At 44.6% G+C, this 1,153,433-nt stretch overlaps 1 protein-coding gene across 1 annotated transcript; it reads right to left on the minus strand.

Moving 5' to 3' along the window:
- Nucleotides 1-78,206: 78,206 nt before the first annotated feature.
- On the minus strand, nt 78,207-953,323 carry SLC25A26 (solute carrier family 25 member 26). Its single transcript, XM_078662304.1, has 10 exons — nt 953,138-953,323; nt 908,809-908,965; nt 855,124-855,233; nt 684,115-684,219; nt 665,138-665,185; nt 359,628-359,672; nt 250,291-250,360; nt 205,536-205,600; nt 181,140-181,213; nt 78,207-78,650 (listed from the first exon to the last, which is right to left on the minus strand). Exons 1-10 carry the CDS (start codon nt 953,168-953,170, stop codon nt 78,530-78,532), a joined length of 828 nt encoding a protein of 275 aa, XP_078518430.1. The 5' UTR covers nt 953,171-953,323; the 3' UTR covers nt 78,207-78,529.
- Nucleotides 953,324-1,153,433: the final 200,110 nt, after the last annotated feature.

Here is a 1,153,433-nt window from a genome sequence, read left to right on the forward strand (position 1 = left end):
TCCTCCTATATAAGGTTGACCAAGATCCTATGGTCAACCATATCGAAGGCAGCAGAGAGATCTAAAAGGATCAGGGCCCCATTCCTGCCCAGATCCTCTGCTAAGAGTGGATCATCTAGAACTTCTGTTACCATGGTTTCCATGCTATAGAATGGTCTAAAGCCTGCTTGAGCTGGATGGAGGAAATAAGTTATTTGCAAATGTCTGCTCAACTCCTGAGTGACATATGCCTCGATCAGTTTGGCTGGAAAAGGAAGAAGTGAAATTGGGCGATAATTTTTTAGGACCACTGGATCATCCCCCTGCTTCTTCATCAGAGGGGATACTTCCACATGTTTGAAAGCCTGTTGAATTGATATGTTCAGTAGTGTTTGTAACAGGGGAAATATTGCCTTAGGCATGCCTTCCAAAAAGGCTGGAGGGTGAGGGTCCTTAGGTGAGCACAATTTGAATTTTTTAGTAGTGCCATTAATGTAGGCTCATCTATGTTCAAGAAACAAGTGAGAATAGTGTCATTAGATTGTACCTTGAAATCAGGGCACAGTTCCTGATGGTTTTTATTTGTTTCTATAAGGAAAGGATTAAGGTGGTCACAAAGGTCTTGAAAAGGTTTGAGCTTGACAGTTAGCTTCTTCGAGGAAATGAGCTCATCTAGAATAAGAAAAGTATTTGGATTTCATTAGATGTCATTTGATTTTATATTCATTGTGTTCCTCTTAATATTTGTTTGTATACTCGACCAGATATTATGTCAAAATAGAATTCCCTTTGGGCACATTAGATATGAGGACATCAACTTCACTGTCACACAATCGGACAACAAATATACACATAAGAGAAAACTATTTTTTCCCCCAAACCACATAGACTAAGAGCAATGCATAAGCTACAAAATTATGAAATAGCGGTAATTTCCAGATAGCACAGTTTATTTATACATAAAATTAATAAAAACAAATTAAAATCACAGTAAAATTGGGAACACAGAAAATATACCAGAAATGAATCAAAACATCAATACATCTAGTCAGATTCAAACACCAAATCAGGGAGGTATACACAATTCCTAAATCAAATATTAATAGTACTATCCCTCTATTTTATTTCAACGCGTTTCGACGGACAGTTGGAATATCGCCGTCTTCATCAGGAAGTATATACTGTATTCCCAAAAGATCTGAAATTACATAAAATATGTCTTAGAAACTACCTAGGACATAATTCAGAGCTACACTGTACATCAAGCATTCCGAAATAACAATTTTTGTGCAAACCCGCTATTGCTCTTAACATCATGACCATTTAACCACAATTTATATAATGAGACAGATAACACCAATAAAACCATAATGTTGATAACATCATAGACACACACATTTTGATCATCATCTTCATTTTCCTCTGTTTCATTATTACATCAGTATATCGTATTCTCTTAATGCCTTTTAATTTTCAAATGTAAACTTAATTATGGCATTATTCCTTCGTTCAACCTGGTTCATCTTGGATGCTACCTGGTAGTTTATTGTTACCAGTGTGCTATATTATTTCCCTTATTGAACAGGGGTATATATCTCCCTATCACCTCCATGTTCCACACTGTACCCAATAGATATACATAGTCACTAACCTCGAATGCCGAGATAGTCACTAAAATAAGGAGGTTAGTCGACTCCTATCTGGAACAAGGCTTCCACTTAGTGATAAATACCAGAGAAGCTACTCAGCCGCTGCAGGAGAAGAGGGTACAAAGGATATATAGATTAAGGCCCTCTTGTTCCAATGCTCACAATTCTAACATAGGGCCATACAATTTATCCTAAGGATAAATTGTATGGCCCTATGTTAGAATAGGGCCATATTTTGCACAAAAATTGTTATTTCGGAATGCTTGATGTACAGTGTAGCTCTGAATTATGTCCTAGGTAGTTTCTAAGACATATTTTATGTAATTTCAGATCTTTTGGGAATACAGTATATACTTCCTGATGAAGACGGCGATATTCCAACTGTCCGTCGAAACGCGTTGAAATAAAATAGAGGGATAGTACTATTAATATTTGATTTAGGAATTGTGTATACCTCCCTGATTTGGTGTTTGAATCTGACTAGATGTATTGATGTTTTGATTCATTTCTGGTATATTTTCTGTGTTCCCAATTTTACTGTGATTTTAATTTGTTTTTATTAATTTTATGTATAAATAAACTGTGCTATCTGGAAATTACCGCTATTTCATAATTTTGTAGCTTATGCATTGCTCTTAGTCTATGTGGTTTGGGGGAAAAAATAGTTTTCTCTTATGTGTATATTTGTTGTCCGATTGTGTGACAGTGAAGTTGATGTCCTCATATCTAATGTGCCCAAAGGGAATTCTATTTTGACATAAAGTCTATTCTTGGCACCCTATCCCTTTGGTTTTGGGTCCCTCTCTCTTTTATTAGAGATACTCGACCAGATAGTCTTTATACCACTGGCGCTCAATCTTACTGAGCTTATGTTTAGCTTCCTGCAGTGCCAAAGTAAACTATGGGGCTGACTTTACTTGTTTAATAACATTCATTATTTTTGTACTGGTGCAAACTGGTCAGCTGTATCTTTTAGTCAATGTGAGTAGTCTCATTCTGCCTCCAACACAGAGTCCCCTAACATCAGGGTAGTTTGGCAAGCATAACCTCCATCTCTTGGATGTTAATCTGGTTCCATGTTGGAGTATTATTAAACTGTGCATGCCGACTACTTGAGTAATTCAACCCAGTGAAAAATTAAAACAAATAATGATTCCCCCAAATACAATTCTGTACATTAAGATCTGTTAACTCTAAATCTAGTGTCCACGCCGAGTCAAGAAAAGCTAGAAAAGAAATAAAATAAGAAGTATCCCTCTCCACATCCCATTTGGACTGGCTTAAAAAGCTTGGGAGGGAGGGACTCAAACTAGGAAGAGTGGACCCGGAGTAGTGAAATTACTGTTTAGTAATTAAAACATTACTCCTTTGCCGGCTGTCTCGTTTCAGTTTTAACTAATGAGACTTACCCAAGCTAACAGCCAGATAAATGATACATAGGTCAGAATAACATACTGAATGTTAATGAAACAAGCATTTGCAATGCAATCGGTCTCACCTTTGGGACCTTATATGTATTTAGCTATGCAGCACATTAGCCTGGGTGATGAAACATCTACTGTTCTTTAACATGGAGGGAAAGCAAGCACTAAACTGCGTGACACGCCAGGTATGGGAACACATGGAGAGAAATATTGCCTTTCAGTGGGAAATGGTATAGTCCAAAGCTCTGTTTTTAGTATAAAATCAAGGCTTTTGGTGGTCATATCACTGAAAATACAAGATTTTGAAAAAATATTGTTGTCTACGGGTGCTTGTGGAAGAGAATTTCTATGGACTGTAATCTAGAGCATGCTAAAGTGATTCTGGTATTTTACTGACCTCTGCTGGTCGTTTTCTATCAAGAAAGTTAAATCGAGGCAGTAGCCAGAAAAAAAAACCCTCAGCAGTAAGCAATTCTGGTATTTTACTGACATCTACTGCTCGTTTTCTATCAAGACAGTTAAATAGAGGCAGTTGAACAGAAACAAAAAGTCCCTAAGCGGAAGCAGACAAGTCCTAGGACTGATCTCCGGAGCCCACAAAGTACACACACATATAGTACTCAACTCGACCTAAAAACGACCTATTATTTTATAGAAGTAAGTACCTATGAACCAAACATGTCATCACAGTCCATATTTAGAAACCTATAATGCTTGAGAAAAGTGGAGCGAGAAGCAACCTGGGATGCCACCCAGGAAGCACTCCAGACCCAGGTGGATTCACAGTGTATACCTAGTTGAAGGGGATCATACTGGATTCAAAAGGCCAACCAGGAGCAGATTTCACCAAATGACGGCGTTTCAATAGATAGTTTAGCTACCTTTTTAGCAAGACTAAAATTAACGAACAAGGAATCTGACTGTTGGGAAGATACTACTCTCTGGGGATATATCAAAACCACTCTTTTGACATCCAACTTGTGCAATTCTGACAAGGAACAAGAAAAAAGGAATATGTGATACCTTGTTCCAAAATTAATTTTGAAATGTCTAGCAAAATAAAAGGAGGCCCTGGTCTCAAAATTAATCCACGGAGAAAATTCCTTAAAAATGCGTGCCTACAAGAAAGAGAGCTGAACTCCTTCAATCTTAATGCTGATGTAATAAAACAACTTTAAGAGTGAGAGCTTTAGGATCAATCTCTACTAAGGTTCAAAAGTTGATTTTGTGAAAGCATCTAAAACCAAAGGAAGATGCATAGAAGGAACCAGAGAACTAATAATTGGACAGAAAAGGTTTTCAAGGGGTGAAGTGCAAACAACTTCACATTAACTCATTCCATCCTAGTATCATATAAGGGCCAGATGTACATAGACTTCTATTTGCGATTTCCTAATAGCAAATGTTTGTGATGCTCTATTAGGAACTCGCAAACAGCTAAGCATAACTGTGTGCTTTACACTGTTTGCGATTCCCAATGGGTCCTGTGGGACCACTCCTGCTCTTAAAAAATGTTGGCGCCCACATTCACAAGGGGGAAAAAGTCCCTTGGAGACCCGTTACTATTTGAAAATGAGTTACCCCCTCCTTCACAGAGTCAGTAAAGTATGAAGGTTTTGCAACCGCAGTCCAGGACGCCCTTGCCACACCCCTTTCTAATAGCGGCTCGCAAACCCAATCTTTAATTCTGTAATGGCTAACCGACTCACAAATAGGGCTTTGTACATTTAAAAATGCTTTTTTCATGTCGCGGACAGCCCGATTCTGTGTTCAACTCCTTATTTTGAACCAATAGTGGTAAAAGAAAAAAGATAACAAGCATATGCATTACAATATTAACAAGCATTTACAATGCAATGGTCTCGGCATTATTAAAGGTAGAGCTATTGGCATTGCTCATGACATTTTTCTTTTTTTTTTAAATCATAATTAAATGGCATTGTCATTTACATTGCCAATAGCTTAATCGTTAAATAAATGGCATTGTCATTTACAATGCCAATAGCTTAATCGCTCGCAAATGCATGACCTATTGCATTTACACCCACACAGAGCCACACACACAAAGCCACCCACACACACACACACACACACACAGAGCCACCCACACAGCCACACACACACACACACACAGAGCCACACACACACCCAGAGCCACACACACACCCAGAGCCACATACACACACAGAGCCACATATACACACAGAGCCACATGCACACACAGAGCCACATACACACACAGAGAAGCAAGCACAGCCAGGGGGCAGGGAAGCAAGCACAGCCAGGGGGCAGGGAAGCAAGCACAGCCAGGGGGCAGGGAAGCAAGCACAGCCAGGGGGCAGGGAAGCAAGCACAGCCAGGGGGCAGGGAAGCAAGCACAGCCTGGGGGCAGGGAAGCTAAAACAAAATTCAGTAAGTAGTTGAAGACTCATCTCTTCATACACTTTTAGTGTGCTTCCCTGGTGGTATTCAGCTTTAAAAACCCTTTTGTATCAATTACATCATTTCACACTCACCTGTGGGATAGAGCGAAGGATTGCATAATCCACCCTATCACCCTCCCAGGTGTCACCCAAACCTACGTATTGTTTACCTTCACATTTTTTTCCGCTCTCTTGGCTCACTTTCCAGCACGCTGCTCCCCCATCTCCACGGCCCCTACTCAGCAGCTCCATACATCGTCTCCTGTTCCATACCGACTTGTCCTTGGCAGCCATTTGTCCCACGTTCCCAGATTCTCACCCGTCCATTCACTTTACCCTTATTTTCCCTAGCTTTCACTCATTCCGCTCGTCTTACGTGCCCACCACCTTCACTCCTTGTCTGGACTCACTGGGATATAAGCCGTTCCAGTGGGCGAGGGCAGATGCTTCATTGCCAAAACCTGCCTGAGCCGAGACCTCCTTATTCAGCAGGTGGGGGGGGGGGGGGGGGTGAGAACCCCCTCCACCATGGCATGGTGTTCTTTCGACCAGCAGGTGGGATCTCGGGGGGGGGGAGGGTAATGAGCGGGGTGGGGGTCAGGCCTTCTCTGCCAGGGCCTCCGTTAGCTGTGACTTCCTCGTCCAGTGAGCACATGGACTTCCCCCCTCCTCCGGCAGTGGGGAGAGCCGAGGCCTTCCGCTGCCTCAGACCGGCAGGAATGCGCAGCTCCCACCAGCTGCATGGGAGATGTTTGCAGATTTCTGAAGTCTGTAGCGCTGTGGGCGGGTGCCGGGAAAGGCTTTAGTGGAGAAGAGAGGCCGGGAGACTGCTGAAGGGGAGTGTCCGAGGCTGCCACCGGGAGTGAAGATGGGGCGAGGAAATGAGTTCACGGGGAAGGGCAGCAGCCGTGGGGGGACATGTTATTTACAACAAGGGGTGGTGAGGGACAGAGTCTCTGAATTAAGCAGAATACTCTCACCCAGTCAAGAGATCAGGGCTAGATCCAACACCGTTTTTTAGCTCATTGCACCATCCCAGTTTCAGAACCTGGCTGTATGCAAATTAGTCTGTTCCTGTCCCAGTGCATGATGGGAACAGGGCAAACCAAACTACAAAAGCCAATTCTTACACTGGGAAGGAAACAAGCTTCCGGGGACCGGTTTCTGGCATTACAGCCGTCTTCGGCCCGGCTTGCTTGAATCCTGATGGTGCAATGAGCAAGGGACTCATGTCTGAGTATACCCTTCCACGCTTAGGGTGGACAAAATTATTTACAACAAGGGGTGGTGAGGGACAGAGTCTCTGAATTAAGCAGAATACTCTCACCCAGTCAAGAGATCAGGGCTAGATCCAACACCGTTTTTTAGCTCATTGCACCATCCCAGTTTCAGAACCTGGCTGTATGCAAATTAGTCTGTTCCTGTCCCAGTGCATGATGGGAACAGGGCAAACCAAACTACAATGGTGCAATGAGCTTAATTCAGAGACTCTGTCCATCACCACCCCTTGTTGTAAATAATTTTGTCCACCCTAAGCGTGGAAGGGTATACTCAGATGTGAGTCCCTTGCTCATTGCACCATCAGGATTCAAGCAAGCCGGGCCGAAGACGCCTGAAATGGCAGAAACCGTTCCCCGGAAGCTTGTTTCCTTCCCAGTGTAAGAATTGGCTTTTGTAGTCTGGTCTGCCCTGTTCCCATGATGCACTGGGCCAGGGACAGACCAATTTGCATACAGCCAGGTTCTGAAACTGGGATGGTGCAATGAGCTAAAAAACGGTGTTGGATCTAGCCCTGATCTCTTGACTGGGTGAGAGTACTCTGCTTAATTCAGAGACTCTGTCCATCACCACCCCTTGTTGTAAATAATTTTGTCCACCCTAAGCGTGGAAGGGTATACTCAGATGTGAGTCCCTTGCTCATTGCACCATCAGGATTCAAGCAAGCCGGGCCGAAGACGCCTGAAATGGCAGAAACCGGTCCCCGGAAGCTTGTTTCCTTCCCAGTGTAAGAATTGGCTTTTGTAGTCTGGTCTGCCCTGTTCCCATCATGCACTGGGCCAGGGACAGACCAATTTGCATACAGCCAGGTTCTGAAACTGGGATGGTGCAATGAGCTAAAAAACGGTGTTGGATCTAGCCCTGATCTCTTGACTGGGTGAGAGTACTCTGCTTAATTCAGAGACTCTGTCCATCACCACCCCTTGTTGTAAATAATTTTGTCCACCCTAAGCGTGGAAGGGTATACTCAGATGTGAGTCCCTTGCTCATTGCACCATCAGGATTCAAGCAAGCCGGGCCGAAGACGCCTGAAATGGCAGAAACCGGTCCCCGGAAGCTTGTTTCCTTCCCAGTGTAAGAATTGGCTTTTGTAGTCTGGTCTGCCCTGTTCCCATGATGCACTGGGCCAGGGACAGACCAATTTGCATACAGCCAGGTTCTGAAACTGGGATGGTGCATGAGCTAAAAAACGGTGTTGGATCTAGCCCTGATCTCTTGACTGGGTGAGAGTACTCTGCTTAATTCAGAGACTCTGTCCATCGCCACCCCTTGTTGTAAATAATTTTGTCCACCCTAAGCGTGGAAGGGTATACTCAGATGTGAGTCCCTTGCTCATTGCACCATCAGGATTCAAGCAAGCCGGGCCGAAGACGCCTGAAATGGCAGAAACCGGTCCCCGGAAGCTTGTTTCCTTCCCAGTGTAAGAATTGGCTTTTGTAGTCTGGTCTGCCCTGTTCCTATGATGCACTGGGCCAGGGACAGACCAATTTGCATACAGCCAGGTTCTGAAACTGGGATGGTGCAATGAGCTAAAAAACGGTGTTGGATCTAGCCCTGATCTCTTGACTGGGTGAGAGTACTCTGCTTAATTCAGAGACTCTGTCCATCACCACCCCTTGTTGTAAATAAGTGGGGGGACATGTTAGCTGGATGAGAGGAACCCACGGGGCGAGAGAGAGAGATGGCGAGGCTGCAGTAGTGTTCCGCCTTCTGTACAGGGGAGAGGATATACACTGGCTAAAATACACTATGCGCTACAGGCAAGAGGGTGAAAGAGAGACCAGCAGCTTAGCATATGTAGAATAGATCAAGTCACTGTTTGCCTCTTTCCTCTGATTTATTATAGCATGGCAACATGTTTCAAGACCCCTTAAAACTACGAGGTTAACAATTTGCACAGGTTTATACGCTGTTCTTTATTGGACCCAGTATCGCCGACAACTTGAAGAGTGGGGAGAAACCGAGTTTAACATAAGAGTTCTCGACAAGAACTAACTAAAGAGTGCAAACACAGTTGCAAGTACAATATCAACACATTTTGCATCTAAAACACGTTCTCTGACAGGCACAGAGATGGCCTCTGCCCCCATGCCTCAACTCCCCCCACCTCTCCAAGTCCCTAACCCCACGCCTGCAGTAAACAGTTACAATGCTAGTCACCAGAGCCTGTTTTCGCAAACAATGCTATTGACATTTCACCTGATTACCTATATACAATGTAGTGAAACGTTTGTTACGAGTGAGACGAGAGTGCAAGGGAGCGATGGGTGTGCACAAGAGGGAATGCGGGTTCCACCCCTTCTCACCCCCACCCTTTCCTTTATCTTCTGCAACAACAAAAGCTTCCTGGCTGCCCCGCAACACACTCACCGGCTTCTCCCGGTGTGGCGGCTGCTCCTCTCGGCGGCTGGGCTGCGGGGCTCTATGGCTGCCGGGACGTCCTGGGAGGCGGGGTGGGCTCCCGTCCTCCCTCTCCTCACCAACGACTTCCACTTCGGGGCTCTCGAGAGCTCCCCTGGTGCCGTGGTCGGGGCTCTCCTTCACCGGAGCCGTGGAGGGGAGGCACGGATAGCAGGACGCCGCTCTGGGGGGCACAGAGTGAGGGAAAGCACATCCGCCTTTCTCCGAGGTCAAGAAGAAATGCCTCGGAGAAAGGCACCGTCATTTTGCGATTCGGGGGCGTGTTTTTTAGGTTTGAGTGACGGATGACGTCACAGATAGAAAGAACCGAAAAAGCACGCCCCCGAATCGCCAAACGACGGGGCTTAAAGGGAGGGACGCCCCTCTCCTCCAATTGCTGGCCAGCATTTACTAGGTCAGCCAATGGAGAAGAGGGGCAGGTTCCAAGCCTCCTCTAAGAAACATAAAATCTTCGGCTCCGCCCACTGCTACGCAGTGCGACGGTCCTCGACCTAAAAACCACCCCAGCTGCAAAATCACCACTGCAAAAGAAGGGTCGCTGGAAAAGACTCTAGCTTCGCCTCTACTTCTCTAACCCCTTGACAAGGACAACAATCACAACAATGGGGTTGTTGGGCACCTTGCATTATATGGAGCCTCGCACACCAGCATTCACTGCATGTGGAACCCAGAAGCCAGCATGGAGAAGGTACAGCTCTGATGCCCTCCTGAATCCCCAAAATGCCACTACCTTGCTGCCTCCCACCACTGGCAACGAAGGAGCCAGTAAGCTGTAGCTGACAAAATGTGAATGGCTGAGAAACAAAAAAATTATTGGCAAGTCCCTTGCGCTACCAGTGTGTCACATTTAATAAAGAAAAAAGTGATATTCTGGCAGTGCAAGGGGCTTGTAACTCCACTCCAAGTCATCTTGCTGCGCTGTGTGACAGGGAAAGGGCAGGAATGTGCCTATTTAAAAGAATACAACACATTCCTGTCCTCGTCCCTCCACTGGTGCCATTTCTGCTGCCTAACACCAACGCAGACACCCTTGCACCATGGTGCACGGGTGCCTGTGTTGCAGACAGGATTGGTTTTGTTGCAGGAAGGGGGAACAGTACTGCACAAAAACAATCCCAGGAGGCCAGTTCCTCTATCTAGGAAGTAACAGGGAGAAATAAAGATATACGTCCCCTTGTTATGTCTCCCCAGGGAAGGCATAAGATTTGGACGCATTCCCAGGTTTACAAGATCTTGTAAATCTGGGAATGGGTCAAAATCCATGGGAGTTGCATTTGAAAACCCACCGAAATGCCCATTGAATGTCTACCCAGGGCAGAGTAAAGCAATGCAGCGATTTGCATTGCATCGCGCTAATCCAGATTTATGGAGCCACTCAGAGCCACGCAAAATAGCTTTCATTGGCTTCATAAATCTGTCGTAGTAGATTGTGTTGCACATGTACAATGTTGCATGGTGCAAACACAATGCAAACCTCTCATACATATGCACCTAGCTGTCTAACATGACAGATCAAAAACATGATGGGCCACGGAGAGGCGGAGTCTCCCCAGTCATTACCTATCTAACGAGACAGACCGAACACAGGATGTGCCAAGGGGAGGCGGGCTCTTTGTACCTAGTTATGACTGGATTATGAACCTTCTTTTGTTTCTAGGAACTTTTAATGTCTGCTTTAGGAGGAGCACACTCCTCATTCGTTAGGACTAAAACGAGGAAGTGGACAGAAAGGTAACTGCTCCACTCTTTGCCAGCATCATATGTCTTTTTCTGGGTCCCAAAGATAGCCTTTGTAACTTAGTGACATGAAACAGGACATCAACTTGAGAGGCTTTTTACTACAGGGAGCTGTGGTCCATGCTCTCTGAAGCCTCCATTGATTAAATTCTGTTTTTTGTAGAGGAGGTAGCTTTTCCCAGATTCAAGGGATTGGATAGAAAAAGTGAACATTCTATTTGTGAGACTGGGAAGGACATCATAGATTGTGCAGGGAGTAAAGGTGAGTTGTATAAGGCAATATTTGCTCTGCACCTGCTGCAGCAATATTTACAAACTGGTTGAATGGGAAGGTTGCCTCTTTCCATTCACAAGGCACTATTTATAGTACTTTTGAAGCGTGCTAGACGCATTTTGGCCTCTGTACCTGATTATTTTTTAATGTACAATTTACGCTAAAATCCTAGAAAAGAGGTTACTGATGCCCCTACTGGTTCTGCAAGGTTTAATTGGGATCCGCATTATTCAATTGATTGACCACCATAGTTATAAATGTACACATTGTTCAATAAGTGTACCAAGTACATTGATGCATATGTAAGTCATGGGCACAAAAGCAGAAATGTCAAGGGGAGAGTCCCTTCAATGTTTGAGCAAGTTCTGTGCAAACACAGTGTCTGGCAAAGGAGTGTTCATCTCAGGACATTATTTACAGCTACACTTCAAGTATGCCCGGAAATGTAACTGGCCATACTTGGTGCAGAAAAGGCTTTTGATTATGTGAAATGGCTGTTTATTATGAAAGTGTTGAGAACAAAGTGTGTTGTGAGCTACTTTCACTCACCTATCAAGATGCTATGTAATGATCAACTCGGGAGGAAATTTAATGAGAGCATATTGGATGCAATAGATATATCTAAGCAGGATATCCCTTCTCCCTTTCCCTGTTTGCCCTAGTTAACAAAGCACCTGCCTTGTAAGATGTGGGAAGAACACAGACACAGAGGCACACAGTGCCATGGGAGCACTGCACTAATTTCTATGTATGATGACAATATATTGCTTTTTGTTGAACGTCCAAAATTGAATCTTTAACCTTTGGTGAAGGAGTTTGGCAAATGTTCTGCCTTGTATATAAATTGGAGTAGCTCAGAGCTCTTAGTATTGAAAGCACTTGTTAGGGCTGACTTTATGTTTTATAGAATGGAGGTTACCATTATGTATCTGGGACAAGAATGTCCCCTGGAAGGTGTAGAGTTGGGTCCTGTGTTAAGAATGTCCAAATGCAAGCATATGGCATTCCGGTTTCTGAATTTTTTGGCCCCAGAATCACACTATTCTAGTATGTGTGCGAAGGCCTGCTCTTGACATGAAACTGCTCCTAGACAAGCTCTCAGACTACTGTCCCTGTCAGGTTCAAGTGTGTAGCATGGAGCTGGCAGCATACTATGTTTTGAAGTGTTCCTAGTGTGACAAGGCCTTTTTACTGGGCTCATGTACATTTCTGCTGCTAATGGTGAACCTGGAATTCTAGCACAGAAATTTCAAGCAAATTGATTAATCCATATTGTGTATAAGCATGTTGCACAGTATGAGTGCCTGATTGAACCATGAGTGACATAGGCATGCAGGTTCCATTTTGGAAGTCTCTGGCCTGTTCATGTGTACAAAGAGAAGGTGAGGTTGCTTTCCCAGACAGTAGAAGTTTATTGCTGATAATCCTGAGCCTGGAGGAAGAGAACCCAGACACTGAAGTGCAGAAAGAGGAGAAAGGCTTCGACTTAGAAATTCGACTAGGACCTTCCTGATACAGAGGCTGCTGATTCATCTCCCAGAGACTGCAAATAGGTGGATGGTAGAGATTAAGGGTGTGGCTACAGGGTCCTTTTAGAAGAAGGTTACCCTTTTGTCTCTCTTACTGATCACTATCAGGTGTGACTTTTGATAGTCTGGTGCAGACTGCTCACACCTCTTTGTGCCTCTGTTGCTGGTGATCTAACCTGTGGCATGACCATTCTGGGAAGAGCATCATTCAAGACAAAGGCTGAATCTGGATGATAGACTGAGAAGGACACATGAAAAGAGAACTGAGCGAAACAAGTTCTGAAAGGACATACAAAGAATTCACATCCCCTGTCTGCCATCTTTGTACAGGAGTGGGAAATTCTTACCCGCTTGTTGTTCCAGTTCCAAGTTCTCTCTGACCAAGGCAAGGGTACTCCAAAGAGTACCCGGAGGACAATGGCACAACCAGAGGTGGTCTCCGCCTGACAGCCAGCTTCCCAGAGGTGAGGTGTTCTGGAGGTAGTGCTGCTTACTTTGTTCTGAAAGCCTGAGAAGTATCAAATGTTACAACACAGGGCTTTAGTCCGGTGTGTGTGTGTGAATGTGTGTGTGTGTTTGTGTGTGTGATGGGTGTCCCTTTACTGCTTTTGTAGTCTGGTCTGCCCTGTTCCCATGATGCACTGGGCTAGGGACAGACTAATTTGCATACAGCCAGGTTCTGAAACTGGGATGTGCAATGAGCTAAAAAACGGTGTTGGATCTAGCCCTGATCTCTTGACTGGGTGAGAGTATTCTGCTTAATTCAGAGACTCTGTCCATCACCACCCCTTGTTGTAAATACCTTTAGTGCTAAGGCAATTCCTGATGTTTAATGTAATTTCCATTGAAATGAATGGGCACTTCATGACGAGTTACCCTTGTCATTAGCATCCAAGTGGGTATATATATATACATATATATATATATATATATATATTCACTGAAAAAACCATAGGTTATAGACCATATATAGTTAGGAATTAGCATTTACAAAACCTTGAAAATTCACTGAAAAAACCATAGGTTATAGACCATATATAGTTAGGAATTAGCATTTAAAAAACCTTATTTTACTCACACAAAACCATTGAAATTCCATATATAGTTAGTTGCACTAACTATATATCGCGCACCCGCAATCCACTGCTGATCATGTCACATATTACATCATTCATGACATGGTCAGTGACATCACTGATGACATCACTGATGACATCTCAAATGACATCACTGATGACATCTCACTTGACATCAATGATCACATCACTGATGATATCATTCATGTGATAATACAATGCATCTCCTCACACTCTAATATAACCTCCGTTACACCCAGTGTTAAATAGAGAGTATCATTTTTGAAACCATTGACACACCAATACTAGTTACTACATACGCACTCACTGATTCCTATGTCTACACACACATTCACTCATACAATCATTCATACATACAATCACTCATCTTTACAACACTATCATATGCACTCATACACCTATACAGACACTCACACTCTGCCACTCATCCATGGAGTTACTCACACACCTAGTCAGTCCTGAAAAGAATCAATCACACTTCCATTTTCTCATCTATACAGTTAAACACAGAACACCTTACATTTTTGAAACATATACTAACACATAGTTACTCTCTTATAGAATCACTGATACAAGTACACATTGATCTGCACAGAGTCACACACCTCCCAGCCAGCCATACACACACTCAGTCTCCCATACAAATACTTGTGCAACCAATCAATAACCCATATAGCTACTTATATAGCTACTGATCAACACGTGCAGCAGCTTGCACAACAACAGACATACTGATGCACACTTTTAGACAGTTTAGTCACTAACCCGTGCATTCAGTAAGACGCATTTAATCACTCACTCATACAGTCAATCACGCACCTACTAAAACCTTCATTCAGACACTTATACATCCACTCATTCTTCAATATGTAAAACATATTTAAACTTTACAGAAACACATAATCACTGGATGTTGTCATCAGTGATGTCATCAGTGATGTCACTGACCATGTCATGAATGATGTAATATGTGACATGATCAGCAGTGGATTGCGGGTGCGCGATATATAGTTAGTGCAACTAACTATATATGGAATTTCAATGGTTTTGTGTGAGTAAAATAAGGTTTTTTAAATGCTAATTCCTAACTATATATGGTCTATAACCTATGGTTTTTTCAGTGAATTTTCAAGGTTTTGTAAATGCTAATTCCTAACTATATATGGTCTATAACCTATGGTTTTTTCAGTGAATTTCAATGGTTTTTTAATAGCAAATATCATAAGCTGTCGAATGTCAAGTACGTGGTAAGTGAAAACATTTTCGTGTTTATGCACACTGATCTGCTTTGAATGGTGCCCCCCCCTCATTTCTATTAGGAGTACTCTCTCTTTGCAGATAGTGAAAGGTAGTTAACGCAGGCCTTTGCCCCCGTTGTAATCCGTCGTGCCTGCTTCTCTCTCCATTTGATTGATTGTTATCCAAGTATTTACTGTTTTAGAATTAGTTCTCTTTGGTTCATTCTCTATTTACAAACAAACACAGAGTCGCAATACTCTGTTTAGTCTTTGCAGATAACGAAAAATCGTGTAAAAAAAAAGAAAAGGAATTGAGCAAAATCAGTAGGCCACTAATGGGATCTCTTTTTGACCTCGCTAAAATAGAAACATTAGGAACAACCCCTCATGACAAATACAAAACTAGTGAGATGAACTGAACTCCACACAATGATGGCTGCAAAACAGCTCGGCTCCGCCACCCACCCCGCCCAAAATAACGATAAAGAGCGGCTGCCATGATTGGTTGCGGAATGGCCACAACGGAGCTACGAAATGGTGGTGCTCTCATGCTAACCCCAGCTTCAGTCTGAAACATCCAGAAACACTGTAGACTACCAATTCGATCAGTTCCGGTAGCGCCCCAATGTAACCCGGTAGAGAAGAACTAGCCCTCCCCTCTTTGACTGATGGTTCTTGTTGTCTGTCCCTTCTGTTGTCATTTAACAGAACTATTTAGCCTGCTGAAAGGGGTTGTGTTTCGACCGCTGGTTGGTGGAGACATTTTGACTATATTCTGGACCTGCGTTGTCGCGTAATGCGTCATAGACGCGCCGCGTTAGCGCATCCGGAAGTCATCCGGGGCGCGCAGCGCGTAACGTAAGCATAACAAGTCATGTGACTTGTTAATAAAACTTTTCATTGGTTCATTTTACTTTTCTTATTCTAATGATGAAAGCCTTGGTCATATCACCTAAAAATTACGCTTTTAATTACTTCCGAACATTATTTTTTCTTAAATATATGTTATAATGTTCCAGGCTAATGTACTTTCCCGGAAATTTTACAACTGTCCTGCAAGTAAAATATATTCTTTTTTCGAGAAAAAGAGCGTTTCTTCGTCCCATGACGGAGCCGTTGAGCAAAAGAGGGTCGACCTGCTGTCTTAGTCGCCGATACGCCTGAATATGAGATTCTTAGCGATCACTTTATGTTGCAGGAATAGAAAACACAACAGCCCTTGACCATTTATCTTTACTGCGTTCCTTCGTATTATACCTTTTACCCTTCATGTAATTGGTCTGCTTTATTTCACTTGCCTTTTAATGATTCTAAAACAGTGACTATTATTAAAAACTTTACCAATGTATATACTACTACCATGTTTTCTTTTAAAAACCTTTATTGTGAAAATTTCATTATACAAATACGAGCCTATAACCACGTGGGCCTGCCACGGAGCAAACTGTAATCGTATATGATGAATAGACATTTACACTGTAGAGGAACGTAACGGGCGGGCGATTAGGTTGCAAGAACTAAGGTGTCTAACAGTTACGGAATCGGTGGACGTACATTTTATAATTAAAATACGACAGGGCCAGTTACAATAAAATTATCTAGATATACATTTGCGGGCAAGTACCATGGGTGACGTTAATTCGAACTTTCAACAGTACAGTAATCAATAACACATCAGAACTTAATATCAATAGGGATGTCGAAATATTCAATCAATTCTCGTCCCCGCCCGCCATGTGCTTCAAAACTGCATACGTATCTCGTGATTTCAAGGTTCTGCAACCAGTACACAACAAGGAGTTACGAGTCCCATTTATTCCGGCGCCATTTTGGGCGAGGACGGGCAGGTCCAGGATATAGTCAAAATGTCTCTACCAACCATCGACTATGATGATGTTCATATGCTGTATTTATTAGAGTAACACTCATCTGTCCGCATGAAATTAATTTACCACAATCTAAACATGTCATTTTAATCTTTCCAAAGTTCTTCTAAATATTTGGGACCGTTTCCCTTGCCTCTGAAGCTCTCAGTGCCACTTCTTTGATGAATGTACTAGCAGGTCAGGGGTTCTCCTCCAAATCTCTCTTTTATGCAGCACTATAATTAATTGGTGCCACCTCTCCATATGCCGATGCATGGTATAGTTACCACAACTATATTTTTTTTCGGTTCCTCTGGAGAGTTCATCGTGGCAGATGAAGCGTGTAACGTACCGGGCATTTACCTTTTTTTGCATGTACAGGAAAGGAAAAAAAAATCGAGCGTCCAAGTTCTAAGGTGTCCCAGGGCCATTTTAGTGGACCAGGCCCAAATCCAAAGAACAGGCCGCCATTTTGAGAGTCCTCTTGCAGCCGCCTGTCGCTGTAGCATCAAGAGCAGCCGAAACTCAGCTGAATGGCAACTGAAACGGTAAATGGGCGCCCCACTACATTTCAGCATTGTAGGATGACCACACCAGTACAGCAACTTGCTAGACATCACCTCGGTGCCATCCGGATCTCGGCGCCCCACTGCAGATGAAGTGCCTCTCAACTATGAAACCACCACGGTGACATCCGGATCTTGGCGCGTTGTGCTGCCTTCGGCCTATTCGCACATCGGTCCGCTACTGACGCCATCTCACAGGCTAATGGGATGACCCACGCCGAGTTTCAGCATTGTAGGATGACCACACCAACTTGCTAGACATCACCTCGGTGCCATCCGAATCTTGGCATCTCAACGCCTAGTGGTATCTTCCATACAGAAAATATTGTTACGCTGCCTTTGGCCCCATTCGCACATCAGTCCGCAACTTAGACATCACCTCGGTGCCATCCGGATCTTGGCATCTCAGCGCCTTGTGGTGTCAGTCAGAAAATATTGTTGCGCTGCCTTTGGCCCCATTCGCACATCAGTCCGCTACTGACACCATCTCACAGGCCAATAGGGCGCCCCACGCCGACTTTTACCATTGTACGATGGCCACACCAGTGGCACAACTTGCTAGACATCACCTCGGTGCCATCCGAATCTTGGCATCTCAACGCCTAGTGGTATCTTCCATACAGAAAATCTTGTTACGCTACCTTTGGCCCCATTCGCACATCGGTCCGCAACTTAGACATCACCTCGGTGCCATCCGGATCTTGGCATCTCAGCGCCTTGTGGTGTATTCTCTTCAGAAAATATTGTTGAGCTGCCTTTGGCCCCATTCGCACATCGGTCCGCAACTTAGACATCACCTCGGTGCCATCCGGATCTTGGCATCTCAGCGCCTTGTGGTGTCTTCTACTCCGAAAATATTGTAGAAAATATTGTTGCGCTGCCTTTGGCCCCATTCACACATCAGTCCGCTACTGACACCATCTCACAGGCCAACAGGGCGCCCCACGCCGACTTTTACCATTGTACGATGGCCACACCAGTGCCACAACTTGCTAGACACCACCTCGGTGCCATCCGGATCTTGGCATCTCAGCGCCTTGTGGTGTCTTCAAATCAGAAAATATTGTTGCGCTGCCTTTGGCCCCATTCGCACATCGGTCCGCTACTGACGCCATCTCACAGGCCAACGGGGCGCCCCACGCCGACTTTCAACATTGTAGGATGGCCACAGAAGTGCGACAACTTACTAGACACCACCTCGGTGCCATCCGGATCTTGGCGCGTTGTGCTGCCTTCGGCCTATTCGCACATCGGTCCGCTACTGACGCAAACTCACAGGCCAACGGGGCGCCCCACGCCGACTTTCAGCATTGTAGGATGGCCACACCAGTGCGGCAACTTGCTACACACCACCTCGGTGCCATCCGGATCTTGGAATCTCAGCGCCTAGTGGTGTCTTCTATTCCGAAAATATTGTTGCGCTGCCTTCGGCCCCATTCACACATCGGTCCGCTACTGACGCCATCTCACAGTCCAACGGGGCGCCCCACGCCGACTTTCAGCATTGTAGGATGGCCACACCAGTGCGGCAACTTACTAGACACCACCTCGGTGCCATCCGGATCTTGGCGCGTTGTGCTGCCTTCGGCCTATTCGCACATCGGTCCGCTACTGACGCAAACTCACAGGCCAACGGGGCGCCCCACGCCGACTTTCAGCATTGTTGGATGGCCACACCAGTGCGGCAACTTACTAGACACCACCTCGGTGCCATCCGGATCTTGGCGCGTTGTGCTGCCTTCGGCCTATTCGCACATCGGTCCGCTACTGACGCAAACTCACAGGCCAAAGGGGCGCCCCACGCCGACTTTCAGCATTGTAGGATGGCCACACCAGTGCTGCAACTTGCTGGACACCACCTCGGTGCCATCCGGATCTTGGCGCGTTGTGTTGCCTTCGGCCTATTCGCACATCGGTCCGCTACTGACGCCGCCTCACGTGCCAACGTATTTTCTCCGCATTTTACACCCTATGCCGCATAACAGGTCATGTGACTTGTTTATAAAACTTTTCATTGGTTCATTTTACTTTTGGTTTCCTAATGATGGAAGGCTTGATCATGTGACCTAAAAACAACACTTTTCATTGGATGAAAACTTTTTTTTTTCCCCAAACGATGAAAGCCCCACCTTGTTTCTGGATGTTTCAGACTGAAGCTGGCGTCAGCATGAGAGCACCACCATCTCGTAGCTCAGTCGTGGTCATTCCGCGAGCAATCATGGCAGCCGCTCCCCACCAGAAGCCTGCAGGAGTCGGAGCCCCCAAAACTTTTGATGAATTCTCAAGGCGGAGGGGACGCTTTCGAGAATGGGGTCCAAGACCTAGCAGACAAGCGTCCGATTTCCAAGGTGTCCCAGGGCCATTTCAGTGGACCAGGCCCAAAAAGGAAACAGCCTGCCGCCATTTTGAGAGTCCTGTGACAGCCGCCTATCGCTGCACCGCAAGAGTGGGCGCAACTCAGCTGAATTGCGGCTTTTGACACAGTGGACCAAAAACGGACGGAATGGCAACTGAAACGGTAAAGGGGCGCCCCACTACAACAGATGACACTCCACCTGGAGAGGCCCGTTCACGCCGCCTCCCCCGGAGCGCCCCACGCCGTTATTCGGAGCAGCATTGTAGGATACCAAAACCAGTGCGGCAACTTACTGGACATCACCTTGGTGCCATCGTTCTGCTGCCTTGGAACTATTCGCGCAACAGTTTGCTACTGATGACCCACCCCCCGCGACGCCCCATGCCGTTATTTGCTGGGTGGCAACTTACTAGACATCACTTTCGTGTCATCTAGATTTCAGCGCGTTCTGCTGCCTTGGAACTATTCGCACAACAGTTTGCTACTGATGACCCACCCCCCGCGACGCCCCACGCCGGAAATCTGGACGTTGTGCTGCGTTGGGACTATTCGCACAGCCGACCGCTACTTCGTTGTTTTTCCCTAAAAATGTTTATATGTTATTACTATTTTTGTTTTCTTGTATATATTTATACATTATTAAAGTTTTATAATCTTACTACTTTGTCGGAGTGCTATATATTTTTAATGTGACACATAATTGTAAAAACTTTGATGTACAAAGAGTCATCCCTGGAATCTTCCGCTTCAGGCTCGGTTCCCTCCCCAATCACAATACAGGATGGTTTTCAGATAATAGCAACGCTTCTGCTGTGACGGATCTCATCGAGTGTGGGCCTTGATCTACTATAACTCCTTTGAAGAGGGGTGATTCTTTACAGCTGTGGCCATAAACTACATCTGCAGGGCTAGCTGATACCCTAGGACCAGCCTGGACAATCGGACACAGAGGAAAAGGAGTGTCAGAGGGTGCGGTAGTGAATAGGGCGAAAGGGAGGTGTCGGGCGGGCACAGGGTGTGATTCTCAGGGAAGAGCAGCGCAGATGGGGGGAGGTTTATTACCCATGCATAAGACAGAGAGCGGGGGTGACCACTGCCTGGGGGAGATGCTTGCGAGGGTGGGGAGCCATGCTAAGGATCGACAGCGTGCACAGAGTGGGTCTGGTCAAGGCATCTAAAATGGCTGCCGTGCACGACAAAAGTGTGGCATTTGAAAAAAGACAAGATGGCGCAGACAATGTTTTTCAACACTTCCTGATTTCCTTCGAATCGAACGTTAACAGACGTTGGGGCATATTACCAAAGTTAAGCGATATTTATCCCTAACGATGCTTAGCAACGATTTTTTTACCGTCAGAAATTATCGCAGATAAACCTTGCTATTATCAAGGTTTATCGGAAATACGATAAAAAACGACCGCAATGCATTAATATCGCTGAAAACTCAGCGATATTCATGCATTACCGAGCTAATGCTCTTAGCCATGTTATCCACCTCCCATTGGATAACATGGCTAAGAACTGCTCAGGGCAGGTGGTAGCTTTTGGAGATATTCGCGCTTATCTCGAATATTTCCAAAAGTTGATAATAGGAGATAGCGATGTTAGCGACTGTTTCCAGTCGCTAACATCTTGGCATGCCCACTTTGCATGTCATTAGTGATAAATATCACTCACATGCAAAGTGGGGCCCAAGATGGTCGCTATATTCTACTAGCCGTCGCTTACTGGTGTTAGCAACAGCTAGGTAATACACATATAATTTTATCTCCGCGAAGCGGAGCGCTGTTACAGATATATATCTTGTTTCTGAACGTTAATTTCTCAAAATGCACTGAAGCACATATATTGAGACCTAGCAAAGGCACATCGGGCTACCAGTCCCTACAATTTTGCCAAGTTTCGTGCAAATCCATTCAGCTGTTCGATCCTACCGAGAGACAAGATGGCGGCCCCTACGGACTGTTTGGAATGTTTACAGACACCGGAGAGCCAATCAGCTTCGCTTCGCAAAGCTCCGTAACGCGAAAAGTACGCGAAGCGGTGCGCTGTTACAGATATATATCTTTTTTTGAACGTTAATTTCTCAAAATCCACTGGAGCACATATATTGAGATCTAGCAAAGGCACATCGGGCTACCAGTCCCTACAATTTTGCCAAGTTTCGTGCAAATCCATTCAGCTGTTCGATTATTATTATTTTTATTTTTTTTTGCCCCGCGGGGCCCTTTTAAAACCTCCACATCAAACCTAGGGGGTGAGCGACAATGTACTATGCCCCCTTATGGTCATTTGCCCCTTCGCTTTGGCCTCCTCTTGTCTCTCGATCCTACCGAGAGACAAGATGGCGGCCGCTACGGACTGTTTGGAATGTTGACAGACGCCGGAGAACCAATCAGCTTCGCTTCACAAAGCTCCGTTGCGCGTAAAGTACGCGTCCTGGGACGCTGCCAGGTCCGCTGTTACAGATATATATCTTTTTTTAAACGTTAATTTCTCAAAATCCACTGGAGCACATATATTGAGACCTACAAAAGGCACATCGGGCTAACAGTCCCTACAATTTTGCCAAGTTTCGTGCAAATCCATTTAGCCGTTCGGGCTAAAAGTGAGGCCAACCGCCCTATGGAAAACTCAATGTTAAAAACACGTTTTGGGACCCCCCTTTTTTCTCGGCCCCCCCTTGACGAACCCCCCCCCCCAAATTTTCAAGGGCTGCTCAGAAACAAAATGTGCCATTTTCCTGAAAATTTCAGCCAATTCCGTCCACAAACGCCAAAGTTATTAGACATAGAATTTTCAAAAATCCCATAGAGAAAAAATCCTAACTATATATACCTACTGGCGACCGCCAGTAGGTAATATATATTCCTGATTTCGCCTCTAGCACACAGGATTCGAATCCCAAGAGACGATGCAGACCCACTATCGTGCTGAATATTCTTTATTGTAATTACTCGCCCAACACCACCGCCATGACGCGTTTCGGTCCCTCTCGGACCTTGATCACATATATATATAATGTATACATTTATTGTTTTTGAGGAAACCCCAAATGAAACCCTTTTTTCCGGTTCAGGGAGTAATGCCCTAAACTCCCCCCTTTTTAGGTCTTGCCTGAGCCAGTGCATGCACTGCCCTGGCGACACATTTAGCAAGTGGGTTTCAAAGTGCTACCCACCACAGGCTTTTGCAGGCCACCAGCTGTCTGTTACGCGCACAAGCATGCACGACGTGCACAGCTGAAATCTGCCTTTCTCGCGTTAATCCCCTCCCCTACTCCCTCCCTTCTCCCACTCCCTCGTCAGCCTCATGCCTCTCTATACTTTCAGCGGGCCGCTGCAATGTCTTTAATCACTTTCAGCTTTCGTTAATCCCCTCCCCTACCCCCTCCCTTCTCCCACTCCCTCGTCAGCCTCTTGCCTCTCTATACTTTCAGGGGCTTCTTTTCACGCACGCACCACTCGCGTGCTTGTTTTTCTTTTAGCGCGCACACAGCTCCTGCTTCTCCCCCCCTCACCATAGATCGCGTCTTATATATGCGGAGGTAAGTGATACAAGCGATCTCTACCCATTTTAGGAAGGGTGCACGGCCGCGCGGCCATTGCTTGTTTCCTAAGTGGCCACCTGGCGGGCACTCAGGCCTTTGTCCCTGTTCGTTTATCACCACCCTCGGGCCGATCCCAAAGCTCCCCACCAGGCTCAATTAGGTCTTTCTGATCTGCTGGCCCTCCCCGCCGTCACACATGGGCTGTCATTGCTTCCGCCCCCCCACCTCTTCCGTTATAGCGACCCAGGAGCGCTGATGCTGTTTTCCTCACCCTCGGCTGCTGCGCTGCTTCGCTCTCACCTTCGGTGCAGGTCTCAGCTTTCGGCTTCCTACCCAGACAATGGCTGCGTCTCTCCAATGGCCGGTGCTAGGGAATTGGTTCAGAGGTAGCGCCCGCAGCCGGCGGGCTACTACTTGCACGAAGCTTTTCGTCAGGGACAGGGGGAGCTCGTTTCGACCGACCCGCTCACCCTCGTCACCCTGTGTTCTAAGCTACGCAACGGCCGGTGCCTGTAGGCCCTTCTTCCTCTGCACTACATGATTGGTCTACATTCACTATGTATCACTTCAGGTGATCCCTGCTGTGCTAGATAGCGGACTGTTCTGCCAACCACCCTCGTGGCTTAACATGCTACCCCTCCCACATCTGCCCTGCAGGGCTACTGCGCCGTCGCCCTTGCCCCACTTGAATCTAATTTATATTCCACCCTCGGCAGACTGCTGCTTGGTTCAGCTAGCTCTCCCAGCCACCCGGTCCCACTCTCCAAACCTTTCGAGGCTCGGCCACCGCCCCCCAGTCTGCCTGCTGTGCTGAAGTTACTCAGCCCCCACGCTCTGAGCCAAGCGCTTTGTTTACCTTTCCAAATCTATATTTGTTTATCATGCAGCATGAATATGTGTACGTCTTCGACAGCAGTGAATTCTGCTGTGTGCATTTGGAATTCACATTTTACTGTACGCTTACCTACTACATACACGCTCCTCTGCAGTAGACAGAGTTTGGCGTTTGCAAATATATGAAATTACTGCAAAATCACTAAACATGTTGACCAGTGGTGAATACGTGTATCAGAAACCGAACGTGAAATGTCCACTTAAGCACGTGCGCTTAGCTGTGCATAGAATGCACTGATTGTAAACCAGGCTCAGGTTGTCTCTGAACATTTCTCGCTTTGCGTGTGAATATATGTATTTAGGAGTTTACATTGCACTTCAAGTCATCAAGACAGCGTAGGATCGTGGGAGCAGAGGTAGTGAAAGCTCTTACAGCCTGAGGGTCCAAAGCCTAGGGTGAACTAGGCACTCTGAGTTACATTACCCAAGGACACATTCATTTTTGTAGTAGGCATGGTGAAATCAAGTGATTTACCCAGAACCACAAGGTGTTGCACCAACGCGTTCCCCAGGGTAAAAGCCGGGAAGCTCTGGCCATTACACCACATCCTCTCTACATGTAAGGTTGTTTATGTAGTATCCCGCCGTAATAGTGAATTTTGAGCCATTTATCATTTGTGTCGCACACAAACTCAGCCCACGCCTCTAGCGTAGATTAGAAGTCCACACAGCGAGCAAAGATGCGCTTTCTGTGGTTCTAGACTTCAGGGCCTCGTTCACCACATCCTTATCACGGCATTATGACCATGACATGTTGACCCGTGTGCAGTGTCCTGGTTACGCAGGCGTTTACTGAGTAATAAATGATAATGACGCACGTTACACTAGGTAGCATGGCTACATCACAAACAGGTAGGTGCCTACGCATGCGCAGTTGCATCTTTGCCAAAGACACTCATTACTACAACAAGCATTGGCATAGCCAATAGGTCTCGCCTTTGGGACCTTATAAGTGTTTAGCCATACAACAGTTGATGTTGTTGCACCAAGGAAATTGTGCTGCATAACTAAATACTTATAAGTTCCCAAAGGCAAGACCTATTGGCTATGCCAATGCTTGTTTTATATAGTATTGTCACGCGTGCCCAGCCCCCTGCCCCATAAATGGGGCAGGGGGCTGGCCCCACTGCTAAAGTGAAGGGTTGATGATGCCCCTGCCCATCGGCATCAACAAAGTTTTTTTTTATGATAGAAAGATGGACAGGAGGTCAAAGAGAGACTATGAAACGGGAAAACCATAATGTTTTACAATGTGAAATTGGTCAATGAGTTACTCATCAACAAGGGCAGCTAAAGTACTAATGAACTACTGATGTTTCTGTAAGGAGCTCTAGAGTTCTGTGGAAGTGAATGGCATAACATCCAGAAATCACTTTGGCTAATGACTGAATGTTTCATATTTTTCTGTTCATCCTAAAGTCTATCTAGATTCTTGTATGCTTGATTCTTTAATATACGAGATAGACAGGAGTATTCCTTAAAGACTCATTCCCTGATGACCAGGTATTTTTCAAGGCAAACAAAATCCTCCTTTATGAAGATGGTGAGGGAGGAGGCATACGATATTTTGTAAGCCTCTTGGAGTGCAGCGCCTGAAAAGCTATTTCTTTCAATGACAGGTGTCTCCTTCTTCATGCCCATATATACTGAAAGTAGTTGATTCCATCCCTTCGTGGTCCAAAATCCAGGCAGAGGCTCAAGAAAAAAGTCTTGCAGCTGAAGGTGGCAATTGTCAGAATATCAAATTTCCAAGGGAAAACAATCAACAGAAATGTTCCTTATACGGTTTACTGCGATTTGCAACATTACTATAGATGCCCACCTGACAGCGCGGAACAGGTTAAGCAAAGAGGGTAGAAAAAGAATCCGGCATATCCTTTGAGAATTACGCCCAACTACTGAACACCCTATGCTACCCTACACTTACCCTCCAGTTAACATGTATGTTCACTTGTATATCAGACTAATTAATGCTGGGAATGTTGAATGCTCCGGAGTTCATGAGAGCTGTAACCAGGGCAGCAACTATAACATTCATATTTTCTCCCAGATGCTCGAACATTCCTGTTTGTTTGAGTTAGCATTATTTTCCCCAAGCTGGAAAGTTTAATTAAATCATGAAGTAATTCATCTCAATGTAATGCTTTAAATAGAACACAGCAGCTGCGTATAGCCACACATGGGGGGGGATGAGCTGAAGGGAGCCCATTCAGCACAATACTCCGGCCAAAAAGCTCCGGCTTAAATCCAGAGGCGATTCCCCCTCAAGTTTTTCTTACGCACGTGCGCATAGCATAGCATAGGAGCACCTTGATTTGAAGAAGTCAATATCATAAGTATCGGCTTTCAGTGGCAGGGTCGAAAGTGCAGAATGGGATCTGGATCAAGCGTGGCCGGATACAAAGCTGTGGGTGACTCTTGATGCATTGAGGGGCAGGGTGGTGCAGGGGAATCAGCATGTTATTGTACACACCTTAGATATGAGAGTGGAATGAAGGGGTTACAGTCGAAGTGAATCCAGATCTTGAGAGCGGATGAATTGTGGATGGAAACTGCAAGTACACTGAAAGGCTCTCTTGATAATCAAAGACCCGCATATGTGGAGAAAAGGAAAACATATTTTGAAAATTGCTGGTGGCGATGATTTTTCGTGTGAGGGAAGAAGCTGTGCTTTGGTCATTAGCGTGCCTGGCCCTGCGCACAAGTCTGGGAGTGTGGAAAAAATGTGTAGGATTAGAAGCCATATTTTTTGCGATGAAAGCTGACTCTGTCCGATGAGGTCAAGGCGCATGTTCGCCAGTTCTTTACCCCTCTCTTCCCCTAAAGTATGCATAGTCATAGGGTGAGGCAGACAGGGATCAGGAGAGTGCAGCTGGTGGGGAGGGGGACAAAAAGGGAGAACTGGAAGCATAGATGAGAGGACCAATACAGAATCAGGGAGAGGAGCCAGGGCACACGGGGGAGAAACAGGATGGGCGAATATCACATGTCAAAGAGTGAGGAGGGCATGATGGACGCTGAAAAAGGGGACGGGGCACAGCCGTCTGAAATAAGAGATGGAAAGAAGTTGAAAAGGAAGCAGGGAGGGAAATAATATGATCCGAACTACTGGGAGGGAGTGTGGAATGGAAGCGAAGGAGAGAGGGGTGCAAAGGCTGGTACAACGTGAAAGGGAGACCAGGGGAAGGTTGTGAATAACAAATGAGAGAAAAGATGAAAGGAACTTAGAGAGCCGGAAGGTGAAAATTTGACAAACAGCGCGAAAGGGAGCTACAAGCAGGAGTCCGATATGAGGCCCAGGAAATGAGAAAGAAAGAAAGAGGGAGTGTAGGAGCCCGAAAGAGAAAAAGACGAAATGGACGAGACGTGGTGACAAAGATGGCGAGAGGGTAAAGGGAAGAGAGAGAAAGATAATCGGTCACTGGGAGGGAAGGAACAAGTTGGTGGTGAAGAGGGATCAATAGAGTGTGAAGGCAAGAGTGGGAGAAAGAGACAAGCAAATGAAAGACAGAAAGGGGTGAAAGGGAGAGTAGCGGATAGTGGGAGATATTGAGGAATCAACGAGGGGACAATGAAATGAAAAGAATGGCGAATGAAAACGATTGAGGGGTGAGGCAAACCTGAGAAATAATATGATGGTAAAAGATGTGGACGGGGGATTAAAAAGAGATGTTAGGATATGGTGAAGGAAAGAGATAATAAAATTTCAAAGCACACAGCTAATGTTACCTTTCCCAGTGGGAGAATACAAACAAAACAAGACGGAGGGCATTGCTGTGGGGAGCGGGGAGGAGAAATGCGACACGGCGGGCAGGGGAGGGGGCTGAGCGGGGAGAGCGGCATGAGGGTGTGAAGCAGCAGGGGCCTGAGACGCGCCACCTTTGATGTGGTAATGCGAGGCAGGCAGGCAGGCGGCTGGTGGCATTGTGCACGCGCTTTTTAGGGCTTGCGCTTGCGCAATGACCTAAAAAGCACATGCACTGCAACAAATCGCCAGTGGAATCGCCAGTTAGATAAACTCTCGATAAGCCCCTATATATCTCGCTCCCGCTCAATGCGCATGCTCATTGAGATAGGTCGCTCGACCTAAAAAAGGACGCATTGACAAAAGCAAGAGGCCTGCCTTTTTTTTCTTGTGAAAAGCTTCAGTGTGTTGTACGCAGAATACATTGTTTAAGGTAGCTGTGTGACCGGAACAGTTTTGTAAAAGAGGCTGTGCAATTAACACCGAAAGAATAGGAGGTGTTGTTTGGTAAGAGTTGTAAATAGAGACTTTTTTAGAGGGTGAAGCATGTTTAGTGGAAGAGCAAAAGAAACAAGCATTGGCATAGCTAATAGGTCTCGCCTTTGGAACCTTATAAGTGTTTAGCCATGCAACAGTTGATGTTGTTGCACCAAGGATATTGTACTGCATAACTAAATACTTATAAGGTCCCAAAAGCCAGACCTATTGGCTATGCCAATGCTTGTTTAATGATGTATCTTTACATGCTCCGAACCCTAAAAACCTTTTACCTACACCCGTCCCTAAACCGTAAACACTCCTTAACTCCCTTTACCTCTATCTGACCCTGAACCAAAAAAACTCCTTATTTCCCTCCCTTAACCCCTTCTCTCCCCTAGAAATCCCTTAATTCCGTATATTTTTACCTTCCCCCGACCCCTACAATTATCTTACCTCCCTTTACCTCTACTTTACTCTAAACCCTAAAAAGGCTTGTCTCCCATTACCTCCACCCTGAACGGAACCCTAAAAACCACCTTACCTCCCTTGACCTCTACTCGGCCCTGAACCTTAAAAATCTATTACCTCCCTTTACCATTACCCGCCCCTGAACCCTTAAAACCACTTACCTTCCTCTATCCTCTCCTATCACACTGAACTCTTACCAATCCATTAACACATTCCTTTTAATGACATAATTATGACATTAAAAAAATCTTACTTGCATGGTAAAAATGCTTACCTGTGTGGTACTTACCTGCGTGGTAAGGACTGCATACACCTGAGGAGTCCTGCCTGAATGAGGTGAAATGAGTGAGCTGACTGTTGGTTTGGACTGAAGTGGTTGACCTTGACGCGGAGCTTGTTCAGCGGACACTCATAATAACTAGCATCCCCTAACCTTGGAACCCATCTCTGAACACCACAGAGGAACCACAGCACTCACAAAGTGTGCCTGAGCAGTCTACTCCTTTATCCTCATTGTTGCAGCCGTAACACTTCCCCAAGTGTGTCCAATCGATCGGTCTGCCTGAATGAAAAAGCGATTGACGCTGTCCAGCAACTGACTGACTTCAACTGTTCTGCTGTGTGAGTCGACCGCAGCCCAGCACAACTCCAGTTAGCCAGGCTATGTGAGGAAGGCCATCACAGCCCACCGCCACCCAAAGGAACAGGTGAGAGACTATTTGGTTATTCCAGTCAGAGAGAGACGATATGTTAACAAGAGGACAGTGCTACACCTGCACTAGCTACTATGCCACTAAGCCCTAGATTCTAATAGAGTAGTAGAGTAAGAGATGTATCCAACCTCGAAGCACAGGGACTCGCACCCATACATCTGTAATTTGACACAACAATTTTGTGTTTTGTGTAATGGTGTACTTTTCTTTTCTAAAGAGAAGCTCTGGGCAGGACAATAACATTGGGTTCTAAACCTGCTGTACCCCCACATTGACCTCTCTGAGAAGCCTGTGACTGCTCATCACCGCTACCTCTGAGAATGAATTGCTGAAGTGGTTGTGCTTGACCCACTTTTGCAGACACCTAGTGGGATGCAAAGGATCCCACACCCCACAGCTGTGACCCAGAAGCCCCTACTTGCCCTGTGGCCCACTGAAGGGTGGCTATTATCTATGTCAGCAGAAGTATGAAAAACATAATAAGCAGACTATAGGGTTGTCTTGCAGAGTTTTTCAGTAGTAGGAGAAACATTACAATGCACACTTCATGATAGTCTGGGTTTCTCTATTGCAAATGGTGGTGGTGCCCCAGTTCTTTTATTTTTCTCGTTGGTGTACATGTAAGTTTGTGTAAAGGTTGTCTGCTAGAGCGAAAATGTCCTGTAAACATTAGATTTTGACATGGGGCGCTATATTGAAATCAGACATAATTATTTAACCATATGAACTGGGTGAAAAGGCTTCTACTGACTTTGAAATGTACTTGACATCACAAGGCCACTATGGCATTCGTTGCAAGAGCTGAGTAACTCCCGATTCGGGGCACTTAAGCCATCATTTCTTTTTCTTTTTTGCAGATTTATATAGCGCGCCGCTAACTCGACCGAAAGGTATTGGATCGCTTTACATGAGCACCAGTTACGTTACACAAGGACACATTCCGGTTTTAGGGCTCGGGCCTAAGCCACCACGAAGTGGAGGCGGAGCTTCCGAGCTCTTATGTGTTTAAAAAAAAATGCAGAAAGGGGTCCGGCTGGGACATTCCGTAGTTTTTAATGGCATCTGCCTAGTGATTCGTCTTCGCTGTGCTGTGTATTTAGTAGCGTTGACGTGATAGGCTATAAGTAATTTACGCGTGCCCGATGTGGCATATTCTGTGCGAGAACGAGCACGGCAGAGTGATTAATCTTAATTACGAGCTGTCAGAGTGCCCGTGTAATGCAATCCAGATGGTGCGAGCGCGTTCACCATTGCATTGCATACAAAAAAGTCATCTGATCTCTTCAGTGAGTGTCCGCATGCGCTGTACGGGGCATCTTTTTCCAGGCGCTAAAAGTTAATCACTTGTAGTATAAAAGTCTTTGTAACTGATAGTTAAATAAATTAAATGTACACCGCAATCTATTTTTTTTGTTGTTTCTATTCTGTTTACGGATATGGGATTCTTTGACAAGTGAATGACCATTAGCGAAGAGTCGAACTCTACGAAAGATTGTGTGGGAACCTATTGGGAACGCATGAGTTGCAACTACGCTTTTCCAGAACATGCGGTATTAAGAAATGTGGAACAGAGCAGTGTAAAATGACACTAGTATTCTCGTGTGTTTACAGTAATGCTGTGGTGTCTTTTTTCCTCTTGCAAGGGTGTAGTGCAGAGGCGTAGTGCAGAGGCGTAGTGCAGAGGCGTAGTGCGTAGTGCAGAGGCGTAGTGCAGAGGCGTAGTGCAGAGTGGTAGTGCGTAGTGCAGAGGTGTAGTGCAGAGTGGTAGTGGGTAGTGCAGAGGCGTAGTGCAGAGTGGTAGTGCGTAGTGCAGAGGCGTAGTGCGTAGTGCAGAGTGGTAGTGCGTAGTGCAGAGGCGTAGTGCAGAGGCGTAGTGCAGAGTGCAGAGGCGTAGTGCAGAGGCGTAGTGCAGAGGCAGAGTGCAGAGGTGTAGTGCAGAGGCGTAGTGCAGAGTGCAGAGGCGTAGTGCGTAGTGCAGAGGCGTAGTGCAGAGGCAGAGTGGTAGTGCATAGTGCAGAGTGGTAGTGCGTAGTGCAGAGGCGTAGTGCGTAGTGCAGAGGCGTAGTGCGTAGTGCAGAGGCGTAGTGCAGAGGCGTAGTGCAGAGGCGTAGTGCAGAGTGCAGATCGTAGTGCAGAGTGCAGAGGCGTAGTGCAGAGGCGTAGTGCAGAGTGGTAGTGCGTAGTGCAGAGTGGTAGTGCGTAGTGCAGAGTGGCAGTGCAGAGTGCAGAGGCGTAGTGCAGAGGCGTAGTGCAGAGGCGTAGTGCAGAGTGCAGAGGCATAGTGCAGAGGCGTAGTGCGTAGTGCAGAGGTGTAGTGCAGAGGCGTAGTGCAGAGTGCAGAGGCGTAGTGCAGAGTGGTAGTGCGTAGTGCAGAGTGGTAGTGCGTAGTGCAGAGTGGCAGTGCAGAGTGCAGAGGCGTAGTGCAGAGGCGTAGTGCAGAGGCGTAGTGCAGAGTGCAGAGGCATAGTGCAGAGGCGTAGTGCGTAGTGCAGAGGTGTAGTGCAGAGGCGTAGTGCAGAGTGCAGAGGCGTAGTGCAGAGGAGTGGTAGTGCGTAGTGCAGAGTGGTAGTGCGTAGTGCAGAGGCGTAGTGCAGAGTGCAGAGGCGTAGTGCGTAATGCAGAGACATAGTGCAGAGTACAGAGGCGTAGTGCATAATGCAGAAGCGTAGTGCAGAGGCGTAGTGCAGAGTGGTAGTGCGTAGTGCAGAGGCGTAGTGCGTAGTGCAGAGGCGTAGTGCGTAGTGCAGAGGCGTAGTGCGTAGTGCAGAGGCGTAGTGCAGAGGCGTAGTGCAGAGGCGTAGTCCAGAGTGCAGAGGCGTAGTGCGTAGTGCAGAGGCGTAGTGCAGAGGCGTAGTGCAGAGTGCAGAGGCGTAGTGCAGAGGCAGAGTGCAGAGGCGTAGTGCAGAGTGGTAGTGCGTAGTGCAGAGTGGCAGTGCAGAGTGGTAGTGCGTAGTGCAGAGTGGCAGTGCAGAGTGCAGAGGCGTAGTGCAGAGGCGTAGAGCAGAGTGCAGAGGCGGAGTGCAGAGTGCAGAGGCGTAGTGCAGAGGCGTAGTGCAGAGTGCAGAGGCGTAGTGCAGAGTGCAGAGGCAGAGTGCAGAGGCGTAGTGCAGAGTGCAAAGGCGTAGTGCAGAGGCATAGTGCAGAGTGCAGAGGCGTAGTGCAGAGTGGTAGTGCGTAGTGCAGAGTGGCAGTGCAGAGTGGTAGTGCGTAGTGCAGAGTGGCAGTGCAGAGTGGTAGTGCGTAGTGCAGAGTGGCAGTGCAGAATGGTAGTGTGTAGTGCAGAGTGGCAGTGCAGAATGGTAGTGTGTAGTGCAGAGGCGTAGTGCAGAGTGCAGAGGCATAGTGCAGAGGCGTAGTGCGTAGTGCAGAGGTGTAGTGCAGAGGCGTAGTGCAGAGTGCAGAGGCGTAGTGCAGAGTGGTAGTGCGTAGTGCAGAGTGGTAGTGCGTAGTGCAGAGTGGCAGTGCAGAGTGCAGAGGCGTAGTGCAGAGGCGTAGTGCAGAGGCGTAGTGCAGAGTGCAGAGGCATAGTGCAGAGGCGTAGTGCGTAGTGCAGAGGTGTAGTGCAGAGGCGTAGTGCAGAGTGCAGAGGCGTAGTGCAGAGGAGTGGTAGTGCGTAGTGCAGAGTGGTAGTGCGTAGTGCAGAGGCGTAGTGCAGAGTGCAGAGGCGTAGTGCGTAATGCAGAGACATAGTGCAGAGTACAGAGGCGTAGTGCATAATGCAGAAGCGTAGTGCAGAGGCGTAGTGCAGAGTGGTAGTGCGTAGTGCAGAGGCGTAGTGCGTAGTGCAGAGGCGTAGTGCGTAGTGCAGAGGCGTAGTGCGTAGTGCAGAGGCGTAGTGCAGAGGCGTAGTGCAGAGGCGTAGTCCAGAGTGCAGAGGCGTAGTGCGTAGTGCAGAGGCGTAGTGCAGAGGCGTAGTGCAGAGTGCAGAGGCGTAGTGCAGAGGCAGAGTGCAGAGGCGTAGTGCAGAGTGGTAGTGCGTAGTGCAGAGTGGCAGTGCAGAGTGGTAGTGCGTAGTGCAGAGTGGCAGTGCAGAGTGCAGAGGCGTAGTGCAGAGGCGTAGAGCAGAGTGCAGAGGCGGAGTGCAGAGTGCAGAGGCGTAGTGCAGAGGCGTAGTGCAGAGTGCAGAGGCGTAGTGCAGAGTGCAGAGGCAGAGTGCAGAGGCGTAGTGCAGAGTGCAAAGGCGTAGTGCAGAGGCATAGTGCAGAGTGCAGAGGCGTAGTGCAGAGTGGTAGTGCGTAGTGCAGAGTGGCAGTGCAGAGTGGTAGTGCGTAGTGCAGAGTGGCAGTGCAGAGTGGTAGTGCGTAGTGCAGAGTGGCAGTGCAGAATGGTAGTGTGTAGTGCAGAGTGGTAGTGCAGAGTGGTAGTGCGTAGTGCAGAGTGGTAGTGCGTAGTGGTAGTGCGTAGTGCAGAGTGGTAGTGCGTAGTGCAGAGTGGTAGTGCGTAGTGCAGAGTGGCAGTGCAGAGTGCAGAGTAGCAGTGCAGAGTGCAGAGTGGCAGTGCAGAGTGCAGAGTGGCAGTGCGTAGTGCAGAGTGGCAGTGCAGAGTGGTAGTGCAGAGTGCAGAGTGGTAGTGCGTAGTGCAGAGTGGCAGTGCAGAGTGGTAGTGCGTAGTGCAGAGTGGCAGTGCAGAGTGGTAGTGCAGAGTGGTAGTGCGTAGTGGTAGTGCGTAGTGCAGAGTGGTAGTGCGTAGTGCAGAGTGGTAGTGCGTAGTGCAGATTGCAGAGTGCTAGTGCGTAGTGCAGAGTGGCAGTGCAGAGTGGTAGTGCGTAGTGCAGAGTGGCAGTGCAGAGTGGTAGTGCGTAGTGCAGAGTGGCAGTGCAGAGTGGCAGTGCAGAGTGGTAGTGCGTAGTGCAGAGTGGTAGTGCAGAGTGGTAGTGCGTAGTGCAGAGTGGTAGTGCAGAGTGCAGAGTGGTAGTGCGTAGTGCAGAGTGGCAGTGCAGAGTGGTAGTGCGTAGTGCAGAGTGGCAGTGCAGAGTGGTAGTGCGTAGTGCAGAGTGGCAGTGCAGAGTGGCAGTGCAGAGTGGTAGTGCGTAGTGCGTAGTGGTAGTGCGTAGTGCAGAGTGGTAGTGCGTAGTGCAGAGTGGTAGTGCGTAGTGCAGAGTGGTAGTGCGTAGTGCAGAGTGGCAGTGCAGAGTGGCAGTGCAGAGTGGTAGTGCGTAGTGCAGAGTGGCAGTGCAGAGTGGCAGTGCAGAGTGGTAGTGCAGAGTGGCAGTGCATAGTGCAGAGTGGCAGTGCGTAGTGCAGAGTGGCAGTGCAGAGCGGTAGTGCAGAGTGCAGAGTGGCAGTGCAGAGTGGCAGTGCAGAGTGGCAGTGCGTAGTGCAGACTGGCAGTGCAGAGTGGAAGTGCAGAGTGGCAGTGCAGAGTGGCAGTGCAGAGTGCAGAGTGGCAGTGCAGAGTGGCAGTGCAGAGTGGCAGTGCAGAGTGGCAGTGCAGAGTGGCAGTGCAGAGGGCAGAGTGGCAGTGCAGAGTGGTAGTGCAGAGTGCAGAGTGGTAGTGCAGAGTGGTAGTGCAGAGGGCAGAGTGGCAATGCAGAGTGGCAGTGCAGAGGGCAGAGTGGTAGTGCAGAGGGCAGAGTGGTAGTGCAGAGTGGCAGTGCAGAGTGGTAGTGCAGAGGGCAGAGTGGTAGTGCAGAGTGGCAGTGCAGAGTGGTAGTGCAGAGGGCAGAGTGGCAGTGCAGAGTGGTAGTGCAGAGGGCAGAGTGGTAGTGCAGAATGGCAGTGCAGAGTGGTAGTGCAGAGGGCAGAGTGGGAGTGCAGAGTGTTAGTGCAGAGTGGTAGTGCAGAGTGGTAGTGCAGAGTGGCAGTGCAGAGTGGTAGTGCAGAGTGCAGAGTGGTAGTGCGTAGTGCAGAGTGGCAGTGCAGAGTGGTAGTGCGTAGTGCAGAGTGGCAGTGCAGAGTGGTAGTGCGTAGTGCAGAGTGGTAGTGCGTAGTGGTAGTGCGTAGTGCAGAGTGGTAGTGCGTAGTGCAGAGTGGTAGTGCGTAGTGCAGATTGCAGAGTGCTAGTGCGTAGTGCAGAGTGGCAGTGCAGAGTGGTAGTGCGTAGTGCAGAGTGGCAGTGCAGAGTGGTAGTGCGTAGTGCAGAGTGGCAGTGCAGAGTGGCAGTGCAGAGTGGTAGTGCGTAGTGCAGAGTGGTAGTGCAGAGTGGTAGTGCGTAGTGCAGAGTGGTAGTGCAGAGTGCAGAGTGGTAGTGCAGAGTGCAGAGTGGTAGTGCGTAGTGCAGAGTGGCAGTGCAGAGTGGTAGTGCGTAGTGCAGAGTGGCAGTGCAGAGTGGTAGTGCGTAGTGCAGAGTGGCAGTGCAGAGTGGTAGTGCGTAGTGCGTAGTGGTAGTGCGTAGTGCAGAGTGGTAGTGCGTAGTGCAGAGTGGTAGTGCGTAGTGCAGAGTGGTAGTGCGTAGTGCAGAGTGGCAGTGCAGAGTGGCAGTGCAGAGTGGTAGTGCGTAGTGCAGAGTGGCAGTGCAGAGTGGCAGTGCAGAGTGGTAGTGCAGAGTGGCAGTGCGTAGTGCAGAGTGGCAGTGCGTAGTGCAGAGTGGCAGTGCAGAGCGGTAGTGCAGAGTGCAGAGTGGCAGTGCAGAGTGGCAGTGCAGAGTGGCAGTGCGTAGTGCAGACTGGCAGTGCAGAGTGGCAGTGCAGAGTGGCAGTGCAGAGTGCAGAGTGGCAGTGCAGAGTGGCAGTGCAGAGTGGCAGTGCAGAGTGGCAGTGCAGAGTGGCAGTGCAGAGTGGCAGTGCAGAGGGCAGAGTGGCAGTGCAGAGTGGTAGTGCAGAGTGCAGAGTGGTAGTGCAGAGTGGTAGTGCAGAGGGCAGAGTGGCAATGCAGAGTGGCAGTGCAGAGGGCAGAGTGGTAGTGCAGAGGGCAGAGTGGTAGTGCAGAGTGGCAGTGCAGAGTGGTAGTGCAGAGGGCAGAGTGGTAGTGCAGAGTGGCAGTGCAGAGTGGTAGTGCAGAGGGCAGAGTGGCAGTGCAGAGTGGTAGTGCAGAGGGCAGAGTGGTAGTGCAGAATGGCAGTGCAGAGTGGTAGTGCAGAGGGCAGAGTGGGAGTGCAGAGTGTTAGTGCAGAGTGGTAGTGCAGAGTGGTAGTGCAGAGTGGCAGTGCAGAGTGGCAGTGCAGAGTGGTAGTGCAGAGTGGTAGTGCAGAGGGCAGAGTGGTAGTGCAGAGCGGCAGTGCAGAGTGGTAGTGCAGAGTGGCAGTGCAGAGGGCAGAGGGGTAGTGCAGAGTGGCAGTGCAGAGGGCAGAGTGGTAGTGCAGAGTGGCAGTGCAGAGTGGTAGTGCAGAGTGGCAGTGCAGAGTGGTAGTGCAGAGTGCAGAGTGGCAGTGCAGAGTGGCAGTGCAGAGTGGCAGTGCAGAGTGGCAGTGCAGAGGGCAGAGTGGCAGTGCAGAGTGGTAGTGCAGAGTGGTAGTGCAGAGTGGTAGTGCAGAGGGCAGAGTGGCAATGCAGAGTGGCAGTGCAGAGGGCAGAGTGGTAGTGCAGAGGGCAGAGTGGTAGTGCAGAGTGGCAGTGCAGAGTGGCAGTGCAGAGTGGTAGTGCAGAGGGCAGAGTGGTAGTGCAGAGTGGCAGTGCAGAGTGGTAGTGCAGAGGGCAGAGTGGCAGTGCAGAGTGGTAGTGCAGAGGGCAGAGTGGTAGTGCAGAATGGCAGTGCAGAGTGGTAGTGCAGAGGGCAGAGTGGGAGTGCAGAGTGTTAGTGCAGAGTGCAGAGTGGTAGTGCAGAGTGGCAGTGCAGAGTGGCAGTGCAGAGTGGTAGTGCAGAGTGGTAGTGCAGAGGGCAGAGTGGTAGTGCAGAGCGGCAGTGCAGAGTGGTAGTGCAGAGTGGCAGTGCAGAGGGCAGAGGGGTAGTGCAGAGTGGCAGTGCAGAGGGCAGAGTGGTAGTGCAGAGTGGCAGTGCAGAGTGGTAGTGCAGAGTGGCAGTGCAGAGTGGTAGTGCAGAGTGCAGAGTGGTAGTGCAGAGTGGTAGTGCAGAGTGCAGAGTGGTAGTGCAAAGTGGTAGTGCAGAGTGGTAGTGCAGAGTGCAGAGTGGTAGTGCAGAGTGCAGAGTGGTAGTGCAGAGTGGTAGTGCAGAGTGGCAGTGCAGAGTGGTAGTGCAGAGTGCAGAGTGGTAGTGCAGAGTGCCTAAAACACATTGCCATTTACAATGCCATTATCTCTAACTTAAAACAAACCCGAGCCCTAATGCATTCCTAATGCTTGTTTTTTTTGGTAGGCACGGGGAGATTCATTGATTTGCCCAGATTCACAGGATGTGGAGTCGACCCAGAGGCTCGAACCTTGCTTCCCAGCTCCAAAGTAGGCAGTCTAGCCATGAGACCACATCCTCTTTCCATCACCATCATTCTCTACCCCATACATTTCACCATTCAAAATCTGGCAACGTTTTGGGAAGGGTAAGCGTCGCAAAAGGGGAAATTACACGGGAAACTGGGTGTTGTATATGTATATCCCATTGCTTCATTGCTTTGGAAATTCCCTATGCGTTTTTTTCCAGAGAACCGTCGGTTTCCACGTTGAAATACTGTGGTGTTCCAGAATCCTAGAATTATGAATGGCACACTCAGCGGTGTAACAATAGCCCCCGCAGCCCCCACAGTGCGGGGAGTGGGGAGTTCTAGGGAGCACCCTCTGGCACTGTGCACGGATCACGGGCCCCTAGCTTGAGAGCTCCTGACTGGGTCCAGAGCGTGGTGGTCCCCTCCTTTTACTTTGTGGGGGGGCCTAAAATTACTGCTACCTCTGACGCCACTGGTAGCAGTAATGTTTGTTTGTAGCTTACTGCATCTGTAATCCCAGACCTGCACGTCCTATTGCTTTGAGGAGGCAAGTGTGAGACCACACGTACACCAGCAAAAGAGCATTTGCTGAACAAGCACCACTTGAGGTGATCATCCTGCCAACAGAAAGGAAAAGTAAATACACCTGGGATACAGTTGGCTGTGTTTGGAGCAGGTTGGCAAGTATAGTAGCAGCGGAGGCAACTTTCATCTCACATTTGGGTTGTGTCAACATCCGTATCATGTCAGTGGCATTTGAGAAAGCATATAGGAAAATGCTGAAAAGATATATATAATACAGAAGTAAGATGAAGACCAATTTTGTTTTGTCTTTGGATGATTTCAGGGCGGGGCTCAGTACAGGAGATGTGTTTAGTATCACTAGTTACTTGCCTTGATCTGATACCTCAACGGCAGAACCTCATTAAAGCAAAATTACTTTTTAACCGCTTAATCGCGGCGGCAATTCCGCCGCGGTGCGGCGGTTCAGCGGAGTGCGCGGGGCCGCGGCGGCCAATGGACGTGCGCAGCACTACGAAGGTAGTGCGCGACAGCCTTTGGCCGACAGAAGCACGCAAGGGGTTAACCCTTTCTTGAGGAATTTTTAACTTTTCAGTTAGAAAGCTGCGCTCTTCCCAAATAATCTAGGACTGGAGTTAGAATTGTTAATTTGACCTTCCAGTGTTTGCCACACCCACTTTTGCCAGTAGGACACAACTTCTCCATTTCAGACATATGCAAATTTGTTTCCGGCAAGTATGTGGTTCTCCAGTTTGAAGGGAGGGAGTAATCTGATGTCTGCACTGCATAAGGATATACCTGGTGCAAGATAAAACCCCAAGACTATGCCTGTTGGGTTTATTCCTGAGGACCAAGACCAACGGAGTGACAAGTAAATTTCTGGACCGGACATTGATACTGGCTAGATGTCAAATTTCAATGACTTGGAAAAACCCTACGGGCCAGATATACGAAAATGGTGGGGAGAATGTAATAAATGGGCTGAATGCGAGGAAAGAACTCGGAAGAGGGAGGCGGGGAGAGGTATCCTTCAACCAGAAGTTGTTCCGGCATGGAGTACCCTGCTTACTGATCTGCCAGTGATGGATGTAAATGATTCTTTATGCCGCCCAAACCCCTGGTGACATGTATTAGAATGTGATAGATGGCAAACTACTATAGGGGAAAGTCTGGTTAATAGGAACATTGCATGCTTGGTTAACAGGGGTCAGCACAGCTGCTGATCCAGCCACTGTGTCCTATGAGATCTCGTTCCATACAGTTACATATAAGGTATGGACCAAACAGACAGTGCCACCAGGATTGGTGTGATGATGGTTTTCTCTGAGGCCTGACATGGCCTGCGCGATGGTGCGGGAAAATGGGCGCACCATTGAGATTATGTGTAGCGCAAAATTCAATTGCCCTACCACCTGCTGTAACTAGTGCAGAGTAACCTTATCCTTGTTGAGGCAGTGTTGCAACGCCACCCCAAAATCTCTAACCTCATCTGCTGGTAATCTAGACACCTCGTGCACAGAATCTAGTTAAATCCCTAGGAATTCAATCGTTGTGCTCGGACCCACTGTCTTACCGGGTGCCAAAGGCACACCGAAATCCTGCATCAGGGTACAAAACTTTGACAAAGCTGCCTGCATTCCCCCTGAGCCTGGTGCCCCTAGAAAAAGAAAGTCATCCAGGTAATGGAGTACCCATTGATGCCCCAAGTCCCTCCTGAATGCCCACTCTAAAAAGGATCTGAATTTTTCGAAGTAGGCGCAAGACACTGAGCAACCCATTGGCATGCATTTTTCCACATAATACTTCCCTTGAAATTGGAAGCCCAGCAAATGAAAATCTGAAGGGTGGACCGGCAGCAATCTAAAAGCGGACTCAATGTCGGATTTTGCCAGTAAAGCTCCCTGACCTAGCGACCTGAGCATGTCAACTGCTTGGTCAAAAGATGCATATTTCACACAACACAGTGTGTCTGAAATGGCTTAGTTTACAGAATTGTCCCTAGGCACTGAAAGATTGTGGTTCAGTCTGAATTCACCTGGTGTTTTCTTAAGAACTACCCCTAGAGATAAACATACAAAATCTTTCATTGGGACGTCCTCAAAAGGTCCTGCCACCCTACCCAGGCTTACTTTCTTCTGGATTTTTGCTGTTGCTATGCCTTCATTGGACCTAACCGAAAGCTGATTCCTGCAGCGTGCCACCCTGTTGTAGCCCTTCGCTGGTATCCTGAAACCTTCAACAAGCCCTTCTCTGATCGTCCTGGCTGCTTCAGGGCAATTGTTAAATTCTAACCAGGGGATCATGGCACTAACGTTAACTGGGATCTAGCCTTTCCTAAAAGTTCCTCGCTATTCTTGTTTTTTGCCCACTTTTTCTCTGGATTTTTTGTGACACCTGGACTCGGGGTGAGATGCGTTACCACAGTAACCACAGGTATGCTTGAACTTACATGTACTTGGAGCTCTACTGCAGGTTCTTTTGTTGTAATCAAAACAGACGCCTTTTTTACCTGTGTTCCCTGTTTTTCCAGTGACGCCTGCGTTATTGGCTGGAACCAAACGCTGTCAGGTACCTGCCCTTGCACGTTATCTGTTTGGCCCACCAAATGTCTCAAATGAACAAACATATCAGTCTGGTTCCATCTTAGAGTTGGATCCTGTGCTTTTGCCCTCCTAAACTCTTTGTCATATTCCTTCCACCCATCACCTCCCTTTGTAGCGTGTGCGACGGGGATCCTATTCTGATAACATGCCATTTCAGACCCAACCTCTGGAAAACGCTCCAACATGACAGCCATTTATATAGTAAAGCCCTGTATGCAATTGGCCAGGTTCTCCTCTACTCTGTACTTCAGAATTATGTTTGACCATTCTTTGTGATGTCTCCATTCCTTGTTCTTCCTAGCCTCTTCCCTTTCTGCCTCATCTATCAGGAGGGAAAACATGCTAACATATTCCCCCTTCCATATCTTTTCCATAGTCTCTTGAGACAAATGCCGGCCCAAATGTTCCCTCCCGAAGTGCATCTCCCCCAAGCCTAGTGGAGGCAATGTTGCACTCGTACCTGCTGGTGCTGCTGCATCAGCCGTCTTGCGCGCTTATGTGTTGTTTGCGTCGCTGATTGTCACCAGGACGCCTCCGCCACCAATGACCGGTATTGTGACAACGGGTGTTGCACCTCCTGCCGGTACTGCCGGCACCTCACTTGGCTTCCCTTTACCTAACTCAGCCATCAATTTCTTTGCGCTTTCGATTAAATCGCCCCCCCCCCCGGAGGTTGCCCCCACGGCGTGAGGCCAGTTCCCCACCATTTCCAGCCATGGGAGCACTGCCGACAGACTGGATGCTCTGTTGGCTGAACCGGCGTGGCTTCCCCTGGCCCTTCCCCTTGGGGGGCACAAGGACAATAGCTTGGCCCTCTGTTAGCCCCACGGCCTCTATGTCACTTGGGCCCCCCCTCGCCCTGAGGGCTTGACGTAGGTGCAGTTGGAACCTGCACCGCATCTCGTGGTGCCACCCCCATGCTCCCCCCAGCCCCTTTCCCACTGGGCCTGTGCCTGTTCCGTTTTGCGGTATCGGGGAGTAGGTTATTGGCGGAACAATAGGTCGCCTGGGCCTCCCTTCTGGCACCTCTGGACCCTCCACCTTATCTTGTAACCTGTTGAGGGTCTGCCCCATTACCTGGACCTCTGCATTAAAGCCTCCAGCAGGACGTCCGTGCATGACCGCTTCTCATTCCGCCGCAACTTAGGGGCCATGGCAAATGACGCTAACTTATATGGGACCTGCCCATACACAACCTGTAATACGCATGGACTGTAGCCCTAGATAGATGACCGTCTCACCTCTTACCTCCAAGAAGCAGCAGCCCCAGCCAACCCTTGCACCCAAGCAACCAGAGCCACGACCTACTGGCTAACCCAGTAGTCTCAGGTGAGCCGCCTGCTCAAACCCTCTGTGGCTCCCAGAAGCGATGAGATATTGGCTAGCCAATGCTGCCCAAACAGGTTTCCTCCAGTGACCACCAGCGACCTTTCTGAGCTAGGAACAGTCTCATCCTCCCAGGAAAGTGCGCTGTGACTGTGAAAAAACCAACAATACTAGTTTCGCTGCACAAGGCCCTACCTGTTTGTTATTGAAATCCTGTCCCTTGCTCTCCCCCCTTTTCAAAAATACCTGCAACCTGACCACACGTGCTATGAAACACAAAAAGTACACAGCTAGCTAATGGCGGTAGTGTTAAAATGCAATAGGGCGCTATAAATATAGCTGACCTAGTTTATCAGGCTACCCGCAATACACTTTACACAGTGAATGCCCCCTAAAAAAACTGTGCTGGCACTGCTAGGGTTCGTGCGCATGATTAAAATTGCAGCCAAGTGAGTATCAATCAACTAGCTCACTATGCACTCAGTTCAAAAGCTAAAAAAAAAAAATCCAGCCACATGCGTTCGTCACAGCACCCAAGTTTGCCTTTTAAACAACCATGCTGCCCTCGATAACTGTCCCAGAAACAGCCCCCCAAGTGCGCGCTCTCCCCCGAGGTCACACGCGCCTTAATTCAAATATCTTCCTCGCGGTGATGGGTTACCCGCGCCTTAATTCAATATACACAACGCGGTGAAGGGGAGCAGGATGTCGGGCACACTTATTATAAAATGCCTTCAGAAGGCCTGTGACAGTGCCTACCCGCTATCGCTCCTCGCCGCGCCTTAATATCAAATATACTCCTCGCGGTGATGGGGAGCGGGATGTCGGGGACACTTATTATGAAACTGCCTTAAAAAAGGCCTGCGACAGTGCCTACCCGCTATCGCTCCTCGCCGCACCAAACCTCACCCGACGGAGATCCGTTGTCTGGTCACCGGGCCCCACGCCTACTGGGCCACCTGGCGGGTCTGGGCTATGTATCCTCACAGCCTCGCTGCCTTTGAGGGCCTCGGTGCACCGCAAAAGCCGGGTAGTCCTGCAGCGAAGCACGGCACTCCGCTCCTCCACGCGAGTAGATGGTGCTGGCTCTCCTCTGTCTGCCGACCGCCGGGGAACCTGTAAGGGGCGATAAAAGAAGAAATGCTCTTCCACGACACGAAGACCTTCTTGCGGCTCCTTCTCCCTGCGTTACTCGCGACATGGCTCCACCTTTAAACCTGCAATTTAATCCTCTCCCTGTGGGGAGCAGGAACAAGAGACTATTCTGCTTCCCACTTCCCCCTTATAAAGAGGGCGCCCAGGCTGACCGGACCAGACCGGTCTAACTGGGCACAGGCTGGACGTTTTGAACCGGAAGCACCAAAGTGCTTCCGGTTCAACAGTCCCACCTCCTGCCTATTGGTCACTAATGTGAGTGGGAGTGCCGCGTCATTGCTAACGCGGCCTCCCCCACCCCTTCTCCTAAAGCCGGGGACTAGTGCGACAGCCATAATGGCGTCGCGGGCTATACTAGCCCTTGCTTTCCCCAGAGGATGTGGAGTCGACCCCGAGGCTCGAACCTTGGTTTCCCTGCTCCAAAGACGGCAGTCTAGCCGTGAGACCATATCCACTTCCCCTCACCATCATTCTCAACCCAATACATTTCACCATTCAAGATCTGGCAAAGTTTTGGGAAGGGTAAGCGTGACAAAAGGGGAAATGACATCGGAAACTGGGTAGCTTTGGAAATTCCCTATGCGTTTTTTTCCAGAGAACCGTTGGTTTGCACGTTGAAATACTGTGGTGTTCCACGTTGAAATACTGTGGTGTTCCAGCATCCTAGAATTATGAATGGCACACTCAGCGGTGTAACAATAGACCCCCAGCCCCCACGGTGCAGGGTGGGGGGAGCTCTAGGGAGCACCCTCTGGCACTGTGCACGGATGACGGGCCCCGGGCCTCAGAACTCCTGACTGGGTCCAGAGCGTGGTGGTCCCCTCCTTGTAATTCGCAGGGGGGGGGGGGCTCAAACTTTGTTACACCACTGATGCCACTAGTAGCAGTAATGTTTGGTGGTAGATTACTGCAGCTGTAATCCCAGACATGCATGTCCTATTGCTTTGAGGAGGCAAGTGTGAGACCACACGTACACCAGCAAACGAGCATTTGCTGAACAAGCACCACTTGAGGCGATCATCCTGCCAACAGAAAGGAAAAGTAAATACACCTGGGATACAGTTGGCTGTGTTTGGAGCAGGTTGGCAAGTATAGTAGCAGCGGAGGCGACTTTCTTCTCACATTTAGTTTGTGTCAACATCCGTTTCATGTCAGTGACATTTGAGAACGCATATAGGAAAATGCTGAAAAGATATACATAATACAGAAGTAAGATGAAGACCAATTTTTTTTGTCTTTGGATGATTTCAGGGCAGAGCTCAGTACAGGAGATGTGTTTAGTATTACTAGTTACTTGCCTTGATCTGATACCTCAACGGCAGAACCTCGTTAAAAGCAAAATTACTTTTTAACCGCTTAACCGCGGCGGCAATTCCGCCACGGTGCAACGGTTCAGCGGAGTGAGCGGGGCCACGTCGGCCAATGGACATGCGCAGCACTACGAAGGTAGTGCACGCGACGGCCGTTGGCCGACAGAAGCACGCAAGGGGTTCACCCTTTCTTGAGGAATTTTTAACTTTTCAGTTAGAAAGCTGCGCTCTCCCCAAATAATCTAGGACTGGAGTTAGAATAGGTAATTTAACCTTCCAGTGTTTGCTACACCCACTTTTGCCAGTAGGACACAACTTCTCCATTTCAGACATATGCTAATTCTTTTCCACCAAGTATGGGTTCCTCCAACCATGAAGGGAGGGAGTAATCTGATGTCTGCACTGCATAGGGCTATAGCTGGCGCAAGATAAAACCCCAAGACTAAGCCTATTGGGTTGATTCCTGAGGACCAAGGCCAACGGAGTGACAAGTAGATTTCTGGACCTGGCATTGATACTGGCTAGATGTCAAATTTCAATACCTTGGAAAAACCCTACAGCCTAGATATACGAAAATGGTGGGGATAATTTAACAAATGGGCTGAATGCAAGGAAAGAACTCGGAAGAGGGAAGCTGGGAGAGGTATCCTTCAACCAGAAGTTGTTCCGGAATGGAGTACCCTGCGTACTGATCTGCTAGTGATGGATGTAAATGATTCTTTATGCCGCCCAAACCCCTGGTGACGAGTATTAAAATGTGATAGATGGCAAACTACTATAGGGGAAGGTCTGGTTAATAGAAACACTGCATGCTTGGTTAACAGGGGTCCCCACAGCTGCTGATCCAGCCACTGTGTCCTATGGAATCTCGGTCCATACAGTTACAAATAAGTTACCTGAGAGCTCAGTGCAGGCTGCCCAGCAATATTTTTTGTTGTAGTGGAATTAGTTTGCAGTATTTTGTTCTTATGAATAATATCCTTTACATTATACATAATGATTGAGTTAAGTTACATTATCTAAGGTGGCATATTGAGTATAGGCACACTAAACCTCCACTCTGGATATCCTCTGCAGAAATATTTAATAGACTTGTAAGATAAGGAAAATTATAAAAACCAAGCAGCGGTGTGAGGAATAGCTGCATGAATGACAAATAATTGTGTGTGTATATATACTATATATTAGATCCAAAGACATCATATGCCGAAATTCTTAATAAAAAAGTATCTAAAAAAACAACTGGTGCAAAATCTAATATGGCAAGGAATATCTAGGGTATTTGGGATACAAATGAATGCCCCTTTGACAGATGATCAATGGCTTTTTGTTGAAATAACTATTGATTAGGTGGTATTACCCACAGATTTTTGTCTTCTTTAACTGACCCGATTTTGTCGGCCCTAGGACTCTATGCACTTTACTCCTGCTAACCAGTGGTAAAGTTCTTGCACTCCATTTGTTAAACATGATAAAGTTGGTATTGATATTATTGGCACCTATATTTTACTTATAAGCCTCTAGTACGTGGTACTACATGAACCTGGGTCCTGTAAATTAAATGCTGCAAGTGGGCTCCAGCACTCATTGTGCTACGCACTAAAGTAGCACTGTAAAACATGTCTCTGGAGCTGTCTTTGCACCATGTTTATGCAGTTTTAAACAGCCACTTCAACCTTTTGCAGACCTAAACCTTTCCTTTTAGGAATTATACCGCAAAGCTATGCCCTAAATGCCCATGAAGATGGATATTTTAAAAGTATGACATGTGTATTTAAAGTTGTACATGCCCTGGTAGTGAAATCCCTTCTAAGTTATGTTTTTGCTGTGGCGAAGCTGGCTCTCCTATAGGAAAACACTGGGTTACATTATAACAATTGACAACAGTCAACTTCAGCTAGAAGCATGATTAAAGGAATCACTTTAATAGTGTTAGGAATGTCAAAGGCTCTACTGTGGTGCTGTGTGTATTGTTCCCAGACAGTGGACAAAAGACTTGGGTGTGGAGAGGTATTTTCCTTTCTTGAGGAGGATGGCCTGGGGGTTGTGTCTAGCCCATTCTGAGCTTCAAAGGGTGCCTACCTTATCACTAGCAGAGGAAGCTCACACCTAGGCCTGCCTCTTTGTATTCCTACTCAGCCTGCCTCCAAATCCAGTGTTAGGGGGAGCCCATTATCATAGCCACACCTCTTGGTGGGCCCAGGTAGGTCTGACCAAGGGAAGAAGGGTTCCGCCATTTTTATTTTTTTATTTTACAACACATTTGTATTGTTGACAGACACAATAGGCCCAGGTGGCACCAGGGCAGCATTTGTATACGAATCATAGTGATGGTAAAGATGTCAACTTTTACAACATACAATTGTCGCAGAAGGGAATATGCAGAAACCTGAATTAAATACTTATAAACATTATTAACTAAAAACAGCAATGTCACTGAGTCAAAACGTATATTGTCATACAAAGTCTCCAATCGTAACATATGAGTACAGATTTAAATTATTCTTAAAATAAATACCCAACATTTGATCTTTATGGCAGATCTTCATTGTGTATCACAGGGGGGACAGGTTCAAGATACAGACCCCGATAATCCGCCCACCGCTTCCAAATCTTTGGGTGTTTCTGGGGACATCCCTGTGCCAACAAAATCTGTATTTCTAGCCCCATGGAAAAATCGAAGCCCCATTTCTAGGCCCCTACAGATGGCGGTGAGGTCGCCTTCCAAGCCTTAGCAATGTCACGCTTAGCGAGAGTAAGACCCAGGAATTTTGAATCTATTACCTCCAATTCCCACCGTAATGTAAAGTTAGACGCAGAGACTGTGGAATGTCCCACCTCAGAGAGACAGAACAGCACCAAACGCCAAATCCGCGATAGAGTAGTACACTCCCAAATCGTATGGCGAAAGGTGCCCTCTGCAATTCTGCAACGCAGACAGAGAGGGGAGGTGTAATCATACCAGCGCGCCAAAGCCTACAGAGAGTGAAATACACACGGTGAAGATATTTGAATTGAATAAGACGTAGACGTGCAACAATGTTCGCCCCACGCGCGGAATTCAGAGCCTCAACCCAATCGTCTTCATCAAATGGACCTAAATCTTTCTGCCAGGCCTCTCTGGTCTTATTGAGTGTAGTGCGGCTGTCAGTGACTAATGTGCGGTATAGCACTGCAATTTTGTGCTGGCCCATCTCGCCAAGGAACACCTTGGCCTCAACGGGATTAAAGTCGGGAATATTGTCTTGCCAAGCAAGGTACAGGGAGAACGCGTGGCGAAATTGTAAATATTTATAAAATTGAGACTGAGACATTTGAAATTCGGTTTGCTGGAATGACTTCAGGGTCTAACCATGGAGGACAGCGCCAACTGTTGAAATACCAATAGAATCCCATCCCACGAAGCCCTGTAGTTCAGCCAATTGAGGGAGGAGGCCATTGTGCTAAAGAGGAGTCTCTTTCGTGAGTTTACCCCTCCATCCCATCCTACGCAGCACCTGTCGCCATATCACAAAGACCATCCGAGTAGCGGGCGGTAGCAGCTTAAGAGTCGCACTAGAGTGTAGAATTGTGTGTAGAGATTTAGAGTCCATTAACCAAAGTTTGACGGCATAAGCAGGGTCACATCGATCCCCGTACCACCAATCATTTAAAATAAGAAGATGAGACGCCGCATGATACGCCTGAATGTCTGGAGTCGCGATACCCCCGCAGTATGTGGACTGGAAGCATGTTCTTAGTGTGACACGCACAGAGCCCCCACCCAAGGAAGTGACTTAGGACTGTATTCAATTGTCGAAACAATATATGCAGTATTGGGTAGGGATGGTTTTGGAGTTGATAAAGAAGGCAGGGTAGGGACACCATTTAAAAATGGCCGACCTGCTGAGCAGTGATGATGGCAAATAGGACCAGATGCGCACCTGTTCTCTGATCCGAGTCAACAGAGGGGCCTGATTCTTATTCGACTAGGTGGGTCTATTAGGGCATGTATAAAAGAATAAGACATCGTCAGCGCACAGCGCTACATGATCGAACACCTCCCTTGACTACTCAAAGCCCTGTACCTGGGCATCTATTCTCACCCACGCCGCAAGTGGCTCTATGGCGTGTGCAAAAAGATAGGGAGATAAAGGGCATCCCTGCCTAGTGCCCCTTTCGATGCACAATGGCTGCGAGGTTGAGTCAGTAATCCGTACCGAAGCGGTAATGTCTGTGTATAGGAGGCAAATATATTTAAGAAGTCGGGGGCCAATGTTAAGGCGGTTTAGGAGAGCAAAGAAGTAAGTCCAACTAAGGGAATCAATATCGGCAAGAAGGACCGCTGCCGGCTCATTCAATCGGTCTGCAGAGGCAATAGCGTTGTGCGCACAACGGATGTTATGTCTGGTGGCACGGCTGAGCATGAAACATGCTTGATCTGGGTGCACTAATGTTGATATGTGCGGGACGATGCGGTTTGCAATGATTTTGGCCTACAATTTCGCCTCGACATTAAGTAGGGAAATCGTTCTATATGAGGTATGCAGTTCTGGAGGCCGGCCTGGTTTTAAGAAAATCACTATTTTGGCATGGCGCCAGTCAGTCGGAAGCCATCCGTCTTCCACCGCAGCGTGGAGTGCCGCCAAACAGTGTGGTGATATTTGAAATGAGTATTTCTTAAAGAACTCACAGGGAAATACGTTCGGGCATGGTGCTTTACCTGAGTTCATATCCGCGGGGGTACTCTGAACCTCCTCAGTCGAGATCGGGGCATCTAGGTCATCACGCACGGAGTCCAGCAGAGACCTCTGGGGTAGATCAGCCAGAAATCGGTCAATGGTGGCCTCGGGAGAGCTTCAAACGTGGGTAGGGTTATGTCTGGGAACCTTTACTCCATTGGTTAATGAGTGGCCAGGAGTTTCCTCAACACACAAGCTGCCACTGAACATAAAAGTGGCATCACCAGTACCTCTCTCAGAACCCTCTTGGACCTATGAATATCAGAAAGAGGACTGGCCTGCTGTGTGAGTATCTTGAAGGAAGACAGGACCTGCTTGCCTTGATCTTATGACCGCAGAAGTGACTCAAAGGGTCAGTCATCTAACCACCTTTTTGAGCTACTGAGACACAACAAGCTTCCAAAGGCCTTTCCTGCAACTGCGCAGCTGAACAGTTTCAATTGTGCCTGGCCTGGATCCTGCTGCTGTCCTCTGCTGGAGTAAGTGTTGTCCCCCCCCCCCCCCACCGTACCCCAAATGTTGTCCCCAAGGTCCTAAAACTTGGCTGGTGTCAAAGAGTACTCTTCCTAAAGTTTCCAAAAATCTGGAACTTGTAAACTTTTTGCCAACTTTCTGCAATGACAATCGATGTGGGGCTGGGACCAACCTATCAGTCTGATCCAGCAAAGGTGCATCGGATGGGCTATAGACTCAGGTAGCTCCCGCTATGTTGTTTTCCTCAACAGCAAATCTGACCTTTTGGAGCACTCTTCAGCTACAACCTGCAGCCTTGCCCCACTGAAAGAATCCAAGCTCCAAAAAAGTAACTAAGTACCAAGGTAGAAATCCTCACTGGGGAAAGTCTGGCCGGCGAGAGACCTTCTTTGGGCATGAAATTCAAATGTCTCCTAGTCTGAACTTTTTCACCAAAAGGCAACAGCTCCACCCAGACCTATCCAGCGGCTATCTGACAACTTGGAGCACTCTTCGGCCATAGCCTGCTGCCTTGCTCCACTGAAGATTTTTGACTTCCATCCCAGAAATGAAGTCTGAAGGTAAGATTTTGCACCGGGCAAGCCTGGTCCCTGTAGCTGACCAGCACTCCACTGCGGTTGGCGTTAACATTTAACTTTGTCCCAGTCAAGCACTACCAGATGACCGCAGTTGGCGCTTAATGATTTCTGGTGCTATTTTGAACTTTAAACTTTAAAAATTCATAACTCCAGTTCTACTTATTGGATTTTTGTTGTATGCGATGTTATTCTACTTATTAAAATATCCTCTAAACTGGTTTGTGATTTTTCGAGTGTTGTATTTTCCTTTTATTACTTTGAGAGTACTGCATACATACTTTAAACATTGCCTCTAATTTAAGACTAACTGCCTGTGTGCCAAGCTAAAAGAGGGATAAGCATAGGTTTATTTAGTGACTTTTGTGGTTTACCCTGACAAGGATTGTGATTATTATTTGAGGTGCATTTTCACCTCCCTCAACTAATACTCTATTCTCTTACACTCTTCCTGTTTCGCCAGAACAAATCCATGTCTCTGAATTAGATCTGTGAACTGATGCAATTTAAATTCTTGTATCAAGTTCACTATATGCCTGAGTGGCTAAATTGCATATTCCCGAGGTTGAAAGTTGAAGATGTTTTGCAGCTGTGTTGGGATTCTTTCCTTTAGTCCAGAACTGTCACGTAATGTAAATAATGTAAATGTATTGTATTTATATAGCGCACTTCTACCCGGAGGCCTCGTAGCGCTGTGGAACCCATCCTGGCTTTCCTGTGAAATGTCCACTCCTGGGCACCCCCGAGGTGAAGCCAGACATCCAAGGGCTGTTGGGGCCGTTGTGGAGATTAAGCAAGCTATTGCCCAGAGTGTCAGAGTGGGACCCATGATTAGACTACGCACCGAGGCGAGAATTATCAGGTCTGGGGAAATTGAGTCCAAGAGCCGCCAAGGCGGGAATTGAACCCTGGTCCCGGGCCAGACCTCTGCATCAGGGTCTGCCGCTCTAACCATTGAGCCACGCTTCTCTGGCTATTCTGGGGCAGTGGGCACTACAATGGATTATGTGGCTCTTGAAAATTCCCCAAGAGACCCCTCTGTGATGGTGGTAGGTGAGACAATAACCCTGTTTCTACTTAAATCCAATATACATGTTGAAGGCTATAAACTGAAACAACGAATTTTATCAAGGCTTTAAGGCATATGGGTGGCACAACAATTATTGTCCTTAACAAAAACGAATAATGATTTATGTGTAAGTGGGATATACAATGTATGAAGGCTGGAGAGATGACCATACACAGCTGCGGAAGTTGCGATACTTGTTAGTGGGGTGCAGTGAGTTATACAATATCTGCAGGATTTTATTTGGGTTGAAATTGTGTAAAATGAGAAGTTTAAACCTATCTCTATAAATATGTAATTGAAAAGAATCCATATATATTTTAAGAACCACCTTCTCAAAATAGCAAAGATCAATGAGAATTTGTGTCCTGGCCTCTGCGCCCATTGCAAAATATCAGATACTATAGATCTTCTGTTTTACTCAAGACACAACAAAATAAAAGCCTTTCCCTCTCCTTGTCCATAACAACCATAAACCCCTCTGTTCCTCTCTTCAAAATCTTTACTTTTTTCCTACTCAGTAGCATGTGCCATGGTGCCTAAGTCCATTAACATGTCCTTTAAAATAGGAATCTAGTGCATTTTTCCACCCTATTCACAACTTACTTTACCCATCCCCTCGTGCCCTGTCAAGAAATCCCATTTGTTCCAGAAAAGGTCCTTTCGCATATTTGCTGCACATACCGACCCATATCACAGCATGGCCCCTACTGCATCCTTTAGCTGGCTTGGAACTACAGCGGCCAAGGCAAGCTCCAACCTCTTTGTACCTTTTGGAAATATGTTCCTTAGTGTTCCTGTGGTCCTTAGTTTACATCCAAAGTCAAACCCAAGCTCAAGATCTGAATCAAGAATTAAAAAGAATGAATCTTCACAAAAACCGAATACAAATAGAGCATTAGGACAGATTTTTACATACGTCCTTTGGGCATTTAATTTAAGCGTTGAAGATGCAGGTTTAGTGCTCCTTGAAACCGTTTGAATGATAAAGTTTGGGGTAGTCCCCTTCCACTCTTTATATCTTACCAGAAGCACCTTTCTCCAGCTCGCTCACATTTTGTCTCATGCAGTTAACAGAACTTGAAGTCAAATGTCCCAGACAACTTCACCTATGTAATGCCAAAATGGTTGTGTCTTAATGAACCTCAGTTATTTGTGCAAATATATAAATATGTGCAAGAACAGTCCTAGCAGAGAAATATGATGTAACGGTGCAAATAAAAATTTCACTAATCGAGATACTATTCTTCACGGGCATATCTGATCTCTGTGCAAATGTAAACAGACTAAACCCGAGGGGCGGATCAATGCAAACAGTCATAGGTCGATGGTGAACTTGGGGTTGTAATGCAAGGCAGTGTGTTGACGAAAGAATCCTGTTTATGCACCAGCACATGGGATGATAGCAGCAGCAGGCTGTTCTCAGTTGATATGACTCTACAACATTTTCCCACACAAGCAACACAGCAAATTTGGGTTGCATGGAAACAAATGTTTGCCATGGTGTCCTCTTTTGAGAACCCCCAGTAAATCTAGTAAAGCACATTAGTGAAGCATCTGTAATAGAATAAGAGTAGAATGGTATAGGTCCTGGTAAGGCTAACTTTGCCAAACTGAAAATGTTATGTAAACCTGAAAATGCTCTATACACGTATGTTGTGTAAGAAATTAGATTTTTATTTGGGGTGGATGACTACGGACTAAAATGAATAATTACAACCCTTATCAGGGTGAACCTTTAAAGTCACTATATTAACTTGAGGTCATTCCCCTGGTAACTATGGCACAGAGCACACAGACATAAGTTAGAACAATGTGTAAAGTAGTAATAAAGTCATAAATCAGAGCAACAAAAATCTCAAACGGATTTAGAGAAATAGATTAAAATGTATTAAACTAAATGACAACAAAATAACTCAAATCCAATAAGCGCAACCAGAGTTAGGAATTTTTAGAGTTTTAAGTAGAAATAGTGGCAAGAAGCATATAGCGCCAATGATAATCAATGCTTTGGACAGAAACGATTTGGAGTTGACCGCAATGGAGCACAGGCTGGATATACCAAGCTGGGTTAGCCTAGACAAAGAGTTTATCTTCTGATTTGGTGTTTTATGTCCCAATCACCCACAGGAGTACATTTCTAAATCCCTCCAGAACCTTAGGGGCGGCACTTAGAGACTCAGAGGGTGCCAGGGCAGAGGCGAACAGCAGTGATCAGTCCAGGTCCAGTTGCCACTGGTCAGCTGGGCATTTCCAGGAAAAGGTCTCTTGCAGCTTTTCTCCTTGTAGGCCCCACATGAGGTCAGCCAACTGACCCTTGGAGTCCATTTCTTTGTCCTGTGTAAAAGAGGTAGCAGGTGTATTCCTTCTAGGCAAAGATGCTACACCGCTTTGTGTCAAAGGGAGAAAACAGATTAGTGCCATTTATAATAACATATGGTGCAATTTTTCTCTTTTTCCTTTCTTTCTGCACTGGTGCACTTTACTCTGCCATCCAACATAGCCTTGTGCAGTAGTGCAAGGGTGTGTGCACTCAGTAAGGAATAGCGTTTGTGCTGGAAGGGGAACTCATCCTTTAACAGATTTCCTGTTTTGTATATGTGCTGTACAATGCAGCACACTTGAAAATTAGGAACAACGAAGAGAAATGTAAACATTTCCCCTCGCTATGCCTGCCTCCGGGAGGCATACCATTTTGTTGCAAGTCCCTGCCTACAGAAGTTGGTACGTACGGATTTGTATCAAAACCCATTGGTGGTTTCATGGGAATGCCCATGTACCACCTATGGAATGCCCCTTGATGCAAAATAACACAAAGCAGCACATAGCAGCACATAGCAGGGGAGAGAATGTGGCCTAAAAGCTAGGGCTGTTGACCTCAGAGCTGGGGAACCAGGTTCGAGTCTCGGCAGGGACTCTCAACATTCTGTGATTCTGGGCAAATCGCTTAATCTCCCCATGTCTAACAAACATGAATGCGTTCGTATGTAACATAACTGGTGCTCATGGAAAGCACTCTAATACCTCCAGGTCTAGTTAGCGCTATATAAAACCCCACCCAAAAACAAGCACAACAATGTGATACTTTGGGAAACTGTCAAGCGCAAATCCTGATTTGTGTTGGATAGTAAATCCCTGAATAACACTTTGCGTCGCGGCAAACCCAGTCAAAGCGTTAGTAAATCAGGGCCTCAATCTATTTATACATTTATGAAAATTAAGCCTTATAAATGTAACTGTAATATAAAAAATTATGAACTCCTGTAAAGTTTAATGAAGTTTATGTTCTCTGAAATAAAGATGATAGTAATAAATTTCCGAATGTTTACAATTTGGTCAAGCCAGTAATGTTTTAAGTGTCCTAAATTGACATGCAGAGAAGTATTTATATGTTGGCTATCACTAAATGTCAAATAAGAAAAAGCAGAAACTAACTGGTGCAACCCAGAGTCCCTACTTTCATGTTGAAGTTCTCAGAAGGCACCTCTGTATCTACAGAAACTTTCAAATCCTCCTTATTCGAGGCTGACATTCGTATCGGGAACCTTCTTAAGCACACGCAATATGTGATACTAGAATATTCCCAGTTTAGGACAGCTTCTGGGTATAGCACCCTCATGCAGGAAATGTGCCTCATATACCCTCTTGGCTAGCATAATTACATGAATTTCCTTAAAATTCTGCATAATTATACAAAATGTGTCTTACTTTAAAAAATGATAAGAAGACTCATGTCACATTAATATAATTGCGCGAAGTGGCATGCCACACAACACACGTGCATGGCCATTATGCAGTTGCAGCTGCTGCCCATTCTACGTGGTGGGGCAGTGCAGGGCATCAAGGGGAAAAATAAATAAAAAATAAATAGATGCACATTTACCTTCTGGTACCACGCCTCCGTGCTCCTCTCCTATCGGCAAAGGAATTCCCATAAGTACAGGCTACCTGCTCACTAAGCAATCCTATCGCTTCTCTCATGCTGTTACTCCCAGCATGAGGGAGGCACTAGGATTGGGCTAAATAGGCTTGTTTCACGCTGCAGCAGCGACTGGGAGCCTGTGCTCTTGAGCCCAGCAGATATCTCCAAAGAATAGCCTGGAGAAATCCAAGTGTGCATGTTGGTTTGGTCAGCAGTGCCCACTTCTCCTTCTCCTCCCCCTACTGATGATGCTGCGGCCCCAGATTTGGCAGACTCCACAAACTCAGCTGAGTAGATGAAAAATAAAATAATAAAAGTGTTTTATTATCATTTTATTTTTTATTTTCTGCCTTTAAGCAGTAGGGGCCACACTTCTGCCATTATGACCATGATGCGACTCCAGTCTATTGCCTGTCTTGTGTTCTCTAACTTCCCACACCATTCCAAATCCATCCATCTTACTCTTGTCTATTATTTCAGCTTCCTTTTCACTTTTTATATCCATTACTTTCCTCACAGCTTTTATTTTTCATTTTAATTTCATCCCCCAGTATTCTTTGTTTGTGTTTTTTCACCTCCCATTCCCCCATATCATGTCAGAGGCTGGTAGTAAGCCCTGGGGCATGCACCCCATATCCCGATATCGGAAAGAGGAGTAACCCAGAGCAAAAAATGTTATTCGAAGAAGGTGTAGTAGCACTTGTTTTTGGTGCAGCGACCCCTCTCCCGTATGTCGACAGCATGCCCACTAGGGCTACAACTTCAAACAAGCATTTGCAATGCAATTGGTCTCGCAATAGAAAAGTTTGAGCTTTTGGTGTGTAAAATGTAAACATTTTTTAATTTTTGTTTGTTTTTTAAAATATAAAAGTATTAATTTTGTTATTAGAAATGCCAATAGTTATAAAGTTAGCAAATGTTACATCTATAGCATTAGTAAAGGTACATGTTTAGTTTTCCCCTGTCTTACATGTATTGATCTGACAAATCACAATGTTTTAACAAGAACAGAAGTGAAAACATTTAACATCTCTTTATGACATTTGTAATAAAGCTTGAAACATTGACAAAAAATATTTGAACCAGTTGTTGAATGGTTGCACAGATTGATGCTGTGGTGGCGCTGAGTGATGTTGTTTTGGGGACAAGTGATGCTGTGGCGTTCAGTGATGCTGTTGTAGCGCATAGTGATGTTGTGGTGCCCCTGTGTGATGCTGTAGTGGTGCTGAGTGGTGCTGAGTGGTGCTGTGGTGGGGCTGAGTGGTGCTGTGGTGGAAGTGTGCACTGCCGGCTCGTGGTGTGTGTGCCTGGTGGAAGCGTGCACTGACGGCTGGTGGTGTGTGTGCCTGGTGAAAGCGTGCACTGACGCTGGTGGTGTGTGCCTGGTGAAAGCGTGCACCGACGGCTGGTGGTGTGTGTGAGACTGGTGAAAGCGTGCACTGATGGCTGGTGGTGTGTGTGTGCCTGGTGAAAGCGTGCACTGACGTCTGGTGGTGTGTGCCTGGTGGAAGTGTGCACTGACAGCTGGTGGTGTTTGTGCCCGGCGAAAGCGTGCACTGATGGCTGGTGGTGTGTGTGTGGCTGGTGAAAGCGTGCACTGATGGCTGGTGGTGTGTGTGTGTGGCTGGTGAAAGCGTGCACTGATGGCTGGTGGTGGTGTGTGTGCCTGGTGAAAGCGTGCACTGACGGCTGGTGGTGTGTGCCTGGTGGAAGCGTGCACGGACGGCTGGTGGTGTGTGCCTGGTGGAAGCGTGCACTGACGGCTGGTGTTGTTTGTGCCCTGTGAAAGTGTGCACTGACAGCTGGTGGTTGTGCGTGTGGTTGTGTGTGTGGTTGTGCGTGGTTGTGCTTGTGTGTGTTGTGCTTGTGGTTGTGTGTGTGGGGTTGTGTGTGTGTGCTTGTGTGTGTGTGGTTGGGTGTGTGTGGTTGTGTGTGTTTGTGTGGTTGTGTGTGTGTGTGTGGTTGTGTATGTGGTTGTGTGTGTGGTTGTGTGTGTGTTTATAAAGACGTTTTAGCTTTCAGAAGTAAGCAGCTCCAAGGCAGAACGCCTTTCTGTATAACAACTGTATCACATGTCGGATATTGAACAACGCAGGGTGTCACATATCTAATATCAACAAGCATGCCTTTGATCGCATTAATTAATGTATTAAATGCAAGGCACAGGCAGTCACAGAGTTCTATATTAACGTCAACACAACACGGCTGTCCGATAGCAAGGTCCGAGGAAATGTGTTCAAACTAGTGGATGTGGAGACAAACAGGGAATGATGCTTGTTATCACCTATTTAAATGGCACTCACCTGTGGAAGGCACCTCGAGAATGGTGTAATCACTGTGAGTGCTGTGGGTCTTGCGTATCAAAGTGTACAAGATATCTATCTAAGTCTTCAGCTACAAAAGCAACCTAGAAAAGGAAACCCATAAAAAATTGTAAATTGCTGTCCCATTAGCTTGCATTCTTTTGTTTTCTGTAATGAGGAATAACGAGAGCACAAGATGACTATATATACAAGCTACTTTCACCCGATGTTAAAGATCAGGGCTTTGAGAGTCAGCATTTTTAATGATCGGTATGCTATGATAACAGTGGCAGGCAGTGGTAGGATGCACCAAAATCGATTCGCCAACGCCACAATTGTAAGGTAATTTAAAAATCCAAAAAGACAGTAAAGCTATTATACAATTATGCTTACATTTACCAGTGTTTTTTCCATTTCTTGACATCAATGCATGGGTTGCGGTGGGCAGCCGCGGTCCTGCAGAATGTATTGTTTGCATGTATTTGCTGTTGGCCATATTAAGTGTGTCGTAAGTCACTCGGGTGCCTTTGTGTTACCAGAAGCCATTACGATCTACGCACTACGATCGCTGGGTGTGGTTGGCACTGGCAATTTCCTCGGCTCACCTTTGGGTCGTATTACCACCCATCGCTGATGCTCAGTGGCGCGAGTAGGTGTGTGCGCTGGGAAGACGAGGCAGGGACACGCTTCTGGCACATTGCTGCACAAGAGAAACTAGGGTTTGCACCATTGAAGCGCTGTGAAGATATACCCCGGAAGTCCACTCCCGCTCCGACATTAGGACTCTGGCTGAGTGGGTGGCTGTCAAAACGGTAACGTAGAGAACACTGTCTGTGCAGCAGGGGGTGGCGCCCCAGCGGAATGCGTGGGATGTTTACATCGATAAACTGCAGGCTAAAGCACATGAGAGACTCCCTGAGAGCTAGCTTGGTGACAGTACGGAGTGCTAGCAGAAGTGAACAACACAAGCAATATGGCCGCATACAATGCAGCGATCGTAGTACGTAGCGTATGCCACTCTTGTGTACATGCCGGGTAAAGCACTCACTTGGATATAGCCTTTCTCTTTACGTAATGTGACTTCGTGCGAGTTCAACTAACAGCACTTAGCAGCAGAATAAGGGTTGCAGAATAAGCCTGTTTAGAAAGTCTTAAGGGCATTCTTGTGTAAAGCAAGGTCATTGAGTAACATTTCGTCAAACAAGACATGCATGGGAAGTGGGGGGCGGCCGGGAAACTGAAAGTACGGCCGGCTGGCCATGAATAATTTTGGGAGGAGAAGCCGCAGAGCACGGCCGGCCGGCCGGCCATGAATAATTAGGGGAGGAGAAGCCGCAGAGCGCACGCTGGGAGAAGCCCTTTGATGTGGTGTCACGGCCTGGCGGCCGTGAACAAATGCAAGAATAGAGAACAAATGGGAGGGGTGGGGGAGTGCACGTGCATTGTGAGAGGGGGAGCAGGAGGTGAGCCTGAGAAGCAACATTGGAGGGCAGAAGTAAATGGGTACCAGAAGCTAGAGAACAATATAGATGGTGCAGGGAGAGCAAACATGCAATAGCAAGGTGGAGCTTGAGAAGGACGCAGACATGAAAGCAGCGTGGGTTGGGGGAGCACACTAGGGAGAGCGCATCATGGAAGGGTGCAGGGGAGAGCCACATGGGCGAGACAAGGCAGGGAGGAAGAGAAGCATTACTAGGTAGGCAGATGAAGAAATCGTGCGCTTTGGCGAGCTAAAACAAACAGAAACATGCACTGGAATATTGTGCAAAGCATCGCACACTGTCAAAAAATAACCACGGTGCACATTATGTGGTGGGGCAAGCTCGTATGTGGTGTGCGAGGCGGGCAGAAAGGACGGCCGTGGGAGGTGGGAGGGGGAGAGATGCTGATGTCAGATTAGCTGCGGAGCGGATCTCTTTCAAGTAGCTCACGGCCTCGAGGCCGTGAAAGTTAAAGCAATTAGGGGGGAGGTGGGAGGGAGGCTGATAGGCAGAAGGCTCGGGCAAGCTCGTGCACAAGGACGTGCACTTCTCGAAATCCGCTTTTTGGGAGCCTTGGGTTTAAGTAGTGGTTTAGCTGCATTAGACTTGCATACTCATTCCTGCGGAATGGAGTAGGCGAGACCTAAAAAGGCTAGGAGCAACCAGGGCGTAAAATGTGTCAAATCACCCAGGTCCCATACACCCAACTGCTGGTGGTGAACCACTGGGCTGTTGTAATGAGCCACAAGCACAACCCTCAGGTATCGAGGTGGCAATGCCGACAGGTGAGTGATGTTCAAGCTTGCTAATGTTATTGCTATGTGTTTGTTGCCACTGTAAATATAGTTAGGTCAGAGTTTTTCCAATAGGAAGTGTTTTTTGTTGTTACTAATATCTTTGGTATAGTTCGACGAATTTGCACAGACCTTTCCCCAAAAAATGTTCATCCACCTCAGCTCCTTCATGAAAAGTTTTGTGCGGATCCAACAAGCGGGGGCCAAGATAAATGGAGGTCCCAAAATGGTCATTTCCCATGTTAATTCATATAGGAAGCTTTGTGCTTCGATACAGGAAAAAAATTCTGAATGGAATTACACCAAATTTGGCAGACAGTTGGGGCCCGATTCACAGAACTAACTTAAGACAAAATCCTAAACTTACTACTTTTGGTATTCACAGAAGTTAGGATTTTGTCTTAAGACAGACTTAAGACAGACTTAAGACAGACTTAAGACAAAATCCTAACTTAAGTCTGTCTTAAGTCTGTTTTAAGACAAACTTAAGACAAAATCCTAACTTCTGTGAATACCAAAAGTAGTAAATTTAGGATTTTGTCTTAAGTTTGTCTTAAGACAGACTTAAGACAGACTTAAGACAGACTTAAGACAAAATCCTAACTTAAGTCTGTCTTAAGTCTGTTTTAAGACAAACTTAAGACAAAATCCTAACTTCTGTGAATACCAAAAGTAGTAAATTTAGGATTTTGTCTTAAGTTAGTTCTGTGAATCGGGCCCTTGGAACTTTACTCAGCAGGCGTGATTTTTGTAATTTGGCTGAAATCAGTGCAGTATTTTTTGAGAAATTAGCTTTTAAAAAGGTGCTCCAAGTGGGCATGAAAAGATTAAAAACTCAGTTTTATCTGGACCGTTGATCCTGCGGGAGTCCCTTGGTAACAAATGTTTTTAAAAGAATTGGGTGTTCTGATTTGCAGAGGGAGCTTGTTGGACCTGGCACTCTCTAGAGGGTCAACCCCAAACATTTAGCCTTACCCACCTGTTTTTCTGAATTTGTTTTTGTTGGTATTAGCACTCTGTGAACTTTACCACTGATAACTTCTGTGTTCAAGTGCTTGTACTCTCTCCCTTAAACATGGTCAATTTGGCCTACACCTTATTGGCACATTTCATTAACTTATAAGTCTTTAGCATATGGTACTACTTGCACTCAGGGCCTGTAAATTAAAAGCTATCAGTATGCATTGTGCTACCCACTAATGTAACACTATTAAACATGTCTCAGGCCTGCCAATGCAGCTTATAGTGCAGTTTTAAACTACCATTTCGACTTGGCAAAATAAACCTTTTGCCAGACCTAAACCTTCCTTTATCATACATGTATGTCACCCCAAAAGTAGGTCGTTACAGTTCATAGGGCAGGGTGCCTTGTATTTAAAAAGTAGGACTAGTGGGTTTGATGTTTACATATCCTGGAAGTGAAAAACTCCTAAAGGCGCTTTTTCAGATCTGTAAGGCTCCCATTGGCTAACACTGTGTTACCTCATTACATTTAATAAGTGCAAACTTTGGATTGAAACCTGGCAGAGATGTTACGTTTAGACTCAAATGAATTGTAATTTAAAATCCTCTTTAATGGTAAAGTTCGATTTTAAGTCACAATTCTGAAAATACCACTTTTAGAAAGTTGCCATTTTATTGTGATTATCAATTTTGACTTCTGCAAATGCCCAGGGTCACATGACTGTGAATCGCTCTGTCATCGGGCTTGGTGTATTCTTGCCTGACAGTGATGCAAAGGGGATTCAATATGGATAGGATGAGCCATCCTGATTGAATGGCTGGGGGCAGAGCTGTTTACTGCCCCACTTACACTTCAAAGGGTCTTGCCTCCAGCACACACAAAGGAACCTGGCACCAGTTTTTTCTCACACCAGACTTCTTGTAGCCTTGACACAGGATGGAAAAAAAATGACAGACCAGATGTGGGGGCAGGACTGGGTTTCTACGCCACACACAAAGGCTGGCACCATGTATAAATGTTGGACCCTCAGAAGATCTCTTCAGAAAGCTCTTGACATTACAGAAGACGGACTTCCCCAAAGTACCTGGACACCTAGCTTGCCACTTGCCTGTGGCCTCCAGTTCCTGCTTGTTCCAGACTGATCCAATGACACTGCAGCTGCCCGGTTTTCCAAACCGGGTTTTCCCACTCCCTGAAGCCCTGCACTCCCCAGGACCTACTCAATGCAAACCTCGGCACGACCATGCAGTGGATGCACGCAGCGGACGTGCCACTGGCACGCCGAAGGCTCGGCCAAGACAAGCTCATCTGTGCCCATCAACACCTCGGCCACGCCCAGCACCGCAACCCCAGGCCCTCCTACCACCAGAGGACACACCACCGCCGAGCTCTACACCCTCGACCCTGGATGCCACTACAAAAACACAGCAACCAGGCTGACCCACAATCTAAGGTAGGACTTTTCACCTGCACCCACTGCCACTTCACCTCTCACTGCACACACACACCAGCCCACTTAATAGCCCCACCCGAGCACCCCACAGATGCTACCTGAAGAAAAACAGAGAGTCACATGCGCCCTTCTCATACACGCTCACTATGCAAGCATTCCACTGAATTATGAGACCTCATCACCACCCTCGCACTCAACATAGTCTTCCTCACTGAGACCTGGCTCAATGCCATATCTGCCCAAGACATTGCCACAGCGATCCCTGACGGCACTCACCAGGACTGCACCAACAATCCGGGAAGAGGAAGAGCCATCATTCACAAAGAGACCTTACAGTGCACCAACACAACCAACAACACCACCACCACCCCATAGAACATCTCAACTTAAAGATTCACACGGATGACAAGACAACCATCAGAGGCACACACGCATACCAACCCACAAGCCCGCGTTCCAGCTTCTGCAATACCATTGCAGACTTCATTGCGTCCCTAGCCTTAGACTCCAAGGACTAGATCTTCCTCAGCGACCTAAATTTCCACATCCACGAACCCAATCACAAAAACACCGCACACCTCCTCGACAGTATGAGCAGCCTCGGATTGACCCAAATTGTCCACAACCCTACACACACTGCAGGACACACACTGGACACAATTTTCACCTCCAGCAACCACGTCAAATACAGTCCTGTCACAGAACTCACGTGGACAGATAACTCCATCATTTACTTCAGCATCTCCAGTCCTTGCACCGCAACCGCCAAGATGACCACTGCTCCCCACTGGAGGTGGAATAAAATCCACTGCTGGGCAAACGACCTCAACACCTCCAATCCTGCTACCACCACCAACCTCGAACAGGGAGTGAAAAACCTCCACGCCTGGATCATCAATTTCGCAGAAAGCATTGTCCCCATCAAGATCAATATCCAGAGAAAATCCTCTACAAAGGCCAGCTGGCACACCCAATAACTCAGAACAGCGAAACAAGACAGCAAACAGTTATAGAGCGATGGTGCACCAGCAAGGACACCGCCAACAGGGCAGCCTTCAAGACCTCCCTCAACCTCAACCTCTATCACCTTCCGCTGAGGACAACAAAGATGACAGCCTGTGCTACATGCATCAAAACCAGCAATAACACCACAAAGGAACTTTTCAACATCATTAAGGAATTCCCCAACCCGGCTGCCAGCAAAAACAATATAATGCATCCTCACAGGAGCTGTGCGACAACTTTATCCACTTCTTCCATGACAAGATCACAACCATATACAGAATTCTGAGCCCCAACCCACACCTACAGACTTCCTCGAGAGATACATCACCACCGTAAGGGGCACGAACCACACACTGACCACCTGGAACATCCTCTCCACCTAGGACACCACCTCTATCATGAAATCCATTGACTCTGGAGCTCCCGGATGCCCATGTCTGCACCACGTCTTCAACCTCAGAAACCAAAGGATTGGCCAGGAACTCACCACCCTACTCAACATCTTTACCACCACCAAAACATTTCCCGATGCCTTGGAAACACCAGACCACTACTCAAAAAACCCACCACGACCCCAGAAAACTCAAAAACTACTTTCCAATCTCCCTGTTCCTATTCCCAGCAAAGGTACTGGAAAATATCATCAGCAATCAGCTCATGACATACCTAGAGCAAAACCAGCTACTCAAGGCCTCCCAATCTGTCTTCCACAGCAATCACTACATCGAAACCGCCCTGTTTCCAGCCACCAATGACATCCGAACCCTCCTCATCCTAGGAGAAACAACAGCTTTGATCGTCCTCGGCAGCCATCAACACTGTATCCCACCACATACTGATGGGCATCCAAGGGGAGGCACTCAGATGGATCACCTCCTTCCTCACTGGAAGAATTCAGAGAATCCACTTCCCACCTTTCACTCCCTCAACCCCACGCTCTTCAATGCATATATGACCCAGCTGGCCAACATCATCAGATCCCATAGTCTCAACATAATTTCCTACACAGACAACACCCAACATCCTCTCACTCACTGACGACCCCACCACCACCAGAACCAACTTCCACTGGTGCATGACAAACGTTGCTGACTGGATGAAGAACAACTTCCTGCAGCTGAACACAGACAAGACGGAAGTACTGATCTTCTGAAACAGCAGCAACACATGGAATGACTATTGGTGGCCATCAGACCTAGGACCTGCATCCACTTCATCATACCACGCAAGAAACCTCGGAATCATCATTGACATCAAGCTCACCATCAAATCACAGATCAACGCCGTCTCTGCCTGCTTTCTCACTCTACGCATGCTAAATAAGATCTTCAAGTGGCAACCCCTACACACAAGACGCACTGTGACCCAAGCCCTCATAACCATATAACCAAGGACCCGCCTACATTAACCGCCACCTGAAACTCCACTAACCGTTGAGAAGACTACGCTTCACCTCCCTTTCACTTGGCCTTACAGGACACTACTTTTCCCACATCACAGCAAAGACCTGGAACAGTCTCACCACGGACCATCAAGTCACTTCCGGAATTCCAAACAGCCGTCTAGGCCTGGCTGTTTGAATAAGCCTCTGGGGCCTACAAACGTCTGGGTGATTAGCTATGCTTTTTAAATCTTGATTGATTGATTGATTGATTTTCTGTAACTACACAGCTGACCAGTGGCAACTGGAGGACCCTGCTTTTTGGCCTATGCCTGATACCCTGTGAGTCTTTAAGTGCCTGTCAAAAGGTCTTACGGGACTTTAGAAGTGTAATCCTGTGATGGTTTGGGATTTAAAGGACTGAAGTCCAAAGATGAAATCTTTGACCAGGACGAACCTGTTTGGTGTATCCAACCTATGCTCCATTACGGTCAGCATCAAATTGCGCCTCGGTCCTGGTCTATAGCTACCATTGACTCTCATTGGCACTTCATGCATAAAAACTGAACAATCATATTCTTTAATTTACGCTCAAACTGAGATAGAAGTAGTCTCCAGATTGGCAGTGTCTGTGCCCTCTATGCCCACCAGCGTATGTGGTTCGATGAATGCTGTCACTTTCTCTTCCATTGGGGTCAAGTCCTCATGGATGTCTGGTCCTCCTCCAGTTGTCACTGCAGCTTTCACATTTCCTGACAGTTTTTCTTTAGTCCTGTACATGTAACAATGCAACCTTTTCTTGCACTCTACAACAGTCCTGTATGCTGGTGATACTACATTGATTTTGTCAACTATGACTTTCCCTCAAGCTTCCTCCTTGGATAATGGTAATTTGGAGGTGAAAAACAGAATCTTTTTGTGCTTTGTCACCACTGAAAGCAAAATTTTATTTTCCTCTTCAGTTAAACTCACCTTTCTTTTTCGGCTACCTCTTGGAGAGCGACTCCTTGTTGGAAAAGACCATCCTGGTTGACAGCTTCACATGCCTTGCCATGGAGAAAGTGGAGAAATGTTGCATGAGATTTGGGACGTGAAAGTGAAAAGCGACGCAAATGCCCCTTGCAGATGCGACACTGCCTTGTGGCACGTACGTCTGACTCGCAACACAAAAGAACAAGTTGCTTTATGGCACACTACGCTACGATGCATAGCTGTGGGCCGTAGTCGGGCACCTGGAAAATCTGACGCATTCATGGGGTTTAAAAGTTGCATAACGTACCACATGGTTTTCTGGTGCAACAAAACTTTACATGAGGTTTTGTGAATTTAGACCCAAATTAAATGTTCATTATTATTCATACTTCATCTATCGACATATGGCATATCGAATTTTTTTGTGTCTCGTATTGGTGGCATGTTGCTCAGTTTGCTATTTATACCGTTAGTTTTTTCCAGTTTTTGTATTCAAAGTGAATCAGATCTGGCAGCTGAGGCCTTTTTAGAGAAGCTTGTGTATGAAGGATAGAGGGAAGATCTTAAGTGTCCATAGACAAGAAAATAACGAGACAGACACATTAATCTAAAAAACTTTTGTGGATGCTCCAAGAAGGTCCGAGTGTGCAGCAGGAGGTACACTGCCTTGCCCTACCATCTACAGTACTATGGTCAATGTGCTTCTAAGTGATACATATTTAAATGAAAGCATGTTTATTCATGCCTGTGTATGATGAGTGTTTTTGTAGAATGCATCACTTGGTGTAACCATCTACTGTACACATAATAGTACCAATCACTGCCTTAATGTACATGACCCCCTACATCCTGTGCTATTCCTCACTCCTTTCGCTTTGAGATCATGCATATGCACAGCAATACATAAAACAGAATAGCACAACTCTTATCTCCACAATAATAATAGTGGTAAATATTCCCTTCTATACTATAGGTTGATGATGACGACAGCCAGCAACTTTTGCTGCTACCCACAGATGTGTCCAGTGCACCGGGAAGGGAGCACTGTGCTCTCCTTTCTGTTGCATTGTGGAGGGGAGGCAGCTGTACTGTGGAGGTGCAAGTCCCATCCCCCTAAAATACAATACGCTTGCATTTCTAAAAACACTTAAGGGCAGATTTACAAGAAAGTGACAAATCTGTAGAGATGCGTCACTTTCCCTCCGCCACCCTGAGAAACCCTTGCGCCACCATGGATGTGCTGTAGTTACAATACGGCGCACTGTGGCACAAGGATTGACAGCACCTGTTGGGGCAAAAATCACGCATTGCTGGAGTAGTGTCTTTAGCTCGACGCAATGCATTTTGAGGCCTATTTCCACTGCACTGCGTCACGCGCATGTTTGCAATCTTTTTTGCAACATCCTAAAAAGATCAAAAAAATAAGGGGCAGATTTACAAGCTTGAAGCAGGCATAAGGTTTTAAAACAGTGGCGTCCTAGAATTGACGCAGTGAAATCTTTTAGATTTCACTGCGTCACTTTTACGAGGCTTTCCTGCGTGCGAACGCCCACCCTGCATACATTATACCTGACGCAGGTATAATGTGACGCAGGGCTTTACATCGTGACACCTCTCCCTAGATGCGTCACATTGTAAATTGCCCGCATTTTTCGCCGCTGCTGCGTTACAAAAGTATAACAAGGGCCCCTTATTTTAATTTTTTTTTAGGATGTTGCAAAAAAGATTGCAAACGTGCTTGTGTCTTCCTTAAAGATACAGCGCAAGTTACTACCTCGAAAATGCACGAGCAGGACAACCTGGTGTGCATTTATATTTGTTGAGGTACATTTTATGATTTCTGTAAACAATTCCTCTGAATCATTCACACATGGCCTTTTGAAGCCGACGTGCAGCAGCTGCACATGCCAAGATTGTACGAAAAAACGTCAGCAAGAAAAGCAGGGGAAAACTCATTTCCTGGTAGTTGAGGTCAGATTTCGCATAGGCACCAACAAAGTTGATGCACAATAACAGAACAGCTTGTCCTGTGATCATGAGCTAACAGTCAGATGACCTCGATGGCCAAGTTGATTCAAAATCTGGCATCCTTTTGTGTGCGCTTTGCTTTGCTTGATAGCATCAGAAAAACCCTGACTCTTGAATCACATCGTGTTTCCCAGAAAGGCAAACCTCAAACATCCACAGGTTAAGGTGATTTTCACTTTGTTTTGTTCATGCGGCATTTGAGCTGCCAAATCAGCTAAAGCCCTTTCAGGTGGATTTGTTTAAAACCGAAGGGGGCTTAATCATCTGGGAAAGGAGCACTTTGGGATTCAACGACTATCAAATAGTGTACTTTGCATCAGTAAAGTTTCAGAGTGCTTTAAAAGTTGAACTAAGTGGGGCAAATTCATCAACACTGCTCTGGGTTTGCATCACAAATGTGACACACACTGGGGCACAGTGTTGATTTTGGAATTTTCTGGAAATAAGCCCCAATGTAACACACAGAAGCACTTTGCGCTACTATGAGTCAGGGAGGCGTGGCCCGCGTTGTGAATTAGCCACAGCGCATAAAGGATTTGCCCTAGTAACCCCGCAGTCCTTGGGCTTTGAATAAAAGTAAAAATGTAAAACGGAAAGCTGTGGAGAAAGATTAAAGTATTTAAACCATCAATGACACAATGGATTATCACTGCGTAACGTTATTTTATTCACAGCAAATCATTTTTATAAGAGTATAATACCGCAAAGAATCATATCTTGGGAACTTCTGACTAACCTAAAGAATAAAAAAACTATACATTGTTAATTTGTATTTTAAAATACAAATTTACTATGTTTAGTTTTTAATTCTTTTGGTTGGTCAGAATTTCCCAAGATTTGATTCCTTGACAGTTACAGGAACACAGGTACTGTATGATACATGTACAAAATGATTTGCTGTTGTTAAAATAACATTTCCCAATGATAATTGATTGTGTTTCCGTTTTCCTTCTTTTCCCATTAGTCAATAAGATAGATATAAAAAAAAGTGGCTCAAATTCGGAAATTGGGTCAGTTTTCAACTTGGAAAGATATGATATAAAAGTATTTTGTGAGGTATAGAAGACTGCATGAATTTGAGATTGCTACAGGCAATGTTTGTTTTCAGGTCAGTAGAAATTGGCACAGCAGACCATAAATCATACCCACAAACCGCCAAAAACGTCTCACACACTGACCTTTCAGACCAGCCTGTTGGGCACTATAGGCCAGTCTGAGCATACTCTTCTAGTACAAAACATGAGCTTGCCCTCCATTTTTTAAGAAAATACTAATTCTGAAGGAGAAACAGTGTTTAATTTGCATAAACATAGATCTATAAATGGAAGTGCCCATAGTTTTTCTGCTGCCTGTCCTATAAAGTGCTGCGATTGCAGACTACAAGGCTTCTACCAACCCTACACTTAATTTCCTGCAGCTCCTTCTTGCAGATTCTTTTTCACCCGCTTTCTTCCTTTGTGATTGTTTTCCTATCTACCTTTTCATTCTCCCTTTCAACTTGTTTCTTCCTTGATTTGGGCTCAATATCTGATAATGAAAAACAAAACCATTTCCCCAAAAATGAGCGTCTATGCCCGCAATCTGGAAAGACCAGCACATATTAAGCACTGAGGTGAACACATTGATGGTAATTCCTTTACCCTTGGCATAGTAGGTGTGGGCATTTCCACTGTTGCGTGCTGTACCAGCCTTAGCATTTCCTTTCTAAAATAGAGGATTTTCTATTATGGCCCAACTCTAAATCAGGTTTCAAGCTCCCAACTTTTTAATTATATTGGTCAGATTCAACGATGTCTAAATTTGTAGGGGAAATCTACACGTTACGTAAGTGAACAGAAGCTATATAAAGAAACACGTTAAGTAGGAAGGCTTTTTGGTTTGACAGACTAACAGCAAGAAAGCTGAAACAAATCATAATGAAAAAAGATGCTGACACTGGTCGTAAGCTTCAAGGACAGAATAAAGTGGATGCCACGTCCAACCAGTTTTAGGTGGAACTTAATACAGAGTCTCAGGATTCTACTGAGGAACAGATGCAGACTTTTCCTAATAAGTCAGCATCAAAATCATAGTCAGCATCCATACCATGAAATGTCTTGCATCTCCTAATACAAAAAGATAGGTAGACAAGACAATTACAGAATTGTCCAACAGTCCAGAATGATTTAGCTTTGAATTGTATAGAACATTTTCGGGATCCTTAGTTTCACACCTGTTGACATTGTTTAATCATATATGGAAATATAGAATGGAGGAATATATCCGGAAACATTAAAAAAAGAAAATGTATGCATGGATCCAGCCAAGTATGTCTCTTACTGATTCTTCACGCTCTTTAATACAGACTACAGGATATTTATGAAGAACCTGGAATACCTCCTGGTGTCTGCTATTGGGAGTTTGGGAGCTTGGACCAAACAGGCTTCATAATAGGCGGTAGTCGGCCTTTCTGACAGAAGGTATTTCAGATCTATCAGATTAATTTAGGGTGGATTTACTTGTCTTTCCTGAAGCCCATAATGCTTTTCACCTGGTGATCCAGGAGTAGCCAGGGTTTCTATTGCATGAATTCGCAATTCCATCCTGGTTCATTAGGACAGTCTCGGGTTATAGACAGGGTCTTAAATCTTCCCTATGAAAAATGTATTAAATATAAATATATATATATATATATATATATATATATATATATAAATATATATATATATATATATGTTTATATATATATTTTTTTTTGCGCAAAAGGAGCGGCACAACCAGGATGTTTTTTTCTAAGCTTTTTAATTAGAGCTTCACCCCACCAACGCGTTTCAGCCTCAACAGGCTTTGCTCACGGTCAGTTAGTCCTTCCACTCTTTTTCTATTTATACTGGCCCATCTTAGCCTTAGGTGACATTATGGGATACGTAGTCTTTACACAGTTACACAAAATTATTTTTAAAAGAAAGACTGGTGTATATCACATTTTTTGCGTTTTGGTAAACAAGCGCTACATATTTAAATCATATGGGCGAGTATAGTTCTCAAAGTTCATTAATGGAATAGTTCCCAATTGATTTTCAAAGTTTATCGGGTATAGTACCCTGTTGTATTTGAAAAGTCTAAACTGGTCTTGGTAAAAGTCACTCTAAATGTACATGCAGGTCCTCCCCAAAGTTCATTCCTCTCGGCATTTTTGTACGTAAACGGATGATTAGGCGGGACTCCATTTGTCTCAGTTTACGAACTGTGTCACCGCCTCTTTCCGTTTTCGTAAGCATTTTCAATCCATAAAACCTCATAGATCTCCAATCGCCATTTTGGCATGCATTTATATGTTTTGACGTTGCATAGAGCATATTTTTGTTCTTCACCGCTCTGATGTGCTCCAAGATTCTTTTTTTCAACATACAGGTCGTACTGCCTATATATTTACTGCCACATTTGCATTCGATGATATATACAACGTTTTTTGATGTGCAGGTGATCTGTTGGTCAATATGCATCATTTTACCGTTGGGTTCCTCAATGCATTTCTTGGTAGTGCCAATTTTACATGCCTTGCAGCTGGAGCAAGGTTTGAAACCTTTTCGTTGATTTGTCAACCAATCTGTTTGTGTCTTTACTTGAAAGTGGCTATTGACCAAACAGTCTTGAAGAGACTTATTTTTCTTATAGGTTATTTGCGGTTGCCTTCCTACTAGCTGTCCTATATCTGGGTCCCCAGATATAAGATGCCAGTATTTCTTCATTTTGTTGGCGATCATTCCACTTTCTTTGTTATATGTGGTTATGAATCTTGGCGGGTCCTTTTCCATTGCTTTTTTTGGTTTTTCCACCAGTAATTCTGTTCTAGTTTTTTGGTCAACCTTCTTTTTACAGTTTTTTAGGACTCGATCCTCATATCCTCTCGATTTGAATCTCATCTTGCTTTCATTTATTTTTGTTTCTGCATCATCAGATTTGGAGCAGTTTCTTTTAAGTCTGATATATTCTCCGTAAGGGATACTTTTCATGAGTGCTTTCGGGTGGAAACTAGTGCCATGTAGCACACTATTGGTGGCTGTCTTTTTGCGGAACAAAGTCGACTCTAGTTTTCCATCTGCGATGTATATCTCTGTGTCAAGAAAGGCAATTTTTTTGGTACTTGTTGTGCACGTAAATTGTAGACCTACTGTGTTTTCATTCAGTTTCGAGAAGTAACTTCGAAAATCAGAGTCAGATCCATGCCAGATTATGAACAGGTCGTCTATGTACCGGACCCACAAAATGATCCGATTCAGTTCCAGTTGATTGTTTGTGTTCCACGCGATTGTTTTTTCCCACCATCCCATGGTGGTGTTGGCATAATTAGGAGAAAACGAAATGCCCATGGCAGTACCACATTCCTGTTTGTATAACTCTTGATTGAATAAAAAGACGTTGTTTGATAAGCAGATGTGAATCATTTTTAGAAGCATATTTGTATGTTCTAGGGTTGAAATGCTTCGCTGTCTCAAGAAGTACTGGCATGCTTCCATACCTACATCGTGTCTAATTGATGTATAAAGAGAGACTACATCTATTGTAACTAGCAGGTATTGCTCGTTCCATGTTATATCTTGAATAGTTCGTAAGAACTGTCCTGTATCCTTGATGTAGGAGGGCATACTTTGGGCAATTGGGGCCAAGAAGGTATCCACATATTTAGATAGGTTTTCGTATATAGAGCTGCAGGAGGAGACAATTGGTCTGCCTGGAGGATCTATTAGTGTCTTGTGTATTTTCGGCAAAAAGTATATACAGGGCATCGTTGGAAAGTCAATATCTAAAAATTTCTTCTCTTCATTACTAAGTAGTCCTTTCTGGTGCCAATCATTCAGATGATCCTTCAGTTCTTTTAACATTCTGGCACTTGGATTATTTGTTAGTTTAGAGTAATTTTGCTGTTCATTCAATTGTCTCATGGCTTCCCTCATGTAGTCAGTGGTTTCCATTATTACAATATTTCCCCCTTTGTCTGCGGGTTTAATTGTAATCTTGCCATTGTCCATGAGTGATTTGAGTTCTTTCCTTTCCTCAGTTGTTAAATTTTCCCTGCTGCTGTTTCTTGTTTTCTGTAGTTTATCCAGCTCCTCATTAATAGCATCCGAAAATAGATAAATTTTATTTCCAGGCGACAGGATGGGATAGAATCGGGACTTCCTTTTTAATCCAGTGTCTGGTCTTTCATTTGTTCTAATATCCATTTGCTCCAATATTTGGATATCCGAGAGATCTGTATTTTCCTGATCAAACAACCTTTGCCGAAAATACACAAGACACTAATAGATCCTCCAGGCAGACCAATTGTCTCCTCCTGCAGCTCAATATACGAAAACCTATCTAAATATGTGGATACCTTCTTGGCCCCAATTGCCCAAAGTATGCCCTCCTACATCAAGGATACAGGACAGTTCTTACGAACTATTCAAGATATAACATGGAACGAGCAATACCTGCTAGTTACAATAGATGTAGTCTCTCTTTATACATCAATTAGACACGATGTAGGTATGGAAGCATGCCAGTACTTCTTGAGACAGCGAAGCATTTCAACCCTGGAACATACAAATATGCTTCTAAAAATGATTCACATCTGCTTATCAAACAACGTCTTTTTATTCAATCAAGAGTTATACAAACAGGAATGTGGTACTGCCATGGGCATTTCGTTGTCTCCTAATTATGCCACCACCACCATGGGATGGTGGGAAAAAACAATCGCGTGGAACACAAACAATCAACTGGAACTGAATCGGATCATTTTGTGGGTCCGGTACATAGACGACCTGTTCATAATCTGGCATGGATCTGACTCTGATTTTCGAAGTTACTTCTCGAAACTGAATGAAAACACAGTAGGTCTACAATTTACGTGCACAACAAGTACCCAAAAAATTGCCTTTCTTGACACAGAGATATACATCGCAGATGAAAAACTAGAGTCGACTTTGTTCCGCAAAAAGACAGCCACCAATAGTGTGCTACATGGCACTAGTTTCCACCCGAAAGCACTCATGAAAAGTATCCCTTACGGAGAATATATCAGACTTAAAAGAAACTGCTCCAAATCTGATGATGCAGAAACAAAAATAAATGAATGCAAGATGAGATTCAAATCGAGAGGATATGAGGATCGAGTCCTAAAAAACTGTAAAAAAAAGGTTGACCAAAAAACTAGAACAGAATTACTGGTGGAAAAACCAAAAAAAGCAATGGAAAAGGACCCGCCAAGATTCATAACCACATATAACAAAGAAAGTGGAATGATCGCCAACAAAATGAAGAAATACTGGCATCTTATATCTGGGGACCCAGATATAGGACAGCTAGTAGGAAGGCAACCGCAAATAACCTATAAGAAAAATAAGTCTCTTCAAGACTGTTTGGTCAATAGCCACTTTCAAGTAAAGACACAAACAGATTGGTTGACAAATCAACGAAAAGGTTTCAAACCTTGCTCCAGCTGCAAGGCATGTAAAATTGGCACTACCAAGAAATGCATTGAGGAACCCAACGGTAAAATGATGCATATTGACCAACAGATCACCTGCACATCAAAAAACGTTGTATATATCATCGAATGCAAATGTGGCAGTAAATATATAGGCAGTACGACCTGTATGTTGAAAAAAAGAATCTTGGAGCACATCAGAGCGGTGAAGAACAAAAATATGCTCTATGCAACGTCAAAACATATAAATGCATGCCAAAATGGCGATTGGAGATCTATGAGGTTTTATGGATTGAAAATGCTTACGAAAACGTAAAGAGGTGGTGACACAGTTCGTAAACTGAGACAAATGGAGTCCCGCCTAATCATCCGTTTACGTACAAAAATGCCGAGAGGAATGAACTTTGGGGAGGACCTGCATGTACATTTAGAGTGACTTTTACCAAGACCAGTTTAGACTTTTCAAATACAACAGGGTACTATACCCGATAAACTTTGAAAATCAATTGGGAACTATTCCATTAATGAACTTTGAGAACTATACTCGCCCATATGATTTAAATATGTAGCGCTTGTTTACCAAAACGCAAAAAATGTGATATACACCAGTCTTTCTTTTAAAAATAATTTTGTGTAACTGTGTAAAGACTATGTATCCCATAATGCCACCTAAGGCTAAGATGGGCCAGTATAAATAGAAAAAGAGTGGAAGGACTAACTGACCGTGAGCAAAGCCTGTTGAGGCTGAAACGCGTTGGTGGGGTGAAGCTCTAATTAAAAAGTTTTGAAAAAACATCCTGGTTGTGCCGCTCCTTTTGCGCAAAAAAATGATTTAAGGGTCTGGATCCGACCCCTGAGCGTAGCACACGCTGTTGAGCGCTCTCACTACTTGCTGGATCACTTTGTGTCTGGAATATATATATATATATATATATATTCTTTTATCTACCAAACAAGGTAAGGGTGCACACTATCCCATTAACTTTTAGCTCTCTTCATTGAGTCTTTTGGCTCAAATTTACTTGAATCCCCCTTAAGTAATTGTCTCCAAAAAGGGGAAAAAATATGAAACCGCATGCAGACACTGTTGTGCTCTATTTCCCACTCAGACGAAAATATATTCATACTCCCTCGTTCTGGAAACCAGTTTACAAGCTCTACTACAGTAACCAAAGTTGCTGGAGATGAATACTGGTTGGCACGACAGTCCAGTTCTCCCCAAACGCATGATGGCACGCGTAGTCTCAAACAGTCATTAATCACAGTAGGTAAGTGGTTGATTTCATGTTCAAGTGCAGCCCAGTGCTTGGTAATGCTTGACACGTGTCATACTTTTAGTATTCTTCTGAAAGGTAAATCTTGGTGGGGGGGAGGGGAGGGGGCATGTCTTGCTGCTATCTCTATCAATGTTTCTCACTGCTTAGTTGATAATTTAGGTCCCCTTTCTGTAGGAAGTGAACCCACGCTGTGGCCTGCACGCCATCTCACAGGCCTTGCATCAGCAACTCGTTACGGCACAGGCGGAATCAGGACGGAAGACGTGACCTAGCACTATGACCTGCGCACCTCCCAGAGGGTATCGCATAAGCTTGTGGAGTGATACTGGCAGGATGGCCAGACCTGGCCACTGGCCTGTTTAAGCTAGCTATGGCCCCATATCATAAGTCGCTGGTACCAACCAGCTGAAATCAGCAGTAGAGGAAACTTTCCAAAAAAGGTGCTACTTTCTGATTAGTTTGTGCATGAAAAGTTTTGGGGTAATCCAACAAGTGGGGGCCTAGAAAAAAGAGAGGGCCCAAAAAAACAAATTCTCATGCATTTTCCATTGACTTCTTTAGACAAGGCTACAGCAAATGCTGCTGAACATAATGACACCACATTTGGCAGGAAGCTAGATCTTGGTCCGTAGATTGTGCTTTTTGTGATTTGGTATAATCTGTTCAGTAGTTTTCGAGAGATTAAGGTTGAAAAATAATTGTATATCTGGACAGTTGGGTCAGTGAGAGTCTCGAGAAACTCACAGGAGCGCCAATTTAAAAATAGAGCATTCTCATTAGCCCAGAGAGCTTTATTTCCTTGGGCCAGCTAGCTCCCACAGGAGTCAGACTCCTGCAGAAACGAGCGCTCTTATTGGTTACCAGCAATGTGAACAATGTTGCTAACACCCATTACAGGGCTTGGAGATTTAGTCCCCTATCTTGAACAAGTAAAAAAATGTAAAAAAAAGACTATGAGGGCAGGGTCGCTATACCCTGATCCCCTGGATCCCATGGCGGGAGGAGGGAGGGGATCCAGCCCCAAGGCAAAAAGGAAAAAGTAAATCTGCAAAAAATGCTGCGATCCTGCAGGAATCCCTTGGGATTTAACCCCCCTGACTCCCCCATATACAAAATGCGGCCGGGCTACATTTACTGTGTTTATGCCCCAGGGAGCCCACTTCCAGAGGCCCCAGGGTAATATTTGGGGAGTGGGCCATGTGGCCTTCTCCTGAGCCTCCAGAGGCTTTGAGGAGCCCACTCCTGTGGCTGAAATGAGTTTATGCGGGGAGGGGGCCATGCAGCTTCTCCCCCCATGCCTCAAAAGGGCCCAGGGAGCCCACCCCTGGGGCCAAAATTGAACAGAAATGGGGAGAGGGCAAATCAGACCATCCCCCGAGCCTCACTAGGTCCGGGAAGCCCACCGGAGGCTGAAATTTAACAAAATGGGGAAGTGGGGACTCCACAGCCCCCTACCCTAACTGTAAAAGACCCCAGGGAGGTCACCTCACAGGCAATTACTTTAAGTAAAAGGGGCCTCGCAGGGCAAGAAACCCTGTTTTTGCTCTGGTTTGGCAGGAACATTTTTAAACCTCCCGCCAAGCGGGAGCAAACACAAAGTCTGCTCCCAGCCTGTGGAAGCTTTAAAAATGCTCCCGCCCGCTGGGAGCAGAATTTGAATCTGTTTCCTTGCCCGGTCATATCATTAGTAGCTTCTCCTCGTGGCTGGGAGCAATGTCAGCTCCCCTTACCTGTGGGAAGCCGGCTGGGTCTCCTCTTGAAAAAATACACAGCCTGGGGGGGTTTAAGGCCTGGGGAGAGGGGGGGACATGGCTCCCTCCCCATAGCTTCTAAAAATGGCCCTTGTGGAATGGAAAGGCTTGGGATGGAAGGCTGCATGGCCACCCTCCCCTTTATTTTTAGTAATGAGCCTGAGGGATAGGGTCCCCAGGACCTAAAAGGCATGGGAGGGGAGGGCATGCAGCCCCCCTCTTCTTCAATTTTAGTAGCGGCTCTGGCATATGGGGTCTGCTGGACGCAACAAGGCTCAGGGAGTGGGACGAGGCCGCCCCTTTCCTAAGACAGCTGAGTGGAGAGCTTCAAAGTGTTCATGCACTTTGGTTGGCGCAAGACAGCCAGCCAAAGTGACATGCACTTTGGAGTATCCAGCCAGCCACTGCTCCTGTCCTCTGCTGCCAATCAACAGCAGAGGACATGCCTTGCACATCTCTGGGTTAGTATGGCTGCAGAAGTGCGCACATCGGAAAAATAAAATGGCAATTAAATCTTTTCATTGCCATTTTATATTTTCCAGCTGGGCTTGCTTCCCACCCTCATGAAGAAATGCCACTGAGTTTAGGAAAACAATACATATGCCAATGCCGTGTGTGGGTTTCCCTTCTAACTCGTCGTTTATCTTTTTTAGAGCATATTTTAAATAAAATACACATTGCATGTAAAGCAGCCTAAGAACCTGGAGTTTAAAAACAATAGGCAATGCTATCAAAGCACAAGAACCAGTTTATTCAGTGCATTGTAAAACCACTGCTCAGATAATAGCTGCCAATCATTGTAGATAACATCCAAAACAATGCTTCCAAGGCATGTCCCTGACATAACTTCAGTACTTAGTTAGTTGTCCACACTGGAAAGTACTGAATTAGTGGAACTGGACTGTTTTGCAAGACAGCACTGTAAAAACTGCTGAGCATGCGAAGATCCAAACAGAAAAATGTAAAAGGCTCATCATCATCATCTCATCCGTGAATGTCCAAGGCAAGTCCTGCAACATTTGCTGGCGTCCCCTGCTGGAGTTTCAGAGCGGTTCAAGAAGATATCGGTAGATCAAACTGGAAAAGGACTTTGCAAGCTTTGTCATAAACCCCCAAGAAGATGAAACCTCCTAGACTGATTGTAGTAATTCGGGGGACAATGCCAGCAAATAACCTAGAAGAAACAACAAACATTACCAAGATGAAGTTATAATCCAGCAGAGGTAAGTGTACACAGCAAGCATTCAACACAAGATAATATTGAAAAAACATGCCCAGAACATTACAATAAATTTCTAATTAATGCGTTCATATTAGGAAGAAGGATTTCTAAAAATAGCATTGTTAATCTTAACAGAGCTCTAGGGCAAGCTCATTTCATTAAAAGCACATTTAATACCCTACTACAAATGTTCACAATGCAAGTAAAGTCAATAAACTCATAATAATGGCAGGAGTGGAACCCAAAATCCTACCTGGCAAAAAAGTTAAAATCAATCCCATTGCATGAAGCAACAACTAAAATGGGATCATCTGGGCATGGTTGGGTTGTGGCCAATACTGCTCTTCAATCAGCCCTCATTCCCGCCCTCCACGGGTGCAACATCCATAGCAATATTAAGAATTGGACAATTTTAAATACATAATAGACCATTGACACCAGAAGAAACATGCTAACATTGATTAGGAAGCACTGAGCTGGAATATTAGTCAGTAATGAGTACATGAATCACTGAAGCAAAGAAATGCACCGTCATACAAGAACTCTCACAGTCTTAGCCAATGGAGAAGACTTTTATCACTTTTTAGAGACCTTTCACCACTTGCCTGAAAGGACTGTGCAACAGCAGTCCTCTTTTCTGTGCCCACACCTCTGCCTGCCCTCAGCGAAGAAAGAGAAAATGGCTGACAATATAACCTGCTTCAGCCAGGGTTTTACTAGGTTCCTCGACTGACAAATGGTGCGTATCACAGCACTGGTTCCAGCTGTCATATTTTCTGACCACATAAGACTTTTCTATATAGTTTAAGTAAAACATTGGACCATTATTGGAGATGGCCCTTTCTGCAGGGTTATCCCTAAACTTTTTGCTTCTTCCTCCTATTTTTTCCTGACCTGCTGTTGTTGGGTTTAGGACTCTGTGCACTTTATCACTGCTGATCAGTTCTAAAGTGCATATGCTCTCTGTGTAAATTGTGTTATGGATTGGTGTTTCCATGATTGGCATATTTGATTTACTAGTCCGCTCCCAGTAAAGTGCACTGAGTGTGTCAGGGCCTGTAAACCAAATGCTACTAGTGGGCCTGCAGCACTGATTGTGGGTGGCACTGATTGTGCCACCCACATGAGTAGCCCTGAAAAGGTAGCTCAGACCTGCCACTGCAGAGTCTGTGCACAGTTTGTAACTGCCATGTCAACTTGGCAAGTGCACCAACTTGCCAGGCCCTACCCTTCTCTTTTCTTACATGTAATTCACCCTAAGGTAGGCCAAGGTACCCCTGTGGGCAGGGCTGAGTGTATGTGAAAGGTAGGACATGCCCTGATATGTGTGGCATGTCCTGATAGTGAAATACTGGCAATTTTGTTTTATAACTATTGAATGGCTATCTGGTCCATAGCAAAGCATGGGAGTTAATTTAGAAGAGCTAATAAATATAACTTCTCAATAGGACCAGATAGGAAAATAAAGTTTAGTGTGCCTTTTAGTAAAGGTCATTTTTACATTCTGTGTTTGAAAATACCACTCTTAGAAAGTAGGTATTTTCTTGCATAGCCATCCTGTGTGCCTCTGCTAGGATGTGTATTGACTGTCTGGCTTTGGAGTGACAGGGGCTGGGAGGAGAAGTTCCTCCAGAGAGTCTAGACGGGTCAGGGATGGGCTGAATAGACCTTGGCTGCATTCAGAGTACTGGGAGGAGTTGTCACTAGTACCTGAAAATGCCTGGTCTGCATTTAGAGTGGAGGGAGGATATTTCACTTGGACCTGAATAGGTCCTGTCTGCCTTGGACAATGCTGTCCCCCTCTCCTGCTGGGAAGCTGGACCAGAGAGGACACAACTGGTTTGGACTAAGCACAGACACTATCTGCCTGAGAGAACAAAGGAAGTTTGGGTATAAATACTGGGGCCCAGACCCCAGAACATTAGAACTCTTTTGGACCAAGAAGACTGCCAAGAAGAAGAGCTGGAGAAGCTGTGAAGAGGAACTACCACTTTGCTGTATTGGCCTGCAGTGGCTGCTTCTGTCTTGGGCAGAGAAAGGACTGAACTGAACTTTCTGCAATCAATTTTTGTGAGTTTCTCCAAGGGCTTGAGGTAGAGCTTGCCCCCTGTTCAAGAAGTCTCAGGAACAGCAAAGACTTCAAGTTCTTCTGCCCTCAGCACTGGGGACTGTGTGTTTTGTGCTGCAACCCAACGCCTTCTATGATGCCGCTGCTGACTCCGTGTCCTGAAGGCACAGCCGCAACGCCACACTGCGACCATGGTTTCACCGACGATGCCTGCTGACGTTGCCACTGAGCAACTGTGGGCACTGCACTCTGCATCGCACCGCCTCGCTTTACGATGCCGCCTTAGTATCCCCGCCGCTCAACGCCGAAATCAACGCTGCTGCTTGCACCGTGGTTCGGGGGCACCGCTCGTAAAGTTGCACGACGCACCGCCCTCATCCCACCCCGCAGCCTTGGCCTACCAACGCCGAGCCAGTGACTCCAGTTTGTTAGCCGACAATGAGCTTCAGCAACGTCGACGCCGCTCCTTGCACCGTGACCTGCCTGCACTGCGACGAGCAACGCATCACTGTGCACCGTGAACCTGGTCTCACCGACGACGCCATCTGATGCCGCCACTGAGCCGCTGCTCGCATCGTGTCCTGAGGGCATCGCACGCCGCACCGCTGCACTTTGTACCGCAGCACCAGACTCCACTGTTCCTGTCTTCAACCGCGGGGAGTTCGATCTGCAACGTGTGTGACTTCAAGGGCCCGACGACTCCTGCACCGACCTCCAGACAGACGCCTGCGGACGCTGTGCTTTCGGAAGCTCATGAAGAGGTCGCCGACGCCCTGCATTTCTAAAGGTACTGTTTTGCGGATCTTCCCGACAATGAAGCTGGCCCGAGACGCCGCGTCAGCCAGAATTGTTTGGATTTGTTTGTTCACGACGCCGTGATAGCCCCAGAGAGAGCTATTGACTTCAAGGAACTGTTTTTCGAGGTTATTTTGATAACTGAAGATGTCTAAGTACTGTATTGTGGATTTTTATCATTTTTGGTCCTGTCTTCAGTATATAAAAATATTGGATATTTTTCTAAACTGCTGTGGTGTCCGTTTGTAGTGTGTACACTGTATTACTGTTGGTTATGTACAAATGCTTAACACACTGCCTCGAAGATAAGCCTGACGGCTCTTGCCAAGCTGCCAAGGGGGTGAGCAGGGGATATTTTAGGAGTGTAACTCCCTTATCCTGACTAGAAGGAAGGGTCCCTATTTGGACAAGGTGCAAACCATTGCCAACTAGAGACCCCCTTTTCTAACAACCATGCTTCAATGAGATTTTATTTTCAAATTGTCCAGCCAGGTCTCAAAGATTTTCTACCAATACAATTTTCAATGTATTTGACTTGATAAAGTCAGTCGTATGTAAATAGATACTCATGTTGGAAGAAAAGTACTGTAAAATGAGAAGACTACTTTGAAGAAGCTGTACTATGTTTCTACGGTTCCCGTATACTGGCACAAACAGATCTTTATTACTGGACTTTAGAGCTGATGAAAATAAAGAACTGTTGTTGCAAATTGCTACAATTAATGTGCAGAACCACATCTACACTAGTTAGGTGAAAATTCTTTTACACCAGCATAATCGTACATCATTTCCGGAATATCATGATACGCTGCGAAATGCCCATGTTTATGCCATTATGCCACGTCATGCAATTGAGTTTGGAGTTGAGTAAAAATTCTTGAGCAGGAACAATATGGACAAACAGAACTTAAGCGGCTGTTGTTTGCATACCTTGCCACTATTTCTTAGCACCATATGCCCACTTGTTTCCAAAATAGAGAGTTTGTGTTTTGCACTAAAAAATAACACAAAATGCCAGATCTGTGTAATAACATATCATGTGCGTTTTTTTTTACATTTTGAGTAATTGCAGCAAAGTAAATTAAGTCAATTTTGTCGAGACCAGGCCTAGTATTAGTATATATTTATAAAGTAGTAGTACAAGTATTTATATAGGTCAATAACTATCTTTAATCTTTGGCATCTTCACATATCTATTCCCTTCATATTGGAACATGTTACACAATACAAAGAACTGAGAAGAGGTCCCAATTGGGATCAGTCAACACATCAGCCGAGCAGACTACTAGTGAACCACCTATGCAAATGGAGAATCTGCAAAAAAGATTGCAACCAAAATGTAATGCTTATAGGATGCATATGAGACACCCAAACGGCTGTCTTACAGAATCCAAACAAATATAGGAATTTTGAACAGCTATGCCTTAGCTTACATCAAGGGGAGTGGACATGAGGGGCGGGAATGTCTCCTGCTTGTTAAATGTGAGTGTGCCGTTGCAATAGGTGACCCAACTGCATGGAATATCTGGTATCTGACTTTTTGTGGCCAAGCATGTGTGCTGAGGAATAATCCTATCGTTTGATTCTGAGGTCCATAGTCTAGTTCTGAGACCAAGAGTTGTGCACCAAGTGTACCCTATAACTGAGATGGGACTGCGGTCAGTATCTTGGTTTGCTGACACTAAGCAATGGTGGCAGCTTGCTATTTCTATAATCCTAGCACAGAACAGACCTTTTTCTTTGATTCACGGGGGTGTATGAAAGCTACCTGTCCCCACCCCTATAAAGCACCACTGGCATGAGGCATCCAGACCCTTGCGCTGAGCATGCATGTGCATGTTGAGTGCATTATATGTAAAGCGCACACAATAGAAGGACACTGCTTCAATGAGTCCGAGATTGTTGAGACCTGCAGGATCCACTTTGGATTGCCCCTTATTTTACATGGCACACAATAAAGTTTGTAATACACACTCCTCAAACAGTAGAAGTGTATTTCCTACATTCCTGAGCTGGAATGTTTAACCCGGACACTGCTGTGCGAGAGGATGGAGACAGGGCTGCCTCTAGTAATTTGATGGTAACTTCTTAGCAGGGAATCGGGGATTACCTCAGCACAGCCATTTGGTGTATTGGTGGGAAGATTGTGGTGACTCAACAGATTCTGTTCATAGGGTATGGAGGCTTCTAGGCAGCCTCTTTTATCTTTCCTGAATGCTACTTCAAGAAGGCTGGTGACAGCCAGGGGCAAGGGTTTCACACATCCCTGCACTCATGTTTTCGTGGGTAACCCTAACTGAAGTCAAAGTCGTTACTACCTGCTGTGAGAGCCTTCCATTTTTAAAAACACTGTCTGAAGTATAGGAAGAAAATGAAATATGTAAAGGAACCACCGAATCCGGTTACCGGCCATGACAACGCGATTAACATCCCCAGTCTGGGAAGTGTCTAGACAAGCAGGATACAAACTACCCCACCAGGCAGAGATCCAAGCTCTTCAAGACATCTTGCCCCCAAGAGTGTGATGACTTTACCTTCTGCACACCAAGACCCAGACCTGCACCACCGACCAGAGGATGGAAGCCAACCTCCAAGAGTGCTGGGACATGCTTGATCAGAGTCAACTTCCCAAGAGCTTCTGGGACCTGCTTGATCATAATCAACTTCTCAAGAGCTGCTGCCTCTGCACAGAGACCTGAGTAAAGACAAGTTTAAACCACCTTGCTGTGGCACCACACCAGTATCTGCTCATTTGTTTCGTTGTGGTCCGCATGCTCGTGCTTAGGACTAACAAGCATCAGATATCTCTTATGAAAAGCATCACCTGAACTGAACATTGACTATGAGCTTTAAGACAGATATATGTGGTGCTTGAACAATAAACCTCTTGAAAGAGAACTGTCTAGTGAAGAAGATTGGGACTGACCTACAGGTAAAAGGAACCAGGGATGTATGTCATTACATCGCATACTATTACCGCGCGTGCCATTACAACACGGTTATTAATGCACGATGTCAATGACATCGCACCCCATTACATCGCTTACTTTTACCACGAGTATGCCTTTATCACGCATGCCATTACAACGCAAAGGCATGCGTGGTAAAGCTATACTCGTGGTAAAAGTATGCAAGATAAGTGACAACCCTACACCTTCACAACACACTACTCCCACCCCTACACTACCCCTAACCTTAAACACTACTACACTACAACACTACCCACACTACTCCCACCCCTACACTACCCTAAACACTAACACACTACAACACTACCCACACTACTCCCCCCTACACTACCCTAAAACACTACTACACCACCCACACTACTCCCACCCCTAAACCCCAAAGCTAATGATGCCATCTGTTTTATTGGCAATGTCTGCACCCTCTCAGATAAGGACATTTCTGATATATATTGAAATGCTGTGCACTACGAAATTACCGACTATGCTGATAAAAAAGTATATCAGAGTGAACGCGGAGTCATGACGCAGGGCGTCTTCTGAAACAGGAAGCGCCAGCGGAGACCCGCCTCTTAAAAAAAAAACTACGAGCCCTGTTAAGCTTAATTGTAATCCTGACAAGTAGTGCGATAAACACCTTCCGAAACAGAACCACGATATATGAGAGGTGTTTCCATTAATCTGCAACATCCTCCTGACTGAAATCCCGGCCCGCCCATACTGCATCTATCTACAAGTGCCAATTAACTGTCACTCACAGTTCCGGCTCCACCCAGTCCGTGTCCTGAGGAGAACCCCTACTAGCGTTGAGGTTCGAAACGCGTTGACTCTGAGCCTCGGAGAAAGAATTTGGGTGCCGCAAGGACCATTGAGACCTATACAGTGTTATCCCTTGTTGCGCAACCCTTTAAATGTACTTTTCCTATCCTTGGCTTGGCCAGACAGGCAGGCAGCTCTCTGTGATTAGAGGTCCGCTTGTCTTTTTGTACCCAATAGAAAGGACTGGTTCCTAATGCTTGAAGTTTCGTTAGGTCATTGATTCAACATTGTTTGGTGTTACATGTGTCAATGTATAGTATCCATTTTTGATTATTTGTATAGCACTTGTATATATTCTTGCACATTTTTCATTGTTTGTATGGATATTTTCACTGTCTGACGACTGTTTATTTGATGACATATTTCAAATATCTCAATATTTTCTAAAAAATAAAATAAAATAGATGACCATCCAGAAGTAATGTGCTGTTTGGAATCATAAGTAGTAAAACCAATCTGTCTGGCCCCTTTCTTTGTTTAGTATAGTTCAGTGGTCCAAGCCAGTTCAGATACAGGACCCAAACCTTGGCATTTACCTTGTGCATTATGGGTAGACATCTTCTAATGGCCCATTGTATAATTCTTGCATTACGTTTCATTTCCCATGTTATCTCCTATGTTATCCTCTCCCTAGCTGCTCAGCCTGTGTGAGTGTTCTGAGTGGAATGTTGGTGTGTGGGCTATGAGTGGAATGCATGAGTATCTGGAAGAGTGATGACAGTTGGTGGATGGGGTTGAGCAGCTAGCAGGCTGCTCCTGGGGGGGCTGTTGATAAGGACTTACTGAGGATTTATACTACCTGCCTACTTACCTGAATAAACCTACTTGCATTAGAACATACCAGTGTGCTATCATTACTACACCCATGCTACCCATCCTCCCTATTTTGCTCCACTCTTTGAAGGAAGAAGAGATTTTGTAGTTCCGTTAGGGGTTTAAGGAATACACATGAGCTGCAGAAAATATTTACTTGAACCAGACTGTTCCCAGTATCAGCCCAACAAATGAGTAGGTGCATGACCCGGCTAGCCTTCAAAATAGCCTCAGAGCTTGTCAAAAAGGAATATTAAAATGGCCGAATAAAGTCTTTGAGTCTCTCAAGTTCAGACAAGGTGTTGGTAAAATATTTCCAACAAAGGCGCCTCGAAAGGAGTTTATGAAGGACAATGGTGTGCAATTTTGTTCTAATGAGATAAGCGTTTCTTTTTTTAGCAAGATGTGGTGTCCTCCATCACCAAAGTGCATTTCAGAGCCCTATAGAGAATGAAATGAGCAAGAGAGCAATTAGAGGTATCAAGGAGAGTTTGCATTAAGCAATAATTTAGTCTAATATGATAGCAGAGGAAATGGTATTAGCATATAGAATCACTCTTGGTGGAGAGAAAGAGCAAAGCTCATTTGGAGTAATGGGGTGGATGAATCTGTGTGTAAAGATGTGTATCATGATCTGAAGTAGCTATCACAGCAGGGAAAAGGCAAACAGCACTGGAAAGAGAGAAACCTCAAAGGTGCAAGCAACAGTAAATTTGTACTTGGCGATACCTCGCTGCCCAGTAGCTGGAAAGGTTTGGGTGATGCTTTGTCAGGCTAAAGGGTGGATGCTGGTGTAATGTGGATAGACCAGTGCAACTGGGACCATATCATAGAAGTGCACAAGGGGTGTTTGAGCCCCCTGGGACACTTTGGTATTACAGAAGGGGATGCAGACGCTTGTGCATCCCCTTCTGTAATACTGAATGCATTGGCGCACATACAGCGCCAGTGCTTCCTCGAGAGGACCTTCCCTCATTTGCATAGGGGCGTGACCCCATGCAAATGAGGGAATTTTTTTGCCTCTGCGCCATCGCTGTATTACAGATGCGGGCAGAGAGGAAAAGAATCTCTCAGGAGGCACACTGACAGTGCACCACCTGATTGCAGTCCTCTGGAGGGGGGAAAGGGGAGTCCCATGGACCCCTAGACACCCCCTTGCAGACGGGTGCAGTCACTCACTGCACCTGCCTGTACTGTGAAAACACGGAGTGGCTTCAAAGCAGCTGCTTCATTTTTCACATTAATGGCCTGCCCCCAGGGCAGTGCGAATTCACGGCTGCACTGGGGGCATCGTATTCACCCTAATACGGCGCATTTTCCTTGACTGTGTATAATACGGCCCCTGGTGTGAAGTCTGGTGAAGGTACTTAATTAGGCCTACAAAGGAAATATATATGGCTGAACAAAGGCATGTCAAGCAGGAGAGAATACATTCAAAGAAATCATATTTAAAATGTAGAGGATAAAAAAATATCCCCAGTTGCATAGCTAACTCAAGAAAATGTTAAAACACACTAGTATTTTTCAGCAGTGCTGCTAGCCTTTTAATTAAACAGTATAGGCACCTCTCTGCAGAGCTGCCATTATTTCAATAGTACAGAACTGGCAATTGTCAGCAGAGCTTGAATACATGTAATGGAAGAGAGCTGCCATTTGTCAGAGAAGATGCCACCCTTTTAATATGACAGTACAGAACTCTCAGCAGGAATTATATACTTTTAGCAGGATAATGCAGTTACTTCTCAGCAGGCCTGCATTACTCGCTTTGGGCAGGCCCAGAACATTTCCATTGGGCTGCTGTACTTTTAGTGGGGCAGGAACAAGACTTTGCAGTAATGGTTGCCATGAATTTAATAGGAAAGTCTTGCTACTCAGTGGTGTAACAAAATTTGAGGGCGCCCCCAGTAAAGTACATCGACGGGCCCCCTCCAGACTCACTCAGGAGCTCTCAGGCCAGGGTAGTGTGCTGATGGGGCCCCCAACACTGCGGGGGCCTTAGCTACGCCACTGGTGCTACTTCCCAGCTGGGGCAGATATACAGTGGATGAGAAAGTACTAGCACTTCTTAACAAGTTTGCAACCCTTTTGCTAAGATACAGAGGTACAGAGGACACTTCCTTGTGTAGAAAATAACGCATGATATTTCCAGAAAATTAAGGCTTCTGACCTGAAAACGTTTGTCAAGGAAATCCAAGTTTATTCGCAAAAGTGACACGGCTTGACAAGTAAGGTTCAGCCACTGAACAACTCCCAACTGCCAACCCCCACGTATATATACGTTTCACCCCCCACTCGAATATATACAAAATACTTCCAACGAGCAAGGGTTTGTTACAAGTGGAAGGGCCACATATGAAATAGGCACGAGCGCCACACAACTGTGTCATGCTTGTGTCCATTTCATAATAGTATATCAAGGTAGAAATGCAAACACCAATGCACGAGCGTAAACAAGGACTATGCTCCCGCACATGCAACACACCTTCTCCCTTTACTTTTTTTTCCATGAAAAAGGTTGTCCTGGAACCTCATGGGTGGACCCCGAGAACTCAGGGGTGTTTCTTCCATGTGGGCAGAGGAGCGTTGCCCCATTGCTTCTCGCAGTACAAGAAGCAGAAACCTAAATTGGTATTTTAAATTTTATTTTATGTATCTGTTTCTAATGATGCGAGAAAGCAGAAAGGTATGCCTGGTTGGGGGTGGGCGGGTCTGCTGGAGTCCAGGGGAGAAGTGGCTTGCCCTCTCTGAGTGAGCTGTCTGTTTGGTCAGCCCCAGGGCCGACCAAACCAGTCATACGCACTCTGCATTTTCTCTTTGTAGGTGGCATGCAGTCTACATAGAGAAAACGGCCTCCCCTTAGAGCTCACCCTGGATCAGCTGGCACCTCTGAAACTAAAAAAAACAGAAGCACTCCCTCTAGATCATGGTTCTCTACTGACATTAATGATGAAAGAAGACACCTAAGATCCTTGGAAAGAACCTGGAGACACAACCCCACCGCCATCCATCGGGCCCAACTCAAGGCAGCACGCAAAAACTACTATACCCACATCAAAAGCAAAAAATCTTCCTTCTTCTGCTCTGCATTAGATAATGCCAAAAACCGCCCCAAAGAACTCTTCAAGATCATTAGGAACCAAACCTCCATTCCTAAGGCAGCCAACTTAGGGGCGTGCAAGACACAGTGCGACAACTTCGCAAGCTTTTTCAATGAAAAAAATCGCCAAAATTGATCGCTCCTTCAGCTCGAGTCCTGCAACCAACGCCACCCCCACAATAACCGCGTCTATCCGCTGGTCTTCCTTCCAGCCGGTCAAGGAAAAAATGATCAGCAATCTTATCGCCACTGCGAAACCCTCATCTCACTCCCTCGATCAACTTCCCTCGAGACTGACCAAGGATTTGAAGCTCACTCTAGCCCCAATCTGGAGCAAGATCATCAATAGCTCCTTGAGCGAGGGCCACATCCCGGACTGCCTTAAACTAGGACAAATCACACCTCTGCTGAAAAAACCTGGCCTTGACCTCATGGACATGAACAACTTCAGGCCTGTCTTGAACCTTCCGTTCCTAGCCAAAATTCTGGAAAGATGTGTGCTCTCACAATTAAACCAACATCTAGAGAATTCTAACCTACTGGATCCTCTCCAATCAGGGTTCAGGAAAGGCTGCAACACTGAAACCGCAATCCTAAATGTTCTTGACGATCTGCACATGTCACTCGACTCCAACCACTGTAGCCTTCTCATTCTCCTTGATCTCTCGGCTGCGTTCGACACAGTAGATCATACCCTCCTACTTAATGTCCTCAGAGAGAGAGCGGGCATCGAAAAGACAGTCCTAAAATGGTTCTCCTCCTTTTTTAAGAACCGCACTCAAAGAATAAAGATCAACAGCTTCGAATCAGACCCCCTCCCCCTCAGCAGAGGAGTCCCTCAAGGATCAGTACCCTCCCCACAACTCTTCAACATTTACATGGAACCCCTCACCTCACTTCTCAGGAAATCCAACATCCCCTTCCACCTTTACGCGGATGACACTCAACTCTATTTAGAAACCACTTCGATCGCAGACATCCACATATTAAATGCTACACTCTTGGAGGTCCAACACTGGCTCTCAGCCAACCACCTCAAACTGAACGAAGAGAAAACGGAAGTACTCCTAATCTCGAACAAGGATGAAAACCTACAAATAGTGGAATGGCTCAAAGCCTTAAATGCCCTCAGTGTCTCTATAACGCCAACGGACTCCGCAAAATCCCTAGGAATTACTCTCGACCCGAAACTGATCATGAATAAACACGTCTCTAAAACCGCCAAAAGCGCGTTCATGAACCTGAAACTTCTCTATAAAATCAAACCCTTCCTCCCCCCCAAGATCTGAAACAGGCCACGCAGGCACTTGTGCTCTCCAGAATTGACTATGGCATCGCTGTACTGACCGGAACAGCCAAGTCGCACCTGGGTTCTCTCTCCTCCACCCTCAACGCAGCAGCAAGAATGGTCACAGGAACAAAGAAATATGACCACATCTCTCCGGCACTCAAAGAACTGAAATGGCTCCCAATCGACCAACGAGCCAACTTCCGCACAGCCTGCCTCACACATAAAGCCCTGCATACAGGCAAACTAGAATACCTGGCCTCCAAACTCAAAAGGGCGGGTTAATCCAGGAACCTCAGAAGCTCCAACACACTACTGCTCATCCCTCTGAAATCTCAGAAACGCAATACCTCAAATAAATCCTTTGCGGGGAATGCTCCCAGGATCTGGAACGCCATCCCCCCTTACATCAGAATGACCGCCTCCTTCCCGCAATTCAAATCGCTACTCAAAGCCCTCTTCCTGGAATGCTCCACTGCTTAACGAGAACTCCGCGCCTGTTGGTGAAATCCGATATCTCTCTTGATCAAGAGCCGATTGTTTCGCTCTTGAACTCCGTCCCATTTTGCGCCCAAGTTGTTGTTTTACAGACTCTATTTCCTACCTGTTGTTCCTGATTCCGGTTTTTCTATGTTTACTTTTCCTGTTGCATATCTCTATTTGCTATGAAGCGCTCAAATACCCTCGGGTCCAGCCAGCGCTATACAAAACTTCAATAAATAAATAAATCTGCAACACAAGAATGAGTGTTTTTAACACACTCCTGTTCCTCCACATCCAAAAACGCATTGCTCCCCAGCTTATCCAAACACACCTTCCTACCTGTAAACAACGGAGGTATATCACTGGGCTGGCATCACAAAGCAAGATTAGTCCGCTTTATGAATGAGGGTGGTGGTGTGTTCATGAAATGTGAACATGAATGAGTGGTTGGGGGGGTTAAGAGTTAGCTGGTTAAACGTAACGGCCGAAGAATACAGAAACATTTTAAGAAAACGTTTTTGGTCAAATTAAATAGAGACACTTGAATATGGGCTATCTAGCTGCATGCAGACAAACATATTCAAAACATCGACGGCACGTATTTTTGGAATGCTGCTTCTATAAATTGAAACAAATGTTAATTTCTTGGAAATACCAGTACGCCAAGATGTTTGACTGGGATAGACGTGCCCTAGATGACAGTGGCTGGATAAACTGTACAGGCTGGGTATTCCGAACCACTAATGGCCCATGGATCAGTGGCTATCTAGAACTACTGATGGTGTTGGAGAGAACCTCTACCCCACACCTACCGGAGTCCAGTGGGCCTTCTAAAATTATGTTGAGGAGGACATCTTTGCCTATGAATACTGATTTGCTCTCTCCCCAGAAGCATTTCTTTTAGAACGCTAAGTTAAGTCTAAGGAAGCAACCGCTGGAGGTTATTGAACAAATTGACCATGATCTTTAAAGAATGAAAGCCTTATCTGGCTAGAAGAAAAACTGTGGGCTCAGCAGAAACACGTGGTTAGCTAGCCATCAGTAATGTGCTCATGAATAATTTACCCATTTTGTATTGCGGATAGACCTCGTCTGTAGGGGCATCAACATGTTATTTTCATCAAACTGGAGGCTGAGGCCTTGTTTCTGCACTCTAGGCTTGAAATATCGAGAGAAGAGTAAAACCTGCCAGTGGTTCTATAGACCTGTGTTAATGGTGATGGCTGTAATGTCAATGAAGTCATAAGACATCAATAGCTTCTAATCAGTTGTTTCTCTGCTCACTCAAATTAATCAGGCATCTATGATCCTAATAGTCATGGTGTGGGAGCAAGGAGAAGTACCAGTAAAACAAGAGCTACATCAAGAAGGTTGTAAATGTCGTAATGGTGTTAACCTGCTTGAGAGAGAATCTGAAGCACTGATAGAACTTTTCCTACTAGGTTTGAACTTTTACTTACTCCTCCATGTGGGAAGTTGAAGCTTTGAAATTGCGCAAAGCAGCCATCACCACCACAGACCAACGCGGGTGTGGGAAGACAGACACTGAGCATTCTTTGGAAGCCCTGTGACTATTGCTCAGTAACTATGAAGTTGTCCGCCAGTCAGTTGCTTCTTCTGGATCTCTTGAGCCTGTTTGTCGACCTGGCTCGATGTTTAAACCTGTGGCCCAGATTTACAAAGTGTAGGAAGCAGTCTCTTTATATGATATACCAAAGTGAGGTTTGTTGTGTAAAGAGTCCAGGGGTTCCCTTATGAGTGGACCACCTGTGATAATGTTAGCTGATTGATCTTCCATTTGAGAGCCATTTAATAGAACATCAGATACTGATTTTTGTAATGCTCTGATACAGGCATTTCTGGATGCCACCACAATGTCAGGGTTCTTAGCAGAAAGGGGTTGCAGAGAAAACATTGACTTTTGAGGAACCAGTCACTAAAACTAAGCAAGGCTTCATGTACAAAACGTCCATCAGGAATTCAGGAGAGTTGCACAGACATAATTGGATAGGAGTCTTGAGGCCTCAAAGGCGCAATCGATGACTTCATGGTGAATCAACCACTTCTGTGGATAGTGAAAATATCTGCTCAGGCTGTCTGCCCCAGTGTACAATGAGCAGTTTGGATCTCATCAACGGTAGGCAGAGCTAGGAAGATTGTCTTTAGCTTCAACACGGTTATGTGGAGAGAAATATTAGGCCTGTCTCACAAGTACTGATGGAGAGTTCCCTGTCTAAGCTTCCTGTCCATAAACTGAAGAGTCAGTTGTGATGTTAAGTAGTGGAATGCACAGACAAAAGAGTTACCCCACCGTGAGTTGTAGAACAAGGCTGGTATCAGATACAGCATAGAAGGATATAACTGACTTGGGCTCTTTGTCCAGCAACTGATTCCAATGCTCTGCCAGTTAAAGTTACAGTGACCACAGGCGGGTGACCAGCCCTTGATGTGGCAGTTAATCCCAGAAGAATGTATCTACTAGCTGGCCGATGGCCGTAAGCCTCTATGAAGGGGGAAAACATTTGCAAGACCAGAGACTGGACCTACTCAGAAAAACAATGAGCATAATTGTCAGTTTACAGGGAACCCCAGGGTGAATAGGGAACTGATGGTATGGCTGATGAAGACTTGGACTAGATTTTTATGCCTTCCTTGACACTACTGTGACTATGCAGGTAGCAATACACAAAAAAGGGGAAGATAACACTGCCTGGCATACCAGCACATAATTCGCCCAGATGCATTGTGGTAAATGCAGAGCTTGATAACACTCACTTGAGTAGAACGTCTTTAGTAATTACCATTGTTTTTGGAGCGAGATATGGGGTTCACTAGTAATCAATCTGGTAGAAATAGGCCTTCCTCAACAGCAGAAATGAAGCCACTGGGGTCAGGATTTTGTGGAAGTCTCTGGAGCTGTATTGAATTGGAAGAACCCCATACTGGCAATGTTGCTCTCCCAATGTGTATGGGGGTAAATTCTTCTGTTTCTGCAGGATTGGTTTTCATCAGTGGCTCTTGAGATGTTGACTGAGACAGAGGTGGCCATGATGATGGTGGCTGGAGAAACTGTACAGGATAGGAATTCCGAACCACTAACAGCCCGTGGGTCAGTGGTTATCCAGAACTACTGATGGTGATAGAGAGAATCCCTACCCTACACCTCCCAACGTCCAGTGGGCCTTCTGAAATTATGTTGAGGAGAACATCTTTGCTTCTGAAGGCTGACCTGCTCTCTCCCAAGAAGCATTTCTTTTAGAACGTGGAATTAAGTCCAAGGAAGCAACCACTGTAGGCATGGACGAAATTGATCGTGATCTTCAAAGAATGAAAAGCCTTCTCTGCCTAGAAGAAACACTGTTAGCCATCTGCAGTGTGCTCATGAATCATTTTGTCCATTCTGTATTGGTGATGGACCTTGTCAGTAGGGGCATCAAATGTTATTTTCATCGAACTGGAGGCTGAGGCCTTTCTCCTTTGCTCCAGGCTTGAAATTTCAGGAGATGAGATAAACCTGCCAGTGGTTCTACAGACCTGTGTTCATGGCGGTGGCTTTAATGACAAAAAAGTCCTAATACACCAACAGCTTCTATTCAATTGCTTCTTTGCTCACCCAAATTAACCAGGCATCTATGATCCTAATTAGGCCTGGGCGGTGAACTCTGCTCGGCCAGTGGAGTTTGTGCAGATTTTTCCACTCGTGCTCCACTTGGAGCAGAGAGTTCAGCAAAAGCTGCACTACCACTGCGTAGCAGAGTTTACCAGCTAGCGCCCACCCCAACTTGAAGTTCTCCACTTCTCTTGCTTACTATTCGCACCACTCACTTGGGTGCCCGAGCCCCTGTTGGCTGATTGATTGATTGAGTTCACTTCCTTACGCAGATCTGAGTCCCGTGCTTTGCCTTAAATCAGCCCCTCCTCCCTTGAATCACATGTTTGCTCTTTCTGGCCTCATCCAGCAGTTAGCTTTTGGGCCACACACAATCCCTGCAAATCCTCATTGTAGGTTTGGACCTGCTTCATGCTCACTCTAGAGCCTGCGAAAGTCCAGTTCGCTGTGTAGTGGCACATTTCCTGTTGACCAGGGCCTCCTGCAGCATTGTCAGTCCTGTCTCCAGTCCCAAAATGACGGCGTCAGAGGATTTACAGAGGTGCCGACCCCCACTCTTCCTGCTGCCCCGCTGCCTTACCCACAGCTACAATATCGGACCCCGAAGGCCCATGGGCCGCAGGGGGTACCCTCTACCCTGCAACAGCAATACACGGCTCACAGGCTGGACCAGGCAATGGAGGAGGCAGTTGGTTACCTAGGGCATCCTCAGCCTGAGCGGCTGCAACATGCAAAATTTTCCAGGGGGTGGCTACGACCTGATGGACAGTCGAACACCACACAAGCCGGTGTGCTCGGAGGTTGTGTTTTTTTAAAATATTGGAATGGTTGAGTCATGCTTTTTGATTATTGACAAGAAATATTGGTGCATGGATATTTTGGAATTTTGTTCTGTTTGTGTACTTCACAGTGCGATAAATTGTGCCAGTGATGGCCCATTGGGTGTTGTTGTTGGCCTTGCATATCACTTATTATATCAAGTGGAGGAGTGTGGCTCACTGATTAGAGCGGCAGACCCTGATGCAGAGGTCTGGCCCGGGACCAGGGTTCAATTCCCGACGCGGCAGGGTCCTGAGCCCAAAATGTCCACGGACTCGATAATTCTCGCCTCGGTGCCTATTCTAATCATGGGGTCCCACGCTGCAACTCTGGGCAATAGTTGCTTAATCACCACTAGGGCGGCCCACCCGCTGCGGGATGCCTGGCTTTCACCCAGGGGATACCCAGTAGGGGTTATCTCACAGGGAAAAGCCAGGACGGGTTCCCAAGGCAAGCGCCTTGATGCCTTCGAGTGATACGTGCGCTATATAAGTCGCAATACATTTACACATTTACAAGTGATGCACTCTGGCCCTTTGAGTGTTGTGACTGCCCCAGTTATCAAAATATCCGCCGATCAGTTGTCTGATGCCATGTCAGTTCATGATGCTAGCTTTTCAGCCTATATAACGTGTCTCCATTATACAGCTGTTTCTTTACACTGGCCATTAGCAACACTGGTGCGATGTGGCCATGGAGGCAAGCGCCAAGGGGCCTCGGCAGCACATAGCTGGGCTCCTATGTGTGAATCCTGCCTGCTCCCACCCTTGTGTACTGGGATGGCTCCGGGTGTGGGGAGAAAGTTGGTGCTGGCTGTGGCCAGCTACTCAGCTCTGCACTGATGGCGGTGGCCCAGAGAGAGTCTGTCTGTGTCCTGCGGAGTCTTGATTGCAGTCAGTGCCAGCACCTCTGTGAGTACAATTGATGTGGCGCCTCTAGCATCCGAACATGGTAGCTTCCACTCGCTAAGCATCAAGTGCACTGTGCCCCCACTGTGCTGCGCTCCCCTACCATGAAATCACAGGAGCTGTGGAGGACAGAGGTTCTATGTTATCATGAGCAGTGGAATTGGGCCTTCTATGCTCGTTGACTGAGATGGTTCCGCATTACACGATGGCTTCACTGCCTGAAAGTGTTTGAAAACATGCTTTTTGCCATTTGTTGGCAGCCCGTTCATAACAGACTGATGGTTATTGGTGATGTGAGAGGAGAGTTAGGGCGGAAGGTGTGATACTTCCCCCGCTTGAGGAACTTAGCGGAATTTCTAGGAGTTTTTAGGTAACTCCGCTGAATTCCGCGGAGTGAAACTCCTTGAGCCCCACCCTGGCCTATCCCTAATGGACCTGGTGTGAGCGCACAGAGATGTACCGGTAAAACACAAGCTACATAGAGAAGGTTGCAAATGTTGTGATCATGTTAACCTGCTTGAGGGAGAGCCTGACGCACTGATATATCTTTTCCTACTAGATTTAAAGGTTTACCTACTCGTCCATGTGGGAAATTGAAGCTTTGAAATTGTAAGAAGCAGCCATCACCACCACAGACCAAGGCGGATGTGGGAGACAAACACTGAGCAATCTTTGGAAGCCCTATGACTATTTATCAAGTCTATGAAGTGGTCCGTCCAGTCTGTTGATTCCTATGGATCTCCTGAGCCTGTTTGTTGACCTGGCTCAATGGTTAAAACCGTGGCCCAGATTTACAAAGTATAGGAAGCTGGCTCTTTATATGATATACCAAAGTGAGGCATATTGTGCAAAGAGTCCAGGGGTTCCCTAATGAGTGGAAAGGGTCTTGCTCTAGCAATCCCAGGGTGCTCTTCTAGGGGGTAGTGTGGTCGAGCAGCCTTAGGCTTATCAGAGAAGAATATTAAATAACTGCACATACACACAATAGTTAATAAAGGATGCACATGACTCAAGTTATAAAACTAACACGTATATTTATATATCTTTAGGCCTCAGAATCAATAAAATCAGGTAAGTATGTTTTGCAAGAGAAATACTTTCATGTTTAAAAAGTCTAAACAGTGCATTTTTCAGAAGCTGCAAAGTGTCCTATGGGAGGAAAAACAAGTAGGGCATTCAGCTAGAGTAAAGCCACTTACGAGACAAATCTCCAGGATTTACGGTATTAGGCAAGGTCCAAGGCAGCACTAGCAGGTCTCTTACAGCAGGCACTAGGGCGGCGATTGCAGGGGTGCAATGCAGCGTCGGGTGCCCAATGTTTGTCAATGGGGATAGGTCTGCATGAAAAGAGACTGCAGGTTGGGACTGGGAGGCCAGTCAGGCTGAACCAACAGAAGAGTTAAAGTCTTGCGATGATAGGGGATGTGGGGACACAAGTGGTCCTATTCTCCTTGGGCCAAGGCGGCCGGGTGCAGAGGGTCTTTGAGGTGTCAGGTTTCTTCATCTGGGAGCACTTGTGGTTGAAGGGTCCTGAAAATAGGGGCTGCAGGAGGCATCAGGGAGTTCATGAGGGGCGAAACCAAAGTAGACTCTGTCTCTTGGTGGCTTGGGGACCACGCTGACACCATCGGCCCACTTTGACATGGGCTGGGGGGCATGGGTGCAGAAGCGCTTGGTGGCAGCAGGTTTTGGCCTCACAGTTTTTCTTGGGGTGCCTTTAGGAGGCAGGGAAGCAGTTCCGCTGCTCAACGGGAGTTCTTGAGTCTTTATTGAAGGCAGGCTATCTTACCAGGCTTTGGAGGCATGACCGCTACAGGACAATACGTCTTCGGTGCATGTTTTACAGGCAACCGTTGAAAGGCTGGCAGGTTGCTCTTCTTTAGTCTTCAGCTTTCACAGCTCTTCAGCATCCTAATTGTTCGTAGGTCATCAGGATCTGATCTTATGATGCCAGAGTTCACCTAAATACAGAATTTAGGGGTATTAGGGGAGTGTAGGGTAGTAGCCAATGGTCTACTTAACCCTGGGGTCACCACGCCCCCTCTATGACCACTTCCTGCAGGAAGTGGGCATAACTCTGTCCCAGAGTTCGTAAAGTTGCCATCACCAAAATGGCTAACTCTGAAAAGCCACCTCAAATCGAGGTAGCCCACCTTCGGGGTGGTACTGGCCTGAGTCTGGACACGCCTATCTGACTAGCTAATGTTCCCACTGGTTTCGGTACCAAAGGGCTCTGGACAAAGGGGGTCAGCCTCCTCTCCTGTGAGAGAAGCCAGATTCACATACCAAAGGCAGTGGGCTATTTGAAGTTCTCTTCCCTGGGAATACTAATCTGCAAGTCATCCTGTGGGTGGGAGTGTAAGCACCCTCTGCCTGAGCCGGCTTCATTTCTGGCCTCCTGAGAGCAAAGGCTCTCACCGAGGGGGACCAAGTTGCTTTGGTTGCAACCTGGTGAAAAACAGTCAGTCAGCACACCAGTAGATGGTAGGTCTTCAGGTATGCCTCTAAGGTGCCCTCTGTGTGTGTGCATCTATATATGCAGCTCTGGCATCAGTATGGGTTTATTAATACAAGATGGTTGATGCCAAATATCCCATTTTTCAGCGGAGCCATTATGTAGCTGGCAAACTCATTTTCATCAGTGTCCATTGAATGTACTCAAAATGGTTCCCAGTTCACTTGTACTGGCAGCAATAGAGCTGGCCAGCACAGGGGCATATCTGCTCGTACAAATAGGCCCTCACATGTACTATAGTGAACCCTGCCTTGGAGCCGTAAAGTCTGCCGTAGACGTGACTTAACTATACTGCAAGCAGTGTCTGTTGGCATGGCACACCAGGATGTGTGCCATGTTGTGTTTTCACTTCTGACTGCACCAAGACACACGGTCTGCAGTGGCAGTCTGTATGTGTTTGATGAGGGGTCCATTAGAGTGGCACAATTCGTGCTGCAGCTCTTAAGGTCCTTATTTAGCTTCCTTGCCCTAGGTACCAGGGGCACTACTTACAGGGAGTGCTGTAGGTATTGTCAATTGGGATACAACTGCACAGTTTTAGGGAAAGTGATCTGGCACTGTGGACCTGGTTAGCAGGAACCCAGTGCACTTCCAGACAAAATCACATCAAATATCGGGCAAATAGTCGGGGGGACCAGGTCACAAAGGGCACTATCCTACACAAAGAATTTGTGCTGCGTTTGTGTTACTTTTTTGAAGCAGACTCAATGCAAAATTGTGTTTGGGACTTACAAACTAACATGTCATTGAGGCATTCCATTGATAGTGCAGGGGCATTTACAAGCACCCACACATGGATTTTGATGTGAATTAATATCTGCAAAGACTTATGAAGATGTATTTACACCAAAATCCTACATCTACCTGAGACTGGCATACTGAATGGAAGTATCTTTATTTGTCCTTGTTCTTTCCTCATTCTTCAGTATGCATACATAGAGGAAATAACTTCAAAGCAACTATGCAGACCATAACACAGACACTCTTGCATTATGGTGCAAGGGTGCCTGTATTGGCACATAGCTGTGCAAAGTGGGTTAGTGCATGGACTGTGTCACCTCTTTGGAGAGATGGTGCTGGTCTGCGCTTTCCAGTTTACGCAACACAGGACAGAATCTTTGCTTGATGCCCTGCATTGCATGAACTGTTAGTAAATCTGGATATGGATGTTTTGGGAGTGAAGGTTGCCACCAAAGCATAAATGATTCCATTCTGTGGCATGGTACTGAAACCTTACAGGAACAGAGCTTCCTGGTGCTTAGCAAGTGGCAGTGTTGCAATGAAATATGGGTCTTCATGGTCTCTGGCAAAAGCAGGACGTCTAATGTCTAGATCCCCTAAGGCAAAACCTCTTGCAGGGAGGCGATATGTGGGATTGCCTTGTGAGAGCTTCACACTTCTCTGATGGATTGTGGACCATATAAAGAAAAGGAGCCACAGAAAACATTGGTGGGATGCTCACCGGCTGGGACATGCACAGAGGGCACTGGAAATTGAGGGGGGAGGACTGGGACACTCATCTTCTCCTTCGGTTTCATACTCAGAGCATCCAAAAATGAGTGTGAGCGAAGGATGGAATTAAACATGGAGGGAAAGCCTCTGCCTTGGTCCAAGTGACCTGTGAAGACAGACATCACACCCTGCAGCTCCTGCTCCGGTTGATCCCATGAGCATGACTTTTCCAATATGGAGTCTACCTTCTCTGAGAGGGGATGGGAAGGGCTAAATACAAAAGTGATTTGGTCCTTAACAGAGATAGATTACTCAGACAAGCTGAGACCCAGGAGAGGGTCAGAGCCTCTGTCTGCCGTGATCATTCTGGCTCACAGTTCCGCTCTTGTACGACCTGGAATGACACAGTAGTGTCACTTACTAATCGGTTCTTTTAAAAGGAAGTGGTGTTGGATCCAAGATAGCTATGGGTGGTTGACCTGTGAAGCGGACTCAGCAGAGGCACCTGCCTCCCAGTTTCTTCATTTGCCTCTTGTGTTTTGGGGTGTGAGACTGAGTGATCCTCAAACTTTCGTTATTTCGGTCTTGCAATGAGGCTACTCAATGACCAAATGGGAAGTTCTTTTACCCTTTTTAGGTCTCGCTAAGACGTAAGCAAAAGCGAAGCTTTTGCTTACTGTCTATGCGAGACAACTTATGTTGTTAATTTGCTGGGAATGAGGACAGCAAAGTGCCACGCGCATTTGCAGGCCGACATTCGACCTCGTGAGCGCGCACGCCCAGCCGGCGCCGTGCACGTCCCCGCCGTGCACATCCCCTGCCTCTGATTCTCACCTAAACACGCAGGCAGGCACACACGCAGGCAGGCACACACACAGACGCAGGCACATACAAGCGCACTCACACACAGCCACACACGCCCCCCCTCCCCCACACAGCCACGCACGCACCCCCACCACTCACGGGCGCGCACACACGCACACACACAGATACAACCCCCCCCCTCCCTCCCACTCACCGTGCTCTTTCTGCCTCGTCCGTGTCCCTCTCTCCCTCGCAGCCATCGGGTGTGTCTCGGCGTGGGAGCTCCACAGCGCTGGTGGTCACTCGGGACGGGACCGGGACTTCAGCTGCCTTAGCGCCGGGGCTCCCTCTCCAGCAAAGAGCGCGCATGCGCAGGCAGCCCCCGCCCTCAGTCGCAGCCCAGTCCTGAGAGCTGCTTTCGGTTTCATAGTAGTGCTGTCTGTGGAGGACTTTAAGGATCTTGTTTTCTTGAGGTACGGAATTTAATGCATGAAACTTTCGGGAGAGTTAGTCCGCATTGCATAGTATATTTACTCAGCGTTGTGCACAGGAACGGGGAATAAGCCGAGATTCAAACATGCCGGCCCCTGGAGCAGTTTTGAAAAGTAGGCTGCCACTTTCGAGCGAACATACTCGCTCAACCGGCCGATAAAGCAGAGACCAAAGTGAACAAATTACTAGTGGGCTTTAAAGTTTGCTTAGGATGGGGCGGGGGCGGGTGGTTTTGAAAGTGAAAACACTGTGTATACCGTCCTGTACTCATTTTGCAGGTGAAAGGTTGTTGGTGCTTACAAATAATTTTTGCATTCATACTGTGACTTACTTTTGTAGTACGCTTGCATCAGGAACAAGCATTTACAATGCAATAGGTCTCGAATTGACGCGACTTTGAGCTATTGGCATTGCAAATAACAATGCCTTTTATTTTTCTTTTCTTTTTAAAAACATAAATAAAAGGCATTGTAATTTACAATGCCAATAGCTTAAACCCGCGTCACTGCGAGACCTATTGCATTGCAAATGCTTGTTAAACATGCTTTTCTGGAATAAGGGGGATGAAAATGCTAGTTCTGTTGGGGACACTTTTTGCGACATCCTAATTTCATAACAACAATTAAGACATGGTCCCCTGAACTGCACAAAGGGAGGAAGGCTTGCTCTACTTCTCAGTGGAATGTGTTTTAAGCACCACATATAGAAGGGAAGATGTTCTCAATTGCATTAAGCAAAGGTGGTTTGGGACTCTTTGTCAATGTGTGGAGCTTTGCCCCGTCCTGATGGTGCAACAGAGCCTCTGGAGTTGAAGAGTGTTTGGTTCCTGGTGCCCTCAGATACCCAAGTTCCTAACATGCCTTACCCTGACTTTACCAACCAGGTCAAGCACAAGTGTGTTGTGTGGTTCTGGGAGAATAGTGATGGGGTGTTTTCATATCCTCTAAGTTTAACAGCACCACTAAAGTATAGCCAATAACAGAAGAGGGACCCTGGAAATAGTGCCTCACTAACGCACTAGTGTGAAGTTTACCCATGACTGCGCCTGATGGCTTAGATTTTGAATCTATATCTTGACACTGCTTCATACTGATGAAATTGAACATTTTCAGAATATGTGCATACCTGTTCTGAATGCAAAACAGACTGGTTCAAAGGGACCCCAGATAGATGGCAACATACAAAGCACGGGCACGCAGTGGGTAACTGTGGTCAATACAAGAAACAGTGGCTGTACATGTCACCTACTGCATTGTGTCAGTAACACAATATACATAGCTTAAAACCAGACGACTGTGGGGAATGATAAGGGAGCTCAAAGAGGAGAAAGGAAAAAGATTGGAAAAATAGATCAAAGTGGATGAATGTTGGTTTGGCCCTCGACCTTGTTACATATTTTCTGAGATGAGAGAGGAAGATTACAATCAAGACTGGTGAGAAAAAAAACGTCAAGAAGACAAAAATATGCAAGGTTGACGGGGTGATGCATAGGACGTGCACGTGCTTGTGTGGTAACAGCACACAAATTTATGTTTTATTACCTTTTGAGGCCAATGCGAGTCCCATTGATAAGTGCTAGGAAACCACATGTCAACAAGGGGAAGGAGAAAGAAAGCATGAGTATTTAGCACTACTTCATTATTTTAAAGTGGGCCTCCAATGTAGAGAAAATAACTGTTCTTTTTACCTTATCCTATATCTCTAACAATCGTGTACAATAGGCATTTTAGGATGTTGCTTTGTTTGAAGTTATGAGATGTGGTTGAGTAGTGTTGTGGCATCTTTTAATTAATCACCCTAAGATGAAAACAGAAGCATTAACAAAAAAAATAACAAGCATTGGAAATGCAATATGTCTCGGATTTATTGGAGTTTGATTTAATGGCATTGTAAATGGCAATGTCTTTTCGCCATGTGTTATGGAGTGTATGCATGTGGTGTGTAGTTGAATTATGTGGGTTTGATTGGAATTGTAGCAATGGTGGCATGCTGCACTTTAGATGAATATGTTTAAAAGTAAAGTGTAAGAAAGCGTGTAATCCCCGTGCACTCAAGTGTGTGATAAGTTTTGAATCAAATTCTAATCTGATAAGTTTGGCGCTGCAGACGTTGCACGTAGTCAGCGTGCTTTTCAAAATGCGAGGATTGTTGTGAGTAGCGTCGCCTACCCACCAATCTGTGCGCTCAATAAGCTATTCGATTACGAGTTCGCGTGATACACTTCCGCGTTTGAAGCTGGTGCACTCGGGTCACATGGTGAGGGTTCCCGGATACACCGTCTTTCTCATTGGTTCTTTAAACGGCACACGTGATTCACTTTTGCACTAATCACAGCGCGATTCATTCGCGGGTGAACCATCTGAGGATTTTGAAAGCCCGGCTTGTTGCGGCACGAACGTGAGTGTTTGTGTGAATCAGTTAACGTTTCAACTTTTAATTTTTTTCTTTATGAAAGCACCTTCACGTTTGGGTGGTAGTTTTCATTTGGTGGTTTTTTGTATCGTTCTGTGTTTATCGCTAACACGTACACAGTATATTGTTTTAGGTTCGTCACATTGAAGAGATAATACACGGGCGTTCTATCCACCACAAGGTCCTCACCCAGCATGCAACCTTATAACCACTGCGCATTTGCTTGATGTATTAGTATTCTAGATTTCTTGTATTGTATTACCCCAGAGGAGTAACTAATTTGGTCCTGTTTTGACCCTTATTTTCAGACCCCTGACGAAGGGTCTCATTTCTATGACCCGAAATGCATTGGGTGGATGTGAACATTTGCAATCATGTCGCAATTTGCATTATAAGATGGACATTATGATCTAATGAAAAGAATTTATGAAATCTTTCAAAAAGAACTTTATTTTGAAAAACTACAAGACTCTTTACGAATAAACTTTATGTTGTTGAAGAAACCACAGTGTTTCATAGCTTATTGAGCGCACAGATTGGTGGGTAGGCGACGCTACTCACAACAATCCTCGTAAAAGTAAAGTGTGCCATACTGCGATTGCTACAATAGTTAATTGCAGATGCATTAACAATTGATGTGTGTACTGATGGCTGGTGGTGTGTGCCTGTAGAAATTGTGTACTTATGGTTGGTGGTGTGTGCGCCTGGTTGAAGCGTGCACTGCCGGCTGGAGGTGTGTGTGCCTGGGGAAAGCGTGCACAGACGGCTGGTAGTGTGTGTGCCTGCTGAAAGCTTGCAATGACGGCTGGTGTTGTATGTGCTTGGTGAAAGCGTGCACTGACGGCTGGTGGTGTGTGTGTGCCTGGTGAAGAGTGCAGTGACGGTTGGTGTTGTGTGTGCCTGTTGCAAGTGTGCACCGACGGCTGGTGGTGTGTGTGTGTGCCTGGTGAGTGTGTGGTGGTGGTGAGTGTGTGGTGGTGGTGAGTGTGTGTGTGGTGTGTGTGTGTGTGGTGTGGTGTGTGTGTGTGGTGTGGTGTGTGTGTGTGGTGTGTGTGTGGTGTTGTGTGTGTGGTGTTGTGTGTGTGTGTGTGGTGTTGTGTGTGTGTGTGTGGTGTGTGTGTGTGGTGTTGTGTGTGTGTGGTGTGTTGTGTGTGGTGGTGTGTATGGTGTGTGTGTGTGTGTGTGTGTTGTGTGTGTGTGTGTGGTGTGTGTGTGTGTGGTGTGTGTGTGTGGTGTGTGGTCTTATGTATGTATAGTTATGTGTGTGGTGGTGTGTGTGGTGTGTGTGCGGTGTGTGTGTGGTGTGTGTGTGGTGTGTGTGTGGGGGGTGTGTGTGGGGGGGTGTGGTGTGTGTGTGGTGTGTGGTGTTGTTTGATTCTCTGTGAGATACCGGGGTCTTTCGTCTGAAATGGAAGCTTTGGTCAGATGGGGGAGCACGGAAATGTTGCGCTCCTGTGAAAGAGCTGGCAGGTGATTGGGGTCCCCCTTAGGAGCCAAAGACTCTGAAAGCAGTGCCCCTGTCTTTAACACCACCACACCAGTGTGCCTCAAGTAACATGTGCCAGGTCTTCTACAACGCAGGGGCAGAGAGGAGAGGAGAGGCAGGACACAACGCAGGGGCGGAGAGGAGAGGCAAGACACAACGCATGGGCAGAGAGGAGTGGCAGGACACAACGCAGGGACAGAGAGGAGAGGCAGGACACAACACAGGGGCAGAGAGGAGAGGCACAACACAGGGGCAGAGAGGAGAGGCAGGTGACAACGCAGGGGCAGAGAGGAGAGGCAGGTGACAACGCAGGGGCAGAGAGGAGAGGCAGGACACAACGCAGGAGCGGAGAGGCAGGACACAACGCAGGGGCGGAGAGGCAGGACACAACGCAGGGGCGGAGAGGCAGGATACAACGCAGGGGCAGAGAGGAGAGGCAGGACACAACACAGGGGCGGAGAGAGGAGAGGCAGGACACAACGCAGGGGCAGAGAGGAGAGGCAGGTGATAACAAAGGGGCAGAGAGGAGAGGCAGGACACAACGCAGGGGCGGAGAGGCAGGACACAACGCTGGGCCGGAGAGGCAGGACACAACGCTGGGCCGGAGAGGCAGGATACAACGCAGGGGCGGAGAGGCAGGATACAACGTAGGGGCGGAGAGGCAGAATACGATGCAGGGGCGGAGAGGAGATGATTCAGAAAAGGGGGTGGTGATGGACAGAGTATCTGAATTAAGCAGAACACTCCTACCCAGTCAACAGATCAGGGCTTGATCCATCACCGTTTTTTAGCTCACTGCACCATCCCAGTTCAGAACCTGGCTACATGCAAATTAGTCTGTCCCTGGCCCAGTGCATCATGGGAACAGGGCAGACCAAACTACAAAGCCAATTCTTTACTGGAAAGGAAACAAGCTTCCGGGGACCGGTTTCTGGCATTACAGCCGTCTTCGGCCCGGCTTGCTTGAATCCTGATGGTGCAGTGAGCAAGGGACTCACATCTGAGCATACCCTTCCACACTTGTGGTGGCCAAAACGATTCAGAAAAGGGGGTGGTGATGGACAGAGTATCTGAATTAAGCAGAACACTCCTACCCAGTCAACAGATCAGGGCTTGATCCATCACCGTTTTTTAGCTCACTGCACCATCCCAGTTCAGAACCTGGCTACATGCAATTTAGTCTGTCCCTGGCCCAGTGCATCATGGGAACAGGGCAGACCAAACTACGAAGCCAATTCTTTACTGGAAAGGAAACAAGCTTCCGGAGACCGGTTTCTGGCATTACAGCCGTCTTCGGCCCGGCTTGCTTGAATCCTGATGGTGCAGTGAGCAAGGGACTCACATCTGAGCATACCCTTCCACACTTGCCAGAAACCGGTCCCCGGAAGCTTGTATCCTTTCTGGTGAAGAATCCGGGCCGACGAGGCTGAAATGCCAGAAACCGGTCCCTGGAAGCTTGTATCCTTTCTGGTGAAGAATTGCGGGCCGACGAGGCTGAAATGCAAGAAACCGGTCCCCGGAAGCTTGTATCCTTTCTGGTGAAGAATTGGCTTGGTAGTTTGGTCTGCCCTGTTCCCATGATGCACTGGGCCAGGGACAGACTAATTTGCATATAGCCAGGTTCTGAGCTGGGATGGGGCAGTGAGCTAAATAACGGTGATGGATCAAGCCCTGATCTTTGGACTGGGTAAGAGTGGTCTGCTTAATTCAGTCACTCTGTTCATCACCACCCCCTTTTCTGAATCGTTTTTGGCCACTATAGGTGTGGCAGGGTATACTCAGACATGAGTCCCTTGCTCACTGCTCCATCAGGATTCAAGCAAGCCGGGCCGACGAGGCTGAAATGCCAGAAACCGGTCCCCGGAAGCTTGTATCCTTTCTGGTGAAGAATTGGCTTGGTAGTTTGGTCTGCCCTGTTCCCATGATGCACTGGGCCAGGGACAGACTAATTTGCATATAGCCAGGTTCTGATCTGGGATGGGGCAGTGAGCTAAATAACGGTGATGGATCAAGCCCTGATCTTTGGACTGGGTAAGAGTGGTCTGCTTAATTCAGACACTCTGTTCATCACCACCCCCTTTTCTGGGGCGGAGAGGAGAGGCAGGTGACAACGCAGGGGCAGAGAGGAAGGCAGGACACAACACAGGGGCAGAGAGGAGAGGCAGGACACAACGCAGGGGCAGAGAGGAGAGGCAGGACACAACGCAGTGGCAGAGAGGAGAGGCAGGACAACGCAGGGACAGAGAGGAGACGCAGGACACAACGCAGGGACAGAGAGGAGACGCAGGACACAATGCAGGGGCGGAGAGGCAGGATACAACGCTGGGGCGGAGAGGCAGGATACAATGCAGGGGCGGAGAGGCAGGATACAACGCAGGGGCGGAGAGGCAGGATACAACGCAGGAGCGGAGAGGCAGGATACAACGCAGGGGCAGAGAGGAGAGGCAAGATACAACGCAGGGGCAGAGAGGAGAGGCAGGACACAACACAGGGGCAGAGAGGAGAGGCAGGACACAACGCCAGAGGAGAGGCAGGACACAACACAGGAGCGGAGAGGAGAGGCAGAACACAATGCAGGGGCAGAGAAAAGAGGAGAGGCAGGATACAACGCAGGGACAGAGAGGAGAGGCAGGACACAACGCAGGGGCAGAGAGGAGAGGAGAGGCAGGACACAACACAGGGGCGGAGAGGAGAGGCAGGACACACCGCAGGGGCAGAGAGGAGAGGCAGGACACAACGCATGGGCAGAGAGGAGAGGCAGGACACAACGCAGGGACAGAGAGGAGAGGCAGAACACAACGCAGGGGCAGAGAGGAGAGGCAGGTGACAACGCAGGGGCAGAGAGGAGAGGCAGGACACAACACAGGGGCAAAGAGGAGAGGCAGGAAACAACGCAGGGGCGGAGAGGCAGGACACAACTCAGGGGCGGAGAGGCAGGATACAACGCAGGGGCGGAGAGGCAGGATACAACGCAGGGGCAGAGAGGAGAGGCAGGTGACAACGCATGGCCAGAGAGGAGAGGCAGGTGACAACGCAGGGGCAGAGAGGAGAGGCAGGACACAACGCAGGGGCAGAGAGGAGAGGCAGATCAACGCAGGGGCAGAGAGGAGAGGCAGAACAACGCAGCGCCAGAGAGGAGAGGCAGGACATCGCAGGGCCAGAGAGGAGACGCAGGACACAACGCAGGGGCAGAGAGAAGAGGCAGGACAACGCAAGGGCAGAGAGGAGAGGCAGGACAATGCAGGGGCAGATAGGAGAGGCAGGACAACGCAGGGGAGAGAGGAGAGGCAAGACAACGCTGGGGCAGAGAGGAGAGGCAAGACACAACGCAGGGGCAGAGAGAAAAGGCAGGACAAAGCAAGGGGGGACAGGTGAGGCAGGACACAACGCAGGGGCGGAGAGGAGAGGCAGGACACAACGCAGGGGGGGAGAGGTGAAGCAGGACACAACGCAGGGACTGAGGAGAGGCAGGTGACAACGCTGGGGCGGAGAGGCAGGACACAACGCAGGGGAGGAGAGGCATCTGGAGGGGAGAGTTAACTAGAGGAAAGGGCAGGGACACGAGCGGCTTTGAAATGGGGCGGGGCTAATGGGACATTAGCAACATAAAAGGGAATTAAGAAGGTAGAATTAAAAAAAATGAAGTGAAATTATAGAAAAGGTGTAGAGAGGAAACATACGAGAAAGATTGAGGTGTGCTATCGGAATGAGAGGGGGTGCTTGAGGCGTGGAAAGGGAAGGAAGAACACGGAAACTGGAAAACGATAAGAAGAGCATTGACAGGTGGAGAGGCAGTGACTCAGAAAGGTGGGTGCCTTTTACAGAGCGGGAGAGGGCAAAGAAAACTAGAAGGGAGAGCGGCACGCGGGGAAAGAACCCGATAGAGCTGACATTGTGCATTCAGGAAAGCAGAGAAGGCAAAACAGGGAAGTGAGGGGAGGGGACAGGGAGGAACAGGACGGGAATGGGCAGAGCAGGCCTATAATAGGGATAAAAACATGCGCAGAAATATAAACGGCGGGGAGGGAGAGACAGACAGAATACGAAAGAAAAGGGGGTGCGAGGCGGAAAATGTGCAATAGGGTAGATGGTTTCTTGTATCCTGGAGAAGATAGGGGTAGAAAAATAGGAATAAGATACGGCTTGGGGTGAAGAGCAGGGCAGGCGGGAGACAGGGACGTGGAACTGGTGAGAGGAAAGGGGCAGTGTAGACCGCACAGAAGGCGGGGGGGGGAGGATAAGCAAAATCAGTGGTGAGGGAACGGGTTGCAGAGAAGGTGCTGAAGAGAGATAGAGGGAGAAGGGTGGTGGTGACCGGTGCGGGGGCTGGGGTGGGACAGGCGGTTAGGGAGGTGTACAAGGGGTACAAGGGGGCGAGAGGGAAGGAGGGCTGCAGCCCTGGAAGATACAGCGTGGATAAGATAAGAGCGAGAGACTGGGGGAGCTATACGGGTGGATTGAGGCACAGCGAGCGGCGAGGCAGGGGGGTACAGGGAGCCCGAATGGACACAAGGGGGCAGGGTGGGGATGGGTGGAGACAGGTGAGGTATCAGGTTTGAGGCAAGTGGTTTAGAGAGGTGGAGGGCAGTGAGAGGGGTGGTTTTAGGGCTCCAGTGGGGAACTCTACTATGGTTTGTGCAAGGGATGCCCCCACCAACCTCTTTGACCTATGTAAAGCTCATCCTTCACGTACCCTGGAAGTAATCCCTCCAGTGACTTAGAACCTAACACTTTGTGGATATCTATATGGGCTAGACGCGTCGAAGCACAAAGATGTGCGGGAACAAATCACTGAAAAACATAAACCCAACGAAGCACTGCGTCCCTGTGAAGCCAGGTCATCTGCTAACCTTAAGGCGGATTATTCCTATTCAATGGGCCTGTGGAGTTATTGCTTACAAATTATAAGCAAACGGCACTACAACCGATCGGGAAAGCGATCGATTGTAAAAAAAAATAAAAAAAAAGCCCGCTAGTGGTGCGTGCGCGCCACTGCGAGCATATGTCTTCAATTACCGCGGCTGTCAAGCCACGATAATTGAAGATATATGGCCTATGGTGCGCGTAACAGTCACCAATAGGCCATAGGTGGAGCTACGCGACCGCCTACGGCCTATTGCGTGTTCTGTTACAAAACAGCATGCACGCGAAGGCCAATGAGCATGGACCTTGGAAATAACACGCACAATCTGCGTGGAATTTCCAGGTCCATTTTCAAAACGCTGGGAATAGAACTCTCGCTGCCCGACACTGCTGCGCAGTGTACGCTTGGCCCGAGCCCTAAAAAGGAAACAATATTTTCCTCAATGCTGATTTGATGATGAGATTTGAAAATACTGAAATTCTGCAGTGTATATTTTTACCTAGACCACTGGCAACCCCACTTTAATGTGGGACTCTTTTAGACTGTGGGTACATTAGTGAGTTGGGTAAGGCGATTATTAGGAACAGGCTGTTAACCTACGTTAGCTCTCAAACCTTCCTTACACACAGACATAAAGACACACACATAATATCAGTAAAAAAAATATATATTTTCTAACACCTGGATTCTTCCGCTACAGTATTGGCTGGTTGATATTGCATAAGTCACTAGACATAATCCCGGCCCCCTGATATAAAAAATTGTTGTCCAAAGATTTCCATTATGTTTTAGGATCATTAGAGAAGTAATTTAGCTTGGGTAGACCTTGCTGATCCGAGCTTAATTTTTCTGGACGACATTTTGAAAAATGGTGGATGTGTTGCAGTGATGATGTAATATTTCAGGAACCATGAGAACTATATGCTGCATTTTGGTCTCAAAAATAGGTTTTGGGGGTCAAGTAGTCTTATAGAGACAGAAAATAAGAGCAACTCTTCCGCCATTTTACAAAATGATGGCTTTAATAGAGGAAGACGAGACATATACAGAAATGAAACAAATAATAATGTTTTTTAATCCTTTTATGTATACACCAAACAATTTTTATGATCCGAATATGAAAAAATAAATATTTATTACTCCCGTTTTAGACACATTTTCATAGTTCAGATTATTTATTTGTTTTGGCAATCACCTGTGGCACATTTGCAGAATGTTGAACATTTGAGAAGAGTACATTGACAGGGACATCTCTAGTGCAGGTTTTGCAAGTACATGTACAAGTTCTGTGGGTAGAGGTTTTAGAAATTTCGTAGCTTTTAGCATCCCATCAATATCTTCCCAACCAAATTCACAAGGATCTTTCTCTACATATGCATGATCCAAAACATTTACACATCTTCTGATTAAGAAGCATGTTCTTCTAATGTGTCCACGTACAGAATAGTACGTTGGGAGAACGTCACTTAGCAGGCCTTATCCCTTAAACTCACTGTAACAAATGTGTGACAGTCATAACTAGTTTTCCATAGACGCACAAGGCATTTTTCTACGTCTTGAAAGTCACATTCTTCTTCTGTCTCAGCAAATATTTTTAGAAACTTTACAGGTTCAGCAACTAAAGCTCTAAGCTGTGATCCAATTTTGCTCATCGTGCCATCTCCCGTAAGAATATGTGCCTTGATAAGAACACTGGGCATTTCTGGGTCAAGTTGCTAGTGCAGGATATGGAGCAGGATTAAGTGTCTTTTATCGGCTATTCCATAACTCTGACAATCCTTGACTTATGAACATTGCAACAAATTTAAGTAGCACAATAAGAACATCTGTGTCATTTGACAGTAAAATTACTCGATTGGACCATTTTGAACAGCCCACTCAATAAGTGGCACAACATGAAGGTCAGCTTCCTCGAATTTGTTGTTAAGTTCTTGAACAATATGGCTCACAACTTTTGAATATATCGCTGCACGCACCAAGTTCTCATTAACAATCACTCCACTCGCAAATAATTGGAAATTCAGTGTTTACTGAAGCATCAGCAAAATCTTGGCAAGTTAACATCTCCAAGTTCCTCTTGTTCGATGTTGATGACCAGAATTCATCAAGTGGCACACGTATAGGTGTCGAATTTTTGATGCAGGCAAGGTCAATTGTTCCATTTGTAGACATTCGTCTGATTCTCTCACATTCTTTGACAAATAGTTCAAGATAACTGTCAAAGACAATGTGCAGTTCTTGCAAAGCACACACTGACTTTGATATCTGTAGAACAGTCTGAATGACCTCTCTGAAGTTTTGCATGGATGAAATCTTGCCTATTCGCAGTTGTGACACATAGTCCCCAACAACAGCAGTTTCAATGAAGACACCTTTTAGAATTGAAATTCTTCAGGTGAAAGTTTTTTTCCGAGCTCCTGTACAAGTTTGTGCTTCGCTAGTTTGGTTGCAGCATCTCCATCAAATAATATGTTTGTTGGAAGACGATCATGCAACTGAATTTCCTTGATAAATTCACCCCCTTCATTTGCTACATCCATCTCTCTACGTGCTTGCGAAAGTTGTTTTTTGTAACCTATGTTGTAGTGGCTGGTTGGACAAAACTCTTACAATGGTAATTAAGGCGTGGTAGTTAAGCTTTAGTAATTATGTCAAACGGCTTTTTCTCTTTCAGTATAAATCTATGCTGCTTAAGTTCTGTGTATAGTTTCGATCCACTTTCCAGGACATCTAGTAGACTTGTCTTTATATCGTTATCCACATATTATTTGGTCACAAAGTTGTGTAGTCGCACAAGCTCACTCAATTCAAAGGGGTTTCCTTGCTGCTGCATGAAATAAAAAAGGCTGCCAACATGTTTTTTAAAATGCTCCACCCTCTTTCCCACAAGTTTGTGGTCAGGAACAGTTTCACAATGGTCCATTAATTTTGAATTTGTGATCTCTCTGAAAACATTGCAAATAGAAAGGACCTCAAGGTAAACTGGCTGCCATTGAGCAACATATTCACTTTTAGGTATCTGACCAAAACTCCCCTTGGAGCTTTTCTGTGATCTCTGGATTGTCTGTTCCAGTTTCATATCTGGAACCACAGCATTGGACCTTCCCTTTGTCTTTCACCATAAAATGTCTTTGGGTACATTTTCTGTAGAGGTATTGTTTTTCCACCTCTAGTTTCTCCACTCTTTCCAAATACCAGAACCCATATCTCAGGTAGTTTACGCAACAAATTCACGAAACACAGTAATCAGTGACTCCACAGTCTTCACATGCAGCTCCCAATCACCTTCCCTATCAGCATGTATCAATGTATTCACTAGAGCTATCATGTGTAAAACATTTCCACAGTACTTGCAAAGTTCTGATTTTTATTCATATTCTTTGACAAACTCTAAGAACTTGGTTTTTTATGGTTTCCTGAATTTGAACTGAGCGTGTTGAACATTGCCTTGCTTAGCACTATGTCTTTAGAATGAAGTGCACCCTGTGCTCTTTCACTCCTGAACCTAATTTGTTATTCTTGTTCCAGAAAGCATTCCAACAGAATGTTTCTATAGCCTCAGACAATTGCAAAGCGAAGCCCCCTGTTATGCCAGCTAAGAGGGAGTGCACGGAACAGATTAAATGGTTTTACGGTCCTTCTTAACTTTCATCTCTGGCTTGCAGGTCATTGTAAGGCAAAAGGAAAGACATATATATTACAGTAGTTCAACTGTGGGATGGGGAAGGGGCGGAAGAGCTCAAAAAAGCTTAAAATGGTGACAGAATGGAAGAGAAATGTTTTGAATAGAAAAGAAGAAATACGTTAGAGGTAAATAAAATGAAATAACGAAGGAAGGAATAAAAAATGCAAATAACCGAAAGAAGAAACGTTAATGGAAGCAGAATGAAACATAGGCACAAAGGGGAAAAGAATGGTAGGGGAAGAAAATAATGACATTTGGAAACATGAATGGCAGGAAGAAACAAATATATAAAAATGAGAGGAGAGAAAGAAAGAAAATAAGCTGAAAATAGAATGAAAAAGAAAGGAAAGCTGAAAATAGAATGAAATATTGGAAAGAAGAATTGAGAGATAGGTAGAAGGTCGGTGGAAGGAAAGAAAAGAAAGAATTAGCAAATGGAAGGAATTCACGAAGAAAGAGAGATAAGAGAAGGAACAAAGGAAGTTCAGGAGATGATAAAAAGAGAGGAAGGAACAAGAATGTGAGAATGGGACTAAGTAAAGAAAAGATAGAAAACAGGAAGAAAAACTAAACATGAATATAAAGAAGGACATCAAGCTCAGAATGCACCTGAAAAAAGAATGTCTAGAACCAAAGAAAAATGGAAAAACTAAATGATAAGCAAATGAAATGGAGGAAATAAATAAATAGAAAGTATATCAAAGAAAGGAAAAAGTAAATGCTGGTAAGTGTCAATTTTTGGCCACATTATTTGCAAATCATGCTGTAAAATGCATCATTCTGAAGCATTTTCCTCTGAGCAACAATGCCCACAATCTCCTTAATAGAAAGGGTTGGGATCAATCACTTTGCTAGGACACTTCGTTCAGGTGGCTCAAAGTGGAAGGTATTTTATTTGTATGGCTACTCCCTTGACCTCAGATATGATGAACATACCTTGTAACGGACGAACATGAGTACCGCTCAATATTGACTGGACAGTTTTGCTTCCAAAGATTTCAGCCTCAATAAGTTCATCGTCTATGTCACATCCACTGAGATAACTTCCTGCACACCAAAAGGAAATTTTGTCACGTTGTGGTAAATAAATAAATAATACCCTATTTTTGACTAGACATATATCATAACAGATAGCTCAATAAATAAGAGTCAAGATTCGAGGTAGTAGGAGTTTTTTGCAGGTTTAATACAGCATAAGGACAGGAACAGGACAACCTGCATAGGAATAGGATGACAGGGCCCAGCAGCTGCTGGGGCTGGGTCTGGGATGAGCGCGCTCACTTTTAATAACAATACATGAGCATATATACATAACGCAAACACATAGCATTACATTGCAGTAGGCGTAGCAGTGGGTGGAGCAGAAGGCGTGACGCGTAGCAGTCGCGAAAGATAAGAGTAAAAAGAAGGTGTAACTCAGACATGTGATGCAAACGTAACAGAATATGTCATGAATGGGCGGAAACATAGGAGGGGGCTACCTAAGGAGCCGGGGCCTCTAACCTGGTGGTGCGCGCAAACTGGCAATGACGTGTTACGAGGAGAAGCTGGGGGCTATGAACTCTGTGCTAGGAGCAGAGACTAAAGTCTGGAGGGTCGGAGCGACATGTACCTAAACCCTATCTAGTATCTGATGTTTAGGGAACATGTTGATATAAACTAGAAGTCATGAGGGGAAAAGCTAACTGACTCTAAGACTGGAGCATGCATTTATTCTACATATAGTGCGTGATGAAGAATATTAAATGACCATTAAATACAGTATTTCTCTTAACATGGAGCCGCATAGGCTAGACAATGACGGAAACTATTGATGTAGTTCAGTAGCTTAGGAATGCAGAGAAGGAGGACTAAACTGATAGCTGGAATCATAACATAGTCTTGGCAGACTCAGAGGCAGAGCCAAGCTGCACCGGGCACTGCGAGGCAGGAAGTAAGTGAAAGGTCGAGGATACAGGTGGGGGCTGGATCGCTCCTCAGCAAGGGTTCAGGAGACAGGAGCTGAATCTGATGTCCGGGCCCTGTTGAGGCCTGGAAACGGGGACTTTATAATGAAATAACGTGCACACTGAGAAACGTGGCAACATTACTTTACATAGGCCTGATACTCATATTACTCATGGGGACTGGGAAATGACATACCAGAGGTGGACGCGACTATAATTGCGTCTTGAATCGGACATGGGGAATAACATACGCATATTGATCATGCACACATAACATATGATGGATGACACGTAGGGACACAGAACATGACAAAATTTACTTTTCCACATTCCCTCCTTGTCACTACGTTTCCATCAGGAAACATCAATATTCATGATACCATCTATCATTTCATACAGTACCATTTGTTCATCTCGAATTGTCTTGGAACGGGATTTAGAACGGGGCTTGGGACTAGGAATACAAGAGGTAGCACACATGCCGCAAATCGCAGGGCCACATTGTATACAGAGGCAGCAGCTGAATATGATCGCTACTGCGATACCTAGAAAGGACAGGACTTTCCATCCCCAGGCGGAAATTATATTCCAGAACCAACCGGACCATGTCCAGGTGCCTGGATCTTGGTGTAATAGATGGGCAATTTTATGAAGTCTGGTTATAGCTGAATAAACAGACGGCGCGTTATTTGGAATGAAAATGCAACAACTGGATCCGATGACTCTACAGGCCCCGCCCCTATCGGCCAGTATGACGTCAAGGACGAGACGATTCTGGAGCACAACAATTCTCATAAAGGATTGCTCTTCGGTTAAGTTACCTAGAGCGGAGGCAGTCTCATCTACTACAACTTCAAGGGTTCTTGTTAACCTACGAATTAGCTTACTGTTTACAACTGTACCTAAATAAGGGAACACACCTTTATCAATATCAATGAATTGCTCTGCAGCAGTTTCAGTATAATCGACAATCGGGAGGTTTCTCTTGTGTCTAGTATGTACTAGGAAGGAATTCCTATGGTAGTCAGGTGGGGCTAGGAAAACAGGTGGCAGTAGGAAGGCAATGTAACAGGTTCCCTTCCAATCGAGGGGCAGACGAACATATGCGGTTTGACCACAAACAAAATAAGAATGACGTGAAGCTTTAAAAATAGATTTCCCACTGTCACTATACTGGATAATAGTAGTACAATCACTATGTCCTACGTGTACAGAACCATAATTACGGACACATAATTCGCCTTTGACTGGTAATACTGAAATAGCAGGTGAGTCTGGAGTAGTATCAGACTGAACATTCAGGACCATAAAATTCGACGAATAATTACCTAAATTGTACACTTCATTTTCTGGATCTAAACCTGTTCTGTGGGGGAAACCTTGCTTGTCTGGGAAACATGTGCTGTTAAGAAAAGACATATCTGTTAAGGAGGACGTTAACGTGGACCATGCTCCACACGAACCATTATGTGAAAAAGGATAAGGAAAAAGTGGCAGAACTCCCTTTGACGTCTGGAAAGGGGGGAGTCGACCACACACCCAACAATTAGTGGCATTGCTGGTTTGATGTGAATAATGCAACATGCGGATAAATGTATTGTTACGCATAGCGAGGCGGTATGAATATTCGTGAGGAGGCAGATCACTAAACGTGTGCTCTACTGTAACATTAGAAAGCTTATTTACATGAGGAACTGGAAAACACAGGAAAAATGCGTAACTAGTGCAGGAAATCAAAAGGCTGAGAAATAATATGAAACTTAGAAAAACGATACATCGGATTGAGTTTTGACTGACTCTCTCACTATGGGGGTCTATTTTATACATGTCAGAAACAGTCTAACCGTTTCACCTAGGGGAGGACTTATACAATAAACTGACTGACTTATTTTACTAGACCTTAGCTTTTGCTTATACTCCTGCTGCGGAGTTTTCTCTAACAGGGGAGGGGTTGTGTCAATGTCATTTGCGGGACAGTCCTTAGGAACAATGTTTTGACAAGTCTTGATATCCTGGGAAATGTTCTTGGAGACCGGTTTCAATCCGTAGAATTTCTTGACGTGCGAAAGGTGCACCCAGCCGCGGCGTCCTTCCAATTTCACAGCTGTACGGGTGGTGAGGAGGACCTGACGGGGCTCCTTCCAACGTGGCTCCAGCGGACTTGATCTGTCGAAGTTACGTACGAGCACCATCGAACCTGGAACGATTTCATGCGGTGCCACCTCGGTATTGTCTGGAAATGTGGCGGCAACCTGTGAACGACATGAGTTGAGGGCAGACATCAAGGAAGCTAGGTAATCTGTCAGCATATTACATGAAACATCAGTAATACTTCGGGGTCTAGGAGTACCCCACATGTTAGGGGGGCGGCCGAATACGACCTCATACGGGGACAGACCTGATCTGGAATGTGCGACCATGCGCATATAAAACAAAGCAACTGGCAGAGCTACTAGCCAGTCCACACCCTTATCTTTACATATTTTGGCAATTCGGATTTTCAGAGTCTGATTATGTCTCTCGACTAGACCGGCTGCTTCAGGATGGCGTACACAATGAAACTTCCACTGGTACCCTAACAACAGGGAAACGTGCTTCATCAACTCAGATGAGAATGGCTGACCGTTATCAGAATATACGACTCTAGGGAGTCCATATCGAGGGAGAAACTCACGAACCAACTGCTTGGCAGTGGTCGCGGCTGTGTAATCTGGGACTGGATATGCTTCTGTCCATCTGGACAAAGCGCATACAACTACAAGAACATACTTGAAACCTCGACATCGCTCCATCTGAATATAATCCATCTGGAGGACCTCAAAAGGGTGGTCAGGAGGCTGGAAACCACCTTGTTCCACCGGGACACTTTTACCTGGATTAAACTGACAACATATCATACAGGTACGGACTTTCTGCTTGGCTGCAGCTCGTAAATGCTTGTTGAACCAAATGTTCTGGATACTATCTAACATTGCTTTTTCTCCTAAATGTGCTGGACTATGTGCGGTATTAATGATGACTTGAACCATAGAGTCGGGGAGAAACCATGCGGTCCTACCCTTCGTCACCCATCCTTGATCTGTCTGGACCCCTCCTTGTTCAGACCACTTCTTGATTCATCGGGAGTAGCATGTAACTGGATATCTATGACATCTTGAGTAGGGTCCTTAACTGTCATACATGTAGTCAGATCTGGAGTGTGTGTCATGTTAACTGGACTGTCTAGAGTCTGTGCTGTAAGCTTGGCTGTGCGATCTGCTAGATCATTACCTTGGGAAATAATGTCAGTAGCTTTCGTATGTGCTTTGCATTTCATGATAGCAATGGATGTCGGTAAATGTATTGCATCTAACAGAGCTTGAATAAGGGGACCATGCTGAATCTTGGTTCCATGAGAAGTCATGAAACCTCTCTCCTGCCAGAGCACTCCAAAGTCGTGTACAACTCCAAATGCGTAACGTGAATCTGTGTAAACATTAACTTTCAGGTTCTTGGCGTGTATACAGGCTTGTGTCAGAGCAACTAGCTCTGCTGCTTGAGCGGACAGGGTATCAATACGGTGTGTTTCAATAACTTCGGTGTCAGTAGTCACTGCATACGCGGCGACTAGTTCTCCTGTACTAGTTCTCATACATGAACCATCCACATAAAGTGTCAGGTCAGGATCTGGTAACGGAATGTCTGTCAGGTCTTGTCTTGGCTTTGTCGTAATGTTGACTACTTCCACACAGTCGTGTGCGGCAGGATTTGAACTAACTGATGGTAACAGTGTAGCAGGATTCAGGATGTTGCAGCGTCTAATATCTATGTGTGGCTGAAACAGTGTCAATTCATAACCTGTTAAACGTGCAATTGTCAAGTGCTGTGTTTGTGTTCGGTTTAAAAGAACTTCCACGGAGTGTGGGACTTGTACTGTCAAGGAGTGTCCTAAAACTATGGAATCACTTTGTCTGATAGCTAGTGCTGTGGCTGCAACTGACTTGAGGCACGCAGGCAGAGCCTGGGCGACTGGATCTAGTGTGCTAGAAAAATAAGCACAAGGCTTGTATTGTCCTGCTTGGTCTTGTGTGAGAACAGATAATGCTGTACCTTCACGTTCAGTAACGAAAAGTGTAAAAGGCTTACTGTAGTTCGGTGTAGCTAGAACTGGAGCTTGGCATAAAGCTTTCTTTAACTCGTTGAAACTAAGTGTATGTTCAGATGTCCAAGGGAGAACAGTCGATACGGCTGCCTCCTGTGTCGTTAACTGTATCAGTGGCTTGGCTAGAAATGCATACTGAGGAATCCATTGTCTGCAATAAGAAGTAAGGCCGATAAAGGCACGTACCTCCTTCTGGGTCTTGGGCTGAGGAAGACTCGCTATTAACTGGATACGGTCTGGTGTCAACTGCCTACCCCTCTTGGACAGTAAGTGTCCTAAGTAGACCACTTGCTGGACACAGAATTGAAGCTTCGAAGGGGACACCTTGTGCCCCATCTCGGCTAGGAAATACAGAACCGTCAGTGACGCTCGCTCGCAGTCACGTTCAGAACGAGCTGTGATCAGTAGATCATCGACATACTGGAGCAGGGCAGTGTCAGTTGGCATGTGAATATTGTCTAGTTGTCTCTTAAGTGCTTGACTGTAAATACTAGGACTTTCTGTGAAACCTTGAGGAGCGCGTGTGAACATATAGCTCCTTCCATTTAAACAAAATCCGAAAAGAAACTGGCTGTCTGGATGAATTGGAACACTAAAAAATGCGTTCTTGAGGTCTATGACAGTGAAGAACGTGGCTTCGGAATCAATAGCAGTTAACAGGGAAGAGATATCTGGGACAACTGGGTACTGCGGAATAATACATTTGTTAAGTTCCCGTAAATCAATCACTAATCGATATACTGGGGGTGCATTTGGATCAGTACGTTTCATGACTGGAATGATCGGAGAATTACATACATTGGAGTCAGTTTCTACAACTACTCCTTGAGCCATGAGCTCGTCTATAATTTTGGATAAGGCTGCTACAGCCTCAGGTGGCAATCTATACTGCCTGATTCGTGGTAACACTACACCTGGTTTGAGAGTCACACGATGGGGTGTGATTTGCATGTAACCTACATCAGTTGGACCTTGCGCCCATAAATGCTGCGGAACTTTAGACAGTCTGGAATCAAAATCTCGTAATACATAGTGACCCTTAAAGTCACGTAGGAACAATCGTATTCCCTCTGGGGAACAACATATAACTGCACCTAACTCTTTCAGTGTTTTAATGCCTAATAGATTTTCTGGACATGACTTAGTAAGTAACAGATCAGTAGTGCGGGACAATGGACCTACTTCTAGAGTGACTGGCTTTGAAATCTCATTAACGATAGGCTTTCCTGAAAATCCAAGGGAAACATTTCTTGAGCCTGAGAGCGGAGCCCCTGGAACTTCGGCATGACTAATTGTGGTCCTACTTGCCCCTGTATCAATCAAAAACTTTCTGTCTTTCCCTAATACTTGACTGTGAACATAGGGACCTTCTTGATCTACAGGTATCTCGATGAGAGGCAAGCCTACCTCCCTCTCTAGGCTGTTTCATGAATATGGCTGGTACTCTGGATACTCAGACTGTGCATACTGGTACATCTGCGATGTAACATGCTGTGTTGCAGCAATAGGCTGCGGTGCTGTAACTGTCTGTGGTGCATTCTGTGGCTGAAGAGTCTGTGAAACTTGCTCTTGTCTAGGCGGACGTGGTCTTTCTTTAGTCTTACCAGTAGCTATGTTATGTTTCAGAACTGCACACTCATTTATAAAATGACCTGGCTGTTTACAATAATTGCAGTTCTCTTTAACGGGAGCTGCAGGATGACTGACTTGATTCGGACCCCTCTTCTGACTGTCTTGAGGAACAGATTGTGCAACTAGTACTTTCATTTTCGTGTCTTTCATACGTTTTCTCTCGTGTTCTTGCTCTTCCCTGATTCTATTCTGGTGGTACTGGAGCATCTGGAGCATCTGGGACGGAGTATTTGCTTGCCAGGTACTTTCGACTTTCAGAACTCGTTTTTTAATTGGTGGACTTGAATTCTCGACTAATTTGGTAACGAAAAGGTGAGGGTATGACTCACTACTTGTCTTGAGACCACTGTTGATACTAAAGCACTTTTCAAACCTAGAATAAAAATCACTAATATCTTCATCTTGTTTCTGTTTACAGGCTGAGATTGCATCCCAGTCTTCTTTTCTCGTTGTTAATAATCTGGGTAAAACTTGAATTAATAATTCTGGTAATTCTTTACATTTCTCTCCAAGACCAGTACCTGGTACACGTATCTTATCTTCTGCTTCTAGGACTGCCCAATCTATCTTTTTCTCTCCCACCTCCCATTCTTTTTCCTTTAGCTTTTCATACACCCCTGCGGGTAGCAGAACCTTTAACATTTTAATGATATCTGGGTAAGTGTATTCTCCCATACGGAGCATGTCTTTTAATTCTCTATGGAACCCTGCTGGATCTTTGTCATGACAGGGAATTAATTTCTTCATTTCGAGGAGTTCCATCTTTGTGATTGGAGTGTATACAAACACTCGCTGCATTTCGCCACCCGCTCCTCTGACTGGGTGGACTTCTCGTAACGGATTCTGTCTGTCTATGTAGAATGATTTACTTTCTGGGGGTGAGACATGAACAAAATGCGGGTTCAAGAATGTTCTATATTTGTGGCGTTGTTCTAGAATGACACTAATTAAATCGGTACCTAGACCTCTCCATTTGTACTGGAGTAACTCGTTCAGGATATCATGTAACGGGCCTGGATCAGAATGTTGACCCTCATACAGAGTAATGAGGTGCTGAATCATATACATACCCACCAGTCGCTGCTCGGCTGGGGGCATTTTCAGAAACATTTGAGCCACTATTTCGTCTGGAAAAGTGGTAGAATCAGTAATCCATCTGACTGCTGATCGGACTAGTTCCTGTTCATGCATAGTACTTAACTCACTATAACCGATTCGTGATTTCAGAATGTGATCGGTAGCTTGAAATACTTGTTCTAGGGAACCTTGTTCTGGTGCTGAATGATGGAAAGTAGACTTGGGTTCTAGACGTAAATGGCGATCTGGAAATCTAGGTTTTCCTACATACGCTATTCTGGCAGTATTCTCATCGTCTTCCTCTTCAGGATCAGAGGTACTTTCTTTCTCGCTTACTTGTGCGGCTTTACGCTGTTCGTGTATCTTTATTATCTCTCTACGGATTTTCTTGTACATACTTTCCATGGCACCAATGGTATTGTGCTTTCCTTCGGCTATATTATCACTCCATTTTGTTAGAGTTTTCATTTCTTCCGGGTCTTTAGACGGGTAATCCTGTTCTCTTATTAGACAGTTAATTAAGAACTTTAATATCATGCGCTGAATCTCGGCTTTCCTTTGAGACATGGCATCACTAATACTTTGTGGGTCATCCCCTGTACGGATGAAACGATATATCCTGTCTAGATCTTCTTTCATATTCGGCAGGGTGACTAGATACTCGGTCACTCTCCTTACGCGTACGGAATATAAAACCATATTAAACTCGCCTGGAACTGGGTCATAGACACATTCGCCAAGGGTTTGCCTAATCTCTGCAACAGACTTATTACTTTTAGGAGTACGCTGTGATGCTTGAGCATGTAATTCGAGTGCTGATAAACGCTTGTATGGCGGCGGGGTTTGAGGAAGACCTCCTCCTGCGGCCCCTAAACTAGAATCATCAACTGATGCTTTCCGTCCTGGCAGGGTCGGTAATTGTAACGTGGGCTGGACTTGTATGGCGGGCTGACCCAGGGGGCTGTTGAGGGCACCCCGGTGTCTGGAGGAGCAGGAATTACCTGATTTACAGGGACTGGCGGAGCGCGAACAGGATTTGCATATTCGGGGACTGTGTCGTCCAGATAGGACGAAATAAAAATATCAGCTGCGGTCGGTTTGTGACGTAGCTTGGTCGGAACTAATGGTGGCCGGAAATTACTGGATGCCTCTGGGGTCGCTTTTGGCAAGCCTTCGGCAAGAAGAGGATACATACCCTTAATGAGGGCATTCCTCTGTCTGTCTGATTGCTCAGTTCTAACTCGTTCACCTATCTCGATTAATTCTCTTTCTTGGGCTCGTTCTTGGGATTCTCTACTTAGTTCTGACTTTCTGATTTCTTTTTCGGTTCTTTTATGAGCTTCTTTACGCCATAACTCGATGGCGTCTTTCTGTGATTGTCTGGCTTTCTTTTTCCATAATGCTTCCTCTACTCGCATGATGCATTCGGCATCCCATGTACCCGATACGGGCCATCTATACTTTTCTTCTAACTGTTTGGTATACTCTACCCATAAATCTAGATACAATATGGCGCTTATGCCATGCTTCTGATACATAAAGTGACCTGGACTGTCCCTGGGCGGGACGGGAACTGCTGCTTCCAGCAGACCCTTTCTAGTTTTTAACTGACGTAACTTGGAAAATATGGGCATGACTGAACTGTAATCTAGACACAATACAATACACAATAAACACGATACTTATTTCCCATTCATACCACGACATTGGAATACATAAAAAACATTTAAAACAACAGTTCGAACAGAATACTACCTGGAAATACTTGAAATTTCTCGAGAACAGAACTGACTAGAACAGAAACTAGATGCACTGCTGAAACAGCACGAAACTTACCGGTCTCTTTAAAGAGACACGTCAGGACCCGCATCCACCGAAGTGGACACTTCGTTTGTGGGACTGTGTACCATCAACCCACAGACCAGAGTCAATTAAATTGACCCTGTCTAGATACCACCCCAGTAACGGTACTCACCGGGCAGCAAGAACGGAAGGCCTCGGACTGGACTGGACTGCTACGACGACGAACTTCGGACTTCGGACTTCAGTTACGGGTGGACCTCCGGATACCTCGGACCTTGGACTCTTGGCTTGGGCTCTGGTCGGGACTCGCCGCGTTCTTCCACCGTCTCGTCTGGATGCTGGACCGCCTCCTCCGTCTCCTCCGTGGGCCTGAGGGATACTTGAGCAGAAATATCTGCCACTGCGCAGAAGAGTTCCGTCACGACTGCAGAGGGTCAGGGGGTCGGCGTGGCTTCACCGACGCGTGGGGAAAGGGCAAGTCCCTGTTCGGGCGCCATTATGTGGTAAATAAATAAATAATACCCTATTTTTGACTAGACATATATCATAACAGATAGCTCAATAAATAAGAGTCAAGATTCGAGGTAGTAGGAGTTTTTTGCAGGTTTAATACAGCATAAGGACAGGAACAGGACAACCTGCATAGGAATAGGATGACAGGGCCCAGCAGCTGCTGGGGCTGGGTCTGGGATGAGCGCGCTCACTTTTAATAACAATACATGAGCATATATACATAACGCAAACACATAGCATTACATTGCAGTAGGCGTAGCAGTGGGTGGAGCAGAAGGCGTGACGCGTAGCAGTCGCGAAAGATAAGAGTAAAAAGAAGGTGTAACTCAGACATGTGATGCAAACGTAACAGAATATGTCATGAATGGGCGGAAACATAGGAGGGGGCTACCTAAGGAGCCGGGGCCTCTAACCTGGTGGTGTGCGCAAACTGGCAATGACGTGTTACGAGGAGAAGCTGGGGGCTATGAACTCTGTGCTAGGAGCAGAGACTAAAGTCTGGAGGGTCGGAGCGACATGTACCTAAACCCTATCTAGTATCTGATGTTTAGGGAACATGTTGATATAAACTAGAAGTCATGAGGGGAAAAGCTAACTGACTCTAAGACTGGAGCATGCATTTATTCTACATATAGTGCGTGATGAAGAATATTAAATGACCATTAAATACAGTATTTCTCTTAACATGGAGCCGCATAGGCTAGACAATGACGGAAACTATTGATGTAGTTCAGTAGCTTAGGAATGCAGAGAAGGAGGACTAAACTGATAGCTGGAATCATAACATAGTCTTGGCAGACTCAGAGGCAGAGCCAAGCTGCACCGGGCACTGCGAGGCAGGAAGTAAGTGAAAGGTCGAGGATACAGGTGGGGGCTGGATCGCTCCTCAGCAAGGGTTCAGGAGACAGGAGCTGAATCTGATGTCCGGGCCCTGTTGAGGCCTGGAAACGGGGACTTTATAATGAAATAACGTGCACACTGAGAAACGTGGCAACATTACTTTACATAGGCCTGATACTCATATTACTCATGGGGACTGGGAAATGACATACCAGAGGTGGACGCGACTATAATTGCGTCTTGAATCGGACATGGGGAATAACATACGCATATTGATCATGCACACATAACATATGATGGATGACACGTAGGGACACAGAACATGACAAAATTTACTTTTCCACAACGTGGAAAATGCCCATCAATGGATAAACACCATTACATTCTACTGGATTGCTCACAAAAATATCAGCTACAATACGGAAAACAACTTAATCGCAAAGATTTGGCAGGATAGGCTGGTCTTCAAGCTGAGTACACACATTTTAGAAACTTTTTAGAGCTGTGTATACTGTAGCGTAGTTTGTGACTGGAGATGGTATTACTTGTAAAAAGCCAGCCTTCTTCAGTGGAACGATATTCCTGGAGATCAGAGCATGAATTCCAGCCCATGGAGTATGTAGCTTTTCTTCATCCTTCAGTCCGCACTGAAGAAGCAATATGATAAATTGAGTTAAATCAGCTTTGCGGACCGCAGAATCAGGTAGAAGAAGATCCACGTCCTCAGCCACTTTGAGACTTTCTGGTAGACTGGGACGTGTGATGGATTGTAGTGATTTTACACACGTTGGCAATGCAGTTGGGTTATAAGTTTGCAGTTTTGTTTGTTTATGCCTACAGATGACACAGCTTGTTTTCCAGCAGCTAGTTCATTGGTACAGTGTTGAAAAAGCACCATGACAGTATCATGTGTGCTGAATGTTCCAAAGAACGACTGTCTTCAAAATCAACATCCTCAAGAGCTGCAATTGTAAATCCTTTCATGGTAAAATTACTTGGAAGTGGCATACTGTCTGATTTTACAGCATGAGCTGCTAATAAGTTCCTGCTCCGTAGCATGTCATTATAACTTGTTGATATACCTGTCCTATTCATTGAAGCGATTAGCTCTCTACTTTTGCACTTGTCATAGATTCCATGGGCTGTCATCGTGTATAGCAGAGTTTTATTTTTGACGTGAGGTAATTCATAAAACATGATTTGGAAAAGACAGTACATTTGCACAGCATAAATCTGTTGGTTCATGGGATTGTCTTCCACGTCTTCGCTTATATCTTCAAAGCCATCATCAATATTGTTGGCTTAAGTTCCAAGCTCAAAACTTTAGTGCATAACAGTTTTGCTTTGCAGATATTAAGCAATGATGTAAAAAATGTTGAGACAACATCAGGCATTCTTTTTGATTCCCATGATTTGTGGAGCTCTGCGGCATCACAATATTTGTCATGAAGTCCAAAATCTAAATCTTTCAGGACATTTCTGAAAATGGTTCCTGCTGATTTTACTGCATCCTGTGATCTTATTTTGGCAGCAAGAACGTCAGGAGTCAAATCAGCTGAGAACACCATAAGTGGCTCACACTTTTTGTTAGACTGACAAAAACGAGTTCTGTCACTGTACATTCTCACCAGAAAAATCTTCATGTCATTATTATGCATCAATACAGTTTTATCAATGTTAACCATTATTTCTCTGATCTCACGGAGTGTGCACCTGTAGCCAGTACTCAAGAGTGGCTTTAAAACTTAATTTGCTTTTTCAAAGAGTACAAACTTAACTGAAGGCTGGTGGTAATGTTGCTTCTGGGAGCTCATTGTACATTCATATTTTTGAAAGTATGCATGCATGCAGTTCGGGTGGGCATACAAATCCACTGCAAATGCATTCACCTCGCTGTTTAGATCAGCTACTCCGCTGAAAACTTCATCTTGGAAGAAACTAGCAGCAGATAAAGACTTATTTCACCTTTGAGACTCACATACTCTGCACTTTGTTTTTTCATCAGTACCTTTGACCCCTGTTCTGGCTTAACCACAGATAACACATTGAAGATTCTTTCCTTTCTTATCAGTTGTTGGAGGTGAACGAGGGGTAGCCATTGATCTTCCAAGTGGATGGGCATTGGGTTTGGTTGTCGTCGCTTTCTCAGAAGACTCAGATTCTTGTTGTGATTCACTGGTTTCTGCAATATTTTTAACAATTTTTTCCTGGCTTTTTTCCATTTCATATGACTTGTAGCACTTCTTGTTACAATGATAAAATATGTGATCCTCTTCACCCATCAGTTTCAATCTTTTGCTAGCTTTCTTTCAGATTAGTTTGGCGTATGACACATTTTTCTTTGTTGAAGGAGTCCTCAGATTTTTTAGTGAGCAACACTCTGTAAGGAGGTAAAGATTCTCTTCTACAACCTACTTCACTCATGTTTACGAATTTGAATCAATGGAGAACCTAAAACAAAAATAATATTAAAATACATTAAGTTAAACATGATGGCTAAAACACATCATTATGGAGCTGCCATTTTGGAAAATGGCGCAAGGGTGTTCTGAGGAGTCATTTTCTATCACTATAAGACTACTTGACCCCCAAAAGCTATGTTTTGAAACCAAAATGAAGTATGTAGGTCTCATGGTTCCTGAAATATTACATCATCACTAAAACACATTCGCCATATTTAAAAATGTTGTCCAGAAAAATTCAGCCCAGATTAGCAATGTCTACCCAGGCTAAAATACTTCTCTAATGGTACAAAACACAAATCAAACATGAAAATCTCTGAACTATTTTGTTTTTTTTACGGAGGCATATCATGGGGCCAGGGCTAACACCAACAATGATTGTGCTTTCGCCAGTCTTATTTTTGCGCTCCTGACTGACTGACACACCAGAAAGACTCTGCTTAGTCATTTTGTAAATAAAGCCTGCCAAGAGTTTGTGGTAAGCCTGCAGATGGAAACATGCAATGGCTGCCCCAGACAGCAATTGTATCTATAATCATAATTGCAGCTTTAAAGCAAAGTAATTTGTACGCGGCACCTTCTGACAAAAATCTTATAGTGGAAATTTCAGAAAAAGTGCTCTACACTATCATTATGGTGTAGTCTTTCATGTGGCTGCCGCTAAAGACCTAGAGTCATTGAAGTAAACTACTGGACACAAAAACCATTAAAAAGCAGTCAGACTCGTTTTCTAACATTCTTAAACTTTCGCCTTTAAATGCTGTGCCGACATCTCAATATTTGTAAGTAGTTAAAAGACATAGCATGCGTGGTACCACAGAACAAGAGCCAAACAAGCATTGGTAAATGCAACATGTTTCGCCTATAGTGATTAACAATATTTTCTTTGTTTGTAATCATTTACATTTATCAGTTTGGGAATGAAGCATTAATCCATGCAGGTAACTGCTAGAGACCTTTACCAGGTTTTATACTAATGTGCATACTATTTATATTATTGTACCTGTCCTTGGCAAAAGAGGAAGCGAGCCACAGACAGAGAGGGTGGATAGAGCAAGGGCGAGAAAGAGGGTAAGAGAGAGAGCATTAGAGAGGTGCATTGGGAGAGCGCTTTACGGTTACCCATACTAGAGGGGAAGATCTTGATGCAGGTCAGGATGGAGATGTATTTTCAGGACTGTTTGTGGGTGCTGGTTCTGGCAGAGAGGCGACAGCTGCATACCAGAGTTGAAATCTATGACAGGAGCTGTGTAGGGGCCCTCAGTTTTAAGGACTGCGGGTCCTACAGGCAGAGTTGATATTCATTGGTGGAGCAGAGCGTGGCTGCTAGTGCTTGAATAGTCAAGGGTGCTGTGGGTGGTGGAGTTTATATAGCAGGCTTTTCTTTCAGGGACTTTTCTGTGCATCGTGGTGTGCAGTTGTTGCTTCTGGGCCAGCCACTGGGCTGGAGGGAGGGGTGTGGGGGAGTGGCCGCGGGGTTAGGGTTTGCTGGATGCCAATGCAGGTAGTGGTGCACGGGTTGGGCTCGATGCCTTCTGTACTTTAGGGAGGCTGCTTGCTGAAGGGGGAGCAAAGCGAGGGGCATACTTATAAGAATGAAATGTTTTTTACAAGTCTCTTTACGCATCGGGGTCTTTGAGGTGACTTTCCCAGTATGACTGCGTTTCATTTTATGGGCGCATCAGCAATCAGCCCTTCACTTTACAGGGTGAATACTATGTATGGCAATTGCTCGGGTTTCAGTAGGAGGTGCAGGCCCATTGTTAAGTTTATTTCACCTCGGTGAGCGGAGATGAGGAAAACACATTCTCATATTCTACAATGATCTCAATCAATATTTGAAAAGCGCAGCACTTTCACCCCTAGGGGTATCTGGAGGCTGAGAGCACTGTGTCTCCTTTAAAAAGCCAGGTCTTGAGCTTCTTTCTGAAGTTCGCCAGGGAAGGTGCTGCATGGAGGTGGAGGGGCAGGTTGATCCAGGTCTTGGCGGCAATGTAGGAGAAAGAGCGGCCTCTGCTGTGTCTGTGTCCGATGTGGGGGATGTGCGAGGGCGGCGGAGCGCAGATGCCTTGATGGCAGATGGAAGTTCAGTCAGTGGTTGATGTAGGATGGTCCTTGGTTGTGTAAAACTTTGTAGGCATTTGTGAGGATCCTTAACTGGCATCTCTTCTGGATGATCAGCCAGTGGGGGTTCCTGAGATGTGGGTCCATTTGGGGAGGCCCAGGATGAGTCTGGCAGCAGCGTTCTGTACGGTCTGGAGTCTTCCGAGGAGCTGGGTGGAGATACCAGGGTGGAGAGCATTGCTGTAGTCGAGGCGGCTGATGGCAAGTGCCTACATGATGGTCTTTCTGGTGTTGATTGGGATCCATCTGAGGATTCAGTGAAACATGCAAAGGGTGTGAAAGCAGGAGGAGGCAATTACGTTAACGTATCACTTCATGGTCGGTTGGATGTCGAGGATGATGCCGAGGTTGCATGCATGGTCGGTCGGTGTGGGGGAAGGGTCGAGTTTGGCTGCCATCAGATGTGGTCCCAGGTGGAGGTGTTCTTGCTGAAGATCACAACTTCCGTTTTGTCGGAGTTGAGTTTGAGGCAGCTGTCTTCCATCCATTCGGCTATGTTGGTCATTCTGTTGCAGAAGTTGGAGGGGTCCTCGGTGAGCGACAGGATTAGTTGAGTGTTGTCTACGTAGGAAATTATGTTGAGTCTGTGGGTGTCTGATTACGTCTGCAAGGGGGGTAATGTAGATGTTGAACAGAGTGAGGCTGAGGGATGATCCTTGTAGTATGCTGCTTATGATGCCCTTGGGTGTGGAAGTGTAGGGGGGCAGTTGGGTGCTATGTGTGTGTCCTGTGAGGAAGGAGGCGATCCATTTGAGGGCGTTTTGCAGTATGCTGATGTTGTAGAGTCTAACGATGAGGGTGTGGTGGGAGACGATGTTGAACACAGCAGACAGGTCAAGAAGGATCAAGGCCACAGTTTCTCCTCGGTCGAGGAGAGTTCGGATATCATCTGCGGCAGCAATCAGTGCAGTCTCTGTGCTGCCGTTGGTGTAGAATCCTGATTGAAAGTTGTCAAGGAGGTGGTTGTGTTTTAGGTATTCTGTAAGCTGTTGGTTGATGGCTTTCCCAAGTCCCTTTGCAGGGTAGGAGAAAAGGGAGATTGGTTGGTAGTTTTTTAGGTCGCTGGGGTAGACAGTGGGTTTCTTTAGGAGAAGTCTGACCTCTGCATGTTTCCATCTTTCCGAGAAGGTTGCTGTAGAGATGGAGGATTACGATCACCTGCATTGAGAATGCTAGTGAGTTCTGTGCTGATTGGGTTGGTTCTGAAGTTGAAAAGATGGTGGGGGCAGTGGTTGGTGGGTGCCCCCCGGAGTGGATTGATGACATGATGGATGTGGTGGTCTGAGTGATAAGTGGAGACTAGGTGGTGATCGTTCTGCTGGTGGGAGGTTGAGGTTATCAAGGCTGAGCAAGTTGGGTAGGGTGGTTGAGCTTGTAGATAGTGGGGATTTTGCTGTGGAAGTAGTCCGAGAGTGTGTTGTAGAGTTCTAGGGAGGGGTGGACATTGTTCTCAGTGACTATGAGGTTGGAGAATTCCTTGAATATTTTGAAGAGCTCCTTCGTGTGGTTGGCTATGGTGTGGATGTGGGCAGTAATGGCTGCTCTCTTGGCTTCCTTGAGGCACTAGTGGTAGTTGCTGTGGGCTTCTTTGTGAGCACCCCTGTTGGAAGGGTTCTTGGTGGTGTGCCATGTCTTCTCGAGTAGATAGCAGCTGTGCTTGGTGTTTCTGAGCTCTGGGGTGTACCAACTGTCTTGTTTTGAGGTTTCATTGGCCTTTGCTGGTTCCAATGAGGCGACTATGTCGGTGCAGTTGGTGAACCAGGCGGAGAAATTCTGGATGGCCTGGTCAAGGTCTGCTGAAGTTACAGGTTTTGGGGGTGCTGAGGGCCTGTGTCCATTGTATCTCGGTTATCGTGCCCCAGATGCGGTGGGTGGCGCTGTGGTGCAAGAACAGCAGGAGGAACTGATACCAATTCTAGGGCTGGAGAAGGATGGGTTAGTGTACTGGCTACTACCAAATTGGAACTGAGGGCTAACAGTGCTTCAGTAATTGACAAGGGTATACATAGCAGTCTGTCTTTGACTCCAAAGTACCTCAGAGGACAGATAGGATGTGGTCTATGGTGTGAATTTCCTGGTTAGAATGCAAGACTCGGACATAATCAAGGGGTTGACCCTTGTCCTGTGAATGTCTCCTCAATCTTTGGGTTAGTATTGCCCTTATGTGCTGTCTGCTCCTCTTGCTCCAAAAGAATGATATATTGGACCATCAATGGTGCACTGCAATCCAGTGCCTGTCGAGCACTGTACCTGGTGGTGGTGATTGTTTGTGAAAGTTTGCGGAGTCCATTTTTACACCTGTGTGGTTAGTTAGACACGCCTGTAGGTAGAGTATGTTCAGGTTCTTCTGACTGCAGTCACTTGTTGTGTCTTGTAGATTGTTTTGACATTTGATTTTGCTAGTGGTAGCTTTTTGTTGTATGTTTTCCATTTTGAATTTAGTGATGCTTGCTCATGTTTGTGTGAGGGAAAGCCTTCTTGCCTTGACTATGTTCAGTATGGAGTATGAACCATTGCATACTCTGTTTTCATACGCACTAAATTCACATGCTACTAGTTTTAATGAGGAGTTGTAGTTGAGTTTTGTACAGTTTACAGGTGTTTTAGCCCAATACATGTGTTTTCTTTCCTACATGGATGAGAATGGGGGGTTCCCACATTTAAGGAGAGAGAGAAGTAGGCAGGTGAGACGGATTGATCAGTCAATTGCCTGTCCATCTTCCTAAGCCCTCTTAATGCTGTCTTACAGGTAACATGCTGAAGTGCATTTGTCATTATAGTAACTAATGAGCAGAATACCATAAAATTGTTCATGGACCCAAAACATCCTCATACACATAGTCCCAATTAAGCATATAAGCTACAATTGCTCCTACTAATAGTAATAATATAATAATTGATTTATTTAGTGCCAATATATCACAAGACTAGCTTCAAACCACTGAGATCAGAAAATTAGAAAGGAGGACTAGAGGGCCAGCTTCAACTAGAATACATTAAAATGTGAAGCATATCTTTAAAAGCAGAGGAGATCACAGTTACAGGTACAGCTGGCAGAATAGTCAAATCGTCACATACAACACAGATGCCATTGGTCTCTGCACTCATTATGGGTGGGCATTCTAGAGGGTGGGACGATAGACTGCAAGTGTCTTTCCCCTTACAATAATCTTGTAATAAGCTGAATGAATAGGAGGAAAGACTCAAGAAAACAATGAACCAGTAGGCACACTCTACTTTGACCAGGTTATCTTATAAGGCAGGTAAAGCATCTAAAATGCTATTCTTCTTTGGACACTGTGACAGTGGAGAGTAGGTAATAAAATGAAACATGGTTCCCTGATGCGAAGAGTTAGTTTAGATGAAGAGTCTAAAAGTCTTTTCTAGGGTAGCACCAGTTAAATCCATTGCAATAATCTTGGTTAAATAAGGTGTTTCACAGCCCCAGACTCACTTTGTCTGGTAGAGAGAACACACTGAGGCTATTATTAATGGTACGAAGGCTACTAACCATATCACTGACCAGTTGCTGGGCAAAGAAAACAGTACTTTTTATGTCTTGCTTACCAGACTTTGCAAGCTTTCTGTTTGTGGAAAGACCTGTTGTCAGCTTACAGTGGGCTTACAGCCCACCCACTGCCTACCATTGTTTGGCTTTATTGCCACTCTGATTTGCTTGCTTTTTAATTGTTACCTTGTGTTGGCTTTCATTCCTCTTATGTTTCTCCTTTCCATGGAGCCTGACTGTATTACATACGCGTTTTAAGGCATGGGCAAAGTGGGAAATTGCTCAGGGCCCCACCTTCCAAGTCGACACCACCTTCCAAGTGTTCTCTGCCTCTTCTACTTTTTATCACAACCTCTCTCCCTGCCTTTACTTCTGATTGTGCATCTCTCCACCCAATGTTATCGTATGGAGTCTTAAGGGGACTGGAAAATAAAGATTTCTATTGTTTTTGTGATCCTGTTTCTGAAATAATAATACATATTTAGCATTGTTTGGCATGATGTGGACTTCAAATTGCAGGAAAAGGGTAATAAAATTCAAAGTTGTTCTGAACAGGGTCCCCTAAAATAACTCTTGCCCCTACCCCATAATCCTGAAGATGAGACAGGCAAATTACTTGTCCTTCCTCTGCTTACATTTAGGGAACTACTCTTTTCTTTTTTGCTTAGGCACTGCACAAGTTTGCATGTATTTTCCAACTATCTCACTTGTGAGCTTTCCTCCCACATCTGCACTCATGTTGCTCTCTCTTGCCTGTGTGCTTCTCTCCGCACATGCTACTGTGTCCTTTCCTGACCTCCACTACACGTTACTCTGCCTCACCCTCTGCTTCACCCTCGCCCTCCATGTTGCTTTAAACTCCCCCTGAGTTGCTTTCTCTGCCGAACCCTTTGTGTTGCTTCTGTCCCCACGCCATCTGTGTTGCTTTTGCTTCTCGCACCCTCCATATTGCTTCTGGCCATGACACTCTCAGTTGTTTACCTATAATCATTCACTCTGTGCTGCTACCCCCACCTGGTTTAAAAAAATGTTTTGGTGCGACTATTTTTTATATACTGCTTGAACTCAGATTGATAAAGAAAAAGAAAAAATTGCCTGTGTCATTTTGTAGATATGTGCCCACAAAATGACATGCCAGACCATGCCATAGACCTTTTATTTCTGCTCTTTAGCCATGTTGCTTAACATCCCAAAAAAACACTTGCAAAGCCAATAGGTCACAAGGCGAGATCTATTGGTTTTTCCAATACTTGTTGAAAGTGTGTGATTGGGACAATGAGTGAGGTGATTCCCGAATAAAACTTTGAAAACGGTACATGTGGTTGCACTTCCTCCTCATAGGGCGATTTAGCATCCACCACTTCACTGACTGCAAGCATTCAGTGAAGTTAGTGGGAACCAGGTCTTGCGGATCATCAAGCGCACATCGGAACCACTGGAAGACGTTTGAAAATTGAGGACTAGCAGTTCTACTGTAGCTATGAAACGGGATAGGCCGCGATGCAGGTGCCTGAGGTACACTGCTTACCATGGTAAGGCTTAAACTGCAAGCGGTGGTCCTGAAGAAATTACTAGAACCACAACAGAACCATGTGTGTAAAGCTGATCAGCTCTCTCTCCACTAAACACCCTTGGTTTAAAATTACATTTGATGTAGATCCTCCCAGATGCAAGCTAAATCAAAGTCAGCACTTATGCTAGTGCTTTAAAAACCTTAAAATGGACCTAAAATTCTAAAACTTTATAACCATTTTTGTCTTGAAGGGCAGCACCGACATTTGCCTAGTTTCCAAACACAGATGCATGAAGGCTGGGTTTTGCCAGAATAGGAGTCACTGCAGCACACACACACACAGAGGTAAACACGGCAGAAGCTGACCAGAAAGGTTCAATCCAGCTGTGCCAACAGCTGAACTCAAGGACTGGCATGATACACAGCAGAAATTCTGGGCAAGGCACCACCTGCAAAACTTGTGACAGTATCAGTTGGGCAGGTTCTCCTCCACGTGAAGCCAATTCCGCATTCTGGTGTAGATCAAGTAATAATTTATTGAGCTAGAGAAAAATATGATTATGAAATATGTATTTTTTTAAACCTCACTGTTATTATAACAATGGTGTGGGAATGAATGTGGAACACAACACACAATTAGTAAATAAAAGATAATTAGCAAAAAAACATTTAAGAGAAAAATTGTAAACGACTCAAAAGAATGTAGACCATCACTTAAAAATCGAGAACAGTCTTTGTCAGATGTTAAGCTCTATTTTGAAACAGTTGAAGAAAAATGTATTTTTACCCTTGCGTGGTTTCCAACTGTGACGAAAACAGGATAAACGGAAGCAAGTGAACATCAAAGTTGTATCAGTTGCTTTGAAAAGAATAAAACATATTTTGGCTCCCAAACTTCACCCCTGGGAGATGCCAAAACGACATAAACCAGACAATTCTGCAGTATTCTCGTCTGTCTAGACGACGTGGAAAGTATTTCCTTTCATTACCTCAAAACTGTCACATCCTAAAGGGGGATTTCTAAGTGCTGTACAAAACGCTCCAATATATCAAAACGCCACCTGACATGCTTGTTCAATTCATGGCTAGTCCATATTATCTCTGGTAATCAGCAATCATGGTAGCTTATAGCAGTGGGAAAAACAATTCTCCCACTGTATTTTGAAAATGGCAGAAATAGCATAACGTGGAAACAAGCTACTGATAAAAATAGCATGTCTGTGTACACGTTGTGTAAACTTATCGTTGGTGTGCTAAAGAACAAAGGATTAATTTGTAGTCTGGGACACCTTTTTTCTGAATGAGTGTTTGCATGGGTGTTTGGTTGTTTGAGTTGTGTGGGTGGTTGTATCAGTGGATTATTTTATGAAGAGGTACACTGATGTTCCAGTTACTTAACTATAGTACTATTAATAGTGCTAAACCTGAAAACCCTAGTTATTGATTACAACCCTGTTACTTTCTAACATTTCTCAATCAACAATCGCAAGGCCATATCTGTCTTTACATTGTTTGAAATGCAGTGCTGGCCATTTGGAGTTAGAAAAACTCTCTATAGCTCCTAATTCTCCTCCGCATTGGACGGGTTACACTTTGAGAGTAAATCATCACCAGGAAACTGACAGATGTATTTTAATTAAAGTATGCATCCACACTGTTCACTTGGAAACAACTGATAACATTTCATCAGGAAGTCCTGTTTGTAACACTTAAAAGTACAATGTTCACAGACAAAATTCACTACAGGGAGGGAGGACAGTAAGGAATGTAGGACTGCGATGAGTAGGAGTAGGACTCCCAGTACTTAATTTGTCCGTGTAATTGCAAGTGGGCACCACTGGCACTTACTGCAGGGGGCGCCACTCTTTTCTACGCCCAACATTTCATAGTTCTGGTTTGCAGCTGCCTTAATTTAGAAAGTGTCATGGAGAAGCCGATAACTCTATCTTTTATTTCCACTTTAGGAAAAAAGGGTTATTAGTTGAGAAGGATGCGAATCCTTCGCAAATAATAAGCCCAAAGAGGAATTCCGAATTAGTCTACTAGGCACCAGTGAATACAAAACTCAAAATAAATAAATACATCTTACAGGTGCTATATTATGTGTGTAAAAGTAGATTTTCACATAAAAAGAGTTTCAATAGATGGATATATCAGACACAAATAATTACCTGTATTGTTTATGGTCTTAGGTGTCAAGGATGCAAATCTAATAAACAACTAGCATGCTTCACAGATTTCATATGTTGAAGCCATTTCCTGACTAGTAATGACCATTGTATGTCGTCATGTAGACAATATTAATGGGCTTTTAATCTGAACACCCATTGTTCTTTTTCAACGAGTGTGTTGTTAATGTTTTGACTGTGTTGCATTCATAATTTAAAAATGACCCACTATAGGTCGTTTTAAATTATCCAAAATCAACTTAACCGTTGAAATGATTTTTTAATAGTTATTAAAACAGAGTATGAATTACTTCTGTAGCTTATCCCAAACCAGAGTTACTAAAAATGGTATTTTAATTGCACACTATTTTTCATGATAGTATCAGCCACATCCCGTACAGTAAAAATTGCTTTTGGAGGCTAGTTACTGAAGGAACTTGCCAACATTATATGTTTTCATGTACTACATTTAAATACTAGGCACCGTACCTTGTGGGCTACTAGGCCTACTTAGGGTGAACTCATTTCATATTTAAAAGTAGGGGTCTTTCCTGTCACAAAGGGTTTTTCGGACAGGTTGTATGCAGGTTTCAAAGCTGCACCATTAAGAAAACCTGACCATTGTTTTCTTTGTAAGCCTAGTGAATGGCACAACATGTCCTCTATCTACAGGAGACATTTCATTTTCTAAGCCACTGGTGAATTTTCTTGCTGCATAGATTATGGTCTTGCTGGAAAGTTGAATATTCCAGTTGCCCATTAGCTAATGTTATCATGTTTCGGGGTTCAGAACACATACACTTGGGGCTGGACATCAGTGTCCCAGTGTGCAGACTTCAAACCTATAGCATCAGTGCACTAAATGAGTGTGACAACAAAAAAGGGTTACTTTTTCACATCCTCTATGGACTATGGAAATAGAAGGAAGCCTGATCTTTCATCTTTCAGTGCACTGGCAGATTCTATTTCTACAAACCACAATGGAGATAAAAGATGCTTTGTGATAGACTGCACTCTGCTCGCCAACCAGGATGATTGTTGAGTCGATGGGCAGGGAGCATTCAGAGGTGGTGGGTGCGCTCCAGTCGGAAGGAGTAAGGCAGCTGATGAAAAAATTAGGAAGGTAAGGCCTGCTTTCCTAGCCCACACCTCTCATTCAGTCTCCCAAGGAAAAAAAAACTGGGCATTGTCAATTATTTATTTTATTACAAATTAAGTACTGATGATTGAGTGTACCGAGGTCTGCCAGCAAGTAATCACAAAACTACCACTTTATTCCTCTTTCTGGTCTAATTAATTAAATTATGCAGATATACCAAGTACTGACAAGTACTCTACAATCACGCCTCAGCAGCTGCTCACAAAACATGCAGCTCATAATTCTATTGAATGTACTGGTTCAGAAACACCATTTAGAAAGATATAAAACCGTCTATTGACCCATAAAATCAATTGTCACTCTAAGCCTAAATTTCAGGTTAACTGATCTGCAAAATGGCAGTTTTAGTAATGGACGGGAGGTGTCAAGGTTTGGGACACAAAGGCACAACTTAATGTGTATTGGAGTCCAATCTTCAAAGTGTTGGTTTTCTTGAACCAGGAATGGAGAGACTTCTAAATAAGGGCCACATGTACATAGAAATAATTTGGTCAGACAGCCAGTTAGTAACACACAAGTCATAGTTGCTGAGAGCACATCAAAAATTAAGAAATCCACTAAAAGACTTAGTTTTCTCTGGCTGTGCCAGTGCCCTCTATGTTACATTATAAGACCAAAACATCAAAAACCGTTAAATCCTGATCCAAGGAGAGTGACACAGAGCAAACTTATAAACATCCACGACCCATGCAGGTAAGAGCATGGTGCAGTGGAGCCGGGTGGGGGGGATTTGAACAGGCGATGATGAGGGAAAATTAATTATTTATTTAATTTTCTCTTGTTATTGTCCATCGAAATCACCCCCACTCAGCCCCACTGCTCTTACGTGCATGGGTCATGGCTGCTTACAAAACCGATATGATCACTTCCCCTAGCCCTATGACACAATTTAAGGCAAGACTATGAACACTATCTGCACATTCAGTGAGTAGCCAGACTCCCTCTGAAGAACCAAGAAGATAAACTCTGCACTTCTTATGGGCAATTCCCAGAAAAGCAGGAACTGGCACCCATAACAAAGGTGACAGGACTAGTATAAAAAACATCTTGGCACATCAGCCACTCAACAAACAAGGATTGGCATAGCCAATAGGTCCCGCCTTTGGGACCTTACAAGTGTTTAGTTATTCAGCGCAATATCCTTGGTGCAACAGCATCAAGTGTTGCATGGATAAACACTTATAAGGTCCCAAAGATGAGACCTATTGGCTATGCCAATGCTTGTTTTGAGTGAGTGGCTCGTGCAGGTATGCCACTGTGAGGTAGAGATGCTGCGAGTGCTTTTACAGGAGCCCCTGTGACATTGCGCCTCTTCAAAATGTATCTTGGGTCTGGTGTAATACTTCTAGCCCGTATTCTCGCCTTCTATCACCCAATGCATCCTTAATTGTCCCATGTATAGCCGGGGTTGACACTCCTATTACACCAGCCCTCCAGGGACACTTTACCCGTCACAGGTGGGGGTGGTGGTGGACATGGTGGTGGTGGACGTGGTATTGGTGGAGGACATGGTGGTGGATGTGATGGAAGTAGTGGTGGTGAATGTGGTGGTGGATGTGGTGATGGATGTGGTGGTGATGGATGTGGTAGTGGTGGACGTGGTGGTGGCTGTGGTGGTGGACATGGTGGTGGTGGATGCGGTGGATGTGGTGCTGGTGGATGTGGTGGACGTGGTGGTGGATGTGGTGGTGGACGTGTTGGTGGTGGACGTGGTGGTGGTGGACGTGGTGGTGGTGGACATGGTGGTGGTGGACGTGGTGGTGGATGTGTTGGACTTGGTGGTGGACGTGGTGGTGGTGGTGGATGTGGTGGTGGTGGTGGATGTGGTGGTGGTGGATGTGGAGGTGGTGGAGGACGTAGTGGTGGTGGAGGACGTAGTGGTGGTGGACGTGGTAGTGGTGGACGTGGTGGTGGTGGACATGGTGGCGGTGGATGTGGTGGTGGTGGATTTGGTGGCGGTGGACGTGGTGGTGGTGGAGGACTTGATGGTGGTGGACCTGGTAGTGGTGGATGTGGTAGTGGTGGACCTGGTGGTGGTGGTGGACATGGTGGTGGTGGATGTGGTGGACGTGGTGGTGGATGTGGTGATGGTGGATGTGGTGGTGGTGGATGTGGTGGTGGACCTGGTGTTGGTTGACATGGTGGTGGTGGATGTGGTGGTGGACATGATGGTGGTGGACGTGGTGGTGGTGGACGTGGTGGTGGTGGTGGATGTGTTGGACTTGGTGGTGGTGATGGACGTGGCGGTGGTGGATATGGTGGTGGTTGTGGTGGTGGTGGATGTGGTGGACGTGGTGGTGGTGGACATGGTGGTGGTGGACGTGGTGGTGGATGTGCTGGTGGTGGACGTGGTGGTCGTGGTGGTGGCGGACGTTGTGGTGGTGGCGGATGTTGTGGTGGTGGATGTGATGGTGGTGGTGGATGTAGTGGCGGTGGACACTGTAGTGGACGTGGTGGTGGACGTGGTGGTGGTGTTGGTGGACGTGGTGGTGGTGGGTATGGTGGTGGATGTGGTGGTGGTGGACGTGGTGGTGGGGGACATGGTGGTGGTGGTGGACATGGCAGTGGTGGTGGTGGTGGACGTGGTGGTGGATGTGGTGGTGGACGACAATTGGGTAGGAGGGTGCTGGCAGAATGTGGAAGGAGAGGAGGATCTCAAAGGGAGCACATGGGAGAGTAGAAAGAGGCCGAATATTAGAAACAAGCCACTGCATCGCTCTGGTTGATGTTTGGGAGGTGGGAGGGGTGTTCTGTGCTGAAAGGCATTACGGCGCTCTAGTAAATAAATAAATAAAATCAAGAGCGGCAAGCGAAAGTGAAAGCGATCGCGTTTGGAGCTGAAAGTGCACGCTGTGCTTAATGAGCCATGACGAGAGAGGAAAGCCGCGCTCGCTCCCGCGGACCCTAGGCCAGGGCAGATAGAAGGCGGGACATGCACCCGCCTTTGGCCAATTGCGTGCTGTCTTTCTGAGAAAGACGCATGCACAGGCCAATAGAGGGTGAGATCTAAAAAGCAACACCAAAGGATTAAAACAGAGGTAAGAGGTCAAGGACAGGCCCATCCTAAAAAATAAAATAAACAATAGTACCTAGACATTAAGTGAAACAAGCATTTGCAATGCAATAGGACTCGCATTTGCACGAGACCTATTGCATTGCACCACGGACAACGGGAGGGGGAGCACGGACAACGGGAGTGTGGGCAGGGGGAGGGGGGAGAAGGGGACGAGAAGGCACAGGCAAAGTAGTGCTCACAGTCTAAATAACACGTACTGTACTGTGTAACACTCGAGGGAAAGGGGACGGTAGCCTTGGGAGGGAACAAATGAACACATGGCCATATTAAGGAGGGACTAACAAGCCTCATAATCAATCAGATGGCAGCATTTACGTAAGACAATTACATGACCCAATTAAAAACATGTGCAGAGAATGGGCGGAGCTTTCAAGGAGCTCCATTACTGCATGTCTCGCAAAGCGAGCAGCGCGTGTGCACTGCCGCTATAGGCTCGACCTAAAAAGGAGCAATGATCAATTGCTGACATTAGATGAAGAAATATAGAAAGACACAAGCATTGGTGCAAATAAGTGGGGGAGTATGCCAGGATATCGCTGACAGCAGCATGCTATCTGTCAGTACGCTGCTCACCCACCTGGCTGAAGAATTTGGAAAAGGGTTAGCAACCTACCATAGCTAGGAAACATTCCCAACAAGAAAATACTGTTAGAAGCTTCATAGAGAGTACCCAATCTCAGTGGCGTCACTAGGGGGGTGCGGACCGCACCGGGTGACACCAAACATGGGGTGACACCAATCTGTCTGGTTACGCTTTGTAACACAGCTCTACAACCTCGCCTTTGCTCTGCAAGCGCACCTGCTTACAAAATACTGCAGTGCACGCCACGCACGCACCACCTACTACCCTAGTGGTAGTGGTGATGCGATGCGCGGCGGCGGTGTCGTGTCCTCGTCGTGGGCACCACACAGGACAATGACCCACAGGTTGGTACACTCACATATCTTTATTGGCTTTCTGGATACAGCTGGCTGTACATACGTCCGTCCCCGTGGTCGCCCTAGTCCGATCTGCCCCTTTCCTGTCCCCTGACCGGATGTGGTGTCCGGTGACCTGGTCACCTCCCTCATGACCCACAGGGTCCTAGTGTCCTGTCCTCTGTCCCTACTTGTCCGGTCACAACATCTCCCCCTTTGTTGTAAACAAATATTCATGATGCCGTTTTCCTGACAACTTCCGCCCTTGACTGCACCATTGGGGGGGGAAGGGGGAAGGGGGAAGGGGAAAGGGGGAAGGGGGAAGGGGGAAGAGGGAAGAGAGAAGAGGGAAGAGAGAAGAGAGAAGAGAGAAGAGAGAAGAGAGAAGAGAGAAGAGAGAAGAGAGAAGAGAGAAGAGAGAAGAGAGAAGAGAGAAGAGAGAAGAGAGAAGAGAGAAGAGAGAAGAGAGAAGAGAGAAGAGAGAGAGAGAGAGAGATCTTTTGTCTGTCTCGTCGACCCTTCTCCCCAGTCTCTGCTTCCTACTTTTTCCTACGTAGTTTCTTTGTCCCCTTGCTCTCCTTCTTTGATTGTCGTTTTCTGCCATCATCTTTGTTTCTGCTCTTCGGTTGTCCTCCATCTGCTCTCAGTGTGCCAGCCGCTCTTTCTCTTCGTCGTTGCTCGCTCCTTTTTGCCTTGTTTCTGTTCGTCCGTGGTCCTCCTTCTGCTCCCTTTTTGCCAGTCTCTCGTCGTCTTGGTTGTTGCTCTCGGTCCTCTGTTTTGCTTCGCGTTCCTTTCTTTCTACCGCCGCCCTTTGTTGTATTGGTTTCTTCAATCACTCTTTTTTGTTCTCTTCCTCTTTCCTTGTTCCCTGAGTCTTCTCTTTGCTTGCTCTCAGCCGGTCTATTGTTTTTGTTATATGTCATCGTTATAAGGCCCATAGTTTTCGCTGTGCTGTTGCTCATCAGGCATGGCCCTGGGACATCGCCTTGTAGAACATGAATGTCCTCTCTTTTTATTGTGTCCTTGTATCTCAGTTCCTCTGTGAATTTTCCCAAGTTCGTTATTTGTTTCCTGGCTCCCCAGGTAAAAACCTTTGCCTGGGACGCTCTCAGGGCCGGCTTTACTTCCATTCTCTCGTATTCCGATATACACATGACATTGCATGTTGCACCACTGTCCAGTATAAATTCTGTTTCATGCGCTCCTACTCTTATCTTGGCCTGGTCCGTCTTTCCTCTGGTGCTTCTGTCTGTTGGCTGTGTTGTCTCTCCTGCTTCTTCTTCCTCGCTCCGCTCGATGTGCACCTCCGACATGTGGTATAATCTTTCCACTTTCACTTCTTCCTCTTCTTCGCCTGACCCTCGTGATGAACTTCTCCTTTCATTGTCGATATACCTGACATGTCTTGTTGTCGATTCCTGTTGTCTTCCCGTTCTCCCCTTGTCGTCGCCTCTGGATTTTGCGCCTTGGCACATACTGGCGTAGTGATTTCTTCCACCACATCTTCTGCATGTCTGGCCAAATGCTGGGCATGGACCTCTGTGTGGAAATTCCATTCCACACTTGTAGCATGTTCCTTCAGGTCGTCTCCTCTCTTTTTGTTCCCTCCAGTCATTCTTCCATCGGTCTGTGCGATATCTGTTTGTCGTAAAGTGTGCGTTTTCGATTTCAACACTTTTCCCTCTTTCCATTTCTTTGGCATGTTCCGTTGCTCTCGCCTCTGCTCTCGCTAGGGACAGGATGTTCTCCAATGAGGTCGGTTCCTTTAGTATTCTTGCTCTGAACCCGGTGTCGCGACAGCCTTCTATGATCCGTAGTCTGATTGCTTGCTCGTTATCAAATTTGTCAAACTCACAATGTGTTACCAACTTTCTCAGCCTTGTTGCGAAGTCGTCTAGTGTTTCGCCGACTTGTTGACATGCAATGGTAAAAGTATATCGTTCGAAGTCAATGTTGCGCTGTGGGTCGAATTTGGCTGTTAGACATTTCTTTAGTTGGTCATATGTTTTTGTTTCCTCGGTAGGCAGTGTCACCAGGAGTTCTTCAACGTCATCCCCTGCTAGGTTCAACAGTAATCCTCGTTTCTTTCCCTCTGCTACATCTGTGTCATCTACATATCTTTCAAACCGTCTGATCCATTTCTCCCACCTTATTCCTGTTTGTGGCTCCGACAAATTGAAAGGTAGTGGTGTCCTGTATTGCGCGCTGGGTTTTGGATCTGCCATTCTTTCCTTCTTCCTTTTATCTGCACTCTTTCTTTTATTTCCCCCTTTTTTTTTTTTTTTTTTAGTCCTTTCTTTGTTTTCCTTGTCTTTTCTGCCTTTTCTCTCTGTGATCTCTTTCTTTGCTTTGCTGTTTTTGGCCTCTTCTGGGCTTTCTTTGTCCTTTTCCTTGTGTTATTTCTTTGTCTCTTTGTTTTATTTCTTTATGTCTCTTTCCTTTCTTATCTTGTCCTTTCTTTTATATGTACGGCATTCTGGCACTTATTTCTGCATTCTTTTTCCTTGCTTTGTATTCTTGCCTTTATTTTCTCTCTTGCGGTGCCTCTTTATTCTTTATTCTTTATTTGCCTACTTTCCACCTTTCTTTCCTCTATTTCTTCGTTGTTTTCGCTGTGCCTGACTCTTTAAAATGGCCGCCGCCGTTTCCTTCTATTTGATTGGCTCCTGCGCCTGCTCTTAAGATGGCCGCCGGTGTTCTCGCGAGACTTCGCGTCCAATCAACGCGATGCCTGACTCCAAAATGGCCGCCGTCTTTTCCTTCGCGGTGATTGGTTCTCGCGCCTGACTTGAAAATGGCCGCCGAGACTCTCGCAAGAGCTCGCGCCAATTTTCTTTTCACTTCGCGCTTTCGTTACAGCGCTTACCGGAGTCAGCAGTCTTCTTCTCCGCATCAGTCGGGGTGGGCTCCCGCGTTGATGGCTATTCTTCAAGGCACTTCTCTCTTCTTTCTTCACGACGCGATCCAGGGTGGGCTCCTGAGTTCACGTCACGAATGGGCACACGTCCAGTTCGCCCTCGTCGCCAGTTGTCGTGTCCTCGTCGTGGGCACCACACAGGACAATGACCCACAGGACACAGGTTGGTACACTCACATATCTTTATTGGCTTTCTGGATACAGCTGGCTGTACATACGTCCGTCCCCGTGGTCGCCCTAGTCCGATCTGCCCCTTTCCTGTCCCCTGACCGGATGTGGTGTCCGGTGACCTGGTCACCTCCCTCATGACCCACAGGGTCCTAGTGTCCTGTCCTCGGTCCCTACTTGTCCGGTCACGACAGGCGGCATACCCAGTTTGTGGGTCCCAGGGCCGTCAATCTTACAGCTCTACCAATGACGGCCCTGGGACCAGCCCCCGCGCTAAGCTCCTCTGACGCACGCCACCACCACGCACTGAGACTCAGTGGAAACAGTCTTGGCAGGGGAGTGCTGCTGGGCGATTCGCAGAACGCCTAGGGGCCCAGCCACCACCACAATGGAGTCTAAAGTCTAGAAAAGGTAAGGACAGTTGTCCTCCTCACCATTTAAAACACAGTTAAAGCAGAGTTACCCCACTGCTGCTCTTCACGGTTAAGTGCCGCCATAAATGCCTCATATTTCACAGTTGAGTTTCGTTTCTTCCAATTCCACTCCCTATGAAACTAGCACAGTCGAGGCAAAGAGCCGGCAGCGGACGTACGTACGGCGCTTTAGGGTTCCCACTAAAATCCGCTAATATCGTTACCGAGAGCACAGAACAGCGGAGTAGACAGGAGTGCAGCGTTTAACGGCCTTTTTTTTTAAACTCCAAGCGGGAAGGGTTTGAACATGTTGGTTGGAGTCTGATAGAACTAATAGCGTAGCAATGATGCCAGGGGCCCAGCCAGGTGCAAGCAAGGAACACGCAGTCTTTCACTGCTGCTGGGGTAGTATAGACGGAAATGATCAGTGTTCAACGGGCCCCGATACGACTGCACCTGCTGGACCGATGGTAACTACTACGCACCTTCTAGAAATGTGATCCATGCTAGCAACCCGGACAGCGTTATTCCCACTTGTCCAGCGTTCTCTGTTTTTTTCCGCTGCGCAGCTGCATATCTGACAACCTGTAGCCCCTTTGATGAGAATCAGATGTTTACGAGGCTTGTACCATTGAAGTGAAGGGAGGGAAAGGTTTTGAAGGTGGTGCGGGTTTGCAAAGGGGTGACCCCATGGAAGTCTTTCGCAGGATGCTGCCTTTTAGGAGGGTAAAAATAATTGAATGGGTTGAACACCTCAAAATATGTGCAGTTGACAGGTATGTTTTTACGTGAAAAAGAAGGAGGCTTGTGTGCGTCCTATTGCATCTGTGCATGATGAGAAACACGTTTGAACACAATATTAAGCACAGGGTTTTGGAGATGCTTTTGTGGTAGTGATAAAAGGGACATGCATATGCCAGTAGCCAGAGCTAAGATTCCTTGTCATCGGTCCCTTTGAGTCCATGAGTGCTGGGGGATAGGTGCCGGTGCTAATGGGAGGGTGCAAGTAAGGCTTAATATAACGTTCACCCTGGGCCTCAAATCCCATACATTTCCTCACCTGGAAACCGCCTGTGACTGTCAGTCCCTGACCAATCACGTCTCTTGAGCGGGTGTGGACTGTGCCAGATTCTGCTGCTCTTTATTAATGCTCACTGCTCATCAAATGCACTACACCTGGGGTGTATTTTCGCGCTCGTTTTTTACCGGTGAAGCATCAATTATAGAAAAACAATGTGTAGATACTTCTCGTGAATGCATTTTAAATGCGTGTAAAATTACAGTATTGATAGAATTCCGGCTCCTTATTTTATCAAGTTGTGTTATAACTTGAAAAAATATAAATTATGAAACCAAATTATATTTTCGTATGTTGTGAGGTCGGGATTCGAAACCATGACCTTTTCTTTGTTATATAATTCATTTAGCTCCTAGTGCTAGCGCAGTTGATAAGATCTCCCTCATTTACTAAAACTTCAGTCCGTTCCTCTGGTGTCTATTTACTATATCAGGGGTAGCCCGAAATTACGTTTATACAAATTAATATGCAGAATTCAAACTGGACGGCTTATTCTTGCTATTAAGTTCTTCAGATTCCTCATTATGTGCACCAAAGTATATTTATGTACTAATTTCTTCACCGCTAACTTATAAAGAAAAACACTTGTCATACTTAGTAGTATTTATTTATACGCTTAAAAATATATAAACTTAAGTCTTGACACTCATTGTCCCAGGTTGTGGCCCCTATCAAATTGTTACTTATCAACTTGCAAAACTACCAATGTCTAACAACACCCTAAATGAATGTTCCATGTGATGGCGGGTCGGGAGTCGAACCTACAACCTTCCTTCTAATATATGCCTACTCCAGCTTTATATATATATATATATATATATATATGTTTCCATGTGTTGTCCTGAAGCGAAGCTGCACTCCCCATCAGGTTTCTAATATAGTGGAAAGAACCATGTGCTTAATAATGTAGTTCAAGGTTATGGTTTGCATATGGCCTGTGCATAGAGCGGACACTGGCTGAGTGTTCAAGCATCATTCAGTTCACAAGCCAAGCACTGGAAGAAGGTGGTGCACTCCTTCCCCCGAGCTGGCGAAGAGCTCTCTCCCATGGCTGCCAGCCAACAAAATGTCCAACAGTAAGTACTCTTCAGAGAGTCCGATGCGCAGGGGATATCGCCAAGGCCCCCCTTGCACTGTCAGGAACCCATGTTCCTTAGCCCTTGACCGAAGGCAGGGAAAACGCCCCAGGTACCTTTGAACTGTGGGCGCGTCCCTGCCATGAAAGCGCCTAGGGTCTTGCACCACGCTCTCTTCACTCGCTTGACAAGGAGGCACCACGCACCTCACTCGCGTAGACACTGCACTGAACCCTTGCGAGACTCCCAAGTAGGACTCTCGCTCCATGTGGGATGCCAGTGTCCTGTGCAACCCGGCCTTGACCTGATCCCCAAAAGCCATGCACTGCCACAAGGCACCCTCCCGCCTAGCAGACTATCCCTCCTAAAGCTTTACTGCTCCATAGCACCCCTCCCGCTCACCTCACACAGTGTGCTGCAGCAGCATCTCTCTCCTCTGTAATAGTCCCAAGAGAAAGAGTGTCAAGTGACAGGCTCTTGAGTACCTACCACTTTCCAGCCAAATTCCTTTGCCTAATTTTTGGCTGGCTGAACCCTAGTGTCCCCTAATTATGTGCTGCCTAGTAACTTCCCTGTGTGTAATCGGGGTGATTTTGCACGTGTTTTACGATTCCTGGGGGTTAAGTCTCCGAAAGATCTAACTTCTCATGGCTGCCATATTTATTGTTGAACACAGACGGTACAGCTGAGGGTTTCATGTCTTCAATAGAAGCAAAGGGGGGGGCTGAACTATTTTACTGTAGTAAGGTCGCACCTCGGTGACCTCCGACCCGCCATGACCCCACAAAACAGGTGATCGTCCCCTCGGGGGATTAGAGGTCGCTGCTGACAGACTGAGGTCGGTATGCCCACTGAAACTGGATCCTGCGACCATACCCAGGACTCAGAGGCAGTCCTTACTGGACAGCTGGCACGCGCCCGAGGAACCACCAGACCAACAGTGATTCTGAGGGGGTGACACAATGAGTTTCGCACTGGGTGACACCAACCCTAGTGACGCCACTGCCCAATCTTCAACCGAGAAATACAGGAGAGTGCAAGGCGAGGGTTAGATGAACCTGAAGAGAAGGAGCATATGGGGAATAGAAACCATACTCAACAGCTCAGACCCAGGAATCGAAACTAAGAACACTACAGGGTCAAACCTTAACACTTGCAGGAGAGTGTGTGTAATAGGGAAATAAATTGCTACAGAACACCAGTAGAGCATCACAATATTAGGAGTAGGAGATGCATTGGACTGAGAGGTAGCACCAAGGCCATCTGCTTTGCAAGGCTACATTCTTCACATCCTCATCAACCTGGGAATAAAACCAGCCCAATCAAGGAATGTTGCAACTCTTCTTTACAATCATGAAACATCATCAGTCACAGAACACGGCGCAATGAAACAGGAATAGCTTTCCATGTATCTCATGAAAACAAAAGCAGCAAATATTCAGATAACAGCTAGCACCACACACCCTATGGAGGAAGGGCTCTAACACTCAACCATGAGATATTATGATAACAAGTATTGTAAAGCAAGATAAACTACAATAATGCTTATATAGATGAGCCAAAAGAAGACTAAACCAGAAAAAACGTAGCGAACAGCAAAACAATACTCCTCTTCATATAGTAGATTAATTATTCTTTTATGCAACAGAAAAACTTATTAATATTTTGGATCCAGGAGACCTGTCATAGCAAGGTTCATATGGTCGTGAAAGTGGTTAACTACTACTCACAACAGTGGCACTAAGCCATTATCATTGCCCCTAAGCAGAATGGCATGAATGCCGAGGAGCAGTAATAGAATGGTGCATGGAAAATGTCACTTTTACATTTACTTTCAAATCTTGTTTTGGAAATAGCTTTACAAACTACTAATTTTTGTCTGAACAGTGCGTGTAATTAGGATTGCATTATTATATTATTTAAAACTTAGTACTTGAGACCAGCCACTCCGCATATTAGAACATATACAAAATAAGGGTTGAGGGGGGGGGGGATATCCATGATCTTAAAACTGAAAAAGAACAAAATCACCAACTGTTAACAAACATAGAGACAGAAAATAGCTTGTCTGTTGATAACCAAGACTCGAAATTTCTACTTATAATCAATCACTAACTGGAGGTTTAACCCCCTGCATTATTAAATGGCCTCTTACTCTCTGGTCATTTTAATTGTATTCGCTCTGCTAGCTCCTCCCTCTAAAAATTATTAAATTAAGAGGAAGGGCACCCTTATGAGGTCTCCCACATTTGTTGCCGGCAATACTGCATTAGTATTACAGATAAATACGGGATCGGAAATTCTGGGTTACATTATTACCTGGAGATTATATGGCGTGGGGAAAAAGAAGTGAACATCGCTGCTACAACATATTATTTTGTAATTCCAAACCTTTGTCTGGAAACAAATTGGTTGAGTTTAACCAGAAGGATTTGTTCCTGGAAACCACTGCAATAGTAGCACAGGACTCATTACACCATTTTAGTTGGAGGAGTCTGCTTCCAACCGAATCAGTATCATGATCCAACTCGTAATGTGTGCTCAAAGGTTGCCTCCCCTGGATTAGGAATTGAGGGTTGTTCTTATAATACATTTCTGGATGACCTTCCTCCTGTCATCATGTCTACATGCTATTGTTCTCTCTGCTCACTAAATTTCAGTGAATACTCATGATTGTCATTCCTGCTTCACTAACCAAGTGAGTACTATGCCCAATTCACTCCCCTCTCTATGCAACGTCATGCTATATTCTTTACATTCAAATTTGTGAATATCACCCCTTGCCATTAGGTAGTCCCTTCTCTTTAATGTTGGTTCCTTAAAATGTCTGCATTTTGGAGGACTTCTTGTCTAGTTTTATATCTCACCACAAGCTTGAATGCCTCCCCGACTGCTCGCAATTCCCCTCATTCATTCAAATGCTTCAATATTGTCTGCTCTAACACAACCAGAAACAACACAAACACAATGATAGAATATCTTCTTTTAAATCGATAAATGTGTTGATTCAGCACAACATATCATGAGAAATAGGATTTAAGCGCCCCCACTAACACAAATTATAACACCACCTTTTCAACAAGCGATGGCAATTTTATTCTGTTGGTAGAAGATGGGTTAAATAATTTCTGCCAACCATTACATTGAAATCAGGAAGTACGGTGAAGCATGCCATTTAGTTCTGCATTTCTTTTTACATCTTGTAAAAAATAAACAAAAAAATTACTATAAAAACTATCGTCAAAAATGCCCGCTAAACGAATATCAATGTAATTGCAAGCTTGCTGCATGCACTGAAACTGTCACATTAAATAAAAAGAAGTTGTTCACAGAAGTTCTGGGCTAACCCAATTTAAACTGTAGCCACCATGCTGGAAAGTACTGTGTTTATGCCATTAACATCAAGCAGCCCATTAAGTATATGCGGTGTCCCATTTTATGCATAGCAGTTCCAATGAGGACTGATAGTGAACTCATGGTGGGACGTGCTCTTGCCATCTCATTAAAGGTACTGCATCCTTGTTGTGAAGTACTTTAGAGTGTTCACAAAAAGAGGACAAAGTTCCTATACCAGGGTGCAAAAGTCACCCACGTATCTGAGTGCAAATAGTCACCCATACATTAAAAACAGGGAAGAATGGGGAAAAGTAATCATAGGTAAAAAATACCCTGATGGGAGAGGGAAAGACATACTACATCCTCTGCTGCCCTCACACACCCCGGAGGATGTCATGCTTCATCATTGGGCAATTTTGCTCCTCGTAGGGCCGGCGCTGCAATTCCCTACGGGTCCCCGAAGGGTCACTTTATCGGAGATCTTTTAGAGGATTAGCCGGATGTTGCATGCAGGTGTGTGGGGAAGGGTAAGGGAGGGTAAATCAATTACGTGCAAACATGATAGTGTGATAAAATCAAGGGTATGGAAGCAGGGACAAGATTGTCTAGGTAACCCTTGGCAGTTAAAAGTACTGCTTAAAAATGACTGACCCCACAAGGCCCACTATGCCTGGGTGTCACTAGTCAAGGTCAACATGTTTCACGCCTCTATCGCCCGTAGGTCATTGGCGCTTCGTCAGGACCAAAAACAAAGTGAAGTGCACGTGAGTAAAATACATAAAAGTTAAAATGAGAACCCTCTTATCTCATCCAGGGCGGATCAGGAGACCTGTGTCCCCACTATGTGGTTGTAGCTGTTACATTGAAGCTGCTCCTGGATGATACCCTCTTATCTCATCCAGGGCGGATCAGGAGACCTGTGTCCCCACTATGTGGTTGTAGCTGTTACATTGAAGCTGCTCCTGGATGATACCTCCTGGGACCTTTTAGCACTTATGAACGCTTTTATTGTCTTGGGTTCCGACTGGACTTTTTTCACCTTCTGCTCGCCATACATGTCCTTGGCGGGCAGGTTCTTCCCCTCCAAGATCTGGATGGCGAGATATTCGCCATGATCTGGCGGGTTGGCGCGGCTGGTGCGTCGGACTCCGTGTCCGGCACGTGAGTCCAATTACCAGCATGCACGCCTGCTTCACTAACCAAGTGAGTACTATGCCCAATTCACTCCCCTCTCTATGCAACGTCATGCTATATTCTTTACATTCAAATTTGTGAATATCACCCCTTGCCATTAGGTAGTCCCTTCTCTTTAATGTTGGTTCCTTAAAATGTCTGCATTTTGGAGGACTTCTTGTCTAGTTTTATATCTCACCACAAGCTTGAATGCCTCACCGACTGCTCGCAATTCCCCTCATTCATTCAAATGCTTCAATATTGTCTGCTCTAACACAACCAGAAACAACACAAACACAATGATAGAATATCTTCTTTTAAATCGATAAATGTGTTGATTCAGCACAACATTTTATGAGAAATAGGATTTAAGCGCCCCCACTAACACAAATTATAACACCACCTTTTCAACAAGCGATGGCAATTTTATTCTGTTGGTAGAAGATGGGTTAAATAATTTCTGCCAACCATTACATTGAAATCAGGAAGTACGGTGAAGCATGCCATTTAGTTCTGCATTTCTTTTTACATCTTGTAAAAAATAAACAAAAAAATTATTATAAAAACTATCGTCAAAAATGCCCGCTAAACGAATATCAATGTAATTGCAAGCTTGCTGCATGCACTGAAACGGTCACATTAAATAAAAAGAAGTTGTTCACAGAAGTTCTGGGCTAACCCAATTTAAACTGTAGCCACCATGCTGGAAAGTACTGTGTTTATGCCATTAACATCAAGCAGCCTATTAAGTATATGCGGTGTCCCATTTTATGCATAGCAGTTCCAATGAGGACTGATAGTGAACTCATGGTGGGACGTGCTCTTGCCATCTCATTAAAGGTACTGCATCCTTGTTGTGAAGTACTTTAGAGTACCTTATGAAATAAATGGCATCCCTGTTGAGAAGTGAACATTCACTCCTTCTAAAAATTCTCCAAAGTACTTATAGTGAGAGCCTTAAAGTTTCTGGCCATTACTGTTGCCATTGCAACAGTCTATGGGGTAGCTGCAAATTTTGCACATCCCCAGCTCAGAATACTACCTGAATACTACCACTGCAAATGAGGACTCTCTTCCGTAGGGCTCCCTAACAGAGGATTCAGTTCAGTCACTAGTGAAGTGTCCATTCCAAATTGTTTTGTAGATCAAAATCTGAAGCAGGATTGGTGCAATGGGGGAATGGCCTCTAGTGAGTCATGGCCCAAACCCACACTCAACAACAGTAATACACTCTGTGCATCTGCCAGTAAAAAATACGCACATACAGAGGGAGAAGTACCACATGTGTAGTTCTGGTTAAGTGAGCGATTACACTTGAAAGGTATGTTTTGTTTGGCTAATATCTTAATGCGTCATTTGACAAATTTGCAAACACATTTCAAAAACAAAGTACATCCACTTTGGGCTGTTCCTTGAACATTTTGTGCAGCCCCGTCCAGCGGGAAACAGAATACAGGGGCAGAGGTTCCCAAAAGTGAACTTTCAATTTTAACTCCCATAGGATTCTTTGCTACACAAAACAGAAAATATTTCTCAACCAAATGGCACAATACTTGGCATGGAAGTAGAACATTACTCATGGGAGTGCCATTGCATAATTTAGTGGAAATCCGTTCAGATGTTCTGGGGAAATTAGCTTTTAAAAAGTGTCCCAGTGGCATGAAGAGGTTACATTTCAGAGACAGTTCAACCGTTAATCTGTGAAATTCTGTAAACCTGGTTTTGAAGGACATCTCAAATCTAAAAAAAATCAACAAATACTCAAAACTGATTAGACGATTGGATGAGAACTTTTTTTGTTTGGATATTTTGGGTTTACGGATCCACCGCCTTATGCGCAAAACTGAAGCAATCTGATTGGCTGGCTGCAATTCCAGAGAAAAGTGTTGCAGCTGAAATTACAGGGTATGAGGACTCTGTCCCTGTGACCTTCAAATATTTTTGAAAGGATACATAAGGGCAGGGTTAGTACATACAATGACCCATATGGGGCGACCCCAAGTGAACCTGCAAATCCTCTGATAGGAGCTGCAAATCTTAAGAACAACAGAGCCTGACCAAAGGCCAAGCACTGTGAGGGTATGTCACAACCCCTGGCTTCTGGCTAGGTTCTAAGACCCACCCTCCACTGGCAGCTGAAGGAAGTACACAGCAGGGAATGGCCAGGACCTGCTAAGCTTAAGCAGCAGGGGTAGGATGACCATGGAGGCTCTGGTGCAGGACAGAAACCAGGCCCAGTGGCCAACTCCGGCGGCACATGACCAAGGTTTTGCACTGCAGGGGTTGGCCACCCACCTAGGGTTGCACACAGGGCATGTCTGGAAGCTAGGCCCTTTGCCTAATCCCAGCAACCTGCCACTATAAACTGCACACAACCTCTCACTCAGTCTTGAAATCATTTTCTTACTCAAACACTCACTTTCTCTCACATATTTCCTCATACCCTTCACTTCCATTGACTTACACTTTCGCACTCTCCTGGTCACTTCCTCTTACTCACTTCCTCAGAAACACGTACTGTGATCCATTCACTCTCTTCGCGTCCAACCCTTACATTCACTCACACATACGCGCTCATATACAAAACAAAGTATATGTTCATCTTTTTTTAAACCATTACAAGTGATTCTGCAAAGAACCATTGTTTGTTTTGTTTCTTTATACTTTATGATGTTCATTTTTTGAGGAAAACAAAAATTGTTCTGGTTTCCGGCACTGGTGTGGTAATAAAAAACACAACATGGAAATCAAGAGCTGGGATAAATAAAGAAAAAAAATTGCAAGTCTTCTGGTGTTCTTGAATTTGCTTCAGCCAAGAATCCCTATTCTGCTCACCAGAAGAGATTACCCTGCCACACAACAAAGAATGCAATCTCACAGTATGGCGTCCATCCATTTAATTTCTCAGCAATTAACTAATGTTCAGGCCGAGCGAGCATTAAGATACTTGTCCTTCAATCTGGCCCCAAAGCTGTATTTCTCTCAGTTGCACATGCTCAGTTTCTTCTTGAAGAAAGTGCAAGTAAGAAAGATCAATGTTATTTTTTCAAAGTTGGTATGGGATAAATGCTCCACAGGTTGATTCGGATCTGGAAACTGATCATCAGTTTCACCAACTTCCAGTTCTTCTTGCCTCTCTTCCTCTGCATTTGATCTGCCTCAATCTTTTTGTCCGGTAGACATTTATGAATAAGAACATTTAGTTTAAAAGAATAAAGCACAGCAAAAAAACGTTATGGTCTCCTTTGATACAGAGCACTCTTATGGAAAAGAGTGCAATGATCTGAGCAAGAAAGGCAAGAGCTATTTGCATGTGAAACAGTAATTTTTTAGAAACCAATTAAAACTCTGCAATCGTCAATAAGAATTCTGAGGCCTTCAATGAACCTTAGAAAATAGCCAAGGGGGGCCAGAACGCCTTGGTCTTGCAATATCGGAAACAGGAACCTCTACTCCAACAAGATTTAAAACTTAGAAAACTTCAAATGTAACAATACAGCTATAATTGTTAAACCTGTAGTTAGATAACTCCTACTTTCAAACAAAATATTAGAATTTGTATTCTTACCAAACACAACTTTTCTGAAACGTTACAGGGCTTTTGGTACTTGTTGGATTTGACTGAGCAAGAGCCGCAAGTCTGGAAAAATACCTCATGGTCTGGAAGTAATACGTCAATGGGTGGATCAGCAAATTCTTAAATACCCAAAAAGACAGGAGCAATCTGATTGGCTAACACACAAATGATAGCAGAAAATAAGTTCCTATCCTTAAGAAACAAGGACCCCCACCCTTCTGTAGTAACCATTTGTGCATGTCAATATCTTCAAAAAGATAAGGACCCAACTACAGAGCCAAGAAACAGCAGGCTCCAGTTCACAACCTCCATCAATAGTTGCTTAAAATGTAAACATGGTTGAAGTAAAAAGTGAGTATCCAATCAGAGAGTCCCTGATCTTTATTCTTTGAGCACCACAGGGATGAAAAAGCATCTGAGAATAATTCATCCCATTTGGTTGCCCCATGTAGAAGTATAGTGAAGGAGACAAGAAAAGAAAGAGATTATAGAAACAGTGTCTGCTGAAGTCCTGCAAGTACAGCGAAAAGAGGCTGATATACTTGCCTGAAATTGCAATCTACTGCACAAAGTGGAAAACACCAATAGAAGAAAAACACCGATTAAACACTTAACTTTTGGACCATCATCTCAAAAAATAGTTTCTTTGTCTGCCTTATAGATTAATTTCTTTTAAAAAGGTTACACAAAAAAGTTACACTCTTCAAACCGCCTTTTGAAAAAACTATAAAACGCCAAACATAGGATATAACAAAATTTATTAAATACATTTAAGATAAAGGTTCACCTTCAGAGCCTATAAAAAAGCATTAATGGCGGCTTAGGAACCTTTACAAAAATTAAAGAAGAAACCTATAAGCACTGGTGGTTGGCAGGCCATTGTGTTTTGGCACAGAGCTGTGCAATGAACGGAGGGGCTTGGCTGCCCTTTTGAGGCACATTTTAGAAAACCTCAGCAATTCAATGAAAAAACATGGTTAAAGTGCAGTTAAGCTTACAAACTGAACCTAAACGAACACCAATGTAGTTTGCCAGGTGTGGCTAAGTAAACTTAACATAACTAGTGCCTTGTCATGCACTGCTTATGTGCCTTGTTAAATGATATTATTGGTGACATCATCTATGATAGCGCAGTTGACATTAGTCTGTGAACCATATAAAACTTTTTTTTTATGTGCCTGTGGCCTTACACTGCATGGACTGACTGTGGCGTAATAGAGTCTCGCCTATGGCAAGGCTGTGTGCCCAATCCCTGCTACACACCACATGAGGTTGTTCGCATCAGAAGGTAGCTGCCTGCAGGGTTTTGGGCGCAGATTCTGACCAGAGGTGCACACATAAATGCCATGCGCAGTGGGATTAGCTGTATTGTATGGCATGGCAAAAGGCCAAACCATATAGCCAACCCTTGCTACACACAGCTGTAGGCTGTGTGCAGTGTGAGTAAGGTCACCTACAGTGCACAGTCAAAGACAGAGTATTGTTACCTCTGAATGTCATTAAACATGTCTTAAATTATGTAAAATGTAAGGTCATAAGCAATGCATGACGGGTGTGCGGATTATGGATGGATTGCCTGGAGTATTGCAATGTTTTTCTCGGTTTTATTTTGTAACCATAAATGAATTTCAACCATCCCAAGTCAAAAGTGGCCACGGGGACACCATCCCCAGGGGTCTCAGGTCAGTAGCAGGGTGTCCCCCATGGCCCACGCAAAACATTACATTGGACGCTGCGGGGGAAGGCCCACAGAGTCAGCCAGCACCATACTGGGTGCTGGTGGGAGCCGGCATCTTTTCTTTGATCCCACCTGGGTGGGAGCAGCATTTTTTAACTGCTCATGCTGGGCAGGAGCAAAGTGGAGTTTTATGCCTGGGAGAGTGTGGGCAGAGTATAATCACACTTTCTTGGGCAAGGAATCAGACTCCTGGGGCTGAGCTCCCCAGAACACTGTGCATTATCAACCCCAGAGTATGAGCCATCCAAGGTAGATATCGGTATGGGGAGGGGAGGTGCACGGTTCCCTTCACTCCCCATTTTGGCACCCAGGGATTGGTTCCCACTCTCCTTTTTTAAAGACTTTAGCCAAGGGATATGGAGTCCCTGGGGCCCAGTGGTGGCTCGAGGAGGGGGGCTGTGGAGTCTTGTGGGATAAAGACTTTAAAAAATATCTATATTTAGGCCCAATAGGGAGGCATTGTACCCCTACCCTGCCTCCTTATATGTTTTTATTTTTTAAACACAGGACACATGACTAAGTCCCCAAGTCCTGTAAATGGCTGCATGTAACATTTTCCTCCACGTTGCAAGCCACAACTGAAATTCGCCAGCTATAGTTCAAAGTAACTATAACTCGTGCCCTGCCATGCATAGTGCCCACACCATCAGTGCTTACTCCGCCCTGCGCGCATACACTTACATACCAAGGAAACCATGAGACATATTTGTGGGAACGCAGTGATGCAGGTTTATTTCATACAACACAGGTCCTGGTAGGTGGGTCATCTTACAGGCGATCCAACACGGCAGCCTCTCGCTGACCCGCATGCCCAAGGAGCCATCTTGCACGGCGAGGCGATGCTCAGACGGTGCAGTACATTATCACTTTATTTTGTTATACTCCCGCCCCCCCTGTCAGGGCGGGGAGATGAGGCACACCCCCGGTCGGTTCAGGCCCCCCGACCGCTCGAAGGACTAATGGGGCGCCGACGCTGTTTCCTGGAACCCCCTCGGCTCCAGGTTCTTGGCTCGGGCACCCTACTGTGCCAGGCAGAGGTATTTAGACTGTATCCTTCTGCCGCAGAGGTACCCCTACTGTCCATCTGCTTCCAGATCGCCCTGTGACTCCGCCTTCAACATAAAACATGATCATTAAGGTGTCCAAAACAAACTGTGCCCGCCGCTCTGCAGCTGGGTCAGGGTTCAGGGTGGGTACAGCGCAGAGCAGCCTCGGACTAGCGCGGGAAGGAAAGGCCGAGCCTAGGTGCTGGCCTGGTCATATACCCTTGGACACGCCTCCCCCGTCCCCAGGAGAGCCCTCCCATTGGTTGTTGGCCGGGGGGCGGCTCAAGGGGGCGCGCTGCAGGCTACGCTCTCCCGACGTGTGGGACTAGGGCGCTGTCTCCCCATGCTCCCCTTCGTGTCGTGGTGCCAGCGGCATAGTGCCCACACCATCAGTGCTTACTCCGCCCTGCGCGCATACACTTACATACCAAGGAAACCATGAGACATATTTGTGGGAACGCAGTGATGCAGGTTTATTTCATACAACACAGGTCCTGGTAGGTGGGTCATCTTACAGGCGATCCAACGCGGCAGCCTCTCGCTGACCCGCATGCCCAAGGAGCCATCTTGCACGGTGAGGCGATGCTCAGACGGTGCAGTACATTATCACTTTATTTTGTTATACTCCCGCCCCCCCTGTCAGGGCGGGGAGATGAGGCACACCCCCGGTCGATTCAGGCCCCCCGACCGCCCGAAGGACTAACGGGGCGCCGACGCTGTTTTCTGGAACCCCCTCGGCTCCAGGTTCTTGGCTCGGGCACCCTACTGTGCCAGGCAGAGGTATTTAGACTGTATCCTTCTGCCGCAGAGGTACCCCTACTGTCCATCTGCTTCCAGATCGCCCTGTACTCCGCCACAGCTCTGGAGGAGGCCCCCGTCGATGACAGAGCCCCCCCACCTACCCAGTTACCAGCACCCTGCCGCCGACAGGGCTTCATGTAGGTCTAGGAGAAAGACATCCATTCCCAGCCCAGACAAATGTACTCCGTCGCTTTGATAATATCCTTCAGTCCTTTCCTGTATCAGCGCATGCCTAATGAACCCCAGGCCCCTCCTTTCCATGAATTTCTGCATGGACCTGTTGACCCTCTTCCGGCCTTGCTCTATCGCAACTGGCGACCGTGCTCCCCTCCAGACCTTGCGGGGCACAATCTCAGACCATATTACCTCCGTGGCTCCCAATTGGTTAGTTATGGCTGTCACATCCCTCTGCATGGCTTCCATTAAGGCTCTCCTCCCCACTTTGACCAGGTCGTTCCCCCCTAGATGGATAATCAGGATGATGGGAGGACCGCCCCGTGCTGCTAGACATTGCTGAAGTCTGTACCTCAGCTGACCCCATCTCATTCCCGGGAAACACAGCCATAGAATTCGAGTTCTCGCTAAGGTCAGATCCCATCTCTTGCGCATCGCCCACTGTTCCAGCCTGGTGACGTAAGAATGGTCCATCACCCACACGCAACAATCAGCTGCAAGAAAAGACACCATTGGCATTACTGTTTTATTTATAACTTGAACACTGCACTCCCAAAAAATTATTAGCTTTTTTTCTCACATCTACAAATGAATTGCTGCACTGCAAACAAAATCGACATTGCATAATTAACCGCCAACACTCCAAAATCTCACTTCTGACGCACTTTTCGTGAAACATGCCTGCCGCCCTAAATGCTCCTCTTCCCTAACCCCGTGGATAGGCACGGCCTTCTGCGTCCACCGGAACTCAGGGGCGGACATAGCGCTGGTAGCAAGAGGATGACCACCTACCCACCCTCTTGACACCTTCCTCACCCAGCCCAGCCCTGTAAGCAGCAGTGGCCGCCCCTATCCTAAAGGAATGGCTTGAAAATTTCTGACCTGCCCTGGTCATCACTGAGGCCATCACTCGCTCCAACTGGAATTTCGTCAATGGTGTGCCGTCTGCATGAATTAGGAAGGTGCCTGCTAACCGAGGCCTGATTTTCAGGTATTCCCTAACCAAGGTGACCGGGCAATACCTGGGATCCTCGAATGCATGTAAAGTGATGGACACGCCCTTCCCCACTTGATCTGTTTTGGATTTCCGTAGCCACATTACCAATGGATCCCTGGAGCAGACGTCCATCATGTCTAATGCCCTCCCCGATCTGTCAGATTTGGATTTGGCCACTAGCTCGCTGGCCCTAAAGGCCCCAAAGAACGCTAAGCAAAAGGCTGTCGAGAAGAGCTGGGCCTCGAATGCTGAATTCGTGACAGACGGTACTGTGTCCAACATGCGCTGGAGAGCCGGGAACTCGATTCCTGCCCTTTTGTCGGGAATCCTCACTTCCTCCCTGGCCCACCCCTTCAGTGCTGCCCTAATCTTGAATGAGCAGGTTGGATCCTGTTCTCCATTTAACTGAGTCTCATGTTTCAGTGCTGCCAGGTGGCCGCACACCCAGGAGTGTGACTTGCAAGCCTCCCTTGCCCATACTACAAAAGTCTCGATTTGTTCCGCTGTACTCAATGCTGATGCTCCCAGGGACAGGATCACATCGTTGTCTGTTGTGCTGCATATCTTCTCCTGGTTGTAAGGGCCAGGGAGCGTTGCCCCATCCTCTTCAACCGTTCCCCCACTGAAGGAGCCGCCATAGGGTAGTCGGGAATGGTGTCATCTCCTCCCCCGCCTGCGGCCAGGCCTCCTGGAATCGTGACAGCTGAAAGCGAGAGAGAGCGTCAGCTGCCACATTCTTGACACCTTCGACATGCCTAGCCCTGAACTCAATGTTGCTTCGCAGCCCTGCCCTCACTAACTCCCTCAGCAGACTTAAGACTAATGGGCAGTTGGCACTCAGGCCATTGATGGCATGAACCACCGCTAAGTTATCAGACCAGAACACCACCTTCTTGTTGGCCAATTCCCCTGGCCATAAATACAGTGCCACCACAATGGGGAATAATTCCAGGACCGTTATATTTGCGGTCACTCCCTTCTTGCGCCACGCATCCGGCCACTTCATGGCACACCATTTTTCTTGAAAAATCACCCCAAATCCTACTCGACCGGATGCGTCTGAAAATAGACATAAGCCCTGGCTACTTTCCCAGGGGGCCCTCCATATCACTTTGCCATTGAAACTCTTCAGGAACTCGTCCCACATTCGTAGATCTGCTTGCAACCCCAGCCTTACAAAATGATGCCTCTTCCTCACGCCGGCCGTCGCCTTTGCCAACCTGCGAGAAAACACCTTACCAGCCGGTATGACCCTCGCTGCGAAGTTCAATTTGCCCAACTGCCTTTGGACCTCTTCGAGCGTTGCCCTACCCTTGCCAATCATAGCACTAATGTCCTGTCTCAGGTCGCCCACTTTCTCCGCTGGGAGTCTGGATTCTCCTCTGATTGTGTCAAGTTCTATGCCCAGGAATGTCAGTATCTGAGCAGGTCCTTCAGTTTTTCCAGGTGCTAATGGAACACCTAAATGTTCCGACATGACTTCAAAGGCCTGTAGGGCCTCTGCGCATTCCTGAGAACCCTCCCTGCCAAAAAAGAGGAAGTCGTCTAGATAGTGGGTGACTTGGTGAATACCATGCCTGGCCGTGAGGGCCCATTGGAGAAAGGAACTGAATGCCTCAAAGTAGGCGCATGAGACCGCGCAACCCATGGGCATGCAACGATCGAAAAAGAATGCCCCCTCCCACTTGAAACCCAGCAAGTGTTGGCTGTCTGGGTGAACCGGTAGGAGGCGGAACGCTGACTCGATGTCGGCCTTGGCTAACCATGCTCCCTTGCCTGTTCTCCTGATCAAGTCGATGGCCATGTCCAGCGAGCAATAGGAGACCAAACATGCCCCCTCCTCTAACCAATGATTGACTGAATTGCCCTCCTGGTAAGATAAATGGTGGATCAACCTGTATGCCCCGTGCTGCTTCTTTGGAACCACACCTAGTGGTGAAACTAAGAAATTGTTTAATGGTGGTGAAGGAAAAGGTCCTGCCACCCTCCCCATGTCAACCTCCTTCCTGATCTTGTCACTGACCACCTGTGGTAAGTCCCTGGCCGATTTCAAATTCAAGGCGTCCCTGGGACCCAGAGGGCCTTTGTAAGGAATTCTAAAGCCGTCAACAAACCCATCAACCAACAGCATTCGCTCTTTAACCAACGGATACACTCTTAGCAATGGTAAGATGTTCTGCAACACGATGGGGGATGGACCTTTAGTATGCTCTGCCCCCTTCCCTGGCTTAGAAAATACGTCATTGCCAAACACCTTGCTGACCTCAGTTCGTCCTCTTTCCTGTAACATTATGAAAAGTGGGCCTTTAGCCTGCTCTGACCGCTCTCTATGCTGTGAAGGGCAATTGGGGCCTATTTCGTCAGTCTGATCGGTCTGTCCTGTGGAAAGTGGGCCTTTATCGTGATCTAACCGTTCTCTATGCTGTGAAGGGAAATTGAAGCCTATCTCGTTGTTATGCTCAGTCTGTCCTTTGTGCTGTTCGGGTAACTTGTTCGCTGGAATCTAACCTTATCCTCCTCTTTCTTACCCATCCTCCTGGTGTCTGCACCTGCGTTGTCATGCATTAGCAGGGTCAATATGTCGATATATTCCCTCCTCCATATACCTTCTTTAGCAGCCTGTGGTACCTGTCTGGCCAGGGAACAACCGCCTTTTAACTTCGTGCCAGGTTTCCCCATGCCAACAGGTGGAGCTGAGGATGTCCCTCCCGGTGTTGATTGAGCCGGCCCCCCTGAACCCACCCCCCCCCACTTGTAACCTTCGCCGTGCTAGGTGCTGCCTCCTCTCTGGCTGGCACTTGACCCGCAGCCGGCGGCATGATAGGGGTGGCACCCTGATGTATGATGGAGGTAGCACTTTGAGGGACGATGGGGGAGACACTTAGAGGAACCGTGGGAGTGGCAATCTGTTGGGATACTGCTGGCACACTCGACGGGTTAAAGGTATTGACAACCTGAGGGGTGATCGCCAGAATAGGGGCGACACTTTGAGGAACAATGTTTGTTGCACTCTGTTGGGTGACTGGCAAGACACTCAAGGTGTTAAAGCTGCTGACGACCGAGTTGGCAGGCGGCAGCGCTGGTGGACCGGCCAGCAATGGTGACCCTGCTAGCAGCGGCAGCCCTGCTGGCAAAGGCTGAGCCCATACTTGACTCACTGGATCCGCCACTGTCAGTACCGGAAGTGGGGCCAACCCTTGTGCTGCCGCCATGGCGTCTAAACGTCTTTGAAACAAAGTCATTAAACCCATCATATCGTCCACTGTCTTACCCATTTGAGCCAAGTTCGTAATTTCTGCCGCTGTCTCGTGTACCACGGCAGGTACCGCGGGCATCTCCACTGGCAACTCCGCAGCGGGGGGTGATGGTAAAGCCGGCCGACTGTTACGTGCTGGTACGGCAGCGGGGGGTGGTGGTAACGCCGGCTGACCGTTACGTGCTGGTACTGCCGGAAATTCCTTCTGGGTGACCTTCCGCTTGCGATTGGACCGACGTGTTCCCTCTCCAGAGGTGCCCGGTGCCTCCTCGTGGGCCCCAGGTCGGCCAGCCTCCTCAAGCCTACGCGCTTCAATGAAACCTTGTGCCCATGCTGGCCCTTTAGACTGTGCGACCGCTAGGAATTCGGCCCACAGCCCATCCTGTGGCAAAGCGGCGCCACGGGTGCTCATAGTGAAGGCTTCTGCCCTTCCGGGTTCCTACGGATGAGAAAGTACAAGGGGGTGAGCCACATATTACAGCGTCCACTATCCCCCCGCGGCCTCATGCCTTCATAGCGTGGTCTGCTGGCCGCGACCAACCGTCCCGCTGGCAGCCACCTGTCCTTGTCTCCTTGTCTCTTTCGTGCATTACCTGCTCTACTTCCAATCCTAGCCGCTGCCAATCCTTGACCGCCTTCCCGAGCGCAATCTGTAAAACAACGCAGCGTTACTCAACATCAAGCCGTGTCACAAGCGAGCACGCCTGTAAAGGAACTTGCGTACAATGTGTAAAACAATCCTGCGTTACTCAACATCAAGCCGTGTCACGAGCGAGCACACCTGTAAAGAAACCTGCGTCAATCGTGCCCTCCCTTACATGACACCGTGTGAGAGACCTGTGTTCCAAACGTACCACTCCCTTACATGACACTGTGTTGCCATAGAGTGGCTCGTACTTCGCGACCCTACCGCCCCTCGTCCAATGAGCTAGCCAATGGGCCTTGACCTCCAATTACCTGCTGATCTACGCCTTCCTCCTAGGTAACTGCTACTCCTTGCGACGTGTTCCACGTGTAATCTGAAAGAACAACAAACCGTCAATTGTCCTGTACAAACACTTTCTTTCAACCGTCTTGTGTCCCTCGCCAATTCTTGTTAACACCCTCAATAGCTGTGTGCCGGTACCCGGGACTTGAGTTTCCGCTTCGCCTCTGCCCCCCCTTTCAATGCCTCACACGTTTTACTACAGAACCATAAGGTGCCACCCCATCAGGCGCCGAACTCAAGGGGGCTAAATACTTATAAGGTCCCAAAGGTGAGACCTATTGGCTGTGCCAATGCTTGTTTAAATAATTGTGTATGAGTACACCAGAGTCAGCAGCCTTCAGAAGCAATTTTCAAAAAGCCCTTTTCCTAGACCCCAGTCAGAGGGAGACGGCTGCAGGCAGCTCCTGCGCCCGTCTGGCGGTCAGTGCCCTGGGCGTGGGCCCAGTTCATACTTGCTAAAGTCCACAGCCATCCTTTCCGACACTGCTGGAAATGAATTGAATACAGGAAAGATGAGTGTGTCAATGAGGGCGTCACAGTTGGGCGCCCCTCTATGGCATTATGCAATAGGCCACACCAGTCCTAAACTGCACACCACTGTTGCGAGTGCGCTTTTATAAATGAATATATACGACAGCGTGAGAACCCCGCAGGATGTACATTTCAAGCTAGGTAAGCCTATTCCCGATGAATAAGCGGTATATCCTTAGGGAAGCGTCAGTTCATTTCGGAGACATGTTCAATGGATCGGGGCTGTTTACTCCGACGCTGTGGCGGCGCCATGGCGCGCCTGGGTGGCCGGAGGCGCCTGCGCACCCCCAGCGTCTCGCGTCAAGCTCTCACGTCACGTCAAGCGCCACTGCTCCCCGGGGGAGACTTAACGCGCTGCGGATTGAATGTTACTCAATTCACTCCCTGGGCGGGATGAAGCGGTGCTTTATTTATGTGCTGTATCGCCAGTTTGTGGTGGTACCTGCAAAGTATTGTTCCAAATGAAGGTACACAAGGATAAGCATCTGGCTCTGTCCATTATATGTGAAATACACAGACCGAGACAATAAAACGTATTAATGTACAAGCAAAGAAAACGTTCACGCTGCGGCCATCATCAACACGTGACGGTTGAAATTGTATTCGTGATAATGTAAAAGAAGAGACGATATTTACTCTGCATACAAACTGCCTCTCCATCAAATGCCAAAGCGACCCAGAAATAGCACACTCGTAGTCTACATATCCACCGAACCGCCAACAAACACTCAGCACAATCCATACATGCCAACAGACCCCATTCCCGCTTCCCTAAGCCAAAAAGCCCTTCACCCATCTAGCACTTTTTTCCCCCGTCAGCCCAAAACCGCCTCTGCTTCCACAGAACTCAACACCCTCCCGCGATGCAATTCTCCCTTCACCAAAGCCTCCTGTCCTTCCGCTGTAAAATGTTGGTGTGCATGCCACAAAGTGATAGGAAGGGCACCCGCAAAGCCATGCAATTCCCCCAATAAAACAATCTGGGTTCTGGATGTTCAACCTCCACTCTGCCTTTGCCTCGGTTGACCCCTGTGTGCCAATTGAAGATTTCTTGCCACAGCTCCCACTCGCTAGGCGGTTACACTGAACTGCAATGCCCCAAAACAGTGGGTTGCAAGAAAAGATCCAGTGAAACGTCTATGTATATTACCAACCTCAGCTCAATGTCGCATCAGCCTCCAAAGAGGATGTGAGCTCTCTACGATCCCCCACCGAACCGAGAATGCCCCATAATCCCGTGGTATCCGCCAACCAGTTCGGCTCTATATATTCAGCCATGGACTGAACCCCCCCCATCTGCTGCACTGTGCCCACGCCGTCATCGGCTCCCATCATGAAAGCATTCAAGAGCTCCACGCGAGGCCGTCAATGGCGGCGGGTGACTCGTGGCCGGCAATGGCGGTGCACAGACGCGCGGCCGTCCAAGTCGCCCCGCAAGAGCGCGGCCGGCAACCGGCAAAGCCAAAGGAACCCGCCGACACGCGCGACCGAACCAGGGACCCCCAGCTCCCCAGTCCAACGCTCTCCCAACCGATTCACTCCGGCCGCGCCGTTCGGAAAGCCAGGTACCCTAGGATGCTCCACTGGGCAGGAGACGTGCGGGCAAGGCTGCTGTTTTTTCTCAATCCATTCAAGTCAAGAAACTAACCCAGTGCAACTATACTCTCCGCAAACCCCAGGCGCCCAGACGACAATACCCGGGAGACCAAGCTGACAATAATAATCCACATTTGTAAAGCGCACAATCACCCGCAAAGGGTCTCTAGGCGCTGGGGGAAGAATCTAGCAGCGCCCATCGTGGGGCTCGAACTCCCGACCCTGCGATTAAGAGATGTGCGGGCAAGGCTGCTGTTTTTTCTCAATCCATCCAAGTCCAGAAACTAACCCAGTGAACTAAACTCTCCGCAAGCCCCAGGCGCCCAGACGACAATACCCGGGAGACCAAGCTGACAATAATAATCCACATTTGTAAAGCGCACAATCACCCGCAAAGGGTCTCTAGGCGCTGGGGGAAGAATCTAGCAGCACCCATCGTGGGGCTCGAATTCACGACCCTGCGATTAAGAGTCTCAGCTACGGGACACTGGATAGCTACATACCCCGCTCTTCCCGCGCCTCATGGTCACAACCCGCCGAGCCCATACTCGCGGCCCACTACCCGCAAGCCGCAGCCCCCCCCCCCCGTGGTCGACACCACAGGGCCCAATCAACCTGGGCATGTCCAGGGATCAGGCCGGGGGGAGACTAGGCGGATGCTGCCCCATACCTTAAATCCTACGACGACGACACGATACAGCGCCCGCCTAGTACAGTACAGCGCAGAGCAATCGGTATGGGGAGGGGAGGTGCACGGTTCCCTTCACTCCCCATTTTGGCACCCAGGGATTGGTTCCCACTCTCCTTTTTTAAAGACTTTAGCCAAGGGATATGGAGTCCCTGGGGCCCAGTGGTGGCTCGAGGAGGGGGGCTGTGGAGTCTTGTGGGATAAAGACTTTAAAAAATATCTATATTTAGGCCCACTAGGGAGGCATTGTACCCCTACCCTGCCTCCTTATATGTTTTTATTTTTTAAACACAGGACACATGACTAAGTCCCCAAGTCCTGTAAATGGCTGCATGTAACATTTTCCTCCACGTTGCAAGCCACAACTGAAATTCGCCAGCTATAGTTCAAAGTAACTATAACTCGTGCCCTGCCATGCAAAGTTTTGTTATCAATGATGGCATTTCAAATGTTGTAGTCATGCAATCGATGATGTCAGAGATCATGTCATGCACTGAAATGTACATATGTGCTTCTTTAGATCAAAGCGGACACAAGGAGTCTCCCATTGACCTTGTTTTGATCTGTTACTGTCACAGGCACTAGGCCCAGTCCCACAAGTGGAGAAGCGTTTGTATCGGGAAAGGTTTTTTTAAAGGTGGTAGGAATTTTGTGGATTCTTGCTGATTACGAAGTTTCCATCATATGTCTATATACCGAAAATGTGTGTTATGAGACAAACTTTGAGGTTTGCAGGGCATTGTGGGTGAGAACATGCATGGGATCCACACAAGGTACAACAAACTGCATGCTGTCTGAGCCGGGGTCCCAACTCCATAGCCAGCTACGTTTTGGAATAAAGGGTCAGTTTTGAGTGGACAAATGATCTGCCCACAATATATTTTGGACTCTTTCTTGTTGCAGGCCCACACACACAAGTGGGGTACCATTTTTATCAGGAGACTAGGTTGAAAGCACAAAAAAATTAGAAAATGGGTGACCTCTTAGAAAAATGTCACCCTGTGGTAACAAAACAAAAAAAAAAGAATTTGATACAGCTTTGCTTTTTCCTGAAAGCTGGGAAGATGGTGATTTTAACCCAGCCGGCCTTTTGTTAAGGCCTTTTTGAGGTGAAAAAAACAGACACCTTCTTGCAATTTTTTATCCCATTTCTCACAAAGAAAAACAAATTTCAGCTATATTTCGGCTAACTTCTAGGTCCCTTCAAGGGCAATCCACAAACCATGGGTACCCTTAGGAGCTGCATGATGACGGGAAAAAAATAAACAAATGTGGCGTGCATACCTTATGTAAAAAAAAAAGTAATTGTGGCGTAAGAGCAAAGTACCCCAAGTAACAAAAAAGAGGCTCAATACTGGAGTGGAAAAGCCTCAGAAGTTAAGGCGTGAACAACTGAATATTTGCATCCGTCATAACTTTTTCATCCACATCCTTCATGTATTCTTTATTTACATTTTCAAACTCGTTAATAACCAGGGGAACCTATTTCTTCACTGAGAATGAAAGGAAAGAATGGGAGTTGAACTACTCCACAGCTATATAAGAACCAGCAACTGGGAAACAAATCACACTACATTTTTGTAGGCACCTTGCATTCCATTAAACAAGCTTGACCTGTAATGATCCCCCGAAACCAGACATTTAAAATTAATTTAAGAAATCCGGAAACATAGGTGAATGTAACATTTCTTAGCTATCTGGAAGGAAAGATATGATTCTATTAAAGCCAAGGACAAGGGAATAACCCTCTTCACGCCGCATACTTTTTTTCCGCATGCTGTCACAACGCGGTTGAAACAACGACCGCGTGGTGACAACGCATAACATTACTCCGCAAGTCGTTACGACGACTTGCGGAGAGGGGGCGCTGGATGTTGAAATAGTTAAATTTACTATTCCAACTCCAGTCTGTGCGGACTTTAGGGAAGGTGTTGGATTTTAAATCCAACACCTTCTCCCCCCCTCCGCAAGTGGTTATAACGACTTGCGGAGTAATGGTATGCGTTGTCACAATGCGGTCGTTATAACAACCTTTGTGACAGCATGCGGTGTCACGGATGCGGAGTGAAGGTGCGTTTCCAGGACAAGTGTGTTCCCCAATCGACATACCTGCCGCCAGCATATGACTCACAGAAATGTTGGCTTTGCAGAAATTAACCATGCAAAACTGACTGAAAATTCAAAACATTGGTAATCTCTTCTGCTACCGGATTCACTCGCTAACCAGCTACCAAAGATACACAGGTATTGCAGGCTGATCTGTATGGCTTGTTAGTGCCAGTTGCACAAGCTTCTTTGCTGATCAACAGCCTGCAGCTAAATTCTTTTTACTTACCAATGATATCGGAAAGACACCAATCCATTATGTACACTAGACCAGCTCAAATCAGAGAATTTTTATTTTACCCTGTGCGCCACCCCTGAAGGAATGTACCTGTTGCTGTAGTGTTCATGGCCAATGACCAACTGAAAAGCACAACCTAAATGTGAACAGGTCTTTGTCTGGACAGACAAAGTTGTAACTAACAAAGCAAAAACCCCTGGTGTTAGCAAAGACTCACTAGAATCAATTGGAATTTGAAATTCCAATAGGATTCCATGTTGGTCTAGCTTGGGAAGTAGCGTGCCATAACTGAAATCCCTTGTTGTTCCTTGCAATAATATTAAAACCCCTTGGCTATTTTGGCTAAAAGGCAGGGTATTGTACCAACCACAGAGCAGCCAGCATTTCCAGCCAATATGATGAGCCCTGCAACACTTGTGGAAGAGCCCTATTGATAGGGTCAGTTAGGACCTCCCAGAGTTATTTGATTGGCGTATTATTATAATGATGAGACTAGTGGCTGGCCTGCCATGAAACAAATAATTCCTGAATGCTTCGGCCCAGAAGGACCTGGCTTGGAGGGACAGTTAGTTGGGTGAGCCCACACAGGAACTTTTGACCATAGGAGAGTTCTTCCAGTACCTCGAAATAAGTTGTGTGTCAATCACTATCACCAATTGAGTTCTGGGTGTGAACATTGCTGAATGTGTGCGGTCCATCGTCATTGCCTGCAGGAATCAAATTTAAACATCCATTTGTCCTTGTGAAAAAAATTAACTATGGTGAATATTACTTACTACAATTTGCACCTTTACTTTATAATGTTTTATTTAGATCATATTTTCATATTTGTACCAGGGCACTAAGAATAATGGTGAGCAAATTAATTACTGGTAAGTTTAAGAAGAAAAATACAGTAATTAAAACACAACAGAAGAGGAGCACATGTGGGGAAGCATTAATGGCCACTGAGTTATGGCTTCATCCTATTAAAAAATTAAGAAAAATGGAGCAAGGTATTGATAAAACAATAATTTTAAAATACGTTTTACCCCAAATTTAAGACTCATTGCATTAAGTGTCTAGCAATTGCTTGTCTAAAACATGGTTAACATTGGCCCAGTACACAAAGTTGAGTACTTTCAAAACAAAAGGCAGAGATGCCCGATTGATAGGCACCGTTCAACTTTATGAGGGCATTCATTTCACATTTATTTTATAATTATTTCCATTTCCAGGCAAATAGTGTCTTCATTCCACCTCAAGTCTACCAAATATGGCAATCTGACATTAAGGGCACAATTCCAAGTTTGGAGGTGCGGCGCCGGGTCTGCCCCGCTGCCGCACCGCCAAAGCCGTAGTGAGGTCGCCTGCCAGATTACGAGTGTTTTTCATGTCTGGCGGGCTTTTTTGGTGTTCCAACGGCGTTGCCTTTATAAACAAGCACCGCAATGGGAATGCCAAAAACAGTTTCTGCACGGTATGGAGTGGAAAGTCCATGCCGTGCAGGAACTGGTGTGCATGCACACCGGGGGGGGGGCACAGCCTGTGCATCCACATGCGGAGGAGGCACCTCCTTTGTTCCCTCTCCGTCAGGGTTTACATGGAGTAAGAATCTCCATGTAAACCCTGGTGAAGAGGAAACTTTTAATATGCTTGGCAAGACCGCGGCAGTCCTGCCAAAGATATTGCAGGCTCCTGACCACCACAACATCACCAGGGAACAGCAGTTCCCTGTCGGCTGAGGCGTGGCTATGGCGGTCCACCGCCCGACTTGTAATAGGGCGGTCAGGAGACCGCCAATGCTGCGCCCCGTGAGTCTAACTTGTAATCAAGCCCTAAAAATGTGTTGTATCCTATGGCACGTTCCTCATGGGCAAATAGCTAGTATTACATTCTGGAGTAACAACATGTAAATTCTAGAAAGTAAGTGATATCAATGAGTTATATCGAGTACAGGATGGAGTGTGGACCAGAGAGTGTTCGTTAGTACGTAAAACAAGACAAGATTGATTACGAGAGGGTCAGATTTCTGATTTGTGTGCTATTTACTGCATCTAGCAATTACCAGCTGTGTTATAAATACTTCACCCTTTGTTAAAAGCAAGCAGTTAAAATCTTCTTGGATTTAGTAGTAATATGATGCATACTGTAACGTGCCATTTTTAGGTCTCGCCTGTCGATGCGCATGCGCATCGAGCAAGGCGAGAGTATTGGCACTTATCCGCTCTTTATCCACACTGCAAGGAATCGTGGCGATTCCTTGCAGTGCACGATAAATTTAAGCTCAATGCGCATGCGCATTGAGCTTAAATGCGCGTGCACATGCCCCCAGCCGCCTACTCTCTCTCTCAGCCTTCCCACAACTCCGCCCCCTCACTACTTGATTGCACGGCCGCTAGGCCGTGCCTCCCCTACTCTCCTCCCCCCTCCTCCTCTCCTCCCATGCCTGCCTGCCTGCCTCAACTCTCCGCCTCCTCGATCTTCTGTAAGATCCACCACGTGTTTGGGTCAGAGCTACGATTTTAGCAACTTTCACAATACTCCGCCCTCTTATTGTTCTAGGTGATGAGAAACACAGGAGATTCCCAGAATCGCCGCTGGTGCTTACTTCCGGCCCCTCTGATTGACACTCTTGGAACAATTGATCAGTGAGGCTCGGGATTTTCCATTGGAGACACTCAACAGCAGCCTGCCCAGTGACGTCACATCCCGGAACGTTCAACAGTTCACTTGCGGGAATCGAAGCTCGCCGGGACGCATGCGCAGTTGTATGTTAACAAGCACGTACTAAGCGAAGTGCTGCGAGTATGGAACTCCTGCCCTCTCCCGTCCCGTGAAATCTCAGACCGGGCATTGGTGCCACCTTTCACGAAGAGGTTCGCAGCGGGCAGTTGGTCGTATCCAGGGTCGCTTTCTCATCGTCTGCGCGATTGTGTGAATTGACAAACACTTCATCTGCGACCAGGTGAGTGTTTGTCTTTTTGGAGTGTCCGAAAACCCTGGTATGGTCGCTCACTACCTGCGTCGGACAGTTAGGATTCCTTGGTTCTGTTAAAGTCGTTTGCAGCGCACACTGAAATATATGTGAATAACCTGCCTCTATTTGTTTGTTCCTGCCCCAAGAAGATAAACGGTCTTTTTAGAGCCTGGCTGGCCGTGAGCCTGATCTAGTACTGTTACTGGCACAGGGTCTTACGTTGCTGAGGGCGATAGGGTTTGTTTCGCCATTGCCTTTACGCAACTAGGACTGAACGACACTACTGTCCAGTCCCATAGCAAGCAAGATGTGTTGGTGGCACGAGCAGCTGCCCATCTGACCTGGAAGCATCGGCATGACGAACTGCAGCGATTGGTCACTAACAAAGTGTAGCCAAAGACTTGGGGCTTATTTACAAGCCCCTTGCGTCATTTTTAACATGGGGAAAAGTGGCGCAAGGGGCTTGTAAATCTGCCCCTTGGTCCCTGAGCATTGTTAGGGCGAGAGAGCACCATCATGAGTAAACGTTCATTATTTGCGGCAAAGGCCCACAGGTCTTATTGATGGGTGACTGGTGATTGCATTAATATTAAACTTTGCGTTTGTCTCTCGCGCCATATCAGGGCTTAGAAATAGAGGGCGGACCAACTAGACTTAAACCGGGGCACACAATCCCAACTTTAGAGCGGAAACTAAAAAAGGACTAGCGCCGCGAATACCTCTAAACTCACTCATCATGGCAGTGCTCTAAGTAAAGTAATATATCCAAGTTTATAACACGCAAATACTCGAATATGCCTCGAGTTTACCCAGAATGAATTTAAAAAATCTGAATTATACCAAATATAAACACATAAAAATAAAATGTTTGTCCTAGTATCTTATTTATATACTTTCAACACAGCGAAGTGTAAATAATAGTCACCCCTTATAACCCAGTGTGTTGCCTCAACCCCTTACATTCTGCAGATTTTGTAATACATTTGTCAATTGATCAATACATAAAACGATTCATTTCAAGTACAGCAGTAGTGCAAAATATACACACAAACAGGTATATCTATATTAATATTCAAGACCCTCAACCCCTCACCCTCACCCACCTTCACTCACCTTCACTCACCCTCACTCACCCTCACTCACCCTCACTCACACTCACCCTCACCCACCCTCAACCCCTCATCCTCACTCACCCTCAACCCCTCACCCTCACTCACCCTCAACCCCTCACCCTCACTCACCCCCACTCACCCTCAACCCCTCACCCTCAACCCCTCACCCTCACTCACCCTCACCCTCACTCACCCTCAACCCCTCACCCACCCTCAACCCCTCACCCTCAACCCCTCACCCTCAATCCCTCACCCACACTCACCCACACTCACCCACACTCACCCACACTCACCCTCAACCCCTCACCCTCACTCACCCTCAACCCCTCACCCTCACTCACCCTCAACCCCTCACCCTCACTCACCCTCAACCCCTCACCCTCAACCCCTCACCCTCACTCACCCTCACCCTCAACCCCTCACCCACCCTCAACCCCTCACCCTCAACCCCTCACCCTCAATCCCTCACCCACACTCACCCACACTCACCCACACTCACCCACACTCACCCTCACTCACCCTCACTCACCTTCACCCTCACTCACCTTCAACCCCTCACCCTCACTCACCCCCACTCACCCTCAACCCCTCAACCCCTCACCCTCCCTCACCCTCATTCACCCTCAACCCCTCACCCTCACTCACCCTCAACCCCTCACCCTCACTCACCCTCAACCCCTCACCCTCAATCCCTCACCCTCACCCACACTCACCCACACTCACCCCCACTCACACTCACCCCCACTCACACTCACTCACCCTCACCCTCACTCACCCTCACCCTCATGCTAAACCCATTAACAATTCTAAAAGCACTAACTCTAATGCTGCGAGACCTATTGCATTTCTAATGCTTGTTTATATTGAAAGCACAAAAATGTGCATGTTATTCCCAAAAAACTCAAAATAGGTGCACCCAATAAATCCTTAACCTTGGGAAGTCGCATTTTATCAGATGTGATTACTAGCACTTACTTCTCAAACACATTCAGAATCAGAACCGAAAAGGATGAAACTATGTGGTAAACGACACACAAGTTTAGCATACTCAGTGCTCTGAAAATGAAGAAAGTAGCTAAAAGGTGTATGAGACAGTGTGGACAAGGGTCTCAAAAGGGAACATTAACACTAAGTGGGTGGCTTTCTCTGTCCACCCTCACCCTGAGACAGTTTTTCCACCTTGTCAGACAAAATGAGTGAAAAAGGGTCAATGGGCTTGTCAGAGAGAAGGAATCTCGGTCAGTGTTTCCCAAACAGTGGGTTGCGACCCACTGGGTCGCAAAAGTCCAAGCAATAAATAAAGATGTTTTTAAATTCTGTATTTAGCTTGTCACATTTGCTGCACTTAAAAGACAGAGGTCATAGGTCAAGCTATGTCTTATGACAAATCGCTGCTTATGTTTTTTAACATGGGGACTGCTGATTACAAACTCCTCTCACTTGGTAGTCACAGAAAGAAAGGTAACGTGAATTATATGACAATCTTGCTGAGGAACAGGGAGTGTAAAAAGATGGTGCAGGATGTCATGTTGTTCGTAACACACAACAACATGTAAATACCTGTAAATGAACTGTACACATTAAGCAATTCGGAAAGCAAACATGAAGCACTTTTTTGTGTAATTCTGAAATGTGATAACATAAGGGTTTAGTAGGGTCAGAAAAAGTCAAGTCACTTTACGTGATGATGAACAAATAATAAATATTCACTGAAATTCGATTTCCACGCATCATTTGGGTGCAATGTCGTTTTATAAGTATAACTGTATGTCTGTGCAAATTTAAATTTAGTGGCCGTTTCAGTGAAAGATGTGCGGTCTGTAAATGACAATGCGCTACCACATGATGCTTAAGTTTATGTTAAAAAATTGCCTGCCTCGTGTGCATTAATGCTCGGTGGTCCACAAAAGTCTGTCATTCTAAAAAGTGGGCCCTGGTTCTAAAAAGTTTGGGAAGCACTGATCTAGGTGGTTCAGAATGGAAGCAGTGTCCACTGCCAATGGACCTCCTTCACACTACACCCCTCCCCCTCCGAGTCCGCCTGTAGAAGCAGTCAGTGGCTGAGCTTCTCCTGTTACAGCAGATAATTGGCCATTTGTCATAACAAGGCTGTGTTTTCATTCCTGTCCTGACTGACTGGTTTGATGTGTTAAAACACCAGGTTTCTGATTCTGAGGGAAGGCTTTCGCAAACTTCTAACGAGATAACAGCACGGGAAGCCCAATAGCTCCAAATTTAACTGTAACAGGAATATATAGTTCTGTGGAACCACCACAGAAATCAACATAAGTAATACATCAGAGCTTAGTTCGAGGAATGCGGACATTTGAGAAGCACCAGAGCTTAACCTCTTCATAATCTGAACAGTATTCAGCTGAGACCAAACACCGGACATTTCAGGACCATCCAAAATACTGCCTCCTTTTGAAATGAAATAAATGTGTTGCCTTTATTGAGTCAGCAATTGAAAATCTATGTCCAGTTGGCAGCCACTTCTTGGGAAAAAAATAATGTGCATGCTTCCTGCATTCATCCTGCTTCTCAGCCCTTCCAATATTTTGTAGCTCAAACGCTGAAGTCAATTACTATCACAGCGAGATAGCAGTTTGATCACCTCTCCAATATTTATCAACGAAGAGCATCCAGGATTCCAATTCAGGGTGTCAATGGTGAAGAAAGGTGATCTGGTACAAAAGCCAACGACACCCTAGGGATTCGGTCTGCCGCAAATGTAATCTTCGCTTGAGTCATTGTCCAGCAAAATCCTACTGGGAATTGAACTGAAGCTGTAGAATGAATGAAGCCCTTATAATGTCACTAGAAGTGCCATTCCATGACATTCAACCCTTGATGACATCATATTACGTGGCCTCACCCAATCTATGGCCCTGATGGAATTACAAGCAGTGGATTAAATAAACTGATAATAGGAATAAACTAACACATGCATTTATCATTTTTTAAGCTGATCAGCGGAAGAGAGGAGTTATAAGAAGAAGCATGTGCGCCTACAATCTGTAGCCTCCTAAATCATTACCGTCTCAGTTACTGTGCCACATAATTGTTGGCCAACAGCTTCTTGCAGGTTCGGGCTAGAAGGGAGGCAAAGAAAATTTCCTGTGTCTCAGCATTTATGAGTGCTAGAAACTGGTGAGCAGCTCATGAGAAGGCTTGGAATTGTGTGCAACTTGCTACTTCTGGTAACTCATAAATTACATCTATTCATGGAGACAAGATGATATTTCAAATTCAACTATACATGTCTTCAAGTGTCCATCTCCTAATGTGACGGGACAGGACATTTGTAGGACAACCCTGACTGATGTAAGCTCATCACAGAAATTACCTTTGGTACAAAAGGAAGCAAGTAAAGAGAACCTGGTCTATAAATCACACCTTCAGACTTCATGAGATATTTTATGGACGGGATAAAAGCAGATGAACAGGCTCCAAAGTTAATACCACTTTGCCAAACTATAGATCAAAATGCCATATCTTAAAATTGCTGTGTTGATGAATGAAGGAAAGTTGGCACCTATGCCAAGGGGCGGTGGAGGAATAAAAACAGAAAGAAGTATTGGAAAAAACCCTGACTGCTCCTGCAGCAGGGCCTCTGTTCAGCACCTCCCTGTCGTCCTGCAGGCCACATGTGCACGTCTCTGCTATGCTTGGCTGATGGTCAGTACGAAAGCTTAGTTTACATTTCGAGTATTGCATATGAAAAAAAATGCAGGAAATAGTTTCAATACCGAGCTTTCATTCCAAACCTCGCAGTCAAGATTGTCTGCAAGCAGGTGTAAACATTTTTTCGTTTTTATTAAACCTGAATGAGATGCCACATGTATTCTGTAGCTTAGACCTGTTTACTGAGACATAAACTGCTTCAAACAGGTCATCTGGGGACAAAGGCAAAAAAAAAAAAAAAACTACTAGCATGCTGATAACTTCCTTTTAACTTTATTAGGACATCCAAGAATAAGAAGATGTTTAACCAAGAAGGGTGTTTCAAGGGCGTTTCTTCCTAAAAGCAAGTAGCAGGGACATGTATGAATGTTTTGTGACCGGAATGTGGTCGTAAAACATTCAAATTTAGTGACTCCGTGAAGGAGGTGGCAACCCATTTGCAACCGGTAAGGGGTCTTGAAGGTACCCCTTCCTCTTTGTGAATGTGGACGCCACCATTCTTAGAGCAGGCAGTGGTCCCAGGGACCACTGTCTTCTCTTACAAAAATGAAAAGGTACTTTTCATTTTTATTTTTGAAATTCATCCCATTTTCCTTTTTAAAAAATTGCTTTATTTAAAAAGCAATCACAAACATGGCTGTCTGTTGACCCCAGCAGGCCACCATCCCTGTGATTACAGGCCATTCCCAATGGGTTGCAAATTGCGACCTGCCTTATGAATATTCGTGAGGCAGATCAATTGCAACCCCATTGTGAATCGCAAATAGTGTCTGAGACACTGTTGTACATCACAATTTGTGAGTTCCTAACTGCGAGACGCAAAAAGTCGTAATTAGAAAGTCACAAAATGTTTACGTTGTACATGTGGCACCAAGGTCATTAGCCAAATCAAATCAAGGTGCACAAGGCACGAAAGCGCGTATGAAAATGCCATCGTCATTGAAAAACTTTTCTTTGGGCACTATTTCCAGCATTAAGAAACAAAATGTTTCCTACACGAGCCTCTGCAAGCAAATACGTCTTGCTTTTTCTTGGTGAGGGAGCTTGGTAATCCGTGGGCAAGTTTGTGAATATGTGTTTGTATGGAAAGGTAACTTGGTGAATGTGGGTTTACATGAGTGATCCCACCCATGTGGGTGATTCGGGATGAATGTGTGTTTTGGAGCTTATATGATTGAACGGGTGAGTAGAAAATGAGTGAGCAACATCAGCGGGAGACAAAAGATTCCTGGCACGAACCTCACAATGGCACTCCATGCACTCACTTGCTTATCTTACCAATTAATCAATCCTTAGTCAAGTATTTATCCAGCCACATGCCCATGCATTCACTCACCCATTCATACAGGCACTCACTCATCTGTGGAAATGTATCCATTCAACTACAGCTGCAGCCAATCACTCACCCATTCATCAAGCCATCTATCCAGTCCTGTTTTCTCTGACTATCCAGCACTCACCATTAAACCATATATCCTACCCCCACACAGAGACACAAATAACATCGTGAATCAACGAACAAGATTACAAAAGAGACTCAGGGTTTTTGCATATGTTTGTTTGCCATAGGGGCTATAGTTGTACGGAAAGGACTAGAAAAATGGGTAGGTAGCACGGAAGTAAATATACGTATGTCAGAACAGCAACAACTTCCACCTCTTTAGTTTACTAGGAAAGTTTCCATCATACACAGTGCCTTTTCAGAAAATACTCGGATACAGTCCAAAAACTAAGTTGTTGTTCCATCTTCACGGTGAAAGTAAATATAAACCTCTCCCAACTACATGTGCCAACTTCCTCCATTATTTGCTTCAAAAACTATAAAGGGGAAAGCCCTTCTGCAGCACATCGTGGGGTCCTTAATTAAATTACGAAATGTGCATTAAGGTTGCATCACATACCACTGAGGTATTTACATTTTGTGAATGCAGGTGTACCATCTAAAGAGGTTTATTGCTAGAGGCATTACTTTAATGGAAGATTACATCCCCAACCTAAAACACAAGCATTCTTCTGGTGTCCACATTTTGTAAATAGAACCCCTAAAGCGGTGCATTCTGAAAGTCAAGATGTCAGCCATCTGTTGCTTCCGCCTTTGACAGCTCACCAGGAAGGCCGTACAGTTTATCTGTCTTCTATGTCCTTGGCCCTCTGTGCTGCTGGCTAAAAGGTCAGTGCTGGCTGAAGGGGTTTCCTGTGATGCCCAGGACCAATTTTGAGCTTTACCACCTGTCTATCCACATCTTTGATACGATATTTTTGTTGCAGTCAGAAAGTAAAAAAGCCAACACAACCGGCGGAGGATAAGAGGAAATCACCGTAAATAGTTGAAAGTGAAACAAAATATAACCCACTTTTAACATTAAATCCTTGTAACTCCAAACAAAGATAACATATATCAGTCCGCCGTTGAAATTTCATTCATCTAGGACAAATAATTGTCTAAAATGTAAACAGATCTATTCCTATTTTAAGACTCAAATCTAAATGAATAAAACAGGTAACTGGTTATCCATCCTACGCAAATTCTTACCCAGCAATTCCTTGCGTTCTCCAGATACTACGGAGCGCAAATACCACATTCCCGCGGGCAGTGCTCGATCCCGTCTGTGATACATGGAAAACATAAAACACAAAAAATTACCACAGTATCTCAGGATTTCGGTTCCTGAGTCTCAATATGCAAAAAACACACAAACAGACACATACGTACACTATTGTGCTATGTCGCTGCTAAGCGAAATAGAGGTATGCATTGAGGATATTGAATTATTTACAAGATGCTCATGTTAATTCTCTCTAAATCTGAATTTCAAAAGCCTTGCTAATTTAAGGTTGGTGAAAAAAAACTTCCACTTCTATGTATTTTTATACTAGCTGTCACAAACGTGCGAAAGCATTACGTCGTGTACATATCTGACTGATAGTAATACTCTTAAGACGCCCATATTAGCAGTACATTTGCAATCTCTCTAAGACAGAAGTTGGTGGACATTTTTGCCAAACTCTCAATAAAAACTCATTAGTTATTTATTAACAACAGGCTATTTGTAAAATTAATATATCTCAAGAGATTATTTCACATTACAGACCCTTATTTCATTTACTTTTGAAATTCTAAGAGACAAATTAAAGCAGGTTTAACTAGAAACATTTGTCTCATCTTCTAGCCCTCTATGGTCTCTCACACAATTTAATACAGTGTTTTGGTTTCCTTCTTAGAGACATAAATCAAGGTTATAGACATACCCCACAGCTTATCAAAACGATATGACCTCTCGGAATTTTATATTTTTACAATGCTGTTTCAGTAAAATGAAGTGGCTGTAAATGATTAAGAGAATAGCTACCACTAAGAAATTTGACTCATGTGTGCGTCTTAGTCCCAATAAATCAGTTAAATTATTGTGAAACTTAGGGCCAGGTGTATGAAAGGAATTTGTAGCCTAAAGCGATTCATAAAATCAGAGTTGTGATGGCAAAATAACATTTCTTGATGGACTAAGCCTTTTCCAATTTGTAAAAGCCTTTCCCAAGTAGAAAAATGATGGTGAAAAATTTGCATCAACTATTTGCGACCTGCTTGTTTCTACCTAAGGCCCTAAATTAAATATTTAGTAGTTTCCTAATATTTCCGTGATGAGTAATGACCACCAGCCTAAGGAAGAGTAAGTGAGGTGTTCCCAGTAAAATGTACTTAAAAATAAAGTTCCTGTAGAAAACACCACCCAGAAAGCTTGACACAGAACAGAAAAAAATCAATGGAAACAGAGGAAAAATGGACCACACATATTACATACTCATGACATGTTCTATGACATCATATTATCACCATATCATATCACCTTATTCGGGCTCGGCGACCCCATCCCCTAGAGTTGTTTATTTTTTCAAAAGGGGAGAGGAACCACGTGGCCCACCTCCCTGAGCTTGAGCCTCAGAAACCCTATCTCATGGGGCCGTCCATTATTTAGAGGGTCAGGCAGGCCATGCAACCAGTCTCTCTGAGACTCTTTTAGCCCTGTGGAACCCATCCGCTGGGGCCGTCAGTCTTTTTAGAAAGAGGGAGGAAGGACAAGTGTCCCCCCTCCAAGCCTTATTAGGCCCCCTGGGATCCTAACCCCTGGGGCCATGTTACATCATAAAAACGAGGGGGGAGGCGTTGTCCCCCTCCTCGTGCCTTTTTACATACCATATTTTATTAAAAAGGGAAGGGAGCCACATGGTCCCCTGCCCCAAGCCTTATTAGACCTCAGGGATTTCATCCTCCAGTGCCAAGTAATTAATAAAGGGAGGGGGCACGTGGCACCCCCTCCCGGAGCCTAATTCGGCCCCAAGGACCCCATGCCAGGGGCCAATATTTAAATAAAAGGGGCAGGGGGCCATGCATCCCCCCTCCTCAAGCCATTATATGCCCTGGGGAAGCTCACACACAGGGCCACATTCTGTAACAGGAGGGGGGGGTCATGCATCTCTTCTAAATGAGCCATTATAGGAGCAGCATTCACTATAAATGGTGAATCTCTGTGGGCTCCTATATTGGCGGGAGCAATATCTTAATCTGTTCTTGATCCGTTTCTCTGCCCGCATCAGAGCAGGCAGGGAAACAGAACACAAGTCTGCTCCCAGCATTCTTAAAGCTCCCACCAAACAATGTGCAAATCAAAGTCTACTCGCAGTTGGAGGGAGCATTTCTAAAGATCCTGACAAAAGATTAGTAAACACAAAGTCTGCTCCCACTGGGCAGGAGCTTTGAAAAAGCTCCCACCAGCTGGGAGCAAACACAAGTTTCCACGCTGGTGCAGGCAGGGAAACCAAGATGTCCTGGGGCTGGGCCCCCCTGTGCGCATACACCCCAGTTCCTGCACGGCATTGCCTTTTTAGTCAATGTCATGCTGGAACTGTTTTTGGCATTCCCATTGTGGTGCTCATTTTTGGGGCACTGCCACGGGAACACCAAAAAAGCCCACCAAACAACAGGAAACTCCTAATCTGGTGGGTGGCCTGACCGCAGCTTTGGCGGTGCGGCGGCGGGGCGGACCTGGCGCCACACCACCAAATTCATAATGAGGCTCTTGATTTCTGCAGACCTTTGGCCAGGTGCAGCAGTAATCTCTTGCCTCTGGCAGGCTGGTTATCCAAAGTTCGTTGAGAAGTGAAAAAGGAACAGATTCTGTAGTGGTGTAAATCCTGCAGCCGTTTAGGTATGTAAGTGCTGAGGACCAATTCAACCATGTGAAGGGTGAAGCATGAGTGGTTAAGGAATTAATCTAAAAGAGCCTGTTTTTTAGTTTAGAAGATTACAGAGTTGCTTGCAATTCTGTGTGCTGTAGAAAGAGCAGTTTCGGATGGGATGACAGCAAGTAGAGAACCAGGTATGGCTTTAGCTTAGATGGTCACACATTCATATGGCATTAGAATTTAAAATGTTATACTATTTACCAACCATAGGGTATTACAGTGAGGAAAAGTGTTTTTCTGATTGGCATCATTTGCACCGGGACTCCATTGTTTTTTCATTGCCATCTCGTATCAAACACTTCCACACGACCCACCTGGTCGTTTCTGCTGATGCCTGAGGAAAATCTAAACTGACACGACAGAGACCATCTTGCAGCCTGCATTTCTGCCCAGGAACTGTCGCACACCCAACCCCCTGTTCTTTGCAGTTCAACAGAAAGCCATGAGACACCCACACCCTGTGTAAACAAGCTTGTTTTCCATCTCCTGCTCCCAGCCTGGTAAACATCCTTGACACCGTGATCAGGTTATCTGGACAATGGTCTGACTGTTGGGCCCGGATCAGGGTGACTAAACAATGACGTGAAAGACCGGCTTTGATCAAGCCGAGTGAACAATGATCTGTGTACCAAGCCTTGACCAGTTCACCAACTACAAACATCGTCTGGATCTGGTTATCAACTGCAAATACTGCCCTGATTGAACAATGGACTAACAACCAAAAGACTGGGATGAAACATTTATAAAAGGCTTGTAAGCTAAAGAGTGAAGTAGCAGCCTGCTCTGTCTTGTCTCTGACTAGCTTGGGACTCTGTTCCATAGTCCGGGCTATTGAAATAAATCTGGGTTCCTCCTGCAGACAAAGGCTCCTGTGTCTCCTTTTACTAAATATGGAAGGTATGGAAGACTTGGGCGGTTCCCCCGCCGCCGAGACCCAGTAAGTGGGTGGTCCCGGTTCTTCAAATGGCGCCTGAACAGGGACTCCACGAGCACGAAGGTCAGGCCTGGTGGATGTGAGGAGGTGCACGGAGAGACTCCGACGGAGGCGCCCAACCCGAGGGATTCTTGTATTCCAGTAGACCGAACGACTCGCCCGCTGTCCCTCCCCACCTGGTCTGGGCCACATGACCGCGTCCTCGCTGGAGTCCCCAAGCAAATTATTTCTGGAACAAGACACAGCCCTACGTCTGCAGTAGAGAACTACCCTGTAAGGTAAGGGTGGACTCATCATCCACCAAGTCTGTATGATTCTGTTATTGACTTTCGCAAAAGCCAAGTTGTTATTGACTTTTGCAAAGCCAAGCAAGCGAGGTGAAGTTTTAAAAACCCGCTGGTGTCTGTTCTGTATGATTCTGCTGTTATTGACTTTTGCAAAAGCCAAGCAAGCGAGGTGAGTTTTTGAAACCCGCTGGTGTCTATTATCTGTTTTTAAGCATGCCAGTCAGTAGTGAGTTCAAGAAATTATGTTGTTGTATGTGTACGCAGGACTCCCAGCTGGAGGCGGCCTGCCCGCTTCCTCCAGAAGGGACCCCTGGCCACATGATGTATGTTAAACATGGCCCTTCTGCATAATGTTTTCCTCATTTTGGGTAAAATATACCAAACAAAGTAACGCAGAATTACAGTGGCCACATTTTGGCTCCTTTAATTCCCAAGTTCTCGCCAACTTAGAGGAACAATTAATGAAAAGAAAAACGCGCCCGTCTATGTTTGAATCTGTCCGATATTGGACGAAAGAGATAGAGTAGAGAGCTAGAAAGCAGAAGGCCCAAGAAAAGAAACAGGAACGTATGTCAATGGCCGACCACGCTAGAGAAAATGTACAAAATCAAATGACAAAATCGGTAGAAATAGCCGATAGGGAGCATGGGGCTCGGGTACAAAAATGTTATCCAGCTCGTAAGGAGAAAGGAAAGGGCCACATGGAAGGGGGAGCAGAAGGTGATTCCTTGCTTGATACTATGCTAGAAAGCCCTCCTGCATATGCCCCAATGTACCCTGCCCTGACGCCTCCCACCCTGCATGTCCCCCCGTCACAGCCCACTCCTGCCCCCACTGCCCCTCCTACTGTTCTCCCTGTCACACCTACCCTCCCGACTTTTCCTATGACACCAACCACGCCAGTTAACCCTGTCCTCGCTGCGGGAATGACAACAAGTCTCCATCCGCCCAACCCCTGCGGCCTTACCCCTACCCACCCTTTTCCTACTTGCCCGTGGTTTACAGTTAAGCAGGATTTATATAAATTGTTGAATTCCCCTCGACTGCCCTCCCTCCGCTTTGCAGTCAGCTTTTCGTCCCTTCGAGAAAATGACCTACAGAGGCAACAGTGTGAATGTTGGATAAATAACGGGAATATTTATACCTTAAAAGAAATATGGTCCACCTTTTCTCAGTGGACGATTATGGAACAGACCACCTGGGCTGAATATATGTGTACTTTGGTCAAGCAAAAATTTGAGAATGCGCTTATGCAGATACCCGCCGGATTAATGGACCTTAGGTCACAAATAAAAAGAGGCGATGTTCAGGGAGAGGGGATGTTTGGTGCTATGTCTGCTTTAATGGCTTACCTTGATATGACAGCTTTTCTCAACACCCCTCTGAAAACAGCTATGCCAATGAGAGAGGCGGCCCCTTTCTTTGTTAACGCAGTTACCGATGCCTAAAATAATGTTCGAGGGGTTGTTGAAGCACACTGGCTCAGGCTTTGGGTTCATGTTCCTTGGAAAAGGTCAGAAGTAATGCAGTTAAAAGGACAATTACCAGATCACCGGAGGAATCCGGCTGCCTTTTACAGAGAATTAGGTCACATAATATCTGAAGGTACCCTCGTTCTTGAGGAATCAGATTTACTTTTTGGTACCGTTGTCCCCACTGAAATTTGGGACAAAATTTAACATACTGATCATGAAGTAGCGTTAGGAGGTAAATGGGCTGACCTAGAGGCTATGGAAGAAGCAAGGGTAGGAGGGACTAAACCAGAAGCTGCCATCCTGACTTTGCCCGGTAAAATAATGACGTTTATGAAAACACTTTTGCCGGAAACTGTCATTAACTGGGATAAAATAAACGCCTGTGGGCAGCGAAAAGATGAGAATGTGGCTGACTTCTTTACCCGTTTTGAGACGGAATACAAGGGACATAGTGGTTTGGATCCCCGGACCCCAGGTTCTGGCCCAGTGTTTGTCAAAAAGTTTGTCGGCAACCTGCTTCCTGAGATCTCCGCCAGGCTTAGGAAAGTTGAAAGTACGTGGTCTGCCCAAACTATGACTGGTATCTTAGCTATGGCACAATATCACGAGAATAGGGAAAATGAAGATAGAGACAGGGAAGGTAAGAAGGTTAGGGATCTTAAGACTAAGGCACTTCTGCAGCAGGATTACCCTCCCTGAGGTCCCGATGCCCGCGGGAATTTTAGACTTCAACTCCAACCCCTTCTGAGGGCTCGCCAGTCTACCCCCTCCAGCCCTCAACGTACGGGAGCCCTCCAAACAGATCAGTGTGCTTATTGTAAGGGGTACGGCCATTGGATAGATGAGTGTCCCGTGTTAGCTGAAACATAAGAACAGGGAAGACTCGGCCTCGCGCTCCTAGGGAAGCGAGGCCGACTAGGGACCATGGCCTGCCCCATCCACGGGATAAAGAACGTAGGCCCAGGGATGACGCTCCCGTCCGGCCGCGCCCAGCCAATAGGTTTGATGGGTACGAAGCAACACGCACTTATTACAATGATCATTATGACGAAGTTGATGAGACAGGATCCTACCAAGCATAGAACAGCCAGGAAAGGGGTATTACCAGAGTGCAAATTCCAGTGGATAAAAGGGGCCCGTATGTTTAAATGTCAGTTGTGAGGAACGATAAGAATTTTCTTTTGGATACTGGGGCCACCAGGTCTTCTAATGCACGTCTGTCAGTCCCGGAGGCACCTCTTTCTGGCAATATGAATGTCTCTGTGGGTTTTGCAGGAACACCTGTAACCAGCCCTGTCTCTGAACCCCTCCCTCTCGATATTGGCTCTGCACATGTTGACGCGCCCTTGGTCCTTACTACGGGTTGCAGTGAAAACTTGTTAGGCATGGATTTACTGAAAGCTCTGTATGCGACCATATCATGTAGTCCCCAAGGTGTATACCAACAATTTCCCCCACCGCAGCTTCCAACATGTATCTGTCCGGTCCCCTCCCACCAGAATTGCAGTCTTTACCTTCCTCCCTCTGGGTTCATCAGACACTGATGTGGGGTGTCTCAACATACCCTCTCATGTAGTACGCATCCAGCCAGGTGCACCTCTCCCCCGCCTCCGACAGTATCGACTGCCCGTGGAAGGAGAAGTAGCCCTTTTAACAATAATATCTGAATTGATGGACAAGGGCGTAGTGGAGGAGACACGTGGCAATATCTGCAACAGTCCCATTATTCCGGTTCTTAAAAAGACCAATGGAGATGCTCTCTCCCCTAAAATATACAGATTCTTGATTGACCTGAGAGCCCTTAACAAAATAACAATCTCCCAATACCCTGTTGTTCCCGACATTACAGCCCTCTTAACAATGGTCCCTTCTGACACCACGCACTTTTCTGTCATAGACCTGAAGAATGCTTTTTTTCAGCATTCCTATACATCCTGACAGCAGACAATTCTTTGGTTTCTCCCTTGGTGGGCAGAGCTTTAGATTCTGCCGCGCCCCTCACGGTTTCATCGAGAGCCCCAGTATCTATAGTCAAGCCCCAAAAAGTCAACTAGATTCCTTGGAACTCCCTGATAATTCCACACTATTACAATATGTAGATGACCTCCTCATTGCTGCAAATTCTGCCCCAACATGTAAAGAAGCTACTCTCTGTCTGTTAAGCCACCGTGCCATCCATAACCACAAAGTCTCTTTGAAAAAGCTTCAGTTTTGTCAAGAGAAGGTGACCTACTTAGGTCATCTCCTCTCGAAGGAGGGAAGGCAGCTCACCGCTGATCGTGTAGCCATTATCAATGCTATGACGGCCCCACGAACACAAAAGCAGGTGCGAGCCTTCATAGGCCTAACCTCATACTGTAGACAGTGGATTTCCAATTTTTTGGCCATGGTCAAACCTCTACTTGCCCTCACCACTAAAGACATATCAGACAGTTCCTTTTCATGGACTACAGAGCATGCGCAGGCCTTCCAAGATTTGAAGAGGGCCCTGTGTAGAGCTCCAGTCCTCGGTACTCCTGGCTATAGCAATTTTTTTTATTTTTGTACATGAGACAGACGGCTGTGCATGCGCTGTCCTGACCCAGATGTTTGGAGGTCACCAATGGCCATGTGCCTATTTTTCAGCCACCTTAGATCCTGTTGCAAGGGCTCTCCCAGAATGCCAACGGGCGACAGCTGCGGCCGCCCTCATGGTCTGTCAGAGTGCAGGAATCGTCATGAACTCCCCCCTGACTCTGATGGTCCCCCATTCTGTAGATACCCTCCTTAATAACACCAATACACAGTACCTCACTAGCGCACGACTTACAGGATATGAACTGACACTCTTTGCCAGCCAAATTAACATCAAAAGATACACTGCACTAAGCCCCGCCATATTACTCCCATTGGATACTCAGGATGCCCGCTTAGACCCACATGACTGTATATTCAGGACAGAGGAGGAGACGAAGGGACGGGTTGACTTACAGGATACCCCGATAGCAGAACCAGAAGGTACACTGTATGTGGACGGATCATGTCTCAGAGGGCCAGATGGTAACACATCAGCCGCCTACGCCCTCACGACATTGGGGCAAGTAGTAGAAACAGCTCAGATTCCACAGTGCTCTGCTCAGGCAGCAGAATTAGTGGCCCTCACTAGAGCCTGTGAGATAAGCAAGGGAATAACAGTAAATATCTATACTGACAGTCAGTATGCCTTTGGGGTGGCCCACAACTTCGGGAGGGTGTGGAACGAAAGGAATTTCCTTACTTCCCATGGGACCAAGATTCAACATGGCCCCCTAATTCACCGACTATTAGACTCCCTGACACTCCCCAGAAAGGTGGCCATTATGAAATGTAAGGCCCATAAGAAAGTGACAGATGATGTTGGGAAAGGCAATGCTCTGGCTGACCAGACGGCCAGACAAACAGCTCTTGGGAAAAGGGAAGGAATGTATGTAGAGGTCTCGCTAGATGGGTGGCAGACGAGGGCATGGTTGTAAACACAGTACAGAGTGTGATTGATATTCAGTCCCATACTACTCCTGAGGAACTAAGGATGTGGAAGGAGCAATTAGCAAAGGAGGGAATTGATGGTTGTTGGGTCCGTACGACTATGGAAAGACAATGGATGTTACCTGACAGTCACGTGCCACCAGTAGTTACGATGGCCCATGGTCCTGCTCACATTAATGCAAAAGGGATATGTAAACTGTTGGAACCTACATGGTACAACTCTAAGATACCAGCATATGCTAAAAAGCTGGTTAAAACATGCACGATTTGCCTAATGTACAACCCAGGAAAAGGCACAGTCACTCCTAAGGGAGGATTCTCTCCTCCTACCTTCCCTTTTTAAGTACTCCAAATGGATTACATCCAGATGGACAGATGTAACAATCTAAAATATGTCGTGGTGGTGGTCTGTACCTTCAGCCTATGGGTGGAGGCCTACCCCGTCAAAGACTGCACCGCTATCACTACAGCCAAAGTGCAATTAAAAGAATACCTCCCACGATTCGGTTTGCCCCGCTTGGTCTGGAGTGACAATGGGACCCACTTTACGGCCCAAATTATGGAATGTCTGTACAGCATTGGGTATAAAACAGAAATTTCATGCAGCTAACCACCCCCAGTCAGCAGGTCTAGTGGAGGTGTACATTGGCATCCTAAAAACTAAAATGGCCAAAATAGTAGCCGAGACAGGTGTCACTTGGGTTGATGCTCTGCCCTTAGCCCTACTGTCGACAAGAACAACGGCTCAGCGCCTCCTCAGCCTGCCAGCCAGCCACCTCCTCAGCCTGCCAGCCTTCTCCTGCACCCCCCCGTGTGCCAGTAGCCACTGATCCCGCGCCACCGCTTTTCCCGCCGCTGACCCCCGCCGTTTTTCCCCGCAACTGACCCCCCTGCGGCCCCGCCCCCCCGTGCCCATTGGCAGCCTCGCCTCCCAGCTGACCCCAGTTAAAGGGAGGCTGCTGCGTGACGGAGACAGCGACCCTTGACCCTCGGGTAGGTCGCTCCCCGCCACTACAGCGCCTCCTCAGCCTGCCAGCCAGCCGCCTCCTCAGCCTGCCAGCCTTCTCCTGCACCCCCCCATGTGCCAGCAACCCCTGACCCCGCGCCACCGCTTTTCCCGCCGCTGACCCCCGCCGTTTTTTCCCACCACTGATCCCCCCTGCGGGCCCGCCCCCCCCGTGCCCATTGGCAGCCTGCCCTCCCGCCTCCCAGCTGACCCCAGTTAAAGGGAGGCTGCTGCGCGACGGAGACAGCGACCCTTGACCCTCGGGTAGGTCGCTTCCCCGCCGCTACAGCGCCTCCTCAGCCTGCCAGTCAGCCGCCTCCTCAGCCTGCCAGCCTTTTCCTGCACCCCCGTGTGCCAGCAGCCCCTGACCCCGTGCCACCGCTTTTCCCGCCGCTGACCCCCGCCATTTTTTCCCCGCCACTGACACCCCCTGCGGCCCCGCCCCCCGTGCCCATTGGCAGCCTGCCCTCCCGCCTCCTAGCTGACCCCTCCCACTTATGGAGACCGCGCAGCGGGCACGAGCAGTGGCAGGACCCATGGCCCCCTAAGATGCCAGCCAACACGATGGACGTACGACGCCGCCACCCTCAACGCACTCAAACCCGACCGGAACCCCGCCTGTTACCGAGCCACACCGAAACGCACCCACGGACCCTTCACCTGCCAAGCCTGCAAGTTCACCTGCCTCCGGACCATCACCGCACCCGAAAGGCCAGACACCAGCAACAACCACCTCAAGTGTATCCTGCTCAACACCCGCTCCGTCCACAGACACGCCGTCGAACTCTGGAACCTGCTCGACTCAATATCTGCAGACGTCGCCTTCCTCACGGAAACATGGATGAACGCCTCCTCAGCACCCGACATCGCCATAGCCATCCCGGACGGATACAAGATCACCCGGAAGGACCGCGTCAACCAGACAGGAGGAGGCATCGCCATCGTCCACAGGAACACCATCCGCATCACGACCAACTCCGACGACACCCTCACCGCCGCCGAGCACCTCCACTTCCCGATCCACACCGACCCAAGACCACCCTCAGAGGCACTCATCTACAGACCCCCGGGACCATGCACACAATTCAGCGAAGCCATCACAGACTTCATCAGCCCGCACGCCCTCGCCTCCTCTGACTACATCCTCCTAGGGGACCTCAACTTCCACCTGGAGAACAACGACAGCAACACCACTACCCTGCTGGACAACCTCGCCAACCTCGGATTCAAGCAACTGGTGAACACCCCTACCCACTACGCCGGCCACACGCTTGACCCCGTCTTGTCCTCCAGCAAGCACATCCCCTTCAGCCACTCCACCGGACTTCACTGGACCGATCACAGCTGCGTCCAATTCAGCTTCAAGAGAACCACGACCCACCACCACCCGCAACAAGTTCCTCGCAGGAGCTGGAGCAAGATCACCGCCGACCAGCTCACCACCTCCCTCAGCCAGAACCCTCCCACCAAAACGACGGACCCCAACGAAGCAGCCCGCATCTTCACACAGTGGCTCATCAACTGCGCCGACGACCTCGCACCACTGAAGAACCCTCCCAGCAGACACGGCAGCAAAAAAGCCTCGTGGTTCACCAACGAACTCAAAACATCCAAGAAAAACTGCCGCACCCTCGAAAAAGCCTGGCGCCCCGACCAGACCACAGAAAACATGACCGCCCTCAAGAACGCCACCCGCACACACCACCAGCTGATCCGCATCACCAAAAGGACATCATTCAAAGAACGCCTGGACAACAACACCCACAACAGCAAGGAACTCTTCAGCATCGTCACAGAGCTCTCCAACCCCAGCGCCAGAAACAACAACATCACACCCTCGCAAGACCTCTGCGACTCACTCGCCTCCTTCTTCCACCGCAAGATCGCCGACATACACAACAGCTTCGACGCACCAACCATGCACCCAACCACACAAACAACGACCCCCACCACCACCCTCTGCAACTGGACCCCGGTCAGCACCTATGACACCACCCGCACGATGAACACCATCCACTCCAGATTATTATTATTATTTTTGACATTTGTTGAGCGCACGGCTACCCCCAACGGGGTGTCCCGGCGTTGAGGATTGCGAGCAGAGGGATAAAATTAGCAGCCAGAAAATAGAAAGGTCTTTAATTTGCCCCTGAATTGAGATTCGATGTCAATGAGACGAAGGCTGATGGGTAGGGAGTTCCACAGTTTAGATAGCTCTACCACCCTTTCTCGCAAGGCGGAATCTGGGAGGGAGTAGGAGACGGAGGTGGTTAGATCAAAGGTTGAGAGACGATTGGACTAGTTTTAGTCTATGTCTAAGGTATCTGGGGCCTTTTCCGTTCAGAGCCCTGAAAACTAGTACAAGGGCCTTGAATCTGGCGCGAGCAGTGATAGGAAGCCAGTCCAACTTCCTCAAGTGGGGTGAGATGGAGTATCGGTAGGGGACTTTACAGATCAGCCTGGCTGCGGCGTTCTGCACGATCTGCAGCCTGTGTAGTAGGTAGGCAGGGAGTCCTATATACAGACTGTTCGCATAATCCAGGTGCGAAGTGACCAGGGCGTGCGTCACTGTCTTCAGTGACTCAGTGGGGAGGATCCGGATCCCCTACCGACCCCTGCCCCCACCACGTCTTCAACAAGGCCGGCTCCATCATCTCACCCCAACTCCGGAACATCATCAACATCTCTTCAACACCGCCACCTTCCCGGAGAGCTGGAAGCATGCCGAGCTCAGCGCCCTCCTAAAGAAACCGACAGCGGACCCCACCGACCTCAAGAACTTCCGCCCCATCTCGCTCCTCCCTTTTCCTGCCAAAGTCATCGAGAAGACCGTCAACATACAGCTCACCGCCTTCCTCGAGACGAACGGATCCCTCGACCCCTCACAGTCCGGTTTCCGAGCCAACCACAGCACCGAGACTGCCCTCATCGCAGCCACCGACGACATCAGATCCCTGCTTGACAACAGGGAAACAGCTGCCCTCATCCTCCTGGACCTCTCTGCAGCATTCGACACAGTCTGCCACCGCACTCTAATACAGCGCCTCAGCAACATCGGAGTCCAAGGGAAAGCACTGGAGTGGATCACCTCGTTCCTCGCCGGAAGAACCCAGAGAGTCCGCCTCCCCCCGTTCCGTTCCATGGCCACCGAAGTCATCTGCGGCGTACCTCAAGGATCCTCGCTCAGCCCCATCCTCTTCAACGTCTACATGAGCCCCCTCGCAGCCATCCCACGCCAACACAACCTTAACATCATCTCATACGCCGACGACACCCAGCTGATCCTCTCCCTCACCAACGACCCGGCCAACACCAGAGCCAGCCTACATGAGGGAATGAAGGACGTCGCCGAATGGATGAAGAACAGCCGCCTGAAGCTGAACTCAGACAAGACGGAAGTCCTCATCCTGGGATCATCCTCCTCCGCCTGGGACGACTCCTGGTGGCCCCCTGCCCTGGGCACCACCCCCAAGCCAGCAGACCACGCACGAAACCTGGGCTTCATCCTGGACTCCGCCCTCGCAATGACCAGACAAGTCAACGCCGTATCGTCATCATGCTTCAACACCCTGCGCATGCTCCGTAAGATTTTCCGATGGATCCCCACCGAAACCAGGAAGACGGTCACCCAGGCACTCGTCACCAGCCGAATGGACTACGGGAACACCCTCTACGCGGGAACCACTGCCAAACTACAGAAAAGACTTCAATGCATACAGAACGCCTCTGCACGACTTGTCCTGGACATTCCCCGCCACAACCACATCTCCGCCCACCTGAGAGACCTGCACTGGCTCCCCGTCAGCAAGAGGATCACGTTCAGACTCCTCACCCACGCACACAAAGCTCTCCACGACCTGGGCCCCAAATACCTCCACAACCGCCTCACTTTCTACACACCCACCCGCCAGCTGCGATCGACCAGCCTCGCCCTTGCCACCGTACCACGCATCCGCAGAGCCACCGCCGGAGGAAGATCCTTCTCCTACCTGGCGGCCAAGACATGGAACTCCCTCCCCATCCACCTACGGCTGACCCAGGACCATCTCTCCTTCAGGAAGCAACTCAAGACCTGGCTTTTCGAGCAGTAACGGACCCTCCCCCCAGCGCCTTGAGACCCTTCCGGGTGAGTAGCGCGCTTTACAAATTGTTCTGATTGATTGATTGATTGACACCAGGATAGGGCTATCCCCCCACGAGATCGTGTTCGGGAGGCCGGCCAATATATGGGGCGTCCCTCGGCCTAAGAAACTGTCTGATGTTGAATACCCTGTATTAACTGATTATCTGTACAGCCTAACTAATACCTTTTGTACTCTTTATCACCAGGTGCACAAGGCCATACCTGGAAAAAGCGAGGGCCCAGGACACGTTATCCAACCTGGAGAATATGTCCTAATAAGAAATTTTCAACGGACCAAGAGCCTCGAGCCCCGCTGGACACAGCCCTTTCAGGTGTTGCTGGCCACCCGCATCGCCGTGAAAGTAGAAGGTCGGAAGAATTGGGTGCATGCGTCACATTGCAGGCGTGTGCCTCTGCCCCTCCCCTATCATAAGTGGGTAAGGGAAGGACAAGGAGGCGCAGAAACAGAAACAGTTCCGACGTTTGTCCCGTTCAGCGATGCCAGACTGCATTCTACATCTACAGAAGCAGAGAGTGACAGCATACTGAAAGGAAGGGTGGAACCCTCCTCAACACCAAGAACAATTTTGTCCCGACCATACTGTTCCTACTTCCGACCGATATAACTTGCGCCCCTGAGGGAAGGCTTGCCCTTGACTTCGCAAACTGCCGCTAGGCTGTGATCTTCCCAGATGAGAGTAGTGCTGGTGTGTCAGACTAAGGTAGGCCATAGGGCTCCTTGGCACCCGCGCCCAGTGAAGCAACCACCAATCAGAGAAAGCCACTAGAGGCCCCTGGCTTAGCACAATGGCAGCCGTCCAAAATGCCCGAATTCAGAAACCAGATGTCAGTCTCCGACATAGTAAATGCTTCATGGCCACCGTGGTGACGCTGTTTGTCTCCCTCATCCTGTCTATCCTTAGTTGGATATTACTAATCTACCATCCTGTTACCTCACCAACTCCTACACCGACTCCTGCAGAGCACCAATATTACACACTACCAGCTCACGAATTACCCCGCCGTGCAGAATTCTTCAACAACACCTTCATCCAAATGTTGCATCATCACCAGCTGATCATGAACACTTCCAACTGCTGGGTGTGTGGACTGATGCCGCATTCCATGATACATCCTGTCCCATTCTTTCCTTACCCATTTTCCATCTCTGGGTCTTGTCTTGCATGGTGGATGTTGATGCAGGAGGCCTACACTGTCAATGGTACTGCCAATTCTTGCGGAACAGATCTGGCAATGCCATTGCTCCTTTTTGCCCGACCAGCTCTTCCACATTGCTACTACCACCAAATGAACTCGGTGAGATGGTAGTATTCAACTCAACCACTCGACGAACATTTTCTAGATTCCGCACCAGAAGGATACTGCCTGATGAACGAAACACTCTGAATGTCATAAATGTGCCAGGCCGTGTCTGCATCCATGGCCTAGGGACTAAGAAAGTTGGTACCAGTACGTGTGATATCACTAAAGCCTTAAAATCTACATCTCCTCCGAAGCTGGTGACATCCCCCAACACCTATTTTATCTGTGGCACTGCCGCCTACACTTGGCTCCCCCATAACTGGTCTGGTACCTGCTATCTGGCCTTCCTCCTTCCACAAAACGTATTCCACCCATAGAGACTACCACCTGTCAATGAAGGGCCCCTGCGCCGCTCACGTAGGGGCATCATATCAGCCGAGGATACAGCGGGCCAGGAAGCCGGGGACTTGTTTAAAGGTTTCCTTCCATTCTGGGGCCCCATGGCAAACAGTCGAGCTGTACGAGGACTGACCAGGGTCCTTGCGGTCACATCACAGTAACAGCTGGTGCCCTCTCCAACATCACTGCAGAGCTACAGGCCGACCACCTTATAACGCTCCAAAACCGCATGGTCCTCGACGTCATCCTTGCTGATGGTGTGGTGTGTGTAAATTGATCGGCTCCAGCTGCTGAGTGTACATCCCAAACAACGCACCTACAGTGTACAATACCATCCAACATCTGCATCGCCTTTCTTCTGAAATTCATCTGGATGAAGGCAACTGGTCCCTCACAGGCTAGATCTGGGGTCTTCTTTCCCAGTGGGGTTGGAGGGTCCTCATCTTCCTTGCCTTGGGAGTAGCTGTCCTGGTCTCCTGCTGTTTGTGCTTTCAGTGCCTGCCAGTGCTCTGTACAATGTGTGTCCAGACCATCATGCCTCCACCCTCTAACTTTCACAACACCAATATGATGATGATGCTCCAACAAGAAACAGATGGTCTTATGAACATTGAGATTTCTTAAAGTATTTGCCACTCAATGGCAAAAGGAGGGTCTGAGGAAAAGTGTTTTTCTGATCGGCATCATTTGTATCGGGACGCCATTGTTTTTTCATTGCCATCTCGTGTCAAACACTTCCACACGACCCACCTGGTCGTTTCTGCAGATGCCTGAGAAAATCTAAACTGGCACGACAGAGACCATCTTGCAGCCTGCATTTCTGCCCGGGAACTGTCGCACACCCAACCCCCTGTTCAACAGAAAGCCATGAGACACCCACGCCCTGTGTAAACAAGCTTGTTTTCCATCTCCTGCTCCCAGCCTGGTAAACATCCTTGACACCGTGATCAGGTTATCTGGACAAAGGTCTGACTGTTGGGCCCTGATCAGGGTAATTAAACAATGACTTGAAAGACCGGCTTTGATCAAGCCGAGTGAACAATGACCTGTGTACCAAGCCTTGACCAGGTCACCAACTACAAACATTGTCTGGATCTGGTTATCAACTGCAAACACTGCCCTGATTGAACAATGGACTAACAACCAAAAGACTGAGATGAAAAATGTATAAAAGGCTTGTAAGTTACAGAGTGAAGTTGCAGCCTCCTCTGTCTTGTCTCTGTTCCATAGCCCGTGCTATTGAAATAAATCTGGGTTCCTCCTGCAGACGAATGCTCCTGTGCCTCCTTTTACTAAGTATGGGAGGTATGGAAGACTTGGGCGGTTCCCCCGCCGCCGAGACCCAGTAAGTGGGTGGTCCCGGTTCTTCAACAGGCAGGAAGTGGGGCTGAAGAGACAATAGAGAATACAAATGCATCCATGGGCAAGCAGCTTGGTACAATAGCAAAAGGGCGAATACATAATATACTTGTCTACGCTTACATGGCAAGATGTATAACAATTAGAAAAAGAGGTGTAGAAAACCTTCTTAAAAGTAAAACCTTTCTATCATAAACTTTAATTACCAGTAAGTAAAATATTCACAGAATTGAGAAGCGAAAGTGTCACTTTAATAAACAACTAATGAAAGAACTGGAGATACTTTTCTATGCAAAGATGTTATGATTGAGAAGTGAACGATAGAGGAAAGAGGCTTGTAACACAGTTTGAAACACAATGTTATTTCTGTGAAGTCAAAAATACCGACAACAAAAATATACAAGACTACAATATCATCATAAAATTTGTAATGATGGCAAAATTTAACAATTATACACTATAATAAGTTTAAAAATATTACATTAAAAAATATATTCTATATGGTGAAAAATAAATAAAAAATCTAACATAAAAAAAATAAAAAATACAATTTAAAATACTTTAAAAAAAATAATGAACATAATATTTAAAAAAATAAAAGTATTATTTAAACAAATATAAATAATGCTAATAATTTATAATTACAGACACTATTACGATGTTGTTCGGAAACGCTCCGAACGGGATTCGATTTGTTCTAATCTGATTTGGAAGCCTTGCTTCCGACCAACTCAGAAACATTTCCAAACTACCTATTATGAGGTTCAGAAACCATTCGGACTGTCCGACTTGTTCCAAATGGCATTCAGAGTAACTGAGTCGTTCGGAGCCGACTCGTACAGGTCTACGGATCGCGTTTCTGAACTAGCTATAACGATGTCGAATTCTGACAGCCTATCTGAATCGGTTGTTTCGACACGGATCGGCTGTCAGAATCGGACTTTGGTGGTCTGTAGTAGGCCCCCCTTTACCTGGGGACCTACGAATCGGGCCCGTGGGGACTCCAATAAGTCCCCTCTTTCCGAACATGCACAGTGTAGCAGGCACCTTGGGATACCCCCTTCCTCAATGGAAGCCTGTGTAGTCAGTCGGAACCAAGACTCCCAGAAGTCCGACCGAACGGTGTTGGGAACCATCATAATCATTCAGACGGACTCCCAGAATCCAATTCAGTCAGAAATCATTTAGAAATTGATCCAGTCTGAATGGTTTCCGAATTACATCATAATCGACCCCTAAATATGAATCATTGAAACAATGTAATACAATAATAATAAAATATAACATATTACTACAAAAACAATGAAAAAATGATTTACATTAAACTAACTTGTAAAATTGAAAAAAAAAACTATATGTATAAACAATTAAAAATAATACGATAATAAAATGAGATTTGGAGGGGTCAGATTTACCAATCTGACTCAAACGAGAACCACAGTAGGGAAAGAGTTGAACTTTGGAGGGTTAACATTTACCATTCCCACCCAAACGTAAACTGTAGGGAAACTGTTGGACTTTGGAGGTGTTAGCTATACTGTTCCCACTTTAACAAAAGCAATGGTAGGGAAAGTGTTGGACTATGGAAGAATCCCCTTGCGATTACTATTCACCCTCCAGTTTTAGCGACAGTAGTGAAAGTGGTGGACTTTGGAGAGGTTAGATTTACTATTCACTCCACTACGTGAGTAACAGATGGGAAAGTGTTGGACTTTGGAGACATCAGGTTTACTATTCCCACCCGGAATGAGCAACAGTAGGATAAGTGTTGGATTTTGGAGGACTGCGAACCACTATTCCCATTCCAGCGTAAGCAACATTAGAGAAAAATGTTAAACTTTACAAAGCGCAGATTTAATGATCCCTTTCTAAAATTAATAACAAATAAATTACATATATAACAAATAAATAAACAGAAAATACATTTCCATAAACATCTAAAAACTAAAAACATTTTAACATGGTATATTTTATACACCTTAATACAAACTAAAAACACAACATTAGCATATACAATTACACATAAAATGATATCGAAAAATGATATTAATTAAAACAGTTTAAAAAATAGATTTACAATACTTGCAACCCTATTATCCTAAAATCCCCAAAACAAATTCAATTAATAACAGAAAACATAATAATACACATTTAAAAAACATAATAAACTAAACAAAATTAGTCAAAAAACCTTAAATATAACATTATTTAATATAAAAATTAATACAAGAATTAAATCAATAACAAGACTTAGTTGACCAATTAAATATACAATATTACCATATTTGTAAAATTATCTATGAACTAAAAGCAATTCAGATAACTAATTATCAAATTAACACATTGAAATTTATTCTTACAAATGTATAATCAATAAAAGAAATATGTTTAAAAGTTCCCAACCTATTCTCCTACTAACCCAACAACCCGTTTATTTTAAATATTAAATGAAAAAAACTTAAACTATATTATAATAATGACTTGTAATACAAAAGTAATAACACTTATCTAATATTTTAAAACATTATGTAAAGAATTAAAAATGAATATTCTTACCTTCTATACTCGATTCCACAACATTTTTGACATTACACTATTTCTGTCTCCTAATATTTTTTAATATTATAATGGTAGAATACCTCACCAGCACTAAGTGAAAAACCAAACCTTGAAGATGTGAGTAGGCCTCCTTGTTGTTATGTTTAGCTGGCAGATACCAGATACAGATTGGTGCAGTTAGATACTGCATAGAAAGCTGTTTCATGAGAAATAGAAAACAGAGGTTGACTTAAAACTGATGCTTTTATAGATATGACTCGAATATCATTAGTGACTGGGGAGTCGTGGGTTTCAGATTGTAATCAGTGAATGACGATGTCAGGATCAAGTGTAGTAAAGGAATCTAAGAGGTCAACCAGATCAACAGTGCACAGCTATATGGATCTACTATTCTGAGGAGATCGCCAGCTACAAGCCAAAGACGCTTCTATTCTGTGTGTCTCTCCGTAACCAGACTGATGAGAGTCCAGATGAGCAACTGTCAAGATTAAAGTGCTGCTAGGATCAAAACAGATTCTCCAGGATTTTCCCAAAGAATAAGAGTGACGATATTTGTCAGAAGCCTTTTATTGCCTTTAGAGCCAGTAAAAGTTTGTCAGCAAAAGCTTGTTTATGGCCTCTTTCAGTGACTTAGTAAAGATTCATGGAGAAAATCTCTAGTTACATAGAACGGAATAGGTAGATGAAGCAGGAACTGTTTTTCCTTCTGTCTTGGCAAGCAGCAGAAGTTCACAGGAAAACTTGATGAGCTGAGTTACTGGATTAGTGAGGAAACACCCAAAAAGACACTTTTTGAGGAAAGAATAAAGGAATGGAGGATGGGAGTTGCAGACAGAGACAGGAGTGAAGAATGAGTAGGGGTTGGATTCTTAGTTGTTCTCAAGGTTGTTTTATAGGAAGCTCTGCACTTCAATGCACTGGTTCTTGAAGGAAGACAACAGAGGGGAATACTGGTGGATATTTTAAGACCAAAGCCCATTTAAAAAAAATAATAATTTTGGGTAGATTGGTAGCATATCATTTCTGTATACAATATGACTGCCTTTGGCAGAAGCATCTACTGTTGGTGTACTTCTTGGGTTTAACTTGACAATACAACTAGGGTAGAGTTTTAGTTACATGGCACTTTTTGATCATGATGGAGCACAGCTGCATTCACATTGCAGATACACCATGGGGCTCCCAGGCCTCACCCTCACAGAAAGATGCTAGTCCTTTTCCTCATTTTACAATCTTTGGCTCACCCCACCTATGCTACTTCATGGACCATTTCCGTCAGAACAGCATCTCCCTTGTGCAACAGAACTTGCAACGACCCTCATGAGCAGTTGGTTTTTTCCTTCCCACAAAGCAGGGTCCAGGCAGCCCCTCGTGAATGTCTTGGCTGAAGTTCCCAGGTTTCTGTTACCGAACCTGATACGGGTAAAAGATGGTGGCTACCCCTAGCCACAAGTATAGAGAGTTTCTTGGTCGCCAAAGGTTTCAAATCGCCAGATTCTGATACATTGGCTTGATGTTTTTGCCCCATCTTTATAACAAAGAATGGCTGAGAATGGTTCTGAGCAGTTGCTGCGCTTTCACATATTCCACTCAGCTGCACAGGCTGCAATCTTTGCAGAGTTTACAAGTAGTGGGTAAACATGTTAGTGATGTCAATTCAATTTCTGTTTAATACCATTTGCACAACCCCTTAAATTCCTTAAATCTCTTAATCTGAATGTTCTTTGGGGTAGAAGGTTGGCAACCTGCTAGAATGGTCCCTTTTCTCTTATTCCCTATGTCTATTCTCCCACACACCTAAACATATGAGCTATGGCAAAGGATCACTGGAATGTCCTAGAGAAGCCAGGTTATTCACATTCATGTCTGGGACTCCCTCCATAACTCCATTTTAGGTACCACTTGGATGTAGGAAACACAACATGAATTTCAGTGTGGCTAGCCACATGTGCTATATATATCAGTAATGTATGTATACACAGGCGACATCCATATGCTGCATATATGTGCGAAAGCGACTAAACAAAAAAAAATGTGATAGAGGTAGGTCAGCAACTCTCCCTGGTAGAGAGAGGGGAATAGGCTTATCCTGCCACTACAATCTTCTTTCTGTCACTACTTTCAGTACTCTACAACCCAGTGAGCTGGTAGTAGTGGTGCTCTGTAACGATGGTGCACATGGTGTGAGCTCACCAGGCCACACAACCCAGCTCTGAGTCGCAATCTATGTCACAGCAAAACCTTAAACTCACAGAAATGATTATTGTGTGTTCTAAGTTAGGGGATCAAAAATCTAAAGAACTTGCAGACATGAACTTGTGTGTCAGGGGTGCAAGCTCTCTAAAGCCATGTAGGGTCTCTTAAATTGCTGAGTTATTGAAGGGCACCATGTGTTCTCTGCTGTGGTCCTAAACAAATCATGCCTAATGGGAATCCTGCAATGAGCCACATGCATACTAATCTGATATTCATTACAGTTTAATGAGTTTTATGAGGAAAACGGGTATACATGTTTTACCTCCCAGCACATCCCGTACAGGTTTAAGAACGGTAGCGATATCGACGGTATGTTTAGCTATAGCAACAGTGATCTATTTTATACTGCTTCTCCAAAAACGTCATGTAACAGGGAGGGTGAATTTGCAAGTTCAATAAAACCCCCGATTGGAAACACAACACCCCCTGAGGTTTGCCCACTAACACATTCTATTTTGCTAATCTGTTCCAGGAATAGATTGGAAAACTTGCAGGTTTCCTAGTAGTGAGTAAACGCATTATTGATGTCAGCTGAAATTCGGTTTAATGGCACTTACTCATCCATTATGAATTAAATACTCTCTTATTGTGTTTTTTCTTATAGGCAGTAAGCTAGAAACCTGATAGATTGTCCCCTTCTCTTTTTTGTTTGTTATTCAAAGAAGGAGGATTCGGCTTGTCAGAAGAAAACATGAAATTGTTACTTGGCTCTCAGGTTTTTCCTGTATATTTTTATTTGTGAGGGTCTTAACTTTTTCTTCCAGTTCAGACAGCTGCATTTTCACTGCCATTTCCAACATGCTGTTTTCCTGTGCCAGCTTGTCCTTCCTATTTTTAGTGTATACCCACAACACTCCTGGCTGCCAGGTACTCTGATCCCTAAGCAAAGCAAATTGTGAGATCATGAAATCTTTGTCAGGAACAGTTACCCACATCAAATACTGATTTCTAAGTCAGTGGTAATCGATAATTCTCTGATTTGCAGAGGAAGTGGTGATTCATTGGAATCCATCAGCAGAATTTCATTTCATAGGAATAATATAGGAAAGCAAATTCCACCTGTCAATAAATAATCCACTGGATTTATGATTTCCTCCAAAAACTGGAAGATTTTCCATTAAAATCTCTAAAGCAGACCCTTAACTCTTGCAGCTTGAGCAACAAGGGATTCGGACGTAGTCCAATCCCCAGTATTATTAATCCGTTCGAAAGTTAGGATTAGGGTTCATTTCATCTGTTCACAATCAGCACCGGAATCAGTAGACATCTACTTTTCTCATGTTCCTTCAGATACCTTCTGCCACAATTGAACTGCATAGTTCCTTATTAGTTTTACTCTATCCATAAACCACTAGTGCCAAATTTCGAATCCCATTAAGGCACTTTTATTGTCTTGTAAAACTGCTTTACGACTCAGCAATCACTTGGACTGGTAGTGTATAAATTAACAACATATCTGGCTGCAGTTCTCTAATATATCTGCATCCCTCCAGCCAGGAAGGCATCAGACTGAGAAGTGTAAAAAAAGTGTAAAAAAAAAAAAAGAGGTGAACAACAGTGGTGGCTGGCACGGATCAGGTGTGGTGATGCGGGGGGGGGTGGGAGGGGAGAACATGCAAAGTGCGCATGACTGTTTGGCTGGGCCAAGACAGCTGTCCAAACCATCATGTGCACTTAGAACGTGCCCCAACCACTCCTCTGCTCTGTGAGCAGCCCCGCTGTGCAAAACTGCCTCAGCAGGGAAAAATAAAATGCTAATAACATTGTGTTATCATTTTATTTTTCCTTTTTTGCACCGCTGAAAAGCAGTGGGGCAATGCTCCTCTGCCTTAGCGGAGGAGCCGCCACTGGAGGACAGGTCTTTTTCACCTATGTAGCCAACGTCGTGAACAAAATTCCCCCTATCCATCAGGACCGCCTTAATGCTGCTCCAATTTTGAACACAGTTGGAGACTCACTCACCTCTTTACAGAACCCTACATGATAATACATTCACAGCACACAACTCAGCTTGCTCTTCCATTAATCACAGACTTTAATCTTGTTCTGACCATGTACCGAAGAATTACATCTGCAACGTTTGTATTGGCTGCGATTGTTTGTTAACGTGTGAAGGAACGCTTGGTTTTTAAAGCTGTGGATTATGGTTTTAACATCTGGAAGACAGATGCATGTAAAGTAGCACAAAGGGTTGACAGATTTAAAAGGTACTTAAACGGTCCCACAAATAAGCACTCCTGTGACAACTGGCTCTGCAAACAGCCAGTCCACCAAAATGTGTCTGTAAATAAGTATTCCGATGTGTGATTGAAAAGTGAAATATTATAAAGCAGGGCCATGCTAAGCGTTGATTCCCGAATAAGAACGGACTCGAATGCCTCTCTTTATTGACAGTGAAAGTAGACACATAAATGAAAGCAATCATTTAAGTAATCGTAATTAGGACAGTCCCATTCTCTTCGTAATTGATTCTTGGCATCATGCATGCAGAATACGTCACTGCAGTGCTCCGCCCCCGCTTACCTTTGCCAGCATTATGCGTGTCTTAGCTACATCAAGAGGGGTGGTGACTGCGGCTGCACATCCGCCTGAATGGATCACAAAAACACACAAAGCATTAGGACAAAGTTTGCTATTGGTACACATCCGTCACAAGCAACAGGCACTGCGCCCACTGCCAAGACGTTGCTCTATTGTGAAACACGTAGATCTCTGATATGTTAATACTTGTTCCGGTTATTTTCTCACTGTGAAATAGTTTTCCCCATGTGGCTTCAATATACACCAAGTGACAGACTTTGTGGTTCAATCCCCGGGGAATCAGACACCACAGCTGCGCTATAAATGGGCATTTAATGTTGGTGTTTTGCAGGACACTAGAGCCACCAAAATATGCACTTAGAGGTTCTCTTCTTGCTCACTCTCCCCAATCAGCTACACATAGGCTAGGCACTACAGTAAATGTATTTTGATAGCGCTTACTACCCCTGACGAGGCGTGGAAGCAGTTTTTTGCGAGTAGCATGTTACTCCATAACATAAAGCTGAATTAGTAGAGGGAAATATACATTATTCCCGGGACAAGGGCGGGACCGTCTGTGGCCGTCAGGGGCCGAGGGAGGCTGGGCTGGGCCCACTCTCTTTCATTTGCAGTACTATTGTTTATTTGTGACCCTAGTTGGATTGTGATATAGGTCCTGGGCATGTCCTCACCAGCCCCAGGGGGAACTCCTGTGAAGGTGGGGGGAGGTAACTCTGGGACCCTGGACTGTTATTTTAAACCAGCGAAGGGTGATGGGGGAAAAGATAGCTCCTTGGAGAAGCGTAGGGCAGAGCGCCGTCGCTCTATTGAACATATGAAAAATAGGCCCCCTAGTGACATAATTCCCTATTCTATCTCCCAAGAGGAAGGGCCCCTAATTGGTAGCCAGGATTCGCTATCTCAAGAAGGCGTCCCCTTATTATTACGGGATAGCATTTCGAACCCCGGCTCATTCCCCGACCAGATCATGGATGGCATTCTACCCTCAACTGCCAGTATTACGGCTGTCGATTTAGTCACCCAAACGCCCCCTGCAGCTAAAAACAGGATAAATAAGCCAAGGCAAACCGTTGTGGCAGAGGTGCATGGCCCACCTCCAAACAAGCGCAGAAGGAAGTTGAGGGGTGGGCACGGGAAGACCAAGATCTCCCATTCCGACTTTGGGAAAATACCTAAGTCTGCACCTATGTCTGACAGGCCCATAGTCAATATTCATAAAGTTACTCCCCCTAAGGGCACTAATACCATTATTACTGCTTCTACCAGCGACCATGGGGGCAATCAACCTATTATATTACCCCCTGTTACGTCCCTGGGGAACATAGAATTTCTACTCAGATCACTCTTACTGCCCATTAGCGAGAGTTTAAAGAAAGTAGAAATCAGGCTTACCATCTTAGAGGCAACTCTAACTAGCCTGAAAACCTCGCCTAGCAAACAGAGTAGAACCATCGAGTCCAATCCACCAGTAGGAACCCCCCCCAACATCCAAAATTTTCCCACCAATGCGGGACCCTCTTTGGGTGCCGATGCTGCCCCTCGTCTGCAGCCACTCATGGCCAATCCAGTTGTAAATCCATCTAATAACTCTAACATCTTACCTCCACAGACAGTAGGCCCCGCTTTTTACAGTACAAATTCTGGTATAAATCATGGGGTCCCATCTAATGCTAGTATTGCTCCTATACTCCCTGGCAAGCCCGCCCCCAGACCACGGAGACCCGACTTGCCGCCGGAGGCCAATAGCCTTACGGTGGTTTTGGCGGGTGCTCCCCCTCTTGAAATGGGCGAAACTGAGAATTTCCAATCACTCAAGGGGAAAATCATTAGATGGTTGAATTGGAACAGACCTCTCCCAGCCCATTTCAACAACGAGATCATTATGGTGAGAAGGGTACCGTGGTTGGGGAAGACGAGAAAAACAATAATAGGGGACTGCATTATGGTGACCTTCTTAGACCCGAGGACAATATTACATATCTGCGCTGGGTCAAATAGATCTATGGATTCCACCATACAGACTCTTCCAGTCTCTTTCTTCTTTCCCCCTTCTAGCATGTATCATGATTTGCCACAAGGCAATTGGACAAGGGTCGAACGGAGACCAAGACATAGGGGACATCCTCCACGCCCAGTCCACCGACTTCCGGAAACACCTTTTTTCGACTACAATCGTTTTAATTGCCTGCGTGGTCTAGAAGGGGTTGATTGACTGTCTTTAAACCCTGACCTTAATCCAATGACCTCGGACATTGTTTCCAGTGAACCTTCTGATCCAACTGGCCTTACCATCGACAATGGTCCTGATGTAGCAATTGGAGTAGTATCTGGCATTTGTTCCCCTCTTACTCCTACCCCTGCAATCTTCCCCGCTGTTGGTCCGGCGCACTTGAGATTAATCTGGTGGAATGTGGCCGGCCTAGCTAACAAGCTTGATATTCAAGACTGGGCAGCATATATTGAGTCTGGGGATGTTTGCATGTTCCAGGAGACCTGGGCTAGGGAAGAACATAGGCACCAGGGCTATTTGTCATTTTTCATTCCGGCCAGGTGGGAGGGCAAGGGCCGCCCCTCAGGTGGACTCACTACCTGGGTGGCATCCCACCTAGGTTGTCAGGCCTCACGTTTACCGGTTCCATCAGATGACATCCTAGTGGTTCAATTGGTATGGCCGAATCTAGCGAAACTTGTCCTGATAAATATCTACTCCAGGCCTGTGGGAGTTTCGAGAGAATCTTCCACTTTAGATGAACTTGCAGTCTATCTATCTGAAATGCCAAAAGATATACCCTATGTATTGGGAGGGGACCTAAATTCTCACTTCGAGCCACTGGTTGGTCTCCTAGAGGGATTCCCTACGGGAGAAGAGTCCATGTGGTCAGTGCCCTCTGTAGTAGCACCTCCCCCGAAGGCTTGGACACCTGTAGCACTGCAGATCACTGCCCTCACCCTAAAGTGACTTAGAGCCTGCAATGGGCGTACTAAGTCAGATATGCCAAGTAAAACTACGTATAACAGAGCGGGAAGAGAGTCCCGCTTGGACTACGCCCTTGTACAGATAGTGAATTGGTCTTCTATTCTGGATTTTAGGGTCACTGAGAGACTAGATAGTGACCACAATGCCCTTGAACTCGATCTTATCCACCCCGGTATACAAGCCTCTATAACAACTAATGAGGAGAACAAACCTGAACTCCTACTGGGCAACAACAGGAGAAGAGTCAGGTGGGAAAAACTAGCCACGAGCCAAGTTAAACTCCCAAGGCTCTATGCAGGACTAATCCCTATTATTGAAAAAGTGGGAGATCTAGTGAATGGGGTAGGTAACAAAGATTTCCATGATAAATTATACCAGGCTCATGAGGACCTTATAAAGGGAGCGGCCTCTGAGCTTTTTAGTAAGGTCCAGAATTCGAGGAGGGGACAACAACACAAACTGTCATGATACAATACAGCCTGTAGGAAGGCAAAGGGAGAACTTCTTAAAAGTATTAAGGAGAGACAAGGAGAAGAGAAGATACGAGAAAGTAGACGGGTTTACAAAAAACTAGTTGCCCATTCAAAAATCGAATGGGAGGAGAACCAATGGGAGGAGCTTACTAGTTCCCTCGCAACAAGAGACCATCGAACGTTTTGGAGAGTAGTGAATGGGGGGTCAGGGAGTCGCCACTCGGCAATAGAGCCAAACATTGCATCAGGGGTGTGGCAGGCACACTTCAAGTCTCTCTACAGTTTCGAGCTGGGAGAGACTATGAATGATATAGGTAACGGACTGGCTAAGTATGACGGGGATTTGATATCAGTGGGGGAGGTCAAGGTAGCAATAGCAGGACTGGCATCGGGAAAGGCGCCGGGGCTGGATGGCCTCCCCGGGGACCTGTTTAAGCAGGAACCCGTTGTCTGGGCCCCCTATCTTGCTGCTGTGTTCAATGGAGTTCTGCAAGGCATGGAAATTCCGAGTACTTGGCTGGGGGCAGAGGTGGTTCCTATATTTAAGAAGGGCTCGCCCCTGCTCCCAGCCAATTACAGACCCATCAGCTTAATTGACGTGCCACAGAAGCTGTTTGGCAGGATACTGTTGAACCGGCTCCAGGACTGGGTGGAAGAGACGGGCGCCCTTAGCCCGTATCAGGCGGGCTTTAGGAAGGGAGTCTCCACAGTGGACCAGGTTTTTCGCCTGAACATCATCTACTGGAGGGTAGCGATATTCGAGGGTGGCAGCTTATACACAATATTTGTGGATCTGAGGGCCGCCTTCGACCTAGTGCCGAGAGGGAAACTCTGGAGTGTTCTGGCCGAGATGGGGGTTCCCCCGGATATTCTGATAATTCTGCAGAGACTGCACCACAATAACTATGCCCGGGTCAGGTGCGGGAAACTTGGGGAACTGACGGACAGATTCTCCGTTGACAGGGGGGTTAGGCAGGGTTGTGTACTGGCACCGACCCTGTTCTGCCTCTTTGTCAACGGGGTAATCGCTCATCTCAACGGCACGGAAAACACCGATGCCCCAAGGTTGGGCGGCAGCAGGGTGCCTGCAATCATGTTCGCTGACGACACCCTGCTGCTGTCCAAAACCCCCATGGGGATACAGAGGATCCTTGACTCTTTTGTGGCCTTCTGCACTGATAGGGGGTTGGAAATTAATGCTGCAAAAACTAAGTTCATGGTTCTGAACCCAAGATTACGCCCGAATCCCCTACTGGGATCATCACGTTTAGAGAGAGTCTCCACCTTTGAATATCTTGGTGTAACGTTGAATGAAACCATGACCTGGGGAACACACCAGACCAGGGCTAATCTTAAATTAGTGCAGACCACAGGGGGCATTGCTCGGATGTTGAAAAGCTCCACATGTCGTCCGTTGGGGCCACTTATTCAGATCTACAAGGCACAGGCCAGGGGGGCCATTATGTATGAGGCGGAACTGTGGGGTCACATATCCTCCCGCAGTTTGTCTGTCACTGAGAATAACTTCATTAGACAGATAGTTGCACTCCCGTCCAGTACTCCGCTCCTCCCTTTGAGGATGGATTTGGGACTGAGACCAATAGCAGATGAGCTAGGTCTCAGACCCATAGCCTTCTGGCGGAGGCTATGGAGTAGTGAAGAACTTTCTACTTACAGGGCGGAGCTGAGGGAGTTTTTAACCCACCCTAAAGCTTTGCAGATCCCGTGGATAAATTATATTCAAAAGTCTTGTATGAGACTGGGGCTCCCAGATTTGTGGCTTGATCCAGCGAATGCTTCATTAAAGATCCCACGAAAAGCTCTGGCCACTGCTTATCATGAGCAGAAATTAGCTATGGCCTTGGACTCTCAGGGTGAGGGGTCATTAACATCTGCATTTATGAAATGCAAGGATGCATATAGGCTGGAGAGGGTATTGGATGCTATGTCCCCCGTGACCCGAAAGATCAGTTTTTAAAATTCTATACATGGGGAGGTACTTCCGACAACCAAGGTTTCTAATGAGTGGTAGCATGCCCCGGCCAATTCTTAATCCCAATCCAACCTCGATGCAAGCTGGAGGTTGTAACTCTCTGTAGGCAAATCAATTTGACAGACACGTGTGAGGCCAGAGCTCCATTACTTAATTTGAATGTTGTCACTTGCAGTGACACAATACTTACTTTCACTGGTAGCAGGGGCAGCCACCGGCGCAAGAGCAGCAGACACAGTTCGACAAAGAGGGGAATCAGTCACCCTTCTAATCTCAGTGTAAATTAAAACACACCAAACATACACTACAAGAAAGTGATGTTAGTATCTAAGCTACCAAGCCATGCCACTCCTTTCGGGTCGGCACTGACTATGTGTCAAAGTTGACTTCGCCTTTGATAGAAAACCCTTCAACACTTCTTTAAAATAAACAATCGCAATGTTCTTGAGCTAGTCATTCTTTGTTTTAATTAAATGCTTAAAAGGTTTAGCCCGATAATACTGGCACGAAGCGTTAACTTTCATAACAATGTTTTGTGACATTTGGCATATTTGCATGTGAAGCTAACTTTCAGAAGAGAATAATAGTGCAGCGATATGTTGTGGTTTGATCTGCTCGCAAGCAGTAACGCTCAATATATAAACACCAGCCGGATTTAAGCCCTTCTCTTTACTCTCATTGGTGCAGGAGAAGTACATAACCATATGGGTGCCTGGCTCTATCAGCAATGAGCTGAGGACAGGTAGATCCTTGGAAACTCCATAGTGACACAAGTGTGTAGTCCGATAACCTGAAACTGAACGTGTTTCAGCTCCTTGTTGACCCTATGCGAGCAGAACAAATATATCAGAGCTGAATATATGAAATACCATGTTGGAATGATAATCATTTGTCTACACCATTTTGTAGGTTGTGAAGGATTCTTTTGTTTATTAAAACTTCAACAGTGCAACTGAACTATACTGTTAATAAACTCTGCTGGGTAGGATCTACATTTACAGTTTGTTTTCGCCCCTCCTCTGTGAAATGCTGTAAATATATCACCAACTTCTTTAACATCCGCAGCTGACATTATGGCAACTCAATTTGGGTATGTAATATAAGAGGGGGGATGTTCAAGTAATAACCTAATTAACAATATTTTGGTGATTGCCTCTGCCTCAACATGAACAGCCTATTTGTTTGCCATACAAGTGTAGAGATACAATAGCTGAATGTACACCCAGGCGGCTTTCACATTCCCTGGTTACTGGTGCGAGACTGAGCTTAGAGACTGCATCTTCCTACAAAAATGAGCACTGGGGTGCCTTAGCCTTCCCCTCTGCTTTTATCTGCCCAATATACAGCCATAAATCTTCTCTTGGGAGTGGCCATCTTCGGTCCTCTTCGTAAATGGGAAAAAGCAGTGAATGCTATTGGCAGCGACTAAAGACTTGCATGAGTCTTTCTCACCACTCACCCTAATCAGCATGGAAAAAGAAGGTCTACTAGGATGAAGCCTGCACCACACATGCACTATTCACCCTATCCACAGAAAGGAAAAATATAGTTTTCAATATAGACACAGAAAGGGAAATGGGACATTCCAATAAAGGCCCTGAACATGTGTGAACACCACTAATCCAAATCATAATGCCAAATGATTCTTCTTCTACTCTACTAGCTAGAGAAGAAATTCATTTAAGCTTCCCTGCTGATACAATTGAGATATGCCCTTCTCAATGCAGTGGTAATCTGAATGTGATATACACAAATACGCAGCTACAACTAAATAGAAAACCCACTGCTCACTTATCACAGATTTTACTGTAGAATGATTATTGTTCTACAGCTATATGACCCTAAAACTTGCCCTGTCCAGATTTATTCTAGAGAACATAGAAATAATCCCACCTTTTACTCCTACATATCCTCTCCCACTTGTGACCAAAACCAAAAGACATATGACACTCTCTATCCTCATGATGGCTCAATCTGACAAGCCCGCTCTTCTAGAAAGGCTGATCAAATCGGGTTCTAATTCATACCAATTAATTTCCCCTCCCAAGTTTTCCAAAATTTAGACAAAGAACTTCAAGCACAAGGTAATGATACAGCTCCTGAAATCCTAATCATAGGCCAATACCACTGTGGTCATAACAGGTACCTGGAAGCAGACATTATTTTCTTCTCCCACTACCCAGTCCACTGGAAAGAAACCCTCATTAAGGATCTGAATGTCAGTGAGTTGAGACAAATCCCACACGGAGAGAAATTAGTGATGTTATGAAAGCTTTCTATTTTAATTTTAATGTCTCTACTCCCCAACGCTCTTTTTTAAACTATACGAAGACTACTTGAAGTTCTCCCCCTTTCTCCTCAGTCTCAGAATACGATAACATAGACCTCAGCTCGGTCACACCCACAACTTAAAATCCAACTCATCCTTTGGTCTCCTCATTTAGAAATTGCTTTCCACTTAAGCTTATGTCCCATATCTGTGTTTCACACAAATGTGACACATCCAGACTTCATGCAAATCTAATATAGCCCCCGCCACCTTAATCAAAGCATCCTACCACCAAACGTCCACCTGGCTCGGACACTAGCTGCAACTAATGATCTCGCCCACGCTAGTGTATCACCTTTGCACACTCCCTCTGAACAGCCCAAGAGCACTATGGATGACCGGACTCCCTCATCTGCAGAACAAGATGTTCAATGGTCCGTGATACTCTAGTATGCAAAACTTTGACTGCCTCTCTTTAGAAAGGTGCCCAGCTTGAATATCAACTCCAGAATGTTGAGGGTGCTCAATATTGAGGGCAAAATATTGAGATTACAAAAACTGCTGCTGTCCAAAACCCCCATGGGGATACAGAGGATCCTTGACTCTTTTGTGGCCTTCTGCACTGATAGGGGGTTGGAAATTAATGCTGCAAAAACTAAGTTCATGGTTCTGAACCCAAGATTACGCCCGAATCCCCTACTGGGATCATCACGTTTAGAGAGAGTCTCCACCTTTGAATATCTTGGTGTAACGTTGAATGAAACCATGACCTGGGGAACACACCAGACCAGGGCTAATCTTAAATTAGTGCAGACCACAGGGGGCATTGCTCGGATGTTGAAAAGCTCCACATGTCGTCCGTTGGGGCCACTTATTCAGATCTACAAGGCACAGGCCAGGGGGGCCATTATGTATGAGGCGGAACTGTGGGGTCACATATCCTCCCGCAGTTTGTCTGTCACTGAGAATAACTTCATTAGACAGATAGTTGCACTCCCGTCCAGTACTCCGCTCCTCCCTTTGAGGATGGATTTGGGACTGAGACCAATAGCAGATGAGCTAGGTCTCAGACCCATAGCCTTCTGGCGGAGGCTATGGAGTAGTGAAGAACTTTCTACTTACAGGGCGGAGCTGAGGGAGTTTTTAACCCACCCTAAAGCTTTGCAGATCCCGTGGATAAATTATATTCAAAAGTCTTGTATGAGACTGGGGCTCCCAGATTTGTGGCTTGATCCAGCGAATGCTTCATTAAAGATCCCACGAAAAGCTCTGGCCACTGCTTATCATGAGCAGAAATTAGCTATGGCCTTGGACTCTCAGGGTGAGGGGTCATTAACATCTGCATTTATGAAATGCAAGGATGCATATAGGCTGGAGAGGGTATTGGATGCTATGTCCCCCGTGCAGGCCAGAAAGCTATTTCTCCAATGGAGATATGGCACATTACCTCTACGATCCTACACTAGCTCCTGGTCAACACCGCCCTCTACCAAGCAATGCCCGGCATGTGCTTGTGAGGAGGAAAGTGATTTACATGTGGTCTTGTTTTGCCCAACTTACAAGGCCGCGAGGAAATACTGGCTCCTACCACTCATTAGAAACCTTGGTTGTCGGAAGTACCTCCCCATGTATAGAATTTTAAAAACTGATCTTTCGGGTCCAATTGTGTTTGCATTGGCTAAATTTCTTGTAAATGTTTGGCACACTCGCACCCGTATCTTAAAGTCGCAGGTTTCCATATAATTTTTACTTTAAACAATCTTAAATGCATGGTCCTTTATTCGTTTTCACTCTAGCTGCTGTTAATTTGTAGGGTGGAACGATTTTATTATGTACAATATGCATTTGTTGTTTATTTCTGATGATTTTACAATGTTTCAAATGTGTTCTTATTGTATATCTTTGATGGTCCAACTGGCCGAAATAAAGATTGAGAAATTGAAATTGAATTATTTTTTGGAGGGGGAGTGATAGTAATGGTAAACATGTGAGTCTATTAGTTGGGTGGATAGGATGAAGAATGGATAGAAGAGGGAAGAGTTTAGAAAGGATGATTTGGGTGTTCATAGTAGTAAAAGAGGTTTAGGATGAGGCAGAGAGCCATTTAGTTGGTTGAATAGGATAAAGGATGGACAGAGGGGGGAAGAATTTAGAAATAATTATTTGGGCGTTCATAGTAGTAAAAGAGTTTTGGGATGTGTCAGAGAGCCTGTTGGAAGAACAGGATAAAGGACGGAAGAGGTGTTTGGGAGTTCACAGTAGTAAAAGGTTAAGAATGAGTCAGAGAGTGGAGGTAGGATATTTTGGAAGGCCAATAGGATGAGTCACAGAGTGGTGTTTTGGGGAGATTAGTTAATTTTTTTTCTATGTAGTGGGAAGAAAATATATAAATATGTAGAGACATAACCACACATAAGAGTTATACATACATAGCAATTCTAACATGATTTGTTTGGTCAGTTTTACTCAGAATGCAACTGGAGAACGAACCTTATGGCGCTTACTTTGCAAAAGACGGAGACTACCTTTTATTTATTTTTGCATGGAAATTTGTCGGTGTTGATATGAATACTGAACCGTGGCCAAGATTTGAACCCGCTTCTAGATGATCCAAGCCAGCGTCGGATTGGTAACGCGGGCACTCGAGCAATGGCCGAGAGGCCGGTGTCCGAGTTCCAGCTGTGAGCCGCTTATTTGGACAGTCTGGGGGCTGATTTGGCGGTGTCTGCGCAGTTCTATGCCGTCAGCGACCCAGTGGGTGCCTGAGTGGCCTTTTTGGAGGTAGATGGGCGTCCATTACCTCCATTTTATCACCAGGCAGAGGTGTCGCTCCCTTTCTCTCCTGGGCCGGCCCATTAATGTGTGCATATTGATGGGGGTAGGAGGCCTGAGCAGAAGTGGCCTCACTTGTTTTCAGGTGTGTTTCACCAGTGTAAACGAATCCGTGCAGTTTTTTTAACACCCCCTTTTTTTAAATAACATTTTGCCAAAGCATTGTTTCGCGGAATAGACATTATGCAAATGTGGGCCACTTTTTTTTTTAGCATGCCCCGGCCAATTCTTAATCCCAATCCAACCTCGATGCAAGCTGGAGGTTGTAACTCTCTGTAGGCAAATCAATTTGACAGACACGTGTGAGGCCAGAGCTCCATTACTTAATTTGAATGTTGTCACTTGCAGTGACACAATACTTACTTTCACTGGTAGCAGGGGCAGCCACCGGCGCAAGAGCAGCAGACACAGTTCGACAAAGAGGGGAATCAGTCACCCTTCTAATCTCAGTGTAAATTAAAACACACCAAACATACACTACAAGAAAGTGATGTTAGTATCTAAGCTACCAAGCCATGCCACTCCTTTCGGGTCGGCACTGACTATGTGTCAAAGTTGACTTCGCCTTTGATAGAAAACCCTTCAACACTTCTTTAAAATAAACAATCGCAATGTTCTTGAGCTAGTCATTCTTTGTTTTAATTAAATGCTTAAAAGGTTTAGCCCGATAATACTGGCACGAAGCGTTAACTTTCATAACAATGTTTTGTGACATTTGGCATATTTGCATGTGAAGCTAACTTTCAGAAGAGAATAATAGTGCAGCGATATGTTGTGGTTTGATCTGCTCGCAAGCAGTAACGCTCAATATATAAACACCAGCCGGATTTAAGCCCTTCTCTTTACTCTCATTGGTGCAGGAGAAGTACATAACCATATGGGTGCCTGGCTCTATCAGCAATGAGCTGAGGACAGGTAGATCCTTGGAAACTCCATAGTGACACAAGTGTGTAGTCCGATAACCTGAAACTGAACGTGTTTCAGCTCCTTGTTGACCCTATGCGAGCAGAACAAATATATCAGAGCTGAATATATGAAATACCATGTTGGAATGATAATCATTTGTCTACACCATTTTGTAGGTTGTGAAGGATTCTTTTGTTTATTAAAACTTCAACAGTGCAACTGAACTATACTGTTAATAAACTCTGCTGGGTAGGATCTACATTTACAGTTTGTTTTCGCCCCTCCTCTGTGAAATGCTGTAAATATATCACCAACTTCTTTAACATCCGCAGCTGACATTATGGCAACTCAATTTGGGTATGTAATATAAGAGGGGGGATGTTCAAGTAATAACCTAATTAACAATATTTTGGTGATTGCCTCTGCCTCAACATGAACAGCCTATTTGTTTGCCATACAAGTGTAGAGATACAATAGCTGAATGTACACCCAGGCGGCTTTCACATTCCCTGGTTACTGGTGCGAGACTGAGCTTAGAGACTGCATCTTCCTACAAAAATGAGCACTGGGGTGCCTTAGCCTTCCCCTCTGCTTTTATCTGCCCAATATACAGCCATAAATCTTCTCTTGGGAGTGGCCATCTTCGGTCCTCTTCGTAAATGGGAAAAAGCAGTGAATGCTATTGGCAGCGACTAAAGACTTGCATGAGTCTTTCTCACCACTCACCCTAATCAGCATGGAAAAAGAAGGTCTACTAGGATGAAGCCTGCACCACACATGCACTATTCACCCTATCCACAGAAAGGAAAAATATAGTTTTCAATATAGACACAGAAAGGGAAATGGGACATTCCAATAAAGGCCCTGAACATGTGTGAACACCACTAATCCAAATCATAATGCCAAATGATTCTTCTTCTACTCTACTAGCTAGAGAAGAAATTCATTTAAGCTTCCCTGCTGATACAATTGAGATATGCCCTTCTCAATGCAGTGGTAATCTGAATGTGATATACACAAATACGCAGCTACAACTAAATAGAAAACCCACTGCTCACTTATCACAGATTTTACTGTAGAATGATTATTGTTCTACAGCTATATGACCCTAAAACTTGCCCTGTCCAGATTTATTCTAGAGAACATAGAAATAATCCCACCTTTTACTCCTACATATCCTCTCCCACTTGTGACCAAAACCAAAAGACATATGACACTCTCTATCCTCATGATGGCTCAATCTGACAAGCCCGCTCTTCTAGAAAGGCTGATCAAATCGGGTTCTAATTCATACCAATTAATTTCCCCTCCCAAGTTTTCCAAAATTTAGACAAAGAACTTCAAGCACAAGGTAATGATACAGCTCCTGAAATCCTAATCATAGGCCAATACCACTGTGGTCATAACAGGTACCTGGAAGCAGACATTATTTTCTTCTCCCACTACCCAGTCCACTGGAAAGAAACCCTCATTAAGGATCTGAATGTCAGTGAGTTGAGACAAATCCCACACGGAGAGAAATTAGTGATGTTATGAAAGCTTTCTATTTTAATTTTAATGTCTCTACTCCCCAACGCTCTTTTTTAAACTATACGAAGACTACTTGAAGTTCTCCCCCTTTCTCCTCAGTCTCAGAATACGATAACATAGACCTCAGCTCGGTCACACCCACAACTTAAAATCCAACTCATCCTTTGGTCTCCTCATTTAGAAATTGCTTTCCACTTAAGCTTATGTCCCATATCTGTGTTTCACACAAATGTGACACATCCAGACTTCATGCAAATCTAATATAGCCCCCGCCACCTTAATCAAAGCATCCTACCACCAAACGTCCACCTGGCTCGGACACTAGCTGCAACTAATGATCTCGCCCACGCTAGTGTATCACCTTTGCACACTCCCTCTGAACAGCCCAAGAGCACTATGGATGACCGGACTCCCTCATCTGCAGAACAAGATGTTCAATGGTCCGTGATACTCTAGTATGCAAAACTTTGACTGCCTCTCTTTAGAAAGGTGCCCAGCTTGAATATCAACTCCAGAATGTTGAGGGTGCTCAATATTGAGGGCAAAATATTGAGATTACAAAAACATCAAAGCAAGGAATAGCAAGGCTAAATGAATCGTTTTTTCCCTTCAATAATAAAGTTTAAAATATTGATTACTAAAACATTGTAGTATTTAACATTATTTTTCTGTATAGAATTTAGCTAACAAAGCGTAAAGTTATAATGTTAATAATATAAAATAAAGTAAGTAAAATTAAAGTTTTCATTTATTTGGGTTGCTGAGTTTTATTTGGGCATTGGGTGTGCAGTGTTTTATTTACAAAAGTCTTATTTTGTATGATGCTTGATGTTTTAATAAATTATGTATATTGTTTATAAATATATATATATATAATTATTGTATTCATTGTTAATTCGTTTTATTGGAGGTATTGTGGGTTTTATTGTAACATTGGGTGGGTGGTCTCTCAAATGAAAACATAAGTATTAGTAAATCATTATATATGTATAATAAAATATGTTATGATCTATTTCATAAGATGGATTTTAAAATATAATAAAATAGTCAAATATTTTTATTTATATTTCCAAAAATATAAAGTAAATAATAAATAACTTAAAATGTTAGGCATCTTTCTAATTTGTAATATTAGTAGTAGATTTTATTGAAACTAATTTAAATTTAAATACATTTAGAAATATTAACAAAATAATATCATTATATTATTATACTTTCAAATATGTGTGCTATATTTTAAAGCTGCTTAGAAATTAACAATGTGTTTAGGATTATATTTTGAATTAAAGTAAAGTTTTAAAAATGTTCTTAAGAAGTAGTGTTTTTTGTTACATTTAGTTTTATTATTAATTGTGATATACCCAATTATAAATACTTTCCACAATGTTTTTTAGGCTGGAGTAGGATAGTAAGTCCTCGCCATTATATGGACATACCGGTATATATGTTGGATTGGAATCAGAATAGTAAATACGGTTCCCCCTTCCCCAAAGCTATATACACTTACCCCAATATTTGTTGGACTGGAGCTAGAATAGTAAATATGACGTCACCAAATATATGCACTTTCTCCAATGTTAGATGGATTGCAGTTGAAATGGTAACTTCGTCCCCGAATAGATGCACTCTTCCAATTGTAGTTAGAATAGAGTTAGAATAGCAAATATGACCCTCATATATGCACATTTTCAAGTGATAGTTGGATATGCTAAAGAACAATAAATATGACTCCCCCCCCCCCCCTCAAATGTATGGACTTTCTTGAATGTTAGTTGGATTGATGTTAGTTATATTAGTAAGGCTTACAACCAAATATATGCACTTTCCCAAATGTTGGTTGGACTGGAGTTAAAATAGTAAGTCTGTCCCCCTTTAATGAATGCATATTTTTCATTGTCAGTTGGACTGAAGCTAGAACAGTGAATCTGAACCACATAAATACATGCAATTTTTCTGATGCTAGCTGGACTGGAGTTAGATTAGTACATAAACTTCCCACAACTAAGTCATTTTTCATATTTTTAAATAATGTAAGTGAATGATTTTCTATTCCATATTATTTTAAGTTTACTTGGCTATTTTGGCTGTACTTTTTGGTTTACATTTAGGTTTGTTTTTTTGTCATTAATTACTTTCCAAAATATATTTATAAATTATTATCTCTTGCTACACTGAGGTATGTGTAGGGTATGTGTTTATGTATATATGCCAGGTTATTCAAATGTAAATGTGTGAAAATGTTTTACATTTATAAGCAATATTTTATATGTTTAAATATTAAACATTAATTTATTTATGAAGATATTTAATTTTATTTGTACATAAAGGTTTCCAAACATTCATTAAAATGTGCTCAATTAATCTGTTTTAATTACATATTTTGTAATGCAAAAAAAGCTATATTCTTTTTTTATTATTTGTAATTTAATATATATATTTTTTAACTAGAATTACCAAATAAATTAATTTTAATTATGTAAAATATATTTCAAAAGTATTACTTTTTTATTTTATATTAATTAGAAATATTCAATATTTTCAATATATTTCTATACAATTTGTTTTGCTATTGCTATTCTGTTAGTTTAAAAATCTGAATATTATTGCAATCTCTATTTTTTCGGTTAATGTTTTTTAAGTTTAGATATTTTTGGGAACAATATTTTTGTTTTTTTAAATATAGTTTGATATTTTTGTAGTCATTAGGCAAAGCTACAACAGTTTAGAAGCAACTAACCAAAGGTGCAATCACCCCAACTCCAAAACCTCATCTAAGAACGCACTTACAGCTCACAGTCTTAATTCCTTGACTGAAAAACTGCTCATTCTCTTTGCGAAGTCAAATCTCTTATTTCCCCGTGCATCCCCTGCATTGGTCACCATATTAGGAAACAAATGCAGCTACAATTTCCATTCCACTATTTTAAAAAATACATGCACAGCTCTCTCCAAGAACTCACGGACCTCGATACTAGAGTATTACAACACAAGTGAAATCTCTATCAACCTCCCATCTCCTGAAATTTACAGAGATTATCCTTGAAAGTAGTATCAGGTATCAGCTACACTCATTCAAATGTACCATCAATATCACTAAAATAGTGCCTCAACACCATCTATATATAAAACTATTTAGCTTTACTTAAAAACATATCATCTATTGTACAGGTAAAATAATATATGCAAATAATCTTGTGATCAGATTGTCATCCTTCTAGAGCATACATTTCTTATTGTCAACACAGTGACCATGAACCTCGATGTTGTACAATGAAAAGAATACAATCCCCTATTTTCTTATCACACAAGCAAAAATCTTTTTATAAACACCACTACATAAACATTTCATACAAGTACATAAGAACATAAAAGCATAAGAAGGGAGAGTGCATGAGACAATCATATTTGTCTTCGAAGAGTCACTAATCGATTGTTGTCGTTGATCAAAGTGCAAAGGTTTATAAAATGATTAACATCTACAGTGTCACTCAATGCCTTCTTGATTTAATGCAGAAACTTTTTTGCAGCTATGCATTTCGGTAGATTCCTATTGTTCACAACCACCTTCTTCAAGGAAAATAGATGTCTCCCACCATTACAAAGTTCATTTGTTTTCCACTAGAGCTGGGGCTAAAACAATTCTTATTCCTTAAAATTCCCATTGTAGTCCTATAATCCTGTGGACCAATGTTGTTTCACTTTTATGGTTTCATCCTTCTATTCATGAATTTATGTGGGATTATATTAAATAATATTTCCAGATCTACTACATTAGAGGACTGACACCACCAAAGAGAGCACTTCATTTACAATGGGCTGCACCATGTAGGTTTAGTTTGGTGCCACAAGAAGGCAAAAGAAAAGCAGTATTCATGGCTGCTTGGAACATGGAATTCTGAAATAGCAACGCCATATTCTGAACAAAAGCAGAATGCTGTATATAGGCACAACCCAGTTAAGTAGGTTGGCAAGCTAAAGCGTACTGCTAACTGTCCTAGGGATATGGACATATGAAAGGCATATGAAAGCCATATATTTGAGTGAGCCTAAACCTCCTAATGTTGTCCGAACCAGGACCAAATCCTCCATTCTGTTGAGAACCAAAAACCTATTACACAAAACCTAGGGGCCGATTCCGATTCGGGAAAAACCATTCCGAATATCCGTTCGGAGCGTTTTTCCCATACGAATCGTACCCTGCAACATCGTACGTACGACGAAGTACAATTCGTACCAGGAGCCGTACTCCGTACGATTCGTACAGAGACCGTACGACTCTAATCTCCGTACGATTCTCCCTCGGAACCCGCTGTACGCGACATCTGTGCGGTTCGCGGCTGGTTTTTACGACCCAGCAAGTACGAAACATGTCGGGTACGCTCCGTACGACCCTTTTTATATGGGAGCTGAAAACAGCCGTAAAAGCAGAGTTCGCACCGAAACAGGTACGGAACGACCCCCCCGGGTATGGTGCGTACCCCCCATGATCGCAGGGGTACGTGCGTACCCCTGCGATCATGGGGTGTACGCACCGTACCCCATGTACGCTGGGTGTACGCACCGTACCCCATGTATGATGGGTACACCCATCGTACATGGGGTACGGTGTGTACACCCCTCGTACATGGGGTACGGTGCGTACACCCATCGTACATGGGGTACGGTGCGTACGCCCATCGTACATGGGGTACAGTGCGTACACCCAGTGTACATGGGGTACGGTGCGTACACCCATCGTACATGGGTTACGGTGCGTACACCCAGCGTACATGGGGTACGGTGCATACACCCCATGATCGCAGGGGTACGCACCGTACCCCTGCGATCATGGGGTGTACGGACCGTACGGTGTGTATGTGTTTGTGTGCTTTTCCGTACGACTCGCCCTTACCTGACGTGGACCGTACGAATCACGTCCTCATACCCCGGTCCGGATCGTACTCGTCGGGTCGTACGGCATGTGTATGAGTCGTACGGCATGTGTACGAGTCGTACGGTTCACGGTTTCAGCCTTGCAATACGTACGGATCGCGACGATTCGGACGGATTCACGGAATACGGATCGTACTACGCGACTCGGACGGACGGGTACAATTCGTACGGAGAGGGCTCCGGATACAAATTGTACGGACGTTTTTTTCCCCGAATCGGAATTGACCCCCTAATGTGTTGTAATGAAGTAATGTGCAAGGGAGTGGTGAAAGGACACAACCATGACTGGATGAGCTAATCTCAGTGCATAACCTTCAGGTGTCACATTGGTATCACAAATCTCTCAGAATATCCAAAAATCTAACATGTATACCAGAGCGCAACTTGTACATCAGTATGTTCTTTTCCCTTCATTAGGGTTGTGATCAGTGAAAGGTTGGCTTGTTTGCATTAGAGCACATCTTCCATACTTTTTACAATGGAGATTCAAACTTGAGGATTTAACAATGCACGTATTCCTTGGGGAACTACTCATATGTAAGCGGTATGGCTTGCCTACTTTTGTAAAGATTACAAGCTTATGGCAACAGGTAAAGTGCTTCCAAGTCTCTCTAGGACTCATAATGCAGGACTAGATACAGATTGGTGTTATCCTTTTATCCCCAAGCAATCCTTAAAACTTGGAGACTTCTTTTGTCATATGAGATCTTCTACTGGACCAAAGCATTGATGGGCATCACGAAGAAATACTTGCAGAATGTTTCCATCTAATAGTCTAAAGGATTTCAGATGATCATGAGGTGTCCAGAGTATTTTGATATTGGCCTCCTGCAAGAATCTAAGCCCCTTAGGACAGCAAATAGATACAAATTGGTAAGAGTGACATGGATTGCATGGTGAAATGGAGTGGCTTTGTAATCGACCAAATCTTTAAGCGGTAAACAAGGTAACATTTTCATTTAAAAAAGACAGACTTGCAGGCCCTTTATCCCTAGAGGGCAACAGATAAATATGCGTAGTTGTACTGGGAAAAATTAATTGGTTTGTAGATGAATGAAATGAATGCAATGAAAAAGACTCCATAAACACAAAATATTCTGAAGTGTTTTTTAATTGTTCACCAGATGCTCCAATAACACATCTGTCCTGTAAGCAAGTCACTGTGAGAATGATGACCTTGTTTTGACTTATTGGTGTCAGAACTTGCTGGTGTAAGACTCCTGTCAAACAGCGCTTCTTCCCCTGAAGGGATGGTGGTCTTTGGCTTCTGAAGAATGAAAGTCCACCTTAAAATGGTATCCATATTTTCCAGATTATTCAAAGTGATGCTTTGCTAAGTGTTAGTCAAAAAATGAGGTGGGTATAATGTATGGAGGATCTGTTGCTGGAGAGTGACGATTCGTTTATGCTTATTTCAGATTTTCCTCTAGAAAGAAACACTTGCTCATGTTGCCAACAAGACTTGAGATTGATCATGTTATTCCAAACCTAATATTTTGCACCATTAAAAGTTGTGTAGTGGTTTTAACATTCATATAATATCCACCTGCAGCCTTCTCAGAAAACTTTACTTTTAATTTTAAACCGCAGGCATAAAAAATTCTGGAATGTACAATGACAATGTCTGTATTCTGGGAAAAAAATGTTGGTTCTATTTCTTCACTTATATTGATATAGTTTATATTCAGAATGCAGCATTTTGTTTAATATGTTGTCTCGTATTCTAAATAAGTTTAAGTTTTGAATCATAATTGTGGTACTGTTAGCATGGTTGATATGTATATTTTCTAAGGTTTACTTTTTTTGCTCACTATCACAAATTCAGATTTCAGTTCAATGCAGTGATGGACGTTTGGTTGAGTGCCAGCAGTTTAAAACATATGTATATATCCTGAAATACATATTCTAAAGGCTTACGGTGGGATAATAATCATTTTGCAATTGGAATCCGCATTTCATTTTCAGTCCTTTCATTTGACTCAAGAGGTTTGACATAGCTGTTAGGTGGGATGGGGATGTTGGAAGCAAGAAGGGTAGGTGGAACTCTGGATTAAATACTACTGCCAACCAGATGAAGGCATGGTTTTTACAGTATTAGTGACCTGAACTTGGGTGAAAGTGACTTCTACAGTGCCTTTGTCATTTCAGTTCCTTTACTTTGGAATGGCAGTCCAATAACTTCTTCATAAAGCTTGATATAGTTGTTTTGTTGGTATTTTTAATAACGTTTTAAAAATGTTGGTCACTAAATAAATATGAACATTTATCTTGAATGTGTGTGTGTGTGGGGCTCTCATTAATTGGCAGATTCTACTTCATAACGTTTTGTATTAGATGGATAGAACATAATAAGTAAGAGGTATTCTGCAATTCTCAGGGAGCATACATACGTCTTATCCACCACTATATATTTTTTCTCACTTAGAAAACCATGCCTTCATCTGGTTGGCAGTACTGAAGGTCATAAAAGCAAAGTTGATTCCATCTTTGACTTATGTTTCAATGATTTTTTGTGGTAAAGACACGAAAATTCTTGATGACCTTCTAAATACAAGTTTTTAAATCAGTTTTTAGGATTCCGAAGCACATAGGACATGCTGATGTTAGATTAGAATTTGGTCTGAAAAGGCAGTCTCTTGTATGGCAATCTGCCTTTTTAAAAATGCTATACTCATTATATCGCTCAGAACAAGATACCCATGCCAACCAATGTTGGCAGGAGATAAAGTATGAGCATGCTTGTAGCTGGAGATCCTTTTTAAACGAGAGTTTAAACAATTTTAATTGTCCAACATTTAAAGAAGAGGGGAGGAGCAAATCTGTTTATAGACAAACATTAAATAGATCAGCCAACCGATTATCGATTATCTTAGATAAAGATGAGCTTAGAATAAAGTACCATTCTTGGTCAATTACTAACTCATTCATTAAATTAGAACCCCAAATATATTTGTTGACCCACTTAAAATCATTTTTACGGGAAAAATGTATGTTACTGCGGTTTGGGAGATACCCCACTAAGGACGGAATACCCAAATGGGAAAAAAAATTGGTCCTCTAGGTTATGTGGTTCCCATGATGAAACTTTAATACACATTGTGCCTACATGCCTCCATTTGCTACAAGAGCGGAAGACTCTTTTAAGACCTATTTTTAATGAACTGGGGGTGAGGACATGTGGACATGCCATTATTACTTGTCTTACCGGATCAACGCTTCGCCTGATCTCCCAATTTGTAAAGTTCATCTTTATAGCCGAAAAAACTATTAGCCAAAACCAACTCTAATTGTTAGTTCGGTAATACGTTGTTCATGCAAAATGGTGATGAAAATGAAAAACTTGTTTTAATTACTTTAATAAGCCATGCCCAAATTCTATATTATAACTGTTACAGGATTTATTAATTGTAAGACCGAAGACAAAGCGTTTTCTAAAAATGTTATGATAGGGTTTGGAAATTGCCTTCTAGCAAATTTGCACAAATGCATCTTATTTATTGTTGTCCGCTATTAATGCTGCTAAGAAATTTTCATTTTAAATTTGTTCTCTGTTTATATACTGTGTTTTATCTCTGTTTGTAATGATTTTTATTAATCATCAAAGAAAGCAATTACATTCTCACATAAGAACGTGTTAGCCTTTCAAGATCAAGACCACGTTATTTGCCCATTGTTTTGGATAGAGAAGATTTTGATCCAAGTTGGGAATTTATTTTGAAAAAGTACCAGAGACTAAATGTTATAGTTTATATTTTCTTATTGAGATTAGTGCTGTGGTCCTATTGCCTAAACAAGTGATCCAGAAACATATTTCTCTTTATTGGGTGTCCTCTTTTCTTTTTCACCAAACTTACTCTTATCTGTAACCATAACTGCTGAATAAATTGACCGATGATGCGGTTATCCGTACAAGAGGTAAATACATTTGCAACTTACAAAATCTTTGAAACGCTCCTTAATGCGTATGTTTTAAGTTGCATGTTCATGTCACCAGCATTCACCAACTGATAGTTTTTCATCAGATATATCATGTGCTGGTTGAGGTTTTGCTATTGTAGGACCTTTCCCTAAAACATAAGGATTATGGCTCGTTTACTAAGATTGAACTGTTTTCCATTCCAAAATAACCCTTTAAACATATTGATTTGGTTATTGTGAATATTTTTACAGTAGGTCTTTTAACAATTTGTCATCATCAATATACGGTCTCTAATAGGTAACAAATGTTAATAAACGCTAATTATATAAAGAGGCACCTTGGGCCACAACTGTCCATTTCCATATTCTATCCATTGAGGTTTTAACTTTTGTCTCGGAAATATCATAAATATCATTATGCTTTGCATGTGGCCAATGTTATATCTGTGGATAATTACCTTTTTCATTCCTTTTATCTCTGATCCCACCAAGGTGATTTCTTGCAGAATTTCTATAGCTGACTCTAGAGGCTTTGTTGGTGTGCACTCAGATTTTAGTGCATCAAGAACTGGAATATAGATGGGGAGGAGCCAAGCTCGTGAGCGAAATGGTCGCCTTGTAGCTCGGCTCCGTCAGCCCTCTGGCCTGACTCACATATCCTGCTACATATCCTGCCCAGAGACGATACATTTTCGAAGAAAGAGAAACGCAACACTTCGCTCCCACTCACCGTCTGACCTGGAGGCTCCGACTTGCGGAGGATCCGGAGTTGTGCCCTCTCGCGGAAACCGGGGCCTTTGTGAAGCGGAGATCGGGGCTTCGCCTATTGGATCCGGCCTGGCGTTGTGGCGACTGTTGGCCCCGGCCGAGAGACTGCACCACGAGAGAGAGCCACTGTGAGAAATCCCCGGTGATCCTGAACCGGGCCTGCCTTGACGGCCGTGAGGCTGGTGCGGGGCGTGGTGCTCCATGGACTAACCGTGTAAAGGGGTTTCCCCGCCGCCGCTCCGTTCATCGACCCTGGACCCTCGCGCTCGAGCTATACTTCTGAGGAGCGCCGGCTCGATCATAGGCGACCTTCCGCTTGGTGGGGCTCTCTTTTCTGCACCGCGGTGGTCATTGCCGGGGCCCTCCAGACATCTGTAAAGGCCTACATCTGTGGACTGCTCCGGGGGTGGCGGAGAGTGAAGAAGGGGTTGAATTTACAAAATGGCTGCCGCAGTTTGGAGCTGTGGATTTCCTCCTGATGGCGATCTCCGGTTGCTAGATTGCGCGGAAGGGTGGCCATGTGGACGTGAGCCTACGATCGGCGACGTTCTTGCTGCCTTGAGATCTTTACACGCGACCTTGGCCCCCGGTGCTCCTGGGGACTTGTCCCGATCCACCGCCATCTTGGGTGGACGCTCCTTCAAGGTCCCCTCTTGCCTCGGTGATACCATTGCCTCACCCCCCTCGATGGCTCCGAAATATGGTGCTGCTATTCACCAACGGATTTGTACATCGGCAGCTTCAGAACCTCCTGTTCGATGTTCGGAAACTGGAGACTTAGACACTGTGCGGGGGCCCGATCATCCCCGGGTGCCTGGGAAAGATGGCGGACTGCTGCTTGTTTTTACCTTGATGAGGTCTTGTTTCTATTTTGCCAGTATACTTCCGCCTTTTCGAACGACGAGACTGCACTCCTGTTTTTTATTGCCCCTGTTGCTGATATATTTGGATTGCTTACTTGAATTTTTATTCACTTGCTTTTTCATTGACCTTTCTGACCAGCATCTGTATCGTATTCTTTTTCATTTGTGTGCTTGCCTCGCATCGTATTGCACGCTTCAGGCTGTTATTTGGTGGGTGGTAAATGCAGTGAAGAAGGGATTGGGGTGAGATGCATGGCCCCCGAAAGATTATTGGTATACGAATTCATGGCGGAGTTGCCCATATTCATAGTGCTATGAGAAACCTCTCTGAAAGTTTTATCGTGTTTGAGTCTATATCGTTCTGGTACACATGTACTGTAGTGTATGGTTGGGTGGAGGGCTGTAGCCGACCGTATTTATTTTTGATCTCATGCTCCTCCCTCCTATTTACTATCTTGTTTCCGTATCTTTTTTTGTCTTCTGTTTCTTTTCTCTCTTATCTCCACTATATTTCGGGTTCTGGTTTAGGGCAACAGGCGCGCTGTTTGGAGGATAGGCCGTAGCCTTCTGCAGGGGTGCTGGGTGGGATGGGTCTTTTTTTGTTGTTTCATTTTCTTCAGTTCTATGGCCCTTTTGTATCTCTTTGTGGGGGTGCCGCGTCTATCCTTTGCCTCCCGTGGTATGATTGGGTGGGATATGTGACGTCGCTGTTCCTCTTCTTAAAGTTCTGCTGCTTCCGATGCGACTCCCATGCCCTCATCGTTGCAATTCCCCTGTTCCTATGTGTGTTCCTTGCTATGGGGAGCTTGTTCCGACGCGGCATTCCTCTTCTTTTAATCAGTGTTTTTTTCCTTCTTTTCTTTCCTTTTCCCTCTTCCTCCCCTCCCCTTTTTCTCCCCAGGTTAGTATGGCGGGCTAGTTTTAATGATATTACTATTCCGGCCCCCCTGTTCTATATCCAAGTGCTATTGGGTGGTGGGTAAGCCAAGTTATTATTGATTGCATATTGATTTGTGCTTCCTACGTTTGTCCTTCTACCGATGTGTATAGTACTGCCATTTCTATATTGCTGCCCTTTATCCTTTGGCTGTTAATGATTTGTGCGGGGTATCCGGATATTGTTTTGTTCTCGCTGAGCCTGCCATACGCCCTATCGTTATATTATAAAATTAACCTATATTACTCCTGATTGCTGGCCGTATAGATCCTCATACTTCCCCCTCTATTTTAGCGACTATATTGAATGTACAATTTTACTCTGATTTTGTGACTACTATTTTGGAATTTTTGACTGCTTTAACATGTTGTGGCCGGCCAGATCGGTTGTAGGCCCAGCCTTGTATATCCTTTCTGTACGAATAAAGGTTTTTAAAAAAAAAAAAAAAAAAAAAAAAAAGAACTGGAATATATATGTTGTAGATGACCACTGTCAGTGGTTAGAAGCCCTACAGCAGAAAGGACCATCATGGGACCAGAAGAAACAGGACGTGTGATTCAACTTACAATCTCTGGAAAGAAACAATAATATTCTAATGCCACATAGGCAATTTAGCAAAGCAAGCTGGGGATCGAGATGTAAAAATGTTAGTAAACATTAGGTCATAGATTTGCAAACGATTTTGTTAAATGACCCATGGGAGAGAAAAAAAAATGAGCCAGGGTACTAGAAGTATTCTGAGAATTACAGTGTTTAATTAGAGTTGACTTTTGTAGATCAGCTATGAGCCATGAAACAGGGCGTGAAGCTAATCAGATGTTGAACTAAAGGTGGCACAACCAATCGATCAATTAATCAGAATTTATATAGTGCTGCCAATCACCCAATAGCATATCCAGGCGCTTGCAGGTCCCGTAAGGCTTATTCAAACAGCCAGGTCTTGAGGCCTCTTCGGAACTGATGAAGTGAGGTGATGGTCCGGAGCAGGATGGGGAGGCTGTTCCAGGTCTTTGCAGCAATGTAGGTAGAAGGAGCGTCCTCCACTCCTGCTTCTTTGGATACAGGTAGTGTGGGAAAGTGATGAGGAGGCCGAGTGTATTCTCCTTGATGCTTGTTGGAAGTTCAGGTGGTGGTTAATGTAGACGGTCCTTGGTTGTGTAGAGCCTTGCATGCGTGGGTCAGCAGCTTGAATGGGCATCTCTTCTATATGGGGTGATGCGTGGAGTAGTCTGAGATGGGGTGTGTGGCGATTCTTACGCAGAGAGCATTGCCATAGTGCAGTCGGCTGGTGATGAGGGCCTGTGTCACTGTGCATCTCGTGTGCAGGGGTAGCCACTTGAAGATCTCACGTAGCATGCACAGAGTGAGGAAGCAGGTGGAGGAGAAGGAGCAGATCTGTGATTTCATGGTAAGTGTGTTATCAATGATGATTCCAAGGTTTCTGGTGTGGTTGGCAGATACGGGTGCTTGTCCCAGGTCTGAGTGCCACCAGGAGTCGTTCCAGGAGTTGCTGTTGTGGTGAAGATCTGTACTTTCGTCTTGTGTGCATTCAGCTTCAGGCAGTTGGTGATGCTTGTAATGCATATGTGGAAACTGGTTCTGGTGGCGGTAGGGTCTTCAGTGAGGGAGAGAGTGAGTTGGGTGTCATCTGCATACGATGTTTGCCAGCGGTGTCATGTATACATTGAACAGCATAGGGCTGTGGGATGAGTCCTGGGGGACAACTAAGACTAGATACTTGGGTTCAGAGGTGAACGTGGTAGGCTGACCCTCTGTGTCCTATCAGTGAGGGAGTAAGTGATCAACTGAGTGCGTCCCCTTAGATGCCGATGTGGTGAAGCCTTTCAATCAGCGTCTTGTGGGATATGGTGTCAAAGGCTGCCGAGAGGTCGAGCTGGATCAGAGCTGCTGTTTCTCCTTGGTCAAGGAGGGTTTGGATGTTATTGTGCTGTTATTGTTGCGGAAGCTGGATTGGGAGGAGTCGAGAAGCTGGTTCCGAAGGAGGTGTGTCGGGAGTTGCCTGTTGATAGTCATTTCCAGTATCTTGGCTGGGAATGAGTGCAAGGAGATTGACCAGTAGTTTTTGAGTTCCCTGGGGTCAATGGAGTATTTTATTAGCAGTGGTCTCATTTCAGCATGAGTCCAGGCATCAGGAAATGTTGCAGTGGTGATTGAGGTGTTGAGCAGGGTGGTGAGTTCCTGGCCTATTCTTTGGTTTCTGAGGTTCAAGATTTGGTGAGGGCATGGGTCTGTCCAAAGTGGTTGGATTTCATTTTGGAGATAGTGTCCTGGTTGAAGAGCTGGTTCCAGGTGGTCAGTCTGTGGTTCATGTCTGTTGCTGTGACGATATGTCTGTCAAGGAAATCTGTGGGTGCAGGCGGGGGTTCGAAGTTTCTGCATATGGTTGTGATTTTGTCATGGGAGGTTGCTGCACAGCTCTTGTGAGAGTGTGATGTTGTTTTTACTGGCACCCTGGTTGGAGAACTCTTTGACGGTGTTGCAAAATTGCTCACTGTTGTTGGCGCTACTTTCAATGTGTGTAGCTAGGGCTGTCTTGTTGCCCTCAGCAGGCAGTGGTAGAGATTGAGAGAGGTCTTGAAGGCTGCCCTATCGGGGTGTCCCGGCTGGCTGGTTATCTCCTCTCCAGCTGTTTGCTGTCATGTTTCACTGTTCTGAGTACCAGCTGGCCTATCTGTTGGGTCTTCCGTTATTGTTGCTCTTGAAGGGGACGATGCTGTAGGTGCAGTTGGTGTTCCAGGTGGGGAAGTTCTTAATTCCCTGTTCCAGGTAGGTGGGATCTACTAGGTTGGAGGTGTTAAGGGTGTCCATCCAACTGGTCTCTGAAATTTTGCTGAAGGTGCAGTGGGGGGGGGGGGGGGGTTGGACATCTTGGGAGTGGCAGTACAGGTGTTTGAGATGATGAAGAGGATGATGGAGAGGTCAGTCCATGTGAGTTCTGGGATGTGCTGTATTTGACGTGGCTGCCGTAGGTGAAAATGGGGTCCAGAGTGTGTCCGGAGGTATGCGTGGGCTCGCAGGCAATTTGAGTCAGTACTAGATTTCTCATGCTGTTGAGGAGGGGGCGGTGTTGTCATTGGGGCATTGAGGTGGAAGTTGAGGTTGCCAAAGAAGATGTAGTCCTTGGAGTCCATGGAAAAGGGATGCAAAGAAGTCTGTGATAGTGCTGCAAAAGCTGGAGCACGGGCCAGGGTGTTGGTATGCGGGGGTGCCTCTGATGGTTCTCTTGTCGTCCATATGGAGCTTGAAGTTGACTTGTTCCATGGGGGTGGTGGTATTGTCGGGGGTGGTGGTGCACTATATGGTCTCTCTGTGGATGATGGCTATTCCTCCTTTCGGTTTGTTGTTTCAGTCCTGATGAGTCAATTTATATCCTTAGGGAATCACTGCGGCAATGTCAGAGGCGGATTTAGGGTTGAGCAAGGTCTGGTGAGAAAGACTATGTCTGGTGCGAGCGTGGCGATGAGGCCCCATGACTCTGTGGAGTGCTTGCAAATAGAGTGTATATTGAGGATTAGGCAGTGGAGTCGGTGGGTTGCTTTTGCTGTGGTGTGAGGAGTGGTCAGTGTGGTGTTTGGCGACATGACGGTGGTCGTGCTGGTGCAGGAGAAGGTCCAGCTGGTGCAGTAGAAGGTCCATCTGGTGCAGGAGAACAGTCCTACCGTAAAGTGGTGCTATATGGTAGCAGCGGTCGGCGGGGCGACCAGTATTCAGGGCACAGAGGACGGTGGTGTCCTACTTACGGGTGGGCTGGAAATGAGGGGTCCTGGTACTGGTCATGGTCAAGGCGCGGACTGGCACAGATGGGCTTGCCTTCGGTGAGCCAGCTATGCATGGCCGCTGTGCTGCCGGGCTATGGCCTTCTTTCAGTAGGTCGAGACAGGTGGGAGGGGTGCTGGGTGGCAGTGGGCAAGAGTAGTGAGGGTGGGAAAGCAAGGTGGCAGCAGGGGAGCGTGAGGGTGGGAAAGAGCGTGGAAGGCAGCAGACAAACAGCAGTTGGCATAAGGCAACGGGCGGCTGAGGGTAGTAGCTGTTTGGGAGCCCAACAGCTATGAGGGGACAATGTCAAGACCTATACATGTGCACACTGACCCAGGGAAACCAGAGGAGCTCAAAATATTTATATAGAAAACCACAAACATTTCTCATTTACCTTCATCAAAGAGCACGTCCACCACTCCTGTAAATAGCATTGACCTCGATGCTAATCTTGGAGCCTGGGTTGAGAAACTGGGGCATTGTGTGAAGCAAATGAAGCTCTGGGATACCTTCAATTCAAAATCAAAAACACCAGGTGGAAACCTTTGGAAAGATGTTGCGTACAAGATACGTTAGATTTGGCCATGATCTATCTGCAACATGAGGCTAAAGTTATATCCACCAATTATAGCTTGGAGGTCCTTGCAGTACTTGACAGAGGTGATAGCATTGCCACCAAATGCAAACTAAATAATGAGAGTAAGCCTCTATTGATGAGCTGAAAAGCAATATTAATAATGGAAAAGGTGATGAGGCAGCCCTACACAGTGCATTTAATATGACAGTGAGAATTTGCTTTAGGTGAAATTGGATCTTGGAGGAAAGAACAAAGGAATGAAAGGGGGACCCATAATAGCTGTGATGGAAGGATTTGGCTTTGTTAATATGGTACTTTTAAAAGGCCATGTAACTGAACTAGTGAAGAAAAGATGGATAGGCGTAAATATAGATGCGACTGATTATTGGTCTGTCTTTGTAAGTGCAGGTGCGAAAGATAGTCTTCAGTTTTGAATAGGATCTCTAGTGAACATCAAAACATCAGAAAAGCAAGCAAAACATACATGAGGATGATAAAGATAACAAGCATTTACAATGCAATGGTTTCGCCTTTGGAAAAGTTAGAGCTATTGGCATTGTAAATGACAAAATTTGTATTCATGTGTTGGTTTTGAAAACAGATAAATAAATGGCATTGTCATTTACATTGCCATTAGCTTAATCTCTGCAGTCACTCTGCACTCCCTTGCACTCTGCACTCCCTAGCCCTCCCTAGTTACTCTGCACTCCCTTGCGCTCTGCACTCCCTCGCACTCTGCACTCCCTTGCACTCTGCACTCCCTCGCACTCCCTTGCACTCTGCACTCTCTCGCACTCCCTTGCACTCTGCACTCCCCCGCACTCCCTTGCACTCTGCACTCCCTCGCACTCCGCACTCCCTCGCACTCTGCACTCCCTCGCACTCCCTCGCACTCCCTAGCACTCTGCACTCCCTAGCACTCTGCACTCCCTAGCACTCTGCACTCCCTAGCACTCTGCACTCCCTAGCACTCTGCACTCCCTAGCACTCTGCACTCACAACTCTGCACTCACAACTCTGCACTCACAACTCTGCACTCACAACTCTGCACTCATAACTCTGTGGCTGCTCTAAATCCCCGAGAGGAAACAGGGAGTCCGGAAGAAGGGAACAGAAAAAACAGGAAGGGGGCAAAAAAAAGATGAGCATGCTCACCGTCTCTCTGCCGTGCTCCTGTCCTCTCCTCTCTTCGAGTGGCTTCAGGGTCCTGAACCTTACGATTTGCTTGATCCCAGCCCCTGTGCCACGTAAAAGAGTGCTGCCGTTAAAACAGTACTCTGGTCGGCATCCTATCATTTATTCCGAGCTATGGGGTGCCAGAGAACATGCATGCAATGGTGAGGCAAGATTTCGGTCACAGATGCAACAGCACCATTCAAGGTGCTGTTACCCTGGATGCCACCTATTCTTGAGGGTGGACCACACCTTCATGGTTCAAAACGTGCTTTTTACTGTGCCAGGCCAGGGCCGTTTCTGCATACCCGCGGGGCTCACGGGTGAAGACAGCCTTTCATGATAACACGATCCTGCCCTTTTCAGCAGAGAATCAGGGCCTTTCATGTTACCAATGCCGGGATCCCACCATTCCAAGAAAACCTCAGCATTCACAACTGAAAATCTGTCTTTCATGCTTCCAGGGCCCTTTCCTGCCCTTGAAAACCCGGAAATCTAAAGCTCGCTACCAGCCCTTCCCTGCACATTTCCTGCCCTTCCCTGCAAATCTCAGGCCCATGCCGATCACAACTAGCCTTTCGTTGTGCCATAGCTTAGATTGCACATCTTTCTCCAGAGCACCAAGGGCCTTGGCTCTTGACATGGTAACTTAGGTAGAGAGTGGGAGATCCCGAACTTCCCAACAGAACCATTAGTGCCAACGGTGCAAGGTCCTGGGGCACTAAACAACACTCGCTGTAGAACCCCATGTTCATAGCTGGATACATGGCCAGAACCTGTCATCCATTCCTGCAGAACCTTAGAGACCCCATGGGCGAAAGCCTGCCTTTCATGGTGCTGGAGTCTTGATTACACACTATCCTGGAAAGGCTGGAAGCTAAGGCAGGAGACTAGGCTGCAACTCTCTCCGGAAAGTCCAGGCGATATCTAGGAAAGTTCTTGAGTTTCTGCAAGACCATAAAATCAATGGCTCAAGATCCTCTCTCCGTGGTGCTGAGATCGTGGTCGCAGATGGCATGCTGCTGATCCTAGGCTGCCATTCCAGCAGATGCCCCAGGGCCAGGGTTAGAGATACGCCTTTTGTGGTACTGATGTGGACTGTTGGCTGATATTGCCTCTCCTATCCTAGAAGTACCACTCAGGCTTGAGGTCCATGGTTCAGGACAATGGGAGAACTGGTTTAGCCCTGGGGTCCAGGTGCCCTCTTCAATAAAGAGCATGACACTAGGGCACTCCTAACAAATCCTTACGGAGGACCATTTTTAGTATTCCTTTTACAGTAAGATTATAATCCCTGCAGGGACAACCTGAGTCTCTTCCCGCTATCTATGTGTAAAGCAGCACTCCAGCAAACCCGCCTTGAAGACATTCAAGTATATACCTTGACTTTAATAGCCCTGCCACTGATCGCTTGTTATGTGACAGCTCCAGTTTCATATCTTACAGTCCACCTTTACCAGGTTTCACTAGCATAAAGTGTCATCTAATGAATTATGATCCTTCTGGTTATTCATGCGGGAAATTATTTCCTTTCATTTGTGTAAATACTTATTACTGGATGCTTCCTAAACACTTCCGCCTAGTATATGACTTAGCCATACGCTGCAAGGGTCACTTACCAAGGGAACACCGTGCAGAGGTACTGGATGGCCTCTTCTCCACAGGTCAGGTAAGGACATGGTCTATAGGGCCCTCAACACAGACTTCTTCCAGTAGCCAGTGGGGGTGGGGTCGCACACTACTCACTAACTTTAAAGCTCCCGTGAGCAGTGGGCTGACGAGCCTGGGATCCCGCACCTACGCGCCTGAGTGGTACTATACCTGGCAGATATTGGCAGCCATCGGCAACCCCAGTACACGGCCTATCCCTGCTGATGAGGGGTAATACTCCGAAACACGTGTCCAGGGATGGCGAAGACAGCGAAGATAGCAGAAGATCGAAAGATGATGCATCGCGAACACTTTACTACATTGACCAGAGTCCTTAGGGGCGACACCGCCGGTGTGTGAGACCCCACCCCCATTTGTAACTTTAAAGCTCCAGTGAGCAGTGGGCTAACGAGCCTGGGATCCCGCTCCTACGTGCCTGAGTGGTACTATACCTGGCAGATATTGGCAGCCATCGGCAACCCCAGTACACGGCCTATCCCTGCTGATGAGGGGTAATACCCCGAAACACGTGTCCAGGGATGGCGAAGACAGCGAAGATAGCAGAAGATCGAAAGATGATGCATCGCAAACACTTTACTAAATTGACCAGAGTCCTTAGGGGCGACACCGCCGGTGGGTGAGTAGTGTGCGACCCCACCCCCATTTGTTCTTCCAGTAGCCCTTGCTCGGGGAATGCTCCAGATAGAGCTGATGACATGCTCTGCATGTTGCTGTGGCGAAGGAGTGCCGGCCCACTGACTGCAGAGACACAAGGGTCAAGGCAAGCACTACATGGCGCTTCAATGCAAAGCCCAATACCCATAACTCGGAGCACGCCTAGGGCCATACCGCAGGCGGCGTTCTTCACAGTTCTGTGCATCTGTCAGGCATGTGGCATTTTAGAGGCAGGAGGCTCAAAAATATTTGCATGTGAGCGCCATTTTGCGTTATATCACTGGACCCCCTCCCCTCGTGGCACACAGCAGAGGCCTATGTGCAGCACGTCTCACATGGTGCAGCCAAGGCTCAGGACATGTCCTGTTGACAGTTCTCCATTGAAACCCCACCCTTCGCCGCCCATGCCCCGGTGATAGAGGCCTCGCAGCCTCCACCGGTACTCACCGGTGATGCCTCCCGAGCTGCGGCTTCAGCTGCCTGTGCTGGGCTCGCAGGTTCTCACGCTGCAGGGCAGGATGTGTAAGCAGTGGCGGTTCGTCCATTGTGGGCGTTGGGGCGTTGCCCCATTAGCCAGACGACCGCATTCGTGCGCGCACCAAAAGTACAATTATGAATCTCAATCAGGATGACAAAATACCCGACAGTCAATGATTTGGGTCGGACTCACAACAACAATAGTGTGTGACGTCATCGCGATCACGGAAGGTGTGGGGAGTGGGCCTGAGGCAGGCTGGCAGCAGCAGCGTGGCAGGGAGGGCAGCAGCGTGCGCATTTAGGACAAGTCATTTTTATGATTTGCCCACGCATGCGCACACTCGCAGTAGCCCCTTCCCTCCTCCTCCTCCTCCCCTAGCCGTCACACAGGCAGAGACCCGGGGGAGCCGGGTCTCATTATGGGCAGTATTAGCCCTGCTCTTTAGCCAATCCTGGCGCAGTGGCGATGTTAACGCTGCGCCAGGATTGGCTGAGTTACCGCACACTAGATGGTGGTGCCGCCGCGCGTGGGTGGGTGGCTGTGCTCAGCCTGCCGCACTGTATGCCCAATCACCAGTGGCCATTGGCAACCATGTAGTGGTGATTGGCCCAGCGTTGGCCGCTGTGGGGACGTCACCGTGGCCACAACACCACCAGAGTCACGAGGAGAGTGAGCGTAGGCGTAGACCTCGCGACTCGTACCTATGCTTGTCATCATTGTCTGACTTCTTCTGTCGAGTGAGTGACGAACAAGAGTCTGTCCAGACCAGTTCTGATGAAACTGCGTAAGTTTTTTTTTAACACAGAGTGTGTGAGATGATCATCTGAATAGTTCTACAATCTACATTTAGAAATGTGACATTTCAAATGCGCGTGTGTGTGCGGACTGCGGACGGACCGGCGGTGTGCGTGTGGGTGGTGGTGGCATCATACGGGGTGGGTGGACTGGGTTGGTATTTTAAAATAATAAAAAGGTACGCATCCCACTTTCCGAGGAACCGCTTTACTTGACTCACTGTCTGAGGAAGGGCCAGAGGGGAAAGGCAGGGCGTATTCTTATGTGGAGAGTGACGGTCCCAACAAACAGGTTGTTCATCTCCCCCCCCTGTTGTATACGGTGCAGCCGATACCCATCTCCATTTGTGGCGGGGCTGTATAGTATGCGCACTTAAAGCCAGTAGTACTGCTTAAAGCTCCCTCCCGCGGTACAGGAGACAATCCTGAATCCTCGGGACAGACGCAGGCCCGGGTCGCTGTCTCACTCTCTCGGCATCTTCAAAGCGGTGCTAATTACATAGAGAGAGATCTGAGGGCTCAGAAGTGGGTAGGAATCTGACCGCAGTGACATTTGGCGGTGTGCTACACAGAAAGCTCTTAGTTTCTTCTTTGTCACTGGTTCCTTATGAGGCGGGAATTTTCCTGTGCCATCCTATAGAATTAAGACTGCAACACAGCAGCTTCCTCTTTGAGAACTACCTCGCCCACAATGCTTCGAAAAACAAGAAGCCCTGCCCCTAAACAGTTCATGTTACTTGCACCATTTTGTGACTGCGCCTAACACCCCTAGCCCCCGGGCTCCCATGCTCAGGCCATGCATGCATATTAGAAACACAAAGGGTGCGAGTGTAAACAGCGCCAGGATTGATCGGGTCGGCATTATCGTGATTAGCCAGCATAATACATTGTCTCTCACATGCATCAGCAATGAGGCAAATTGGAAGCAGGCCCGGCCGGGCCACCTAGGTTGTGGGCAGACTTTTTTACACAGACACCGCTCCAGTACTGCACCTCTCTACCCCACCCCATCCCAACCCCATTTCTTTTTAAACATTACAGAAACCAGGCAAATTAGATGCCAGCGGTAATTCATCTCTTGCGCGCGGAGCAGGAAGGACAGGTCACAGGGTGCAAGACCTGACCTGACAGTCCCCGGGCACATTCTTGATTCTTCCAGACAACACGCACTTAAACAGTGAGTTTTCGTCATTGAAATTAAACAGTCACGCCGTTTACAATCTCTGACATCAAGGAAACGCATTTTCACCTTTTTATGTTTTCTGCATTCGATTTTCCCCTGTAAAGGCTTTGCATTTTATGGGAAATATCTTTGACATACACAACACGCTTGCTTTTTGTAATGTCCTTCAGTTAGTTACACCTCCAATGTTCCCTGCACCTCTGCAACCCTTCTATTATTTTTAATCTTCTACCAGTCTGACTCCACACAATGGAATGCCACAGGATCATGCTACGGTGCATCCCTGTACTCTTCGGTAACAGTGCGTGCATGCAGGCAGAACGAGGGATGTCGTGTCCACGTGCTAAGAATGCCATACCTGCACGAGAAGGAAGTCCGCTCTGAAAGCGAGGTTAAGGAAACTATTTCCTTCTTGGAGTGCATTGTTGTAATGCCTCTGGGTTCAGCGCCTGGAAGGAAACCTCTGAGGGATTTTACGCCTCGACACTTTCAAATGTCACCAGCCGCCACTGTGTGTAAGATGATCCGGCCGAAGACTGCCCGCTCCTCTCAGGCTCTGAAATGATCCTCTGCTCCCCGCCTTCAGTGCTGTCACTGTCCGTAGCTCTCCGGTCCTGTTGTATTACGGAAGCAGAATGGGGCTTCGCCTGCTGCCCCTGTGTGACGTGTAGCCGATCCGGTGTGCAGTGCCTGTTGTCGGCGCCTGGGCTCTTCACACTGGGGCCGATGAACGCTCCTCTCTTTGGAGTCCCGAAGGTAGATCCACTGCCCATGCTCTACCCCGGAAGGCAGGGGAGGCTGCTCCGCGGTCCCTTTCCGTGGCTACAGATGATCCGCTGCTTTCAGTGCTGGTGGTCGGCGCAGAATGGCGAAAACAAACAGATGAAAAAAAAAACTCCGCCCACAGCCGCGATGACGACATCGCAGAGGCGGAGAGCGAAAAAATCGCGGGAACGCCCACGAATCTGGTCCGGCCATGACGGACAGATCTCTGTTCCAATGGCTAGCCTCCATTTATGGAGCTAGCCAATGGAACAGAGGGCGGGACTAAGCCCTACACTGTAGGGACATAAGATTTCTCCTGGGCGGAGCTAGGAGCTCCGACGCCAGGCGAAACCTAAAAAAGGGACTTCCTCGAAGCTCAGTGCAGCAATTATACAGGCTGTTGCCATTTAAAAGAGTTCCCAAAAATATTGTTTTTGTGTACCTCTATGGATAAGGACATTCCAGCAGTATTCAGAGGTAAAAATTCCTGAAAAGAAATGCACCTTCTTTTTGAAGAGGTTTATAAAGATGATAACATGCAACAATCTATCAAGGTATGGTCTGAGATTGGGTACTGGCAACTATTTGGAGATGAACCACGAACACAAAAATATTTAGCAAATAGTAACAATATCAAAGGTTATTGTGAGTCATTCTTCTCAAAATATAAAGTAAAAACTGCTTTTGAAAACATGGCCACCGCTAAAGTGTTACTTCAGCGTTGGACATGTTTTTAAATGCCCAAGTATTGTTCCTGATTGTAAAGGCACTTCAGGATTGGTGGATACTGATTATGATCAAAAACGTCCACCTCTTTGCAGGGCGCTAGACATTCCAGTTTAATAGTCTATGTGTGTCATAGTTTCTGTTTATAAAATTGGACCGATAGGCTGATAAGTCTCATTGACACTGATGGCAAGCTCTTCTCCCCAGTAATGCTGGATAAGCTACAAGCCTGGGCAGAGGAAAATGGTTGCTTGAATTAAGTGCAAGGTGGCTTCTTGAAGTGACTCTTGACAAATGATCAGTTCTTTGTGTACTTCTGTATCATACACAAATAAGCCACCTTGAACAAAAAGCCTTTGTATGTTCCATATCTGGATGTTTTAAGTTTTTTTTACCTAGAATAGCAAGAAGAACTTTGATCAAAGATTAAAAGGATGGAGAGTGGTGATTTTTTTTCTGGCTGTAATTGGGAACCTCGGTGAGCACCAACTGTTATCAAAATCAGCTAGTTGGTAAAACAGAGAAGTCAAAAGCGTTGTTCTTGTAACAAATAAGCAACAGCACACAATCAGCCACAATCAAGTTGGATACAGAATATCTGGAAATGGTCTTCCCTTATCTTGGCATCCTGGCAAGCAAAGGGATTACCTGGTGCCCACATATAACATATATAGCCACAGTGCTTAATTTGTAAAAGAATGTAGTGCTGGGGCCCTTGACAGGAGGACATTAGAGCTTGCACCATCCGTTGTCCCTGATAGCACTGCCAATGACAGCACCAATACACTACTATTCATCACACTCTTAAAAGTGTGACAATTCATACTATTACAGGCCCCCGAAGCTGTAAGAATGGCTTTGGAGCCAAATACTAATATATGGAAATGGAACTTGAAATAATAAACAGAAGTTGTTGTGCTCATACCTACATTGGCAGACACCACTACCATATGGCAGACAGTCATAAGCACCGGAGTCTGGCAATTAAGTGCCGGTGCTGAGCACCAGAAAGCACCAGCACAAATTAAGCACTGTTTAGCCAACAAAGCATTGTAAGCAATGAATAGGACTACAAGCTTTATGAAGAGGTAGGGCAGCTGAATAACTACTTAAGTGGATACAATATTAAGAGCTAAAGTAAAGTTGGGTATGGAACCCTTTATAAGCCATCTGAACATTCTAAAATGCATATTTTGAAAAATGTTGTTCCTGCAGGAGGTTTTTCAACTGTACTAGGAAAACACAACATAGTGTATATAACAGAATTAGATTGAGTCAAGCCCTCAAAGAGTCAGTAACAAATACTAGTTATCAGTTGGGCATAGGATGGGAAGAGCACATAAAAATGTCCAAAAAGATTAAATCGATGTCAGCAATGATGTCAATAACTGACAAAATGGGCCTGTGTCAGATAATTGAATGCCCAGAGAATACACTGATGCCTGAGACTGAATTCTCGTTGCCCCAGTGTTGTAAGAGCTTTAAGGCAGAAAGTTCTATGTAAAAATTAAAAAGCTTAAGAATTTTGGGCTGATATTTTACTAAAAAGTAGGTCTTTCAGCAACGATAAATGAGTTCTCAGACAAATCAAAAAAGAGAGACATATTTGCTTTGACACGTTCTGTCAGTCTTCCTCAGTGGACTTCCATTCCGACGCAGCAAAGGAAACATACAATGATAATAACTGCGAGTTATTATTATTCAATGTTTCTGTGCTGCATTGCGGGCAGGAGGAAGGGCTGCCCTGCTCTTGGAGCAGGGGAGGAGTGGTTTGTCCTGTCCTAAGTGCACATGACTGTTTGGCCGGCCCTCTGGGACTGGCCAAACAGTCTGTCGCACTTTCCCTGTTCTCCACACGGGCTTCATTACAGCCTGCATGGACAACATGCCCAGGCCCCCCTTCCCCGGCAATACAATGTTGTGATTGGTCAGGGGAGTCTAGCTATGCTTCCTGTTCCTGGAGTCTGACGGAGGAGAGCTGGAGCAGAGACTCTGGACCCAGTGGCAAGTTAAGAGTTTATTTTTTTTTCAAAAAACATTTTTATATTGCCCCCGCGCCCCCCCCATGCCTACATCCCCGCGCGCCGAGCCAAATCCACTGGGCTAAATGTCTTAAGCATTGCCATTTTACAGATCAAAAATAAAATGCACAACATTTTTCTTACTCTTTCCTAGTTACCAGGTACTGAGAATGAAGATGGTGATGAGTATTTTGAGGAAGTGTTGACTGACAGCTAAGAAATCTGCAATGATAGCTCTTCTCACTGACCACTTCAGCTGTGTGACCAAAGTGGTTGCTGGCTTTTTGAGAGCATCCTGTGAAGAGACACTATTGTCTTTGACATAAGCTCAGCAGACTATTTGTAGAAAAAGTCGATTTTGATAATTGACTGAAGATGATAAATATGAATTGTAGTGAACAGACTGAGGAACCTTAAGACAACTGTTTTGGCGGAAAGAAGTATCCGTTCTGATCCTATCCTTACTGACTGTGTTGTTTTCCTTTGCTTGTTTTGACATATATACACATATATATATATATATATATATATATATATATATATATATATATATATTATTTACCTATGCAGTAACATTTATAACTTCTTTTATATTAATATATATTTTTAATTTAACTTTAATTTATCCCAATTTGTAAATGCTTGCACGAAAAGCTCTTATTATTGCAATGTCCTAATTGAACAAATCAAATTTATTAAAGGCCATGAAAGTGTTTTAAATGTGTATACAACTGAACATTTCTAAGAAACTTCTTAAAACCAGCTGTGGAAAGGTTGCGGAGTCTAATGGTTTGCGTTGTTTGTTTATCCACTGAATACTTTAACCACCAGGATCTCAGAAGCCCAATTAATTCACAGGTAAACCAGGATGAAGTGTTTTTTTCTTACAAGGGCACAGCGTTCATCATTGGAGATGCCTCAACAGACATGGAAATCACAACCCGTAGGCTCCAGGGAAATCTGAATGCTGAAAGTTGATAGCATCTCCCACCTGTTTCCTTTGTACACCGGGCAAAACAAGAGGCTCTATACTTACATTTTGGAACTGTTTGGGCACTAGAGATTATTTATTTCTCAACATCATGCTCAATAGATTAAATGCAAAGAAATGGCACATCACTAATAGTCAGGGTACAGCAAGACAGCTCACCTGAATCTGTGTAATTATTTCCTGCTTGAGACTTGGGCTTTGTTCCACCTATAAAGCTCTACAAACCTATGGCGGCCTTCCTTCTATACCATGGCTTCACCTGGATTCACTGAGTTCTGCAGCAGCAGCTTCCTGCTCTCCTAGCATGTACTGAGACTTCAGGATGGGAGTGTGTTAAGTTTGAACTCTACAACTGATCCCCTATCCACTAGAACAGGGGTCTCCAACCAGTAGCTCATGAGCTACCGTACCCTTCAGCTACATCTGAGTAGCTCACCAGTGTGCAGCCCAGCTTAATAAATTAGAAAGCTTTTGCTTGGTTGAATTAATATACATATTAAAAAATTGAGATTTTACAACACTAATATTAGTATCTCTCAATGCAGTTCATTGAACATAAGTAGCTCTCAGTACAGAAAAGGGTGGAGACCCCTGCACTAGAAGCATCAGGGTGTAAGAAAACTCTACAACGCTTTCCAATGTATTTCTAGTCGTAGCTATTCTGTTTTCATTTGTCGTAGTTACTTGCCAGCACGCTGCAGGACAGAGACCGGCACTGCACCCAATCAAGCATCATTGAGCTGATCACATCTGTGACCAACACGGTCTCAAATCACAGTGCAAACTGTAATCGCACAGATATGCCATGACACCAAGATGCTGAAGTCATTGCTAATTCATGACTGCAGCATTGCTAATTAATGAGAGCAGGCAGGAGCATTCAAAGACACTCTTTCTGCCTCTCGAGCTTTTCTTCATTGAGAAGTAAAACAAGCAGCAGCCTGCACAGAATGCATTTTCATTTATGCGTTAATGTACACTGTACAATATTTAAAAACTACTGAGGCTTCTCTGTTGTGTAGTAAGTGTACGCGAAAACAGGAAAATATATTTCTCGAATATGTTTAATGATTGATTCATTCCTCATTTAGAATACGCCAAGCAGAGAAACAAATATTATTAGATGAGCAGTAAAAGCAGAATTCAGTGCATGTAACATGGTTGTATCAGTGTATCCAAAAATGTAGACATATCACATCACAGCATAGTTAACTCATGATTGTTAGCATCAGCAAAAACTGGTGCTACCTTTGCAAGTTTCAAAGCAGTAAAATCACAACCTTCACAAGTTATCCATCATTTAATGCTATTAGTCATGGTAATATCATGATACTGGCTGCATGAACATATTTACCGAACTGCGGTATTACAGCAGAAAAATCTGACACACTCTGATTGCCAGATGTACTACCCCTTTTTGTGGTCGCAAAGAGTCTGATTTGCAAAGTCAGAGCATTTGTTGCTAGCTCAAAATGGCCTTTATCTATGTGCCAGACCCATTTGTGATTCAGTAACATATTACTGAATAACAATTTGGGTCTGCGACCGCATACTGAATTGATACTTGGAAGGGGCGTGTTTAGGGCAGGCCCGGACTGGCCGTTGCGGCCACCGGGCATTTCCCCGGTCGGCCGCAAGGGTGGGGGCCGTTTTTGTGACAGGGCCGTTTTTGCAGCAAAGCTGCAAAATCGGCCCTGTAACAAATTCGGCGGAAAAACGGCCCTGGTAAAGAGCTTGGTGGCATCCCCCCTCTCCCCCAGGGGGAGGAGGGGGGCCGGCCGAGCACTTTGCCAGGGCCGGTTTTGGTTCCCAGTCCGGCCCTGGTTTAGGGCATCCCTCCTGAATAACGATTCGGAATGGAATTTATCAATGTTTTGCAATTGAAATCTGCATGCAGAATATTAATATTTTATCAACAATTTATATCAATCAGAGTACTTGTAGAGCGCGCTACTTACCCGTGAGGGTCTCAAGGCGCTGAGGGGAGGGGGGTGCTGCTACTGCTCGAAGAGCCAGGTCTTGAGAAGTCTTCTGAAGGTGAGTAGGTCTTGGGTCCGCCGTATGTGGGTAGGGAGGGTGTTCCAGGTCTTGGCGGCGAGGTAGGAGAAGGATCTGCCACCGAAGGTCGTTCGTTGGATGCGGGGGACAGCGGCGAGGGCGAGGCTGGCGGAGCGGAGCTGGCGAGTGGGGGTGTAGAAGCTGAGTCTGCTGTTCAGGTAGACTAGTCCGGTGTTGGTGAGGAGCTTGAAGGTGATCCTCTTGTCGACAGGGAGCCAGTGTAGGTCTCTCAGGTGTGGGGTGATGTGGCTGCGGCGGGGGACGCTGACGATCTGTCGGGCGGAAGAGTTTTGGATGCGTTGTAGTCGTCGTAGGTGTTTGGCTGGGATTCCTGCGTTGAGTGCGTTGCCGTAGTCCAGTCTGCTGCTGACGAGGGCCTGTGTCACTGTTCTTCTTGTTTCGGTCGGGATCCACTTGTAGATCCTGCGGAGAATGCGGAGGGTGTTGTAGCAGGAGGAGGACACGGCGTTGACCTGCTTAGACATGGAGAGGGAGGAGTTGAGGATGAATCCTAGGTTGCGTGCATGGTCGGTGGGTGTTGGTGCTGTTCCTAGTGTGGTCAGCCACCAGGAGTCGTCCCAGGCTGAGGGGGTGGGTCCGAGGATGAGTACCTCCGTCTTGTCCGAGTTCAGCTTCAGACGGCTGTTCCTCATCCAGTCGGCGACGGCCTTCATTCCCTCGTGGAGGTTAGTTTTGGCGGTGTGTGGGTCCTTGGTGATGGAGAGGATAAGCTGGGTGTCGTCGGCGTAGGAGATGATGTTGAGGTCGTGATGCGGGCCACTTGTGCGAGGGGGCACTACTGTAGGGGAAAAGGTCCACCCTAATGGATCTAAAGGTGGCCCATAAAGAGTCCAACATTAATAAACATACAACAAGGAACTCACCGAGGGGTAACAGGGAGATCACACCATGTAGATGTTGAACAGCGTTGGGCTGAGGGATGAGCCCTGGGGGACGCCGCAGATGATGTCGGTGGCTTCGGATCGGAAGGGTGGGAGGCAGACGCTCTGGGTTCTGACGGAGAGGAAGGACGTGGTCCAGTTAAGGGCCTTCTCTTGGATTCCGGCTTCTGGGAGGCGTGTCTTTAGAGTGCGATGGCAGACCGTGTCGAAGGCGGCCGACAGGTCCAGGAGGATGAGGGCTGATGTTTCGCCGTTGTCTAGTTGGCGCCTGATGTCGTCTGTGGCTGCGATGAGGGCTGACTCGGTGCTGTGGTTTTATCTGAATCCGGACTGGGACGGGTCCAAGATGCTGTTGTCTTCCAGGTGGCGGGCCAATTGTCTGTTGACGATTTTCTCGATGACCTTTGCCGGGAGCAGGGAGATGGGCCGAAAGTTCTTGAGGTCGTTTGGGTCTGCCTTGGGCTTCTTGAGGAGGGCATTGATTTCGGCGTGCTTCCAGCTTTCCGGGAATGTCGCTGTTTCGAAGGAGATGTTGATGACCTTCAATAGTTGGGGTGCGATGGCTGCGTCTGCTTTGTTGAATACGTGGTGTGGGCACGAGTCTGACGGAGATCCTGAGTGGATGCAGTTCATGACCTTGCGTGTCTCGTCGTCGTTGGACCAGGAGGTCAAGCGGATGGGGCTGGTGGAGTTCACAGGGGAGGTGGAGTCTGGCGTAGTCGGGGCAGTTGTGGTGTTGAAGCTGTCGTGGATGTCAGCGATCTTGCGGTGGAATTAGATGGCTAGTGAGTCCCACAGTTCTTGTGAGGGCAGGATGTTGTTGGCGTTGGGGTTTGAGAGTTCCTTTACGATGCTGAAGAGCTCTTTGCTGTAGTGTGCGTTGTTATCCAGGCGGTCTTTGAAGGAGGATCTCTTGGCTAATCTGATGAGGTGGTGGTGTCTGCGGGTGGCGTCCTTGTGGGCTGCGTGGTGTCCGGTGTGCGTTCGTAGAGCCATATTTTCTTCAGTTTCTGGAATGCGCGTTTGGAGGCCTGGAGCTCGGCGGTGAACCAGGTGGCTCTCTTGCTGGCGTGGTTGTTGGAGGGTTTCTTGAGCGGGCAAGGGTGTTGGCGCAGTTGTCGATCCACTGTCTGAGGTTGCGGGCTGTGGCATCTGGGTTGGTGGATGGGCTCTGGGCGAGGGTGGTGGTCAGCCGGTCTTCTGTGACTTTGCTCCAGAAGCGGCGAGGCAGCTGTTGGGTGAGGTGATGCGTGGTTGGTTTCTTGAAGGTGAAATGGATGCAGCGGTGGTCGGTCCAGTGGAATTCGGTGGTGTAGTCGAAGGCGACGTGGGTGCCTGTGGAGAAGATGGGGTCCAGCGTGTGGCCGGCGGCGTGGGTGGGTGCGGTGACGAGTTGTCTGAGGCCGAGATTGGCAAGGTTGTCGATCAGGGTGGCGGAGTTGGCGTCGTTGTTGTTCTCGAAGTGGAAGTTCAGGTTCCTGAGGAGGATGTAGTCCGTGGAGGCGAGTGCGTGGATATAGGTAGCGGAAACCATGTGCAGACGGGAAAGATGTCTTTGAGGGACCCGTTCTCCTTTGAGAATGCCGAAATAAACATTTTTTTAAAAAGAGTAAACAGTGGTGCTGTGAACCACTGTCTACTCTTAAAAAACGTTGTCTTTTTTAATCATTCCGTTTCCTTAGGAAAATGACAATTTTTTTTTAAGTGATTGCTTTATTTAAAAGCAGTCACAGACATAGCATCGCTGACCCCAGCAGGCCACCATCAGTGTGATGGCAGTGAATCATAGTGGGTTGTAATTTGCAACATGCCACATTAACATTCATGAGGTAGGTCGATGTACAACCCACTATAATTAGTTATTTTACTGACCAACCTCTTAGCACATAGTTGGGCTTGCAAAATACCAACTAATAGCAGAAATACAGGTGCCAAATTATGACCAGTATTATGAGACCAGTGCTTAGGACATCTGGGCCACAGCGAGGTTCTATGTGCATCTTCTGATACGTTGCTAATACAATATTAGATGCTCTCACCCTTCTCTGACCGTGCTTTGGCCAGATGTCTGGGTCTCCGGTTGTGTAACTGAGAGCGCTACAGCCGTTTGCTGCAGTATCCCCTGCTCTCCTGACACCAGTTAATCTGTACTGCTGTCAAGCCTGCCACATGACCCGTGAGTCACGGACCTCCCGATGAAATCATTTAAAACCCCAGGAGAACTGCTTGGGGCAGACAGCTGCGCCGCCCCGCACCCAGGCGGATTGTTACCGCCGAGGAATTCACAGATCATCTCGAAAAACAACTCCAAAGCCTGACTGACAGGCCCACCACTTCAAACAAGAGAAATTTGTCAAAAACAAATTGGCTGTCCTTCAAAGGGACACCTTTGTGCACTTTGCCCTCCTCTCGCCTCCGACCCACCTATCACTAAAGCAGCTCAGCTTCTTGTTTCCGCGCGAAGAAAAAAAAAAAACACCTCAGAAAATCCTGTTCTTGCGCGCGCAAGCACCGCTTCACTTCCCTCCCGCCTTTGGCATTTCACAGTACAACGTATACTTCACCGCACCTGCGAAAGCTCCACAGACTGCAGACTGCCAAGAATCCACCACATGACCCTGCTTCCACGACCAGAGATCCTGCAGAGAGAGAGGAACGAAAATAAAACTTAATAAACGTTGGAAACCATCTGAAAGCCCTCTGGGTTAACTCCGAGGATGGGAACTTATGGGAGAAGTTATTTTCGTGGTATTTTTCAAATGATGCAATGAGGGGTGTTCCCAAAGAAACGTCACTGTGCCAGGATGCGAGCAGATGGCAGTCTGGAGCTGAAGAGCGCACACAACAAAATCACGTGCGGGGCCCGTGATCTATTGCACAGCCCTGCAGCGATGCAGCTTTTGAAATATGCTAGAAGCTCATTTTTCCTCGGAGATGACAAATATGAAACTAAACACTGACGGGACGCTGTCAATGACGTGTTATGTGCCAGAGGGTAAACTGCAGCCTGTCTCGAGCTCTTTGTAAAACCAGTGATGTTTTTGACACTCTTTTACTCTTTATTGTGATAGTTTGTCATAGATATCACACAACCCTCCACCTGAAAAGAAAAGAAAGTCATCTAACATTGCATTACCTTTAAAGTACACCACAATTAAACATTAAAATGCTCCTTATTTGTAACGCGACTCACAACAAAACTCCACCCAATGATAAACTTGAAAGTTTACTGCATTACCAGAGCCTGTGCCTACTGGAGGTCCTTGACATGCTTCAATTTAACTGATCAGTAGATGTCTCCTGACCATATATCTGGCTACAGCTGCTGTATTATTCCTTTCTTACAGGCTGTAAGGATTGCAGCTTATTGACCATCTATGTCACAATTTTTCCGTTTTCTTCAGTTTCTGGGACGCTATAATCTAAAGAGTCCTCAAGCGACAATGTTGGCACTCATTGAAATTAGGGAGACCCTCAACTTGTCTCTCCACACTACAGTTCCATTTTCCACAGCTCCCGACCAGTGGCAGCATTATACTATTTCATAGCTGCCAAGGTTTCAGATTGCTATGTGTGACGTTTTCATAATTCCAGTGAAATTATGAGTGACATTTCAATGACTATGAGTGACATCTTATCGCAAGGAAAAGCAAGCAAGGAAGACTAGAAAAACATTTAAATCACAGCACTTGCACTCATTTGTGCAACAAGACTCTCTAACAAGATGTTTAAACTGTTGGAAATAACCAGAAACTTAAGCACCTAGTGCCCTTCTGAGCTGACCATACTGTTAAACAAAACGAGGACTCAGATATGCACCACTCATTGACAGTGCGCGCTGCACCACTGCAAACAAAAGAAGGTCTCTCTAAATTTTACTAAAGGGAGTTATTGTAATAGGGTCAGATTATATGTTCCGAAACCGGCGCAATGTGCCTGACACTTGCTCACCTCAATACAGAATAACGAAATGACTGCTATGAGAGGGGGGGGGGGAGGAAAGAAGGCGATGAGGACTCTTTTCCAGATTGGGTCTCATCACTGGAAAGCACACATCATGAAATTTTGAGCAGGTGTTCCTCTTAATTTCTTCTGCTCTGACAAACGTTACATTTTATTAAGAGCACTGATCGTTTTACGAGTTCACATGTTATAACTAATGTTTAATGTTGCACTTACTTACTTGGATTTGAGGCAGGCTGGTACATGATCTCACAGCTGCAGGCAGCAGCCCGGCCCGAGTCACTGACCCCTAATACGGCGGGGTCATGAATATACCACAGTACCATTCTGCACAGAGGAGCAGGCCGAAAGTGCACTGGCGAACATTATTCTCTGTAGTGATTCAGGGCGGCAGCAGGCTCACAACGGCGGGTCAGCAACAGCCAAAATAGAGGGGTCTGGTGAGCTTCAGAGAGGCGGAGGCAGGCCCGTGGTGGTGCGAGCGGTGGCGTGCTCATCACCTCAGCTGCCCGGATCTTTATAATAATAATCTGCTCCTGTCTCTTGTTATGAGTGATCCGTCCAGTGTGTGCATTATTGAGGGGGGACCATTGACAAAATAATGAATGCAGAGTCTCGGGCAGTGGCAAATGAAAGAAAAACTGCTGCACTCGCCCTGCCGCGCTCTCCGAGACTTACGGATACAGTGTTTGTTGTAATCACGTGACCTCACCAGGTCACATGATTGCCGTGGTAACCCCGGCCGGCTGCAGCAGCTGGGCTAATTATGAATGCTCATTGCTGCAGCCAGGGCAGCAATGAGCCACCAGTTCGGCGCGATGCCCCTGACCTGAGTAGACTTTCGCACTACTACAATAACAGACTCTGCCAGAGCAGCATCATGCATTACGCGCTGTGTGCTCATCGGGAGTGCACTAGGGTATCGACTTACTTTGCACCGGCGGTGATGTCAAGGAGGCAATTCAAATGCGTGACTTTACATTCTCGTGCGGTGATGCGGATCACTGTACAAAAATGCGTTAGTATCACGCCTGATGCGTGATACTTGGCAGAGCTGCTATTTGATGATGCCTACCGGCCTAACCATCTAATATAGGTACAGCGGTTGTGGCAAACGGGGCACCTTGGGGATGATTTTGCTATGACTGTGAATGTTCACAAATATAATGTCCGTAGTTTGCGAGATAATGATCGCCAACATTCAAAAGTGTGAGCCAGAAGGATTGTTTGCAATCATCTATAATGAAACTGACATTATGCTTAGCCTCAGCTGAGTTTAAACATAAGTCTACAAGAAATCGTGAGTGATAGATGGGAGAGAGAATAACTGCTGCTAACAGTGAAAGAAGGGTAGCCCCATCTCCAACTTTTTCTTCCTCACTGTCTTCCTACGTCTCAAAGACCTGCTGGAAGGGAATGCATAAAGGTTCCTGCAGAGGCCCCTGGAGGTTGCATAGTCCCTCCTATAAAGGCACTAACCACCTCAGCACATTCTGGGAAAGGGAACAGGGGCGGTGGGTGACATTTGAAAGTGGTGAGGCGCAAAGTGATTTGCATCCAGCACCGAAGCGAGCGAAAAGGGGGGTTTGGGCGGATAATCCCCCCAAGAAAATTTTGAAAAAAAAGAAGAAAAATCGTGCATTTCCAAGCAAATTTGAGAAAGCAGGAAGGTTAATAAAGCAATTGTGAAAGTGCAGTTATTACATTAATAGATGGCATAACATAGGTAGCTGCTTATTCAGTATAACCGCATAGCTTCATACATTCCGTCCTATTATGCTCAGACTGAATCCTGTCACCAGGCCAACTGTCTCACTTTCAAGAACAGGACCGTATTCAAACCACTTAGATGGACATACAAATCAGCAAATGACATGGCATTCAACCTACTCTCTGACACCCTACCATGCTACACACCAACTCGGAACTTTAGATTCACCAATCACAACTTTCAAATCAGCAAATGGCACGGCTCCCAACACCCTCTCTGACACTCTACCATACTACACACCAGATCAGAACCTTAGATCCACCAATCACAACCTTCAAACAACACCAAAGCCACCATGTTTGCCTCCAGGGTTCTGGGACTTTTACATCTCGGTCCTTCTACACTGAAACTCCACATCACCCAATATGTGGCCCATCCAATCTCTGCAGGAATTTCAGATGGCATTGAAAAGACATGTGCTTCAAGGAAAAAGCACAGCGGCATGGCGGATGTCGACAATGGCATTTAAAGAACGTGCAATACAAAATAACGTTATATGGGCAAATGTTTTTGTTGTTTTCCCCAAACATTTTTTATTAAGTAAATAGAACACTATGAGTGATCCGTACAGGAGAGCTGCATAATTGTGACCAATTGACTACAATCAACAATCAAGTGGAGAGGATGTAGCCTTACGCCTAGAGCGGTCGGCTTCGAAGCTGGGTAACCTGGTTAGAGTCTCAGCAACAACACTCTACATCCTGTGATTCAGGGCAAATCACTTAATCTCCCCGTGCCTACCAATAAAAAAATGAAGGTGGTCATCTATAACGAAACTGGTGCTCATGTAAAGCGCTCTGATACCCGATGTCTCAGGTCTAGTTTGCGCTATATAAAACTCAAAAAAGAAAAAATCTGAACTTCAAGGTCTGCTTAGCCATACAATATGACTATTCAATGATCAAATTATACAGGTCCTACACACGGTCACTGCGAGGAACCTATGAAGCAATGACTGATGACTCATATGCCTTCCCCATAGGCCTATACACCCAGGAAGCAGCACGTGACTCTCGCTGTAGCTACTCTACGAGTCACTCTTGTGGAATGCTCAAGACGAACTGACCCTTTTCTAAGCGGAACAGCTTTGACAAACCGGAAAGAGAATGAGCTTTACTCTGTAATGCTAGGAGTGTTGTCTTTATATCTTTGGCACCTCACCTGTTCTAGGGCCCTCCGGTACGCATGCTTGAGCCTGGAACTTCCCATTATCAGAATAAGTGAGTGGATGTGGTTGTCTGCTTGTTGGTCTCTGGTGTTTGTGGCTGTGTGCATGTGTGAGTATGGTTGAGTTTACATGTTCTGGTGTTTGTGGCTGTTTGCATGTGTGAGCAGGTTTGCGTTTACATGTGCTGGTATTATTGGCTGTTTGCATGTGTGAGTATGTTTGAGTTTACATGTGTTTGGGAAAAGAATTACAATCAATGCAATGAACTCCCCACTGTATTTATGTCCTGAGTAATTTGCCACAGCCTCCTGTGCACTGAGATATCTACACAACAATATTAACCTCCTCCCTGCAGCTAGGCAACATGCAGAAATGCAATTTCATAAAAACTCATACTTACAGGCCTTGGAGATAGCATTTATACCAGATAAAAGCCAGCCACTCTGTTTCTATTAATGTCAGATTTATGCATCTGTTATCTCTCTAGAGGAACCATGACCAAGGCTGAGAGGTAAAGTGGGCGTAAAATTAGACTTTAAATTTGCTTTTGAAGTGAGATGAAATCCAAATATTGGCAAAGCGAATGTGTTTGACTTTTATAGTAAATACAGACACACACCATCCAAGCACATGTTGACTCAACATAGATGATACATGCATGTAAACATCCATGCACTCTCAGACTAACACACCTACAGTACCACATGCATACATACCATCGGGCAGACCCCCATGCCGACAGAACAACAGACCCCCAGGCACACAGAACAATAGACCCCCATGCACACAGAACAACAGACCACCCCAGGGACACAGAACAACCGGCCCCCTGGCACACAGAACAACCGGCCCCCTGGCACACAGAACAACCGGCCCCCAGAACAACCGGCCCCCAGGCACACAGAACAACAGACCCCCATGCACACAGAACAACAGACCCCCATGCACACAGACCAACAGACCCCCATGCACACAGAACAACAGACCACCCCAGGGACACAGAACAACAGACCACCCCAGGGACACAGAACAACAGACCACCCCAGGGACACAGAACAACCGGCCCCCTGGCACACAGAACAACCGGCCCCCTGGCACACAGAACAACCGGCCCCCTGGCACACATAACAACCGGCCCCCTGGCACACAGAACAACCGGCCCCCTGGCACACAGAACAACCGGCCCCCTGGCACACAGAACAACCGGCCCCCAGGCACACAGAACAACCGGCCCCCAGGCACACAGAACAACAGACCCCCATGCACACAGAACAACAGACCCCCATGCACACAGAACAACAGACCACCCCAGGGACACAGAACAACCGGCCCCCTGGCACACAGAACAACAGACCACCCCAGGCACGCAGAACAACCGGCCCCCAGGCACACAGAACAACAGACCGCCCCAGGCACACAGAACAAGAGACCCCCAGGACACAGAACAGGAGACCCCCAGGAACACAGAACAGACCCCCACACACAGAACAACAGACCGCCCCACACACACACAGAACAACACACCCCATACACACAGAACAACAGACCCCCAGGCCGACAGAACAACAGACCCCCATGCACACAGAACAACAGACCCCCAGGCACACAGAACAACAGACCCCAGGCACACAGACCAACAGACCCCCAGGCACCAAGTTCAGAGAGGGACATTTTGGGTCACCCTTACAACGAAGCACCATGAATGAGCAGCTGCATCCAGGTAAAGAACTAAAGGCGTAGACACACAAATAAAAGGTGAAAAGATGTAAAATGAACTGTGTGGGTCTGTTAATTAAAGTTGTATAGTTATAACTCTATTAATTCTACAGTCAGGGGCCCCAGTACTGTCACACTACGAAAACATACTATACAGTGTGTTACGTTTCTACTGATACCTAGGTGGTACCTCTATGTTATGTGGGCATGAGTGTAATGGGAGGCGGGGGGGCCGGAGAAGTTGTAGATACAAGTAGCTTCTCCAAGCGACTTACACCCCTGTCAATGGAAAGGTGCTAGTTGAGGGGGAAAGTGAAGCTAAGTGAATTTGACCTGCAGCAGCTCCAAGTCCTATCCAGAAGTGAACGACCAAAAACATTTTTCTCTGGCTTTTGCTCGGCTTATTATCATCAACCATGAGTAATGCAATCCCTACCCAGGTGCTAGGCAACATAAGGGATGTTAACCTTCTTTCCCGCCCTGCAGTGATCAGATTCTATTACACGACCAGAGGCCTAATTATCGTTTTAGCTCCTTACTGAACTACTTTGGCAGCAAAGATAAACTATAACAAATATATTTCTTCAACACGGATATCAGATAACAAGGCAGCATCTGCAGTCCAGGCCTCCATTCATAGCTGCCAAGGTTTCAGATTGCTATGTGTGACATTTTCATAATTTCAGTGTAATTAGGAGTGACATTTCAACCACTATTAGTGACACTCTCCTGCGAGCAAAATAAAGCAATAAAGACGAGGAAAACCTATAAATATCAGAGATTACACTAATTTGAGGAACAAGAAACTAAGAAAGTCTTAAAACTGCTGCAAATCACCAGAAATGGAAGGGCACTAACCTAGTGCTTTTGTAAACTGTTACTGGTATAGCCTTAATTTAATAATACCTTGTCTCTAATAAAGTCACAACACTACATTGCTGCACCGAGGTGGGGCAAAATAAAAACAAATGCAGCTGCCGATGTCTTTGAGAAGTGTCCCTGTGAGTCCGTCTGTGTCACACTCACTGGCTCATGGCTCAGCCCACTGCATACACTCAGCTGCTGTACAGTAGCAAAGTCAGTCTGTCCCAAGTCACGACCATGGTGAGGAGCCCTCAAGAGCTTTCAATTCTTAACTGTCACTGCTCGGCTAATGTGAGAGGTGTTCCTACCCTAAATACCGCCTGCTCAGCCTCTCCCGGACGTATGGCACTTGGTTGTTTTTTGGATCTCCCGGACTTATGGCACGTGTTCATGCGGAGTTCTAGTGTTGCCAGGCCATAGCAATAATTACTGGTGGCCCGGGCTGGGGCGCAAGCTGACAGATATACTGTGCATTGTCTTGATGGCCCAGAGTGCTTTTCAATTTCAACAGCATGGTATTGTGTCTGTTTATCTGTGAGCAGTGTGTACAACCAAAGTATGCAATATATTATATATGCATTCAAACGTATATATTTAGTTCTACCACTTATCTCATCGTAATTTGTACAACACACAACACTGTGTTTAACTCGAGGAGCAGAATGACTTAGAAGCATGAAGCTTTCTTAAACACATGCCCACGAACAGCAACATCGTAAGTAGGGAAAAAAATATGAAATTGTGAAACATGCTCTCTTACAGGAAAGCGAACACCTACTTCATAACAGCCGAAAAGCGCACAACAGTTAACACACCGACCTTTGCAAGTGCGGCTCCACCTCACCAGTTCAGCTGACATGATTTACAAACTTAGTTCTTTCTTTTCTTTTGCCCCCAAGTTGATAACAGCGTGACTCTCCTCCATTGACAACCGGCCCTCTCTCTGTGGGGTCCTGGTTGCATGAAGCAGCAGTGCAGTCTCCGTCTCCCAGTGGCCTTCATGGAAGCCGCGAAGTTACAGCAACCAGCTGTATTTACACGCGCACAAGAAGTGGGACACATTCTGCCCTTGTTAGAGCGATGCTTGTGTGGTCTGGGCTAGCCACATTGTGTTGTACTGCTATTTACCTCTTGTGAGGCCCTAAGAGCTTTCTTGGAAGTCAGGTAGGTGCTAAACAAGGTTTGGCCACAAATACGTGTATAGCGCACATGACCACACCTAAGAGGAGCCACAGGCGTGCACGAATCACATGACCACAACAGCCAACAGCTAGGCATATGCCTCTCACATGTTGACAACAATACCGAGCCAGACCTGTTCAGCATTGCTGTGTAACAAAAGGTTAGCTACTATACCATCCAGCTTAGCTAACCACAGCATTAATCGAGTTTTTTTATTAAAAAGCCAATATTTCCCAGGTTCCCCCACCCCCTCCAAATCCCCATTCAAAATAGTTTACTCGTTCGTTAAAAAAATAACTTTTGATTGTTTTGTACAGAATGTGTTAATACGTATTGCTGTTGGTAAACCCTAAGGAAATAGACAGGAAGGGAGGGTGCTCCTGTGGGACAGTGGGTATGGAGAACAAGGTGTATAAAATGAAGGCAACACATACGTCCCACTCACTGTAAACGTGATCAGTCCAGAGGCTCAGTCCCTCACAACTATTAGTTAAATGCAGGAGGATCCTTCCTATTTGGGATTCGGGGAGACAGTGTGAAACTAAACTTCGCTTTTAGTTCTGATAAGAGGAAGGAGCCCCTGTGATGCAGCTTTAGAGACTTCAGCTAAACTAATGGGATGTGCAAAGTATCAGAGATGGTAAGGCTGATTTCAATGAATAGTGGTCACTTTCCTTAACTTGATTGGCATATTTGGCCTCTCGTTCTAGCTTTTCCAATGGTATGACTTTACCGGCAAGCAAAAGGTACAATTAAACAGACATGGTGCGTCTAAGAAAGTGAGAAAGAGGATGGAGGCAAATATGTGAAAATGTCTCTGCAGAGCCTGGGAGAAACAGCAGGAAGGGCCATGGAGGGAGGAGATGAAGCAGGATTGACTGGCATAACCACTATGAATTAATTGAGTTACATACAAATGTGCTATATGTGATTTTAGTAGCTAGATTCAAAGCGTGCTGTTTCAGACACACAACCTCAGAAAATTGCCATTTCAGCCACAGGCTCGCTGGCCGGAACCACAACCATAAGCAAAATGTTATGTTTACATACACATTCCTCTGCCACACTTTGTAACACATATAGCAAACCATAATTTTCTGATAAACACAACAACGGTTGTCAGACACGCTGCTCAATCGTGTTTCTGCAGTGGGAAAAAAGGCAACTCATACCATCCGATAAACAGTTTCCTTCTGGAACATTCGGCACGGGTCAAGGAGTCTCACAGACATCACGTTGCACGGTCAGACAGTTTGTTATGGTTAAAGTATTTACCTCGGGTCCAGCTGCATGTCCGGGCCGCTCTCCTCCTTGCCAGTGGGGCCCAACGTCTCGTGGCTCACCCTCCTCATGCTCACGAGTCCCTGCACACCGCCGCGGAACTTGTTACTTTGAACTTTTCAGATGTTCATGTTCCAGAGACAGCTCGCGCACAGCAGCATGTGCCGGAGACTTCAACTCCCCGGTGGGTGAATATGAAGCACCTGGACACACTGTACCATACCCCGCACTGGGGACTGGACACACAACAGCTCCTCGGTAGCTCGGCGGGGTGGACCAGTAAGGGAGTCTGCTCAGATTTTCTCCCCGGCTCCCCTCTGTATTTCAGCGCGGTTGGCCCCAGCCAATCCTGGCACAGCATTACCAGCATAAGCGCCAGGATTGGCTAGGGGGGCCCACAGTCACTCGCCCTGGCGCCGTCTCAAAAGGACGGGGCCCAGCAAAAGACACCCCCCCCTCCCTCTCAGTCAACTTGACGAAGTTGACGGCTAAAGCGCATGCGCGAGGAAGTTTCCTCCTGAATTCCTCATGCGCAGCCTGAGTCAGTCGTGTCAGACAGTAACCCAGCCCCACCCCCTGCCAGACACTAACCCAGCCTCCCCCCTGCCCACTGCCTATTCCTTCGGGTCTGTCCCGGTCGGAACACCCGATGAAGCCTGCACTGAATTATTTGGTGCTCTCTCTCTGCTGCAGCCGCAGGTGCGTCCACCAGGCTTAGTGGGGCTACGCCCCTACGCCCCAATGGACGCACCGCGGCTGAAAGGGAATAGGCTGGACAAGCAGTGACGTAACTGACAGTGGTCTGATGCCCAACTGCAAATAACTGTACCGATATGCTGGCGTCCCGTCCCAGCTCAAAGACAAACTGTGACACTAAAAAGACCAGCGTGCATCTTGTTGTGGAGGTTGAGAACGTTCACCTGAAATAATGCTCATTTTTTCTTGGGTGGGAACAAGCCCGGAGGCTGTACTAAAGCTCAACTTGCGTGCACAGCTGCTGCCCTTCCTGTGTGGAAACCCAAGCATGTCCAAGGAGCCTAGAGCATGGACACATCGTACTAAAGCTTTCTTTTTCCTCCAGACCAGAAGAGGGCTACCACAAAAAACCATCATCATCAAATGCAGGTGAGTTGAGTGGTGACTGTCTGACAAGCTCATTACCTCCAGTCACCTGCTTTTGTTGTACAGCCTTTGAATGCAAAAGAACAGCACACAGTTAGTTTGCACTCTAGCCAGTGCTTAATTTGTAAATAAATAAGTGCCAGGGTCCTTGTCAGGACGCTACTGCAGCTTGCCACTGGCAGCACTTGCCTCCGCAAGCCCTGTCAGTGGCATAACCAACACAACTACTAGGTAAACAACGTTTACCCTGAAACTTTTTCAGCGCAGGGAATCACAAAACGGTTGTTACAACGACCGCATTGTGATTCCGCATACCATTACTCTGCAAGTCGGAACAACAACTTGCGGAGGGGAGGCGGGGGAGGTGTTGGATTTAAAATCCAACACCTTCCCTAGTGTCCGCACAGACTGGAGTTGGAATAGTAAATTATACTATACCAACATCCAGCGCCCCTCCCCCTCCGCAAGTCGTTCTGACTTGCAGAGTAGTGGTATGCGGAATCACAACGCGGTCGTTGTAACAACCGCGTTGTGATTCCCTGCGGGGAAAAGGTTGCGGAATAACGTCATAGATTCCAACTACTAACCATCTTTCTCCTACAAGGGTGACAATTAGGGCTATTCCAGGTCCTCAAAGCTATAAGAATGGTTTGGGCAGCTGGTATTAGTCATTTATAATGTATAATTAGGCTTTCCTGTTTTCAGTTTCAATTTTTGGTAAATTCTGGTGGGGTTTTTTCAGTGTTTTCAATATCTTAAAAAACAGTTGTTATCAGTGGCTACACATTTTCGCGCCACTAAAAACAGAAAAAGTGTTTTTCCGGTGTTTAGGGAACGTTTTGCTTATAATATTGCTTGCTTTCTGCACTGAAAGAACATGGTATATAGACAGTGTACTTATAGTGTATGTGAGGTCCAAATAGATTTTTGCAAATTAATCGTATTGTAGTACACCATACAATACTTCTTCAGTGAGTCTTTGGGTCATGTGCGCTTGCTCTTTCCTTCCCATGTAATCGTCTGTGAAAAGGCCCTCTCAGCATTCATAGCTCCATGGGCTGAGAACCATCAGCTAAGGAACACAGTTGGGATGACTCTTTCTTTGATGCCACATAAAGCACGAAATTATAAATATTTGCGTTTTAGTTCCTGTGCATAAGAAAACAGTGCACCAGAATGGACTAAAAAGTCAATAGCATCCCTCATTAACTCTGGAGATGGTGAAGATGCTTTCAGCATACCATCTAAGAAGTGGCAAGGATCTCCTACAGGGAATCACTTCAGCTCGGGTATCAATTTTTACAGGTCATCACACAACTTTTTTTATATGCGTAGCTGAATCACTGCAAATACAAACAATATCACTCCAATATTTGTTGAACTTGGAAAGAACCTTTTTTGCAGAGCATTACACGTGACACTGAGTTCAATGCTTTCCAAAAGTCTGGTGTCATGTTTTCACCACTATCCCAGATGCTTGGTGATATATATACTTGTCACTATTCCTTGCATTGAATGTTTAAAGCCTGAGGTGTTGGCAATTCACCTACTATCAATACTGACCCACTAGAAACTATGGTCGGATGTATTAAGGGTTTTTACCCATTCTCTGTGGGTAAATTTGATGACCCATATTAGGAAAGATTTTTATGAATCCAGCCATTTTACCTATCAGTGAAAGAATGAAATGCAGCCAAAATATGAAATATGAGTTTGATATTTTCTGATTCTCTACAGTTTATAAAATAATTAAACTACACCTACTACATGAAACTAAACCCTGCATATTTAGACCAAAGGGCACAAAACTGAAAAAAGTAAAAGAAAGAAGAAACAATATTTTAGTGGCATCCCTAAAGAACAAAACTCAAGCAGAATAATGTTAGCCAGTCTCCCTTACTGCTAGCTTGTATAACAAAGTTACATTGTATTGCCACCTGCAGGAAGAAAATAATGACTCTTTCACTCTCTTTTTCTTTTCTTTGAATGGCATTTAGTTTGTGGTTGTGCAGGTGTTTTTTCAGTGTTTATAGGTTTTCACCGGTGAGGGCTATTTATCTTTCAGTGGGGTTTTATCAGTTATTATAGGTTTAAACCTAAAACCCCACAGCCTATGTATAATAAATTAATAAAGAACTGTTATTGTGCTCATCTCTAAATTAGGCTAACAATGCCACCATGTTGCGGAGTGCCATAGCGCTGGTGTTGACAAATAGGTGCCGGTGCCAAACACCTGAAACCACCAGCTCAAATTAAGCACTGATTCTGACCAGATCAGGAAAACAGCATTTACAACACAGGCTAAACCATGCATGCCGTTGCAATGCAAGCGGAAAACGCTTGCCTTAACCACGCATATGCATGGTTAAGGCAATCAGCGCTCCAGATGCAGAGTGGATGGGCGGGGAGAGGAACGGGAAGGATCAGGACGGAAAGGGCAGGGACGTGGCGTGGTAAGTAGGGCTGGGGGTGGGGAGGCATGGGGAGGTTTTTAGGGATGGGGGCTGGTTTTAGGGCTCAGGGTGAGAGGCCAGGGTCAGTGTAGTGTTTAGGGCCGGGGGCCAAATTTTAGGGCTCAAGGTGGGGGGGGAGCAGTTTTCAGGACTGGCTTTCAGTTTTAGGGTTCAGGTCGGGGGAGGCTGTGGCTGGGGGCAGGGTCGTTTTTTGAGCTGTGGGCCAGGTTTTAGAGTTCTGGTAGGTTTTAGGACTGGGGAGGGTAGATTGCATGGCTGGGGCCGCGTTTTAGGGCTCAGGGCAGTGGAAGGCTGGGATGACATCTTTACCACGCATTTACCTTTACCAATCATGTCTTTACAATGAAGGCGTGCGTGGTAAAGGTATGTGTGGTAAAGACAGGGTTATTGTTACGGGAGTTGTAGTTCCATCATACAAGAAGAGACTGAGAGCTCCCACTGAATGCCCTTTGTGTTTACACATGCCCACACAAAGTAAGCCTGCCCTAAGAGTAGAGCCATGCACTCAAACTTGTTAGGACCTACAGGTCATGAGATTTCCACAGCTATAGGGACTACCCACCTCCAATGCTAAACCAGGTGAGACGTCTATGTTTTTAGGTTTATTTTATGAGCACCAAGTTTTTACCAAAACTGCTTTCTCTAGGTTTCTTTTGGGACAGCATTCAAATCTATCACCAAATCCCACAACACCCACCCCTCAAATGCAAACATAACTCTGACTTGTGGGAAAGCTTTTCTTTTTAATCTTTTTAGTTATGTTTCAACCAGATGCTTTGAAAAACTGAACATTACATTGAACAATCAAGACTACTTTGGAGCACAAATCTTATTTTACATCTGTGAACAGACAATGCAATTGAGCTTCACACGTGCACTAAAAAGGCTACCACAACTATGATTCACAGACCTTGTGCAAATCTCAATCAGTTATAGTAAGCAGGAATTTACTAGATCACTTGGAACTTAATTTACTGTCTAATGTACAGGGGGCTTAGAGGCTGCCTTTTGCTTAGCATTTGGTTGGTTTCATTGTCAGCTTCCATAGGCTTCCTTCCTCTTCAAATGTTTGTCCCTCCCCTGGGGCATGGACACATTACTTGTGTTCTTCTACTGCTCATTGTTTCAGGTGCTGCGTTTTTATTTTTGTTTGGGCACTCTACGAAAGTGGGAGTTTTTTAGCTGTCTCTCAAGTACTGTGCATGTGGTTGCCCACCCCCTTACCACCCATTGTATGAGTGGTTGCCCCATCACTCCCTGCCACCCTCTGTTGTCCATGTGGTTGGCGCCAGCCTATCCCGCAAACCTCTGTTGTTCGCATTCTTGCCCCCCTCTGTTGTCTGTCGGTTTGCCCCACTCACCATCAGTTACCAGTCTGCTTGACCACTCGCCACCCTCCCTTGTCCATCTGCTTGCCCTCTCTCCCACCCTCTGCGGCCTTGTACTCACCCACCTCCATTGCCCGTGTGCTTTTCCATACCCTCTTGCTTGTCCTTTTCTCCCTCACTCACTTCCTGCCTCCCTCCCTCCGTGTTGCCTTGCGGGAGCGCCTGGCAAAAAATAAACAAGCATTAGAAATGCAATCGGGCTCGGATTTATTTGAGTTTGAGCTAATGGCATTGTAAATGGCAATGTCTTTTCGCCATGTGTATGGAGTGTGTGCATGTGGTGTGTAGTGGAATTATGTGGGTTGGATTGTAATTTTACCAATGGTGGCATGCTGTGCTTTAGATGAATATGTTTAAAAGTAAAGTGTACCATACTGCGATTGCTACAATAGTTAATTGTGGATGCGTTAACAATTGATGCGTGCACTGATGGCTGGTGGTGTGTGACTCACTGTCACTCACTGTCACTCTACACTCACTGTCACTCTGCACTCACTGTCACTCTGCACTCACTGTCACTCTGCACTCACTGTCACTCTGCACTCACTGTCACTCTGCACTCACTCTACATTCACTGTCACTCAGCACTCACTGTCACTCAGCACTCACTGTCACTCTGCACTCACTGTCACTCTGCACTCACTGTCACTCTGCACTCACTGTCACTCTGCACTCACTGTCACTCTGCACTCACTATGCACTCTGCACTCCCTATGCACTCTGCACTCCCTATGCACTCTGCACTCCCTATGAACTTTGCACTCTGCGCTTCCTATGCACTCTGCACTCCCTATGCACTCTTCACTCTGCACTCCCTATGCACTCTGCACTCCCTATGAACTTTGCACTCTGCACTCCCTATGCACTCTGCACTCCCTATGCACTCTGCACTCCCTATGCACTCTGCACTCCCTATGCACTCTGCACTCCCTATGCACTCTGCACTCCCTATGCACTCTGCACTCTGCACTCCCTATGCACTCTGCACTCCCTATGCACTCTGCACTCCCTATGAACTTTGCACTCTGCGCTCCCTATGCACTCTGCACTCCCTATGCACTCTGCACTCCCTATGCACTCTGCACTATGCACTCCCTATGCACTCTGCACTCCCTATGCACTCTGCACTATGCACTCCCTATGCACTCTGCACTCCCTATGCACTCTGCACTCCCTATGCACTCTGCACTCCCTATGCACTCTGCACTCTGCACTCCCTATGCACTGTGCACTCTGCACTCCCTATGCACTGTGCACTTCCTATGCACTATGCACTCCCTATGCACTCTGCACTCCCTATGCACTCTGCACTCCCTATGCACTCTGCACTCCCTATGCACTCTGCAATCTGCGCTCCCTATTCACTCCCTATGCACTCTGCACTCCCTATGCACTCTGCACTCCCTATGCACTCTGCACTCCCTATGCACTCTGCACTCCCTATGCACTGTGCACTCCCTATGCACTGTGCACTCCCTATGCACTGTGCACTCTTCACTCCCTATGCACTGTCGCTCTTCACTCCCTATGCACTGTGCACTCTTCACTCCCTATGCACTGTGCACTCTTCACTCCCTATGCACTGTGCACTCTTCACTCCCTATGCACTCTGCATTCCCTATGCATTCTTCACCCCCTATGCATTCTGCACTCCCTATGCACTCTGCACTCCCTATGCACTCTGCACTCCCTATGCACTCTGCACTCCCTATGCACTCTGCACTCCCTATGCACTCTGCACTCCCTATGCACTCTGCACTCTTCACTCCTTATGCACTGTGCACTCCCTATGCACTATGCACTTCCTATGCACTATGCACTTCCTATGCACTCTGCACTCCCTATGCACTCTGCACTATGCACTCCCTATGCCCTCTGCACTCCCTATGCACTCTGCACTCCCTATGCACTCTGCACTTCCTATGCACTCTGCACTCCCTATGCACTCTGCACTCCCTATGCACTCTGCACTCCCTATGCACTCTGCACTCCCTATGCACTCTGCACTCCCTATGCACTCTGCACTCTGCATCCCTATGCACTCTGCACTCCCTATGCACTCTGCACTCCCTATGCACTCTGTACTCTTCACTCCCTATGCACTCTGCACTCCCTATGCACTCAGCACTATGCACTCCCTATGCACTCTGCACTCCCTATGCACTCTGCACTATGCACTCCCTATGCACTCTGCACTCCCTATGCACTCTGCACTCCCTATGCACTCTGCACTCCCTATGCACTCTTCACTCTGCACTCCCTATGCACTCTGCACTCCCTATGCACTCTGCACTATGCACTCCCTATGCACTCTGCACTCCCTATGCACTCTGCACTCCCTATGCACTCTGCACTCCCTATGCACTCTTCACTCTGCACTCCCTATGCACTCTGCACTCCCTATGCGCTCTGCACTCCCTATGCGCTCTGCACTCCCTATGCGCTCTGCACTCTGCACTCCCTATGCAAGCAGCCGCTGCCTGGCACTGAAGCCTGATCTGTGCTGATGTAATCTGCAGGGCTGCTCTGTGTCTTCATCCTTCTTGTGTCTGCAAGCAGCCGCTGCCTGGCACTGAAGCCTGATCTGTGCTGATGTAATCTGCAGGGCTGCTCTGTCTCATCATCTTCTTGGGTATGCAAGCAGCCGCTGCCTGGCACTGAAGCCTGATCTGTGCTGATCTAATCTGCAGGGCTGCTCTGTGTCTTCATCCTTCTTGCGTCTGCAAGCAGCCGCTGCCTGGCACTGAAGCCTGATCTGTGCTGATGTAATATGCAGGGCTGCTCTGTGTCTTCATCCTTCTTGGGTCTGCAAGCAGCCGCTCCCTGGCACTGAAGCCTGATCTGTGCTGATCTAATCTGCAGGGCTGCTCTGTGTCTTCATCCTTCTTGGGTCTGCAAGCTTACTACCCCTGACAAGGCGACAGAAATGTTTTTTGGCAATGAACACAATTTATAGATTAGGTCCCTGTGTTTACATTTCTCAGCTGCAGCCGCACAACCGTACTTCTTTGGCATTGTAATGCGAACTACAAAAGGGCCCGTAGTTTAAAGAAAAGTGTAGGCTCAGTGCTGAATGTGAACCTGAAATGTAAAGTGGTACGATTTCGTAATTATGTTTATGGACCTGCAGAAGGGGGATGGGTGTAATTACTGCAGACTGGTGTGGCGTGTAAGTATGCGAAAATGAATGGAAGTGAGTGAATGTGTGCGGGCTGCTGGCAACGTACAGAAGGAGATAGGGTTGTCGTTGCAAGATAGAAATAGCATTACGATGATAGATACGAAAGAAATGTAAATGTTAATGTGGCAATTCCTACATTAACATCGATATTCCTTTAAGGGCAGAGATGTATTGTAATTGCATTTATATAGCGCTTACTACCCCTGACAAGGCGACAGAATTTTTTTTTGGTAATGAACACAATTTATGGATTAGGTCCCTGTGTTTACATTTCTCAGCTGCAGCCGCACAACCATACTTCTTTGCATAAGATGGAACTTGAAGGGCGCATTCTCATTGCTGTAGATACGATAGAAATGTAAATCTTAATGTGACAATTCCTACATTAACATCTACATTCCTTTTAGGGCGGAGATGTATTGTAATTGCATTTATCTAGCGCTTACTACCCCTGACAATGCGACAAAAAACTTTTTTGGCAATGAACACAATTTATGGATTAGGTCCCTGTGTTTAGTTTCTCAGCTGCAGGCGCACAACCGTACTTCTTTGCATAAGATGGAAGCAGAAGGGCGCATTCTCATTGCTAGACCCTACAATGGTCTGCAGTTGTAAGATGGAAGAAGGGGTGACAGGGAGAGGGCAAAACGCCTTTGCTTAGCTGTGATAGAACTGTGTGTAAGACTCAAGGAGGCATCAATAAACTATCACGCATTGGAGAGACACAGTAAAGTAAAGTATGATCAGCACAGGCAGACGAACATTACACACTGCAGACGAACGCGCGCCTGATACATGCAATGCAATGCTGAATGGTGAACGCGCTCCCACCATCTGGATTGCATTTGGAGGAGCACCCTGACAGCTCCTAATTAAAATTAATGGACTGCCTTGCGCGTAACCACACAGAAAATGCCAACAATGGCGGACGACAATTATATATAGCCTATCGCGTCAAGGCTACTAAAAAGACAGCACAGCGAAGACGAATCACTGTGCAGATGCCATAAAAAAAGCTCGCGCACTAAGGAATGTTTCTGGCCCGAGCCCTAAAGAAACCTTTTTTTTTTTTTTTTCTTTAACAATAGGAGCACGGAGCTCCGCCCCACTTCGTGGTGACGTAGGCCGAGCCCTAAAAAGTGTTATGACACGGCTGACATTGGCGGAGTCATAGCTCTTTTTCTTAAATACTTTTAGTGATGCGGGACAGCAGCCGCGCTGCTGTACAGCACAGCTACAAAACATTGACACAGTCAAATTATCTCATAGGCAAGACTTATTGGCTTTGACATTTCATGCTTAACATAATGACTGACCCCCCTCTTGTATATCAATGATAACTCTTTCAAGAATCAGAGTCTCTGTAATCTAAACGGATCTCCCCATATTAACACATGCATTTGATTGGTTAGGGATGCATCCAATGATCTCTGAAGGAACACATCCGTATATAGTAAATGCCATCAGAAACTTTCCAAAATTTCAATATAGCAGCATTCATAGGTCTTTTTTTCAGAACACCAAAGAAGGGGACACACCCTTGAACCAAGCTAATGCGCCAATACTGGAGCCTGAACGCATCGGTAAGGTTTGACGAAACTTACAGTAGTAGATGCCTCCGCACTAGCTGTAGGTAAAAGCCTGAACACATGTATTAAATCCAGTGAAACTGAGACGATCCACCTCTCTCCTCCCACCCAGACGATGCTTAGCCTTTTTCTCGAGTTTTCTCTACATTTAAAATAGTGATGGCTAGACCGGTGTACAAAAACCTCCTATCATGCCTGCTAGGGTAATAAAATTATAAACGCATCTGTGGTGGCAACTATGCCTTTGGAAGCTCCCACCACAGAAAGTAAAATGCATACAAGGGTGACCAAGAAAACAAAATGAAGCCTCAACCAGAGCCATGCAATGACACAACTGGGTCAATGAAAATACGAGAGACCATTCAACATATCCAAAAACAGAGGAACATGCAGGAGAGTCATAATGAAGCAGCCCTAGCACACCTGTTGATTGGCTGATAACAGCTTGTTTTTACTAGTTATATTTCTTATCACCTACTAAAGAGTTTTTATATTTTTGTACAAAATGTACAACTTTTATAAAAGAAAAAAAGCACAGTTGGAAGCATCAAGTCTTGCTTTGAAAACAGCTTTTAACAAGATCAAAATGTTTCCTGCTTTTATATGTCTCTCTTGGGTTTTCATTCTGCGCTATTAGGCACCATACATCTAGCTACATCAAGCTCTCCGTCATACTTTTTAGAAGTAGAAAAAAAAGACCTCAATATTTATTCAGTGAAGAGGTTTTAGGATTTCATTTTTATGTATACACTATTAAGCATCTGTCAATATAGAATTAATGAAAAAGTCATCTGCATTTCTAGTAACAACTTCAAAAATGTCCCGGGGCTTCTTATGTAGCTGTTGAGGTGTGAGCCTGTCTTCGTGCCTACTTGATGAATGTGAGAGAAACTGAAGCAAACCAAGAAAGTTATAAATATTTATGAGCAAGAAGTGTTATTTTATAAATTAAATTACGAAACGATAGTTTCTTATCATTATTAGCCCAGGGCAGAATACAGTGTATTTACAAATCAACAAAATCCAAGAACCTTCTTATCTTTTCAAAGTACATTGTTTGTAGATCTTGGCCAGGCTAGAGAAAAGTTGTGTAGCATTAATTTTCGTAATATACTTTCATGTAATCTTTTTTCCCTTTTCTCTCAGTGCCTAGTGCAACGTCGCTGATCATGCACAGAACGGGAACCATTTTATTTTTAAATGAATATTACATTTACTCAATTAGAATTCTGATTATAAGATATTAATATTGTTTTTGTAAGTTGTGGGTGCAGACTACGTGAATGTGAATGCGCCAGACAAATTACTAGGGTATATCTTTAAGGCATAGATTACTTAATCATGTCTCTTATTTTATTGAATATATTTTAAACTCACTTTCGCACGTCCTACAACTCACACGCATGCACATGTTGATATTTTAGTAGAGGAACCTACTTTCCTTTGTGCTCAGTAGTCTGAGTTTTTTTAGAACATTATAAAATGTTCACAAAAAAGAAGGTCGGTTCCTGGCCTTGATCCCTTTCCAAATATATTTAGCGAATTATCAGGTATATATTTACCTAACAATAGCTGATGAATTTCAGAGGTTTTTAGGTTTTGTTTTCTAACCATAACTGCACTGCAACTGATTTTTTCTTTTATATGTTAAGGTCTTTTAACCAAAGGTAACCATCCCTTCACTTTACTATGTGTATATTACTTGGCATTCCCAACAATCACTCCAGTGGGAAAAGACGAGCCAGCTCCAAGGGAGTTTACTTCTGATAGCAGTTTAATCGGCAGGTACAGGGAAACACAACACATTTCAACTATTCACAGTCTGGATCACATGACGTGTAGTTGTTTAACCCGAATTTTATTAGGGACTACTGCTGTCATTAACATAGTAAACAGACTTTGCTTCACCAAAAAGTGCTCTCACATAAATCATAATGTTAAAAAAAGCGCAAATCCCGTTGTATATATCACTTCAGTTGAATGAAAGGAAAACACAATAATATACTCACAAAAAGAAAGTTCCTTTCTGTGCATTTCAAACCAGTTAACCTCGCACACGTAAAGCCTATTGGAACACTTGTATCAAATGCTTCAGAAAGTATGTGGACAATCCTTATTTGTTTAAGGCTATAGTAGCCAATTACAGATTATATGGATTTAGCTCCACAGGCTTTTAACAAACACATAAGACCGTAACTGGTTGAAACGCGTTGTATGTACTTGCCGATTAAAGTGATTCAGTTGGTACTGGCTCGTCTTTTACCACTGAAGTGAGTGTTAGAAGTGCAAAGTAATATTCCAGCAGTGACGCCCGCCACACAACAAATATATATTCTTATTTATTAATATCTTGTCTACTGCCATTTAAAAGCTTCACTGTGATTTCTATTGTACAATTAATCTTAACTGCTTCTATGTTGTTGTTTTTCTGTTTATGACATGAGAGTGACATATACTCTGGCAAAATGTGCACGTGATTAAGGCTGCGGATGCAGTTGACACGCGTTGTAGTGGAATAAACCTGGTAGCTATCTAACTTGGATTGTGTTTTTTGACCCTGAAAGCACACGAACTTGTGACTATCTTTGTGGATTCATTTTGCCAGCGTGCTCCGCCACCTTCCACGGGTGCCCGCTGTCCGGAAGGAGCAACGTTTATGGATATACTCACTGACAAAAAACAAAGGCTAAAGTAACGTTGTAGTTTGGTATGATAAAAAGATCTGTTTTTGTAAAAAAAAATTATATATATATATATATATAGAAGTTCACTGAAAAAAGCAAAGGTTAAAGTAACATTATAGTTAGGTGAGTCAGTGATAACATTAAAGTTTTGAACTAAAAAAACATCAGAAATTCACCAAGTAACTATAATTTGATCCCCTACAATGCACTGCCTATGAGCACACATATGACATTACTCATGACACGTTCTATGACATCATTTATATCATTGTGCTGGGCTCTGTGGTCAACCCACCCGCAGGGCAGCCGACCCCCCTGCAGTCAGCCAACCTCACCCTGTGTACAGCCTTTCATCTCACACAGCGTGGGGTTGGCCGCAGGCAGTCACCCAGAGGCAGCCAACTGACGGAGTCCATGGCCTTTTCTAATATGTGGCATGCTGCAGCCAGGCACTGCTTCCAACTCCCTGCAGGCAGCCAGCCACTCGCTGCATACAGCCTTTGGCCATGCAGAGTGGGTGTTGATCACAGAGCTTGGCCTGTGGCCTGGCCCTTAGGCTAAACCCCATCAGCCTGCCAACCCCACACGACGCACACCCAGAGACCTCATGCCCAGGGCCAAATATAATGAAAATGGGGGGAGGCTGCATGGTCCCCCTCCCTGAGCCTTATTTGGCCCTGGGAACCCAATCTCACAGGGCCATTTTTTTTAAGGGGAGGGGGGCCAAGTGGACCCATCCCGAAGCATTTAAAAGACCTTGGGGATTCGAGGCTTATTTTTAAAGGAGAAGGGGTTCCACGTGACCCCTTTCCCCGAGCCTTATTAGGGCCTGGGGAACCCCTCACCCAGGGACGGATATTGTTTTAAAGGGGAGGGTGCCGTGTGGCCTTCCTCTTGAGCCTTATTAGGCTTTGGGGACCCATATACCAGGGTCAATAATAATAAGTTAAAGGGAAGGCCCCAGTGACCCCATACCCCAAGGGCCCAAAGTATATGTTAAGGGAAGGGGGCCACGCAGCACCCATCCTCAAGCCTTAAAAAGACTGGGCGCTGGGGATTGGAGTCCCTGGGTCCGTAAATGGCTCATGGAGGGTGACCATGTGCCCCCTCCACTTTAACTTAATTAGTGGCCCCGGATGATGGGGTCCCTGGGCAGTATACAGCTCGGGGAGCGGGGGCTGTACGGACCCCTTCCATTATTAATGAATAGGGTCCCGGGGATGGGGTCTGGGGCTGAACACAGCTGGGGGAGGGGGCTGCCATCCCCTGAATTACAAAATGTGGGTTGCCCTGGGCCACCATTTTGGTGCGTTTTCCTTCGATCCTGTGGGAGTACTGCTGGATTGTGGCAGAAGGTGCAATTTTACTTTTAATTTTTGCCCCAGGGGTGCCTGTGGATCCCCCTATGGGGCCTAGAGGGGCAGGATATCACTAACCTGCCCCCTTATATATTTTTTAATGTACTACTTCAGGATAGGGGACTTAGGGCCAGATGTAGGTAGAACTTATTTACCGATTCTTAATTACCGAATTTTACCGATTCGGTAATTAAGAATCGGTAAATAAGAAGGGGGGGTATGTAGGTTCCATTTACCGAATCGGTAAATATCTGTATTTACCGATTCGGTAAATACCGACCGGTAATGCTCCATTCATTCGTATGGGCTTTGAAGCCCATAGGAATGCATGGGCATTACCGATTCGGTATTTACCGAATCGGTAAATAACGAATGTCACAAGGGTGCAGGGGGTGTCACTTTGACACCCTCTAGCACCCCCAAAAAAGGTTCGGGGCCATGTGGCAGGCATACCTACAGGTGTGCATGCATTTGGCTACCTACATCTGGCCCCTAGTCCTTGAGTCCTGTAATGGTTGCCAGCAACAATTTTCTGATGGTGAGGGCAGACAATCAGAGCACTTGCTCCCACAGGAGTCTGACTCTCAAGGGAGCGAGATGGCACAAGGGAAATAAAGCTCCTTGGGCCAATCAGAACACTCCATTTTTAGATTGGCACTCCTGTGAGAGTCTCACAAGCCTCTAGGGAACCCAACCATCCAGATATACAAATATTTTTTACCCTTAATTTCTAAAAAAAAACAAAAAACCTACTGAACGGATTTACACCAAATCACAAAAAAGCACCATCTGTAGATCAAGATCTAGCTTCTTGCCAAATTTAGTGTAATTACGTTCATAAAGAAGTCATGGGGATTTTGCATTTTGGGACCCTCCTTTTTTATCGGCCTCCGCTTGAGGGATCACCCCGAACCTTTCTATGCACAAACTAGGCATAAAAGCCATGTTTCTCGAAAGTTTCATGGAGATTCGTCCAATGTGCTAAAGTTAATAGAAACAGAAAAAACGCATTTCCTATGGAAACACAGGCCTTAAAAAAAAAAAAAAAAAAAATTATATATATATATATATATATACACACACACACACACACCTACACACACACTGCATGATGTATGAACATTCATGACATCACACTTTGAAGGAAACTACAGTAGGGTTTAGGATAGTATAGATTGATTTTAAATTTTAAATCAGAAGAACATTTCGGTATGAATTATGCTGCAATATGGTGTAGGGTGGAGTTATGTGAAATGGAATGACTAGTTGGTGTGCCAGAGGGTGGTAGTGGAGGTGAACAGGCATGCGGGATACAGAGTAATATGAATTATGGCAGAGTTGCGTGGAAACGGGTGGTGGTAGTTATCTGTTGAAGAACATTATGCGTGAATGTCTCTGCCGTGACACAGTTTTCTGAAGTATGTGCAGATGTAAGTATGCTTAGATGGTTTTTTTTTCTTATTGAATAGGGTGCAATACGGAAAGATGATAGACGGTGTGTTGCACCAAGCTGTGCATGACTTGATTTCATATTCTGTGAATTACTTTATTTGACTAGCAACATAGGTCAACATCACCTTCCTTGGCAATGAGTTATACCTAGAAAACAATCTACTTCAATCTAAATTCCCAGCCGGCAATGCAACTTCACATGCTATAAGGAGACAGTCTTCACCACCAAAGATGGAGTCCGTGGCTTCCCAAAGGAAGAAGTAGTGAGAATCAGACGTCACTTCAAACAGGGACAAATGTTCACAAGTAAAGCACAAGTGGCAAAAGACAGATTCAAGGAACAAAGGATGAAATTAAGCAGTTCTAAAAATCACACCTGAATACAGCAACGAAAACAAACCACAACAGTTTACTTCAGTCAAAACAGAAACGCATGCAAACCAAAGAAATGAGATTTTATATATTTTCGATGGTCCAACATTATGACCCCAATAAACAACAAACATTTCCAAAAAGCCCTGCGATCTCAAACGCCAATTGCGTGCATTGGAATTTAAACCAGGAGGGAAAGCACAACAGATTTTATTTGAATTACGCAAACCACTTGGCTTTCTACGTGCTCCAGATGTTCAATATGTCAACTAGGATTAACCAAAACCAGAGTTTCGCATATCAGGATTCACTCAACCAAAAGATTAACCATCTAATCAACTGCAATAACTCTCACCTGGCGTGCATATTAATTGCCCAAGCAAGCTTTTGTGCCTTTGAAGTATTAATTGAAAACAAGAACACCACAAAACCATCAAGATATGCAGACGACAAAATCCCTTACATAAAAGTACAAAAACACACCCTAAAACAAACAGGAATTTCAAAATCAGATTCTAAAACCAACACACATTGGCAATAGTTCTTGCCAATGTGAGATTTATTGACTTTGTTAATGTTTTTTAGCTATTTTGGAAATGGCTGAAAGTAATGTAAAAAAAAAACCTGTATGACACTGCCAGTGTTGTCTGCGCTATTGCACTTTTTTCAGTTATGCTACACTGAAGCTAACACTGCTCTATAAACACATTGACAAAGCCAATAGTTTGAGACCTATTGGCTTTGCTGAAGCTTGGTATGTTAAAGAATGCCCATGCCAAGGTGTTAATGTGCCCAGATTCAGAAGCAGTTTAGTACCATACAAAAACTGTGAAAATGTGACATATAAATGCACTGAATATAACATAAGTTGTAGGTGGACAGAAAAGTCTAATTTGCAGCTTTTATTACAGTGATGCTTTAGGCTATGTGTTACTTTGGATGCAATGGTTACTAAAAAGAACCAAAAAAGAACTCCTGACTGCTTGTTTAGTAGGAAAATATAGCATTGATCGGTGTTCAGTAGGTTTCCTAGACCTTTTGGCTCCAGTGTCACTGCACTTGCTGCACCATTAAAATCATGACCATAGTGCCTGCAAAGTAATTGCACTTGTGACAGCTTGTTTAGCTGTAAAATATAGCAATGATCCGTGTTCAGATGGTTTCCTAGACATTTTGGTCCCTGTGCCACTGCACCTGCTGCACCGTTCAAATCATGGCCCTAGTGCCTGTGAGGACAAATGAGGAAATCATTTATATCCAGCAATATATATGTTCCAGAAAAGCACAGTTGCAGATGGAATACATAATTATGTAGCTAAACAAACACAAAAGCTTTCATAAAAAGTGCCCTTAAACTTAATTATCTAACTCTCCAAAACGAGTTGCCACAGATGTCATGAATAAAGATGCCATAAATAAAGCATATGCTATATGAAAAACAAGCATTGTTAAATTATGTTACAATGTGGCTAGCTCTTTCCTGTGAAAAGATCTTATCCTGTGCTTGACAGTGAATGAGCCATAAACAGTGTAAATTGTCCAAGATCACCATATGTTATGTTAAGCTGATGCTGAGACTAAAATGTGGTTTTGTACTTTGTTCCCCAAAAGGCTGTTTCACAAATTAAATGAACTCAACAAAGAGGAATTTTGAAAAAAACGTGAAAATGTTTTGTGCAGCTGACGCAAGAGATATCTTTTGAAATGGCTATGTCTAAAATAAAATAAAAAAAGGGCATAAGCAGGCTCCATGGAGAAAGTATGCTGCACTCCTCTTTCCTATAAACGCTATTACTTCGAAGTCAGCTGATAGCAAAATTAACACCAGACTCGAAAACACAGCTTGACATTTGACCTCTATCTTTGAATGCCCAGCAATGAGACGAAATAACAAGATTTAAAGGCCTGTTTATTACAAAAAATAAGTTTATGGAAGAATATTGTAAACGTAGCTTTAGCGTGGGGAGGTACAAACTAAAGCTGCACAGCGTAAAGCAAATAAATCCAGCAAATGGAAAGGCAGAAAATGTGAGTTACAAACCACAAGGCCAATAGCAAGCAACAGGCGAAATGCATTTCCAGGTCAACTTTCTGAAAGTCCCTAAAATGTCTTTCGCATAGACAGACAGATGTACTGTCTGGTAGGCGGCGACCTAAGAACCACACATGACATATGGCTGTTCAGACTGGATCAATGTAAATGGATATAAAAAAATGAAAATTATAAAGAGTGAGCTCAAACACCATACTAACGTGCTAAAGAATATATATTCCTAATATGCTGAAAGGGATTTTTACAGATAACAGTTAGAATGACAAGACATTTGTGCAGCAAATGGAAAACAATATATTTATCTTTTTTGAGCAGCTGTCTTTAAAATGTTAAAAAAAACATAACGGTGTACATTTTTGTAAGAATTCACACATTTTCTGTCTGTACGTACACACCCATAGTTTCAACTTTGTGACAGAACATACTGTAGTGGATGTCAAATTGTATAGGATATGTGTACATGAAAGGGATTTGTGCAGGGATTGAAACTGCAGTCCAATTGTAACCAGGGTCTTAAACTTTGCATCTTTGGTATAAGCAGAGGACACACACAGCCTAAAACTCCACAAACACAGCAATATAAGTGAAAAGGTGCGAATGTACTTGGCTATCCCATTTTAACAAAAAGGTAAGTGAATAATGGGTGACAAAGGTAACACAAAGGTAACACAAAGGAGTTCAGTGGAATGCTTGCAAAAAACTAAGCTACTTGCAACCACTCGGAGCTGAATTTTAGTGTATTGTTTTCCTCCACTATTCCACTTTCGACAGAGACCAGCCACATGCAAATCAGCCTTTGTCCTGCTCCAAGTGGGCCATTTAGCAGCTGAAACTGCCAGGCCTGGTCCCTTCCGATTGGGAAAATAAGCAATCCCAAACTAGTTTTGACCTATTTAGTCCTTGTCAGTGAGGTATGAGTTCTGTGGCACAGTGAGCAAGGGACAAACATCTGGGATTACCCGCTACACTTATGGCATCACACTGAAGAAAACACAATGGTAGAGGCAGCAATGGCTTCAAAGATATTAGCTACTGGGGGAGACATCCATTACAGCGCAGGAATTACAACGCAATGCCTTTACAATGCAACTATTACAACGCAGGCACCATTACATCGCATGCTATTACAACGCATATACATTACAACGCATGCCATTACAACATATACTATTACAATGCCTGCTATTACAACGCATTGGTAAGTATAGTATGGTAAGTATTTTTTGGGTAGTTGTATTCATTTTTAATTAATATTCAGATATTTTAATGTATAATATTTATATTTTTTTATATGTCTTCTAAATATTTAATATGTTAAAAAAGAGTTATGTTTTTATTTTAACACTCAGGGATTACATTTAGTACTAAAGTATTTTTTATATGTTTTAAATATTTAGGGGGTCATTAGGATCTCGGGCGGATCCCCACAGCCCGCATGGCGGTGGTGATCCGCCCGAGATCTGTCCCCGCCCGCCACACATTTCCCCCGCCATATTACTATGGCTGGGGGACCAGGGTGGACAGAAAGACCGTCCGCCGCTTTTCCGCCCGTGTCTGCTAGACACCGCCATCCATATCATGATGGGGGTGGACACATGCCTTTCCGTGGCGACAACGGCATGCGGGAATCTCTTGCGGGCGACCTCTGACCCTGCCTTCAGGTTAGGTCGCCCCCGCGCTGCTGCCGCCTGCTCTCCCCAGTCTCCTGCTGCCTCCTTGCTGCACTTTTCCCGCCGCTGCCTCCCTGCGGCCCCGCCCCCCTGACCCCCCTGACTCCCCATTCACTGCCCGCCACCCAGCTGCTCCTCCCTCCCGTCAGCACTCTTATGCAGACCACGAAGCAGCCGGCGCGCCGCTGGCGCGCCAAAGGCAAGCTCGTCTGCACCCATCCGCGCCTGGACCGCGCCCAGCGCCAGGACCCCTGGCCCCCGATGATGCCAGCCCACACAACGGACTTACGACGCCGCCACCCTCCACGCACTCAACGCAGGCCGAACCCGCCTGCTACCGAGCCATCCCGAAACGCACCCACAGACCCTTCACCTGCCAAGCCTGCAAATTCACCTGCCTCCGAACCTGCACCGCTCCCGCTAAGCCAGGCACCAGCAACACTCACCTCAACTGCATCCTGCTCAACACCCGCTCCGTCCACAGGCACGCCGTCGAACTCTGGAACCTCCGCGACACAACATCACCAAACGTCGCCTTCCTCACAGAAACCTGGATGAACGCCTCCTCAGCCCCCATCGCCATAGCCATCCGGGAGGACTACAAGATCACCCGGAGGGAGCGCGTCAACCAAACCGGAGGAGGCATCCCCATCGTCCACAGAAACACCATCCGAATCAAGACCAACTCCAACGACACCCTCACCGCCGCCGAGCACCTCCACTTTCAGATACACACCGACCCCAAGACCACCCTCAGAGGCACTCTCATCTACAGACCCCTGGGACCACGCACACAATTCAGCGAAGCCATCGCAGACTTCGTCAGCCAGCACGCCCTTACCTCCTCAGACTACATCCTCCTAGGGGACCTCAACTTCCACCTGGAGAACAACAATGACAGCAACACCGCCGCCCTCCTGGACAACCTCGCCAACCTCAGACTCAAGCAACTGGTGAACACCCTCACCCACTACGCCGGCCACACGCTACACCCCATCTTCTCCTCCAGCAAGCACATCTCCTTCAGCCACTCCACCGGACTACACTGGACAGATCACAGCTGCGTCCACTTCAACTCCAGAAGAACCACAACCCACCACCACCCGCAACAGGTTCCCCGCAGAAGCTGGAGCAAGATCATCGCCGACCAACTCACCACCTCTCTCAGCCAGAACTCTCCCACCAACACGAGGGACCCCAACGAAGCAGCCCACAACCTCACACAGTGGATCACCAACTGCGCCGATGACCTCGTGCCGCTGAAGAACCCTCTCAGCAGACCTGGCAGCAAGAAAGCCTCGTGGTTCACCAACGACCTCAAAAACTCCAAGAAAACGTGCTGCACCCTCGAGAAAGCCTGGCGCCATGACCAGACAACAGAGAACATGACAGCTCTCAAGAACGTCGCCCGCAAACACCACCAGCTGATCCGCACCACCAAAAGGACAACATTCAAAGAACGTCTGGACAACAACACCCACAACAGCAAGGAACTCTTCAGCATTGTTAAAGAGCTCTCCAACCCCAGCGCCTGCAACAACGACATCACACCCTCGCAAGACCTCTGCGACTCACTCGCCTCGTTCTTTCACCGCAAGATCGCCGACATACACAACAGCTTCGGCGCACAGACCACGCACCCAACCACCAAACCAGCACCCCCCACCACCACCCTCTGCACCTGGACCCCGGTCAGCACCGAAGACACCACCCGCACGATGAACACCATCCACTCCGGCTCCCCAACTGACCCCTGTCCACACCACATCTTCAACAAAGCCGACTCCATCATCGCACCCCAACTCCGGGACATCATTAACAGCTCCTTCGCATCCGCCACCTTCCCGGAGAGCTGGAAACATGCCGAGCTCAGCGCCCTCCTGAAGAAACCCACCGCAGACCCCACGGGCCTCAAGAACTTCTGCCCCATCTCGCTCCTCCCTTTTCCTGTCAAAGTCATCGAGAAGACCGTCAACAAACAACTCTCCGCCTTCCTCGAGACAAACGGATCCCTCGACCCCTCGCAGTCCGGTTTCCGAGCAAACCACAGCACCGAGACCGCCCTCATCGCAGCTACCGACGACATCAGGTCCCTGCTCGACAACAGTCTCAGCAACACCGGAATCCAAGGAACGGCCTTGGAGTGGATCATCTCGTTCCTCGCCGGAAGAACCCAAAGAGTCCACCTCCCCCGTTCCGATCCGTGGCCACCGAAGTCATCTGCGGCATTCCGCAAGGATCCTTGCTCAGCCCCACCCTCTTCAACGTCTACATGAGCCTCCTTGCAGCCATCGCACGCCAACACAACCTAAACATCATCTCCTACGCCGACGACACCCAGCTGATCCTCTCCCTCTCCAACGACCCCGCCACCGCCAGAGCCAGCCTCCAGGAAGGAATGAAAGAGGTAGCGGAATGGATGAAGCTCAGCCGTCTGAAACTGAACTCAGACAAGACGGAAGTCCTCATCCTGGGACCATCCCCCCTCGGCCTGGGACGAATCCTGGTGGCCTCCTGCCCTGGGCACCGCCCCCAAGCCAACGGACCATGCACGCAACCTGGGCTTCATCCTGGACTCCTCCCTCACGATGTCCAAGCAAGTCAACGCCGTCTCGTCATCCTGTTTCAACACCCTGCGCATGCTCCGAAAGATCTTCCGGTGGATCCCCACCGAAACCAGGAAGACGGTCACCCAGGCCCTCGTCACCAGCCGACTGGACTGCGGGAACACCCTCTACGCTGGAACCACAGCCAAACTCCAGAAAATACTCCAGCGCATACAGAACGCTTCTGCACGACTCATCCTGGACATCCCCCTTCACAGCCATATCTCTGCCCATCTGAGAGACCCGCACTGGCTCCCCGTCAGCAAGAGGATCACGTTCAGACTCCTCACCCACGCACACAAGGCTCTCCACGACATGGGCCCCAAATACCGCAACAGCCACCTCGCATTCTACACACCCCCCCGCCAGCTCCGATCAGACAGCCTCGCCCTCGCCACCGTCCCACGAATTCGCAGAACCACCGCCGGAGGAAGATCCTTCTCCTACCTGGCGGCCAAGACATGGAACTCCCTCCCCACCCACCTACGGCTGACCCAGGACAATCTCTCGTTCAGGAAACAACTCAAGACCTGGCTGTTCGAGCAGTAGCGACTTCCCCTCCCCCCAGCGCCTTGAGACCCTAGCGGGTGAGTAGCGCGCTTTACAAATTTGCTGATTGATTGATTGATTTGGGGGCCCCCAGGGACTCTGGGGGGTGCACATGGGGGAACCATTGCAATGTACAACGTGGCAGGCACCGCGCGGTGCCTGTCATGTTGTGCATTGGAATTTATGACGTCCATTTTAGCATTGCGGCAAAGTCCGCCCGCCATCCTAATTACGCCCTTAATATGTTAAAAAAGGCTATTGTTTATTTTAATACTCAGGTATTCCATTTAATACTAAATAATTTTGTTTTTTAAATAAATATACTTATAAGTATATAATAGAGTGAATGCTTAAAATTTTTTCTAAAGAATAAAAAATGATGGTTGAGGAAATAATTGTTAATACTCATGTTTTTAAATAAATACTAGAGTTTCTTAAAAGAAAAGTAAAATTAATGTATTGTGATATATTAATATTATCTGGGAGAAGAGATTGATTTAATAAATTAAATAAATTAAAATAATTAATTGTTAAGGAAATTGTATTTAATACTCCGGTATTAAAACAAGTACTAGAGTAATGTTAAGTAAATATTTTAATAAATGCATTGATATATAGTAATATCACGGGGAAGTGTATTATATAAATAACTAGCTTACCCATCGCGCGTGGCTGCGATCTCCGAAGAAAGGAAATAGAAGGAAACTTGTTATGATAACATTCAACTTACATTGTGTCATTTTTATTGAAACTTATTCATTTTAATATGGAAGACATTTCAAAGTGTCGTTTTAATTCTATTTATTTATTCGAGTGCTTGTGTATACACAATTTTTTGATTTTCCGTTTGGTGCGTACATCAGTATTCGAAAGATTATGAGGGCCCAGGGGGGCAGATATTTAAAAAATGTTTATGCCAGAAACCTTCGCAGGAGTGTACTCAACAACTTCCCAAAGTTTCCTGCCGATCGGATGAATGGTGTTTTAATTCTATTTATTTATTCGAGTCCTTGTGGATACACAATTTTTTGTTTTTCCGTCTGGTGCGTACATCAGTATTCGAAAGATTATGAGGGCCCTGGGGGGGCGATTTATAAAAAAATGTTATGCCAGAAACCTTCGCGGGAGTGTACTCAACAACTTCCCAAAGTTTCATGGCGATCGGATGAATGGTGTAGTAATGCATAAAGGACAAACAGACAGACATCCTTTCGTTTTTATATATATAGATCGATAATAAAATAGTACATTTTGTGGATATTTATTAAAATGTACATGTATGTCAATTAAAACTAGTTTGTATAAAAAATATTTTAAATAAATGTTTACTATTAAAGTTTGAATTAAAGGGAGGTGAAATTTTCCAGTAAAACAAAAGATATTCCCTTGAGGAGAACTAAATAGAATGAACTTAAAAATCAAAAACAATAACAAGATATACGTATGTAAAATGAATTCTTACAATTTATTGAAGATACAAGCATTAAAAACATTAAAAAGAGTGTACCCGTAGGAGGCCACTCAACATAATTGAAACTTTAAAAAGATTAATCGACATTCAATATATGACCAGCAAAATTGAAATACAGAGACAGAAAGACTGTAAGACATAGAATTTGTACAATACTGGTTGTATATTCAGACTCTATTTCTGACACTTGAGTTATGTACACCACAATACAGCATATCAACAGAGATGTCCGGATCATGAATTATACTAAGTGGTGCGTCGACGCGTTTCGGTGGTTTTCCACAGTTTTGTCCACCTTTGTCAAGACTACATTTGATATCTGTCGTAGTACAGGGGTCAATATAATCACCCTAGAGAAAATGAACATACAATAAATTATGGTGAGTATATGTTAATTTACGATTGACATAAGCAACTTTTTGTCCTGGTATCCTGTAATACAAAGATAGTGATATTGCATGGAGATACATATGAGAAAACCGCTCTGGTATACAACAGTTAAGTATATGATTGCATCTATTGACAGAGATAATGATTGAGAAATGCATTACTTAGTTGTGTCAGGGATGGGTATGCGAACCCTGTACAAATTGTTGTAATTACTTTTCTAGTGTAATAAAACATTCATCTTGAATACATGCATATCGAGAACTCAATGTTTCCCCTTAATATGTTATCTTTACATTTTTAAAATCGATCACAGTTTTATGTATACCTCTAACTTGGGGAGGAGCTGTTGTCTTTCAGTGACCAAATTTAATATATAGGAAAAAAGAGTTTTTTTAGAAGGTCAAAGTAAACAACTAGTGTTTATCGTCTGTGCTACATTGATATTCATATACCAGATTTAGGAACTGAGAGTATACTTTTGGTTTGATATTCTTTATAGTGAGCTGGAAGAGATTTACTAGTTCACCATATTCGGAAAAAGGATATTGCAATTTTATTTTATTTTAAACAAATTATTTGCCCTAATAGTATTTATATTAAGTAAATTTACCTTGAAGTCAGTGTTGAAAGGTGATTGATTTTCAATTGTTTTCCATATCCGAGTACGGTTTATAAATTCGTATATCTAAGTCTGACTATATGTAGAATACTCCTGCAATTCAAAAATGATATAGTATTACAGTGAGGAAAAGGTAAAAGCCCTTCACGCTAGCCCTAATCTTAAATTAAACATTGTGGTGATTGTGATAGCTTGTCTGACGACATTGGTAAAAAGGTTTTTTTGTTTACCTGATACTAATAACTTGTGGGCATTAGATGCGGGCAATCCAAAGTAATTATGATCAGAGGAGCCCCTTTTTTTCTCCTTGTTAATTAAAAGCCAGAGGCGCCTAGGTCTCGTCCTTGCGGTGTGAACTCTTGTTTCACTGTAAAAGTAACGTAAAAGGGGCATTGTAGGGTCGTTGAGAATAAAGCGTTTTTATGTACTAGCGTTCTACATTGTCAAAATGTCTCCGTCTGCTTACCTAGTCAAGCGCAAAGGACTGCCTACTTCTCTGGTTGCATGGAGCCTTTTAGTTAAAATATCAGAGGCGCTTACGTCATGTCCTTGCAATTTGGGGTTATTTCCCTAAAGGTCGACACAGGGAAAAAGGAAACAAACGTTGCGGTAAAATCGAACTCATTTTTGTCTCAGTCCTCGCCTACTCCATTCCCTATACTTCTATGGCGGCTTACCTGGTATAACGCGAAGGACTGCCTGCTTCTCTGATTACACGGAATGAGCCCGAGAGAAAGGCGCGCCGTGTTTAAATGCCGGGTCTGGTGTGTGATTGGTCTAGTTCATGGCCAATCTAACTGGTCTATTTAGAGCTGCGGAATTCTCAAGCTCGTAATGCTGTGTTCTAATTGGCCGGATTTCCGACCTGTAATATGGATTACGCCCAGACTAAGCTACCCGTGATTTTAGCTGACGGTAGTGGTTTTAAACAACAGTGGTATGATTAATAAAGAATATGTTATCCGAAATCTGACTGCCGCCACCAAGATTGGTATTATTAACCCTATTTTCCTATTATTGAAGACAATCGCCAGATTACAGTGGTATGTCTGTAACCGGCAGTATTGTAAGACACAGGAATGAGAGTGCACAGAGATTCAATTGCTCAACTACTAAGGATGGACTCAATGCAACAGAATGTATGGAAAAATTCCTACTCTATTAGAGCCTTGTGTCTTATAATATATAAGCAAAGAAAATTCTATTTTTGTTGTCTTCAGGGATTCCCTGTAGACAACAAGACATTACAGACATACCACTGTAATCTGGCGATTGTCTTCAATAATACATTATAGAGCAGTAATCAACCTCGTCGTGGTCCCGTAGCCACGAGGATTGCGACGATTCAATTTCGGCATAAACACGGCGCGCCTTTCTCTCGGGCTCATTCCGTGTAATCAGAGAAGCAGGCAGTCCTTCGCGTTATACCAGGTAAGCCGCCATAGAAGTATAGGGAATGGAGTAGGCGAGGACTGAGACAAAAATGAGTTAGATTTAACTGCAACGTTTCTTTCCTTTTTCCCTGTGTCGACCTTTAGGGAAATAACCCCAAATTGCAAGGACATGACGTAAGCGCCTCTGATATTTTAACTAAAGGGCTCCATGCAACCAGAGAAGTAGGCAGTCCTTTGCGCTTGACTAGGTAAGCAGACGGAGACATTTTGACAATGTAGAACGCTAGTACATAAAAACGCTTTATTCTGAACGAACCTACAATGCCCCTTTTACGTTACTTTTACAGTGAAACAAGAGTTCACACCGCAAGGACGAGACCTAGGCGCCTCTGGCTTTTAATTAACAAGGAGAAAAAAAGAAAAAAAGGGGCTCCTCTGATCATAATTACTTTGGATTGCCCGCATCTAATGCCCACAAGTTATTAGTATCAGGTAAACAAAAAAACCTTTTTACCAACGTCGTCAGACAAGATATCACAATCACCACAATGTTTAATTTAAGATTAGGGCTAGCGTGAAGGGCTTTTACCTTTTCCTCACTGTAATACTATATCATTTTTGAATTGCAGGAGTATTCTACATATAGTCAGACTTAGATATACGAATTTATAAACCGTACTCGGATATGGAAAACAATTGAAAATCAATCACCTTTCAACACTGACTTCAAGGTAAATTCACTTAATATAAATACTATTAGGGCAAATAATTTGTTTAAAATAAAATAAAATAAAATTACAATATCCTTTTTCCGAATATGGTGAACTAGTAAATCTCTTCCAGCTCACTATAAAGAATATCAAACCAAAAGTATATTCTCAGTTTCTAAATCTGGTATACGAATATCAATGTAGCACAGACGATAAACACTAGTTGTTTACTTTGACCTTCTAAAAAAACTCTTTTTTCCTATATATAAAATTTGGTCACTGAAAGACAACAGCTCCTCCCCAAGTTAGAGGTATACATAAAACTGTGATCGATTTTAAAAATGTAAAGATAACATATTAAGGGGAAACATTGAGTTCTCGATATGCATGTATTCAAGATGAATGCTTTATTACACTAGAAAAGTAATTACAACAATTTGTACAGGGTTCGCATACCCATCCCTGACTCAACTAAGTAATGCATTTCTCAATCATTATCTCTGTCAATAGATGCAATCATATACTTAACTGTTGTATACCAGAGCGGTTTTCTCATATGTATCTCCATGCAATATCACTATCTTTGTATTACAGGATACCAAGACAAAAAGTTGCTTATGTCAATCGTAAATTAACATATACTCACCATAATTTATTGTATGTTCATTTTCTCTAGGGTGATTATATTGACCCCTGTACTACGACAGATATCAAATGTAGTCTTGGCAAAGGTGGACAAAACTGTGGAAAACCACCGAAACGCGTCGACGCACCACTTAGTATAATTCATGATCCGGACATCTCTGTTGATATACTGTATTGTGGTGTACATAACTCAGGTGTCAGAAATAGAGTCTGAATATACAACCAGTATTGTACAAATTCTATGTCTTACAGTCTTTCTGTCTCTGTATTTCAATTTTGCTGGTCAAATATTGAATGTCAATTAATCTTTTTAATGTTTCAATTATGTTGAGTGGCCTCTTACGGGTACACTCTTTTTAATGTTTTTAATGCTTGTATCTTCAATAAATTGTAAGAATTCATTTTACATACGTATATCTTGTTATTGTTTTTGATTGTTAAGTTCATTCTATTTAGTTCTCCTCAAGGGAATATCTTTTGTTTTACTGGTTGACTAACCCTATTTCCCTTGATTGCTGTTAAGGGGTGCCTCTCATATTTACCTCCAGGTGAAATTTTCCATACAAATTCAATTTAAAAAAATTTGGTTTTGGAAATTTAATAAAATACTTAGGTAATAAAATTATTAGTAGAGTATATATTTAAAGTTTTGTGAAAATAGTCCTGTTAAAGGGTATTTCAAGCTTATATTATATGAATTGATCAAAATGAAAAAAATATATATATATTGTCTACTGTTTATCTTAATTTAATTTAATATAACATGAAGAAAGAAAAACCAGACATGTAACTAATTAATAACATATTTTTATAAACAAAACTTAATATTGTTATATTATACATATAAATTATAAAAAAATATTCCCCAAAAAGTTTATTTATAAAAATAAATTTGTAATTTATTATGTACATTAACGTTTTTTCACACATTTTTAAAAAAAATTCCCACTCTTTTCCATTAAGTCAATGGAAGAAAATGTCCTTTTTCATTTCTACAGTAAGACATGATGTTGCCGCGTATACGTAACTCTGCCATTACGAGGATCGTCGCGCTACGGATCAGATGCAAAGGAGAGCACCGTCAAGGGAAGACAAATTTAAGTTATTAAAATACATTGTTTAGTGGTAATGTTTATTCTAAGGAGATAGGAGAGAGGTAGAAAGATGTAGTAAATGTGTTTTTGATACTTTTGTTGTATGTTAACCAACTATTTCACTCCATAACTGGTAGCAGTAGAAGGCCAACGTTGGGTCTAATTTTTTTGTAACAATTTTTGTTTAATAAAGTTATTAAAAAGATATACATTGAAAACTTTAATAAACAAAAGTGTTTAGAAAGGTATTTTATTTTCGCAACTTTTTTTTTTTTTAAAAAGAAGGATTTTTTTCTCTTTGCGGTTGGATGTATTTTTGATATGATTGAATAAAAATCCATTTGGGAAAATAGAAGATTGGATATTTAAATATCCACTTCTCTTAGGTGTTTGGATTTTGGTAGGGTAAATTAAATTTTTTCAAGATGGATTTTCAGCGAAAGATTACAGAACTTGGAATCAAAATGGAATTGTTTAAGAAATAGATTGGTTTGTATCGCTGGATTTTGTTGTGTTTTTTTCAGACAAAAAACAATTTTTCATTAATTTTTTGTGTATGATTTTTTAAAGTATGCACTAATTTTTCTTATAAAAAAAGTGCACATTTAAAAATATAAATTTGGGTCATGGATTTACAAAAAGGAATGCGGATTATTGGCAATGGATTTAAAAAAGACAAAGGACTCTTGGTGAAAAAATTGATGGAATTAAGTCCAAGAGTTGAAAAAAGAAGACATCTGGAGGTAAGGAGACTCGACTTTTAATATTAATTTTAATATTTAAATAAAAATGCTAAATGAATTGGTGTTTTTTTTTTAGGGCTAAACAGGCAAGTAAGAAGATAGGGTAGGTTAGAAATGGAGGATGCGTGCAAGATTATCAAGGTAGTCTGAAGCCACCATATATGTAAACTGTTGAATTGCGTTCAATAGTCTTTCAGACATTTCCTTTGTTTTTTTTAGAAATACGTGGGTTCAGACTACCTGTTAATGATTGCGACATTCCCATTTCTTGGAAACTTTGCTCCTTCCTCAAAATTTCCAAGAAATGATCGAAATTAGGATGAGGTTTGCCAATTGATTTATTGAAGGAGTTGTGCCATCCCTCTATGCCATTGTTTGTTTTTGCTCCTCCCTCTAAGCAGGTTGTGTAGCAGTTCCACCACTCCACATGGAAACGTGGCTTCCTCCTGCAATCCAACCTGCTTAGATGGCCAATCCATATGTCTTCAAAATATTTTAGAATAGGTGCTATTTTTTCTTCGTTTGAGGTAAAGTATTCAGACATAGTTCCTGTGCTCCCCAGGCCACTGGAATCACACTATCCTGGCTGAAGAGTGGTGAAACGCCGAAATCAGTCCTAGGATGCTTGTTTCCAGTCCAGGCAGAACCTGGCTTGGCAGTTCAGGCTGGACTGTTCCCATGAGGCACAGAGTCAAGACTGATTTGCATATAGCTGGGTTCAAACTGGAAAGGCATGATGAGCAAAAAAACAATGGATTTAGGCCCAGATGTCTGTACTGGGGTGAATGTATGACATTGTTCTGCATTCTGTCCATCAACTGTTGTTTTTGCATTTTTCACCCCGAGTGGGACAGGTATGCCCAGACGTGGGTCCTGTGCTCTCCACGCCACTGGAATCATGCTATCCTGGCTGAAGAGGGGTGAAACCCCAAAACTGGTCCTAGGATGCTTGTTTCCAGTCTAGGGAGAACCTGGCTTGGCAGTTCGGCTGGACTGTTCCCATGAGGCACATGTGGTTCTGAAATTCTGGACCCTACTGTTGTCCCGGTATCGAGGTCCGATACCCGTGTCCCGAAACATCAACGTACCATGACGAATTTGGTGTCGACGAACCGATAATGATTAGGACATCATTCCTATGCATTTGCGTCATGATCGAGACATGCTAACACCCCTGAATCGTAGTTTCCGTCCCGACCCCTCAGACTCCATTTTGTAAACGGTATCCATCTTGTGTCTTGCCCTCATGATAAGTCAATTAAAGGTCGAGCTTGATCTAAAAGGACAGGTCCACCTTCCCTGACTCCCCCCTGACCTGTCCCAACTGACTCCATCGCCTCCAGCCGAACCTGTTTGGGCAGCTCCTCGCCCAGTGGCCAAACACGATAGCATCAATGCACAACATACCACAAACCATTCACCGCGTACAGATCATGTTTTCTACACACATACACACCTGTCCACGCTCCCTGTTTATGGCCAGTTTTATGACTAGGAGGTGCCTTCTTTTATTGGGGCTTCACCGATATCTGATGGGAGTTCCGTGCCTGGCTAGGTAATCTATCACGAATTGGACATCTAAAATACGGGCTTGCCTACATGACTTCGCTCTTTTGTATTATTGTAGAAATATGTGTATAGCCATATCATAAACTCAAGAATTCTTGCTTGCAGCTATTATTTCTGTATATAAGGAGAAGGCTGGTTCTGTAAAAACGAACAGTCTCCTGAGAACACATGACCCGTGTTTGTCGTGCTTCTAGGACACCTGTTACTTGGTAGCTATCAATAAAACTTGATCTCTGACTCGACTAGAAGACTCCGTGTTTCTGTGGTCCGGAACAGGGAGAACTCAGATGTCTTCGGGTGTTATCCCCTGGCACCAAACGGGTTCCTAAAAACCCGTTACCTCAGTTGGCGCCCAACTCGGGGCGGTATCAAGCGGCGACGGTCCAAGCCAGATGTTCGTGAGGAGCTTCGTGTGAAAATTCCAGAGGACGGCCAGCCACTTCAGCGACCCCTGTATGTCGACGTGGTTCCGAAGGTCTTTGCTGCGAGGTTCCCCGCGTCCCGACGGCTACGAAGGACTGCTGCCCTGACTATCGCCTTGTTTTGGACCCAGTGATCCTTGGTAGAGCGAAACGATAGACGAGTCTTCTAGCAACGTCACCGATCTTCAAATACTTCAGTTAAGTATAAGTGGAGCGTCTCCCAGTCCTTAGTTTGTCCTTAGTTTTTGGTATCCTTGAGATACGCTTTGATTTGGTACTTGCAAGCCCCAAAGCCGAAGGACTTGTGTATTCACGAGAAATATCGTAACGGATAATCCTTTGAAGTTTGAAGCTAGACTAGTGAGTAAAGATGCCTGATTTTAGCAGACTTGGAAACTTGTTTTGTCTTGGTTATAGTAAGGACTCCCGATTAGAGGATTCCTGTCCGGTTCCTCCGATTGGAACTCCAACATATGAGCTCTATGTAAAGCACGGCGTAGGTCCTATCACATATAATGAAGTGCGGATAAAATACACCCGCAAGGATGGTGTTTTAAAATGGCCCCAATATGGTAGTTTCGACTCAGAAATATTAGATAACCTAGAGGTCAAATTATTTAAGAGAAAAGCCCGGCCGGCGATGTTTGACTCTTTCCGCTTATGGCGCAAAGAAGCCAAACAGAAAGAAATAAAATTAGCAAATTAGAATAAAAGAGGTATGTCAATGGTGCAAGCTGCCGTTGCATACAGGGATAACGAGGAAGAGCAAGAAAGCGAACAAATACTTAGGAGCAAGAAACTAGCAGTAGATAAATGCTACCCGATGTTACCAAATAAGGGACAAGGTCAAGAGGAAAGATCCGAGAAAGATCCATTGATGTCCCACTTACTAAGCTCACCACCGCTGTATGCGTTGGACGCTACCGCACCCCCAAAGCATTTTATTATACCGCGCCCCGGCGCACGAAACACAGCTCTTGCACACAGCTGGTTTCTACTTCTCCGGCGCAGCCCTCTCAAGGGCCGCCATCTTTGCTACCTACTCCGTCTACTTCTACGACTTTGCCTACAGCTCCAGCTATTGTCTATGATACTACGTCTGCTCCTACTTCAACTTCCTCTGCTATTGCCTCTACTTCTTCTTTGCCTCAGTCTGTTTTTTCCGATGCACTTGCTCCTCCGCAAGGTTCTCCTTCTATTAGACAAAGAGTGACAGGTACCGTCACTGGTCTGCTTTCACCTTTCTTCGGGTCGCCTAAAACGACCCCTAAAACAGAAGATAGACAGTTACGTAGTCAACTGCCTGATTACGAGGAAAGAAAAGTGCTGAATGAACTAGCACGCCAATGGATTACGGATACTGTTAGATATGATGTTCAGTCTGTTATGGAAGTTTTCCGTCAATGGAATGCACCCACTCAGAGATACGTATTCGAAGAAATGTGTGTATATCTGGGCGAAGATGTGAAGACAAATGATCCCAAATACACAATGAACGAACTATGGCGTACACGCTTTAAGTTCTATGAAGGTATGATTATAGGTGCAGATGTTGAGAAAGCGATAGAGTTATTGCTCTCTTATAGGAGTAAGGGAAACGTCTCTAGATCATGTCACGAAGACGATGCACCAGGTGGAAAAAGAGCGAGACAGGACCCCATGAGAGAGGTTCCTCCGGTTTGGAGGGAAGGTGATGCGAATCCACCAATTCTGCCTCATTTCCAGCGTGTATGGGTACATGTCCCCTGGAAAAGATCCGATGTCTTAGCACTCAAGCAGACACTGCCTGATCCTCGTACAAACCCGACTGGGTATTATAAGGAGTTATCGCAAACTACAAACTCATGTATAATGAATTTAGCGGATATAGACATGTTGTTTGGGAACGTTGTTCCACATCCTCTATGGAGCAAAATACGTCATACGAACCATGACCAAGAACTAGGTGACTCATGGGCGAACATTGCCGCTATAGATGCTAGACAAATAGGTGGTTCTAAACCTGAGCCGTTAATAGCTGAACTTCCCGGTAGAATTATCGCGTACATGAAAACGATAATGCCTGAAGTACGCGTAAACTGGGACAAGCTATCTGCGTGCAAGCAGAAGAAAGATGAGAATGTGTCTGACTTTTTCACAAGATTTGAGGAGACTTTCACCGATCATAGTGGTCAGGATATGGCTACCGAGGGTGGTCAAAGATTGTTTGTAGACAAATTCGTACATAATTTAATCCCTGAACTGTGTAATAAACTGAAAGATTCAGAGAGTGCTTGGGCTGTCTCTACGTCAGCGCAAATTTTAGCTACAGCCCAGTACTATGAAAATAGGCGCAAAGACGAGCTAGATAAAGTCGACAAAAAGACAAAAGATTTAAAAACTAAAGTTCTTCTCCAGCAAGCCTATCCGCCTCGTACGACTAGTCAGCCCAATTATCAACAACAACAGCAGTATTCGAGAAACGCGCAAGGAAACGAGTTTTCCCATCAGCGTATTGCTTATGGCCCGAATCAATGTGCGTATTGCAAGGAAGAGGGTCACTTTAAAGGTAATTGTCCGGCTCTTGTGCGACGTTTGAGCGGTGCTTCAGGTGTAAGGGGACGAGGTGTTCAACATGCCCCTAGATGTAGGGGCCGTGGAAATTTCACCCAGAATACAACTTCTTTTCCGCCTCAGAATTCGATGAACAGCTTTGACCAACAGAATAATGCGTCGTCTAGGTCAGCTCAGTACTATGCTGACGACTATTACACCGAACACGAAAATGAGGGTAACGATTGCTAGGAAAGCCATGGACAAAGAGAGGGAGTTATTTCAGTTCCAGTAGATCAGAATGGACCTTATGTCAAGGTAATTACCTCAGGAGTGTCAGAGCCATTTCTGCTGAATACTGGTGCTACAAAAAGTTCTATTATGCACTCGAAACTTCCTGGCGCACCTTTGTCTGGCGAAATGAATGTTTCAGTAGGTTTCTCTGGCGCCCCTGTTAGAAACCCGATCTCCAGTCCTATATCTCTTTCTATTGGCCCGTGCGAATTAGAAGCACCCCTCATTCTTACAACAGGTTGCGGTGAAAATCTGTTAGGTTTGGATTTGCTAAAAAGGTTATATGCGACTTTGTACTGTTCCCCCTTGGGAGTACAACTTACTTTAGGTAAGAAAGTAATTTCTCCAATGTATTTGTCAAAGGACAATATTCCGACTGAATTGTCATCACTTCCTGATATACTTTGGGCTAATGGCTCCAATGATGTAGGTCGTTTGGAGATAGCACCGTATGTCATAACATTGAAAGCCAACGTTAGGTTGCCACGTATTCCCCAATACAAAATATCTAGCGAATGCGAAAATGCATTATTGACGATTGTTTATAACCTGATTGATAAAGACGTCATCGAAGAAACAACAGGAAATGTTTGTAACAGTCCAGTTCTGCCCGTCTTAAAGCGTACAGATCCTTTACAACCGCCTGTGTATAGGTTCGTGATCGACCTCAGAGAAGTGAACAAGATAGTTATCCCACAGTTTCCAGTTGTCCCCGACATTACTGCTTTATTGACGATGGTTCCAGCTTCAGCAAATTGGTTCTCGGTGATTGACCTGAAGAACGCTTTCTTCAGCATCCCGATTGCGGAGGAGAGTAGAGATATTTTTGGATTCAATTTAGGAGGACGAAGCTTCCGCTTCAAGTGCGCTCCTCAAGGCTACTGCAAAAGCCCATCAATATTCAGTCAGGCCCTGAAAACACAACTAGACACGATTATTCTACCGAACGGTTCAACTCTGATTCAGTACGTAGACGATCTGCTGATCGCTGCAGACACTGAAGAGATTTGCAAGAAAGCTACGTTATCATTATTACGTAACTTATGTGACATGAAGCACAAAGTCTCTCTTTCCAAACTACAATTTTGCCGACAAGAAGTAACCTACTTAGGTCACATCTTGTCGAAGGAGGGAAGGAGACTGACACCAGAAAGAATACAGGCAATTGCAGAACTAAGTGCCCCAAGGACACAGAGAGAGGTTCGAGCCTTCTTGGGCATTACATCGTACTGTGGACAATGGATACCGAATTTCTCACTACTAGCTAAACCCTTGCTGGCACTACTCTGTAAAGACACGCCAAATCCTATGCCCTGGTCTGAAGATTGTCAGACGAGTTTCCACGAGTTGCGTGATGCATTATGTTCGGCTCCTGTGTTGGGAAACCCCAACTACAGTAAGCCTTTTACATTATATGTCCATGAGAAGGAAGGTTGTGCATTATCAGTTTTAACACAACATTTTGGGGACAAACAGCGCCCATGCGCGTATTTTTCGGCAACTCTAGACCCTGTGGCTAAAGCCCTACCAAGTTGTCTGAGGGCTACCGCCGCAGCAGCTGTCTGCATCCGACAATCCGCTGGATTAGTCATGAACAATACTCTAATCGTTATGGTTCCGCATGCAGTAGACATTTTACTAAACAGGACAAAGACACAACACCTTACTAGCGCTCGACTATCCAGTTACGAACTTACACTGCTAGCAAGTCACATCCACATAAAGAGGTGCGATGCACTGAATCCCGCAACGTTATTACCCATTCCGACAGAAACAGACAAGATTGATAACCATGACTGCTGTTTTAGGACAGAAGAAGAGACGAAAGGGAGAGTAGACTTACAGGACACTCCCCTTCCTGAATGCAACGATACTTTATGGGTTGATGGTTCATGTTTCAAGCTGCCGAATGGTGATACGACTGCAGCATATGCCGTAACGACATTACACACCATTATAGAGACCGCGCACATTTCCCATAATTCTGCACAAGCTGCAGAGCTAATTGCGCTTACCAGAGCATGTGTGTTAGCGAAAGGAAAGCGAGTGAATGTGTACACTGACAGTCAATACGCCTTTGGTGTGGCTCACAGTTTTGGGAGATTGTGGCGTGAACGTGGGTTTCTTACGTCACATGGTGCAAAGATACAACATGGTCAGTTAGTTAATGAACTCCTCGAGTCACTGACCTTACCACTACAAGTTGCAATTGTAAAATGCAGTGCACACAAAAAGATTCAGGATGATGTTGGCCGCGGGAATGCATTTGCAGACGAGGTTGCGAAAGAGACTGCAAGGAACACAATGAGTCGGATGTATGTTGTAGGTCCCGCTAGATGGATTACTGATGTGGGAATGTGTGAGGACACCATCGAAAGCGTGAAATCTATACAAGCCGAGGCAACTGAGAAAGAGGTGAATGAATGGAGAGAAAGTAAGGGTAGGTTAGATGCGAATGGTTGTTGGGTCGAATTGTCAGAACACCAGCGATGGCTATTACCTAACGCCTATGTACTTGCAGTAGTAACAATGGCTCATGGATTTGCGCACATCAGTTCGAGAGGAATCTATAAAGTATTGGCCCCAGTATGGCAAAATAGCAATATCCCGAAATATGCAGAGAATGTGGTCAGAAACTGTATGGTGTGTTTGAAGTACAATCCCGGTAGGGGAACCCCAACTCCAGCTGGTCATTTTGCGCCTCCAACGTATCCGTTCGAGGTTTTGCAGCTCGATTTCATTCACATGGAGAGATGCAACAATCTGAAGTATGTGCTCGTTGTTGTTTGCGCTTTCTCCAGGTGAGTGGAAGCATACCCCCTTAAGGACAATACTGCCTTGTCAACTGCCAAAGCCCTTGTCAAAGAGTTCTTCCCGAGATTCGGCATGCCTAGAATCGTCTGGAGTGATAATGGAAGTGAATTCGTAGGACGCGTGATGAAGAGAGTGTGTGAGTGTTTAGGCATACAACAAAAGTTTCACTCTGCGAATCACCCCCAATCAGCTGGATTAGTAGAATGCTACAATGGCACTTTAAAGCTCAAATTAGCCAAGATCCAAGCCTGTACAGGTCTTAAATGGCCTGACGCCTTGCCCCTAGCACTCTTGTCAACCAGAATGACTGTCCATTCCAGGTTAGGACTTAGCCCCCATGAGATAGTGTTTGGCTGCCCAGCCAACGTCTGGGGCGTGCCAAGGCCAAAGAAACTCAGCGAAATAGAGCACCCCGTACTGCTTGACTATTTGTGCGAATTAACAACTAAATTGCGTGTTTTACACCAACAGGTTCACAGTTCCTCTCCGCCAGCCTCTGACGATCCAGGTCACTCCATCGAACCCGGCACGTGGGTCTTGGTGCAGAATTTCCAGCGCACAAACAACGTACAGCCGAGGTGGACCGGACCATACCTGGTACTTCTTTCCACGAGATCAGCTGTTCGGGTGGAAGGCAAAAAGAACTGGGTGCACGGGACTCATTGTAAACGGGTCCCTCTGCCCCTTCCATACGACCGGTGGGTCAACGAAGGAATTGCCGACTCCGAGACAGAATCCATACCTCGCTTCATCCCTTTCAGCGATGCACGTTTAAAAGAAACTGGTACCGAAAAGGAGAGTGATCATATTTTACAAGGACTTGTGCCACCGTCAATGCAGTTAGACACTACCGAACCTGAGACATTGCTTGAAGACCACACCGTACCTGGGAAACAACAATATAATCTAAGGTCAAGACAAAGAGACTACTAAAAAGCAAACTAATGTGATTTCCCTTCCCCCAAGAACAATTTTTGATTTTTTCAGCTCTCTCACTCTCAGGAAACTTGCTCATTTTTGATTTTCGAACCGCCATCCGGTTCTGCTGCTAGGGTCGCGGTTGAAGTCTGGGGAGTGCAACTGGGGTCGTTTAGGTCAACGGTTCTGGTTGGTCCAAGGGAGTTACCCCGGACTGAACAGAGCGCACTCCCTGGCAGAACCAACCTACCACCGCGGGCAGCAACTAGAGGATGGAGTTTCCTAGGGTAAAGAGACCTACCAGACTCACGAACTTTGAAAGACAATTATGCACTGTACTGGCCAAAAGAAGGTTTTTGATAACGTGTATTTTAATGTTGTGTAGCATAACGATGTTTTTGACTGGTTATACTCTATTCGTATTCCAAGTTACTTTTTCAAATGACACCCGGCCACCGCCTCCTCCTACTATCTCTCCACACTACTTTCACCCTCTACCTGAACACGAGTCTGCCAGAAGACTCGAATTTGTAAATAACTCAGTCATTCAACTTCTACACCAACACCAGTCCATAATGAACACATCGAACTGTTGGGTATGCGGACTAATGCCGCACACGACTGATAAGGGTATCCCATACTTCATCCTGCCATTCAGTTATTATGGTTCTCTGTGGGCTTTCCAGACCATGTTCCTATTCGCCCTAGAACCATACCCGACCCGTTCTACTGAGAGTGATTCCAGTAACAAGGCACTAGTAGCAGGGATAAGAAATATGAGTAGAGAGTTTGACACCTATCTTACGATTCCCAAAGATGAACTCACTCCGTACACTCGTTGGAACGTAACTAAATATGGGGTTTACATGAGTAAGAGCCAGACAGCAAAGAAATCCCGCCCAGTTTGGATAGTACCCAACCGAGGTCACTTATGTTTACAAGGTATCGGCAGGGATCCCAAAGCACAATTAGGAAAGAGTATATGCACGGAAACCTTTGTGTTCGCTTCCCGAACTTCCCCTATACTATTAGCAGCCAAAGGCACGTATTTCGTCTGCCATGACCAAGCCTACACCTGGTTGCCCCCTGACTTCTCAGGTACATGTTTTATCTCATTTCTGCTGCCTCCCACCTACACGGCCAGAGCAGATTACCATCGGACAAGGACAGCTAGAGGTGTCGTGAGTAAAGACAACACCGCGGGTCAGGAATTCGCTGACTTCGCAAAGGGTTTTCTGCCATTTTGGGGGCCTATGGTGAACAGCAGGAATATTCGCCAGTTATCGAGGATAGTTGAATCCGCCGTGATTACAACGGCCGGAGCCCTTGGCAATTTGACGACCGAACTTCAGTCGGATCGACTTATGACCCTTCAGAACCGAGTTGCCCTAGATATCATACTCGCCGATCGTGGTGGTGTGTGTAGAGTGATCCAATCCAGTTGTTGCATTTTCATCACTGATAACGCACCGACAGTGTACCAGGCCATCTCTAAGTTACACGAGATATCTGGTTCCCTTCACGTAGAAAAAGGGGACTGGTCCTTACTAGGGTGGTTCTGGGAACTGATCGCTACATGGGGATGGAAAACACTGATCTTCATTGGGATGATCTTAGCACTTCTGTTTATGTTCTGTCTGTGTGTACAGTGCGCTCCCGCACTATGTGGCCTATGTGCTACCTCATGTGTACGGAAGCCTGTGTCAAGGGACGAACTGAGCAACAGAATGATGCTACAGCAGCATCTCCACGAATTCCTTCATACAGATTTAGACTCGGATTAACATGAATTATTGCCTTATATGAGGGCAAAAGGAGGGTCTGTGGTTCTGAAATTCTGGACCCTACTGTTGTCCCGGTATCGAGGTCCGATACCCGTGTCCCGAAACATCAACGTACCATGACGAATTTGGTGTCGACGAACCGATAATGATTAGGACATCATTCCTATGCATTTGCGTCATGATCGAGACATGCTAACACCCCTGAATCGTAGTTTCCGTCCCGACCCCTCAGACTCCATTTTGTAAACGGTGGGGCTTCACCGATATCTGATGGGAGTTCCGGGCCTGGCTAGGTAATCTATCACGAATTGGACATCTAAAATACGGGCTTGCCTACATGACTTCGCTCTTTTGTATTATTGTAGAAATATGTGTATAGCCATATCATAAACTCAAGAATTCTTGCTTGCAGCTATTATTTCTGTATATAAGGAGAAGGCTGGTTCTGTAAAAACGAACAGTCTCCTGAGAACACATGACCCGTGTTTGTCGTGCTTCTAGGACACCTGTTACTTGGTAGCTATCAATAAAACTTGATCTCTGACTCGACTAGAAGACTCCGTGTTTCTGTGGTCCGGAACAGGGAGAACTCAGAGGTCTTCGGGTGTTATCCCCTGGCACCAAACGGGTTCCTAAAAACCCGTTACCTCACACAGGGTGAAGACAGATTTGAATATGGCTGGGTTCAAACTGGAATGGCATGGTGAGCAAAAAAATCTATGGATTTAGGCCCAGATCTCTGTACTAGGGTGAATGTAGGACATTGTTCTGCATTCTGTCCATCAACTGTTGTTTTTGCAGTAAGCACCCTTTGGAGTAGGAATAGTAATTTTGCCCCCACCACTATACATTAATTTCTCTGAGGCAAGCACCTGTTAGAGTAGTATTATTAGTTTAAAACTTTACAATATTCTACTCATTTTTAATGTTAATACAAGTTTTTGTATTTAAAAACATTTAGGGGGTCATTAGGATGACGGGCGGACTTTGTCCTCCCGCCATCCTGTCGGTATTCGGGACCGCACGCCATAAGGGCGGGGGTCCCAAGGGGGGTATTAGGATGTGCCGCCACAGTGGCGGGCACATCCTGTATTTTTAGAATTGTGGCGGGCGGTGCTCTCTGCACCGCCCGCCATAATGCTAAAAATGCATTTCAGCATTTGCATTTACAAAGCGGCAGGCACCGCGCGGTGCCTGCCGCTTTGTAAATGCAAATGAAGGGGGGTACCACAGGTACCCCCCATGTGCACCCCCACCTCTCCTTCCCTCTGGGGGCCGCAGGGGGCCCCCAGAGTGAAGACCGCATGCCTTTCCGTGGCGGCATCGCCGCCGCGGAAAGGGAAAGGCACCTAAATACAACCATCATAATATGGCTGGCGGTGTCTGATAGACACCGCCACCATATTATTCCTTTTCCGCCACCGCCACCATATTATTCCTTTTCCGCCCCGGCCGCAAGGCAACCGGGCGGAAAAGCGGCAGACGGTCTTTCCGTCCGCCGAGGTCCCCCCCACCATACTAATATGGCGGGGGGGAAAACGAGTGTGGGTGTCGTGCGGATTGACCCCGCCAAGCTGGTGGTGGCTAACGCCAGCCTGGCGGGGCAATCCGCCCGAAACATCCTAATGGGCCCCTAAATATTAAAAGATATATAGTTTTGTTTACTCACATCATATATTTTTTCTGTGACTGGGTTTTCAATTGTGTTTAAACAATGGTAGATAATTTAGTGACTTAAAGTGTGTTAATGTACCTTTTTTAGGGTCCTCGTCCTTTTATAAATATTTTTGAAAATGTAATAAGGTGTGCATTTAATTTAAATGTTCATTAAAAATTATATTGTTATTTATTTAGCAATTATAAAATGTTTTTTATGTGTAATAAATATAAATATTTAATAAAGGTATATATTTTTTTTTATTGCGCAATTAAAAAAAATACATGAGTATTAATATTAGTACTTGGGTGTTGATTTTAATATATAGTACTATTTTAAAATACCGTGTATTAATACACTAACCCACCCAAATCCCCCTTTTTCTTTGCATCCCGTCCCATTGGTTAGTATAAGATCTTTTAAATAAAAAAAATCAGCGAGTATTGATTTTAGTACTCTAGTATCAATTTCAATATGTTGTGCTATTTTAAAATACAGTGTGTTAATACACTAACCCACAAAAATCCCTTTTTTTCTTTGCGTCCCAGCCCATTGGTTAGTAGAAGATTTTTCAAATAACATTAATACAAGCGTATTAATTTTAGTACTAGAGTGTTAATTTTAATACTTAGTACTAATTTTAAGTATCCATGTTTTAATACACTACCCCACCCAAAACCCCTATTTTCCCTGCATCCGTCCCAGTGGTTTATTATACATTTTTTTAAAATGAGCTGTAATTGTATGCGTTGTACTAGTATACATTGTAAATGTTTGCGTTATAATGGTTCATATAATACATTAACATTATTTGGCGTTGTAATGGTATGTGATGTAAAAACATGCAATGTAACGGAACTTGCGTAGTAAAAGCATGCGTTGCAATGGCTTGCATTGTAATGTCATATATTAACTACTGGCAATCGCTAAGGCCACATTCCAGTCCATTGTCTTTTGCCTACTATGCCACTTCAGACAGAGATGAGCCAAAAGAAACTCACGATTGGTACAGCTTCAACAGAAACAGCCCAGCCCAAACTGCCAGGCCAGGTCTCCTCAGAACGGGAACAGAAGCAACCCCAGATGCTCCTTACATGGAGAAAAAGAGGTTGATGACCAAGACAGACGGCTTGGAACACCGGTTGGATGCGAGACCACCCCCAGTGAAGGTCACAATCTTCTGGATAGTTGACACTGTGCTAAGTCGTCTGTGCATCAAGTATGTTACACATATGTAATCAAACATTCATCCATAACACCTGTCTTCCCAATAAGCTAATTCATATTTGCGCCTCCTCTTTTACCACTTCGTATCCTCTTACATTTTAATGAGAAAAAACTGTTGTTTTTGTGTGGGGTGTAAAGTCTCTATTTTGAGAAACTGTGCTTTATTTTACTTCTTGAAACCAATTAAAATGAAGAATTCTGTTTCTTCTCACAATCATTCTGCTAACGAAAGAGAATATCAAATGGTGTCCTGCATCAACACTGCCACATTTGACAGCACAAAGAATTACAAAAGGATGCGTTGCCGACCAGTGAACTGACAGTAGATGCTCGCAAGCAGAAATTATGCCCAATTAGTAATGTCTCATCCAAAAAATTGAATTACTTTGGTTAACTAAATAATGCGTATATCTAATTGCTCAAGGCTTGTTCTAATGAGAACAGCATGAGTATGAACAATGTAATTTCTTTCATGGCAGTCTGCACTCCCACTAACATCTGCAGTCCTAGAGCAGAGAGGCCAGCAGTTATTACTAAATTGACATCGATGCAAGCCTGTGTTATACGTCCTTTAATAAAAGAAAGACTGAGGCAACATTGTGTTGTACTTCAAAGGCACTATCTCTATCGCTCGTTCTTCCTCTCATGAATAACAAATTGTAAATAATTAGTCTGGCTAACATAGAAAGAAGCAAAAAGCAATTAAGCTCTTATTTATCTTCTAGTTGGAAACTGGTTCCAACTGACATTCATATGTAATCACATACACGCGTAACGGAGGGGGCTACACACTGCACATGCATCTTTTATTCATGTACATTTACTGCTCATGCTTCAGGGTAGTCCGGTGAGAAGAACTTCTTCATGGTCTGCGTTCTAAGCTGTCTGGAACACGTCATCATTATCACTTCCCTCCTGCAAATCACCAACAGGCCCCAGATCCTGGCAAACTGTTGATTTCTATCTAAATTACTCTATTGTAGCAACAGAAAGTAAAGGTAACCTACAAGGCTACTCCAAAACTACATAGACCAAAACCATCTCCTCCTCAACTACCAGTCAGGATTTAAGAACTTTAGGGGCACGGAATCGACTCTAGTCAGTATTAAAGAAAAACAACTCCTCTTAATGGATGAAGCTAAAAAAAACAGCATTGGTGTACTCCTCATCCACTCTGCGTCCTAGGATATGGTGGACCACAGAACTTGTCTAAAAAGACTTTAACGCTAGGCAGACATAATTTGTCTATTCAAAGCCAAGAAATCAGGATAGGGTCACTGGAGTCTTTTTCACAATCAGTGTCACATGGTATACCCCAGCGCTCAGTCCTTTCTTGTCTATTCCTCAACATCTATGTATGCTGGTAACACAGATATCCTATTCCAACTGGAAATTAGACCAGTTAATGCTGCCAGTATTACCTCATGCCTGAGCCATGTGTTTCAGTGGATGAAATAAATCTTCCTTTGAACAAACAGAGTAAATAAATTGAGATTCTAGTTTTAGGAACGGAAGAGTTGTTGTGGCGACCAAGTGTTGGGACACTTATGGCAATGTTATAAAAATAAAAGAAACTGGGGATCCTCTTCAATGCTGAACCCTCGTAGAGCTGCAAATGAATACAGTCAAGATTTTAGTCAATATGCAACGCTTCATTCTCTGAAAAATACTATAAATTCTCCAAACTCACCATTGCGTGGAGCTTGGTCTTGGGATACCTATACTACTGCAACACAAAAACTCACTGCCAAGTCTATGTGTGATCCTCTTCAAAAGTCAAATAACTGAACTGTTGAAAATGGCCCTTTTTGCAGGGTTATCCCCAAACTTTTTGCTTCTTCCTTCCTTATTTTTCCTGACCTGTGGTTGTTAGCAATAGGACTCTGGGCACTTTACCACTGCTGATCAGTGCTAAAGTGCAAGTGCTCTCTGTGTAAATTGTTATTGTAATTGGTTATCCATGATTAGCATATTTGTATCACCAAGAAGTCCCTAGTAAAGTGCACTGAGTGTGCCAGGGCTGGTGATACAAATGCTACTAGTGGGCCTGCAGTACTGATTGTGCCACCCACATGAGTAGCCCTAAAAATGGTGTCTCAGGCCTGCCACCGCAGTGCCTGTGTGCAGTCTGTGAACTGCCATGTCCACCTGGTCAGTGTCCCCACTGACCAGGGCTAACCCTTCCCTTTCTGTACACATTGGTCACCCCTATGGAAGGCCCAAGGTACCCCCTTGGGCAGGGTGCAGTGTATGTGAAAGGTAGAGCATGTACTAGTGCAGGTGACATGCTCTGGTAGTGAATGACATCCATTTTCGTTTTTCACTATTGTAAGGCTACCTTGCCCATAGGCTACTATGGGGAATGCTGGCTAAAGTGGCTACCAGCATATCTTCCCATAGGAGCAAGGTAGGACATAACAGTCTGGAATCCCTGAACTCAGAATTTAATAACACAACTTTTAGGAAAGGTGGTTTTTAAATCCTGTGTTTGAGAACAGCACTTTTAGAAAGTTCCTGTTCTCTAGTCTGACTTTTCTGTGTGCCTTGGCCTGTTTGTGGATTGACTGTCTGGTTTGAGAGTGACAGAGTCTGGGGAGCCCCCAGGAGGCTGGCTAAGTCAGCCCTAGGCTGAATGACTGCATCTGCATCTTGAGTGGTGGGAGGGGATAGCACCTGCGCCTGAATAGGGCTGTGGCTGCCTTCCACAATGCTGGCTCCACCTCCTGCTGGGCGGCTGACGACCCTGACCCGCTCTCTGAAAGGAAAGCAGAAGCCAGGGAAACAAAGTGCTCAAGGAATACCCAGAATTGGTTCAGACCGGACTCAGAGCCCTCCTGCACAAAGGGAACAAAGACTTTTAGGGGTATAAGTACAGGACCCCTGACTACAGAAATTTAGATCATCCTGGAATCAAGAAGGAACCTCTGCCAATGAGAAAGCTGGAAGACTGAAGAAGGAAGACTGTCCTGCTGTTGCTTTGCTGGACTGACCTGCAGTTGCTTTGCTGCCAAGGAGAGGGGAAGGACTTTGCTTTGTGCTGTGTCCCCTTGCTTGAAGGAATCTCCAAGGGCCTGAAGAAGAGCTGACTCCCCTTCAAGAAGTCCCAGGAACAAAATGACTTCACCCCCAGCTTCCCTGAACTCTGCTGAGAGAGTTCTGTCCTTCCTCGAGTGATTGGGCCAGTTGTGGAGCCTCTGGAAGTTGTACCTGTGTTGGGAAGCTGGAAACCAAGATTTTAAGAACTTTCTGCAAGTTTTCACGCATTGTTCGCTTGCGGAGCGCATCCCCGTCAGTGCGAGGAAATTCCTGCCACTACGAAGGCCGAGATCGTCGCAGCGCCTGTTGCCGCTGCCAGAGTCATCGCATCCTTTGTTTGCGGGATGCACCAGTCCGGTGCGGGTAGATTACCATTGCTGCGAGTATCGTCACCGAGCCTGTCGTCACTGGGTGAAATCGTCGCACCGCTTGCTTGCGGACCGTATCACGTCGCTGCGAGAATCGTCGCAGAGCCATCGCATCGAGGGGCCGCGAGAGGAGAAGATCGACGCTGAGCGGCGCATCGTCGCCACACCGGAGATCGTCGCCGCCCCGAAGATCGTCTTATCGTACCTTTTACGAGCCGCTTCCACCAAAACCTGTGTACCGGAATCCACGCAAGGTATCGCATCCCTCCCCATACAGACCGGAAGTCACCGCAACACGCCAGCTGCGTCCAGCAGGGTTATCACATCGCCTCCCCAGGGTATCAGAAGTGACACATTGATGCTTTTCAATGCTACAGCTTTCACTTGGAACTTTTGTCGCATCTAAAGGTACTGTTAGATAAAAATCTGACGCAACTGTGGATTATTTTACCGCAACCTTAAGAACTCATTTGAAACCATATTCTTGAACTGTGTATGTTGGATTTTTGTCATTTTGGTCTTGTGTAGTTTATATTAAATACCTTTATTTTTCTAAAACTGTTGTGGAGTCAGTTTGTGGTGTTTTCACTGTGTTACTGTGAGTGTTGGTACAAATACTTTGCACATTGCCTTCAATAAGCCTGACTACCCGTGCCAAGCTACCAAGGGGGTGAGCAGGGGCTATCTGAAGAGTGTTTCCTCCTTACCCTGACTAGAAGCAAGGGTCCCTATTTCGACAGTGGTACCTACCTCTGCCAACTAGAGACCCCCAGTTCCAACATTGGTGGCAGTAGCGGGATTTGAACTTGTATTTGTACTAGACCCACAGTGACTGGTGTACATCACTAGTGAGTGCAGACCACTACGCCACCGCATACTACGGTTGAGTTTTTTTGTTTTGGTTCTATTTTTGATCGTAACCCTGAAAGAATCCAAGCATCATGTCTCAGAATGGTAAACCAGCAAGTGGGGTTGCAGAACTGGAGTTTGATATTGAAATATTAAGTGATTACAAAGTAGGTCAACTCAAGCAGTTCTGCAGGAGCTTTGGATGCCAAATGAAGCGCTGCTCCAAGAAGGAGGAGCTACAGAAGGCCTTAAGGGCCTGGTGGGAGACCAAAGAGGCTGGGGAGACAGATGGTGCAGAAGTGGAGGAGGATACAGAAAGGGATGGTTTTAGGCCACAGGATCCGCCTGTGTCCAGAGCAGCCTCCAGAGCTGGCAGCAACCATTCAGCTGAAAGTTTGTCCCCAGAGGAGTTGGAGGAAAACCAAAGGGCTAGAGATCATAAGTTAGAAATGTTGAGGCTTGAATTGAAGCTGAAGCAAATGGAGAAAGAAAGGGCGGCGGAGGAGAGCAAAAATGCCCGCGCCCTGGAGGAATTGAAATTGACCTTGGCCCATGAATTGAGAATGAGGGCGCTTGAGAGGCTTGAGGCCATGAGTGTCTCAGCTGAAGAAGAAACATGGGTAGCTCAAGAGGTGAGCTTTGCTGGGTTGGAGGTGGAGTCCAGCTCAGATGGTGGCAGCAAGATTATAGTTTCCAGTGCTGAGAGAAAGGTACAAACACCCAGAGATGTAGCGCCTGACTTGAGGGAGGGGGTTGACATACACCATGGGGTTCAGGTTTATGATACAGCTCCAGCAGTGTGCAGTGTCCCTGAAGTAGATTGGGGACCTGACGCAGGGGATCATAATCCTAGTGATGGGAGGGATACTCTACTGACTCTAGATGAGAGGTGCAGGGAGAGGGGTACCCCCATGGTAGAAACCTTGGTGTGCGAGTGTGACGACCAGCCAGAAGAGTGTGGGTTGTGTGACAGAGACAGTAGGACACTTTCTTGCCAATCTCAGGAGAGTGGTGTGGGGTATTTGTGTGAGGTACTGGAGGGTAAAGCAAAGTGTAGCTTGGTTAACAACTGTGGGGGGCTGTGTGATTCATTTGTTGGAGAGCATATTATAAGTCCCTTTTTTCCAGAGCTATGAGTTCTCTGATCCCAGAGAGCTTGTGTTGGAGGCAGACCCCTTGGTGGATTCCAGAGAGTCTGAGGAGGCATTAGGGAGTGATCCCAAAAGGAGTGGCACAGATATCTTTCAGACCTGTGAGGTGGAAGAGGTTCAGTATAGCCCAGTTAGTTCCCAGTGTAATGGGAGGGGTGTAGGGGCTCATGGCCGGTCTCAGTGGAGAAGGAGTGAGTGTGGGACGGTGTGTCTCACGGTGCCCGAAACCCAGTCTCAGGGCCTGGAGGGTTCCTTAAGGGAACACCAGATTGGGGGCCTAGAAGGTGCTTGTAGGCCATTTGAGGAGGATTTCCTAGTGTCTGTTGAACGGGGAGTGCCGGTAACCAATCCTCTATCAGTTCTGGTGTCTGGCAGTGCCACTCCAGTTGGGAGGGTGCAGAAGTCCAGACTGAGGGGTGAGAGGGGGAAGGAGTCCCCAGTGGGAGAACCAGTGGGTCAGGGACCAGCCAGAAGGGCTGAGTCTCCCGGGAGTGACCAAGGTGCCACCACTTCTGTCCTGGGGGATCTTCGCGCACTGTCCGGTGGACAGGGGTAGGGAGATCTGCTCCAGGCAGACTGTCACAGGACACATGAGTCATGTGTCACCCTCAGGGGGTACTGTGTGAGTCCCCAGAAATCCTGGTGTGCCAGGAAAGTACACAACCACAGGTATTGGTCCCTGGGTTGGGAGACCAGGTTCAGGTTCTGCCTGACCTGGAAGGAAGGACCTCTGTAACTAGTGTCCTGACCAATTTGGCTTCCAGTGGTACCCCTCCAGTAGGGAGGGTGCAGCGCTCTGGGTTTGCTGATAGCTTTGCAGTACCGCACGTCGGATGGTTTGGCGTCCTTACACTATCGTTATGCCCTACAGGAGCTGAAATTGAAAGACTGAAAAATATCGCCACCTTGGACCCCTTCGAATTAGCGTCCTATCTTAAATTTCTCCAGACCCTGCTGTGTTGGATCTGAATCGCTTGTTAGCACGAGTCGATTACATGCAGCCACCCCTGTTTGGGTGTTTATTGTTCGTTGAACCACCGCCATTGAGCTTTTCGCCCATTCAGCTTTTCATCTAAATTCAGTGTTTGAATTACCAGCTTATCCCACCCGGGTTTCTGGGCTGCTAACTTATCGTAACCACCGAAGGCGCACAGAAGATTGTCATTTAAAATCGGTTATGAGACCTTGAAATCAATCCTTTTTGGCTCGAATTGTATGCTGTTCCCTTTCTTTCCCCCCTCTCCTACTTTGAGTGCCCTGACGAAGGTGTGGCCCTAGACCTGGCATCGCACTGAAACGCGCGTTGGCGTTTTGAGTCTGTCCTGTTATCTTGCCATCTTGTCTCCTATTCTGTGTTTTGGAGACTCTTCAGGACACAATACATGTACAAAATCTGGCTACTGAAGTATGACGTGTTTGGAATGATTGAAGAATGTATGAGTATGATCGAAGGTATGGAATCTTGGAATGTTTCAGAATGTGTGCGTGTGTTGAGAAGTTTGATTGAAGAAGTTTAGGGTTGTGTGGGATGTTCATAAAATTATTTTGTGTATAATATCACTTTCATGTTGGTGTTTCTTGGAAAGAAATGATATATCTATATTGGAGAAAATTAATAAAATTTGAACATTTCTTCTATCATGTTGTGACTCGGACTAAGTTGTTTTGTTTCTGGTTTCAGTGAGCTCATCCCTGCATATTGTAAATCTAGGACTCAATTCAAGCCTTTACATTAATCCTAGGGGGCAGACATTTTTTGTGATTTGAAGTACCTTAATTTCCCCTGCCGGTCTGCCCTACATTAGTGCTCTCAGGGGGCCCCTTTCCCTCTTATTGGTCACATGAGTCATGTGTCACCCTCAGGGGGGTACTGTGTGAGTCCCCAGAAATCCTGGCGTGCCAAGCAAGTGCACAACCGCAGGTATTGGTCCCTGGGGTGGGAGACCAGGTTCAGGTTCTGCCTGACCTGGAAGGAAGGACCTCTGTAACTAGTGTCCTGACCAATTTGGCTTCCAGGGGTACCCCTCCAGTAGGGAGGGTGCAGCGCTCTGGAAGGGAGTGCAGAGGGAGGGAGTCCTCGCCTCCGACCCCGATGAAACCTGAGGGTTTAGCCTCTAGGATGGGAGACCAGTTGCTGGAGAGAGGTCCTAAACTGGTGGGAGAGTTGTGTTCTGAGGGTGACTCTCCTGGGAGGAGAGGGCAGGACCCCAGTAGGAGAGGTAGAGGGAGGAGAGCCTCGCCCGTGACCTCTGGTCAGTCTGAGGGTACAGGCCCTGGGCTGATGGGCCAGTATCAGGATGTCCTACCTGACTTGGCAAGAGGGAGAGTGGAGGAAAGGTGCCAGCCCCTCTCCCTGACTCCACAGAGGTTAGAGAGGCCTGACAGGCATGTGGCCTGGCTCTCATCACTGACAGCTGTCAGTGGCCCCTGTGGCTGGTTGTCCTGGTGGACAGGGTTGCCCCTGGAAGGGGGGCAGGAGTCACACCCTGGGTGTGGACTGGGCCACACTGTTGTGTTGGCCAGGTGGGAACGGTCTACCCGTGTAGGCACATCTGTGAGTGAAGTCCTGGTGTGCCAGGCAAGTGTTCCACTGCAGGGGTTGGTCCCTGGGTGGGGAGGCCAGGTTCAGGTGTTGCCTGACCTGGAGGCTTTGAAGCCTAGGTTGGAGGGTCAGGTCCGGGGTGTCCCCCCTGACCTGGAATACCAGCTGCAGGATAGAACCACTGAACTGGTGGGCGAATGGTGCAGGACACCTACCACAGGTGCCCTGACCATTCTAGAAGGGGGTACCACTCCAGGTAGGAGGGTACAGATCCCCAAAGAGGAGGAGGACCAGGTGTAGGGAAGCCCATCCCAGCCTCCTATCCAGCCGCCGGATACAGGTCCGGGACTGGTGAGTCAGTGCCAGGCTGTCAGACCTGACCTGACAGGAGGGAGAGTGGACAAAGGGTTCCAAGCACCGGGGCTACTGCCCCCCATCCTCTGACGCCACAGGGGTTTGAGAGCCCTGAGAGGCATAAGGCCTGGGTCTCATCCTTGAACACTGTTAGTGGCCACTGTGGCTTGCTGTCTGTCTTTTGGGACACACCTGTGAGTAAGTTAAGGTTAGGTGCTGCACAGGTGGTGCCCACAGGTGAGGAGAAGGGTTCCACATGGATTGGCGTGGTGGACCCTGAGAGTATGGATAGAGTGATCCAACTGGGTTCAGGAAGGCGTAGAACAGGAGTAGTGCCCTGCTCTTTGGGCCAGTTTCCGTGTTCTATCACCTTAAGCAGGGAATCCCATAGAGGTATCGTTTGGTCTACCGTGGCTTTAGGCTGGAAGGGGTTGTGTTGGAAATGGCCCTTTTTGCAGGGTTATCCCCAAACTTTTTGCTTCTTCCTCCCTTATTTTTTCTGACCTGTGGTTGTTAGCAATAGGACTCTGGGCACTTTACCACTGCTGATCAGTGCTAAAGTGCATATGCTCTCTGAGTAAATTGTTATTGTAATTGGTTATCCATGATTGGCATATTTGTATCACCAAGAAGTCCCTAGTAAAGTGCACTGAGTGTGCCAGGGCTGGTGATACAAATGCTACTAGTGGGCCTGCAGCACTAATTGTGCCACCCACATGAGTAGCCCTAAAAATGGTGTCTCAGGCCTGCCACCGCAGTGCCTGTGTGCAGTCTGTGAACTGCCATGTCCACCTGGAACCCTTCCCTTTCTATACACATTGGTCACCCCTATGGAAGGCCCAAGGTACTCCCTTGGGCAGGGTGCCGTGTATGTGAAAGGTGGAGCATGTACTAGTGCAGTTGACATGCTCTGGTAGTGAATGACAGCCATTTTTGTTTTTCACTATTGTAAGGCTACCTTGCCCATAGGCTATCATGGGGAATGCTGGCTACTGTGGCTACCAGCATGTCTTCCCATAGGAGCAAGGTAAGACATAAAAGTCTGATATCCTTGAACTCAGAATTTAATAACACATCTTTTAGGAAAGGTGTTTTTTAAATCCTGTGTTTGAGAACAGCACTTTTAGAAAGATGCTTTTCTCTTGTCTGACCTTTCTGTGTGCCTTGGCCTGTTTGCACATTGACTGTCTGGTTTGAGAGTGACAGGGGCTGGGGAGGCTGTCTCAGTCAACCCTAGGCTTAATGACTGCATCTGCATCTTGAGTGGTGGGAGGGGATAGCACCTGGGCCTGAATAGGGCTGTGCCTGCCTTCCACAATGCTGGCTCCACCTTCTGCTGGGCGGCTGACGACCCTGCCCCTCTCTCTGAAAGGAAAGGAGAAGCCAGGTAAACAAAGTGCTCATGAACACCCTGAACTGGTTCAGACCGGGCTCAGAGCCCTCCTGCACAAAGGGAACAAAGACTTTTAGGGGTATAAGTACAGGACCCCTGACTACAGAACATTAGATCATCCTGGAATCAAGAAGGAACCTCTGCCAAGGAGAAAGCTGGAAGACTGAAGAAGGAAGACTGTCCTGCTGTTGCTTTGCTGGACTGGCCTGCAACTCCTTTGCTGCCAAGGAGAGGGGAAGGGCTTTGCTTTGTGCTGGGTCCCCTTGCTTGAAGGAATCTCCAAGGGCCTGAAGAAGAGCTGGCTCCTGTTAAGAAGTCCCAGGAACAAAAGGACTTCACCCCCAGCTTCCCTGAACTCTGCTGAGAGAGTTCTGTCCTTCCTAGAGTGCTTGGGCCAGTTGTGGTGCCTCTGGAAGTTGTACCTGTGTTGGGAAGCTGGAAACCAAGATTTTGAGAACTTTTTGCAAGTTTTCACGCATCATTCGCTTGCGGAGCGCATCCCCGTGAGTGCGAGGAAATTCCCGCTGCTACGAAGGCCGAGATCATCGCAGCGCCTGTTGCCGCTGCCAGAGTCGTTGCATCCTTTGTTTGCGGGACGCACCAGTCCAGTGCGGGAGGATTACCATCGCTGCAAGTATCGTCGCAGAACCTGTCGTCACTGGATGAGATAGTCACACCGCTTGCTTGCGGACCGCATCACGTCGCTGTGAGAGTCATCGCAGAGCCATCGCATCGAGGGGCCGCGAGAGGAGAAGATTGGCGCTGAGCCGCGCATCGTTGCCGCACCGGAGATCGTCGCCGCCCCGAAGATCGTTGCGTCGTACCTTTTGCAAGCCGCTTCCACCGAAACCTGGGCACCGGAATCCACGCAAGATATCGCATCCCTCCCCATACAGACCGGAGTCACCGCAACACGCCGCTTTGTCCAGCGGGGTTGTTGCAAAGCCTCCTCAGGGACTCAGGAGTGACGCATCGCTTGCTTTTCAACGCTACAGCTTTCACTTGGAACTTTTGTCGCATCTAAAGGTACTGTTGGATAAAAACATGACGCAACTGTGGATTATATTAACGCAATCTTAAGAACTCATTTGAAACCATATTCTTGAACTGTGTATGTTGAATTTTTGTCATTTTGGTCTTGTGTAGTTTAGATTAAATACCTTTATTTTTCTAAAACTGTTGTGGAGTCAGTTTGTGGTATTTTCACTGTGTTACTGTGAGTGTTGGTACAAATACTTTGCACATTGCCTTCAATAAGCCTGACTGCCTGTGCCAAGCTACCAAGGGGGTGAGCAGGGGCTATCTGAAAAGTGTTTCCTCCCTACCCTGACTAGAAGCAAGGGTCCCTATTTGGACAGTGGTACCTACCTCTGCCAACGAGAGACTCCCAGTTCTAACATGAACCAACTCCAAAAGTGTTCCAGGGGCTACTGCTGAACGCAAGGTCAAGCTTAAGGCAATTTTTCCCATTCATAAAGCCTATAAGAGAAGAAGACCAAGTTACTTGCGTACGCTGTACCCAGCCACCAGCAATCCCCAAGCAGGAACCTAAACTCACCTACTTGTCTCTTAACCAACCAAACATGAAACATGACCTTAAAAAGCTTTTGGTAAAGGTAGAACCACTAAACGTGGTCAAAGCTCTTCTCTACAGGTACACTAATGGCAGGCGCTCTTTTTGGCTGACATCCTAAACAGATGAAAGTTGTTATGCATTAGTGTTGCTGTCCATGCTAAATATGAAACTGAGCTGACCCATGTGTACCAGAGCTACCCTTGCCAGTAGACATAGAATCATCTTTGAATACATTTTAGAATTAATACTGACACTAGTTATAAAACTCCTGCCATGACAGTGGCACATCTTGAGACCAATTATATCAAAATACAATAAAAATCATCACTGCCAATACCGAGAAAACACCAGTAAGCAAACCGACCCGCCCTTCCAGCCTCCCAGGTAAACACCCAGTCCGGCCAGTCCAGCCTTGCCCTTTGGCATCTGGTGCATTTGAACAGAGACACCAAGGCTGTGCTGTCACACATGCAACACTTGATTCTAGCCTTACTGCATCTACGAGACCCTATAGGAGCCAGCATGCTGATGCACTCAGCAGAATGTACCAGCAAGGTGAATGCCAAGGATGACGAGAACGCCAGTTCCAGAGTTTGATGAAAGACCAAAAGGATACTTGAAAATAATTCAACCATATACATTTCTTGCCACCAATGTATGTGAATTAGAGATACTGTGATGTTTGAGTTAGTTGAACCTACTAGCTTCCAGCGGTATGGAACCAACTCCAAGTACTCTCAACGGAGGAAGATATAACTTTTTTGCAAAGATGCAAGTTGCATATAACCTTTGGCTGTATTATTCTCCTCACAATTTCCCCACAAATGCCTGAGTGATACTTTAGAACTTTTCCAGTGTAATTGCTACCCTATGAGTGATGCAGTCACAGCATAGCTGAACAACCCTAAAGGGTATTTGTCTAGGAAATTCCAATATGCTGCCTCTCTCCATTGCTCAATAGAGAATTACTACTGAACATTTTCAGTAATTTGGCTCTAGGTAAAGTACCTTCTCTTTGTCATATCTTTCTAGAACTTTCTGACACCCTGCAATTACTTGTTTCATCACATCACCATGGGCCCTATAGATTTTCATACTGATATATTGAGAGAAGTTGACTATGTAAAAAAATTATAAAAAAAACATTATGGATTGGCCAGAGAGGTTTGCCAGACCAGTTTTATCCTCTACTAGCTTACCCGTCGCGCGTTGCTGCGATCTCCGAAGAAAGGAAATTCAAGGAAACTCGTCATGATAACATTCAATTTACATTGTGTCATTTTTATTGAAACGTATTCATGTTAATATGGAAAACATTTCAAAGTGTCGTTTTAATTCTATTAATTTATTCGAGTGCTTGTGGATACACGATTTGTTGTTTTTCCGTCTGGTGCGTACATCAGTATTCGTAAGATTATGAGGGCCCTGGGGGACAGATATTTAAAACAAATTTATGGCAGAAACCTTCGCGGGAGTGTACTCAACAACTTCCCAAAGTTTCATGGCGATCGGATGAATGGTGTTTTAATTGTATTTATTTATTCAAGTGCTTGTGGATACGCGATTTGTTGTTTTTCCGTCTGGTGCGTAGATCAGTATTCGAAAGATTATGAGGGCCCTGGGGGGCCGATATTGAAAAAATGTTATGCCAGAAACCTTCGTGGGAGTGTACTTAACAACTTCCCTAAGTTTCATGGCGATCGGATGAATGGTGTAGTAATGCATAAAGGACAAACAGACAGACAGACAGACATACATTCGTTTTTATATATATAGATGATGGGGTATTTCAAAATATTGGTGCATGCACCACATGATGTGGAAATCGACTTTGCTTACCCAATTATGAGAAAGACCTTCACTGTTCTTTCATGACCCAGTGCATGATAATTTCCTCACACTAGTCCTGATGTTTGCCAAGGATGTTTTTGTTCAAATTATTGTTATATACCTTTATGACAGATTTTACTTTCATTATGGGTGGTTCCTGAAGAGAATCAGGCTAAACGAGAGGCACACAGGTCTCTTCAAAATTGTGGCCAGTTTAAGTAAACTTGGAACTGTGTAAAACATTTATAGTTAGCAATTTCAATAAAGCCATGCAAAGCAATGCATTCTATTTGCTAAGGACAATGCTAATTAACCGCATGCGTGCGGGCGGAATTCCGCTCGTACGCGGAGATTTTTAAAAGCGCATATTACGTGACGAGCTGGGCTCGTCATCAGCGTGCGAGGAGGCTACGCCATGACGAGCCCAGCTCGTCATCAGCGTGGAAGGGGTTAACAATATATGGGGAAGAAAGGGCCTTTGCTCTCTGTGGCCCTTGATGATATTGTGGCATCCTGTATTCCTGAATGCAGGATTGTCATGAGCTCAGAGGTCATAGAATGTGGGGTGAGATCGGTGGTGGCAGGCAAGGAGAGAGGTGGAGAGCGCTGCAATAGCTTCCTCTTGTATGGGATAATAAACCATCTTACTTTAATCAGACTGAAGTTATCCTCTTCTTGGAACGTTATAGTGGCGGCGAGTGGAGGACCAACCCTGGCACAAGACGGAAGCATTGGAATTGCTGCTTGTTGCTCTTCCTGTACAGCACCAGTGACAGCAGAGGGAAGAGCAAGATCATATGGGGGCAGGAGGTGAGAATCTGTAACTATAAGTTTTGAGGAATTGCGCTGTCCAGTGAAGGAAGGTACCAGTGCTGTTATTTACTATTTTTGCCAATTGCATGGCAAGTGTGAGCTCCTCAGGCAGTTTAGCACATTAGTAACCAATGTACACACGCATCAGAATGTCCCATGTGTTGCTTAGCAACAAAAGAACCTGCACTCGCTGGAGTTGAAGCGCTCCTGCCGGGCAACAAGAGAACTGTGTAAACACGCTGGTGCTACACTGAGGTTGCTAGGCAATTCAAGCGAGCCCTGGACTGATGCGAAACCAGGAGAATAGATGATGAATACATGAATGGAAAATGACACCTGCTACAAGTTACTTCCAATACAAATAAACAGAACATAATTTATAGCTAATTTTTGGGAAACATGTGATTGCAAGGATAAGGCTATAGCTTATGGGCACATATAAATCAAAACAAAAGCTGCTTCTGGAAAACTTAGTCTGATTTCTATAAAAAGAAGCAACAGGAAGAAAAATGAAAATAAATATATGGTTTAATTGAAGGAATAATTGCCACTGCAACTTCCCTAAACTCCCCAGGAGAACCCACAATTTCATGGGAGGACTGTAATGAATGCTTTAAGGCCTTTGTGATGGCAATAGGAGGCAATATATTTCCGGCAGCATGCATAACGGCAATGCTTAAGCATTGTTTAGGAGCAGAAGGCTGATGGATATTGAAGAATCTTCCTTCTTTGACGAGGAGAAGGAGCATGATTTGGATGAATTCCAGATAGCTGTGCGGTCATTGGGTATCATTTAGGGAAAGAAAAGAAATGTGGTATTGGAGAGATATAACTTCCTGAAGAGGAGTCAGCGATCTGGTGAGACGATTGATAACTTTATGGCTGAGTTGCACCAACTGACGTTGACTTGTGATTATAATAACTTTCTAGATGGCATGTTGAGAGATCAATCAGTGCAAAAAAATGGAGGCAAGCAACACAAGAGAAATTGCTAACTACGGTGGGTCTGACACTGTGCAAGGCAATAGAGATTACAAAGAGGGAGTGGAGAACTCCCAAGAAAGACAGAAACAAATGGCATTTGGTGTAGTAAATAAAGTGACTGGTGCCTCGCGGGAGGCCCGTAGAGACAATAGTGGAAAAAAAAAAGAAACACCAGGAAAGTCCACAGAATATTTCAACGAGGATGTACCATGCTATAAATGTGATTACCTAGGATATGTTGCAACCAGTCCTGACTGTCCTGTGAAAGAACAAATATGTTGGAAATACAAATCACAAGGACATTTTGTCAGGTTGTGCAAAGGCAAGAGCGGAGAATTTACTCGAATTCTAAAAGCGTGATTGCTTCCGTGAACGCGGAAGAAGAAAATGCTATGCGGTAAAGAGATCCTGTTGCAAATTGGAGAAATAGGAGTAGTAGGTTAGTTGGATAACCCCTTTTGCACAATGTCTATTAGACAGTGTAGAGGTGCTGATGATGGTTGATTCAAGGACACATTAAACCTTAACTGGAGAACACACAAGCAAATGTCCTGGAAAAGACGTAACACCGCCAGACGTCAAGTTGGTGGTGTATGGAAATTAGCCAGTTGATATGCTGGGTTACTTCAAAGGTACTTTGGAGTTTCAGGGTGTATCGACCATGTCAAAGGTGTATATAGCAAAGGATGGGTTCTGTTTGTTGGGCTGGCTGCAACAAAGGGAACTGCAGATGAATCTGGATCCCAATCATCCGGAACAAGTGAAAGGGGCAACGTCCAGCATCAATGGGGTGTTGTAGAGCAATTGGAAGGGGCAGTTCCCAGAGGTCTTTAGAGACAATCTGGGTTTCTTGAAAGGATTCACGCATAAAATAAGACTGAACGACAATGCCATGCCCAAAGTTCACAAAGGCGTGTCCAGTACCATTCGTTATGAGAGAGCCTTTGAGGAGAGAGTTATGCAGGTAATGTGAAGAGCACATCATCGAGGAGATCGAGGCATCGGAATGGCTAGCTCCAGTAGTGTTAGCAAAGAAGGCCAATGAAATCTGAGAATGTGCGTGGATCTTTGTGAACTCAATGCAGAGATATGGGTGGGCAGACAGCCTCTACCCAATATAGGTGATATGCAAATGTTGGTTAATGGGGCTAAAGCGTTCTCCACCTTAGACTTCTCATCTGCATATCATCAGATCTTGATGCATCCTGAGTCAAGACCTTTCACCTCGTTTGTTACACCCGAAGGGGCATACAGATTTGTGCTTTGGATTTGCACCCACATTTTCTGAAGGGCAATGCACCATCTGTTCCAGCGTGTGCCGAAAGTATCCTATTTCCAGGTTGACATCTTGATATTTGACAAGGAGACGCATGAAAAGGTGTTGCATGGTGTTTTGTCAAAATTGCCGGAGAGTGGGTCCAGGATCAGTTTGAAAACATTAAAAATCGAGATAAGGGGGGGTAGAGTATTTGGGGCACTGGTTGGATGAGTATGGCGTGTCACCCAAGCTGAAACTGGTGAAGGCAAAACAGGATGCCCCGGCCCCTAAGGGCAAAGACCAACTGCACTCATTCTTACGATTAGCCAAGTACTACTCAAGATTTATACCTAATTTTTCTGACAAAATAATGAACATGAGGAGTTTAATGGCAAAAAATGCTCAATTTGAGTGGTGTGAGAAGTGTGAACGTGAATTTGTGCAATTGAAGGAGAGCATGGCGTCCGCTCCCTCACTTAACCCATTCAACACACGTGACAAAAGCACAATCTGCACAGATGCCAGCGGTGTAGGTACTCTAGACCATTGAGGGAGGCGGAATTGACGTATTCCACAATAGAGCATGAAGCTCTAGCATGTTGGTGGGGAATATGCCATTTTAGGAAGTTTGTGTGGGGAACTGAGCTTGTGTTGCGAAAGGATAATAGACCGTTGGTGAATGTTTTCACCATGGAGGGGGTAGGAAGAGCTTGTCAGGATGGGGAGGTGGATGATGAAGTACACTTATATTGTAGAATATCTGCCAGGAAAGAGGAACATGGTGGCTGACTGCTGTAGAAGTAGCCAGTCAGTTGTTTCGAAGAGCACGATTTGGATGAGATAGATTGGATGGTGGCTAGAGTCAGTGTCATGGAAGGGGGGCAGATCTCCCACAAATAATGGGTACGAGCCTTGAAGGTCGAGGTTTTGCAGGAAGTCATAGGGTACGTGAAAAGTGGGTGGCCGAGGAAAGGAGAAGGTTCCAATCAGGCCAATGAGCATCAGCAAGTGGTGGATGAACTATTCATAATTGAAAAGATACTATGGTGGAATGAAGTTTTGGTGGTGCCTAACGTATGGAGGAAACCTATTATGTGCCTTGCACACAAGGGTAATTTAGGAATGAGTGCCGCGAAGGGTAGGTTGAGATCTAAATACTGGTGGCCTTGCATGGATCGTGAGGTGGAACACAGCATACGGATTGCTTGGTGTATGCATGGAGTGATGAGTCGCAGAAGACTGTGACATACCCTTCTGTGATATTGGATAAGACGGATGACCCATGGAAAAAATAGGTTTAGGCATTTGGGGACCCTATGGTGTTTTAAGTGCCTAGTCTGTTTATGCTCCTGTGGCAACGGATTATCATTCCAGGTGGCTGGAGGTAAAGTTCACCCACCAGGTTAATACGAGGGAAGTGATTGTTTTCCTGGATGTGATAAGGAACAGAAAAGGGGTCCCTCAGATGATAGTGACGAACAATGGAGTGCAGTTTGTGTCACGTGATATGGAGGATTTCTTGGAAACAGGCGGGGTAGAGCACATCCTTTCCTCAGTTTAGAATCCTCAAGGGAATGCACTTCTGGAGTGGTGGAAAAGAACCCTCAAAAAAGGTCTTCATCTGGCTCTAGGTCAGGGTGGCTCATGGAAGGAGGCTGTGTGGAAATTAATAAAGGTGTATCGTACTACACCCAACGGTGCCACAGGCAGGACACCTTTTGAGTTGATGAAGGGCAGGACACTGAGGATGTTATTGTCTATTGGAGTGCAGAGGAGGAATGTGGAGAAGAGGGTTGTTGGAGAGTATGGAAGGGGAAGTAAGAATAGCCATGGTATTGAGGTTTGTGATTGGGTGCGTGTGTTAAGTGGGTGCAAAGGGAGAAAGGGAATATCAAAGTTCTCGGTAAGGGTACAAGTGAAAAAAGTGAATGCTCAAACGGTTCTCCTTGGTGGCGGAAATGTGTTGAATGTGAAAAAGGTTAAGTTAGCAGATTGTATCACAAAGGAATCTGTGAGAACAGAAAAGACCCTGGAATCCAAGGGAATCTTGTCAAGGCAGGTTCCGGAAAGCACTGGAGTGCCTTATGGACTATGCAACGTATTGATACTTGCTCATAGCAATGGTTATGCAACCTATATATATATATTAGTTGCCTAGCTATGCAGTGATGTTAGTTGAGGTTTTTGTTGTTTTCCCCAACTATATTTCTTTATCCTTTGTTCTCCATTATGTATATTGTTTTAATATATAATGGGCTACTTGTTAGTTATACTGGTATGCTTTGCATTGTTAGTGAGGAGAGAGATGGGTGGCATCCTGAATGCAGGATTGTCACAGGCTGTGAAGTCACAGAATGTGAAATGACATAATTGGCAGCTGGCTGGGAGGCGGAGAGCATTGCAATAGTTTCCTCTCGTATGGAATAATAAACCACCTTACTTTCATCGGAGGGAAGTTTCCCTCTTCTAGGAACGTTATAGATATCTATGCAAAATCTCATCTTCCTCTGTTAATGACACAGAGTACTCAATGGTATTCCAATCATGTTTGGGCTTTAAAAAGTGAACTCAAACATGATAAGCAATGTCTGTGACAGAGCTAGGTGAAACCTGGTAATTCTCAGATATTACCAACAAGGATAGAATAGCTGGCAGTTGAACGCTTGCTTCTGAAGTATGTGGTGATCAGCAGGTCCTAAATTGGAGAAGCAGATAGGCTGACTCCGCCTTCCATTTCTTATGAGGTTGGCAAATTGGGTACAACTAAATTGTGGAAGTATAACACCAGATAGTTACAACGCTTAGAAATGGAACAAGTGCTGTATGAGGCTCTATATAAAACGTGGTACTATTATAAAAGTGAAGCTAATATATGCCTCCTCCCTGTTATACTTAAATGAGGATGTGACGACCCCCTGGGGCTTGGCCTTCCCCGGAGGCATTTTAAGTTTGCAGTCCAGCACTACAAGCTCCATTTCCACATGGTCTTCCTTCAGGGACTGGTTTCTCGAGCATCTTAGGGCCAATTTCACTGACCTTGGTCTCATTTTGTTCCTGGCCTCTAAAGGTTACATTTGTCTGGGAGTCTGGTTTTCATGGCTCCCTTCACCAGACCGGTTGTCTGCCTGGGCTCTTGATGCTCTCTACTGCATAGGGGGCTTATTCCACATCCTTGCCACAGCTGACAAGGAGAACAAACACCTTCCCTGCTGCACTCCCCAGACCCCATGGCTTTGTCTTTCTTCCTGTGCACCGGTGAGGCAGCAATGAAGTAGGTGGACAGTTCATAGAAGTCCCAGGAAAACTCTCTAGCAAGTCAATTCCCCCAACTATTCCTCAGGGGGCATAAGGAGGCCCTGGAGACACCAATCCCAGTTTTGGGTGCCAGCTGGAGTCAAATACCTCAGGTCCATATTCTTAGTGGGGTTAAATGGCTTCTTCTTCCAGATGGGCACACTTATGCCGTTTTTGCTCCCAGTTCTAGTGTATTCTCAAGTGTCTCTACCTTGTGCAGGGGTTTTAAAGTAGAGGGTGGAAAGTACTAGAAGCTTCTTTGCAGTCGGCTTGAACTTGTGACTACGTCCTGGTCCAGCACAACCAGATATCCACAGTTGGCGCATTGTGCTTTTTGGTGCTATTTTCACTACAATCTTTAAAATTGCATAGCTCAGGTTCTACTGACTTGATTTTTGTAATTTCGGTCTTGTTTTTATTTATTAAGGAAAGTTCTATTTTCTAACTTGCTGTGGGATCCTTTTTGTGTGGTGTTTTCACACTATTACTGTTTGAAGTGTCACACTTTACAACTTTCATCTAACTTAAGCCTGACTGCTCTGTGCCAAGCTACCAAAAGGTTGAACACATGTTAATTTAGGCTTGTGCCTCACCCTGACAAGGATTGTGGTTGCTTCTTGACTCGGGCTCACACCCCAGTTAATTAAAAACTCAATTTCTCACAGATAAACAGAAAAAAAGTGAAACAATTAAAGCCATAGAAATGCACCATTAAAATTGAAAAAGTACAAACCACAGTGGACAAAGTGGCACCACCTTTATGATGTACCAGAATATGAGATCATTGAATTGCAGGTATACTAAAAAAGAGGGAAACATTGTTCCTATAAATTTTGCATTAATACTATGGATGGTTTCTTTGCATAGAGTAGACTGTACTCAGTTAATAATAAGTAGCTCACAGGGGATATTGGCCAAAAAACGGCTTGGGAAAACATAAGGGATTCTTTTTTGCCCTCAGTGAAATGTTCCTGGGATTGTTGAATGCCCTTTAGGCCTTACGGATGGTGTTCAAGTAGGCACGTTTCAACCCCAAAGTATTTTGAGGGTGCCTCCTCAGGGCAGGGAACTAGTGTAGCCTTGCTACATGACAGTCAAACAGGAAAAAGGAACTAAGCCCTGTCATGTAGCTTCTGTTTGTATTAGTAAGTGGAAACTTCGAAGTTTTGCCAGTCACTTGTAGCAGTCTAATTCTTAAAGTCCGCTGCTTGGCCAGAGAGGGCTCGCTCACTCAATAATTTTATTATAGTGCTGGGGCAAAACGTTGCTTTCAAAAACAGTTCTTAATAGTCCCAACGAGTGAAGAACATTGGACAAACTCAACACTGAAAGAGTATTTTTATCTTTTGATTGAACCTCAGTACACAAAGATTGGGACACTGCTGTCTGTCTTTGTATGGGCCAGCACGCGGCGCTTACTTCTGCGCCCTGCACTGCCCAGCCGGAGAGCACCCGGCAGACATTGCTTCTGGTGCTGGCGCAGGAGCAGGCAACTTATCTCTCCTGCCTGCATCCTTGTGGGTGGCCAGGTGTGGTGTGTGCCCCGTTTTCTCCATGTATGGTTCAGGATGTGTGGGCCACACATCACGAGAGAGGGGCGTGCAAGTTTGCTTTCTGTCCTGGAGAGATGGGGTCTCCAGGGGGGGTTTCTATTGCATCGGACCATGTGGGATGAGGTCCCTGGTTTGGAAAGGCCTATAACTAGACATACAAATCAATTCAGTATATATGTCTAAAACCCACTATTAACAGACTGTCAACAACTAACCAGATATATATATTTTTTTAAATTTTTATTGTTTACAAAAATATATATTTTTTTGGCTTATTTATAGATAGATTTTTTTAATACATTTCAATACATTTTATGATATATTGTTATTATTTTTGGAATTTCTCAAATATATACAGACATACACATAAATGGACATTAAAAAAGAAAGAGAGACATAATGCAGGCAAAGCGGTAGATACACTACGCGCGTTTCGGCTTGGGAGCCTTCATCAGGTGAGGTCCCTGGGCCATAGTTCTTGTTGGGGAGAGGGTCCGATGCAGTCCCCCTCATATTGTACTTAAATAAAATGAGGATGCGGTGACCCCCTAGGGCTTGGCCCTCACTGGGAGAATTTTAAAGACTGCAGAGGAACACTATGCACTCCCTTCTCCATCCCAGTCTTCCCCCAGGTGCCAAGCTGCAAATACTTGTTTCTTTGGCCCAGTAGGCTGACTTTGCTAATCTGGTCCTCGTTTTACTCCTGGCGACTAGCTCTAGGTCCGTGGAGCATTTTCCTCAGGTCTCTAAAGAGTACTTTTGATGGGGAGCTTGGTTTTTAAGGCTCCATTTGCCAAGACCTGTCCTCTGCCTGGGTTCTTGATGCTCTCTTCGTTTTGAGGGATGTCTTCCACAGCCCCACGACAGCCACTAAGCAGAACACCCACCCGCCCCCTACTGCACTCCCTAGACATTATGGCTTTAGCCATCTTGCAGTGCAACTGCGTGTTGTCAATGGCCAGTCCACAGAAGTCCAAGGACAACCCTCCTGAGTTACCCTAGCAGTCTATTCCCCCAACTGTTCCTCAGGAGGTATGAGGAAGCCAGCACCATTGACCTTGGAGAGACCCATCCTGCTACTGGGCGCCAGTTGAAGTCAAAGTCATGCAGCTCATTTTCTCAGTGGGGTCTAGTGGCTTCTCCTTCCAGGTGGGCATTCTTTTGCCATCGTCGCAACCAGGTCCAGCGTCTTCTCAAATTTCTCTCCCTTGTCGGGAGTTTTTAAGCAGGGTGGAAACTTCTGGAAGGTAGGCACCTCTCCACATTCTGAAGACACGACATCATCACTTAACCCCTACCCAAACCCTCCTGCAAGGCATTCCGGGACATGTTAAGATGGCAAATTCAAGTGGTCTATGAAAAGACTTTCTTTGGAAGCCTCAGCTCTGTCTCCAAATGACCCAGCTGCCTGATCCCTTCACACCAAAACTTCTAAGGGAAGAACCTTCTGTGTTTGGCTCCAGGGGTCTTGCCTACCTCCTTTGTTTCTGTAGGCCTGGGCTTGCACAGGCTACATGCAGTTTGAAATGGTAATTAACACAGGCAGATGGCTTCCCCACTCACTCCCTTGCTTGGAACTAGGACAAGTACTGTTATTAGCTCTATTGGGTGGGGAAGCCTTAGATCATCCTGCTGGCCAGCAGAGTAATTAGTGTGGCTAGAAGGGGGATGACAAAGACTTAGAATCTAATTATGGCTGAGCCAGGGAAATGTGTCAACCCTCAAAGTGCCATAAGGAGTTTAGTTATCAAAAATGTGACAGTGGATCTGCACAAGATGTGCATGTTTACCCTAAAATTGAGACTTGACCTTTATCTCTATGCCGAAGTATGGTGAAACTGTGCGGTGGCACAGATTTCGCCCATGTGGTAAAATGTAGAGAATGTGCAGATTTTCAGTAAGCACTACAGACCTATACAATGAATGCCGACTCACACTATAAGGTCTACATGTCAGGCCCCTGAAGGGTCTGGTCTTCAACTGTTTACCTGTGTGCAGATACTAGGCTGAGCTAAATGGTAGTCTCGCCATGCTCAGCCTGCACACATGCGCACACATAGGTGCTCATGGGTTAGTTGTGTAAGCAGCTCAGAGCCTCTTACCCTAGCTGCTTAGCAGCTGCCAGCTGCCTTATCTTAAAAGGTGGACACAGACAGTTAGTACTCTCAGTCCATTGCCACATAATTCACTGTGATTGAGACTAAGTAACTGGTCTCACTCTAGTATCAGTCAAAAACCATGTAGTCACAAAGCGAAAGATCCAGGCTTTAAATGGGCATAATCAATTTCCTACAACAACCATGTTATATGGCTGGGGGTGTGTAGGACCACAGCAAAATGCTGTCCCAGACAGGCTAAAGGTAATTTGTGATATAAAGGTCATCAATGGTGTTTGGGCAGCATCAACTGCAAAATTCTGGCACTGGAATATTGTATGTCATTCTTGGCATAAGGAGTCAACCATGACATGACATAGTGATTTAAAACTGGCTCTTGCCTAATCTGAAAATTATTGAAGGGCTGAGACGGTGTGAGACGCCCGATCCCTTTCTGTGCTAACCTGATTAATCATGATAGGTGTGTATGCTAATCTGATTACAACATATTCATAGCACGTTTGCAAATTTTGAAGACTACGAGTAAGCTGAATTGTATCAGGGAAACACACTGCCAATCACTACTTACAGCCAAAGGTGGGTAATCAGCCAATGCAAAGAAAGCCAACCAAATATGTTCTATTGAGTCTAACGTATTAGCCCCACTGATTTACCTGTATTCCATATATTTATCCGTGGAGTCTAAACCCAGAAAAATACCCCACCTCCTATTTGCAGCGTGTTACTAGCATAGCAGCACACTGCCACTAGATTTAGCTTTGCACCCTAGTTGAGGGCCCATACTTGTTTCCTGCTTACCATAGGGAAGTAAAACATCATGAAAACCTGCCAACACACAGTTGCCACCGTGTTGTTCCCTGAACATAGTCATCCCATAAAGAGTCAATATCACACTGTGCAGGTGAGGAGAAATGGAAACCCCTGTACTTAGTGTACTTTCCAGCTACGTCTTTAGTCTTTGGAGTCTCTAAGCAGCCGATGTCCATTAAAGGGTATGAAAATACATCAGGACAAAGGAATCAGCCTCAGCAACCCCCCCCCCCCACACCCACCAACCATGCACACAACCTCGGCATCATCCTCGCCTTCTCGATCTCAATGAACCACCAAATCAACGCTGTCTCATCCTCCTGCTTCCACATGCTCCGGAAGATTTTCAAGTGGATCCCCACTGAGTCCATGAGAACGGTCACACAGGCGCTTGTCATCCGCAAGCTTGACTATGGCCACGCACACTACGCCGGCACCACCCAAAATCTCCAAAAGAAATTGCAGAGCATCCAGAATGCCTCCGCCAGACTTACCCTGGGCATCCCCCACCGCAGCCACATCTCCGGTCATGTGAGAACTTCAGTGGTTCTCGATCAACAAAAGAATAACCTTCAAGCTCCTCACGCAGGCCTACAAAGCCCTCCACAACACAGGACCATATCCCAAGGATCCGCAAGACCTCAGCCGAAAGATCCTTCTCCTACCTCGCTGCGAAGATCTAGAACTCTCTACCTCTAAACCTCAGGCAATCTCCTTCATTGCCTCAACACAGGAAGGACCTCAAGATCTGTCTCTTTGACTAAACTGCAGAACCCCTCCCCCAGCGCCTTGAGACCCTAATGGGTGATTACCTGCACCCTATAAGAACCTGATTGACTGTGCAACCTTTTTTATTTTTTTGAGAGGTAAGGAGGTCGATGGGGGGGCAGAAATGCTTGCCATGCAGTTCTCTGCATCAAACTAGCAAGGCCCCAGCAAGGCGATGCCACCTTCGCACACTGTGAATTGTATTTTGAAGTTGACAGGTCTGATCATATTAACCCCTTGCCGCGGCGCTGGGGGGGTCACGCGGCGCTGCCATGCTTGTGACGGAACCAATCCGTCACGAGCCACGGGCGCGCTGTGCTCATGACGGAGTGGTTCCGTCACGGCCCCGCCCGCTCATCCATTCACCCGCGCAGGCGCGGAATTGATGCCGCGTAGGCGGCGTGGCCACGGCGTGGCGGAACCACTCCGTCATGAGCACAGCACGCCCGTGGCTCGTGACGGAGTGGTTCCGTCACAAGCATGGCGGCGCCGCGCCTAGCTGGAACGGGTTAAAGATTCTGGCAAATATTTATTCTTCTTACTACTCTTTGTTCCAATCCCAGTGAGCATAATTCACAAAAGTTTCCGTGCAACTTCGTTTCAATGATGTGGGCGAAAATAGTAATTTAGGAGTGAAGAAGGTTTTACTCTTGTAAAGTACATTTATTGATAAAGAGAATAGTCCACTGTCGTGTAAATGACACATTTGCGGGTTAGACAGTGAGCATTCCAGTGTAGATGGCCATGCAAATTTTAGAGACCGCAGAATAATAATCAATTTGCAGGTAGTTTTGCACAAATGTACTCCTTTGAAAGCCATGATCATGCACCTTCCAGGACGAGAGCAGAATAAGAGAGCACCTCTCCATATATATTTAGTTTGTAGGAAGGATTTTACCACTGGGAAATTATTTCTCATTTAGGCACAGTAAAGTTAATCCTGAAAATGCTAATTTTATTGCGGTTTACGCATTCAGATTTTTTCCTGGTGTAAATTCCGCACATGTATCAAGCATCGGAGTGCTGAGGAAAAATACGTCTATCGTAGATTTCCAGCAGCACTCCTGGAATTCTTTTCGGAGTCAGAATACTACTCCAAATGAAGGAATAAACCTGGGGGTTCGAATATTTAATCGTTGGCTTTGTGAATTTGGGACCACAGCCTTTCGTAGCTCGGTAACACAGTGCTTAATTTGAGCCGAAGTTTGACGGTGGGGGCCACCGGCTCTTCTTTTTGGGGAACGGCTCTTATTTTTCCTCATCAGATATTTAGCGAGAGAAAAACACACAGATAAGAAATACAGAGTAACAGAATTCGCGAGACTGTCACAAAGGGGGAACTTAAGAACCTGCAGGAGTGAGATAAAAGGGGAAGGGAGTGTCTGGCAGCGGTTTAAAGCGGCACGAGGTGGATTTAAGACCACCAGCCTTGGTATTCTGCGCGCGGGCTTCTGAGCAGAGCATCGGCCCCAGCACTCTTCATTTTACAAATTAAAGACTGCTCGGGAACAAAGACAAGTGGCATAATTATGATATATGGCCCGAGCTGATAAATGGCCCCAGAGAAAATGTCCCTACGAAAGGCCTTGTGGGACGTTTTAACTGTGCATATTATACAATATTAACCGTCGTGTTATGTCTTTTTCGACAGATGTCGGAAGCTGCAATAAAACAGCGCTGTGTTTTTTTAAATTAATCTTTCCCCACAATTTGAGACCTTTCAAGCATCTGACAGTAAACACGGGAGTGAAAGCAGAACTTGTGCAGGGCTGTTAGTTTATTTCACAAATGTGCGCAGATGGTGTTAGGAATGCCTTTGAAATTGTGCACAGGCAATGTGAAAGACAGTTATTGTGACGTTAACACAGTGGGCTTTTTGTGGACAACAGCTGTCTGTTTTATGGTCACTTTCCCTGCAAAATGTGGCCTTTATACAAATGGTCCACCAATTCATGGGCCCGGAAAGCAACTAATTCCCTTAAAAACACCCACAAGCTTTCTACACAATACATATTCAGCCAAATTAACATAATTCAATCTTGATAGATAACAGCAATACATACATTATGCTGTCATATCAAGTGCTAGTATATGTGAAATCTGCTGAGCATTCATTGGAGATTTCATCATTTAAAAGGGCTTTTTTGAGACTGTGGTATGAACTCTTAGCATGGGACTCTATAACATATCAGAAGCGACTATACCTCAATACAGTCCACTTCAAATTTCCCCAAATTTGACATGTACAAAAATCATCCACTTGAATCACATGTGCACTTAAAAAATGGATAAATTGTAAAAAATTATCGAGACTGTTTTTTTTTTGGGGGGGGGGGGGGGTAGTTCAAACATTCAGACAAGGATTGCAACTTTGCAATTTTCCCTGATTACAACTATGCAGGAAGACGAAGGGCCAGGTGTACCAACATTGTATTTTGCGAGTTCTTAATAGCGAATTTTACCGATTCGCTATATGGACTCGGAAAATACAATGTATGTCGTTTTTGCAAATTGCGAGTTGCAAATAAGGAATGGCTTCCCAGTCATTTCTATGGGCCTAGAGGCCCATAGGAATGAATAGGTACTCACAAATTGTGCATGCAATTTCTCGGGTGCAAGGTTGCCAAAAGGACCAAGCCAGGGACCGGAACCTCAATTAGGTCAGACCGCTGGGTGACTGCTCATTGCAGACCACCTACATAGTCTATCCGGTCGTGTGAGACGAAGCCAACCTCCCCTAATTGGATGGAGCCTGGAAGACTACACTCATGGTTTTAACATATCACAAGGAGCAGCTACTCTGCCCTCACTACACTAATAGGATAGGGACCTCCCATCCTGTAAGTTCCCTCACATAGGGGGTATCCTTGCCCTGAAGAAAGTCCTGGACCTTTAAGGCCATTACAGACTGAAACATGTCGGCACTAGGGTCTTAGGACCATAATATTCCAACGAAGCCCCATTTTAGATTTTTAATTGCCCAGACAGACCCAAGAATAAAGGGAAACCAGGGATCTGCCTGATGTATTTTATTTTTTTACCCCCTTGCCTTTGATCTATTGAAAGAGCTCCCAGCACTGTGGTTGAGCCCACTCCGACTTATAGGGGTCGGGGGGTGACCCGATGATGAAGCATGACACCACTAGGGTGTGTGAGGGTAATTTAAACAAAAATAGTCTTTTTTCCCCCACGTTCATGGTTGAGTTAGGTACAACCTTTCACTAGAGAGTTCTTTTCCACTTTGTTGTTTTGTCCCCAGGTCCGGACAAAGTTAGCTCCCTAATAATACTGACCACCGTTTTTGTTAATTGGAGTATTCATGTGTGATGTATACTACTCAGGGAGGATGTACTACGGTAACTGAAAAATTTCTTGAACCCTCTTGGTGTTTGGAAATCTTCAAACACCGTTTTGTGTTTACACACTGCCAAAAGGATACCATGTTGCACCCCTGAAATATGCATGTGTGCACATGTGCCGCACATACATTTCTGAAGGGCATGTATGTAGGCCACATGCCACCTAGAAAAATGCAAAAAAGTGAATTTTTCTTAGAATTCACAAATTACCACCAACTAGAAGTTCGTGGTAATTTGCGATTCCTTAAAGCAAGGTCGCAATTTTTAAATGCTTCCTGCATGACATTTAAGGAATCGCAAATTGTGATTCCTTAAATGGATTCGCAACATAGGTAATCGCAAGCAAAAATTGCGCTTCCCTATTTTGCGAATGCCTTCTGAGATGATACATCCCAAAAGGCTTTCCACCATTCGCAAAAGGGCCTATTCTGCAAATTGGCCCGTTTGCGAACGGTAAAACGCTTGATACATCTGGCCCTAAGTTACATTAGGAGATGTTCTATAAAACTTGACATTAAAAGTACTGTCAAGGTTCTTGAATCCACAGTATTCCTGCAGACGAAACGTGCGTGTACTGCTTATAACTCTGCTTCTGTACTAGGAATCTGAATAAAACCTTCTAAAACAAGCATAAGCAAAGCCAATATGTCTCACCTTTACCAGGGAGGTAACAAGCTAGTGGCTTGCCTTTTAGTGTGTTTAGGTAGGTAAATGTTTAAGCATTATATATTTTAAAAAAGGCAATGAGAATAAGACATTCTAGAATTCAGGCTAATATCTGTTTCACCGCATAGAACCCTCCAATATTCACAAAAGGTCCGGATAATTGTACTTGAAACCAAAACGATCCACATTGTGCAGAGGAGCCTGATGCACCTTATGTATGTCTTGCCTCACTACCACTTGTGCATATGTACTATGCTCTTGACCAGAAAAACGCCGGAAAGAGGGGACACAACAATCAGATCTCACATTGGCATATGCATAATGTGAGTGGAAGCAGGGGAGTAGCGCATGTCCCTGCAGCCCCTGCGATGCAGGATGGGGGGCCTCCAACCACGCCTGGTTCTAGAAGGGGGGCAAGGTGGTCCAGGCCCTCTCAAAGGAGCTCCCTGGCCCACCCAAGGCCATTCATGGGTCGACAGCCGTCCTGTTCTTTCTTGTAATGCAGTGGGTTTTATCTGCCTAATTCTTTAAGAGATACTAAGCAACGACTGGCCTTAGCTGCAGGGGTGAAACCATGTCATGCACAAATGAACAGTAGGGGTATTTAGTGACACTCCCACTGTAGCTTAAGAGACACGCGTATCTCACCAGCTACTTAAAAGACAAAACCAGCAACATAACAAAACAATCTTGAAAGAATTTTGCCTTTCCAAGAAATTAAAATGTGGACACAACTAGAACATGTGCAACGTAGTAGTGGTTTGATAGAGTTTATTCCTGCTTTAATGCAATTCCTAATTGACTGCACAGTATTAAAAATAGATACATAGTAATCGCTTGGTATTTCTATATGTGGCGGTAAATAACACACTTTTGACACTTCCAAGTGCTGAAAATTCACATATATTACTATTAACCACTTTGGAAGGATGAAAGGCTGAGTTAATGATTTGTCATAGCATTATTAGGTGTTTAATTTCTGTGCCATTGAGATATAATATTTCAGCTTAGTAGACTGTACCCTTAATGCTCTTAAATAATGATGAATCAGGTGAGTAACAGTCATTAAGCGGAACTACAACACAGTTCTGCATTTAGTTGAGGGTAGGTGCACGCAATATTTATGATCAGTTGCTATGGTACATGTTAAGATTAATACTGTTAATGTGATTCTGGGAGGACATCATTCTAATGTGCATTTATTTTGGTGAATGATAGTTCATTGGTCTAAACATCAATTTTTGGTGCAATTGTGCAATGTTGGGTGCAGATTTACGTTGTTTGTTCAAATATGCATTGGTTAGAATGAAATTACAATTCAATATCAAAATGTACATTCATTTGTTTAATGATCACTTTCATGAATTTTATAAAGTAAATGAAAAGGACTTCGTCCGAGCTTCTTCAAGGAAGTCCATTTAATTTTAACCCGAGAGTCAAGGCAGGATTGGCCACTGTAGTTTGGCATTTTACCCAGTGGATTGCAGGTTTGAGGACTGTTTTATTTAGAGCAGGTATGCCTGCTATGACCCGACTATGAAAGTCCAGTGGACTCCTAGGGCCGTATTACATAAGGTGTCCTGGGGGCGCAATGGGCGTTTGCGCCCGCTTTGCGTGTGGTATTATAGAAGGGGGCACAGACGCTTGTGGGTCCCCTTCTAGAATACCGACAGTGCTGGCACACTTAAAGCGCCAGCGCTATCAACAGAGGGTGCTCCCTCATTTGCATAGGGGCGTGCCCTATGCAAATGAGGGTATTCCTTTGACTCTCCACCAGCGCCATATTATAGACGTGGGCGCAGAGTCAAGAAGTGATCAGAAGGCGCACTGCGTAATTTAAAAGGTGGCGCACTGTTAGTGAGCCTCCTGACAGCAGCCCTCTGCAGGAGGTAAAGGGGGTCCCATGGACCCCCTAGACATCCGCTTGCAGGCGGGTGCAGGCACTAACTGCTCCAGCCTGCAAGAGGATCTCTATGCCCCTGTAAAAGTGCAGACGGTGCCGCTTGCACTGTGAAAACACGGAGCGGCTGCTCTGTGTTTTCACATGAATATGCTGCCCCTAGGGTAGCGTGCGTTCACGAGTGCGCATACGCCATAATGGGGTGCATGGCATCGTTTGCGCCAGACACACATTTTCAAAGGTGTGCCGGGCGCATACAATGCCAATAGGTAATACGGCCCCTAGTGGTAATCTCTTGCAGTGTGAGGCGGGTTGCTCATTCTGCCTTGGCTGATTTTAGTTTTCAGTACGACCTTGGAATAGTAACTGACCTTTAATTTGTAATGAGGCTGTGGGGTACAGGCTGCATAGTGTTTTCAAGACACTCTTTTTATATACATTCATTTTTTTCTCTGTGAACATCCACACTGCACATATGTCTTGAACACATTTAGAATGTTTTTTCTGAAATAGGAAAGGCTGGTTTTACCCATGTTAAGGTGCACATGGATCATGGACATGCCAAGTTTTGTGAAATTTGATAGAACTAGATTTCAGAAATGTGTGCTCTAAGGTGATTTATACATTCATTTAATTAAAACACTAATTAAAACAACAAGTGTGTCCTGGTATTTTGATTCCACATCTAACAGTGAAGTCTCTCAATTCTGAACAAATGGGGATTTGGGGATTAAGTTCCTTCCTAAATAATGGCAGGTCTGGATTTTGGCACAAAGAGAGGTTGAGTGAGTTCCGCAAAACCACTCCTTTTTAACACAAGGAGCGGCCCCATAAACAACATAAGGAATCTGAAATGACATTTGGGTATGCCTAGTTAGCAGACCCAAGAGTCTACATGGGTGTAAAACACAAACTTAATAAAGTCTCCTCTGGTTCCCCCACAGACTGCTGCCCCCCCGCGATTCTCCGGGCTGCCTTTTCAGCCTGCCTCACCCCTCCACTGGCCCTCCTGAATAACTCCCTTCTGCTCGGTGAGGTTCCCAGTCAGTTTAAGAACGCGGAAGAAGTACCTATCCTGAAGAAACCCAGCGCCGACCCTACGATCATGGCCAACTTTCGTCCCATTTCCCTCCTTCCCTACCTTAGCAAAGTACTTGAGTCATATGTCACCAGCATCCTCAGCTCTTTTATTGAGGACTCCAACTTTTTGGACCCTCAACAGGCTGGGTTTAGACCAGCCCACTCAACCGAGGCGGTCATTCTTTCTGTAATGGAGGAACTCCGCAGAGGCGCTGACTCTAACATCAGCCAAGCCTTAATCCTCTTGGACTTGTCGGCAGCCTTTGACACGGTCGACCACTCCATCTTGGTCGACCGTGTCAAGGAGGCTGGTATTGGAGGGACGGCCCTTGACTGGGTTCGTTCCTTCCTAACGAACCGCCACCAATCTGTTCGAATCTCCCAGTTCTCGGCAGATAGGATAAAACTCACCTGCGGAGTCCCGCAGGGCTCATCTTTGTCTCCCCTCCTTTTTAATTTGTACCTTACCCCCCTGATCCGCTCCCTCCGGGGAAGGAATGTCACTGCATTTAACTATGCAGATGACATTCAGCTCATCTTCAACCTTGACTCGCAGGAAGCGGCTCAGGACTTCCAGTCCACCCTTTGTCATATCAGCGACTGGATGGGCGCTTGCCACCTCAAGCTTAACCCCGACAAGACGGAGCTCGTTCTTGTCGGAGGCCTAGCCAATCCCTGGAACTCTACTTTCTGGCCCCTTTCCCTTGGCCCCCCCCCTAGTCCCGCTGATAAAGTAAAAAGCCTGGGGGTCTATATCTCTCAGGATCTTTCCATGAATCATCAGGTCAGTGCCACAGTGTCCTCTTGCTTCCATCAGCTCAGAAAAATCCGAAAAATAGCTCACTTCCTGACCACTGAAGCTCTCACCCTGGCGTTGTTGGCGTTAGTCATCTCCCGGATCGACTACGCCAACGCCCTATGCGCAGGCATTCCGCAATACCAAATTAAGAGGCTTCAGTTAATTCAGAATCAGGCCGCCCGCCTAATCTATCGTCAACCAAAACATCACCACGTCCGTCCCCTCCTCAAAGCCCTTCATTGGCTCCCTGTGTCGGAACGCTGCAAGTTTAAACTTGGCTGCCTCACCCACAAATCCCTGGCCGGTATCGGCCCCTCTTTCATCTCCTCTCTCCTTCACCCGTACGCCCCCCCCAGACTCCTCCGTTCTTCCCATCACGCTCTCCTCCAGACACCTAGGTTTAGGCGTAAAAAGCACGGAGGCCTTAGATTCTCCTTTCTCGCCCCCTCACTCTGGAACTCTCTACCTCTGGACCTCAGACTCTCCTCCTCATACCCTCACTTTAGGTCTCTCCTAAAAACTCACCTTTTCCGCGGTGCTTATATATAAGGTTCCTCTTTTTCCCCCCTCTGCCTCCCCCTGGGTTAGTGATCAGCGCCAAGAAACCGTCTGGTGAACGCAGCGCTCTACAAATCCTTTTTACATTACATTACATTACAAACTCCTTCTGAAGATACTCGGTCAACCCTCATGAATGGCTTTGTGAATCATTTAAGAGTCTATAAAAAATATTCTCTGGGAGCCATTGCAGCTTTCTAAAATAAGAGGAAGGTGACTCAGTTATTCTCTGGCCTAAAGTGGTCATGTACTGGACTATCTAAAGTTTATTTATCCGAGAGTTGGGCACGCCCAGTTAAAATAGCATTTCCATAACCGAACCTGGTTGAGATAGCCACTTGAATAACAAGACTTTTTGTGATCAGTAGGGGTGAATGGGAGAATTTTACTTTTCAAGATGTGAAAACAGGTAGAGGCCAGCTTACCTATATATGAAGTAAAAAGTAAAAGTTAATCCTGAATCAAACATAATGCCTAGGGACTTCAGTAGCGTGGATACCAGCCAGAGGGTGGGGGCACCAACCAGTGATCTAATATAGAGAGGGGGAAGAGGTCCATCTGTAGCAAGCATATGTGTTGCCACAGAGTTCCATTTTAACATGTAAGCTGACATCCAGTCTGCTACTGCTGTTAGCCAAACTTGGAAGTAAAAAGATCTGTTGGCCAAATAATGATCTATAAATATCAAAATGTGTGTGCCCTCTGTGTGTACATAGAAGATCGGGCCAAACTACCTGATCAGTGTCTCCAGTGGGAACATGTACTTCTCAAATAAAAGTAGGGCTAAATGAAGATCCTTGTGGTGCTTCCTACTGATACGATATCTATGAAGAACCCTGTGTTGGAACAGTTCAAAAAACAAACTTCATAAAATCAAATCTTTTTTTTTTTTTTAGATTGTCCTCATACCACCGTAAGCGTCTGCCATCGTAACATTAGACCCCGTTTATCCTAGACGCCCTGGGTCCATGTTCCTGCATACGCTATGGGCCGCCAGGCCTGCTTCTTTGTACGAGGCTTGGTGTAATCCTTAGACGATCTTAAACCAACCTTAGTGCCTTCCCCCAGCACACTAAGGGTGCCCAAACGTTGCCTTCTGTACGGTCAAGCCGTGCCATTGCGAAAGCGGCCAAAGCCACTTCTCATAAAGTGGAGCAGCTGGATCGTTCCATAATATACATAGTTCCCTACGGGCCAATAGAATCAAATTTAAAAAGAGGCCAGTCTGTGCTTTAGATATGCAATTTTCCAGTGAGGAATTTAAGCCAAAAATGACCAATGCAGGGTCTAACTTAACTTTGTAGCCTAATATACCCGTTAATGCCAGCTCTACATCCTGCCAATACCCTTTTAATTGGGAACAATCATAAAACATGTGCAGATCGTCTGCCTTGAGCATGCCACATTTAGGGCACCTAGGGGTTGGATCATTAACAAACTTAGCTACTTTATAAGGGGTATAATAAATCCTGTTAATAGTAAAAAAAATGTTTTTTCTTCAAAGAAGCTGATTTTACAAACTTATAAAGGTTAGAGATAGATGGAAGATAAAACTCTGCAGCTCTAGTTTCTAAAATTGATGTTCTCCAAACCAGATGGGGAGGGGGAGCTCAATATCTTCTCTATCTAGCAGGCTTCTGTACCATATCCCAACTTCCTTTTTAAGGGGGATGGGGTTTTGGAGCTTATACTCTATTTCCCAATTTCCGCCAATATTGTTCTTTTCTGCAATGTACCACGAGCGTAGTTGTAAAAATTTAAATCGTGAAAAGGAGTCTCCAATCCTTGCTTTCAAGACCTCCCAAGGTAAAACCCCATCTACTGAGATTAATTCGGACCATGTACTTATGCCTGCGAGTTCTATTGGCACTGCCAAGCTATCCTTCAAGCAACCAGGAAGCCCCGGAGAGCCCCAGATTGGGGCGAAATCCGAATAATATTTTATACCCCACCTGGTTTTCAGATTCTGCCATAAGTTAAGTGCCGCCCGAATTACCTTTAGGCGGACTTTCTTGAAGAACCTTATAGCTCCAAATTTTTACAAGAAACCATCACCTCCCCCCTCATGTGTCGCCATTGCCTTCAGGATCCACCCCCAGTTATTATCGTTAGGACGGGACAAAAGACTGCGAATATTTTTGAACTGAAAAGAAAGACAATAACAGAAGATGTCAGGTAGTGCTAGCCCCCCCTTAAGAAGTCTCCTCTTCAGCTTTTTCCAGGATAATCTGGAGTTCTTATTGGCCCATATAAAACTACCTATCTTACTCTGAATTTTCCCTAAAAGCTTAGAGGAAAATTCAAGGGGAATGGCGCTAAAAAGGTATGCTAGCTTGGGTAAGATTACCATCTTAACTATATTTATTCGGCCATATATCGTGAGTTGGATGTTTCTCCATCTAAGGAAAAGATGGTCAATTTCCTTTATTACTCTATTTAAGTTAGTCGAGGGGATGTTCAACAATTCTTGCTCTATACTAATTCCCAAGTATTTAAATCCAGGTCTCCCTTGACTTTCCCAGCCTTCAACTCTCCAGCACATTATCTCGGTCTTAAGAGTATTCACTGAGTAGCCAGAAAATCTTCCAAGCTCACAAAGAGTGCTCAACCTTTGGGAAGACCTCGATAGGGTTACTAGTATAGACTAGCAGATCGTCCGCATAAAGGGCGAATTTGATATTTAGGTCTTGAATCCGAAAAGGTGTTATTTAGGGATCTAACCTGAGCATTTGCGCCAATGGCTCTATGTAAATGTTAAATAATAAGGGTGAGATGGGGCACCCCTGTCGGGTGCCTCTCCTTATTTCAAACCTAGGAGTTAATTTTCCGTTTAGGAGGATAGTAGCAGATGCGCCGTCATAGCATTTTACTAATGAACGTATAAGCAGAGGGCCAAATCCCATAACCCTGAGGGTTTCCCAGAGGAAAATCCAGCTAACGCGGTCGAACGCTTTAGCGGCGTCATACGCTGCCACTTCAAACGGTTCTGCCCTTGCTACCGCAAGATCTATACAGCCAATCAGTTGTAATATCTGGTCCTGTATAAACCTACCCGGAATAAACCCCTTTTGCTCATCCCCTATCACCTGTGGTATCACCTTGACCAATCTCCCTGCCAAAACACTAGTAAAGATCTTATAGTCTGCGTTTAGCAGGGAGATTGGCCTATAGGAGTCTGCCTTCAATGGGCTCTTACTGGGTTTCAGTATAAGAACAATTGTTGCTTCCTTCCAAGATGGGGTTACCTTCCCCCCCCTCTATGTAAATATAATTAAAAACCTCTAGGAGTCTAGATATAATAACATCGTCGAGAATTTTATAAACTTCCCCTGGAAGTGCATCTGTCCCCGCTGCCTTGTTGTTTTTAATCTTGGCAATATGCTGTTTAATCTCTTCCTCTGTTATAGGTCTTTCAAGTAGTTCTTGACTGTCATTGGTCAATCTCGGCAGATCTTTATTATAAAGCCATGTTTGAATGCTATCAATGTCAGGAACTACCTTCTCTTTATATAGCTCCGAGATCAGATTAACCAGGCATCGCTGCATATCTTCATGTTTGCATGATATTGTGCCTACTATGAAATTCTTGCTCAGTATTTACCACACATGCATCCAGGAACACATTTCGAAATTCTGAATTTCCCTTGAAAAGGGTAACTTAATATTAACTAAAATGGCACCTTTGCACTATTGTACCTCAATAATATCTACATGCTTATAGGATAAACAATGGTCTACTGTGTGTTATGTTTCTATACAGTGGTGTGCAAAGTAGCAATTCTTTGCACTTTATGTATTTTATTTAATCTTCTTTAATTGTAAGGTTGCTAAGATTTTTTTTAAAATAACACGAGTTAAAAACGGGGGCCTGTGTTTGGTTATGAAAAAAAACGGGGGCCTGTACAGCAGTGGTAATTGTTTTGCTGTCAAACATGGCCAGAAAAATACTGTGTGGCAGCTATTTTTTTCCATATTCGACTAGCAATATACCGCTACTTCCTCATACGCTGCCAATCGCAGGACTTTTGTCAGTTGGGAAGGACCCCTATGCATCTTGTTGGACAGTGGCTATTGTGTGTCCATTCCGTCACTCATCCCAGAGTGAGGGCATTGTATAACAGTTTCCTGCAGCTGAATTTGCAGTGGGATAACACACAAGCAAAGTTTATATTTTGCACACCTTTAGTTCTACAATGCCAGTGAGGGGTTCCTGTGACATGATAATCACGAGGCAGAGTGGTTTGAACATTCCAGCCGAACTCTACAACACGTTATCTGACATGCCATTTGTTCGATTACAATTTTAAAAAAAGTAAAATATCCTTTTAAAACACTACTACACCCTACATCTGTATGCTGTGTTATACTATAAAACCTTGTATCCTGGTCATTAATTGAAATCTATAATTCACAGGGCTAGTGTAATTCCCAAAGAATTATGGAAAGCAAATTTCGCATAGGTTTGACATCATTCCTGTGAAATATGTATTTTGAAATCAATGCCAAAAGGACATTATTATAATCATGATTCAGAACTTTAAAAACATTGATTTTCACCATTTATGGTTAGGTATGGTGAGATCGCGCTCCATGATTCACAAGTCATAGACTGTGGTAACGGGACATGTTTGTGCCTAGTGAGCACTGGTGCAGGTAACAGCTAGCGCTCAGGCCTTGTGCTCAAGTGCCTAGCATCCAGTACCCATTGGGCCCCATCACCCTGGGGCAAATGCTTCTCCCTGCAGTACAAGTAAGGCACTGAGCACAGGACATGCTTAATGGTCCGCTACATGAAACTCTACATTACTAGGAGATGTAACTTTTTCCACTTGTCAAAATATCGACAGATGTCAGAGCCTAAACCAGCAGATGTTACACAACCTCTTTGTTTTTTTTTGCTTGCTCTCATGTGCATCTTCATGGCATACCTGTGCCGCTTCATGGGCCTCCTAGGGCCAAAATTCTGGAGCCGGTCCTTCCTCCAACCCTTCAGTGGGCCACCAATCCTTCAAGGGGCCCATTCTGTCCAAGGGCAGTGAATATCTGTGAGATATGGGACACTCAGGACCTCACATTTTGCACGGGGACCGCATCATTATGCGTTACGTCACTGAGTGGAAGAGGGCAGCAATGGAGATGAAGTGGATGAGAGCAATAGCCACAAAGAACCCCAAACTCACAGAAGGTTTGTCGATTTAAAAAGATAGGAAATGCATTATCCCTGTTTCTGTGATACCAAAAGGCTCTTGCTCTGGGGAGGTAAAAAGTAGCAATGTACTGGACGAATGGCTCCATTATGTGCACATGCTCGCCAGTTTGGGATCTGTGAAAAATGTTTCTTTAATACTGAAAATCAAATGCAATGGTTCGGAACGCCTGGTCTATTGGCAACGCTCCCATGAGGAAAATGTTCAACACAGACGTTGTGAAAAATGTGCTTTTCTTTCTGCTAATGCAACTTTCTTTATTTTTTTAGCATAAACATTCACAGAACATATGTGTCCGCCATCTTTCATGAGCATCCTACTTTCTCAAAGATTTTGAGAGCCTCATTTTCACCTTCTTTTTGAAAGTATAAATGATCTTGTTTGCCTTTCCCTGGGGAATGTCCATGATATTTTCTGTAAGCCACATGGTGAATGTTGCAGGTATAGAGAAAATAAATGATCCTTGTCATCCCTGTGTCCTCTGGATGATGATTGTTTTGTGGAAAAAGAGAACCCAGCATGTTGGCATCTTAACAGAATCAAGGGCATTATTCACTGCATGAAATCAGCTCCAAGATTGGATAGAGAAGCATCTGTTATGTTATGTTATGTTAAGGTGTGCTTATAAAGCGCTCTGTCACCGTGGGTTTCCTGGCGCTGGTCAGATACTAAGGGAGGCGGAGGAGATTAACCGGATTGTGGGAAGAGCCAAGTTTTTAAGGATTTGCGAAATTGAATAAGCGAGTTGGAGAATTTAAGCGAGGGAGGGAGAGAGTTCCAGAATTTGGGGGCCAAGAGTGCAAATCTCCGGCCACCGATTCTGCAGAATTTAAAGGAAGGAACAACCAGAAGACGGAGGTGAGAAGATCTGAGGTTACGTGGAGGGCAATAGGGACTGATAAGGGATTTCAGGAAGGCAGGGCAGGGGCCGGTTAGGGATTTAAAAGTGAGGCAGCCAATCTTAAAGGCTACCCTCGAAGTGACAGGAAGCCAGTGTAATTTGGTGAGAAGAGGTTTGGCGGATTGCCATTTCGGGGTCCCGAAGGCCAGTCTCGCCGCTTGGTTCTGGACGATCTGTAGTCTAGAAAGGAGGACTTTAGGCAGACCATGATAGAGAGAATTCGAGAAATCCAAGCGGGAGAGAACAAGAGCCATGATGACTTGAATCAGGGCTTCGGGAGTCAAGAGATAGGCCACCTTCCTGATCCTGCGCAGCTGATACATGCAGGAAGAGACCACCATCCCTATTTGGGGCTTAAGGGATAGCTCGGAGTCAATGATGACCCCGAGACTCTTCACCGAGGCCACAGGGGTGGGAGAGGGGCCAAGCTCTGCCGGCCAGAAATGCGGACCCAAGTGGGTAGAGCTCTTGCCCGGGAGAAGGAGCTCCGTCTTCCCGGGATTCAATTTAAGTTGATTCTGGCTCATCCACTGGAGAATGTGGACCATAACCGCCTGGAAATTAGAAGTAGCAGAAAGAGAATTAAGAGGAAAGATGAGTTGCAGGTCGTCAGCGTAATTAAAGACGGTGACGTCCCACTGCCTCAGAGAATAGAGAAGAGGTTGAAGATACAGGTTGAAGAGGAGAGGAGATAAGTAGGAGCCCTGGGGGACCCCGCAGAGTGAACGCTCCCTAGGGGCCCTAAAGGTACCCAGGCTGACTGTCTGAGACTTCCCGGTCAGGAAGGATTCGACCCATGCCAGCGCCAGGCCCTGGATGCCGGCCTGCTCGACACGGTGGAGAAGGATGTTATGGTCCACCGTGTCGAAGGCGGCCGACAGATCTAAGAGGACCAGGGCCTGGGGGGTACCCCTGTCAGCGCCGTCTCTCAGAGCATCCAACACGGCCAAGATCACTACCTCCGTGGAGTGGCCGGGTCTAAAGCCGGCCTGGTTGGCTTCGAGAAAGTTGGAGCTCTCGATTAACTGAGAGAGACAGGCGGTGACGTGGGCTTCCAGAATTTTAAAGAAGTAGGGCAAAAGGGAGATAGGCCGGTAGTTCGCCAAGGCTGCGGGGTCGGCTCCAGGCTTCTTCAATAGAGGCACCAGAACGGCTGCCTTGAAAGAGCTAGGCACCGAGCCAGAAGAGAGAGAAGAGTTCAACAGAGGGAGAATACTGTCAGGTAGAGAAAGGCATATGTCCCGTAGTATGGATGGTGGACAGCAATCGTCCGGAGAACCGGATTTGACACGGGCGGCCAGTGTGGCCAAAGATTTTTAATCAAGAGAAGGGAAATGTGTAAAAGAAAGTGCGTTGTGAGGGGGACAGACAGAGTCAGTGCCAGGGGAGGTGACCGGGATAGTGTCCTTAATCATAACAATTTTCTCTAAGAAAAACATGCTGAGAGCATTGCATGACTCCTGTGTAGGAGCCTGGGTCGGGAGCGTCCTGGAGTCAGAGGTAAATTCGTCAAGGACTTTAAAAATCTCCTTCGATTTACAGGAGGCAGATAAGATTCTCTTAGAGGCATATGCTGTTTTGGCTGCAGAGATGGCTTTTTTGTATTTATTGCGAGCGGCCACATAAGTGTCTCTGCTCATGGGACAGTAGACTCTCCTCCACTTACGCTCCAGTTGGCGTAGCTCCAGATGTTGGGTTTTTAGTTGGGAGTCAAACCATTTGTGGGAGTTACTATGCCGAGAGCGGGGAAACTTGGTTAACGGAGCAAAGATATCGCTAGCTGACGTAAGCCAGTGAGAAATGTTACCGTCTAGCTCATCGATGCGGGTATCGTTAAGGAGGGGGGGACAGGTCTGTGACAAATGAGAGAGAAATTTGGGGGAGTCAACAGCCCTCCACTTGCGGGCGACACCGCCCTCTAGTGGGGGGGCCCTGATGTTACCATCGACAGAGATTATAGTCTCGATCAAGGAGTGGTCAGACCACACACAAGGCGTGATTTGCGGGCAAGAAGACTTAACCCCATGAATCCAGATGTGATCGAGAATATGGCCACCGCTATGGGTGGGGAACTTAAGAAGTTGTGTGAAGTTTAAGCTTAAGAGTTTCAAATAGCTCAGTGGCGTGCGGCCCGGCATCCTTGTGTTGGAACCAGTAATTAAAATCGCCAAAAATGGCAACACGCGGGGAGGAAGTGATGAGATTGGCAAGCTGCTCAGTGAAGGATGAGGGGAAAGAGGGCATAGGGTGAGGGGGGCGGTAGAGTATTATAACAGTGACTGCACCCACCTCAGTTCCCAGGCTGAGAACCAGGTTATCCACTTCGGGGAGGGTCATGGAGGCGGTGGCGATGATTTTTAGATTCTTGCGTATTACCGCTGCCACCCCACCACCGGGACGGCCTCCAGGGCGATTAGCATTCAGCAGATAATAGTCTGGGGGTAATGCCGCCAAGATATCAGGGAGAGAGTCGTCGGTGAGCCATGTCTCTGATAATAAAAGAACATCTGGACTCTCAGCCAAGAGTAGGAGAAGGATGTCAGTTTGGTGTCTAACAAGAGAGCGGGTGTTTAGGTATAGTATTCGGATGTGTGATTCAATAGGGACGGGTGGAGCGTGTAGCGCATCCGATCCCAGATGAACAGGGATATTCCCCGTGATTCCTAGTGTAGAGATGCGAGCTCTGACAGCAGGCGGAAGAGAACATGGGAAAAATTGTAGGCTCTTTAGAGCAGAGGGGGTGTAAGAGATCGCAGCGGCAGCGTCCCTGGCCCCTGGGCCCGTCCGGCCTCGGACGGGCGCAGACGGGCTTCCCTTTGGCGCGCCTTTGGCGCGCAAACGGCGCTCCCGCTGCGCTCGTCCGCTGCGCTTCCGAAGGATACACATTTTATCTCATAAGGAAAGGGGCCGGAAGGGGCGTGGCCTCGGAAAGGGGGCGTGGCCAGTGGGTTCGCCAGTAATGGCGGCAAAAGGACTTTATCGTCCCGCTGCAGCGCTAAGCTCCGCTGCGCGGGTGTCTCCGAGGGATGACAGAGCGACAGAACTAAGTGCAGGTAAAAACACAACAACAGAGCAAATGTGACACTCAAATATTAAAATTTTAGGCAACAGAAAAACGGCTCCCGGCTTTCCGCCTCAGGAGTTCAAAGCATCTAAGGACGCTCGTGGATCAGCGCCTTAAATGCGTAGGTCGGGGGCGTGGCCTCGGAAAGGGGGCGTGGCCAGTGGGCTCGCCAGTAATGGCGGCAAAAGGACTTTATCGTCCCGCTGCAGCGCTAAGCTCCGCTGCGCGGGTGTCTCCGAGGGATGACAGAGCGACAGAACTAAGTGCAGGTAAAACACAACAACAGAGCAAATGTGACACTCAAATATTAAAATTTTAGGCAACAGAAAAACGGCTCCCGGCTTTCCGCCTCAGGAGTTCAAAGCATCTAAGGACGCTCGTGGATCAGCGCCTTAAATGCGTAGGTCGGGGGGCGTGGCCTCGGAAAGGGGGCGTGGCCAGTGGGCTCGCCAGTAATGGCGGCAAAAGGACTTTATCGTCCCGCTGCAGCGCTAAGCTCCGCTGCGCGGGTGTCTCCGAGGGATGACAGAGCGACAGAACTAAGTGCAGGTAAAACACAACAACAGAGCAAATGTGACACTCAAATATTAAAATTTTAGGCAACAGAAAAACGGCTCCCGGCTTTCCGCCTCAGGAGTTCAAAGCATCTAAGGACGCTCGTGGATCAGCGCCTTAAATGCGTAGGTCGGGGGGCGTGGCCTCGGAAAGGGGGCGTGGCCAGTGGGCTCGCCAGTAATGGCGGCAAAAGGACTTTATCGTCCCGCTGCAGCGCTAAGCTCCGCTGCGCGGGTGTCTCCGAGGGATGACAGAGCGACAGAACTAAGTGCAGGTAAAACACAACAACAGAGCAAATGTGACACTCAAATATTAAAATTTTAGGCAACAGAAAAACGGCTCCCGGCTTTCCGCCTCAGGAGTTCAAAGCATCTAAGGACGCTCGTGGATCAGCGCCTTAAATGCGTAGGTCGGGGGGCGTGGCCTCGGAAAGGGGGCGTGGCCAGTGGGCTCGCCAGTAATGGCGGCAAAAGGACTTTATCGTCCCGCTGCAGCGCTAAGCTCCGCTGCGCCGGTGTCTCCGAGGGATGACAGAGCGACAGAAATAAGTGCAGGTAAAAACACAACAACAGAGCAAATGTGACACTCAAATATTAACATTTTAGGCAACAGAAAAACGGCTCCCGGCTTTCTGCCTCAGGAGTTCAAAGCATCTCCCAGCGTTCCTAAGAGCACTGGAGGTCTGCGATTTCTGTAACCCAGCTGTATAATGTATCATATTTGTAAAAGTCTCTCCAGTCTAATCTGTACTTTTCTTTAAGACTCTCAAAAGAAGCAATATCCGAGAGAAAGTAAAGATCCCCCAGTTTGGTCAGACCATTGTTTCGCCATTTTTTAAGTAATGGGTCTTTAAAAACATTGGGCAAGTTTGGGTTGTTATATGTTGGCGTGTAGTAATTAAGACGACCCAGACCTAGCATTTTACGAACCAGTTTCATGCGTTTAAATGCAGCCACCAGTGTCTTCAAGCGCACCTTCTTGTAATGGGAATCATTTAGAAACCGCCAGATCCATCCCCACGCATCTTTGCCCATTATGAGCTGTATAGGCGTGGGTATGTCTTCTAGGATGTTATCTCTGGTTCGGTCAGTTAAGAGGGTAAGATTGTGCAGCAAAGTTGTTACCCAATAATAAAGTCTTATATTTCGGAGAGCCAGACCCGCCTTTTTCTTTTGGTAAAGAGAGAAATTTGTAAGCTCTTCTGGGTTTCTGATACGCCCATATAAATCGTGAAAACAGATCTATGTTTTTTAGACAAGTATTGCAATATTCTAATGGAATAGCTCTCAGAAAATATAAAAATTGGGGGGAAAAAGCATTTTAATTAGATTACATCTCCCTATTATTGAAAGATGTAATTTGTGAAGTCTAATTAATTCAGGTTTGGTTTTTATCAATCAGGGAATCAATATTACATTCGACTAGTTTCTCCACAGATGCCATAATTTCCACTCCGAGATAAACAGCTTTTTTGACCTGTCTTGCGTCTGTGTCCATGTTAACATTTTTAAAGATTATCTGGGTTTTAGATTTGTTGAGGGAATATCCAGATAGACTTCCAAACGTAGCCGCCTCTGAATCCATCGCGGCAATAGATATTCCTGGATTAGTAGTCACCAAGGCAATGTCGTCAGCATAGGCCAGGACTTTCGTCTCCCACCCATGCGATAGAATAGGACTAATTTTCTGATTCCTTTCCAGCATGTGTAAGAAGGGGTCTATATACAATGCTAACAGAAGAGGTGAGCTTGGGCAGCCCTGGAGGGTACCTCTGGTTATTTTACAAGTTTCAGTTAATGCTCAATTTATAAATAGCCTTGCGGTGGGTTGATAGTACAACATCTTAAATGCGTGTAAATATCCCTGACCAATCCCGACCCTTGACAGTGTCTCCCATAAAAAAGACCAGGACACCCTATCAAAGGCCTTCTCGGCATCAAGAAGGATAAGTGCCATTGGATCTCCTGATATGTGTGCAGCATCTAAGAGAGAAATAGTTCTCCTAATGTGGTCTACTGTACCACGTCCCGGAATAAATCCGTGCTGTCTCGGGGATCCGACTTTATGAATTACCCCTGCTAATCGAACCGCCAGGATTTTTGAGTAGATTTTGCTGTCCGCATTGATCAAGGTAATAGGGCGGTAAAAGGCAGGTTCAAGTGGCGATTTTTTTTCTTTTCAGAAAAACCACGATTTTAGCCTGCGACCAAGAAGCAGGTAGTTTCCCCCCCTAAATACATGCGCAACTAGCTGAAGCATTATCTCTTTTAGCTCCGTGGAGAAGTTTTTATAAAATTCACCTGGAATATTATCTAACCCAGTGGTTTTATTATTAGGAAGACTGTTGATGCAGAGCAGTGTGTCTATCCATTGGGGGGAGGCTCATCTAGTATGACCTGATCCTCATGTGATAGCTGTGTAGCTGGGATTTGATTTAGATAGTTAGTAATATCAGCTGAACCGGCCATAGTCGTCTCATGATATAGATTTTGATAGTAAGCGAGGAACTCCTTTCGAATGCCCTCTACATCTGACACTACTTCTTGCGCAGAGTTTTTGACAGCCTTAATGATATTTCTGGTGGCTTTTTGTCTTGCCCTGACGGCGAGGTGGTGCCCAACCTGTTCGCTGCATTCATATGCTTCCCTCTTCCATGTTGCTAATCTATCCGCAGCCCTCTCTGCAATTACACCTAAAACGGCTGATTTTGCTGATATTATTCTTGCTTTCGCTTCCATTGAATCCTCGCCATTCCTAAGAGCAATAATTTGTTTTTCTTCTGCATCCGTCAGCCGAGATTGCAGTTGATCCAATTGTTGTCTTTTTTCTCTATTCAGAGATATTGGGAAGCCAAGTGTCTCCCCTCTAATTGCCGCTTTCAGTGCATCCCAAACTATTTCGACCCTAGTGCTGCCTAGATTCTCCTTAAGGAATTGTGAAATCCACTGTTTCATGTGCTTGGAATATTTCTCATTTAGGAGAAGGGATCGCTGAAAGGTCCAATTTGCACAATCATTATTTACCACTTTTGCCCCCCTTATTTCCACCACTAAGGGTGCAATAATACTTGGAGTCTTCTCTATTGATGACTCAAAAAGGATAGCCTGGGATGCAAAGAAGTAGTCCAATCTGACCAGTTTATTATGCGGGGAGGAGAAGAAGGTGTAGCTAGGATCAGTCGGGTGTTGTGTGTGCCATATATCAGTAAGTGCTTGTTCCCTGCATAAGGTCTTAAGGGCCTTAAAAATCTTCGGTTTTCATCCCTTATATGTCCAATTCCTATCCTGAGCTAAGCTTTTATCTGCTGGGAGATTATTATTAAAATCGCCACACATGACTACAGGTAGCGGCCATCTGGCCAATTCGTTATTAAAAAAATCGAAAATTGCTGGGTCATCTGTGGTACTACTGTATATGATGCATATAGTCAATGTATCCCCGTTTTCTCTTCGGCATAATTTAATAGCCCACCTTCCATTTGAGTCCGTTAGTGTTCGTGTAAATTGAAGAGATCGTTTTGCAGATAAAATTGCCACCCCCCTTATCCTAGCATTTTGAGTAGTGGCCCCTATCACCATAAAGCCTAGCGAGTCTAACAGATGTATTTTTGTCCTCTCTATGTGTGTCTCCTGCAAACATAAAATGTCAGCTCTAAGAAGTCGTAATGCTACAGCTGTGCTGCGTCGTTTCCTTATATCATTAAGACCGCACACATTGATCGTTGCTATACGTAGTTAACTCATTAAATGTATCTAAATTTCTCCAAATAATATCAAGTAGTTTAAACATCTTACACTTAAACTTAAACAATTTAAGCCTGAAAAGAAGCAGACCAAAGGGTAAGCATTGCGGGGAAAAAGAAAGAAAAGCGAAAAAAGAGGAAAGAAAAAAAAAAGAAAAAAGGCCTTGCTATTTTCGAAATACCTTACATGGTGGCTTACAAGTGGCTTACAAGTGGCTTACTTCAATGGACGGACCACAGCTGCGTCCACTTCACCTTCAAGAGAACGACAACCCACCAACACCAGCAACAGGCCGCCCGCAGAAGCTGGAACAAGATCACAGCAGACCAGCTCGCCACCTCCCTGAACCAGCACCCCCCTGCCAGCTCAGCGAACCCCAGCCAGGCCGCCGACAACCTCACGAAGTGGATCAGCAACTGCGCGGACGAACTCGCCCCACTGAGGACCCCGCCTCGCAGACCCGGCAGCAAGAAGGCCCCATGGTTCACCGACGAACTCAAGAGCTCCAAGAAGAACTGCCGAGCCCTCGAGAAAGTCTGGAAAAGGGAACCGACACCGGACAACAGGACCCCCTACAAACTTGCCACCCGGAAACACCACCAGCTGATCCGCGCCACCAAGAAAACAGCATTCAAGGACCGGTTGGACAACAACGCACACAACTGCAAGGAACTCTTCAACATCGTGAAAGAGCTTTCCAACCCCAGCGCAGGAAACAACGACATCACCCCATCGCAAGACCTCTGCAACTCCCTCGCTTCATACTTCCACAACAAGATCACGGACATACACAGCAGCTTCAACAACCAACCAACGCACACCATGACCGAACAACCACCCCCCACCACCACCCTCCATGCCTGGACCCCGATCAGCACCGAAGACACCATCCGCACGATGAACACCATCCACTCCGGATCACCGACCGACCCCTGTCCTCACCACGTCTTCAACAAGGCCGACACTGTCATCGCACCTCACCTGCGGGACATCATCAACACCTCCTTCGACACCGCCACCTTCCCTGAGAGCTGGAAACACGCCGAACTCAGCGCTCTACTCAAGAAACCAACAGCGGACCCCACCGACCTCAAGAACTACCGCCCCATCTCGCTCCTCCCGTTTCCAGCCAAAGTCATCGAGAAGACCGTCAACAAGCAGATGGCCGCCTTCCTCGAGACGAACGGATCCCTCGACCCCTCACAGTCCGGCTTCCGAGCCAACCACAGCACCGAGACCGCCCTCATCGCCGCCACCGATGACTTCCGAGCCCTGATGGACAATGGAGAAACAGCGGCCCTCATCCTCCTAGACCTCTCCGCGGCATTCGACACGGTCTGCCACCGCACCCTAGTACGGCGCCTCAGCAACACCGGAATCCAGGACAAGGCGCTGGAATGGATCATCTCCTTCCTCGACGGAAGAACACAGAGAGTCCGCCTACCACCGTACAAGTCAGAGGCCTCCGAAGTCATCTGCGGCGTCCCCCAAGGATCATCTCTGAGCCCCACCCTCTTCAACGTCTACATGAGCCCCCTCGCGGCCATCGTACGCAAACACAACCTCAGCATAATCTCCTACGCCGACGACACCCAGCTGATCCTCTCCCTGACCAACAACCCCGCCGCCGCCAGAGCCAACCTGCACGAAGGGATGAAAGAGGTAGCCGAGTGGATGACGACCAGCCGCCTGAAACTGAACTCGGACAAGACGGAGGTCCTCATCCTGGGCTCCTCACCCTCCGCCTGGGACGACTCCTGGTGGCCTCCCGCCCTGGGCACAGCTCCCAAACCGACAGACCATGCACGCAACCTGGGCTTCATCCTGGACTCCTCCCTCTCCATGACCAGGCAAGTCAACAACGTCTCCTCGGCGTGCTTCAACATCCTACGCATGCTACGGAAGATCTTCTGGTGGATCCCCACCGAGACCAGGAAGACCGTCACCCAGGCCCTCGTCACCAGCCGACTGGACTACGGCAACGCCCTCTACGCCGGTACCACCGCCAAGCTCCAGAAGAGACTCCAGCGGATCCAGAACGCCTCGGCCAGACTCATCCTCGACATCCCACGAACCAGCCACATCTCCGGACATCTGCGAGACCTTCACTGGCTCCCCGTCAACAAAAGAATCACCTTCCGCCTCCTCACCTACGCACACAAAGCCCTACACGACCAAGGCCCGAGCTACCTCAACAGCCGAGTCAACTTCTACGCTCCCAAACGCCACCTCCGTTCAGCCAACCACGCCCTCGCCGCCGTCCCCCGCATCCGAAGAGCGACTACAGGAGGAAGGTCCTTCTCCTACCTGGCCGCCAAGACCTGGAACTCCCTCCCGACCGACCTGCGCCTGACCCAAGACCACCTCTCCTTCAGGAAGAAGCTGAAGACCTGGCTGTTCGAGCAGTAGCGGCACCCCCCCCCCCCCCCCAGCGCCTTGAGACCATACGGGTATGTAGCGCGCTTTATAAGTGTCAATGATTGATTGATTGACAAGATGCCAACCCCCACCCCGTCCCCAACCCTGTCCTGTCGCCCAAGAACCCCTCCCCCACCCTCCACCACCCATTGAGGCTACCTAGTTCGCCATGAACCAGGATGAAGACATCTGATCAGTCAGGGTCCCAGTCCCACCCCCCTCGATCCGACCCCCTGTGCTGATAGTTGTACAAAAAAAGAGAGAAAAAAAATACTAATGGATAAGAGGAGAAGAGCATCCTATTAAGATTACAGTTGCCAAATTATGTTGACATTATAGCAAAAGTTTTTTTTCTTTTTTTCCCTTGATTGTTTTGATCTCTATCTTGTTCTCCATCAATAACCATTCTCAACTCTAGAGTATAAGGAAATTAGAATGTTTTACTTATTGGTTTTGTCTCTTCTAGATTCTGTAATCTCCCTGAGATAAGCCTGTGCTTGAATTTCTGAGGAGAAACTGCGTGTGGCCCCATTGAAGATGATTTTTAGCCGTGCCAGATTTTGTAGGTATACCATCGCCCTAATTTGCTGAAAAGGGGCGAAGAGCTGTTGCATCCTCCATCTTCGCTCAACTGTTGAGTGGGCAAAATCAGGCCTGCTAAAGAATGTAACACCGTTAAATTCCCTCTTGCTGGTGGGCCGTGCTAGGTCAAAGATTGACTGGCATAGGAGAAAGTTGCCAAGGAATACTAGCATTGCACGAGGATTCTGCACTGACGTCCCAGGGAGTTTGGAGGGAGTTAATGGGAAGCAATGCGCTCGTTGAATTTCCCGGTCCCAATCCCAGGATTGGAGTTCTGGAAACGCTCCTTTACAAAGTGTGATCATGTAAACCCTTGGATCACTCCCTTCCACTCCTTCTGGGATCCCCAGGAAAACGAAGGTTGATGCGCCTCGATCTGTTCTCCTGGTCCTCGATCTTCAGCATTAAGTCTTTTACAATACCATCATGCTCCTCACCCTGCGCTTGGAGGGAGGAGACGTCCTTCTCCAGATTTTCTGTGCGTACTTCTACTGAGGACATTCTGTCGGAGACCCCAATTGCATGTACGGCCCACTTTCCGATCGCACCCTGTAATTTTTGAGTGGCCTGTCGGTTTTTCCGGTTATCTATCTTGACCTCCTCCTGAAAGTTTTTTATTGAGCTCAGGACGTCAGCAAGAGAATGCTCCTCCTTGTTCCTGGTGGCCCCGAGTCCCCGCTATTCCAAGTCTCCATATTTGTGGAGTTACCACCTGAGCAAATTGTTTTGTCTGAGGGAGTCATAAATTGAGAGGATGAGTAATCCCATCTGAGTTCAGTGTCACTCCCTTGATCTGTGGACTCCTCATTCGTGCTCCAACATTGTTTTTTCTGTCTTCTCTTCTTTTCCAGCTTTTTTTTGAGCCAATGTCTTTCCAGGAATCTTCTGAGCCCCATGTGTCTGAGCTTCCCCATTTTTTTTTCTTTCCATCACTAGATGTTGAGATATCGGTCTCGTACCTCTCCGACTCTTTAGTAACAGAGTGGGGTTTTTCGCTGCAGTTGTGATTCTCACATCGTTGTGTTGAAGACCTTGTTGAGTTAGCTGGGGCTTCCTCTGTAATGGCTTGAATGCTTGGCCTGAGTTCAGTATTTTTATAGTTTGTGCCCCCCCCCCCCCCATGTTCTGTCCAAGTATTCTTAAATCCGGATTAAGAGGACTGAACTGTGGGGCACTAGGAGAGTCATTAGGAAGTGGTTCGCTGTTTAGACATACACCCGATCCCAGAGCGGGGGTTGCACCTGGAGAAGAAGTGGTTTGGACCAGTGCTACAGTTTTTGTCGCAGCCATTTCCAGCGAGTTCTCCTGTGAGGTCCCTTTAGTTATTACAGAGGTGTCTGGATTGATATGGCCGCTGGGTAGTCCCACCATGCTTTGTTCATTGTGCGCTCTTTCTTCCACCACAGGGCCGAAGACATTAGATATTAATGGCTGCGAGTCGGATACATGAGCGTGAACATTAGTTGTAAGTTGTTTTTTTTTTTAACTTGTAGCCTCCTTGCCTGCTTAGCCAACAACTTCGCCTTTTCACTTGAGTTAGGATTGAGATTTTCAGCAGCCTCCTTACATTCCTTGCCTTTTAGCCCCCGTGTTTCTGGGTGCCGTGGTAAAGAATCTGCTTGATTTGGCTGTGCCATGTCAGTCCTGTCACCTACTCCTGTTATAGGCAAATTGCAGTCTTTTCCCTTCATTGTTCTCCCCTCAGCTCTCCCCGTCATCCTTACTTGTTTCACTCCGGAGATTGCGGCAGCAGAGGTGTCAGGGAAACAATGTATCCTTCGCTTCCTCCACCAATAGACCCTGGATATGCAGCCGCTGCCTCTTCTGACTGTTCCTTGCCGGTTTGCCGAGGGTTCACCAGCCACTGATCGAGTCGCGCTGACCAGCCCAGCCGCGTCACTGCGGGCCGCAGGACGATGTGGATCGGTGATGCTGGGAACGTGGGAGACGCCGGGACAGCACGGCTCGGTAATAGTAGCGCTGATTCTGATTCTGGGTGTCCCTTCACTCCACGCCGCACCTCGGGTTTACTAGCCCATGCGATCACAACACAGGCGGTGATACAAAGCCGGCCCATACGGTGAGTTATGCGGAAATTCGGCCAGGCAGGCAGCGAGTAGCGAATGGGTTTTTACTCGCGATTTCTTCCCATCAGTAGCGCCTTCTTTCCTTGTTTGCTAGGTGGTCATTTTGAGGAGCACCGTTGGGTAGCTGCTACTCAGACGCCATCTTGCCTCACTCATTAACAAAATCAGATCTACAAAAATGTGTTTGCATGAAGTTCATGCAAAAATGCTGTTTCGCAAATTAAAGTCATATCTATTTCAAATTGCTAATCCTGGGGAAATGTAGAAAAAATTATGACATTCTACTCTGAATGCATTTATGAAAGAAAGAATTAAATATTTCAAAATGAATGACAATTGAGTGAACTTTTCAGATGTAAAATATTCCCTCAGACATTCCAATGACAGCCCTTCCAGAAAGGTGGAACAATACACCACACAGCAAATAGGATGAGGTGAGAAAAATATAATTCTTTGGATGGAGCCAAAGAATATTCTATGGTTATTTTAAAGAATTGGTAACAATAGGTAAAGCGGACTGTGCTGTCCAGCCACACCGAAAATCGCTACTTGAGCACTGAGCATGGGGGAATGATTACAGGATATGGCCAATGGTCACACTATAAAGCTATGTCCGGCTTGCAGTCAGGAAGGGGAACTGAGTGCAATATGTGATTGAAGGCCACTGACTGTGCCCAGTTACAGATGGGCACGTCTGAAGCCTCTCCCTAGTCACTTTTAGGGCACTATGTGTATGGAAAAGCTGTAGATCACATGCTATACCCATTGAGTACCGGGGTAGGTAGACTGCATGTTGGATGAGGAAAAAAGCTGACACCATGTTCCAGGTTCAAATCAAGGCGATAGGTAGTGGAGGCAAGGAATGGATGAAGGTCATGCACTGTGTCCTGTGGACACTATGCATGGTAGAAGGCCATGCTAACCACGTACTGGTCTGTGGGAAAGACAAAAGGCTTCAGCCTGTACACAGTGGGTACTAGTATTCTGTATTGGGTGCAAGACATGACTAACAACTGTGACGTTAACAATATGCTGTGCACAGTAGGCTCTGGAGGCAAAGGCACCCGGGCAATGTTCCCAGTCCAGAGCAAGCTGTGTGTGTGTGCATAGGTGGGCTCAGGGGAGGGGGCGGGGTGGTCTAGGTGATGGTCTGGTAAAAGGCAATGTCCCATGCTTAGTGTCTATGTCTGTTGAGCAGGGAATGTGCAGTGGTCTCTCAGTGTAGGGGTACTGTAGGCAGTGTGTGCCCCAAGCCCACCGCAGAATACCGAAGGCTGTGTGCAGGGGACTCCGTGGGAAGGGACAGTGGGAGAAGGGCATGACCAAATTATATGGAGAGCGAGTCCGGCCCCTGATGCTGTGGATTCTGTGACCCCAACCGGACTGTGGGCTCGTTGACTTTGACTTTGGAGGGTCCCCTGATGTATAACCTTCTCCATGGCCGGTATGCCTGACTTGGAATGATTTCCTGCTTCTGGCTCAATTCCCCTCCCCCACCACCCTCTATGCTCCACAGGACTTGTTTGTGGCTTATTTGTTCTCTTGTAACCGATGTAATAAGTACAACTGTTTTCTCACTTCACATCCATGTAAAGCGCCCTGATACCTCCGGGTCTAGTTAGCGCTATACAAAACTCTTCAAATAAATAAATGAATAAATATGCCATGCAGTCTGAATCCATTGCTACTTTCTTCAGTGGCTAACGTATATCACAACAAATGAACATCCCAAAAATGTCACTAAGTTATGTTTGTTTAATCACATGGCAAAATAAGGTATGTTAACTAAAATCAGAAATTCCTATAAAAATCCAGCTGTAAATATTTGCATCGGGTGTATTACAGCCCCACGAAACTAAACAGGATGAAGCCAGGCCTACACCCCCACTGTTTGCCCTGCAGGGTCAAGCAGATATCTTTTTTCCACACAATCTGTGAATGTCCGACTACACACCGATATTGGGGTCAAGTGTATCATGTCATGCTGCAGGTGGTACATAGGCATATAGTGCCAGAGTCCACAATGGTAATATTGGACCTTATGGACCAGTGGGGAGGAAGGTGTCATAATAGACTGCTCATGGCTGTGCGCCTCCTCATTCCTATAAGAGATATTGCACAGCATTAGCGATCAGCATTAGCGATCAGCATCGCCTCCAACAGGGACTCAATTGACTCGGGGGGATGGATTTTTGTGCCAAAGCAGAACGATTTGTGTATAAATCAAGGGGATGTCCTGAGAAATATGTCAAGGTTTGGGGGGGGGCTGTCTTCAATATTCTATACTGGCTACTACTTTTAACTGTATTCCTGCTACATTGTCTTTGATGAAGATACATCATTTACTTGGAAGGAGTACTTTATATTATTTGTACTATGTCTTCTAACACTTTTTTCTTTCACTCTAAAGATGGCTGACACACATGTTCTGTGTATGTTTACACCAAAAATAAAGAAAGTTGTAAAAAGAAAAATCCAGCTGAAGGGACGTCATGATTCAATTGCCATGAATTATATGCAGTAATAGGTAGCAATTCAATTAACCATAACGCTCCTTAATAATCATTCCATCACAGAAAAAAACACAATTGACATCATGGAACATCACTAAACTTGCAAATGATTGCACTATTTCACATCTGTTGCAGATGAATACTGCAATGTTGAAGAAATAGTGTCAGGGGAAGTTAACAGCCCTAAAAACATGTTTTTACAATTTTTCTGTTCTCAATAACTAAATAAACTAATTGTGAGCGGGAAATTTGAAAAATAAATAAATAAAAATTTGAAAGGAAAGGTTAATTTAATGGAGAAAGCCTCAGAGTACTCTTTGAAGGAAGTTGGAGATGTATTCAAGAGTAAATCCTTTAGATCTGGAAAAATACAGAAGAGCATTTTATAAGTAAAGTCCTGATCTCTCTTGTTTTGAGGATCGTCAACACCTTCTTTCCTTTGAAACTTTTGCAATCTATTTTGAGAAAAGGCGCCTCTCTAAGGATCATCATCCTGACCTTGGGATGCTACACTATCTAACCCAACTGGTAATGGAAGAACATTAAAAGCATATTTCACTTGTGCCCATCATCTATATTAGAAATGTCATTCAAGCGCCATATATTTAAGGATTCACTCCGGGAAATGTTAGTACCCATCGTTCACAACGTTTCACTGTTCCATTTATTGATAAAAAAGGCATTAAGTAGAAATCTCAAACCCAAACCCGGAAAACCCATATTTGAAAATGGAATGGCAATAAAAACATAAGAAATAATTTTGAGTGAAAGAGGAATGGTGCTCCTGGTGTGTGAGGTCCATCTGAAGGGCGATTACGGGACATGGCACCAGAAACAAACTGACGTAGTGATGCCTACTAGTATTTACCATCTTTAGCAGGGGACAGCATCATAGGTAGCAACTGCAGTTGATGTGCATTAGTTGTGGCCACCACAGTATATGGAGTCTACTCAGTAGTGACAAGGACCTAAACTGCTGAATGTACTGATTCCCAATGAAAGTCAGTGTGCTCCACATCAGAGATAGGGCTATATGGCAAAACATAAATAATACAATTAGGCCACTCAAAAAAGTGCCTTAAGCAGTGCAGGGAATTCGCAAGCACTATACAATACCAAAATAATATTTCTTTGCATGTTTTTTTTCCACATAGATCCATAATACCACGAACACTTAACTATTTCACCAAGGAACCTTTCACTTTAATTTCTTTTTTTTAAAACTTTAATTTCTTTTTTTTCTTCTTTCTTCTCCTTCTTTCATTTTTTTCTTTGCGATATAGGGAAGGGGTGTAGAAAATAGGTTGAACTAAGCAACTTGTATTAGCTTTGAAAAGTAATTGAAATTACCTTCTTGCTTATTTATTCTCTTCCTTTCCTCCCCTTTTTTCTTTTTTTTCTTTCTTCCTCTTTTCTTTTTTTTATTTACCTCCTAATAATACTTCATGATTCAGTTGCATTTGTTTATGCTTTATATGGAAATAATTTATTTATGTATGTTAAAATTAACTATTTATGCCTTACTGTACTTATTCCTTACATGCCTGCAAACAATAAAAAAAAATAAAAAAAAAGGGAACCATGTATTATTAGAATAAAGATACCAAGTTGGTGGTGTACATTGTGCCTTGAGATGTCAAATAAATGAAAAAATTACAATTTCATGTTTCCCTTCCCAGTAAAGTACTTGTGTATATTGATTGATCCATGCAGCATTACATTGTTGAAGGTAACCATTCTAACATCTTGAAATATATATATATAGTCTTCCAACTTTGTATCCTGTGCCATCCCCGAGTAAATACATTTTGCTTGGGTCCTTTATATGACATAACTAGTAATATTTTTGCACAATCAATAGGTCAAGCGTCAAATATAGGGAAGATATGGACCAGAATTTAAGGGAAATCCTTCAATAACCATATCAATAATATTTGGTGGAGCTTTTGATATTTTTTCCACAATTGTGTGTGTTTGAAGGAAAGTAGCAGTAGGTTTTAGGTGTGGTGCACAGAGTTTCACATGTATGGTCGGTTGTGGCTTGGCATAACTGTTCTTCCACCCCCGTTTCAATGAACCACAACCCAAATACGCCATTCTCTCTTCTACTATATGCATGTGTGATATTTGGGACTTTAATACGTATTTAACGACCCCTGGTATCAACAAGACAAAAAACGAAATCCTCATTGACCCTTCACTGCTAAAGTGTGCCCTAAATGATGTGTTGGTGTCTTTGCATGGTGCCCCTTATGAAGGTCAACCAGATAGTTAATACTCAGCTGAAGGGCACCAAAACAACTCAAAGTATGCATTGTTGGGTAAGGTTTCGCCTGTACTACTCATTCTCCTCCCATCCCATTCCAGAGGATGTGTGCAGCAAGAACAAAGGGCGCAGAGGGCAACCACATAGGCATTTGCTGGTGCTGTGCTGAAATGAACAAAATCATTGCAGTATGGCTTACAGTGGACTGACTGTCAAAAGACATCCCCACTCCCTCTTCTTGTAACTATTGTGACGTCCCCTGCTGCAGCCACATCACCCCCCACCTGAGAGACCTACACTGGCTCCCCGTCGACAAGAGGATCCCCTTCAAGCTCCTCACCCAAGCACACAAAGCACTCCACAACGCCGGACCAGCCTACCTGAACAGCAGACTCCGCTTCTACACCCCCACCCGCCCTGCTCCGCTCCGCCAGCCTCGCCCTCGCCAATGTCCCCCGCATCCAACGAACTACCTCCGGCGGCAGATCCTTCTCCTACCTCGCCGCCAAGACCTGGAACACCCTCCCTACCCACATACGGCAGACTCAAGACCTACCCGCTTTCAGAAGACTCCTCAACACCTGGCTCTTCGAGCAGTAGCAACACCTCCCTCCCCTCAGCGCCTTGAGCCCTCACGGGTATGTAGCGCGCTCTACAAGTACTATGATTGATTGATTGATTGAACACTGTGTCTGCATGGACATGTCTGTTCCCCCATTTGCCCCCAAAACACTTTGAAAATCACCACCTTAGAAAAGGTGGCATACATAAGGCATTTTAACTTACCTTTAAAAACTCCCACAGGGGAAACTGCACAATAGAGAAAGGAATCTGTAAAACAAATGTCCATGTATTAATAAAGCACACATGATTGTATGTCAAAATAATACCAAATAAACATTGGGGGCAGTTATGTAATGGACATATATTGAAAATCAATAAGGGAAAGTGGTTTGTTTGCAAGTCTTTGAGAAAATGTCCGAGCAAAACTACATGCTACCATTTGCAATTTTATTTTCCTGTTTGTATCTTTTATGTAACTCATGTAATCCTAAGTCCTTATGTATCGGAACTGGTTCTTTTGTAAAGCGCTCTGACACCTTCTGGTAATGTTCGCGCTATAGAAAATCACATTAAATAAATAAATAAATTATTTATATATAAAACAAATTATACTATCTTAGTTTACAAAATATATCTTCGATTCCATACAAATATTTCCTAAAGTTAGAAATGTTTTTGTAGGAGCTTTCTGCATACTGAGCCTGCTAATATTTGTGAGACCTTACAAAAGTGGCAAACATGGCTGTTCATTAGGCAAGGGAGTATGTTTGTTGGGAAGCGTTCGTAAAAGACAAGCTTCCGATTTCTCCCTGCAACAGAACACTGCATATAGCCTGTCAAACCGCTGTATAACATGGGTTAATTAACTGTCCCCAAATGTTGCCAGTAAGGATGGATTGTCAGTTTCTAACATGGTGGATAATAGTAGCCTCCAACAACAACCAAGTGAACAGCTGTAACAGTAGTATGCGTAAAACTGATATCAGCACATGCTTTAACAAATGTGGCGCTTTGGTCAGTAACACCACAGACAACTTCGAAGTGTATACTGTATTAATGGCAAAGACCTCCTTACACAAATGGAGCCTCTAAATCAGAGTTTGCAAACCCTCTACCACAGTATTGTCTTCCAATGTTCTAGTACATTTTTATTGTCAAACAAGTTATTTTAGATTTTCCAATTTTTCATAATAATTTTCCTTCGTATAGTGTATCACCCAGCACCGTAAGCATAGCAACAATGTGAAATAAATACAAACGCAGCGATTTTTCTATTCATCAGGAATTATTGCGTTGGACACATTTCCAAATCATGTGGGTCTAACGCATTCAACAGAGTTAACCAGGAGTGCTGCAGAAGGTCTGGGGGAAGGACACATAATGGAGCATGAAGTGCAGTCTTACAAAATCCCTAGCCACATGTTGCACTCAAACAATGGAGAAAGCACTGAACCCAGGAGAAGCGGTAGAATGACCATGCTGATCTTCTGTAGGTCACCCTTTTCAGCCTCTGCCCATATGGCTATACAAAGCCCCATACCCTGTCTTTCTCCTATACAATACTAAGATAACCCATGCCCGATAGGAGCTCTAAGGCAGAAGGGACCGCAGGACACAGTACTGTGATAATGAAGACTGGGAGACAGGGTAACAGAGAATACAAGTAATTGATTGAGTCAGTAACAACACATATCCATCTACTTTATTACATTCCTTGCGATATGAGGAGGTGTCAAATGCAATGATCCTCCAGTATGCCTTAAGAAGAAGTAAAAACAGAAACTAAAATTACACCTTGTGTTGTACGAACACATTGTAGACACTTAATCATTGACGGTTCTTAGTGGGGCATTTAATGGCAAAACAAACATCCACCATATGACAGTGGTCAACACTGTGGCCACGTCCACTGACTGCCAAAGATTTCACCATAATAAATGTCTGCTAAGACCAGTTTAATGTAATTCCCAAAGTGATCCAACTTACTTTGACAGTCAGAACCACCCTAGCTTGACCGAGTGTCCGCCTATGTGAATAACAAGTGAAATGCATGGTATTGGACTGAGACGAGACGCCTGGTGGCCAGATGGAATTAGCACTGAAAAATAGGACAAATCCGGACACAAGCAGTGTTTGGCCAACAACCAAATGTGTATTTCCAAACTGTGAAAAGTGATGGATCTAGAAGGAAAGACAATTTCCTAAACAAGCATCAAAGCAGCACCTTTTCAGTCAGTTAAGAGATTGCTGACAGCCAAAACCCACTCGCTCACCAGTCTACAGAACTGAGTCCTGAGAAACCGTTTCCTTGTTCATCAAAGCAAATTATTGACTATTTTGTCTGTAATAACTGGGGGTCACTCGTGGCCTTAGCAAACAGAACACAAACAGTGAGGTGGATTAAAAAGTCACCAGACATAACAGTGGCGGCATGAGACAACAGAGGCCCAAAATAGGGACTGTGCCAGTCCAAAGGCTGGCACCCATCTGTCATATGTGGAAAGGCTCATAGAGATATGGGAGTTCATAGTGACTCCCTGATTATGAGGGAAAAGAAACAAATGTTCCATGAAAATCATAGTACCTCCACACTTTCCAAATGAAATAAAACCACGTAGGCAGAGGGCTGGGACCTACTTCAAGCCACAATTTGCTAGTTTATGAAAGACAGCTAAAGATTTTGAAAGCCCATTTCTTTCTAGATGTTAAGTGACAGGAGCTGAAATTTGTTTTAGATATGCTGGTGTTTGATGTGAATGCTAGGAGCTAAGAAAGGCAAAGTCTTTGTTGGTCTGTTTGCTTGGGTAGATCAATCCAAAGTTTTGGCAAATTATCTAAACAATGCAAGAGCTATGCCAATTTAACTGTAAATCGTATTGGTAACTTTAATTGCTTCCAAGCTGACCATTCTTAATATGTTATGTTATGTTAGGCTGTATTTATAAAGCGCACTTACACCATAAGTTTCCTGGCGCTGTGATCTACTGAAAGCTTTGCGGTCTGAAAATAGTGGTCTACTATGCACTTTATAAATGCCAAATATCTATAACAACGCATCTAAGGCGCTTACATACTCCAGAAGGAAACTTCTAAAGTCTTCGAAAGTCTGCCCCACAAAAACACAGCTAAATCAGATGGAAAACGTAACTACAGTTTTTGACAGTCCCATTAAAAAGGAATACTTTCTACTGGACCAGTAATTTACAGTGCAACCACGCCTAATGTGAAATAAAGTCACTTTAAATCATCAAAATCAAACACAGCAAGAATGATCTTACGCACAGACTTCACAAACCTGAATGTGAAGTACTTGTTGAGAATTGTGAAAACTGTGGTGACAGCGTCCTTATTATTTTTTCACATTTTGCACATACGTGTCAACAATAACTTGGCCACCATTAAAAAAGGCCTCCAGACTTGGACATTACTTCAAGGCCGATCACCGTCCTACAATTTAGCTCAAAATGACGTGTGCGGCATAGGTATCTGTAAAGTACCCTACAAGGTATCTTCGGCCTTGAAGGGTATGGACAACCCAACTTGAGTGTTAAAGCTGTAGTCTGTACTTGGCTGTAGACACCGTTTGGGATTCAAACAAGAAAGTTAGGGATGTGTAGGAAATTGGGTTTTTGGTAGGGGAGGGGACAGATGTGTGAACCGTTCTCAAGCAACAATCCCTGTCAGGGTGAATCACAAAGAGTCACTAAATTAACCTATGCTTAGCCCTTCGGTAGCTTAGCACAAAAGCAGTGAGCCTTAACTTAGTGGCAATGTGTAAGGTATTTATGCAGCACACAATCAGTAATAAAGTGAAAACACAACACAAGAAAAATTCACACCAATTTTGAAAAACACAGAAATATTTAACAAATTACGTGATACCAAAACGACAAAATCCAATCAGTAGAACATGTGTTATGAATTTTAAAAGTTTTTAGTTAAAGTAGCATCTAAAAGATGAAAACGCCAACCATGGGCGAGACAGGGCTAAGTCAAAAGATATGGCCATTTGCGATTAAGCGCAGTTCGAATACACCAAGTGGATTGGACCGAGTCTCTGCTTACCTTCGGACTTCGAAGAAATTTCGAAGAACAATGTCTGAGAAAGGAAAGTTCAGCAGCACAAAACAACTAGATGTGTCGGAGGAAGAGGAACGCTGTCATTGGGTAGCCACTGGATGAAGTAAATGTGAAGATTTCTACATTCTGACATTTGGCTCTTTGGGTACCTTTAGCACCTCTTCCATGGTTCCAGGACTGGGAGAGCACCACTTGGAGGGTAGGACTCACTTCAGGAGGCAGGGTTCAGGTGCAGGGTTCTATTGCTGGAGCTTTTTGTGCACCTGTAGCTCAGAACAGGAGGGCAGTCAACTAGCCCTTGGAGTCACTCTGGTAGTCTTGGGTTCAAGCAGCAAGGCACTGCTCAAGCAGCAGGGCAGTCCTTTGAAGTGTCTGTCGCAGGGCCAAGAGTGCATAGAAGAGTGGATCTGAGGGTCCTATTTTTATACCTGGTGCCAGCTTTGAATTGGAAGAAACTTCTAGAGGTTTCCCCCACAATAGGTTTAAGAATTTCCTTCTTCCCTGCCCAGGATCCAAGAGGTCTGGGGTGACAAAAGACTGGTGTGAAGTTCTTTGTGAGTGTGCTCAAGCAGCTTCTTTGAAACGTAAGTGGGGCAGGGAACAGCACTACCTCTCCCATCCTGGCAGGATGGCCCAGGACACAGGCTACAGGCACCAAATAGTTAGGACAAGAAAAAGTAAACTTTCTAAAAGTGATATTTTCAGAACTGTGACTCACAATCCATCCAATGTTGCGATTAAGGAAGATTTTAAATTACAATTCTTTAGAGGTCACACATGATATTTCTACCCTTTCTCAAACAAAGGGTATAACTTATTAAATGTAATGAGGCACCTCAATATTATCCTATGTGAAAGGTAGCTTTCATAGTAGTGAAAAACGAATTACCAGGACAAGTAAAACTTAATATTCATGTCCAATTGTTTACATACACTGCACCCTGTCCTATTGGCTGTTTACAGCCTACCTTAGTGGTGACTACATGTATTTGAAAAGGAGTTCTAGGCCTGACAGAAGGTTTATTTTGCAAGATCAATATGGTAGTTTAAAACTGCAAATAGGCTACAGTGGCAGGTTTGATACATCTTTTAAAAGGCTACTTAAGTGGGTGGCACAATAATTACTGCAGGCCCACTAGTAGCATTTAATTTACAGGTACTTGGTTCATGTTGTGCCACATTACTAGGACTTATAAGCATAATAAATGTGCTAATCATGAGTAGGCCAATTTTACTATGTTTTAAGGTGTGAGCACAAGCACTTTAGCACTGGTTATCAGCGGTACAGTGCACCGAGTCCCAAAGACAACAAAAACAAATGTCAGCTTACAGGAGGGGAGTAGGCAAGAAGTTTGGGGAAATATCACCCTAAGGCTAACATGTCTAACATGATGAAAATATATAGCCAACATTTGCATTTAGACCAGCTCAATCTTGAACATTTAACCTAAATCATTTGTGGATTTTGAGCCATCTCAAGGGCAAGGTTGGTTCCCATACTCAATTTAGTGTGAAAGGTCAGCTACCGTTTTGCTAAAGCAACTGAGCAAGTGTGAGTTATGTTAATGAGTGTTTGGGGAACACCGCAGTTTAATGTGCCTTGGGTCCCACTTGAGAACCCTAGATTCAAGTGCCGATATTCCAAAACAGATTACAAATCATATAATAATTCCTATAAATAAAAAACTGATGAAATTAAGCACCATCACTGGCCTCTCAAAAACATTACAGAATGCACCCGCTTTACTTGTAAACATATCTGACTAAATGTAGCTCTGGGTCAACACATAAAGAGTTAAATACTTTCTGTTTACTGTTTCGCAAATAATGATTAATAAATGAGTCTCCTTCAGTTAGGCTCGCTAGAAAAACGAGGCTTGACAGACACCTGCCACAAAAAATTTGTTATCTCTCCAGACAGGAAGTGACAGTGAGAAGAAATCAATGCCTCTGCAGAACGCTGAGCTGACAAGCTGAAACCTCAGTGGAAGTTCGCTATTTGGAACACTGAGGACTATCCCACGGGGGCTCTCAAAGTCCCCCAATAAAGGTCAAACGTGGGTCTTATTTATTGGGCTCCTGAAACCCTAGTGTAGCGATTCAATTACCTTTTCGATTTTGGGTGACAACATCCAAGTTTTTTGTTTTTTTACCGTAAAGCGTGCTTACATATTTATGAGCAGGCATACGTGAATGCACCAGGCCCTTTTGTTCGGCAGTTTATGACTCCATTTGTCAAACACAGTGGCATTCTGTGCATCCTGTGCAATGCTGACATGAATGCCACAAACCCCCATGTTTAATTCAGATGACCACAATATGTAAATCAATCAGCTAAAAGGTATAGCGGTAAATACGCCCAAAGTGCACGTCAGACAAATTTAATTACTAGTACCGACATGCCGTTAATCCCTTATTTTGACATACTATAGTAGCTGTCATGGGATACCTTAAAATGTGCTGACGCTGTGCTAGGACGGTGCAGTATGTGTATTGACCAAATCGCTTAACCCTAGCACTACTGATCAGGGGTTGTGTCACAGAAATGCTCCCTCCTACAAACAACTTTGTAGAGAATGCTTTTCTTGCACAAGAAAGACATCCAAAATGTATTTTTGGGGCAGTGCATGTTTTCATGTGCATGTGTGTTTAGATTGTGCCTGCGCGTAAAATATGTTGGGGTGTGTGAAATGTTACAATATGCGCAAAAAGCATTGCTGCATGCATGATACGTATTACTGAAAATCCACATGAATGCTAGTGTTGATACATGAGCAATCTATATATATGACCAGTGGCGGCTGATGGATTTTAAAAGTGGTGAGGCAGAAATCTTAGACCAGAGTGGGAATTTCATACAAACTCATTATATGGATTTCATATGTGCATATGCACATAGATCCATATATACTGGGTCTATACGAAACTGCGAAAAAAATACTAGAACCCATGCAGAGAAATCCCTTTGTTAATTTTTTTAATACCTATCCCTGTGCACACTAGTTATGTTGACACCCAGGCACACCTGTGGGCATCGAGCACATAGTAAAACTCCAATACTCTAAACATGCCCACATTGCACATGACGAATAGCGATGCGATGTGGTTTAAAGGTGGACGAGCCAACAAATTAATAGAGAGAGTGGAGCCAAGAGACTGGCTTGGCTCCTAGAGCTCCTGCTAGAGCCCAATCCCAAAAATGTTTCGATGTAAAACACACAACCTCACTTAAAATACGATAAAGACTCTTTAAAAGTCTAAAAACGATATTTCTTTAACATATCAAAGATTTGACATAATTATATCACATTTTATCAGTGCACTGAGTGATATTTATTAAGCGATAGTCATAAGCATGATCAGGGCTTCAAGTGGGATGAAAAAACTAGGGGGTCTCTCAGAGGGGCTTGGCCAATGTAATTAAGGGCATGGCTTAAAACACGTAAGCTAAAAATCTGTGCTTAGCAGTGTGCAGCCCAACTTGTATTTTGCTGTTTCTGTCATTGCATCCAGATATATGATACAACAAGTAACATCATACCTACAAGTCAGGACTATTGGCTTTGTCAATGGTTGTTATTATCATAAGATAATTAAGCAGCAACTATGGCTTGTATATAATATTGAAGCAGCTTCCACTTAAAGCCCTGGTGACACCACAACGATGTTGCTGCTCCTGAGTTTCAAAAAGAGAAGGGAAATCCAGAGAGAAAATGACTCTCTTTAAAGGATTTCCCTTCCCCTACAATGCTCTCCTGGCATGATGTCATGCCGAATCTTCTCCACTAGTGAGAAGTGAGAAGCGCACATCGATGTGCCGTCACTGCGGTCCGGAAAAAAATTGACCACCAAAACAGAGCCCGATAGAGACCCGTTCGAGGCCATCTTTAAAAAGCTGCCAGTGCTCAGCACCAGTGAGACCGGGCCCGCGATTTAGAACGGGTTCTGCCCCCGCCCTGGTGTCATTGCCATTAGTGGACTCAGTTGTCATGTGCACCTTGTATGTGGCACAAATTATTATGGATAAAACAACATTACAGTCTGTTAATTTAAACACAACATATTCTGAAGTCACATATTTGAAGGAGAATGGGGGAAATAAAATATTTGCCGAAGATTACACAATTTGGTTTAGGGAAACGCAGGGATTAATCCCATGTTTTCCAGTTTCACTTCCTGCAAATCAGGAATTATTTGTCTCTCATAAACATACTAGTTAGCAATTAGCAGGAGTAATTGTTCCTTTATGCATGTGCAGCAAACATGGAACGGGAAAGAGAGGCCAAACTTAAGGTGAAGTTAAGCTTTCGCACAATAAACAGACCACGCAGATGTTAATGCGTAAAAGGCCATTTATTAGGACCAGGCTGCACAACTAAACAATAACCAATAACATCAACATTAATAACAGCAAACCCAAACGGTCCTGCGAGGGGGAGCGGTAGCGGCAATAACAGGGCATAAGAGAGAGAGCAGGAGGATCCTTACGGAGATAGAGCTGGCATTACACACCGCAAACATAGCACATATGGCGGACACCACCCCAGAAACAGCACACGCACTACAGTTAAGACAGCACCAACACCGGGCCCATCTTACGGTGACAGTCCAAGGCCATATCACAGGCACAGCTAACAGGGTATACGACGTGGGAGACAAGGCTGGGAAAATGCTGGCATGGCTAGATAAGAGAGGGGGGGCGGTAAAGGTATTCAGCAACTATATTCACATGATGATCAAATACAGACACACCCGGAAGACATAGTAGGTACCTTGGCGCGTCACTTCCAAGAAATATACACCCCTGAGCGAGAGGTTACTGCTCAAGAGGCTGCACTCGCACTTACTAACATTGACATCCCCAAGCTAGCACCAGAGGCAATACAGGAACTTGAATTAGACCTGAAATTCAGCTGGCAATTCAGACACTACATTCGGGTAAAGCGTTGGGCCCCAATGGCATACCTTTAGAATGGTACAAATTGCGGGCGGACACACTGAGTCAGCCGCTACGGAAAATGTATATGGAAAGCCTGGAGAAGGCATTACTACCATTGGATCAACGCACGGCCACGATTGTGGCCATACCGAAGCCGGGCAAACCACTGTCTCGGTGTTCTTCGTACCGCCCCATTTCACTGATTAACGCGGAGGCTAAGATACTGGCAAGACTGCTGGCCACTCCTCTGATACAGCACCTACAATCGCTGATACACCCTGACCAATCAGGCTTTATGCCTCATAGGAATACGTCTCTGAATCTCAGGCGACTCCATGGGGTAATAGCGCGGGCGCACCTTATCCCCGAACAGGCGGCTATTCTTTCCCTCGATGCCAAAATGGCTTTTGATCTAGTGGAATGGGAATATCTATTTGCGGTGCTAAGGCGGATGGACTTTGGTCCGAAATTCATAGCATGGGTGAGATTACTATACACGCGGCCGATGGCGCAGGTCGTAGCAAATGGCCACATCTCGCAGACATTCCCACTGGGTAGGGGGACTAGGCAGGGATGCCCGCTGTCACCCTTGCTCTTCGCCCTGGTGATAGAACCACTGGCTATCCTGCTCAGAAATACACCGTTACTGAGGGGAATCACGTGGGAAGATGGATGGGAAGATAGAGTATCCCTTTATGCGGATGACATGCTGATTTATATGGTGGAGCCCGAAAGTGGAATTCCAGTGCTACTGGATTTGTGTGATACGCATGGTAAATCATCGGGGTACACTCTGAACTGGTCTAAATCGGTGGTATACACATTACACGGCCCGGACCCGGTCCTGCAGGAGACGTGCCCCATACAGTTAACTAGAGACTCCTTTAAGTACCTGGGAATTGTTATTGCGAAGAATGCAACAGACTTTTTCAACAAAAACTTGCAGCCACTCATGGAACGCCTCCGGGCGGATGTTAAACATTGGGCGGCCTTGCCATTGACTCTCCTAGGGCGTGCAGCACTCTATAAAATGATGGCACTTCCCAGGTTCCTCTATGTGCTGGAGAATACTCCTTATCTTGTGGAACCGAGGTACTTCAAGCAAATCGCGGCATTGGTTTCAAAACTGCTTTGGAACAACGGCACGGCGCGAATAGCGTATGACAAACTGACAAGGAGCTGGTATGAAGGAGGCGTAGCTTTACCTAACATACAACTGTATTATTGGGCAGCACATCTCAAAACAATCAACCAATGGATACATGCTCCAAGAACCGACCCAGCGTACAAGGCCGACTGGTCGCAACTGGGATCGGACGGCATGCTTGCAGTATTATATAACAAGCCGCAGGTACGGACACTATGGGGCCCGACACACCACACTGCGACCATATGGCACATTGCACAACAGCGACTGGGTTGGGGAGGGACACTCACCAAAATGACTCCACTTTGGGACATAAAAGCTCTAGGGGCCCTACGTTCATGCAAGGGATTCACACAGTGGGACCGTATAGGTATCTCCACAATCGGAGACCTGTGGGACAAAGGTACAGTGATCGGGTTTCCACAACTACAACAACAGTACGACATGGGCCCGACTGAGACATTCCGATACGTGCAGATAAGGCATGCACTACTTCGAGCGATCCCAGCGGGAACGGACCTACCAGAATCCTCGCCGTTAGAAGATAGACTATTAAATGACTTCATGCCACAAAGCGCCACATCCCTCACATATAAAAAATTGATCAACAATCTGAGAGACCCAACAGAAAGGCTGAAAGAGGGGTGGGTTGGGGATGTAGGAGAGGTTACTGAATCGGAATGGAATGAGGCACTGGCCTCCCCACGAGAGGTCGGCATCTCAGCAAAATTCAGATTGGTACAACTGAAAATCTTACACCGTGTTTATTACACTAGGACACTGCTTCATAAAATACATCGAGCTCCACATCCCTTCTGTCTCAGGGGGTGCAGGGAAGAGGGGACACTATACCATACGCTCTGGGAGTGCCCACAGATACGAGAATTCTGGAGACAGGTTATGCGCACCATCTCGCAAACGCTTAAAGTCTCAATTCTGCCAGAACCACGGAAATGCCTATTGAACATTTGGGACCCTAATGACCTGAATAGGCATGGACAGATATGGGCTACATTAGCCATGATGGTAGCGAAGCGAGATATTGCGCAGAAATGGGGAGTGCCGGACTCGCCTACAGCTTCTAGGTGGGGTAACAACTTGGACAAGCTGATGATTACCGAAAGAGCGGTGTACGTAATGAGGGCTTGCCCCCGCAAATGGAATAAGGTATGGACGGCATGGAACACCTATAGGGGTGACCTCTGTGACCCACTGCCGGAAGAAGAAGACCTGGAGTCTGAGGAAGAGGAGGAATAGAGGGCGGGAGGGGTGATAACAGTCGCTGCCCTGGTGGGCACAATGCAGCTTAGACGCAGGTTTTAATAAGAAGTGGCGGGGGAAGTGCGGGACACCTATAGAACAATCTCAATGTTGCAAATGTACCTATGGAAGATGACTCTTTTTACTGTTTAAAGTTGATATATTGTTGATTGTTGTGATACACACTGGATGCAAAAGGTCCTTGTGCTTATACGTTAAACAATAGTGGGGATAGGCGTTCAACGGCTTAAACACACTCATGCAACGAACGCTTACTATTCATGTTACTAAATGGGAAATGTTATGATTTATAGAGAACAGACTATAAGTAGATGGAATAATGCACTAAAGAAGATCTTGTGATTGTAATATCTGCTGACAACCTCAATAAAAAGTTTTACAAAAAAAAATAACAGCAAACCCCCATATCACCCTTCCTTGCTTCACTCTCTTCACCCACTCTGACTCATGCCTCCAACCACTCCATGCCCCTTCCGTACCTTATCCATATCCACAAATCACCAAGCATCCTACCCCAATATCCTCTGGCATTCCGGTCATGCCTCCAGCTCCCCACCTCATTCAATCCCCCCCCCCGAGGGATGGGTGCGCCCGCTCTTGACCCCCCCTACCCCTACCAAGAATCGCCAACCAAGGAAACCCCCTGTAGGGCGGTTACCTGCCCCCCCCCCTTTATGGACCCGCACAGTGCATCTTTCAACCATACCTCACTCACACCGTCCTACAACACCAAATCGCCTCATTCCACAGCTTACTGACCACATCCCTCATCTTCATCATATAATACGCATTCCCCAAATGTGAAAGATGCACTCCGTCATCCCTGAACAGTAAGGGTTCCTCCAGTCGTAGTCCTGCGTGAGAGAAAACCTTAATGTCCTTGTCCCCACAAAACAGTCTCATTGCAGGCCTTTTCAATAGCCCCGCGTTTCATTGCACCCCTCCATACTTTCCTGGGGACAAACTCAGTCCAGGCTATGCAAGTCCCTGCAAGCCTGGTTTTTAGCACCTCCAAGTCCCTTTGCATCAGCTGCAAGAGCGCCAAACCTGACAGCTGGACCAAATCGTTCTCCCCCAAGTGTATTATCAGTAAGTCCGGGCATCCTTTTGGGGAACCATCTTTGCGAGCCAAGGCAATAGTGCCCCCCATAGCATCCCCTCTTTCCCCCACCAGTGCACCTCATGTTGTTGTCCTTTGAGTCCCAGGTTACGGCCTACACCTGTTGCTCCGCGTACTTGGATGCCCAGTGCACAAAGGAATGCCCCACGATCCAGGTGACCGTCTTGGCCCCCAGTCCACCCACGCAACCTATGAAAGAGAAATACGTTAGAACAAGCCTAAAACCCACAAAAACTTCCAACCACTATGCCGCTCGCACAAACACCTCACTCCTGCACATACCGCTCACAGCACCTAGACTTCCACCTCCCAATCTGCCGAATCCTATTCCAAGACCACCCCTACCGGGCCGCAGCTGTCGGAGCCCCAATGCGGAAGGAGTGAGTCCCAAAACAAGCCGCCTCCAATCCCAGATGCCGCAAAGCCGAACGCAACACCAACAACTGGCCAGACGTCACCCTTGACCCAGACCTGTGACAATATATTTCACCAGCCCTGCCCTGCGAGGCCACAAAAACATCCTCCATTCGGTCACCGGACACACACCCTCACCTTCCGTCTCACACAGCCAGACCCACTTGCCCCGGCCCAACTGATCCGTCTTTGAACGCCCCAAACAAATCCCCAGACGCACGCCGTCCAAGCGGATCTCATCATACCTTCTGACACCCATCGACCGCGTGCCCAACAGTTCAGACACCCGAAAAGCCCCAAAGAACCTCCAAACTATGCACAACCGGAAAATTCGTATCTCAAAAGAGTCATAACAACACTCCGGCAAAACCCCAACCAGCTGAACCAACAACTCAAATGTAACAGCCTCCCGTAACATCCCTCCCCCCTTTGTCTTTCCCTACCCCAACCTCTGAGCATCCTACTTAAAATCACATCCTTTGTAGGATCAAACCCTAAAAACAGGCTACAATAAAAAGACATTCCTGCCAGTTTTCCAGATACAGTCGCAGCTGTCAACCCTTTGTCAATGCCACGTAACACAAACCGCCGGACACCCTGCTCCACTGCTGCGCAGTCCCCCAGAACAGAATCCTCATGCCAGCCCATAAATTAGCCAAACTCCGCCCAGGCCAGTTGGTATGTCCTTCTTGTGGTATCAGCAATAGAATGTTCAACCAGGCCTATCACTCTCACACCCCACGGCCCAGATGCCGTCCGGCAGCTCGGTCTTGCACTGATCCGCTCCAGGTGCCAGGCGCCGGAACCGCTGCCACTGCGAACGAGACAAAGCATCCGCAATGTCATTATTCGCTCCAGTGACATGCTTGGCTCTAGAAACTACATTCACATGCAAGCATTTCAGCATAAAACTCCTCAGCAACCTCAGCACTCTCAGATCCCTGGCCCTCTGGCGGTTAACCAGCTCCACCACAGTCATGTTATCGCCTTGGAAAAGTACTGATCTGTTCTGAAACTCTGAACCCCACACCTCCAGCGCCACCAGCAAAGGAAAGAATTCCAGAAAGGCAATGGTCCTCCCTTGTTTCAACCAATGAGCCGGCCAGCTCTCCGCGCCCCACCTGCCATCCCAGAAAATCCCAAAGCCAGCTGCCCCTGCCGCATCAGAGTAAATTTGACATTGCCAAACCGCCCTCTCCTCATCAAAGTCCAGGGACATCCCGTTGAAATCCGTCAAGAAAGTCAGCCAAGTCCTCAAGTCTGCCCTCAACCCCATGGAGATCCGGACCCTGTGGTGTGGAAGCACTGCCCCCGACATGGCCATGCCGAGCCGCCGGCAGAAGGTCCGCCCCTCCCTGACTACTCTGCACGCGAAATTCAGGAAACCTAGCAGTCGTACTGCCCTCAACGCAATCCTCTTCTCCCCGATCGCCCACAACAGGCACTCCTGAATTTCAGTGACCTTAGCCGCGGGAAGCCAAGCCCGCCAGTGAATGGAATCAAGTTCAATCCCAAGGAACGTCAAACTGCAACTGGGGCCAGCTGTCTTTTTAGGGGCAAGGGGGACAACCAAAGTGCATCGACATTTCTTGAAAACATGACAGAGCCCTGCCACAGTCCCCAGAATGTGCTTTCCCCAAGAAAACGAAATCATCCAAATAGTGAGTGATGTCCCGATGTCCACTGCAACGCGTGAAGGCCCATTGCAAGAAGGTGCTGAAAAGTTTGAACAACACGCAGGAAATAGCACACCCCATGGGCAAGACCTTGTCCACGTAGATGGCACCTCCAAATTGCATCCCCAGGAGCGAGAAATCCGCGGGGTGTATCGGCAGCAGGCAGAACGCTGACTTGAGATCGCATTTCACCAGTTCCGCCCGCGGCCCACACACCCTCACTAGGCGGATGGCATCGTCCATGGAGGCATAAAGCACCCTCGAGTCCTCCTCGGCGATGAAATCGTTCACGGATTGACCTTCAGGCCAAGAGAGGTGGTGTATCATCCGGAACTCACCCTCTTCCTTTTTGGGAACTACCCCCAGCGAAGAAATGATTAGGTTATCCGTCGGCCAGTCAGTAAACGGGCCAGCTATTCTCCCTTCCTCCACTTCCTTCTTCAATTTGGCAGCCACCTCTCCTGGCAACTCCTTTGCCGACTTTAAATTCTCTGCCCGCTTCCTCTCTCTGGGACCCTGATAGCCCACCCTAAAGCCCTCCGTGAAACCCCACCGAATTCGCAACGCAGCCTCCTGATTCGGGTAACAGGAGAGCCACGGGGCCATCACCTCCACCTTAACCGGTGTAGGAGCCCTTCTGTCCAGCCTGTCCCCTTCCTTTTGAGTTTCCCCACTGTTCTGAGGGGGTGACCAGGGTAAGACACTGCGTAAGGGCATGCTTCCCTCCGCACTTGGAGCACTCGTGTTTAAACTTACACGGGTAGCGCGAGCAATAACCTCTGTTGTAGCTCCAACAGGCCCCTGTGTTGTAACTGCCCGGCTTTGCGGCTTGACCGGTGGTAGCGGCACCTGCGGCAGCCCCTCCCCCCGCCCCACTGTGGGCGGGATGCAGCGGAAAAGACCGATAGGCCACGGGTTACACGCTAGCACTATGTGTAGATGCTGACGAGTGCGTGGATGCCATCCACTGCATCCACAATTCCACCTCACTCCAAGGCTTGTCAGGATTAGCACTAACCCTAGCCCTGAACTCCTCATCGTAGCTCAGCCAGAGGAACCCACCGATCTGCATTTGTGCCTTCCTTATTATGTCCATGTACTTCAATAAAGCTATGGCCCTGTCCTGGTGCTTCTCGCAGTAAATACTAGCATAGATGAGAAAAGCCGACGACTAATTTTCCATAGTCACGGGTACCCTGGGCAACTCCCACTCCTCCTCTTTGGAACCCTCCTTTGCCTGCACCTCCCTGTGCAACAGCTTGAACACGTCTACATACTGGTGCTTCCAAATCCTACCCTTAATCTTATCTGAAAGGTGAGACCCCAAGGGCATAGCCAGCCCCATGTAGGGGAGCTTCTTCTGGTGCTTGTCATCCGCCTTGTCCCCCTTTTTGTCCTTCCCATCCACTTTGTCAGTCTGAACCCCAGCTGTAGAAACAGACTTACCATCCACTTGTTTGTCCCCCAGAGGTAACCCCTCCTTCGGTGCCCCCCCCTGAATCCCTGACAGACCCCTCACCGACACCTACCGACCTACACGCCTTCTTCTTACTCCTTTTTGGCCACCCATCCCAGGCCGCCCACCAAGACCCCTCACCTGATAACGATTAGTGCAGCTCCCCGGGCCGTCCTCTGAGAGTAGAAACCTTGGCCGCCTCCGCCTTCTCCCTGCCTTTAGATGTCTTAGGAACCTGTAAAACACCAAGGCATCTGTTGTCCTTCAAACCCCCGTCCAGTCACCATCATCCCTCACCTCCCCGTCCTCAAGCTCTTCATTCTCATCCTCATAATCCAACTCCACCACCGGATCCACATCCACAGGCATCCACAACACCTCTTTCACTGCCCTCTTCACGCCCTTGCTCTTCACCGCACTCATTCCCCGTCCCCCAGACACACCCGCCGCCGTTGCCTGCTCCCGCGCCGGAGGGATGGCCACCGCGGACCGCCCTGCTGCTTCAAGCCGGCGTCCTGGGGACGTCTTGCACCCCACCGGGCCACTCTGAACTCTGCCGATATCTGCCGGCTTGGTGCCCCCCCTACCCCCCAGGTCGCTCCAACCTGAGTGGGCCCCAGCACCATCGGGCCTTAAAGCCGTCCTGGCCGTCGCTGACTGAAACTGCTGCTTCTTGCCCTGCACCGTGCCACCTCTCCTGCTCCTAGACGCCCTGGCCTCCTCCTCGTGCTTCGCCCACCTCTCCTCCTCCGAAGTGGGAGTAGGGGGCCCCTCGTACTCATCCTCCGAAACTGCATCCACCCTGGCCAAACTTTGCTTTGCCCACCGCGCCTCATTAAGCTGCACCAAGAACCTCTGCTCCCTGATCCTGTCTTCCTACGCAAACGCCTCCCAACTCGGGAGGGGAGGGGGCGGGCAGTAGCCCTGTACAGCCACTCCAGGCGGGAATAGGCGTGCCCGGGCTCCTATAGCCATGGGGGCCCCCTCCTCTACCATCCCTGCTGAAACTTGGGCCTGCGGGGTTGCCCCCCCACCCACCTTAGGGGCCGGGGTGCCCACCCTGGAGCCTGTCGAGAGGTCAATGGGAGCGTCCTCCCACTGCCCCAAAGCAGCCCCATCCTCATCTGCCAGCACCTGGTCTGAAATGGGGGCTACGTGCGTGGGCCCCATGCCCCATGCCCCTTCCCCACCCTCCACCTCCATCCCCCCACCACACCAGAAACCTCCCCAGTCGTGGGAATACCATGCGCCGCGCACCTCCCTCCCTCCCACCCAGTCCTCACGTTCTACTCTCTTCTCTCCTGGGACCCCCTGGGGGCCCTTATGTGCACCTGCTCCGTGGCCCAAAAACTCCAAAGGGGAGAAATTGTCTCGCAGAGGCAGACTCTTCCGCCTGCCCCCGCAAGCGAGCTCTTTCCGAGCCGCGCCCCACCCCCGCACTTACGCACTCTCCTCCCGCGGTGGCGGGTCCTCCTGCCATGCCAGGACCGCCGCTGCTACTCCCGCAGAGGCCGCGCATGGCGCCCTCGTGAAGCCGACTCAGGCCTCACCAAGGACGCCGGCCGGAGGAGATCCTCCCGCCCGCGCGCCCCAGCAGCAGCAACGCCTCCCTTACCGCGTCAGGGGACACACCCGCCATGCTCGAAACGCCGCCTCCGCTCAGCAGCTCCTTCCCTCAATCACCGGCCAGTGATTGGCAAAGCCGCCAGCCACGAACCGCCCAGACCCTGAAGCGTCCTCCGCTACCGGTACTCTGCACCAGTCCCCCATCAATAACCTGCCTTAAACTAAACTAAACTCCAACTAAATTAAACCACTAACTCCACTCCTTTCGAAACTTCCCTCCCAATGGTGTCGAAATTCCCTTCCTCCCCTGCGCTCTTATACCCACCCCCTAACTCCACCCCTTCCCCTGCATGGTCCTACCCCTTGCCTGAATGACCCCGGGGGAAGACTAGTTTGCGACTTTGCTTCCCCCGGGGCCCGGCATGGAGCGTGAAGACCCTACACGTGACGCCTGTGTGGACTCAGAGTCTGTCTTCTATGGTGGCTGCTGGCTCAGGCTCATAGTAGGAAGAGACAGTCCTGGCAGAGAGCAGAATGGGCCCAGCAGTTTAAAAACTCACTTGATGTACAGGGCCCGGCGGGCAGAATAATGAATTCTGTTGGTTTCTCTGTGTGATGCCATGGGCTTTGTCTCTTGAGTTCTGCACTCTCCCTAATCAAAAGCACAAAGAAATCCCCCACCACTGGTATTGCACAGTGGTGTCCTGCTAATTAAGTTTAATAATGGGGTTAGGCACTGTAAACGACAACTAGATAGGGCCTGTCAATAATTAGAACAAATTATCTAGTCATCACCTTCATCGCAGTATGTTACTTAAACAGAAGCAGACCATAAACTAATTTCTTTAGTCTGTAGTATTTATTTACTTATTATTTTGAAAAAATATTCATTGTTCATTTACAATCGGAACACGGGAAACACATGATTCTTTCCACATTTGGACTTGAAATAAATACTACAGACCAAAGAAATTAGTTTATGGTTTGCCTCTGTTTAAGTAACATGCAGCAGATAAAGGTGATAACTAGATAATGTGTTGTTCTAACTGCTAATTAAGTTAGCAGGATCCAGCCAACTATTAAGTCTCTTTAAAGACGAACATGCACTGGAACAAAAGTAATACAAACAATACTTCACCTCGACTGGGCTAATTAACCTGAAATAAGCTGTGCTGTGCCACTTCCCCTGCCCCAGCCCACCAATCACATGTGAGTCCTCACCAACGGCACCAATTGCAGGGATGCAAAGGAGGAGAAAGAGATCAGGGACACACCCACTCCTTCGTTATTATCAAAGGCTTTCTTTGCCGCCAGCCATTTAGGTTAATGGCAGGGTTTTATTCCCACTCCGGGCCATGTAAGAAACGCCCAGCTGGGAAACTGGTATCTGAAAAGGAAAATCCACCACACCCCCACTTTGTTGTCACAGGCCTGGCTTATGCCTATAGGGCGAGGAATACTTCGACCTGCCAACACATGTGCAATGCTAAGGAAGCCTATGGTCTCATTCCCCGCCCCTTTTCCTCAGAAAAAAACAGGGATTAACACCATTTCATCACAGAGCAGCAACAGCTATTTATTTACAGCTGCTGGGTCTTTTCATCTTTTTTTCCCCCCAGGTTGGGAGATCGACGTCCCTCACGCCCTTTAAAAGCAGCCGCCCGTGATTATGACACATATGGAAAAAAATATATACCGCCATTGATGACTTTGCATAATAGGTATGGCACAAAATGTGGTGCTAAAACAAGACATGCAGAAAATGTGTTTGCATCATGCACACCACAGGCCAGGGCCAGAGGAATTATGTGATTTTGTGGCTGTGGCGTTTTCTGCAAAAATATGAACATACTGCATTAGTCACATGATCCATCATCTGCTGTATAATCTGCAAATTTTAGCAAAAACATCTGTTGCAACTGCAAACGGATCGAAAGTTACTAAACAAATCACCAACATGTGTTATTGAACAGTGAAAGGCCCTTTGCAAAGGTTTACTAGTCAACTTCTCTTCTTTCTATATTTAGGTGTTTAACTGGGACAAATGTAGTGAAACCTATGCCCAGGCAGAGTTAGGAAGGTACTTATCACAAAATGTGCAGCGTTATGTTGCATAATTGACCTCTTCTTGTCGCATTATTTAGTCAACCGTGTTGCATAATTTGGTCCTCCGTTTTTGCATAATTCTAGTGACCCTGCCATAGGCAAAACATTTCTTATAGAGCCTGAGAACGTAGAAGGAAACAAAAGCAATGATCTTGAAAAATGGACCTATTTATGTCTAAAGCTGCAATGTGCTTGCTGTAGAGCCAGTCTAGGATAGTGGAGGCAACCAAGGGTTCTTTGTGCTGTGTATACTGCTACCTCAATTACTAATTATACCCTTACTTAAAACATTCCGGTGTTTGCTACCTAGTCTAAACCAACATGCCTTACGAGTTGATGGAGAGCACCTCAAGTCTGAGATGTGCCTGCTACAATTAAAACATTCTCCGTAAAGCCTCATCCTAGGCCTTGGCAGTAGTCCAAACTATGTCAAAAACCTAAGTGAGATTTTATCTCATTTTTGTTGTGGTGCCCCAATGTATGCTTGTCTGATTTTGCTGCTGTTGGAAAGTGGATTATTAGTAGTGGTAAATATGCATCTACCACTAGCAATAAGGCCGCTAACACAGACTAAGGCTCAGAATAGGTCTTAGAAAAATATTCTCATGCGCAACCCTTGCTAGCTTGGCTGTGAGCAGGAAGGCTTAACTTCAGAAGTGTACGTAAAGCACTTAAAAACACCAATTCAGTAAATAATTAAGAGACAACACGCAATAAAAATCCAAAACCAATTTATAAAAATAGGAAATATTTTTATCTTTAAAATGGTACCAAATTAAAAAAATAATCCAACGTAGGGTACTGGAGATATGAATTTTCTAACTTTTACCACTATATAGCACATAAAAACATCTAGCGCCTATTGGGACATAAGGTCACGCTAGACCGGGAAAAAGTCAAAGTTTCAGCCGACCGTGATGGAGCCCTACATGGCTACCCCTTACGGTAGGCCTCGGTCACAGTTTTTAACCTTCTGACTTAGACACATTCCTGGAGCTTTTTCTGCTAGGGTCCCTCGATGCTCTCCACCTGTTTGGGTTAGGTGAGGATTCGTCGGCTTGCCTTTCGACGAGCTTCCGGTCAAACTATGGAAGTCGGACCTCTGGGACTTTTCAACAGAACGAACCAGGCCGGTTCGCGGTTGCAGGCGGGTGGCATGACTCTTGCGGTCGGAGCTGGTCAAGTCTTTGTTTTTGCCCTTTTATATAGCTCAAACTCAACCCAAACGTATCAGAGCCTTTTACATGAGCACCAGTTGCGTTACAGATATACTCATTTATTTTGGCACGGGGATATCGCGTGATTATCCCAGAATCACAAATGTTGAGCGTTCTTGATGAGACTCAAACTCAGTTCCCCAGCTTCGAGGTCGACCACGCTAGCCGTTAATCCACTTAGAAACTTCTACAGAGCTTTTCCACCAGAGTCCCTTGATGCTCTTCACCAGGCCGGGTTTGGTGGGGGTTTGCCGGCTTGCTTTCGACAAGCTCTCAGTCAAACTCTGGAAGTTTGACCTCCAGAGCTTTTCAGAGGGATGAACCTGGAGTGCAAGCCAGATCGCGGCTGAGGGTCGCTTGCATGGCTGGCCAGGTCGAGTCGGTCCACTTATGGAGCTTTTTTCCAAAGTTGCTCCAAACTTCTGGAACTTCTTCCTGAAGTTCCTTTTGCGGTTCCAAAGTGTTCAAAATACAATACAAGGGTCTAGAATCTCCAAGATGATATTGAAAGTTTGGGACTTCAGTTACCACAATCCACTTGGATAAAACCCTTACAAATCCACTGGATGCACTCCAGGCTGGGGATTCTTGGTGGTGATAGTTCAGGTGAGCTCTTTGTTTTTGTTTTTTTTGTTCAAGAAGCTTTGCTTTTTAATAATGAAAAACAATACAGAGGAAATGAGGGGAGAAGAGAAAACATCACATAATACATGACAGTTGTCTGATGTGTACATAAATGTGATACATACAAATGTTGATGTTAAGTACATGAAATAACAACAGACATACAGATCAAATGGGTTAACGACTCGAAACCTTGATGGTAGAGGTAGTCAACTTTGCTTTGAATTATCGGTCTTTGCTAATGTCCTAAAAAGATCTCACTCAAAAATGTTGAGTGAAAGAACTTTAAATCTCAAAAACGTTTCCCTTGCCCTAAGAGAGAAGAGGAGTTAAACAATCTGGTACTGGGCCCAATGAGGAATTGCATGTAATCTAACTGCCATTTCAGCCGTCATAAAAAACTATCCAGTCTCGAATTCATTGAAGTTATCTAGCAAGGCCTTAATTTCAGACTGAATTGGGATGTTGATCCTGAAGGCTCTTTTAATCTGTAGCTTGAAGGAAGTCCACTCTTTAATTCTCTTGAAGCAAGTTAGGTCCACAGGGCTGTAGTTCCAGATTGTGAAGCAGGCACAGTCAGTCAGAGTGCAGGGCCTGGTTAGTGCAAATCAAACTTCCAGCATGGACCCTTCTTCTTCTCTTGTTTCAAGCAGCAGATCTGAGAGGCCCTACCTCTTTCAGATACTTATTCAGTGTTCTCTGGGGTCACACAGGAGGGCACTCCCATCCAATGAGGTGCAGGGCAACACCACAGAGCATGACCATTTCCTTCAAAGTGTGGCACAAAGGTCTCTCAGAAAGCACTATTCTTCCAAAATTCAATATGGCTAAAGTCTCATTAGAGAAGCAAGATCTAGCTAAACCAACCTCCATGATGGCTCATTTCCATAGCTCCCCACCCTCCTACATCTGTAAATTCCTTCCATAAGCCTACCATCTAACTTGCTTCAGAGTGGAAGGAGGTAGATGGACCTGGCTGTCTCTACCTATCCCCTTCTACCTTTGAAGCTGGTGCTTTAGGACCCCTGCCCCCTGCTCTGGCATCCCTGTGGAGCAGGTTCCGCTTATAAGAGCTAGCCTTTCTCCCGGAGTGCCACTTATCACTTCATCAAAGCACCCTGGCTTAACTCTGACCAATCCGGGCAGAACACTGGAAGGCTGAATTTTGGCTTACGGACAAGAAAGTCTTAAAACTTCTTTTCTATACATTTTAGGATAAATATAACACCAGCATATTTTTGGATTTACCAAAACGACTCTCCTAAGTCCTTGAATGATATTTTTCGGTTGCCCTTTGTAGTAGTTATGAATTCCTAAACTATTGCAATGTTAACCTATGTGGCTGGGGATCGAAAATGGGGAAAATGGAATGTCCAATTTCTCCAACACCAGGGCCTATAAAACTGCTTTTATAAGGACCCTGCTACATGACAACCACTTCTGGGACACCTAGGGGAGACTTTAGGGGTCCTGAATATACAATAATAATGTAGATCCTCACTCCACAATGTTCCTAGCACAAAAGTCGATTTTGGGCAGCACTTTATTACAATGAGGGAAGTGAAATGTGCAATTTCCCTATCCCCAGGCCACATAAAACTCCTTTTATAAAGGTCCTCCATATAAATATCTTCCCCCACCCCTGGGACACCTAAGAGATAACCTGAGGGTACCTAATATGGCAATATAGTTTAGTTTATCCATTTCTAAGTACCCCTAACAACAACGTTGAGTTTGGGCACAATTTACATTGAAAAGCAGTTCTGCAACACAGGACTGCTTTTAAAGTGACCTCAGACTCACAGCAGTGCACACATGCAAGTGCAGAAAGGGCTGCTGGCCTCTAAACTGTCATGCCCTATCATATACTAGGGATCTAAAGGTAGTTTTAATCCCCCAGCTCGACGGTCCAGGAACTCTGCTGTTTTCCCCTGCCTGGGATTTTGAGGATTTGGTTGCCACTGCTTACACCACGCACGGACAGAGGCGGGACTGCGAGGACCAGCCTGCCCAGCGGCGCTGATCGACCGCAGCTGGTCCTCTTCCCGACCCCTCCTGCATATAAGAACTGGTTGCAGGTGAATCCGGTGGGTGCCTCTGGAGATACGGATTTTGCTCCCTTGTTTTCCTTTTCTGGCCGCTATGCCACTTCTCGCGGCACCCGCTTCGCGGGCGCCGCTCGACGGTTCAGGAACTCTGCTGTTTTCCCCTGCCTGGGATTTTGGGGATTTGGTTGCCACTGCTTACACCACGCATGGACAGAGGCGGGACTGCGAGGACCAGCCTGCCCAGCGGCGCTGATCGGCCGCAGCTGGTCCTCTTCCCGCCCCCTCCTGCATTCCTCCTTTAATAGGAGCACCTACAACGCGCAGGCGGGACGCGTGCGGGACAGAGCACGGGGCTAAGCCCGGGCAAAGGGCGGGCCGTCTGAGGCCATCCGAGGTTGGCAGAGGTTGGGTTGGGCTATTCCCCTTGCATTTTATTTAATTCTTGTAATTCTCTTGGAGGCATTGTAGTTTACTTTTTGAACCTGGTTTGTTTTACTTGTGGGGTCCTGTTGTAATCGAGAACCATGCCCTTACGTTCTGGCAAAGAAAGATCTGTGCAAGTACAGACAGGAAATGGGGTGATAACTGGCCCCCTTGACGCTTTCCTAACTAGGGCTACTGTTATCTTGGAAAAGGAGATAGCCTTTGCTGAGAAAAGGTTATCTCTTGATTTAGTTACGCGGAAGCGTTCTTCATTAGGCCACCTTGCTAAAGTGGTTAGTCCGCAGGCACCCTCTACTACTCCCACACGGATCGTGGAGTGTGTATCGGTGGATGTTGATCATGAGGGGGAGGGTTTGAATTCAACCGCGGGTGGCTCACAACCTAGCGTTACCTTTGAAAGTAGTGGCGGGGATAGTGTGCTAGATATTAGCACAGTTCAACTTGACCTTAATTTAGGAGAGCCCCAACGGAATAAGCCTGGTAAAAGGAAGAGAGGTAAAGGTCTTCAGATGGGGGGTACTTCTAAAATATCTAAAACAAATAGTATCCACCAGTTGAATCTTGACCCCGAAATACTTACTTGCTCTCCGCCTCCTCTGGGTCTACCTAGTCCCTCGCCCCCCTCTCAAAATGCACCGGGAATTTTAAGTACGAGCTCTGATAGTTCCTGTAGAGATGATAGTTTATTAAGTAAAATGGAAATTTTAATAAAAACTCTAATGTTACCCCTACTGGAACGTACCAGACTTATGAATTCAAAGCTGGATCTTCTGGAAAATCCTGTAAAAGAGAATACCAATACATCAAAATAGCTAGCTAGTGATCATCCAACCCCTTCTACTGCAATTAGTGTATTAAACCCCCCGGCTGTGGCCGTTGCCACTAAGAGGCCACCTAAGGTTCCCGCTAAACAACCGATTATTCGTCCAAATAACCCTGCTAGTGTAACCTTGAAGGGTGAGAGCACGAAAGTTGACACTACACATAATAAAAAATCCTCTAATGCGGCCCAAACTTCGAATCTAGTTAGGGGTAGTTCTAATTCGTCTCCCGAGGGCATTTCAAACAGTAGAACATTGGTGAATCAAGTCGATAACCTTGTTGGCTTGGCCCGGAAAACCCATAAACAGGGTCTCCCTTGTATTGATCTTCCCCCAGAGGCCACACCCTACACAATTGTTTTAACAGGAGTATCGACTCTCAGGGAAGAAACATCTGAATCCCATGGGGACCTTAGGAACAAAGTTATATTTTGGTTAAATAAAAACAGACCCCTTCCACCTTCCACTACCCCGGAGATATTGAGTGTAAGACGAGTAGACTGGGTGGGACGCTGCCCGAAGGATTTGGAAGGCGACTGTATCATTATTAACTTTAGAGAACCAGGGGTGGTGAATTTTATATGTAGGGAAGCAAGATTTGGGAGAATGGGAGATGTGCAGACATTGGGTCTCAGCTACTTTTACCCTAAAAGAATCAATATCCCTCCTCTTAATCCTCAGATGCCTAGACGAATTCATGGGAGATTTCCAATTGATAGAGATTTATGTACACCATCCTTCCCTCTATTGTATAATCGTTATGATGCACTCTCTGGTTTGGAGGGTATTGATTGACTCCGCCCTGGCATTGGTGGAGGGATCCTTTATGTAATTATGAACAAGGGGCGGTAGAACCATTTAGTATAATATGTGTAGATAGTCAGAATGGGGGAAACTTGAAGATGGATGTTGTTAATGGGAGTTTTCTGATGGAAAGCACCCTGAACGACATTTCGTCTATTAATGGGGGGGACTCAGGTCGGGAGTTGGTGGTTTTAAATCATGATGCTTCTTTTGTTCAGGATACGGTACTTAAGATAGCATCATGGAATGTTGCAGGACTTAAGGGGCGGTTAGCTTCTGATGACTGGGTAGATTTTGTTGATTCCTTTGATGTTCTATTATTCCAAGAGAGCTGGACGCCCGAACCAATTTTTTGAGCCGGTTTTCTTAATTTCTACAAACCGGCTATCAAGGGTACAAAAGGTAGAGCTTCAGGAGGACTAGTAATTTGGGTTAGGCAGTCCATTGGTTATAGTCCGGTAGAAATCCCAGTAAAAAACCCCGATATTCTGGGGATTAAATTAAGCAGGGAAAACCACCAGGATATTTTTCTTATTAATATATATGCTCGTGGCCTCCCTGGTGGGAGAAGCCCGGGCATTATTGATGAGTTGGACTGCTACCTAGATTCGATTGGGAGAGATAAGCTAATACTTGTAGCTGGGGACATAAACTGCACCTTTGAACCCCTGAAGAGTGTGGGTGAGGATATGTGTTCAGAGGAAGATCTTATATGGAATGTCCCGAATCTGACACTGAAACCTATTGACAAGGGTTCTGAGGCTGCTTTGCACTGGCTGGGGCTGTGCCTAGAGTGGGGTTTGCGAGCGGCCAATGGCCGCACGACTTCAGACAGAGTTGGTCTTTCTACTTTTGATAACAGGGTTAGCAGGAGCAGAATTGATTATTTTCTGTTAAAAATGGAGTATTGGTCCCTTCTGGAAGACATGGTAGTTGTGGTTCGTCCTGAGAGCGACCACAACCCGTTGTCTTTAAGCCTGAAACTTCCTGGTGGTCTAGGCAGATCCTCTGTAGCTAATTGTGTCACCGCTGACGCAGTCTTGACAAATGATAGAAGGAGAGTTAGATGGTGTAGGATCTGGCGGATCCCGTCATGTTGGAGGACATATCCTCGGAAGTCTCATTAACTTTGAGTGCCATTTTGGACTTGCCTCCCAGTAGGGAAAATGCCCATCTGATCGGTGACTTACACGATCAATGTTTTATTAAACTGAAGGCACTTCTTACCTTACCATCAAAGAATGGGAAAGAGAAGACACTCTGCCCAGCAAAGAAGAATTGGTACAACAAAAAATGCAGGGAGGCATTTAGTGGGCTTAAAAAAGCCATTAAATTACGGGTTACTGATGATATTAAAAAGGCACGACAACTCTACAAAAAGGTACAATGGGATGCAAAAAAAAATTGGGATGAGTGCCATTGGTCCGATTTATATGAGGCTAGCCTCTCCTCCAACCAGACTAAGTTCTGGGAAGTAGTCAAATGGGGTAGACATCCTGATACACAGTCCCCTGTTAATTATGTGTCGGCGGAAGCATGGGTGGCCTTTTTTTCATCTCAGTTTAAAGTTCTGGAATCTGATACCTGTGATGCCTTTGTGGATCAGGTCCTATTGTATTCATCTATTAGTCCTCCCTTGGTGTTTACGAATGAGGACACTGAGTCTGCACTCCGGTTGGTACAAGCAGGGAAAGCTCCCGGGATGGATTGCATCCCGGCTGATTTATTTAAATCTGACCCCCAACTTTGGGTGCCTTATATCACTCAGGTCGCCAATGCTATTGCCCAGGGGGCAAGGATCCCAGAGTCTTGGAAAGGAGCGGAAATCCTTCCCATCTTTAAAAAGGGGGACCGTTCGATTCCCAGTAATTATCGCCCCATTAGCCTCATAGATTCCACGAAAAAAATGTTTGCTAGGATGGTTCTCGCCAGGGTTCAAGGGTGGATGGAGACGGAGAGTATTCTCTCTCCTTTACAAGCTGGATTCAGGTCAGGCACCAGCACCATCGATCAGGTATTTCGATTTGTCCTGATTTACTGGAAGGTGGTGCTGTTGGGCGGAGGGAATATCTACGCCGCCTTTGTGGACCTTAAGTCCGCCTTTGATCTTGTGCCCAGAGCAAAATTATGGGCTGTTTTGGACAAATTAGGGCTGCCATCCGAACTTCTTGATATACTGGTAAGATTGCATGAGGGCAATTTTGCGAGGGTAAGATGGGGGAGACAGGGCCAGGTAACAGACAGTTTTCCCGTTATGAGAGGTGTCCATCAAGGGTGCGTCTTGGCACCAACTCTCTTTTTACTATTCATCAATCAGGTGGTGAAATTTTTTACAGACACCCCAACTGATGCACCCATTTTAGGTGGGACTCAGTTCCCATTGCTCATCTTTGCAGATGATACTTTAATCCTCTCTAAGACTCGTAGAGGTCTCCAAATGGCGATCAATAGATTTGAGGATTTTTGTAAATTAAATGATCTGCAAATCAATGTGAGCAAAACTAAATGTATGGTTTTAACAAAAAATGGTCCTTTAAAAAGTCATGTTAGCATGAATGGAGTTGCCCTTCAACAAGTAGATGTTATAACCTATCTCGGAGTGTCCTTAGACTATCGTCTACGTTGGAATCAACAGGTCGATGCTCTACACTTAAAATCCGCACGCTTGACGGGTTGCCTAATCCAGGAGCAAAGAATGTCCCTGACCAAAAGGGTCTTGCCCGCACTAAAGATTTATGAAGCTAAAATCAGTTCTGCAATTTTGTATGGGGCTGACCTATGGGGTCACATGGATTTAAGCCCTCTAGTAAGGGCTCAAAATAAATGTTTGCGTAAACTGGTGGGTCTACCTCAATCTACACCAATTAAACCCCTCCTGTTAGATATGGGTTGTAAGCCGATCAATGAGATGGCACGGTATCGCCTTGTCGCTCTGTGGAGACGTATTTGGACGTCGCCGGACCTAAATCTCTTTGCAAATGAATTGAGAGAAGTAAGATCAATTATGGGCTCTGGCAATATCCCTTGGCTTCGGGAGGTGAAAGCAATCCTAGATTGTATGGGACTTAGTCAATTGTGGGCTAATCCGGGATCCACGGTGTTTCCCTCTAAAACAGAATTTAAAAATTTGTTCTGGGCTTCTGTTAGATCCCAATTTGTTGCACTGTCTGATTCCACCTCCCTAACAGGTCGATTCCTGATGCACAAATTGGATCCCCTATTTGAAAACTACTGGGATGTTATTACCAGGAGTCTGGACAAAAAATTGTACCATCAGTTTAGAGTGGGGTCTTTACCAGTGAGGTCTTTTACCAAGAATTGGAACGGTTCTTCTACAGAGTACTGCCCATGGTGTAATGACCAAAAGGAGAGTGTGGGTCATCTTTTCTTTGCCTGCCCGGCCTACTCAGCTCCTAGGAACAAATGGATTAGGCCCATTTGCCGTAAGTTGAATTGTGGTGGGAGTGTGGAGGCATTGTGGGTTCTAGGATCAAATACCTCAGAGATTGTGGTCATATCTGTTGCTAAGTACCTAGGATGGGCCTGGGTTATTAGGGCTAGACACCTTCAAGCACACAGACTTTAAAATATATCTTATCAAAAACAAATTCGTATTTTTACTCATATTAGGTCTTTAAAAACATGGGTTTAATTCTTGTCTTAAAATGTTGGAATCTGAATGAAGTATGCTGTTCTTAAATATGTATATATGTCCTGGTTTTATTTTTCTTATGTAAACTGTCTTTTAAGATGCAAAAATCGAAATAAAGACCTATGAAACTGAAACAGAAACTGACATGTATGCCAAAACTATACGTCTGCCAGGACACTGCTCTGGCTAGGCTGCTGCTGAAATGCCTGTGACACAAGGAACGAAAAAATCCCTTTGCCATATAGGAAAAGCCTTTTTCATATATTCATAAACTGGTCACAAAATGTGCCTGGTAAGTTCACAGGGAAGGCACTAATATACAAAGACAGGGGATGTTACACATTGGGGTTAGTGTGAGCCACAGTGAAATAAAACCCAAATGTTATTTCACAGTGTAGGCTTTGCTAGACCTTTCCCTGAGCAGGGGATTCAGGGATGGGGAATTCCTATAGCCCAATGTCCAGGACATGTTGTTTGGGGTCAAGGGCAACACGTTTTCATGTGTATTTTGTCCTTGGGACAAGTAGGCCCAGCCTCCTGCAGCACGAACCATTTGGATGCCAGTTTGCAGTACCACATTATGGATCAGGGAAGAGCACTGTTTACAGTTAAGGTAATATTTTTGTCCATGTGTTACTGCTGTTCAACCTTTTTTGTGGTTCATTAATTGAAAGCATTTATTATTAGGGTGAGCCCTCTAAGTAAATGTTGTGAACTCTGACTGCACTATAGACAGTGGTTCCAGATTTCTCTAAACTACTGTAAAATGTAAGGTACCAGTTCTTTGCAGAATCACTCAGTAAAATGTGTTGATGAATGCTAGTATTTCCCAAAAATATTCATAATGGAAAATCAGTGAAACCAGTTTTAATAAGATTATGGGAAACAAAAAAACAAACATTGGAAATGTCAGTGTGTCTGAAATTGGTGGGCAGCTTTTTAGATTTTCATGACATGAATTGTTTTGGCATGTTTTTTGTAAAACTAATTGTTGTGGGAGCTGCCGGGACCTCACCATTATAACACACATTGGAAAAAGCAAAACATTTTTTTGGACTCAAAAAGCACACAGTGCCACATTAGTTACTGGCACTGAACAAAACTACTTTGTGTGCCGATATGCTCCTTGTGAAAGAGCAAAATGCTGTCAATCATAGTGAAACCAGCTGGTACAGAGAGAGAAAAACAGAATTTGAATAATTTCAAAAGGTCATAGTCAAAACCAGACCAAATTAGGGGCCCAATTATTAAAGAAAGTCTTAAAAGTGTACCTATGGTATCTGTCCTTGCATTAAGTGCAGCTACACATCTTTTGTGAACTCCCAAAAATTTACAGAAGTAGGACAAGAAATAGTGCTCCTAGAAAATATTTGTGAACTGCATTTTAGCATGAGCAAATATGCATGTGTAGATTTGCTCATGCAATAATCTGAGTGTTTGCAAGTTCACTTTCCCTCCAACCACTTTTTTATCAACTCTGGAAGAAGGTTTACATCTGCCATTGTGAGGAGTAAATTTCCTAAATTTCTCAGTATGGGAAAATATTAGAGAAGAGTTGTTGAATACCCTTAAAACATGCAAGTTAGTAGGTTTTCACTGACTAAAAGGGGCATTTTAATGCTGGAACTATTCCTTACCACTACCTTCAGCCCCAGTATGTAGATCTGCGGAAACGTAGCAACATAAGGGGATTGCAAGTATTCAAACACTACTATGGTATGAGCCATGGCATAATCAGAGAGGCTATATCAGAGCTCTTATATTATGAGATTGTCGCATCACTACATGGCACCAAAGGGACAAGTGCATTTTGTTACAGGACAAGTAGATTTATGAAGATACCTGCACCATGGACAAGTAGATATTTTATTACATTCTACACCCCTAGGATTACAATCTTCAATTAGAAAATGCTCGAAACATCTTTTACATGTATTTCCTACTTAATTTTCAAAATATGCTTTAATGGCAAAATCAGATTTGTAATAGTTTGAGTGAATAATAACTATGAAAAAAGTAGGTTAGGTTATCTGAGACAAACGAGGCAAAAGAACCAGTTACGTTCCTTGGCTGGGTAAGTTAACAACTGTGCCTCAGAGGATAATAGCCTGCCTCTGAGCCAGGAAGAGCAGATACGTGTTAACTGGTGAAGGCTAAGAAGAGAGCAGCTATTTGGAAGTTGACAGGAACAGCTGAAAAACTAAGAGCAGCTTTGGAGCTACCTCTTTTGACTTATTCCCAGGACTCTCCTACACAGCCAGGTTACAGTCACAAAAGAGGAAAGAAACTGTTCTGACCCTAGCAGGTAGATGGCAAGCTCATTTAAATAGAAGAGTGGTGAAAGAGCTGATGACTAGCCTGCTGGTGGCAGACAGTTTCTGTTATCTTGAAAAAGGGGGCTCCTGGGTAATTTTATAGTAAGGGAAAGAGGACGCTGGCTACTGTACAGGACATATCTGGCACCTCAACCACCATATCCTCAGAGCTTACCAAGACCTAGGGAAACAACTGAAGAAAAAGACCCTGCTGGAAGAAGATGACTCACTCAAGGACTCAAGGAACCTGCTGGCACCAAGGGACTGGTCTCCAAGTGTCAAGTGGCTGGACTCTTCTTTGCTTTTTTCAGGGACACAAAAAACAGAAGGACTCGTGATTCCAAGAGGGCCCAACTTAACATCCTGGCTGGAGAGAAATATGGTGCCTAAAACTCTTCACAGGAGAGCTATGGGCTGCAGGACTAATCAGGAGGAACTTTTCCAACACTCCGAAAAAAAGCGAGACTTACTAATTTTTCCACCTCACGAGAATGGGACAAGAAGCTGAGGCTTGCCAAGAGAGGTCCCATCCAAGGGACAATAAAACTATGTTTGTTCCACTCAGAGCTTTTTGCCACCCTGAAAACCTGTTTAGCCGTACCTCGCAGCAAAGGTATCTGGCCTTGTGGAACCCTGCCCGGCTACAGCTTCCAGTCATGCCCCGCTGGAGGATGTTGACTTCAAAAGAAGTTCAAGAGTAAAACATTGGACTGGACTGTGAAAAAAAAATCTATGAGACCCACAAAGGGACCTCAGCCGCTACAAAACCCTGGTTTATACCACTTGGAGCTTTTGATGCTAAAACCAATGGTTTCGGTGGGAGGTTGACAATGATGTATATGACTTACAAATTAGTTGTACCTCGGGACTCAAAAATTTAAACTTAGGCAATTTGCAATTCGGTCATTGGGTATTATCTAAATGGCCAGTGCTCAAAGATTCTATAACAACGATTACCTCATCAATAAAGGAACATTGTAGTTTTATCCAAAAAGAAGAGAAGAGAACCTGCCCACACTGCAGAATCGCCCCGGATGTTGGACCTCACCGGTTCTTTTCGCAAGGACATATCAAAGCCCTTGGTTGCCTCATTAAATACATTTTTCATAGGCTGTATGGCATGTTATTAGAGAAATAACCCATTGACGGGTCGGGAATTTTATCGGGGCGAGGTCTGAATTCTTTACATGCCAGGTCTTTTGATGACAGGTCTTATCTAATTACATTCTACCTTCCATGGTACCCCACAAATCGAAAAAGGGGGTAGATATATGACTTACAGAATTTTAGATTTGACTTTACAGACCGAGTATTAAGTCAGGAGAATACCCAAACGGTTCATTGCTGTATCAACTTTCTAATATAGAGAGTAAGCCTTGAGAAAGTTACACATATGTAACGAAACACGTGTCGGCTGTCATTGGCTGTCTTTCAACCACCACGACCTGGACGGCCCTAGGATTAGGACCCCTAGTTTGGCCGCTCCTCCTGTTTTTGTAGTGCTCAATGAATCAGCAAACTATGTACCTAATGTGAACACCATATGTACTGTTCCTGGATCTCTTGGAGTTTAATGTCTAGAGTTCTTTACAATTGTTATGGCAAAATATTGGACTGAAACAATATTAAATGGAATAAGATAAGTACTTGACCTTATGATGTTCTCTTCTCTTCTTTTTGGATAAAACGACAATGTTCCTTTACTGATGAGGCAATCGTTGTTATAGGATCTTTGAGCACTGGCCATTTAGTTAAAACCCAATGACCAAATTGCAAATTGCCTAAGTTTAAATTTTAGAGTGCTGAGGTACAACCAATTTGTAAGACATCAGTGGTAGTGGGATGCCTCTGTTACCTTGAATGGCACCGTAATCTCTATATATCGCAAAACTGAAAACATATAACATTGTACTATTGAGAGAATTGGATGTGTGACTGTTCTAACCACCACTACCATCCTATGATATAATGATGTATATGACATAGAAGAAACTTCTATGGCGACAGACTTGGACCTCTTTCCCTGCTGATAAATTTTGAATCCAACTTCAAAGATTAAATCAGAGGATACAATATTTTACAAGGACGACTTGTGTGATGTATCTTTATCACTTAATTGTAGTCAGCTTGAAATCGCACCTGGACCCCGGTTAAATGCAAACCATTACTTTTGATTGGCCATAGACTTTTTCTTGGAACTTTTTTCCCTAAAGTTTAAAGATTATTCATGCTGGTTCCTTTTACCTATTTTCAAAATCTTAGGATAAATTTTGCCCATTAAATGTTTCTTGATGGTGCAAAATTTCTTGCAAATTTGAGTGTATTCTGTTATTTCCTCCACTTCCTGCTGCTTGTGTTGTTAGCTACCAAGGGCTGAGCATGGATTATCTAACTATTTGGTTTAGACATAACCCGAGTGGATTTATTAAGTTGGTTGGGGTACCCTCCACCAAATTAATAACCCTGTTTCTAACATTAAAAAAATTGCTTCTTTTTCAATGTATGTTAGGACAATAGAAAGATGTGCTGAACATACCCCAATGTCACATCACCCAAACATAATTCAATGCCTATCGGAATCTTTAAGTTGGGTCCATTTGATAAATACAGTGAAGGTATTCGGAGAAGGATGGTGGGAGAAGATACAAGATTGTGTTGGGATTTTCATCTTTGCATCAAGCAATTATATTTAACATATTATTTAAAAATGTATATATTGGAAGATTAAGAGGGCATTCAGAGTTTGGCGATCCATCCGGCATGCAAAATTTGTTCCTTCACTCTATTTAGAGTCAGGTGAAGCATTGGGTTTCCAATTTAACAGCACAGATTCTGCTTCCATTCTTCAGATCTGTGATGAACATAAAAGAGCACGACTTAAAGGACTTAGTCAATTATAGGGAAGGCTGATGATATGACCATGTATTAGAAGGAATAAAATACTCTCTGCTCTACATCAAAAAGGATACTGCAATTCACCTTGGAGTTTATTGACCTTATTAAGGAACTCGTCCTTCAGATTCGAACCTCTATAATGCCTCTGCACTCCTGAGTAACTTACAATATACTTATAATGTATGGCACGGGATACGTTTTCCCATATATGATGGCCTGTAATTATGGTCTGTGGGTAGCGGTCAAAATGCATGTGATGTTGCATCTCTAGCTCATATGGTTAGGGGACAAGTTGCAACTGCAAGTTCCTTTCTAGTCTGCAGTTTCTCCACTTTATTACCACATATGTGGGTTTTATTAGTCAAATTACTTAGACAAATGGAACTGGAATCTGCGATTTTGCCCCGTGATCTTTAGCTGTGGAGCAGGACTCAAGTGATCAAGATAATAATGATTAAAAAAGTGCAATTATGTTTATTATTGCTGCTGTTATTAACAGTTGCTCATTTGCACTTCTTCCTTTCTTTGTGTGCTGTAATAAACAACTGTTACACAATATAATGATGCTCCATTTAATGTTACGGAATTAACCACCTCACTTAGCTCTCCCAAGAGTCAAAGATGAGCCCTGTCAATCACAATATATATTAACGAGATATCCTGCTCTAAGAGTAGCCCGTATAGAAAGGTATTGTCACATTTCAGCCAGAGATGCCATATTCATATCCCTCGTCCACCTTCGCTGAGTTAAGGCAAATGTGTATCTGTTATTCTACGTGCACCATGGCAACAGCATCTGGCAAACCACTGCTTGGGAATACCGTCACTTACATCAACCATTCACCCACAAGGGTTCTTTTTTAAACAGATTTCAATATATGGGCACAAGCAAACTAGTCCTACGAAGTGGAATTTCTCACAAGCCAACGCTTTACTAAATATTTCAATAAATACATTAAATAAATGAGTAGTTAGAAAATGGTGAGAAGGCTACTTCCGGAGACAACGACAGCTGCAAGGTTGGACTAGGCTCCAATGCTTGCAGCTACATATTGTATTAAACTGGGAATACATATATTCCATCGAGGCCTTCAACGCCAGGTGTCTAAGTATTACATCATGCTCCATTGTATATTATTTGGAAATGTTAAACCGCGTTCCCTGAAAGGGAGAGAGCATATTATTGCTAATTTAATTCACACATATTGCATTTCTGAATTCATTGGTAAGCTCTGGGCATCTTCTTGAATTTAACACAGGAAAATAACGCCCCCACTTTCCACTTATTAGCTTAGGTTAGTTGTTGGAAGCACTTGTATCACAGTATCTTAGAATCTGAATTATTTCCAATTGTAATTAGTTGCCTTGATTTCGCACAGTTCACCTTTACACAACATAACAAATGCACCGAAAATGATGCTTTCCTGAATAACTGGAGCCAAACGGCTGACGTCGAACATGTCCAGCGTGCAAAGCAGCTGTGAGCACTTTCCCACACTTCCGTTCCCATGTGCCCAATCCCTGATGTAGGGCAGCCATCTCGAGGGGACAGGAGCGCAGTTTAGTTTACAAGCTCTTACAAACCATGGCATTTCACTGGAGATTGCCAATTAGTGACAAATAGAGATTGAGAGTTTTTTCTTTTACGATGTAGGCACATAGATTGGCAACCTGTCATGTAAAGCATGAATCCTTTGGGCGGTGGTTGTGGAATGGGCATAAGAGGAAGGGATTCAGTGGCGGCTGGTGACATTTGAAAGTGGTGAGCGGAAAGTGATAATCATACTGCACCGTAGCGAGCGAGCGAGCCAGAACCCCTTAAGGAGTGGAAAAATGGAGCATTTTCAAGCAAATTTGAGAAAGCAGGAAGGTTAATAAAGCAATTGTGAAAGTGCAGGTATTACAATATTAAAGAGCTGTCATATAACATAGGTAGCTGCTTATTCAGTATAACCACAGAGCTTCATAACAGACTCCTGCAGCACTTAGGAGAAAAACGGCCCGGGGCGCTGGTCTGTGACCTAATCAGGGAGGGTGCGGGCCCGTGGCTTGAGACACACTCGTCAGAAGGGGGGTGCGCACTCTCAGTCCTTCAGGAAGAAGGACCATCAGACGAGAAGAGGGTGCGAATGCAGGGGTGAAATATGTGAGAGCATGTCTCCTGTCCCGGGACTATATATGAGTTAGCATGAACCCACACAGTATATGAGACAGCATGAACCCGTCCTACACCCCAAGACCAGGGCTGTTCTGAAGGGATCAGGGCAATGCAACTAAGGGCCAATAGATGTTGGGAACTATGCCTAGGACGTGGCAGAATGTTAACTTGCACCAACTGCCTGAACAGTTAGTGGGAAACTGAGAATTTAATGCAGGTCTCTTAATGAGGCCGATTGCTTTTCTACAGGTTTAACGGTAACCTTCCTTCCTGTCGATGCCCTGCAGTTAAAAGGCTGTGCAGTAAAAAGTAACTTATTTTAACTATTAATTATTCATCCAAGGTTCAGGACAATCCCCAGTTGGCAGCACTGGCATAGGCACAAATAAATATCTAGCCAACACTCAATACACTGCAGACTTGTAGCCTAGCGAAAAGCAACAGACATGCAGGTTGTTACGTAGGTAGTGTTTTCAAGTAGGCACACTACTCAGAAAATTCCCAACCTAAAGCGCAGGAACGAAACTGTTTGCAAGATTTCCTGTCCCATCTAGTATAGAAGGAAAAGATACAGAGATTAAAGGCGAGCTCTTGTAAACCGTTCAAAAAACATTTCTAAAGACTCGGATAAGCAAAGAAACAAATCTTAATACCAACTCTGCATATTAACACGTTAACAGTCCCTTCCAGACTTAAATCTAGCCAGGATGGGAATGGGGAAAAGGAGGAGCTGGGCAGATAAATCTGCAACCTTCTAAGTGTAAAAATCAGTCTTCCTGAAGTGAAACCAGTTTTAGTGCAGACCTCAACATTGCCCAGTGCTACCTACAAGTGCTACAACTTGCCTTTTTAAGATTGGAAAAATCCTTTGAACTCAATGATAACCAGCACCCTCACCCCCACAAACAACCAGAGAAATCTAGTCTCCCTAACCCTATTTCAAAACCAAGACAAACACATCCACTTTCACTTCCACGTTCGCATGTTGAGTTGAAGATGAAAGAGCTGTAGATACTGGAAGCCGCACGTATCACCAGTGAGTGAAATGTCCTTTGAGAAAGCGAAGAAACAGGCATGTGAGAGTCTTCGTGAACGAAGAGACCCTCAAAAAGACCAATAAGGAGAGCACCACCATCTCACCACAGAATTCATCATGGCAAACTTTAATAGAGCCCTTGTATGGTAGGTAGACAGTACGATGGGGGTAGGGGTGTATATAATTTTCTTACTGTTTTGATTCAACTGCAATGCCCTTTATTTTCTCCTGTGTATTTAGGAAAACTGTCAACGTCACAATGATGTATGTTTGTTGATGCTGCGGGTCACCGAGCTCTGCCCTTTACGTGTGTTTAAAAATAACTTTAATAGAGCCGGGTTGCACATAAATGGAGGCCATTATCAAACAGAGCTTCATAGCAAGCTGCCGTACATTATAACCTGTTCTCATCCATGTACGTGGGACTGGTGGAATACGAAAGGAGAACATTCGGGCCACTATCTGCAGGCGAGGTCTTCCAAAACACCGTGTGGGAGAGATGCTCCTTGAATCTGCAATGCATGTCTGCGATGTTCTCAAATATGCCCTGCCCCTGCCCTCACTGAGAGGATCTGAACTCTGACCTCCAGTCCATCCATGGTAACCACAGCCTCCAATCCATTCTCGGACCGCCGACCGACCTGCCAAACACACCCAGGACCTAATCTATCCATTCTAGTGCTCCCCGACCCCGTGCCACCCTCGGACTCACTTCCGTCCCCAGACCTCAGTCTCAGACCGCATAGGAAACCAAAGTAGGGAGTCATGCCTGACATATATGCTTGACTCGGACTCGGGCCAGCCCCAAAACGCCTATAGCCCAGTCGATGTACGTGACGCACGATGCATTTGCAAACAGATCAGCCCACCTCTGTCCCTAAGTGCGTAGACTGTAGACACCGCGGCCCCCTCAGCCACGCCATTCCTTACTGCCTTCAAGAGCTCATTACGATTTTTAGAACCATTTAATGCAGAACAGTTAACCAACCGGTCCCAGGCCCAACACTAAACCTAAATATCCACCTCTGTACGCACTCACAGTCAGGAAGTTCACTTACAAATTCCAAAGCCGCTTTTAGGTGAAGCTGCTTGGAACCAGAAGCAAGCAACTTAAGTGCGAAAAACTTACGTGGACGCGAAAGCAGCACACAAGGAGGGGGCATGTCTGAGGACCCTACTCCCTTAAGACAGAGGAGAGGACAGCAACAAATATGCATGTGGTGTCTAAAAAATAGAGACAAGCTGCATGACGCCATCAGCAATGGTGCCAATGGTCCTGGTGCAGGCAAGGAAAACTACCCATTTGGCTGCAAGTGGGCAGTAAAAGTGAACAACTATCAGGGCATAGGCCGCTCAAGCCCATGGGCACCCCTGGCACTACACCAAAGGCAGCTATGCCCCTGGTCTCCCTAATAAGCCTGTGACGCAATGTATAATCAGGGCCACTGGAATTATGCGGCAGGGAAGGACCAAATTTTGCGGCAAGAAAACGCAAATGATGTGGTTTAATGTGGCACATTTTACGATCGTATTACTGCATGTTTTTGTCATCTTTGCACTTGTTAACACTTCCTGGGCATTGCTTGACCCTCATTAGCACCGGTTTAACACAAAAATATAGCAATAAGCAACAGAATGGTGACCAATCAAGCTTTACAGAGGGCCTTCCACTGAGGGGCAGCACGTGTTGCTGCGTCTTTAGTAACTTTTGAACCCTTTGAGATAGAAATGAACCTTTTTTTATTACAATCTGAAGATTATGCAGAAGACGATGGATTATGTGGCAGATGCGGCAAATGCATACTTAAGCGAAAAACGACGCGGCCGCATAATTACATGATAGCAGGGCCCTGTATAATGCTGCTCTTGATGATTCAGTTGCTGTTTGTCGGGTTCTTACTCTTTGTATACAGATGAAGCTTTGTAGACTTTCAGGCCCAAGGAGCATTTTATATTGCAATGATGCCCGCCCGGTCCGATCAAAAGGGCTTTGTATTATTAGCCCCTGCTCCAAAATGCAGCATGCTGTTCTCTGAGAAGCCAGAGTTCGCTGATGTGTGGAATGATTAAAATAAAGATTCACACCCATGGAGGAATGAAATCCACTAAATGCAGAAAGAATGTGAGTCCTATAACCGGTCGCCAGGAGTATCCCACTTACCTCGCTTTTGTTACCATAGTGGCCTTCCTTCAGGTACAGCTGCAAACCATCTTTCCTTGTGTGAGTGCGCAGCGCCGCTCCTAGCTGAGATGAAACTCGATTTGTATTCCCCTGTTGAATAACTCAGCCGATTTTTATACAGAGCACACTGTGACCAGAACCACTCTGAGTTAGCTAACAGTTTTGGTGGATATGCAGTGGAGTAACACAAAATGATGGGGGAGTCCTTGCAGAATGTGACGATTCACCCCCCCCCCGCTCCCACGGAGTCTCCCGATATCTCACAGATATGGGCTTATGTTGATGGGGTCCCCTTCGAAGGTTGGGGGTCCCCTCCGCTGCAGGGACTGTAGGGGACTAGGTTACCCACAGTGGATTTGTGAATTAAAAGCACGAGATGTTCAAAACGATTTGCTCAGGATCACACATTTAGGCAAATAAGGAAATGGAGGCGGGATATCCCCTTCCTGCCGCCAGAGTCTATAACTTAGAGGCTAGGTCAGTATAGGGGCAGCAGACGCTCTTCTGTACAAATGTTTCCAAGTAGATTATTATTTTAAAGCGCTCGCCCTACAAACCGAAGATTCATGAAGGTGAATTTTTCTATATTCCTGACGAACACTGGAAGTCCTCATTGTAAATACAGTTCCTGTACTAGAACTGCTCCACCAGAGATAGACTGGCGAGGAAGGGCACATTGATGATTCCTAACTACATTTCACTAAAAGGGCAATTCCTGAAGGCAGGGCCGGCTCTAGGCTCATGGTGGCCCTGTGCAGGGAGCGTAGGTGGGGGCCCCCGGAAGAGGGGGTCCGGACGGGGCGGAGCTCAGGAAGGTGTTTTACTAATAATACGTCCAGAAAATCAAAGGCCTTCCTTAGAATCAGAGATGAGAGGTTCTACCAGAGAAATGAATTGAGTAAAATAATATTTCCATATCAGGTGACAAATTATAGCATAAATCTAAAGATGAGCAGCTGAGTTAGAGGAGACCTAAAATTAAGGTTAATAAGAAGTGGTGTTTCAACAGCTGTTTAGAACGTGTTGTTTCAATGGCTGTTGAGGAAGTGCTGTTTCGATAGCTGTTTAGGAAGTGCTGCTTCAATTGCTATTGAGGAAGTGCTGTTTCGATAGCTGTTTAGGTAGTGCTGTTCCAATGGCTGTTTGGGAAGTGCTGTTTCGATTGCTGTTGAAAAAGTGCTGCTCAGTAGTGTTTTGATGAAAGCTATAAAAGGAGCCTTCTGATTTGTGATCCAAAACCTGGGAATATTACCGGAGAAAGAGATAGATGCAGCCTTTGTTTCTCACTTTCTCGTTTTGTTGTGAAAACTGCCACTTTTGCCTTTTAGCAGTGGTTACGAGGGGTCTCTTTGCTGTATATAATGACGTACAATTTAAAACACTTCTTGCATACCAAGCATGTCTATGCATTGCTCTAGTGGCAGAGCGATTTCCAAGTCTAGATCAGTGAAAGAGGCCAATCAGGCAGACCTCTGAGCTGGGTGTCAGAAAGTTGTGGCTTGCCTTCATGTTTACATCACGCAGGGCCGGCGCTAGGCATGGGCAGTGTGGGCAGCCGCCCAGGGCCTCGCGCTCAGCAAAACACAGGGGGCCTCGCGCCCCTGTGAAAGGTCACACTTTCACAGCTCACTTCAGGGCCCCCGGCAGCGCCTCGGGCGCCTTGGTTAAGTACCGGCCATTCTCGACTCTGTTTGGGCATTTTGTATCCAAGCAACAGAGGCCCCTTTGTTTCTTTCGAGCACCAGCCGGACACAGGTAAGAGAAGGTGGGTGAGGGGAGGAGGGAGCAGCCAGATCAACTGGCTTTTGTAATACTTCGAATCTTGGTAGGGCAGTGTCTTGTATCTTAAAATGTATGCATAAGCAATATTTGACTTGTACTGATCTGACAGGGGGGGCAATATTACATACACATCGAAAATATATTTACTGTTGCCATCTAAGCTAGGTACACCTACAATTGAAGCACACCCCTTCAGCTGACGTTTTTTTTTTTTTTGCTCTCTGATGAGCTCTCTGCAGTGTCTTGGGAAGTGCCTTGTTACGGTTTGAAGGCCCAGGGGAGGGGGGCCCCCTCCCAGTGCCTCATAGCACTGTGTCGAGCTGGAAGGTCATGGTGTGGGGGCCCCCTTCCCTGGGCCTTGTAGCCTTCGGTGTCTGTTTCAGAAAGCGCAGAAAGAGTGTAGGTTTTAAGCAGGACTCATTTATATATTGGTGATACATTTGGCAAGTTAGTGAAGGTGGCAATGTATGCCTCCAATGAGCCTGTCCTGGACTACAAAATTGTTATCATCTTTGTAATGTGGGCATTGTAGCCATCGGTGGCTATTGGGCAGGAAGCAGAGACGTGAAAAAGTAAGTGAAGCAAAATCAGTTGCAGTGGAAACCACGTTCATAAATTACTAGTAGAACAGCACCTTGCCGTTTAAGTATAGTGGACCTTTTAAACAAGCATTTGCAATGCAATAGGTCTCGCATTAGGAAAGTTTGAGCTATTGGTCTTGTAAATGACAATTTTATTATTTATGTGTTGGTTTTGAAAATAGCTAAATTAATAGCTTTGTCATTTACAATGCCAATAGTTATAACTTTCGCAAATGTGACACCTATAGCATTTGTAAAGCAACATGTTTTGTATTTACGTGACTTAGATGTATTGATATTACAAATAACAATGGCTTTTAATTTTTTAATTAAGTGATGCTGTGGTGGTGCTGAGTGATGCTGTGGTGGTGCTGAGGGATGCTGTGGTGGTGTGGTGGTGCTGAGTGGTGCTGTGGTGGTGCTGACTGATGCTGTGGTGGTGCTGAGTGATGCTGTGGTGGTGCTGAGTGATGCTGTGGTGGTGCTGAGTGGTGCTGTGGTGGTGCTGAGTGATGCTGAGGTGGCGCTGAGTGATGCTGTGGTGGTGCTGAGTGGTGCTGTGGTGGTGCTGAGTGACTTCTTGCAGTGATCATTTCGATGGCCATGCTACCACATCTCAACCATATTGCTTCAAAATGCATTTTATCCTCTAGTCCTGAAGTACGGCATAGACCAGAAGATGCTCTTTATGCGTTACTGGCAAGATGTGTCAGTAAATCAGATGCTCACTCCTGACCTGCGGTTCCTACATGTAAATCGTGCCTAGGCAAGCTAACACTTTTAACCTTCCAAGGTCGGTATATTACACACCCTTAAAGATTACGTAATAGTAACGCTCGCCACTGCACAAAAAGTCTGCTCTACATTGCTGTTCACTACCGGTAGGTGAGGTGGCCTCCTCTAGAATTCTCTGCGCTTCAACACTCGCCAGTCCTCTTATAGCTCCTTACTCATCTCAAGCACCTATGACCTAGGATACTAAGATTAAATGTTACTATGTTATGTTACGTCATGATGGTACCTTGACTCTACAACTTGATAGCAAAGCATGCTGTTCCGTCTCACAGTCCTCATACCCCACTATGCGATTGCTCCTCTTTCTTCTATACTGTGCCTGTACTCTTTGTTTGAAAAATCTCAATTAAAAAGATGCTGAAGCCCTTTGAGCCCAATGGGCAACGTGCCTGATCCTGAGTAATCACTGTTGTAGGTGCTAAGCTTCCTGGTGCAAGGTCGGCGATCTTTGGACCAATCTATGTAATTTTCACTTTCAAACTAAAACCAGCAGAATCAAAAAGTTTTAACTTGTCAGCTAGAAGAGCCATGGGCCAGATATTCAAACATTTTTGTGGTTACAAGCGATCTGGTTTGGAGTTTGTGACCTCACTGCATTTTGCAACAAGCATTGTGTTCATTCTCTCAACCTTGTTTCATTGCAATATTTAATTTTATCTACTTTTTATAATAAATTGATATTTGCTCACGTGTTTTCAATCCCCTCTACTTTTTGTCCATGTTACTGATATCCACATTAGTTAGCTTCAGTGATGCCAAATAAGATCAATAGTACTGCGATGTCGCTTTCTGTGATGTCACTTCTTGTGACGCAATATGCAACAAGGGGGGCCTCGCATCTTCCCTTTCGCCCGGGGCCTCAGAAGGCCTAGGACCGGCCCTGACATCACGTGTACTTTTTGTTAGCACCTCGTGGTGGCAGTTCCTTTGACCTCGAGCAAAAAGACAATCCATTTCTTATTTCTTTTAAAAACATGAAATAAATCTAACTACCTCCTACATGTGGCCGCTTACCGTGCGCTGGATTGACCAATAAATGACTGTCCCTTCCTACCTCCACCTGTGTTTTGCCTGTTTCAGCAAGAGATTAATGCAGCGGCGTTGGCTGGGCAGGGACCATGGCAGTGCTACATGTTATTTGAGAAGAACAATACTTTCCCTGGCTATTGAGCCCCTCGACTTCGGTATGATGATATATGGGCACGGGATATAAACTTTGGGGGCATCCCAGCCTTGCCTTTGATGCTGCACAACGCCTTCTTTTAAAAAACACAATCATGTCTATAGTTTTAAAGAAGGAGATGTAGTGGGTATTATTTTTTTACAGTGATCTCCTCTTGCTTGGCCTTGGAGTGGGTGGCAGTCTTCCTACAGTGCACCAATCATGAATCACGAACCAATAGAACAGAGCCGCACAACTCGACTGTGCTACGTGTGCAGTTTCATATGGATACAGTCAGACTAGCTTGGAAGGGCAGTGATAAAATCGCGTTTTGCAGAGGTGTTTCTTGTGCTTGCCAAGAATTATTATATTTTTCTATATATACGTATGAGAAGAGAATATTGAAATGAGCTATGTATTTTGAACTGTAAATATATATATAATGAAGTCCCCTGCCAAGTTATCCTATCTGCTGGGAGGTAAAGGTTCATTAATACCTGTCCTTCCTTCATGTGCAGATCCCATTTTGGTCCTGAGGATGCTGCTGATAACCAGCTACATCAGGTCTATAGATCTGGTCTCTCGTGGACGCAGCAGTGGTGTTGGAACAATTCAAATGCACCGTTTGTCCACTTTTTTTTTCAAAAAATGTCTCTGAGGATAAATCCCTTCTCCCAAGCCTCCTTTGTGTCAATTAGGCTTGCTGGTGACTTAACACTCACCTCAAAACGTTTACGCTTTACCACTTTTTAATGTTACCAGCCGCCACTGTCGATTTAGGAACACTAATGAGTCCTTTCTGGGATCCCGGTTAAAATGGTCATTGGTTCTTATAAAAGAGCTGGGTTTGCGATTTGCATCCACTGAGAGGCAGGAGTCATATACTCAGTGGGTCTCTAGGGGGTCATGTCTGCATGCCCTTTACAGGAAAGAGATCCCTTTCAATAGGTGAATGCAGATCAGCATAGATGCACCTTGCAGGCCCCACTGGTCATGGAGGAAATGCTCAGCACCACCAAAGACTCTCTCTCCAGGAACGAAAATATTCCTTATGCCTAGCCCGGGAATGAAAAAAATTAAATACCGAAATGAGGTAATCTGGCCAATACAGCGAACAGTGAGAAAAAACACTTCAGCACATTAAGTAATTTCCCGTTTCCTACACACCGCTAACTTTTTCCTCTTTTGACTTGATACTAGTCTAATTGCCGACTTCTTTAGCATAAGTATACCAATTTAGAACGGTTCTAGCAATGCTAAAGACGCTTACGCACTGAGTGACCGAACACACCTACTCCCACACAGCGCACGCCACCCGCCTGCCAGGAGCAGTTCTACACCAGCTGATCTCACTCACCTGGAAGCCACTCAGCCATGACGTGAGCCCAATTAAGAAAACAACTGAGAACACAATCGGAAACGAACTGTTTAGTGTTGCCTTACAGAACCAACCATTGGGGTGACACATGACAGGAACAGTCTTACTCTCTCTTCTCAAAAGCAGGCAGGCACCACCTCACATAGTTACACACACGCGTGTCTCGTGTCGTGAACATAATGTGGCGCAGAGACAAAAACCAATAACATTCAGTACTATTGACAACTGCGCATCATGTTATTACACACTCATGAATGATAAATCATATTCATTACTATACCACTAGGCAGCTCAACTGGAAAGACAGGCAGGCCAGGCGATTATTACAAGTCATTAATTTATAAATATATTTTGTGAGCACAGTCTCAGTCTCACCGGCGTTAGTCGGACTCTCGGGGAAGAGACTTGTCAGAGACTCAGGTGTTCTAGTGTCTCTCGACGACGATGATCAGGCGACAGGACGAGGAGTCGGTTAATTTATTTCTTTATGATATGATTTTTAATTCTTGTTCTCTACACGATGTGACCGTGACGAGCTCAGTCGGAATCCACGCACCGCTCACAGTGACGCACTCTCCCAGTGAGGCGCCGAGGGGCGGAGCGTGACGTCGTGGCTAAATTGGGGAAGAGGGGGATGACTCGCCTCGGGTGGGGCTTTGTGTGTATGTAGCGAGTGTGTCGGTATGTACGTGGAGAGAGAGAGAGAGAGAGAGAGGCTGTGTGTGTGTGTGCCTTCCTGCTCTCTCTTGGCTTTAATCCACAGGACATGTCAACTTTCTTTTGACAGAAAATTGGTTATTAGGAATAAGAGACGTTTCTAGCACTTTCCATCTACAAACTTCCATTAAAAAAAAAGAAAACTAGCAGCATCAATCATTGTTGAGGACTTATGCACTGCAGGCCTGTCTATTCTCACCCTAAGGGCTTGAGACACAATTCTCATGCGCAAACCGAGATGTGCCATTTGCACATGAAATAGTTTGCAACTAGGAACGCAATGGGCACGTCATAAGTGCCATAGCTCTCATCAGGAGGCCTCGGCAGTTTGCACCACACATTGCCCTGCTATGCTGCCAATGATAGTAACAATGCAGCTACTCACCGTCACACTCCTACAAGTGTGACAATTCAGACTATTTCAGTCCCCCAAAGCTATAAGAATGGCTTGGGCGGTACGTAGTAGCCATTTTGAACGAATATACCATTAATAATTAACTGTTGTTGAAGTCATCTCTAAATTAGCCAGACAGCGCCACCTTGTGGCAGGATGTCAAAAGCGCTGGTGATGACAATTAAGTGCTGGTGCTGAGCACCAAAAACCACTGGCTCAAATTAAGAATTGAGATGCTATCTCCTATTTGTGAGTCAAACAAGGACGCAAAACCCTTTTAGACTTAGAAGTATTCTGTAGTTGGAAGCCCTATGATTTTGTTAATCATAGGCTTTACAACCACAGCATCAGACTGTAGTTTATTTATTTCTACTGTTTTCTCTAATATGGCTTAATCTACAAGTTCTTTACAACTGAAAAAAGTGGAACAAGTTGAAAGACGATAAAGAGTTAAACACCCATTCACTCTGGCATGCAAGCGCTTAATGCTACCTGTAGGAAAGTACCCATTTTTGCATGGTTGACGCCCACTTTTTGCCTAATGCTGATGATGTTTGACTGTGTGTGCCCTGGGTTCCTGCCAACAAGGTACCTAGGGCCTATGCTGTTTCCCTAAAACTGTACTGTTGCAAACCCGGTTAGCAACTCCCTAGCCACATGTAAGTCCATTGTAAAAGGTGCCACAGGTACCAAGGGCACTGTGACCAGGGAAGGCCTCTAAGGGCTGCAGCACTTATTGTGCCACCCTTAGAGGCCCTGTACCTTTACACACACACACACTGCCATTGCAGGCTGCATGTTTTGGTGCAAAGCAAAGTGAAGAGTCGACATGGCACACATCCCTGTCTGCCATGCCTACAATCCACTGCCATGGCATAGGTAAGCCACCCCTCTAGCTAGGTGCACTATACCACTGGTGAGGGTGCAGGGGCAAGAGCCCTGTACCCCTACAGTGTCTAGGTCTATTCTTCGACATTGTAAGTGCAGTAAAACCATGATGACTTTACTGAAGTCTGGGAAGTTTGATATCATCCTTCTCAGTACATTAAACCCACACTGATGCCAGTGTGAGATTTAATGAAAAATGCACTCAGAGGGTATCTTAGAGATGCCCCCTGAAAAAACGACCTGACTCCAGTGTCCTGGCTGAGTGGCTGCTCGCCAGCTGCCGCCACCAGACATGTTTCTAGACCCCGGGTCGAGAGCCTGCCACTCTTGGGGTCCTGAAACAAAGTACATCCTCGGTCGAGGTGCCAAGCCTCCTCCTCCAGGATGGGCAGGGTCCGCGAAGGGGAAGCTTCAAAGGCTTACCGCCTTCGTAAGCTGACCCAGCCCTTGGCTACTCCCAGCAACTGGCCCCCACTGGTTCTGACTTCACTTTGGGCGCGAGAATCGACAGGAAAATCTAGATAAGAGGAGAGGTGTGCTCATATTTGCCAACCCCACCCCTGAGGTGGGGGAGGTGAGGCGAAGTACAACTCTCAGTCCCCGCCATCTTGAAGATGGGGGACCCAGCCAACCAGAGCTTATGCCCCCCTCCCATCGGAGAGTAGCATAATAGGGGCTGTGCCCAACCCAAGGAAGGGCCCCATTGATCTCAACATTTACCTACCTGAAACAGCTCTAAATGTAGTATTTAGGTGCAACCCGAACCTTACCTCCTCAGTCAAGAAGAAACCAGAAGAAGGCCGGTACTCCGATTTATACCGGTCTGATTTTGCTGCTGTTGGAAAGTGGATTATTAGTAGTGATAAATATGCATCTATCACTGGCATTAAGGCCGTGCTGAAGGAAGAAGAGGAGGACACCAACTGACTTGCTCCCAGCACTACTTGCCTGTCCAGACCTCAACCTGCTGTAGCAGAATCCTGATGTGGCCTGCAGCCAGCAGCCCCCAGAACCCAGAGGACCTGCCCTCCCTTCACTGAAAAGACTTTGTCTCCCGTGAGCACCGGATTTGCTCACCAACAGACTCTGGTTCTGGCCAAATTCGCAAGTCTGCAACACTCTGCACCCGACACCCACGGCCCGAGTTTGAGTGGCCCAACATCACAAGGAGGTCTCCCTAGCGATCCTGACCTGGGATCGGGTGATCCCTGACCTACCTCAAGTCTCCCGACAATGTCTGCAGACCCTTTGTGGTAAATCCCCCCGACAGCAACCAGAGAGACGCCCCTGCACCCCATGGCATTGGATGGCCAAACCGACCGGGTCCTGGCATCCTACTACATCCCAACTTACCTCTCCAACCAGTGGTCACCTCCAGAAGATCTTCGTCCCTGATACTGCAGTGTTTGTTGAAACTGTAGAATTCCTATTGAAAACAACAGTGCACCCGGCGCCACAACAGCACCCTGCACCCGGCAGCCCTTGTGCCACTGTGGGAGCACTTTGGGTGCAAACTTGACCCCCCCTCTTTGCCCTGAGCTTAACACCAGGAGCTTTTCTCCCTCAACCTTGTGGCCTGCTTGTGAGCAGCCACCAACCGGAGGCTCCCTATCCCTCATCGGAGAACATTGGACCTCAGCACTCTGCTCCCGGCCGCCCTAGTGCCGCCGATGGTGCTATTTGAGTGCATCTTTGACACTGGAGAACCCTTATTCTCACCCCAGAAACACAACCCTCAAGACAGTTTACCTACCTGCAAAACAATAACCCTATTTTTTCTCCATAGGATTGCAATGACTATTTTCTTCTGAAAAAGCTGTGGCGAGGGTGATTTGTATAGAAGCCTAAGAAACTGTGTTTTGATAAAAACTGTTTTACTCATCTTCTATACAGGAAATGCCCCAGTGTAATATCTAGGGATATCACACTGAGTAGAACAAGCATTCTTAAAAGTAACTTAAAAAGTAATCACAAAGTAATTGCAGAGCAAATGAAAAGTAATTTCAAATGTTTCTGAACATTTTACTTGCCTGGATCTACATTCAACTGTATTATCAGAAAAGTACTATTGTTTCTTGCCTGCACCAAGCCTGGCATGGTTCTAAAAATAAAATACAACAAAGAAATATTTTTATACAAAACAATTGGTCAGAGTTCAGTCTTTGAGTGTGTGAAATCATTTCTTGCCTGAGTGTGTACAATATATGCGTAACACTATCCTCTGGTAAAGACTAACTGCTTGTCCACACTACCACAAATAGGGAGTAAGGTATTATCTACTTTTACCTCTGCCTACATTTGGGGATCCACTGGACTCTGTGCACACTATACATTACTTTGGTATAGTATATACAGAATATGAAAGATAACAACCTAGGCAATTACAGCTGGCTTGTCATATAAATTAAGCAGAGAGGAAAAAACAAGTTTATATTTCACATTCAATTGTTTATTAATATATTCAATTTAAAACATATAGTGCATATAAAGAGGTATATTTCTCAAATAACAGTATATAAATACATTTCAACAATAGGATGCCATCACAAATTTACACAAACAGAGAATAATTAAAAAATTAAAAAGTGGCACAATTCACGACGCGCGTTTCGGCGACCAGCGCCTTCTTCAGGAGTAGCCACGTACTACAAAATCTCTAAATGTTATCAGCTTAACAGGGTATGGAGCCAATAGTCTTTCAATCACGAACAATTAAAATAAGTGATATCCTAATTTTTAATGTTTGTGATTCATCCACGAGACTTCAAATATATCGATTTTTCATGATTGCAAACGTTTCAGTTTTATTTCTCGTGACTAATATTCTTATTTAGGCGATGTCTCAGTATCTTCTGTCAAACTTTCTTTTGAACAAGATCACAATTTAATTTTGATTTAAAATGCTTTTCCGACCGTCGGGTTTACCTGACTGTTTTGAAAGTAACGATATACCTCCGGAATAAATAGTTGATACAATACGTTCTGCGCCGTAGCAAATAAAAGAGGAAAATCCTCCTGATGTGAGGACAATTTCCAAAGTTCAACCGCCAATTAAAGATGCGGTTCAAATGGACCGGAGGCGGGAAACTGCTTACCTCTTCGTTTGAAAGGGAGATGACAGAGTTCAGTCTTTGAGTGTGTGAAATCATTTCTTGCCTGAGTGTGTACAATATATGCTTAACACTATCATCTGGTAAAGAATAACTGCTTGTCCACACTACCACAAATAGAGAGTAAGGTATTATCTACTTTTACCTCTGCCTACCTTTGGGGATCCACTGGACTCTATGTACACTATACATTACTTTGGTATAGTATATACAGAGCCAGCTTCCTACTCTACCCTAACGTATTCTACAACTACACAAATACCGGTAGCACAAGAGAACGATATGCTTTTACGTTTGAGTCTTTGCCACTCTTAGACGTGGTGAGAGCTTGATTGTATACCCAAGTACAGGGGGAGATTTGTTATTATTTATTTATAGTATTTATAGAGCGCACTGTGACCAGACTGGTATCCTGGCGCTGAAGCAACAATTGTTTACAGGGGAGAAAAAGGCAGAGAACAGTATGTTATAATTAGGTCTCCAGTTTTATGGTATTTATATTTTGACATTTCCGTCTGTATTTATCCATATTTCTTTTTTGTCAGCTTTATCTGTATTTATCCATATTTATTATGGGTTTTATGACAAAATAAAGCTGAAACTGGTATATTTCCACATTTATTTTACCAATAAATTTGTAGTCAAGCTTGAATGCATGCCAGGTTTTAATGCTATGAACACCTGCAGAAGATAAATCAATGCACTTATATGAAAATATGCAGATTTCAGTATCAACCTGGTGCATATCTACAGCTGTTTAAGCCTCTTTCGTAAATATCTTTTTTTATAACCCCCTTACATATCAATCCCCACAGTTATTGGCCTGCCAGTCATGGCAAAGTGTATTTAGATTCACTCCAAAAACACCCAATTTCAGTTTCTATCCACATTTAAAAATAAATACAGACTAGAAAATAAATAGTTTTCTGTCTGAATTTATCTGTAAAAATCAGTAAAAACGGAAAACAGGGAGCCTTAGTTATAATGGACACCATTATTTCGTGGACAGGTACTCTGTAGTAGTCAATATGAATTATAGCATATTTTGTATCCTTATATGCTGAAGATAAAAGACGGGACTGAGGGTAGAAAGAGATCTTGTTTTGAAATAATCATTCATTAAAAAAAATTATAATAAATTATTGGGATGGTGCTAGGGATAGTCTTTCACTCAATATGCATTTTAAGTATTTTTTCTAAAAGTTTAACAAATTAATTTTTCCCGTTTTTTAGAAACGTTTTTAGTGCAAATGTCAGGGTGCTGAATGATTGAGGCTGATTTTACTTTCTTATTTCTATATAGAATGATGTGGGTGCAAGCATCCTTAATTTGATGATGTATGTTTAATATTTTAGTAGTAGTAAAAAAAATTATTTCAGCCCATAGCCATTAAATATTTTATAAATCAACTAAAAACATTAATGGAAGGTAATGTATGGTATTGTAAAAACCGAACAATATGTGTGTGTTCAGGGTTGATGAGCTGTGTCTCCAGAAACATATCAGAACATTGAGTGACTAAATCCCGTGATGTTAAAATATCAAGTGCAGAATATCGACTACCACTACATAGATGAAGTAAGTACGTATAGGCACAGCTTTACTATTCTTCATTCCATAACTATGTACCTTGTAGATATATATTGTCAATAAACAGAAACGTGGAATTAGGAAATATATATTCACCTACCCATACTTAACTTGATGATTTAGTGGTGGTCAATAATCTGTACTCCATGTTGCTGCAGAACAATACTTAGATTTTGATATTGTGATACCACATTTCCTCTCCAAGAGCAGATATAAATCCACCACCAAGAAACAACAATCCAAAATATTATAACGTTTCCCAATGCTTTACTAAGATACTTTTTAGGTTTCGTAACCTGGCGAGGGGCGAAGCCCCTCCCAGATCGAAATCTGTTGTTTTTAATAGTGGGGTTAGAACCGCCTCTGCCTCTCATTGGATAGCTCCATAAATGGAGGCTAGCCATTGGGAGGCAGAGGCTGTCAATCGCGCTTTCTCTTGAAAACGCGATTCGGGGGCGTTTCTGGTGCTTTTTTTAAGCCCCGCCCCTTTGTCCCGGGCCGCGCTGCGATTGGCTGCCGGCCCGGGACACCCTCGTGACGTCATTCCCGGGCCGCGCTGTGATTGGCTGCCGGCCCGGGACACCCCCGTGACGTCAGCCAATCACAGCGCGGCCCGGGACCTGACTTGTTTTGTTTTTCTCAGAGGTTGTGTGGCGTCAGCGTCACCTCGCGTCGTCACAGAATATGGTAATGGATCCCCAAGCCTAATACTTTAACAAAAGAGAGCTCGGTGAAGAAGTGCAGAGGTGGGGTAATTTAATTGTATTTAAATATGGCTCGGGTGCCGTGTTATGAAATCCCTGTAAACTCCTCTCAACGGGAGTAAAAGTAAAGTTGAGGAAATCTCAGATGTTTACGAAGTGCGGCTCTGAGTAATTTTTGGTTTCCATAACATGCGCTCTTTGTTTCAGGCTCTACGTCTGCCACCCAGGAGCGCTGCCGCCTCCGCTTCCCGCGGCGGGGGCACGCGTGGCCCAGGCACGCTGCAGACAGGGGTTTGCTTTAATGAGGGTGAGGGCGAGGGGGAGGGAGGGAGGGAGTGCCCGCTGTGGCGCTCCTGGGATTGTGCGGAGGGCGGGCCGGGGGAGGAGCGCTCACCGGGGAGCTAAAGGTGAAGGTTGGATAAAATGTATTAGAATCCAGTGCCCTTTCCTAACTCCCAGCAGACACCGAGCCTCGCGAGGAGCCGCTCCAGACAGCAGAAGGGGCGCCACAGACCGGGACTCCTCACCATGGCCAGGACAGCGGTGGCAGCAGCAGCAATGCTCCTCTTCCTCTCGCTGGCATGTGCAGTAAGTCCCGCGGAGCGCACTCATCCTCGTGTTGTGTGGAGACACGCTGGGGGGAAGGGAGCGGTAAAGTTGGAAACTCCCGGTGTTTGCAGCGCTCATGCTAGAGAGGGGGAGGGGCGGAGCGGGGTCCCCCGCCTGGTTTCATGGGATGCCTTCTCAGCAGGGGGGACGGAACGTGTTCAGGTTGCCTGTCCCGTGTCCCTCCCGCTGATGAAACCAGGACAGTAGTCTCAGGTTTATGGCCGCTGACTGATTGGGCCTCGAGCCCTCGTGTGAACCACTTTTCAAGCGTCGGTGCCACGAATGGACTTTAGGTGGTTTGATTTCTGATCACCAACCCCCTCCAGTACACGTGTTTCCCAACTCTCCGTATGTGGAGCATATGTGAGAATGATCATATTCGGCTTCTTATGTAGATTGTATTGAATCCTGCCATGCGATGCTTGTGTCACTGTTTAATGTGTAGCTTCCTGCACAGATTTTACACCAGAAAGTTGAAATAAAGACAGGGTTGTTTGCCGTCTAGCTCATGTAGCTCGTGAAATCACTTTTGTAAGGTAGCTCTCTCGCTTCCCAAGTTTCGGATTAAATGAATGGCCCTAAAGCGCTACGTGCAGCGAGGACGCTGCTCCTTCGAGGCGCATGCCTCCTGCTCGCTAAAAGGCCCCCCCTCTGAGAGCAAAGTACACTTTAAGGGGCTGGGAGGGGGGATTCCTTGGGGACACATTATACCCCAGGGCAGATCATACTGGAGCGGGCGGGTCGGTGCCAGTCTCCGCCTTGGCGCCCTGCAGCGCTACCTGCGGCCTCTGGTGCCGGCGGCTCCCCGGGGGTGCCTTCACAGCTGCTCCCTAAGTGGTTAATTGGCTGGGAATGGGCGGCTGCGCCCTGCTCCCGCCGCAGGCCCGGATGTTTGCCCTCCGCGCCTTACCTGCTCTGTTTACTCTGCAGCCAGAAAGCTGATACCTGGGTGTCATCTGGACAGCGGTGTTTGAAGTCCGTACAAGGAAATCGCTGCCTTAGTTTAGTATTTTAGCAATTATATTTTTTTCCCCTTGCCTCGTGAGTTTTTTTTTTTCAGATCACAATATGTCTGCCTGATTGTAGAAAGCAATAAAAGTGACACCCTCACGCTGCGCAGACTACCGAGTGTTGTTGTTAGCTCGAAGCCATGCTGTGATGTAGGTGTTCGTAGATTTTAGGTTCCGGGAATAAGTTGACATCTCTGCCAAGTACAGAGTAGGGGCAGGTGAAACCAGTTGGTTGCAGTAGTACGTTTAAACTTTAGTGGTGTACCTCCACTGGTCAACTGGAGTTTCCACCACGGTAGAATTTAGAACACCTGAACCCTGGCACACTCCGGCGAAGTTGAGGGTGTAAAATCTCAGACATGCTTTTTCAGCCACGACATTCGCTTGTAAACTGGAAATATAACGCACTTAAGTCTATTACTGGGGAAAAAAAGCTTAAACCCTCTCCCGTTTCCCTCTAAGATGTCTGCCTGGTGGTCCTATGAGTGGGGTTCCGGCAAGTGGTTTATAATCCTAGCTCACCGTTTGTCCACTGTGTGTCTTTTAGCAAGCAGTTTCTTGCCTGGGAGTGCCTAGAAATCTCATTTTCGTGAATGCATATAACGAAAAAAATGTATGGGGCCGTGCGCATGTATTCTGGCGCTCACGTAGCGTTGTAATGCCGCTGGGTGGAAACACACTGTACACTTTTTGATCACGTGTGCAAGCATGACGTTAAGGTGTGGCTGTTTTTGAGACAAGAGCTCCTCAGCCCTTTCTGGTACTTGCAAGTCACAACCTGTCATATTTGTCTTTCGATTTTTGAGTCGGCGTCAGGTTACAGCAAGCGCCAAATATTGGACTAGAAGCCAGGACTCTAGGTCCAGGGTCACGTGGTAGTCACTAGGCACGCCAGCTAAGCATTAGAAAAACGTTATACATCTGTATGGGAATGCCCACTCTTTCCCCCTACAAATAGGACCTGTAGTCAGGCCGGGCACAGTGGCAACAGTAAACTTTTTTGGCTTTTTATATAGCACGAACTTGGCCCAACCACATACCCTTGGTTCTGTAACCAGGTCTCTGCCGGGACCTCCACAAAGGGTTGTTCATTGTCATTAGCGGTCTGAGTGTACCCCCGTCGATCTGCATGTGCAGTTTAGTTGGTAAATATACATTGCTAGCCAAGCATATAGCTGTTGTGCTTAGTTGCTCTTGTAAAGGGCTAGAATGTTTAAAGCAACTTTTCCTGAAAAGTTCTAAGATGAATGTTGGTATGGTGATGGAAGTGCTGTTAAGTAGGCTGTGTTTTCCAAATGTATGCCTATGGTGCAGTGTTGTGCATTCACGTGTTGTGAGCATGAGAGCGTCAGGGTTTCATGTAGATTGTTCTGCTTGAGAAAGGTGAACTATATATGGACCTTGGAAAGCTGTGGTGTTGTAGTTCTTGTTTTATTAGTCTATGCTTTGCTAAAAATGATTCCTTTGGGTTCTAATAAAGTCTTATTAGTAAATGTAAACCCAAACCACAGAGTTACTTTTAAAATCCCGAGTTTGTGTTTCTCCAGGCTATTCGTTCTTAACCTGTCATGCCCACCTGCATGGACGATTTGCGACTACTGCATCTTATAACCCTCATTGTCTCATGGAACATTTTCAGTGCATTGTTTTACTCACTTTTGTGAGTTATTGCCTCTGCATATTGTGTTCGATGTAAAGTGCTGTAACAACCTAAATTTAGGATGATTAGCACTGTAAAAGAAATTGAGTAGAAAAAAAGTGCCATTTAAATCGTCTTTAGTGCAATTACTCATGCAGATAGATACATCTTACGTTTATACAGTGTGTTCTTAACTCTCTCATACATGGGATGAACAAAGCTGTGGGCCTTTGTTTTCCTCCTTTGTTTTGGCATCTTGATGTTAGGCTTCAGATAGCTCTCAGCAAGGAGGATACTCGAACAAAGGCGAAACCGTTGCATTGTAAATGCTTGTTTTGCTAGGTAGTTACATCGCGCAAAGGCAGACAAAACTGCTTCTCTGCACTTCCTCTTCAAGTAGACTGAACCTCATGAGGATTCAAAGCATCCTTCATCATACAGTTAGCAGACGGTCGCTGAAAACAGACAGGTTATTAGCGGTCTTTGAAAGATATTATGGTTACTCTGTGACCCCAGAGGGAGCTACTCCACAATTGTTGCCTTCTGGCACCTGTGGGCACTTGTTCCCCATCAGCTATAGACAAAGCAAAGGGTATTTGGGGCTTTTCAATTAGAACACTTGAGCTGACAGAAGGCTCTGTACAGCAGTATAAAGCCTCCACTTTGTTGTGTAAACATTTCAGCCTCCCTCAAGTTTACACTGTTAGGAATGAGTGAGTAGTTACAGCGTGCAGCTGGTAGCTACGGTAATTGCAAAATTAGCACCAGGACAAGGGAAACTCTTAATCACGTTAGCATAATTTGCTTAATGAGGGTAAATTAGAGTACAACATTTTCACTCAAAGAGGTTAAGCCCAGAAAAAGGGCCATTAAAAACTTTCATCTTCTGCCTTTTTTCTGGAAAGGTGGATGACTGGATCCGACAAAATTCGCTTGAAGTCAGATACACGTTGGCCGAGGTTTTGTGCCCAATGAAGTCCTCTCATTGGCCAGATACTTTTCACGCCTTCACCCAGTCACAATTTCTACTTTGGAACTTCGTCTCTTTTTTGGGCCTTGAAAACATCCAGCGGTACAAGCCTGAGAGCTGTAGCAAGTTGCACCAAAGCCATCTACCTTTGCAGGTAGAGTACACAGACGTCTTCTTGTGGGTGGAAAAAATGTCTGAGCAGGACCAGTCTGGTTTTCTTGACAGCTAAGGTCACACCTGGAGTGCTTAGTCCCAGTCCTCTGGAGGACAAACATTTTTTAAGTCCCACATTTTCCAACTTTTTAGAGTATCGCTTTTTGTCACTCTCTAAGGCTATGACTTTTATATGAAGTTACAAAGTTTATGTACATGGGTAAAGTCAGCCCAGCAGTGAATTGGGTGGATTCTCCCACTAAACCCTTTTTTTGGGGGAAAAATCTTGCAAACCCTTTTTGTAGGACAGATGTATCCACTTAAAGTATGCTGGGGGGTTTGCACCACAAAAATCTAAATTAAGCTGATTTGTTTTATCATTTTTTTGTGAACTTTTTAAAAACTTCTCAAAGTTAGAATAAGCAAAGTTTTACATTACCCTCTTACAGTGTGAATACAAATGTATACCAATAGCACGCACCTTTGAAGACATTAATGGTGATTTTTGTTAATCTCACTTGATAACCGAACATAAATGTATTCCAGACTCTTTGCCTGCAAGCAACAAATGTACTTTAGATCCACTGTATCCGGAAACCCAACCGACATGCCCTTCGGTGCTACACCGAACAATACTTTAGTCAGTCTGTGGACTATCAAAAACCCAGTGCAGGTGGGAAGACAGCAACATGAACGGTGCGCTACGAACACATACCAATTACGGACGAGAACAGAAACAATTTAACTTAACACACCGTTCAGATCATAGATGCCTAACACAAATTCCAGATCTGCAGTCCAAAAATATATAATTACACCTACTTTTAGTAAAACCTCCACAGACGGCAGGTCTCTTGCCTCAGTGGGTGTTATCACGTAAAACATCTTCTCAAGGCAGTTACAAGGGCTAAATAACAGAACACCCCGAAAAAAGTTTGAAACAGATTCTTTCAAAAGTATTTCACACTATGCACAAGCCACAAGAAACGCATTGCAAGACCTTGGAATTTTGTAAACTTTTTTTAGCAGCACACAAGCAAAGATATAGAAATATGAAAACAACAATTTCACAGATTTAGTTACACTTCGATTTTTTTTAACTATGTTTAGCGAAAACGTGACTTACTAGAAAACAAAAAAATATGCAGTGTTATCAAAAGAAAGGAACTGAGAAGAAACTTTGCATAAACCAAAAAACCTATTCGACAGCACTTTTTGTGTTCACCTATTACTGGTGAAAGCCAAACATACGAGTTTACCACCAGTGAACGCCGCTTTTAACCACCACCAGAATGCAGAATGACAGACGACTTTAACAGCTCAGAAGAACGAGGATATTGTCTGAACAGGAAACAGATGCATGTCAGATGGCAAACCCATTAGTCTGTCCCATCATGAAAGGAAACAGGATAACAGAGAACCATCTGAAAAAGTGAAGTGATCAGGAAATATACAAGCCGCAGCTAATCTCCTATTTATTGGTAGGTAATGCTTTTAAGACATGCACACGCATCGAGTTTAGGACCATGAAGGACAAATCTTTGTTCACACGAAAAGGCCACAGCAGCAGAATCTTCGAGTTGGGCTCATGTTGGGAAAACACATCTGGAAGAAAAAAAATCTCCACGAAATGTGAAACAGCAACTTGTGTATTTAGAGGATTTGCAGCTGATGATGGCAGAAAAGGAACCCCAGCTGTGGCAGCAATCTCTCTGGTTATTACATCGAAAATATTTATACAACACTTCACTGTACAGTTGTCAGGTCACTATTTCAGCACACCACAGAGATTATATTCCTGTTTATTTTTATTTTGTACAGATAGATGCATTAAAGGACCTGTAACCTGTTTTCTTTAAGTGACTCAATTGGCTAAAACAACACATAAAGATGGACGGAATGCTGATCATCAACATATTCACCCCCAGTACAGAGATCTGGGCCTAAATCCATCGTTTTTTTGCTCCCCATGCCATTCCAGTTAGGACCCAGCCATATGCAAATCAGTCTTGACCCTGCTTCCCATGGGGACAGTCCAGCCAGAACTGCCAGGCCAGGTCCTCCCTGGACCAGAAACAAGCATCCGGGGACCGGTTTCGGGGTATCACCCCTGATCAGCCAGGCTAGTCTGAATCCAATGGCATAGTGAGCACAGGATCCATGTCTGGGCATACCCTTCCCACTTGGGGTGACTATAACAATATAACAACACAAAAAGATTCTGGGACCTGTAATCTGTTTTCTTCAAATGACTCAGTTGGCTAAAGCACCATATGACAGAGGTGATGGTGTAGAATACTTTATTTGATTTGTTAAAATCATAAAAGGGTGGGACTTACCACCATATAATGCATTAACATCTTTGAATCAGAATAAAACAACATAAAATAGCATCTTTAAATCAGCATAGAACAACATAAAACAACACTAGCCCCCATGTTCTGAACAATTTTGCACACATATGCATAATAAGTAAAAAACGGGGAGAGAGTTTTTAAATGTTCAAAAGTAAAAAGAAACAAGGGTAGGACTTTTGTAAGGCAGTTGCCCTCTCGTTGAGGTGTAGGGGCCTACAAGTGACTGTTATAACGGGGGGGGGGTGCTGCACAAATAGGGGCTTATATTTGATTAGATGTAACTGTCCCCTCTTATCTAAAAAATGCTTGCCATATGTAAAAATAACAAAACAGTTGGGGGGGAGAAAAGTGACTGTAAGGAGGATAAGGGAGGGTCTGTGTCCAGCTGCGAGGAGTACATAAGTCCCAGTTCCTCTTTTGCTGCCATCTTTTTTTCAAGAGGTGATGCATAAAAAAAAGACAAGAACTGGTGACATGGTGCCCTTCGAACATGGAGGTATCTGGAAATCCTGCCACACAGAAGCCCAGTGAGCCTCCAGGTATTAAGATATCTGAAATGTGCTGATTACATAGCAGTAAACTGCATCACTCCGCTTACACTGCCTCTTCCCAGTTCCTACTATATGAGGTACATAACCAACAGGTTTCACTTTTGAGACCTTTTGGCATGTTACATTTTTTTATTACACTGTACAGAATACCAATGCTGTGCAGCATGGCTAAATTAAAAAACACAAAAGCTCACTGCATCACGGCCAACATGCATGCGTGCACCTGCAAAATGAGGCACCCACTTTTATCCTCCTTTTTATTTGCCAAACCAACTTGGATCGGCAAATAAAAAGAAAATAGTATGAAATGTTTTTTTCTTGGAAAGCAGCTGGGTAAAGCAACCCGGGTGGTAGGTAAGCAAAATGGGACAGGGTGGAAACAACATCGATGCACAGCGAGTGGGTGAATAACATGGACGGGGGTGGTGCGGAAGCAACATGGTGGCCAGTGGGAGCAGAAGTAACATTGGGTATGGAAGGAACATATTTAGCTGCTGTGAGAGTTAGTTGTACTGTTAATGACCGGTCGTCTCTGTTGTCCTTCCTCTAACGCTAACACACCTAAGGGTAATTGCACGCTTTATAAACCATTTCATTCATTCATTCAAGATTCAGGTGGGAGAAAGTAACATGGATGGTGCAGGTGAGGGCAGCAACATGGAGGGCAATTGGGAGCCATCGGCAAGATGGAGATCAACATGGAGCACAGGGGAGAAAAATAAATGGTTGAGAAAGACAGCACCATGGATATGGGAGAGAGGAGAACACATGGGCAAGAAATCAAAGCCACAGCAGAGCACGCCACACATTGGCGAGCACATCACGGGGGGGGGGGAGGCAGAAGCACACAAGAGAGAAAGCAGTGCAGCAAGTGAAAAGAAGCACAATAGGGAAATACCTGGAAAACACATGCACTCTTGTGGAGGGCTTTAACAAAGAAAGTAGCACCTGAAAAAGCGAGCAGTGTATTGGCACAATAATTCACCTATGATCCAGGGGAAAGGGGAAAGTCAAACACAAGGAGGTAAGCCCAGTGACCGACTCTAATAAAGAAGTGAGGAAATGAGAGTCAAAATTAAGTCAACCAATAGTAAGGAATAAGCAAGCTATAAGCTAACAATACGTCTCACAACATATAAAAGTAACTGGAGTTCTGAATATTACCATTAAGTGGTCTGCGCATTACCTCTTCAACCCTTCCTTGTCCAATCCTTACAACAGGAGAGTATACCAGAGCAGTAAGACCACAACCCTGTCATTATAAAGATTACAAACCTTTTTTAAGAATCTTTATTCATGAGTAAAGGAAGACAGCTGCAGTCTAAAAACAAAAAGGAATCATGTTCTGCAGAAGAATACAAACCTCAAGCAATGCAAGAGGCACCAGAGGAAATGGAGATGGAGATGAGGCACAGACGTTACCAAAAATTCAAATTCAGAAACCCCTACCCAGCCCAGAACGAGGTACAAAATACAGGAGGCAGTGCAAAACAGGCCGAAACACCCCTCCGCACAAGCAAACCTCAGTCAAAAGCTATAGAAAATCTGGGAAGAGTAACAACTCATGCAACAAGGAGGAAGAACACGGGTATCATGGACCATGGATAACCGATCCAAAGAACAGTGATGCATGGTTTTACCTCAAGACCAACAAGAAACCAAGCCTATAAATCCGAACAGCAGAACACTACTGACTGCCCACCACAACAGGAACTAAAAGAACCACAAAGAACCACAAGGAAGAGGTGACAAGTAGCCAGCACATCAGATTAACTGCAGAGCAGCCACAGAAGGCCACAAGGTAGAACATCATAGCAGCCTACATTCAAGCAACACACCTGAAAAAGGCACACATGGAACCACACACAATGCCACTAGCACAGAGATAAGACCACATGATGAAAGACAGACCAAGCAGGAGGCCAATGAATGGAATCTCATCAAAAGGCATCCTCTCCAAGACATCAGAAAGCAAAACACATGCCTCTCAACATGTGTGACAACAGTCAACAGGCAAGCTAAAAAACAGGAATAAGGCAAGACCGCCATGAAGGTAGGAAACTTTACTAGGGAATAGAGTTACAAGGAGTGGCTAAGCTTGTCGAAAGACAACAAACCCAGAAAAGTATGGAAAAGAAGCCAGGCAACTGCCATCTAGAACAAAGAAGGAAAACCACACATTAGAAAACAGTCCCAAAGAAAAGGGGAGATCAAGTTTCAGCAAGCAGAATTAAAAATCTCGACAACGGTGTTCCACTCCGCATCCAAGTAGCAGAAACCCCCCAACAAGACTGATTGGAAACAAGAAGGCAACAAAGTGCCCATCGAAACATGCCGGACCAACATCACTGCACTCAACGTAAGAGCAAACAGGAGGCCAAGAAAAAGACTGGGATTGATACTCACTACTCCATCCACTGGAACACCATTGAGAGGCAGGGCAGAAGAGCACTGCCTAAGCTTACAAAGTCAAACCAGGTGGCCCCTAACCCAACCCAAAAGCTATCCCAGACAAACGGAATCGAGTCAGCAGGACAACACATAACCCCGGTTACATTTAGTTGACACAGCAGGGCAGCTACACCCTGATAGCAAGAACTACTATTACTGAAAACCCTGATATTAAGGAGTACAGCATCAAGCCACAAACCTGGCCGTAAAATCAAGCACCAAAGCCAAAGAGAGACCGGTCCTGGCACCAAACCCTGAAACTCAGAACAGAGCCCAGAAGAGACCTCCAGGACCAACCCATTTCAACAAATGGCACCAGGCAAAGCACACAGCTGGAAAGGACATCCCATTATTGAAATAGGAACAATCACTCGCCATGCCACAAAACCCAGAAAACTAGGAGAATAGAAAGGACAGACATGCCACTCCAATAAATAATCATAAAGGGGACAAATCCCACAAGCGCAGAAGGGAATACAAGTGAAGCCGGAAAACCCATACCTATCCCAACCAATGCAGTAGAAAGGGCAAGGGAATGAGGGGATCAAGAGAAAAAAATGGCCAAGAGAAAAAAGAGGATCCCAAAGAACAGCTGCACTTACAGCCCAGCAGAGGTAGAGGGACTGCATCAAAGGTAGTTTAAACCAAGAGCACATAAGTGGCCGCAGAGTCTCACCCTAGCTGACAAGTCAACCACTGGAAATTGCACCTCATAGGCCAGAAGGAAACCCCAGACAAAGGCCAGCCACCCATAAATGATATTGTCCACGGGCCCAGAATGTAAACCAAAAACGTAGTTATTAAACAACTGTTGCTGTGCTCCTCACAAAATGAGTGAAACAGCGCCACCATTTGGCAGGCTGTTATAAGAGCCAGTGTTGACAATAAAATGCGGGTGTTGGGCACCGGAAACCACAGGCTACAATTAAGCACTGAGACGAACACTATGTCCCAAAAACACACACTACCGCTGAGGGATCACTAAAGGATTGGAAACAACCAGGGAAAGAGCACAGTGAGACAGCAACCACAAAAGCCATCTGCAGTTGCAGCCTAACAGTAAATACCCATGGAGACAGGAAAAGGCAACACGAAGGCCAGCTAAGACACTCCTGGCAGACTAGAGAACAACTGTTGGCCCAGAACAATGCATCAACAAAACACCAGAGACCAATGGCAGCCACGATTTCCCACATCAAGTGAAAAAAACTAGCAAGGGAGCGCAACAGAAAGATTAAATCCCAGATGCACAGAGTAATGCCGGAGAGAAATCTCTAGAATCCAGAGGAACACAGCCTCCAGTAACATAGATGGGTAACACCTCAGGAGCATCCCTACAAGGGGAGCGGCCCACTCCCGACAACCATACCCTGTAGAGCAGGGGGCCAACCCTAATGAAAAGAATGGCACTGGAATCCAGTGATAGCAAGTGGACGATCTAGGAAACTAAAAATCCCATATGCTCCTAGTCCAAAGTACTAAGAAGGCCTTTGCGCAGAACAACTACATTTTAATCCAAGCCAGCCACCATAACCCCCACAACTGACAAATGGGGGCAGAAATATGACCATAGGGGAAATACAACCACCTGCAACTTAAAGAGAAATGGAAGGCCTGACAACTGCAGGGACACAGCCACAGCACACATTTTATAAGCCCCATGACCAAGAGGGAGGACAGCATGAAGCCCAAAGTCAGCCTGTCACAGAGGAAAAAGCAGGGGGACAAAACTGACCAGGGCAGAAAAGATCTCAAAACGTGCAATACCTGCACACTCCAGAAAGCAGCCAGCACTCAGGAGATAGCACCCACCACCCCACCTTAGGGAAGAGGGAGACCACATCCATGGCGCGGAACTGCACCGCATCGCCAAGCCAGGGTAGGCTAGGCCAAACATAAGAAACAGCACCAAATACCTCTCAAGCCCAGCAGAGAGGCAGGGAAGGACAGGCCAAATACAAAAGGATGTCCTAGAAAGTTCCCACCTTGCCCAACCAGGAGGAAATCTAAGCCCCTGAATATATCCTATGGTTAAAAAAAGACACATGGGTAAGACAACCTTTGCAATGGAGACCATAGCCAGGAGCCTGGATAATAGAATGCAATTAGAAGAAACATCCACGAGCCCCAACAAACCAGGCGGCAGGGACCGGCAATATATAGAAAATTAGCCCAGAAGACAGAACTAGGGCACAGACCCAAGAAGCCCCAAGTTAAACAGGGATCAAGGAAGAAGTTGTGCCCTCACAAACCACAGATAAAAGGGGCACTGTCCATGCAACTCCTTTTAGGAAGAGACCCACTACCAAGCACGTTAACCGTGAGGCATACCAAAGCAAGAACAGGCCTCAGCTGGGTGCAATAACAATAACACACAAAGCCAGGTAACAATGGCATACCCACTGTGGAGAACCTATTCCCTCAGCCAGAAGCCCCAAAAGGTCACAAAAAAGCGTTAAAAATACTGAGAGGATGTTTCCATATACACAGAGAGGCATTTGCACATAAAGGCAGTGTGTACACATCTCCGCTGTGGATGAAAGTATGAAACACCGAGGCAACACAGTATTTTCTAATCTAGGAAAGTAAGATTTTAGGCTAGAAAGTTTGGTATTAGCATACAATAACGAATCACAGTGCATGATTAGGTAGGAGTCTTTGTATAGAACGGAAATGTAATTCCTTCAACATATTGCCAGTGTGACGACCAACAAAAAATACAACCTCCCTAAACAAAAATTTCTTTTTGACTAACGTCAATGGAAGATTTAAATTGCAAAGCCTCCAAATTTGAAGGTCTCAAACATGAACCAGTCATCGGCATGATGGGAGAGCAATAGAAAAATGAAAAGTAAATGGATGATCACCTTTAGTCAAGCTCCCACTTGAGTTCTTTTATCACTCTAGTAGCTGCACACTGGAAAGGGTGAGAAGAAACAGACATCACCAGGGAAACTCAATCCTGGACAAACCTCAACAAAAAAAGGAGCTTGGCAGTATACAGTGCTGAAAAGGAACAATAAGATTCTACAGGATCTCTGGGGGGAATGCTGACATTTTTTCCATCACCATGTTCTAGAAAGAAGAGGTCAAGGAGCTACTGGTCAGTGAATTTTAGAGGTCGCTGATCACCATAATCCTCAAACCGAATTGAAATGCAACCGAATCAGATTGCTATGATTCATGCTACAGTGTTGGTCATATAAAGGTCATATATAAGGGTTATATGTTTATAAAGCACTACTGTCACTGGGTTTTCTTGGAGCCAAGACAAGATAGCACAACAGTTAACAGGAAGTCAGGAGAAGATTAAAATATTCAGGTTCCTGAATTTAATAAGAGAGGTGTGAGGATGTACAACAGTGATTGTCCAGTGGGCTATTCTGGAAAGGAAAAGGCGCCAGTATACGTAAATCCATACATGGGAAATCCTGTCACGTCTATAAATACCCGCAGCCAGTCTGCAGCATTTTGGTTGATCTGGGGGCAGTAGAACAGTCAAGTAGGTGGCACTGGCGTAGTGTAACCAAGACTGCCTCAGGGATTTAATACGAGTATGTGCCATTTCTTATCAATTGAGGGGAGTCATTTTTCATAGACTCTTGAACTGTCTGAAGCATATCCCAGATACTTTTGTCACCTGTGCTTGAAGTCTGAGGCTTGAATCGGGAGTAAGGCCTACATTGTGGACAGCTGGGACTGCACACAATTAGGCCATGTTGTGTTAACCTAACAGAAGATTTGTTGAGAATTAATGACTGTCAATCTAAAAACAATGATATCTAATTTAATGAGTGCCGCTCTGGAAAAACAACTAAAGGGTAGAACGGCACAGTTTTCTGGCCACGCAAGTGCTTTGTCATTCGCTACACACTACGGTTTTAGTATACACCTTACCCTATTCAGATGGCTTTACAAATGGCACTCTATGACAAAACAATCATGCTCATGCACAGTAAATGGGGCATTTGCTTTTAAAAACTGTAAACACCAAGAGACTGATTGGAAATCTGTGGACGGGTTCCTCCATCACAAATGCGACGAATATCCTGTTCGCCTTATATTACGCACTATATGGTATAATGCACTTGAAATAAAGCCAGCCGGATATCTATCTGCCAAACCATAAAGCAAGCCATATGTTTAAAAAGAACCCATTAATTTATTTTTCTCCTATTGTAATCTACCCTCCATTTACTTGTTCTATCCGTGGTTTCTCAATTTTCCTTCTCGTCCTCTCACCTTTGCCATTTCAACATTATAAATCTGTGAACTTTAAAGAGTTGTAATCTCCATCATTGTTTTGCTATACTAAAACTTTACATAAATGTTCTATTTAATTGTTCCATGGAAAAGAATAAAATAATTCCTAGTTTTGATTCCCACAGAGGGAGAGTCAGATGATCCTGGGCGATGAAGCCCTCTCAGATACACTGAGGGTGAAAAGGGAAAGTAGGTAGACTGGGTGCAGTGTGACACTGGGTGTTAAGAGCGCAGAAGTGGTTAAAGGTGGCATGTACCTGATGGGAACAGTCTTTAATTTGGGCACTGGGTGTGAGTAGGGCCATGTATGCAGATGTTGGAGCCATCTTTACATGACTTACCACTAAAACAAAAGGAGCCAGTTAGCTCTTTGAGGGACAGTGATAGAGTTCCATGCTTTGACCTTAACCCCTTCCGTGCAGCGCACGTTCAGCGGACGTCGCGTGCACTACCTCGGTAGTGCTGCGCACGTCCGCTGAGCGTTCCGGCAAGGCCCGCGCAATCGAACGTTCTGCACCAGCGCGGAACGTTTGGCGCAGCGGAGGCGTTAAGGCAGGGGTCTTCAAACTGGGGGGGCGGGCCCCCTAGGAGTGCCTCAAGTGATCCCAGAGGGCCGCCAGGCTCTGGCCAAAAGAAGCATTATGCTGATAACAATGCTTTGCTATCAGCTGAAAAAAATTAGTGGCAGTAAGCCGCTCTATAATGGGCCATCACTAGCATCATTTGTCATTTATATATTGACTGGGAGAAGGTGTCTAAAGGGAAGGAACGCCAAATATTCTTCAACCCCCCACCCCCAATTCTATTAATCACACTGTGGCCAATTTAATAGAATAATTGTGAAAAATTGACAGGGGGGCCCGAAGATTTTTTTTCCACTGGGAGGGTGGGGGGCTGGTGTGGGCACATTAAACATTAAAACGTTCGAAGACCATTGCCTTAAGGCAATATTTATTTTCAAAACAGTACCAGAGTTTTTACGGAAAGTTTGAGGAACAAAGAATTTGATAGCATAACCAATCACATCGACTTTGCTGGCAAAGAATGTCGTTTATCAAATGCTTCAAACTCATAAGTCTCCATCCTGTTAACCATAACTTCCGCAATCCAAAATAAGTGCCGGCTGCAAGATGCAAGATCATGCTGACTGAAGGCTTCCTTCCTTCAAACTAAGCCAAACCACTTGAAAGGCCACAGCTGAAGCGCAGCTGGGTGGACACATCTGAATCTTCATCAAAGATGGGTCAGCGTTTTCTGAATCAGAAATAGTGTTTGGAATTCAAGATGTCCCCGGCTGTGTTGGAACAGCTCCACTCAGCCAGGGTCCATATTTAATACAACTATATTCACCCACGTCCATGCTTCCAAACCTGATATTAAAGAGAGAGCACCCAGAATTCTTATGGAAGCCCTTCAACAAGAAAGTTCAGGCAGGCATTCGGATGATACCTATAGATTACAGAAAGGACCAGTGCTAGCAGCTGCGGGAATTGGTACCCAACACACAGAAATTATTACTTTATAACCAACTGTACTCTATGTGCTTACAAAAATCAGCGCATAAAACGAAGATTTATAATATCGTATGGGCTTATAGTTATACCGTGCTTGTTTTAGCAGAAAGTGCTGTTAAGAAGCACTGTTAATCGACCTCTGAAAGATGAAAGGCTGAGTCTTCCTGACCAAAACTGATATTTGTGACTAACGGTTTACAGTCAGATGTCGACAGCCCCCCGTGAATCCACTGCACCATCACTTGCCAACGTAAACGGACTTTAAACTAGACCAAAACTTTGGTCTTGCCTACAAAGAGATAAGCATTTTAAATTGTTAAATAAAAAAAAATATCCTTGCTGAAAATGGAAAATACGATCTTGGGGTTTCTCCAATGATTACCAAGTAACATATTAATTAAAGAACATTTTTTTTGTTTGCAAAATACTGCAGCATAAATTGAGGGCAAAATAAATACTCTTCCATTGAGCACCGCCTGTTTGACCGCATATGTGGAATTTAGGCGATTTATTTACTGTTGCAATGGAAGGAGGCAGCACAGCGCGTGTTGCTCTAACGACCAAGGTGATAAAACCGCTGCTCGCCTGTCTTGCAGCAAGTAGTAACTCCGAAAGATAAATGGCAAAAGCCCTTAACCTGTCAGGGTATTTAAATAAAACCACAATAAAATTCCTGCTGGTAAGCTTCTAACGCACCTCACAAGCAGAATTTACATAAGCGGGCCCGGAGTTGTTTCAGGGCATGTCATAACAGTTAGTCAACGCTGGAAAAATTGGCCCCAAGATAAAACGAAAGCCTGCAGATGGCGCGATTATGTGAAGCAAAGAAGGGCAAGCTACAGGCACTTAAAATGGCCTCTGGCTGCAGCTAGACGCCTAATTCCATGACAGAATTTCATACTGGAAATAATCATTTTTTTAAAGTCTGTTTATTCGAGGTGGGCTAGCAAGGACATGAAAATGGAGAGCTCGAGCCAGGGGTCTGCCTCTAAGACGAGCCGAGCCGTCGACTTATTTGGCAACAAACGTAAAAGACTCTTCATATATATATTTTTTAAAGGGGATATCTTTAACATGCACTTCACATTGGTTTATATAATTGCACTGAGTGGCGTTTGTTAGAAGTGATAGTTTCTAAACATTCATTTTGAAATAGTAATCTCCTAGGTGAGGACGAATGAACCATGAGGCAAGTCATATGAACCCCATGTGTGACCTAGATTTTTACTACAGATTGAACACAATTAAAATTCAGTAAAACATGTATAAAGGGGATTTGTGGTGCATACACCCCGAACAGATACGTATCAGAGAGTCCTTAACCCCTTCCCTGCGGGGGTAATTCCCCCACGGTGGGGGGGGGGGGGGGGGTACGACTGAGGCTGAGCCCAGCTCGTCATAGTGGAGCTGTGCTCGTCACGACTCCGCCCACTGATTAATTTGCCTGCACAAGCGGGGAATCAATCGCGCGTGGGCGGAGCGCAGCCGTTATGATGAGCCCAGATCGTCATGAGCGCAGCTCCACTGTGACTCATGATGAGCTAGGCTCGTCATGAGCACCGAAGGAGTTAAATGTGGTGATGTAGGAAAAGGAGGCCCAGTGGAATTATCTAGAATAACTCAGTTCACTCAAGCAGGGAAGGCGAAATTCATCCAAGGTTGCTGGTTATGGGGTTTAGCCATTAGATGCATATCTCTTTCACTGCACCGACTGCTACCTCATACTTTTATTATTACTATTACTATTTTTATGCTTATTTTATTTTTATTTCCCTATATATCTTTCTGTCTCTTTTCTTTGTTGTAAGTTGAAGCCATTCCACTCTTCTCCTTGGACTGCACCAATTACCACCTCCTATATTCTGATATTGTTGTATTTTGAGTCTGATTTTGACTATTGTATTTAGATTTTGATTTTGACTATGTTTATATCGACTGCTCAATAGTATCACGTTTGGCTCCATGTAACGTACTGTTTGCATCTGTTCTCTGTTTTCTTTTGCACACGGGTACCACTTTAGTTCATCCTCACCATCCTAACATGGATCCCATCGGCGAGCACACATATAGAATAAACTACCCACCCACACTCACCAAAAAAGCCGCTAAACGCTATAAACACAACTTCCTGAGATCTCACCCTGAAACACCCTTTGCGGACACCTACTTCTCACCAGTCAATGGATCCCTGAACACCGACATCATCTTCCACACCACACGCAGAGCTCAATGGAGAAAAACGTTCCACACCTTACTCACAGTCTCCACCACCAGAAAATCCGCTCATGGCCTAACTCTCTCCATCACACCTTCACTACTCTTCCCAGGTAGAGCCACCATTACTATTTACAATAACGGGATGGTCCTATCTCAAGCCACAGACAGGAACTTGGAACTACTAGACAACCTGTTCCCCACTTTCAAAGATCACCTCTCCAACCCGCGGTCCGACATTCACATTTCCCTCAGTTCCACCCCTCCTGCCCTCACCCCTGACCCCATAGCTCCCACCACACACAACACTTCTAACCTAGCACAGCTCCAGGCAGCCGCTACACACTCTGCATTCAGTGACACACCTACCACCCCAGACTTCTCAGCTCCCACCCATAACACCTCTCTCCCAGTTCAGCACCAGGTAACAATCACTCACGCCTCAAACACAGACACAGTTCCTTCAAACTCTCACAACACTCGCACCCCCACCCCTCCTTCCGGACCTAGGACCTCCACACATACCATTAACACGCCTCTCTCCCAGAACATCACAGCCAACATTAACACAGCTAACCTAGTTTCGCACCAAAATGACACGCACAAAGACAAATCCCACCCTCAATCTCCCCCATACTCAGCCCCCACCCCCCTCTAACTAACTACGCAGAACACACCTCTTCTCTTATTCTAACTCCCCCCCTCACAACAGGACCACCCCCAATACCATCTCCCCATCCACTCTCAGCCCCCAGTATCCTTCCTGCATTCCCAGCTCCACTAACATACACCCATCCTCCACTTTGATCTCTAACATACACCCATCCTCCACTTTGATCTCTCCGCCTACCAACAACGCCCACACTCACGACCACACTCATACCACCAACCTCCTACCTACCTCATCCACACCCAACACGCCCATACACTCTCCCCCTCCTGATACCATCTCTTACACTAACATAACGGAGTCCTACACCAACATCAGCCCACTACACCGCCTGCACGACAACTCCTTGGTCAGTCAGCCACCCTCGACCTCCACCCCCACCTCCATCACTCACCCCACATTGGACTTGATTATGGCCACCCTCATCCAGATCAAAGGAGACATACACAGCATCAAAGATCTACTCTCCACACACCCCATACACCCCCTCACTCACCTCCACCTCCACCCCGAAGACGTCCCCTACCCTACCGGCTGACACTCTCACTCAGCACTCCACACACCGGACCTCAATGCCTGTTCGTAATCGCTACAACGGCCCCCATCGCCCCTGCAACCCTTCACCCACCTCCACCTCCCCTCCCAACGAGTCCCGCACCTCTTCGGGTAACTCTCTCACTCGACACTCCCCACACTGGACTTCAATCCCTGCCAGCAATCGCAACAACCGCCCTCGTCGCCCCTGCAATGCTCTTTCGGACCTCAACACACTCACTCTCCTACGTGAGTATGACCCAACCCCCCAAAATAACACATCCACCACACATCTCACCATTCCTACGATACACTCAAATGCCCTTAGACCCCCCTCACTAAACAGCAGAACCTCTAACCCCAATAACCTTAGAAAAGTCCCTCTCTCTCTTGAACCCTCTCTTGAACCCTCTACCGCCCCCAACACACCCCGTCTCAAATGCACTCTCCTTAACTGCAGATTGGCCTCGAAACATTCCGCCGCCATCGCTGATCTCCTCCTATCGCTGGACCTTGACCTAATCATTCTGACTGAAACATGGCTAACTGAAGCCTCATCACCTATAATGGACATTCTGGTTCCACCTAATTACCACATAATTAGACTTGACAGGCCAGGCAAAATAGGTGGTGGAATCGCATACATCCACAGGAACAACCTCTCCGTTCTGAAAGGCAAGTCCACCCCTATAACATCCCCAACATCCTTTGAATACATTTGCCTAGACATTAACAGTGGGGACAAACCGATATGCTCTCTACACTGCATTTACCACCCACCCAGAGATAACCTTACCTTTTCTCAACAAAACATGGATATGATCTCAACCAACTCCGGACGGCAGCTCACCCAAATATACCTTGGCGACTTCAACCTCCACTGGAACGATCATAATGACGCGGTGGTAAATAGTCTTAAAAGTTTCCTCAATGCCCTTGACCTCACCCAAATATGCAACAGCCCGACCCACAAGAAAGGCTCCACCCTCGACCTTATCATCTCCAAAGAGGAATCTATTCAACTAGAGTCTATCCAACCTTGTGACTGGTCAGATCACCATATTGCCACATTCTTCATCAATGTAAAAGTTAAATCCAACCCGGCTCAATCCGCCAAGCCCAAAGTCTGGAAAAGAGACCTGAAAAAACTCAACCCAAGCTCTCTGTCTCCTAACAGCTGCAATCTCCTACTACCACCGCCCGGCGTTGAGGACGTTCAATCATTGACTGACCACTACCTCAATGCTATGTCCACAATAATAAATGAGGCGGCACCTATGCAGTTAAAAAGAGTCTCAACTAAAATGTCCAACCCATGGTATAACGGAAGTCTAAATGAGGACAGACGAGACATGCGAATGGCAGAACGCACCTGGAGATCAGCTCCCTCTGCACTGCACCTAAAAACTCTGAAGAAAAAGAGAAACGCCTATTTTAGGAAAATAAAACGCTCAAAACTAGACTTCTTCAGCCTCCAGCTTGACCAAGCAAAAAACCGTCCGAGAAAACTGTTTGAGCTAATCAAAACACAATCCAAGGAACAACCCCAACCACTCAGCACTGTACGCGAAGCTCCCTCCTGTGAAGACTTCTCCGCTTTCTTTATCCAAAAAACTGACAACATAAAGAGCGATCTCCTCGCGGACGCAAGCCTCTATTCCAAACCTCACTGCATAGCACCCATTGAACCAAAAAACAATGCTACATGGTCATCCTTTGGCACATACTCTGAAGAGGAAATTGGCAAACTGCTCAGCACCTTGAAACCATCCAATCACCTAACAGATCCCCTTCCTGCTAACGCTGTAAAAGACTTTGCCCCTTTGCTTCTCCCACTCTGGACTAGAATTATCAACGGCTCACTTCAACAAGGAACCATTCCCGACTCCCTCAAAGTTGGACAAGTCACACCCTTACTAAAGAAACCTACAGCAGACCCCTCTGATCTGAACAATTATCGTCCCATCACTAATATCCCCACTCTCGCCAAACTGCTGGAAAAATGCGTACAACTACAATTGACTAAACACATTGAACAATTTGATCTCCTCAATCCTCATCAATCAGGTTTCCGAGCAGGACACAGTACAGAAACTGCTATGACTCACATAATTGACGACGCACTTCAAATGCTAGACCAAAACGACACCTGCCTCCTCATCCTTCTTGATCTCTCCTCAGCATTCAACACCGTTAAACATGAGAACTTACTCGAACTATTAAGCACTAGAATGGGATTATCTGGAACTGTTCTCAAATGGTTCACTTCCTTTCTTCACAACAGATCGCAGAAGTTCAAGAGCAACAATCTGATGTCATCGCCAATACCGGTAACGCTGGGTGTCCCCCAAGGATCCTCACTATCCCCAACTTTGTTCAACTTAGTGATGGAACCTCTCACCACCTTGCTACAAGCATCCAACTTACACTTTCACATGTACGCCGATGACACCCAACTATATCTCAAATTACAATCCCCCAAAGACATTCTGCTCCTGAACTCAACGATCAGAAGCACCCAATCCTGGCTGGCCGATAATCATCTCAAACTCAATGCTCTGAAAACAGAGTTCCTTCTGATATCACCTCCAACGAAGATCTCCACCACTCAAAGTTGGCTTAAACACCTTACTGCACTCAATGTCCAACCCACCATCGTGGATTCAGCAAAATCTCTAGGCATAACCCTCGACACCAATCTCAACATGCAGCAACACATCAACAAGGCTACTAAGGGAGCGAATTTCCAAATCAATACCCTGAGGAAACTTAAAGCATTCCTCCCAGCCAATGACTTCCAAACCGCAGTACAAGCACTAGTCATCCCTCGAATAGAATATGGCAGCGTCGCCCTCTGCGGACTCCCGCTAACTACTACCGCACCTCTAAGAGCTTCTCTAAACGCTGCAGCGAGGCTCATAACTGGGTCAAAAAAGCACTCTCATGTTACACCTGACTTGAAATCCCTGAACTGGCTGCCTTTTGAAGCCAGAATACATCTGAAAATCGCCTGCATGACACACAAGGCGATACACCTGAACTCTCCTGGCTACCTCACTCAGAAGTTGACAATTTCTGGCGGCGCTAGAAAAACTAGAGGCACAAACAATCTTCTGCTGAAACCTCGTAGATTCCGGAAGGAAAAAACATATAAACGCTCCTTCTCAGGAATGGCACCCAGAATCTGGAACTCACTCCCCCCGAAACTAGGCTCATCTCGTCCACTACACTGTTTAAGAAAGAAGTAAAAGCTATCCTCATGGCAAAATACACCTGAACTGTTAAGTAGGGCACCTTAAGAAAAGGCACCGATCTGTATTATTTGTCTGACCCCGTTGCACATATGCATTATTTGTATTAGTGATTCACTGATTTACATGTTTGGCTATGCCCTCATTTATTTGTATTGTATACTGTATGACTTAAGTGTTTTGACTATGTTCCCTCATGTACCCTTTCTGTGTAAAGCGCTCTGATATCTGCAAAGATCCTGTCCGCGCTATATAAAACTTTCAAAATAAATAAATAAAATAAAACCTCTTTACGAAAGGATAATGCTTGGTTTTAAATTCTCTGAGGATCTTCTTCAATACATTGGGTTAAAAAACTACAGGCATTAAATGTATATTTAAGTTTAAACTTTAATACTATCTAAACAAAAAAAAGTGAGGGCGGGTGGCAAGAAGGTTCAGATTTTTTTGGGCAACGAGGCTCCAAGGAGACCCCTAGCTGAGCCACAGCCATAGCTTTCACTTGAGCCTTCAGTGATTCGCCCACCTCTACTCTTAAATGTAGATAACATGCGGTGCATTCGAAGTGGGCACACCACTAAAAACAATAACTACTGAAGTACAGCAAAGGTAACCACTATCGCTATCACGCAAATCACGCGGTTGGTTTAGAATAGGAAAAATATATGATACACAATGCATTTTGCATCAGGCATTATGTGTTCTAATATTTTTCTCACACACCAACTTAGCTAGTCAGAGTATTCCAGCAAAAAGTTCACCCCACAAACAATGCATATATCTACAGTAAAATGTTGCCCAAGGTTTTTGTAGGCTTACACATTTTTGGTGGGTTACAAAAGCCTGTGGTAGTGCATTGTATAATTTATATAATGCCTACTAACCGTCACAGGGCCCTTAGCACTTAGTTGCTCATGGTTGGTGGTGCGTGAGTTCAAAGAATTGGCTTAGGTGAGAAGAGTTTGTGATTTATATGTGAATTTCGGAGGGACACTCCAAACACGTCGTGGAAATCTTCATATATTGCACATAAACATTGAGTAAAATCAGAGTTGTGTTCGTGCATACTTCAAGTAAAAGGGCATTGCAATAGCTGTGCATAGTTGGTGGCTTCTGAGATTATAGCGTAGCCAATGTGAGAAGTGTTTAGTGTTGTATCAGAAGTTCAGAAGTGTCCTCAAAAAATGTGGTAAACTTGATGCTGCGCATAAGCGTGGAGTGAAGTTGAGTGGTTGAGTTGTGTATATTTATCTTCAGCTAGGACGCTTCTACATTTGCTGAGCATGGTTTGTTGAGTATGGGATTATGAAGTGACCCATGTAGGAAAAATGTTGTTGTCATGATACACTTACAAAGTATTGTTATTTTGCTCTATACTGGTGAGATCCAGGCAATGTTGGCTGTACTTTCCTATATACTTTTCACCAGGCCTCAAATGTGTGCAGGTTTAGTATTCCATGATAAGTGAGGGCCAGTGTTTTCATCAAATTTAATTCTGCATCCCATATAAGACTGTTTGATCCATTTCAAGAGATTCCACACAGATTCAGACCCCAAGATGTGAACAGCTCATCGCCGGTGCAGGATAACTCAACTAAGGCAACATAAGGTAGGTAGTCATATCCTATGCCCCTTTCGTTATTGGCATCACAAAGGGTCACAACTTAGGGAGACGTGGATCAAACTGTACACTGTGGATTGTGTAGAGCTCAGATGCTGCTTCTCCCAGATGCCCTGAAGCGACCTAGCATTAAAGGATTGATAGGAGAGGACAGAACTACTCTTTTGGCAAATGTTGCTTGATCAAAGCAACTTTCTTCTTAAAAGTTAAAATTTGTTGCCCTAAACTGACCTTTGCGATACAAAAGGGGATGATGGACGGAGCGTTTGAGCAAATCAAACACTCACCCCCAGTCAACTGATCTGGGTTTAATCCATCACCATTCTTTAGCCCACTAAGCCACTCCATTTCAGACATGGCTATATGCAAATCAGTCTGACCCTGTGACTCATGGGAACAGTCCAGCCCGAACTGCCAAGCCATGTCTTCCATGGACCGGAGACAAGCATCCTGGGACCGGTTTCGGATTCATAATCCTCATCAGCCAGGCTATCTTGAAATCAGTGGCCAAGTGAGCAAGGGACTCACGTCTGAGCATACCCTGCCACACTTAGGGCGAACAAAGCGATACAAAAGGGGATGATGGACGGAGCGTTTGAGCAAATCAAACACTCACCCCCAGTCAACTGATCTGGGTTTAATCCATCACCATTCTTTAGCCCACTCAGCCACCCCATTTCAGACATGGCTATATGCAAATCAGTCTGTCCCTGTGCCTCATGGGAACAGTCCAGCCCAAACTGCCAAGCCATGTCTTCCATGGACCGGAAACAAGCATCCTGGGACCGGTTTCGGATTCATAATCCTCATCAGCCAGGCTATCTTGAATCCAGTGGCCAAGTGAGCAAGGGACTCACGTCTGAGCATACCCTGCCACACTTAGGGCGAACAAAGCGATACAAAAGGGGATGATGGACGGAGCGTTTGAGCAAATCAAACACTCACCCCCAGTCAACTGATCTGGGTTTAATCCATCACCATTCTTTAGCCCACTCAGCCACCCCATTTCAGACATGGCTATATGCAAATCAGTCTGACCCTGTGCCTCATGGGAACAGTCCAGCCCGAACTGCCAAGTCATGTCTTCCATGGACCGGAAACAAGCATCCTGGGACCGGTTTCGGATTCATAATCCTCATCAGCCAGGCTATCTTGACTCCAGTGGCCAAGTGAGCAAGGGACTCACGTCTGAGCATACCCTGCCACACTTAGGGCGAACAAAGCGATACAAAAGGGGATGATGGACGGAGCGTTGAGCAAATCAAACACTCACCCCAGTCAACTGATCTGGGTTTAATCCATCACCATTCTTTAGCCCACTCAGCCACCCCATTTCAGACATGGCTATATGCAAATCAGTCTGACCCTGTGCCATCATCCCCTTTTGTATCGCTTTGTTCGCCCTAAGTGTGGCAGGGTATGCTCAGATGTGAGTCCCTTGCTCACTTGGCCACTGGATTCAAGATAGCCTGGCTGGTGAGGATTATGAATCCGAAACCGGTCCCGGGATGCTTGTTTCCGGTCCAGGGAAGATATGGCTTGGCAGTTCGGGCAGGACTGTTCCCATGAGGCACAGGGTCAGACTGATTTGCATATAGCCATATCTGAACTGGGGTGGCTGAGTGAACTAAAGAATGGTGATGGATTAAACCCAGATCAGTTGACTGGGGGTGAGTGTTTGATTTGTTCAAACGCTCCGTCCATCATCCCCCTTTTGTATCGCTTTGTTCGCCCTAAGTGTGGCAGCGTATGCTCAGACGTGAGTCTCTTGTTCGCTTGGCCACTGGATTCAAGATAGCCTGGCTGATGAGGATTATGAATCCGAAACCGGTCCCGGGATGCTTGTTTCCAGTCTAGGGAAGACATGGCTTGGCAGTTCGGGCTGGACTGTTCCCATGAGGCACAGGGTCAGACTGATTTGCATATAGCCATGTCTGAACTGGGGTGGCTGAGTGAACTAAAGAATGGTGATGGATTAAACCCAGATCAGTTGACTGGGGGTGAGTGTTTGATTTGTTCAAACGCTCCGTCCATCATCCCCTTTTGTATCGCTTTGTTCGCCCTAAGTGTGGCAGGGTATGCTCAGACGTGAGTCTCTTGTTCACTTGGCCACTGGATTCAAGATAGCCTGGCTGATGAGGATTATGAATCCGAAATCAGTCCCGGGATGCTTGTTTCCGGTCCAGGGAAGACATGGCTTGGCAGTTCGGGCTGGACTGTTCCCATGAGGCACAGGGTCAGACTGATTTGCATATAGCCATGTCTGAACTGGGGTGGCTGAGTGAACTAAAGAATGGTGATGGATTAAACACAGATCAGTTAACTGGGGGTGAGTGTTTGATTTGTTCAAACACTCCATCCATCATCCCCTTTTGTATCGCTTTGTTCGCCCTAAGTGTGGCAGGGTATGCTCAGACGTGAGTCCCTTGTTCACTTGGCCACTGGATTCAAGCTAGCCTGGCTGATGAGGATTATGAATCCGAAACCGGTCCCGGGATGCTTGTTTCCGGTCCAGGGAAGACATGGCTTGGCAGTTCGGGCTGGACTGTTCTCATGAGGCACAGGGTCAGACTGATTTGCATATAGCCATGTCTGAACTGGGGGGCTGAGTGAACTAAAAAATGGTGATGGATTAAACCCAGATCAGTTGACTGGGGGTGAATGTTTGATTTGTTCAAACGCTCTGTCCATCATCCCCTTTTGTATCGCTTTGTTCGCCCTAAGTGTGGCAGGGTATGCTCAGATGTGAGTCCCTTGTTCACTTGGCCACTGGATTCAAGATAGCCTGGCTGATGAGGATTATGAATCCGAAACCGGTCCCGGGATGCTTGTTACTGGTCCAGGGAAGACATGGCTTGGCAGTTCGGGCTGGACTGTTCCCATGAGGCACAGGGTCAGACTGATTTGCATATAGCCATGTCTGAACTGGGGTGGCTGAGTGAACTAAAGAATGGTGATGGATTAAACCCAGATCAGTTGACTGGGGGTGAGTGTTTGATTTGTTCAAACGCTCCGTCCATCATCCCCTTTTGTATCGCTTTGTTCGCCCTAAGTGTGGCAGGGTATGCTCAGACGTGAGTCCCTTGTTCACTTGGCCACTGGATTCAAGATAGCCTGGCTGATGAGGATTATGAATCCGAAACCGGTCCCGGGATGCTTGTTTCCGGTCCAGGGAAGACATGGCTTGGCAGTTCGGGCTGGACTGTTCCCATGAGGCACAGGGTCAGACTGATTTGCATATAGCCATGTCTGAACTGGGGTGGCTGAGTGAACTAAAGAATGGTGATGGATTAAATCCAGATCAGTTGACTGGGGGTGAGTGTTTGATTTGTTCAAACGCTCCGTCCATCATCCCCTTTTGTATCGCTTTGTTCGCCCTAAGTGTGGCAGGGTATGCTCAGACGTGAGTCCCTTGTTCACTTGGCCACTGGATTCAAGATAGCCTGGCTGATGAGGATTATGAATCCGAAACCGGTCCCGGGATGCTTGTTTCCGGTCCAGGGAAGACATGGCTTGGCAGTTCGGGCTGGACTGTTCCCATGAGGCACAGGGTCAGACTGATTTGCATATAGCCATGTCTGAACTGGGGTGGCTGAGTGAACTAAAGAATGGTGATGGATTAAACCCAGATCAGTTGACTGGGGGTGAGTGTTTGATTTGTTCAAACGCTCCGTCCATCATCCCCTTTTGTATCGCTAAACTGACCTTTGGCAGCTGGGTGAATGCTGATCCAGGCCTCATCATAGATAGTCCTGAGACGGGTACATAAAATGTGCTTGAACCATTGACTTGTGTGGAGGGAAAGGAACAAGACAACTAAGAAAACATCTAAAATCAAGACTGCTCCACACAGCATATTCTTGTTCCCCAAATAGAATAGCTTATAGAGGTAAACAGGTTTCAATAATGGATACCTGCTCAAATTTAGTAACCTTGCCTGAGAAGTGCGGCAATCTTCAGACAAACTAAGGCCCAGATTTACAAAGGTTCCTTGCAATGCACAGCAACAACCAAATTGATAGCAACGTGTTGCTCAAGAGGGAAATAATGTGTGAAGGTATGACAGACTATCGATAATAACAATATTGTGACACCAAAATATCATGTAAAAAAAATAGTCTACAAAAATATCAAGTTTACATACTCAATAATTTCTAATTTAAATAACTTCCTCCTCCCAGAAACCCACCCACCCACTGCGAAATTATACATTAGCATCTACAAGCATATACATAAAATATATGTATACACTTAATATAAAAACAATATGTTAACAATTTAGAAAATACATCAAAATATTAGTAACTCAAAATCCAGTTTAAGAAAAAGTGCAAAAAATGTTGGCATGGTAAGGATTAGATATACCATTTCAATTGCTAGTCTTTTAAAAACATTTAAATACCTAACATAAAATATTAAAACATATTTTAAATAAAAACATTAATTCATGATAAATAAAATTACATGTAAAAGAAAAAAATAATCTCGCAATTTAAAATAATTTAACAAATATAAAACAAAATAAATAAATGTTAAATAAATACACTTATACCCCAAAACCATAAAATATATCAAAATAAATTATGAATAAGATATTAACATTAAAAAGGTAATTACATTTGTAGGGGAGGGAAAGTTTTTGTTATTCCTGAATTTTATTGAAGTGTTTACTTTGTCAAGTTTTTCTACACAACGAACGAACAAAAACACAAAGAAAAAAAAGGGATGATGTGTTTTCATCTGGCCGTATAAGCGGCATGTTTATTGCTTTACCATGACTACGGAGTCCATGTTTCTGGTACCATACTGCCGCCCGGCCCCCGGGATGTGGGCTGAATGGCTTTGTCCCGTTGGTTAACGTCCAGGTCCTCGATTCAAGGAGGAGCCATGTACTGATATACTCCGATGTATGTTCTTGCATCACATTCAAAATAAAGTGTTTAAAAAAAAAAGGTAATTAAATAAACAAATACAAATAAAAGGAATAACTGTAAAAGTTAGTTTATTATTAAATATACTTTAGAATGAATTACCAATTAATTAAATTACAGCACATAGTTGACATAACAAGTATTCAATTAAATAATTTATATAATTACTAAGCAATCTTTTAATTACCCTAAAAACAACATTAAAAATATAACATAATAGGTAATATTTTACATTAAAAAAATCACAAACTACACTTGAATAATTATAATAAAAATTACTCAATTACATAGTTTACATATTTACCAATTAAATATATAACATAAAACATTAATTTACAATAAAATCATTTATAATGTAAATAACTTCCACCGTATTCCCTTTCATACACTATAACCCACTACTAAAATGTAAATGAGCAAATAATCTAGTAATTTAACTGTAGAAACATGTAACTACACATTCAAAATTACAAAATACACTCAAATTATTAAAATAAAAGTGAATTAAATAATCTACCTAGTTAATTACAAATTAAATTAACAAAAACGTTCAAATAAAAAATAAAAATGTATAATGTAAATAACTTCCTACCTTATTCCCATAGAAACCAACAACCTGGTAAAAATTCTTAATGACACATTAGGGCACACAAACTACACTACAAAAATAAAACTATTGTTAATACGTAAACATAATACACTAACTACTATATCATAAAATAAAAATATATTTAATGCAACTATATTAAACTAAAAAATATTATATATGATAGTTAAAAAATATTACAAACATAAAAAACAATATTTTACCTTCTATATTCTGCCCCTCAACATTTTTGACATGCCTATATTTGTTGACACGATATTGCTACACCACAATATTTTTGAAACAATATTTTGATCATACACGCAGAGCCATATTTACTAAGAGTGGCCATTGCTGCTGTCATCCACTATGCTGGTGCAGAAACTGGCAGCCTAACAATATGGTACTGAGCAGAATGAGTACTGTCTAGCATGTTTATGTTTTATACTGGAAGCATATCTTTACCGTACAAATTACTTTGCTCAGATAAACTCATAAGATCCCACACATTGACTGTCTAGTGTGCACTGTATCATGCATGCAATGCTTTTTTTCTTTGAAAAACAAACATATTTCTCCTTATTTATATCTGCTTCCAGTAGGCGTTAGTTTTTGACACAAAGCCCAGTCACACTATCTTAGTAGATCAGGCTTTGATTCTAAAGCTTTGGAAATTTTCTCTAATCTGTCCCAGTTATGCCTCCTTGAAGCAAAGTGGCACAAAGTAGCATAACATGCTTTTTGTTCTGAGAAAGAGGCACATTTTAAGCATGAAAGAACTGGAAATCAAAAACCATGGGATACCTTGCTTCACATTGTGCTGGTGTTAATCCTTAGTAAAACTTGCATTACGGACCAATATCTGTAACAAACTAACCAAACAACAATAGATATGAAGAAATAAATAGCATAAATGTCCACACCAAGTTTCATTAAAACATAAGATTTAATAAGAAACATGACAATCAATAAATCAAAAAATTTATAGAGCGAGCTACTCACCCGTGAGGGTCTCAAGGCGCTAGAGGGAGAAGGGGGGTGGGGGTGTGCCGCTACTGCTCGAAGAGCCAGGTCTTGAGGTGTTTCCTGAAGGTGAGATGGTCCTCTGTCAGTCGTAGGTGTGTGGGGAGGGAGTTCCATGTTTTGGCTGCCAGGTAGGAGAACGATCTTCCTACGGTGGTCGTTCTGCAGATCCGTGGGACGGTGGCGAGGGCGAGGCTGGCTGAGCATAGCTGGCGGGGGGGGTGTAGAACGAGAGGCGGTTGTTGAGGTATTCGGGGCCATTGTCGAGGAGTGCTTTGTGTGCGTGGGTGACACATTTAGAAAACGCATAAGGACTAAAAGGCAACAGCAAAGAAAAATAAAAAATAAAAATTGTGGGGAAAACTTTAAATAAACATCACTGGGAAATTTAAAAACTGGTAGAAATAAGTGCACGGTGTAGGACAGAAGCTTTAGGTTTATTCTGATGATTCGTTTTAACTTCATACTCTGGAGAATGAAAGTGTTAAGTGGCACCAGACTAGAGGCTCTGTCCGAACAGAGCTCAAGAAGGTCAGATATGTTTTGCAGGACTCTTTGCTGAATATTGGACCTCTAATATCAAAGGTTATGAGTGGCACAAGGTGCTTAACAACGCTGACCTATGAGTACACAAAGGGGTCGATTACAATGTCGCTCGGTAAGGCTCTGAATCAGATTCGAATCTGCCAAATCCAATTAGGAAGCCTTGTTTCCGACTGAATCTGAAACGTTTCTGAACGATCGATTACGATGTTCGGACTTTCCGAATCGGTCCAGTATCCGAACTGCTCGCCATTCGGAAAGATCGAGTCTTTCGGAGCCATATCGTGTGTGTCTACGGGCTGCGTATACAAACGACTCAGAAGCTTTCTGAACGAGCGATTACGATGTCAGATTCTGACAGCATTTCCGAATCTGTTGTTCCGACTCAGGTCAGCTGTCTGAATCTGACTTTGTGGGCCTGTAGCAGGCCCCCCTTCACCCGGGGCCTTCTGAATCGGGCCCATGGGGATACCCAAGGGACCACCCTTTTGAGGTTCTGTGAATTCTGGACCCGTGGGTTCCATTTTGTGTATGGCAGCCATTTTGTGGTTGCCCTCACATAGGCCGATGATTGTGGCTGAACTAGTCTTTTAAGGACATGTACACCTTAGCTCGAGTTCATGCTGACTCCTGTTTGACCTGAGTGAACTGACCCTGTTGCCTGAAGCTGACCTTGTTAAACCAGTTCCTGCCCTTTAGCTGATTAAGATTAAGGATCAGAGCACAGGACATCATAAAGTTTTACTGCACACAAACATGCCTTATCCTACTTCTATGTGTTTCTGTTTCTTCTTTTATGGTCTATTTACGATATGGGTTATGGTCCTTTTTATTATGGGTTTGTCCGGCTTGTCTAAAGAAGAATGTTGGGTTTGTTCAATGATTGATTATGGGCCGGACAACTGTAAAATGGGTTTGTCGTTTGGCAGACCTTGCATGTCCATGTTAGGCATTTTTTGCATGCTCGCAAAAGCAAGGACTGCCCTTTACTTTTATGCTGAGTTTTGTAACCCTGAGCATATATAAGGCCTCTGTTCTCTGTACTCCTCAGACTACCTCATTCAGTTGCTACGGCTTCTGTGTGACGTGGCCTCACTTCTAAAATTTAATAAAGATGTCTTTTCATATTTTCAGCTTCTGTGCCAAGTTCTTTTTTCTATTAGTAAGTATTCCCTGAGAATGAAGATTACAGTTCTTCACTTTCAGGCCATGCAGAGTTAGGAGGCACCATGGGGTGCCCGCCACAGGGTGCACGATTTTCCCCAGCCACCCCTTTCTTCAATGGAAGCATATGAATTCGGTCGGAACACAGGCTCCCCTTGAAGTCAATGGGAGTTTGAACAAATCGTATCCGAAAGCATCCAGATGCATTGTAATCAGTCGTTTGGAATCCCTGGAGTCAGAAAACACTCCGAGACCGCTTCGGTCGGAATGCTTTCCAAATTACACCGTAATAGACCCCAAAGTTGTCAAAAAGATTCTACATCGAGACATCGCCCAGTATTGGAAGAATAACACTACACCAACCCTGGGGAAATGGAAAAAAGCTTTAGACTGGTGCATGGGGATGGAACTCGCTGTGTTTCAGGCACGGAGTTGCCAACAAAAACACAGGAAGATATGGCAACGATGGGCAGATTATAGATGTATTGACTTACCTGTCGTAGAGTTACTGGATTCCCTCATGCAGCGGGAAAGTAATTTACTGGTGTAGTCCTCGTGAGATTAGACATGATCATCCAGACTGTTATGGTGCGTCAATGATTGAGTGATGCGGGATGGGGGGTAGCCTGATCTGTGCACAGTTTAGCATGTTAACTGTTTATGATCTTTGGTTTTCATTACTTCTTCCTTTCCGTACGATTCTTATTTGTATATGGCAGCATCTATATTGAACTTTATCGGTGTGTAGGCCTCTGGACTGCTATTGTACCACATACAAGAGTGAATAAATAAATGTGTTTAGAAAAAGATTCTGGTTTTTTCCCCAGTTTGAATATTTACCCTGAAACTTTGAATTTTTAATGTGGGTCTGTGCTCCAGTGTAAGAAAATCACACATCATAGCTGCCCTGAGATGAAAAAGTTGGGGTGACTTTGAAGGACTGCCAAGTCCACACTTGGGGGCCGATTACGATCTTGTGAGGAAAGCATTCAGACCAGCTCGGTTCAGGAATGCTTTCTAAACGACTCGGATCGGGGGAGTCCGACAGAGTGATTTTGATGCATCGGGATACGATTCGGTCGGACTCCCATTGACTTTAATGAGAGCCTGTATTCCGAACGAGAACACAGGCTCCCATTGACAAAAGGGGTTGTTGTGGAAAACCATGCACCCTGTGGCGGACACCCCATGGTGCCTGCCACATTGTGCATACATGGGTATGGGGGACCAGTGGGTTCCCCCACAGGCCCGATTCGGAGGGCCCCGGGTGACGGAGGGCCTGCTACGGGCCCCCAAAGTCAGATTCCAACAGCCTATTCATTTCAGAACAACAGATTTGGAAAGGTTGTCCGAATCTCACATCCTAATTGTTCGGCTGGAAACGCACTACGTAGACTGCTACAATTCGGCTCTGCCTGACTGGGTTATTCCCAATGCCTTTAGGAACCGAGTCAGACAGTACAAACACTTCCCAGCCATCGTAATCGCTCGTTGGGAAACGTGTCCGAGTCAGTCCAAAAGGCGGGTACTGAATCGGATTCAGAAAAATCGAATGCCATTCGAATCCTTTCCGGACAACATCAGGAATCGGCCCCTTACTGTACATTTCAAAATGTTGAGATTGAGCCAAGACTCTTCTAAAGTCTGCTGTACAAAGGCTTTGATGCCAATCAACCTCCCAATTCAAATATGGAGGTTACAGTTTCAGAAACGCAAAACATCACCATCTAAAATATGATCTTCAATAAAATGTCATGACTAGTCCAGTCCTAATGACCTAAACCATTTAAGGAAATTTGTTTGTGTGGTTTTATTCACTATGTCAGGATTGACATGGACAGTCCAGCAGATCAGCTCACTAGTATTCTTCCCAGTAGCCATAAACTTTGTCTGGAGCACGGTCTGCTCTAGTATCAAGAACACGAGTAAATGAAGCCCAAAGGAGGATCCAGAAGTCTACATCCGACCAGTTCTGCCCACAGAGGAGGAACCAGTCCATTCTATTTTCCCCAGTATGACCAGTTAGTCCTCCACTGGCAAGACATGGATACAAGAACAAACTCCAGGTAAACAGCATTCATGTTTATGTCCCCCCCAGCAGGCAAAGTATACTGTTTGAAGGAGACTCCATCACTACCCCAGGATGCCAACTCAGGAAACGGGGCATGCCAAGCCAGGTCATTTTGTGCACCTTCAAATCTTGATCTCAGGAGCATCGGTTGAGGATGAGTACTTGTTGATAAATCCTAGCATATCACTGGTAGCGACGGTTCATCCTTTTAAATAACAGTTCCAACACTCTACCCTACAACACTACCAACAGCTTAATGTCAAAGAAGTCTTGAGATATGTAATGGGTGAGTTTGAGTCTCTTTTTAGTCTGAGGCAAAAACACGTAATTCTTATGGTCCTTTGTTTATTTAAATCCCCCTTTGGACAGGACTGCTTTCAAAAGCAGACCTTTACTTTATGATATATAACTGCTTTGAACTGTGTTGAGTTGAAGAGTATCGTTCATGCCCTTTTATCTCCTACAAAGTTCAAGTCTTTACTTTGACCAAACTAGTAAAACAATGAGCTTGGGGTGATTAAAAATTCAGGAGTGATTAAAGCTTGGGTATTAAACATCATGCCTTTACAATATCTGCTTTAACACAACTTCAGACTTTAAGATATTATGAGGGACTAACCTCAGTTTGTCACTGTCAAACCTTTGGGTAACGCTGCAACCTAGAATCCTGGAAATAAGCATCTTTTATTATTGACGGAGACTAGGAGGATGTCCGAAATACCAACAAGATATTTGCCACAAGGCCAATAGCCAACAGCAGAGTATGGGTGGGCACAAAATACAAAAACAAACATTTAAGCTAGATGGACAAAAGGTCCACCTGGGATTTTTACATTATGATCAGTGTATGTTAGAAATATTTCCCCCAAGAACTAGAAACACTAGAATTTTTTTTATTTTTTTCAAATAAATAAAATTGGATGTAATATTCTTGTAATTCTATAATTAAAGAGATTAAGTATCATAAAATGTCTTTATAGGCAATTCATGAGACAGTTTTAGTCATGTTCAGTTTAACTGGATTGCAAGTAATGCATCTCAGATTTCAGCATGTCCCCCACGGCACATACGAGGCTCTTAGACTTGACATCACAGAATAAGTCTCAATAGGTAGTAGAAATGAGTGCAATGAGCGTAAAGTAGAACAGCGGACAAATTGTGGCCCACATATGTCCGATTTTATTAAAGGCAATATACAGTATTATATTTCAACAACATTTTGTACATGTTTCCTGCTGGTTAAAACTGCCTTCTGAAGACACGGGAGTCAGCCTGCAGCACTTTTATGCTAAGGACATTAAAGTAAAATAAACGGAAAACCCTTTGAGTTAGACCCTTGTGGATTATGATGACTAATTAATTAGTGTCAGACAGTGCCTTTAGATGTACGTAACTTACAATTTTCACTTTTATTTTACACTAGCCTTTAATACATTAGAAAAAGAATGTATTGAAAGTAAAGGTCTTGATCTAAAATCAATCTGCATTTGGAGCAAAATGTAAGAATGGGATAATGAAGACGAAGAAATGGCTTCCTTGAAATAATAGAAGCTATAACTTGCAAGTGGACGCATAAGAGTCCAGAATGATTTCAGTGGTGAGACCTTCTCAGCATCTCATTACAGCTGAGAAATGGCAGAAGGCTCGCTCTGCAACCAATAATGATGCAATCATGGGACAAGCTTCATTCCGGGACGAGTCAGTTTTAATCTTTTTCAGGCCAACTTGCCAAATTGATAAATATCTCACGTTTTGTTTACACAAGCTAATATCTTGCTTCTTAGGGCACCCTTTGGCTTATGCTTGGAAATTTGTGGACATAGTTGACAACAATACTGGTCTTTGTCTGTATCTTATTAGCTAACTTCCTGTTCTTCACGTGGCACCTCCTCTTTGAATTTCTAGATCTTTCCTGTAGGGTGGTAGGAATGTTCCATGTACATTCAGAGGGGTAACATGTGATCCAGCGGGCTATAGAAAATATATCATAAACTACGCTACCCAATTTCATAACCTATAAACAAAATTCTAAACTATACATGGACCCATTTATGAACCTGATATATTTTTGGGCCTACTGAATCAGGTGGTCAAATAAATCTATATACACATTATTTACAAACTATAAACATATTTATACATTTGCAGAAAGAATATTGTCATTAGAATAAAACCCAACCATTTAAACGACCACCATAGGCGACGTGATCTAGCTAAAGGTAACCTATACTTCTAAATAACCAAGACCAGCTTGTTTGTCAAAAGTAAGATTTTATTTTCTAGATTATGGTATATAAGTTGTAAGTTTTATAAATGAATTTTTATTTGCAATAAAGCAAGCATGATAGTAAGAAATATGTAAAAATACAATTTAAGCAATTTAATTAAATTTAAAGAAATTATATAAAGTTTAGCATTTCTAAAACCTATTTCCCTAACTGAGCTAAATAGACAGAAATTAAAGTAAAGTTCTTTGAGGATTCTTACGTGCTCCACGCAAAGTCCAGCAGCACATCACCCTCATCGGAAAGTCAGAAAGCAGCAGCCAGCCCAACCCTAAGGGCATGACTTTTTATACCTTTCTACGCTAACTAAACTAGCAAAGGAAAGTTTTCAGAAATACTCGACGTCCCATTGGCTGAAAGTGACAAGTGACATGTCACCCGATTCTTAAAAAGTTCCACAAAATCATGTCTTACAAAGACCATTGTCTCTTCCACGTGAAGCCAGAGGCTTCCTGCGATCGCAACTTTGTTTTAAGTCATCCTCGCAGCTTCCATAGCTTTTCAGAGCAACTTCCGCGGATGCCAAGTTAAGGACTGACAAAAAGTTCACTTTCGACCTTGGCCATGTCCGACAGAATGATGTCAGCTCATCAGTTTTTGCTTTGTGAATGCAGCTTCAATAAACGTTTTAATTCAGAATGGGCGTCTCGTGACTTTCTGCAGAAATATGAATTAGCTCTTTTTGTGCGGCTCAAATAGTTAGGCCTCAAAAGCAGGCAACTTATGATTTCTAGTATAAAACAAACACAAGAAAAGTATTAATGTAAGAAATAAAGTATATTCTGTATCCACCCCATGGTTTACTAAATAATTAACCCACCCGATTAATCAAAATGTTACCTAGCCATTGCAAACAAATAAAGCAGCGTTTATATTTACCAGTCTCCGTTTTTCTATGAGACCCATATGCACCTAGAATAGTAGAAATGACATCATACAGACAAGAATAAGCAAAACAAGCACATGCTTATTTTAAATATGCAGCAGTTAGTAATGACAAAAAACGAAAACAATAAATTATTTTATTATTTTGCACGAACAAAAAGATGCAACATTTATGCACGTTTATGAGCACACATGTTAGTCCCCCCACGTGTAAAGTTTAATCTAGGTTGTATTAGCACAACATATCACAAATCATTAATAATTTTATTCATGTTATGGAAATGTGACTTTGCGAGTTTAAACAAAATTTTGTTTTCTATCTCGCTCCATCAACTCCCTCATCTGGTGATTAACAAATCACCACACCAGCACTCAAAAATTTGGTAAATTTAATTTATAAGAAATCGATTCAAATTCATTGTATTAGTAAACCTAAAAGTCTGTTTCAGCATAATCCTTGCAATTAACATGACGCTCTCTATGTAACTCCTGCAACTCAATCTCCCTTTCCTCTTCTTTTCTGAGTTTATAAATTCTCTTCTTTTCTCTCAAATGCTTCTTTCTTTTATGCAACAAACAACCTACTTTAGTCAAAATAAAAATGAATATAATTATAATCAAAGGTGCCAGAATCTTGCCAAGAATTGAACTTCCGATATTATGAAACCAGTTTTTAATTGCTTGAAACCTATTTGAAAGTTTCCCAGTAAAATCTTCTTCTTCTAAAGGAATTATTTCAGAATGCATTTGTGTAATATTCTTAATATACATTTCAATATTTTTACTTTCATCCGGTATATATGTACAGCAATGTTGGACATGTAAAATGCCACAGACTCCTCCCTCTTTCGCTAAGAGTATGTCTAAAGCAAGACGGTCTTGAATTACCATGGATCTAATTGCAATAACTTCAACATTCACTAATTGAAATCCATCAGCAGTGTCAGTTGATAATCTATCAACTATAGTGGACAATTTTCTGATTCTCCCTGCATTTAGGGTTATACCAACAAAAGGTATTACAGCTTGAAAAATATCTCCCAGAACTTCAGTAAAAGTTTCTCTTTTAGCTCTATTTACATAATTATGGATTTTAAATAATCCTTCTGAATCTCTGTCAACATGAAACACTTTAGGAAAAACAATTCCCACATAACAAGTTCCATACCAATGGTCTGGAAGGTTGTAGTAGGCTTTGTCACCACAAACAAAATAAATTCCAGGAAAGATAGGATCTTTTCCACCTTTAAATCCCCAACCTCCCATAATCTGATAAGTATCTTCACAGTTGCTTGCACCTACAAAATAATTATCAAAAAGTGTGTTATCTCTTCTAATGCAAAGCTTTCCACTAACAGGTTTGTCTATGTGAATTGCAATATTTTCAAGCATTTTACCATTTAGTTTCTCATCCTCTTTTTGCCAGAATGATGACTTAGTCTGCTTGACTAATTCATTTCTCTTATAAATTGCTCTTCTCTCCTCAACCATATTCAGAAATTTCTTCCCTTCAGCACTTAATTTACATGTTAGATTATTCTTATAAGCATACTCATAAGTGAGTTCGTTAGTAACAAGGAAATATTCTCTCAATTGTTTAGCTTTCTTATGCTTATTTAAAGCATTATCAATCTTGATATTAGCAAAAATCTCATCATAATTTGAATAGTAATATTCTAAACGACCAGTTTGATAAAATAAACTAGTTAATACACTACATGTAACAGCATAAGTGAGAGGAAGCATATTATATGTTACTCCCTCAGAAACAGAAGCGGGTAACTTAACGCACACATAACAATCCTTTGCATCCATTACCTTTACATATTCACTCAAAAGCTTTGTGAATGTATTGCTTGAAAAATCACCTATTGATTTATCTTGATGAATGTTAGGTTGATGATCAATTACTTTAGCAGATGCACTATGTTTAGTTTGGCTAACTAGAGCTTTGCTTGTTAAGTTAACTTTGTGTAATTCTCTATTCATTTCTAAAGGTATAATCACAGCTAGTATCAACCAGAGCAGAACTAAAATGAGCAGACATACCAGAGTCATCTTACAGCATCTTTTAAAAACAGAGCATTTTGAAGTGCTCTCCTTAATGTAAGGCATTTTTAGGTTAGTTTTAGCCTCAAAAATAAAATTAAAAATAAAAATAAATTTTAAAATTTATATACACCCCCCTTTTAAAATATTTTTCTTTTTATAACCCTAAACAAGATTTCTTCGACCTTATGTCATACATAAGTTTTTCTTCTACTAGACAGTTTTTCTTCGACCTTGTGTCAACTAACAGGATTTCTTCAGCCTTATGCCAATTTAATAAATTTGTACTTCAATCATTGTCACTAATTTCTTGGATTTCGTTTTCTTCTTCACTACTATCATATATGTCTATAACAGGTGGAATTACTAAGTAAGTCCACTCAGGAGACTTGTATTTCTGGTTTGGTCTAATTATTCTCTTCCCTTTTCTTGATATCACTTCTATTTTCCTCCCAACTCCAACTTCTGTTCCAGGACTCTTTTGACTACTTATTTCTTCAACTTGTTCTATTGGCTTTTTAATCAATCTGACTCTCAATCTTCCACCAGGCCAGTAGTCTGCTTTTCTCACGTACTTTTTCTTTGGTTCAGAATTATTCGATTCTGATTTCCAAGTCCTTTTCTTTCTGTTTTCACTTCCACCTTCCACGTCACTTTCCTCAGTTTCGTAGTCTGAAATTTCAATTGACTCAGGAACTTCTCTATATGGCAATTTCACTCCTTCAGGAACTTCACTTTGTCTTCCATCACTGGTACTCGGTAATTCGTTCTCCTCCTCTTCCTCAATTACCTTTAGCTTCCCAGATTTCGGATTTTTGTTCCTTACTTCAGAGCTTGTTCTCTGCCTTTCGATACTCTCCTGGTCTGAAACTTCTTTTGGTTCAGCTTCTTTGTCTTCAATATAGACAACCGAATCCTCAGTTATCTTTCCTTTTAACAGATTCTCTTCACCTTCAGAATCTATTTCAATTATTTCTAAGTCTTTTCTTGCCAGATTTCCATTCACCGGCACAGTTTCCAGATGTCGACTTTCTTGTCGATCTTCAGAATCTGGAATTACTTCACCTTCTGTTCTGTCTTCTGCTTCAGAATCAGAGTCATCTGTGGTATCACTTTCAACATCAGAATTCTCAGGAGTTGGTATTGGAATAGTATGACTTGGATGAATCCAACGCTTCAATCCTCTGCACTTTACAGCATTTGTAGTGATCAAGATTACCTGCCTAGGTTTCTGCCATCTAGGAGATAGACAATTCCTCCTCCGATGTACTTTCGTTCTGACCCAGTCTCCAGGTCTCAGATCATGTGTCAAAACTTTGTCATTTGATTGTGCTTCAGTTCCCACCTGATTAGACACAGAAGTTACCATATCAGATAACCTTTTACAGTAATCCAAAATTGCACTGTCATTTATGCTCAACAGTTTACCTACAGGTACAAAAGCTTGCCTCATAACTCTTCCCATCAAAATTTCATGAGGACTCAAACCTGTCTTTTTATCTGGTGTACTTCTTATTGACATCAAAACAAGTGGAAGAGCATCAGTCCACTTCACTCCTGTCTCTAGACACATTTTCCCAATTCTGTTTTTGATAGTTCCATTTATTTGTTCAACTACACCTGATGCCTCTGGTCTGTATGCACAGTGTATTTTCTGCTCAATACTCATAGCTTCGCAAATTAATTTCAACAGTTTGTTATCAAAATGACTTCCTCCATCACTCTCAATAGTGACTGGAAAACCGTACCTTGGGATGATTTCTCTGAGCATTAGTTTTGCTACTGTAATTGAATCACAATGTCTTGTAGGAAAAGCCTCTACCCACCTTGAGAACAAGCATACAATTACAAGTACATATTTCAAACAGTTGTGTAAGGGCATTTCAATGAAATCTATTTGTAACCTGGTGAAGGGACCACCCTCTCGACCAATTATTCCTGTCCCCACCACTGATTTTCTGTTAGGATTCATTTGTTGGCATGACAAACACCTTTGACAAAAAGATTCTGCAATGGTTCTAAACTTGGTATCGAACCATGTTTCTTTAAACAGTCTGACCATAGAATCTCTTCCTAAATGTGCAGGACCATGATATAATCTGGCCATGTCAGAAATCATGCAATTTGGTAAAACTACTCTCCCATCTTTGTAAACCCACACTCCATCTTCATCACGTTGTCTACAATCTGATCTTAACCACTGGTCTTTTTCTTCATCATCTGCTTCGTTTTGTAAATCTCTAATCTCATTCCATGTTTCTACAATAGTTGTTAGCATTAATGAATTTGAATCAGTTTCTGTACTTCTATTCCGATTGTAAGAATAATTTTTCCTTGCGCAGTACTTTGCTGTTTCATCTGCGAAGGCATTTCCTTTGGAAATATAATCAGTTCCTCTAGTGTGTGCTGCACACTTGACTATGGCAATTTCTTTTGGCAATTGTATTGCTTCAATTAATCTTCTAATGAAAACTGCATTTTTAATTGGTGACCCTGTTGATGTCATGTATCCTCTCTGTGACCAGAGTTGTCCATAATCATGCACAACTCCGTACCCATACTGACTATCAGTAATGATGGTAACTCTTATATCTTTTGATATTTCACATGCACGAATTAAAGCAATCAATTCAGCCACTTGTGCTGAACGAACTCCTTCAAGACATGATGCCTCTTCAACATCTTCGACTGTACAAACTGAGTATGAAGCTTTCAAGACACCACCTTCGGATCTTAAGCATGAGCCATCTACAAAGTAGACAAAATCCGATTCAGGCAAAGGTCTGTCTTTGATGTCTTTTCTTGGTTTTGTGCAGAATTCCATGACATCTAAACATTCATGTTCTGTCTCGATGTCATCAACAATTTCAGAATCAGGCAGTAATGTAGAAGGATTCAGATTCAAACATCTTGAAATCGAAACATTATCTGCTCCCAGTATGATTTTCTCATACTTTGTCAATCTGCTACTTGTTAAATGTTGAGTCTTACCTCTTGTCAGTAATATTTCAACTGAATGAGGCACAAAAACTTTTACAGGAAATCCCATAATGATTCCTTCACTTTGTTCAAGACTGATACTTGTAGCTGCAACTGCTTTTAAACAACCTGGTAATGCTTTTGCAATTGGATCAAGAACTGCAGAGAAGTATGCAATAGGTTTCTTTAGGTTCCCATGTCTCTGAATTAACACAGATAATGCACATCCTTCTCTCTCACTGCAATACAGTTCAAAATCTTTCTCATAATTTGGCATACCCAAAGCAGGAGCTTGGCATAAGCTCTTTTTCAAGTTTTCAAAAGATTCCATCTCAACATCATTGAGAATAATTGGATCTTTTATATCTGATTTGGTCAGTCTTTGTAGTGGTTTCGCAATTACCGAAAATCCACTTATCCATTGTCGACAGTAACCTACCATTCCCAGGAACATTCTGACCTGTCTTTGTGTTCTTGGTGGTAACATTGCTTGAATCATTTTTATTCTCTCTATTGTTACTTGTCTTTTTCCTTTTGCAATTCTGTGACCAAGATATTTTACTTCCTGTTTGCAAAACTGTAGTTTTGCTGGGGACACTTTATGTCCTTCTTCTGCAAGGCGATTTAACAGAATTATTGTGTCTGTTACACAATTTTCTCTTGTCTTTGCAGCAATTAACAAATCATCAATATACTGCACCAACGTAGACCTACCTGGTAAGTCTAAATCTTCTAATGATCTTTTTAACAGTTCGTTAAAGATTGAAGGACTTTCTGTATAGCCCTGAGGGATTCTTGTCCATCCAAGGGTCTTACCTTGGAATCTGAAAGCAAAGATTTCATAACTGTCTGGGTGTAGAGGAACAGTAAAGAATGCATTGCAAAGGTCAATGACTGTGTACCATTCAGCATCATATGGAATCTGAAATAGAATTACTGCTGGATTTGGAACCACAGGACAACATGGAATAACAATTTGATTAACCTTTCTCAAATCTTGTACGATCCTAAATGTTCCGTTAGCCTTTTTAACTCCCATAATTGGTGAATTACAAGAGCTACTCTTCATTTCTTTCAATACACCTTGCTTGATTAATTTTTCAATTACAGGTGTAATACCTTCAATTGTCTCAGTTTTCATTTTATATTGTGGAGTGTTTGGAAATTCTATTCCCTGCTTCAATGCAATTTTAACAGGATCTACGTTTTTCATCAGACCCATCTCATTCCCAGTAAAATCCCATATTTCAGATTTCACTGTTTCTTTTAGCTCTTCAGGTAAATCTTTTTCTTCAAATGCAGGAAACAATTTTGTTTCTTCTGCTTCCATCATCATCATTGTCATTCTGTACAAACCATCTTCCTCCATTGTTTGTAATTCAACTCCTTCAGGAGAACAATATATTCTGCAATTCATTTTACATAGGATGTCCCTACCTAATAGATTTACTGGACTACTATTACAAACCACAAATCTGTGTTTGTCTCTGTAATTTCCAATTTCAACTGGTACTGGATCAGTTAAGTCTGTTTTAATTTGCTGATTACTTACTCCGACAACTTGGATGGTATCCCCAGAGAGAGGTAGGTTTTCAATTTCCACTGATCTAACAGTAGAACGGGTAGCACCAGTGTCCACTAGAAAAGTGATGTCTACATCATTAACTTTCCCGTTTACATAAGGACCAGACTGGTCAACCTCAAGAGTGGCTCCAACAACACACTCTTCCTCCTCTCTCGGGCACCGTCAGCAATAATCATCAGAATCACTGTCTTGGCTTTCTGTTAATAAAAATTGTTGTGAAGCATTTTGCATTTGAACCCTTTGCTGCTTTTGCTGTTTTTGTGGTTTTATTACCTGTTCACATCCCTGAAATCCCACTTTTGGATTATATTTTTGAACTCCCCCACAATTCGGAAAAGGTGGTTGTGGCAACTGGTCCTGACGATTATTCACCTGTTGTTGTTGCTGTTGTTGTAATTGTCGCTGAATATTAAATTCATTTAACCCCTGTTGCATCTGTAGCTGTTGCTGCACGTTAACACCATTCTGCATCTGTGGATTCAATAAGGGATTCTTTAAGTTTCTAGGAGGATGAGGACACTCGTCCCTCCAATGTCCAATTTCGCCACAATTAAAACAAGGTAATCTTTGTTTCAGCTCTTCTATTTTTGGGCTAAATTTCTTTTGGAAATTATTACCTTTAAACTTTCCTTGTATCTGGTTCGTATTTCCAGTTTGAACAAAATTAGTGTTCTTATTTCCCATGCTGGCAATCTGTTGCTCAGCTACCTTTACCTGTGCCCACATGGCTTTCTCCTTTAGCTTCTTCTGTTTTACTTCTAATTCATCGCTACAATATTTTGCTTTTCTCAGAATATCATCTATAGATAGTGCTTGCCATCCGACAATACTAGTTCTGATCATTTCTCCAATTTCAGGTTTTAGTCCATAAACAAATCTATAAATAAAATGACTCATGTCTTTCTCATCTAATTTTTCATAACCACTGTATTGTTTAAAGATTAACAGTAGCCTTTCATAAAAAGAATGAACTGATTCTTTTGTTTCCTGCTCTGTTCTTTCTATTTTAACCCAATCAACTTCTTTGGGTGGAATTTTGTTTTTCATCCAAACAATTACTTTCTCATAAAAATCCATTACAAGTGGATTTGGGGCGCCTGTTTCTTTAATTCGCTCAGGTTCTGTTTTTGGCCAACTAATAGATATTTTACATTCTGTCCAAAGATCAGATGGAACAACAATGTCAAAAAATCCATCCAAATCAATCCACAGAACTTTTGACACTTTGATAAATCTATCGACTTGCCTGTACCACTCAACAGGTTTCTCTCTTAATTTTGGAAAATCATTTGTAAATAACAGAATGTCCTGTCTCGACCATGGGACATGAACATATCCTCCACCTGCAACTTCTCTCATTGGAAATTGTTTTGACATTCTTTCTAATCTTTCATCTTCCTTTCTTTTGGTCCATTTTACTCTCCATTTGTTCAGTTCTCCTAGCTTTTTGATATAGACAATTAAATCTTTAATGTGAACTATTCTTCCCATTGAGTTCAAACTCTCAATGTCGCTTTCTGAGAAATCTAATCTGTAATGTTTTGCAAAATTCTTTTGTTTACTCACATCGATTTCAAGTTCTGCAGCTAGATCCTCTAATTGATCATATTTATTTTTCGTTTTCCACTGAATACTTTTGCAAATGAATAGTAGTTCATCATCCCGATAGTAATTTAAACTATCTGGGCCAATTGTTCCAATTATTAATTCTTCTATATTTGCTTTTAATTTGGCCACATCAAGCTTTGGTGTAGTTACCCTGACTTCAGGACTTCCTACATCTGACATAGCACCCATTGGTGTTTTTGGAGATAAATCCTCATTGAAAGTTAAATCAGGCATTCTCGATCTAGAAGTGTTTAATTCTGTCAAATCTGAATAAAATTTTTCAGCAGGCTTTTGAATTTCTGTATTTAAAGGAATAGTTAATCCAGTTTTGTTTGTATTTCTTTGTTCAAATACAGGCTGAACAGGACCTATTGTTACTGGAACTGTAACAGCTTCCATGCCTTTTGTCATTCTTTTAATTAATTCTTCTTTAGACCTTAAGTATTCATTATAATCATCATCCTCAACATTTCTTGTCTCTCTTGTATATTCTTTTGGAGGTTCCCTTGCTCTTGGAGTCATTGAAAAATGTCTACCCTCATTTCGAGCATTCTCAAATTCTGGTCTTCTAGGAGTTTCAGTGATTTCACAATTATTTGGATAAAGTTTAGGAGCTTCATTAATTGGAGGTGCACTCGGTGAAGTTTCAGTAGAAACCACCGGAGTAGACCATGATCTAGGAGGTCTCAAAGGCTGATTAGGCTGTTTATTTTTAGCAGTTGTATATATTTCTTCCATAATTGCATCCTCAGATTCACTTTCCATAGATTTTCCTGTAGGAGAACCCATTACCATTTCATGAATTAAATACAATCCTTCACTCATGTTTCCCTGTCTCCACATTCGTAATCTATCTTCATGAGTTTCTCTTTTCCATGATGGATTTTTAGAAGGTCTTTTAATTCCACTAGCTTCTCTTTGTAACTGATACATCTCATCTTCCCACTCAACTAAAGCTTCAAATTGAGTTGGTCTCGGTTTTGGAACAAGAGCATTCATTTTCTCTCGTAAGTTTCTTAAAACTCTTACATTAAATGAACCATCATCAGGCCAAGTCAAAACACCATCGTTTTTAGTATAACGTTTCCAACTGTCGAACCATAAGACAGTATGATATCCATATTCACCTTCCATGTATGCTGCAGGTGTTTTATACTTATGAAGTAGTTTACCACCTCGCGTTTCGATTTTCTTGTCAGGTGAAAATAAATTCTTAAATTTCTGAAATAATGTTGTCTTTTTCTCAACATGTTTAAAATGATAACTCATTTTCAAAAGTAAAATTTATTTCACAAAATCGTTCGTAAAATATTTCCGGGATGTTCCGCAAAACAACCAATCCGTGCGCGAAACACACCAACAAGCCAATGGCAGTTGAGCTGAGTCACTTTTCAGTTCGACCAATAAATTTAGAGTTTTTCTGAACTACCAATCAGCTCACTGGCCGTCAGAGACTCAGGAGCCAATCAGAATACAGCTTGTGACGTAGGTCACCCAATCCCAGCGCGGCTCTGTGACGTACACAGCAGCTGCGGTTTCTCGCTTCTCACTCCTGGCGCTTACCCCTCCTTCACAAAATCTTTTCACAGCGCCATTTTAAGAACACTTTTCAGTGTGAATTAATTCTTAACAATGACTTATAAAGACAACATCTGTTCGTTTCGCTAATTAGGATAGTTTACATACATTCAAGTATCCACACTTCGGAATAGACGGCGCTATTCACACTAAGGATAATATTCAATTGTCAGTAGAGTAACCTTACCCCACCCTTCTAACACGTATAATTATGAACTCGCTTTGCTCTGAACCCACCGCGAAGTGAAAGTTCTAAGAGTTCCACTTGAACATAAAATACAATTCAAACTCGCACTTTTACACGGAAAATTCCCTAATTTCAAACACACACGAAATCCGTACAGGACTCTCACCTGTTTATAGAAATCATGCACCGTTAGCAAAATAACGACGTTATCCGTACAGGGCTTTCACCTGTTTATAGATATGAAACATGTACCCGTACAGGACTCTAACCTGTTTATAGATAATCATGCACCGACGTTAAATTTTACCCTTCACTCAAGCTTGGATATAACTAATACTCTCATCACAGTGAGTTTTATGGAAGGCGCTTTGTCCCTATTCTCATGCTGCTTTGATTTCTTAGAAAATTCCTCACTATACAAGATTCAGACCTAGCCCTAAAACTGTGCTGCTCGGCGACAACACTATGGTACACGGCGATACCTCTTGTGATACTCGGCGATATCACTACAAACGAACAGATGGCTTGCGTGACTAATTTCTCGCCACACAATCTATACCGGTATAGCTTACAGATAGGCACGAAAAACGAACTTAACAAGTGTTAAAACATTAATCCTATTCGTATACCATGACGTAATCCTTAGCAACCAACATGTTACCTTGGTTACCCCTTAGCAACCATCAATTTCTGCTACCAGATAATTGATCCAGCGGGCTATAGAAAATATATCATAAACTACGCTACCCAATTTCATAACCTATAAACAAAATTCTAAACTATACATGGACCCATTTATGAACCTGATATATTTTTGGGCCTACTGAATCAGGTGGTCAAATAAATCTATATACACATTATTTACAAACTATAAACATATTTATACATTTGCAGAAAGAATATTGTCATTAGAATAAAACCCAACCATTTAAACGACCACCATAGGCGACGTGATCTAGCTAAAGGTAACCTATACTTCTAAATAACCAAGACCAGCTTGTTTGTCAAAAGTAAGATTTTATTTTCTAGATTATGGTATATAAGTTGTAAGTTTTATAAATGAATTTTTATTTGCAATAAAGCAAGCATGATAGTAAGAAATATGTAAAAATACAATTTAAGCAATTTAATTAAATTTAAAGAAATTATATAAAGTTTAGCATTTCTAAAACCTATTTCCCTAACTGAGCTAAATAGACAGAAATTAAAGTAAAGTTCTTTGAGGATTCTTACGTGCTCCACGCAAAGTCCAGCAGCACATCACCCTCATCGGAAAGTCAGAAAGCAGCAGCCAGCCCAACCCTAAGGGCATGACTTTTTATACCTTTCTACGCTAACTAAACTAGCAAAGGAAAGTTTTCAGAAATACTCGACGTCCCATTGGCTGAAAGTGACAAGTGACATGTCACCCGATTCTTAAAAAGTTCCACAAAATCATGTCTTACAAAGACCATTGTCTCTTCCACGTGAAGCCAGAGGCTTCCTGCGATCGCAACTTTGTTTTAAGTCATCCTCGCAGCTTCCATAGCTTTTCAGAGCAACTTCCGCGGATGCCAAGTTAAGGACTGACAAAAAGTTCACTTTCGACCTTGGCCATGTCCGACAGAATGATGTCAGCTCATCAGTTTTTGCTTTGTGAATGCAGCTTCAATAAACGTTTTAATTCAGAATGGGCGTCTCGTGACTTTCTGCAGAAATATGAATTAGCTCTTTTTGTGCGGCTCAAATAGTTAGGCCTCAAAAGCAGGCAACTTATGATTTCTAGTATAAAACAAACACAAGAAAAGTATTAATGTAAGAAATAAAGTATATTCTGTATCCACCCCATGGTTTACTAAATAATTAACCCACCCGATTAATCAAAATGTTACCTAGCCATTGCAAACAAATAAAGCAGCGTTTATATTTACCAGTCTCCGTTTTTCTATGAGACCCATATGCACCTAGAATAGTAGAAATGACATCATACAGACAAGAATAAGCAAAACAAGCACATGCTTATTTTAAATATGCAGCAGTTAGTAATGACAAAAAACGAAAACAATAAATTATTTTATTATTTTGCACGAACAAAAAGATGCAACATTTATGCACGTTTATGAGCACACATGTTAGTCCCCCCACGTGTAAAGTTTAATCTAGGTTGTATTAGCACAACATATCACAAATCATTAATAATTTTATTCATGTTATGGAAATGTGACTTTGCGAGTTTAAACAAAATTTTGTTTTCTATCTCGCTCCATCACATGCACTTTAAAACGGTCTAGCATTGGATGATTTCTCTATCAACAGCGCTACTGTGCAGGAATCAGGTCACTGGGTTGACCTGATAAATCATTCACTTCACTGGGTATGTCCCACGGTTTCCAGAGGTGACTGCCACACCAGATATTAGGTGCTAATTTGAGTTTTGTTTTGGTGGTCGTTTTGAGTTTTGTTTTGGTGGTCAATTATGTCAAAAATATCTGTGAGGAGTAGGAGGGTCTTCCCTCAAACTTTTTGTCTGTTTGCTTCACTTTTTGCTGGTCTGTTTTTGTTGGCCTTAAGACTCTAGGCACTTTACCATTGTTTTTTTTTTAAACTCTTTTTATTGAAACAAAGGGAGACATTACAGAAAGGGAAATAATTAAATCTCAGGTGAGCACATTACATTTCCAACACATGAGGTATGAAAGAAAGTACAAAATTAAATATATCAACATTTAGTACAGGGATCATAGAGAGTCTTGTGCCTCAGGGACTAATATTGGCATTGGTGGTTCACAGATCTCCCATCTATAACTGTTCCAAGCGGTCCAAATTTTACCCCATTTCTTAGGACATCCCCTGGCCACATAAACCGCTTTTTCTCTGATCATGCACCAATCAAGGTCCTCCGCCCCTTTTGTGACTCGGGCGGCTGATTAGCTCCCCAGAGCTGAGCTATATTTCGTTTAGCCACAATATACGCCAACGTCTCCCACTGTTTCTGGTATGCATTTAAATCTGTAGGCTCCCACACGTTCAACAAACACCTCCGGGCCTCCGGTAGTATCTCCACACCCATAGCTCCCCTCAGCTCATCATGAATCTTCGTCCAGTATAACCGTATCTCAACACAATGCCAGAGAGTATGCATTAGAGTGCAGATTTCTCCGCACTTTCTCCTGCACTCTCCGGCGTCAGCCCGTCCCATTCGCACCAGACAGGGTCCAGTTATATAGGACCTATGGAGTATCTTCAGCTGCACCAGGCGAAGCCGCATCTGGATGGCATCTATTCTAGCCACATCGCTGCTTGGTAGTTTCCCCTGCTGTGCTGGACAGCAATGAAAGTGGGTGTGGTCATGACGAGCTCAGCTCGTCATGAGCACCTGAGAGGTATATGCCATGACGAGCTGAGCTCGTCATGAGCATGGAAGGGGCTAGGAGAGGAGGCCGCCTCCGTCCAATCCTCATCATCTAGTTCTAAACCTTCTGCACACCATTGAGCTCTAATCCGCACCAGCGGGTTCTCCATATTGTTAATCAGTTTCCTGTATATCAGGGAAATGTTTTTTGGGGGAATAAACCCATCCAGTACTCGGTCCTTCAAGGGCGATGCCTCCGGAAGCACTGTGTCCTTAGGAATGTGAGTGACAATGGCATGTCTCACTTGTCGATAGCGGTAATATTCGTTATCGTGCAAACTATATTATTGTTTAAGGGACTCGAAGGTGTGCACTGTGTCTTTCCCCCACACATCCTTTATGTGGGCGATGCCGATAAGATCCCACCTATCGAACCCCTTCGACTTCCACAGACTGCCCAGCTTCTCCGAATTTAGCAGGGGAGTGGCCAGTGTTAATTTGCCTGCCCACCCCCAGAGCTTTAGTAGCTGTGTGTGCGGTTGGGCCAGTCAATGGAAATCTCCTAGGTCTAGAATACAGGGCTCTCTCTATCACCCCTCCCCTAAGGTAGGCCCTAGGTAGCCAATAGGATAGGGTGCTGTGTATGAACATTCCAGTTTTTCCAGTTTTACATGTCCTGATAGCGAGGCCCACCCATCTCATAGGTTAACATTGGGGATTCTTATTACATCTAATAAGTTAGAATTCCTGACTGAGAGGGAGTCGATCTGTCATGTTTGGTACTTGTGGACTAGTAATAATAAGTCCTATATAATGGCAGCATTGGATTTATGATTACAACTTGAAAAATGGCACTTTTAGAAAGTTGCCCTTTTTTTCTCCTCTGAAGCCCTGTGTTCCTGTTGCTGTCTCCAATACACGTCTGGGAGGGGTGCCAGCTGGGCCTTGCACATTCCCTCTAGACAGCCACACACAAAAGGGACTTTGGCATGAGTGGTGGGCCATCCACATCCTGATGGGCCATCCTGGGTAGGATGGGAGGGAGGATCTTGCACAACCTCACACTTACACCTGAATGGGCTGTGTCCTGCCCCCACAGAAAGGACTGCTTAACCCCCTGTAGTGAGTCTGGACCCAGGGCAGGAAAGGGAGGACCTCTGTGCACTTCAAAGCCCCTCCTTGATGTCTCCCCCACATTGAAGGCACAACTGGGTATAAGTACTGGCCTCCTGACACCACCAACTCAGTATATTTCTGGACTTGTGGATACTCTGCCAGGAAGCAGGACGCTGTGCTTCTAAAGGATTGCCACTCTGTTGGACTGCTGCTCTGGATGGATTGCTTGTCTGCTGGGCTGACCTGCCTGCTGCCCTCTTTGCCTGGGTGAGAAGGACTGGACCTACACCACTTGCACTCAGAGTTGCTCAAAGGGCTTGCTTGCCTCCTGTTGAAAGTCTCAGGGACATCGAAGACTTCAATCCATTTCACAACCAGCACCTGGACTCTGCCATCTGAGAGTCTTGCCCTGCCAAGTGGTGCCAATCTAGTGTTGGGCCCTTGGAAGTGTGTTTAAAGTGCTCTAGCTGCAAAAACCCATGCATCGCCATCCTTGCACTGCTCATAACCATCTCATCTCCCTTGACGCCAATGCATCACCTCTGCTGCCAGGATCGAGAACATCGCTGGCTGGGCGGCTCAATGATGATGCATCGCCTACAACAGAGGGGTTCGAGGAAGATGCATCTCCTACTTGAGCGGCTCAGAACTGACGCATCGCCTACATCCTAAGGATCAATGCTGACACATCACATCCGACTGCTCCTCGCATCTTGCCTGCAACGTCGATGCAACCCCAAACCAGGGTACTGTTTAGAGCGTAACATGGTTGGCCCCTATATCTGACCCCTGCTCTACCTCGGTTGGCCTGAACATTTGGATCTGACAAGGTCTAGCGCTTTATGAATTTAGGTACTATATTTCAAAATATTTTTGAAAAATATATAACTCCGGTTCAACTTATGAGTTTTTGTCATTTTGGTCTTGTTTTGTTCAATATCTTAAGATTTATTTTTCTATCCATGTGTGGTATATTTTTGTGTGGTGTTTTCACTGTTTGAAGTATTGCACAAATACTTTGCACAGTGCCTCTTTAGATAAACCTGCCTTCTCTGTGCCAAACTAGCAGAGGGTGGGCACGTGTTAGTTTAGGGAGTGTGGTTGGCTAACCCTAACTAGGCTTCGGGGCCGGGAGAGAGGGGGCCAGCGGGAAGCATGCGGAGGGAGCAGGCGGCAGGCAGTGTTATATATATATATATGTATATATATATATATTTTTTTAATCACTTACCCGGTGCTGCTGGCCACCTTGCGCACCTCTGCTGCAGTTCCTGGTCCCAGCAGTCCCTGGGACAGCATCATGACTCCCATCAAAACTCCGCACTGCTCTCAAGCATGAGAGCAGCGCGGGGACTGGCCTGAGTGGGCTGAAAAGATGCTCGCTCAGGCACAGGAGTCTGTGCAGTTTCTCCAACCCGGCTGTACAATACAGGCAGGTTGGAGAAACCTTAGTGCGCATGTGTGTTTGGCCAGCCAAACTGACATGCGCACTTGCAAGTGCACATAGCACTCCGCCTCCCCCTTCCAATGTCCCAGACCCGTCCCTCCCTGCACACATTGGCTCAGCCAGCAGCTAAAAAATAAAACTATAGTAAGCGGCATATAAAAAAAGCCCTTAAGGAATACTACATTCTTTGCAAAGTAGCTCGAGCGGAGTTCTTTACACATAAAATCTCTCAGTGCCAAAATTACTCCAAAACGCTTTTCAAGGTGGTTAAAGAACTATCCGGCGCAGAAACCCAGACTACCCCCCTTGCTCTTACCAATGTGAAGAACTCGCCCTCTACTTAATTGATAAAGTTGAACAAATACACTCTGCGCTGCTTAGTAAACACTCTCAAAATATTTCACCGGAGACCCAGACCACTACCAATGTCACCCCTGAGTTTGTGGGACTAGGGTCACACGTTAATAGCATTTCCTCCAATAATTTGGAAACTATGACCCTCTTTGAACCTAGTTCCTTCGGCAACCTCTTGGCAAACATGAAATCGGGGTCCCCCCATGACTTACTCTCCTTTCATGTGAATAAACAGCTGGACGCGCCCATACTCTTGATAATTATGGATCTCCTTAATATCTCCTTATTGCGGGAAGTTAAACCTGCTATGGTGCTCTCTCTTCTGAAGAAAGCCAATGCTGACCCCACAAAGCCATCAAACCTTTGTCCCATCTCGCTACTCCCAACCTTCTCTAAGATTCTGGAAAAGCATATAAACGGTGAACTGACCGCCTATGTGGAATCTCAGAACTTTCTCCACACCTCTCAATTAGGTTTTAGAGCTGGCTTCTCTACCAAATTAACTCTTCTTGGAGTTACGGAAATGATAAGGCACATGTAAGATGAGGGTGAAACAGTGGCCCTCATCTTACTGGACCTTAGCGCCGCATTTGACACAGTGTCTCACTCTGTCTTGTTGAGAGCCTTGCAGACTGTTGGCTTAGCCTTGCAGTGGATCGGATCTTTTCTAGCTGACAAAACCTTCCAGGTTTTCTCAGTGTCAGCTAATTTCAACTCTTATCCATCCCCTTATGGAGTTCCTCAAGGTTCGGTGCTGAGCCCACTGCTGTTTAATGTGTATGTCCGTCCTCTATGTTGTGGAAGAGGCTGGTCTCTCCCTCTTTTCCTATGCTGATGACACTCGGATAATTTTTTTCCTTTCCTCTGTTAAGGGGACGGACCCTTCTGCTCTTCAGTCAGGACTGAGTAAAGTTGCGTCTTGGATTCAAAACAATCTACTCAAACTGAACGGGGAAAAGACGGAAGTTATGATTTTAGGGAAAAACATGATCTGTGGGGTCCTCAGTACTGGCCCACCGAAATGGGTGCGCTGCCTTTGCCGGTACACCACGTTCGCAATTTGGGTTTCATCATTGACGAGCATCTTTCTATGGAACAACAAGTCACTAAGATATCTGCCATCTGCTTTACTATTTTAAAATGGCTGGAAAAAATGTTATGGCTGATTCTCCTATCTGCCCAGAAAATGGTAGCCCATGCCCTAGTCAAGTCTAGGCTGGACTACGGCAATGTTCTCTATCTGGGCTCCAATAAAGCTATAATCCAAAGACCTCAAGTGGTGCAGAATGCAGCTGTTACACTACAGTGTCAAGTACCTAAATCTTCATCAGTCACCAGCTTCCTCCGTAGCCTTCATTGGCTGACGGTGGAGAACCGCATACAATATAAAGCCCTCTGCTACATGTTTAAAATCAAAATTGGAGTGGCCCCCAAATATTTGCAAAAGTTAGTTCAACCCTACCAACCCTCTCTTCTTCTGCGCTCTGCCCACCAGATGAGGTTCCATGTCCCGAAATTCAAACTCTCTTGCATGTGTGGCCGGTCCATTTTTTAAATTTAGGACCAACCCTGTGGAACTCTTTACCTATCTTACTACGTGAGGAAACCGTATATGGTGTTTACGCAGAAGTTTGAAGACTTGGTTCTTCAATTCTTAGATCCCCCTTGCTAGATCACAGCTCTCCTACCAGGTCGGCGCTTTAAAAACCCCTCGGGGTAGCTGTGCACCCTACAAATTCAAATTCAATTCAAGATATTGTTTTATTTTTCAGCTGCTGGCTACGCCCCTCCACCAGTGACGAGTAGCCCCCTTGGCAAGGCCACATTTATTATAGACATTGATGTGGTGAGGGTATAGAAATATTAACATGACTCTTCTGAGTCCCACCTTGCCTCCATCTCCTTCCTGCTCTGAGCTAGTGCTAACTGGATTCCCTTTTCTCCACACTCAAACGTATCTGCAAAGATGCCCACAACTCTTGAAGAAGAGCTCTTTACTACCTAGCCTTTCAGTTCCTCCTATCCCACACAAAGCATGAATATCTTCCATGTTATTCCAGGCTACCTCCTGACCTGTGCCAACCAGGGTTTCTCTATTGCCTGGAAAAGTGAAACATGGGCCACAGTCGGAGCTCTAGCTCTAGTAATTGGCTCTTTGGCACTGAATTTGGATGAAAGTTCAGGTGCTTTGATGAGCTTCCATTCTCTGAGGTTGGAGGCAGCCTTATCAGGGGCTCTTTGCAGACCCTTCATAACAGCATATCATCTCATCTCATTTTCTGGTGCCAAAAGATTTAATAGCACATTTTCAAATCACAGATGTCTCAGTGGATGGGCAGGGGAATTTTAGTGATAACTTGACTTCTAGTGTTCCTCAAATCACTTCACAAAATATCCATGCTTTCTAATTTTGCTTTTTGGTTTAGCAATGCAATTTTAATTTTCCATATGATGGGTATCTGTCGCAGAGTGAACATTTTACAGCTACTCCTCAATCCAACCTGTTTTAGTTGCGCCTGCTCAACCTTTGCTACTTTCTCAGCCAGTGTCTCAAATTTAACCTCCACTTCTTCAATTCCAGCATTTGCCTCTCTGCGCGCCGCAGTCAACCCCCCCTTGCTACGCCACAGAGTGAGACATGCTCAGAGCTATTCTGGTCCTGGATGTAAAGTATGTATGCACCCTAGCTAAGGCATCACTAGAGCAACAGTAACGTGTCCCTACACAAAAGCTAAAACACACGGCTTTCCCAAGGAGCAGTGAAGGGCTTTTTGCCTTCATATGTATATACTTAATGGTGGATAACTGTGGGACTCCACAAACATTGCCAAAGATTTTTCAAACATAGTTTGAGCACCATGTGGCGACGCACTCTAGTGTTCAGAGCGTGCGCCGCTGCATTGTGGGAACGTGCGGCGGCCATTTTAGATGCCGCGATCAGCGCTAGCTGTTATTGGGAAACAAGGGAACCCGAAGGTAATGCACTAGGGACCTTGGGCGTTAGCTTATTACAAAAAAAAAGTGGACCCTAGTATTTGAGAAATCAGGGTAAGAATAGACATACACTAAATAGTTAGTATGTCCTTTGTCCAGCCGGACAGGAATTTATTTTGGAAATTACAAACAATAGAAATGAATCAGAAGTAATCTCAAGGAAGCACAGCCTGTGACCCACAAGAAACAACACAAAACATCAATTTCCAGGCAAGTGCGAACAAGGCGGTCTGTGTGCTAGTATTCAGTGTACAGACTTGATTGCTTTAGGGTACCATTGTACAAAGCATTGAGAGCATTATAGGAACATATGGTACTAGTGTGTCGAAATTTCGATGCCAGACCTCAGATACATGGCAATATCTTCAGGACAAGTATATAAACCATGTTTGTCTTGAATAATATATACAATTGCCTTTCCTACTACATCCATTCAGCAAAAATTCAGAGCAGTTAAGACAAATTGGAAGGAAGGGGGAAAAAGGGGGGGAAACAATGTGATTATGTTGCTAGGCATGTGGTGAAAGTTACCACTATTAGTGACATGAAGGCATTTTGTGTGATCATACCGGATAGATTAATGCTCATGATGGATGATATATTCTAGACATAGTCATTACCAAGATCATATCGTGCCATTTGGTACAGTTGTTATTGTACGAGAGTGACAATGTTCATTCTGGGCTAGGTGTGGAAAAACGTATTTCTGCGCAGTGACTTATTGGCGTGGCTACCATGCTCATGCCTGACTCAAATCTCAAGGTTTCTACGTGAGTAATTAGGGTAGTGAACGGCTGTTAAGTTAAATGAGCACAGCGCCTAGCAACCCAGTGGAGCATTCAGAACTGTGCTTCAAGGGTCAGTGACTTTCAAACATAAGGATCGGCACAGTGTCTGTAGAGTGGCATATGTAAAGAAGGGTGGCATAGTTAAAGGGCCGCACAGTGTCCAAGGCGTACGTTTGCATACATGAAGAATCGGCGCAGAGCGAGGGGTGACATATAAGAGGAAGGCGGCGCAACATTTATGAGCTTTACACTGGTTATTTATGCTGGGAAAAAGAGAGGTGATATAGTAAAATGCGGCGCGGTGTGTGAAGGTGGTTCCATAGCTAAATGGGGTGAGGCGTAACAAAGGGAGAGCGGGGGATATTACCGTGGCAGGGTAACGGGTGGACCGAGGATCCAGTCAGGAGAGCAAGTGCTTTTGTTGGAAGGAGAACCTGGGGGGATATGGAGGCAGCATTATGCCAGGGGGTGAGAGAAGCATACTGCATACAGATTGGAAAAAATTTTCCAATTACCCTGTGATGACGGGTCAGTTTTAATCCCGCGTTTGGTATCGATGCCGTCGAAGTTGCGGCTCGCTAAGAGGAAAAGGAAAAAGTGAAACAAGACCAAAGAGATACTAAATGCTGGGTCAATGGGACGGTAAGGGGAGCGGGGGAAGGTAGGTTCCGGGATCTAATTACTGAGTAGCTGCCGAAAGCAGGATTGCTTGTTCAGGCGTGCATTGCGGGAATCGCTGCCGTGCTGATGAGAACAGCCGGTTTTGAGTGGAGGATGTCACGTGGGGGAGAGGGTCGGAGAAATGGAAGAGGTACTTCCACCCTGATTATGGCGGCCATCTTGGAGTGGGGCACAGATGGGCAATAAGAGATGATTCCTTCCTAGTGCAATTTCAGCTTACTCCCTAAAAGCAGTTAAGGAGAGCAATTCTTTATTCTGTTAATTCTATTTTCCCCAAATGTTTTTTCCATTTAAACAGGTGTTTTCTATTAGGAAATAACACTATGGTATATGTACATAGGTAACCCGATGCTCACTGCACTTTACTCTCTGTCACCACACCACTTGGTTCTTGGCACACACTTCACACTCTGTATTAGAAATGCCACCACATTGCTCTCCTTAACTGCTTTTAGGGAGTAAGCTGAAATCGCACTAGGTAGGAACCGTCTCTTATTGCCCATCTGTGCCCCACTCCAAGATGGCCGAGATAATCAGGGTGGAAGTACCTCTTCTATTTCTCTGACCCCCTCCCCCACGTGACATCCTCCACTCAAAACCGGCTGTTCGAATCAGCACGTCAGCGATTCCCGCAATGCACGCCTGAACAAGTGATCCTGCTTTCGGCAGCTACTCAATAAGTAGATCCCGGACCCCACCCTCCTCCGCTCCCCTTACCGTCCCATTGATCCAGCAATTAGTATCTCTTTGGTCTTGTTTCCCTTTTTCCTTTTCCCCTTAGCGAACCGCGATTTCGACGCCATCGATACCAAACGCGGGATTAAAACTGACCCGTCATCACAGGGTAATTAGAAACATTTTTCCAATCTGCATGCAGTATGCTTCACTCGCCCCCTGGCCTAATGCTGCCTCCATATCCCCCCAGGTTCGCCTTCCCGCAAAAGCACTTGCTCTCCTGACTGGATCCTCGGTCCACCTGTTACCCTGCCACGGTAATATCCGCCGCTCTCCCTTTGTTACGCCTCACCCCATTTAGCTATTGAACCACCTTCACACACCGTGCTGCATTTTACTATATCACCTCTCTTTTTCCCAGCATAAATAACCAGTGTAAAGCTCATAAATGTTGTGCCGCCTTCCTCTTATATGTCACCCCTCGCAATGCGCCGATTCTTCATGTATGCAAACTTACGCCTTGGACACCGTGCGGCCCTTTAACTATGCCACCCTTCTTTACGTATGCCACTCTACAGACACTGCGCCGATCCTTATGTCTGAAAGTCACTGACCCTTGAAGCACAGTTCTGAATGCTCCACTTGGTTGCTAGGCGCCGTGCTCATTTAACTTAACAGCCGTTCACTCCCTTAATTACTCACGTAGAAACCTTGAGTTTTGAGTCAGGCATGAGCATGGTAGACACGCCAATAAGTCACTGCGCCGAAATACGTTTTTCCACACCTAGCCCAAAATGAACATTGTCACTCTCGTACAATAACAACTGTACCAAATGGCACGCTATGATCTTGTTAATGACTATGTCTAGAATATATCATCCATCATGAGCATTAATCTATCCTGTATGATCACACAAAATGCCTTCATGTCACTAATAGTGGTAACTTTCACCACATGCCTAGCAACATAATCACATTGTTTCTCCCCCCCCTTTTTCCCCCCTTCCTTCCAATTTGTCTTAACTACTCTGAATATTTGCTGAATGAATGTAGCATGAAAGGCAATTGTATATATTACTCAAGACAAACATGGTTTATATACTTGTCCTGAAGATGATGCCATGTATCTGAGGTCTGGCATCGAATCGTCGACACACTGAGACCATATGTTCCTATAATGCTCTCAATGCTTTGTACAATGGTACTCTAAAGCAATCAAGTCTGTACACTGAATACTCACACACAGACCGCCTTGTTCGCACTTGCCTGGAAATTGTTGTTTTGTCTTGTTTCTTGTGGGTCACAGGCTGTGCCCCCTTAACATTACTTCTGATTCATTTCTATTGTTTGGAATTTCCAAAATAAATTCCTGTCCGGCTGGACAAAGGACATACTAACTATTTAGTGTATGTCTATTCTTACCCTGATTTCTCAAATACTAGGGTCCACTGTTTTTTGTAATAAGCGATCAGCGCTAGCGGCAGGTCGCGTTTCCCGGCGCTCGGGAAATTAAATTCCCTTTAAATCCTAAAACTTGTCTGAGTCTTTATTAAAAACAGACTCTTATAACTGGCGACGAGGCTGGGACCCACACCATACTCCGCGTGGCACCGGATCTCGCCCAGCACCACAGTCATCCCGAGCGTGGCAGAGGAGCGTGATTCACCTCGAGGCAGGAGGGGCACCCCAGACATCCCCGATCTCTGCGCAGCTGAAGGAGTTTCCCCAGGGGAGAGCAGGAGAGGCGCAAGTCCAGCGTGGAACCACAGGAGAACAGTGAGTGTATCACACACTCCACGTGGCCAACTACAGGCCCGGGGACAACACGGGTGGGTCCAGAGACCAGCCACAACCAGACACCGACCAGCAGGAAGTGTACTGGGCTCATCCTAGGGACACATTTACCGCCAACCCACGCTAGTAGCAACTGTCACTGCTCGCAGGAAAGGCAGGCTGCTCACAGCGCGAATCACTTAAAAGGCACACACGTGGCCCATCAGCTGGAATCACAGCACCCAAGCCCCGCCCTGACCGGGCACAGCATTGGAGCTCCAAGGCTCATCCCGAGACGGGGAAGGGAGCCCTACGCAACTGCAAGCAAGTAGAACAAAAGAGAGACAAGCCCCGGGGAGTCCACCAGGAGTCGCCACCCAGCTAGTTCCAGCCCAGCGGGAAGGAGGGAGAATGTGCACGTAAACGTCATCCCTCACCATCCTGGTCCCGTTCTTGCCCAAAAGGGGTGAGCCAGCAATGCCATGGGAGGACTGGAAGCGATTCTTTCTGAACTACCTGTCGGCCTTAGAGGACAAGGGAGAAGGCGAGTTCTCCAGTGCGAGGAGGAAAAGATTACTGCTACATAACCTTGGCCCGAGGGCTTCAGAGTATACGACAACTTAGTAAAGAAAACCAGGCTCCCTAATGACACAGATGAGTTCCAACATGCCCTAGAGGATTTGGACTCACACTTCCGCCCGGTGGTGTGCATAGCAATAGACAGGTGCACATTTTTCCAAAGAAAACAAAGTAGTAGCGAATCAATAGACGAGTACGTAGCTGCTCTGCAGAAACTGGCAGTGACGTGCAAATTTGGCACACTGCACGACGAGCTCATCAGAGATCAGATCATTATGCATACTGTAAATACAGCGATCCAAGAGAAACTGTGGGTAATGGAGACGCCCCTCTCAAGGAAGTCGTGGCAACTCATAAAGAAGGAGGAACTATCGAAGAGGTGTGCAGAAGCAGCGAAAAGGGAGAGCATTAACAAAATTCCAATATGCAAAGTGACGGACAGGAGCAAACAAGAAGCAACCCAGCAGCATACACAGTCGAATACCAGGTTTCAGAACAAATACCCTCAGAGACCCACGAGAACACAAAGGCCGCAAGGAGAGAGCAAAAACAACTGCTACAGATGTGGTAGCCAAACACATGCCAGCCAAGACAAAGGATGCCCAGCGTTTAGAGCTAAATTCTCCTACTGCGGTATAATGGAGCACTACGAAAAGGTGTGTAGGCGGAAATCCAGGAGATCTGAGGTGAAGTACGTACCCCAAGAGATGGACAGAGAGGAAGAGGCACCTGAAGGAGAAGAAGAGGAGGACGAAGTCTTGTGTGTAGACGACCAGGTACTAGGAGTAAACTGCGCGAGGTCCAGGAAACCCATGTTACAAATGGAAATAGGAGGAGTGCCGATCAACATAGTGGCAGATTCTGGCTCACCATATATCATTATCCAACGAACAGTATGGGAGAGGGACTTTGAACCACGGGTGAACAGAGACTTACTCCCAACGGACATACACCCAGTTAAGTACACAGGCGAACCCATACCCATGGTGGGTTATTGCACCCTCAAGTTCGAGTTCAGAGGAAGAGCAGCTGAAGGGAAGCTCTATGTCACCGAAAAAGGACCATCGGTCCTAGGATGGATAGATCAAGGAGCTCTAGGGATCCATCTCAACCCAGGAGGGACCACACAAGTGATGATGACAGACACAATACAGGCATATGAAGAAGAGGCGTGGAAAAAGAGTACCCGGAGGTCTTCAGAGGAACGATCGGTCAGATGACGAAATTCACACATAAAATATGCTAAAAGGCGGGAGCAAAACCAGTGAGCCACAAGGTCCTCAATATTCCCTTCAGGAGCAGGGAGGCGGTACAGGAGGAGCTCCAACGATTGGAAAAAAATTGAGTTATTGAAGCCATTGAAAGTGCCGAATGGCCTGCGCCGTTGGTAGTCGCACAGAAACCCAACGGGTTGGTGCATTTGAGCGTGGATTTGAGGGAACTCAACAAGAACATCATAGTGGATAAGTTCCCGCTGCCTCGGATAAACGAGATGCTAGCTAAAACTAAGGGAGTAAAATGGTTCTCCACAGTGGACCTCACATCCGCGTACCACCAAATCGCCCTACATCCTTCATGCAATCAGCTAACATCGTTCATCACGCCCTTCGGATGCTATAATTTCCTAAGAATGCCGTTCGTGTTGGCATCCGCCGCCGCGGTATTCCAAAAACTGATGCACAGATTATTTCAAAAAGTGGAAGGCGTGCAGTACTTCCAAGATGACATCCTCATCATGGGCAGATCAAAGAGTGATCACGATGCCAAACTGCACGCGGTCCTGACCATCCTAGCGCAAAACGGTCTCACAGCGGAATGGGAAAAATGCAAGTTCGGAGTGGGATCAGTGACATACTTAGGCCACGAGATCAGCGAAAGAGGAATCGAACCAAAACGAGCCAATATGACAGCCATTAAAGAGGCACCTACACCAAAAAGGAAGGAAGACGTCCGCTCATTCCTAGGCATGGCTGAATTTTACAGCAAGTTCGTTCCCCACTTTGCGTCCAAAACGCATCACTTAAGACAACTCCTGATGGAGAAGAACACCTTCAAATGGACAAATGAAGAACAGACAGAATTTGAACTACTAAAGCAGGACATCTGCACGGCCGTTCCCCTCAAGAGATTTGACCAAGCAGCTCTGTCGATACTGACCACTGATGCCAGCGACAAAGGACTAGGGGCGGTTCTAAGGCAGACATCCCAGGAAGGAGAGATTAACACCGTCAGCTTTGCCTCCAGGTCCTTGGCTCCCAATGAAGAAAATTTCAGTGTTATAGGAAAGGAAATGTTGGCCGCTGTATGGGCCATGGAACGGTTCAGGCAATTCTTGTGGGGTTCAAAGTTCTTACTTCGCACAGATCACAAGCCACTGGTGAGAGTCCTGACTTTGAGCGGGCATGCACACGCAACGGCACGGATAGCAAAGATGACCTTGAGACTACTCGATTACGTCTACGAAGTGGAGTATATCCCCGGAACAAAGAACAAGGTAGCTGATTTCTTGAGCCTGAGGTTCCGTGTATTCTGAACCCGTTCTTTAAAGGTCATGGTTTCGTTATGAATGTGATATTAGCGAACCGTAACTAGTTAGTGCGGCAAGTATGAGTCTTTTCGTCATGTTAGACTGATGGATTCACTACGTATTTAGGGATTTCGTTCTGAACCCTTGGGTTCCATTTTGTGTATGGCAGCCATTTTGTGGTTGCCCTCACATAGGCCGATGACTATGGCTGTTCTAGTCTTTTTAAGTACATGTTCACCTTAGTTCCAGTTCGTGCTGACTCCTGTTTGACCTGAGTGGACTGACCCTGTTGCCTGAAGCTGACCTTGTTAAACCAGTTCCTGCCCTTTAGCTGATCAAGATTAAGGACCAGAGCACAGGACATCGTAAAACTTTTATTGCACACAAATATGCCTTATCCTACTCGCACCTGTTTCTGCTCCTTTCTTTATGGTCTATTTACGATGGGGATGTGCCCTTTTTTATTACGGGTTCGTTCGACTTGTCTTAAGAAGAATGTTGGGTTTCACCAATGATTGATCATGGGCCGGGTAACTGAAAAGTGGGTTTTACCGTCATGCAATACTTTGGGTGTGGATACATGTGATTGGACAGTTTGTAAATGCTCGGTATTTGTCTGGAATGTGATTTTTGGCATAAAAAGGGATGACTTGCTTTGTAAAATTGAGCAGTCTCCTGAGAACTCATACCGTGTTGACTTCTAGGACTTCTGTTACTGGCTGCAGCCAATAAATTTGATCTTAGACGCCACCAAGAAGAGTCCAGTGTCTCTGTATTCTAAGACAGGTGGAACCCGAAGGTTTTGGGCGTGCCCCTGGCGCCGCTGGGTATTAAATAACCCGGTTCTTCAAGCCGAGCAGCAACTATGGAACCTGCTGCGGAACAAGAGCCCTCAGAGTGGGAGGATTACGTAGTGGCACTAACGCAAGACATGAAGGAGTGATCAGCACTCAAGAATGGGAGGAGGCATACCACAATGATGACACCTTGAAGGCAGTGAAGAGCTACGTGACACAAGGACGGCCGGAAAAAAGGACAGCCAGCTGAGGAAATACTGGGATGTCCGGGAGGAATTGTCCATTGGAGACAATCCAGTGTTGCTGCTCCGAGCGGACAAGGTAGTACCCCCACAACCGCTAATAGAACATCTCCTAGCTATCCTACACGAGGGACATCTCAGAATAATGAAGACAAAAGCCAGGGCGAAGCAGGCGTATTGGTGGCCGGCAATTGCCAATCAAATAGAGAAACATGTTAGGATGTGTGAGAGTTGCAGCCGGGCAGACAAGGCGCAAGTCCTACTACGTCCACCCCTAGTGAAGTTCACTTGCCCCACAAGCCTGTGGGAAATGCTCTCCGTGGACATCTTGGGCCCCATACAGGACACCAATGGGGTATCCAAATATGCAATTGTCCTGATAGACAGATACACCAAGTGGCCAGAGGTGGACATTTGTGAGGAAGCCGATACGGAAGCTGTACTTCCCTTCCTTACTGCCACATTCTTGAGGGAAGGAATTCCCAAGGTAATCACGTGTGACAATGGACCACAATTCATCTCAGCCAAGTGGAACGCGTTCATGGACCGCAACGGAATAGAAGTCAAGCACACCCTGGTGTATCATCCTGCGGGAAATGGACTAGCGGAGAGGTTTAACAGAGTGATAATGGGCTCCGTTCAAGCAGCAATAAGTGCAGGAAAAGACTGGAAGAAGGAACTACAACGGGATGCTGTGGGCGTATCGCATTACCCCAGCCAACACAGGATACAGCCCATTCAAAGTTCCCAGAGGACGAGAACCCTTCACAAAGGACAACCTTGCCTGGAAACAACTGGTGGTCCAAAGCAAATGGTCCCCAGCTGTAGTACGTCGCAACATGGACAGAGCACAGGCCTTGTACACAGAATACTATAACAAACGTCGCAACGTAAAGGAAGTGACATTAGAGAAGGGCGAGTGGGTGAGAGTGAAGCAGGCGGTGATGAAGAAGAAAGGTGAAAGTAAGTTTAGTCCTCCGTTACAAGTAGTAGAGCCGTATGCCAGGTCGGCCTGAGGTTCTGTGAATTCTGAACCCTTGGGTTCCATTTTGTGCATGGTAGCCATTTTGTGGTTGCCCTCACATAGGCCTATGATTGTGGCTGAACCAGTCTTTTAAGGACATGTAGACCTTAGCTTGAGTTTGTGCTGACTCCTGTTTGACCTGAGTGAACTGACCCTGTTGCCTGAAGCTGACCTTGTTAAACCAGTTCCTGCCCTTTAGCTGATCAAGATTGAGGATCAAAGCACAGGACATGGTAGAGTTTGGTATGCACACACACACCCCTTATACTGCTTCTTATCTGTTTTCTGTTCCTTCTTTTATGGTCTGTTTATGACATGGGTTGTGGTCCTTTTATTATGGGTTTGTCCGGCTTGTGTAAGAAGGAATGTTAGGTATTTTCCATGCTTGCAAAAGCTAGGACTGCCCCTTACTTGTATGCTAAAGTTTGTAACCCTGAGAGCATATAAAAGGCCTCTGTTCTCTGTATTCCTCAGACTACCGCATTCAGTTGCTACGGCTTCTGTGTGACGTGTCCTCACTTATTAAATTTAATAAAGATGTCTTTTCATATTTTCAAATAACAGAGATAGATGCCTATACTGATACAATTTATTCATCAATACAAATCCTCATCCACATCAAGAAAATCAATTCAAGAAAGGGTATTGCTACTTAGTCGCAATTTTATTTTTTGAAAAATTCAACAGTTCATTACAAAAACTTTTTACTTTTTCATAAAAAAGAGAAGCATTAAGAAAATGAAACAATTACAGACAGGTATTTAGCAACTGCAAATCTAAATTTGTAGTTTATGGCATCAAATGCCCGTGCGACCGCCTATACATTGGCAAGACAGAGCAAGAAGTACGCCAACGTATATCACAACATAAGTCCAGACTCAAAAGAAACGTGGAGAATGCTCCGCTGGTAAACCACTGGACTAGGATGCGACATGGACTCAATGAGTTCAAGTGGACAGTCATCTCTAGGATGGAAAGGGACCCAAGAGGGGGCGATTTGAGTCTGAAATTATCTAAAAGGGAGGCTATGCTAATTGTTAAGTTTGACACCGCGGTGTCAGGCTTGAACGAACTATCAGAAATATTCAAATTATGATCAACTGAATTCTGTATTTTCAACCCTTTAAGATTTAGGGATCTGTTGCTTGCGTAATATATGCTCCACCCGCCAGGCACTTACACTTTATTTTCCAATCCCAACCACAATTGGCTGATGTGATTTTCCATTTATGATTCTGGAGCATAATGGTAATTCTCACTGTATGGCTGGCTATTGTTTCAATTGCTAGCATTGACGACCCGAGCTTCGTCAATGCCTATCCCCTCACCAGAACCGCCCCTTGAGGCCAGGCGCAAATGTACCTTCCCCGGTATAAAAGGAGAATTCCACGTGGTTAGGTAACGCGCCTGCGCGAGAGATTAGCGTGCAGTCAGACGCTGACTGACATCTCCCCGTATCGAGACTTGAGCATACCGGTAAGAATCCTGCTAGGCTTGGTGAATTTTGCAATCCCCTTCGTGCTCCTGGTTTTTGGCAATTTAAAAGTACATTCTGTGTGTACGGCATTTTATTTGTCGGTTTTTCTTTCTTTTCCAGCGCACGCATTCAAGCGAGTATGTGTTGTTGCTGCCCCTCCTCATAACGCAACGGAGAAGAAACACGAAATAACAGCCCATACCCTATCTTTTCCTAAAAAGGTGATATATATACAAGTCTCTGGTTTCGGGTTTATTTCGAAACTCCCTCACCACCCGGAGTCTCCCTAGTCAACTGTTTTTACAACTAGCATTTTGTTCCCCTTTTTCGTTATGCAGGAACATTCCAATATATTTGTGACCCCCGTGCTACCGGGCACACAGTGTTGCTATCTCGGCTGACGGTGACGGAGACAACTCCAGTTCAACGCGCCGAATCCATCCTCTCCGTAGAAGTGGCTGCTGGATTCAACTCTTATGAGGTATTTGCACCTTTAGATAGAGTTTAGAACATACAAGGCTCATATTATTGAAATGAGATCGACGTAGCCACCTTGCAACATTAGGCACCATGTGTTGGTCTGTTTCATCCTATACAAGTCCACGTATATCGCCATACACGCTATAAAGTTTGTTGAACTGGTGTTCACCTCAGCCATTTATTGGTAAGAATTCACATTCCATTTGCCGTGTGATGTCAAACAGCTCCAATTCTTTCGCCTGAGTTATACCATTCCATTTTTAAGCCTGTGTCAAGTTTGAGAAGCCCATTCTGCTCCCACCCCCATATGATTGATGTTTAGTCCGTTGGGTGGTAAGTATCCGAGAAAAACAGTGTGTAATATGTGTTAGGTGCATGTAACAAAACCTTAAAAAAGCTCAGAGACGGTGGCCACAGTTCTCTGTAATACGATGCGGCTATGCGACTATAGTTAAAGTGAAGACAGTGTGAGCTCACCTTCTGGTGATTGCCAAGTTGTAGACTCCTGATGTGTCTCTCCAGTTTTGAAGTGTTTTCCCACGTAGTATTTCTTTGTCTTAAACTATATTTTTCTATGTGCTTTTCTACCTTCTGCAGTGTTGTGAGGCCCTGACGAGAATCCCTGTTGACTAGAAGGAGATTCGAAACGCGTAGGCCATTCTTCCACTGATCTGCTTGAGAGTCATTAGTATCCTCAGACTCCACACAATTTTTTGTACATTACCTGTTAATTCCTTATTGAATGGTATAAAATTCAGGAATCTAATTGAATTCACTATTTTCAAATAATTGTATTGAATTATTATATAACCAATGCAGATCCAGTTAACACTTTTCTTTGTTATAGCAGAATGTTTTCCCTTGTAATAACAGTATGTGGTATGTTTGATTCAGGTACGAATGTGGTGAATGCTTGCTGACTGTGATATGATTGAGATATTTAAGTTAGTGAGATGTGTCTGTAATTTTTTCATTTTCTTAATGCTTCTCTTTTTTATGAAAAAGTGAAAAGTTTTTGTAATGAACTGTTGAATTTTTCAAAAAATAAAATTGCGACTAAGTAGCAATACCCTTTCTTGAATTGATTTTCTTGATGTGGATGAGGATTTGTATTGATGAATAAATTGTATCAGTATAGGCATCTTTCTCTGTTATTTGATATATAGGCTCAGCCTTGCTGATTAGAGCCAACCCCTTGCTTGTTTTTTATTTTCATATTTTCAGCTTCTGTGCCAAGTTCTTTTTATTAGTAAGTATTCCCTGAGAATGAAGATTACAGTTCTTGAAATGGCGCGGCCAACGTGGGCTTCATCAGAGAAGTGACTTTCTGAAGGAGTGATCCTGTCAGGAGACTGAAATCTACTGAGGAGGAGAGGATGGGACTCTGCTACTTTGTGCACAAGGATTCTGGAGATTCTCTGTCTTCGCAGCCCAGTATATTTCTGATCTTCCTGATTTTGATCCTCCACATGATGTCACTCTTGACTGAGAACCTTTTTGGCGTGAGTATTCTAAAAAAGACCGTTAGGTCATGTAGAACTTGACAGTTAGAATTTGGATAACCTTTTGATTAGTAAGTATAAGAAGTACAAGTGGGTCGCTCCCACGACTTTGTTTGGTTTCTTGGTTTTGATTTGGTTATTGCAATTACCAAAGCCGAGGGGTTTGGTGTCTTGGTTTTTGATTTGGTTATTGCAAATTACCAAAGCCGAGGGGCTCGTATATTTGCGAGTGTATTGGTAGAGATAACCCCTTAAAGTTTGAAGCTAGATTAGTGAGCTATAAGATGCCTAATCTTAGCAAATTTGGGACTGTAGCTTTGGAACTTTGGAATTTGTGTTGGCCAACTTTGGATTTGTATAGGTTTGTATATGCGAATTAGAATTTGTGTAGGCAGGCAATGAGGAGATATTTCTCCATTTGGTTTAGTTGAACGGTGCACGTACGAAAAGTACCTTAAGCACCACTTTGATTATAATACTTGCGTATTTCGCAGTATTTTTTGGCATGTCTGTTCTCAAGCTCACATGGAAAAATGTGTTGCTTTTTTGGAAGGTACCATAGTGTGATGTGAAATTAATTAGCAGGCTCTCCTAGAAGGAATACTTAAATAGGTTTAGATTTACAAACATATTTCTTCCTTGGTGATTTTGTATCCCCAGGCAATTAAAATATGGACATAATACATACAAGGATCCTTTGTTCTGTGCATTTTTGTTGATATGTACAACGATTTTTGGTGTTCTGCTAGCCAAAGCTAGTGAATTGAGTGTATTTTCGCTTCTTGGACATACATCAGTCTGTTGGGCTGTTTTTGCAGTCTTTTGAAACACAATTGAGAAGCGTTTCTTGTAAATATGACTTACAACTAGTATTTACAAATGGTTTGGTTTAAGTACAGTCTGTGGGCTGTCCTTGGTTTCTGTCCTGAGTATTGATTTGTGGGTTAAATGTGTGTTTAAATGTCTATGTGGGTTTCCCATTAGTGCAACTTCTGTAAGTACATAGCGATGGCGCTATTCACGAGATGCATGGCTAAAGCGCGCTGTATTGTGTGCCCTGAGTGTTTTGACCCCTTTCTGTTTATGTCTGAAATGAGCTCAATGTCTGTTCGTGGCTTTTCTTGATGTTTTCAGTCTATTAAGCAACATTTTGTAAGCATAATCTTGGGTCTGTTGCTAAATAAAATTGTCCTTTTTAGAAAGAAAACAATGGCGCAAACATTTTGTCATGTTTCAAGTTAGGCGTCTGTGCTTAGGCTTATAAATGAATGCGTCTAAAATGATAGGCAAGGGTTGCAGCTTGCTTTTATATGTGAAATTAGCAAAAATGATTGGTTATATTAAAAATAATTATTAATTATGAAAAATAATTAAAAAGAAGTGCTACAAAATTCGTTTTTTACTATTCATGAAGCTTAATGCTCATACTATGACATCCTAGCATTAACATTTTATTTAAGTTGTGCTATACCGCATAATGAGAACATTAGCATATGGAATTTCACTTAGCGCAGGCGTACAAAACTCATTTTTCTAAAGATTTACATGGGATATGTCTGATTAAAAATCTCTGTAATTTGTAAAGAACATTCTGAGGATGATTAATATGTATCACAAGTATAGGATATTTATTTTTAAGTGCCCCAAACATCAAAATCGAATGTGGGTAAAATAGACCATTTAAAACAGCATTCTTGCCATTTATGATAGCTTTAAAGTGCTTTAGGCTTCAGTAAATGCATACATTTAGGTGTAATACAAATTTGCAGACTGTCCCCATTTGGGGTTTGCTTTTAAATGGCCCAGTGAGACTCATTTAATGTTGCTGAAATGAGTACCATTGCATAGGGTAATAGCAAACATCTGTTCTAAAGATGATATGTTATGTTATTATGTTTTGCGAATTAGTCACAGTAACTGTTTTAATAATCTAAGTATAGAAATAAATTGTAGCCCCTAACAGGAGTAATATATATATCATGTGTTTTAAATAGGGTTGGTTATTGCAGGTTAGAAAGAGTTGGGAAGGTTTTTTGTCTTTTTTCAGCCTTAAGAGTGAGGAAGAGATAGAGGGCTGAGGAGCCCGCAAGGCAGATTTTGATCTTAAGGTCAGTAAGGTGGGAGTTAGGAGTAAGTATAAACAGATGGAGAAATGATTGCTTGGAAAAGCAGGGCCTCAAAGGGTGTTGGCGCACGGGACACGCAGAGTGTCAGTGAAAGAATTTTACTTTTGGAAAGTTAAAAGGGCTTCATGTTGCAAGCTGACTGACAAGATGGTAACAGTTAAGTAATAGAAAAAAAAATTGTGTCTGTTAATGTGTATCATGTTTTGTCTTCTGATTAAAAGTTCTAATTGATGTCTGTTTGTCATGAGAAATGTCTCTCTTTTGTGTGTTGTGTATTTTTTCTTTTTGCTTCTGCTCACAGATCATTCATGGATTGTTCTGGGTGATTTTAAGGCTGACAAGACACATGAGTTTGATTGGTTGAAAAGAGATGTGTTTTTGCGTAATTTCTTTGAAAATAAATAATTGTGCATTTTACATATTCTTGCATTTTATCCTTTTATGAATTGTTCCTGCTGGTCCTGTGTGTCAGAAGTGACACACAGTAAGTTGCATTTGATAGCCAAATCTCCACTACCTGGTGATTTGCTGTCAAAAGGAGGGTGAGGATTTTGAACCTGACAAATTAAGCAGGCCCGAATATTGTTAGTACATGACCTGGTGTTGTGCGTCACTGCTCATTTATATAGGCTATTGTTTTGTCTATGCTTTTTGTGCTTTATATAGAGTGAGTATATATGATGGCTTGACATGTCCGTTTTGTGCGTTTCTTTTGCATGTTTTTGTTTTATGTTGCTGCTTATAATACTATTACAAGTTTACCTGTGTTGTGAAGGGATATACATGACGATGTGTATCCTGCAAACAGTTGGGTAGATTTGCTTTGACAATAAATTTCACAGAAAAACAGACAACACTTCATCAGTGTATGTCAAATTTGGCTTTAATGGTATTTGAAGGAAAATAAAAAAGAGATATACAGAACCAAAGTGTGTCACATGCTGTTAGTCACGTACTGCCCCTCCCCTTAAGGAACAGGCAGCCCTAAAATTATGTATCCTGAATTGGACGTAAGGATAAATTATAGATCTGTGACTTTTGTGCATGGTGACCTAATTTTTATTTTACATTAGTCAGTTTTGTTCTGCTTCCTAAGTAGTGTATGGCCTTGTACCATAAAGGAAACCAGGTTTAATTTTTCCCTGAAAAAGGAACTGGAACGGTGAACAACCTTTACAACGAAACTTTTACAACGCACTACCATTACAACGCGGTCATTACAACGCAAACCATTACAACGCATTGCGCTGGGGGGCGCTATAGGATAGGGAATAAGTTTAATTTACTATCCAACACCTTCCCTAGTGTCCACGGGAACTGGTGTTGGAATAGTAAATTAAACTTTTCACTATCCAGCACCCCAAAGCGCTATGCGTTGTAATGGATTGCGATGTAAAAACCGCGTTGTAAAGGCAGGCGTTGTAATAGCCTGCGTTGTAACGTCATACATCCACTGGAACATTAGCGGAGATTACCGTATATGGTGTAGCGGCCAGCGGTAGAGTTAAATTTGAAAACTATTTTGACTTTTTGTGTATCACCCATACTCTTGGTATTGTGTCACAAACTTGACTATCACCTGAGTAATTTCTTGTTCTTCCTATAGATTTTTCTTTTGACATTTCTCCCCTGATTGATGTCACATTGTGCCTAGTAATTGGGGATTTTAGCTGTGTCCTAGTTCCATTTTCCCTTTTCCATATTCCTTTCACCAGTCAGCCCTTTTATTATTGTAGGTGTGTTGTTTAGGTTCACACTTCCAGATTGCAGTAATGTACTAGGAACCTATATTATGTATAATTTCCTTTTTTATGACTAGACTGTTTTTTTAAGAATTTTCTTTAGGCCTAACTCGATGTTTTTCAGTCTAACCGTCATGGTAGTGATGGACTGGTTAACTGACTCAATGCTATTATAAGACAAGTTTCCACATTTTGATTATTAGCCTGTGTATTGCGTGGTGCACTTGGTGCACAGTTATTAAAAGGGAGGTATCTACATGTCCCTGATAATCTATATTATGCACTTTTTCTTTTGAGATGTTCTAGATAAGAAATTTAGGAACACCTATATGTAATCATTGAGATAAAATGTGTTTACCCCATTAGACGATGCCACTATGTGTGAGGACATCCATTCAGATAGAATTCCCATGTCGCTATCTACCCTTAGATGGTGAAGGATATGCTCTCACACGGAAACCCAATTGAAGAGCCTAGAGGCACTGTTTTGCCTACTGCCTTTGTTTTTGTATTGCATTTGAGAATGACAGTGTATTTCAACGCAGAATTGTCCCATGGTGTATGGCCACTCCTTTGAAGATTGCAGGCCACCTGCTTGCAGTCCCCTTGTTATACAATGAACTGTTTAAAGCATCGCACTTGCTCCATCAGATGGCATTGGACATCACAGAACCAGAATTTCAATGCAAAAGAGCGCCTGTCATGTACTGGTAACCTCTGACAGTGTGCAGTCCCTTGAGTCCCTTGGCCTGAGTTTTGGCCACACCCCCCCCCCCTTTTCCTTTGCTCCAACGGAAGTGCAGTGCACCGGAGGATCCAAGATTGGCAAAAGGCACTCCATTCTGGTGCCCATGAAAGAGCAGCCTGGGCGTCCTCTGACACTAAATGATGAGTGTTGGAGTCTGAGAATGGTCCCGGGCCTGCACGAGATGATTTGTGCTCATGATCAATGAAGATCATGCTATCTGTAGTGTCTGCCGCAGAGGAGAGATACTGGTGCACTGCCTGGAGACATTTAGACTTTCGAATGAGCTATGAGTGTTTGCCAGGAGGGCACTCCAACGGATACTGAAAACACTATTTTTCATGGGAGGTATGAATCAAGAGGCCCATGTAACAGATATGATGGACAATAGAAGCCTCCCAGAGAGGCTTTTGAACGGACTCTGCGCATAGTTGGTTTCACAAGTGGTTTCCGTGTGATTGCATAAAATGGGTTTGAGGAGACTGATCATTATTGTTTTACTGGCATTGTTTTAAAGTAGTATTCTGTTTAGTAAAAGCAGAATAAAATCCATTCCCTGTGGAAGAGTATCCCTTTTCACCTCAGAGCATTGATGAGGATCACCACTGTTTCACCTGAACATATAATAAGTTACTGAAATGCATAGGAGCCATAAAAAAAATGTTACTAGATAATTGTAGGATTTGCTTTCTGCTTAGAGTTGTGAAAATTATAATTTTGTTTGTTATAGTGGGCATTACTTTCTCCTGTCGTCCATATGTTCTTAATAACATGTTTTCTAGTATTTTTAAGCATGAGGTTGTCTTTTGTGGGTTGGATCATTTTCACTACCCACTTGACTTCTGCACCCACCTCCCAACCTATGTCTTTTCCTACTACTACTTCTTTGCATTCTTTTCATATCTTACCTGAACACGAGCAGATTAGAAGGTCGGAATTTGTGAATAATTCCTTTGTACAGCTTCTGCATCAACACCAGTTAGTAGTGAACACCACTAATTGGTGGGTGTGTGGTCTTATGCCACATACTACAGATACAGGTATTCCCTATTTGGTTCTGCCATTTAGTTACAACGGGTCTGTATGGGCATATCAGACGATGTTTATTTATGCCAACGAAGTCTATCCCTTGTGTTCCATGAAAAATAACTCTAGTAATAGTGCCTTAGTGAAGGGAATAACGGATAATATTGATATCGATTCAGACACAGACTGAGTGATTGCCTATGTAAGGGCAAAAGGAGGGTCTGAGGTTCTGTGAATTCTGAACCCTTGGGTTCCATTTTGTGCATGGTAGCCATTTTGTGGTTGCCCTCACATAGGCCTATGATTGTGGCTGAACCAGTCTTTTAAGGACATGTAGACCTTAGCTTGAGTTTGTGCTGACTCCTGTTTGACCTGAGTGGACTGACCCTGTTGCCTGAAGCTGACCTTGTTAAACCAGTTCCTGCCCTTTAGCTGATCAAGATTGAGGATCAAAGCACAGGACATTGTAGAGTTTGGTATGCACACACCCACCCCTTATACTGCTTCTTATCTGTTTTCTGTTCCTTCTTTTATGGTCTTTTTATGACATGGGTTGTGGTCCTTTTATTATGGGTTTGTCCGGCTTGTGTAAGAAGGAATGTTAGGTATTTTGCATGCTTGCAAAAGCTAGGACTGCCCCTTACTTGTATGCTGAAGTTTGTAACCCTGAGAGCATATAAAAGGCCTGTGTTCTCTGTATTCCTCAGACTACCTCATTCAGTTGCTACGGCTTCTGTGTGACGTGGCCTCACTTATTAAATTTAATAAAGAAGTCTTTTCATATTTTCAGCTTCTGTGCCAAGTTCTTTTTATTAGTAAGTATTCCCTGAGAATGAAGATTACAGTTCTTCAGGCCTTGCTAAGTGATGGCAAAGTGTGGTCACAAGATAGAATGGCACGATGCAACAAAGTCATGAAGTGGGAAGGCTCGGAAGCTGGGGGTTCACCCACCCCAGAGGGAAGACAAGAACCTGGATGGACACAGGAATCGGAAGGAATTATGCAAGATATCATCATCACGGAGCAAAATGACAGAGAACTGTACAATCCAGCGGAGTTTGATGGGGGATGATCAACCTCCCCAGTCACGCCTCGCGGCCCAGGTACGGAGGGTAAGGATGGAGAGCAGAGGATAAAGGTGATGGGGTCAGCGACCGGCGAACAGGAGGCAGCCCGATGAAAACACATACCAGGTTGGGCAGACTGATCAAGGCACCCAAGAGGTTTGAAGACCATGACATGGAGACCAAGTAAGACTATAATGTACCTGTTACACTGGCTACCACGGTAGACCATGGACTATTCCAACACTTTCTATAGTTTTGTTAATTTTGTGTGTGTAATATTAAAGGGGGAGATATGTGGCGACGTGCTCTAGTGTTCAAGCGTGCGCCGCTGCAATGTGGGAACGTGCGGCGGCCATTTTAGATGCCGCGATCAGCGCTAGCGGCAGGTCGCATTTCCCGGCGATCAGGAAATTAAATTCCCTTTAAATCTTAAAACTTGTCCGAGTCTTTATTAAAAACGGACTCTTATACACCTCGCTTTATTATTAAAAAAATGCTTAAATATGTGTCTAAACTTGAAATTTTATAGGCCACAGGGGGTGCTTTTCTATGCATGCAAAGAAGATTCCCTGCGCAGAAAAAGAGAGAAAAATACAATCTTAAACTGTTCTTGGGAGAAAAGGAATATATCTGAAAATGCACATTTAGCATCGATTTCCGAAGTGTGCATTCAGAACAAGCATTGGCTAAAACCAACAGGTCTCGCCTGTGCGAGAGCTATTGGCTTTGGCAATGTGTTTTAGCCATGTTGTACACCAGTGTGGCTGCTCTTCAACATTGCTAAAAGTTAGTGGGGTGGGGTAGATAGGGGTAAAGTGGAATGGGGTTGAGTGGAGTAGATTGGCAAAGAGAGGAGCAGGGATAAAGTGGGGTAGAATGGAATAGTGTGGATTGGGGTGGAGTGGGATAGATTGGAGTGGGGGATAGGGTAGATTAGTGTGGTAGACTGGAGTGGGGTTGATTGAATTGGGAAAGATTCAGGTTGAGTGGGATAGACTGGGGTAAGGTGGCGTGGGGTAGAATGGTGTGGAGTAGATAGGGTTAGAGTAGATCAGGTCGATTGGGGTAGAGTAGAGTGGGATATATTGTGGTATACTGGAGTGGGGTGAGGTAGATTGGGGAAGAGTGGATTGGGGTAGATTGGAGTGGGGTAGACTGGGTAGATTATGGTAGGGTACAATGAATGGAGAGGGGATAGACTGGAGTAGGTTAGAGTGGACTGGGGTAGATTGGAGTGGACAGGGCAGATTGGGGGTGGGGCAGATTGGAGTGGTGTGGGGTAGACTGGGGTAGGGTAGATTGGAGTGAAGTGTAGTGGGGTAGACTGGAGTGCAGTAGAGTGGAGTGGACTGGGCATATTGGGGTGGGGCCGAATGGAGTAGGGTAGTGTGGAGTGGGATATATTGGGGTAGATTGGAGTGGGGCGGAGTGGGGCAGACTGGGGAACAGTGGAATGAGGTAAATTGGATCGAGTGGGATAGACTGGAGTGAGATAGATTGGGTAAATTATGGTAGGGTTGATTGGAGTGGGGTAGATTGGGTTAGAGTGCGGTAGATAGGAGTGCACTAGATTGGAGTGGAGTAGACTGGGATGGGCGGGTTGGATGAGGTAGATTGGAGTAGGGTAGTTTGGGGTGGAGTGATGGACTGGAGTGGGATAGATTTGAGTGGCATGAGGTAGTATGGAGTGAAGTCGAATGGAGTAGATTGCATAGAGTAGAATTGAGTGTGATAGATAGAGATAGAGTGGGGTCAATTGGGTGGAATGGAGTGGGTAGATTATGGTGGAGTGGGGTGGGGAGGAGTAGACTGGAGTGGGATATATTGAGGTAGAGTGGAGTGGGGTAGACTGGAGAAAAGTGGATTGGGGTAGATCGGAGTGGGGAGATTGTGTGGATTATGGTAGGGTAGATTGGAGTGAAGTGGGGTAAACTGGAGTGGAGTGGATATTTTTGGGTAGAGTTGAGTGCAGTGTGGTAGAGTGAAGTGGGGTAGAATGGAGTGGGGTAGATTGGGTGGACTGGAGTTGAGTATATTGTGGCAGATTGGAGTGGGGTCGATTGTGGTGGCTTCGGAAAGACTGGAGTGGAGAGGGGTAGATTAGAGTGAAGAGGAATTGGATAGATTGTACTGGAGTTTGGAGTGGAGTGTGGTAAATTGGAATGGAGTGGATACATTGGACTGGGGTGGAGTGGAGTAGAAGGGAGTGGGTTAAACTGGAGTGGAGTTGGGTAGATTGGAGTGGAGTGGATTGGATTGGGGTACATTGAAATTAGGTGGATTGGGGTAGATTGGAGCGCAGTAGAGTAGGTTAGAGTGGAGTGGAGTAGATGGGGGTGTAGTGGGGTAGACTGGGCTACAGTGGGGTTGATTAGGGTACAGTGGGGTAGATAAAAGAGGGGCAGATTGGAGTGGGGTGGATAAATTGAGGTGGGGTAGATTGGAGTGGAGTGGGGTAGATTGGATTGTAGTGGAGTGGATTTGGGTTCATTGGAGTAGAGGGGGGGTAGTTTGGCGTGAAGAAGAGAAGGATAGATTGTAGCGAGGAGGGGTGGGGTACATTGGAGTGGAGTGGGGTAGATTGACGTGGATTGGAGTAGGATAGATTGGAGTAGATTAGGGTGGAGTGGGGTAGAGTGGAGTGGCATGGGTTATCGTGGAGTGAGTGGCTTAGACTGGAACGACGTGGAGTCAAGTGGTGTGGCGTGTCATAGAATGGAGTGGAGCGGCATAAGCATGGTGCGGTAGCGCACTGCCATTACAGACAACACATTTTCTTTGAGAATAACCATTAGATTTGCACAAAAATTCTGTTTTAATGTACACAAACAATACTGTGTGCAAATATCATCTTCTAGTGTATTGATGTGTTTTTATCGTATTCAAATATTTGTTTCCACCATACTTCAGAATTACCAAAAAAAGTTTGCCATTTGTACTAATTCTGAAATATTCTGAAACATCACCACCGTTCATTTTGTTGTTGTGTGCTTGAAAAAACATACTACACCCTCTCCTCTTACATGAGTACTCATCAGGATTGCCACATAAATTCTCCCAAGTTGAAGTCAGAGATAGAAAAATATACACCAAGCTCCCTGGAAAAGACAGTCTGACATTTGGCCTCTGTCTTTGAATGCACAGCAAATGTGACAAGATAAGAACAATATTTAAAGGTCTGTTTACAGAAAGCGAACTAGTGGAAGAATACAGTAAACAAGGTTTGGGCAACAGGGGGGACAAACTCAGTCTGGACAGCCGCCAGCAAATAGAAAGCTAGAAAATGTGAATTACAAACCACAAAGCCAATGGCAAACAACAGGCAGAATGCATTCCCTAGTTTAACTTTCTGAATGGCCCCAAGATTTCTTTGGCAAACCAGACAGCTGCGCTGTCTGGTAGGCTTCGACCTAAAAATAGGGAAATCTACATAAACTGTAGGAGTAAACCTATGGGGCCTTAATCACAAAGCTATTCAAACACGTATATCTGACATGCAAATAGACCTTTTTATGTGTGCAAAACAACTTTTGTAGTTCACTGAAGTTAGTTACACACGCAGACATTTCCGTGTGGGTCAATCACCTCCTATGGGGGGTAGTGGGCATTCCACAGAGAGAATGGCATAGACATTTGTGAACATCCACAAACCTACACAACGACTGGTACTCAAACAATTTCTTTGACCGGTCTTAATTCTGAAAAAAGCTGTAAATTATGTAGATCCCTCCTACGGTTGGAGGGAAGATTGAAACAGCTGCAAAATTGTTGGAGGTGGAGAGGAAGGAGATTCTCTACAGAAAAAAAAAAATTCCCCAGGGGAAAAAATTGTTGTCAAACAGGTTGGTACTTGCTCTGTTTTTTCATACTTGAACACACGCACACACATATATATTTGTTTCTCATATATGAACACACGTGTGTATATATATATATGTCATGTGATCAAGGGAGGGATCTCCCGAAACGCGTAATGGCGGCAATGGCTGATTAAAGAACTTGCACGAATTTTGGGTCCAAGCTCGTTTTTTTCCATTTGGAGTGGAGTGAAGACCTGACAATCTAGGAGATATATATATATATATATATATATATATAACCTACTGGCGGTCGCCAGTAGGTAGTTATAGTTAGGATTGTTTTCCATAGGAAATCCGCAACATTCTATTGGGTATAACTTTGGCGCCGGTGGACGAATTTTCGCGAATTTCTCAAAGAAGATGGCCCGCTCCGCTCCTTCCCTGAAAATTTGGGGGGGATTCGTGAAGTGGGGGCCGAGATAAAAGGGGGGTCCCAAAACGTGTTTTCCCCATGTTAATTTCCATAGGGCGGTTGGACTCACTTTTAGCCCGAATGGCTGAATGGATTTCCACCAAACTTGGCAAAATTGTAGGGACTGGTAGCCCGATGTGCCTTTGCTATGTCTCAAGATATGTGCTCCAGTGGATTTTGAGTAATTTAGGTTCAAAAAAATATATATATCTATGAGCGCGCCCAGGTACGCGCACCGGGGAGCGCACCCGGCGCGTAACGAGAGTTCCCGAGCGGAAAGCTGATTGGCTCTCGGGTGTTTGTCAACATTCTAAACAGTCCGGAGCGGCCGCCATCTTGTGTGTCGGTAGGATCGAGACACCAGAGGTGGCAAAAACAAAGGGGGAAATGACTAAAAGGGGGCAGGGTAGACCCCCCCTGACCCCATAGGTTTGATGTGGGGGCCATAAAAGGGCTTCGATTTTCGCGGGGGGAGCGCCGGGGAGCGTACCGGGGAGCGTACCATGGGGAAAACCCAGTGAAACAGTAAAATAATAATTTAAAGTGCTTAGAGGTAGGGTAGCTCTGAATAGAGTTGTGTTGTGTGGGTGATTTAAGTACCAACATGTAGGTACCAATGCAGAGTCTTAAATTCAATGTACACCTTCTTTTCTGTAGATATCTTTAATGTTGTTACAGAAGTTATTGTGGTATATTAACACTTATGTGGCCCCCCTGGCAGAAATAACCAGATCCTTTGGTTTCTGTCCAGTGTCCTACGCTGATGATACGCAGCTACTCTTCCCTTTTAAACATCTCACCCCTGAGATTATACAATCTTTCTCTGATGGGATGAAGGCTGTAGCGCGTTGGATGTCTTCCAACTTTCTCCAATGTAATGTTGGGAAGACTGAACTGATGCTCTTCGGTAAAGCTAGGATCCAATGGTCCCCTGATTGGTGGCCACTAGATTTAGGCCCAGTTCCTGAACCCAAAGCAATAATTAAGAATTTGGGGGTACGCCTGGAACCGGAGTTGACCATGAAACAGCATGTTAACGTCACTGTAGGATCTTGTTTCCACGTGATAGGTCTCCTCCGCAGGATATTCCCTTTTCTTCCTGACTCACATAGAAGAACTCTAGTTCAGGCTTTGGTGATCAGCCGTTTAGATTACTGCAATGGTTTGCTAGCAGGAGCTAATGAAGAGGTTTTAGATCGTCTACAGGTAGTACAGAACACAGCAGCCAGGTTGGTGCTTAATGCACCCCCCAGATCTCCATCCAAACCTTTACTGCACAAACTTCATTGGCTGCCCATACGTTTACGAGTAAAGTTTAAGATCTGCTGTACTATCCATAAAAGTCTTCATGAATTAGGACCTGAATATTTGACAAAAAAGTTTGTCCCATATGTCCCTGTTCGCACCCTTAGGTCCAGTGAACAGCTATTATTAAATGTACCGAAAATCAGTAAAACCAGGCTCGGCGGCAGGGCCTTGTCCGTGGTGGGCCCTAAATGTTGAAATATGCTTCCATTGTCTTTGAGGCAATGTTCTGATCATCCCAGTTTCAGAAAGAACCTGAAAACTTTTCTGTTTAGCTCATTTTAGCGAATCTCCCTCCCTTTGATTTATCCTAAATAAATATTTTAGATGATCTGCTACCTCTATAGCTTTTTTCGGCCGGCTGTCATAAGCGCGGAGATACTCCTCTGGGAGTTTATTCATAGTGCTATAAAAACCAGCAAATAAATAAATAAATATGGAATCCATACCATAGTCTGTCAGCAAAGCAGAAACAGATCCTTTAAGCACTCCCTGAGAAGGCCTAGGGGATCATGGGTAGTCTACCCTGCTCCCTTATGATCTTTTAAAATTGCACAGTATACTGTAAGTCTCACTTTATATTATAATCATTTTGGTACTACTTCATGAATTACATATAAAAATGAATAATGTCTCAAACAATTTTTAATTACTAAATAAAAATTTATTGGTTAGAATTTTCATAGTTTAATAAAACTTCCAGCATCAGATGATCTGGAATCTCCTCAAAATTGCATGATTCAATATCTTGTAAACAGTCAATAAATTGTTGGTCCAGAGACTCATCCATAAAGTCCTCGTCAACAAAATCTTCTTGAACAATCTCCTCATCGGTAATTTCGAAAGAAATATTGATGATTTCTTGTTCTCCTTCCATTTTCTTGCTGTAAATTGCATAACAAATAACTATATCAGTAGAGTTAGGGCACTGTTGCGTTTAAGTTCAGAGAGGTACTTCTGAGTTTTTAACAGTGAAGTTATCTTTGGACAGTGTATGGTATCAGGCAGGAAGTAGAAATATAAAAAAGTGTATGTGAGGAAGCCTAAGTAAATTCATAATTATACCGGAGAAGCCTAACTTAATCTATAAGTAGAACAGAGAAGCCTATCTTAATCTATAACTATAACAGAGGGACAGTAAATAACTATCAGAAAACGTTTTTACAATTTAAATTAAAGTGTCCCTTACAAATTAACAACTTACCTTATATGTTTTCTCCTCTTTCCCTTACTCTCCTACCACATTCAACTTCTTTCAGTCCCCCTGCTTTACTTCCCTTACTCTCTGTTCCCTTCCCTCGCTCCCTCACTCATTCCCTTACTCATTTACTTCACTCCTCTCACTCCTTTTCTCAGTCCGTCTGTCCTCACAGTTCCTCACTTCTGTTCCCTCACTCTGTCTCTCTTACCGTCTGTGTCTGTCCCCTTAGTCTGTCACTACTCTTTCGTCATGCTCACTCCCTACAACTCACCCACACTCCCTTACTTACCTTTCTTTGCTGCTTCACTCAGACCCTTTCAGTTACTCCTTCCTTTACTCTCTCTGTCCTTTCTCTCTGTCACTCCCCATGTCTTACCCTTATTCACTTTTATCCACCCTCTTTCACCCCTCTTTACTTACACTCACTGCTCTTTTCTCACCCTCCCTCACCGTTGTTCATTTACTCCGGTTCCGTCACTACCCCTCATTCCCCATCCTTTACTGTCCTTCCTTTTACTTTCAACACCCACTCACATTCTCCCAGTACCTCTGCTTTAGTCTTCTTCCTCTCTCTTCCCTTCTTTCGCTCCCTTATTCATTTTCCTTTTCTCACTTACACCCTATTACACCTTCTCTCTGTCTTACTATCTAATACACAGTCCCTCTGTGTTGCTCCCTCTAGCTCTCTTTCTCTTAACATCACTCTCTCTGTGTCTTTCCCTCATGCTCACTCCTTTATTTTTTTTGTATTTTTTTTTTTGGTGCGCGCCCCGGTACAGGCACCGGGGAGCGTACCGATACGCGTACCCTGGAGAAAAAAGAATGACAGAGTTTCCAAAAATAACTGTTTTTTTAATTCTTTTTGATGTTTTATATTTTTTTTATTGTTTTTTTGAACATTTATTACTTTTTTTGGCTTTTCTGAACAGTTTTATATATTTTTTGCATTTTTTATGGGGAGAAACAAAAAACAGGGATTTGTAAATGGCTCAACTGGAGCAAAAAAAAACTGGAAAAAATTAATGTTTCTTCGGGCACTTGTGGTGATAAGTGTAATGCTTTGCTCACCATAGCATATTATCCCTCCACAAAATATGCAAACGATTTTAAAATTGGAAAACTTGGATTGAATGCTTGGGATCATCTCCCTTGCCTCTGGACCCGATGGGGTGGGTTGTTTACTTTGGGAGGTGCTGGCATAAGATTGGGCAGGGTTTCTGGCCAGTTCCCTGACCTCTGCCCTAGCATAGTTATTAGGGTGCCGGCGTTGCATGTGCCGAATCATGGTGTTGTTGCCAAAAGAGTATTTTTTGTTAGGGTTCCCCCTTGAAAGTTGAAAGCCACAGATTAAACAAGTCGCCTTTGGCGCATTAACTTTCTTCTTGTCCTTTGGGATGAAAAAAACTCCCAGATAAAGTGCTCCTTTGACTTATATGGGGTAGTATCTTCTGGTAGGAGCCTCCCCTCCTCCTCCTCCTCCTCCTCCTCCTCTTCTTGTTCTCCACCACTGTTGTGTTGTGGTGGTCCTGGTGGTGGTGGTGGTGGTGGTGCAGATGCTCCTGCAGCTGCTGCTACTGTAGCCATTTTTCAGACAAATAGGTACAGAGAGGTCTTTCAACAGGTCTTCCTCACTCAAAGTACAAAGTGAGAATGAGGAAAATAGGTGGGGGCTTTCATCATTTGGAAAACAAAACTGTCCTGAACCAATGAAAAGTGTTACTTTCAGGTCACATGACTCGGGCCTTCATCATTTGGAAACCAAAACTGATCTGAACCAATGATAAATGTTATTTTCAGGTCACATGACCCGACGCACTTACGCTACGCGCCCCGGGGCGCGCCCGGGGGCGCGTAGCGTAAGCGCGTCAGGACGCGCCCGGCGGCGCTTACGTTGCGCAATCGTATACGTTCGGGCGCTTCCGGGTGCGTTTACGCCGTGCGTCATAAGACGCATCACGCGGCTACGCGATACGTCACGATGATGTTTTCGTTCGCGGCAATAGCGCTAACGGGACGCTCACCGGTACGCGCACCGGGGCGCGCCGTAAAACTGCGCTCATCGGTGAGCGCATCGGTACGCGCCCCGGGAGCGCTCCGGGGCAAAAAAAAAAATAAAATAAACATAAAAAATAGTATTACATAATTATACAATATAAAATTCATTATAAAAAATATTACATTTCATACCTATAGAGATTTGCAATTAAAAAAACTATGAAATTCACTGAAAAAACCATAGGTTTCACACCAGTTATAGTTAGGAATTAGCATTTAAAAAACCTATTAAATTCACTGAAAAAACCATAGGTTTTACACCAGTTATAGTTAGCTGGAAATTTTACTCGCATAAAACCATTGAAATTCCCACGTTATAGTTAGTTGGACTCACTATAACTTGCGCGTGCAATGCACTGCTGATGACGTCACATATTACATCACTCATGACATGGTCAGTGACATCACTCATGACATCACTGATGACACCATCCTTGTGACAGAGTGACAGACCTCCTTTCACTGTAATGTAACCCTTGAAACACATATTCAATAATAGAAACTAAAATTTTCAAAAAAATGGAGATACCCATACCAGTTAAATGTAAATGTAAAGGAATTTATATAGCGCAAATCACCAAGCGGTTTCTAAGCGCTTGCTTAGGGAACCCGTCCTGGTATTCCCCTGTGAGATAACCCAGGCAGGGTATCCGCAGGGTGAAAGCCAGGCATCCCGCCGCGAGGGGCCGTTGTGGAGATTAAGCAAGCTATTGCCCAGAGTCGCAGAGTGTGAACCCATGAATTGAGTAGGCACCAGAGCGAGAATTGTCGAGTCCATGGACATTTTAGGACCCAAGACCCCACCGAGCCAGGAATTGAACCCTGGTCCCGGGCTGACCTCTGCTTCCAGGTCTGCCTCCTCTAACCAGTGAGCCACACTTCTCCACAGCAACCAATTCAATAATTCCACCATCTATATACACATCCACTCATTCACCAACAGTATGTAGTCACTCTTACATATACTCACTCATCATATGTAGTGATACACCTATGCATCCTGTTACACACCGACAGTCATCTAAAAGATACTCTGACCTATCCTCACACATGCAAATAAACTATTAAACATCCATTTATTTGCATATACAGCTATACACACACTACCACTTTACTTCTAAAGAAACTTACACATACCTACTCTCTTAAACAATCACTTATAGAAACACATACTAATTTAAACAGGAACTCTTACGATCTCTTACTCTCACATATACTCACTTATATACATCAATATTCACATATACTAGATTAAAACATATGTAGTTACTGATAAAGACACTAGTGAGACAGTCATTCACTCACTAACACACACATATACACACTCATCCACCCATACAGTCCTGCACATATGTTGTCTTTAAAACACATACAAAGAGAGAGTCAGTCATTCATGCATCTATGTGCTAGGTAATACCCCCACCATACCATACAAACACTCATACTGATACTAAGAAAAACATCTAATAACCCATATACATACACATGTAGCTACTCACCAACCCATGCAGCCACTTATACACAAAGTGAAACACTAATACATATATTTAAATATTTAAACATTACTCACTAATATATGTATTCACTAAGATACACTTAATAAGCCAGTTAACCAATCAATTTTTTTTTTAAATCCATTTAAACACTTATTTAAACAATTATTCTTCCATCAACTTTTACATATACATATATAACACATTTATTTTTCAGAAAGACACACATTCACTGGATGGTGTCATCAGTGATGTCATGAGTGATGTCACTGACCATGTCATGAGTGATGTAATATGTGACGTCATCAGCAGTGCATTGCACGCGCAAGTTATAGTGAGTCCAACTAACTATAACGTGGGAATTTCAATGGTTTTATGTGAGTAAAATTTCCAGCTAACTATAACTGGTGTGAAACCTATGGTTTTTTCAGTGAATATATATATATATATATATATATATATATATATATATATATCCCCTAGTGTGCTTCTCATCTCCCCTCCTTTCTCCATGTTGCTCTTTATTGCTTGTGTGCTTTTTCCCTGCCCCTTCATGATGCAAGCACCCTCGCATGCTTCACCCCTATGTTGCTTTTTCACCTGTGTGCTTCTCCCCAGCCCAGCTTCATGTTGCTTTCTCTCTCGCCCATTTGCTCTCAACGGGGCTCCATGTTGTTTTCTCTCTCACACAATTTTTATTTCTGCCAGCCCACTTGCGTCCTTTGTGTTGCATACCCCAACTAGTGCCCCAGTGTTGCTTCACATGCGCTCCGTGTTGCTTTCACCCCCTAGCTCCTCCGTTACTTGTGACTTCTGGGTTGCTTTCTCCTGGACCCAGTGTGCTCCCCCCTCACTTTCAAAAAGAAAAATAATTGCAAATGTTTTCACTTTTTATTTACCAATTTAACTCAGATCAGTAAAAATGAAAAGAAAAAAGCACCTGTGTCATTTTGTAGGTGCACAGCTCCAAAATAAAGTTGGCAGTTGCATCATAGGCTTTCCTTTTTTATTCTTCTACAGCATCGCTGAAAATGATGGGCACAGAAAAGGGGCCCTAAAGGTGAGAACTTTTGGCTTGGACAATGCTTGTTAAGACTTGCGCTCAAGATGTGTTTAGGTTGCAGCCTGCCAAACAGTGCAGATTTCTAGTCTGCTATAGACATCTTGGGGACATTCAGAAAGTTGACAATAGAATGCATTTTGCCCAATGATTACCACTGGCTTTGTAACTCACATTTGTTTGGCTATCTATTTGCTGTCTTTGTTTACTTTAGGCTATCCAGCTGAAGTAAATCCCTTTGGTTGCCCAAACCTTGTTTACTGTATTCTTCAAAGAACTTGCTTTCTGTAAACAGGCCTTTAAACCTTGTTCTTATCTTGTCACATTTGCTGTGCATTCAAAGACAGAGGTTAAATGTCAGGCTATGTCTTCCAGGGAGCTTGGAGTTTATTTTTATTTTTTTTCTTCTAAGTGAGAGGATTTATGTGATAATCAAGCTGGCTACTGGGGCTGCCTGAGGTAGACTGTAAGATGTTATACTGTTTTTCTAGCACAAAATAGAATTTAAATGTCAGTAAATGAACTGTGCTGACAATCAAATCAGTACATTGGGTGATGACATTTTCACACATTATTGTTTGTGCGCTGTATATTTTTATCGTTAAAACTGAATTGAGTGTGGATGTAATGGTTATTTCAATTTAAGCTGTTTTGTGTAATGGCAGTACACTACCATAACATGCATTCTCCACGTTACTCCACTCTACTCTGCGACTCTCCACGCCACTCCATTCTGCGCCACTGCACTCTTCTCATCACAACTGCAATCTACGCTTCACTACTCTACACCACTCCACTCAACTCTACGCCAATGCACTCTACTCTACACCACTCCGTGCCACTCCACTCTATGTCACCCTACTCTGCAACACTACACTCTATGCTACAGCACGCTACACCAATGCACTCAACTCTGTATCACTCCACTATACGCCAAGCCCCTCTAAGCCACTCTAATCATCTCTGAACCACTGCTCTCTACTCGGAGACAATCTACTCTGCACCACTGCGCTCAGTCCAGCTACACTGTACTCCCCACCACTCTAAACCACTGCTCTCTATACCACTTTACACAAAACTAATGCACTTTATGCCAATCTTCTCTGCATCACTGCACTCTACACCACTCTCTCCTACTCTGCTCCACTGCACTCTGCACCACTGCTCTATATGCCACTCTATTCTGCGCCACTGTACTCTACACCAATGCACTTCACACCACTGTACTACACACTACTGAACTCTGTGACAGTATACTTTGCAACACTGCACTCTCTGCCCCTCTACTTTATGCCACTCTAAGCCACTAAACTCTACATAGCTTCACTCTACGCCATTGCACCCTACACCGATCCACTCTAAGCCACTCTCAACCACTGCACTCTAGGACACTTTGCTCTATGCCACTGTATTCTACGCCACTTCACTCAACTCTGCAACAATCTACTCTATCCCACTGCAGTCTACATCATTCTATTCCATTATGCGCCACTCAACTCTACTGTATGCCACTCCATAACACCTCTACTCAATTTTATATCACACCACTCCATTCTACTCTTCTTTACCCCACTAATGTTTAGCCATGCTGAACAGCAGCCACTCAGGTGTACAATATTGCTAAAACATGTAGCAAAGCCAATAACTCTTGCATAGGCGAGACCTATTGCCTTTGCCAATGCTTGCCTTTTCTCGGGACTATCACAATAAGTGTATAAATCAATGGGCTGCAGCTTTGAGTGCCCCGAGCTGAGTCCACACTGATGCAATGCGCAATTTTGAACAATGTTCTGGTGTCAAGTAACTAGGTCCAACAGTATGGCACACTCCGTAAATACCCTGATTATTTTGCAACCACTTATGATACCTGTACAGGACTCGGAGTTATCTGATCACAGTCATTTTCTTTTTAAGAGAGATGTCAGATATCATTTTCACTTTTTCTCCAGCAACACCTTATCTTACAGCAGCTGTCAACTGTAACCTCCTTTCTCACCCTCCTCTCCCCAAGGCGCACTTGCAGCATTCCAGGGCGCAATTAATGGGATAATAAACTATACACCTTGACAGAGGGTAGAGTGACTTCATTAATTAGCACCTTTTAAATTAGGATGTTTAAACCTATAATTATAAAGAAGGATGAGCTCTGTCAAGTGCCGAAATAATTTACTACTGTGTGGGAGCATTCCAACCTCTAGCTTTTGTCTACTGCTTCACAAATTCCATGCCGCATGTCACTTTTTGTAAATGCACCTCTTCTGTGAGTTCTTATGTCATCTGCGAGATTTATGAATTTTATCTTTTAATCTTCAAGCTGACAAGAACTTGTTTACTTTCAAATCGGCTACTTTGTACAAACAAATTGCTTAAACTCGGGTTTTGAATTGCTTTCTGTGGATAATTAGATTCATAGCCTTAGTCTAATTGTGACAGCCAATAAAAGCAAGAACTCATTTTGAGATCTGAACTTTGCCTGGGCTTGCCCATTATGCATTTGAAAACAGAATCAGGCAGTACACCCTTTCCTTCTCATTGCAAGAAGTTAAATCTTCAACTCCTGTTTATGGAAGTACATAAGGCTGGGATATACCTCCTCACGGTCACGCAACACCACTGTGCAATACAGTATCTGGACACCATTCAAACAACCAGGGCTGGCTTTAGCGCTGATGGCGCCCAGTGGGACTATGCTTGTTGGCGCCCCCAATGACCTCCTCCTTTACGGATTCCCTCAATACAACCCTTTAACAGTGCCCATTAAGTCTCCATAACCACTCTCTCTCTCATGCATTTCGTTTTATAGTGCCACTCATACCAGTGTAGGGGGTCAGAGCACTTTACATCACACACACATTACACAGATATAATGGAAATGTTACATAAGACAGAGGAAGAAAATGTGCAGGAGTCACATGTCACCCATACTGATAGACAGTAAAGTTTAAGATAGTGTGGTCTGGAAAAACAAAAACTCAGAATGTAAAACGTAATCACCATGGTTGGGGGTTCTCTTTAGGGCCAGACTGTAGTGGGCATCAAGTGCTGGCCCCGGAGGCTGGAAGAGTGGGAGCCGGTTTTGGAGCAGTGGGGGAAAGTTTTGTTACCGGGGGACGGTTTTGCCCAGTTCGGCCGTGGTTCTCTTCAATAATAAGAATGGATTTATACTCAAATTAACCCTTTTGCCACATTAGGATAATGAAAGGCTGGGGAAGAATTATAATGCACTAATCTATACCCTGCAGTTTAAATGCAGCTCATTAATGACAGTTAATAGCTCACTGTTCTATATTAGGATTTTAACTTATAAACTGCAAGTAACAAAAGGATCTCTCTGACAGCAGGCATATTAACCCTCTGTGCTACCTTATGATGAGTCAAAACTTTCACCAGACCAAACTCCGACCTCCAGGAAGAACATTAATCACCGGAGTTATCTTGACATTTTTATTGCTGCCTGAAAATTGCTGGAGGCCAGGAAGGCAGCAGGTGCTTTTAAAACCATGATCTGCTTGCAAGCATGGCGCCCCCTCCCCTCCCCATAAGAAAGCGTCCGGTGCCATCGCCCTAGAGCCGGCCCATCCACAAAATTCATTCAGGCTGTAATAGGCCAATTAATTACCTATTACCAGAGCATTTAGGTTTAGTGTTTGAATGACTTACATGGATTTTAGCGCTATGGAAGGGAAATTATGATGATAATTAACTGATCACTGTGCAATAGTAACTTGCTGAGGAAGACCGATGTCAACAATGAATGAATGAGTAAACATTCACCATATCACTGCCATGGGAGTGACTTTGAAGCATTTGTAGTTGAGGAGAGTGAACTGATGATCTGACCAATTACACAATTAACATTAGATCTCAAAGGTTCAAGAGGTTTATCTTGACTTTTCTACTGACAGTGATAGTTTACCAGGCATGTTGGAGAAGGAACCAGCTGCCTCTTGAGTACCCTTCTACAAACAGGATCACCAAAAGACTGACTCAGGAAAGAGACGATGTATGTCTGCGTATCACCAAAATAGCTGCTGAATGGTGTTAGCTCAGACTGATCGCTTGGAACCTGTTTGCTTCCTTAATACAGGCCAGTCTTTCATCACATGCTTTCTCGGTTAGGAAGAGGTTCCCACTGTATTCTAACAGATATTATTAAATGTTTAGTTTAGTTTATAGTCAACCTGTAGAGAAATGGATATAGAAGACTGTGAGAAATGGACTAGGTCGCCATAGAGGAAACTTTAGGCTGCACAGCTGGATATTAGAAACAAAGATCACTACAGGAATACCTGATCCTTATCTCTATTTGAGTTTTTTTATTTTGAAAATACCTTGAAGAAGTGCCATTGAAGGTCTAGCAGGTTGAAAATAAAGAATTCCACACAAGAAACAACTTCTGTATTCTTTAGTCAATTGTGGCCCTAAATTATCCTTAGTGAAAAGAGCAGTATCATTGAAGTATGGCAAACCAGAGTCAATATTTAGCACAAGCGAGAACACGTCTCGATCACAGGCCTGTAACCAAAATATTTATGAGCAGAAGTAAGATCATTCCAAAATAATACCGGGTTCTTATTGAAATAAAAGTAAATGAAATAGAGATTGCAGTCTCAATAGTTCACTTGAGATGGAATGCAAAACACCAGAATACAAAGAAGGTATAACACAGTCTGGAGGTAGGTGGAAGCATAACACCACCTTGTAAGGAGGAAGGGGGAGAAATATCCTGGCCTGCAATGATATTGAGAATGTGTTCATGAATAGGCAGTTTCTGGATTTCCAAAGAGACTGTGCTAGGTATGTGTCTGAGGAGCTTTTACACTTTACCATTCTGTTTTCAACTTTTCCATTTAGTACTCTACATAAGGTAGTACAGAAAAAAATATATACTCCCATGTGTACGAAACAACACAAATAAAATAATTTCTACTGTGTTAAAAAACAATCTTTTCAAGAGTTCTTTCTTATCCAATAAGAATAGCGGAGCCAGTCTCATCCATTAATGTCTGCTCTGAAAGTTCACACTAGCTAGTGGGCATCATTCCTTGCTCCTCTGGTGATTAAAAACAGCTTCAGACGCTGTTTCAAAAATGGCCCAAGCTAAATCCATCAAATTATCATTTGACAGCCATGTTCAAAATATTTTCCAAAATATTTCCAAAGAACTGTGCAATTGGGCTCCTGACTATAACTTACTATCTTTTGCGTTAGCAGAATTTTGTAGAGGCCTGTAAGTATATATTGTGCAATGCACTTGTATGCACTGTTATGTCTGAAAGAGCAATAAAGGTGGGTCAACTGTCCTCTGTCATGTTCCAAGCCAGTAGAAAGGGGTTCATCACGCCATTCTGTGGAATTTGTAGGTGAGATGTATTACAATACACATGTCAGGGTAAGGATGGGCTCTAAACAACATATTAATAATAGGATTGACTGAAATGGTGGAGTAAAACTTGGACGTGCAAACATTTCCTTCCTGTTCAATCCCTATATAAGTAATTTCCAAATCGGTGACTCCTGTATTCATGCTCCCATCCATGCTAATGAAACAGATGTGTGAGGAATAATGAAAAGGGCTTTGCAAAAACATCAATAGCATTCTGTGGGTGTAGGTAGAGAAACTACTTGTGTGTTAGTATGATGTAAACATGGATCATGTCCTTGTGGCGTGGTAGAGTGAACAGCAGTTTGTGTGTCAATGATAGTGGGTAGTTCTAAGGCAATGAATAGTGATACCCTAGAATGCCCATCAACCTGAATCTCTCTTAGCGACCATTACCAAAACATAGGAGTAGATCTTCCCCTACTATAATGAAGGAATATATACATGTTTCGAAGACCTTTTGATACTTTCAGTGTCCCTTTGAAAAATGTATGCGTGGTTTTTTTTTTATTATCACGACTGCCCGCCCCAATGTTGAACTCAGCTGGCTGGAGGTAACAAACCAAATATGTTGTTATCGACTTGTAAAACTGGAATCAACATTGTTCACAATGTTCTTCTACATTTTTAAGCACAGAACAATCTGTCGACTTTCCTGATTTTGCCATTGATTACCTACTGTGTATTGATCAATGATGCTGTTTACTTTAAATATTTGCCACACACAGAGCTTAGTATAACACGTCTTTACTCTTCTGTGTGTAACCGCCAATTCAACATTCTAAACCTGCTTTCAATTTACCACGCTCCAACGCTTACGTCACAGTTTTACAGAGTCTATAAGGAGCCAAAAGAGTTCTGTTTTTGCTAACTCACACTACTGCTTAGATATTCGATCTTGTTGGCCAGCAATCAAAGAATGGTTTAAGCCAACAGACATACAATTGACCAGTGGAACTGCAAAATTTATCAAAGCGATTTTGGAAATCTGGAAGCAACAAGTTTTCTCCAACGCTATCTCCACAACACACCACTTTGCCATCTGATGGTGATGATGCATTTTTTTATGTTAGCACACGTTTTAATTTTCTATTTGTAACAGTTTATATTAATCACACAATAAAATATTTCTATATGTCAGGTGCCACACCGGGGGAAAAAAGGAGAAACGAAGCATGGAAAGAATGGTAATTCTCGCAGCAAACCGTATTGATCGACAATCCCATTTGTTGTGGTCTGATACAAATTACTGAACTAAAATCCACTCCAGAGACCTCTTCTGTACCATAGATGGAAGCCTGCCTCTAATTCTGAACATTCTTTCGTTTACTCGCGTTCCCTCCTTATTAAAGACACATGTTGCAGCCAGCTGAATCATTTTATGCTTCATTTGAGACAAACATGCAGAAAATGATGGGGGGGACAACTGCAGCACAGAGAGTTAAAAAGCGGCAAGAAGTTAAAACCAGGGCAACCTCAGTCACCATGTCTTACGATGCAGAGGCTCCAGAACTGTATACAGCTGTGGTTAAAAGCAAAGCATTCCTGGAAGAAAATTGACCACAATTGAATAGTCATAACCTCATAGATATCAAGACAGATTATCAACTGTGACACAAAGTACTTGTCTCGAACTCAGCGTTGTCTAGGGGATAAGTGCTTTTCCTGAAAAGAGTTTTCGCATAAAAGGTAAATACGCTAGTGTAAAAAAGGCAAATTACAAGATGAAAGCAAACAGAAGTTACAAGAATATGCTTAGACAAAAAGGGCAAAGTCAGTTGAGAAATGGCTGTGTGACATAACTAAGTAGTTCAATACCAGGCATTAAGGATTGTAAATCCGTTTACACGGTATTCCCTAAAAAAAGGGATTTCTTTCTTTTTTTGTGCCCTAACATTTTGCAGCTAGGTTAGAGATAATTCTTCGCCGCGGAATTCGTCTATGCAAACTACTTTTTTCAATACAGAGCTATACACCTGTCTGCCTTTTCACCATTTATAAACTAGCATAGTAGCGGATGTCTGCCAACCTAGCCAAACCAAGACATAATCTCATTAACAATTATTGTATTTTAATTTGGGATTTGTAAAGCACTGCTAACCACTGCATAGTGGCCTCAATGCCCTTACAATATGACGTGCGCAGACAGCAGCAAGTTCAAAGCTTCAGGTCATTACTGTTTCACTCCAAGCCAGATTCCATGAGCAGGAAACATTTGTCACACGTTTTCAAAGACCTAAAAGCCCCAATGGAAAGAGGAGCAACAAAGCCAAAAGACTTTCATACATTCCAGCGCGTTTACCATGTAAGTTACATCCGTGGAGACTCAGAGATGTGCAGAAAATCAGAAGCTAAGCAGACCGAGGCTTTCCTGATATTGGAGAAATGTCTTTTCGTGGAACAGGTTTTGCCTCCCACAAATCGAGAACGCCCTGAAGTAGTTCAAATGGAGAGTAATCAAATAATTAAGAACAAATAAAAAATAGAATTTTTTTTGCTGGCCAAAAAGAAAATATATACTCAATGAGTAAAAGAACACACCGTTCATATCAGCCGTACTCCGCATAAATCACTGCAGGATTAAGCATGCACTATATGTTCAGTGTGTGGAGGTTGTCGTGAGAGATCCTAGTGCACAGAGCATGTGGTACATACACATTGGTGCTTTTTAGACAAGTTGTGTGTGCTGGTAAATGTAGGCTTTGTACAGGCGCGGCAAGGGAATTCTGTGCAAAGATGTCCAATATTTTTGGTAGGGGATAACAATCAAAATGCTTTTTTTTTAAATTACCTGGGGTCTGCACATAATCATATCTCACCAATTTGTGTCTTGGATGCAACTACAGGGGCAACCCTGATGCTCTGATGTTTGATCAAATGTGTGGAGTGAGGGATTCCAATTTAAACACTGTAGAAGGTACTAGCCAAGGTAGTAACAACTGCTATCAACTAAGAAGGAGCACCAGATCCCTAAATGTTCCTGCATGCTATTCTATTTTCCTGTTTAGTTCTAAAGGTTGCAGGACCCGTTTCTAATTATAATTATGCATGGTATATTTTGCATCAGATATATGTTTATAATGTTCTTTTTTATTGTTATGGATGAGAACGTGTTATACTGTGAACTTGGAGAGAAGTGAAGGCATCCTGTTTTGACGTTACGCTTGGTGGTCCTATTTTCATCATGTTTTTACTGCTCTCTCTATTACGGTGCGTCACAGAGAGCATACAAACTGAAATGGAAAAGATGGAAGATTACACAGAACAGATCCGTGTAAAGGCGACTTGGCTGCAGACGTGCGTCACACTGGCAATAAGTCATATTAAAAGTACAAAGTACTATATTATCAGCCCAAGTTATGCAATGGCTGGTAAGTTTATGTGAAAAAAAAATTCACTCCACTTTTGAAAATATATATATATTTTTTTTAAATGTTAGAACTGCTGTTGTAAGAGAACTTTTGGGCAATTGGAGTAACTGAAGTCTTGGACAAATGACAACAGCTATAAATTAAACTCGTGTGGACTGTTTAATATCAACGCTTTGTTTTATTTATGCAATAAATACTAACTAGGAAAAATAATTTAAAAAATTCAAATATGCAAGGTGGTTACATGCCAAGCCATTTCTTGCCAAGTCCAGTAAGCCAACCACAGGCTGGAACCAATGGTACAGAGGGTTTTTTGCAATATTTAATCATCAGAAAGAAGTATGAAGTGAAAAGAAGACTAGCAATTGTGTACAATTGTTTAGGTATTGGAGGTCAAAGCATTTTTTACCATTTGCCTGAGGTTCATCCATTTTGCACATGTTTTGGGCAATGGAATCAACATTTGAAAGCTGTAGAAAGTTCTGCAGAGCCTAGTATTGCAGTTGAGACACAATAGTTTTATAAAAGGAAACAACTTCCTGAAGAATCCATTGACCGAAGCATGACAAAGCTACACAATCCTGCATCTACTACATGTGAATTTGACGGAATATTTGAACAATATTTTAGAGACCAAATAGCGTTGCATTGCTATGAGAAAAAAGTACAGGAATAATTGTCATGTTTGAAGAATTCAAGTCTTTGTGAGACTGCCGATATTGCTAAGAGTATTGAACGCTTTATGTAGGCCTCTAAGGAACTCGACAAAAATTAGATCAGCTTATCCAATGCTGTTGCTGCTGTTACACTTTCTTCTAGCTCAGTTTCAAACAGAAATATAACCAAGGAGTCAGAGAACAATTTGACTTAAGGGAGGAGTTACAGTTGTGGATCAAGATTTCATTTAAACAATGCAGGAATGCGGGAAACTGTCTTTTCCTAAGTAGGAAATGCAATAAGCGTGGGAAAACAGGACATTGTACTAAACTATGCAAAAGCAATCAGAAGATCATGTCTGTTGGCACTGTTCATGGTTTAAAAGATGATATAAGTCCAATGTAGTATTGACAGTTAGCGAACATCAGGAAGCATAACAGGAAGTGAGAAAGTAGGACCCTTGTATGTGAAATACAATTGGGGCGATCGATTTAACAGTAACTGTTGATTCTGGATCACCTATTACCATTTTAAAGACCAGTTATTTTACCAAGAATTGCAAAAGACATCCCTTTCCATCTGACATCAATACTTTAGCTTTCAGTGAGTCTAAAATTGACATGTCAGGATATTTTTTGGGAAAGGTCAAAATTGCGATGAAGGTGCATGTAGCCATAACGGGTAATAGTATTTTGGGCTGGCGAGATCAAGGTAGTTTTGGAATATTTTCGTGAAGCCAGTACATAAAGCCCTATTTCACCAGTTCCAATTGAGAATAAGTTCCTACAACAAAGACCCTGATGCTCACATCAAGGTATTTGAGGAGGAAAAATTTGGGTTTGTGAATGTTTATGAACAAAAATGATCTTAAAAGAAAATGTATTGCAAGTTAATCACACGGTGTGCTATATTCCACTCATTATTAAGAAAGATCTTCAGGAAAATGTAGAAAAAATTGTAAGTGCTGGAATAACTAAATACGTTGATTCCGCTTAGTGTGTTGCCTCTGTAGTCGTAGCAAAGAAATGTGGCAAGGTACACCAGTGTGCAGACCTCAGGTCTAAAAAAAACATTTTCATCAGTTCTTAAACGATACCAAAAATACTGGAAATTTTCAAGCAAATGGGTTGGGTTAAATATTTTACAACCATTACCTTAAGACTGGTATATCATCAGATACAGCTTTCGGAGAAGACCAGTATTTCAGCACTTTTATTACACCATTTGGGGCTTATTGCTAATTGTGTATGCCATTTGGGCTGGCCTCTGTGGCATCAGTGTTTAAAATAATGAATGTTTAATTTATTCAGAAATGTCTATGTGGATGACATTTTGATTAATGCGGGAACAGTCACTGAGCACAACAACATTTTAGACCACATACTGCATCATAGTTCCACCTTTTAAAAAGAAAAGATAAGTGCAAGTGCTCACAGATAATGCTAAATATCTGTGTCTTTCATAACCATTGCTGATTATGCAAAATCCATAGGTGATGTACCTAAACCAATTGATTTTCCCCAGCTCATAACATGTTTGGGTACGGGTGAATATTTTTCTCACTTTATGAATGGTTTTTCAATCATTAATGAGTCCCTAATAAAGTTACTGAGGAAAAATTTGAAGTTCAAATTGATTGAATGTGAACAGAAGGTGTTTGAGATAAGGCAAAGGATTGTTCAGGCTCCTGCATTATAATGACATGTTGAGGGGGATCTGTTTTTTATTACTGTAGATCCTTTTTCATGATGGTTATGTGCTGTGTATTAGATCATATAACTAAGGGATGTATAAAAATGATAGTTTTTGAATCAAGATGTTCATGCAAGGCAGAAAAGTACCATTAAGAGAAGAGGGAGGATTTGGTGTGTGTGCAAGCTGCAGAGCATTTTTGAACATATATCTGTGGTAGAAAATGTAAGCTATGTATAAGTCACAAGCCTTTGATATTTCTGATGGGTGAAATAGCATGGGTAAGGCTTCATGTAGATTAGTTAGATTGCTATCCAGAAAATACTAGTTCAATTTCAAGGTACAATATGTTGAGGAAAACAAGAATTCATTTCTTGTCTCCTTTTCCAACTGATATTACAGATGGATTAAGAGATGAAGATGTGGAATGTGTAGTAGGTTTATTAGATGTGATTGATATTTATGTTTAAACTGTCAGTCAGGAAGAATGGATAAAACAGTCTAACAATGACCAAGTAAAGCAGTAGGTCCAGAAATATCTTGTTCAGGATAGACCCAAAGAATGAGGTCTCCAAGATGAGTTACGAGTTTGTCTAATTTTCAGGATGTTTTAAGTGTTGAGAAAGATTTTATCACCAAAAAAGGTTGTCCATCACAACTAATAATGTCACTATCCTTGTTAGGCCCAGTAACTGAAACTGATATTTTAATGATTATGACAACACCAAAAATTCCATAAGGGGAACTGGAGATATGCATTTTTAAAGTTTTGAAAGAAAATAGTGCTAAAACGAGCACAACGACAACTGTGGGCGACTGGTCGCACTAAGACCCAGACCACGGTCAATTGTCCAGGTCAAAAAGTTAGGCTTTTTTCTTAGAAAAAATTCAGGATGTTGACAGGTTAACAATGGGTTCGTCGCTGTCGTAGGCAGTAGGCTAAAGCTGAAGAAGGAGTCAACGGCAATGTATAGCAGCAGGATGGGGTCCCGATGCGGTTATCACACGAGGTGGGAAGGCTGGAGTTCAAGTTGTTCACGATTTATACCCAACAATGGCCTCATCATCAATCGGTGGTTGGTCAGCGTCTATTCCGGCAAAGTTGTGGGAGGAAGAACTTCTACCCATCTCTGGAAGTAGGGATTTTCTCAATGGAGCAATGCTGCAGGCTAGAGCCAGTAAGGGTTCAAAGTCTTTGGATGTAGCTTTGACATCGGGCCCAGTGAAAAACGAGAGCTGTGGGAAGACAAATTGGCAAAGCACCCTCAGTGGATTAGCTGTCTGGTAGGTCCCAGTCCTACATCAGATCTCTTGAAGAAAAGTAGGCAAAATGTTTTTAGGTTCCCACTTTTAAGGTTAGGCAGGAGACGTTCACTTTGATAAGGTTTCAAGCGCCTCAGGAACAGCACTTGGGGGCCAGGCCAACAGAAGCCACCAGCGGGATCCAGTAATGTGGGCTTCTTGCAACATTTGTGTCCTTGTAGCTTAGGAGGAGAACAGCCAACTGACCCTTGGAGTCCACTACTCCGTCCTGGGTACAGGTGGGAGCAGGCCAATCCCTTGGGGTTCTCCTCACAGGTCTCAACAGCAGTTGCAATCCTTTTTCTTTAGAACATGTTTAGGAGTGTTTTGAAGAGGGTACCTAGGGGTGCCATGTTTATGCCTGGCAATACCCTGTGAGTAGGGATGACTCCTGGCCTCTCTCACACCAATAGGTACAACGTTTATTGGAGTAACCCTACCCATTTTGCAGCAGTTCCTGTATGCCCCACTGTAAACAACTTCATAGTGCCTCTATCTACCTAAAATCAAGATGGCAGAACCTTTCTTCCAATGTGCAGAACTCCTGTACCCACTGTAGAAGAGTGGCAAAGATAAAGAGCAAACTCTCCTCTGTGGTGACTCAAAACTGGTTCTGGTGACAGCTCCTCTGCCAATGGGATTGGTTCCCAGTTTACTAACAGGACAAAAGAAGGGCAGGCTCAGGTGCTCGCTACATCTGTCCATAACAGGGTAAGACTCTTTGAAGATAATTAAGTTCCTGGTCACTGCCTAGATGGTCATCCTATCAGGGGAACAGAACACCTTCCCATACCCCAGGCCTTTGTCTAAGCTCTGGGAGCAAGTTCACACCCCATCAAGGAGCAATTCAGATCCTGTATGACAGTTGGACGCTAATGCAAAGGTGATTTCAGAGGCTTTAGGTAGGTCAAAGGAGACTTTTTAAAAGTACCTGTGTAAAATATTTGCACCAATCAGATTTTGCCAATGAATTACTTGTGATTAATATTTTAAAAAGTACAAGAATTGACTTTTTTCTATCTGATTCCTAGGCAGAAAGAATATTTATAATTTTAATATGAACTCCCAATGCTTTCCTATTGAACAGCTACTTTTGTTGCAGTGAAAATAGGTTTTGGGGCCTTGTCACTGTAAGAACATGTTTTACATTAAATCTTTACATGTTTATTTTAAATATATGCACTCTGACTTAGGGGCACTTAAAGTTTTTTTAGGGGTGACTGATTTTTACATAAAAAGGATGGTTTAGGCCTGTCAAAAGGGGTTATTTTGACAGGTCGAATTTGAAATTTAAACCTGCACTGCCAGGTTACTGGTGTAAGACCTACAGTCAGGTTTTGAATTGTCACGTTAGCGGTGGCACAACATGAGCTGAAGTCCACTAGTCAAATTTAACTTACAGGACCTGGATTCACTTTGTATCATATACCAGAGACATACAGGTAAGTTAAATATGCCAATTATTAGTATAGTCAATTTCAACATGTTTTACGAGTTAGAGCACATGGACTGGCGCCTTGTTAGCAGATTCCCAGTGCACAGAGTAAAATAAATATAGCAGCATCTGTCCACAAAATGGGGTTGATTACGTAAAAAGAGGATTTTTTTCACAAAGGGTATCGAAAAAGAATTGTCTCTGACAATGGAGTTCAATTGACTTCTTGATAAATGAAGGAATATATGAGCAGCTTAGGTATTGAACACTTCAGACTGGTGTTGTATTCTCCACAGAGTGATTGTATGGTCAAACATACCAATAGGGTGTAAGCAATCGGATTATTATTTGGGGTGGCCTATTGCCCATCTCATAGAATAATCACAAATGTTATCAGGGTGAACCCTTAAAGTCACAAAACTAACCCGAGCTCCACACCCTGGTATCAATGGCAAGGAGAAGTCAGGCTAAACCTAGGGCAGAGTATAAAGTATTTATGCAATATCAAAACAGTAATAAAGTCAAAACACTGAGCAATAAAAATCCCAAACCAAATTAGAAAAATAGAGGAATATTTAATGAACAAAATAACACCAAAACAACACGATTCCAATAAGGGAAACCCGAGATATTAATTTTTACTGTTTAAGTAGAAATAGTGACAAGAAAATGTAAAGTAAAGTACCAATGATAGCAAATGGTCTTGGCAGACCAGGACCAAGGTGCAATTCCAGGCGGACCTCTATGGAGCCCGGGTCAGATACACCAAGTGCACATTGGTCTTGGTAAAATGCTGGAAGCCAAAAAGTTGGAAAACGTTTCTCTAAAAAATTGTGTAAATGTTCCCTGGGTAACCCTACCCTCTTTTTCAGCAGTTTCATTTTACCTTACTGCAAAGTAGCCCAAAATGTCATGTCTCAGGGCATTTTCAAGATGGCAGAATTCTTTAGCCACACTAAAGTTGCGTTCTGAGGGTAGTGGGTATATTGAGGAGTGACCTCTGTAATTACTGGTTTCCTACCACATCTAACATTAGACTCCAGGTTGAAACAGGCACAGGCGTCTGGTAGTACCAAAGCAGGCTCCTTCACCAACTAGACAGAGATGCACAAGAACTGTCCTGACATCCTGTTCTCTGTCTTTCATGCGCGTCAAAGTGTTACATGTGGCTCAACAGACCTGTCGGACAGGATTTGACACTGAGGTTTCAACAGCAAGCCCACAGTCCCCACCCTGCATATTCTATTGAGCTTAGAGGAGTCATCTCGGCCCATTCAGGCCAGCCTATCGTGGGTTCCTGTGAAGAATTTCACATCTCTTTCATATCTCTTCTTAGGTTGAGCACACACTAGAGTTTGTTGGACAGTAACACAAATTAGCCTCCAGGAACTTAAAGCAGGCAAAAGGTAACCTCTTAAAAGTTACTTTTCCTTAATATTTAATAAAAAATAGACTTTACCAAAGAATTGGACTTTTAAGAACTATTAAAATAGCTGTTTAATTATTTTTCTAGCTGGTTCCATTCCTGAGGTAGGTTATTAGCATTGTAATCTGTACTCTGATTTTGTAGATAGTACAGCTAGGCCTGCCACAGTGAAAGTAGCTTTCAGGGGCTTGTACGTGTAGGGACGTGATAATATAAATATTCTACCTGTCACACTTTTAGATACCATGCACCATGACTCGTGGGCTACAAAGGGTTGAAATTAAAAGGGTGAGGTCTTACCTATAAAAAGAAAACAGGGTTATTTTAACAGGTTGCACTGCAGGCTTTACATTCCACCAGTAAGGCTACACAGGGTATGCAAGTAGTTATGTTTACACGGACACTGTAGTGTATGGCACAAGAGGTGCTACAATCCATAAGTGGCATTTACCTTCCAGACCCTGGATGCATATTCCTATTGCACCATATATTAGGGACTTACAGGTAAGTAAAATGTTCCAATTGGAAATACATCGATTTAACCATGTTTAAAGGAGAGCAAAGAGTTAGAAAAACAGCAAAACAATGTCCTGAAAAAGGTGAAAAATCTGGGGAGGCCATGCACAAGCAGATTTCCTACATGGGGTGTTTAAAGAAACCATTCAATTGCCATTAGTTTCTGGTTTAGATATAGAAAAAGCATTGATGGAGAACATTTGGAGTTACCGCATTACACCACATTCTAGAAGCGGTATAAGTAATTTCCGTCTCTTGAGATTAAAGGAACCAGTTTTCAAATGTGTTCCTGATTACATTATAAGTCCAGTCTGTCTTGACAAATTCGATTTAACCAAGGTGAATGAAAGAGTGAATTGTTAACAAAAGGAGAGTAACGAGAAGTGTACCTCCTTACATCATGCAATAGAAAGGAGATTTGTGGTGCGTGAGTGTGTTCTTCTAGGGCCACATGACAATGCTTTCAAAGGTCAATCTATCTTGTTTTTTCTGACATATATAGCACAAGTCTGTAAAGGATCTGTCACAGCTGAAGACGGTCAAATTGTGAAGTGAAAACAGGATTGCAAAACCAAAAGAATGGAGTGCTAACCCTGTGACTTGCAAATGCAGAAATGGTGTACTGCAACCCGGAATGGGAGCGGTTTGTCTGTTCATGTAGAGCACAAAATGAGTGATAGAGGTTTTATCAAATATGTGAGGTGGGGGATTCCAATTAAAACAAGGTACCAGCCCTTGCAGCAACAACAGTCATGAACTAAGTAAAAGCACGAGAACCCTCAACTCTCCTGCTCGGTTCAGAGAATTTCTGTCTTATTAGTATTCTATTTTCAATTTTAGTTCCAGATGTTGTGGGGCCTGTTTGAAATTATTATTTTGTATGGTATACTTTGTAACAGATGCTCTATTTTATTGCTAAGGGGAGAATGTGTCATCCTGCAAACCTATGCCTTGTGTTATATAATTCATCTGTCATAGTCTTGTCGCACTGGCGCGAGACTGTGACCTTGTCTATGCGGAGTCTGGCTATGATGATCTCAGCATTTGATTCAACTGACAGTTGGGATGAGAACTGGGAGACCAGAGCAGCTGGAATTGTTTGGGTGGTGCTGTGGTTTCTAGGAAAAATAAATGACCTTTTATATTGACTCACTTGCATCTTCCCATCAGTTTAACAAACTCAGAAACATGCATCCATCTGTAACAAACTATCTAAAATTAAATAAATGATTGCTGAAACATTTAATTCAGACCCAACATCTGGATAAGTGGCTCAACAGCACAGCTTACATCCAGCAGATGCCTTTTTTAGCAATTTTAATAGATGACCGAGAATTGAGTTCGAATGTTAAGCATATTAACTTAAACTGGGTTATACTGCTTAACTATCTTTCACACTTTTGGGTATGTAGCAGGCCAGGTCCCAAAGTCCTAGTAGTGTAATTACTTTAATACTATCCAACTTCTAGTCAGATATATTTCGTGCTTATGAGTGTGCTCAGATGGCATGGATGTGATGTAATAATTTTGTAGATGTCAACTAAAAGCTTGGTGCTGTGTGCTCTACAACTGCTGAGTGCTGTTGTATGTGGTTCTTGTTGTCAGAGGGCTTGCTGCATAGGCTGTTTGGGCTAGGGTTCTGATTGGCTACTAGGACTATGGATTACTAATGCACTTGGAGATTAGGGCTTTGTCTTTGATTGGCTGTTAGGGCTTTGGTTTTGACTGACTGTTAGGGCCAGGTCTCCCTTTGGCTCTAGGATTTAGGATTAGGGTTCTGAATTGATAGGGCTAGGGTTCAATTGGCTAATAGGGCAATTGTAAGCATAGGGCTCAGGACATATCAGTCCAGGCACTGAGGCTAAAGATGGGGAGGACCAGGGCAGGTGCCTGCTTGGACTGTGTGGAGAGGAAAAGGGCAGTTGCCTGTTTGTGCTGGGGGGAGAGGACAAGGTCAGTTGCCTGTTTGGATTGGGCCTAGGGCCAGAGATGCTGCCCAATTTCCACTTCTGAGCTACCACCTTAAGCCCTCCACAGCCACCAACATCCAAACAAAATATCAGCAAAGGCATTCTACTCATGCACCACAAACCGCATACAGATTTTAGTGTGTATTGGACCACTACAAAACCCTACAGACCACACCTACACACAATTCTACGCTAACTACAACACTGTGGCATCTGCATTCTCACACAAAACACAAATCTGTCCTATATCACTAACACATCATCAACACAACAACAAGCCACATTATACATAACTTTAATGCATCCAGACACACCCTCCCTGTTCAAACAAAACACCAGCTCTATCTTCCCCCTTTACCATGACAAAACCTATAATCATCCTTCCATCACATAACTTTTGTCCTTAATGGCAGCAAAGGAAGTGACAGCATATGACTCTTCATCCTGATTTTTCAAGAAAGATAAGTCACATGACCCTAATCACAATAATTGACATTGGTGAACTTCCAGGATAACTTCATGATTAGTATGGCAACATAACACAGAGAAATGTCTATTTAAGATACCACCTATATTATGGTACTGACTTGCTCTTTAAAAGGTTTGGAGCGTAATACTTGCTCTGAACTCAAGTAAGGGAGCAAAGAAAGTCAGACGTACCTTTTTAGAAGGTTTCTCCTTGCAAGAAACATTAAAAAAGAATGAACAAAATAGTGCATTTTAGATCACAATGTTCACGTAATTTTGCTAGAATTTAATTTGCGCAGAAAGACCACTCTTTAAACAATCATCCCTGGGGATTGGCCATGCGGTAGGCTCAAAGACGGAGTCCAGGATAGGGGACACCCACCCCAGTGCCCTCCGGGCCCTGGTCAAAGTGTCAGAACCAAGTCAAGCGGAGGAAGCATCCCCGGGTTCGATGGACCCCCGTCCCAGGCCCTTGGCAGTATGGCAGGCTAGAGCCCAGAGTGGGATCGTCCGACCCTGGGCCTGGCAGGCCCCGGTTGGAGGTCCTAGACCCGGCTGGACAGGGGAGGTCTTAACAGGCCCGCAGGACCCTGTCCCAGACACTCTGCTACGAGGGAGGCCTGAGGATAGCGATCAGGATAGGGGGCCCTCACCCCAGGGGCCAGCCGTGGTCCCGGTCATGGCATGTAACCAAATGTCCAGGCTCAGGGGACCCTGCGCACGGGTCCTCGGAGACCCAGCTGGGTCTCAGGCACGGGACTGCGAGGAGGACGCTCATGGAGCTCGGACCCCGCGCCTGAAGGAACCTTATCATGCAGGCATTGCTGGGGAGGCCTCCCCGGGCCCGATGGAACCCCATCCTGGGCCCTGGGCGGTGTGGCAGGCCGGTGGACAGAGCCCGGGTGGGAGGGCCTGCCCCGGTGCCTAGTGAGGACCTTGGGCCCGGTCAGAACTCCTGAACCCGACCATGCAGGGGAGGGCTCTCTGGACCCAGAAAAATGATAATAACATCTGCTCTACCATTTTTGTTCCACTAGATGTTGGACCCTAGATCAGCCAGCACCCAGGGAAACCTAGCCAACCTAGGGCTATACAGGGTGGGCTGACTTGCATGGCTCTCACAACGTTTATTACCCAGAATTCCTTGCAAATCTCAAACTTTGACAGTAAAAAAACACATCTTTCTCACATTTCTATGATGGAAAGTTCTGGAATCTGCAGGGAGCCACAAACGTCCTTCCACCCTGCATTTCCCTATTTCTCCCGATACAAAAGGCAGGGTAAGCTTTTCCCCTGCTCCAGAGACTGAAAAAAAAATGAAATCCCACTGCTGTAAACAGCAGACGGATTTCCTGGACGTGTGCAGAAGACGTAATGGTTACGTCCTCCACACATGGTCACCTTGACAGAGGAAGTAACCGTTACATCCATGGCACAGTAAGGGTTAATTCATGGGGTACACTACATGACATACCACAGCATCCTTAGCCATGATCCATGACATGTTACAAGTAATAGGTCTGAATAATTGCAGCAGGCACTGGCTGGGCACGTGTTTGCCAGTCACAAAATTCTGCATTCTACTATATAAACACATAATTTTTCATATCATCAATAAATACAAGATACATTTCAGGCAGGTTTTATCTCTAGAAATTATGTTTATCTAAAAGTAACAGAAATGTCAATGGCATCATTGATCTGATTTGCCAAAATTAGCTGTTTGCCAGATTGACTGATCACAATTTCCATACAGGGATGCCATGCAACAGAGGGTGAGATCTATATAATTGAATATCTAAAACTTTGTCCTCATTCGCCACCAATCTCGCTTCACTATGCACCGATGATCTCTGTACCAAACTCAGCAAGCTGGAAGAAGGTGGCCGAGTAGTTATAAAAGCCCGCCTACAGGTACCAGAGGTCTACTTGGGTCCCAGTGATTGACCAACTGAGATAGCTCTTCTGCCAAGCTCCAAGAGCTGGGGGACCCTTGCCGTAAAGTTGGAGACACACGGCATAGTCCAGAGAGTGTTGAGGCAGCATAATCATAGGACTCAGGAAAAAAAAAAACATCACACACTTCCTGAGCCCAATCTGAGTAGTAACTGATCCCAGAATGCCAGCTTCTTCTTGCAGCAAGATCTAGCAAGATCGAGCTTAGAGACCGCCACAGCTGATGACAACCAGTCTGAGAAGATGGGAGGGGAAGGATCTGTCCACCTTTTGCAGATTTCTCTCCTGGCCATCAAGATAAGATAAAAAAAGCAATGAACTAGAAGGGCCCGTTACTTCATCTAAAAGTCCGAAAATGATCAGGGACAAGTCGATATGAATTGAACAACTCAAGACCCTTGTCAAAAAACAACCAACTTTGTCCAAAAAAATCTCCAGAGCGGGGCATTCTTTAAACATGTGGATGTCCGAAGCTGAGGCCAACCCACATTTTTTACAACAGACCAGAGGACGAGAAGAGATTTTAGAAAGCTTGAGTGGAAAGAAGTAGGCCTTACGAATGGCAAACAGGTGGTTTCTCTTCAACCATGCAGGTTTTACCGTCTCGTATAAAAGCTTACACGAACTCTGCCAAAGATTATCCCAATTTTGTGCAGGTAAGGAACCCCCCCACAGTTCCTCAGCGAGCTTAAATTCGCCATCTACGGAGTATGCAATGGCTTGATACCAAATTGAGACCTCCCTTCTCCCACATGGCTTAAACACCAACTGATGCTCTATAAAAAGTGCCTTCCCCCACAAAGTTCCTATGATCTAGCTTAGATTGGGCCCAGCTTTTCAACTGGAGATATTTGAACCTAGGGAGAACCTCACCGACTTTATCGTTAAATTGATCCCATAAAATGAGGGTACATCATTTTATGGGATCTAAAACTCTTTATAGGACACTCAATTAGAATAGGTAATTGGAGTATCAAGGCCGGATAAGAAAATAAATTGTCTAGGAACCCCACCTGCACTGCGTTGGCTGCACATGTGGACAATATCATCAGTGGTTCCTTAGTGAGTAATCCCTGTACTACAGTGAATCAGCTCACTGTATCTCCAAGAGCTTTACAGGCACAAATGGGATTCTCATTCATATTCAATGCAGAGTACTTCTTTTGCAAGCTGAATATGTAGTGTGGAATAGCTGTCCCCACCACTACACCTAAGTCTTCCACCATCAAGCCATGTTAGGTGCATCTCCTGCAGGAAAACAAAGTGAACATTTCCTTCCTGAGATATGTATATGTATGCCTCTTAGAGACATAAGATATATTCCTGTAACATTTCCAATTATAAGGAAACACAGTGGGGACGGAATGGGGGGGGAGAGTGGATGTAGCCAAACTCAGTTCGCCTGTCGGCTGCTACCTCTGGATTAGATGCATTTCAACTGCGATCCTATGAGTCAGTGCAACTATGACTCATTTATGAAGTGCACGTATCACATTATGGTAGATATTTCAAACTACATTTAAAAGAAGAAAAAGATAAAAGTACAGTGTAAGTTCAGATACTTGCATCCAAAACTCTGGATGTTCGAAGCGGCATTTTACCTATGAGATCTGTATTTTGTTCAATTGCATCTGAATAAATGAGACACAAGACGTGCCTGAGAGCCAAAATAGCAGCCCATTGCCACTGACCCTTGCTGGATTTTTGGTATGTGGTCCATGATGAGTTTGTATGTTCACTGCCTCTGACTCTTCTTCTGCGTTGATGTGGCTTGGGACTCTGATGAATCTACACTCTGTTCTTCCACCCATTCGTCAATTCCTAAACATCTCCCTGGTGTTAAAGAACACCGAATTTTCACCAGTGAGGACATTTAATTTGGCAGGAAATACAATGATGCATTGGTGGCCTAATTTGGCAAGCTTTATCATCACTGCTCAGCAAGAATTGCATTGCTGGACAGCCGTTGTGAAGTCTGGAAACAGCAGAACTTTTGTGCTGTTTAATTCAAAAGCCTTTAGTATGTGCTCAGCATCTCAGTAATTCCCATTCTATGTTGTTCAGCAGCATGGCTACTAGAGGTCTGTGTAGCACACCTGAGGCAGGAGCATTCCTTAGTACACTATGCTCTTCCCATTTGGAAAACACTGATAATCTCTTTGGGGCTAATATCACGCTAAACCAGTTCTTGAGCTTAATGCTTTAGCCCGCAATATGTTCAGAAGACTAACAACTCTAACATTGCTGCATCAGCAGTGCTCCTCTCGGTCATCTGTTCAAAATTCCAGAAAGCTAATCTATTTTTGCATGTCTGTGATGGAAGATTCCTACTCCTTTACTGATGGATGTGACCTACAGACTTTCCTTGTCGTGGAAAATGATCCTTTTGTCATCACCAGGTAGTTATTCGAATGAGTAGATCCCCATGTCGGATCCAGGTAGATTTACCTAACTCCTTTCATCTTAATGGTGACATATGTGTGTTGACCATGTGCTGTTGTTTTATGCTAAGGATCATGGAGACACCAATCTCAATAAGACCACATTGTTTAAATGTGTATTTAAAAATTACCTTCAGCTGATATATTGGCCTGGTTGTAGAAACATCAAATAAACGTTTCCTGTGATTTCAGTGTCGGTATTCGGTTTCTAGAGTATGGGAGACATCAGACCCAGTTTTAGATTGTTGGGGCAGATATTGGGATAGAGGTGTGTTGAATATCACGAGTTAGACTGGAGCGAGAATGTTCAATTTCTCTTTGATTCTCTTGGCTGGCATGTTTAAGAAATTTGGGGTGGGTCACATTTTTGCTAGAATGATTTCCTTATATTGGTTATTTTGGGTGAAGACAGGAGCGAAGAAGTTGGTGAGGTCTGCATTCAGTTTGGCAATTTCGCTCAAGAAAAATGTAAGGAAGCTGCTACATTGTGTTGTCGGATGAGTATTTTCAAGAGGGCACAAATAATTGATGAGGAAAGATCACCAGTTAGGGGGTTTGTTCATATCCAGTCTACTATGTGTGCAGTAGTGATTCCCTCCAATAAAGAACTTACACAATGATATCCAATTATCCGGCCTCTTTCATTTTTTTGGTTTGGACCAGGGTTCTCCAAAGTGGCTCCTGGAGGGCCAGATCCATGCCAGATTTTTAAAATACCTACATTTGTCTAAATGGGGATATACTAAACATCCGGCATGGATCCAGCCCTCCAGGACCGACTTTGGAGAACCCTGGACAGTTGATAATATTAGATAACATGATAACAAAACAGTCAACTCGGGAATGGCTACTTCACGATTATAATTGGATACTGGAATGAGATCGGTCTTACTAAAAAAGGAAACCTTATGGAACAAAACACGTTGATAAGTTGTGTTTATAAATAGGACCTGATCCTTGCAGCAAGTGATAACATTGGTTGCAGCCTTAGCAGCTAAGCTACCCTTGGTTAACCTTCGGCTTTCAGGGACACATCCACCCATTTATACATCTGTTTTTATTTTAACGTCTTCTGTCTCCTCCTCTCCAAGCTGTTTGTCTTTCAGATTTTAGATTACGTTTCTGTAGCTTGCCGATTCTGTATTTTCTATTCCTCTCATGCCAATATATTCGTTTCAATTAGAAATAATAAGAATTATTATAGTTTTTAGCGACTAATCAGGTAACTTTATTATTATTTACTAACAAAATAACATCTAAAGGCTTCGTTTTATTGCCAGTCTAGGAACATACTGGAGTTTTGGAGTGCAGACTTCTCGTCTTCTTGACGTGGAAACTAAATATAGAGCCAAATGGCGCAGATGTGAGAAGAACATGTTCCAAAGCTGAAAGTGATTCTCATCGAAGTACGTCAATCTCCTCTGCACGTGCTCGTTTGGTGTGTTTCTCTTTTTTCCGGTGCCCTGCTTTTAGTCACTAAACTTTTGCACTTGTTGCCTTCTAATCCATGATTAACACAAGTGATCAAATAATGGCTCACACTCGGCGCCGATTTACAAGGCCTGGCGCAGGTTTACAAGGCCTGTTAATAATATGTTTTAAGCGGGAGAAGAACTGGTTAAATGTGACTTAGATTTATATTTTCTTATATTGAAAATATAGGGGATTGAAGACTTTTTCATGATCATCCAAACGCTGCCAAGTAGTGAAAGCTGTAAGTGGTCTAGACATTTGCCCATGTTGATCCATGGGGGTCAGTTCAGGAAATTAATGACCTCTTTATTGCAGCACACATTGTTATCTGTTATGATTCTATGTGAGCTAACAAGCTCAAGTAGTTCTAAGCCTATCTGCCTACGACCAAGTCCTTAAATTGTTGTTAGTGTTCACCTCATTTGTCCAGCAAATACAAGTATTTTTATAGCGTCACAGCGCATTCTCGTAGTCCAGTGATGAATTTTGAAATGGTTCAGCGCAAGGCTTTAAGTGGGATGGAAAAACTGGGGGGGTCGCTCAAAGGGGCGTGGCCAATGTAATTAACGGCGTGGCTTAAAGAATCTGTGCTTAGCATAGTGACTTGTATTTTGCTGTTTCTGTCATTGCATCCAGATATATGATACAACAAGTAACATCACACCTGCAACAAGTCAGGACTATTGGCTTTGTCAATGGTTGTCAGTTGCATTAGATAAATAAGCAGCAACTATGGCTTGTATATAATATTGAAAAAGCTTGCACATAAAGCCCTGGTGACACCACCACAATGTTGCTGCTCCTGAGTTTCAAAAAGGGACGGGAAATCCAGAGAGAAAGTGACTCTCTTTAAAGGATTTCCCTTCCCCTACAACGCTCACCTGGCATGACGTCATGTTGTAACTTCTCCACTAGTGAGAAGTGAGCAGTGTGAGCATGCGCACATGATGTGCCTGCTGACACTACAGTCAGGAAAAAAACGGATTGCCTGTGCCAGGACACAAAACAGAGTCAGATAGGGACCCGTTTCGAGGACCCCTTTAAAAAACTGCCAGCGCTCAGCACCGGTGAGACCCGGCCCACTTAAAGCCCTGGTTCAGCGGTTCCATTTCAGACCGGTGTCTCATTTGGTTGGTGAACATGAAGGGTTTGTCAGGCTTTAGTTTACTATCTAAGGCGCTGCAGAGGTGCCATTGTCCTGGATTTCATTCAGGCCTACAGCGCAAATGCTTCACTACTGTTCTCGCAGCCACCCTCCAAGATGGCTGCACCACTTCACTTTAGAAGGGGGTCCCACTTTCGTCACCTGACAGTATGGTTGAGTTGACTAAGTTTAACCGCGTCGCTGTGGCATCTTTTTGCGCATGTGCTTGACCAGGGTGCAGGAAACAATGACTGCCTGGATGCTGATGGATACAGTGGTGTAACGAACCTTGAGGGGGCCCCCCTGCAGGGTAAGTAAAGGGGCCCCCTCCGGACTCAATCTAGAGCTCCCCAGCAAAAGTGCGGTGCTGACGGGGCCCCCTGGAGGGTGGGGGCCCCCCGCATCGCGAGGGCTGCAGGGGCCTGTGTTACGCCCCTGGATGGATATTTCCACGCTGATCCATCTATATGTGTGATGTAGTGTATGGGAATGCCTGAGGACGAAAGGTAGAAGCCAGGCAGGGGAAGCTGAGATTACGAAACAGGGGAACAGATAGGAGAGGGTGAAATAAGGCTCAATAAGGATATACAGATTGAGGTGGAGCTGAGGAGTGAGAAAGGCTTTTAGTTCCAAAAAGCTGAAGAGACAGGGGGAGTCAGCTGGCAGACGTAGGAGAGAAGAGGAGCAGTGAGAGTCAGGGAGTGTAACAAAAAAGAGGCTAAAGAGAGAGTGAGGTTTAGACAGGAAAGGCCGAGGAGATTAAAGCACTTAATGGTTCTTAAATAACTCTGCAACCATTGAACGGATTTACATCAAATCACAAAAAGGCACCTCCCTAGACCAACATTTCTACCTTTCTGCCAAATTTGGTGTCATTTCGTTCAGCAGCTCGGGCTGTAGCCCTGTCTAAAGTTCCTATGGAAATTAATAAGGGGAAAATGCATTTTGGGACCCTCCCTTTCTCTCCACCCGGCCTGACGGATCACCCCCGAAAATTTCAAGACAGCAGCTGAAGTGAGCGCTGAACTCGTTTTGAAAATTTCGCCAGGATTCATCTAATAACGTCAAAGTTATTGGCAAATGGGAAAAAACGCTCTTCCTATGGAAACTACAACTACCAACTGGTGAATAAATATATATATATATATATATATATATATATATATATATATATATTCACTGAAAAAACCACAGGTTAGAGACCATATATAGTTAGCTGGACATTTTATTGACATAAAACCAATGAAATTCCATATATAGTTAGTTGCACTGACTATATATCGCGCACCCGCAATCCACTGCTGATGATGTCACATATTACATCATTCATGACATGGTCAGTGACATCACTGATGACATCACTGATGACATCTCAAATGACATCACTGATGACATCATCTAGTGTCTGTGTGTTTTTGTAAAGTTTAAATATGTTTTACATATTGAAGAATGAGTGGATGTATGAAAGACTGAGTGTGTGTGTGGCTGGCTGGGAGGTGTGTGACTGTGCATATCAATGTGTACTTGTATCAGTGATTGTATAAGAGAGTAAGTATGTGTTAGTATATGTGTGAAAAAGTATGGTGTTCTGTGTTTAACTGTATAGATGAGGAAATCGAAGTGTGATTGATTCTTTACAGGACTGACTAGGTGTGTGAGTAACTCCATGGATGAGTGGCAGTGTGTGAGTGTCTGCATAGGTGTATGAGTGCATATGATAGTGTTGTAATAATGAGTGACTGTATGTATGAGTGATTGTATGGGTGAATGAGTGAATGTGTGTGTAGACGTAGGAATCAGTGAGTGCGTATGTAGTAACTGGTATTGGTGTGTCATGATGTCATTTGAGATGTCATCAGTGATGTCATCAGTGATGCATTTGAGATGTCATCAGTGATGTCATCAGTGATGTCACTGACCATGTCATAAATGATGTAATATGTGACATCATCAGCAGTGGATTGCGGGTGCGCGATATATAGTTAGTGCAACTAACTATATATGGAATTTCATTGGTTTTATGTCAATAAAATGTCCAGCTAACTATATATGGTCTCTAACCTATGGTTTTTTTCAGTGAATTTTCAAGGTTTTGTAAATGCAAATTCCTAACTATATATGGTCTATAACCTATGGTTTTTTCAGTGAATTTCATTGGTTTTTTAAAAGCTAATATCTATATCTGTAAAATATATTCTTTATTACGTGACGTATCACGTAGCCACGTGAGACGCCTCATGACGCGTCGCATAACCGTGACGTATCGGCTCTGCAGCGCAAACAAAACCTGTAACGTAAGCGCGCCGGAGCACGCTTACAGATATATATATATTTTTTAACCTTAATTAGACAAAATCCACACGTGCACATATCTTGAGGCCTTGCAAAGGCACATCAAACAAACAGTCCCTACAATTTTTCAAAGTTTGCTGGAAATCTATTCCCTTAATTTTTTTTTACTGTTTCTCTTGTTACGCTTACCGGGACGCTACCCGGTACGCGAACCGGACGCTCCAAAAACACAAGATGGCAGACTCCCGTTACGCTGCCGGTTAGCTGCCCGGTTCGCGTACCGGGACGCGCCTCTATGGCGAAAAATCGCACATTTTTTAAAAAATTTTTTTTGCCCCGCGGGGCACTTTAATATCCCCCTCATCAATCCTAGGGGGTCAGGAGGGGTCTACCTTGCCCCCTTTCCTTCATTTCCCCCTTCGTTTTTCACCACATCTTGTCTCTCGATCCTACCAAGAGACAAGATGGCGGCCGCTCCGGACTGTTTAAAATGTTGACAGACACCGGAGAGCCAATCAGCTTCGCTTCGCGAAGTTCCGTTACGCGTCAGGTACGCGAACCGGGGCGCTGCCCGGAGCGCGCTTACAGATATATATATTTTTTTGAACGTTAATTTCTCAAAATCCACTGGAGCACATATATTGAGACCTAGCAAAGGCACATCGGGCTACCAGTCCCTACAATTTTGCCAAGTTTTGTGGAAATCCATTCAGCCGTTCGAGCTAAAAGTGAGTCCAACCGCCCTATGGAAAATTGCATGGGAAAAACGCGTTTTGGGACCCCCCTTTTTTCTCGGCCCCCCCTTGACGAAACCCCCCCAAATTTTCAGGGGCTGCTCAGAAACAAAATGTTCCATTTTCCTGAAAATTTCAGCCAATTCAGTCCTCAAACGCCAAAGTTATTCGACATAGAATTTTCAAAAATCCCATAGAGAAAAAATCCTAACTATATATACCTACTGGCGACCGCCAGTAGGTAATATATATATATATATATATATATATATATATATACACACACACACACACACACACACACACACACACACACACACACACACACACGCGCACACACACACACACACACACACACACACACACACATATACAGTCACCATGTATATTGTGAGCTTGCCTGTCAAAACACATTACCTGGTGCATTAAACTTCACTTTGGCACTTCCTGAGAGCACGGACATTTGTTTCTTCACGTGTGGTGATATTGTAGAGTGGCTCCGCCGACCTTTTCCGTGTCACCTACCTAGGGCCAGGGATCAGAGTTGGAGCGTCTTTGTGTGGAAAAAAAAATATGCATTTATATCCTTTTGTTCACAGCTCATGTACCGCAATATCCTTGGTTTAAGCAGGCACGGACCACAGGTTGGTGCTTGAAAGTATATTTATTGAAACGGCAATTATGCGTTTTGGTCCAGCCGGATCACATGACAATTATATATATATATATATATATATATATATATATATATATATATATATTGATGATTACTTTTTCAAAAGCTTTTGAATAAACACACACACACTCAACGCCTACACACTCAGTGACAGGGTGAGGAATATTATAACATTGCATGTGCTCATCAGCCTATGTCTCGGCCTCTTTTTGCATGACTAACTACTCAAGCCTACCTCCACTTATGTATATGGTATACATTTTCGCCCTCCGAGATATCATCCGGGGTCATGGCTTGTTCTGTCATTAGCAGAGCAAAGCCAGAGCTATTTGAGGTCCACATAATGAAATTCCATGCAGTATGATCTCAGAACTGCTAGTCAGCCACATTTATGTAGCTGTTTGCAGAGCAGAACACATCAGGCTTTATGTGACCAAAGTACTCACATGGATGTTAGAGAAGTTTCCAAAGGTAGGTCGGTTAATGATTCTAATTTTGATAATTATTTCCAAGAGCTCCATTTTAAATTCCTGGATGATTCCTCTGTCTGTACAGATGTCACCCTACTAGACGCTGGAATACTGCAAATATTAAACAAACTAGCCCCGATGCGGGAATCTAGAAAAAAAGCTATAACGGAGAAATGGTACACCCCTCATTTAAAAAGTCTTAAAAGGGAATGTCAAAAACTTGAACATCTTTGGAGACAGTCCAAGGACAGTGTAGCCAGACTAAACTATGTCCTTAAACGGAAATCGTATATCCTTGCCATAAAAAATGCAAAGAAAGATTACTTTACCCAGCGCATCCAAGATAATAGTAACTCAGCTAAGGAACTGTTCAAAATAGTGAAGGAGCTTAGCAAACCTTGCATCTCTCAAACACTCACCCCCTCGGCTGAGGTCTGTGACCGTATTAACACCTTCTTTGCTGAGAAAATTAAGAAAATCTATTCTACCTTCACCCCCCAATACATGCACAGCAACACAGATAAACCCCCCAACACTGTGATCATAACAGAAGCTTCAACAGCCCTGCCACCAGACTCGGAACGACACCCCTTTTAGCTGGCTTTGAACAACTCTCAGTGGACTAGGTCCTAGCAGCCATGAACACAGTCAAATCCGGTTCTCCCTCGGACCCCTGCCCCCATTTTGTGTTCTCAAAGGTTGCGTCCACACTCTGTCCCCTGATCACACAACTTTTTAATAAATCACTACAAACTGCAATTTTCCCTGATGTTTGGAAGCATGCTTCGGTAATCCCCCTCTTGAAGAAAGCTGGATCTGACATTCTCAATCCAGAGAACTACAGACCCATCTCCCAGCTTCCCTATCTCTCCAAAGTTTTGGAGAAACTGGTCAATGCACAATTGACAAGGTACCTGGAAACCAACCTCCTCCTGGATCCCTCCCAGACGGGCTTCAGAATTAACAACAGCACCGAGGCAACGTTGCTGGCAGTGTCGGACAGTATCAGATCCTCCACCGATCAAGGTGGGGCAGTGGCACTGCTCGACCTGTCAGCGGCGTTTGACACAGTATCCCACAGTTGCCTGCTGAATATACTTCAGAGTAAAGGAGTTCAATCTACTGCATTGAGTTGGCTGCACTCGTTTTTGAGCAACCGTACTCAGGCAGTACATATGGGTCAGTTCCATTCCAGGCCTAATTCCATCAGCTGCGGGGTCCCCCAGGGTGCCTCGCTGAGCCCCACTCTTTTCAATGTCTATATGTCTTCTCTTGCCGACATTGGACGGAAGTGGGGCATTGGCATCTGCTCTTATGCGGATGACACGCAGCTGATGGTGGCCTTGGATGAGAAGCCTGATATCACAAAAAACAAATTACACGACTGCCTCTCAGAAATGGCCCAGTGGATGCATTCACACTGTTTAAAGTTGAATGCAGGAAAATCTGAGATTCTTCTGTTTGGTGGCGCCAAACGTGTGTGGGATGCCTCGTGGTGGCCACCCTCATTGGGTTTGGCCCCCACTCCGAAACAACACGCTAGGAACTTGGGGATCATCATGGATGATGCCTTGTCCATGAAGGATCACTCTGTGGCAAGGGTTTCGCAATCCTAAAACTTCTCGCTAGGTTATTTCCCTGGATACCCCTGGACTGCAGACATTCCGTCACACAGGCCCTATTGGTTAGTCGTTTAGACTATGGTAATGCGCTGTTTGTAGGGATGAATGAACATCTGTTCTCTCGCCTACAAGTATTACAGAACTCGGCGGCCAAACTTATTTGCAGCAAAGGCAAGCTAGACTCGGCTTCGGAATGCTTGAAGAATCTTCATTGGCTCCCGATGCGTCAGAGGGCTGCCTTAACTTGCTTAGCCATGCCCACAGGGCTCTGCATAAGACTGGCCCCACTATCCTTCAAGGGAAGATCGAATTCTATGTCCCCACCAGGAACCTACGATCACTTCAATCGGCACTGGTTAGGACTAAGCGCATTTATAAAGTCAGAACAGGTGGCCGTTCCTTTTCTTATTTGGCAGCAAAGAGGTGGAATGAGCTTCCCGTCGACTTAAGACATACCACAAACTATCTTCTGTTTCGGAAAAAGCTGAAAATCCACCTTTTCCCCAATTTCTAAAACTCTCCTCAGTATCAGTCATCAGTAGTTTCTGTTTGGTATAAGCGCCGTGATATCCCTTGGGATGAGTGTTGCGCTCTATAAAAATCGCAAATAAATAAATAAATAAAATAAATAAGTAGGACCTGCCCTATCATAGGTGAAGAAAGGCAGAAGACACAGTGGTTGCAAATAAAAATTTCTACCACAGAATGCCCTGGGACCAACCATTTTTCATACCACACTGCTATAATGGGCTCTACTGTGACACCTTTCATTACTTGTGTTTACCTTTTATAAACCAGTGCTTGCATTTCATTGTATGTTCCCACAATCATAAAGTACACTTCTGGTAACGACGCCAAACATCCTGTGATTCTGGGCAAATCACTTAATTTCCCCGTGCCTAACAAAAATGAATGTGTGTCCTCATGTAACGTAACTGGTGCTATGTAAAGCGCTCTGATACCTGATTCAGTTCGGGTCAAGTTCGCGCTATATAAAACTCTGCAAACAAAACAAAACAAACTAAGATACACAGCCACTTTTTCATAATGAACCAAGTTGGTTTTGGTTGCAAGCAAAGTGGCTGTAAACAGGAGTGACTAAATGTCTTGGTAACTCTCTTGAGGATCTCTGGACTTGCAGAAGGTTTTACTCATTAATCAATTATATTTTTACATCAGGTCAGGCAAATCAGCAGACACTGCCAATCAATTTTAGTTCAGATGATTAGATCATGCAACAATTTCAACAGATGACTGGATCATGCAACAATTTCAATCAATCATATCAGATGTTGTGAATAAGGCTTGCCTACAGCCACAAGGTACATATCAGCAGGAGCTAAAGGCTTTCCAAAAGTGCCCCGGATGAAAATGCAAACAGGCAAACTCATCCTACTTGATCGTCGATTTTAATGCTGGGAGGCGCTATACTGAGACTGTTGTCAAGGTGTGAAATTACCAGTAGTACACGAACACCATGACAAAGTAGACAAGCAGCATATTTTGCTTTTATTCACCTCCCAGCTAATTAGTAATTTTCTAACCAATGCCTGGTTTTAACCGAAGTCTAATCGTGCAATTAACGTAATGTTACCCTCACCCTATTAAAAATATTCTCTAACATTCACAAGTAAGGTTACCTGATTTGAAAATCTTGTCTAACAGTAATGATCCAAAAACATGAGGGGTTTTGATCCATAATCTTTTTATCCAGATGAGTCCTCGGCTGTTAATGATTTCTTTTTTCCCCTTAAATTTCAGCTTTGTGGAGATCATTTTAGCCTTCATTTATTGATGCAATTGCTGATGGTATTGCTCCCATGCTGACCGGCCACAGCCTTCTAACAGTTCTACATGAATGCAATCTATGATCGAGGACAATACCTTCCCAGCTCAACAAGAACTACTGATAAGTGTATCTCCATCAATCTGAAATAACAGCACCACTAGTGCCTATTCAAAGCAGGCAACCCAAAACATATTTATTTGCTGGAAATAGCCTGCTTGCTGTGGAACCTTGTATGCTTACATTGTTAGACTACCCTGCACTTTCCCTACACACATGATTAAAAAAATAAAAAACAGTCTGCTGAAACATTCAATAAGGCACAATCTTTCAATTTTAGGCCTCAACACGAAATACTGTGATATTTTGATTGCTTATGTACTGTCTCCACTGACTAATGATTCTCTGTTCTTTCACGTCATTGGTTTGCACATGCCCTCATTCAACAACTGTGATATCTTGCTCCAGGGAGCCATTTTAGGAGAGTGACCGTGAAACCAAGCACAATGACATCAAAAACGTTTTAACAACGTTCAGGTGAAATAAATGCATAGTGCTGAGTCAGCAACAAAAAGGTAAGCTGGATGAAATCAGGGGCGGTTCATACTAAAGGGCGGAGGAACTTTGCCTTGCCTGCTGTGAGCGCAGCAGGTAAAAACAAATAAAATGGCATTTGCATGCTAATTTAATTGCTGCCGGCTTGTGCTGTGAACAGCGTGAGTGTGAGGGCGGATCGGGGCTAATTCCTGTAATTGCAGGATGTCACTGCTGCCCCTGCAATGCACGTCAGATTGGATGGCTGTCTTGAGACGGCCAGCCCGACATGTGTACTGTAGACACAGCAATCCCAAGGCTGTGAAACAGCCGGGGGACTGCTGGCACAGGCCACCAGCCTCAAAATTAAAACTGGGTTAGCTTGCTCCAACCAATCCTGGAGCTGCTCTCATGCTGAAAACAGCACAAGAGCAGCTTGAGGATTGGCTGGATTTGCATTCACTAGGCAGGAAGGGAGACCTTTCCTTTCCTGCTCGTCATCTCCAGGATCCTACCAGAAACACATCGGAAGGGAAACAATCTTTATGGTAAGTTTTGGGGCATCGTGCCTGACCATATTTTCATGGTGCAAGCCGTCACTGGGTTATAGGTCTTTCCCGTTCTGAGGACCAGAGATGCTGGATGACCTCTACTCTTTCTGCGTAGACTGAAAACTCATAACACTGGTAGGAGAGAGGTTTAAGGACCATGGAAATTATGTGTGCAGAGATGAAATGTATTACATGAATTGTAGTATAACACATAATTCCCATTTGGCAGTATTTTGGGACATAATATGTCAGAGTTAATAAAAAAACGTATATTCTATGGACAACACTTAAACTGCTTTGCATTTTTTGTTCTCTGGTTGCAAAGGAATATTTATCTTTTAATGAAAGTGCGAGGAAAATTGAATCTATGATTATTTGCCTTTTAAGCCATGAAGCACCCTGATGAACACGCAAAGAGAGGCTACATAATCCCTGTAAATTAAATATTGATATGGTTAAGGCTGAAGAATTTTACGTATAAATAAATAACATATACCGTGAATTAGAGAGTATTATGAATTATAATTATTGGCTTTCAAATGACTATATGGGCCAATATCAAAATATTATTGGAATAAAAAAAGCATTAAAAAGTTTGACATTTGTTTTGGGCATATGTGATAAGCCGAGAAGGAAGAGGTTTCAAAAGCATGATAGAAAAAAATTCAAATATAGATGTAATAATGGTGCGAACATATAATTGTTTTGGCCCGGGAAGATTTCCATCCAAGGACAACAAAACTGTATTTCCCTATAGCTAATAATATAAAATAAGCAATTTAGTCAAATGCTCTACAACCTTCAAAACTATACTACAGTTTTACATTACAGTTTTGATTGTTAGGCAATTCTACTACAAAATTTATTGATGCCATATACCAAGGTTTATCTGAGCACAAATGGAAAAATCTGAACATATTGTTCAACAAATAGACTTGACCACAAATAGCTCTTGACTGATGCTAAGGTTTTAGCTAATCAACGATGCCCTGCAGTTTTAGAATCATGTAGCCAACTTGTAATCTGCTAGATTGGCCAAAACACATGGTTTTCCTTTCATACAATTATCTATCTTGTTTCTTGTCTAGCAGGACAAAATGTTAGCTTTACCATTATTGGAACCTTATCTGTAATTAATAAAAAAATATTTAATTAGAAAAGAACAAGATCCATCCAAATTGTTTGGGAGTTAAAGCTCTGGTCTGCTTTAACAATTACAAGGTTCTGTGATCTGTGTTCACGTTTGCAGTGCTTTAGGCTCCTAACAAATAAAGACTCCACTCCTCACAAGTTCTTTAAAATAGCTAAAAACTCTTTGCCAGTGATGGGATGAATTAAATGTGCTGGAGAAATTTCTTGAGAAATAGGCGACTGGTTGGACCTACCCAATATCTGGATTTCCCTCAGATAAACCACCCTCATAGCATTGGATTTGGCCTCCGTTTTAATAATAAGTGAATGCCCCTAACCAAAAGAAAGGTGCGCACTCCCGTTCTAAAAGTCAAGGTCACCAATGGTTTCCACTTCACTTCGTTCCTACACCTACTCACAATCACCTGAATGAGTTTACCCTCCTAATCACTGTAGGAACCTCCAAGAGACTTCTATTGAAGGAACGAAGATACCTGATGATGGAACATCTTTAATTTTTTTATTTGAAATACCTACTCGTGTTGAATTATCTGGTACTTCATGGACTGGGTCACTGTTAGAAATGGGGGCCTCTAATTGGCAGAGGTATACACCTTGCCCAAGTAGGAACCCTGCCTTCTAGTCAGGGAAAGGGAATTGCAGACTTAGATAACCTCTGCTCACCCCCTTGGTAGCTTGGCACGAGAAGACAGGCTTATCCCAAAGGCTATGTGTAAAGTATTTGTCCCCATACAGTAATACAGTGAAAACGCCACAAATGGACACCACACCAGTTTAGAAAAATAAAGTATCTTTATTTAAACCAAAACAAGACCAAAACAACAAAAATCCTACATACATGTATAAAAATATTTCAAGCAATTCTGTCCATAGAAATCTATGGAAGCATGATTTCTTCACAAGTACTTCAAATACGTCAAACTCAACAAGGCCAAACAGCCACAAAGTTGAGAAGCATTGGAAAACACAGTGACGTGTCAGTTCCTGAGCTCTTGGGGAGGCGATGCATCACTTCTACTGGCCACGCAGGGCTATATGAGGAAGTGATCATCAAGATCTAGGCGGTACAGTCTGCTGTGCTCTGTTGGAAAACTTGCCTCACAGGTGCGATGTGTGGAAATCTGGCCCCTGCGTTGATTTCTTCAGCAGCGCTCCTGCGATGGGTCGATTCTTTCAGCCGCACAGCAGGGCCTGCTTAGGAGTCAGTGCGGTGATCTCGGACTTCAGAGATCGATGCATGGGACTCGGTGTGCGGCGGATGTTTCAGCCAAGGACAGGTGCTGTGTTGATTCTTTGGCCACACGGCAGTGGAGCGTACCAATGTCTCCAGCTTGTCGTTGCTACGTCAGAAAAACAAGCGCTGGAATGACAATCCGTTGATTTTCAGGTTTCATCAGTTCTTTGCAGGTCTTTGAAGCAGGTCAACCTCCAAGGGCCCAAAACGTGTGTTGACACCACAAGAAGGTCAGAACTCCCAGTAATGGAGTTCAAGGATGCTACAGGTGAAGGCTTTGTGTCCCTGAGACTGCAGAACAGGAGGAAAGCTCTGCATCAACCGCATGAAAATCTTCTTTAAGCAGGATACCACATCAGGGAAAATGGGGGGTGAGCCTTCTCCCATCTCGCTCCCAGTTCCTGGAACAATCTACCCGAGAAGATTCGGTCCTGGCTGAGCAATCGAGTTTTAAGAAACTGTTAAAGACCTGGCTGTTTTAGGTGGTCCCTGCTTATGAGTACCCATTTCTCGAAGCGCCGAGAGATCCCCCTGGGGATGATTAGTTGGGCTCTATAAATGAGTAAAAGCAAAGTAAAGGGCAAATGTTTCAGTCCTTTCCTCTGCCCACAGACTGAAGCAGCAACTGCAGGCCAACCCAACAAAGCAACTCACAGCAAAGGGGCAGTACTCCTCCTGGCAGTTCCTGAAGTGATCTAAAGTTCTGAGGTTTAAGGTCTACTACTTATACCCCATTTTCTCTTTGTAGTCTTTGTTTCAAGAGTCTCTGAGCTCAGTAAAAAACACTTTTGTCCTCACTGGTCCAGCTTGTCTACAGGTGGTGGAGATCGCATTGTGCAGAGCAGATACAGCCTATTCAGGTGCTAGTGAAAACTCCTCCCACCACTGAGTCACCAGGAAAGGCGGGACACACCTCAACCTCCCTTGTGACTGTATAGAGTGAATTCACATCTCCAGCTCCTGTCACTCCAAAACCAGACGCTGAATACACAATCCGGCAGAGTTACACAGGATGGTTAAACAAGAAAATGTATACTTTCTAAAAGTGGCATTTTCAAACACACAATTTAAAGACTACCTTTACTAAAAGGTGTGTAATTAAATTCTGAGTTCAGAGAGCCTAAACTTCAAATCTCTAGCTGTTCCCAATTGAAAGTTACACATGTAAAATGTTACAGTGCAGCTCTAATGACAGCCTACGGGAGAGCTATTCCTTGCAATCGTGAACAACAAAATATAGAGTATTTCACTATCAGGACATGTAAAATACCAGTACATGTCCTACCTTTAACATACAGTGCACTCTGCTCATGGGGGTACCGTGGGCCTACCTCAGCAGTGACTTGCATTTAAGACACAAGCATTGAAAATGCATTAGGTCTCGCCTTGAATTAAGTTAAATCCATTTGCTTTGCTAATGGTATTGTATAGCAACGCAAATGGCTGTAACTTAATTAAAGGCGAGACCTATTGCATTTTCAATGCTTGTTGCTCCTTTGCTCTGGGTCTCTCTATGCTCTTCTTCAGGTTTTTTTGTGTCTTTGGGTCTAATGTCTCTCAGCTCCACTTATTCCCAGTCTCTCTGTGCTGAGGGACTTATGCCTCCCTTTTTGCAACTCTTTTCTCCGATATTGGCAAAAATCATTCACAGCAGTGTGTTCATTATCCAACTCTTTGCATCGCTCTGTGGATTGTCCCTGAGGGTTTCTGCAAATGCTGGTGACACTGTGTGGACACAAGAAATAACCAGTCTGATTCCAACATTTCAGCAAAATTGAATGCTCTGTAATATTTGACTGTGGTCTTTCGTAGGTATCAATATACACAGAAACCTACCCAGCTACAACCTACATCTTCTTGCACCTACAGTCTAGTGCTGTGTTTCATTCTTGGCATAGGGGCTCACACAACCCAGTCTTATCAGTGGATCTAGAGTGCAGTGTAGATACTAAGATAAGACACCACAGCTTCGTGGCACCTTCCCCGAGGATCACAAGAGCTTGTCTGGACACACTAACCTAAAGGAACTGGTCTAGGGCAGGCGGCTTTGCTGAAACAACAACAACATTTGAATTGCTCGTTTATGGCTTTTTTGTTTGGAAAGTGTAGTCCAGGATCACGTTCATATCTACTTTACTGGGAGTAAAAAGGAGTGCAAAAGGTACACTAGAGGGAGCTCAAACACAAGTTAATGCAACAGTGAAACCTTAAGATGTGGATCCAGCCACACCACCACTCATATGTCCCCCCGTTCCCTCGCAGCACCGCGGAAGGCCATCGGCTACCAGACAAGCAAAGTACATGCACCCGGCCAAACATATATAATAAAAACAAAAACAAACAAGCAACGCCTAGAGCTTTGCGGGTGTGTCGGGAGAACCGCTCAAAGACTGAGAGGGCACAGGGCGACCTCTATTCAGCACCCAGAATCCTACTAACAGACTGGATGCAAACGCAGCCGCGTGTATATTTTGCATCGCGCTTTCACTTTAATTGAAAGCGCAATGCGGAAATAAACATGTGAGAGTCAAAAGTAATGCTACAAATCCCACCCATGGAGAAGTCAGCATAAAACTTACCTGTTGGAACAGATTGCGTCCTGCAAACATCCAGCGGCGATTTTAAGCCAAGTGAGAAGAAAAAAGTGCGTGGTGACCAAAAAATAGAGAGAGTGTCACGCCGCCAGTAAACGATCTAATCCCGGTGGGCGTGGCCAAAAGGAGAAAAGGCAGCAACAAGGAGGGACTAAGATGCCTCCTTTACAATCAGAAGCCAGCGTTTTGCAGGTAAGATGACGCTAACCAATTAAAAAGATGGGCGGGGCTTCAACTCCGCCTCTGAGAGCTTCGGAATCTGAATTGATTCCAAGAAGCCCTCGAATGCCAAGAGCAGCGCATGCGCTGCTTTCGACATCCGAGACCTAAAAAGAAGGTTAGGGCCTGGCAAGTGGGTGCACTTGCCAGATCAACATGGCATTTTAAACTGCCCACACAGACAGTGCAGTGTCAGGTCTGAGACACATTTGAAAGGCTACTGGTGTTGGTGGCACAATTCGTGCTGCAGACGTCCTAACAGCCTACTAACAGCGTTTGAGTTACAGGCCCTGGCACCCTCAGTGCACTTTACTAGGGACGTACCAGTAAATCAAATATGCCAATCATGGATAACCAACCATAATAACAATTTACACAGGGAGCACTTGCACTTTGACACTAATCAGCAGTGGCAAAGTGCCCAAAGCATCTAAGCCAGCAAAAATGTAATCCAGCACACAGTCAAAAATGCAGGAGGTAGAGGCAAAAAAGGGAAGGGAAATCACGCCAAGGATGCCATGTCAAACAGTCACACTTTCAGAAATTTCTTCTGCACAGATTTATCGTTTCTTGGAAGGAAGTATGGGAAATGTTTTTTGTAAATGTCTTCTTGTTGTACACATTTTGCCAACAATGCCAACAGCAGAAAACATAAATGACACATTTGGGAGTCCTGGCGTTTATCTGTCAACCACCTACTAGAAAAAGATTGAGACTAAACAGAATTGCTGTCTGATTTCCCAGTTGTTAAATCCGGGCACATATGATTTGATTATGGTTCATATTGTCAATGAATAAACTGGCTGCCACTTGAATTACGTCATGCTGCACAACTCACAGTACAACCTCAGATCACAGGTTCAAAGCCCAGCCTTTCATCCTTGTGATTAATACAATTAAAACTACTGAATTGCATAATAGCAATAATAGACAAAAGGCCTTACAGAATAAATATATTATAAATACTATATGTTACATGCCAGACAACATCTTCACTATGTTATATGCCCTAGAATAAGGTTTAAGAAGGTCAAGCTGAGATTGGCTGGGTTTCCGTTCCGATTAAGCTTATTAGTTTAAATATATTAGTTTAAATACTTTTTCCGCTTGCTAACTCCTGAAGTTCCAAAAATTGTTATTAATCAATGAAGGTCATTCCTTAACATACCGCATTTACATTTATTAATTGAAAGTTACAGAAAACACAGGGAGAAAGTCAAAGACCTTTAATAACGGTTTTACCCCAAAACCTCCATCTCAGGAGCATACATGTTGTAAAAGAAGGGGTCACTTCAGCCCCACAGCGATGTCGCATAGCTTCGAGTCCACCACCACTGACTACCGATGTTACATTTGAGACTGAAGGCTAATGTGTATAAACATAAATAGCATGTCAGTCAACCACAATACCCTAAATGAGGAAATGGTTGCATATAGGCAGTCCGAAGGATAACATGTGATTTTATTCTGGAGAAAAAATCTTTAGAAGATTAATCAAAATCAAAAATCTCTAGAAGATTAATCAAAATCAATATTCTCTAGGAGATTAATCAACTGTGATTAATCTCAGTGCGATTGATGTCACTAACATTTGTATAATAATCTTCTGGAATTCTGAACTAAATCTCAGATTTCCCTAGGTCTAAATTGCTTTCTAGTTGATGGTGGAGGTCTCACCTGTACCAACCTTAATATATGCCTTCCGGTTTATGCGCCCATTCTTCTCATGTACCTTTTTCCTGCCTGTTACTCTTTCCCTCACCATGCCCCAACCGCATACGCAAGTCACGCCCTTACCATTATTTTATTCTTATCACTCCCCTTTTCGTTAAACTTAAATATAACCCTTAACCGAACTTAATGCAAGTCTGACAGGGATACTATTATGTCCCCCAACTGATTTTGGTCCCTTCAATGTTTTTATTCTCCCATTCCCTCATTATTATTTATACCAACCCCTTCTCCCTAGAATAATCATAAAACTATTCCTCATCCCAACTTTAATAGTACTCTGATACACCTGTGCAATTCCTGATTTTGCTCGTTTGAATGTTTTTGTTCCCCCAGTACATGGATTTGACTTAGGGAATCAAACAGTTTGCGAGAGAAATCTCTCATTTAGTGTATGCCTTTTGAAAACAGTAGAAGTGAAATACATTGGCGATCAAAGAAAAAGAGCACCTGCTTGAACTATCAAAGACTGCAATGTGTTCAGTCTTATTTATGAGCTCTCCATATGCCTTTCTGATCTGGTTAATTGCATAAATGATCAGCATACTTAAATAATTATCCTTCCTAATGCTTTAAAGTTGTGCTTTCTTATGCACAAAATTGTACTGGTCATCAAGAATGTTATAATATGGAATAAGTAAGGAGTGGATGAGTTTGATCATCTTTGATGAATACGTGGGTGTATTGTGGATGTATAAGACCACCGATGGGTTAGTACACTGTTTTTTACCAGACTCTCATCTCTTTGATGTTACTCTCTACTTCTGCTGGAGCTTGTCTCCACCCATGCTGCCCTACTTTACTTACCCCCAGTTGCATCAACAACCCAATTTGCGATTCCTTAATAGCGAAAAATACCGATTCGCTATTAAGGAATAGCAAAATGGAATGCATCAAGAAATCACTTAAAAAATAGCGATTTCTTAGAATTCCTTAATTGCGAGTCGCAAATTGCGAGTTGCAATTAAGGAATACCTCCCTATTCATTCCTATGGGCCTACAGGCCCATAGGAATGAATGGGAAGACAATCTCAATTTGCGAATCGCAACTAGCGAATCGCAAATTGAGATTGCGATTTCAAGGGTGCAGGGGTGTCCAAAGGACACCTTGTTGCACCCCTGAAATTGATATGTGCACATATGTTGCGCACACACATGCCCTTAGGGCATGTGTGTGCGCGCAACATGAAACTTTGAAAAATGCACTTTAGTGCCTTTTTCAAAGTTTTTGCAAATTACCATGAAGTTGTACTTCATGGTAATTTGCGTACCCTATTAGCGAATTTGCTATTTAAAAAACTTTCATGCATTGCATTTAAGGAATCTCAATTTGAGATTCCTTAAATGCAAATAATCGCAATTTAGCGATTTCTAAAATTGCGATTTTTGCATTTGGGATGATGCATCCCAAATGCAAAAATACCGCTCGGAAAGGGGCAGATTCTGAGACTCTGCCCCTTTGCGAGCGGATTTTTGTTTGATGAATCTGGGTCTTAGAGCCTGATTCATCAACGGGCCGTTTTGCGAGCCCCTAATAGCGATTCATAGCGAATCGCTATTAAGGACTTGCAAAACGGTATTCATGTAGGAATTGCTAAATAAATAGCGATTCCTACATATTCCTTATTTGCGAGTGGCAAATTGCTAATCGCAAATAAGGAATAACTCCCCATTCATTCCTATGGGCCAAAAGGCCCATAGGAATGAATGGGGAGTATTCCTTATTTGAGATTAGCAATTAGCTACTCGCAAATAAGATAGCGATTTAAAGGGTGCCAGGGGTGTCCAAAGGACACCCTGTAGCACCCCTTAAATGCAAATTGGAACAGGTGTTGCGCACACACATGTCCAAAGGACATGTGTGTGTGCAACATGCAACTTAGAAAAATGCTTTTAAAAGCATTTTTCTAAGTTTTTGCTATTTACCGAGAGGTCTGACCTCTCGGTAAATAGCGGCCCAAAATTGCGAATTAGCAATATAAAAATGGTTGATGAATTGCATTTAAGGAATCTCAAATAGAGATTCCTTAAATGTAATTCTTCGCAATTTAGCGAATTAGCAATTACCGATTTTTGCATTTGGGATGATGAATCCCAAATGCAAAAATTGCGCTCGCAAAGGGCCAGATTCTCAGAATCTGGCCCTTTGCGAGCGCAATTCGGCTTGATGAATCAGGCTGTTAGTCCCCACCCTTACTGCCAAATCCATCGGGCAGGAAGGTGTCCAGTCTTAGGTGCCACATTTATTAATAAAACACTGCCCATTTGTTTACATTATGCTATTCTGGAACAGCCGAGAGTTTGTATGTGGAAAAAGAATTTGTGTAAGATTAACAGGTTTTTTCTAACATCGTTATTATTCATCTAGTTGCTCCAATAATCTTTCTATAACGATTCCGGCAGTTCTTAATTTTTTTCTAAATAATCTAGTTGCTATTTTAGGTTTTTTAGAAGGGTAAAAATCCCGATTTCACTCTTTTTCTCAGTATTTTTTCAAGCCTAGATCTAAAAATACAGGTAAGGCTGGTAAAAAAAACAACCGCACCAAAAAGTGTTCTGGCTGTGGACATGGAGAATGCAGTCCTTCAGGGTCTACGGCCCTCACAAGGTGACTTCCTTTACAAACAGGCAAATGAGAGGGAGTCGCTAAATTTCAAGGAACACAGTCCACATATTAGGGCCAAACAGAGCTTGTTGTGGCCTATGGGAATGACCAACGGTGCCGGTCTACTAAACATAAGTGGCTCGATCTGAAATAGTCTGATATTTTTATTCTAGGTAGGTAGGCAACGCTGACACCTAAATATGTGAAGGATATCTGGATATCACAGCACATTCAAGCTGGTCGTGATGCAGCTGTGAATACATAAAAAAAAACTTTGATATCTATAACCTGTAGGATACAGGCTCAAAATCCTGCATGGACGTCTCATACTCACTGCAATTACAATTTATTAAAACACTTTCAGCCAGCGCATTTCATGTAAAGTTTAAAAAGAAATGCGTATTTGAAAACAAGATTGTCTGGCTGTCTGTGATCTCCTAACAATAAAGTGCAACAAATGATAAGCGCCTGGCCTATGCTGCAGGTAGTGGGGCTGCAATGCCAATCTCAACATAATTTTTAGGCAGTGTTAATCTCCTTATAATACTGTCTAACAACAATCTGTGCCCACAATATGGTCAGGGACACATCAGAGTGGCTTTCATTGATATAATGAGTAACTGTTTTATAATGTTTCTTACTCAATTTCTTCATAATGCATAAATGCTCTTCTTTCTGAAGCACCCGATACCCAGGGACCAGGCACACAATGTAAATGAGCAACATAAAATACAACTGCTACCACAGGTGGTGTCACAGTTCATTGGGAAATCTAGGCTACAAACTTTAAACAAAAAATGATGAAACATGCAAATTAACACTTAAATTTCGCAGTAGTTTTGCAGATTTTCTCTTGCCTGTAACCATGACACATTAGTGAAACCTGTCTCACTGAAAAAAATCAAACAGAACACTTTCACCCGCATGCAACACACCTTCATTTTCCCACAGAAGCTGCTGGAACTTCAGATGATTGGAAAAGTCAGGAACTACACACACTGCACTAGAGTTTATAAAAGAATAAGCCATATCACACAGCCCATTTTTTTTCTTTCTTCCTCTTATATTAGGGATACTTAGCAGAAGACATTTCAGCATTTGGCAACTGTAGTGTCGTCTGCCTGACCCTGTATGCAGACAGGGCAGGCGGAACAGGATAGGGAGGGACCGGGGGAAACAGGAAGTTAGGGCATGAAAGAAGGAGAATAAAGAAGCATACAGCCCAGCTCCCGACTCCGAGTATCATTTGGGGGGCCAGATCACGACACTGGCGATGAGGGTGGGATCCGCCGATCCACCGCTTGCCCCCCCCACTGTGACTGCAGCGTGTAGCTGCCACCCATGGCAGTAATCAGCTCAAAAGCGCGAAAAGGCGTGAAAAAAATGGCGCGATTATAATCGTGGTAAAAAAAACGGCGCCACAGAAGAGCCAACAGCCAGGAGCAGCAGCGTGCAACGAGGGTGATTCTAAGCAAACACTTGCCAAATAGCTGCCTGAAGTCTGAGCAATAAGCAGTAAGTGAAGCCCTGTGTCCCCATCGGCGGGCATTTTAAAGTCAGGCGCTGGCCATAGGATTACATTGGCTCTTACACGGCGGCCATCTTGAGGTCAGGCAAGTGCCACAAATCTCACAGAAACGCGGAAACTCGCAGAGATAAGGCGCCCCAAGGTCAAGTGAACCCAGAGAGGCACTCAAGATGCCTGGGGAACCCGATACCTCGCGCTCAGAGGCCACAGGATCCACCCAGCAAGCCCCGCAACCACACCCGATGATGATGGGGGTGTCATATTTACGCCCGCCAGAGCCCCTGGAACTCACGTCTGGAAACAGTATGGGGCCGAAGTGGAAGAGCTGGGCAGAGGATTTTGAGGATTTTATGACTGGGTCCCAGGTGCGAGACCCCAAGCAGAAGCTCATAGCACTGCGGAACCTGATAGGAAAGGACATTACGCAGATCATCAAAGAACTACCCGCGGCCACGACCCTTTCATATGAAGAAGTGAAAGGAGCCCTAGATCGGAAGTTCTTACACAAACGGAACTTGGACTACGAACAGTACACGTTTAACCTCGCCTCCCAAGAAAAAGACGAACCAATGTGTGACTTCATTGCTCGCATTCGGCGCCTAGCACGGTATTGCGAATTTTACGCGTTCAACACCGAAGACACTCTACGGCTGCGCATCATCGAGGGATGCCAATCAGAATCACTGCGTCGCAGATTGTTGAAGAAACATTACACGCTTGAAGATTTCGAAGAACTCACGCGTATCAATGATCAGGCCGAAGACCATGCTAAAAGAATGGAAGCCAGCAAGTCTGAGAAGAAGGAGCAAGCCTTTCGGATACAATCACACGGGGACCCGAAACGTCCTTCAGACCGCCGCAAGTCGGACAGGCGGATACAGAAGACCCGAGCGACCTCATCACGCCATGGAGCCCACCTCAAAATGCTACAGATGCGGTCAAGACTACCCACATTCGGGACAATGTCCCGTCTTAGGACAATGATGCCACCGTTATGGGAGAGAAAATCACTTCAAAGTAACCTGCCAAACGCGCCGGTCAGAAAAAAGGACAGCCAAGTCAAGCTCAGAAACCCGACACCACGCCAGAGCAGTCAAAGGGAGGGAAAATCGCTCCTCCAGCTCATCGAGGTCAAGCACTCGCTCAACTATTTCACGGAGGTCTCGGAGGTAAACGTCTCGAGAATCGTCCTCTCCCACGCCTGTGTCACAGGACAGTGACGAGTATGTCCTCATGGTATCGGACCCCGACAGGCTAAAAAAATATCCACGACTGAACATTCGAATAGGAAATCACCCGGCCAAATTTGTACTAGACTCGGGAGCATCTTTAAACTACATCTGTGCCATGGAATATAACAGTATGAAGCCTCCGCCAAAGTTAGAACCAGCCGCTGTTCGAGTCTACACGTGGATGTCCAGGAAACCTCTACCCTGCCTCGGACGGTTCCACACGACTCTAACATACAAAAACCGACAGATCCAAGCCTATGTTCATGTAATTGAAGGTCCAGAGGCAGCGGATTGCCTCCTCAGTTTGCCGACGGCGGAACGCCTCAAACTTGTCGAACTACTATATACTGTGGATAACTCCCCGAACATTGTCAACAAATTCCCCAACTTATTCAAGGGTCTCGGGAAACTCAACCAATTTAAAGTCAAACTGCACATTAATGAGCGAGTACTGAGGTTCCGTGAATTCTGAACCCGTTCCATAAAGGTAATGGTTTCGTTATGAATTTGATATTAGCGAACCGTAACTAGTTAGTGCGGCAAGTATGAGTGTTTTCGTCATGTTAGACTGATGGATTCACTACGTATTTAGGGATTTCGTTCTGAACCCTTGGGTTCCATTTTGTGTATGGCAGCCATTTTGTGGTTGCCCTCACATAGGCCGATGACTGTGGCTGAACAAGTCTTTTAAGTACATGTACACCTTAGCTCCAGTTCGTGCTGACTCCTGTTTGACCTGAGTGAACTGACCCTGTTGCCTGAAGCCGACCTTGTTAAACCAGTTCCTGCCCTTTAGCTGATCAAGATTAAGGATCAGAGCACAGGACATCGTAAAGTTTTATTGCACACAAATATGCCTTATCCTACTCTCACCTGTTTCTGCTCTTTTCTTTATGGTCTATTTATGATTGGGTTGTGGCCTTTTTTATTATGGGTTCGTTCGACCTGTCTAAAGAAGAATGTTGGGTTTGACCGATGATTGATCATGGGCTGGGCAACTGAAAAGTGGGTTTTACTGTCATGCGATACCTTTGGTGTGAATACATGTGATTGGACAGTTTGTAAATATTAGCTATTTGTCTGGAATGTGATTTTTGGCATAAAAAGGGACGACTTGCTGTGTAAAATTGAGCAGTCTCCTGAGAACTCATACCTTGATGACTTCTAGGACTTCTGTTACTGGCTGCAGCCAATAAATTTGATCTTTGACGCCACCAAGAAGTTTCCGTGTCTCTGTATTCTAAGACAGGTGGAACCCGAAGACTTTGGGCGTGCCCCTGGCGCCGCTGGGTATTAAATAACCCGGTTCTTCAGTTGGCGCTTCCAACGTGGGGCGACTTCAGCGGTACCGGTGCAAGCCTGAAGATCGTGAGGAGCTTCGTGAGGAAATTCTGGAGGACGGCCACCACTTCATCGACCCCGGCATGTCGAATGTGGACTGAAGGTCTTTTCTGCGAGGCTTCCCGTTTTCCTGACGGCTACGAAGGAACGCTGCCCTGACTGTCGCCCTGTCTTGGACCCATTTGTCATGCTTTGTACGGCGAGACGATAGACGGGTCTTCTGGTGGCGTGACTGATTACCTCAGTTAAGTATAAGTGGGTCGCTCCCAGTCCTTAGTTTTTGGTCCTTTGGTTCTTAGTTTGTTTGGTCCTTAGTTTTGATTTGAAAATTGCAATTTCCGAAAGCCGAGGGTCTTGCATATTTACGAGTGTATCGGTAGAGATAATCCCTTGAAGTTTGAAGCTCGATTAGTGAGCGAAGATGCCTAATCGTAGCAAATTTGGTACTTGGTTTGGTTGTGGTTGCAACAGGGATTCACGATTGGAGGATTCGTGTCCGATACCTCCGGTTGGAACTCCGACTTATGAGCTCTATTCTAAACACGGCGTGGGCCCCATTACGTTCAATGGAGTATGGGTCCACAACACTAGAAAAGATAGTGTCTTACAATGGCCCCAACATTGTAGCTTTAATACGGAGATTTTAGACAATTTAGAAACTAAATTATTTAGGAAGAAAGCCCGGCCGGCAATGTTTGACTCCGTTCGCCTTTGGTGTAAAGAAGCCAGACAACGAGAAATTAAACAAGCTAAAAGAGATAAAAGAGAAAAGGATGTATCAATAATGCAAGCTGCTAGGCAGTTTAAAGAAAACGAAGAAGATAAAGCAATTGAGGTGTCAGATAGGCAACGTTGCATGGCCATAGATAAATGTTATCCAGCCTTGCCGTCTTCTCCTCCGAAAGCGATTGAAGATCTTGAGAAAGATCCTTTGATGTCTCATTTACTGAGATTACCACCTCCTTATGTGCAGGGTGCTACTGCGCCTCCATTACCACCGGTTGTTCCACCCTTTGTTGTTCAACCTCCTGCTGTTGTTCAGCCACCTGGTACTCCACAGATGGTTTTACCTCCTCCTGCGCAACCCGCTCTAGGGTTGCCAGCTTTGCTATCAGCTTTGCCTCAAACTCCTTTGCCTTCCGCTTCTGCATCTGAGACTCCTACTGTTCTTATCCCTACACCTTCTTTGCCTCAAAACACGTATTCTCCTGTTCTTATGGCTGCTTCTTCTCCTTCTGTTCGAAAAAGAATGACAGAAACTTTTTCTAGTTTATTGTCTCCATTGTTTGGGTCACTGAATATGACCCTGTTTCGGAACGTAAGCAGAGTCGTAGTGAGCTTTTCTGGTTCCGAGGAACGGGCTGTGTTGGATTTGTTGGCTCGTAAATGGATTATAAATGCCTCAAGGTATAGTTTGCCAGCGGTTATGGATGTTTTCTTTCAGTGGGAACCGCCTAAGCAAAGGTATGTTTTTAATGTAATGTATATGTTTCTGCGTCAGGAATGGGAAGATAATGATTTGGGTTTGATCCCACAGGAACTACTTGATGTTCAGTCGGATTTTGCTAAAGGGATGATAGTGGAATCTGATATTACAGATGCTGTAGAGACGATACTGGCTTTTAGATCTAGCCTTCCGCCTCAGACATTGTACGAACCTGATTCCTCTGTTAGAAGAAAAGCGAGACAATATCCCATGAGAGAAGTTCCTCCTGTATGGAAGGAAGCAGTTCAGGCTAATGTAAATCAGGGTATTGTTGCCGCACCGGCTCATTTTCAGCGAGTATGGGTACATGTCCCTTGGAAGAGAGCAGAGGTCTTGGCTCTTAAGCAGACCATACCTGATCCCCGTAAGAATCCTGCTGGCTATTACAAAGAATTGTCCCAGACAGTTGACGCATGCATCATGAATTTGGCAGACATAGATATGCTGTTGGGTAATGTAGTACCTCAACCTCTATGGGCAAATATTCGTCATGAGAATCATGCGGTAGAATTAGGAGATACTTGGGCAAATATTATTGCTGCGGATGGTAGACAACAGGGAGGTGCTAAACCTGAACCTTTGGTTACGGAATTGCCAGGTAGAATTATTAATTTAATGAAGACGATGATGCCAGCGTTACGAGTAAATTGGGACAAGTTAGCAGCATGTATGCAGAAGAAGGACGAAAGTGTATCTGATTTCTTCACTAGATTTGAAGAAACATTTATAGATCATAGTGGTCAGGATATGAGTACGGAAGGTGGGCAAAGATTGTTCGTAGATAAGTTTGTCTTTAACTTACTTCCTGAACTGTGTAATAAGTTGAAAGATTCTGAGAGTTCTTGGGCTGTTTCCTCGTCGGCCCAGATATTAGCGACTGCACAGTACTACGAGAATAGGGACAAGGACGAGAAAGAAAGAGTAGAGAAAAAGACCAAAGACTTAAAGACAAAGGTTCTTTTGCAGCAGGCGTATCCGCCTCGCTTGAATCAGCAAGAGTCACAGCAACGCCCACAGTTTCAGCAACCTCCCCCATTTCAGAGACCGCCACAGAACGCTGGGTATTTTCCTCCAAGACCACCCTTGGGTTTAAATCAGTGTGCGTATTGTAGGGAGGAAGGCCATTATAAAAATGAGTGCCCTGTGTTGCGACAGCGCGCGAGTGGTATGACGGCCCGAGAGGCCGTGGTGGTTTTCAGCAAGTGTCTAGGGGTAGAGGACGTGGTGCGTTTCCTCAGAACGAACGTTCCTTTCCCCCACAGAATTCTATGAATTGTTTTGATCAACAGAAAATTGCATCTGGTCAGTCGACTCAGTACTATGCTGATGACTATTATGTTGAGAGTGAGAACGCTGATTATAATGATTGCTAGGACAGCCATGGACAAAGAGAGGGAGTAGTGTTGGTTCCAGTAGATCAGAGTGGGCCTTATGTTGCAGTAGCCACATCGGGTGTGGTAGAGCCTTTTCTTTTGGATACTGGGGCAGCGAAGAGTTCTATCATGCACTCTAAACTCCCTGGCGCACCTTTGTCTGGCTTAACTAATGTTTCAGTAGGATTCTCTGGCGCCCCAGTTCGTAACCCAGTTTCTAGTCCCTTGTCTCTTTCTATAGGGCCTTGTGAGTTGGAAGCACCTCTCATTTTAACGACAGGTTGTGGTGAGAATTTGTTGGGTTTGGATTTGTTGAAAAGGTTGCATGCAACATTACGTTGTTCTCCTGCGGGAGTACAGCTTACATTGGGTAAGAAAGTGATCTCTCCGATGTATTTGTCTAAAGATCGGCTTTCACCGGAATTGCGTTCTCTCCCTGATACTCTTTGGGCTACTGGTCCTAACGATGTGGGTCTTTTGGAGATTCCACCTTATGTTGTAACGCTTAAAGCGAATGTTAAAATGCCGCGGATTCCCCAGTATCGGATTTCTAGCGATGGTGAAAGAGCGCTGTGGGAGCGCGGGCTTAACAAACAGGCGAGAAGGCTGTATATATGATCCAAAAGGAAGTGGTTTATTTGTAGTAATGGGAATATGTAGCGATACAGATGGTCTAGGATCCTGGTCTTCTTCTTCTTCGGAACTACTAGATGAAATGTGGCCAGGTGTTCCCAACTCCTCTTCTTCGGACAGGATGGGGTCTCCCCGGAGGCTCATAGAAGAGAAAGACAAAGGGAGCCGTCAGTCACTCTGTAACGCTTTTGGTCAGAATAAACCAGGTACCACACCGTAGGTGAAGGGAGGTTGAGTCAAGGAAAACGTGCTCGAATGAGGGTGGGTAGGAAATAATGGAAACCAAAATAGTGCGGGACGTTATCGGCTTCGTGGTTGGGCAAACAAAAAGAGGGATTGTGAAGTACCAAAACATGAAGCTGTATCCTAGCCGTCTACGAGTAATAGCAGACAAATGCAATGTGACAAATGGGTAACATAGTCTCTGTTTACCCACCTCCCGACTCGAGTACAGCTATTCTACCCGCTACCCTCCTTTACACCTCTCCCAAGTCCCAAGTCCCCTGAGCACGCCCCACTCACCGGCTCCGCCGCAACTCTCTCCGTGAGTTGCGGCCGCTCTCCAGCCTCCTCCGGCGGGTACAACCACTCCTCGGTCCACCGGTCTCCCGACTTGTCGTCCTCCTGGTCCACGGCAGGCACCGTCCCCTTCTGGAACTCTGCGGCGTCCTTCCCAGGTTATTTCCGACGTTCGGCGTCTCTCCCTCCTTGTCCGTCCTCGCTCTCGTTGCTCCAAGAGACCGCCTCTTGGTCTATGTCCTTTTTCATTGGTTCGTCCTGTGTCCTTCCCGGGTCTCCTGCGTCAACTTCCGGGTCACGACTCTGGGGAGACAGAGCATACGGGAATGACAGTCGGCCCATCTCTATTTCCTTCAAGTCCCAAGATGCATTAGGAGGTAGTGTTGGCAACGCAGGCTCGTTCCGATCACGAAATTCACAGGTAGGGTCGCCGTATTCCTCACAAGCTTTTAGCGATCATCTATGATTTGATTGAGAAAGACGTGATTGAAGAAACGAGAGGTAATGTGTGTAACAGTCCTGTTTTGCCTGTCCTGAAACGCACTGACTCTTCTCAGCCACCGGTTTACAGGTTTGTGATCGATCTTAGAGAGGTTAACAAGATTGTTGTGCCACAGTTTCCAGTTGTTCCGGACATTACTGCTTTACTGACTTTGATTCCTGCTTCAGCCACTTGGTTTTCAGTTATTGACTTGAAGAATGCTTTCTTCAGCATTCCAATTGCTGAGGAGAGTAGAGATATTTTTGGCTTCTCTTTAGGAGACCGAAGCTTCCGGTTTAAGAGAGCTCCCCAAGGCTGTTGTGAAAGTCCTTCAATCTATAGTCAGGCTTTGAAAACTCAACTTGATGCTCTTGTGTTGCCTGCTGGTGCTGCTCTTATTCACTATGTGGATGATCTGTTAGTGGCCGCTGATGATGAGAAAACTTTTAAAGAAGCTACTTTTTCTTTGTTGCGACATCTGTCGGACTTGCATCATAAAGTATCGCCTTCAAAGTTGCAATATTGCCGCCAAGAGGTAACCTACTTAGGTCATCTCTTGTCAAAGGAGGGATGAAGGTTGACCCCAGAACCAATTCAAGCGATTGCGCAAATGACTGTACCAAGCACACAGAGAGAAGTGCGTGCTTTCTTGGGTATTACATCGTATTGTAGACAATGGATCCCTAATCTAATTTTTCATTGTTGGCGAAGCCTCTGTTAGCATTGACTGTGAAAGATACTCTGTATCCTCTTCCTTGGTCTGATGAATGTCAGAATTTTTTTTCGGAATTACGTGATGCATTGTGTTCGGCTCCTGTGTTGGGTACTCCAGACTATAACAAGCCTTTCACGTTGTATGTGCACGAGAGAGAGGGATGTGCGTTGTCAGTGTTGACACAATCTTTTGGGGACAAGCAGCGTCCATGCGCGTATTTTTCATCAACATTAGATCCGGTAGCTAGAGCGTTGCCGAGTTGCATGAGAGCTACAGCGTCAGCGGCTGTTTCTATCCGAAGTCTGCTGGACTGGTGATTGATAATACGTTGATTGTGATAGTTCCACATGCAGTGGATACTTTATTAAATCGGACAAAAACTCAACACTTTACTAGTGCAAGGTTGTCGGGTTATGAGTTGACACTTTTGGCTAGTCATGTGCATATTAAGCGATGCAATGTATTAAATCCAGCAACATTGTTGCCGACGTCTGTGAATACAGATGGTCAGGAACAGCACGATTGTTTTCTGAGGACGGAAGAGGAGACGAAGGGTAGGATCGATTTAAAAGATTCTCCTCTTCCGGATCCTGATTGTACGTTATGGGTTGATGGTTTATGCTACAAGCTTCCGAATGGTGACACGACTGCATGATATGCCGTGACGACATTAAATACAGTTGTTGAAACTGCACGAGTGAGCTATAATTCAGCACAAAGATAAAGGAGATTGGTCGTTGATCGGATGGTTTTGGGAACTATTATCGACCTGGGGATGGAAGATTCTGATGATCATTGGGATGGCTTTAGCGATTCTTTTCCTGTTCTGTCTTTGTGTGCAGTGCGCTCCTGCTATATGTGGCCTCTGTGCTACTACGTGTGCAAGGGGACCTGTCCCAAGAGAGGTACTAAGTAATAGGATTATGCTCCAGCAACATCTTGATGATCTGATGAATATAGACCTGGATTCAGATTGACGTGAGTTTAGGTTATTGCCTACGTAAGGGCAAAAGGAGGGTCTGAGGTTCCGTGAATTCTGAACCCGTTCCATAAAGGTCATGGTTTCGTTATGAATTTGATATTAGCGAACCGTAACTAGTTAGTGCGGCAAGTATGAGTGTTTTCGTCATGTTAGACTGATGGATTCACTACGTATTTAGGGATTTCGTTCTGAACCCTTGGGTTCCATTTTGTGTATGGCAGCCATTTTGTGGTTGCCCTCACATAGGCCGATGACTGTGGCTGAACAAGTCTTTTAAGTACATGTATCCTTTAGCTGATCAAGATTAAGGATCAGAGCACAGGACATCGTAAAGTTTTATTGCACACAAATATGCCTTATCCTACTCTCACCTGTTTCTGCTCCTTTCTTTATGGTCTATTTATGATTGGGTTGGGGCCTTTTTTATTATGGGTTCGTTCGACCTGTCTAAAGAAGAATGTTGGGTTTGACCGATGATTGATCATGGGCTGGGCAACTGAAAAGTGGGTTTTACTGTCATGCGATACCTTTGGTGTGAATACATGTGATTGGACAGTTTGTAAATATTAGGTATCTGTCTGGAATGTTAATTTTTGGCATAAAAAGGGACGACTTGCTGTGTAAAATTGAGCAGCCTCCTGAGAACTCATACCGTGATGACTTCTAGGACTTCTGTTACTGGCTGCAGCCAATAAATTTGATCTTTGACGCCACCAAGAAGTTCCGTGTCTCTGTATTCTAAGACAGATGGAACCCAAAGACTTTGGGCGTGCCCCTGGCGCCGCTGGGTATTAAATAACCCGGTTCTTCAGTACCCCCAGTAGCACAACACCATAGGAAGGTACCATTTCATCTACAACAGGCAGTAGACGAGGAACTCCAAGACTTACTACGGACGGATCCACAGAGGCTGGCAGAGCACCTTAGGCACCCTTCCAAGCGCCCAGGACTGAGGTGGCACCACTTGGCAGGGTAGACCCACAGATGAGAGAGTCCAGGTGCAGGAGTAAGGTTGTTGGAGCCTTCTGTCCCTGAGGCTCCTGTCAAGAGACCAGTCAACTAGCCCTTGGGGTCACTCTGGTTTTCTGGGTTCAAGAGATGCAGATCCAGTCCTGCTCACCCAGGCAAGAGGGCAACAGGTCCACTCAGCACAGCAGGAGTCCAGCAGGGCAGCATTCTGACCGAGTGACAATTCTTCAGCAGCATAGTTCTTTCTGGCAGAGCATCCACAGGTAAAAAAGTGCACTGAAGTGGTGATGTCTGCGGTCCAGTATATATACCTAGATGTGCCATTGAAGTAGGGAAGAAGTTTTAGAGCTTTACCTTTGAAGTCCCCAGGCATCCTGTCTTTCCTGACCTGGCACCAAACTACAGGGGGTATGCAGCCCTTTGTGTGGAGGCAGGACACAGCCTATTCACGTGTAAGTGGGGCTGTGCTAAGCTACTCCCTCCCATCCTGCCAGTGATAGCCAATCCAGGCACAAATAAGCTCACAATTGTTCGAGGCTGGATAGGAGGAATACACAAAGCCCAACTTTTAGCTACTCTGTCATGAGACCAAAGACACGCCACAGGCAGTAAATGGCTAAGGCAGGAAAATGCCAACTTTCTTAAAGATTTACAACAAGAAGGGTTTTGGGCCCATTTGTTGTCAGCATGGCTGGGCCACTGCAAATTCAACACTAACCAAAGAGTGCCAGTACTGACAATAATCTTGAATAGGATTCTTTTTGTGGTCACAGCTGTGACTCATCGTGTTCACTTTTTTATTACTTACAGTGATTCACACATTTTTCTGTTATGAACTTGAAATACTGTCAAACACATTAAGGCACCACAAAGAGAGAACATACACATTTTATTGATTTTTGTCAGGATACTAAAGCCTATCTTCCAAATGAACATAAATCAAAAATGGACCACGAGGTGCTGCAACACTGCCCAAACGGTGTGATCATAACATGAGAAAGAGATGCCAAAAAATAACGCTTTCAATGCGAAGCACAGCTGAATAAAGTCAACAAACCAAACTTGCACCGGAAGGTTTTGAAGTTATTTGAATTGGCACTACAGGATGAAAAAGACAAGATTTATAGATGTTGCTTTTCTAACATATGTTCAATAACTATTAAGGAAGGGCAAAATAATTTCCAAGCCCTTAATGAGAGCCTACAAGGGAATAATGTCCCTCAGTTTGATTTCCTGAAGAGAACCCTATAATGGTTTAAGGGTTTGAAACACATCGACAATTTAAAGACCACCAAGGAGGTCTTTTTTCTAAAATATTGACTGGCTCTTAGGGAACCCTGAGAAGGACTTTGATGGACTTTGTTGGAGAAACCTGATGCTCGTTGCTCTTAAAAATGTCTGAACTGGGACTACTTTGATGTTCTGCTGTTCATATTGCCAATTGAATTTGTTGTCCTGTGTTGGTTGCATAATTTTTTTATTTAATTCATTTAGAAGATATGCTGAAATATCCTGAAAAAATGCATTCAAATGTGTATGTTAATTATTTGTGGTGCCTTAATGTGCTTGACAGTATTACATATTGAGTAACAGAAATATGTTTGAATCACTGTAAATAATAAAAAGTGATCACAGCCATGACCACAAAAAAAAGAATCCTATTCAAGATTACTTTCAGTACTGGCACTCTTTGGTTAGTGTTGCACTTTCTTAAAGTGGCATTTTCAAAATTGTAATTTTAAATCAGACTTCGCCATGAATTAAGATTTTACATTAGGATTCCAGAGAAATCAAATATGAACTGATGATCTATTCCCTTTTGGAAACGACAAGTATAGAATGTAAAAAGGTAACACCAATGTTATCTTATGGACGAGGTAAGCCTTGCAGTGGTGAAAAACAAATATAAGAGTTTTCCACTGCCAGGACATGTGAACCTTAAAAGCATGTGTCTCACTTTTTGAATACATTGCACCCTACCCTCTGGGCTGTTCAAGGCCTACCCTAGAGGTGACTTAGGTTTATTAAAAAGAAGGTTTGGGCCTGGCCAAAAGGTTTATTTTGTCAGGTCGAAATGGCAGTTTAAACTGCCCACACAGGCTGCAACGGCAGGCCTGAGACATGTTTAAAGAGTTACTTAAGTAGGTAGCAATATGTGCTGCAGGCCCACAAAAAACATTTAATTTAGAGGCCCTGGGCACATGGAGTACCATTTAAGTAGGGAATTATAAGTAAATTAAATATGTCATTTGGGGATTATATGCACTTTATCACTGGTTAGCAGTAGTAAAGTACGTGGAGTCCTAAAGGCCAGCAAAAACAGGATCAGAAAAAAGGAATGCATAATGTTTGGGGAAAGATCACGTCTAAAAAACTCATACAACACGGGAAACGGTAGAGCCGTGTACAACAGTGTGGACGTCTTTCAGAAGATGGAAATGGCTTGGTGGAGCAAGTATGAATCACTATGGTAGGATGCAGTGGGACATTAAATCATTTCTACACCTCCGAATTAACAGAGTTTAGCACTTTTAAATTTGAATTGGAAACATAAACACTGCTAAAATACCCAGCCATTAATCCTGCTTTCACAACGGATTTTGCTCTTTCTTTTGCTAGATGCATATAAGAGATGCAGCGGTGATGCAAACCCAACAGAATAGTAGTTGGTACAAAACATCTTTATTTAGAGTTTTTAGGTCGAAACTTACCAGACCGCGCAGCTGTCTGGTTTGCTTACGACTTCATGTGGGCCTTCTGAAAGCTTCCCTGCAAATGCATTGTGCCCATTGCTTACTATTGGCTTTGATGTTTGTAACTCACAGTTGCTTTCATTCTATTTGCTGGCTTTTCTTGCTTTAGGGTGTCCAGCTTATGTTCGTACCTCTTGTGAGCATCCTTTGAATACTGTATCCTTCCGAGTACTTTCTGTAAACAGAGCAATCTTGATCTTATCTTTTCACAGTTGCTCTGTATTCAAAGACAGAGGTCAAATGACAAGCTATGTCTTCAGAGGGAGCCTGGTTGTTTATTTTTCTTTCTATGACTTCAAAGTGAAAGAATACATGTGACAATCTTGCTGAGTACCCATGTGAGAGGAGAGGGTGTAGTATGTTATTTTTCTAGCACACAACAAAATGTGAACTGATACAGTTTCAGAACAAATGAGAATTAGGTAAGTACAAATTAAGTATTTTCTTGTAAAATTCTGAAGTGTGGTGGAAACAAATAATTAATAGTGATCAAAACACATCAATACACCAGGTGATGAAATGTGCACACATTTTCGTTTGTGCACAGTAAAATTGTATGTTGGTGCAAATATAAGGGTTATTTCAATTGAAAATGTGTTGTCTGTAATGGCAGTGCGCTACCACACCATGCATACTCCACTTTACGCCACTCCACGTTACACTACTCCACTCTAAAACACTCTATTCCACTCTATGCCCTTCCACTCCACTCCACGCTACTCCATTCTACAACACTACAATCTACAACACTCTATTCTACGACATTCCACACCACTCGCCTCCACACCATTCACTCCATGACACAACACGACATTCTACTCTACTCCCCTCCCCTCAACACAACTTACCACACTCCACTCCAACCTACCCCACTCTATTCCAACCTACCCCACTCCACACCAGTCCAGTCTACATAATTACGCCACTCTATTCAACCCAATCTACTCCACTTTCTTCCACCCAATCTACCCCACCGCACTCAAATCTACTCACACTGTACTCCAATCCAATCCACCCCACTCTACTCTACTCTACCCCAACAAAAATTAACTGTGATAAAGTTTCAGAACTTAACAGAATTAGGAAAGTACAAATGAAGCATTTTTTTGTGGAATTCTGAAGTGTGGTGGAAACAAATATTTAAAAAAATTGTCAAAACACATCAATTCACTAGGTGATGAAATTTCCACACATTTTCGTTTGTGCACAGTAAAACTGTATGTCAGTGCAAATGTAATGGTCACATCAATTGAAAATATGTTCCCTGTAATGGCAGTGCGCTACCACACCACGCACACTCCACACTACGCCACTCCACTTTACACCACTCCACTGAAAAGCAGTCTATTCCACTCTATGCCCTTCCAATCCACTCCATTCTATGACACTCCATTTTATGACACTCCATTCTACGCCATGCCACATCACCTGACTCCACGCCACTCACTCCATGAAACAACACAAAATTCTACTCTACTCCCCTCCAACCTATGCCACTCCACTCCAGTCTACCCAATCTACCCTACCCCACTACAGTCTTACCCAATCTATCCCACCCACTCCAGTCTACCCCAATTCACTCCACTCCAATCTAGCCCAATGTACTCCACTCCATTCTATTCTATTCAATCTACTCCACAATCTTCCATCCAATCCACTCCGCTCCAATCTACCCCACTCTACTCCAATCCAATCCAATATACCCCAGTCCACCCCTCTACCCCTCCTCATTCTACTCCACTCCAATCTCCCCCAACCTTCTCCACTCTCTTTTACTCTACTCTACTGCATTCTACCCCAATCCACCCCATCCCAATGTGCCCCTCATCACTCTACCCCACTCCAATCTATCCCACTCTACATTAATCTGTCCCACTCACCCAATCTACCCCACATCACTATACCTCACTCAAGTCTACCCCACTTCACTCCAAACATCCCCACTCCAATGTATCCAGCTCCAATCTACCCCACTCTACTCCAATCTACCGCACCCCGCTCTACCCAACTTCAATTTACCCCAATTCACCCCAATCTACCCCACCTCTTTCCAGTCCAATCAACCTCACACCAATCTAACACTCCTATCTATCCAAATTCCAACTCCAATCTAATCTACCCCAATCCAATTTACCCCATTCTACCCCACTGCACTATACCCCAATCTACCCCACTCCATACTACTCCAGACTATTCCACTCTACCCTAATCCGCCCCACTCCAATCTACCCTAATATAACCCACTCCACCCTACCCCAGTTGAATGTACCCATTGCATCCAATCTACCCCAATCTCTCAGCCTCCATTCTACCCCAATCCACTCCAGTCTACCCAAATGCATGTCAATCTACCCACTCCAATCTACCATGCAAATATAGCCCAATCCCCACTTCAATCTATCCCAAAACAATCTATCCCATAACATTCCACCATATTCTACCCCACTCCACTCTATCCCAATCTACTCCACTTCACTCTACCCCAATCTCCTCCCCAACCTCATTGCACACCACTAATGTGTAGCCATACTGAACAGCAGCCACGTTGGTGTGCAACATGACTAAAACACATTGCCAAAGTCAATAGCTCTTGAATAGGTGAGACCTATTGGCTTTTCTAATGCTTGTTAAATAAGAAATTCTTTTTTACTTTTTACACTTCCAAAAGTGTGGTTTACCTGCCTGGGTTTTAAATAACAACATTAGCAATTTTTTGTTCGACAAAATCAGAGGGATCCTATAGGATATTAATTTGAACCTGATCAGTTAATACATTGCTTAAACATTCTCAGCCACTGCAGAACCACCTGGTATACTAATTAGATCTCAGTAGTTCCCCTTATGGAAGTTGATTCCATAACAGCACAAAGCTACACGACTCACTTCATTCTTTTTTATAATGTGTTATATCCTATTTAGGCTCCTTTGAGGCTGAGGCTGCCAAATGCCTCTGAGTGACCATCATCACACTTTGCAATGTCTCTCTGCATCAAAGCAATGCTCAAACCGCAACAATCAGTCCTTTCACTGAATACTCTGTATTCTGCAGAGTACAACCTTTTCAGCCACCAAGAAATCTGCAACCAAGGGATGTATGACGGTACAACGCATACCGTTTCAACGCGTGCCTTTACAACGCGTCTTTAACAACGCAAGTCGTTACAACGACTTGCGTTTTTGGGCGCGGATAGTGAATAGTATAATTTACTATTCTAACACCAGTCCCCGTGGATAGTAGGGAAGGTTTGGAATAGTAAATATACTATTCTTTATCCTTTAGCGCCCTCCAGCGCAAGTCGTGGTTACGACTTGCGTTGTAAAGGACGCGTCGTAAAAGCACTGCGGGGTAACATCCGCGTTGAAAAGTATGTTCCCCGCAACCAAGGGACGAAGTTTCAATTCCACTTTTATAGTCGTATTTCAGATTTTTGATTCCACTCTCAGGGTCATGGAACCGGTCCAACATGTTTTCTTCTCTTATTAGATCTCTCCTCTATAGAGCAGGCACAGTCTTCGCTTTAGGTTTCCAATGATATCTCAAACTGCAGCACCATAAACATGAGCACAATTATGCATAAAGACCTTGCACCTGGCATTCATCACTCTTTGGTAATCACATCAGTGGGATAGAGAAAAGAAGCATACCCTGTCTAGATGATTCTCTTTGCACAAAAAAGGAGCATGCTGTTGCTACCTCTCTCAAACCTCCCATCAAGCCAAATGGTCATGTTCAGGAAGAAACAATCAGCAACCCTATGCTAATAAGGTCCCTGCTGCATAATTAAAGTAGTCCTGTTTCCATCATCTTACTGGCCAAAGCCACAGCTCAGGAAATCCAGCGCTACACTTTGCCAGTTTGGAAAGACAGTCTCTCATCCTCCATCGTGCGTCATGCTTTACCAATGGTTATCTCCAACAAATTCCACTGGCCTCACAGTCACACATTTAAATTAAACATGAAGTTGCACTATCTGTCTATATATACACTGCCCATGCACACACTCAGGTATGTCAGCGCAGAGTTTGGGCACACCATGGTCGTGGAAATGTACTAAGTGAGGTTGGGAGGCATCTCACTTTTCAAGGATAGGAAAAAGTTTGGTCATGTTTAATTAATGGCATGCTACCACCACCACCACTCTATGTTTATGTTCTTAGACAATGACAGAAGCCCAGTGCCTTAGGAAGACATACTTGGTGTGCTCTTCGAGACCACATAGCCACAACTGGTTCTTAAAACCTTTCACACAACCTAGACCTCAAAGTGTGGGCATTATTCCTGTGCTGGCAGAGCACAAAATAATTCTAGTGAAAGCTACAGCTGAGTTACTCAGGGCAGTGGTGTTTATCTATACGCCTATGCAAGAAAATGTCCACCCTTACAACACCAGTGAGTAAAATGGATTGGATAGGATTTCTTTTACATTTAGTAAACTATCTATAAGACGGACTTTGCTAGGATTCTGTTCCTCCCTTTATTCTATCAGTCTGCCACCTGTAACAGGGAGTTCCTCTCCAATAGTCAAAGCCCCATGTATACCTCAAGCACATCTGGTGGTCCAAATTTTCCATCCTCACATGTAGAAACTGTGCATAAGTAAACCTTGATTGTACATGGTTTGGTATTTACTGAATGCTCAGTTTGAACCCGAATACTCTTTACGCACCCCAAAATATAGTCTTATAGCCAGTTGTTAAAGGCCCTGAACCCTAGTTAAAGGCCCAGGCTGCAGGCATTTAACTACTGGTACAGCTTGAGGTAGAATGGCTAGAAGGCTACTAGAACATGCCATCCAATGAGGGTACAATGTTCCAAACTACAAACGGTGAAACGGATAGATAAACATTGTAATGTTGGAGCGGAAGGCTTGTACCAGCTATTATTATCCCTGAGCTAGGTCATTGTATTCAATGGTGCTCGCAGCATTCCAATGTTCTGATATAGCCTCACAGCACGCTGTAGCAGGCTATAACCTCCATTAAAGGCCAGCTCCAGTATTAACAAGTGAGCGGGCCTTTAAAGCCAGTATAGCCTGCTAAAGAGGGCTAGAGGATAGAATGTTCTAATTAGCAAAATAAAGGCCTCACAGAGCCTGAGGGGGTTGAAATCCCCTCAGACTCTGAGGCTTTAGTTCGCAGCAACAGTTGTGAAAGGAAAACATTGGGATGTTGATGCTCCGGCCTTCTACCAGCCATTAGTCTTCAATGGAACGCTCAACATTCCATTGTAAATGGGAATGACATACTTCTAAGCATATTTTACTCAATTTGCAAATTATCAAATGTGTCTTGTTATCTGCCACATTTTCTGTAGCCTTGACTGCGAAAGATCTGCCAGGTATAACACTGTGATGTTCAATTTGCACTAGACTGTAACACGTGTGATAGGAGCAAATACAGGATTGTACCTCAACTAATATTACCGCAGCAATAGAGACTGAGGCCTACACTTTTTTTTTCGTTCTACATGTTCCGGAAATTTGTGAAAACGTGACTTTAGCACAGCAAACTGTTAGTTGACTTTTTTAGGGGGAAGAAACAGACACTTTTATCCAGATCACTTTGTATCTACTTTTCCCCAAAAACTCAAACTTTACATATCTTTTCCCTATTTTCTTGGTCTGCTCCAAGGGAATCCATAAACCCAGGGTACCTTTAGACTCCCAGGATGTTGGAGAAAAAGGACATAGCTTTGGCGAGGATACCTTATGTGGAAAAAACGATATGGAGCCCTATGCATAAACTATCCAAAATTGCCAGAAAAGGGCTCAGCACTTGTGGCGAAAAGGGTTAATGGGTTAATTTTTAATTACAATATCAGATCTAATCCTAACAAAATAATGCTGTGAATCGTCATAAGAGGAACATACATACGGCAAATATCAGGGATACGCATGGTGTTAGAACGGCAAATACTAGAGGAAGAACGCAAACTAGCAGCCCTGACCCAGGCAGTAGATGGGGCAAGGTACCGTTGACACAGGTAACAGACACAAAAGAAACGTACGCAGCAGTGCTAGCTGACCAATTGTTGTCTACATATAAATCATGAAAATCGAATCAAAAGTTTTTTTAAATACTGTGAAGAGTACAAGGCTAACAACAGATCGGTGGACAAGACACAACCTAAAAATATAATTAAAGGAACAACAGGAGGATTGATAGGCACAGTTTACGCTTCTAATTCTTAAACAGGACAAAGTATTGGCTCAGATTACAAACCAGGGGCCAGATGTAGGTAAATCTATTTTACTGACTCATAAATACCGAATTTTACCGATTCGGTATTTATGAATCGGTAAAATAGAAGGAGGGAGATGTAGGTAAATCCAGATGTGGATTTACCGAATCGGTAATATTCGGTATTTACAGATTCGGTAAATACCGACCGGTAATGCCCATTCATTCCTATGGGCTTTGAAGCCCATAGGAATGAATGGGCATTACCGATTCGGTATTTACCGAATCGGTAAATACCGAATTTCACAAGGGTGCAGGGGGTGTCACTTTGACACCCTCTAGCACCCCCAAAACAGGTTCGGGTGCCATGTGGCAGGCATACATGCCCTAAGGGCAGGTCTGCCTGTCATATGGCACAGGTGTGCATGCACACATGTGCATGCACACCGGAATCGATGGTAAAATACCGATTCGGTAAGGCTTGTGGGACTCACAAGAGTCCCACCTACATATCAAATTTACCGAACCAGTAAAAATACCGATTCGGTATTTTACAGAATCGGTAAATTTACCGATCGGTAAATTTACAGATTCTGTAAAATTCTGCCCCCTACATCTCAAATTCCATTTACCGGTCGGTAACGGCCGAATTCGGCCGTTACCGACCGGTAAATGCCTACCTACATCTGGCCCTAAGTCATTAAAAAAAAAAAGACCAATTCAGTAGCGAATTAAAAATGTGAGAATGTTAAAAACAATTAAAGTGAAATCAGCATCATGTTAACAATTTAAATTGCACCGATGCAGTGACACCTAAAAATAACTAAGTATACACTGTTCATTCTACCTACCTCCAATCAATCCAAAGTACTGTTTACCGCCACGAACAAAATGAACTAAAGGCCACTCAAAATCTCCCAGATGTGTAACAGGTTGCCTCAGGTCACCTCAGTATCGTCTAGAACATCCCATCCAATCAAGAAAGCAGAACCTGACTGTCTAAGTACGAACTAAAATCTTGTTCCACAAATTATAGGAGTTAGAAAAGCATTATCAAAAGGACAAATACAAACTGGATGCATGATTGGAGGATCTCAATCCCTGTAGATGAAGGGTTCCACTAGACTACAACTTGAGGTGCATCACTTTTAAAATCATGGTACAGGTGGACATAATGAGACATCTGTAGTAAAAAAGAGATCAGATCTGATAGTGCAAGGGAGATCATTTTTTATTAAATTGTTTTTATTTAGTTTTCAAATGCATAGAATCACCTTATTTAAGGGAACATGAGCAGCCAATAAAACTATGACACTTACCGTACAGTAAACTTTGGATGACACAATACAGCATGCAGTTTGCAATCTCCAGCTGAAAGCCCCTGTTCGATCTACCTCTCAATTCATATATATTTTTCATGACACCTTAGCTCCAGCTCACGGTGGCCTGCCATTTGGGCGGGCGATAATACCAGTGTATTAAGTCTTCCTCGGCTTTTTCATCACTTCTAGTGAGTTTTATATGTTACTCATCAGTTATTGGCCACTCTTCCAAGCCGGTACATCTAGGGCTTGGTTGCTATCAAATATATGGCAATCCGCCTTCTTGACATCACCATATCAAGCACCATCATTCGTGTTTTCATTTTGAAGTGTTTCTGATGAAGCATCACATCCAACAAGCAAAGTTTTATAGGGCCCTCCAATTACAATTCAAATATATTTGATAGTACACTCATTACTCTCCCCCAGAATTCCGCCAACTGTGGACAAGTCCATGTGATATGCCCAAAAATCTTCAGAGGACATTTTTAAATGTAAGGCATATGGCTGGGTAAGCCGGATAAATCTTTGTCAATTTTAACTGGCGTCAAATAACATAACATGTGTATTTGTAAAGCACAAGAATCACCCAAGGGTATCAAGGTGTTGAATAACAGATGTTTATTGTTACATAACTCAACGGTACTCATGTTATTGACCTCAGAAGTATGAAAGGCTGTCTTGGCCCGCTGGGATTTGAGCCTGTGACCATGACCTCAAAAACAGGCCCCTAGGCCAGTTATAACCGCCAGAGCCGGGGACTAAAGTATGGCCGAGACCCGAAGGGCGGTGCGGCTGAGACGGCGCCGGACTTCGGTGGCGGCCAGGAAAGCAGGCAACGTGAACCGGGACCCCACAAAGACGCCAGTCAGCAGTGGGGGATCCCTCCTGAGATCCGGAGCGGGCACAGGCGGATCCGAAATTGATGCGGTGACGGAGCATAAGACCGGAGCCCCCCCGGGGCCGAGGAACCACTACGAAGAGAGGCGGAGGCCCATTCATTGCTCCACTGCAACAGGCTGCCCCTCTGCGTGAAGCGGAGGACTACTGACCTCACACCTGCAGCAGGTACTCAGCGCCAGCAAGAAGCCTGGGTGACACCACTGCACAGGCCTCATCACAAACGCCGGTATACAGCACAGGAGTGGCATGCCACGTTTGGGACACTGAGACCAGAGACACTCACGGACCACCGAGGGCCCCCAGCAGAGAGGAGCAGAGAACGGCACAGGCCCGGATAGAGGGGTGCCGGGCAAGATTGGCCGACCCTGGCCCCGGAACGGTGCAGATGAGGTGAGAACGGCGCGGAACCCAGATTGCATATTGCTACTCCACAGTCCCACGCAGGCCCATTTAAAGTGCATCACGACAAGTGAGAATGAGCGGCAGGGGACCTAGGGTGCAGCAGGCTCCCTGGCTAGAGAAATATGCCTACAACAAAGACAGCGCTGACTCGGCGAAAGGGGAAACGCCGCAATCCTCCGCCCGGGAGTTAGGCAGCTCTGGCGCCACTGGGGAGATCACACTCAAGGATGTAATGGCGACGTTGCAGTCAATGCAGTCCTCCATGGGCACCATCTCCGCGTACATTTCTTTCATGCGTGCGGACCTGGCCAAAGTGTCGGACCGCTTGGGAGAAGTGGAGAAAACGACGACAGGACTATCAGCAGAAACAGCAGACCTACAAACCAAAGTGCGCAAACTGGAGCAGGATAACACCATGCTGAAAACCAAGCTGGATGAGCAAGAAGGTAGATCCCGGCGCAATAACGTTCGCCTGGTTGGCGTACCGGAGACGGCCGGGGGTCCTGCCCTTGACCTCTTCGTGGAAGACATCATCCAAAACCAGCTTCAGCCAAGAGGGCTGTCTAATTACTTCTCAGTGGAATGGCCCACCGCGTGCCGGAGGGGCAAACCTCACTCAGGGAATCCGCCACATCCGATTTTGGCACGCATCTTTAACTTTCGTGACCGTGACGCCATATTACAAGCCTCACGGATTGCCCCACCGATCAAAATCGAGAATTCAGAAGTCACCTTTTACCCTGATTACACGGCGGCAGTGGCACAACAACGAAGGAGCTTCACAGAGGTGAAAAAGGAGTTCAGAGCCAGAGAAATCAAATACTCAGTGATCTTTCCTGCAAGGCTCAGAGTGGAATCCGAAGGGAAGACATGGTTCATTGAGTCGCCGGGGGAAGCAAGAGACTGGCTGGAGGGCTGGCAGCCGGCACGTGGACCCAGGAATCGGGGCAACACACGCAATAATCCAGACGACGAGAGGCACCACCCGGATGATGGACTATGAGGGATGTGCATCACAGTTGATTTCATCATAGACTAATGGACTACAGGTTCGACCGGCATCCCGGCCGCGCTGTCCTGGACTAGGGATGCGGCCTATAAATGGGTTCTACTGGGGGTAGCGGGGGGGGAAACGTTGACAACGGAGTCTACCACAGCATACGGCAGGCACTGCCGGCACGAAAATGAGAACTGCAGCAGGTAGGAACTATCGAACCTAAGTAGCTCTGTTGGGACTCATTCCTAGAGGGGAGCTTCGCAAAGGTCACCGAGGTCTCACCCTCACATGTTATGCTGGTTACTGGGAATTGTAAGCGCTCTGCTCAGTTGGGGAGGTGGACCGTTTTAGATCCGGCGGGCAGGGAGGCAGGGTGGGGGTATGGGTTTTAGGTAGTGTAAAGTTTATGCAGGTTTGTTTGAAAGTTGCAGTTACACAGTCTCTCCTCAAAACAACACTTATATTGACACGGGCACAGGGTGCACAATCAGGGAAGTTGTTTACTAACAATGTCAAACCTACGTACAGATGGGACGTCCTTATCCCCCCATAAACGCAATGCCAACAAGCGAAGTATCGGGTCATAGCTCCCAGAACCCACACATGGTCACCACTCCCCTAACGGTCATCTCATGGAATGTGAATGGGTTTGGCCACAAAATTAAAAGGCGTCTGGTACTGCAATATCTAAAGAGGAAGGCCCCCACGGTGGTACTGCTTCAGGAAACGCATCTGACGGGGTTGGCCTGTGAGGCGCTGAACTGTTGGGGGTTCAAAATGGCCACGCATGCGGAATTCTCCTCCGTATCCCGGGGGTTGGTATCCTAATTCACAAAAGCTCTCCGCTGGTGATCACGAAAACTTGGCAGATGACCAGGGGCGGTTCGCCACACTTACTTGTCAATGAGAGGGGCATATATACAATATGATCTCAGTGTACATCCCCCCGACACTCCACCAGACAGCCCTCCACGATATTGGGAAATTCTTACTGGACTTGCCTGAGGGGGAACTGATCATGGGGGGGGGATCTAAATGCAGTCTGTGATGTGGCCATGGACCATAACCCACCTAGAGAGGAAAATAGATCCAATCAGGTCCTTAGGGAATTTCTTGACGCCATGGGACTAACTGACATGTGGAGACTCAAGCACCCTAACGAGCAGCAATACACCTTTTACTCTGGAGCACATAACAGTCTCTCCCGTATACATTATATACTGACATTAGCGATAGCCCCGGAGAAGGTCATAGCGATTGAGCACTTGTCGAGAGGGATATCAGACCACTCCCCGATACAACTTACCTACACAACACAGCTCCCTAAACGAGAGAGAATCTACCCTCTCTATCCTGGCTACCTACAGAACCGTAAAATTACGAAGGCCCTGGTAACTACCACTGACCACTATTTTGCCGAGAACACATCAACAGTAGATTCACCATGCACGCTCTGGGAGGCGTACAAATCAGTAATCCGGGGGCAAGCCATCTCGACTATCACCCAACACAAGCGGGAACACAGACAAACCAGTGAGTCCTTAGAAGCGGCAGAGCTGCAGGCAGAAAAGGCTCACACCATGAATCCCAACGAGACCACAGCACAGACCATGGCATTAGCAGCTCAGGAATTCAGAGCCTAAGCCGAGCAAATGGCAAAGACTAGGCACGCAGACACCATACACAGGGTATACGAACTAGGAGATAAGACCGGGAAAATGCTCGCCTGGCTCGAAAAGAAGGAGAGGGCTGATAGATGTTTAAACAAAAAGAAAACAGGCCCCTACAGCGGACGCATTAGTCCACTAAGCTACGGGACCGAGCTTCTGGTCCTGAGCAAGTAATCAAATTGTATTAGTTTGAATCTGGCATTATCGAACACCTGCCTAACTTGTTCACAAACCCCCCTCTAGTCAGATGTACCCAGGGTATCCGGGCAGGCCGCACTCCAACGATCTTTAGCTCAGTCTGTTGTGTCCCTTTTTATCCATCATCAAGGCGGTATGCAGATGTGTTATTAAGCATCTACATTCCGCTAAGTCCAGTAACTGTTGTACAGCGGCACACTCCCTAGATGTGTTTGGGAAAGAAAGCTAACCTCCCTCGGCTACATGTGTGTTACGGGTGCGGGATGAATAGGCAACAAGTGTATTTTTGTCTTCTTATCTTTTATTTTATGGAACAATAAGTCCGAACTTTTCTTTCCCTTAATTATCGTCCCACGTGGTGACCGGCTTCTCGCGGTTCTCCTAAGGCTGGGCTCTGTGGATTCTGCTCGACGGCCTCTCTCGGGTGTCCGTCGACGAAGAGTCTTGTCCGGGTCCGTCTTGTTGCTCGAGGCAAACAAAAGGAGAATACAGAGTATGAGTTGTATGCCCACTCTTTATACTGCGTTTAAAGGGAAGGGGGTGAGGACCTAACAACCCGTGCCACACATCTAGTACTACTGCCGACGTAAGGGGTAAGTGCTCAGGATAGGGACTCAATACCAAGGATGTGGGAGTGCGCAGGTTATTCGGCGAGCTTCCCCTTATAACTGACCCAGCCCCTGATCTTGTCTCGTACCTGGGTGAGCCATACACCTCCCGCGGGTTTATGGCTGGGCAAATCACGGAGTCGTTGGCCTCCTGGCTTCTCCCGTTTCACGTCCTCTTCTCGACGCCTCGTCTCCGTCTTTTCGAACTCCTCGAAACTCTTCTACGTGTAGCCTTCTCTCTCCTCTTCGCTCCGGTCTCCTACTCGCTCCCTCCAGGTGAATAAACACACTGTTGATTCGTCCTTCTCCGTATAAGACGCCTCCTCGTCCTGATGTGACTCCTCCCACTCCTGATTCCAGTCCAAATTAAAGGGCCATTGACCTGTCTCCTTCTCTTGTAGTTCAAACTCGCTGTTGACGTTCTGTGGGGAGTATAAGGGATGAGAGATGGTACCAGACTTCTGTCTATGCGATCTTTGTATGTCCCCCAGTTTTTGCGACAGTCCCAGGCTGTTACAATGTGCTAACCTGGTACAGTTTAAGAACTATCCGAGCAAATGGTTAGTGACTGAATATCACAACCCTACCGATCGCACAGCAGTGCTATTATTTTAACTCCTCTTCAAATTTTAAAAGATTTTACTCTACTCTTATTGAAAAATGTTCACATTTATTCAAGTGATTCCATCTTATCTTTAAATTTCTTTTCAAGTTCAAATCATGAAACTTTACATTCAATAATTTTTAAGCCAAAATTACATTTGATCATACATTTGTATTGTACTTCATACAAGTGTTATTAACATTATTACGACGATTGTTGTGAATAATGGCCCGATGCATTTCGGGACCAGTGTCCCTTCTTCGGGGGCCTGTTTTATTAATGGATTTCTTTTTGTGTAAGGGTCAAAGTACTACAGGCCTAGTACGGGTTCTGAAAACGGAAAACAGAGAGACTGTTGTAGCTTAACTAGCGTGAAAAACGTTGTGCCTGACTAAACGGTAACGAGTGAACATGCAGTGCTGGTTATAAAGATACCTTTTTAGAAGATCAATCGTAATCTTAATGTTGTGTATTTCTTGGCGTGTATCATCGTTCATTCATTTAACCGGAAATGAATGAACGATGATACACGCCAAGAAATACACAACATTAAGATTACGATTGATCTTCTAAAAAAGGTATCTTTATAACCAGCACTGCATGTTCACTCGTTACCGTTTAGTCAGGCACGGCGTTTTTCACGCTAGTTAAGCTACAACACTATCTCTTTTTTCCGTTTTTAGAACCCGTACTAGGCCTGTAGTACTATAACCCTTACATGAAAAGAAATCCATTAATAAAACAGGCCCCCGAAGAAGAGACACTGGTCCCGAAATGCATCGGGCCATTCATCACAACAATCGTCGTAATAATGTTAATAACACTTGTATGAAGTACAATACAAATGTATGATCAAATGTAATTTTGGCATAAAAATTATTGAATGTAAAGTTTCATGATTTGAACTTGAAAAGAAATTTAAAGATAAGATGGAATCACTTGAATAAATTTGAAATTTTTTCAATAAGAGTAGAGTAAAATATTTTAAAATTTTGAAGAAGAGTTAAAATAATAGCACTGCTGTGCGATCGGTAGGGTTGTGATATTCAGTCACTAACCATTTGCTCGGATAATTATTAGTCACCTAGGGACAGGCAGCCCTATGATACCAACCAGCACGCCATAGTAGGAAAACTTGTTCAAAAAAATAAATAGACGACTTGAAACATCTTTTAAAAGGAGTGCCAGTGGCCACAATCTGTTGTTTTTAACAGTTTAAGAACTGCCTAGTTCGCAGCCAAAACTGCTCCTGTGCTTGTGTAAAGGATAAGAATCTATTATTGAGGAAAAGGTCCCCTGCATGTTTGCAGCTCCCACCACTCCATCTGTAGTACCCCATTTATTTCCATAGATTATAGAAAGGTTTTAATGGCCATAGTGGCATACCATCCACAAAAGGGGCCTTGCGAAATATTGTACTAACCTCTCTATGCCCTACCTCCGTGGCTAGGCGAATAAGGTACGGGAAACTTTTAGTTATTCCTTTCTCCATCATGAACAATTCTAGTAGTGTGTGTGGGTTATTTGTGCCCACCAGAAGAGTCTTTGACCAATTAGAATCGTCGGCAAACCAGCTCACTGCATGCTTTAGTTGAGTGGCTGCATAATAATAGGAAGTGTGTTTTAAGGCATGGGCAAAGTGGGCACTGGCCCAGGGCCACAGCCGTTCGGTGGTCCCTCTGATAGATCCACCTCTGTTCTGCAGAGAGTCTCTTGCCTTGATGATCTTGAATAATTTGTAAACAGATTGTTTTAAATACCATTTTCCTTTAATTTATTTTCTATATTGGTGCTGTGTGCGAGTCTATTACAGACATTTTGCAGAGAAATGTTGTGCTTATGTTTCATGCAGCAACCATTAAGTCTGTTTTAGATCAAAACAGGGCCTCACATATGAAAAATGGGAGGGCATCACAGCGATTATTAATAAGCTGCCGCTGTGTTACAATATTGAAAACACACATCACAAACCCTGAACATTAGATGTAAACATATTTAGAAATTGGAAGAGTGTGCCTGTGCAGTGTCAGTGACCTGGCCAAAAAGGGCACAATAATGTTGAAATTGGATCATAAATTCAAAGCTGTTCAAAAGAGGGGCCCACAAAATGCGTTTAGCCCAGTGCTGCCAAAATCCTTAAGATGTCCCTGATAATAGGAATAGGTTTGGCATTCCCAGTCTCCTTGAAGCGTGGCTCAATGGTTAGAGCGGCAGACCCTGATGCAGAGGTCTGGCCCGGGACCAGGGTTCAATTCCCGCCTCGGCTGCACTTGGACTCAATCTCCCCGGACCTCGCCTCGGTGCCTAGTCTAATCATGGGTCCCACTCTGTGACTCTGGGCAATAGCTTGCTTGATTCTCCACAACGGCCCGAGCAGCGCTTGGATGCCTGGCTTCACCTTGGGGTTGCCCAGGAGTGGACATCTCACAGGAAAGCCAGGAAGGGTTCCACAGTGGTATGAATACAGCGCTACAAGACCTCTGGGTAGAAGTGCGCTATATAAATACAAACACGTTTACATTTACACATTTACATTTACATTTACTTTCACTCATGGAATGCAAGGGAGAAATTAATTTGCACAAAGCATCAGAGTAAGGAAATATCCGTAAAATGGTGGTGCACGGGGACACTGTAAACCACAATGCACCACTAGAAGAAAGAAGTGATTTTGGGACTCTGCACTTTCCTTCAAGAAACAAAATTAAATTAACTTTGGCTGCAAACCCATTAATATGGAGGAAATTATAGGCCTTCTTCACCAAAAAACGTTTCACGTAGTAATCAAAATACTTCAGTGTTGTCAAACACTAGGCAATAGGACCAACTTTGGAAACAGTGTTGAATGCCTGGAGCACTATACTAACAAATGAGGATTCTCTCCATTAAACCTTGTTTTCATCATGCTGTGAGCAGCTTCGTGACCTCTCGCCTAGCTCGAAACCTTCTTATGGGAATAGGTTATTGGAGCAAATGGGAAGACCAGATGGTTTTGTGAGAAAACTTCACACAGTGAGGACTATGACAGCCAGGTGCAAGTTTAGTATTCGCTGTGAATTCAATCTTTACAACCTAAACATGACCACATTTAAGAAAACTGCTCTTATGGTATCTGTGAAACAAACACGTCCTATTCTCACCCTAACTCTCAACCACTATTTTTAAATCTTTTCAGTTCTGTGATTGTCCTCGAGCCACAAGAGTTAGAAAGCAGGAAGACTAGAAGAAGCTTTCTGTTTCCAGACAACAAGAACATCAGTAAGTAACACCAGAATCTAGACACAGATCCGCGCCTGGATATTAAGTGCAAAGAGGCAGCCAAAAGTAACACCTGCCTTGGAAATGTGAGCTTTTTATGCAAAAAAACAATGACAGTACAACGTTTTACAGAACAGTACACCGAACGCCCAAGACATAAAAAATGGAAAATGCAGGAATAGTTACGAGATTTCCACTTGAGAGGGTGTGATCACACAACAGTGTATTTTTATTGCCTTTTTTTCAGATTTCTCAGGAGGTTGTTTGCTGTACTTAATCTCAGAAGGAGGATATCTTGAGTTGGCAGCAGAAACTAGCAGGTCTTAAATTCCAATTGCATCCTTTGTAAAATGATGTATCGCTTGTCTGTGGCTTAGTTTAGGTCTGGGAAAAAGCAATGGATCTTGGTACTAACCACCAACTCTTTTATGACGACTGTCATCCTTCACACCCAATGTTCTCTTAAAGCTCAGCACGCTTGCTGCAGTAGCATTGTCTTAGTCTTGAGCAGAAGTTGTTTTTTCTAAGAACAACGTTTTCTAATCCAGCTCTAAACGCCTGGATCTCTTTTTTCATACATGATTAAAATCTTGCTTTTATCCTAATTCGTTTGTTTGGCTTCCTATAGTGCTTATCACATTTTGCCAGAATTCTATAGTCTGCCCTGTGTCAAGCCTTCTCTCATTAGTCCCCCGCTGCTACCTTTCCATCCAGTATTACTTACACCTAGAGGACAATCACTAAGATATTGTACAAATTAGTGTATCTGTTCCAACCCAAGGGTTATCATTTCATATAGGATGCTCCCACCCAGCAAATGTATTTGATAGCAGCAGGGACCATGACTGGATATCAAGAGCCAACAAAGTTAGGGAGAAGTCCTAGAAGCACCGTCTGGCAGTAATAGCCCAAGTAGACCCTAAGTAATCAGTTTCTTTATATTGTTACTAATCAAATTTAATTTTCAGGACTTAAACTTAAGTCACAAAAAAGCCCCAAATGTTTGTCTCATTATTGAAATAAGACTTAATCCCTATTTTTTCCTGGCTCTAGCAGTGCCAAGAATCTGCAATTATGTTTGTATCAAAAGCCTGTTTATGTATGCATATTTATTTCATAGATTACTTAAAACTGTTACAAAAATACAGCAATTAAACGAGACATTTTAAAAACAAGAATGGGCAACTTCTTCTAACTTGTGCAACTGCAATTAGCCACAGATTCATAAATTCACTTCACATACGTCTTATTAGAAAGGTCTTAAGGCCGCCATGTACCATAGTCTTACAACATGCTGGTTAAAACCTCCTATGTCCCACTACCGTGGATGGTCTAATGACGTGGCACCTAGTAGAACGCATGCCAATCTTCGACCACCTAAAATAATTAAAATATAGTGTGCGTATAGTAAAATCGTGTAATGACATCATCTGATTAAATTGGCTCCAAGCTTTCAATCTATTCAGTATTATTATTGCGTATTTTCCAAATCGAGCCAGCATCATTATGTCACCTGAGTTAAGACCGAGTGATAGTGCCTCCTTGCAGGTGCGTGCAAAGGAGCACCTGCAAGGAGGCAGGATATAGTTCCATGCAATAGCAGAGAAGGTGAGTGATGGATTCTCTTTTGGGATTGTCAAGAAACTGGCAAGCATGATATTTCTTCTATATGCCCTGCTCCGTGATTCTTTCAGGTAGTGCTGTATGTATGACGTCTAATAGGAGGGAAGTATGGGTCTAAACTGGTCATAAGATTCTAAGGATTCTACGTATGATTTCCTCAACATTGCCACAACTTGTCTCTTCAAGATCCACTTTACAGCCGAATCAGAAAGACTGTTACTTTGAAGAGTATTTAAGTTTGGGTCTAAGTTGTAGAGTGCCGTATCTAAGAATTTATCCCGGTCGTTGTCTCCTCCCTTAAAGGTCTCTTGTAGCACCATCTTAAGTGACCCATCTTGGCGTGTATTAAGGATGATAGTATTTAAGGAAGGATGACTTGCATACTATCTATTGTTTTAATAATCGAAATTCCAGAAATACCTGAGCATACAGGGCATACTGGGGAAACTGAAAAATGCATTTGTAGATAATGCATTTCAGCCTATCTAAAGTTAAATCAAATTTGGACGAAAAGGCTTGATGACCGAATGAGGTTGTAGAAACCAGCATTGCCTCTATAGCCCGTGTGGTGGCCTCCACAGCAGGTCTACATAAGTTTGTGTTTAGTCAACAAAGGCCAAAAGTTAAATGACTTGTTTTTTTCTTGATAGATGTTAAGTAAGTTAGTGATTTGCTCGATCCCGTGAACCAAACTTCCAAATAGTTATATGTTGAAGAATAGGCGACCTTAACTAAGTCCAGTTTCCACAAGAACTTTGATTTGTTTTGATAAATCTCCACAATAACATTACTTTTGTTCTACTTGCTTGCGCCCAAGCTTATTGCTCTAGTTGTATTTGTGAAGTTCTTCTGTAGCCCAATTTTAGCCTGGTCCAAAATTACACCTGCGTAGTTTAGAATTGGAATATTATGAGGATCTATTCTTGTTAGAATTGTTCTTGCCTTTTTTAATGCACTGCCCAGGTCAACAGTATATACATTGAACAACAGCTGGGCAACAGCTGGGCAAAGAGGCAACCTTGCGTAATGCCCCTGTTTATGTAGATCTTCTTCTACGCCTTGTCTCCATAGCCCAATATAATACGCACCCATGTATCCAAGGAAAGTGCAATGATCAGAAATGCTTGGGGAATACCGCAATTGCCTAGTTTTTACCAAGTATTTGACAGTCTCCCCGTCATATGCTGCCAAATAGAATACAGAGCAGACTAATATACATGGCTGGAAAGGTCGGTTCGAGAGATGGGCCAAATAAAGTGTGACCATGTTACCTATGGTTGATGAATTTGTGCCTAAACCCAGTCTGATAGAAAGGTGTTACATTTTCATTTTCAACCCATTCTTTTAACTCTTAATAGGATTCTCACAAATGCTTTCGCCACAATGTCTAGCAAGGCTATCAGATGAAAGATTACCAGGTCCTTTGTGTTCCCCTTTTTGCGGGTCAGATGTAGAAGGGAACCTTGCCAAGCTTGTGGGAAATGCTAGTATATAAATGAAGCTTGAAATAATGGTGTTAGCTGCCTTACCCAAAAGTCAATGTATGCTTTCTATAGCAAACCTTGTCTGCTATTACCAGTTCTGTGCCTTCATCTAATTATGCCCCATCCATGAGGTTTCTTGAGTCAACAAGGATGGTAGAGTGAAGATTTGTGGTATTGAGTGTATCAGTGAAAAATATCTGGGATCCAAAAATAAGTTTACCGAATGATATATACCGTTACCCTTAAAACCAGATAAAACATAAACATAAGAACTCAAAGGCGCTCAAAGGAACAACTACACGAAAATGTTCATGGGAGTGACTGTTTTCCTTCAAAGGTTTGGAGGCAACTTTGACTTTAAATGGCAAGTTGATTTGGAGCCAACTGCAACTGTTTCTGGCTATATACAGGCCATTTTAGCTAGATCAGATGTGCATATTTTATGTAAAGAAGCTGGTTGCATGAGCAGAGACAAATTCGAAAAAACTTAGCTCTAAGTAACCCACTTAAGCTAAAAACCTGCATTTGATAGGAGATAAGCTGATTCACCTGGAAGATTAAAATATCCAATGTGCCTGTGGAATCATGCCCTGCTACTTACAAAAATTGTTTTTTATACTCTGTAGCAACCACCATGACCAACAGGAGAAAATCATCTTTGACAGCTTACACAATCCCTGGTCAATTAAAACACACAACTATCTCCTCATTCATAAAATAAACCCACAGCAGACCCTTTTGTAGTTGCAAAACAAGAAACCAAACTATCATAACCAATCAAAATCTGAAAAGCGTAGTGAGAGGAAAACTAAAATAATATCAGCTGGTTCATAACCATCACCTGTATTCCAATTTACAAGACAGAGAGAATAAGAGATTGATGAAAGACAACAAGCAACTCTGACCATTCTCTATACTGCTGGGACTTAAGACCACAGATCATATCATATTGCTGGCCAGACCAAGAGCCTGATTAGGGGTTTGGCGCTGTGAGTACCCAATAGCAACATTTGTGAATCATCGCAAACGGAGTAAATGCAAATCTATCTAATCCCTTCCAGCCCGGCTGAAACGTATCCACCACTGGAGAGCAGTACCAATGAAAAAACCAACAAAGAAACCCTAACTCAACAAACCCCCCCGCCCCGTCGCACTAAAGTCCACCCCAGAGCAGCACAGAACACATGAAATTTGATGCCGTGTGGAAACCACTATTGAGTTATATGCCGGTGGCCTGCCACACCAAGAACTGATTTCTCACCTCCAAGCACTATCCTTTCACCTGCCTCTAGAATCATAATAGGAGGCAAGATATATGCTAGCTGGAGAGATCAGATTTCTGCTCGGCGCTTAATAGAATTGGTTGATGATTAGAACATTTGTTCAATATCCTGAAATTGCTTGCCAGCGGGGTAGAGTTTTGGTGAGAAAATTGAGGAATAGCGAAGTTGTTGTTTCCCCTTTGATTCTTTTCCTGAGTTTATTCCTTGAAGAGGCATTAGGTTGGCAGGCTGCATGATTTGTGTTGAGGTTCATCCAACAAATAGATTTGTTTTTGAAATGCAAAACAAATATAGTTAAGAAACGCAACCACTCCGAGATGGTAAGGAATTTAGCACCAGTCAAACAGTGATTTTCTCCCTTGTGTCTTCCTGCGGTGTTCAGTTGAGCACCACATGCTGGCATGTAGCTGGAACAGCATGTGCATGCAACCACACCACTCCAGGAACGTCAGTAGTGATTTCAAAATGATGAAAGTTATATTGACAGATGCTGGCAATGCGTTGGGAATCACAAACTTGAATGTGCAAAACCGTATGAGGGCAACCATAGATGATGATTGCCATGCTGAAAGTAAAATGATAGCTTCGATGCTATTTTAAATTAGGACTTTGCAGAGAAAGTCCAATATAATGATATCCCCCTCTGCTGCCTTGCGCAACTGCATATGCACATATATTTCTCCAAGACTGACACCACTCCAAAATGGCTCCTCTACTAACATTCTCAACATGGCGCCCATTAAAAATATGTCTGACAAGTGAACAGTCTCAGCCTTCTTTTCTACTTGCGCTGTAAACACAGTTGGCGACAACGATATTTTAGAGGTCACCAGAGGCTGGTGTCTGGTATTCATGGACTATTAGAGTACTGCTGACTGAGTTGAACTGAGGGGCCAAAGACCCCCACTAAATGATGTTTTTCTCTTAGGGTGCCATATGTTGGTGGAAAGAAAGGTGAAGTGTTTTTTCTAAGCTCGCTGACAGAGACAGGCACAAGTGAGACCATTCCAGTATCTTGTCAGCAACACGAGGGAAATAAAACGGAATGACACGCTATGCCTGACCTTGCAGGTTAATATGGACCTCTTCTGAAGTGGATGCTGAAGCTCACTGAAGAAGTGAGTGCTACCAAACTCCAGCGTAAAAGGTCATTCCAGTTCTAAAACGTGGCACTGCATGCAGCAGTATGGATCTACCTATAGTGCAACACAAAGGTCACGGCTGTGGTGAGGCACGGCCTGTGTCACATTAAAGAAGGTGAATCACTGTGGAGCAAAGTTGCCTGAAAAACCTTTCTGTGTTTGAGATTAAATGTAAGTTCAGATGGTTACTATAAAAGCCTGGTCTTACGCTCGCAAATAAAACAGCTAATGATGGGAGACTTCATCAATTCGACAGTGACACGCCCACATCTCGGAGGCCACATTCGGATAGGTTTAGAATACTTGCATCAATGAACGAGAAAAAAAAGTCAGAGTAACTCACGTTAATGTCGCTACACTCATATGATTTGAAGTGCCTTCTGCCTCCTACACTTCCTGTCCTTTGGTCGTTGACAAAGGAACAAGTGTACAGGGGTACAATCATCTGCTCCAGGATGCCAGAGTAAACCCTTACATAATGGTGTAACATGCGGTACCATATAGGTGGACCAGTTCTCGAGAGTCCTTTCTGAGACAAGGTTTGGATTATGGATTTAAAAGTAGACCTTTAAAAGGAAGACAGCAGTACTTAATTTGGCATTGTCACATATTTTTAGAGATGAGACTAATATTCCACAAGCAGAATTTAACCCAGAACAAGAAAGAACATATCAGAAACAAGGGAAAGAGGAGAGAAGAGAAAGAGACGAAAACAGTAGCAGGAAGAAGATGGGCATGAAAAAACCTGTAAGCATGAGATAAAGAGCCAGAAAATATAGGTGGTAAAAGAAAGAGGCAAGAGGTGGAATCAAGACAAAGCAGCCTTGAAATTTGGCAACTCTGGCATTCAGCAGCTATGCACTCCTAAGAGAATCTTTGGGCCCTGCACTAATTTTTATTTATTTATTTGATCAAATTAAGGTCTAGGCGAGCCAGCGCATTTACCTTAATGCAGGCAGCTAAATGGAAGATGCATTTGTTCTCTCCACTGCATCTGTGTGGTATAGTTAGCCTAACTTCAGTCAAACTTACCTCCTTACTTCAGCTCTCTCAACACAATACTCATTTTACTGCACAGTGATTACTTTAGTTTGCAAAGGTATTTCTTTGTGCTGTTTTGGAACACAGTGTAAGACGCTTGCACCTGCCCTCGGTATTGGCCAGCCGGTCAATACAAATAGCAGAGGGGCGCCATTAGTCGCTCCAAGGGCACAAGCAAAGAGGCAATCCCTCATTGGTGTTGCCACAAAGCAGGGTCCCCTGTGACGTCATCTGGGCGCCGCATGGGACTGCAGAATATAAGGCATCATGTGGCAAGGGATTGGGCTCTTTTCCCCCCACTCCCACTGCGCACCGGATTCCACCCTACCTTATTTTCACCACCCGCCCACCGACTCCTGGATGAAGGCAGTATTGGCAGAATTTATTGCAGCAGAAAAGGGGGTATACCCCAAATGTGGACTGAATTACTGAACTTTCCCCTTGGAGGGGTGTTGATCTGTGTGGGCACTGGGCAAGTAGGAAGGGGGACTGACCTGCTGGTGGTCCTGGACTTTTTTTCTCTACCCCGGGATGCCAGGAGTTAAACATTTTGGGGGGTTTGCCTGGTGACAGGTACCCCGGCAGGGACAGAGCGCTATGCAGTGCCCTGGTTATGTGTTCGTATGGAATGGCTGGTATTGCCTGCCCATCCTTCTGAGAGATGAGGAGAAGTTCCTACTAAGGTATGGATTCCCTTGGTGGAGAGCGTGGGCAATGAATAAGGAAAGGGGACTTCTGGCACTTTCCATCCTGAAGTGCTCAGCTGTGATGGAAGGTTCAGACACCCCTGTATCTTTGAACGGCTTTGCTGACCTGATGTCATGCATTCTCCTAACAATAATGTATGCCTTTGCTGATCTTATGTCCTGAATTCTCATAGCAATGTGTACTTAAGTTCTGTATTTGCATAACAATGAGCTTAACTGTGGCTATCGTTTCTCAATGATGCTATGTGAATAAAAGACTACGCATTTGGTTAAACCACAGTAATGGCCTTTGTCTCTCTCCTTGGGAGTTGTTGCAGTACGGGGGTAGCGAGTTGCACATTGTGCGTGCATTATTCAGCTTTACAAAACACATTTGTAGCCTGTGCCACGTTCTTTCTGGAACTCAGGCTTTTTTTCTTTACTCCCAGCTAGTCAGTTAACTTTGGGACTGCTGATTGCCAGTTGTTCAGACTGGTGAATTTCCACGCTATTGCTCAATATTGGCCATCTTTCAGACTTACCTCATGCTTGCCAGGTTCATCTTGCCAACCACATGCTGGGCAGATGCTGTTGCTGACAGTGTGGAAGCCTGGCCTCAGTGTTTAAAGAGAGTGTGACTAGATCAAATCCCACTGGACCGAGCTGGTCTCCCTTTTATCTGTAATCTCCCAGCGAGCTTTCACATGACCCGGTCTATATGCAGCTGGCATTCCTGCGCCTTGCATCAAATCTGGTTCCCTTGATGATCTGTGTAAGCAGCTGCTCTTGTCCGTTCCTATGAGAGGCCCCACCAGATGCAGAACACCCCACTCTCGTCCCACAGGAAATTAAAGGGCTGCTGAAAATGTGGGGTTCATTGTTATTGTGGAGATTGGCTAAGATGCTTCTTGATCAGTTAGGTGGATACTCTCAAAGGCACCTCTGTCCTCAATTGGCTGAAGTTTAGCTTTTTCCTCACCGTTCAGTCGGGTATATTTTTGCAAATTCAGGTTTGGCCTATTTTTATCTCCTAGTTTTTTACCGTGCCTATTTGCTCTGTCTGTCCCCCTTACTTGAGCATCCTGTACCCAGGGCTTTAAACTGGGAAGAGTCTCTCATAGGGGCGTGGCCGCTGTAAATAAGGGCGTGGCTTAAAACACTTACGCTAAAAATCTGTGCTTAGCATAGTGTGCTGCCCCACTGGCTGCTTCTGTCCATTCATCCAGATATATAACACAAACAAGTAACATTACACCTACAACAAGCAAGGACTGGTGGCTCTGTCAATGGTTGTAAGTTGCACAAGATAAATAAGCAACAACTATCACTGTGGTGTATATAATATTGAAAATGTTACTCGCTTATGTGGGCGAGGGTGTGGCGAAAGGCTAGAGCAGCTGACCTTTGAGCTGAGAAAACAGGTACCAGTCTGACTTCCCGTGATTCAAAAATAAATATGCCCTTGTGTAATGTGACAGGTGCTCATGTAAAGCACTCCAATTATGCGCTATATAAAAAAAACTAAAAAACTAGTCTTATTGAAGTTACTTCAAAGGCAGTGACGGGTTGTACTATTGCAGAGTTAAAGGTTTTTTCCCCCACCCGGAGGTTAAAAATGGAGAGCACAATAAGGACCCGTCTCGGCACCTGCTTTTAAAAACTGCCAGTGCTGAGCACCGACAGGACCCTGCCCACTTAGAACCCTGCCTGTACCATCTCCCTGTCCTGTTCCTCCTACACACGAGTCACACACTCAACACACTTATGTCTTCCTCCGATTGTTGTATGATTATATTTTCCATCTATGTTGCTTGTTTTTTCTTTTTCAAGGCCATTTAACGAAATCCTAAAGCAAACACATGTATGGCAGATCTAATGTATGTGTCCCATAGTGGCAATGCATACAGCATGCTGTTCTCTGCATTGTGTCAATATTACTCACACTTCAACACAATTCCCACAGTAAAATCAAGTCGTTCTGTCACTATATTTTAGCAAACAATTCTTTTCATGGGTTTGCAGAACGGGTCGCAAAATATTGTTATAAATTAAATATTTAGTTGGAAGTCACTTGAAAAGACAGGTCAACTATGTACACAGTTCAGTAAGCTACCTAGGTCTTTGTTCAGAAACAGTCCAAATGAAGCAGATGATTTGCAATTGGGGGCGCATATCTGAATCGATTATAACCTCTTTTTTATAGTTAAAATGTCATGTTTCCTCATCTAAAAGTTGCATGTCCAATTCATTAATATACAGAGAAATTTAAGTAATTAATTTCAAGCAAAACATATGCTTAGAACAAGGCATAATTTACTCATTTTGTCAACTTCAAACACATTTCCCTGAATAACTTATGTTACACAAACTGCTCATGGCTTGTGTGTTACTTCCATACATTACGTGTATTCTTGACAGCCCTTTCAAAGAGACTTCTCTCTAGATAAGCTTGTTTTTTCTTATCTTAGCTTTGAAAAAACAAGAGCACCTACATCCAAGAATAACAGGCTCAAAAACTGAGCTTTTTTGATGAATTATCAAAACAGCTGTTTGCCGATTATGAGCCGACACTTTTGTAGCTTGCATATTGGTGTAATTTCACCCACAATCATAAGGATAGTGAAAGAGACACCTCACTAGCTTTTCCTGCCCTCTATGTCCAAAGGAAGTGGTATTACACAACCATTGACCCAGATGTCAGCAGAAAAGATGAGACAAAGCCTATGGCAACAATGAACCTAAAACAATTTCAGAATTTCACATAAGCAGGAAATACGTAGGCAGGAGCAGAGCTGTCAGGTTTCCCAGGCCCTTTTGTGAGTAGCTTATATCATAACTGATGCAGTCCAAATGTTTGCTGTGCATTATGGGATTTATAGTCTTTATTTTATACCTGGAAAAACAGATGTGCAATTCCAGAGAGCAAAGATAAAAACTGGACCAGATGTGTTGTTAACGCATGAACCCACCAAACGTGACAGCTGTGTAAGAGTCACAAGGGGCTGCGGCAGCTGTCATTAGTGCATCATATACATTGGTATTAGGGTCCATAAGTGTGAGAGGCCTGTTGCACCCTGATTAAGGCTGTATTGTGTTAGTCTGCCAGAGGACAGGAAGGGCCATATCTTACTTGTATTAGGACCCATTGTGCTCTTGCAATGCCACTGCAAATGACGGAGTAAGAGCTTCAGTCGCAACCACAGGTGATCCATAGTCAATCCCTGCCACGGTTACTGTGAGGTGGAATGTCTGGCCCACCATTAGCTTGAATTAGTGGGTGTTACCCAAACTTGTCTGTATTTCTGCTTGCGAGTGGTAAAAACTTTGTAAGGGGCTCATCTCCAAGGTGGACGTCATGTGAGCTTAATGGTTGGAACAGTAAGCCCTGACTAGCCCTTTGTATGCTGGCCCTTTGAAATACTGCATATACTGGATTCGTGAAAGGGCCGCATATGTCCTATATGCATTCCCCAGGGGCATAGCTAGATCTACTGCCACCTGGGGCAACCCCGAAGTTTGCGGCCAGTACAGATAAGAGGGGAAGACGGGTGGCGGCCGTTGGACAACTTGTTCGGGGGCCGGTGAACGGTGGGGGCCGACAGGGCCAGACTGGCCATAACGGGCATCGGGCGTTTCCCCGGGAAGCTGAAAGGGTGAGAGCCGGCTTTGCAAGGGTGCTGCAATATCTGCCCCCACTAACAAAAGAAACATGCAAGCGTTTCCAGCAACCCGTGGCCAGGGAGGGGCTGGTGCAAGTAAATTGCCTGGCCTGCTTTGGATTCCCAGTCCAGCCCTGGCGGCCGACAGGCAACTTGTTTGCGCGGGGAGGGGGGAGGGGAGGCGGGGGGTGGTGGTGTTAGTCAACATACACAACTTGCTCACCATCGCCCCCAGGCTATGCCACTGGCATTCCCAGGCACGTCTTCAGAGAGTAACCCCTAACATTCACTGTTTGCCCACAACAGGGGTGCCCAATCACTCTGTAATGCACTGATAACCTGAGGTACAGAGGTAAGTCCAATTTTCATTTGAAGCTTGGGAATAAACTTTGAAATAACATGGAATCTTATCGACTTTCAAGAGCCCTTTTCAGATAGGTTTAAACAGTGTTTTCTGCGACATCTCTGTAGAACTTTTCCCTTTCAAGATCTTTAAGAGGTAGGCTGCTTCCTGTACTCAGTCCACGACAAAATTAGAATAAAATCAGAGAGAAGCATTCATCAGTGTGGGTCAGGGCTTTAAGTGGACTGAGTCCTGCCAGTGCAGAGCACCAGCAGTTCTTAAAAGCAGGTGTCGAAACGGGGCCCTATGGAGGAAAAAAACCCTTAACTCTACATCCGCAACTGCTTTTGATGTAGCTCAAAGCAACTCATTTTCCAGTTTTATATAGCGCAAACTTGGAGCAAACACGAGCACCAGTTACGTTACACAAGGACATGTTCATGTTTTGAACCACAGGATGTTGGTGCTTGTTGTGTTATATATCCGGATGAATGGACAGACGCAGCAAAATACCAGTGGGGCAGCACATTATGCTCAGTACAGATGTTTAGCTTAAGTGTTTTAAGCCACAGCCTTAACATCGGCCACGCCCCTATGAGAGACCCCCCAGTTTTTTCATTCCACTTTTCCACCCACCTAAAGCCCTGGTGTGGGCAATCATTACAGAAACACCCTCTCGGTGTTCTAAATACATATGCTCATGGCAAAAAAGCGTTCCATCGTCTATCAGAAGCTTAAATCAAAAGAAATATGCAAATTCGCGTTCCTTATTCTCTCAAAAATACCAAGGACAATAAACTGTACTGAAAACTTTGACACGCTGTGACACCTCATACCCTCTTTATAGCCACCCACCCCCGCCTTGTGTGTGCCAAAATACAACGTAAAAAAATATCAATGCTTACATTAAACAGGGAGAAAAAAATAAACCTTTCGTGTTAGCAGCGGTCGAGATGAAAACACACCACCCTTTTTATGTCATTTTTTTTTTTAAGAAACAGAACAAATCAAAGTTAAGCACAGTTCTCGCCAACTCCGTTCGCGCCCAGAAGGGATTCGTTGAGGGCTTCTCTGATACATGCCTCATTTCACTGGGTCTCAACATCCCGTGACGCGGCCATTCCTCTCAGCACGTCAGCCGTGACAGGAGGGCCGAGCGGGAAGAATGGCGCAGTGTCGGCGAAGGCCTCGGCCGCAGTGTTCAGACAGGTTCAGTCACACACTGCGACATTCTCAAAAGCCTTTCCCACAGGCCAACAAGAAGCGACTCAGACGAGAGGCCCGCAGTGTTCCACTTCAAATAAGAAAGGCGGCAAATAAAGGATGGGTTTTTGCACAGGATCACACACTTTTTTTTTTATTTCAGCAACGCCAAGCGATAGAAAATAAGGCAGGAAATGGGAACAAAAACGCTATTCAATTACATTCAAAGTGGCAAAAAAAGTTTGAAATTAATTTGGGAACATAATTCAGAGACTGGGAGCAAAGGCTTGCAGCGCTACAATTTACTTTTAAAATAATTGCATGCTCCTTTTGATGTGTAGAAAAGCACTGGTCTGTTGCAAAAAAAACATCTTGGGGGAATAGTTTAAACGCAATTAAAAAGCCATCTGCAAGGAAATTGTAATAAGCAGTTTTAAAGGCTAGTTTGCTAGATAATACCGTGACAAACCGGCTCTTGAAGTACAGACACACATCTACTTCAGGAAGATTACTCGGATAATGTGCCGGGCTCTGGGATTCAGCGTACTAACTCGACACCACAATTCCTGCACAGAAACAACTAAAACGATGGTGGGGTGTTTAAGAGGGGAAGGCCAACACCTTCCTGGTTATTTACTAGTTTTATTATACAGATGCTTGTAGCCTCAGTGCACTCAGTTTTGCACTGGTGGAAAAAAAACGGCAAATCATCTGTACTCCTTAGAACATTTCGGCGGGGTCCATAATGCAGAGACACTTTCACACCATGGCCCTTATATTTCATTTCCGATGTATAATATGTTATTCAACAAAAGAATCCGGGTTCGTTAAAAATAATTACAATACCGATTTCGCCTCAGACTCGCATCTTTCTAATTTGCAACGTGGAAAATCTACTTCCACTGTTTTATCGTATGTTGAAATGACAACAATAGTGTGAAACCTGTTTGCTCTGTGTTTTGGCTCTTGTCGAAACTATATTTTGAGGGAATTACCCATCGCTCCATTCTTTATGACACACGCAGCAAAGGGGTGCACAAGGATTTGCTGATTTTTTCACTAATGACGTGTTTCGGTAATATGATGTTAACTTTACACAATTTTTCTATACTAAATTGAATTACTAACATATGTTTTAATGTCATGATGTTGTTTTATAATACATTTGTTTGAAACAAAATGTAGCTCGAAAGGGAATGGATTTTCACTCTAATGTGAACGCACTCATGCTACTCAACCTGTATTTTTAACTCACAGTTGCTACCATAGTTTTCCTAAAAGCACAGTACAGTGAATTATCTCCGGATTCAAGATGGTGAGGGTGGTTGCATTGGGAATGAGAGGGAAGAATGTGGTGAACCTGCTTCTAAAAGGATTTTTAAACCTTGGCTAACTTTGTGTACCAGGTTACCAAATCACAAAGACGGGTTTAGAAATCGTTAATAAATTGCTACCTGGAAGGGGCAAATTTAGGGCATCCATTCCATATTGCCAATTATTAAGGTATGTATTGATGTTTAACTGTCAAAATCTAGTTGCAAAACATTAAGGCCCTGATTACAATATCGATTGGTCGGACCGCTGACCTCTACAGCGGCGGCCAGGAGACTACCCGACAAGCAGTTGGTGGTCCGACTGCCCAATTACGATAAGACCACCGTGCTGGGGGTCGGAAAGGGCTCTTTAACACTGCGGCTTGTACTGCGGCCCAGGATAAGGGCAGCAGCACAATCCACAGTGTTAAAGAGCACTTTGTGCACATCCATGCACTGTGTGCCTCGGCACCACCTCTTGTTGGGACTACGATTCCGACCAGCGCCCCGTCTGGCTCTGAGATCCTGGCAGAGGCGGCGGTCTTCTCCCCGACTGCTGACTGTTTGACCGCATGCATCAAAATGCTGTGGTCGCACTGAATGGCTGTCGGGCGGGCGGACCGCCAATGACGGCTTGTCTGTGGCGGTCCGCCCGACATCATAATCAGGCCCTGGTTATTTACTGGCACCTCAAAGGAGGTGGCAACCCATTTGAAATTGGAAGGGGCCCCCTTCCCCTTTGTGAATGTAAAAAAAGATTTGTTGGTGAGTAGGCAATGGTCCATAGGACTTCTGTGAACTCTCAAACAAACAAAAAATACATTTCTTTTTAAATGCATCCCCTCATGTCCTTTAAGGAAAACAGGTTGCGTCAAAAGAAAAAAATGTACTATTTAAAATTCGATCACAGACACAGTGGTCTGCTGACCCAGTGGTCCACCACCCCTGTGACGGCATCCAATCGTAATGAGTTGAAATTTGATATCTACCTCATTAACATTAATAGGTAGGTTGGATTGTGAGCCACTACAATTTGGAATTTTGTAAACTGACCTATTAGTACATAGGTTGGTTCACAAATTTCTTTCCATTTGCAAAACTCAGTACACGATTTGTGAATACTTTTTACCAATGGAAAGTTTGCAGATACGGCCATTATATCACAGTAATATGCCTGGTACACAAAAGGATTTATGGCTGAGCATTTGGCCATCTCCAGGATCGTCGAACAACATCAAAGCACCAGGAGCCTGAAGTCAGTCAACCTGGACTTTAATTTCATTTGTCTATAAAGATATAAATGATTAACGGGCAGATCCATTCAGTAGTATGCTGTTCCGTGGTTTCATCGACAACTCTGAAGCAGATTAAGCAAAATTGATCATAAAGGGCATTCTTTAGTGGATGCCCTGGCCCTCACCCACCAAAGTGACATGCTTCATCATGGGCGATGCTCCTACCTGGGTGGGTGCTGCAATAATTAGCAAGCCACTCAAAGGGGCTCTTTAACGGAGATCTTTTGATCTCAGTGTTTGCCAAATGAAAAAGTAGTGCCCTTTGTCAGAGGTGCTGGGAAAGTGGTAGGTTGGGTGGTGTATTTAAAATTGGCTATATGCAAATTGAAGAATGATATCACTAAAGAAAAGCCCATGTCAAGATTAAAAACAATGACTTGAACCAATTGGAACAGCAATGAACCCCTGGTTCAAGTGAGGACTAACATATTTCTTCCCTGTTTTTCCCATAACGGGGTCAGCTGCAGTTCTTCAGGAACAAGTACTTCCTTAAGTTACACAAGCGTTAGGTTGGCGATAAACTAAGATATACCCTCAAATAGGGAAGATGCTACCTTCGAATTTTGTAGAAGAGGGATTACTCAGAATGGAAATATGATATGACCTTCTGAGACGTGCAAAAAACAAAATGATAAAACAGATCAAGGCTGTAAATTCTGCTTGGGCACATTCAAGATGCCCATCATGTGACCGACGTGATCACTGCCAATTCAATGCTGGCTGTGAATTACAATTGTTTCATATAGATGATAAAATGTGCTTGCCAGTCTCATTTTATACATGTGCCCATTAGTGTCCCTTGGAGCAGCCTCTTGTATACATGGACAACTTGAACAAAGCGTAACTAGTCAAATACTGCAAGTATGACAACAGTTAATGCGGTTTAGTTTGAGCAAGTTGTCCTGTTCCATAAAAGGAGGCCTGGCACTTACTTGAGTCCTGGAGAAGCGTCACCGTTGTTCTACCTGCTTCCAAGGTCTCCGGAAGTCAGAGTGGTTAGCGGGACATGTTTTTAATTTGTTTCCCGTCTTTGTTTCACCAGGCAGGCAAATGAAGTGCTGATGTCATGTAACACGGCACGTTGTACAGGTGCATTGCGATATATTACAGAGCCATCTTGGAGTGTATAGCACTCCCTATAGAGGCCGAGTGTTTTATATGTACAGCAGGTACGAGGCCTACAGGCTAACAGGAATCATCCTCCTTAGTACAATCACAAATAACAGATAGAAGATTATGTCTACGTTATAACTGCATATTAGGTTACTTCAGCACCATCTTAGAGTGCATAATATTCATCATTGCGGCTCTGTATCCTAGATTCTAGGTAGTGTCACAATAAAGTTAACAGACTGGATTGAAAATGTGGCTGCAAAAAAAAGGAGTAAATAAAATGTATTGGAGAAAAAAACTCAGAAAACGAATTCCAAAGACGATCATGCCTGTTCTGATGGTACTCAAACATAATTGCTTTTTCTCCATGTAAAGACTAGTTACTTTTGTAGCTGTTATTTGGCATCTCATTGTGCTTCGATGTTCCTTTATCCTTATTTTGACTTGTCTGGCGGCCATGCCTATATATTTCAACTTGCACATACATCGTATTAATTATGCACAGTTGTTAGTGTTACAGTTTGCACGGCTCCATAGTTGCCGCTTCTGGGAGATACCAAGATCAATTACTTTAGTAGGTTCAGTCAGGTGACAGATGTTGCAAACCCCAAACAGGTAATGTTCTTGAATTTTCGTAAGTCCCCACAGGGTTGTGACTGTAGTTGTTTTCCATTTCTTTTTTTGGTCTTGTATGGATCAACACGTCACAGAGATTGCTGGAATGTTTAAAGGCAAATAGTGTTTTCCCCAATATTAGTTTCCCAGTGTTCAGTATATGCCATTTTTTTTATTTATGATTCTTTTTATATCATTGGACATGGAAGTGTATGTGGTTATGCCGTCATTCGCTAATTGAAATTGTTTCCAATAGTACGTCTCTGTTGTTTATTTTGCTTTCTTGTATTACGAATAATATTCTTCAGAGGAAATTGTTTCTTTATTCGTTTCCTTGGTAGATCTGTCACTTGTCACTCATAGTCTTCCATTTTGTTGTAATTTCTGTGTATCCGCAAGAATTGTCCGTACGGAACATTTATTCGTAGAGCACGAGGATGGTGACTGCCAAAGGCTGTTACTGTCTTTTTTCTTGTGGTGTATACAAGTATTTACATTATTGATTTGTATGCTGATTTTGAGGTCCAAAACGGAGATTTCTTGGTCTGAAAGAGTGTGAGTAAACTTCGAATAGGGGTCTAACATATTGATCCAACTGAAGAACTCCTCTGGGCTTGGCACCTTTCCAAATCACAAATATGTTGAGCACCACATCTTCTCTACATGGATTATTTTCAGTTTAGATGCAAGTCTTCCCAGAAGGTGCACAGAGGACAGTGAGACTTGGAGAAAATGTGCTTCCCGCAGAAGTCTCCTGGGTCTGTAAATATAAATGATATCCATATTGAAAAAAGTTTTCTTTTAGAGCGATTGTGGAACAATCGATGACAAAGTTGATCGGAGTGATGGATGTCCAATCTGAAGATCTGAATAATTCCGCTATGACCTTTATGGTGGCATCTTGTGGTATGCTTGCAAAGAGAGTTTCTAAATTGACCGTAATGAGTAAATAGTTGGGTAACATTATTGAGGAACTTCAATATGTCTTTAATGTCTTTTAAAAAGGATGTCATGACTTTTTCCAGAAGTTGCAGAAATTAATCTCAGGAAATACATAATGACTCCAGAATAGAGCAGATGCCAGAAAGAATTGGTCTCCCAGGTGGTGCTATTCTTGCTTCATGAATTTTGGAAAGAATTTAAAAAATGAGGAGTATTTGGAATCTATTTCTGAAGGAACTGATTCTTTTTCAGTAATCCAGCCCATTGTTTCAGGCTCGTAAACTCTTGTTCGTATTCTCTTGCTTAGAACAGTGGTAGGATCTTATGAGATTCTCTTTTAATTTCCTTTATCTGTGAGGCGTCCCAAACATTCTTTTCTGTAGTCTTTTGTTGAAATACCTTCTATTAATCCCCTGTGGTTTTATAGTGATTGATGTATTAGTGGAGATAGTGTGGATCGCTGCCCATTCTTCTTTTGCAGTCTTTTGAAAGCTGTGTTTTGGACCTAATTTAGAGATTTCCTTCAAAACTGCTTGTTCAAAACGTTGACTTTCATAGAGCCAAAGTGAGAGTGGGGGCGAACAATTGTTTTGCAAAACACTGTTCAAATTTTCCATTCTCTCAGCTTTTTCTCTGAAAATAAACTTTAACCATATCTTTCTAAAAAAAAAGGTTGAAAGTTCACAATTAAGTAGGAACAAGTCCTCTTGGTGTGGGGACAAATCCTAGACCACAATGTAACACTTGCTTTTCAACATTATTAATTTTTCTTTGAGATAAGTTGACAATTAGGTTATCTTTCTTGTGCTGGTGTCCTTGGTCTTGCTTCTTGTTTGTATCTGGGAAGTTCCCGTCCATTGGACATAGGGTTGTGGTCCTCTTTGTTGTGTTCTTCCTCATCCTCTTCCTAAAAAAAGACTGAAAATTATGTTTGGAACGTTGGTGGGTAACTTCCCATCGGAGACCCAAATGATGGTGGGGGTAAAGAGGTCAGCCTGTCTTATATCCAGAGGTACATGTTGTTCCTGGAAGGTCATCGCCACTGCTCCATTCATCTGAGCTGCAGGTTTTTCTGTTGATTTTTGATTTAGTTTTCTGGGAGATGCTACTTGTGGTGTTTGTTAATTGAGGAGTACAATTTCCTTCTCTTGCACAAGGATTTCCTAGGCTGAATATCTTCACATCCTTCTGAAGTTTTGTTGTTTTTTGCTGAGTGAGACAATCTTTTTTGCTGTTGATGTCATTGTTTAGCTCTTCAAGTTTTTTTCACGTATAGAGATAATTGTACTGTGATTTTCAATGCATTTTCAGCAATCTGGATTTTGACCAGAACGTCGTCATATACTCTATGCCCTGTGTTTATAATAGTGTTCACCAGTCCTTTGTTCCATTCCAGGCTGTTTGTGCTAATTTCTTCTGAAAGCTCATGTCATCTAGGAAAATCCTCAGTTCGTTGGTCACTAAGAGACTGGTAAGGGCAGTATTTGCACGCAGATATTCCATCATTATGGTACTATGTATAGCTGTCTTGACTTGATTTTTCTTCATTAATTACAAAGTGTCCCACTAGTCTTGAACAATGCTATATGAAGTGCTTTAGTCCTCCCCCAAGAGGGATGGGGTTTGAAGGATATACATAACTGCTGGGTAGATTAGGGAAATACTTGGTCCTGAAGAACTATAGCTGAGCCTGGTAAGGGCAAAACAGGCAATAAACATATCGACCTTCATTTGAACCAGGGGTTCTCTGCTGCCCAAGTCGGTTCACTTCATTGTTTTTAAACTTGGCATGGGCTTTTGTTTAGTAATAAAATACCTCATGATTTGCCCATAGCCAATTTTAAACACACTATTCAGGCTACAACTTTCCCGGCACCTCTGACAAAGGTCACTAATCTTTCGTTTGGCAAACACCAAACACTGAGATCACAAAATCTCTGTCAAAGAGGCCCCTTTGACGGGCCCTCTGGGAATTGCAGTGCCCACCCAGCGAGGAGCACAGTCCAATTATAAAGCATGCCACTTCCGTGATAGACCTGCCAGAGCCACTCAACTAAGACCTCACCCGAGTTATCTTCTCCGTTCCTCGCTGCGACCGCTATCAGCGACGGCTCATCAACCCCAAACGTCCCTATCCGACTTAACACCCACGATAAACTTGAAATACATCATTTGTGGAACTCCAGAGACACCCCTGGTTGAACAAACAGATTGTCTATTGTTTGCATATAGGCATGTTCATTTCTACTGTCCTAAAGATGATGCCATGTATCTCACCCTAGGGATCGAAACGTCGTCGACACTAACTGTACCACATGTAACTAAATGTTGTGGAAAAATGAACAATGGTACTGCTATGAAAACTAAGTCTGTCTAACTATACTGAATACAGACTGCCTCCCCCTTGCCTGAACCCCCCTCTTTCAAAAAATCTTTTTGTTGTTCGTCTATGTTCGTGAGTTGGACACAGGCTGCATCCCACTTGTATTCTGTCACTGATTCCTTTTTATAAGGCTTATTTAAAAAGAAATACTGTCCGGGTGGACAAAGAACATACTGTCTATTTAGCATATGTTGATTAGTTGTTTTCTACCGGATATTGTCTAGGGACCACTGTCTTTGGTAATACACTTCTGTGGGTGAGAGCCAGTGCATCCACTAATGGATGCCGTCTGTGATCAATTTCACTTCATCTACTTCAGAGTTGAATTGATGAAACTACGGAACAGCATGCTTCTATGCATACATATTACAGATACGACGTGCTGGACCAATAAGTACCTCTCCATCCCCTCTTTTGCATGAAGAACAGATCCTTTTGTATACAGGTATCGTCTCTAAGACACAACTTATTGGCCCATCTAATACTCAGAAAAGACTTCCTGAAGGGTCTGAGATCCACATTTTTCACTTGTTCTGTTCTTCTGAGAAATTAATTAGGATCTCAGGCTGCCACGCTCTACCACCCACCCTCAGATCTGAAGCTCTTAAATAAGAACTCCTAACTTATTTCCACTATAGTCTTTTCCATCATGACCAGTGTGCCATGTATCTCGTCAAACTCAACAAAGAGTTCAGAAGGCTTCATGTTAGAAAAATATTGTTTCCCTGAAATACAAACTGTAGCAATGCACATGTGCAAATATTAACTTTTGAAAGGGATTTGGAAATTGCACAAAGATGCATCATCTCCTAAGCTTCATGCATATTAGAAGAATGCAAACAATTAATTTATTTAATTGATCTGGGCGCTTTCTAGTCAAGGACCTTGCTCCAAAAATGTGTTATTAAAAAAAGAAACTTGTTCCAAGAAGCAACGGTGCTCATTGGAGAACAAACTTTAAATCCAGCAGGAGTATCTAAGTCATGAGATGGACAAAGAACAGCATTGCATGGTTAGGTTCCTGAAAGGGACAACAGCACCTGGACATGAAGGGGATGGAGTGGAGGCATACATATGGAAAAAAACTAGAAAGCACATGTATACTTTCTCTTACATACCAGTATGAAACCTATTTATACATTGCACTAGTTACATTTACAATCTGAAATTAAATTATTCCGGTACAATTACAGTATTTTTAGTCAAGCTCTGAAGCAGGTGATGAGATCTTAAGTTTAAGTGTATCAAAGGTCAACAATGTAGCCATTAGATCATATCTTCTCCACATCAAAAATCCTCTCTGTGCCAGCACAGCTTCGTACTAGAACCCTCTCCCCCCCCCCCCCCCCCAACACGGCCGGTAAGTAACCATGCAGTCATAAAACATAAAAATGGTTGCCTAAAAAGCAGTCTTAAATTTATCTTATGATGCAACTTATATTCGTGACGCTTGTATCTTCTGTGGGGAAAAAAATAGATGTTTCCTCCACATAACATGAAAACGTGTTTGCCCCCTACACAACGGTTGAGGTCATGGACCTTTTTTCGGGTACATTTTGGGAAGGTTTAATTTCTCATGTACCCACATTCAACAAAAAACCAATCAGTTCTGTTATCTGCGCTTGAAATTATAACGCTTGTGGAGCCACAAGCGATGATCAAAAAGATACAGGAAATCGTTATTAGTCATGGACCTGTCAAGGCCAGGGACCTGAACTTGCCTGGAGGCAAGGAAGGCACATTTTCAGTAGGGCTGAGAAATGTGACTGTTGCCAAAAAGAATTAAGGGCATCCTGACAAAAAGATCACTCCCAGTACAAAAACAACATAAAAGTTCTTGAGCACCGTAACTCTTAGAATTCTTCTTAATCAGAAATTGTTTTTGGTGCTGTGTTGGTAAAAAAATAAAGGGTCATAATTTAGCATGCCACTGCCAGTGGTGTATGTTGACTGCAGGTTGTAAGGAATCTTCATAAAAAATATTTTAAAAAGTTTGAAGCCCTTGGCCATGACTTTGCTTGTCATGTTTTAAGGTGTAGGTCAGAAAAAAACTCCCTTTGCAAGTAACCTATAAAAGAATTTGAAACCCGTAATTAATTATATTGCTAATTGAATATTCAAAAACAACAGAGTCAATTGTGTCCCATAATACAATACAAACAAGACCTGAAATCAATTTAAAAAACGGGTGGATAGCTGTAATTAATTATAGGACTCAAAAACTGGCATGGTTGAAACATTATGAAAGTGGCACAGTTCAATCCCATAGACTGAATTAAATCAAACCCAGTGAATTAATGTGTAATCAAGGTGCTCACATGAATAATGTATGAATGGGGAAATTCTGTATTTAATCATCAAACCACGTCCATAACAAAATATTGTGACAGGCATCAATTATTTGAAATGTCCCCAACCCTACAATACATTTGTTCACACTTCAGCAACTCAACTTGCAAAACTATTGTACCTGTCAAGAGATGTTAATCATCCCTTAATACAACTTTACAAAACCACCATGTCATGTAGATAATACTTAATCAATTATGAATATATTCAGTTCAGAGGATGTGCTTTAGCGGCTAAAGCTGCCAATTTGGAACATTGGAACCTGTGTCCTAATCCCTGCTTTGCTACTTGGCTAAAAATTGTGTGATTCTAGGCAAATCAGTTAATCTCCTATAGCTGATGGGAATAAATCTGAGGCGGCATGGTGAGCTAAGAAACAATGGACTGTGATGTGGCCTGGAGAAATTGCCAGTGGCTGAGATTAATTCAAGCATTTCATCCATTTTTCTTAAAACTCTTTACTTTTTTATATTCTTCATGATGGAAATAAAAGGCAATCTCAGCAGAATTTTCTTAAAATCTAAGAATAAAGTTGTCTGGAAAAGGCTGCTTTTCATGAATTGTACTAAGGTCGGATCCACTATTAAAATTTTGAAACATAATAATGTGACAGCAAATTCGGGGACAATGTTCAAGGCTGGTATACTAAATACAATATGAGCAGTGGGAATAATAAAAATCTGAAATCCAACTTAGTATAAAGGATATCCAGAAAAATCAAGCAAACTTATTTTCATATTAAAATCTATGACAACAGCAACCATGGTGAATGCATGGGCACTGCATGACGCTGAATGGACTTTTGTAACTAGCCAAAAGTGTATTGAGGTGAAATTCCTGGGTAGTTTCTGTGAGCAAAGTGGATTCAAACATGGAAGTTTGTACCTTCAGGTCTGGGGAGCCTGTCCTTTATCCCACCAGGGGAGTACCTTAATCAGTGAGAATAGGAGTTGTGAATCTCAAATCCCCCCCGCGAAAAAAAAATAGTGGACTGCAAGGAGGAGGGGTGAGATCACCAAGGTTTGGGTTGGTTTGAGCCTGCCCTGGGATCACTTTAAATGCACCTTTAGTGCATGCACTCTTCTTCATCCTCACTGCAAGAATCCTTGATGGTAAAGTTGTCAAATTAGTGGCTGGTGGCAGGGTTCCATGTTTCTCTTACAGAACATTTAAACAAAAATATGATACAATATCATACAAATTCCAAAAAGTGTCTTTCTTTACCTTGTGGAAGCCTTTCACCTTAGTACATCAGGTAATATCACTGCATAGACAGACATTTATTAAAAGTGATTGTTTTTAATAACATTCATGGCATGCGACTAACGTCAATGTCATTAGTAAATTAGGAAGCAAGTCAGTAGTCATGTAAACCCTAAACTTGGCCTTGATTCTTATAATAGATGGAGCAACATTACATTCTATCAAAATCAAAAATAAGAGGTACTTGTACAGTGAATGTCCTGAACTCAAGTATTTAAAAGTGCGCTCAGCCAATACGATGTGCATATGCTAGACCTAATAGCGTTGTGAATGATTTTAAAGATGTTGGCAATCTATGCAATAAGTCTTGAAACCGCGATGAGGGGCGGTGTTGGGTGTGTTAAGCAACCCTCCCCTCTGGGTAGAGGATGTGGCATTATGGCCAGAACTGCTGACAGGGGAATCAGATTCTAGTCTCAGAATCGGCTCAACGTCCTGTGATTCTGGGCAAATCACTTAATCTCCCCGTGCCTAAAAAATGATGTGTCATGTAACTAGTGCTCATGTAAAGTGTTTCAATAGCTTCAGGTAGAGTTTGCGCTATATAAACCTGCAAAAAAAAGCAACAAGAGGGAGGAGGATGGGAAACAAAGGTGGTGGGGTAAGTGGGTTAAATAGAATGACGGGGGTGCTGCTGAAAAGTAAACAAAAGACTACCCGATGGAGCCTTTAACTAGTGGAAGAACACTGGTCACAGAAAACAGTTTTTGGACCATGCTCCATGACAGGGACAAAGACTGAAGCCCTTGAATAGGCTTGAGGCGAGGAGAAGGCACCCACTAATAGGAAGCAAGGAAATTAGAGTGACCTAGGAGGCAACCAATGGTAAGTAATGGTAAGTCCCTTTTAAGTTTTTTTTTTTTTTTAAAGAATAAGTGCTTTTGATTGCATGTGTGTTGTAGGCAAAACCTAATAAAGAAAAAAAGGGCCTCTGTGAAATAAAATATGTTCCTAGGATCACACAATTTGGACAAGCAGGGAAGCCAGTATTGATTCCAGGTTCACATTTGGAAATGTAACCGCCAGAAGGGTATCTCTGTCTCTCTCTCTCGTCGACGCAACTCCCCAGCCAAGGATACTTTTATTTTGCGAGTGTCATACTCCAAATACCCCACTTTAAGTTTTACCCCTGTATCCCACTTTGCTCCTCTGCTCCCACAAAGACTAGACTAAAAAATTAGGAAGCATGCTGAATATTTCTTTTTCCATCAACCACTACTGCCAGGCCTAAAGGGCGAGCACCTGCTCAAGGATGCACTTTCCCCAATGGATTCACAAACGTGTATACTGCCATCTGCTGGCAGAAATACAAACCCTTTCTAAAGAGCAGCTAAAACAGAAGTAGGACCATTCATCACCAACCACTTCCAACTTGCTCCAGCTACTAAATCCCACATGATGATACCAGCTGTAATATGTTTCTTTGTTTCGAATGGTGAAAAAGAAACAGTAGGGGCAGCAGGGAGCGTCGTTTCACTTGATCTTAGACAATTAACGTAGCGGCATGTTTTCAGTTAAAAAAGAGAGTCAAAGCAGTGAATACCACCCGACCTATAATTTATTCATGGGCTTGTTCCACCTTTGACACACCAGGCAACAAATAATTGCTGGAAAGAGCAGAGAAGCCCATCAATCACAATTAGGCGGGAGATGTACAGCACCATGCATTTCTCCTCGAGGCAAGAATAGCTTTCTCTTCTTCTGTGGTGAGCATTAGAAGGACAGACAGGCTTTAGCCTGCGAACATTTCTTGCCCTTCCAAAAATAGACCACGAGTCAGAAGTGGAAGTAACATTTTACAAAATGCTAAAAGGGACAGTTCGGTTTAATGATTTGTTAGGATTTATCTTTTTTTAATTTTTATTTTTTCCCCTCTTAAAAATAAGTTCTGAACCTGTATTACTTATATAAAAGTTGTTGCTCAATTTAGAAGTCGTGACTTGAAAAGCCTGAAGCACAAGTTATTTTCCATGAGAAAAGGAGGTACAAATATCGAGGTGGTGCAAACACAAAAATATTACCCGACACTGTTGCTTTTTCCATTCATGTGACGGGAGTAAACCTTTTGCAGGAAATGTAAATGAAACCCTGTAAATTCCATCTATAATATTGGGAGTCACTGCATTTCAGGCTCTCCATCAAAAGTCGCTGCATCACAGGTACGTTTACTTACACTTACATTCAGGGTCACTACATCGCAGAAGACATTATCATGCAATATATATTTGTAAGCACACGCATATATATGGCAAAGTTAAGGACATAAAGAGAAAACAAGGCAAAGGCAACAGGTCTTGCCTTTTGGTTCCACCACTGCAGAAATACTGGCTTTACCATGTTTTTTGGAGATACTGTTACACAATGGCACAAAGCAAAAAAAGGACCAGCATCAGCCCCCAAAAAAAGGAAAACGGATTGATGATGCGTATGGTCACATGCATCAACATGCATGCAGACTTTTTATTAATGACACTACGGCATCCTAGAATGATGTATATGCCTGCTCGTATCACCATACATGCACATGCATATGGTATGAAGCCATGGCCATTTTTATTTACTGTTCCAAGACAATATATGTATGACCACCTATGATGGATAAAAAAACAGAATAAAATTGGGCATAAAATACATTTAACAAAAGGAGCAGTATGGCAGCAAATTACAGCTGCTGGGCCCTCAAAAACACATTAATTAAATATAAGGTGATGGAGAGAGGACAACAGAAAAGTGGGTTGGATGATGGGCAGAAAAAAACGACAGGGTGGGGTGGAATGGCTTTCAATGGAATGGTGTCAATGGGAGAGCTTAGTAGGGGTGGACTTTCAAGAGAATTTTTAGAAAGTTGGACTGATAGGGGGAAAGGAAGAACTGGAGAGATGGGAGTGAAGGGATGCAACATGGACAGCACACAGTTTTCAAGGGGAAACACAGCATACAAGGTAGAAAGCAAGAAAGCACATGGACTGCCTTGGGAGTGGTGAAAGAAAAAGAAAAATAATAGATCCCTGTTTTAAGCCTTGGAAAGACACAAGCGGAAAGGAACAAACACATGCTGTGGAAGGATAGTAATTAAATAAGAAGTAAGCGAATGAAAGTGACAAAAAAGCGAACCAATTTTAAGCAATGTGCTGACTCAAAGCCCACTTTAAGCATTGGTACTGTCCACAAAAGTTCTTCATAACAGACAGCTAAAAGATGTCGTTAGCGAGACATAAAAAAAATTAGGCAGGGACAAAGATTGATAAGGTTAAAAAAAATGATAAAAGATTATTATATATATATAGTTCTACATTTATTTAAAAATTATTCCAAAATGTTTTAGGATATTTATATGTAATTTAATTATATATATTTATTTATAAATTAAAAGGGTATTTTGTGAAGCATTTTAGGATCCAAGCGTAATTTACCGATTCATGCCCTTATATAGGTACAATTCACATTGCTCTTATATAGGCATAGAAATTTAGACATAACCCATCCAGTCCAAATACAGGCATGGCTACTTCCACTAGTTCCAAAAAGCCACAACGATTTCTTGGAAAACTCGGTTTCAGCAGTCAGGGACATCCCCTTACTTGAATATTGATTTGTCCTAGAAAATGGCGTTTTTAAAGAACTACCATTCCCTTGGGGTCTTTGGTGGCGTTATTATGTCCGACTTTACGTCAAACTAGGCACCTTCAAGGTATAAATATGCCTACACTTGCCCTAGCAAACACACGGTGGTTCGGAGCAGCTCGACTATCTACTTTCCCGACGCAGCTCGCTACAGCAAGTGCCGAAGGAAGCCGACCCTCCAGCTGACGCACTGACAGAGAAGCTGTCCTTTCTCTAGCTAAGAATCCAGCTCCAGTGTTTCCAAGCTCCCCTCGCGGGGTATTGGGAAATCGAGTCCCGAGACAGAGATACCAGACCTCCGACATTCTAAACCCAAGGAACGGAGCAGATTAGACCCTAAGAGAAATCTTGGTTAGCTTCTTGGCAAAGGAAAACTAAGCCTATGCTACACCTCACTTACTTTTTCCCTGGTCCTAGACTTAGGTTAGGTACATTGGGGTAGGCATATTTTAGAAGCACCAGTTGAGTACTTTTAGCCTTAGTTATTTATGTTATTTATTTATGTATGTATTTATCTATGGTCTAGGAACCATACAATGCTTTTACAGTATTATTTTATAATACTCTTCTTACTGTACGCATTATAGTTTGCAACCAGTATTACGATTGTAGCAGTTCACTTACTTGCTTGAGAAAGAAGACTGTTCAATAAATCCTTTTATTGAAAACGCCCGTCTCTCTATTTCTCTGCACCTCTGATGAAACGAAGCATGCACGATTGACTGAGTAAAATATCTATCTATTGTTTCCACGACTCTGGAGATCAGTTTTATTCTTGGGGAAACAAAGTTGTCATGTTTATGCGGTTGTCAGAAACTAACCCCTTCTTGTTTATTCGAGAAAGTTTCTAGTGACCTCTGAGCTAGCTGGCAATCACAATTAAGTCTAATATATTCGATAGAGACCTAGTAGACATAAATCCTACGTCAAAACTATAGGATATATTATTCCAATGCGCAGAGCCTATTGGGAATATAGGAACTACACTACAGGTAGAGAAGCGAAATAGGGATAAGGTTAAGGCTACATGCATAGGAAAGTATATATTTATAGTTCTCCATATATCTTTCTATATATTTATCTGTATGTCTACATGCATATATATATTATATACTTATATTGGCGACCAAAGGAGGAAGCTTAAGGGGTTATTCCCAATAAAGACAAAAATAACAAATATAGTAAACCAGTGGTTCTTAACCTGAGGTCTGTGGACCCCTGGGGGTACACAAACGCCTACTCAGGGGATCCATGGCTGTTTATACATTTATATAAAATTAGCAGACTAATAATGTAAACTTAAATTAAAAAAAGCTAATTTTAACATTTTAAAATGCTCTGTAATCAAGGCTAAGAAGTACGTTGGTATCACTATCCTGATTTATGAAAGCAGTGAAAGGACAGTAAATGGAATGTAGTAGAGATGATTAGTGGCCTCTATTGAAGCACTGGTAAACAGTGACAGATAGCATGCATTAGACAAAAGTTGATAAGTTAGTTGCGAGAGTCTCGCATATCACTTCTCTCTTTTAGAAATAATCCCCTCAAGCTTCCCATTAAAATTCTATTTTTTATGTTTGTTAACCCATCCCAAAAAAGTCCAGTAATAGAGGGCGCAGCATTTTTCATCATACTGAGCCAGCCAATCACATCACTCATTCCTGTGGGACTAGCCAATCAGAATTATTTTTTTTTTGTTCTCCCCCGCCCCTCACCAACAAGAGTTATGTGGCAATAGATACTGCTATTTTTTAAACCGGGGGCTTGGCCCGTCATTTCTAGCACAGTACTTTCAATGGTACCGGCCGTGTAGACACCTTAGGTCATCCAATCAGGGGCTGATCGCGATCCCTCGAATAAGGAAAGCACGTTGGGGTGGCAGAAGCTTTATCTTGGGGGCAGTGAGGGCTTGGAATGCTCTCCCTTTGGCTCTTAGACAGATCACAGATTTAATGACCTTCCGTAAAAATTTGAAAACATGGCTTTTCGTTCATTAAGTTCAGGCCAGGCTAGGGGAGCTTTCATTTAGCGCCAGGACACCGTTTGGTAACAGCGCGCTCAATAAATATCATAAATAAATAAATAAATAAATTCTCTAAAATGGCTGAGCGAATTACACCAAATCACAACAAAGTTCACCCACCTTAGATCCTTGCTGCACAGTTTCAGGTTGATTCGTGAAGCCTAAGGTGCTGGGAAAAAAGGAGGTTCCCATAGCACAATTCCCCGTGCATTTTTCCATAGGAAAATTGAACAGCGATAGAATGAAATGGCTCCTAGAAATGACATCAAATTTGGCAGAAAGATAGCTCTAGACAAGAAAGCATGCTTTTTATGATTTGGTATAAATTGGTTCAGTAGCTTTTAAATAAACTAAGGTTAAAAAACATTGTATATCTGGATGGCTGCATTAGCGGAAACTCATGAGAGTTTCCTAATCAATGAACGTACAAAAATAAAACGATCTGATTAGCCGAAGGGGCCACCTAACTCCAGCGGGCATGAGGGCTTCCATGGGAGCTTGCACTCTGATTAACTGACCGCAATCTGAAAATAAATTTTGCGTCTGTAATTACAGGACTCACAGACTTGGTGTCTTGTCCTGAAAAAGTTTTACAAAAAAAATAAAAAGGGGCTGAGTAGGGTTACCCCCCTTGCTAGCCCTTGCAGGGAGTGTCCCAGAGGGAACCCCCACCAGAGCTAAACGTTTAAATTAAAAAAACAGTTACCCAATCCCCAGGGCTTGATAGAATTTTTAAAATGGGAAGGGGTGTGGGCTCAGTATCGAAGTCTTTTGAGGCACCAAGGACCCCATTCCCCTGGGTTATGTGCTTCATTAGAGGAAGGGGCATGCAGGGACCCCATCTCTCTGGGCCAAATCTAAGCAGTGTTTTGGGTAACGAAGACGTTATAGTTATGTTTACGCTTTACCTACACCAAACCATAGAAATTCAGCGGTTATAGGGCTAGTTGGCCCCCAGGGACCCTCAGGATTCATATAGCCCCTCTGCTCCCACAAAGCACCGCTCCGACTGTGGTGGAGGGACAGCTTCAACAATACCATCCCACATGGCTCTGCTCCACCACTGAGCGTTAACCCTTTCACTGCGGGCTGTGGAGTTGCGCGCCTTGCGTATCCTCTAGCCTCCAATCGATACCTCGCACTCTGACCAGCCCCCTTCTCGGCCTCCCTTATCTGAGCCCAGGCCGCTTGTCTTTCATGTCTGATTCAGAGTCGCACAGCACGCCGGAAAGTTGCCCGTGCCTTCCCTATTGCTCCCCTCTCACCGGCTTTGATCCCGCCCTTACAAGGCTCTAAATCTGTGAATCTGACCCCCTCCCCGAACACAGCCCCTCCTTCTCAAATGCCTCTAGTGGCCCTCACCACGCGCTCTCCCTGAAACAGACAAGACCCATTTAACAAGCACGGGAGTGGTGCTTGCCGACTCGTACTAATCAAAACAAGACTTCTGACACATGAACCATCCTTTAGATAAGAAATTCCTTCACGACAGCCGTGAAGCTGACATTCCAGTTCGGGTGGGCCGTCCAAAAGGGAGATAGTGCGGTAACCAAGAAGCATCCTTTTCAATGGGAAGCTAGCGTTTAGCATAAACGCTGATGAGACCCAATGAAAATGATGGGCAGGGCTTCAAGTCCCCTTCTGAAATCTCCTGATCACAATAGCCCTCGCAGAGCATGCATGCTGCAACGCTAGGAGAGACCTAAAAAGGGGGGGGGGGGGGGGGGTCGTCCCAAAACGTGTTTTCCCTATGCAATTTCTTAAAGGGATTTTAGACAGGACTACAGCCCGAACCACTGAACGGAATTACACCAAATTCGGCAGAAAGCTAAATGTTGGTCTAGAAAGATCTCTTTTTTGTGAATCGGTGGAAATCCGTTCAATAGGTTTGGATGTATTAAAGAAAAAGGATTTATGTAGATCTAAAGACGCAGAGGGTTTGCAAATTAGACAGATCTAAAAATTAGATCTGATTGCCTCCACTACCTGGTTGAAGTGGTGCCATCCAGTCATCTTTGAACTTGAACGACTCCCAAGAAAAATCATCAAAAAAAGACAAGGGGGCCGGATAGAAATACCCTGACCCCCAGGACTAGTAGTGGGGTCCCACAGGGAGCCAGCAACGTTTTTTTGATTTAAACTTTTCCTGCGAATCCGCAGAGGACTCCACGAGAACATTACAAAAAAAGTGCAGTTTCCCTTGCTCGTTTTTAATACCCCTCCTGGGTAGGTCAGGTCTCGGATGGGAATTATTATATAATGAGGAGGGTGCACAAGTGTCCCCTCCCTTCCTCCAGGGCCGCTTTGGGCGCTGGGAACACCATTACCCAGTGTCGCGATCAAATAATGTGTTGTAACGTCACGCCGGTCTATAACTCATGAGATAGGATGCACGGACGAGAGTACATTATTTTGTTTCTTTTGCTAGGAATTTAAAGACATAAAATGAGCAGAACTTTAAAAAGTGTTCTTCCAAAAGAATACGGCGAGTACATTGTTTACTTTTAACTTGGTTACTTTACTATACTACATTGTTTGTAAGATTTGACATACCTCCTTTGAATTCCTAAAGCCAAGGCAGACGTCGCACAAAACCTAGACCTACATTGCCCTCTAGTGGGCATTTGACATGAAGCAAGCGTTAATAAGCTTGCCGGTGGAATGGATATGTCCGAGGACAACCTTATCGAAACTAAATCAAATTTAACGTCTCTAACCAAAAAAACGTTCGTTTTAGTGGTATATTGCATGGCTAAATAATATTCCAACGAGTGGTCCTTTTAATTTATTTTTTTGTGGCAGAGTGCGGTCCTAAAACAAAATTCACATTTTGTAATTAGTAAATTATTTTTTTTTTTTAAATAATTACACAACATTAAGACATCAGCAAAATATTTTCATAACCTGTATCACATAATTATTTCCTCAAAGGTAAAATAAATGAAATGTTTCTTAAAATAGAGGTTAATTTGCGGCCATGTTCAAAGTGACGCCTGGCATATTGTTTCAAGTTTCAAGGGCAGTATTTCCCGATGACATGAATACAAAGATAGATTTGCGACAACAACAATGAAAATATGAGCAAAATAATCGGTTTTGTTGAGTCTAGCCCAATAACAAATTTTAAAAGCGTATCAGCTTCAATTTTCCAATAAAAGCTAAATATCAGAAAGAGAAAAAGAGAGACAGAGTATGTGTGTGTCGGTAGTGGGGATTGAGGAGCTGTTAAAAAACCGTGAGAGGTCACTTCCCCTGATGTCATCAAGTGCTTCAAGTCTAGGCAGTCACAGTTTAGGTATTGCTATGTTTTGGTAAAATGATGCTTCTCGGGTGCTTACCAAAGCATGATTTAAATGAAAATGTTGTCATTGTTGCACTTCATCATATATTGTCAGTTTGGAAAAACTCACTAAATGTATTATATTGAGTGATAGTGTCTTTCCAAGCACCCTATGAAAATTATCGAGGCTTTCAGCGGTGAATTATTCTTTTCAATAATTCATATGACTTTATTATCTATAACTGCGATAGTGCAATTCTTCCAATTTGAAGCCCAACATAATAATGTAATCATTAAATGGCGCACGCATTTATTTCAACTTCGATATATAAAATTCGAATCCTACAATGGTGGGGCACTGTATGGGGTAGTTTAGGGCCAGATGTGCTAAAATACTGGTTGCAAAAAGTGGTCGCAAATTTCAAACCGACTTTTTGACACAAGTATCTAATTTTGTGAACCAACCTATATATACTAATAGGTCAGTTCCAAATATAAGGCATTGTAGGAGGGGGGCGCCGTATGACCTGCCCAATTATTATTAATTCAGCGGGACTCAATTGCAACCCCCCTATGATTTGCTCCAATCACAGGGATGGTGGCGTGTAGGGGACAGCAGACACCATCCCAATAACTGCATTTCAAAATTATAAACTTTTTTTAAGCAGCCAGATTCCCTTAAAGGATACCAAGCTTCTACAAAAAAACACATTTTCGAACAGCTTCAGTGAGGGTTGGCAAAGGTTTCCGGCACCTATGCCTATTGCTCCTGAAGCTGCCACCCCAATTCCCAAAGAGCAAGGGGTTCAAATGGCACACCTTCTTTATGAGTCAGCTAACCAAACCATCCACCTCCCAAAATGTAGACTCAGTAATTTATCAATGGTTTGCTACTGGAATTATGGCTGCATTGATGCATAGGGTTTAGATTCGGTAATTGCAAGGGATGCCCAAAACATGCCCCTTCCAAATACCGAATCAGAAATCATTTCTACGGCCATTGTGCAATTCCGAAAAAGTTTTCAGAACCATAAACTATGTTTAGTACATTAGAAAATACGTTTTACCACTCACACACCTCTAATTTACGGAAGTGGATCGTGTGCGAGTGGTAAACTCGTTTGCACATCTGACATTTAGATCCCTAAACCCACAGGGACAAACTCGGACTGGCTAAATAAACCCAGCAAACAACTTGCAGATGCGGTCAGAAGACTTCATACATTTCTGTCACCCACTTTCACTGAACAGATAAGGAAACGTTCAGTTATGTTAAATCGGATTCTAAAGTACAAATAACCACCATAAAAAGGGTGTCCTGGTGCTAACCTTATGGGGAATCACTGTTCATCAATCTCACACTAATCACTCAAAAAGGATTTTACGACAATTACATATCATGTGAAGCAACATATGTGAAGCAGCGCATGAGGGGGGCTTAAGGGTCAGTAGAAAGGGAAAGGAGTGCGGATTGTGAGAGGTACTAAAAAACGGCATTTTGTAAAATAACCATGTTTTAAGACCTTCAAAACAGAGACACAAGAGTGTGCGTATTTGTGTTTTTGTCTTAGTGAGTTTAAAAATCCCAGGTAAAATCCAACAGACACCTTACCAGACACAACTGAAGCTCCTGTACCCAACTATTAATTAAATGATACATTCTTTAAGGCAACACCCCAAACACCTCTCCCCCCCTTGAAGCCATGCCCCTGTGTCCAGGTTTAATTTTTTGCAGTAAACCGATATGCCAGGAATTAAGGACTAGGCCACCGCTTTCCGACTATTCATGGGGAGGAATGGGAAAATGAATTTCACAATTTAAAATAGAAATGAAAAGACGACAAGGTTGGGGTGATATGAGAAGGTCTGTTGGTGTTTCTGGTATCAGAGGACTTTGTGTTTGTTGTTGACTGAATCTTCACTGTTATTATGTTTGTAAAATAGTTGAGCATTTTTGTATTAACATGTTTAGAGTGAAGAATGGATGTTTTTCAATGAATAACTCTCTCTTTGGAGTTAGTTTTTGGAGAATGAAAAAGTTTGCTTAATGTCTGCCTGAGCTTTCAAATATGGTGGGTTGTACTCCACCAGAATAGTGGAGTACATCCCTCCCCTGATTTGGTGGAATGGAGTACAACTTGTGAGGTTCTAAATAAGGCCAGTCATTTTCTGCATATGTCTCACCTTATGAATATCCTTCCATCGAATGACTGGTTCAGGAAACTGTACCACAGCAATAGCTCTCCAGTGTCACCTGGTGGCACCATGAGTCTTCAACAATGACTCTACCTGATTGTCATGACTGAGTATATAATGAACCAACTGTCAATTCTTGGTACTGTTCCACACCCAATCTAGCCTTGCAGAGATTAACAGAGAGAGTATTAATACCAGATATAACAACATTTAACTTGTTTCCATAGCTTTGCATCTTACTGTACACAACACTAACTCATCGGATGAGGAAAGAGAGCATGGAGAAATCTGTGGGAAGACTGTATATCCACCGACAATTTGTTACCAAAGGTAACATTTTCTTCTTATGGATACATCTTTTCACAGATTCCTGACCTTATGATTACGTCACAAAGGAATACTTTCCTGAGAGGTGGCAACAAATAGTGCTGCTTAAACAAGAAGCCATGTAACACAGCCCTGGCAAAGTACCCTTCACTGCATTGCTTTGATTATGAAGCAATAATGTTAGATGTGGGAGCAAGATGGTGTCAGTTTGATTCTATTACAGGACCGGAGGCTTCGGATTATGCTTCTCTTTCTTATATTTGCTACTCACAGCAGCCAATGAAAAACGTTTTGTATGTAAATAAAACGACATTTCCCATGATGCTTGTACATACATCACATCCTGTATAGCCCCATAAGAGCTGCTGTACCCTGTGTCTCCTCCTCTTTCTTTGCTGCTCACGCAGACAGTTAAGTGCTCACAGCATTGTGCCATGATTAATGTCTTAATTGACTGTTGGATGATGTTATTATCTGTATGTTGCGCTCTTATCGCGCTATATTGAATGCTTTGCGCTTATATCGCGCTATGTAAAATGCTCTTCGCTTTTATCGCGCTGTATTTACTGCTTGTGGCACGAAGGTGTTTTTGATACTGCACGTATGTTTTTGACGACTTAAATCAGAATTGCCATAACTTTGTCTTGAACCAACGCTCGCGGGCGCCATTGCTTTTATGGTTAAGGCGGAGCGGCTCCTGCTGGGAGCGGCGTACTCCGTGGACGCTTTTGATTACTTGACGGTTCGGCCTCTCCGGCCAAGTTTTCCGTCCCCCGATGGCCTGCGGGCATGGCAGTCTTTATCGAGGGGAGCGGCGTACGGGTATTGAACCTCCTCCCGCAGCGAGTCGGTGGATTCCTCTCTTGGCCCATTTGGGCGCGGCTTCTGTCCCTGTTGGCCGCTAAACACCGCGCAGCTTCATGGCTCTTTAATAAAGGTAGGCGCGCGTCGCCTCATGGGCACAGCCTGGGACTGTGGGTGCGGCGGTGTAGCTGCTACGTGGGTGGCCTTATCAGGCATCCTGTACTCCCGCTGTTTCTCAAATGCCGCGCTTCCCTGCAGGGGTCTTCAGGCCTCATCAGGTTCGCCATGATTGGTTTACAGGTGTCCTCGGGGCAAGGCAGTTGCCTCTTGTCTCCAGGGTGCAGGGTTCGATCCCAAGTGTCCCGAGTCATGTTTTTCCGATTGTCAAATGATGTTAAATGTTTATAATTTCTATTTTCGTACTTTTATTACAATTTAGGTTTAATATTCTCCTGGTGCATGTTTTCATTATTTATACTGGAAGGCAGTAGTGCGCTTGGTAGCGTTTTTTGTTTCACCCACCGATACAAGTTTCAGATCGCTCCTGCAGAAGTGGTGAGGTCGCTCTGCTCTTGCCGGCGACAGTAAACCTCGTGGGAGGCCTGGACTCGGCCGCAAACTGAATCAATCGCTCCCTCTGGAGCTGAAATGCAGCACTAGCATGACGCCATGATGAAATGGGTAACGATGGTTTGTGTCTAGAATGTTTGCTCCTAGATTAGGTTCCAACGATGCAATAGATTTTACTGTCACTTCCATAGGGTTGGTTGAATTATGGCGCGGTCTCGCGCTTTCTCCACCAAAGGCTTTCCCTAGTAGCCGAGTGCGGTTATGGAGTCATAACGCTCCGGTGTGCGTAACCCACTTGGGCACAATTTTGGGCTTAATTTTGGGCACTTTGGCCTACGCACGTCGCATGCGTCCCATGTTTGTTTTGTTTCGAGGTCTCAGTGCCTCCTGCTTTACCTGAGCAGATTGCCTGGTAGCCGCTAGGCTTTAACAATAGGCTGGCCCTCGGAGTGCGCACACGCTCCTTGTATTTTACAATGACTCCGACGCCCTTTGGGCTGGTATAATGACTACAGCTTTGCTGAGGAGCCGCTACATTATTCATTCTCTGTTTTAGTGTGCACAGGGTTGGCTCCCCCTCTACTCCTCCATTGCGCTGTGCTTTGCACTACTATATATATTGAATACGGATATCCCTTGAGGGTGATGGTGGTATATATATATATATATATACCACATCTAAAAAGCGTTTTGGATTATTTCTAGGTATTTCGTGGTATATATATATATATATATATATATATATATATATATATATATATATATATATTTATACCACGGCGAAATGGGATTTGAATCACAATTTCTTGAACTCCTTAGCTATTCAAGCAAGCTGTGGCAAATAAAGGCGAGTTTAAGAATCTCCCCGTGAGTGTGGCTGTGTCTTTACACGCGAGCGTCAATATATATATATATATATTACCTACTGGCGGTCGCCAGTAGGTATATATAGTTAGGATTTTTTCTCTATGGGATTTTTGAAGATTCTATGTCTAATAACTTTGGCGTTTGTGGACGGAATTGGCTTAAATTTTCAGGAAAATGGCACATTTTGTTTCTGAGCAGCCCTTGAAAATTTGGGGGGGGTTCGTCAAGGGGGGGCCGAGAAAAAAGGGGGGTCCCAAAACGTGTTTTTAACATTGAGTTTTCCATAGGGCGGTTGGCCTCACTTTTAGCCCGAACGGCTGAATGGATTTGCACGAAACTTGGCAAAATTGTAGGGACTGGTAGCCCGATGTGCCTTTTGTAGGTCTCAATATATGTGCTACAGTGGATTTTGAGAAATTAACGTTTAAAAAAAGATATATATCTGTAACAGCGGACCGGGCAGCGCTCCAGGACGCGTACTTTTCGCGCAACGGAGCTTTGTGAAGCGAAGCTGATTGGTTCTCCGGCGTCTCTCAACATTCCAAACAGTCCGTAGCGGCCGCCATCTTGTATCTCGGTAGGATCGAGAGACAAGAGGAGGCGAAAGCGAAGGGGCAAATGACCATAAGGGGGAATAGTAGATCCTCGCTGACCCCCTAGGTTTGATGTGGAGGTTTTAAAAGGGCCCCGCGGGGCAAAAAAAAAAAATAATAATAATAATCGAACGGCTGAATGGATTTGCACGAAACTTGGTAAAATATTAGGGACTGGTAGCCCGATGTGCCTTTGCTAGGTCTCAATATATGTGCTCCAGTGGATTTTGAGAAATTAACGTTCAAAAAAAGATATATATCTGTAACAGCGCTCCGCTTCGCGTAACGGAGGTTTGCGAAGCTGATTGGTCATTCTGTCACTGGGCTATAGTTGGGCTACATCTGGCTGATATTTGGGCTACATTTGTTTTTTTTCGTCTCTGGCGGCCATCTTTGGGCTACATTGGGCTACATTGGGCTTCATTGGGCTACATTGGGCTACATTGGGCTACATTTGGGCTCCAACATATATATAGGCCAATGTAGCCCAATATATATTTTTCAAAGTTAATTTTCGTAAAAACCACTGGAGCATATATCTTGAGACATAGCAAAGGCACATCGGGCTACCAGTCCCTACAATTTTGCCAAGTTTCGTGGAAATCCATTCAGCCGTTCGAGCTAAAAGTGAGTTCAACCGCCCTATGGAAATGAAGGAAATGAATGGGTAATTTGTAATTAGCAAATAGCTCATCGCAAACTAGGAATGGTAAAGAATCGCTATTTATTCCTTAAAGTTCGCTATTTAGGAAATGCAAAAAACTTTGATGATACATATGGCGGTTCATCTCTAACAAGATAAGAAGCATAGGGATAGATTTATGATGACTGGCACATCACCAGGGATGTGTTAGTCATTCTGTGCCGCTGTTCCGTCACCTATGGTGTGCTGCATTTACAATGCGGCGCATCATGGGGCAAAAACAGCACAGATGCGTGATGTATCTGTGCCGTAAAGGTGGCGCATTGCTGGAGTTGTATCGCAAGTGTGATGAAGCTCCAGCAAGGGTCGGGGGTGCCCCTGTCGCAGGGTTTCTGTTCTCACACAGAACTGTGGACAGAGGATTGGAACCTCGGCGAATTAGGGTGTCCCAAAACTCACCTTAGTAATCAAAAACCCCTTAGCAAGCTAGGTACAGTGTCACATTGGATATAACAAACTCTCAATGTTTAGACAATCCAGAATATGAACTTATAGTACCTCAGGATACGTGGAACTCATGAACAGTCGGTCGTTATATATTTCTTAGAAACCAGAACATGGAGTTAAGAAGAACACATGTGTATTTGAAATGTTTATTTACTAATGCCGTCTTCTCAGGCGTAGTATCTTAGATAATACAAGTACACATATTATCAGTAGCAAAATTACCAGCATAGTTACTAGTACATAAAAAGCGAATGGTGACAGTATGTTAACATGCTGTAAATGAATAAGAGTTAGCAACACTTATAAGCAGCCGCGGGCCGTGGAGGGAGTTACGGTGGGGCAGGGAGGCGGGGAGGGGGAGGGGCAGGGTGGAGAGGGCTCCACCCTGCTTCTCCCCCTCCCCGCCTCCCTGCCTCACCGTAACTCCCTCCACGGCCCGCGGCTGCTTATATCTCACCCTCCCTAATACACATATTATATTATTTGCTAAGAAGGTCTCTTTGTGTTGGTTTAGGGCGTGCCCATACTTTAGTGTCTTAGATTTGAAGGAATCACATCAGCATACACCAGCTCTCTCTTCATGTGAACCGCATCAAGTGTTGTGTATGTGTGTTCGGCAAAGCAATATAAAACCCGCCTCATGCCCAGAATTGGCAGAAGTTGCACTTATGTTATGAGTATGAAGTCGTGGAGATCAGACCTCATAACAATTCTGTATCGTGTTGTTCTTGAAACTTTAGCACTCGCTGTACAGATATAGTTTAACAAGCAAAGCAGATAGTAGAGCAATAACATATTATTCTCATGTAAACCACGATGAACTACTAGGTTGAAAGCTAAAGCAACAACTAAGTGTCGTGTGCAGAAGTTGCAAAAAAGGAAAAATGGTGTTTAAACCGGTAATGAGCCCATGCTAACTTAACACGGTGTAAAGATATCCAGGACCTAGATGACACCTCCCCATGATCCGGAAACGAACTGAATAAGATAATAGAAGTGCCATCTCATGAGAGCAGATTGCAAGTTTATATGTGGACGGTCCATTAAAAACTAGGAAAATTTAATGCTAAAGAAAAATAAAACAGCCAAGTACTTTATCGAGTCTTAAGCCAATAGGCAAGGTAAATAATAAAAACTTGACAAATAAGTCAATGAATTGTCAATGAAATGCTAGTACTCAGCATATCAAACATGAAAAAGGTCTATGACATAACTGTGTATGCAAAATAAGCTGCAACAGCCTCCAATAGGAAGTCACCGTCTTCATCCGAAAACAGTTCAGCCATCCAATTTAAAAGCGGAAAAGAACATACGTGCTCTCCCAGCACCGGATCCGCTATCACCATCAGAGGACAGCTCGGTGGGTTTTCAAGAAAGCTCTGTTCCAAGAAAGACTGTGTTGCCGCCAGTAAATTCCAGGGACCAATTAGTCCATGCATCAATGCCACAGCCATAATCCTTTCGCCAGGACAAACCAACTCGTGAGTAATGATAGGAGTCATCAGCTGATTAAAGTCGACGTCAGGAGAAACCGGTCCGCAGAGACACAAATCAATGGCCCAATCGAAATCACAGGTCAGGCAGTGAAATACAGGCTGGACACAGGTGAAGTAGGAGAATCGAAAAGATAATCCATATGCCGTGCTTAATATCGCCAACGGCATTGTGCCATAATATTCTAGCATGCGATTGCGGAACAGTGTCAGCAGCTGCAGGGCGGGAGGTTGCATAGGAGGGACATCCATATTTAAAAATGTAAAAAAGCACAAGAGCGTCCGCTGGTAATGCAAGTAAAAATGGCAATCCACGAAGCAGAGTGGAAAAAATAGAATGAAAGAAAGCAGGGATGACTCCAAAGATTTTCTCAAATGAAGTCACGAGACCACTGGTAACAACTTTAAAAAAGTGTGCCAGGGCCTTTGTGGAGGATGCGTTAAAGATAGTCCGAACCATCTTGCTGAAATGGAAAGGCAAATCTGAATTGAAAAGGGTCTGCACCTCTGTACGGGTGTTCGCTATGTGAAGCACGAAAGTTTCACGGGCCAAACTCAAGGCCACCTCTCTCTGAGACAAAAGAGCTCTTATTCTTGCCATGCCGTTGAAATCTGCTCCCAAGGTTGGTATTTGTGGCGAGATTGAAAACTCCCTATGCTCATGTGTGGGAGGAAATAGAACATTTCTGCAGCAAATAACCCGTTCACTTACTGTTACGATAAAAGGAATACTTTTAATTAACCCAGAACAATCTTCATTATTGAGCATCAAATAACTACCATTTTCCAACAACTTGAACGTGGGGATGATAGCAGGAACTGGCGTGCCTTGCAACACGCAAGCCATATTTGGTCGGTGTTTGTTGCATGAACCGTGTAACTGTATGTGCCTACACATTAGTGAATGATCTGGCGTCTCAGTGCATTCCTCTCCATTCAGATAAACTTCTTGATCATCTTTGAAACATCTGTATGTGTATGGAAGCGACCAGACCTCATGAAGAAAAGCACTACCTAAAGGTTCATAACGACCTATTGGTATATATTTCATACAATTTGAAAACTTATATAAAGCAAAAGGCAGCGTTATTAAACCGTGGATAAGGCACGTTGCCAAAAAACCCGCAATCCTCTGCTGATGATGTCACTGAGCATGTCATGAATGATGTAATATGTGACATCATCAGCAGTGGATTACGGGTAATAGTATCTCTAGTTTACTCCCCTATAGCTGTCTTTCTTTTAACATAAGTGTCTGTTTCCTTCCCTTATACTTACTGTTTTTGGTTCGCTTCCGGTTCGCGTACCGGCGAGCGAACTGGGAAGCGAACTAAGAGAAATAGAGGTTGGCACAGTTCCAAATATTGTACCAATTTTTTAATAACGGGGAGGTAGTTCTGAAAAGAACTTTTTTTTTTATTGTTTTTGTTGTTTTATATTTTTTTTATTATTTTTCGGAACATTTTTTTACTTTTTTTGAATTTTTCTGAACAGTTTTATATTTTTTTGGGTTTTTCTTGGAGGGGCAATGAAAACGATTCATTGTAAAGGGCTCAACAGGAGCAACAAAACAAAAAAAAAGTATTTATTATTTGGGGCGTTTCGTACAAACTTGCATATGATAGTCAATAGCTCTGTTGATCAGAGTGATGCTTCTTTCTCCGTAGCAAATGAATCCATCGCAAAATACGCAGATGTGTTTTACTTCACCAAATCTCATTTGTATATTTGGCACCATCTCCCTGCCCTCTGGTCCCGTTACTTCCGGTACAACAGATCTTCTGGCCATAATAGGGAGATTATCTAGGTCGTTCCGAAACTGTGCAGCACTGTAGTTGTTAGGATGCCACCTAGTCATATGGCGATGCATTGTGTAGTTTCCGAAACTGTATTTTTTCTCGGTTCCTCTGGACAGTCTATCTTGACATATAAGGCAAGTTACGTATCTTGCATTTACTTTTTTCTGACCTTTGGGAATTTTAAAAAATTGCCAAATGAAGTTTTCTTTCCGGTGAGACGTCCTGGGCTCCTCAGGCAAAAACTGCCTCTCTTCGTGCTCGTCGTTCTGTTCCTCTTCTTCCTCTTCTTGTTGAATTATAACTTGAGCAGGTGGTCCACTCTTCCTTGGATGTGGTGGAGGTGGTGGGGAAGCACCAGCTGAAGCTACTAAAGAAGCCATTGCTCAGTGATCACAAAGGGTCTTTCTCTCACAATGATGAAAGTCAGAGTGAGGAAAGAAGGAGGGATTTTCATCATTTGGGAAAAACAAGAGTTCTCAACCAATGAAAAGTGTTCATTTTAGATTATATGACCTAGTCTTACATCATTAGGAAACCAAAAGTGAAATGAACCAATGAAAAGTGTTATTACCAAGTCACATGACCTGCTGTGTTTACGTTAAGCGCTTTGCAGGGCCTCCCGGTTTGCTTCCAGAAACCTGCGCTTTGCGACTCGCTTCGCGTACCAGTTCGCTAACGTAGCACGTCATATGACGTATCACGCGACAACGTGAAACGTCATGCGGACGGGAGGCGTCACGATGTTGTTTTCTAACGCGGCAGTTGCGGTAAAGAAACGTTTACCGGCTCGCGGTCTATTTCGCGGCATCAAGGTCAGCTAACGGGAAGCTTCCCGATTCGCGAAGAGGGAACGAAGAAAAAAAAATATTTTAAAAAAAAATTATTCATAAACATATAAAATATATTTTTGGATTTAAAGAAGAATACATTTTACAGCTACAGATATTAGCTGTTAAAAAACCAATGAAATTCACTGAAAAAACCATAGGTTATAGACCATATATAGTTAGGAATTAGCATTTACAAAACCTTGAAAATTCACTGAAAAAACCATAGGTTATAGACCATATATAGTTAGGAATTAGCATTTACAAAACCTTATTTTACTCACACAAAACCATTGAAATTCCATATATAGTTAGTTGCACTAACTATATATCGCGCACCCGCAATCCACTGCTGATGATGTCACATATTACATCATTCATGACATGGTCAGTGACATCACTGATGACATCACTGATGACATCTCAAATGACATCACTGATGACATCACTGATGACATCTCAAATGACATCACGGATGACATCATGACACACCAATACCAGTTACTACATACGCACTCACTGATTCCTACGTCTACACACACATTCACTCATTCACCCATACAATCACTCATACATACAGTCACTCATTATTACAACACTATCATATGCACTCATACACCTATGCAGACACTCACACACTGCCACTCATCCATGGAGTTACTCACACACCTAGTCAGTCCTGTAAAGAATCAATCACACTTCCATTTCCTCATCTATACAGTTAAACACAGAACACCATACTTCAGTGACATCACTGATGACATCACTGATGACACCTCAAATGACATCACTGATGACATCTCAAATGACATCACTGATGACATCATGACACACCAATACCAGTTACTACATACGCACTCACTGATTCCTACGTCTACACACACATTCACTCATTCACCCATACAATCACTCATACATACAGTCACTCATTATTACAACACTATCATATGCACTCATACACCTAGTCAGTCCTGTGAAGAATCAATCACACTTCGATTTCCTCATCTATACAGTTAAACACAGAACACCATACTTTTTCACACATATACTAACACATACTTACTCTCTTATACAATCACTGATACAAGTACACATTGATATGCACAGAGTCACACACCTCCCAGCCAGCCACACACACACTCAGTCTTCCATACATCCACTCATTCTTCAATATGTAAAACATATTTAAACTTTACAAAAACACACAGACACTAGATGATGTCATTTGAGATGTCATCAGTGATGTCATCAGTGATGTCATTTGAGATGTCATCAGTGATGTCATCAGTGATGTCACTGACCATGTCATGAATGATGTAATATGTGACATCATCAGCAGTGGATTGCGGGTGCGCGATATATAGTTAGTGCAACTAACTATATATGGAATTTCAATGGTTTTGTGTGAGTAAAATAAGGTTTTGTAAATGCTAATTCCTAACTATATATGGTCTATAACCTATGGTTTTTTCAGTGAATTTTCAAGGTTTTGTAAATGCTAATTCCTAACTATATATGGTCTATAACCTATGGTTTTTTCAGTGAATATATATATATATATATATATATATATATATATATATATATATATATATTTTATATTGGAGGATGACAACTACCGATAGGAGCGCAAGAGCCTCCTGAACTAATTATGTTGCCACCCAGGTTCTTCCCGTTCTTGTGTGGTCAACAGGGCCTCGAGTATGACGTTACCTAACTCAGGGTGACAGGGCTTGATTGACGCCCATTTTCGTTCTGCTACCACAAATCCTTGAGCATGATTTTGTCTTTTTATTTATTATTTCATTTATTATTTTTATTTCGTATTCCTTTTCACCAACACGTAAGACAGCAGCACGCGTGTGACGGGATTTAGCTTAGGGCGTTGCGACCCCCCCTTTTTTGGGTATAGCTGAGGTATTGCCCGACGGCGTCGCCAGACTTCTTTTTTCTAGTCGTCTCAGAAAGGGATTCCCAGACTTGACAGGCTGCAAATCTATGTCGTAGTCAGTCACGATCGGCGATAGGCGTCGGTAGGACGCCATTTGCGCCAGGTCGTCCGAGAGGCGCATAGCCTTTCATAAGGTTGGACACCAGCACACCAGATCCAGGTAGGCCTTTGCGACGGGTCCCTATGGGACAGATTTATTATCGTTGCGTGTATAAAGGGTAGACGTTTTTGCTTGTGGTCACATTCACACTAGTTGGTCGGTTCTTTTTCCATCGTTTTTCCACAGCTTCTGGCACATAGCGTTCAGGAGAGAGTCTGGTGATCTCCTCCTTCCCTACAATGGCAGTTGTTCCGGTGGCGGTTCTAATGGTTGACCGAGTTATTTTGCCTTTCAAGTTAACTGGATACATATATGTATGGATAGGTCTATCTTAACAGGCCTTGGCCTCACATTTCCAGACATCGGATCGATGTGCTGGAATAGCCCGGTTATTACCTTCATACATTTGTGGCTCTTAGTTTAGGTTTCCAGGCTTATCTCAATCCTACGCGACTCAGTGGTTGTACGACCGAATCTACATTGCGAGGATGACTTTCCGATGGTATCAGTGCAAGCGTTCCCTTCATAGGGGTGCCACGGTAGCGGTGTGTTGGGCACCGTCATTCAAACATTTTTCCGATCCTTCAGTTGTTCGGGCTCTTTTTATCGTGCACGCCCCTGGAGGCTTACTGTTCAGCATCGCAATATCTCGACTGCGAGAACGATCAGCGGATATGGGCACATAGATCATCTTCTTAAGTGGACTTGTTCCAGGAATCAGGCCATTCTGCCGAAACTTTCATATTTAGGTTGTTGCGGTATACCTCCTTAGCCTACATTACAGTAAAGGATTGTTCCATCCGGTTTCATTGTATTTCCGGCGACTGGGTCGCAACTTTCGTGCAGGGTGGACTCCATTTTTTGACATTCCAATGCCCCTTGGGTTGGCGGAAGCAGGATCGGTTTCCTACCTTACCTTACAAATTTCCTCTTCTCATGAAGTGGCACTCATGTAGATCAAGGCAGATGCCTTTATGGTTCACCGGGGAGCTACGGCCCGCAGATTCATCGTTGCCGTTTAGTAAGCACGGGTCTGGGTTTGACACATGGCGATGTGGTAAGTACAGTTTTCCCTAGGGGGTATGTATTCCGACTTTACTTTATTTACGATCAAGTTCTGGTATATACAATACTTTCCTGGTTTTCGAACGCGCTGAGGGCGTTCATTTCGTATTTCTGGGTCCTTCCATTCCCGACATACGTTTCAGCGATAGAGGGTCGCTTTGTTGATAGGTACGCCTTTTTGGCGGCTTTGTGAGGACTGATTTCTCTACTTGTGCATTATTTACCAAATATTGTACGGGGACTTCAGTATCGTTTACCTTATAGCGTCCATTTGGCCGTTTTCTGCGGCTCATTCTCGGTTCAGGGCACGTTGCTGAACTTGCGTCGGGGTTTTTCTTTCGTGTTCTTTTGGTGGCGTAAATATTCCAAACCGGACTGATTCTCGGGCTTTTTCCTTTTTTATTACTAGACATATAATAGTATGTCGACCGGACAGTGAATATTGTCAGGCTGTGTTACGAAGTATTCCACCTTCAGGTGTTCCTATGGCGAGGCAAGCCCGCGGTTTACAGGTACAGTATATACTCTAGGAAGTTGCTCTGTCAGCGAAGTCTGAACTGCATGTGGTCAGGGCCTGGTCACACGAATTCGAGATAATGCACTTTATGGGTGTTTCTTCACATGCCTCCTGGCTTTCAACGATGATTCTCGGATTTACTATCTGAGGTTTTTCGAGTATATGTTCATATGACTGTTGATGATTATTGACATTTTATATGTGAGTACGAGGCTATTACAGCCAATGGTTGAGGGCCTTTTGCCGGAATGGGTGTTAGAACCAATTGTGAGACGCAGTTTGCTCAAGTACAATACTTATCATTCTTGTTTTGATAATTCCCATTGTTGTGCAAGTTTTAATTCTTCTGATGGAGTTTCTCAGACTCTATTTAAACAGTGTATTATGTACCGGTGGGAGATTTAAGACTGTAGTTGTGTTGATAAGCTTAAACTAGGATAATCCGAAGCCTCCGGTCCTGTAATAGAATCAAAAATTAGCTAGCATTCGCGCCAAGAATTTTCAATTCTATTAAGGACACGGAGGCGAGGATTATCCCACCCGGTTTATTACAGTATTGGTAATAATTACCCACCCGCATGTACTTGATATTCTGTATCAGCAGAAGTTACGGGTTTTTCCTGTCTCATTCCTTTCAGCTTCGAGTACAAAGAAGAAGGAGCAGGTGTTCTTCTGGCTTAGAAGACATAATCTTCCAGTTTAACGGTGGTTCTCCATGTTGAAGGATGTTATTGAGACTCATTTTCCGTGGAATGGACTGGATTTATTAATGTGTGGACTGTATATGTTCGAGCAAAGAAAGAGGAGGAGACACAGGGTACAGCAGCTCTTATGGGGCTATACAGGATGTGATGTATGTACAAGCATCATGGGAAATGTAGTTTTATTTGCATACAAAACGTTTTTCATTGGCTGCTGTGAGTAGCAAATATAAGAAAGAGAAGCATAATCCTCGCCTCCGTGTCCTTAATAGAATTGAAAATTCTTGGCGCGAATGCTAGCTAATTTTTGATTCCTCGTCGCTCAGCCGCGCGCGCTGTGCATCTCGGCTATCGGCCATGCGGACTTATTCAAGCTGTCGAGGCTGAAGAAAAGCGGAACGCGAATGCAGCTGCTCCGCTCTTCAGGCCGAAGAAGCCTGGAACTCACCTTTAATTTCGGAAGAGATGCCGCGCTAGGGGAAACGATACTTTGTTTCATCCGCCTCCTGATTTCCTGCTACATTGTGCTACCGATCCTAGCGCTTCTTCTGGGGTCCCTGCCTTTGAGTGAGAGCAGGACACTAGAGTTGCACCTCTGCTCTCAAACCCGGGATAACACGAAAAGAAGAATACACGACCCGCTAGGAAGAGCGCTTTATTTTTTTTGCTACATTCTGCTGTTGTACCACTTGACTCCTTCGGTGTTTACTCCAGGATTGAATTTTATAAGCGGAAAACCACACCAAATCGGCAAATGTCATCCAGGGGCCCCTGAGCTGTGAAAACAAACAAGCCAAAGGTCCCCCAGCCTACGTCCATGTCAAACAACATTACTTTAGGGGAGGCTGCTGCACTGGACAGCTCAATAAAAGGTAAAAGGGAAGCTAACTGTTTAAAACGGGCTACAAGAAAAGTCGGAGAAGGTGGGGGGGGGTCAAGGGGGTTAAGGAGGGCTCTCAACCTACAATTGTAGACATGCTTGCAGGACCTAAGGCATTATCTATTAATCCTGACACTACTATGAACGACGCCCCAACCCCCACACCCCCGCTGGGCCAGAACTAGATCACCTGCTTACAGACGCATGGGAGCACCTGAACCCTGGAGTTAACCCGGGGGAGTCTCAAGAAAGGGGAGACTTTTCTCGGTGAGCAGTCCCTAGACATAATAGTTCAGAGGACCCAGTGACTTTGGAAAAGGTACCCGCCGTTCTGTGTACTCCTGCGCTGCCCTCCGAAGATACTGCTAGCCCTTAGACCCAATATCTATCAAGATGATGGCCACAAGTGAGACTGGGCTCAACCACCTCACAAAAGGTATTACGGATTACATCCTCAGAGTGGAACCTAAACCTGGCCTTAGAGCCCCTTGGACACCAGAAGTTGGTGGGGAACATTTCTATTCGGTCTCAGATGGCTCTTTGACCACCTCTGACGAAGAACCAATCAGCTCTAGCGAAGACATTAGTATTGATCTCTCTAAAAATACAGGGACGGTACAACGTCAGGTAAAGAATAGAAACCCCCCCTAAGAGACGGATCCAGCTCAAATGGGACTACTCAGATTCACAAGTGGCTTATCCCCATGTGAAGAAGACGGACAGATACCCATCTGGGAAAATACTAAATCTACAATTGTAATAGCACCTGTGACAGAACCTTCCTTATCTTCAATCTTGGCTTCTATTAAGGGTTTTCAAGAAGAGGTTCGCTCCGACAATCGAGCCGTTAAGGGAGCAGCTTAAAAGCTACAGGGGGGCTTGCGGAAATTAAACAAACTGTGCACGGATATAAGTGATCGGGTCAGCAGGGTTGAAGGGCGTACAGAGAGCTTAGAAACAGAGGTAACCACTTTGAAGGACCAGGGGTCGGTTAATGAGGCGTGTCTAGCAGCAGATGTCAGGATGAAAATGGAGGAACAAGAAAATCGACAGTGCAAGAACAACCTCAGACTGCTGGGCATTCCGGAAGGGGTTGAAGGTGATGACCCAAGGCGCTACATCGTACAATTACTACGCAAAACTTTCCTGACTCAAACAAACTGAAACTGGGACTATGAAATCTAGCGTGCGCACCGATTCCCTTTTAACATCAAACCGAATAGAAGTGGCAGCAACCCTTCCGATGGGAAGTCTAGGGCTTTTTTAGTGTTCTTTGGGAACTTCCTCCTAAGACAATTTGTGTATGAGTAGGCCCGTCCAAACTCTCTAAAAGGGGCTAATGGGGTGATGTTTTTTGCTAAACCGGACTTTTGCCATACAACAGTAGAGCGCAGGCAGCACCTGCACCAATTAATCACCTTATTCCAACAGTTAGGTGCCCAAGTCTTTTTAATGAATCCTGCCAGACTGAAAGTTAATATGAATGGGTCCACACAAATTTTCATGTCTGAGATTTAGGCAGGGGAGTACCTGGGGGAGATGAAGGCGAAAAAGAAAGATAATAAATAAAAGGCTAGAAGGGGTTAAAAGAAGGAGAGAAAAAAAGAACATTTTATCAAGGAAAACGTAATTAATAAAGTCAGGAAAAAGCAACTCTAGTAATTTGATGCGGTTATCTGATTGCTTTTACGAATTTTGATGATTTGTCCCTGGAAGCTTAGAATTTTTTTTTAGGTATAAGGCTGATTATATCTCCCATCTAGTCTAGGACGTAGGCTAGTGGCGATGCATCCCAACTGATAACCTTCATTCAGGGTCTCCCTGATTGCTCCAATTGTGGGGGTGGAGGGGAGAGGGATAGGGGGGTCACAAACGGATGCTGGTGGTGGGGTTTACAATACTGATATTGGCTAATGAAAATAAAACACACAAAAAGAAGGGTAAATCACAAAACAAGAGAAAGGAAAATAGGAAAGGGGGGAAATGTGCAAACTAGTATATTTTGGGATATACCAAATGCAAGATGGCACAGGATATACGTCTGGGAGAAAAGCAGCCCAAAAATGTCAAATAACATAAATAATCAATGTTCTTTAAAAATTGTGTCTGTAAACATCTGTGGTCTAAATGGTGCTGTGAAAAGGAAGAAAGTAGGTCTGGGGTTTACGTTTATTAGGTGCCGAGCTTATCACATTGCAAGAAACACACATTGAAGGATCCCATAAGCACTTAGTAAATACACTGGGGTACAGGGTCATCGGGGGAACTTCCCAGGGGACAAAGACTAGAGGAGTTGGAGTGTTGGTTCAAAATAGACACCCATTAACCTCCAACAGGGTAAAATCTGACCCTCTGGACAGGTGGGTCAAAGCAGAATGTCATCTCCCCTCTAACTCAGCCTTTACACTCTGCTCCATATACGGGAGCAACACTGATGATCCTGGGTTGATTAACTGGATCTCGGGAGAGCTTACCCATTGGCCTTTACCACTGATAATCTCTGGGGATCTAAATATTAATCTACCCAGCAACTGGAACGCAACTGATCACTGGCCCTACACAGGCAGGATGCCCAAAGTCTATCAGGCCCTACTTCACCGCATCGCTGCGGCGGCTATTCCGCCGCAACGCTAAGGGGGCGGGGCGGCCGCATGCTGGTGCCGGAACCGCTCCGTCACCAGCAGCGGTTGCACTGTGCTGATGACGGAGCGGTTCCGTCATGGCCCTGCCCGCTCAATAGAACGCCCAGCGCAGGCGCGGAATCCGCGCCACGCAGGCGTGGCGGCCGGGCCATGATGGAACTGCTCCGTCATCAGCACAGCGCTATCGCAGCTGATGACGGAGCGGTTCCGTCATCAGCATAGAAAGGGTTAACTTAATGCAAACCCATGGGCTTAGTGATGTCTGTCCAATTTAAAGTCTACTCACTCGGGGTGCCCATATTTCTCAGCCCCACATCTCTCACTTGCTAGACTGGATTATTTTCTTGTGTCTACATCAATACTTCAAAATTGCTCTATTGAGATGGCCCCACGATTTATGTCGGATCACAAAACCCTCTTAATTTAAACATCAATGGGTTAGGGAAACCTCAAATTGGAGTATTGAGAAAGCCCTATTGTATGATGAGGCCTACCGCTCACATATGCAGGAGTGGATCAAAGAGTTTTTGGAAATCAATATAGGATCAGCAGTAGTGAGAACCGTATGGGATGCAATGAAGGCCGGCATTCAAGGTGAGACCCTGCGGTATTCCATAAGATAAGCTAGGAAGGGCACATGACAAGATGAAAAAAGCTGAGGAAAAACTAATCCTAGCAGTCAATCTAGGGGTTGAAATTGAAAATGCTTTGCTAGAAGTAATAGCTAGTAAGGCGGAAATAGGGTCTTTATTTACTGAGAAAATTGCCAAGAAATGGGCTTCTGCTACGGAAAAAATATAAGATTGTGGTGATATCGGCCATCAACTCACTCTCAGAATTAGACAATAGGTGTCTGCTAGCGAAATTCAGTCCATTCAGCTTAGCTCTGGGAAGATCACAAACGATGCAAGAAAGATCCGTAACGCATTTTGTGATTTTTACCAGAAACTCTACCTAGAAGATAACATAGGGACATCCAAACAGAGAGAGGATGAAAGTCTGGTATATTTAGACCAGATTACCCTGGCAGCACTCAGTCCCGATGACTATGATCAACTGGAGGAAGTCTTCCGGATGGAAAGCGACAGGTGCAGACCATATACCGGTGGAGTTTTATAAAATATTTGCTCCCCAGAAAAAAGACATTCTTGTCACACTGGTAGAGTCTATCTTTAGTGGTGCACCCCCCCCCCCTGGATTCTTGGTCAAATGCCAAGATAGTGATATTCCCAAAAAAAGACAAATCTCCTCTAGAAATGGGATCATATCGGGCAATTACCCTAATTAATTGTGACTCTAAAATATATGCCAAAGTATTTACTTTGAGATTATCATTGAGAATAAATTCTTTGGTTTCACAGTGGCTTATCCCTAAAAAGAGCACAACCGAACATATTCACAGAGCTATTATCCTACCGGATGCAGCTCAAATAACTGGAGATCGGATCTCATTAATTTTACTCAAAGCTGAGAAAGCGTTTGATCGGGTCTCCTGGTCATTCCTTTGGGCTGTCATGAGGAAGATGCACTTTGGACCAAAAGCAGTATGATTTTGGAAAAAGGGGGTGGTGATGGACAGAGTTTCTGAATGATGCAGAATACTCTTACCAAGTCAATAGATCATGGTTTTAATCCATCACCGTTTTTTAGCTCACTGCACCATCCCAGTTTAGAACCTGGCTATATGCAAATTAGTCTGTTCCTGTCCCAGTGCATGATGGGAACAGGGCAAACCAAACTACCAAGCCAATTCTTATACTGGGAAGGGAACAAGCTTCCGGGGACCGGTTTCTGGCATCACAGCCTTCTTCGGCCCGGCTTGCTTGAATCCTGATGGTGCAATGAGCAAGGGACTCACGTCTGAGTATACCCTCCCACACATAGGGGTCGATCAGGATGGCGGACGGAAGAGCCACCGCGGCCCTGGAGTAGGCGGAAAAAGCCTTTTCCGTGTCCGCCTGCCGCGGATACTCCGTCCGCCATATCAGGATAGGAAAACGTGTCAAATTTCCGTCCGCGACGGAAAAGCACGCTCCGCCGGCCAACTACACACGACCACGCGGCGGACGGAACACATCCGGACGCTCCGCCGTACGCACTGACGTCTAAGACCGTCCCCCAAATCAAGATGGCGGAAAACACACATAAAACCGCAGCGGAAAAACAACCTGTCTTAACACGGCGGAATCCCCACAGCGAACATAGGTGACACAGCCGAGATACCCACCGCAAGCTGACCACCACCATGGACCCGGCGCTACACGCTTTCCCGATGCTCTTCGCGATCCACCACGTCCTAGTCATGGCCTACTATGGACGACGACGCAGGTAAGGTACAAACCATTGGCTGTCTGGAGGGGAATACCAGCAAGGGACGTGACGTAGGGAGGGGGAGTGTCATGTTACCGAAACCACTGATGAGAAGCATATACGAATACACATTTGCAGTACGCAAGCAGGAATGGCAACGACAGACCACGAGACTTGATAGACTACCTTTATTGTCCAAAATAGGGGTCAAATCACAGTGTATGCGTGAGCATGGGCAAAGTGGGCACCAGAGCAGGTACAACATAGCAGGCAACGAGAGGGCAGCATGCAGTATCAGAGCATCAACAGGGCATTGTAGAGTACAGAGCAGGTACATCAGAGCAGGTAACGAGAGGGCAGCATCCAGTATCAGAGCATCAACAGGGCATTGTGCAGTACAGAGCAGGTACATCATAGGCAGGTAACGAGAGGGCAGGTTGCAGTATCAGAGCATCAACAGGGCATTGTAGAGTACAGAGCAGGTACATCATAGGCAGGTAACGAGAGGGCAGGTTGCAGTATCAGAGCATCAACAGGGCATTGTAGAGTACAGAGCAGGTACATCATAGGCAGGTAACGAGAGGGCAGTATGCAGTATCAGAGCATCAACAGGGCATTGTAGAGTACAGAGCAGGTACATCAGAGCAGGTAACGAGAGGGCAGCATGCAGTATCAGAGCATCAACAGGGCATTGTGCAGTACAGAGCAGGTACATCATAGGCAGGTAACGAGAGGGCAGGTTGCAGTATCAGAGCATCAACAGGGCATTGTAGAGTACAGAGCAGGTACATCATAGGCAGGTAACGAGAGGGCAGGTTGCAGTATCAGAGCATCAACAGGGCATTGTAGAGTACAGAGCAGGTACATCATAGGCAGGTAACGAGAGGGCAGTATGCAGTATCAGAGCATCAACAGGGCATTGTAGAGTACAGAGCAGGTACATCAGAGCAGGTAACGAGAGGGCAGCATGCAGTATCAGAGCATCAACAGGGCATTGTGCAGTACAGAGCAGGTACATCATAGGCAGGTAACGAGAGGGCAGGTTGCAGTATCAGAGCATCAACAGGTCATTGTAGAGTACAGAGCAGGTACATCAGAGCAGGTAACGAGAGGGCAGTATGCAGTATCAGAGCATCAACAGGGCATTGTGCAGTACAGAGCAGGTACATCATAGGCAGGTAACGAGAGGGCAGGTTGCAGTATCAGAGCATCAACAGGTCATTGTAGAGTACAGAGCAGGTACATCAGAGCAGGTAACGAGAGGGCAGTATGCAGTATCAGAGCATCAACAGGGCATTGTGCAGTACAGAGCAGGTACATCATAGGCAGGTAACGAGAGGGCAGGTTGCAGTATCAGAGCATCAACAGGTCATTGTAGAGTACAGAGCAGGTACATCAGAGCAGGTAACGAGAGGGCAGTATGCAGTATCAGAGCATCAACAGGGCATTGTGCAGTACAGAGCAGGTACATCAGAGGCAGCACGTGAGAGGGGCAAAGTGCATCAACAGTCCATTGCACAGAACAGGCCCATCAGAGGCAGCACGTGAGAGGGCCAAAGTGCATCAACAGTCCATTGCACAGAACAGGCCCATCAGAGGCAGCACGTGAGAGGGGCAAAGTGCATCAACAGTCCATTGCACAGAACAGGCCCATCAGAGGCAGCACGTGAGAGGGGCAAAGTGCATCAACAGTCCATTGCACAGAACAGGCCCATCAGAGGCAGCACGTGAGAGGGGCAAAGTGCATCAACAGTCCATTGCACAGAACAGGCCCATCAGAGGCAGCACGTGAGAGGGCCAAAGTGCATCAACAGTCCATTGCACAGAACAGGCCCATCAGAGGCAGCACGTGAGAGGGGCAAAGTGCATCAACAGTCCATTGCACAGAACAGGCCCATCAGAGGCAGCACGTGAGAGGGGCAGTATGCAGTATCAGAGCATCAACAGGGCATTGTGCAGTACAGAGCAGGTACATCACAGCAGGTAACGAGAGGTCAGCATGCAGTATCAGAGCATCAACAGGGCATTGTGCATTACAGAGCAGGTACATCAGAGGCAGCACAACTACGTGTCCCTACCAACCCGTCACAGGGACCACAAGAGTGCCACGCAGTTCTCAATGGACACACCATGTGAAGTAACATTTGAGTGAAGTGTACAGCACCTCACATCACAGATTCAGGGGGACTGCGTGAACTACCTGCCTCGGACACACTGGCAGCACCAGCAACAGGAGTGTGAGACACAGCCACAGCCCGAGTGACACACACATGGGCCACGGACCCAGACACACTGGCAGCACCAGCAACAGGAGTGTGAGACACAGCCACAGCCCGAGTGACACACACATGGGCCACGGACCCAGACACACTGGCAGCACCAGCAACAGGAGTGTGAGACACAGCCACAGCCCGAGTGACACACACATGGGCCACGGACCCAGACACACTGGCAGCACCAGCAACAGGAGTGTGAGACACAGCCACAGCCCGAGTGACACACACATGGGCCACGGACCCAGACACACTGGCAGCACCAGCAACAGGAGTGTGAGACACAGCCACAGATGTAGTCACTGACACGTGAGCCACTGACCCAGACAGACTGCCAGCACCAGAAACAGGAGTGTGCAACACAGCCACAGATCTTCTAACTGACACGTGAGCCATAATCCCAGATACACTGCCAGGACCTGCAACAGGAGAGGGCACAACTGACACTGTGCCACCATCTGATACATGAGAGTCAACTGCACCAGCGCCACTGGGACAACTGAAATGATGAGCCACAGGGCTGTATGGGCCAGGAGGCAGGGTGGGCCTGGGAGCTGGGGATAGCTCACCTAGAGCCAAATCGGGGTTGGCAGGTGTCAATGGTGTGTGTCTGCGTTTCTTAGGGAGGTGTGAGTGCACCCTGGACAGGACAGGACTGCCAAGTGGTGGGGACTCCAAAGAATCACCACCCAGCATAGGTGGAGCAACTGCTGCCGGGGATCTGGTTTCGGGGGAGGTGCTGGAGCCTGCTTGTCGTTTGCTCTGTGCCTGCCGCCTGGACTCGGAATGATGTGTAATGGGGGATGCAACAACAGGGGACACCCTCCTCTGCTTCTGACTGGCCTGGATGGGAGTGGAGGTATGGGGGGACTCCGCCGCGGAGACATCAGTTTGGCGTTTAGTAGAAAACATCAGCCTCAGTGCAGCCAGGGGTGAAGTATGCCTGTCCTTGATAGCGCCATTGTCCATGCTAGATGCCTTGTCCGTAGGTTGTGCCTTATCCTTAGGTGGAGTGTTGTCTCTGGATGTAGCCTGTGCCCTGCTCGCCGCCCTGTTCCTGCCAGCAGACTTGTCGTCTGTGGTGCACCTGCCTCCAGCAGACACCTGCTCCCTGTGTGTGTCCCTGCCCTTGGGAGTGTTCCTATCCACTGCTGTGGGCCTGCTCTTGGGAGTCTCCCTGCTCTTAGTAGGTGCCTTAGTCTTCTCACTGTCCTTGGGAGTGTTCCTATCCACTGCTGTGGGCCTGCTCTTGGGAGTCTCCCTGCTCTTAGTAGGTGCCTTAGTCTTCTCACTGTCCTTGGGAGTGTCCCTTACCTCTGCTGTGGGCCTGCTCTTGGGAGTCTCCCTGCTCTTAGTAGGTGCCTTAGTCTTCTCACTGTCCTTGGGAGTGACCCTTACCTCTGCTGTGGGCCTGCTCTTGGGAGTCTCCCTGCTCTCAGTAGGTGCTTAGTCTTCTCACTGTCCTTGGGAGTGTCCCTTACCTCTGCTGTGGGCCTGCTCTTGGGAGTCTCCCTGCTCTCAGTAGGTGCCTTAGTCTTCTCACTGTCCTTGGGAGTGTCCCTTACCTCTGCTGTGGGCCTGCTCTTGGGAGTCTCCCTGCTCTTAGCAGGTGCCTTTGTCTTCTGACTGGCCTTGTCCAAGGAACAGTCCATGGACATGTGAGTATCCCTTGCCTTCAGAGTACCTTTCGTGTTGAATGCCTGTGTAGCTCCGGAAGGCATGTCCCCCAACAACACTTGTGGATCCTGTGTGTGTACTCCAGTGCATCTGACGTCGTCTACGTGAACAGATTTAGCTGATCTAGGGGATGGGGTCTGTGCCCTGCGTGCCCTGACGTGCTGTCTGACGCTGCTTCTAGTGCAATAACCTGTATTTGAGTCCTGCTCTGAATAATCACTACCCCCTGAGACATCCAGCGGTGTAGATGGGGAAACAGAAGTAGCACCCTGTTCATTCGACTGTACTATTGCAGACGACACACTGCTTGCCAATGACTGCACTGTCCTGTGTAGACCTGCAAGATCGCCATGCATCCCTTCCATGAATGCCACCACCTGCCCCAACTTCCTATCATGGTCCTGGAAAGCATTTGTCATATTGGTCTGACCCACACACAGCTGTCGCAGCAGATCAACGGCCTCAGCACACAGTGCATTTTGGCTCACCGTGGCAGGGGCAGCGGTGCCTGCACCGAACGCCACTCTGCTCCCCCTACTCCTCCGGCCACGAACAATACATGGTGCAGTTGGCGGAAGTGTGGGCCCTGTGTGCTGTCTTCCGACAGAAGGTGATGAGTGCCCACTCCCAGTCTGTGACAACAGTGCAGGCTCACCAAGAGTGTCCGACGAGGAGGACGATGGTGTCTCCACATGCGAGTCCTCAGGGACGGTCCTGTCCCCCTCTCCGGCGCTGGCCTCCTCCGTGTCAGTCTGCGTGTGTGCGAAGTCTGAGCCGGACTCATTTCCTCGGCTACTCTCCACCGTCTGTGGCTGAGTGTCCTCTGTCAAAGCTGAAATGCACAGAAAAGATGTGTGAGTCATGGGCACACTCACGTACAGAAGGAACAGGATAGCCAAATCACATAGCAGACAAAGGTTCATGAGCCCTCATCCTGCACATGGCCCACCCCTACCAGTCATCCTCACATTTTCTGCCATGGGGCCATGGACCACTAGGGGATGTGCTTTAACACTCAACTACTAAGCAAGTGGCGTGTCAACATGGCGGACCTGGATGTCAAATGAGTACCACCCAATGGGACCAAAATGCCATCACAGGCATACATACGCAACACGGAACTCAATAGTGTGTCTGTGCACCAATACATGCATAGCACTCACAAGTTTCCTACACAGACAGTATGCTCACCGCTAGTTTGCTGTTGATCGGCACTCAGACGTTCGGCCAGTTCAGGATGCGTCACTGCAATGATACGGTGCATGAGAGGGGTCATGGAGCGTCGGGCCAGACGGGGCGTCCTTGGAATCAGGCCCAGTGTTACTTCCGCTACATTCTTGCTCAGCCTGGAAATGTCGTCCCAGCGTTTGTGGCAGTGTGTATGTCGTCTGTTGCACACCCCCAATGCCCGTACTTCCCGTGCTATGGTCCTCCACAGGTCCTTGCGAAGGTGCAGCTTGACCTACCATGATGGGAGACAAAAGGGTTTAAGTCAGTGGACAGGTGGCCTGTCACACACATAGGGGCAAGACGTTACTGTCAGCAGCCATGCACAATCAGGAACATATGTCTAGCCCACACTACACAGCTAAGATATAAATAGGCCTGATCATTTGGCCCCCTCATGCACACCAACATGTCCCACACTGCACTTACCACCCGTCCCGGTGCGCCGTAGAGGCGTCCATAGTTGCGGAGTACACCGTCCACGAGGACATCAAGCTCCGCGGAGGTGAAGGGTCGAGACCGGATCTCTTTGCCACTCGACATGGCAAGATCACGGAGTATGGCACTAGAGCAGCAGTCGGTGGTCAGCTCAGCAGCAGCAGCAGCAGGTCGAGGTGATGGTCACAGGCAGCAGTCGGTGGTCAGCTCAGCAGCAGCAGCAGCAGGTCGAGGTGATGGTCACAGGCAGCAGTCGGTGGTCAGCTCAGCAGCAGCAGCAGCAGGTCGAGGTGATGGTCACAGGCAGCACTGGTCCCCAGGGTAGGAAGTTTCATTTTGGCCAAGACACATATATAGGGCCCTCAGCACGTGTCAGTGGCATACGTCGCCAGCAATTGGTCAGCCCTGGAAGCGTGATCGTGAAATGGGCCAATGACTGGCCCTGTTGTTGCGGTGCACAGCTTCCGCTACTTGCGATTGGCCGTATGCGGCCAGCGTCCCTCTTCCCATTGGCTGCATGTGCAGGGACCGTCACGGGCACACATCGGCAACCGCACGTGCAAGCGTCAGGCACGGATGCTTCAGTTGCAACAATGTACTATCACTGGCGCCTCCATGGCGGTGCACGTACACAGCGGGGGAGGTGCAGGCCTATACACCCTGCAGATGTACTCAATGGACATGCCAGTTCATGACCCCCCTTACAGTCACCTTGCATCATCCACCGTACACCGGCCGGAGCGGCCGGCCCATGAACAACCGCCGTGCCCGGCCATGAACAACCGCCGGTCCCGGCCATGAACAACCGCCGTGCCCGGCCATGAACAACCGCCGTGCCCGGCCATGAACACAACCGCCATGGCCGGGCACGGCGGTTGTTCATGGCCGGGCACGGCGGTTGTTCATGGCCGGGCACGGCGGTTGTTCATGGCCGGGCACGGCGGTTGTTCATGGCCGGGACCGGCGGTTGTTCATGGCCGGGACCGGCGGTTGTTCATGGCCGGGACCGGCGGTTGTTCATGGCCGGGCACGGCGGTTGTTCATGGCCGGGACCGGCGGTTGTTCATGGCCGGGCACGGCGGTTGTTCATGGGCCGGCCGCTCCGGCCGGTGTACGGTGGATGATGCAAGGTGACTGTAAGGGGGGTCATGAACTGGCATGTCCATTGAGTACATCTGCAGGGTGTATAGGCCTGCACCTCCCCCGCTGTGTACGTGCACCGCCATGGAGGCGCCAGTGATAGTACATTGTTGCAACTGAAGCATCCGTGCCTGAAGCTTGCACGTGCGGTTGCCGATGTGTGCCCGTGACGGTCCCTGCACATGCAGCCAATGGGAAGAGGGACGCAGGCCGCATATGGCCTTTGGGAAGTAGCGGAAGTTGAGCACCGCCATGGCGGCGCCAAATATGTGATCTTGTCAGACGCTGCACCGTGATGTGTTGTGTGCAGTTGCGTCATGAGGGATGTGAGCGTGATTGTGAAAGGTCATATGTCATACAATATAGCATGTGTGTCCATACAATGGACATTGGTCGGCACACAATGGGCAACAGATGTGCATTTGTACGTGTTGACGTCGGGTTTGACCCTACAGACGTTGTTACATCTTCACAACTACACAGTACATCACGGCTGTGTGGCCAATTAATGCATCTGTTGTCAGTTTCTTGTTGTGTCGAGGTGACTACAGTGGTGGTGGTACACATGCATTCCGTGTATGTGATTTATACGTTCTGTCACCATGCATGTCATTACCGTATGCACATCATCATTGGTGGTGGCATTTGTGCTTGATGACATGGCGTGTGTAAACTTATCGTTTGTGTGCATGCAGTTGCATGAGTGTCTGTGATGTGTCTACGATACATTAGGGTGACGACTGAAGTTTTGTCAGTAAGGTACACATGTGATGGAGTTGTACACGTATGCGTCGTTTGTAAGTTGACCTAAGTTACATCTCTCTCCCACACAGGAGGGCTTCAAATGTGCATCGCCCATACACTCTGCTGGAGGATATGGTAGACGAGGAGGTGATTCGGAAATTCAGGCTGGATCGACGTCGGTTGCTGGAGCTTGTGGCTCAATTGTCTCCTCATCTGCAGCCACGTAGAACGTATCCTGGCTCGTTTACACCCACTGCAAAGGTCATGGCGGTACTACATTTCTTCGCTACTGGCACATTTCAGTATACAGTTGGAGGTGCCGGGGGTATGTCACAGGCCATGTTCAGCACGGTTCTTCGGGATGTGTTAACAGCTATGATGCTGTACAAGGATGAGTACATACATTTCCCACGTCCGGAAGAGTTGCCAGCTGTCAAAGCTGGTTTCTATGCACTGGGCCACATACCTCACGTTGTGGGCTCAATTGATGGCACGCACATCGCGCTCATTCCACCACGGGCACGCGAACAAGTGTTCAGGAATCGAAAACACTTTCATTCGCTGAACGTGCAGGTGGTGTGCCTGGCGAGCAACATCATCTCCCATGTGTGTGCAAGATTTCCTGGATCCGCACATGACGCCCACATCATGCGAACCAGCAATGTCCCACGACTCATGGCAAATCTGCCACCCGGTCAAGCGTGGCTTGTTGGTGAGTGTGCAGTGGGGACTCTTGTGATCTCTGTGTTGCATGGGGTACCCACCATATCTTGTTCTGATGTTTGTCTCTGTCATCCCCCTACATAGGCGACTCGGCTTACCCAAACCGGCCCTGGCTCCTCAGTCCCCTACGTAATCCGAGGATGGCGGGTGAAATGCGGTACAATGAGGCACATGGAAGGACACGGAGAGTCATCGAACGTACCTTTGGACTGCTCAAGTCTAGGTTTCGGTGCCTCGATAAGACCGGAGGGGCCCTGCCTTACTCACCAGGAAAAGTATGCAAGATCGTGATTGCCTGCTGCATGCTCCACAACCTGGCAGTACGCAATAACATTGAACTGCTGTTGGACCCTGAAGACGAAGGAGTTCCTCGGCCTCCCATCCCACCCATGTCGACTGATGAGGATAGTGGTGAGGAGGAAGGTGTGGACCAGAGGCGCCAGCTCATTGATTGCTACTTCCCTTGAATGTGAGTATCTACCTCTAGTGGCGGTTGACAATGGCTCATGTATGTTTTCTGGTGTTGTGTGGATATGGGGTTAATCAGCTGGGTGTGGTTTGTGATGGTTGCACATGTGTGTCTTCATGTCTTTGGACATAGGAGTGTCCATGATGTGTGTGCTCCCATCCCATGCTTGTGTGATGGTTGTCGTTTGTGTAATGTTGCTGTGCATTGTGTTGTGATGTGTGTGAATCTCTTTAGTGACGTGTGTTTGCTGTCTCTGGTTTTCTCTAGGTCACTCCCGCAGCGCCATGATCATGTGCGACTATGATCCCTGTACCTGTTTACGTCTGTATCTGATGGCAATCATGTGAATAAACATGGAGGCAAAACATCATTGTGTGAGTAAATGCAATTTATTGACAGGTTGTGCTTTTGTGCTGGTGAATATTTACAAGTAAGTGGGGGGGAGGGAGTTGGAGTTGAAGGTAATGGCAGATGAAATGTCCGTGCTGACACCACATTGGGGGGTGTCAGGCTAGTCCAGCAGACCAGTGGCAATGATTGTCTATGTGGGACAGGATGGTTTGCAGGGTGAATGTCTGGCACAGGCAGTGGCATTGTCAAGGTCGTCCCCTCTTGGAGCGTGTGCCTGGCGCTCCAACACTGCTCTCAGCCACTTCCTGCCTCGGCCGCCCCCTCCGTCTCGGAGGTGGTACAGAGTCAGCTGGGAGGGCAGGTTGGTGATGGGCCACATCCGTCGCCAGGGGCTCAGGTGGTGGTGGCGGCGGTGGAGGCGGAGGCGGAGGCGGAGGTGACGGTGGCGGTGGCGCTGACACACTTGGTGGAGGGGGGGGGGTTGTTCCGGCCAACCCATTCCCTCCACATCGTTGCCTGCTGGCCCATGATCACCAACATCTGGCCAAGGATGCCAGAGATCTCGCGCAGGATGTTGGTGTTGTCCACTGAGTCCTGGTGAACACGATCAGCGTTTGCCTGGGACCGGTCGTATGAGGCCTGGCACCTGGCAAGAGCTTGTAGGGACTGTGCCACTGGCTCGGGTAGCTGTCCCTCCTCTGACCGGCGGTGTGTGGCTCGCCTGATTGGCAGTTGTCCCGTTGCCTGTGTTTGTGGCCCACTCACCCTGCTTGTGTGTGGGGCCGTTGGACCAGCGTTGCGCGCTGGGTCATGCTGGGTGGCACCGGCAGGAGTCGTGGTGCTGGTGGTAGTGGTGGTACTGGTGGTACTGGTGGTACTGGTGGTGGTGGGGACTGTGCAGATCACAGAGACAGGTGCCGCGGGAGTCACACATGCGACGTTGGTCGGTCCCGGGAGTCCCTGTGAGCCAGATGGCCCTGGCTGCGTGCTTGGTCCCGCTCCATCCTCCGCCCCGGAGCTGCCTGTGTCGTCGTCAGCAGAGAGTCCTGTAGGTGTGGGAGGCGAGGCTGGCGGCCGGGTACTGCTTTCCCCAGTCAGTTGACGATCACCTGAGGGACAAGATCGAGCTGGTCAGTAATGTGGACAGTACATGGTTACATTGATTTGTAGACATTTCTGTTTCCTGTCGCACACACCCCACCCTCCACCACCACCACCACCACCACCCTCCCCGTGCACATGGGGGCCTGTTGGGAGTTGTAGTTTGGGCCTCTCACACACCCCACCCTCCACCACCACCACCACCACCACCCTCCCCGTGCACATGGGGGCCTGTTGGGAGTTGTAGTTTGGGCCTCTCACACACCCCACCCTCCACCACCACCACCACCACCACCCTCCCCGTGCACATGGGGGCCTGTTGGGAGTTGTAGTTTGGGCCTCTCACACACCCCACCCTCCACCACCACCACCACCACCACCCTCCCCGTGCACATGGGGGCCTGTTGGGAGTTGTAGTTTGGGCCTCTCACACACCCCACCCTCCACCACCACCACCACCACCACCCTCCCCGTGCACATGGGGGCCTGTTGGGAGTTGTAGTTTGGGCCTCTCACACACCCCACCCTCCACCACCACCACCACCACCACCCTCCCCGTGAACATGGGGGCCTGTTGGGAGCCATGGACATGTTAGTGTGTTGGTGTCCGACGTGCATGGGTTGGGGCGTGGGGGATGTTTATTCTCAGTTGTGTGAGCCTGACCATGTCGTGCTGATCGTGGTGCTTGGTTTGTACTCACCAGTCTCTTCTCCTTCGTCAAGGCCGTCTAGGCTCTCTGGGTGTAGTATCACCAGCACCTTCTCCTCCCAATCGGTGTAGGGTATGGGCTCCGGGGGTGTGCCACCGCCAGTAAGATTGGCTCTGGCGTGGTTTTTCGCTCGGATGCCCTTGACCCTGGTCTTAAGGTCATGCCACCGCCTCTGAATGTCGTGCTTGGTCCTCGGCACAGTCCCCGACGCATTCACCCGAGTGACGATCCTGTCCCACATGTGGTTCTTTTGCGCCACGGTCGTCTGCTGGACTTGGGCCCCGAAGATGTTGGGCTCCACACGGATAATTTCATCTACCATTACCCGCAACTCTGTCTCCGTGAATTTGGTTTTTTTTTTGGGTGCCATGGTGTGTGGTGCTCAGTGTGTGAGTTGAGTGAGTTGGGAGGTGCAGGTGTGTGGTGTGTGATGTGTAGGATTTGTGTGGTGGGTGTTTGTGTGGTAGGGTGGTGGGTGGGTGTCTTCTATGTGATTTTATGTGAGTTAGCAGTGTCTCGAATGGCCCTCTTGCTGGCAGCAATGCTGTGGTGCAAGGGATTGTGGTTGTGTGGGGGTGTCTTTTTGTAGTCGTGTCTCAATGGTTGTTGCGAGTCAGGTGGTAGGTGGGCGTGTTGACTTGTGTGCATTATTGGATAATTGGGACGTGTCATGGTGGCTTGTGCTTGGGGGGGGGGGGGGCCTTGTCAATGTTCGTATGTTTGCTTAGGACTTGCGGTGCACTTTCATACATTTGTTAGGCGCTAGGGATGTTGTGCGTGTTGGCCTTCCGCCCTGATGCTGTGGTTCTCGTAGCATTGTTTCCGCCGCGGACGTGGATGGCTGTGAGTTCCGTGGTACGGGCGGATTTATCCTAATTGCGGCCACGGAGTATTCTCAGGTATGGCGGTACATGTTTTATTTTCCGCGGTCATTTCCGTCCGCGGCAGTGGTTGTTCATTGGACTCCGTCCGCCGCGGACGGACTTGGTTGTGTTCCGTCCACCGCGGACGGTGTTGGTTGTGATCCGTCCGCCGCGGTCGGAGTTTCGTGACATGAATATCCTAATCCCAACCGCGGTTTCTCCGCGGCGCAGCCGGGAGTAAAATTTCCCCCACCATGGCGGACAGTACCCATTTCCGTCCGCCATCCTAATCGGCCCCATAGTGTGGATAAAACCGATTTTGGAAAAAGGGGGTGGTGATGGACAGAGTTTCTGAATGATGCAGAATACTCTTACCAAGTCAATAGATCATGGTTTTAATCCATCACCGTTTTTTAGCTCACTGCACCATCCCAGCTCAGAACCTGGCTATATGCAAATTAGTCTGTTCCTGTCCCAGTGCATGATGGGAACAGGGCAAACCAAACTACCATGCCAATTCTTATACTGGGAAGGAAACAAGCTTCCGGGGACCGGTTTCTGGCATCACAGCCTTCTTCGGCCCGGCTTGCTTGAATCCTGATGGTGCAATGAGCAAGGGACTCACGTCTGAGTATACCCTCCCACACATAGTGTGGATAAAACCGATTTTGGAAAAAGGGGGTGGTGATGGACAGAGTTTCTGAATGATGCAGAATACTCTTACCAAGTCAATAGATCTTGGTTTTAATACATCACCGTTTTTTAGCTCACTGCACCATCCCAGCTCAGAACCTGGCTATATGCAAAGTAGTCTGTTCCTGTCCCAGTGCATGATGGGAACAGGGCAAACCAAACTACCATGCCAATTCTTATACTGGGAAGGAAACAAGCTTCCGGGGACCGGTTTCTGGCATCACAGCCTTCTTCGGCCCGGCTTGCTTGAATCCTGATGGTGCAATGAGCAAGGGACTCACGTCTGAGTATACCCTCCCACACATAGTGTGGATAAAACCGATTTTGGAAAAAGGGGGTGGTGATGGACAGAGTTTCTGAATGATGCAGAATACGCTTACCAAGTCAATAGATCCTGGTTTTAATCCATCACCGTTTTTTAGCTCACTACACCATCCCAGCTCAGAACCTGGCTATATGCAAATTAGTCTGTTCCTGTCCCAGTGCATGATGGGAACAGGGCAAACCAAACTACCAAGCCAATTCTTATACTGGTAAGGAAACAAGCTTCCGGGGACCGGTTTCTGGCATCACAGCCTTCTTCGGCCCGGCTTGCTTGAATCCTGATGGTGCAATGAGCAAGGGACTCACGTCTGAGTATACCCTCCCACACATAGTGTGGATAAAACCGATTTTGGAAAAAGGGGGTGGTGATGGACAGAGTTTCTGAATGATGTAGAATACTCTTACCAAGTCAATAGATCATGGTTTTAATCCATCACCGTTTTTTAGCTCACTGCACCATCCCAGCTCAGAACCTGGCTATATGCAAATTAGTCTGTTCCTGTCCCAGTGCATGATGGGAACAGGGCAAACCAAACTACCAAGCCAATTCTTATACTGGGAAGGAAACAAGCTTCCGGGGACCGGTTTCTGGCATCACAGCCTTCTTCGGCCCGGCTTGCTTGAATCCTGATGGTGCAATGAGCAAGGGACTCACGTCTGAGTATACCCTCCCACACATAGTGTGGATAAAACCGATTTTGGAAAAAGGGGGTGGTGATGGACAGAGTTTCTGAATGATGCATAATACTCTTACCAAGTCAATAGATCATGGTTTTAATCAATCACCATTTTTTAGCTCACTGCACCATCCCAGCTCAGAACCTGGCTATATGCAAATTAGTCTGTTCCTGTCCCAGTGCATGATGGGAACAGGGCAAACCAAACTACCAAGCCAATTCTTATACTGGAAAGGAAACAAGCTTCCGGGGACCGGTTTCTGGCATCACAGCCTTCTTCGGCCCGGCTTGCTTGAATCCTGATGGTGCAATGAGCAAGGGACTCACGTCTGAGTATACCCTCCCACACACAGTGTGGATAAAACCGATTTTGGAAAAAGGGGGTGGTGATGGACAGAGTTTCTGAATGATGCAGAATACTCTTACCAAGTCAATAGATCATGGTTTTAATCCATCACCGTTTTTTAGCTCACCGCACCATCCCAGCTCAGAACCTGGCTATATGCAAATTAGTCTGTTCCTGTCCCAGTGCATGATGGGAACAGGGCAAACCAAACTACCAAGCCAATTCTTATACTGGGAAGGAAACAAGCTTCCGGGGACCAGTTTCTGGCATCACAGCCTTCTTCGGCCCGGCTTGCTTGAATCCTGATGGTGCAATGAGCAAGGGACTCACGTCTGAGTATACCCTCCCACACATAGTGTGGATAAAACCGATTTTGGAAAAAGGGGGTGGTGATGGACAGAGTTTCTGAATGATGCAGAATACTCTTACCAAGGTGCAGTGAGCTAAAAAACGGTGATGGATTAAAACCATGATCTATTGACTTGGTAAGAGTATTCTGCATCATTCAGAAACTCTGTCCATCACCACCCCCTTTTTCCAAAACCAAAAGCAGTATGAGCCATACAAACTCTCTACAGTAACCCCACAGCTAATTTATTAGTTAATGGTACTCTGACTGAGCAGATTAAAATCTCACGAGGGACCCGCCAAGGTTGTCCATGCTCACCTCTGCTCTTCACTCTTTATATAGGCCCCTTTATAAAGGCTATAGAGAATAATCAAACTATTCGAGCGGTAAGCAGATTTGGGCTGGACATCAAAATCATGGCTTATGCCGATGACCTGGAGGTGGTAACCCCTGACTCAGTGAGCACTATTAATGCTCTAGAACTAGAGGCAAATAATTTTGAAAAGTGTTAGGATATGCCCATAACCAAGGTAAAACCCAGATCATTAATAATAATCAAACTGGCTGGGCAGATGTCCATGTGGTACAAAATCTTCTCCAATATACGGAAAACGTTTGGGCTGGGTAGCTAAAATTACTACACCCCTTTTAGCAATAACCCCATTCTACCATCGATATTTGATGCCTCCTATATACTTGAATGGCATCGAGCAGGTATATTGAAAATGGGAGATTTGACAACTATTGAGGGAATTAAATCCTTCTGTGCTCTGAAAACTAAATTTCATTTGGGAGGATATCAGTCTTTTAAATATATGGCTATAAGAGACTTTCTGTCCCGTAAGACCGTGGGGACAGCTGGCTTCTCTAGAATGGATATCATTGATAAACTGCAAAATTCCACACTGCCCAGAATTGGATATATATACACTAAATTAGTTAGTCTAATGCCTGACGATATGCTCGCCACTGCCAATAAATGGCAAAGAAAGCTAAATATCTCTTCTAACACATTTAACCAAGCTGTGCAATCAGCCAGGAGTGACTTGCTATCAGCTAAATTGAAGGCACAATTTTTTAAGACTGCCTTTTTCTTATATATTACACTGGGTAGAGTTGCGAAATGGGGAACGGGAGCAGGAACACACTGTCCCAGGTGTGCAGAGTTTAGTGCGGACTCGATTTATATGTTCGCTACTTGTCCCCAACTTACCCCTTTATTAGGTCAGATAGAAGACTTCTTTAGTAAAGTCCTAGTACAGGAAATTCAACTAACACCTCCAACTGCTTTATTAGGCACACAAGACAAAGTCAGCAGAAAGAAAGGAGCCACACTCATTTTCGTAGCTATGAGCATTCTGCGTCTCTGTATAGCCTCAGCATGGATGGATCACAACCCTCCATTATTTTCCCACTGGCTAGCTCGATTGATGTCTACCTGTAAATTGGAAAAGGCTATATTTTCTAAAATGGGCAATAGGGGTAAAAAAAAGGGTCTTGCTATCTGGCAACCATTATCCTCCTGGCTTAGATAGTTAGACTTAATAGGGGCTTCTGCCACCTAACTAATGGTACTGGTTCTTCCAAGAGATATATTGAGGGATACTTGGTGTATCCTTAATAGTGTTTGAATCCGTTTGATTTTATCGGAGACATTTTTTTGTATTCATATTGCCGACACTATAAATAAGCTTTGCTGGTATAAACTATATTGTATCATGTCTAACTTTTATCAGCCATTCTTTCTTTCCTTTCTTTTTGTCCTCTTTTTTTTCTTTCTCCGTCTCCCTACCCTTTTTCCACTGTGTTCTCGACTCTTGATACATTAGCCATTGAATATCTGTAATAGGCTACTCATCAGCCATTGCCTACTTTGATGTTTTAAGTGTCGGGGCGGAGGGAGGGTGGGAGGGGGGTATGTGGTTGAAAGGTTTCTTATCTCTGTATTTATCTTTTGAATTTTCAATGAAAAAAATAAATAAATAAAAAAAATAAAGAAGCTATAATGTTGTACAAAAGTGAGCTAAGATGACCAAGCGGCCGCTAGGCAAATGTCAGACTCTGGAACGCCTCTGGTGGAGAGGCGCAGAGGCAACTATGGCCCTAATCAGGTATGGCCAAATGCACCTGAGCGGACATGATGCATGAGAACAAGGGGCTAAGCAGACATAAGAGATGCAAAATTGTAAGCTATGTCCAAGTCAGAATCTTTGCAATCACTGCCTCAATAATATCTATGATCCTCTGAGGAGGAGTACATGCCTTCATGCTGGTTGTGTCCAATGTCACTCCCATGAAGTAAAGCTTCTATAATGGACTGAACATTGATAGTAATGCCAGGTTGTGCAGAAGAGTCACCGTGATCTGAAGGTGTTCCTCGACAAATACATGACCCTTTGATGGTCATAGTGAAGTTGTCACAATTGCCAGCATTTTTGTATAGTTGATTAGTGCAGTTGTCTGTCCAAATGGCAAGACTGTGAACCAATAATTCTGGAATCCCATGGCAAACCTCAATTAACGTTCTGGGTGAAGAGAAAAGGAAGAAGAAAGTATGTGCTCTGTATATCCAGGGATGCCAACCAATCGTAAACATTAAAACCAGAAAGCCTTGGTGAATGAACAAGTTTCGAAGGCGAAGATTCAGAACTAGGACCAAGAAGTAAAGGAAGTATAATCCTGTGCCTCTTTCTTCCAGAGGCACCACCTCCATGGCCCATTTGCTTAGCCAGACGTAAACTACTGCCTCCAAATTAGAGACTTTAACCAGAGAGCTTGTCATGAGGGGAGGAATCAAAATGTAGGGATGCTGTAAGATATATTTTAGGGTTGTCAGAATTCTACTTTAAATTTGTGCATGATTATGTTTATGAGTCATGACCTAAGACAAATGCTCAAGAATAAACACAAGTTTGAATGGATTAAAAACGTCGAAAAAGTTTTAATGCACACAAGGAGGATGTCAGCATGGGAAACCAACTACATGGTTGGATCTCAGCAGCAGCAGTGAAATTACCAAGGATAGCATCAGCAAAGGTTTAGGTGTTGTCCTATCTCAAATAGGCCTTGACGATCAGGAAAACGCTACTGTAGTTGCCTCACACTCACTCTCTCTCTCCAGCAGAAGAACACTATTCTGTCATTAAGAAGAAGATTTTAATTCTTAAAACTCATCATAAACCACTCATGACATTTTGGCTACCAGTGGACTACTGGAAGTTACTCCTTGCATTGCCAGAATGTCTAGGAGATTGTTAGTTTACACCTACAAAGCACAATATGTTCTGGGTGTAGGGAATAGTGTTTCTGATTTCCCGAGTAGAGCACTATTATTCGTAAGACAGCGTTCACAGGATCAGTGGGAGGAATTTTTGGGTGATTCTTTGAACGCACAAAGAGACGGATGTGATTTCCAAGGATGAATGGCCAGACAGATAATCTAAGTATGACATTTGGGTTGAAGTACAGAAATAGATCAAAGAGTGGTGGCCTGACCAGAAGATATTTTGGTGAGAATTTGAGAGGCTACTGGGAAATCAGTTATGAGATGACTGACAATAATTATGTTTTCCTATTGAAAGGTTGTAGATTAGGGGTTCTGCTAAGTCTGAAAGATAACATTTTGAAGATTAATCATGAGGACATAATGGCATCAATAAAAATCAAAAAGTGAGTTAATGACCAATACTGAGTGCAGGGATGGAGTTGGATAATGAGAGGTTGATATGCTATAGTGTGAGTGGAGTAGGGCCGAAAAGGCACCTTCAGACCACCACCGAGGTCTGTGGAGGTTGTCAAAAATGTTTTCACCGGCAATGGCATCAAGCACACGTATACTTCAATTTACCATCCAGTTTGTAATGGGGCCATAGAGAGGTTTAATAGAATTATTATGGATATTGTTCACTTGGCCACCAAGAATGGGAAGTGTTAGGTAGAGGAAGTGAAGAAACTGATTTTTGGCATACTGTGTAAATCCTACTCTTAGACGATTTAGTGATGTAAAAGTATTGAAAAGTAGGAGCACCTTTACCAGAGACAATTTATGTTGGATGCCTGCAAATACCTTGAAGGAATTGTCTACAGATGTTGTAAGCTAGAATATCAAAATGCTCAGTCAGTTCATAAGAAATACTATAGTTGCAAGCATGGTTTAAAAAATGCAATGTTGGATGTAGGCAAATGGCTGCAACTTAAGAAAGTGCTAAGGCCAGGGAAGGGAGGAAACAAGTCCTCCAAAACCTTAACAGATTGGGAGCAAAGCAGCCAAGCTAAGTGATGACAATGTTTGGTACTTGAGCAGATTGTCCAAGTGCCATGGACATTTGGATTCAAAGCATGGGACTGCGGGGGACGCTGGCATTCTGATCTGATGGTGGTTTGAAGATAAGCTTGTCCTATTATGAGTGCTGCTGAAATACATGAAGGTGAGATGCAGTGTGTCAGAATGGCAGTCACCCCAGTCTGAATCCGCTGGGATGCATGTGTATGAGATTCCAAAAGGACATACAACTAGATCAGGTCATGTGGTAGCCTTCCTTATAAGACTGGAAGGATATATTGTGGGAAAGAGTTGTGACAGATAACTCTGATATTGTAGATCAAGACGTACTTGTTATTCCTTGTTTTCTTTGTTTCCTTGTTGATATTTTCTTGGTTATATTTCAAATACGATAGATTCACTCTAAGTGGGATACTGTTTTTTTCATGATCTTGAGGGAGGTTTCAGGTTTAGCGTCTACTTACTCCTGCCTCAGGGCTCATTATATAGATCACTTTCCAGTTATGGACTGTGGTTAGGTCTTTAAGATTCTACTGAACAGCAGTTGATGTTGGGAATTGCTGGATGTGGCTGCTTCGGATGTGGCAGCTTTCTGGGGTATGTGCTGAATAAACTGTGGAAAATGTACCTGTCTGCGACTGTTACTACAGTTAGTCATTCAGAGCCTTCACAGTGAGGGCAGTGGCTACTCTGTGAAAGAGACATGCACTTTGGGTGCCCACTTTGAACTCGGGCTATATTTCTGGGTCTCAAGTCATTTAAAAGGAGACCAATCCTCGAGGTTTGTATGATTTTCACGCTTATTAAAGAAAAAAGGACAGAAACTACTGTTGTATAGCTCCTATATATCCTTATATCGTGTTAAGTTAGCATAGGTACATTTCAGATTTAAACGCCATTTTTCCTTTCTTGCAACTTCTGCACACGACCCTTAATTGTTGACTTAGCTTTCAACCTAGTGGTTTGCCGTGGTGTATGTGAGAATAATATGTTATTGCTCTGATATCAGTCTTGTTTAATAAACCATGTCTGCACGGAGAGTGCTGAAGTTTCAGGAGCAACACGATATGGAATTGTTATGAGGTCTGATCTCCACGCCTTCATAGTCATAACACAAGTGCAGCCTTTGCCAACTTGGGCTTGAGGCGGGATTGATATTGCTTTGCACGAGAATTGTTAACACACTTGATGCGGTGCACATGCAGAGAGAGCTGGTGTATGCTGATGTGATTCCTTCATGCTAGGACACTAAGGTATGGGCCCGCCCTAAAACAACCCAAAGAGACCTTCTTAGCTAATAATATAATATATGTGTCAGGGAGGGTGAGATATAAGTGTTGTTAACTCTTATTCATTACAGCATGTTAACATGCTGTCACCATTCGCTTTTTATGTCTTAGTAACTATGCTGATAATTTTGCTACTGATAATAAGTATACTTGTATTATCAAAGATACTGCGCCTGAGAAGACGGCATTAGTAAATAAACATTTCAAATGCACATGTGTCTTCTTTACTCCATGTTCTGGTTTGTAATGATAATATAACGAAAGAGTGTTCATGAGTCCCACGTACCCTGAGGTACTGTAAGTTCATGTTCTGGTTTGTCTAAACATTGGGTGTTTGAAATGTCCAATGAGACACTGTAGCTAGCTCGGTAAGGGGTGAGTTGGTTGCTAAGGTAAGTTTTGGGACATCCTAATTTGCCGAGGTTCCACTCCTCTGTGCACAGTTCTGTGTGAGTACAGAAACCCTGCAACACTACAGAAAGGCAGAGCAGGACAGCTCTCCAAGGCTATGCAGAGGACTTTTCATCTTAACACTAGTGATGGGGAACTATACTTAACACAAACATGAGTCCTCAGAGCAGGAGCTACTCTTTTTTGAGTAATGTCCTTCTTCTAAATACCAAATTGTATATGTTTCCCATTAGAATCACAATTGTTAGTAGCTTCACAGAAATGGGTTTACTGGTTAATAGTGATTACATGCCAGTACTGAGCTTAAGAGCTGTGGCAAGTATGAACCTAGAGTACCTAAGAGGTCTATCATTTAATAAACTGGCCTGTGAATCTACAAGAAAGACTTTTGAAACAAAAGAAGGCATTGTCGGTGATGTGATAATTGAGTTGGAGGTCTTCTTGGTGGAGAGGAGTGACTTATGCTTAGGAGTGACTGCTGAATTTGGGTACAGATCTAGATCATGGTGTGGACTAGAGAAGTAGTTCCTAGATCTTGAATAAAAATTCACAATCATGGAAAAACCAAGATGAATCCTGATGGAAAAGAGGCCTGAATATTTTGAGATGCTTGCGTGCCTTAGCCGATATGAATGACACAGATATGTAACTAATTAATAGGTGGGAGTGATAAAAAGTGGTAAACTGTTAGCATGGTTGGCAAGAAATTAAATCTATTAAAAAAAATGTGTGTGGACAAATTCAAACGAAACAGTGGTTAGGACCTACGAAGATATTAACAAGACTCTTGAACACGGTTAGTTAAAACTATATGTTCAAGACCGGCTGTCTCACCCAGATCTAAGAAATACCTGTTTTCGGAGGCAGAAACACATAATGTGAAACAATACATAGAGGGAGAGACAATACATAGAGGGAGAGCCTGAAGGAACTATTGTCTTTTGAAGAGATCTGTGCACCAGCAGAGATGATAGCAAAGGCCAATACTCCGAGAACTACTCACATGCCCATCTATTTTTTTTAATACAAGGACAGCCCATTCCCACACTTCCCAAGACAGGCTAGACCTGCCAAATGGGTTCGAATTGTTGCTGAGCAGATTAGAGACTGCCTTTTGGTTTTCCAGGCAGTCAAGCAGGTAGGTCTGGTATTATAGTGGAGCAGATCTGTATCTAAATGGGTTATTGCAGCCCAAAAAGTAGATGCAAGTGAAACTGCAATGAGGCTTCCAGAAGGGCCATAATCCTGAAGAAGAAAGCTATGTTCTGCGACAAGCAATGTGTCCCCATAGAAGATATTACTCATACAGCACGCCACAAGTCAACACAGTCATATCACATACGCTCACAGAAGTGCGCAATTTTATTCATGGGAGACAGGCAACATTTTATTAGGAGGATCAACACCTCTCTCAGGGTACAGATAAAAAGGCTGCTTTCCTTGCATTCCAAATCACCTTTTGGGGGTAGTGAAGCTTGGTAGTCCAGACACAGGGGGTCAGTTGAAGATTGTTAGTTCCTCTGATTTTCACAGGTTTTAGAAATTTCAAATGCTAATGTTTTTAATTGAGTGCTGAGGGCTGAGTAGTTTTAGCAGATTGATTAACTGTGTGATGGTGGGATTATTATTGGGAGAGACTTTCTAAATAACCATCTTTTGCAATTGAATTACATTTTAGGGGTAGCGAAGATTGATGGTCCAGACACTCTGCAAGTGTCAACCAGAAGAACTTCACAAAAGTGCGCCAGCCACGTGTTTGCACGGTGGATGCTTGCAAAATCCCCCCCCCCATAATTTGTTGATTATGTCCCACATCGACCTTTGCGGTCTTTACATACATTCTGGTTCAAGTGCAAAGAGTTAGAACAAAAAAAGAAATCATTATGTAGCCAAACTCTGGAATGTGAGGCCTACTCATTTGAAAAAAATTCTGTCACTATTTTGTTTCAGGAAATCCCTGTAAATGTTTCTATTCAATGTTTAATCAATCCTTATATTTCTATATCATTGACAATTATTTAATTGTTCAAATGCTAGAGCATCAAGAAAAGTCTGTGGTCATGTGCTAAGCAAATATCCATTAAAATAACATAACCTGCCCCACAATCATCCTGTTCCCATAGGGCTTTGAGATGTCTTTATTCACCCCTCAATCTGGGTGTGGAGTTACACCTTGGGAGTATCGTTGGACAAGCAGAGTTTAGCTTTCCGCTTGGATAGAAAAATAAACACCAATGGAATATCTCCAAGTGGTTTGGAGAATCAAGGAACAAAGCAGCACAGAATACAAGGTAGGGGGGAATGCACAAAAATTAGACACCATGATGCAGGTCACAGATCTTGTCAACATACTCAACTTCCTCAAAGCCTATGAAGGTGATGTATTATCCTTCACCTTCATCAAAGCTCTACCCAGAAAAGTTCTCTCACCATTATTCACCAATGGTAATGGCTCCTTGATTCAACGCATCTTCCCGGAAGCTGTTAAGACAAGCCAGATCCTCCCACTCCTAAAGAGACCAACACTAGACCCTGATGACCTTGACAATTACCAGCGCATCAACCAGTCATCTTTTTTTAGCAAGAGTATTGAAAAAACAGTCAGCACTTAATTCCAAGAACACTTCACTACTATCTCCAGCATGCCTGCACTCTGTGGTCAGATCACACAGCAGCACTAAAACTGGTAACTAACACATCATAGTCAAAACCTTCCTGACCACAGATGAAAATGACACCTGCCTTTTGATATTACTGGACCTTTCAGTTGCCACTGACAAAGTCAATCATCTAACCCCAATTCACACCCTGGAGTCATGATTGGAATTCACTGGCAAAGTCTTTCACTGGTTATCCTCCTACCTTTCCAATCTGGATCAGTTTGTTCACAAGGGTACCTATGGCTACCAAAAAATCCCTATCACATGCTGAGTTCCCCAGGGACCGAGACGGTCTCCTGTCATCTTTTACACCAACAAGAAGATAAATGGGGCTCCACTCACAGAAAACAGCATCAAGATTCACCAATGTTCTGATGATACACAACTCCACTTGAAAGTCTCCTCTTGTCAGACCGGGGAAAGCAAGATGGCGACAGGGTAGGCTGGCTGTCGTTCCAGCAGGTAAACACCATGGATATGCACCTCATATGATCATAGATGGTTTAGCTAAAGGATGATTTTGGCGTTGTTGAATTCCTTATCAGAAACCCTAGGGAAAAAAATACTGTGTAGCTCTTATGTTCTGAGAACAATTTTGGAGGAAAACGAAATACAGTAGGAACTGGCTCTAACCTGTTGGAGGATCTGTCGATTGTTGCTCTATCCAGGCTGCTGCTGTTCGGACCAGACATATTTGTGTGAGCAGGCTGAGTTAAATCGGGAGGGAATGCCCCTGAAAGCCCCACCCTCAATGCGGCCCAAGACAAGCAAAAAAGTTACTGCAGCCGGGCCGTCTCTGGGGGACGCGGCACCAGTGCCAGACTCTGGCAGTGGAGTCGGGCGCAGGAGCTGTGGGAATCGGAGCGGCTCGAGCATACGGACGCCAGGGCCAGAATGGGACCCGGAAGGAGCCCGCCGGCAAAGCTGAGAAACAGAGGTTGAGATCCTGGTCAACAATAGCGGAGCTGTTTGCAGGTACGAAGAGGTCGGAGAAGCATATCGAGAAGATGACCTCCAACGGTAAAGTGACTACGGTAAATTCACCCGAGGGTCAGAAGTGGCTGAGCAAGACGGGCACTCCCGCAGACACCCAGCAGCATGACGAGGTAACAAATAAAATAACAGTATTGCAGATACATGTGGAAAGTGTGGGGGATGCTCTAAATGTTCCTGCAGAGCCCATTATACAATAAACGCCCCCCAAAGTAGTCAAATCAGGTCTGATTGAACCCTCTGATTGTTGGGGGGATCAAATGGAAGCAAGTATGACTAAGAGGCCACGTATGGGTGTTATGACTCGCAATGAAGGGGAAGATAACGGCAGGGAGGAGGCAATGGACAAACGACAGAAAGATAAAATTGTGTTCCCACAGACAAAGAATAAAGAGATATCTATAAAGAATACCTTACCTACAAAGGCATGCCAGCTAGAGCCCCCCCAAAACGCAACAGCTTGGCACCGGAGAAAATACGCTGGGTCTTATACAAGTTGAGGAAGATGTAAACACAGGAGCAAAATCTGTGGGCCCCTCCCTTGCACGGGTCAACCATTTTGCGCAGAGGATTTATGGAGAGAAGGAGACTGATATTGAATCAACTGACTATTTTTATTCACTATCTGATGACACAGAATTAGTGGACGGCTCCCTCTCCATGACTAGCACCAGTGAACTAGAAAATGAGAACCTACAAGACGCTAGTGGAGGGCATTTCGCTATGACGCTACGGATGGCTAAAAGAGTGACTAAGCCCGCAAAACAAATTAATTTAGATGGCCAATAACTAAATTGGGATTATTCACCAGTAAGTCAACTAGTGGGGGGTAGAACTAAACAAGCCCAGGATGTGGAAGATGCTCCTACTACAACATTGGACGCAATATTACAATTGGTTATGGCACATCAAGAAGAGGCCCGACAAGATAGCAGGTGTTCTCAAGCGGCCATACGGAAGGTACAGGGCTCAGTTCGTAAAATAGTGAAAGTGTGCACCGAAATTTCAGATCGTATAACGGAACTGGAAACACGTACGGGGAATATGGAGGCAGATATGGTAACAATACAGGCTCAGTCGCATCACATGAGGCCAGGTTTACAGATGTTCAGTGGAAACTTGAAGAGCAGAAAAACCGCCAACAGAGAAACAATCTCTGATTTTTAGGTATTCCGGAGGATAAAGGAGGTACAGACATCTGCCTCTATATGATTGACCTTTTAGCTAAAGCCTTTCCTGAGGTAGAGGGCTGAAATTGGGCACATGAAATCCAAAGAGCACATCGGGTGCCTATGACTTTATCAGCTGCAACTGGAGATAGTAGACCTCGAGCGGTACTTGTGTGTTTTGGGAATTATCTTCTCCGGCAGATTATTTTCGAGAAGGCTAGACCAGATCGTAAGCGTAAACTGGAAGATGTAGAGTTTTTTTACATGCCCTGACTTCTGTCATGTAACTGTTGCGCGGCGCTGGAGACTAGGACAGATGATAAACCCGTTTCAAGCAATAGGAGCGCAGGCATATCTCATGAACCCAGCAAAGCTAAAAATTGTAATCGGAGATAATACCTGTTATATTACATCAGAGGTCAAGGCAAAATAATTTTTGGAGAAAATAAAGGGGAAGAAGTAGGATGGATGAGTGTAAGAGATATGGTTTGGTGTGACAAGTAACCCACAGTTATGATTTAATAATGTTGGACAATGTGTCAACCTAATGATATGATATGATAATATTAGATAAAATGACAAGAGGTTTACAGGAGGGGGGTGTATCATGGACCATGGTGTAATGCTACCTCATCGCCAACTAGACCATTGGTCTAGTTGCTTCCAGGGGGAGGAAATGGGGGGTTGGAGGAAGGAGGGTAGGGCGTGGTGGTGAGGGTCAGGGAGGAGGGGAGAAAAAGCCAGACAAGGTACATAGAGAAAATGAGGAGGAAATTAAGAATTGGAAAAAAAATAAGTATAGAGCAAGTAAGGTGGGATCTTCGAGGTGAAGGATATGGGTTAGAAAGATTTGCACAGTCAATGTGGCAGGGCTTAATGATAAGGCTAAAAGAGACAAGCTATATGAAATTCTGCGATATATTAGCCCAGAAGTTATTTGTTTGCAAGAAACACATATTCCTTGGGGTAACCGGGCGGTTCTTCAGATAAATGGCTATGATCTGGCAGTCTGCTCCTCACAGACATCAATGATTAGAGGAGTAGCGATTTTTATTAAACACAAAGTAGGAATAAGTAAACCTACCTTTGCACATAAGAAGGGCCGATGGGCAATTGTCTCATTGAGCACGGGGTTGACAATTGGGACTATCTATGCCTCAAATCAGGATGATCCAGAAATTTGGGAAGAGCTGGAGATAGCGTTAGCTACAAGGCCAACCCCATTAATTCTATGTGGTGACTTTAATATTCATCTTGGCATCTCACGGGTGACAGATTTGGGGTATGTTGGAAGGAAACCCAAGGTCAATCGTGTAATATGCTTAAGGCTAGCCATGGCTTAGAGGATGTGTGGGCGGCCAAAAATGATAAAGGTCCAGGATTCACGTATTTCTCATGACCACACCAAAAAAGTGTACGTGTGGACTATTTTTTAGTTTCAACTCAGATCCTTGGGGAAGCAGAAATTACAAAAATGCCCCAAATTTTCTTAGATCATAATCTTCTCATGTTGGGAATAACTCACCAGGATAGGGAAGGGAAGCCTCGTCCAAGGACTTTCGATAGGAAATGACTGGTGGATGAAGAATTTTTAAAGTTGATTAAAGACTGGACCAGAGATTTATTTGGTATTAATCATTATAGTACCTCCCGTGCGATGGTATCAGATATATATAAAGCTCCCCTCAGGGGACAAGTAATCAGCTTTGTTGGCCAGCGGCGTAAACATCGGAAGGATCAAATTAATGTGCTTATGACTATATTGGCACAACTACAGACAGAACACACTAATCTATTAGGGCAGGGAAATCCGGATAGGTTACGCGAGGTCAGGAAAGAAATAGCAATAGCTAAGGCAGAAATTAATAGTCTGCTTCAAGTACAAGTGGCCCAGGCATATCAAACAAATCAAAGACAGAGGTATGAATATGGAGAGATGGCGGGTAGATTACTGGTTCTTAGGATTAGGCAGCGGGACTCGCATAACAATATTGCCAAAGTTAAGAACTGTGATGGACAATTGCAAAAACCTCCGATCAAAATTACAGAGGTGTTTGAACAATTCTACAACAAACTATATCAATTGGATCCTGGCGACTCAGGACAAGCAAGAAGTATGTGGAATTGTTTAGGATCTGGTAGATTGGATGCTGAGACATATTGTGAATTGGAAAGGGAAATCTCATAGGAAGAAACAAAGATAGCTCTGAATGCCTTATCTTCGGGGAAAGCATCTGGCCCGATACAATTCCAGTTGAAATATATAAAGTATGGCAATCAATTCTAGTTCCAATATTACAAGACTTGTTTTTAGATGTACAATATCGTGGGATACCACCCCAGATCATGGCAGGAGACTGACATTGTAATATTTCCAAAAAAAGGAAAACCACCTGAGCTGCCAGGATCATACCAGCCAATATCATTAATGAATTCCGAATACAAAATCTATTTAAAGGTTTTGGACAATTGGCTCCAGGGAATCATAGCTAAACTAGTTTCACCAGGGCAGCATGGCTTTGTACCTGGTAGAGGTACTACTGACCATATTCGACGTGTGATTTCATTGATAGATATTGCAAAAGTTAGAGGAGACTGTTTAGCTGTGATCCTCCTGGATGCCGAAAAGGCTTTTGATCGGGTGGCGTGGCAATATCTTTGGGAAATTTTAGCCCAGAGAGGGTTTGGCCCGCGGCTGATCACTGCTATTCAGGCGATGTATTATTCAGGCGATGTATTATACGGTCACTGCAAGGCTCCAAGTGATGGGGAATGCTTCTGATCCAATTATGATAGCACGGGGCACCAGGCAGGGTTGCCCCTGTTCCCCAATCCTTTTTGCTTTATATATTGATCCTTTTGTTAATCGGTTGATTTTAAATGCCGTAATTGAACCGTATCAAACTAACGGTTACGAAACTAAAGTGCTCGCTTATGCAGACGATATTGCCGTAGTTACATCTAGACCAGGAGTGGCAATTACGGAGATTATATGGCAGAGGAATTTGGGAAAAGGTCAGGCTACCGACTCAATAAGGGTAAGACTCAGATAATATGCTCGAGACAGTGTGTAATACAAGATCAGCGACAGACTGACTCTGCAATGTATCTAGGGGTAAGGATAGGATTTAAACTAGATAAGCTAAGGGCAAATAATCTCTATCCCATACTTAAGAATATTAAAATGAGCTTCGGCGAATAGATAAATTACATTTAACTATAGTTGGCAGGATAAATGTGTTAAAAATGAAAATCTTTCCTAGAATTGTCTACTTGCTACGCTCCATTCCTCTCGAAGTGCAACCTTGCATTATCTAGAAAATGAATGCTATTTTTTCAAACTTTATTTGGAACTATCATAAAGTGAGACGGGCTTTAGAACATTAACTCTCCCGTGGGAGAAAGGTGGCTGTGCTGCCCGAACATACTTTTCTATTATTGGGCAGTTTTTCTGCAGCTGATGGGTACTCTCTTGGTAGATGAGAGGATGGGTGGGGAGGATGAACTGCCCTCTATAGATCAGCTTGCTATAGGAAAAGAAACGGAAGGGTTGCTTCTTAGACAATGGGAGGCGAGTTATTATAAGAACATTTGTTTTAAATGTATCAAAGCAGCCAGGTAAGTTTGGATATAAGTTTGTAAGATTTTGAAAGTTCCCAAACGTAATATATATATACACCGCTATGGGGGTCATCATTGTTTCCAGTAGAAATAAATCGATGGTATGGCTAAGGACTGGGAGCGGGCAGGAATAATACGGGCTTTGTGTTTATATAATGACGAAGCACAGATAATCCCCTTCTCGGATTTAGTAGAAAAGTTTGGAATCGACAAAGGGACTCTGTTTAAATATATCCAAATGAAGGGGTGTTTAAAAACCTTGGAAAGGGGATCATTTAGTCTAGGAGCAATACCTATACTGGATAAAATACACCAGGGGGGGCGCTCGGATTGGGGAGTTTTATAATATACTGTTGGAAACTATACCAGATGATTTAGGTAAAACAGAGACACGATGGGCAGAGAAACTCGGGGATCCAGAGGTAGATCTAGACATGTCATTGGAATTAGGGAGAAATACCCTTTTTGCGGCCAGTCTAAAGACGCAACATTATAAAACTATCTTTGATTTATATTATACCCCAGCCAAGCTGTATAAATGGGGGAAAAGAGAATCGATAAATATCCTAGATGTTGCCAGGGCCCTGCTGATATTATTCATATGTTTTTTTCATGTAACCTTCTTAGCTCATTAAAAAAGGGAATTGAGAATTTTTGGCAAGAAACAACCAATCGTAGGATTACTATTACTCCTACCATGAGTCTATTTGGGTATGATAGCCGAGCTGAATTATCTACAACCCATCAAGATTTTGTGTTTATTACAACTACTGTAGTCAGACTTTTGATAGCCTCAGTATGGAAAAATGTTGAACCCCCGTCATTTACTGCTTGACTATCTCCAGTGTTAAACATCCATGTTCAAGAAATGGCATTATAAGGCAACAAGGGCTGGTGTGCAAAAGAGAAGTAACGTAGGATATGGGGACCTATGATGAACTGGTCCTAAAAAAAAAAAAAAAAGATCCATTGTGCCACTAAATAGGACAGGAATCGGGTAGCTCTGGATGATTTATAAAAATGTGTATATAACAATATATATGATGTAATAGGCTTTATGTTATTGGTTTGTGTTTTATGTACTAACCCTGCCATGATAATAATAAGATTGATGAATGTATGTTTGAGATAAGTGACTTAACTTAAAGGACTTCAAGAAAGGAATGTTAATAATGAACTTTATTTATATGTGATTAAAATGTACCTAGTGGCAAAATAATAAAAATGTATAAAAAAAATAAATGAAAGTGCCCTCTTGTCTAGACATCCAATGCCTCAAACACTGCCTGCACCTCACCCAAGCCTCGATATCCAGTGCCCACCTGAATCTCCAACTAAATAAGACAATTTCTGTTATTTTCTAAAAAAACAACAAGCAAAACATAATACAAACCTGGCTCAATGACATGAACCATGATGCTTTTATTCACAACTTTCTACTAAATCAAAATCACGTTTTCACCTTTGACACCACCCTCAAAGAACACGCTATAAAAATACAAAGACAGCCTGGTATCAGCTTCCTCTCTTTAAAAGAAAGTTCAACTGTATCTTACAGAAAGCAATATCAGAACATCTGTTGAATCCTTCAAACTACTACAGCTAGATTGCCCTGCTCCATGGCCTCCCAGTCTCCACCCAGGGACCCCTTAAGGGCATCCTTTATGCCACCGCAGGCCTCATCTAGGGACACAATTATATGATCGCACCACTACCACCTTGACTGAACTCCATTTGATCCCCTGGCCATCCCACAAAAATTGAAAACCATCAGAATCATCTACAAAATCATCATGACCAGCACCATGCTTATCTTACAAGCTCACCACCTCCGCTCTTGGAAGATCCACAGCCAGGCCACCATCAGGCTGGAGGATAAGAACTGTAAAAAAAGAAAAACCAGGGCAGTGGGCCTTTTCAATCTATGCACCCAGGACCTGGAACAACATCACCCTAACTATACGGGCCTCCCCAACACTGCTCCAGTTTGGGAAAGAGTTGAAGAAACACCTCTTTAGAGAATACTACATCACAATTTGCTAACAATCTACTAACCAACTATCTCGCTTGTCGGTTGTTGACAGTATGCTTGCTTTTGAAATTGTACAGCGCTCTGTTAAAAGCAAGGATAGGCTAGGTTCACTCTATACAACCACCACATACATATATACAGAAGACTATCCATGATGGATTTTTTGGCACAAAATCAAGAGGTAAAGTTTAATAGTAGACATTACATTTCTTCTGGCCTGCGCCTCCCTGGTTAATGTGGTGATAGTAGAAATGGAGCTTAATGTGCAGTAAACCTATTACCCTACTGCTCTGGGATAAATCCTGATTACACACTAATGCTAAGATTGATACACATGTTTTTGTGCTTATAGCCTCAAGCCTCAGTCAAAATGACCCCCACAACTAGGCTCCTCATTGCATCGTATTCTGCAGAGACAACCTTTGTTTGCCCCGGTGTGTTGTGTAGGTACCAGCCTCACTCAATGAAATGATTATATTCCTTATCATAAGTCCTCTAGCTTCTCATAATAGGCTGGCAACAGGAAAATACACCCTACAAATCACAGAGTCGGCTGGGTTAATGAAACCGAGAGAAATAATGTATGGGCAGAGTAAAGATGACCATCAGAGGGGTCTTGCACTGGCTTGGTGTGTTTTGCTTCCGGACACTTCGAAGCTCTAGATCGCAGATGGTACATTCTCCATGTGCCTTGACGTTACAGTCAGCACCATGCTTTACAAAAGCAATCAACTTCCGGCCCTTCCGGGCTATTTTCAGTCTGTGAAGGCCATAAGAATATAGTCAAAATCTGAGGCGAAGTCTAGGATTGATATTTTTGTAGGTAAATGCTTGTGGAGTACAGGAGAGCCTTTTGTAGCTCCACTGCATTTATCTTTAGTTAAGGTTCACTGACTAGGCCCCAATTCTGGCTTCTTTCATTGATGTCCCCAGGTCAGCTCGCCATTGCATTTGTGGATGATAGACTGGATCTACGTAGGCAAACAAACCTGGAACCAAGGGTAATCGATTTGATGTAACCAGGACCGGCTTTAGGGCAGTTCAACCGGTGTGGCGCACTGGTCTCTGACCTGGGGAGGGGGGCGCTGTGTTTAGCAAGAACGTACAAATTAAAACCACCTTCAGCAGAGTTCATTGTGCATCAGGTTTTAATGTCAAAATGTCAAGATAACACTTGTGATTAATGTTCCTGCTAGAGAGAGAGAGATTAGAACTTGTCTAGTTTTGACTCGCCATAAAGTAGTGCAAAGGGTCAATATGCCTGCTGCAAAGAACAGATCTGTATTTTATGTGGATAGCTGGGTAGATTCCTGCTTTTATCACAGAGATCCTTTTGTTACAGCAGTTCATAAGATACAACCCTAATACAGAACAGTGACTTTTACGAACTGTCATCAAAGAACTGCATGCAAACTACATAAAATGGGTAATGAAGTTATGTTTTTCCCTCGTCTTTAATTATCTGTTCCTAAGGCTGCTGAAAAGGGTATGTTTGGTTAGATAATCATTCTTATTAGTAAAGCCAGCCTTTACCAAAGCTTTAAAAGTAATTAAATGTATGTGAGAGACGGGCTATGGAGAGATGAGGGGCACCCTTGCCGGGTGGTAGTGAGGGAATCCGAGGAGGGGCACCAAAAATTATTGTAGCACAGGGCGCCACCAGCGCTAAAGCCAGATCTGGATGTAACCTCAAGTCCAACTGGTTTTGGCTGGCCTTTATTTGGTTGTACAAGTTTAGTCAAAGGTGTCCTTCAACAGTTGTGGTTTAAGGAGTTTTTTAAATACTTATGGGGGAAAGGGTGTCACCAACAGGGGTTGGAAGAGCCAGGGACAGCCTGGATTGGATTATACTAGAAAATCTCTCTCCACATATGATTGAAAAACAAGGCATTTTCATGTGTATTGGAGTCAGCATTTGGAACAGAAGCAGAACATAAATAAAAAAAGATTGATGTAGAATAACAATACACGCTGTTTTGTCTCTGAACTTGGAATTTGAATGCTTTCTCGTGAGGTGAAAACTGCTATAGAAAATATGTCTCTGGAGCCTCAAGTATGGAGGACATGACATATCCTTAATAAACATAAAGCCTGCACTTGAATTCGAACAGAAAACTTTTAATCATTTATTTCATTTTTAAAAAGAAAACGCGATTCACTCCTCAGTACTTATTCAATTGGACAGGTCGTGAGTAGAAAGCAATATTTCATCAGAAATTAGGTTTGAAGGTTCCTTTATTAATCTACATAATGGGAAAGACCCCAATTACATTTTATAAAAATTCTGCCATTTTGAGTAAACAAAGGTATCTTGCCAAGGTTGCACACTCTGCCAGGATGCTGGCTTAAAAATTAATTTCCATCCTGACATATGTCGCAATGAATTTTAAAGAAAATAGCATCCAGCTGAAGCGGTGTGTTTTATCTATTTGTTGGCATGCGGGGTCTTGGATCAGCAGCATCTAAATGTATTAATTTATTCAGACCCTCAGAGAAATAAACAATGCTTTCGGCTCCCATTTTTACCTGTCTCGAGAAGCAATCTAAGAGAATAAGGTTTTTCAGTTCAGAAAATAGGTACAGGATAAAGCTAACCTTGGCATATGTCTCAGCAAATGCCACGCCAATATCACACAAATGATATTTTCAAACATCTAAAAATTCAGACTAAAATTATTTTACATACTTTCAGATAAGAATAACGCTTAATGTCTTGCGAGTACCAGAAAAAGCATAAGCAAAGCATAGTGAATGTTTACAAGTGCAATTACGTGTGATCAACTCTACCAACAGAGTAGACCGCACACTGACAAAGGTCTTAGTTTGTGCTTAGATTAAAAATAATTTTTTGGTGCAGGGCACAAAGATGCCTGAGATTATATTTGCGTAAGTGTTCCCTTGCGAAAAGATACCCTATTAACATGAGTGTGTTCTCCAACTAAATGATAGGAGAATATTTCTTGAGAATATAAAAGTGCGACAGATATGACCAGATGTGTTCCTGTGTTCCCTAAGCCACAGCACTCGAGCCTGCCTTTGATTGTGTTCCCATCTGGAGAGTACTTTGCAAGGCAGTTCGGACTGGATTGTACATACTGAAGCACTTGGAGCACGCTTGTACATTTTATGGAATTCTTCAGAAATTCCAGAAGCACTTTTGTGAAACAACAAGGTCATAGTTTTCCAAGGATACTCACGTAGGAAAAATATGCAAGTTTTCCTCATGGAGGAATCTTTTCCTTCGTTTCCTTTATTTTTCTATTAAATATGTGAATGTTTCTTACCCATTTCTACACTGGGAAAAAACACCAATCACTGCAGCTGATAAGGTGTCTGTGGTGGGAAATATGCAAGGGGGAGTATGTGGATGCCTGCAGGCTTAAACAGTTTTGCATTTCAGACTCCCCTGAACCAGGCTCAACCTTGCCACAGTCCTACATTTATGAATATCGAGGTGGAACTTCCAAATCTCATATACAAGGACAAGGATACAGTTATCCTGAATAAGTGAACAGCGATGATTTTATCCTGGCAAATATATGGACCTAAGTTGAATTAAGTTGTGAAAACTGCTTTGTGAATCGAGATCGAGACCACTACATCAAGCCTCTTGCTCTGGATGGAACAGTGGAACAAGGAGTGTCAAAGGCCCAACAACCTTTCAATTAATTTAAATTTCCTGCATCCGGCTTTGCATTTTTTATATACTATAGAAGACCGTAATTCACACTTAAATTCCAACCAAGTTGGGTCTTTTCAGATCACTATTTAGCATCGTGTAATAAAAAACAAAAATTCAACCCAAAATATTTTAAAAGCCTAAAATGTTATTGCCAGCTACAAGTTGCTAAGCTGCAGTAATGTAGAAAAACAAAAGTAATGTGATCAAGTTAAGGCGTGACTGGAAACCAACGCTTAAGTCTTTTCAGTGCCATTGTAAAACTCGGCGCTTTATAAACACAACATACAGCTCTCCAACCCTAAATACTCTTTACATTATCCCCAAGCACAGGTAATAGTCTACCTATAGCATAAGTAATATGTCATTTCTATGTTTTTACCTTCTCAGGCTTGATCTTTAACTTTGGAATATTAAATATGTAAATGATTATAAAGAGGCTCTTTTAGCCTTTCTTGACTGAAGAACTGCCTTATGACCCCACTATTCAGAAATATATTTAATCCATGCACAGGTAATGAGACGTATGACATTCTACAGCTTCTTAGTAAAATCTATACTTTTTTCTCATAATTCATTTAATACTAAACCTACTGTCCCCACCAGCCTACGACAGACTCGGGACCTGCTGGCCTTCAGAAAACTCCTCAAGACCTGGCTCTTCGATCAGTAGTGGCCCCCTCCCTCCCCCCTCCCCCCCCCCCCAGCGCCCTGAGACCCTCACGGGTATGTAGCGCGCTTTATAAATGCAGTGATTGATTGATTGACTGTCCGGCGGCAATGTACGAATCACAAGAATCATAGATTCAAAACTATTGGCTACTTGATGTCGTCGACTTTTAAGAAGTCTATAAAATAAAAATAAAAACTGATCTACTTTAAAACCAACGGAGGAACTATCAAAATATTGAAACCTGTGTTCCCAGGAAGCTGCGCGCTTGTGCCCGCGCCCACATCTCTCACTCAGAGCGCGCAGTGTCCTATTGTGAAAATATTTCTGTTAATTGCAGCGCATGACGGCGCTGCGATTAACAGTAATACTTTCATAAAGGCCCACAATCAGCCGGCAGCCGCACTCCATTAAGAAATGAAATGTAGCAAGTCCAAAACCACGACGTGTGCTTTACACCGTGTGCTTTTTGACTTGATGCATGTTTTATGTTAGTGGAGTGCGGCTGCGGGCTGATTGTGAGCTTTTGTGAAAATATTCCTGCTAATTGCAGCGCATGATGGTGCTGCAATCAACAGGAATACTTTCACAAAGGTCTTCATTCAGCCCTTAGCCGCACCCCAAGAAGTCCTGAAAGAAAAAAAAGATGCTCTTAATGACACTGGGTACGAACATTAAATAATTGTGCTTCATGTTAAGCTACATATCATAAATAACACTGCAATCCATTATGTCATCCAGTTATTGATCTATGTACATGCATCCATAGAAAATCATCTCGTCAACCAGTATGCTGTGGTGTTGCGCACTTAAGGACAGTGGTCCCATGTCCTTGTGCTAGGGCTTCTGCTGCTATAGACCCTCAGCAGATGCCTTAATCCTCATTGATGTATCTCTTGACAAACCCCAAATGTCATGATGCCTAGAGTGGTGGGAGGTCCTTTTCATTTGTCACTGCCAAATTCTGTAATTCGCCCCAAATGCTGATCTCCTTTTGTCTGACACAAAAACATTTATATTTTTGGCAGATTGCTAATGTCACTGTTCTTACACACCACTATTTAGAATTCTTAAAACTGGTGCATCTGTTTTTAAGTCGAGTGCAGAGCTTTAAGTGGGCCGGGTCTCACCGGGACTGAGCACCGGCAGTTTTTTTAAAGAGGCCTCGAAACAGGTCTCTATCGGGCTCTGTTTTGTGCCCTGACAAAGGCGGTCCATTTTTTTTACGCGTTATAGGGTAAGGGAAATCCTTTGAAGAGAGTAATTACTCTCTGGATTTCCCTTCTCTTTTTGAAACTCAGGAGCAGCAACATTGTCGGGGTGTCACCAGGGCTGTAAGTGGAAGCTTTTTCAATTTTAATACAAGCCATAGTTGCTGCTCATTTATCTTATGCAACTAACAACCATTGACAAAGCCAATAGTCCTGACTTGTTGTAGGTATGATGTTACTTTTTGAATCATATATCTGGATACAATGACAGAAATAGCAAAATACCAGTTGGGCGGCACACTATGCTACGCACCAGGCGCGCAATGACCATTGGGCTCAAAGAGCTTCAGCCCCCCCCTCTCGTGTGCGTCAGCCCGAGCTGAGGCAGCTTCCCGGGCACACACACTTTTCAGTGCATTTCTGCTTATTAGTCTGTGATTTCATGGGACTAAAGGGCATTTTTCACGCGCAGTGACTGAAAACGGACCATCTCATGTCTGCATGTGATTAAAACAAATGCTTTTGTTACTTTGTGACTGGAGCGATTCTCCACTCCCCCATATACACATGGAATGAATGAGCAGCATTATCTGTAAAAAAAAAAAAGGTTATTTTTTCTGTTATCATGTTTGAGTTTGCGTCAATCTTGAATGGTCTATGAGACATGTATTAAACGTGTTATATGAACCGTTTTTACACCAGCAGGGTGCTCACTAACCACGTTTGATTTACGTGAAAGAAAAAAGGGCCTGATAGAAAGTTTGCTGATGGGTATTTGAGGGCATGCGTGAAGGATATCCCATTCCGTTATTTTAAGTGCATTAGCATTTAAAGCACGAATAATAAGGTAGAAGAAAAACATAGGGAGGAACAGAACCAACAAAAAAAGGTACATCTTTAGCAGCCATTTGTTCAGAAGACCCTACGAATGGAGCTTTTGTGCTGAAGTATGTTATACCTACAAATGCGGGTGCCGTGCTTAAGCAGAGCAGGGCGCCCGAGATAAACACAAGAAGAGGACACCAGCCAGGCAGAGGCCTCCCTTCCTCCTCCCCCCTCCCACCGGAGCCACCAGAGGCAGCCGAGGGCCCACGAGCTGCGCGACAAGGGACAGCGGGAGGGGGCGGGAACAAAAGGAACACGGACAATGGGAGGGGGGGGCAGGAACAGTACACTAAAATGAGAAGCGCTGGCTCAGGTGCGACCTAAACAAACTGTCACCATTGCGCAAATAAAAAAAGTGCTTACAGACTAATTGAAGAAGACAGTATAATGCTGCAAGTAAATGATCCAGTCCTGATGGGCGGTCCCAAAAGGAGACAGGGCGGTAACAAGGAGGGACTAAGAAGCCTCATTATCAATCGGAAGCTAGTATTTACCATAGACGATGACGCCAGCCAATGAAAAATATGGGCGGGGCTTCCACACCACTTCTAAAAAATACCCTGATAGAGCATGACTCGCTAAGTGAGCACCGCTTTGCACTGCAATGCTAGGCAAGACCTTAAAACATGCATCAAGTCCAAAAGCACGACTTGCACAGCTGCTATGGTTTCAGATTGCTATGTGTGACTTTTAATAATTTCAGTGATTACTAGAGACACTGTAGTTTGATGTGGTGTTTGTAAAGTGGCTGAAATGGTCTGGGCAGTTCCTTTCCACCTTTCAAAAAGTCCCCTATGGTGCACTGTTGCTCGTCGGTCTTACCCATTAGATTGGAATGCCTGGCTTTTATGAATGTCTACCATGTACAGTATGATAATAACATATAATAAGGATGGATAAGCTTTATATACAAAACATTTGCAGCCTCTGCTGAAAATCCGAACATGATATATGAACGGCTGCATGGTTTTGGACTTATGGTTCAGAATTGAAGATATACTTGATATTCCTAAAGTGTCTACCTTTCTGTCAGATGCTCAGAAGGTTACTGATATTAAAAAAATAAGATGGCCGCGCCCCTTTCTTTAGATGCTGCACCCACACGAGTGGTCTGGTTCCTGGTGCACAGAGCACAGAGACCTTACACTGCCGCACACAGAGGAAAAAAATTAGACGGAACATTGATTGAAACTGCAAAAGACTGTATGCAAGACTAAACGTGTTCCATAACTGAATATACGCAGATTAAAGAGATTCAAATTCGACTTTATTTTAAAACAAAAACATACCAGGAAGAACTTCAAATTTCCAGTGTCCACAACAGACAATGAGTGAACAGAACGAAACGAATGGCAATAGTTTCTGGTTTGCCAAGTGTAGAAAGTAAATTGCTGTTACTCTGTGACATGCATTGTAAGGTATGAACTTTAAGGCTTACCTCTCTTAAAACTGTGCTTTTGTAACCACGGTAGAGTCCTCGAAAACCCTGTAGTGAAAGGCACATTTAATTTAGAGTTCTGAAAGGTAATTTAGAATTTAAGAACCACAGAGAAAGGATAATGGGTTAATTCAAGGCTTATTAGAAGTAGTAATAGAAGAACAAAACATTTATGGAGCGCAAAAGGTTCCCCCTGCAAGGGCATCGTGGCACTATGATCCAACAAGTGGAAAAAAGAAAAAGACAGACGACGAAAAGGAGAGAGCTTATCAGAAAAGGTAGGTTTTAAGAGTTTTCCAAAAAGAATGTGGGAGACAATAGTCACAAGTTTTTGAGAAAGAGTGCTCCACATTTACAGACTTACAACTGTTAGAGACCTAACCTACTGCCACTAATAATAGAGTGCTTGGTACAGTGTAAACACACCATCTTGTGACAGTTACAATGCCTGATTTTGGAAACATGGTTAGCTGACGATCTCTCCCATATAAGCCTGTGACTGCAGAGGGTGTTTCCCCGGTTACAACCAGGAGGAATGTTTATCCCATAGCTAGGGTAAGTAAGAAATCCTTGAGTGTTTGTAAGCACCCAACTCAACCCATGTGTGTGGTGTTTATTTCTAGTGCTCACACTTTTTTTTACTATGAAGATTTCACCTTTACACTTATATTCTTATGATTACACATGAGGCATGGTTATTTAAGCTATCATATTTCTAATATTCCTTTACTCACAAACTATGTCTTATTAGATTCATAAAAGTAAGGTATGGAACCATCACTAAATGATTGGTATGAATGTTTACAGTTAGTAGGTAGATAAGGATTTATAATAGCCCCGATGAAAGCTTCTGACTTACATGGGGTTACATTTTTGATTGAAACATTTTGTACATCTATGGATGTGTGAGTCATAATCACTCAATACAGACCATTTTTCACGTTTCATTCTTATATCTAGGACCCTGAATAAAAGAAATGCCCTTGGGGTTACCTAAAGGTAATTTCCTTCACCTAGATCCCTTTCCATATCCAGTAGACTCTAATAAAGAACTCCCTCAAAAGAGGTCGAGCCCATCCTGTTTGCATTCTCTTTCAAGTTCGGGGTAAGGTTAACAATGATGAAGAATACCATGAAAGGTCGGTGAGGTTCCCTTAGCCAGAAACACTGGTCTCTACTGGTAATCTTGCTGAGGGCTATTACATCAAATACAAATACTAATGATTTTTCTTTAGCCACAGGACAAGAAGCGGCACCAAGACTATGAGGCCACAGTTTGCCCGTCCATCTGTTTAGGGGACAAGCCTACCAGTAAAATGTCTGGTTTACTGACATTAAATTGTTGGAAGTTATTTTTCATCCAACAGTGAATTCCTGCTAAGCATTCTGGGGTAATAATAGAGGTTACTAATCGTGTCTTGTTCATGTCCAAAAATGATCTGTGTATCATTTGGATAAGATATTACCGAACACCCAAAATAGCTTATTAATGTTATCACAGGTAGAATATAGATGTTGGTCAGAATGAGTAATAAAATGAAGTCTACACAGCTGAAGCATAGCACAGCTGATGGATGATTCCTTTAAATGAAAAGGATGGAGGCATATTACTTGGGTTTTGTTTTCCAGGAAACAATTAAACCAGGTTAGTACCTGCCCAGTGATGTCACAGCCCTTGATACGAGACAATAGAGTGTTATGATACCCTGTATCGAAAGTTACAGGCCAATCCTGTAGGACATTGGGCTATAGTGCAGGTTGTGAAGCCTGCGCAAGTAATAGATCCCCAATTTCCCTTTACTAGAAACCAAGCACCCCATTTTAGCGCTTGATTCTCTTAGGTTAGCGAAGCAGAGCCATCCAGGTGGGGAGGTGGTGCAGGCTACTAATCACCATTTGCTGGCATGCAATTATGACACTCAAGAAATCATTGTCCATGCAATATTTTTTCTTTAGGAAAGGAAAAGTACATTTACACCCAAAAATTACTAAATACTACACATTAATTTACAAGTATATACATAAGTCAGATCAAAACTACCTTGGATCAGGTAATGAAATCACATTTGATCCTCAAAATCATAGTTCCTCCCCATCCCATCTGTACCAGTCAACACATCACACTATAATTGGGTGGAGGTATCACTTTAGATAAAACCGACCTATTGGCTTTATCAAGGGTTTACCGCATTACAAAACAACAAACCTCGTTTTAAAAACACCATCATTTTGTATGTGAATGCAATAATCAATGATAACCATGTGTAAAGGCAATTATTAATGTCAATAAAGCATAGCAACCTTAACCAGTAAACACTGGCAACATTATTGGATCAATAAGGTATTTTAAAATTAACATAAGTTGTCTGAGTACCTTTAATATACTTTCAAGGAACATAAAAGTTAACCATAAAAACAGCCCTTAGTTGTTGCCACTTTCAGACCATATAAAATATAGTCATAGAACCAACCCCTAGAGAGGGCTAAACTATGTGTGTCTTCTTTACACATATTTAGACCACATAAAATGCAGTCATAGAACCAACCCTACAGGAAGCTGCACTCCCAGCTGCAAAGCAAAAGCTTCAGCTTTAGGAGTGCTTAAAAAAAGATGTGAAAATCCTGAAGGGTCATGGATTCCTTGAACCCGCAAATGTAGGGTCAATTTTCAGAGATTATTTCTGGTGGGCTGCTGGAACTTCTCAGAGGAAGCAGTGAATATTTTTGCAGCAGCTCTTCTGCTGTCCCGGGAGAGCCGCGCAGGTTTTCATTAGAGTTTTTTCTTGTTTGTCTCTTTTTTTGTTCAGACTGCGCGTGTAACCTAGTTCTCCGCTGCCTATCGGGCTCCCTGTGTGACTGGCTTCATCCTTGCTGGCATGGAAGCTGGCAGTCTTCCTTTTCCTGCGTGCACCATTTGGCAGGTTGCAGCATCCTGCAGTGGCTGCCCCACTCCTCCCAGATACGGGCACAGCTGTGACCCCGGGCGACCCCAAAATTACATACATGAAGAGCAGGCGTGGCAAGAAAACCAATCCTTCAATTGGGCGATGGAAAGAGCATAAATGATGGCAGGGTCACCTGTTAAGTAGGGTTTGTTTAGATGAGACAGATGTAGACATAGGTCTGAAGGGCAGTATGGTTCCTATGGGATCAGGCAAAAGGCTGTACCTGGATGAAATACTCACTGAGGAAGCCAGGCTAGGAAGGTGGCACAGAAAGTGGTTAGTTCTTTCAAGTGAAAAGTAGGCTGGTGGTGCTACGGGCTGCAATGTAAAGTTGCTGCATTGGGCTTCAAGGCTGAGGTGTGGTAAATTGAACCTACAGGCCTTGGTGTGACAGTAGACCCAGATCACAGTAGAGACAGGTGCATTCAGGTCACAGAAATCGGGAGTCCTCGCAATTCGCTGAAAAGGCTGTTGCAAACTCTACAGGCTAAGTGAGTCAAAGCAAACAGTTTATAAAATCAGAAGGTGGAGAGTGGACCAAAAAAAAACAAGAAGAGGGGGATGTGAAGTAGATAGGCTATGGGAGGCTTTGGACTGTTGATGTAAAGAGGAACCAATCCTCCTTGGATCATTAAAAAAAAGCTCTGGAGAGTCCAGGAACATATATCCCTGAAGTGACCAACATTTTGGGGCCATAACCTCATGAAAAAACACAGCTACATAGAGGTCAGATCAAGCTACAATAATGTGGGTGCTCTAAGAAGATGGGAATCAGAATAAGAGTGAAAAATTCAGGGAGTCATATGAGATCATGGTTAGTCAGAACTGAGCACATTTTCACCTTAGCATGTGGTATGCAGCTCAGAGGAGCACTATTTTGGGGAGGGAAGACCTAATAGTCAGTGGACGTTTGGAGGCTACAGAAGGCCAATCATCAGGTGCCTACAGAGGCTTAGTGGAATAGGAAAGATCCCAGTTTGGTTATGGAAGATTAGAAGTAAGTAGATGTCCCAATCTCCTGGCAGGAAGCGATCTGGATAGAGGTGTTTGTCATCAAGAACCTCCATCACTATTGCATACGTACTGTGAAGTTCCTTTATTACTTCCTGAAAGGTTTAGCCCTCTCCACCACTATGAACCTATGCAGCTAAGCCACTGGATGTGAATGACCAAGAAATGTTTTTCCCAATTTTCGTTATGCAAAAATGTAAGGATGGCAAGAGGCATCAAAATCATTGCATTCAAGGAAACCAACCATTTCGGCCCTCATTGATTGCTTTATCACCATGGAGTCTTTTTCTGAAAGAACATGTAAAAGTGATCAGCAAGGGTGCTATTGAGATGCACATGTAGGTTTTGAAAGCAGCAGTCAATGTGTTGTCACTGACTAAATCAAATGCAATTCTTGTATATCCTTACTCTGGGCATGATGATTTTCCACAATGCTGAAAGTCTGCTCATTTATCTGGGAATACCATACATTTAGGTACAGGAACTCCAATAATCACAGCAATGCCCTAAGTATGGGCAAGACGACCCCATGCCTGGGGCAGCGACCATCAGAGCTGGAGACACCTACAAGTGTCATGCAGAAGTCCATTACTGACCTAGCTTCAAAGGAAAGCGTTTTTACATGCTGTTTCTATAGGCGGTTGCTGACTCCTCATTCAGCATCATATCATTATGCTCCAGGAGCTCTCCTTGCTCTTGTCTCCATTTTTGTCAACACACACTACCTCCTATCCTAAGAAGGTGTTTCCTGAGCAGTAAACGCAGAATGTATACTAAGAGAACAAAAATAAAATAAACATATTTATATCACCTGCACTGCAGAGTCAGGCAGTAAGGAAGTCTTAGGGAAGGTTCACCCTTTTAACAAGCAGAGGGTTGGTGGAGTACTTTTCCATGAAAGGATGAGTTTGGGGGGGTGGGGCAAATTTGGCTTCACCTATAGTGCTATATGAGCAAAGGAAAGCCCTGAATTCATGCATATGCTTGAAAATGCAATGGATTTTTTTTAGACAGCCATAAATGCACAATGCATAAGGGGGTGCATAAACAACTATGGATTAAAAGCTTTTTGGCCAAGAACTTTTTCTGTCCTGGCTTCCCAAACCTCATAAAAAATCTATTTATTCTTATGTTTAAATCGTTTTATTGTTTAGAATATATATTTTAGAAAAAGATAATCAGAGGAGCAATACAAATACTCTCACCTACATCCAATGGCTGGTGAGGCAGAAGGAAGAGAATTGCAACAAAAAAGAAAAAGAACGAGAATGAAAGCCCAGTAAGAGAAAAGAAAGAAGAGGGGCAGGCGGGGTTGGAGGGTACCGGATGGGCTATCTAATAAGTGTTAGGAGGTGCCAGATACTAGGGCTCCTCTGCTGAATAGTGCTGGTGTAGACCGTCTCAAGACTTTAAGTATTTGAAGCCTGTTCTGTGGGTGGGGTCTCTTCTGGTATTAGGCAAAGTATTCGAGGGTAAATCGGACCTGTCAGCTGCTTGAACTCCCCACTGAGATAACTAATGCAGGCCCCCACATCTTATCGAATCGTGATAATTTATTTTCTGTTACCGCTGTGAGCTTTTCCATTCCCACATCTTGTGAGCTATCTGTAATAGAGTCCCTATACATGTGACACACCGTGCCGCTTTATTTGCCCGTTTCTGTATGTCTGACCATTCCTTCTGTGTGAACTGCCTGTCACACGACTTTTTCCATCTGACCTGCGCTTTTGTTTAAGTTTGTGAATGTGTTGTGTTCAGGAATGTGTATATATCTGATATCAGTTTCTTATCTGTATGTTTGGTAATAAGTCATTTCTCAAAGGGTAGTACATAGGGCTTCAAGGCTGGTTGTGTGACCCAGTGACAAATAATGGTGTATTGCCATTGTGCTGAGGAGGGTAACCCATATCCTTTTTGAATTTGCTGAAAGGACATAATACCCAAATGATAGAATAGGTCGCCCACTCTCTTACAATTTGCCTGCTGCCATGGAATGTAACCTCCCAGTGCAGTGCTGCTGGGAAGTCTGGGTTTCCCAGAATGGGGGTCATGGGGGAAAGTCTTGTGGATAATTTCTTCAGGACCACTACTGCATCCCATACACTGACGTTAGATCAAAGTATCGGAGAGATATATATGCCTTGTGACAGATGCGGCCAGGAGATCTTCCATATGTGTATGCCGGTGATGGCCTGGTCGATAAAGCACCAGTGCTTCTCAGTAGTGGGTCTGTTCCACTTCACCATATACCTGAGCTGGGCTGCTTGTAGTAATGTTTGAATTTAGGGATACCGAGGCCGCAACATGATGGTGGCAGGTACGTCAGGCGCTTGTCTATATGTGCTCTTTTCCCAGCCCAGATATAGTGTTCTATCAAGTGCTGTAGTTTAGGTAGCACCTGGGGTGGGAGGGGGGGGGGTTGGGGGTGGTAGAAGGGGGGCAAGGTCTACATGACATATAGTATCTTGGGGAGAAGCGTCATTTTTATTGCCGCTAGCCTCCCCAGCCAGGACAGCGTATGGTCTTTCCATTTTTCCAATTTTGCACGTGTGTCTGCTAGTAGACGGCCATAGTTGCTCTCTACTGTTTGCCTAACCATGGGATGATTCTGAAGGAGCAAATAGGTCATCCCCTGTGTAGCCCTTGGGTACGGGTACAGGTTCCGTATAATCTCTGGTCTGGGGCCGGTATCGTGAGGTTCATGAGATGCAACTTTTGTGCATTGATCTTGAATCCTGATACTGCACTGAATGCTTCCACTTCTAGGACAAACTTTGATAGAGAGCGGAGGGGGGTCCGCCACCATCACGTCATCCGCATAGAAAGCCAATTTGTTGTCCCTACCTCCCATCCTTACTCCCACTATCCCCACGTTTGCCCTTATTCGTTCTGCAAATGGCTCCATAAATAGTGCGGATAGGAGCGGGGACAGGGGACAGCCATGCCGGGTTCCCCGTTCGATGCAGAAAGGCTGCAATATTGTCCCATTCGCCCGCACTCTTGTCTGAGGCTTTGCTTAACCCGCTGGCATCCATCCTATAAAAGGTCCTAACCCTACCGCCCGTTGGACAGCCCTTAGGTATGGCCAATTCACTCTATTGAATGCCTGTTCCACATCCATAGAGAGCAAGAGTGCTGGCGTCTTAGTCAGTTGGACCTTGTCTAATAGATGGCATAGTCTCTTTGTGTTGTCACTGCAATTGCGCTCTGGAATAAACTTGGCCTGATCCAGGTCAATGAGGCCCTGCGTCATTGGGGCTAGGCGCGCAGCGAGAATTGAAGTAAAAATCTTCGCATCTACATTAAGTAATGAGATGGGTCTATATGCTGTGCATTGAGTTGGATCTTTGCCCTGCTTGGGTATGAACGTAATGGTAGCTAATCTCATTGTAGCCGTCTGGGTGCCCGTTTCGCTAAAGGAGTTACATAGCCAAGTAAGGGTCGGAGCAAAAAGTTTATAAAATTCTGGTGGGGTACCCATCATGCCCCGGCACCATTCCGGCCGGTAGGTGGGATATCGCAGTAAGTAACTCATTGATATGCACATCTTTCTCTTGGGAAAAGGCATTTTGGTGGTCTAGACTATCAGTTGGTGTGTGACTCAGGGAGGTTTCTATGTCAATATCTGAGTGTTCCTCTGCTGTATATCATTTCCTGTAAAAGTGTTGAAACTCCTGCGCTATCCGCTCATCCTGTTCAAATCTATACCCTTGGGGATTTACCATAGCTGTCACCCTCTGGCTATTCGTCCATGCTCGGAGTCTCTGGGCCAGCAAGCGGCCAGCCTTCATCCTTCCCATGTAATATTTCTGTTTAATTTGCAATAGGGCATATTTAGCCCTATCCATATCCAGGGCCTTAAGTTACTTTTGAGCTATAGTAAGCTTGTGGCGTGTTTGATGTGTCCCCGATCTTTTGTACATTTCCTCCAGTTCTTCGACCCTCCCCTCCAGTGTACTCTGTTTCGCATGTCTCTCTTTGTTGAAGCGAGCTACAATGCTTATAATGTGCCCCTATATGACCGCCTTTAAAGTGTCTCATAAGTGCGCAATTGGGGTATCAGGTGCATCATTAATTTCCAAGAAGGCCTTCCGTGCTTCTGTAATCTCAGCTATCACTGTCTTATACATAAGTATTTTGAGATTCAGTCGCTAAGCGCTTTATCTGTGATTGGACGGGGGTAAGTTCAGTTTGATTCAAACAGGGGTATGGACGGACAGCACTGCTACTCCACTGTCTACCTCCTGTATACAGGATGATAAGGAACATGTAGTGAGGAAAAGGTCAATTTGTGCATGAGTGTGATGCGCTGCCAAATAGTGGGAATAGGATCTCTCTGTTGGGTGTTGCGTGCGCCAGGTGTCTAAAAGGTCGTGTAGGGCTAGTTGGCATTGACCTTCTGCTGATAATGCAATTGTATTACCCACCCTCTGTGCCGAACGGTCCAATGTTGCATCCATGACCAGATTAAAGTCCCCACCTATCAGCACGTGCGTATCTGTGGTTTCCATCACCCGTCATATTGCATCTAGGATAAAGGGTTCTTGTCGTTTGTTGGAGTGTATATATTCGAAATGGTCACGGAGTTGACCCCATATGTGATATACAGTGAAAGGAGGCGCTCCGGTATTTCTGCTTGTGTACTAGTGACTTTACCCTCAAATTGTGGGCAAAAAGGTTTGCTACCCCTGTCTTTTCCCCCCTCCCCCGGAAAAATACTTGTGGTCGAACCAGCGAGATCTCTGTAGTCGCCAGTCCGCTGGAATCAGATGTGTTTCTTGCAAAAGGCATATATCACATTTAGACTCTTTTAGCATAGACAAATGTGTCATCCGCTTAGTGGGTGTGTAAAGCCCTCTCGCTATATAACTAATTATTCAGACCATCTCTCAGTGGAGTGTGTTGTGTTCCAGCTAGGTCTAAGGATAGCCATCTTGACTTCCCAGAGGAAATGAGGCAGTAGGTAGTCCCAAGTGAGCCCCATCTAAAAAGTTGAAAACTGTCAGTAAAAGAAAGATATCAAACAAAGGATAATCAATACTCATCAGAGACTGGACATCGTTTTCCCAACCAAATCGTCCACCACAAGATAAACGGGGTACATGGTATTGGAGGTGCATTGTAGAGGTCATCCGAATCCTCGGTCCATACACCCCACCGTCCAGCCTGTCATCGAGAGTCTCAAAGTGAAGGTGCGCCCTCGGGTCTGTTTTCGTCGTTGTGGAGGTCTAAAGGTTTATTGATCCCATGCTGTTGTCATCGCTGCATATTCTCTACCCTCTTAATTCGTTGTTCTGCTCTTCTAGCACCTCCTGATTCTACAGCTGTTTCAGCACTGCTTCCCTTTCTGTTCGACTTTCTATGTCCTATGGCTTACTCACTTTTTCCCCTTGGCTGGAGGGATCGCTGAGTCCAATGCCTGCATGTTTTGGGTAAGTCATTATCTCCCTCTGGCATATCGCTGGAGAAGTATAGCTCAATGGTTAGAGCGGCAGACCCTGATGCAGAGGTCTAGCCCAGGACCAGGGTTCAATTCCCTGCCTCGGCGGGTCTTGGGCTCAAATAATTCCATGGACCTGATAATTCTCGCCTCGGTGCCTATTCCAATCATGGAGTCCCACTCTGCAACTCTGGGCAATAGCTTGCTTAATCTCCACAACGGCCCCCACAACGCTAAGGATGCCTGGCCTCCACCTTGGGGGTGCCCAGGAGTGGACACCTCACAGGGAAAGCCAGGATGGGTTCCACAGCGGTATTCGTACAAGCGCCTTGAGACCCTTGCGGGTGAGTAGTGCGCTATACAAGTATCAATTTACATTTTACATTTGCTGGGGGAGAGATTGTCTGTTTCGATCAGGTATTTCGCTTCCTCCAGGCTGCGGACTGAATGGGTCTTGTTGACCCATAGGAATGTAAGGCCGAAAGGGTGACCCCATTTATATCGAATTCCCTTTTGTTGCAAGAGTTCCATGAGGGGTTTTAGTTGGCGCCTTCTCTGCAGCGTGATAGCGGATAGATCCTGATATAGCTGTATCTTAATGCCTTCAAAGTCAATGGTGCTGTGATCTCTGGCTGCCATCATTAGTGTTTCCTTTTGGGTGTAGTAATGTAGGCATATGAGAATATCTTGTTTGGTCCCCGGTGTTCTTGTGGGGTGGCCAGCTCTATGCGTGCAGCCCAGAATGAAGTCTTGCGGAGCGAGCGTGGGGGCCACATGGTGGAAGAGTCGGCGAACATATGCCTCCAGCCCGGTCGCCGTTGCTTGCCGTGGGACCCCTTTGATACATATATAACCCCTCCTGGACCTGTTTTCAAGGTCTTCCTTCCGGTATTGGAGCTCGGCATTCTTCTCTTGAAGGCCTAAGACTTCTCTGCGGTGAGAGTCTAGCTCCTCTGCCCTTGCGTCTCCCATTCGCTCCCGCGAATCTACTCTCTGGTTTATGTCGTCAACTTCTCTCCAGATCGCTTCACCTCGGAGGCTATGTGTGCTTTAGCGCCGCAAATACAGACCTTAGTGCTCCAAAACGGGTTTCCAGGAAGGTTCTGATCACTGGGGCTTTCTCCTCCTCCTGTTCTCCTACTGCCTTCTCTGGGCTAACTTCAAGTCCCATTGTTTTTTTTTTTGGGGGGGGGGCTTGGTAAATAAGTCCTTTATGTTGCTGTCTTTCTTGGTGGGGGGTTTGGAGTTTGCCATTTCCTCTCCCAATGATGCAACAGTTAGGTATTCCTCACCTCGGCCTCCCAACAATGGCTACATCGGTAAGCAATGCTTTACCCCAGCTCATGTGGTCTCTGTCGTCGAGCCTATTGGGGGCTAACCTTGGGACCGCCACTACACCTTGTCTCTCAAATTTCCGATTGCTGCTCCTTTAGGTCTCCGAGTGCAAGCCTGTTTAATTTAGGGATGCTTCTCAGAGTTCTCGATTTCCGGCACTCCGAGGCCCCGACTTGCTGTTTACTTTACCGCCGGCGCGGAAGAACCTCCCCGGAGACACCATCCGTGTACAACAGGAGGGATCTTCGCTTAAACTGCTGTGGCAGCGGGCAGGGGACTCCACTCACTCCAACCGCAGGGGTCCGTTGTGGGCCTTCTTCCGGGCTTCTCTGCTGCCCACAGTCAGCACCGCGCCCCAGCTCGTGTCGGGCATGCACCGGGGCCTCCTCTGTTCCTCCGCTTCGACCACCACCGACAGGCACTTCTGCGGGACACTCTGACAATTTCCTGGAGCACCTGGGCTCCCCTGCCGGCGCCGAGGGTAGCTCCCCGCTATATTGCGCTGGCGGCTGGTTCCGCGTAGGCCTTTTCCCAGGCTTCTCCGCCGCTCACCACCAGTTTGGTGCCCAACTTGCGAGGTTAGCGCACTGACATCTCGGACTCCCCGGCACGACCCCCGCCGTCTTCTCAGCTTGTTCCAGGCTGCATCCGGGTCCTCACGTCTGACTCAGGCTGCCAATCTCCGTGGGCCTCAGACCGGCGCCATTTTGCGCGACAGCCGGCGGCGGATTTCTTTCGCTTCCACGTGGCCCTCGACCTGTAAGCACGTCCGCCTTGGGCTCCGGCGGTTCTCCGGTGCACCGGAGCTACCTTTGGTTGCGTTTGGGAGCCCGAGGGCAGCAACCAGCTGTGTTATACTGGTGGCAGACAGCGAAACTCACAAGAATCGCTACTGCTCAGCCGCCATCTTGGCGACGCCCCATACCATGCCCATCTATTTATTCTTATAACACACTGGATCATCGTAATTTTCCTAAACTGCCATCAAAACCTCTACTGCAGTAGTATACATCTAGTGAACTTAATTGTACACTGCTCCATGAGACTCACTGGGTGTGCGCATGAGAGTCAGGTGAAGCAAATCATGGTTTGGGATTATGCCAGGTCATATTAGCTACAGCAAAACCAAATGCCTTGTGCTGCCTCTGATGCCCTCACCAATGAGCCCCACGTCCAATAGCAATGGAGAAAACCTGGGATGGTCGCCTTCTCCCAGTCTCTTGAACCCTGCTTTAACTGCTAATGTATTCACTGCATGCAACACTAAGCAACCAGTGTGGATCACCAAAGCTCTCTACCAAGAAACCGCACAGTGGGGACGAAGCCCTAAAAATGGGTGTGGTTCTTAGTCGAGATGAAGTGCAATGATTTTGCTTTGCCACAGGAAGAGAGGTCATACACACATATATCAGAATGTCATGGCCACAGTGCAAACTTTGTTTGAATACATCATTATTGTACAATATACCTATTGGATACATATAAATCACAGATTTATGCATATATTGGCTTTACTGCTCAAAGAATATTACATTACAATCCATCAACAATGTGCTGATACTCAGCTGTATCTAAGAATATTGTTTCATTACATCATTTTCGTATCACAACATAGGAATTCCTAAAGCCTGCCTGTCAAAGTTTAACATTTTTACTTATGTATGTCAATGACAAACGGAATCCTGAAAAACATATGTTTTCCTCTATAGATCATATGAAATTAGGAAGCATGCCAATTAGTTTCTCCACCCACACCAGTTAGTGAAGTACATGGCTGGATAGCCAGCTTAATATGAAATCTAATTTGGCAAAATAAAGCATAAGTCACTATTGGCAAAATATCAGGTATGTTTCTTTAATACCACACTGTACCATTCTTTTTGATGTGTCCTCGTTGCACATCACTTGTTACCATAACTGAACATTTTAACAGCCACACACAGTCATTTTTCGTTTAAGAACATAATTTCTTCTTCAAAAAGCATCAATTATAGCTTTACCGCAGAAATGCAGAAAGTGCAAGTGCATAAGTACAGCGATCATACAACATTTTACCACAATACAGTCCTTTTTAAGCATTCAAAGTGGGTGTGCGCACTTTGCCCTAGTGTTCAGTAATACACCCGAAGTATATGTAAAAGTCCCAGGGTCACATTTGTTTGCAGACCCAAAAATAATTCTGTAAATGGAATCAATCTTTCGCATACAGTTGTATCTTTCAAGAGGAACTCTTCAAAGAACAAAAAGGGTCGCCAAGTTTTGGCTTGTTGCTTTGTTGGCTCATCAGGACATAGTTACAGTGGAAAACACAACAAGATGATGGCCGGAGTGCTGAAACTTTTCAACCATTCACCCCCATTCAACAGTCAGGCTAGCTTGAATTGAGTAGTACAGCGAACAAGGGACCCACGTCTGGGCATACTCTTGGCCACTTAGAGTCAACATAGCAAACACAACAAGTCGATGGACGGAGTGGTGAAATGTTAAACCCAGATCTCTTGACTGGGAGTGAGTGGTTGAAATGTTTCAGCACTCTGTCCATCATCTTGTTGTGTTTGCTATGTTCGCCCTAAGTGGACAAGTGTATGCCCAGATGTGGGTCCCTTGCTCGCTGTGCCACTCGATTCAAGCTAGCCTGGCTGATGAGGGGTGATACCCCGAAACCTTCTTGTTTCCGGTTCAGGGAGGATCTGACCTGGCAGTTCGAGCTGGACTGTTTCCATGAGGAGCAGGGTCAACACGGATTTGCATATGGCTGGGTCCAAACTGGTGTGACATGGTGACCAAAAGAACAATGGACTAAACCCAGATATCTTGACTGAGTGGTTGAAAAGTTTCAGCACTCCGTCCATCATCTTGTTGTGTTTGCATAATTACAGTGGACCAGGTAAAATTGGCTGGTGATTTGTAAGGAGATCTATTAATGGTGGGCATGCAAAATTGTTGCATCACCGGTAGTTCAACATGTGATTCGTCTCAGGTTGTAACTTTACAATTTTAATAGCTAGTGGCCCAGCGTCAATGATCTTGTGACTCTGGGCACGTAGGTGACTACCAAGGCAAACATGTACAAAGAAATAATTGCCGATAGATACCTGGCTGACCGTGGAGCAGCAAGCTTAGTAGAGAAAATAGAAGGCCCCTGCTGCACACAGCAGATGAAAGCTTCACAAGATCACTGACGCCGACCTAGAGCACAGTGTCTAATATCATCTCACAGAAGCGTTACCTGCAGTTCCTGAGACCTTAAAAGCTTTAGGCATGATCACAATCATGGATCAAATCCTTTTTTGAGAGCAAAATTCTGTCTACACCCAAAACAGGATTAGAAGCCAAGTGACAATTACACCTGGCACAGGTGTTCCTTTTGCAATTTATGGCAACAAAAACTGCTAAATATAATTTGGCTCCCCTATGTGGAAGCTGTGTGTTGTTCCCCATTCCAAAATATTAACATCATTAATGGGTGCAAATTGCAAAAATTAGCAGGCGGCCAATTTGCACATGTATTTTGCAGGGCAGGTTATAATTGTGCCCCTAGACCCTTGTGTACTATTATTCCATTTGCAAAAAGTGGATGCAAATTGCATACCAACTTTTTGCGAAATGGAATTGTATTTTGCGAACTGACTGAAGTGAAAATAAGTCTTTCACAAATTACAAAATCACAGGAGGTTGCAAAACGACCTGCCTTATTATATTCATTAGGTAGATCAGAATTTCTGACCTCCTGCGATTTGCCACGATTACAGGAATGGTGACATGCTAGTGTTAGCAGACCACCATGTCTGTGATTATGTTTAAATAAAGAAAACGTATCTTTTTTTAATGCAGCCCATTGTCCTTAAAGAAAAACGGGACTCCGTTAAAAAAAAATATATATTTTCTCAGAAAGTTTCACTTACAGTTGGGAGTGGTCTCATGGATCACGGTCTCCCTGAAACTTTTTTCAAAGAGATGGGGCTAAATGGGATCCCTTCCCCTTTGCGAATAAGAGGCCACCCCCTTTTTTAGGTGTTGGTATTTGAACAATTATTTACGCCCACAATTGCAGGTGCAAAATATTGCTACGTTCCTCTGTGCGAACACGTAAATAGGAGGTGGTAGCCACTTGTAGGGCTCCTTGCGTTTCAGGCAGGGTCGCAAAAGCCTTTACACAAGTCCCAAAGATTTGTCCAACTCTTAAAAAGGCTTTTGTACAACAAAGTCCTTCTTCTGTCTCAAATCCTATGAATTTGCAAATCGCAGGCTGTACAGTAAAGGGGCTTTGTACATCAAGCCCTTAAAGTTCAACAAAGCCAGACAGCCTCTAGATAGAGGAGTTCTTCATCAACAGGGTGAGAACAGATCATGGGTAGCCTCTATAACAAGTACTGGCAATGCCAATAGGTGTGGCTTGAAATGCAAACACACATTATTACTCTCTGTGATGAACTCGGGAGAGTCGGATATCTACCCCTGCGACTAAAGCACTGGCTTGTTTTCATTTTTTTAGAACCTTTGACAAACCGAACAGCATCTTAAACATCTTTCACGAACTGCGCATACCGCCAGGTGGTATCACGCTCTCGCTAACAGGAGCCCATATGCCCAACCATTCAATTTTGAGTCTGCCCCGCACTTAAGGTGCCCCTTTCCCACCACACATCACGCTCTAGTCCTGAAGAAGACCCCATAGTAAGGTGCAACTCAACCTACACCAAGCAGGGGTCGAAACATCGACTTTTTCTTCTACACCTACCCATGAACAACAGATTATTGTTACTGTGCTTTATCATTTAGGATAGGTCTACAAAAGTTGGACATACAACTCTAATGACATGATTATGTGATGTCAACTATTTACTTTTTGTGACCACATTTGACCTTTGAAACTTTTACACATAACTCCATTCCTCACAAATCACTTACCTACCCCACCCCTTTCCCACGCCTCTCTTTGGGCACACTGTCTATCTATAGTGAATATGCTTGTACATAAAATGTATGTGGATGAGGGTGTGAATAAATAACATCCCTCATCAAAATTGTGTAATTTGTTTGGCATAGAACAACTTCAAGTATCGCTTTGTTCATTAAGAAGTTCTCTTACTGGGACCCCTCTCCCTGTAACATGAAATGCAAACACAGGCATACACAAATGTGTCTGTCTTACCACGTGTTAGCCTATTAAGTTTGCATTACATGTTTTCCCGTCACACTCAGCACTCTGGATGACATAACAGTCCATCAACATGGTGCTAATACTCAGATTTATCCAAGAATATAATTGTTTCATTGTATAAATGTTGTTTGGCCACATAGTAGTTCCTAATGCCTGCCTGCCAAAGTTTCAAAAATATATTTTACAAAAACAGGCAAGTGACTAATTTTACAGCATGGACCAAAGGAATTTACATGCCATGTAATCACATGCTAAAAAACAAAGGACAAAACGAAAGTAAACACCGATATTCCGCCCTGTCACCCAATCACAGACCTCCAAAATCTTAGTTTGTGTCCCTTCCTCCACTGACACATCAGGTTGTAAGAACTTTTGCACGTTTGCTAACAAAATATTGTATTCATTGCTACCAGGGAGAAAACATGATGTGTAATCTGCCACGTTCAACTAAGCCCGACTGTTTTGACTCATTCTATATATTAAAATTAGGCCTGGGCGGTAAATTCCGTTCCGTTCGCAAAATTTGCGGAATTTAGGTAATTTCGCATTCCACGGAGAACGCAAAATTGCCCAAAATTGTGCGTCCCGCGACTTAGCAACATTTTTTGCTTATTCGCGTTCTAAAATGCGTGTTCGCAAGATATTTCCCCCCGAGCACGCAAACAGCGATTGCGAACAGTAAAATAGCATCGCGAACAAGCAATTCCGCGTGTTCGCGGAATTTCTGCGTGTTCGCGGGGATTTTTTACTGTTTCGCCGAGATTTGCGTAACGCGAATACGCAAATTCCGCCCACCCCTAATTAAAATGTTTCTTGCATGCGTAATATAACACAGGACTATTATGACCCTCGTCAAGAGCACACCCTTAATTCCTATGGGTCCAGTACGGGTGCTGTCTGGCCCATCAGAGTTATGAGTTTAGCACAAATACAATTTACAAATGATATTCCACCTAGATATTTCCTTTAGGCAAAGTCTTCGGCTAGAACACCAAGGAAAACGTTTAAGTCTGTTTTTCACGTGTTATTTCCCCAAAACATGTTTCCAATTATTTCTTTGCCACTGGAATTACCTAAATCCTTTAGAAATGGCAAATCTGGGGAAGCAAGGACAAGAATAATTACTGGCCACTTGTAATTAGGGCCTACGTGTTTTATAAATTGATACTAAATCCGATTTACAAAGTCAGATTTCCAGACACACTACTGCTGAGTTTTGTGAATTGAGATAAATCTGCTCTTGTGAGGAATGGCACTTCTTTCAGTGCTGGTTTACAATCCCCTTTGTGAAATGGACACCTGTTTTTGTTTCATCTCCTTATGGGTTTGTTGAGACTCATCGAAACATTTTTAATAGACCCCATGATAGTCACATCTCAGATTAAAACCATATTTATGGTATCACGTACAGTCTGTAATAGACCCACACTCACCCACAGTGGCATGGAACTCCAACCAGTGATTCTTCATTTATTGCCACTTTTCATAAATATGAGCATTAGTTAGAAAAAATATGATTCTCAGTGGATGGCCTGTCTTTCTGTAGACTAGAGTCTCATGAGACTTTTGGCAGCCATCTTGATGGAAGGCTATCCTGATCTACAAACAGGCAAACCAGTAGGGCGTCTAGCTTAAAGTCAAGACTCACACTCGTATCCTGACGAAAGCATTACAATGTCTGCTGCATGAGAACAAAGTAACAAAAAAAGTTTGCCTCCTTGTAGATTGGATAAGAGATAAGCGGTTGAATGTGCCAAACTGTGTGATGATAGAGTGCACTTTTAGAAGTAAAATAGTGCCTTCTGCATTCTAATGGAAGCGCTACTAATGGACAGAATGACACACCAAACTGCCAAGGGAATGATGACCAGACTACAATATTCCTCTGGCCTCATCCAAGATGAGACCGATGCTATCGCAAAGCTACGGCTGAAGGTGGCTGACCCAAACAAGTTAATGACAGAAAGGGCTGACCTGAGGCCACTTTAATTATGTTGTTAACAATAGGTCTTGCACTGTGAAACAAGATTCAGAAAGGTATCAACTTATCTTTGGCTGCAGAGAGAAGCCCCACATTATGTACACTAGCAGGAAACCGTGGGACGATGGGTTTACAAGATCTGATTACCTTGAAGCCTTTGTTCAAGCAATGGAAACAGTAGACTGAAAAAATGCTAAACAAGGCAAGTGACCTACACATCCTGTATGCAAAGGCCTTAAAATCTTTTGAACAGAGAAAGGATTGAAGTCCTAGGAAACTGGGGAGCATGGTGGAGGTCTGGGGTGCATCACGGTTGAAAAAACATTTCCCCAGACTTGATTTTTTAAAGACAAAGCAACCTACACTGTGCAAATGTGCTTTGGTCTCTTCTGTTCTGGAAGGGAAGGCCCATCTTTTAGAGGAAGGGAACTGGGGTGTAGAAATTCAGTTGTAATATATGGGTATTCCTAAACCCGCTGAAAGTTTAATGAAAATGTTCTTGTTTTATCTACTACACCATACAATATATGCCTTTGAAAGGCTTAGTTTGGCACAAAATAATAAAATATTAGGGACGGATCACTAAACTACTCTTTTGTTTGAGCCAAGGCATACACCGATTCCCAGCCAAATCCGCATTCGGTGCTCGGACCACACAGCCAGAGACCCTTCCATCCATAGCCGTTTTACAAACGAAGAGTTGCCTTTAATCGCATATGATTAATTGGCAGGCTCATTGTCAATATTCTCCTAGCACACACTGTACAGAGATAGCATGAAAAACACAAAGTGACAGGCTTTAGGAACGCCCCCTCCAGCTGAGACATGAATCAGCTGATTTCACCAACAACTTCAAACGAGGGAATATTTAAGTGACCCCCTCTCAACCTGTCCTCCTTTTGATATTTCAAAGAAAAGAACACTGCGTGCTACAGACCAAGTTAAACATTTTCAACCTCTTTAAATTAATTTGAGGGTGACTCCTCCAACCTAACTTGTTTTAGAAAACTTACATGAAGTTGGCTAGCAATTTCGGTTCAGACATAGTACAGTTCCATGATGGTTAAAATAAACATATTTCGTCCGCACAAATGATATTACCTCTTGGCGCAATGTGTTGACAAGCATCTGATAAGTTGTAGATGATGGACACACCTGTGCCCTCTGCTTAATAACTTCGGAAGGGACCCTTATGAGACATGCAACCTGTTGAAAAACGACAACACATTGAATACATCTATGCTATAAAACTCCTTTACAGTTAATATACTTAAAACATGATCCCAAATTGCATGAAGCATAAAATGTATACATTTCACAATAAATTCGATTTTATATGCACGTGTGTAATACACTTAAACCGCAGATGATGATAAAAATGACATGCATTATTAGACTGCAAAATTTGGGCTGCAAATCCTTTTAAAGGCAAGGCTAGTTTAGTATTGTGCCCATGTGTTTATTTGAAACATCACAAGGGGTGGTCTGCACACCGTGTTCATCAGAGTATAATCCATGTTTTTGTCAGCTTTACGTATTGCGTGCAAAACCGGGCCGTGCTTTGCCCTAGAAGCACCATAAGTAATATAATGCTGTGGTGAGCGCGTTTTCGCACTCCACTCCCAGTCGCACTGCATAATTGGATACTGGATCCTTAAACTTTTTCGCAACATTTGACCTTGTTTTTCAATATTATTGTTCTTTACTAATCCACAATTTTCCACAAGTTTCCTCTGGTCTTTTCAAGCCATTTATAGAAAATCCACAGGTATCGTAAAATGCATTTTATTCAGCTTCACATAATCACGTGTGCCCATCCGAGCCTCTTCGAGAAAACAATCACAAAATGCACAAAGTAGTTCAGAGCAGCCGTTCTTTATTAAAACCCAATGCATTTCGGGCATATATCAGCCCTTCATCAGGGGTAGCTGTGAATTACAAATTTTAAGAATTACATCTTTGCCATTTAGTCCTTTAATTTACGTTATTAACAATCTACGCAATAAATCTGTGTTAAAATACTATATCTTTTTAAATTCATGGAAGTCTATGTATTTCTGCCATAAACAAATTCAGAACTTTTTGTGTTAAACTCCCACCCCTTCACCAAACTAAATATAATGTGCTATCAATATGCATTCCCACAATTACTCAAATGTCAGGCCGAATCAATACCTTCCCTTTTCCCTCCCTCTCTTCCGTCTGCTAAACCGTTACGCGATTAATATCACTCCGCCATAACAAACTTCCAATCCCCGCCAACTTTTAGAACACACTCTTTCCTCCTTTCCAGTGATTATCGCATACCTAAATTCTACGAGCTGCCCACCTGTATCTCGCAACATTCCTGTGGTTTTCAAACTTATGCACATTCACCAGCAATTACAAAACTCCATCTATCACATACCTGCTCATTTCAAATTGTCTCTTTCCGCACGGCGTGCACCAGAATTCGCCTATTGTTTCTCATAACGAATCCTCTGATTTTAACCGCAAATGCTCCTCCCCCTTCATACGTCTATTAATCACCTAACACTTTGGGAATTGTAGTTGACTTAGGAAATTAGAAGGTCAGGAACGCTGGATTTATCGCCTTTCTACCCATACAGAGGGGCTCAATGATTCTATCCCGTGGAATGCTCTAGCAAGATAAACACTTCTATGTAAGTGGTCCGTGTCCCTGTCTGCGCTCAGACTCGTGGTCTGTCCCTACTCTGTAGTTGCCCTTTTTGCCCAGATGCCTCCATTCGCTATTGTTGCTTTTTTAACTTCATTGGTCCCTCACGGGCCTTTTTAATTCCCCCGCATGGCGCACGCACTAGAGTGCACATGTTAATAACAGTGCTGTACCACTCCGGGTACCGAGGCACATGCGCGAATGAATAGTGCTAACGCCTCCCATCGCGCATGCGCTACAACCGCCCATTGCGCATGCGCAGCGCTAGTGCCGCTAGCTACCAGCGCATGCGCACTACTAGCCAGCGCGACCGCACCCTCTCCCCTCTCCAGGTGATACCAATTGAACCGGCTACTTAAGCCCTTACCTGATCCATGCACAGTTCACTCGGGACACTGGAGCAGGACGATAGGTCGCAGGAGCACGCTGATCGGAAATACCGTGAGTAAACGAGTGATCTCTACACGACGCTCTGGGTAAGCAGCATTTTCTCCCCACAGGTACCATCCTAACTATGACCTTTTACAACGTTTAGGGTCTCCTCTCCCTCCCTGCCAAGTGACCCATGAGGCTTTAACAGCAAGTAGCAAGTGTGAGGAATTATGTACCATACTTACCTGTACCTCACGCTATGCTTGTTTCGCTGTGTAGCCCACCACTGCCACCGCGTTTAATATTCTACCGCCATAGTTCACCTTAGCCATGGCAACCACTCATGGCCAAGTTCTTTGCCGCTCTAGGTCGCTCACGCACACTAGAAGTCGGCCATATGTTGTGTTTTGGTATATACCATTCTCATTGGTTCTCCTTGTATGTCTGTATTGTCTTTGTGTTTTATGTACAGTAAAGTAGAGGGAATCCCCCTCTTACACGTACGGCACCTTAGCGAGTGCAACACTTTTTTACCACACACTGTCACTTAATATAGTTTACCATCACTCACACATACTCATTGGTCCTGAGGAAAGCCAGTTTTAATCAAAAGGCCTGGCTGAAACATGTAGACCACAAGGACGTAGGAGCTCTTAATACACTCCACATCGTCCACAGCCTTTTTATCTTGCTAACAGGGGCCCAGGTATTAAATTTACCTTTTACCCTCGGGAACTGGGACCACCTGTATAGCTTTTAACCTTTCACTCTCATTCTCACTAGCACTGCACACTCAGCAAGAATACCAGCTCCTCAGTAATCTGGAGTCGCAGCACACCCGGGACACATTCGGTGTCACTGTGGTGGGCCCGATGATGAAGCATGACACCAACTAGGTTGGTGTGTGAGGGCTTCATGTCCAAACCTAAGGGTTTGCCCGCAGATATACCTTCTGAGTTCCACTAAATACAACGTAGCTAGTCCTATATTGATATTTCTACATATAACCAGGGGACCCGGACTGGCTTACCTAGTCCTCTCTCCCCCTTTTGATTTGCTAACATTCATATCTTAGCATTAGATCGCCGCCTAGTGTTGGGCTCGGATGATCGCACATTGTTGTCCTGGAAGAGTCTTCGAAGTATCCTGAGATAGGTGGCTCCTCCCCTGGACTACAGTGCGCATGGGCATCGGCTCCATCCCCAGATTGTTTTTCGCCATTGTGGCAGAAGATGGAGTGAAAAGTGTAAAGGATGTCCATGCTAATGAATAAATACAATAGTATATCTGCAGCTGCGACAGGCACCGGGGAGGAGGGCGGGCGATATGAATGTTAGCAGCCCTACATGCCAAGAACAGATGCATACTGGTAAGTAGCATATTCAGTTCGAGGCATGTGGGCTGCTAAATTCATATCTTAGCATAGAATACACAGCAGTCCCTCCATCAGCGGCGGTTGCCCGTGCCAGCTGCAGAAACCTGAAAAAGTGTCTTCAGGACAGCCTGTCCTACAGCAGCTTGCTGCTTGGAATGCACATCAACACAGTAGTGTTTTGTAAAGGTATGTGGTGTAACCCACGTGGCTGCTCTGCAAATATCCTCTAAAGGAATGTTCCCTAGGAAAGCCATGGATGCCCCCAGTTTGCGTGTGGAGTGCGCTTTGGGGGGTATTGTTAAAGTGCGCTTGGCTTTTTGATAACATATCTGGATACACTTAACAATCCATCTGGCTATCCCTGCTTTGGAAATCGGGTTGCCTTTGTGTTGTGGTGCGAAGGCAACAAAGAGTTGTTTTGTTTTTCTAAAGGATTGTGTTCTGTCTATGTAGTACATCAACGCCCTCCGTACATCTAAGGTATGGAGCATTCTTTCCGCCACCGTTTGCGGGTTTTGAAAGAATGCTGGTAAGTCAATAGTTTGGTTTAGATGAAACTGTGACACCACCTTCGGAAGTAATTTGGGGTTAGTGCGTAGCACTACCCTATTTGGATGAATTTGAATGAATGGCTCTTGGATTGTGAGCGCCTGCAGCTCACTGACACGCCTCAGAGACGTAATAGCTATAAGGAAAGCTACTTTCCACGTAAGGAACTGGAGTTCACACGAGTGCAGTGGCTCAAATGGCGGTCCCATCAGTCTGGTGAGAACGACATTGAGGTTCCACACCGGAGCTGGCGGTGTTCTTGGGGGAATGACTCGTTTCAGACCTTCAAGGAAGGCTTTAATGGCGGGCACTCTGAAGACAGAGAGGTGCTGCCTGTTCTGGAGATAAGCCGCTATGGCGGATAGATGTATCCGAATGGAAGTGTACGCTAGATTGCACTTGTAAAGATGCAACAGATAGCAGATGATGTTGGGGATAGATGCATCTAGCGGGTTGATGTCATTGGCTGTACAGTAAATGACAAAACGCTTCCACTTTGCAGCATAGCATGCCCTAGTAGTTGGTTTCCTCGCCTCCTTGATGATGTTCATGCACTCCGGAGGTAGGTTAAGGTATCCAAACTCTAGGACTTCAGGAGCCAGATCGCCAGGTTGAGCTGTTGCGGATCTGGTTGCTGAATGTCTCCATGGTTCTGCGTCAAAAGACTGGGCGTGAGGCGCAGTCTTTGATGCGGCACCACTGAGAGTTCGAGGAACGTGGTGTACCAAGCCTGGCGCGCCCACGTTGGAGCAACTAGGATGAGAGTCATCTCGTGCTGCCTTAGCTTTCTTGCGACCAGCGGTATTAGAGGGGCTGGCGGAAAAGCGTACGCAAATTTGCCTGACCAGTTCATCCATATCGCATTCCCCTGCGACTGTGGGTGAGGGAACCTGGCGGCAAAGTGTTGGCATTTTGCGTTCTCTTTTGTGGCAAACAGGTCTATCTCCGGATGACCCCACTGCTGGAAGTACGGGTGGAGGACAGATGGGTGTAACTCCCACTCGTGCATTTGATGGCTGTACCTGCTGAGCAGATCCGCCATCTGATTGTCCTTTCCTGGGAGGTGTTCTGCCATGAGGAAAATGTTCCTCTGAATGGCCCACTTCCACATGCTCTGAGCCAGATGAGACAGCTGTGGCGAGTGGGTGCCTCCCTGCTTTTGAATGTAGTACATCGCGGTCATGTTGTCCGTCCGGACTAGCACGACTTTGTTGCACAGATGTACAATGAAGGACTTGAGCGCCATGAAGATTGCCATCAGTTCCAGATAGTTGATGTGCATCTTCTGTTGCTGCGTCGACCATAGTCCCTGCACTGTGTAAGTGAGCACATGAGCTCCCCATCCCTGGAGAGATGCGTCCGTTGTCAGGACAATCTGCGGCACAGGCTCTTGGAACAGTCGGCCCTTGCAAAGGTTGTGTGGAGTCCACCAATGCAGAGAGTCGTATGCCCGACTGGTAACCAACACTAGGTCTGTCAATTGCCCACGAGCCTGTGTCCACTGATTCGCTAAGCACTCCTGGAGCGGGCGCATATGTAGCCGTGCGTGAGGGACTATGAAGATGCAGGAGGCCATCATGCCTATCAACTGCATGAACACTCTCGCTGGAAGCGAGTGTTGTGGCCTGAACCTTTGGATCAGAGCCTGCATGCTGTCTATCCTGACTTGGTTTGGCTGAGCCATGGCCGTCAGGGTGTTGATCGTCGCACCTAGGAACTGCCGGACATGTGCCGGCTGAAGATGCGATTTTGGGTAGTTCAGGGAGAAACCCAGATCGTGAAGAAGGTGAATTGTAGTCGACATGTCTGCGGCGCACTGTTGCTCTGACTTGGCTTGCACGAGCCAGTCGTCTAGGTAGGGGTAGACATGGATGTTCTGCCTCCTGAGGTGCGCCGCTACTGTCGCCAGACACTTGGTGAACACCCTCGGGGCTGTTGTGACTCCGAAGGGTAGGACCTTGAACTGGTAGTGCCTGCCTTGAATAGTGAACCTGAGGTATTTCCTGTGTGACGGGTGTAGTGGAATGTGGAAATAAGCATCCTTGAGATCTAAGGTCGCTAAGAAGTCTCCCTGGTTTAGCAAGGGAAGAATCTGTTGCAGTGTAAGCATGTGGAAATGTTCTGATAGTATGTACAGGTTGAGGGGACGTAGATCTAGAATGGGTCTGAGAGATCCGTCCTTCTTTGGAATAAGGAAGTACAGGGAATATACCCCCGTGCCTTCCTCTCCCACCGGCACGAGCTCGATTGCTCCCTTTTGCAGCATCACCACTACTTCCTGCTGCAATAAGAGCAAGTGCTCTGCGGACATAGGCCTTTGCCTTGGCGGGATGTTGGGTGGAGTGGACTTCAACTCTAGGCAATAACCATACTGGACTAGTTGTCGCACCCACCTGTCTGTGGTGATGTTTCTCCAGACGGGCAGGAACTGCTGCAGTCTCCCCCCGACAGGTGTTAGGTGGTCGGGGGGCAGTGACAGAGAGTCACTGTTTGCTTGGAGTAGAGGAGCGGGAGCTGTTGTTTCCTCTGCCGCGACCTCTGTTGCTGTTATTTCTGTAACCTCCCTTGTTCTGTTTTGTGAACGAGGATTGTGCCCCACCTTTTGAGAACTGGGATTGTTGACCCATTTGTCCTCTGGTGACTCCACGTGCACCTGAGCGACGAAAATTGCTGCCACGAAACTGTTGTGACTGTAGGGCCCCCATAGATTTAGCAGTTTCTGTGTCTTTCTTTATTTTCTCTAGGGTGGTGTCAACATCCGGACCAAACAGACTATCAGGATTGACTGGCTGATTAAGAATTGTTGTCTGAATATCCGGTTTAAACCCTGAGATGCGGAGCCACGCTTGTCGTCTCAGCATAACGCTAGTGTTGATAGCTCTAGCAGCTGTGTCCGCAGCGTCAAGTGCACACTTGATGGCTGCGTTTGAGATTAGCTTTCCTTCCTCAATAAGCAGTTTGGTGCCCTCTTGGAACTGTGGAGGCAGGTGTTGTACAATCTGTTCTAGGGTGTCGTAGTGCGCCCTATCGTAACGCGCCAAGAGTGCCTGTGTATTGGCGATGCGCCAAAAGTTTGATGCCTGTGCAGCTACTCTTTTGCCCCCTGCCTCTAGCACTTTGGACTCCTTATCCGGGGGAGGAGCTTCACCCGTTGTCTGGGAGTTGGCACGTTTCCTGGCATTGGCGACCACAAGAGAGTCCAGTGGCAATTGTCCCCGAATGTATGCGGGGTCTGCAGGTGCAGGTCTGTACTTTTTTTCAATGCGAGGGTTGACCACTCTCGCTCTTGTAGGCTCCTTAAATATGTCCCCAGCATGCTTGAGGACTCCTTTAAGCATAGGCAGTGTCTTTACTGTCCTTTCAGAGACTGAAAAAGTGTCGAAAAGGAAGTCTTCCTCAACCGGGTCGGCATGCATGTCCACATCATGATTGGCTGCCGCCCTTTCGAGTAGTGCATGAAAACCTGCTGAATCCTCAGTCGGGGATGCCCGTGCATTAAAAAGCTGCGGGTCCTGCCCCGCACCTTGGGTGTTCTGGTCACCAGTGTCATCATATGAATCCGGTTGTGCATCAGGTTCATTGATTGGGAAATTGTACTGCTCGTCCTAATCATACCCCTCACCCGCAGAGTGTTCCGGGGAGGGAGTAGGGCTCCGTCTCGGAGGAGGCTGGATTGGTTCCGTGAGGCCTGAGGCGTCAAGGGGCACCCTCTTCTTCTTTAGTGGGATGACATAGGGGTCCACTGGCTCCGAAGTGATTTTCCTCTTATAGAGGGTCAGTTTGCCTGTGTCAGCGTCGATGAAATGCTCTGAATCGTCCTCGGATTCGAGTACCCGACGTGGAAGCGGGCCAGTCGGTGAAGAAATCACCTGTTTCGGTGCCGATTTGGTTGAAAATGCTTTCGGCGCCTCCTTCGGCGGCAAAATAAAGAGAAGTTTCCCAGATGGCTTCGCTGGAGTGTCCTTTTGCGGCTGCGGCGATGGTATCGGAGCCGACGGGGCAAAGGCCTTCTCCCTGATTCTTTGCAGTGATTCGGCTATGGGGGACGCCTCACTCACAGTTTGTTTCGACGCTGACGAGGATGGTCTGATCTTTCCCTCGGATCCGACGTCCTTGTGTGCCTTGTGCGCTTTGGGCGCGGATCCTGTCTTTACCGCCTCCGATTCCTGTGTTCGGGGCGCAGACTTCTTTCCGTGTGCCTGCGTAGCCTCCTTGGAGCCGACTTTGGCGGGCTTGGACGGCGTCGTAGCCGCTGACCCGTGCCGACCATCTTTCTTGGAGGACCCCTCCTCTGGCGTCGGTTTCGATTTTGCAGCATCGGAATCGACGGACTTCTTCGACTTCTGCGGACCGGAGGTCGACGGAGTCGATGGGGTAGCGGGCACCGTCGTTTTCACCGGCACGGCAGCCATCTTAGGGACACTTGAGTCCTTAAGTTTCAGTTTCGTTTTCGGGTCGGCCATTTTAGGTGTTGTCGATCCCGATGGTTTCGGTTTCGGTTTCGAAACAGTCTGCTCAGCAAGTAAGTCCGTGGCCGGGCCCGAAGGCGGGGCTGTGGCTTGCGGCAACGGGTCTTGGGTAAGGCCGACAGGCGATCCCGCGTCCCGGTCGGTATCCTCGTAACCTTCGGGGCAGAGCTCGTCCCCCGAGCTGTCTGCCGCGGCCCCATAAATCTCATCGTCGTCTCCTACCTCGTCGACGTATTCAAGGCCTTGACCCGCGACTCCGTCGTCGTCTCCCGGATCCGCCTCGACCTCCGTCTCGGGTGGGGAGATTTGGAGATGATGACCCTGGTCCTCTTCGTCCTGGTCGCCGAAGATGTTCTCCGGATCCGGGGCCGCTTGTTTAGCTTCCATGCGCATCGCGCGCCGAAGCTTGAGAGTCTTCTTTGAGCGGAACTGTGCACACAACTTGCACTTGCCGTCGTCGTGGTCAGGCGAAAGGCATTTGTTACACACGGGGTGTAGATCGATGTGTGGGTACTTGGACCCACAGAGCGGGCAGTACTTAAACGGGCTCCGCTCCATGTCCGAAAAGTTTTGCAGTCGTGTCGCGATGAGAAGGCCTCAAAGTTCCGAGAGCGAAGAAAACTCCGCTTATTCCGGCTCCAAGAGACGGAAGACTCGAGACCGTGCGCAGACAATACCGACGCAAGAAAATCGAGGCCTTTTGGCCGCTAAAAGTTAGTTTTTCTTGGTTCCGACAGTAAGACGTCGAGACCACATCCGAACCCAATGGCGGAAAAAAACAATCTGGGGATGGAGCCGATGCCCATGCGCACTGTAGTCCAGGGGAGGAGCCACCTATCTCAGGATACTTCGAAGACTCTTCCAGGACAACAATGTGCGATCATCCGAGCCCAACACTAGGCGGCGATCTAATGCTAAGATATGAATTTAGCAGCCCACATGCCTCGAACATTAAAGGACTAAATGGCAAAGATGTAATTCTTAAAATTTGTTATTCACAGCTACCCCTGATAAAGGGCTGATATATGCCCGAAATGCATTGGGTTTTAATAAAGAACGGCGCTCTGAACTACTTTGTGCATTTTGTGATCGTTTTCTCGAAGAGGCTCGGATGGGCACACGTGATTATGTGAAGCTGAATAAAATGCATTTTACGATACCGGTGGATTTTCTATAAATGGCTTGAAAAGACAAGAGGAAACTTGTGAAAAATTGTGGATTAGTTAAGAAGAATAATATTGAAAAACAAGGTCAAATGTTGCGAAAAAGTTTAAGGATCCAGTATCCAATTATGCAGTGCGACTGGGAGTGGAGTGCGAAAACGCGCTCCCCACAGCATTATATTACATGTGTTTATTTGGACATATATTAGATATACCGGTGTCAGGGAGTCTTGATATAGTTAACATTCATCGTTGTTGATGACCTCTTGAAGCTGCTGGTGTTGCAAGGCATGTGTTTGGTTGGTCCAGCTAGAAGGTGCTTCAGTGGGGGATTAACCCTCATGGTCATCAGCCTCAATCGGTGTCTCTTTGTACCATTAATTTTGTTGTCCTAATACTGGGTGTTTTCCCCATTACTATAGTCAGTATTTCCTCGCTGTCTTCAAGACCAGTTGTATACTGTTGCTCTCCCAGGCTTCCCGTTCCCCCTCGTTTCTAGTTGTCGGTTATCACTAGGGATGTTTCCAGTGGTGGGACTGGTCTTGTGACTTATCACCAACCCGTACAGGTATGGGCAAGAGAGATGTGTTGTGTGGTTGATGTTTCATTGATGTGGCTTGAGGAGTCTCCAGATTCCTTTAAAGTACTCTCACTTATGTTGTGGGTACAGGGAATAGGATAAATGCGTGCCATTTATTTTCAATTTTGATTGGAATACTAAAAATCTCTCAAAGCAAAGTTTGTCTTTTGTAACCACAGAGAGCAGAGTTGTTACATCTCCCTCATTCCAAGTCTACCACAGGGAGCTCCAGAGATGGAGGAGACAATGAGTCCTTGGCAAGTTGCCTGCAGTTGTCTATGAAGAACTACTTCCTTTGTGTCAGATAATATCTCAGGAGAAGCAAATGCGAGACTCAAGTTGGCACTGAATGCTCTTTCGACAGAGAGACGTTTCTGTAAATAAGGCAGAATACAATTACAGCCTAATTACAGAGATGACTACGTTTGTAAATGGTATTCACAAGCTGCAAAATGGAGGAACTAAATCAGAAGGTTGACCTCAAATCAGCATTGTCCACAATACGTTTACCCTCCTCTGGGCTGGGTCATCATTTCCCTCTGTCCTTGCCTTCTCAAGACCATGAGTAGATTATCAAGCTAACTCAGTACCCTGAAGAATACTGCAACATCTACTATTCTAAGGAGTCAAACACCAACACTCTCTAAAAAGGTATTTACTTTAATGCTGCTAATATGGCATGATCAGCAAAATTAATGTACGGTTCATGTCTCATGAAAATTCACAATTCTAATTAGTGTATGTCACTGGATTCACAATAATAGACATTTTATGTAAGTACAGACTTTAATACTACAATTTGTATAGCACCTCAGCATTTTGAAATGTATGGAACTCCATAATTAGAACACTGTATGTTTTAGCACCAATTTAAAATGAATATCTGCTACAAGTGAATAGGCTATTCTTCCGTTACACTTTCAAAGAGTTAACTCACTACTAACCGACTCTGTATGCCACATTTCTTTCCAAATGGATAGTCTATTTTCGAATCCACCTTACATCCACTAATGCAGAGGGTCTTTTTCGACATTCTCAGTGCACACTGCAATACGATATCTCTCTACCATGCCTCCACATGATACCTCACCCCACCACATTTTGCCCATTGTGCACGTTTTAGGCCTAGACAAACACTTCTATTCTTCTACCAACTGTGAAATAAAGGGGTAGAGTCTTAGTACAGGGAACTTCTTTAAAAGAAGTTTGATGGCTCTCTAGGCCATAAAGTCCTACGAATCTTAAAGGGGATTTAGGAATTGTCTCTGCAATATCCATGTGGGGGACAAAAGATTCAGAGGAATCTGAAAATACATCTCAATTTACACGTAGAACCATCCTGTCTAGGGAATGTTGACTCACAGAGGACAAAGATGAAACTATCCTATGGGGAACACAGATACTCCATGGCAATAAACAAAATATTTGATTGGAAGCATTCAATCAAATGGTTTCTCATAGTTCTGCTCACGGCTTGGGGCATGATTTGGCTTGAAAACAACATCTTTCTCTCATAGACTGAACATTTCAAGATTAAATAGCCTTCTAGTCCTGAAAACTACAACAGTATCCACGAGAGCTGGAAGGCTAAAAAAAATAGATCGAATACCTGGAAAAGAAATGCGTTTGCGCGCCATGGCTTAATTACATTAACGGGCCTGATTATTTGACAAAAATTAAAGTCCATCAGTACCAATTAAAATGAGACCAGGCATCACTGAGACACCACATAGGTGGAATCAACCCACTGATCAAGCCAAAGAGCTGTCCTTTGAATCGCTCTAGTATGCTGCATTTGTTTTCCCAAGGGCAGGATTTACACTATTTCGTCTGTAGGTTCTACCGGACACAGCATATGGTTCCTTGTTTATCACCAGAGTGCACTAAAACATCCATCCATTCACCCGCAACGCGTTCTCGTTAGGAGAGAAGTGCCAACATGGATGCTGGTAATTCAACTTAAATCCTACAATTATAGCTTTTACCTCTCAACTCTATTTAGTGTCAAGAGAAGCAACTCTTACAGTTTGGGCAAGATATCAGGAACCTGGATACCTAGCCCAAAAATTGACATGCGCCCCCTGCAGCTAGCGCTGTTTTTGCTGCGCTGTCAATCACTGCCGCGGCCCCGCCCCCACACCTTCCGCAATGTCGGGCTTGTCCCGAAGCTCTCTGAGTTGCTGCAGACAGTGCGCTCAGATTAGACTCGAGATTTTTATTATTTTGATGAATCCTATTCCTGCCTGAATGTTAGCGTGACGGTCGTCCATAGCTAGTGGGGCAACACCCCAACGCCCCCAATGGACGCACCGCCACTGCGGATTATCTTCCAAGCCAACCATCAGAGGTGCTTTAAATCAATAACTACCCTGGAATCGTTCTCTATAAGATGTACTCCAATTCCCTTCCCCTCTCCAACCTGTCTCAATATTCTTCAGTGATATCACAAACATTTGCATGTGTAGCTTAAGTCACATGACAAGCTCAGAATGAACAACAAGCTATTAACATATTCACACACAGTCATGTCCATCCCTCGGCCCCTAAACAAGACAAAAGATAGAGACCAGCTATTGTTCAATTTAACACATTCACTGCCCAGACATAGTCCCAGAGTGATTTATAGAAAACAATGAAATTCTCCTACATTTGAGGACATTTTCCAGGTAACTAGTTAATATCATTCCAGAAGACGGAAATGTACAACTCAAAACTGGTGAAAATAAATACGGCACAAAAGTCCAACAAGTGGCAAAAGTCCAACAAGTAAGCACTAAGAACTCTTTCTGCAGCATTCAGCAAGTAATGATTGGATATTACTGCTGGATAGGTTACCTCCCAGGGTACCGATATGCCCAGACATGTTGAAAGTAGTTTTAAGGTACAATCCACACTCCAAATGTGCCGCAGAATATAAACATTGATCCAAGTCGATTACAAGGATCTTTAAAGACTCAACAATCTGCAGCTATTCAAGCTGGCACATATTTTACTTAGGCAAGTTATGCCAAGAGTTTTTTCATTGCTCCTTCAACTCACAGTTATCCTATATATCAAAGCAGTAGCGTCCTTGCCAAGAAAGAGCAAATATGGTTATTTATAAGCTAAACACATAGTTGTATCAGTCACTCTTAATACAGCTCTACAGGATGAAAAATAACACGGATGTCAGAGAAATGGACAGCGCCAAGCACACTGGTGTAGAACCCGCCAAGAAAGCGCACAGCCCCTTGCACTTGTTTCTAAACACAAAGACCCATGAAAACACAAGCAGACCAATGAAAGTGACTGAAGACAAAATATTTCTTTGGGACAAAGGTGCTGGAGAAAGAAACGTTTCCCGTGAACTTTCATGAAGGTGCATGAGCCTCCAGAAACCCAAGAACAAAAGGAAATGATCAAACATAAGATGACTTCCTCATTTGATTGAACCCTCAACTCAGACATTTACTATAGTTTACCCAAGTGGAATTTTTGGGACGTGACTACTACCATGACAATTATAACAGAGGTTGCATTGGAACACGCTGATCAGAGGACAAATGTCAAAACCAGAGAAAATAAAAAACGCCACCTCTCCATATTTAGGATGTTGAGTTCTTTGTAGAGAGAGCTTCAAACTAGTCAACTGACAACTTGGGTGGTACTGCTAACATGCCAACAAGAGATGCCAGAGGGCACTATCACTAGTAGAGGACTCCATCGCCCAGTCAGTAATGCACAGCAATGAATACTCAACTAACCAGGAAGGCAATGCAAGAAACCAATACTTATAGGGTGATCAGAAACCATCCGAGAATCAAGAATTCAAGCATCTGGCTGTTTTCTAGATAGAATTCATATTTTTCAGTGCCTACCAAATAGCGCTGGCTGCTTTTCCTAAGCTGAATCACGTTTTAGCCGTTATATATCGATCAGAAATCCCATCGGACTAGAGTGACGTTCTACTTTTTTTCAACTTTTAGACTTGAGCATCAATTTCCATGTTCCATTAAGATGGCGTTCATGATTCAATTCTGCCTCCCTGTGTAGCCAAGCTCAGTATTTGGTCCTGTCACTTTGGTAAGTCACTAAATTGTCTCTGAGAGGTGCCAAATTTTAATAAGAGGAACATTATAAATCAGCTGTAACAGCACAGGTCATCATATCTAGCTACATTATTTTATGCAAGTGTGGATGAAAATACTTTTTCCTCACCTCCAAACTTATGTCAGGTTGTCTATGAGAGCCACAAAAAGAGTGGTCTTATGTGTACCAAATTTATAATTTGCCATCGAATTCATTTCTCAGGTTTGGTGACATTTACCAACCTCATATTTACAATGTTTATGAAGCTTTGGCTGAAAACAAAATTATATTATCATTCATAGTACTGGAGATAAGAACGTGTTATGTACTTTTCACAGGGTGTATGTAATAATGAGATAATTACACAGTCTGTCTGATGAAAAATAAATATGCCTCAAGTGAAAGACCCTTCTGTGAATATTTCCATCGGGTTAGGACAAAAAAATGTACTAACACAAAGACAGATGATTATGGAGATGGGCCAACCTTGGGTTATATACTTATAGCATATAGATGTGAATGGATTGCCATCACCTCACCTTATATATACGTAGGTTCCTTCCAAACTCAATACCATCATTTTCTGTGCTTTGCTATGTAAGGTGTTGCTAGAAGGTAACAGAATTTCTCTACTGTTGACAGGGTTGATTAGTTATGAGAGAATATTTTATGTCAAATATTAATTTATGAAACAACAAAACATACATCAATATTCCCAGCTATTTATGTTTTGTATGGGTCAGTAATCCATAATACAAAAGATATTATACTCAAGAAATAGTCTTTAATAAAAGTGGTACTGTTATTTTCAGATTATGAGCGCTATACACCAGGCCATTTTGTCTCTGTGTCAACTTTGAGCCTCCCGGGCCTTCTACCAACAACTAACACTGGGCGTAGCTGGCATAGTGGAACTATGCGGGGGTCCATGGAGGTGGGACCCAACTCCATAGAACTCCGCTCTGCCACCCGCCTACATCCCCCTATTAAAAATTAATTTGACATTAATTAAAACAAACAAAAAACACTTACCTGAACTGTAGAGTCCTCGGGGGGCCCTCCTCCTCGCCGTCTCTCTTTCGAAACTTGTGAGAAATGCACATGCGCAGTTTTTGCAATGATCACCCAAGTTTTGAGAGAGAGACAACGCTGAAGAGGAGGAGGACAGCCCGGGGACGCTGCAGTTCAGGTAAGTGTTTTTTGTTTGTTTTAATTGTCAAATACATTTCTAATAGGGGGGTGGAGTCGGGGGCTGGCTAACTCTGCGGAGTGTGCGGAGATTTGACGACTCCGCGTTACGCGGAGAACGCAGAGTAGGCAAATCTACTCACACTCCGCTGGAGGAGCGGAGTTCTCTGCCCTCATTTACCAACTACCTAAAAATGAATTTGAAGTTTAATCTAGAAAATACAAAATTTGCTATTTTAAATAGTCTATTACTTGGCATAGACCTGGGCTAGGCAGTGGCATTTAGCTGTGGTCCAATGACTCCTGAGGGTCCGCAAAGCCTTCTCAGGGGGTCTATACCTGTTTAAAAGATTAAATAATATTACCAGATTAATAAAGTGTATATAAATAATCAAAATGTAGAACTGAAAAAATTGAAATGTTCTGTAAATGGGAAGAAACTTGAAATTGGAAGCTAAAATTAAGTTAGTAACCTCGGATTGATTTGTGGGAGCAGGTCAAGTGCATTAAACAGAATATAGCACGGGCGAAGGGTGGCCCCAATTGAATTTAGAAAAGCTCCAACCTCCCCATTAAGGTATTTTTTTTAATTTGTGAATTAAATAAAATATTTCATAATTTATGTATTTGTTTGAGGAATGTTTGTTTCTATATTTTTTTGTGGTTCAAATCATCAAAAATGCTTCGCCAGAATCCCTGCATTCCAATTATGACTCAGTGGGTTCCCGGGATCCAGTAGTGACTTAGTGGGGATCCTTGGATTTATGTAATGATTAAGTTGGGGTTCTTGGATTTATATAATGTTTAAGTTGGGGTCTACGGAAGTCAAAAGGTTAAGAACCACTGGTTTAGAACATTTCACAGAAGTAGAATATTGCATGTATTGCAATGAGCACTAGCACAACGATATGCATTATGGTCAAATGTAAAGAAAATCGATATGCATATATGTCCCAAACTCCATTTGCAGCATTGATTCAGAAAACCCCACTTGCAATTGTGTGTTTTCTTTGTAACGTGCCCTGTTAACACAAAAACACTGAATACCACATAGTTTGTAGCATTTCTGTATGGCACTTTTCCCATATCTATTCGAACAGCTCACACATTAGCTCGCTAGTACAGATAACAATTTCTTACTTGTATCCAAATGGCACAATGAACTAGTTTGCTTGCTCTAGGACAGTTACTAATAAAGGCATGACAAATGTTCTCACGCTGTTCAGAAACCTGTTTTACTCACTTTTGTGCAGTCTTTCTTTTAGGAAATGCACTTAGACAACACAATAGCAAACTTTTCATGAATGACATTCCACACTAACACACTGCTACAAACAATATATACTTTAGGAAAATATATGCTGCTAACCACACTGGAGTCACTTTCTTTCCAACTGTTCTCCAACATAATCTTTTAGTAAGCCATTAAATTAGTTTCCAGGCAGTCCCCATTTGCCTTTCAGAAGGGGCTTTGGTTCTTCCTTATGTTGTGCATCCCTTTATAGTACCTCTACCAATTAATCATAAGCCTCAACATTTCTCTGTCACCTGAAAAATGCACCTCCTTTTTATGTTTCCATATATTTCCTAGCTGCTTACAGGGACTATTAAAACATTTCTTATTTATTATCAATATGTAATAAATAAGAATATTGAATATTAAAATATATATACATATATATATACACACAAATATATTACTTACTGGCACTCACCAGTAGATAGTTATAGTTAGAACATAGTTTCTATAGGAAAAGCATTTATTGTTTTGCTAATAACTTTGGTGCCATTTGACGAATCTTCACGAAAGTTTCGAAACTAGTTTTCCATTCACTCTAGCTGCTGCGTGGAACGTTTCTGGGTGATTTGTCAAGCGGGGGCCGAAAAAATGGGGAGTCCCTTTATGCATTTTCCGCATGCAATTTCCCGAAGGGATTTTAGACACAAATACAGCCCGAACCATATAACTGAGTTACACCAAAAATTGGCAGAAAGCTAGATCTCGGTCCAGAAAGAGCGCTTTTTTGTAATTTGGTGTAAATCTGTTCAGTAATTTTGGATTTATTAAAGAAAAAAGATGTTTGTATATCTAGAGACAGGGATCTATGTGTCAACAGAACTTAAAGCTCCTGAGGCGTTCAAGCCGGGAGTTAGGTCACACACGCACTCACCTGCCCGCCTGTTTTAATTTCGCTCTAACTTTTAAAACGATCGCATTTTGTGGTGCTTTCTTTAAAAATAATTTTTTATCTACTGACCTAGCGGACTGATTGAAGCGGGATCGCTCCGGGTCCCTTCACTTCTCCGGTAATAAGCGAGGGCTGATTTCGGGCCGATTTTGGGCTCTGACAGCTTGCAGCCTCCCCACACAATTTGGGCGCCATCTTAGGACAACAACAGCAGGTCAGCGCACTAGTGTCCGGGCGATTGTCGGCCCAGACACTACAAAATGAACGTCACGATGGCGCGCCAGACCAGGCCATGGGCCAAATACTCTGCCCTTTACCACCTCTAAGGACTGCAGGACATACACCAGGGGCGAACTTCTTCAGCTAAATCATAAGGTAGGACCTCAGTGTGGTCATCGGGAAACATACGATATACAACTTAGACAATGCCAGTCCTGTCCTAAAATCACCCAGGCCAATAGAACGGTAGACATGACTTGTAGTCACCTTAGTATGGCACTCCTTAACTGTAGGTCACTACCAAAGCACGCTGTTGAGATAAACCTTATGCTCCAAGAGGGGAACCTAGATATACTGTTTCTATCTGAGACATGGCTATCCTCCAACTCAGAGTTTGATATTGTCAGCGCCCTTCCAACTGGCTTTCTTATCCAGTGCCAACATAGGGCGCAGGGGAAGAGTGGTGGCCTTGCCATAATTTATAAAAATAAGTTTTCATGTAGAATAAAAGACAGTTGCATTGCTGACTCAGAAAGTTGTCATTTTATCATTCAAATCACCCCTAACAACTCCCTATCAGGTATCCTAATCTACCGCCCCCCGGGTAGCATAAAACAATTAAAAAAATCTCTTCTGGATACAACCGTAGCCGCAGCTGCGTCCTCATCCAACTTTATGATATTAGGAGATCTCAATTTACACTTTAATGATCCTGACGATAGGGTGGCAGCGGATCTTAGGCTCAACTTTAAATCTTTCGAGCTCAACCTCATAAATAAGGAGGCCACCCACATTAAAGGACATCTATTAGACCCCATATTCACTAATATCTCTCAGCTTGATTCTAGCCCCCCTCTCCCTATTCCTTGGTCCGATCACTTTTTGGTCCCTTTCATATGGAAAACTTGCACTGACACACCAAACGCCACATTATCCCGTACATTAGAGAGAGTCTGGTCTAAACTACCCCTCGAGAACTTTATTCCAACACTGGAACAAACAGTCCCTATGCCTGTTCCGGACCCATTAGTGGCTGACACTAACTTTCATAGTTGGCTGAATAATTCTCTAGATCTGGTACTGCCTAGAAAAAGTATAACTAAGAAGAGCAGTCCCTTCAAAACACCATGGTATACTTCGGAACTCAAAATTTTGAGAAAAAAGTGCAAGAAATTAGAACGCACATGGCAAAAAGACTGGTCGGCCAACAACAAGGCAGCATACCGTTCTGCTATGAGGCTTTATAAAACTGCCCGCAAAACAGCCCAGTCAGCCTTCCTGGAGGAGAGAATTAAAACTGCCTCCAACTCATCTAGGGAAACCTTTAAAATAGTAAAGGAACTGCTGAAAGTCCCCTTACCCTCAATTAGGCAGGAGAACTCAGAAGCAAGATGCAACCAACTAGCAGACTTCTTTGATATGAAAATTCAAAAAATCTTAAGACAGTCTTCCGCTTAGTGGCCCGGCTCCTCACTCTGCTGACCACTGTCCCCGTACACCTGGTCCATCGCTGGATTCCCCTTTTACTATGGAGGACTTCTGCAAAACCTTGTCCTCTCTGAAAAGCGGCTCCCCATCTGACCCTGCGCCCATCCATATCCTCAAACTCATCTCTGACACCATCGCCCCTGTAGCTACGGAGCTTATAAACGTCTCCCTTACATGTGGTGTTGTCCCACCCAGCTGGAAGCAAGCTAGGGTGAAGGCTCTTCTCAAAAAGCCAGGCCTTGATCCCTTAGACCTGGGAAACTACTGTCCAATATCACTACTACCGGGGCTTAGCAAAATTGCGGAGAGATTGGTTAACAAGCAGCTTTCCTCTTTCCTGGAAAACAACATGCAGCTGCGTTATTCACAAACAGGCTTTCGCCCGGGTCAGGGTACCGAATCTGCCCTGATAGCAGTAGCAGAAGAGGCAAGATGCATTTTAGATTCAGGGGGATCTGCAGTTGCGATCCTCCTGGATCTTAGTGCAGCATTTGATACGGTGGACCATGGTATTCTTATCCAGCGACTCGCGGGATTAGGAATTTCTGGCACGGCGTTACAATGGCTGTCATCCTTTTTGAGCTGTCGATCTTTCCAGATCTGCGAAAGCAGCGCAACCTCGAAATCTATCCCTCTCCAGTGTGGAGTGCCCCAGGGCTCTTCATTGAGCCCTACCCTTTTCAACGTTTATATGTCCCCACTGGAGGAGGTGGTTAATCCCTTTGGGATAAAAATAGTCACCTACGCTGATGACACACAATTAGTCGTCTCGCTATCCCAACAAGAGAGTTGCTTTGAAAACCTTTCCGCCTGCCTCTCGGGAATCCATGCCTGGATGTACAGCTCTCGGCTCAAATTAAATGGAGCCAAAACAGAGATCATGCTCCTGGGCCACCAACTAACAGCGCTGCCTAAATCCATCTGGCCTCCCTGCCTGGGTGATGCTCCCGCCCCTAAAGATTAAATCAAAAGCTTAGGGGTTTGGTTTGAGCGGGACCTTACCTTTAAGACCCAAGCAACGAAAACAGCAGGCATATGCTATGGGTTGCTTCGGTCTGTTCGAAAGGTCCTTCCACTTCTGCCCTTCCAGTCCAGGAAGCTGTTAGGCCAAGGTCTAATAATATCTAGACTGGACTACAGCAATGCCCTGTTTTTGGCGGCACCCGAAGCAACCATCAACATCCTCCAGCGTGTCCAGAACTCAGCAGCTAGGCTGCTTACTGGCTCCTCTTTAAGAACTTCGGCCAAGCCAGCATTAAGATCTCTTCACTGGCTCCCGATACGGGAAAGAATAACATTTAAATCTCTTTGTATAATACACAAGTCCCTTCAGGATAAGGGACCCCCCATCTTGAGGAGCCTGATCCACCCTTATAAGTCCTCTCGGTCCCTACGATCTGACCGGGGAACTCTCGCCATCGTCCCCAGAGTGAGGAGGGCACGCTCGGGGGGGGGGGGGGGGGGGGGGGGGCGTCGCTTCTCAGTTAATGCAGCATCGCTGTGGAATTCCCTTACTGTGACGATCCGAACTGAACCCAATCTTTGGAAGTTTCGGAAACTTCTTAAAACTTTTCTTTTCCCAATGACCCTTAACTAACGCTGCCCATCTTAGGTTGCTTTTTGTTCTGTAGCGCTGGGACGCTCACGGGCAGCCATGCGCTTTACAAATCAAATTTCATTTAATTTAATTTCATTTCAACAGCAATGCTATGTTTGGCTGTCCACAACCTGAGAGAAAAGTTGTGGATGCCATTTTGTGAATCGGGACATGGTTACCTGGGGAATAAAGTGAATTGGATATAAGAGGTCACAACAGAGGTATCCTGACCTCTGAGGACTGATGGAGGTCTGCAAGGGACCTCCATGGGGAATAGATTGTGGAGAAATATTTTTGTTATGTACGTGAGGATCTGTGGGTCCAATGCGGCACTCAGCACAGCACCCCATGTGAATCTGTGGCGGATCCATGGATCCAGACCCCACTTAAAAAACACATACACCCCACTCACAGACTCTCACACCCTCACACAACTCAAACACCCACTAACACATCCATACACCCACTCATGAACTCTTTCACATACCCATACAGTCACTGATACATCTACTCAAAGACCCAGAGAATCACTAACACGCACATCAACAGACCCACACAGGCACTCACACAGACACATACACACTCATACAGCAACTTACACACCGACTCACAGACCCACACAGCCACTTACACACACACCTATACAGCAAAATCACAGACACACTGAATCACACAACCATATAGCCACTCACACCCAACTCAGAGGCCCACACAACCACGTATACACCCATTCATAAACCGATGCATTCCACATGCCCACTTATGCACCCACACAACCACTCACACACCTATACAGCCACTCACACACTGACCAAAAGATCCAGAAAACCACTCACACACCCACTTATACTCTCATACAGCCACTCACACACCCACTCAGAGACCCAGAGAACAACTCACACACACACACTCACAGGGGCACTCACACACCCATGTGCACACCCATACACCCACACACACCCACTCACAGACCCACACACCCACTTATACATGCACTGACACACTCACCAGACACTAAAGACACCCACACAACCACCCACTCACTCACCCAGGTTACAGGACGTTATAGTTAGTAAATAGAATTTAAACAATCTGAGAAATTCAATAAAAAGGTCACAGGGACCTTATAGTTAGGTTCAGATTTCACACACACAAAACCACAGAAATTCAGCAGTTATTAGTGCCCTAAGGTAACTATAACTCGCTCCATCGCCATGCACGGTTAATTGCCCCACATATTACATCACTCATGACATCTTCTATGACATAATTGATAATATCTCTGCAACATTTGCAGTGAAAATATTGATGAGAAAACTGTGCATGGCGAGGGCACGCGCAATAGTTAACTTAGGGCACAAGCTATCGATACTGGAGATAACAAAAACTAGTTTCAAAACAGTCCCATTATATTGAGTTCATCCTTCTTAACGTGCGCAGATCTTTTGTGCACATATCCTTTACTATTCCTTATTGCCCACATGGCACACTCCAACCAAAATATTTAAAAGTGCAAATAGGATATCTTCTATACATACATTTGAACAATTGCCCTGTGGCATGAGTCGGTTGGTCCATCAGCCAAATAGACTTCTGAGGGGACTAACCTTTATTGAGTTTCCTTGAGTACACACATTTTTTAACAGATTCACAAATGTTATTGATCATGTTTCACTTCCATTCATAAATTTATTAAATTTGTGAAAGTTGGGCGCCTTCCTCATCAGATGTCTATAAATTCAACCTCTAAAAAACCTGCCAGAGTATTTAATTTCAAATTTCCGCAAATAAATTAGAGGATTTACATCATAAACACACAGGAGAAGCTGATCTATGTGTGCATGCCATGAGTCATTCAACTAAGCATTTTTTCTGTATTTCATCCCAATAGGCCCTCTGGTGTTAACATGAAGAAATTATGTTATGGGGCTATCCATATAACTTGCCCACCACTGACTAATAAATACACATTGATCTAACAAAAGTGAATAATATTGTTTTATGCATTAGAGGATGATTAGTCGAATAACCCTAAAGTTATTACAAGATATGATTTTCTATGGCCTACCATATCTAACCATAACTTCAGAAGTTCTATTGTCAACACAAAGTATATATATATGATTTACGTATTACAGAGGCAGCTTTCGAGCAGCAGCAGTTCAGGCTGACATGACACTCTACAAGAAAAAAGTTTCCTATTCTTAGTAATTTTACTTTCTTAACCAATTTGCACTAAAAGTATGTTATATAATGTACACAGATCGAGCTTTCACCCAGCTAAATTTGGAGCATGCCAGGGAAAGGTGGGAAGGGTTACAATAGTAGGTCCCAAAACAAAGGTTCTCCCATCTTACATGGAAATCTTCAGAAAATGTTGTCACGGATAACAAAAAATGGTTTAATGAAAGGACACCTAATTTTGCATGCTTGTAGTGCTTGGCTCCATGTAGTGTCTTTTGTTTGTCTGGTTTATTTATGTTCAACTACAGTTATAAGCAACAAAACTAAGTGGCAATTGTGCATGGACAGGTTTATGGTATTGGTAATTTTCACAGGGCAAACATCTCCCTTCCCCTGCATTTAAGAACAAACATTAACACGTTCAACAATTAAAAGCAAGGATAAAAAGAACAGGTTGTTTAACTACGAAAATACATGCTACACCTCTGAGCAATGGTACTCATGGTGTTTTTTTTTTCATTAGGGCAAAGCCATCTATATTTTTGTTGGAAAAAATCCTTCCAATGTTCGCGAACATCTGGGGGGGGGGGGGGAGAGAGGTGGGGGGAGAAGAAGCAATCTTAAGCCTGCACACCTATACAAATTTCTCTGAAGCCCGGAAAAGTCAAAAAAGATAAAATCCATTGACCACCACCACTGCATGTCTGTCCAGGACCGGGATCAGTAGCACACACAAACACCAGCCTCGCCAAAGGGCCAGCCAGTAAAATAAAAAAACTTTCCCAGCCTGGCCGAGTAACCAAGAAGCTTTGTGTTGGAACTACTTTATTTTGGGGCAAAAGCCACAAATACCCTCTCCAATTGCAAAGCCAGCATCCTACAAGCAGTTCAGTGTTTGGAAGGGTGATGGTAGCGTGACTATGAAGTTGTTAAATGCCTTATCAATTTTCAAAATAAAATGTTTAACAAATGCAATTTAACCTGTTTGTGCAGCCGAACCTCTCCAGACAGCTACAAATGTATAGATTAAAAGAAGAATTGGTTATTTTCTGGTGTGGTAAGCAATGTTAGTAATACCGCTAGGATTTGTTTTTTACATGGGGTACCTACTGACTTGCTTTGTCATACTTTCATTTTCCTAATTCATTACCTCGTATTTTTTTAACAGATTTTTGACGGTGGATGTCTGATTTGGGTTTGCAGTCTACTGACATCCATCCTGAACTCCTTACTACATTCTTGGTCTTACCTATAGCATACATAGACGTAGCTTTCAGCAAATTCTCGCATTTTCTTTTTCAGTGCCCAGCTGGTTAACTTATCTCATCTACAAATTTCATGGAGATACTGGGCCCTAGTCACCACAGCAATTTTGGAATATGTAAAGTACCACTTTACATAGTCCAAAATGCAATTCACAAATCTCTAGCTGGAGATCTCCACCTCTCCCATCTTTAATGTACAGAGAATTCAACACACTCGTGTATAAAATGTAGTATTAAATGTTGGCAGGACAAGGAGAAGTGGTTGACAAATGGGGAATAATAAAAAAAAAAAGGGTAATGTCAAGGAAATTGAAGGAGTGGATTAGAGAGGACATGGTTAATTCAAACACATACCCACATAAGATTAAGAAAATTTCAATTCACAAAATACACATTTAAAACTACCACAGTCCTACTGAGAAATCAGGCTTAAATATAATCCAGCCCAGCCTTGGAGAAAGCACCACACATGACTGAAAAGACAACAGACCATACAGAACAGAGAAGCCCGACTGATCCTCAACCTCCCCAGACAAATGCACATCACCCCACAGCTCAAAAAAACTTCACTGGCTGCCCATCCACAAGAGATGCCAATTCAAGACGCTCATCCACACCTACTAAGCCCTTCACAACCAAGGACAAGTATACATCAACCACCGTATCAACTTCCACCAACCCATCATACACCTGCACCCGTCTTTCTCTCCCTTGCTCATATTCCCCGCATCCGCCGAAGCAAGAGTGGAGGTCGAGCCTTCTCCTATCTCGTGGTGAAGTCCAGGAATGATCTCCCCCTTAACCTCTGAACATCATCTTCTCTGCTGGAATTCAGGAAAGGACTCAAGACCAGTCGGTTCAACGGAACCCCTTCCACTGCAGGGTTCTCAGCACCTGGAGACACTCATGAATGATTAGCTGCATTTTACAAATATTATTTAATTACAAAACATTATTTTAAATAATTAAAAAACTTAAAATAATGTCAAATGTATTACTATGTTACATTTGAGGGCAGTTATGTTTCTTTTGTTACTGTGGTAGTCATTGCTGAACAGGAGTTAGACAGAGATGTGTTTTATTTATTTTTAATAGGAAAACATTTATTTTTTATTAATATTAATCTCCCTAAAATTCACTATTGTATTTAATGGGGAGAGCTTTGGCCTGCTGGAAATATTCACAAATACGGCGAAAGCTAATAATAATGAATGTACACTTTTAAATTCAGTCCTAGAAGTCTCTCTCCCCCTCATTTGAAGAGCAGGAGATTTGTAGGTCTACATCTAGGTATAGATCTATACATGGAAATGATGAATAGCACCAAAGTGCATACTTACACTATCGTGAGTAGAGCTCCATCTGAAAAAAATCCTTTGTGAACAGAGTTCATTGCTTTTTTATTTTTTTTATTTTTTAATAAAATTTTTATTAACTCCATAGACAAAAACAATGGTGTACAGCACAGTTTGAGCATTCTTCGCATTTTCGTACCAGATAAGAGCAAGGTTCAGCGCATGCAACAACAGATACAGACTTTACAGTGAGCAGGATTACAACAATTATGCAGTATTTCGAGTGGATCGTCAACCCTAGATGCTCCTGGGGGCTCACAGATGTGTCCTCTATACTCGTTCCAGCTGAACCAAATGTCAGCCCATTTCTGTGGGCAGCCCCTCGCCAGATAGACTGTCTTTTCCTGAAGTATGCACCAATCCATGTCTTTTTTCCACTGATCAATCTTTGGGGGCACACCAGCCCCCCAGAGTCTCGCTACATTCCGTTTTGCGATTACAAATCTAAGTGTAGCCCACGTTCTACCCCGTGTAGACAGATCGGTGGGTTCCCATATATTCAGCAGGCAACGTTTAGCCTCTACTCGCAGTTGCACCCCCCAAACCTCATGCATGCATTGATGTATTTTTCGCCAGTATCGCTGTATGAGAGGGCATTTCCACAAAATATGGAAAAACGACCCCGCCTCCCCGCATCCCCTCCAACAAAGCCCATCAGAGCCACGGCCCATAAGTCGCAGCCTAGTGCCTGAAATGTACACTCGATAAAGTATTTTAAGTTGAATAAGACGGAGCCTGACGATATAGCCACCTCCCTAGGAGACGCCAATGCTCCATTCCATTCCTCCTCATCGATTTCCAACCCGTCCGCCTCCCATCTCCCTTTAAGAGTGTGCAGCAGCTCAGGGGAGTTATTAACAATCTTCTTATACGTAAGGGAGATGGCGTGGTCGGGAATGTGGCCGTCTAGTAATCTGTCTTCCAGGGGGGAGGACGCTGGAGGAAGGGTCCCAGGGGGAATGTTGGATTGAAGAAAGTGGCGAACCTGCAAGTAACGATAAAATTCCCTAGGGGCAAGCTCATAGGTCTGCTGGAGGTGTTCGAACGATACAACCCCTTTGGAGCCCCACAAGTCTCGGACGTGAGAGATCCCGATTAGGTCCCAGCTACGGAACCCTTTCGTGCGGTGCAGGCCGCCCAAACTCTCAGAGGCCCATAATGGAGTGGACATAGTAATGGTATTTGCCCAACCCAGCTTCTTCTGCACCACGTGCCAGAGTTGCACAGAGTGTTTGGTGGGCCCAGTGAGCGGGAGCCTACCCTGTTTAGAGTAAAGTGCTCTTTCATAGTTCCCCCCCGGCAGTAGCCAACGGTCCATACCGTACGCGGGTTCACCTCCAGCACAGTACGTGCCTTGGTTGATGGCGGAGAGGTGTGCTGCCCAGTAGTACTTGCGGATATCAGGTAAGGCAATACCCCCATCAAACCAGCCAAGCGTCAGCTTTTGAAGGGATATGAGGGCCGCTCCTGCCCACAGCAGCTCGCGGAGTGAGGCTTCAAGTGTAGAAAAGTAGGACTGCGGCACCAGATCCGGGTGGTTCTGTAACGCATACAAGAATCTGGGCAGGGCCATTATCTTAAACAGCGATGCCCTACCTAAAAGGGACAATGGGGACTTGCGCCACGCGGCCGAGTCCCTCCGGAACCTCTGCAGGGGGGGAGGAGATTCATCGTATACCGTGTGCTCGCAATCTTGGAAATATAGACCCCCAAGTACTTGAACCCATCTTCAGCTATAGAGATCGGGCAACCATGGGGTAGAACCGGTGGGCCCCCATGAAGGACATACAGGATCGATTTACTCCAATTTATACTGTAGCCAGAGTTACGCCCAAAGCTAGTGAAAATGTCCAAGGCCACAATTAGAGATTTACGGGGACTAGTCAGGTATAGAAGGATGTCGTCCGCGTAAAGCGAGATTCTGTCCTCCCAGCTGTCCGCCCAACGGATTCCCTTTATGGAGAGGTCCTGTCGGATCCAGGCCACTAAGAGCTCAAGGGACAAGGCAAAAAGCAGCGGCGAGAGTGGGCACCCCTGTCGCGTTCCCCTCTCCAGGGCGAACACCTCAGAAAGTTTATTGTTAACAGTAACTCAGGCGAGTGGCTCCGAGTAAAGGAGGCGGACCCATCCAATTAATTCGGGTCCAAAACCCAACTTCCGGAGGACCGCTATCATGTATGGCCATTCTAGGGTGTCGAAAGCCATAGCCGTGTCCAAGGACACCAGGACGGCGTCCTCTCGGAGAGTATGGCAGCCCCCACCACTCCCTGCACACGGCGGAGGTTAAGCGCAGTGTTATGGCATGGCATAAACCCCGACTGGTCCGGGTGAACCAGTGTCGACAATACTGGTCGGAGTCTATTGGCTAGGACCTTAGCGAGGATCTTGGGTTCAGCATTGAGTAGGGAGATAGGCCTATAGGAGGCACAAAGATTTCTAGGTTTGCCTTCCTTTGGGATGGCTACTATGGTGGCTATCCGTTGATCTCTGGGTAATATGCCCTGCTCTTTACTGTCCTGGTGTTGTGTTGTCAAAGGTTAAAATATTTACCTATTTGGGTATAATATTTGATTACGTGGGCTCCTGGACACCCCAGATTGCAAACAAAGCGATGGCTGTGCGTAGGTCATCGGCCGCCATATTGGGTTTCGCAAAAAGGTTGGGAGGGAAACCCACAGAAGCTATACTGACCTTGTATAGAGCCAAAACTTTGGCTCTAGCAAGATATGGTGCAGCGATATGGGGTTTTAAAGATCCTACCCCAATACAGAAAGAAGAGAACAAATTCCTGCGTTCACTAATGGGCTTACCACAATCTACCCCATCCTTCGCAGTACACACGGAACTCGGGTTAGGCTATATTGAGGATACTCTCAAAATGGCCCCACTACTCCTCTGGGTGAAAATATGGCTGAACCCAAGTTTAACTTTAAATCATAAAATCATCAACGATTGTATGGGGCGAGATAGAGCTAAGGACATACAATGGCTGACACACATTAAAACCATTGCTACACAATTGGGTCGCCCAGAACTTTATTTAAATCCCGAAAGTCTGAGTAAAGATGACATTTCCTGGATAAGGGTACATTTCACGAATAACAGAAATCTTTACCGTGAAACCCAGGAAATTGAGAAACAGTAAGGGCACATTACTCATTAATATCTACTATGACTATGCAACCCTATTTGTCAATTGTGAACAGACCATACCACCGATGGCTTTTGACGAAATTTCGTTTTAATCAAGTGCATCTTTTACTGGGTGAATATATGAAATGGTGTACTCCAAGGGAAAACGTACCATGCAAATGCGATAGCTTTTCGGATCAAGACCCGATACATTTTGTGTTTTTCTGCACTTTTTTTGAAGAGGGCAGAAAGAAATATGTTATACCACTTTTGAGGGACAAGGGATTTAAGCAGGTAAAACCTGCATTGATGTTTTTACAACTTATGGTGTCCCCCATAGTGATGTTTGGGGTTGCACATTTTTTGGTAACGTCTATACGTGCTAGACGGAACAGACTGTTGAGAACCCCAATGATGGAATGTATACAAGTCTAGTTTTACTTTATCCGCCTAGAGTGGCCGATTTTTGGAATTAAGTAACTCGGTAAAATGAAATTATGGATAACTTTCATAAATATGACAGATTTTTGGAACATATAATTTTTTTAATGTTTTTAATTGTTTTTACTAAACTGTTTTATTCATTTCTAAATCATTACCTCCCAGCAATTGCTCATTAATGACTTGAATTGTTTTATAATGAATTGAATTGACGATTTGTGTATATTTGTTGTATACCTGTGTATTTGTATGTGTAGTATACTTTTATGATTTTAAAATAATCGAATAAAGTATTTTTGACTCTACTGTCCTCGAACATCCTCTTAAGGTATGGACTGAGGCCGGTAGTGTTTCTCAAACTCATGTACCACCTCTCTGGGCTCCATTACCACCGTTCCTGAGTCCGTCAAAATTTCCGCTACCACCTTCTGCGACTGCTGTTTCTTGTACAGCCATGCAATAAGTTTGCCGGCCTTGTCTCCTTGGTCGTAAATTCTCCCCTCCCTATCTCTAAGGGTGGTGCGCGCAGCATCTGTGGCTAGCGCCTTGTATTCCTCACGTTTGAGGCGCAGTCGGTGCGCGTCTTCCGGGTCGTCACTAGCGAGTACCGCTGCCTCAAGGGCATGCAAGTCCCCCTCCACCTTAAGCATCTGTGCCTCCCGCTCTCTCCAGCGGCCAGCAATCTCCGACAGGGCCTCCCCCCTCAACACCGTCTTAAAGGCCTCCCATAGCATGGCTGAGGAATCTACCGTGCCATCGTTTTCCTCAAAATAACGGTCAATAACCTTAGCAAGGACCTTACGGGTTTCCGGATGTCGGAGATGCCAGGCAATGATCGGAGCTACCATGCCCTCCCGCTCGTTCCCTACAATGATGTGGATCAGTAGGGGTGAATGGTCTGATATACCACGTGCCAGATGGGTGGCCTCGCGGACAACCGTGCCGCACTGTAGAGGAGCAAAGATGTAATCCAAACGGGAAAAGGAGCGATGGGGACCAGATAGAAAGGTGTATTGCCTGTCAGCAGGGTGTTTAAAGCGCCAGAGGACCGTGAGCCCAAAAGTATCCGCAAAATCAGCAAGCCACAACTGACCATGTGGAAGATCTCTAGGGGGATGTCTATCACAATGACCTGAAACTAGTGCGTTAAGGTCACCCCCAACAAAAAGTCGACCCTCTGGAAGGGAGAGGAGGAGCTCCCAAAGCCTGAAAGGACTGGGTTTGCAAACCCGGTGGGACATAGCAAGTAACCAGGTTAAGTGTGCCTCCCTCCCATTGGCCGGAAAGAGCTGCATATCTACCCAGTGAGTCTGTCTCAGTGTGGTCAATGGATAGGGGCAGGCCTCGGCGTATCATAATGCCAACCCCACGGGAGCCAGAGGTGAAGCCGGCATGTAGAACAAGGGAGTAACCAAATCTGTTAAGCGCGTGACATGTGTTTCCCAGAAGGTGGGTCTCTTGCAGCAGAACCACATCAGGTGCATGCCTTTTAAGAAATTGCAAGACTATTGTTCTCTTCAGCTTGTCACCCAGCCCGTTAACGTTCCAATTCAGAATTTTAAGGCTTTTATCCCACCCCATGTCGGAAGATCTGGTGAAATGCACGCAAAGCCCCGCTACATCCGGTACCACAGTGTAAAACAGTCATTTTCATCATGAGTGACGACACCAAACAAGCCCAACCCCGCCCCTAACTCCCCCATCCCCATCCACCTACCCCGTCCAAACACCCCCCCAGATCCCACCCCCACTTTCTCCCCAAACAAGCCCCTCTCCCTGCATCCCTGCTCCGTAGGCGTACAACTACCCACATCCCCAATTAGCAAAGCGCCTTTCGCCCAAAAACCCCAAGGTAGAGTGGAGATAGGCTCCTCTCCTCTATAAACTTGATGCTAAGGGGAGCGTGCGCCGTCCCAAGCTCCAGCCTCCACCAACCCCCAACTTGGAATATGGTAGCATATCAATCCAGCCCTCTAGCAACCGCAGCAGTTAGCCCTGTAGGCAGAGGCCAGCAATAACAGAGTTAAACAGTGTCTCAACATGTCCTCGAAAAATAAACCCCACGCAGCCAATTGCCTATGGGGAGCAGCACATATATCTTCCCCGATCAATCACAGAGCGGCAGCCCAGTACAGTAACTACATGCCGCCCGATTTCTCCCCCCAATAAGAGGGCATGACCTCATGTGCAGGATGTTTAATACATTACAGTTCGTAGAAGTCCACTCCTTTTGGTCCATTTCCGTAACTGCTCTTCTGTCTCATGGAGAACGTCCCGACGAGGACTGGCCGACCTTGACCTCCAGGAGCGTTTACTCCGGCCCCCTGCATCGGACTGTCCCATAGTAGAACCAGGTGAAGCAGCCTGTGTGTCTCTCAGGCTACCCCCATCCTAGCTGTCTGGATTCCTGGATGTCCCCTTGTCCAGCCAACTCTGTACATCAGAGGGATTTGTAAAAAATAGGGATTTGCCACCGGCGATAACCTTAAGTTTGGCTGGGAAGAACATCATATACTTTATCCCTTTTTCACGCAGTGCTGCTTTGACACCTGTAAAGGTACGGCGCTCCCTCTGTACCTGTATAGTAAAGTCCTGGAAGAATCGGATAGTGGCATTTTCATATAGAAGGTCACCCGATAGCCTAGCCGCTTGTAGGATGGCATCCCTATCGCGATAGTTCAGGACCTTCGCTATGATAGTTCTAGGTGGTGTGCCTGGTTTCGGCTTAGGGATGGGCGCCTGATGTGCACGCTCAATGGTGAAGATTCGGGAGAGGCGCTTAGGTTTCAGGTGGTTGAGTATCAGGTCCTCAAGGAAAAGCTCCACGCTGGGCCCCTCCATTTCCTCCGGAACACCCACAACGCGTATATTACTCCTCCGGGCCCGCCCTTCCTGGTCCTCAAGCCTGAGGGCCGTCTGTCGGTGTTGGTGGACCAGCTCATTAACCCGGGTCTCTAATGATTTAGTGGCAGACTGAAGCTCCCTGAGACCGTCTTCATTGGCACGGGCCCTGTCACATGTCTTGTTGAGGTCCGCTCGGAGAAGGTTAACCTCAATGGACACTCTGTCTATTTTAGTCTCGAGATTAGTGCCCAGGGACTGTATAGCTGCCATGATAGAGGCAAGCGATGGCTCCTTGGGGGGAGCCGCCTCATCCGCCGCACCACCTTTAGGGGGGGTCCCCTTCTGGACGGCATATTTGTCCAATTTGTTGGATTGCGTGGGGGCATTAGGCTTAGGCCTCAAGATGGCCTGTAGGAGGTACGGACCCCTCGCAGCCAGAACAGGGGATCACCGAAGGAACACCCCAGCACCCCAGCCCAGCCAAGCGCCAGTCTGCGAGGCCCAGAAGCAGTGCGTCACTAGTCCCGTCCCGGGGTCAGTCCGGAGAGACCAGCCACAACCCTTCAAGACCCTAGACCTGGGATAACACACACCATCCACGTCCTCCTGTCGATCTCTCCAGCAGGGGGCGTCCCCTCATGTCTCACCCCCCGTCAGGATAGCTGTTGGTAGGCAATGTCGGGACCCAGGATGATCCACCACCGCCTTCCGCCGTAGGGCGTTGACTCAGGCGTGGGGCAATTCCTAAGCTCGGATGTCCAGAAAGGATTCAGTGCCCGGTGCGAGCAGCCCGCAGGAAAGTTCAGAGTGGGCTGCGAAAGTCCGTGCCGCAGTAATTCAGAGCCCCCAAGTTCCAACACTCACGAAAAAACAGGCAACACAAAGGGGGGGGGTCCCTCCGCAATACCGCAGCTGCTCCCCACCTTAAGCATGTCCGACTGTACCATGTGGGACAACCCCAGCCCAACCGTGCTTCTCTCCACCTCAGCGGGCCGGCCCCCGGTGGTTGGGGGGGGGGGCCCAGAACAGCTATCTCCAGGGTCCTGAGCGTTCCTCTGCGTGGGGCAGCAGACGTTTGTATGTCGGGGGGGGACAGGGGCACGAGGAGCCCCCAAGAGGGCATCAACGGGCAGGCCCCCGAGCGTCAAGGCCTCATCCTCCACCAGGTCCTCTTTCAGGGCCGCAAACGCTACCCTCGGCTCAGCGACTGACCATCTATGTGCGGCCCCCAGCCAGCACTCGCCGCTCCCGGACCAGCAGAGGGGGGGCCAAGAACCCCCAGCCACACCAACACGCTCCTGTCGCCGGAAGTCCACCGGGAGCCGCCGGAGCTCCGACAGTACACAGGGTGAGAAGGCCTCACATCCGGGACCTCTCCCAAAGTTCCGGCCGCGATTCAGGCTCCGGCGCCTCCTTCCCAGAACCAGAGGACAGCTAATCGCCCGCGACTCGGGCACAGGACCAAGCAGAGTGCCCCAAACGATGTCAAGGGGGGGAGGATCCTTCAGCACACCTCCGCTGCCAGCAGGGCTGGAATGGGTACGGATTTTACCGGATTTCAAGAAAGAAGGGGATCGGCTCGGCGGAGCTCCGAGCTAGGCGGCCATTCACATCTGCGCCTGGCCACGCCCCCTCCGTTCATTGCTTTTTAACTACTCATTTGGGCTGCATAATTTTGGCTAAAATATTGCGTTTGCAATCTGACTGAGGTAGAACATTGTTGCTTTCTACGTGCTTCCAATTTAAATTAATTTGGCACTGTTGAATGGACAAAGGTACATTCATGGTCTTCTAACCTCTAGGCAGCTCTTTAACACAGTCCACTGAATTACAATTATTTGCAACAACAGTTTCTTTTTCCTTTTCTCTCTATTGTGTTCTTTATGACTAGGTCCAGACTAGATTGACATATTGCATCAGTTTGTGCTATCATAATGGTTTCCTACTTTTTAGGTCTTGTCTAAGGACCATCTTTAGCTGTCTCTTAGCCAACAGATATTCAATATCAATTTTTAAAACGAGGACTTTGTGTCCGCCCCTTGCTCATAATTTTTTGGTTTCTTGTCTAAGTCACTACTTTGCTCCCGAGATTAAGAATTTCCTCCTTATTTTTGTGTTTTTCCCACCCAAGGGCATTTTGTGTACTCTGCTTTTGATTGGATGGCATGTATCCTTCCACTACTGGTATCATTCCTTGATTGTAGTGCATGAGGAACTATTTTATGTCCCCTTTTCTGTTATTTTCCTGCTACCCCACTGTGCCTTTCCCGCCCCTTCTCATTATTAAAAAATGAGGCCCCTTCCAAATGGCTGCTTGGCCCAAGCCTCTTTGTGCACAGCCCATCGGTTTATCTGCAGGCAGCTATCCTAAAATATGGTTTAAACCACTCCAAAATGGCCACTCTTGCAAGCATGACATGACGGCCATCCTAGAATGGTTTTTCTTTGGCTTTAAGAAAAACCATTCTAAGCTAGCTAACACATGTGCACATCCAAGCACCCTTTGATATGTGTTTGATTTTCCCAACATATGTCAGAACCCTGTTCAGAATGCAGGGCTACTGGGAAAACAGCTGCAGTTGAGGCCATTTATTCCTGATGTCCTAGAGCCCGACTAACTATGGATAGCGAACAACTGGGCTAAGTACGCCTTCTCCACTTAACTCTCAGTGGTAGCTGTGGTCGAGTAGTCAAGGCTCACCTTGGGGGGCGGGGTTAATGGGCGGAGCAGAATGTAGCTACAGGTCAGTGAACACGACTCATAACTCAAAGTGCAAACAGTACAATACTTGCTTTTGTATATAAAAAGAAGTATTTTATTTCTAATTCTACACATTCACAGTGGTATGGAGGTGTTTCAGCGGCGCACCACATACCCTCCACGGTTACTCGGCAGTCTAGATCTTGTTGGGTGAAGTTGGGCTGCACGTAATGCACGCCGGAGCAGCTAGCAGGCGTGAGCTTCCTCCTTCAAGTAGCACTGCAGGTCCTCTCAAGTAACAGGAGTTGCTTCTGCTCAGCAGACACAAGGTGAGTCACCTTTCCCGTAACAGGGGGTGAGGGGCATTTAATCCTCTGGCTCCTGACTGTTGCTCTCACGAGGGTGCAATAGTTTCGGTGTCCTCCGTGCAGTCCTCAAATAATCCGCCACGTGCAGTTCACAGTTTGCGGGTGTGACCCACCGGTCGCAGCAATCCTCTTCCCTACCGTGCAACAACCTGAACTTAGCGACAGCGGTACTGGCAGCCCCTCCTGGCATACGGAATTGCTGTGTTACCCATGGTCGGGCACAGACTTCTCTGCTGCGATTGCTCTCCCTACGGTGGTCCCTCCTGGCATATGATGTTTCTTATCTCGGCGAGCATAAGTCTCACGCTTCTGACCCAAATCAGTTCAACAGTAACCACTTCTGGCACATGGGGTCACCACAGCTAGGCAGTGCAGGCCTGGTGCTTCTGCACTGCACTCTATGACATGGCACACAGGCAAAGACCCGATCGGTGTGCAGCCATTCGCCTCACACCACACTTAGGGAGTCCTCTTGATGGGGCTCCCGAATGGACCTCGCTCCCTCCAACGCTCTCCTCTTCCTCACAGGGCACTCTGGTCATGGCATGCAGACAGGCGCTAGTGCTTCAGGCTTCAGGGCAGGTGATGTTGGTTTCCTTGGGCAGGGAGACCAGAAGACCTTGGCCCTCAGTCCTGGTCACAGGCAGAAGTCTTACAGTGCTTCCCTTCCTCACTCAGCCTGTCTGGCTGCTTGGCAGATGATAAAGTTTGGGGTCATAACCTCCCCTTCTTATAGTCCATTTCCAAACACAAAAATGTAATTTAGGGTCTGAGTCTCTGATGTTCTATGTTGGGATTATTTTGAAGTGGTTACTTCTCTTTTTCTTCGTTCCCTTTAAAGGATGTCTGTTACAGCAAGCATGACTCTGAAGCTGATTGATCCGCAACAGATTTCATGGGAGTGTCCTGAGTTCACACCTGGATGTTAGCCACACTGATTTGGGCATCAAAAGGTTAAATCCAGCCCCCAGCTCTACTCTTTATCATTCCCTTATCAGCCCCAACTCTCTACCAGAGATGTGTCCAGGCCACTTCCTTGTGATCTATCACTGAATCAAAGAATAGTCTTCTGAAGTATAAACCGAGTCTCCCTTTTTTCCCCCCAGTGTGTCTCCCACCCAAGTCACAGGAATTGAGAAATACGCAAATCTGTCTGGGGGGAACGGGATACCTCTCCTCTTCATGTCTTCACCATGCTGGCCTGGGCATCCCAAAATGGAACCCAAGGTCTTCCTTGTATTGTACAATTGCAGGCACATTGGCACTCATTGTACAGTCATAATACACTTACTCTTCAGCACTGTTAATTTCATGCATTGTGCCACTACAGACACACATGCATTCAGAACACACATTCAGTCTGCGTGTGCTGCTCAAGACTATAGCTTTCTGTTTCATTGCAGTGTGTGCATACTGCCAGTACACACACACCATTTGCACGTTGCACAACATTTCACCCTTCATGTATTGTACTTCACACAAGCACACATACATCCAGCGCATCCTAATTCATGTGCATGTACTGCACAGCACTAAATCTTTCATTCACTATACACCCAATAGGCATACATGCATTCAGTAAATGCACTAACCACATATATACTGCACAGCACTGCTTTAAACCTGTACTGCACCTTTCCCGGGAACACATACAACCAACGCAGAGTGACTCCTGCGCTGAACAGCTCTTCCATTTTTACCTGTTGTAGGCCAAAAGTGCATAAAACACACTGCTGAAGAACCTTAAAAAAAGTGTTTGCGCCGGAAGGCGTCACTCCAGTGGAACAGGGTAAAAAGAACTGTTAACTAATACTGATTACAACATGGTTGCTGCCATCACTGCGCGTGTGCTGTTACTTCCTGGTGAAGGGTATGAAGGTAGCGCTTTGGGCCCCTCCCGGTACAACAAGACCACAATCCATGGGACAGGCCTATGTCATGTCACACATGCATGATCTGTGTTCTTTATCAGCATTATGGATCCAGTCAACAGTACAGGTGGGCACTCAAGGCAGGGGTACACACTCTCTTACCATGCAGAGGACTTTGCTTTCCCAACTACATATAACATACCTTCACTTCAAAGCATGTTGTACAGGTTAGCAGGTTGCAGGTGTTATGGAGAATCCTACAGATTGATTTTTAAAGCCCCATTAAAACGTGTGCTGCAAACTCCTGTATATAATTTGGCACTTGAAATTATCATTACTATATAAGGTATCAGTAATTTCAAGATACATACAGAACTATACCCCAATTACAAGTGAAACCCTGAGAAAAGGAAATAACCAAGGAAATATGTATTACTGCACCAAGTTTTGTCACTTTTTCCCTAGTTTAAGCCCATTCCCTACATGGAAATCTCAGTTGCTTTTTGCAGACAAAATGTCTGAAGGAAACATAGAGGATGCAATGTTGTTGCATTACTTGGAATTTTATGTGGTGAGTCACTTCAGTTACGAACTCTAGTTTGTTTGCAGAAGACTGTATGTCTTGGCTGTGATTACCTAAAACATCCCCTTATTTTTGCAACGTGTAAAGGGGTATTTTAGACCTTCGCCAGCCTTTTCCAATTCAAGAAGATACCTTTTTGCCCTTCTCCCCCCTCTGCTTTGTCCCAGAGTGAAGGCCGTGTTTACCTCCTTCTGAGGCTAAAATAAAAGAATTGTGGTATTCCAGCCGCTAACAGCCTGCTGCCCAATGTCAGATGTTCAGAGCCTCATTCACCATAATTTTTATGAGGGTGAATAAGGCTCATTTGATTGTGCATGAGTAGTTTAAAATGGTTCAATCCTTGACTTAACAGCGGGCTCCAACTCTGCGCCTTGTTCTTCTTCAGGTCAATTGGATCTTAGTCACTGTTTTAGAATTCAGCATAAACCAGTATCGATTTCACACTACTTATTATGCTCAGACTATAATGAGAGTTTAGATGTATTTTAAAAGCTTTATCTTTTTAAGTTTAGAGTTTTTAGTTTTAATCTCTTTATTCAAGTTCAAATTAGTTAAATCAGTTTACAGAAATATCCAGTTGCGGCCAGTATGACTCGCGGGTGGGGGGCTCAATAAAAAAATAAATGTAAAAAAAGTATCTCCTCGGGTCCCGCGGCGTCTCAGCTCCTGGCTGGGCCCCGCATTTCCCTGCTCACCTGAACAGGAAGAAGGCAGCCTCCCTCCCCTCCCCTAAGCCAATCACAACACTGCAATGGCAGAGTTGGGATTGGTGGGGACGCTGACCTGCCAGGCGTCTATAGGGAGGCCATTTTCTTTATGTAGGCTGCATGCAGCCTACATGGAGAAAAGGGAGAGTGCGCATGACTGGTATGGTCGGCCCAAACAGTCAGGGCCCACAGCATTGGGCAAGCCACTCCTCCCCTGCTCTCGAGCAGACCTTCCCACCCTAAACCAAACCCTTCTACTTTCTCACAGTGCGAGAAGCAGAAACATAAAATGGTAGATTTACCATTTTATGTTTCTGCTTCTCGCACAGCGAGTAAGCAGTGGGGCGACGCTCCTCCACTCTAATGACCCTGGAAATATCAGAAATAAAGGTTAGCAATCAACAGAAAAATATTACAGCGTGTTCCATAAAGGAAACGTACCTAAAGCCCTAGTCTACTCAAATAGAGCCTAACCTATCAGAAGCCATGAAGAGTCCTTTAAAAAAAAGAGCAAGATTTTAAAGGAGCCTTTGAAAATAGTATTCAGAAATTAGTTGAACCTCTCATGAACAGTAGTTGTGGACAACTCATCCGAGTCTTCTCTCAATCAGGAGTTAGCAACAACAATAGCTGTAGTCTTAAAGTGAATATACAATACACTTACAGTAACTCACAGTGAAAAGGGGCAAAAGGATAGTCACAGAGCAAGTAGCCTGGACCAGTCTGAACAGCATAACGCTATCAGAGCCTGTCTAAGGAAAGGGTTGTGGAAGCAATTCTTAAGTCCCCTAACTAGGAAGACGTATATTAAACACAAACAAGTATGTATCCATCTTCTTCGGTACTATGTCATCTTCAGCTAATGGTGAAAGGATCGTCAAATGGTCTGTCGCACCTTTCTTCATTTCCACGGTTACATACAACTAACATTATCTTCAAGCTGCATACAAAGTTGCAATTGCCTACGTACGTTAGTTTTTCACATCGAGTTCCCACAAGAACCCTGCAGTTTTCCTCTATTAGCTATAAGGAATTCCACTGCTTGACAATGAACGAGCCTAAAGCAGAAACATTTTAGTTGCAACTGCTATGGATTTGCATCATACGCTTCACATTTCTCTACATATAGCTATTCATTTAATACACTGTTGGTTATTCATCATTAATAACAAGAGACAGCTAAAATATATCCAAGAGCGATGAGAACATGTAGCTTAGAAAGGACAGAAAACATGTTTCTGAATCAGCACATTCTATGAGGATGACATGTTTTCTGAGGCTAACGTGAATTATTTATTTAAAACTGCACCACATTCTGTTAAAAAACGTATTTATTTTAAAAAAGTTCAAATAAAGGAAATACAGAGAATAGAGAATTAATGAGACCTACCTTAACTTGACAATGAAATGATAATATAAATAGATGCCTACTACAAAAAATAGAATCAGGCTAAATACGTTACACGTTAATTTGAATGTTTAGAGAAATGAACATTTTCGTTTTTCTGTTTCTTTAAGCATGCTCGTGTTAATGTTTTACAAGCTAGCCACATTATTCAAGCTAGAATTTCTAGCTTTATCACATACACCATCATTTTTATGACGGAGGCATATTTAACTCTCAATCAGACATGCTCAGGCGAGACTTATGATGTTGAGGAATAGGTCAAAAACTGAAATTAATGTATTCCGTCACGTCATATATGATGATGTTTCATTCATTTATGCAATGCAAATTGAGTCCTGTTGAAATCAAAACTGATAAACTACCGCAACAACTGACCAACTTGATGCATAACTTCAGCCAGCAGAAAATATTTTTATGTTCAGTTATTTATTTGTCCTTTTTTTAGGTCTCGCTGGTGTTAGCAGCGCATAGCGCTGCTCCAGCGAAAGACCTATTGTCGTGGGTTTCCTGGGAATGGCTGAGAGGGGGTGGTTACGCTCATTACCTCGGCGATTTCGCCTCGAGGACGTGCTTCTGCTGGCGGGCTGACTCTCCTGGGCGCTCGTGCTCACACACGCAGACACACACACACGCGCACACACACGCACCCCCACACACACGCAGGCACACACATGCACCCCGACACACACGCACCTACACACACACGCCCACCCCCCCACTCACCAGGTTCTTTCCTTGTGTTCCTCTCTCCCTCAGCCGCGATCAGGCTCAGCAGCAGGCGGGGCTCTCCACGAGCACGGGAGCCCCGCTAGCTCACACGCCCACTTCCGGCTGGCTTCACAGGAGCACGGGGTAGGCTCCGTCTGTTCCCTGCCTTTTTTGCAGCCCCGCCCCTGTCCCAACACAGGTTGCCTGGCTTCCTGTTCGAGCCCGGCTGCGGCGGTGAGTTTCGCAATACCTGGCTATTTTATTTAATACAATGCCCGTAATGCTTGTTTTAAATAGTGCGCATTAACATGCGCGTGCAACCTTCCCCTTTCCAGCAGCTGTTGTTTAGCAAGCTGCCACCCCAGTTCACGTGCTGGCTGATTGCTCCAGAGATGTTAAAGAAGCGGCCAGCAGTTTTCGTTTTCGTTGCTGCCCAGCATCCAGTGCAGTTAAGGGGGAAGATCTGAAAGGTAAGATTGTTAGCCTTAGCTAATATTTTGGGACTCTTTGAGGGTCTGTTGTGTCAGGTGGGCAGCGCCGGGTTTTAGCATTCATTTCTCCAACTTTAACAAAGCCTGCTTCGCAAGATCGCCTTTGTTGTTCCTTCTCACCATACTCACAAGACAGGACCCAGTATCCGAAAAGCAGTATACAGCTAACTCCTATCGTAGTAGCTCATGCTCGTCCTGGAGCTGAGTTCCTGTGGAGTTTGATAAAATATCGGACACTTGCACTTCAGTTGACACTTAATACCTTGCCTGGCATTGCGGCATGCAGCAATTTGCATGCTAACAAATTGGCAAGCCGCAATGTGCTATTCAGGGCCTCTCTCTTTCTTTCCTCTCCTTCATCTTTCCCTCTTTCAATCTTCCTCTGCCCTCTCTTTCCTCCCTGACCCATGCCTTTTCACCTATCTGCCATTGTTCCACACAAATCTCCCAAAGTACTAGCATTTTGAATCGTTGCTCAGGTGACGTCATGCTACATTGTTTTGAAGGAATCACTCTTCTCCCGCTGTTCCGTGCCTCCCCTCACCTTGCTCTTTCCCTCCCCCTCCTGCTTCCCGTCCTTTTCCCAAATAGCCTCCCATCGTTTGTTTCTGTCCTCCCAACTCGCTAAAAAAACAACATCGGCAATGCTTTTATAACATTTATTTTGCAGCTTTACACAGTGCCAACTCGCCAAACATATTAGACAACTTTACGTGATCACCAGTTGCTTGCACATGGTTCCTCCCTCTCACCCGCTGCTTATCGTGAGTTTATAGCAGACTCCTTTCATTGTTTTCAATTCCCCTCACCCTCCCATTGTTTACAATACTTAATTCACCCTCCCATCATTGTCTTAAGTTCTTGCACCTACCCTGCCATCACTTTCAATTCCCCCCCTCCCTTGGGAGAGCCAGCTTGACCCCAATAGCTACAGCACAAGCCAAGCCTGGAAATCATTACTGTGTAACATGCTACTTCCCAGCCGCATACATTTATTAAAATTAACAGTGTAGCTGCAAATCTTCACCAGTAGTTGAATTTTACACCTCCGGCTGTTAACATCTGTCAAGCGCTCACTGGCAAACAAAACAAGCTCAACATGGCACAGCACTGATTGTCCAACGATGGAAATAAACATCATACAAGGGTATCCAAAATTTGAATGGATGTCAAGATATGGGTAAATAAAGCGGGCTCCATCTTTTTGCAAATACAAGTAAGTATTGCCTTAAAACGGCCACACACAGGCAGAGAGGAATCTGTAGATGTTACAGTAACCTGAAAAGGCAATTGGGTGTTTTTTTTTGTTTAAATAAAAATGCTTTCCGGGCACGTTCATTTATCATTTTTGTGATATAACAGACAGTGCACGCAATTGTTAAAACAGACTCATACTGCCCCGCTATTGCCTTTCGTGGTGCTGTAAGAATACATCGCATCATCCCAAGGGCTCTCACTAAAGTATGTCAGTTGCCATTTACATTGGACGTCCCTGTTAGCAGCTCTCAATACACTTTCATTTAATACATCCATTCCCTGTGTAGAAGCTGCATTCAGTGAGATTGTGCCATTGTCTAGTCCAAAACTCTCATATTTTACTAATAAATCTACCTGTAATTCATCACGGTAGAAGTCTGCCAAGTAACAGGAAAACTCTCACACTAATAGGATTGTTGCCATTGTGACCGCTAATAGATTTTAAATCAATTAAGTATTTTTTTTTATAACATAACTTAAACACATTGGCAGAGCCAATAAGTAATAGCCATAAGTTAAAAAAACAAGCATTTGCAATGCAATAGGTCACACATGTATGCAAGTTTAAGCTATTGGCATTTTAAATGACAATGCATTTTATTTATGTTTTAAAAACCAAAACATAAATAAAAGGCCTTGTCATTTACAATGTCTATAACTCGGACTTGCATAAATGCGAGACCTATTACATTGCAAATGCTTGTTTTTTAATGGTGCTGGGCCATTGTAATAGTATACAATGAAAGGCATCTGAATGTTGCCTAAAAGTTCAAGATATTGTGTAACCTTGAATAATACAGAGTAGGAAACGATGACACAGTCTTTGCCCATGACAATGCCTGAATGTTGGCATTAACTACTGGTTGACCTCATTGTAAGTTAATTAGATTCCGAATTCGATTTGTCTGGTTTGGTTGAGATTAGGAGATGGGTACTAATAGCATTCTTGACCACATATTGGTTAGTTACCCTTCCCATTCACAAAGCATATTAGCACTTAAATAATGCTGAGTTGAATGGTTAGATTGCTTCCCCAAATAAGAAAGGTTTGAATGCAGGCATGAAGTACATTTTAAATTCAGTGAAGGTATGCAGCAGGACCATGAAGCAGGGTGAGACACTTGGCTTGAGTATGGCTGTATGCACCAGGTGAGATGTGGAGAACAAGCACTAAAAACCTCTGTTAGAACTGTGGTGTCTGATTGGCAGAGGTATGCACCGTGTCCAAGCAGGAACCACTCTAGTCACAGTAAGCTAGGTACACACTAAAAGATAACCTACGCTCACCCTCTGGTAGCTTGGCACAGAGCAGTGAAGCTTATCTGAAGAGGCAATGTATTTGTGCAACACACACCGTAACCGTATGAACATACCACAGAAAATACTCCACACAGATTAAAACAAATAGATGATTTTTGTATGAGTAGAACCAGACCAAAAGGACAGAATCCAATAAGTAGAACAGTAACTATGAATTTTTAAAGATTAAATCAAAATCTGGTCCATAGGGTCAAAGAACACTAGGGGGCTACTTGAGGTCGCACTGGACCAGGGTACATCCAAAGTTAAGGCCAACCGCGATGGAGGGCAGGCCGGCTACAGGACTCACGCATGTCCCGTTGTAAAATTACCTTGGATGGAGCAAGTGTCGATGTCGCAGACTCGATGCGTTGGTTTCAACAGACACAGGCGATGAAGACTTCATTGATGAACCCCTTTACGATAAAGGTGCTGCGTCATCGTCGAGCCGCGCGGTCTTGCATCGTCGAGCTATGCAGTCAGTCAAAGCAATGTCGCTGATCGTAGTAGTTAAAGGACAATGAGTTGGTTCAGATCGGCACAAAGTCGACACTGTGCCGCTTTTGATGGTTCTGGACAGCCGGAATCACCTTTCAAAGTCCCAGGGCTGGATAGGTATCACTCGGCAGGGCAGGACTCACAGACGGCAGAGTCCAGCTGGTGTTGCAGAGTTGAAGGAAATCTATGAGTGCCCTGAGACTGCAGAACAGGGGGCAAGTCCTGGAGTCACTCTGGGTTCAAGTGAGATGGGTCCAGTTCAGTCTTTCTCTTCAGCAGGGTAGAGATCAGCAGACAGCAGGACAGCACAAAACTGCAGAAAAGCAGCAGATCTTCCAGAGTAGCAGTCAAGCAGGGTGGCAATACTTGTAGCACTCCTGGCAGAGTTCTTCACAGGTCAAGTAGTGTACTGTCTTGGCATGGTCAGAGCCCCAGTACTTCTACCCAGTTGTGCCTTTGATGAGAGGGTGACTTTGAAGCAGGCCCTTGAAGTGCACAGGTCCCTCTTTCTTCCCAGTCCTGGCTCCAGACTATCAATAGGGCGTAATCCGCCCTTTTTGTGGGAAAAGGGACACTGCCTATTCAGATGTATGTGTCAGATCCCTCTTGCTCTTCCTGCCCAGGAAGAGTTATCAGAATGCGTATGGATGCAGACGAGTTCTCTGTCACACCCACCCTGCCGGTGTTTGTGGCTGTCTAGAGGGAATGCACAAAGTGTAGCTCTCACCCACCACAGACAATATTGGAGACAGGCTGCAAGATACACAGAGGAGTAAGAGGAGAGAAATGTCCACTTTCTAGAAGTGACATTTCAAAAAACAGTAATGTTAAATCCAATTTTACTAGAAAAGAGGATTTATCATTACCATTTCATAGATATGAAACATGATGTAGCTACGCCTGTCAAATCAGAAATTACGGCTAAAAAGTGTAGTATAGAATTCTCAACGTTAGCCTGCGAGAGGAGTAGGCCTCACGGGAGTGAAATACAAATGTGGCTGTTTGTGACTACCAGGACATGTAAAACTTAAAAGTACATGTCCTACCTTTTAGTTACGAAACAAACAAAAGGGGGAGAGAGAGGTTAAGTTTGCTGTGGACTCAGTCTCCTATCTTACGTAAGTAACCAAAAAGCCTCCACCCGTACTTGAAATAACAGTCCTACCGATGGTCTTAATAATAGTTCGAGGAAAACGATGAGTTTTCTTAAAATAACCCTCAGCCACCAAAATGTCCCATGGTGGCATGCTTCATGATTGGGCTCTTCCAGCCCTGCTGCGGGATGGGCGTGCTACGACCGTTGGAGACGTGGAAGCACTTTGTAGGGTGTTGAATATTAGGTGATTGGCGATACGAGAGTAGGAGGGTCAAGCAAGTGCATTTTGTTAAAAAAATAAAAATAAAATACCTGGCTACTTGGAGTCTATGTTTTATTAAATCCTTTAGCTGTTACTATTAACAAGCATTTACAATGCAATGGGTCTCGCAACTCCTGTTTTACCAGGAAGGGAGGGAGTTAAACAGAGCCCCCGATTACACACAGGCCATCCTGACAGACCCATGTACCTACCAACAGTATGCAACAGAAGCGATCAAGCGCAGCACACAGGCCGCAGCCAAAGAGGCGGTCGGGTCTTACTGGGGGCAGTACAAGAAACAATCTACCAAAAAATCAACGTTGTTCAACTTCAAGAGTGCCTAAGCTCAAAGAAACACTCGGTTCTCTTAGGGGAATAAAGGGTATTCTATCTGGAACACCTCGCGGGCCTTCGCTTGCCACTTGGGTCACTTCCCAGCCTGTGCTAGGGGGTATTTCAGGGTTATCGGTAATATGGGTTAGGCCTTGGGCGAAGAGATATAGGGCGCATGTAGAATAAACTATCTCAAAAACGATGCACGTCAGCTTTCACTCTAGAAGGCCGATTAACTTCGGCCCGAATACTTTAGGTAATAAAAAAGCTTATCAATAAATGGGAAAAATGCTGCATATTGGCAATAAAAGGGGATTATACCAGTCCAAGATAAGTTGCTTATTTTCGCTTCGACAAGAAAACCATCTTCCAAAACGTTTTCTTTAACAACAGATTAATACAGACTAAAAAGACAATTGTACTTCTCTTGGCCACATAACAAATTATGCCACAAACCCTTAAGAATATACATCTTGGTACAAAAAAAAAAAAACATTGTCGGGCTCCGTTTTTTGGTAATTGTCTCCCTTAGATTAACTCGAGTGCTAACGGTGCGAGAACTCTGTGTAGTAAAGTTTTGCTCAACTCCTTAGGTTTGTTGCATGTAGCTTTTTGCAGTGAAGTGCCCAGTTTTAAAATAAACAATGAACTTATTCAGAGCCCTATGGTATGCATGTTTCTGAGAGCACACACTCAGTCCCACCCCAGACACAATAACCGTCTCTCTCACACATCAGACAATTCCATTTGTATACCTGGACCCCTGCATACACCCAGTAAGCCAGCCCCGTTTCTGTTATCAGTATCCAGCCCTCTAAGTTCAGCCCTCTAAGTTCAGCCTCCGTTTGCAATCCCTGCTCACCTCCTCCACCAGCGCCCTCTCTCCCCCGCTATGCGCACTCTGAGGCAGATACACTGAACTGCGGGACCTCTGGGCTCAAAAGTAGGCATCATGTGACGTCTGATCACTGCCCAATCAGAGCTGGTGCCCAGCAGCAAGCAAGAAAGCCAGACCACGAGGGCAGAGGAATTTGTAATAATTCGGGGGCGGGAGCCTGACCAGAACATTCCAAGATAGTTTTAAACTGAGGGTCACAAGTCGTAAACTTCCTGATTGTCGTGCTGCTGTTAAGTAACTATGGCTGTGCACAACACTGCATTGTAAACTCGCTATAGCAGCATGTGGATGAGTAAAACATTGCTTATGTTAGTGTGAGGAAACGCTAAAGGAGGCATCGGCATGTGCGCAACTCGGGGGGTATAGTTACTAGCACTGTGCACGCCCTGCTGCTATATTACAAGCGCCAACACGCCCACCGCCTCGTGGGAAGGGAGAAGTGAAGGGACGCAGCGCGCACGACGAGCAACAGACGACGAGTCCAGCCTGGGTGTGCGGGGCCTAAGGGAGACAAATCGGTCACCAACCCCACTTCCAAAAGCAACCCGACAACAATAGATCTCGTAGAGCGAGCAGCGCATGCGCTGCGACGCTAGGTAAGACCTAAAAATGGGGGGAGCAGAGACTTACTCTGTGACGGGTGTCATTCTCCTGGTCTACATGTTTTGAGCCTATCTCCTAAGGCTTTTCGTCAGGACCAGAGTAAATGATCCCTTGTTCCACTCTTAAAAAAACCTAGTCGGTCTTATTAACTATTATTTAGGTGAAGAGAAATATATGGAAAAAAAATACTATTTTCATGCAAATACAATACCTAGTTAGGTATATTCCTTGGGTTGAGATATGGAAAGATAGGACATCATCGAATAAATAACATATTTATGCATTTTATTGTACAAACACATCACCAACTTGTGGAAAAAAGTGATATACTTTTCACTCGTGCACAACTAATCTTTTCGACTAATAATGGTTGTGGCGTGCTGCCCTCAAGAAAGACGAACAAGACAATACAAAACAAGTAACAAGTATCACACACTCTATGGGGTCGATTAATGAATGCTGCGCGGGAGATTGTGGTATCTTCTCCATAGTTTAAATGTCAGGCCGTCTAAGCACTTTGCCAGGGCCTGTTTGTTTCCCAGTCCGGCCCTGGTTAGCAGTGGTAGAGTGATCAGAGTCCTAAGGACAACAAAACAAAAAGTTACAGCAAAAAGAGGATGTGAACAGGCAAAAGGTTAATGGAAAGAGCGCCCTAAGGATGACAGGTTTAACCGTCTCCTTTCTCACATGCCACCACCAACTACTGTTGGTGAATTGTCCCTCTCCTCATTATGCTCCTTTAGGTCAGGCCCATAATTGTACTTTGGGCAATTTACAGATATTAGAGCCCCAGAAAAGGTCACAAATGTTTGACAATTTAACACAATTGTGCTCTGTCAACAATTCTATTAACCATAAGTGCTTATCAAGAGAATGTATAGTTCTCTGCTTGAATTAAATAATAAAAAACGATACATTATAATTAGAAAATCTGTAATACTGTAGTAAACAGAAGTGCTATGCAATTTCTAAAAAACCTTTTATGTCCAAATTTAAGGGAGGAAAACAAAGTATATTCATTGGTAACAACATACAAGGCGATCTACCTATATCCGAAAGTTATTCCAAAACGACAGAGTTTCATGCGCTCTTCAATTTCAGGGTCAGAAATAACAAACGACCCCAATTTTGCAAGAAACAAGAATGGGATACATTTGAAGTTCAGCATAAATATTTATAGTGATTTACGCTCCACAACACCCCATGTCCTTACATTAGCTTTCAGTTTCTTAAAAAATAAAGAAGAAAAAAGGAAACTTTAAAAAGGCTCCTGGGTGAAATACAATCTGAACAAGTGAGGTGTCACAAAGCGCCCAGCATGGCTCCCTGACTTTAGAGTGACATCAATTTCGGCCAGTGTGGAGTGGGAGGGGGGTGAGAGGGATGAAGGGTGCGATACAAAGTCATGCATTTATGCATTGCCTGTACATGCTCAGACAACCTTTCATTTTGTTCTTGTTTTAACTTTGATCTTTCTTCAATTTGAATTTGATTTGATCTACAAGGGAATATTTCATTGCACAAGAACAAAAACCGTATTGCATTGAATCCTGACCACAGAGTCTCGGCAAAGCCCTCCAAGAGCCTGCTGTTGGGCTGATCTCTGGGGCAATCTCTTCCTGAGCTCCAGACAGATTTGCACACTAGATTAGACAATGACAATTTCATGAGACATCAAAATGTGCTTGGCCTTAAGCAAACAAGAGCCCCCTCCACCGAAATGGCTTTGAAGAGGCAGAAATATATTCTCTTCCCAGGTTCACTACAATGCATGTCCATTTATCAAGTCCAATCACAGGCTAGAATGTGCCAAGCACAGCTCAGGCACAAGTAAGCCAATTAACTGTATTCAGAAATAAAGTAAATACAAAATTCCGACGACCAGCCGCCATTCCAGCATGCATTTCTGTTTAAACAAGAACGGTCTGCTCTGTTCTGCGGTGTTCTTCCCTGTAGCGGGTGCACATACTTAATGAAAAACTAAAGGGCAATGATGGAGTCTTAAAATCCAAGAAAACATCCTCTATCAATGGTCACGGAGGAGGCCGGTGAATGTCAAAACACTACTCTCACAAACTATTAGGCATCAAAAATGAAAAAATCTAAATGATCTCCAAATGTTAATTTTCAAACATAGCTTTTACTGAATGTATAAACAAGCATTGGCAGAGCCAATAGGTCTCACCTTTAAAACCTACTGGCTTTGCCGAGGCTTTTTGGCAATGCAGAACAGAATCAGTTAAAAGCAATGCTTTTTGCCAATGCAGTTCAGTTGCGGCAAAAAAATGTGCAATAACGCAGCCGCTGTGAGAAGTCCAAGGACTCTAACAGTATACTGCCTACCAGAATGGATGAAATGTGACTCTTACACCTTGTAGACCTCTGTCTTGTGTAACATTTCCTATATACTGATTTACGCACGTATGATTGTCTCTGTGCAAAGTGTGTGTGATGTAAAGTGTTCTGATACCTTAAACTGCTTCGAGTGGCGCTATAAAACCTAATTAATCTAAGAGACGGTGGTTATGGAGGCTTGAGGGGCACTGTCAAATGGTGGTAGTGAGGGAATCCGTGGCGGAGGTGGACATTGGGGTGGGTGGGTGGGGGAGGGGGTGTCAACAATCATTGTCGCACAGGGCGCCACCAGTGCTAAAGCCGTCCCTGAATGTATTTGACAAACTCTTATGTAAATCAGTATTGAGGCCTAAATTCCACTAGCAGCCTTTTCTAACAGTTCGTATTTCACCAAAAGCAGCAAAAGATTGCCACCGTATGTCTCTTGAGCCCTTTCCATGTGCGCCTACGCATGCGTAATAAAACAGCGGGAAAGTCCAGCAGTCGTGAAGTCTGCCTGATCAACCTGAAAACATTCACCTTCCCAAAACATTTATTTATTTTCTTCAGGGTAAAGTCTACGGGGTATTTGAAAATCTCACTGGAGATCTCTGAAAAGCTGGTAAATATGCCTTAACTTTCTACATTGTCAGTAGTAATTTAAATCTCCCTTCCAATAATAATTCACCCTAAGTACTACACATATTGTATATTTTGGTGTAAAACCGTTAACAAGGCAGGGCAATTTGGAACCGCAAATTATTGTTTATGCATTTATAATAATGCTCTCGCGCTAAAACATTATTTTTAACAATACCTTAAAATTCTTTCTTTTAAGTGCCCTATACTAAACTTTGACGAACTAATATTATACGCAGCAATATCGCGAGGGCGATGCAAGTCTGCCATCTTGTGGATAGTTGTAGAACTGGCTTTCATTTTCATGTTTAGAATGTTCGTATTTGCTGGTTACTATTTCCAGTTTCCCCCTTAAATGCACAGCATCTTAGGTTTTCCACATTTCAGGTTGTAATCTCCTACATTGTGTTGTAATTTCAGGTACTACAGGACGGCTATATATAAAAGTGCATGTATTTAATAACAACCTAAAATGTAGGCTCATGGATAACAAGATAATTCAGAAATACTAGGTATGTCAATAGGCTCCACAACCTTCGTGGTAGCTCAGCATTTGAACTACAGGTGCTTATTTCAGGGTAGGTGTTACTTGCAAACTAATTTCATCAACCTCAGAGGGGCTAATATCTTGTCGCAGAAACCGGTCTAAATTTGCTTGTGTTCCTGTCCAGATAGAACTTTACCTCTTAGTTCGAGCAGGACTGTTCCTATTGGATCAGGCCTAACTCTGATATGCATATTGCTAGGGCCTGTCTGAAGTGGGACTGCAGGCCAAAAACTATGGACTGGAACAAGGTCAAAGTAATTAGCACTAACTGATATCAGTTAAATCATTCCAGTTTCCACCTATCCAATGTTTTATTCAGAAGCAACCTCATTAAAGTGCAGAAAATTAAGCAAGCCAGTGATAGAATCTCGAGTATGGGTGAGAGCGACTGGAATGCATATTCTTCGAATGTCCGAGAGGTCAAGGAGCTAAAATACCGTCAGTGCCTAGAGTGTGTAAGGGGTGCATGTGGCCATTTCCTGCACCTCTTGGACACCGTTATATCACAGAAGGAGCCACAGATGCTTGTGCCATACATTCTGTAATACTGATAGCACAAATGCATATTTAGCGCACCTCTATCTTAGAGTGTTTCACCAATTGCAAGGTGGCGCACAGTTAGTAAGCTCCTTGAACGTTTCCCCTCTGGAGAGGGTAAAATGAGCTCCATAGACCGCCCGACCATCCAGGCACCCCACTGCAGGCATGCTCAGTCACTCACTGCATCTGCTTGCAGGGGGATCTCTGTTCCCTCACTGAAGTGCAGGTGAGTGCCATCTAAGCAGTGAAAGACAGGTTGGCTGCTTCAAGCTGTCACTCTGGCTTCTACTAATGCTCTGCCTGGGCATGCATTGATGGTAGTACAGTGCGCTGCCATTGTCTTGCACAGCTTGCTAAAGGGGCACCACTGAACAGACTGGTATTTGGTATTTGACACCTATTGGTGTTTGTGCGCTTTATAAGTTGTTTAAACATAACATAGCATAACTGGGCAGTATGCCACTAAATATGATATTCCAGGATAATTTAAAACCCATTTTGTGCTAAACTCACAATTTAAATCTTTTAGAACAGCTGGGTTAAGATTAAAAATAGTTAGCCTTCTACCAATCTATGCCATCTGGTACCCTGAGCAAACCACCGGAAACAGGGAGGGTAAAGCTTGGTTTACATGCACAGGAGAGGTAAGGAGGAAGATCTGAGATAGGGTGGATCAGTCTTGTTTTGGAAGTCCAGCAGCCAGCCAATCTTTCCGTTCATCATTTGTCAGTCTGGATAGGGTCTCAGCCATCATTCCAGTTGGACTTGCATGACAGGAGATCATCCTTCTTTGTGAGCCTTTTGGAGCATGGATGGGGGAGCTGAACCCCTGCTCAAAGTTAGCCTAATTTAGCCCAGTGGGTCTAGTTGAAATATGTCCCTCTAGCATAGCAGATATGCTCTGCTCAGGTCATCAACTTTGACTACTGTTCCACTTGTCAGCACAGACCATTAAGAAACACCACACACACTAGAAAATAATAATGTGTGTTAACCCCATGGATGGTTGTCTAGTAGAAAACTATGTAAAGAAGACTGGTTTATAATGAAAGAGTAAACTGGAAGTCTCGTCTATGTCAGTGAGGACTTGGAAGTATTATGGCTGACTGTTAAAAGAATATCTGCTAAACAGAACACATTGCGGAAGGTGTACATTGAAACTGACACTACAAGATTTGAAGCCAAGGTGTGATCTGCGTTGATTCACTCTACAGGAGCTGAATGGAAGGACAACTTGGAGCAAGTCAAGTCAAACGCACCTGAATACTTCAAGGTTTATGTTATTAAATAGTAAACCCACCATGAGGTGCTGGTAACAGGGGCCAACTAATTATTGTTGTAGTGCAGAGGCATTGGAGGTTGGTGCAGCATGAAGCCCCACTGCACCCCTATTATGGCTGCCTTGTAACTAGGGAATAGGTAGTATCTATTGTCCTTGCTTGCAATAGGATTTAAGGCACCTTTAACACACCACGTGAAGCTGGTTTAGTGAGTGATAATTGTCCCCGGAAAAATTAGGTATATTGGTATGTTATTTTACAGGCAGTGGCGTAGCAAGGGGGGTGGGTAGATGGGGGGGGCGGTGCACCCCGGGCGGCGTGAGTTTTGGGGGCAGTGGTAAAAATCTTCGCCAGCAGCCCCCCTCACCTTCAGCACTGTGTGCGGCGGCGGCAAAAGGCAGTGACCGCCACGGGCAGTAGAGTGCCTATCTACGCGCCTATTTACAAGAAACTTCTAAAGCACACGTTCACCAAAAGGTTTCATGGCACTAAGAGCACAAGAAGCAGAGTGAATAGGTGGTTAGTCATGGGCTTGTCTACAGAGACCGGTTTTTAGCAATGTTCTGAAACACTCGAAGAAGGTTGCTGTTCTTCTGTTATCAGGGAGAGCGTTCTAAACACCTGGAGTGAGCACATCAAACCTGGTTCCCCCCAAACTGTTCCTCTTAAATTTTGGAAGCTTTAAGAGATTATGGTGTGCTGATCTGAGATTGTGTTTAGGGATGTAGTTCCAAATTCTGGAGGAGACAAAGATGGGGCTTTTACCATGGCAGGTTTTAAAAATTGTACATCCCATTTTAAACAAGGATTTTGGCCAGCTGGGAGCAAATGCAGTTTCTTTAGCAGGGGTTTAGTATGGCAGTGTCTAGATTGACAACGCACCAATCTGCCTGTTAGGTCTATGACTCAGTCCCTTAGGAAGACCTAGGTTAAGAGCATTGGTGTAATCTATTCGTGACATGACAAGTGCAATTACGATCTGGATGATGGCCTTGACAGAAAAGAATTTACTGATTTTCTTTTTATTTTACGAAGCTGAAAAATGCAGTAAGAGGTCACTGCTCCAATCTGAGGCTTCATTGAGAGATCCTCGACAACAAGTATGCCGAGGCTCATGACCGCTTTTTTTGAATGGAAGGCGGACCCAACTCCAGAGGCCGAAAAAAAGTCTCCATCAATGAAATTTGTAGTTGGCCATCACCACCTTGGTTGTGTCCAAGTTCAGTTTCAGATAATGGCAATTCATCCAGTCATGGATAAAGATCATAGTGTTCTGGAAGAATTCTGTGGATTCTGGAGTGTCCTTGAGACACTCAGCATAGTTGTACATTTTCACTTTTTGCCTTTGAAGAGAATGTACCAATGGGCGGATATAAGGATTGAATAAGAGGCGTTATAAAGAAGAGCCCTGAGGTACTCTGCAAATCAAATTGACATTGGAAGAGCAAAAGGGGGAGAGGCAAACCAATAGAGATCGACCCGAGAGGAGAGTTTATCCAATTTAAAGCCCAACCATGCAGGTCGGTGGCCTCACACAGTCGAGAAGGATGTCATGATCCACTGTGTTGAAGGCCACTGATAAATCCAAGAGGACCAAGGCCTGGGCCTGACCATTATCTGCTTCCTTTCTCATGTCATCAACTACAAAGAGTATAACAGATTACCAAGAAGGAGGAGTCTTTGAGAAAGGTGCCGAGATGTTGGACAAAACGGACGTTTAAAATTTTAGTTGGGTAAGGGAGAAGCGAGATTGGGTGATAGTTCTTCAAGATAGAAGAATCATCATCGTTTTTTTTTTTAGGAGGGGAAGAACAACTGCTTCTTTGAAATTAAGGAGGACAGTTCCCTGGCTCAAAGATAAGTTATGCATGGCAGTCATCAAATCTGGGAACTCTGAGATGACTTTTTGAATCGAAGGGGGGCAAATATCCATTGGGGAGCCAGATTTGACCTTAGTCAACAACTTCAAAACAGCGTCTTTAGAGATTGATGGAAACACATTAAGATGATATGGGATCCTGTCTAATAAGGAAGAGGGACTGAAAGAGGAGCTAGAAGGGATACTTCCTTTGATGAACCAAATTGTCTCGATGAAAAAAGACTTCAATTCATCACACAATTTTAGCACGGGGACCACCGGTGCATTGAAGCAGTCCGGATTGGATAATTGAGAGACTGTCTCAAATATTACCTTAGTTTTATTTTCAGAGTTTATGATTTTATTGGAGAAAAAAAGTGGATTTAGCTTCACAGATTAATTTCTTGTACATCTTCAGCTGCAGGACAAAGCCGTCCTTTTTATCAGGGGTGAATGCTTTACGTCATTTTACACTCAGCTTGACGAAATTCAAGTTTAGCTGGTCTGAGGTCCTCTATAAACCATTAAAATACCTCATGGCGGCAAATACATTTCTTTGTACGCAGCGGAGCATACGTATCACTAACATCTCTGAGCACTAGGTCTTGGGGGTTAGGTACTGTGCCAGTGAGTTACAAAAGGAACTGAGATTAACGGGTTTCCAATTCCAGGACGAAATGCCAGGGATGGCAGTTATTTCCTGAAAGATGGAAAGTTTGTCATAAATTTGATTAAATGGTGGTCCTACCAAGTACAGGGGTTACCTAAACCTTGTAGATGGAAAGATTAAGAGCCCAGATCTGGTCTAGTGTATGGCCGCTAATTTGGGTGGCTGTGGACACCTGCTGGACAAAATTCAGTCTAATCAGCAGCTCAGTAAGATTAGAAGATATGTGACAACCGTTTATCTCATTTGACCACAGATTGAAATCTCCAAGGAGTTGGATAATGGCACAGTCAATTTAACAATGATGAGAACTGCCTATGCCCTGGGGGTATGTATAGGATAAGGCAAATCAGAGGGGAGGTGGGTAAGTCTAATTTGACTATCATGTGTTCTGACACTGAAACAGGTAAAATGGTAAGTTTAGTGAAAGTTAAGCGAGTCAAAAAAAGGAACTGTATTATTATAAATTTTCACAAGAATAGAGGCAGAGAGAGATAATATAAATGTTGCTCTATTGAATCTGTGCACCAACACAGAGGAGAGTGGAGCTCCCAAATGTGATGCTGAGAGTTCCTTCCAGTACTGAGTTCCGCAATGGACTGAGCAATTGGGAATTTATTACAAATGCACCTAACAAAACTTCAAGAACTATTTTTAAAAACATCCATCACTTATCGCATCCTTGCTTCAATCTATGTGCCTTCTTTTAGCTTGAACGGTGCTTTTTATTTTTAATTGGACACTTTAGTTTACAGTTGATTATGCTAGCATTTCCTTCAATGTGCAGCTGCTTATGCTACCTGTATCTATTTTTCACATTTTTTTAGATACTAGGAAATCAACTAGAAATTAGTTGGATTTCTTTGTTTGGACAGAAAGAGCCCCATTTGGGATAATTTCTTCAACAGGATTATTCCTACATTTAGATTTAGTTTCAGATTCTTAAAATGTCAGCAGTATCTGAGGCAGATGGAACTGCCACACCTTCTCAGGAGAACTCGTGTGATATGTGTGAACATTTAAATAATCATTAATGTAACAGACAAATAAGTAGACAAAAACTATGCACAATTATATTTTTATTTGCCCGTCCTAAATTCTTATATTTTTATGGGAAAATGTATTCCCACTCCAGAAACCACTTTCCTTTCACCTGCATTAATTTGGGGGTTGTTCCTCTTCCTTTGCCATTGTGAAAAAATAATCAAGCCTTGTCTAGTGTACAAGGTACTCCATCAAAAATGTGATGGATGTTCCATCAGCCTTAATATAAGTGCATTGTAGTTAATTGCACTTTACATACTTGGATGGAACATCCAAACCTTCTGACGGATTATCTGCCTGCCAAATTTTCAATAGTAATGTCCTAAACGGCAACCGTTTCATTTTGGGAAACTGCCAGGTAAAGGTAAAATTAATGTGGCAGTGAATCCATTATTGAGTGTGCTATGATGTTGTGAATCATAATTTTGAATATGCACTTTTATATGCTGCTCTATGCCCATCTAAGCATCACAAGTAACCCCAATTTATTAATATCTCAACTGTCATTAAAGTGACCCCGGGAAGCCGGGACTCACCATCATGAGTTATTAGATTACCTATGGCACAGTAGGAGCTGTAATTTGAAATTACTCTTTTACTATATCAACCTCCAATAGAAAGGTGAGCAAGCAAGGTAAGTGAAATCCTTACGGGCAGTTTCTCACTGCCCTAGAAAGACCATGAACAATAAATGATACGGTAATTTTCCTAGATAATTCATATATTATTTTAGGATTACCAAAGAGAATACGTATAAGTGTTTTACTAAGTGTGCAGTTTGCAGAAATAAATAAATACGTACCCACACAAATAATTATGTAAATAAGTGCAAGGGCCCAAAGTTTTTCGTAGGAATCCACTGCTCCCATTGCCAGATGGCGGGGTTCTTGAACACTAAGGATGCCTGGACTTCATTCTACTTCAAGCCTCCTTTTTCCATCGCCCTACAACTTACTGTCACTTTAACCCACTTTTCAGACTCTTTTTCATTTCTGCATCCTCCCTTAGTCGCTATTTTCCAGCCTTAGCCTTCTTTCATTTTCAATGTTTCCCCATCGTTTTCTTGCACTTTCTCATTTACAGCCCTTTCCTCTCTTGCTATGGGTGAAAGTCTGATCATTAAAAATAAGTCCTGTTGTCTCCCCTGATCTTCTGGCCCCATGCCCCCTTATTAATGTTGAAGTTGATTACGGGATATCGGATGCCTCCGTATTGAAAGTGAGCCTGTCATACGTCTTCTCCCCATATTATAAAATTGAGCCTTATTTACTCCTGTGTTTTAGCCCTTCGGTTCCTGTATCTCTTCTCCCCCCTTTTATGATTGTACGGCCTCTGCTTTGTATTGATTGATTATGTGATATTTACCTGGTGACTCCTGATTGTTTTGTACATTGCGGCCGGCCGGCTTGGTTGTAGGCCTTGACTTGTCTCTCCTTTTTTGATGTTAATAAAGGTTTTCAAAAAAAAAAAAAAAGTCCTGGTCCCCAAACATGAGGCCATACCTAAGGCCAGAGGCTAAGAGGATGAGTAGGTTTCAGTTTAGAGACCATTAAGGGCAAGTCCATTAGTGTAACCAGAAATGGAAAATAGTTCGGCAAAGAAGGCTCAGTCCATCTGCTACCGACTGTAGCATTGACCCGGCAGCCCAAAGTTAGAGAGATAAAAAAAAATCGATTAGCATATCATCCGGGTCTCAAGTAGGAAAAATCAGAATGACGGTCGGAACCCCTTCTTAGGGATTTCTTCTATATAGAGTCTTTGGTAATGTCCGGTGGCGTGGTATCAAACCACCATCGAAAGACCATCAAATGGCTATGGTCATATAGTGCTACCAAAGATTCTTGTAACATCGAGATTGTTTCCCATGCCAGTGATGACAAACAAAAGTTTGAGAGTCCTCACAAGACTAGTATCAAATAAAAAGATACAAAATAGTCTGTTGAAGGCAATAACTAAAATTCTATTCCGACAAGAACATTTCACTGTGCAGGTTAAAAAAACATTCAGGAATGTCAGGAGGTAAGCATGTATGAGACAAAAGTGCAACATTTTACTTGCGGTAAAATAAATCATTGTATTAAATCAGGGGAAAGGTCAACACCAGAGAAAAAGTATTTCGAAAAAGGCCTTCAAGTTATCATTGTATGTTTAAATGAAATGAACTTTGACTTTACATAAAATATAATTCAATAAAATCAATTCAAACAAAGAACGTATAAACTTTCAAAAACTATTTTTACATGGAAATAACTAATGTTAGAAATACCGTACTACTAGAAATGTTCACGTTTTTGATATAAAGGCACATTTTTCAAATTGCGTTTTCTAATATCATTTATTTGTTTTCATAAACTATAATGTCTCTAGTATCATTTTGTAAAATATCAAGCTTGTACTTCATTGCTTACATATTTTTGCACCGACTTTTCTAACTGGTGCATATTAAAAAAAACGCTCTAGGCCACTTTAACATCAAAAATTCATTAGTATACGTTAATAAGCAACATGTGCATAAGAAAATCATTAGTGCAACTTTGTTGATATATATTAATATTACCTTATGTATGTTTTCTTTATCTCACGTTTTAAAGCACACTTTCATGGTACTTCTGCAACACTTGTCTCTGCTTCACGGATCACTGCATCTATTGTGTGAAATGTGTACTTTAAACCTTTCATGTTCTCTGTGTATAAATGTGTTGTGTATCATGATTTTTAAAATCTCACTGCATCATCTTGCTTTAATCGTTTTGTCTTGGAATTGTCTCTGTTAAAACATGATACATTCCAATGAACATGATAGATAATTAGCTGATGTTACTACTGTAATTAGACAGTAGTGTTCATTTAACAACTTCCTCTCGCACAAAGCCACCTGCCCTTTGTATAATAGAGCCATTGGTTGAGATGCTGTCAATATAATTTGCTTATTTACTTGATGTACTAATTGCACAGACCTCCCTAAGGTCAAGATGTCTCTACTACATACTTAATGTGCACAACACAAGCCCTTTTTCCTTCACAGGAAATGCTGCAGAGAATGCACCTTAACCAGCTTTAAGGATATCTACTAATATTAAAACCCTGTGTCAATTTCAGTAATAACTCTTTCTTTATTAACTTACATATTTATACATTTATTTTCAGTAGCAAAGGTACATTGTGATCAGATACTTTGAGCAAGGTGTCTGGTGGGAATAAGCAAACTTATTTGGCATCTAGACACAGATGTTAAATCAATTTCTGCCTTGATATGAAGTGGAAGAGAAGTCTAAAGCCTGTGTCATAGATCAATGCATAACTCCTACACAAAAGTGCGCAGAAAGCAACACCTGCAAAACCACAGCGCGCACACAAGCTGGTGGGAGGCTGGTTGGTTAGTTGGCTGACAGCACCTAATTTGCTTGTTTCAAGCTCTAATTGTATGATGAATTTGTTGGCAGGGGTTGGGGATTTCTGTCTCCATTCATCTTTATTTACAAGAAATGTCCAGCTGCAGCACTAATTTGAGTTTTCCATTATTTAACCCATCCTCTTTAGTGTGTTGTGAACCAGTGCTGGATAATAAAACCGGGTGTTCTCAGCAGCCTTTCACCTGCCGCTTAATCGAGCGTCCTGGCTGGAGATGACCAATTCATACAGCACCACGGATGCAAATTCACCGACATTCATTTATGGATATTTCAAAATTAAAGTCAAAATTCTAAGCTAATTATTAAACCAATAATAAAGTGCCCCTCAAAATCCATTGTCACTATATCCTTTAATGATTCCTCTACAGTTGGAAGGAAACTTTACTGTTGTTTTAACTAAAACTCCACCAAAAAAGTTTAATGTCTTTGAATGAAGGGTTTACAAAGGTTTGTTATCATTGAAATTGCAGCCTGGCCATACTTTTATTTTTGTCACAGGTAGGATGCTAAGATATTGTGTGAGGATGATATTGGCATTTTTTTCGATTCAGAAGCTTTAATGACTCTAGATGTATACAGTTATATGTTGCTGAGTGCCTGATGTTTACAAACAGATAATTATAAAATACCTTAAACACGTTCAAGGTTTCAGAATTCTGCATCTCATTAACTTTCAAAACTGAAAACATAAAATGTTATGGCAAAGTCGAATTTTCGATAAAATAATAACTGTCAGCATATCGATTGTTCCCACAGCTTTGCCATAGCGTTCAGCAATACATAACAGGGTTTTCTTTTATGGAGCACAGTGGAAATCAGTTTATTGATTTCAAAAGGATATTGGATCAGTCGCGCATTTAGGGATTCGAACGTCTGACTCTAGGTTACATGTACAGCTCGTCAACGAGGCCCTATCTCACTGACCTTTCGCTGAGTTCAGCACCCACTGCATGCATTTGTGATCTATGCAAAAATGTATGCCTGGCAATACCCTATTTGACCTTATTAATGGTACATTGAGAGCCAAGACCTAAAACCCATTCCAGACTCTTCCAAAAGACTTTGCAGATCTGAAGCTGATTGAGGAAAGGCAAAGTATCCCAATCCAGGCAACAGTAATTAAAGGAGCCACATCTGCTGCAAACCCAAGTTACATTCTGGTGCTGCACTTTCTGCCTGGAAGACTCCTGTCGACAATCTGGCGCTTGGAGCAATCCATGAATTTGCTGCTCCTCAATGGAGACACTTTGCGGAAATTGGTTTATGCATTGTTTCTACACGTCCTGCAGGTCTCTATGTAAGAATTAAATAAAGGAGTCTTGAGGGTAATGGAAGGGACAGGCCCCACCATCAGTTTCATACACACCTGAAGTGGCCTCCTCATGAATGGGAAAAGTCAGCTTTCGTTGTCGAGTCCCATTTAAAAACACAAGTGGGGTAAAAAAAAACAGTAAGGGGCCAAAGATTATACACCAGTGTCTACATTTAGCACTAAAAAAAAGTGTTTTGTTCTTTCCGTGGTGGTTTTTGTCTAGGTAATGTCTAAAACTTACACCTCAGAACGTTCCTCAGTAAGTATATAATGGTAACACACTTCAAACACTCTTTTGACAATCGAGGACCTAATCAAACTTTGATTGGTCAACCAGTTTTATGCACCTCGAGGTGATAGAGATTAGAGTGTTTGTGCAGTACAAGGCACTAAATCGTCCCCAAAAGCAATATTTTCCAGACTTGGAAGCCACTTAAAACCTCATTTAGTAGTAGATAGTAACATAACCCCTTTCAAAAATGAGTGGATGGCCCGTCTGCCCACCTCTATTTCCCTGCATCATTTAGAGGTCCGGGAATATGACTTTCCGAACAGTGGTGCTACTGCAGGCTCTGTAATCCAGAGAACTGTTGCACAAGCCCAACTCAGGTGAGAATAACGGCGGGCAGGGAGCGTAATTTATAGCGGCCTTACAATGCCTTTAACACCAGCATTTTTCTTGTCTGGGTGCAAATTAAACCATCCTAGAGTGTCACAATCCACATTGCTTTCACGGTCCACTACCCTGCTGGTTCTCCATGTGATGCAGCCCTGCCAAGTACCACGCATCTGGTATGAGACAAACGCATTTTAATCTGGTGATCCGCATCACCAAACTAAAATGCTAAATCAGACATTTATAGCGCCTCCTGGCACTGTGAAGCCCAGAGCGATATGCGCCAGCAAAGCAGCACATGGTTCAGGCTGCTCTCAGACTGTGCCTGCTGCCAGAACTGAGGGCTGGTCGGTCTTCATTTAGCAGTTACGTGACACAGAGGCAGGAAGATTCCCTGCAACAATGTTTCATTTGCCCAATGCCTGCCGCCTTCAGCACAGGCACCAGTTATTACGATTTCCTAAAGTTTCTGGCTGGAGCTAGCTCGCCGCTGCTCACACTGCCAGCAGTATTTGGTGTCTGCTTGCAGCCTTTTACAAAATGCCTCTCGAGTGAAGTGATTACCGCCGCAGAGGCTGCCGGGCAGACTGAGTTTGGTGCTGGTATGAGGTTAGACCAGGAGCGGCTGCTGGAGAGAATTTGGTGCCTGCACCCATAGCTGCCAAGGTTTCAGTTCGCTATGTGTGACATTTTCTTATTTTCAGTGTTCTTAGGAGTGACATTCAACAAATAATGAGTGCCACTTTCTCGCGAGTAAAATCAAGCAATGAACAGTAGGTAAGCATTTAAATATCAGAAATTACACTAATTTGAGCAACCAGAAACTCCTAGAATATTTTAAAACTGCTGCTGCTAAGCAACATAAATGGAAGGGCAATGGTGAAACTGTTGTTATGTGCGAGGCGTGCCTTTGTAAAGATGCTCAGCACCACCTATTCAGCTGTCACGGACTCTGAGCACTTATCGAGAGGTCGGACACCTGTTAAAGTTGTATTACAAGGGCAACAACAGTTATTGGGGGCCCCGGCTGGCTAACGAGCAGGAAATTGAACATCCTGCCACAGCCTAAGTTGGACACCTGTAGCCAGGCGGCATAAACAATTGTTGAGATAATGCCTTAGGCAGCCTGTGCCAACCGTGCCTTCTGGCTGCTCCCTGGAAATTGATCCAATAAATGCAGAATCATTTGAGTCTGTAGGCTCTCTCTCCAATGTGGGGTCCGATCAAACAAGCTGAGAGGCCCCAGTGGGGATCTCAGCAGCTATAATTTTTAAGGACTCGGTGAGTCACTGTCAGCTGATGCGCTGCCGAGCCCCGCAGTCTTAGCAGTCAGTTTTAACAGTGTTTTATTTACTTGGTTGCAGGAGCTTTATGGGAGATAATGTGCTTTTAGTTTGGAACTTGTCTCCCCTGACAGGCGGGCCATTGGTGCCACATTTCCTCCTCAAATAATAGTTTTATTTGCGCTTAGGTTTCTTAAACGGTACAAAAGGGGGTGGTGATGGACGGAGCATCTGAACCAATCAAACATTCACACCCAGTCAACAGATCTGGGTTTAATCCATCACCGTTCTTTAGCCAACTCTGCCACCCCAGTTCAGACATGGCCATATGCAAATTAGTCTGACCCTGTGCCTCATGGGAACAGTCCAGCCCGAACTGCCAAGCCATGCCTTCCCTGGACCGGATTCAAGCTTCCTAGGACCGGTTTCTGGCATTACAGCTGTCTTCAGCCCGGCTTGCTTGATTCCAGTGGCAAAGTGAGCAGGCACTCACGTCTGAGCATACCCTGACAACTTATGGCGAACAAAGCGGTACAAAAGGGAGTGGTGATGGACGGAGCATCTGAACCAATCAAACACTCACACCCAGTCAACAGATCTGGGTTTAATCCATCACTGTTCTTTGGCCCACTCTGCCACCCCAGTTCAGACATAGCCATATGCAAATCAGTCTGACCCTGTGCCTCATGGGAATAGTCCAGCCCGAACTCCCAAGCCATGCCTTCCCTGGACCGGATTCAAGCTTCCTAGGACCTGTTTCTGGCATTACAGCCGTCTTCAGCCAGGCTTACTTGAATCCAGTGGCAAAGTGAGCAAGGGACTCACGTCTGAGCATACCCTGCCAATTTATGGCGAACAAAGCGGTACAAAAGGGGGTGGTGATGGACGGAGCATCTGAACCAATCAAACACTCACACCCAGTCAACAGATCTGGGTTTAATCCAGTTGGCAGGGTATCAGGGTATGCTCAGACGTGAGTCCCTTGCTCACTTTGCCAACTTTGACAACAAATACTGTGAGCAGCGATGATCGAGCTCCAGCCAGTAACTTTAGGAAATCGTGATAACCGGCGCCGCAGTAGGCCAACCCGAATTATAAGTGGAGCCTCGCATCTCGGCAGGCATTGGACAAATGAAACATTGTTGCAGGGAGTTTTCCTGACTCAGTGTCATGTGAATGCCAAACGAAGACAGACCAGCCCCCAGTTCTGGCAGCAGGCACCGTCAGAGCAGCCTGAACCATGCGCTGCTTTGCTGGCGTATAGCGCTCTGGGCTTCACAGTGTCAGGAGGCGCTATAAATGCGTGACTTTTTTTTTGTGCGGTGATGCGGTTCACCAGACTAAAATGAGTTAGTCTCACACGAGATGTGTGGTACTTGGCAGGGCTGTTTACAAAAGAACAGTTACCAAAGGATTACAGCAGGAGTACATTCGAGATGCAACCTAGCTAGAATTGAAACAGATAATTGGGAGATAGTCTGTACCCGAGTACAATTCCTGAACAATCAGCGCAAGAATACAAATGAAATGCAACATTGTAAAAATTAAAAGCAGACATTCGAAAGCGAGTGGGAGAAAAGGAATTTAACTCAAGTGTTGTTCAAAGAGCAGGGCCTTTCACTTCGGGAATTCTGTGGGTGCTATACATTGACCCAGGTTTACTGCCACATAGGGTGGGTGGGCTGGTCATTTTATCTGAGGGCTCTGCAAAACCAGGAGAAAGAACCCTGAAACGTGGGTCGTAACTGAATTCGTGTACTAAGTGTAGCACATGTGCCCCCGAAGCATTTAATCTACAACCTTAAGGATGTTAGGGTGGTCAACTAACCCGCTACTGCGGAGGGAGGCAGTGTGTTCGAGATCAGTTTTGAACGTAAATTGCATACTGTCTCAGTGTCTTTGCTGCAGATCGGGCCCTGATCCTCAGCAAAAACATTAAGACAGTATACTGCACCAGAGCGGAGTAGCTCTGAGTCAAAGAGCAGGGAAGACTTTACGAGCTGCAATAGTAGGTAAACAATTCATATACCATGTATAGGCTGTGGCTATGCAGAAGCAGAATAGGCTTTTTTTGTCCTTTACTATCTATTTAATGTTTTAGTTTTTTGTGTATAAGTATTTGTTCATGTTAATGTGCTCTTTATTCTATCTAGTGCTTTTGAAAAAAAGCAGAATAAATACTTTTGTAAAATAAGTAAACGTTTACAGCTTTGTGGCTTCTAATGCAGACGAACAATTGAATGCTTTATTAACCTTATTGCTTTGTCAAATATGCTTGAAAATTAAACATTTGCCCACTCTTTTTAAAAAAAATTCTCAGGGGAGAACCTCCCCCGAGCCCCCCTTTGGTTGTTTGGGCTCGCTCGCTACACTCACTTGTTGCTTTGCACTCTACCGCAAATTTTATGACTCACTGCTTTCAGATGTCACCAGCTGCCACTGCTTTCTTGCATCACTCCTCCCCGAGATTCTAGGCTTAGACTTTTTGTTCATGAGAATTTAAGAGTGCTTGGTTAGACCAATGCACAAGACCAATTATTTCCTGTTTTCGAAGTCACAGACAAGCATGCCAATTAAAACAAGTAGCCCGTAAAAACATTTCATTTCTGCCTGAAGGGCAGAGTGTGTACACAGACTTCTCCTTTGAGACCAACTTTAAACAAATCCATCAACAATGTAAATTACTATGGATCACAAATTCTTGGAATACACTGTGCCAGACAATTAGGAACCGGTCATTGCACTGTATTGCTGCTCACTGCAGCACCTATGGAACAGCATAGAGACCATGGCTATTACAATTTCGGCTGACCTCAGCAGGGTCAAGCTGGGAACCTTTCTCACTAAACTACAATACATTCCAACGTACAGCCATGAGAACATACTACACCACAAAAACTCAGACTAGGAAGTCTTGAATAGGGAGGTTGAGGCCCTGACATGAAAAAGGAGCAATTATTGATCACCATTAAAACAGCCCGCAGAAGAGTCCTCACCTTCTCCCCTACTTGATCCAAGCACTTAATTCACTAGGAGCTGCACTGGGTACGGGTCCTTAGTGGGATCAGACACAATACAACTTTTCTCTCTCCCCACCAGAATGCTCACTATTATTAAGGTCTTACTTTGTCTGGTGACACATCTTCACATTGGTTACATGGCCGGAGCTTAAGTCACATCAGAAGTTATTTGTCCCTTTCTCTCTCCCTTCACTACTGAATACTCGACTAATAAAACCAGTATACAAAATAATGATCGTTACAACTCTCTTGTGATCCATTATCTCCTTCCATGCTATCTCTTACCTGGGCAGCTGTAGATGAAACTGTCCCATAGTAATTTATAGTAAGAGCATGAATAAAGTTAAGGTGAAGATTTTATTGCCCTACAAGTCAAATATGTAATTGGTTTAATGTTTGCTTGACTTCTTATCCTAGGTCGTGCAGAGATAGACATTTCTTTGCGCTCAACTAGTGCGAACTGGGCCGCTTGATCTCCATGTAGACTGAGACTTGTAGTGACATGGTGAAGTCACTCAGAGGCTGATGAGGTGGCCAGGCGCATCCTGCATCTGTCTGTATGCAACCGCCTGCATTAGTCCAGTGGTCCGTGCACCACTATACAGGTGAAAAGGTTCAGCAGCTGCATCCTCGTCCTGGCCAGTGAGGTTGTCAAGGCAGGTGCAGCCCCCTACAAGGCTGATGCAGACACCACGGTAAATGCAACCCTCACTGGGCTGATGATAACCCCAAAGAGGTTGCAGTCCTTACTGGGCCTAGGTGAGCAACAAGGCAGTTGAAGCCTCAGCTGCAACAATACGAGCAAAAAGGCAGTTGCAGCCCGAGTGAGCTGATGTGCAAAAGCATGTAGTGTTTTTGTGGTTCTTGCTGGGAGCCGAGAAGAGACCGAGAGACACTCTGCAGCACAGGCTGATTTATTTTCAGGTAATCCGTTTTCTCTGGGTGTTCCTCTCACCAGGAACACACTGGACTTTCCCTCTTGACAGTCTCCCTCCTGTAGGGCAAGGAAGACTCCTTACAACTATCAGCAGGCAAGTGAGCAGGTTTTTAGGTACTAGGCAGCTGCTAGCTCCAGAAGAAAGTGCAGACTTCAGTTGATATATCAATTCACCTTTGACAAACTGTCTATCAAATAGACACCAGTCGTGGCCACACAGCAGCTCTTCAAATACTCTGTGGAGCACTCTATTCCTTGGTCAAGAAGAACTTGAAAATGAAATCGAGTGAGGTGGTTTGTGTCACATTTTTATATACATTTTCTATATTGAAAATGTGGATCCACTATATCAAACTTAGAACACGTTTGTAGTGGTTCTCTTTCATGTGTCCTTCTCCACTGCCATTCAGACAGCCTTTCTGTAAAATTAAGCTTTTCAAAGCAGGTTGTACTGTATTTTGCAACACACACACACACACACACACGCAGTAAAACAACAAAAACACCATAAAAGACTCCACAGAGGTTTAGAAAAATGGACAATTTAAATCAAGACCAAAATGAAAAAAATTAAATAAGCAGAAGTTGAGTTATGAATTTTTAGAGAACAAAAAGAGTTCTAGCGTTCAGAAGCAATAAGCGCCAATGGGGATTATCAGGTCGCACTAGACTGGGGCAAAGTCAACAGTTTAAGCCAGCCGTGATGGAGCACTGGTTCTGCTACATGCAGACTGAAGATGCGCTAATATCTCTGGTGCAAGTATCTGGGTCCACTTCCAGTGAACCAGACCCAGGAGCAGGGGTAGAGACTTTGATAGCCCTGAGTGCCAAGCAACAGGAGGCAAGCCAACAAGCCCTGGGAGATCACTTAATTTGCAAGTGTCCAACTCTCCTCAACAGGGTCAGAGAGCAGCAGGCAGCAGGACAGCACAGCAGAAAATCAAGCCTTCCAGGTCATCAGCCCAGCACAGTGTCAGTCCTTCATGCAGCACAGCAGTTCTTCTAACAGTGTCCAGTTGTAGGTCCAAAAGTGTCTGATGTAGTGGGGCCAGAGACCCAGTGCTTATACCCATTTGTGTCTTTGAAGTGGGGGTAACTTCAAAGCAGGGTCTTTGAAGTGTAGAGAGGTCCTTTCTTCCTAGCCCTGGCTCCAGACTACCAGAAGGGGGTAATCAGCCCTTTGTGTGGGGACAGGGAACTGCCTATTCAGATGTGTCAGCCCTTCCCTTCCTGCCCAGGAAGTGCCATCAGAATGCAGATATGTGCTCAGACACACCTAATCTTTCCGTGTTTGTGGCTGTCTAGAGGGAATGCACAAAGTGTAGCTGTCACCCACCCCCAGGCGCGTATTGGAGACAGGCTGCACGCACACAAAGCTGTAAGAGAAGAGAAATGTCCACTTTCTAAAAGTGGAATTTCTAAAATAGTAATGCTAAATTCAACTTTACCAGTAAAGAGGATTTTACATGACCATTCCAAAGATATGAAACATGACCCAGTTACTCCTTTCTAATCAGGAATTACAGCTTAAAAGTGTATTAAGGAATTCTCAATGTTAACCTATGAGAGGAGTGGGCCTCACAGTAGTGAAAAACACATTTTGAGGTTTTTCACTAGGAGGACATGCACAACTTAAAAGTACATGTCCTGCCTTTTACTTACACAGGACCCTGCCCTATGGGCTACCTAGGGCCGACTTTAAAGGTGTCATCTTCGAGGTGACATGTGTAATAAAAGGGTAGTTTCGGGCAAGTCAAAGTGGCAGTAAAACTGCGAAAACAGGCTCTGCTGTGGCAGGCCTGAGACATGTTTAAAGGGCTAATTGTGTGGGTGGCACAACCAGTGCTGCAGGCCCACTAGTAGCATTTAAAGTACAGGCGCAAGGCACATGGTATGCCACCTTACGAGGGACTTACAAGTATATTAAATATGCCAATTGTGTATACACCAATGCTATCCTGTTTAGAGGAGAAGCATGTGCACGTTAGAACTGGTCAGCAGTGTTAAAGTGCCCAGAGTCTGAAGGCCAACAAAAAGGTCAGAAAAATAGTAGGAGGAAGGCAAAAAGTTCAGGGAGACTGTTAGAAACGGGACCTCTGGCCGGCCAAGGCTTGCGCCAAGGTCAGTCAGGGATCACCATTTCCAAGGTCAGGGCAAGGGAGTCACACACCAAGATAACCCCCGCTCACCCTCTAGGTAACGTGACGCGAGCAGCAAGGCTAATCTCGGAGGCGATGTGTAAAGCGTTTGCGCGTGCACCCCAGCGACAACACCCTAGGCCCACCACAAAGGAAACTCCACACAAGGTTATATCAAAAATAGCCTTTGTATTATAATAATAAAAACACATTAGATAACACACACACTTTACAATGTGCCAACAGGCACGGGCAAGATTTACAAGGGATTATGTACAAGACAGGGCCACCTGGACCACTGTCAGGGGAATGCACTTTTAGAAATAGCACTTGTAGGTATAACACTTTAGCACATAAACATAATGAATGTAGCACACAAAATAGTTATATGTAGCATACAACCAGTAACTACTGGTAAAGGGTAAATACCTCCTACGCCACCCTAAACACTGTTGGGAAATCACGCAAGGAACTAGGACCTTATCATCAGGACCTAAAGAAGGAAAACCATCACCTAAGCAGGTCACTTTTAGCAAAGGGAAATAAAAGCACAAGGCATTACCTAAGCAGGTCACTTTTAGCAAAGGTAATGACACAAACAATCCTCTAAGCAGGTCACTTTTAGCAAAGGGGATAAAACATAAAGAATTACCTAAGCAGGTCTCTTTTAGCAAAGGCGATAAAACAAACAATTGCACATGAAACATTAAAACACATTCAGAGGTGCAGGTAGAACATTTGCGCAGGAATCAAATTAGCAGTAAATCATAAATTGAGCAGGGTGCACATGGCACAACACTAGAACTGTCCCTCAGGCCAACTGGCCTCGCAAGGGGCTGAATGCCCTGAGTCTCAATGTCAGGGGAGGCTGCGCAGGCAGCACAGCACACAAAAGCCTAAACGTAGCAACTGTCCACTAAGTGCTGGACAGTTGTAAATACCGCTGGGCAACGTTGGAGCCTCGTGGGCTCAAGAACACCATGGGGCTGCTGGAGGAGAGCTCCCGCTCCTCGGGACTCTCCGGGGCCGCGGAGGGACGTTCTCTTTCCCCGGGGCTCCTCCTGTGCTCGGGAGCCTCGGGACGGTCGGTGCAGGCTGCTTCCTCCTTCCGGCTCTCTCCTCCTCCTCCTCCTGCGATGACGCGAAGGGGGCTCGGCCGGCTGGGCCAATCCCAGCGCGGCCCGGGCTTGAAGGCGGGCGCTGCCTCCTCCTCTCACTCGGGCTGCGGCGGTGATCATGGGCAATGCCGGGTGGGCACCGGCCTTCAAATTAAATAAAAAGGGGCAATGCCGGGTGGGCACCGGCCTCACATAAAAATATAAAGCAAGGTGGGCACTCGCTCGGGGTACCACAAATCGGCTAATCTGCTCCAATGCCGGGTGGGCACCGGCAATGTCAATAAAGCGCTCCCAAGCGCTCTGGGAGCAAAGGAGAAGCGCGCTCAGCGCTAAAAGGGAAATAAAGCGCTCCTAGCGCTATAAATCAAAATAAGAGCGCTTCCAGGCACAGCAAAGCTCCAGCAGGATCTGGAGGCAGGCAGAGGGGCAAGGCAGGGCCAGAGCCAGCACACTGGGTCTCCAGGCAGGGAGACAAGCCAAGTGGCGGTCCTCCTGGCCCCAGCAGCAGCAACAGCCCCCTCTGGCAAGGATCCAAAAGTAGAACAATTTCTGTGGGGACACAGCCCCATTTTTATACTATAAATTCCTTTGTCTTCAGGGTGCAGGGTGGGGGGAAACCAGTTGCAGCTGGCTTGGGAGTACCCTTGATGGCCCAACCACCCCTTTCATTCACTGGGGAGGCTTGGGTCATTAGACACACCACAGGGGGTCGGAGCCAGCATTGTGTGGGGAAAACCCCAGCCCATCAAGGACCCAGGTGCACTCCTCCCACACATCACTCATGCTGATCTCACACTCACCACCGGGCAGACCCATCCAGACTTCCTGGAGCCTGGCATGCCAGCCAGCTCCAGCCAATCACGCTCCAGTATCCTCACTGCACACATACATCAATGTCCAGAAGTAACACTTCCCTTCTAGACACATACAAGCCGCACATACCATCATGCAGCATTCATTCTCACGAGTTCATACATATCAAACTCGAGCCTGCACTCCCCATACATCAGGAACTAACATGGACACACACATTCTCCATGCATTCCTATGGGAGGGCAGGCCAGCCATACTACACGCACGCACTTTACTCTGGGGCACAGGGAAAAAGTGTGCCAAGACCCAAAAATCACTACACTGGGTCACAACTAAAAGCAAAAAGATTAGGGGTGAACCTGCCCTAAGGCCCAAGTCTAACAGAGACCCTTCAGAGAAGACAATTTTTCCAACAACCGCTATATGTGTTACACCCAAGGCAGGATCAGTAGCCTTCTGACCACTAACAGGGCAATCTTGATGCACCACTAAGCAAACAGAAAAGACATCACATAGTGTGGGACTGTCCTAGGTCTCTCTTCACATGCCAGATTACTATAACAATCGGGCCAAAATTAAAGTCAGGATACCAGATAAATACAGCATATGTAACTCAGAGCAGGAGAACACATACATATACCATTCACGGGACCCCACTGGCAATACACAGCGGGAGGCTAACAAGACACTTCTTACTGAGACTTACTTACTGGGCACCCCATAGCATAGCATATCTGTACACTGTTCCCAGGCATGACTGTCATAATCTAAACTGAAGGGGTATCGGCTAAGAAAGCTTTATTAAGTAAGAGTTCTGTCAACTCTCTACACTTTCTATTGCCACTTTTATTTGCTATGTCCCAAGTGCCCTCCTAACTACACTGCACTTAAAGGGCAATACGTTGATAATGTTATATTTCTTGTTGTAAAACTCAGTACAGCTCAGTTCGATCTAAATATTGTTTATTGGATGAAAGCTGAAATTAATGTGCATAACACCTTTGGCATTTATAAAACAATAAAGAAATATTTTCGAAAACACAAAAGACCTTCGATTTAAATATTGTTTTACTGTGAGAATAATTGGTAGTGTCTTCCACCCTGGCAGCAGCAAGAGCATGTGGAAGAAGAACCTTTAATAGATAGCTTCACAACAAGTTAATGAAATGAATGTAAGACACTGTAATCCAGTGAGAAGCATAGAAAATGCATTTGATTTTACAGGCTTTTAAAGATGTATTTATTTTGATTGGTGCCTCAGAAAGGCTGGAAGGCTTGGGCAGATTCAGTTCTCATGTCAAGAATGCCTGGCAAAGTTTGGTTCAAGAGGGTCTTTGGGGAGTACAGTACTTCTCAATCTAACTGAAGATAAAAAAGTGCCTACACCTGGAGCTTTAACAGTGCAGGCAGTGCACTGTGACATCTCCCCTTCCGAAGGACCACAGTCACCAAATCAGTAACATTATCTAGAGTCATTCCATCACTGGGTGTGGGCTACACTCCTAAGAGATCTCTGGTCCAGGAAGGTTAAGCATAATCAGAACATCCACAAGTGGTTATGAGTCCTACAGATACTCACTCACACAGGCTTACATATCATACTCACATATTCCTAAAAAGGGACAGTGGTTGCAATGCCATTAAAGTAGCACATTGCAAAACAGTATCAGGGGGAGAAGGCAACGAAACATGGGACCATGGGCGACATTGGACCAATGTCTGCTCCCCCCCCTCATTACAACTTTCACTTTGCAAATGCTCACCGACTGACAGAGGCAATCAAGGTCTCTACAACTGTTTATAACAGTGCAGATTGGTGGATTGTTTTTTGTGTTTTTCCCTCAGTTTAACCTGACAGTTTCAGCAAAGTTGTCTATGAAAAGAGATAGACTCTACTTCTGGCCCTCAACTGAACTGTACAACTAGCTCAATCAATATCAGATAAATGACATGGTCTAGGTAACACAAGATTTACAGCAGGTGCATCAACCCACTTAGCTACTGTAGGGGCTCAAAATGAGCCTAAAGGGTTCCTTAGGTGAGGCTTGTTTCGCACGCTAAACCTGCTTTTAAGTGTGTAGCATTAACATACTTACACCCAATACTGTTTGCTCCAGTGCTTAATTTGTGCCGTTTGTTGCAGGAGGTGGGCATTGGTTGTTATTTTTTGGGGACTGGCGCTTCAAAATTTGTCATCCTCAGACTGACCCAAGGCAAAAGCAAGAAAGGCAAAAAAGGGAGAAAGAGGAAAGCTATTAAGGCACTGACAAATGTAGAGAGTGTGCAGGAAAAAAAAATCCTGAAAGAGAGATAAGGAGAGAATAAATGTAGGGTGGTGGAGGGAAGAGGTGGGGGGTTGATTCGTCAGTAGGCAGGCTTCATCATCCAAACATGGTATTTGGCAGCAGGACCTTAGAAAAACTTTGGGTCTGTTGTGCACTTTTTAACTTTAACAAATTAAGAACTGTCTCAATGAGTGATGTCTCGAGCAAAACTCGAGCAAAACTTCGCTGCCTGACTGGCTGTAACTGTCACGATTGGTATTTAGGTATGTTTTTGATAGCACAGCTGTCATATTGACCTATGGCTTAAAATATTCACAATATGTTACATTGAACAGCATGAGACACTACTTCACAACTATATCCTTCCCTCACCTCTCAGGCTGCCTCCCTCCTGTATGCCTCAATCTAATGTGCTAACTCCCCGTGCGTTAGCACGTTGAATACCAACTTACTGGCTTTGCCAGTGCTTGTTATTCCTCGATTCCTGGGCGTGTCAATACAAACTACCCTCTTCTGTGGACTGGACAATTTGGTTGCAGTCATTGGCTAGCCCACACCCGGTCCCTATGAATATTGTGTGTACTGCACATTGCTCACTCATCCATGGATGCAGGAACACACCTCTAGTTGTGGCTCATCATGTAACCATTGACTTCACTTACAGGGGGGCCTTTCGAAAAGCTTTTTCCCCTTAGTTATTCTCTAATTTGTCATCTCTGTTCATTTTCCACGATCATACATATTTACATTTTCTAACAACTCCAATCTCCGGGTCTGGATAAAGCTTAAAATAAAGCTAAAATAAACATATGAAACCCCCAGTCCATTCGCTGTGTTTCAAATGCTTTCTATAAGTCGACACAAAGCCAGACACTGGTCCTTTACTTTGCTGAACTATTTACTCAACTACAATGTGTGGTCTCCTACTTCGTGAATTACTTATAAACATTAGTAGCTCCTGCACAACGACTCCTAAACTGCTCCCAGCTACTGCATCTCTTTCTCGGATGGCAGAGTGGATTCCCGCCAACCACGCTTGCAGAAAAGGCTACATTTGCAGTACTGTTTCCTTCTTTTCTCTAATGACTAAATATGTCATCATTACATGCCTGACAAACCCAGGGCACAGTTCTATCCATCAAAAATATGTGAGCTAAGCAATTATGGCGGCCCCCTGGGACACTTTTAAGTGACAAACATTTCAGTGCATTTTATAATAAAATGATCAATACAATCTAGAATTTAAATTCTATGGTATGCATGTATGTAAAGTGAATCAAAAATAGGCAGGTGCATTTAAATATAAAACATACAAATATACCTATTCATGGTGCTTTCATTCCATCGTTTCAAGACATATCTGCCTGCTGTACCAAGCCACCCAGAAATACATATTTCCACTACTAAGGAACTGGGACCAGATGTACTGAGCAGTTTAAGGGACGCAAGTGCTCCAGTTCGGGTGTGGATACTGGTTCGCCATTTGGATGGGCCGTGCTGCAGGCTGCCCCTTTCAAATACCAATCCACTTCACATGTATCAACCTTTCACGAAAGAAATACAGTAGCAAAACATTGACATTTTACCGACACATTGAAGGAGGTGGTAATGCGTTCCTCAAAGGGACTGGAAGAAAAACAGGCAGTAATTTTTTGTTTAAAAAAAGTTTGGTTTATTTAAAAGGAGTCACAGACATGGTGGACAGTTGAATAACAGTTGGCCACTATTCCTGTGATAATCTTCAATTGTAGTGAGTTGCAATGATCGCCCTACCTCCTTAATATCAATGAGGTACATTGGCTTGAGTACAGCCAGCGTCCGGGGCAGGCAAGTATCCTTTCACTTTTCTTTGAAAATGTTGCACCTCTAAGAAAGCCCCCAAGAATTTTGTGCCGGGGGCAACCGCCCCTCTGCTCCCCACACCACGCTGCTATGCCACTGCTTGAGACTCACTGCAATTCAGAATTTTAGGAATCAATCTATTAGCACATAGGTCGGTTCTTACAATTCTTTATTGGTCGCAAAATGACTGGTCACAAATTTCGACCAGTATTTTGTGATTGGTAAAAAGTATACCCGGCCTGCAGCTCTAAAAACTAAGGAGTGCCAATTTCAGGAGCAGTGGTGGATTTAGGATTGTAGCATACACAGTTAGCTACAATTCTGAAACTTTATTAGTATTATGATTGCTTTTGTTCTGTTTTACTATAACTGTTGTTGTTGTGGTATTTATCATTCATGGGAATAACAATATTGTGTTCTGCCATGGGTATGCATAAGCATGCCTATTTTGGAACTTCATAGAACAATAGGAAAGAATAACACAGCAACGTGGGTTGAGTATCTGATTGGAATCGCTTTATTGGTTCAAAAGTTAGTTTTAAGAATAATAAAAATAATATCAGGGGCAGTCAAAATACGTGCTTTTAATAATGTGCTTTCGTTCACATTAACGTGGCCTCTTAGTGTTGTGACTTGGTGGTACCTACACAAATAATAGCTGTTACTATCACATAACTCGAACTTAACCAAGTCATCAATTTCAGAGGTGAGAGGATGCAGATGGAAACACTCGAAAGATTCAAGCCATTAGACCTTAAAATAGGGATTCAACGTGACTGGGATTAAAATGCCCTCTTAAAATGACTGCTATTTGGAATAGTGTCTCTTTGCTGGTGAACATAAATCTGCTTGTACGGTGAAACTTTTGAGGGCAATGAAGGAATGATTTGTTCCAACCTGCTTGAACTACATTTAAGTATGAAATTGTTTGCACAATGCAACAAACAGCTGAACATTGCCCAATTAATTCCTGCAAAATGTTTAGCTTTAACTTTCACAGAATGTGCAGCATTTTTAACTTCCATCAGTTCGACCTCGAAATATTTATGGTCGATGAAATCTGAAAATTATGCAGAACTTGTGGGATTGACTGGATGTGTGGTAAATTCATATTTATTTGGAAGAATGGATGATATAATCCAAGCGAGCTACCCAACCAGCGCTGACAACAGCTTTCCTCTAATAAGGGAGGCTTTCTTTCTTGCTTGCTTGCTACTTGGAGAAGCCTACCTGGACACTCATCTCGCCACACGCAGCCTCTGCCCCTGGGTCCAGGAACGCTGTAGGTCTCGCCGCTATTACCAACTCACGGCGGCTGGAGACTACAGCTCCCAGTGGGCTTTGCGTGTACTTCCGGTTCCCGCAGCCAGCGCGCCCGGAGGCGCTACAAAGGCGGGCCAGCCCCTCGGTGGAGCGGGAGGCTTTCTTTCTTGCTTGCTTGCTACTTGGAGAACCCTACCTGGACACTCATCTCGCCACACGCAGCCTCTGCCCCTGGGTCCAGGAACGCTGTAGGTCTCGCCGCTATTACCAACTCACGGCGGCTGGAGACTACAGCTCCCAGTGGGCTTTGCGTGTACTTCCGGTTCCCGCAGACAGCGCGCCCGGAGGCGCTACAAAGGCGGGCCAGCCCCTCGGTGGAGCGGGAGGCTTTCTTTCTTGCTTGCTTGCTACTTGGAGAACCCTACCTGGACACTCATCTTGCCACACGCAGCCTCTGCCCCTGGGTCCAGGAACGCTGTAGGTCTCGCCGCTATTACCAACTCACGGCGGCTGGAGACTACAGCTCCCAGTGGGCTTTGCGTGTACTTCCGGTTCCCGCAGCCAGCGCGCCCGGAGGCGCTACAAAGGCGGGCCAACCCCTCCGCGTCGCGGGACGCGCGCGGGCAGCGCCGGGCGGAGCCCGGGCAGAGGGCGGGCCGTCTGTGGCCGTCAGGGGCTGACAGAGGCTGGGCTGGGCCCCGTCCCTTTCCTCTTACCAACCACGAGGACTCACGCTTGGTGCCTGTTGCCCTTCTGTTGCTCAAAACATGTCTACACGCTCTGGTAAGCCTCTCAGGGGTGAGGTTGAAAGGGGATCTAATGTCGCGAGCCCTGTCATAGGGTCAATGGACCGTTTCATTACCAGGGTAGCGGCGGTGATTGAAAAGGAGATCGCCATCTCTGAGCGGCGTCTATCTGAAGTATACCTCCCCGCAAGACGTTCATCATTGGGGGCAGACGCCCAGTCGCCCACGCCAGCCATTACCCGGGTTCAAGCAGGTACCCCCCCTAGTATGGTCAGTGCTCCTTCAGAACCCCTCCATCTGACTGGTATTGAGCAAAATATAGATAGGTTGGAAACTCAGGCAGTTCTTCTTCCTATAGTCACAATGGAAGACGATGGCCCTAGTAACTGTTCCGTATCACTACCACCTATTTCCTTAAGTGATGTTATTAGAGACCCCGAGTCCCCAAATTCCCCTGCACCCACCACAGTTGTACCAGATGGAAAGCTAGTTGGGGCTTTACCTATTATCGTGACTCCTGATACTAGGCAGGAGTTTCCCCTCGTAGGTAAAAAATCGCGCAAACGTAAGAAGGGTAGGCTAGTGAGACAGGCCGCCCTCTACCAAAGAGTAAGGAAGTCTCCTGTACCTAACACAAGTATTACAAGGGGTGCCCCTATGCTGAATGAAACCGACACAGAAGGGGATGTACTGATTTCTCCAAAGGGCCCTCACACAACTAAGGTCCCAAAGCGAGCTGACTTAGTAGCGGTCGAAAATATTCTGGAGAAGGTATATACCCTCTTGAAACCGTTACTAACTCAAGTGAAGGGTCTAGGGGAGAGGATTGACAAACTAGAGCAGTCAACTCTGGATGGGTTACACTCACTCAAAACAACAATCAAACAAGCAACTAGAGTGACTGTAAATAAGGATGTGGGTGTTAAAGGGAATGATCTACCAGCGCAGAAAGGTCCTAAGCCCCCAACAACCCAAAATAAAGCTGCTCCTAATAATCTAGTAATCCCAACTCCCAAATCTCCTCCCCATCTGAAACCAGGTCCAAGCCACAAGGGACTCCCAACAAATAAAGAGCCTGAGAAAAATAAGCCTAAATCTCTTCCTCAAAAACAGCAACAGACAACTGATGGTAATAAGGAAGTCCAACAAAAATTAGAAGGTAGTAGTAAACCCAGCGGGCCAACGACTAGGAAAGCCCCCAGGCCTGCAATACAATGTTCTGCCCCAAAAATCTCCCCACAGGCCCCCAGTATCCCCCCACGACGGATCCCCCCAATTAATCTCCCACCAGACTGTCAACCATTTGTTGCAGTCATGGTTAATGTGCCTCCCCTAAAGGATGGTCAGTTGGAAAACCATCAATCACTCAAGAATAAGTGTATACACTGGCTGAAGGCAAATAAACCAATCCCCCCGGGTATGGACGGCATTATCCTAAGTGTCCGTAGAGTGGGATGGGTAGGGCAAGGGAAAAAAATGCTGGAGGGAGACTGTGTAATTATAAACTTCCAAGATTACAGAGTGGTGCCATCCATTTGTACTCCTATTAAAAACATGGGGGCCCCGGGGGTTAAATTGGTAGACCTCTCATATTTTTACCCTAGCCACCTTGTTAGCCCAAATGGAGGAAATGAAAGTTCTCTTAATTCTGGCCAAAACTGGGCCGGGGTTGTAGGAGGCGATAGGGAGAAACAAATGTGGGCAATTGGCCCCTGCTGACTGGAATCAGCGAGCAGAGCAGAACAAGTAGAAGCACCACCCACCCAAATAAACCTTGTAAGTGGAATGGGAGACCCTATAATAATTCCACAAGATCCCTGCTCTCCTCGGATATATAGGGGGAGCCCTATAGATAGGGGCTTTCAAGCGCCCAGCGAACATCCAGCTGTGACGGACCTAGTCTTTAAGGTTTTCAGCTGGAACATCGCAGGGATTGCTGGAAAACTGGCCCTCCCAGACTTTACTGCATGGGTTGATAAGCACTCCTTGTGCCTCTTCCAGGAAACCTGGAGCCTGATACCGGTCCATAGGGTGGGTTTTTCCTCATACTCCTCTCCTGCGCGGGTCTCGGAATCCGGGAGAGGCCGCCCAGCGGGCGGCCTTCTTATTTGGGTCGCGGCTTCTCTAAACTGTAGAGTAGTGGACTATCCCACAGGTTCCCCGGACATACAAAACATTACCCTCATAGACCAAAGGGGAAGAATTGTTCTAAACATCTTTAATGTGTATGCTCGGGGCACAAAGGGTGGGAGAAAGTCTCCTGTGATAGCTCTTCTCGAGACCCTGTTAAACAACACCCCCCATAAGACCCGCACCCTGGTTGTAGGTGATATGAACTGCACGTTCGAGCCTTTGGGCTCGGACGTTTCCCTCGACCAGGATGAGGAGGATGCCAGGTGGGGGATCCCAGCTCTGGACATCGCACCGATTAAAAGGTGGACAGAAGTGGCGCTCCAAATATACTCCCTTACTCTTGAATTTAATTTAAGGGCAGCGAATGGGAGGACTTCCTTGGATAGGGGGGGTGCACATACCTACAACAGACCAGGGCACACCTCTAGGCTGGATTATGCCCTAATAGACGTGTGCTTATGGCCTTATGTAAAGGACATGCAGGTGGTCCCTTCGACAGAAAGCGATCATAACCCTCTCTCCCTAGAAATGGAACATTGGTGGCAACCCCTAAGGAAGGCCAACATTAAAGAGGCACTCGTACCACTAGATGAATCTGAAGTCTCCCCATGTGGTAGAAGAATTAAATGGGCGAAACTGGTCCTATCCGAGGCGAAGGTTGGGGAAATTCAATCCCATTTAAACCGCGCGGTAATATCTCTGGAATCCTCGCTAGAAGGGGTGGGTAAAGTGAGTGGGTTATTTCTCTCCCTGATTGAAGCCCTAACCAACGTGTTTACCCTGTACTCTAAAAAGCCGGGCAATACAGGAACTAAAAAATCTGTTGAGGGGTGGTATACCCAAGCATGCAGGACCCATAAGGCAAAGCTAGTTGAGGCAGTTAAATCTAAATCCCAAAGTGTGATCCAGGAAGCTAGGAAGGCTTACATAAAGACCCTTAGTTTGGCTAGAAGGGAGTGGGAAGAAAATTACTGGGAAGACCTACTCCAGGCTAGCAAAATTAGGGATTCAGGGGTGTTTTGGAATCTTATAAGGAAACGGAGCAAATCCGATGCAGCCATCAGACCCTGCAGCATCCCGCCTCAAAGTTGGGCAAAACACTTTGGGTCTTTATACCTCCCACCAGACGGGGAACTGTCTGTGGGGATGGATCTCACACTAGCAATCGAACCTCATGCCTATGACCTTTTCACTCCCTTAGAGATTGAGGGGGTTATAGGCTGGGTGGCACCACGCAAGGCACCGGGCCCGGACGGCCTTCCGGGTGATTTGATGAGGGCTTACCCAGCGGAATGGGGAAGGATCATAGCAGCTCTCCTAAATGATATTATGAGGGGAGGAGTAGTACCAGAATCCTGGAAAGGGGCGGTGGTTGTCCCCATTTATAAAAAAGGGTGCAGGGAAACCCCGGGAAACTATCGCCCAATAAGTCTGATAGACTCCACCCAAAAGATAGCTGGTAAAGCTATCCTTGGTAGGATCCTCCATTGGGTGGAGGAGAATAAAATCCTATCAGACTTTCAGGCAGGTTTCCGGGCTGGTATGGGGACTATAGAGCAGGTGTTTAGGTTGTCCCTCTTGGGGTGGAAGGTGGTGGAGCTAGGCAAGGGTAGTCTTTATTTAGCCTTTATAGACTTGAAGACTGCCTTTGATCTAGTTCCCCGGGAAGAGCTTTGGAGGGTCCTTTTTGAGTTGGGGCTACCACCTTACATCTTGTCCCTTCTTATAAGCCTTCATGCCCACACTTTTGCACAGGTCCGCTGGGGTAATAACGGAGAGCTTACGGAAAAAATACCAGTGTCTAGGGGCGTAAGACAGTGTTGCATCCTGGCACCCACCCTATTCTCGTTATATCTGAATGGGGTGGTAAAACACCTTCAACAAGAACCAGCTGACGCCCCCTGTCTTGGAGGTGTCCGTATCCCAACCCTGCTTTTTGCGGACGACACGCTCCTGATTTCGAAGACCCCACAAGGACTACAGAAACTTCTAACACGATTCCAGGAGTTCTGTGTTGCAAAAGGGCTAATAATAAATGTGGACAAAACAAAATACCTAGTTGTTAACCCACCTAAAAAATTGGGCCGCCCACCTACACTCAACTCTATTCCCCTGGAGAAAGTAGCCGAATTCGACTACCTTGGCATTCGGATTACGGACAGGATGACTTGGGCAAACCACATTGAAAAAATGGTCCTTAACCACAGGAGAGTAGGAGGAGCTCTCATGAGGGAATACAGGGCCTCAACTAGGAGATCACTTACCCCAGTACTTGACATCTACAAGGCCAAAGTAGCGACATCAGCCTTGTATGGGGCAGAACTGTGGGGTCACTGCCGTCTGGATGCCCTAGTTACTGCTGAGAGCAAGCTATTAAAATCCTTCATCGCTGTTCCTCTGAGCACACCGTCAGTACCTGTGAGGTTGGACACGGGATGTAAAAACATTAAAGATCAGGCCCAGCTTCGCCCGCTCCTGTTGTGGACACGGATCTGGAGGTGCGAAGAATTAAAATCCTATGCTGATGCCCTGAGAGACATAATGAGCCAGGGGGGTTGGGCCAAGATAAAATGGTTAAAGGACACCAAAAAGCTGTTGGAGAATATAGGACTAGGGGATTGTTGGTCATCCCGCTCAGCCCCTCCAAAAGAAGTTGTCAAGGCGCTTTTTTGGAAATGGACTGCTGAGCGTCTAATCTCTAGCCCAAATCACTGCAGGTCCACTGCCACCTTTTTACAAATTAAAGACACTGTGGCCATCGAACCTTACTTGGACTTGATTACTCTCCCCTTTGACCGTGCTCTTTACTTTAAATTTAGAGTTGGTTCCCTCCCGCTAGGTGCCCTGGTATCGAAATGGTCAACAGCGGATCGCACTTCTCCCAACTGTGCATGTTGCCCGAGTAAGATTGAGTCTATTGCGCACGTCTTATTTGAATGCCCGGATTATGCAAGGCCTAGGAGCTCTTGGCTGAAACCACTCTGCCGTAACATGGGCACACGCAGTCATCTAGTAGCCTTGCGTATCCTAAGCACGGACACTTCCCCCCCCATAGTCTGTGGAATAGCTAAATTTTTAAAGCAGTTTTGGCATATTCGATGTAAGAGATTGTCAGTAGCTGTTTAATCCTTGTTTTAGCTAATTTATTAACGGACTTTATATCCTTTTATCACTTTTTAATATTCTAACATTTCTTACTGACTTCTTATGGCATAAAATTTTTGTATACTGTATTGACTGTATTATGTATGTGCTTATAAGATATCTCTGCGTATCGAATAAAAGCTTATGACTGACTGACTCTAATAAACCACAGCTGTGAACCATAACATAATACAGTGCCAAAAAGCAGCAGCTGACAGCGGGTTGAGGCTGAATCTGCAGCTACTAGTTGTAAGCGCTGCACGGAACAGAGGTTGTAATGTAACACCGACATGACCACACCACCCAAAAGCCCCACAGACAGGAACAGTGACAGGTCATTTGTCAGACGCTCTCGTATAATATTTGCACGCAGCGCCCCCTGGTGTTCGAGCAGGTCCCTTGTCTTGTAAACCTTTCGGCTCGCACACTTTCTCTGTGTTTCTTCAATCCTAGCTGTGCTGAAAACCCCATCTGTAGCGTAATTGAGGCTGGGATTTGGAGGTTTGCTGCGCCGAGCCCTCCTAATAATAATCACACAAACTGGACTTTTCTCACTATTGCTTCATATCAAATCCCATTGGATCGATTTACTGCCCGCCAAATTGCCAGCATACGGCAGAACTGTTGTAATTATAGTTTTATTGATTTGTCATTATATTTTAATCAAGTGCTTGCCACGGGGAATGGTTATTATTTTGTCAGTGGGGCTTCAGGGCGCTCCTTTCAAGACAAATTACTGCGGCGATAAAGGTAAAATGACAAGAAATATGATAAATGCAGCAAAGCCATTACAACAGGGAGTTTGGATTTCTTCCAGTAACCAGTGGATTCTGGTAGTGTGGCACGACGAGACGGGTGACTGTGGGGGTCTGTTCTGCCCTAGGGTGGCAGTGGTCTCAATGATCAACTATCACAGGTGTGAAAACATGGCGGAATGGCGTCATTGACGCGGGTCCCGTCAGAATGAAGGAAGTTGGACTCTATCGAGGGGGAAAAAGCTGCAAGCCCACCGTGGTCACCTAATGACTCCGGGTCGCCAAGGATGCAGTGCTCCGGTACTGGGTTTTTATTTGACAAATAACGGTTTTCAGACGTACCGTTACTTTTGGAACAATTGAAGTGAAAGTGGACTACATATCCCAGGAGTCATTAGGTTGTTCAGCTAAACCCAGCCAGAACAGACGTACTCAGTCACTGGTTAAAAAAATGCAGGTGCAGAGGTGCCACATCGTGTTGTACTGTATTGTAATTGCATTCATATAGCGACTACTACCCTACTACCCCCGAGGAGGCGTCGCAGCACTTTTTCGGCAAGCAGCACGCTACTCCAGAACCCAAAAAGATTAGTGGTTAATTAGTGTAGGGAAAAATTAAATGAATTTAAGCAGTGGTGAATTAGTGTAGGGGAAAATTAAATGAAATTAAGCGGTGGACATGTTAGTCTGTTATTTGGATTGTAAAAGGGTAGTGGAGGGATAGAAAAGGGAAAGGTTTGCATTTATATAGTGCTTGCTACCCTTGATTAGATGTTGAAGAGCTTTTCGCTGAGCAGCACGCTACTCCAGTATCCAAGAAGGATTAGTGGTTATTAGTGTAGGGAAAAATTAAATTAATTTGAGCGGTGGATATGTTAGTCTGTTATTTGGATTGTAAAAGGATAGTGGAGGGATAGAAGGGGGAAATATTTGGATTTATATAGTGCTTGCTACCCCCTGACGAGGCTTCGAAGCGCCCCTCGGCCGGTGGCACATCACTCCAGAACCCAAACAGGACTAGAGGGAAACTAGAATAGGGAAACACAAAAACAATTTAAGCGGCGGACATGCCAGACCTCTACCCAGACTGAAAAGGAATAGTGGAGGGATAAAAGAGGGCTGGGTGTACAAAGTTTATTTATTTTTTCTTTGGAGCTCATAGTAGTAGGCTGTGAACTCCAATAGTCCATGGCTAGACCTGAAAGCATGGCAGCTGCTGTCAAAGCGAGCAATTGCTATAACACAAGTGTGAAGTTGTAGTGCTAACAGGTTTCTCCAACGTCGATCCTGGTGGGATGGATCCATTCCAGATTTTTAAGATAACTATATTTATCTAAATGGGAACATGCAAAAAATCTGGCATGGATCCGGCCCACCAGGACCAACTTTGGAGAACCCTGTGCTAAAAGACCAAACTCAGGGACGTGAGTGATGAGAGGGCCATAAGACGATAAGTAGCTGCAGACACAGCCTTTGGGCAGGTATAGTGCGCACAAGGAGTACCGCCTTGAATAAAGTGCCTGGAGTGGTGTGGCTCACTGGTTAGAGGTGGCAGACCCGGGAGCAGAGGACGGCCCGGGACCAGGGTTCAATTCCTGACGCGGCAGGGTCTTGGACCAGGGTCAACAGACTCGATAATTCTCGTCTCGGTGCCTACTCTAACTGGGGTTCACACTCGGCAACTCTGGGCATTAGCTTGCCTCATCTCCACAACGGCCCCCCACATACGCCGGGGATGCCTGGTTTCACCTTGGAGATACCCAGTAGGGACCATCTCACAGGGAAAGCCAGGACGGGTTCCCCAGCGGTCTACAGCGCAGAGATACTCCTTCGGGAGTCGATTCTAGCACTTTAGAAACCCACAATTAATTAATTAAAGCCATGCCCTGCATAAACCTACATGGCCCTCAACTAGCTATGCATGGCCTTTAACGATATGACACAGGGCCAGGGTCTAGATCGTCAGGGCCGGCGCTAGGCATGGGCAGCATGGGCAGCTGCCCAGGGCCCCCGCGCCTGCTGGCAGCCTTGGGGCCTCGCACCTTTAAGGACTCCAGAGTTCCGAGGCCCAGGGGGCCCCCTAAGAGATTACATTTCTTCTTGTTTTATCACTCTCCCCTGCAGTCCTGTCTCTGTGGCCTAATGGCTGCATCTGCATGTCGATGACAGCGATTAGAAAGTTAATTAAAGTGACCTTGCCTGGGAAGTGCGCCCTGCCCCTGGCAGAATATCCTGCTGGGCACAGAGCAAAATAATGGCGGCGCATCACAATGGAAACTCCTCACCTAGGACAAGTGAAAAGGGAGCAGGGAGTGAATAACAGGGTGGGGTGGAGCAGATAGGTGTGAGTATGGCAACGAGACAAGCGGTGCATGCAGAGGAGCGTATCAGCATGCAAAAGTGGATGGAGCAGAATTTAAAGTCTGCTGGGTTACTCGAGTCTTAGACCTGGTATTAAATTAATATGGACATTGAAAAGGGGCCTTAACTTTTACTGCAAAAACATTAATCTAGTGTCTGCGAAACAAATGGAAGTTCAGAAAAGCAGGTGATGAGACGGGCTGCTCTCCATTTTTGCAGTCACCCCACACATCTTAACTCTGCAGCAGCACAACTCTCTGCTGCCTTTAATGCAACTTCAACAACACTAGTTATAGTTCTTTCACAGTCTTATCATGTCAGAACTGGAGCATGTTCGATATTATATGCAAGGAAGCCATAGATGTTGCTTATTTATCGTATGCAACTGATAATCACTGACAAAGCCAATAGTACTGGCATGTTATAGGTGTAATTTTACTTGTTGTAATATTTATCTGGAGGCAATGACAGAAGCAGCAAAATACCAGTTGGGCGGCGCACTATGCTAAGCACAGATTTATATAGCTTACATGTATTTAAGCCACTCCCTTAACTACATTAGCCATGCCCCTTTGAAACACCCCCCTAGTTTTTTCATCCCACTTGAAGCCCTGTTGTCAGGTCAGTATGTTGGCCGTTTTTTTTGGCTAGTTGTTGACCTGCTTTATGGTCAGGTGAGCCAGTTTTTACTGTTGATTTTCATGATATTAAAGCTTTTTTTGCCTGCAGAAAACTAAAATCAGTGCAGTCTTCCATACCTTACAAAAAACTTATACAGCAGGGCTTTACAAGTTTAAAACTGCCCTAGTTTGCAAACATGAGACACTTTTCTAGCTAACTAACTCACTAATGGGGGCCCCTTTTATTTTGGTACTGGGGCCTATTTTCTTTCCCAGTCTGATGCTGCATGTTAGGCAGGGCCACTGGAGTAATGCGATTGTGCAGTAATTTCTGCACAATAATGCATTTGACGCATTTGCCACATAATCCATCAGCTGCTGCATAATCTACATATTTTAACAACAAAATTGCTTTCTATCTCAAACAGTTCAAAAGTTACTAAAAACGCAGCAACACGTCTTGCGCATGTTATAAGGCCCTTTGAAAAGCTGGAATAGTCAACTTCCTATTTCTTACGGCTACATTTGGGTGTTAAATTGGTACTAATGGGGTGCAACCGGTTCCCAAACAGTGTTACCAGGTTTAAACATGGCAAAAAAATGAAGCAATACTATTTCAAAATGAGCTGGATTATGCTGCATAATTTGCATTTTCATGCCGCATAATTTACTAACCCTGCCACATAATTCCAGTGGTCCTGATGTTAGGGTAAAACAATGCAGTGATTTTGTTCCTGTTTATATTTCACATGCTTTAATTAATCTTGCTTGCCTCAAGAGTGCTAGCTATTTTCAGCATGTGTGTTTCTGTATTTCATTTCACAGCATATTATTCTTGGATGATGCACCCTTTGTAACGTCGCCTCCAGGTGTTTATTGTCAGGTCTCGTCGGGGCGCCTGCAGTACAGCGCAACGCGAGACGAATGCCTCTCTAGACTTACAATGAGGAGAAAACTACATTACCCAGAAGCCCCGGCTGAGGCTACATCAGTCAGGGCGACACGCATCCTGTTGCGTGTTATTCCGTTTCCTGGCATCCGTTTTGGAGGAAGGAGGTCGCGCCTTACTGCTGGCGGAGGGGCTCGTCCTGGACGGTTGCTGTGTGTTCTCAGCGTGTCAGGTAGGAGCGGCCCCTCGCCGGTATCATCTCCGTCATTAAGCGGAGCGCTGTGGGGATCCACGCGTTGCCGTTTGTTATTGGAGCGCGCAGTGAAGGAACTGCCGCGTTTTTGTCTATTTGTTATTGGACTATCTGAGGAGCGGAGCGGAGTGGTAGGAAGCCACACGTTGCCGTGTCCTCTATCTTGTGTTTCCTTTTGTTTGAATCTACTTGTGTGCTACTCCTGAAGGAGGCGGTGCGCGGGGGCGGTCGCAGCTCCACGCAACCAGTGCAAGCGCTTGTGTATTTGCTTTTTGGTTTATGGAACGATCAGTATTCACAGTACTCAAGGAGCGCTGTAGCGGTCAGCTGCGCGTTGCCATAAGGAGCAGTAACTTCTAGGAGATTGTGTTGTTTCATTTTGGAACATTTCCGCTTTCTTTTCAAACACCCTTATTCATTTACTTTTGCTCTCTTTCTTCATTTGTACCTGGGAACTGCCTGGTGTTCAGAGGGTGCTTTTCTCGAGGGAGCGGAGTGCAGTGGTTTTTGCTTCCCACGCATTACCGTGTCCTGGATTGAGACGTGTACACAGCTGCCTAGTGCTCTGTCATTTATTGGTTTTCTTTCATGGTGGCGAAACTCACACGGAATCCCTTATCATACAGGCATAGGCTGTGTTCAAGGTATAGAAGAGGGTTCTGTTTGTGTAATAAGCGTGTTAGTATATGAGAAATGCTATGAGTCTAATCTATGTGTATTCCTTATAGGTCTCACGTTTGTATATCTAAAAAGAGAACAGCAAAACAACCAGTAGGAAAGTCCTGCCTTTTCCTCACAGGTATTCAGTCTACATATCAGTACATTAGATGTTACGGTGTTGCACGATAGGTGGCCTTACCCTTGTATGTTCTGTCGTTTCAGGTACATCCCTTCCCAGCTGTCCCCTTCCTTCCCTTCCCTGTTTATTATTTTACTTTTCCCCTCACCTAATGGCTCAAATCCTCTGTTGACACAATGTCAGAGTGTTTGTGACGTTTGGAGGTGGGCTTTATATTCATCACTCGGATCCTGTGGAGCGGACCTGACATTTATAACAGGCTACAGTTGAGCACTTCGGAGTTGAGGATGAAGGCAGTACAACTTTCACATTATGCCGGTCTGTGGGTCAAAAAGGTGTTCAGATTACATGATCATTCAAAATATGGCCTCTCTGCAGAGCACAAAGAGCAATGGTCCTGCATTCCAGTTGTGATTCTATGCAAATGTGTGTGAAAGAGCTACTTATTGATCAACGCAACAAGGTGAAAGGGAAATCATTTATTGTAGTTGCTCATTTAGCTTAAACAGCTAACAACCATTGACAAAACCCAGTCGAGGGTGTGCAATTTGGTTTAATTTTAATTATAAAAAGAGTGTTTGTGACGTTTGGAGGTGGGCTTTATATTCATCACTCGGATCCTGTGGAGCGGACCTGACAGAATAACACGCCCACGAATACAGCTACACCCGATCCGAGTGGGGACTATATGGCTACCTTAGAGGATGTGCTTCAGGCTTTGGTGTTGGTGCAGCAAGAACTCGCTGCTTCCAAGGCTGAGGCCGCTGCCCTGAGGGACAAGGTGGACAGGTTGAGTAGGAACCCATTTGATGCCTCTCCCTCACAGATTCAGGTTACGGTGCCTCCTCCTATACCCCTTGCCAGCCCAGAGAGGTATTCAGGGGACCCGGCAAAGACCCAAATATTTCTGACTCAAATCATGATGCATTTTTCGTGCAAACCGGCCTCTTTCCCGACCAACCATTCCAGAGTGGCTTTTGCCATTTCATATCTGATTGGGGATGCGGCTAATTGGGCTGTACCATTGGTGCGTAACGACGACCCTATGCTGAACAATTGGTCGGCGTTTAGGGCCGAATTCGAGCGAGTGTTCGATCGCCGGGCTACAACCTTCAGCGCAGATCGTGAGTTACTGACCCTTAGACAGGGAAAGAGAGACCTGATATCCTACATGACAGACTTTAATCGGCTGATAGCGGAAACTGCTTGGCCAGAGGAGAAAAGAATGTCCCTATTCTATCAGGGGTTGAGGGATGGCCTCAAGGATGTTATAGCCCAAATAGATCCCCAGCCTACCACTTGTACAGACATGATAAACTTGACCCTACGTCTGGACAGCAGAATGAGCGATAGAGGGAGTGATCGGAGAAGATGGGATAGGGGGTTTCTTGGGTCTGATGCTAGCCCCCGGAGAGCGATTACGGCTCCGGAATCAGGAACTGAACCCATGGAGATAGGGGCAGTCAAGGCCCCATTATCCAAAGAAGAAAAGGAACATAGGCGGGCCTTGGGCCTCTGCCTCTATTGCGGTAAAAAAGGCCACTATGTTAGGGACTGCCCTACCAAACCCAAAACCAGTGGCGTGTGGAACCGCAGCAAACGGTTGGCAGTCACGGCATTGGGGGCAGTGGACAAAGGAGGTAGGGCGGACTCTTCCCTCGATGTCAGTACTCCCCCCTATCAGATCCCTTCGTTGACAGTCATGACACTGTTAGAAACCGAAACGCATATACTCTTGCCCATGTGCTTAGAGAGTCAGTGTCAGAGTCACCAAGTGAGGGTCATGATAGATTCCGGAGCCACGGGGAACTTCATCAATAGTGGGTTGGTAACAGCACTGGCCTTGGAGAGAGTGCCAAGAGAAGTCCCAGAGGACGTATTGGCAGTGGACGGAAAGCCACTGAAGTCAGGAAAGATCACCGAACAAACCGACTCTTTGGTATTGTCAGTTGATATCCCGGGTGGTACTCACAGGGAAGAGGTAACGTTGAACATCATTGAGGTGCCCCAATACGAGGTCATTTTGGGTATGCCCTGGTTAAGCCTGCACAATCCTACTATCGATTGGAGGTCCAAGGAGGTCCGGTTTGCATCCGAGGAATGCAGGGAGCATCTGGTTCCCGCATGTTTGACGACCGCAGCAGTGTCCTATCTGCCTTTGGTGGTTGCCACTGCTGCCGAGAAATCGGTGGTTTTGCCTTCGCAATATAAGGCTTATGAGGAGGTGTTCAGCGAAAGCATGGCAGAACAACTACCTCCTCATCGGCCTTATGATTGCCGGATAGACTTAGTGGATGGAGCCACTCTGCCTTCTTGTCGTGTGTATGCCCTCTCGGTTCCTGAGACCGCTCACTTGAAGGCGTATCTTGACCACTATGTGGATATTGGGTTTATCCGTCCCTCTAGATCACCGGCTGCCTCCCCCATGTTTTTCATTAAAAAAGCGAATGGCGAGTTAAGAGCGTGTGTCGATTATAGGGTGTTAAACAAAAACACCGTCAGGAACAGATACCCCTTACCTCTCATTACTGTACTTCTGGATCAGGTGAAGGATGCTCGGATTTATACACGGCTTGATTTGAGAGGTGCCTATCACCTGGTCCGGGTAAGAGAAGGCGATGAGTGGAAGACCGCATTCAAAACCCGTTATGGCCTTTATGAGTATACTGTAATGCCGTTTGGGCTGTGCAACGCCCCGGCGGCATTTCAGTATTTCTTGAACGATGTTTTGAAAGAATTCGTGGATGTCTGTGCTGTTGTGTACATAGACGACATCCTCATCTATTCGGACAACACCGTATTACATCACGCACATGTGTCCCACGTCTTGCAGAGATTGGGTGAGAACAAGTTATACTGTAAATTGTCTAAGTGCGAGTTCAGTGTGACTGAAGTGGAGTTCTTGGGAGTGGTATTGAGTCATGCTGGATTACAGATGTCCGACAGGAAAGTAAAGGCAGTGCAGGATTGGCCGATACCGACGAGCATGAAGGAGGTGCAGAGCTTCTTAGGGTTCTCTAATTACTACCGCCGATTCATAGCACAATTCTCTCAGGTGGCTGCTCCTCTGTCTAGGTTGTTACGAAAAGGGGTCCCTTTTCGATGGTCAGAGGACACCGACAGAGCCTTTCAGACCCTGAAAGACGCGTTTACTTCTGCTCCTATCTTGGCCCACCCCAAACCTGAACATCCTTTCATCGTTGAAGCAGACGCTTCGGATGAAGCTGTAGGGGCCATTTTGTCTCAAAGGAATCACCTCACGGGCCAATTACATCCAGTGGCATATCTTTCAAAAAAGCTTAGCATGGCAGAAAGGAATTACACTATAGCTGAGAAAGAACTGCTAGCTATCAAAAAGGCGTTTCAGGAATGGCGTCAGCACCTGTGGGGTGCTGCGTTTCCTGTTACTGTGTATTCCGACCACCGAAACCTGCAGTATATGAAGACTGCTCGCAACCTCACACAGAGACAAATGAGGTGGATGCTCTATTTTTCGGAATACGATTTTGTGATCACTTTTCGTCCTGGGGCTGACAACAGAAAGGCTGATACCCTATCTCGACAACAACAAGGGGGGGTGTCAACAGAGACTTCAAGGCTGGAACCCATCGTGGAACCTGGAAAGGTGTTGTGTGTAATCCATGCTGATACGTTCTTGGATCGCGTTGGGAGAGCAAAGACCCCAGGAGAATGGGTCGTGTGGGCTACCCAGGGGAGCGGCCGCACCCTTAATAAAGGCCTCCCTTTTCAAAACGCGAAGCTGTTCCTCCCAAGCGAAGCGCTCAAAAAGACTGCCTTTGGATGGTGTCACGATTCCCACTTGGTGGGACACCAAGGGGTGTGTAAGACAGTTCAGTTGTTACAAAGGTACTTTTGGTGGGACACGATCAAAAAAGATGTCGTGGCTTGGATAAGATCGTGCAGTGTCTGCGCCATGGCAAAAACAGAGACTGGAAAAAAGAAAGGGTTGTTGTGTCCACTTCCTACCCCCAACAGACCATGGCAACACATCAGCATAGACTTTGTAACAGGTTTACCTCCGGATCAGGGTATGACCGCCATCCTAGTGGTGGTAGACAGCCTCTCCAAACTAGGACATTTCATCCCTTGTGTAAATTTGCCTACAGCGGGACAGACAGCCCAGCTACTGATGACCAACATCATCAGGCTACATGGGATACCCGAAGTCATTGTATCAGACCGGGGTCCGCAATTTATCGCCAGGTTTTGGAGGTTTTGGTGTCAGGCCCTGGGTATTCGCTCCTCTCTATCTACCAGCTTCCATCCGCAAACAGATGGTCAAACGGAGAGATTGAACCAAACCCTTAAAAAATATCTCCGGTGCTATGCTGCAGACGCTCATGACTCATGGGTCTCGTTATTATGGATGGCTGAGGTGGCCTATAATAACGCCTAGCATTGTTCTTTGGGGGTGTCTCCGTTTTGTGCAACGTATGGGTATGATGCCAAGGTCCTTCCCCTTACCCTTCCTAGTGGTATAGCAGATCAACCTTCGGTTTTGAGCCAGATGCAGAAGATCCAGACGGTGCACAAGAAAATCAGGTCCCATCTGATTAAAGCAAAGAAGGAATACAAAAAACACGAAGACAGACACCGAAGACAAGGACCAACGTACGCAGTGGGTGACAGGGTGTGGCTGTCGACCAGGAACATCAGGTTCAAACTCCGCAGCATTTTTCACCCTAAGTACATTGGGCCGTATGTGGTGGTAAAAAAGCTCAGCTCGGTGGCGTACAGACTGAAACTGCCTGGTTCGCTTCGTATCCACCCAGTATTCCACTGTAATCTGCTGAAGCCAGCGTTCTCGGAAAGGCGCAGGGCGCCTCCTCCGGTTTTGTGTGATGGGGGTTTCGAATATGTAGTGCGGAGCATCAAGGACTCCAAGTACAGGAGGGGGGTGCTTTGGTACCTGGTGTCGTGGAAGGGATATTCTGTGGAGGACGATTCTTGGGAACCGGAGTCCAACATCCACGCTCCGGTGGCTATCCGTTCCTTCCACAGAAGGTTCCCTCTGCGCCCTGGTCCTAGTAGGCGCTAGAAGGGAGGGCATACTGTCAGGTCTCGTCGGGGCGCCTGCAGTACAGCGCAACGCGAGACGAATGCCTCTCTAGACTTACAATGAGGAGAAAACTACATTACCCAGAAGCCCCGGCTGAGGCTACATCAGTCAGGGCGACACGCATCCTGTTGCGTGTTATTCCGTTTCCTGGCATCCGTTTTGGAGGAAGGAGGTCGCGCCTTGCTGCTGGCGGAGGGGCTCGTCCTGGACGGTTGCTGTGTGTTCTCAGCGTGTCAGGTAGGAGCGGCCCCTCGCCGGTATCATCTCCGTCATTAAGCGGAGCGCTGTGGGGATCCACGCGTTGCCGTTTGTTATTGGAGCGCGCAGTGAAGGAACTGCCGCGTTTTTGTCTATTTGTTATTGGACTATCTGAGGAGCGGAGCGGAGTGGTAGGAAGCCACACGTTGCCGTGTCCTCTATCTTGTGTTTCCTTTTGTTTGAATCTACTTGTGTGCTACTCCTGAAGGAGGCGGTGCGCGGGGGCGGTCGCAGCTCCACGCAACCAGTGCAAGCGCTTGTGTATTTGCTTTTTGGTTTATGGAACGATCAGTATTCACAGTACTCAAGGAGCGCTGTAGCGGTCAGCTGCGCGTTGCCATAAGGAGCAGTAACTTCTAGGAGATTGTGTTGTTTCATTTTGGAACATTTCCGCTTTCTTTTCAAACACCCTTATTCATTTACTTTTGCTCTCTTTCTTCATTTGTACCTGGGAACTGCCTGGTGTTCAGAGGGTGCTTTTCTCGAGGGAGCGGAGTGCAGTGGTTTTTGCTTCCCACGCATTACCGTGTCCTGGATTGAGACGTGTACACAGCTGCCTAGTGCTCTGTCATTTATTGGTTTTCTTTCATGGTGGCGAAACTCACACGGAATCCCTTATCATACAGGCATAGGCTGTGTTCAAGGTATAGAAGAGGGTTCTGTTTGTGTAATAAGCGTGTTAGTATATGAGAAATGCTATGAGTCTAATCTATGTGTATTCCTTATAGGTCTCACGTTTGTATATCTAAAAAGAGAACAGCAAAACAACCAGTAGGAAAGTCCTGCCTTTTCCTCACAGGTATTCAGTCTACATATCAGTACATTAGATGTTACGGTGTTGCACGATAGGTGGCCTTACCCTTGTATGTTCTGTCGTTTCAGGTACATCCCTTCCCAGCTGTCCCCTTCCTTCCCTTCCCTGTTTATTATTTTACTTTTCCCCTCACCTAATGGCTCAAATCCTCTGTTGACACAATGTCAGAGTGTTTGTGACGTTTGGAGGTGGGCTTTATATTCATCACTCGGATCCTGTGGAGCGGACCTGACATTTATAACAGGCTACAGTTGAGCACTTCGGAGTTGAGGATGAAGGCAGTACAACTTTCACATTATGCCGGTCTGTGGGTCAAAAAGGTGTTCAGATTACATGATCATTCAAAATATGGCCTCTCTGCAGAGCACAAAGAGCAATGGTCCTGCATTCCAGTTGTGATTCTATGCAAATGTGTGTGAAAGAGCTACTTATTGATCAACGCAACAAGGTGAAAGGGAAATCATTTATTGTAGTTGCTCATTTAGCTTAAACAGCTAACAACCATTGACAAAACCCAGTCGAGGGTGTGCAATTTGGTTTAATTTTAATTATAAAAAGAAAAAACTTTCTTTAGCCGGCCCGATACGATTCCGCGTAGTCTCTGCTTAGGGGCCTCACATGTTCCTATTCTGCCCGGGGCCCCACATATCTTAGGACCGGCCCTGTAGATCGTGACCCATCAGTGCTCACCGTACTTGGACTTACTTAGCCTCTGTGCTTTTTGAGGTTTTAACCTTCCCTGGATTTTCAAAATAACAGCAGATATTGTTTTTTGGGGATTCAATAGAAGCAGGAAGAATGAAAGTGAAAATGTCTGCATTTACATATGATAACATTTACAAATGCTTTAACTCTTTGTGAACTGTGTAGTCACATGAAATGCACTGAGAAAAACTAACATGTAACTTGATTGAAAATGTGTTCATTAGCTAGCAACATGAGAAAACTGATTAACTGGTTATAATAAATTGAATTCAGTGAGGTTTGAATTGAAATGCGGTTGCAAGTTCTTTAGGGAAAATTACCCAGAGATTAATGCAATAATCTTGTTTTTATAACGCACTAGTGCTTCAAAATACCTGAACTCGAGATACCTGAACTCGAGATACATTTTGTACTGTGCAAATATATCTGGTAAGCATTTAACAGCTTCAACAGTTGTCAATATTTATGTTTTCACTTACTATTAGCTATAAGAACATTCATTTGTACACAGAATATTCATCACAATTCCCATGCTGGATGTCAATCAGTCTTGGGCAGGGGTGTGAAAATCCTTTAGCCCAATGCCCAGGACATATTGTTTGGGGGTCATGGGCACCACATTTCCATGTTTATGTTGCCCTTTGGACAAATAGGCCGAACCCCAAGCAGCACTTTGGCTGCCAGTTCACAGGACCTCATTATGGATCTGTGAAAGAGCACTGTCAGCAGTTATGGTAGCCATATGTTCATGGTGTTCAAACTTGTATTTATGGTTCCTTAATGTAAATAAATGCAAAGTCTTTATTGATAGAGAGAACTCTATAAGGAAATGCTGTAAGGTCGGCATGCTCTACTGACAGTGGTTCCAGTATAAGAATGCGCACACACTTTTTGCAAGTTTAACAATTTGAGGCTAATGCTCCCAGAATATGCATGTGTATGTTTGCTCAGGCGAAAATCTGCTTAGCGTTTACAAGTTCCCTTTCCCTACAACCCATTTTTACCCCACTTATAAATATTTTTCACTTCTGCCCTTGTAAGAAGCACATTTCCAAACAAGGGACAGGCAATTTATTATTATTATTTTTACAGGACAAGTAGATTTGTGAAGCATCCCATCCAGTGGACAAGCAGATATTTTATAAAATTTCACACCCTTGTTATGTCACACTTACTTACATAAAGGAAAATCCCATTAAAGCCCACTTTTTTTTGGGCACAATCTGTTCTACAAAAGTAGCAATATAAGTTTCTGTTGTCAGACTACTATATTTTGTAGTAGATGAGTGAAGTACATGCAATTAGTACATCTGACATCGTGTATAGTAAAAGATTCACTGTAAATGTTGTATTGTCTGTATTAATTGTAGTATTTAACGTAGGATATGTCAGATTATAATTAACTGTTTATTATCTTCTACAATTTAGGGGCCATCTTCATACTTTTATTATGATGTATTATTTTATTTATTACATGTAATACACATTTTTTTAAAGAAAAGTTTTTCTGTACTGCAATGGTTTTTTATAACCTGGCATTAAAACTTATTTTTTACTGTAGTACTCTAGACCAAGGTGAAAGTTAAAACAAGCCATGAACATGCAGCTTACTGTATGGCTCTTGCTTCCCACAGGGATTTGATAGCAGTGACTTTAAAGCTAAAAAAATAGAGTTTTGAAGGAATCCATGTCCTAAGCATTTTAATAGTGTTGTCAATGAGGGAGGACTTATGGTTGTTTTCAGGGAACTATTTAGTTAGAGCTGGTATTACAAGTGTGGAACTGAAATTTGTAATGATGCATTACATAATAAGCCAAATGTATATTTTATGTTAGTTTGCCTCCAGAGTGAAATTGAAGTTATGATACTGCCAGAATCTGCTTCACGGATGGAATCCAGAAAAATTTCAAAGTTCTCATTACGTTTTTTGATTCAACAGTCTTCTTTTTAAATGCACAATGAATCACTGGCAGAAATAGGACTGCAACAGCAGTGTAGGCTATATTACATAATAAATGGCAAGAGATCAACTTGCAACAATATTGCGTGCACAGTATCGACTGCCACTATATCATCAATGTATGCAACTATAGATTTACTAGTCTTAACTCTTCAAATACTTACTTTGAAGATGTGTATATGTTGTTGGAGTTTAGATTGCCTTGTGGAACATCTTTGGCCTTGTAAGATGAAGAAAGCATTTAAAAACATGCCAGATGTCACTGCATGCACAATCATTATGCTTCAAGGAGCTCATGGATCCCCCGAACTTAAATGGCTTTCAGATATTTAAGTTCTAGGGATACCCTAAGTTTAACAGGCTGTGCTACTAGTTGGCTTTTTTTGGACGATTGATCTGTTGACGCTCGATACGGAGACTGCTTATGAAGACCCAATGTTCAAGTATTACAAAAAGTTACAATAACGGATTTCCGATGTAGAATAAACATGCTTAGAAATTAATATTCATTACGCCCTGAGGAGGCCCCAGGACAGAGTGAGGGGGCGAAACACGTGTTGGCTGCCAAACGTCTTTTTTTATCAAGGGGATCTATTGATCCGCCTTTGTGCCGCACAAATCAAATTATGAAAAGTCAAGCATCCAAAAATGAAACAATAAATTGGAAATTCTTTCCACATGAAATAGTGATTTCATTAACTTGTTCTGGCACATCCTAAAGCACTAGATGTGAGGAATTGTGAGACGATTTGGCACACCTCAGAACTCAACACCATGCATTTGGCTCCGTTTTTGGCCAGAGATCTGAATGATAGACGTACGGCCCTTGAAGAAGATGAGGGATTGCATCAACTGGGGCTGTGTGACGGGGTGGCTGTGCACGGGGTCTCGAACAGCATTGACCCTATACCTTTCTCCACACAGCACCCCGAGAACTGGAAAATCGACGAAGTGACTATGCCTGGACTCGAGTGCGATTCCCCTGAGGAGCACTGTTTCTTTAATTGGGTGTATCCCGAGGCTGGCCTCGCCCCCGACGATCAGGTAAAACACCTCGCACTTCCCACACAGGTGTGTTCATCACCCGGAGGCGAGGGAGGCGTTTGGAGAGGAGCAGAGAGAGACGGCGAGGACTGGAGATTTGGAGACGGCGAGGACTGGAGATTTGGAGACGGCGAGGAGAGGAAGGACGGAGGTCGGAAAGCGGAGAGGACGAGGAGCAGAGAGGAGAACACCGGAGGAGCGTCGTGAGACAAGACCAGAGGGGAAGTACCGGAGGAGAAGAGCAGTAACATCAGCTACGTGAGGAACAGCGAGAAGGAGGACGAGAGGACCGGAGGAGAGACCGGAGGGAGAGCAGACGACTACAGCAACAAGCCGGGAGGCCAACGCGAAGGCGCTTCGCCCAGCCACACTTCAACCAGGGAAGTGTGGCTCTCGCAGGTACGGTCACGCTTTGCGGGCTGGGCGGGACATAAGTGGGCCAAACCCCCGTAGGGGAATGCATTAGCGCTTCGACTGCACTGCCCTACCCCGTCACTGCACTGTCATCCACGGAAACCGCATCCTTTGTTGAGCACGTGTGACTCCCTCACGACCCCCCCTTTTGAAACAATAAGTGTGAAACCGGACGCACCACTGAGTCTTTTTCCTTTTCCCTTCTATGTTCCAATCTGGATTCTGATCTGGAAGACGAGGTGACTAGTCTCCGGACTCCCAGTCCCAGAAGACACCGAGAGAAAAGGACTACTGGAGGAGAAGTGGATCGGGAGCTGCCATTACCGTTCTACCGGAAAGTCATACAGAGGAGGAGAGTGTTAAAAACAATAAAACCCTCCTTACCCACAGTTCTGGTGTCCGTGAGTCTGTTCCCCTCCCCACAGGCTGTTATGTAACATCCTAGATGCTTCATTTGATATTATACCCACTTGTAGAAGAGACTGACATAATATTCTCAGGATCGATCCAAGCATAAATTCTTTGCATTATGAATAGTAGATTCTTAGACGATATGACAGCGAGGCATAACTTTACAAGAGGTTGCCTTAATTCTCCTAATGATTACTGCACTACAGACCATCACTCATTTAATTTATATAGAGGTTTTTGAGTTTTATTTTACCTAGTATGATAGCAGTGATCTGCCTATAGCTTGGATTTTAGGTCTTGCAGCAGAGCTACTGTGCATACAAATGTGTGAAATCAAGCAAATGTATAGAAAGAAGACAAAAATGAAGGAGACCAAATCGCAAGATAAGAAGCGGGTAAAAACTGAATAAAGCATATGCTCTCACTCATACAATGAACAAACTAGTTGAGTATCATGAAAACATTCACAGTGAGCACATCAGATGTGAGTAGGCCTCAAAGTATGCTTGGTATGACTCAGTGTCTGAAGAATCGCTCTGCGCTATGTATGCTACACCAGCATCTGGTATCCTTAATGAATGAATTTGCCTTAATAGATTACAAGACTCAAATGCATAAATATAAATCACTACTTTGACAAAAGAAAATCTAGCAAGATTTGTTGCATGGTTGACTATGGAGGAGATATTTCAGGCTGGTGACTCTTAGGCTTGCTGGGCATTAGTAGCAATGGGTCCAGCAAGTACCCAGAATAATGTTGAGTTGTTTATCCCAACATTAACCTGAAATAAATATCTGGATAGTATATATGCAGGTATTTCTGAACAAGTATTTCTATGTTTGCTCACAACATGACAATCTTGAAATGGTAATCTACCATTACTTTGCGGGCATTTCTTTGTATTACTATTACTTCACATTTTTTAGTTCACAGGAACTTTTAGTTTGCATGCTTTTACTTAGCATGCTGTTACTACGCAATTACTGTTACTTCTCAAAGTGAAATACTTTGAAGACTATCCACATCGCTGTTTGGAAAAGGAGGCGCTTCCGTTTCCAAACAACGACGTGAGGTTCCGTAAAAATCGTTACGACGTTTTGGGCACCGCCGAATATGGACGAATGGGGTATCAATGAACCGTAAATGACGAGTTGTGTAAGTGTACGCGTTTTCGCCATACTACTCAGAAGAGTTCCTTACAATTATAGGTTTCTTCAAATGGACGCTCGGGTTCCATTTTAGATACGGCACCCATTTTGTTTCTTGCCCTCACGTAGTCAGCGAACAGGCAACTGTCCGCATCGTGACCCCTTTTGTTCCCAAGCTTCACGGAAGAAGCATATGCCTTTTCATGCGTCTTTTATGAGTAGGGGGAGGACACTGCTAAAGCAGTTGTCTCCGCCCGGAGGTGATCCTGCCGTGCCGGTCTATTGTTTCAGCCTCGCACGTGCTGGGATCAAGTCCTTTTAGGCTACGATTACGCATCCAATATTATCCTCACACTCCCTCTTCCCTGTTGTCTGACTTCCTCGCAGCTGTTCTTGTCTCTTTCTCTTGTTTATTTACAACTCAAGTGGAATGTACCTAATGGTGGGAAGATGTGCTTTTACAGTTGGAACTGGTGATGTTAATGTAATTATGTTCCGGTGCTCTGAATACATGAAAGCGATCCTTTGAACTTTACTGTGGGAAATGAGTTGTAACCTTTTGCTTACATATTGTGAAATGACAAAATCCTGTATAAAAGAGAGCGACTCACATATGCAAAGGGAGCAGACTCTCAGAACCTACACTCTGTTGTACTTCTTGTGACTTTTGCCTCCCTGCAGTAATAAACCCTGATCTTTGACGCACAAGGAAGTGTCCCGTGTCTCTGTCTTTAGTGCGCCAGAACAGGTATCCCACGAAGGTTCTAGGTGTTGTCCCCTGGCACCGCTGGGCCTTAAATAGCCCAGTCCTTCAGACGTACTGCTCTTAAGACGCTTTAAGAAGGAGAAGAGTGGATCCAAGAGTGAAGGTGAAGAGAGGGACCACGAGGGGAGAGAGGTAAGTGGGCAGTGTATTTTTAGGGTTGTGCAGGGGGTTGGGTTTAAGGTTTATGGGTTGTGTTTGTGTAGTGTATTTTGGGTTTAGGGTAGTGACAGGGGTCGAGAAGGGTAGTGTTTGGGAGTAGAGACAGGACTGTGTGTCGGGGGAGGGATGTGCAGGTGGTAGTGAATTAGGGTTTAGGGTAGTGGTGTGATGTTTTTGTAGTGTAGGGTAGTGTTTTAGGGTTTAGGGTTGCGTCGGGGGTGGTGAAGTGTAGTGTTAAAGTGTAGGGTCCAGGAAGGGGAAGGTCGGGTAGGGGGTAGTGCATTAGGGTTTAGGGTAGTGTAGCGGTGTATGAGTAGTGTAGGGTAGAATAGTGTGTGAGGGTTTAGGTAGTGTTGAGATTTTATGGTGATGTAGGGTTTAGGATAGTGGTGTGGTGTTTGTGTAGTGTAGGGTAGTGTTTCAGGGTTCAGGGTAGTGTTGGGGGGTCATTAAGTGTAGTGTTAGAGTGTAGTGTCCAGGAAGGGGAAAGGTCGTGTAGGGGGTAGTGTATTAGAGTTTAGGGTAGTGTAGTGGTGTTTGAGTAGTGTAGGGTAGTGTAGTGTGTGAGGGTGAGGGTGAGATTTTAGTGCGATTTTTTTAATTAGCATAAACCATTACAGGAAAAAAACGTAGTTGTGCTATGCGTAGTAATAGAATGTGGAATAAAAGCATTTAAAGTACATTTATAACCATTTGCGTTATAAATGCATGTGCAGTTAAAACTTGCAAAGTAATGGTTTATGATAAGTAAAAATATTGCACTAAAATCGTGCGAATTAATGGTATGCGAAGTATCGACATACATTCAAAATGGTAATCTACCATTAGGCTTGGAAAATGTTTTATAACACATCTATGAAGACACTTTGTGCACTGGGCCCAGATGGTATTCATAAAGTAGTTATTAAAGGTTACGCACATTTTGGGCTGAGATCTACCTGCATCTATTTACAAATAAAATGAGCTATACGCCCCCCCAAATTCAGCGCAAAGTCCATTTTCAAATAAAGGGACAAGAGTACCCTTGTATCACAATGTCTTGTCTAACTATTGTACTCGACCTTTTAAGATGTTGGGGTAAGTAAGTACTTTTATAGGCTTTTGAGGATAATACACAGGAACTAAAACAGATTCCACAGGAACTGGCAAGATTTTGCCATTTCCCAAATACTGAACATGAGATTTTCTCAATATTGTTCCTTATACAGAAGTTAACATTACAAGGCAATGTATTCTTTGTGACTACGACACAACATTTGACTCAGTTGGCTGATGCGGACTGTGGAATAAATTGCAACGGTTTCTTATTCCATCATTTTTTTTGTTGGTTGTTGAGGCCAATTAAAACTCTCAACCCTGAGTCGGCACTCCAGTTGGGAGATGAGCGACAACTCTCAGATTTGATTGATACATTTATTGGCTTAAACATCCGGACACACCGGCAACCTTGCTCTTTGTGTTATACCTGTCTGAGCTTACTTGCACCCCTTCTCAAGCATATGGCTTCCTAACACAAGTGTGAAGAAAGCCTATAAATGCACTACTATAAGCAAAGAATCTAGTAATTATCTTCTGATATGGCTTGAGCACCTATTATCTAACTTGGACACTTAATGTAAGAATTAAATACTATAATATTTGTAAACCAAAGAACTCAAAATTGTATGGTAAGAAAAATGCACTGTCCAAACAGTAAGGACTAGTAAGGAGCACTGTTCAAGTTTATTATAACGTAAGAACCAACATATATTCTTCTGATACAGATGATATACAACTTTGTATTCTTTGTGGATGAACAGCCAAAATAATTACATACCTTAAGCTCAATGCCATTAAATTTCACATCATTATTAGATGCAGGAAATGATCTTGGTTCAAGTGCAGAATAGTGATGCTAATCTACTGACCTTTCATTCTACCTTGTATCTAGTAGTTATCTTCAAGAGTAATCTGAACAGGGATAAAATACCTTTGAATGCCTTAGAATAATCAATGGGCTAACGTGTTTTAACTTTCATTAGGGAAGCTTGTATGTTGAACCGCTGTTAAGTATTTTATAGTTATAACATTTCCCTAAATAGCTCCACATGGAGCTGGTCCATTTATGTCGAAAACAAAACTGACTTCAAGGGTTTACAGTACAAAAGTTTTAAAATGTCTTTCCCCTGTCATGTTCCGTGGGCACCAACATGATTCTTTTAGAACTGGGTTTCCATTCTTTGAAAAAAGAAGCAGATTTGAAATTAAAGTTTCCAGTCGGCCTATGTCAAGGAAACAATGCCTCTATTGCCGAAGTGCTCCTTACAGATCTCCTAATTGGCAAGAACCAGTGGACATGCTCCAGAATCTCTATTTTGCAAAATGTCCACATTAAATAAGAGGTCTGTATGTCTATTGAGTCCCTACTTTGGAAGATTCTAGTGGTACATGTATACAAGCCTCATTTGAGAGTGACATGGCTCGTGTTATGTCCTCTTGCCCATTCAAAACTGTGATCCAAATTGTCATCACACACATTATTCTTATGATGTTTGGCACAGATTCCAAGTATTTTTATATGAAGAAAAAGAAGCGATAATATATTGAAGAGGCTTGTTCATGTAAGACTGATTGCCATATGTCACATATATGTATGTACTTGCCCAAAATGGAAGGCTTTGCTGAGACTGTATTTGCATCAGTACCAAAGGAAACATCGTAGGAGTTACCAAGGCTACTTTGGAATTACTGTACAAGTGGCCTGTCGCTCTGTTGCATGTAAAAAGGGAATATGCATTTTCAACCACATTTACATGAGTGCTATGATTAGCTCAGAGGGAATTTGTTCCAATTGGGGGAAGTAACATGTTTGGGGGTTCACCTTACATTACATGCTGAGCTAGAGTTAATTCACTCCTTGTCAAATCCGACATGTACACTTATGGATGTGAATTCCAACAAAGGTATTTTGCTGGTATACAGTATAAAATGTGGGAAATGTTCTTTAACTGTCACTTATATACAATGTGAGACTCGGGATTGTTATAAGGTGTGTAGTGGACGGCATGAACTCTCACCAAAAGAATTCCATGGCAGTGTTAAATTTCTGCTCCAATGCACTATGTGGCATGTGCATGAAGCATTTTCCCGGTCGCAAATGGGTCGATTCGCAGAATCAGCCCGTTTGCGAATGGAAAAAGGCCTGTTTCCATTCGCAATTTTTTTTGCGATTATCTAAATTGTGAATGCATTTAGGGAATCGCATTGGGTTTCCCTAATGCCGATGCATGTTGCCTTTCCTAAATGCAAACTGTGCATTTAGGAAATGCTAATTACCATCAACTTGAAGTTCATGGTAATTTGTGCATGCTTTGAAATATGCACAAAAATGCATTTTTCAAAGTGGCATGTAACGCACACATGCCCTTAGGGCATGCATGTGTGTGCTGCACATGTGTCCACTTGCATCTTGTTTTGGAGTGCTACAGGGGCGCCTTAGGCCCACCCCAGCACCCTTGGCTTTGCATTCGCAATTTGCGATTACCAATTTGGTTATCACAATTTGCGAATGCATTACCATTCATTACCATTCATTCCTATGGGCCCATAGGCCCATAGGAATTAATGGAGTCACATAAGCTAATAGCGATTCGCTATTTACAGAATCGCTATTAGCTAATGTTAAGGGATCGCAATTTTTTTCGCGATTCCTACATGCATAGGCATTTGCGATTACCAAATAGCGATTCCTTAATAATCGCTATTTGGTAATCGTAAATTCAGATGTTGATACATGTGCCAGTAAGCCTTAACCTAAAGACAAACAAAATCTGGGAAAGGAAAAGAATTCCAATTAATCAGATTGGAGGTGGACTGTGGCTAAAGGACGAAAGAAAGGTAGAAATAAAAATGAAAATAAAAATACAATGAAAATATCTTCTAGATCCGCAATATTTTGGCATATCATTCAACATGTTACCAATCTTTTTTCCTCGCTTGATCCATTCACGGCATGAGAGATTGTGACGTCCTGAGGTCAGGGTGAAATAAAGGGAAAAAGCAGAAGTTTGATTCATTCTTAAGCTGCGCTCCTGCTTTTATCTCGAAATCTGCATATTGTAGGGTGGCCGGAGAACAAAGGGTATGGGACAGGGAGAGTGCAAACATCATATGGTTTGGTCTCTCGAGCCAGTCACTGTAGAAGAGAGGACTTTCAGCCTGACTGGTCCCTGAGGAGTAACCTACTCTTTAACGCAAAGGACATCATGGCACTGAAGTCAGTTTTGAAAACATGGCTGCCTGTATTTTCTTTGAATAATAGTTGATGCCTGTGAAAGTAATTCAAGTGATCCAAGCTCCACTGTATGGGGTGCCACACATGCAAGTTTTAATCAGTTATTCATACAACAACGGCACACTGTCATAAATGTGCAGAAATGCTACTTGAAGGCAGGTGGTAGCATAATGTGCTGTCAACGGTAATGAAACAGCCTTAAGGGCACTGCAACCGTTTGATTCATTAAAAGGAACCGTGTCCTTCTAATTCAAACGCACATGTATGCATTATAAATTACAATACACCACCTAGCTGAGATCACAGAATGGACGTGTTCGTAATACTAAAGAAGTTTTTCACAAGCGTTATTTTCTCTTCATCCTTGTAATTCAAGCAGATACTATGGTAAAAGAATTAGAAGAATTGAAACTGATGACTGTTCCATTCATCCGCACAACGGTCAAGATACACTTCTTTTTGAAACCATATGTTACAACACAATATTGCACCAGAAAGTTAGAATAAAACGACAGTTTGCACCTCTCCTTTTTGCATAAACTCTGGGCCGGATCGCAAAACATGTTTGGGTGGGGCTGTTAAATGTCCTTTGGTCATAGTAAGGCAGTGGTTGGTGAAAACACTTTTTACCACCAAATTACGCAAGCTAGCTCCTTGCAAGCACAGCTCGCAACCTCCTTAGCCAGTAGTTTGTATACCTTTCTACAAACTATGGCAGAGGGAGCCGCGAGCTGTGCTTTCAAGTAACTGGTCCTGTGGAATCTATCTGTGGTCACCATACCAATTGGCAACCAAGGGTGGCTCCTTTGCTAAGGCGGAGAAGCGTCGCCCCACAGGAACAATAGAATGATAATAACAATGGCATTATTATTTTATTTTTCATTATTGGCTATGTAAAGGTGCGGGCGGGCCGAGACTGTGCTTCCCGCAGAGCAGGGGGAGGAGTGGTGGACCCTCTCTTAAGTGCGCAAGATGGTTTGGCGGGCCTTCTTGGGCTGGTCAAACTGTCATGCGCACTTTGCATGTTCTCCACCAGCTGTATTGCACAGCCTGGGTGGAGAACATGCACAACCTCCCAGTCCCTCTCTGAGCACCGAACCACCGCGCTCAGACCAATCCTAATGCTGCTCTAAGGCAGAGTCGTGATTGGCTAGGGGAGTTGGGAGCCAGCCTGTTTCCAGGTTCATTGACTGAAGAGGACGGAGGAGAAACGACCGACGGGAAGGTAAGTGAATTTTTCTTTTTTTTTCTTTTCTTTTCTTTTTTTTTGTAAGCGAGCCCCATCACTACAGCCTGGTAGCAGCCACTACTGTTGGCAATATTCCCACTGTAATGTACTAGTACATATTTTGTATTAAATGTGTCATTAGCAATAATTTACTGTTAGGAAGAGAATATCGGTTGGTCAAATTGATTTACCGTTGTTCACGTGACCTTAAATTAAGACTTGATTAATCAGTTTGGGCGAGAGACGTCACCTGTGAAAGAATTGATCAAATGGACGTTTCGAATAACTGAATAATAAAAGCTTTGAAAGCCTTCTACGTTGACTCCCCGCAATGCTTATGGACTTCTCGCTATTTCAAGGAAGATGCATTTCTTGCGTTACTGGGTGCCCACTGGTCCTTTTGTGATTGCTTGTGCACGTTTATTGTGATTCATTTTGTGGTGGTGGTGATGTGTGTGTTGTTATTTGTGCTGTCGTGTTCGTGTAGCATTATTGCATTGTGCTGCTTTTGTGTTGTACAGTTTGTTGTGTTGTGTTAACTGCTGTGTTGTGTCCTGTTTTCATCACATTGTTATGTTGATTTGCGTTATGTTACTGTTTTCTGTTATTTATTTTATGTGTGATACAATACTGATACTTTTCCAGTTAAAAGCAACACATTTCTTTAAAGTTCCAGTCGCAAACAACCATTTACTACTCTCAAAGGTGATACATATCACTTTGTAGTGTAGTTCCTATTATCCCAATAGGCTCTGCGCATTGGAATAATACCTTCAATAGTATAGGCCTAGACCAGATGTTAACTAGGTCTTCTATTGTCGATATTAGACTTAAAGTTTTGGGTTTGCCAGCTAGCTCAGAGTTCACTAGAAACTTTCTCGAATAGGCAAGGAGGAGTTAAACCTCCCTGGATAGACAAGAAGGGATTTAGTTTCTGACAACCATAGAACATGACAACTTTGCTCTCCCCTAATCAAGAGTGTATCTCTAGAGTCGTGTGAAAACAAAAGACAACTTATTTTACTCAGTCAGTACGTGCATTCTTAGTCTCACCAGATTGTAGAGAAAAGGAAGAGACGGGCGTGTTCAATAAAAGATGTTATTTATTGATCAGTCTCTTTTCTCATACAAGAGAAATGGATCGATATTATCGCAATACTTATGGTTAAGTAAAGTGCATACAATAAAAGCAGAAGTATAAAATAATACTGTAAAAACATTTATATGGTTTCTAAGCCATAAGGTGGTTTAAAATGGATAAAATAGATACATACACATATACATTTGACTAATCGTACTCAACTGGTGTTTCTAACTACGCCTACCCCGGTGTACCTGACCTAAGCCTAATACGTGGGCGGAAATAGAAAGTAGCAGTTTAAGTTAAGTTTGTTTTGCCAAGTGACTGACTCAAGAATTCTCTGCAAGGGGTTATTCAGTTCTGTACCTTGAATCTAGGATGAATGAGGGATGGTATCTCTCGTCTCTGGTCTCGATATTCCAGGCTGCCTGCGAGGGCTACCCGGAAGCGCCGGAGCTGGATTTCTCGGCAGGAGAAAGCAGCGTCTCGTTCTCAGCGCGTCAGGAAGGCGGGGCTGCGCCAGCGGGGTCTGCTCTGCTCTGGGCTTCGGCAAGTCTGGCTGCTCCGATCTCGTCACCACCGCGTGTGTTTGCTTAAGGCAATACCGGTAATATTTATACCTGTAAGGTGCCGAGATTGACGTAAGGATGGACATAGATACGTCAATAAGGATGTCATACGACTTGGTCGTTAGCACATTCTTTTGCTGAAGTTCTCGATGAAATCAAAACAATGGCCGCAGGGTTTTTCCCAGGTTGTCATAGGTTTGATTTGTTTTGAGAACTCCGTATGCCTTATCAGGGGCCGGAGGAATATCGCTTGTCTAATTAGATGGCAAGCGTTATGACCTAATCAGATAACACGTTCCTGTGCCGTAGTGTGGCTTAATCAGATAACGGTTTCTGCATCATGGGATGGCTGCTAGTTAACTTGTTAACCAGAACAGGGTCAGGAATAGGGGGATCGATACAGAACCTATAAGAATACATCACACCCACTCCACGCTAACTATGGCCATGTTTACGAATCTAGGCATAGTAAAACATACTGTAGAGTATCGTGTATACCTTACCACCCCAAAATACAGATAATGCATTTCGAATAACGTAATGTAATAATGTAATATACGGAAAAAAATATTCACATGTACTATATGCACTCAAGCTGTAGAATAATGCTAAAGTAATCACGCATATGTATACATTATTGCTAATTGGTATATGAGAATTTACACATGAAATGGCTCTTAATACAGAAGAAAAAGGTTCGAGACCCTTTCATCACAGAATAAAAATAATTATGAACATACCAGCGGGCAGCTAATATCTATAAAGTTTCTAAAAATAGAAATTTTAGTTCTCTAAGAATAGTTCTTACTTTAAGCAGAAGGTAAGTGTCCCGAAATCGTAAAAATATTTTGGGGCTGCTGAAAAATTCGCTGTCCGTGAATTGGAGGGAAAATTGTTCATGTTATTTTGCTATTAAGTTGAAGGCCAAATTCAGGGTGTTGGGAACGCCGTGTGCTAGCTTGCTCAAAAGTCTCTATTTCTGCTCTGGTGAGAACATCATATCATTTAGACTGTCGAAAAAGCTGTCAACAGCTTCCTGGGAGAGTTCCACTAACTCGGAAAAAGGTGTAACCATGCATTCGTGCGCATGATTGTCTCCATTGACGTTTTGATTAGTATTGCTGACAGAAGGTCGTACCTGATCGATGCTGCTTTCATCTTGAACTCCACTACCCCTTAATCGTAGTGGTGAAGTTTCCACGAATGCCGTCATCAGGATTGGCAGCCGTTGAGGGCAGCACAAAGCATGAGCCTTTATCGGACTGTGGGAAGGGGGGTCGGGGAAGGAGAGCCGTCACAAGTATAGAGGTGTCTTTAACCGGGTTTTTATTAAGTATTCTCTGCCACCGGTTGGTTTGTAAGCAAAACAAGGGTAAAGCACAATGAACATATGTCGGGAGTCCCTTTAGCGGCGTTCCGTCGAGGACATCACTTCCAGTCTTTGCCTCGAGGAGAGAAGGCCGGCTTGCTCCAGGGAGTAGTACTCGAGAGAGAAGAAAAAAACAGAAAAGAGCCACGTTAGGGCCGAGACCAATATATACAAAGATAGAGAGGGGGGTAGGGTAGTGAGGGTACACCAGGGTACTACCACCGTCTGTAACCGTCTATCTGTGCAGGGTGACAGGGAACGGCGAGAGTGTCCACCCTCAGGCTACCCGGTCCCACCCCGTGAGGAAAACAACCCTTGAAATCGCCCTCGTACCTTGTGTAGCCACACTTCTCCCTTGGAAGTGTGGCGGGGCGGCTCATGGAAACGTTGGCCTCCTGGCTTGTCGACTCTCGGCTCCAGGGGGCTCAACAGCGGGTCGCCGACGGTTCCTCCTTCTTCTTCCTTGGCGGTGTCTTCCTCGTCTTCCCGTTCCGTTTCCAAAGGATCCGCGCTGCAGTAGGGAAACGGGGCTTCCTTAAACGCCCCTAACTCCCGTGATTGGCCAGTGGAAGATGACGTCCAGGCGCCGGAGTGGTCGGTTGTAGATGCAGTCGGTTGGAACGCCCCCAGCGTCACGGAGGCTGGACACTGAAACTGACGTGCTGGAGGCAGGGCCGGGGAAGCCCATGAAACGTCACAAGGATCCTGCGGACGGGGTGTAAAGGAAGAGACGTTAGCAGGCACACCCCGTCCGATTGCGTCAGGGAGCTCGTCCAGGTCAGGGAGCCCGGCTTCGTGACACGGACCCAACAATGTTTCTGCATCCATAGGCGCATCCGATTGTAGCGTCAGACAGGTGTCCAACACGCATTCTTCTCCGCACAGCAGGCACCTTAATACAGGTAAAACACATCGATGCCACATTGGTCGAAATGAAAGAAACCAAGTCATGTTCAGGTCTCAAAGCCGGGATAGTCCCAGGATTTTTGATATCCGGTCCCGGTATCCAATGGCTCGGATTGTTTCTTCCCTTGTCGCAGGTGTTTTGTCTGTGACATGGTTTGCCATAACGAAATATTAGGACCAGGAATAGGATTCCTGCAATTAGTCCCAAAATGAGGGGAAGTCCGCCAAAAATCGAATGGACGAAATCTGGAAAAATACCCAGTATGGCTTTGAATGGTGTTAATGCCATCGAAAATACTGTCTTAAATACCTTTGAGACTCCACTGGTATCAGAAATATTTAAGATTTCATTCAGGATTTCCGCGAAATGTATGGGGGAATTAGTTGATCACAATGAGTGAATCTCTGCAGTCGTCCTTGCGACTAGGAGATCATACGTTTCTTTTGATGACGTGAGTCTGGTCGGCGTCTGAAGAAGCACTGTTTTCATTCTGCTTAAAGTATCTATTCGAATAGAAGTAATTTTCAAGTTAGGCCATGCCCTTGCCTCCCTGTCTGGAAAGGAACTGGGGAACAATGAGTGTCCACAGCACATGACCTTCGCAGTCGTAGTTACGAGATAAGGAGTCCCGGGCATAAGACTACAACATCTGCGATCCACAATTAGAATGTAACTCCCGTTATAGAGTCTTTTAAGGAATGGTTCTATCTCTGTTGCAGGTGCGCCTAGCTGGTGACATGAAAGGTTATTTGAGTTCCCTTCACAGGCTCCATGCAAACTAATTCCATTACACAGAAGTGTACCGCTTAGTGACATCGCACAATTATTGCCACTAAGAAACATTTTCTGTCCTTTATTACTGACACATGCATGTGAAAAGGGCAAGTTCCATGTTGTCTTAATGTACCCTTTTCCCAATTTTTCGTACATGCCAGCCTGTATATATTTTTGGCAGTATTGAAACCTGAAGGTTGATATTGGAATATTAATTATCCCATGTATTATCCATTCACTGACAGGTCGTTCTGACATTGTCACTGGTAATCTCTCAAGTTTCTCAATGCTCAGGATTGTATAATCAGCACCCTTCTGTGCCATACTGATTTGTTTATCAGTAAGGTTAAAGATATTGAATAGTGACGTTGTGTTGATTAAACGCCAAGGCACATAGCCTGAACGTAGATTTTGTAACGTCCAGCCAAGCTGTACGATAGAACGCAATTGAGACTGACCGTGTTGTAACAACAGTAAGTCTTGCGATATTATGTCGATTGCTGAAGACACAATGCTGTCCAAAGAAAAAATTCTGAAGGACAGAGTCATTAACCCATTGTCCACTACAGAAAGTGATTTTTCCAAATTAATACGGTCAATTTCCCGTATACTTTCTGCTGTCTCAATTTGAGTTACCTTCCAGGCCTCATTGTAAGCTGCATATACAGAGGCTGCTATGAAGCGTTTTTGACGCTGTTTGCGCGGTCCCATAATGAAATCACGCAAGTCAGCACCATCAGTAAGTAAAGTTAGGTGTTGCTTAATTTCTGTCAGTGTGGAAGTTTGTAGCCATTGAAGGCATAATTTGCCCACACTGTAGGTGGTTATTATCCCTGGGTGTTGTCTTTGGGAATATCTAGGGTCTGGCCTGGTCAATGTGAACCCCTGTGTTTTGTTCAGGAATCTATCTTGACAGTTATTAGTATCTGTGGGCCAGATCAACCATTGTTTCCAATCAGGATGTGTTCTGTTTTGGTTTAATATATAGTTTACGTCTATCTCTTCATCTGTAGAGCTATTGCTGTCCATTGTTGGCTTTGGAATAGACGGTTTATTTAAGTCTTTGATTTTGGCTAAGCCAAGACAGGTGGTTTGTTGAACAGTGTCATTTAAAAATATAATTTGTTCTGGGATCATGCAGGCTCTAAACAATGATTCTATACCTTGTACTTGCCATTCTTTTGTACCCCAAACACTTTTAACTTCAACATTTTTGTCCCAATAATCAAAACCAAAAGTATTCATTTGTTCAAAAAATGAGTCTGAATATATCAATTTCGTGTTTGTTAGCATGGTCTTTGTCCCTGTCTTATTTAACAATTTGAAATAAAATGTTTCAGCATTACTTGTGTTGAACCCTGAAAAGTATGAATATTTGTCGTAAAAGGTTCTTGAGCTTCCTTTTGGAGGGGTTGCACAATGTTCCCATTGATTATAATTTAAAACATTTCTAGGTTGTACAGATTTATGTAGAAAATGGTTACCATAGTGGTTGTAACAGTACATACTATCATAATTAGTCGAACCCTGCAAATAATCATGTTTGGTAAATTTAGCAGACATCACTAAGTCAGACATCATATTATTTATACTTTCAAAGTCCCAATCATCAGCAAATGAGCTTGGTTTTACAAAGTCACTCAACGAGATCTTAATCTGGTGTGGATATTTCAGGATCTCAACCGGACCATAAATTTCGTAGTCAGTATTGTCCCATGCTACCCCACCCGGTATAGGATTGGCTGTGAAGTTGACTGAAGAAAGTTCTCTTTTCTCGACGTGTGAAGATGTGTGTGGCTTGAGGATCAAGTTGATTTTCTGACTTGCTGTGTCCATTTTAGCATATTTTCCCTCAATGAAGCGTTCCAAAGTTAGTACCATGATGAGCCAAAGTATGAGGATAAATGCACCAAAGCCCACCCAAAATTCAATCCATGGAGAAATCAGATAGGTTTCTTTCAGTTGTTTCAAAAGTTCTTTAGCTTTATCTTTAAAGGTTTTTGTTGATGGCTGTGTTTTTGATTCACTTAGGTCTTCAGAGGAATCATCGAAGTTTATGAAGTAGCCGGATGCAGTTCTGTCAATTGTTCCAATTGCTTCAGGATTACTGTTTCTTGCATATTCATTTGTTACTTCATTGTAGGTTGGTGTGTCTCTACTAAATGTTTTTATTTGGGTTTTCAGAGGTTTAAGTTCCAATGCATTGTTGCATAGTCCTTGTTGTTCTTCTGTAGGCGTTTCGAATGTGATTAGCCTCTTAGTTTGGACCTCTGTATTAGTAGCAAATCTTGGTGTTCTACTACTTATCGGGAGTCCACTTGGCCTACTGTTTGTTATCGGCCACATGATTGTGGTTTTACCAGGTCGATGGATACAACTCGGTTCTCCTTTTTACCAGCAAGCGGCGGTAGTACAACTGATCTTGTCCCGTTGATAGACAAGACAGGAACTGCTTTTCTGTAAGAAGGCCCAAATTCCTTCTTTACCGCGATCTTTTCTCTGACTTGATCCCCGACTTTTGGAATCCAGACAGGTCTTGCTGGGACAGGTGGTGGTTCTTCAGTGGTTGTTGGCTGCTGTTTCAACTTTATGTTGCTCAGGTCTTTTCTTGTTTTGTTTAAGTCCTGCAAAATAGCCAAACGATCTTTGATATCAAAGCTTTTTTCCTTTACCACTGAAGTCTGACTGTCAAGATCTAAGATTAACATCCTAGTTCCAAACAATAATTCGTACGGACTGAATCCCTTCAGAGAATTTCTTGGCAGGTTATTTAGACTACGTTGGACACTTATTAGATGTTTGACCCACCCAGCTCCCGAACCTAATATCCTTTCTGTTATAGATAGCTTTATGCCTTGGTTTTTTCTTTACACCATCCCGTATCCCTCAGGAAGGAAGTGAGAAGAATCCCGCATCGCTATGCTCATTTGGCCGTGCTTCCCCACAAGCTTGAGGGCTAAAGTGAAAACATTGGTCAAACGTAGCATGCTCCTAGCGTATATGCCATTTAGACTCGCAAATCTTTGTATAACAGTCCAGACGTCAGCCGAGTGCTGGGGATCTACATTATAAGTGGAAACTAGCCTGTATATGTTAATCGGACGCTTTGCTTTTTACTGTTGATCCTTTCTGGAGTGAAACGCCACGGTAGTATACCGTTTCTCTCGCCACTGCGATCTCTGTTGCAGTCCGGGCATTTTTTTATAAAAATGTGATGCTGCAGGCTTATGCCTGGCCACCAGTACACTGATTGTAGTTCTTCCAGAGAATCTTTTAGTTTGAGGTGTCCGAGACCCTCGCCCATATGTGCGTATGCAATTAACAAAGTTCTCCTGTCCATGTTTGGAATTACTCTATCCCCCACTCCAGGGATTCGAGCAAAAGGGACGGAGTTTGCATCGATTATGTATGTATACTTGAGTGGATAGTTGATCGGTAGCGCTGAGCAGTCGCCTTTTGATGACGTTTTTACCGCCAGCACTGTTTCACCGTCAATGTATTTCATTGTACGCTTTTTTCTAGCTACGGAAGCCGATTTAGTTGCTACCGCTGTGGTTGTCTTAGCCAATGAATTCCCTGCAACGTGAACGCCATCACGCTGATGACTCAGTGAGTGTGTCACGTGAGTCTTTGGTAGTTCTTTTTGTAACAGAACTATTTGTTCCCAAAGCAGTTTTTGCTTTATTGTTGCACCTGTGTCATCTTTGTAACCGTTTTGAATCCATTTCTGCAAATCGTTGTTATATGATTTGACGCAGTAATATGAATCGGACACTATAAGTGTCGGGAATTCGCGATCTGCATTATCTAGCGCCATTTTCAATGCTATTATTTCAGTCTGTTGTTCTGAATTAGTTTCTACTGAGTGTGTTTTTGTTAATAGAGGTCTTAGTTTACCTCCGCGCCACACTTCTTTTGTAATCTCACATGTGGGGTTGTATGCTTGTTCTCCCCAAACGGAGGGTTGAGCATGTCCGTCTGTATAGATTACACAAGCGTACTGTCGTAAGGGCAGAATGTCGATTGGCAGAGGGAATGTTCTTTCATATCCTAGATTTTTCAATTCTTTTAATTCTGGATCAAAGTAGTATTTTACTTTGTCCGTTGTAATTGAATTCACCCATTGTATCCATTCCGGATTCAATGCTGTTGTTGGTAAATTACACGGTGTTGTTAATGCCTCAAAGGCTGATTCTGCTGTTCTGACTGTGATGTGTTTACCGTCAGCTTTATCTTTTTCTCTAGCTATTGCGGTTTGAACTGCATGAACAATGTTTTCTTTAATGCTGAATTTCTTTTCAGCTTCTGTGTACAAGTGTGATTTGAATGCAATAGGTACCTTTTCTCCCTCGTTAGAGGTCAGGTATGTGAATCCGCATCTTCCTGGGATGACTCGAATCACAAGATTGCGTGTGTTATCACGTGTTTCTAATTTTGTTTTAATTAACATGTCTGTTTGTAAGGATCTCAAAATTTCTGTGTGTTTTTGAGTCCAATTTGTTCTTTTAAAATCTGGTTTTATTAGATCATAAAGGGGCTTGACCCTTTCTGCGTAATTTGCAATGTATGTTCTTCCGAAATTTAGGAAGCCTAGAATTGACTGTAAGTTTTTTAGTGTTCTAGGTGCTTGGAGTACGGCACATTTCTCTAGGAAATTGTCAGCCAGGCTTTTGCCTTCACTTGATAATTCATATCCTAAGAACAGGACTGTTAGATGGGCAATTCTAGATTTTTTAAAGTTGAATTTGTAACCCTCTGCTGCGAACCCAAGTATTATGGTGTTCACTCTCTTCAAGTGAGTATCCAAGTCATCATCTGTTAGGTATATGTCGTCGACATACGATAATGCTTCGTCATCATATGTTTGTAGTAACTCTGTTACTCTTGCTGAGAATAATCCTGGGCTGTTCTTGAACCCTTGGGGTAACCGACAGAATTGTTTTTGAGCGCCATTTATTGAGAACGCGGACAAATATCTGCTCTCTGGTGCTATATTTTGACAAAAGAATCCATTAGAGATGTCTAATGTTGTTTTGTATTTTTTGCGCACTATGTTATTCATTAGCGCTGCATTATGCGAGTTTTGCACTGCAAAAGTTTTGCAACATGAGTTAAGGTGTCTGTAATCCAAAACTAGACGATATGAATTGTCTGGTTTGGAGACAGGAAACAAAGGGTTGTTCATTTGTGAGGTGCAAGTTTCAATCACCCCCTGGTATTCTAATTGGTCTAGTATTTCTTTTACCTGTTTTTTAGCTTCTTGCTTAATTGGGTACTGTCTTTGTGCAGTAGGTTGTGATTTTAACTGGATTTTGTGAGGAGGAGAGTCCTCATCCCATCCTACGTGATTTTTATATAAAGCAGGAGCTTGAGCTACTGCCCACTTTCTGGCAAGTGTGTATTTTTTATGAATTGGGATATGATTTGAGAAGGCAGGCATAATTATTTCTTCGCCATGAGAGCAGTCCCTGACAAACTCTGGTGGCCAGTCTTTTTCAGCTAGAAGGATGTCATAGCCCTTGGAGAGATTATCCCAAAATAGTCCCCTTATTTTTCTAGTCTTATCCCCTTCTATACGTAAAGTTATTTCATATATTTTGTGAGGTTTGCTAACTCTGGTGTCTGCAGTTTCCACTTGAAGATATTCATTCGTGTCCACTGTCTCCAGATGATTCATAAGGACTTTGCGAGCTATGCTCACTTCTGCTGCGCTGTCTAGCATTGTCTGAGCCCATTCTCCGTTTTTCAGTTGTGTCCTCAGTATTCTCGGCATTGTTAACTACTTTAATACTGGCTACCTTCTTTTTTGGAAATTGTAATTTCTTATTTGGATGAGCAGGTTCCTTGTCTTTGGACTTGACGTGCCCTTCCCTGGGTTCCGATCGTCCTCTTCTTTCCGATTTCTGCGAGGAAGTCTGAAAAGATTGAGAGGGACGTGTATCAAAATCTTGATATCTATCCGGTTTCTTTATATTATCCCTATTTCTAAGGTTGTATTTTTTCACAGAGGGCTCACTTTGGGGAGACTTGGGTCCTTGGTCCGGAGATCTTTCTCTCCGCCGAGGAGACCTTCCTCTGGACTGGAATCTCTTTTCTTTTGGATTGGATTGTTTGTTTCCATCCCAGTTCTTCTTTTGACTGTTTAGATGATTTTTAATAAATATTTTTTCAGGACTTTCAATCAGTTGGGGTTTTACTGGTATTCCACCTAAACTATCTCTACCTAGTTCCTCATAGGATTTTTCTATAATTCTGGCAATTTCAGCTGGTTGGTCTGCTATATCTGTTTCTTTTAACCTTTGGCGGATCGCCACGTTTGCTGCTTCTCCCTTTATATTGGCTAGTAATATAGCCGAGACCTGCTTGAAGTCTTTCAGTAATTTCATACCAAGAGTTAAAGCGGGTTCTGGACTGTATTCGTCTTGAATTTGTTTTAGCACATCTGGTATTACCGAAATGGATGGAACACCATGCCTTTTTGTGTAGATGGAAGCAAAGACTGTACCCCAAGTGTCACAGTCCTCCACGTGTGGTGCGATTCCCATTGGAAGACAGATAGTCAGAATCCTGTGTTTATCCACAGGGGTGGTGTCTGGAAACACCGCCTCTATTTGGGTGATTTTTTGTGCTAACCAGAATGGTATTTGTTCCCTTTTAGCTGGTACTTTACCTAGGCAGGACTGTATGTTCTGTGGTGTAATTTTATTTGTGTTCCCCTGATGAGGGGTCAGCTGTGGAATTTTAATTGCTGGTTGGATTGTTGAAGTCCGCATTACATATTGGACTAATTGTCTATGTACTTTTATTAATTGTTTTAGTTGTATTAGAAGATATGCTGCAGACATTCTTTCGATGTCTGGATGTGGTGTGTATCCGGCTAGGACCGGCCACGTTGCTCCTGGTCTACCTAATGGACCGAGCCTGGTGATGTGATTGTTGTGTTTTAGGGCGCCATTAAACAAGAGCAGGTGCTCTTGAAATTTAAGTGGTACTTCCACCTCCTCGAAAGGAGTGTACTCTTCAGGAGGTTCCTCTGTTTTGTAATGGTGGAAGTGCTTTGTTACAGCGTTTGCTGCTGGAAAGTTTATCCATGAATAGAATACCTCTGTCTGCCGATATTCGTGTGCCTCTATTACGAATATGACTGTGCCACCTCTAGGTGTCAGTCCATTTTCTATAAGTTTTAAAGTTATAGATTTCCTTATGTTGACCGGGATGAGTATTAAATCCGGGTCTGCTTCTTGCATAGTATTATCAGCTGCTACGAGTTCAGCTGCTACTCTAGCTATCTCTCTTTCTTCTTCAGTGTCTGACATTCTACTGTCAGGAAGGTTATTTTGTTTGTTTGCCGATCAGGTTTCTTATGGGAACAAAGATTAGATGCACAATATTTTGGAACAGTGTATCCTTCAACGTTGACTATACCAAGAACCATACATAGGAGTTTCCTCCTGCGAGGTTTGGCGGATATGACCTTTCACCCACTCCAGACGTCTTTGGAGTATTATGGGAAAAAAGGGGTCTGAGTGAAAAAGCACGACTGAGTTACTCTAATGTCTTGCGTTAGTTTTAGCGCCTTTCCAAACGTTGGGCGCCATGTAGTGTAGTTCCTATTATCCCAATAGGCTCTGCGCATTGGAATAATACCTTCAATAGTATAGGCCTAGACCAGACGTTAACTAGGTCTTCTATTGTCGATATTAGACTTAAAGTTTTGGGTTTGCCAGCTAGCTCAGAGTTCACTAGAAACTTTCTCGAATAGGCAAGGAGGAGTTAAACCTCCCTGGATAGACAAGAAGGGATTTAGTTTCTGACAACCATAGAACATGACAACTTTGCTCTCCCCTAATCAAGAGTGTATCTCTAGAGTCGTGTGAAAACAAAAGACAACTTATTTTACTCAGTCAGTACGTGCATTCTTAGTCTCACCAGATTGTAGAGAAAAGGAAGAGACGGGCGTGTTCAATAAAAGATGTTATTTATTGATCAGTCTCTTTTCTCATACAAGAGAAATGGATCGATATTATCGCAATACTTCTGGTTAAGTAAAGTGCATACAATAAAAGCAGAAGTATAAAATAATACTGTAAAAACATTTATATGGTTTCTAAGCCATAAGGTGGTTTAAAATGGATAAAATAGATACATACACATATACATTTGACTAATCGTACTCAACTGGTGTTTCTAACTACGCCTACCCCGGTGTACCTGACCTAAGCCTAATACGTGGGCGGAAATAGAAAGTAGCAGTTTAAGTTAAGTTTGTTTTGCCAAGTGACTGACTCAAGAATTCTCTGCAAGGGGTTATTCAGTTCTGTACCTTGAATCTAGGATGAATGAGGGATGGTATCTCTCGTCTCTGGTCTCGATATTCCAGGCTGCCTGCGAGGGCTACCCGGAAGCGCCGGAGCTGGATTTCTCGGCAGGAGAAAGCAGCGTCTCGTTCTCAGCGCGTCAGGAAGGCGGGGCTGCGCCAGCGGGGTCTGCTCTGCTCTGGGCTTCAGCAAGTCTGGCTGCTCCGATCTCGTCACCACCGCGTGTGTTTGCTTAAGGCAATACCGGTAATATTTATACCTGTAAGGTGCCGAGATTGACGTAAGGATGGACATAGATACGTCAATAAGGATGTCATACGACTTGGTCGTTAGCACATTCTTTTGCTGAAGTTCTCGATGAAATCAAAACAATGGCCGCAGGGTTTTTCCCAGGTTGTCATAGGTTTGATTTGTTTTGAGAACTCCGTATGCCTTATCAGGGGCTGGAGGAATATCGCTTGTCTAATTAGATGGCAAGCGTTATGACCTAATCAGATAACACGTTCCTGTGCCGTAGTGAGGCTTAATCAGATAACGGTTTCTGCATCATGGGATGGCTGCTAGTTAACTTGTTAACCAGAACAGGGTCAGGAATAGGGGGATCGATACAGAACCTATAAGAATACATCACAACTTCTTAAGCTCTTCCTATCATTAAGGCACGTCTGCCCCCAAAAATAGCTTTGAGTCTGTCTTAAATTAGGCGTGCCAATATCGGCTCTCTATGTACACCCTGTGTGTCCAAAACGTGGTGGGATTTTTCAAGTCTTTGGCATAATCAGGACATCACCGGAAATGGTATCACTCAACCTTTAGTCTGATGATGACATCACTAAACATAATCTTTCAGAACATTCCACTACTTTGAGAGGCCGATTAGTAATTCTCTTCACATTCTTGTTTGATGGACATGGATTTACTTTTTAACAAGTTTAATTTGGAGATTGTCCAAAAGCAGTTTTGTGACAGTGAGAAATCATCTTCTATAGTTTTCCCCAAAAAGATAGACACCCATCTCCTAAATCAGTAAAAACTGCAAAGCAGGTGAGGCAACCATTGAAGAGTTTGCACCCATGTAGATATTAAGTGCAGGATCTGTGGCTGAGAAAGAGTCAAATAACAGAGACTTTAGCAGACAATCTGCTTGCTTCATATCAACAGTGTAACATATGTGGGCGCTTAATCAGCAGAATATGCCCATCTGCAGCAATTCAGTACGGCAAACTAATTATCACCACATTCTCAGAACAAACACATCATTAAAGACATATTGATGCATTGGGATTCTGAACAGTGCTTAATTTGTAAAAAAACAAAAAAGAAGAAGTGCCAGGGCCCTTGTTAGGAGGCCCCTGCAGCTTGCACAGCACATTGCCCCTGCCAACGCTGCCAATGGGAGTACCAACACAATTACTAATAATCACACTCTTAAATGTGTGACAATACAGCCTACTCTAGGCCCCCAAAGCTATAAGAAAGGCTTGGGCGTGGGGCGGAGCTTGCCACAGCACAAGGTGGACACGTGAATGAAGAGCTCTGAGAATGCAAAAACAGCAATGGATGGACAGAATGTAGAACAATGTCATACATTCACCCCAGTACAGAGATCTGGGCCGCGAGCCATCGCAATTACGCAGCATTTATCCTCACATCCATAATCGCAATCGATCCATGAACGGGAAGAGGTAGCAGAGTATCATCAGAGCTGCCCCCCGGTGCCACGTTTGAGGTTGGAGCCCGCACAGAGGGGGAGATCGCAGTCGTGGCCTGTGCCGCTGACACCCTGCAGGCCCGGTTGACTTCCACAGCCGGCTGGGTGACATGTCCGAAACGGATTGCGGATGCACCTGGGGCTCCAGTCCCGCAGCACCCGACTGCTTTCCCGCGGAGGGCTTTGGGAGCCAAGGCAAACACAACGTGCCCCTGTGGCTAACAGCTACTCCCAGTGGTGCGCCTTCCGAGTTGAGGCCTCCCCAGGCGGGCCCGGAGTCAACCGAGGGCCGGATCACACAGGCGGAAGGCCCACAGCAAGAGCGGCGATCCCGCACAGCCCAGCGTGTTGCCCCTGATCCGAACGAGACGGTGAGTGTGACACGCCGCGACTCCCAAAATTGGAGGAGGAGGTGCGGCCTGCCACGTGAGTGCCGTTGCAGGCTGGGAGACCTGGGTCCATAGAACCCACGCAGATACAGCACGGCCCTGGAGGGCCCTCAAACTTACATCGCGGTCTGCTTTCTTGTCTGTGCTCCAGGGGGAGGAGGGGTTGCCAGCCTCAGACGCCTCAGACCCCACAGGCCCCACGAGACATTGAGCCTCATAAGACACAGGCCCCATGTTGGAAATGGCCCTTTTTGCAGGGTTATCCCCAAACTTTTTGCTTCTTCCGCCCTTATTTTTCCTGACCTGTGGTTGTTAGCAATAGGATTCTGGGCACTTTACCACTGCTGATCAGTGCTAAAGTGCATATGCTCTCTGTAAATTGTTATTGTGATTGGTTATCCATGATTGGCATATTTGTATTACCAAGAAGTCCCTAGTAAAGTGCACTGAGTGTGCCAGGGCTGGTGATTCAAATGCTACTGGTGGGCCTGCAGCACTGATTGCGCCACCTACATGAGTAGCCCTAAATTGGTATCTCAGGCCTGCCACCGCGGTGCCTGGGTGCAGTTGCTAACTGCCATGCTGCTCTGGCCAGTGTCCACACTGGCCAGGCCTAACCCTTCCCTTTCTGTACACATTGGACACCCCTATAGAAGGCCCTAGGTATCTCCCTGGGCAGGGTGCATTGTATATGAATGGTAGATGTAATGACGTGTTTCTCTGTATGTTTTGGTGCTTCTGTCAGTCACCAGGTCATTACTTACCACATCCTTTCTCAGGTTACAGAAAGACACCACATTTCACAATACTTACCCAAGAAAGGAATAAACACTGACAACATATAAGACCATTACTGAGGAGCTCGCAAATAACAACAAGTCACAACACCTCCCAATCCAAGAGGGTACACAGAAATTCACAACACCTCCTCATCTAAGAGGGTACACAGCGCATGCTCCTCCTAGCAATGTAATTTAGACATCCCTGATGGGAGGCACTTTCCCTTCCGTATCAACAATTACCCATTAGAGGGGAATCACCCATCCCTCTGTAAGTACTTGGTAAAAGGGTCTCAACCATCCCTCACAAGGAATACCAACAAATGATATGCTCTAGGGTTTCTTTATTACATGATAATAGGATGACAAAAGAAAGAAATAACTAAACATCACAGTAAACATTAGCAGCAATCATCAGCACATAGATATACATAAAGCCTGAAAATAAAAGCATAGTTAGATAAAGTTAGATATACATCGAACACCTCACCATAATCTTAGGCGTCTTGTCATCTGAAGAAGGGTCCGTCTCTCTTTCCCTCACTGGTTGGTTCCGGACTCTCTGTGGCACACACACGTGTGCACATCTGCACCGTGATGTATCATCAGACCGCCAAAACACCAGACCGGCATCTCAGCTCAGCATATCAGCATCTCTCAGCATCTCAGAAGCTCTCTGCCTCTCCGAAACTCTCTCTCTCGCCTCTCTAGGACCCCCTTTCTCTAATATAGAACTCTATCCTCTATCGAAGCTTCTGGAAGAACCCGCCTACCTTTCTCACAAGATTCCTGTACTTTTCCACACCAAGCACCCAACAGCAGCTGGCCAAGCTTTTGTTCTGGCGCCAATGCGAAGAAGGTACATTCCTCCTGATAAGAACTGGTCTGCTCTGGTTCACTGCCGGTGAACAACACATGTAATCTCAAATATCACCTCTCACCTACAGAGGCTCAGAAGATGGCTGCAGTTTAGAATATGGAGTTGCTCAAGCATAGGCCTCTACTACTTGGAAAGCAGAATAATATTAGACCACGTCAAAGCCAATAGGCTAAAGTCATAATTCACCTAACTCAAATAACACTATGCACTTAATCCCTCAGTATCCACTATGGAGCACATGTGTGCACCATCACCAACAACTCTGCACCTCGACATCCCACACCTTCTATTCTTTGGCAAGATTATTGTAATGCAAGACCATCCTACATTAAGGCTAAAGTAACATAGCACACTAAAATCAGTACACAATGGTGGTGATCGAGGGTCATCACAGATCATCAGACCACTAAAGTGGCGCATGCACTACAGTAGAGCATGTACTGGTGTGTGTGACATGCTCTGGTAGCGAATTACAGCCATTTTCTTTTTTCACTATTGAGAGGGCTATCTTGCCCTTAGGCTATAATGGGGAATGCTCTGTATAATGTTTACCTGCATATCCCTGAAGTAGATTGGGGGACTGACACAGGGGATCATATTCCTAGTGATGGGAGGGAGACACTACTGACTCTAGATGAGAGGTGCAGGGAGAGGGGTTCCCCCATGGTAGAAACCTTGGTGTGGGTGTGTGGAGACCGCCCAGAAGAGTGTGGGTTGTGACAGACAGTTGGACACTTTCTTGCCAATCTCAGGAGAGTGGTGTGGGGTACTTGTGTGAGGCACTGGAGGGTGAGGCAAAGGATAGCTAGGTTAACAACTGTGGGGGGCTGTGTGATTCATTTGTTGGAGAGCATATTTTAAGTCCATGTTTTCTAGAACTATGCCAACACCCGGTGTGGAGTGTGAGTTATCTGATCCCAGGGAACTTGCGCAAGAGGCAGATCTCTGGGTGGAGTGCAGAGAGTCTGAAGAGGCAATTAGGGAGTTATCCCAAAAGGAGTGGTGCAGATATCTTCCAAACCTGTGAGGTGGAAGAGGTTCAGTGTAGCACAATTAAGTCCCAGTGTAGTGGGAGGGGTGTAGGGGCTCATGTCCTGTCTCAGTGGGGAAAGAGTGAGTGTGGGACTGCGTGTCCCAAGGTGCCCGAAACCCAGTCTCAGGGCATGGAGGGTTCCTTAAGGGAACACCAAGTTGGGGGTCTAGGCTGTACTAGTAGGCCATTTGAGGAGGATCTACTAGTGTCAGGAGAACCTGGAGCCTCTGTAAACAGAGCTCCAGTGGTTCTGGTGTCTGGCAGTGCCGCTCCATTTGGGAGGGTGCAGAAGTCCAGATTGAGGGGTGAGAGGGGGATGTGTTCCCCAGTGGGAGAACCAGTGGGTCAGGGGCCAGCCAGAAGGGCTGAGTCTCCCAGAAGTGACCATGGGGACACCACTTCTGTCCTTGGGGTTCTCCGCGCCCTGTCCGGTGGACAGGTGCCCGGGAGATCTGCGCCAGGCAGACTGTCACAGGACACATAAGTCTTGTGTCACCCTCGGGGGGTACTGTATGAGTCCCCAGAAGTCCTGGCGGGCCAGGCAAATGCACAACCGCAGGTATTGGTCCCTAGGTTGGGAGACCAGTTGCTGGATAGAGTTCCTGAACTGGTAGGAGAGTTGTGTTCTCAGGGTGACTCTCCTGGGAGGAGAGGGCAGGACTCCAGAAGGAGAGGTAGGGAGAGGCGAGCCTCGCCCATGACCTCTGGTCAGCCTGAGGATACCGACCCCAGACTGGCGGGCCAGTGTCAGGATGTCCTACCTGACTTGGCCAGAGGGAGAGTGGAGGAAAGGTGCCAGGCACCTGGGGCTACTGCCCCCCACTTTCTGACACCACAGAGGTTTGAGAGCCCTGAGAGGCATAAGGCCTGGGTCTCATTCCTCACCACTGTCAGTGGCCACTGTGGCTTGCTGTCCGTTCGGACACACCTGTGAGCAGGTTAAGTTTAGGTGCTGCACAGATGGTGTCCACAGAGGAGGAGAAGGGTTCCACATGGATTGGCTTGGTGGACCCTGAGAGTATGGATACAGGGATCCAACTGGGTTCAGGACAGCGTATAACAGGGATAGTGCCCTGCTGTTTGGGCTAGTTTCTGTGTTCTATCGCCTTAAGCATGGAATCCCATTGAGGTATCGGTTGGTCTACCCTGGCTTTAGGCTGGAAGGGGGTTGTGTTGGAAATGGCCCTTTTTGCAGGGTTATCCCCAAACCTTTTGCTTCTTCCACCCTTTATTTTCCTGACCTGTGGTTGTTAGCAATAGGACTCTGGGCACTTTACCAGTGCTAAAGTGCATATCCTCTCTGTAAATTGTTATTGTGATTGGTTATCCATGATTGGTATATTTGTATTACCAAGAAGTCCCTAGTAAAGTGCACTGAGTGTGCCAGGGCTGGTGATTTAAATGCTACTGGTGGGCCTGCAGCACTGATTGTGCCACCCACATGAGTAGCCCTAAAATGGTGTCTCAGGCCTGCCACCGCGGTGCCTAGGTGCAGTTGCTAACTGCCATGCTGCCCTGGCCAGTGTCCACACTGGCCAGGCCAAACCCTTCCCTTTCTGTACACATTGGACACCCCTATAGCATTCCCTAGGTACCCCCCTTGGCAGGGTGTTGTGTATATGAAAGGTAGAGCATGTACTGGTGTGTGTGCATGCTCTGGTAGTGAATTACAGCCATTTTCGTTTTTCACTATTTAGAGGGCTATTTTGCCCATAGGCTATAATGGGGAATCCTGTGTATAACGTTTACCTGCATATCTTCCCATAGGAGCAACATCGAAAATTAAAGTCTGGTATCCCTAAACTCAGAATTTAATAACACATCCTTTAGGAAAGATGGTTTTTAAATTCTGTATTTGAGAAAAGCTCTTTTAGAAAGTGGCTGTTCTCTTGTCTAACCTTTCTGTGTGCCTTGGCCTGTTTGTGACTTGACTGTCTGGCTTGTGAGTGACAGGGGTTGGGGAGCCCCCAGGAGGCTGGATGAGTCAGCCCTAAATTGAATAGAGGCATCTGCATCTTGAGTGGTGGGAGGGGATAGCACCTGGGCCTGAATAGGGCTGTGTCTGCCTTCCACAATGCTGGCTCCACCTCCTGCTGGGCGGCTGACGACCCTGCCCCTCTCTCTGAAAGGAAAGAAGAAGTCAGGAAAACAAAGTGCTCCAGGACTGACCACGACTGGTTCTGACAAAGCCAAGGCCTCTCTACCTCTAGAGAACAAAGGAAAGACTGGTATAAAACGGGCTACCCAGACTACAGAAAATTAGATCATACTGGAATGAAGAAGGAACCTCTGCCAAGGAGAGAGCTGGAAGACTGAAGAAGGACTATCCTGCTGTGTGCTTGTGGACTGACCTGCAGTTGCTTTGCTGCCAAGGAGAGGGGAAGGACTTTGCTGCGTGCTGTGTGCCCTTGCTTGAAGAGATCTCCAAGAGCCTGAGGAGAGCTGGCCTCCTGTTAAGTAGTCCCAGGAATAAAAGGACTTCACCCCCAGCTTCACCCTGAGCTCCGCTGAGAAAGTTCTGCCCTTCCTAGAGTGCTTGATCCAATTCTGGGGCCTCTGGAAGTTGTGCCTGCTGTTTGGGGAGCTGTGAATGATAAATGTCTGAGTTTCCCCCCTCATCATAGGCCTGTAGGCATATACATATATTTGTTAGCATGATGTATCTATACAGTTAGTATAAGTATATTGATTAGGTTAGTTTCGTATGGGAAAATATACATTAGTCGCGTGTATTCTATGCTAGTTAGTCAAGTGGAAGAGTCGACTCCATTTTGTGGCCTTAGCTCAGATTCAGACCAGAAACACGTGACTCTCTGTCTAGTAAGCAAAATCTCTGGCTTTGAGTTATAGAGAGGCAGCTGAAGTTGGGTTGCTTCTTCTCTGCGCTAGACTCTTCAAGGTTGCAAGTGGGTGCGAGCCTGATAAGCACATTCCTGGAGGCGCCATGCGAGCCCTCCTGAGCGTTAGGAAGAAGGGAGTCAACTTCTTTGACCTTGCTACAATGAACAGAGCTATTTTGAATCTGCTTTGTGTGCCATATATGGTCTTTCCTATTAACCGCCTGTACCAACTTGTATTTTTCCTTTCTAGGGTAACGACTTGAGACTGTAACAGTATATATGTTGCCTCCTGATTATGTGTGGCAGTCTTCTCTGCGAGCCTCGAGGGGTGAGGTTGAGAGAGGCTCCACTTCGAAGTGCTTTGTATAATAAACGATTGAACTTTCTTCACTGCCAACTAACTGATTATTGGTAATTGGTATTGGGGGGCTATTGGTAAGTATAGCTCCATAGGTTATTTAGTTTTTTTGGTACATCAGTTGGCGACTCCACCGGGACTCCGCGTTGGGGTCGTCCCCCCGTAACCTGGAAAGAAAGGGACAATAAAAGGGAATCTTTGGTCGAGGGGGTGGACTGGCCGGCGTTTTGGAGTTACTCCGCTCTCGCGATCAGAGAGCCTCAGCTGCTAATGGCCCCACGCTGGAATCCTACGGGCGTAACCTAGGAGCTGACCGTGTTGGTCATTAGGAGTTGGCAGTGGAGGATTTGCAATCAGACCTGAGTGCACAAGGTGAGTGATTTGTTTTGTCCTCTGTTGGATACACCTCGAAAGGGGGGTGCTCTTGGTTTCTTTTGATTATGGTCGTTTGGATTGGGTGGTTGGAAAGCCACGGAGAACTTGTTTGGAGGTCCGAAATGGCAGTATTGAGACTGCACGGGTGGACGTTCCTATTTGGATTTGTTTGGTGAATAATAGAGATATGGACCAGACGCCTTGGTGTGACTTGTGATAGTACACACCCGGCCGGACTGCTCTCGGAAACGCCGATAGTTGTGCTTGGGTAGCCCTCGGGCAGATCTGGAGCATCGCTAAGATAGCGGGCTGAGCCAGAATAGTCCGGGAGGTGAACCGGGAAAGCTGTTGGATGATCCGTAGGATGGTCTGTGGTTGAAAACCTGTGTGGCTATATCTAGGTAGTCGATGGATGCGACTATTGGACTCTGGTTTTTCGTCAGTAAGGATTGGAAATAATTAAGTTCTCCATGAGCAGGAGTCGACGGGCTTTGCTCTTTGAAAGACATGTCATTTTGAAACAGTTTTAATTTTAAGTTGTTTGTGAATTGTTTTGTTTGTGAATCGTTTTTAATGTGTTTTATGTGAATAAATGAAAGAAGTTTGTATGAACATGGCCATGTATGAAAGAGTGTTGTCGTGAATATTTCAGAAGTTGTGAGTAGAAATTAAGAACGATGCCGTGCTTTAGTAAATTATGTTTTGGATGTGTTTGGGCACACGATTGGATGAAAGTCAGCCGGCTCCTCCCGAGGGAAGCCCCAGTCATGATATGTATTGTAAGCACGGAATTGCTCCACTTTTGTTTAACACCTTGTGGCATAGGTATACCAAGGACAATGTAGAATTACAATGGCCACTAACAGGGTCCTTTGATGAGAAAAAGATCAGTATTTACAAGACCGTCTGTTTTCTAAACGTAGTAGACAAGCAATGTTCGACACACTGAACATATGGCAGAAAGAGGCAAAGCACAGTCGTATTAGGGCAGAAAAACTGAACAAAATTAAAGCAGGACAAACTATTACCCAGAAAGCTATCGCCTATGATAAAAATCAGACTGAGCAGAATATCGATTGTATGAATAGGCAATTTAGATTGCAGACGGAAAAGAGTTATGTTACTCGAAACGAAGTTGAAGACGAAATAGAAGAGTTATTGGATGTTCGACCCCCTCCTCCGTATGCCTCTCAGCACGTGTATCCTGCTGTTCCTTTGGATTTGGCTTCCGCTCCCCCGGCCCAAGCCCCTACTATAGCCGCTTCCCCTGCCCTTTTAGGGACTCCTAATGTCCCTTCTACCTCAGTAAGGGAAATGGCTAGACTAATTCCTGATACACAGTCCGCTATAGGGGGTCCTCATGTAATTCTTTTGGTCCCCAGTCCTGTATGGACTTCTCAATCTGCTGGTACAACACCAGTATCAGCGGAACTGACTCCTTCCCAGGGGTCCCGGGGATTTAAGTGCTCGAAGACTATTTACTAGGGCCTCAGCAGGACATGATGAGAAAGAATTAATAGCAGAACAGGCAATTAAATGGATGCAAAATAAAATGTACATGGTGACTGATATTTGGAGTACCATGAGGGATTTTGAGCCTGTTATGCAGCAACACGCATTGTACCAAATGTCTCATTATCTCATTAGAGTATGGGAACAGTGTTTTCAGGATGGACTAGCTCCCCAAATATTATATGATATTGGAGATCGAGTTCATAAGTTTGAACTGAGCCCTGAAGAAGTATATAAGAATGTAGAAGTTTTAGTAAAATATCGAGGTAGGATATTTTTGAAATGCCCCAATTGGGGTTCTCAGCATCCAATGAGAGAAGTACATCCTATTTATCATCCTGAAATACCAGATACGTAATGATCAGAATGTAGTGACTAGAGATAGAGTGGAGGCTCGATTTCAGGAACAGTGGGTATACACTCCATGGAAGAGGAGTGAAGTCCTCTCCCTGAAGTCGCAACTTCCTGATCCCCGAAAGAATCCCACGCCTATTAAAAAGAATTAACTGAAGCGGCTGCTTCAGCAGTGATGACTTTAGCAAGTATTGAGTTGTTTTTCGGACTCTTAGTCCCAGTAGATGTATGGCGCCAAGTGCATGATGCAGATCATGTTGCTGAGTTAGGAGGAACTTGGGACCAATTTAAAGACTGGGATAAGGATCGCAAACCGGGAGATAAGCCAAAGAATGAGATTCCAACACTTCCAGCTCAGATCATTGCTTATATGCATACATTGATACCACCTCGTAAGGTTGACTGGGATAAGTTAACAGCATGTAAACAAAAGAAGGATGAAAGTGTGTCAGATTTCTTTACTAGGTTTGAAGGAAAATTTATAGATTTTAGTGGACAGGATCTTGCTACAGAAGGTGGGACTCGATTATTTGTAAATCGCTTTGTAACCAATTTACGGCCTGAGGTTTCTGCTCGGTTACAGGCTGCTGAAAGTACTTGGACTACATCTACCCCTTCTGTGATACTGAGCACGGCTCAGTATTATGAACATAGGGAAAACAAGAGTAAGGATAAAATGGAAAAGAAGTCAAAAGACCTTAAAACCCAAGTATTATTGCAGCAAGTCCTTAGAGGACGAAGTGGGGGAAGAGACGGCCGAGGGCCTGCCCCAAGGGGAGTGGGGACTGGTAGAGGTGGAGGCCCTGTCCCTGCTCTAGGAATAAATCAGTGCGCATATTGTAAACAGGAAGGACATTGGCGAGCTCAGTGTCCATTATTGTTGGCGCATACCGGAGCTGTAAGAGGAAGGGGTCGTGGTCGTGGTGGTATTGATCGAAGTGACATGCGCAGGGAAGAGGTAGTGCGTTGAGGTTCGGAGAAAAATTGTTTTGACAATTCCCAAGGTAGGCAATACTATAATGAGGGCTGTGAATTTCAGGGACCAGACGGTTATTCATATGAAGGATAGCCAAGGACAGAGAGGGGGCCAAGTGTCTGTACCTGTAGATCAACAAGGACCCTATGTTCAGGGGCAATTGATGGGGACTTCTGAAACTGTTCTAATTGACACGGGCGCAATGAATAGTTCTATTGCTCGCTCATTGGTCCCAGGGGTTGCTCTGTCCGGCCAAAATAACGTTTCAGTGGGATTTTCAGGAGTTCCGGTGGTAAGCCCCATTTCCAAGCCGATTCCATTCACTATCGGGCCGATCACAATTGACACTCCGTTTTTATTGACTTCGCACTGTGGAGAAAACTTATTAGGATTGGATATGTTGAAAAAGTTAAATGCAAAAATCCATTGTTCCCCTGATGGTGTCTACTTGACAATACATTCTCCCACTAAAAATTACAAGCAGTATTTTGCTAAAAATGAACCTCTTCCTCCAGAGCTGGAGGCTGTACCTCCCTCATTATGGGCTATGGGAGATGTGGATGTCGGTTTGTTGGACATCCCTCCCGTTCACATAACTTTGAAACAAGGTGTGAAATTACCACGGATACCACAATATAAAATGTCGCCGGCTGGCGAATGTGCATTATTATCAATTATCCAGGATCTGATTGATAAAGGTATAGTAGAAGAAACTGCAGCTAACATTTGTAATAGCCCTATTCTTCCGATTTTGAAGAAAGCCCCTATAGATGGAGAGTCAGAAAACATTGATAACATTGAGGGAGGTTAATAAGATAGTTGTACCCCATTATCCAGTAGTGTCTGACATTACTACTATTCTTACTATGATCCCTCTGACGGCAAAGTATTTTTCGGTTATTGATTTAAAGAATGCTTTCTTTAGCATTCCGATTCATCCAGATAGCCGTCAGATTTTTGGCTTCTCATTATCTGGCCGAAGCTTTAGATTTTGTCGTGCTCCTCAAGGGTATACTGAGAGTCCGAGTATATACAATCAGGCTCTTAAAGCTGTCTTAGATGATTTGACTTTGCCGTCGGGAAATGTTCTCCTTCAATATGTGGATGATTTGCTAGTGGCCTCGGATACTGAAGAGGGATGTAGGGACGCCACTGTTAAATTATTGCATCATTTAGCGGCCAAGGGTAATAAGGTGTCCCTCTCGAAATTTCAATATTGTCGACAGGAGGTGACCTATCTTGGTCATCTATTGTTGAAAGCGGGGAGGCGCTTAACTCCTGAGCGTGTTACTACTATTTCTAACATGTCTGTACCTCGTACTCAGCGTGATGTTCATGCTTTTCTTGGCATTACTTCCTACTGTCGCCAATGGATTCCTAATTTTTCTCTTCTTGTTAAACCTTTGTTGTATTTAACCACTAAAGATGTGCATGAACCTCTTCCTTGGACTGATGAATGTCAACAATCTTTTGATTCTTTAAAATCTGCGTTTTGTTCTGCACCCGTCTTGGGTACTCCTGATTACCGAAAACCTTTTGTGCTCTATGTACACGAGGTGGACGGTTGTTCGCTTTCAGTGCTAACACAAGGATTTGGTGGTAAGCAGAGACCTTGTGCTTATTTTTCAGCAGTATTGGATAATGTTGCCAGTGCTCTTCCTAGCTGCCGGAGGGCCACTGCCGCCGTTGCGGTGGCCATCCGACAGTCGGAGGGGCTAGTTCTAAATTCTGACCTCACAGTGATGGTACCGCATGCTGTGGATGCATTATTGAATAAATCAAAGACTCAGCACCTCACGAGTGCGCGTCTTACTGGATATGAATTGACATTGTTTGCTTCACATATTACAATTAAACGTTGTGCCACTCTGAATCCTGCCACGTTACTACCCCTCCCTTCGGACGAAACTAAAAATGATGTACATGATTGTATATTTTGGACCTAAGAAGAGACGAAGGGTCGGGTTGACCTCACAGACATTCCTCTATCTGACCCCCATGGGGAATTGTATGTGGATGGATCTTGTTTTAAGTTATCAGATGGTACTACAACAGCTGCATATGCGATCACCACTTTAACAACAGTAGTTGAAACCTCCCGAGTGCCTTATCAATCAGCCCAGGCAGCTGAATTAGTGGCATTATTACGAGCTTGTGAACTAAGTGAAGGACTGAAAGTTAATATCCAGTTAGTTTGCCTCCAGGAAACGTGGTCAACTACTCCGATGCATTTACTGGGCTATAAAACATTTCATATCCCAGCAATCCAGGGAGCTATGGGAAGACCAAAGGGTGGGCTGGTGGTTTATGTTGCTAATACCTTGCCTACTATATCCATATGTAAGCTAAAAGAACTCCCGAGCTACCAAATACTGCAAATAAATTTTAGCATAGACAGTATCTATATCTTGGTTAATTACTATAATAACTCAGACACAATGGACTGTATAAAAACGTTAACTGAAATTACCACTTTTTTAGAATCCTTGCAAAATGAACTTCAGCCATCCTCAGTACATATAATCTGGGGTGGTGATTTTAACCTTCCCTTATGCACTAACTATAAAAATGGAAACTGTGGCCTACAGGACGAACATGGCAGTCCTTTGTTCCATTTTGCCCATTCCATCTGTGGCAACAAAGTAAATGAGTCCCTTTTCTCCTTGGAGCTCGACTTTGCAAATAATCTAGTAGAACCACAAGTAGATTTTTTACCAACGTTCCATGGTAGAGGATACTCAACCACCATTGACTATATTTTGACCTCTCAGATCTTAAAGGGTCAAGTGACCAATTTCTCTACTGGGACCGATGTCTCCAGTGATCACTTCCCGATCAGCGTAAGAGTTAACCCAAAGAAGGTTAAATTACACCCTATCACTTCCAGCCATCTAAGACAAAATGCCTTAACAATGAATAAACTGAATGGCTATACAGTCAAATGGGCCAAGGTGGACCCAGTTGTAATAACGGAGAGAGTTCTTGCAAAAACTAAACCTTGGGTACTTGACTGTTTATCAACTGATTCCTCCCCCCAAACCATTGTGGGAAGCTTCCAGAATATCTTGAAGGTAATTGGAAATGAGTTCTCTGGTAAGGGCATGAAAAATAAATCTACCCCTGAGAGATGGTTCAACGCAGACTGTCGTAAGGCCCTTTCGAACCTAAAGGAAGCCCTCCATAGACCTATTCGGGATACCTTGGAAATTTCTAATCTAAGGAAACATTATAACACAGCCAGATTGGAACGCAGAAAAGAAATTAAGAAAAACCTCTGGGCACAATTGCATGACAGTTGCCTAAGCAAAGATAGTGCCCTTTTCTGGCAGGTTATTAGATCTCCCTTTCTGGCTGACACCTCAAAGGGACAGCACCTAGATGTTGCAGTCACGGCAGTTGAATGGGTCTCTCATTTTTCCAAAATTTTTGAAAATCCCCCCATGGACCCACTAGGAGAAGATCACAGTGGAGGCCACAAATCAGGAAAGAACAGCTACCCGATTAACTTATTTTTCAATCACGCGGAAGTTACAAAAGCACTCAAGGCGTCTAAATTGGGAAAAGCTCCCGGGCCCGACGGAGTTCCATTGGATTTTTTCCTCCACAACATCGAACTCTGGTCACCACTACTAACTCAGGTCCTGGCAGCAGCAACCTCAGTAGGGCTGTTAGAGTCATGGTCAACGTCAATCCTGCTTCCCATCTTTAAAAAGGGTGACCGCAACGACCCGGTCTGCTACAGACCAATTTCCCTCTTGGACTCCATGGGCAAAGTTGCAGGTCGGGTGGTCTTGGACCGACTACAATCTTGGGCCTGAGAAAATAACATCATGACCGACCTGCAATATGGTTTCCAGAGGGGTCTTGGGACTGTGGAGGAGGCCTTGAATCTTGCCCCTTTGATAGGAAAGTATGTGGGTGCAAAAGGAGGTAACATCTTCCTCGTGTACGTTGATCTCAGTGCAGCATTTGACTGTGTCCAACATTTCAAACTTTGGTCTATTCTAGGGGATCTTGGGGTGGACCCTGCCCTTATAGTTTTCCTCCGTGAACTCTATTCCGACGCCACGGCGCGTGTCCGATTTGGAGTCAACGGGGAACTATCACCCTCTTTTCCTATAGGAAAGGGGGTAAGACAGGGTTGCGTACTGGCTCCCTTCCTGTTCAATCTTTACACCAATGGACTAGAGCAGGCTCTGCTGGAAGGGAGCCAGGATCTACCCCAGATAAGTCATCGCCCAATACCAACCCTGCTATATGCAGATGACTCGGTCATTATAGCTCGAACACTGAACCAACTTCAGAAACAACTTAACAAGTACTGCTCCTTTATGAGTTCTTTGGGTCTTAAAATTAACATAAAAAAGACATTTACCATGCACATTGGTCCTAAGGTCAAGAATCCTAAGCCAATCTTGGTGGATAAAATAAGATTGGAAAAAACTTCTGCCTATCCGTACTTGGGCATCCTGGTGGATGATTCTTTAAGCTGGCGACAGGCCATGGCGAGCAGAAAACTTCTTTTCCAGCGAGCAACATCAGCCCTGGTTTCATTTTCGAGGAAGCTAGGCAAACCTGCACCCCCCGAACTCTTGAAAATCTACTACGCAAAATGTCACAGTGTGGCCACCTATGGAGCGGGTGTTTGGGGATATGGTCCTATAGACTCTATTCAAATAATAGAGAACAGGTTTGTCAAATATCTGCTGGCTCTCCCACAAAGTGCTCCGAACTATGCTTCACACAATGAGCTTGGTATGGAATATATCACTGACGCCATCCGTTCCCAACCGATTCTCTTATGGCACCGCATATGGTCCAAACCAGAGTGCCATCTGACTCGCTCTTTAATCACGGACTGCTTGGCCTTAACCAACTGGCGCAGGATTCCCTGGTTAGTCTATGTGCGGAACTTTTTTAACGATCTTGGCCGTACCTCTTACTTCGAAGATCCACCCAGCGTAGAGGACATCTCAAGAAAAGAGTTAAAGAAGATGTGTATGGACCATTTGAGAAAACTGCGCAACCAAATGGAGATCGCAAAACCTTCGAACTCTCAAATCTGTGCAGTGCAACTTGTTAAAGGTATCCAACCGTACCTGAAGTATTATTTGTCTAACCACGAGAAATATCTTTTGACAAGATTCCGTTTCAACACCTTCTTCCGTCTAGTTTCCTTTCCAAAAACTCAAAAGTGGTCGAGTACCCCTATGAACTGTCCTTGTGATGGAGTATCCACCCAATCAACAATTCATAATATTTTTTTCTGTAAATATTATAATGCACCACGTAAATTTTGGATTCTCCCACTTCTTCGTTCTTCCGGTCACAGGTCATGTTATCCTGCATTTCTTTTCCTACAGCTTTTGGACTCGGTACACGCAGCAAAGTGCATAGCTATATTTTTAAAAGCTAGCATCAAGATACGCCAAGCTTACGATTGAATAGACATTTCCACCTTCAAGCTTGTGCAATCTCCTTAATGTTTTAAACCATGTTGCAAGTTTTGTTTTTTTTCTAAAAATTCATTGTTTTTAAATTGTGTACTTTTTATGGTTGCTAACAAATGGTAATCGAATAAAAGATTTTGATGATACTGGATATTTATACAGACAGCCAGTACGCCTTTGGTGTGGCCCATAGCTTTGAGCGGCTGTGGAAGGAAAGGGGTTTCCTCACCTCTCATGGACAGAGAATACAGCATGGCCCCCTAATTTTATGATTGTTGACTGGTTTGACATTACCAAAAATGGTGGCAATAGTGAAATGTAGCTCACATAAGGCAATAGTGGATGAAGTAGGTGAAGGAAATGCTTTTGCTCATCAGGTTGCTAAGGAAACAGCTCAGTCCAAATTGATCTCTATGTTTGTAACTACCTCCGCTAGATGGGTGGAAGAATCTAATTTGTTTAATAATACCATGGAAAGTGTTCAGGAAATACAAAAAGAAGCTACCCCTGTTGAATTGGCTCATTCGGAACAGAAAGTGGGCAGGTTGGATGAGAATAACTGTTGGGTCGGATTGACAGATAAACAAAGATGGCTATTACCGAATGCCTCAATCCAGGCCGTTGTAACCATGGCTCATGGTCCAGCTAATATTGGAGCGAAAGGTATTTGTGCACTTTTGGACCCTGTGTGGAATAATCCGAATATTCAGAGAACAGCTGTTCATTTGGTTCGATACTGCATGATTTGTTTGCATCATAATCCTGGAGGGGGGGAAACTGTTTTGAGTGGAAATTTTGCACCTTCGACTCTGCCTTTTGAAGTGATCCAAATTGATTATATCCATATGGAGCACGTCAATAATCTGAAGTATGTCTTGGTGGTGGTATGTGCTTTCAGCAAATCGGTTGAGGCCTACCCAACCAAGGAAAATACTGCTCTAGCAACAGCAAAGGCACTTCTTAAAGAATTTTTGCTTGCTTTGGTTTGCCTCGATTGATCTGGACAGATAACGGTGGACATTTTAATGCAGATTTAGTCAGACATATATGTAATGGACTACAGATTAAACAAAAGTTTCATGCAGCCTCACTCAGCAGGGTTAGTGGAAAAATATAACGGAATACTGAAACTTAAAATGGCAAAAATACAGGAAAGTACTAACCTCAAGTGGCCCGATACTTTGCCTTTGGCCCTAATGTCACTGAGAGTTACCCCCCATTCCCATTCGGGTTTGTCTCCTTATGAAGTGGTGTTTGGGCGACCTGCAAATGTTTGGGGGGTGCCAAGGCCTAGATCATTTAGAGATGTTGAATATCCTATGTTGATAGACTATCTATATGCCTTGACTACAGATCTTCGTTCCAATAATTAGCAGGTAGCAGCAGTGTTGGAGCCCCTGCCAGAGGGTCCCGGACATCGGTTGGAACCTGGCCAGTGGGTACTGGTTAAGAAATATCAGCGAGACACCAGCTTGGCTCCGAGGTGGCCTAAGCCTCACCAAGTCCTCTTGGCCACACGGACGGCGGTGAAAGTGGATGGGAAACGGCATAGGATACATGCTTCCCATATAAATCGCCTGCCTCTCCCGCTTCCTTATGATCGACAGCATCCGGATGGGATTTTGACACAGGAAGGTGAAAGAGCCACATGTTTTGTTCCTTTTTCCGACGCCCTTGAAGTTGAGCAGGGGCTAGAAGGAGGAGTGACGGGATCAAATGGGGCTCCACCAGCTGAAGCCATAATTGCCCCTAATTCTGTTGTTTCTACTAATGACGAAGCTAGTGGCAGTTCTGATGTTGTGGAGCATCCTTCCTCTGTGTTGTTTGCCGATCAGGAAACACCTGGCCATGTTCGTTACAACCTGCGGCCGAGAACATAGTACAGTACCCCAGAAAGTGGTGGTAGGAGATAAAGAAAGACTTGAGTATTAGGGTTTGCTAGAATCCTTTTACTGAGGGTACTGAGCGAGACACTGGACTGAACTAGTTGAGAGCTGGAACTTTGGTGAAGCTCTGTTCAGAAAGAATGACTTGTGAGCAAAAAGGCCCAGGTTGTATGTTTGCTTTCCGAGGATTTCAACGTGACTCAAGTAATTTCTCTGAGATGAACAATAGGAGCCTGCCTGTGAGTCTCTAGACGGACACAGGGAAGAAGAACCCTCTGGCAGGTCGGACTGCATTGTCCCAGTTTAGTTTAGGACTTTTAGTTAGGAATGTATCCCTTTGGTCGTATCATACCTGAAGAAGAACGCCCTTTTGCTCCCTGACATTTGCCTTTTTATGTACCCTTGTTTTCAGCTTGGACCATGCGTGTGAAATTAGTGTTTGTGATCGTGATTACAGTTATATTCATAATTTAATGAGTGTATTCATATATTTGGAGTATCAACATCCGATGCATACAATGTTGAAAACTACTGTTGCACCTCCAGAACACTTGTTTTTCATGTTAGCTCCCCATAAAGAACGACATCGCCAGACCTACTCTAAGAATGTATTTGTTGAAATGCTTCACCAGACACATAGCACCACTGATGTAACAGATTGTTGGGTTTGTGGCCTTTTGCCGTCAGTTATGCACATGCGATATAGAAAAGTGGTCCAAGACCTCTATATTTTATAGACCAAATTGATCAGTAACTTTTATTAAATTAACAAATTTCAGGAGCATGTCACTCAAGATCAGCTCTATTTCAATAAATGTATTCTCATTCTTCATAATAACAAAACGCGAAAAGGACAACAGCAAACCTCATTTTGAACCTAGAGAATTATTTAATATCTCAAGGTCAACATGTTCATCATTGCAAACATTGATTTCAATTATATAACAAAAGGTTACCCCAGTTGGAGCCTGCAGATAGAAAAGATATAGATAAAAAGAGTGTGCAATTCAAGAAGAAAAGGAAATTCACAGAAAAATTATTGTGGCATAAAATATTCGTAATGATTGATTAGGCAGCAGACGATAAATCAATTGACCATACTGTTCAACCTGGCCAAGGTGAGACACATTTACTAAAGCTATTATTCAATGTTCATGACTCATCAATGTCAAAATTGTCTGCACATCAATATAAAGAAACAGAAAATTGGTCCAGGTTTTTAATTAAATGCGTCGACGTTTCGACTCGTCTTTACGGCCTGTCGTTTATTTGAACCTGAGCCATGCGAGTCTTCTTCAGGACGAAGAAATGGGGGTAACCAGGGATCATGGATAACCCTACAAAACAAGAGATGATAATTCTATAAACTGTTGCCGCAAAAGCTTATTTGATAAAGGTAAGACCCTACCAATTATGGGTGGCTTACCCTGTGCCGATGATGGGGGGGGTTTAATTCTCACGTACCTAAGGCTTATTCTTTAATCCTATAACAATAAATATTAAAATACATGTAGAACACTTTACTTTTGAACAGAAAAATCATTGATAAAGAAGGGGTGACCCTCCGAAATCAATATTTACCAATTCTTCAGAAACGAGGAATTATTCCGTAGAAAATTGTTGTGGAGTGCAATAAACGCGATCTCAATAGCGAAAAGGGGGGCAAAAGCACTGTAAGGAAAAATATATCTATCAGTGCCTGCAAAAAAACGCAGTGATTCTACTTGTATGGTTAAAAAGAGATAGAGGTATTTACCTTGCATTAATTAGGATATCCTTGATGCTCAATTTCCAAGGTGTATTACGTGTATTTAAAGAAACACTGATTCTGACTCGAATCCCTGACTGGGGGCCACTCTATGTTGCAGAGTCCTACAAAATAATGCGGAGAAAAAGGGGAAGCCTCTATTATACCCTCCGTCTCAGTCTGCACCATATCTACAAGATCCCCACAACAATGCGTCGTACCTGTGTTCAGAATTAAAGTCGGATAATTCTCCTCATTGTGCCATTAGTACCCAGTCGGAGTTGTGGACAATCTGTTTCACATTTTCATCTGAAATTAACAAGACGACATTTACACTCGGAACCCAAAGTTATAAAACTCAGCATTAATATCACAAAGTGAGCAATTACGGTTACCAAATGTCAGCGTTCAGCTCTCCAAAACGTCTGTGTTGCTGCATACACACTGCGAGGAAGCTGCGTCAATCGACGACCATCTCGGCTTCCGCGTTGCCGATAATAGAAATAAACAGGGGACTAATGTTCCCACTACTGGTAGCAACGTCCAATAACCGATATCTATATGTACGCCTGGTGAATAGGGTGAGGGATTTTAAACCTGTCACACTCAATAAGCGAATTCAGAACTTAAAAATAATAATGAAAAACAAGGATTATATCGGGAGTTCCGAGTTGCGCCACCTTGGATAGGGACTCTATGGTTTAAAGGTAACCAGGGACCAAGTAAGAGGATAAAACCGGTCTTTCATTATCCTCATTTTCTTAGTAGTCCATATCAATTCAAACTACTACTTGTTTTTGGGTATTGCATAAACATCTACCGAGCTGATCGTATAATATTATCGAGTCACTTGTGCATCTTACTTTTGGGATCGCATATATCAATACTTATTAACACATATATTTCACAATTGTTCTTGACAATATACAACCATCACAAAAAACATTACAGAACATTTTTTTCATTATACAAAAACAAATTAAAATTAATAATCAAAGATTATTAAACATTCAAACAATGTGCTGTACTCGAGTATAGTTTTTGAAACTACTGGTTTAGCTATTTGCATCATGTAATATTACCCAGGGCATGGATCAGTGTAATCGATCAGAATTTCATTATACCCTCAGCAGTGATACTTGTCTATTAATCTCCTCTAGTTCGTTTAATCCTCTCTTCACCGTGTCCAGTCTGTGTATCCATTTACATTCCCTTCTACTTAGAATGCAACTAAGGTCACCACCTCTGGGATTGGCCTTTACCTTCTCGATAACCCACCATCTTTGACTGTTGGCCTCGTGTTTGAAGGAAATGAAATGTTCGACCAAGGGGGCACCTGGTGTGCTGCAACGTATGCGACTTGTGTGTTGTAGGATACGACATTTAACTCTCTGTATCGTCTGGCCTACATACATCAGCCCACAAGGACACAGAATAGCATAAATAACCCAAGTTGTATTACAGTTACTGTGGTCTTTCAACACATGTCTGCTCATTGTGAGTAAATGAGGTGCATTCTGTAGTCAAGGGGCATGCCTTACATATGCTACATTGTGTGTGGCCTGTCACTGGAGGGAGACCCCATAATGTGGTTTGCTGCTCTATCTGGACAAACGGTAATAGAGATTTTATTAGATGATCTCTGATGTTTTTCCCTTTGCGGAAGGCATGTAGTGGAGCTCCCAATCCACCTACTCCTTCCTTCACTAAGTGCCAATTTCGATTTATAGCCTTTTTGATAACATTACTCTTTGTATTGAAGGTGGTTACACACACCAATCTTTCTTCACCACTTGCTTTTTGTTGTACATTCAACAGATGTTCCCGGTGGTTGTACCAAGCCCGTTTTCGGGCCTTCTAGAGTAGATGTATTGGATAGCCTCGTTCACTCAGACGTGCAATTAGTAGTAAAGATTCATCAAAGAAATCTTCCTTCCTGGTACAATTCCGCCGTACCCTCAGGAATTGCCCGAAGGGCAAGTTGTCCCTGAGGTTACGGGGATGATGACTGGTGTATCTAAGAAGGGTATTTCGTTCACTACTTTTTCTGTATAAACTTGTATAGAGGCTGCCTGCGTCAGCTTTAATTTGAATGTTTAAAAAGTTAATTAAGATGTTATCGTATTCCAGTGTGAATTGAATGTCTTCTAGGCAAGTATTAAGCCAAACATGGAATTGGACCAAGGTCTCCTTGTTTCCATGCCAAATCATAAGGACATCATCCATGTACCTGGCCCATAATGATATATGATTTTGGTTTGTATTACTCTGATTTAGTACATAGTCCTGTTCATACTCACTCATAAAAATAATTGCCAAATTTGGGGCAAAACTTGCCCCCATTGCCACGCCCTTTGTTTGCACATAATACTTCCCTTGGAACATAAAAAAGTTCCGAGTCATGGCTACTGTCGGGAGTTGTATGATGAACTCCGTTGGGACCCTATGTGGGGTCAGCCTACGGTTCAAAACGGTTTCTATGCAAAATAAAGCAGCTTGCTGAGGGATGTTAGTATACAAGGACGTAATGTCCATGGTTACTAGAAGACATGTCTCCAGGTCATACACTCGTCCATCAACCAACTGAATTGTGTGAGTTGTATCACGCAAATATGTAGGGGTGGATGTTGCTAGAGGCTTCAAAAAAACTTCTACATATTTACATAAAGGCTCAATCAATGACCCACACCCCGATATAATTGGTCTTCCCGGGGGGTCTGTCAAGCGTTTATGAACTTTAGGGAGGGTATAAATAGTGGGCATCCGAGGGTGTTTGTTATTCAAAAATTCGAACTCATGTTTGTTGATGATTCCATCCTCTAGTGCTTTGCTGGTTATTTTATTGATCTCTATACTAATTCCCTTAGCTGGATCCGCTTTTAATAAGGTATAGTTGCCTACCACTTCCAATTGTGAGAGAATCTCATCCTTGTATTTGCTAGTGTCCTGAACCACAATGGCCCCACCCTTATCTGCTGGCTTTATTACAATTTGGGTGTTATTCTTAAGGGTGTCTAGGGCAGTCTTCTCCTCCTTGGTTATATTATGTGACACATATTGTCGACTAGCAAGAGCCTGGTCTACATCTCGCAACACCACCTGTTCATAGGCTCGTATTTTGCTGTCAATCAAATGTGACGGAGGGTTAAAATGCGACGGAGGTCGTAAACCACTTCCTGAGAATACTGGATTGTGTGGAATCTTAAGAAAATAATGTTTCAGTCGCAATTTTCTGAAAAATTGTTGTAATGTAATGTAGGCCAGGCGATACAGAGAGTTAAATGCCATATCCTACAACACACAAGTCGCATACGTTGCAGCACACCAGGTGCCCCCTTGGTCGAACATTTCATTTCCTTCAAACACGAGACCAACAGTCTAAGATGGTGGGTTATCGAGAAGGTAAAGGCCAATCCCAGAGGTGGTGACCTTAGTTGCATTCTAAGTAGAAGGGAATGTAAATGGATACACAGAGTGGACAAGGTGAAGAGAGGATTAAACGAACTAGAGGAGATTAATAGACAAGTGTCACTGCTGAGGGTATAATGAAATTCTGATTGATTACACTGATCCATGCCCTGGGTAATATTACATGATGCAAATAGGTAAACCAGTAGTTTCAAAAACTATACTCGAGTACAGCACATTTTTTGAATGTTTAATAATCTTTGATTATTAATTTTAATTTGTTTTTGTATAATTAAAAAATAGTTCTGTAATGTTTTTTGTAATGGTTGTATATTGTCAAGAACAATTGTGAAATATATGTGTCAATAAGTATTGATATATGTGATCCCAAAAGTAAGATGCACAAGTGACTCGATAATATTATACGATCAGCTCAGTAGATGTTTATGCAATAACCAAAAACAAGTAGTAGTTTGAATTGGACTACTAAGAAAATGAGGATGATAAAAGACCGGTTTTATCCTATTACGTGGTCCCTGGTTACCTTTAAACCATAGAGTCCCTATCCAAGATGGCGCGACTCGGAACTCCCGATATAATCCTTGTTTTTTATTATTATTTTTAAGTTCTGAATTCGCTTATCGAGTGTGACAGGTTTAAAATCCCTCACCCTATTCACCAGGCGTACATATAGATATCGGTTATTGGACGTTGCTACCTGTAGTGGGAACATTAGTCCCCTGTTTATTTCTATTATCGGCAACGCGGAAGCCGAGATGGTCGTCGATTGAGGCAGCTTCCTCGCGGTGTGTATGCAGCCACACAGACGTTTTGGCGAGCTGAACGCTGACATTTGGTAAGCGCAATTGCTCACTTTGTGATATTAAGGCTGAGTTTTGTAACTTTGGGTTCCGAGTGTAAATGTCGTCTTGTTAATTTCAGATGAAAATGTGGAACAGATTGTCCACAACTCCGACTGGGTACTAATGGCACAATGAGGAGAATTATCCGACTTTAATTCTGAACACAGGTACGACGCATTGTTGTGGGGATCTTGTAGATATGGTGCAGACTGAGACGGAGGGTATAATAGAGGCTTCCCCTTTTTCTCCGCATTATTTTGTAGGACTCTGCAACATAGAGTGGCCCCCAGTCAGGGATTCGAGTCAGAATCAGTGTTTCTTTAAATACACGTAATACACCTTGGAAATTGAGCATCAAGGATATCCTAATTAATGCAAGGTAAATACCTCTATCTCTTTTTAACAATACAAGTAGAATCACTGCGTTTTTTTTGCAGGCACTGATAGATATATTTTTCCTTACAGTGCTTTTGCCCCCCTTTTCGCTATTGAGATCGCGTTTATTGCACTCCACAACAATTTTCTATGGATTAATTCCTTGTTTCTGAAGAATTGGTAAATATTGATTTTGGAGGGTCACCCCTTCTTTATCAATGATTTTTCTGTTCAAAAGTAAAGTGTTCTACATGTATTTTAATATTTATTGTTGTAGGATTAAAGAATAAGCCTTGGGTACGTGAGAATAAACCCCCCCCCCCATCATCGGTACAGGGTAAGCCACCCATAATTGGTAGGGTCTTACCTTTATCAAATAAGTTTTTGCGACAACAGTTTATAGAACTATCATCTCTTGTTTTGTAGGGTTATCCATGATCCCTGGTTTCCCCCATTTCTTCGTCCTGAAGAAGACTCGCATGGCTCAGGTTTAAATAACCGACAGGCAGTAAAGACGAGTCGAAACGTCGACGCATTTAATTAAAAACCTGGACCAATTTTCTGTTTCTGTATATTGATGTGCAGACAATTTTGACATTGATGATTCATGAACATTGAATAATAGCTTTAGTAAATGTGTCTCACCTTGGCCAGGTTGAACAGTATGGTCAATTGACTTATCGTCTGCTGTCTAATCAATTATTACGAATATTTGATGTCAAAATAATTTTTCTGTGAATTTCCTTTTCTTCTTGAATTGCACACTCTTTTTATCTATATCTTTTCTATCTGCAGGCTCCAACTGGGGTAACCTTTTGTTATATAATTCAAATCAATGTTTGCAATGATGAACATGTTGACCTTGAGATATTAAATAATTCTCTAGGTTCAAAATGAGGTTTGCTGTTGTCCTTTTCGCGTTTTGTTATTATGAAGAATGAGAATACATTTATTGAAATAGAGCTGATCTTGAGTGACATGCTCCTGAAATTTGTTAATTTAATAAAAGTTACTGATCAATTTGGTTTATAAAATATAGAGGTCTTGGACCACTTTTCTATATCGCAAGAAACCCAGGTACAGTACCTTTTTGGGTTACCCCATTACTTTAATGGATTGTCAGTTATGCACAAGCATGACTTATTCCTCTCTTTACCCCTATCATATCTAGGTAGATGTGAGGCATGGTTCCAGATTCTGTCGTCCATGTATATGCACTATGTTGAAAATCCTAAGCAGTACACAGAGAAGGACTACAGTATGATTATAGCTTATATTGAGACACATCAAGGATTTGACCCCAACGGAAACAATGGTGAAGGATCATTAGACCCGAATGCTTGTATGATTTTATATACTACTCATCAAAATATTACGTGGTTAAAAAGTGAACTTTTAGATTTTGTAGAATTTAACCATACACACTATTTTCAGCAATTTATTGCAAGGAATGTGACTAGTGACCGAATTATGCCAATCCCTATCCTGAACAGTTCATCTGTCTTCTGTGTTCAGGGAACGGGACATGTGCAAGTTGGGGAAAGCACATATAATTATACGTACAGAATGAAGATTTTTAGTAGTCCCCCTTTACTGACCCCGCCAAATATGTACTTTGTATGTGGGGAAAATGCTTATACTTGGTTACCACGTGGATGGGCAGGCTGATGTTATTTGTCATTTTTGTATCCTCCAGTATATCTAGCTCCTCCCAATTATCATAAGGATCATCAATTATATGATCCTAGCTTGCCTCTCATTAGAAATAGGAGACAGATTGGAATGTCTGAGGTCGATCAGACCGATACATCGTTGCAACAATTTTATGACATTGCTAAAGGTTTATTTCCGATATGGGGCCCGATTTTCACAAGTAGAGAGGTACGACTTGTGTCCTGAGTAGTTGAGCGGGTTATTAATATCTCAACAGATATTTTGACAAACTTAACAGAGGAGATTCAGGCCACTGACTTGTCTCGCTTCAGAAGCATATGGTTTTAGAGGATATCTTGGCTGACCAAGGAGGAGCATGCCGCGTGATCGGCAGCTCCGGTTGCGTATATATTCCAGACTCCGCCCCTACTGTTCATTTGGCAATCCAGAAGCTACATTGATTAGCCTCCGAAATTCATGTTGAAAATGGGTCCTGGTCCTTTTCTAGCTGGTTCTGGGGATTGGTATCCACTTGGGGATGGAAATTATTGAAGAAGTTGGCTGGAGCAGCAGGCGTTATATTTGTATTCTGTTTCTGCATGCATTGTGGTTAGCATGTTGTTCCTATTGCGCAACTAAACTCTCATCTGCATTAGTCCCCGCCCCCACAGCAACTAAATAACAAATGATACAACAGGAGATTTATGAGCTCATGGCGATTGATGAGGAGATTTTCGAAGATTAGTTTTCAGTTAGTTAGCTACATCACGCTAAAAGGGTGGATTTGAAGGATAAATGTCCGAGTTTCCCCCCTCATCATAGGCCTGTAGGCATATACATATATTTGTTAGCATGATGTATCTATACAGTTAGTACAAGTATATTGATTAGGTTAGTTTCGTTGGGAAAATATACATTAGTCGCGTATATTCCATGCTAGTTAGTCAAGTGGAAGAGTCGACTCCATTTTGTGGCCTTAGCTCAGCTTCAGACCAGGAACACGTGACTCTCTGTCTAGTAAGAAAAATCTCTGGCTTTGAGTTATAGAGAGGCAGCTGAAGCTGGGTTGCTTCTTCTCTGCGCTAGACTCTTCAAGGTTGCAAGTGGGTGCGAGCCTGATAAGCACATTCTTGGAGGCGCCATGCGAGCCCTCCCGAGCGTTAGGCAGAAGGGAGTCAACTTCTTTGACCTTGCTATAATGAACAGAGCTATTCTGAATCTGCTTTGTGTGCCATATATGGTCTTTCCTATGAACCACCTGTACCAACTTGTATTTTTCCTTTCTAGGGTAACGACTTGAGACTGTAACAGTATATATGTTGCCTCCTGATTATGTGTGGCAGTCTTCTCTGCAAGCCTTTAGGGGTGTGGTTGAGAGAGGCTCCACTTCAAAGTGCTTTGTATAATAAACGATTGAACTTTCTTCACTGCCAACTGACTGATTATTGGTAAATGGTATTGGGGGCTATTGGTAAGTATAGCTCCATAGGTTATTTAGTTTTTTTGGTACATCAGCTGGACAAGAAGAAACAAAGACAATCTGCAATTTTCACGCATCGCTCGCTTGCAGAGCGCATCACCGACATTGCGAGGAAAATGCCGCAAAGATCGAGATCGTCGCAGTGCCTGTTGCCGCTGCAAGAGCCGACACATCCTTCGCTGGTGGAACGCATTGGCCCGGAGCAGGAAGACTCCGATCGCTGAAAATATTGTTGCAGAGCCTGTCGTCGCTGTGTGAGCTCGCCGCAGCGCTTGCTTGCGGACCGCATCACTTCGCTGTGAACATCTTCGCAGAGCCATCGCATCAAGGGGCCGCAAGAGAAGAAGATCGACACTGCGCATCGCCGCCGCACCTGAGATCATCGCCGTCCCGAAGATCGTCGCATCGAACCTGTGAGAGACACTTTCTACTGACCCTGTCGCATCGCCTCCCCAGGGTCTCAGGAGAGACGCATCGCTTGTTTTTCAACACTGCAGCTTCCATTTGGAACTTTTGTCGCATCTACAGGTACTTTGGGCTAAATGTGACGCAACTGTGGATTATTTTAACGCAAATCCTAGAACTCTTTGAAAATCATATTCTTGAACTGTGTATGTTGGATTTTTGTCATTTTGGTCTTGTGTAGTTTAGATAAAGATACTTTATTTTTCTAAACTGCTGTGGAGTCTATTTGTGTTGTTTTCACAGTGTTACTGTGAGTGTTGGTACAACTACTTTACACATTGCCTTTGATAAGCTTGTCTGCTCGTGCCAAGCTACCAAGGGGGTGAGCAGGGGTTATCTAAAGAGTGTATCCCCCTTACCCTGACTAGAAGCAAGGGTCCCTATTTGGACACCAACTAGAGCCCCCCAGATCTAACACCCCACAACAACAAAACGCTTTCTGCCCATCACACCAGGAGGGTATCCCAAGTGAAGACGTGGCCCCTGCCTAATACACCTTCCATCGCACAGCACACCAAAGCGATTGGAGAGGGGGTCCCTGGATGGAGGCCATCCTTGGGATGCAGGAGGAACATCAGAATTCCTGGCAAACAATAATGGGGAAGGCTCACTCCAGTGCGGCTGGAGACACCGATGGACACTGTGGCCTGTTCTCAGTGGCTCGGGCCCCAGGCGAACTTGGTACCCCAAACCACAGCACTAACGCGCACCGGTCAGGAGCTGCACCCCAACGGATGACACATTGGGCAGAGTAGACAAGACCCACACAAAACTGCTCTTCGACGAAAAGAAAAACCAGAGCCAGGGAAGCGGGGGCATCTTGCTCCTCGGAGGACCAGGCGGACGCCCCAGAGAAAGAGCCCGGGGATGTGAAGCAGATGTTCGCTGCGGTGCTAAAGAGCTTATTAATGATCAACGGTAAAATTAACTCACTTGTCTTCTGAATGGATAGAATATCAGAGCGCCTCGACAAACATACGGAGTGGATAGACATGACTGAGCGCTGAGCAAACGAGGTGGAAGAGGTGCAATCGGAAATGGACTCGATTAAAAAATAAATGGCTAAAGCGTTCATGACACTAAAGGACAAGGCAGAAGATTTAGAGGCCAGGTCCAGAAGGAGCAACATCTGCATTACAGGTTTGCCAGAGTCCACCTCGATGGGCAATATGGAACAGTTCACAGAAAAATTCCTGATCTCCCTGGTGGGCTGCAAAACTTCCATCTATATGTTTTTGGTGGAATGTGGCCATCGTTCGCTCTACCCTCGGCCACCTCCTGGGGCTCCTCTGCGCCAGATGATAGCGAAAGGGCTAAACTACAGGGACAGGGACGCTGCCCTAAGGCGGACCAGGGAGTTGGTGGAGCTACAGTACGAGGGATCTGCTATCTCCCTCTATCGGACTTTACTATACAGGTCCAGGAAGCCAGACTTCAATTCAACTCTCTGAAGCGACAACTCGTGAGCAAAACATAGAATACGCCATGCTCTATCCAGCCAGGCTAAAATTCACTCTGAACGGCTAGGCTCGTATCTTCTCGGACCCTAAATCATTTCAAAAAGCCCTGTAGGACTTCTCCAAACAGGTGGAGCGAGATGCAGAAGCGGAGCGGCTCGAAGAGGCGACCGGGGGGCGTCTGGTGGCGGCCTGGATGAGCAGGACTTAATTGACAGCTGTGCGCTGGGCCCCCTGGCTCTACAGCTGCTTGGGTCAGTTGGCGATGAACCTGGCTGATCGAGGTGTGCAGCAGTGATCTACTGCCATCTATGCTCACTAAAAGATATCATGAAGATCTATGCTGCGGGGTGAAGCAACCCGAACTCTCGCAAGTATTGTTATTGACAGTTCCTTAGGCTCATAAGAGAGCCACCGTGCTCCCTACTGTCGCTATAGTTTTTTACCTTGCTCTTTTAGAGAATGCTCTGTCCACAGGGTTGGCAATGTGGTACTCTCCCTCACCATGTGTAAGTATCAATGATAGTTTAGATAGTCTCTGAAGTGCCAAATTTGTTTTGATGGCATGGCATACTGCCTGTTGCCACTAGTAGTGCTTAGGTAACTTCGGCCCCTATGTGTTACACACTACATGGCTTGTTGCCTTATTTACTTAAGGGTTAGGGGCGGGGGAGGGGGGAGACCGACTGTGCTAAGTTTGGGTTTCCATGGCGTGGGTGGGGGGGTGGGGTCTCTGTTTTGGGAATCGTTTCTGTTTCTATGTTTTAATTTGGTCACAGTGAGAGTCTTGTATCGGACATCTGCACCACTAGGATGCTATGGTATAGGGCTGATTAGGGGCTGTCGTGCTGGAGGGCACCAGAGAAACCCTGATTAGAAATCGTTCCCCTTTTCCAGATGCAATGGGCGACAGGGTAAGATTGCTGACCTAGAATGTCAGAGTAAAATCAGGAAAGCGGTGGCGTACTTAGCTAGGCATAATATAGATATTGCGCTACCGCAGGAAACTCACTTCCCACTTGACAATCCGACGCTGGCCCGTAGGAGGATACGTGGCACATTCCACGCTGCCGGCTTCTCCACACATGCCCAGGGAGTGCTCACCTGGGTAAACCCTAGGGCTGGATTCCCCCTAGAAGAACTGTAGACAGACGCTGGGGTCAGATATACTATATCTAAATGTAAGGGGAAAGGCATGGAATGTGTTCTCATTAATGTATACTGCCCCAACTACGATCACCCACAGTTTTTTAGGTACCTCCTAGACTTAGCACGCCAATTACCCTCTCTGCCGCAAATCTGGGGAGGGGACTTTAACTGTGTGTTGAACCCAGCCATTGACCGATCTAGGGGCCCTGTACGGCGTCAGTCATTAGCAGACAAAGCGATTGTAGATGCAAAAACTGAACTAGGGTTGGTTGACGTCTGGTGTGCCCATTCAGGAGACGATGGGGATTTAACCCATATGCTACCCCTTGATCTGCACACCAGGATAGATTACTGGTTCCTGGCAGGTTCACGGAGGCATGCCATACGGGAATGCGAGGTGTTTCCCCACTCATATTGAGACCACTCGCCAATATTGCTGGACCTGGATTGCCCTATAAAGCGCCCACCTCCATTTACTTGGAGATTCCCTCCATATGCACTATTAGACGACACCCTTAAGGGGGAGACGTCAGAAGCCACAGACGTTTGCTTTGCTACTAACATTGACTCAGTCCCGCAATTTGCTACCATTTGGGAAACCTTCAAGGGTTATATCTGAGGAATAGCTATTTCGAAGCACTCATGGGTTTTGAGATTTATCAGAGGGCAATTAGCATTGCTGGAGCGGAAGCTGGCAGAATTAGAGCGAGAGGTCCTCGAGGGAGGCAGCGATCAGGTTATGGACGAACTCAAGAATACGCTAGAGGAATATCATGAAGAGGCCGACAGGGAGGTTAACCTAATGGGAAAATACGCAATATCGAGAACGTACGGGGAGAGGGAAAGTCCAGGCGCCACGTTGGCGGCTACAATGAGAGGTAGGCGGGAGAGTGCAGGCTCCATAGAGATTTGCTTAGACTCAGGTGAGAAGTCCAGCGACCCTGATGCTGTAGCTGAGGTTACTACACTGAATTATATGGCTCCAAATCCCACGGCACGGACATACTGAAATACTTGGACTACATAAAACTGTCTTGGTTGTCAGATGACCGCAGAGAGTACCTGATGAGACCTTTAGAGGCCTGGGAAGTCCTTAATGTGCTGCGATCAATGTGAGCCAACAGCGCTCCAGGTCAATATGGCTTACGGTGGCCTTCTATAAAGAGTTCAGAGAACAACTGACCCCTCATTTGATCTCTATTTGAGGAAATGGGCGAATGCGGATCCATGCCACCCACAATGCGTGAAGCCTTGCTAGTCGCTCTCCTAAAGCCGGGCAACCACTACACGATTGCGCCTCATACAGACCCCTGTCCTTTTTAAATGTGGACACTAAAATATTCGCCAAGATCCTTGAGAACAGATTGGCTCCCCTTATCCCATCTTAAGTTGGCCCCAAACAGGCAAGATTCATCCCTGGGCGTACATTAACCCACAACTTATGCACAGCAAGCTTTTGATTCTGTGGAATGGAATTTTATGCTGATAGTGCTAGTGCTTGAGTGTATGGGGCTGGGGAACCTCTTTATCCGTCTGGTGAAGGTCCTGTATACTACCCGAACCACCCGAGTGAGAGTGGGTAACATTGTCACTTCCCCTCTAGGGATTTCCAGGGGCACTTGTTAGGGTTGTCCCGCTATCCCAGCCTCTTTATGCATAGGTCGCAGAGCCATTGGCATGTGCCCTCAGGGAGTACCATAGCCACAGGGGGATCCGGTTTTCCAATTACAATTTGATAATCTCTTCATATGCAGACGATACGTTCCTGTACATTCATGATTCAGAGTCTAACCTTTCTCCGGTGTTAAGGGAGGTAATGAAATTTGAGGAATTTTCGGGACTTAAAAATAACTGGTCAAAGTCTACTATATTTCCCCTCACCCCAGCGATGCTCCCAGGGGATTTGGATTTCCCCTTGGCTTGGTCTACTGACCCGGTGCGATAATTGGGGATCCACGTAAACACGTGCTCGGAAATAGTATTTAAGTAAAACTACGGAAGAGAGGTTGCTAGACTGGAAAGACACTATAAATAGGTGGATTAGACTCCCCTTATCGCTCCCAGGAAGGATATCGCTCATGAAGATGGTAATGTTACCTAGACTCCTCTTCTTGTTTTTAAATATACCAATTGTCCTCCCAGCTCAATTTTTCCAACATCTTAAGTCTTTGCAGGTCAAATCGGCTTGGGCCGGCAAACAACTACGCCAACAGGGCCAGATGGGACGTTCTTCCTCTCCCCTACTGGATGGAGGGGCTGGGAGCCCCAGATTTAGATCTCCATTATCGGGCAGCTCAATGCTCACACGCCTTTTACTGGTTACACCAACAACCCCACCCGCCCCCCCATCTCCACATAGAGAGGGTGGCAGTGACACCTTCCCACTTGACTACAGCGTGGTTCTGTGCAGCGATATGACGCACTGGGACCTTAGACTCTATAAATGCGACCACACACGTCTGGCATAACCTAACTAACCACCAAGCGGTCTCCATCCTTTATTCCCCCCTCACACCCATTGAGTGGTGCGCTTAGTTCCCAACTCTCATAGAACCAGAAGTAGTGCGGGCCATGCAAACCCTAGACAGATCAGTAATTGGAAATTTCTTTGCAGATGGGAGAGGGAGGGGCTGGGAAGAGCTGGTCTCTAACCTCCAGAAGTTGTGCCCTTTAACACAATGTTACGCACGGACTCCCTGAGTAGGCTAGTCTCACACATATACAGTAGAACACAGGAACTTCGCTGGAATCAGTACACTAAGCCTGGGCTAGAGTGGCAATCGGATTTCAGGGTCAAGTTAGACGACGACACATGGATGGCAATCGGATTTCAGGGACAAGTTAGACGACGACACATGGAAGTACTGCTGTGAGGCAACACAAAACATTTCCTTCAACGGCAACACCGTCTCATTCCATTTAAATGTCTTAATAGAATATACCATACTCAAGTCCGGTTATATAGGTTTGGACTGCGTGATACCGACAAATGCGAAAGATGTGGAGAGGAGTCGGCTGGCTTCTTATACTTAGCATGGTTATGCCCCTCAATAGCTAACTTTAATATTCTCCAAACTAAGTGAGATTACTGGTGAAACCCTGAGGCCAGACTCGCTGCTAGCTCTATTGGCCTTCTTCAAATGGGTTTGTAAAGATATTAGGCGCCTAATAGACATGGGGCTCATGATAGCAAAACGAGTGGTGGCAATACATTAGGCGCGAGGTCCCCCCCTACTCTGACTCAATGGTCCAGAGATATGCTGTTCTGCAATACGCAATCTGAATCATACAGTGAACTGCTCCCCCCTAGAAGCCGCCCTAAGAGTTTTTGGAGCTTATATAAGAGAGCTTATATAAGAGTTACTTAGAAGGACAGAAATGAGTGAACATAAGAGCAGGAGCCCTATGTGAAAAACTAGATTAGAAATGTGTATAGGTGTCAATCTAGTCAAACAATCAGTGTATCATTCAATACCCTACCAGTAATGTACTTTGGTGTATGCACATGATTGCTGTAACTACTTGTGTGTTAGCTTATTTCTTTATTTCCTTTTGGTTGAATTGTATATACTATAAAAAACAATTCTGGATCATAGAAACTAATAAAGAAAATTAGAAAAACATTTGTTTTTAGAAGGCTTGGGCGGCACTCAATAGTAATTTTTAACAGCGCCACCATGTGGCAGACTGGTACAAGCCCCTGTGTTGACAATTAACTGCTGGTGCTGACCACTGGAAACCACCGGCTGAAATAAGCACTGATTGGGAAAGCCAAAAGGTCTTGCATTAATGTGTCAACACATTTAACCACGGTCATTCACAAATGTTGTCTACATTTGCTGCATACACAAGGGATGTTTATCACATTAGAACATGCCCTAATTACTTTGCAAGTGCTGCGGAACAAGTAGCAACAATGGTTTGCTTTCTATGTAGAATGCATATAGTAGATTAAGACCTGAAAGTGGCAAAAGCCCGATCAAAGCGTGTACTTTTCAGATGTAAAATAGTTTCTCAAGCATTCCAATGCAAGCACTTCCTGAAGAAGGAATAACACACTAAACAGCCACTAGGTAGAGGTAAAAGAGTGGTACTCCCCTGGGTGGAGCCAAAATCCATTCATTTAATATTATTGCGCCTTGGTAACATCCAAGCAGCTGTGCTGACAAGGCAGACAAAAAATGGATAATTGTCAGGCATGATGAAAGAAAATGCAGAATTATGGCAGATCTCGCTGAGGGTGAACTGCCCTCAGAAAGAAAACCTTGGAGCACAAGTTCGCATGTTTCCCTAAAAAAACGTACAGTTTGATCCCGAAAAAAGCACAGCTCCTGTGCGATTTCAAGAATGGATTCTACAAGAGAACGAGTGAAAGCGTTGGGAGAAGAGTGGCGCATTCTTGCCACTCCATAGACGGTGCCGTGATCTCTTTATACACAAATGTATCACTTGATCTCAGTTAAAGCAGTGTGGGTGGTCATGTTAGCACACTGACTGAACTGCATTTCTTTTACAAAACAAAAGGACTTGAGTTACATTCCAAAGAGAGGTTTGTGAAAATAAATTATGCCTGCAAACCTCTGTGAGACAACAAAGATGGCGACTCCTGCTTCTTGGGACTGACAGGACCTAACTCTTCCAAAGCATTGTGGCTCTTTTATCTATTAGCTGCAAATGCAATTTTTACTGCAGCCCTGGTCCCCTGCGGTTTGCTTATGCTCCTCTGCCTCTGAACAGAAAGTTCAGGACTACTATGACACCTGTTCACAGAGCTCGGGAGCTGAGGGATCTGCCAGACGGCCAACTACTCCCATATGGCCAATCAGTGTCTGGCCATACTGTAAAGCAGCATCTGATTGGCTCTCCACGGGTCTTCAGTGACAAGCTACCTCAACAATGTTTCCATTGTTCACTGCACACAAGTCTTCTGAAAAGCTCTGGAAGGGAAGGGTTAAATCGGTAGGAAATAGTATTGCCCCAACTCACCTCCTAAATCGGTATGCACCTTTATTTAGGTTGTGCAATACCATCCATGCAATGAATACAAGTTATAATATATGTGTTTACTCTAGTTAGCAATGGCCATTTATTCATAATCCGTCTATGTTACCATTTCGTCTACTTCTAAGAGTTTGCCTCTCACCATGCTGCCACTGTACCAGTGGTCTAGGCACCTCACCTTTTCCTGTCCAAACCCACGTCACAGGAAGTGGTGAAGAGTGTCCATTTCCTGTGATCAGAGATGTTTATGACAATGGCACACTCGGGTCCCACTAAACACAATTGATCACTGAAAAGGAATACACAAAGGATACATTCTGAAGAGAACAAATGTATGCGGAGAGAAGAAAAGGCACAGTACAATTTATTGCAAAAATATCAGCACAGCCCCGCTCAGAGTATTTTTGCTTCGAATTCAAGGATCGTTTGGCCAGTGAAGTTAAACAGTTAGCACTTGCCCTACCCTGTCATGTCATATTCAATTTCCCAGCAAGTCCTAAGAGACAAGATTCACAAATGCAAGCAGGCCTTCCTCTGCAGTCTGATAAATGGGATTTCTGAGGCGGCTCCTAGTAAATGTGAATAAAGACATGACTGAATAACCATGTAGTTGCTTCAGTGACACAAAGGCCTCTGAGACCCATCCAACGTAGACAAATCCACAATAGTTTCTATTTCAATATATGCAATTGAAACAGCACTCAAAAATGTATATTGAAAACACCTTCCCTTCAGGGTCCGCCTTTTCTACTCTGACTTAATCACGTTGTGTTGTGCATAATTGTTTGTGTTCAAAGCTTTGTGCTTCTGTTTTAAAAGCTTCAAGGGGAGGGACCCACAGTACTTGTCTTCGCTGGTGTTCCCCTATAGTTCTATTTGTAGCCTCATATCTTCTGGGGCTCATCGGGCAACAGTCCCCGTGCAGAGCCCGCATGGAGGCTGCTCTTTTGGCTTCATCGCTGCGAATCTGTGGAATTACATGCCAGATTCTCTAAGAATGGAACCTTCAAAATCCCTATTAAAGAACTTGTTAGTATTAATGTTTAATATTGTTGAGGTATTGATGCATCGGCTACAGTAACTAGGCCATGATATGTATTCTACCGTAATACTCTTGTATAACCAGCCCTATGGGTCAAATATGGCTACAAATACCAATAAAACATGTTGTGAAAAAAAAGATCAATTATGTTGGCATTTCAGCCGGTCTGTGTCCTTTATCGATGGTAATTTTGAGCACCACTAGTGTTTCTTCCTTATGGACATTTGTATCAAGAGATCCTCTTTCTGCGCATGGAATTCAGTGTGTATTTTGCAAATGAGCAGGCCTGTGCTATCTCTTTTGAAAGCCTGTGCAACAAATGGTCTCTACACGTGTTTACTCAATGGCTCTAGAGCAGAGCCACATACAGGGGCTACAGGCTGTTCCTAGTAGTTTTGAAGAGATGTTATGTATTTTTGCAATGCACATCTGTTTGAAGGACATAGACAAGATACATTTAGATAAATATATTCATTTTCATTTTTACTCTGGCAACATTCAGTCAAAGGCATTTGCCATGGGGCACCTGATAGCAATTTGTATTTCTGGTAGGAGATCTGCTGATACTGTAGTGCTTTTGGCCGCAAATTTCCTCTTCATAGTCACTGCGATTCTGTAGGACTGTTGCTCTCCATTTATCAGATGACTCAAGCATCACCTCACTTAATTTCTGTAGATGCAAAATGGCATCTTTTCATAGTATGCGCACTACGTGACATTCCCTCCTCTCCAAATTTCGTCATCTTACCGCTTGCTACGCTTAAGAACTCTCAGAATCAAGGTATGTTGTCCACGGCGTAGCCTTTTATTTACATCAAACCAACTAATTTACCACAGACCAATACCAAAGAAAAGTATCCTTCTTGGATATATAAGACCAAGGGCTAGATGTAGGTAAATCTATTTTACCACTTCTTAAATACCGAATTTTACCGATTCGGTATTTAAGAAGTGGTAAAATAGAGGGGGGGGGGGAGATGTAGGTAATTCCAGATGTGGAATTACCGAATCGGTAATATTCGGTATTTACCGATTCGGTAAATACCGAATCGGTATTTCCTATTGATTCCTATGGGCTGTGAAGCCCATAGGAATCAATGGGAAATACCCCGATTCTGTAATTACAGAATCGGTAAATACCGATTTTAGCAAGGGTGCAGGGGGTGTCACTTTGACACCCTCTGGCACCCCGAAATTTGACATGTGCGCCATGTGGCACACAGACATGCCCTAAGGGCATGTCTGTCTGTCACATGGCATAGGTGTGCATGCACACATGTGCATGCACACCTGAATTCGGTATTTTAAGACCCAATTGGATTGGGTGGTAAAATACCGAATTTGTAGGGCCTTTGGGACTCTGAAGAGTCCCACCTACATCTGAGATTTACCGAATCGGTAAAAATACCGATTCGGTATTTTACAGAATCGGTAAATTTACCGAATCGGTAAATTTACCGATTCTGTAAAAAAGTGCCCCTACATACCGAAAACCCATTTACCCGTCGGTAACGGCCGAAATCGGCCGTTACCGGTCGGTAAATGGCTCCTACATCTGGCTCCAAGTGTATTATGATGGAAACTACTGCCGATTTTTTTAACAACATCTTGTGTTACAGTTGCAAATCTTCTTGCTTTTAGAAAATCAATGGGTTTTGATCCCTTATATGTTAATGTAAACCCAAATTGGACTTAAACATTCTCCCAATTGCATTTTGTTTAAAATGAAAATTATCAGTTGCCGTTTGCAGAGTTCGTTTTTGTTACGCTATGTGTATTTCATGAAGCACAACATTTGCCTCTTGTGCATCTAGCCACTGAAAAATAAAAAAACTGATTACGGAGATGCAGCACTAGAGATTTTTAATATTTTAAAACACGTTGGGAAGCTAGGTAATCATTGACATCACTATACATAATATTTCAGAGCTATCAAGAGCTTTACGCAACCAGATCATGAGCACCTCAAAAACTGACCATTTATCAATTTTAATACATTTTATTTGAATATTCTTCATCATAGACCATTCCCACAATAAATAAACGTTCAATATTCTCCCCTTGTCCAACGCTTCCATCCACCCCACACACTCCGTGTCTGCAGATCTTCATAACTTAACGGGCCATCAAAAGCAAATCTTGACAGTGGGCATTTTGGTCGAATGAGGCAGAGACCTTAGTCTTGGGAATATGGTATTTCTAAACAGTCCCTATCCTTATAGCCAGGTATTCTTTGCCAGACTGACAGGAAGTCATCTTTGACCTTAATCAGGTGTCTTGGCACGCGTTCCATAGGCATCATGTCCAATACTTTATTGTATAACATGTACATAGTTGGTGGTGTTGTTTGTCCACATTCTGGCTAGTGTTAGCTCGGCCCAGACATTTTTCAGATGGGGTGGGTGGGGTTGGGAGGGGGGTGTTCATCATCTCTTTAATTTCCACTAACACCTCTTTCCAGTATGTCGTCAAGAGAGCGCAAACACACCAAATGTGTATCAGTTCCCTTCTCCCACCACATTGCCGTCAACACATGCACTTGTCAATTTTTATGCGGCAAAAACAGAGGGCTGCAAAGGTTGGTGACTGTGTAATCCACTCACCATGTCTCAGTCTCGGAACAAACCTGTAGTAATGTGAACCGTTTACATTTGCACTGCTGTGATGTCCTCAGTTGATAAACATGTGGAACGTGCATGTGGCTCATTTAGTACGGGGTTTGTAGTTGGAAGTATTTCACAGAAAAACAAACCCTCAATTTTTTCATGACTCAATTTATAGATCTACAAAGCATTTTTTGTATCTATTTATTCAGTTATTCCAAATCAATTTGTGAAAATGATTTCGTATGTTATGCCAAGTGTTTCCCCAACATGAATATGTTTTTGATAAATGCATATTTTCTGTTAAAACAGAATTTATAGTTCAACCAAGTTCTTATTGTTTCTCAGGTTGCACATGACAATTTTTTTAAAAAATTTATTTTACTTTCTTTAGAATCACTACCTCCAAATATACTCTAAACAGATTTAAAAGGGTGGAGTAAAAAATAAATAACAATAAAGGCACCAATGGATTAGGGAGTTCTGTACAGTCGGAGCCCATACTAACTGACGTCGTAAGCTCTTACAACGGTCTGTCAATTGGGTCTGATAAACAAACCAATGAAGATCAGTCACCGCGACTGACATTTTGAAAATCACAGACTGAAAACATTTCTCTAGAGGTTGGATGGTGACAGGTATTATTTCTTAGGCAGAGAATTTCATTTTCTAGGACACAAATATAAGACTCTTGACACACAGGACATTTCTTAGGAAATGTGAACAGCTCAGAACCATCAGACAGTTACTGATCAAATATATTTCCTATCTGGAGGCGTCATATTTTTTCATCATTTTCAGACAGTGCTGGGAATTCAAGTGTACTTTCTCTTCCATGAAAAGGACACAACAAGCACCCATTCTGCAAACACCCAAATATATTATAAAGAAGCATTCACAAAATCAATTGGTCTCACCTTTGGGAACTATTGACTTGGCCAATGGTCTTTAGCCACACTGTACAGCATCTAGTATGCTGAGCAGCATGGCTAAAGTTTAAGAAAGAAAAAAAAAGTTAATTCGACCCCAACGTTATTTACGTTAAGTTTTTTGCTCCTTGCTCCAGACAACAGTCTTAACCCCAGTCAATCAAATTGAGCTGGTACTTTAGTCGCCTTTTTAACTGTTAATTACTTCGATCAACACCTAAAGGCCACCAGTTCACTTTCACAGAGTGTTTAAATGGTGCAGCTTTGCACACTGTTTACAGTAAATTAACTAACTTGTCATCCTTTTGAGACAGAAATAGTTTTTGTTAAAATCTGAAACAAATACAGCAGATGATTGATCATGAAGATTGCAGCATATTAATGTCAATACCTCAAAATTGCAGTTTTTAACTGGCCTAAACAATTAATAACACCAAACCATTACCTCTTTAAAATATTCAAGCATCACTTTTTATGCAATCCGAGTCAGTGTTAAACGTGTAAATCATGTTAACTCCGTTTATTTCACAGGATGTTCACTTTGAATGGATTCTAAACACAATCATTTTCCATTTGAACGATATACAACGATTTACAAAAGGCACACGTTCTTTATGCACTTTATAGTGTTGCGCTATTTATGATGGTTGATACTTCTATAGATCAAACATGCAGGCTGCTTCAGAGTACTATACAAACATGGCCTAAGGGCAAACATGATTTTGTAATGTTATCCTGGCATGATGACATAAGAACACAAGAGAAACAAGAGGGTCCCGGACAATGCAGAAAATAGGGAGAAGAAGGCAGGGAAAACGCAATAAAACACAACAGATACTTCCCCCTACATACTTTAAAGCAAGGTAATACATCTAAAAATATACATATCCCATAGACCAGGTATTATTCAAAATGTATTATTAAAAATATGAATCATTTTTAAACATTAGTTTTTGGATATCACAAGTATACATAAAATATCATAAAGACTTCAACATTTGCGGAGCCCCATAAATGAGATGAGGAACAGTGAACTTGATGCACACATCAGCAAGAAAGAAAAGGAAAGAAAATGTACATAAAAAAGGCAAGACAATACAGGTTCTCAATACCACAAGGCCAAAACTAGACACAAAATCATGAAAAACACACAATTACATACATGCATACAATTTACAAAACGAAATTTTAAACATAAGATACAAAAAACAGGAAATGCGCCAACGCGGGTTTCGGAATTGTGATGTACACAGCAGATTCCTTCATCAGGGTGCTAAGAGAACCAATAAATCAGTGGCCGCAAGCCATCTGTGTTGCGTACTATGGAGATGCATATACAGTGTAAGGGGCTCAGTAACAATTCTGAATATTGTACTGGTCTGCTTTCTGAAGAGAAACAAAGAATGCTGGTTAGGTTTAACACAGATCACAGAGTAGATGGAGGTGTATTCCGGACATCTCTGACCGGCTACCCTGATGGATCCTCGCGTATGATCACTCAGATTCCAGTTAAAATAATAACGGATGGATACTTTCTGGCATTTAGGAGCTGAATTTTAAAAGTCTCCTGACTACACTAGAGTGTAAGTCCCGGCTGGGACATACATTATAGTACATATCACGGGACCGAGTACCTTATTCTTTATTCCGGAGAAGGTCCGTCGTAATTATTAGCATTCTGTGTGGTGCCTTGGATTTTATGCACCTCCGTCTACTTTGTGATTTTTCACCTTCTTCAGCCTGCCTAAATTAAATTTAAAATTAATATATCGAGCACACTATACCCGATGGTATCTAAGCGCTGTGTCAAAAAAATTGAGCTCATAAGCATAGAAAGAAAGAGAACCTACGATGAAAAAAGCCATTTTTTAAAGATTTCTTGAATGAAATAAAGGGATCAAGTTTAGCAATGTGGGCAGGCATGAAATCCCATAACTTGACGGCAGCCCCGGAAACGGACCGGCCGCTCCATCTGACTCTCTGGAAACCTGGGAATTGAAACTTTCCTGGCTGAGGAAGATCTGAGTGACCTGCCTGGGGTGTACCAGTTGAAGAGGGAAGAGAGCTGTTTGGACCCTTTGTGATGGAGAGCTAAGAAGACTAGGCAAATAGCCTTGAAAACAAAGTATTTCCTTATGGGCTAGGAAGGGGTAAAATAAGGCACAAACTCCTATCTAGCCCAAGTGTATCAGATGAATACTTTACTTGCACCAGGGCACCGACTCCCCCCTCATGTCATCACATCCTGGCAGCCTTGTTCAAGAGTTGTGAGGGGAACTACTTGCCCAAGGCAGGGGATTTCTGACAGTCCCTCTCCCCTGACCAAACTGAGTTGGGATTTCCAGTCCAAGCAGAATAAAAAGAAGTAATAACAATTATGTGTGCTCTTGGACTGCGTTTCCAACAGCCAAGAGTGGGGTTGTGGGTATTTGAGACAATCCCTGCCTTGCCTAAGGATGGGTGGTGCTAACCAGACTTATCAGTGCTAGAATCAGTGCAAGCTTGGGTGAAATTATTCACTGATGATAGGTCATAAGAAGTTTCCCTCACACCCTTTAACTCCAGCTATCGAGGCCTCGACTGTCATGTCATAGATGGGGTCTATTTATTTAACTTGTCTGAATAACATCTACATAGATAGGGACCTCTTTATGAGATGTTACATTCAGCTGTGGTACATTTTACATATATGTAGACAACACTCAGTTAATATGTGGGCATGGAATACCTGTCCCTTGTTCAATGTTGGATGTCTGCCAATTTCCTCAACTTAAATCCTTCTAAGATGTAATTGCTTCTTATACCACCTGATAGAATACACTGGAAAGCATATCAGGCAACAAAACCAGTCCACAGGAACTTGCTTTCTTCAAAAGAAAATTCTGAAAAGGTTTTCCTCATGTATGGAACCCCAGGTGACCATATACACTGTGAAAGCCCTGGTTCAGTCACGACTGAACTATGGAACGTTGACTGGCCTTGGAGGAACAGAAAATCCTTTGAAGTTTTTGTAAATACTGAAAAATTCTGCTTCTAGTCTTGTTGCAATGATGTTTAGGTCTGATCACATATCTGGTACTTTGCGTTCTCTGCACATCTGCAAAACAGTTATCTTCAAAACTATAATGACCTCTAAATGTGCATGATATGCTCCAAGCAATCTCTTCATTCAGTTGACCAGATGATACTACAGAAGCAGGGCATTCTCCATTGCTGTTGCTAAGTATTAGAACTCTGTCTTTAGTATGTGTTCCAAAATGTCAGACTTGCATGATACAGAAGGAGGGTATGCCCCATGGCAGTTGCAAATAAATACACTTGATGGTTAGCAGATGGGTCACATGGGTATTATGTCGCCTTTCTACAGCACAAAGAACTTGCAGTAAATGTGTACTTTTTAAGTTCTATTAATGTGAAGGGAAATCCTTCAGATCCCTCCTGCAAAACCCAATAGTATGTAGGATTTGACTGCCACTGTCTTACCCAAGGCAAAGGATAGAGTGAATCAGGTCCCAAACCCTGCTCCGTCATGCCCATCATTGGGTACCGTTGCAAAAACAATAAAGAGCAACTTTCAGCTGCCCCAGTGCTGTCTTTGAAGATGGCATGAAGGTAATTGACAGCTCTGGCAGTCATCTGTGGCAGAATTGGGTGGGTCACAGAGAATCTGAGGAGCTGATATCAACCCAAGCACCCTCTTTCCAATTGCAAACAGGTCACCGGGGCACCGGGCAGCTGTCCCAGTCCTCCATGGAACATAGCATTTAGCAGATATGGGAGGGATGGGGAAGCTGACGGGTACCCCAGTGCCAGGTTCATAACCGACAACATGGGCTCCGTGGCAGCACAACGCCATGATACCGCAAAATCCTCTTATTTTCTTGCTCTAATTACAAAAATAAGTTGAAAGAGAACTGACATTTTGTAGTCTCAGACTTAAACATCGATCTTTTGCACACCAAGAATGAATGAGAGAAATATATCTCCCAGTCAAACCAATTCACAACACAAATTATATGGCCAAAATCTCCATCAATTCTTTCATTTGAGACCTAACTTAACCAACAGGATATCTTTCATATATTAGATGAGATCCTCCACCCATCTCATGATGGCACGCTTCATCAAAGATGACTCCTCTCACTTGGGTAGGTGAATACCACCTGAGTAGGCTCAACCAAAAGAGGAACTGGGAGCTCGAGATAAGATGTTCCTCTGGACCAGCTCAGGGTTCCTGATAAAAATAACTATGGGAAAACACTGGATACCTCTTTATTTAGCAGGTTTAGTTTAGTTTAGTTTAGTTTAAAGGAGTTTGTAGAGCGCTTGGTAACACCTCCCGGTGTGTCCCCGCGCTATGGAGCGAGAGTGCAACAACAAAGAACAGAAACCAATCACACAGCAAAGAGGCAGGTTTTCAACTTCTTCCTAAACATCATTTCATTACTCTCCAACCTGGTATCTAGAGGCAGGAGGTTCCATTGCTTGGCAGCTAAGGTGCGGAAAGATCTGCCTCCCATTTTGGCTTTTTTGGGGCATGTAGTTTTAAGCAGACCCATTCCTTTGGATCTAAGAGATCTGTTAGGTTCATATACAGACGCCAAATCAGACATATATGCGGGTGCTCTGTGATGAATTATTTTATGGCACCAAAACATAGCTTTAAAAACAATCCTCTTACTGATCGGTAGCCAGTGGAGGGCTGCTAGAGAGGGGCGTGAAGGAGCTCGGCGGGGAAGCCTTAGCACCAGGCGAGCTGCCGAGTTTTGTAAAACCTGTAGCTTTTTTATGTTTTTCACTGATGTCCCCATGAGCAGCACGTTTCCGTAATCAATACGGGACGTTATCAGTGCCTGCGTCATGGTACGCCTGGAGTTAATGGGTAGCAGGTCGAGGGTACGGTTGAGGGTTTTCATTACCCCAAAACATTTACCAACAGTCTTCTTTACGTGACTGTCAAAGGACAGTTTATTGTCCACCCATACACCTAGATTCTTCGCCTCTCGTGCAGGGGAGGGCAGAGGACCCAGACAGCTAGGCCACCACTCTGACGTCCATTTGACCTCAGTGCCTCCAATAATGAGGACCTCTGTTTTTGTCCCATTGAGTTTCAAACAGTGTTCATTCATCCACATAGCCAGTTTGGACATGCAGGCATTGAAGTTATCAGCTTCCTTAGAAGGGGCTTGAGTCAGAGATATGAGGAGTTGCGTGTCGTCGGCGTAGGAGACAAGCTCCACGCCGAACGACTGCACTACCTCTGCCAGAGGGGCCATGTAGAGATTGAACAGGGTGGGACTCAGGGCAGAGCCCTGAGGAACCCCCTGTTCAAGCATCACCCTATCGGAAAGGAAAGTCCCTCTTTGAACCTGGAAGCTCCTATTAATCAAGAAAGATTTCAGCCACCCCAGTGCCTTGTTGGTAACTCCCGCTTTATTTAGACACTGTAGCAAGATGGAGTGTGCTACAGTGTCAAAAGCGGCACTGAGATCAAGCATGATGAGGGCCATTGTCTTTCCCTCATCTGCTCCCTCACGTAAGGTTTCAGTGGCCCTCAGGAGAGCTGTCTCCGTAGAGAAGCCTGTTCTAAAGCCCGACTGAGATTTATGGAAAACATTATGGGTCTCAAGATGTTCCATGAGTTGACTGTTAGCGATTTTCTCTGCTAACTTGGCCACATAGGGTAGCAGGGATATAGGTCGTAGGTTATCCATTATGTCCATACTGATGTTCGGTTTTTTCTTGATGGGTAATACTATTGCCTGTTTCCATTCCTCCGGAAGGCAGGAGGTTGTAAAGGAGGTTTGTAGTAAGTGCCTGAGATGGGGTTCTAGTACAGGAAAAGCTTCAGCTAAAATTTTCGGGGGTGCCGGGTCCCGGGGAGAGCCCGATTTGATTTTGTTGCTCATTTTGGACAGAATTTCATAAGAGGGAACTACAAAAGAATTGAGACATACAGGTGTATTTACAAATTTATCATTTTCAATGAAGCCCGTAGCCGAATCTATCGGTTTAGAGAAACTAGTATAGATTTTGTTAATTTTGCCTGCAAAATACTGTGCAATATTATTGCAAGCTTCCACTGAATCATTTTGAGCCGGGGAGGTCACGTCCACTATGGATATCTCTTTGTATATCTGAAACAGTTCCTTGGAGGAATTGCCTGCTTCCATAATACGGGTGTGATAATGCTCTGCTTTGGCCAGACGAACTGATTTATAATATACTCTCTGTGCTGTTTTATGTTGTATTTTAATATCTGCACAGAAGTTCTGTCGCCAAGCTCTCTCAAGTTTCTTACAAGCCGTTTTCATAGCCTGCAATTCTTGGCTAAACCAAGGAGCAGTTTTCTTCGGCCTCCTGGCATTGGACAGGGAACGGCTGGGGGCTGTGGTATCCAGGGCCTTAGTGACGATATTATTTAAATTATCATTAGCTGCCTCACAGTCGACCCCTTTAGGAGGGCCTTCGTCATGCACAATTTGATTGAACGAATCTAGAGAGAAGTTCAGGTATCCATGTCATTGGTAAAAATCAAGCCTGGATGTGTCCTGAAACACAATGGATTCTGTATCCATTAATTGTGTTGCCTAAATATTTTAGGCAAAGACTATCTGCCCATATGAGTTACTCTGCTTCATTCAGGGCTAAAGACTCCATGCATAACTACCCGTTACTCTAAGGGAGTGTACCCAACATGGAGCCATAATGCTGTCCTACATGTCAACGTGGTTTTGTAGAACCTTTAGTAAAAATGAAAGATAGTCTTCTTCATATAATCATAATCTCATGTCTCCCTCTACTGGAATTATCTGATGTGGACAAGTATCACGGAATATTGGCCTTCGGGTATTCTGTTCCCGCATCTCTTTCGCCCAATTTGAGATATAAATTGCCCTTAATCACTACCCAGAACCTCAAATTGACTCTCCTACTTACTGCAACAAGGGTACAATACCTCCTTTCCGCACCTACATTTGCTTTCCTCTGCCATGCTGGATGTTGTGCATGTGCAGGACACCCCCCCTTATTCTCCCCACTATGGATGTCGGCGCTACATTCTGTGCGTGCTGCGGTCACCTTGCTCTGGGATCATTGGATATGTAGTTCACTGGCACACGTGCCTTCCCATATTCGGTGCTGGCCTTGTTATTGTGGCGGTTGTTAACTATAGTAATGACAATTTCCTATTAATAATGTAACATGGCTTTCTACACACACATTCACCTGTCTGGAACAATTTGGATATCAGAACAGGTTGTATATTGGCCACACCTGGCCAATAACCATGTTTTTCTGATGGAACTTTCAAGCCCTTTGAAGAAACATGTACAGAATTTCAATCGAGTTTCAATATATTTTTATACCACCTACAATTGAAAACCTGTTTCTCTTACAAACTGAATAACGCCCATTGCTAGTTGGACAAGTCTACTTTGAATGCTGAAAGCTGAAAACTAGTCAGTGGCCTATTGAAACGCTCATAGATGCACTATACGCCACACCAACTTTGTGACTACTGTATAATAAGTAGGAACCTCTCCTGCATAAATTGGGCACCAAGGCAAAATGAGCTGAATTAATATAAGACCATGACAGGGTCGTACAAAAGGTTAAGCTGAAACTCAGCTTTTAATTATTTTTTTTAAATACTCCACGGCTGGTACCCAATGTGCGATGTTGGAGAAGCACACATCCCAGTGGAGATATGGCACATATTGCGGTCCTGCTGTTGCTGTAACCTTAATGGTACCTAATATGTCATAAACTGCAGACAGTAAGTGACCCACCTCTGCCACCTCCCACCATAGAATTGGCCCTCTTCCATGATACAGAATACATAGCGGGAATAACCAACCACAAGAAAATATGGTTAGACTCTGCTTTAGGAGTGGGCAAAATTTGCATACCACGACACTGGAAATCCCCCTACCTTTCCAGCTTGAATGAATGGCTTGAAGTCATGACTCTAACAGTGTCACAAGCATGCCTAATCAATAAACTGATAATCTGTTAATTAAGTTTTAAGAGCTCTAGGGGGCATCCCTGAAGCCCTGCCACAGCTACGGGATCAGACATGAACCAGCATAAATGCAATGCCCACACGCACATTGAACCTTAGCACTATTTGTAAATGGTTGATGAATCCCATTAACAGACGTACAAAATTTATTTTCATTTTTTGAATTATAACGAAGTTAAAGTCTTAGATCTCCTTACAGGCTAAGGATCTGTCATATAATGGGTATTACTAGAGATATGATAATGAATGATGGGTGAGCAATCGTTGTACGGGTGTGATACTGCCATACTTGCCATGAAACTATTTGCAATGTCTGTAACTCTTAGTTTTTCTTTCATTGTGTTCTAAATTCAACATGTAAATTTGAAATACCAATAAACAGATTTAAACATAAATTTCGCCAGTTAAGGTCACCTCTGCAAACCATATCTGGTTCCACAGCCATGCAAGCCATAACTCGCACACCAAATGCAATACTCCAATTACACACAGTAGCAGTAACACTATCAATAAGATGACTATTAAGATAGCATTATTTATTGCTTTCAGTAGGTTGCCACTCAATGATAGGGTGCTTTTAAGTGGGCTTTTTTATTGGCAGAAATTCTGCGAGATCATAGCAGGAAAAAATTGAAAATTCTGAAAACAATGGAAACATGGAGAAAACGTGGGAAACAGGATGTTGGGGGAATCAGATTAATCAATCCCCTTGCTAATAAGATGAGTAAAACAGAATAATGTAGAAGCGTTTAGAGATGCTGCTTCCTACTTAAGCTGAAGATCTGCGGGAAAAGATGCCAGTGACCAAAGACGTGGAGGCCTTAAGGAAGTAGGTGCTGTCACCTCTGTAGCATCTCATCTAAACAGGGTGGTTGAAAGGTACACGGTGTGAATGCAGTGGAAAGCTTATTACTCAACATTCAGGATAGGTCAGGCGGGTTAAAGTTTCTCAAGGAATGTGGCACATATCCTAAAACTGTTACCCATTTAGTTCTGCACCCTACAGATAATCACTCTCTAGGAGTTTACACTGAAAATCCATCTGTCCAATAATTGTTGCCATTACCAGAGAACCCCAATGACTCAAAAATACAGATTTTCACCACAGCTTATGTGATTGATAACTAAAGAAACCTCTGGGGTATAACACTCACACATCTGAGGTGTCCTGTATGTAATACAGGCAGTCCTTCACAGGGTTGAAGAGTTAAGGCCACTGGTATCACTCGGCCATAGCACATGTAAGAGGTCACATTAAACTAACCGGTGTTTCCAAAAAGTGAAGTCACAACAGTGACCAGCTATATGGAGGACAGGCAGCGTCCAACACCAGTTTTGCAGGATTTTTAAATGAAAATGATAGGCTAGTTTGTGAGAGCAAAGAACAATTGTCCAAGTCAGCCCTTCAAGAAACCTTTTGACTATCTTCATTTTTAGAACAAACAGATTGTATTCTTCACATATCACTGGGAACGTCTTGATACTAATGGGGTTTCTCTACTCAGACCTACTCTCTCGACTCAGACCTATGCAGTGCTTCAGAGGGCAGTGGGACAATAGATCTTGCGACTTCATGTACTAATACCAGCATTGTTTCACAGAAGGGAGAAAGAGTGCAGGAAGATGATAACTTTTAGCTTCTATGAACTGTAATTCAGGTCACAAGAATAGCCTGGATTAACCGATATTCAGGGCGTACTGAAGGAATTGTGAAACCATATAAAAATTATAGGCAGCCATTCTGTGCCTGAAATATTGCTCTTTTAATCCTGGCAGGCATAGATATGGACATAGAAATTAAGTATGCCAATTGAACCAGCTGGTGAGCTTCTTAGTATGATTCCAAACTAAGTAAACGGAATACACCCGACGAGGAGTCCACATGCAGTTTGATGCACTGAAGGAAGAGTTTTGGTCCACCCAAATAAATGATCTGATGGACTGCTCTATGTTTTAGAGGTTTTGTCTGGGAGTCGGAGGTAGAAGAATTGAAAGCAGTCAATTATAGCGATCACCTGGTCCCTGTTCTATAGGGACAAGAGAATGCTGTACCATCAGGCAAAGTCACTAAGGTTTCAAGAAATAAGAGGGCCAACGTTGTCTGCCATAAGGTTTTCTAAGCCTCGCAACAAAAGCAGAGCCAGATATTGCAGTTTGACTCTATCCAGCGAAACCAGTGATCATCCCTTACCACCATGGAGGTGGCCCATAATATAGCAAGAAATCATTTTTCTATCATTTCACTCCGTAAAATGTAAAACCTTAAAAATGTTTTAAGAGGGTCATTGGGTTGGGCTTTGAAGACCGAGATGTTGAAAGCATATGTAAGATATCATTGGCATAGAGTATGGCCTTAGATTCCAATAGACTTCTATACATCCCTCTGATCACTAGTGATCAGTGTATGGCATCTGACAAGGGATCAAGAGCAAGAAGAAAGATTTGTGGATGCGAAGGACACCTCTATCTAATGTCCCTAATACATTCAAAGACGTTTGACAAACAACCTCCACAATTAATTTGAATCTGTGTGCTCTCTTATAGCCAACAAAGATTAGAGATGAACTGAAACGCACTGTTTTAAAATGCAAGTAGGTTATAGTTACATGCATAATGTATTGTTACATGTATGTACAAATAGTAATACATCAAAGTAAACTTATTGTGATGCACACAGTGCTATATAGATATAATTTTTTAAATCATAAGTATGGAGGTCAGTGAATCTGTGTGGGGGGGGGTCAGTGAGTATGTATGTAGAAGAGTCCATGGACTTAATTTGATAGACATAGAAAATACTTCAAACAGACCTTATTTAAGTACTTAACTGTAAAGCGGACAGCATATTAAAATGGTCATCAATACATAAGCGAGTATTGATGGTATCAGTTTGGTTTTGTCAAATCATAAACTTTACTGAGAGAAAATTACTTGCTCACGCTTCCACATTTTAAGTGAAACCATCATGTTATGACAAAACAGAGCAGCATTGCAGAAAAATACAATTGTCTTTGTTTTCGATACAAACACACGTATTTCCCCCATCCCAACGTTTTAAAGATGGCTGCCCTTAGCGTATAGTAACATTGTATGTTTCTATTGGCAGCATCAATGAACCTTAGAAAGACCAAGTAATGGTGACAACAATAAAGGCTTGCAGTTGATTCCTCAACTTACTCCAAATAATAATCATATATTCTCTTACCACTTCTCCAAGAGAGGCAGCTGCCATGTGCGTTACAGGGGACAAGTAAGACGATGAACCGGAACTGAGCAAGACCTTTCCATATTCGTAGGTAACAAAAAAGGCGGCAGCTGAAATGAAACACAATGAAATTCTCAATCTATAGAACAAACAGCCTAGAATGATCATTCAATCATTGTAACACTTCTAACAAAGACATCCTTTGGTCAACTATTTAAGCATTCATAGTTATTATTCTTTCCCCACAACAAATGAGAATAATTGGAAGCAAGTGTTAAGTAACATCCATTCAGTATAAGTTGTGCTCAAAAGGCCTATTGATTTGCTGTGTAAATACACTGTTTCACCGAACTCCATGCGAATAATTAATCAATCGTTGGCAAAGCACAATGTGATAACACGTGGCAGTAGCAGCGCATTGTAGGGAGTCTTCCAGGAGGGACCAGTGGACAGAGAGAACTTTAGTTGTTAACTAGTCATTCATACAGTTCATTGAAGCTCTCTAGTGGAGACAGATGAATACACTGAAACAGCCAATAGCATTACATGAGAGATGAATACTCCACTAGGCTGTGCCAATACATGATTGATAATGTCTCATGCCATTGGCTGAAAGACCTGGTTGAAAAAAAGCCAATGGTTGAAAGGAGTGAACCAAGGAGCCACTTTATTTATAGGGTTGGCAATATGTCGCTATAATAGCGGCACTATCAAAACCCAGATCTGAACAAGCATTGGCAATGCACGTACGCTGAAGCCGAGAGCAGAGTTACTCCAAAAAACGTGCCAGCAAGTGCTTTGTGCACCATGCAAAGGATCTTAAAAAAATATAAATGTATTCACTGGTAACTGAGATTTAATAAAGTGCACTGAGTTGAATTAAGGAACAGATTAGCATCTGCATTTTGCACAACCTGAAGGCAACAGATAAGGTATCTAGGTAAGCCAAGCAAGGCTACATTACTAAAATCCAAAATGATGAGAAATGTGCTTGGATCACCAACATTCCCCCTTTAACTAAGAGGTAAGTAAGAATTCCTCGTCGTTTCTTCAAAAGGCAGTACATGTACCAGAGGTCTTGTTAATATGCTGGCAGAAGGTAAGATCAGCAGTGATAGTAACACCAACATTTTTGGTCATATGAGCTGGGCCTTACTGAAAGCCAAGAGCTGGGACTACCAGACAGAGGTCCAGGTCTAAGAGGCATTCCCTGGAAACAACACATCTGTTTTATCCGCATTCAACTTCAAAAGGTTATTGCTCATCAAACATGCGACTTAAGCAAAACATTCTAGAAGTTAAAGGAGAAAATCAGTGTCGCTATAACTTTATTGCTTCTGGTGTTGAATATCAAAAGATTAGTTAGAAAAGTCAACCTAGAAGAACAAATTAAAGCAACTAAAAGGAATAAATAAACATAAAGGAACTTCATGTAGAGTACAATAATTCTAAAAAAAATCAATGTCTGGTGTTTTTAATTTTTAAAATGAAAAAAGTACTTTAATTCACCCACACAACCATATATTAAACATAAATGTTAAAGTACACAATGACATCCAGACCTCTCTAGCACTACTGGAACTAGGGAGATGTTTAAGAAGATCTCTTAGCATTAATAAATGTACAGCTTCTCACTATATTATTCGTCAATGAGGTTACAACAGGAAATTCTTCTTAATGTATTTGCCACAGAGTTCTCAATGTAAAACATTTCCTTTTGCATTCGGCCGAGAGTTCTCCCTGTAAATCCACTTCCTACTGCATTTACCAGATAGTTAAAATGCAAAACCCATTCCTTTGTTGTTTGTCCTTACACTAACAATGTAAACCTGATTCCTACAAATTTGGCCTAAGGTTTCAAAGTAAAGCACCTTTATGTGGTGTTTGTCATAGAGTAGAGGACTTCTTGTTGCATTTGTCAGTGAGTTCACATTGTAAAGCCTCTTGTGGTAAATAAAATATTACCCTGGCATAATTTCTAGGCATTAACAATTAGCATGTATCAAATGAGAGGCAGAGAGTCCGTGGTGTCCAAGTTAAAAGGGCTTTATTCCAATAACTCGAGTTAGGGAGAATCTGTTCCATCACCACTGAGGTTCAGGAAGGGTCTTCTAACATTTAATAACAAAGAACAGTATATATACTTTTTACTCCTTGTACATAGGGAGCTCGAGGCAGAGCAAGACAGAAAATGAGATAAGAGCATGTAGGCGTACATGAGGGTGTACACTTTATGAGTCATAGGTAGGTGTCATAGGTGGGTGGTACACAGAGGAGGAGTTTGCATGACCAGCTGGAACTTTGCCCTACTTGTGTGCAACTTGTCATGACGTGCAATTGACGTGCAACTGGGAGGAGAGCTGCCTTTCAGTCTAGTAGAGAGATCTTTAGTGTCAAGGCGACTAGCACATCTGGTACTATCTGATATCTTGAGTCCGGGATGTATTATCTGAAGCAAAGGGTAATGCATCACTAAGAATCATAAAGGGCATATATTTCTTCGTTCATTACACGGGGCTGTGAGCTTTCTGGAGATGCAAGCACTGTGATTCATTTTAATGGAGACAGAGAGGCTAGGCCCTATCTTCGCTGACGGGTTCTGTTTATTCTTGTTAACCGGGCATGCAGATAACTGTTATTCATAATACTGTCTTGGCAACCCTTCGCTCGGCTGGGCTAGAAGCATGCGAGGTCAGAGATACGTAACTGCAGCCTTCAGTGTGTCAGGAGTTATGAAAACACTAATTCAGGGACTGGTGATTCAGACTGAACCACAAAAAGGGTTCAGTACGATATTTATTTAAAAGTGCACAATGCAAAATACATGGGCCTTCATGCTAACTGAATGTTTGGGAAACTTGATGACTGGCATTATAATGCAGGACATGAATGCAGAGGCCTAGTGATTCAGGCCACTACAAGGAAATATGCATGGGTGACATGCACATACGCATGTAACAGGGTATACGTAGGGGACATCTTGGTCAGGCAAAATTTCATTTTCCTCATTCCCTCCTTGTCCCCTACTTAACCCTTTAGGATACATCTATATTCATGAGACCGTATTGTTGATCATACAGCATCATTTGCTCGTCCTTAATCCTTTGTATACTTGGATGTGGAACACATGCAGTTGCACACAGGCCGCAAATGGCCGGGCCACACTGCAGACAGAGACAGCAACCAAATATCATGAGTAGGATCATTCCTAGGAAGGACAACACTTTCCATCCCCAAGCAGATATCATACCCCAGAGCCAACTGGACCAAGTCCATGTGCCTGGGTCTTGATGTATATCATGAGCAATCTTGTGGAGTCTTGTTATTGCTGCGTACACAGATGGCGCGTTATTTGGGATGAAAATGCAGCAAGTGGAGCCAATCACTCTACAAGCTCCGCCCCTATCCGCCAAGATGACGTCTAGAACGAGGCGATTTTGAAGAACGACAAGTCTAATGGCAGACTGCTCCTGGGTCAAGTTCACCAGGGCAGATGCAGTTACATTCACAACTGTTTCAAGAGTCCTTGTGAACCTGCGTATCAGTTTACTGTTTTGGACGGGACCTATGAAAAAAAAGAATCCTTTGTTGAAATCTGTATATTGCTCCCAAGCTGTTTCAGTCTGATCAACCCCTGCGGAATCTGTCTCCCTCTTTTGTCTAACATGTTCTAGTCGTGAATCTCTATGATAATTGGATGGGGCTAGAAAAACGGGTGGAAGCAGGAACGCTATATAACGTGTCCCACCCCAGTCTAAGGGCAGATGTACATAGGCTGTCTGACCGTAAATGAAATAGGTATGGCGTGATGTTTTGAAGGAAGAAAGTCCTTTATCATTAAACTCTACCACAACTGTACACTCGCTGTGTCCCATATGTACTGAGCCTTTCTTATTAACACATAAATCACCTTTTGCTGGCAGGACTGAAATAAACGGTCGACCTGTATTTTGCTTGGGCTGAACATTTAACATTATAAAATTAACGGATGCATTTCCCTGCTCGTACTCTTCATTCTCTAGATCGGTTCCTTTCCTTTGGGGAGATCCGTCTTTGTCTGGAAAACATGCTTCATTCATTACTTTATTCAGGTTTCCATATATCCAGCCACCTGGATAAGCTATGTACTTTCTATCTATTGAGGTCATTAAAGCAAACCATGCTCCACATGAACCATTGTGTGAGAACGGTAAAGGATAGAAGGGCAGAACTCCCTTCGTCTTTTGATAAGGTGGCAGTTGGCCACATACCCAGCAATTAGTCGCATTGCTGGTCTGGTGAGAATGGTGTAACATTTGAATAAAAGTATTGTTACGCAATGCAAGTCGATATGACAGTTCATGAGGTGGCAGGTCACTCTCTACAGTATTGTTAAGGGATGAGTGCATATGTGAGGCAAGAGGAAAGAAAACATGTAGTAATAAACTGACACAGATTATAACAATGCACAGAATAAAAAGAATGATCAAAGTAACTATACATCTACTGGGTAATAACTTGCAGTACTTTTCTCTCATTTTTCTCTTCTTACTATTCTCGTATGTGATCTTATACATGTCAGAAATCTTAGTCTAACCGATTCACCACCGAGTGGACTTAGACAATTAAACTACGTCTGACTTACTAGATCTTAACTTAGATTTATACTCCTGCTGTGGGGTCTTTTCTAGCAAAGGCGGCGCAAACGGCGCAAAGTCTGTATTGTCCTTAATTTTTAATGTTCCAGATATTCCAAGATATTTTTCTCAATGCTGCGCGTCCCCTTGCGTCCTTCCACTTTCACTCCGGTCCTCGTGGTTAGTAACGCCAACTTCGGTGTCTTCCAGCGCGGCTCAAGGGGGCTTGATCGGTCAAAATTCCGGATGAGGGTAAAATCGCCTGGTGATATGGCGTGCTCCTTGACTTGGGTGTTGTCAGGGAAGGCGGCAGCAACCTGTGAACAACAAGAAAGTAGTGCAGACATCAAGGAAGCCAGGTAATCTGTCAGCATGTTACTGTCAACATCAGTTATTTTCTTTTAGCAAGTTTTTGTTTTGATTGTCTGATTATGTCTTTCTACAAGGCCTGCTGCTTCGGGGTGTCTTACACAATGGAACTTCCAAGTATATCGTAACAGAAGAGACACTTGTTTCATTAATTCAGAGGAGAATGGCTGACCGTTATCTGAATAGATGACACGGGGCAATATCTGGGGAAGAACTCGCGCACCAATTGCCTGGCTGTTGTGACAGCAGTGTAATCTGGAACTGGATATGCTTCTGTCCATCTAGATAGTTCACACACAACTACCAAGACATATTTGTAACCTCTACATCTGTTCATTTGGATGTAATCCATCTGGAGAACCTCAAAAGGGTGGTCAGGAGGATGAAATCCGCCTTGTTCCACCGGAATGCCTTTACCTGGATTGAACTGGCAACAGATCATACTTGTCTATCATTGCCTTTTCTCCCAAGTGTGCTGGACTATGTGCTGTGTTTAATGTGTTTGTGTTTATGATTACTTGTACCATAGAATCTGGAAGAAACCATGTACCTTTTCCCTTAGTCATCCAACCTTGTTCAGTCTGGACCCCTCCTTGTTCAGTCCATTTCTTTATCTCATCTGCAGTGGCATGTGTCTGTATGTCGAGTACATCTTGAGTGGGATCCCTGACTGCCATACATGTTGTCAGTAATGGTACCTCTGTCCTTGTCGTGTCTGTTGGTGTCTGGGCTGTAAGTTTAGCTGTTCGGTCTGCCAGGTCATTACCCTGGGAAGTGGTGTCTGTAACTTTGGTGTGAGCTTTGCACTTCAGGATAGAAATGGCTGTAGGTAAATGTATTGCTTCCAACAGGGCTTGAATGAGCTAGCCGTGCTGGATCTTGGTCCCATGGGAGGTCAAGACTACGCCAAAGGCATATTGTGAGTCTGTATAAATGTTTACTCTCAAGTGCTTAGCTCTTATGCAGGCTTGTGTCAGAGCGATGAGCTCTGCTGCTTGTGCTGATAGTGTGTCTATTCTTTGTGTCTCTATGACCTCAATGGCTGTGGTCACGGCATACGCTGCTACTAACTCTCCTGCACTCGTTCTCAAGCATGATCCATCTACATAGAGTATCAGGTCAGGGTCTGGAAGTGCAATATCTGTCAGTTTTGTCTTGGTTTCGTCACTATATTCATAACTTCCACACAGTCATGTGGTGGTGCATTTACTGTACTTGAGGGCAAAAGTGTTGCAGGATTCAGAATATTACAACGTCTGATCTCTATGTGTGGCTGAAATAATGTCAGTTCATATCTTGTCAGTCTCGCTACAGTCAAATGTTGTGTCTGTGTCCTGTTTAAGAGAACCTCCACTGCATGTGGTACTTGTACTGTCAGAGGGTGTCCCAACACTATTGAGTCACTTTGTCTTATGGCTAGGGCTGTTGCTGCAACTGATTTCGTAAATCTGCGTAAAGTCAGCGATTTCAGGCACGCAGGCAGAGCTTGGGCCACTGGATCTAGTGTACTAGAAAAATAAGCGCAAGGCTTGTGTTTTCCTGCTTGATCTTGTGTGAGGACAGATAACGCTGTCCCATCTAGTTCAGTTACGAAAAGCATAAAAGGTTTGCTGTAACATGGAGTCGCTAAAAACTGGCGCTTGACATAATGCTCTTTTTAATTCCTCAAATGCCAAGGTGTGTTCTTGTGTCCAAGGGAGTACAGACGAAGTGGCTGCCTCCTGTGTAGTTAACTGTATGAGTGGTTTGGCTAGAAAGGCATACTGGGGAATCCATTGCCTGCAGTATGAAGTGAGGCCAATGAAGGCACGTACTTCCTTCTGTGTCTTTGGCTGTGAAAGGCTAGAAATTAACTGAATGAAAGGCTTGTGTTAGCTGTATACCCTCCTTGGAAAGTAAGTGTCCAAGGTACACCACTTGCTTTTCACAGAATTGCAACTGTGAAGGGGACACTTTGTGTCCCTTGTCTGTCAGAAAGTGCATAACTGTCAGTGTCAGTGTCAATTCAAAAGCACGATTTTTATTTTGGGGAAACCTCTTTCCAAAAGCTCTGTAGTTTAGAAAAAAAAAAATCCTACTCTAAAACTTGGGAATAGTATGACCATACTACCTACAATATGTTCCCTAAATGTATTTGAATAAAATCTAGATTTTTCTTGCATAGACAGAAGGGCTTGGGCCTAGCTACTCCTCGCTCCTTTGAGAAGCAGCCCCTCCCTCTAGAAAGATGTTCGCGCTCAGAGTCTTGAATCAACTCCAAGCATAACAAGTAGAAGCCGAGCTCCATTGTGATCTAAAATTGAATGACTGCCAAATGCTGAAGCAAGGGCAAAACTCCTGCCAATTATTTTGCAAGGGCAAAACTCCTGCCAATTATTCTGTTTACACTACGAGGGAAAAACTATTTATTTGCAAGCATACCTCATCTGAAGCCAATGAAGCTTTCAGTGCTGGCTGTAAGGAGGAGCAACTGACCCCCACCTAATATAAACATTTCTTTCGCGGACAGGAATTGGAGTATAGCCAATCATAACAAGACAGGCACTGCAGAGGGAAAAGCCCTCCCTTTACAAAATATCTTTCCCTGCGAGTCAGGCTACTACGGGGCCTGGCTGAACGGCCACTTCAAGGTCGAAAAACACTTTCTGTAATTCAAAACATATCTGTACCCAGGCCAGGGAGCTTAACCAACATTCTCTAACTTAACTGAAGCAAATTAAAACGTGACAAAAGTATCCTAAAACCAGTAATTAAATAAGGACATATTTTTTTTCTTTTTCAATCTAGACACATGCTAGCATTTTAAAATAATTATATCAAAAAATATTGATACTAGCGGCAAAGGAAAAAGAGAAGCAGAACAACAGGGCATGGAAACACGTCACATTTTACTTCTTGAAAATAACATGAGAAAACCCCATAATTTTGTATTGCAGAATCAAGAGTTTCATAATTAAAATATAGAATCAGGGTTTTTCATAATTAAGTGTGCAAGCTCTTCTATTCTACCTATTAAAAAGGGCCAGAATCATTATTTTTGCAATGAACCTTGTTTTCTAATTGAAGTTTAACTGTCACACGCTATTCTAAAGGGCAGCTTGTATTGGGAAAAATAATGTATATTTTGTAGAACACATTTCTATTTAAAAAAACACTCTGTTGCATTACACTAATTAAAAGCACATTTCTATGATGGGTCTGTTTTACATTTTCTTCTCAACCGTGAAAACATTAAAGCACCCTCTGTGCAAACCCTTATCTCAATCCGACTGATTTATTTACGACTTACCGACTTCCGAGTCAAACACATTAAATCAAGTGTTCCAAGAATGAACACTTCTTTACTCTCCATGCAAAATGTTACCATTCAGTCAGCAAACTGACAAAGCACATAGGCAGACCCAGCAACCAATGAAAAAGTAAAAAATCAAACCATCAATCAACTAAATACTCACTGATTTTTAGTGTCAGCTCACATAACCATGCTTGTTAGCTACACAGCCATGAAATCGTGCTAAAACGCACTTCCAAACTACGCCAAAAAGACACCTTCCCTTCCACCAATTTCCTTCAAACTACTTTGCCGCAAAACTAGACACTCCCAAGTTTCAGCCGATCCCGCAGACTCAGTTAAGAACTATTTAGCACACCACGAAATCTCGGCCTAAAAGCACGCACAAATCAAAACAGCTCCATTTTCCAAAAAATACACATTAGCCAAACACACCCTTCCGCCCAAGCCAAAAATCCCCAAAATTCAGCACATCTGGCCATCCACCTCCTCTACCGCTGATCCAACCCCCGGGCGCCTAGCGCACCTGGAACACCCCCAAAATAATTTCTCACTTTTCAGAAATACGCCCATTGGATAACATGGCAAATCGCACCTCCGCACAAAACATGCCTTTTCCACCACTTCCACAGCTCAGATCCTTTTCAAATTTGGCATCACAGTAGTCCAAGCGATTCCCTAAATCCTTACCAAAAAGCAACCAAATCCCTCCACTGGAACGGGTACGAATTTCCGCTCAAAAACACGCCCCCCCCGCAAACACCAAAAAAACACCAAAATCCCTCAACACCTTGTTAAACAGCATGTTAAAACAAATACTGCCTTCTCAATACAAGATATTAACTCTTTGGCAGCTGAAGCACAATTTTACCCCAATGTCTGCAGTACATGGGAAAGTCATGAACTCATTTCTCCACGTTATCACATAACACGTACGCACATCTTCAAAACGTTTTCTCCAAGCACTTGAAAGAGATCCAGCTCTCTCCTGCCTAACGTAATGATAACAAGCTCTGCACAAACCATAACCACATGGCGCTATTCACAAGCCATATTCACAAGAAACTCAACAAGTCATAATAATGACATGCTCTTCATAAACCATATTTACAAGGAGCTATTTACAAGGAACTCCACTCTTTGGCTTTTTCCCCTGCTAGTCTAGTTCTATCTGCTTTATTCAATTCTTTCTCTATTCTCCTATGTGACTATTTGCGCCACAATTCAATGGCATCTTTCTGAGAGGGTCTTGACTTCCTTTTCCATAGCGCTTCCTCTACTCTCATAATGCATTCTGAATCCCATGTTCCCGAGATTGGCCATCTATACTTTTCCTCCAGGTCCTTTGTACAGTCTACCCATAAGTCTAAGAACAAGATGGCGTCTACTCCATGCTTATTATACATATAATGACCAGGTGTGTCTCTAGGCGGGATGTTAACTGACTCTTCTAGTATACCTTTTCTGGTCCCTATCGGACGCAATTTCGAAAACAGTGGCATGTTGAAACCAACACAATGGAAATATAATACACAAAAATAGACTGAAACAATCAACAATCATTCATACTAAAACATCATAACATTAAAACAAACATGATCTAAACTAATACAGAGAACTAAACATGTACTTGAAAAACTATATGCACTGGAATACAGTACAACCATACCGGTCTCAAAAATGAGACACGTCTTGACCGTGCCCACGTTTTTACAGTGGACACGTCTTGACCGTTTCCACCTTTTACAGTGGACCCGTCTTGACCGTTTCCACCTTTTACAGTGGACCCGTCTTGAAACTTGATGCATTCCCCATAGTGGTACTCACCGGGAAGCAGGACTTGAAACTTGAAGGCCTCGAACTTCTACGCATGCGCCTTGGAACAGGTGGACCTCTGGAGACCTCGGACCTTGCTCTCTCACGGGTTGGGCTCTGGTTGGGATGATCCGCGATCCTCACCGCCTCGTGTGGACGCCTGGTCGCAGTCCGTCTCCTCCGTGGGCCTGAGGGAGTAAGCAGGAAATCCCGCTGCGTGCACTTCGGAGTCCGTCACGGCTGTAGAAGGGGGCAAAAACTGGACCTACGTCGCCGGCACGTGGGGAAAGGGATAGTCCCTGTATTCGGGCGCCAAATTAATGTGGTAAATAAAATATTACCCTGGCATAATTTCTAGGCATTAACAATTAGCATGTATCAAATGAGAGGCAGAGAGTCCGTGGTGTCCAAGTTAAAAGGGCTTTATTCCAATAACTCGAGTTAGGGAGAATCTGTTCCATCACCACTGAGGTTCAGGAAGGGTCTTCTAACATTTAATAACAAAGAACAGTATATATACTTTTTACTCCTTGTACATAGGGAGCTCGAGGCAGAGCAAGACAGAAAATGAGATAAGAGCATGTAGGCGTACATGAGGGTGTACTTTATGAGTCATAGGTAGGTGATAGGTAGGTGTCATAGGTGGGTGGTACACAGAGGAGGAGTTTGCATGACCAGCTGGAACTTTGCCCTACTTGTGTGCAACTTGTCATGACGTGCAACTGACGTGCAACTGGGAGGAGAGCTGACTTTCAGTCTAGTAGAGAGATCTTTAGTGTCAAGGCGACCAGCACATCTGGTACTATCTGATATCTTGAGTCCGGGATGTATTATCTGAAGCAAAGGGTAATGCCTCACTAAGAATCATAAAGGGCATATATTTCTTCGTTCATTACACGGGGCTGTGAGCTTTCTGGAGATGCAAGCACTGTGATTCATTTTAATGGAGACAGAGAGGCTAGGCCCTATCTTCGCTGACGGGTTCTGTTTATTCTTGTTAACCGGGCATGCAGATAACTGTTATTCATAATACTGTCTTGGCAACCCTTCGCTCGGCTGGGCTAGAAGCATGCGAGGTCAGAGATACGTAACTGCAGCCTTCAGTGTGTCAGGAGTTATGAAAACACTAATTCAGGGACTGGTGATTCAGACTGAACCACAAAAAGGGTTCAGTACGATATTTATTTAAAAGTGCACAATGCAAAATACATGGGCCTTCATGCTAACTGAATGTTTGGGAAACTTGATGACTGGCATTATAATGCAGGACATGAATGCAGAGGCCTAGTGATTCAGGCCACTACAAGGAAATATGCATGGGTGACATGCACATACGCATGTAACAGGGTATACGTAGGGGACATCTTGGTCAGGCAAAATTTCATTTTCCTCACTCTTCCTATATAACTCGATGGAGTTGACAATTCTCATAAAACTCCTTCCTATGGTGTATGGCAAGGAGTTCACAATGAAAATTCCTTCATATTTTGTTTCTCAGTGTTCACATCGCAAAACTCCTTCCTATTGTATTTGAGAAATCTTTTTCAGTAAGTAGTTACTAGACCCCAGTTGTATCGTTGAGGTTCTTTCAACTTAGATGTCCTGGAGCCTCTATACCTCGGTCTCTCAAACTGTAGACTAAGCACCCTTTTGGCACATGAATCCCAGGGTACTGAGGCAAAGCAGTCTAAGGCTGACTCAGAGAGGTGATATGGGCTAGAAAATCAAAACTCAACAATGCACAAAAATAGCAATAAATCAGTGTCCAGCCACTGCCTCTTTTAAAACACACAAGTAAATATTATGGGGGGGCCAGACAGCTCGCACACAGTATGGCTGCACTGATGTGAGGCTCCTGCTTCCTGGGACCTATATCCTTCATTTATCCTCAGCAAATGAGCATCAAAAGCGCTGAAAGTTGAGCAAATTACAGAACTAGCTTTCCTAGCCACTCGGTGTGAAGGAGGAATCAATCGGAGTTCATTAGCAGACACGCTGTGCACCAGAAGCTGGGACCGCGCTGCCTGCCGGTACAGAGAGAAACTGCAGATCGGCTGCTGAGGCCGGGATAGACCGAGGCCCCACACGCAGCTGCTAGGCCGCGCGACTAACAATTGAGTGAGGGTGAGAGCGCTGGGACAGAGGGAAGCGCACCCCGATTGGCGGCCTATGTGCTGGGAACGGAGCCGGTAGGAGACGGTGGTGACAGCGGCGGAGCTCGGCACTGCAATGCAGAAGGCGGAGAGATTACGCCGGGGGGCCATAGTAGTGCACGAGGGGTAACCAGTGTGGACGGTTCGGCTATGGAGCCCCCCCCCCCGGAGGAATAAGGTGCAGGGTCAACAAGAAATAGAAGGAAGCAATGTCTGGGAGCCTGAGGGGATGGTGGGGTGATCGGACAATCGGAAGACCCGCACCAATGAAATAATCGCCTCTGGAGCAGAGGAGCAAGCGCAAAGGGTGAGAGCGGGGCTGGAGCGGGCTGTTAATCGTGACTCCCCCTCCTCCTCCTCTCCCCTCATAGCGTGGACAAGTGTCGGGGCCCGCGGCAGGGCGACTGGTGACCGCAGGATTGTGGGTGCTACTGGCCAGAAGGAGTGTGAGGGCAGGCGGAGCGCCTCAGAAGACTGCAAGCGACATTTGTGAAGGGCTGGGAGGCGCGGAACAGCGAGCGGACATCCCCCCCACTTGCAGCTGTGCCATGTGGGGTGGCGTTGAGAGTCCTAGGAGTCATCGGGGACTGAGGAAACCCCCCCCAATCGAAAGGCATGATTCCGGCTTAGTGATAGTAGCTCCTCAGCCTGGTGACCTGCAGCTGGTATGCCCAAAGGGGAAACAAGGACAGTGGCTACGTCTGGGCCAACAGAAAGGTGTGTGAAACGCGTGCCACAAAGCCGCGATACGGCAGCAGGGGAGACTGGTAGCAGCAGTAGGACGCCCTGATAGACGCACGATAGCACAAGCGAGAGACGTGGTGTGGAAGCCTGCACTGGGGAGCGCTGCTGGCATGCCGATAAGGATCCTACGCTTTAACGAAAAGCCCACGTACCCTTTGGGCCTGACCCTGCTGCACTGATCAAGAAAGCGAGACACTGCTTGAGAACATTTGAGTCATATTCCAGGGTCTGAGCACTTTTGGAGATATGGGGGAACCTGATACCAGACAGCCTAAACTGAACTTTGACGCAGCAATGAAAGGAAACAGGCCTGCGCGGGAAGATCAAGAGCGGGAGACTATGGCGCATGCCAGCGGAGGGGCTGCCACCCAGGTGTCGGATATGAACAACATTTTTCAAGAGATACATCAAGGCTTCGCGACAGTGGTGGAAAAGTAGACCGTATGTCGTCCAGGATGGACGCCATCGCGTATAAGCTGGACGGACACGAAGAACGTATTAAAGAGGCAGAGTGGCGCATATCCAATGCCGATATTGTGGTGTTTGTTGTCTCCTGAGGCAAAATAGCCGGGAGTGCTCGTTTTTAATCAATTTTGTGTAATTTGTGAACAAATACTTGTGCTTTTAACTTACCTGGACTCCCACTGCTAAATCTCATTTTGGAGGGCGCCGTGCAGCGGATCAAACGCTCACGTGACCCCCTCCCCTCGGCCTGTTCCACGCTCGGCCACGCCCACTTTGAGGCCACGCCCCCTTCCCGCCCTTTATAAGCGCTGAGACGCTAGCGCTGGGGTGTTTGTTGTCTCCTGAGGCAAAATAGCCGGGAGTGCTCGTTTTTAATCAATTTTGTGTAATTTGTGAACAAATACTTGTGCTTTTAACTTACCTGGACTCCCACTGCTAAATCTCATTTTGGAGGGCGCCGTGCAGCGGATCAAACGCTCACGTGACCCCCTCCCCTCGGCCTGTTTCCACGCTCGGCCACGCCCACTTTGAGGCCACGCCCCCTTCCCGCCCTTTATAAGCGCTGAGACGCTAGCGCTGGGGTGTTTGTTGTCTCCTGAGGCAAAATAGCCGGGAGTGCTCGTTTTTAATCAATTTTGTGTAATTTGTGAACAAATACTTGTGCTTTTAACTTACCTGGACTCCCACTGCTAAATCTCATTTTGGAGGGCGCCGTGCAGCGGATCAAACGCTCACGTGACCCCCTCCCCTCGGCCTGTTCCACGCTCGGCCACGCCCACTTTGAGGCCACGCCCCCTTCCCGCCCTTTATAAGCGCTGAGACGCTAGCGCTGGGGTGTTTGTTGTCTCCTGAGGCAAAATAGCCGGGAGTGCTCGTTTTTAATCAATTTTGTGTAATTTGTGAACAAATACTTGTGCTTTTAACTTACCTGGACTCCCACTGCTAAATCTCATTTTGGAGGGCGCCGTGCAGCGGATCAAACGCTCACGTGACCCCCTCCCCTCGGCCTGTTCCACGCTCGGCCACGCCCACTTTGAGGCCACGCCCCCTTCCCGCCCTTTATAAGCGCTGAGACGCTAGCGCTGGGGTGTTTGTTGTCTCCTGAGGCAAAATAGCCGGGAGTGCTCGTTTTTAATCAATTTTGTGTAATTTGTGAACAAATACTTGTGCTTTTAACTTACCTGGACTCCCACTGCTAAATCTCATTTTGGAGGGCGCCGTGCAGCGGATCAAACGCCCACGTGACCCCCTCCCCTCGGCCTGTTCCACGCTCGGCCACGCCCACTTTGAGGCCACGCCCCCTTCCCGCCCTCAAATCCCCTTTATCAAATGTGCTATCCTAGGGAGCGCAGCGGGCGTGCGCAGCGGGCGCGCCGTTTGCGCGCCGAAGGCGCGCCTAAGGCAAGCCCGTCTGCGCCCGTCCGCGGCCGGACGGGGCCTGGGGCACGACCCCTTGCCCAACATACCCTGTATTCATCCAAGCAGCTTACCACCCTTCAAGGAGACTGGCCTCTCCCAGAAACTATACTAAGGCACATTGCGTCCTTAGGCCTTGCCTATTCCCCCACCTCTAGGCCACGGTCCGTCCCCTCGATCCCTCCACCGCGGAACCCGCCCCTGCCTGTCCCTCCCTCCTCGCCTCCACCGCTATCTTTTCTTTTACTCAACACAAGGTCAGCGGTCAAGCACCATCATGAGTTGTTTACCCTGCTTGACACTGAGAAGCCGGATCTGTTGCTATTAACCGAAACCTGGTTCTGTGACTCCTCCCTTCCTGTTCTCCTGGCTACTCTCCCCCCTTCCTACGTTGCCCTGCGCGCCGATCGCCCGGCGGGCAGGGCCGGCGGCGGCGTGGCGCTTATCGCCCGTTCAGAATTACAGTTTCAACTTCTCTCCTATTCTCCCATTAATCCTACTGAATTCCTTGTGGCCCGGTCCCTATCCTTCTCTCCCCCCATCACTTGTCTCCTTATGTACCGGCCCCCCCAGTCTTCTTCTTCATTCCTGCCGGCATTTCAAGACCTGTTGGCCAATCTGGTGGTCAACTACGCCTCGGTCTTGGTGCTAGGCGACTTCAATTATTGGCCTTCGGACCCCTTTGAGTGCACCGCTTCCAAAGAGTTCACCGAATCTCTCTCTTCATTGAACTTTGTCCCGCACATAACGGTCCCCACCCATTCCCACGGCCACTTGTTGGACCAGGTTTGGTCCCTCAACCTTCAATTATCCCCGGTTATGGTATCCCCCTGCTGTTGGTCTGACCACGCTCTTATTTCTTTTTCTATCTCTCACCACTCTGTACCTAAAGTTCCACATGCCAGAAACACCTGGGCGCGGAACTGGAACAGAGTTGATCTTTCCTCTTTGTCCTCCCTGCTCCGTAATTCCACCCCGTCTCTCTCCGGTCTCTCCTCCCATTCTCAGGCCACTGCCATGAACACCTGGCTGACAACAGGCTGTAACACTGTGGCCCCCTTGCGTCGTATTTCCATCCGACGACAAAAGGACTCCAACAGATGGTTTAACGACCACCTAAAAGAGTTAAAACTATCGGCCCGACAGGCGGAGAGACAGTGGAGAAGAAACTATTCCTCTGCAGCAAAAACCCTCTATCTCAAATCACTTGCTACTTACAAAATTGCTATTCTCTCTGCTAAAACCACCTATTTTTCCTTAAAAATAGAGGCAGCGGAAAATAAATCCAGAGAAATATTCAGCATAGTTAACAACTTGGCTTACTCTGACAGAGCTTCTTCGCAAATCCTTCCATCTCAATCATTTTGCGATCAGCTCAATACCTATTTCACAGACAAAATCATTACCATCAAGGCTAACATCCCCCCCCCTTCACCTACTTTTGTGGACCCCTCTTCCCCCACTGTTCTCAATCGCCTCACCTCTATTCTTCCCCTCACTGAGGCCTCATTCCGCGAGATACTTCCCAAAGTCAAGTCGGGTTCCCCGGCAGACACTTGTCCAGCTCGTATCTTGCAACACATTTACTCCTCTTGCCCTGAAGCCCCCATCACTTTTCTCAATAACTCACTCGCTCAGGGAGTAGTGACCCCGGCACTCAAAACAGCTTTCATAGTGCCCATTTTGAAAAAGCCCGGCTCTGACCCTACCATCTCAGCCAACTACCGCCCTATCTCCCTGCTGCCCTACCTGGGCAAGGTGCTGGAACGCCATGCCACCGCGGTCCTCAGCGCCCACGTAGAAGCCAACGGTGGGTTGGCTTCCCGCCAGGCCGGCTTCCGCCCCAGACACTCGACCGAATCAGTCGTGGTATCAGTACTGGACACCCTCAGGACGGGCATGGACAGCAATAAACACCAGGCGCTGGTGCTTCTCGATCTCTCCGCCGCCTTTGACACGGTTGACCATACCATCTTATTGTCCCGTGTCAGGGCGGCGGGAATCGAGGGCTCAGCCCTGCTCTGGCTGTCCTCATTCCTGAGGGACCGCACCCAGGCGGTTCGGTCGGGTGACTTCACGTCCACTCCCATCCCTGTCACTTGTGGTGTCCCCCAGGGATCTTCTCTTTCCCCCTTGTTGTTTAACCTTTACATTTCTCCTCTTATCTTTGCTCTTCAGCAGCTGGAGGTCACCGTGTACAACTACGCGGACGACCTCCAGCTCATCTTCGATCTGTCTACTTCCCCTTCTTCTGTCTCTAATTTTCAGTCAACTATGACATTCATCAGGGACTGGATGAACCACAACCAGCTGAAATTGAACCCGGACAAAACCGAGCTGGTTCTCACCGGTGGTTCGTCCAGTCCGTGGAACTCATTTCTGGCCACTCTCTCTAGGTCCCCCCCCCTCTCCGTCACTCACAGTTAAAACATTGGGGGTTAAAATCAACAACCAGCTCACCCTCCACTCACAAATTAGCACCGTTGTATCTTCCTGCTTTCTCACCCTTCGCACTATCCGCTCTGTTTCCCGTTTTTTTTCCCCACAGGCACTTAAGGTGATCATGGCTGCACTGGTTATCTCGAGGCTAGATTACGCTAATGCCATCTACAACGGCATCCCATTATACAGCCTGCGGAGACTCCAGTTGGTCCAGAACCAGGCGGCTCGTCTGGTCTATGGTCTCCCACGGTACCACCACTCCACACCCCTCCTCAAAGAGCTTCACTGGCTCCCGGTCAAAGAACGTTCCCTGTTTAAGACCGGGTGTATGGTCTTTCAGGCCCGACAAGGCACTGCCCCTGCCTTTATTGCCTCATTACTAAAGGAATACGTTCCCTCTAGAGAGCTTCGTTCTTCCTCCAAATCCCTCCTCCTAACCCCACGTTTTAAACGTAAAAAATGGGGCGGAACCAACTTTGCCACTCTTGCCCCCACTTTTTGGAATTCCCTCCCTGATTACCTCCGTTATTCCACCCATTATCTTTCGTTCCGCAAGGATTTAAAAACATTTCTCTTCAAAACAAGCCTTCCCTGTATAATGCCCCTCCCTACCCAAGACCGGTCTTATTTTCTTCCAGAGTCAAACGAACTACTAGCGCCAAGAAACCGTACAGTATACGCTGCGCTCTACAAATGTTTTAAATTAGAAATTAGAAATTAGATAATGGCCCTGCCAGTCGTAGAACACAGCTCACAAGGATGGATTAGCTCTTGCGCACAATAGCGGCCAAAAACGAGGATTTGGAAGCGCGAAGTCGGCGCAATAACATCCGCGTCATATGTAAACCGGAATCGACTAATACTGGTAGAATGGAGGATTATATTGAGAAATTACTGCTGGCGGCCGTTGGAAAAGAAGCATTCTCCTCGCAGTTTATAGTTGAGCGGGCGCACAGAACACTTGGGCCGCGACCGACGCCTGGTCACCCTCCGCGACCCATCATCGCAAGATTACTGAGCTACAGGGATCGAGACGTGGCCCTCTGCGCAGCAAGGAACAAGCAGACGCTGACGTATGATGGTACCACCTTCTCGATATACCCGGACTTTACACCTATAGTACAGGAGGAGAGACGCAAATTCATAGACGTCAAAAGGAAACTGCGAGCAGCACAAATTGATTATGCGCTCCTGTACCCAGCGAAACTCAGAGTGACACATCAAGGGAAACAGAAATTCTTCACAAATCTGCAACATGTTGAGGATTTTCTCCGCTCGGTGAAGCGGGCGAACTGGGGAGGAAGCCCAGAGGCTTCGCAACACTCTGATCGCGCTGGTGACAATGAGGACTTGGAATGACCATTCACCAGTAACACTATTATACACTATGGGATGAACTTTGGCACACTGGTGTACTGCGATGCCCGGACTAGTTAGAGCGGGGGGGGGACCTTTCCAATTGACTCATTTGCTTGTATTTTCTTGAAGTTCCAGGCTCCGCTCCCCCCGACACAGGGCCTGCGGCAACATCACGGAGAGGCTTGAGGGGAGCGGAGAGAATGCATAGCTGTCTAGATATGTCCCCCAATGGATATTCCCCCACGGATGAACATTTCACACTATGTGAAGGGGGTATAACATGGTGTTTGTTGTATTTGGGAGAAGGGGAGGGGGGCGGGTATTGGATTCTGGCAAGATTGGGTTGCTTCAGTGGGTGGGGGGAGGAAGGGAACAGAGTTTGGTTCATAAGAGACTTGGAGCATACGACTTCCCCCTTATGGGGAAAACTGGCATAATGGGAGGTCAAAAAACATGCTTGAGAGTGCACTCCTTCCCTTAAATAGAAAAAAAAAATTGAAACTTATTTGTGAATGCGTGCAAGCAGTAACTGTGGATCGCCTCCACCACAGCGTAATCCAAAGATATGCAAAACGGAGCACTTCCCTCGCGCTCCTTACAGTCGCACTGCGAAAAGGTAGGGACTCGTCCCACAACATATTTAATTTGTCCCGGTATTCCAAGTAAACCAACGATACCATAGTTTAATCCAATTTTTATCCAGCAAACTGTCTTTGTTCATATCATCACTCAGGAGACATTGGAGACTTTTATTAACTGAAAAGTTTAATAAAGACACAGGTGTAATCACACTAGGGATAGGATGGAAGGTACACATGGTCGTCAGTATACATGGCTGTTTTTTCACAGGAGGTGGTCGGTTCTTTCTGTGGCCTCACAGTTTTGCATGTTGCATAGGATCCGATACTCTGCGTATGGCGCTTCTGGGGTCTGACCTGCGCTCTTGGGCCAAGGATTACAGGGATAGTGACTTCCCGAGCCCATGAACTCTACTGCCGTGGATAAGCTGAACATTGTCACGTGGAATGTGAGAGGGCTGGGTGATCCGCGTAAGAAGCGCCAAGTACTATCCTATCTGGATAGACACCAGATACATGTGGCGATGTTACAGGAGACACATTTTAGCCCGCAACACACCAATACCTTTGCCTGCAGGTGGGCGGAACACAGGGTTTTCTCCTCCTACTCCTCCTATGTGAGAGGCACAGCTATCCTTATTAAAAAAAACACACCATTCACGCTAGCGGGAGTCACGTGGGACACACAGGGGAGGTACTGCCTAGCTTGGGGCCCGACTCAGTTACTATGGCCTGCTGCTATGGGCCGAATATAGATGATCCACAGTTTTATACAGACTTATGGGCAAAAGTTATAGATTTTGGTTCCAATCACATAATATCGGGTGGTGACTTTAATATTGCATGCAATCCAGCCATTGACAGATCTCACCCTGCCCCCATCACTATACTAAGGCACGTGCGGTACTACACACCACACTCGCGGAGTACAACTTGATAGATGCCTGGAGGCATTTACATCCTCGTGACCTGGAGGGCACCCACTTTACAGCATACGCGGCGTCGTGGGCGCGCCTGGAATATATATTCCTTTCCGTAGGGCTTTGCCCAGCAATCTCACAGGTGCATCACTTGGCCAGGACCTACTCGGATCAGGCGCCAGTCAAGCTTACCCTGTCTTCGGCGGATTATGGTCCACCACGTGGTAGCTGGAGGTTGCAGCCCACCATTTTGTTAGACACTGTGTTCCAAGAAGAACTCAGAGAGGAGGTACAAGACTTTTTTGTGCGTAATAAAGATTCTGTTGACAAGGTGGAGACTATCTGGGAGGCTTTTACCGTTACGCTGAGGGGCTTTATCATAGCAAAAGGGGCTGGCGTACTCAAAGACATTATGAACACATTGCGTACACTTGAGACCGAACTCAAATCACTGGAGGCGACGCTGTCCACAAGGCCGGATGGTGCCACACAATCAAAAATTAGAGAGAAGCTCACAGAGTATACGGACACGGCTCGTAGGGAGTCGCGGTTTAGAGGGAGATACTGGATGGCCCGCCGCTATAGTTAGGGAGAGAGACCGGGTAGGGCACTGGTTGAAATGATTAGGCGGACGCGGGGCTCTAATGAGGTGCTGGAGCTGGAGGGGTTGGATGGCTGGTGTATAGGGACACTACAAACATACTGAATGCTTTTACGGCACACTATACTACACTCTACACTACTACGAGGACGGACGTGCTCGATTTAGATGCTTACTTAGGGGTTGTGTCCCTGGGGTGGCTAAGTGATGTGCAGCGCCAATTTCTGAGGACTGATGGTATCCCCATAGAGTTTTATAAAACCTACATAGACTTGATGGCCCCCATACTACGTGAAGTGTATGAGGATGCTTTGGAAGTGGGACATCTCCCTTCCTCTATGAGAGAAGCCCTCATCACTTCCCTTTTAAAACCGGGAATACCACCTCAACACTGTGATTCCTACAGACCCCTTTCATTACTCAACTGTGATGTAAAGATACTTGCCAAGCTCATTGCCACGTGTCTCAGTCTACTTATGGAAAACTTAATCCTACCCGACCAGTCGGGCTTTGTACCTGGCAGGGCGACATCCCATAACTTGAGAACACTCTTTACGGTTATGAATAATGTATCATCGGAGTTGCCTTTGGCGGCTGTCTTTTTGGATGCCACAAAGGCTTTGGATTCCATTGAATGGGATTATGTGTTTGGAGTCACGTATGGGGTTCCCTCCCCTTTTTCTCTCTTGGATAAAATTGCTATCCTGCTCGCCAGTAGCCAAAGTGGTTATAAACAGTAGAGTCTCCCAGGGGTTCTCGGTCACGAGGGGCACTAAGCAAGGCTGTCCCTTATCGCCCTTACTTTTTGCGATAGCAGTAAAGCCGATGGCGGCAAAGCTGAGACAGCATCATCGAGACAGTGCATTGCGGTGTAATATGAGGCAGATACTGATCTTCCTATATGCAGACGATATCATGCTCTATGTATGTGACCCCCCAACAGAATCTGAACCCCCATCCTTCGGGAACTTATAGTTTTCAGTGGGCTCGCGGGTGTTCAGATAAACTGGGATAAGTCTTGCATTTTCCCCCTTGCTGATGGCTCGCTTTCCACTGGATTACCCAATGGCAGGGTTCGAGGATGAACTGAAATATGTGGGTATCCGCATAACAAGAGACAGGGACGAACTGATGCGCCTTAATTATGAGACCACTATGGTCCGAATCACGGACAACATATCACGTTGGATAGCACTCCCTCTCTCCATGGCGGGGCGAGCGTCTCTAATTAAGATGGTGATATTACCTCAATTACTTTACCTGTTTCTGAACATACCGTTCCACCCAGGAGCGTATTTTTTTAAACTGTTGCAATCGGAACTGTCACGGTCAGTGTGGGGAGGGAAACATCCGAGGCTACAGTGGAACATTCTCACTAGGCCATACTCCCAGGGGGGATTCAGCGTCCCCAACTTCGAATTGTACTATTACAGCGCACAGGTGCACTACGCCTACTTCTGGGTGCATCAGCCACGATATATGCCACAGGTGGCGGCGGAGCATTGGCTCGCTTTGCCGGTCCCTATTGACGGTGCACTATATGTTCCACTTCCCAGTAGAGACAAGACACCAACTACTGTAACTTGCGCTATTGCTTCTTGGGCGAATATAAGTAAGATACTAGATGCACCTATGCTTTATTCACCACTTCTACCGCTTGTGTATCATCCTGCCATGCCGCTTCTCCAGGAGGTACTCTTCCATAAGTTTCTGGAACGCACGCACATCAAAACCTGGGGGGATATATACCATGAGGGGAAATTTTGAACCCTTGCACATATCTTTCAGGGTATACAACAGACACCACTAGATACTTTCCTGTACATTTGGCTCAGACAGGGAATTCCCTCCATTACTCCGGACTTTCCTATGGAGCCACAGACCCTGGCGCCGCTGCAACTGACACTTCAGGATGTGACAGCCAAACGCCTGGTGTTGGTGATATACAGGACAGTGCACACACAGAGGGAGGCACCGGCCGCATTGGCGAGGACGAGATGGGAACAAGAACTGGGTGTGGCTCTGACGGATGGGCAGTGGGAATTTTGTTCGCTACAGACTGAGCGAGTATCAGCCAGTAGTAGGCTTAGGATAATTCATTACAAATGTTTACATAGATTATACTTTACCCCAGTCCAAATGCATAGATACAAACTAAGAGACACTGACTCGTGTGACAGATGCCATGCCTCTGGAGCTGACTTCTTACACCTTGCTTGGGAATGTACAGGGGTGAATGTGTACTGGATGCTGGTTTTTGAGGCACTGTCCATGATGATAAATGTCCAGATTGAACCGTCGCTGCTTGTGGCGTTGTTGGGGTATGTTGAACTATTAAGGCCGGAACACCGCAAATTTGTTGCCTTGGCACTGCTACTGGCTAAGAGGAGAGTGGCATGCCGTTGGGGCAGGGGAAGAGCACCCAAAGTCAAAGTGTTGATTAACGATCTAATTTATTGTCAGGAGCAACTTGCGACTTATGCGGAACTGTTACCTGTTGCATCCAGACCCAGAGATATATGGGCCCGTTGCAGTGTTACATGCTGTCTCACTCCCGAATAGACACCCCACAGACGGATGGACCCGATCACACTTTATAGTACATTGCGCTTACATTGTACTCGCACGTTTCTGCTCAGCTTAGAGCTACAAATGGTGGAGATGTGATGGGGGGTTGGGTTCGCGGTGGGATACTTGCAATTATTGCTTTGTCATGATATGCTTGAAATGACATGGGGTAGGTCCCCGCTGCATTGTACATATTGGCGCTATATTTCTATTCCTGACCCTCTGTGTTGGGCTGGGCACTGCACAACCCCCAGCTCTTGTATTCCTGTGCTGTATCAGTTTTTTATTGTCTTTGTACCTGTGCTGTGCTTAGTGACACTCGATTCGCCATGGGATTGCTGACCACTATCTTGTGAGATGCCGCTATTCAAGCTGACAAATAACTTGTATTATTACTGCTTATTGCGATGCTCAAAATGTGTACGACTACATGTGTACCGTGTTAGAGTTTTCAAAAAATCAATAAAAAGAAGTAAAAAAATAATAATTACATTTTATGCACTACATTGCAGATATTTACAACATTGCAAGTACAGTGCCAATTTGTTAACCGCTTCTAAAGGGGCCTCATATAATCATACATAGCAAATCATTTACCCCTAAAAAATATCATATGGGGCATCTAATATGGTACTTCTAGTCTGTTCCTGTTATTGGTGTTGTACCAGGCAACAATCTGAGCACCAACTAACTGCAACCCTACAAACTAGCATTACAGATATGTGGGCCTATCGCAACAAAAAGTTTTTCACGATCAACAAAGTTAGGCCTGAAGCCTCACTCAGAGCAATTTTAGAGTCAAAGGCGCCATTTAGGGGACCCTGAAATCCAAGAGTATGAGCAAATGCAGCGATAAACACCGCTAAATTGTCCAGTTCTAATCCAAAAGGAGTCAAAAGCAGAGGCAGACCAACAAATATTAGATTCATAAACAAAGGAAAGATTCTCTAGATGGAGAAAATAAAAGGACAGTCCGGTATCGAATACAAGGCAACGATCAGGTCTATATGATGGCATAATAATAAGTGTCTTACCATAATAGCAGTGAATTCAGAGAATTTTTGTATTAGAATCAGACTATTTAGCGGTGTTTATCACTGAAAGCTTTGCTCACTCTTGGATTTCAGGGTCCCCTAATGGTGCCTAATTATGGTTTGCTTGATGGCTATAGTCACCTATCTGGGTGTTTACTTTTTACATGCACACTTAGTTTTCTTTTTTATCCTAGTATGTTACTAGGGATCTAATTTGCAGCAATCTGTCTTATACACTCTGATGTCTCCTTGAGTATAGTTCTTTGGTTGTTTCAGTACATTAACTATTCCGACTGTGTATGCTGCTTTTTCATCCCATTGTTTCTTTTGATTTAGTTTCTTCTTATTTCCCCAGGAACCCCCTGGCTACCCCCAGAAAAAAGTTTTTTACCCACTGTGGGTTTTAGTTCTACCCTGTTCTTCTGCGCCCTGAAGAAGGTTGACCTCGGAGAGAGGTTGCTATCGAAACGCACATCAGTGCTATCTCTACAACTATTTGGACCAAGACATTTGTTTTGTTCAGTACCATTGGTGGTCATGTATTACTTGACAATTCTGGAGTACTTAGAAAAACTTGTTATCATCAAATTGATTCTTTTCTGGTCTATTTGGAAATAGCTGTGGTTGTTTTTTTTTTGATGAGTGATATGTTGGAACGATTGAAATGTGAGGTCGGTCAGGTTTGTATGGTTAGAGTGAATGGTAGTTTGAGTGAGTTTATTTAGGTGTTATTGCGTTTCCAGGCGTTCTTTAATTACCGTTTGTATATTAATGTATATATTGTATTCTTGATGTGTCTTTTTGTGTACAAATTGTACAAAAATTAATATATGATTACACCTTATTACGTTATTTAAAAAAAATGAATGAATAAATATGTGAAACTTTACCTCATGAAAAAAATGTATTATGAGAACCGTGAGGTTCTTTTGGGCTGTTCTGTGACGGTTTGCACACTTGTACATTGCTTAGATTTTGTTACCAGGCAGGGCTTTGTTCTGTTTTGTCATCTGAGTCAAGGGCCTGTTCATTGAAGTCCCAGGGGAACCCAACCTGGACTCCCCAATAGGCCCATTCCCCCAGCTGTTCCTCAGGAGGCATAATGGGGCAAGTGACACTAGCCATGGAAAGTCCCATCAGAGTTCTAATGGCCAGCTAAAGTTAAAGTCCTTCAGTCCCTCCTTGCAGTGGCATCAGCTGGATTCTCATTTCAGCAAGGCATTCGTTTGCTGCTGTTGCTCCAAGGCCCAGAGGCTTCCCAAAAGTCTCTTCCTTGTGTGGGGAATTTGAGGTGGAATGAAGTTTTCTAGAAGACATGCACCACTGACCAATTCAAGGGTGCCATATCACTCAAATCATGTCCAAATGCTCTTGCACAGCATTCTGGGACTTTTCAGATGGCAAATTCAAGTGATCTATGGAAAGACCTTCCACGGGAGCCTCAGGTTTACCCCAACCTCACACAGCTGTCAGATCCCTTACACACAAAACTTCCAAAGAGGGCCCTTTCGGCTTTTACCTCCAAAGAGCTGTCCCTCCTCTTTTGATTTTGTGGGCTTGGACTGTCCCAGCATAGGTACAGTGTGAAGAGTTAATTAACACATGTAGATTTCCTCTCTACCCTTTCCTTTTTCGGAAACTGGGTCAAATCTATTATGAGATGAAGTCTTTGATCTCCGTGCTGGCCAGAAGAGTAATTACCTTGACCTACTATGTAGGATCAAATGCCTGATTATGGATGAGCCAGAGAAACATGAACATTCTCAAAGTGCCCTAAGCAGTGTGGATATGATGAAAGAGACTGTGGATCTACACAGAGGATGCAGGTTTACCCTAAGATTGATACCTCATTGAACCGTGTAGGTGTGCAAAACTGTACTTTGGTGTAGATGTTGCTTATAATATATAATTCAGTTAAGCTCTACAAACTTTCAATAAGCTCTACAGACTTATACAGTGAATGCACACTCACATTATAAGACCTACCTCAAGTCAGCCTCAAACCTTGGAGATTGCACAGATACGGAGAGTTGCAAAAAAGTAGTCTCACATGCACAGGCCGCACACATATGGCCATGTGTGCTCACATATGCACGTAACCAGCCCAGAGCCTCTTACCCTCGCTGCTCAGCAGCTGCCTTATCTTAAAAGATGGACATGGCGGTGAACACTCCCAGTCTATTTTCACAGAATGTACTGTGGGTGAGTCTCGGGTAGTAAGGCTCACTCACAGTAAAAACACAAAAAGCAAAACATTCAGGACAACCCAATTGCTACAGACCTGTTCCTTATCAATTACTTCTAACATGATACTTCTAGATGTTTTCATCTTAAGAAGTAACTTAAAATTTGACAAGATATTTGAAGCATTGGTTAACCAATGCGGATACCTTCTACAGATGCACAGAAGAACTCAAAATAAATTGAGTGCAGCTGAGCTGGGTTACCATCGCACGCATCAGAATTTCAATAGTACTACTTTGAGGCATACACCTGAATTGGGGACATACCATTGCTGTAAAAAGACCCCTGGCACTGGCCTAAATTGGTAGGTGAAGGTCAGGTGGACTGGCTTCAACACACGCTCAGGGGAGACTGACATTTAGAGGGATCGTAAAGAATGATTGGACCTCTCTGCATGTGGTATGGTGAGACAGAATGGACCAAAAGCATCAAGGGTGTAAAAGCCAAAGTGGTGGTGGGCGTGGGGAATACAGCTGTCAGAGATACAGGAACTACAGAGGTAGGTGACCATACAAAAATATCATACACACAAAAAGACAGAGGAAGAAGCGCTTGGGCACATAAGCGCAGGTGTACATGCATATTATATGCCTAAGAGCTTTTCACTTCAATTTCTCCAGTGAAGGAACTGATCCCTAATGGGATAGATGTGCTCCATTGATAATTTGTTTTTCATATAAATTACCTATGTTGCTTTTCTCCAATCTAGGTTACCCAATTTGCCCTTCTTGGAAGGATGGAAAGCTGAGACAGCTGTGCTAGGATTTAACCTTCATGAAAACACCGGCACTGGGCTCATTGTCCCAATGGTATTCCATTACAATAGTGAAATGCACTGCTAAGCAAAACAGAGGAGGTGGAGACCCTTTGAATGTTGAGATGACAAACCACGAATGTTGAAAGAATTCAAAGCTTTAGCTAAGAAAGTCAATAGCCCAAACAAGATACCAGGCAGCAAACTAGGAGTGTCTGGAGCCAACACTGTCATCTTGCCGAAGGGCTGGCCAGGGAGTGGCCTGGTTAATTGCAGTAGGTACAGAAGTCTTTTTTAACACTCAGATGATTACAGAAAATTAAAATGAGGCTAGATAGTACAACAAAGACAGCTCAGCACAGTTATGAATAATAAATGGCAACAGTCCACAGTAAGATAAATTTATAACACAATTGTTTTCCCAAGAAGACGATATGTTCTTTCGATATTTGAAACTGATCCTTTATTTGAGCCAGATGATCGCGCTGAGACGGGTGCATTTACTCACCGACACACTTCTAATTGAGCCTCCTTTCGAATCAGCACATATATACAGTGTGTGGATACACAAATTTCTCAAATCATTTGGTAAAACGCATTTGGCAATGGATATATGAAAAGTACATAAAAATTACATTGTGAGCCCTGAAGAAGTCCGATTGTGGACGAAACGCGTTGGCAGTAGCAAAAATGTGTGAATAAAGGATCAGTTTCAAATATTGAAAGAACATATCGTCTCTTCTTGGGAAAACAATTGTGTTATAAATTTATTTTACTGTGGACTGTTGCCATTTGATATTCATAAGTGTGCTGAGCTGTCTTTGTTGTATGGTACTAGAGGAACCAGTAAGATTTTATCTGGTTTCTCTATATTGGAACCAAGGGGATTGTGTCCCAAGCTCTTTGCACCTTGATTTGTGTTAAAACTATAGGGACGTTGAGACTGGTGCGGGAATCTATGCTCTGATCCCCATTCTTCGAGGCTAGATTGTAGGTTGGTATATAGAAAATGCAAAAAGCATGAAGCAAATCAAGGTTATTCAGGTTGATATTTAACTGAGAAAAGCTGCTTAACTAGCCGTGTGAGTAAGAGGGTTTAATGGGCCAAGTTAAGTCAAGCTCTAAAGAATTGTTTCATTAAGGAAATAGGGGCCCTATGACAGAGAAATAAGATATTTCACCATTTGTGTTTAAACTGATACTCAACTGGTTACTGTTCAAGCTCTAAATGTAAGGGGTCTCGACTCTTCCAATAAGAACTACATTTACTGAGAACGTGACTACATATTTTAGAAACCTGTATTATGCTTTGGAAGCAGTACATTAATACAGCAAGCATTGGCAAAAACCAATAGGTCTCACCTTTGGGGCCTATTTGCTTTGACAATGTTATTTAGAGATGCAATACATCATTCCTGATGCTGGGAAACATGGCTAAAGAAGAAAGAAAGGCGCTACGGCGCCGCTGCATCATTTTGTAGGTGCATGCACCACACATAAGTGCACCTACAAAGTTACACAGGTACTTTTTTGTTCCTTTTATTTATTTACCAATCCAAGTTAGAAGCACATGGGCAACACGGTGGCGGTGAGGGAAAAGAGAAGTACATGAGGGAGACAGCTAGAAAACACATGCACTCTCATGGACTGTTTAACAAAAAAGAACCAAGTAGAGTCCAAAAGAAAGTTTTGTGGTGGAAAGACTCCAGTAATGAGGGCATGCTTCAGGGGAGGGACTAACGCATAAAGAGGAAGGAAAGCCCACACAATCCAACACATAAAATACAAGCAAATGAGAAAAACAATAAAACCAATGAATAGTAAGCAATGTGTGAGCAAACAGACAGCTTGACCTATCTGATAGGCAAAACCTACAAACGAGTACCATTTATATGAATTATGCAAGTGCCTAGTCATCTAAGATCATAGAGAGGAGTATTCCACCACTACTGCTGTACCAGTGCTATACCACTACTGCTATACCAGGTGCCAGGGGTAGCAGATAGAGAGAGACAATGATGGCCTATGTTAGATGAGCAGGGGTCCAAGCACTGAATGAGATACAGAGGGAGGATTAGGATGCCCTGTCACAGAAAATTAGGGCTGTCAATCGGGGCATGGCAACCAGAAAAAACCTAGTGCTGCCCTGGGTCCAAAATTCCCCAAAATTATTGAGGAAGCTTATGAACGGAAAGCCCTACCTGACACAATGAGAAGTAGTGATTGTGGAAATATAAAATATGGGGCAAAAAGTGTGCATGCCCAGTGGGTATCACCCCCGTCCTTTGTAAATTTAGATTACAAAGTTCTGGCCATGTTCATAGCTGAGCCGACTGATGGCTAGCTTGGTGGAGCACGACCAGTCAGGGTATATTCCTACTAGAAGCATGGCAGAAAATGTACGAAGATTGATGCATGTTATGAAAGTGTGAGCTGTGACACTGCATCATGAACCTGTTGTGTCAATTGAAGGATATTTGTTTGCGCTGCTTAAGGAGATGGTATTTGGTGACAGGATTCTTAAGTGGAAATGGCTCCTCTTTTGACAGCAAGGGTAGATACGGGTAGAGCCATATCAGAGTGCTGGATAATTGAATGTGGAACCAGTCAGGGGTCTCTACTCTCACGTCTCTTCTTCACTCTGGCAATGGAGCCGCGGCTGCTAGCTCTAGAGGTCGGGTATGCCGGTGGGGCATAAAGGTAAGACAAGAGGTGCCCTTTCATTATACGCGGATGATGGGCTGCTGCATCTTAGAAACACTCCTGAGGGTGTGAGTCAGGCTATGATAGAACTAGAGAACTTTGAAGAAGTGACTGGCTTAGAGTAAATATTGGAAAGTCCTTCATATTCTCATTTAGGGCTGGGGATGGACTTCCTGCAGCTTCCTAAATACTTGGGCATGCAGATTCATCACGAGGAGGCAGAATTGATAGCTGGTAATAATAAAAGCCTTATGTGGGAGTCAGGGGCACTGGAAGAAAGTGCTGTTGTCCACACAAAAAAGAGTAGCTGTATCGAAAATTATTGTACCGCTCAGAGTGCTTTATTATTTTGCAACACTCCCGATCAGAATACCAGTACGGTTGTTTGGAAGATTTAATAACTTACTGGCGGACCTGATATGGGTGTCTGGTGTATCGATATTACCAAAGAGGATACGTTACATTAAGTGACACTACCCTGGCAAAGGTTTTTTAGCTGGATATCGAGCCTCCTGTACTATGTAAACTGAAAAGGACATATATATACAAGTCACTTCATTGTCTCTTCATTTGTGACAAAATCTTTGACACTATTAGTTAGTCCAATCAAGGTTGCAGAAATAACCTTTTTTATTGCAATAGACGGTCCCCTGATGAAGGCAGTCTTGCCGAAACGCGCGTAGCGTCTGTCTACCGCTTTGCTTCCATCAATGATACGTCGACCGTGTATTCATCACTGCAGTGGTTGAACAAAATTATAGAATGTTCATATGAATTTGATTATGTGTTATGTAATGAGGGTGAAGGATACACATGATTTAGTATATTCCTTGTTTGTATTTATTGACAGTGTTTTAAAAAAAAAAACTTATTTAAAAAAGAAATGAAATGATTTAAAAAAGAAATCTATGAATATGTATCATGTGAAATGAACTATAACTGTTACTAAAAAACATAAATATATCTTTATAAATGAATGATAGTCTTGGTCTATTTATGAAACACATCATGTGGTTACGTGTTTGGAATTTTTTCACCTAGAGTAATCTGGCATATTGAATTGGTGCTTGCTATATATTCTTTTTTCTATGATGGGTGTCTGGGAAGCACAGGTGACCTTTAAAGTGCTGCAGCTCCTGACCACAGGGCGGGGACTGAGGGCACCAGGGATGGACCTACCTGGCTGTCCAGCTTCAATGAGTGCAAGGGTCATTATTAGATGCAGTGGGAAAGGATGTGCAATATGCTATGGCAGGGTGAGAGGGGTAGAACCCATGTGCTGCCTGCTGGAAAGATATATGAGGCAAGGTGGGTATACTATGTTGATGCTGGTGGCCACGCGCTGTGTAGCCAAGGTGCTGACATGCATAAAGACTAAGATGCCTTTTTAGCTGAATATGTCTCGATGGACTCTGCTGGCTTTTTTAAATTGACAGGTGAGATACAGGTGAAGGCATGGGAGGAAGTTGCAGTATTAACTTTTTAGGACATGCTCAAAGAACAGGAGTTAACAACAGCACACATATAATATCAGTTCTGGGCAATTCTTGGTGCATGAAAAAGTCCTCAACAATACAAACAGTACCCATATAGGGTGCTGACAATGGTACTGAGTCTGGGTATTTCCTGAAGGGAAGTCACTGCGCACAGCTATACCAGCCACGTATAAGTATTATAAAAGTAGAGTTAGTCATGTTGAGGTAGTTGTGGATGGAAAGGGTAGTGATGGCTCAATTTAGAACTAACTCTGAACCATATAATTTTGGCGGATGTTGTTTCCATGGATCAAGCTATGTAAGTACCTTGGCTGAACTATCTTAAAAACACCTTTGCATCCCTGGGAAGACCCGAACTTTTTCTGGCACCACTTGGTATTAAGAGAGAGGATATTAAAAGGATTAAGCACAATTTTTTGGAGAGGGCACGCCTAGACAGAGAGGAGAAGGAACTAGCGAAGTCATCAGTAAGAACATACCTAGTGTTAACTACCACCCCCTCTCTGGAACCGTACCTTAAAATTGTCACCAAACCCCAACACAGATTTTTACTGACCAAATTTAGGTTTAATTTGATTCATTATACATTAGGTTGTTACCATTTGTGGGCTAAACCAGAAGATGCCCCCCCTGTGATTGTGATACATTTTCTAATCAAGATACCATGCATTGTATGATGTTTTGTGGGTTTTATGCTACCGAAAGGAAAAAATATCTGAGACCAGTCTTGAGAGAGGCTGGCTTTATTCAAGTCAGGCCCGCACTAATTTATCTCCAGATGCTGGGCAATACTTATACAATCTTTAGCGTTGCAAGCTTCCTAGCGGCGGCATTTAGAAAAAGGAACAAACAAGTTTCACTGAATGTTTTATCCTAATCATGGTATCTTTTTTACTGATTTTTACTGACTTTTACTGATTTAAAATTTATGTATATATGATGTCTAAAAACTTATAAGGGCTCAGCTTTGTTCTTGTACATTATTGAATTGTCGATTTCTAAACATGCTTGTAATTTTATTGCCTTTTATGATTTCTCGAAAATCAAATAAAGTGTATTTTGACTGACTGACTGACTGGGTAGTGATGTGCCCTAGAACGGTATCACGAAACACTAGATTTAGACTATTACAGTTTAACATCCTGCATCGTACATACCAGGCACCAAGTAGTCTGCATAAAATGTTCCCTAGGGTGACTGATGCATACCTCCGGTGCAAAAAGGAGGAGGGGACGGCTGATCTGCTCATCTTTTGGGAGTGCCTGATGCTGCCCCCCTATTTGACTGGGTTTTATGACTACATAGAGAGTGTGATGGATCTGAGGCAAAAGCTGAACCCACAAGTGGTTCTATTGATACTGATGCCTAGACCAAGGGCACATAAAGTGCTTGGCTTTACCCTTGGCAAAAATGCTGATAGTAATGTGCTGGAAAAGTGTGGGAACCCCAACACAGAAAGCATGGGATTAAGAAAGTCAAGGGGTGACAGCTGAGATTGCAAGACTAAGACGCTTGTCAAAAGGGGAGCAGGCCTGGTAAACGTTAGCAGAATGGGACAGTATACCGAATTAAATGTCTAAAGGAAATTATTAGGATAGGCCACCTTGAACTAACTCCCTGGTTTTTGGGGGAGGAACATCCCGGACAAATCTACTGCATGGAATGATGTTTTGGCGGAGGCTCCAGTGGAGTATGGTAGTCCTGCCTGATTGCCATCTTGAAAGGATAAAAGCAATGTGTTATTCTGCCAAAATAACCCCTTTTATCAAGTCTAATAACTCTGTTTAAATATTATTAAGTCCCCCCTACGTAGGCCTTCCTGCCCAAAAGATGGGTGCATGGTATTTAAAAGGAGGACATGTAAAGGTTTAACATTAAACATGTCCTTACAGTGACAAGGCCGAAAAGCTTTTTTTACTTTAGCAAGGTGAGCTGCTCCATAGCAAAGCACTGGGCCACAATGTTAAATCTAATACTGTTGTTTCCACCTAGGAAACCCCTACAAAGTTCATTCTTGGACTTTTAAAAATATTTATTACAAACCCTATTTACTGGTATGGATACATATTGTAGAAAAAGGGGCTTTTAGAAAGTCACCTTATCCCTGCTTAGAGCTTCTAGAAGTAATTTGTATGGCTTTGAACTGTCACCCACGAACTGAAGAGCACCTTGATGAGGTGTAAACTTGCTCCAAGAGCGGAGACAAAGGACTTGGATGTGGGGAGGTGTTCTGATCCACTGGCAGGCTGACCATCTGGATTGTGGACAGAAATTTATTTATCTTCAAAAATGCTTAATCTGCCACAGGCAAATGTTAGCTGACTCTTGGGCAGGGTCCTCTTTTGCCCAGCTAGTCAGACAGGTACCACATCCAGCGGTAGATAGGCTTCTCCCAGATAGGTTTGAAATAACACAATGAAGGGTTACATATTTACCTGACCACACCCCTGAAGCAGCCACAGGAACTCTGCACCCTCTTCAGAATACTAGTGGACCTGTGGGAGACGGTAGAAAGATTGCACCTGCTGTTGAGACCTAGAAGGAGCCCTCTAAGGCTGGACCTGTTCCCACTTGTACCCAGGACAAGAAAGTGGACCCCAAACGTCAATTGGCTTACCTCCTGTTAAACTACAGGTTCACAACAACCTGCTCAAATCCCCTTTTCTGAAGGGCCCAGGTGACCAGTTCCAACTGGCCAATCCTGGGCCCTGCTGGTGGTTTCTCCTGGAGTGAGTCTTGACACACAAGTGCTGTTCTCAAGGCCCTGGGACCCTTGGCAGTGTCAAAGAGTACTCCTGTTAACACCCAGAACAACCTGAGACTTAGAAGCCTTTTGGCTCCAAAGACCCCCAGAGAACGGGACAAACCTGCCAAGTCAGTCCGACGAAGGTGTGTTGCCCCTATGGCAAAGATTTAGTTTGATCCCAATCTGAGCTTTTACATAGCAGCAAATCCATTTCAGTGGGACTTTGCAGGGAAAGCATCCAGCCTCATGGAGCCCTGTTTGGCTACAGCGTGCAACATTGCCCCGCTGGAGGAATCAGAGTCCCAAAATAGTGACTACGTCTGAATGTAGAAACCTTCATTGGGTAATGGTGCCAAAACCATTCCGGCTGGCGAGGAACCTTCCTTGGGCGCAAATATTGAATTTCACCTCGCTGATGGCTATCTGGCCTCATGGTGTAGTGTAGTTCCTATATTCCCAATAGGCTCTGCGCATTGGAATAATATATAATATAGATTTGACGTAGGACTTATGTCTATTAGGTCTCTATCGAATATACTCAACTTAATTGTGAGTGCCAGCTAGCTCAGAGGTCACTAGAAACTTTCTCGAATTCACAAGAAGGGATTCGTTTCTGACAACCGCATAAACATGACAACTTTGTTTCCCCAAGAATAAACGTATCATCAGAGTCGTGGAAACAATAGATATATATTTTACTCAGTCAATCGTGCATGCTTTGTTTCATCAGAGGTTCAGAGAAATAGAGAGACGGGTGTTTTCAATAAAAGGATTTATTGAACAGTCTTCTTTCTCATGCATGCAAGTAAAGCGAACTGCTACAATCGTAATGCAGGCTGCAAAGTATAATGCGTACAGCGAGAATAGTATTATAAAATAATACTGTAAAAGCATTGTATGGTTTCTAAACCATATATAAATACATACATAAATAACAATGGATAAAAGTACTCAACTGGTGCTTCTAAAATACGCCTACCCCAATGTACCTAACCTAAGTCTAGTACGAGGGAAGAAGTAAGTGTGGTGTAGCATAGGTTTAGTTTTCTTTGCCAAGAATCTATCCAAGATTTCTCTTAGGGTCTAATCAGCTCCATACCTTAGTTTAGAATGAAGGAGGTCTGGTATCTCTGTCTCGGGACTCGATTTCCCAACACCCCGCAAGGGGAGCTAAGAAACACTGGAGCTGGATTCTCGGCAGAAGAAGGGTAGCTTCCTGATCAGTGCGTCAGCTGGAGGGTCGGCTTCCTTCAGCACTTGCTGGAGCGAGCTGCGTCGGGCAAGTAGAGAGTCGAACTGCTCCGAACCACTGCGTCTTGCTAGAGCAAGTGAAGGCATAATTATACCTTGAAGGTGCCTAGTTTGACGTAAAGTCGGGCATAATAACGTCAGTAAAGAACCCCAAGGGAATAGTAGTTATTTGTAAACTCCATGAGTTCTTGGACAAATCAATATTCAAGCAAGGGGAAGTCCTGACTGCCTAAGCTGATTTTCCAAGAAATCGTTGTTACGTTTTGGTACGGGTGGAAGTAGCCATGCCTGTATTTGGACTGCATGGGCGATGTCTAAATATGGGTATGATTTCTATGCCTATATTAGGGCAATGTGAATTGTACCTATATAAGGGCATGAATCTGGAAATTTCGCTCGGATCCTAAAACACCATACAACAATGGAACACATCTCGTCACAGCCTGCTACCTTGATCGGATGATAATTTTTTACTTCCATTTCAGACGCCGTCGGAAAACTTCTGGTCGGGACAAACCTAGTTTCCTTATCCGACCTGTGCTCCATTGCAGAGGCCTTAAATAGTGCCTAGGTTCTGGGTCAAGCGCAGCCAGATGACCATGGTTTGACACATGGCTCCTTAGCACACTATTTTTAAATATAATTTCATCTCTGGTTCCCCTTATTGGATGTTAGTCATTTTTTCATTAAATTATTCTCTATTTTTATAAAATGGAGAATGGGCTTTATTGAGGTTTGTTTTCGATCTTAGCTGTTTTTAGGACTTTACACATTTTCTTAAATTAAGCCTGTCTGCTCTGTGCCATAGCTACTAGCTGTTGAGCTCATGTTTAAATGATTGAAATATTTACTTGATTTAACAAGAATAGTGACATTATTGCTTGTGGGGGTCTACCATCCACACTAGCTAATAATTTACTTTCTCACAAGTTCGATGTGTGTAGTCCTCACAATTCGTAGGAGGAAGTATTTAAAAGTACTAGTTAATGAATTTAGGATACGCTCATGTAATTCTGTTCCTCAGTTTGCTCTTAGTGGCAGTTACACAAGATTAATTAAGTTTTGAATTTTTTTGAGGATTTTACCCATGTATCCTTTGCCAATTTATAACGTTGTCCTACATTAATTATATACCAGCTTGATTTTACAGGATGTACGATGTTGCATGTTGAACTGTCATTGTTGTTGTTGATGATGTAATTAATCAGACCCCTACTTAGCTATGTCTCAGCTCCCCAGCTGTCATTTCTTTAGCATATATATTTTTAAGCAATCAAATATTCTGAAGAACATCAAAACTGTTATATAGACCTTTTTATAGTTTTATTACAAATTGGCAGTAATAAGATGAGGGACAGTCTGTGAGTGATGCTGACACAGACAAGGAGAAGGACAGCAGCAGGGTGTAAGTAGAAAGAGAGTGTCCGGCACAAGCAGGAGGGGAGCTGCAAGGTGCTCTTATTTTCACAAGAGTGCCTGGTGGAAGCAGGGAAGATGTGACACAGGACTACTGTGTAGGAGCAAGCAGGAGGACGGCCAGGCATGAGCAGGAACAGAAATGCATGGTGCTTTGAAGCCCATTGAAGTGTCTGCATTGATGTCATTTCTTAAAGGGGTGTGTGCACAGTGTCCAGGCCCCCTTCTAATTTGTGCTACTAATCAACAAAGCAAAGTCAACACCACTAATGTAAACATCTGTGAAATACTATGATGGATTCAAAATGTAAAGGATACACTAGGCACCCAATGTATGCTCGAGGGAGTTCACCCAAACAAGCCAATGGCTGAAGGAGTGAGGCCCAAAGCTCCTCTCTATGTATTGTTCTTCTATTGATGTTGTGTTTACATGAGCTACCCTTGACCCTGTTGTAGGCAGCCTGCTTCCAACACCGCACAGCTCCACCTGTTGTGCCCATGTCCCTTGCTCCTGACTCTCACTGCTGCTGCTAGTTTGAGGCCCTCCTCCACCCGCAGGCTCCCACCTGCGCCTCATCCCCAGTGGCCCAGTGGTGAGCGGTGAGTATCTGTCTTTACCTGTTTTATTCATCTGTCTTCTGTAGTATTCTGTTATGCTGTTGTTTTAAATGCTGTAGTCTGTATTTTCTGCTTTGATTATACTGTTGTCTGTTTTTCAGCTTGTACTCCTTATTGCACTCCCTCTGCCCGTTTTCCCCCTTCCCCCGTAGCCCTCCCAGCGTTTCAGCCTTCGCCTCATGCCGCTGTGTCCCGTGTGGCCCCACCCCCCTCTCTCGCCCATTCGTGCCCGTTCCCGCCTCCCAGCTGCTCCTCCCTCCAACCTCCCCTTCTTATGGCGGCTGCTGTGCGGCCACGCTGCTGGCACGCCGAAGGCGCGCCTTAGGAAAGCCCGTCTGCACCCATCCGTGCCTGGAACGCGGCCAGCACCAGATCCCCTGGCCCCTGCGAGCTCCACGACACCAGACTCCGCTACGACGCCAACACCCTCCACGCACTCAACAATGGCTGATCCACCACCTGCTTCCAGGCCACCCCAAAGCGCACCCATGGACCCTTCACCTGCCGAAACTGCAGCTTCACCAGCCAGCGTGCACCAGCACGCCCTGCCCCTTCCCCCCCTTCAAGGCAGGCCACAACCATCTCACATGCATAAAGCTCCATCCACAGCCACGCCGCCGAACTCTGGGACCTGGTCGACTCATCCTTCCCGGACGTCGCTTTCCTGATGGAGGCCAGGATGAACACCTCATCCGCACCCGACGTTGCCATCCTGGATGGCTACAAGATCACCCGCAGGGACTGCGCCAATAGACCAGGAGGAGGAATTGCCATCAACTACAGAAACACCCTCAGAATCCCGACCAACACCGAAGACACCCTCAGTACCGCCAAACACCTGCACTTCCAGATCCACATCGATCCCAACACCACCCTCAGAGGAACCCTCGTGTACAGACACCCCGGACCCCAGACTCAGTTCAGCGACTCCATCACAGACGTCGTCAGCCCGCACACCTTGGCCTCCACAGACTACATCCTCCTCGGAGACCTGAACTTCTACCTCGAGAACGCCGACGACAGCAACTCCACCACACTACTGGACAACCTCGCCAACCTCGGCCTCAAACAGCTTGTCAAGACACCCACCCACTCCACTGGGCACACGCTCGACCCCATTTTCTCCGCCAGCAGCCACGTCACCTTCAGCCACACCACCGAACTCCATTGGATCGACCACCGCTGCATTCACTTCTCCTTCGAGAAAACCACCGCACACAACCCCCAGCAAAGAGCCCCCCACTGCAGCTGGAACAAGGTCACTGAAGACCAGCTAATCACCACCCTCGCCCTAGACCCACCAACCGACCACACCGACACCAACACAGCCGCAACCTCAGGCAATGGATCAACAACTGTGCCAACACTCTCGCCCCAATCAAGAAACCCTCAAACAGACGCACCGATAGAACGGCCATCTGGTTCACCTCCGACCTCCAGGCATCCAAGCAGACCTGTAGAAGACTAGAGAAGAAATGGCGCCTCGTTCAAACACCGGACAACCATGCAGCCCTCAAGAACGCCAACCGCAGACACCACCAACTCATTCGAACCGCCAAAAGGACCTCCTTCAAAGAACACATCGACAACAACACACACAAAAGCAAAGAACTCTTCAACATCGTGAAGGAACTTGCCAACCCCAGCTCCAGCTCCAACAACATCCTGCCGTCACAAGAACTCTGCGAATCCCTAGCCACCTTCTTCCACCGCAAGATCATAGACATCCACGACAGCTTCAACAACCAGACCCCCCCCAACAGCCATTGACACCCTAGACTCACAGTCCCCAGCCACACCAGCCTCCTGACCTCCTGGGACCACGTCAACGACGAAGACACCATCAAAACCATGAAAACCATCCACTCCGGATCACCGTCAGACCCCTTCCCCCACCACACCTTCAACAAAGCAAGCTCCATCATCGCACCCCAACTCCGAAAGATCTTCAACAGCTCATTCGAGACAGCCACCTTCCCGGAAAGCTGGAAACACGGAGAGATCCACGCCCTACCCAAGAAACCCATGGCAGACTTAAAGGACCTCAAGAACATCTGGCCCATCTCCCTGCTCGCTTTTCCCTGCGAATGTCATTGAGAATATCGTCAACAGACAACTGACCTGCTTCTTTGAAGAGAACAACACCTTGGACTTGTCCCAATCCGGATTCCGTAGCAACCACAGCACCGAAATTGCCCTCATTGCCGCCATCGACGACATCAGGACCCTGCTGGACAGCAGCGAAACCGCGGCCCTCATCCTCCTTGACCTCTCGGCCGCCTTCGACACCATCTGCCACCACACCCTACGCACACGGCTCTACAACACAGGGATCAGCGACAATGCCCTGGACTGGATCTCTTCCTTCCTCACCGACAGAACCCAGAGAGTCCGCCTCCCACCATTCCGATCCGAAGCCACCAAGATCACCTGCGGCGTACCTCAAGGATCATCCCTCAGCCCGACCCTCTTCAACATCTACATGACACTGCTCACCAACATCGTCCGATCACACAACCTCAACATCATCTCATATGTCGACGACACCCAGCTGACCCTCTCCCTCACCGCTAAAAACCAACTCCCATGACGGAATGAAGGCCGTCGCAGACTGGATGAAGAACAGCTGCCTGAAACTGAACTCTGACAAGATGGAAATTCTCATCCTCTGTTCCACCCCCTGCGCCTGGGACGACTCCTGGAAGCAGGCCTCAATGGGAGCTGCGCCGACACCCGCCAACCACGCACACAACCTGGGGTTCATCCTAGACTCATCTCTGTCAATGACCCAGCAGGTCAATGCCGTCTCCTCCTCCTGCTTCAACGTCCTCAGTATGCTTCGCAAGATCGACAGATCGATCCCCACCAGACCAGGAGGACGGTCACCCAGGCCATCGTCACCAGTAGGCTGGACTACAGCAACACCCTCTACGCGGGAACCACGGCCAAAGTCCAGAAGAGGCTTCAACGCATACAGAAAGCCTCCCCACGCCTCATCCTCGACATTCCCTGCCACAGCCTGATCACTGCCCACCTGAGGAACCTTCACTGGCTCCCGGTCAACAAGAGGATCACCTTCCAACTCTTCACAAAGCACTCCACGACGCCAGACCAACATACCTCAACAAACGACTCACCTTCTACACTCCAAACCGCCAGCTTCGCTGACCTCGCCCTCGTCACCGTCACCGTTCCACGCATCCACCGACTGACCACCGTCGGCAGATCCTTCTCTCACCTCGCCACCAAGACATAGAACACCCTCCACATCCACCTACGACAGACCCAGGACCTGCTGACCTTCAGGAGACTTCTCAAGACCTGGTTGTTCGAACAGTAGCAGCTCCCCTCCCCCCACCCAGCGCCTTGAGACCCTCACGGGTCAGTAGCGAGCTCTACAAATGTTTGATTGATTGATTGAGTTGTGACAGACAGTTAAATATGCCTGTAACAGACCTTAGACAGGTCCTTCCTACAACTCAATCCACTAAGTCTCCTGTGTCCTTTTCATTGCAAATCACAAAAAAGAAAGACCCTAGGCAAAACCTATTCTAATGACTGGAATTCAACCATACTCCATACATACTGGTGTCAAAAGATCAGAATACCTCTAATGTAAGTCAAAAATCAAAAACAAAAAGATGCATAATAGGAGAAACTAAAATTCTAATACAAATTTATTGATACAAATAATAAAAACACTGAATTAAAATCGTTCCTATGCAATTGCACATCACTTAATCAATAGAGCAATATGTTGTTCATCAGAGACAAAAAAGTGCATCATATACAAAAACATCAAGAATTATTAATCCGATTAGAATCTAAAAAATGTTGTGTTACATAGATGTCAAATGATGGCACCCTGATAGTTCCTCGGATTTAAAACCAACTAAAGGGCGTCGACGCGTTTTGGTGTTGTAGCTTGATGGGCATCACCTTTATCAAGATGAAAGGGATATGTTGTCTCTTTATTTCTAATACAAAAACTAAAAAACAATAAAAACGAGTATCAATATTTCATCCTATAGAACACATAATTTCTCCTATAATACAATATGGAAAAATAATATTTAACAAATATATATGACAATCATTTTCACCAACAATTAATTCAAGTTTAAACAGTGTACTTTATTTGTCAATCTGAAAGCATGCACAATAATAGTGGAATTTTGACCTAAGACACCTTGTTACAATCAATCAACACCTCCTTCCATTATTTAAAAACAACTCACATACCTATCTCGATCTTTATCTGACAAAATTGCATGCCTAACTGACCACAAGTAAGGACATTATAAGCAATAAAAAAATATAAAGACACATTTTCGTCTCCCTGTCATTAAGGGGCAGTTGCATTCTAATTAACCTTTAGAGTCATCCAAATTTCCACTATACTGTCTTTCGCTTACCAGAATGAAAGTTACATAAACTTGGAGATATCCCCATTCATAATATCATTATGGTATTACTATGCTAAATACAGATATAAGAATATACCTGGGATAAGTTGTTTGAAGAAGAAAAACCTTTCTCTTCTTTTCAGAAAGATGGCTAAAAACGATCTCCTGTTTTGATTCACAGCTGTGAGTTCGGGCCTAACACTATATGTGCGTTACTTATAGTAAATCTATAAAGGAAATAATTAGATCTTAAATACATTTGTTATTTCATCTAAAGAGATGCTTTATACATCAAATAAAGGTGTATTGCATACCTTTATGGATGTACTGCCTAATTCTCGCTTGATCCAATGTTCCACAATGATCATCAATATGTAGATCAGAGAGAGCCTAACCCAAGTAGTTTCGTGACGAAAAAGATACCGAATAAAATGGGGTCTGAATGATTAAGAAGAAAACAGGATAAGTGTTCTTCCTGATGTTTCACTGTATTATCAATATACAAACTGCAATGCGTATTAAAGCCACCTGGTATAAAATTAGGGGGCCAAACGGGAAACAACCGTGTTCTATACGTAGCCTCAAAGACAGGGAAAAAGTATCCAGAAAATCCGCGTTGGCTCCCAGATACGGTGAACCTAACTGCAACCAAATAAAACCGCATAAGTCCAGGGGTCACTCAAACTATCATGAAATTCGACTAAACGCCGACGTGTATGCATACCTGTGTTAAGGCTGATAGAGAGACGGCCATTACGTTCTTCTTCTGGGTTCAGGAAAAAAGAACCCTTTCTTTAGGCGGCTCGTTTTATATCCGCAGTGTGGGGCCGTGATGAATCGCACCTGGAGTACAGGCTTCCCGCGCCCGACCTAAGCAAGATACGTCATGGTGTGCGCCGGAGCGACAATGTTTACCTCCATTTACCGTAATCATTGTGAAAAATGCGCACAAAATTCATGCATGCGTCCAGGGGGTCAAAACTCGGCTATAGTGTATAATATAACCCCGTAAATGTTCACGGCAACATGTCTTGCCGTAATTGGACGATACAAACAATTTATAATTTTATATGCTGATACGACAATACCATAGACATTATATTAGTGCGCAAGTTACTTGTGTATGTATCAGGCTAAGCTTCGAGTTCAAGACTCAAATATAGAATATGACTAAAGTGAATCATTAGTATTCAAACAACTCGACCGATAACTTATTTATTTATGTATTTATTTATGTATTTATTAAGAGTTTTGTATAGCGCGAACAAGACCCTTGGGTATCAGAGCGCTTCACATTACATGATGTAGTTATAGTCCTGCATTGTTGTAGTAACTTTCACAATATTATGAGGCAGGTACATATATGGCACATAGAGTGAAAATATCAATAAAAAATTCTACAAAGAATATCAACATATAGTATGACCAAGGTTTAGTACATAGCAAAATATAATGTGTGACAGAATCAATTGATCCTAAGGGTCTATTTCCTGTGTATGTTTCAGTTCCAGTCATTGAACATGAATTCGGACTTCCCGCGTCTTGTCTATGGAAGGAATTTACTCATTAGGAAAATCTTAGTTTCTCTCTTAAAAGATGCTGTGTCTTCAATCTTTCTAATGTTTGAAGGAAGTGAATTCCAGATTCTAGGGGCTGCTCCTGAGAAAGCTCTGTCGTAAGTTTTCTTCTTCCGGAAGATAGCTGGTCTCAACATCAGCTTTTGTGCTCCTGGCTGGTCTGTTCCCTCCAGATAGTTTAATTTTCTGAGCAAGTTAGCTGGGTGTATTGTGGTGGAGCGCCTTGTGGGTTATGCATGCCATTTTTAGTTGGATTCTGGCTTCGTACGGTAGCCAGTTTAATGCCTTCAAGTGTGGCGATATATGGTCAAATTTCCTTGATGCGGTGATCAGTCTTGCGGCTGCATTGAGACATGCCTTCAGAGGTGCTGTTGAAATTTTTGGTAGCCCTGCTAGCGTCGTACATCCATATTCAATTCTCACGATAACTAGAGACTGAACTGCCAGTTTGAGGTCTGCTTTGGATATGAATGGGTTCACTTTTCTGATGTAGTTCAGATGGTAGCGGGCGCTTTTTGCCATTGAGTTGATATGGGCTTTCATGTTTAGTTTCTCATCTAGAGTGATTCCTAGTGATTTCGCTTAGCCAACTCGGATAGGAGTGCAATTTAATGCTGTGATCATATTGGACCATTCCTTCACTTTGTTTCTTTGGTGGAGATATTAGTAAGAATTCAGTTTTTTGTGTGTTTAGTTTCAGATGGTTGTCAGTTAGCCATTGTAATGCCAATTTTAAGGTCTCATTCATTCTCATGATGTCTTCCCTGGATGTGATCTTGATATAAATCTGGGTATCATCCGCGTACATGTGGTAGGAAATTTTTGACTATCGAAGGATTTCAGTGAGAGGTTCGATGTAAAGGTTGAACAGTGATGGCGATAATGTAGAGCCTTGAGGGACTCCAATTTAGTATATATCCCACATTCTTCAAGTAAATCATGGGATCATAATATTATTCAATGCTATCTACTCTCATTGATCATTGGGTAGATCTCATAAAGAGACAACATTGCTCTGTAAAGTTTGTATAATGTTGGGTCCCTACTTTGGCAATGGCCTCTCCCATTAGATAGTCGTCCGGCCGACTTATCTTTGGTTTTTGCCATCAGTTTTGTTTGGACCTAATATTTTGGGGTTTTATCACCAGATCTTTAATATACTTATTTTAAATATATCTGCTACAAGCAATTCAAGTAAGGAATTGGTGGCATTGTTGCAATTTACAGAGCAATGTTGTCTCTTCATGAGATCTACCCAATGATCAATGAGAGTAGATACCATTGAATAATATTATGATCCCATGCTTTACTTGAAGAATGTGGGATATACTAAATAAGTTATTGGTCGTGTTGTTTGAATACTAATGATTCACTTTAGTCATATACTATATTTGAATCTTGAACTCGAAGCTTAGCCTAATATATACACAAGTAACTTGCGCACTATTTATAATGTCTATAGTATTGTCATATCAGCATAAAAAATTATAAATTGTTTGTATCGTCCAATTACGGCAAGACATGTGCTGTGAACATTTACGGGGTTATATAATACACTATAGCCGAGTTTTGACCCACTGGACGCATGCATGAATACTGTGCGCATTTTTCACAATGATTACGGTAAATGGAAGTAAACATTGTCGCTCCGGCGCACACCATGACGTATCTTGCTTAGATCGGGCGCGGGAAGCCTGTACTCCAGGTGCGATTCATTACGGCCCCACACTGCGGATATAAAACGAGCCGCCTAAAGAAAGGGTTCATTTTTCCTGAACCCACGAGAAGAACGTATTGGCCGTCTCTCTATCAGCCTTAACACAGGTATGCATACACGTCGGCGTTTAGTCGAATTTCATGATAGTTCGAGTGACCCCTGGACTTGTGCGGTTTTATTTGGTTGCAGTTAGGTTCACCGTATCTGGGAACCAACGGGGATTTTCGGGACACCTTTTCCCTGTCTTTGAGGCTACGTATTGAACACGGTTGTTTCCCGTTTGGCCGCCTAATTTTATACCAGGTAGGCTTTAATACGCATTGTAGTTTGTATATTGATAATATAGGGAAACATCAGGAAGAACACTTGTAAATGTAAATGTAAATGTGTTGGACTTGTAAAGCGCACAGCTGCCCGTAAGCGCCCCGGCGCTTGCTTAGGGAACCCGTCCTGGTATTCCCCTGTGAGAAACCCCGGCAGGGTGTCCACAAGGTGAAAGCCAGGCATCCCGCCGCGAGGGGCCGTAGTGGAGATTAAGCAAGCTATTGCCCAGAGTCGCAGAGTGTGACCCCGTGAGTTGAGTAGGCACCAGAGCGAGAATTGTCGAGTCCATGGAATTTTGAGTCCGAGACCCGCAGAGGCAAGGTATCGAACCCTGGTCCACGGTTGATCTCAGCTTCCGGGTCTGCCGCCTCTAACCACTGAGCCACGCTTCTCCACTTATCCTGTTTTCTTCTTAATCATTCAGACCCAATTTTATTCGGTATCTTTTTCGTCACGAAACTACTTGGGTTAGGCTCTCTCTGATCTACATATTGATGATCATTGTGGAACATTGGATCAAGCGAGAACTAGGCAGTAAATCCATAAAGGTATGCAATACACCTTTAATTGATGTATAAAGCATCTCTTTAGATGAAATAACAAATGTATTTAAGATCTAATTATTTCCTTTATAGATTTACTATAAGTAACGCACATATAGAGTTAGGCCCGAATTCATTGTTAGCCATCTTTCTGAAAACTAGAGATAGGTTTTTTTCCTTCAAACAACTTACCCCAAGTATATACTTATATCTGTATTTAGCATAGTAATACCATAATGATATTATTAATGGGGATATCTCCAAGTTTATGTGACTTTCATTCTGGTAAGCGAAAGACAGTATAGTGGAGATTGGGATGACTCTAAAGGTTAATTAGAATGCAACTGCCCCTTAACGACAGGGAGACGAAAATGTGTCTTTATATTTTTTTATTGCTTATAATGTCCTTACTTGTGGTCAGTTAGGCATGCAATTTTGTCAGATAAAGATCGAGATAGGTATGTGAGTTGTTTTCAAATAATGGAAGGAGGTGTTGATTGATTGTAACAAGGTGTCTTAGGTCAAAATTCCACAATAATTGTGCATGCTTTCAGATTGACAAATGAAGTACACTGTTTAAACTTGAATTAATTGTTGGTGAAAATGATTGTCATATATATTTGTTAAATATTATTTTTCCATATTGTATTATAGGAGAAATTATGTGTTCTATAGGATGAAATATTGATACTCGTTTTTATTGGTTTTTAGTTTTTGTATTAGAAATAAAGAGACAACATATCCCTTTCGTCTTGATAAAGGTGATGCCCATCAAGCTACAACACCAAAACGCGTCGACGCCCTTTAGTTGGTTTTAAATCCGAGGAACTATCAGGGTGCCATCATTTGACATCTATGTGACACAACATTTTTTAGATTCTAATCGGATTAATAATTCTTAATGTTTTTGTATATGATGCACTTTTTTTGTCTCTGATCAACAACATATTGCTCTATTGATTAAGTGATGTGCAATTGCATAGGAACGATTTTAATTCAGTGTTTTTATTATTTTTATCAATAAATTTGTATTAGAATTTTAGTTTCTCCTACCAATTTCTGGAGCGATCTAATGGAGGCTGGCTCCAGAAAGGATTCAAGGGCTTTCTGGGCTCTGATTAGAGGCAGGGACAGGCCTGTCGATTCTTTGCTAACATGTAACATCACAGGGGAAGTCTGGTTGGCCCATTTTTCAAAACTCTACTCCAATTCTTTGGGGGCCTTGGGTCCATGTAGGGGCTCTAGTTTTATAGTGCCAGACAATAGCCTTCACCTTGTCCCCACTTTTTCACCTAGGGAGGTTGAAATAGCAATTAGGTGTATCGTCCCCAATAAGGCGGCAGGCCCAGATGGAGTCCCCGGTGACTTGCTTCGAAGCAATGTAGAGGTGTGGAGCTTATACATTGCTAAACTCCTGAACGAGGCACTGGAGGGTGGCGGTTTCCCGGATTCTTGGAGGGGTGCGGAAGTCGTCCCCATTTTTAAAAAAGGCTGCAGGGACGACCCTGCTAACTACCGACCCATAAGTCTGCTTGATTCCACCCAGAAGGTAGCAGGGAAGGTAGTTTTGGGGAGGATTCTGCAGTGGGCTGAGGAAATGCAGGTTTTGTCTGACTTTCAGGCCGGTTTCAGATCCGGAACTGGCACGATTGAGCAGACACTCCGTTTCCTAATGCTTTATTGGAAAGTGGTTAAGCTGGGCAAGGGCAGTCTGTATCTCGCCTTTATCGATTTGCGGACTGCCTTTGACCTAGTTCCACGTAACCAATTGTGGGCTGTACTTGAGGGTATGGGTATGCCCGCGTATTTGTTGGCTCTAACCATCAAATTCCACGAAAGCAATTTCGCCCAAATTAGATGGGGTATGCAGGGCCAAAAAACCTGTCGTATTCCTGTAGACAGGGGTGTCCGTCAGGGGTGTGTGCTAGCTCCCACTCTGTTTTCACTATATCTAAACGGAGTGGTTGAGCACCTCCTCCAACTACCAGCAGATGCTCCCTCCCTGGCGGGCAGGAAGATACCAACACTCCTGTTCGCAGACGATACCCTGCTGATTTCGAAATCCCCAATGGGCCTCCAAACCTTGCTAACAAGGTTCCAGGGCTTTTGTGACGCAAGGGGCTTGGCTATCAACATCAGTAAAACCAAGTTCCTGGTGTTGAATCCCCCCAGGAAGACAGTCCACCCGCCATTTCTGGACTCAGTACCATTAGAAAGGGTTAGGGAATTTGATTACTTAGGAATCCGACTCTGTGATTCCATGAGTTGGAAGGCGCACCACCAAAAAATCATCTTGACACATAGGAGGGTCACGGGCGCCCTTCTAAAAGAACATCGCGCCTCATCCCTTAAACCTATCGGGGTGATACTTGACATCTACAAGGCAAAAGCTGTGAGTGCGGCACTGTATGGGGCTGAGTTATGGGGTACCCAGAAATTTGATACTCTATTCCATCTTGAGAACAAGTTTCACAAAGATCTAATGAGGCTCCCCCATAGCTCTCCCACTCTACCTCTACTACTTGATACAGGAACACGATCCCTAGCCGACCAGGCCAAGTTACGTCCCCTTCTTCTGTGGGCCCGCATATGGAATGTCCCTGAACTTTCAAGTTATGCGGATGCACTAAGCGAACTTCTCTCAACCCCGGGCTGGTGTAAGATCGGTTGGCTCCTAGGAGTAAAGCGCCTTCTTTGCGATTTAGGCCTGGATGACGCTTGGGCCAATAGATCTTCACCACCCAAACAGTTGTTAAAGAAATTATTCTGGATGTGGGTGGATAATGAGAGAGCGAACCACTCGAATCTGTGTAGATCTGCTGTGGAGTTTTTGGTTACCAAATGCCGTCCTTTCAGAGAACCCTACCTCGATGTGATTTTGAACCCAGCAGACAGGGCGTTGCATTTTAAATTCAGGGTTGGGGTCCTGCCTGTAGGCACAAGGACAGCTAAGTGGAAACCACCTTGGCAAACCATAGAAACTTGCCCTTTTTGTGCGAACAGGGATGAATCCATTCCCCATCTGATGTTCGAATGCCCAGCCTATGCTGCTCCTCGCCGCAGATGGTTGAAACCGCTCTGCTCGAGGCTGGGCACTCGGTCACACTTGGAGGCCCTACAGCTGCTAAGATCAGACCCTCACCCATTGCTTGCTTGTGGCCTGGCAAAATTCTTGGGGTGGGCTTGGAGGATAAGAGCCGCGAGGAGAATGATCCTCCAGTAAGGGTGCCAATTTACACTCTATCGGCCCCGCTGCTTATTTGTGTCCCCTTTTCTCTATCTTTTTAAAGATGATAATTATGTGTTTGCATAACTGCTTTTAGATGGATGCTATTTACTATGTTGTATATTTTACATTGTCCTTTTGAGATCTGTCAGTCTTGATGACCAAATTGTATAACTGTTCTCATTTTTATATTGATTTTTTACTGTAATGCTTTTATGAAATGAAATATTTCGAAATAAAGCTATACAACAACAACAACAGTTTCTCCTACTATGCATCTTTTTGTTTTTGATTTTTGACTTACATTAGAGGTATTCTGAACTTTTGACACAAGTATGTATGGAGTGTGTTTGAATTCCAGTCATTAGAATAGGTTTTGCCAAGGTTCTTTCTTTTTTGTTATTTACACTGGTACCCAGTCCCTTGGTTGGTAGGTCACTCCCAACATAATTTTGGTCCTTTTCATTGCACCCGCCAGCCTATGTCACATTGACTTGTGCTCCAAGCAGCAGAGTAAGGAAGAGGTGTTAGGCGCAGTGGCGGCTCCTCCACTGAGGCGGAGGAGTGTTGCCCCACTGCAAAAAGAAAAAAGAAAATTACAATGATGTATTGTTATAGTCATTATATTTAGGTCTCACCTAGGCAGCGCGCATCCGCTACTTTAGGAGTGACCTTTAGAAATCGGTCTGCTCCTTTTCAAGCACACTCATGCTTGTGCTGGCATCCACCTTGCGGGAGCGAGCAGCGGCGCGCGTGCTAATTGAAAACATATGGCCTGCAAGCATTAACATGCCAGTGTGTTTACACCGATGCTTGCAATATTAAAAGTGGCCACATGATGGCATCAGAACATCATGCATTGATCTAGTAAATTCATGGTTTTGCAAGTGGTGAAACTGAGTTCTCCCTCGGACAAACAGCTTTTCAATCAAATGTTAACAATTGAAAACTATGAGGAAGTGGGTCTGTGGCAGGTTTCAGCTACTAGAAAATAACCTGGGGACAGCATAAACATCCTAGCACAAGAATCCTTCGAAGACCTCAAAATGTGTGACAGTAAAATGCATGACAGCTGGATACATTTTGTAGTGAAAGAATTGCACACAATCTTTACCACTTTCCTGTTTTTCCTTATGAGACAGTATGAACAGTTTGTGACCTCTACACTTAAGTAAATACTACAGAGTTAGGGACTTGCTGTAATTAGTCTGCTGTACAGATGTCTTTGGGACTCCCTGAAGACGGGGTCAGGGGTGTGGAAGGTTATAAAATATCTACTTGACAAAGGGATAGAATGTTTAAAAAATCTACTTACAATGAGGTAACAAATTGTACCAGCATTCTCATATCGGACCTCATATCCTCACTGATTACGCAGGGTTTGAATTCTACCAAGGCTCAGATTATGACACATTTCTGACTCTACTCTACTAAAGTGTGAGGATTTGCGTGTATAATATGGTATGGCTGTACAGCTGTAATGAACTCTCAAAAACTGTCTTGGGTCCAGGGAGGCTCATTGGTAAAGCCTTAAGCTCAATGCCTGATAGCTATGGTTTAGAGTAGCAAGGCTAGTGTATAGCATTTACCAGTACCAACTGTGGTGGTTGCTACTAGGTTGTGTCTTATCACAGGATACAAGTCCCATCCGAGACATGTAAATACTTTGTCATCCACTGTGGATATAACAATGGATCGCCACCAGGCATTCCATAATGTTCCTTTGGCATTCTTTGAAGAGGCTATCTGGTGAGTTATGTCACAATACATCACAAGTACCGAGCAGACCTCATCAGAAAAAAATCATTAAGAGGATTTCCAAACTGATTAGGTTTTCTGCCAAACTAAATGACTGTGTTTCAACTTGGTTCATATTTTGTCCCAAAAAAACTTCAGGCCTGAGCAAAGTACTCCATTCCAAGCTCCATCAGATAGGTTAGCAGACTAGAGTGGTCGCCTGCATCAAAATACTACTGATAAATTTACAAGGATAACAGGATGACTGAGCCTGGAGGACATAAAACTAATCAGAGCATGCCCAGAGAAATTTTTTTCATATTAACAATTTAAGACCCACATGAAGGCTATTTGTAACAGGCTGCCAACATCAATTGTCTTCATATTAACCAGAAGCTTAAGGTTTAATTAATGGCAAAAAGGATTGGACCACGAGGAACTCAGAGATCTGGACAATGAGACAGTTAATGCATAATGAGTTGAACAGCTCTGCATGTCTACCAAACTGTCGTACAAATAACATGGCTTGAAGGAGCTCAATGTACATTTCAGGAACTGAACCCTCAGTTTGTATTTTCAAAGCTATTTTTTTTCTTTAGTACATTAAAAATGTTTAATTATTTAATGCAAAATGCTAATGCTTACTTAAAAACAAACATTGATAGAAATCTATAAATATTATAATTCTAATAAATAAAACATGCAAGAATCCTTCATAAAGCCATGAAGGATGGTTCAGCAGAACTAACTTGAAAGCACCCACTGTGATGAGAAAATGAGCTGCTTTGATAAAGCTACTTGCTGTCAGGAACCCTAAGGAGAACTTCCTTGCTGCTAGATCATAGATGGCCAGGCTGTGTCTGCTGCTTAATAACCACAAAGTTATATTTGGTGGCAATGTGGGTTAACATTAAAGGCTGACCCTAATGAAGCAGTCAACTCTCTGAATACAGGTACCTGAGATAGCAAGATGGTCTCTAGAGGACATACTATATGTCTAAACAACATCTGGTGTCCGCCAAAACATCGATCCGTGTTCACAAGGCAGCATAATCTTGGACACATGTTCATAGGCTGAAAATTAGCCACTGAAAGGTGTATACTCCCTTAAGGAAAAGGAAGCATTATAAGTGTTTAGCCATGCAACAGTTGATGTTGTTGCACCAAGGATATTGTGCTGCATAACTAAATACTTATAAGGTACCAAAGGCAAGAACTATTGGCTATGCCAATGCTTGTTTTCCTATTGCATGCAGTCAGTGGCTTGTGTGGAGTGTGGGGCGGGGCTGGCCACAGCACGGGGGAGCGGTTTGCACTCCCCAAAGTGCACATGATCTGTTTGGCCCGCCCTCTTAGGCCGACCAAACAGTACAGTCGCACTTTGCATGTTTTTTACCAGGCTGCATTACACCGCCTGGTGAGGAACATACACAGGCTCCCTGTTCAAATCTGAGCACACAATCACAACGCGGCAATGTGATTGGCTCAATGGAGCCTGTGTTGCCAGGTGCTTCCTGATTGTGACCAGACTGCAGGAAGGAACGGGACGCAGGGGAGGGGGCAGGCATTCTAAGGTAGTTTTTTTTTTTGTTAATTAACCCACCGCCCTACACCCTCCCCCCAACATCCCTCCCTACCTCGTCAGGTAGCAGCCGCTACTGATTAGGCCTGGTTGCTGTTCTTAACAGCGAGCTTAGGAGCCCTCGTCATTTCGTTCCATAAGCATGTCTTTTTTCCTCTCCCGGAGACACCATGACACACAAAGGTGTTTGTACATCTGCCCATGGAACACAAACACAAATTCTTTTTAAATTGGTGTGACCTCTAATCAGTAAAATATATATATATATATATATATATATATATATATATATATATATATATATATATACTAAGAGAATTACATGCCTGTAGTATGCTGTAATGTATTTGTATTTTGTGACGTATTATGCATTTTCCTTTAAATAACTTGTACTCTTTTGAATTGCCTTGTGTTCCATGTTCCATTGTATATTCACTGTTGGGCAGTTTCTTGCTGGCTGCTGAAGTGTATGGACGTGCTCTTTGATTTGGAATAAATCTCCAATTTAACTTAACTTGAATTATTTATTATACAACAACAATACTACCATGCCTCATTCTGGCAAATCGCAAAAGCAAATAAACAACATTTTCCCTCTACTTTGACCGAAATCAACACATTTTGCCATTCGGCCTCCGAGTTGAAATCTACTAAAAACAAACGCTATTGAACGCGGCTGCATAGTATTTCATAAGCTTCATCAATTATCTAAGAATGTGCATGCATATTTGTAATTATATATTTTACACATTTTACATTACGCATCTGCTGTTTTGCGTGATTTCCTGACTGGCATATATCGCTATTCGATTGCACATCTTCAAACCATTAATTAAACTAACAGAAATTAATTGGTATATGGCCACAGCTTCTTAACAGCCAATGGCATAAGCGTTCACTTTTTGTAAGCTGCAATAAAAAGTAAACATTAGTATCAATAAAAACAGTTAAAAAAAAAAGTAAACATTGCTTACCATTAGGGAATGACCCAATGGCGGTCGACGGGACACCCGCATAAATCCCGCGGAAGCCTCCCGCAGGGTAAAATCCTTGCGGGCTCTGTAGTCGTGTTTTGAATGTGTCAAGCGGGAATAACACCAAGTCAACACAAACACCTGCTACGCCTCCTGCCTAAAGAAATAAAAATAGAAGTTGGTCAGTTATCACCAATTTCAATTTGAAAAAAAGGAATATAAAGACAAGTCAAATAATATTATACGTCTTAACATTTGCCACTTGTTGGCTTTCTATTGTAAGGGCTGTATTAGGGATGCATTGTAATAATGGGAGAAAATTGCTGACTACAAGCAACCGTTTTTCTCTCCTTTATAGACCCTTTGTGCTTTCTAAACCTGCAGCTGGTTGAATTATGTGATATACAGAAGTTGCTACGGCAGGGACGGTACAGTTATAAAAAGAAGAGCCATGCATAGCTGTGAAGCATTGACTACGCATTAAATACAGAACAACGTGTACAGCATGTCTGTCCCGAATGTTAATAAAACTTTCCTTCGCATATATAGGTTTTAAAAAGAGACAACCTTTGTTAGAGTTCTCCAGACGGCTGATGCATTTTTTTTTTAAAGGGAGAGATAAGATAACTTTAGGAAAATAATTAAAATAGAATTAATAATTAGAAATCAGTTTAGAGGAGAAAAGAGGGGTAGTAATTGGCGTATGTTCCTCTTTTAAACCTTCAATTTTCGGTTTTGCAGTAGAACAAGGAATATGATATTATAAACAGCTTTAATCCAAAGTGTAGGATAAAAGGAACAATACATTATAGACTTCTCAAATGGCAGAGCGGATCCCAACTGACAGTGCCCTGGATATGGTACAAAAAACTGATATAACTCCCCTTTTAACCAAGAATGGCTGACGTGCAACTTTGGAGTCTCTGTTCAATGAACTACTCCAAGCCATCTCCAGGATTTCCAGATAACTCACTCTTTATCAGACTAGGAAAAATCAGCCAACATTTCCCACAGACAGCATCTATTACTGCAGTGCCCTGCTCTGGTCTCCTCATTTATTGGCAGTAAGCGCTTCCAGATCCGATCAAATATGTATACCTGATCATCGAGTCTGTAAATCAATCGTTCATGCCAGCACCATCAATTCTTTAACTCATTCCTCGTGTGTGGGGGAAGTATGCAAAGTTTGGCAACAGCCACTGATGTCACAGTCCACCGTCTCCAGTGATGATTCTTCATGCTAGGGACACCAGAGACATCATGTGAAAGAGCTAATTGTATTGTGTTTTCAAAATTGTAGCCGTGCTGGGATAGGCTATTGAATCTGCATGGCAGAAGCACACCAGGACTCGGGGATAAATAGTTTGGAGCATTCACTCTGAAACACTAGCTAAAAGAATAAGATCCTCTAACAAATATTTATTTAATGGCTACCCAATCTCCTCCAATGCTGCAAGTTTTAGAACTTCGTCTATGTTTTTTCAAATTTCTTGATGTTTCATAATATCAATAGTCAAAAGTTAATTTAATGTACTGTTTCTGAGTCATTTGAAATTACCTATTGCCCATATCCATGAGGCTTCGAATGGAGGGCATTTTCCAAAGTAAGAGTTAAGATCTGCATAACTGTTTTACAGTTCCAGCATTATTTTTGTAAATTTCGCCTAAACCAGTAATTTTTAGAGCAGTCTAAATATACTAAATAATGCTTTTGTTGCATCCTTCAAGTGTTTAGATCTCTCAGTTATCCATATTAAAGATTGACTCTCAAAACAATTGTAAGCTTTTTATTTATTTTGTGGTGTGCCCTACTGCCCCCTCTTTAAGTGGCTAATTTAATTATCTCAGCCCTCTATATCAATCTATTCCCACACACCTAGACCTCTTAACTGCGTTCAATACAATTTGTCACTGTACCCTAAAATTTACCCTTCTCAACTTTGCTATTACTGACATGTGCTGCTCCTCATATGCATTAGGTTGAACGTTTCTATGTCTTGTGGTGCTTATCGCTCTCACAACCAGTTCCATTACTAGCTGGTGACCCACAAGGGTCAGTTCTCAACCCTCCACTTTTCGCTCCGTATGCTACATCTTTATGCAGATGATACAAATATTTTTTTCTTCATTTTTTCAACTTTTACCCATGACGTTCAAAAATGAATCTATAACTGCCATACTGCTATTTGGCATTGGATGACTGGTTACACGCTTATATTGAACTCCTTCATGTCAGAAATTAATTATCTAGTTACCTGATAAAAGGGCACCTACCTCCCTGGCAATTTCTCATATCATTCTGATGGGATCAACTAGAAACCTTGACAAACCTTTCGAATGTACAGTGAGGATAAAGTTTATCATAACAAATACAATTACTGCAACTAGCTAAACTACTGGAACAGTTCATTAGAAGGTCCCACACTTTGTTCCCCCTAGATAAAGTTTCACTTTTCACCACAGGGTCTCTCTACAGCATCCCTAGATATACACCTACCTCACACTATCATCAACAGGTTGGATGGTTATCTGCCAAAAGCAGGGCCCTCTAGAAACATGCCTTAGGGCGTGATTTAGAGTTTGGCAGATGGGGTAGCTCATCACAAACACGACTGATATCCCATCGGCCTTACTATATACCATTATATCCTTTGGCACTTGTAACATGGTGGACAGTATATCTGTCATGTTTGGGATGTTGTAGCCCATCCACTAAACTCTACATCAGGCCTTTAGCCTTCAAAAGTATGACTGAACTGTCCACAACCAACTACCTTTCCAAAATCCGTGTTAGGTACTGATCTAACCAAACATTAAGCAATCTACGTTCAGCAAACCATAATCTCATAGCCACATCACAATTTCCCGAAGCGGCCTAAAGGATTTGTTCTTGTAACATGCTTATGATGGAACGCACTCCCCACTGACTTGAACTCCATCGACTCTCTCTCCGCTTTTAAGACTCTAAAAAATATATACCTCATCAAACAAGAAGGAAAGGTCCATCATCAATATCCTGTTTTTTATCTTCTGTTGCTTCAGCTATGTTGCCAAGTTAGTCGTGTTCCCATGTAAATAAACACATTTATGTACTTAATGGCTGCAATGTTTTGCATTGTCTCTCACTTATCAAAACCTGTAATAACATCCTGTTAATGCTATCAACCAAAAGGTTTTAAATTCTTTTTAACCACCTTGCTATTATGTACAGCATTCCTTGCTAAAATGCTCTGATTAATACACTATACACAAATATAAATTACATATCTAAGGGATGGCTTTGACCATGCCCAGCAACCAACCACGCTTTGTTTGGCAAAGGCCTAGCATAGTGGAGCTTGACCACCCGCAGCGGATTGGGCGCAGAGATTCTTGCATGTGAACAAAAAAAGTTGAAGTCAAATTTTATTATAACCTTTGTGTTTTTTCAGTGAGTAGGGTCTCACGTGCAGATGGGGTCGGTAATTCCAGTTACCTGCCTCATTGGTTTACCCTGGTACTTGTAACGAGGCACTTGGCTGAAAAAAATGTAAAACATCTTGTTTTCTTCATCTAGTGTTTCTCCCATCTCCAACAGAGCCTTCTTCAATTTAGATGTTTATTAATATACATCTCACACTTGGGTGTAGCTATTGCTTTAAAGAAGTGTGGGTAAGTGTGCAACATGCTATGATATTAAGTGGCACAACTGGAGTTGAAATAGGCTAACAGCAGATTAATATAATCAAAACGCAGGTCATGGTGTGCACGCTCTGTGTCATAGTGAGAGCGTGTGAGAGAGGGAGTGCATGAGAGAGTGTGTGTGTGTGTGTGTGTGTGTGTGTGTGTGTGAGTGTGAGAGTGATTGAGTGTGGGCCCTTCATGCAAATGTGTGTGTCGAAGCATCTGTGTGCTGTGGCCTTTAAGCAATTACGAGAAGTTACCCACAAAGAAAAGAACCAACATAATCGTGTTTTATATTTATTATCCAAGAGGAGCTCAGCTGCTACCTACCAGTGACGCTGTAATCAATAACATAATTTCTCTTTTCATCTATCAAGCGGCTTAGCATGAATTGATTTACGCTTCATGCTCCATCAGCAACCTTATCAGATCAAAATAAAATGGATCAGGTTTAATCTGACCATCCAATAAAACATTAATCAAAAGTCGCTAATTGCATCTTCGGATTCTCAGACTTCATGAATTTAAATCGCCTCCAAGAAAGGACAGCGAAAATGGGAGAATATGCAGCCTCATTGCACGCGCTGGTCTTCAACTGTCGCCTCAAAACACACGTAATCACTGTGTAACAACAGCATGTTGCTGGATGGCTCCCACATCTAAAATATAGCGGAGTGGGAAGAATGCAAAAATGTGGTATGAATGCGTTGGGATCTGAGCAACTCTTACACCACAGTAAAATGGTGGCATGTGAGGATTAAGTCAACAATAGTTTATCTGGATTTATCTGGATAACACATAGCAAAACACTTAGAAGATGCTACAAAAAGAAATGTAAAATTATACTTTAGGTCATTACCTATGCAATTTTCAAACAATTACATACGTTATTTTTGTTATTCTCCAACAAAAGAGAAATTGAGATAACAGGAGTGTACGTTTTCCCCATTGTTCCATCTTTTTATATTCCCAACACCCATAGGTTACACACGGACATCTTCATGATTCCTAGACTTCCAGGCATAAGCTCTTGGCCTCTTTACTCTAACCCTCCTAATCCTAGCTAAATCAAGTTTTTCGGAAGCAAACTGCAATGCATGTTTAACTTTCTGAAAAATGTAGGTTTTTATTTCCACAGGGAGAAAGTTCCATGAGAAGTTCTACTTGTACTTCCAGAGCATCAAAAGCCACAGGAATCTTGCATGAAGAAGTATAATTGCTGGGAATGTGGTTAGGGACTAGTAATAGCAAATACAATATCGCCAACGACGGCTACCTTCTAAAAATAAACAATGGAGTATGCATCCTTGTGCATTACCCACAAACTCTAGTCTTCTCTGCCTCCTTTCTGCTCGTATGCCAACCACAGAGCAATGCTTTCTCAGACGCTCTCCTAGATTCTGTTTCCGACATCAAAAATTGACTACCCAAATCTGTGCATCTTGTGTGACCTCAATCTCTCATTAACAGAGCTGCACTCTACTGCACTGCTCGTCGCTAACTTTGAAGCTCTTGACCGCTACCAACTAGTCATTGGACCCACTCAAACTCTAGGCCATACTTTTGAGACAATTATAGGACTGGTCTCAGTGGCAGAAAACATACCCTTCAGCTGGAGTGATTATAATCTTCAGACTCACACCCCTTCTTCTTCAGCCTCCTACTCAAATACACTTAAAGGTCATGAAAGAACCTCAACCTAAGTTTCTATTAGTCAGATCAATCTGCTCGACCAGTAGACGCCCTCATAGTGGTCATGTTAACCCCACCAAAGGCTATCCAACACTTTTGACAAAGTGGTTCCCATCAAAGCCTCATGAAACCAGCAAAACCACTGGAAGGTTGGCTGGTTGAATTTGGTTGTAAAAGATCGGCACAGTCTTTGAAAGACTCCTGAAATCATTTACTTACTGAAAAGTTACAAATATTTACGATGCTCCACCAATCAAAAGCTAAGATTTCAGGTTTAATTTGTTTTTTACGCAAAGAGATTTTTTTTTATAAACACGCACATTTTTAAAAAAAATTAAAAACGCCTTGACAAAAATTCATGAAAACCAACAAAATCCAATACATTTTAGTCAACAGTTTTTGAGCAGAAAAGTATTTTCAGTACTTAGGTAGTGCTGGAATAGCCACAACATTTAATCATATCCACCAAATAGGTATCCTTTGCCGCTAAAAAGTCCTCTGCATATATCCAGTATATACAATCACATGTGAAAAAGTAACATCTCATGCCACATCAGATCAGTGATGTTGTCTATGATGCCTTCCGCAGTGTCCTATGTGTGAAGTCATGAACAGTACAAGGGGAATTGGGTTAACTGTGTTAAGCTGATGCTAACTGGAGAATATGTGTCTTTTTCGGTTTTCGGTGAAACCTTAATGACACTCCAACTAAAGTTGTGTGCAATGTTTTATTTTAGGTAGCTTAATATCTCTACTTAGTAGAGGTCACTATTGTACCAGGGTAACAAGAGTGTACAGGTCCAGGCCCAGCTCTCTCCGTGCTGCTGCATCGCTCGTGCACCTGCCTTCTCGCTGCTTCTTCCTCGTTTTCCGAGTGCTTTCTACTTGCTTTTCCCTCATTTTTCACTGCTTTCTCCTTCCTTTTCACCCGTTTTCGGAGTGCTTTCTCCTTGCTTTTCCCTGATTCTCACTGCGTTCTCCTTGCTTTTGCCCCATTTTTTAGTGCCTTCTCCTTGCTTTTCTCTCATTCTCACTGCTTTCCCCTGGCTTTTTCCCACGTTTTTGAGTGCCTTCTCCTTGCTTTCCCCAGGTTTTCATTCTTTCTCCATTCTTTTTCCCTCATTGCCACTCCTGCCTAACCCCACTCACCGCCTCCCACCACCCTTCCCTCTTCCCAGGACCTACTTAGTGGAGGCCGCATCTCTACCCGCGCTGCTGCATCGCTCTTGGGACTGTCTTCCCCTTGTGCAAGGTTTTATTTTAGGTAGGTTAATATCTCTAAATAGTAGAGACCACTAATGTACCAGGGTATCAAGAGTGTACAGTCCCAGGCCCAGCTCTCTGTGCTGCTGCATCGCTCTTGCGCCGGTCTTCCCCTTGCTTCTTCCCCGTTTTCTTTGTTATTTCTCCTTGCTTTTCCCTCATTTTTCACTGCACTATACTTCCTTCCCCCCGCTTTTTGAGTGCCTTCACCTTGCTTTTTCTTAATTCTCACAACTTTCTCCTTTCTTTTCCCCCCGTTTTTGAGTGCCTTCTCCTTGCTTTTCTCTAATTTTCATTTTTTTCTCCTTGCTTTTTCCCCAGTTTTTAAGTGACTTCCTATTGCTTTTCATGTTTTCTTTGATTGAACAAAGCAACACGAAGCAGTTAGCAACTTCAGCACCTTGAGACCTTCACAGGCAATTTGCCGCACTTTATAAATTCTTGATTGATTGATTGACAGTGTTTCTCACATAACATGCGGATTGCCACGGTCAAACACTTTTTTTTAACCTACAAAGTGCACTAACTAAGCCATAGCCTTTTCAGTTTGTGTTTGTCTATCTTGTAGGAATTGTGTGTAGACGTACTTTGCCAAAACCATTTTATTTTAATTTATTTATGTATAGATTGCGGGTCTAGCCACAAGGCAACAGAGTACTTTCCACAGAACAAAACGGTGATCTATTTGAATTTTAACATAACAGAGACCAACAGCACATTTGTAATAGAAACATAGAACAGTATAAGAGTATAGAGATAAATTGGAATCAGTGGCTATAACATATCAGAGAATAGTGATCAAGGTAAGCAGAAGGGTCGACCAACGGAGAGATCAGGGAGGATAGGGCGTAGAACAACCACAATTAGGACTATGGGGAAAAATCTAATAAAGGACTATGCTTTGTATGAAAGGTTTAGAATGGAAATGAAGGTCCTCATTAAAGACAAAAATACAAATCCACTTATGCATGTCAGAAAAGTCTTTCCAACTTGGTGTGGTCGGCCTTGTGGAGGTGGGCGTCTCCTGCATAGCTAAATTTCCACCTGCCTGTGAAAACAGTGCCTGGGGCAGGGGGAGGCATTGTCCTTGAGTGGGGGACAAGTTCCTTTGTCCATTGGTGCCAGTGAAGCCTTTGAGGCTCACTGCCGCACTGGTCTTGATCACTAGCCATCCTATGTGGGCAGAGATGTCACCTCCTGCTCACACTGGTTTTTGTCTTTGGCCTCTGGGAGCGGCACACGCTCCCTAACATGTAGTCAGACTTCTGTCTTGGCGGCAAAACTTCGAAAAGTCCACCAAGGCACAAGAACACTGGGTTAACTTGGTGGACACGGTCTACAGTGCCACCTAGTTACATGCTGGTTAAACCTTGACACCGCCATCGTGTTGGGGTTTATAAAAGCACAGTGTTTGACACCAAACATGAAAGAAATCGGTGGGCCATCATAAAGCTAGACATATCGGTAATGCCCATATGCCAGCTCATGTTATTCGTTGGATCGGCGGTCACTTGCGGTAGAATTACATTTAGAATGGTACCATACACCAATATATGCTTGCACATATACTTCCACACATATAACATAATGCACCCTGCCTCCTGTGCTATAGGAGGCTTACCGTAGGGGTGACTGACATATATCAAATGCAGTGAGGTGACCCCGTCACACATGGTGTGTGCAGTGTCGAACTCAAGCAGGCAAGCTGCTCGTGCAGGGCAGACATATCAGACCTGCAGACTTCGGTACAACACAGGTTACTCGGGTGGTACAACAAGTGCTACAGCCCTGTTTCCCCTTAAACATCCCTGCCCTGGGTACCGCCTGGTACCATATCCTAGGGCCTTACAGGGTTGCAAAAGTAAACACCAATTCACATTTCCAGTTTAAGGGAAAGAGCGCTGGTGTTGGGCCTGGTTAGCAGGCGCCATGGTAATATAAAAAAAAGCAAATAATTTAAAAAAAAAGCAACACGAATGCACAGCACCTCCGCCGTGTGTTCCTGCACAGCGCTCTTCGCCACTGACAGGTGGTCTGTGTGTGAGAGCAGCAGGCATGTTATAAGAGCATGAACAAAAAAAACAAGAGAGGTCACCAGACAGAGCGTCTTTTCTGTAAATGAGAAGTAAATGCCAAAGGTGCTTGCCAGCCTGACTCCCACACTGCCCACATTTCCACATAAGCACTAACTTGATTTCCTTGAGCATGTTAAACTACACGGTTGTTGGATGAAACGCTACTGCATGACATGAGAGGCTTACATATATGCAAAGAATCTTTCAACCTGTACCAAAAGCTGTAATTTAACTGCCAAACAAATAATTTAGTGAAAACAGACCTTCACCTCAGCAACTGCTATTCCATGTCTTTGCATTTTGGAGTGGCGAGATTTGCCTGCAGGACCTGCAGCACCATTCAAATCATGACCCTGTACTCTGCAAGGTATCTGCACTTGTGACTGCATGTTTAGTAGTAAAATATAGCAATATTAGGTGTTTAGTGGGGTGCCTGGAGCTTTTGGTCCTGGTGCTACTGCACTGCTGCACAATTTAAATCATGAACCTATTGCCTGCTTGATAAATGCACTTGTGACTGTCTTGTTTAATAGTAAAATTTAGCATTACTCTGGGTTTAGTGGGGTCCCTAGAGCTTTTGGTCCCACTGCACGTGCTGCACCATTCAAATCAAGTCCCTTTTAACTGCATGGTAAGTTGAATTGGGACTGCCTGTTTAGTAGCCCAATATAGCAATATTATGCTTTTAGATGAATTCTGACAACTTTTGGGCCCGGTGCTACAGCACCTGATGCACCATTCAAATCATGAAACTGCTGTCTACAAGGTAACTGCACTTGTGGTTGCCTGTTTAAGAATAAAATATAGCATTATTTGGTATTTAGTGGGGTGCCTGGAGCTTTTGGCCCCGGTGTCACTGCATCTGCTGCACCATTAAAATCAAGCCCCTTTCAACTGCAAGGTAACTGCAATTGTCACTGCCTGTTTTGTAGTGCAATATAGCAATTTTAGGTATTTAGTGGGGTACCTAGAGGTTTTGGTCCTGGTGTCACGGCACCTGCTGCACCATTGAAATCATGACTCTGTTGTCTGCAAGGTAACTGCACTTGTGACTGCGTGTTTAGTAGTAAAATATACTAATACTAGGTGTTTGGTGGGGTGCCTTGAGCTTTTGGTCCTGGTGCTACTGCACTGCTGCACCATTACAATCATGACCCTATTGTCTGCTTGATAAATGCACTTGTTACGGTCTTGTTTAATAGTAAAATTTAGCAATACTCTGGGTTTAGTGGGGTTCCTAGAGCTGTTGGCCCCAGTGCCACTGCATGTGCTGCACCATTCAAACCAATTTCCTTTTAACTGCATGGTAACTAATTGGGACTGCATGTTTAGTAGTCAAATATGCCAATATTAATTGTTTAGATGAATTCTGACAACTTTTGGGCCCGGTGCTACTGCACCTGCTGCACCATTCAAATCATGACCCTGTTGCCTGCAAGATAACTGCACTTGTGACTGCCTGTTTAGTAGTAAAATATAGCAATTTTAGGTATTTAGTGGGGTACCTAGAGGTTTTGGTCCTGGTGTCACTGCACCTGCTGCACCGTTGAAATCATGACTGTTGTCTGCAAGGTAACTGCACTTGTGACTGCCTGTATGGTTTTAAAGGTTAGCGATAATCTGGGTTTAGTGGGTTCCCTAGAGCTCTTGGCCCCGGTGCCACTGCAACTGCTGTAACAATCAAATCACACCCCTTTTAACTGCAAGGTTACAACAATTGTGACTGCCTGTTTAGAAGTCAAATATAGCAATATTATGTGTTTAGAGGAGTTCTGACAACTTTTGGAGCCTGTGCTACTGCACTGCTGCATCATTCAAATCATGACCCTGTTGCCTGCAAGATAACTGCACTTGTGACTGCCTGTCTAGTAGTAAAATATAGCAATTTTAGGTATTTAGTGGGGTACCTAGAGGTGTTGGTCCTGGTGTCACTGCACCTGCTGCACCATTGAAATCATGACTCTGTTGTCTGCAAAGTAACTGCACCTGTGGCTGCCAGTTTAGTAGTAAAATATAGCATAGCTCCTGTATATTAACTTTATTTTTATAGTGCAATGTTTAATACAACATTTAGAATTTGATCATAATGAACAAATAGATTACGTTGAAAAAAATCAATAAAGATAATGCCTACAAAGTGTAAAGAACGGCATGAATAGGAAATGCCACAAACGTTTTAAGGCTAAAGCATCTGCTTTACAAGTAATAAAAAGCAAGCTTTCCAGCATACTGTTAGAAGTTGCCTGCCTTTTTCATGGGAAGAGATCTTACCTTGACAGTGAATGAGGCTTAAACAGTGTGAACAGCTTTAGCAGAAGTATCATAAATGTGTGCAGCCGGGGGAAGTTAATAAAAAAACAAAAAAAGTTCCACATAAAAGCACATTAATTTAGTAATTTGGCAAAGGGAACTGATAAGAGCCCCCTTTTAAGATGGAGGGGACACCACTGACAAGACTTTTACCAGTGACCATAACACACATGCTCTAGATGTATGAAGAAGACTCTGTGAGAATATACACAACCAACTCGTGGGAATTCCCATACTGGACAATTGTATCCTAAGTCCACCCATACTGAACATAAAGCCCTGATGAAGTCTGCTGTGACTGCAACAGCTAAATACGAAACACGTGTTGGCGAAGTGGTGTGTCTAAAACAAATGAAATCAAAGAACAACTGAAACCACAACATCACTTATTCCACCACTGGTATCGTCAATAACCGCAATGACTAGAACACACATAAGATATCTTCTATGACATCATCAATGTCGCCACGAATTTCGACAACCACTTTGTAAAACCCAGAATCTAGAGTCAGGCGAAGACTCAGGTGCAACTTTAACCCCTCAGAAGAACAGTGCACTGCACAACCAACAGATGTTTGGCATCACCACACCTTTGTCTTGCTTAGATTTAAATCTTCCTGACTAATATGGCTGTGTGCACATGGGGAACATAAGAAAGCAGAAAAAAACTGTATGGCCCATTATACAAAACTTTGTTCTCAAAAAACGTATGTAAAGAGAAGCTGTTACACCGAGGACTACACTGTGTATTCACACTCACAACAGACACAATTTCCTTATACTATGTTCCTTTTACACCGCTCAGGTACCATAGGTCCTTTATATACACTTCTGGCAGAGACATAGTATGCTTTAAACAGAAGGCTTATAAAAATTCCATGTTTACTCATCACCGCTTACTATGCTCATACAAACTCTCACTGAGGGGCTTTATGTACTTTATACACCAGATATACACCCTAGTAGAACATCTTTTTCAAACATGATAATGTTATCTAAATGCTCTGCTACACTCTCTTGACATTCATGTGCCAGGCATCCACACCAATCATATGCACGTGCCACTCTTCTCACGCACACTATGGTCACTGTAATACGGGAGGTCCTAGTGACCCCTCCACATATATACTTGATGCGTATGTGCTCTCAGTAGGACCACAGTACATCACATTTGATGTACTGTGCAAGTCCATGAGCAGTGCCCGGTGAGGGAGTAGGTGGGTGTATGCTCCCTCAGCTGATGCACTTCAGAGGATTGCCTTTTTAGGTGCCCCACAGCAACAGAGTTTTACAGGAAAGTCCTATTTTAACTAGCAGATAACTTTAACTCAGCAAATAATGTTTCTGTGTATGTCATTTGTAATGACATTTCATGAAAAATGTTAACTACGGGAGTGTCCATGTCAAGAATGTGTTTTAAAAATATTTTAAAAATTGGAAAGCTATTGTTTAAGGAGTCAAATGTCCACAATAATATATAAGGACAACCTTGACCCTTTTTCTCCCCCCAACCAGGATTCATTGCTTGTGCTACATTTGACATCTTCTATAGGATATGATGATTGATGACAACAACCACCTAAGTGCAACTGATATCCAGTGGGTTTAATATTTTGACTTGGCGCACCTCATCAAAAAGCAATCCATAGGTCATGTGACCATGCATGCAAGTCTGAACTAAAGCTCTCCAACTGCAGTGACACAACATGTAAGTAGGAAGAAATTTCTTCAAACATGTCAGCACAGTAAATGTATTTAGTGGAGTCCTTTTAGAAAGAAAATCAAGGAGTCGAATAAAATAATGAATTCAATATTGTTACAAGATTTAAGCTCGGGCATTTTTTGCCATATTGCTAAGAGCAGGATTCCTGGGTGACACTGATGATAATTTCTTGACATGGAGTAAATATCTGCTGCTTTGGGATCCAGATTGAAAAAGGGTCAAAGATGTATGGGAGCAGCCTAAAGTATACTTCAGTACTTTGAAGGAGAAAAACTGGAGTCCAGAAAAAAGAAAACTTTCAAGAATTAAGGCAGAGTAGTCAGACTGGAAAACTGGAGAAATGCTGAGCGAGGGGGGAGTTAAGCGACTGGAGCTAACCGCAAGAAAAAGAAGGGATGTTGCGCAACACCTAGTCGTTCATTCAACCTCCTTTCCTATGGTGATATTTCATATGACCTGGAAGTGGAAAAAACAGGAAATGTCTCCTCAATAATTGTTTGGGAAGAGCCAAATCTAAATAATAGGATTTTTTCTAAACTCAATTGGAAAAAAAGCATTGGTAAAATAAAATATGGATAGTAAGAAACAGGAGCCAGTACCAGTTTTGATTTCTTAATAACTATAACTATGCAGAGGCACCCTTACAATACTTGGTCTTTTTGTATGGGGACATGTGGTGTACCACCCGTAGGGTCATATCCTTGATATAGCTTGACTGTGCAGCATAAAAGTATCATTCCATGTCCGGGAATGCAACGCCCCTCCATCCCCCATTCGAAGGGTATCGTTTGTGTCTCCCATTTTAGCCTCTAGTTATGGCCTGCCCAGATTAGTCAGGTGAGCAGGGATCGTAAGTGGCGAAAAAAAGTCTGGTTTGGAGGTATTGGAATATTTTCCCTCACGCCAGTGGGAGCAGAATCTCTAGTTTACTAGCAGAATCCGTTAGTGGAAATATATAGGATTGCATCCAGTTGATGCATATCCCAGACATATCCCCATGTCAAGTGATGTCAACTATAAGTGGGGCGAGGTGCGTGTCTGGATCTTTAACACAGAGTAGGATATCATCAGGATAGAGTAACAGCAGTACACGCTTCTTGGGGAACGTCAGTCCTCTATGTATGAGGTGGTCCACGGAATCAGGTTGTCAGGGGCTCAGTAGACAATGTGCAGAGTACCTCTGCCGATACGAATTGGTTCAAATAGGCAGTCGTTGATGTGGATTTGGACGTTGGACTAGTGTTTAGTAGCTTAATAAGGTTCAACAACTGAAATGGGAGGCCAATTTTGCAGAGAATCCCAAATAGGAATGGCCATTTGAAAGAATAAAATGCCTTCTCAGCATTTGGGAGGACTGCAACTGTGTTAACTTCTAGTCGAATTTGAGCCATGATAAATAAAATGCAGAGATTATTAGAAGTTGCCCCACTTGGGACGAACGCTGACTGTTTGGGTATGATCAGCCCTGACATCGGTGGGGAAGGTCAAAACTATTAGCTCCGATGCGTAGCAATATCTTGTTGTCTGTGTTGAGGAGAGAAAGTGGTCTGTAAGTCTGGCATCGCCGACAGTCCTTGCCCAACTTTAGCAGAGCTGTTATGATTGCAACCCTGGTGGTCGAAGGAAGCTCTCCGCTATCGAGTGCCTCTTGATAAGAGTAGCCAGGTGAGTTGCTAGCAGATATTTGAATGTTTTATATAATTCTGCTGTAAGGCCATCACTGGCTAGGGATAACCTCTCCCCCCGCAAGATCCTCGATGGCAATGGCTATTTCTTGTACCGTTACAGGGTCTACTAGAAACTCTTTGGGAGCACCCTCTAGTCAGGCCAGTGGAGACCTTTCCAAGTATTGGTTTATGTCAGCGCCGGGGGGGGGCGGGGGGGGGGTTCCTTGCTAGTGTATAGGTTTGAATAGTAACAGTGAAACTAGGGAACAGCAGTCCAGCCCCTAATTAACTCCTCAATATCCAGCTTGAGGGAATGTATTGTCTTCTCCACACCAACCATGCTAGTGTGTTGCTTGGTAGGTCATCCTCTCCATACAGTCTGTCTTCTGCGTCTTTGCCCGAAAATCATGTCTCGCTATCTAGTAGACTCCTACACTCCTGTGTGCTCACATAGTTGTTAACGTGCATGTGGATCCATTGTCGAGGTAGAAATGTACTCCAGTCGTGCCATCTCTGTCTCCAGACAGAGTAATCGTGTTCTAATTGACTGCAGAACTCCAACATATTTCCTCAGTGTGAATCCTTAAATGTATGGCTTGAAAGTTTTCCATACTGTTGCTAATCAGGAGACAGAGCCAATATTACATTTTAAAATGTTGGTAATAGCATTATGCAAATCTTTAGCGAAGACCACATCTCTCAGGGTACCGCTGAGAGAGTGCCAAGGTGGAAAAGCGGGGGCATCTCTAGTATGTGTATTAGCACCTTCATGGCTTGTGAATGGTCCACCTGATTGACGCTGGTGCTGTCCAGTGTAGGGGTAGGGGCCAAACTGGTGTCCCCTCCCCGGGGATATTGCAGGCAAAATGTAATCTGCAGATGTGAGTATGGATCCATATTAGGGGCATAGGAATTGAGGTATGTATCATTTAGCATATCTTCTATGTGAAGAAATCTACCTTAAGGGTCTGCATGCAGAAAATTCAAGTGGAGATATAGCGCATTTTTTATGAGTATGGCAACACCCCTAGAGTATGCACTGTAGGATGCATAGTACAAATCGTGAACATGGAGTAGCGGCAGTCAGAGCCAGGTGTGTCTACTGTAAGAATTTCACCTCCACACCGTACCCATCCATGTATTGCAAGAGCTGTTTTCTTTTTCTTTGTGTTGCCAAGACTTCGGATGTTCCACGTAATTACTTTTATCTAGCTCATCGGTGGGCTTGACAGTCATAGGTAGCAAAGAATGGTGTGCTTCAGCCAAAACCCAAGCAGTAAGAATGAACGGTGTGTGGCTCTTCAACAACAAACAGGTTCCCAATCACCCCCTACCCCTGCCCACATTAAATTCCCCAGCCATCAGTAAAATGCCTCTCATAACCAAACTGTCTCGCAAACAAAACCATAGGCATGTTACGCGGGGGAAGGGGGTGGGTCCTAGCATGGTCTCCCGCTCCTAGCTTGTTACCAGGGGTGCGTGCTCCCAGAGGTCAAACAATGTTGCCCCACAGGGTTAACCCCGATTAAGTTAAAATGCTCCAAGGGCCACACACTGCTCTCATGACAGAGGGACACCCCAAGTGCAACATAGCAAAAAGGATATCATTGGGATTTAATAGCCCATTCAGGTTGAGTCCCCAAAATTAGAGTTGCAGTAGGGGCTGCATCTCTTGGTGACGGGGTGACTCCAGTCAGCTCCTGGGGGATCTTCTGCATTAAAGATTAAGAGTTGGTAGATTTTTGATGCACTCAAGTACCTTTTTATAATTGGAGAAGCTCTGTGGGCCATCTGGAAGTTGGACACAGGCGAACTGGGTATAGCATGGCATATTTTATGTTTTTAGGCTCTAATAAGTTTTTATGTGTCCAGAAATTCTCTGCGGCCTCTTGTTAAGTCGTAATGAGGTTCAGGAAGATGGAGATAGATCACTGATATTTTAAGGGGCTTTCTACCGGTCCAGGCGCAGCGAAGTATCACGGCCACGTAATTCAGCAATCTGGAGACGATTGACCTACGAGGGATCGAAGGCCCAGAGACCTGGGTGCCCCCTCCACAATCAGGAGGTTAGAGAAATGTTCCCTTTCCAGAAGTGTAAATAAGAAGGATTCAATCAATGGGTCAGGTATATCCATGGCAGTAGTTTACAGGAAGCCCAATATACATTTGTTATTTTTACACAATCTGGATTCCAAGTCTTCATTTTTTGCTATTTCCTTCATAAGGTCTCACTCACGCCATTGTACAGTGTCTTCAACAATGGGGCTCTCTTCTTATAAAGTTGAAATTCTAGGCTCAACGTTTTTAGGCATTTAGCTAGCTTATCCAGGCTGTCATTTATTAATTAGGCCTGGGAGGCAAATTCGCTCGTGGAATTTCCGGAATTTAGGTCATTTCGAGTTCCGTGGAGAACGTGAAATTGCCCAAAATTCTGCTAGCACCAGCCCAGACAGGCCATAGTGTATTGGGGCAGGGAGGGCTGAATGAAATGACACACTGCCTGGGGCACACAAGGTGTCCCATGCATAGTCCAGTTCAAACCGGTGCTGGGGCACTCCAGCCCCAGCTTTGGCGCAAAACTGGACAAAGGGAAAGGGGTGTAACTACCCCCTTCCCTGGTCCCACCCATAGGAGGGACCTAGCAGGTAATCCAGCCCCTAAATTTGGTATATAGGTAGGACCCAAGTCCCAACACTTTGGATTTATCCGGACTGAAACTTGAAACGAAACTCTGGACCTTCGACGTTCTACCTGAAGATAGAAGACTGAAGAATCTCCCTTGTGGTCAAGGAGTGACCACCCTGTGTAAGCAGGCACCATCAAGCGATCAACGGTTTGCTTTGTCGACGCTCCCGCCGGAGCCCGAGCGCAGAGCCTGACAAGACCCGGACTTCCAGACTTCTAACAGCCCGATCCACAGCCACAGCAAAGCTGAGACCCATGGAGGCGACAAGAGACGTGGGACCGGCCATCTTGGAAAGCCAGCGAATTGCTTTCTGTGCAACTTCTGAGGCATCCTCGAAGTTGTGCATTGGGGATTGAGAAGCCCCAGCCCCGAGCACCAGCTGCACCGAAGATCAGCACTCTACGAGTTCTGCGTGGGGCCCTTCTGAATTTTCCTGCTCGACGCGTCTGTCCGGTCACTTGCCCGTTGGCTAGTGGCCTCTGTGACGACGATCCTTTGAATCTACACCGCTGGTCTGGTTGCTCCAGACTGGCCCCTGCTTTCCTGAAAAGGAGAAGCCCATCAGACCTTGCTGGTCTGATCCAGAAGCCATCTTCGATTCCTGTGTGGGTTGCCTTTGCCAAGGCTTGTTGACTCCAATCAGGAAGCCAACACCGCCGACAGTGAGAGCCTTCGTGGGGCAGTCCGTATCCAGCTCCTGGTCGTCGTCGACACCTCCTGGTCCACGTGGCTGTAGAGACAAGCTTCACGACATCACCTGATTGCTTCTCGACGTTGCCTGGTTCCGTCCTGGTTCCATCCTGGTCACTGGCTAGTGACCCAGACTATGTCCCCTCTGCTTTCAGGTACTCTTCATCCTTGATCCGCCCTTGGATCCCACCGGACACTTCCCTCCTGGTCGCCTGCAGCATCTTTCTTCACGGCTCCATAGGATTCAGCGACGAAACCCGACACACTTTGACACCATGCACCCGCTTCCTGTGGGTGAGGTAACGCGAGTATTTCGGTACTCCTGTGGGTATTGACTATCCTAGTGTCCAAGTTTCAAGTAGCTTTCTCCTAGTCCATTCGGAAGTGCCCTAAAAGAACTAGTTTCCAATTCTTTCGTTCCCATTGTAACTCTATGGTAACTCGCGTGTGTGTAAAGACACTGCACACGCATCCCGTGGGCCTCCTGCTCCCTATCCTTTGGTAGTACAGCGTAGCTCCAGCGATTCTCCAGGCCCTAGGCCTATCCTTTGTTCGTGATGTGGTTCTTATACCACTATTTTAGTATATGGTTCGAAGTGCCCCTAGGGCATTACTGTATTTTGTGCAACTTATTGTATGATAATTAAGTATCTTGTTATGTGCGTGTGCCTCTGATCTCATAAAGAGTTCAGAGGATTCATTTAGTTATAAATACATATATATTTTATATATATAACCTGTGTGGTGTCCTTGCATTTGGTATTAAAGGGGTTACATATGGTAAAACAGCTGGCTTCACATGCCCTCTTGAGTTTAGCCTAAGACTGCTTTGTCCATGCTACCACTAGGATAGCTGGTCTATAAGGTTGACTTTACAACCATCACCATAAGGGTTGTTTGGACTGGTGCAAGGTGCTCACTAGAATAGTGAACATCAAATACCAGGCCAACTTCTCACATACATGCCAACTCACCTTTTAATTATTCTACTAAACCTTTTCTAAAAAAAAAAGAATAAACAAGTTAGAATCAGTCTAATCAGTCTCCCTTCACAAAGCCTTAAAGCAGAACATAGGTGTGTAAATTCATAACATTCTGTTGGAAATCTAAAAGATCTTCGTGAGCCACATGTTGTTGATCTTGTTTACCAAACCTAGCCCTAAAGGACTTAAAAAATACAAGAGCAGCTTGAGGAACCAAGGACGCTTTTGATTTTTTTGGGGGGACTACCATCTATTTTTCAATTCTGATAATCCCTCTGACCGAGGATCTAACGCACTTCGCTGAAAAATTACGAGACAACTGAAAATAAGCAATTTCGGTATTTTGAGACTGAACTCCATCAGGCAAATTATTAACATGAGTTTACAAATCTTGAACTTAATCCATCTTCAAATTCCGAATTCGCTGGCATCTGAATCTGTCCAAGGTTATGCTGATGATGATTTCTCAATGCGAAGAAAAGACCTGCTGCTTCCAAACGCCTTTTTGGAGTCCAGATTGTGCAAGCATAAATGAGGTATGGAAGCACACAGAAGAATACTTCAGTTTCCTAACGGGAACAACTGGAGACTAGAAACAAATTGTGGATTCAGGCAGAGAAGTCAAACTGTTAAACAAGAGAAATGCTGAACTAGAAGGCGGGAATACCACAGAGGCAAACAACAAGCTGAACTTGAGACACACCCAGAAGTTCTGCCAACCTCCTTTGGTATGCTCATATTTCATCTGATCTGGAAGAAGAACTGAAAAAGAAACAGGAAGTATTTCTTCCATAATGGTTTGGAATGACCTCAATCTAAACAAAAGGATTGCTTCTCCAAACCCAATTTAAAATCGGATCTGGACAAATTGAAACATATACATAAATATAATTAGGAGCCAGTTTCTGACAAAGAAAGTTCTAGAACCACCAAAGTAAGAGAGCACCTTCGCCTGACCAGGGGTTTAACCGGAGAGAGTCACTATCGGAAAAAAGTCCATTGCATCTAAAGGAGAAACACTGTCAGATAAGGGGAGGAACAGGCCTTTTAAGGTGTTTTCACATTCGCCCTGTGGTTGAAAGCAGAAATCCACAGCGAATCCTGAAGAAGGAATTGCCAAGAAAGAAGTAATCTCTGGTCTAGGACCACTTCAAGATTCGCCAGCAGAACTAACGCAAGCACGCACCTAGAAATTAAACAAGTATTGGCAAAGCCAATAGGTCTTGGCAATGGCAGAGGTCCAAGCTTTTGGCGCCGTCAATTTGACTTAATCGGTGTAGAAATGCGCGTAGAGGCATTTTTTGACAGCAGCAGAGTTACTAGGACACGCAGGATGCTACAAAAAATCCCCAGTAAGTTTCAGTACCTCTGAGCTGTTGTAAAGCAGACTCAGCCTTGCATCCAGGAGCCTGTAGTGTCAAGGATAATGATTCCGGGGGCTTGATGGCTAGTGATGGAGAAGCAGGGAGAGCGACGAGGTGGGAGGGTTTGTAGTCTGTGAGCTATAGAAGAGAATGGCTTGTAGTTGGTGATTTAAGCTGCACATACACAGCTCTCACAAGTTAAATTTATATCAAGACAGAGGAGAGGCTGCTGTAGACAGAGAGAGGAGCCTGGTCTAGACTGCTCACCACAGATGTGTGTTACAAGACCATCTCTCTGGCGTGGGACACAACAAGAGGCCAAATACGAGCCAATCCACTGCACATGCGGCAAAATACCCGCAAGCTCGTCTATCTATACTGACAAGTACCAGGAAAACCGCGGTACAGACAAACCAATGCAAGTAGCTCTGCTACACATAAGGCAAAATAACCGCCACCTCTGCTATATAGACATTTGCATAGAAGCTATGTTAGACATACAAGCATCTCCAAGCTCTGTTGCACATAACTGACAAATAACCGGAAGCTCGGGAATACACGTGGCTTTGTTGCACATAGGGAGAAATTCACACAAGCTTTGCTACGTGAATCGGTGAATATCTGCGGCTCCACTGCATACAAATAAAAGAAAGCTGTAATACATCTATGGACAAATAACCACAAGCTATACCACATACTCCAAAGCTGCAGCACTGACAGATAAATACATGCATCTCATCTACACCTACAAACATGCTAAACATTCAGTCAATACCTACAAGGTTTGCTGCTGACACAGATACTTACCAGTCAAACACATGCACTCACAAGGTTCACAAGTAGAAAACAATGAACGGTGCGAGTAAAAACAGGATCGCTTGTGAAAAGCACTCATAAATAAATCAAAAGTAGTCCTGAAACAATGCCTTAAAATGGCTGCTGCATATGTTTAGCGGTAGTTGGTCACAGCTCTCAGGGAGGGTAAAGCCTGGAAGAGTCATGCCAAGGACAAATGGGGTGCATGGCCAATGGAGCGACGATTGATCCAGCAAATGGGAAGCCTATGGGCAGGCTGAAGCCCACAAAGTAGATACAGCATGTCTCCAGCCAAGACATAAAAATGGAAGGGATGAATCCAGACTCTGTCACTGTAAATATTGACATGTGGCATATAATAGAGGAAACTGTTCTGGATGTAAAAGATATAGGTATTCTTACATGTGTACTGAAATGAATGAGAATGTGTTTTATTATTTTTTAAAACACTAATGCTATACCACAGATTTAGTTGTGATATCATTTGTTAGATAACAAATAAGTTATGTCATACAAAGTATAAATCAAGCTATGGTATTGTTATGCATGGTTTCCCATAGGAAGCCTGTATTGTTTACACCAGATTCTAAATCAAGTAATTCACTGCTGTGATGTAGCAACAGTTTATAAGAAAACCGGTTACCCACTGTTGCTACACCATAAAGGGCCCTCCAGGCCAGGCTGACAGGGCTTTCTGAAAGCCTGTCAGCACAGCGCTGGTTGTCTGCTTTGAGTGAATGCAGAAATCACAGCTGCAGAAGGGAGAAAGACTCAAGGGGAGGAATTTTTGTTCACATTTGTGTCAGGGAGAAGAAGTCATGTTATGTTTCTACCCTTGCGTAATAATTGAAAGCAGGGGCAGGAGATTTGGGGAATATACATAACATTTTAGGTGGGTAAATAGTGAATTACAGGTACGTTTTTCACCTCAGGGTTCTGAGTAACGCCAATAACAACTCGTGCTTCGCTCTCATTGTCTATTTGATGTCACTCAGAACCCCTTGGAGAAAAACATCCCCATAATTTACTATTACCCATCTATAATTCTTTATATTCAAAATGCACTGTGTTTTGGAAAGAATTTTTCTGAAAAACAGGTTTGCAGAGAAACAGTGAGACACAATATTGAATTGTAGCTTTTATAAAGAGCTGCATACCAAAGTCGAGTTCCCGAAGCCCGCTGATTACCGAAAAGTAATTAGGATAGCAGAGGCACTCCCAGGCACATCACTACTTTGGAGTTAAACTTTTTTAAATACATTTTTTCAGTGTAAAAACATGATTATAAACTTTTTTGAATAACATACTCTTACAAGTGTTACAATGCAGACGACACACACCAACGCAGTAACTGCGTAAAACATCCACTCTGGAAGAAACATTTGCCTAAGAAACTGCCTACACCAACTATGATCTTGGATGACAGACAACTTTCTTCTTTTCCACTTGCATAAGATAGAATTTCTACTTTTGTCGACATGCAGTAAGCGAAAGCTTGACTCCTCTATTCTAAAGGCGCAAAATCTAAAAGGGTTCTCTGCCTCCCCACCTGACTTGTGAAAACGAACCCACCCCTTTAATTTCCTTTGGGAAACATCAGGCAGCACATCTGCTCACATGATTCCTCGCCTAGCATTTCGCCAAATGAACTCCGGTGGACTCTTCTTCACCCACCTACAATGGCATTTCTTGTGTTGCTAATAACCCAAATGATATAACCTGTCACTCATTTCAGTTCATTGTTAAGCGGTCAAACACTCCCTTGGTCATGGAGCACTTATAAATGTGCCAACAAATAAATACACAAGTGTATGTTATATTTATACATTTGTAGATACATACATTTTTGCGGGAATTCCTCTTTCATTTTAAAGTACCTTACCCATAAATCATATATGCAAATTGAAAAAACCCTTTCCTATATATCTAGAGGGTGAATGACTGCTAGAACGTGGTAGGGGACCAGAACTCTGGGAAATATTACCACTGTGTCAAGAAAACTGACTCTTAATTTTTGGAAAAAAATCAAAAGGAAAGAAGGACCTACATCAGCTTGATATATACGATGAAGACTGAAACGCTGATCAGATTTTCACCCTGTATTTCTATATTGATATTTACTATCCTACTCGTAAATAGGAAGAAAATTGAAACATAACCCTCAGTGGAATTGTGGCTTTTGCATTCTGACAAGATATTTAAGCCTCTTCTGCCATCTAATGGGCAAAATGATGAAGTGCAGTTTGTGAACAGATGACAATTGATCAATGAACATACTACATACATACACGATGTAAAAAGAAAAAATATCTATTTGTATAGCTGTGAAATTGGAATATGATCCATATGTAGTGCTATGAAATTTGAAACGTCAATCTCGCTGACATCTCAAATGTGTTCTTTTTCCAGAGAAACAGACGTGTGAACTGATGAGATGATAATAATTATAATAATATGTAGATTTATAGAGCGTGGCATGGCAGTTCGGGCTGGACTGTTCCCATGAGGCACAGGGCCAAGACTGATTTGCATATGGCCATGTCTGAACTGGGGTGGCTTGGTGAGCAAAATAACAATGGATTAAACCCAGATCTGGGACTGGGGGTGAATGTTTTGCCATTGTGCAACATTCCGTCCATCATCTTGTGTGTTTTGCTGATCACCCTATGTGGGAAGGGTATGCCCAGACGTGGGTCCCGTGCTCACTAGGCCACTGGAGTCAAGCTATCTGGCTGAGGACGGCTGATAGCCAGAAACCGGTCCTAGGATGCTTGATTCCAATCCAGGGAAGACATGGCATGGCAGTTCGGGTTGGACTGTTCCCATGAGGCACAGGGTCAAGACTGAATTGCATATGGCCATGTCTGAACTGGGGTGGCTTGGTGGGCAAAATAACGATGGATTAAACCCAGATCTGTGAAAATGTTTTGCCATGGGCCCCATCGTGCATTTAGCCGTGAATTTGTAAAAGAGGGCGCTTGACCAGCCATTCCTTCCATCAAGCCTCCACTGGCGGTTCGGATATCCAGTGAGGACAATATCAAGACATCATACGTCATACGGTTCGGAAATGTTTACCCGACCAGAGAGTACCCCGCATGCGAAGTTCGAGAGGAGGCTCCAGGAGCAATGCCTCCTACAGCACCCCTCAAGGTGAGTGTTCAATCTTCCGATGGGACCAAACTTGGGGGGAGATTGGCAGAATTCTTTCACAATTGGGAGGTTATTACAGCCGATGCTTGGTTTCTTCAGCCGTGCCACTGCTCTGCGGAAGATCACACCCCACAACCCCAATTACTACTTTCAGTGTTCTGGTGGGCAGCGCCATGGTGGTTTCCCTGCAATGCCATTTAAAAGGCGGCGCAGCCTTTTAAAAAGGCTCCGCAATGTGAATGGTTCACAGGGATCCTGCACAGCATGGACTCGAAAGTCCATGCAGTGCAGGAACCTACGTGCATGCATACAGGGGGGCACATGTTATTCCCCCCTGTATGCATCCACATATGGTTGAGGCGCAGAGGGGCCATGTAGGGCCCCCTCTTTTCCTCTCCGCCAGGCTTTTCATGGTGGAACCGCCAGGCTTGAAAGGAAACTGGTAATATGCTTGGTGAGACTGTGGCAGCGTCTGACCGCCACTCTTACGTCTGGGAATGGCGCTTCCCTGGCGGAGCCGGCAGCCCTAGTGCGGTCTGACTGCCCGAGTCGTAATCAGGCGGTCAGACTGCCGGTGCGGCGGTGGCTGGATCTGCCAGAGCCACGTCACCACAAATCTGGTGGTCCTTAGAGCGCCATCCTCATGGAGAAAAGCAACTGCTCATTGCCCAACCTAAACCTTGTAAAGCAGTTTCTTCCCCTACTATTACCAGGTGTGTCAAATGGGCCATGCAAGACACTTGTATTGAAACTTCCCGTTCTGGGGCCCATTCAGTGGGAGGGCCATGGCCTCCAAAGCATTTTCACTGGGAGCCTCACTGGAAGATATTCTTAGTGCACTAGACTGGTCCTCAGATTCTACGTTTAAGAGGTTCTATTTTAAGCTAGTCACAAACATTGCATCCTTGGTGGACAATCTTTAAACTAGCCAAATCCTCACCTCTGGTCCTTTCATAGAATGAAACATTTCATAGCTATTGTAACAGAAACTTTAAATTCTATTAAGGAAACAGAGGGGAGGAGTAGCCCACCCTTTCATACTATGTAATTTTCTACCCACCCTAAACATCTAGATGTCTATCATAAATAAATCCTACAAAGACGTCTGAGTTACACGTAGGTAACTGTTGATTTGCATAATTATGTATTGTAATGTATAACAGATATAAGGTATTGTGCTTGTGCACAGATTGTGAATTATTAGGTTGTAAAGAACCTTTGGGAATGGAATTTTACATGATTATTGGAATCTGCCCTTGAAGAAAAACCACAAACAAGAGTGATCATTGAGTCATCGGCTGAGGTCGCAGTAGAAAGAGGGGGCTAGATCGCCTGTAGGGAGACTCGAATGACTGGCTGGACTCTGACTGGACATTACTTTTGTGTCCTTTTCCTAATGTTACGTGGGAAATTGAGTTTTCTGAAATGATAAAATACAACGTTTAATGGCTGCTGGAAAAATAAAAGTGGAGAAAGAAGAGCTTAATCCTCGCCTCTGTCCTTAATAGAATTGAAACTTTCCGTTACGATAGCTAGGACATTTTTCATCCTTCTAAATCGAACAGGTTGATTATTTGGGCATCAAACTACCAGACTCTCATTCTTGGTCCTTCTAAATTATTAAAAGCAAATACCTTGTAGATCACAGAGCAGCTTCTGCATTGAAATGTGCACATCTATCACCCACTTATTTCACATCCCTTGTTGTGGACATTTCTATGGCTAAAGCTCCTAATGCAACTTTACAATGGGTCTGAACTGTAGAACTATTGCAGAACTGAGGCATTGATGAAGTTCTTGTAGAGCACCCCTAAGGCTTCGGTTACAGCATGATCTTGTTTTTAAAACCATCTTGCACATTGAAAATGAAACCTCAATATAGTGGATGCATGTTTGGACCACTGGTGAACAGGAGTCGTACAGCGAGGCATTGTGAGATGCTATACATAGGCCTGCAGACGTCAAAATTTCATAGGTTTTCAATGCAAACTTTTGGCTAGATACTTTGGGTCTGGCCGATTAATGGCCAAATCCTAAATTCAAGCCCAAAAATGACTAATATATTAAATAAATAAACTGGAAAGCTGTTCTTGTTGAATGGCTATCTTTGTCAGTCAGTGGAAGACCTTCAGGTCGTTTTTTAACAGTTACCTTCAACCAGCCTCAACTAAAGCATGTTATATCAATTTCAGACTCAGTACTCTCCCAGTGTAGCAGCTTTACAGAAAATGCCAGTGTGAAATATGCATACATCAAGGCTCGAAGGATGGGGGTCAACTCTTGCCACCAGGAAAGTATTTTCAATTTTTTAATTGATGTGTATACAACATAATTCCTAGTGGTGGTGGTGGTGGTGGTATAAAAGCCTAGCCCATCAGCCGCTATGAAGCTACTGGCTATTTATTGATGTCCTGTTGTGAAGTACAATAATTTGTGCTAGACGGCCTTTATTTGAATATATTGCTTAATTATGGAGAACCATACTCTATGGCTGCTTGGACTACATTTGCATGGTGTTGCAGCAAGTAAAACAGGATGGAGGACCTGGACCTATTTGTTTTTATGACACCTAACTATACCTTTTGGTGTCAATAAGGATTTATGTCCGCTTCCTGAAGACTTGCTTCAATGTGATGCAGGCCAGGATGAAAGTTGCCTCGTTGCAGCTCTTTTAGTGAAGGGCAGACTCTCTGCGTGTTTCCTCTGATGAGAAATACAGATTTGAAGGCATGTATTTGGCAGATTAATTTGCAATCACAGTGGCCATTAAGGATTTATGCCCACTTCCTGAAGACTTGCTTCTATGTGATGCACGCCTGGATGAAAGTTGCCTCTTTGAAGCTCTTAGTGAAAGGCAGACTAGTGATTTCAGGGGTGTGCAACACATTGGAATCTAAAAGCTTATTTGCTTGTAGTTTCTTCTACTGAGTAAATCACAGGCTCAAATTTATTTTCATTGCAGTAACCAAGCTGAGGAATGCATGGTCGGTGTCCCTTTGTCTAGCATCATCCTATTTTTAGATCATTCAAGAGGATAAAATATGGAGGTAAAATTACTGGATGTGCAAGGACCAAGATTTTGGAATACCCTCAGCCTTAATTTGTGAATTGAATCCAACAAAAATCAGATCAGAAATTTTCTAAAACCTGAGCTATTCACATTTGCCTTTATTCAAACTCAATTCAAGAAAGAGGCTGCGATTGATCATTTCAGACACCATCATTTAACCGGACTGTACTCTACCGTTGCATTTTAATCGACCTCGTTCAGAACCCACAAAAAGTAGACAAGCAGCACTCTATAAACCTTCTTGCCATAAATAACATTGGGTATTCTGCCAGTCTGAATCTTGTTAAAATTGCTCGATTTAGGAGACAGATGAAAGGCGCATGCATCGCTTTTCTTGCCTACTCCATGTGGGAAAACTCCATAAGGAACTTTGCCTTGAGGAAGAACATCTTCCACTCAGGAAAAGACTAAAGGCTGTTTTTGTTTCTTAAGTATTTTTGTGGTAACAGTCATTACTGCGCATTAATTCCATTAAGCCTATGGGGATAAGAGTGCATTTGATAGAAAAAATTGAAAGATATGTTTGCTGAGCTTTTAGCAATAAAGTGGGTATGCTTAGTTTCCTTTCATATTTGAAGAAGCAAGTAGTAGCTATTGAATAAGTATGAAAGAACTGCTGAAACCATCAACTCCAAGTGATAAAGAGTTACAAACCTTAAGAGAAGGGTCATATTAAGGACATGGTTTAGGAACCATCGCATTCCATTAGAGGCTTTAAACTGTACATGTCATACTTTATCAACATAACTACCAATTGCACAAGCACCTTTGTAACTTAACCAAAATCTTAAAATAATAATGTATGATTGATGCGTAGTTGAATATTATTCATGCTGATCTAGCCTCGAATGATTTATTTCTAAGAGTTGGTTTTAAGGAAAGCCAGAGTTTTAACAATGATACAAAGGCAGGCAGGTAAAATTACGAATCTTCTTTATTACAATGTCAATGAGCAAGAACATATTTAGACATTTTATTTTACTTTTTGTACTAGTTTACTATAGCAGCAGGGTCTAAATCACTCATGCCCTCCATTTTATACTTTTGCTGGCTCTTGCTGACATATGCATGTGTATGATAATAATTCTAGAATCAGACACTTTTCCTTTAAAACAAGAAAATCAGCTGTGGTAACAAACAACTTTAGAGTTACAAAAAACAGTGCACTATAACAGAACAATAAACCATGGATGGATCCAGTCCAAGGGAGAGAATTCTGGCCTTCAGCAGGCTCCACTGATGAAGCTATCCTGAAAGGACGGTCTCCGACCCACTACCCGCCTGAACCGGACCCATCATGGCATACTGTCAAAACAGAAGCACGCGGAAAGACTTCAGCATACTGAAAAGCAGCATTTTACCTATACTATTGCTTATGATTATCAGATTTTAAATAGGATGCTGTGATTGGAAACATAATGCAGGAGAGTGCTATCATCTAAACATCAATCATAAAATCCCAGCTTTCCATCTAACCAGCTTTTAGAAAATGATCATAGTACGTCGTATCTAATGTAATGCACATTGAACAGGTCTCGACATGGTTCATATTTATGCAGCACAACACAGTCATAGCTTGGACTACTGTTGCATGGCTTATTTTACACATCATAAAGAATTCACCAATCAAACATGGTCACTGGACCCAATGCTTCAACCTTTTAGCATAATAATTTAGCAACAGACATTTGAAAAAAATAGCTGAGGCTTAAAAAAGAGATTTAACATTTTCTTGCCACCTGCTCCTTTATTTTATATAAATGGTAAACTGTGCATGGTATCTGAGGAGAAAGCCACAAAGTAATAGCGGATCCAAGATAAATGTGAATACCAATAACTTAAAATGAATAGGATTCCAGGCTGCATTTGATAAATTTGGTGTGCAACGCCATTCGCCACCCTTTTCACACAAAATGTTATGTATCAAGCTGGATGTTTATCAAGTTCGACAGTTCAAGATGACAGCTTACAAGCATGTAGAATCTCCTTGCCCTAAATAACCTCACAGACACATACACCACCACTCGTGAATTCTAGAGGTATCTAGGCAGCCACATTTGTTTTCCCATGACATTTTTTTTCATGTCCTGGGTGAGGATCCAGAATTCTAAAAAATAACAAGGAGTAACGAGATACAGGAAGCAGGAATTGTGAAGTAAGACTGTAGTAGTAAGTATATTGGTGGCCAGCAACATTGTGTTCCTTTACACAGCCACCAACAGTGATCCTCCTAGGTACAAGGAGTAATTCATCCAATCGGAAGGCTCCCACACACCCTGCCTCAAAATTGGTGCTCTATTAAAAAAAGGTGTCAAGTGCCTCCAATCTCAAGCTCTTTCACCTGTGGTAGGTATAGAGGGTGAAGGGAGACTTATAGCACTCTATTATTAAATTATTCATGAGTTGAAACCGGTTAATCTCATTAAGAGCTGGCATAGATTTGTGTCTGACAAAAAAAGAGAGAGAATTCCTCATATGTGTTAGCTCTGCTCAACCCCTCATTAATATGCCTCTATCTGTTTCTTTTGGCTTCTCATATTACTCTATCCTCCCCAGCAATAGATTGATGCTCGAATGGTTTGTCCACCTTTGCTACCATAAGGAACAGGGGGTTTCAGGAGAAACTCGAAAATTCCCACATCATTCCAAGAGGGCACCAACATGCACATGCATGGACCGTCCTTTACCTTGTGAGCATTAGAACCTTGATCAGCAAACTCATACCTTTGATCAGTAGTGAGTAAATGATTAAAGCAATAACAGTACGCTGAACAGGGGCCCCTCTATAAAACATGGTGCTTTCCACATTAGGGTTGCTAGTATTTTTGTGCTAGGCTTCTGCTCAGTCACACAGATTCCAGTCTATCTCCTCCTTGCCAAAGGGATCTTCTCTTTTTTTTAGCATCACCCATGGAAAAACACAAACTACCTAGCTTTATTCCAGAACTTACATTTTCAATCTTAACTAGATTTGACCTCAACTACCACCAACCTATTCCATTAACTAAACTTGCCTACTTCAGCTAATATTTCTAAAATTACCTCTCGGTCTTGATACTCTACTGATTTGTCCACTGATTACAGAAATAAGCCAGTAGATGCTTTCTTTCTTATTATCTTTTTCAGTTTCTTTTGCTGCCGATCTCAAGAAGGTACTCTGGAATATTATTATTTCCATGTTTTTGAACCTAAGAGCTCCCCAAATGTTTTAGATGTACTCTTCGAGGATAGACAGACCATACAACAGATATTTAAACTTCTCTTTTTGAGAGTAAGCTAGAACATCCACATGTCCGGTTTATCACGGAGCTCCACAACTACTTGTCCACAATTATCTGTCCTGACATATTCAACAGTCAACACGCAAGGAGATGATGGACGGGTCAAGGCTGATTTGCATATAGCTGGGTCTGACCTGAGGTGGCGAAGTGAGCTAAAGAACGATGATGGATTCAACCCAGATCTGTGACTGGGGGCGAGTGTCTGAAAAGTATCAGCGCTCCATCCACCATCTCCTTGTGTTTGCCAGATTCAACAGTCAAACATGGCATATTAATCCGCCACTATGGATGGTGTATTATCTGAGCCAAGGTAAGTGGTAAAAGACTGAAATTACATACATTCACTGACAAAACAATTTTAACATTAGAATCCTTGGCAGGAAAATGAGTAATAGACTTGACGATGGTGAATTCTCATTAAACTGTTTGACATCCTGTCCACAAACTACGGAAATAATGATTCATTAACGTGTTTTTTGTTCAATTGTTGTTGAATTGAGTAGTACTGTGAGTTTCAGAGATACTGTGCTGAGTATTCCTGGCTATCACAAAGGGAAAATGTCATTAAATTTGATGTTCTGGTTTAAACTCCCTGATCAACAGACTGTGTAAAACAAAAATGCTAGCCTTCATGAAGTACGGCAGAGATTTTTTTTCAAGAAGTACACGTCCCACTGAAAAAACAGATCTAGAGCACACATTATCTAAAGCAACACCTTACCACCCAACAAAGGTAAAGTATGGGGGTGGGACAGCTGCTTGGTAGAGACTTTCCATCCAGATTGCTACACACCAAAAATGTCAGAGAATGGAGATACACAATGGTAGCAGGCCATCATGACCCACAACTATTCCTGTTTGCGGGAGCAAATGCCTCAACTCATAAAAGGAGGGATTTCTTCACCCTCTGATCTTCATTCTAGCATTCCTGGTGGAAGGGGAATATTCTTTTCAGAGGTCTGCAATCCCTGGAGACATCGTTAAATGCATAGGGAGCATGCGTCTGACAATAGAGATCCAGACAAAGATAAAGGATGCATGTGTTTTTGATGCTGGAGGGAAACGCACCATATGAAGAAGAATTACTCATACTCCCACAAAACCTACAAAAGAATTAATTCAACTGAGAAATTCATAACTGGTAAGCTCTATGGTACCACACCCTGTTAGTGATGAAACTACTACTTAAACTCAAGCAAATAAGACATCTCACTGGGAAACAAGGGGACTACCTATTAAGAGACCCAGTGGTTATGGCCAATATGGTCAAACAGATTCAGGTACATCTACCACTCAATAATAATGCAACTATGATCGTCCTCTGGGACACAAGCTACCACTGACACAACAAAGTTAAACAATATATGCAATGTTTATTCACCCAAAGATGGTGGCGAGACAGGAAGGAGACACAATATAACAGCAAAGGTAATAAACCAAGTCAAATGTATCAAACAAGTGAAGGTCCTGCTAACCGACATGAGAAAAGCTCTCATTTCAAGAAGACTGGAGCTAATTTAAGGAGCATTACTTCAAACAGGTTTCACACCAGTCTTTATTATTTAATAAACTGATGGTAAACAACAAACGGCAAGATGAACCAGGTAGTGCATTTTTATGAATCACTGATGACCTCTTCTATGGAAGAAACTCTAAAAACATCTTTGCTGACAATGTCTTATTGTCATTTCATGACCCTGAATCCTTACTGGTGAAAACTATTCCCAATTTAGAGATTACTGCTGGTTAGTTTATGGGTTTAACCCCGTCATTGCCAGGGTATTAGTGCAGAAAACAACAAAAATGAGGAGTGGGGGGGGGGGGATTACGTTGTACCCATAAAGGTTTTTCCATAACATTTAGGGCTATGTATTAGTGCAAATCCCACATCAATATTTAATTGCAGACTGAAGACATAATAAACAAGCATTTGCAATGCAATAGGTCTCGCATTTACGAGAGTTTGAGCTATTCACATTGCAAATAACAATGCCTTTTATTTTTCTCTTTGTTTTTAAAACATAAATAAAATGCATTGTCATTTACAATGCCAATAGCTTAAAATTGCGTAAATGCAAGACCTATTGCATTGCACATGCTTGTTTTTAAATTTTCTTTGTAAGACTCAAGATCAGTTGTAAGGTTTAGATCACTTCTAATTGCAGTGCTACTTAAGGAGGCTGTCAGTAACGATAGGCAGTTTATTACTTATGTCTGATTGCAGATAATAATGCCTATAATTTGTGTGTACATGTCAGCTTCTTTAAATTTACCCTGGTTTGCATTACAGTTCTGCTTCTCGCAGGTATCCATTTCTGTGTCTGTTAGTCGTGGGACTAGTGTTTGTAGTGTTGGTCTGTTATGGGGTCTTTTTGTTTATCACTTCTGTTGTCCTAAGGCTGTTTCAGAGCAAGGATGATCAACAGAACTGGGATATATGCCATCAACCTGGTGGTTGGGCGTGGCAGAACCATGACGGGTCTCTTTTTGAGCAGAGGTCAGGGATCGCCCCTTTTGTTATGGATGCAGGTAGTTTAATCTGTGTGATTATGGTGGAATGAAATTTACACCTGAGCGCGGTGTAAATCAAACATGCAGCCAATAATTGTAAATGCCCTGTGTGTGCCCAAAAATAAACTAGGCCTGTCCTGTTGTGGGCTCGGTTTGAGTTGGACGCAATCCAGACTGTGTGCCTCCTCTAAAGGGGGAGGGGACACTAAGTGAGCTGCTTCTCTGATACTCACTCAGTCTCCCACTTTCGTCCCTTCTCCGTCCGTCTCTCTCCTTATTCCTTCTTTCTGCTTTTCACACTTGCTCTCTCTTACCAATGTAACTTTTTTAGGGTCGACATCGCATCCTTTCCCTCCGCCCTTTTGACTAGAGTACTTCTCCAGGAAGGATTCTGGAGTGTTTTACAAAGTTTTCACAAGTGGTGCGCAGTTTTGGGGGTGACTTACCGCCTGAGGGGGGATGGGGAGGGTGGCAGTCTGAGGAACAGTGTTGCCATGCACCACGTCTGTCTGGAGAGTGTCAGAAATGGCACACTCTGGAGATGAGGACTCGTGTACAGCATTCATCAGAGACCCCACCTGCCCTAATTTTCGAACGGCAGTCCCATATGGGAAGGAGGGGGCACAATTTCACTCCCCCATTTCATAATATGAAGCGATTTACTTTACTTTGCATTTTCAGCACTAGAGTCTCTTTAAAGATGAACGAAAACATATACAAGTTTAAAAGTAAAAATATTGCTATGCTTTAAATGGGCAGGCACTGTCAGCTACTCAGTGCCTGCACTTCTTAATTTGAAAAAGAGTGTACTAGCACTTCTTAGCTCTGGAGAAATACATGTAATGTTAGAGAGAACACCAACACTTCTCAGTACCAGAGGGGTGCTCTCGGACAGTGACTGCATGGACTTCTATAGTTCAAATTACAGTACTGGTAATATGATTAGAGGTACATACCTGCCAAGGTTTCAGATTGCGATGTGTGACATTTTCATAAATTCAGTGTAATTATGAGTGACATTCAATGACTATGAGTGACACTTTCTCGCAAGCAAAAATCAAGCAGTGAACATGAGGGAAACATAAACATCAGAAATGAGACCCATTTGTGCAACCAGAAACTGTAAAGATCTTAAACAGCTGCACTAGTGCAGCTGAGAAATACCATCAGTAACTGGCTCTGTGTGAGACTGCGATTGCACCAAGCAGCACACCTACCTGCCCCACCCACTGCTTTAATGGTCTCAAAAAGATAGAATATATGTTAGTGGAGAGCTGTAAAGCTCTGCAGACCAATGTTTTGTCAAATTTCCAGGTTTTCCAAATTAGACTAAAAAGTTCCCAGATGCAGTTTAGCTTGCAACACAGCGCTATAAAAACTTATCAAATAAAATAAATACAGTCAACAAAAGGGTATCAAAATCTTGTAGGGAAATATTAATTCCAAATAAAACATTAATATGAGACAGGGCAATATATGAAGTTTAGGCAAAAAGCAACTGGTAGCGCTGTGCGTTATTGCTCCTTACGCCCGACCCCTTTCCTAGATACAGACAGCCCCTTCAAGAGAAGACAGAATACGCCCACAGCACCTAGAAGAAGCGGAGGATTTAAAACTAACAATAATAACAGACAGACAATAAGTAACATACACAAACGGTTTACGGTGCAGTAAGGAAACTGCAGGGAATAAACATGCCTTGCATGGGCACGCTCCCGCTTCAGCTTAAGTCAGTGCTCCCAGGCCATACGCAGCTCTAGATTGCTCATTAAGTGGTTATGCCTATTTCTTGGTGAATTTCCAACCAGCACTTCCGGATATCCCCTCGGCCCCACAGACCTATATAGTGCTCCATTGTGTCTGAGGTTGCTGGCCCGGGCGGCACTGCAAGCAGGAAGCGGGCAATCAGGCTATGGTGGAGTTAGTGTTAGGGTTACGCACCCCAGGAAAGCGGTGAGTCCCTGACGTGAAGTCTTGCTCGTGCTCCTGCTCCTTCCTCATCTTTAATGGCGGGTGCCGCTTCTATTGGCTCACCCCACTCCCGCCGCTATTCTCCAGGCTCCCCACGAGCCTCCTCTGAGTGCAGCCCTTCCTGGGCCACCCCTGATGGCATAAAGCTGACTGTTTTTACCACTCGTAGCTCACCGGAGGAGCATGGCGGCCGCGATGTAGTTAGTATAATAATATTATAACTTACTTGAAGTGGTCAACTTTAGAAAGGTTTCCCGGTCCGTCTGGAGGCCGCGGGACGCACAGAGACCCCCTGCTGTGGCCGCACAGCTCAGCTGCAGCACTGACTGCTCTGGAGCACCATGCACTCTGCCGGACGGGACAGCATCCGTCTTCTCCGACCCAGTGGCTGCTGTGAGTCGTCCCGACTTGGCCGCAGTATAGTTTGCGCCGCTTGCACCATCCGCGATCATTAATGTATCTTCTTGCGGTGCGGCGGGCGCCGGCGGAGAGTGAGGGAGTCATGGGGGGTCACTGACAGTTCCCGCCGGGTCTCCTCTGGGCAATGCCGACGGCCAACGCGGTTTTATTTGTGGCCGGTGCTAGCCTGTGCACGAGACAGTGCAGCACGCCAGCACTACCGACGCAAGGATTCCCACTCGATTCGAGTGGCCCGCCTTTCTGCCTCACAGTAGTGTGCTACACTACTTCCTCGGGCCTGAAGGCAGGTTAGCGTCACATCAGTATTTGAATCCGCAAGTGATAGTGAATTGTGGCGCTCTCGGTAAACCTGGCTGTGTCAGCCAGTTACAGCATCGGTGCTGAGAGGGTGCCGCCTCCCCCTCACTAATAGTAACTGGGCAGATTTATCTTAATATCAGCGTCTCTATATGACCAGGATGGCAGGGAACCAGTGAATCTCTTACGACTGATTATCCCCGGCGCCGCCAGCCTTGCAGAGGCACTCGTCCGGTTTCCGTGTTAAGAGTTTCTGCATTTCAAATCTGTAACAAAAACGGCATCTTAGTTTAAAGGCTCAAAGGTGTACCACAGGAGGCGAAAGAAGAAGTGGAACCCCTTCTTAGATGTGCGGCCAGCTGTCTTCAGTTCTGGTATCTGGCCCCATCACTGGCCCGCCGCAGCCCTGCTCCGTGAAAAACGGAAGTCAGGCACTTTTTGCCGAGACGGGTGCGGGCCTGCAATCCGGCAGGAAGTTCCGCCCGCCGCCGAGGAAGAAGTGAAGCCGGACGACTGATGGCCTCTCCGCAGCACGGAACACGCCGAAAGAGCCCGGTGAGTGGGAGGGGGGTGTACGCGCGTGTGTCTGTGTGCGCGGGGCGGCGGCGGGGGGGGGGGGGGGGGGGGGGGGGCGGCGGGGGTGTGTGTGTGTGTGTGTGTGTGTGTGTGTGTGTGTGTGTGTGTGTGTGTAGGTGTGTAGGTGTGTAGGTGTGTAGGTGTGTAGGTGTGTAGGTGTGTAGGTGTGTAGGTGTGTAGGTGTGTGTGTGTAGGTGTGTGTGTGTAGGTGTGTAGGTGCGGCGACGGGGGGTGTGTGTGTGTGCCTGTGTATGCGTGTGGCTGTGTATGCGTGTGTATGTGCGCATGCGTGAGTGGCGGTGTGGCTGTGTATGTGCGCATGCGTGAGTGTGGGTGCGCGTGCACGCAGTGAAATCCAGCCGGAGAGAAGCGCGTGGCAGTTTCTTGTCCTTCATTCCCCCGAGTCAGCTAGCTATAGTTCTCCACCTGGACCGCATCCTTCGGATGCGTATTCCAGGCTCGACCTAAAAATGGGGATATAATATCAGTTATTGCCATTACTGCAGAGACCGCTGTTCAATGAGATTTGAGAAGAGGGCCCGGTGTGTGCCAGGTACTGCTCTCTACTTTCTCCCTTACCAAGCAGAGCCAGATACAGGGGTGTGGAATTGTTAAAAAAATCTACTTGTCCAAGGGACAAAATTGTACAGAAATCTACTTGTCCTGCAAACAAATTTACTTGCCTTACCTCTTTACTGGATCAATAAAATGGACAGGCAAAAGTGTAAATTAGGATGTAGACCGTGCGTTTTAGACATTCAATACATTGAAGCTTCCATTTGGGAGAACCGTGTCAACAAAGGTTGCATATTTGAATTAGAAATTCCCAGTATAATGTACACCATGGTAATGTGTAAGTCAGTACTACATATTTACAGGATAACATTTTTGCATAAGGTATTTACAAACAATATAAAACACAGTCACATATCGGCTAGAACCAAGCTGCTACCCACAATGCATTTAAGATTCATGCAATAGTCAGGGGTGGATATTAATGTGATCTGTGATTATGTCTAGATTAGGGTGCCCTGCTCAGGAAAACATGACATTTCTATCTGTCCTGGGAAGGGTAGGAGACAATTCTTTTTTTCCAAAGGGACGGGTCTTCAGATAACAGCCCCACTTAGATCAAAACATCATCTCTGAAAGTGTGTAAGGTTTTCATTTGGATGACCCAATCTTTGACACTGTGATACATAACGGGAAGTTTGGGGTGGGGAGGCACACTTAGACCTATGCTGTAGAAGTCTTACCAACATTACACAGTCAGTCCTAGAAGCATTATTAGGGAATGAAGTGCCCTTTGCAGCTGCATGTGAAATAAATCACGAAGCTTGAATCTTTACTGCACCAGAGACCTCTATCTAAGCATCCAAAAAAAAGAATCTGCAGCAGCTCGAAAGTCCACTTCAATACTGGTTTGCTGGTCTGTATTATCTTCCACCAAGCCCATGACTCAATTTGTTATACAGGCTCATAAAATAGTGGCAGACACTCCGTAAGGACACCATAAACTAACAGTTGAGGTCAGGGGTGAATTACCCTGCCCCAGCTTGCTATATGGAACCAATACAAGGGCAGTTCATATAGTGAACTGCACATGATCTAAAATAACATGGCAGGTGACTTGCTTTTTAAATAAAGTACACAGTGGTGTAAGAGGAAACCCAGGAAAAACATGAGTAACGTATCTTGCAGGACAAATCTCCTAGCAAAAAGAACCAGGGGTCTATTAAAAAAAAGCCAGAAGTAAAAACGGTTTTGTTTTCAAAACATCCCCCAGTTCAGCTGTAGACTAGAGACTGATCTATCAAACTGTGGATGCATTTTTAGAGTGTATGGGTGCAGACATCGTAGAGATGACCATCCACAATAGTTTGTGAATCGTTTTTACTTTCAGAATGGAGAGCAGTATGGAAGGGAAGTGGGGGGATGGTGGTTTTACATCAGGGGTTTGAGAGGGGACAGAGGTGAGCATCCAACTGGGAGCAAAAGAAAGAAGAGTAAACGTTGTCTAGAGATGTTTGAGGATTTAGATCCAAAAGGAAGAGAATGTAGGCGACTTAGATGGGGAAAGAGATATAACATGACGTTCTAGACTGGGCACAAGACCAATGGCAGAAGGTTGAGAGAGCTAGACAAAGACAAGTTGGACAGGGAATTCGAAAAATGACAGCGTGCTGAGATAGTAAACAAGAAAAGGAAGTGTCATTAACACAAGTTGATGTGGTTGGTGTGTTAAGTAGGGAAGGTTCTGTTGGCATTTTGTGATTTCTGATATAAACTAAAGCACACAGCATAAGAACAAATTTCACTTTCTTCTGCTGCATATCCGGAGAGGTTTGTAACGTTAGCTCTTTCTGAGTTTCGCAGCTTTTAACTGGACATTCTATATGTAGTCTATTCACTTGCTTTTCATGTGATTACTTTCCAATAGCATAAAAAACAATTCTTCCTCACTGCCTTAGGGTACAGACCTTATCTCTGTAGTGCCATTTCAAACACTGCTCCCTTGCAAAGATGTAGCTGTAATGTAGAATCCAGGGCATAGGCTAGAGAAAGCCAGCACAACACAAAGGACAGGCTTCTAGGCCCAGAGAGGCATTTACAGCCTGAAAGCCACAAGTCTTGCTGTTGTGAAGCCACAGAGGGCCTCACCAACCTATCTAATCTAAGCAGGATTTATTTGGACACATTTACGTTACTATGTCCGCTTTACTCTGTACACTTTTAAGAAGTCCATTTCTATGTACTGCACAAACACACTATCCAGCCATACATGCTCCTTTATTTATTTACCCCTCCCGGTACATTTGAGGTAACCATTACACATACCTGCCTTATCTTAGCGTGCAGTGCACCAACTTCTTGCGGCTTATCAGCTTCCAAATGAGAGTGCTGAGCCTCTAACCTAGACTCACCCCCACTATAGCTACATTATGGGATCCTGGGCAATTGTTTTATTTTTCTGGTCCTCCAGTTCCTAATCTTGCAAGATTAGCAGTGTTCACATAAAGGTTAACTCATTTTAATAAGAGCTACCTAAACTGCAGTAAGTTGCTAAACAGCAACGGAGCACTGTTCTTAACCCTAACTTTAAAAGTGTTTGCTAGGGGCAGTAGGGACAAAGAGAGCTTTCCGAGACTTGCCTGTTATTGTTGTAAATTAGGTAAAATATGGGATATTGGAACGCATGCGGGCACGCCTGTTGTCAGTCAGACCAGCGCTATAGTTAGGGCCACTGGAATTATGCAGCAAGAGGACGAAATTATGTGGCAGGCTTGAGTATATTATGCAGCAAGAAAAGGCAAAGTATGTGACATAATTCGGCACATTTTGTAATAGCATTAGTTTATTATTTCATCATTTTCAAACTTGGTAACACCCTGTGGGCATTGGTAGCAACTCATTAGTATGAGGTGAACATCCAAATACAGCAATAATCAACAGAAAGGTGACCAGTCCAGCTTTACAAAGAGGCTTCCACTGCACGGCAAAACGCAAAGTCACATTTTTAGTAACATTTTAATCGTTTGAGCTAGAAACACATTTTGCAGCAGATGATGGATTATGTGGCAAATACTGCGGACGTTCGATCACAATTCCAGTGGCCCTGGCTATAGTCAGTCTGAGGGCCTGAGGTCGCTTCATGTAGCAGATGCTAATGGATGGCATTTCTACTGACTTAAAGAAATCACCCCTAGTATAGCGCCCCACTGCTGCTTTAAAGTCACGCTTGGCGATGCACAGAACAGCATATAAAGCCTCTCAGCTCCAGGTGCAAGATTTTGGTGACTTCGTATCACAGACAGTAAGGTTTGGGCTTTTAGTTTGTGGTATATCACTGCAAACCTGCCTTCTGGCAAACTCTGCCTTGCCCCTTCTGTTTTCTTTTTCTGGCCTCGGAGTCCTGTGTGCTGGTGAAGGAAAAAAAAGCAGAGCCATATGGGAAAGAAAAGAGCGTAGTGCAGACACTGGTTTACAAATTAGAGGCTTGTGAAAATGAAAGCAACAGGGGTGGCCTGTGGTCTACACGGGAGCCCCACAGGGAAAGTAAGGTGCTTTAATGTAGATTTGGTTGGCACTAAAGAGGCTGATACATCAAGCACATACAGCAAGCAATGTGCGAAGAGAGGGGCCGAAGAATTGCATGACAAAAGAAATCCAAGCACTTTAATGCAAGCCTCGGATGAGAGGGGAGAGGTGGCGAGAGGAGAGGAGGGGAGCGGAAAGGAGGGGAGCGGAGGAGGGCGACCTGGGTTCACTACAGAGGCCCAAGGGTGCAGCCAAGAAAGGGTAGCATCAGAAGGGTGAATTAAGTTTAAAAAAAAGTCGGGTAAAAGCCAGGAGCAAAGAAGCGTGTCTCCTACCTGCCATTGCTGGAAGTGTTCTCCAGCTGCAAAAGCTCCATGTGGAAAATTCCATGCTACACAAAGTTCATGCTGTGCTTTACTCTCTTGACTGCCCAGGTGGCCTATATAATCAAAAATAGGCTCCTCTGCATCCTGCTATAAATTGTCATGACTCGTGTGCCTGGGTTAGGTGATTACACTGAGGACGAGACATGGACTTCTAATTTGAAGAGGTCAGAGGATAGTTTGATCTCAGTCCATAATTTACTGTCTACTTGCCCTTCGGACAAAACAGTAATTAAAACTTCTTGCCCTTGCAATAAATCTTAATGTCTCGGGTGTCGGGCGATACAAATTACCCATTCCTGGGCTATCTTTGCATGTGACTTTATCTACAACAAGGTCAGGTGAAGAAACGTGGGTTTTCTCATAACTATGCAAGGATCAGCACCAGGAATTAACATCACACCTAGATCAGCTTGATGGAACCAGCTTATGATGCAATCTCCTCTACAAGATATGTAAATTTTCCCGGCAGCGACCCTTCCCTTATATTCAATCTCACTCCTGAAGTAACCAAAAAGTTTTATAGGTTGTCCCCATATGCTAAGGGTCTAATGTCAGGTCCTATCCACACAGCATACAAGATCAACTGACTGAAGATTCATACAAAAGCTTCTAAGCTTCTAATAATAAGATTCTAAAATAGAATTAAAGGGACTGTCCTAACAAACAATATAAAAGCATAGGCTAAACCAAAAGAAGATATTACACTTTTCTTTTGCAGTGCAGTGTATTCACTGATTTGCCAGTGCCATGAGCCCCTTGGTATTTACACGCTCTGCCAAAAATCCTCAATTAAGTAATATTAAAATCCCCAATTAAGTAATATTAAAAAGCAACATTCAGGCTGGGATAAGATGTTCAAAAATAGACTTCCATTGAGATTTGTATACATATGTGAGCTCATGGTTACCTACTTTTATAATACTTTAGTCATCAATGGAGCGCACATCGCTAGCCCCTCCTCCGGATCGCCCCTCGGGACTCTGGTACTTGTAGTTCTTTAGTGGATCACCCAGGTGGGTGCAAGTCGGTACTTGTTGGACTGATGAATCTCTAGACCCGATACATGTCCCGGGTTTTAGGATATCGCCCGAGACATGTCTCGGGTTTCGGGATAACTTCCCTCATCAGTAGAGAAAGATCGTTAGGGGTGGAAGAGAAGGCCGCCACACAACAGTCAAAGGCCTCGATGCCAGAACCGGCACGCAGGTGCGTCGTCCAAGAGCCCGTCGGCCCAAAGCTCAAGGGAGCCATATTGTGTTTAGTCACGAGAGGTATCTGGACCTAAGAACATTTTTGGCAGCCTACGCAGCAACCCCTTACACACGCCTATTCCCTGCTGATGAGAGGTAACAACCTCGAAACACGTGTCCAGGGATGGCCAGCACAACAGTGATTACACTCAAGATTCAAGACTCTGGTAGAAGCGCACCCGCCGATACGGACTTCATCGACCATCATGCTCCGGGGTAACACGCCGATAGGACGAGCAGTGTACGACCTCTTTCGTGAATACTTTTATAATACTTGTTCCAAATCACATGCAGGAAAGGGCAGTGATGCCATGCGAATGGCAAATTATGCACTATAAAAATGGTACCAATGTCGTTTCTACAAATATAAACGGGGGAATATGCCCAGGTGCTCTTACTTGGTAAAACGAGTTGCTATAACATAAGTATTTATAGGTCATAACAGTCACTCCCTTGGGCCTCTCAGCCGATTGAATGGTAACATGTTTTTGTTACCTTCTTCAAGGATAAATCGACCTTTGAAAGATGAACGGCTGAGTGGATAAGGGATATAGTCCACTAAGCTACCAAACACAACTTGTGCACTAAATAACTTTAATGTCCACTTTCACCATTGAAATACCATCGAAAAATGTGTGCGATTCAGTTCTAAAAGGCACCCTAGGTTTACTCTGCTGGGACAGAGAGTTTTGCCAACCGAAATGTCATCCCCGGGATGCACTGCTAGTGCAAATATTGGTTTACCAGCTCAAAAGGTAAGCCTATGGCTGCACAGCTCGTGTTAAAATATTTTACCAGTTAAAAAATATTTCATGGCTTAGATTGTTTTCAAAGTTTCTAGGAGGAAGACCCCTGTGAATCCCTGTCAAGGGCATGGGGACTACTCACTTCGCTTACTAAATTGGATCTAAGGCATGTACTTTCGCCCCGCCACTGCACATCACCCAAACCCTGATGGAACTTAATTGGCTCCCCTTTCCAGCCTGCATCGTCATCAAAACCCATTACATCATGTACAAAGCCCTCAAGACGAGTACCCCGATTATTTAGCAGACAAGCGCACCATCTTTGGTGGTCTTCTGCACACTTGCAGCAAGGATACCATCAGACTGCAGTCTAAGAAGTGTAAAAAAAAAAGAAAAAAACAAGGCAGCGCACCCAGGATCTGGAACAACATCCCTGTATACATAAGGATCAAACCAAGACTGTTCCAATGTAGAGTTGAAGACGCACCCCTTTAAAGAACACAATATTATAAATCATTAACAACTTAAAAAGCAGCCACTTCTCTTACCACTTATTGAATTATGTCCATGCTATAGAAATGTCAGATACATACAAAACTCAACTTTTTTGTGTATAAGCATCATATTTAATAAATAGCCTGCACCGCCTTAACATACTGATGATCAACATTACTAGCAGACAAATAGCCCTTAACACATTTTGTTGCTTCCTGGTACAATGAACAACACTGACCTTGTTCTACATCAACGATCTTTTGACTGTAGACATTTTCCTGACAGAATGTAAACGGGTACTGTTCTTTGTTGTGTATGATATTGGGTCAGCATTCATCCAGGGGGACACTGGATCAGATAGGCTCTACTTTTCCTCTTGCACTAATATCCTGTACATCCAGTTTTTGTACCTAATTGTTTTTGTTGACACATGCTATATGAGTGTCTGTCTTGAAGCAGTGTTGCTACTAAGTACTGCAATATTTTACTAGTTTCCATTAAGAACTCCCTGCATTTAATATACTTTTTTAGGCAATAAACTTGAAAAATGGTACTGTAAAATGCACAAGTTCGCCCCATTTTATTACACTTTATTTTGTGTTGAACCGCTTCTCAGACCATTCTGGGAAAGGTCATCATTGCGCCTGGAAATGCTGCGCCGTAGAAACGACATAACACATTGCTCGCTTGCACAGTTTCAACATTTTTGGCGATGCTGTTTTTTGTTTTCCGTCCGACTTTGTTATTAAGGAGCATATTACTGAAATGTAAGCGTTCCTATTGGCAACATACTGACAAACGGGGATAGTGTACTTGAAAGGCATACAATTCCAGATGAAAAATACCTAAATGCAGTGGTACTATTGAGAAAATCAAAATCACAGTAGTTGAGATTGAGCACGCTATGCTGTATGTCATCAAATGTATGTCAGCCCTACTGTAGAACACAGGCACCAGATTGCCTCGCTTCCCACCACCACATACCTTCGCAACAAGGTCAAGGGGCAGTTGGAACCACACCGAAAAGCCAACCGCTGTTTTACTTTAACAACGGCCAAGCCTTCCGACTTCTGGCAATGCTAGGTTGCTAATTTTGTCACGATGCTAGCTAAAAGAGCAAAAGTATGACTCGGTCTTTCTAGAAAAGCGAAATACAACACTAAATTGCACCCATAGAATGTAAATACTTAAAGGAGCACTCACGGTAAGGGAGACCAGGAAGTCACGCCGCTCCATTCCGCTTAATATCACAATGCCAAGAACTCCATGCCACAAGAAAACTCTCTACAGTACACCATGCGCCCTTCAGCGCCGCCAGGTCGCGGTTGGAAGAGAAGCACAAGTTACTATCATAAAAGCACCGGTCCTGTCAAATGAAACCGAAACAAGCTTGGCATCACATAAAGAGAGAGATAGCATAAAAAAGATAGCCAAAATAAAAACCTGCCGTCTCAAAATTATATATTAAGCAGGAGTCGCTTTCATTATCTACTAACAGATTCCTACGCCCATCTGCATTGTATTACTCGCATTCCTTTTCGAGCATCACGTTTTTATACCACACTATAACATCATTAATGATTATTATTTTCTGGTAAGAAAATATATTCACTGATGTTGTATTTAATCTAACTGTGAGTTAATTTAAAGGAACAGACAATGCGTATTGGAAGTTTTTTTCTGTCATTTATTTTCATCCCGGACACAGCTCCATTGTAAGATGGCCGCTACCGTTGTCTGTGTTTTGTGCACCAGCACGCCAACTGACGCATGCACGTAGAAATAGGACTACAATGTGCTGTATTCACCTTGCAGCTGTAACGTTTTACACAATACTCACTTTGTGGAACCGAGGACAAGCGCTATGGGTTAGGCATATCTTGGAAATTTCGGTTTGCTAATTTGTGAACTTTTTATGCTTTCGGTGCACTTTTGTATGACAAAGAGCCCACGACTTGATTTCAGTATGCTAAATGTGTGGCATTTCGAGTTTTGCATGTGCCTAGGTATGATGATTGCGCATGTAGCGTTGCCTTTAATGGACTGACCCACCTCGCAACTGTTAGGAGGGGGTGGTCTCTGCAGACCCCGACAGCGTCACCACAATAGGCTGGCCCAGCGTATGCTCGGCCAGCACGCAGAGCAATGAATAAAGAGCCCAGGGACCTGGGGTGGTTCATTGTTAATCTGGCCACCAACTACATGACTGTCTGCCCGTGTCCATGGTGTGCTAGGCCCGTGTTCCAGGACTCTACACTGGTGACGAGATGGTCTGACCACCCCGCCGAACCTCGCCACCACATTTGTGCCCGCTGCCGGCACTCTCATCGCTGAAGCGCCCCTGCCGCGCCTCCTGCACGGCCTACCTTGCCACCGGTGTGCGTGCTCCCGCTCACACAGCTCTGCGGCGAGTCCCGCTCTCAGCCCGCTGCTGTGGCGAAGATTCGCACCTTGGCCCTGGTGCCTCCCGTGGCCGCCGTTTAAGAAGCGCAGCCGTCATCTCCTAGGAATCTCTCCACCGGGTGCGGCTCGCAGCTGCTCCGGCTACGGTGAAGGCCGGCTGCGCATGCACGCACACATCGAAGGCCCCGACATCTCCTCGGCCCGCCTGCAGCCTACGCGCGTGAGTGCATTTGAGCGCGAGTGCTGCATGGAGCCTCCAGGTGCCCCCACTGTGTTGCACACACCCGGGGAAGACATGTTTGGCCCATTCCTTAGCCTCAGTGTCACGAGAGGCTGCTGCCTGTTGCCTGAGCCACGTGGTGCCTGGACACTGTAAGGCCACCTTCCCGCACCGTCCACCACACAGTCTGGTTCTACACTGCGCTTTTAGGCCACCGCCTACGCAGCACCATCACACAGCGCTTCAAGCGCACCCTGGGTCACGCCTGGTCCACACCTGCCTGCTGCAGCTCCGGTCTGCCACTGCCTCACGCCAAGTCAAGGTTGAGCCTGGCCTCTGAACTTGCCGCAGTTTGTTTTGCCTACGCTGGTTGCCCAGTCCGACCACGCCCCTGCCTGCGCCAACATGGCTACAGTGCCCCCGCTTGAGCCCTTCACTGTCAATGGGCCCCCACCCTCCCAGGCAGCTTGCTGGAAGGAATGGGTGGAGCGCCTGGAGAATTGTTTCGAGGCCGCTGAGATCGCGGCTCCACGACGTCGTTCCATGTTGCTCCATCTAGGCGGGGCGGACATCCACAAAATATCTAAATGTATCAGGGAAGCCGGCCCACCCAGAAACTACGCCACGATGCGCGACGCCATCACTGCGTACTTCGAGCCGTTCGCCAGCCCCGACTATGAGCGGTTCCTGCTCCGCCAGGCCCGCCAACTCCCGGAAGAATCTGTAGATGTTTTCTATGCCAGGCTGAAGGAGCTAGCGAGCACCTGCACCCTCCCGGACGAAGACGATGAGGTCCGTGCCCAATTCATCCAGGGCTGCGCGTCGTCCAAACTACGCGAATGGGTCCTGCAGGAGGACAACATGCTGTGGAGGAACATACTGAGGCTTGGCTGCTCCATATAACTGTCGAAGGCCAGGGCGGCGCACATGGACCCGAAACCAGACGCCACAGTCAAGGAGGAACCAGTGTGCGCCCTGCGTACTGATACCCAGGAGTCACGCACAGACCTCAGACGACCGCCCATGCGGATGGTGCGGAGGCCCATCATCTCACGACGGAGCCTGCCCTGCGCAAGGTAAAACCTGCAGTGCCTGCGGGAAAGTAAACCACTATTCAAAAGTATGTTGGTCAACACCGAGAAGGAGACAGAGTTGCCCACCTCGGAGAGTGTGTACGATCGAACCGTCCCCCGAAGGTCCACCCAGCAGTGACATGGATGACGATGAGGCCGACGCAACCACCGTCCACGTGGTCAGGATGTTGAACTCCCTCTCGGCTGTCCAGCCTGCCTAGCCCATGTGTAACGTCAAGATACAAGACCAGATAGTTGCAGCCCTCTTCAACACCGGGGCCACCATTAACCTCATGGCAGCCAGCGTCTACAGGGGTTTGCCGAATCCCCCAGCGATTCGCCCACCAGAGTACAGGTCTACGCCTACGGCACCAGGTCTCCACTCAGGCTGTGCAGAGTGTTCCAGGCCGATCTCTCCCATGAAGCCACCCACCAGCATGCCAAGGTGTATGACTCTCGGGAAGGTTCCGGATTCCTGCTCGGCTGCAAGACTGCACTCGTCTCAACTTCTGCATCTCCAGTGCCGCGGAGGTGTTCCAGAACATAGTCAAGAATGTCCTCCAGGGGCTGGACGGTGTCCTAAAAGTCTGCGACGACATCCTTGTGCATGCACCCACCCTGGAAGAGCACCTCCAATGCCTCCATGCCGTGTTCACCCGACTCCGAGACAGCGGACTCACCCTCCACCGCGAAAAGTGCGAGTTCCTGAGGAGGGACATCAGCTTCTTCGGATACCGCTTCTCCGACAAAGGCATTGGCCCGATCCGGACAAAGTAAAAGACATCCAGAATGCTCCCGCTCCGACATCAGTATCCGGAGTCCGCAGTTTCCTGGGAATGGTTACATATTGAGGACGCGTCATCAAAAATCTGTCCGATCTGACTGGTCCCCTGCGAGACCTCACCAAGTCCACCAGCCACTGGGTGTGGGAAGCAGAGCAAGAGGAGGCGTTCCAGAGAACCAAGGCCGCCCTTTCAGCCAACATGACTTTGGCATACTTTGACCCCAGGAATGAGTCCCAGCTAGTGGTAGATGCTAGCCCCACGGGTCTCGTAGCAGTGCTGACTCAGCAGCAGACCTGTGGAGAGTGGGCTCCTGTCACCTACGCCAGCAGGATCCTTACACCCACGGAGCAACGCTACTCTCAAATCGAGAAGAAGACCAATGCAATCTTGTGGTGTTTTTTTTAAACCTTTATTGTTCATTATATCGTGATCTACAATCCAATGCAAATTATTCATCAAAATGCAATTAAAGCCATACATAGAAATGTCAACCAGTTCCTGTCCCTTCCCACCTCCCCCAGTCCCCTCCCCCCTTCCCCTCCTCCCTAACCCAACTCCCCCCCTCAAGCTGCATCCAAGAGAAGCAAAAGCCACCAGTACTTCCATTTTCAAATTTATAGTTCGAATGTCCTCTCGCCAAGCGAGATAGCGTCTCTGAAGTGGCGGCATACTCTCAGCTAGATCCATTGTCCTACCTCCTACTCACCACCCATATGTCTCCCACCCCGCAGCCCCCGCTCCCCCGGCAATGGTTCCAGCTCCGCACCATATCCCAACCACACCCCACACACTCATCTCTCCTCTACCACCTCACTTTCATCCTGCCTTACTAAGTAATCCGTCAAAGGTCCCCAAATGTCACGTGGGTGAGACCTCAACGGCAGCAGTTCTGCGTAAACATGAAGGTATTCCTGCCAAGTAGACATGTCGTGTATCCAATCCTTAAATTTAGGGGCCCTGCCCCTCCTCCACCTGCAAGCCACTTGTCGTCGTGCCAATAGCACACCCAATGCCAGGAAATGTCAGTGCGGGGTCCTTATGTCGCCAGTCAGTCCCAGCAGAGCCCAAAGGGGAGTTGGTTCGAGTCGTTTGTCCAACATACTAGACAACCCTGCGAAGAGGCTACCTGGGGGCACCCCCAAGCCAAATGCATAAAGTCCGCCCCCTGTTGGCCGCAACGCAGACATTTGTCATCCTCTCTAAGGTGGAACCTATGCAACCGCACAGGGGTATGATCGAGCCGGTGCAAAAATTTATAGTGCAATAACCGCAGCCTACTATTGCCAGATATTGCTTCAGTTTGGAGACAGGCCGCCTCCCACTGATCATCAGTTGGAGGGCTTTCTAGGTCCCCATCCCATTCCCTTCTAGCTCGGACTTGGTGAAGGGGAGGAGCACTACGTACTCGCTTATATAACAGTGATATGACATGTGTAGGTGCCTCAATGTGTAGCATTAAGTGTAATGACATAAAAGTCTCCGGTTCCTGCGGAAAATCCGGGGTCCTGGCCCGGACACTCTGCCTGAGTCGTGTGTAAAGGAACACGTCCATAAAGGAGTGCTCACGTTCTCCAAAAAACTGATCTTTCGTGCGGAATTTCCCTTCAATGTACAAATCTCCCCAAGTCCTATATTGTAATTTTTCTAACAAACGTTGGCAAATCTTTTCACTCGTCACCTGCAACAAGGGGCAATGTCGCAAGGATACCCTAGGGGAGTACATCAGGCGTATACCTTCAGCCTTCGCTAGCCAGTTCCACGCTCGATCTGTACAGTCCACCGTGGAAGGGTCTTCGCACCGCTCCTTGGACGGGGTGAACACATACCCAGGAGCTATATACCCATCCTCTACTGCGAGGTGAGGCATATACGAGGGCGGGTGAAACCAGTATGTCGCAAAGTGTGCCTGTGCGCTATAGTAATATTGTTCGAAATTAGGAACATCGAACCCACCCAAATGGTAGGGCAACCTAAGTGTGGTTAACTTCAAACGTGCTTGCTTAACCCCCAAATGAGACGTGCTAATTGTGTATTAAGCGTATAAAAGTAAAAGGGACCTGGGTGGTATGGAATATTTATAAATAAATATAAGAATTTCGGCAATATGTTCATTTTGATTAATGATATCCTACCAGCCATCGAAAGGGGTAATCTAATCCATTTAGAAATGTTATCAGTCACCTTATCCATGGCTTGTCCATAATTTGTCCTCATCAAAGCCTCTCTATCCCTTGTGACTTGGATGCCCAGATATTTAAACTCTCCTGTCTCCCACGTTAGGGGGTAGTCTAATGTGTGGGGCAGGGTATGGCCCGTTAATGGAAATACTGCAGATTTGCCCCAATTTATTTGCACACCAGCCACTGCACCGAACTTAGTTATCTCTCTCAGCACGGGGTTAAGATTATCTTGCGGTTTTATGTATGTACAGCGTTATGTCGTCTGCATATAGCGACACTAGTAGCTGTCTGGATGGGTATATGAGGGCCCTATGATTGTGATGTTGCCTTAGCTTCGCAGCAAGGGGTTCTATCGCTAGGACGAATAACACCGGGGAGAGCGGGCAGCCCTGCCGCGTTCCCCTGGCGATCGGGAAGGCCGCAGATCTAGAGCCATTAAGAAGGACTCTGGCGCACGGCGAGTATATAGCAGTTGAATCCAATTAACAAAGGAAACAGGCATTTCCATTCGATGCAACGTCCCCGTCAAATAGTCCCATTCTATAGAATCAAACACTTTGGTGGCATCCAGAAAGACAGCCACCGCCGCACTATTTGGGTCAATATCTTGTAGGACAGCCAAAAGAGTCCGAAGATTATGGGCAGTTGCTCGGTGCGGCACGAAACCAGCCTGATCAGGTAAAACAAGCTTTTCTAGAATTAAGTTGTTGCAAGTACTTTTTCTAAAATTTTCATGTCACTATTGAGCAGCGATAAAGGCCGGTACGGGTCACAATGTAGTGGGGACTTACCAGGTTTCAACAAGGACATCATTTGTGCTTCCCTCATGGTTGTTGGTAAGCAGCCCTCCTCCAGAGCTGCGCAGAACACTGCTTTTAATATGGGTACTAAGACAGTCGCATAGGTTTTGTATAAGTCTATAGGGAGCCCATCTTTCCCAGACGACATGGACATAATGGCCTCTGTTATCTCATGTACCTCTAAGTTGTGGGCCAGAAACTTACATTGCGCGTCCCCAAGCCAAGCCAGCGTGGTGTCTTCCAAGTAGCGGGGAACCTCTCTGCGACGTGTATAACCTGGCGTAAAAATCCACCAAGGTAGACATTTGGTCTGGGAGGTTTCTATGCACCACTACACGCTCATCTTGCAATTCTGTGATATAGTTCTGAAATCTAGGGGTCCGGATCGCACTGGCTAGAGCTCTGCCTGGTCTATCCCCTTCGCCGTACACTCGGGCTACAAAGTGTCTCCCTCTGAACTTGCACTCTCTGTCTGCCGCCTCTTTATATTCCAACATTTTCTCTCTCAGGCTGGCTCGCAGCACACCGGAATCTCCTCTGTCACCAATTTCCCTTTCTAGCGTTTTCAACTCCCCTTCCAATTTATGTAGTTCTCGCCGGAGATCCCGTAGTATACCCCCTCCCTTTGCAATGCACCACCCGCGCACTGTCACCTTAAATGCCTCCCATACTGTTGTTAGGCTGTCCACCGAGTCAATTTTCCTAATAAAAAAATCCCGGATGTCCTGTTCCATCACCGTTCTAAACACCGCGTCCTGCAAGTGTAGTGGATTCAATCGCCAGTTAAGATAGGGGGAAAGATCTACCGGTGGTCGCAATGTCACCATCACCGGAGAGGGATCGGAATACGTTCGTGCCAGGTGCGTTGCCCTACTAACCCAATGTACCATTCCCACCGTTACCAATACATAATCCAATCTGGCCCATGTGTTATGAACAGCTGAGTGGTGTGTCCCTTCTTTTCGTGAGAGGTGCACGTGACGCCACGTGTCCAATAAATAATCAGACTCTAAGGTGTCATGCAGGGTGCGTTGAGCAATGGAGTAATGCACCGCCGTGGCCTGGGAGCGATCATATCTGGGATCCACCACGGTATTAAAATCTCCCCCCCAGATGACATAGGTGGACCCCACCGTGTGCAATTTGCCTCTCTGCATAAGTAAGGAATGTGCATCAACTACATTGGGGCCATAGTAATTTGCAATTGCAACGTCATGGGAGTTCAGCCTCCCCCATAGCAAACAGTACCTCCCTACAGGATCCAGGTCCATCCCACCCAACACAAACCTCACTCCCCGTTTGATAAGTATAGCAACCCCCCTGGAGTAGCTGGAGTATGAAGCGAAGCAGCTGTGGGAGGGCCATCGTGTAGCGAATTGAGGCGCCCCTCCGCTCTGGAGATGGGTCTCCTGTAGGAGGGCCACATGGATGTGATGGCGGTCTAAATATCCCAGCCCCTGCCTCCGCTTTCTCGGATCATTCAAACCTCTCACGTTCCAACAGATGACATTTAGGTCATCTCTATTACTTATGTCACTGGTCATGTTGCATACCTAATACGTTCTGCTTACTGTAATGGTCGTCTCTGTCTTGCTCAATCTTACATTGTGTCTTTGCCCCAATTCCCCCAACCATTCCCCCACCCACACCGGCACCCACAACTTGCCAGAGAATCGCAACCCTCCCCTCCCCAACATCCGCCTCAACAAGTTGCATTCGTACTTTGGAAAAACCAACCAAAACCAATAACAAGGGGAATGCCCTCAATAGGGTACCACTAGGGGCCCGCCGTACTCACTCAGCCTCTCTATCTCACCTGTCCCCAACCCGATTAAGCAAGGGGGTCAGTCTGACAGGACGGAGGCGAGTGCCCGGGCGGCAAGTTAGTCCAACAAAACAATAGTCTGTAGCTATACATCACCAAACGGCACAACGTCCAGATATCCCTGGGTTTCGGTACTGCTATGCTCCGCATCATATCCAGAGTCTGTGTCAGCCCGGCTCCGACAATGGCGAGTGGGACCGGGAGCGTTGACGGGCAGCCCCGTCTCGGGATGTTGACCTTCGGTTGCGTTTAAGATACTCCTCTACCAGTTGAGGAGAGTTGAAGATATGTTGTTTCCCCCTGTGCTGAATCCTTAACCTCGCAGGGCAGAGCATGGCGTACGTGATTTCTTGAGCTTGTAGCTTTTTCTTTACAGCTGCGAATTTGTGGCACGCTTCCTGTACGGCCTGGGTGAAGTCGGGATAGAAGGCTAAGGTGATATTTTCATATCGTACCTCACCTTTTTCGCGCGCTAGCCGAAGCAGCGTCCCTGTCGCGATAATTCAAGAAGCGCATTATCACAGGGCGCGGTGGGGCCCCTGGAGGAGGGCGCACCGACAAGGATCCATGGGCCCATTCGATGGTCATATCCGCGGAAAAGGAGTCCTTACCAAAGAGATCTACCAACAGTCGTTCCATAAAGTCCTCCATTCTTCCAGTGTTTGTGGATTCCGCCAATCCCAGTACTCTTACGTTATTTCTGCGGGAGCGGGCCTCCAACTCCTCATTCTTGTCCGCGATTACCTTCCGTAGTTTGTCCATCTGTGACATGTGCTGTGTACTGGTCACCGCTCCATCCTCCAAACTCGACACTCTATGCTCTGCTTCTTTTAGCCGCTCCTCTTGCTGATCAAGTTTCGCAACCACTGTCTCCAGCCTGTTGTTCATGGCGTCTATTTTTGAGTCTATTGAGGTGAGGCTCTGCTGCAGTCCCACCAGCAACACCTTCCAACCCTCATCCCTGTGGCCTGGCGCCTTGCGCGCGTTGAATGATAGTTTCGCCTGTTTGGGCTCCGCCCTCCCCATGTCTGGTTGCTACCAGCCGTACGCGCAAATCTGAGATTCGTGCCGCAGGAAAGTAAGTCTATTAGCCACAGCCAGTCTTCCCCTCACTATGCGCTTGCTCTTTCGACCACTTTAGGCCCTTCCGTACTGCGCCCCTGCCGCCTGCATCTATAGTTAGTAGCCGAAGTACCAGGGAACGGGTGTATCAGTAGGTCTCAGTCGGTATACGCCAGTATTATAAGGCCAGCAGGAGTTACCGTTCCTCAGATTAGCAAGCGGAGCGGTTCCTCCACCACTGCTAGGTCCAAGGGACCAATGCCTGTCTCTCATTCAAGATGGCGGCTAGGGGGCCCGCCGCAGAGCGTCAGCAATGACCAGCTTCCAAATGCACCCTCTCGTCCCCATACGTTCTGTCAGTTTACTTGCCCAGATCTGTTATACATGCCACTAGGGAGCAGATGTGTGGGGCACAGCCAGTCTCAGCCTTACTGTGCGCAGTCTCTTTCGCTCTTTCAGGGCTCGCAGCACCACGTCCCAGTCGCTCTTATCATCAGGGTGTTGCCAGAGTACCAATGGACGTGTGGGGCAGTTGGCCACAACAGGGAGTCGCCAGTAGGCCAGTATCAACAGGGCCAACCGATCCTCAACTCAGCCAGCGTGGTGGTCTTTTGTGCCTGCGCTAGATCGAGGGGTTAGCAACTGTCCCACATTCAAAATGGCGGCTCGGGGTTCGCCACTCGGTGCCAGCGCTCCTCACCCGCCTATTGCGCTCCCTCGATTTTTCTCACTTCGCCGCTCTTCATCCCAGGGCTCCGCCGCAGTATCTAAGCCTCCGACGCCTCCTGCCGTCCCCACTCCTCACCGTCTCCCCGTCCGGCATGCGGGGGTCCCCGCCGGTCTCCATTCGCCTCACGTGTGTCGGAGTTATCACATATAACAGTCTCCCAGGACCATTGCAGTGCAGCCTGCATCTCCGACCGCAGGGCTGTTCAACAGGGGGGCCGGTCTTCGGGGGCCGCCCGATCGGCCCTGGACATCTGCGCAGTGCCTCAGTCAGCCCCGCGGGCGGGCCTGTGCAGCAGCGGCCTCGCGTAGCACCTTCGGTCAGCAGATGCTTCCAGGTCACTCAGCCCACGCTCCGCTTCCGTGCTCCACGGTGCGCTGCTCCAGTGTAAGACGGGCTACCAGCTCCACGTTTAGATCACGGCACCAGTGCACCTTCCGCCGCTTAATGGTGAAATTAACGGATTGGTTTTATGAAGCAGGATGGGATTTATTTTTATTATTCCGCTCGGATCAGCGGGAGCATTACATCAGCGAGACTATTACGGTCCAGCGCCACCTAGCCCCCCCAATCTTGTGGGGTTGTCGCCATTTCCACATCTATCTGTATGGACATCCGTTTGTAGTAATAACTGATCACAAACCCCTACTCCCACTCTTCCAAGGATCTTCATCACGGCCACCCCCGTGAATAGAGAAGTGGGTGTTACAACTTCAGGAATCCCAATTCACAGTGGAGTATAGACCAGGTACCCGCAACCCAGCCGACTTCCTGTCTTGGCACGCTCGACCAGTCACGGAGCCAGAAGCGGCGGAAGCCACGGCCACAGAAGAGTACGTACTGATGATCATTGAGCGGTCCAGGCCCCGCCCTATATCGCTGGAGGAAGTGATCTAGGCTACTAAGGACGACGACTGCCTCCAGATCGCCATCCAAGCACTTTCCTCGGGTGACTGAAAGCCACTCCAAACCCAACGCCATTTCGCACCACAGAAGCGCAGTCCACGCTGAAGGCTCTCCACCAGGTGCACAACGAGCTGTCAGTCTCCACGGTTGGCTGTCTCCTAAGAGGTCCCCGCCTCGTCCTACCCGGGCGCCTAACTCACCAAGCCGCCCTCCTCGCACATGGAGCGCACCAAGGGATAGTGAAATCTAAGAACCGCCTTAGGAGCAAAGTCTGGTTTCCGGGACTAGACCAACAAGTTGAATCCGTCATCTAACGCTGCCCGGTGTGCTTAGCGACCAGCCTTCCCAACCAACCAGCACCCGTGATCACCGAAACGGGTCCCACATCCCCAAGGGAAAGAGCCAGTGCGGTTGTCATAGATGACTTTTCACAGTACCCAGAAGTTGAAATTCTCTCTTCCACAGCAGCGGGAGATGTCATCCCCAAACTGGAAAAGGTTATGGCAACCCACGGCCTGATCGGGGAACTCCGCACGGACAACGGCCCACCCTTCACCAGCACTGAACTCTCAGAGTATCTTTCGTCCCACCTGTCAGGCATCACCGGGTGACCCGCAGGTGGCCCCAGGCGAACGGGGAAGTACAGCGGCTGATGCGGACACTAAACAAGACTATCCAAGTAGCTCTCGCCGACTGCCTCATCCTGGAACAAAACCTGTAACAGTTCCTTCAGGAATATCGCCTCACACCCCACTGCACCACCGGGATTTCCCGAGCCGATTCTGTTTTGGCAGAATGGTGACTGACACCATCCCACACCATCCTTTGTAGACAGAGTTCCCAAACCCTCCGAATCAGTCGCTGGCACGGTGGACAAAGACCAACCAAGTAGCATCCCGGAAAAGACTTGCTGAAGACAGCCCCATCGCTGTCGGCGACAGAGTACTCGTACGGGACCGCCACCCAGACGGAAAGTTCAGGATGCCGTTCGAGGTGGACCCATGGACTGTGACGGAAGTCAAAGGAACCATGGTAACGGCCTCCCGAGGTAACGAGAAGGTAACCAGGAATGTGTCATTTTTTAAGAGAATCCCCGCCTACGAATTCAAAGAGTTCCCAATGCCGGACGAGCCTGACACCACGGAGCCAAGCAGCCCGCAGGGGCCAGGAGGAGACAGTAACTGCCGCCCGGCTACCAGACAGCCGAGTTACCCCTGCTCCAGAAAGACTCCAAAGCCAAAAATACCGAAGTAGCCAGTCGGCGTTGGATACTGAAGACTCAGCAGCGGTGCCTCTGACCCCTCCTGCCCGGAGCAGTCAGAACCGGTACAGCCTGCGGCCCCATCTTCGGCCATCCCAGAAGTACCAGGACTTTGTATCCCGTTGCCGACACCTGTGAGTTGGGAGCAGAAGAATTTAGCGAACCAAGTAAGACTGCGCCATAAGTGCCTTAGTTGTCAGAGACTGATGTCCACTGTTTTGTAGTTTGAAATGTTCTCGCAGTGTTGTTTGTTTTGTTCTTTCGGTAAAGGAGGAATGTAGTGTTGCCTTTAATGGACCAACCCACCTCGCAACTGTTAGGAGGGGGTGGTCTCTGCAGACCCCGACAGGGTCACCACAATAGGCTGGCCCAGCGTGGGCTCGGCCAGCAAGCAGAGCAATGAATAAAGAGCCCAGGGACCTGGGCGTAGTTCAGTGTTAATCTGGCCACCAACTACATGACAGTGTGCCCGTGTCCATAGTGTGCTAGGCCCGTGTTCCAGGACTCTACAGCACACTTCAAGTGAGACACTTTTAGGGACACTTTATCGCAAGTAATTGAACGTGAAAAAACGACTCATATCCTCAGTAAATTTTGGCTGTGAATTTGGTTACTCCTTGTTGGGTGTTTAATTGAAACAGCAGTACCAGAACAGTTGACTTCAGCCAGTCGACCGTGAGCTACTAGTAAATCTCAGGCGCTTCATGAGAAGCTCATAGCCTTGAGTTAATTTTTAAATAAGCGCAGGGTCACATTTCCCTTTTGAAGGCTGTGTTTATTTTACATAATGATCATCAGGCTGCAGACTGATAATGAGCGTGCTCAGCGAGTTTTATGACTCAAGCTGGGGCTGGGGCACCCAAGTCAAACAGGATTACTTTAGAAGCCATCCTCAAGTCATCCGATGACCATCCAACTACATTGGAAGTCATTTTCACATCATCAGACATCATCACGCTCTTGAAGTCATCAGCAAAGCTTCAAAGTTGAGCCTGATGATTTGAGGATGACTTGAAAATGAGTATCTGATGACTTTAGAAGGTGTAATTATTTGTGATGCTTTAAAGATGACTTGAAAATGAGTATCTGATGACTTCAGGAGGTGTCACTATTCCTGATGATTTAAGGATGACTTGAAAATGAGTATCCAATTACTTTACAAGATGAGATTGTTCCTGATGAAAATGAAATTTGAAAAATGTTGTAGGGTAGACTAAATGTAACAAAAATAAATGCTGCATATTATGCAATCACTGAAGGCACATTATGCAGCAGATTCTTTATCTAGCCATGTGATATTTGATGACTTGCACTGCAAAACAATACACAGAATTACAAGCATTCATCAAACAAATACACATTGATGAAATATTTTATTTAATTCCCAAACAAAAGTTAAATAAACAACATTTGACTTTTAATCGGCAGGTATAAATTCAATTCAGACCATCCATTGGCCATAATGTATTCTATTTGATGTACTTGCACTGCTCTCAAGAATCAATCTGAGGATACTAAATGAATTATTAGCCGACAATTTCTTACTGCTGCACATTTGCAAAACATTTTTGAATTTTCAGTTGTACATTTTGCTTCTATATTGATATACACTTTATTAGGCGGTCAGCATTATTATGTCTTATGAGCAGAATTAGACCACTGCGTAGGTTTCCCAGACCCCTAGGGGTCCCTGGAACACAGGTTAAAAACGCTGATCCAGATGATTTCAAATCAAATGCGCTATCTGAAGAGGCATGCATGTAGGAGAATTGTATATCATGCTTTGCCTTAATCTATTTCAAATCGATTTGCCATTTCACTTACAAATGATTGATTTCTACCTGAATGTAAAAGCAGGAACATTTTATCATTGATATCCTGATAGCTGTGATGTTGTTAGCTACTACTACCAGATAAACTGTTTCCTGATGTCATGGGATTCACACTTAAGTTGTGGATGGCTCCTGTGCTCCTGCATCGTTGCCTGGGCTCCACAGCTGCTAAATCAATGCATGCATGCTACAGCAAGCACCTCTGACAAGGCGTGAAATCTTGCTCCTGCTCCTCCTGCGCACCTCTGGGTAGTTTGGACACGGTCCCCTCTGCTTTCAGGTACTTCTCGTCCAGAATCCATGGTTGGGTTCCACCAACCTGGTCCACGCTGTAGCCGCTGAACTTCCAAGATCCTCCATTGAAATCAACCAGCGGTTCCAACACCACTTCGCACCTATGCACTTGGGCTCCCCAGATATCCTGGTTCCCTGGGTATCCATGGGTGGAGTGGCTCTCTAACCTTCCTTGATCCAACTGGTTTCTTCGGGTCCTTTGGGAAGGGTCCTGAATCCGTAAAATACCAACCGCGACTTTCTCTGTGTTAGCCCATGGACATTTGACCCAGTGTAACACCTCTGCACCTGGGCGCCTGGGGGTTTCTAGCTACTGACCTTTGGTGGTTCTGTGTTTCACATGGCTTCTTCATCCTTGGGTATCAGCCCTGGTTTGGGACTCACCTTGCATTCAATTTTCTTAGTATATGGTTTGGCCCCCCCATAGGGGCCTGTGTGTTTTCTATGCTTTACTTACGTGTTTTGAAGTATATTTCTATGTGGTTTGATATCACTGGTTAGGAGATACACCAAAGTAGTTCTTAGTGCTATGTTTAATAAATACTGAAGTTTTTTTCTATAACTGGTGTGGTTTTTTCTTGTGTGTACTCCTCACTGACTGAGTGGTAATGTACTCCCTTTACACCTTCCTGAATAAGCCTTAGCTGCTCTCCACAGCTATCCCTTGAAAGCTTTGGATATCAGGGACCACTGCTACTATCACTAAGGGCTGCCTGGCCTAAGCGCATGGTGCCTCACCAATAGGTGTACACCATATAGAAAGTCAGCCTCCTCAACACATTCCTTTCCATTGATAAGTTAAACAATTCTTCATGGATAGTAAGAAGTGATAAAAAAAATACAAGGTGAAAAGTGAGGGAGATTACAGCGAGAGGTAGATAATAAAAGACTACGGGGCAGATGTGCGAATTGCGGCCTTTGCGAATCGCAAAAGGCTTATTAGCATTTTTTGACATGTATCAAAAAATTGCAAAGTAAGGAATCGCAAAAATTTGCGATTCCTTTTTTTGCTTAAGCATTTAAGGAATCACAAATTTTGCGATTCCTTAAATGCGATGTATTTAGTTTTTCGAAATTGCGAATTTGGGTTAAGAAATCGCAAATTACCACCAACTTGTAGTTGGTGGTTATTTGCGATTTCTTTTAAAAATGCCCTATTTGGCATTTGTGAGGGTGGCATGTGACGCACATACATGCCCATAGGGCATGTATGTGCGCCATATGCACACACATGTAGATTTCAGGGGTGCAGCAGGGTGCCTTTGAGACACCCCTGCACCCTTGAAATTATTCTCAATTTGCGATTAGCCAATTGCGAATCGCAAATTGAGAATTATTTCACAATCATTCCTATGGGCCTCCTGGCCCATAGGAATGCATTGGAAATTATTCCTTAATTGCGAATTCGCAAAGTGTGTATTCGCAAATAAGGAAGACTAAGAAATCGCAAAAAAATAGCGATTTTCTACATACATTCCATTTTGCGATTTCTAAATAGCGATTCCTTACAAATCGCTATTTAGAAATCGCAAAATGGAATCTTGATACATCTGCCCCAAGAAAAAGAAACTCGAAAGAAATGGTTAGAGGGATGACTATGATGAGCATGAGAGATCGCATGCAGTGCAAGAGATTTGAGGGGACAGGGAAAAGATCATAGGGGATGCTGCTGATAGGGGTTGGGAGACAAAAAGGTATAAGTTGTTGAAATGCGAGAGGAATATTGTAAAGAAAAGTGAGTACTAGTAGTGGGTGTGATTCTACATAATGGACAGGAGGATAGTGAGTGAGGTTTAAGAGGAGGAAGAGGAGGGAGAGAGAAAGTAACAAAGCACAGTAGGTTAGTAGAAAGAAGATAGGAAGGAGGGTATGGGGACCGGAGGAGCGGTCCTGACCTGAGTTGGTCTGAGGTCTTGAAAGGACATTTTTTTGACACCCTGGTCCTCACTGTTAATAAAGGATATGTGGAAAGACCCAAGAAGGTGCAGTGGTCATGTACTCCAATGCTTAGAAGATTTGCACAGGCAACCTTTGAAATGGTTAAAGAAGGATGGGGGAGGGCATAGAGTGTATGTTGTGGGAGTTCTTGTGAGGGATGCCCTGAAGTTGAGCCTAGTGTATTATTTTTTGTATCATGACACAGAAGGAGCCTACTGCAGAAGGCAGCTGTTGGCACAGGATTCCTATAGTGTATTTTCAGTAGTGGCTGGACAGGAAACGGCAGTGGAGGGGCGGGGTAGCAGCAGGGAGTGGAAGAATTAATAAAAAGAAATACCCCTTACCTCAGGTCTGACCAGATATGGAACATCCTTATCCCTGTCGTCCACACTGTTTTTTAATACTGTCCATTGGCATACTTATTAAACAATTTTTTCCTCTTTGAGACAGTTTTAACCCACTGTTTTTGATATAATTTTTGCACTCTGCCCCTCACTATCCCTAAACATTGGAGTATAAAACACCTCACGCTCCTCTCCTGAGGGAGAGTTGTAGCCCAGACAGTGCACCTTGCGGGCACAGTGTGTAAGAGGGAACCCAATGATGAAGCATGTCACCTACGGGTGAGTGAGGGTTCTCGTCTTTTAAAAGCAAATGCCCTTTTTAGGTCTCGCTGGCGTTGCAGCGCGAAGCGCTGCCGCCAACGAGACTTATAGTCACCGTGTTTGCCTCCAAGGGAGACAGACCTGGAGACAGACCTGTGCACGAGCCGATTGTAGTATAGGCACGAGCCGATTCAGGTCTGTGAACGCGCTTCACAGTGGAACAGCTTGTGCGCCGCAAGTAACAATTATCACAGCATGAGACCCCACTTATCACAGCATGTCAACAGGCGCCCCAGGCTGCTGGAGCACTCAACTATAATTAATGTGCAGTTGAGTGCTCCAGCAGCGTGGGGCGCCTCTCTGCATGCTGTGATAATTATCACTTTGGGGCCTCATGCTGTGATAATTAGGGCGGCATGCTCTATTTGCAGCACTGAACATTTTCAAAGAAGGCGAAACAGCAACATTCATTGGAGACACTCACCCTCACTCACCCTCATGCCCTCACCCCCCTCACTCGCCCTCACCCCCTCACACCCCCTCACTCTCACACACCCTCACCCTCACTCACCCTCTCACCCTCACACACCCTCTCACCCTCACACCCCCTCACCTTCACACACCCTCACCATCACTCACCCTCTCACCCTCACACCCCCTCACCCTCACACCGCCTCACCCTCACACCCCCTCACACCCCTCACCCTCACACCCCTCACCCTCACACCCCTCACCCTCACTACCCCTCAACCACCCTCACACCCTTCACCCTCACACCCCCTCACCCTCACACCCCCACACCCTCACACCCCCTCACCCTCACACCCCCTCACCCTCACACACTCTCACCCTCACACCCCTCACATACCCTCACACACCCTCACTCACCCTCACACCCCCTCACCCTCACACCCCCTCACTCTCACACACCCTCACCCCCTCACCCTCACACCCCCTCACCCTCACACACCCTCACTCACTCTCACACCCTCACCCTCACACCCCCTCACCCTCTCACCCCCTCACCCTCTCACCCTCACACACCATCACCCTCAAAAACCCTCACCCTCACACACCCTCACCCCCCTCACCCTCACTCACCCTCACACACACACCCTCACACGCACACCCTCACATACCCTCACCAGCATAGCTTAACAAAACATAGCATAACGAAACACAGTATAGCATAGCATAACAAACAAAAGCATAGGATAGCAAAAGCACAGCATAACAAATCAAAGCATAGGATAGCAAAACAAAACATAGCATAGCAAAACGCAACAAAGCATAGCATAGCATAACAAAACACAACAAAACAGCATAGCATAACAAAACATAGCATAACAAAACAAAGCATAACATAACAAAGCATAGCAAAACAAAACATATAGTAAAACAACAAAAAATAGCATAGCATAACATAACACAACAAAACATAGCAGAACAAAACATAGCATAACATAACATAAAACAAAGCATAGCATAACAAAACATAGCATAACAAAACATAGCAATACACCGCAAAACAGAATAGCATAACAAAACAAACCATAGCATAACATAACAAAGAATAGCAAAACAAAACATAGCATAGTAAAACAAAACATAGCATAGCATAACATAACACAACAAAACAGCAGAACAAAACAGCATAACATAACAAAACATAGCATAACATAACATAAAACAAAGCATAGCATAACAAAACATAGCATAACAAAACATAGCAAAACACAACAAAATATAGCATAGCATACCTAAACACAACAAAACATAGCATACATAACAAAACACAGCATTGCAAAGCATAACAAAACAAAGCTTAGCATAACAAAACATAGTATAACAAAGCATAGCATAGCATAACAAAACATAGCATAACAAAACATAGCATAGCAAAACAAAGCATAGCATAATAAAACACAACAAAACATAGCATAGCATAACAAATCATAGCAAAACACAACAAAGCATAGCATAACAAAACAAAGCATAGGATAGCAAAACAAAACATAGCATAACATAACAAAACATAGCATAACAAAACACAACAACACATAGCAGAACAAAACATAGCATAACATAACTTAAAACAAAGCATAGCATAACAAAACAGCAAAACACAACAAAACATAGCATAGCATAACAACACACAACACAACATAGCATACATAACAAAACATCACATTGCAAAGCATAGCAAAACCTAGCATAGCATAACAAAACACAACAAAACATAGCATAGCATAACAAAATACAACATAGCATAGCATAACAAAACAAAACATAGCATAGCCTAACAAAACAACGCTTGGCATAGCATAACAAAACATAGCATAGCAAAACAAAGCATAGCATAATAAAACAACAAAACAGCATAGCATAACAAAAAATAGCATAACAAAGCATAGCATATCAAAACACAACAAAACATAGCATAGCATAACAAAACACAACAAAACATAGCATAGCATAACAAAACAAAGCATAGGATAGCAAAACAAAACATAGCATAGCATAACAAAACATTGCATAACATGACAAAACATAGCATAACAAAACACAACAACACATAGCATAACAACACATAGCAAAACACAACAAAAAATAGCATAGCTTAACAAAACTCAACAAAACATAGCACAGCAAAACAAAACATAATAGCATAGCAAAACATAGCATATCAAACACAACAAAACATAGCATAGCATAACAAAACATAGCATAGCAAAACAAAGCATAGCATAACAAAGCATAGCATAGCATAACAAAACATAGCATAGCATAACAAACGCAACAAAACATAGCATAACAAAACACAACAACACATAGCATAACAAAACATAGCAAAACACAACAAAACATAGCGTAGCTTAACAAAACACAACAAAACATAGCACAGCAAAACAAAACATATAATAGCATAGCAAAACATAGCATATCAAACACAACAAAACATAGCATAGCATAACAAAACATAGCATAGCATAACAAAGCATATCATAGCAAAACATAGCATAGAAAAACAAGGCATAGCATAATAAAACACAACAAAGCATAACATAGCATAACAAAACATAGCATAGCATAACAAAACATAGCATAACAAAACATAGCATAGCAAAACAAAGCATAGCATAGCAAAAACGCAACATAACATAGCATATCATAACAAAGCATAGCATAGCATAACAAACACAACAAAACATAGCATAGCATAACAAAACAAAGCATAGGATAGCAAAACATAGCATAGCATAATAAAACAAAGCATAACAAAACATTGCATAGCATAACAAAACATAGCATAACATAACAAAACATAGCATAGCAAAACAAAACACAACAACACATAGCATAACAAAACATAGCAAAATACAACAAAACATAGCATAGCTTAACAAAACACAACAAAGCATTGCATAGCATAACAAAACAAAGCATAGGATAGCAAAAAAACATAGCATAGCATAACAAAACAAAGCATAGAATAGCAAAACAAAACATTGCATAGCATAACAAAACATAGCATAACATGACAAAACATAGCATAACAAAACACAACAACACATAGCATAACAAAACATAGCAAAACACAACAAAACATAGCATAGCTTAACAAAACACAACAAAACATAGCACAGCAAAACAAAACATATAATAGCATAGAAAAACATAGCATATCAAACACAACAAAACATAGCATAGCAAAACAAAGCATAGCATAACAAAGCATAGCATAACAAAACATAGCATAGCATAGCAAAGCATAGCATAGCAAAGCATAGCATAGCAAAACATAGCAAAGCAAAACAAAGCATAGCATAATAAAACACAACAAAGCATAGCATAGCATACCAAAACATAGCATAGCATAACAAAACATAGCATAGCAAAACAAAGCATAGCATAGCAAAACACAACATAACATAGCATAGCATAGCATACAAAACAAAGCATAGGATAGCAAAACATAGCATAGCATAATAAAACAAAGCATAACAAAACATTGCATAGCATAACAAAACAAAGCATAACATAACACAACATAGCATAGCAAAACAAAACACAACAACACATAGCATAACAAAACATAGCAAAACACAACAAAGCATAGCATAGCTTAACAAAACACAACAAAGCATTGCATAGCATAACAAAACAAAGCATAGGATAGCAAAAAAACATAGCATAGCATAACAAAACAAAGCATAGAATAGCAAAACAAAACATTGCATAGCATAACAAAACATAGCATAACATAACAAAACATAGCATAGCATAACAAAACACAACAACACATAGCATAACAAAACATAGCAAAACACAACAAAACATAGCATAGCTTAACAAAACACAACAAAACATAGCATAACAAAACATAGCATAGCAAAACAAAGCATAACACACACAACCACACACACACAACCACGCACACACAACCACAACCACACACACAACCACAACCACACACAACCACCCACATATCTATCTATCTATCTATCTATCTATCTATCTATCTATCTATCTATCTATCTATCTATCTATCTATCTATCTATCGCCCTCACTCTATCTATCTATCCATCTATCTAGCTATCTATGTCCCTCACTCCATCTGTCTATCTATCTATCACCCTCACTCTATCTGTCTATTTATTGCCCTAACTCTATCTATCTATCGGCCTCAATCTATCTATCTAATCGCCCTCACTCTATCTGTCTATCTATCACCCTCACTCTATCTATCTATCGGCCTCACTCTATCTATCTAATCGCCCTCACTCTATCTATCTATCTATCGCCTTCACTCTATCAATCGCCCTCACTCTATCTATCGCCCTAACTCTATCTATCTATCTATCGCCCTCACTCTATCTATCTAATCGCCCTCACTCTATCTATCTATCTATCTATCTATCTATCTATCTATCTATCTATCTATCTATCTATCTATCTATCTATCTATCTATCTATCTATCTATCTATCAATCAATCTATCTATCGGCCTCACTCTATCTATCGCCCTCACTCTATCTGTCTATCTATCACCCTCACTCTATCTATCTATCGGCCTCACGCTATCTATCTAATCGCCCTCACTCTATCTAGCTATCTATATATCGCCTTCAGCTATCAATCGCCCTCACTCTATCTATCGCCCTAACTCTATCTATCTATCTATCGCCCTCACTCTATCTATCTAATCGCCCTCACTCTATCTATCTATCTATCTATCTATCTATCTATCTATCTATCTATCTATCTATCTATCTATCTATCTATCTATCTATCAATCAATCTATCTATCTATCGCCCTCACTCAACCTATCGCCCTCACTCTATCTATCTATCTCTATCGCTCTATCTATCTATCTATCTATCTATCTATCTATCTATCTATCTATCTATCTATCTATCTATCTATCTATCGGCCTCACTCTATCTATCTATCTATCTATCTATCTATCTATCTATCTATCTATCTATCTATCTTTCTATCTATCTATCTATCTATCTATCAATCAATCTATCTATCTATCGGCCTCACTCTATCTATCGCCCTCACTCTATCTATCACCCTCACTCTATCTATCTATCTATCTATCGCCCTCACTCTATCTTGCTATTGCCCTCACTCTATCTATCTATCTATTGCCCTCACTATCTATCTATCGCCCTCACTCACTCTATCTATCTATCTATCTCCCTCGCTCTATCTATCTATCTATCTATTGGCCTCACTCTATCAATCTATCTATTTTTTGCCCTCACTCTATCTATCGCCCTCACTCTATCTATCTATCTATCGCCCTCACTCTATCTTGCTATCGCCCTCACTCTATCTATCTATCTATTGCCCTCACAATCTATCGCCCTCACTCTATCTATCATCCTCACTCTATCTATCTGTCGCCCTCACTCTATCTCCCTCACTCTATCTATCTATCTATCGCCCTCACTCTATCTACCTATTGGCCCCACTCTATCTATCTATCGCCCTCACTCTATCTGTGTATCTATCGCCCTCACTCTATCTATCTATCTATCTATCTATCTATCTATCTATCTATCTATCTATCTATCTATCTATCTATCTATCGGCCTCACTCAATCTATCTATCTATCTATCTATCTATCTATCTATCTATCGCCTTCACTCTATCTATCGCCCTCACTCTATCTATCGCCCTCACTCTATCGCCCTCACTCTTAAGGAAGAGGTGTGGCGCCGTGGCCAGGGCGACTGACGCTGGAATCTGGGGACCACGGTTCGATCCCCGGCTCCGGCGGCAGGTTAGCCCAGCACCATGTGACTCTGGGCAATAGCTCGCTTAATCTTCCCGACGGCCCCCAGCGCCTAGAGACCCTTACGGGTGATTGTGCGCTTTACAAATGTGGACTTTACTTTACTTTACTTTACTCTATCTATCGCCCTCACTCTATCTATCAATCTATCTATCGCCCTCACTCTATCTATCTATTGCCCTCACTATCTATCTATCTCCCTCCCTCCCTCTATCTATCTATCTATCTATCGCCCTCACTCAACCTATCGCCTCACTCTATCTATCTATTGCCCTCACTCTATCTATCTATCGCCCTCACTCTATCTTGCTATCGCCCTCAATCTATCTATCTATCTATTGCCCTCACTATCTATCTATCACCCTCACTCTATCTATCTATCTATCTATCTATTGCCCTCACTATCTATCTATCACCCTCACTCTATCTATCTATCTATTGCCCTCACTATCTATCACCCTCACTCACTCTATCTATCTATCTATCTATCTATCTATCTATCTATCTATCTATCGCTGTCACTCTATCTATCGCCCTCACTCTATCGCCCTAACTCTATCTATCTATCTATCTATCGCCCTCACTCTATCTATCTAATCGCCCTCACTCTATCTATCTATCTATCTATCTATCTCCCTCACTCTATCTATCTATCGCCCTCACTCTATCTATCGCCCTCACTCTATCTATCGGCCTCACTCTATCTATCGCCCTCACTCTATCTATCGCCCTCACTCTATCTATCTGTCGCCCTCATTCTATCTCTCTTTCTATCTATCGCCCTCACTCTATCTATCTTTCTATTGCCCTCACGCTATCTATCTATCGCCCTAACTCTATCTACCTATCGCCCTCACTCTATCAATCTATCTATCTATCTATCTATCTATCTATCTATCTATCTATCTATCTATCTATCTATCTATCTATCTATCTATCTATCTATCTATCTATCTATCGCCCTCATTCTATCTATCTATTTATCTAGATACTGATCGCCATCACTCTATCTATCTGTCTAGCTATCTATCGCCCTCACTCTATCTATCTATCTATCTATCTATCTATCTATCTATCTATCTATCTATCTATCTATCTATCTATCTCGCTCACTCAATCTCTCTATCGCCCTCACTCTATCTATCGCCCTCCCTCTATCTATCGCCCTCACTCTATCTATCGCCCTCACTCTATCTATCTATCCCACTCACTCTATCTATCGCATCACCACAGCATCACTCAGCACCACCACAGCATCACTAAGGAGCACAACAACATCACTATGCTCTACCACAGGATCATTGAATGCCACAGCATCACTAGTCGCCACCACAACATCACTCAGCGCCACCACAGCATCAATCTGTGCAACCATTCAACAACAACTGGGTCAAATATGTTCTCTCAATGTTTCAAGCTTTATTACAAATGTCACAAAAAGAGGTTAGTATTTCACTTCTGTTCTTGGATTTTCGTCACAATAAAATACACTGAACATATTCTTCACAAAAGTTATTTACAAAAGTTTAAGCTATTGCCATTATAAATTACAATAACTTTTATTTAAGTATTAATTAATAAAAAAATTAAAAGCCATTGTTATTTGTAATATCAATACATCTAAGTCACGTGAATACAACACATGTTGCATTACAAATGCTGTAGGTGTCACAAGTTATAACAATTGGCATTGTAAATGACAAAGCTATTATTTTTGCTATTTTCAAAACCAACACATAAATAAAAAATGTGTCATTTACAATACCAATAGCTCAAACTTTCCTAATGCGAGACCTTATGCATTGCAAATGCTTGTTCTTGTTTGTTATTGAGCACATTCACATTCACATGCTAGGTTGTGACACCATCTGGTTACCTTTTATGCGTATTGCATAGTGGGATTTGTAACATAGATGGTTAGATTTCCTCCGATAGAGACCTTTTTTGTGAGATTACACTTAGGAGGTGTGCAAACCAATCCTCCACTGTGCCATCAGCCCTGCCCTAACCCAGCCCTCAGCTACAAAAAATTAAATGATAATAACAACGTTATTATCATTTTATTTTTGCTGCTCTGAGAGCAGTAGGGTGACGCTCCTCCGCCTTAGTGCAGGAGCTCCCCTGTGCCTTTACTAATCTGATGAGAACTCCTTTGAAAGGGCAATCTCAAAGATGTTTTTAAAAAGTGTATTTTGGCAATGACTTTTTATTGCCATCATGTACTTTGCCTGCATTGTTTCATCAATTGGTGTTTATAGTACATGTGTTTAATAGAGCAAATACATTTATGTACCATTGGGAGCCTTAATCACAGAATTTTACATACGAAATAAACAACTCACTGGGCCTGCCTGTTCTATTCCTGTCTTGCAAAAGTTACCAGGAGACACAAACTGAGAGAAAAGGAAAGGTGAGGCAGAACGGGCCTAAGAAAGAAGCAAAAGAGAGAGAGGGAATAAAGTGGATAAGGGCAAAGGAGGGTGGAAGCATGTGCTGGGAATCTCTCTTTCACAAAAGTGGGCAAGTCAACAAATTAACAGGTTGAGATTACCCAGAGCCAAGTGTCTGGCTTACCATCTCTTACATGCAGTGTACGAGCCGAGTCCTGCAAATGTTTGCCAATCTAATTATACAACAAACATCACATAAAATACGATAAAGTTCCTTCAAAGTTACAAAAAGTTAATTTCTTTAACATGTGGAAGCTCGGACATTGATACGTCCACATTATAGCACTGCACTGAAAAGTACTTCTTAAAAGTGATACTTTTTGCATGAACTTTGAAGCATTCCTGCCTCCACCTTGGCGACAGTGCCATTAGTGAACAGAGGGCCAGATGTACAAAGGTTTTTTTGCTTGCGCAAATTGTAGGAAGGTGGATATCTGACTATGGTTACCCCCAACTTTTTGCCTAGTGTTTTGCTGGTTTTTGACTTAGTTGGCCTGGGATCCTGCTATTCAGGACCCCAGGCTTCCTGCTCTCTCTGTAAAATGGACTCCATGTACCCTAGGTACATATCCAATTGGATACTGAGTCACCTTATCAGCCCCTGTACAGTGTACCTTAGGTACCCAGGGCATAGGTGCACACAGGGCCTACCAGGGGCTGCAGCATGTATTATGCCACCCCTGGATGGCCATCCAAAACAGGCACAACTGGCTGCTTGACAGCTGGGGCAAGGTGGTGTAATCACCCTTGCTTTAGATATAGTATACCTATATCTAAACCTAAAATGGGCACACAGATCTCCTATCAGTCATTCCTATGGCAGGCCATAACAATCCTGAAGGCAGTTTGCTTGGAATCGTGTGAGATGGTGCTCTGGCATGAGCTGAGCCTGTCTGCGGCCTTCGGGATCTATCCCTTAGCCGTTTCCATGATAGCGTCAGACCATATACTTTTAAGTGCCTTATAATCCTCGCGGTTATGCTAACTTTGGTCTGACATTATCTAAACATGTCGTGTAAGGTGTCATACACTTTGGAATACTACCCCCTCGCCAGCTCTGGCGACGGGGGTAGCCTTCCACCCCTCTAGAGGGAGAAGACATGTTGGTAGCTGTAACACCGGTTAAAGTTAACTCAAGCCTCAGCATCACAAAATGGATGCTGCCACTGAGACACGAGTCTGACCTCCTGCTGCTGGGAGTCCTTCCAGCGAGGGAGGCCTGGACAAAGGGTTTCCTGTCAGGGGCGGTGCCAGCACCATCCCAGACAGGATTTTGTGTATCCCAGGTAGGCAGGGCTGAGAGGAAGATGACTGCAAGTGGCACCCCGGAGCTCACTGTGCATATGCCGGCTCAAACCAGTTCCAGGGGCACACCAGCCCCTGAGCTGGGGAGAGACCGGACAAAGGAGAGGGGTGTAACCACCCCCCTCCTGGTCCCACCCATGGGCAGGACCTAGTCGCGTGCCAGCCCCTTTTCTTAGAATAAAGGTAGGAGCGGGCACCCTTCCCAAATTGGATAATCTTGAAACTTGAACTACTTTCCACAAAAGGAACTCTTGTCATTCTCTGAAGACTCTCCCTTGTGGCTAAGGAGTAGCCACCCTGCACCAGCAGGCACCATCTAAGCACCTGCGGTTTGCTGCACGTCCATCCTCCGGATCAAGACTGACCAGCTCGACGAGACCCGGATTCCCTGCCATCTTTGACCTCTACCTGCATCATCAGCCCAGCTGAGATTAGTGGGTGCGACGAGACCCGTGGGACCGGCTATCTTCAAGACCTGCACGACGCTTAACCAGCACGACCGCCGAGGGATCCTCGAGTGGGTGCACTGGGGTTTGAGAAGCCCCAACCCTGAGCAGCTCCAGCACCGAAGTCCAGCCCCCCAGCCTCCACGAGATCTGCGTGGGGCCCTTCTGCTGCCTTGCTGTTTGCCACGTTGTCCGGTCACTTGCCCGTCGGCTAGTGGCCCTCCTGACGACGTACCACGACGTTTTCACCGCTGGACTAGGTCCTCTAGACTGGCCCTTGCTCCTTGTTCAACAAGAAGCGCCCTGGACCCTCCTGGTCAACTCCAGACGCCATTTTGACTCAACCGCGTGGGCTTGCCTTTGCCAAGGCTTGTTGCTCCAATCCTGGATCCAGCATCGCCGATAGCAGACACCATCGTGGGACAGCTCGCACCTCCAGCCTGGACGCCGACAACGCCTCCTGGCCCGTGTGGCTGCAGAGTCCAGCGTCACCCACTCACCTGATCACGGTGACTTCATCCGGTGCCATCCTGGTGCCCACACAATCACTGGCTAGTGATTGAGAACTGAGTCCCCTCTGCTTTCAGGTCGTCTTCTTCACTGATCCAGCCTTGGATCACACCGAACATCTTCACTGGTCGCCTGCCAGCAACAACAAGGATTCCCGACGTCTTTTGAACCCTATGCAGCCGCAGCCCCTGGGCTAGGTAACTCGAGCATATCGGTGCTCCAGCACAGGTTCACTATCCTAGTGTCCAGATCGTTTTTCGTTTTTAGTCTACCTAGTCGGATTCGTCCGGAAACAGTAACTTTAGAATTACTAGCATCCATAGACTTTGTCCCGCATCCCGCGTAAGAGTTCCCACTCTGCACCCGGGTTCCCTAAGCCTCCTGCTCCTAACCTGAGGGTTCAGTAAGGTAGTCCTAGTGGTCCTGAAGCCTCTGGATCGTGTTACTTACCTGCTAGTATTTCGCATTCCACTTTTAGAGTATATGGTTTTTCGTGCCCCTCGGGCATTTGCGTTATTTGTGCAACTTGCAGTATTTTCTTAAGAGTTTTGTATTGTGCTTAGCTCCCTGACTCATAAAGAGTTCAGGGTAGTCTTGTTATTAATAAATATCCTTTATTTTTTATAACAACTTGTGTGGTGTCCTTTCACTTGGTGTTCAAGGGGTATATGTGATGGTAAAACAGCTGGCTTAACACGCCCTCTAGAGTTTAGCCTAAAGACTGCTCTTGTCCACGCTACTAGGATAGCTGGTCTATAAGGTTGACTTACAACCAATCATCAATAAGGGTTGTTTGGAATGATACAGAGTGATTACTAGAATAGTGAGCACTATATATCAGGCCAACTTCTCACACAAATGGGTTTAGATCCGTTTGCACCCGCAAAAATCCTGTGGCCCATGTACTAATCCCATTTTGCGAGTCGCAAATCAGTTTGTGACTCGCAAAATAGGATTAGCGACTCACTATTAGGAAGGGGCATTCCAAGGCCGTCCCTTCCTAATAGCGACTCCTTTAGCTATGTTAGAATGTTTTGCAACTGCAATTGCGGTTGCAAAGAACTGCAGTATTTAACGCTCAAACCAATGTCCTTGTCAACTCAATATAAGAGCATGATTACAAAATTTATGTTGCTAAATGCTTTTAAATGAGAGAAAACTAAGTTACCTTAATGATTAAAACTTTTCGGGGAGAGAGTGTGGCCTGACTGCTAAAGTGGTCAACTTCAAAGCTGGGGATTCGGGTTCGAGTCTCAGCATCGATGCTCAGCATCCTGTGATTCTGGGCAAATCGCTTAATCTCCCTGTGCCTAACAAAAATGAATGCGTCCGTCCGTAATGAAAATGGAGCTCAATGTAAAGCGCTCTGATACCTGATATCTTTGGGTTGAGTTTGTGCTATATAAAACTCCCCCCCCCCAAAAAAAACTTTTGATTTTGAATTTCTCTTATTTCTAAGTGCTGCTCCCAGTGGCCAGTGGACACCATCCCATTTGTATAACTGAGAAATACAGTATTTGTATTTAAGTGGGATACATTTTATGGAAAGACCGGAGGCTCCTATTATGCTTTCTAATCTTGCTTTATTGTAATAGCAGCCGAGATAAGTAAGAAACCACAGTTCCCAGGGGACCAGGCGAACAGCTGGCCAATGAGAACGTGAAAAAATGATAACTCAATGACCAATCACACCACAGTATAGCGATAAGAGTCACCACTGACTGCGCAGCTTCCTCTTTTCTTGCTGCTCGCAGTCAGATAAGTGCCTCTTATCTTCGCTCCCAGATATTGTTTATAATAAGTTTTTTGGTTGTTTGAAATTATGCGTTTTCAACAGTTTATTGTTTCTTAGTCTCGCGCTGCACCTAGCGCTTTCAACCACTCGTTGCTGTCCCTCTGCCTTCGCCTCTCCCGGCGTTAATTTTCATGCGCACAGTTTCCCCCACACCCTCCCCCGCGCTCACCACTCCAGTGGTTCTGCCCGTCAGCGCTCGGCCTCACGCTATCGCGCACTGTTCCGCGTTTTCTCTCTGAAGTCCTGGGGTACCGCAAGCGTTTTTCTCATTTGGTTTTTCCTCATTAAAATAACAGCACAGGCTCCCGCACCCCTTTTGGCCTCCGTTCCCTATGTTTCCCGGCTCGGTCTGCCTCACGGGGCGTTTCCCTCCCCAGACACACCCCTGGGAGTGTTTTTTTTAGATTTTGTTACTCCCCTCAGTTCCCATTAACCCTCGACTGCCTGGTTACTGTGTTTAAGCACTATGGAGGTTGATAGCTCACCTGAAATGGTGCAAACTCATGAAGATGGCGAGGCTTTGAAGCAGGATTTAAATAAATGTATTAATTCCTCAGTAGAAAATGCTGTTGAAATATCTATGAGGCACATTTCAAAGACTATGGAGAATTCCATGCTTAGCTTAATGTCCAAGGCTCTGGCCCAATCTGCGGGGAAAAGCAGAAAACGTAAGGTAGTTACCTCTGCACCAGTTCGTGCTTCTAAAAAGGCGTCAGTATTGACTGGCGAGGCTTCCTCGCGTCTGATTGAGGACCAAGTGCCTCCCAGGCCTCCTGTATTGGAGGAGTTTGTTGGTTCCGAGGGTAAACGAAAACAAAAATTGAAGCACGCAGAGTCGCCAATTCAGAAGTTGGTTATTTCCACCGTCTTGGACACCGATGATGACATGCCTGACGCTGATGACTTGTTGGATGTTTTTGGTATTGCTGACCCCCTCGCCCCCCCTTTCAAACAAACAAAGTCAGACTCTTTTACCTTTGAGACAGTTCTTGATTCTGAAGGGCTCCCTATGTTTGATCCCTCGTCCATCCGTCACCCAAATTCTACTGAGTGGTTGCCTTCCCACCATGTAGGTGAATATATTTCGGACAGGCTGCGCCTTCCCTTAGAGGTCGTTGTTAGATCTAGGCTTAAGTCCGAATGTCCAAAACCTGCTTTGCCAGACAAAATTACCTTGGTCCCTGCTATTGATCAGCCTCTTCTCACCTTCTTTTCAAAGTTTGGCACAGACCCTCAAAGAGGGGTGGACAGGGCTTGGTCTACGTGCCAAGACAAATTGCTGGATGTAGTGGGTCCTCTTGCGTGCATTTTTGATATGGCCGATCACTCACGAGCGGCGCAAAGGCCTCCTCATCAAACTGGATCTCAAGCTTGCCAATCTCGCGCCTTTGGATCCAGTTTCCAAGGCTATCGGACTCCTCTTCAGAGATAATCTTGTCCGGTATCTCAATAGATTCGTTTCCACTTTTGCGTCACTGGACAAGGCACAGCAATCCATCAAGAAAGTCTTCGCTCCTCGGGTTTTTGGGCGGGCCGGCAGAGGCAGGGGTTGCTCTTCCGACCGCCCATACAACAATCAAGGCTCCAGAGGTTCCTACAATAATTCACAAGACTACAAACCCCAGTTCTACCCTCAGCGGGGTTGAGGCTTCAGGGGTAGAGGACAGAAGAACTTCCGTAACTCCAACTCCAATCAGCAAGGTAAGCCCCTCGGTTAAAACTGTTTTTGGCAAAATGGCAAACCATCAGAACAGATCCCTGGGTTCCAAGCACAGTTTAGGGTTATCTTATAGAGCTCTCTTCTCAACCTATCCAGACTTGTTTTCCTCCTCCTCTAGTTTTCTCCTCAGACATGGCTCTTCTGATCTCAAACGAGATCCAATCCTTTCTTCAAAAACAGACCTTCCAGGTTTCTCCCTTCGACTCCTCATGCTTTCTCAGCTCCATTTTTCTGGTTCAAAAGAAAAACAAAAAGTTATGTCCAGTAATCAACTTGAAATGGTTCAATTTGTGGTGTACCGCCACTTCAAAATGGAGCTATTCTCCACTGAAGGAACACTCTTCGCCCCAACGATTGGATGGTTCGGTTGGACTTAAAAGACGCTTACCTTACTGTTCACATTCATCCCTCCCACTCGAAATTACTGCAATTTCAGTGGTCGGGCGTGACTTACAGGTTTACTTCTCTTCTCCGTTCTCTCGAAATCAGACTCATCATCTATCTAGACGACATTCTGATCATGAACACCGACAAACAGCATCTGCTGTCCGATCTACAGACTACCCAGTCTCTCCTCCTGGATCTAGGGTTCCTCATCAATCTCGAGAAATCATCTCTGACACCGTCCCAGAACATGGAATTCTTGGGTTTTCTAGTAGACTCTGTGGCAGCATCTCTCCGCCTTCCTCAGGCCAAGGTTTCCATGATCAAAGCGGAGATCTCGTCTGTACTTCAAACTTCTCTTCTATCCCTACGGTCGTTAGCCAGGATCGTCGAACTTCTCTCCTCTTCCATCCAAGCCATCTTCCCAGGTCCGCTCCACTATCGTGCCCTTCAACGTTTAAAATTCAGGCATCTGCGCCAAGGTCTTGCCTACGCCGATCTTATCGCTCTGGACTTAGAGTCACGCGCCGAACTTCAATGGTGGATAGACCATTTAGATGCGTGGAACGGGCGCACTATCTTCGCTTCGGCCCCAGATCTTGTGTTAGAATCCGATGCCAGCCTGTCGGGTTGGGGCGCCCGTTGTGGTCCAATATCGACTGGAGTAACATGGTCTCAAGAGGAGTCCAAATTGCACATCAACTCTTTAGAGATGCTTGCAGGTTCCTTTGCAATACAAAGCCTCTCAAAAAACAGAGTCTGCTGTTCCATCCTGCTGCGCATGGACAATGTTTCTGCGGTTCGCTATATCAACCACCTTGGGGGTACCAAATCCAAACCTCTGGGAGAGCTGGTGAAAAGTTAGTGGGAGTTTTGTCTGTCAAACCAGCTTTCCTTGACGGCGGAGTATCTTCCAGGAGACCACAACTCGGTGGCAGATTGGCATTTGAAATTTCTCAGAGACTCCAGCGACTGGAAGCTGTGTCCGTCCGTGTTCCTTTCTCTCTCTCAAAAATGGGGTCCCTTTTCCATAGATCTCTTCGCATACCGTCTCAACTCTCAGTTGCCCCGGTTCTTCAGTTGGCGGCTGGATACTTTGGCTTTGGCAACAGACGCTTTCCTCCAGGATTGGTCACGCCATCTCAACTATGCCTTCCCTCCTTTTCTTATGATCAGCAGAGTGCTCTCTCACATTCCTCGGCAATAGACCTCCCTGGTTCTGGTTGCTCCCTTTTGGCAGTCACAAATGTAGTTCCCCTCTCTGCTGGAGATGGCGATAGACTTTCCGGCACTACTTCCGTCCTTCCATGATCTGCTTCTGAATCCCCAAGGCGAACGACACAACCTCATTCTAGACAATTCCATGACTCTGTCGGCCTGGAAAGTTTCCGGCCTTCCTCTCCTGACGTCCTCATTTCACAAGAGGCTGCTCTCTTTATCAGCCAGGCCTGGGCCCCTGGGACTTCCAAAGCTTACAATCCACCTGGTCTCTTTGGGCAAGCTGGTGTCTGGAAAGGAATATTGATCCCCTTTCAGCCCCTCTGAATTTTGTGGTTCATTTTTTTGGCTTCTGAGGCCAGTTCAGGTAAGTCTTATCGTACCATCAATCTTTATTGTTCAGCTATTTCCCTCAATCATGCCCCTATTGATGGCAAACCGGCTGGCACCCATCCTTTGATTTGCCACCTGTGTTAAAAAGGTCACGGACAACTGATGAACAAGAGATCTTTAAGAATTGCCCGGCGGTGTCGCCACTTGAACCCATAGAACATTAACCAATCAAGAGGCAGGCGCTGGAGACGGGAAGGCAGGAAACAAGGTTTATTCTCTCCGGAGGAGAACACATCAGTTCGGACAGCAAGTATCGTCACGAGGTGCTCTACCCGCATCTCTGAGGCCTGGCCTCTTATACACAGTTAACCGAATTTTATTGCAGGTAACACAGTCTTGTAATGCTTTGAAGTATAAAAGGACATCCTCTGAATCTCCCCTACAGGCCCGTTCCCACACACATTTACAGTTGAAGTCCCCACCCCGGTCACAATAGGTGATGATTATCGCGCAGCTGGACATTCCGCCGATTCACGGAATGTGGGGGTTCGATCGGATCTCATAGGGTGGGGGCTTTGATCAACTCGGGGGTCCTTTGATGAGGGAAGCTTTCTACTGTACGGGGAGGGGCGAAAAGCAGTATCGGCAGAGCTAGGTGTCGGCCTGGGAACGAGGAAGACAAACGGGCACAGGAAAAGGGGTTTTTGCATCAAAGGGCCTGGGACCATGAAAGGAATGAAGGGAGGTGTCGCGCCGGGAACAGGATGGGGCTCTGAGGCAGAGCTGCGCTGGAGAGGGGTTTATGACCCAAGGCATGCGAGAGCGGGGGGGGGGTTGTCAGCGTGCGGGTTTTGCGAGGGTGAAGGGCTATGCTGGGGGCCAGTGGCGTGCAGAGGGTGGTTCTGATCGAGGCACCTAAAATGGCGGGTGTGCACGACGAAAGCGTGGCATCCGGGGAAAAGGCAAGATGGCGCAGATAATGTTTACCAAAACATATTAATTTTCCACAGTCCTCCCTTTAACATATCTAGCCAACTTGTCTACTCAATGTCAATCTTCATCAAATTCTTAACCTCGGTATCATATAAAGCTCCCATGCGTTCGTTTCCAAAGTCCACAGTCTTAGAGCAAATACAGTTTGCGCATAATGAACACAGGGGTGGCAGACATTGGATTCCTAAGCATAGACCACATATTACAACTACAGGAATCAGGATAATGGTGAACAGTCTCCAGCCCCAGGTCTTAACAGTGTTCCAGAACCAACCACCGAGTGACCATTCTTCCTGATCCTGGTGGACTTCTGAAGAGAGTCTGTGAAGATGTTCGATGGCCTTGTACACTGAGGGCGAGTTGTCCGGTATGTATGTACAGCAGCTGGACCCAATAATGCGGCATGCTCCACCACGGTCCGCAAGAACAACATCTAGGACAAGGCGGTTCTGGAGGGCCACCAGGCGGACCGCTTGAAGCTCGGCGGTGTTGTTAGCAAAGATACCAGCGGTGATGTTCATTGTGGTCTCAACTGCCTGAGTCAGATGTCGGATGGCTCGACTGTTTGCCATCGGGACCCAAAAGAGGAACAAGTCCCTTCATAGCATCGAGAAACTGCGCCCCAGTTGAGTCGGCTTGCTCAATGTCCTTGGCTCGTTTTTGTCTATGGTGATTCGCTGGAGCCACATAAGTCGGAGGAAGGATGAAAGAGATGAAACAAGTGCCCCCCCAGCCTTTGGGGAGCCAGGTGTAGGCTTTTGTGCCACAGACGAAATACATGTTTGGGGACGACACAAAGGAAGGTGGATCCATGGAGTCCAAAGTTCTGGTAAAACGGCAAGCACTGTGACCCACCAGCTGTGTCCCAAGTCCTTCTATGCACAGGTGGCCTGTGACGTTGATGACTGACAGGGCTACAGTCAAGGTGGCGGCCGTTCGTTTCCGCAGATAGGAGAAGGTGGGCCTGGTTGGATTGTTGAACACCTGCATTTCAACTCGCTCTTTAGCAGGGATGTCCATTTGGGTTGAGTCGTTGGAGGTCTGCGGGCAGAAGTGTGTCTTTGTTTTGTTTCGCCTGACCCCGTGGGAGAAATGCGCTACGGTTTTGCTGGAGGTGGTATTGTCCTTATAGCTTTCTTGCAGGAGGATCAGCCAAGCAAGGCAGGAGCCATGAACTGAGAAGGGCGAAGGGATGAATGGTATCGAGTGTCCAGTGGCGTGGGGTAGCAACCCACAGATCCAACAGTTGGTAGCATTGGTGGCGAGATTGTGTTGGTGAAGTAGTTGTACGAAAGAGTTATTCCAAAACTCCTTTCGTCTCTCTCGGAGTTGAGGAGAGAGCGAAATCAGATAATGTTCCCTTATGGTGGTAGGCTGAGCGGTGGTCAAGAATGTTTCGTGAGCGGGTGTATTCTCTTCCACAATCCAGAGTGTGGTCATGAGGAGAAAGCAAAAAAGGATTGTGATGAAGAGTGCGATTGTCTTTGAGCTGTGGAGTCTGTCTGTTCTTGGGTTTCTGTAATGGGTATTTCCTGCTGCCTCCATCATCTTCTTATTTGGCGCTTCCATCATCTTCTTATCTGGCGCTTCCATCATCTTCATCTTCAAGGTGCTCGGTAGTGGGCAGAACCACAGACTTAGTTAGCTTCTCTCCAGGTAACCCTTGGTTGCTTTGGGTCACCGTTCTGAGATTCAACTTGGTTTGTGGTCTACTTAGCCGAAGCTCCCTCCTTTCGACGCAGGAAATACCCTTCTCTGGATGGCACGGTGGGATCAGAGAATCTCGAAAGTTCAAGTGCCTCGGTATCAGGATAGCAGGTCGATCCTTGTTCAGGAGCTCTTCTTGGTTGTCGATGCTGTCTGTCGTGGCCAGGGTCGAGGAGACCTTCTTACAGTGGTGTGCGTGCAGCCAATGCCTTTTCCCCTCCACACGAAGAGCTGTCCGGGTGGTGATTAACACTTGCCAGGGGCCCGTCCACCGGGGTTCCAAACTCTTCGACCGCTGAAAATTTCGGGTCAGCACGAAATCCCCGGGTTGGATGGTGTGTCCCGGACCCCTGGAAGCATCGGGGATGGCCTGCTGCACCTGCTGATGAATGACAGACAGAGTTTCAGTCAATTTATACAGATAATCAGACATTAGGACGTCCGGGACGTCATGAATGGAAGTCGGTTTCGGTGCTGACCAGACGCTCATGGGTCGGCCGAAAACAACTTCATAAGGTGTCAAGTGATGTTTGGTGGGGGTGGAACGCATCGACAGCAATGCCAGTGGGAGGGCGTCTGGCCACTTCAGACCTGTGGTAGCCACTATCTTGGCCAGTTTAAGCTTCAGTGTGGCATTGTGTCGTTCAACAAGTCCAGCAGACTGGGGGTGGAAGACTGCGTGGAACTTCTGTTTGATGCCCAACCCCTTTAAGATGAGTTGGATGACTTCGGCTATGAAGTGGGGGCCATTATCGCTCCATAAAATACGACAAAGGCCGTAACGGGGGAAAAACTCCTTTAACAGTACTTTTGCAGTGGCCATAGCAGTGTTGTCACGGGTTGGATATGCTTCCACCCATTTACTAAATGCGCACACCACGACAAGTACATATTTCAGGCCTTGACATCTGTCGTGTTGGATGTAGTCCATCTGCAGGACTTCGAACGGGTGATCTGGGACCCCAAATCCCCCCCGGGGTACTACAGTTCCCTTCCCGGGGTTGTGTTGCAGGCATATCAAGCACTGTTGGACCAGACGTTTGGCGGAGTCTGTGATTTTATCATTGTGCCAAACTCTGGAGACAAGTTCAATCATGGGGGCTGATCCTATGTGGGCAGGGGAGTGTGCCATAGTCAGTATGGGAATCAGGTACGAGTCAGGTAGCAACCATTTGTTCGCATCTCTTGTCCGCCAGCAGCCTTCGTCATCTTTCAACCCCACCCGTGCCCATTCAGTCAGTTCGTGCTGTGTGCTAGCCATTTGAATGTCTCTAATAGTGTCCCTAGCGTCAGTCCATTTTTCTGCTTGTGACCTGGTCACGTACATACGTGTTGTCGTCCTGTTTTCAGCTGTCGTTCGGGCAGTGATGTCGGCTAGTGCATTTCCCTGTCCAATAACGTCTGTCACCTTTTTGTGTGCCTGGCATTTGATGACGGCAAGCTTCTTGGGGAGGAGGACAGCTTCGATCAAGGCGGAGACTAGATCCCCGTGCAAAATGGGGGTGCCGTGTGAGGTCAGGAACCCCCTTTCCCTCCAAAGGAGCCCAAAATGGTGAACCACCCCGAAGGCATACTGGCTGTCGGTGTAAATGTTCGCTGTGGTTCCTGCTGCCAGAATGCAGGCTCGTGTCAGGGCGATCAGTTCTGCTGCCTGGGCGGATCGTTGCGTGATGCGGGCTGTCTCGACTACAGTTCGGGCCGTGGTGACCGCATAGGCAGCGGAAGTGGTGCCGTCGGGGAGCTTGATGCAAGAACCGTCCACCCACAGCTCCCCGTCAGGGTCAGGGAAAGCTGTGTCTCTGAGGTCAACCCTACTTCTAGTCTGTTCGTCCGTAAGAGTCACGCAGTCATGTACGGGATGCACATTGGGATCGTTCTCTGGCAACGGTAACAGAGTTGCCGGGTTCAGTGTGGTGCATCTTTTCAAGGTGATGTGGGGTGCAAGCAAAGTCAGTTCGTATCCAGTCAGTCGTGCACTCGTTAGGTGTTGTGTCTTGGTTTGGTCCAGGAGGGTGTCAACTGCATGGGGCACCAGTACCGTGAGGGAGTTCGAGAGTACAATCCCCTCACTCTGTCGGATAGAGATTGCAGCGGCAGCTACAGCTCGAAGGCAGGCAGGCAAGGCTCTGGCTACAGGGTCAAGAGTGGCAGAGAAGTAAGCGCACGGTCGTTGCTTTGGGCCAATGGCCTGGGTCAGGACAGATAAAGCGCACCCCTCCCTTTCGTGAGTGTAAAGGGAGAAGGGCTTTTTGTAATCGGGGGTACCTAAGACAGGGGCCGAACAAAGGGCATCTCGTAGTTCCATGAAGGAGGTTTGACACTCAGGGGTCCAAGGGAGTGGGAAGGGGACATCTTTACCTAGCAGAGAAAGCAGCGGTTTCACAACGAGACTAAAGTTTGGTAACCACTGTCGGCAGAAAGAGGTGAGGCCTAGTAGGGAGCGAACCTGTTTCTGGGTCTTAGGGACAGGAGTGTCGAGAATGGTTTGGATTCGATCAGGAGTGAGTTTCCTTCCCTCTTTGGACAAAAGGTGGCCGAGGTAAGTGACCTGGGGTTGACAGAATTGCAACTTCTTCTTGGAGACCTTGTGGCCATTTTCCGCAAGGAAGCGCAGGAGCTGAATGGTGGCTGTAACTGCCAGTGGAGTGGTGTCGGCCGCCAAGAGGATGTCGTCGACATATTGCACTAACACCACTCCATCGGGTAACTGGACTTGATCCAGTTGTCTCTTGAGGGCCTGGCTGTAGATGCTAGGGCTTTCTGTGTAGCCCTGGGGTGCTCGACAGAACCTATATGAGCGGGCTTTTAGGGTGAAGCCAAAGAGATATCGGCTGTCTGGGTGGATGGGAATGGAAAAGAATGCGTTTTTAAGGTCAATGACAGTGAAGGTGGTGGCAGTAGAAGGAATCAAAGTCAGGATGGTGGTGATGTCTGAGACCACAGGGTACTGGGGTACTACCACTTTGTTGATCTCTCGAAGGTCGATGATAAAACGGTATGCCTTCTCATCTCCCTCTCCCTGTTTCTTGATGATGGGCAAGATAGGGCTATTGCAAACGTTGCTTACCACTTCCTCTACCACTCCTGCATCTATTAGTGACTGAATAATCTTCACCAATGCCTTCTCGCCCTCGGGCGATATCCGATATTGTGGAAGTTTCGGGAGTGTTGCATCGGGTTGGACAGTAATGTGTACTGGGTCAATCAACATGCGCCCTACGTCCGAATCCGTTTTGGCCCACAGATACGGAGGCAGGGTGTCGAGCAGGGAGGTGTCGGCATCGGTGATGGAAAACATGTGTCGTGGAGGGCAATGTCTAAGCAGAACGGGGTTGTCGTAAAGGAAAACTCGAACTCCGTCTTGAGAACATCTGATTGTCGCTCGGAAGTGTTTTAATAAATCAGGTCCCATAATGGCGTCAGGGCTATTTGAGGAGAGCAAAAACGTGGTGTCAGTGGTGTTATTTTCTATGTCAAAGAGGATCGGGGCAGACAAAGGGTTAGTGGAGGGCGTTCCATCGAAACCTGTCGATGTTATAAGTGAGCCAGACAAGGGTGCCCCCGGAATCAGTCGTTTAGATAACGCACTACGTGTTGCGCCAGTGTCTACCAGAAATGGAGACTTGGTACCCAGGACCTTAGCAGTGACGTAAGGGCCTTGCTGGTCAACATAGAGCTCGACTGGATCCCTCCCTTGCCCCTGGCAGTCCTATGCAAAGTCGTGGGCGTCATCGTAGTCAGATTGCTGGTATTGGTTCTGTCTGGGTCGATCAAATGTATTTGGTCTGCCTGATCTGTCGTTAGTTGTGTCGTTTGGAGGCCCTCGCTGTTGTCCCTTATTTCTTGGTCCATTTACTATGTCCTTGGGGTCTTTGTTTCTGATTATTTCCAAAAGAACTGGGCACTGGGATTTCCAATGGCCAGTTCCTTTGCAAAAAGCGCACTGGTCCTGTCTAAGGTCTGTACGTCCGGTGTGGGGAGTCAAAGTGCGGTCCTGGGGAAGTGCAGCCTTAGGGGCGTTCGTCTGGTAGTTTCCCCGGTATTGGTCTAGGCCTATAGTCACCCCTTGCAGTTGGGCCATCATCACCCTCTCTTTCAAGTCCTTCTTCTTTCTCTCTGTTGCCCTATCGTTTTCATTTTTCTGATGCTCGTAATATTGGGCCATCTGGAGGATAGCCGTAGGTTTGGAGGCTGCCCAACTACTCTCGCTAGCCTGCAGTTTCTGAGAGACCTCCGATGACAGACCCTTAACATAATTCTGGACAAACAGATGGTGTCCGGTTGCAGTGGTCATGTCCTGGCCGCTGTAATCGGAGAACACCGTTTCAAACCGGGAGAAGTATTCCGATACATCCTCCTGGGGTTTCTGGCGACAGGCCGTTACTATCGACCAGTCCACTTTCTTTTCTGGGATCAGGGTTTTCAATTTCAGCACTATTTTATCTGGAAGGTCTAGGATGGATTTTATAGGCTTTTGCCAGGTCCTCGTTGTTTATCGATGGTATCGAGTTGTGTCCAGGTATGTCCAAACAGCTCAAGGTGGTCGACCTTTCGGATTTGCTTCCACACATCAGCTGGTAGACATAACCCGAAAAACAAGTCGATGTCAGCCAGGGTCATGATCGTGGAACCTAGGGCTGTACCCAATTCAGTGTAGAAGGCCGTGGGGTTTTTACGTAGGTCAGGCAGAGATTTCCGGAATGTCAGAATCTCTTGCCGGTCCCAAGGCTGGTAGACCCAGTTGTACACTACCCTTCCTTTTGCATCTGGGTGGTTTGTATCATCGTTAGTCCCTGCACCTCGTGGTGGAACCCAGTAAGGGGCAGCCTCTCGTATCCGCATCATGGTGTTAGATTGCTCAGTTTGTGGCTCGGTCACTACGGAGGTCGTGGGTTTAATTCCCGACTCTCGTTCAGTGAGGTGGCGGAAGACCTCAAGCGTACGCATAAGGAGGTCCGTTACATCACACTCGCCCTCATCCCCGATATCGACCTTCCGGTACAGAGTCGTAAGGCTCTCGGGACCTTTGTCTCGATATCGGTCCTCGTATGCGTTCAAGACATGGTAACACAGTCGTACGGTAAAATGTCGTCTGTGACTCCCAGTATACGATTTAAACATATCCGTGATGTACCCTTCACCTTCCTTCCTTTCTACCAGTGTCCTTGCTATCTTGTCGATCCCTGTTCGCTCATCTTTGCTTAGTCTGTTTGTTCTTGCAGAACCAGCCCTTCGGGTCTCAGGGTCGTCTAACGTTGTCGTTTGCGTAGTATTTAATACAAGTGGTTCGGCCGGTACAGAGGCCACGGGGGCCGAAGCTGCGGCGGTACCCTCGTCTGTACCTGGAGGTGGTGGGTGCTGTGCTAAGGGTTGGGAAGGGGCATATGGAGGGGGCATGTAGATGATCGGAGGACCTAACAGCAGATCATCATTGGCTCGTTGTTTCGAGGGTAAATCAGGGTAGAGCGTGGAGGACGTTCTAACCGGACACTGGCTTGATGTTTCCCTTTCTAGTTTCTGTTTGGCTTTCTCTCTCTCCTTTATCTCTCCTTCTAGTTTCTGAGCAGCTAGGTGGGCTGCTTTTCGCAGCTCTTTTCCCAACCTACTCTCGGTTTTCTTTTTTCGTTGTTCAGTTTCTTTGCGCCACATGCCGAAACTATCGAGCATAGTGGGCGTTGTTTTATTTTTACCAAGGGCTGCTTCTAGCGCGCTTATTTTGGCATCATCAAAGGATCCTATCAGTGGCCACTGACTTTCTCGGTCCTTTTTCGTATATTTATGCCACAGTTTGTTATAGGCTATAGCGATCAATCCATGCTTCATGAACATGTCCTTATTAGGGGTGCCTTCCAGTGGAGCCGGATGGTTCATCTCTAATAGGCGGTCCGGGCTAAACAGGCTACCAATCAGTGGGGAGAAGACAGACATGACGGAGCACAATGGGGACAAAAAGTCAGCACTGCCTATCTTATCACTGTGTGCAAAGACTAGACAGAATATTCCTATTCTACGTTGTTTGCAGGCAGTGAATACCTCATGGACCAATATCAAATAGTAAATGTTCGGTCAAAACAGTTCAGTGGGGAGAATAAGTAGGCCCGCAAAGGTCTGCGTTACCTACCCTTTCACTATCTGCAAAGAGGGGAGGGGGGGCCCTTTCCTGTTTGTAGACAGAGAATCTCCAGAAGACAATCTGTGAACAATAGTTCAGTTTCAAGTAATTAATCAGTGGGGGAGAAAGATAGGCGCGGCGGTTGCATTACCTATCCTCTACTGCTTGCAAAGAGAGAGCCTGTTGTTTCTCCGTTTGCAGACAGTGGATCTCCAAATAAATTAAAAAGAGTAATACTAGTATTTTCTAAACAATTCAAATAAAAAAAAAATTTCGCCATTCGTCGTGTTTACACGACCTTACCCGGACCGCATGGACAGTTTCTTGTCTTCCGAATCCAGCGCCCGATCGTCCTCTTTTCTTCGTAATCCTCGCGGCACTCCTGGTGGTTCCCAGTCAGGACCATAGATCACTCGAGAGAGGTCTGTTCGGAACCAGTGAAGTTCGGATGATCGGCTGTCAGACGAGGGTCTATCGGACAGGTGCACTTCCCGATCGCTGCAGTCGTTCACTCTGTCGTCAGGACCTCTCCCACTGGATCCACGAGTCGCTGATGGGCCCCACGTTTGGGACGCCAATTGTTAAAAAGGTCACGGACAACTGATGAACAAGAGATCTTTAAGAATTGCCCGGCGGTGTCGCCACTTGAACCCATAGAACATTAACCAATCAAGAGGCAGGCGCTGGAGACGGGAAGGCAGGAAACAAGGTTTATTCTCTCCGGAGGAGAACACATCAGTTCGGACAGCAAGTATCGTCACGAGGTGCTCTACCCGCATCTCTGAGGCCTGGCCTCTTATACACAGTTAACCAAATTTTATTGCAGGTAAAACAGTCTTGTAATGCTTTGAAGTATAAAAGGACATCCTCTGAATCTCCCCTACAGGCCCGTTCCCACACACATTTACAGTTGAAGTCCCCACCCCGGTCACAATAGGTGATGATTATCGCGCAGCTGGACATTCCGCCGATTCACGGAATGTGGGGGTTCGATCGGATCTCATAGGGTGGGGGCTTTGATCAACTCGGGGGTCCTTTGATGAGGGAAGCTTTCTACTGTACGGGGAGGGGCGAAAAGCAGTATCGGCAGAGCTAGGTGTCGGCCTGGGAACGAGGAAGACAAACGGGCACAGGAAAAGGGGTTTTTGCATCCAAGGGCCTGGGACCATGAAAGGAATGAAGGGAGGTGTCGCGCCGGGAACAGGATGGGGCTCTGAGGCAGAGCTGCGCTGGAGAGGGGTTTATGACCCAAGGCATGCGAGAGCGGGGGGGGGTTGTCAGCGTGCGGGTTTTGCGAGGGTGAAGGGCTATGCTGGGGGCCAGTGGCGTGCAGAGGGTGGTTCTGATCGAGGCACCTAAAATGGCGGGTGTGCACGACGAAAGCGTGGCATCCGGGGAAAAGGCAAGATGGCGCAGATAATGTTTACCAAAACATATTAATTTTCCACACCTGCTGAAAGGAGTCCACTGTTCCAAACCTCCGTTGGCTAAGTATTCCTCTTTATGGGATGTTTCAGTTGTACTCAAACTTTTTTCTGATTGGCCAGATAATTCTGCTCTTTCTCTCAAAATGTTATCTGCTAAACTGACAATGTTATTGTGTTTAATTTCCATAAAACGTGTATCTGATGTTAGAGCTTTAGATGTTTCTGCTCGTCAGTTTTCCCCTACAGGTGTTGTGTTCCAGATTCACAGGCGGACAAAAACTCATTTAGACTCTGTTTTTTATCCTTATTTTCCTGCACACCCTAAGCTATGTGTTGGACAGTGTTTAAAAGTGTACGAACAAAGGACTTCTGATCTCAGAGCGCCCTCTCACTCCCAACTCCTTATCTTCTTCCGAAAACCTCACCTTCCTGTCTCCTCCCTTACCCTTGCCCGGTGGGTTCGGTGGCTTATGTCCCTTGCGGGCATTGATGTCTCCGTTTTCGGGGCTCATTCTACCAGAGGAGCCATGGCCTCTAAGGCCTTTTGGGCAAGCTCCCGTTTAGAGGACATTCTGAGATCAGCAGATTGGACCAATGATAATGTTTTCCGTATGTTCTATTGCAAACCAATCAATACTGTGGCTTCTGTTTTTGTTGATATGCTTTAAACAAGCATAATAGGAGCCTCCGGTCTTGCCATAAAATGTAGATTTTCCTAGTTGTTATGACGGAAAGTCTTAATTGTATTAAAGACACGGAGGCGAGTATTATCCCACCTCTACACTTCTAACTTGTGTTCTCCCTCCCTTCAGCGAATCCGGCATTGCCGCCTGCATCGTCGTAGGAAGACTTCTCTCCACCTACTCCATTCTTCGCCTCAACGGACCTCCCCTCATGTACGTCTGGATCCTTCTCCTGAGACTCATGTTGGACACCTTTCCTGGATTCCTCTGATTCAAGATGTCTGCTCCTGGAGTTTGGCGTTTTCCTTGGTTATTGTTATGGTTCCTTTGTTTTCCGATCTTATCTGACCAGCTCGTCAGCGAAAAGAGGAAGCTGTGCAGTCAGTGGTGACTCTTATCTCTATACTGTGGTGTGATTGGTCATTGTGTTATCGTTTTTTCACGTTCCCATTGGCCAGCTGTTCGCCTGGCCCCTGGGAACTGTGGTTTCTTACTTATCTTGGCTGCTTTTACAATAAAGCAAGATTAGATACATAATACTCGCCTCTGTGTCTTTAATAAAATTAAGACTTTCCGTCATAACAACTAGGAAAATCTACATTTAAAGTGCATAAAAATGTTGCATCCTTTGAAAGTTTTTGCAGAACATTTTTCTCCACTTTAAAGTTCTTTGATTTAAAAAAATGATTGTATGTTTGTGTTATACATGTAACAGTGGCACATATGGCAAAAGGTATGTCCTGTGCCACAAGTACAAATGACACAGGCTCTCAGTCACCCAAACACATATATCCCATTCAGCACACGTGTTTACTTCCCAAAGACCACGCTGTCACTGACACACATGACAGCCCTGTCATAGTGCCCCTAGTCAAAGTATTTTTTTCAATCCATAGTATCAAGCTGTATGGACATAAGCCTTAAAGTCAATGAAGCTGGGCGTGGGGGGGGGGTTGTAGAAACAATGCATGCGTTGCTTAGTTTCAGTAGCTCACAATGATTTTCACTGATCAGAAGTAGCTCTCACTACAGAAAAAAGTTGGAGAACCCAGTCACAGAATGAGTGAACACAGATCAGGCACATGCGCTATGACCTAGGTCTGTATCATGCATGCGGCGTGCTTAGACCGGGAGGGGCACCCAAAGTGTTACCCTCAAGTGGTGGAAGGCCACTGCCTTGGCCAGGAGTTACGCCGCATGTGCGCAGTATTAGCAGCATATGTGTTTTTACTGACCAGTAGAGTAAACAGGTATTTTTACGTGTGTGGTGCCACTTGGGCAACTGTGGTAAAGTTCTGCTGCTGTTTGCTTAACCTACCCTTGGCCTCTATTGGATTTTGTGCAATGCTGGCATTTATGTCTGTCTGTGGAAAGATATAGTGCATGAATAGCGTGCATTGTTGGCTATGCATGGTGGTATGCACAAGTGTCTGCAAGAAGGTACAGTGCATCCAGAAATAGCATGCATGGCTGCATATGCGTGCCTGGATACACGTGTGCCTGTGAGACGGTACAATGCATTAAGAATTAGCCTGCATGGTTGCATGTGCACACTGGGAAAAAAGTGTGCTCGCAAAAAAGTTATGTCTTTCAGGAAATATTTTGAGTGGAAACATGTAAGTACGGGGCTATTGGACCTCCTCCTCCTCAATTTATTTCTTGCACCTCCTCTTCTGGGACATCAGTCCCTGCATTTTGGGCCTCTGTCCAGCCTCTCAAAGCTTTCTCCTGTTCCAATTTCTGGATGAAGACTCTCAAAGATACATGAAACGCCTTGCAAAAATCCTTAAGGTGGGCCACAGTATAGGATTCGAACATGTCCAGCTCAAAATCTGTGACTTCAGGTGCAGGTTCTGCTTCTCCAGAGAGAAATATGCTTTAGCGAATAATCAAAAAGCCAATTAAGGGAGGAGCCAAGATGGCGACCGAGATGGCTGCGTAAACGCTCAGCTCCGTGAGCCTTCTCACCCCGCGCATACATCCTGGCAACCATCCTGAGCTGCAACGGCATATTTAAGTAGGCGAAGGACAGCTTTCACTTACCGTTTGCTCCCGAGGCTTCTACGTGCAGCAGACCCGTTGCAATGTCCCCGACTGTTTTGCGGCCTTCACGTAGCTGGGACCGGGGTCTCGAGTGAGGAGAGTGGCCGGCCGCGCCTGCGACAACAGCGGCCTCTGGTGAAGGTGAGGAGTCGGCCGGTGGGAACCGAAGACTTGATGGCCGATGGCGACAGTGCCGACCCTGTTCAGCTAGCGGAGAGCCTTGTGGGCAGTGCGATACTGCAGGGTCGAGGGGTGTGCACGACACTTGGCCCCCCATTCAGTGTTTTGTCCGGGCATACTACCGACTTTTTCCGGAGTCGGCGGGCAGCTCCCAGGAAGTGGCGGAGATTTTGTTTAGCCTTTTGGTGACCCTCCGATGAGAAACCTGCCTTGACTTTCGGGATCCCCGTGGTGACTCCTGATCCTCCCTGGTGTGGGGCCCGGTCCCGAGGTGAGGTGGAGAAGGACGAGGCCGGATCAGCTAAGATGGCGGATAGTACCCTCTGACGCACACCTCATCCGGGCAGAGAAGCCGCGGTCTGTGAGAGTCCTGGGGTCTGGCACCACGAGAAAGAGCCCACGTCCAGAGATATACTGGCTACGTTAACAACTCTGCAAATGACTCTGATCCGAGACGCCCGGGATCTGGGGAGAAGGATGGCCGCCATTGTTGTCCCACCGCTCCACATCGGCGTGGTTCGATCTCAAGGAAGTGCCGATGTGCCCGCTTCTGCATCAGTGATGAATGCTCCAGCTACGCCTACGTTTGTGGAGAAGCCAATAGACCCGGTTCATGATACCGCTTTGGATAGATCTGTTGTATATGTGAGTGACTCGTCGGGGCCCTTATCTGTTCGGCGGCTGAAGAAACAACATCGACCTATGGTTTGGACTGCCCTGGCGGCGTTTCAACGCTTACCGAATTGTGTGACTCTCTCTTCCTGGCTGGTGAGATGGTGCGCGGACTGGAGGTTGTTTCCGGTGTCGATACTGACACAGACGGATTTCCGCCATATATATTCGGCTGGGTTTTGGGGGCTACAGTCCCATAGAGTGACGGCGCTGCCCGGTCCGCCCGGATCGGTTGGACCCTCCGCACTGCTCAAGGTGCCGATTGCTGGATGGACGTATGTTGGTACTGTTGATAGACAAGGCCAGGGGTGAGATCGTCTAGGACATAGTGGAACTCATTGTTGGCTGATGGTGCTTGGGGGACACTCAGCGGGGATGTTATTGATTGCGCTATTGATGATTATTGTTTACTGTGGCTGTCCTGATCCTGCTTTTGGGATGTTTACTGTGCGCGGTGGGTGAGGGGGGGGTCAGGTAGCTAGCTCGATGGCCCTTCTCCACTTTTTTCTTCTTTTTCCTTTTTCTCTTCTTCTATATTTCGGGTCTCTCATTTAGGGCGATAGGCACGCTGCTGGGGGGGGGGGTAGGCCGTAGCCTTCTGCAGGGGTGCAGGGTGGGGGATAGGGGGATGGGGTTTGTTAATTTGTTCTTCCAGGGTTGGCACCAATTGACAGATTGGGGACTCACAGGTGGCAGACTCCAGGTGCTGCTGCAGGGTTGCAGGAAGTCTTTGATGTTTCATAGACTCCAGAACAGGGGGCAAGCCAGCAAGCCCCTGGAGTCAGTCTGGGTTCATGTGTGATGGGTCCAATCCTTTTCCTCAGCAGAACAGAGGGTAGCAGGAAGCAGGTTAGCACAGCAGAAAAACAATTCTTCCAAAGCAGCAGTCCAGCAGAGGGGCAGTGCTTGTAGCATCACAGCAAGACTTCCTCCTGACAGTGTTCTTCACAAGTCCAGTAGTGTGTGGTTTGATGGGGTCAGAGACCCAGCATTTATAACCAGTTGTGCCTTTGAAGTGGGGGTGACTTCAAAGAAGGGTCTTTGAAGTGCACAGAGGTCCTTTCTTCGCAGCCCTGGCTACAGTAGGAGTAATCAACCCTTTGTTTGGGGACAGGATTCTACATATTCAGTTGAAAGCGTCTTCTCCTCCCTCCTTTCCTGCCCAGGAAGAGCCATCAGAATGCAGATGAGTGCTCAGACACACCTAACCTTCCTGTGTTTGTGGCTGTCTAGAAGGAATGCACAAAGTGTAGCTGTCACCCACCCCAGCTGTGTATTTGATACAGGCTGCAGGCACACAGAGCAGTAAAAGCAGAGAAATGCTCACTTCCTAAAAGTGGCATTTCTAAACTACTAATGTTAAGTCCAATTGAACAGTAAATAGGGGTTACCATTACTATTTCAGAGATATAAAAAATGACACAGCTACTCCTCTCTAATCAGCAATTACAGCTCAAAAGTGTATTAAGTAATTCCCAATTTTAATCTATGAGAGTAGTAGGCCTTGGAGTAGTGAAAAACGAATTTAGCTGTTGTCACTACCAGAACATGTAAAACTTAAAAGGACATGTCCTACCTTTTAATTACACAGCTCCCTGCCCTAGAGCTACCTATTGTAGGGGTGACTTATCCATACTAATATAATAAAGAGAGAGACCAAACCTTTGAGGCGGGTAAGCTCCGGAACCACAGCGCCAACCGGAGCATGCAGCATTGGAAAGGTGAGGCACCGCAGATGGACATAGGCTATACACCGGCGCAACATATACTTTGGGGGGGACAAAGCAAGTTGTGTGACAAAGTAGTCCGCTGGAAGTAGCACCGGCTCTGAGGTGGGTGTGTGCGTACGTTTGCAGCGTGTGAATAGCGTTCTATCGCGGCGGATCAGTACGCCGTCGGGTGACGTTTGGAGCGTGTGAATAGCGTCCTATCTTGGCGGCTGAGTGGCGGCGTGTGGCGTCTTAGTGCATCATGCCGTGTTGTGGATGCAGAGCCCAGCTACGATGTGCATGGCAGGACGGCAAGAGGCACATATCGCTGGACTTCAGAGCAGGTACACACGCGTCGGTGCCTGCACGTATCGCTGGGGCTCATTCTAATTGCAGACAGGACGGCAAGAAGCACATATCGCTGGGGCGCATTCTAATTGCAGACATGTCTGTCATACCCGGACCACGTCGGGACGGGACGCTAGTGTTTTATAAAAGAGGAGTTTAAGGCTTGGCAAGAGGTTTTAAATGGCAAGTTGAAATGGCAGTAAACTGCATACACACAGGCCTGAGACAGGCAAATCAGTGCTGCAGGCCCACTAGTAGAATTTCATTTTCAGGCCCTGGGTATATGGTATACCACTTTACAAGGTGTTAGAGCGCGCAGGTCACCCGACTAATAATTTTACCATATGCACACTCGGGCCCATAAATTTAATTTACCATATTTGTTTTAATCGGGTAACCTACACTCTATAACCAGTAACTCAGTTCGTTCCTACCTATTTCCTATTATACTCGACTTACCAATCCTTGTCACTGTACCTATGATCACAATGGATCAGGGAGCTAGTTGAAAAGATAAGCAGTCACCAAAAATACAATAACATTTATAATAAGATTTGCACTCTTTATAATAACCACAGACTCAGGAAGTTTTGAAAACCTTTATCTAGTTCTCATCAAAGTCAGAAAGCATGAAATTCACAGCGAGCAGACTATCAATGACCAAAATCATGAAAATCATGTATCCATGCAGAAAATAGATTATGCCACCCACCTTAGGCAAGGCCCCCACCCCAAAACAACACGCAAAAAACCTGGGTATCATTATAGACGCCGCCCTGACCATGAAGGATCATGTGCGACCCCTCTGTGGCAAAGGCTTCGCTATCCTCAAGCTTTTAGCCAGACTGTTCTCATGGATACCACTGGACTGCAGACGCTCGGTAACACAAGCTTTGCTGGTCAGTCTTATGGACTATGGCAATGCCTTATTTATAGGCATGAATGAGCATCTATTCACACGCCTACAAGTACTGCAGAATCAGCAGCAAAACTTGTCTGCAATAAGGGAAAGTTTGATTCCGCCTCAGACTGCTTAAAGAAATTGCATTGGCTGCCGATGCGCCAGAGAACAGTTTTCAAACTACTCAGCCATACTCATAGAGCTCTCTACAAAACAGGCCCTAGAATACTTCAGGAAAAGATCGAATTTTATGTTCCCACTAGAAACTTGCGATCGCTTCAATCAGCCCTCGCCAGAACAACGCATTAATAAAGCAAGGACAGGAGGTCGCTCATTCTCTTACCTAGCAGCAAAGATGTGGAATGAGCTTCCTCAAGACTTAAGACATACCTCTAACTATCTTCAGTTCCGGGAAAAATTAAAAACCCATCTATTCCCCAAACCTTCAGTATCAGCATACTAGCGCCAGGTTGGCAGATTTATCAGTTCTAGCATCAGCGCCTTGATATCCCTTGGGATGAGTGTTGCGCTCTACAAATAATATAAATAAATAAATAAATAAAATAAATAAGACATGCAATGAACACAGTCACAGCAATACGCATACTGAGAAATAGAAGTTGGTGCTCCTTAAATAAACTCTGATCCTCCTCACTAAACATGAGCAGATTCTATCCCAAGTTCTAAATCTGAGAATCAAAAGAGTCATTGGGTAAGGTTTCAAAAGAATTCAGAAGTGTGGGAAGGTGTAGGCACAGTGAAAACTCCAGTAGAAGTCTTTTAAAGAGCTAACTTTAGTTAAGTATTTAATGTGCATTTTGAAAATATGATTATACATGCACAGGTGACTTCAGAATGAATGCAAACATTAATAAAAGGGTTCATGATTACATATGCAACAAATGTTAATAGATGCAGTATAAACTGAAACACAAATGTAAATGTGAATGAGAAATTACATGTTTTCATAATTAGATGGAAATTTAACTTACACACGTTTATGAGTCTCTAGTTTCTACAGTGAATTCATTACAATGGGGAAACATCCTTTTCAACGCGAATGTTACCCCGCAGTGCTTTTTTACGACGCGTCCTTTACAACGCAAGTCGTAACCACGACTTGCGCTGGAGGGCGCTAAAGGACAAAGAATAGTATATTTACTATTCCAACACCTTCCCTACTATCCCCGGGGACTGGTGTTAGAATAGTAAATTATACTATTCACTATCCGCGCCCAACAGCGCAAGTCGTTGTAACGACTTGCGTTATTAAAGACGCGTTGTAAAGGCACGCATTGAAACGGTACGCGTTGTACCTTCATACATCCATTACAATGATGTGTTTAAATGCTACACTTCATGTTAATAAAGTTAAATCTCACGTATATAGTGTAATCTGTACATGACCATTGCACTTCTGTTACGTAGAAGGGTAGAGCCTAAATTGCGCTGCTATCCAGGACACCATCTGCAGGAACTCCACCCCGGGCCTACACCAGAAACAGTCAGAGTAAGACCACAGGAAGCCCTGCCACTCGGGTCACCCAGGACAATATGCCATTGACTCCTGGCATTGAGCTCCCATTAATAGCCTTTTTACGACTTACATCTTTATGGTGTTTTATGGATTTTTATGGATTTTGGTCTTGAGGTCCTGACAATGTGCAGGCGAGGTAATGGGGAGGACGAGATGGTGTTCCTACACCAGGATCCTGCCACTGGTGTTCTTACAACAGTTTGAACCACAAGAAAACAAAAGAAAAAGAAGCAGGGGATGCCCCACTCAATCAGGGCATAAAGCCCATATCCCCCAATACTGTTAGCAGCTTATTTTTATTTTTAATCCCTTGGGGTACTAATCTGTACCTCTGTGCAGGCTTATGCAGGCTCGTGCAATTTTTAGAGGGGAGGTGATGAAGTGGCGAGGACAAGAAGAAGGGGGTGCTGAGCTCCAGCCACTAGCTGCACCGGTACCTAGACTGGCAGACTCTGTGTGCCTAGGCTCTTAGGTGCTCTCCCCCACGCCCTCGTAGGCTAAATCGCCAGGGTGCAGAAAGGGTCAGATTGAGATTCAAATTAGGCCCGGGCACCCAAACAAAAGTGCGCCACATATATGGATAATGACCTTTCATGAAATGCTTCTTATTTATTTATTTATTGAAAAGTTTTGTATAGCGCGAACAAGACCCGTGGGTATCAGAGCGCTTTACATAGAAGTAGGATAAATATTAACAAGATGGTAACCATTAAACAACATATAGATATGAGGTAGATAATTATATGGCTTTAGTGAGTGCTTATGTAACTACATTCCATTCAAGTTAGTCTTTTACAATACGAAGTAACTCTAAAGCATGAAATTATGTCATTTGTCATTTCCGTCATACATATGAGGTAGGAGGTTATATAGTTTCAGGATGTGAGATAACTGTATGAGTTCACTTTGACATGAGGTAGCAGTTGGTATACAGTTTAGTTACAAGGAATGTCGTCAGTTTTGAACCATCGTTTATCTTTCATCTAATTCTCGTCGATCCTTCTCTTTCTGATGACGTAAGTGTTTTGTTTGAGGACAGAATTCGATCCCATAATGATCCATCAACTTCTCTATGTAAGGTATTTACTCATTAAGAAGCTCTTCACTTCTCGCTTAAATGTTGAGGTATTAGGAGTCTTCCTAATGCTTGGAGGGAGTGAGTTCCAGATTCTGGGGGCAGCTCCTGTGAACGCTCTGTCATAAGTTTTTTTCTTTCTGAAGATGGCTGGACGCAGCACCAACTCCTTGGCACTCCTAGCCGGTCTGTTGCCTCCTGATAGCTCAATTTTCTTGGATAGGTATCCAGGAGTATTGTGGTGGAGCGCTCTATGGGTGATACATGCTATCTTTAGTTGAATTCTGGCCTCATTAGGTAGCCAGTTTAATGCTTTCAGATGAGGAGATATGTGGTCAAACTTCCTTGATCCGGAGATGAGTCTCGCCGCAGTGTTGAGGCAAGATTTTAGTGGTGCTGTGGATTATTTTGGTAAACCCGCTAAGGTGGTGCAACCATATTCAATCCTAGAGATGACTAAAGATTGGATTGCCAGTTTCAGATCTGCTTCAGAGATGAATGGTTTCAATTTTCTTAGGTAGTTCAGGTGGAAGCGGGCGCTTTTTGCCATTGAATTAATGTGAGCTTTCATGTCAAGATTCTCATCTAAAGTAATTCCTAGCGACTTAGCTGAGTTGACTAGAGTCGGAGTGCAGTTGAGCGCGGTCACCAACTTGGTCCATTCCTTAATTTCCGTAACGCTCCTTGGTGGAGAGATTAGTAAGAACTCTGTTTTTTGAGCATTTAGCTTCAGATGATTGGTAGTTAACCATTGCAATGCCATTTTTAAAGTTTCATTCATTAGCTCAATGTCTTCAAGGGAGGCGATCTTTATATATATTTGTGTGTCATCCGCATACATATGATAAGATATCTGTGAGTTTCTGAGAATTGCTGTAAGAGGTTCGACATACAAGTTAAACAGATCAGGGGATAATGTCGATCCTTGTGGGACTCCGATTGAGTTAGGGCATGGTGGTGAAATTGATTGATTGACCAGGAATCGTTGTGTTCTGTTCCGTAGGAAAGATTCGAACCATTTCAGCACATTTCCAGACACTCCCATCCTGTCCTGTAGTCTGGCCAGTAATGCTTCGTGATTTACTGTGTCAAATGCCGATGATAGGTCCAGGAGAATTAGTAAGCATGCTTGATTTCGATCAAGAGCCTGTAGCGCGTCATCAACAATATGGAGGATCGCTGTTTCCGTGCTATGCCCTGATCTGAATCCTGATTGGCCTTCATCTAGTAGGGAGAACTTAGTGATGTGTTGGCTCAGTTGGCCCTGCACGCATTTCTCAATTAGTTTGGCCAATAAAGGGATGTTGGTCACTGGTCGAAAGTTATTCGGGTCTGTAGCATCCGCAGTCGGTTTTTTGATCAAAGGAACAACTTGACCTGTTTTTAGGTAGTCTGGGAGGATCCCTTGTGATAATGATGCATTTATTATTTTGGTCCAGATTGGCACCACAATATGGCTGATTTCTCTTAAGCATTTCGTGGGTAGAGGATCTTGGTAGTGGTTGTTAGGTTTGATTTTCGAGAGCGTTTTGACGATCGTGTTCTGATCATATAATTCGAATGTGTCCCAATTTGCCTTGTTTTTTGTTTTGCTACACACTTTAGTCGAGTTGGGATCGCTCGTAGTCAATGGTTGGATGGGGAGATTATTCGCTGTGCTTAAGAGCTCTGTTTCAAGCGATTTGGCCTTCTTCGTGAAAAATGTTGAAAATTCCTCGCTGCTTAGAGATGTTTTTGTGTTTTCATGAGCTGTTTTGGCTAGTTTGTTAGATTGTTGCTTCAGGATTTCAAAGAGTTTCCGTGGTCTGTTTTTGGCATTATCCAATTCCGATCTTATAAATTCCTTTTTGGAGTTGATGATTGTGGAAGACCGGGGGTCCCTACCTCTTCGGAAGAACGTTGTAGTCGGGGGGGCCAAACCCCCACTCCGGGAGGAACAGCGTCCCTTGGTCACCGGACATCCTCTCTTCACCCACAGGATCCGCTAAGCCCCAAGGACCCGGAAACAGAACAGCAGGAACCCGGAAGCGGAACTCCTGTCGACGAACCCGTCCCATCCGGAACCGGAAGCACGTCCACTGAGGTCCGCCGGGAACACAGAAAAGACGGCAGGAACGGGGAAACATCGTTCAGCCCAGCGGACTCGTGGCAGGAGACAGCGAACGGCGCGGAACCCCCGACGGAGAGCAGAAGGAAGGAAGAGAGCGGAGAAGAGGCGGAGATCGGAGAAGAGGACGAGGAAGAAGACCTGTGGACGGAGGATTGGTGGCGACCTCCGGAGGTGGCTGGAGAGCGGCCGTAACTCGGATGAGAGTTACGGCGGGGCACGTGAGTACATTCTATCCTTCTCCGTGTCCCATAGTGTAAATATTGTGATTACTTGTACCATACTGTATATAGAGCCTCACGAGCACCCTGCACTCGCCTTAGCCTTTAAGAAACGTATCACGAGCACTGTAATTACCTCCCTCGCACTCACCCCGGACACCCCCTCGCACTCCCCTCCTGCTTGCGGATTGGTCTTGTCCCTACCTACCCTTCCCACCTTCCCCACTTTCTTGACCTGGCCCCTCACTTCCCGGTGACGGTGGTAGTACTCAGCAGTCCTTACTGGACGGGACTAACCCCTGTACTCTCTTACTTATCTCCGAGGAGACCCATCAACCGGCCGTACCCTGATGACATCAGCCCCGCAGAGGACCACAACCCGGAGATTCCCACAACAACCACACCCTCCCGGCTGGGTGCTTCTCGGCGGCGCTTCTTCCCTGGAAAACTCTTTGAACCCAGACATTGTGTACAATATCAATCGAATAAATCCTTGAACATAGCTCATTACATTTGGCCTCCCAGCCTGTTATTCCGGTCCGCCCAGCCCACAGTCTCACAGGTGGTGTCAGAAGTGGGATCCGCCGGAAGCATGGAGGCCGCTGTCAAACACCTAGCAGAGAGTCAAGAGCAGCTTGGCAAAATGATGGAACGCTTCCTGAAAACCGCGGAAGACGATCGGGGTCAACTCCATGACGTCCTTAAGGGACAGGGGACCGCTCAGGACCAAGCCCTAGAAAAACTGACCACGGTCATGGGACAACAAAGACCCACTACCTCCCTCCCGTCAGTCGTCCTCCAAAAAAATGTCCCGGGTGAAGACCCAGATTATTTTTTACAAACTTCGAGCGCCTAGCTCAGGCAGCAGCGTGGCCTGCGGATCGCTGGGGCCACTATCTGGGGCCTCTCTTGACTGGGGAACTACAGGCTGCGTTTCAACAGGCCAATGTCCAGGGCCTGACTCCATACCAAGACATAAAGACATGTATACTAGAGAGGCTGGGAATCGATGACGAAACGTATAGGGTTCGTCTGCGACAGGCCAAAGAGGGACCCCAAGAAACGCCCAGGGCTCTCTCGTTCCGGATACAAGACCTGGCAAACAGATGGTTGAAGCCTGCCACAGCTACCAAAGAGGACATCCTCTCTAAAATATACCTGGAGCAATACCTGGCGTCTCTCCATCCGGCCACCCAAAAATGGGTGAGACAACACGCCCGCCTAACCCTAGACAGTGCGGTGGAGATAGCCAGTGCCTATAGCAGAGCCCAGGAGCTACAACGGGTCAAAGAGGAACCACATCCACGGATTCCCCATGGCAGCCACGCACGTCCACAAAGACCTCCTCCCACGGCCAGAAGACCTGATCCTACTCCCCTGATGCCCTACCCCGTCATGCCTCGGCCTAACCCACCCGGTCCTCAGTGCTATCACTGCGGAGGGTATGGCCACATAGCCCGCGTGTGTCCCCAAAGAGAGGAGCCCATGGACATCGGGATGGCCCGGAACTATGTGTGTCTCACCGACGAAGTCAGCCCTCCGCCGTTCCGCTGCCCAGTGAGAATTGAGGGACACCGGCTGATGGCATTGGCCGACACGGGTTGTAGACATAGCGTCCTCCGACCCCAGGAACTACCCCATCCTATCGGACCACCAACTGGAACGGTCGCTATCAAATGTGTACATGGAGACACCCGGAGTTATCCGACGGCCCAAGTACGGGTACAACAACAGGCCGAGGAAGGTAGAATGTTAACCGTCGGTTTGGTCCCTAACCTCCCTGAACAACTCATATTAGGCAGTGACTACAGTGGTCTTCCCCGCCTCCTGAAAGACACTACGGACTCCCTAAAGAGGTGGTGGGCGGAGGCCCCGTTTCCCCAGGGTACGCCATCAGCAGACTCTCCTTCAAAGCCTGGAAAATCCAAGAAGCAAAAGAAAAGAGAGAAAAGGACCTTCACTGGGGCTTATCCTGCTCAGGTTGATGTTCACCCCTGGGAAACCGACCGCGAGTTCCGCGCCACCCAGCAAGAGGACCCCGTGCTGCAAGAAGCCTGGAATCACGCTCTGGACAATGAGGACCCCCTGCATGTAGGTCCTTACTTTTTTCGTAAGAATGGTCTTCTCTACAGAAAAGGGGGGCCACAGCTCCCAGCCCAGTTGGTCATCCCGGGAATGTTTCGGGATAAAGTTCTATATCTGGCCCACAGTCACCTGCTGGGTGGGCACTTCAGTGATGAAAAAACGGGGCAAACAATCCTTGCACAATTCTACTGGCCGGGCGTACATGGTCAAATAAAGCAATACTGCAGGGAGTGCCCGGTCTGCCAGAAAAATAGCCGATATCGGCCCCCCCGAGTCCCGCTCCAGCCCCTTCCTCTTATTGATGTGCCGTTCTCCCGAGTAGGGATGGACCTGATAGGACCCCTGTTGCCCTCCAGGACGGGGTGTAGATACGCCCTGGTGTTGGTGGATTATGCCACCAGGTTCCCGGAAGCCGTCCCCTTGAAACAGCCCACTACCCAAAACATCGCCAAGGCCCTTATCTCCATCTTCAGTAGGGTAGGGTTCCCTCGGGAGATCTTAACAGATCAGGGTACGCCTTTTGTGTCCTCCCTCATGCGTCAGGTCTGTGCACATCTGGGTATTAAACAGATCAGGACCTCGGCGTATCACCCCCAGACAGATGGGTTGGTAGAGCGCTATAACGCCACCCTAAAGACCACCCTCAAAAAGCTGCTAGGCCTTGAGAGTAAAAGGTGGGAAGAGATGCTTCCTCTTGCCCTCTTTGCGATCCGGTGTAAGGTACAGAGTAGCACCGGATATTCCCCATATGAGTTGTTATATGGCCGAGCCCCTAGGACTCTGTTAGACATGGCCCGCGAGGCATGGGAAGCCGAGCCTGATCGAACCCGTCCTCTCCCTGAATATGTCGACAATCTCCGAACCCACTTAACCCAAATCCGAGAAATAGTGAGACAAAACATGGTAGCCGCTCAGGTCTCCCAGAAGCAACAGTACAACAAAGGAACCAAGGCCCGTTCATTTAACCCTGGAGACCTGGTTTTGTTGCTTCTACCCTCCTCCGACCATAAGCTGTTGGGACAATGGCAGGGCCCCTTCCCTATCCTAAGACAGGTGACTCCCGTCACATACGAACTCGATATCGATACCACCCGAGGGGTCACCCAAATATACCATGTTAATTTGTTGAAGCAGTGGGTAGGACCCATCCCTGTTCTAACAACCACTCCCTCTCTCCCCTTTGAGGGCTGTATCGATCCGGACCTCCCGGAAAGGAACAAACAGGACCTTAGACAAGCCTTATCCTCTGTGCAAGAAGTATTCTCCTCCCTGCCCGGGCACTCCACCATTGTGGAGCACGCCATTCACACCGAAGCAGGGAAAATAGTGCGACAGAGACCCTACCGGATCCCTGAAGCACGAAGGGCGGTCATACAAGAAGAAACGACCCAGATGCTGAGGATGGGTATAATCGAACCGTCCAGCAGCAGTTGGAATTCCCCAATCGTTCTAGTACCCAAACCAGATGGCTCAACTCGTTTCTGCATCGACTTCAGGGAGGTGAATAAAATCTCTGCCTTTGATTCCTATCCCCTTCCTCGCGTAGACGAGATGGTAGAGCGCATCGGTAAAGCCAAATATATCAGTACCCTTGACTTGTGCAAGGGGTACTGGCAGATCCCTTTAAAACCCGAAGACCGACCGAAAACGGCGTTTTCAACCCCTGAGGGTTTATTCCAGTTCAGAGTGATGCCCTTCGGGCTCCATGGGGCCCCGGCAACATTCCAAAGGGCCATGAACCTGGTCTTACGACCCCATGCCGGCTATGCCGGGGCATATCTAGATGACATTGTCATATATAGTGACAGCTGGGAACAACACCTACACCATTTGCAGACAGTAGTACACGCCCTTGGTAAACACGGTTTTACCATCAACCCTGCCAAAACCACCTTGGCGGCCCAAAGTGTAAAGTATCTGGGTTATCTGTTGGGAGAAGGGGTCATCCGCCCTCAAAACAATAAGATCCAGGCTATTCACTCCATACCCTTCCCTCATACCAAGAGAGAACTGCGAGCCTTTCTCGGGTTACTGGGGTATTACAGGAGGTTCATACCCAACTTTTCCCAAATAGCCGCTCCCTTGACCGACCTGTTGAGAAAAGCCTCCCGAACAGAAGAGAAGTTACAGCAACCCACTCCCCAGCTGCTTCAAGCCTTCGGCCTCCTCAAGCAGTCCCTGTTGTCCGAACCCGTGTTAATCAGTCCTGACTACTCCCGTCCTTTCATCCTGCAGACAGACGCCTCCGATCAGGGTCTGGGGGCCGTCCTGTCCCAGCAAGATGACAAAGGGGTCGAAAAACCGATACTGTACCTCAGCCGAAAGCTCTTCCCACGAGAGCAGAACTATGCGGTCGTGGAAAAAGAGGCTCTAGCCATTAAATGGGCTGTGGATAGTCTCCGGTACTATCTGGAGGGCAGGGAGTTCCTCTTGTATACAGATCACGCCCCGCTGGAGTGGATGGCCCGTAACCGGGGCCACAACGACCGGGTACTTAGGTGGTTCTTGTCTCTACAGCCTTTTCGATTCAGGACATTACACCGGAAGGGACTAGACCAGGGCAATGCGGATTACCTTTCCCGTTTTCCAGTTACGGCCAACCCTACTAGTAAGACAGCTAGGGAAAGGGGATGTGGAAGACCGGGGGTCCCTACCTCTTCGGAAGAACGTTGTAGTCGGGGGGGCCAAACCCCCACTCCGGGAGGAACAGCGTCCCTTGGTCACTGGACATCCTCTCTTCACCCACAGGATCCGCTAAGCCCCAAGGACCCGGAAACAGAACAGCAGGAACCCGGAAGCGGAACTCCTGTCGACGAACCCGTCCCATCCGGAACCGGAAGCACGTCCACTGAGGTCCGCCGGGAACACAGAAAAGACGGCAGGAACGGGGAAACATCGTTCAGCCCAGCGGACTCGTGGCAGGAGACAGCGAACGGCGCGAAACCCCCGACGGAGAGCAGAAGGAAGGAAGAGAGCGGAGAAGAGGCGGAGATCGGAGAAGAGGACGAGGAAGAAGACCTGTGGACGGAGGATTGGTGGCGACCTCCGGAGGTGGCTGGAGAGCGGCCGTAACTCGGATGAGAGTTACGGCGGGGCACGTGAGTACATTCTATCCTTCTCCGTGTCCCATAGTGTAAATATTGTGATTACTTGTACCATACTGTATATAGAGCCTCACGAGCACCCTGCACTCGCCTTAGCCTTTAAGAAACGTATCACGAGCACTGTAATTACCTCCCTCGCACTCACCCCGGACACCCCCTCGCACTCCCCTCCTGCTTGCGGATTGGTCTTGTCCCTACCTACCCTTCCCACCTTCCCCACTTTCTTGACCTGGCCCCTCACTTCCCGGTGACGGTGGTAGTACTCAGCAGTCCTTACTGGACGGGACTAACCCCTGTACTCTCTTACTTATCTCCGAGGAGACCCATCAACCGGCCGTACCCTGATGACATCAGCCCCGCAGAGGACCACAACCCGGAGATTCCCACAACAACCACACCCTCCCGGCTGGGTGCTTCTCGGCGGCGCTTCTTCCCTGGAAAACTCTTTGAACCCAGACATTGTGTACAATATCAATCGAATAAATCCTTGAACATAGCTCATTACATTCGGCCTCCCAGCCTGTTATTCCGGTCCGCCCAGCCCACAGTCTCACAATGATCTTTTTGTTATATTGGTTTCAAATTTTTCTGAGGGCTTTCAGCTCAGGGGATGATGGATGTTGTCTCCATTTTCTTTCGGCCATTCTTAGTTTGCGCCTGTCTTCGTTCAGTGATCCATCAAACCATGGATTTTTCATCTTCTCCGTCATTCTTTTTAGTTTTAATGGCAAGGTGTTGTTGACGATATTCCCGACTGAGGTTATATAATGTTCTGCCAGCTCATTTGCATTCTGCAGGTTGCTAGGTGGCTTTAAGTCTCTCTCACAACTTTCTACTAGTAGCTCAATATTAGCCTCTCTTGTATCTCGAATCCATTTTTTGAAATTGGCAGGTTGAACGGTCTTGCCCTTTTTCAATATGGGTATCAGGAATGTTATTGCATAGTGATCCGACCAGTCACATGGGGCTATTGAGAGGATTGATGTATTTTTGTTGCCCGAGATAATCCAGTCAAGTGTTGCTCCTTTAGAGTGTGTGGGTTGCGTGCATGCTTGGTTGAGATTTAGCTCGGCAAGGAAATCCTGAAGCGTGTTGACTAGTTTGTTGTTGCAGTCATCCCAATGTAAGTTGAAATCTCCTAAGAATATGTTATTGGCATCCGTGTTAGAGTTGGTCGTAATGATCTCCATTAACTGTTCTATGAACTTAGCGTTCTCTCCTGGTGGGTGGTAAAACGCATGTAGATTGCATCTTTGATTGGTTGCTGATTTTATATTGAGACCTAAGTATTCGCAAGATTCTAGAGGGTCGGATTGAATTTGGTTGACCTCTATATCTGATCGGTGAATGCAGGCAATTCCTCCTCCTGACTTTTTTGGTCTATCTAGTCACACAATGTTATATTCAGGTGGTACTAAGAGATCCATGGTTGGAGATGATGATTCCGATAGCCACGTTTCTGTAAGGATTGCCAGATCAATTTCCTTGTTAATGATGAGGTCTGCTATGTCTGACGCATGCTTGGTAGCCGATCGACAGTTGAGTAGGAGGCAAGTCAGTTGTTTCCCAGAGTTATTACTGTTCAGATTTTCATATTCGGAATTAAGCTGGACTTGTTGTAAATTGTTATGGTTGAGTTTCCTATCCTTCTTTCTTGATGTTCTATTAGAATCGATCGGAACTGTTTTGATGTTCTCCTCTTTCTCACGATCTGGTGATTCATAAGTTCGGAGTAAGGCAAGGGCTTCCTCCTTCAACAAGGCCTTCGTCCTATTTGGTCGGTTGATCCTATTCGCTAGTGACATGTCTATCTCGTTGCTCTTTCTATGTAAGGAGTGTACGAGATTTTGAATATTCGTGATCTTGGAATGGGTGCTTGCCGTCACTTCCAATATTTCTTCAATCGCTTGTAGGGTACTAATTGTGACTTGTGTCATGTTGCAAACTAGTTTCTGAAGATCGTTAATAACCTTCTGGTTCCTGGGTGATTTCTTAGGGATGGTTAGCCTGTGTGTCCGGATGCTGCCATGGGAGACATCCGCCAATTCCCAGAGACTGGTTCACCTACGTCACCAGTCAACAAAACAACTTGAAAGGAAAGGATCTCCTCTTCAAAGAAAAAACGGTAACTGACAAATCTTTCCTCTGCCAGAATCAAACGTTTTGCCTCCGTTTTATTGCCATTTAAATGCGCAAAACTCTTTCAAGCTCATCCTGTAACTTTCGAGCAGTTTCAATTATGGAAGACGTACAGATAAAAACGTTAAACACTCCTTCCCTTATTATATATTGAATTCACTGCTGCAGGGGAATATATATAAACTCCCTTTTTAAATACACCGCCGCTGGGGAAGTGAAGATCGAGTTACAGGAACACTCTGTTCAAAATACAGCAAAGTACTTAGCTTGACGTTAAGGTGCTTCATTCATCTTCTTTCATCCCACCCTCGTCGCCAGTAAAAAGTATCAATAAATACACAGTTCAATTAATGCTTGGATCAGGTTTATTGATATGCACCTTATCCATCAGCTGTCAGGTGGCAACTGCCACTCATAGAATTACCACACAAGAACATTCCACGGCCATGGAATGTACAATTAATAAACATGGAGATAATACTACAGGTTGTATATTGCTTTTCTCTGTTTTTGATCTTTTCTTAGTGCCTCAGTCATTTTCTTTATATCCTCTTTTTGGTTGTCTGTTCCGTTCCTTCTTGAGATGTTGTGTGAGTTATCTGAGTTTTGTGAAGCTAGGAGTGTTTTTGTGGGTGAGGTTCTGTAGTGTAGTTCCTATTATCCCAATAGGCTCTGCGCATTGGAATAATACCTTCAATAGTATAGGCCTAGACCAGACGTTAACTAGGTCTTCTATTGTCGATATTAGACTTAAAGTTTTGGGTTTGCCAGCTAGCTCAGAGTTCACTAGAAACTTTCTCAAATAGGCAAGGAGGAGTTGAACCTCCCTGGATAGACAAGAAGGGATTTAGTTTCTGACAACCATAGAACATGACAACTTTGCTCTCCCCTAATCAAGAGTGTATCTCTAGAGTCGTGTGAAAACAAAAGACAACTTATTTTACTCAGTCAGTACGTGCATTCTTAGTCTCACCAGATTGTAGAGAAAAGGAAGAGACGGGCGTGTTCAATAAAAGATGGTATTTATTGATCAGTCTCTTTTCTCATACAAGAGAAATGGATCGATATTATCGCAATACTTATGGTTAAGTAAAGTGCATACAATAAAAGCAGAAGTATAAAATAATACTGTAAAAACATTTATATGGTTTCTAAGCCATAAGGTGGTTTAAAATGGATAAAATAGATACATACACATATACATTTGACTAATCGTACTCAACTGGTGTTTCTAACTACGCCTACCCCAGTGTACCTGACCTAAGCCTAATACGTGGGCGGGAATAGAAAGTAGCAGTTTAAGTTAAGTTTGTTTTGCCAAGTGACTGACTCAAGAATTCTCTGCAAGGGGTTATTCAGTTCTGTACCTGGAATTTAGGATGAATGAGGGATGGTATCTCTCGTCTCTGGTCTCGATATTCCAAGCTGCCTGCGAGGGCTGCTCGGAAGCGCCGGAGCTGGATTTCTCGGCAGGAGAAAGCAACGTCTCGTTCTCAGCGCGTCAGGAAGGCGGGGCTGCGCCAGCGGGGTGTGCTCTGCTCTGGGCTTCGGCAAGTCTGGCTGCTCCGATCTCGTCACCACCGCGTGTGTTTGCTTAAGGCAATACCGGTAATATTTATACCTGTAAGGTGCCGAGATTGACGTAAGGATGGACATAGATACGTCAATAAGGATGTCATACGAGCTGGTCGTTAGCACATTCTTTTGCTGAAGTTCTCGGTGAAATCAAAACAATGGCCGCAGGGTTTTTCCCAGGTTGTCATAGGTTTGATTTGTTTTGAGAACTCCGTATGCCTTATCAGGGGCTGGAGGAATATTGCTTGTCTAATTAGATGGCAAGCGTTATGACCTAATCAGATAACACGTTCCTGTGCCGTGGTGTGGCTTCATCAGATAACGGTTTCTGCATCATGGGATGGCTGCTAGTTAACTTGTTAACCAGAACAGGGTCAGGAATAGGGGGATCGATACAGAACCTATAGGAATACATCACACCCACTCCACGCTAACTATGGCCATATTTACGAATCTAGGCATAGTAAAACATACTGTAGAGTATCGTGTATACCTTACCACCCCAAAATACATATAATGCATTTCGAAATTATCTAATATACGGAAAAAGCAGTCACATGTATTATATGCACTCACGCTGTAGAATAATGCTAAAGTAATCACGCATATGCATACACTATTGCTAAGTTGTATATAAGAATTTACACATGAAATGGCTCTTATACAGAAAAAAGTTCGAGACCACTTCATCACAGAATAAAAATAATTATGAACATACCAGCGGGCAGCTAATGTCTATAAAGTTTCTAAAAATAGAAATTTTAGTTCTCTAAGAATAGTTCTTACTTTAAGCAGATGATTAGTGTCCCGAAAAATCGTAAAAATATTTTGGGGCTGCTGAAAAAATTGCTGTCCGTGAACTGGAGGGGAAATTGTTCATGAAATTTTATCATTAAAGTTGAAGGCCAAATTCAGGGTGTTGGGAACGCCGTGTGCTAGCTTGCTCAAAAGTCTCTATTTCTGCTCTGGTGAGAACATCATATCATTTAGACTGTCGAAAAAGCTGTCAACAGCTTCCTGGGAGAGTTCCACTAACTCGGAAAAAGGTGTAACCATGCATTCGTGCGCATGATTGTCTCCATTGACGTTTTGATTAGTATTGCTGACAGAAGGTCGTACCTGATCGATGCTGCTTTCATCTTGAACTTCACTACCCCTTAATCGTAGTGGTGAAGTTTCCACGAATGCCGTCATCAGGATTGGTAGCCGTTGAGGGCAGCACAAAGCATGAGCCTTTATCGGACCCAACAATGTTTCTGCATCCATAGGCGCATCCGATTGTAGCGTCAGACAGGTGTCCAACACGCATTCTTCTCCGCACAGCAAGCACCTTAATACAGGTAAAACACATCGATGCCACATTGGTCGAAATGAAAGAAACCAAGTCATGTTCAGGTCTCTAAGCCGGGATAGTCCCAGGATTTTTGATATCCGGTCCCGGTATCCAATGGCTCGGATTGTTTCTTCCCTTGTCGCAGGTGTTTTGTCTGTGACATGGTTTGCCATAACGAAATATAAGGACTAAGAATAGGATTCCTGCAATTAGTCCCAAAATGAGGGGAAGTCCGCCAAAAATCGAATGGACGAAATCTGGAAAAATACCCAGTATGGCTTTGAATGGTGTTAATGCCATCGAAAATACTGTCTTAAATACTTTTGAGACTCCACTGGTATCAGAAATATTTAAGATTTCATTCAGGATTTCTGCGAAATGTATGGGGGAATTAGTTGATAACAAAGAGTGAATCTCTGCAGTCGTCCTTGCGACTAGGAGATCATGCGTTTCTTTTGATGACGTGAGCCTGGTCGGCGTCTGAAGAAGCACTGTTTTCATTCTGCTTAAAGTATCTATTCGAATAGAAGTAATTTTCAAGTTAGGCCATGCCCTTGCCTCCCTGTCTGGAAAGGAGCTGGGGAACAATAAGCGTCCACAGCACTTGACCTTCGCAGTCGTAGTTACGAGATAAGGAGTCCCGGGCATAAGACTACAACATCTGCGGTCCACAATTAGAATGTAACTCCCATTATAGAGTCTTTGAAAAAATGGTTCTATCTCTGTTGCAGGTGTGCCTAGCTGGTGACATGAAAGGTTATTTGAGTTCCCTTCACAGGCTCCATGCAAACTAATTCCGTTACACAGAAGTGTACCGCTTAGTGACATCGCACAATTATTGCCACTAAGAAACACTTTCTGTCCTTTATTACTGACACATGCATGTGAATAGGGCAAGTTCCATGTTGTCTTAATGTACCCTTTTCCCAATTTTTCGTACATGCCAGCCTGTATATATTTTTGGCAGTAATGAAACCTGAAGGTTGATATTGGAATATTAATTATCCCATGTATTATCCATTCACTGACAGGTCGTTCTGACATTGTCACTGGTAATCTCTCGAGTTTCTCAATGCTCAGGATTGTATAATCAGCACCCTTCTGTGCCATACTGACTTGTTTATCAGTAAGGTTAAAGATATTGAATAGTGACGTTGTGTTGATTAAACGCCAAGGCACATAGCCTGAACGCAGATTTTGTAACGTCCAGCCAAGCTGTACAATAGAACGCAATTGAGACTGACCGTGTTGTAACAACAGTAAGTCTTGCGATATTATGTCGATTGCTGAAGACACAATGCTGTCCAAAGAAAAAATTCTGGAGGACAGAGTCATTAACCCATTGTCCACTACAGAAAGTGATTTTTCCAAATGAATACGGTCAATTTCCCGTATACTTTCTGCTGTCTCAATTTGAGTCACCTTCCAGGCCTCGTTGTAAGCTGCATATACAGAGGCTGCTATGAAGCGTTTTTGACGCTGTTTGCGTGGTCCCATAATGAAATCACGCAAGTCAGCACCATCAGTAAGTAAAGTTATGTGTTGCTTAATTTCTGTCAGTGTGGAAGTTTGTAGCCATTGAAGGCATAATTTGCCCACACTGTAGGTGGTGATTATCCCTGGGTGTTGTCTTTGGGAATATCTAGGGTCTGGCCTGGTCAATGTGAACCCCTGTGTTTTGTTCAGGAATCTATCTTGACAGTTATTAGTATCTGTGGGCCAGATCAACCATTGTTTCCAATCAGGATGTGTTCTGTTTTGGTTTAATACATAGTTTACGTCTATCTCTTCATCTGTAGAGCTATTGCTGTTCATAGTTGGCTTTGGAATAGACGGTTTATTTAAATCTTTGATTTTGGCTAAGCCAAGACAGGTGGTTTGTTGAACAGTGTCATTCAAAAATATAATTTGTTCTGGGATCATGCAGGCTCTAAACAATGATTCTATACCTTGTACTTGCCATTCTTTTGTACCCCAAACACTTTTTACTTCAACATTTTTGTCCCAATAATCAAAACCAAAAGTAATCATTTGTTCAAAAAATGAGTCTGAATATATCAATTTCGTGTTTGTTATCATGGTCTTTGTCCCTGTCTTATTTGACAATTTGAAATAAAATGTTTCAGCATTACTTGTGTTGAATCCTGAAAAGTATGAATATTTGTCATAAAAGGTTCGTGAGCTTCCTTTTGGAGGGGTTGCATTATAATTTAAAACATTTCTAGGTTGTGCCGATTTATGTAAAAAATGGTTACCATAGTGGTTGTAACAGTACATACTATCATAATTTGTCGAACCCTGCAAATAATCATGTTTGGTAAATTTAGCAGACATCACTAAGTCAGACATCATATTATTTATACTTTCAAAGTCCCAATCATCAGCAAATGAGCTTGGTTTTACAAAGTCACTCAATGAGATCTTGATTTGGTGTGGATATTTCAGGATTTCAACCGGACCATAAATTTCGTAGTCAGTATTGTCCCATGCTACCCCACCCGGTATAGGATTGGCTGTGAAGTTGACTGAAGAAAGTTCTCTTTTCTCGACGTGTGAAGATGTGTGTGGTTTGAGGATCAAGTTGATTTTCTGACTTGCTGTGTCCATTTTAGCATATTTTCCCTCAATGAAGCGTTCCAAAGTTAGTACCATGATGAGCCAAAGTATGAGGATAAATGCACCAAAGCCCACCCAAAATTCAATCCATGGAGAAATCAGATAGGTTTCTTTCAGTTGTTTCAAAAGTCCTTTAGCTTTATCTTTAAAGGTTTTTGTTGATGGCTGTGTTTTTGATTCACTGAGGTCTTCAGAGGAATCATCGAAGTTTATGAAGTAGCCGGATGCAGTTCTGTCAATTGTTCCAATTGCTTCAGGATTACTGTTTCTTGCATATTCGTTTGTTACTTCATTGTAGGTTCGTGTGTCTTTACTAAATGTTTTTATTTGGGTTGTCAGAGGTATAAGTTCCATTGCATTGTTGCACAGTCCTGGTTGTTCTTCTGTAGGCGTTTCGAATGTGATTAGCCTCTTAGATTGAACCTCTGTATTTGTAGCAAACCTTGGTGTTCTACTACTTATCGGGAGTCCACTTGGCCTACTGTTTGTTATCGGCCACATGATTGTGGTTTTACCAGGTCGATGGATACAACTCGGTACTCCTTTTTACCAGCAAGCGGCGGTAGTACAACTGATCTTGTCCCGTTGATAGACAAGACAGGAACTGCTTTTCTGTAAGAAGGCCCAAATTCCTTCTTTACCGCGATCTTTTCTCTGACTAGATCCCCGACTTTTGGAATCCAGACAGGTCTTGCTGGGACAGGTGGTGGTTCTTCAGTGGTTGTTGGCTGCTGTTTCAACTTTATGTTGCTCAGGTCTTTTCTTGTTTTGTTTAAGTCCTGCAAAATAGCCAAACGATCTTTGATATCAAAGCATTTTTCCTTCACCACTGAAGTCTGACTGTCAAGATCTAAGACTAACATCCTTGTTCCAAACAATAATTCGTACGGACTGAATCCCTTCAGAGAATTTCTTGGCAGGTTGTTTAGACTACGTTGGACACTTATTAGATGTTTGACCCACCCAACTCCCAAACCTAATATCCTTTCCGTTATAGATAGCTTTATGCCTTGGTTTTTTCTTTACACCATCCCGTATCCCTCAGGAAGGAAGTGAGAAGAATCCCGCTGTGCTATGCTCATTTGGCCATGTTTCCCCACAGGCTTGAGGGCTAAAGTGAAAACATTGGTCAAACGTAGCATGCTCCTAGCGTATATGCCATTTAGACTCGCAAATCTTTGTATAACAGTCCAGACGTCAGCCGAGTGCTGGGGATCTACATTATAAGTGGAAACTAGCCTGTATATGTTAATCGGACGCTTTGCTTTTTACTGTTGATCCTTTCTGGAGTGAAACGCCACGGTAGTATACCGTTTCTCTCGCCACTGCGATCTCTGTTGCAGTCCGGGCATTTTTCTACAAAAATGTGATGCTGCAGGCTCATGCCTGGCCACCAGTACACTGATTGTAATTCTTCCAGAGAATCTTTTAGTTTGAGGTGTCTGAGACCCTCGCCCATATGTGCGTCTGCTATTAACAACGTTCTCCTGTCCTTGTTTGGAATTACTCTATCCCCCACTCCAGGGATTCGAGCAAAAGGGACGGAGTTTGCATCGATTATGTATGTATAATTGAGTGGATAGTTGATCGGTAGCGCTGAGCAGTCGCCTTTTGATGACGTTTTCACCGCCAGCACTGTTTCACCGTCAATGTATTTCACTGTACGCTTTTTTCTAGCTACGGAAGCCGATTTAGTTGCTACCGCTGTGGCTGTCTCAGCCAATGAATTCCCTGCAACGTGAACGCTATCACGTTGATGACTCAGTGTATGTATCACGTGAGTCTTTGGTAGTTCTTTTTGTAACAGAACTATTTGTTCCCAAAGCAGTTTTTGCTTTATTGTTGCACCTGTGTCATCTTTGTAACCGTTTTGAATCCATGTCTGCAAATCGTTGTTATATGATTTGACGCAGTAATATGAATCGGACACTATAAGTGTCGGGAATTCGCGATCTGCATTATCTAGCGCCATTTTCAATGCTATTATTTCAGTCTGTTGTTCTGAATTAGTTTCTACTGAGTGTGTTTTTGTTAATAGAAGTCTTAGTTTAACTCCGCGCCACACTTCTTTTGTAATCTCACATGTGGGGTTGTATGCTTGTTCTCCCCAAACGGAGGGTTGAGCATGTCCGTCTGTATAGATTACACAGGCGTATTGCCGTAAGGGCAGAATTTCGATTGGCAGAGGGAACGTTCTTTCATATTCTAGATTTTTCAATTCTTTTAATTCTGGATCAAAGTAGTATTTTACTCTGTTCGTTGTAATTGAATTCACCCATTGTATCCATTCCGGATTCAATGCTGTTGTTGGTAAATTACACGGTGTTGTTAATGCCTCAAAAGCTGATTCTGCTGTTCTGACTGTAATACGTCTACCGTCAGCTTTATCTTTTTCTCTAGCTATTGCGGTTTGAACTGCATGAACAATGTTTTCTTTAATGCTGAACTTCTTTTCAGCTTCTGTGTACAAGTGTTATTTGAATGCAATTTTCTCCCTCATTAGAGGTCAGGTATGTGAATCCGCATCTTCCTGGGATGACTCGAATCACAAGATTGCGTGTGTTATCACGTGTTTCTAATTTTGTTTTTATTAACATGTCAGTTTGTAAGGATCTCAGAATTTCTGTGTGTGTTTGAGTCCAATTGGTTCTTTTAAAATCTGGTTTTATTAGATCATGAAGGGGCTTGACCCTTTCTGCGTAATTTGCAATGTATGTTCTTCCGAAATTTAGGAAGCCTAGAATTGACTGTAGGTTTTTTAGTGTTCTAGGTGCTTGGAGTACGGCACATTTCTCTAGGAAATTGTCAGCCAGGCTTTTGCCTTCACTTGATAATTCATATCCTAAGAACAGGACTGTTAGATGGGCAATTCTAGATTTTTTAAAGTTGAATTTGTAACCCTCTGCTGTGAACCCAAGTATTATGGTGTTCACTCTCTTCAAGTGAGTATCCAAGTCATCATCTGTTAGGTATATGTCGTCGACATAAGATAATGCTTTGTCATCATATGTTTGTAGTAACTCTGTTACTCTCGCTGAGAATAATCCTGGGCTGTTCTTGAACCCCTGGGGTAACCGACAGAATTGTTTTTGAGCGCCATTTATTGAGAACGCAGACAAGTATCTGCTCTCTGGTGCTATATTTTGACAAAAGAATCCATTAGAGATGTCTAATGTTGTTTTGTATTTTTTGCGCACTATGTTATTCATTAGTGCAGCACTATGCGAGTTTTGCACTGCAAAAGTTTTGCAACATGAGTTAAGATGTCTGTAATCCAAAACTAGACGATATGTATTGTCTGGTTTGGAAACCGGAAACAAAGGGTTGTTCATTTGTGAGGTGCAAGTTTCAATCACCCCCTGGTATTCTAATTGATCTAGGATTTCTTTTACCTGTTTTTTAGCTTCTTGCTTAATTGGATACTGTCTTTGTGCAGTAGGTTGTGTTTTTAACTGGATTTTGTGAGGAGGAGAGTCCTCATCCCATCCTACGTGATTTTTATATAAAGCAGGAGCTTGAGCTACTGCCCACTTTCTGGCAAGTGTGTATTTTTTATGAATTGGGATATGATTTGAGAAGGCAGGCATAATTATTTCTTCGCCATGAGGGCAGTCCCTGACAAACTCTGGTGGCCAGTCTTTTTCAGCTAGAAGGATGTCATAGCCCTTGGAGAGATTATCCCAAAATAGTCCCCTTATTTTTCTAGTCTTATCCCCTTCTATACGTAAAGTTATTTCATATATTTTGTGAGGTTTGCTAACTCTGGTGTCTGCAGTTTCCACTTGAAGATATTCATTCATGTCCACTGTCTCCAGATGATTCATAAGGACTTTGCGAGCTATGCTCACTTCTGCTGCGCTGTCTAGCATTGTCTGAGCCCATTCTCCGTTTTTCAGTTGTGTCCTCAGTATTCTCGGCATTGTTAACTATTTTAATACTGGCTACCTTCTTTTTTGGAAATTGTAATTTCTTTTTTAGATGAGCAGGTTCCTTGTCTTTGGACTTGGCGTGCTCTTCTCTTTGTTCTGATCGTCCTCTTCTTTCCGATTTCTGCGAGGAAGTCTGAAAAGATTGAGAGGGGCGTGTATCAATTTCTTGATATCTATCAGGCTTCTTAATATTATCCCTATTTCTAAGGTTGTATCTTTTCCCAGAGGGCTCACTTTGGGGAGACCTGTGTCCTTGGTTTGGAGATCTTTCTCTCCGCCGAGGAGACCTTCCTCTGGACTGGAATTTCTTTTCTTTAGGATTGGATTGTTTGTTTCCATCCCAGCTCTTTTTTTGTGATGTTAAATTATTATTAAAAAATACTTTTTCAGGACTTTCAATCAGTCGGGGTTTTACTGGTATTCCACCTAAACTATCTCTACCTAGTTCCTCATAGGATTTTTCTATAATTCTGGCAATTTCAGCTGGTTGGCCTGCTATATCTGTTTCTTTTAACCTTTGGCGGATCGCCACGTTTGCTGCTTCTCCCTTTATGTTGGCTAATAGTATTGCCGAGACCTGCTTGAAGTCTTTTAGTAATTTCATACCAAGAGTTAAAGCGGGTTCTGGACCGTATTCATCTTGAATTTGTTTTAGCACATCTGGTATTACCGAGATGGATGGAACACCATGCGTTTTTGTGTAAATGGAAGCAAAGACTGTACCCCAAGTGTCACAGTCCTCCACGTGTGGTGCGATTCCCATTGGAAGACAGATAGTCAGAATCCTGTGTTTTTCCAACGGGGTGGTGTCTGGAAACACCGCCTCTATTTGGGTGATTTTTTGTGCTAACCAGAATGGTATTTGTTCCCTTTTAGCTGGTACTTTACCTAGGCAGGACTGTATGTTCTGTGGTGTAATTTTATTTGTGTTCCCCTGATGAGGGGTCAGCTGTGGAAATGTAATTGCTGGTTGGATTGTTGAAGTCCGCATTACATATTGGACTAATTGTCTATGTACTTTTATTAATTGTTTTAGTTGTATTAAAAGATCTGCTGCAGACATTCTTTCGATGTCTGGATGTGGTGTGTATCCGGCTAGGACCGGCCACGTTGCTCCTGGTCTACCTAATGGACCGAGCCTGGTGATGTGATTATTGTGTTTTAGGGCGCCTTTAAACAAGAGCAGGTGCTCTTGAAATTTGAGTGGTACTTCCACCTCCTCGAAAGGAGTGTACTCATTAGGAGGATCCTCTGTTTTGTAATAGTGGAAGTGCTTTGTTACAGCGTTTGCTGCTGGAAAGTGTATCCATGAATAGAATGCCTCTGTCTGCCGATATTCGTGTGCCTCTATTACGAATATGACTGTGCCACCTCTAGGTGTCAGTCCATTTTCTATAAGTTTTAAAGTTATAGATTTTCTTACGTTGACCGGGATGAGTATTATATCCGGGTCTGTTTCTTGCATAGCATTATCAGCTGCTACGAGTTCAGCTGCTATTCTAGCTGCCTCTCTTTCTCCTTCACTGTCTGACATTGTACTGTCCAGAAGGTTATTCCGTTTGTTTGCAGATCAGGTTTCTTATGGAAACAAAGATTAGATGCACAATATTTTGGAACAGTGTATCCTTCAACGTTGACTAAACCAAGAACCATACATAGGAGTTTCCTCCTGCGAGGTTTGGCGGATATGACCTTTCACCCACTCCAGACGTCTTTGGAGTATTATGGGAAAAAAGGGGTTCTGTGTGAAAAAGCACGACTGAGTTACTCTAATGTCTTGCGTTAGTTTTATCGCCTTTCCAAAAGTTTGGGCGCCATGTAGTGTAGTTCCTATTATCCCAATAGGCTCTGCGCATTGGAATAATACCTTCAATAGTATAGGCCTAGACCAGACTTTAACTAGGTCTTCTATTGTCGATATTAGACTTAAAGTTTTGGGTTTGCCAGCTAGCTCAGAGTTCACTAGAAACTTTCTCGAATAGGCAAGGAGGAGTTGAACCTCCCTGGATAGACAAGAAGGGATTTAGTTTTTGACAACCATAGAACATGACAACTTTGCTCTCCCCTAATCAAGAGTGTATCTCTAGAGTCGTGTGAAAACAAAAGACAACTTACTTTACTCAGTCAGTACGTGCATTCTTAGTCTCACCAGATTGTAGAGAAAAGGAAGAGACGGGCGTGTTCAATAAAAGATGGTATTTATTGATCAGTCTCTTTTCTCATACAAGAGAAATGGATCGATATTATCGCAATACTTATGGTTAAGTAAAGTGCATACAATAAAAGCAGAAGTATAAAATAATACTGTAAAAACATTTATATGGTTTCTAAGCCATAAGGTGGTTTAAAATGGATAAAATAGATACATATACATTTGACTAATCGTACTCAACTGGTGTTTCTAACTACGCCTACCCCAGTGTACCTGACCTAAGCCTAATACGTGGGCGGGAATAGAAAGTAGCAGTTTAAGTTAAGTTTGTTTTGCCAAGTGACTGACTCAAGAATTCTCTGCAAGGGGTTATTCAGTTCTGTACCTGGAATTTAGGATGAATGAGGGATGGTATCTCTTGTCTCTGGTCTCGATATTCCAAGCTGCCTGCGAGGGCTGCTCGGAAGCGCCGGAGCTGGATTTCTCGGCAGGAGAAAGCAGCGTCTCGTTCTCAGCGCGTCAGGAAGGCGGGGCTGCGCCAGCGGGGTCTGCTCTGCTCTGGGCTTCGGCAAGTCTGGCTGCTCCGATCTCGTCACCACCGCGTGTGTTTGCTTAAGGCAATACCGGTAATATTTATACCTGTAAGGTGCCGAGATTGACGTAAGGATGGACATAGATACGTCAATAAGGATGTCATACGAGCTGGTCGTTAGCACATTCTTTTGCTGAAGTTCTCGGTGAAATCAAAACAATGGCCGCAGGGTTTTTCCCAGGTTGTCATAGGTTTGATTTGTTTTGAGAACTCCGTATGCCTTATCAGGGGCTGGAGGAATATTGCTTGTCTAATTAGATGGCAAGCGTTATGACCTAATCAGATAACACGTTCCTGTGCCGTGGTGTGGCTTCATCAGATAACGGTTTCTGCATCATGGGATGGCTGCTAGTTAACTTGTTAACCAGAACAGGGTCAGGAATAGGGGGATCGATACAGAACCTATAGGAATACATCACAGTTCTACCTGGCTTTAGTATAGTATTAGAGGTAGGTAGAGCACGGTTGATATCTCCTATCTTATCTGTTTCTTGATTTACATTGAGTGATTCACTCGGCGCCACTGTACGTTCTGCGTGGGAAGGCTCGGTGTTTGGAAGCGGTGTCGACTCTTCCCTTTGGAGCTGGTCTTCTTCTTTATTCTCATGACTCGTAGACCTCTCTATCCACTCTGTCTCATTTTCCGATATAGTCGCTCCTGTTTCAGTTTTCTCTCCGGATTTAGTAGCTGGCTCCAGGCAGCCTCCAGTTCGATTGGCGTCTCTGATAGTAATATTCTCAGGAGTGAATTCTGGTGGGGTCAGGTGTAGTTGGTGTCTTAAGCCCTCTAGTGATTCTTTTATGGTAGGGAATATCTTGTCGAACTTCATTAGTTCACTGTTCGCTGCCTGTATCAACACTATTTCAGTTTTATATATGGTGATGCATAATTCTGCTCTGCATCTTCTTGATGGTGAGGTCATTATTTTTGTGCCACGTGGGATGTTTTTCATAACTTTTATGTTGAGCATTCTTGTGAAGGCATTGCGCCATTTAGCCGTTTTATTAGTGTAAAATATCAGGTCATTAGTTATAGTGCCTTTATCTGAATTAAAGTATGGGTCGGCAAACAGTGTGTCCGCGTTTTTCTTCAGGGTATTATGTTTAAACTTTTTGGCTCCGTTTTTAGATAACTTAGATGGATATTTTATGACCTGGGCGTTAAAGCCATCCGCCTCTAGGTATCTTTCGCCCATGTTTGCTTCGCGTTATAGGTCTTATGGTGACTCTTCTCTGTTTGTCTCTTAATTGTTCCAAGGATTAAAGTTGAATAGTGATAGGTATAGATATCTTTTTAAGTAATTTTCTTCTATGGTAGTGATATATCCAAGTTTCTCTGTTAAGTAATCTCCTTCAATGATAGTGATATATGTCAGTTTCTCTTCCAATTGATTTCTTGGGACCTTGTTAGTTGTGGTTTCAGATAGCAGTAATTATACTGGCCCTTGTTGTGCTCTTATGGTTTACAAACTGGATATTACAAGATGTCCGCCGTTTTGGTAATCCTACTATGGACAGAGGACTTTCTCTCTTTCCACTCATTCGATTAGTCCATTTTCCCTTTCTTGCCTCAGATTAGAATCTGTTGTTGGCTCCTTTCTCTCTGTTTAGTACCTGTTTGTCCCCTTTCCATTTCCTGCCTCTTAGTTGTTTACTTTCTGCAGGCAGTAGAAGATGGACTAAGTGTCTCAAGCGGCCGCCATTTTAGAGTCAGACGCGCCGCTTCGAATGCTGCCCCGATAGCTTTATTTCAATTATATTCATTTCCTTCATGATCCACCCCGCTATGACTCTCACCCGCGGGTCCTCGCAGTATCCTAATCTCGTCGTCGTTCTTCCTCCGCTCCCGCTCCTCGCCTCAGCCCCCAGCCGCGTTGGCAGTGCTCTCTCTCCGCTCCTCGGCCAGCCTCGGTCTCCGGTCTCCGGTCTCACCGGTGGGCTGCAATCAGCATCGGCGTCAGGGACACCCGACGATCAGCGCGGCAGCACCTCCACAGAGCCTCCAGGGACATCGAGCAGTCAGGGCAACGTGGACTGAGCCTCCCTCCCTTCGTGACGACCATCAGTGCATGGGGATCAGCCGGTGCCTGGATGTCCAGTCTGTCGTCACCTTCCCTCTCGTGCCCCTCAGACAGAAAACACCGCAGTTGATCTTCTGGGCAGTCCTGGAAGTCCGGTCCAGTGGGGAGCAGTCGCGCTGGACTTTCGTTTCTCACTTTCAAGGTATATCATCGTGGATTCACACGAGATTCACACAGCTCCTTGTGTCAGTGGGGGGGGGGCGAAGATGCGTTTTGTCAGGGTTTAACTGGGATTTAAACTAAATATTAGTTATCCCGAACCCAAGAGCTCTCACAGTGAGCTCCTATGGCGCTGCCATCTTGCATCTTAGTATCAGGGGAGTAACTTTGAGAGATATCTGTGATATGGTTAAGGTGATTCCAATGTTTATTATGAGGCCAAATCATCAGGTGCTCTCCCCACCCTAGGGACCTGAAGCTCCTGTTCTCTCCCAGTTCCCATAGAGGACAATGAGGCGAGCAGGAGCTTCAAGGGTACTGCTCAGTTTAGATATCTGAGGCACCAGTTTACCTCTATTTCCTTGGCACAATTGCTCAAACTCATGTCCCTTATGTTCTTGGTTGTCCCCAGGCCTCTGTTCACCCTCGGTTTCCTAAGGCTAATGTTCACTCTCAGGTAGACAAGCTTCCTGCTCATGACATATGTCCCTGAAGATCCTGTCCACATTAGGTGGAGGAGACTCATGATAACACTAGGGTTACTGAAGTTCCTCCTCACTTCACTTTCATGCCCTTGAAGTACCTGCTCGCTCTTGAACCAGGTGCTTTCTTGGTCACCTTCAGATCCTTCGGAGCTACCACCCACCCTTAGGTGACTACCAAATTCCCTGAGAAGTTGCAGCAATGAGCAATCCATCCACGGTCGTGCACATCAGAGTTGTGCACGGTTTCCTCTTTTAGTTGTCACCCAGCAGCCTCTCTGCCAGTGATGAGTCTGGGCACTGCATACAGCTTGGTACTTGATGTATTTTGTAATGTGGGAAGCGATTTGACCTGGAACTGGAAAAGCCACAGGAATTCACTCCAAATGCAGCCTTTTTTGGGGGGAGTTTTACATAGCACGAACTCGATCTGAAGGTATAGAGCAGTTTACATGAGACCCAGTTGCGTTACAGACGAACACATTCCTTTTGTTAGGCAAGGGGAGATTGAGGGCCTGATTATGATGTCTGGCGGAAATCCACCCGACAGCTCTTCATAGGCTTTCTTCCCGAGATCATAGGTTTCCGTCCGACTGCTGTATTACAATACTGGCGGTCGGAGGGAAACCCAGGGGGGAATTCCGCTTCGCTTCTGACAGGCTCACAGAGCCCATTGGGGCGGAATACTTATCACATAATGAAAGGTGGAGTCAGCCTCGGCTCAGCCATCAGGATTACGATGTCGCTTTCAGCTTGCCCTTTCATGGTGGTCCTACTGCTTTGGGGCTTGGGTGGGCACCTAAGGTGCCCCCCTTTCCATCACTGCTGTGTGTGGCAGCCACCACATGTGCCTGTCACACGGTGCAGTGATGTTTGAAAACATCAATTTTTCAATTGCAACTTGTACTGTGTCCCTTTTCCGACCGCTGCACAAGCTGCAATTGTAAAATGGATGTTTCCGACCGCCCATCTGGTGGTCGCATCCTAATTCAGCAGGTGGAACCACCGATTTATGGTCGGGCAGTTCCATTCCGCAATGGTGTTGATCAGACGCTCCTCTGACCGACATCGTAATTAGGCCTGAACTGATTTGCCCAGAATCACAGGATGTTGAGCGTCCTTGCCAAGACCCAAACTGGTTCCCCAGCTTCAAGGTTGACCTCTCTAACCGTTAGGCCAAAATGAATCTCCTAGAAATTATCTGCCCCATCGTTCTCTCTCACAGAAACACATATACATACCTTTTCGTTCCTCACCCCTTCCTCTGGTCCATCATTTCACCTCCACTATCACCAAGTGCAACTATCTGTCTAATTTCCTAGCTCTCTGTATTTCTGTCTGTCCATCTATAACACTCTCTTTTCTTTTTCTCTCTCCCCTTCTGCCTTTCTTTCCCTCTGTCTCCATACCTCTTTCTTACTAGCTGTGTACACGTCTGTTATTCTCCTTATCACTTGTTTTGCTCCTCTGGTTCTTCCTCTTTTTATCTCTCATTCTCTACTTCTTCTCCTTTCTATGGTGTCTCTATGGTGTCTCTTATTTTATTTGTGTTCTTCACTCTGTCTCATTTTCCCTTGTTGTTTCCTATCTTTGTCACTGACTACAAATCCCCGCCCCCCCTCTCGCTCACTCCTGTGTCTCCTCTATAGGCTTTACTTCAGTGCTTGTTATATCTCTTATACCCTTATTCCTCCTCTCATTTGGTATCTCTCCTTGGAGTTTTATTTAATTTCTCTGTCTTGCAAACCTTCCCTTTTACCTCTAGTCATGCTCTATCCTGTTAGTCTTACTCACTTCACTTCGCTTTGTCCCTTCAGCTCCTTTGTATCCAGTACTACACCTAATGTTATATTCTATTGTGTGCCATGTATTGCCTTGCTACAAAGAGGAACAGAAAGTTCTCCTGTGCTTGGAGGCAGCGCTAAAACCAAAGGAGAATCCTCTGGTGGAATTTTCTTTATCATTCTGCATCTTTCATGAAGGAAATTCCATAGGTGGATTACACTCTACGTTTTGCGCTTCCTCGTGGAATCAAAAGAACCTTTAAACTAAGTTGTAGACTGAGGGAGAGAGCTAGAATAGTGCATGTGAGGTGGTTTCCATCATTTGTATTCATAGAACAGGAAACCTTTGACACCCTCTTCTGCCTTGATCTCCTCTCCATCATTTCTTATGTCATTTATCTTCCTGTCTCCATCCTTTCCACTTTTACTTTCTACTTTTTTATCTCTCTCTATCTTTACCAGTTTCTGCCCTTCTCTCCACTTTCTTTCATCACTTCTCTCCCAAATCTTTCCCCCCCCGCCCTCCCTCTGTCTGCATTTATGGCATTTTTTATTTTCGTTCAATGGAGAACGGGATCCCCCTCGCACTTTTTACATTGATAAGGTGCTAGCAGGCACCGAGGGTCATCTGTCTGTTGCGGGAGACAGATGCAGTGCCTCATAAAAGGCCACCAGTCGTAATCTGTCTCACTGCACAGCCCCTTCCCCCTTGCCCCATGTAACGTTAGTGCTGGTTGTGATGCTCAAAAACAGCACAGTCGCTCTCCAAGGCCTCACTGTCACGCTCAGACACTCAGGATGGTAGGCGACACACCACATGCTGTGCCTCCACAGTTTGGCACATTGTCAGTGCTTAATTTGTAAAATAATAGGTGCCAGGTCCTAAAAAGGAGGCCACAGCATCTTGCACCACCCATCGCCCCTGTCATCACTGCCAACACAGTAAAAAAAACGTTATTGACTGTGCGATTACTTAAAATCTATACAGTATAAAACACATAAACATCACACCCCACCCAAAATACCCAACCCCGTTTAAAACCCTATATTCAGTTTAAAAAAAATAAAAAAATAAAAAAAAACCTCCAAGAGTCTCAAGTTGTGTGAAAGTTCTTCAGAGTTGTTCTCTCCAAAATGCCAATTGTCAATAGAAAAGTTCTTAAAAAGCCCCATGTAAGACCCAGGTTAAATTTCTGATTCCGGTGATTCCAGTAGCTTTGCAAGAAATTCCTAGATTAGGTGACAGCTAGCATGATTAGAACACCAGATGGTTCTCGTTGCTAAATAACAGGGTCCTTGAGTTCTGTGGCCTTTTGATGGGAATCAAGTGCAGTTCTAACTTGATGGATAAACTTACCAACCCTAGCAAGTAGACAAGTCGTAATTTCTGAAAAGCACCGATCTGAAGACTCTCTGCAAGTTCTATGGCCCAAATTCCGTAGGGCCGGGCGCAGCAAACGGTGACGGTCGCTGGCCAGTTTTGTGCAGCAGCATAATAAGTGAAACCAAGATTCTCTACGGTAGTTGCATAATCGGCAGGCAATAGTACCGTCAGTTCGTGCCCATTTTGGGTTAAAATCCACGATCCTAAGGGCCAGGAGGCGCAGATACAGAATTTTCTTTCTTGCTTGAGTAGAAAGTGAGTCTTGTAAATATGGTTGGGGTTTACCGGGAATGTATGACTTATCCAGGGCCAGTGTGAGAGGGTTGTCCCGGAGTGATGCCTGATCCAGTTCAAACGAAATGGTCTGGACTTGACGCTTTACAGCTAGGGCCCAGGCAGAATAAGGAAATTCGAGGAGGCGCAAACTCTTTCCCACAATTTTCAGTAGGTCAATTCCTTGTTCCAACTTAGAGTGCCATGGGGAGACCGCTTCTCCAAATATAATTTTTAAGAAATGTTTAAGATTATTTTCAGGGGCTTTCAGAACTCTGATATAATATTTTAACAAGTCCCCCTATAATACCAACTCCGGGCGTTTCAAGCCTATTTCCAGCCTTAGCCTAGTGTTCCTTGCCTGTCTGGGAGCCTGTAACACAGACTTGTAGGCTTTCATCTGGGCCTCATTGATAGCTTTCTCAAATGCTCCTGGATAGGCTAGGTGGCCATACGTAATAGCGGGAATCAGTTTTGCCCTAAGTACGGTCAACATCGGTTCTATTGATGGACTAACTAGGCGATGACTAAGGCGTCTAAGGGACAGGATTATTTTGTCAATTCTCGGTTTTAACTCCTTTAAATGTTTGGCTGCAGTAGCCGTCTCTGACACCCATACGCACAGATAATTATAGCATGTGGCTGTTCTGATTCGGTGCTCACCCAAAGACCATGTTGCTTGTTTTTTGTGATGGTATTTACCAAAGATTACTATCTTTGTCTTGCTCTCGTTGATTCGTAGGCTGTTTTCCTCGTTGTATATTGCAAGACTGTTTAATGCTCTTTGGAGCCCCACCCTGGTGTGGTCCATGACCCCCGTGTCGTCTGCATACTGGAGTGTTCCCAAGACCAGCTTCCCCAGTCTCGGAGGTACCAAATTGGCATCTTTCAGGGCTTGCCCCATGTCCGCTGTATAAAAGTTGAAGAGTAGGGGGGCAAAGACACATCCCTGCTTTAGTCCAGAATTAGTTTCAATTCTTGATGTTGTGATTGTTGGGGTTAATTTCACCCGAACCCACGTCCCCTCATAGAGGGCTTTTATGGCTTTGAGCAGGGCTTGAGGGATCCCCCAGGATTCAAGTTTTGCCCATAGCCAACTTCTGTTTACTCGATCAAAGGCCGTGGAATAGTCAATAAAACAACAAAACAGGGGCAATTTATTCCACAAAACGGCTTGCTTCGAGAGGTAGGACAGCGTTATGATATTGTCCAAGGTGGAACTATTGTCCCTAAAGCCAGTCTGAGAAGGCGGTGGAATGTCGTTGTTATCTACCCAGGCCTCTAAGTCCCTGAGTAATAGGCAGGCATATACCTTTGCTTCTATATCGAGAAGGGCTATGAGCCTGTAGTTAGCCGGGTTCGAGTGGTTACCCTTCTTATGAATTGGAAATAGGACCGAGCCTTTCCAAGATGTTGGTAAAATTGTTGTAGAGAACGAATGATTATATAGCGGGGTGAGTATAGATGCAAAAAAGGCAGGGGCAGTTTTGAAGACCTGCGCTGGAATGCCATTTGGGACAGGGGCCCCATCTGATCTTATGGCTCTAATGAATCTTACAGTGTCCTCCTCTGTGTATCTGACGGGCTGACTGGGCCCTGTGATGACTTTCAGCGCGCTCTGAGATTTAATAGTTACAGCTGCCACCTGCGACCACTCTGAGCTGCGGGGGTCCTTCTTGTTTACCCCGCAGGTGTACAGCCCCTTCACATACTCTTCACACACAATGCCTGCCACACTGTTTTCCTTGTGCTCGCTTCTGGGGCTCAGACTATTAATGTATCGCCATAGCTTACTGTTGTCTTTTTCTTTAATTAGGGAGACCACTTTGAGCCAGTTCTTTTCTGTCATCTGTCTTTTCAACTCCCAGACTTTCTTCTTGTAAGTGGCTCGCAAAGCAGGGATGGAGGGCATCTGTGACCCGTAAATGCCTTTCTTTTTTGCCTTGATTGCCTTGTTAAGGGGTTGTTTGCTTTGAGTCAAGCTCCGCGGTTTTTGACGTCTTAACCAGGAGTGTTTTAGACAGCTTCTCGCTTGGTTGGTATTACCCAAGTTCTTCAGTAAATCCATGGTCAATGTTTCCCAAAAATGTGTGATGTTCTTTATGTCTTGTGTGTTTAGTTCTGCCTCCCTTATAGCTACATACTCCAACAGGCTATGACTGAGGTTAGTCGTCCATTTTATTCTTTTGAGAATAAGATGACGTTCGTCGCCTGTGGTTACTCCGATTATTTCCTGGGCTTCCACCTGTTCCCGCTCCAAATTGAAAGAGGCGCATAGAGGTCTGTGGTCACTTTCATCTCTTTCGTCCACAGGAAAATCACGTAATCTATGGGCCAGCCATTCATTGGTGAAAATATAGTCAATGGTGGAAACATTTCTGAAGGTCGGTTTAGCGATCCATGTGGGATGGCTGTTTTTTTTTGTCCCATGTGTGGATTGTAGATTAAAATTTGTGTGAAGTGAAATCAGAGGGTCCAACTTCTTACTTTGGGGTGCAACAGGGGTCTGACCCAGGCCTCTTATATTGAAGTCTCCCGCCATTATCACATTGTGATGCTCAAAGCTTATGAGTAGATTTTCCAGAGTACTGGTGAGAGATTCCATGGCCTGATACTTTTGATGTTTGGATGGGTTAATATAACAATTGATTAATAATAGTGAGTGGGACTCTCGTCCCGTTTTCAACCCCTCTATTGTAATTGCTTGAAGGTCAGATGACGCCAATTTTAGTTCTCTGATTTTAAGTTTGCAAGCATGACTTACAAAAATAGATAGGCCCCCCGACGGGCGTCCAAAGATGTTCCTTTTGGTTGCTGATATGAAGTATTCATAGAAGCCGCCAATTGGGGTGGTTGTCCTCGCCCAGGTCTCCTGAAAACACAATATGTCCCCCTTTGCGAAATAGTCAAGAGAGGCCATGTCTCTAAAAATGTTACTTAGCCCAGCAATGTTCCATGAAATAATGGTTAACCTACGATCTTGGCCGCTAAATTGGTTTGAGCATGCTCTATTTTCATGGTTATGTATTTGGTTAGGGACCCTGTCGCCATGTGACCTCCGAATGGTCCAGTCTTTGCTGGAGCCGCTGCACTCTTCGCTGTGTGTCTCTAAGCGAGATATTAATTTTTAACGGGGATCTTGAGCTCCCTGTATTCGCCCCCCACCTAGGCTTTTGGTCCTTGTACCTTTAAGGACTGATGTTGGTTCTTGCTGACCATGATTAAGCGTTAGGACGTGTGGATATTTTGGCGCACTGATGACAGTGACTTCGATACCCCATTCTGCAAGTTGTGACGCTTCCTTGAGGACGGCAAGTTGGGCCTGCTATTGTGCGAAACCAACTAGAGTAGAGTCGCCATGGGTATCCTTCTCCAGGCTTTTGAACTGTACCCACTCGATCTTATCTCAGGTAATTTGTGCCAAGGATTCAATATGACCAAAGAGGCGGACAATGTTAGACCTATTTAGAATGTCATAAGAGCCTTTGGCTGTATATCTGGGAGTGAGCAGCACCTCATGTGTTACAGGTTGGTTATTATGCTGAGGGGGGCCCAATATCTGCCCTTCTCCCAGGATGATGTGCCTCTGAAAGTTTGAGTTTAGAGGATTTTTATGGATGACTCCTGGCTGCTGTCTGCATAGCGCCTCATTTGGTGATTCAACCTCTCTTTGTTTTTCTTGCGGCTCACCCTGGTTTGTTTTAGGGTTATTTACAGTCCTATTTTGGTGCACCCAGCCTGGGGGATTATAGGCCCTGGGTTGTATGCCAGCGTCCTCTTGTGGGCCCTCTCGATGGGTAATCTGTTGGCTTTGGGCCTCACCTGGGACGGAGGGTTCATCTCTTGTGTTCATGGTCTTCGTTTTCTGTTTAAGGTTGAAAATGGGGAAAAGCGGCTTTGGGCTGCTTTTGTTTTCTGTAGCACCAGAAGTTAGTGTTTTTTTTCTTTTGTTTTTTTTTTTAGAGAGTTTTATATAGCGCGAACTTGAACCGAACCGAATCAGTTATCAGAGCGCTTTACATAGCACCAGTTACGTTACATGAGGACACACTTTCATTTTTTTTTTTAGGCACGGGGAGATTAAGTGATTTGCCCAGAATCACAGGGGGTTTTTGGCGTCGTTACCGAGACTCGAACCAAGTTCCCCAGGTCCGAGGTCGAGGGCCTTAGCCGTTAGGCCAACCCCTCTCCTTATATAAGTAATTAAGGCACGTTCTTGGCAGGATGGCAAGCAGGGATCGAGGGATCCGTAAAGTCTTGGCTTCGGGGATAGGGAGTAGCGGGACAGTCTCGGCACCAACGGTGCGTGGATAGTTCGAGGGGTCAGGCCGCGACAGCGTCAGCAGGGCCTCGATGATAGTTCAGCTTGGTCAGGCCGCGACAGCGTCAGCAGGGCCTCGAAGAGAGTTCAGCTTGGTCAGGCCGCGTCAGCGTCAGCAGGGCCTCGAAGAGAGTTCAGCTTGGTCAGGCCGCGACAGCGTCAGCAGGGCCTCGAAGGTAGTTCAGCTTGGTCAGGCCGCGACAGCGTCAGCAGGGCCTCGAAGGTAGTTCAGCTTGGTCAGGCCGCGACAGCGTCAGCAGGGCCTCGAAGGTAGTTCAGCTTGGTCAGGCCGCGACAGCGTCAGCAGGGCCTCGAAGGTTCCAGGTGCAAGAGTTCGGATCAGGATCAGCCGCGACGAGGTCAGCAGGGCTTCGACTCCAAGATACAACTGAAGTCCCAATCCAGGGCTGGCCCAGATATAGGACTGGAGTCCTTTGATGTCCGGACCCTCGCGCCTGGGGTTCAGAGGGGCCGGGATGAAGGTGTCCAGACACCCAGCAGGGGGGTGGAGCCAGCGCCCAGGGAGGCTGGAGGGCGATTGATACCAGGCGTCCGGGGACGGCTGGAGGCCCATCGAAACTCCCCTTCTCCGGGATCCGCCAAGTGGCCACTCAACCACCTGGGAGGATCTTGGTGCCTCGATGTCGGGGCTTGCTGGGCCGGGCCCAGGGAAGGCTGCGGCCACGTGCTCGGGACGTGATGGCCCCAAGATGGCGTCGGGCCGGGCATGGTGGCCTGGCATGGGCGAGGGTTCGTGAATGTTCGTGTTAGGGGGGTCGACAGCAGGTCGACGGAGGCCCGATGTCGTCCAGGGCCCGCCATGCGGAAGGGGTCGGACCACGCCATGAGGCCATGTCCAACACACGTCCCCCCATGGTGTTGCTGGTAATATATGTCTACTTTTGGCTTTGGATTTCTTCAGTTGTTTCTTTAGTCTTTTTTTCGCCCTCCTTGACAGTGGTGCTTGCGCCCCTGTCGGTGCACCTTCAGCCTTCACCACAGGAGAAGCGGCCTCGTATGAATCCTCAGTAGTGGTGTCAAAAGCCAGGCCCTCGAGGTCCCTTTTCCCTTGTGTTTCCTGAATGATGTTTTTACTTGGCCCTGCTTGTGGCTCCTTGAATAGGCAGCTAACCGCAGTGCAGTATGTTGTAGTTTCTCCTTTAATTATGTACATTCCTTGCCAAGAATGTATCTATATCATTGCATTGGAATGTGATGTGGGGAGTTGGGATCAGTTATTACTTGGTCTTAGTTTGAACAACTTGCCTCCCTGTTGGATGTTAATAAACCTTCATTCACACCATATTGTGTGTATTCATCATTATATTACTGGCGACGATGGACCCATCAGGTGTTGAAGAACCCTGCGTGACTCGCAACTAAGGATTTTCTGAAACGGCATGTTTTTGAAAACGAAGGAAATTTAAATCTGAAGTGGATTTATCGACTGAAGCGAGTGTAACGAGAGAAGCGGGAGCAGCTGCTAAAGCGGTGAAACTATTTTTGGCAAGTACATTGTGCAAGTTATAATTTGCTTCAAAAGTGCCTACCTTCTTCGCTGCATTTTTTAAAATTCCCCGCGAGCTGTACGAACTGTGCCTAGAGCGTCTTTGTTTGTGTGACGCGTTTGGAAGCAGGCGCGTTTCCGTGAGCCGTACGAACTGTGCCTCGAGCGTCTTTGTTTACGTGACGCATTGGAAAGTAGGCACGCAGCGCGTCACACGACGTCTCCTGACTTCACCCGCATGCTCAGTAGTAACACGCATACTGTTTTACACGCATTTAGCGGGGATATTCTAATTTTCACTCGCAATTCTTATATGAGGCAAGTTTTTGGATGTTTCGAAGCGCATTTTGACTGTTTTTGCGCAAATTCGACCAAGAAAACGGTGAGAGGTGGTAAAGATTATCTATTCAAACGTATACAGAAAGTAAAAAACGAAAAGGAATACAGATTATTCCTTTTCTTTGTTGAATATTAAAGGAATCAATACTGTATGCAAGGAAAAGGAAGTACAAAGGAAATACAGTGGATTTTGTGACTTTTTCTTCCTTCAGAAGGAAAATTAAGCAGATTTCATTTCCTCATTTTCAATTTATTATTTTTTCCTTCATTATTTTAAATCGTTGAGTTAGCTTGTTTAGTTAACTTTTCCTTTTCAGGATGTCTTCTTCTGCACGTGGGATGAACCAACCGCCTCAGTTTTTAAGTGAACAGGGTGAACCAATTTTGCCATGGAAAAAATGGAAGCCAATTTTTGACTCTTAACTACTGGCTATTGGTGGTGAAAAGTTTTCCGCAGTCAGGAAACAGGCTGTTTTGTTGAACAATTTAGGTATTGAAGGAAGGAACATCTATGATAGTTTGGATCCCATACCTATTGGCAGAGGTGCTGGTGAACCTTCTGATGTATATGAAATGAGTGTACTACTCTTGAAAAACCATTTTGGTGCACGTATTAATGTTGTCATGGAGAGACACAAGTTTTTTATGCGTACACAAGGAAAGACTGAAAGAGTTGGAAACTACGTGGCAGCTCTTAAATCTCTTGCACAAACTTGCGAATTTGAACTGTTAACTGATTCTCTCATTCGTGATCAACTGGTTTGTTGCACTAATGATTTGAAGATCCAGGAAAAACTCTTGTCCAAAAATCCAAATTTGAAAGAGGCCATACTTATCGTTGAAAGTGTTGAGCATACCTCTACTTGGGTCAAAGAAATTAGGAAGGGTCCTACTCAGTCTGATCCTGTTTCCAATATTAACAGTGAGAATCGACAAACTTTCAACCTGAAATGAGTGTGGCTGCTGTAAGCAAAATTCCTTCAAAGTTAGAGAAACCACCTTTAAAGACTGAGAAACCTGGACAAAATTACAGCTCTAATAGAGAAAATAAATTTAGATGTCCCAGATGTGGAAGTGAAAAACATGGACCAAATTACCCAAACTGTTTTGCAAAAAGTACTGTTTGTAGGAATTGTGGTAAAAAAGGTCATTACGCTAGAATGTGGTAAAAACAGCAAAGTTAATTTTGTAGATGACAAAGAAGAGTACTCTCAAGATTCTATTCACTGCATTACTGATTCGCAGGATGATATTGTTAACGGAGTGAATCAAGTGGATGATGATATTGTGGTCATGCCCTCTTGTGACATTCACATTGCCAACAAGGTTGTTCCTGTTCTAGCTGATTCTGGTTCATTGTACACCCTTATTAGTGATAAATTCTGGTTTTCAAATTTTGAAGGGGACAAGATCAAGCTTTTGACCCCTGACATTAATCCAGTTGGGTATGCTAAACAAAAGATCGATTTGATTGGGTACTCCATCCAGACCATTACTTTTAAGGGTAGAGAAACTGTTGGTAAAGTGTATGTTGCGAAAAGGGGGGATAATCTTTTGGGCTGGCGTCATCAAAGGAACCTAGGTATTACCTTAAATCCCAATGCTCCTGAACAGGTCATGTTGGTCTCTCACCTTGGTGATCTTTCTGACATTTTTGAAAAATTTCCTGAGGTGTTTAGTGATGATTTAGGTCTTTTGAAAGGATTCAAACATAAAATTATTTTGAAAAGGAATGCAAAACCTGTTGTGCACAAGGTTCGGAAAGTGCCGAATCTTATGATAAAACCTCTCCAAGATGAAATTCATAGGTTGTTGAAGTTGGGTGTGGTGGAGGAAATTGAATGCTCAGAATGGCTTGCACCAATTGTTTTGGCATCTAAGGACAAGGGTACCAAGATTAGGATGTGTGTGGACCTTAGGAGTCTAAATAGTTCAATTTGGGCGGACAGGCAGCCTTTGCCTAATATTAATGAGATTTTGACTAGGTTGGGTGGGGCTACTATTTTTAGTATTATGGACTTGTCTGCAGCATACCACCAAGTCTTGTTAGATGAGGGATCAAGGCATTTAATGTCGTTTGTGACTCCTATTGGTGCTTACAGATTTATCAGGATGCCTTTTGGGCTGGCTAGTGCAGCTGCATGTTTTCAGAGGATCATGAAGAATGTTTTATCTGGTATTGATTCAGTCTTATTCTTTCAGGACGACATTCTTGTGTACGGAAGTGATGTTGACAGGCATGATGATGTTCTTTTTGGAGTTTTAACTAGACTCAAAGAATCTGGTTTGACTTTGAAACGTGGGAAATGCAAGTTCAGAGTCAAATCGGTATCTTATTTGGGGCACAATATATCTGGGGAAGGTATTAGTCCCAAAATTGATCTGGCTGAGGCTATTCCACAAGCTCAAACCCCTTCTAACAAAGATCAAGTGAAATCTTTTAATGGTTTGTCTGAGTATTACTCTAAATTTATCCCTAATTTTGCTAGTGTTATGCAGCCTATTAGACTGCTTTTAAAGAAGGGCGCGGTTTTCAATTGGGACAAAGAATGCTCATTAGCTTTTGAAACTGTTAAGTCTCAGATCGCGAAGATGCCAACTTTGGGGCATTTCGATGTACGCAGGAAAACAATTCTGTCCACTGACGCGAGTTTACGTGGTTTGGGGGCTGTTCTTTCTCAGTTGGTGGATGGTTCGGAGAAGGTCATTGGTTTTGCCTCACGTTCTCTGAAAGGTGCCGAAGAACGCTATTCAGTTATAGAGCGTGAAGCCCTTGCTTCTTTTTGGGCTATCAGGCATTTCAGGTTCTACTTATGGGGTTTACCTTTTGTTGTCAGGTCTGACCTCAAACCTCTTGTGCAGTTATTTTCCTGTAGGAATGTGGAGTGTACCACTCCAAGGATCAGGAGATGGGTCGAAGGACTCATGGAATACAATTTTTGTGTAGAGTATTTACCTGGACTCAAAAACATTCCTGCTGATTTCCTCTCTAGATCGCCTCTTGATAGGTTGGTTTTGTGTGATTCTGAGCCACCTGTTGTTTCATGGGTGAGGTAATCTGCATTGAATGAAGTGGAATGGAAGAATAGTTTTTCGAGTGATCCAGCCAGAGATTTTGTGCTGGAATCCACGGTCAATGGATGGCCTATTCTGAAGGAAGTTCCTGAAACTGCCAAGGGGTACTGGAATGTGAGAGATGAGTTAAACATTGTCCATGGTGAATTGTTCAGGGGCGACAGATTGATTCCTCCGTTTGGAATGAGGGAGATTATAAACTTGCCACATGAAGGGCAGCTTGGTCGTAGTCTCACCAAGGCTAGAGTCAGGGAAACCTATTGGTGGCCTGAGTTAGACCGTGAGGTAGAAACTGTTGTGAAGGACTGTAATATTTGTGCTGGTAATGATAAGTCAAGGAAAGTGAGCGCTGCACCTCTTTCCCCTGTTGCTATACCTGAGCGTCCTTGGTCCAAAGTAGCTGTGGACATCATTGGACCTTTTGAGAACCTGGCTCCTTCAGAAAGGTTTGTGGTTGTTTTGGTTGACTATACTTTGAAATGGTTATCTGCTTCCTGCATGAGTTCTGTTTTGAGCAGAAATGTTATCGAATTTTTAAAGGATTCCTTTACTTGTGAAGGGGTTCCTGACATCTTGGTTTCGGATAACGGTGTTCAGTTCACCTCCCAGGAAATGTCTGACTTTTTGAGAGAATTGTCTATCACCCATCATAAAACTGCTCTTTATTCTCCACAGGCAAATGGACTAGTAGAGAGCATGAATAGGTTAATTAGAGCGTGTGCACAGACTGCTTTGGAGAGAAGGCTTCCACTGAAACCTATTCTCAGGGAAAAACTGTGGGCACACAGAAACACTCCTAATAGCGTGACTGCTTTATCACCTTTTAAGAAACTGAAAGGTAGAATTGCTGGTTCTAAACTAAATCCATTGTGGCTTTCGGTCAAGGACAGAGGTTGTGTGGTCAGAGATAAAAGACTGGAGAACTATCAGGAGAAGTACAAACAAAGATTTGATTCTTTAAAAGGTGCAAAGAGTGTTTCTTGGAAAGTGGGTGATTTTGTTTACATTAAAAAAGCAGTTTGGTCACCCAAGGGTGAGTCAAAGTATTTTGGGCCTAGACGCATTATTAAGGTCATGCAAAATGTGGTTATGCTTGCTGGTGGAGATGTTTGGAGTATGTCTCGCTTATCAAGGTGTGCGGAGGGGGATGGTGTTGTGAAATCTGGTTCTGACGGATTTGAGATGAAACGTTCCAATCACTTACCTCAGAATGTTTCTTCCAATCACTTACCTCAGAATGTTCCTTTTCGCAGCACTAGCACAAAAGTTAAAAGACCTCCTTTATATCTTCAAGATTACTGCTCTAAGTGAATTGTTCTTTTGTTTTTGGTTCTTTTTGTTTCTATCCTTTTGCTTTTGTTATTATAATAAGGGAGATGTGTTGTAGTTTCTCCTTTAATTATGTACATTCCTTGTGATGGAGCGAGATAGAAAACAGAAATCTGTTTAAACTCGTGAAGTCACATTTCCATAACATAAATAATAATATTAATGTTTTGTGATGTGTTATGCTAACACAACCTAGATTAAACTTTACACACGGGGACAATAACATGTGTGCTCATAAATGTGCATAAGTGTTGCATCTTTTGTTCGTGCAAAAATAATAAATTAATTTGTCGTTTTCGTTTCTGTCATTACTAACTGCAGCAGATTTAAAAGAAGCATGTGCTTGTTTTGCTTTCCTTGTCTATGTGATGTCATTTCTACTATTCTAGGTGCACATAAGGTTTTAAGGATTCATGAAGACTGGTAGATATAAAATGCTGCTTATTTGTTGCTTTGTGCTAGGTAACATTAGACTAATTGGGAGGGTTAATCAATTAGTAAACGAAGGGTGGAAACAGAATAAATAATATTTCTTACATTAATACTTTTCTTGTGTTTGTTTTATACTGGAAAAATAAGTTGCCTGCTTTTGGGCCTAGTTTGCTCGAGTTTGCTAAACGATGAATTTAATTCTGCAAGGAGCACGAGATGTCTCTGTGAAAGAAAGTTTCCGTCAAAATTGCATTCACTCAACAAAGATGGTGTGTTGTCATTATTCTGTCGGACGTGGCCAAGGTCAGAAACCGGTAGAAAGAACATTTGATAACTTAGCGACCGAGGAAGTGTAATGGAGTCAGTGAGAAACTTTTGCTCAAAATTGTTGCAAATCAAGGAAGCTTTGGAACACGTACAAGAAAGACAATGGTCCCAAAGAATATGACCGAATGGAAGTTTTGAAATGTAGGTGACATGTCACTTGTCACTCTCCGACCAATGAGACATCGTCTTTTGCAGAAAATTTTCCTTTACTTAGATTAGCTAGCATAGAAAGGTATAAAAAGTCCATGCCCTGGGGATGGGCTGGCTGCTGCTTTCTGACTTTCCGATGAGGGTGTCGTGCTGCTGGACTTTGCGTGGAGCACGTAAGAATCCTCAAAGAACTTTACCTTTTCATTTATTTAGCTTAGTTAGGGACTTAGGTTTTAGAAAAATGCTAAACTTATAATTTCTTGCTTAAAACTGTATTTTCCTTATGATATTTTTCAAACATGCTTGTTATAATTCTAATAAAATTGCATTTATGAAACTATATTTGATTTATCTAAAATTAGTTAATACAAATCTTACTTTTGAAACAAGCTGGTCTTGGTTATTCAGAAGCGTAGGTTACTATTAGCTAGATGCCATAGCCATGGTGGTCATTTAAATAGATAGGTTTTATTCAAATGACGTCAACATTTACCGCGGTTGTATATAGTTTGTATATAATTTGTAAATAAGGTATATTTAGGTTTAATTTGATCACCTGATTCAGTAGGTCAAATATGTCATGTTTGGTTAATGGGTCCATGAGTTAGAGTAGTATTTTATGTGGTAGGTTATAGTTGGGTAGCATTGCTTATGGCATATTTCCTATAGGCCGCTGGATCAATTCTCTGGTAGCAGAAATTGATGGTTGCTAAGGGTAACCAAGGTGTTGCTAAGGGTAACCAAGGTGTTATTGATGTGTTATTGGTACGTTATGGTATAGAAATAGGATCGATGTTTAACATATGTTGAGTTCGTTTTTCGTGCTATATGTGAGTTGTACCGGTACAGATTGTGTGATGAGAAGGTAGTCACGCAAGACATCTGATCTGTTTTGTGATATCGCCGTGTATCACAAGTGATATCGCCGTGTATCACGTGTTGTGGTCGTGCAACACAGTGTTGTGGTCGTGCAACACAGTTTTAGGGCTAGGTGTGAATCTTGTATAGTGAGGATTAACTAGGAAATTAGAGCAGCATGAGAATAGGGACAAAGCGCCTGTTGTAAAACTCACTGTGATAAGAGTATTAGTTATATTCGAGCTTGAGTGAAGGGTAGGGTAACGTCGGTACATGATTATCTATAAACAGGTGAAAGTCCTGTAGGGGTACATGTTTTATATCTATAAACAGGTGAGAGTCCTGTACGGATAACGTCGTTATTTTGCTAACGGTGCATGATTTCTATAAACAGGTGAGAGTCCTGTACGGATTTCATGTGTGTTTGAAGTTAGGGATTTTTCCGTGTGAAAGTGCGAGTTTGTTTTGTAATTTATGTTCGAGTAGAACTTTTGAACAGTCACTTGGTTGTGCGTTCGGAGGGAAATGAGTTCATAATTACTTGTTTGAAGGGCAGAGTAAAAAGATTACTCTACTGGCAAATGAAAATTATTCTATGAGAATAGGGCCGACTATTCCGAGTTGTGAATACTTGAATGTATGCAAACTATCCTATTTAGAGAAACAGACAGATGAGTCTTTATTGTCGTTGTTAAAGATTAATTTTCACCGAAAAAGTGGTTTCAAAATGGCGCTGTGAAAAGAATTTGTGAAGGAGGGGTAAGCGCTAAGAGTGAGAAGTGAGAAACCGCAGCTGCTGTGTACGTCACAGAGCCGCGCTGGGATTGGGTGACATACGTCACAAGCTGTGCTCTGATTGGTTCTTGAGTCTCTGACGAACTGTAAGCTGATTGGTTCCTCAGAAAATCTTCATTTTTATTGGTTGAGTAAAAGAGTGACGTAGTTCAACTCTTATTGGCTTGTTAGTGTGTTTCGCGCACGGATTGGTTGTTTTAGCGGAACATCCCGGAAATATTTTACGAACAATTTTGTTAATTGAATTTAACTCCTAAAAATGAGTTATCATTTTAAACACGTTGAGAAAAAGCCAACGTTGTTTCAGAAACTTAAAAATTTTATGTCGCCTGACAAGAAGATTGAAACGCGAGGTGGTAAATTACTTCCTAAGTACAAAACACCTGCAGCGTATATGGAAGGTGAATATGGTTATCATACTGTTTTGTGGTTTGATATTTGGAAACACTACACAAAGGATGATGGTGTTTTGACCTGGCCTGATGATGGTTCATTTAATGTAAAGGTTTTAAGAAATTTGCGAGAGAAAATGAATGCTCTTAATCCAAAACCTAGACCAACTCAATTCGAGGCTTTAGTTGAATGGGAGGATGAGATGTACCAGTTACAAAGAGAAGCAAGTGGACTTAAAAGACCTCCTAAACCTCCGAGTTATAGAAGAGAAACACATGAAGACAGAATGCGAATGTGGAGACAGGGAAGCATGAGTGAGGGACTTTATTTAATTAGAGAAATGGTTTTAGGTTCTCCTGAGGGAAAAAGAACTGAAAAGAGAAATAATGTCCCTATAGAAAGTGAATCTGAAGATGCAGTTTTAGAAGAAATCTATACTTCGGATAAAAGGAATCAGCCTTTGAGACCCCCTAGATCATGGTCTACTCCGATGGTTTCTACAGAAACTACACGAGTGCACCTCCAGTTAATGAAGCTCCAAAATTATACCCAAATAATTGTGAAATTGTTGAAACTCCAAGAAGACCAGAAACTGAGATAAATGCAAATGTCCGTAATGAAGATAGACATTTTTCATTGATTCCAAGAGCAAGGGAAGCTCCAAAAAATTATGTGAGAGAAGTCAGAAATGTAGAGGCTGGAGATTCTTCTGAGTACTTACGATCAAAAGAAGAATTAATTCGACAAATAACAAAAAGCATGGAAGCTGTGACAGTTCCAGTAACTATTGGTCCTGTTCAGCCTGTGTTTGAGCAAAGAGAAGTTAATAAGACAGGGTTGACTGTTCCTTTAAATGCAGAAATTCAGAAGGTTGCTGAAAAATTTTACTCAGATATTTCTGAAATAAACTCTTCAAGATCGAGAATGCCAGATTTGACTTTTAATGAGGATTTATCTCCAAAAACACCGATGGGTGCAGAATCTGATGCTGAGAGTCCTGAAGTCAGGGTAACAAAACCTAAACTTGATGTTGCAAAATTAAAAGCAAATATTGAGGAATTAATAATTGGTAAGATTGGTCCTGACAGTTTAAATTATTATCGAGTTGATGAACTACTGTTCATCTGCAAGAGTATTCAGTGGAAAACAAAAAACAAATATGATCAGTTGGATGAACTGGCAGCTGAACTTGAAATTGATTTGAGCAGGCAAAAGAATTTTGCAAAACATTACAGATTAGACTTTTCAGAAAGCGACATTGAAAGTTTGAACTCAATGGGAAGAATAATTCACATAAAAGATTTGATTGTTTACATTAAAAAACTGGGAGAACTGAGCAAGTGGAGAGTGAAATGGACAAAAAAGAAGGAAGATGAGAAATTGGAAAAATTGTCAAAACAATTTCCAATGAGAGAGATTGCAGGTGGAGGATATGTTCATGTCCCATGGTCAAGACAAGACATACTGCTGTTCACAAATGATTTTCCAAGACTGAGGGAGAAGCCAGTCGAGTGGTATAGGCAGGTAGACAGGTTCATAAAAGTCTCAAAAGTTCTGTGGATCGATCTGGATGGATTTTTTGACATTGTTGTTCCATCGGATCTTTGGACAGAATGCAAAATAGCCATAAGTTGGCCAAAAATAGAACCTGATCGAAATAAGGAAACAGGTGCTCCAAATCCTCTTGTAATGGAGTTTTATGAAAAGGTGATTTACTGGTTGAAAAACAAAATTCCACCAAAAGAAGTTGATTGGGTTAAAATAGAAAGAACAAACCAGGAAACAAAAGAATCAGTCCATTCATTTTACGAAAGGTTACTGTTGATTTTTAAACAATACAGTGGCTATGAAAAACTAGACGAGAAAGATATGAGTCATTTCGTCTACAGATTTGTTTATGGTCTGAAACCAGAAATTGCAGACATGATCAGAAACAGTATTGTCGGATGGCAAGCACTTTCTGTTGATGACATTTTGAGAAAGGCGAAGTACTGCAGTGATGAGTTAGAAGTGAAACAAAAGAAGCTCAAGGAGAAAGCCATGTGGGCTCAGGTAAAAGTGGCTGAGCATCAGATTGCTAGTCTTGGTAATAAGAACACAAATTTTGTTCAAACTACAAATTCGAATCAAGGGCAAGGGAAGTTTAAAGGTAATTATCTTGTGAGAAAAATTAACCCAAGGATTGAAGAGATGAAACAAAAATTACCTTGTTTTAATTGTGGCGAGCTTGGACATTGGAGAGACGAATGTAAGAAACCACCTAGAAATTTAAAAAGTCCATTGTTAAATCCACAGATGCAGAATGATGTTGACCTGCAGCAACAGCTACAGTTGCAACAGAATTTAAACAAATTAAGTCTTCAGCGACAGTTGCAGCAACAGGTGAATCAGCAACAGGTGAATCAGGTGAATAACCGTCAGAATCGATTGCCACAGGCACCGTTTCCAAATTGTGGGGGAACTCAGAAATATAATTCAGGTTTGGGTTTTCAAGGAGATGATCAGGTAATAAAACCGCAAAGACAAAGGGTGCAAAATGCAGGACAACAGTTTTTGTTAACAGAAGGGCAAGAGAGTGATTCTGATGATTATTACTGACGGTGCCCGAGAGAGGAGGAAGAGTGTGTTGTTGGAGCCACTCTTGAGGTTGACCAGTCTGGTCCATTTGTAAATGGGAAAGTTAATGATGTAGACATCACTTTTCTAGTGGACACTGGTGCTACCCGTTCTACTGTTAGATCAGTGGAAATTGAAAACCTACCTCTCTCTGGGGATACCATCCAAGTTGTTGGAGTAAGCAATCAACAAATCAGGACTGATTTGACTGATCCAGTACCAGTTGAAATTGGTAATTTTAAAGACAAACACAGATTTGTGGTTTGTAACAGTAGTCCGGTGAATCTATTGGGCAGAGATATATAGTGTGCAAGATGAATTGCAGAATATATTGTTCTCCTGAAGGAGTTGAATTACAAACAATGGAGGAAGATGGCTTGTACAGGTTGACAATGATGTTGATGGAAACAGAGGAAACAAAATTGTTTCCTGAGTTTGAAAAGGAAAATCTGCCAGAAGAACTCAAGGAAACAGTGAAATCTGAAATTTGGGATTTAACTGGGAATGAGATGGGTCTGATGAAACATGTCGATCCAGTCAAAATCACACTGAAGCAGGGAATAGAATTTCCTAACATTCCTCAGTACAAAATGAAAGCAGAGACAATTGAGGGAGTTATACCTGTGATTGAAAAATTCATTAAACAAGGTGTTTTAAAAGAAATTGAGAGTAGCCCTTGTAACTCACCGATCATGGGAATTAAAAAGTCGAACGGAACGTACAGGATTGTACAAGATTTGAGAAAGGTTAATCAGATTGTTGTTCCATGTTGCCCTGTGGTTCCAAACCCAGCAGTCATTTTGTATCAGATTCCACATGATGCGGAATGGTACACTGTCATTGATCTTTGCAATGCATTCTTTACTGTTCCTCTACATCCAGAGAGTCAGGAAATTTTCGCTTTCAGATTCCAGAGTAGGACCCTCGCATGGTGTAGAATCCCTCAGGGGTATACAGAGAGTCCTTCAATCTTTAATGAGCTGTTAAAGAGATCTTTGGAAAATTTAGACTTACCTGGCAGGTCTACGTTGGTGCAGTATATCGACGATTTGTTGATAGCTGCTAAAACGAGAGAAAATTGTGTGACAGACACAATAATACTTTTGAATCATCTTGCAGATGAGGGACATAAAGTGTCTCCAGCAAAATTACAGTTTTGCAAACAAGAAGTGAAATATCTTGGTCACAGAATTGCAAAGGGAAAAAGACAGGTGACAGTTGAGAGAATTAAAATGATTCAAGCAATGCAACCACCAAGAACACAGAGACAGGTTAGAATGTTTTTGGGAATGGTTGGCTACTGTCGACAATGGATAAGTGGATTTTCGGTAATTGCGAAACCACTACAGAGACTGACAAGGTCTGATGTGAAAGATCCAATTATTCTCAATGAGGCTGAGATGGAATCTTTTGAGAATCTGAAAAAGAGTTTATGTCAAGCTCCTGCTTTGGGTATGCCGAATTATGAGAAAGATTTTGAACTGTATTGCAGTGAGAGAGAAGGTTGTGCAATGTCTGTGTTAATTCAGAGACATGGGAATCTAAAGAAACCCATTGCATACTTCTCTGCAGTTCTTGACCCCATTGCAAAAGCATTACCAGGTTGTTTGAAAGCAGTTGCAGCTACAAGTGTCAGTCTTGAACAGAGCGAAGGAATCATAATGGGATTTCCTGTGAAAGTTTTTGTGCCTCATTCGGTTGAAATATTACTGACAAGAGGTAAAACTCAACATTTGACAAGCAGCAGATTGACTAAGTATGAGAAAATCATACTAGGAGCAGATAATGTTTCCATTTCAAGATGTTTGAATCTGAATCCTTCTACATTACTGCCTGATTCTGAAATTGTTGATGAAAATGAAGTGGAACATGAATGTTTGGATGTCATGGAGTTTTGCACCAAACCAAGGCAGGACATTAAAGATGTACCTTTGCCTGAATCAGATGTTGTCTACTTTGTGGATGGCTCCTGTCTGAGGACAGAGGGAGGTGTTTTAAAAGCATCATACTCAGTCTGTACAGTTGCAGATGTCAAAGAAGCATCATGTCTTGAAGGAATTCGTTCAGCACAAGTGGCTGAATTGATTGCTTTGATTCGTGCTTGTGAAATATCAAAGGACATAAGAGTTACCATCATTACTGATAGTCAGTATGGGTACGGGGTTGTGCATGATTATGGACAGCTCTGGTCTCAGAGAGGCTATTTGACCTCAGCAGGTTCACCAATTAAAAATGCAGTTTTCATCAAAAGATTAATTGAAGCCATACAGTTGCCGAAAGAGATCGCAATTGTAAAATGTGCTGCACACACAAAAGGGGTGGATTATATCTCAAAAGGCAATGCCTATGCAGATGAGACAGCAAAATATTGTGCAAGAAAATGTTGTGCATACAATCGGGAAAAGAGTAAAGAAACTGATTCAAATTCATTAATGCTAACCACAGTTGTAGAAACATGGCAGGAGATCAGAGATTTACAAAATGAAGCAGATGATGAGGAAAAAGATCTGTGGTTACGAGCAGATTGTAGACCACGTGATGAGGATGGAGTGTGGGTCTATAAAGATGGCAGAGTAGTCTTACCAAATTGTTTGATTGCTGATATGGCCAGATTGTATCATGGCCCAGCTCACCTTGGAAGAGATTCTATGATCAGACTTTTCCGAGAGACTTGGTCCAATACAAAATTCAGAACGATTGCAGAGTCTTTTTGTCAAAGGTGTTTGTCATGCCAACAAATGAACCCAAACAGAAAATCAGTTGTAGGTACAGGGGTAATTGGTCGAGAGGGTGATCCCTTTACCAGGTTGCAGATGGATTTCATTGAAATGCCCCTACACAATTGTTTGAAATATGTTCTTGTGATTGTTTGTTTGTTTTCAAGATGGGTGGAAGCATTTCCTACACGACATTGTGATTCAATTACAGTGGCAAAATTGCTACTTAGAGAAATCATCCCAAGGTACGGTTTTCCAGTCACTATTGAGAGTGATGGAGGAAGCCATTTTGTTAACAAACTGATGAAGCTGATATGTGAGGCATTAAGCATTGAGCAGAAAATACATTGTGCATACAGACCAGAGGCATCTGGGGTGGTTGAACAGATTAATGGGACAATTAAAAACAGGATTGGAAAAATGTGTCTGGAAACAGGTGTATATTTTTTTCCTTTTTAAGGCAAAACTAACCAAAGATGCCTTACGTTATGGAACAAAGTACTTCAAGATGTTCCATTCTTAAGAGATGCTGTAAGATGACTCTGGTGTGTCTGCTCATTCTAATTCTGCTCTGGTTAGTTTTAGCTGTTATCATTCCATTTGAAATTAATAAGGATTTTCACAAAGCCAACATGACAAGCAAAGCTTCAGTTAGTCAAAACAAACATAGTGCAACTGGCAAAGTTATTGATCATCAACCTAATATTCATCAGGACAAATCTATTAGTGATTTTTCAAGCAATACATTCACAAAGCTTTTGAGTGAATATGTAAAGGTAATGGATGCAAAAGACTGCTACGTTTGTGTTAAATTACCTGCTTCTGTTTCTGAGGGAGTGACATACAATATGCTTCCTCTTACATATGGTGTGACATGCAGTGTGTTAGCTAGCTTGTTCTATCAGACTGGACGCTTAGAATACTATTATTCAGATTTTGACGAGATTTTTGCCAATTTAAAAATTGAGGGTGCTTTGAATAAGCATAAGAGACCTAAACAGATGAGGGAATTTTTCCTTGTTACTAATGAACTTACCTATGAGTATGCTTACAAGAACAATTTAACCTGCAAACTAAGTGCTGAAGGAAAGAAGTTTTTGAACCTGGTTGAAGAAAGGAGAGCAATTTACAAGAGAAATGAGATAGTCAAACAGACTAAATCCAGGTTCTGGCAGAAAGAGGATGAGAAGCTTAATTGCAAAATGCTTGATAATGTTGCAATTCACATAGACAAACCAATTAGTGGTAAGCTTTGCATTAGGAGAGATAATACACTTTTTGATAACTACTTTGTGGGTGCAAGTAATTGTGAAGATACATATCAGATCATGGGAGGTTGGGGATTTAAAGGTGGAAAAGATCCAATTTTTCCTGGGATTTATTTTGTTTGTGGTGACAAGGCTTACTACAACCTTCCTGACCATTGGTATGGAACTTGTTATGTTGGGATTGTTTTTCCTAAAATGTTCCATGTTGACGGAGATTCGGAAGGATTGTTCAAAATTCACAATTATGTAAATAGGGCTAAAAGAGAAACTTTTACAGAAGTTTTGGGAGATATTTTTCAAGCAGTGATACCTATTGTAGGTATAACCCTGAACGCAGGGAGAATCAGAAAATTGTCCACAATTGTTGACAGATTGTCAACAGACACAGCTGATGGTTTCCAATTAGTGAATGTTGAGGTCATTGCAATCAGATCCATGGTGATTCAAGATCGCCTTGCTTTAGACATACTCCTGGCAAAAGAGGGAGGAGTCTGTGGCATTTTACATGTGCAACATTGTTGCACATATATCCCTGATGAAAGTAAGAACCTTGAGATGTACATTAAGAACATCACAGAGATGCATTCAGAGATAATTCCATTAGAAGAAGAAGATTTTACAGAAAGACTTTCAAAAAGATTCCAATCAATTAAAAATTGGTTCCATGACATTGGAAGTTCAGTTCTTGGCAAGATTTTGGCACCTTTGATTGTGATAATATTCATTTTCATTTTGACAAAAATTGGTTGTTTGTTGCATAAGAGAAAGAAACAAATGAAGGAAAAGAGAAGAATTTATAAACTCAAAAAAGAAGAAGAGAGGGAGATTGAGTTGCAGGAATTACACAGAGCTCGTTATGACAATTGCAAGGATTTTGCAGAAACAGATTTTTAAATACTGACACAGATGAATTTGAATCATTTTCCAGAAAGTTTAAAATTCCAAATTTTGGGTGGTGGTGTGGTGATTTGTTAATCACCAGATGAGGGAGTTGATGGAGCGAGATAGAAAACAGAAATCTGTTTAAACTCGTGAAGTCACATTTCCATAACATAAATAATAATATTAATGTTTTGTGATGTGTTATGCTAACACAACCTAGATTAAACTTTACACACGGGGACAATAACATGTGTGCTCATAAATGTGCATAAGTGTTGCATCTTTTGTTCGTGCAAAAATAATAAATTAATTTGTCGTTTTCGTTTCTGTCATTACTAACTGCAGCAGATTTAAAAGAAGCATGTGCTTGTTTTGCTTTCCTTGTCTATGTGATGTCATTTCTACTATTCTAGGTGCACATAAGGTTTTATGGATTCATGAAGACTGGTAGATATAAAATGCTGCTTATTTGTTGCTTTGTGCTAGGTAACATTAGACTAATTGGGAGGGTTAATCAATTAGTAAACGAAGGGTGGAAACAGAATAAATAATATTTCTTACATTAATACTTTTCTTGTGTTTGTTTTATACTAGAAAAATAAGTTGCCTGCTTTTGGGCCTAGTTTGCTCGAGTTTGCTAAACGATGAATTTAATTCTGCAAGGAGCACGAGATGTCTCTGTGAAAGAAAGTTTCCGTCAAAATTGCATTCACTCAACAAAGATGGTGTGTTGTCATTATTCTGTCGGACGTGGCCAAGGTCAGAAACCGGTAGAAAGAACATTTGATAACTTAGCGACCGAGGAAGTGTAATGGAGTCAGTGAGAAACTTTTGCTCAAAATTGTTGCAAATCAAGGAAGCTTTGGAACACGTACAAGAAAGACAATGGTCCCAAAGAATATGACCGAATGGAAGTTTTGAAATGTAGGTGACATGTCACTTGTCACTCTCCGACCAATGAGACATCGTCTTTTGCAGAAAATGTTCCTTTACTTAGATTAGCTAGCATAGAAAGGTATAAAAAGTCCATGCCCTGGGGATGGGCTGGCTGCTGCTTTCTGACTTTCCGATGAGGGTGTCGTGCTGCTGGACTTTGCGTGGAGCACGTAAGAATCCTCAAAGAACTTTACCTTTTCATTTATTTAGCTTAGTTAGGGACTTAGGTTTTAGAAAAATGCTAAACTTATAATTTCTTGCTTTAAACTGTATTTTCCTTATGATATTTTTCAAACATGCTTGTTATAATTCTAATAAAATTGCATTTATGAAACTATATTTGATTTATCTAAAATTAGTTAATAAAAATCTTACTTTTGAAACAAGCTGGTCTTGGTTATTCAGAAGCGTAGGTTACTATTAGCTAGATGCCATCGCCATGGTGGTCATTTAAATAGATAGGTTTTATTCAAATGACGTCAACATTTACCGCGGTTGTATATAGTTTGTATATAATTTGTAAATAAGGTATATTTAGGTTTAATTTGATCACCTGATTCAGTAGGTCAAATATGTCATGTTTGGTTAATGGGTCCATGAGTTAGAGTAGTATTTTATGTGGTAGGTTATAGTTGGGTAGCATTGCTTATGGCATATTTCCTATAGGCCGCTGGATCACTTGCCAAGAATGTATCTATGTCATTGCATTGGAATGTGATGTGGGGCGTTGGGATCAGTTATTACTTGGTCTTGGTTTGAACAACTTGCCTCCCTGTTGGATGTTAATAAACCTTCATTCACACTATATTGTGTGTATTCATCATTATATTACAGTAGTTGGTCTTTTCAGGTAGCACCGTCTTCGTTTCTAATTAATTTTGGGTTGCTTGTACTGGGGGGGCGTCTCTCTCTGTTCCTTGGCTAAAACCAAAAAGTCCTTTAGTACTTCTGGTAGTCCTGACCATTTTTCTATGATGGCGGCACAGGAGTTAGTATGAGCCGCGTTGGCATTATGGACTTCAAGTGAGACCTCGGGTTTTGCCAGCTTGTTGTCTTGGCGCACCAGGTGTTGAGCAATTGAGTGCAGCAAGTCGATTTGTACTTCCATCTTTGTGGACTGCCATAGCAACGCCCTGGCCATTGTGTCCTGTACTTCTCTTATTGCTGACAGGTTTAACTCTTTAAGAGTGGCTTCTTCCGTTGTATCCTGCTGATGTGCTTGGCCCATCGGGCTCCAACCCTCAGTTTGGAGCATTCTAAGGGCGGCAGTTCTTCCTGAGTTTATTGGTGTTGCATCCAATGTTCGTTCAATGGACTGTTCTAGTTTTTGCAGGAATGAGGTTGTTAAGGCATCCATTCCGGGGGAGGTTATCTTCTGGTGTATCCGGGGTGTCTCCGTTGAGTTTGATCTCTTTCATTTACTCATTGGAGGATTGGCTGCAACTACCTCATTAAGCTCATCATTCTGCATCACTGTAGGTCTCTGATGAATGTCGGCTGTGATCCGTGTTGGGCTCTTTACCCTGGCGGTGGTTTTAAGACAGGTCTTGGGACCGCCGGTTTTCTGTATGATGGCTGACTCACAGGAATGATGTCCCCTCTGGCCCTTATTGGACTCTGGGGTTCCCAGTTTGGAGACGATATCTGTCTCCACTAGCCTCACATCCGCGGCTATTAGACCACTCGAGGCCTGAAAGAAGTGAGTGATGAGTCCTTGAGGGAGGATGTTGCCATTGAGTGGTTCCTGGGATTGTTGAGAAGTTATGCTCCTTGTTATCCTTCTTTGTGCTGTGCCTTCAGGGTCCACCTCCATCTCCACCTCCGCGCCGGGCTTTGTCTTTTTGAGCGTCATCCTTAGGCACTGGTAACTGAGGTGTCTGAGGCACTGGAAGAATCTATACGGTGCAATTCAGTGCTTATGGGCCCCCTTGTTAATATGTGTCACCTTGTTAATATGTGTCACCTGTGCTTGATTTATAAGACTTGCTCCGCAAACAAGACTACATCGCCCAGAATGCTTTGCGTCAGCACATTATTACCCAAATTTGAAGCAAATTTTGTGATAAAGTTACGTGGGCTATGACTTAGATTAGCTGCCTTTTCAGCACTTGGCGAGGGGGTGCTGGGGTCGGCCTGGTAAGATGATTTTTTCGACCGCGACGTTGGGCCACTTTTTTTCTTTTTGAGAGCGGTGCTGGAAGTGACGGGAGCTGGAAGTGACGGGAGCGGCACTGGTGGTCAGCCTTGGGCAGATTTGGGCAAGTTTGAACAAAGTTTTTTCCTTTCTCTTTCTCTTCTCGGAAAGGGAGCTAGCGGAGAGGAGCACACAGGGAGACCGCAGGCTGAGGGACCTAGTCAGGCAGCCCCCCTCGATCCGCACCCCGGGCTCTTACTTCGCAGCCGCCTCTATCGGCGGCCGCGCTCGTGCCCCTTCCCTTCTTCCACCGCCTCTGCCTCTTACCTCCCGGCGTGGCTGGGCCCCTTCTGACTCCAACGCGATGGGACCGGAGCCCACCAGACCGCTTCTTCTTTTTCTTTTTCCTTCTTAATGGAGGAGCAGTCCCCCAAGTCTGCAGAATCAGCAGGGGGGACGGGGGAGAGGAGAGCAACGGGGAAGAAACGGGGGAGACTCGTAGGATGCCAAAGAAAATGCTGGCTTTCTCCTCTTACTCCCTGCGGCTCCCGCTACCTCGCTCCGTGGCACCGTCAGTCTTTGCGTCAGTCTTTTGCGTGGGAGGAGTGAAAACCGGAAATCACCTTCTACCAACCAACTGCCAACACAGCTATAACCATCTCTTTCACCTACAAGTGCGACAGATCAGATTATTCCATTTCTCCAAAGCTAAAGGATTGGCTGGGGAGGCAGATATTAGTAATTTGTAATCCACCTTAAATTCTTAAGCAACTCTTGTCCTGCTCATCTCTAAATGTGATGATTAGCGCCACCATGTGGCCGACTGCCATAAGTACAGTGTTGACAATTAAGTGCCGGTGCAGAGCACCATAAATCAATTAAGTGCCAGTACCGAGCACCTGAATCCACCGGCTCAAATTAAGCACTTTTTTGTCCCACTGCACGTGACAATGAGCCAGCAAGGCTTTGTACTTGGTTTTACTGACCTCTGCTCTAAGGCTGCAGAAGCCTTTCGAGTTAACCTCTTGCGCGCTACCGCGTTTTCCCGCTGTACGCGGGAAATTAAAAAATGGCTTGTTTATGACAAAGCCAGCTCGTCATCCGCGCAGCGCAGGTAACGCTGATGACGAGCTGGCTTTGTCATCAGCACCGAAGGGGTTAAGCACCAGTGGCCAAGCCGGTCCAGGCAAATGTGAGGTTATTTACAGCTGGAAAAAACGGCTCACCTGATGACCTTTGTCAAAGGCCCCTCAGGTAATGGCCGATTGCCCGTTCTGCCAATCCAATCCGACCCTGGCAGAACTGCTGCCTGTTGCCTCTGACTCCAGCTGGCAGAATTTGTTGCCTCTCCGCTCGCCTCTTCGCTACACCAGGCATCGCTCCTCAGAGCTCAGACCACACCTCCTTCCTTCCTCCTTCCTTCGCTGGGAGTCTGACTCTGATTAGTGTTACAGGTCCTTTTAGAGGTGAAAGGTGGCAAGGAACAATCTTTATTTAAAAATATATATCATTAGCCTTGCTAGAGAGCAGTCTAGATTGGCTGAACCTCATTTAAAGGGCTATGCTAAAGATAATAATAATAAATCCACATTTGTAAAGCGCACAATCACCCGCAAGGGTCTCTAGGCGCTGGGGGGCCGTCGGGAAGATTAAGCAAGCTATTGCCCAGAGTCACATGGTGCTGAGCTAACCTGCCACCGGCGCCGGGGATCGAACCGTGATCCCCAGATTCCAGCGTTAGTCGCCCTGGCCGCGGCGCCACACCTCTTCCAAAGATAAAAGGAGAAAGGGGTAATGGTAGGATCTGCAACCTCAAAATTCAGTAGATGGCACAGGAGTTAAATCCACATATTTAAAAAGTGAGATCTCACTTGATTTTGAAAACAAACGACTGCAGGGTGTTATGGCGCCATTGCAATTATCTATACATACCAACATGCAGCATCAGAAAGAGGAGTCTTGCTGCAAGAAAAAAGGAAAATGTAATTTCTCCATTAACCTATGTCATACTCTTGCTCATCACAGCCCCCCTGGTAGGCTTCCTCCTTACAGAGGAACTACACATGTCCAGAGATCCCAGACAATGGCAAAGCCAGCTGGAGAGAGGACACTCATCCTACCAGAGAGTAACAGTACGACTTGGAGCAATAAAGATTACCAGTGAGTAAGGTGTGTTTTCTTGCCTTTCCCCTCTTTTACTTCACAGTCTGTACAAATGATCACATGTGAGGAAAAAAGGTTAAATTCACCCAGCTAACCACCAACAGGGAACAGATCTAGCAGAAGCAGAGTTCAGTCTACACAGGGCAATCCAGGGGGAGCAGGTGAAGCCAGACTGTCCAAATGATAGTCAAATATAAACAAGGTAGGGGAATCTCTAAATGCATCTCAACAAATATCTACCTTGGCAATCCCATTCAGCTCATTTGGAAGCCATTCACCTCCTGGACTATCCATATGCGCCAAAGTGGAAGAACATTGGCCAAATCATACAGCAATGAGTATATAAAGGCAGTTTCTTTCCACCATACACAGTGCTTCAGACAGTAATCCTGCCAAAGAAAGATCCCACCTTCAAATCTGGATAATCTCAACTAGCGCCATACTTTATTCATCAGAGAATTAAGTCAAATATAAGGGTCTATTTAAATTGCAGTTATAAGTTGGCAGGCGCACATTAATATTTATGTCTTGCTTGTGCATGCGGCTTCACCATTTCACAAGTGCTTACAGGTGCCTATAAGCTGCCAGAGAGAGCAATAGAATGAATTAAAAAATAATTCTGGATACATTTTTTAATTCAACTTCTGACTTATGGGTGTCCCCTACCCCTCGGAGAATGAGTCCAGACACCCTTTCGTTTGCACTTTCTTCTGGCTATTTCCAGATCAATTTTGCGGGGGCTACGGATGTGGGTGGTATGCAGGAGGGACAAAATTATTGGAGCTGAATATGTAGATAAAAGCAGGAGAGTTGGGCTGCTTTTTAAGAACTTTTACACGGTAGTGAAATGCTGCCAACTGGGGAAAGTGCAACTTTTGTTTTTTAATTTGTATATCAATGACTCAAGTGATGGCTCCCCTCCACCCACGCAGCCAACCGAGAAATGTACAACTTTTATTTTTTTATTCGTATATTAATGATCTATTATGATGACTCCCATCCGGGAAACATCCGGTGTCAGAATAGTAAATCTTTCTACTCCTAAGTCCAGCGCCCTCCAGCGCAAGTCGTTGTAACGATTTGGGTTGTAAAAACTGCGATGTTACATACCGCGATCATTTTGATCTCTTTGTAACATCACATATTCCTCCCGTCCACCCTCTCTTCAAGTAAAGTTCGACGGAAGGTTTTCATGGGAAAGCCCATTAATGCACAATGGCCGGTTGGCCACTTTACAAGTCGTCTATTGTGCTTTGTTGGAATTCTGCTAGAATTTGCAAAAATTAATATACCTTTTGTGGGCTAAAGATTGACACGCCAGCAAACTCACTGGGAGAGCCCAGCCAGGGACCTGGCTTCGCTACAAGAGGCACAACACAGCCTCAGCCATCAAAAGATGTAGCTTGTGTAAGACAAAGCAAACGCCAAACAACATATGATGGCGACTCTTTCAAATTAGAAATGGGTTGGTTCTTCAATGCCTTTGTTTCTCTTTAGTGTGTTGACATCTGCTATAAATAATAATTTTAAACATGAACTTTCCTCACAACCATTGACCTGATGTCACTACCAAGGGTGCACCAAGAGCTGCCCCTTTGCCATGTGCCAATTAAATACGGTCCAATATTATTGTATGTGGAGAAACATACATAGGTGAGTTTTTAAGAGTGCACACCCTGAACAAATTGTTTCATTGTTCCTAAGATTTGGCACTCAGTCAATAGGAAGCACATAAAGAAAAGTAATTTGCATAAGATCACACAATTCACGTGGGGAAAGTGAGAATTGAACCAAGGTTGGTTACACATTATATTATACAGTCTTGGGGTCAATATCTCCTTCTGGTACCCCCTTACTGCCAAGGACAGTACTTAATGTTAAATAATTTCAAGAGCTACATTAGTACACTGTTCTATAAATGCCGGTATAACATATTAACCTGGCCTGATCTATGTATAAAAAATGTCTGTCTTTTAAAACGTACAACGTTAACCTGCTTTTTAGATTCCATGCGCCCCTCTGTCCAATGTTTAGTAACTTCTTTGGGGGGGGGGAGCATAGTACCTAGTATGCAACGCTCAGCTGCATGTTGGCTTTCCACTCAAGGGCAGAAGCAGCCATTCACCCTGACCGTGGCAGACGTGGGGCAGTACAGGACGAAAGGGCATGGAACCAGAGGGCACAAACAATACAAGAGGGCGTGGTGGGCCACCCCCTTTTAGCAGTGAAGACTCCTGACTCATTGTGGCAGGTCCTCCTGTGCCCGTGCTTCAGAGTAAAAACGACATATATCAAACCTACTGTTGAGCTACTGGCAGACGGCGACCGATGTACCATGGTTCTAGGCCACAAGAAGAAACCTTTCACTTAGAACAGTCGGGATGAATGTTGGCAGAACTTAAACTCGTGATTTTGCTTGTAGCAAACATGGCAACTCTATCTAGAGAGTAAGAATAGCTTCTTAGAGTAGTTTGCATCGCATTAAGAATCTCAACCTCTAACCAATGTTCATTTTTCCTGCAACAAGGCATGTTATTTATATGTGTTTGTTTAATGTAAACACTGTATTTGGGGGTGGGGGAGCAGTTTCCACTATATTCTAACACTTATGTAACCCAGTTGCTCACATGAACGTTACTTACTACATTTTCCAAACTCAAATGAATTTGTAAACTGGTAAACACATTTTATCGGAACTAGTGTCTTTTTGCTGACGTTTCCACTGCAGATACGAGACAATGAAAGAAAGGAGTGTGGAAAATAGGTGGCTTTACTCTTTCTTCACTAGTTATGAATGACCCCTTCATTTAGTGGGATGGTATCACCGTCATAATAGTGAATGTCAAATTTTCAATCACATTGTCAGAAAATCTGTTTACAAGTCGAATACAGACTTGAGCTGTCTCTAGACTTGAATACATTTATTTCTTTGCAACATGATACATAAGCCTAATAATACCAATGCCTCACTCAAGCATTGATTTATTTTTAATGTTATTTAAGTGACCACGAAAATATACCAAGAGCTGGAAATACTTTTCTATGCATTTACTAGCTATCGGCTCAAGGTGGCAGTATAGTTACATTTTTCAAATAGTATTGGATGTCGCTATCCTGTCTAGTCTTGACTGGCGCCTTTTCTTCCCATTCTTTGAAGCTTAATTTAAGTGCAACAGGAAAGTGTAACACTGTATTTATTGATATAGGTATATCTAGAGTTCTGAGCTAACCACGGTGTAACAGGGAACTGTATAGGCAAAATCTTATCCCCTGCTTCTTGTTTCACATTCTGCATAATATATCCCAATATACAACCGCATGCTTAATTGTTTACAACTCGTGACTGTGTTTCCTCTCGCTCGCCTTCCCTTCTGTAATTCACTTTGCCTCAAAGCGCGTTTCCCAAGGCGAGATACTAAACAAATGCCAGATGGTACAAAACAATAGACAACCAGAAGGCAAAAATGAATATTTCAGAATGTGTCTAAACAAAGAAACCTGCTTTTTACAAGTATATATGACTTTGTGACAGAGCTGCTACTTTCAAAGAAGCACCGGAAATTAAATTGTGCAATTAAATAAGTAAAAGGCGGTGAATTATACTTACTTTGGATTCAATTTGTTCCTTCCCTACGTGCATGAAGTAATATCCCGGCACATAACATATTGCCTTGTGGATGTTATGCGAGCCAGTTAGCTCCTGGTGCCGATATAGGCAACCCTCTCCACACAATATGAACATTGTGCAGTAATAAATAATCACACAAAAACAGTTTTGTTGGAAAACAGTTTGCTACAGGTTTATTACATACAAGGAGTATGCCAACGTGGTGGGTTATCTTATGGGCGATCTAAGGGCAGGCAGCTGTGACTGAAGTAAGCTGCCCTGCCCCCCTCATGAGCCAAACTGCTCCGTGGCCAACCCTATTGGTGCTACCATTTATGTGAGGATTCTCCCCCTTAAATACCATGGACCACCAGTCCATGACTTAACTCACGCCTTTTATGGGGTGTAGCGTAGCAAGGCAAGCCCCCGGTTGCTCAGGCTTACAACCGTCGGAAGCACTAACCAAGTGCCTACGTTTATCCAGGGTCCTGCCGTAAAGACTCCTGGGGCTTGGTATAGGCACCCCTATTGTGCTCCTGACGAGGGACAAAGAGGAAGACCAGTGGGCGGGGGCAGATATAAATACCTCGCCCTGACTGACTGGGCGCCGGAAGTGACTTGGCCCTGGCGCCGGATTTTGGGGGACACCCCAGGGGTCCCCGTTACTGGAGCATGGGGTGGGCCCAAAAAGGCATTAAGGTGGCTTCCCTTTTATATGGGTGCCCTGCATGCTCCGCGGGCAGCCCCATTTATGTTATTGGTGTGGTTCATCACTAGGTCATAAGAGCAGCGTCTTCCAGGCGAAATGTCGAGCAGGGCAGAAAGATGCCTGACTGGCTCCGTTGCCTGTTAGTTCTCGGTAGGCATGTTCGGCTGCCATCTCATAGTGAAGTTGGTATTAGCTAGTAATAAGGTCAGAACGACAAAGAGAGCCGCCATTTTGTTTTATTTGGTGTGTTTGGAGAGGCCTAAGGCACTCGCCTCCCAGGTCTCGAGACTGTGGTAGTTGGTGACAGAGCTGAGTGTTATTGTACACAGTAGTTAGTGAGCCCTGCACACTTTCCTAGCATATGCTGGAGGTCCGCTCAGGGATTGTTGTAGTGAGAGGAGCAAATGTTGGCACTAGGAAACATTTGATTAAGTCCCTCAGGTGTTAGATCAGCTCTGCGCAATGGTATGCAAGAACGCTTTCCCACACCGTGTCATGTCGCACTCTCCCTATGCAAGTCTCTCAGTCTTCGCAAAGCCTAATGAGTGACACATGTGTGTGTTATCCCAGGGCCAGATACAGCCACCTGGTTAGTCAGTTTCCAGAGTACATTGTAAATAGTGCTTACACAAGAGCCTGAGTGTGCGGCTCCTCTGCTACAATGCCCCAAATAGTGTGGCAAGTGTTATTCGAGACTGGTTGCGATGTGAGGAATTATCTGATGGTTTGAAGAGAGACACAGATCCAGGTGTTATGGTTGGGGAACATTTTGACCACCCCTCAAATGAATGACTATGGTGCCATGAGATTATATGGTGGCAAGCATCAAAATTGACTATTTGTGAAACCTCTTAAAAAGCGTTAAATTTGTCGTATATATAAAAATAAGCCCTGATAAAGACTCAGCCAACACATGCTTCACCCTATATTGGTGAGCTGGCCTAGGACTTTTTCAAGGCTGCAAAATAAAGAGATACAACAGTAGCAAAACAATACAGGTAAAAGAAAGACAAAACAACATAGAAAATTAGATTCAATTGATTTAGATACAAAATTAAAAAATGAAAATATAGTGAGCACACATAGTGAAGCACTGCAAATGTGCACTGTAAATCTTTGGTAAAGTCGTGATACACATGTGCCGACTTATAGTTAACGCAGTTCATTCACAGACTGGTAGCCTTGGTGTTCCTGTAGGCCCAACGATGGTATGGGAGGTGCATGGGATCCTACATGCGTTGTTGTTTTCAAACTTCTCTGGAAACATTTACAGGCCACATTAGCAGTTGAGGCAGCTCTGTCCTGGGCTCGGCCTGTTGCAGAAGGAAACAAATCAAGTGATCCGGCGGGCCCATCCACAGCAGATGTCACCCATGGAGTGCATGAGAGCCAATGGCAAACTCAGCAGGCAACCCATGTTCCAAGATTTCTTAAGTTCTTGAATCGTGGAATGGTGCACCATCAAACTTTTTGCCCACAGTCAAAAAAGATATGTGTAAGATCAAATAATCCTTTTAATTCTTTCTTTATTTTTTCAATTCAAATCCTTTGCATCAACGCACAACATCCAGCCAACGCATTTCGTTCAGTTTACACTTGAACTTCATCAGGATTTACACTTTTGGAAAAATGCACATGCCTTACTGTGTGATATATCGAGTATAGGACCATCCAAATTTCAAGTAGGCAATCATCCGGCACTCCAAGGTAGGGTTTTAAAAGCACTCAGTTTATTTTCATTTAGATGAAATTACATCAACGCGTTTCGGAAGTCTCCTGCTTCCTTGTTCACGATGTCAAGGCACCATTTTTTTCAAATTAAAATATACTTGGCAGTGGTGATTAAAACTAACAAAAGACACAACATTATACCTATAGGACTCTGCCCAACAACATGCGGCGGCCATATTTCAACATGTTTCTCTTAGTATTCAGAGATATACCGGTTCAGCTATCTTTCCAAATGCTCAGAGTTATTCAATTTCAAATTAGAATTCATGGAACGTTTATAGCCAAAATTCATTAATATCATTTGGGAATGTTAATTCCTCAACATTTTTTTTAAAACTATTGCACATTTATATTGAAACAAAAACTGTTTAAATTTCAAACTGTGCGTTACATAAATTCAAAGTGCAAGTGCATTGAGCTATAGGAAATTTCAGCTTTTACCATATTATGGCGGCAAGTACCTATTCATATTGGGTGCAAATTCCAATATATATATATATATATATCTATATATATATATATATATAGATATTTATATATATATATATATTCACTGAAAAAACTATAGGTTTCAGGCCTTATATAGTTAGGAATTAGCTTTGAAAAAACCTTTGAAATTCACTCAAAAAACTATAGGTTTTAGGGGTGTTATGGTTAGCTGGACATTTCACTCATACAAAACCATTGAAATTGCTCCTATATAGTTAGTTGTACTAACTATATTTCGCGCACCCGCAATCCACTGCTGATGATGTCATGGTCAGTGACATCACTGATGACATCACTCATGACATCTCAAATGACATAACTGATGACATCAATGATGACATCATCCAGTGAATGTGGTTTGCTTCGTTATTTAAATATGCATTATATATATAGCAATTTGCATTGAAGAATGAGTGGATATATATAAATAAATATTTGGATGGAGGATTTAGTAGCATTGTAATTGACTGTTTACTTGACCAATTTATAATGTCTCACTAAATATAGTGGATAGTGACTAAACTGTGTGAATATCTGTATCACTTTGTCAGTTGTTGTGTAAACTGATTCTACAGTTGGTTACTAGCTATGTGAAAGTCTATATTAGTTATTGATTAGTTTACTGAGTATTTGTATGGGAGTGTGAAAGTGTGTGTGGTTCGGTGGGGTGTGTGTGACTGTCCAAAGATGTGTGAATAGTTGATTCAGTAGATATATGAAGTTAAAACTACATGTTCTAACAGTTTGGGTGAGTGAATCTCTTTCTGGGTGTGGTGATGAGCACATATATTTCTCAATGGTACACTTCCAACAAACTAGAAAAATAAAAGTAAGTGTATGTGTCAGTTGTTGTATATAAATAAGTATACATAAGACTCAATGATTGTGTGAGTGACTCTATGGATAACTGTATACATGTAATAATGATTTTATAATTCACTAAGTACGACTTACTATCTAAATGAATAGATGAAGTGGTGTTTGTATAAGTGTTTTGCTAAGTAAATATGTAAGTATGATCCATTGTTTGCATAAGTGAGTAGGATGACTTCATATGTGAATAGGATGTGTGCTGTTGTTTAATGTCGATATATGTGTATAAGTATTTTTGATAGTGTTCTATTGTTCATTGACAGCATGTATGAGTGAATCTACAGGTAAGTGATTAGATGTGTGTATACATCTATGAATCACTGAGTGGATTTTTAGATACTTGTATTGCTGTGACAATGGTTTCAAATATGATACTCTGTATTTTACAAAGAGTGATAAAAAATTGTAATATTGTATGAAAAGGTGTATGTGATTGTCACGTGGATGATGTCATCAGTGATGTCATCAGTGATGTCATTTGAGATGTCATCAGCGATGTCACTGACCATGTCATGAATGATCTAATATGTGACATCATCAGCAGTGGATTGCGGGTGCACGAAATATAGTTAGTACAACTAACTATATAGGAGCAGTTTCAATGGTTTTGTATGAGTGAAATGTCCAGCTAACTATAACACCCCTAAAACTTATAGTTTTTTGAGTGAATTTCAAAGGTTTTTTAAAAGCTAATTCCTAACTATATAAGGCCTGAAACCTATGGTTTTTTCAGTGAATTTGCAAGGTTTTTTAAATGCTAATTCCTAACTATATAAGGCCTGAAACCTATGGTTTTTTCATTGAATTTCGAAGGTTTTTTAAATGACAATGTTTAAATGTATTAATTGTTATTTTTTTTTATACTGATTTACTACATTTTTGCAGGCAGGTGTTCAGAGGGCACGCCCCCTTTTTACAACGTTCTGCAGCGCAACCCCTGGCGCGTTTGCAGAGGAGGAACTAATTCCCCTGGCATAATGGGGGTCCCTGGGGGCAACTAGCCCACCAGGAGCCTCCAGTATAAGCCAGGGAGCTGCATTACAGAGAGGTGTAATGAGGCCACACCCTTTTTTATACCTCTCTGCAACGCAGCCCCCGGGCGTGTTTGCAGAGGGGGAACTAATTCCCCTTGCATACTGCGGGTCCCTGGGGGCCAACTAGCCCACCTGGAGCCTGCAGTATGCGCCAGGGGGCTGCATTGCAGAGAGGTGTAATGAGGCCACAAACTTTTTTACACCTCTCTGCAGCGCAACCCCTGGCGTGTTTGCAGAATAGGAACTAATTCCCCTTGCATACTGGGGGTCCCTGGGGGCTAAGTAGCCCACCAGGAGCCTCCAGTATGCGCCAAGGGACTGCGTTGCTTTGCCCGGGGGCGGCGGTCCCCGGGGCAGTGTTGGGGGGATTGTGGACCCCCCACACATCTTTATCACTATGCCGCCGCGATTTGGTCCCCCCGGGGGGTAATTTTTAAAAAAACAGACCAGTTTTTTTTAAAAAAAAATGTGGGCCTTTTTTGTCCTTGTGGGACCACCTGGGCATGCCTAGGGGGTCAGGGTGTATCTACTCTGCCCCCTTTTTGTGTTCTTCACGTTTGTTTTTCTGCTTTCTTGTGCCTCGGTCTATCTACACGCACACATATACACATATATATATATATATATTAATTTATATGCATTTATATATATGTATGTGTATATTACCTACTGGCGGTCGCCTGTAGGTAGTTATAGTTAGGACCTAGTTTCCATAGGAAATCCGCAACATTCTATTGGGAATAACTCTGGCGCCGGTTGAGGAATTTGTGTGTAATTTTCCAAAATTTTGGCCAGCTCCGCTCTGCTCCTTCCCTGAAAGTCTCGGGTAGATTCGTCAAGCGGGGGCCGAGAAAAAATGGGGTCCCAAAACGTGTTTTCCCCATGTTGATTTCCATAGGACCTTTAGACACGGCTACAGCCCGAACCGCTGAACGGAATTACACCAAACTTGGCAAAATGGTAGAGTCTGGTACGCAGACCACGCTTTTGGTTAAATAGTGTAAATCCCTCCAGTAGTGCCTGAGAAAATTAAAGTTGAAATCAATTATATATCTATAAGCGCGCACCGTGCGCGCAGCGTGCGTGTACCTTGCCGTGCACGAGCTTCATGCTGATTGGCTGCCAACTGTCTGTCAACACTCCAAAACAGAAATGGATGGCAGCCATCTTGTGCCTCAGTAGACTGAGGCACAAGAAAGCAGAAAAAAAAGTTTAGAACTTAAAAAGGGGGCAGGGTAGAAGTACCCTGAACCCCTAGGCCTGCTAAGGGGGTCCCACAGGGACTCCGAAGGCGAAAAAAAAAAACCAAAAAATTGCGGGGGGCGCGCACGGTGCGCGCACCCCATGATTCCCCCCCCCTAAATTATTTTGTTTGCCTTGGGGGTCCTTGTGGGAACCCCTGAGCAGGCCTAGGGGGTCAGGGTGCTTCTACCCTGCCCCCTTTTTGAGTTCTAAAACTTCTCGAGCACAAGCTGCATGCTCATTGGCTTTCAACACTTCAAACCAGGAAGTGTTGGCAGCCCTCTTGTGCTCGGTAGACCGAGGCACAAGAAAGCAAAAAAACAAACGTGTAGAACACAAAAAGGGGGCAGGGTAGAAGCACCCTGACCCCCTAGGCGTGCTCATGGGGTCCCACAATGACCCCCAAGGCCAAAAATGTTTTTTTTTTAAAACCCGGTATGTTTATTTAAAAATTACCCCCCAGGGGGACCAAATTGTGGGGGCATAGTGATAAAGAACTGTGGGGGGTGCCCAGTGCCCCCTCACACTGCCCCTGGCACATACTGGAGGCTCCTGGTGGGCTAGTTGCCTCCCAGGGACCCCCAGTATGCAAGGGGAATTAGTTCCCCCTCTGCAAACGCGTCAGGGGGCTGCATTGCAGAGAGGTGTACAAACATTTTTTATCAATTTATATTAAAAATATGTAATGTCATTTAAAAAATAATATATCTAAAAATAAACATTTTATAATAATATAGTAAGTCAGTATAAAAAATATAACAATTATTAAATTAAAAATTTTTCATTTACAAAACCATTGAAATTCACTGAAAAAACCATAGGTTACAGCCACGTTATAGTTAGGAATTAGCATTTAAAAAACCTTTGAAATTCACTGAAAAAAACGTAGGTTTTACACACGTTAGAGTTAGGAATTAGCATTTAAAAAACCTTTTAAATTCACTGAAAAAAACGTAGGTTGGACACATGTTATAGTTAGCTGGACATTTCACTCATATAAAACCATTGAAATTCCCCAGTTATAGTTAGTTCAGCTAACCATAACTCGCGCGCCCGCAATGCACTGCTGATGACGTCACATATTACATCACTCATGACATGTTCAGTGACATCACTCATGACATCACTGATGACATCTCAAATGACATCACTGATGGCATCATCCTTGTGGAAGAGTGGCAGATCTTCTCTCACCCTAATATAACTTTTATTACACACATTCAAAAATAGAAAATAACATTTTCAATACAATAGACATACCAATGCCACTTACAACACACCTATTTAGTAATTCCAAGATCTATACACTCATCCACTCATTCATCAACAGACATATACAGTCACTCATACATGTACTCACTCATCATATGTACTCATACACTGATACATCCTGATCATCCTGTTACACACCAACACTCATCCATAAAGTTACTCACACATAACTCATATGTACTAGTTTAAAACATATGTACTTACTCACAAATACACTATTAAAACAGTCATTCATTCATTAACACACCCATATATACACTCATCCACCCATACAGAAAAAAATAAAATAATTACCTATATTGCTACTCACCACACACACTCATCCACCCATACAGTCCTGCACTTATGCTGCCTTCAACACATACAAGTAGTAAGTCACTCATTCTTGCATCTATGCACTACGTAAGACCTCCCAACGAAGCATACAGACACTCAAACACTCAGACACTCCTACTGATAATCAAACAAACAATAACCTATATAGACACTCATGTATCACTCATATAGCTACTCACCAACACATGCAGTCACTTATACAGAAAGTGAGAGACTGATACAGAAATGTATATATTTAAACATTACTCACTAACCCATGTATTCATTAAGATACACTTAATCAGTCAGTTATACAATCTATTTTTCACCAAAAAAACAGCCATTTATACACTTATATACCCATTTCTTCTTCCATCAACCTTCAGATATACATATATAAAACATATTTAATTTTCAGAAAAACACCCATTCACTGGATGATTTCATCAGTAATGTCATCAGTGATGTCATTTGAGATGTCATCAGTGATGTCATGAGTGATGTCACTGACCATGTCATAAGTGATGTAATATGTGACGTCATCAGCAGTGCATTGCGGGCGCGCGAGTTATGGTTAGCTGAACTAACTATAACGGGGGATTTTCAATGGTTTTATATGAGTGAAATGTCCAGCTAACTATCACATGTTTCCAACCTACGGTTTTTTTCGTGAATTTAAAAGGTTTTTTAAATGCTAATTCCTAACTATAACGTGTGTAAAACCTACGTTTTTTTCAGTGAATATATATATACATACATATATAAACAAATATAATCTGCATATCTATATAAATACAAATATAAATGCATGCATACATATGCATATATGCATACATATGCATGTTATTTACATGAAAGTTTGAAAAACACTATTAAAAGCAAAGCTAAAAAGCCACCTCATTACAAACAGAATGGCTTTAACTTAAACGAGGGCGATATCTATTGCATTTTCAATGCTTGTTTACTTTGGTTCCATCAAGAAGGCATTCAGATGTGTCAGAATTTTTTTAATGAAATAGAAGAGGATTTGAGAAGTCACTCAAAATGTGCCCTAATTTTTCTTTCTGAAGCACTAATCATACTTTCTATGGCAAAATATATCCTCATTTTGTTCCTTTTTAAATTAAATGTTTTCAGACTTACCACTTCATTCCAATCAAGATGGCTTCTGTTGTGCCATACTTTTGTCATAAGTAAAACTGTTAGCGCTCTAGTTGTTCTTTAGAACACTCTGGGACATTCTGTCATTGGGCTATACTTGGGCTACATCTGGGTGATATTTGGGCTACATTTGGGCTCTTTTGTCTCTGTTGGGCATCTTGGGAGACTGCATGTCAGAATTTTTTAATGAAATAGAATAGGATTTGAGAAGTCACTCAAAATGTGCACTAATTTTTCTTTCTGCAGCACTAATCATACTTTCTATGGCAAAATATATCCTCATATTGTTCCTTTTTAAATGACATGTTTTAAGAGTTACCACTTCATTCCAATCAAGATGGCTTCTGTTGTGCCATACTTTTGTCATAAGTAAGACTGTTAGCGCTCTAGTTGTTCTTTAGAACACTCTGGGACATTCTGTTATTGGGCTATACTTGGGCTACATATGGGTGCTATTTGGGCTACATTTGGGCTCTTTTGTCTCTGGTGGCCATCTTGGGAGACTGCATGTCAGAATTTTTTAATGAAATAGAATAGGATTTGAGAAGTCACTCAAAATGTGCCCTAATTTCTCTTTCTGCAGCACTAATCATACTTTCTATGGCAAAATGAACCCCCTCATTTTGTTCCTTTTTAAATTAAATGTTTTCAGACTTACCACTTCATTCCAATCAAGATGGCTTCTGTTGTGCCATACTTTTGTCATAAGTAAGACTGTTAGTGCTCTAGTTGTTCTTTAGATCACTCTGGGACATTCTGTCATTGGGCTATACTTGGGCTACATCTGGGTGATACTTGGGCTACATTTGGGCTCTTCTGTTTCTGGTGGCCATCTTGGGAGACTGCATGTCAGAATGTTTTAATGAAATAGAATAGGATTTGAGAAGTCACTCAAAATGTGCCCTAATTTTTCTTTCTGCAGCACTAATCATACGTACTATGGCAACATATATCCTCACATTGTTCCTTTTTAAATTAAATGTTTTAAGAGTTACCACTTCATTCCAATCAAGATGGCTTCTGGTGTGCCATACTTTTGTCATTAGTAAGACTGTTAGCACTCTAGTTGTTCTTTAGAACACTCTGTGACATTCTGTCATTGGGCTATACTTGGGCTACATCTCGGTGCTATTTGGGCTACATTTGGGCTCTTTTGTCTCTGGTGGCTATCTTGGGAAACTGCATGTCAGAATTGTTTAATGAAATAAAAGAGGATTTGAGAAGTCACTCAAAATGTGCCCTAATTTTTCTTTCTGAAGCTCTAATCATACTTTCTATGGCAAAATGAACCCCCCTCATTTTGTTCCTTTTTAAATTAAATGTTTTAAGAGTTACCTCTTTATTCCAATCAAGATGGCTTCAGGTGTGCCATACCTTTGTAATAAGTAGGACTGGTAGCGCACTAGTTGTTCTTTAGAACACTCTGGGAAGCTGCAGTAGAACACAAAGGAATCAACTGACAGTCTCTGTCCTTGTTGGATGTACATGTTTTACTGAGAATGTCAGACTTCATTCTCACATGACTGAGAAAGATAATGTGAATTTACAGAAAATATGCTTTCAGTTTAGCTTATAGATCCCCTTCCAAACCACTGTGGGAAAAGCATGAGATAATAGTTTTCTTTCAAACATGATTCATGATATCCCAGCAGAAGGCTTTTTCACATGGTAAAATCACCTTAGAACACACCACAATTCCTAAAATGAGTATGGTACCATCAACAAATGATTTATAATGTAACTAAAGTCCTAAAACCTTCTATTAACTGCAATGCTTTTTAATGAGGTGCTATCATGTATATTGGTCCCAAGATGGCTGCCAACACTTCTTGGATGAAGAATTTGAATTTTGAAAACAATTTTTTTTTTGCCTTGGGGGTCCTTGTGGAACCCCCTGAGCAGGCCTAGGGGGTCAGGTTGCTGCTACCCGGACCCCTTTTTGAGTTCTACACGTTTGTTTTTCTGCTTTCCTGTGCCTCAGTCTACTGAGGCACAAGATGGCTGCCAACACTTTCTGGTTTGGAGTGTTGACAGATATAAAAATCACGATGAGGCACTCGAGTGGTGAGTGAATTATATCCAATTTATTGTAAAACAGAGAAGCACACGTCTATTCTAAAAGCCTGGGTCTTAACTGTCATCTCTGGAACCAAGAGCGCGCAGCGTTCCTGATTCCAGACATGACATCAAGACACCACACATCTCCCTTCGTAAAAGAAAAAGAATTGCATGAGGAGAAATATACAGAAAAGCAAACAGTTGTGGAACATATAACAAAAGAATGAATCATGCAGCAACGGGAAGAAATTTACATACTAGTGAACATATGTCAATAGAAACTAGTAATATATATACAAAAGATGGGAGAAATCATGACATACTTAACCGAAACCGTTACTTTTCAAAAGAGTAATCTTTATGCCACATAGGATTCTGACGGTTTCTTTGTGGACGTTGATTATAAGGAACACCACGAGATGATGTGGAAAACTTTCTCCAATTTTTCGCGGCATTGGCAGAATTCGAACAAGAAGGTACATAGGAATCATGGACATTTTCATTCGGCCACAACCTACGAGGAACTTTAACAACTTTAGATAAGCTCCACACATTTCCATCCGACAGTTCAACTACCTGCCTGCCAACGCGTATGACTTTCAAAGGATCAGAATACCGTGACTCACCAGATTTGATTAGTCTGCTTTTCTTTACACGGACCCAATCATTGACATTAATTTGACCAGAAACATCTTTCGAGATATTAACGTTATTCTTATTAGTCAAATTTGACATCCATGATTGAGACATATTAGAACAACTCTTCCTTCCCCTCATTTTTTCAAAAGGAGATAAATCTCCCATACATCTAGGAGAATTTCTATAACACCACAAAATCTCACGTAATGCTTGTTTACAATCCCTTCCATTACGCAGTGCCAACTGTAACCCTTCCTTAAATACACATATCCACCTTTCCACAATTCCATTGCTCTGTGGATAGTATACAGAGGATCTTTTATGAATGATTCCATGACACCTCAAATATTCTTTCATTTCAGTAGATATAAACTGTACGCCATTATCAGTGTTAACAGAATCGGGAAAGCTTTCTCTCTCAAATATCTCGTTTAAAAACTTTATAACTACACTTGAGGTAATGTTTGAAACTATTTTAACCTCAGGCCATTGAGAAAATTGATTTATTAGAATAATGGCATAAACAACACATTTATTATAAGTTAAAGGTCCAGCTATATCTACTGAAACACACTCCCAAGGGCGACATGGTCTAGAAAGGGGTAAACGCTCATAAGAAATTTGCTTTTGAGATTTATCACTCAAACAGCATTCCATGCAATCTCTAACTTTATGTTCAATGGCTTTGTCCATTGCTGGCCACCAAAAATCACTTCTAATTCTGTTTTTCATGCTTGTCATGCCAGGATGACCTTCATGAGCCATATTTAAAATTACTTGTGTAACTCACAAGGAACTACCAACTGCAAACCTCTAAACAAAATATCATCATTCAGGGATAACTCATGAGCGATCATAAAGAAAGGAATTAATTTTTCTGACAAAACAGTCTTTCGTGGCCATGACGACTTAACATACAATTTAACATCTCTTAATGTCATATCACTATCACATGCAGATCTCCAATCATGTTCTTGAAGAGAACCTTTAGATATTTCACAAATAGAAATAACACTTTCCAAATCATTATCATCTTCTACAACATGGTCATCAGGAGCAGGTAACCTTGATAAGCAGTCAGCTAAAATATTTCTTGCACCAGGAATATACTCCACCTTGAAGTGAAAGTCTTGTAATTTGTATTGTCATCTTGCAATTCTTGAAGTTGCTTTTCCACAACCCTTTGTGGTGAACAAATCAACTAAGGGTCTATGATCACTCCTGACTTTGAAAGTGGTACCATAAACATATTTGCGCAAATATTCAATTCCCCACCAATAAGCTAAAGTTTCCTTTTCTAAAGTGGAATACTTGCACTCAGCGCCTCTTAATGGTCTGGATGCAAAACCAAAAGTGAGTAACTGACCTTCCTGATATTGCATCAATACTGCACCAATCCCTGCATTGCTGGCATCAGTAACGATGACAGAACTGCATGCCGTGTCAAAAGTTGCTAAAGCAGGTGCTGAAATAATACTTTTCTTTAACATTTTAAATTCCTCCTTACATTCATCATTCCACATAAATGACACATTTTTCTTCATTAAGCATCTCATGTTAAAGGTCTTATCAGCGAACAAAGGAACAAACTTCGTATAATATTCAGCAAGCCCTAAGAAAGATTTGAGTTGATCTTTATTTTCAGGATCTGGGACTAAGTCAATGGCTCTAATCAAGTTTTGTTTTGGAGAAATACCAGCTTTACTAATCGAATGACCCAAGTAATCAACAGATGACACACCATGGGGTCGATTCCGATCCGGTAAAAAGTGCTCCGAATCGTCGTACGGAGCGTTTTTTCCCCGTACGATTCGTACCTGTAAACGTCCCGTACGTACGACGAAGTACGATTCGTACCAGGAGCCGTACTCCGTACGAGTCGTAAAAGACACCGTACGACTCTAATCTCCGTACGATTCTCCCTCGGAACCCGCTGTACGCGACATCTGTACGGTTCGCGGCTGGTTTTTACGACCCAGCAAGTACGATACGTGTCGGGTACGCACCGTACGACCCTTTTTCTACGGGAGCTGAAAACAGCCGTAAAAGCAGAGTTGGCGCCGAAACAGGTACGGAATGGCCCCCCCGGGTACGGTGCGTAACCCCCATGATCGCAGGGGTACGCACCGTACCCCTGCGATCATGGGGTGTATGAGCCGTACCCCCATTGTACGATCGGTGTACGAGCCGTACCCCCATTGTACGATCGGTGTACGAGCCGCACCCCCATTGTACGATCGGTTAACGAGCCGTACCCCCTTTGTACGATCGGTGTACGAGCCGTACCCCATGTACGATCGGTGTACGAGCCGTACCCCCATTGTACGATGGGTGTACGGCTCGTACACCGATCGTACATGGGGCACGGCTCGTACACCGATCGTACAATGGGGGTACGGCTCGTACACCGATCATACAATGGGGGTACGGCTCGTACACCCTCGTACATGGGGTACGGCTCGTACACCCATCGTACAATGGGGGTACGGCTCGTACACCGATCGTACATGGGGTACGGCTCGTACACCCATCGTACAATGGGGGTACGGCTCGTACACCGATCGTACAATGGGGGTACGGCTCGTACACCGATCGTACAATGGGGGTACGGCTCGTACACCGATCGTACAATGGGGGTACGGCTCGTACACCCCATGATCGCAGTGGTACGCACCGTACCCCTGTGATCATGGGGTGTACGGACCGTACGCTGTGTATGTGTTTGTGTGCTTTTCCGTACGACTCGCCCTTGCCTGACGTGGCCTTACGAATCGCGTCCTGATCACCCGGTCCGGATCGTACTCGCCGAGTCGTACGGTGTGTGTACGAGTCGTACGGAAACGGCTCCGGAAACGAATCGTACGGACGGTGATTTTACCGGATCGGAATCGACGCCCAAATTTACATTTGTCTTTTGTAAGGGTAAGATCATTGTCTTGTAAGATGCATAAAACCTTGTGTAAAATGTTTGTGTGTTCAGAGGGATCGGATCCCATCCTCGTCGCCAATATAAAAATCACGATGAGGCACTCGAGTGGTGAGTGAATTATATCCAATTTATTGTAGAACAGAGAAGCACACGTCTATTCTAAAAGCCTGGGTCTTAACTGTCATCTCTGGAACCACGAGCACGCAGCGTTCCTGATTCCAGACATGACATCAAGACACCACACAAGACATTGGCAGCCAATCAGAATGCAGCTCATGCTCGGAAAGGTAAGCTTACAGTAAGCTTACACGTAAGCTGCTATAGATATATATATATGTTTTCTCTTTTGATTTTCTCAGGAACTACTGGAGGGATTTTCACCAAATATAGCAAAGGCACATCTGCGTACCAGTCCCTACAATTTTGCAAAGTTTGGCGTAATTCCGTTCAGCGGTTCGGGCTGTAGCCGTGTCAGAACGTCCTATGGAAATTAACATGGGTAAAACACGTTTTGGGACCCCCCTCTTTTCTCGGCCCCCGCTTGACGAATCCCCCCAAAACTTTCAGGGAAGGAGCAGAACTGAGCTGGCCAAAATTTTGGAAAATTGCACGCAATTTCCTCAATCGACGCCAAAGTCATTCCCAATAGAATGTTGCGGATTTCCTATGGTAACTAGGTACTAACTATATACACCTACTGGCGACCGCCAGTAGGTAATATATATATATATATATATATATATATATATATATATATATATATATATATATATATATATATATATAAAACAGTGGTTCCTGTGGAATGATATACTATGAGGTTATGATACATAAGCACAATCGCAATATAGAGGGTTAGATAATGGCAGAGCGTGAAGGAACCAATAACACACCGATTCCAGTGTAGTATATTTTATGGATTTTTTAAACAATAAACTTAGGAGTGAACATTATACATCAAAACAACATTTGTGCATAGTGTCCCAAGTGACAAAGGGAACCTAAGCCTAAGTGACAATGTGAATATTATATACAAAGTCGACCATTATCAAAATAATTCCATGTGAACAGCAGCTATATCCAGGTACTCAATGTGAGGACAGGCTGTCAATCCAATGGGGTATGTAGGTAGGCCAGAGGGGCTCAATTGATTTTACGCCACAGCTGTAGCATTGTAGAATCCCTTTGTGGATTAACAGTGACAATGCACTGAGAGTTTCTCTCGGTAGAAGATTAGAAAAGCGGGACAGCGCTCTGCATGTAGATTCAGAAAAAGCTGCGTCAGTCAGCTTGATCGTGTACCTGGACGGGTTCTCATGTGAGTAAACCTTTTTCCGCTATTCTTCATGTGTGGCACATCATTTTCACAAGGCTGTGCAATCATAAATTCAGATGTCCCTTCATCAATAGTCCTGAAGAGACCCCACATTTTTTTGAGGGTCGAAACGCCGTCGACAAACTGAAGATGGAAACCATTTTCCCAGCACATATCATTCTATATAGCTGCTATTCACATGGAATTATTTTGATAAAGGTCGACTTGCACAAACTGTGGAAATCTTGTATATAATATTCACATTGTCACTTAGGCTTAGGTTCCCTTTATCACTTGGGACACTATCCACAAATGTTGTTTTGATGTATAATGTCTACTCCTAACTTTATTGTTTAAAAAATCCATAAAATATACTACACTGGAATCAGTGTGTTAGTGGTTCCTTCGCGCTCTGCCATTATCTAACCCTCTATATTGCGATTGTGCTTATGTATCATAACCTAGTAGTATATCATTCCACAGGAACCACTGTTTTTCCTATATAACTATTACCCTGGTTCCTTAGTGAGTAGGGTTCCCCTGTTTCTCTTCTTACTTTGCATATACAGCATTTTAAAAGGAACTTGGACATCCCAGCAAGTTATTATTGACTAAAGCACTGATGAAGTTCAAGTGTAAACTGAACGAGCTGTATCTTGTGCGGTGATGCAAAGGATTTGAATTGAAAAAATAAAGAAATAATTAAAAGGATTTTTTGATCTTACGCATAACTTTATTGACTGTGGCAACAAGTTTAATGGTGCACCATTCCAAGATTCAGGAATTTTGTTCTGCGTTTCAGTTGCACCGAACAACAGCAGGTGCAGGAATTGTGCACATTCGCATATAAAATATAAAAAATACTGAAAAAGAAACAGAATAGCGAAGTGCGGCTCTGACAGTCCACCATTGTGTGTGTTGTACTATCAAGACTTCTTAAATTGCCTGTGTTTTCTAGACCCTGGAGAACTGGCCTGAAAGTTTCAGTTAGTTCATTTCTTCTCTGCAAGAAGTTGCTAAGCATGGTGGCCCTAGGTTTCTAGGCTTTGGCCCTGCACCTTCAGGAATGGATGGCAAGGTATGTGAAATTCTCATGGTTGGTCTAAGCCTATAAGACTCACACCAGTAGATGGGACAGAACACTAAGGGATTCATAGATAGTCGACACACTGCAAGGAGCAGGCCACCAGACAGCAGATTGCCTGGCCCTTTCTCATTATGTGTTATGTCTGCTGCTGGAGATGGAGATTAGCTGTACCATGTACTACTAACAAGACAACAAGTGGGTGTTGCATGGCAGGCCGCTGTCCTTCTGCCACCTACCCGAATGGTGAGATGGAACAGATGTGATATATTTGTCCACCTATCAAGAGATGGGGGTTGCTGGTACTTTCCCACAGCAAGGCCATGTAGCAAGGTTTCACCCCCATGGGCAGAGTATGCTTGCCGAAACCATGGGTGCTGTGATGTCAGAGGGTAGACCCCTGCAAACTCTCAATAGGTTTTCCTTTTGTGAACCATTTATTAGCCCAAATCTAGACATAGGTAATAAAGCCATAGGTATATTGGGAGAGAAAGGTGCCCTTGTCCCAAATGGGTTGAAACCTCCTAGAACCTCCACTTGAGACATAGGGCCAGCACTGCCTGGGGTTATGAGTCATAGATACCTATTTGATTTATATATAAACCCTGCACCTGGCTATCCAGATTGGTGAGGTTATGATTACTGTAAATATATTGACATGGAAACCTGTGATAACGTATGCGCTAGCAAATGCGCTCTCGCTTGCCAGAGATATTGTTTACAAGAAGGGTCTTGGAGCCTGCCCATTGCTTACCAATCGTGGGCTCCATCGTCACTCTTATTTGCTGACTCCTGATTGGGCAGCTTATGCTGGCAGACTTCCTCTGCTTTCATCTGGAACATTGATCAAGTACTGATTGCTTCATCCTGATTAGGGTACTTCTGGTGCTGGTTTGATTGCTGTATTTTCCTTTCTTCTTCCCATGCCATTCTTGTTACTACTTCCCTCCCATTTTGCACCCTCCCATTGTATATAATGCCCCTTCCCTCTCACCCCCTACCTCCCAAATTGTCTGTTCTCCCCCTCCTTAGGTCGACTGCTTGGTTTGTGTGTGGTTAATTGGACTTGGAATGCAGGTAACAGCTGCTGTATGTGCCATAGGAAAACATCCGTGTATGGTTTGCGCTTGACGAGGCTCCGTTGTGTTTATTATTTTGTGGATACGTTTTTTAACATTTGCTTAAACCAGTTTGGTGGCTTTGATCTCTAATGTGTGTAGTGAGCTGCATTTTTTGAATTTTGACCCCTGCTCCTTCTCACCAGAAGACTTGTGTGAGTTTATGCCTCTACCCTCCTCTCCCACCCCCCTGTTGTCCATGTTGCCTAGTTCCTCCCACCCCCACCATCCCATTGTCTGTTTTGTCCCCACCCACCAGCAAGTGCTGTCTTTTTAGCTTCCCCTTTCTGCGTCATAGCGCTTTCTTAAATACATTTTAGCCATTCTTCACAACAGTCACGCTGCTCTACAACATGGTTAAAATACACTCAAATACATTGGCAAAGCCAGTAGCTCTCACACAGGCAAGACCTATTGGATGTCCCAGTGCTTGTTTAGTCAATGGTCACTGTTAGGTTCATTCCCCTGCCAACCAGGAACAAAGCACAGCAAAATATAAACAACTGCCGTGCACAATACCCACCTGTATTCAGTAGTTGATGTTGCAGGAGAGAAAGAAATTGCCTTGGAGTTAAGAAGGTGATTGGCAAGAAATGTAGATGTCATCTCCTCGTCCGAGGAATCTGTCCCAACCAAAGGTACCACGAAGAGGCAGAGACCCCCAACCCCCATAACATGAACTTTAGGAACTATACAGAACTACAGTTAGGAGCACACTGATCCCAAAGTCTTTGTAATGTTTGACTATAATGCGAAATTAAAGTGGTAGGGCTAGCTTTTACATTTACACCAAGACCCGTCGGTTTCCCTAATCCTGATGTCGGATATACAGGTTAACAGAATAAAATTATTGTCAGCTCAGAAAGAACTAATCCTGACATTTGTTTCCAGGAGGATTCCTGCTTTAAGACCATCAAGTATCTGATTGACCTCAACAAAAGATTAAAACCGATGAAGCACTATTTTTGCAAGTACTTTAGTAAGCAATTTATGTGCTCTTTGAAATAGGCCATAGATTGGACAGGTAAGGGTCTTGAGGCGTCTTTTAAAGCAAGGTGATCAAATCATCTAATTTCTACAACAGGTAAGAAAAGCAGAGTCACCTGTGGACCTGCTTCTTGGCCATGGGGAACAGCAAGTGACTCATTGATCCAGACACTACACACCTTTCCACTGCAGCGAGGCTTAGTGGTGTGGTGCTGCCGGGAGAATGGGTTGGAGGCCAGTGGGGACCTTCGACCCATTGGTGATTGAGCCCAAGACCTCTTGTAGACTGGCTTACCCCAAAGAGGTGTGGTGACAGAAAGCACCAGTGATGGGACCACCTTGGAGAAGTGAGTGTGGGTTGATTTCTGGAGATCTGTCACTGTACCATGGCAGATCGCTGACTGGGCCACAGCAGAGGAGAAAGTACTAAGGCTGCTGACCACATCAGCTCCACTTGTGTTCTGAGGCAGCCTCAGGACAGCGGCGTTGTCTCTCAAAAGGAAGGGAGAGAAAGGATTATTTTTCCATGAAGAACATCAATCTTAATAGAAAGTCATGGTAGGATGCTGAGTTCCCCATAGCAAGGTGCATTTTCTGTCACAGGTGAGACATTTAATATGGCTTACGTAAAAGAGGAGATGTCCTTCTCACACCAGATAGACTTTAGGATAGCAGCCCTGGACGGAGTGAAAGAGGTCATCAAAAGTGCAGTGATAGAGATGGAGCTTGTGATGAGCTGCCCAGAAGGAAGAGTAGCCACTTTGGAAAATGTGTCTGTAGTGAAAAGGCACAGAGAAGGTTCTCAGCAATGCACCCATGCCTCATTAGTGTATTTTGAGACAAGAATTGAAGACCTAGAGAATGTGACTAGGGGCTCTGACCTGAGAATTCTGGATGTGCCACCTTCAGTGGACACTGTGGGCCTGGCAGGCTCCCTCCAGGAAAGTGTGCAAGCGGTGTATGTTGCTGGCGCGAGCGTCTACATGTGACGTCACAATTGCGAAGGCCATCGCGTTAGGAAAGAAGAGTCCCCTCTGGTGGATTTCACTCCCTCCTTCAAATTGCCGTTTCACGTTGTAATATTCTACCCACCCCAGGGCCACATTCATACACCTGTCAAACAGGTAAACCAAAACCAATTACCCTGGAGAAATGCAGCTCCTAGCCAGTAAACAAAACCATCACCACTTTAAATTCAATTCAGAATATATGACGCTCTGAATATTAAGTACACAAGCATCATAGCTACTGAAACAATATTCCAATTTTAGCATTCAGTAATGCACTTCAGAAGCGCTATACTTATTCATGTTTTTAAGAATGCTACGTTAAATTCAGTTCCAGTTTTAAATCAGTATGGTATACATAAATATTAAATACAAAGACTTATTTCCTTTGGTGTTACCTTCTCCGCCTTTAACAATGAGTATTCGATTTCTAATACTTGTGCTAACTTGCAAGTGCTAACTTGCTTTTTTTATGTTCAATGAAACATTCAATCAATAGAATAAGCAAGATGATCTGCTGTTAGTTCTGAAGTGCGCCCCTTTTCGATTCAAGGGCATTCAGTTGAACATTTTTAATTTTTGGCTTAGCTGTGAACCATCTTATAGATGTTTTTCTTTATGGAGCCAACACCTTGGCCAGTATCTTGGCAGTTAGAACACCATTAAGTTGGACTGTAAGGTTATTCATTGAAAGTCATGTTCAAGGGGAGTTAAGGTATTCTCTATCCAAGGTATGTGATACCTGTTGGCTAATATCTCGATGAGTAGCGGTAGGGCGCGAAGCTATTTGGCCTATCGTGTCCTATGAGAAAATATTTTTAAAGGATTTGTGGAATGGTCGTTCCATTTGAAGGGAAAGGAAATCCCTTTCATCAGCAGTTCACCTTTGAAAAAAATCATGTCCAATGCATAGGCTGCTGTATATCCGCAGCAGTGGCGGCTGGTGACCTTTAAAAGTGGTGAAGTGTAATCTTTGGCTTGAATTCCAAAGAGCTTTTTCTTGAAGGGTTCTCTCACACTTTCTTGCACTAAGTGTACTGACTCACTCAGCCTCACTAATTCACACAGTCTCACTCATTCTACTTCGGTCCACTCTGTCTCACTCGGTCCCACTCGGTCCCACTCATTGTCACTCATTCTGAATTACTCAGTCTTACTGTGCTAAGTCTCACACACAGTAACAATCAGTTACACTTGCTGTCATTCTTCCTCCCTCACTCATTCACAGTCATTCTCACACATACTCGTTCTTACTGTCACTCATTCTCGCTCACTCTGACTTACTCCCTCGATAACTCTCTCTCACTTTAACTCACACACATAGTCCCACGATATGCTCACAGTGCTGGAATGACACAGGCATCTTCATACACCCGTGTCAGCAATCAAACAATGTCACTAGCTGCCTAGTTTGTTGCTGGACCCAAAGCTAGTCTGCATTTTATTTTTATTGTATCAAGAGTGAATAATTATTCACTCTTGATACAATAAAAAAGGACCACAAAACAAGGAGGGCTTAATGTAACTGTGGAGTCCATAAAGGAGAGCTGCCACTGGTTTAGGGACACCTATCCATAAAGACAATCCAGCCACTCAATCATCCATCCTTTCATCCATCCATCCTTTTGCTCCATCTATCCATCCTTTTACTCCATCTATTCATCATCCTCCCTTTGGCTCATCCATCTATCCACCCTTTCGCTCAGCCATCCATCCTTACACCCATCCACCCTTCGTCTCATCCATCCATTCATACATCCCTCCATTTACCCTTTCACTCAGCCATCCATCCTGTGACTCACTCATCGATCTATTCATCCATACATCAATTCACCCTTTCACTCATCCATCCATCCTTTCACCCACACATTCATCTACCCTGTCTTTCACTCAACGATTCATTGTTTTACTCATCCATCTTTAAATACATCCTTTAGCTCATCCATCCTTTTGCTCATCCATCCATACTTTCACTCCATCCATCTATCCACTCATCCATCCAATTACCCTTCCACTTATCCATCCATCTATCCTTTCACCTATTCTACCAACATTCATCCTTTCTCTCATCATCCATCAACCCGTCCTTTCACTCCCTCCATCCATTCACCCTTTCTTTCACTCATACACCCTCCCTGTCTTTCACTCTTCCATTCTTACGTCCATCCTTTCACTCATTCATCCATGCATCTATCCACCCACCATTTTATCCCTTCATCCATCCGCCTTTCACTCACTCACCCTCTCAAGTTAAATATGAGCCTTTTTTTGTCGTGCTGCAGACAGAAGAAGCATACCTAGAAACCCACTCCACTGTAGCTACTAAGACGGGGGGGGGGCATTGATGATGCCCCTGATGATGGCAGAAGCTTAACTGCACACTTACCTCTTAGTCCACTAGAGCATTTGTTGTCCGCAGCTGGTTACTTCCCTCTCTTGGACCTCTAGGGTGGAGATAAACATTATGTGTGCTCAGTTCCATAGTGTTTTTTTCAAAGTGAAACAAAATGCAGTACTAAACACGTTTTACTGCCAAGAGAGCAGCCCCCTGCACCACTCCTACATCCTGCCCCTCTGTGATGGCCAACAAATTGTTGCCACCCACTCCCGCCTTGTATCATCAGTCAGCCCCAACCCGAGCCACTGAAGTGTATGGAGTGTGGTAACTCCTCCCAGGGCCACTGTTAATGCGCCCCCAAAGCAACCGGACTCATGGCGTTTTCAAATCAGCACTACCTTTCATGTGATGTCACTGCTGTAGCTTGCACCTGCAGGTCGAAAAGAACCTCGCCCGGCCAGTGCTTGCGCAGTAGGACATCTTCGAAGTCCAGTAGAGTTCACCTGAGAGATTCAGCACATGGTCTCAGAGCAGTGATTTATTTTCAGCTGCTCTGTATTTATTTCCCTGTTCTTGCCTCTCCCCGGAGGGTGGCAGAGCAACGCCCCTTTTGCCCATAAACACCAGTAAGTAGCCCCTGGTCAGCAGGGAGTACAACTCTTCCTGCAGGGGAGATTATCAATTTATTTTTCTGCACCAGCTCTGGTACTATCCTCAAGCCAGAAAATAAAGTCCTCCCACTAATCATGTAGCCAAACTATCCTACGACCAGAACATCTGTTTATAAATCAGGAAAATTGGGACCGCCCCGTGGGATCAGTAGAGCAGCACAAATACATAGGAGTCGGTATGAGCACACCACTGATGATTCACTTGAAAGTGGGAACATAGTTGAGATAAATGTGCCGGTCTTTTTTCGTTTTATCTCATTATGATCTTATGGTGCTTTGTAAGTGATTCAGTAGTAACTGTGTTATATTATATCTGTAATTGATGGACTTCCAACAAAAGGAAGAAATCGATCGTTTGTTGTAAATAGGTGGCGCATTAACTAAAACAGATTGTATCACTACATTATACACACCACTTGGACTGCACTTAGCATTTTCAGCTTCTAAAAAATGTGCACGAGGTCCATAATTGAAGAGAATAAAGCAGCCATTCCTGCTCCGTCCTGGCTCAGATGGATCCAGAAAGCTTTCCCAGACATGCTTTCGACACAGGGCGGAGACACCCCCAGGGTATGTCCACTGCGCGAACATGCAGTCATTCTCATACAATAGAGCCCAGGTAGCAGGCCATGTCGCCTCTGATGGTAAGTGTCCAGTCATAGTTAGCTACTCCAGCCTTCTGCCCTTTGTACTGTTCATGTACATTGAGGGGTGACACTTGAAAGATGCTTCTGGAACTAACCAATCCCACTCCCCCCGCAAGGTTAAAGTCTGGGACTTTAACCTTGGAATCCTGGCAAGCCTGGCATTGGTCTTACCTTTCTGTAGGTTGCCATGGCACCATCTCACCTGAAGAGGATATAGACCCAACAGTATGTTGATAAACACTGAAAAGCTATGTGTTAATTCAGAATCCTGCCATAGCTCAGACATGGACTGCTTTCAACACTGACCCTAAGGATTATGGTGGAAGAAACCAAAATACATTTCCCATCCTTGTTTCAGCGCTGCGGTGCACTTTAGAAGGGCCATGGTAACAAGGGGGTGGTGACATAGGGACATTACTCTTTCTGTACTTAAAAGTCTTGAAGGACTCATGCAGACTTTCCATCAAGTTTAAGAAGCTTCTGAGGTCTCCTCCTTAGGATTTTGTTTGAGTGGAGAAGTTATCGCAACAGTGCTCTTCTTTATCAAGCCCATTAAATACACTATGGAATGATACCAGACCAAGATAATTCTCCTGCCTGTCCCTTTTCAAAATGGAAAAGAACTTGCACAACAAAGAACAAACCTGAACACAAACAATAAAGGAAAACAACGGGTGCAAATGAAAAAGGATCTAAGAAACCAACAAGGAAAAAAGACAACTTGTACATGTATTATAAACAAGATGTACAAAAATACAATAAACGGAGAATACAAACTTGATTGGTTGAATTTGTTAATGTATTTTAAATGTAGTCACTGCAAAGAAAGCTTCATGTAACAAAAGGTATCGGACCCGAAAGGGCCTGATTTTTTACCCGGATGTTCTATTCATTTGCCTTGTCTTGCATCACATTGAAGGCTGGATGCTTCCCTGTATATAACTAATTTATCTATTTTCATTGTGTTTAATGTTTTGTTGTGCATGATTTGCTATGTTTGGATGTTGTGTCACCTGGTTCATGTGGCCCCCAAGCACTCAGGCATTTCTGGGCTCAAATTGTGATAGTTTGATTCTTTTACCGTTGCTACAGTAGTATTGAAGCCCAAATTTAAATATCAAGTACTCCATTTTAGCACTTCAGACTCTCCGTTGTAATAAAAAAAAACGCTGTTCCCAGCTAATTCAAGGAGGTGATTAATCTTAGACACACAGAAAACAGCATAACACAATACCCAATAATAACTGAATGGCCAGTCAAAGCTTCGCTATTATAAAAGGAAAAAACACGTCAAAACACATAAATTGAAACCTACATAAAGTACAGATATACAAAACTGAACCTGAAACAGAACCAGAACCAGAAAACAAACTCCTTCTTAGCCACACATCTGATCACAAATGTTATTACAGTTTCTACGCACTGACCTCTATATTTCCTTTAACATTGGAATCTATGGCCACAGTTAAGTCAATGGGAGTGTTCCCGATCAGTTCTCTACTTTTTTGAGGCCAGAAACAAGGCCCACTTTTGAGCATGAGACTGGGCTTATCCATCGTTGGTCAGTTTCTTTAATGGGGTCTGTTCACACATGTCAGTCAAAAATGCAAACAATTTCGGGTTATCAAAAGGCACAGGTTAGGAGCCACGAATCAAGTTGCTACACCTTAAGTGAAAAAATGTCTCTTTGTTTGCACAGCTGAGATTAGATTTACTGTGCAAAGAGTTTTACAAAAGTTTTAGTGCACCTGCCACACACCTATCAGGCCGAAATGCAATGCCCTGAGCTTGCCTAAAGGGTCAAAGAGCTCAACCAGATCTGGAGAAACCAAATGGTAATTTTAAAGTAGAAGGGGCACCGCGCCGGTGCCTTCGCATATAACACTTCCAACAAAGAAATGTTCCTGAAGATTGCGCACTATTGGTATTATGCCAATTGCTAAGGTCGCCCGAAAGAATGCTAATAGGGACAACACATGCTGGCGACACTGTGGGCAGACATGCACTCCTACCCATCACCTTAGGCAATGCCCCAAGAAAAGCTATTTTTGGAACGAGGTACTGACTGCAGTGAATGACATGTTTGACACAGACCTCCATAGGTTTCCCAGATACGTTTTACTGGGCCTCCCAAACCCCTTGAAATCTGTCAAAGGACGTGCTATTACTTTGGCACTGGGAGCTGCCGAACAGACCTTACTTTGACACTGGGGCTCCAATGCGATCCCAAAACAACTCGATTGGCTACACAAACCCTGGAATTGTTTGGAATAGAGAAGTTGACAGCAGTAGCGACCCATTCATTGCACTTGTTTGACGAAACCTGGGGACCATGCATCCGGTAACTGTCAGATGAATTTTGAGAATTGACATGCCTGTTATACCTACTAACCCTTTGACCGACGCATCCTGATAGTGAACCTCCCTAAACTGGTAAATGGTGGTCATTTCACTCACTTACGTTCGCCCACTACCCCTATTCTTGTTGAAAGTAGGCTGAAACCGTCAACATTATCGGCGCCCTCTTGCTCTCCTTAACCTTTTTGTGCGCGTAAAACAGCCGCCATTTTGAACACCATGGCTTCCCTGCTCCCGCCAAGAGCCAGCGCGCCTCTCTCCCACTCCTAGCTTCGCCGGCATCCCCCGCATACTGACAACCCCCCTGCCTGCACCTGCCGCGAATCATAAAACCCCTCTTCAGCGCTGCTCTGCGCCAGGCCCTCGTCCTGTTCCCAGCGCGACACCTCCCTTCTTCCCATTTATGATCCCCGGCCCTTTGATGCAAACCCCTTTTCCCCGTGTGCCCGTTTGTCTTCCTCGTTCCCAGGCCGACACCCAGCTCTGCCGATACTGTTCCTTGCCCCTCCCCGTGCAATAGAAAGTTTCCCCCCAGCAAGGGATCCCCGGGTTGATCAAAGCCCCCCCTGCCCTACGAGATCCGATCAAACCCCACACACTCCGTGAATCGGCGGAATATCCAGCTGCGCGATGATCATCACCTGTTGTGAACGGGGCGGGGACTCCCACTGTAACCTTGCGTGGGAACGGGCTGGGAAGGGGGGGATTCGGAGGATGTCTTTCCGTACATCAAAGTATCGACGAGAATGTGTTACATGCAATAAAAAGATAAACTTGTGTATAAGAGGCCAGGCCTCAGGGATGCAGTTAGAGCACCTCAGAACGATACCTTCTGTCCGTTTCGTTGTGTTCTCCTCCGGAGAGAATAAAATCCTTGTTTCCTGCCTTCCAGTCTCCAGCGCCTGCCTCTTCAATAGTTTAACTTCTTTGTGGGTTCAAGAGGCGACACCGCCGGGCAAATACTTAAGGATCTTATATTCTGGTTGGTAGTGCCCCCCAATTAGTTTCTACAATTGGCGTCCCAAGCGTGGGGCCCATCAGCGACCCATGGATCCAGTGGGAGAGGTCCTGACGACAAAGTGAACGACTGCAACGATCGGGAACGCGTCTGTCCGATAGACCCTCGTCTGACAGCCGATCATCCGAACTTCACTGGTTCCGAACAGACCTCTCTCGAGTGATCTACGGTCCTGACTGGGAACCATCAGGAGTGCCGCGAGGATAACGAAGAAGAGAGGACGATCGGGCGCTGGACTCGGAAGACAGGAAACTGTCCATGCGGTCCGGGTAAGGTCGTGTAACCACGACAAGTCGCGAAATAATTGTTTGATTGCTTGTTTGTTTAAAAAAATACTAGTATTGCTCTTTTTATTTATTTGGAGATTCACTGTCTGCAAACGGAGAAACAACGGTCTCTCTCTTTGCAAGCAGTGGAGGATAGGTAGGGCAACAGCCGTGCTTATTTTTTTCTCCCCCACTCAATAATCACTTGAAACTGAACTGTTGTTCGCAAAACTATTGTTTCCTGGAGATTCCCTGTCTGCAAACAGGGAAGAGACCACCCTTTTTGCAGATAGTGAAAAGGGTAGGTAACGCAGATCTTTGCGGACCTACTCATTCTCCCCATTGTTATTTATCGGTCTTTTTGTTATCTTGATCTATTTGGAGATTCACTGTCTGCAAACGGAGAAACAACGGGCTCTCTCTTTGCAAACAGTGGAGGATAGGTAGGGCAGCAGCCGTGCTTATTTTTTTCTCCCCCACTCAATAAACACTTGAAACTGAACTGTTGTTCGAAAAACTATTGTTTCCTGGAGATTCCCTGTCTGCAAACAGGGAAGAGACCACCCTTTTTGCAGATAGTGAAAAGGGTAGGTAACGCAGATCTTTGCGGACCTACTCATTCTCCCCATTGTTATTTATTGGTCTTTTGTTATTTTGATCCATGAGGTATTCACTGCCTGCAAACAACGTAGAATAGAAATATTCTGTCCCGTCTTTGCACCTAGTGATAAGATAGGCAGTGCTGACTTCTTAGTCCCTCGTTACGAGCCGTCATGTCTGTCTTCTCCCCACTGATTAGTAGCCTGTTTAGCCCGGACCGCTTATTAGAGATGGACCATCCAGCCCCACTGGAAGGCACCCCTAATAAGGACATGTTCATGAAGCATGGATTGACCGCTATAGCCTATAGTAAACTATGGCATAAATATACAAAAAAGGGTCAAGAAAGTCAATGGCCCCTGATAGGATCCTTCGATGATGATAAAATAAAAACGCTAGAAACTGCCCTGGGTAAAAACAAGACAACACCTACTATGCTTGACAGCTTCGGCATGTGGCGAAAAGAAACTGAACAACGTAAAAAGAAAACTGAGAGTAGGTTGGAAAAAGAGCTACGAAAAGCAGCCCACCTAGCTGCTCAGAAACTAGAAAAAGAGATAAAAGAAAGAGAGAAAGCTAAACAGAAACTAGAAATGGAAACGCCAAGCCAGTGTCCGGTTAGAACCCCCTCCATGCTCTACCCTGATTTACCCTCGCAACGACAAGCCAATGAGGACCTGCTGTTAGGTCCTCCTATCATCTACATGCCCCCTCCATATGCCCCTTCTCAACCCGTGGCGCAGCACGCGCCACCCCCAGGTACAAACGAAGGTACCGCCACAGCGTCGGCCCCAATGGCCTCTGTGCCAGCCGAACCCCTTGTGTTAAAACCCGCATCAATAACGACGTTAGACGACCATGAGACTCGAGGGGCTGGCCCTGCAAGAACAAACAGACTAGACAAAGATGAGCGAGCGGGGATCGACAAAATAGCAAGGACACTGGTAGAAAGGAAGGATGATGAAGAGTACATCACAGATATGTTCAGCTCGTATACAGGGAGTCACAGACGACATTTTACCGTACGACTGTGTTATCATGTCTTGAATGCATACGAGGACCGATATCGAGACAAAGGTCCCGAGAGCCTAAGGACTCTGTACCGGAAGGTCGATATCGGGGATGAGGGCGAGTGTGATGTGTCGGACCTCCTTACGCGTACGCTTGAGGTTTTCCGCCACCTCACTGAACGAAAGCCGGGAGCAAAATCCGCAGCCTCTGTAGTGACCGAACCACCAACCGAGCAATCTAACACCATGATGCCAATACGTGAGGCTGCCCCTTACTGGGTTCCTCCTAGGGGTACAGGGACTCACGATGATGCAAACAACCAAGATGCGAAGGGAAGGGTAGTGTACAACTGGGTCTACCAGCCGTGGGACCGGCAAGAGATACTGACATTCCGGAAATCTCTACCCGACCTACGTAAAAACCCCACTGCCTTCTATACTGAATTGGGTACAGCCCTGGGTTCAACGATCATGACCCTGGCTGACATCGACTTGTTCTTCGGGTTATGTCTACCAGCTGATGTGTGGAAGCAAATCCGGAAAGTCGACCACCTTGAGCTGTTTGGACATACCTGGTCACAACTCGATGACCTGGACAAACAACGGGGACCAGGACAAAAGCCGTTGAAATCCATTCTAGACCTCCCAGATAAAATCGTAGAGAAATTAAAAACCCTAATCCCAGAAAAGAAAGTGGACTGGTCGATAGTAACAGCCTGTCGCCAAAAACCCCAGGAGGATGTATCGGAATACTTCTCCCGGTTTGAAACGGTGTTCTCCGATTACAGCGGCCAGGACATGACCACTGCAACCGGACACCATCTGTTTGTCCAGAATTATGTTAAGGGCCTATCATCGGAAATCTCCCAGAAACTACAGGCCAGCGAGAGTAGTTGGGCAGCCTCCAAACCTACCGCGATTCTCCAAATGGCCCAATATTATGAGCATCAGAAAAATGAAAACGATAGGGCGACAGAGAAAAAGAAGAAGGACTTAAAAGAGAGGGTGATGATTGCCAAACTGCAAGGGGTGACTATAGGACGAGACCAATACCGGGGAAACTACCAGACAAACGTCCCTAAGACTACATTTCCCCAGGACCGCACTCTGACTTCCTACAGTGGACGCACAGACCTTAGAGAAGACCAGTGCGCTTTCTGCAAAGGGACTGGCCATTGGAAATCCCAGTGCCCAGTTCTTCTGGAAATGATCAGAAACAAAGACCCCAGGGATGTAACAAACGGACCGAGACCTAGGGGACAACGACGAGGGCCCCCAAATGACGCGACTAATGACAGATCAAGCAGACCGAATACGTTCGATCGACCCCGACAGAACCAATATCAACAATCTGACTATGACGACGCTCACACCTTCGCATAGGACAGCCAAGGGCGAGGGAGGGATCCAGTCGAGCTCTATGTTGACCAGCAGGGCCCTTACGTCACTGCTAAGGTCCTGGGTACCAAGTCTCCATTTCTGGTAGACACTGGCGCAACACGTAGTGCGTTATCTAAACGACTGATTCCAAGGGCACCCTTGTCTGGCTCACTCATAACATCGACAGGTTTCGATGGAACGCCCTCCACCAACCCTTTGTCTGCCCCGATTCTCTTTGACGTAGAAAACAACACCACCGACACCACGTTCTTGCTTTCCTCCAATAGCCCTGACGCCATTATGGGACTTGACTTACTGAAACACTTCCGAGCGACGATTAGGTGTTCTCAAGATGGAGTTCGAGTGTTTCTTTACGACAACCCCGTTCTGCTTAGACATTGTTCCCCCCGACACATGTTTTCCATCACCGACGTTGACGCGTCCCTGCTTGACACTCTACCTCCGTATCTGTGGGCCAAAGCGGATTCGGACGTAGGGCGTATGTTAATTGACCCAGTGCACATTACTGTCCGACCAGACGCAACACTCCCAAAACTCCCACAATATCGGATATCGCCAGAGGGCGAGAAGGCATTGGTAATGATTATCCAGTCACTGATAGACGCAGGAGTGGTAGAGGAAGTGGTTAGCAACGTTTGCAACAGCCCTATCTTGCCCATTAACTGCGAGATGCTCTTTGCTCGGCCCCTGTCCTGGGTACCCCTGATTACAGAAAGCCCTTCTCCCTTTACACTCACGAAAGGGAGGGGTGCGCTTTATCTGTCCTGACCCAGGCCATCGGCCCTAAGCAACGACCGTGCGCTTACTTCTCTGCCACTCTTGACCCTGTCGCCAGAGCCTTGCCTGCCTGCCTTCGAGCTGTAGCTGCTGCTGCAGTCTCTATCCGACAGAGTGAGGGGATTGTACTCTCGAATTCCCTCACGGTACTGGTACCCCATGCAGTCGACACCCTCCTGAACCAAACCAAGACACAACATCTGACGAGTGCACGACTGACTGGATACGAACTGACCTTGCTTGCCCCCCATATCACCCTGACATCACCGCCCGAACGACAGCTGAAAATAGAACGACAACACATATGTACGTGACCAGGTCACAAGCAGAAAACTGGACTGACGCCAAGGACACAATTAGAGACATACAAACGACTAGCACACAACACGAATTGACTGAATGGACACGGGTGGGATTGAAAGACGATGAAGGCTGCTGGCGGACAAAAGACACGAACAGATGGTTGCTACCTGATTCGTACTTGATTCCCATATTAACCATGGCACACTCCCCTGCCCACATAGGATCAGCCCCCATGATCGAACTTGTCTCCAGGGTTTGGCACAATGACAAGATCCCAGATTCCGCCAAACGCCTGGTCCAACAATGCTTAATATGCCTGCAACACAACCCCGGGAAAGGAACTGTAGTACCCCGGGGAGGATTTGGGGTCCCAAACCACCCATTTGAAGTCCTGCAGATGGACTACATCCAGCTAGACAGATGCCAAGGCCTGAAATATGTACTAGTCGTGGTGTGCGCATTTAGCAAGTGGGTGGAAGCATATCCAACCCGTGACAACACCGCTATGGCCACTGCAAAGGTTCTGTTAAAGGAGTTTTTCCCCCGTTATGGCCTCTGCCGTGTTTTATGGAGTGATAATGGCCCCCACTTTGTAGCCAACGTTATCCAGCTCATCCTAAATGGGCTGGGTATTAAACAGAAATTCCACGCAGTCTTCCACCCTCAATCTGCTGGGCTTGTCGAACGACACAATGCCACACTAAAGCTTAAACTGGCCAAAATAGTGGCTACGACGGGCCTGAAATGGCCAGACGCCCTCCCATTGGCATTGCTATCGATGCGCTCTACCCCCACCCGACATCACTTAACCCCTTATGAAGTTGTCTTCGGTCGACCCATGAGCGTCTGGTCCGCCCCGAAACCAACTTCCATTCATGACGTTCCGGATGTCCTAATGTCTGATTATCTGTACAAATTGACTGAAACTTTGTCTGTCCTTCATCAGCAGGTGCAGCAGGCCATCCCCGATGCTTCCAGGGGTCCGGGTCACGCCATCCAGCCGGGGGACTTCGTGCTGATCCGAAATTTTCAGCGATCAAAGAGTTTGGAACCCCGGTGGACGGGCCCCTGGCAAGTGCTGATCACCACTCGGACCGCACTTCGAGTGGAGGGGAAGAAACACTGGCTGCACGCTCATCACTGCAAAAAGGTCTCTCCAGCCCTGGCCACGACAGACACCGTCAACACCCAAGAAGAGCTCCTGAACCAGGACCGACCATCGTTGAACTGCTACCCTGATACTGAGACACTTGAACTTTCAAAACATCCTGACCCCACTGTGCCATCTCGAGAAGGGTATTTCCTGCGTCGAAAGGAGGGAGCTTCGGCTAAGTAGGCCACGGACTAGGTTAAAGGATCTCAGAACGGTGACCCAAACTACCAAAGGTTACCTGGAGAGAGGCTAAAACTAAGTCTGTGGTCCTGCCCACTACCGAGCACCTTGAAGACGAAGATGATGGAAGCGCCAGATAAGAAGATGATGGAAGCGCCAAATAAGAAGCCGACGGAGACAGCAGGAAATACCCACTACAGAAATCCGAGAATAGACAGACTCCATAGCTCAAAGACAATTGCTCTCTTCATCGTAATCCTCCTCTGTTTTCTCCTCATGACTACGCTCTGGATTATGGAAGAACACGCACCTGCCCACGAAACATTCCTAACCACTGCTCAGCCTACCACCATGAAGGAACATTATCTAATTTCGCTCTCTCCTCAACTAAGAGAGAGGCGAAAGGAGTTTTGGAACAACTCTTTCGTGCAGCTACTTCACCAGCACAATCTTGCCACCAATACCACCAACTGCTGGATCTGTGGGTTGCTACCCCATGCCACTGGACATTCAATACCATTCATCCCTTCACCCTTCTCTGTCCACGGCTCCTGCCTTGCTTGGCTGATCCTCCTGCAAGAAAGCTATACGGGCAATGCCACCTCCAGCAGAACTGCAGCACATCCTTCTCATGGGGCCGGGCGAAACAAGACAAAGACACACTTCTGCCCGCTGACCCCCAGCGACTCGATCCAAATGGACATCCCGGCTAAAGAACGAATCGAAATGCAGGTGTTCAACAATCCAACCAGACCCACCTTCTCCTATCTGCGGAAACGAACGGCTGCCACTCTGACTGTGGCCCTGACGGTCATCAACGTCACAGGCCACATGTGTGTAGAAGGACTTGGGACACAGCTGGTGGGTCGCAGCGCCTGCCGCTTTACCAGAACTCTGGATTCCACGGATCCACCTTCCTTTGTGTCATCCCCAAACATGTATTTCATCTGCGGCACGAAGGCCTACACCTGGCTCCCCAAAGGCTGGGGGGGCACTTGCTACATCTCCTTCGTCCTTCCTCCGACTTATGTAGCCCCAGCGAATCACCACCGGCAAAAACGAGCCAAAGACATTGAACAAGCCGACTCAACAGGGGCGCAGTTCCTCGATGCTATGAAAGGACTCATCCCCCTCTGGGGCCCGATGGCAAACAGCCGTGCCATCCGACATTTGACCCAGGCAGTCGAGACAACCATGAACATCACAGCGGGCATCTTTGCCAACAACACTGCCGAGCTCCAAGCGGTCCGTTTGGTGGCTCTTCAGAACCGCCTCGTTCTAGATGTGGTTCTGGCGGACCGTGGAGGAGCATGCCGCATTATTGGGTCCAGCTGTTGTACATACATACCGGACAACTCACCCTCAGTGTACAAAGCCATCGAACATCTTCACAGACTCTCTTCGGAAGTTCACCAAGAGCAAGAAGAATGGTCGCTTGGTGGTTGGTTCTGGGACACCGTCAAAAACTGGGGCTGGAGACTGCTCACCATTATCCTGATTCCCGTAGTTGTAATATGTGGCCTATGCTTAGGAATTCAATGTTTGCCACCTATGTGTTCTTTATGTGCGAGTTGTATTTTTCCCAAAACTGTGGACATTGGAAGCGAACATATGAGAGCATTGTATGATACCGAAGTTAGGAATTTGATGAAAATTGACATTGAGTAAGCAAGTTGGCTAGATATGTTGAAAAGGGAGGACTGTTGAAAGTAAGCTGAAACCGTCAACATTATCGGCGCCCTCTTGCTCTCCTTAACCTTTTTGTGCGCGTAAAACAGCCGCCATTTTGAACACCATGGCTTCCCTGCTCCCGCCAAGAGCCAGCGCGCCTCTCTCCCACTCCTAGCTTCGCCGGCATCCCCCGCATACTGACAACCCCCCTGCCTGCACCTGCCGCGAATCATAAAACCCCTCTTCAGCGCTGCTCTGCGCCAGGCCCTCGTCCTGTTCCCAGCGCGACACCTCCCTTCTTCCCATTTATGATCCCCGGCCCTTTGATGCAAACCCCTTTTCCCCGTGTGCCCGTTTGTCTTCCTCGTTCCCAGGCCGACACCCAGCTCTGCCGATACTGTTCCTTGCCCCTCCCCGTGCAATAGAAAGTTTCCCCCCAGCAAGGGATCCCCGGGTTGATCAAAGCCCCCCCCTGCCCTACGAGATCCGATCAAACCCCACACACTCCGTGAATCGGCGGAATATCCAGCTGCGCGATGATCATCACCTGTTGTGAACGGGGCGGGGACTCCCACTGTAACCTTGCGTGGGAACGGGCTGGGAAGGGGGGGATTCGGAGGATGTCTTTCCGTACATCAAAGTATCGACGAGAATGTGTTACATGCAATAAAAAGATAAACTTGTGTATAAGAGGCCAGGCCTCAGGGATGCAGTTAGAGCACCTCAGAACGATACCTTCTGTCCGTTTCGTTGTGTTCTCCTCCGGAGAGAATAAAATCCTTGTTTCCTGCCTTCCAGTCTCCAGCGCCTGCCTCTTCAATAGTTTAACTTCTTTGTGGGTTCAAGAGGCGACACCGCCGGGCAAATACTTAAGGATCTTATATTCTGGTTGGTAGTGCCCCCCAATTAGTTTCTACAATCTTTGATGGTGTTCTACTCCTTCATCAGGTTGTCCACGCTTCCACCTACCCATCTCACATCCTATTCTGCTTGTTTCCCTCTGTTCCTGTCCTTTTAGCCCTTATGTTATTAATTATTGATGCTTCTGCTTCCCCACCAGCAACTGGATGTAGGTGGGATGATTCTTGTACCTTGTTCCTTGTTGCTCAGACTCCGGTGGTCATGGCACATCCATGCACAGGTTTAGCTGTTGGCGTCTTGGAAACCAATCAGTAGATTTTTGCATGGTCAACAGTTCCTTATTCAATGTCATCCCGCCTAGCTTACTCTCTGACTTTCCCATATCAGGGGATGGAGCAAAAGGCATCCTACAACTCTTGGAGGCGGTCAGGGGCACACACAAATTCCCGAGCAGCATTGACATGGTCATGGATGAAACAGGCTAACTGTTAGAAATTGGGTTTCTGGTTGGCAGAGGTATGCACACTGTCCCAGCAAGAACAAAAATCCTAGTCAGGGTAAGTGTAGTACACACTGAAAGTTTACCTGTGCTCATCCTTGGGTACCTTGGCACAGAGAAGTCAGACTAAACTAAAGAGGCAGGTTGTAAACTATTTGTACACACACACACAGTCACACAGTGAAAACACCACAAAAGGATTCCACACCAGTTTAGAAAAATATATAATATTTATCTGAGATGACAAGACCAAAACGATAAAAATCCAACATAGACAAGTAAAGATACAAAGTTTGCAAGCAAAAATAAAAATGCAGGGCTTAGAACTCAATAGCTACATCTGGGGCTGTCTGGTCGTGCTTGACCAGGGCAAATCCAAAAGTTCAGTTCCACCACGATGGAGCACTTGCCAGATACAGGAGTCACCCAGACCCGTTGACAGTACCTTGGATACGTCAAAGCTCTGGGACGATGCGTTGAGCAAAGGAGGAGATGCTTCATCTGTCGAAGGTGATGTGTCGTTTCCGAAGTTGGGGTAACTTTGTTGATGCGTCGATGTCAAGAAGTGATGCATCGATGTCGAACTGCTGGGTTGCATCAGGGTCCGGGGATGGTGCATCGCTGAAGTCAGTGATGTGGTATCCGGGGCCTGGGCAGCAGCAGTGATGCGGAAGTGCTGCATCAGAAAGGTTGGGCCTGAAGACGGCTGGAATGCCAGAAACCGGTCCTCGGAAGCTTGTTTCCGGTCCAGGGAAGGCATGGCTTGGCAGTTCGGGCTAGACTGTTCCCATGAGGCACAGGGTCAGACTGATTTCATATAGCCATGTCTGAACTGGGGTGGCAGAGTGGGCTAAAGAACGGTGATGGATCAAACCCAGATCTTTTGACTGGGTGTGAGTGTTTGATTGGTTCTGATGCTCCGTCCATCACCACCCCCTTTTGTACCACTTTTGGCCGCCATAAGTGTGGCAGGGTATGCTCAGATGTGAGTCCCTTGCTCACTTTGCCACTGGATTCAAACAAGCCGGGCTGAAGACGGCTGGAATGCCCGAAACCGGTCCTCGGAAGCTTGTTTCCGGTCCAGGGAAGGCATGGCTTGGCAGTTCGGGCTGGACTGTTCCCATGAGGCACAGGGTCAGACTGATTTGCATATAGCCATGTCTGAACTGGGGTGGCAGAGTGGGCTAAAGAACGGTGATGGATCAAACCCAGATCTTTTGACTGGGTGTGAGTGTTTGATTGGTTCTGATGCTCCGTCCATCACCACCCCCTTTTGTACCACTTTTGGCCGCCATAAGTGTGGCAGGGTATGCTCAGACGTGAGTCCCTTGCTCACTTTGCCACTGGATTCAAGCAAGCCGGGCTGAAGACGGCTGGAATGCCAGAAACCGGTCCTCGGAAGCTTGTTTTCGGTCCAGGGAAGGCATGGCTTGGCAGTTCGGGCTGGACTGTTCCCATGAGGCACAGGGTCAGACTGATTTGCATATAGCCATGTCTGAACTGGGGTGGCAGAGTGGGCTAAAGAACGGTGATGGATCAAACCCAGATCTTTTGACTGGGTGTGAGTGTTTGATTGGTTCTGATGCTCCGTCCATCACCACCCCCTTTTGTACCACTTGTGTCCCATAGCTTGTCATTGTCAGATCTTCGAGCTAGTTGGAGTTGAAGCGTCCCCTCATAGTCCGCCCACTTAAGGAATTCTCTGAGCCAACGCCCCACATTAGGGCCTGCAGCCGCTTTCCAATGACTGGTGATCTCGCGCTTGGCTAGAACCATCCCCAGATCCAAAAACCTGCTGGTAGTTTTGTTGCGGGCAGTATGGGGGAACCAGTGCAGCAGGCATACAGCCGGGGTACTTTGCAGGTCCCTCTCTGTTACCTCAGTCAATTAGGTCAAGATTCCTCCCCAGTAGTCCCGAAACATAGGGCAATCCCAGAGCATGTGTATGTAACCTGCATCCTCCAGTCTGCATCGTGGGCAGGCGGCATGGGAGTCGAAGAACTCATTGAGTTTGGAAGGAGTGAGGTACGCTCGATGGAACACATAGAATTGGATGAGTTGGAATCTGGCGTTCCGGGAACATTTCCACCCTCTTTCCATCAACATTTCCCAAGGCTTAGGCTAGATGGGGATTCCCAGGTCTGTCTCCCACTTGGCGCGCAATCTCTCCAGCGGGGTCCTCAAGCCCTGTGTCAATCTGCGGTACAGGCATGTGACCACCTTAATCCTGCCTGCAGAGGTGACTACATATTGGCAGGGGGGGAGAGCACGCGGTTCCTCCAGTCCACCCTTCCACTGTTTGTGCACCGCAGCCGTCAAGGCAGCGTGTAAGAGAAAGTCCTGCGCTGGCAGTTCATGCCTGTCCACCAGTTCTTGAAACGGTAGGAGTGCACCTTCTTCGTATAGATCCCCGAGGGTGGCGATCCCGAATTCTTCCCACTCATGTAGCCGCTGCCAATTCCCCCCATGGGGAAGCTCCATGCAGAGCCATATCGGGATCTCAGGCGAGTACACCAAACCACCTTTCTGGCGTCGTAGGGCCCTCTTCCAGCAGAGCCTCATGACCATGACCCGCAGGGGGAGGCATAAAAGGATCCGCGTTAAATGGTGCATCTCTGCGTCCCAACCTCTCTGAGCTATGTCCAGACCTAATCTCCCCACTAATCTTTGGGTAAGCCATTGAAATTGGGCCGCATGGTAGTAGGCCTCAAAATCAGGTGCTGCAAGACCTCCCTCCTGTCTGGGGCGCATCAGGGTAGGTAGTGCCACCCTGCGCCGTCCCCATAGGAAGCCCGAGATCATGGAATTGAGCTGGGCAAAGTACCTCCCTGGTATCCAGAGTGGCAGAGTCACAAAGTAATAGAGCAATCAGGGGAGAGTTATCATTTTCAGAAGTGCCACGCGCCCCGCGACCGATAAGGGTAATGACCCCCAGAATTCCAGGTTACTCTTGGTGCTGCGCAGGGCCCGGCCTATGTTACCTTCAAAGAGATCGGCTGCCCCATGGTAAATCCGCACCCCCAAGTACGGTAAGCAGTGACCCTCCCATCTCACATCCAGCCCTTCGGGGGGAGCACCTCGGTCACCCCGCATCGGAAATAGACAGGTCTTAGCCCAGTTAACCCTGAGTCCCGCCTCCTCCCCCAGTCTCTCCAGCAGTTCCCGAGCTCCACAGAGCGCACCATCGTTATCGGCAAGGAACATCAGTAAGTCGTCCGCATACAAGGCAATGTGATGTACTCGATCCTGCACTTCCAGGCCCCTGTAGTGCTCTACCCCCCCGCGCACGCGCCGCTAGGGGCTCCATTGCCAGGGCAAACAGGAGGGGAGATAGAGGGCAGCCCTGTCTCGTCCCTCTACCCACCGTACATGCCTCGGAGATCACCCCTCCCGTCCGGACTCTGGCCGTCGAGTTTGTGTATAGGATCTGTGTCCATGCTACGAACCCCTCACCTAGGCCGAATGCGCTCAGGACCCGAAGCAAGTATGGCACTCTAGGCTATCAAAGGCCTTTTCGATGTCAACTGATAGCACACATGCCTCCTCGCCCCCGGCCCCTGACGCATGTAGCAATTGGCACAGTCTCCGAATATTCACCGCCGTATTCCGGGTGGGGATGAAATCAGATTGGTCCTCGTGCACCAGGGTCGTCATATGGCGCATCAGGCGATGCGCCAGAATGCCACTCAGTACCTTGTAATCAATGTTTAACATCGCGAGGGGCGATACGCAGTGCGATCCCACTCCGGTTTCCCGGGTTTAAGGATCGGGACAATCACCGCCTCTCTCGTCGAGGTGGGCAAATAGCCAACCTGCTTCGATCGATTATATAAGGACACCAGTTGCGGGGCCAGTGCATCAATGTAAGTGACATAAAACTCTGACGGGAACCCGTCAGTGCCTGGGTTTTTGTTCTTAGCCATACGTTTGAGGGCTCTCCGGACCTCACCCACTTCCACCGGGCGGCCCAGCTCCTCAGCCTCCTCTGCTTCAATCTTCGGGAGTTCTATAGCTAGGAAATCCTCGTTTCCCAGGTCTCTGGGGTCCAGCGCGATACGATACAGCGTGGAGTAGTAATCCAAAAATTGCGTATTGATTGCCTGCTGCCTGAAGTGGGATCTCCCCTCCTCGTCCCTCAGCTCAAGGATCGGCGTGCCCCTGCGGGCCAGATTCGCCAACCAGGCCAGGAGCGCTCCTGACTTATCGCGTTCCGCATGCGCTCTCACCATGTAAGCTTTATATTCAAAGCATCTGAGCCTCTCCACTTGCTCGGCTAGTTCCTCTTTTGCCCTTTGGAGTTCCTCCTGGACCTCTGCCCGCCCCGGTCTATCCCGTTCCTTGTCCCGAAGCCATTGTTCCGCCCCCTGTACCTCATCTAAGAGAGTTCTACGAACACCCACCACCTCTCCAATGCATCGCCAACGAATCACCGTTTTAAACGCATCCCATTCATTATGCAGACTGGAGGAGGTGCCCGCATTGTGTTGGAAATACTCTTCTATGGCTGTGCCTATAGTAGTCCGGAAGACCTGGTCCTCCAGGGCCTCCGGGCGAAGCCGCCAATTTGGGATCACCGTCTTAACCCGAACCCAAGTCAAGGCCACCAGTAGGGGGTTGTGATTGGAAGTCGTTCTGGCTAGGTATTCACTCGTCGCAACCTGCATATGAACGTCCGGGGAGCATAAAACCGCATCTAGTCTGACATGCAACTCATGAACAGCAGAAAAGTAGGAGTAGTCACGTTCCCTGGGATGATGGGCCCTCCAGGTGTCAGTAAGCCCCCAACTCCGTTGCCATTCTCGCCAGCCGTCCGCTATCCTACGAGTCGGGGCGTCATGTAGTGGTGGGTGGGAACGGTCTAGGTTCACGTCCGTCACACAGTTAAAATCCCCCCTAGTAACACAGGGCCCGTAAGCACCCCTGCCAGCTTCTGTGAAAGTTGTGCAAGGAAGGTGGGTTGATCTATATTGGGCCCATAAATGCTTCCCAGTGTAATGTCCCTTCCATCTAGTCGTCCTGTGACCACTGTGAATCTACCCTCAGGGTCTATCATCTGCCTCAAACATTGGAACAGTACTCCTGCTCTGATCCAAACCAATGTCCCCCTGGCGTATGCCGAGTAGTGGTATTATAAACCTGACTTTTCCAGCAATGCTGGAGTGCCTTAGCCTCTGCCTCTGTTAAATGCGTTTCCTGAAGGAGAGCGACCTGCACCCCCCTCCGTACCAAATAGGCATGTATTTTGCGTCGTCTGCACATGGTATGCATCCCTCGGACATTCCAGGTCATGATTTTAAGGCCTATGGAGGTGCCCATGGATCTACCGTGTGCGCGCAGTCACTGCACCCCTTGCGGCATGATTGACCCTCCCCAGCCCCCCCAACACATGAACTGTCCCCAACTCCCACTCCCCAGGACAGGTATACACAAACAGGCTCCCATCCAAACCAAACTGTTCAAAAGCATAACTGCAACTAGGAGGAAACTCTCAGCTCGCGCTTGATGCCCCCAGAGCCCCCCCTCCCCGGCCACCCCCTCCTGGAAAGTAACCTGTATAGCCAGCGAAAACCCCGGCTAAAGCCCCGGCATTCTTGAAATCAACAGCAGACATGCTGCCCCAGTTTCAAGGGCCCCCGAGAGCAGGCAGCATATCAGGCCCTATATCATATGTCTCCTATAGTTTCTACAGGTCCATCACCCAAACATTCCGTCCGCCGTCTGTGGGGTGACATTCGGCAGTTCCACATCTGAGAGTCTTTGAGAGCTGACAGAGCCCGGGCTCCCCGCTCCACTCTTCGTTGTTTCAGTGACATCACTGGATGGGATGGTCGCTCCCGCTCTAATGGCCACCACAGCCCGGATTGCTTTATAACGGTCATGTCTCTGGGTCTCCGAGAAAGCGGGGCTCTCCCTTGGTGAGGCAGGCTCTTGTCGTTCTCGGGGTGAGGTTGGTCACGGGGAGCCCCCAGTCGCACCACCCCGACCTTCCAACCAGTCCCATGCTGTCTGCGGAGTAAGGAAAAAGCGGGTCTTCGCATCTGCCGTCACCCGCAGGCGTGCAGGGAAGAGCATGGCGTAAGGGATGCTGAGCTGCCGAAGTCTCTTCTTGACAGATAAGAAGGAGGACAGCTGTCGTTGTACTTCCCTGGTGTAGTCTGGGAATATCATCACTCGATTGTTTCCGATTTGCAGGTTCTGGTGTTCTCGAGCCCTCTGTAGGATGAAGTCCCGATCACGGTAGTGCAATAACCGCGCCACCATCGGCCAGGGCGGAGCACCGGGCTTGGGCGGGCGGGCGGGCGGGCGGGCGGCGACCCTGTGGGCTCGCTCCAGTGCATAAAATGGGGAAAGGCCCTCAGGGGCCACCTCTGTCTTCAGCCAACTCTCCAGAAATTGGACCGCATCCTGAGCCTCCTCGCGTTCCGGCACACCCACTATGCGAAGGTTATTGCGCCGCGACCGGCCTTCACTGTCCTCCGCTCGGACCTCAAGGGCCTTGACTCTGTGCGTCACTTCACTCAAGGAGCGTCGTAGGGCGGACACCTCGTCAGGGATGGGTTTCATGGTGGTCTCCTGTGTCGCAACCCGCTCCTTAAGCTTCCTGTGGTCGTCCTTCAATAATGTGAGGTCCGTACCAATGGCGTCCATTCTCTTCTCCAATGCTTCCCGTGACGCCACTATGGCCTGCATTATTTCACCCAAGGTAGGATCTCCAGACGGGCTCGGCCTTCTGCTCCCCGCACCTCCATCTTCGTCCCCCGTGCGGTGTCCCGGGTCTTCCAGGCGCAGCACCTCAGAGCCCCTTTTTGATCTGGAGACACAACCCATCGTTGTGGGGGGGAATTCTCTGTAGTTACAGTTCTGGGGGGATGCCCCGTCCACGCCCCACAATAGGATGGCACCGCCACCAACCAGTCTTGGGTGTCTCCCTGGATCCGGTCAGGCTCTGTGTTGCGCAGGGGCCCTCTCCTGCAACCCCACTTCAGCGCCAAGCTCCCTGGTCCGTGGTAGGTAGCGTCTAGGTGGTGTCACCCACCCACCTCGCCCGGGTCTGGCACTCGTGTATCACCAGTAGCGGGTCTCTGGGTACTTCACAGGGGGTCAGTGTGCCCTGAAGGTGCGGGGGCGATTAGGCGCGGTGACCTGGGCGTCCATCCGGCGAGTCGCCGCCGGCCATCCACCAGGTGCTCGGGGGCCGTATCGTGGACCGGCGCAGCAAGGGGCCCAGAGCGCCATCCAGAAGAGCCCTCCGTGCAAGTCGGGTCAGATTCCAATCCAGCAGCCACCGCGTAAAGCCGGTCGCCAGGTGCACCGTGTGCGTCAGGTCCCCCCACCGGCTGCCAGGCCACTCCGTAGCTCTCCTCGAGTCGTCCCGGGTCCAAGACGAAGTAGGGGTCTCCGCCGTCCTCAATGGGGAGCTCACAGGGCCCTCAGCAGGAGAGTTCGCGCCTAACGGTAAATGGCGCCCGTCACGTCCCGGGCGCCGCCATCTTAAGATCAGGCAGCTGGGGGAACACAGATGTCGCTGTAGGGTCCCCTCCCGCTGGTATGCAGCACTTCCTCACCGCAATCGTGATCGGAAGCGGTGGTCTCTCCTCCGGTTCCAGTGGAGGGGTCTCAGCTCCCTCGGTGCAGCCGCCAGACTCAGAGGGTCCCCTCACTGCCTGACGCCAGTCTCGCCGGTCGTGGGCGCCATCTTGTCACCTGAGAACTGAACAAGTCGGGAGAGGGGTAAGAAGCTCCGATTTTCGGCCTCTCTCGCCTCCGCCGCCGCAGGTAGTAGCACTCAGAAGGGGCACTGGACCTTCACAGGTAGATTGTGGCGCCGGGTGCCAGGATTGCTGGGCAGGATCGGTGTTTATGGAGGGCGGCCGCGGAGGAGCTCCGGAGCTCACCTCTGCCTACATCAGCGCCTAAGCCACGCCCCCACTGCGCCCTGCCCATGATGCTACCTAGGGCCTACCTTAAGGGTGACTTAAATGTAATAAAAGGTAAGGTATGGGCCTAGTAAGTAGGCGAACTTGCCAGGTTGAAATGGCAGCTTTAAACTGCAGGCACAGGCTCTCGAGTGGCTGGCCTAAGACACATTTTAAAGGGCTACTCAGTTGGGTGGCACAATCAATGCTGGGGGCCATCTAGTAGCATTTGATTTACAGGCCCTGGGCATATGTAGTGCACTGTACTAAGGATTTATCAGTAAATCAAATATCCCATTCATGGAGAAACCAAGTGCTATTACATTAAAGACTCAGAGAGCACATACTATAGCAGTGGTTAGCAGTGAAAACGTGCACAGAGTCATAAAGCCAGCAAAAACGAAGCTCAGCACACAGTCAAAAACAAGAGGTCAGAAGGCTAAAAGTCAGGGAAACATGCTAAAATATGCCAGGTCTAACACTCACTAACAGGTGAATAAAGATATCAACTGTTCTCCAGGGCCGTAGGTGATGCAGACACACAGGTCGTCATGGGCAACTGGGCTGAGGAACTTGACTTAGCAGGAAGGATCTCCTACATAGGGTGTAGTCGGGTGTCCTCCTACACAGCATCTAGGCCCCCAGCCATACCAGCAGGACTGATAGTAGGACTCTTGGCTGAGACTTGCTCCTAATCTGGCAGGGGGTAGCAATCTGGAACAGGCTACCCCGGAACTCAGCCCTTCCCACCTGTTCTAGTGTACTGCACTGTCTTTGGTTGATGGACATTTCTATAACAACTTACTGATTAAAGGGACCGGTATTATTATCAAAATTGGCCAAATCTGCCTTCTTGCGTGGTTCAGATTCTGAGGGTGGTTGGTGTGTGGCCTTCTGAAATCAAAGACTGCATGGCCCCTGCATGGTCAGTTCATGTCAAAGCCATGGACAGCATGAGTCTCCCACTGGCCCATGAACAATATGTATTCAGACTTAGACAGCAAGCCCTAAACTTGAAAATGCATAATAGCCAGGAAAAGGCAGAGGTGCATAGAGCCTTCTGGCAGAGATACTGCTGCAAACTTAAAAGGGGAGAATCTTGATATCCCTACCCACTAAAGAGGGATGTACACATGGGTATCAACCCATCAAACTGGCAGAACCCTGACTGAGCTCATATTGTTGTAAAATCTGGTTTAAAGCTTATTCCTCTGATCTTAAATCTCAGTATTGCCATATATCTAAAAGGTTAACTCTAAGGTAAGCGAAGCAAAAATGTATTACAATAATAAACTTTGTCACGTCCCTAACTATTCAAATTATTAGAGAGCTCCAGGCTCCTGAAGCATAGCAGATAGTATTCCCTATTCTGAAAGCTTTTGTGAAAACCTTGCAAATGTTTTAGATAACAACATTTTATGATTAATGATTTCATTGCATCCAAAGTTATTCCTAAGCTGGTTAACCTTTATATGTCTGCAATGCACCACACCTGTTCCAATAAGTTGTCTAACTTTCCTACTGGCTCCAAAGAAGATATTTTAGAAATTCTTACTAACAGCTGTTCTTCTGACTCACCTCCAGGCTGAGCATGAGCTAAATGGCGTTCCTTACTTAGCATTCTTAAGGTTGTTGATTTGCTAACTATTTTAACTCACAATCGCTACAGGGTTCTTTCCCTGATTTATGAAAAACTGCAAATTTAAACCTGTGCTGAAAACCCTCCCTCAATCCCTCTGATGTTAGCAATTCCAGACCTCTGCTTCCTTACAGTTCCCAGAATCTTGAAAAATTGCTTTTTTAACAGATTCAAAATGTCATAGTAGACAATCCAGTGGTCTAGAATCTCTGAGATGTTCCTTGGGATGTTGGGACTACAATTCCCACAATGCACCTGGCCAAATCCTTATAAGTCCACTGGACACACTCCAGGATGGGGACTTCTTGGTGTAGATGATGCAGGTACGCTCTGAGTTGCTTGTCAACTCTCCATATGTATGCAGTGTTCCTGGGCATCAAGCAGGGGGGCACCCCTGACCAATGTTCTGAGTCGTGTATTTACCGGATAGTTGCCCACCACTCTGTAGCTCACGGATTGTGGAAGATTCCCAGAAACGCCAGGTTGTCCCAATGTGGTGTATTCCCATGAATTAACCCTAGTGGATGTGGCCAAAACAATTTAAAACTTTAATGAAGAACATTCATTTTACTGACATTGCAGCAGCCGATAATGTTTATCGTAAGCCTATTCCAGAGGAGTAGATTACAAATGATAGCATGAAGCAGGTGCTCATAGTTTGGTTTAAAAATAATATCGACCTTTGCACTTATTTCATTCCCAAGTAGGTGGCTGTGGTTACTACCCCAGGTATTGGGATGGCTGGCTTGTAATTCAACAACAATTGAGTTTTAGCTACGTTCAGTTTATAACCAGAAACCAACCCATATTTCTCAGCCTCCTCTACTATACATTTCATAGCAACTAGTGGTTTAGGAGAGTAAGACTACATCATCAGCATATGCGCTGACCTTCAATTCACATTCTCCAGAGACCATGGACCAAATCCCATCATTCTTCTGTAATGAGTGCAAAATTGGCTCCAAATACAGCTCAAATAAGAGATGGGAGAATGGGCACGCCTGCCGAGTGCCCTGCTGGATCTTAAAAGGCGATGAAGATATGCCAGCATATACAAGTTTGGCTGAAGGAGACCTGTACAGGGACTGTACACATTTGCAAAATTGATCGCCAATCCCGAAGGCCTCATTGTTGCCCATAGACAGTCCCACACTATGAGATCAAAAGCCTTCTTGGCATCTAGTAAAATCATGGTAAGCTTTGTTCCTGTTCTCTCCGCTACCTCAAAAGCAGTGATTGCCTTGTTAATATGGCTTGTGGTGTCCCTGCTTGGGATAAAACCATGCTGTTGTTTTGAAACTAAGGGGCAGATTTACAAGGACTGGTGCATCCCTGCATATCAGCAGGGATGCGCTAGGTAAGATGCATCAATATTCTATTGCAAATGGATTCCTCCAGATTTTCAATGAAAGTAAGGACTTGTGGTGTTATCGGTGTTTGTTTTGGAATCTTGGGCAGAAATCAAGCACTGGTTACATTGGTTTGTCTTTCAAATGAATTGTCTCATTTTAGGTATCTCTTTCCCCCTTTCTATTTAGGGAGAGTTGAACTCCACTGAGGTCCATTTCTTTGGGGTTTAGAACCCTCTTTTTGTTTGGCATTTCATGGGCAATGATTGCTTAGTTTACCAGCCTTAAATAATAGGTCTAGTATATGAAAGGAATCAAGGCGACCTGTGCTATAACAGTTTTGGCTGTTCAGTTCCTCCCCAATACTGTTATATGTGAGTATGGAGGATGAGCTCTTGGTAGCTAGCAGGTGTGGGCTTGTGCATTCCCATGCTTGGAAATGTGTTTGTTACTCTTCTGAGCATTTGTGTATCTTTTTGAGTCTTGTGGTCAACCTGTGGCTGGATGGTCTTTTTACATCATTTATGCATACTGGTGTACATTCATGACTGGGAATGTCTTCCATTGCCATATTTGGTGGTGTTCTCTCACTCTGGGGCTTAGTTTGCCCACATCAGACATTGGAATCTCTCTTTTCAGCCATGATTGAGAAAAACTTTCTGTGCACTGATTTTGGGCCAAATTACACTCCGTGTATACTTCAAATAGGTTGGAGCCAGGGTGCTCCTTGGACGGTGGTCCTTGGATATCAGTTTATTATGTCTGCTGTCTAGCATTTATGACTGCATGACATCGGGATTTGGCAAATTGTAAAAAGTCCATCAATTAACTATATGCTTGTTTTTTCTTATTGTTAGGCAATATTCAGTATTTGTGCTATTCTATGGTGTCAGTATGCAAAACACACCACTAGCTGGAATGATAAAGCAGTCGCATTGTCCCGATTCATAGTGATAATCCGTAGCATTGTGGAGGTTTGCCTTCTAGATATCTCTTGAGACATGTGGAAATAGAGGTTACTCATAGGATGGATGATTTGAAGCACAGTATTTCCTGTCTCTGCTTCTCCCAGGTCATTGCACTTAGGATGCTGGTCTGCTTAAGCTCTGGTTCCACAATGAACTGGTGAGTCTATCTTCATGCTTTTCATTTCGGTGGTATCTTGATTGTTTGTGGCATTTTGTAAATCATTTATGGAATTTTTTGATATTTTGTTTCTGGGCCCTGCAGTGTCTGATCTTCCCTGTGGTCCTCTTTATTTTTATCTCTATAACATGTCCAGGTTTCAGTCTGCATGCCCCCTATGTTCATTGGATTGCTTTCAGGCTCTTGCAGGTCTGGTTGGGTGTGGCCTTGTTTGGGTGGCCTCTAATCTTATCTATTTGTACATGGTTTGAAAAGTGGCCACTTCTGAACATTGGATATCTAACTTTTTGCTGGTGCACTGCATGATTCTAAAGTTGTTAGTTTCATATTACAGCTGCAGGGCTCTTGTCACTTTTTTGGCAATGCATTACAGTCATTTGTGTCTTGGTCGTTGTCGATTGTTGTGCTTTGGTAGCTCTGCAGCTGGTAAGTGTGATGATTTCCTGAGGTTACGTTGAGGTTTTTCAACAGTTGCCTACCTACCAGACCCACAGTTATTTTTTTAATGGACAGTAGGTCACACAAGGCTAACCTTGCTGAGCCTTTTGAGACATGTCCAAGCAAGTTGGTGCGCTGTGTTGCAAGCCATGGTATTTTACAGCGGTCACTTCCTTCCTTTCTCCATATCCTTTTCCTTAATTCTCGTCTCTGGTGGAAAAGAAAATGGTCTGTGCTGATTTTGGAACACGTAATTGGGTTTCTTCCATATTTGCACATGCACCTCTTTGTGTGTGCCAATAATCAACGACTATTTATTTTGGGGCGATTTTATATCATGTTGGATGTGCTTTCTAAAGCATGCTTGCCTTCAGCACTATGGAATGGGAAAAATGATTCATTTGCAAAATGCGTTGATTTTAACTACAAACGGTGCATGTTGTACAGTTCAGAAATTGTACTTGCTCTGTAGGTTTATTGAACCTTGACGCACATGAATGTACATTTTTGCTGTTCCAGAACTTGGGTCTACAATTAAAAACAGCTTGAAAATGATCTAACATGTTATTTAGAGTCAATTGTTTTACTTTGCTTCACTTGCCATTTGTCACTTATTCAAAGTTTTGAAGACTTGTTTTATAAGACTTAAAAATAAACTCGGGTATATTTTCAATGAAGTTAGCCTATGAGACCATTATGAAATTATCACACTCATGGGACAGATATTTGGATCCATTACCTTTCTTGGTAGTCAGAAAAATTAGTAGATGATGGCCATTGCATTTGTGCACAGGTACATGACCTTCATCTTGTTAATAGCTTTTGTTTTAAAGAAAAAACATGATAAGATGGCCGTCTTGGATTTGGTCATATTACAGAAACTTTGCAATGGCACAAAAACAGTGCATCATTTTTGTTGCTGCGTTTTAATGGAGGTTGTAGCAAAAGGTATTTGCACTGGGGAAGAACATGGATCAAACATATTTCCCACTATGTTTCCTGTCTATGAATTAAGAAGTGTTCAAACACATTTCCTCCAACTTTCAAGTGGGAAATAATGCTCCGTCCTTGATGCTAAATCAGTCTGCTGTTTTTACATTAGGAGTAATAATAGGGCAAAATGATTGGACTGTAAAAAAAAGATTACATTGTCTTCATTACAGTGTCTTAGACGCCTATACATTCAATTGCAATACATCTGCTGTGAGCATATGGTTTAATAGTCCATTTAGTCCCCTGGTCCAAAAATCTTTCTATGATGTGGGTTGAAGCTGTATCTGTTTGCCAAATTCGGCATTACACATGGAGCAAAATTATGCAACTTAATATGTCTTGTTCCTTTTTGTTTGCAGTATGTCTTGTTCCTTTTTGTTTGCAGTATGTATTTGATACATACACGAAGAGGCATTCGGACAAAATATGGAGTTTAACATATCATGATACATAAATATTGAAAACCAATATTGTTGCTGTAGAAATATCATAAGAATTTCGTTGTCAAGAATATCGATTATTTTATATGAAATATTTTTCAAAAATGTCATTGTTTTTAATATTGCTGTTGTGAATAAAATTAATATAGTTGTAAACAAATTATTGCTTTAGTAAATATTTAAGTTTCAGGTGGTGATATAGTTAGTTACATTGCATACATTTTCTAAATGATAGTCGGTAATTTTATGTCTTAACAATTTATTTTTAAATGTAATTAATCATTTTAAGTTTAGTAGCTGGTTGTTGGGTTTGTAGGGGAATAGGCTGGAAAGTTAATTAAATGATAATCAAATTAAATTTAATGGTAATAATTTTTTTAACTATTTATTCGAATATTACTTATGTTATTTTTCTAATTGTTGATTTACATATTTATTTTTATTTATATTTTTATTTTAATAATAATAATAATAGTATATTATGTTTTAGTAGTTGGTTGTTCAGTTTGTAGGGAAAAATGTCGGAGGATAAAAAAATTGTAAATATTTTAAATTTAATGGGAAGTTTTAATTATTAATTATGTAAAGTGTTTAATTGTTGATTTACATTTTTAAAAAATGTTAATGTATATTTTATTTTTAGAATTAATAATAGTATTTGATATTTTAGAAGCAGGTTGTTGAGTTTGTAGGGGAATAGGGTTGTTTATATAAATATTTTATAATTATTTTAATTTTAATGGTATTTATCTATTAAAAGGTATGTATTCAAGTGACTTGCAAAATAGCATTTGTACATGCTATTACCCTTTTTAGCGGCTGCAAATGGTAGGTTATCCCGTTTGCGGCCGCAAAAAAGGGTCGCACATCTGGCCCATAATGTTTTAGTTAATTTTATATAGAACAATGTTTATGAAAAAAAATTACATTCTGAAAATATCATTAATGTATGTTAAATAGATCAGTGTTTTACAAACTATGGGTCACAACCCACTGGTGGGTCACGTGCTGATTTTTGGTGGATCGCGAAAGTCAGAGCAATAAATAAAGATGCATTTAAATTCTGTGTTTAACTTGTCACATTTGCTGGTAATTCAAAGAAAGATCAAATGTCTAGCTTATTTTTTCTTTTAACATTGGCATTGATGTGTACTTTTCTTTCTTTGACTGCAACGTGAGAGGAGTTTTTAAAGTGAATTATGTAACAATATAGAATGTTGGTTTTTTGGGATACACAGCAAAAGGTAAATATCTGTAAATGAACTGTATGCATTCAGTAGTTAGAAAAGCAAAAATGAAGCACTTTTTTGTAATTTTGAAGTGTGCTGGAAACAGAGATTTTAATAGGATCAAAACACTTATTGGTAATCCACAAATGATATTCACAAAACCCCGATTGCCACACATCATCATTTGCATGCTCTATAGTTTGATCAGTAAAACAGTCTATCTGTACAAATTTAGTTGCCATTTCAGTGGAAACTGTGATGACTGTAAAGGACAAATTGCTACTACATGATTCTTTAGTTACATTTGAAAATCGCCCCACCTGATGTCCATAAAGGTAAGTTGGTCACAATAGCTTGTACTTCTAAAAATAGGTAATGGTTCTAAAAGTTTTGGGGATGACTGAAATAAATTCTTTTGGTTTCTACATTTAGTGCACACTATAAGAAAGTCCATTTTATTTTCAAAGGTGACTTTTAATATCTTATTTAAGTTTATATATATGCTTGTTTAATTTTGAATTTATTTGAAGGCCTTATTACGATGCCAGTCGAACAAGCTTTCGACCGACATCGTCTCTGAATGGACACTGCGCGACTAGTACTCGGAAGTTCAATCTGAAAAATTAGGATGCGACCGCCCATGAGGCAGTCGGAAACATCCATTTTCCAATGTGGCTTGTTTTATTGGAAAAATGAATGTTTTCAAGCATCCATGCACCGTGGTTATTCATTATCGTATCAATATATTGATTAGAACATAAGGGGGCTATTCCATAAAATTATGGCATAGCCCATCTTCTCCGAGACCAATATCCTACACCTCAGGCAGTCCCAAAATTGTTCCTTCTAATCGTTTGCGAATTATCCAAGCAATGGCAAATAGAAGACTTAGCAATCAATAATAAGCTGGTATCGAACCTTGGAAGATGCCTCCGTGTTTCTGTTACTCTTACCTTCCTTCTCCCGCAATCAAGGGAATGTTCTCTCAGCTCTTGGCACTCAGAACTGCCTCAATCTTTAAGGGTGGAGTGTTGGGTATTAGTAGTGGAATCCACTAAAAGTATCCTTTTAAGTCTCACATCATACATCATTCGCCACTATTATTAGAAGAGGACTTACAAAGTGGAGAGTAAATTTAGAAGGAGATCATTTGATAGCAAGGTAAACAGATAAACAGTCTACCAAAAAACTCTGTCCCCTAAAACATAGGATAGTGCAGTAACTCCTTTACAATCCGTAAGCTTCCTGTTTGTTTAAACTGGCAGAGCTTAGTCCTAGGGACTATTAACTGATTTCGTGGCAGAGACTGTACGTCTGATACAAAAACTGGGGGCAATTTTGAAAGCTACATGAACAAAGCCAATAGTACCTGTGTGTAACCAGGCAGCCTGATGTTCATTTATGAAACAGTCAGGTATTGCTTTATTATCTGATTCACGCTTTCTATTCTGCTGTCACTTTGAGGATAATAGCTCAAAGATTTAAAGGTAATGCAGCCTTATCTTTCCAACAGAGAGTTTCAAAATCTGGAAATAAATTGTGAACCTCGATATGTAATAATCACCTATGGAAAACCATGGAGCGGTACAATTTTGTTCATAAATATGAATGCCAATTCTGATGTAGAGTGTCATGTTGGCAACAGTATAAAATGGACCAACTTAGTTAAATAGTCTTTAATAATTCATAACAATGTGGAGGCTTAAGACCCAGCACTCTCGACAATGAAATCCAGCGATATTTGGGACCATGCTTATCTTGGAGTAGAGAGTGGTTTTACAGACCCACTTGTCTATTAGGTTGATTCTTAATGTTTGTACGTATGACACAGTCATTTACAAATTGTTATGTGTCAGACTTATGTTGGGCCACCAGTTTCCTTAGGACTGTGTCTTTATGATACCTGGGAGTCCTGCAAGATGTCTATTATGGCACCAACAAGGATCTTTCAATTGCTTTATTTATGTGTTAAACTGGTACTAATAAGATGGAATCTCTGCCCAGACAGAGTTACCCTGTATGAAAATGACAAAATATCCCCACAGTACACATGGTTCCTTCAGATTCAGACACAGTGGAATATACACATGTCTCACTGGGGGTGAATTTGGCGAAGGATTCCTGCTATGTAAATGCATGCTACTCACTCTCATTGACTCATTAAATCTGTAGAAATAGGACAGTGATTAACCATATGCCTTTCATCCTGCTGGTGACAGTGCATATGCTTTGTGATCCTTCATACTCACATCATACCTTAATCCTGCAAATCAGAGTAAAAGGAAATACAATGCTGCACACAAGTCAACGGCAACTGTCATAGAGCAGACATTCGGCCTTCTGAAGAGTAGGTTCCGCTGTCTACACAAAAGTGGAGGAGCACTGCAGTATAGGCGAGAGATCTGTTACAAAATTGTGGCCACTTGTACCATGCTGCACAACCTAGCAACAACCAATGGCACACCATTAGACCTCACAGATTCGGGGTCTGCTGAAGAGGAGGAACCAGGTCCACATCCCAGAGCAGCAGGTGGTGTAGGTGCAGCAGATGGCAGACAGAGACGTGATGAAATAACTATTTCTAGGTGAGTAGTGATGAGACAAAGCAACTCATTACTTTTGAACAACTGTGTTTTTATTAACCTTAATATCATGTAAAATGTGTGCACACAGCCATCAAATCCTTACTCCTGTGTGCCTTTTGTAGGTCAACATGGCATATATGCAGTCCATGCACAAATTTCAACCCTTTTCCTCGTATGCCAGTGGTTACCTTACCTCACCCATTTACATGCCTCGGCCAGACCACTATTTCTTGCGCCCACGCACAGCACTAGAACGGTCGGAACGGTCAATATTCACACTGCCCTCCCTCGATGAGGCTTAGGATACTATTCCTTGCCTTACACTCCGCCGACTGGGGTCAGTCAAAGGTGGAGTAATGCTGCTGCGGCTGGAGGCCTCCTCACTCTCCCTTCACCCAGAATACCTGTGCCAGCTATATTGGCAGTCTGTAGCTGGTCAACAGCAAGGGTGACCTGCACCAATCCCCTGGCAACATCATGGCTGCAGTGGGCCATTTCCATCTGCATGGACACAGTGCGTCTGGACAGGACAGCTGTGGCATTGCACAGTCAGTTAACTGCTTTTCTGTAACCATCCAAATGGCTAAATAGGCGCTGCTACTCCCGGCGTCTGGAGGCACGGTCCATCTGCATGGTGGTACAGACGCTTTGATCGCTACAGTCATGTCCTTTATACTGTCTGCATTAGTTCTATTGATGGAGCGAGATTTAGAAATGTTTTTCATTTCAACTCGTGAAGTCACATTTCCATAATTTGATTAATTATGCTAACAATTTGTGCTGTGTGTGTATTAATTCAACCTAGATTAAAGTTACATTACATTAAAGAACACGTGGGAAACTAACATGTGTGCTCATAAATGTGCATTATGTTGCATTCTCATGTATGTGGAAAATAATAAATTAATCTTGTCTATAGTTATGTCATAACTAATAGCAGCTGTTTTTAAATAATGGCATGTGCTTATTTTGCTTCCTTGTCTATGTAATGTCACTCTATTCTTTACAGGTGCATAAAGAATCCTGTTGGATTTAATGAAGAATGGTAGATATAAAATGCTGCTTTATTTGTTGGCTTCTGCTAGGTAATTTAGACTAATGGGTTAATCATTAGCTATGGTGGGTGGCAACAGAACAAATTGTATTTCTTTCATTAATTTCTCGTTTGTGTTTGTTTATATAATAGTTTTACAAATGAAGCTTAGAGATGGCTGCAGAAAAATAGTACACTTTTAAAAAAAGTGACGCAAGAGAGGTGGAGCAGAAAAATGACGCTTTCTGAAAAGAGGCCTGATGGTGAAAATATCATAAGAGAAAATAATTCTGAAAAGGATGGAAAAAGCCTCTGAACTTTTATTTTGAAAGGTTTTGGAAAAGAACTGCTAAAAGTGACTCTGTGGAGAAATTTGCTAACGTGCCACGGGAGCTCAGAACGGACAGGCTCAAGGTTGGAAGGAAGAGACGTGACAGATTGTGCATTGCTTGAACTTCTTTCGATACAAAATGTAACAGCCTGAGGAAGTGCTGCCAAGACTTCGTGCATGAACAATGGACTAGTGAATAACTAGGATATGAGGAAGGAGATGTCACAATTTACTGTGGCACGAGGTGGCTCAGCCAATGGAGAGCTAGAATTCATCTGATGGAATGTGAAAAATAGTTAGCTCAGCTAAGTTTAGGGTATAAAAATGGGCTCAGACAACAGACATTTGGCTTGCGCTCGAGATTCCTGAGCTACGTGTTATGCTGATGGACTACATACGTAAGGACAGGAGTTTTTATTAAATACTTTATTTCTAGGTGATGAGGGTAGAGACAGAGAGATAGTTAGGATTTGGAAAAGCTTAATTTTACTTATTTCTGTTAATGAATAATAATTCTTGATTTATGCTCTTTTTATTAATTCTGAATAAACCTCTCTTTATGACATTTTCTAATGCTTGTTTAATAAAATTCCAAAACCAAAGTTTTTCTAGTTATGTTTGAATAAACTTTCTAAATGACAAGCTGGTCTTGATTATTGTGCATAGTTTAAAACAACATATTTAGATCTTATCGCCTCGTGATTCAGTTGCTCTGTTGTTGATATGGGCCTAGTGTTGTAGTGTAAGTTTGGTGGTAGTAGATAGAGTCATTTATGCAAAATTTTGGTGAGAGCGCGGGATCAATTCCCTGGTTGCCATCGGACGGTTTATATGTTGTTTTTGACATACATGTTACATGCATGATACATATATGTTGGTACATTCATAGGATAAATGTTTAACATATGTTGAGTTAGTGATTTTGTCAGTTTGTTTAATGTAAGGGTTTTTTCCAGCAGTGTGAAAATTCCCAGGTTAGCCATGGCTAGAGATGTGTAACGCTGTGATCAGGACGCTGATATGTAAGCAGGTTACACAAGTACATTTGTTCTGCTTCTGAAGGTGGTATCGTCGTGTATCACAAGTGTTGTCGTCGTGCAACACATGTTAGGGACATAGGTGTGAATGTATGCATAGTGAGGATTATCTAAGAAATTTGAGCAGCATGAGTATAGGGACAATGAGCCTGTTGTAAAACTCACTGTGATAAGAGTAATAGTATATATTCGAGCTTGAGTGAAGGGTAAAATAACGTCGCTTATTTTACTAACGGTGCATGATTATCTATAAATAGGTGAGAGTCCTAAGGAAGAAAAATAAGCGTTGTTTTCTCTCCTAAGGTGAGAGTCCTGAAGAAGAAAATAAACGTTGTTTTCTTACTGGCGATTCTGGATTACTATGGTTGGTTAGAGTCCATACCGAAGTTTTCATGTATGTTTTTAGGGTTTTCTTGTTTGAGAGTGCATGAATGCTCTGTAATGTTAATTGAGTTGAACTTGAATTGCTAAATGTACCTGCATTCGACTGAAACTCTTTTGATTATTACCTGTTAGAAGGGTAGAGTAAGAATTGCTCTATTGGCGATTTAAATATTCTATGAGAATAGCGTCGACTATTCCAAGCTGAGAATACTTGAATGAATGTGTAAAACTATCCTATTTAGAGAAGCAGGCAGACGAGTCCGTTTTATGTAATTACTAAATTGTACCAAAAGTAATTTTAAGGTACTTAGGAACGTTCAAGATAAAGTCTGTGCTATTCATAGACTTTATAAGGTGTTGCGCGCTATTTAAATATATTTTAAAGCATTGCGTGCTATTTAAATCCATTTAAAAGTATCATGATTGAAAATTGTGAAGGAGGGGCCAAATTAGGAGCGAGAGCGTGTGGGGAGAGTCTGGAACTGCAGCGACTATATAAGTCAGAGCCGCCGCGCTCTGAATGGTTGATGTATCTAGAGCGTCATGACAAAGCTGCGCCCTGATTGGCTGAGGCGTCGTTATGCTGTAATTAGCTAAGCCTCCACTTTGGTTTCCTTCGTTTTAATCATACTGCTGAATTAAAAACTGATGCGCGTGGCAAGCACGCTGTATAAAGAATAAATAACAGCTGTCAATGAGCGTTGATGAGCGTGAGGGTGTGAGGGGAGAAAGAGAGGCAGCAGCAACAGCAATAACATTACAGCTAAAATTAGCGCTGTGATTGGCCGAGCATCTCGAAAATCACGCTCTGATTGGCTAAGGCGTTATGCAAAGCAGCGCTGTGATTGGCTGACAGCGTTTTAATGTTTAGAAGAGATTGCCCGTGATATTAATATTTTAAAAGTATCCCAAAGTTTAGTACACAATTAAGAACAATAAATCAGCTGACACATTCAAATATAAAAATAGAAACCTCGCTTTAGTTTCCCTCGCTATAATCGTGCTGTGGTTTAAAGGAGGAAGCGTGCAAAGGCTTATGCGTGTGGCGAGGATTTTTGTAAAGGAGGGGGGGCTGCTTGGAGTGTAAAGAGAGAGCTGTCAGCTGCAGCGGCTGTCTACGTCACAGCCGCCGCGCTCTCATTGGTCAGGGTGTCACAGAGTAAAAGCAGGGCCGCGCCCTGATTGGCTGAAGTATCGCAGCGTCAGAGCAAGAGCTGTGTTGTGATTTGTTAGCGGCGTCTCTGTGTTTAGGGTGGTGGCGCTCGAGTTGACTGATGCGAATCACTACTACTTGTAAATTTTGCAAGTGTCATCGAATAATGAAGAGATAAGACCCCGTTTAAGTTCCATCCTTATTGCGCTATTGTATATTGTTTAAAGCGCGAAGGGAGAGGGAAAGACTATAAGGCAGTATAAGTCATGCATGCTGCAATTGGAGGAGGCATTTAGAGACGCGCTCTGATTGGCTGATGCGCGATAACTCTGTTTAATGAGTACTGCTGAGATATTTAAATTTGTCTCTGTATCGGTTCCCTGCATCACCGCGCTATTGTTTCAAAAGAAGAAGTGTGGCAAAGCTGATTCATTGCGTGTCACATGTTGATTTGTGTATATCCGCAGGTGAGCGTTGGATGCTGTGTTAGAGTTGATGAATCATTATTATGAGTGGAAATGCTTCTCATGTAAAATATTGTGAACTTATTTCACAAAGGAGAGGCTATTTGTAAACGCGAAGCGAGAGAAAAAGTCTGCAAAAGCACACAATGCTGTAACTATGGTGTAATTGGCTGAAGTGTTACTAAGGGTGTTGTGGTTGGCTGAGTGTCGTGAAAACAGCGCTCTGATTGGCTTGAGCATTTACAGACAACGTGCTAGGATTGGCCGAGGCATCGTTGTAGATGACTGATGCACGTTGTTTGCTTCTGCTCTAACGTTAATGCTCAGAGTTTCGAAATTTAAAATGATTGCTTCCATCAACTGCAGCGGCAAACTGTGATTAAGAGAGGCATTTGCAAAAGTGCTGTGATTGGCAGAAACATTACAGTAGCGCAAATTCTGCCTGCCGGGTTGTTTAGATTTTGGAAAGAGTCTGTCACAGCTGATGTGTGTTTTGGGTTTGAAACAGCTGGCAAGTGTCGCGTGCAATATTTAAATCTGACAACACATTCATTTGAGCTGAGGTGTTTCAAGTGTTTTGGATTTATTTTTCTTAGTGCGAGTGTGCAAGAACTAGCATAAAACTTGATTTTAAGGCAGGAAATAGTTTATAAGAATGGGAGCACTGGGAACTGGTTCATAGTGTTAGGGAGGATTTGGTGTATTAGCAGGTTACCACAGCAATCACCGTAGTATAAACAAACACAACAGAATTAACTAGAGCAGGGACAGCAGTGATAACATTTAATAAATAGTGGCAACTTTAATTGGCATCTTAGCAAAAGCCATCACAGTTGTGGTTTTAAGCTGCTTAACTGAGGGAAAGAACGGAGAGTTGTGCAGAAAAAAAAAATATATTAAAATTACAGAAGTGAAATTGGAGAATTTGTGCAGTGTAATTAAAAATATATAGTACTGAGTATTTTGATGACTACAGTATTAATAATTCATTTACCGTAAAGTGAGAGCTATTGATTATTAAAATTAAACAAAGTATATTAGGGAGGTTGCTTATGTTTAAGGTGGTTGCGCACGCAAAAGAATTATTTACAATGTTACCAAGTTCTGTCCTTAAAAATTTAATTTGTTCATTGGATTACTGCCATTGGTGTTTTTAGTTAGTTTACATTTTTACTGCCCAAAAAGAGAAAGCTGATTTGAATTAAAATTATTGTTAAATGAGTCTAAAGGGTTTTTACAGCAAAACAATTTATTTAAATAGAAGGCAAACAGATCAAGTTTTCTTTTTCCACAGCTGTTGATGCAGAAAGGTGTGTAAGTGCAAATAAATACATTTTAAATATACCCAATCACATTTAGGTGTTTTGTTGTTGCAAATTGAATAATTTATATTGCTGTTTTTGCAAATTAATGGTTTTCTTTCCAGGTTTATTAAAATTAGTGATGAAGGTAAATTAGGAGATATATAAAATTGACCAAGTTATAAGGTTTTTCTACACCTGATAGTGTTAAAAAAATTGATCAGCAAACGCTGTAAGGCAAATTTAGAGAGTGCATTTACTAAATTATCTAAAGAAAAAGAAAATGACTTCCTGGTATAAGAAAATGAAAAAGGTTGTTGTTAAATGCGAGAACAAATTAATGATTCCCAAATTAGCGAAATTAAATAATAAAGGTATCAGAGTAGAAAATATTGATCATTGTAAATTTGATGTTGTAAATACAGATCAGGACAGAAATTCAAAAAGAACCCCAGAGCAGATTAATGTAACGCCAAAAGTCCCAGATCAGATTGATAGAGTGCCAGCTCATACTTCTTCTCAAATTGACGCGACAGAAAAGCATGATGAAATGTCTAATACTTCTGGAATTAATATTCCTGATCATGTGAATTCATCAAATGATTTAAAACAATCCATGAATTATAAGGAAGCAGTGACAGTCCCTGTGCTTGGAAAAGATGAAACTAGTCCCACAGCTTTATCAGTCCCATTTAATTCTGAAATTCAAAATTTTACTGAAAAACTTTATTCTATTGTACTTGAAATTGAACTAGTAATGATTACAACTCAGCAAGAAAGAGTGATGACTCCAGTTCTAGCAAGTGAGAAATCTGACATTGATCTGATTGAATTGACACAGCCTGATGAGTCAAAATTATGGTCAAAGGAAAAGGAGATTGAAATAAATGAGTTGAATGAACAGTTACAAATACAGCGACAGGTGATGATTGAGCAGAATGAGATGGCTTCAGTGCCATTGCAAATTTATGTTAATAAGCAGTCAGACAATACAGATACAGGATTGAATAAAGAACAGGAAAGCAGATCACAAAGAATAAGTGTACTCCCAGTATCTTGGAATGAATATGATGATCTTTTAAGTGAAGCCATCCAAATAACAGATGAAATTGATCAACAGATTAAAACATTGACTTGTGCAGGTTCACTCATCAAAAATGCAAATTTAATTAAAGGATTGATTGATGACATTCAATTGGCAGAAAGGATTGCTGTCGTGAAATGTACAGCATACAAAAAGAATGATGAACATGCTTTGAGTTCACTAATACTAACATCTGTAGTTGAAACATGGCAGGGAGTCAAAGATTTACAAGATGAAGCAACTCATGAGGAGAAAAACACATGGTTGAGAGCAGATTATAGACAGCGAGATGAGGATGAAATTTGGACACACAAAGATGTACAAAATAGCATGTTTGCTGACATGGTCAGAATGTACCATAGTTTTGAACAAATTGAAAGAGATTCAATGGTCAAACTTTTCAGAGGAATTTGGTCCAATGAAAATTTTAGAATAATTGTAAAATTTCTTTACCAGAGGTGTCTGACTTGCCAACAAGTGAACACAATTAAGAGAACAGTTGTGGGAATGGGGACAGAAGGACAGGAGAGTGGTTCATTGACCAGATTACAAATGGATTTCATTGAGATGGCACTGCATAACAAACTGTGCTACATTTTTGTGATTATCTGTTTGATTTCAAAATGGGTTGAAACATTTCAGACGCGACATAATGATGAAATTACTGTTGAAAAGTTATCAGATGGCAGAAGACATATTGAAAACAGACTGCTCCATTGTACATATAGACCAGAAATTTCAGGTGTTGAGGAGCAAGAGAATGGTACTATAAAGGACAGAGATGTAAAAATGTGCCTAGCTACAGGTATAAAATGGACAGATGTCCTTCTACTTGTTTTGATGTTTCTGAGAAGTACTACTGATAAAAAGATAGATTTAAGACCACATGATATTATGATGGACAAGGTCATGAGTCAGGCATTCATACCAGTGGAAAGAATGATGACTATTAATGATAGCATCAATTTGGAGTACAGCAGGAATTTATCAGATGTAATGACTTCTGTGTCTAATGAAGATGAAACTGAAGTGCAAACAAGAGAAAAACAGCAAGCACATGATCTGTTACCAGGTGAAAAGGTCAGGAAAAAGGTTTGTCTAAAAGGAAATTGTCTAGTGCCAAGTTGGCAGAAAGGGAGGCCAGTTAGTCTTGTCACAACAAATGCAGTGAAGTGCAAAAGACTGAAGAGGTGGATTGACACTGGCCATACTTTTGGTGTACCCATACCTGAAAATTCTGATGAGGAAAGTGTCATCACTCCTGATTCAGATTCTGAAGAAGAGTCTGAAAAGAATCCAGAGCTTGAAGATCGACAGGTTGGTCGACATCTGGAGAGTTTGATTGAAAAACAAGCCTTGAATGAAGAAGACTTGAAAGTTGTGACTGAAGACTCAGAAAATGATGGAGATCTGCCAGAAAAAGAAGCAGAAGAAGAATCTAATCAGATTGTGATTGAAGACCAGGAGAGTATTGAAAAGCAGAAAAGGAGCTCTGAAAGCAGGAACAGGAATTCTGAAACTGGGAAGTTGAAGGTAATGGAAGAAGAAAATGAATTGCCAAGTACCAGCTACAAAGATGATGTTCCTAACAGAGTGAAGCTGCCGAGTAAAGAAGTACCTGAGTCCAGAATTCAAATTTCTGACAGTGAAACTGATGAGAGTGATGAAAATTCTCAAATAAGAAAATTCAGAAAAGGAGCTTGGAGAACAGAATGTAATGTGACCGAGCAAAAGAAGAAATTATCAAGAAAAGATGGTAATTGGCCAGGAGAAAATGAAGGCCTAAAATTCAAATTGGTACACAGATCAAAGGAACAGATTGATGAAATATCAAGTAAAAAAAAATCCTGAAAAGAAAAGTGAGACAGGAAAGAAAATAGAAGTGAAACCTGTAGTGAAGGTAAATAGTCGCAATCAGGAAAAGATTGAAGAGAATAGTGACAATGATTGAGGTACTTACCTGTTAAAATTTTAAGTTTCTGTTTTTGGCATAAGGCTGAAGAAATTGTGTTAGGTGACACAAGGTCGAAGAAATTGTGTTAGCTGGAAAAATATAACTTGTGACATTAGGTCGAAGAAAAACTGTTAGAAGGTTTATTTTTTCCTTGCAAGCTTAGTGAAATTACTTTCATGTTTTTGTAAATAATAGCTCAAGATGTTCAATCTTTAAGGGATATTGTGGGATGTCTCTGATATGTGTGCTCCTAATAATTCTACTTTAGTTAGTTTTAGTTGTCATTTTCACTTGAGGAAAAGAAGAGAAATTTTAAAATCAGAAAGATACAAGAGAGAGAGATAGAACTGGAGGAGTTTCCTAAAACTCAATATGAGAATTGCAGGCAAACTGATGAGACAAGTCTTTAGAAATACTAACACAGGTGAAATCGAATTATGTTCATCATAGATCAAATTTTTGCAAAAATTTTTGGTGGTGTTTGGTGATTTTAAAATCACCAGATGGGGGAGTTGATGGAGCGAGATTTAGAAATGTTTTTCATTTCAACTCGTGAAGTCACATTTCCATAATTTGATTAATTATGCTAACAATTTGTGCTGTGTGTGTATTAATTCAACCTAGATTAAAGTTACATTACATTAAAGAACACGTGGGAAACTAACATGTGTGCTCATAAATGTGCATTATGTTGCATTCTCATATATGTGGAAAATAATAAATTAATCTTGTCTATAGTTATGTCATAACTAATAGCAGCTGTTTTTAAATAATGGCATGTGCTTATTTTGCTTCCTTGTCTATGTAATGTCACTCTATTCTTTACAGGTGCATAAAGAATCCTGTTGGATTTAATGAAGAATGGTAGATATAAAATGCTGCTTTATTTGTTGGCTTCTGCTAGGTAATTTAGACTAATGGGTTAATCATTAGCTATGGTGGGTGGCAACAGAACAAATTGTATTTCTTTCATTAATTTCTCTTTTGTGTTTGTTTATATAATAGTTTTACAAATGAAGCTTAGAGATGGCTGCAGGAAAATAGTACACTTTTTTAAAAAGTGACGCAAGAGAGGTGGCGCAGAAAAATGACGCTTTCTGAAAAGAGGCCTGATGATGACAATATCATAAGAGAAAATAATTCTGAAAAGGATGGAAAAAGCCTCTGAACTTTTATTTTGAAAGGTTTTGGAAAAGAACTGCTAAAAGTGACTCTGTGGTGAAATTTGCTAACGTGCCACGGGAGGGGAAACATCATTTACTACGAAGTCTTTACCACGCATGACGTTTAGTACGATTCACTTACCACGCAAATGTCTTTACAACGCGGGTGCATTCCACGACCGTCTTCACCACGCAACGTTCTTTCCTTCCAGTCTTCGTTCTCTCGTCCTGCTCGTTTATAATTAATAAAAAAGGAACTATAAAAAACAAGGGGGGCTCAGGGGGTTTGGGGAGGCTGGGGGGGGTCCCCCCCCAAAAAATAGCAAGCGGTTTGAAAAAAAAAAGAAGAAAACTGACAAAAAAATATGATATTAAGTGCCTCTGACGATCAAGAAGAGAGCCTCCCCAGCGACGTGACGTGTACGTCATAATAGTAGTCCTATCTCTATTTTTTTGTTTTGACGCTCGTTTCCGTGAAGGGCAGTGAAGAGGTGAGATAAGGATCCAATATTTATACATATACAAATATAATTAAAGCGCATTTTAAATTTAAAATGTTTTTAGAAAAAGGTAATCTGTATTATTGGTATGTAATAAACATCGATATGTTGCTTTGTTAGGCAGTTTTGAAATAATTTTTAGTAGCCTATCAGAAGGGACGTAAGAGGTCAGTTAACGTAAAAATTGCGGAGTAGAATCCTGCGTTATGAATTCCTGCGTGGTAAAGACACATGCGAAGTAAAATTTGCGTGGTAAAGCCATGCGTGGTACAGGTAAGCGTTGTAAAATCATATATTCCCACGGGAGCTCAGAACGGACAGGCTCAAGGTTGGAAGAAAGAGACGTGACAGATTGTGCATTGCTTGAACTTCTTTCGATACAAAATGTAACAGCCTGAGGAAGTGCTGCCAAGACTTTGTGCATGAACAATGGACTAGTGAATAACTAGGATATGAGGAAGGAGATGTCACAATTAACTGTGGCACGAGGTGGCTCAGCCAATGGAGAGCTAGAATTCATCTGATGGAATGTGAAAAATAGTTAGCTCAGCTAAGTTTAGGGTATAAAAATGGGCTCAGACAACAGACATTTGGCTTGCGCTCGAGATTCCTGAGGGACGTGTTATGCTGATGGACTACATACGTAAGGACAGGAGTTTTTATTAAATACTTTATTTCTAGATGATGAGGGTAGAGACAGAGAGATAGTTAGGATTTGGAAATGCTTAATTTTACTTATTTCTGCTAATGAATAATAATTCTTGATTTATGCTCTTTTTATTCATTCTGAATAAACCTCTCTTTGTGACATTTTCTAATGCTTGTTTAATAAAATTCCAAAACCAAAGTTTTTCTAGTTATGTTTGAATAAACTTTCTAAATGACAAGCTGGTCTTGATTATTGTGGATAGTTTAAAACAACATATTTAGATCTTATCGCCTCATGATTCAGTTGCTCTGTTGTTGATATGGGCCTAGTGTTGTGGTGTAAGTTTGGTGGTAGTAGATAGAGTCATTTATGCAAAATTTTGGTGAGAGCGCTGGATCACTATGACCCTCTGCCACAGTGTTGTTAAGCTCCCTGATGCCGTCCTTGATGTCAGTCATGTTGTGATTTAGGCACACCAGCTGCCTTTGCATTGATCATATGCTTTTTAATTGCAGCCGCTGCACCTTCACCATAGTGCCCTCCAGCCCAGAGAATCCCTCTTCTTCATCAGCGGCACGTTGTGCCCTTGCTCTGCATCTTAGGCAATTGATGTTGTTACGCTGCACAGGAGTATGATCAGTTTGATGCTGTGCTTGCTCTTTGGGCCTTGACTGTGGCTCATCCTGGATGTCTTCCACTCCTACCTCCAACTCCTGTGGTGGAGCCACAGTGTACCTGCGTCGTCTTGGTGCAGGTGTAGTTGGCGTTGTGGTGTCTGACTCTTCTTCTCCTGCCTGTTCCTGTAACTCAGGTGCCTCATCAATTGGTGTGTCTTCACCCTGTGCTGCAGGCTCATCTGTGAATACAAGAGAACTACTTATTGTGTGTCCTGCTTTCGGTTATTTTTAAATTAAATGTACTTGAGTTGGTATACCTAAATGCTGTGCTTAACTTGTTCATTTACTGGTTTGTCTCAACTGCAGATATGTTTCTCTGAACCAATGCTTTACATGCTTATGTATGGAACTGCATCTCCCATGATTCATTGCTGGGTGGTTACAAATTGTGGACTGAAGTGGCAATCTTACTTGATCATTGAGTCATTTATATGTTGGGTGTTTAGTGAGTAATGGGTCAGGGGTAATTTAGTATGGATCCTACCTTGTCTGGTATTGGTTGTGGCTGAGCTGTCGATGTCTGCTATGCCACTGATGGATTCTGTCTGTAGGGTGGACTCCACCAAGTCCTTAAGGGGTGTGGACGCCGGCTGTGTAGATGGTTCTCCACCGCCTTTCTTTGCGTCCGCAAGCCTGCTTGCCACCTTCTCTTTTCTCCTTGAGCGCAAGTCGTACCAGCACTTGCATAGATCTTCTATGGAGCACTGTGTGGCCCCTATGGCATTTACTTTGGCTTGGATGTCCAGCCAGATCTTCCTCTTCCCTGACTCAGGGATGTGCAGGGATTTTTTTTCCAAAACGTTGGTCATGGCTCTTCACCATTTTCTCAATGAGGACCTCCAATTCTTTCTCACTAAACGTTTGTTTTCTTTTGCATTCTTCAGCCTCCTTTGCCTTCTCCTGTGTAGCCATTATGTGTTTTTGTGCCTGTCTTTGCACTCCTGATGGGCTCCTGAGTGGTGTGCTTCTGCTCTCAGCCTCTTACACAGCCTCAGGCACTCAGAAACAGCATGGACAGTCACACTTCCTGATTGTGATGTAATCAAATTGCATCTGAATAACAGATTCGCTAATTTGCAATTTCTTCTTTTGCAAAATCGCAATTACAGAATCGCTATTTGGAAATCGGTAATTGTGATTTCTTTGTAATTTTTTTACCTGCATAGCGTTTTACGATTCTCTAATAGCGATTCAGTTGAAACCGCTATTTGGGAATCGCAAATTGCTTTTTTGATACATCTGGCCCATAAACCGGATGGGGTGTCTGCCGTCGGGATTATGATGTTGGTTTCCGACAGGCTTTCCATGTTGGGCTTTCCCACATGGAAAGCCTGTCGGAAGGCTACTTTGGGGGCCCGTAGCAGGGCCCTCTACTCTCCGCAGGCTACCGTTGTGGGCCAGGAGGTGCATCTTTGGTGCCCCCCCTGTAAATCCCTGCACTGTGTGGCAGGCACTGTGAAGTGGCTGCCACAGGGTGCAGGGATTTACAGAAACTCCCATTTCTCGAAGAGAGCTTGTGCTGCGGCAGGTTCCTGACCGCCTCACAAGCTCACAAAGGGAAATGGGAGTTGCGATGGTGCATGGTGCGGTCACTTCGCAATTGTAGTTTTGGACCGCCGACCCAATGTCAGTCGGTTTCGAAACCCCAGGGATGTCCGTCGGAGGCAACTCCGACCAACATCCTAATTAGGGCCGTACTATTTAGATGGTGAGTAGAAACCATCTCCCGTTATGACATTTCCTTTATATTAGAAATATAATGTAATGTGTGTACTGTTTCATATATTGCCTTAAAATTTTGTTTTAAAACATGTTTACATGTATACATTTAAGATTTTACTGTGTGCCACATGTAATGTGAAACTAATATACTGACATTTTAGGCCTTCATTTCCATGCTGCATAAAATACTGTTTTTGTGACAAGGAGGGCCGGACCGATGACAATACGACCTTACCTGTTGCCAGGGAGTGTGTAAACGACCCCTCTTCCTCTCCAGCAGCCGGAAGCCTGGCAGGTTGTTGAGCAGCAACCATATTCAGAGGAAGACAGAACGGACCCGTGTTCCTTTAACTGGGCCGAGTTTTCACCAAGCCCCGCCCACTCCGATGACGTGGAGGAAGCAGGAAGCAAAAATTCCAGAAGCAGAGGGAGTCCTGATTGTTCTATCACCGGAGGAGAAGAGATAGCGAGACGAGAGAGACCCGTGAAGCAGAGCGAGAAGGAGGCAAGCGACAGAAGCTCGAGTAGAGGACCCACCCGCACCTTACTGGAGCCAGGAGGCCAACGACGCGGCGATTCGCCCAGCCACGCTTCTGGAGAAGCGTGGCTCACACAGGTACGATCTTGTATCTCGGGTTGGGCGGGCTGGAAGGGGTTTGCAAAGCCATAATTGCCTTGCTACGAAACTCCCAACACCCTGTCCTGAGCACCACCGTCACTTAGATCTTAGGAAACTGCACCAAGTGTCTCCTCACTACCCTTCCCTCACGCATTACACGTTTTGAGCACCTGACTGAATCAAGTCTTCATTTCTTTTCCCACATTCACGCCGAACCGCTGTGAACCTCCCCCCATGACAACGTCACCCACAAGACGTGGAAAGAACTTCCCCAGAGGTCGTGTTTCACCGGAGAAAGATTCCGAGCCTCCGCTGCCTTACTATAGACTGGCTATTCACAAGAAAAGAGTCCTGAGACCAATAAAACTCAGTTTAACCCCACCTAGTGTCCCTGCGTTTTCATCCCGCCCGCCACAAGTGGTGGAGAATGCGGGCACGGAACTAGCCATCTGTAAATCGAAGATGGAGGCCTTAATCCAACACCTGGTGAAGGGACAAGAACAGCTCGGATGGGCTGTGGAGCAACAGCTTACTTCAGCCCAGGCAGACAGAGACACTTTTAAGAACACGATCTCAGCCCAAATAGAGGGGTTACAAAAAATGATGGTGGAACCCCATACCGCCACATATCGGAAACCAAGGCATCCTACTCCCGGGCCCTCGGGGATATCCCTCCCGAAATATGTGTCAGGGGAGGACCCTGATGCGTTCTTGCTCAATTTTGAGAGAGCCGCCCTCGCTTGCGGGTGGCCTGTAGAGAAACGGACATTTTTCTTAGCTCCTCTATTAACCGGTAAAGCTCAAGCCGCCTATCAGGTGGCTAATGCCACAGGAAACGCCCCTTATGCCACCATAAAATCCATAATACTAGACCATCTCGGACTCGATGCAGAGGCGTACCAGGTATGTTTCCGGAAAGAGAGGGGAGAACCAGGAGAGAACCCAAAGAACTTGTTCTTCCGCTTAAAAATGGCTTACCCCAACGTCTAGCTCAAAAGAAGAGATAATGGACAAAATGTATCTTGAGCAATACTTGGAGGCATTACCGTACAATACCCAGAAATGGTTACGCCAGCCTTCCCATTTAACCACCGCCTAAGCGATGGAGATGGCGTCCACATACGCCCGGACCCAACCTCTGTCAACCTCATGGGAGCCCGAAAAAACCCCTTGACACCCACCCGTCAAAATGGAGAAAAAAACACGCCTTAATGTAGAGACGAACTCCCAGCGCCCCTATAGACCTGAGATTCCCAGCTTCAAAGGCCCTCAATGTTTTGAGTGTGGGGCATGGGGACACATTGCCCGTCTCTGTCCTGAAAGAAAGGCGACCGAGGAACCTATGGAGGTGGGATACGTCCCCAAATCTGTGCTCTACTCCGCTGAACTTTTTGTTCAGCAGTTGAATGCTTGGTGATGCAGCCCACTTGTTTATTTTCTTTGGGGGGTTTATTTCTCGATAGACAATCTCGATCGTAAAATCGAGCTCTTTTATATGAGTTCCTCACCAGCCGGTGAGGATAACCTCTATCTATGAACTTTGATCTCATAATCAAAGCCTGTTTATCCAAGTCGGCAAGGTCCGTACAGTTCTGTCTGACCCTCAAAAACTGCGAGAAAGGGATACTATCTTTTTGCGTTCTGGGGTGGAAGCTTTTGTAATGCAGAAGTGTGTTCCTTGCAGTGGGTTTTACATGAAGGTCGACTTTGAGATCACCTTGATCTGATATAATTGCAATGTCTAAAAATTCAACTCTTTCAGAACTCACATGAGTAGTGAAACGTAAATTGGGATCCGCTTCGTTAATCCAAGCAGTGAATTCCATTAGAGTTTCTCTCCCATCGGTCCAGATAAAGAAGATATCATCAATATACCTGGACCAATGGGAGATAGACTCAAAGAAGGGGGCAACTTCGTTTTCGATCTATCTCCTTTCGAAAGCCGCCATATAGATGGTTGCAATCGACAGGGCCACGGACGCCCCCATACTCACTCCTTTGATTTGGCGATAAATATGGGGCCCAAACCCAAGGATGTTCTCAGTAAGTACGAACCTCAAACATGCAAGTAGAAAGGTAGATGGACATTGAATTCCATGCTCATTGATAAACCATGGAGTAGTTTCCATGGCTTTAGCAATAGGTATGTTGCTGTATAGGGATTCTACATCCATTGTTACCAATAAGTCATGTGTAGGGCTAAACTTTAAGCCTTCAACTCTAGAGATCATGTGCCCGGTATCGCGTACATATGACTTAATATTGGGAATATGTGGACGTAAATAATTGTCCACGTATTTAGACAAGGGTTCCGTTATTGTACCTATGGTGGAAACTATAGGACGATAGGGAGGATTGCTCTGATTTTTGTGTATTTTAGGCAATCCATACACACATGCCATTTTACCTTGATTATGATTAAGAAAGTCATATTCCTTGTTTGAGATGTCTCCATTTTCCAGAGCTTGGTTTGTTAGAGATCGTACTTCATTAGAGATGTTAAGAGTAGAGTATGATTTCACTGGACTATAGAACAAGGGATCTTGCAACATTTCTAGCATGCTTTTCTCATATTGGGTGGAGTCAATGATCACAATTCCACCTCCTTTATCACATCCTTTAATAGTAAGGTTATTATTGGAGGACAAGGAGTGTAAGGCCTGATATTCTTCCTTGCTCAGATTATATAAAGGTTTTGGTATGTAGCGTAATGCTTGGTCTAATTTTTTGAGGACCACCAACTCAAAAGTGGCCACTTTTGGGCCAAGCTGTTCCAAGGAAGGGCTAAAGGTGGATGGAAGACAAAGATGACTTGCACTATTATCTCCATTTTCAAGTGCAGGACAAGAGAAAAAGTATTTTTTCAAGCGGATCTTTCCGAAAAAAGAGATTATATCACGGTAGAGTTCAAATATATTGATTGTTGCATGAGGGACATATGAAAGGCCTTTTGACAATAACCTGATACTGGAATCATCCAATTCCGTAGTAGTTAGATTGAAAATGGGAATTAGATTCCCTGCTTCCAGTACTGTCTGCTCCTTGTCTCGTGGACAAATTGAGGTTCCTCCTCTTGATGGTAATGCTGGGGCTTGTAATTCCCTCTGGTCTGTCCTAGAAAACGGACCCTCGGGCGTCCCCGGCCTGTCCCGCGGTTCCCTAAAAAAGGCTGCCTTTGGTTACGTCTACCTTGGTTAGAATTAAAATTGGCCTTAGGTTCATAATAAGCCTCATGGCTGTCATTATCAGAGTCTGTAGTGTCAGAGAAAGTTTTTACTCTCTGTTGTTGGCCTCTGTTTTCTTCTACAAAGTGGTTATTTTGATAAAAATCGACTCTCAAATAAGGATAGGTATTCTCTATCGTTCCAAATCTTTTGTCCTTTAACAATTTATCATTTTTACGCTTTTCAAGGTAACTAGAGAAGGACTCAAGTTCCTTGTTACATTCCTCGATTCTCTTCATCGCTTCGTCTAAACTGCCCATCTGTTTAATTCTATCTTCCAGATCATCTATTTCTGTTCTTACTTCCACTGCGAGTTCCTTGGCAGTTTCAATGATCAAAATCATACGGTCGCGTGAACACCTACTGGCAATCATACTCCATCTTTCTAAGAAGGTGTTATAATGCACAAATAGGCCAGGGATGTTTCGAACACGAAGACCCATGGGAATGATCCCAAGACGCAGATAGGCTAACATAAATTCTCCATGGGCTTCGATACGTTTTAATTTCTTATTAAGCTCAAGGAGTTTTTTATTATCATCATTATGACGACTTGATTCATTAGAGGAATTACCAAAGGGAGTCGATGTACCTACAAGTGTGGCAAAATCTTCATCTGAGAAGCCAAAAGTTTTTTGTAAGGCCATGTTAAGGCAAGGGAATGATATTCAAGGAATTATTGAATACAATAATGTCTGAAAGAGAATGCACAAAGAAATGAATTACAATAAGTTTGATAAAAATAGTCATAAACATTCGATAATATCTAACTAAAACCAAAAGCCCTGCACAGACAAGCTGTGGGAAAATTATGTGTGGAAAACAAGGACCCCCTGAGAGAGTGGATACTGCAAGTCCTAGGTCAGGGATAAATAGCGTGTGAAAATAACAACCAAGGCACTTGAAATGAGATTAAATTCTAATTAAATAAATTAAAAAAGAAAGAATTAGTAAGTCTGTACTCAAAATTTATTATTGTCCTTGTTAAAATTAACAGTCACAACACATACATTCTAATCATCAAATAAACAATATTAGAATAATCATAAATTCCACAATACATAATCAATATACATTCAAAATTTAACAAATCACAATTTAAAAGGTGGCATAACAGTTAATTCTCTACGCGCGTTTCGGCGACCAGCGCCTTCTTCTGGAGGAGCCACGTACAATCTAAAGAAAGTAAAATTAGATAAAAGAAGAATAATTTTCAGATCAATACATAATATAATCCCTATATTAAAAATAAAAAGTTAATTATACAGGTAAACACTAATATTATAAGCATACAGAAATATAACTACATCTTCTTTTTGGAGGAACAGAACTGAGTAGTGAATAACTCTGCATTGCCCTAGCTATGGGCCTTCATTTCCTTGTGCATTTCAATTCCAAACTAGGACTCAACAATCAATGTTTTCAAAGGGGGGAAAAAATACTGAAAGATGGAGAAAATTGATAAGGGGGAAAAAAAACCTGAATTTTAGTATCCCGGATTTAAAAAAAAGCCTAATATCATTGATTATGAATGTGATGCAGATACATCGCTATTTTAAGGAAAATATTTGTTAAAAATATATACCGGTATTCCATTTATTCTCTGTTCGAGTTTAATGTCCTGCCCTTTGGACTACATGGGGCTCCGGCAACATTTCAACGCCTAATGAAAGAAGTCCTAAGAGAACACCAGCCTTTCACATCGGCCTATCTGGATGATATTATAATATTCAGCCCCCTCTGGGAGAGTCATGTCAAACGGTATAAAGCAGGAATATCGACGGGATAATATCGACTAGCATAAATATCGAGGTAAGAATATCGAATTTAAAAAATATCGTTGAAGTAAATATCGTTGTTGTAAATATCGATTTTGTATAATGACAAAAATATCGTCAAAATAAAATATCGTTGTAAAGAATATCGTTTAGAGAAATATTGTTGAATATAATATCGACAAAATAATTGAATGTGTTATATAAGTGTAGAAAAATTTGTTTTATGTTTAAATATTATTAATTAAATGTCTATTTTTATTATTATAGGGATCAAAATGTAAAAAAAATTAAATGTTTGTAAATATTTTAGGAGCGGGTTATTGGTATTATAGGGGATAAGGGTGGGTAGTAATTTAAAAAAGTAGTGTAAATAATATGTATAGAATGGTAAAAAAATAGAAAATTTTAATTTATTTTTTATTTTGAATGGCGAAATTTGAAATTTATTTTAAATAACAGAATTATTTATTTAATGGGTTTTTTAAAAGATTTAGTAGCGGGTTGTTGGTGATATAGGGGATAAGGGTGGGTAGTATATTAAAATATGTTTAATAAAATTTAAATTTAATTTAAAAAAATTATAAATTGAAATACGAAAAAATATTATATTTAATTGAAATTTAATGTATTATATAATAATTTTGTAATTAAGTGTGGGTTTTATTTATATAGTGTTTAATAACAAATAAAATTGCTATAAAAAATACGAAATTTGAAATTTCAATATTTAAATTTGAAATTTGAAATTAGAAAATTGATTTTTAAATTATATTAAAATAAGTCAAGTGTGTAATATTTTATGTTTGTGTATTTGTTATAATATATGCTAAGAATGATTCGAAAAACAAAAATACAAAGTTTGAGTTAAAAATTATAAAATTGTGAAAATTATGTAAAAATTTATAAAAAATTCGAAATTTCAATATTTAAATTTGAAATTTGAAATTTGAAATTAGAAAATTAATTTTTAAATTATATAAAAATAAGTCAGTTTTGGCTTTTAGGGTAAAGGGGTATTTTTAGGGTTCAGGGTCAGTTTTGTGTTTTTGGGAAAAGGGGTATTTTTAGGGTTCAGGGTCCGTTTTCAGTTTTTGGGTATAGGGGTATTTTTAGGGTTCAGGGTAAGTTTTCAGTTTTTGGGTAAAGGGGTATTTTTAGCGTTCAGGGTCAGTTTTCAGTTTTTGGGTAAAGGGGTATTTTTAGGGTTCAGGGTCAGTTTTCAGTTTTTGGGTAAAGGGGTATTTTTAGGGTTCAGGGTCAGTTTTACGTTTTTGGGTAAAGGGGTATTTTTAGGGTTCAGGGTCAGTTTTCAGTTTTTGGGTAAAGGGGTATTTTTAGGGTTCAGGGTCAGTTTTCAGTTTTTGGGTAAAGGGGAATTTTTAGAGTTCAGGGTCAGTTTTCAGTTTTTGGGTAAAGGGGTATTTTTAGGGTTCAGGGTCAGTTTTCAGTTTTTGGGTAAAGGGGTATTTTTAGGGTTCAGGGTCAGTTTTCAGTTTTTGGGTAGAGGGGTATTTTTAGGATTCAGGGTCAGTTTTCTGTTTTTGGGTAAAGGGGTATTTTTAGGGTTCAGGGTCAGTTTTTACTTTTTGGGTAAAGGGGTATTTTAAGGGGTCAGGGTCAGTTTTTAGTTTTTGGGTAAAGGGGTATTTTTAGGGTTCAGGGTCAGTTTTGTGTTTTTGGGGTACAGGGGTACAGGGTAAAAAAAGAAAAATTAATATATTAATTAAATAAATTAAATGAAATTAAATTAAATTAAATTTAATTAAAATCTATTCATTTTAATTAATTTATATTAAAAAAGTTATTATATATTTACTAATACTTACGTTGTAATGGTATGCGTTGTAAAGGTACCTGTGTTGTAAAAACATGCGTTGTAAATACATGCGTTGTAATGGTTTTTGCGTTGTAAAAATTTCGTTGTAAAGGTATGTGTTGTAAAAGTGTGCGTTGTAACGTCATACATACTTTATATTACTAATGTATTTTTTCTTATTATATATAAATAAATAATACATATTGTATATACATATATGTTAGAAAAGCTTTTTTTGAATTTAAATAACTATGAAAAAGTGAATAACAGGAAGGTAATGTGTATATAAGGTTATAAAGAAAATGACGATATTTTTTTTATATTAATATAAGTAGAAAGGTAGTCGATATTAGTGTTGTCGATATTGGTGTAGAAGGTAATGTTATTTTAAATATTGTCGATAATGTAGTAGTCGATTTTTATGTAGTCGATATAATTGTTAACGATATTAGAGTAGTCGATACAAAAATATCGATATTTGTGTAAATCCTTGTTTAAGTATATGGTGACGATATTTTTGTATACGATGTATTTGTGGCGATATTTTGGTAGGTCGATGTTTTAGTAATCGATATTTCATCATGGAACCATGTCAAACACCTCCAAATAGTACTTCGAGCTCTACAGAAGGCCGGTCTACATGTGAACTCAAAGAAGTCCTGAGTGGGCTACCAAAAAGTGAAGTACTTGGGTTACGTATTAGGCCATGGATTCATCGAGCCCCAAATAGAGAAGGTCAGAGCCATTGCAGAGACCTCCTTTCCCAAAAACAAAAAAGAGATGAGAGCTTTGTTAGGGCTCATAGGCTAGTATCGCCGATTCAGTCCCTTGTTTTCAGAGATAGCAGCCCCCTTAACAGACACCCTGAAAAAGGAATCCAAGCCTCAAATCTATCTACATCCTACTCCCGCCATGTGGAAAGCCTTTAACTCTCTAAAGAGAGTGATTACCACCAGTCCTGTGTTGTCCTCACCTGACTTTTCCCGGCCTTTTATTCTCCACACTGACGCCTCAGATTACGGGGTAGGGGCGGTGTTATCGCAATTATCTCCAGAGGGGATAGAACATCCCATACTATACATTAGTAGGAAGCTTTTCCCCTGAGAGTTGAAATACTCCACAATAGAGAAGGAGTGCCTTGCAATAAAATGGGCTGTGGATAAACTGAGGTATTACCTCGAAGGCCACCCATTCACCCTTTACACGGACCATGCCCCTCTCCAGTGGATGAGTCAGAACATCTCTCATAATCCCAGGGTCCTTCGGTTTTTGTCCCTCCAACCGTTCTCCTTTAGAGTATGCCATCGGAAAGGAGTGGAGAATGGCAGTGCAGACTATCTCTCCAGGTTTCCTCTCCCCGATCAGGAGAATCCAAGGGGGGTGGTGTGTGACGAGGAGGGCCGGACCGATGACAATACAACCTTACCTGTTGCCAGGGAGTGTGTGAACGACACCCTCTCCCCTCTCTCTCTCCAGCAGCCGGAAGCCTGGCAGGTTGTTGAGCCGCAACCATATTCAGAGGAAGAAAGAACGGGCCTGTGTTTCTTTAACTGGGCTGAGTTTTCACCAAGCCCCGCCCACTCCGATGACGCTGAGGAAGCAGGAAGCACAAATCCCGGAAGCAGAGGGAGTTTTGTGTGTTCTATCACCGGAGGAGAAGAGATAGCGAGACGAGAGAGACCCGTGAAGCAGAGCGAGAAGGAGGCAAGCGACGGAAGCTCGAGTAGAGGACCCACCCGCACCTTACTGGAGCCAGGAGGCCAACGACACAGCGATTCACCCAGCCACGCTTCTGGAGAAGCGAGGCTCACACAGGTACGTTCTCGTATCTCGGGTTGGGCGGGCAGGAAGGGGTTTGCAAAGCCATAATTGCCTTGCTCCGTAACTCCCAACACCCTGTCCTGAGCACCACCGTCACTTAGATCTAAGGAAACTGCACCGAGTGTCTCCTCACTACCCTTCCCTCACTCATTACACGTTTTGAGCACCTGACTGAATCAAGTCATTTCTTTTCCCACATTCACGCCGGACCGCTGTGAACCTCCCCCTATGACGACGTCACCCTGGAGTGGACAAGACGCGGAAGAAACTTCCCCAGAGGTCGTGTTTCACCGGAGAAAGATTCCGAGCCACCCCTGCCTTACTATAGACTGGCTATTCGCAATAAAAGAGTCCTGAGACCAATAAAACCCAGTTTAACCCCACCTAGTGTCCCTGCGTTTTCATCCCGCCCGCCACAGTTTTCCAATTGTTAGTTTGAGAATAGACACATTACTGTACTAGTGATAAAAGGAGAGAGCCTAAGAAGAAGACCTTGACGAAAGAACATGGAGAGCCAGAGGGTTAACTGAAAGGCCTATTCAGCATTGTTTGTATCCCGGCCTGGTTGCACAAGGATGATGCTGTTCCCATGTTCAGTGTGGGACATTTTGCTAATGTTGCAGTCTACAACGTGGAAAAGTACAATGGAACTCCTGATGATGCGTGCAGACGGGTGTTGCTCAAGAGACTCTTGTTTTAAAACCTAGGGGCCCATTAGGATGGCGGGCGTACTTCAGTCAGACCGCCAACCTAGCGGTGCTGGGACCGGGCGCCAGTGGCGCGACGGTCCAGCACTGGCAATTAGGATGCCACCGCCATGGTTGCATCCCGCATATATTACTTTGTGGCGGGCGGTGCTGTAAGCAGCACCTGCCACAATGCAATCTATGCATGTTGTGCATTGGCATGCACAGCATGACAGGCACCATGTGGTGCCTGCCACCTTGTGCATGCTAATGTTGGGGGTACGATGGGTACTCCCCAAGTGCAGCCGCCAACCCCACCCCCTGGGGACTGCAACAGGCCCCCCCAAAAAACTCTGCATGCCTTTCCATGGCAGAGTCTCCGCCATGGAAAGGCATTGAAAACACCACATCATAATATGGATGGCGGTGCCTGAAAGGAACCGCTACCATAATATGGGCCGTCAGGGGGGGTTCTGGCGGGCGGATCGCCACCGACGGTCAGGCGGTGGAGATCCGTCTGCCATGCCAATGACCCCCCTAGTGCTCACACCGTTGGAGATCAGCTCTCTTGACAGCACTTCCAGAACATTTCCAAACCCTTTGAAGCACTTTTCCTTGGACTTTAAGAAGTTTAGAACGTCATGCTAATTCCTTTGATTCCTTCTGAGTGTGGCTTAGGCTAACACTTACTTCCCCGACCCATGAAGACTCTTGACTGCGCTGCTGCAATGCTGACACCTTCCCTTACTTATCATACTTCGTTTTTCTCACTTCCGTACATTTTTCCCTTTTTTTCGCTAGCTCCTGATATTTTAGATCCTTTAGGTTTTCAAACCCTTCCTCTTAGCTTGGACTACAATTTAGGTGATTCTTGATTTGCCTATGTATAGACGAGAAAATCTGAGACTCTCTTCTGAGTATCAGATACCTCTACTAATCGTTTGTATTACTGTGACTGGACTTTGTGTTTGTTTGATACCTGTTTTCCCAAACTTCTTTAGGAGGTTGGGTTTCCCAGTTGTTAGTCTCTATCTTTATAGAATGGTGCTGAGAGTTGTGTACCTTAACTTGATTGTTAACTTGTACAAAACTTTCCTACTATGATAACTGATTCCTGGTCCACATTTTGTAGCCAAATGGATTACACTTTTAATTGAAATTTGATTGACAAATGTTAACTCCCATCACCTCTCGGGTAGAAAGGCCCATTGGAGGACCAGTGGTAAGAGGGTTGACCTAAATGCTACATCAACTTGGTAGTAGAGGATGGTTTTCCACTGATGTGAGGAAGTTAGGGTGACCTATTCAGAAATTGCCTAAGCCCAAGCCATACCCCAAAAGCCCATGGTTCAAATGGAGGATTGATGGAGTTCCAGTGGTTCAAAACCTAATTATAGCAGTGGAGGAGTTTGATTATTAATAGGGTTACACATTGCAATTGATTATTCCTAGATTGTGGTACTTTGCAGTGGCTGTGTGGTGTTCTACGGAGATGATTTAAGTTGATGTGTGAATGTGGTGCTTAATGCAATGAAGTTGAAGTGGTTATCGGGTCCATCATAGCCTTAGATCCTGGTATAGAGAGACTAGAAGGCAGGTTGTCAGTATAGAAGACACTGGGTGTAGTTGTCTCCTGTGTAATGGTACTAGTTGTGAAACGTTGTCGACAACATTATTGAGTTAGGGACGTTATCTTTGTGTGATCGTGAGGTGTGGTTGTTATATGTGATCTTAGTGCACAGGGAAGAGCTGTATCAGTTCGAGTGAAATCCTGCTTGTCGAGGTTTTATTTAAAGGGAATTTCAGAATAGGTTGGAAAATGTTTTTCCTAACTGTTTCTTGTGTGAGTGAAAATCTTAAATTTCTTTAGAGGAGCAGAAAAAGTTATTTGTTGAAGTTGCTTGCATTTGTTCGGGTGTAAATTTCTGAGAGAATGCACTCATGAAACTTGAAACGGAGGGTGAGCTGCTGCAAGAAGGGAGATTGATGTCACAGTGTGCTGCGCTGGCCTAGGTTGGTTGGTGTAGAGTTGCACTGGTATTGGTTGGATTTGTCAGAGAGAATCGCTGGTATTGGTTGTGATCGCCAAACGAGAATCGTGGGGGAAAACATAATATCCTGGTTTGAACGAAAAATTATTTGTGAATATTGCATCTTATTGATCAAAAAATGAAATTCTTGAAAGCATTACACAGCCTAGTGAAGGAAGATGTGACTGTGTCAGTTTGAAATAGGCAAGAGGCACCACCCGAAGGGACGCCAGGTCATACTATGGTGGTAGACGTGCGTTTCACATGTGTGTATGACTTGAACACTGGCATAGGATCACTGATATTTCCTCGTTATGGCACATGTAATTTGAGAATAATCAAACACTTAAGGAGGACGCTGTGTGACATGAACCCGCCTCTTAGACCTACCCAATACTAAGCACTTAATGCCTGGGAACATACAACTCATCTTAGGCATGGTAAGAGATTTCAAGGAAGGGACATGAAAGCCATAGGCATTTGTGCGGATGCTAGACGGGATGCAGCACAGAAAGCATGACATGATTGAGGGGGCTAGATTATATCCTGCACTAGCAAATGTGAAAGAAGATAAAGGAAAATGCAAGAATATAAAAAATAAGAAAGAGACAAATGACACAGAGCACGTAACAGATGACCATGATAGCTATTCAAATGAGGATTTAATAACTATTATTATTAAATCATCCACCTATATACAATACGACTCAAACTGAAGGAGCAAGTAATGTACATACTGGTGAACGTTTGATGTGTCTACAGCTCCAGTAAATCCAAACTCTAATTTGATGGGAGAAAGTTCAGGAATGACAGACCCTACAAATTCACTTGCTCTAAATGCTCTAGATGCATTGATCATTCCTGTCACAATTGGTCCTGTAGTTCCTTTATATAAACCTGGATTAGCAGGAAATACTACACATACTTTGGCTGTTTCTACTGGAATAAATGCTATAGCTAGAAACCTGCTGGACTCAACAATGAGACCAATTCCTCAGACTCCTATGGTTCCGACACAATGGAATACCACAAATGCTGCAAGTGCAGACCCTACATTAAATCAGACAGGATTTGACCCAACTAGGATATTTTCCCAGAGATCACCACATTTTTTTATGTCTAGAACGAATGAGCTTCCAAATGTGAACTACACTACTCCCAGGACTGAGATATCTATGGGAACACTAACGTCTGATAGCAAGTACAGAGAAAAAGGGTTTGCAATCCCAATGTACCTCAAGCTCAGGTAATGCAGGTTCCAAAAGCCACAATGCCACAACAAAATGCAAATGTCCAGAGATGCAGCATGAATCAGATTCTCAATGTAAATATTAATCTTTTTGTGAGACAGGGTGTGTTTCAACAGTACACTGTGATTCAAACAGACGACGATTACAGCTCAGATCTTTTGCAATGATGGGGCCTGAGAGAGGAGGAGGATTGTGTACTTGCCACAACTGTAGAAGTAGACCAGAGTATTCCATTTGTGGATTCTGAGGTGTATATTGGTATACCATATCACTCCTCATTGACACTAGTGCTACAGGCTCTACTGTGAGAGCAGCAGAGATTCCCAACCTACCCTTCTCGGGAATGAGAATCCAAGTTGTAGGAGTTGCGAATAAACAAATGACTCGCCCAGTTTCGGAAGCAGTACCTGTCAAACTAGGGTCATTTGAGGGGAATCCCTGATTTGTGGTGTGTGCTATGAGTCCTGTCAATCTACTTGGATGAGACCTATTGTGCAAACTAAATAATTGCTCCTGTGATTGACTCAATGATTGAGAAAGGCATTCTGAAGGAGATTATGGAAAGTCAATGTAACTCACCTAATATGGTTTTGCAGAAACCCAATGGCAAGTTCCGCGTAGTGCAGGATTTGAGAAAGGTTAACTCCATTGTTGTTCCTTGTTGTTATGTGGTACTAAATCCAGCTGTGATTTTGTTTCAGATTCCATGTGAGGCCGAGTGGTTTTGTGTCATCGATTTATGCCATTTTCTTTTCTATACCATTGCATGAGGATAGCCAATTCCTTTTTGTTTTCCGTTTTGGCAGCCTTGTTTTGGCATGGGTCTGAGTCACCCAAGGGTATATGGAGAGTCCATGAATTTTTAATTAGATACTCAAAACAAATCTGGAGTACCTGGTGGTGCCCTATCACTCAGTCCTAGTCCAATACAAGGACGACCTATTGGTGTTGTCAAATACACAGGAAGATTGCAAATGAGACACAATTGGTCTGTTGAACCACTTAGTTGAGAATGGACATAAAGTGTCTCCAACCAAATTGAATGACTGTAAGAAAGAAATCCAGTACCTAGGACATCACATTGAGAAAGGAGAAAGGAAGGTGTCACAAGAATGAATAAGCCAACAACTTTGAAGGAAGGCATGATGTTCTTGGGAACAGTGGGCTACTGTTGACAGTAGATTCTCAACTTTTCCCTCAAGGCCAAGTCTTTACAGAGGCTGACACACAAGGACGTGTCAGATCCGATACCATGGGATGACAGCTGCATGTGTGCTTTCTCAGGGCTGAGAGAATGTCTCTGCCATGCCCCAGCACTTGGAATGCCTGATTATAATAAATGGTTTGCTTTGTTTTGCAGTGAGAGGGAGGGCTGCGCTCTCTTAGAGCTAACTCAAATGTATGGGAATGCTCACAGACCCGTCGCATATTTTTCTGCCTCACTTGATTTGTTTGCCATAAGTTGGCAGGGTATGCTCAAACGTGAGTCCCTTGCTCACTTTGCCACTGGATTCAAGCAACCCGGGCTGAAGACGGCTGAAATGCCAGAAACCGGTCCTCGGAAGTTTGTTTCCGGTCCAGGGAAGGCATGGCTTGGCAGTTCGGGCTGGGCTGTTCCCATGTGGCACAGGTCAGACTGATTTGCATATGGCCATGTCTGAACTGGGGTGGCAGACTGGGCTAAAGAACGGTGATGGATGAAACCCAGATCTGTTGACTGGGTGTGAGTGTTTGATTGGTTCAGATGCTCCGTCCATCACCACCCCCTTTTGTACCACTTTGTTCACCATGAGTTGGCAGGGTATGCTCAGACGTGAGTCCCTTGCTCACTTTGCCACTGGATTCAAGCAACCCGGGCTGAAGACGGCTGAAATGCCAGAAACCGGTCCTCAGAAGTTTGTTTCCGGTCCAGGGAAGGCATGGCTTGGCAGTTCGGGCTGGGCTGTTCCCATGTGGCACAGGTCAGACTGAGTTGCATATGGCCATGTCTGAACTGGGGTGGCAGAGTGGGCTAAAGAACGGTGATGGATTAAACCCAGATCTGTTGACTGGGTGTGAGTGTTTGATTGGTTCAGATGCTCCGTCCATCACCACCTCCTTTTGTACCACTTTGTTCACCATGAGTTGGCAGGGTATGCTCAGACGTGAGTCCCTTGCTCACTTTGCCACTGGATTCAAGCAAGCCGGGCTGAAGACGGCTGAAATGCCAGAAACCGGTCCTCGGAAGCTTGTTTCCGGTCCAGGGCAGGCATGGCTTGGCAGTTCGGGCTGGACTGTTCCCATGAGGCACAGGGTCAGACTGATTTGCATATGGCCATGTCTGAACTGGGGTGGCAGAGTGGGCTAACGAACGGTGATGGATTAAACCCAGATCTGTTGACTGGGTGTGAGTGTTTGATTGGTTCAGATGCTCCGTCCATCACCACCTCCTTTTGTACCACTTTGTTCACCATGAATTGGCAGGGTATGCTCAGACGTGAGTCCCTTGCTCACTTTGCCACTGGATTCAAGCAAGCCGGGCTGAAGACGGCTGAAATGCCAGAAACCGGTCCTCGGAAGCTTGTTTCTGGTCCAGGGAAGGCATGGCTTGGCAGCTCGGGCTGGACTGTTCCCATGTGGCACAGGGTCAGACTGATTTGCATATGGCCATGTCTGAACTGGGGAGGCAGAGTGGGCTAAAGGACGGTGATGGATTAAACCCAGATCTGTTGACTGGGTGTGAGTGTTTGATTGGTTCAGATGCTCCGTCCATTACCACCTCCTTTTGTACCACTTTGTTCACCATGAGTTGGCAGCGTATGCTCAGACGTGAGTCCCTTGCTCACTTTGCCACTGGATTCAAGCAAGCCGGGCTGAAGACGGCTGAAATGCCAGAAACCGGTCCTCGGAAGCTTGTTTCCGGTCCAGGGATGGCATGGCTTGGCAGTTCGGGCTGGACTGTTCCAATGAGGCACAGGGTCAGACTGATTTGCATATGGCCATGTCTGAACTGGGGTGGCAGACTGGGCTAAAGAACGGTGATGGATGAAACCCAGATCTGTTGACTGGGTGTGAGTGTTTGATTGGTTCAGATGCTCCGTCCATCACCACCCCCTTTTGTACCACTTTGTTCACCATGAGTTGGCAGGGTATGCTCAGACGTGAGTCCCTTGTTCACTTTGCCACTGGATTCAAGCAAGCAGGGCTGAAGACGGCTGAAATGCCAGAAACCGGTCCTCGGAAGCTTGTTTCCAGGGAAGGCATGGCTTGGCAGTTCGGGCTGGACTGTTCCCATGAGGCACAGGGTCAGACTGATTTGCATATGGCCATGTCTGAACTGGGGTGGCAGAGTGGGCTAAAGAACGGTGATGGATTAAACCCAGATCTGATGACTGGGTGTGAGTGTTTGATTGGTTCAGATGCTCCGTCCATCACCACCCCCTTTTGTACCACTTTGTTTGCCATTAGTTGGCAGGGTATGCTCAGACGTGAGTCCCTTGCTCACTTTGCCACTGGATTCAAGCAAGCCGGGCTGAAGACGGCTGAAATGCCAGAAACCGGTCCTCGGAAGCTTGTTTCCGGTCCAGGGAAGGCATGGCTTGGCAGTTCGGGCTGGACTGTTCCAATGTGGCACAGGGTCAGACTGATTTGCATATGGCCATGTCTGAACTGGGGTGGCAGAGTGGGCTAAAGAACGGTGATGGATTAATCCCAGATCTTTTGACTGGGTGCGAGTGTTTGATTGGTTCAGATACTCCGTCCATCACCCCCCCCTTTTGTACCACTTTGTTTGCATAAGTTGGCAGGGATGCTCAGACGTGAGTCCCTTGCTCACTTTGCCACTGGATTCAAGCAAGCCGGGCTGAAGACGGCTGGAATGCCGGAAACCGGTCCTCGGAAGCTTGTTTCCGGTCCAGGGAAGGCATGGCTTGGCAGTTCGGGCTGGACTGTTCCCATGAGGCACAGGGTCAGACTGATTTGCATATGGCCATGTCTGAACTGGGGTGGCAGACTGGGCTAAAGAACGGTGATGGATTAAACCCAGATCTGTTGACTGGGTGTGAGTGTTTGATTGGTTCAGATGCTCCGTCCATCACCACCCCCTTTTGTACCACTTTGTTCACCATGAGTTGGCAGGGTATGCTCAGACGTGAGTCCCTTGCTCACTTTGCCGCTGGATTCAAGCAAGCAGGGCTGAAGACGGCTGAAATGCCAGAAACCGGTCCTCGGAAGCTTGTTTCCGGTCCAGGGAAGGCATGGCTTGGCAGTTCGGGCTGGACTGTTCCCATGAGGCACAGGGTCAGACTGATTTGCATATGGCCATGTCTGAACTGGGGTGGCAGAGTGGGCTAACGAACGGTGATGGATTAAACCCAGATCTGTTGACTGGGTGTGAGTGTTTGATTGGTTCAGATGCTCCGTCCATCACCACCCCCTTCTGTACCACTTTGTTTGCCATAAGTTGGCAGGGTATGCTCAGACGTGAGTCCCTTGCTCACTTTGCCACTGGATTCAAGCAAGCCGGGCTGAAGACGGCTGAAATGCCAGAAACCGGTCCTCGGAAGCTTGTTTCCGGTCCAGGGAAGGCATGGCTTGGCAGTTCGGGCTGGACTGTTACAATGTGGCACAGGGTCAGACTGATTTGCATATGGCCATGTCTGAACTGGGGTGGCAGAGTGGGCTAACGAACGGTGATGGATTAAACCCAGATCTGTTGACTGGGTGTGAGTGTTTGATTGGCTCAGATGCTCCGTCCATCACCACCCCCTTCTGTACCACTTTGTTTGCCATAAGTTGGCAGGGTATGCTCAGACGTGAGTCCCTTGCTCACTTTGCCACTGGATTCAAGCAAGCAGGGCTGAAGACGGCTGAAATGCCAGAAACCGGTCCTCGGAAGCTTGTTTCCGGTCCAGGGAAGGCATGGCTTAGCAGTTCGGGCTGGACTGTTAAAATGAGGCACAGAGTCAGACTGATTTGCATATGGCCATGTCTGAACTGGGGTGGCAGACTGGGCTAAAGAACGGTGATGGATGAAACCCAGATCTGTTGACTGGGTGTGAGTGTTTGATTGGTTCAGATGCTCCGTCCATCACCACCCCCTTTTGTACCACTTTGTTCACCATGAGTTGGCAGGGTATGCTCAGACGTGAGTCCCTTGCTCACTTTGCCACTGGATTCAAGCAAGCAGGGCTGAAGACGGCTGAAATGCCAGAAACCGGTCCTCGGAAGCTTGTTTCCAGGGAAGGCATGGCTTGGCAGTTCGGGCTGGACTGTTCCCATGAGGCACAGGGTCAGACTGATTTGCATATGGCCATGTCTGAACTGGGGTGGCAGAGTGGGCTAAAGAACGGTGATGGATTAAACCCAGATCTGATGACTGGGTGTGAGTGTTTGATTGGTTCAGATGCTCCGTCCATCACCACCCCCTTTTGTACCACTTTGTTTGCCATAAGTTGGCAGGGTATGCTCAGACGTGAGTCCCTTGCTCACTTTGCCACTGGATTCAAGCAAGCCGGGCTGAAGACGGCTGAAATGCCAGAAACCGGTCCTCGGAAGCTTGTTTCCGGTCCAGGGAAGGCATGGCTTGGCAGTTCGGGCTGGACTGTTCCAATGTGGCACAGGGTCAGACTGATTTGCATATGGCCATGTCTGAACTGGGGTGGCAGAGTGGGCTAAAGAACGGTGATGGATTAAACCCAGATCTGTTGACTGGGTGTGAGTGTTTGATTGGTTCAGATACTCCGTCCATCACCCCCCCCCCTTTTGTACCACTTTGTTTGCCATAAGTTGGCAGGGATGCTCAGACGTGAGTCCCTTGCTCACTTTGCCACTGGATTCAAGCAAGCCGGGCTGAAGACGGCTGGAATGCCGGAAACCGGTCCTCGGAAGCTTGTTTCCGGTCCAGGGAAGGCATGGCTTGGCAGTTCGGGCTGGACTGTTCCCATGAGGCACAGGGTCAGACTGATTTGCATATGGCCATGTCTGAACTGGGGTGGCAGACTGGGCTAAAGAACGGTGATGGATTAAACCCAGATCTGTTGACTGGGTGTGAGTGTTTGATTGGTTCAGATGCTCCGTCCATCACCACCCCCTTTTGTACCACTTTGTTCACCATGAGTTGGCAGGGTATGCTCAGACGTGAGTCCCTTGATCACTTTGCCGCTGGATTTAAGCAAGCAGGGCTGAAGACGGCTGAAATGCCAGAAACCGGTCCTCGGAAGCTTGTTTCCGGTCCAGGGAAGGCATGGCTTGGCAGTTCGGGCTGGACTGTTCCCATGAGGCACAGGGTCAGACTGATTTGCATATGGCCATGTCTGAACTGGGGTGGCAGAGTGGGCTAACGAACGGTGATGGATTAAACCCAGATCTGTTGACTGGGTGTGAGTGTTTGATTGGTTCAGATGCTCCGTCCATCACCACCCCCTTCTGTACCACTTTGTTTGCCATAAGTTGGCAGGGTATGCTCAGACGTGAGTCCCTTGCTCACTTTGCCACTGGATTCAAGCAAGCCGGGCTGAAGACGGCTGAAATGCCAGAAACCGGTCCTCGGAAGCTTGTTTCCGGTCCAGGGAAGGCATGGCTTGGCAGTTCGGGCTGGACTGTTACAATGTGGCACAGGGTCAGACTGATTTGCATATGGCCATGTCTGAACTGGGGTGGCAGAGTGGGCTAAAGAACGGTGATGGATTAAACCCAGATCTGTTGACTGGGTGTGAGTGTTTGATTGGTTCAGATGCTCCGTCCATCACCACCCCCTTCTGTACCACTTTGTTTGCCATAAGTTGGCAGGGTATGCTCAGACGTGAGTCCCTTGCTCACTTTGCCACTGGATTCAAGCAAGCAGGGCTGAAGACGGCTGAAATGCCAGAAACCGGTCCTCGGAAGCTTGTTTCCGGTCCAGGGAAGGCATGGCTTAGCAGTTCGGGCTGGACTGTTAAAATGAGGCACAGGGTCAGACTGATTTGCATATGGCCATGTCTGAACTGGGGTGGCAGACTGGGCTAAAGAACGGTGATGGATGAAACCCAGATCTGTTGACTGGGTGTGAGTGTTTGATTGGTTCAGATGCTCCGTCCATCACCACCCCCTTTTGTACCACTTTGTTCACCATGAGTTGGCAGGGTATGCTCAGACGTGAGTCCCTTGCTCACTTTGCCACTGGATTCAAGCAAGCAGGGCTGAAGACGGCTGAAATGCCAGAAACCGGTCCTCGGAAGCTTGTTTCCAGGGAAGGCATGGCTTGGCAGTTCGGGCTGGACTGTTCCCATGAGGCACAGGGTCAGACTGATTTGCATATGGCCATGTCTGAACTGGGGTGGCAGAGTGGGCTTAAGAACGGTGATGGATTAAACCCAGATCTGATGACTGGGTGTGAGTGTTTGATTGGTTCAGATGCTCCGTCCATCACCACCCCCTTTTGTACCACTTTGTTTGCCATAAGTTGGCAGGGTATGCTCAGACGTGAGTCCCTTGCTCACTTTGCCACTGGATTCAAGCAAGCCGGGCTGAAGACGGCTGAAATGCCAGAAACCGGTCCTCGGAAGCTTGTTTCCGGTCCAGGGAAGGCATGGCTTGGCAGTTCGGGCTGGACTGTTCCAATGTGGCACAGGGTCAGACTGATTTGCATATGGCCATGTCTGAACTGGGGTGGCAGAGTGGGCTAAAGAACGGTGATGGATTAAACCCAGATCTGTTGACTGGGTGTGAGTGTTTGATTGGTTCAGATACTCCGTCCATCACCCCCCCCCTTTTGTACCACTTTGTTTGCCATAAGTTGGCAGGGATGCTCAGACGTGAGTCCCTTGCTCACTTTGCCACTGGATTCAAGCAAGCCGGGCTGAAGACGGCTGGAATGCCGGAAACCGGTCCTCGGAAGCTTGTTTCCGGTCCAGGGAAGGCATGGCTTGGCAGTTCGGGCTGGACTGTTCCCATGAGGCACAGGGTCAGACTGATTTGCATATGGCCATGTCTGAACTGGGGTGGCAGACTGGGCTAAAGAACGGTGATGGATTAAACCCAGATCTGTTGACTGGGTGTGAGTGTTTGATTGGTTCAGATGCTCCGTCCATCACCACCCCCTTTTGTACCACTTTGTTCACCATGAGTTGGCAGGGTATGCTCAGACGTGAGTCCCTTGATCACTTTGCCGCTGGATTCAAGCAAGCAGGGCTGAAGACGGCTGAAATGCCAGAAACCGGTCCTCGGAAGCTTGTTTCCGGTCCAGGGAAGGCATGGCTTGGCAGTTCGGGCTGGACTGTTCCCATGAGGCACAGGGTCAGACTGATTTGCATATGGCCATGTCTGAACTGGGGTGGCAGAGTGGGCTAACGAACGGTGATGGATTAAACCCAGATCTGTTGACTGGGTGTGAGTGTTTGATTGGTTCAGATGCTCCGTCCATCACCACCCCCTTCTGTACCACTTTGTTTGCCATAAGTTGGCAGGGTATGCTCAGACGTGAGTCCCTTGCTCACTTTGCCACTGGATTCAAGCAAGCCGGGCTGAAGACGGCTGAAATGCCAGAAACCGGTCCTCGGAAGCTTGTTTCCGGTCCAGGGAAGGCATGGCTTGGCAGTTCGGGCTGGACTGTTACAATGTGGCACAGGGTCAGACTGATTTGCATATGGCCATGTCTGAACTGGGGTGGCAGAGTGGGCTAAAGAACGGTGATGGATTAAACCCAAATCTGTTGACTGGGTGTGAGTGTTTGATTGGTTCAGATGCTCCGTCCATCACCCCCCCCTTTTGTACCACTTTGTTTGCCATAAGTTGGCAGGGATGCTCAGACGTGAGTTCCTTGCTCACTTTGCCACTGGATTCAAGCAAGCTGGGCTGAAGACGGCTGAAATGCCGGAAACCGGTCCTCAGAAGCTTGTTTCCGGTCCAGGGAAGGCATGGCTTGGCAGTGTGGGCTGGACTGTTCCCATGATGCACAGGGTCAGACTGATTTGCATATGGCCATGTCTGAACTGGGGTGGCAGAGTGGGCTAACGAACGGTGATGGATTAAACCCAGATCTGTTGACTGGGTGTGAGTGTTTGATTGGTTCAGATGCTCCGTCCATCACCACCCCCTTTTGTACCACTTTGTTTGCCATAAGTTGGCAGGGATGCTCAGACGTGAGTCCCTTGCTCACTTTGCCACTGGATTCAAGCAAGCCGGGCTGAAGACGGCTGAAATGCCAGAAACCGGTCCTCGGAAGCTTGTTTCCGGTCCAGGGAAGGCATGGCTTGGCAGTTCGGGCTGGACTGTTACAATGTGGCACAGGGTCAGACTGATTTGCATATGGCCATGTCTGAACTGGGGTGGCAGAGTGGGCTAACGAACGGTGATGGATTAAACCCAGATCTGTTGACTGGGTGTGAGTGTTTGATTGGTTCAGATGCTCCGTCCATCACCACCCCCTTCTGTACCACTTTGTTTGCCATAAGTTGGCAGGGTATGCTCAGACGTGAGTCCCTTGCTCACTTTGCCACTGGATTCAAGCAAGCAGGGCTGAAGACGGCTGAAATGCCAGAAACCGGTCCTCGGAAGCTTGTTTCCGGTCCAGGGAAGGCATGGCTTAGCAGTTCGGGCTGGACTGTTAAAATGAGGCACAGGGTCAGACTGATTTGCATATGGCCATGTCTGAACTGGGGTGGCAGACTGGGCTAAAGAACGGTGATGGATGAAACCCAGATCTGTTGACTGGGTGTGAGTGTTTGATTGGTTCAGATGCTCCGTCCATCACCACCCCCTTTTGTACCACTTTGTTCACCA

This window comes from Lissotriton helveticus, chromosome 9, assembly GCF_964261635.1.
Source record: "Lissotriton helveticus chromosome 9, aLisHel1.1, whole genome shotgun sequence".
Lineage (NCBI taxonomy): Eukaryota > Metazoa > Chordata > Amphibia > Caudata > Salamandridae > Lissotriton > Lissotriton helveticus.

Bases quoted from the DNA above. Each gene is read 5' to 3' on its own strand.
- SLC25A26 (XM_078662304.1), bottom strand. From the start codon at position 953,170: ATGGAGCGGCGTGACTTCCTGGTCTCCCTTACC. The intron at 684,220-855,123 runs GTAAGAGAATAT...GTTTTTCAACAG, and splicing joins CTGCCTCTCTTGGAGAAGTG to GTTGCATGTCTCATAAGGGT. The intron at 250,361-359,627 runs GTAAGTTAAAAT...CTCTCTCTGCAG, and splicing joins CCCTGTGGGAGTTTTTAAAG to GATCTCTGGTCGTGGAAGCA.